Here is a 1134799-nt window from a genome sequence, read left to right as displayed (position 1 = left end):
TCCAACATACATTAGAACTGTTGAACTGTTCATCAAACAGTGGAAGGACTGATCAATAATTTCTTCTTGTTACACAGTTGAAAGATTAATTTGTGCCTCATTTTTCAAGTCAACGACAGAATCAGAATTTTTCATGCAACAACACATCATTCCAAATGCAGAGGAAATACTGTTCATGGTATACGCCTGCTTGTAAACGTAGCAATATTGTACACATGGTAAATGATATTTGCACTTTTAAACAGATAATAAATTTTAATAGCAGAGGTATTTTTTGTTTTCACTGGCTTTGTAACAGCTTCTTTAATACAAATTTCATCAAAACAAATTTTGTTTCAAAATATATCTAAGAATAAATTACCTTCCACATTAAAGTTCTCAGCTCTGTTGAAGTTTTTCTTTTATTTTCCTTATTAAAATATCATAACAAAGAATTGTAGGGATAAGTAAATCAAAGTTATAGGTTTTAGGTTCATAAGTTTCAGCATTATAGCAGAAAACATTCTGGCCTTTAGATTAAAGATAGCAAAAGGAAGGCCATCAGCTCATTCTCCATTATTAGATGTGTTGCCACTTCAGCATGTCTCCAACACCTGAAAGAGAATTCTCAATATTGGTTCCAATTTTAATGCCTGGTTTAAGTGGGAAATGGCTAGTAACATAGGAAAGTTGACTGCTCCAGCAGTTCAGGTATTGATGGTCAAAGGTGACTAATAAATGAAAATTGACAGCATTGTGACTGTAATGCCATTTCCAAACACCAGCAATCTTCTAAAATAAAATCGGAAATGTGACCCGATTTTGAAAATGGGGTGCTCCACACACTTTCAGACTGCAATATAATTTGAGCTTGTTGCAACAGAACAAGAACATTAATTTGGTTGAGCATTCTGTTTGTTTTGTTGATACCTGGCCATCATCAAGTCACTCGTGACTTCTAAACATCTTTCAGATCTTTTTCTAACCATGTTTGATGCTACTTATTCTTTCAATGTGGAAGAATTTGTTCCGCCATGGTTCTACAAGGTAAATTTTATTATCAAGGTACATAACTATATATGACATCATATGCAACCCTGAGATTTGATCCTTTTTATGATCGTTAGATGCTTGCCCTACTTTAGTACCCAAGTTTAACTTGATGGAATTAAGATATCTGATCGACTTTTGAGCCCCTATGATTAATTAATGTGAATAGATTCTTTCTACATTTCTGGCAAGAAAATTTTCATTTCCCACTTTTCATTGTGTTGGGCTTACAATTGTACACCTAAGTTAAAAGAATTAGTAGTAATTGGTTTGTTTAATGGCCTTATCATGGACACAATTACAAGAAAATGAGGAAATGTTTTCACAGTAACGAAAGAATCATAGAAAGCTTCTTGAATATTCTGCAATACAGTGTGCGCCTGTACGGCCCATTCAGTCTGCACAGGCTCTTTGTTAAGTAATCCAGTCAATTCTATTTCCTACCCCTTCTCTGTAATCTTGCAAATGATTCCCCCCAACCTGCCCAAGTGTCATTTCCTTCCAGAACATAACAACATTGCATAATAGGTTTTTGCTTTTATTTGCTCTAAACCCACCATAATTCTGTGCATCTTTAATAGACTCTAATTTCTTTGCTCTAAGAATAACCTTGGTTCTTCAGTTGAATCTTTTGTGCACAATTATTCATCCCTGGCATCATACCTTTAAATCTTCATGCTGTTATTATCTCCAGTACCTTCATGGTTTAAAATGTAGTGAGAAATGTATGCGATCCTCCAGTTGTAATGTAATTGTTGTTTGTACTCTGTGCCTCTGTTTAAAAATCCTAAAATGCCATATGCTTTTCTAATCTCACCTCAATATGTCTTGGCACTATTCCACTTTCATGTACATGGAGAACCAGATTGTTATGTTCCTCCACTGTTTTTATATCTGTGCCAAAGTTTATTAACCTGTATTGACTATAATGTTTCTGTAATGGATTTGCAGTCTTTTGTCTTTTATTTAGGATGTTCGGATATGATTGGATAACAATAACCACTCAAAAATTATGCATTACAAGGAATTTTATGCTTACACAAAATATTTTATTAGAGTTTACTAATATTCAATTTTTTTCCAAATTGTTATAGATCCTAGGAATAGAGTGTTTTAAGAATTGACCAAATATAATCTGATTAGAGAAACTGAAAGGCATGTTTGCCTGATCTATTTGCTTTTTATTATGTGATCTATCATAAGGCAGTGAATAAGGGAGTGCTTTCATTACTAACTTACTGCCCATTAGGGCAGCAATGAAGGTCCTCCATCTCTGTCTGTATAGAAGGACTCTTCATGGCTGTTTCCGTAACAATTTGTTTTGACCAGTCAGAGCTGTTAGCCCTGAGCTGAACCGCTGAACCTGGAGACCCAGTGGACCACTCTTAGTCTGGCCTCTACTCTTTGACCTGTTTGGCATGGGTGACCCTACCAAGAGCAAAGCACAAGGCCCTGACTCCAGCCATCATAGCTCTGGGTCATTGAGGCACGCAAGACTCCAAACCTTATGAAAAGGTTGTGGACCTCTTGGAGGGTGCTTTCATTAGCCATGATAAAATTACAGATAAAACCTATCGAAGTTTTTAAATTGTGGGGATGGGGAGCTAAACCATCCACTTTGGATCTAAGAAAGTAAGTTGTTAGAAAGATGTGCAGGTCTTTAAGGGGTGCAAAAAAAGATTTATTGGAAAGATTGCAGTAATGAAGCACTTCAACTGTAAGATTAGAATGAACAAGCTTGGAAAGCAGCACAGATAAAAAAGAGGTTTGATAGAAGTATGCAATATAACAAGGTTTTATTACAGTATCAATATTAAGTTGATTCCATTGGTAGATAATTCAGAGACTAAAGAGCAGTGATATAAAATTTTGGCCAATACAGACAAGGAGGATGTGGGAAAATTGTTTGCTCAGGGTGTAGTCGTGATCTAGAACTCATTAAAATACCTAGTCAGAATTTGGACAGGCAGTTAAGAGAGAATAATTAGCAGGGCTAGAGAGGAATGGGATTGACAAATGCTTCCACGCAGAGATAGCATAGCTTGATTGATCAAATGGCTGTTATGATATAAAAGCAATCAAATTGGTTGATCTGATGTTTTAACTATCTAAGCACAAAGTTGACCACATCCCAAAAATAGGTATATTCAATATTGGGATCACATCTAAGGAATGAGGTGTTGGTATTGGAGAAAATGCCATGCAGGTATCTATAATTTTACCATGGATTACAGGATTAATTTATGACAATGGGTAGTACGACATCATTGGTGTATAGGAAATTGAGGGGGAATTTATATGGGTTGCTTAAAATGTCAAGAAGGAATTGTTAAGTCAGATATGAAGAACCCTTGTCCTCCAGTGGGGAAATAAAGAGTTGATCATAAAATTAGAACCAGGTCATTCTGGAATGAAATTGAGAAATGTTTCTTACTTCACACATAAAAGGTAATAGGAGTTCGGAACTACATCCTCTGAATGGCCATACGTGCTGAAAAATTGGACCATTCTTGATAGATATGCAGTACTTTTGTAAAATACACCTATTAATCCTGATTAGCTGAGTGCAGATCAGGCCTGAGAAGCTTCATCACAAACATCAGTTCCTAATGCTCTCATTCAGCATATGGCAAGTTGTCTGTGATGATTATGCTCCTGTTACTTACATCAACCAGTCCAAATGGTAATCACCCCATCTTGCATTTCAATTATAGGATGGACTCTTGATCTCACAACCTTCTCATAGCCCATATACCTTATTGTCCAGCCTACATTACACTTTCTCTAAATGTAGAAACAGAAAACCTACAGCACAATACAGGCCCTTCAGCCCATGATGCTGCGCCGAACATGTACTAACTTTAAAAATTACCTAGCGTTATCCTTAGCCCTCTATTTTTCTAAGCTCCAGGTACCTATCCAGGAGTCTCGTAAAAGGCCCTATCGTTTCTGCCTCCACCACCCATGCCGGTAGCCCATTCCATGCACTCACCACTCTCTGCGTAAAAAACTTACCCCTGACATCTCTGTACCTACTTCCAAGCACCTTAAAATTGTGTCCTCTCATGCTAGCCATTTCAGCCCTGGAAAAAGCCTCTGACTATCCACAAGATCAATGTCTCTCAAAGAAGACCATAAGACATTGGAGCAGAATTAGGCCATTTAGCCCATCGAGTCTGCTCTGTGATTTCATCATGGCCAATCCATTTAAATCTCAGCCCCATTCTCCTTTCTTCCCTTATCCCTTCATGCCCTGACTAATCGAGAAGCTATAGACCACTGCCTTAAATATACTCTTGGTCTCCATGACTGCCCGTGACAAAGAATCCCACAGATTCACCACTCTGAAATTCCTTATCTCCGCTCTAAATGGATGACCCTCTGTTCTGAGGCTGTGTCCTGTGATACTAGATTCCTACACCATAGAAAATACCCCCTCCAGATTCACTTTATTGAGGACTTTCAACATTCAATAGGTTTCAATGAGATCCCTCCTCATTCTCTAAATTCTAGTGAGTACAGGCCCAGAGTCATCAATGCTCCTCATATGGTAAGCCTTTCAATCCTGGAATCATTTCTGGGAACCTACTTTGGACACATCCTTTCTTAGATAAGGGGTCTAAGATTGCTCACAATATTCCAAGTGAGGACAAAGCCTCACCAATGCTTTATAAAGCCCCAAAATTACATCCTTGGTTTTATATTCACTGGCTACATCCACTTCTCCGTGGACACTATAGTACCACCAAGGACTGTTCACTGCTTCCCTAACAACAAACCATGGACCACCAGTGATCTAAAGGCTCTACTCAATCTCGAAAAGAGATCCTCTAGATCAGGAGACAGGAAGGAATTGAAACATGTGCAGAGAGGGCTAAAAGAGAAGATCCAACTGGTTAAAGAGGAATACAGGAGAGAGCTGGAGAACAAACTTGGGCAGGGTAGCACGCAGGAGGTGTGGACAGACAGACATACTTTATTGATCCCGAGGGAAATTGGATTTTGTTACAGTTGCACCAACCAAGAATAGAGTAGAAATATAGCAAAATAAAACCAAAAATAATTAAATGATAATAAGTAAATTATGCCAAGTGGAAGTAAGTCCAGGACCAGCCTATTGGCTCAGGGTGTCTGACACTCCGAGGGAGGAGTTGAAAAGTTTGATGGCCACAGGCAGGAATGACTTCCTATGAAGCTCAGTGTTGCATCTCGGTGGAATGAGTCTCTGGCTGAATGTACTCCTGTGCCTAACCAGTACACTATGGAGTGGATGGGAGACATTGTCCAAGATGGCATGCAACTTGGACAGCATCCTCTTTTCAGACACCACCGTCAGGGAGTCCAGTTCCACCCCCCCAACATCACTGGGCTTGCGAATGAGTTTGTTGATTCTATTGGTGTCTGCTACCCTCAGCCTGCTGCCCCAGCACACAACAGCAAACATGATAGCACTGGCCACCACAGACTCGTAGAACATCTTCAGCATCATCCGGCAGATGTTAAATGACCTCAGTCTCCTCAGGAAATAGAGACGGCACAGCCTCAGTGTTCTTTGACCAGTCCAGTTTATTGTCCATTCGTATCCCCAGGTACTTGTAATCCTTCACCATGTCCACACTGACCCTTTGGATGGAAACAGGAGTCACCGGTGCCTTGGCCCTCCTCAGGTCCATCACCAGCTCCTTAGTCTTTTTCACATTAAGCTTCAGATGATTCTGCTCATACCATGTGACAAAGTTTCCCACCGTAGCCCTGTACTCAGCCTCATCTCCCTTGCTGATGCATCCAACTATAGCAGAGTCATCAGAAAACTTCTAAAGATGGCAAGACTCTGTGCAGTAGTTGAAGTCCGAGGTGTAGATGGTGAAGAGAAAGGGAGACAGGACAGTCCCTTGTGGAGCCCCAGTGCTGCTGACGACTCTGTCTGACACACAGTGTTGCAAGCACATGTACTGTGGTCTGCCAGTCAGGTAATCAATAATCCATGACACCAGGGAAGCATCCACCTCCATCACTGTCAGCTTCTCACCCAGCAAAGCAGGGTGGATGGTGTTAAACGCACTGGAGAGGGATGAAGAACATCACTGGCTTCAATCAGCTGAGCTGCAGAGCCTCAGAATGCAGCTGTGAATGGGTAATCAGTTAAACTAATTCTTCAATAGGTTTGACAATTGCCCCCCTATTCACACAGTCCTCAGCACACCAGTCCAGGTGTAGAGGCACCCAATGCTGCCTCAGCACCAACGCCTCCCCTCCAATTCAACACGTGGATGAGCAACACAGACTATCACTTTCTACATCCCTTCCTTACCCTACATCTACCATCCACACCTTCACATACCGACTGCTATCGTCCCAATCTTCACCTCCCCCAGCCCCCACCTTCCACCAACTCCCCAGACAACGTGGACTCATCTTCACTACTAAGCAGGTGAGAAGGTCTCTGCAGAAACTCGGACATGGCAAAGCATTGGGACCGGATGATGTGAACCCCAAGGTCCTGAAGGAGTGTGCTGAGCAGCTGTGTGGAGTTCTCCAGCGCATTTTCAATCTGAGTCTCAGCCTGGAAAGGGTCCTGACTGTGGAAAACATCATGTGTGGTCCCAGTACCCAAAAAGGGACAACCAAAAGTCTTGAATGACTGCCGTCCAATGGCCTTGACCTCACAATCATGAAGACCCTAGAGTGTCTGGTCCTGGCTTATCTCTGACCCCTGGTCAGACCAGCCTTCGATCCCTTGCAGTTTGCTGACCAGGAGCATATTGGAGTCGACAATGCTGTCAGCTACCTGCTGAACAGAGACTACTCCCATTTGGATAAGCAGGGCAGCACTGTGAGGATCTTGGTTTTTATTTCTCAAGTGCCTTCTATACCATACAGCCCTCATTACTGGGGGAGAAGCTCTGTTCAATGCAGGTTGGCATTTCCATTGTATCCTGGATAATGGAATACGTTGCTGGCAGACCACAGTATGTGCGGCTTCAGATCTGTGTGCCAGACGTGGCTATAAGCAGCACTGGGGCCCACCTGCTCCCTTCCTGCTTACCCTATATACCACAGACTTTAGATACCACACTGAGTTATAACGTATGCAGAAATTCCCTGATGACTCAGCAATAGTTGGGTGTATAAAGGGAGGATGGGTGGATGAATACAGGGCCCTGGTGGAGGACTTTGTCAAATGGTGCAACTGAATCATCTGCAGCTCAACATTAGTAAGACAAAGGAGATGGTGATGGACTTTAAGAAGACTGGGTCTGCACTGCTCCCTGTTAGTATTGATGATGGGGACTTAGAAGTACCTGGGGCTGCACCTGGATGACAGACTTAAGTGGAGCACCAACATAAAGGCTGTGTACAAGAAGGGCCAGAGTTGCCTCTACTTTCTGAGGAGACTGAGGTCCTTTAGAGTACGCAGGCCTCTCCTTCACATGTTCTACCAGTCTGTTGTTGCCAGTGCAATCTTCTGTACAGTGGTGTGCTGGAGCAATGGCATCAACATGGGTGATGCCAACAGTCTCAATAAATTGATTAGAAAGGCTGGCTCTTCTATGGGAGTTAAACTGGACATACTGGGGGCTGTGGTAGGACAAAGGACTCTATGGAAAATCCTGGCAATTCTGGACAATGTTTCTCACCCCCTGCATGCCACCTTGGCTGAACAGAGGAACACTTTTAGTAATAGACTAAGACAACAGCACTGTTCCAAATAGCGCTATATGAGGTCATTCTTACCCTCGGCCATTAGGCTCTATAATCAATCAACCTATAGCTGGGGAAATGATGACCCCTCCTGTTAGACTGTTCATGGTAACTTATATTTTTAAAATTCTTTTTAATACTCTTCTAATATTTATATCTGTACACTTGTAATGCTACTGTGGCACTACAATTTCCTTTAGGATCAATAAACTATCTATCTATTCTAGTCCTCTTGAAATAAATATTAACATTGCATTTGCCTTCTTCACCACCAATTCAGTCTGCAAATTAACCTTTAAGAAATCCTGCGCGAGGACTCCCAAATCCCTATGCACGTCAGATTTTTTGAATTATCTCTCCGTTTAGAAAATAGTCTGCTTTTATTTCTTGTACTGAAGTGCATGACCATACACTTCTGAACACTGTATTCCATCTGCTACTTTTCCCATTCTCCTAATCTGTCTAAGTCTTTTTGGAACCTCTCTGCTTCTCCTAAACTACCTGCCCCTTCACCAAACTTAGTATCACCCACAAACTTGCCGACAAAGCCATCAATTCTGTCATCCAAATCACTGATACAGAACGTAAAGAGAATCAGCCCCAACACAAACCCCTGTGGAAAACCACTAGTCGCCAGCAGCCAACCAGAAAAGGCTCCCATTATTCCCACTCTGCCTCCAGCCAATTAACCAATGCTCTATCCAAGCGAGTATCTTCATGTACCACCTGGATTACAATGTTTTTACTGGTTTCTCCTCTGTAATAGACACCAAAGAAAATAACAGATTTTGGGCTCTGAAACAAAAAAAAAAGAAATGCTAAAAGACTCAAGCAGATAAGCAGGGGAAGGACATGTGGTGTGGCGTGGCATGGCATGGTCCTCAATCGGCCACTGCGCGAGGAGAAAAAGCAGGACAGGTTGGTGGCAGCATAATAGAGTCTTGACGAGTGGTCAATCCACGTTTGGGATTAATTAGTAAGAGCAAATTAAAGCATAGCGGTCATCATCAGAGTGGTGATCTTAAATCTTTAGCTCTTCGAGGCTTCACTCAGAGAAAGCAAAGTTCAAACATTTTCCTTCTCTTCTTTATATCTGCTCAGCTAGGCAGAGATGACAGATGCAATGCTCCTCTTGCAAAATGTGGGAAGGCAGGGAGACCTCCAGTATCTCTTGACCACTACAAATGCGAGAAGTGCAACTAGCTGCAAACCGCGTTAAGCAGTTGGAGCTGGGAATGGATGAACTCCAGATCATTTGGGAGGTTGAAGGGATGATAGATAAGACATATAGACAGGTAGTTACACCCAAGGTGCAGGACACAGGAAACTGGGTGACAGTCAGGAAAGGGAAAGGGGATAAGGAGCCAGTGCTGAGTACCCCTGTGGCCATCCCCCTCAACAACAGGTACAGTGCCTATAAAAAGTATTCATCCCCTTGGAAGTTTTCATGTTCTATTGTTTCACAACATTGAATCACAGTGGATTTAATTGGGAATTTTTTGACACTGATCTTTTGTGTCAAAACGAAAACAGATCTCTACAAAGTGATCTACATTAATTACAAATATAAAACACAAAAGAAATGATTGCACTTTAATTGATTAATTAATTGATTACCCCCTATAATATGACACACAAATTCATCACTGGTCAAGACAATTGGTTTTAGAAGTTACATATTAGTTAAATGGAGATGTTTTTGGATACCTGTGTGCAGTCAAGGTGTATCAATTGTTTGTAGTAAAAATACACCTGTATCTGGAAGGTCTGACTGCTGGTGAGTCAGTATCCTGGCAGAAACTACACCACGAAGACAAAACACACCAAGCAACTCTGTAAAAAGGTTACTGAAAAGCACAAGTCAGGAGATTAATACAAGAAAGTTTCTAAGTCCCTGTATATCCCTTGCAGTACAGTTAAGTCAATTATCAAGAAATAGGAAGAATATGGCACAACTGTAAATCTGCCTAAAACAGGGCGTCCTCAAAAACTGAGTGACCGTGCAAGAAGTGGACCAGTGAGGGAGCCCACCAAGAGCCTATGACAACTCTGGAGGAGTTGCAAACTTCAGTGGCTGAGATGTGAGAGACTGCGCATACAACAACAGTTCTCTGGGTGCTTCACCAGCCCCAGCTTTATGGGAGAGTGGCAAAGAGAAAAACAATCGCATGAAATCTCAGCTAGAGTTTACCAGAGGCATGTGGGAAACTCTAAAGTCAGCTGGAAGAAGGTTTGGTCTGATGAAACCAAAATTGAGCTTTTTGGCTAACACATTAAGTGCTATGTTTGGCGTAAGCCAAAAACCGCACATCATCAAAAACACACCATCTCTACCATGAAGCATGGTGCTGACTGCAGCAGGCCCTGGAAGGACTGTGAAGGCAGAGGGTAAAATGTAGGGAAATCCTGGAGGAAAACCTGATGCAGTCTGCAAGAGAGCTGTGACCTGGGAGAAGATTTGTTTTCCAGCAAGACAATAACCTCAAGCTAAAGCCAAAGCTACACATGAATGGCATAAAAATAACAATGTTAATGTCCTGGGGTGGCCAAGTCAGAGTTCAGACCTCAATTCAGTTCAGGATTTGTGGCTGCACTTGAATTCACACATGATCTCCATGCAATCTGACAGAGTTTGAGCAGTTTGGAAAGAAGAATAGGGAAAAACTGCAGTATCCAGATGTGCAAAGCTGATAGAGACCTATCCACATAGACTCAAGGCTGCCAAAGGTGCGTCTACTAAATACTGACTTGAAGGGGTGAATACTTATGCAATCAATTATTTTGTGTTTTATATTTATAATTAATTTAGATCACTTTGTAGACACTTGCTTTCACTCTGACACGAAAGAGATTTTTTTGTGTTGATCAGTGTCAAAAAAAGCCAAATTAAATCCACTATGATTCAATGTTATAAAACAATTAAACATGAAGACTTTCAAGGCGAGTGAAGAGTTCTTATAGGCACTGGATATCTCTTTGGATACTGTCAGGGGTGGGGGGGGGGGGGGAATAAACCTACAGAGGAAAGTTACAGTTATCATGTCTCTGGCACTCAGTCCGCCTCTGTGACTCAGACGGGAAGGGGGAAGAAGAGGCACGCCGTGTTGATAGGGGATTAGTTGGCTAGGGAAATGGACAGGAGCGCCTGTGAGTGAGAATGAGATTCCCTGATGGTATGTTGCCTCCAGGGTGGCAGGATCTGGGATATCTCGGATCAAGTCCTCAACATTCTTAAGTGAGAGGGTGAACAGCCAGAAGTTGAGGTCCATGTGGGAAGTGGGTACAAATTATATGGGTAGGACGAGTGATTAGGTTCTGCATGTTCCACAGTTCAGAGAGTAAGGTGCTAAGTTAAAGGGCAGGATCCAATCAATTCTGGTCAACTCCTCTCTCATGCTAGGGTTGTGATCTCAGAATTGCTAAATGTGCCATGTGCTAGTGAGGCTAGAACTAAGTTAATACATAGCTAAGGAGTTAGTGTATGAGGAAGGACATAAAATTTTTGGATCATTGGGCTCTCTTTGAGGGAAGCTGGGACCTGTACAGAAGGGAGAGTTTGCACCTGAACTGGAAGGAGACTACTATCCTAGTGGGAAGGTTTGTTAATTCTGCATGGTAGGGGATAGAAACATAGAAAACCTACAGCACAATACAGGCCCTTTGGCCCACAAAGCTGTGCCGAACATGTCCTTACCTTAGAATTTACCTAGGGTTACTCATAGCTCTCTGTTTTTCTGAGCTCCATGTACCTGTCCAGGAATCTCTTAAAAGACCCTATTGTATCCGCCACCACCACCGTCGCCAGCAGCCCATTCCACGCACTCACCACTCTCTGTGTAAAAAACTTACCCCTGACATCTCCTCTGTACCTTCTTCCAAGCACCTTAAAACTGTGCCCTCTCGTTCTAGCCATTTTGGCCCTGGGAAAAAAACCTCTGACTATCCACACGATCAATGCCTCTCATCATCTTGTACACCTCAATCAGGTCACCTCTCATCTTCCATTGGTCCAAGGAAAAAAGGCCAAGTTCATTCAACCTATTCTCATAAGGCATGCTCCCCAATCCAGGCAATATCCTTGTAAATCTCCTCTGCATCCTTTCTATGGTTTCCACATCCTTCTTATAGTGAGGCGACCAGAACTGAGCACAGTGCTCCAAGTGGGGCCTAATCAAAGTCCTATATAGCTGCAACATTACCTCTCAGCTCCTAAACTCAATCCCATGGTTGATGAAGGCCAATGCACTGTATGCTTTCTTAACCACAGAGTCAACCTGTGCAGCAGCTTTGAGTGTCCTATGGACTTGGAGCCCAAGATCCCTCTGATTATCCACACTGCCAAGAGTCTTACCATTAATACTATATTCTGCCATCATATTTGACCTACCAAAATGAACCACTTCACACTTATCTGGGTTGAACTCCATCTGTCACTTCTCAGCCCAGTTTTGCATCCTATCAATGTAACCTCTGACAGGTCTTCACACTACCACCAACACACCCAACCTTTGTGTCATCAGCAAACTTACTAACCTCAACGTCCTCATCCAGGTCATTTATAAAAATCACGAAGAGTAAGGGTCTTCAGAACAGATCCCTGAGGCACCCCACTGGTCACTGACCTCCATGCAGAATATGACCTGTCTACAACCACTTGTTGCCTTTTTGTAGGCAAGCCAGTTCTGGATCCACAAAGCAATGTCCCCTTGGATCCCATGCCTCCTTACTTTGTGGGGTTGTGGGGGGGCGGAGGACCAGAGTGCCAGAACAGTTAGTGGAGAGGTTGTGGAGGCAGATGTTGGGAAGACCTCAGATAATGTTCAGAATCAAAAGGTTGAGTATGGTGCATCAAAATCGAAAAGGGTAAATACAGGACTGAAGGTGTTATATTTGAATGTGTGCAGTATCTGGAATAAGGTAGATGAACTTGCAGCACGGTTGCAGATCGGCACCTATGATTTTGCAGGCATCACTGAACCACAGTTGAAAGAAGATCATAACTGGGAGCTTAATGTCCAAGGATACAAATTGTATCGAAAGGATGGGCAGAAAGGCAGAGGAGGCGGTGTTGTTCTGTTGGTAAAAAATGAAATCAAATCATTAGAAAGAGGTGACATGGCGTTTCCGGTGATGTCATCATCGAGAATGGCAGCTTAAGTCACTAGCTTCTCTGGGAAAACGCGTATTAAGCCCCGTTAACCCATCAAATATAGTATTTTTCAAAAATATTTAAACTGATAAAGAGGGGCAAGAATGGGGAAAAAGAATGGAAATTAAAAAAGCGACACTGCGGAGCCTGTGGCCGAGAGGAGTGCAGCGAGCGGCTCTCCTACCCGACCGTGTGCTAGCGAGGCGGATATTGGGCGTCGTACAGGCGAAGCGGCAAATATGATCGAAATTCTGAAAGAGATAAGGGAGTTGCAGAAAGATATAAAGCAGCAGCTACATGATATTAAGTCAGAACTCGCCAATGTCAATCAAAAAATAGCGGTGGCAGAGACTCGAATTGACAAGGTGGAAGATCGCGTTCAAAACGTGGAACGGATACTGAGTAAGACAATAAAAATATTAAATCACCAAGAAGATAAACTGCTTGACCTGAAGGGAAGATCACGGGGGAAAAATATCAGAATATACGACATTCCCGAAGGACCGGAGGGCTTGTCTATGACGGAGTTTGTCGGAAAGTTGCTGCGGGACATGCTGGAGCTTCCCTCGACTATGGAGCTGGAAATTGAGAGCGCGCATTGCGCGCTAGTCCCAAAGCCTCCCCGAGATAAGCCACGGTCAATAATAATTAAATTCCTTCGGTACAGTACCAAGGCGGAGATTCTATGAAGGGCCTGGGGTAAGAAGAGGGTGTTTTTAGATGATAAGTTAATATATTTCAACCAAGATTACCCCCCCCACCCCACGGTCCTGCAGAAACGTAAAGAATACTCTGAAGTAAAGCGAATACTAAAGCAAGAAAGGATTAGATTTCAAACTCCGTACCCTGCTAAACTTCGAGTGTCTTATTGAGATGGGATCCAATTGTATCAGACAGTGGAAGAGGCGACTACAGACATGAAGGCCAGAGGGTTGCCTGTCAGCGTGATCAAACCGAGGGAAAGCCTGGCAGAGGAATTATCTCGCACTGCTTGGGAAATGGTGCGAGAATCGAGAAGGCAGGAGACGGGAGGAGGCCGAGAGAAGTATATCAGGAAGAGACCGGGAGTTTTCCAAAGACAGTCCTCACCCCCTCCAGAAGAGCCATAAGGTTTGGCTAACTTTACAAATGTTGAGAAGCTAAACGGAAGCAAAAGTAGATGGTGATACACCTATCTTGAGAAATACTTATTATAATGTGGATTTTATATTACTTAGCTGTTATTCTTTATTCACTCACTTACTCCTTTTTCCCCACCAAAATGAGTATATGTATATGTGTGCATATATGTGTATGTACGTAATATATGTGTGTGTATGTGTATATATATATATGTGTGTGTGTGTATATATATAAATATATATAGGAGTACACAGGGAAATCTTTTCTGTGTAATGGATTTGTTCACTGACTTCTGTGAATACTGCAATGGGGGCCCTCAACTCATAAGTAGGAGGGATTATCCCCACAGCTAGACATTTCCTCTAGCTCAACACAGGGTCATCTACCAGAGACTCCAGCTTGGAATCTCACATTCATTGCCATTTTTGTTATTATTTGCATTTCTTGGTTCTTATTTGTTCAGGGAGTAGATTGATTAAGTTTTATTTTGCTAATTTCAATGATACATTGACAGATAAATACAGATGGCTAAGGACAAAGTAAAATTCATTTCTTTTAATGTCAATGGGCTATTAAATCCAATCAAACATAATAAAATTTTATCCAAAATGAAAAAAGAACAAGCCCATGTAGTATATTTACAGGAAACTCATTTAAGTGATAATGAGCAAATGAGCATAGAAAACTAAAGAGAATGGGCTTCACTAATTTGTTTTTCTCCTCATATAAATCCGGACATAGGAGAGGAGTTGCTATTTTTATCTCAAGTAAGCTAAATTTTGAAAAAGTATTCAAAATGGGAGATAAAGAGGGCAGATATATTCTGGTAAGGGGGGATATAGATGGAAATTCAGTTACTCTATTGAATATATACGCACCCCCAGAAAGTGATATTGGTTTCTTTCAGAAAATTACTGATATTATGGTAGCAGATACAGGAGGTCTCCTGATATGTGGGGGAGACTTAAATTTACAATTACAACCAAATTTAGACTCTTCCAATAGAAAAACCTATGAAACAAAATATTTACATAAGAAAGTTAATACACTTTTTGAGGATGTTGGTTTAATTGATAGATGGAGGGACCTTTTCCCTGACAGAAGGGATTACACTCATTATTCTGCTCCCTATTCTGTATATACAAGAATAGACTATTTCATAACATTTGGAAAAGACAAAGACAAAATAAACACCCGTGGAATTGGGACAATAGATGTAAGTGACCATGCACCTATATATCTATCCGCTGATTTTGACCTGCAACCAAAGAATACTATTTGGAAACTAAATTCAAGTCTATTCAATGATCTGTACTTTAAGGAACAAATTAAAAAAGAAATTGGTCTCTACTTAGAATTTAATGATAATGGGGAGGTTTCACCTCCCATTTTATGGGATACTCTGAAGGCTGTCTTAAGAGGGAAAATTATAGCGATATTTTCATATAAGAAAAAAATAAGGAATAAAACATTAGAGGAATTACAAAATGAAGAGTAACTGATGGCTCTGGGCCTGTATTCACTAGAATTCAGAAGAATGAGAGGTGGCCTCATTGAAACATATCAAATGGTGAAAGGCCTTGATAGATTGGATGTTTACTTTTGTGGGAGAGTCTAAGACCAGAGGACATAGACTCAGAATGGAGGGGCATCCTTTTAGAACGGAGATGAGGCTTAATTTCTTTAGCCAGAGGGTGGTGAATCTATGGAATTCTTTGCCACAGGCAGCTGTGGAGGCCAAGTCTTTATATATATTTAAGGCAAAGGTTGGTATTCTTGATTGGTCAGGTCATGATGAGATACAGGGAGAAGGCAGGAGATTGGGGCTGAGAGGAAAATTGGTTCACCCATAATGAAATGGCGGAACACACTCGATGGGCCAAATGGCCCAATTCTGCTCCAGTATCTATGGTCTTATAATCCTTATCTGTTTAACCTATTTCCATTAACAAACAGTTATGGAGAGGATCTCAGCAGGTCCAGCAGCATGTGTGGGCGAAATAAATTGTTGACGTTTAGGGTCGAGAGTTTCAGAATTTCTTTCCCTCCGCAGATGCAGTTCAAAGTGCTGAATTCCTCTGACAGATTGTTTGTTGGCTTCAGACTCCAGCATTTGTAATCTGCATTGCAGTCTTCTGTCTTACACCTCACTCCTCTCCTCAGATGAAGTCTTCCAATAATCATGACTGTGTCCCGCTTCTGTTCCTTCGGTTTGCCGCTTCGCTTGCCTTAACTGATTGGGTTTTAACTTCTCGAGCACTTCTGTAACTTCCCTCAACTTTTACCAGACACAAAGCAAAAGGAGAGCAATTGATACTAGCTTTACTAATGGTGGACTATTTCGAGCCGGCATTTAAATCTCCGGTTTGCAGGTATCACTATTCGAAAACTTACAGGAAATTCGGCCAGAAGATGCACCGAGAGAGAATGGCAAGGAAAGAGCATGCGCAGTGCGGTTGGCGCCGGCCCCGCACATGCGCAGCCGGGTCCCAAGCCTTCCAATGCTGACCTTTCACCTTTCGCGGCTGTGCAGCCCGGATGAGTTTGCAGGATGTCGTTTTGAAGGGAGGTGAGAAAGGGAGACAAGAGCAGTGGCGGGACCGGTCAACGGGGTGGCTGAAAAGGGAGGGAATGGACAGCCGGGTGGAGGACGAGGGAGGGAGCGGTTGTCGGTGGGTGACGGGGAAAGCGATCGATCGATCGATCGTCAGGGTGGGTGACGGGGGGAGGGAACGATCGTCAGGGTGGGTGACGGGGGGAGGGAACGATCGGCGGGGTAGGTGACGGGGGGAGGGAACGATCGGCGGGGTAGGTGGTAGAGATGGGAACGGTGAGCGGAGTGGGTGAAGGGTTCAGCGAACGGACGGCCGGGTGGTTGATGAGGGAGGGAACGGTCGGCGGGGTGGGCGACGGGGAAGGGAACGGTCCAGGTATCAGTTGTGGGTCGGAATAACAGTGAACTGGGGTGGTACAGGATAAGTAATGGTCAGAGAGTTGGTGGGTGATAGGACTATCGGGGTAGGGCTGGGGGGTTAACAGCGAGGGTGATTAATAGATGTGCAACTGGGATAGATGAGGGTCAACAGGGGTGGGGTCCGATAATCTGGTTACTGGAGCCCACCCTGGTAACGGGTGGGACAGCCAGTTAGTGGCTTGTTTTTGGGCTGTAAAAATGTTGACCCTGTTTAGACAACGTTCAACTATTGATGGAGCTAAGATGTGTCTGGGCATCTGTAATAGGATTTGAATGTAAGCTGTTGGGAGCTGTGGAGTTGGTGGTAGGTTTAAGTAGGTTCAAGGGTTTCTGATAATTTAACAACTCCAGGTAGTGTTTCCAAAAGGAAATATCTTTCCAACTTTTATTTGTCTATTGAGCATCTATATTAATTATTTAGGTGATAGTATGGTAAACTGGATCAGCAAATTTTTGGATGCTGCTAGGTTTGGGGGCGTATTTGAAAGCAGCATTCCCTCCAATTTTTTTTACAATTGCGCAGACCAACCATTGTTCTGAGCAAGAAATTTTTACAGGACCTGAAAATTGTGCGGCACTTTGAATTTTTTTGTGTGTGTAATATGCATACTATGAATATTTAAAATGCAAATAGAAAGATCACATACATTAGTGTTTACTAATTGGAGGGTATAATGAAATACAGCACAACAAAGGAAATCTTTTGTGTCCTGTAAACTTCTTCGAGAAAGGCTGTCAAAGCTTGCAGTGAGATCTGGACCAGCTGGGAAAATGGGTTGAAAAATGGCCGCTAGAATCTGATGCATACAAATATGAGGTGTTTCACTTTGGGAGAATAAACCAGGGTAGGAATGAATGGTAGGACTCTGAGGTACACCATAGAGCAAAGGGACCTGTGAATACAACTATATTTCCTTGAAAGTGGCATCACAGGTGGATAGACACAACTATCTCAGGTTATAATGAGTGCTTTTAGCACATTAGTCTTCATATTTTAAGGCATTGAGTACAGGAGTTAGGAAGATGTGTTGAAGATACAAGAATACGTACACAACGCTGGAAGAACGGATGCTGCCTGACCTGCTGAGTTCTTCCAGTGTTGTGTACGTATTCTTTGATCCACAGCATCTGCAGTTGTATTTTTGTGTGAAGTTATATACAATGTTGGCGAAGCTAAATTTAGGGTGTTGTGTGTGCAGTTCTGGTCCCCTCCCCTCAGGAACGGAATAAATAAGCTTGATGGAGTACGGAGAAAATTCACAAAGATGTTGCTGGGACTTGTGGTATTGGTTTATTGTTATCAAGTGTATCAAGAAACAGTGAAAAGCTTGTCTTGTGTACTGTCCAGACAGGTCAAATCATTGCTGCAACAATGCATTGAACTAGAATAAGGTAAAACAATAACAATGCATATAAAGTGTAAAAGTGACTGAAAAAGTTCAGTGCAGGTAAATGATCAAGTGCAAGAACATAATGAGATTGTGAGGTCAAAGTCTGTCAGGTTTTTCTATCTCCTGCCCCATTTGGAGAAGGAGGAAGAGGAAATGTCTGAGGTGGGTGAGGTCTTTGATTGTGCTGGTTGTTTTAATCAGGCAATGAGAATAATATATTAAAAAAAGTGCAAAAGAAGAATAGTGAGGTGGCATTCATGAACCATTCACAAATCTGTTGGCAGAGAGGAAGAAATTGTTTCTAAAACATTAGCTGTTCCTAAAAAAAAATAGGGTCTTTAGGCTGCTTGATGGTAGTAATGAGAAAAGACATGTCTTGGGTGGTGAGGATCATTAATGATGGATGTTGTCTTCTTGAGGCACTGGCATTTGAAGATGTCCTCGATGTTGTTGGGACTTGTATCCCCAAAGGAACTGGCTGAGCTGACAACCCTCTGCAGCCACTTTTGATCCTGTGCAGATGACTTGTTTTTAACTCGAATTCTCAAGATTCTGAGATGATCAAAGAAATTGATCCAAGATCTGCATGTTCTTTCGTGAGTGGAGCAGGTAGAGTTTGTGTCGGATTGGTTTGGATTGCTGTATACTCATTCCCATGTTTGTCTCTCTAAGACCCTGTCAAAGAGAATTGAGGCAATCTGTATTGAGTGAGCTTAGGCCAGGGGTTCCCACCTTTCAATGAGGATGAAGATGACAGACATTGATAGAGTAGATAGAACCTGTTACCCATCTTATGGGTATCAAAACAAGAAGACATAGCTTTAAGCTAAGAGGTAGGATATTTAAAAGGGGATTTTGGAGTCAATATTTTTACACAGTATCACATTATAACATCTCCAGTGGTGTAATTACCACATTTTAAAAAATGGTGTTTACATTAGGTGCTTAAATAGATGAGCATAGGATGCAGTCTTAATGTGAATGGATGGGATTAGCGTAGATGGGCAAAATGTTTCAGTTTGGACTGTAATAAAGCATTGCTTTTGATTTGCCAATCATATCTGCAGTATGATTAGCCAACACGTATTTGAAAATCAATTTGCAGCTTTATTTTGAAGTACAACAGCAGTTATTTCTTGACATTCCAAGCAGTACTGATTCAACAAATAACATCAGCAAATGAGATCATTATCACATTATAGGCTGTGAGAGTTTCCTGTGTGCAAACTGGTTGTTTTGCTTTGTACATGTAGCAGTGAAATGCTTCAGTGTTGCATATTCTGGGACATGAAGCTGAATAATTAGCCTGGAAATTGGTCCATTGATGCCTTTTTAATACACAAACACCGCATAGAAGCATTTAAAAAACTCATGTATGGTGTAAATCTCCCCTCTTGGCAACTTAGACTGTGTACTTCTGGGCACAGTTCATCCAAGTGTAGTGCAAGTTTCTCCAGGTGATTCACACAGGACAGAAATTGCAATGATATTGTGCAATGCTTGTTTATCAGCTACTGGTCTAATAAGGAGCGAATTCTGCAGCATTTAGGCAGGGAGATGTAAATTGAAGGCTTCTTGGTCGGTCCTGGAACTGCAGCTGTCTGTATCTGAATGACTTTTCAATGCTTTGCATATTTCACATATCAGTGCGAAGTTCCTCATACTCGTATCCATCGCAGTGCATGCTGTGGTCTCTGCAGAGTGATGAGCCCGAGTCTCACAATGGTTGGCACCACTTTTGTCACAGGTGTTGATCAGTGTTGAGAATAGCTGAGGGGTGATGGTGTGGTCCTACACACTGAAGGCATGACTTCCCCTCCTTCCAAGTTTTCATTGACTCTATGGCAGCCTTTTACGCTGTTATACTTCAGGTGCCATGGAGAAACATCTTTAAGTCTGAGACAGCTTTCTTTGATTTCTAGCAACTAGGACTTGTCAACTGCGATCTCTGCTGGCAGCTGCATGTGGGAACTGCATGGGTCTGGTCTTAACAAAACAATTACGGTGCAAGCAGTCCTTGTGATTTATTTTGTAAAGTAAATTTTTCTAGTTTCTCAGATTTTTGTGGCCCCCCCAACTAGGACGATGATGCAGTAAACAGTTACTGCATGCAGAAAGGAATTACAGTTTCTAGCTATCTGTTTTTTTTCAAAGGAGAGTCCAGATGGCACATCTTTCAGCATGATGTTATCATAACCAGTAAGGCTCAAATTTAAGTCCAGTTTGTAAAAGTGCTCTGGTTAGGTGTCATTGTGCAAATTATGTGTGATTCTATACATCAAACCATAAGGAATGGCTGAGGCTGAGCCTTAGAATGGTCCGACATACACCAGGAGTAGATGTTGGGATGTTCTTACTAGTGGTAAAGTCTTGATAAAAGCATCATAACTGCAAGATAAAGGGCCGGTCATTTAGAACTGAGTTATATCAAATTACTCCCCATAGAGAGTGGCACCAGCAGATAGTGGAAACTTGATTATCACCAGTAGATAGTGGAAACTGGATTATCAGAAGTATTTATATTGGAGGTCAATAAATATTTGATAGGTCGAGGAGTGAATTGAAGGGGTATGGAGAAATGGCACAGAGAAGTTGAGGACTGCATGGATAGACCATACTCGTATTGAATGCAGGGCAGGCTAGGCTACCCATACTCTTATTTTTTTGGGTCCATCTGCTGTAATTAAGGTCGATTATCATGTGACCTTCACATTCTTTTTGGTCCAAGCACAACATGTAATCTTTCATTTTTCTATTGTGTCCTTTTTAACCTTTGTGATTAACAATGTTATCACATCCATGACTTCAAAGTTGTAAATATTTGATTTTGAAATTGTGAGCTCAGAAGGCGATGGCTTTTATCTTTTCTTGTCATATATTGAGTATGTCATATTTAAAACAATCAATGATCTCCATATTGCATTGACGGAAATAATAAAAATCTGGCCTTTAGTTTTATATCTGAAGGATTATTAGCAATTTGGGGATTTAGTGACTACATATTGTACAAAGAGTTTTATCGGCTTAAATGCTTGTTATATTTTATAATTCTCTGTTGGCACAGTTGCATGTGCACATCGTTTGTGTGCATTCCAGCAATGCCTAGCTGCCCTGTTACTTGTCCTCATTTCAAGTTTCTTTTATCGCACTATTCTGCTACCAAGGGCACTTGGTATTTCAAGTAAAGATTAATCTGAAGTTTTGTTGCAGTCTAAGCCCTGAGAGCATAACAAAAGAATGTAGTTGTAAACTACATAATTGTCTTATTTTTGACTGGTCTTACATTACTTTATTAGGAGTTTGAAGCGATTTGGCATGTCAACAAATACACTCAAAACTTCTATAGTTGTACCGTGGAGAGCATTCTGACAGGCTGCATCATTGTCTGGTATGGAGGGGCTACTGCACAGGACCAAAAGAAGCTGCAGAAAGTTGTAAATCTAGTCATCTCCACCTTGGGCACAGCCTACAAAGTACCCAGGACATCTTTAGAGAACGGTGTCTTAGAAAGGCAGTGTCCATTACTAAGGACCTCCAGCACCCAGGGCATGCCCTTTTCTCACTGTTACCATCAGGTAGTAGCTACAGAAGCCTGAAGGCACACACTCAGCGATTCAGGAACAGCTTCTTCCCCTCTGCCATCTGATTCCTAAATGGACTTTGAAGCTTTGGACATAACCTCACTTTTTTAATATACAGTATTTTTGTTTTTGCACATTTAAAAAAATCTATTGAATATATGTAATTGATTTACTTATTTATTATTATGTTTTATTTTATTATTGTTATTATCTATTTGCTTTCTGCTTCTGTGATGAAGCTTGTCAGAATACTATAATTTTTAATGAGTTGACTGACAGTCACCATTTTAGTTTTGTACCTTTTTAATTTATCTTCTACATAATATAACATCATAGAATAGTTAACAGCACCCAAAGGGGTGAATTCCTTCCATCTTGTTTGAGCCTGCACTGTAATGGAACAATTTAATTGTTCTACCCCCTTTGTCCTTTGTCTGTGGCTTTATATTGATTTCCTCTGCATACAGTACTGTGCAAAAGACTTAGGCACATGTAAAAACATTCTGTAAAATGAAGATGCTTTCAAAAATAATGAAAACTTTCTAATTATCAAAAAATACTATAAGCAGTAAACAGTAAAAAAAACCAAAATCAAATCAATATTTGGTGGGTCTATTCCTTACCTTTAAAACAGCTTCATTTCTCTTAGGTACACCGTCACGCAGTTTTATTTTTAAAAAATCAGCTGGTAGGCTGTTACAAGCACGTTGGAGAACTTGCTACAGTTCTACAGACTTCTACTGTCCTGTTTGCTTCTGTTTCTCCAGGTAAACACAGACAGCATTGATGATGTTGAGAGCAGCGTTCTGTGGAGGCCATGCCTTCTGTTTCAGAACTCCTTTCTTTTCTTTTTGCTGAAGGTAGTCCATTCTGACCTTGGACATGTGTTTGGGGCCATTGTCCTGCTGCAGAATGATGTTGGGACCAATCAGACACCTTCCTGTTAGTATTGCGCGATGGATGAGAATCTGCTTGTACTTCTCAGCATTGAGGATTGCATTCATTCTGACCAGATCACCAACTCCGTTCACAGAAATGCAGCGCCAAACTTGCAGGGAATCTCTGCTGTACTTCACTATTGGTTGCAGACATTCATCCGTGTTGCGCTCTCCTGCTCTTCTACAGACAAACTGCCACCTGTTTGAGCTAAAAATTTCAAATATTTACTCGTCAATTTGGAGCACTTGCTGCTGCTGTTCAGCACCCCAGTCCTTGTGACTTTATGCATAGATGAGTCTCTTGGCTTTGTTTTCACTTCGTAGAAATGGCTTTTTGACAGCATCTGTTCCATGAAGACCACTTCTGACAAGACTTCTCAGGGTTTTAGAGGGATGTACTTGGATTCCAATGGTTTCTGTGAGTTCAGAGATGATAGGAGTACTGGACTTATTCTGATTTAGAAGGGATGTCGGTTTGATACATTTTCGTCTCCTGCGCTCAGTTTTTGTGGCCGACCACTACATTTTTTGTCCTCAACCTTGCCTGTTTCTTTGTACTTCTTCAGAAGAGCTTCGACAGCACATCTTGAAACTCCAATGTGCTGTGAAATTTCTGCTTGTGAGAGATGTTGCTGATGCAGGATGTGTCTTGTTGCTGTGCTCACTCTCATCATAGTGTAGTAATTGATTGTGGATGGGCAGATGTTGGGGTTGATTATTAAGGAGAGTTCTCATGGTACTTGGAAGCACATGATAAAATAGGTCGTAATCAACATGGTTTCCGCAAGGGAAAATCTTGCCTGTTGGAATTCTTTGAAAAAATAACAAACAGAATTGACAAAGGAGAATTTTTGATGTTGTGTCCTTGGATTTTCAGAAGGCCTTTAACAAGGTGCCACGCATGAGGCTGCTTAACAAGCTACAAGCCCATGATTCTAGCATGGATAAAGCAGTGCCTGATTGGCAAGAGGGAAAAGAGTGGGAATAAAGGGAGCCTTTTCTGGTTGGCTGCCAGTGATTAGTGGTGTTTCACAGGGGTCTGTGTTGGGACCGATTCTGTTTACTATAAATGTCAATGATTTGGATGATAGATTTGATGGCCTTTTGTAAAGTTTGCAGATGATGTGAAGATGGGTGGAGGGGCAGGTAGTTTTGAGGAAGCAGAGAGGCTACAGAAGGACTTAGACATGGACGAGGAACTGGCAGATGGAATACCGTGTTGGGAAATGTATGGTCATGCACTTTGGTAGTAAAATGAAAGGGTAGACTACTTCTTTAAATGGAGAGAAAATACAAAAAACTGAGGCACATTGGGACTTGGGAGTGCTTGTGCAGGTTTCCCTAAAGGTTAATTTGCAGGTTGAATCTGTGGTGAGGAAGGCAAATGCAATGTTAGCATTCTTTTCAAAAGGACTAGAATATAAAAGTGAGTATGTAATGATGAGACTTTATAAAGCACTGGTGAGGCCTCACGGAGTATCGTGAGCAGTTTTTGTCCCCTTACCTTAAAAAGGATGTGCTGAAACTGGAGAGGGTTGAAAAGAGGTTCAGGAAACTAATTTCTGGATTGACTGGCTTGTCATATGTAGAGCATTTGATGACTCTGGGTCTGTGTCCACAATAATTCAGAAGAATGAGGGTGACCTCATTGAAAGCTATCGGATTGAAAGCTATTGTTGCCTGGATTGGGGAGCATGTCTTAAGAGGATAGGTTGAGTGAACTCGGCCTTTCCTCCTTGGAGTGACAGAGGATGAGAGGTGACCTGATAGAGGTGTATAAGATTTTGAGAGGTGTTGATTGTGTGGATAGTCAGAGGCTTTTTCCCAGGGCTGAAATGATTGCCACAAGAGGAAACAAGTTTAAGGTGCTGGGGAGTAGGTACAGAGGAGATGTCAGGGGTAAGTTTTTTACTCAGGGGGTGGTGTGTGGAATGGGCTGCTGGCAAAGGTGGTGGAGGCAGATACGATAGGGTCTTTTAAGAGACCCTTGGATAGGTACATGGAGCTTAAAAAAAATAGAGGGCTACAGGTAAGCCTAGTAATTTCTAGGTTAGGGACATGTTCGGCACAGCTTTGTGGGCCGAAGGGCCTGTATTGTGCTGTAGGTTTTCTATATTTCTATGAATGGTGAAAGGCCTTGAGAGAGTTGATGTGGAGAGGATGTTTCCTGTGGTAGGAGAGACTGAGACTAGTGGACACACAATAGAGGAGTATCTTTTTGGAACGGATATGAGGAGGAATTTCTTTTTCCAGAGAGGAGTGAATCTGGAATTCTTTGCCACAGACAGCTGTAGAGGCCAAGTCTTTATGTATATTTAAGGCAGAGGTTGATGGATTTTTGATTGGTCAGGGCATGAAGGAATACAGGGAGAAGGCCGGAGATTGGGGCTGAGAGGAAAGTGGATCAGCCATGATGAAATGGTGTAGCAGACTCCATGGGCCAAATGGCCTAATTCTGCTCCTATATCTTATGGTCTTATGATTAGAAGGTTAAACTGCCACATCTGCCACACCCTCACCTTTTTGTTTGGTTGTCTTTTTGCTAGTTTGATTTTCTCTCTCTCTCTCTCTCTCTCTCTCTCTCTCTCTCTCTCTCTCTCCCTCTCCCTCTCCCTCTCCCTCTCCCTCTCCCTCTCCCTCTCCCTCTCCCTCTCCCTCTCCCTCTCCCACTCCCACTCCCACTCCCACTCCCACCCCCACCCTGTCTTGTTTTACGGCAGTTGCCATCCAGCTTAATGGTGCATTACCGCCACCTTCTGCTCTGGAGTGTGCGATAGACTGACATTCTAAATCCCTTCACCCAATCGCACATACCCTAACCTACACTTTATCCTCCCGTCTTTGGCCATCCTAGTACCCCATTCCTGTTTATCCATCATATCCTATAAAAAATCCCCTGTACCCCTTAAGAAAGCTAAAAATACCCTAACCTGTGCTCTCTCACCCATGCCCAGCAGCCCTTTTAATGTGAATTCCTGCACCCCCAATTTCCTTAGATTAATTCTCATCATCTCTCTCTGTATCCCATCCTTCCTGCTGCTCAGAACTACATGTTCTACTGACTCCTCTTCCTGCCATTCCTCACACAATCCTGTCTGGTGTTTCCCTATCATTTTCAATGTTTTGTTTAGTGCACAGTGCCCCAGCCTTAACCTAGGTCCACACAGTTTCCTCTCTTCTGTATCCACTGCCTACCCTAGTACCTGTTACACACTTTTGTATTTGATATAAATGCCTCCCTTTCCCCTCCCTGTCCCATCTTTCTTGCCACATTTGGTTGTTTTTTTTCCCAGATTATAGACTTAGCCTCTGCTTCACTGATACTAATGTGCATTTCTATGTTTTCTTTCTTTAACACTCTCTTTGCCAACTCATCCACCCTTTCATTGCCCTTCACCCCTACGTGTGCTGGAACCCATAGAAATTTTACCTGACCTCCCTGATTTGCAACTCTTGTGACTGACTGAAGGACTTCATGAAGTACATCTTGCCGGCTGTTTGAGTGAGAAGACCTTAAACTTGCTAGAACTGAGGATGAATCTGAGTATATCAATGCTTTGACTTGTCTGGCTTTCTCCACCCATCGCAACGCAACCAACACTGCCATCATCTGCACTGTATACACCCCTAACTTATTAGATGTTCTTCTGCTGATTGCAATTTCTTTTGCTGGTATAGCCACCCCAAACCCTGTCACTCCTGTTTCAGGTTCCTTAGCACCATCCATAGAAATTTTATCTGAGTATAATCACTATACTTTTCCATCACATGACAGTTAAATGCACTTACCAAATCAGTTTTATATTTTCCTTTCCTTTTTACCTCTAACAAATGCCAGTCTATGTCAGGTCATACAAGCTTCCATGGAGCTACAACCGGATAAACTACTGAAGGACTTATCCTTAGATCAAACACTTCACATTCTTTAGCAATATCATTTCCTACCCGACTAAAGTTATCCCTCTGAAACCTCCCATTTTCCCAGGACTCCTGCAACACTCCCTTTGCATTGTGCCCTACTTAGTCCAGTAGTTTGCCATTACATCCTTCTTAGTTTGAAAGGCATTACTTCCATTTCTACCTGCAGGGCTGATGCTGGTGATGTTTTAAAAGCCCCACTGCACACTCTCAAAACCTGAGCCTGAATCACATCCAGTTTCCTTATAAGAGACCTAGCTGCTGGTCCATATGCTATATTTCCATAGTCCAATTCAGATCTTACTAAAGCCACATACATTCTCTTCAACGCTGAACAACTCGCTCCTCATTCCCTACCAGTCAAACTTCTCATCACATTTATTACTTTTTTACATTTCTCCTCAACTTTCCTGATATGGTCTGCCCATGTTAATCGTGAATCAAATAGAACTCCCAGAAATTTAAATGATCCAACCCTTTCTAATTCAATCCCATACATCCTTAACTTCTTCCCTACCTCAATTCTTTTACTGGTGAAAAATACAGTTTGAGTTTTTTCTACTGAAAATCTACATCCCCAATCATAACCCTATATCCCTTTATGTTTCAGTTAATCAGTTTAGTTCATTCAACTCATTATGTTATTGAACATTTGCACCTACTTGTTATCTCTGCTTAATTATGCACTGGGCTCTATACTTACAAAGTAATCATGTTTTTATTTGAAAAGTGGACTGTTACTTAATATGATACTTTATTTAATGAAATACAAAAAAATTCTCTAACATTTAATTTTTTGGAAAAAGAATGTTTGTAAATTTAAAACTTGCTCTTTTCTACTGACACACTAATGCAGAAGACAAAAACTAACATCTAAAGCAAAATTTGTATACAAAATCTAGGGTACAATACTGTATATTTAAGAAATTCCCTCTTCAGGCTGAGAAAGAACCTGCTTCTCCTATCTGTGCACACAGCAGATTTTGGATTCCAGCCACACACTGCATAAAATAAAGTATTTCCTCATGTTGCTATTAATTGTTTTGTAATCTCTATCCTTTAAAATGCTCACCAGAGGGAACAATCTATCACTACCCACAAGATCCAGACAACCTCATGAGATACTTTCATTAAGACTCTCCTCATCCTTCTCATATTTACAGTCTTTCTAATCTCCTCTTGTAAATGCAGTCTCTCATCCTAGGAAGCATCTTTGTTAATCTTTTCTGGGCCCCCTCTCATGGTTACATATCTCTCTGAAGATATGGCACCTGAGCTGAACAAATTCTCTTCAGATGAGGACCAAATAATGTTTTATAAAAGTTCAACATGGCTTCTCTTTTCCTCAGTTGATAAAGTTCAGAATGCCTTATTAACTGTTCTCTACACCTGTTGTGGCAGTTTCAATGCTTTGTGCATGGATGGACCTCTGCTTCTGTACCCATTTTAGAACAGTATCATTTAATTTGCCTCTCATTCTTCCTATCAAATGTCATCGTACTCATACTTCTCTGCGTTAAAAATTGTTTGGTCTGCTATTCCACCAGTTTGTTTATATTTTGAGCCACTTTTCATCTTCTCACCCATTTCGTGGCAGTTCACAGCAATCCTCAGTTTCATGCCATGTTTCAACTTTGGTAAACCTGTTGTGTGCCCCTGCATCAAATCATTTGGAGGTCAATGTACATACATTCATTGTATTATCTTCTTCAAGTGTGTTATCAATTTTCTATCAAATGACTTAATTATGTCCCAGATAAATCTTTCCAAAATGTTTCCCAAAACTGAGCTAAAATTGAATGGCCTGTAGTTGCTGAGCCTACCCTTATTCTGCCAGTTTGCCAGTAGGAGTTGTAGAGTGCTTTAGAAGCTGTGTGATTGATAGATTTTTGGACATGAAGGAAGTACGGTGTTGGTATAGTGCTCTTGCAGTAAAAAGATCAGCTGTAATCTTATTAAATGGCAGAGTGAGTGCAAGGAACTGAATTCCTGCTTTTTATTTTACACAGATACAGTGCATTCTGGTTAATTAGGCCATTGGTTAATCAGAGCAGCCACTTACTTGGGACAACTCTTAAAGAATAAAATCTAATCTAGAATTGAGGATTCCTTTCATTAGCTTGGGACTCTCTGCCGCTTAATTGGGGCAGTAGATAGTTGCTGAACAGTTTCTAACTAGCATCAGTTGTGTGTACTTGCGTGTGTACTTTTTTTAAATTCATTTTTTTAATTGAATTTTCAAATGGTTACAGAAGGAAAAAAAAATTATCAACCCTTCCCCCCTCCCCTTAACCCCTTCCCCCTAACATATCCCTGTAGAAAGAGAAAAAAAAGAGAGAAGAAAAAAGAAAGAAAGAAAGAATGCCTGGATATCGGAAGATCCCCACATGCTCCATGGAGTTCATAATAGCTTTAGTATATATATTTATTTCTTTCCCCAAATAACCAATAATTTTATCTTCGGAGCACCTATATATTTAATCCTATCTTTTGTAAATAAGGGTGCCAAATTTTCAGAAATATTTCATATTTCTTAAATTATAAGTAATTTTTTCAAGTGGAATGCAACTGAAAATTTTATTCTTCCAACGATCTATACTTAAGTATGAATCCGATTTCCAAGTAACTACAATAGTCTTTTTGGCTACTGCCAATGCAATTTTTATGAATACTTTCTGATCTTTATTCAGTTTGGATTTTGGTTTTATCCCTTCAATATCACCTAGTAAAAATTATGTTGGATTATGTGGAAGTTGTGTTCCAGTAATTTGTTCCAATAAAACTCTTAAATTTGTCCAAGAAGGTTGAATTTTAAAACAAGACCAAGTAGAGTGTAAAAACGTACCAATTTCTTGATTACATCGGAAACACTGATCAGATAAATTTGGGTTTAATTTATTTTTTGTGGTGTAATATATAATTGATGTAAAAAATTATATTGCACTAATCTTAACCAGACATTTGTTGTATTTGTCATACTGTCAAGACATAGTCTTGACCAACTTGTTTCTTCAATTTTAATATTCAAATCAGTTTCCCATTTTTGCCTTGACTTATGAATTCCTTGTTTAATTGCCTGTTTTTGAATCAAGCTATACATACAATAAATACATTTTTTAATTTTTCCTTTTTGAATTAAAGTTTCTATTTCATTAGGTTTCAGCAATAACATTGTTTGACCCAATTTATCTCTTAAATAAGCCCTTAATTGGAAATAACAAAAAAGTGTTGTTTGATATTTTGTATTTATTCTTTAATTGATCAAATGACATTAATATACCTCCTTCAAAACAATCTGCTATATATCTAATCCCTTTTTGAAACCAATTGTATAAAAGTTGATTATCCATTGTAAAAGGAATAAGTTTATTTTGAATTAAAGGTCTCTTTGCTAATAAAGATTTCTTTATCCCATCATCAACATTTATCTTATCCCATAAATCAATAAAATGTTTTAATATAGGAGATTCTTTCTTTTCCCGTATCCATTTAGATTCCCACTTATATATAAAATCTTCTGGTATATTTTCTCCTATTTTATCTAATTTTATTCTAATCCATGCCGGTTTATCTTCATCAAAAAAAGCTGCAATAAATTAAGTTGATTTGCTTTATAATAATTCTTAAAGTTTGGAAGTTGTAACCCTCCTAGGTCAAATTTCCATGTCAATTTTTCCAACGATATTCTTGACATCTTACCTTTCCAAAGGAACTTCCTCACACATTTATTTAACTCTTGAAAGAACTTCTGCGATAATTGTATTGGTAGTGTTTGGAATAAATATTGTAATCTAGGGAATATATTCATTTTTACAGCATTTACTCCGCCTACTAATGTTATTGGTAATGTAATCCATTTATCAAGATCTTGAATTTTTTTCAATAATGGTAAAAAATTTATATAAATTCTTTATATCATTATCAACTCTTATACCTAAATATTTTATACCATTTATCGGCCATCTAAATTGAGTTATTAGTCGACATTGACTGTAATCTCCTTTAGTAAGGGGTAGAATTTCACTTTTATCCCAATTTATTTTGTAGCCTGATATTTTCCTATATTCTTCCAATCTAGAAGATAATTTACGCAGCGAATACAATGGGTTTGTTAAATAAAGCAAAACATCGTCAGTAAATAAATTAATCTTATATTCCTCCTGGTTAACTCTGAAACCTATAATATCTGGGTCCATTCTAATTAATTCAGCTAATGGTTCTATTGCCAATACAAATAAAGCAGATGATAATGGACAACCTTGTCTAGTTGACCTTGTTAACTGAAATGATGTTGAAATTTGACCATTTGTCACTACTTTAGCTTTGGGATTAGTATTTAAGGTTTTAATCCATTTTATAAAAGATACTCCTAATCCATATTTTTCCAATACCTTAAATAAAAAATCCCATTCCAATCTATCAAATGCTTTTTCTGCATCTAAGGCAACTGCCACACTCATTTCCTCCCTCTTTTGTGCCAAATGAATTATGCTAAGTAACCGAGTTACATTATTTGCCGATTGTCTATTTTTAATAAATCCTGTTTGATCCATATGTATTAATTTTGGTAAGTATTTAGATAATCTATTAGATAATTTTTGCTATTATTTTATAGTCGGTATTCAACAAAGAAAAAGTCTATATGATGTTGGCTTTAAAAGATCTCTATCTTTTTTTGGCAATACTATTAACATAGCTGTTGAAAAAGATTCTGGAAGTTTATGCGTTCTTTCCGCTTGGTATATTAACTCCATAGAAGGAGGAATTAAAAAATCTTTAAACTTTTTATAAAATTTGGGCAGAAAACCATCTTCTCCTGGGGATTTATTACTCTGAAGTGATCCTAGAGCTTCTTCAACTTTTTTTAATGTAAAAGGCATATCTAATCCCTTCTGTTCTTCCGAATTCAATTTTGGAAGAGTTATTTGTGATAAAAACCTTTCTATCTCGACACTATCATTTTGTGATTCTGATTGATACAGTTCAGAATAAAAATTCTTAAAAGTTTCATTAATTTCTAAAGGTTTATAAGTAATTTTATTTACACTTGTTCTAATTGCATTTATCGTTTTGGAAATCTGGTCTGTTATTAACTGCCAAGCAAGAATCTTGTGTGATCTTTCACCTAGTTCGTAATATCTCTGTTTAATTCTCATAATTGCTTTTTCTGTTCGGTATGTCTGAAGTGTATTATATTGTAACTTCTTGTTAACAAGTTGTCTTTGTTTTTCTTCTGTCATATATCTTTGAGATTCTTTTTCTAATTTTGTTATCTTTTTCCAATTGATCTATTTCTACCATATATTCCCTCTTAAATTTATAAGTATAACTTATTATCTGGCCTCTCAAATATGCCTTCATTGCTTCCCATACTATAAATTTATCATCAACTGAATGTAAATTTGTATTAAAAAAAAATGAATCTGCTTTTTCATGAAATCACAAAAATCTTGATGTTTTAATAATATTGAATTAAATCTCCATCTGTAAATCGATTCCTCTTTATCCATCATTATCATTGTCATTGTCAAGGTGGAATGATCTGACAATATTCTTGCTTTATATTCCATATTTTTTACTCTGTCTTGAATATTCGTTTGTCAACCTGAAATTATTAACCTGCTCAGTTGAGGAAAAACACCAGAGACACAAAATTACCTCTGAAACGGTTTTTATTCAGAGAGGAGTTCCAGAGAGGGAATGTAGGGCATGGAGGAGATAGTTTGTGTCCTCCTCACAGGCGTGCTGAGTGTCGCTAGCCAAAAGCAGGTCATCAACGTACTGGATGAGCACTGAGTTTTTAGGGAAGGTGAGGTCTTTCAGTTGGCCACAAAGGGTCTGTGAGAAAATAGTGGGGGAGTCCCTAAAGCCTTGGGGAAGGCGGGTCCAGGTGTATTGGCGATCCTGGAAAGTGAAGGCGAATAAGTAGCGTGAATCCTCAGGTAGGGGTATGAAGAAGAAGGCGTGTTGTAAATCTATAATGGTGAACCATCGTGCAGCGGCGGGTATCTGGCCCAGAATGGTTGCGGGGTTGGGGATGGCGGCATGTAGGGGAGGGATTATGTCATTAATTGCCCTTAAATCTTGCACCAGGCGCCACTCGGGGCGTCCGGGCTTCGGCACTGCTAAGATCGGGGTATTACAGGGTGAAAGGCAGGGGACTAGGACGCCTTGTTCTAAGAAGGAGGTAATAAGTGGGTGGACACCCTGAACGGCTTCCGCTTTGAGAGGGTACTGCGGGATCCGGGGCAATCGTGAGTTGGGCTTTACCTGCATCTGGACGGGGGCTACCGGGGTAAGGCCTACGTCGGTCTTGGAGGTTGCCCAAATCTCAGTGGGGGATTCACAACAGGGGTCAGTCAGAGGCTGATGGTGGTGCAGGGTCCCTGAGGTGTCACATTGGTTGTCAAAGAAAAAAAATACTACCACTATCCACTTCCTGCGGGTTTCCCGACAGGGAAAGGTCTGCCTGCTGCAGTACCCTAAAGACGGCAGGGCCCAATTCCTTAGCTGCATGACCCTCATTTACGCTAAGGGTTATATGGGGGCTTATTCCAGGGGATCGCTGCCCAGGAAGTCAGGGACATGGGTGGCTAGGGCTGTGCCTGCTTCCGCAGTCACAATGGCAAAAACTGAAATTGGGAATTCAGTTCCCAAGTGTGGGGCGAATAAGGCTGCCAAGACTTCTGAGCATCCTGAAGGGTCGTACGCAAGGGTCACATGGGGAGTGTATGGGGGCTTGAGGGTGACTGGCGAGCAGGAGGGGAGGTGGGCGAAGTCCAACGCCCACCATTGTGGGGGAACGTGAAGCCAGAACGCCCAATGGGTAGGAGGTTCGGTCAGGGTGAGACCATCATTGGTGCAGGTAATGGTGAGATGGAAACGACAGAGTATATCCCTTCCTGCCAGGTTGATGCCCAAATTGGGGGTCACCGCAAATCTGATAAGGGACTCATGGTGGTTATAGCGAGTGGGGAGTTCTTCGGTCATCTGGAACTCCTGCACCGGAGCTGACAATCCCGAAAAAGGAAGTCGGGAGTGCATTGGGGGGGGGGGGGGCATCATTGGTCAAGGGCACAGGGGGGGTGGGATTCGCAGCCCCCGCAGGCGAAGGGACCTGCTGCTCCTCCTCCTCAGTGCCCTCATTAGGGTCAAATAGAGTCTGCAGCCCAGTCATATCCGGTGCCGGCCTTTTATCACCAAGTTTTACATTATGATCATCAATCCTACGCTGTTCATCATAGATTTCACATAAGGCCTTCAGTACCCGGCCAGCCCCTGGGTTTTCCATCACTATCATTGATGGGTATCTTTCTATTTTTTGCATTCACCTCCCAGGAGGTCTGGCGGGAGCGCTCATTAAGTCTCCTGGTCACGGTATACCAACGCGTAATTAGATCTTTCCATTTCTGTGAAACGTTCTGTTGCCACACCTGTCCCTCTGCTCGCTTACACTTCTCAAGATCCCAAGTTCCCCCTAATGGCCAAAATTCATTCCCCAACTTGTTATTCATCCGCGCACTCAGTCTCCGTAAATCTGTCTCGTTTTCAGGGAATTCTTTACATATTTTCCATAATGGCATATTTGGTCCTGATTTATCTAGAGTCTGGCCCATTTTGGTAACTTACTCTCGCATCCACTTCAGTGTCCTGACCTTCGCGCGGCAGATTTCTGCTCTTAACAACCAGTCTAAGGCAGGATGCGGTTTCAGTTAGATGTTGGAACCAGACCTTAATCAAATTAAATATGTATTGCTCCGGAGCTTCCAACCCCAAACCCCACGCAGGGACTCTAACTCCACTTCCTATACCAGGGGACTGGAACCCCAAACTCTATGTAGGGCCTCTAACCCCAACGTCTTAAACCAGGGGCCTCTAACCCCAACTTCTTAAACCAGGGGCCTCTAACCCCAACGTCTTAAACCGGGGCCTCTAACCCCAACTTCTTAAACCAGGGGCCTCTAACCCCAACTTCTTAAACCAGGGGACTTGAACCCCAAACTCTATGCAGGGACTCTAACTCCGCTTCCTATACCAGGGGACTGGAACCCCAAACTTCTTAAACCAGTGGACTCGAACCACAAACTTCTATGCAATTCTCACCTGTTATCCGTGTCTCCCAACTGAGGTTCTCCATTTGGTCCATGGAGGGCGTAGGATGGTCAGCCAGAGCCGAAGGGATCGGAACGGGGAGTCAGAGAGGGAGAGAGAGACCGAGAAAAATCTCTCGGAGGGCCCTTCCGTCTCAACCCGCTCATACCTGCCGGCCGACCGCTTACACCGGATCCCCGAACTGCCAGCTGTTAGGCTCCTGGCTCAGCTCGCCAAATTGTCAACCTGAAATTATTAACCTGCTCAGTTGAGGAAAAACACCAGAGACACAAAATTACCTCTGAAACGGTTCTTATTCAGAGAGGAGTTCGCAGCCCCACGCACTTCGGGCTTAAGGTAGCCAACTCCCAATTTGTCGGTTTACAAAGGTCATACTTATACCCAAAAGCAGGGTACTACATTCGCAAATATGGTTACCAATTCAAATCCATCAATTGATTGGCTATTGCATACCTAAGCACGCAAGATACTCAGAATTAGCAAAGGTTCAAGCGTAATACTTGGAAGCACTTCAAAACACTTGAAATAGGTATAACTCAAAATACTTTGCCAAACACATTGTTTTGTGGTCGCAGGTTCCCTTTTCCTTGTGGTCTCCACGCCTGGCCTGGCACCTTATTTTAGCCACCTCTCCTTACTTCCCCAATGACGTACCTCTCTCTTGTCCTGTCTACATATTTTGCTACACTTACCCCTCGCCCACCCCCTCTACACATACCCCTTACCCTCTTCACATTCTCACGTTGATAATAGGAAAAAATCTATCCTTGAATAAGTTTTATGTCTATTTGAATAAAATGAGTAATCTCTTTCTTTTGGATTAATTCTTCTCCATATATCAATCAAATATAAATCTTTCATCAATGATAAAGTTAATTTTGCTACTTTTAATTTTGTAACAACCTTTGTTGATCTATCTAAAACTGGGTCTAGACAAAAATTAAAATCTCCACCTATTAATATTTTGTCATGAGTGTCAGCCAAATTCAAAAAGGCCTCTTGTATAAATTTTGCATCATTTTCATTTGGTGCATAAATATTCATAAGAGTCCATAGTTCTGAAAAAATTTGACAATGTATAATTACATATCTCCCCCGCAGAATCAATTAATACATTTTGTATTTTAATTGGTAAAGTTTTATTAACCAAAATTGCAACTCCCCTCGCCTTTGAATTAAATGAAGCTGCAATAACATTTGCGACCCAATCGCTCTTTAATTTCTGATGTTCTATCTCTGTTAAGTGTGTTTCTTGTAAAAAAGCTATATCTATTTTCATTTTCTTAATGTATGTTAAAATTCTTTTTCTTTTCACTGGTCCATTAAGCCCATTAACATTAAAACTTAAAAAATTCAGTAAATTAGTCATTATTTTTAACAGGGTTACTCCAGTCTATAGTAATACCTAATTAGGTATTAGGTACCTAATTAGTAATACCTAGTAATACTATAGTAATACCTAATAAAGTAATACTTTTCAACTTTCGTAGTACCTTGGGGAATCTTTTTAAAATTCTCCATGTTGCTATGTGTCTCCCCCCCCCCCCCCCCCGATTGTCCAGGCAAAGAAAGAAAGATTAAAGAAAAATAGATTATAAAGAAAAAAATAACAAAATACTCCCCTACTAATGTTGTGAATAAAAAAAACACAACATTATCCCCCTCTGTTGTATGGGTCATGGCAATCGCCATGGTTACACACGTGAATCCCGTAGCAATCAATCCGAAGTTCCCCCAGCTCCCCCCGTAACATAAAAAAGTATATATAAGAGAAGTAAAAAATAATATCACTACTCTTGATTAATATTTCTCAAATTTTTACCTTTCTCCCCCTGTATCATATAATTAAGAATATATTTAAATATTCTTCTGTCCTTAAACATCCATCAACTCCATTCACTGTCCCTGTCTTCATCTTTAATCCGTTTCACTTTTAAATCTTTGGCTGTGGTTAGCGAATATTTGGGAGTTCTTGTGCAAATTCTTCCGCATCCCAATAATCAATAAAAAATCTTCTTTTTCCGTCATCCAAAAAAATTATCAGGGTTGCTGGGTGGCGCAATATAAATTTATAACCCTTTTCCCATAAAACTTTTTTCGCTGGGTTAAATTCCTTCTTTCTCGTCAAAAGGCCATAACTTATATCAGGATAGAAAAGAACTGTTTTCTCTTCTACCATCAAAGGCCAGTTTCTCTTTCTGGCACGTTGGGCAGCCGCCTTCAGGATCTTTTCTTTATCTTGATATCTTAAGCATTTTATCAAGATTGATCGTGGGTTTTGATCAACTTGAGGTCTTGATCTCAAGGCTCTGTGAGCCCTTTCAATTTCAATTAACTGGGTTCCTTCTTCCATTTCCAAAATTTCCGGAATCCATTTTTGAAAAAAATTTATTGGATCCTCTCCCTCTGTACCTTCTTTAAGTCCAACAATCTTAATATTATTTCGTCTGCTAAAATTTTCAAGTACATCCACTTTTTCCAACAACCGTTTTCTTTCTGATGTCCAGGCAGAAATATCTTCCATTTTATTCACTCTATCAATGGTGTCTCCCGTTGTTTCTTCCAAGTTTTTAATTTTCTTGTCCATTTTGTCCTGTCTTTTCATCATTTTATCAAACATAATCTTCATATTTTTAATATCTTTTTTATTACTTTTAATGCTTTTAATTCATGCATTATTTGCACCAAAGATTTTTTTATGGTTCCAATATCACCTCCAACCTCTTCCTGTTGCTCTTCTTTGTCTCTTCATCTTTGTCTGATTTATCCAGAGAATCTGATTCCACCTCATATTCACTTTCACTTTCAGTTCCGATCATAGCTGGGATTTGTAGTTCGGGTTGCTCGTGTTTGTGCATGCCCCTTCCTTCACGCATGCGCAATTTCTGTTGCTCTTTTTTTTTGGAAACGGTTGATGTTGCCGCAGTTTCCTGTTCTGTATCGCCGGAGCTAAAATGCACTTGAGCCCGAGGATCTTTCATGGCGGCCGGCCTTGATTCTTTTCCAACTTGTGTTGTCTTCAAAGTAGTAGTTTTCTTCTGCTTCTGTTTAGGAGACATATCTTAAGACAATCCTGAGTAGTTTATAAGTAATTTTAAAGAAGTATTTACTAACTTTTCTTCACTTAAACATTATTTTACTGTTTTTTTTACGGGAGAGCTGGATTTCCACGTCTCGATCCTACATCATCACGTGACGTCCCCCGTGTGTGTACTTTTAAACCTTTTTAACTGTTACTATGAAATTTCAGCTAATTGAGGTAACCACTTAATTGGGCCGAAATGAATTGGTCCCAGTGTGTGCCAGTTAACTGTAATCCTCTGTGTGTTCATCTTTTGGGATCCAGTCATGTGTAAGACCATCTGCCCTGGAGGTGGTGGTGCTATTGAGCTACATTCCCAACCTACCACTTTTATTTGGTGAATGTGTTCCCACAATGATGTTGGGTGTTTACTGTAGTGAGTTCCAGTGTGAAGAGGACATACTCTCTTTAGACTGTTACCCTCGGGAAGGAGGTACAGAAGCTTGAAGGCACACATTCAATGATTCAGGAACAGCTCCTTCCCCTCTGCCATCCAATTTCTAAATGGACATTGAACCCATGAACGCTACTTCACTACTTTTTTATTTGTTTGCACTACCTCTTTTATCTTAACTATTTAATAGACATATATACATTTAATGTAACTTTTTTTTCTGTTTATTTATCATGTATTTCATTCTACTGCTGCCAAAAAGTTAACAAATTTCATGACATATGCTGGTGATGTTAAATCTGATTCTGATTCATTTGCACCCAGTATCAGAAGGGTGTGTGGCTCGGAAAGGAGCATCCATCCACCTGGTAGTGTCTGAAGTAGCCTGTCATCTGTGAAACAACCTGTAGCTTTGAGAGATGCCGTTAAACTTGTTTTTGCAAGAAATTGCAGTGCATTTTGTAGATGGTACATAGTCATTGTGAACTATGGACAAAAACAATGAATGTTTATTTAGCAGGGTACCAGTCAAGTGGGTTGCTTTGTTCTGGATGATGTTCAGCTTCTTGCATGTTATTGTAGCGGCACTCATCTGGGAAAGTGGAGAGTATTCTATCACCCTCCTGGCTTGTGCCTTGTAGACCCAAACCCTAAGCATTTCCTATACATGTATTCATCTAAATGTGTTCTAAACAATATCCACCTATTCCACTTCCTCAGGCAGCTCATCCTCTTTTAAATAACTCAAGCACACTGACTGTTAACAGTGAAAGCCACCTTTTATTATCTTGGTGGTAAGAAAGCAGTTATGAGAAAGCATCATGCTCTCTACCAAGACCCAAAACTGAGTTTCCTGCTTTCTTACAGTTCCTTCTTATACTGTTTCTTGTTCTGTTTCTTTACATGACTAGTGCTTGGTCACAGAAGTCAGTTGCAGACAGGCAAAGACAGTGAGGGGCGGGAGAGACAAACTTAACCCGAAATGCACAAATCTTAGTTCTTTCAGTTGGTTCTTGATAGATTAGGTGACGCCCTACAAAGATGTTAGTTAATCATTGACCCTTTTATAAATGTGTTGTTCATAATTTTCTTTAGTTCGATCTACACACTACCTTCTGTGCCGTAAACACTGTTTTTGTGGAAAACCCTTATTTCTGACTCTTCTTTGTTTATCCTGCCTGTTAATTCCTCAAAGAATTCCAACAGTTTTGTCAGGCAAGATTTCTCAGGGAAGCCGTGTTGACTTTGACCTATTTTGTCATATGCCTCCAAGTACCCTGAAACCTCATCCTTAATAAATGGACTCCAACATCTTCCCAACCACTGAAGTCAAGCTAACTGGCCTATAGTTTCCTTTCTTTTGCCCCCCCCCCCCACCTTTAAAGAATGGAGTAACATTTGCAATTTTTCAGCCATATGGAACTATTCCAGAACCTAGTGGTACTTGAAGATCATTACAATGCCTTTACAATCTCTTTAGCCACAGCTTTTAAAACCCTGGGGTGTAGGCCATCTGGTCCAGATGACTTAACTACTTTTAGACCTTTCAGTTTTTCAAGCACCTTCACCTTAGAAATAGCAATCACTGTTCTATCCCCTGACTCTCATACATCTGGCATACTGCTAGTATCTTCTACAGTGAAGACTGACACAAAATACTTATTAAGTTTGTCTGCCATTTGTCACCCTTAACTTACCTCTCCAGCATCAATTCCAGCAGTCAAACATTCATCCTTGCCTCTCTTTTACTCTTTATATATCTGAAATATCTTTTGGTGTACTTTTTATATTCTTGGCTAGCTTTCCTTCGTATTTTTATCTTTTTTCTCTTTATGGCTTTTTTAGTTGCCTTTTGTTGGTTTTTAAAAGCTCCCCAATCCTCTAAACTTCCCACTAATTTTTCATAATATTATATACCACTTCTTTTACTTTTATGCTGTCTTTGACTTATCTTGTCTACCACAATTGCCTCATCCTCTCTTTAGAATATTACTACTTTGGAATGTATCCATCTTGAGCCTTCCAAGTTGCTCCCAGAAATTCCAGCCCTTGCTGTCTTGCCGTCATCCCTCCTAGTGTCCCCTTCCAGTTAACTTTTGCCATTTCCTCTCTCGTTTCTCTATAATTCCCTTTCTGGGCTGGCCAGTGGTATAGTGGTATCAGCACTGGACTTGGAGGCAAACGGGCCCAAGTTTGAATCTGGCTGGGGCCCAACCCGGGCAGCGGCAGTATCTGTGTGGAAGGAAGGCCTGACAATCTGCTTGTGTATCTTGCCACGAAAACCCTATGGACACCAACACTATCCATAGGGTCGCCATGAGTCAACGACAGCTTGATGTTACTCAACAGCAACAATAGTGATACTTCTGATTTTTGGCTTCTCCCCCTCAAACTGCAGGGTCAGTTCTGTCATATTATGATCACTGCCTCCAAAGGGTTCCTTTACTTTAAGTTCCCTAATCAAATACGGTTTGTAACACAACACCCAACCCAGAATTGCCTTTTCCCTGGTGGGCTCAACTACATGCTGCTCTAAAATGTACTCTCAAAGGCATTCTATAAATTCCTTTTCTTGGAATCCAGCAGCAATCTGATTTTCCCAATCTACCTGCAAATTGAAATCCCCCATGACTATCACAACATTCACCATTTTACATCCCTTTTCTATCTCTTGTTGTACTTTGTGCCCCCCACGTCCTGGCCACTGTTCAGAGGCCTGAATATAACTCCCATCAGGGTCTTTTTACCTTTGCATTTTCTTAACTCTACCTACAAAGATTCTGTATCTTCTGATCCTATGTCTCCTCTTTCTAAGGATTTGATTTCAGTTTTTCCCAACAGAGCTGCCCACCTCCTTCTGTCTGTTCTTTTGATACAATATATATCATATATAACCATATAACAATTACAGCACGGAAACAGGCCATCTCGGCTCTTCTAGTCCGTGCCGAACGCTTACTCTCACCTAGTCCCACCGACCTGCACTCAGCCTCCATTCCTTTCCTGTCCATATACCTATCCAAATTTTTTTTTAAATGACAAAATAGAACCTGCCTCTACCACTTCTACTGGAAGCTGGTTCCACACAGCTACCACTCTCTGAGTAAAGAAGTTCCCCCTCGTGTTACCCCTAAACTTTTGCCCCTTAACTCTCAACTCATGTCCTCTTGTTTGAATCTCCCCTACTCTCAATGGAAAAAGCCTATCCATGTCAACTATCTATCCCCCTTATAATTTTAAATACCTCTATCAAGTCCCCCCTCAACCTTCTACACTCCAAAGAATAAAGACATAACTTGGATGTTAATCTCTGAATTGTGATCTTCTTTCAGCCACAACTCGGTAAGGCCTACAATATCATACCAGCCAATGTCATACTGAGCTACCAGAAAATCTACCTTATTCTACATACGATACTGTGTGCAGTCAGATATTTTGATTTTATTTAGTCATACAGTGCAGAGTATGTTCTTCCAGCCTTTTGAGCCAAGCTGCCCCAGTAACCCCTAACAAACCCATTTAACCTGAAACTAATCACGGGACAATTTACAATGACCAATTAACCTACCTGGTATGTCTTTGAATTTTGGGAGGAAACTAGAGGACCTGGGGGAAAACCCAAGCATTCCATGTGGAGGTTGTACAGTCTGCTTACAGAATGGCGCTGGAATTGAACTCTGAGCTCCAGAACACCCTTATCTGTAATAGTGTCGTGCTAACTACTATGCTGTCGTGGCACCTGTATTTATCACCCTTTTTGATTTTGCCTCCATGTTACGCTTCAGCTTATCCTACTGTCTGCAATTTTGCCATATCATTTGCCTGCTTCCTCACAGTCTCACTACAAACTGGATGAATTTGTTTGCCATCTGCCCTAAACTCAGGTTCATCACTCCGGTTCCTATCTCCCTGCCAAATTAATTTAAACCCTTCCTCAACAACACTAGCAAACACTGCAAGGTCCCCCTCAAGTTCAGGTGTAACCCGTTCATTTTGTACAGGTCATTACTTCCCCAAAAGAGATCCCAATGATCCATAAATCTGAATTCCTCAGCCACACTATCGTGGGTGCAGAGAGAGTAGAGCAGTGGGCTAAGCATGCATCATTGAGGTGCACGAGTGTTGATTGTTTCTTGCTGAGGAACTCAAAGATCCAGTTGGAGAGGCTCAAAGATCCAGCTGGAGCTAGTTGATTAGAACTGAGGGTATAATTGTTTTGAACGCTGAGCTGTAGTCAATAAACAGCAGCCTGGTGTAGGTGTTGCTAGTGTCTAGGTGATCCAAGGCTGAATGGAGAACCAGTGAGATTGAACCTGCTGTAGAGCTTTTGTGGTGATTGCAAACTACAGTGGGTCCAGGTCCTTGCTTGGGTAGGAGCTGATTCTCGCCATGAGAAACCCCTCAAAGCACTTCATCACAGTAAATGTGAGTGCTGCTGTGCAATAGTCACTGAGGCAGCTAACTCTGCTCTTCTTGGTATGATGGTCACCTTTTTGAAGTAGGTGGAAACCTCCGACTGCAGCAGTGAGAGACTGAACATGTCCTTGAACACTCCCTGCAGTTGGTTGACACAGGTTTTCAAAGCTCCACCACCTTGTGAAGCTTCACCTTCTTGAAAAATGTTCTGATGTCAGCCTCTGAGAGGAGTTATTAAATTTATTACTGTTTTCAATTACGTTTTATTTGCAAGTCTGATACATTTGCCAATGTCAGTAATGACATTGCAAAAGAAGTAGTGCTGTGCCTACACCTCCCTTTTGAATATCCTGTTGAGTTCCTCTTAAATGGTGCAATTGGATTGCAAATAGTTAGTATGAATTATATACTTCTACAGAAGCATTACCATCTTTGTTCCTTGTAGTCCTATTACTTTAATGTGTGGGTTTATATTATGTAAATATGACCCTTAATTTCTTAAATGTTTGTAGAGCACCAGGTGAAGAAGTCACCAGGAAGTGATGCCTGTTGAAAGTGGAAGCAGTGCAACTGCACGACAGGTGAAACAGAAACGAAAAGCTCACTCAATCTCTATCAGAAGAACAAACAGCTCTGAGCAGGAACGTGTTACATCACAGCGTGAAATGCTAGAAGGACAGGTATTGTAAATTATCACTAATTATAAAGAGCTTGGAGATTGTGCTTGATAGTGTTAGGGATCCTAATGAATCTGTAGTATACTCATTACCTATTGCATTGATTCTGTGAAATTAGAAATGTTTCCAGCTAAAAATAGTTATTGTCCAGTCTTGACTCTGGGCCAGACATATAGATAGTACATAGCTTGAGGAGACAAAAGATGGTACTATTTGTCTAGTCACCAATGTTAAATCAATACAAGATTTTGGGTAGTCTCTTGTACTTAGCTCTACACATCAGTTTTATTGAACTCAGATCAAAGAGGCAAGTGCAGGGGCATGTTTAACACTCATAACCAGTTTTCCAAACAAGTAGGTTTGAAGTTTTGGATGAAGTTGTTCTTCCCAGTTTGAAACATTTTGCAGTTTTAATATCTGTGCTGGAAAGTAAGTATTTTAGCATACTGTTTTCATTGCTGATAATTCTATTTGTTATGGGTGTTAAACAAAAGTTCAGTAGTTAAAAGAAATACAATTATGGCCCTTTACATGAACTTCCTCAAACTAAAAGCTTACGGAGTTAATCACTGTGAGCCTACTGCAGCGTGCTTTTGGATTACATCATTACTTCTTAACTGCTGAAATATTGAAGAGAAAGCAGATGGAATACAAAATACCATTTTTATGCAGTGTGCACTTATATTTGCACAAAATGAAAAATAAATTTAAACAGTATCTTGCATTTAATCTGAGGGCAAAGCGGGAAAAGATAAAACATAATTAAGCGAGAAGCAATTTCTGTTAAATAAATGTATTGCAGTAATAGACATTAAATCTAGCACGTTTATTTTAACTATCACAGAAATGTATTATTACAGTTAAATACTTGTGAATGACTTAATTATTTTAACTAAGTTTAATAATATTTCACCACATATATAGCTGGTGTAATCCAAATAATTAATGATTTTGGAGTGTTTGAATAATCCTTTTAAGGATAGATTTAATGTGGTAATAGCAATTACTTTTCATTTTTGAAAATAAGACATGGGTCAGAGTTTCTTACAGTTGGTTGTTTGCTATTTAATTGATTAGAATTTTGGTTATTGTTTCATGGCTCAACATGGGTGTGTTTGGCATCTTGTACATGAGTCTTGTGGTGATCTAGTTGGTAGTTTATAATGGGAATTGCCATCTGCTCTTACCATGGTTCTGGCTTCCTATAAATTCTGGACTTGTGCAATACTTGATTCTCTTGTGTTCTGACCTCTCTGCTGGCATTCCACTTGTCTCTCATCTTTTGCTTCTTTTCTGTGCACGGTGGTGTCAGCATGTGGAACACTGGGTATGCATGGATATTGAGCTTTCTGCTTTTTGGTGACTGCTGAGATAAATTTGGCTTAAGTTATAGCTTAATTTGTTAAATGTCTGTTTCTGTGGTAACAGTAGCCTTATGTGTTGCATATGTGGCAGAATTATTAATGATGAGAGCAAGGAAGAGACTTGTATTCCACACAAATTTGCTTCTGTATTACCATCGAAATTTTGTAGTCTAGGATAATAGTCTACATGAGTAAATTGTCAGTGGGAATTGCAAGAAATCAGGCATTTAAAAGTTTATTTTCTATTCCCAAACATTAATAATTTTTAAAGCTACATATGTGCATTTATTTAGAAAATGATCATTACCTGGACTTGAGGAATTTTGACACTTTAAACCATTTTTATATATTAGTATCACCCACTGATAGAATTTTAACCTTTTTATTTCCTCTGAAATTTTTGTTATCATATTTGTTTTCTAACTATAAAAATATTGCCATTCGTTTTCTTGCTATTTGTAGGGAGCGATGATGTCGGCTGTCTGTGAGGAAGTCTGTGGGCAGTCAGTGGAGGTTGGTGTAAATGTACTGAATGTGGTTAGAGAGTTCTGGTGGCGTGCACATTTTTTATTTCATTATAATTCCATAAAATGAAAGAAAACATACGAACTATTTTTAATAATGCTTAGGAATCATGTTTTTTTTTCATGAGCACAAGTACTTTGTTGGTTAATGGTTTGGGGAAGAGCAAGAAGCCAGGAAGGTGGGTGGTGGGCCAGAATTGTTAGTTGATGACAGAAATATATGATGGATTTGAAATGCTATTTTCTTAAGTTTCTTTTTATCTGATCCTTTGAGCATTATAGGGGTTGAGGGAGAAGTATGCATAAACTATTGATTTTTCTTAAAACCTTATAGTTCAAATTGAATTTAGTGTTTTCAAATAGTTAAAACTAACATGAAAAATAAAAATAGGAAGGAAAAAGAAGATTCTAGTTACATTTGATATGGGCTAGAGGATAGATGATGTACTTTATTTTGAAAAGTGATGGAGCTAGTCAAAGTCAAGTTTGCTGTCATGTGCATCAGTATATGTATGCAGAAGTGCAATAAAAACTGACTTTGTATCCTTTGTATACATCAGGTAAACAGCATTCACAAGAAAAACAAGTCAAATATAAATTGTACACAATTTTACACAAGGAAGAACACAATTACAAGAACAAGATTAGAGCAAAAGAAAGTCCATTTTAGTGCAAGGTGATCAAAGTAGTCTCAGTATTAATAAACTGTAATGATTAGGGTTGTGCAGATTGGTTCAAGAGTCAAATGGTTGAAAGGTAGTATGTGGTGGTATGGGATTTCAGGCTTCTGTATCTCCTGTCCAGTGGGAGCTGCAAGAAGATAGCATGACCTGGATAGTGGGATCTTTTGGTGATAGATGCTGCCTTCTTGAAGCAATACCCTTTAGATATTACTGATGGTGGAGAGGGATATGTCCGTGTTGTAATGGTTGAGTCCACTAATCTCTGCAGCTTCTTGTGTTCCAGCATATTCCATTTAGCTAATTCAGCAAGTTAGCTAAAGATTTGTATTAATACAAAAGTTAGAGTCCATTATTATGGGGGAATGGTTAAATATTAAGATAAGAGTCAACACAGATTTTGGAAGGTTCTGCAGTTATTTAAGGTGGTTCATCACAATCTTACTATTGGAAACTGGAATGGGTAAGAAATGCTTGCTTTGCTAATAATCCTGACAGGCTGTAATTCATAAAATAATGTTTCAAGGAAGCTCCAAGAGAACAGACGAAGGAATGGTCAAAATGTGGCAAATACAATCTGTCATAAACAATGACATATATTGTGGCCCTAAAGAATAATAACTATTGAATCATTGGCATTCAAACTTAAAATAGTTAGCATGAAAAGCCTGGAATTCTTTCTCTCGTTCTGAAATTTGCAGAAGTGGGATATATGTCATGGGATTGTTGACCTCTCTAGCATTCAATATGATCATGTCTAATCTGGTCAATGGCTTTTATTCCACTTTTCTTGCTATTCACTGTAATCCCTTGTCACCATTTAGTCCAAAATTCAATTGCTTCCTTGAATATATGTGATAATTGTATCCACAGCTATATCAGGTACATGATCCAAGTACTTACAACCCGCTGAAGAAATTTCTCTTTATCTCAGTCTTAACTTTTTTTTTTAACTGAAATCATGTCCTGTTTCAAGCTTCTTTCATTGGGAGAGCATCTCAGCACTTGCCAAGTCAATGTTGTGTTTCATTAAAGTAACCTCCTAGTCCAAATGAGGCTGTTCTAGCATTCAACTAAATGAACTTATTCTGCAATCTCCATTAACGAGATCACAACAGTATTTTGAGTGTGATCTTGTCAACACCCTGTAAAGTCATTACAGAACTTCAGTACTCTATTTTTCCAGAAATAAAGACCACTTTTCTATATGCCTTGCTAATTATTGACCATAACTGCATGCTTTCAGTGAATTCTGTGATGCCATACTGGTCTGTTTGAACACTAGCATTCATTAGTCTCATACTTTCAGTATTTTGCTTTTCCATTTTGTTTTATCAAGTTGGTATTTATGATGGAAAGCATACAGTTTGATTGGCTTCTTTATTATTATTGTTACATGTATTGAAATATAGTGGAAATCTTTGCATGCCATTCAGACACATTATCATCCCATACACAAATATATTTGGGTAGTAAAGAAGTAATCTGAATCACTAAACATGCTGCTGCCTGCTACAAAGAGGAGTTGGAGTGAATGTGTGAAGGAGGTATGCAGTTTAACAGTGAGTGATCATCTCAGTCATTTTTCTTTGATCGCAAGACCCTGTTGGGCATTGTTAATGAGGAATGCTGCAAGTCCAATTCACTGATTTGTTGGTGAGCTACGGGGGAGTTGCACGGCCTCAGTCGTGCCAGAAACTAGGCCTTAAGTTATGGTGTTGCCTGTCTGCAGCTGCCCCGGGGGAGGTGTCAGAATCTGTGCGATCCACCAGAGTGTTGGTGCCGCTCCCCAGCATTCACTTCGCAGAAAACAAGCCGAATTGTGTTCAACTGCAGACTGCTGCAACATTCATGGATGCAAGGACTTGGACTATATGTATTTTTTTGTGTGACTGTATGTTACTGCTCTCTTATGTGTGCTGTGTGCAACTGTTAGTAATGTATTTTACACCTTGGCCTCAATGTAATGCTATTTCGTTTGGCTATATTCATGGATATTCATTTGTGGTTGAATGACAATTAAACTTGAACTAAATTGTAAGTAGTTGATGGGAATTTGGGGAGAACAAAATAGGATTAGTGTGAATGGGTGCTTGATAATCTGCATGGTGGGATAAATGTTTTGTTTTTGTGCTGTATGAATCCATAGCTCAGTTGCTGTGTTCAGTTAAAACTAAGGTTGATAGATTTCTGAGAATAAAGGGAATGGATGGCTATGGTGAGCTTGTCATTTTTCATCCCTGAGGCAGAAGGTCAGCCATCATCTTGATGAATGGCAAAGGAGGATCAGAGGACCAGATGCCCTATTCTGTTCCTATTTCTTGAGTTCTTATTAATGTTGAAAACCTGAATTCAAAATGTTGGTGATTTTCCCAATTAAAGTTGCTATTTTGGAAACTTTTGTTAGCTTCAGTTTGTACTTGTGGGATTTGTGGATTGTTCATTGATTCAGCCCTACTGTGGTTTCCTTCTTCACGTTTTGTAGTCAATTAATGACTATATTGGTTCAATTTCTGCTTTCAGTCTGAAACAAAAAAACCTAAGCAATGTTCCCTATGCTCTTACCGTCCTCTCCAATTATATCTTTCCTTACAACACACACAAAATACTGGAGGAATTCAGCAGGCTAGGCAGCATCTATGGAAAAAAAGTACAGTCAATGTTTTGGGCGGAGACACTTGAGCAGGACTGGGGAAAAAAAAAGATGAGGAGTAGATTTAAAAACTGGGGAGGAGAGAGAGAAACACAAGCTGATAGATGAAACTGGGAGGAGGAGGGATGAAGTCAAGAGCTGGGAAGTTAATTGGTGAGAGATACAGGGCTGGAGAAGGGGGAGTCAGATAGAGAACAGAAGGCCATGGAAGAAAGAAAAGGGGGAGGAACACCAAAGGGAGGCAATGGGCAGGTAAGGAGATAAGGTGAGAGAGGGAAAAGGGGATGGGAAATGGTGAAGGAGAGGGTGGGGTCATTATCGGAAGTCTGGGAAATCGATGTTCATGCCATCAGGTTGAATGCTACCCAGACGGAATGTAAGATGTTGTTCCTCCAACCTGAGGAGACAGTAGAGGAGACCATGGATTGACATATCGGAATGGGAATGGGAAATGGAATTAAAATGGGTGGCCACGGGGAGATCCCGCTTCTGGCGGAGAAGATGTCTTTCCTCAATATCTTTCTTCATTTCGTGTGATGCCTTCTAACTTTCGCAGCAAGTTGTATGACTTACCTTTTTGCTCTCCTTCCTGTAGGGAGTCAATTTCATTTTTCAAGGTTTTGGTTCTTGCATCAGCTCTAATTATTCCACCATTGTGGCGTCTTTATCATATTGGTGGGGGGGGGGGGGTGGGAATGGCATAGTTTATAGCCTATCCCAACATTCCTAGTACCTGCAATATTGTTCTTGTTTTAAAATACCTTTGTGGGATTGTGGTGGGATGTTGAAGTTCATTTATTGTTACATTTTAGATTGGGTTATATAGTTATTTGCATGTGTGTTTATGAGTCACCCTGACTGTAACTGGGATATGTAATAATCACCTCCCCTATCTGCATGTGACTGAGTGTGTTCCCTCCCCAGGTCATTTCTCCCAGTCTGTTTTTGTGCTTGTTGCAATAAAAACAGCTGTTGAGCTAAATGAGCTTTTCTCGTCTGTCATCATTAACCAAATGCTCGCTACAAAAAAAATCTTGCTTTCTCTTCAATAATAAAAAAAATTATCTACCATACTCCATGGAGCCTCATTGATGGCTGATCCACATCCTGTCCTGCTTCTTTTCCCTCTAATAATTAGAAAAGGGTTTTCTTTGTATTCCTTCACTTCACTATTAACACTTAATGGATCATACACAACAGTCAGCAGAAGTATTCTCCCCTTTCACCATTTCAAACATTGTTCTTTCTGAGAAGCACAGTTTCACTCTTCCACCTATATCTGTATTCATGTCTGTTTCCTTTATCTTTCCGTCCAAATAAATTTCATTTACTCAAAGATGAACTCTTGACCTCCCAGTTTACCCGTAACGGACCCTGCACTTTGTCTGCCTGCATTGCACTTTCTCCGTAACTCTAACAATATAATCTGCGTCTGTTTGTTCAGCAAGTGTGACCTCGAGTTTCCATTTGCACATCTCTTTTAATTCTCCATTTTACTTCCACTCTGATTTCTCTGTGCTTATCTTCTGACCGGATATATGACAGACATCTGTGTTCAACTCTGAGCTCATCAATATCGGATATTCAGCAGTGCAGCAGTTTATTTCACTTTGTAGAATTCACAGTACTTTCAGATGCTAATTTCAGAAAATGATTCTGTTTCACTCTCATGATGTGTTCCCCAGTTTGTTGCATTAGCATATTCTTTGTATCTGGCATTTGCTTATTTTAACCTCGCTTATTTCATCCGTTTGAAGACCTAGTTAATATATGACTTGGGATCAAGAGTCAGTCACTCAACTCCTCAATCCTGTTCTGCTAAATAATACCACGGCCCATCTGATCGTTAACATAAACTCAACATTCCCATCTATCTGCAAGAACCATTGACTCTCTTGCTTATTGAGAACCTACCTGTAGCGGCCAATTCTAACAAGTCAAATTGCCACTGCTAGCAACTCCCACAGATTTGTTATACTTGTTTGACACGCCCTCAGCTCCAATAATGATTGTCCCAAAAGTCGAAGATATGTATTTGATCCTTTATTAGAATTTGCCAACATACAGTCTTGAAGCGATGAAACTTAAGTGTAATTGAACGGTCAATAAAAGATGTCCGTCGGCCCCCAGCTGCAAGCTGCCCCAAACAAAGCACGAATACGTAACTCATTCCCTTCACTTTTACTACGGTCCCACTCGTGACTAATTACCATAATAAACATAATAAATGCGCAACGCAGAATAAATGCAGATAGAGAACAGATGCATAGCTCCTATGCCATAAATGTATTCAAAATTTGCTTTCACTGTCCTTTGAGGAAGGGAGTTCTAAAGACACGTGATCATCTTAAGAGAAAAATCAGCTGTCTTTAATAGGCAATTCCCTTTTTAAACAGTTCTGGATTATACTGTAAAATGAAACATTCTCTCCAACCCACTCTGTCAAGACCCATCAGAACCTTGGATGCTTCAATTAGGCCACCTTTTACTCTTTTAAACCCTATCAGATACAACACTAATGAGAGGATCTACCCTAACTTCTTTACTCATGAGATTACAGAATTACACAGCACTTAAGAAAACTATTTAGCATTTTGAGTTCATACAAGCTCGATGCATGAGCTTTTTTCTTTGAGGTCTTTCATAGAACATAGTGAAGTACATTCCAAGAACAGGCCCTTAGGTTCACAATGTCCATGCTGGCCATGACACCAAATTAAATGAATCCCATCTGTCTGTACATGATGTACATTTCTCCATTCTCTGCATGTTCATGTGCCTGTGGAAATACTGTTTAAATATCACTATTGTGTCTGCTTGCATCCTCCAACCTACCCTGGCAGTGAGTTTCAGGCACCACCACTCTGTGTGTAAACAAAGACTTGCATAATGTATCTCCTTTCAACTTCCCTCCTCTCACCTTAAACCTGTGCCCTGTAGTATTTGACATTTTTATTCTGAGAGGCAGAGAGCCCCATATATGCCTTTCAAATGTATAAACTTTGTCTTTGAATCTGCCTCAAGTAATACCTCTGGCAATACATTCTGAAACCTAACAACTCATTGTATGACTTTTTTTAGTATGACACTTACTGTTCTTTTATTAATCACATTTATTATGTGTCCCTTTGTTCTTGGCTCTTCCTGTAATGGAAACAATTTCTCACCATTAAAGTGTTATTGAAGATGTAACTGGCAGAAGTGTTAGGCCAGTGGATGTGGTGTCTGTTAAGTAAGCCAATGATAGAGTCCCACATGAAAGTTTTGTGTTCAGAATTAAAGGCACATGGGACCTCAGGTACTACAAAGAATAGATTGAAAATTGCTTGATCGAGCAAAAAATAAGTTGGGCTTTCAGAGGTGGCGGACGGGGACCAATGGACCAGGGATCAGTGCTGGGGCTCCAGCTGTTCAGTATATATCAATGATTTGGGTGAGGGAACTGAATGTAATATTTCTAAGTCTGCCAATGATGCTAAACTGGTAGTGGAGGGACATGGAAGAAACAAAGATATTAAGGTAATTCATCAAATATATAATACTTGTCAAAATTGGAAGAAAACAAAGACAAAATACTATTTAAATGGAGATTGATTGGGAAATGTTGATGTATGAAAAAGACTGAAGGCAAACATTCAGATAAGAATGCATGGCTTGTTGGCCTTCAGAGCCTGAGCAGGGCTGTCTTGTTACGATTATGTAAGACCTTGATGGGACAACATCACAAGTATTGTGTGCAGTTTTAACCATATAACCATATAACAATGACAGCACGGAAACAGGCCATCTCGGCCCTTCTAGTCTGTGCTGTGCACTTACTCTCACATAGTCCCACTGACCCGCACTCAGCCCATAACTCTCCATTCCTTTCTTGTCCATATACCTATCCAATTTTACCTTAAATGACAATACCGAACCTGCCTCTACCACTTCTACTGGAAGCTCGTTCCACACAGCTACCACTCTCTGAATAAAGAAATTCTCCCTCGTGTTACACCTAAACTTTTAGATAGATAGATAGATAGATAGATACTTTATTCATCCCCATGGGGAAATTCAACTTTTTTTCCAATGTCCCATACACTTGTTGTAGCAAAACTAATTACATACAATACTTAACTCAGTAAAAAATATGATATGCATCTAAATCACTATCTCAAAAAGCATTAATAATAGCTTTTAAAAAGTTCTTAAGTCCTGGTGGTTGAATTGTAAAGCCTAATGGCATTGGGGAGTATTGACCTCTTCATCCTGTCTGAGGAGCATTGCATCGATAGTAACCTGTCGCTGAAACTGCTTCTCTGTCTCTGGATGCTGCTATGTAGAGGATGTTCAGAGTTTTCCATAATTGACCGTAGCCTACTCAGCGCCCTTCGCTCAGCTACCGATGTTAAACTCTCCAGTACTTTGCCCACGACAGAGCCCGCCTTCCTTACCAGCTTATTAATTCTTAATGCTTCCTCCCCAACACGCCACCACAAAGAAGAGGGCGCTCTCCACAACTGACCTATAGAACATCTTCAGCATCTCACTACAGACATTGAATGACGCCAACCTTCTAAGGAAGTACAGTCGACTCTGTGCCTTCCTGCACAAGGCATCTGTGTTGGCAGTCCAGTCTAGCTTCTCGTCTAACTGTACTCTCAACTCATGTCCTCTTGTTTGAATCTCCCCTACTCTCAATGGAAAAAGCCTATCCACGTCAACTCTATCTATCCCCCTCATACTTTTAAATACCTCTATCAAGTCCCCCCTCAACCTTCTACGCTCCAAAGAATAAAGACCTAACTTGTTCAACCTTTCTCTGTAACTTAGGTGCTGAAACCCAGGTAACATTCTAGTAAATCTTCTCTGTACTCTCTCTATTTTGTTGACATCTTTCCTATGATTTGGTGACCAGAACTGTACACAATACTCCAAATTCAGCCTTACCAATGCCTTGTACAATTTTAACATTACATCCCAACTCCTATACTCAATGCTCTGATTTATAAAGGCCAGCATACCAAAAGCTTTCTTCACCACTCTATCCACATGAGATTCCACCTTCAGGGAACTATACATCATTATTCCTAGATCACTCTGTTCTACTGCATTCTTCAGTGCCCTACCATTTACCATGTATGTCCTATTTGGATTATTCCTGCCAAAATGTAGCACCTCACACTTGTCAGCATTAAACACCACCTGCCATCGTTCAGCCCACTCTTCTAACTGGCCTAAATCTCTCTGTAAGCTTTGAAAACCTACTTCATTATCCACAACGCCACCTACCTTAGTATCATCTGCATACTTACTAATCCGATTTACCACCCCATCATCCAGATTATTAATGTATATGACAAACAACATTGGACCCAGTACAGATCCCTGAGGCACACCACTAGCCACCGGCCTCCAACCTGACAAACAGTTATCCACCACTACTCTCTGGCATCTCCCATCCATTCATTGTTGAATCCATTTGACTACTTCAATATTAATACCTAACGATTGAACCTTCCTAACTAACCTTCCATACGGAAACTTGTCAAAGGCTTTACTGAAGTCCATATAGACAACATCCACTGCTTTACCCTCGTCAACTTTCCTCGTAACCTCTTCAAAAAATTCAATAAGATTTGTCAAACATGACCTTCCAAGCACAAATCCATGTTGACTGCTCCTAATCAGACCCTGTCTATCCAGATAATTATATATACCATCTCTAAGAATACTTTTCATTAATTTACCCACCACTGACGTCAAACTGACAGGCCTATAATTGCTAGGTTTACTCTTAGAACCCCTTTTAAACAATGGAACAACATGAGCAATACGCCAATCCTCCAGCACCATCCCCGTTTCTAATGACATTTGAAATATTTCTGTCAGAGCCCCTGCTATTTCTACACTAACTTCCCTCAAGGTCCTAGGGAATATCCTGTCAGGACCCGAAGATTTATCCACTTTTATATTCCTTAAAAGTGCCAGTACTTCCTCCTCTTTAATCATCATACCTTCCATAACTTCCCTACTTGTTTCCCTTACCTTACACAATTCAATATCCTTCTCCTTAGTGAATACCGAAGAAAAGAAATTGTTCAAAATCTCCCCCATCTCTTTCGGCTCCACACATAGCTGTCCACTCTGATTCTCTAAGGGACCAATTTTATCCCTCACTATCCTTTTGCTATTAATATAACTGTAGAAATCCTTTGGATTTATTTTCACCTTACTTGCCAAAGCAACCTTGTATCTTCTTTTAGCTTTTCTAATTTTTTTCTTAAGATTCTTCCTACTTTCTTCATATTCCTCAAGCACCTCATTTATTCCATGCTGCCTGTATTTATTGTAGATATCTCTCTTCTTCCTAACCAAGTTTCCAATATCCCTTGAAAACCATGTCTCTCTCAAACTTTTAACCTTTCCTTTCAACCTAACAGGAACATAAAGATTCTGTACCCTCAAAATTTCACCTTTAAATGACCTCCATTTCTCTATTACATCCTTCCCATAAAACAATTGTCCCAATCTACTCCTTCTAATTTCTTTTGCATCTCCTCAAAGTTAGCCTTTCTCCAATCAAAAATCTCAACCCTGGGTCCAGTCCTATCCTTCTCCATAATTATATTGAAACTAATGGCATTGTGATCTCTGGACCCGAAGTGCTCCCCAACACTTACCTCCGTCACCTGACCTATTTCATTCCTTAACAGAAGATCCAACACTGCCCCTTCTCTAGTTGATACCTCTATGTATTACTGCAAAAAACTATCTTGCACACATTTTACAAACTCCAAACCATCCATCCCTTTTACAGTAAACATAGAAACATAGAAAATAGGTGCAGGAGTAGGCCATTTGGCCCTTCGAGCCTGCACCGCCATTCAGTATGATCATGGCTGATCATCCAACTCAGAACTCTGTACCTGCTTTCTCTCCATACCCCCGATCCCTTTAGCCACAAGGGCCATATCTAACTCCCTCTTAAATATAGCCAATGAAGTGGCCTCAACTGTTTCCTGTGGCAGAGAATTCCACAGATTCACCACTCTGTGTGAAGAAGTTTTTCCTCATCTCGGTCCTAAAAGGCTTCCCCTTTATCCTTAATCTGTGACCCCTCGTTCTGGACTCCGTCAACATCGGAAACAATCTTCCTGTATCTAGCCTGTCCAATCCCTTTAGAATTTTATACGTTTCAATAAGATCCCCCCTCAATCTTCTAAATTCCAGCGAGTACAAGCCTAGTCGATCCAGTCTTTCTTCATATGAAAGTCCTGCCATCCCAGGAATCAATCTGGTGAACCTTCTTTGTACTCCCTCTATGGCAAGAATGGCTTTCCTCAGATTAGCGAACCAAAACTGCACACAGTACTCCAGCTGTGGGCTTCCCAGTCTATGTGTGGAAAATAAGAATCTCTCACAATCACAAACCTGTGCTTACTACAAATATCTGCTATCCCGTTACAAATGTGCTCCTCTAATTCTCACTCCCCATTAGGTGGTCTGTAGTACACCCCTATAAGTGTTACTACACCTTTCCCATTCATCAATTCCACCCAAATAGCCTCCCTAAATACAACCCTCGGTGGCTCCTCGGTAGAGATCGTTAAGAGCACCAAATTTCTCGGTGTTCAGCTGGCGGAGAATTTCACCTGGTCCCTCGACACCAGCTCCTTAGCAAAGAAAGCCCAGCAGCGTGTCTGCTTTCTGCGAAGGCTGCAGAAAGTCCATCTCCCACCCCCCATCCTCATCACATTCTACAGGGTTTGTATTGTGGGGTTGTTATGGGTTCCTGAAGGAAGCACAGGATGATGGACCTATCATATCAACAGCAATTGGGTCGACCAGATCTGCCCGCTCTTGCGTTTTGAAGAATGAGAGGGAGATGTCATTGAAACATGCACAGTTCTGACTGAACTTACCAAGGTGAATGTGGGAAGGATGTTTTCCCCAGCTCTGGAGGAAGTCCAGAACTACACTCTCCATTTTCCCCCTCAGCCCCAATCTCTTGCCTTTTCCCCATATCTCCTCATTCCTTGAATAATCAATAATCTGTCAACCTCTGCCTTTGACATACCCAAAGACTTGACCTCTGCAGCTGTCTGTGACAACAAATTCCACAGATTCACCACTCCCTGGCTAAAGAAATTCCTTCTCATCTCCATTCATATCGATGGCTCTTCGGTAGAGATCGTTAAGAGCATCAAATTTCTTGGTGTTCACCTGGCAGAGAATTAACCTGGTCCTTCAACACCAGCTCCTTAGCAAAGAAAGCCCAGCAGCGTCTCTACTTTCTGCGAAGGCTGAGGAAAGTCCATCTCCCACCTCCCATCCTCATCACATTCTACAGGGGTTCTATTGAGAGCATGCTGAGCAGCTGCATCACTGCCTGGTTCGGAAATTGCACCATCTCGGATCACAAGACCCTGCAGCGGATAGTGAGGTCAGCTGAGAAGATCATCAGGGTCTCTCTTCCTGCCATTACGGACATTTACACTACACGCTGCATCCGCAAAGCAAACAACATTATGAAGGACCCCACGCACCCCTCATACAAACTCTTCTCCCTCCTGCCGTCTGCGAAAAGGCACCGAAGCATTTGGGCTCTCACGACCAGACTATGTAACAGTTTCTTCCCCCAAGCTATCAGACTCCTCAATACCCAGAGCCTGGACTGACACCTTACTGCCCTATGGTCTTGTTTATTATTTATTGTAATGCCTGCACTGTTTTGTGCACTTTATGCAGTCCTGGGTAGGTCTGTAGTCTAGTGTAGATTTTTTTTTAACGTATTTCAGTCTAGTTTTTGTACTGTGTCATGTAACACCATGGCCCTGAAAAAATGTTGTCTCATCTTTACAATGTATTGTAGCAGCAGTTATGGTCAAAATGACAATGAAAGTGACGACTGACTTCTGAAAGAACGCCTCTACATTCTGAGCCTGTGTCCTCTGGTCTTAGATTGCCCCATCATGGGAAACATCCTCTCCACATCTATGGAGGCCTTTTAGCATTTGATAGGTTTCGATGAGATCACTCCTCATTTTTTTCATATTCTAAGCTTTTACCCTTGATTTACAGTCTTGTATCAAGTTAATGAGTGAGATTTTATGATTGTTTTTGTTATATTTCCAGCAGTATCATAAATATTATAAATAACCCTTGTGGGACCAACTTAATTGGAAGCTTGTTTTTTTTCTCTCAGATATGTCAAAGCAGTTTTACGTGTGTGTGTGTGTGTGTGTGTGTGTGTGTGTGTGTGTGTGTGTGTGTGTGTGTGTGTGTGTGTGTGTGTGTGTGTGTGTGTGTGTGTGTGTGTGTGTGTTGGGGGGGGTGTGGAATCAACCTTTGCAAAAGCAGTGTGTTTTTTTTTGTCTGCTGAATGCTGTCATTATTGATGGCGACTTTTACCTTCAACCACGTGATTTTGTGTCTTGTTTAAAAAGAAGTGTTGTGTTTGCTGATTCCTCCTTTCGATGTGTGCTTATATATGGTGTTGACTGAATAGAGAAGAGCCAAGTTGGTTTTGACGTAAACGATTGTTCTTTGAAGGGTATCCTGTTCTCTACAAGTGCTCTCTGCAGTTCACCAGGGAAAATATCTCACTGCAAGTTGTAGTGTAGTTCAGATGCAAAGCTAGCAAGGACAGTTTCTGCTCATGTTGCCTTATTCTCAATGATTTCTAGTTGTGACTTGGAACTAATATGGAGGTAAGGGAGAACTCAGTATCTTTGCTTTTGTATTAAATTTGAATATTTTTTGAATACTTACATACTTTGAAGTAGTCAAGCAACAGCAAATGCTCAATTCTGAAGCCTCAGCAGAAAGACTTGTTAACTGTCTGTAAAGTGTGACTTGCTGCTGTATTGCTGAACCTCGTAATGGTGTTTGAGACTCAAGTTTTATTGACATAGTTGTCTGCTGTGTTATAGCTATTTGTAGGGCTTTCAAGATGTTGAATATTTGGTCTGTGTTATCTTTTCAAAATGTATTCTTGAATTGTTCTTACATAGAATGATTAAATGCTGAAGTATCCGGTGGAACACTGAACACTGTCCAAAATGGCTATTGTCATGGGTGTGGTATGATGGTGTCATGTTTTTCTTATAAATGACATAGTGCCTTACATCCACTGCAGAACTATGTGTATTGCTGTTCATAACTCTTTTTCAGTCCAGTTTGCTAAGTCATTTTAAATTTAAGATATCAACTTCTTTGTACAATACCCACTTCCATTCCTCTGGTTGGATGGTTAGAAGCTTGAATGCATGGTGTCCCTGCTTCACAGCTGGATCTGGTTAGACCTAGTTACATTTTACTTATCGCTCTACTCAGGAACATTTTGCTTCTGCAGAATTACATGACAGATTGAAAATAATCCCAAACGACTTTGAAACGGGAGAAAAAAAGCTTTGCTCCTTAGATCAAGAATTCACCTATCATTTTGTTAATTCCATTGGCTCTGCATTTTCATTGCATTATAGTCAAAATCTTTCCAGTTGATAACAGTTTGCAAGTGACTTTGTATGACTATCAGTTCATAATACATTTAACATAAAAGAGTGTTCAACGCAATTGGAAATATTGCTGCCAGTTTACTAGTCATTAATTTACCATGATATAATTAACATGGTTTACAGTGGGTGGCAAACAGGAAGGAAAACAGTACACTTTGAAGTGTATTGTGTGTAAGAAAAAGTCTAAGTTGGCAAAGTATAAAAGCTTGTTTTTATTTTTCCACTTTAAATTGTATTAGAGTTTGTTAATGATTAATGTTTCTTTAGTTAATACAAATCATCAGCATTATATCTATTATAGTATATCAGTAATGTGGACATGACAGCATCATACAACATGATCAACTATAGCTAACAATTGGTGAAGTAGAATGGTTTTTTAATAGGAACATTGGAGCAGCAGGAATATATGAAGCCCTTTGAACATTCAGTGATATCGTGGTTAATTCATTTAGTTTCTCCTTTTATAATCCTTTTTATTTCCAAAACTTTTAATCTTTTGGTTTTCCAGATACTATAAATCTTGGAAGTTAAGAGTAATCATTACTATAATATCAATTGCACTTTCTTCTCATGGAACTATATCTAACATTATTTCTGAAAGGGCACACCCTAATTTTCCTACTTTCTACAAGGGAAATTGATTCTCTCTACTTTGTTAATTACCCTTGATATCTTGAGAATTTCAATTTCATTGTCCATTAATCGCCTAAATCTAAAGGATTAAAGCCCTACGTCTTGCAGTCATTTAATGTGTTGAGTCCAAATGATCATCAACATGTGTCACATACCATTGCTGTCTTCATTACATAATAACAAGAGATAAAATTGATGGATCTATCCCAATAAACATTCACTTAACTTTAAACTGAAATAGTCTATCAAGTAAGCTTGCATTCCAGCCTTAGTGTTTTATACCTGTTAGATTACCTCAGAGTCTGATACTTCAGAGTAAATAGATCCATCTCTTGCACTGTCTGCATTATTCAGATTCTAGTGGAGTTATTATGCATTTGTGCAAGGAATTTAAAGGTACGGTAATTTAATAGCATTGTTGTTCAGGGGTCAAAAGGCAGTGGAGAAGTGGGAAGCTGGAGACTGTATTTGGGGCAGAAATATGGATAAAAGGACCAGGAATAGGTAGATCAGTTCTTTGAGTCTATTTTGTTATTCAATATTTACTTATCATCTAACATATTTATTTATCAAGTTCCTGCTGTCTCTCCATAATGAATGCTAAATCCTGTTTGAAGTTCATGTTACTGAATTTTGAAAGTTACTTATGTAGGTATTTGGCCAAGCTTAGAAGTAACTGTTATTCCTTAATGTTATTAAATGAACTGTATATCAGTGGCATCGCCAATACCAAAGAAGAATTTTGCTCAGAATGGAATTCATTATCAGTATTACCTTAACTGGTAATTGGCTTATTATTGTCTCATGTACTGAGAGACAGTGGAAAAACTTTGTTTTGCATGCCATCTGTATGGATAATTTCAAAACGTAAGTACATCAAAGCAGTACAAAGAGAGAAGCAAAACCAAAATGCAGAATATAGTGTTATGGAGAGTGCATTGCAGACCTGACAATAAGGTGCAAGCTTCACAGCAAGATCTAGAGTTCACCTGTGGCATGCATGAGGTCCGTCCAGGAGTTTTATAACAGTGGTAGCTGTTCAAGAGCCTGGTAAAGTTCAAAATAAATTTATTATCAAAGTACATATATGTCACCGTATATAAACCGGAGATTCATTTTCCTGCAGGCCTACTCAATAGATCTGTAGATTAATAACCATAACAGAATCAATGAAAGACTGCACCAACTTGAGTGTTCAACCAGTGTGCAAAATATAATAAACTACAAATACAAAAAGAAATAAATAATGCATAAATAAGCAATAGATATCAAGAACATGAGATGATGAGTCCTTGAAAGTGAATTATTGGCTGTGGGAACATCTCAGTAATGGGGCAAGTGAGTTAGAGTGAAGTTATCCCCTTTGCTTCAAGAGCCTAAACTTGGTGGTGTGAGTTCTGAGGCTCCTGTACCTTTATCTTGATGGCAGCAGCGAGAAGAGAGCATGCCCTGGACAGTGGGGATCCCACATGCTGGATGCTGCTTTCCTGCAACAGTATTTCATGTAGATGTACTCAATGGTGGGGAGGGCTTTACCCTTGCTGGACCTGGCTGTATCCACCTTTAGTAGGATTATCCATTCAAGGGATTGGTGTTTCCATACCAGGCTGTGATGCAGCTAGTCACTATACTCTCCACTACACATCTATAGAAGTTTGTCATGCTGAATCTTCACAAACTCCTAAGGAAGTAGAGGCACTGCTGTGCTTTCTTCGTAATTGCACTGGGCCCAGCACAAGTCCTCCCAAATTATAACACAGAGGAATTTATGGTTGCTGACCCTCTTCACCTTCGATCCTCTGATGAGAACTGGCTTATGGACCTCTGGTTTCTTTCTCCTGGTCAATAATCAGCTGACACTAAGTAAGAGGTGGTTGTTATGGCACCACTCAGCTAGATTTTCTATCTCCTTCCTACATGCTGATTCATGACATTTGATTCAGCCTGTAACAGTGGCGTCATCAGTAAATTTCAATTTGGCCTTGGAGCTATACTAAGTCACAGAGTCACAAAAGTAAAGTGAGTAAAGCAGGGGGCTTCAAGCTTTTGGTTCTTTTGCCCGATGGAAATGGGGGTGGGGGAGAAGAGATAATGTCTAGAGTTTGAACATAAGAAATAGCAGGAATAGGCCATCTGGCCTGTCAAGCCTGCTCAGCCATTCAATAAGATCATGACTGATCTAGACATGGACTCATGTCCACCTACCTGCCTTTTCCCTGTAATGCTCAATTCCCCTACTGTGCAACAATCTATCTACCTAGACTTAAATGTATTTACTGAGGTAGCCTCCACTGCTTCATTAGTGGACTCTTTGATTATGTTGGGTGCATTCCCAAGGCAGTGGCAAGTGGAGGCAGTCCATGGAGAGGAAGCTGGTTTTCACGATGGACTGAGTTGTATCCACAACTCTGCAATTTGCAGTCTTGGGCATAACAGTTACCAAGCTGTGATACATCTGAATACAATGCTTTCTATGATGCCTCTCTAAAATGTTGGTGATCATCAATGGAGCTACGCTGAATTTCCTTAGCCATTTTGTATATACAGTTGGACCAGGACAAGCTGTCGGTGATATTTATGCCTAGGAACTTGAAGTTCTGTACTATCACCACCCCAGCACTATTGATACATAGAGAGAAGGGTGTGTGCTCTGCCCTGCTTCCTGAAATCAATGAAGAATTCTTTTGTTTTCCTGACATTGGTGGAAAGGTTGTTGTTATGACATCATTTCACTAGGCTCTCCATCTTACTGTAGTTCGATTTATTAGTATTTAAGTTCCGGCCCTGTATGGTGTTGTTATCTGTGAACTTATAGATGGGGTTATCGAGTAGAATCTGAGCACACCAGTAGTGCATTCCCAAGGCAATAGAGAGAAAGTTAAGGGCTGAGGACACAGCCTGGCAGAGGCATCAGTGCTGAAGATAATTGGAGTCGTTTGTGCCTTCTGATTGCAGTCTGTCAGTTATGAAGTCGAGGTTATGAGACAAATGTAATTTCAAAAGTAGTAATAGATGTAATATCAGCTGCACCTTCTTTTGGAGTTCTTGACACTAATATACCTAAACTGTGGAGAGAGTCAAGGTCTATAAGATATAGGAGCAGAATTAGGCCATTTGGCCCATCGATTCGGTCTACCATTTCATCGCGGCTGATCCATTTCCCTGTCAGCCGCAATCTCCTGCTATCTCCCCATATGATCCTTCATGCCATGACTAATTAAGAATACAGTACATCAACCTCTGCTTTAAGTATACTCAATGATTTGGCCTCCACAACCACCTGTGACGACAAATTCCACAGATTCACCATTCTCTGGCTAAAGAATTCCAAATTCCCCACCCTCTATTCTGAAGCTATGCTCTCTGGTTCTAGACTCCCCCACCATAGGAAATATCCTCTCCACATCCACTCAGAATCAGAATCAGGTTTATTATCACTGGCATGTAACGTGAAATTTGTTAACTTAGCAGCAGCAGTTCAAAGCAATACATAATCTAGCAGAGAGAGAGAAAAAATAATAAATAAAATAAAACAATAATAAATAAACAAGTAAATCAATTACGTATATTGAATAGATTAATAAAAAATGTGCAAAAACAGAAATACTGTATATTAAAAAAGTGAGGTAGTGTCCAAAGCTTCAAGGTCCATTCAGGAATCAGATGGCAGAGGGGAAGAAGCTGTTCCTGAATCGCTGAGTGTGTGCCTTCAGGCTTCTGTATCTCCTACCCGATGGTAACAGTGAGAAAAGAGCATGTCCTAGGTGCTGGAGGTCTTTAATAATGGACATTGCCTTTCTGAGATACCACTCCCTAAAGATGTCTTGGGTACTTTGTAAGCTAGTGCCCAAGATGGAGCTGACTAGATTTACAGCCTTCTGCAGCTTCTTTCGGTCCTGTGCAAAAACCCCTCCATACCAGACAGTGATGCAGCCTGTCAGAGTGCTTCAGATTGCTGTCAGATTGAGGTCTTTTAACATTTGATAGGTTTCAATGAGATCCCCCGTCATTCTTCTGAATTCCAGTGAGTACAGGCCTATAGCCATCAATAGGTCCTCATATGGTTACACTTTCATTCCTGCAAACTTTCTTGTGAACCTCAAGAAGGAGGTCAAGGAATTTGGAGATGAGTTTGTTTGGAACTGTAGGTGGAGCTGTAGTCAATAAATAAGAGTCTGATGAAGGTGTCTTTGCTATCCATATTCTCCAGAGACAATTTGATTCATTAAAATAATAAATAGCTGTATTGTAAAAGTAGTTCAGATAAATTTTATTCAATTTAAAAGGGGAAAACAGTAATGATTTGTTTCTGAAGAAAAAATTAATTGTACTTGTCCAAAGTGATTCATGTTGGCAATAAAACAGAAATAGCCTCTTGTAAAACTACGATAAGAGTGAAAGCCCATGTACTGGCACATCATCCATTTTTTATTATAGGTTAGAGAGAAATTAAATCTGAGTAAAATGTTAACACATTCATTCATTAGATCCATTGTAATTTGATATCTCACGCCAAGCAATGTGTATTATGATGGAGCCTTATCTGTATTCAGTCTTAGTTGCTGCCTGGACTGCTGCGTTCCATCAGCATTTTGTGTGTGTTGCTTGAATTTCCAGCATCTGCAGATTTCCTCGTGTTTGCCTTTTGCTTCAAAGTACCTGTTTCACTAAATACTCAATTTTCTAATAAAATTCAGTAAATTGTTATTTGGAATGATCTGTTGAGTGACTGCTGGCATTGATTACTAGCATTGTGGTAATTAAATAAAAAGATACCAAATTCTAATAATTAAATAAGTAAGGATGCAAGATCAGGTGATGGTTTGCAGATCCATGATCGGGGAGCTGGTGAACTCCATTGTGGTTCCTGGTGACCACATCTGTAGCAAGTACAGGTTGCTTGTCCATCAGGTCTTAGATTCATACTCCCTATGCAGACGAGAATGTTGTCTGTAAGAAGCATGAGCAACTTGGCTTTGGCACTGAGATTCAGGGGCTATTCAAGAGGGGAGAGAGAAGAGAAATGTAGTTGTAATTGGCAATAGTATAATCATGGAAATAATCATATCTATCCTAATGATCGAGAGTCCAAAGGATTGTGCTGTGTACCTGATGTCTGGGTTTAGGTTATCTCATCTGACCTGTAGAGGAAATGGAAGTGGGAGAAGAAAGATATAGTTCTCCTGGCCCATGTGGGTAAAATGAGGAAAGAGGTTCTGCTGAGGGAATATGAAAAACTATGGACTAAAAAAAAAATAATAACCTCTGGATAATTATACCTGGCTATCTGAGCCATGTGCAAACTGGCATAGGGTCAATAAGATTTGAGAGTTAAGTGCAGGTTTCCTCTGCTATTCGAAGGTAGAGTGTTCCTATGAAACTGTTTGTAAGCCGAAATGGTGTAAAGCGAAGAAGCAATTACCATTAATTTATATGGGAAAATTTTTTGAGCATTCCCAGACCCAAAAAAATAACCTACCAAATCAAACCAAATAAGACATAAAACCTAAAATAACACAAACATATAGTAAAAGCAGGTATGATATGATAAATATACACCCTTTATAAAGTAGAAATATTGTATGTACGGTGTAGTTTCACTTATCAAACTCAGGAGAGCGAGCCAAAATCGATTTGGAGAAAAAAAATCGGCGCGTACATGCCTACGCACGTACACACATACGTACGTCCACGCGTATGCTCGTACACGCATATGCACGCACACACATGCACAAACAACTGCCCGCACAAGGCTTCACGGTCATTGTACTCTTTCTCGGGGTAAACACACGTATAAAGCGGGCGTCTTTTTTTCGTAAAAGCAAAAATCCTCTTTGGTTAACGAAAGCAAATACTAATGTATGTCTTTCGTAACAGCGAGCTGTTGTAAAGCAAACGTTCGAAAAACGGGGGCCACCTGTGCATGGTTTAAAGATTGTTATGGGAGAGTTGGGTTTGAAGTTGTGGGACATTGGCATCAGTGTGTGTGAAGAACAGAGTCGCTCTAATGGAACAGGCTCCACCTGAACCATGTTGGGACCATGGTCCTAGCGAATCGTGTAACTAGAGTTGTCAAAAAGGATTTAAACTAAATAGTAGGAGGGTAGTTTCAACAGATTGGAAAAGCATGGCTATAAAGTAAAAGGGAAGGAGAGGATGGGGAGGTTATTAAAGTATCTGAAATAAAAAGAAAATAAGTTTAGACAGAGATAAAAATGTAACTTCAGACAAATTTCGGAAGAGGGGTGGTGAATACTGGACTGGAGATGTTAAGATGTTAAGCTGAGCCTACTGGGCCTGAACACCTCCCTCTGCAACTGGATTTTAGACTTCCTGACTGGGAGACCTCAGTCAGTCTGGATCGGAGGCAGCATCTCCAACACCATCACACTGAGCACGGGGGTCCCCAGGGCTGTGTGCTCAGTCCACTGCTGTACACGCTGCTGACCCATGACTGTGCTGCAACACACAGCTCAAACCACAGCATCAAGTTCGCTGATGACACAACCGTGGTGGGTCTCATCAGCAAGAACGACGAGTCAGATTACAGAGAGGGGGTGCAGTGGCTAACGGACTGGTGCAGAGCCAACAAAAGCCGAGCAGTGTTTCTACTTTCTGCGAAGGCTGAGGAAAGTCCATCTCCCACCCCCCCATCCTCATCACATTCTACAAGGGTTGTATTGAGAGCATCTTGAGCAGCTGCATCACTGTCTGGTTTGGAAATTACACCATCTTGGATCGCAAGAACCTGCAGCGGATAATGAGGTCAGCTGAGAAGATCATCGGGGTCTCTCTTCCCGCCATTACGGACATTTACACTACACGCTGCATCTGCAAAGCAAACAGCATTATGAAGGACCCCACGCACCCCTCATACAAACTCTTCTCCCTCCTGCCATCTGGGAAAAGGCACCGAAGCATTCAGACTCTCACAACCAGACTATGTAACAGTTTCTTCCCCCAAGCTATCAGACTCCTCAATACCCAGAGCCTGGACTGACACCTTACTGCCCTATTGTCTTGTTTATTATTAATTGTAATGCCTGCACTGTTTTGTGCACTTTATGCAGTCCTGGGTAGGTCTGTAGTCTAGTGTAGTTTTTTCTGTGTTGTTTTTTTTTTACATAGTTCTATCTAGTTTTTGTACTTTGTCATGTAACACCATGGTCCTGAAAAACATTGTCTCGTTTTTACTATGTTCTGCAGCATAAGACTATCCACAATATGTACACTTGTTCATCTTACCTTTCACATCTACATTCAAGCCAGTCATGTTATAAACAATGTTGCAACAGTTCTAGTCACAGGCACCCCATTACAAAAGTAACCTTCTGCCATCACCCTCTATCCTCTATGGCTAAGCTCCATTTTGCTAAATTACCCTGAATTATATGGCCCTTTTGAACCAGTCCTCCATTTGGGACTTTGTCAAGTGCTTTACCAAGGTTCATGTAAATAACATCTGCTGCCCTGCCCTCATTGATATTAACTCTTCACAGAATTAAAGTGAATTGGCAAGATAGCATTTGCCCTTGACAAAACCATGTTGGGTCTCTGATTTGTCCTGGTCTTTCCAAGTGATCATTAGCCCTGTCTCTCAGTTTTATTTTCCAGTATCTTTTCTCCCACTGAATTTAGGCAAGTACGTCAAAATTTACTAGGCTTACCCCTCTGCCTTTCTTGAAAAGAGGGCTTCTTCACCATTAAGCACATGTATAAGGAGCACTGCTATAAGAAAGCAGCATCCATCATTAAGGACCCCCACCATCTAGACCATGCCCTCTTCTCACCTCTACTATTGAGCAGAAGGTGTAGGAGCCTTAGGTCTCTCACTACCAGTTTCACGAACAGTTATTACCCTACAACGTTCAGGTTCCTGAACCAGCATGGGTAACTTCACTCACCTCAACTCTGAACTGATTCCACAACCTCATTTTCAAAAACGATGCAACTCGCTCTTAGTACAGATTGAGCAGTCCTTGTTCGAAATTCCAAAACCCAAAAGCCCCTGAAACCAAAATTGTTTTTGATGCTGAAAACTTACAAATTCCAAAATTTTTATGATGTTGCAAGTTAAAAATTCCTCAAGGTGTAGGGAAAGTTCCTAGGCAAGGTGTAGGTCTCTGCACACCGCAGATGGTCCTGAGAACTGACCACACATATATAATGAACATAATGAAAAATACTGCACACAGCAAGAAATGAAGATCTTGCCAGTGTTGGAATGAGCAAATGCTGATTGTGAAACAAGCCAAGATCTATCACAACAAACTGAAAATTGAAGGTCACTGTGAATATTCAGCAGACTAGTTGCAGAAATTTAAGAAGAGGTATCGCATTAAATTTTTAAATATTTGTGGTGATAATGTGTCTGCTTATTATGAAGCAGCAGAGAAATTCAAAGTTCAAAGTGTAAATTTATTATCAAAGTTCATATATGTTACCATATTCCACCCTGAGATTCGTTTTCTTGCTGGCCAATAAATCCAATAACCATAATAAAATCAATGACAGACTGCACCCAATAGGCAGTGTGCAAAAGGCAACAAGTTGCAAATACAGAAAAAAATAATAATAAATAAATTGGCAGTAAATATTTAGAACGTGATGAAGAGTCCTTGAAAATGAGTCCATTGGTTGTGGTAACAGTTTGGTGATGGGACAAATTAAGTTGAGTGAAGCTATCCCCATTGGCTCAAGAGCCTGATGGTTGAGAGGTCATAACTGTTTCTGAACCTGCTGGTATGGGTCCTGAGGCTCCTGCACCTTCTTCCTGATGTCAGCAGTGAGAAGGAAGAATGTCCTAGGTGCTGTGGGTCCCTGATGATAGATACTGCTTTCCTGCAACAATGATCCCGTGTAGATGTTCTCAGTGGTGGGTCGGACATTACCTGTGATGGACTGGACCGTATCCAGCACTTTTTGTATGGCATCAAGTTCATTGATGGGATTGCCAAGATCATCCTGGTGAAATTCTAACCCTCTGAATGGTTGTATCTCTACAGATGTATAATGAACAAGTGTAAGCCAAAGACTGCTGACTGGTGGCACATTAATTCAGAGTTGGAAATGATAGCGATTCTAAGCTATTCCCTGTATATTCAAAAATCCAAAACACTTCTTGCTCCAAAAATTTTGGATAAGGATACTCAACCTGTATATTTTTTTATTTGTACTATTGGTCTTTTATAAATTGGTTGTTTGTCAGTCTTTGTTCATGTATAGTTTTCATAAAATCTATTGTATTTCTTTATTTTCCTGTAATTGCCTGCAAAAATGAATCTCAAGGTAGTATATGGTGACATTTATGTTCTTTGATAATAAATTTATATTGACATTTACTCTCTTCCAGTCACCTTACTAGCGTACAGTAAAAATTTAAAATGTTAGCCAGAGCCACAGAAATCTCTTCCCTTGCCTCTTGCAGCTTGACTGTTTAACAAGCTATGAGCCCATGGTATTACAGGGATGTTTCTAGTATGGGTAAAGTGGTGGCTGATTGGCAAGACACAAAGAGTGGGAATAAAGGGAGCCTTTTCTGGCTGGCTGCCTGTGACTAGTGATGTTCACTGGGGTCAATGTTGGCACTGATTCTTTTTACTTTAAATGTCAAGGATTTGGATGACAGAATTGATGGCTTTTTGCAAAAATGATATACAGATAGGTGAAGGGGCAGGTAGTTTTGAGGAAATAGAGAGGCTACAGAAGGACTTAGATTAGAAGAATGGTTAAAGAAATGGCAGATGGAATAAAGTATTGGGAAGTGTATGCTCATGCATTTTGGTAGAAGAAGTGTAAGGGTTAACTATTTTCTAAATGGAGAGAAAATACAAAAAAACTGGGGTGCAAAGGGACTTGAAAGTCCTTGTGCAGGATTCCCTGAAGGTTAATTTGCAGGTTGAGTCAGTAGTGAGGAAGGCAGATGCAAAGTTTGCACCCATTTCAAGTGGATTAGAAAATAAAAGCAAGGATGTAGTGTTGAAAGTTTATGAAGCCTCACTTGGAGTATTGTGAGCAATTTTGGGGCCTTTATCTTAGAAAGAATGGAGAGGGTTCAAAGGAGGTTCACAAAAATATTTCTGGGATTGAATGGATCAAAGAGCATTTGATGGCTCTGACACTGAAATTCAGTAGAATGAGGGGTGACCTCATCTACAGATGTGTCGAATGGTGAAAGGCCTTGACAGAGTGGATGTAGAGAGGATGTTTCCTATGGTGGGAGAGCGTAAGACCAGAGGACACAGCCTCAGAATAGCAGGGCATCATTTTAGAACTGAGGTGAGGAAGATTTTCTTACCCCAGAGAGTGGTGAATCTGTGGAATTCTTTGCCATTGAGAGCTGTGAAGGCCAAGTCTTTTTGTATACTTAAGGCAGAGGTTGATAGATTCTTGATTGGTCAGGGAATGAAGTGATACTGAGAGAAGGCAGGAGATAGGAGTTGAGAGGAAAATTATATCAACCATGATGAAATAGCAGAGCAGACTCAAATGGCCTAATTCTGCTCCTGTGTCTTGTGGTTTTATGGTCTTATGTTTTCAGCAGTTTGTTTTTATTTTGTCTGCAGCACAAAGTAGCCATATGGTTTATAATCACCTCTTAGATTAAAATAATCATGAATACTGGTACTGAATTTTAATACTAGCTAGTTTAAGCTGTTGTTTTTGTTTAATTACATTGAACCAGAAGAACATTGCCAGACATAAATGTGTGTATGACTATTCCAACTAAAACATTGCTTTCTAATATTGCATTACGTTGTGTACTAATGAGCTTCACAGAAACTTTTACTCATCTAAAGAATTCAGACCAATTCACAAAAGAACACCTTTGCAATATGCTCATCACTAAGCTGTGGTTTGCTATAGTTAATCAGGTATAAAGGCAAGCAGCCTTTCTTAAACAGCATAATCAGTTATCTGCTTGCTTTCAACTTTTATTCATTTGTTTTTCCATTGAATTCTTGTGGTAAATTGGAAAATTTACTGCTTTGCAATGATTGGGGGTATTATGGGTGGCGCAGTATTTTGTCCTGTTTTTAAAATGAGATGCCCCCATGTAAGATCGCTAAAACCAAACGCTGGTAAACATGAAATGCAAGCTGCCATGTTTGAAGGTGGTTTGCAGATTCAAAGATTTCTTTGTATGTGAGTGATTGCTGGGTTGACTTTGAGCCTGATATCCGTCAATAATGAGCTTGTTTGTGCATCATATATAAATGGCATCACATTTTCTAAACTTTGAGTCATACAGAAATATATTTAGTTTGATATGAAGTGAAGATAATTAGTCCTATACAAGAACTTTTATTGATTGAAATACAGCGTAGAATAGGCCTTTCTGGTCCTTCAAGCAGCCCTGCCCTCTCCGATTTAATGCTAGTCTCATCACAGGCAATTTACAATGACCAATTAACCCTCCAACCCAGTACATCTTTGTACTGTAGGAAGAAACCCGGAGCACCCAGAGGAATCTCAAGACAATTCACAGGGAGAACGTGTACGTACTCCTTACAGGCAATGACGGAAATTGTACCGGGGTTGCTGGTACTGTAAAATGTTGTGCTACTGTGCTACTGCGATTCAAAGAGATTAATGAAGCTTTATGAAATATGTCAAAACTATTGCTAAATACATTGAGTGACCTTCAGTTTGCTTCAAATTGTTAGCAATAATGGTGAAAACGAAATTCCTTCCTCTTTCCTTTCCAGTTCTGATGCAGGATCTCACCCCAAAACATCGACTGTTTGTTCCTATCCATAGATGCTGCCTGACCTGCTGAGCTCCTCCAGCACATTGTGTGTACTGCTCTAGATTTCTAGCATCTACAGCATCTCTTGTCTATTGAAAACAAAATATTGTACTGTTAGCTCTTTTGGTAGAGTCCCTTTTGCATGTGTTGGCCTGAAGTGCCACTGTAGGATTCTTGATCTGATGTGCTGGTCACAGTGAATTTATAGTGCACTTGACAGTTGCTTCAATTTTCAATTCCTCCCAATGAATCCTTACACGTTATATTTTCAGAATTTACAACTAATTTGGCAACTTGGATATGGCTGGATGGGCAAGCAGTCTTGCAATTGTACAGCATTAATTTTATCAGCAAAAACATTCACTTTATACATTTAAATGATGAGACTTCAAGTCATATAATGAAGCAAATCTGCATTTTGAAGGTGCCATACTTTTGTTTTAAATTTTTTCAGCCACTTCTGAAAAAGAAGTAGAAACCAGGTTTGCCATTTTGCAAACTCCCATAATTTCTTGGCAGCATGAAAACACCATCAAATCATTTAAGTTTTTGGAATTGCCAACCACTGGCAAATTTATTTTCCCTATATGCATGTTATAATTAATATTCATGGTAATTCAATTAACTGAGGCTACGCCCATACTACATCGGATAAATCTGTAACCGAAGCTTTTTCTTTTCATTTTTACCCTTTGTCTTTACCCTTCGTCCACACTAAAACGGCATTTTCGTCCCCCGAAACCGGAGCTTTTCAGAAACGCTCTCCAAAGTGGGTATTTTTGAAAACACCAGATTGGCTGGATCAGTGTGGATGGGGTAACCGGAGAAATCTAAAAACGCTATCAGACGGCAGCGCGCTATTTCATTGTTTTCTTGAACGCAACCTAACAATTTCAGAACAGACCGCAACAAGACTGACGCTGGAAGAGTTAGAAATGTACTCACCAAATACTGTGACCCATAACTTGCTGAATAAATAAGTATACTCACTTTGCCCTGTTTTCTGTCCTTGCTCATATGAAGGTGGTTTACCTATTTATGCAAGTACTTCTCTGACAATAGATGTGTAACAGCCTTATGTAACATTGTATGGAAATACAAGATAACACTGATGCAGACATGTTTTATACATTTAACAAGGTGCTTTATTAATGCAACAGAGTTAGTCAGTTTTTCAATGTTCGTCGTCAGCCGGGTCAATCTGTCCGTGAACTCCGTCGGTTGCCTCCATACACTCCAGTATTTGTTTTTTTTACTTTTAAATTCTCCTGCGTGAAAGCCAACAGCTGTCCGTCGTTTTAAGTTTTTCTAGTCTGTAGCTACACAAACGTGCACTTTTACGGTGAGATTCGGCATCAAACGTGTCGCTTGTTTTCGGCAGATGTGTCCTGCACATGCGCAGGAGGAGATTTACTAAAATCTCCGTTTCAATGTGGATAGAGATATTTTTAAAAACACATAGTATGGACGCCTATTGTTTTTACGCAAAACCGGCTTTTTCAAAATTATCCGGTCTAGTGTGGACGTAGCCTGAATTCTAGAATACGTCTTGCTCACAACTTGATGGAATAATTTCAATATCAACTTGCAATTGAACAATGCCTAAAATGCTTTAAGGGCAAAAGGAGGGCATATCGGAAGCAGTAACCTAAAAGAGCGGGTTTAAAATGCAGTGTATATACAAAGTAAATTTATTATCAAAATGTGTGTATGTCACTATATAATACCCTGCAATTCAGTTTCTTGCAGACATTCACAATAGAACCAAAGAAATAAAATAGAATCAGTAGGAAACTACACACAAAAACTGAACAAGCAGCCAATGTGCAGAAACAGAGAAACTGTACAGATACAAAAAAGACCCACAAACAATTAATAAATAAGTAAATAAGGGAAGAGAGAGTGGACTGGATGGTGGGGATCCTTGATGATAGAGGCTGCTTTCTAATGGCAGCACTGCTTGTAGATGTTGTCAGTTGTTGAGATGATGAAGAAAGAAACAATGTGCAGTCCAAGGAACCAAAGGCAGGCAGTAGGGGATGGTGTAAAGGGCATGCTGGTGGCACTGGCAGAAATTATTTTGGATGGGCTCTTAAAAGAAAAAGGGTCAGAATTTTAAATTTTGACAGGCTGGAGGGCTGAGAGCCAATGCAAAAGATTGAGAGATGACTGGTTGATGTTTGGAAATATGGACAGTTAGAATATTGGGAGAGCTGAAGAGAATAGAAGACTGGCATGGGTATGGAGATGATCAAGCTATGGGTGAAGACAGGGTGGAAATAAGAGTTTTTAATGGAAATGGTAACAGGTGATCTCTGTGCACAAGATAGTGAGTGGTGAATATGATGAAATCAAGATCAAGAACTTTGCATTGGTGGATAGCTTCAATTTTTACAAAGTTAATTAAAGAAAATTACTGCAGATGCAAATCACGTATTTTGACCACAGACAATGGAGGATTAATTAAATTTTATCATCCATATTCACTTGTAGCAGAAGTGTTGATAGTATTTCATTTGCCTTAAGTTGGGTATTTAGGTTTACAGTGGGCTAAATATTCAGGCTTTTACCACTCTCAGCTAGTTGATGGTACTTTGCTTGGGACTGTTACTTCTGCATCATTAAGTGAAGTGTTGATTTTCAATACAGAAGGAAGCTTGATACCAAATCTGCCTCCCCTTTTGCAAAACCTCTCTTGGAAATTTTGTTTAGTTATTGGATTAGATTAGATTCAACTTTGTTGTCATTGTGCTGAGTACAGATACAATGCAATTAGCATCTAACCAGAAATGCAAAGAATAGTGTTATTTACAAAATAATTGCGAATAAAAAGTAAGTGCTACAGCATACAAACATAGAAGTACTGAGACAATAAAATATGGCTGAAATATTGTTTAGCGCTGTGATGTGTGGTTCAGCAGGATCACAGCTTCAGGGAAGAAGCTCTTCCTCAGCCTGCTGGTGTGGGAGCGGAGGCTCCTGTAGTGCCTACCGGATATGAGGAGAGTAAAAAGTCCATTGTTAGGGTGAGATGGCAGAGGGTGGTGGGAATGTTGTTGAACTTATGCACCTCTCTTCAGTGCTCATCCATGTGTTTAGTCTTGGTCTTATATTTTTGCTCAGTGATGAAAATATTTTTCTTCTCAGTTATGTTTTCAAACAGGCAACCCACATAGTATTTAGTTAGGAAGGGGTACTCGACTGGTGGCATCAAGCAAATTGTGTATTTCATTGGCTACAACATCAGCTCCTACTAGCTGAGCTGTCGATTTACCATAATTAATTGAAATACTATACACTCAGTGGCCTCTTCATTAGGTACAGTAACGGACCCTGGTGTGTTCTGCTGCTGTAGCCCTTCTGTTTCAAGGTTTGATGTTGTGCATTCAGATACTCTCTTCTGCTCACCACTGTTATAAGGTGTGGTTTTTGTTGCCTTCCTGTTAGCTTGAGCCAGTCTGACCTTCCTCCTCTGACTTCTCTCATTATCAAGGCGTTTTTGCCCACAGAACTGCTGCTCACCAAATGTTCTTTGTTCCTTTGCACCATTCTCTATAAACTTTAGAGACATGAAACTCTCAGGAGATGAGCAATTTCTGAGATACTCAAACCACCTTTTTTGGCACCAACAATCATTCCATGGTCAAAGTCACTTGGATCACATTTCTTCCCCATTCTGATGTTTGGTCTGAACAACAACTGAACCTCATTACCATGCCTGCTTGCTTTTATGAATTGAGTGGCAGCCATGTGATTGGCTGAATAGATATTTGCATCAACGAGTAGGTAGGTGCTCCTAATGAAGAGGCCACTGAGTGTATTTTCGGTGAACTTCTGTTTGAACTTTTTAAAACTGATTTTAAATAGATGCCAGGTGTTCACTAGAGAAGTGAGATGGAATGCATATCGAAATTTGACTGAATGAATATTAGTCTTGGAAGCATTTAGGCATTTTTATCAAGTGAATACTTGCAGAAACAAGTGGTTAAATACACTGTATTGCTTTTGGATAGAACCTACTGCAATAATTTCATTTAGAAACACAAGCTTTATAGTACAGTATTTAAAATACTACTTCATGGCTGCAGAACTTAGCCCATGTGTAGAGAAAAATAAGGTTTATCTTTGGTTCAGAAACTCAAACAAACCATTCGTTTTCTGAATACAGTGGTAATCCTGTAGCGACACTTTGGGAAAGATGTGTTTTCTATTGATGACTTTTAATTTTACTTTCTCTCTAGGACTCAAAATTGCCACCAACAATTCGGCAAACATTGCTGGAACTATTCGGACAGATTGAACGAGAATTTGAAAATTTGTACATTGAAAATATTGAATGTGAGTATCTGATGTGTCCTGGTATGTTCAGAGATGTCAAAAGGTATTCTAGACTTTTGTTATATGGGATATGAGAAATACCATCTTCAAGCTGCTGAGCTTTTGCGATGGATGAACTTTAATTCAATTTGTATCGCTATAATAACTCAGTACTATGGAATTGATTTCAATAGCTTCACAATTTTAAAAAAAGGATCCCAGCCACCTTGAAAATAAAAAAAGAGACACGAGATGAGAGGGAATTAAACTGTTTTGTGGATGAACAGGAAGAGGTCTGCCAGATCCTCAAAAACCTCTGGCACCATCTTTAGTTCCTGGATTACATTTTCTACCTTCACGAAACAGTTTCTGTATTTGTAGTCAAAATGGTGTTGATTTCATCTTTTTCAGAGGTATGATAGTGGAAGCAACTACCTGCTGTAAATACTATTGAGCACCCAAGACATGTTGGATTTTATTCTTGGGACAACTGATAGCCCTAAACCCATGTTCCAATTCTATTTTCATAAGACCTTAAAGAGCATCGATGTCTAGAGGGATTTAGGGATGCAAGTCCATACCTCCCGAAAGGTAGCAACACAAATGGATAGTGTGGTAAAGAAAGCATAAGACATGCTTGCCTTCGTCAGTCAGGACACTGAGTAAAAAAAAGTTGCAAGTTTAGGTCAGATTTGGAGCATTGTCTGCAATTTTAGTTGCCGTACTATAGGTTCAAATCAATCCTGGGTCCAACACATTGATGTAGTCACTAAGTAGGCATGCCAGTGGATCTGTTTCATTAGCAGTTTGAGCAGATTTGGTATGTCACCAAAGAGCCTTGCAAATCTCTGTAGATTCTGAGAACACTCTGACTAGTTGGATTACAGCCTAGTATGGAAGCTCTAAGGCACTGGATCCCAACAGGCTGCAGATGGTTGCATCAACAGTCATGGACCCAATCCCGGCTGCCATCAAGGGCTTCTTTAAGAGGTGATGCTTCAGGAAGGTGATATCCATCATTGTAGACTCTTACCATCTGGGACGTGCCCTCTTCACATTCCTGCCATCAAAGAGGAGAAACAGGAACCGACGTTTAACCAATTTTAAGTGCCGAGCCAGATTAAAAAGATTAAGGCATTGAGGCCGAGCGTGGAGGTTCAATCAGTGTTCAGCTCACTTTTCCATGTCAGCCAAGATCCTCCCACTTGCTTGGCTTTGACCCGTTTCTCTATCGCTGGCTGCTACCTTTAGGCAGGCGGTGCAAGACTTCTATGTCCATGCTACCAGGTTCAGGAAGAGTAGTTACCTAGCAGCTGTCAGGTTTCTCTCACCTCAGCACTAAACTGGCTCCATAGCTGTGGACTCATTTTCGGGGACTCTGTGGTGTATGTTCTGTGTATTATTTGTTTACTTTTTTTATAGTTTGCACTATTTATTCTTTTTGCACAAATTGGATGTTTGTACTTTGAACACAATTTCATGACATATGCTAGTGATAATAAATTTGAATCTGTAAGGAGAGGTAGACCAACTTAGGTCTAAGGCTAAGTAGTGATCTGAAAGAAGTATTTAAAACTGAGTGGTGCATGGATAGAGCAGACAGTCATTTTCCTGGACGTAAGTGCCAAATATAAGCGGGAATAGGTTTAGGGTGAGAGAGGGGGAAGCTTGAAAGAGATTTTTGAGGCAAGTTTAATAGGTGCCTGGAACACACTGCTGTGTGGTGTGCAATAAGTGTTTTAAGATAAACATATGAACAACTAGGGAATAGAGGAATGCAGACACGTGCCGGCAACTGGAGTCAATTTAGATTGGCATCGTGATCAGCAGATACATGATTGGCTGATTGACCTATTCCTTTGCAGTATTCTGTGTTCTAACTAACCTTGGTTCTATAACTTGTATGAAAAACATCCACTCACATGTTGTAGCAATTTCTAGCAGAGTACATAACAATTTTATTTTCTTAATAACTTGTGTCATTTTTATATAGACTAAGTGGGCCATAAATTTTCTGTAGATTATTAGTCTACTCAATTAGGCTTCATTCACAGTGTCCTTGGCAAATCTAATTGGGGTGCTGAATGTTTTTTTTTCTTTCTTGACCTGCAGTGCGAAGAGAAATTGAAACCTTGAATGATCGTTTAACTGCTGAAGGCCAGACAGTGGATGGGGGAGATCTGAGCAAAGGACAGTTGAAGGCAAAAGGTTCATGGAATTTTTTTTTATATACTTGGATATATTGGCGTTCTGCAGCCATAATGTTGCAACTATTTTGAGCAGCCCTTCCATAGGGAAACAAATTGGAAACTTAGAAACTCAATTCGTTAAATTAAAGGCAGTGGTGAGAGGTTGGAGAGGAAAAAAAATTCTTTTAAAATAAGACATTCTAATGAAAATTCTAATGTAAATTCAGTTTCTAAAATTAAATCAAGAAAAGGAAAACAGTTGGCCCTCCTTATCTGCGGGTTCTACATGCGTGGATTCAACCAACCGCGGATCGGGAAAACCCGGAAGTTGAGCATTGTTCGCCTCGCGTCTCATTCATTCACTACTTGCGTTGTGAGCGAGAGGAAGGAGTTTAAGGCTAGTAAGAGATGGCTGGCTAGCTACGTAAAGCGCTACAGCCTCAAGAACTTAAAGATCACGGGAGAATCGGGATCGGCTGATGCCGAGGCAGCATCAGCGTTCCCAGAAGAGCTACGGTGATTGCGTCTATACTGAACATGTGCAGACTTTTTTTTCTTGTCATTATTCCCTAGACAATACAGTGTAACAACTATTTACATTGTATTAGATACTATAAGTAATCTAGAGATGATTTAAAGTATATGTGAGGATGTGCGTAGGTTATATGCAAATACTACGCCATTTTATATAAGGGACTTGAACATCCGAGTTTTTTGGAATCCGCGGGAACCTCCTGTGGATAAGGAGAGCCAACTGTAATGTATGACTAGTAGGTTAATATGTAAAAATAAATATTAAAGAATGTTATTACACAACTCTGAAAATTTACTATATTTAAGTTGAGTATGATATATGCAAGGAGAAAGGAAAATATTAAGGAAGATGGTGCCTCACTACCACAGCATGATAACTAAATAGCGCCATCTTGTGCTGAGATGTCAATGAAACTAAATGGTGTTTTCACTGGAATTTTTGATTGGGACCTTGACTTATGTGCATCATCAAGCAGAAATAAGTACTTGTTATATTTTAAAATTGAATTTTTTCAGAGATTGAATTCAAATGAGAATGAATGGTTAATAACTCTTTCCACCTTGTCTAAAACATTATAACTAATTTGAGTTTTATTTTATATAAATGCCTTATTTTGACCTAAATTAGGTGGCAAGGTGCATGATATTTATCATCAGTCATCTCCAATGACTTTACTTTTGTGTTCTTACAGCAGCTATAGAGTTAACCTTTTATATCACCATTTTAAATTCAGACTTAACAATCATGAGTAAGGAGATAAGCTAGCAAGCATCTTGTGTGACTGGCATTAAAAGAAACATTTAATATGTGGTTTTATTGATGAACTCTGCACAGGCTTTTAAATGTAGAGCAAAAGGCTTTGTTAGGCTGGAAACTATAGCCAGTATGGCTGAAAGCTATCTCATAAATGATTAAGTGAATTGCTGAGGAGATTAACTGACTCGTACAGTTAAAAGATGAGCACACTCAAAATGCTGGAGGTACTCAGCATGTCAGGCAGCACTTATGGAGGGGAACGGTTAATGTTTTATGCCAAGACCCTTCATCAGTGCTGGAAAAGAAGAAAGCAGAAGCCAGAATAAAGAAGGGATGAGAAGGTCTACAAGTTAGCATGTTGCTTAAGATTCACAGCATCTGCAGAATCTCTGTGTTTTCAGTTGAAAGAGTAAAAGTTGGAAGCCACTGAAAGAGGATGGAGTAGAAATGAACATATCCTGTTAATAAATATTTAGCATTCATTATCTCACTTACATATGCTATTCACTGATTGACCAAAGTTCTGTTTGTATTTATGTAGCCAGTCACAGCACCAGCCAGTTATCTCAAAAACTGAAAACGACATACAAGGCCTCTACGAGCAAGGTATGTTATTGATGTGCATAAATCATGACATGGAGATGCTTCCAAAATTGAACTTATGTAAATTAATATTCTATCCAAATGTTGCTAAATGAAGCAGTAATTTTAAGTTTTGTAAAAAAAATTGTTACTTTCTCAGTAAGTAAAAAAACATAGTTGACAGATTGTTAAATTTTTTTGGGGTTAAGTAACGATGTTTATTTGATGGAGTGATCTTAAAAGAATGTGGTCCAAATAGATCTAGAAATATTGTACTCTAATACTCCTTCATTTCCTGCAAGTGATATACTTTAAGTCTTTTCTTCTGCTCATGGTGTAGCGGTCAAACACCTTCCCAGGCAAAGTGGCTGGAGCGCGGAACTTCAACATGGGAAGTTGGGAGTTGTGGGGTGGAGACTCCTGGGTAATTTGTTTTCCAGTGAATCCATTTGCATGTTGCATCATCTGGTAACCGTTATGGAATTATTGCAGTCTAATGGACTTGGAGGTGTGTTTTGAATAATGTAACAGCCTATGCCTATGGTACTATATAATTCATTGTTAAAACATTGATAACGTGTTTAACAGCATACAATGTACAAATGTGTGTTTGAAATTAGGTTTGTCCTTTTAACTTGAGTGTAAAAGTAGAAATAAAATACTAACAAAAGTGAGCATCAGTTTTCAAATAATCTATTATGTAGCTAGGGTTAGTAAGATGTTTAGCATGTATAGTTAATAACCTTTGCAATGATTGCAATGTTGAAGGTATAAATCTCTAGAGAATATTATACACGTTGCTAAGCAACCCTATTTAGTCATGGACAAAGCTTTTACTCCATGGAAATTTTTACTTCCTTAGTAGACAAGAGAATATGAGGAAGGAAAGAATAAAGTAAATAAATTTACTTAAATAACAAAGTAGTGTATTTATTTTGTGTAGTAAGTTAGTTGTGCATTAAATAGCAATTGCAAAGTTAGCCTTTGAAGAAACCTGCTAATTAATTTCTGTTATCTTATTCAAGATCAAAATAGTTCAGATATTTGAAATAAAATAGAAAATCCAGGTCAGATAACACCTCTGGAGAGAGAAACACATGAACTATTTCAGGGTGATAAGCTCACATCAGAACAGTTCTGGTGAAAAATCATCATGTTGAAATGTAAACACTGTTTTTCTCCGTGTTATGTCCCCCCGATGTGGTTTGCTGCTTTATTTCTGGCTACTTGATGTCATTGCTTACTTTGAAGTTTACAGCTGTTGTTGATTACCTATTATTGCGCTGTTAAGCAATTAACCTTTGACATCAGGTCGGCCATTATATAATTGCTTATATATTTATTAATTCATTAGTCAGAATGTTGATGCGTGGCCTAGTGGGTAAGGCATCAGACTAGTAACCTGAAGGTCACTGGTTTGAGCCTCAGCTGAGGCAGCGTGTTTGTGTCCTTGAGCAAGGCACTTAACAACACATTGCTCTGCGATGTCACCGGTGCCAAGCTGCATGGGTCCTAGTGCCCTTCTCTTGGACAACATCAGTGGCGTGGAGAGTGGTGGGAGTGGCCTGCAGCTTGGGCAACTGCCAGTCTCCCATACAACCCTGCCCAGGCCTGCGCCCTGGAAACTCCAGGCGCAGATCCATGGTCTCCCGAGACTGACGGATGCCACCACCATTAGTCAGAAGCACATTTATGAATCAAAGGAATTTTAATCAATATTTGAATCTGTCTTTTGTGAGAATGCTGATAAATACTGTCTTTTTACTCATCTCCTTGCGTACTGTAACATGTTGGTGAATAATGAAATCGCCTTCAAGCTACTGTGCAACTATGCCAGGGCTAGAGTTTACTTATCTGCCTAGCTTAGGAAAACTCTTGAACGAGAGCAGAATACTTTGCACAGATATTGCTTGTTCTGTTAACTATTTCTTCCGTTTTCTGTTCTATTTTATTATTTTTAATATTTAGTTTGCCCACAAAGAATATCTGCCATGTATTTTGTTCTTGTCTGCACGATTTTATAATTACCACACAGTGTTGGTGTTCTATTATTATTTCCCTGTCATCTTCATATCAAAGTCTCACTTTGACAACTGTAGTTCCTGATTCATAGTGTGCGAGCCTCTATGACTAATATGTCGTGATCCTCACAATACTAAAGCAAATAGATCTAGATGTTCATGTTCTTCCAGCTTTTGGATGATATATTTTTTGATAATTTTGCCACATGAGCAAATATAGCGTAGATACAGTGAACATGATAAATGAGGTGCAGCTGAAATAGAAGCATCAGCAGGTTAAGCACTAAATAGGCTAAGCTTCATTTAGAAAATGTAATTGCTGCCACCTAGAGTGAATGAGGTAAATAGCATGGATGGATTTAAGGGGCATTTCAAGTTCAAGTTTAATTGTCATTTAACCATACATGAATACTCATGAATTCAGCCAAACGAAACAGTGTTACTCAGGGGCCACGGTATCAACAGTAACACTCAGCACAAGGCATATATAGCATACCATATAACCATATAACATAAGAGATATGAGAGATACGTAAGAGAGCAAGCACATATAAGATGTCAGTAAAATACAGCCACACACAAAAATATAATCCAAGAAGCCGAGTCCATGAATGTTACAACAGTTTGTAGGGAAGCGCAATACAGCTTATCTTCTGCTGAGCAGACACTGGGGGCAGCACCGACTACAGCTTGGACACCATGTCACACCGCCTGCGGTAGAGAGCACTGACTCCGACACCTCTCTCCTGGGCAGCTATGAACAGACAACACCACGACCTGAGGCCTAGTCCTTGCTACGACCAAAGCCACGTAGCTCCCAACTGTCCGCCAACAAATCAGTGAATTGGACTTGCAGCATTCCAAATTTAGATGTCCATTAGAGGGAATGGAGCAGAATGTTTTACCCCATGGCCTGTTGAACCAAGTAGCTCATATTTCCTTGTGATATACAAAGAGACTATTTGGCCCATTGAACTATGTTAACCCACAGAGCAATCCCATTTCTCCACTCTCATGAATTCTTGCCAGATTGTACTGTTCGTCTGTACACTAGGGCAATACACAGTTTCCAATTTTGTCTTTGGGATGTGGGAGTAAACTAGAGCACCTGGAGGATACCTATGTTGTCACAGGGACACTACAAATTGCCCATGGAGGTCAGGATTAAATCATCTGCAAGGGAAGAGTTCAACTAGCTCTGCCTCTGTACTGACTGTTTCTTTGCTGTAAATTCCTTACAACCTAATGTAAAATTCATAGCACTGTAAAATTCAAGTAAAAAACTTGATATCTAAGGATACCTTGGGGAAATATTCTTGACAAAATATAGTCCATTGTACAGCAATTTAATTACAGAAGTTCTGTACATGATGTACAAATCAACTAGTGTGTTGCTTTTCAAAGTACTAAGGTGTTACTTTTGCAAATTTGTTTTAAAATTCATTTTGAGCCATCTTTTGTATCATAGAAAATACTTGCAGCTCTTTAGTTACTATTATATGTTTGGCATATTTGTTTTTTGCATTGCATAAAACCAGTTTGTTTAATAAACTTGTACCTTGGTGCACTTTGGGAAAGTTATAAATGCATTAAGGGATAGAGTGAATGTGATGAATTTATTCTGTGGTTCCCTCAGAATTTTAAAAGTTTTCGTTTAACAGAAACTTTTGGAGTAGACTTCAATTTGATTTTAATGTCCCTGCCACAAACTACTGCGTCAACATTGATTAAATTTACTTTGAACAATATTCAAAATAATCGAAGTATGTATATGTCAATATACATGTGATTCATTTTCTTGCAGGCAGTCACAAATGAATACAATAGAATCAGTGAAATACTACACACTATCAAAGACTGACAAAGGCCAATGTGCAAAAGAAGACAAATTGTTCAAATGTAAAAGAAATAATGCTGAGTATATTAGCTATAGAGTCCTTGAAAGTGAGTCTGTAGGTTGTGGAATCAGTCCATAGTTAAGGTGGTATACAGTGTTATGGGGATCTCATTTAAAAAAAGATCACCTCTAGGATTTAAGGCTCATGAAGGTCCACCTTTCTTGTTTTAAGAGTGTCAGCATGCTTTTAATAGTATCTAGAGCTTGGCTTGCATGACTGAGGAGTAATTGTAGGAAATGGGCCAATAGCCTAATTTAGCTCCTATATCTTGTGGTTTTATTGTCTTATGAAATAGGAATGTCATGTTGGCACAGTAGAGATTGCCCAATCTGAAATACCAATCAACTTGCGATAATGTTGAAAAGAGGACAATAGAGTTGTGGTACTCAAATCCCACTACAAATTGTTCATTTACTTTGATCACTTTCAAGATTTAAAATAAGATTTTGCACAAATGAGTCAACAAAAATCAGTGTCTAAATGTATTTTCTTTACATAAGTACCATAAAATAGATCCATTAAGTTTGCTACCAATGTCAACACCTGGCATTAATTGATGTTTGTATACTCAGCTTGGATTATGTGCTTTACAGCTATTTGCATTTTCGCTAATTTGTATGCAGAACAATAGAATGGTTTGTTGATCTTTTCATATGCAATAATTGAAGTTCTGTTTCCCTGCTTTAATTACCAAATCTTTCCTAACAAAATGGAAAAATTCATTGAATTTAGATACTACATAAAATGCTTATCATTTTGACTAAGCTTCTTTGTCCTTTTGATCAAACATTTTGCTGAGTACAATTATTGCAACACTCTTAGGGTTCCATATTGTATTCTGTACAGCAGTTCAATGAATAGAAATGAAAGGAAAAGTGTTTGGAAACTTTGCCTGTTGTTATTCTGAAAGATAACCTGAGCTATATGCAACAGTATGGAAACAGAACACAAGAGCAGGTCTAGACCATTCAACCCTTCAGCAATTTGACATAATCATAGCTGATCATTCACTTCAGTATCCTGTTTCTGCCTTCTCTGCTGTTCCATTGATCCCTTGACACAATGAGAATAGATCAGTCTTGAGAGTATTCAGTGATATGATATCCACTGCCTGCATATAGAGAGTTCTACAGGTTCACTGTGCACTGGGTGAGGACATTTCTCCTGATCTTGGTTCCATATGGCATACTCCTATCCTAAGTCTCTGGCAATTGACTCTGGGCACTGGAGAGCTTTATAGGTCTCTGAGAACCCCTCTCATTATTCTATACTTTTAACACTCTAATCACCTAATCTCAGTCCTTCCATTCTTCTGTCTCTAAAATCAATGTAGTAAATACCCTTTGTTGTACTCCTTACAGGGCAAGAACATTTTCCCCCAGATAATGATACAGAATTCCATATGGGGTTTCATCAAGTACTCATATAATCTTGTAAGGAAGATTAATATACTTTCTTGACTGAAAACGATAAGACATAAGAGCAGAATTAGGCTATTTGGCCTATCGAGTCTGCTCTGCTAGTCCATCGTGGCTGATTTATTATTCTAATCAACCCCCTTCTTCGGTTCTGAAGCTGTGTCCTCTGGTCCTAGACTCCCCCACTATAGGAAGCATCTTTTCCACTCCATCCTATCTAGGCCTTGCAATATTTTATAGGTTTGAATGAGGTTCCACCCATCCCCTCCATTATTCTAAACTCTAGCAATACAGGCCCAAGTACATAACTCTTACAAATTCTGGGGTCACTCTCGTAAACCTCCTCTGGATTCTGTCCAATACCAGTACATCCTTTCATAGAAAAAGGGCTCAAAACTGCTTATGATACTCCCAGATGTAGTACAAGGGGTGATTGATAAGTTTGTGGCCTGAGGTAGAAGGAGACAATTTTAGAAAACCTAGCACATTTATTTTTCCTAGATTTACACACTTAGTCCAGTGGTCGTGGAGCATACAGATCCCTTCTTTGTAGAAGTTGGTGTCTTGGACCTCCAGAAGTGGTCCACAGGATGGGGTGATTGATAAGTTTGTGGCCTAAATTAGGAAATGAGTTATTAACTTCAATCTTTCTGCATTTTCACTCAAAGAGTTGAACTGCACGTGCATGTAACAAGAGCTGTATAACTCATCTCCTTCTACCTTAGGTCATGAACTTATCAATCACCCCTGCTGTGGACCACTTGGAGGTCCAAGACACTCTTGTTACATGCATGTGCAGTTCAACTCTTTGAGTGATTATGCAGAAAGTTTGAAGTTAATAACTCATCTCCTTCTACCTTAGGCCATGAACTTATCAATCACCCCCACTGTGGACCACTTCTACAAAAAAGGAATCCGTGTGCTCCATGACCACTGGACTAAGTGTGCACATGTAGGAAGGGACTATGTTGAAAAATTTATGTGCTAGGTTTTCTAAGATTGACTCCTACCATAGGCCACAAACTTAACAGTCATCCCTCGTATAAGCAATGCCTTAAAACGCCACAGCATTACATCCTTGTTTTTATATTCTAGTTCTCACAAAATGAATGACAACATTGCATTTGCCTCCTCAGTACCAATTGAACACATTTTTGGTTAGTAGTGTTCAAGGCCACACAGCTCAAGTCTCCACCTCCCTTTTCCAAATTCATCACCATTCAGTTCTGTTCTTAGAGCTAAATTGGATAACCTGACATTAATACATGTTACACTGCAACTGCCACTAGCACAGCTTGCCAAAATCACCCTGGGATCTCTTTGCATCCTTGTCACAGGTCTCACTCTTGTCCCCACCCCCAACCCCAATTCCAGGTTTGTCATCTCCAAAGTTAGAGAAGTTACTTTAAGTTTCCTTATCCAAACTATTTATAAATCTGAATTTTTGGGTGCAGGTACTGATTCTTGCAGCATCTTACTAATCACTACTTATCAATTGGAAAGAGAGTGTCCCTACTCTTGTTTCCTGTCTGTCAACCATCTTGCACCACATCCAATGTTCCATTATGCCTGTGCAATCTACCAGCTACATCCTTAAAAAAACTTTTGTTCAATGTATAAAGCTCAAAGAAAATTTATCGTCAAAGTATGTATATATCGCCATATACTACCTTAAGATTCATTTTCTTGCAGGCATTCACAGTGGATCAGAGAAGTACAATAGAATCAATGAAAAAACTTCACAATCAGACTGACAAACAATGAGTAAAATAAATGTTTTATTTTACTTTTATTTTAAAATGAAAATGTTCATTAAGGATGATTTCGCTTTTATAAATCATAATGACTGTTTTCTTATTGCACCTTTTATAAGGGAGCCAGCAATATTCCTGCTACTGACATTGGACTTGTCTGTATTCCACTATACTTTTCCCTTCCATGTTTTGTAAAATAGTGAACTTGTATTTGCCTTACCTCAATCATAGATTTGTAGAGCACAGAAATGAGCCCATTGGCTCACCATCTACATGCCAACCTTTTTGTTCATGTACATTTATACTATTTGCCTATATCAGGACCATAACATTCTATGGCTTTCCTATTTAAGTGCCTGTCTGAATGCCTCTTATATGTAGCAGTTGTATCAAAGTTCACCACTACTTCTGGCAGCACATTCCAGATATCAAGCACACTGTATTTAAATAAAAAATTGCCCCTCAGATCCTATTGTTTTCTCATCTTAAAACTGTGCCTTCTGTTTTTGATACTGCTTCCTGTGGAAAAGATTTTGATTTTCTACCCTGTGCTTCTCATATTCATATACTTCAGTTAAGTACCCTTCAGCTTCCTTCTCTCCAGGGAAAGAAGCCCAGTTTATTCAATCATGTTCCAAAAGCCCTCCAAACAAGGCAATATCATGGTGAAAATCCTCTGCACTATTATCCTGCACAATCACATTTTTCCTTTAGTGCAGTGACCAGAACTGCACAGAATGAAGAATGAGTCTAAAGACTTTCTGAAGATGACCGATGTATCTACTATTTCTAGGTCCAATTTTAGTACATTTGAGTGCAAATTAGCAGGTCCTGGGGATTTATCAGCCTTTAGCCCCATTAATTTTCTCAACACTGTTTCTTTAATAATGATTTCTTTCAGTTTCTCTTGTCTCTAGACCTTCAGTTCCCTAACTTATTTGGGAGATTACTTGTTTCCTCTTTGTGAAGACAGAACCAGATTAAGTTATTTCTTTGTCCTCAATTATAATTTCCCCTTGTTCTGACTATAAAGGACCTTGTTGACTTGTTTCAATTTCTTCTTGTCATGTATAGTAATTATGGAACATTTTACAGTCAATTCTTATGTTGCCTACATGCTTTTTTAATCTCATAACCATTTACGTATATGTGTATTTTATTTATTTATTTAGAGATACAACGACGTATGGGCCCTTCTAGCCCTTCGAGACACGTTGCCCAGCAACCTCGATTTAACCCTAACCTAATCATGGGACAATTTACAATGACCAGTTAACCTACCTGGTACATCTTTAGACTGTGGGAGGAAACTGGAGCATGCAGAGAAAACTCACACATCCCTGTCTCTGAACAGGGAGGACTTGTAGAGATTCCTTACAGAGGATGCGGGGATTGAACTCTGGCACTGTAATAGCAATGTGCTAACCGCTATGCTGCCATGGTGTATGTGTGTGTATGCATACATGTGTGTGTATACACACACACACACACACACACTCACTCACTCACTCACTCACTCACTCACTCACTCACTCACTCACTCACTCACTCACTCACTCTCTTTCTTTCTCCCCTCCCCTCTCCCCCTCTCTCCCTCTCTCTCTCCTCTCTCTCTCTCTCTCCCCCTCTCTCCTCCCCCTCTCTCTCCCTCTCATTCATTTTAAAATAAAATTAGTTTTGAATTTCTGATTTTAAATGTTGATTGACTTCACAAAATAAACCTGATCTCTTGAAAGGAAAGATTTCCACAAGACACATTGTATTGTATCTCAGTGTATCTGCATTGCTCTCTTTTCCTCTCTTCTGTTCTCATTTGTCCTCATCCTGTTTGACTCTCTTCCTGGTAGGCCACCTGCTGTTAGCAAGGCTTTAGTTTCCTTTAGCAGCAACATTACCAGAAAAGAACATCTTTTAACAAAAGGAGAGAGGAATACTAGCAAAATATGGCAACAAGAACTTGAGAATCAGAATCAATAATATGTCTGGCATATGTCTTGAAACTTGTTGCTTTGAGTCAGCAGTACAGTGCATACATAAAGGAAACTATAAATTACAATATGCAATAAATGTACTGTATATATTAGAAAGTCAATAAGCAATGCAAAAAGTGAGAATAAGTAGGTAGTGTTCATGGGTTGGTTCATTGTCCGTTCAGAAATTTAATGGTGGAGGGGAAGAAGCTGTCCCTTAACATTGTGAGTGTGTCTTCAGTCTCTTGTGCCTCCTCCCTGATGGTAACAATGAAAAGGGGTCATGTCCTGAGTATAATGGGTGTCTTTAATGATGGATGCCACCTTCTTGAGGTATTGCCTTTTGAAGATATCCCGGGGAGTCGGTGCCCATGATGGACTGGCTGAGTTTGCAACCCTCTGAAGCTTTTTCTGATCCTGTGCAGTGGCCCCTCCATTAGAGTTGGTGATGCAACCAGTACATATGACAATGTACTGGCTGGGAAAGAATGGTGGTGCATGTTAGTCAGATTGCTTGCACTCTCTTGTAGGACTTAAAGCAAAATGACCACCAGATTCTTCAGAATTTCAGCTGCATCAGTTACTGGAGGAAATAAGCTTTAACTAGCTACAGCAATTGAAGTTATTTAGATTTTTCAATGGAGTATTTTATCTTTACATATATTTAATTTGTGCGCAAGCCCCCAAGTGACCAACTTGTTATAAAACCATGACTTCTTCCCCAATTTGTTTTGTTTGAATGCATTTATCCAAATGGAGTTTCAATGCTGACATAATTATATGAAATTTCTATATATGCATAGTGAAAATTTAATTGGAATAATCTCAGCAACTACCTCTGAAAGGTCACATATATCCTTTGGCATTCTCCCTGATGGCCTTTTCACAGCTGTAGCTGTTGAATTGATTAATTTCAGTTGCAACTATAGAGTGGGATGTATGTCTTAAACATATCAGAAGTAATTAGCAAATGTTACTCCCCTGAAGAAAATTGCTGGTATCTGACACAATTATTTTTCCCGGAGAAAAATACAAGACAGGATAAATCTGACTGAAATCACTTATCAGGCATTATGGAAACTTTCAGCAAGCATCAGTGTGGAGTTACTAACCTGGCAAGTGGTGCTTTTTGAATCTAACATAAGAAGGCAATTCAGTTTTGTGCCCTTTAAGTACACAAAAAAAACTGCATATGTACAACATTTTAATGACTTGTTCTTTCTTTGAAAGATTGTATCAAGTTTCAAGACGACGACTTCTCGGGCCGTCTGCCAGCTGGTGAAAGAGTACATTGGACACAGGGATGGGATTTGGGATGTCAGTGTTACACGCTTACAGCCTGTGGTGCTGGGCACAGCATCAGCTGGTAAAATTTTACTTCATATTGTTTTCCAGGGACTGTCTTCAGTTCTGCTATATTTGTGAAGTCTGTATCCTATTCCTTTTGTGTTTTTGCAATCATCCTCCTCCCTAACCACCAACAAACAAACTTTCATTTTGCAAGTGCAAGGAAATTTGTACATTGCTCTTCGTTGATGATCCAATTTACTGCAATTTAAAGCATCTTCAAGCTTTCTTTTGAATGATTCTGAAGTACTGTTTTAAACCTTCCACTTCACGCCATGTGAACATCCGGAACATGGATTTCTACTGTATGTGTGGAGATCCCTTTCATGATCTCAAGCTCTGACTCCTGAAATCTTTGCCCTGAGATATCTTTTTACAAAGTACCCAACAATTTGTCTTCATAATTTGCCTATCTGCATCAGTTTAATTTGCTTGCATCTGCAAAGTTGATGAAAGTGCATTTCATAGTTTGCCTGTTAGTTAAAGCTTTGCCGATTATGTACCATTGACATGAGATCTACAACAATGCAGCAATAGTTTATATCTTGAAACAGAAGACATCTGTCAAATCAGAATAATCCTAAAAATAGTGGATGATTGCTAATGTAGTTTGTGTCTCTCCACTAAATTTCTCAATCACAGCAGTATGTGTGATCATGAAGACCAGAAAGAAGGGGTTCTCTGATCAAAAGTAAATTAAATGTTATATAATATGGTCAGTGGTTTATTGCTTTGATAAATAAATAAACAAAGTATACTAACTGGCAATTTATTGAATGTGTTGCATTGTTTTCAGTTACCTGTGAAAGAAAGGTAATTTATTTGGCCAAATGGAGGATTTTTTAAATGATACATGAGCTATTAAAGGATTGTTTCAAGTTGGTATGTCCTAGTATGTCATCGTTCAACTAGAATAATTTGAAATGAATGGCAATTAGCCGATAGTAATAGTCTACAGAAGAGTAGTCTTGCATAAAGGTTTACTGTGAATCATTTTCCTTAGGTTAAAATTTATCATCACTTTGATTAAGAGTTCCTTTCATTGAGCGTTTTCCAGCATTTTCAAAAAAATGTTGTCTGGATCAAGTGGTGAGGTATAGAAATGTGCAAGGAGTCCTGAAGTTCTGCTTAGATTGTGACATTGAGGGTAACTTTTTGGACTCCTTAAACTGGCAAGTTTGCAGCATTCCATTACTCTGTTTATTTGGTGGTAATTTTATTGAAATGTTTCATATACTGCGAGAGTTCCAGCTAGTTCCAGAATAATCTTGCAAGCTGATGAAAGGTATAACTGATAAACAAATGGATCTTGCTGGCTATATCCTTGGACACAATCTGGATGATCACGCAGAAGAAAGTATTGGGTGTGTTCCCAATTTACTTTAGTCCAACACCATTGCTGTTATTCATTGAAGATCTGTGTCGCTTCGTGGAGTATTTGGGGTGAATGGTTGTTCATAGAATGACCCCTTTCCTTTAAACAATCCAATTGAAATTAAACTTTGTTATTTATTCCACTTCTGACCTGATGTGTCTTTATACTTCTGTTTCCTCATTTGTTAATTGATTCACACAAGCATCTTCTGTTCATTTATTTATGTTTGAACCTCTACCTTTGTAAACTGGATAGCTTCTGTTCACATTGAAAACATTTATCATAAAAGAGAAAACATGGTCTGTGTTACTGGTTAACTCCTGTCGTATCTGCTATCTTCCTTTAAAGATCACAGTGCCATGTTGTGGAGCATTGAGACAGGGAAGTGTCTCTTGAAATACATGGGTCATGCAGGGTCAGGTGAGATCATTTTCATAATTAATCTCATTAAATATATGCAGCACTTGTGTATAAAGCAATGGAAATCAATCCGAGATTAAAGTTTAAAAAAAAAGAACAGGGTAAAATTTATCTTGGAAAATTGAATTGGTTGTGCCGTCCTACCTGTTTTTTTTTTACTTTTCCATGCAAACAAAAGATGTAAAAAATAGTGAGGTAGCATTCATGGGTTCAATTTCCAGTTAGAAATTGGATGGCAGAAGGGAAGAAGCTATTCCTGAATTGCTAAGTATGTGCTTTCAGGCTTCTGTGCCATCTTCCTGGTGGTATAAATGAGAAGAGGTTATGTCCTGGGTGGTGGGGATCCTTAATGATGGACGCTGCCTTCCTAAGGCACCGCGCCTTGACGATGTCTTGGGTACTACGGAGTCTAGTACCCATGATGGAGCTGACTAATTTTACAAATCTCTGCAGCTTGCTATCACAATAGGAAATAAACAATAAGAATAAGTTACAGTAAGAAACGTATTAAAAATAAGAGTGCAGTAAGAGAGCAGGGTAATGAGGTAGTGCTCGTGGGTTCATGGACTGTTCAGAAATTTGGTAGTGATGGGGAAGAAGAACTTCATTTTTCTTTTCATCTTTTGGGGAAGAATTTTTCGGCATTCCACCAAAACAAATCAAAGGTTGGATTGACATTTGTTTTTTGAAAAAAAAGTACAAAAATAATTGAGGTTTTAAATTGAATGCAAGGCTCATTTTTAGACAGTAACTGTTGAAAGCTAGCATGTTAGGTCTAGTTTTTATGCCAGTGGTTCCTCATATTGACTTCCGATCTTAATTGTTCGAAAGTAATTAATCTCCACTCTGCAAGGAATATAAAGAATAATAGAGGGATACAAAGAACAATAGAGACATTTCCAAGCTGGTTTCACACATTTCCAAGGCATGTGTTACAATTGTACTCGGTATGCATATAGTACGTCGTGTGGAGGAGTCAATCAATAATGCATGGGAATAGGAGAAAATACTCCATAAAAGCAAAATACTGTTACTGCTGTTACGAACCCCGTAACTGGGTCACTTACCAGCAAAGATAGAGAGGTCCGTTGAAGTCTGATGGTACTATTTTTAACAGTATTTATTAGTAAAAATACACAAAAATAATATCAATGCAAACATACAGATAATATACGTCGTCAATACTAAATCCAAAAGTGCGGGTATAATAATAATCAATAAGAAATAAGCTCTATCGTTGTCTAGGGGCTAATGTATTGTCCGATGGAAATATAAAAGTCACTCAGTTCATTCAGGCTGCAGCCTTTTGTTGGAGAGAGAGAGATTTTTAGAAACTTGCCGGCTTTCCTTTTTATGATTTCGATCCTTCGGAATTTCGTTGGTGTGGCCGTTCACTGGTGGCCTCTTCTTTAGCTAAGCCGTTCTTCTGTGGTAAGGCTGCCAATTCCCAGGCAAGGGAAAAGGATGCATGCGAGCCCCCCACCGGCTGTCGCTATTAAACGCTGTCACGGGATTTCTAGCCTTTCTCCTGGTGCATCTAAAGGGGTTGTTCCCCAGACCCTCTTTTATCCTTACTCATGGGGTCTCAGATGTCAATCAGGTTGGGATGATGCAATCCCTCAACCAGCCCACTCTGGTCGTCCCCTGAGGGCGTCAATGAATAGTACAGTACTCAATACACAATTCCGTCTCCAAGAGACAATGGCCGTTATCCGTGGCTTTGTCTCGCTGAGGCCAGGACACATTCCAAAACCTTGAGGATTCTCTCTCATTTCCTGGGTCCCAGACCCGAATTAATAGCGATCTTGCGATTCTCAAAAAGGAGGGGGAGACTTTGTACCCTTCGGCCCCTCAGAGTTGTGGCACATTCGTAACACTGCATAAAATACTAACCAGCACATTTAGAGCTTTGGGTGTAATGCCATAATTTTCTTTTCCTTTCTCCAGTGAATTCAATCAAGTTCCATCCTGCAGAACAGGTAGCTCTCACAGGTACAGTATGCAGAATTGTTGTTAATGTATTAAATAACATTTCTACAGCTGGTGACAATAAAACTAGATAATCATATGTATATTTAACTATAAGTTTATGGATTATTCAATTAGCAGTAATGCAGAATAGGTAAAATAGAGTAAGTTCAATTAAGTTTTCTGCATTGGATGTGATAAACTTATGGTTTCAACCAATTTGGCTTGCCTTGGACTATTGTGTATACAATGCCTGCTATGCTGTCATATGTGTACATAGCAAAAAGGATCAAGCCCTAACTATCTTGCATTCTAGGTACATTGTTAAAGCATTTATCTTTGTAACAAAATAAAATGAGATAATGAGTATTTATACAGCAAAAATTATGTAATGGTTTTAAAATTTCTTTTTCTCTTTTAATCCTTGCACAAAAATAATAGCACTGCTGAAATTAAAAGGTGATGAGTTAAAACAAGGCATTATTGAGAGCTAGGCAGACCAAGTAGGTTAAGCATTTAATTTTTATTCCCTTTTGTAGTTGGGGAAAACATCGTGGAATTTCATTCTGTTGATAGCACCTTGCAAGTGAATGTTTGGGCAAATAGCCAAGTTTTAACCAAGTTCAAGTTTGAGGGTCCACAATACCAGAGTGATATTTAACTTACAGTTAAATTCGGAACTGTCCGATTGTGGTAACTGTTAAGTGGCATAAATATAGCTGTTACTCTTCAGGTTGGCTTTGTCCCATGGTATCGATGATGCCAGAAGCAGCAGGCAGACCAGTTTCAGAAAGATTTTGCTTTGTCTTTTTTTTGCCAACGTAATTTCAATGTGGAGTAGTACAGAATTTCACTGGAACACAAAAGGACCTGCAGATGCATTATTTCTACAGAGTTTTTTTTTCAATTTTGACATTTGGACTACATTTGTGCTACACTATGATGAATTATTCTGGCTTTCCAGCCATACAGTCAGCTATTTGAAAGTGACCATGTATGCACCATCAGATGATGCATCAGTGCAGAGTCTATGGATACGGGCACATTGAACCACAGAAGAGATGGCTCAGTTTCTAAGAAATACTTCAGAAAAATATGACACATTTGATAATTGACAATCTATTTGGCTTCTTAAAGTGATCAATAATTATAGTAACAGTTTTTCTACAGCAATTAAAACTAAATAATATTTTACTCAGCAAAACATGCAAACTGCTGGAGTAACTCAGTCCTGATGAAGGGTCACAGCCTGAAATGTTGACTGTTTGTTTATTTCTCATGTTTATAACATCTTACTCATGTTAAATCTTTCTTTACAAGCTTGAAAACAATCAGAATTTTCTTGCTGTTTTTTAATGGCCACTCATCATAATTTTATACAGTAAACCATATTGTTTTGACATGTACATAAATAATTATGGGCTGGTTTCTTAGACTCTTTATTTGTACTTGAAGCATCAGGGGATCAGACAGCTCACATCTGGCGATACATGGTGCAACTGCCCACCCCGCAGCCTGTAATAGACACAAATGTGAGTAATTATATACTTTTATATGTATTTAAACTTAAAGCAAGTTAATGTTATGTATTATTTTGTCTGTACTTTCCTTTTATAATTACATAGTTTTCATTCTAAATTAAATGTCGTTAGCATTGCTGCTGGATCTTAATAGTGACCTGTCTCAGTGGCAAGATAGTGATGGTGATATGCTCTAGGGGAAGAGTGACTTTTGACATGGACTTTGTATCCCATATGCTCCACTGGAAACCCATCAAATAATGTTGATTACCATTTACTCTCCTCCCTCCTTCATCTGAGGAATAAGTACTCCAAACTGAAGCACCATGAGTAACGGGGAGACCAAGTTTACTTTGAGTGGGAGGTTTCAATGTCAGTCAGCAAAAGTGGTTCAGCAGCATCCCGATGGCAGAGTGAAGGACTAAGTTAGGAAGGGTGGTTGGCGAGTGGTCATTGGATGTAAATCTGAACCTTCTTCCCACCTTTTGCAGATTTATCTGTCCATAGCAACATTGGTAGGAGTGATCAGTGGAAAGGTTATGTTTTGCCTTCACACTGTGAACAAGTTCCCTTACCATATGGAGCATTGCCTCTTTGTAAGATCCATCAGCTCAAAAGTGAGTGTTCATGAGGCATTGTAGCCTTTTGGCAATGGCAGAATAATATTGCCTTGTATTCCGATACACAAGAGGCTGCAGATACTAGAATCTGAAGGAACAAACATTCTGTTTGAGGAACTCATTGGACTGAGCACCATCTGTTGGAGGAAAGGAGATATCAATGTTTCAGGTCGAAGCCCTGTATCAAGATATGCACTATTTCTTAATGCAGGGTTTTGAATCAAAGTGTCAATAATCCCTTTCCTTCCACAAATGGTCCTCAGTCCACTAACTTCTTATGGCATGGCCTCTGTCCTCTTCCTTCACTGTAGAATCTTGTCAACATTGGTTCATTTAGAAAAATTTAGGAAGATCATGTTGGAACAACATCAAGAGTACCTAAAATTGAGATGAACCTACAATACAATGCAACATATACTGAAGAGTCTTCTATAGCTGGAGTTCAATATTCCCATAAGCAGGGAATCTGATCAAAGCACTGCAGTCATTTCATGGCTGGTGGTATCTAACTAAGTAACTGAAGAAGAAGATGTGCCATCAACATTCCATCCGCAAAGGCAGAGCCGAGCACAAGTGCAAAATCAAGGCTGAAACATTCAGTGAAATATTGTGAGAGAATAGCCCATTTCCCTTGTGCTTTGTTCAAGAAATGATGGAGCATTCAAACTTTTACAGCCATTCAGTTGTAGTGCTAAAAGTCTAGCTGCACTTCTAACCATGTTCTAGCACAGATACCTTGATGGAATCTACCCAGTTGTTCAAGTATATGCTGCCCAATAAACTGACAAGCCTAGTACGGCTAATTACTGTTCCATCAGTCTACTTCTCAATCTCTAAGCAGTGATTGGAAGTGTAATTGATACTGATGTTGAACAACACTTGGCAATATCTTGCAGTCCAGGCCAAGGGTCTTGACCTGAAATGTCAACTGTCAATTTACCTCCATTGATGCTGCTTAATTTTCCTTAGTGTGTAGTTTAGCAGTTGCCCACATTGATGTTTGGTTTGGGCTGTCTAGGTTTGGTCCAACCATGAACTCCAGAGGTGAACTAAACATGGCTACCCTTTAACAGAATATGCATCAAGGAATCCAAGCAGTGAAGAACTGATCAATGGCTGGAAAAGTACCTTGAAGAAAGCAGAGATACTGTAACAATAGGAGGTGATTCAACTCAGCTGCAGGATTTCATTGTAAAGTTCTTTCCTCCTAATCGTCCACATCTGCTGCATCAGTGACTTTTCTGGCATTATAAAGTCAGAAGTAGCAATCCTTCCTGGTTATGCTGGTTGCACCACCTTAAATAATGAATCAATCTCTGCACATATTCAATGAGATTATTCAAACATGGATGATTTATGGCAAATTATTTGCGTAACCCAAGTGCATTATAAATTAATGCTTTTAACAAGAGTCTGTCCTTGACATTTAAATGCATTAGCATTGTCAAATCCCTCACTGTCAAGGTCCTGGGGTGAGGGCAATATTTGGAACTTAAGTGGACTATTAGACAAATTATGTGGCTAACAGAATTAATATGTTACAATCCAATAGTAAGATATTGTAGTCGTTCACAATTTGAAACTGGAAGTGCTGGAGTTATTAACAGTTCAGACAGCATGGGGGGGGGGAGTTTGCATTCTGGGTTTCTTTTTTATAGCAGAAGTCAGGTAAGGCCTTTTGAAATTCATGCTGACCTTTCATAATTATACTTTTCATTGGAGGCATAGAACGGTACAGCATGGATATGGTCCAGACACTTTATATTGACTATGCTGCCTACCCAGCTAGTCTCAATTTCCTGTGTTGGGCCCATATCCCTGTAAGCTGTGCTGCTGCCTGTACATATCCAACTTCTACTTAAGTGATAACATTGTATCTGTCTCAACCACTTCTGGCTGATCATTCCATATACTCACCAATCTTCTGTGCGAAAAATGTTGACTGTCAGGTCCCTTTTAGATCTTTCCCCTTTCAGCCTAAACTTGTTCCCACTAGTTCTGGACTCCCCCTACCCTGGGGAAAAAGATTGCTACCATCCACCTGATCTATGGTATGTTTCTTATAATTTTCAAAGATTGGCCCTCATTCTCTTGCATTCCAGGGAATATAGACATAAGATGGCCAACTTCTCCCTATCTATCCTTAATATTCTATTTTCTTTAGCAGTGGTTCTGTTATTTTCCTACCATCTTGTCATAGTTATATTGATTCCAAAACTTAACTGAATTTTAGAAAAAGGGGGGGGGGGGGGTGATGGTCCCAGCTTAAAAACTTTAAAACTCGCTCTTTAATTGGATTCTCAAGTTTCATAATCTGTAAAAATAATACTTCCAGAAACCAGACACAATATTACTTGAGCCCCAGGACAAATATGATCGATAGATCGATAGATAGATAGATACTTTATTCATCCCCATGGGGAAATTCAACTTTTTTTCCAATGTCCCATACACTTGTTGTAGCAAAACTAATTACATACAATACTTAACTCAGTAAAAAAAATATGATATGCATCTAAATCACCGTCTCAAAAAGCATTAATAGCTTTTAAAAAGTTCTTAAGTCCTGGCGGTAGAATTGTAAAGCCTAATGGCATTGGGGAGTATTGACCTCTTCATCCTGTCTGAGGAGCATTGCATCGATAGTAACCTGTCACTGAAACTGCTTCTCTGTCTCTGGATGGTGCTATGTAGAGGATGTTCAGAGTTATCCATAATTGACCGTAGCCTACTCAGCGCCCTTCGCTCAGCTACCGATGTTAAACTCTCCAGTACTTTGCCCACGACAGAGCCCGCCTTCCTTACCAGCTTAATATGTGATTACTATTTCATCTGTGGTGTTATAAAGTTCTAGTGTTTACCGTCTGCAAAATGCAAAAGCTGTGCTGAGACTTCTCTGACAATCTACCACCAGGAAATGCAGTATACTGGAGACTTGGGAAAAAAAGCAATTATCCCTCCATATTTTGTGCCACGTTCATCTCATACATAGAAAATAAAAACATAGAACTTCAGACAATACAGCCCAGGAACAGGCACTTTGGCCCTGATATTGTGCCAACTAATGAGGTTAAAGAGAACTAATGCCTTCTGCTTGCACTTAGTCCATATCTCTCTAATTTCTACATATTCTTGTGCGTCTCTTAAGAACCTCTGAAATACCTCTATTGCAACTGTTTAAATCACCATGGTGATGTCACATTCTAAGCATTCACCACTCCCTGTACAAAAAAAAAATCTTGCCCTATGTATTCGAATATAGAACAGTACTCACAGGAGCAAGCCCTTTGGCTCACAATGTTCTACCGAGCCAACTAAAAAGTAAATCAAAACCCCACAAAAAACTAATTCCTCCTACCTGCACAATGTCCATATCCCTCCATCTTCCTCATATTCATTTGTCTATCTAAATGTCTCTTAAAAATCTAATTATTTGCTTCTACCACCATTCCAGGCAATACACTCCAGGCATCCACCGTTCTCAAAAGTTTAAAAAAACATAACCCTTTGAACCTACCCCCTCACTCAAATGTATGCTCTTTAGTATTAGACATTTTAACCCTGAGAAATGGAAGCCAACTGTCTACTTTGTCTCTCATTATTTTGTAAACTTCTTATCGGGTGTCCTGTCAGGGTCCATTGCTCCAGAGAAAAATGATGCACCTTTCCTTAGAGTACATGCCCTCTAATCCAGGCAAGCTTCTTCTGCACCCTCTGCATAGCCTCCAAGCCCTTCCTATAACAGGGTGCTCTGAATTAAATCTAGTACTCTAAACAAAGCTTAAACAGAGTCTTATAAAGCTGCAACGTAACTTCCTGACTCTTGAACTCAGTGCCTCAATAAATCCAGGCAAGCATGCTATATGCCTTCTTTACTATCCTATCAACTTGTGCAGCCACTTTCAGGGAGCTGTGGACTTGGATGCAGAAATATTATTCTTCCAGCACCAAATTAAAAAAAAACAAAACTCCTTAATCCTCTTAAATTTTACAGAGTACATTCACTAAGGGATCTTCAGGAGTTTAAACGGCAACTACCATCTTTAAAAGTTATTTAGAAATAGTCAATAAATACTTCCCTTGCTAATGATGCTCATGTGAATAACTTTTTAAAAAATCTTTCCACCTTGTTGTTATAATCCTTTAAGTCCTTGTCAATCAAAAGCCTATCCATTGAATATTAGTATGACCCCTAAAAAGTAGCTCTATATATTGTTAAAGGAATGCACTCATCTTACTGTTGATTTCAAATCTCACATGATAACCACAGGCTTTAGCACATGTTAGTGTTGTAGAAAGATGCAACATGGAGACTGCTCCTTCGACTAATAAAGCTATGCCAGCTATTGAGCACCCATTTACACTACACTAATCCTGCATTAATCCCTATTTTTCCATTCCTTCCACATTGTCATCAACTCACCCCAGATTAAACAATGCTCCCATATATTAGAGGCAATTCATAGTGGCCAGTTAACCTACCAACCTGCACACTTTTTGGGTGTGGGAGAAAACTGAAATACCCAGAGGAAATTTACAGCAAAAATATCCAAATTTCACACAGACATCAATGGAGGTCGGGATTGAATCGAGATCTCTGGCACAGTGAGGCAGCTGCACCACTCTATCACCCATAACTTGGTTTTGATACTAAATGAAAATATGTGAAAGCTATCTTCACGTGGAAATTGAGCTTTAAACGGACTTGAATGTCATAAAGTCACTAGAATTTATGTCACAGAAGGAGATTACTTAGCCCAATGTGTCTGTGCCAAGCAAAGAGAAGTGATTTAGATTGAATCAATAGCTCAGTCCATAATTCTGCGGGCAGTCATACAAGTATCTTTTAAATGTGATGTTTTCTGTTTCCACCAATCAATGTGTTTCATACCCCCACCACTCTGAGAGTGAGAATGTTTTTGTTAACATTTTCTCATACAACTACCAAATAGTTTAAATCTATGTCCCCATTTTGTTGACGTCCATGCTACTGGAAATAAGACTTGGATTTCAATGAGGTGCCTTCCAGGAGTGAGATGGAGCACCTGTTTGAGTGGTATCACAATAGCAACCTCACACTCAACATTAGCACGACCAAGGTGTTGATTGTTGACTTCAGGAAGGGCAAGTTGGGAGAGCATACACAGGTCCTCATAGTTGTCATTGAGGGTCAGCGCTGGAAAGAGTGAGCAGTTTCAAGTTGCTGGACATCAACATCTCTGAGCCATCCTGGGTCTAACACATTGATTCAGTCATGAAGAAGCATGCCAACGGATCTACTTTCTAAGGAGTTTGAGAAGATTTGGTATCTCACCAAGAACTCCAGTAAGTTTATATAGACATAAATTAGAGAGATTTTGGACTGGTTACATTACAGCCTGCTTTGGAGCCTCCAGTGCACAGGATCACGAGAGGCTACAGAATGTTACAGACTCAACCGGCTGTGTCACAGACACAGCCTTCTGTGCCACTGAGGGCAACTTCAAGCATTGGTGCCTCAAGAAAGTGCAATCCATTACTGAGAGCTCTCACCAATCAGTACATGCCCTCTTCTACCTACCACTGTCAGGGAGGTGGTACTGGGGCCTTAAACCCACAGTCAGTGATTTAGGACCAACTTCTTCCCTTCTGCCATCAGACTTCTGAACAGTCCATGAACTGTAGTGCTTCGACTTTGCACTATCTGTGTCTATAATTTATAGTAATTCTGTCTTGTATTGCACTGCTGCCACAAAACAGAAAATTTCACATCATGTCAGTGATAATAAATCTAAGTGATTCTGAAACAAGATCCTTCATGCTGAGCCTGTCCACAGCACGCATTATTTTTATTCATTTTGCTGTGGTTTTCCAAAGTAAATAACCCCAATCTAGCCAATCTACCATTGTAACTTCAGTCCCGCATGAGATTGGAATGATTTTACTGGTATTATTAAAATTTCTAAATTCAAAGTTGCTTAATTTACTTAGTCCCAACCAAAATTGTTGGACATTTTCTATAAAGTTCCAGAAAGGTGGTAAACTTTAAGGGGTAGACTCCTATTCTTAGTTTTGTTTTTGCTCTCTTAATGGCTGAAATGGACACATGTTCAAGAAGCTAGCAATAGAAGTGATCAAAAATTAACTATTATATACTAGGAAAATGAATATTTTATCTTAATTGAATCATTTCAATAATTATTTTAATATGTGGCCAGATACAATGGGTGTTGCTGCTTGCCTGGGGATCCTACATTTGCTGGTTATGCTCTCATATCTCTCTCTTACGTCATAGCAAATGTCTGGGGAGGAGGAAGTTGATTTCTCAGACAAAGATGAGCCAGATGGAGATGTTGAGGGTCCTAATGAAAGCCCAACAATCAGAGTTCCATCAACTACACTCAAGAGTCACCAGGGTGTGGTCATAGCAGCTGACTGGTTAGTTGGAGGCAAGCAGGTGGTCACTGCATCTTGGGATAGAACTGCAAACCTCTACGACGTCGAAACTTCAGAGCTGGTGCATTCCCTAACAGGTATGCATAAGATGGTAAACTCCGAGATGCAGTATAGGTCTATTTGGATGTGTTCCTGTCCTAAAAATTCTGTAGTAACCTTGAGATCACAAAGGAAAGAAAACTACATTCTTCAACTGTACATTGAACAGCTATCAGCTACTGACAGTAATTTCCAAAGACTACCTGGTAGTACAATAATATAATCGAGAAAACATAGAGCAGACATAGAACATAGAAATCTAGAGCATATTACAGGCCCTTCGTCCCACAATGTTGTGCCAATCATGTAACCTACTCTAGAAACTGCCTGGAATTTCCCTAGCACAAAGTTCTCTATTTTTCTAAGCTTCATGTACTCATCTAAGTGGCTCTCAGAAGACCCTATTGTATCTGCTTCCACCACCTTTGCTGGCATTGCATTCCATGCACCCACCACTCTCTGTGTGAAAAACTTACTCCTGACATCCCCTTGGTACCCATTTCCAAGCACCTTAAAACTATGCCCCCTCGTGTTAATCATTTCAGCCCTAAGAAAAAGTCTCTTTCTATGCACACAGTCAATGCCCCTCATCATCTTATACACCTCTATCAGGTCATCTCTCTTTCTCCGTCACTCCAAGGAGAAAAGACCAAGTTCACTCAACCTATTATCATAAGGTATACCCTCCAATCCAGGCAACATCCTTGTAAATCTCCTCTGCACTCTCTCTATAGTATCCACATCCTTCCTGTAGTGAGGTGACCAGAACTGAACACAGTACTCCAAGTGGGGTCTGACCAAGGTCTTGTATAGCTGTAACATTACCTCATGGTTCTTGAACTCAATCCCACAGTTGATGAATGCCAATACACCATACACCTTTTTAACAACGCTGTCAACCTGCACAGCAGCTTTGAGTGTCCTATTGACACGGACCATAAGATCTCTCGGATCCTCGACACTGCCAAGAGTCTTACCATTAATATTGTATTCTGTCTTCAAATTTGACCTACTGAAATGAGCCACTTCATGCTTATCTGGGTTGAAGTCCATCTGCTACTTCTCAGTCCAGTTTTGCATCCTATCAATGTCCCACTGTAACCTCTGACAACCCTCCACACTATCCACAACACCTCCAACCTTTGTGTCATCAGTAAACTTACCAACCCACCCTTCTACTACTTCAACGCTGCATAGAAGTGTAACATGAAATGTCAATTTCCTACTGCTTCAATAAATTGATGATTTGTTTTTGCTCCTTCCTCATCAGGACACGATCAAGAGCTAACTCACTGTTGTACTCACCCTACTCAGCGCCTTGTGGTAACATCATCACGTGACACCACCTTCCGTCTCTGGGATTTTCGGGACCCGTCAATCCACTCGGTGAATGTCTTTCAGGGTCACACAGAGTAAGTGTTTTACTTCTGTTGTTGCTTTACTTCGGCAAATATACTAATGCCTGAGAGATCAATATTTTTGTTGTTTCTCTAAACTACCAGTTTATAAAATAATTCAGTATGACAAAGTAAGGGCAGCCATAACGTCAGTCATCCAGATGAATTTCTTTATTACCAATAGTGACCCTAGCTTTTCAATTCCAGTTTTATTGAATAACTTGAATTTAAATTCTCCATACCTTGTGGTTGAGTCTGAACTCAACCCTCCACATCATGACCTAGGTCACTGGAAACTGGTGCGGTAATGTAACGATCATTGGAACAGTAGGGCTGATGTTTTCCAGTGCCTGCCTATGTTTGCAGAGTAGTGTGAATGAACTAATGCAAGTGTAGAAGAGTCAGATTTTAGAACTTAGTAAATGACAGCTGATAGGAATGCTTTATTTTATGGTGAAATACCTTTATTTGAGTTGAGAAATTGCAGTAAAGGCAACACTGTGGTTCTCTCTCCTCTCCTCTGCCGTATTGCTGGAACTACACACTCAGAATTGTCTGGGGGAAATAAATCTAATGAGGCATAAATTTATACTTCACCTGTGCAATTCCAACCCTCTGACAGAAGGTGATGTCTGATAATGTCACCTTGCTAAAATGCACCTTCCCTCTTAATCTTGAATTGAATTGACTCTTACATACATCCTTCATATACATGAAGAGTAAAAATCTTCAACTGAGATCTGAGCAAAAAGGTATTCAGCCAAACAGTATTCAGTCTGTCTCTGAAGTTAGACCATTGACATACTTTCACCTTTTCATATGGTCAAACTGCCTTCATCCTGAATAACAATGTTTCAAATAATATTGGAGTATTTATTTGCTGTATCGGCGCCTTGTGGTCTCGCTGTCTTGTCATCTCTTTCTCCCGCTCTCCCACTTGTTTTCCGTAATTAGAATACAATAGCACATGAAATAGGAGGAGCCCAGTTGTTTCTCCAAACTTGCTTCATTAATCTGTCAGATCATAATCGTAAATACTTTGTTGTTCTGTGACAATTTATACAACGGTGCACCCTTCCTATTCACTACATTCTAAGTTGCAGTTGTTGATTTGTCTTTTCTATCACTGCATGATGTTCAATCTTTTGTCAAAGTAGTCTAAATATTTCACTTGAGAACCTCCTTAACAAGGATATTGGTTGCAGTGAAGTTTAAGCAATGGTTGTAGAAAATGTTTACTGTTCTAGAAGAAGACTAGATTGGAGAAGTTGTGGTTAGTGTTGTTGGAAAGTTGAAAGGAAATTTGACTTCAGTATAAAAGTCATGAGTGGTTTAGATAGGGTAATTGGAGGGTAAATACTGGGTATTAAATACAATGGAGGTGAGAAGAAAAGTGTTTATTTTCATAGAGTAGTTATGATCTGGAACTTGCTGCCTAAGAGAGCAGTGGAAACAGTCAAGGCTTTCAAGCCCTTGAAGGAAAGTAATGTAATGGCTATATAGGGTGAGAATGGGAAAGGAACAAAATAGACTTCTCTACAGGGAACCAGCACAAATTCAGGGAGCCAAATGCTCATCTCCTATGTTTTAACAACTTCTTCAGCAGGCCCCTCAGCTTCAAGGATAACGTGTTTTGTGGTACACCGCATCAGTTCAAGAAGCAACTCATCACTGCCTTCTCTAGGACTGTTAGGAGTAAGCAATAAATACAATCCTTGCATGTAATGAATGAAAAATAAAAATGTACAACCCATTTGGTAGGCTTATGGAAAGTGCAAGCTGTGTTTTTGGCTAAAACATGGTGGACCTTTTAATATTTAAACTTTATTGAGATAGTAAATCACAGTAAGATTACAAAGTTAAACTTTATAATTGTTTGATTAACTAGTAGTGCAGCAGGACTGAGTAGATCAAAAACAAAGCAAACTAAATGTTTAATAACCTAATATTTATACTTAATATTGAACAAATGAATGAAAAACTGTCTTGTCAGTTCGCATCAAGTATGAGTTGAAAAGAAAACCTATAAGTTGTTATTTGACGTAAGCTTCTAACAGGAGCAGTCAGTTTTGTAATGCACAAGGTAAGTTTAATAAATCAAGTAGTTTTATCAAACTGTATTCTTTGTTAAGTTTTCTTTGATTGTGCAGAATCTATCCAGTAGATGGTGCCAGTGAGCCATGTTTCCCTGCCACATAGCAGCATTGAAAATAGCTTTTTGTTCCTAGTCTGCAGCTAACACTTAGATGCCAGTGTTTTAAAATAGAATGGGAATAAAAGAAAAAAAATGTGTTATTTCTGTTTCTAAAATTTACAGTAATGGCTACTTTAAGAGTGATGCAACACAGAAAACGTTATTTGGCCTGACCTGCTTTTTGACAAGACCTTCCAGTTAGTCTTGTGCTCCTGATCTTTTTCCACAACCTTGAAAATGGCCTCTTATAAGTGTATGTCTTGCTCTTTTGTAAACTTTATTATTGAATCAGTTTCACAGCCCTTACAAACAGTATGCCCTCTATTTCTCTGGTTTTGTGTTCTTTGTCCACAGATTCTATCCTAGCTTTAATATTGAGTTTACCTCATGCTTGGAGTGCCTGGAATGATTTACAGCCAGTGAAGTACTTTGTGCATTGTCATTACTGTTATAATATTTAATGCTTCACCTGAAAGATGGCTTTGCCAACATTGCAGCATTATTTTTTAAATAATTTTTTGGCATGCAGTTGTTGTTAGCAACTTCAGCACTCGATGTCCATTCCTAATTGTCCTTGAGAAACTAAGAATGAGCTGTTACCTTGAGATGCCACAGCCTGTGAAGGTACTCCCAGAGTGTTGTAGGAAGGAAATTCCAGGACTTTGACACTGCCCTGTATAAGGAGCAGTGATATATTTCTTCTAATTCAGAGTGCTCTGTGGTGATGTTCCCAACCATTTAATTGCCCTCGTCTTTCTCAGGATTGGATGTCATGGATTTTTTTTGAAGCTGTCTTGATGAGTTGCAGTGTAGATTGTAAATTGTGCTAGAGATCCAATCTTTACAGCATAGTAGTCTTCTTCTGAACTGTCATCATTAGAACTGTCCCATTTTGATTTTTGTATGCCAGTGTTCCTTATACTGTTGCTCTACTCCATAAAATATACAGTGGATAATTGTTTCTGTCTCATTCACAATTAACAGGGCACTACAAGTATGTGTGCATGAATATTTAGTAATCAGTACTTTTTCTCAGTGGCCTGGCTTGAGAGATAGTCCAGAGAATTGATTAGCAGGAGAGCTGAAGGCGGTTGGGGGTTGCTTTTGGTTGGATATCTAGTGATCAGGCTGGGCATGAGGTTGGTGGATTAAGAAGATTCTGAAGATGGGAGAAGGGGAGATGGGTGAAGTTAGAACTGACTGTATGAAAGAGCACATGCAACAGAATTCTCATTTTTATCAGAGGGTAGGAAGAGGGGCAGACACAATTGTTTCAATTAAAAACTCTGCTTTTTCAGTTTAATGCTAGATTTTCTGCTTTGGGTCACCCACCACTTTTGCAATCAAAAATTTCATCCTTTGCCATCAGGAGAGTGCTTGCACCTAGAAAATAACTAGGAGATTGAAAAGGGATTATCCTTTTTACTGTAAGAGTGAACTACACTCGGTGGCCATTTTATTAAGTAAACCTGTACACCTCATTTTTCCTTTCCTTATAGTGAGGAAAGATAATTATTGTAAAAGTGGTATAAAATTCTTAACATTCACACCTTTGTCTTGGATTTTGAGGTCACATACTACATACATCATTTGGTAGCATTTTATTAGCTTTCTTATTAAGTTTGGTGCTATGGCAAGAAAGCTATTAACTGTTTCCATTATCTTAGAACCCAACTTCTGTTTCTTTTATATACACTCAGTGGCCACTTTATTATGTACACCTGCTTGTTAATGCAAATATCTAATCAGCCAATCATGTGTCAGCATCTTAATGCATAAAAGCATGCCGACTTTGTCAAAAGGTTTAGTTGTTGCTCAGATCAAACATCAAAACGGGGAAGAAATGTGATCTACATGACTTTGACCGTGGAATGATTGTTGGCATTAAGTAGGTTGATTTGAGTATCTCAGAAGCTGCTGATCTCCTGAGATATTCACACTCAACAGTCTCTGGAGTTTAAAGAGAATGGTGTGAAAAACATTAAAAAAAAATCTAGTGAACGGCAGTTCTGTGGGTAAATATATCTTGCTAATGAGAAAAATCAGAGGAGACTGGCCAGACTGATTCAAGCTGACAGAAAGGTTACAACAATTGAAATAACCATGTATTACTACAGTGGAATGCAGAAGAACATTGCTGAATGCACAACACATCAAACTTTGAAGCGGAGGGGCCACAGCAGTAAAAAACCATGAGCGTACACTCAGTGGCCACTTTATTAGCTACAGGGATTGTCACTTGTAACTCACCTCACCTGGGTACTAACATCAAATTGCACTAAGATCTGCACCAAGATATAAAACATAGACAAACCTCTTAATTAAAAACCTATCAATTAACTGTCCTTAAAATGCAAACACTTTGTACTTTATATCAGAATAGTTAAGTTATTTTTGAACACATCTAGAATTCTGAAATTAGGTACTCAGTTCTTAGGTGGCTAAGCATTTTCAATAGCATCAAACAAGCAGGACCACATTTTACAGTGGAGGTACTTATGAACCAAATGTAAGGCACTCTTTGTTTACACTGAAGACAATTATTGACCAGATGTAAAACAAGCATTTACATTGTACCTCCTTTGAGAAAAAATAAGTTATTGCAGTATCTTCCAGACTTAAGGCAAACATGTAATCACTAGACCCTGTTGGACATTGGTAATATAAAATACTGCCACTCTAGTTCATTAGTTCAATGGAGAGTGTGACAGTGGGGAAGCTGCATGGCCTTGGCTGTTGCATGGACCAGGCTCTCATGCTGCGACATTGCCTGTTACGTCCAGCTAGACAGGAGTTGACTGACAGAAATGGTGTGGGTGAGAACAGAGGTGTGATGGATGCATTAGAATTTGTGCTGCGTTGGGAGCTGGCCCTCCCATCTGTGCTGCTCACCAGTGTTTGCTTCTGGGAAGACAAGCTGGATTCTTAGTGGCTGACCTAGTGTGAGACAAGCTGGTCCGCCTTCATCTGCTGAACCAGCAGGAGATGAGGAACTGCTGCGTACTTGTTCTTGCAGAAACGTGGCTCCAGGACGACACCCCATCCACTATTCCACTTAAGGCCATACCACTTGGACTTGTGTCAATATTGTTTTTTTGTGACTGTAAGTGCTATTGTGACAGTATGTGCTGTGTGTTGTGTCTTTTACATTGGGCCCAGAGGAACATGTTCTTTTAGCTGTATAAATGCATATGTTTGAATGACAATTAAAGTTGAACTTGAACTTAAAATAGTTAAAGGTAAATAAAACCCTTAAATTCCATAAGTTATTCTTTGATAGAGGCTAGATTGTTTGACATTGTTAACATGCTTCATTTACTTTAAGTACTTGATCATTCAATGAATGATATTGTTGGGAATTAAGGTTTGGTTAGGACTCTCAGCTTTCTTTCCTTGTGCATGATTTCATGCCTTGCACAGCCTCTGGCAGTTACACTCATATAACCAGATTTTCATTTTTCAGGTCAGTATTGAAGTAATTGATGTTTGCATCTTTGGACGCATTTTGAGATCAGTTGTTAAAATAAAATGGGCATCGCTGAAGAGCAAACTGTTTAAATTTTACCAGAGTCATTGAATTGTTTTTCTGTAAACTCTCAGCAGGACATTGTGTGTCTATCAATTGTGTAAGAATAAACCCCTTCCAACTTAGCCATTCTCAACTCATTAAAAATCTGATTATTAAAATAATTTAACCATAAAAACCACTCATTTTACTTTGGTAAATAAAAGTTAGTAGAAAATCTATTTTGTATTAATTTTGAAGTCAACGTGGATTTTATTTGCAAGAATATGGGGTCACAGTCAATGCTATTATCTTGCAGTTTGAGAGACCTGGCTTCAGTCCTGATCTTGAGTGCTGTCTATGTGGTGTTTTCATGTTTTCCCTGTGATCAGATGGTTTCCTCCAGATGCCCCCTTTCCTCCCATATGCAGAAGTCCGTTGTCCCAGTGTAGCTTGAAGAATTACAAACACATTTGTAACTTTGCCTAGTTGATGAACGTAAGAGTGAAAAATGGGAATAGCATAGATAGATGCATTATGGTCAAATGTGGTCAGGGAAGGTTGAAGAGCTAAAATGGGAAAATCTCAGTCAGAGAGGAAGAGCAACATTCTGTCTGGGTAGCCTCCAACCTGATGGCATAAACATCAATTTCTCAAACTTCTGGTAACTGCCCCCCACCCCCCACCATTCCCCATTTCTTGTTTCCCTCTCTCACCTCATCTCCTTACCTGCCCATCACCTCCCTCTGGTGCTCTTCCCCCTTCCCTGTCTTCCATGGGCTCCTATCAGATTTCCCCTTCTCTAGCCCTTTATCTCTTTCACCAATCAACTTCCCAGCTCTTTATTTCAACTCTCCCCCTCTCCCAGTTTCACCTTTCACCTGCCACCTTGTACTTCTTCCTCCCCTCCCCCCACCTCTTACACTGACTTCTCCCCTTCCTTTCCAGTCCTGATGAAGGGTCTTGGCCTAAAACGTTGACTGTTTACTCTTTTTCATAGATTCTACCTGACCTGCAGAGTTCCTTCAGCATTTTGTGTGTGTACACTGAAGAGCTAGTTTTGTGCTGTATGAGTCAAAGAGTCAATGGATGAGTATTGTAGTTGCATTATTGTAGTTGATGGTACTCATTGATCATGTGTGATAGTCATAGGCACACTTCAGCTCACCTTATCCATATTGACCTTTGAATACCTGTGTACTCATCCCATTTTCCAGCATTTGACCTATAGTCTTCTATAGTGATTATCGTGATTATTCAAATGCTTGTCTATCTCCACCACCCTCTCAGGCAGTTGTATTCCAGATTCCAACCACCCTCCACACAAAAACAATTATTCCTTAGATCCTTTTTAACTCTCCTACCCCTAACCTTAAGCCTATGCTTTCTGGATCTACAAAGTACAATATTGCTGTGAGGAGAAAAGTTTCTTGCTATAAACCTTAAATTTTTGCCACAGACCTTCATATCACTTACTCTTTTCTTTTTTTAAAATAATAACCTTCTTCCTTTTGTTTGGAGTCTTTGCTTGATTCTAATTTATTATGTCATCAATTGTCAAGAAAGGTTTAAAAAGTTAAATTTTGCAGAAGTGAATTCATCAAGAGTTAAAAAGGGCATGCAAAGAAAGTTTTCTGTAAATCAGATCAGTATTTATTTCCTAACATTAGAAAATAAATCACCTTGTCATTTTCAAATTGGTCATTTTTGGAGCTTGATTTAGTCCATTGGGATGTTCCGACAGGAATGTGAAGGTGTGATGTATTTGAAGAACTTCATCTCACATGTATACAATGACTATCAAATTTGTCTGCTGTACTTTCCCTTCCAGCGGATGCTAATCTTGATTCATAGAACTGAAGTGAGGTTTACTGAAAACCTTTGCATATTTCTTTACCAAATAGTCTAACAACATGAGTTTTGCTTCAGTGTGAAGTACCTTCCGCTTGTCTAGCTTCATTGAGCCTAACTAATTGATTCCTGTCAGGGCTGGTTTATTTCCTTTCACTCTGGTGATGGAGAGGTTGACACATCGGCCTTTGTACGTGACACCAACTAACACGCCTTCAGTTGAGGGTTTCTTCCCTCTTCTGTAGCACAAAACTCTGCCTGCGATATCTCCAACTCAACTATGCATGATAAATCAGTTTTGAAATGACACCAACTGATGTACTATAGTCCAACCCTGTGGTGACTGCGATTTCTGCTAATGCTGCTCGGAGAATAGTGTCCTGCGAATTGGTGCTTGATATTCTTGCACTCTTGGTTATGTGACCCTCAAAGAAATCTACTGGGTGCTATAGTTTATTAATGAAATGAGCAAGTGTACAATCCTAATTTGATGGAGACGGACGGGTGAAGCACAGAGGAACATCTGGTTAAACTTTTGAAATGCCTGTTCCGCTGCCACTGCTACAGTGCGATTGGAAAATCTCCGGGAGGAAGGCCCTGAATCCTTGGCTTTGCCTGTGCTTGGCGGTTGGGGCCGGGGTCGAAGCACTTGGCAGAGATGGTGCTCGGTGTCGGAGGGCTGGTTGGAGGCTTGAAGTTTTCGGACGGACTCAGAGTTGGCAGTGGTCAGGTGCTTCCAGGGGCCTATATCGGCAAGGTTGCAGCGATGGAGGTTGATGGCAGGAAGAGTTTTTCTTCCTTCTACCGTCTGCGTGAGATGATGGCCTGTCGGGACTTTGAGACTTTTTTTTACCGTGCCATGGTCTGCTCTTTATCAGATTACGATATTGCTTTGCACTGTTGGAGCTATATGTTAAATTATGTGGTTTTTGTCAGTTAGTCTTAGATCAATTACGGTATTGTCTGCAATGTTGTAACTAAATGTTATAATTATGTGATTTTTGTCAGTCTTTTATCAATTATGGTATTGTCTGCACTGTTGCAACTAAACGTTAACTATAACTATGTGGTTTTGTGTAGGTTTTTGGTTTGTTGGGTGGTAGTGCTCGTCTCTTGACTTGGTGTGTCTGGGTAGTCTTGTTTTGTCTGATGGGTTTGGAGCTCCTTTCCGGGGAACGTGCTAAGATGGTAGCGCGATATTGATACGCAGCAGCCTCTCTGGACTCTGGATTGGGGATTACCAAACGTTACATGGTTTTTCTTGTGTGGTCTGTTTTGTTGTGTGCTTTTTTGTGATATCATTCCGGAGAACATTGTCTCATTTTTTAACTGCATTGCATTTGTGGTTTCTAAATGACAATAAACTGAATCTGAATCTGAAGTAACATTTCCCCCTTCCTATTCTGCATCTCTCAGGCTAGATGGCCCCTCATCTTGTGCCTGTAGCATTCTGACTCTGAGGAATAAAGAGTACAGAGAAAATTTACAAGGATGCTGCCAGAACTTAATGGCCTGAGTTATAAGAGAATGTTGAATAGTTTAGGGCTTTTTTTCCCTCTCTCGAGTGTAAGAATGATGGGAGATTTGATAGAGGTATAGAAAATTATGAGGGGTATCAACAGGATAAATGCCAGGAAACTTTTTTCACTGAGACTGGCGTGAGAGTAGAACTAGAAGACATAGGTTTAAGGTGAAAGGTGAAATATTTAAAGAGAACCTGACAGGGAACTTCGTCATTCAGAGGATGGTGCAATTGTTGATCGAGCTGCCAGCTAAGTTGTGGATACAGGTTGAATTGGAACATTTAAGAGAGATTTGTATAGATTCATGGATGGGGTACGGAGGGCCATGATCCCTGAGGCAGGGAGGAAGGCAAAAGAGGTGGTGGCATGACACTGGTGATCGGAGATGGTATCACGGCTACAGAAAAGGAGGAAGTCATGGAGAGATTGACTACTGAGTCTCTGTGGGTGGAAGTTAGGAAAAGGAAGGGGCTTTGTGGATCCAGAATTGGCTTGCTCACAGAAGGCGAAGGGTCGTTGTAGACGGGGTCATATTCTGCATGGAGGTCAGTGACCAGTGGTGTGCCTCAGGGATCTGTTCTGGGACCCCTTCTCTTCATGATTTTTATAAATGACCTGGATGAGGAAGTGGAGGGATGGGTTAGTAAATTTGCTAATGACACAAAGGTTAGGAGTGTTGTGGATAGTGTGGAGGGCTATCAAAGTTTATAACAGGACATTGATAGGATGCAAAACTGGGCTGAGAAGTGGCAGATGGAGTTCAACCCAGATAAGTGTGAGGTGGTTCATTTTGGTAGGTCAAATATGATGGCAGAACATAGTATTAATGGTAAGACAACAACACACACAAAATGCTGGTGGAACACAGCAGGCTAGGCAGCACCAATAGGGAGAAGAGCTGTTGACGTCTCGGCCCGAAACATCGACAGCACTTCTCCCTATAGGTGCTGCCTAGCCTGCTGTGTTCCACCAGCATTTTGTGTGTGTTGTTGTTTGAATTTCCAGCATCTGCAGATTTCCTCGTGTTTGCTCATTAATGGTAAGACCCTTGTCAGTGTGGAGGATCAGAGGGATCTTGGGGTATGAGTCCATAAGACACTCAAAGCTGCTGTGCAGATTGACTCTGTGGTTAAGAAGGCATTGGCCTTCATCAACTGTGGGATTGTGTTCAAGAGCTGAGAGGTAATGTTACAGCTTTATAGGCCCCTGGTCAGACCCCACTTGGAGTACTGTGCTCAGTTCTGGTCACTTCACTACAGGAAGGATGTGGAAACTATAGAAAGGGCGCAGAGGAGATTTACAAAGATTTTGCCTGGATTGGGGAGCATGCCTTATGAGAACAGGTTGAATGAACTCGGCTTTTTCTCCTTGGAGTGGTGGAGGTTGAGAGGTGACCTGATAGAGGTGTATAAGATAATAAGAGGCATTGATCATGTGATAGTTGGAGGCTTTTTCCCCAGGGCTGAAATGGCTAACACGAGAGGGCACAGTTTTAAGGTCCTTGGAAGAAGGTACAGAGATGTCAGGGGTAAGTTTTTACGCAGAGAGTGGTGAGTGTGTGGAATGGGCTGCCGACAATGGTGGTGGAGGCGGATATGATAGGGTCTTTTAAGAGACTCCTGGATAGGTACATGGAGCTTAGAAAAATAGAGGGCTATGGGTAACCCTAGGTAATTTCTATGTAAGTACATGTTTGGCACAGCATTGTGGGCTGAAGGGCCTGTTTTGCGCTGTAGGTTTTCTATGTTTCTATGTGTGGATCGATGGGACAAAGCAGATTAACATTTTTGCACAGACTAGATTGGTCAAAGAGCTTGTTTCTGTGCTGTTCCCCTCTATGACTATGGACAAGACTCAGACTTGCGTGCATCATTAAGGTGTACACTGTGACTACCTCCAATCCTCTGGGAATCTTAACCACTGTGTTGTAATGGGAACTGGCTGCTCTGTCTGTAGCTTTGTGTATATCCCTCAAGCCGCTTTAGGTAAAGTGGTCATGTGAATCATTATCGACTGTGTCCTTAGACAGTGTGACTTGATGTGGCAAATTGTTGAATTGAGGACTTAATAGTTTATTACAAATGAACTCGCTGAATTCATGGACAAAATGGTCATCTCTGGAAATACCTATAATGGCCACATTAAAAAGCACAGTGTGTTAGCAGTGACAACTTTCAGCAAACTCTAGCTAGTTTTAACAACTTTTACAGAATGGTTTGCAATGCTGTATCCTTCAGCTTTGCCAATTAAATTTTTAAGTGTTTCATTAAATTTGGAGGCTTCTCCAATTGTAATCATGGCTTTTTCTCCCTCTAACATTCCCTGGTTTCTAAATGGATCACTGGCAACTTCTACATAGTTGTTTGTAGTGGCAGATTGTCCTAATCACTCCAGGTATCCACCAGAAGTTCCTTGGTCACGGCTGTATGCTTTCAGTCTCCCAAATGTTTCCAAGAACAGCACCATCTTGGAATAGTAGTCTAACCACATGTAGACTTTCTTTACTTGCCCCTAACTAATCCAGTCACAACCTGCACTTTGAACACATTTTCTTTTACCTTTAGCAGAGTAAATGTCAGCAAGTACATTGTTGGTTGGCAGGATTGTCTTCCAACAGAATAACTTCAGCTAGAGAATCTCATCCCAAGCCCATTTGTTCCCAAACATATTTTTCAAGGGGGTCTGTATTGTGTATGTACACAATGGTTACCGAGTTCTGTCAATGTAGAGTATTTTTTTCTCCTTCTCCATCTCCATTCATCAGTGAATAACAGACAAAAGTATAACTTTCATTGTACAAGTAGTTTTCTTTGGGTGAATCCAGTACTCTAATTGTGATTTTGCATAACTAGAGAGTTCTCATTTTTGCATTCAGAATTTATGGGCACATTGTAATATTCCAATTCTATTTTTATTGTGTATTTTTTAATAGAATACTCTGTTCAATCACAACTTATATCATTTGTTGAAATTCACAGGATGCTGGAATTCAGTGAGGAGTTATTTTTAGTTGTTATGCAAATCTTTAATTACATTATCACCATTTTATTGTGTAAAAGTTTTTGCAGATTTTGAAGCAGAATGGTTTCTGTTTTTTTAGCTGTAGAGACAGCTGTTAGTTCTAATGAGGAGTGCTAGCATTACAGTATTTTCGGTGATTGAGACCCGCTCAGGGAGCAGAATGTTCCAGAACAGTCAGTGGTGTGTGAGGAGAAACTGCCGCACTGTCAGCTGGAAGTGTATGCTCCGTTGCTCTCTAGGACAAGATAAATGAGTTTTGTTGTGCTTTGGCAGAGACATCAGCTTTGCCTGGGAATAACAGTATCATGCTGCACCCCAGTGGGATTCAGCTTTTAAATTTATAGCCTATGATTGATAAAGCAAATGAGGGGTCTTATCGCTCCTCAGGTTTGACAAGAGGAATAGTCTTTACTGTGTTTCAGATTTACCTCTTGACTAAATAATAAACCAACTGTTTCATGGAACTTTATGGTTCAGTGTAATAGCTTAATGGCAGGTTTATGAATTCTTATTTTCATCTTTATGGGTAAGTTATTTTTGATGAGGCTTTGCACAACTGTCCTTTTCAGTATTGGGGTTACCAATACATTTGAAATTTATTACCCTGATTATGATTATGTTGGACTGAAATGATGGTAACAGGTTTGTATTCTCAGATCACACAGCATATTGGCTTCTATTTCAGTACTCAGTGGCTTTTAAATATTTCTTCTTGTGGTAGCTCTCTCACTTTAATGTAATGCAGGCTGGTGGTGTAGTAGTATTGTCACTGGACTGCAAGGCAAGTGGTCCCGGATTCAGATCTGGCCAGCTCCTTGATCGCTTTCTATCCGTGCTGGGTTGAGGGTCGAGCTAGCAACTTGGCCTTGTAAAAAAACAGACTAAAATGCTAAAGAAACAGCAAGGTTGTTGCCTGATGTGCGACAAGACGAGGAAAGGAACAACAAAAATAACACTGCTGAAGTGAATTTACAATTTTGGTGTTTTTCCCATATAAAATTTAAAGTTTTAAGACTGCCATTATAATTTAATAAATCATTTCCATGATTAGTTAACCTTTCCTCAATTTTGACCAATCTAATTAAATGGTGTTTCCATCTGCATTTTGTGACTTTCTGGCATGAATGTCAGCTATTGGTTTGGAAACTGAAAGTTAAGTAACACAAGTTTAGACTGAGTCTAAGCAGCTTTCCAAGCGGTAACAACAACTGTCCAGTTGGCCATGGTTATATTTAGATTACCTGCGATGAACAAGAAGCTTGTTTCTTTTTACCGCATTTATTAGCCACATTGCATGAGGATTGTTCCTGTACCCTTGCCTTGCAATCTGCAGCATTGTTTACCTGGTGCTGCTTTATAAACCTTAATTATTTTGAGCATCACCCTGCATCATATTCAAAATCCATTTCTATAAATGTTTCCGCTTTTGGTCTCCGTGCATCTATTAGATAAACTGTAATGAGAGTGGAGGTGGCTGACAAGTATCTGTGAACAGATGATTGTCATCTTAGTTGAACAAAGTGTTATTTTCTCCGGCTTCGTGGTTTAGAGTGATGCAGCTATGGCAAATTGAATTGACACATATATTTAGTACAAGGTGTATTCTCAATAACTTGACAGAAGCTGTAGATGATTGCATTTTATTTTTTGTGTGCAACAGTATACTTCCTGGAATATCTAGTGAGTGTTATTACTATTGCAATAAACCTAATAATGTAATTTATTTTCAAAAATTGCACCCAGTTAATAAACCTGATTTCAATTTTTTTTTGGTAGTCAATTTTTCGTCAAAACTCCCTGTTCTAACCAATGTAATATCATGATTAAAAAAAACTTCAACCATTTTTGTATTTTTAAAACAAAATAAAATTGGGGATCTGGAAAAACACCTTACAAACTTTTGAGATATGTGGTAGAAGTGACAGAAACCAGAAGGGAACAGATTTAGTTTAACAAACCCAAGAACAAGAAGAGGTGACAGCTTTGTGTGATAGCTGTAATGGTTCAGAGTGTGCCATCTTAAATGCTAATGGGATGTCTTCAATGGTAATTTTCAATAGGGCATTGGATTAATTCTTTAAATTGAAAAATTCCAGGTTGTCAAGTAAGAGTCATAGAGTCGTACAGTGCAGAAAAAGGCCCTTCGCCAACCTAGTCCATGTAAACTTCCTACTCCCATCGACTTGTGACGGGACCATTGCCCTCCATCCCCCTACTATCCCTGTACCTATCCAAACTTCTCTTAAATGTTGAAATTGAGCTCGCATTTGTGTTGGCAGCTCATTCCACACTCTCACAACCCTCTGGGTAAAGAAGTTTCCCCTTATGTTCCCCTTAAACTTCTCATCTTTCATCCTTAACCCATGATCTCTGGTTATCGTCGTACAGAATCTTAGTGGAAAAAGCCTGCTTGCATTCACCCTATGTGTACCCCTCATAATTGTGTATGTCTGTATCAAATCTCCTACTTTATAAAGAATAAAGCCCTAACCTATTCAATATTTCCTTATAGCTCAGGTCCTCCAGACCTGGGAACGTCCTTATAAATTTTCTCAGCACTCTTTCAGCCTTGATTATATCTTCCCTGCAGGTAGGTGACCAAAACTGCACACAGTACTCCAAATTAAACCTCACCGATGTCTTATACAACTTAAACGTAGCATTCCAACTCCTATACTCAATACATTGATATAAAGGCCAATGTGCCAAAAGCTTTCTTTATAACCCTATCTACCGGTGACATCACTTTCAATGAATTATGGACCTATATTCCTAGATCCCTTTGTTCTACGACAGTCCTCAGTGCCCTACCGTTTACTGTGTAAGACTTACCCTGGTTGGTCCTACTGAAGTGCAAAACCTCGCATTTGTCTGCATTAAATTCCATCTGGAATGGGATGGAATGGATAGTGTCTATTTAGACAGCTACTTCAAGGCTGGCAAAGTTAGTATGTATTCTGCGGCCTCCTCCTGTGTTTAAGTGTTTCTTTGTTTCAATTGTGAATGGACTAAACGTATCTAGATAGGTCTTCTTAAAATTTTAATCATCAGTGTCTAAGTACAGTGGTTGAGACACGAGACCCCAGATACTGGAATCTGGAGCATAAAAAACTGCTGGATTAAGTTAGTGGTCTGTGGAGAAAAATAGACAGCTGGATTTGAATAGCCCAGAGTTTAAATAATAAGGTTTTATAAATAGTTGTGTGGAACAGTCATGCAGTTAGTACTGCAGCTTCACAGTTCTAGAGTGATCCTGAGCAAGGATGCTGTCCACGTGGAGTTTGCTTGTTCTCCTTTTGACTAAGTGTGCCAAGTCTGGCTTTCTCCAGTGTGCCAGACACTTTCTCTAGATTGCCTATAGTATGGGTGGAGGAGAAGGAGTAGTTTTTTTAGGGTTCAAAAGGAAAACAATGGGATTAGTCATTAAGTGCCTCTTGGCATGGATGTTTCTCTTCTGTATGATTTTAGATTTTGCTATGTATTGGAAATATATTGAATTAATTCAAGTTACTCCATGTTTATTGAGACTGAAAGCTGCTTTTGTTATACATTTCTTTTGAAAATGATGAAAAAGCCTACCTAAATCCTTCATTTGCATATTTAATTAAACATTCAAGTTTAATGAAAATAAATTACATGCGGGTTATGGCAGGGACCATTAGAAGTGAGAGTTTACCAGTTTGTACCATTCAGTTTAGTTGTTGGCAGTTGTCCATCTTCATGGGTCCATTTCTCTCATAAACATAGATTACAAGAGTCTCACTAAAGATCTTGGATGCTAGACTGGAAGGTAGAATTGTCACGCTAATTGTAGCTTCCAAGAATAGTGAGACAGCTGAAATTGGGTTTTGCTGGCTGCCAGTTTGATTATCTTAGCTTCATTATTTGTGTTGTACGAATCACATACAGATTCTGTGAAACAGAAGACCGCTGTGTGAATGAAGTGTGAGCTTTTGAATGGCAGTCTCGTAACAATTATTGCAATAGTGCAAAGACTTGTTTTCTGCGGAGATCATTATACAAATGGCCAGTTTGGCTGCATTTTGTCCGGGGAATCCATGCTCATTATGACTGGCATGCAACTGCTCAGATTTTGCTTGGGAGGATTTCTCTAACTTAGTGTGGTTTCACTGTCAGACATGGAAGTTAGACTTACTTTGAATTGTGCATCTAGAATAAAATCTGAAAGTACTGGTGATCCAAATTCGTTGGGAAAAAAAAGAAAGCTTTTACCGTTTTGTTATGAATAATCTTTGAACAGGCTTTTTTTTAACCTGAGGAGTTAACCATCTTCACTTTTCATGAGGCTAATTGACCTGCTGTGATCTCAATATTTTCATTAGTTAATTATATTGGAATCATTACAGTTCATTAAAAACAGTGCGTTATTTATAAATGGAATGTGATTAATACACTCTATCTTGTCCACCAATTGTTTAAAAAAATGCTTCAGTGTCTTTGCATCAAAGTTGACACCTTTATGCTAAAGTAGTATGCTTTAGCTTAAGGGTGGTATTAAATTAAAGAACCTTGCTCCATTACTGTGGTTTAATCCTTATTAAACCTTAATTTAATGTCAATTTGAATTAAGTGTGCCTGCATAAAAAAGGCCTCTAGTGGCTTGGATGCTGCTAAATTCAATCAGCATCCAGATCAGTATGTAAAATCTGCTTTCCTTGAGTAGCACGCAGACAGAAACAACTGACATTGTAATTTACAAAATATTAAACTTCATTAAATGTTCATTTGTGATCTCATCTTTTTTTGTAGGTCCATCAGGCCCAGACAAAGACAAAGTCTATTTGCTTTAACTAGCAGCATGCACGGAGCACAACATTGCAGTCAAAAATAATTTCAAGGGGAAGTGAATTGTTTCGTGCTGCAACTGAACCCAGAAAAGCAAATAAAGTACTTTGATAGTTTAGACACTGCAATATAATAAACAGCAAGCCAAGCACAGATTGACCAGAACTGTTCTACCAATTTCAGATTCAAGTTTAATTGATCTTCTGTCTCAGGCATACGGAAGAGGAGCAGAAGTTTTCCATTTGACTCCTCAAGCCAGATTACCAGCCATAAATATTTTAGACTTGTCTGATGTTAGTTCAGTTCCACTTTTCTGTCTGTGCTTCATAAATGTTCACTTTTCCAGAGACCAAAAGTTTGTTTAGGCCTTGAACTCAGTAATTTGGACTTCATAACCTCTGAAATGGAAAAATGCAAAGATTCTTGATTCAGACAAGAAATTTCTCCATGTCTCTGTCTTAAATGGGCAGTCCTTATTCTGCAGCTATATCGTTAATTATGAGGGGAAGCAGACTCACTTAAGTATCCTTCACTTAGTCTTAGTAAAGGTCAAGGAGTGACATCATGTTTGTTGTTTTATGTTAATTATTTCTGCCCATTCTGCGGGCACTGTTCTCTTTACAGGGCACGGTTGCAGTAATCTATTGTCTAATTTGGGGTGATGGCAAATTTGGTTCCAAGCCAGATGATTCTGGTCTCGGTTCATAAAGTTGAAATTTCCTTTGAGGGTCAAAGATTGGAATCTCATTGGATTTCTGGGCTGTCTTGGAAATCAAATGGCTGGTGTTTAACTTTTATTTTTCAATGTAATTTCTTTTGAGGTTGAATAATAAATCTCAGAATTTCCTGGGAATATTGAAAGCAGGGAATTTAATGGAGCCATTTCAATCTTTTGTATATACTGTATGTGAAGACTTTAAATCATAAAATACAAATATCTGGGAAATACCAAACAAAGATGCCACCTAATTTACTCACTTGCACATGTGCACATGCCTCTAGGTCACTAGCAGTTTAAAAGCTGGTTAGTGCTTATAACCCAAGATGATGATACTTAGTCAGCGGAAGAACTAGTTACTCAGTATCATCCTTCACCAGCTTCAAATGTGCAAAGGTTTACTGTTAAGATAAATGATAAGAAACTTGGGTAGCAATTTCATAGCTCAAAGCTGTCTGATGTTTTGATGTTAAGCTATTTACTGTTTTTTAAAATCTCTTTCAGTACTGTAACATCGGCTGTCTTTACTGTGGGGGATAACGTTGTATCAGGCAGTGACGACAGAACGGTGAAGGTCTGGGATCTGAAGAACATGCGATCTCCTATAGCAACCATTCGTACCGACTCAGCTGTCAACAGGTGAATGTTTTTAATTGTATCTTGATATGATAAATCATAGGTTATTAAATAAATTTCTTTCTCCCGGTCACTTGATTCATTCTCTTGCCCAATGTCCTCTTCTCCCTTAGAACCTTTATTATTATGCCATGCGTCTGTCCATTTTAATTCTATACTATATATTGTTCCTAGGCCAAGGCAAAGGTTAGTTGTTTTCTGCTTTGAATCCACTATTACTGTCTTTCTCCGTTTTACTTTAAATTCACAAATCACATCTGTAGTCTTCAACTTCTGTTTCCTATCAAAACACCTAAATGTGACTTGGAGAGAAATGCCAGCAATGATCTGAAACTCTGTGTGTGTATGTGACAGAAACACATTTGGTCTTAGGCTATCTTTCAGTCATTACTGGAAGAGATACTTAAACATACTAATAAAAATTTGTTTCCCGGCATGGCAAATTCAAGACTTTTTAAGTTCTACACTCTTACAGTATTAACAAAATCAGAATTTGAAGCTTTTTTCTTCAGCAAATTTGGTCTGAAGATGCCTCTCACTATTGACATATTAAGTATGTTCAAAGCTTGTAACCTTTAAGTTCATGCAGTATTTAGAGTCATCGAGCAATAACGCACAGATAAAGGCCCTTCAACCCAGTGAGTCTATGCCAACCACAGTGTACGCCCAGCTACTTCCAAGTTCCTGCATTTGGTCATCTCCCTCTATACCCCACCCTTCCAAGTACTACTTAAATGATAAAAATGTATCTGCCTTAATCACTTCTACTGGCACACCACCTTTGTGAAAAAATTGCCCCTCAGGTCCCTTTTAAATCTTACACTGCTCCTCCTAAACCTATCACTATTGACAACACCACTTAATATCATGTGAAATGCAAACTTAATGATCAAACCTTGAGCACTCTCATCTGCATCATTTATATAAATCAATAACAAGGGTCCCAACACTGACTCCTGTGGCACTAGCCTCCATTCTGAGAAACAACCATTCTCTGCTTCGTACCTCAGCCAATTTTTAATCCACCTAATCAATTCTACCCAAATTCTATGGGAGCTGGCATGCCAATATAAAATCTGGGGTGTTTTGATAACTGGGATTATTCATTGGAACCAAGTGTTCTGCTAGTCCTAATGTCAAACTTTAGAAAATTGTTAATACGTGAATTACGTGATCTTAATTTTCACCCAATAATCTTTCAAAAAAGCTGCTAAAGATGGATTGAATGTTATATTCTAACACAGGGAGTCCTGTATGGCTGTCTACATATATTTAATTTCTCTTGGTGGTAAATTGAATATCTATCAAAATATATCTGGAAGGATTTCTAAAATTAAAATGGAAATCCTGGAAAATCATGTCAGGTTGAATCTGTGGGAAGAGAAACAGAGCTAATGTTTTGGGTCAAAGACCCTTCATCAGAGGATTGAAGGATTCCAACATTTCCAAGAAGTATTGGGAAAATTAGTCAGACTTATTTGAAGTTCTGAATAATCTGTTGGCATTTTGGGTCATAACTGTGTCTCCCACAGTTTGCGTTAACCTTTATTAATTTTGGCTGCTCCACTATGATTCTTCAGATTTGTGTATCTGGAGCCGAGAGGTAATATTGCAGCTATATAGGACCCTGGTCAAGCCCCACTTGGAGTACTGTGCTCAATTCTGGTCACCTCACTACAGGAAGGATGTGGAAACCATAGCAAGGGTGCAGAGGAGATTTACAAGGATGTTGCCTGAATTGGGGAACATGCCTTATAGGAATCGGTTGAGTGAACCTGGCCTTTTCTCCTTGGAGTGACGGAGGATGAGAGGTGACCTGATAGAGGTATATAAGATAATGAGAGGCATTGATTGTGTGGATAGCCAGAGGCTTTTTCCCAGGGCTGAAATGGCTAGCAGAAGAGGACATAGTTTTAAGGTGCTTGGAAGTAGGTACAGAGGAGATGTCAGGGGTAAGTTTTTTTAAATATAAATGCAGAGAGTGGTGAGTGCATGGAATGGACTGCCGGCAGCGGTGGTGGAAGTGGAAACGATAGGGTCTTTTAAGAGACTCCTGGATGGATACATGGAGCTTAGAAAAATAGAGGGCTATGAGTGAGCCTAGGTAGTTTCAAAGTAAGGACATGTTTGGCACAGCTTTGTGGGCCGAAGGGCCTGTACTGTGCTGTAGGTTTTCTATGTTTCTATGTTTCTAAACTGATATCAAACTGAACATGTTTCCCAGTTGTGTTGAATATAGTACGAGGGGTCTATATCCACTTTATATTTTCCAAATCGTGTATTGACTCAGTTACTATGTGAACAATTAAGCAAGAGAGTCAATCAGTATAGATTTTATATCTGGGCACTGGAGGTGACATGCACCATTGAATTTCCTGATTCATAAACGGAATCGTGGAAGCATCTGCAGGTTGAGCAATATCTGCTGAGAGCTGCAGATGGGTTAATATTTACGGTATATGGATCTTTGTCAGAACTGTAAGACAAATTTATATTTTCATATTTATGGAAGAAAAGTTTGAGTAAAAGGTTCTAATTAAGCAAGAAGTGGAAAGCACTTCACTGCTTGAGACTTCCCTCCTGTAGTTAATTTATTTAAATTCTAGTTTTCTACTTTCCAATTTTCTCATTTAATACCAAACCTGGCTTAATAAAGAAACTTATCTATAAAGCACACCCATAAAATTGGGTGAAGATCAGTGGTGCCACTCGAGCAACTCTGCTTCTTTCATTTTGGAATGGACAGACAGACAAGCCACTAGTATTTCCTTTTCCTGATAGTGAGGAGAGATAATTATTGTAAAAGTGGAATTAAATTCTAATCATGCCTATACCATTTTACAGGATTTTGAGGTCACATAGTGCTTGCGACGTTCAGTAGCATTTTATTAGGCTTCTTTTGAGTGTTACTGTGGAAAGAAAAGTATTAACTGTTTCCAGTACCTGAAGTCCCCGATTCTGATTTGTTTAAGGCCATGCAACTTCTGAGCCCTTCCGCTGGTTGGGGTCAACCATGAATGTTGCATTCCAGCTGTCGATGTGACACACAAGCCAGGGCACTGCGATATGGAGAGCAAGCTGTAGCCCATGTAGCTCCTCTTTTCTGCGCAGCTGATAAATCCAAAGGAGTGGCAGAGACCGATACAGTTTGGCACCAGCAGCATTGCAGGAGTTGCCAGTCAGTGTTGAACTTAGGGATTCCAGCTCTGGATTTTTTCTCGTCCAGAAGCCGTCCCCATGAGTGGGTATAGGTGCAAGGCAGTGGAGGTTTGAGATCAGAGTTTTCCTGCTTCTAGATAAGCAGCCAACTACTGCTGATGAGCCCCATCTGCCTGGAGTGACTGGTTTCAAGGCACCAATAACCGAGCTTTGCCCCATCTGTTGTCAGTAGAGCGCTTCTGACTTGAAGTGCAACTTAAAATTGATGAAATTGAAGGACATAGATTTAGAGTAAGGAAGAAAGATTTAGGGGAACATGAGGGGGACCTTCTTCATCTTGAATCTTCTCCAAAGATATACACTTTTTTTGTGGTGGAGAGACTTGAGTTCCTGAGATTCCAAGGTTGATGTCATCTGGAACTTGGTTCCTGTTAGGGTCACCATGGTGGTAAGGTCATGGGGGAAGGTTCTAGACAAAGAGCGATTCAGCCAAGACCTCAACAGTGGAGCTGATGGAAGGCAATGGCATATCTCAGCAGCAGTGAAGGTGGAGAAAGGCTGTAGCAGTGAAAGGACCCCGCCATCTTGCATTCCACGGCACTGGATCCTAACCTCGTTCTGTTGTGGTCCATGTGGAGGCTGCTCATGGATCAGCCTCCCCATACTAAACAAAGTTATACAAAGGCATTCTCCATGAAGGGAATAATCCCTTGGGAGAACGTCATACCCAATTTGAGTGATAACAATACCTGGAATGTACTGTCTGTGCCAGGATCACTGACAGCCTTTAAATCTCTCGGTAAGTACTTGATTTGCTAAGACATAGTAGAACAAGTGCTGGAAGGTGAGATTAATGTGGAAGGGTGCACCCTAGTCATTATAGACATTGGGCTAAAAGGCCTGTTTCCATGTTGTGTAATTCCATGATACTATGGTCTCTTAGCTCTCACTAGAATTTAACTTAGATAAATACAAAGTGTTACATTTTGGTAAGTTAAACCAAGGCAGGTCTACCATAGTAAATGGCAGGGCCCTGGTGTTGTAGGATAGGGACACCTCTGGATACAAGTACATACTTTCCTAAAGGAAGTAACCCAGGTAGACAAGGTTGATGAAGAAGGCATTTGGCATGCTTGCTTTGATCAACCAGGGTACAGGGTATTGAGTACAAGAGTTGGGATGTCATGTTTTAAATGTATAGGCAATGATGAGACTACACCTGGAATACTGTGTGCAGTTCTGGCTGCCAGATATAGGAGGGATGTCATTCAGGTGGAAAGGATGCAGAAGAGGTTCACAACAACGTTCCTGGGTTTAGACGACTTGATCTAAAAGGTGAGATTGGTTAGGCCTGGACTTCTTTTTCCCTAGAATGTCGAAGCCTAAGTGGTGATTTTATAGAGGTTTATAAAATCATGAGGGGCATTGATAAAATGAATGGTCACTGTTTCTTTTTCCCACGTGACAGAAGTCTAACACTAGAGAGCATGAATTTGAAGGGAAAACTTCTCAAGGGTATTTTTTTCATACAGAGGGTAGTGGTTGTGTGGTATGACCTGCCAAAGGAAATAGTGGAAGTGAGTACAATTACAGTGTTTAAAAGACATTTAGATAGGTGTATAGATAGGAAGAGCTCAGAGAATTATGCAGGCAAATGGGACCTGCTCAGTTAGGCAGTTTGATCAGCATGGACGAGATGGGCTAACAAACCTGTTTTCATCCTGTTTCACTCTGACTCTGAATCCACTGCCTCCAGTGTTTTAGTCTTCGATCTCAGTGTACTGTAGTATATAATGAAATATACGCACTTTGATAATAAATTATTTACTTTGAACTTTGAAGATCCACAAGTGGTTGATGTATTATTGCAGATGGTTCTTCCCTCACAGATTCCATTCCTTATGTCTTGTCCCTTCTGTTCCCACTTTATATCTCTAACACGCGAAAAAAAAACACACATAAATTGCTTGAGGAACTCAGAGGGTTGAGGAGCATCTGTGTTTAGGATGGTCGAGAGGGGAAAGATCCTCACCATCTTTTTAACCATGGCCTTCCCTCCACCTCAAGGAGTCACTACTCCTCACGTTCAACTCTTCATGCTTTCCATAATTTCCAACTTGATTTTATCATTCTACACATCCACCCCTCTGCTTTCAGCACTCTGGGCAGATATTTCAAAGACTCCACCCACCCTGGGCATTCTGTCTTCTCCACTGTTCTATTGAGCAGAAGATGCAAAGTGTGAAAGCAGGTACAATTTGGCTCAAGCTTCTTTCCAGCTGCTATCAGACTTTTGAATAGACCTCTTGTGCAATAAGATGTTCTCTATACTTCACAGTGTAACTTGTTACAATTGTGCACCTTATTTTTATTTTTACCGGAAATGCAGTTTCTCTATATCTGTTAACATTTTATTTTGTATTGTTATTGTTTTACATTGTTCTATCTCAATGCATTGTGTAATGATATGATCAGTATGCACAGTATACAAGACTAGATTTTCTCTGTATCTTGATACATGTGACGATAATATTCCAATTCCTGGTATATCTTTTCTAGTTCACCAAAGGGAAGGTTAATTGTTTGAGGTAGAACATTAACCTTGATATTATTGAATGGCAGAAGTGCCAAACACCAAAAGGCTTCCTGCTGCTCCCACTTATAGTATACTCCTAACAAACTAAAACATGAAGTTGATTTCTTTTATGCAGTGCTTACCCCATTCTCATCATTGTCAAAGCTCAAGATCACTCTATGCTTGTGGTAAGACAGAATGATTTGATAAATTAGAAAATTCCACCTCCAGAGAAAGTGGTTCATGGGGTTGGCCATTAGATGTGTCCTTTGTTGAGTTTGATCTCCATTTAATGCTATTGATCTTGTAGAAACCCAATAATTCTGGGCAAATGAAAGAACAATCATCCAAGGCTTTAATCTTTAATCTTATAGCTCCTGCTGGAGTGGTTGTGAATGTCAGGTGTGGATAGCATTAGGCTGAGTCCCCGGCTCACTTTAGCACAATACCAGAAGCCTGTGCCTAAATCCACATTCAAGGATTGTGGACGTGGATGTTATTGGTTGTTGAATGAACCAGCATACCCAGAGGAGGGGACCATATGGAAGAGGTGGAATAAGGAGATTATAATTGCTTGTATTACCTATGAGCATTAGTATTTTAAGAGGGGGAATTAAAAATATAGTACAGCTGGTCCTACATCACAAAGTCAAAAGGAAACTCTAGCACTGCAAAGGTTACAGATTAAAATGCAAGTGAAAAAGCAAAGCTTTAAGTAAATTTTGACATTATTGTTCTTGGTTTGCAATGACATTTGCACATCTGTGCCTTTTTATTAGATCTGGATTACAGTTAAAATTCAGAAATGCCTATGTCAATGCACTTCTTGTAGGGATATTTGTGAACTTAGCTCTTTTTATAAGAAATATCTTAAAGGATAGATGGGAAGCCTTTGCTTTGTTTGTCTTGCCATGTCATGCATTCTCTTTCATATCGAGAACTTAATTCTTTTTCTCACATTTTCCAAATCTGTCAAGTGTCCTTTAACTGATTTTGAGGAAGTACCTTCTAATTAAAGGCGGAGTAACTCTGATTATGTCTCAAGTTAAAGCCATGACTGTACTAAGTGACAGGGTCAGTAGGGGGATGGCAGGACTGAACCAGTCACCTTACACTAAACTCCTGATTGTTACTCTGACATTTTTTTTTTGAAATTACACATTCATAAAGGCAGGATAAGAGTAAAATTCTTAAACTTGGTCCTTTATCAAAGCTTTTGCTCATAGAAGGTATAAAGTATGTTTTGGTGATGTTATCTATAGTAAGGCTGGCTGCATCACAGCTTGGTATTGAAACACCAATACCTCTGAACAGAAAATCCTACAAAAAGTAGTGTATATAGCTCAGTCCATCACAGATAAAGCCCTGCCTACCATTGAGCATATCTGTATGAAGCACTGTCGCAGGAAAGCAACGTCATCAGGGATACTCTTCCAGCCAGGTCATGCTCTCTTCTTGCTGCTTCCAATGGGTAGAAGGTACCAGGAGCTTCAGTACTCATACCACCAGGTTCAGGAACAGTTATTGCTGCTCATTCATCAGGCTCAGGAATGGTTATTGCCCTTCATCCATTAGGCTCAGGAATGGCTATTACCTCTCATCCATCAGGCTCTTGAACCAAAAGGGATAACTTCACTCAATTTCACTTGCCCCATCATTGAAATGGCCCCACAACCTATGAACTCACTTTCAAGGACTCTTAATCTCATGTTCTTGATACTTATTAGTTATTTATTATTATTTTTATTTATTTTTGTATATTCACAGTTTGCTGTTTTTTGCACACTGAATGCCCAAGTCGGTGCAGTCTTTTCATGATTCTATTGTAGATTTATTGAGTATGCTGCAAGAAAATGAATCTCTGGGTTGTATATGGTGACATATATGCATTCTGATAAATTTTAGTTTGAGCTTTATGAAATCCTTATCACATAAGGCCGATCACTTATCGTGAGAATGGTGGCTAGTTTCAAACTAGAGTTGCAGGGGGTTGGGAACCAGGGTGCCAGAACAGTTGGTGGAGAGGTTGTGGAGGCAGATGTTGGTAAGACCCTAGACAAAGTTAAGAATCAGAAGGTTGAGCATGGTGCGACTAGTGTCCTGCATATATTTCAAAGCAAGAAGTAGGAAAGGCAGATAATAGTGCTAAAGTTGAGGTAGCTGGTTTACAAACACAGGCAATGTGTAGTGAGGAGGGGTTGTTGATGGGGCAAAGTTGTAGTCAACAGGATGAGTTACAATGTAAAAGGCAGACAGAATCGGAAACGTCAATACAGGACTGAAGGTGTTATATTTGAATGTATGCAGTATTTGAAATAGGGTAGATGAACTTGCAGAACAGTTGCAGGTTGGCGGTTATGATGTTGTAAGCATCACTCACTCATGGCTGAAAGAAGATTGTAACTGGGAGCTTAATGTCCAAGGATACACATTGTATTGAAAAGACAGGCAGGAAGGCCGAAGGGGTGGAATTGCTCTGTTGGTTTTAAAAAAACAAAATCAAGTCATTAGAAAGAGGTGACGTAGGGTCGGAAGGTGTTGAATCATTGTGGATAAAGCTAAGGAACTGCAAGGGTAAAAAGACCCTACTGGGAGTTCAAAGGTCCAGTTTAATGTCAGAGAAATGTATACAATGTACATCCTGAAATGCTGTTTCTTCGCAAAACATCCATGAAAACAGAGAAGTGCCCCAAAGAATGAACGGCAGTTAAACGTGAGAACCCCAAGTTCACCCCCCAGCTCCCCCCTCCCATGCATAGAGGCAGCAAGGCAATGATACCCCACTCCCCCACCCCCGGGCAAAAAAATGTGCGCCCGCTACAGAGCACAAGTGTGAGCTAGGCGATAGCAAAGACACAGACCTACAGTTACCCCAAAGGCTATCACATTTCATCTGACATTCGACATACCACAGGTTCTCTCTCTCCCTAATAAGGGAGAGGGAGGTGTCCTCCAGTTTCACAGCGAGCGGGAGACTTAACAACAACCCGCTGGTTTACTATGTTAAAAAGTTTGTTTTGTTGCTTTTTACAAGCTCTGTGCCTAAAGATCTCGGGTCTTCGGGCCCACAGCGGAAGATTTTCCAGCCTCCTCAATGACACACATCTCCTGCCGTGACACTGACCCTCGATCCGCCCGTCACCGGAGCCCCAAGATCTTAGGTTTCCAAACACTAGGCTGACTCTCAGGCTGAACCCTTGGCCAGACCTGAAACCCCGAGAATGGGTCCCATTCCCGCAAAGAACCGAAGTCTGCGTGTGGTATGTGAAGTCCAGGTCAGGGTCTTCAAAAGAACCCTGAAAGGGAAAAATAAAAATATTAAAGATGGAAATAGAGCTGTTTCTGAAGATGCAAGGAGTCGCCGTTTAGTGCCATTTTAACTCTGCCTCTGGGTTTACAGATCTGCAAACAGTAGTAAGAGCGTGGCCAACAAATTACAACGGGAGATAGAAAATGCATAACAAAAGGGCAATGTTACAATAGTCGTGGGACTTTGATATGCAGGTGGAGTGGGATAAGTAGGTTGGTGTTGTGTCCAATCAAGAACCTATCAATGCCTTAAATACACCCAGCAACCTTGTTTCCACAGCTGCTTGTGGTAACAAATTCACCACCCCCTAGCAAAAGAAGTTTCTCTACATCTCTGTTTCAAATGGATGCCCTTCTATCCTGAGGCTGTGGCCTCTTGTCCTAGACTCCCCCACCATGGGAAATCCTTTCTACATCTACTCTATCTTGACTTTTCAATATTCAAAAGATATTGAAGAGATATTGAGTTGATCTAAATTGTATCGTTGTGGCACTGTAAATGTTGAGATTTTACATGCTTATCTTTTCTAAGGTCAAATCTGCCTTGGTTGTCTCAAGGCATTCCAGATATCAGTATTCTGAGTCTTTTCCAGTGTTATCTTGTTTTGTTCACAGTTTGTTGCTCTAGCCTCTGTGTACTCCATCTAGTTCTTCTTCACATATTCCATAAACTTTCCCTTAGTTCCTTAGGTAGTGTTGAGGAAGCAGAGAGTTTGCAGATGGAGCTAGCCGGATTAGGAGAATGGGCAGAATAATGGCAGATGGAATACAGTGTAGGGAAGTGTATGGTTATGCATTTTGATAGAAAGAATAAAGTCTTAGATTGTTTTCTAAACGGAGAAAATTTACAAATCAGAGGTGCAAAGGGACTTGAGAGTCCTTGTGCAGGATTTCCTGAAGGTTAAATAGCAGTGTGAGTCAGTGGTAAGGAAGACAAGACTTTGTTAGCATTCATTACAAGAGGACTAGTACATAAAAGCAAGGATGTAATGCTGAGGCTTCATAAGGTATTGGTCAGATGCACTTGGAGTATTGTGAACAGTTTTGAGCCCCTTATCTAAGAAAGAATGGAGAGACTCCAAGTTCACAAGAATGATCCCGGAAATGAAAAGTTTAAAATATGAGGAGTGTTTGGCTCTGGGCCTGTACTCGCTGGAGTTCAGAAGAATGGAGGGGGGTATCTCATTGAAACCTGTCGAATATTGAAAAGTCTAGATAAAACGGACTTGAAGATGATGTTTTGTGTAGTGGTAGAGTCTAGGACCACAGCCTCAAAAAACAAGGATGTCCCTTTAGAACATAGATGAGTAGGAACTTTGTTAGCCAGAGGGTGGTGAATCTAGGGAATTCATTGCCACAGATGACTGTGAAGGCCAAGTCTTTGGGTATATTTAAAGCAGGGGTTGATAGGTTCTTATTAGTAAGGGCATCAAAGGTTATGGAGAGAAGGCAGAAGAATGGGATTGAGAGGAATAATTGAGAGTCATGATGGAATGGTAGAAAGACTTGATGGACCAAATAACTTAACTCTGCTCCTATGTCTTATGGTCTATTTTGTGTATATCTCCCAAAACTCTCTTAAATGTCTCTGTTCTGCTTCTTCGATTACTCCAAGTAAATGATCTGGCACCATTCTGATAAATGGCTTCAGCACCCACTCTGTTGCCAAAGTGCCCTTTCCAAATCGGTGTGTCTAGAATAGAAAAGAAGAGTCTACCAAAGATCTGGGAAGGTGAAATCTACCAATGATCTTGGAGACAGGAAATATTAAATAACCTCATTTCCTTTTTGGCACATGAATCATCTTCCTGATTTCAGTGCTCTGCTAACAATTTTAGAATGGAGCCAAATTGAAAGAAATAGTGTCTAACAAAAAAAAGCTCTAGATGGTTTCCCTTATTCAAGATTGTTTAATGTTATTTCCAGTGCACAAGTGTAAAGGAGAATGAAATAATTGTTAATCTGAATCCAATGCAGCACAAAAGCCACTAAGATAAAGAGAATAATAAAAATTAATGAATATAAATACATCAGATAGCTTATATGCATAGACTCCTTAAAGTGATGCCAGGTGCACGAATGTCTGTACATAAGGTGACTGACAGGAAGTGATAAATTAGTGGTGGTAGGGGGTATGTTGAGTGGGTTAGTGGATGGAGATGCTGATCAGCTTTCTACTTGGGGTAAGTACCTCTCTTTGAGTCTGGTGGTCCTAGTGTGGATGCTACATAGCCTTCTCCCTGATGGGAGTGGGACAAACAATCCATGAGCAGGGTGGGTGGGATCCTTCATGCTCTGATTGAGGCAGAGGGTTAGCAACATTTTCCTTGGGAAATGTCACATGGTTTGAGCCCTTTTACAATGTCTTTGATGGAGTGGCACTGAACAATGAACGGTACTGGAAAAATTATTATTTCTTTATCAGAAGAAAAAAAAACATTTAGCTGTTGCTGACTGCAGTTATTTGATAGGATATAAATGCAATTAAGGATCGTGACAATTAACATGTTTTGCTGTTGCTTGAAGGCTTTTAAAAAAGGAAATCTAATTATTATGCTTATTAAGATAGTGTCTTGGAATTGAATGTGGGAGGTTGAATTTTGTTTAAAAAGTCCTTTCAACAGCAGAGCTTTCTTAGGCAGCAGTGTTTTTTTATATAAAGTTCTTAGTCATTATCAATGCCCAGCAAATACTCCAATGGAATAAAGAGTGGAAACGTCCACTCTCAATACTAACAGTAAAGTGTAAATCAGTATCATGGAAATTAGGAAGACTATTTATTTCATTCAGCCAGCAGAGTGGAACTGTCCTCCGATTGCAGCGTCCATTTAATTCAAATAATTTTTAGCTTTTTCGCTTCCAGTATTTTATCAGTCAGTTTCTTTGCAAGTACAGCCAAAACATTAATGAGAAACAAAAATAGAACCTGGTGTGCTGGGTTAATCGTAGAACATAAAACAGTATAGAAGCGGAACAGGCCCTTCAGCCCATCATGATGCGCTGTGTTAATTAAGATAATGATATTTATTTACATTAATCCCTTCTGCCCACATCGGGTCAATTCTGCCTGAGCGCCTCTTAATCACCCCTATTGTATCTGCCTGTACTATCACAGTAGAGAGTGCATGAACCCACCACTCTATTTAAAGAAAACTTGTCCTGCACATCTCGTTTGAACTTACCTCTTCTCAGCTTAAATGCATGCCTTCAAGTGTCAGACATTTTGACCCTGGGAAAAAGATATCAGTGCTCTATCTATGCCTTTTATAATTTTATATTGCCCTTAGGAATTGCTTGACATTGTAGTGCAGAAGGAAATCATTTGTCTACCATGTCCATGCTAGTTTCAGTTGAAACTAACTCCTTAGAAATATCAAATGCAGCACCATTTTCTTTTACTGTTATGCAGTTTAAAAATAGATTTGATCTGATCAACAATTTGATTTTCACTGGGTTAAGTTGACTACATCTAAATTGTGCTGAAAAGCTCCTATCTCATGGGCTTCAAATGAAACTTTTGCCAGTACTAAAGTTCAGTTGGGTACTTCTTGAAACGACTTACCCCAGTGACTCCGATGTGCTTTCTGTGTTACAAGAAGATGTCATTCACTGTGCAGTAATCCTTTTGGAGCATCACTATGGCTGTTGGAGCTCAATGTCCAGTGTTGGTTGCAGTTTAAATACTTACCTTAATTTCTTGTCTTTGCCAGCCCTTCATTGCCCAATCTGAAACTCTCTGCCCCCACCTCCCTGATGTAGTCAGTCCCCTGAACTCCTTGCAACAGGCACAAAATGCTGGAGGAGTTCAGTAAGCCAGACAGCATCTATAAAAAAAAGAGTACAGTCGATGTTTCGGGCCGAGACCCTTCATCAGGACCGGAAAGGAAGGGAACAGAAACCAGAATAAAAGAGTAGGGGGAAGAGCAGATGCTGGCAGACTTTACGTGATTAAGTGACTTAAAGGGCTATCAGGCAAATGGGACTAGCTTAGAAATGTATCCAAGTTGGCATTGACTAGATGGGCTGAAGGGCTTATTTCCATTCTCTATAATATATGTAAGTCTCTGGCATTCATATCCACCAAAGGTGTGGAATATGCTCTTTGGGCACATACCTTTGCATATCTTGGATGGCTTGGGGGCTGAAAGATAGCGAGTCTGGGTTTTAAAATCCATCTTTTGAGAAGGGGATACCTTCTGCTCTTCCTTTCCTCCTCTCTTCCAATAGCTTGTGCTGCTTTGCTTGGCTTTGCTTTGTATATAAAGTTTGGGAATAAGTCAAATGATATTTTCATGATGTGTTTCTTTGCTCTCATTGCAGGATAAGTGTTTCGGTTAGTCAGAGGATTATAGCGCTTCCTCATGACAATCGTCAGGTCCGACTATTCGATATGTCAGGCGTACGTTTAGCCCGCCTTCCCCGCAGCAATCGTCAGGTAATTTAATTTGAATGTTGAAGCTTAATTTTTCTCTCTCCAGTGGGTCAATGTAATTTTTAAGTGTAGTCATACTAATAGAACTGAGATTATCTAGAGCATATATGTCAAACTCAAGGCCCGCGGTGGAATTATCTTTGGCCCGCGAGATAATATCTAATTACTATTAAAGCTGGCCCCAGTAATCGAAGCGCCTATGGCGTATGATATGGCTAATGCTGAGTTTATTCAGGTACCAGGTTTTCAGGGTTTTTAGTGTTTATTCGGCAGTCTTCTTCATAAGAAATGGAATTTGTAAAGTGAAACACTTTGTAGTTATAGCAGAGACTGAGACACATGAGAGCAGGCTGAAAAAACGGAGGTAACGAAAGCTGCATTCGCACGTGTCCGACTGATCCGGCCCACACGAAGCTGCATTTTGCTCAATCCGGCCCGTGACCTAAAATGAGTTTGACACCCCTGAATTCTAGAGGTATCTAAATGAATAGGTGCATTTTTTAACATCTTGATAGAGTCCCTGTGCTCAAACCTTGATTCTGACCACTCTTTAGAAAATACAGTGGTGCTAGAAAGTTTGTGAACCCTGGAGAATTTTCACTATTTCTGCATAAGTATGACCTAAAATGTGATCAGATCTTCACTTAAGTCCTAAAACTAGATAAAGAGAATCCAATTGAATAAATAACACATAAAAAACACTATACTTGTTCATTTATTTATTAAGAAAAATGATCCAATATTACATGTATTAGTTGAAAAATGTATGTGAACCTCTGGGGTAATGCCTTCTACAAAAGCTATTTGGAATCAGGTGTTCCAATTAATGAAATAAGACTGGAGGTGTGGGTTGTAGAGGTGCCCTAAGAAGCACACAAAGTCAGGTTACTGACAAAGTCTGCTCTTCTCAAGAAAGGTCTGTTTATGTGCACTATGCCTCAATCAAAACAACTTTCAGAGGACCTTAGAAGATGAGTTATAGAGATGCATGAAGCTGAAAAAGGCTACAAAAGCATTTCTAAAAACCTGATTGTTCATCAGTCCACAGTAAGAGGAATTGCCTACAAATGGAGAAAACTCAGTACAGTTGGTATTCTCCCTAGGAGTGGGCATCCTGCAAAGATCACACCAAGAGCACGTGCAATGCTGAAGGAGATGAAAGACAACCCGAGGGTAACAGCAAAAACCTGCAGAAATCTCTAGAACTTCTTAAAGCAGATCTTGAGGTCCGAGTCCATAGGACACTGAAAGCTTCTGCACAGGTTCACTCTGTGGTTAAGAAGCCATACGGTGTATTGGCCTTCATCAACTGTGGGATTGAGTTCAAGAGTCGAGAGATAATGTTGCAGCTATATAGGACCCTAGTCAGACCCCACTTGAAGTACTGTGCTCAGTTCTGGTCATTTCACTACAGGAAGGATATGGAAATTATCAAAAGGATGCAGAGGAGATTTACAAGGATGTTGCCTGGATTGGGAAGCATGTGTTATGAGAATAGATTGAGTGAACTTGGCCTTTTCTCCTTGGAGCAACAGAGGATGAGAGGTGACCTGATAGAGGTGTATAAGATAATGAGAGGCATTGATCATGTGGATAGTCAGAGGCTTTTTCCCAGGGTTGAAATGGCTAACACGAGAGGGCACAGTTTTAAGGTGCTTGGAAGTAAGTACAGAGGAGATGTCAAGGGTAAGTTTTTACACAGAGAATGGTGAGTGTGTAGAATGGGCTGCCAGCAACCGTGGTGGAGGTGGAAATGATAGAGTCTTCTAAGAGACTCCTGGATAGGTACATGGAGCTTAGAAAAACAAAGGGCTATGTGTAACTCTAGGTAATTTCTAAAGTAAGTACATTTTCGGCACAGCATTGTGGGCCAAAGGGCCTGTATTGTGCTGTAGTTTTTCTTTGTTTCTGTGTCTCTGTTCATGTGTCCACTATTAAGAAAAACGCTGAACAAGGATGGTGTTGCCGCACATCTTGTTTGCAAAAGACTACTTGGATATTCTACATCACTTCTGGGACAATGTCCTGTGGACAGATGAGACAAAGGTTCAATTTTTTGGCAGAAATGCATATTGCTATATTTGGAGGAAAAAGGGCACTGCACACCAACACCAAAACCTTATCCCAACTCTGAAGCATGGTGGAAGGAACGTCATGGTTTGGGGCTGCTTCAGGGTCTGGACAGCTTGCAGTCGTTTGAGGGAACAATGAATTCAAAATTATATCAAGACATTTTACAGGAGAATGGCAGGGTAGCAGTTCATCACCTGAAGCTTAATAGAAGTTGGATAATGCAACAAGATAGTGATCCAAAAGACAAGAGTAAATCAACAACGTAATGGTTTAAAAGAAAATATGTGTTTTGGAATGGCCAAGTCGAAGTCCTGACCATAATCCTATAGAAATGTTGTGCAAGGACCTGAAGCAAGCAGTTCATGCATGGAAGCACACCAACACCCCAGAGTTGAAGCAGTTTTGTAAGGAGGAATGGTCTATAATTCCTCCAAGCAGATGTGCAGGACTGATCAACAGTTACTGGAAATGTTTTGTTGAAGTTTTTTGCTGCACAAGGGGATCACACCAGTTATTGATAGCAAAGGTTCACTTACTTTTTCCAACAAATACATGTGATATTGGATTATTTTTCTCAATAAATAAATGAACAAGTATATCGTTTTGTGTTGTTTATTTAATTGGGTTCACTTTATCTAGTTTTAGGACGTGTGAAGATCTGATCACATTTTAGGTCATATTTATGCAAAAAATAGAAAATAATTTACAGGTTTCACCAACTTTCTAGCAGCTCTGATGTATAACAATATTCAAAGCATGCAAAAAGCTGAGTGGTATCAAGCAAACTTGTAAATCCTTCGTCCTGAAACTATGGATATGTATTGAAATTTATTTCATCTCCTTAAAGTTGAGCATAGAATTAATTGAAGAAAGATCTAGTGCTTGTAAAATTGCAACTTACTCGAGAGTTGCATATACATATGGAATAATGAAAAACAGCAGCAAACTAAAGCCAGCCTTTGTACAAGTATGATCTTGCAAATGTTGCATTTCCATGCCTCTATATTCAGAATACATTACCTTCAAAGTTCATACATGTCACTATATACAACCCTGAGATTCATTTTCCTGTGAGCATACTCAGCAAATCTATAGAACAGTAAATATAACAGGATCAATGAAAGATCAACCAGAGTGCAGAAAGCAACAAAATATGCAAATACAAGTATAAATAGATAGCAATAAATAACGAGAACAGAGTCTTTAACATGAATTATTGGTTCTGGGAAACATCTCAATTATGGGGCAAATGAGTGTAGTTATCCCCTTTTCTTTAAGAGCCTGATGGTTGAGAGGTAGTTACTGTTCTTAAACCTGGTTGTGTGAGTCCTGAGGCTCCTGTACCATCTACTTGATGGTAGCAGCCAGAGAAGAGCATAGCCTGGGTAGTGTCTGATGATGGATGCTGCTTTCCTGCAACCACATTTCATGTAGATATGCTCAATGGTTGGGGGGGCTTTCTGCTTTGTGTGTTTTATTGAGTTTTTAATGGGGGATGGGAAAGCTAATGTTAAGTACTGAGCAGTATTATCAATGCCAGATCTACATGTGATTTGAATATCTTTGGAAATCAAAGCCAGAATGCCCAATGAAAAACACTTATATAAAAAATTTTATGAATCTATGATGGGCACCTCAGTTGGTCTGGACAAGATGGGCTGAAGGGCCTGTTTTCATGTTGTATCTAATAGTGTGAGATTACCTATTATTTTCACACTTAAATAAAAAGAAAATAATGTGCTTGGCAAAATAATTGGTTATGGGAGTGTGGAAATATGTCAGTTGATATACGCTAAAGCTCAATATTGATCCTAAACCCTTCCATTTCATAATTCATGGCTGCAATTACACGAGAAAGAAATGTACTTCTACAATAAAAACTACAAAAGGGATATTGGAGGTAGGAAAGGGTATTGCAGAGAGCAACCAGAATTATATGAAGTGACTAGATTATGAGATGTTGTTAATTTGATTTGTTAATTTTATCTTCTCATTGGAACAAAGGTGTCATCTACTGGTTCATTTTAAAATATTAAAGGGACATTAAAACGAAAAGCCTTGCCCTATGCTAGATGAATCTTAATTAGAAAGTGAGACCATTGAGAAAGTATTGATTCATTCCTTTTGTAGAGTTTGAAATGAAGAGTTCAAGGTATGAATACTTTGTGACCTGAGAAGTTATATGCTTCAGATGAACCTAGCAATTTGAAGCATTAATTGATAGTGATCAATTATCATGTAGATTGAAGAAACACAGGTTGAGCGTTTATCTGTTTGTCTGGTTGTAATGCTCCAATCTGTTTAGGATGCTGTTCTTTCTTTTCCAATATTTTTATTAGTTTCTACATAGAAGAATACAGAGTACAAGGATGCTGTTGATAAGGGATCAGAATTTGATCAACTAATTTGTAAATTTGACTTGCAGAAAAACTTGCTTAAGGCTGACAAAGTTTCTTGCCCAAAGCAAAGTAATCATATATTCATAATCACACATGCCAGTACTGGTATGTAAACATGAGATTCAGCAAACGCTGGAAATCTTGAGCAGCACACATGATGAAGCGCTCCCCCAAAGTACCCCAGATCACACCAATATAGAGGAGGCATCATCAGGAGCACCAGCCACACTAGATGACCCTGATGGACTCGCAGGTGAAATGTCGCCTCAGCTGGAAGGACTGTTTGGGTCCCTGAATAATTGGGATGGAGAAAGTGTAGGGGCAGCTGTAGCATTTGTCCCACAGAGTTAGGTGCCAGGTAGGGGATCAGTGGGGAAGGATAAGTGGACACAATAGTTATGTTGAAAGCAATCCCTGTGGAAAGCAGAAAATTGGGGGTGAGAGGGAAAGATGTGCTTAGTGGTAGGATCCCGTTGTAGGTGTTTGGACTTACAGAGGATGATATGTTGGATGTAGAGGCTTGTGGGTGGTATGTAAGTAATGGTGGTGGGAAGATGGGGTGAGGGCAAATATGCAGGAAGTAGAGGAGATGGAGGTGAGGTCAATATTGAAAGCAATATGTATTTTCAAGAACACCTCCCATTGAAGTCTGCATACAACATACTTCTGTGAGTTGGGGCATTGAGGATAAAAGGCAAGAAGTCTTGTTGCAGCTGTATAAACCTTTGGTTAGGCCACATTTGGAGTATGCATGCAGATCTAGTTGCTGCATTGTAGAGAGGATGTGCACATTTTGGAAAGGATGTGAAAAAGGTTCACCAGGATTTTACCAGCTTAGAGAATTAGCTATAAGGAGAGACTGGACACATTTGGGTTGTTTTCTCTGGAGCATCTGAGACTGAAGAATGACCTGACAGAAATATATAAAATTATGAGAGGAATGAATAGTTCCAAGATGGAAATGTCAAATATTAGAGGGCTTGGCATTGTGGTAAGAGTGGGAAAGTTTAAAGGAGATTTACAAGACAGGTTATTTTACACAGTGTTGGTGCCTAGAAAATGCTGCCAGAGATGGTGGTAGAAACTGATATGATAGTGACATTTAGACAGAGATGTGAACAGGCAGGGAATAGAGAGATACTGAGCAAATGCAGACAAATGGGAATAGATTAAAATGGCATTTCATGGGCTAAAGGACCTATTCCTGTACTGTTCCACCTTGTTATAAAGACATATAACATGGAAACAGACCTTTCAGCTCAGTAGGTCCGTGGCAACTGAAATTCCTTTCTAAGCTAGCCCCACTCTAGTAAGATGACAGCATGTTTAGATGCAGCGGCCACTCCAGGTCCAGTCAAAAGTGTATTTGTTCATCCTGTGCGTCTTTTTTATAATCGCAGGTCACTGCTGGATACTAAGAACATCAAGTACTGCAGGACTATCCTATCAGTTAGTCATTCAATAGTGATGGAGCTAAACTTACTGCGTTTTTTTATTGTGTTCTCACCTAGACTTGTTGTGTACTGTTGTGCCAAGACAGTGTACAATCAAACAAAAGGAACAAGTGATTGTCTTGGATGTTCCTATTGTGATTGCAAGACCCTATTTGGCATTGGTAATACTGGTTCATTGGCATGTCTGACGGAGGAGCTGTTTGCCTCAGTTGTGGCGAAGACTAGGCCAACGTTGTAAGGTTTCCTGTTGCGGCTGCCCAGGAGAGAGACGCCGAAGGCAGAGATGTGGCAGGCACTTGTGTTATTGCTGGCTGGGGTTGGCCCCTCTCATTGGTGCTGCACTCTCTTGCGTTTGCTTGGTGCAAGTACAACCTGGACCAGGACAACTTTCCATCAACTTACACTCAGACTGGGGTGCTATATTTTTTTTCTCTTTTTTGTGACTATGTTTTCTGAAATGATAACCGTATGTGCTACGTGCAGTCTGCTGTTTGCTGCTGTTAATGTGTTTTGCATCGTAGCCCTGGAGGAATGCTGATTTGTTTGGCTATATTTATGTGTGGTTGAATGATAATTAAATATGGACTTGAATAATTAAACTTGAACTTGATTTGCCCCCATTTGGCCCATATCCCTCTAAAGTTTTCCTATTAATGGACCTTTCCAACTGCTTCTTAAATGTTGTTAATGTACCTGCTGTTAAAAACCAGTTTTGACTACAATGTCAAATAGTATTTGACTAAAAAGTCTCGACGACCACATTAACTGAAGAAATTAAAACAAAAGGGAAAATTTATTTATTCGGGTCTCTTTTCCTTGTTTTCAACAGGGTCATCGACGTATGGTGTGCTGCACAGCGTGGAGTGAGGACAATCCCACATGCAACCTCTTTTCTTGCGGTTTTGATCGTCAAGCTATTGGTTGGAATATCAATATCCCAGCACTTTTGCAAGAAAAATAAGATACCATCAAGTGTTTCTGAAAGGACTTGAAAGAACTCTATTCTTTATATGCTTAGTTTGTTTCTATTGCTGTTAATGCTGTGAGTCTTCCAGCTAAGGGTGTGATCTGTGTGATATGGCTTGACATGCATAATCTGCATGTATTGCCTATGAAACTGTGCTTGGTTAATAAGCCAATCTTGTGTGTAACCATGCATTTATTATAAATATTCCTTTTCTTTGTAATTTATGTGATCTTTGGTTATTAAAACTGGTTGACCTTCAACAGCAAACCTCTAAATAATTTCACTAAAGTTATAGTTGGATTCTGTAGCGGTGTGAGCGAGGCATTTGTTTTTAAATCTGAGGCTCTGTTAAATATAAATTATGTGCAAGTAATGGTGTGTGTTTGTTATTAATGAAATCCTACCTATTTGACTTGTAGCCTTCTGGAATAATGCAAGGTTAGTACATAGCAATCTTGACACATCATCACATCCAAATCTTGTTCTTTAATAGTCTCTTTACATACAGTAAGTATTTGACAATCAGTTTATTGCCGTGCATTTGTGCGATATGTATTAAGTTCATTCTCTAATTTCAGCAGTGTCTGGAATTAGGAAAATTAACTATTCAGCTGTCATATGAGTTAATAATAGTGTACAATTGGTGGATTTGTAACTTAATGTGATGTAGATAATCATGTGGTGACCTTATGCCTAGACCCCTTTATGTATTTTGTCAAAATGCACACTAATATAGAAAGAATGTTGTTGGGTTTTTTTGCAAGCGGTTTATTCTGAACTTTGTGACTTAAACTGATGTTAAAACCACAGGCAGTTCCCTACCTCCAGCCTAACTCTAAGGGAATGGGAAATAGGGTTAATTACGTAGAGACATCATGTTGCTTCAAAAAGATCAGTAAATGAAAAGGAATAATTTTGTTAATGAATAATATAAAGAATATAAAAATACGTTAACTTTGGTATCTGAACATCACATTTTCTAGTTTTATTTGCAATGACCAGATATTTGAACACAAGGTGCAGGTTAAGTTTCAAGTTCAAATCAGTTAGAAGCAATTATCTTGCAGATTTAACATATTTGCATATTTTATTACAGTTAAGCACAACAATACTCAGTTTTAAGTGATTTAACCTACAGCCATTTAAGAGACCAAATATTACAGCTCTCTGCTTAGCTTGAGATCCAGTTTCATTAACATTCATTGGTATCAAGAGTGACTTGGAATAATCAAGTATTGGTTTCATTATAATTTTCTTTGATTAAATCCAAAGATTAGTGTTATTCAAAGCTCAAATCGATTAACTGCTTGATTCTGTCCAAATCTGCCATTGCACTATATTCATGATCTATGCTTTGGGTTTGGATTTAATGATTGTCCATTGTCACAGGCAGAGTTAATAGTGCATTAATGCTTATGCAGGCGTTGCTTTTATTTCCAGAAATTAGACTGAAATCTTTGAGTGTTTTGGATTTGACATCTGCAAATGATTAGTTGATTTTGAAATAATAATCCATACATGGAACTTCCTGATGAATAGATGCAGTGGCTGTATTGCCAAGTTTAATTATGATGACATAACAACACAAGGCACTTTACAAGTAGAGTTCTGGATATTTTATTGTTTAAGTAGCAGATTGTTTTGGCATAAACTGTAGAGTACTCTAAATAAGCAACAATGCAGTTCAGGCTTTTTAATAGAACTTTTTGTTTGCTTGTCTTTAAATTACTGGGTTCCTTTTGAATTAGATGGCAACTCCGTAAAATGTAGCTATTCTTTTCATTAAAGAACTAAATGAGCATATTATAAATCATGTTTTAATGCTCTGGGACTAGTGTTTCAGATGCAGTCCAGCAGTGTGACAACAACTTATAAGCAACTGGAATGTATCCAGAGATGACCATATCATTATTCATGAGCAGTTCTAAAAGCTGCCAGGGTATTTCTATGGCAGAAAACAGATTTGTTGCAATAAATTGCTGAATCAGACAGTGTTTCTGAGTTACATTTATCTATCTGGATTATTGGTATGCACATTTTTGTGAAGTTTGTTCAAAAAGCAATACAGAAATTGCTAGGGTAAGTTGTCTTTAGTAAAATAAAAACTGGTGCATGACTTCTATTTTGAAAAAAAACTATTGTACACATTTCACTCATCACAGTGTGTTTGCGTAAATATGAAAAAACTGTGCAAAATTAAAAGTGAAATACAATGCATCTTGTCTTTCCTGAATTCTGTTTATTTCCTTTGCAGGCATTGTAAAGATGCTGCACAGTGCCCAATGATTTCTCATCTAAGTTGCATTTTTCTTTCCCAAAACCATGATATAATACAATGCTGGACAGATTTTCCTCTGCGAGTACTGGAACAAGGCCGCTCAGTATTTCCATATGGGTTTCTTTTTCTGCTGGCCATTCGAGAGTGCTGCATCATTCAAAAGCTCTCTGCAATTTTAATACTCATCCCCTTGGCATATTTCACAGTGATCTCCAGTAGGAGTGAATCTCTTCCATCCAGCTATTTGCTAATTGATGTTTATTTTGCAATTATCTGCCGCAGTGTGTGTAAAACATACAATGACTTTAGATAGGGTAACTAGGGTTTGGGTATTCTCCATGAAAGGCACATATATTTTTATAAGAAAATGCAAATTGCGTCTTGTTTTGTAAATCGTCTGTCACATGTGAAATAAAATTAAGTAATTTTGTTTTGGAACACCTTGTGCCCAATTCTGCTATTTACAGCTCGCAACCGATGCATTTCTGCAGTATAAACGTGTTTCTATTATGCTTGGGCTGTAAAAGTCTGTGGATAAATCTGACATGTTTTTATGACAATAATTCAATGTGGTAGTTAGGATTTGTAATGAAACATAAAGTACATAATTAAGGTGTAATATATTAAGCAGAAAACACGTATTTATTTTGGACTCAAAAGATTTCCATTTTTCTACTAATGAAAACTGTTTATACAGTTATGGAAAAATACAGCACAGAAACAGGCCCATCAACTTGCTCCCAGACCATAGCCCTCCATACCCCTACCATCCATGTTCCTGTCCAGACTTCTCTTAAACATAGAAATTGAGTTTGCATACACCACCTGTGCTAGCAGCTTGTTCCACACTCTCACGGCCTTCTGAGTGGAGAAGTTTCCCTTTAAACTTCTAATCTTTCACCTTTAACCCATGACCTCTAGTTGTTGTCCCACCCAATCTTGGTGGAATAAACCTAACATTTACCCTATCTATACCCCTCATAGTTTTGTATACTTATATCAAATCTCCCTTCAGTCTTCTTCATTCCAAGCAATAAAGTCTTAACGTAGTCAATCTTTCCTTGTAACTCAGGTTCTTCACTCCCGACAACATTCTTGTAATGTAATCTGTCAATCTTAATTAAATATTTCCGGTAAGCAGGTGACCAGAATTGTGCATAATACTCCAAATTAGGCCTTACCAAAGTCTTGTACAACTGCATAACATCCCATTTCCTGTACTCAGTACTTCGATTAATGAAGGCCAATGTGCCAAAAGCTTTCTTTATGACCTGATCTACCTGTGCCACCACTTTCAATTAATTATATATCTGTATTCCCAGATCCCTTTGTTATACTTATTCCTTAGTACCCTACAGTTCACTGTGTATGACCTACCCTGATTGGTCCTACCAAAATGCAACAGCTCACACTTGCTTGCATTAAATTCAATCTGCTATTTTTCCAGCTAATCCAGATCCCATTACAAGCTTTGATAGTCTTCCTTGCTGTCTACTACACCACCAATCTTGGTGTCATCCGCAAATTTGAGGATCCAGTTAACCACATCATCATCCAGGTTGTTGGTATAGATGACAACAACAGACCCAGCCCAGATTCGTGTGTCACTCCACTAGTCACAGGCCTCCATTCAGAGGGGCAACCATCTACTTACCACTCTCTGGTTTCTTCTACTAAGCCAATGTCTGATCCAATTTACTACCTATTCTTGAATGCCGAGTGACTAAACCTTCCTGACCACCCTCCCATGTAGGACCTTGTCAAATGCCTTGCTGATATCCATGCAGACAACATCTACTGTCTTGCCTTCATCAACTTCCCTGGTAACTACCTCAAAAATCTACAAGATTTTTTAGATATGACCTAACACACACAAAGCTATGCTGACCATTCCTAGTGAGTCAATTTTATCCAAATACTTGTATATCCAGTCCCTTGGAATACTTCCCAATAATTTTCCCGCTACTGATGTCAGGCTCACCAGCCTATAATTTCCTGGTTTATTTTTAAAGCCTTTCTTAAACAGTGGAACAATATTAGCTATCCTCCATTCTTCTGGTACCTCATCTGTCACTAAGAATTTAAATATCTCATCTAGGGCCCCTGCAATTTCTGTATTTACATCCCTCAGGGTTCAAAGGCACACCTTGTCAGGCCCTGGGGATTTATTCACCCTAATTTGCCTCAAGACAGCAAACACTCCCTCCACTGTAATCTGAATAATGTCCATGACCTCCTACTACTTTGCCTCACTTCTGTAGATGCTGTGTCCATCTCCTGATCCAGTTAAGATCTCCGCCATCTCTTTTGGCTCTACACATAGATTACGATTCTGATCTTCCAGAAGACCAATTTTGTCCTTTGCAATTCTTTTGCTCTTAATGTATCTGTAGAATCCCTTAGGATTTCACCTTGTGTCCTAGGGCAACATCATGCCTTTTTGCTCTCCTGATTTCTTTTTTAAGTGTACTCTTGCATACTCCATAAATACCCCCTTTGTTCCTACCTACCTCTACCTGCAAGGCACCTTTTTTTTCTTAACCAGGGTCTCAATATGTTTCAAAAACCAACACTCCTAACCCTAAACCTGTTATCCGTGCCTTTTTATTCTGACAGGAATTACAAGCTTTTTCCTCAAAATTTCAGTTTCAAAGGTTTCTCACTTACCAAGTACACATTTGCCAGAAAACAGCTTGTTCCAATTCACATTTGCCAGATCCTTTCTCATGCCTTCACAATTTGCCTTTCTCCAATTTAAAATCTCAACCCATGGACCAGGCGTATCTTTCTTCCATATTTGAAACTAATGGCATTATGATTTGCTAGATGCAAAGTGTTCCCCTACACAAATTCTGTCACCTGTCCTGTCTCATTCTCCAATAGATCAAGTATCACACACTCTAGTTGTGACTTCTGTGGACTGATTAAGGAAATTTTCCTGAACACATTTGACAAACTCAATTCCATTTGGCCCTTTATATGGGGATCCCAGACAATATGTGAAAAGTTAAAATCACCTACTATAACAACCTCCTGTTTCTTGCAACAGCCTGCAATCTCTCTACAAATCTGTTCCTCTAAATCCCGCAGACTTTTGAGTGGTCTGTAATATAGCCCCATTCATGTGGTCATACCTTTCTTGTTCCTCAGTTAAACATGATGATTTATACTAGCATTACAATATGAGACAAATGGATATATTTAGGTAAACACCAAAAACTTGGTCAAAGAGGTAGGTTTGAGGAGTATCACCAGGAAAAGGTAGTTGAATGCATAGCCATCAGTGGGGAATGATTAAAATTAGGAGCTGCTCAAATAGGTATAATTTTAAGTTCAAGTTTAGTATTTTGTCATTCAATGGATTTAATTTACAGTACTGTGCAAAAGTCTTTGACTTCCTAGATGTTTTTATATAAATCGTGTTTTAGATGTTTGCTTTGTCTTCTGCATTAGTACATCAGTAGAAAGGAGCAAATTTTAGATTTCCTAACGGACATGATAAGTAATATTCCACTTTTCAAGTAAAAATTACTTGGTAGGTATAGAGTCCAGTGTATGATTAAACAAAGATAACAACCTGGATGCTAATGATTAATGACATAATGAGTTGGATGAACTAAACTGATTAACTGAAACAGAAATGGGTGTAGAAGGAATCAGCAGTGTCTCTCCAAAACAGAAATTCTGTAGCAGACAGTAGTTTCAAGATGTGCTGTTCAAACTCTTCTGAAGTAGCACAGACATAAACAAGGTTGAGGACGAGAAATGCAATGGTTGGCCATGGAAACTGAGTGCAGCATTATGATGTCCCTTCTAAATCGGAAGAAGTCCAGCACTCCTATCAGTTCTGAATGCTCAGAAACCACTGGAACCCAAGTACATCCCTCTACAGTCTGGAGAAAACACATCAGAACTGGTCTTCATGGAAGAGTTGTTGCCAAAAAGCTTTCCTTCCAAAGCAGAAACAAAGCCAAGAGACTCACCTACGCACAAAATCTCAAGGATTGGGATGCTGAGCAATGGCAGCAAATGCTCTGGGCTGAGAAAAACTAGATTTTTTTTGGTTCAAACAGGAGGCAGTTTCTCCGAAGAAGAGCTGGAGAGTGCTATATGGATGAGTGCAGCCAATAGTGAAGCATGGCAGAGGTCCTCTGCAGCTTGGGGCTGCATTTCAGCAGATGGAGTTGGTTATCTGGTCAGAATTAATGCAATCCTCAATGCTGGGAAATACAAAGCAGATTCTCATTCATTACACAATACCATCAAGGAGGCATCTGATCAGTCCCAATGTCATTCTGCAGCAGGGCACTGACCCAAACACATGGTCATGGTCATAAAAGAACTATCTTCAGCAGAAAGAAAAACAAGGAGTTCTGCAACAGATGTATGGCCTCCACAAAATGTTGCTCTCAACATTTTATGGCTAGCATAAGAGGGCACAGTTTTAAGGTGCTTGGAAGTAGTTACAGAGGAGATGTCAGGGGTAAGTTTTTTATGCAGAGAGTAGCGAGTGTGTGGAATGGGCTGGTCTTTTAAGAGGCTCCTGGAAAGATACATGGGGCTTAGAAAAATAGAGGGCTATGGGTAACCCTAGGTCATTTCTAAAATAAGTACATTTTTGGCACAGCATTGTGGGCTGAAGGGTCTGTATTGTGCTGTAGATTTTCTATGTTTCTATCATCAATGCTGTCTGGGATTACCTGGAGAGGTAGAAACAAGCGAGAAGGCAAAGTCTGCAGAAGAACTGGCAAGTTCTCAAAGATGCTTGGAACTACCTAGAAGCCAATTTAAAAAAAATAAAACTGTAGGACATTGTACTTGGGAGAGTTGAAACAGTTTTAAAGGTAAAGGATGATCACAACAAATGTTGATTTGATTCAAATTTTTTTAACTGTTGACTGATCTTTATATATTTTTTGATATTTAGAAACTTTTCATTTAATTATTTTGAAAGCATCTTCACTTTACTGCTGTGCTACTGTATGTTGTAATTTCCTTTGGGATCAATAAAGTACCTATCTATCTACAACTTTTTTTACATGTGCCTAAGACTTTTGCACAGTACAGTATACCATCAAAATGAAACAATATTGATTCAGACCAGGGTGCACAACACAGTGCATATAACTTACACGACACATAAAGTAATATTACCACAAATAAATTAACAAATAATAAGTTGCATTTACAACACAAGTTAAAAAGTAAACAATATAACACTACTGGTGCTTCATACATGATGAGACGAGGATGGTGGAAGGGAATTCAATAGTCTTATGGCCTGGGAAAAAATGCTGTTTCCTATCCTAACAGTTTTGAATGCTATGGTACCTCCTGCCTGATGCGAGGGGGTCCATGAGATTGTTGGACCGATAATTGGCGGAGGGATCATTGGCAATGTTAAGGGCTCTGTGTATCCAGAACTCCCGATAAATGTCTCTGATGGGTAGAGAGAGACCCCAAAGATTCTCTCAGCAGTTCTTCTAATCCTCTGTAGGGCCTTGCATCCAGATGTCTTGCATTTCCCATACCAGCTGGTGTTGCAGCTGGTCAGGACGCACGATGCTGCTTCTATAAGAAATGGTTAGTATGGGGGAGGGGGAGCTTTGCTTGCTTGAATCTCTTCAGGAAATGAAGAGGTGATGTTGAGGGACCAGGTGAGATTGCCCGCTATGTGTACTCCCAGAAACTTGGTGCTTCTAACCCTCTCCACAAAGGAGCAGTTTATGTGCAGTGAGGAGTGGCTAGCCTGTACCACCCTGAAGTCCACAATCATCTCTTCAGTCTTGAGACTCGAGTTGTTGTGCTCACACCATTCTACCAGCCACTCTGCCTTCTCGCTATACATCGTCTCATCATCATCGCCGATAGCGTGCACGAGGATCTCTGGGGGTAAAAATTTGAAAGCAGGAATGTGAATTTTAACAAGGAGCAAGAGTTCAGCTAACAATACAAGGAACAATGGGACTTGGTGTGTTTAGATAGAGGGAGCGCAACTTTGCATCTTATGGAAGGTAGAATGAGGGAGGTAGACCAGGAATGTAATGGCATAATGAAGTCTAGGGGTAATGAATGAAAGTTTCAGCTAAGATGGTCTCACTGGGACAGGTATGTCTGCCAAATATTACAACAATGCTGCTAAGTAGCTTATTCAAACAATGAAAATAGGGAATGGATGTACTAGCAGGTTGAAGACTATCTTGATGGTTGATTCCTGAGAAAACATCAAATATGGAATGGGTTGGTTGATGGAGTGATGGTGATACAAATTTGGATATTATCAGTATGCTGTGGATACTGATGCTTAGTTCTTAGACTACAGAATGACTACAAGTAGGAAGAAATCAACAGTCAATCCTTAGGGAACTTTGGAGAATCAAGGAAAACCAGGAGGCATTGGGTATCATTTTAACTGGAACAGCAGGTAGCAAACGTTTAGTAATTTGCTAGAATGCAGAGTTGCTTAAAGATGGATTCAAAGTAAATTTATTATCAAAGTACATGTGTCACCATATACAACACTGAGATTTGTTTAATTGCAAGCATACTTAATATATGCATAATGGAATAATAACTATAATAGAATCAATGAAAGACTGCAGCAACTTGGGCATTCAACCAAAGTGTAAAACTGTGCAGTAATAAATATTGGGAACGAGATGAAGAGCCCTTGAAAGTGAGTCCATAAGTTGTTGGAACTCTTCAATGATCGGGCAAGTGAAGTTATCCATTTTGGCGCAAGGCGATGGTTGAGGAGTAATAACTGTTCCTGAAACAGTGGTGTGAGTCCTGAGGCTCCTGTAACAACTTCCTGTGACAGCAGTGAGAAGAGAGCATGCGCTTGGTGGTGGAGGTCTTTGATGATGGATGCTGCTTTCCTGTGACAATGCTCTGTGTAAGTGTGCTCAGTGGTGGGGAGGACTTTACCCATGACGGACTGGGCCAGATACACTACTTTTTGTAGGATTTTCCAATCAAGGGCATTGGTATTTCCATACCTGGCCATGGTGCAGCCAGTCAGTATACTCTCCACCACACAACTATAGAAGTTTGTCAAAGTTTTAGAAGTCATATCATATCTTCACAAACTCCTAAGGAAGTAGATGCTTTCTTTATAATTGCCACGCATGCTGGGCCCAGAATAGATCCTTTGAAATAATAACATTGAGGAATTTAAAGTTGCCGACTCGCTCTGCTTCTGAATCTCCGATAAGGAATGGCATGAACCTTTGTTTACCTCCTCCTGAAGTCAAACATCAGCTTCCTGGTCTTGCTGACCTTGACTAAAAGGTTGTTAGCACCACTGAGGCAGTTTATCAATTTCCTCCTACGAGCTGATTTTTCACCACCTTTGATTCGGCCTATGACTGTGGTGTTGTCAGCAAACTTCAACATAGCGTTAGAGCTGTGTTTAGCCACCCAGTCATAAGTGTAAAGTGAGTAGAGCAGGGTCTAAGCACTCAGCCTGTGCTGATGGAGATTTGGAAGAGATGTTGTTGCCAATTCAAACTGACTGCGCTCTGTAAGTGAGTAAATCGAGGATCTAATTGCACTTTGCATAAGGAGGTATTGGGGCCAAGGTCTCGAAACTTATTGATTAGTTTTGAGGCTGCACTGAGTCGATAAAGAGCATCCTGATGTCTGCACCTTTGCTGTCCAGATGTTCCATGGTTGAGTGAAGAGATAATTAAAAGGCATTTGCTGTGGAGCTGTTGCTCCAGTAGGCATACTGGAGCGATTGCAAATCACTTCTCAGGCAGGAGTTGATATGTTTCATCACTAACCTCTCAAAACACTTCATCACTGTGGATGTAAGTGCTACTGGGCGATAGTCATTGATGCAGGTTACCTTGTTCTTCTTGGGCAATAGTATAATTAAGCCTGCTTGAAGCAGGTGGGTACCTCGGACTGCTAAAGTCAGAGGTTGAAGATATTGCTGAACACTCTAGCCACTTGATCAGCACAGGCCTTTAATTCTTGGCCAGGTACCCAGTCTGGGATGGACGCCTTTCAGTTCACCCCCCTGAAAGCTGCCTGCACTCTCGTCTCATAGTCTGAAATCATAGGGTCACCGGGGGATGTAGGAGTTTCTGATAGTTCCTGCATGTTCTGGCACACAAAGTGTGCATAAAAGGCTTTGAGCTTATCTGGAAGTGATGTCCTGTTGTCGCCTATGTCCCTTGATTTGACTTTATAAGAGGTTATGGTACTCAAGTCCTGCCACAACTGTCAAGCATCCTTCATTGATTGAAGTTTAGTCCAGAATTGCCAATTCGCCCATGAGATGGCTTTCTGGAAATGGTACCTGGATCTCTTCGTCACCAGCCTTGAATGCCTCTGAACGCTTAAGGTGAAATATACTACCCCAAAGCGTCAGTAATAGGCCACCAATCAACAACCCAATGGCATGGTCTATCACCGGGCAGTTTCCAAATAACATTCATCAGCTGATTGGCCGAGCACACCACAATCAACAGTACATTGACGATGTCTCCTCCCATGGTGGCAAAATGTTTACAAGTCAACATTTACAAGTAAATCAGAGAACAGCTCAACCCAGACGGTGAGGACATATTTGACCTGGGCACTAATCCATTTAAATAATATTTATTCCAGGTTCTGAAAGGTGGTCATTGTACAGACAATTTCTATCATTTTCTAAACTAGGCGAAGGGCAAACACAGCTCATGGTGCATGCAAAAGAACACAAAGGGGTAGACTGAGCAACTGCCTCACATTGATGGTCAGCATGTTACTGGGAAAGGTTCTGAGGGGCCTCATTTGGAGTGGCACAAGTAGCATGGTCTGTTTGTGTCGTGTCATATTTGATTAACATCCAAAGTTCAAATTTATTGCAATGTGATTTTGATCCAATGACTTTGTTCAAGAAAATAGTTTTATTACACTTTTAGTAACAGGAAAAGTTTACACTGTTCAAGTAAACAGAGTTCCCAATCACATTCAGTTTATCCTGGTCACATCTTCAATGATCCTTGACACCACTATGCAGCAGTAGGCCACGGCTGCAGCTTGAGGCTAAGTTTGTTCATTCGATTCAGGAAATTAACAAGTGAATATAAAACAATTCTCTCAAATCCTTGCTGTTCTTATAAAACCCTCATGGAGGCTGTTCTAATGAAGGGTATTGGCCCAAAACATCAACTGTTTATTTTTCTCCATAGATGCTGTCTGACCTGCTGAGTTCCTCCACATTTTGTGTGTTGCTCAATGTTTACTGCACCTGGAGAGTCTCTTCTGCTTAAGTCCATCACCTCCACTGGGGCATAAGCCACCAACAGCACCTCACCAGAGTCCTCTGTCCTGGGCCAGTCTTTCAAGGTGTAAACCAGCCAAGATCTCTCCTCTCCCAGGGATGAGGTCTTTGGAGCTTCTGTAGTACTTGATTTTTTTAATATATAGGATGGTGTTGGCTGGCCCCATATCCGCCCCTCCTTTCACAGCTGGACATGGATCGTCATCTGCAGAATCTCCAAAGCAGATCTCTTAGTTTCATCACGCTTCCAACTCCAGTTCAAAAAAGTCTCTAGCAATGGCAAGATTTCCCCTTCTACACATAATCAAACAACTTGTAAAAGTCCTTCTGATTGCATGACAAATCCCTATAGGAAATAAGCTTTAATTAAGCATTTAATATTTTAACTACTACAACATTATTATTTCTTTAATATTCTTTAACATTCTTTAATGTTCAGTAGTTCCAGTTCAAGTTTAATTCTCATTCAACCATGCATGAATACCCATGAATACAGCCCTAGGTAACAGTGTTACTCAGGTACCAAGGTGTAAATCGCAGTACTGTATTAACGGTTATACACAGCACAAAGCACATACAGTGCCTACAAAAAGTATTCATCCCCTTGGAAGTATTCATGTTTTATTGTTTTACTACATTGAATCACAGTGGATTTAATTTGGCTTTTTTGACACTGATCAACAGAAAAAGACTCCTCGATCAAAGTGAAAATAGATCTCTACAAAGTGATCTAAATTAATTACAAATATAAAACACAAAATAATAGATTACATAATTAATCATCCCTTTAATATGACACACAAAATCATCATTGGATCAGCCAATTGGTTTTAGAAGTCACATAATTAGTTAAATGGAGATCACCTGTGTGCAGTCAAGTTGTTTCAGTTGATTGCAGTAACAATACACCTGTATCTGGAAGGTCCAACTGCTGGTGTAGTGTTCTCGCTCGGGTGTAACGGAACCCGAACTAAACACCGAGGTAAACCGTCGTTAATGAAAACAGGGTCGCAGTAAGATTAACCATTTACTGTTCACTCTTCCACATTAACGTATGGTGAAAACTGTTGATAAAACAATACAAGATTTGTACAGTATTTGTTTCCTTCTTGATATCACATTTACATCGTAAATACTTGCAAAGGTAAAACTACAACAACTACATTACATTAAAGTGCAGCATACAGTCAGAATCTACTTACGCCATTGACTGCTTTAAATACACTTCAACACAAACTATCCCAACTCTTTAACTAACGAAAACATAAACCTTATCAACCGTCGTTACTTTTAACAGAATCAGCGTTAACATTTTAATTCAACATATCGATTATCTATGAACTTACAGCGTTGCTCCACTGTGATTTCTAATGCGTAGAGAGACAACTTTTTGCGCTGGTCTCACACGTGTGTGAGCCCCCTCCGTTCCGTTTTTCCCAAACCGGAATTTTCCCACAAGACGCGGCGAAACTGGATGTGACGTCATCGCATGCCGCGATATATTACAGACAACGAATTTACTTAAACAATCCTAACTTTAACTTAAAAATGCTAACAAACGAATTACTAAATGAAAATATTATAAACTAAATAACTGCCATAAAGGCAGCACAGCTGGTAAGTCAGTCTCCTGGCAAAAACTACACCATGAAGACAAAAGAATGCTCCAAGCAACTCTGTGAAAAGGTTATTGAAAAGCACAAGCCAGGAGATGGATACAAGAAAATTTCCAAGTCATTGAATATTCCTTGAAGTACAGTTAAGTCAATGATCAAGAAATGGAAAGAATATGGCACAGCTGTAAATCTGCCAAGAGCAGGCCATCATCAAAAACTGGTGAAGAAAACTTTTGGTATGCTGGCCATTATAAATCAGAGTATTGAGTATAGGAGTTCAGATGTAATGTTAAAATTGTACAAGGCATTGGTGAGGCCGAATTTGAAGTATTGTGTACAGTTCTGGTCACCGAATTATAGGAAAGATGTCAACAAAATAGAGAGAGTACAGAGAAGATTTACTAGAGTGTTATCTGGGTTTCAGCACCTAAGTTACAGGGAAAGGTTGAACAAGTTAGGTCTTTATTCTTTGGAGCGTAGAAGGTTGAGGGGGGCTTGATAAGAGGTATTTAAAATAATGAGGGAGATAGATAGAGTTGATGTGGATAGGCTTTTTCCATTGAGAGTAGGGGAGATTCAAACAAGAGGATGAGTTGAGAGTTAGGGGGCAAAAGTTTAGGGGTAACATAAGGGGGAACTTGTTTACTCAGAGAGTGGTAGCTGTGTGGAACGAGCTTCCAGTAGAAGTGGTAGAAGCAGGTTCAGTATTGTCATTTAAAGTAAAATTGGATAGGTATATGGACAGGAAAGGAATGGAGGGTTATGAGCTGAGTGCGGGTCAGTGGGACTAAATGAGAGTAAGCGCTCAGCATGGACTAGAAGGGCCGAGATGGCCTGTTTCTGTGCTGTAATTGTTATATGAGTGACCATAAAGGGAAGAAGGGGACTAGTTAGGGAGGCTACCAAGAGACCAATGATAACTCTAGTGGAGATACAAGATTCAGTGTCTGAGATGGGAGAGACTGCACATACAATAACTGTTGCCCGGGTGCTTCACCAGTCGCAGCTTTATGGGAGAGTGCCGAAGAGAAAGCCACTATTGAAAAACAACTCGCATGAAATCTCGGCTAAAGTTTGCCAGAAAGGATATGGGAGACTCTGAAGTCAACTGGATAAGGTTCTATGGTCTGATGAAACCAAAATTGAGCTTTTTGGCCATCAGACTAAACATAAGCCAAACACCGCGCAACATCAAAAACACACCATCCCTACCGTGAAGCATGGTGGTGGCTGGATCACGCTGTGGGGTTGCTTCACTGCAGCAGGCCCTGGAAGACTTATGTAGGTAGAGGGTAAAATAAATGCAGCAATATACAGGGAAATCTGGGAGGGAAAACCTGATGCAATATTTAATAATTGTAATAAATTTAGAACAATTTGTAGACATTTCTTTTCACTTTGACACGAAGGAGTCTTTTCTGTTGAACAGTGTCAAAAAAGCCAAATTAAGTCCACTTAGATTCAATATTTTAAAACAATAAAGCATGAAGACTTCCAGAAGGGGGTTAATACTTTTTACAGGCACCGTATGGCATATATAAGATATCAGTAAAATAGTCACACAAAAAGTATATAATCCAAGACTCTGAGTCAATGAATATTGCAGCAATTTACAATGGGACACAATAAAGCTTGCTTCAGTCAAGCCAACACTGCGGGCAGCAGTGAGTCCAACTTGGGCACCACGCCACTCTGCTTCTGGCGAAGTGTGCCAGCTCCAGCACCTCTCTCCTGTGCGGCTGTGGACAGGTGGCAATGTGGCTTGAGGCCTACTCCTCACTAAAGCCAAGTCACAACGTATTGATAAACTATGTAGAGTGTAAAATATATGAAATCTCCCCTCTCTCTCTCCAGTTACAAAGAGGTTGTCTTCCTATAAAACCACCTTTATAGTTACATTTTGTAATAAACTCCTTTTCCATGTTAGAAGTGGAGATGCAATCCCACTGAAATTTTTATCAACAGTAATAGGATCCCTTTATTCCCACTCTCTGTTTTCTGCCGAACAGCCAATGCTCCACCCATGCTCGTAACTTCCCTGTAATTCCATGGGCTCTTATCTTGCTAAGCAGCCTCATGTGTGGCACGTTGTCAAAGGCCTTCTGAAAATCCAAGTACATCACATCTACTGCATCTCCTTTGTCTACCCTGCTTGTAATTTTCTCAAAAAATTTCAGTAGATTAGCCAGGCAGGATTTTCCTTTCAGGAAACCATCCTGGCTTTGGCCTATCTTGTGCCTCCAGGTATTCTGTAATCTCATCCCTAACAATCGATTCCAACAACTTCCCAACCACTGATGTCAGGCTAACAGGTCTATAGTTTCCTTTCTTCTGCCTCCCATCCTCCTTAAATAGAGGAGTAACATTTGCAAATTTCCAGTCATCAGGTACAATGCCAGAATCTATCGATTCTTGAAAGATCATTGTTAATGCCTCCACAATCTCTCCAGCTACTTCCTTGAGAACTTGAGGGTGCATTCCATCAGGTCCAAGAGATTTATCCACCCTCAGAGCATTAAGCTTCCTGAGCACCTTCTCAGTTGTAATTGTAGTGGTGACATTATTGTAGGAAATTCTGATTATATTCTAAGCAGAAGAGAAAATATTGTTCTAATTAACCAACGTTGGATGTTATAATGTTTAATAAAGTATTATTGTACAAGTATCAAAAGGGGTAGAGTAGGTTTCCAAAGGAAGTGGCCCCCTGCTGGGAACCAGAAGCCAGACTGTTGTCTTAGTAAAGTAGTTGAGTTCTGCGTTTCTTAAGAAAACCTATTCTCACTACCATCCAAAGTACATGAAAACAAATTTTTATTTCATGTATGTGTAAATTTTTGGTACTGATTATGAATTGTGTAAGGGTGAATTTCTGATAGTCAAAATGTCTTAACTTGGGGGGGGGGCACTGCACTGGATTTCTGTTATACTGTATTATCGATCTTTAGGGTTCTTTGGGGGGTCAAGAATGGCGAGGAGTTTTAATTCTTAATGATCGATTATTTTAAAGTTTAAGCAAAGATGCAGACATTTGAAACTAAGTGAAGGGTTGAGAAGCAACACAGAGATTCAATGAAAAGCAAAGGAGAAGGCAAAGATAGATAGATAGATAGATAGATAGATACTTTATTCATCCCCATGGGGAAATTCAACATTTTTTCCAATGTCCCATACACTTGTTGTAGCAAAAACTCATTACATACAATACTTAACTCAGTAATAATATGATATGCATCTAAATCACTAACTCAAAAAGCATTAATAATAGCTTTAAAAAAAGTTCTTAAGTCCTGGCAGTTGAATTGTAAAGCCTAATGGCATTGGGGAGTATTGACCTCTTCATCCTGTCTGAGGAGCATTGCATCGACAGTAACCTGTCGCTGAAACTGCTTCTCTGTCTCTGGATGGTGCTATGTAGAGGATGTTCAGGGTTTTCCATAATTGACCGTAGCCTACTCAGCGCCCTTCGCTCAGCTACCGATGTTAAACTCTCCAGTACTTTGCCCACGACAGAGCCCGCCTTCCTTATCAGCTTATTAAGACGTGAGGCGTCCTTCTTCTTAATGCTTCCTCCCCAACACGCCACCACAAAGAAGAGGGCGCTCTCAACAACTGACCTATAGAACATCTTCAGCATCTCACTGCAGACATTGAATGACGCCAACCTTCTAAGGAAGTACAGTCGACTCTGTGCCTTCCTGCACAAGGCATCTGTGTTGGCAGTCCAGTCTAGCTTCTCGTCTAACTGTACTCCCAGATACTTGTAGGTCTTAACCTGCTCCACACATTCTCCATTAATGATCACTGGCTCCATATGAGGCCTAGATCTCCTAAAGTCCACCACCATCTCCTTGGTCTTGGTGACATTGAGACGCAGGTAGTTTGAGTTGCACCATATCACAAAGTCCTGTATCAGTTTCCTATACTCCTCCTCCTGTCCATTCCTGACACACCCCACTATGGCCGTGTCATCAGCGAACTTCTGCACATGGCAGGACTCCGAGTTATATTGGATCTGTTTTGGGCCCAATGTTGTTTGTAATATACATAAATGATCTGGATGATGGGGTGGTAAATTGGATTAGTAAGTATGCTGATGATACTAAGGTAGGAGGTGTTGTGGATAATGAGGTGGGTTTTCAAAGCTTGCAGGGAGATTTATGCCGGTTAGAAGAATGGGCTGAACGTTGGCAGATGGAGTTTAATGCTGAGAAGTGTGAGGTTCTACATTTTGGCAGGAATAATCCAAATAGAACATACAGGGTAAATGGTAGGGCATTGAGGAATGCAGTGGAACAGAGAGATCTAGGAATAACAGTGCATAGTTCCCTGAAGGTGGAGTCTCATGTAGATAGGGTGGTGAAGAAGGCTTTTGGAACGCTGGCCTTTATAAATCAGAGCATTGAGTACAGAAGTTGGGATGTAATGTTAAAATTGTACAAGGCATTGGTAAGGCCAAATTTGGAATATTGTGTACAGTTCTGGTCACCGAATTATAGGAAAGATATCAATAAATTAGAGAGAGTGCAGAGACGATTTACTAGGATGTTACCTGGGTTTCAGCACTTAAGTTACAGAGAAAGGTTGAACAAGTTAGGTCTCTATTCATTGGAGCGTAGAAGGTTGAGGGGGGATTTGATCGAGGTATTTAAAATGTTGAGAGGGATAGATAGAGTTGACGTGAATAGGCTGTTTCCATTGAGAGTAGGGGAGATTCAAACGAGAGGACATGATTTGAGAGTTAGGGGGCAAAAGTTTAAGGGAAACACGAGGGGGTATTTCTTTACTCAGAGAGTGATAGCTGTGTGGAATGAGCTTCCTGTAGAAGTAGTAGAGGCCAGTTCAGTTGTGTCATTTAAGGTAAAATTGGATAGGTATATGGATAGGAAAGGAGTGGAGGGTTATGGGCTGAGTGCGGGTAGGTGGGACTAGGTGAGATTAAGAGTTCGGCACGGACTAGGAGGGCCGAAATGGCCTGTTTCCGTGCTGTGATTGTTATATGGTTATATTGGAAGTCAGATGTGTACAGGGTGAACAGGACCGGAGAGAGTACGGTTCCCTGTGGCGCTCCTGTGCTGCTGACCACTGTGTCAGACCTACAGTCTCCCAACCGCACATACTGAGGTCTATCTGTCAAGTAGTCCACTATCCAATCCACCATGTGAGAGTCTACTCCCATCTCCGTTAGTTTGTGCTTTAAGATCTTGGGCTGGATGGTGTTAAAGGCACTAGAGAAGTCAAGGAATGTAATCCTCACAGCACAACTGACCCCATCTAGGTGAGAGAGTGATTTGTGCAGCAAATACGTGATAGCATCCTCCACTCCCACCTTCTCCTTATACGCAAACTGAAGCGGATCCCGGGCGTGCCTGGTTTGTGGCCTCAGATTCTGTATTATCAGCCGCTCCATGGTCTTCATCACGTGCGACGTCAAGGCAACAGGTCTGAAGTCATTCAACTCCTTTGGTTGTGGTTTCTTCGGTACCGGGACAATACAAGATGTTTTCCACTGTCTGGGTACTCTTCTCTGATCTAGACTCATGTTGAAGATGCGCTGTAGTGGTTCTCCCAGTTCAGTCGCACAGGCCCTCAGTAATCGTGGGGAAACTCCATCCGGTCCAGCCGCCTTGCTGGTACAGATCTTCCTCAGTTGACCTTCCACCTGTGCAGCCGTAAACCTGGGCGTGGGCCAGGTCTCCTGTGAGAGAAAGATGATGCCCCTGAAAAATCCATCACCTATACAATCGAGTTAAGAAAAATGCCTTAGATAAAAATAAACCAATCAATGGTTGCACAATTGTATGACATGGGGAATGTGCAAACACTTAGCCAATGAAAAATGAGAAAGGTGATAAATAGTAATACAACTGCTATACTGCCTTCTGCCAGTAAGTGGTGTCGAACCACCATTTACTGTGAAAAATACATGACTGTTTAAAAAAAAGTACGAATTATGATTAAACTATGACTTTAGTCTTACAACAATTCATCAAATGGTTTCTAAAAAGTAGTAATAAAACAGTTTTAACACCATTCTGAGCTAATTACATTCTTGAAAAAGGATCTCGGCCTTGATTGAATGGCATATTAGGACGTTGGAGCTGTCTAAGTAGAGTGACTGAGGAAACCTTGTTTATATACCTATAACAAACAAGAAAATCTGCTGACGCTGGAAGTTCAAGCAACAGATACAAAGTACTAGAGGAACTCAGCGGGCCAGGCAGCATCTATGGAGAAGAGTAAACAGTTGACCTTTCAGGCTGAGACCCTTCATCAGGACTGGAGAAAAAAGATGATGTCAGAGTAAGGAGGTGCCCTCAACCACATCTCTCTCATTTCACAAACATCTGCCCTCACCCCATCCTCCCGCCACCCTAATAGGGATAGGGTTCCTCTTGTCCTCACCTAGCACCCCAAAAGCCTCTGCATCCAGCACATAATTCTCCGTAACTTCCGCCGTCTCCAATGAGATCCCACTATCAAGCACACCTTTCTCTCCGCCCACTTTCTGCTTTCCAAAGAGATCTCTCCCTATGCAAATCCCTTGTCCACTCGTCCCTCCCCACTGATCTCCCTCCCAGCACTTACCCTTGCAAGTGGAACAAGTGCTACAACTGCCCCTGCACCTCCTCCCTCACTACCATTCAGGACCCCAGTGGTCCTTCCAGGTGAAGCAGCATATGAACATAAGAACTAGGAGCAGGAGTCGGCCATCTGGCCCATCGAGCCTGCTCCACCATTCAGTAACATGGACTCATCTCCATCCACCTGCCTTTTCTCCATAACCCTTAATTCCCCAACTACACAAAAATATATCCAACCTTGTCTTAAATATATTTACTGACGTAGCCTCCACTGTTTCAATGGGCAGAGAATTCCGCAGATTCACCACTCTTTGGGAAAAGCAGTTCCTCCTCATCTCTGTCCTAAATTTAGTCTCCCGAATCTTGAGACTATGTCCTCTAGTTCTAGTCTCACCTACCAGTGGAAACAACTTTCTTGCCTCTATCTTATCTGTCCCATTCATAATTTTATATGTTTCTATACAATCTCCTCTCATTCTTCTGAATTGCAGTGATTACAGTTCCAGGCAACTCAATCTCTCCTCACAGTCTAATCCCCACATCTCAGGAATCAACCTGGTAAACCTCCTCGGCACTGCCTCCAAAGCTGGTATATCCTTCTTCAAATAAGGAGACCAGAACTGCACGCAGTACTCCAGGTGTGGCCTCACCAGTACTCTGTACAGTTGCAGCATAACCTCCCTGCTCTAAAATTCATTCCTTTAGCAATGAAGGCCAACATTCCATTTGCCTTTGTGTTAGCCTGCTGCACCTGCAAACCAACCTTTTCGGATTCATGCACAAGCACCCTCCAAAGTCCCTCTGTACAGCAGCAGGCTGAAATCTTTTACCATTTCACTAATAATCTGATCTTCCATTTTCCCCTCCAAAGTGGATGACCTCACATTTACCAACATTGTACTCCATCTGCCAGGCCTTTACCCACTCACTTAACCTATCTATATCTCTCTACAGGCTCGCAGTATCCTCTGCACAATTTTCTCTTTCACTCAATTTAGTATCATCAGCAAACTTAGAAACACTGCACTCGATCCCCTCTTCCAGATCGTTAATGAATATCGTGAAGAGTTGCGGGCCCTGCACAGACCCCTGTGGTACACCACTCACCACTGATTGCCAACCAGAGTAACACCCATGTATCCCAACCAATGTTCCCTTTAATTTTTAATAGTCTGTGTGTGCAAGAATCTTATGTTGTGCAAATGTTTTTCCTGTAACAAAAGTATGTGCGCACTGAATGCACATATGGCACAGTTTATGTAGGTTTACAAAATATTTGACATAAAGCTACACAGAATAACAACAAAATAACATACATATTTAAGTCACTCAGTTAGTTTTTCTCTTTCCTGTCTTTGGCATTTACCCATTCTTTGTAAACTCTCTCTAGACTAATAGAACTTCCATCCAATTGATAGCTTTTGATTCGCATTAACATATCGAAATGACATTCACCTAAATGGTTTCTCAGCTTGTTTCTGAGTTGATTCATTAGGCTAAAACCTCACTCACAGTCCGCACTAGACGCAAGAAAGGTTCCCCCAAAGTCCATCAACTGTGGAAGGTCGCAAAACTGTTCCTTTTGAAGTACAAATGCCACCATTTGAGCAAAGTTTGAAGTCAGTTTGGATTTAATTTTTTCTTGCACGGAAAATTTGAAATCATTAAACTGTCTAACTATTACAGTATTTTCAACTAGAAAATCATGATATTTTAGACATAAGGCGTTAATTTGTTCATTGCCAAATGTGGAGTTTACAATATGAACACTGTCTGCCAATGATGGCTGCTGCCGTGGGGCAGCTGTACAAACCGGAGCAGGAAAGGTGAGGAGACGTAAATTAGTGATGTGCAGTGTGGTATTTGAAAAACTGATTAACTAGTTAACAGAATCATTTAGCTAAAAGATTATTTTCAATAAGTAATTACTACATTACTTTAGGTGACTAACCTTTTGTGTGCACATTATTTTCCTTTGTGTGCTGGTTGAAAAATGTATGTGCATGCGCACAGGCACACACCTTAGAGGGAACATAGATCCCAACTCTCTGCTTTCTATTCATTAACCAATCCTCTATCCATGCTAATACATCACCCCCAACTCTATGCACCCTTATCGAATGGATAAGTCTTCTATGTGGTACCTTGTGAAAATCCGAGTAAATAACGTCCATCTGTTCCCCTCTATCCACTGCACTTGTTATATCTCCAAAGAACTCTGGTAAGTTTGTCAAACTTGACCTGCCTTTGCTGAATCCATCCTGCGTCTGCCTGACGGATCCATTTCTTTCCAAATTTTTTGCCATTTCTCCTTTAATAATAGCTTCAAGCATTTTTCTCAGCTACAGATGTTAAACTAACCGGCCTATAGTTACATCCCTTTTGCCTACATCCTTTTCTGAACAGTGGCGTGATATGTGCCTTCTTCCAGTTCACTGGGACCTGCCCAGAGTTCAGAGAATCTTTGTAATCTATCACCAAAGCCTCAACTATAACCTCTTCCATTTCTTTCAGTACGCTGGCATTCATTCCATCACGACATTTCACCTGTTAGTCTGTTGGGGTCATCTACTGTAGCCGGTGCTCTAGGTGTGGCCTCCTGTATATTGGTGAAACCCAATGCAGATTGGGGAGACCACTTTGCTGAGTATCTGCACTCGTACCACGAGAAGAAGCGAGATCTCTCAGTGGCCACACATTTTAATTCCACTTCCCAATCCCATTCCGACATGTCAGTCCATGGTCTTCTCTACTGCTGTGATGAGGCCACACTCAGGTTGAAGGAGCAACACCTTGTATACCATCTGGGTAGCCTCCAATCTGATGGCATGACCACCAATTTCTTGAACTTCTGGTAATGACCCCTTCCCTTCACCATTCCCCATTCCCATTTCCCTCTCTCACCTTATCTCCTTGCCTGCCCATCACCTCCTTCTGGAGCTCCTCCCCACTCCCTTTCTCCATGGCCTTCTGTCTTCTCCTATCAGATTCCCCCTTCTCCAGCCCTTTATCTCTTTCGCCAATTGACTTCCCAGCTCTGTACTTCACCTCTCCCCCTCCCAGTTGTACCTATCACCTACTACCTTGTATTTCTTCCTCTCCTCCCTCCGCCTTCTTATACTGCCTTCTCATTTTTTTTGCCAGTCCCGATGAAGGGTCTTGACCTGAAACGTCAACTGGTTACTCTTTATCATCGATGCTGCCCGGCCTACTGTGCTCTTCCAGCATTTTTTATCTTTTGCTGGACACGTTTATTTCTAGAGTAGATAAGATCTCAGTATATAAGGCAACAATCGCAAAAAGAGAAAGAGTCAATGTTTCAGGTCTATGATCCTCTGCCTGACGTGCTGGGTGTTTATAATACTTTCTACTTTGCTCTCAGATTTTCAGCATACTGCAGTTTTCTTTTGCTGCAGATTCTGAGAGGAATTGACAGGATATATATCTCATATATAGTAAAAAGATTATCCATTAAACTAAGTTGTGAAATGCTTTGTGCAGAATGCTTAAGTCATTGGGATTCTCAGAGGTCTGTGAATGTTTGGCTTTCATGAAGATATTGGACACCAAGGCTTTGAGTGGATAAGATGATAGGGACATAGGGGTCAGCCATGGCGATCAATGATGAAGTAGGCTCACAATACAGATTATCTGGTCACTATAAACTGTTGTTTTTGTAGGAACTTGCTGTGGCTTCACAATTCGCTGAATTCTCACAGTGACTGCCTTTTGAAGAATATGGCTCTTTGAAACTGTCTGTGACCATGAAAACTGCTACTTTATAAAGTATGTTGTAAAAACATGATTTTTTTGTGTTCCTGAGATGTACACTGCTTTGCAATGCTGCTGTTATTGATCTTTATTGAAGTGTTACATCTTTTGCTTTCTATTGCGTCCAAAATATCAAAAACACAAGAAAATCTGCAGATGCTGGAAATCTAAGCAACACAAACAAAATGCCGGAGGAACGCAGCAGGTCAGGCAGTGTCTATGGAAAAGAGTAAACAGTTGACGTTTCAGATCGAGACCCCTCATCAAGACTGAAATATCAAAGTTGAGTTTATTTTTATATACTTAGCTGCAATGAGAAGTTTACTTGCAGCAGCTAACTGGTATAGAGCACCCTTATACTGTAGGCAGCATTCAGAAAGAGACAAATTATACACAACTTTTACAAGGAAGAGCACAGTTAGGACAAAAGAAACCGTCCATTTTAGTGCAAAGAGATCAAAATGGTCTTAATGTTGCTAAACTCTTGTGATTAGGGTTACGCAGGTCAGTTCAAGCACCACATGGTTGAAGGGAAGTAGTTGTTCTTGAACCTGGTGCTGCGGGACTTCAGGTTTCTGGATCCCTTTTCTGTTAGTAGATTTGAGATAGTGTGGCCTAGATGGTGGGGATCTTTGATCTTTTTGAAGTAGCACCTCATGTAGATAGTACCAGTGGGGGTGGGGGGAGAGCGATGTGCCCTTGATGTTTGGGCCAAGTTCACTACTCTGTAGCTGCTTGCATTCCTGTGCATTCAACCGGCTGTACCTGACCATGAGGTAACTAGACAGGATACTTGCAACAGTACATCTGCAGTGACATGTTGGAGTGATGACAAGCCAAACCTCCTCAGATAGAAAGATACTAACTTGCCTCTCTTGTGGTTGCAACAAGCAACCCTTGATGGTCAAGATCACACACCGTCCACTTTAGATATTTTTGAAGATTGGAGGACATTGAGCAGATAATTTTGCATGTGCGATGATTGTTTTCAAAAGCAGGTTTTTCTTCCCCGACCAATATATGGTCTTACTTGTGAAACAATTTTGTACAGCCGAGGTGAGGAATGATGACCTTTAGGTTGAGTGGATGGCCAGAGATTTTTCTCCAAGGTGGAAATGGAAATATGAAGTGGCATAATTTTAAAGTGATTGGAGGAATGTATGGGGGGGGGGGGGGTGTTACAGGTACTTCTTTTACACAGGGAGTCATGGGTCTGTGGAACGTGCTGCCAGAGGTGGTGGTAGAGGCAGGTACATTCAGGGCATTTAAGACATTCTTAGATCGGCACATGGATGATAGAAAAATGGAGGGCTGTAAAGGAGGGAAGGGTTAGACTGATCTAAGAGTAGGTTGAAAAGTTGGCACAGCATTGTGTGACAAAAGGCCTGTACTGTGCTGTAATATTGTATGTTCTGTGACAATCAAATGGAAATATGTGTAAGAAACCTCATGTTCACTTGATAGCTGATGGGCAGAGAATGTATCATTTTGATCCATCAACCATGAATCAGATTTAAAAAGTAACATTGAAAAGAACAACTTTCCTTTTTTTTATTATGATGCCATATGCTGTCACTAGGTGCTTATTCCAAAACAGAACTCAAGAACACATCAATAGTGCTCCACATGCCTTAAACATCTTTTGATCTTAGTGATTCACTCTTATCTGAAGTAACCACACGGAATTGACAGTTTACCTCAGTGGGCGTAGAGTGAAGAATGGATTTAGTATGCTGGGGAAAGAATTGCCACACTTATTCCCAAAGATGTCAATCAAAAAGTCTTCAAAGTAATTTATAACGCCTCTTTGCAGACCTTCCCACGTCCTGGAGACAAATTCAGTGCAGCTGCTAACGAGGGTTCACTGCTGAGAGTCCACCAATAAACTTATGATTCAACTAGGAAGAAGCTCGTCTATGAAAACAATCCTCTGCACTGGATATGAAATAAACTTCCTGCCTTGTACCAGCGGGCAGATAACCCTTCAACAAGAAATTCAGTCAACTGACGCATTATTTAACTGACCTGGGTTAGTCCAGTTGTACTTGGAGGAGACAAATAAGGATAAGACCAAAGAAGAAGCCCAGTGCAATACATAAACTAAATACAAGCTTTGTTTCTGAAAAGTTCTCAGTCTTATTTTAATAAGAAGCATTACTGCAAAGCACTTTCCCAAAAATGACTTGCAGTATGCAATTGCCTGCCAAGCTACAGCATTGACAGCCAATGACCTGGTACAACAGTAAGTGAAAGAGACTGCAAATTAGGCAAGATTAGAATCGTTATTTTCTAAATTAATTACTGCTATCCTCTAGGTGAACTTCGGCTTTGATCTTGTGAAACAAAGAGAAATAAAGAACTGGTTGCCTTCATACAGCCACTGTGACCTTGGACTGTCACAATACTTCTGAAATAAATTTTCTTCTTGAAGGTAAATGTCAAAGCAAATTAATGCAAAGAAATACCACAAACAACAGAAATTTTGTTACAGTAAAACTCTTAATTTTAAACCTTCACAGTGGTGCTGGACTGGCAGACTTTTGCAACTATTGAATATTACTCCAATTAATCCGCCACACATCCTTAATTCACCTTTTTCAGATGCTAAGCAGCAGTATAATTTCTCCCCACCCGTGTAAGTTTATAAGGATTGAGGACGTGGAGCCTCAGTGAGTCTGGAAATAAGGACAGGGGGCCAAGCTGAGTTCAGGCGGAGTGCGGGATGGGGTCCAGGAGAGTTTTGGAAATATGTGGGATCGGGGTCTGCCAAGGAATTAGAGACAAAGCCATCACAAATTCCAGAGAATCAGTAGCAGATTAATCGTGTAATCAATTTCAGGACTGTGAATAAGACCATAAGTCACAGGAACATTAGGCCAGTCAGCCCATCGCATCTGCCCCACCATTGCATTGTGGCTGATTTATTACCCCTCTCAATCTTGTTCGAAGGAGGTGATGAATTTAGTCAAGAAGGAAAAGTTTGTAAAGCTTAGGAAGCTAGAATCAGACAGAGCCTTGGAAGATTACAAAGAAGTCAGAAACAAACTCAATAAGGAAAACCAGGAAGGGCCATGAAAAGCTTTTAGTAAGATGTTTGACAAGGTCCCTCATGGGAGGCGCATCCAGAAGATTAAGATGCATGGGATCAATGGTGAATTGGCCTGTTGAATTCAAAACTGGCTTGCCCAGAGAAGGCAGAAGACAGTGGTCAGAAGGACTTATTGTAGCTGGACATCTGTGGTTAGTGGTGTTCTGGAGAGATCTGTAATAGCTCCTCTGTTGTTTATGATGTACATAAATGACCCGCATGAAAATGTAGATGGGTGGGTTTACAGATGATTGAAAAATAGGTACTGTTGTGGCTAGCACAGAGGACTGTCAAGGAATATAGTTCAGATATGGACAGAGAAATGGCAGATGTTTAACCCAGGTAAATGTGAAGTGTGGCAGCTTGGTAAGTCAAGTGTAAAGAGACAGTATACTGTTAAGGGTCGATGAACAGAGGGATCTTGGAGTTCAAGTTCATAGCTCCCTGAAAGTGAGGTTGATAGGCATGCTTGTCTTTATTAGTCGAGGCACTGAGTTCAAAGGTCAGAAAGTTTTGTTGCACCTTTATGAAAGTCTAGTTAGGCTGCATCTGGAGTATTGCAGACAGTTCTGTTTCCCCCATCAAAGGAAATGTGAGGGGCAAGTTTTTTACACAGGATGTTGGGTAGCTGGAATACCCTGTTTGGTGTGGTGGTAGGGCAGATACATTAGGGACTTTTAAAAGGTATTTAGATAGGCACATGAATGTGAGGAAAATTGAAGAATATGGATATTATGTAGACAGAAAAGGTTAATTTGTAGGACATTTGATTACTCATTTCATTGATTCGGCACAACATTCTGGGCTGAAGGGTTTGTTCCTATGCTGGACTGCTCCATGTTCTCCTTGTAACCCTTGATCCCTTTACTAATCAGGAACCTATCAACCTCCACTTTAAATATACCCAATGACTTGGCCTCTAGAGCTTCCTGTCACAGTAAATTCTATAGATTCACCATCCACTCCATCTAGATCTTCCAATATTCAATACTTTTCCTCGTGATCCACATGTAATCCACTTTGAAATTTTAGTGAGTGCGGGCCCAGACCATCAAACAATTCTGGGCCCTTTCATTCCTGGGATCATTCTTGTGAAACTCCTCTAGGCCTTCTGTAATGCCAGCACACCCATTCTTCGATGAGAGGCCCAAAACTGCTCACAATAATCCAAGTGTGGTCCGACCAATGCCTTTGGAGCCTTGGCATTACATTGTTGATTTATATTATGGTCCCCTCAAAATGAATGTTAATATTTCATTTGCCTTCTTTACCACTGACTCAACCCGCAACCAATTTTTCCAGTTCATGAATCTAGTGATTATTAAGATCTTAAAAACCCTGCCCACCTCCCCCCCACCCCCAAAAGTAACAGGCGACGTTGAGGAGCAGATAGGAAGACAGGTTCTGGAACAGTGCATTAACAATAAGGTTGTTGTGATGGATTGGAATCTCCTTAGAGCAAAGGGTTTAGATGGGGTGGAGTTTGTTAGGTGACTTCAGAAAGGTTTCCCAACACAATATGTAGATAAGCTAACTAGAGGAGAGGCTGTACTTGATCTGGTATTGGGAAATGAACCTGGTCAGGTGTTGGATCACTCAGTGGGAGAGAATTTTGAAGGTAGTGATCCCAACTCTATCTCCTTTACCAGAACGCTGGAGAGTGCTAGGAGTGGACAATTTGGGAAAACATTTAATTGTAGTAGGGGAAAATATGCTGCAATTGGGCAGGAACTTGGGAACATAAATTGGGAGCAGATGTTCTCAGGGAAATGCATGTCAGAAATGTGGCAAACGTTCATGGAAAATTTGCATGGAGTTCCTCATTGGTATGTTCCATTGGGCCTGGGAAAGGATGGTAGGGTAAAAGAACTATGGTGTATGAAGTAGTGGAAAATCTAGTTAAGAAGAAAAGAAAAGCTTATGAAAGGTTCAAGAAACTAATGAAGTTCTAGAAAATAATAAGGTTGCCAGGGGGCAGTTTAAGAATGAAATTAGGGGAATAAGAGGGACTTGGCGAGCAGGATTAAAGAAAATCCCAAGGCATTCTGCAGGTATGTGAAGAGCAAGAGGATGAGGTGTGTGAGAATAGGACCAATCAGGTGTGATAGTGGAAACGTGTGCATGGAGTCGGAGGATGTAGCGGAGATACTTAATGAATACTTTGCTTCACTATTCACCAGGGAAAAGGACCTTGACAACCTTGGGGATGACTTACAGTGGACTGAAACACCTGAGCATGTAGACATTAAGAAAAAGAATGTGCTGGAGCTTTTGAAAAGCATTAAGTTAGATAAGCTGCCAGGACCAGAGGAGGTATACTCCAGGCTACTGTGGGAAGCGAGGGAGGAGATTGCTGAGCCTCTGGCAATGATCTTTGTATCATCATTGGGAATGGGAGAAGTACCAAAGGGTTGGAGGGTTGTAAATGTTGTGCCATTGCTCAGAAACCCAGTGGTGGGCAGGTTGTTGGAGAAGATCCTGAGAGGCAGGATTTATGAGCATTTGGAAAGACATAATCTGATTAGGGATAGTCAGCATGGCTTTGTCAAGGGCAGGTTGTGCTTTATGAGCCTGGTTGAATTATTTGGGGATGTAACGAAACACATTTGATGAAGGTAGAGCAGTGGATGTAATGTACTGTATACGGATTCCAGTAAAACATTTGATAGGTCCCTATGCGAGGCTCATTCAGAAAGTAGTGAGGCATGGGATCCAAGGAGACCTTGCTCCGTGGATCCAGAATTGGCTTGACTACAGAAGGCAAAGGTTGTAGATAGTTCATATTCTGCATGGAGGTCGGTGACCAGTGGTGTTCCACAGGGATATGTTCTGGGTCCTCTTCTCTTTGTGATTTTTATAAATGACCTGGATGAAGAAGTAGAAAGCGGGCTAGTAAATTTGCTGATGACGCAAAGGTTGAGGGTGTTGTGGATAGTCTGGAGGTTGGTCAAAAGTTGCAACGGGACATCAAAAGGATGCAGAACTGGACTGAGAAGTTGCAGATGGAGCTCAATGCAGATAAGTGTGAAGTGGTTCATTTTGGTAGGTCAAATTTGATGATAGAATATAGAATTAATGGTAAGACTCTTGGCAGTGTGGAGATCAGACAGATCTTGGGGTTCGTGTCCATTGGAGACTCAAAGCTGCTGTGCAGGTTGACAGGGTTGTTAAAAAGGCATATGGTGTGTTGGCATTCATCAGCCATGGGATTGAGTTCAAGAGCCGTGAGGTAATGTTACAACTATATAAGACCTTAGTTAGACCCCACTTGGAGTACTGTGCTCAGTTCTGGTCACCTAACTACAGGAAGGATGTGGATACTATAGAGAGAGCACAGATATTTACAAGGATTTTGCCTGGACTGGAGAGCATGCCTTATAGGAATAGATTGAGTGAACTCAGCCTTTTCTCCTTGGAGTGACAGAGGATGAGAGGTGACCTGATAGAGGTGTACAAGATGATGAGAGGCATTGATTGTGTGGATAGCCAGAGGCTTTTTCCCCAGAGCTAAAATGGTTAACATGAGGGGGCAAGTTTTAAGGTGCTTGGAAATAGGTACCGAGGGGATATTAGGGGTGAGTTTTTCACACTACCAGCGATGGTGGAGATGGATACAAATGGGTCTTTTAAGAGACTCTTTGATAGTACATGGAGCTTAGAAAAGTAGAGGGCTATGCAGTAGGGTAATTCTAGGCAGCTTCTGGAGTAGGTTGTGTGATCGGCACAACACTGTGGGCCGAAGGGCCTGTAACATGCTATAGATTTTTGTGTTCTATGTTCTAAAACTACTAATGCCTCCAGACTGCTGGGGTGTAGGGTGTGGATAAAAGGAATAAAGATTATAGAGAAATGTCTTAATGCCCCATTTTCCCTATCCCTTTGCTGTAACCATACATTAATGGCATAACTGCAGACAGAAGGGATTAGGTGTCATTACCATAGTTACTTCAGCACTGTAAAATGGCTGATGGGCCTATTCCTGTGCTGTAGTCTTCTACATTCTAACTACCAGGAAGTTGAGGATGCCATAAACTTAGCTGTATATACTTTTTGACAATGAAGATATTGCTGACCAACCTTTATATATCACCACAGAAGGGTGGCATAGTCAGCTAAAGGATTAGTAAATGGAAAGCTTGGATTAATCATCCCAAGAAATGAATTTGAATCTTGCAATGATTTTGAATTTGGTTAGTTAAATAACAACTCAAAAGCTGTTATCAGTAATAGTGACAGAAGACTACTAAGCTTTTGTTAAAAAAATAAACCATCTGTTCTCTGATCACTGGTGTATCCCACGATGTTGTGGAAAACAATGGGAGAAAATGCTGGGTTCCTGGCGGGGACTTTGGTATCTTCCTTAGCCATGGTAACGAACTGGAAGACTGGAGGCTGACTAATGCTGTGCATGTATTTAAGAAAAGCTACAAGGACAAGCCAAGGAACCACAGGCCAGTGAGCCTAACATCGATGGTGAAACGAAAAATTATTGGGGAAGGTTCTGAGAGATAGTGTCTATCAGCGTTTGGAAAGGCAAAGGTTGATAAGGGATCACAAACACAAGAGAATCTGCAGATGCTGGAAATCTAAGCAACATACACACACAATGCTGGAGGAACTCAGCAGGCCAGGCAACACGTATCGAACAGAGTACAGTCGACGTTTTGGGCCGAGACCCTTCATCAGAACTGGAGAAAAAAGATGAGGAGTCAGAGTAGGAAGGAGGGGGAGGGGAGGAAGAAACACAAGGTGATAGGTGAAACCGGGAGGAGGGCAGGTGTGAAGTAAAGAGCTGGGAAGTTGATTGGTGAAAGAGATACAGGGCTGGAGATGGAGGAATCTGATAGGAGAGGACAAAAAGCCATGGCCATGGAAGAAAGAAAAGGGGGAGGAGCACCAGAGGGAGGTGATTGGCAAGTAAGGAGATAAGGTGAGGGATGCACCATCAATAACTCACTCTGAGACGTAAGAAGTGAGATATCGGCTTTTATTGACTGGAAGAATGAACAACACTACATCCTGGAGAATGAGGCCGGGCATCAGGCCTCAATCGCCTTTATACAGGGGTCTGTGGGAGGAGCCACAGGAGCAGTCAGCAGGTATATGTAGTTCACCACAGAGAGAGAGAGGGAAAAAGGAAATGGGAATGGTGAAAGAGACAGGTGGGCATTACTGGAAGTCTGAGAAATTGATGTTCATGCCATCAGGTTGGAGTTTACCCAGATGGAATATATGGTGTTCAAGCTATTAGGTTGGAGGCTACCTTATATTTTATCAACTTCCAATCAACTTCCCAGCTCTTTACTTCACTTCTCCCCTCCTCCTGGTTTCACCTATCACCTACTACTTTGTGTTTCTTCCTCTGCTACCCCCATCTTCTAACTCTGACTCTTTATCTTTTTTTTTCCCTCCAGTTCTGATGAAAGGTCTTGGCCTGAAATGTTGAAGGTACTCTTTTTCATAGCTGCTGCCTGGCCTGCTGATTCCTTCAGAGCTTTGTGTGTGTTGACTGATGACAATAGTCATTTTAGCTTTTTGCATGGAAAATCTTGTCTGATGAACTTGTGTTTTTTGAAGAAGTGATCAAGAAAATTGATGAGGTCAGGATGTTGTATACATGGATTTAAACAAGGCTATTGACAAGATCTTGCACAGAAGGCTGATCTGGAAGGTAGTTTCATAGTTTCATAGAATAGTACAGCACATTACAGGCCCTTTGGCCCACAAAGTTGTGCTGACCCTCAAACCCTGCCTCCCATATAACCTCCCCCTTAAATTCCTCCATATACCCGTCTAGTAGTCTCTTAAACTTCACTAGTGTATCTGCCTCCACCACTGACTCAGGCAGTGCATTCCACGCACCAACCACTCTCTGAGTGAAAAACCTTCCTCTAATATCCCCCTTGAACTTCCCTCCCCTTACCTTAAAGCCATGTCCTCTTGTACTGAGCAGTGGTGCCCTGGGGAAGAGGCGCTGGCTGTCCACTCTGTCTATTCCTCTTAATATCTTGTATACCTCTATCATGTCTCCTCTCATCCTCCTTCTCTCCAGAGAGTAAAGCCCTAGCCCCCTTAATCTCTGATCATAATCCATACTCTCTAAACCAGGCAGCATCCTGGTAAATCTCCTCTGTACCCTTTCCAAAGGTTATACTGCATGGGATCCAGGCAGAGTTAGATAATTGGATACAAAATTGGCTTGGTAGTAGGAGTCAAAGGGTGGTAGCGCAGGGTTGTTCTTTTAGGTTGAAAGTGGATAACCAGATATGTGCCACAGGTTATGTCTAAAATGATTTGGATGCAGATGTAGGTGGTACAATTAGTAGTTTTATGGATGACCCCAACATTTCTGTTTTACTGTCAGCCACAAAGGCTATTCAAGACCACAGCAGGATCTAGATCAACTGGGTAAGTGGGCCAAAGAAAGACAGATGGAGTTTAACTCAGACAAGGGCAAAGCCATGCAGTTTGAGAAGTTAACCAGGGTAGGATGTAACCAGTGAATGTCAGGGCCTTTGGTGTATTGTTGAACAGGGATATGTAGAGGTACAACTTTAGTATGTGATTCCCTGAATGTGATGACACTAGCAGATAGGGTGATGAACAAGGGATATTGTCTTCACGATCTGTGGCATTGAGTACGAGAGATGGGACATCACATTACTGTTGTACAAAATGTTGCTTTAGCTGCTCCTGGAGTACTATGTGCAGTTCCAGCCCCTGTGCTATAGGAAGGATACAGTTAAGCTAGGGAGGGTGCAGAGAAGGTTGATAAGACTGTTGCCTGTACTAGAGGGTTTGATTTATGAGGAGAGATTGGGCAGGCTGGGAATGATTTCATACAGCTTGGGAAGCTGAGGGGTGACACTATAGAACTTCATAAAATTATGACCGTCATAAATAGCGCAGAGAGTCACGGTCTTTTTCCAAGGATGGGAAATATTTCTAAAGTCACTAGGGAATGCCCATTAAAATAGGTTAAGTAAAAGTTTGCTAGAATTACCAGTATGAGTTGGGTTATGTGGGGATCTGGGTGGTGGAGTGGAGATACCTCTCTACCAAAGGAGGTGTAAGGTGCTCCTTCCCTCTGCTGGTCTGCAGGTCACCATTGGGCAAAGTGTAGCTCCTGCTTAGCCCCTGATCAGGGTCATGTGATACCTTGGGAGCAGGTGGTGGATGGTCTTATATCACAAGTCTTGTTTATGCAACCACTGACACCAGGCAGACAATCTGTGAAGAGTATTGATAATGCCCAGGGTCACCCATCTTGCCCAGAAGAAGGCAATGGGAAACCATTTCTATAGAAAAATTTGCAATGAACAATCATGGTCATGAGGGCACGATTGCCCATGTCATACGACATATAATGATGATGTCATACGACAAGGCACATAATGATGATGAATGAGGTGATTATGGAGGTTGAATTTGAACTTGGGTGTTAGAGTTACTATATCTACTTCAAGAAACTCTCAAAAGTTTAATTTGTTTATTCTTATCAAGGCCAGTAAATCTTTCAGCCTTCACAAATGTTGATCAACTTCCACTTAACCAAATGTCAAAAGCCCTCGGGCAAGATGAGCGTGGATGAACAGAGGATGGAATGGAAGAGAACATAGAACCACTGCAGGTTGAGTACCTAACTTGCCTCTGGCAGTAACTGAACTGCTTTTTTGGAGGTGGTGTCTGCTGAATGAGCCTCGTTCTATAGTCCTCCAAAAGTAATGGGGGAAAGCGTACTCACCACAGGCTCTGAGGGTGGCGTGACACAGTTGATAATGGTCAAATTGATTTTGCCAGCCTGAGCAGAATGCGGATTTATTAGTTCCATAAGCTGCGATTGATAGATGATAAAGCAGCCATTGGTCTCAATACTTCACAGCCCTGGAATAAGACGATATGCCAAAAACATTAATAACAAATAAGTAATGTGAATTTGGAGAATACTATTTATGAATAGTCAAATACAGTGAACAATTATATTGGCATCCTTGTCAATTCATTATCTGATTTCTCTTTATCGCCATCCTTCTCTTCCACTGTAGAAGGCAATTACTTTTTTTCTCTCTGTAAACACAGCAATGGTTTTCTCCAGCACCGGCAAAGGTAATGCTTGAACAAACCGTGCATGGCTTAAAAGCTGCACTGTAATAGCTGAATTATGTCAGCAATTAAAATTAGACACATGCCAATTAGCTATGGAAGACTTGATGATTCCCAAGAAGCAAACTTATCTCTTTCCTTTGATCACGGGCTTACTGTTGAGGACTCATAATAGTTAAATCATGAGCAGTGCCTCAAGGAATCCAGCACCCTGCAGTTTGAGTGGTCACAAGCATTATTGTAGCAGATGTTTTATTGCCAATTTTGTCTGACTGTACCAATTAAATGTTATGCCATTGTTCAGATACCCATATGTGTGTATAAACTAGATTATCATTACTGATTGTCAGTGTATAAATAAAGAACACAGATGATTACAGCTCCACTGTAAAATTAACAGCGACTATATTGAAAGGACCATTAGAGGGCACACTAAGCAAATGTGATTTACAGAACTGCTGTCCTTGTTTGAAGTGCACTGTATATAAGGCATTAGAATATCACAGTATCTCGTTCTGCAGAAAGCAAACATCAAACATTAAAATTCCCCAATGAACCATTCTGTAAGAATATATCTACAAAGAGCCTGAAGCTTTCATTTCTATAAATTATGGAAAATAACTAATGTAATACACTTTGTAGCCATAACTCAATGTAATTATTCAAGTAATTTTGTTAGAGATCAACAAATTGCAGTAAAGTCACTTATATGCAAATGGAGGCTGATCTCTTAAAAAATTCTGCCAGTAAGTCTATCAAATGCAGTTCATTAATAGGATAGCAAGTTAATTTTAAATTGTATGGTTAAAAAAATTAAAGTTGGACTTATTTTTGGCCTAGCTTTAATTAACGACTGCAAGAGTTTATCTAGTTAGGTAGGTTGCAGAGGACAATTCTAATCGTGTTTCGTCACCAAGGGATTGATTTATTTGTTTATTAAGATACAGCGCAGAGTTGGCTTTTTGAACCTCGTCATCCAGTAACCCCTGATCCTGGCCTAATCATAGGATAATTTACAATAAGCAATTAACCTACCAATCGGTTGGTCTCGGGACTGTAGGAGGAACCCGGAGGAAACACAGGCAGTCACGAGGAGAACGTACAAGCTCCTTACAGGCAGCTGCGGGAATCGAACGGGGTAGCTGGAACTGTAAAGAGTTGTGCTAACCACTACACTACCGTGTCACCCTGTGGAAAGTAAGCCCTGGACAGCAGAGAACACACAGATGCTGCAGTTCAGGGGAAAAAAAAGTCAGACAGCTGTGTGCTGCCTTTGCCAAACAGAAGTAAAAAAATTGAACTGTAGAGTTGCTTATGAATGCCACGACTGCAAAGAACTAAATCTCCACCCTGAACTTGGATACAAAGATGGTCCTTCTAAAGTGTCACATAACTAAAAGTGCAAATAATTCTTTTTTTTGTTCTAATTGTTCCTCTTCTAGTAGAAACTTTAAAACTTTTATGTTTAATTTATGGGTTTCTTGCAAAGGTTGTGCACCTGTGCTAAATGCCCATGATAAGTTTTTCATTGCACCTGTGCAATTGAACTTCATCTGCCACTTCTTAGCCCAGCTCTACATTCTGTGTATGCCCTATTGTAACCTACAACAACCTTCTACACAATCCACAACAATACCAACCTTCACTAACTAACCCACCCTTCCACTGACTCATCTACATTTGTGACCACTTTATTAAGTGCACCTGTGCACCTGCCAATGTTCAGTGCAAATGTCTAATCAGCCAAGCATGTGGCAGCAACTCTATACATAAAAGCATGTTGACAGGGTCAAGAGGTTCAGTTGTTGTTCAGACTCAACATCAGAATGGGGAAGAAATGTGATCCAATTGATTTTGACAGTAAAATGATTGTTGGTGCTAGATGTGATGGTTTGAGTATCTGAAACACTGTTGATCTGGGATTTTCACACACACACAACAGTCTCTAGATTTTATAAAGAACGATGTGAAAAACAAAAAAAAATCCAGTGAGTGGTGGTTCTGTGGGCAGAAATACCTTGCTAATGAGAGAGGTCAGAGGAGAATGGCCAGACTGGTTCCAGCCAACAGGAAGGCAACAGTATCTTAAATAAAAAAGGCAACATGAGTGAATCTGCAGATGCTGGAAATAAATGAAAACACAAAATGCTGGTAGAACTCAGCAGGCCAGACAGCATCTATGGGAGGAGGTAGTGACGACGTTTCGGGCCGAAACCCTTCATCAGGATCACCCCATAGATGCTGTCTGGCCTGCTGAGTTCTGCCAGCATTTTGTGTTTTTAAGTATCTTAAATAACCACGCTTTACAACAGTGGTGTGCAGAAGAGCATCTCTGAATACACAGCATCTCAATCCTTGATGTGAATGGACTACAGAAGCAGAAGACCATCAACCTCCTGTACTTAATAAAGTGCAACTCATTTACACTCCGTTTACACTATAGCACAAAAATTAGAGGTCCGGGAACCAATTCCTGCAGAACATCACTAGTCACAGTCCTCCAAGCAGAACACATTGTATCTATTACCACCCTATGGGCAAGCCAATTCTAAATTTCATGCCTCCTGATTCACTGAATGAACCTATCACAGAGAACCTTGTTGAATGCCTTACTAAAATCCACATACACAACATCCATCACTCTATCTTCATCAATTTGTTTTGTCCCTTCCTTGGAAAAGTCAATCAGGCTTGTGAAGCAAGATCTGCCCCTCACAAAGCCATGCTGACTATTCCTAGTCAGACTACTATGCTCCTACAAATGTATCTATATCCTGTTTCTAAGAATCCTCACTAGTAGTTTCCCTCCACCATTATAGACTCACTGGTCTGTAATTCCCATGATTATCATTATTACTTTTCCTGAACAAAGGAATAACACTGACAATCCTCCATTCTTCTAGCAGAACTCCTGTGGCCAGTGAAGCCAGAAAGTCCATCACCAATGACACACAATCCTTTCCTTCACTTCCTGTGGCAAGATGGGATATGCCCCTCCCGTGTGCTACTCTTGCCAAAGCTTGTTCTCCAGCTCTCTCCTGTATTCCTCTTTAGCCACCCTGATCTTCACCTTCAGCTCCCTCTGCGCATGTTTCAATTCCTCCCTGTCTCCTGATCTAAAGACTCTTTTTTTAAATTGAGAAGAGCCTTTAGATCACCGGTGGCCCATGGTTTGTTGTTAGGGAAGCAGCGAACAGTCCTTGTTGGTATTACACTGTCCACACAGAAGTTGAAGTAACCAGTGATGCAATCAGTAAGTCCGTTAATGTCCTTCCTGTAAGGTTCATAATGCACATTCCAGTCATAGCCTCAAAACAGTCCTTTGGCCTCTGGAATGTCTGGCAGCTCTTGGGCTGTATTCCCTGGAGTTCAGGAGAATGGGGGGGGGGGGGGGGGGATCTCATAGAAACATTCCGAATGTTAAAAGGCCTGAACAGATTAGATATGGCAAAGTTATTTCCCATGGTAGGGGATTCTAGGACAAGAGGGCATGACTTCAGGTTTGAAGGACGTCCTTTTAGAACTAAGATGTGGAGAAATTACTTTGCTCAGAGGGTGGTAAATCTGTGTAACTTGTTGCCATGAGCAGCTGTGGAAGCCAAGTCATTGAGTGTATTTAAGACAGAGATGAATAGGTTCTTGATTAGCCAGGGCATCAAAGGGTACAGGGAGAAGGCAAGGGAGGGGGGGATGACTGGATGAAGTGGATCAGCACATGATTGAATGGTGGAGCAGACTCGCTGGGCCAAATGGCCTACTTCTGCTCCTAAATCTTATGGTCTTATAAACAAAGCCTACCATTTGGATAAGCAGGGCAGCCATGTGAAGATCATGTTTTTTGATTTCTCGAGTGCTTTCGATACCATACAGCCCTCATTACTGGGGAATGCTCCATTTAATGCAGGTTGGCACTTCCATTGTATCTTGGATAATGGAATACCTGACCTGCAGACCACAGTTTGTGTGGCTTCAGAGCTGTGTGTCAGACATGGCTATAAGCAGCACTCGGGCCCCACAGGAGACTGTATCGGCTCCCTTCCTGTTTACTCTGCATACCACAGACTTTAGGTAAAACACTGAGTCATGTCATGTGCAGAAATTCTCTGATAACTCAGCAATAGTTGGGTGTATAAAGTTAGGATGGGAGAATGAATACAGGGCCCAGATAGAGGACTTTATCAAATAGTGCAAACCGAATCATCTGCAGCCCAACATTAGAAAGACAAAGGAGATAGTGATGGACTTCAGGAAGACTAAACCTGCACTGCTCCCTGTTACTATAGAAGGTGAAGACATGGATGTGGTAAGGACCTACAAGTTCCTGGTGGGTGCATCTGAATGACAGACTTGAGTGGAGCACCAACACAGAGGCTGTGTAGAAGAAGGAGCGGAGTCACCTCTACTTCCTGAGGCGACTGAGGTCCTTTGGAGTACGCAGGCCTGTCCTTCACGTACTCTACCAGTCTGTGTTGCCAGTACAATCTTCTGAGTGGTGGTATGCTGGGGCAATGGCATCAACACAGGCGATGCCAAATGGCTGGCTCTGTTATAGGTGTCAAACTGGATGCACTGGAGGCTGTGGTAGAACAAAGGACCCTACAGAAAATACTGGCAATTCTGGACAATGTTTCTTACCCCTTGCATGCCATCTTGGCTGAACAGAAGAGCATTTTTAGTAATAGACTAAGACAACTGCGCATCTCCAAAGAGCACTATATGAGGTCATTCCTACCCTTGGCTATTAAGCTCTATAATGAGTCAACCTATAGCTAGGGAAGTGATGACGCCCCCTCCCCCGTTATACTGTTTGTAGTAACTTATGTTTTATTCTTTATACCTCTTCTAATATTCATATCTGTGTACTTGTAATGCTACTGTGATGCTGTAATTTCCTTTGGGATCAATGAGATATCCATCTAGATAGATAGATAGATAGATAGATAGATAGATAGATAGATAGATAGATAGATAGATAGATAGATACTTTATTCATCCCCATGGGGAAATTCAACTTTTTTCCAATGTCCCATACACTTGTTGTAGCAAAACTAATTACATACAATACTTAACTCAGTAAAAAATATGATATGCATCTAAATCACTATCTCAAAAAGCATTAATAATAGCTTTTAAAAAGTTCTTAAGACATGGCGGTAGAATTGTAAAGCCTAATGGCATTGGGGAGTATTGACCTCTTCATCCTGTCTGAGGAGCATTGCATTGATAGTAACCTGTCGCTGAAACTGCTTCTCTGTCTCTGGATGGTGCTATGTAGAGGATGTTCAGAGTTATCCATAATTGACCGTAGCCTACTCAGTGCCCTTCGCTCAGCTACCGATGTTAAACTCTCCAGTACTTTGCCCACGACAGAGCCCGCCTTCCTTACCAGCTTATTAAGACGTGAGGCGTCCCTCTTCTTAATGCTTCCTCCCCAACACGCCACCACAAAGAAGAGGGCGCTCTCCACAACTGACCTATAGAACATCTTCAGCATCTCACTACAGACATTGAATGACAGTCGACTCTGTGCCTTCCTGCACAAGGCATCTGTGTTGGCAGTCCAGTCTAGCTTCTCGTCTAACTGTACTCCCAGATACTTGTAGGTCTTAACCTGCTCCACACATTCTCCATTAATGATCACTGGCTCCATATGAGGCCTAGATCTCCTAAAGTCCACCACCATCTCCTTGGTCTTGGTGATATTGAGACGCAGGTAGTTTGAGTTGCACCATATCACAAAGTCCTGTATCAGTTTCCTATACTCCTCCTCCTGTCCATTCCTGACACACCCCACTATGGCCGTGTTATCAGCGAACTTCTGCACATGGCAGGACTCCGAGTTATATTGGAAGTCTGATGTGTACAGGGTGAACAGGACCGGAGAGAGTACGGTTCCCTGCGGCGCTCCTGTGCTGCTGACCACCGTGTCAGACCTACAGTCTCCCAACCGCACATACTGAGGTCTATCTGTCAAGTAGACTGTCTACCTATCTATCTATAATTTCCTTTCTTTTGCCTTCCTCCCTTTTTAAAGAGCGGAGTGACATTTGCAGTTTTCCAATCTTTCAGAACCGTGACAGAATCAAGTGATTCTTGAAAGATCATAACCAATGAACCTGCTATCTCTCCAGCAACTTCTCTCAGAACTCTGGGACGAAGTCCATCTGGTCCCGGAAGACCTTTTAATTTGCCTAGTCCTTTTTGCTTTGTAATAGCAATGGAACTCACTCCTGCTCCCTGACACTCATGGACCTCTAGCATACAGCTAGTGTCTTCCACAGTAAAGACTAAAGCAAAGTACTTATTAAGTTCCCCTGCCATTTCTTTGTCCCCCATTACTACCTCACCAGCATCATTTTCCAATGGTCCAATATCAACTCCTACCTCCCTTTTCTTCTTTCTGTAACTGAAAAAAATTTGTATCCTATTTTATATTATTGGCTAGTTTGCCCTCATATTTCATCTTTTCCCTTCTTATGACAATAGACAATAGGTGCAGGAGTAGGCCATTCGGCCCTTTGAGCTAGCACCGCCATCCAATGTGATCATGGCTGATCATCCACAATCAGTACCCTGTTCCTGCCTTCTCCCCATGTCCCTTGACTCCGCTATCTTTAAGAGCTCTATCTAACTCTTCCTTGAAAGCATCCAGAGAATTGGCCTCCACTGCCTTCTGAGGCAGAGCATTCCATAGATCCACAACTCTCTGGGTGAAAACGTTTTTCCTCAAATGGCTTTTTAGTTGCCTTTTGTTGGATTTTAAAAACGTCCCAATCATCCAACTTCCTACTCACTTTTGCTACCTTACGTGCCCTTTCCTTGGTTTTTATGCAGTCCTTAACTTCCTTTGTCAGCCACAGTTGCCTACCACTGCCATTTGAGAACTATTTCTTCTGTGGGATATATCTATACTGCACCTTGTGAACTATTCCCAGAAAATTCAGCCACCTCGTTTCTGCCACCATCCCCACCAGTATCCCCTTCCAATTCATCTGAGCAAGTTCCTCTCTCATGCCTCTGTAATTCCTTTTATTCTATTGCAACATTGATATATCTGACTTCTGCATCTCCCTCTCAAATTGCAGTATGAATTCAATCATATTATGATCACTGCCTCCTAAGGGTTCCTTTATCTTAAGCTCCCTAATAAAATCTGGATTATTACCTAACACCCAGTCTAAGATATGGCAGTTGTTTTCAACAACTTCCCTCTCTTGCAATCTGACACCAACCTGATTTTTCCAATCCCCTTGCATATTGAAGTCCTCTTTTACAATTGTGACATTACCTTTATTACATACCCTTTCCAATCTCAACCTCACATCCTGGCTACTGTTGAGAGGCCTATATATGATTCCGATAATGGTCTTTGTACCCTTGTAATTTCTTAACTCCAGAGGTTCGACATTCTCTGGCCCTGTCACCTCTTTCTAAAGATGTAATTCCATCTCTTACCAACAGAGCCACATCATTGCCTATGCCTTCCTGCCTGTCCTTTTGATACAAAGTGTATCCTTTGATATTAAACTCCCAACTATGGCCTTCTTTCAGCCATGACTCAGTGATGCCCACAAATCATACTGACCAATCTCTAATTGCGCCATGAGTTCATCCAACTTATTCCAAATGCTACGTGCATTTAAATGCAGCACCTTCAGTCCTGCATTCTTCGCCCTTATGAATTTTGCTTCCATGGTACAATTTAATTCTTTGCTCTGTCTGCATCTGTACCCAATCATTGGTTTGTCCTTCCTTACATTCATATTACATCTGTAACTCTCATTTCGGCTAGCAACTTAATATAGGGATGATAGCCCCCCCGGCCCAGCCAAACTTAAAAAGTCTCGTTTGTGCGGATGCTGCGTGATGTAACCCCTGTTACAAATCAGTACCATGAAATAACAAACAGTACACAATATGTGATTAAATGATTGAGCTTTATAATTCTTAATTTGACTAGATGGTTAGTAAAGAAAACAAAAAAAGAAAAAAGGGCCCATTCTCATGAAATAGTCTAATGCACAATGTTGGAGCTCACTGTTAAGGCCATTCAACAACCAGTGACCTCCTATGATTGTCGCTGACCTTCGGACCCTCGCTACACGTCCACTCCATCCGGCGGTCTACCAACTCGCTCCATTCGCGTCTTCTCTCCTCATCTCTCCCCGGCAAAAGACCGCAAATGCCTGGCTCCCAGACACACAGGAACAACATCCCACTCTTTGGCTAGCATGCCCTGTTATCTCTAGTCATAACCCAAACATTGCTGCCAGGGAGAAACCATTACCTCAGCAGTGGCGCAGGCAGCAATCCCAAGATTACTACCCTTGAGGTCCTGCTTCTCAACTTCCTTTCTAACTCCGTGTGTTCTATTTTCAGGACCTCCTCTCTTTTTCTACCTACACCGCTGGTACCAATATGTACCATGACTTCCGGCTGCTCACCCTCCCTTTTCAGGATATTGTGGATGCGTTCAGAAACATTGCGGACCCTGGCACCTGGGAGGCAAATGTGTTTCTTTTTCACATCACAGAATCACCTATTTGTCCCCTGTAGTCTTAGGGTGACTACCTCCCTGTAGCTCCTGTCAATCACCTCTTCACTTTCCCTAACAAGCGAAGGCCATTGAGTCGCAGCTCCAGTTCCCTAACACGGTCTCTAAGGAGCTGCAGCTTGATGCACCTGGTGCAGATGTGGCCATCAGAGAGGCCGGAAGTCTCCTGGCACCCAGAACAGACCTCTGGCCCTGCAGACGTACCACCCTATTCTCTCAAGAGTTAAATAAGAAATTAACTTACCAATTTACCTTGCCTCTGCCTGTTCTCACTGAAGCCCTACCACTTTGACGATGACCGTTTCAATAGACAATAGACAGTAGGTGCAGGAGTAGGCCATTCAGCCTTTCTAGCCAGCACTGCCATTCATTGTGATCATGGCTGATCATACACAATCAGTACCCCGTTCCTGCCCTCTCCCCATATCCCTTGACCCTGCTACCTAAAAGAGCTCTATCTAACTCTCTCTTAAATGCATCCAGAGACTTGGCCTCCACTGCCTTCTGGGACAGAGCATTCCACATATCCACCACACTCTGGGTGAAAAAGTTTTTCCGCATCTCTGTTCTAAATGGCCTACCCCTTATTCTTGAACTGTGGCCTCTAGTTCTGGACTCACCCATCAGCAGGAACATGCTTGCTGCCTCCAGCGTGTCCAATCCCTTAATAATCTTATATGTTTCAATCAGATCCCCTCTCATCCTTCTAAATTCCAGTGTATACAAGCCCAGTCGCTCCAATCTTTCAACATATGACAGTCCCGCCATTCCGGGAATTAACCTTGTGAACCTACGCTGCACTCCCTCAATAGCAAGAATGTCCTTCCTCAAATTTGGAGACCAAAACTGCACACAATACTCCAGGTGGGGTCTCACCAGGGCCCTGTACAGCTGCAGAAGGACCTCTTTACTCAATTCCTCTTGTTATAAAGGCCAGCATGCCATTAGCTTTCTTCACTGCCTGCTGTACCTGCATGCTTGCTTTCATTGACTGATGTACAAGAACACCTAGATCTCATTGTACTTCCCCTTTTCCTAACTTGACTCCATTTAGATAGCAATCTGCCTTCCTGTTCTTGCCACCAAAGTGGATAACATAACCTCACATTTATCCACATTAAACTGCATCTGCCATACATTTGCCCACTCACCCAACCTGTCCAAGTCACCCTGCATTCTCATAACATCCTCCTGACATTTCACACTGCCACCCAGCTTTGTGTCATCGGCAAATTTGCTAATGTTACTTTTAATCCCTTCATCTAAATCAAGCTTCCAGTAGAAGTGGTGGAGGCCGGTTCGATTTTGTCATTAAAAAAAAATTGGATAGGTATATGGACAGGAAAGGAATGGAGGGTTATGGGCTGAGTGCGGGTCAGTGGGACTAGGTGAGAGTAAGCGTTCGGCACGGACTAGAAGGGCCGAGATGGCCTGTTTCCATGCTGTAATTGTTATATGGTTATATGGAAAGATTCCTTAATCAGTACATTGAAGACCCAATGAGAGAATGTGTGATGCTGGATCTCCTGTTAGCAAATGACACAGGGCAGGTGACAGAAATTTGTGTAGGAGAACGCTTTGCATCTAATGATGATAATGACATTAGTTTCAAGATAATTATGGAGGAGGATAAGTCTGGTCTTCAAGTTGATAATCTAAGTTGGAGAAAGACCTATTTTGATGTTATCAGAAAGGATTTGCCAAGTACGGACTGGGACAGGTTGTGTTCTGACAAATGTGTACTTAGTAAGTGGGAGGTCTTCAAATATGAACTTTTGAGATTACAGAGTTTTATGTTCCTGTCAGAATAAAAGGCAAGGATAGCAGGTTTAGGGAGCCTTGGTTTTTGAGAAATGTTGAGGTCCTGGTTAATAAAAAAAAGAATGTGGTGTATAGCAGGTATAGGCAGCTAGGAACAAATATGGTGCTTGAATAAAGGAAATGGAAAAACACACATAAGAAGATAGTCAGAAGGGCTAAAAGAAGGTGTGAGATTGCTCCAGCAGACAAGGTGAAGGAGAATCCCAAGGGCTTCTACAGATGTGTTAAAAGCAAAAAGATAACCAGGGACAAAATTTGTCCTCTGTAAGATCAGATTGGCCATTATGCATGAAGCCAAAAAAGGAGGGGAAGATCTTCAATGGATTGTTTTGCATCTGTGTTTACTTGGGAGATGGAAACTGAGTCTATAGAAGTGAGGCATAGCAGCAGCGAGGTAATGGACTGTTTACAGATTAGAGAGGAGGAGGTGTTTGCTGTCTTGAAGAAAATTGCAGTGGTTAAATCCCCAGGGCCAGACAAGATGTTGCCTCAAATACTATGTGAGTCTAGTGTAGAAATTGCAAAAGCCCTTGCAGAGATATTTAGACCATAGGACCATAAGATATAGGAGAAGAATTAGACCATTTGGCTGATCGAGCCTGCTCCACCATTTCATCATGGCTGATCCAATTTTCCTGTTGACCCCAGTCTCCTGCCTTTTCCCTGTATTCCTTCATGCCCTGACCAATCAAGAATCTGTCAGCTTTTGCCTTAAACACACATAAAGACGTCCTCTGCAGCTGCCTGTGGCAAAGAATTCCACAGATTCACCACTCTCTGGCTAAAGAAATTCCTCCCCATCTCCGTTCTAAAAGAATGCCCCTCCATTCTGAAGCTATGTCCTCTGGTCTTAGACTCTTGCACTGTAAGAAACATCCTCCCGACATCCACTGCAAGGCCTTTAACCATCCAATAAGTTTCAGTGAGGTCACCCCTCATTCTTCTGAATTCCAGTGAATACAGGCTCAGAGCCATCAAACACCCTTCATATGACAAGCCTTTCAATCCTGGAATAATTTTTGGGAACCTCCACTGAACCCTCTCCAGTGTCAGCACATCCTTTCTAAGATAAGGGACCCAAACCTGCTCACAATACTCCAAGTGAGGCCTCACCTTTGCTTTATAAAGACTGAACATTATATCCTTCCTTTTATATTCTAGTCCTCTCGAAATGAATGCTAACATTGCATTTGCCTTCCTCACCACAGACTCAACCTGAATATTAACCTTTAGGGAATCCCACACAAGGACTCCAAAGTCCCTTTGTGCCTCAGTCTTTTGTAATTTCTCTTCATTTAGATAATAGTCAATCCTTTCATTTCATTTACAGAAGTGTATGACCATACACTTCCCAACACTATATTCCATTTGCCATTTCTTTCCCTATTCTCCTAATCTAAGTCCTTCTGTTGCCTCTCTACTTCCTCAAAACTACCTGCCACTCCACGTATCTTCATATTGTCTGCAAACTTTGCAACAAAAGCATCAATTCCATCGTCCAAATCATTGACATATAACATAAATGTATCAGTACCAATCAGACCCCTGTGTAACATCAGTAATCATCAGCAGCCAACCAGACAAGGCACCCTTTATTCCTACTCTTTGCCTCCTGCCAGCCAGCCACTGCTTTACCCATGTTAGAATCATTCCTGTAACACCATGGGCTCGTAGCTTGTTAAGTAGCCTCATATGTGACACCTTGTCAAAGGCCTTCTGAAAACCCAAATACACAACATCAACTGATTCTCCTTTGTCTATCCTGCTTGTTATTTCTTCATAGAATTCCAACAGGTTTGTCAGACAAGATTTCCCTTGAGGAAACCATGCTGACTACGGCCTATTTTATCATGTGCCTCCAAGTACCCTGAGACCTCTCCTTAATAATTGACTCCAACATCTTCCCAGCCACTGAGGTCAGACTAACTGGCCTGTAGTTTCCTTTCTTCTGCCTCTCTCCCTTCTTAAAGAGTGGAGTGACATTTGCAATTTTCCAGTCTTCCAGAACCATTCCAGATTCTAATGATTCTTGAAGGATCATTACTAATGCCTCCATGATCTTTTCAGCCACCTCTTTCAGAACCATGGGCTTTACACCATCTGGTCCAGGTGACTTATCAACCTTCAGACCTTTCAGTTTCCCGAGAACCTTCTCTCTAGTTATGGTAACTTCACACACTTCATGACCCCTGACACCTGGAACTTCCACCATGCTGCTAGTGTCTCCCAAGTGAAGACTGATGCAAAATACTTATTCAGTTCATCTGGCATTTTGTTGTTCCCATTACTATCTCTCCAACATCATTTTCCAGTGGTCCAATACCCACTTCTGCCTCTCTTTTACACTCTCTGTATCTGGAGAAACTTTTGGTATCCTGTTTAATATATTTGGCTAGTTTAATTTTGTATTCCATTTTTACCTTCTTAATGAATTTTTTAGTTGCCTTTTATTTGTTTTTGAAAGCTTCCTAATTCTCTAACTTCCCACTAATTTTTGCTCTATTATATGCCCTCTCATTGGGTTTTATATTAGCTTTGACTTCTCTTGTTTGCCACGGTTGTGTCATCTTTCCTTTAGAATACTTCTTCCTCTTTTGGATGTATATATCCTGTACTTTCTGAATTGCTTCCAGAAATTCCATCCATCGCTGCTCTGCTGTCATCCCTGTCAATGTTCTTTTCCGATCAATTCTGGCTAACTCCTCTCTCATGCCTCTGTAATTCCCTTTACTTCACTGTAATACTGATACATCTGACTTTCGTTTCTCCTTCTCAAATTTCAGAGTGAATTTGATCCTATTATTATCACTTGCCCCTCAGGGTTCTTTTGTTTAAAACTTCCCGAGCCATGGGGGAGATGCTGGAAGTGTGAGGAATTATGGATCTGTATTCCCAGGTCCCTCTGTTCTACACTCCTCAGCATCCTACCTCTGAATTCACCATGTAAGTCCTACCCTGGTTTGACCTTGCTGAGGGGTCGGGGAATAGAGCTCCATAATTCCTTGAAAGTGGTGTCACAGATACATAGGGTCATAAAGAAGTTACAAAACCCGGGGCTCAGCACCTCCTTCTGCAATTGGATCCTCAATTTCCTAACTGAAAGACCATAATCTGTGTGGATTGGTGATAACATATCGTCCTTGTTGATGATCAACACTAGTGCACCTCAGGGGTGTGTGCTTAGCCCACTGCTCTACTCTCTCGATACCCATGACTGTGTGGCTAGGCATAGCTCAAATACCATCTGTAAATTTGCTGATGATACAAACATTGTTAGTAGAGTCTCAGGTGGTGACGAGAGGGCGTACAGGAGTGAGATATGCCAACTAGTGGAGTGGTGTCGCAGCAAAAACCTTTCACTCAACGTCAGTAAGACAAAAGAGCTGATTGTGGACTTCAGGAAGGGTAAGATGAAGGAACACATACCAATCCTCATAGAAAGATCAGAAGTGGAGAGAGTGAGCAATTTCAAGTTCCTGGGTGTCAAGATCTCTGAAGACCTAACCTGGGCCCAACATATCAATGCAGTTATAAAGAAGGCAAGACAGCGACTATACTTCATTAGGTGTTTGAAGAGATTTGGTATGTCAACAAATACACTCAAAAACTTCTGTAGATGTACCTGTGAAGACTACCTCACTTTTTAAAATATATTATTTCTGTATTTTGCATGATTTTTAATCTATTCAATATACGTATACTCTAATTGATTTACTTATTTATTATTATTATTAATTTTTTCTTCTTCTATATTATGTATTGCATTGAACAGCTGCTGCTACATTAACAGATTTCACAACACATGCCAGTAATAATAAACCTGATTCTGATTCTAAAGAAAGCTTTTGACACATTGGCCTTCAAAAATCCAAGTATTGAATACAGGTGTGGGAATGTTAGGTTGAATTTGTATAGGATGTTGGTGAGGCCTAATTTGGGGAATTTTGTGCTGTTTTCGTCACCAACCCACAGGAAAGATGTCAATAGGATTGAAAGAGTGCATAGAAAATTTACAAGGATGGTGCCAAGTCTTGGGGACCTGAGCTATAGGGAAATGTTGAATAGAATGGTAATCCCTAGAGCGTAGACAAATATCCAGTGAGGTTGGGTGAGGAGAAAACCAGAGGTTATAGATGAAAGTTTCAAAGTGAAATGTTTAATGGGAAATGCTTCATTCGGAGGGTGCTAAGAGTGTGGAAAGAGTTTCCAGTGCAAGTGGTAGATGTGAGTTCGATTTCAACATTGCAGAGGGATTTTGATAGGTACTGTACATGGATGGGAGAGGTATGGAGAGGTATAGTCAGAGTGCAGTTTGACGGGACTGGGTAGATAAATAGGTTAGCATATAGTAGATAGGCTGAATGACTTATTTCTCTGCTATAGCATTGTATGACTCTACGACCACAGAACGGGGAGGAGGCAGGAGAATGGAGCTGGGAGTGCATGATCCATTCAGATATGAGCGAATGGCAGAGTGACTCGATGGGCCAGACAGCCGAATCTCCTTTCACGTGTTATAGTGTTAATTAAACTCAGTAGTGAAGCACATGAAATGTGCTGCTCTAGAATACTGCTGCAGCTGATCATCAAACATGAATCCGATGAGCAATAGATCATTCCATTTGTGTTATGTTCTTTACTAGTTTATCCTTGAAGTGTTGTTGATGCTTGTGTAAAGAAGCTTGCGGGTTAACACAATGTTTGGCAGTACAAGTGGCCCAGGCTCAATTCATGCCGCTGCCTGTAAGGAGTTTGTACGTTCTCCTCATGACCACGTGAGCTTTCTCCGGGTGCTCTGGTTTCCTCCCTCAGTCCAAAGATGTACCGGTTGGTAGGTAAATTGGTCACTGTAAATTGTCCCCGATTAGGTTAGGATTAAATTAGGGGTGGCTGGGTGGCACAGCTCAAAGTGCCAGAAGGGCCTATTCTGTACTGTATCTGAATAAATGAATTAAAAAATGGAAGCTGTAATGGCTCTGACTCATAAGAACATAAGAAATAGGAGCAGGAGTAGGCTATCCGACCCATTGAGCCTGCCCCGCCATTCAATAAGATCATGGCTGATCTGTCCGTAAACTCAGCTGCATCTTCTTGCCTTTTCCCCATAATCATTAATTTCCTTACTAAGTAAAAATCTATCTAACTGTATCTTAAATATATTTAGTGAAGAAGCCTCAACTGCTTCCCTGGGCAGAGAATTCCACAGACTCGTCGTGAAGAAACTGGACATTGTGCCCATATCATATGCAGGCCTCTGAGGTGGGAACAGATAAAAGGATAGATGCCTAAGAGGAACTGGGAAACCTGTATTAAATACTGAACTAGAATTCAACTAATAGAGTCTTAATATCAGCCAAGCACAGGACAGAGTGCAAGAACATTGACACAACATCTAATAGTCCCAATAGTTGTACTGGGATTAGGCTTGACTTGATTTGCTTCAAGTTGACTACTTTAATACTCCACCCAGTACAGAATTGGAGATTTCTCAGAACACAGCTGATTTAGAACAGTTCGCTGTGTCTGTGATGCCAATTTAAACTGATCTCATCTGCTTGCATGTGGTTGGTATCTGTTCATTCCCTCACTGTTCACGTGTCTGTGTCAAGCCCTCTTAAATTTCACTGCTGTATCTACTTCCAGCACTTCCCTGGCAACATGTTCCGGTGGTTTAAAGGAAGCAATTTGTCTCAAATCTCCTCCTTTAAATTTTCCGCCTCTCGCACTTAAGCTATGTCTTCGAGTGTCTGCCATTTCTACACTGTGGAAAAGACTGTCTACCCTTTCTATAGCTCTCATAATTTTATTAACTTCTATTAGGCCTCCCCCTCAGCCTCTGACACCCCAAAAATAATTCAAGTTCGTCCAACTTCTTCTTATAGCCAATACTCTCTAATTCAGGCAACTTCCTGTTGAACCTCTTCAAGCCCTCCACTTGCTCCCTGTAATGTGACCAGAACTGCACACAGTACTCCAAATGTGCCCTAACCAGTGTCTTATATAGCTGCAAAATGATTTCCAGACAGCTATAATCAATTCCTCTAATGACGAAGGCAAGAATGCCATATGCCTTCCTGACCACCCATGTTGCCACTTTCGGTGAGCTATGGACTCCAAGATCCTTCTGCTGAGGGTCCTGCCATTTACTGTACACTGTCCACTTACAAAGAGTAGGTCTTCACACTTCCCTGGATTAATCTCTCCATCCATACCTCCAAATGATCTACATCCTGCTGAATCCTTTGACAGTCCTCTTCACAATCAAAAACTACCAGTTTTAGTGTCAACGCAGCCAATTTGATAACCAATGAACCGGCGCTTTCCACACATGGAAATGTGTCTATCATTTGATACTTCATCTCCATTACATGAGCACAGTTATCAATCTATATGTATTTAGGACTTTTTAGTTGATGAAGTGATCCTAGAGCACTGATCAGCCTTCAGGCAACCTTTTGATGAAGGTAAATTGGTTGATATTGATGTTCAAAATGAACGGGCTGACTGAAAGCTAATTTGCAAATGAAACGTAAGAAAGCAATTCTTCTCCCAGGGTTGGAGTTAGCATTTCTGAAATTCTCTATCCAGCTGGGTACACTTAATGCCGAGTTGAGTAAGTTTTAGGACTACAGGGGACCAAAGGATATGAAACAACGAAGCAGAATTGTGGTCAATATTAGCTATGATTTTATTGAATGCTGGTGCAGATTTGAGAGGAGAGAGGATGTCCAGGGTGGATTATGTTTTCTGCTTTATTGAGAAGTGTTGACAGAAGGCTGCATTTTGAGATGTACTGAGCCGGGTCCACAATCCTCTGCAGAGTAGTCGCCGTACCAAACCGTGATCCACCTGGACGGGGTGTCTTCATTGGCGAAGGGCAAAGTGAACACGTCAAACTTAATTAATAACTGAGTGACAACATTCATGCACTCCTAGATTATTCAACATTACGTTTACAAGTTGGCTCAAAATATAAATCTATGACTTCATTCCAAAAGGAAATCCTCACCTCACATAATCAGGGAATCCCACTTGGGTTATATACAATGATTCTCGACTCTCCTTCCTTGGAATATTGACACAGGGTTTATGAAGGTACCTGTGACTGTTCCTGGTTGATTGTAGATATTGCATTCCCCTCATTTCTCATTATGTTGACAAGCCTTCCTGATCCATTTAACCGTGTCTCCTTGACTTGTCAACTGTCCATTGGATGCACTGTTCCCAGTGGTGGGCCTAGCACCACTTCACGTCAGTCAATAAGGCCATGACATATAAAAATGATCAGGGTAAGATTTACCCCTGTGGGGCGAGCATCACCAGCCCTTTGTGAAATTTTCCATCCTTTCTGGTACAGATAGGCAGAGATGAAGAAGTAAAACTCCAGGGTCACAATTTATATTTTATTGTTCTGATACTGAGTTGAGATTGAGGTCTGCTTTGGTGAGGGTTGATCATGGATGTTGCATCCCAGCTGTCTAGATATGCAAGCCTGGGCAGTGTATGGAGGGCAAGCTGTCGTTCATGCAGGAAGCTCCCCCTCTCCACTCATCTAATGAATCCAATGGAACGGCCGAGACCGATATAGTTTGGCACCAGCAGCGCGCAGGAGTTGTCAGTCAGCATTGAACTCAATGTAGGACTGCCTTAGGGACTCCGGCTCCAGATTTTCCCTCAGGATTTACTACCAAAGCCTTCTCATGAGTGGGTATATCTGCAAGGCGGCAAAGGTTTGAGATTAGAATTGTCCTTCTCCAAGATGAGCTGCCAACCACTGTTAACCATCTGCCTCACCAGGTCTGATATTATGCAATTCATTAAAATAGAAATTTTTCTTTCCTAGGGTGGCAAACCTCTGGAATTCTGGCGGATGGTGGAAGCTGGATCATTAGAAGTATAAAGTTTAAGTGAATAAATATTTGATTGACCGAGGAGTAGAAGGGTATGGGAAATGGTAGATGAGGCCTGCATAGATTAGCCATGATCATATAAAATGGTGGGGAAGGCTTGAAGAGTTTGAGGCCTACACTTGCTCATACATTCCTGTGTTCTGGCGTACATAATAATATTATAACATTCATCACAGGAGTGTTTCATAATTGTTCCTTTTACTGCTGGTTTACAAAAGCCTTATTATTGTCCCCCTGAACTGACATAGTGTTTTCTTCAAGTGGGTTGACTAGGAATCGCACAGACTACAAAGGACAAAGCCTGAAGACTTAAAGCCATTGAAATGATTCAAATCAAAATTTTATTCACTTCTTTGACTGAATTCCCCAGGTTGCTTTTTCCTGGAATTTAAGGAAAAAAAGAAGAGATGTTCAGTGCCTGGTTACAATGCTGGATGATGATGATGATGGTGGCATCCGTCTGTCTCGAAGCACGATGGACAGCGGCACTGGAGTTTTTTCTCCAGGACACAGGCCTGGCCAGAAGGTGTGGAGATCCTGGGATGCCCAGTAGTCAAGATCCCCCTCTCAGCCTCACCAGTGTAGTCCAGAGGAAAGCAAAGCAATGCATTTGGCACCATCTTGGCTGCAGGAGCTGCCAGGAGGATGTTCAATGCCATCCAGCTGCTTTAGGGGCTCCACTCCGGGTTTTCTGTCTGGGTTTACTCCCATGGCCTTCGTCTCTCCTGAGGCTGCCCACAAGGCAGTGGGGCTATTTACCCATAGCTGGGGATCTGGTTCACGAGCACCAGGGCATGACTACACACCGGTGGGCCCGCATGCTACATGTGCAGGGCCCAGACCTCCTCTCCATCTTCCGTCGTTCAGCTTGAGTCCAAAAGGAGTTCAGTTTCCGTGTGTCACCAGTGAGGAGTCACTACGTGAGGCTTGTAGGAGAGGCTCCGAACCGCCAGGGAGAGACTTAAGCATTCAGCTCTCCGTTTCGCGAGATTGCTAGCCAGCGGCGGAAGCTGAAAGTAAGAGCGAGAGCAACAAGCACTACTCATTACACTACCACACCTGACGCATCACAACAACCATTTGACACCATTAATGCTGGATAGTTTGATAAAAACCACATGATAACAGTGCTCCTCCTCTCAGGCAGCCCTTGGAGGCTGAGGAATACTTGCTTCACCTCCATTCATTTGGGTTCTGATGGGCCCCATGTGAGACCCTCATGCTTTCTGACAGAGAGGGTGGGCAGATGGGTAGTTTAGGAGATGGTGCAGACCTTCCTACATTCATGCTGGGCCTCCCGACAACATTACTCGAGATTCTGCTCTGAATATTTCCGATAATATGATTCTGATTCTATTTTGAGAGGTTTGTTGCTGGATTGTCACCTTTTCACGTTGGAAAGGCCTGAGAGTTCCTGAACTCCTGATTTTGGAGTTTAGCCATCTGGCGGTTAGCAGTCCAGGTAGGTCATTCATGGCAGGAAGCTTGAGAGGAGCTTCCAGACAACAAGCAATCCCACCAAGATCTCAATGATGGAGCTGGAGAAAGATGATGACACATAACAATGGCAGGGAAGATGGAGAAAGGCTTCAGCAGTGAGGGGTCCCCCTGTTGTCTTACGCTCCATGCTACTGGACCCTGACCCTGACCTATCAAGGACCGTGTAGTGGCTGCCCGTGGATCAGCCTCCCCCGTAAAACAAATTCACACACAGGGGTTCTCCGTGAAGGGAATCCACTCCTATCATCCTAGATTAAGTACCTTGGTGATCAGTAAGTGGTGAAGGAGGCAGGATTGTAGGTCTGCCAGAACATTTGGGTCTTGGACTGGCTTCTACTGCCACATAATGGCCCACCAATAGACAACCCCTCATGACAGCATCCTACTCGACTCGAGCAATCACACCTCTCTGTGCTAGAAATTCCCGTGAATCTGAAGGTATTCCAATATTTTGAAGAAGTTCTGAGGTGGTCTCCTTAAAATGCACGAAAACTTCTCAGGCCACCTAAAATTATTTTCAAGTTTAATCCATTATTCTCCTCCATTCTCATCTGCTCCCTCGCTATTACTCACAGGGTAACTCTGCCAGGTAACGACATGCAATTAGTCATGATCTGCATGTCACAAAACCAAGCAAAATCACCTTTAACCAGTGTTGATTCCTGGAAGTACTTAATTGATTTGGCTCTAATGTTGATTTTCCTGTAAACCCACTGAGCCTATGAAGGCTTGGTTTACGTCTCCGATGGTTTCAGGGTCTGAGTTCATCTATATTCTATGTTTGCTGAGCAGATTGATCATTAATGCAAACACAGGTCCTTAGATGTGTGCACACTATGCACTACCTGCACTTGCTGATTTGCAAACCTCTTTCTCATAATAAACTTTGTCAATGTTTCCCAAAAGGTGACAATCACAAACATTTGCGTGTTGGAGAAGCACGTCCATGACTTGTTAGAGGTTTTGAAAGAAAGTAAGGAAATAGGAGCAGGAAGAGACCCCTCGGGTCTCTTTCATTTGCCACCCTCTTGCCCGTTCTCTCAATCTGTCTAAGTCCTTCTGCATCCGACCTGTTTCCTCAACACTGCCTGCTCCTCCACCAATCTTCATATCATCTGCAAACTTGGCAACAAAGCCATCTATTCCATTATCTCACTTATTTATATACAGCATAAAAAGAAGTGGTCCCAACACCGACCCTTGTGGAACACCACTAGTCACTGGCAGCCGACGAGAAAAGGATCCTTTTGTTCCCACTCGCTGACTCCTACCAATCAGCCAATGCTCTAACCACGCCAGTAGCTTTCCTGTAATACCATGGGCTCTTAACTTAATAAGGAGCCTCATGTGTGGCACCTTGAAAGAGGCCTTCTGAAACTCCAAATATGTGTAACCCTCAGGTTCGGCCTGTGGCGTTAGTCTGGGGAAGACTGGGGAAGCCTCGCCAAACGTGTGAAATCTGAAGTGCAAAACCTCTTGTTTGTGTGGATGCTGCGTGATGTGTTATCCTGTTACAAATCAGTACCACGAAATAACAGACAGTACACCACATGCAATTAAATGATTTAGCTTTATAATTTTTAATTTGACTAGAGGGTTAGTAAAGAAAACAAAAAGAAAAGGGCCCATTTTAATGAAACAGTCTAATGCGCACGTTGGAGCTCACGTTTCCTGTCCGCTGGTCCTCCGTCGGTTTCCCCGGGCTTCATCGGCCCCTGGCCCCACTCCAAGTCCACTCCTTTCAGGTGTCTATGAACTCTCCCTTCTGACATCTTCTCTCTTCATCTTCCACCAAACAAAAGACCCAGATCACCCTCGATCATATGCGCACAGCAAGAAAAAAACACTCCCTTCATTGGACGGCGCACATTCCAAAACCCCTGTTATCTTTAGCCATAACCCAAATATCACTGCTACAGAAAAACCATTACATTAGCAATGAAACCTTTCCCAGGGGGTGTTACACATACAACATCCACTGCATCCCTTTTATCTATCCTACCTGTAATCTCTTCAAGAATTCCAACAGGTTTGTCAGGCAATGTTTTCCCTTAAGGAAAACATGCTGACTTTGTCTTCTCCTGTGTCACCAAGTACTCCATAACCTCATGCTTAGCAATTGACTCCAACATCTTCCCAACCACTAAGGTCAGGCTAACTGGTCTATAATTTCCTTTCTGCTCCGGGACCATTGCGGAGTCAATGATTCTTAAGAGAATCATCCTGGCTCATCTCCCAAACTTGCGTCATCATTGCTTACACCCCCCTCGCTGTTTGTGGCGATAATTTAACACAACCTCAGAAAAGGTGTTTTAAGAGATGTTCTAGTCGAATTTCTTGCCTCTTGAACTACAAGTGAGCTGTTGCATGCATTTGATGGTGCCACCTTAATTGGAAGCTGTTTGTATACTGTATTTAACTAGTTCTTTTTGTTTATTTTGTAATATTATTTTAACTACATTATGGTTTGAATCATATTTCAATTGATGTGTAGCCCTAAGTTACCTTGTGGGTAATTAAAAATGGTCTGTCTGGTGCTGAAAGAAAGGGGCAGATTGTTCTCAGTAGCAGAGAGAGAGATTGAGCAGCCAACAGTTCACACTGGCCACGTAAGAGACTACTAGACAGGTATATGGAGGAATTTAAGGTGAGGGGTTATATGGCAGGCAGGGTATAAGGTCGGCACAACATTGTGGGCCAAAGGGCCTGTACTGTGCTGTACTGTTCTATGTCCTATGTTCTATTTAAAAGTACAGAACTAATGTTGGGTGTTCTGGTGGCTATTTTTTGATAAATATTGGCAGTTTTCTTTTCGCTATTTTTGCTAAGTTTTATAAGTTTGATTTTTGACGCACTTAAACATTCTTGCACAAAAGTGCTAAGTGACTCCAGCCATCTTTTCTTCGGTCATAGCCCAGGTATCGTAACACTGCACCTCTTGAAATGACCTTTTCCTATGCAGTTCTTACAAGCCTCAATGACTGAACAAAGGTTTTCCCTATAAACGACAGACAGTTCAACGTTGAAGTGATCTCTGCGTTTCCCGGATGACCTCAATGACTGCATGGGACTTCTGGGACAATGAACAATATTTTCATGGAGCTCACTGATTCCTCAGAGTCACCAGGACAATGGTAGTGAAACAAAAACAACATTGTTGGCATGACATTCCAATATTGTCCAAAATATTTTTGTAAACCAGTTGGTCAAAGCATTTTAGCTGATCACAAGTCCAAACATAACTCATTATTTTCACACCTAGCCAGGCCATTTAATGGCAATCTAATTTCATTATCACATTAACAGCAATCTAAGGAGCCCCAGAGTGCAGCCATTAAATCTGTGAATGCCGATAATTAGTTTGACTACTCAAATGAATATATTCCAAACTCATCAGCAACCCTTCTGATCCATTCCAGTGTAGAAGCACAGAATTGCCCGCTCTTTTGTGCCTGAGTTAAAAACAAAAGTTTAATGTTGCCTGGATTGGGGAGCATGCCTTATGAGGATAGGTTGAGTGAACTCGGCCTTTTCTCCTTGGAGCGACGGAGCGATGCAGTCCTGGGTAGGTCCGTAGTCTAGTGTAGTTTTTTTTTTGTCTTTCTGTGTTTTTTTTTTAAGTAGTTCGGTCTAGTTTTTGTACTGTGTCATGTAACACCATGGTCCTGAAAAACATTGTCTCATTTTTACTACCGTATGTACTGTACCAGCAGTCGGAATGACAATTAAAAGTGACTTGACTTGACTTGACTTGGATGAGAGGTGATGTGATAGATGTGTATAAGATGATGAGAGGCATTGATCATGTGGATAGTCAGAAGCTTTTTCCCAGGGCTGAAATGGTTACCACAAGAGGACATAGGTTTAAGGTGCTGGGGAGTAGGTACAGAGGAGATGTTGGGGTAAATTTTTTACTCAGAGTGCGTGGAATGGGCTGCCAGCAATGGTGGTGGAGGTAGATACAATAGGGTCTCTTTAGAGACTTTTGGATAGGTACATGGATCTTAGAAAAATAGAGGGCTATAGGTAAGCCTAGTAATTTGTAAGGTAAGGACATGTTCGGCACAACTTTGTGGGCCAAAGGGCCTGTATTGTGCTGTGGATTTTTTATGTTCTATGAATTTAAATGGAGATTAGACAGCATTCTGAAATAAAAGCAGTACAGCATATAAACATCAAGCCACTCTGTCTCTAAAGTGAGTACACAAACACAAGAAAATTTCTGAGTCCTGAGAATTGTCTCGACCTGAAACGTCGACTATTTACTCTTTTCCATGGATGCTGCCTGGCCTGCTGAGTTCCTCCAGCATTCTGTGTGTGTTGCTCCAAAGTGAGTATAAATGTTGTGGCATCTCAGGCCTGGACCTTCCTTTGAGGATGGTCATAGAGCACCACAGCACAGAAGCAGGCACTTCGGCCCATCCAGTCCATGCTGAATTATTAGTCTGCCTAATCCCATCGACTTGCCCCTGGACTATAGACCTCCATACCTCTTCCCATCAAAGTACTTATCCAAATTTCCATTACATGTTGAAATTGAACCCATATCCAGCATCTCCTCCTAGCAGCTCAATCCATATTTGGGGATTTAAGGATAAAGTAGTGAGAAAAATAGAAATGTTTAAACAATAGAAAGGGAGTTAATGCGTTATATTGAATGGCAGCAAATGCCAGCACTGAGAAATTCGGAAGAAACAATGGGAGATGGCAGAGAGAGAAAAGGTGGCATAAAAATCTCTAACAAGATAATGCACAAGACGACGATAAATAGGCTGAGATAATTTAGCATGAATAGCAGTTCTGAATTAGGATCAGAGTCTCTCTAGGACGGCCAAAAAATCAATGCACTCAGCTGAGAGCTTTAATAGTGCAAATAGAGCTGTAACAATCAACTAAAACACTTGAAAATTTCTACAGAAGCACTGTGGAGAGCATTCAGACTGGCTACATCACTGTCTGGGTATTGGGGGTGGGTGGGCTACTAAACAGGATCGATGCAAGCTGCAGAGAGTTGTAAAATTAGCTCCATCACGGGCACTAGCCTCCATAGTATCAAACACATCTCCAAGGAGTGGTGCCTCAAAAAGGCAACGTCCATCATTAAGGATCCCCACCACACAAGGCATGCCCTCTTCTCACTGTTGTCATCAGGAAGGAGGTACAGAAGCCTAAAGGCACATACTCAATGATTCAGGAACAGCTTCTTTCCCTCTGCCATTCGATTTCTGAATGAACATTGAACCCATGAGCATGACCTCACTACTTTCTTTGTTTTTGTTTTTGCACTATATATTTCATTTAACTATTCAGTTGTGATGTTTTGGGCTGAGACCCTTCATCAGGACTTGATGAAGGGTCTCAGCTCAACATATCATCTGTTTATACCCCTCCATAGATTCTGCCTGTCCTGCTGAGTTTCTGCAGAATTTTGGGTGTGTTGCTCTGAATTTCCAACATCTGCAGAATCTCTTGTGCAGATAACGGATTAAATGTTATGCGGGTAGAATGGACACAACGGGATAGAAGTGATATCAGTGGTTGTTCAGTGGTATTGTGGTTACCTCACTGGACTTTCATTTACAAGCTTGAACTACTGAATCCAGGGACATAAATTTTAGTCCCATCAGTTCTGACTTAAAAGTCATGTATGTAAATAAATGCAGGATTGAAACAAAATCTGTAATCGTGGCATTAGGGCCCAGTTGTTTCAATGATGTTGTTTTTAAAGAAAGAAATGTGCTGCCCTTATCTGGTTGATAAATGACTCCAGATGTTCCAATGCTTCTTGATTGTCTCCTCAGTCTATCAATGGTGATCCAAAAATCTCATCAGTATTTTAAAAAAAACTACACCAGGCAGTGGAATGCCCTGCATGGTCTGTGCTTGGTTTTCAGAAGATTAAATGGCAGAGGTACTCCATTTTTAAAAATATATATGTATTTTTTCTGTTTTTGCACTATTTTAATCAACTCAATATACTTATGTACTTACTGCAATTGATTTACCTATTTATTTTAAAAAAAAATATTATCACGTATTTCATCGTAATGCTGCTGAGTTAACAAATTTCCTGACACACTCCGGTGATAATAAACCTGATTCTGGAAGTCTTCCATCTACGCTGGAGGCCCGAGGAATCCTGGGGTACTTCGGGGAACTGGGCTACAAAATGATAAAAACGTACAGGAGAGAGACGCAAGTGTGCTGGTGAGCAACTCGTTGAAAGAAAACATGCGATGGAGACAGGGTCCTGTGATTTTCAGGGAATTGTAGCTGACTTTAGCAGTACTCAATATATAGCACCTCTAACGAAGATAGAATCACAGAAGAATTATTTCACTCCAGTTAAATATAGGCTTGAGATTAATCCTGCTTCCAAACCTTGGACCATAGTTCTGTTGGTTATGTCTCTTCAATTGTTCCTTCAGGCATTCTTAAAATAGGCTGAAGGTTTCTGCATCCATCACCCATTCCTACTCCAGGTGCTCACCAACCTGAGGAATGTTTATCCCCAACTCCCCTCAAAATGTTGTACAATGAATTCAAACCTATGTCCCTTTGACATTTATTTCTCTGCTGGACTTTTTAAAAAGACATTTTCACTGTCTGGGCCCATCATAATAGATCCGTCTTCCATCTCCTTTCTTCTGAGTGTATTTACAGATGAAATAGATAAATTTTTACATACAAAAAAAATCAAGGGATATGGAGGGTGATTAGTGATGTAGTGTTGATGTAAATGATCAGCTCTGATCACGTTGAATAGTGGAGGATGCTTGACGAGTTTAAATAGCCTACTTCTGCTTCTAATTTCTATGACCCTGTTTGCCCTTTCTCTGTCTTCCTGTCCTCACGATCTTGCCATCACCTATACCTTCGTACATCTGGGTCTGCACCCCTTTTCCTTTTATTGCACAGTCTTCAGTTCTCTCCTATCAGATTCCTTCTTCTTTGCCTTCCCAACCTAGGTCATGTGTGCTACCCATACCACGTGCTGATGAGACCAGAAATAGGAAGATCATACAGTTTAACACACAACTAATCTTATGGAGTTTTTCGAGGAAATTAGCAGGAAAGTGGATGAAGGCAAGGCAGTGGATGTTTTCTATATGGATGTACAATGTACTGTGTATGTAATCAAAATGGCTTCTTTGGTTTGCTAGAGTAGGAATGCTTTTATGTTTGATAAGTGTTTTCTCTCGCAGTTGTTTAGCTTTGGACTTGCTGATATGGGGATTGTATTCATTTTTTAACCAATGGGGAATGTTATTTTGTCTTGTGGGTCTGGGAGCTTGGGGGTTTCGCGGTCTTTTCAGGGGAGGCGGGAAGGAGACGCTGAGGAAGGTGGACATGCGCTGCACTGCTCGGTTGACCACCGGGGGGGGGGGGGGGTCCCAGGTGTGAGGACGTGGAGGTCAGAGGAAAGTGACGAGGGGTCGAATGGTTCGATGGTGGAGCTCCAACGATGTGCACTAAACTGACTGAACTTTGATAAGTTGGCGCCTTTTACTTTATTTTCTTTTCCTTCATATATATACTGTATTGCATAGTACTCTTTTAGTTTTAGTAAAATCTTTAAAGTGTATTCCATAACGGTATCTGATGTGAGTTTGATATGGTGTGTGTGTGCGTGTGGCAGAAGTTTGTGTAGGGGAATACTTTGCATTTAGTGATCATAATGCCATTAGTTTTAAAGTAAATATGGGGAAAGGTAGATCTGGTCTGTAAATTGTAAATTCTAAATTGCACAAAGGCCAATTCTGGTGGTATCAGAAAGGAACTGGCAAGACTGGACAGGGCCAGGCTGTTTTCTGACAAAGGTGTACTTAGTAAGTGGAAGGCCTTCAAATGTAACGTTTTGTGAGTAAGGAGCTTGTATGTGCCTGTCAGAATAAAAGGTAAAGATAGCAGGATTAGGGAACCTTGGTTTTCAAGAGATATTGAGGCCCTGATTAAGAAAACAAAAGGTGCAAAGCAGTGATGGTGCAAGCAGGTAGGAACAAATGAGGTGCTCGAGGAGTATAAGAAATGCAAGAGAACACTTAAGAAAGAAATCAGGAGGGCCAAAAGAAGGAACGAGGTTGCGTTAGCAGACAAGGTGAAGGAGAATCCTAAGCGATTCTACAGATACGTCGAGCAAAAGGATTACAAGGGACAGAGTTGGTCCTCTGGAAGATCAGAGTGGTCATCCATGTGTGGAGCCAAAACAGATGCAGGAGATCTTAAATGGATTTTTATTTGCATCTGTATTTACTCAGATCGGCAGAGAATCTATAGAAGTGGGGTAAAGCAGCATGAACTTCACGGACCCTATAGAGATTACAGAGGAGGAGGTGTTTGCTACCTTGAGGCAAATTAGGGTGGACAAATCCCCAGGGCCTGATATGGTGTTCCGTCGACCCTGTGGGAGGAAAGTGCAGAAACTGCAGGGGCTTTAGCAGAGATACTTAAATCATCCTTAGTACTGGAGGATAGGAGGATAGCTAATGTTGTTTCATTGTTTAAGAAAGGCTCTAAAAATAAACCAGGAAACAATAGGCCAGTGAACCTGACATCAGTAGTGGGAGAGTTATTGGAAGGTACTCTAAGGGACCGGTTATATGAATACTTGGATAGGCATGGACTGATTGGGAAAGGTCAGCAAGGCTTTGTGCCTGGTAGTTCATGTCTAACTAATCTTATAGAGCTACCAGGAAAGATGATGAAGGCAAAGCAGTGGATGTTGTCTACATGGACTTTAGCAAGGCATTTGACAAGGTCCCACATGGAAAATTGGTCAAGAAGGTCCAGTCACTCTGCATTCAGGATGAGGTCGTAAACTGGATTGGATATTGGCTATGTGGGAGAAGCCAGAGAGTGGTAGCAGATGCTTTCCTCTCTGACTGGAGTGTCTAGTGGAGTCCTACAGGGATAGGTGATAGGTACTTGCTTGTCATTTATATTAATGATCTGGATGATAATATGGTTAACTGGGTCAGCAAATTTGTGAGTGACACCAGGACTTGGGATGCAGTGGATAGTGAGGAAGAGTATCATGGCTTGAAGCAGGATCTCGACCAGCTGATAAAATGGGCTGGAAAATGGCAGATGGAATTTGATGCAGACAAGTGTGAGGTGTTGCACTTTGGTAGGACCATCCAGGGTAGGTCCTACACAGTGAATGGTAGGGCACTGAGGAGTGCTGTAGAACAAAGGGATCTGGGAAACAGGCCCGTAATTCATCGAAAGTGATGTCACAGGTAGAAAAGGCCATAAAGAAAGTTTTTGGCTCATTGGCCTTCATATATCAAAATATTGAGAACCGGAGATGGGATGTTATGTTGAAGTTGTTAGAGACTTTGGTGAGGCCTAGTTTGGAGTATTGTGTGCAATTTTGATCACCTATCTACAGGAAAAATGGAAATAAGATTGAGAGAAAACTTACAAAGATGTTACCAGGACTGGAGGACCTGAGTTATGAGGAAAGACTGAATAGTTTTGGTCTTTATTTCTCTGAACGTTGAAGATTGAGGGGAGTTTTGATAGAGGTATAGATGGGGTAAATGAAACAGGCTTTTTCCACTGAGGTTGGATGGGACTACAACTAGAAACTTAGGTTAAAGGTGAAAGGTGAAAAGTTTAAGATGATCAGGAGGGGAAACTTTTTCACTCAGAGGGTGCTGAGTGTGTGGAGAAAGCTGTCAGTGCAAATGCTGCATGCAAGGTCAAGTTAAACTTTTAAGAGAAGTTTCGTTAGGTACATGAATGGTAGGAATATGAAGGACTATGGACCTGGTGTGGGTTGATGGGAGTAGACAGTTTAAATGGTTCGGCACAAGCAAGATGGGCTGAAGTGCCTGTTTCTGTGCTGTACTTTTCTATGATTCTATGACTCTATCCCATCCCATCTTCTCACATTATTCCCTTTTCTTCCCTCTGTGATGAGCTTTATGGGCCTGTGTGGGGAGCCAGACAGCATTGGGCTCCAAAGGTTTTAGAACATCTTAATTGGTTACTTGTTGTTTAAGAAGAATTATTAACTGTTTAGAGTTCCTTGTGGTTTTTCTTGAGTGTCTCGCTCTTTGTAACGCGGTCTCCCGCTGCTTTCTGTTTAAGCTTGTTAATTTTATTTTGATAGGCTTGGGGATTCCGTGTTACATGTATTATTTAACTGGATGTCCCAATTAGAACTAATTGTGGGGTCCTAGTTTGAGAAAGTTACGTCTCGCAATGTCACTCAGCTGAGCCACTGAAGCTCTGTTGGAAGTCTTATGAATAAACTTATCATTGTCTCTACATGGGAGTCTGTCTTGCTTCTGCACTTGGGTTCTGACATTGCCAGCCGCACATTGTGAAACCCTCCCAGCTATCTACTTTCCTCTGTCACCTGGAATTGTCTATCAGCTGCTCTTTCTCCTCCCCTACCCTATTCTTCTGGCTTCTGACCCCTTCCTTTCCAGTCCTGATGAAGGAACTTGGCCCGAAATGTCGACTGTACGTTTCTCTCCATAGATGCTGCCTGATCCATTGAGTTCCTCCAATACTTTGTGTGTGTGTTACTCCGATGTAGTTTTTTATTTGACTTCAGGTGGAAAAGTTCATCTCGTTAACAGCAGTGCTGGTGGAAATATTGGCAGGACAGCTATATTTTAAGTTGCATGTTCAATATTTTATTTTATGTACAAGGCTCCAATTGCATTACACACTTTTTACATCCTCAAAATAGACTTGCACTCTCTCAGATGCTAACAGAGCTGAACAAAAGTACCCAATCTTGTTACATGTCGTGTCACACGACACAGAATAGTAATCTTTTTACATTTGTTAAATATGAAATTTAAAAATGAAGACAGCAAAAATATCAGGAAACACATGGTGGACTCGAAGGGAAAATGCTGGTTCATGAGATTGTGACTTGTGAACCAAGAACAAATTCCAGGGGGAAAGGAAACATTTTTCTGTTATTGGGGCTGAATTAAAAGAAAAATGTGTCTGGAGCCACACGTTTACACCAGGACAAAAATCCTGAAAGTAAAAGCTGCCATTTTCACTTCCTGTGTTTCCTGAGCTCTCCGGTGTCTCTCTCGGTTCCTGCCATAGACCTGGAGTGTCCTGCTCCCAGCTTTGTGTAAGCTGCACTGTGGGAAATGATGGACGTTCTCTATACAGCAGAAAGCTGCAGCACAAGTTTAAAGCGTCTGCTCCAAACAAAGCACACCGATGCCTGAGTCTTTCCTTGAGAAAGAAAACTGATTGTGGGTCTATCACACGGAGAAGAAAGGTTTCTGTAAGCAGGTGCTGAAGGGCACAGGAGCCCTGAGAACCCCTGGGCTGAGTTCCTGAACGTTATGCTTTCATCCTCTTCACTGGTGCCCTCCAGTGCTCAGCCTGTGGTGCTTAATGAACTTGCAGCCTGTGCTGGTCTGCCATTGGGAGACGGTGCTGGATAGGACATCTTGGACATGCCTAGGAACTGCCTGAACCAACTGGGTTTTAAAGGTGAGCCCAGTCCCCTGCCTGAAACAGGCTGCTTAGTTATGCAAATCCTTGTCCCCATGTGTTATAAGTCTCCAACTCTAGTTTTTTTGCACAAAAGGTAGAGGCTGCCGTGCTCACTTACTACAATATCAAAATGTTGAGATAATTGAATATTTGAAAATTGCTGCATGGGCAAACTGGATTTTGAGGACAGTGAATATGGTAATATTTTTGTTTGGAGCCATTCCCTTCTTGGGCAACACACAAAAGATGCGGAGGAACTCAGTAGGCCAGGCAACATCTAAGGAGGGGATGATCAGTCTACGTCAGGAGCTGGAACCCTTCATCAGGATTGTTGAGATCCTCCAGCATATTTTGAGTGTTGCTCCAGAATTCCAGCACCTTCAGCTCTTCACGTGCCTCCATTCACTTCTCGGGAATGGAATTGATTTGGACTCAGGATGTCCAAGGGTACCAGCTGTCTCGTCTTTCCTTTATTTGAAGTTGGGTTCATTTCTTACAGACTGAGCCTCAGCTAAGCTTAATAACACACACACACACAAAATGCTGGAGGAACTTAGTAAGTCAGGCAGCATCAATGGAGAGCCAATGTTTTGGGTCTTGACTCTTCATCAGTCCTGATGAATGGTCCGGGCCTTAAACATCGACTGTTTATTCCTCGCCATGGATGCTGCCAGAGCTGTTGAGTTCCTCCAGCATTTTGTTTGTGTTATTCTGGATGTCCAGAAAATCTGCAAAATATTTCAGACTTGTGTCAGTGATATTAAACCAGATTCTGATTCTTATGTTTATGCTCAGCTAAGCATGTCATCTTGTCGATTCCAAACTTAAATCAGGATAATAAAACCTACCCATTCCAAAGTGTCTCAGTGATAATGTGCCATAAGCACACATCGTAAAACGACTGCAGATGTCATATAATAAATGGAGCTGTAACAGGCCTTCCTGCTCTCCTTGGGCAGGGGTACGATTGCCGCTAGGAACCTCTGACGACATCAGTGAGCGTTGGAGATGCTCTTGACCACTCCAGCCAGCTGGTCAGCACAGGTTAGGTACATCCCACCCTTGGAAAATGTTAAGGTGATTCTGGAGGAGCTGAACACCGTGATAACAGTGCACCTTGACATCCTCCTGATCATTGTGGGGGACATCAGTCAAGTTAGGTTGAAAAGAATTCTGATATACTACCACCACCGTGTCACCTGTGGAACCAGAGGAGCCAATACACTCAATAACTGTAACACCACTATCAAGAATGCTTCCTGTGCTATCGCACGCCTGCACTTTGGTGAGTCCGATCACCTGGCTGTACTCCTACTCCCCACATAAGGGCAGAAACTGAGGGCCACAGTAGTGGTAGTGAGGACCAGAAAGAAGTGTATGGTCAAGGGAAGTAGAAGAGCATATACAGGACTGCTTTGAATTGGTGGACTGGACCATATTCAGATATTCATTTCTGAATCTGAACGAGTATGCCATGGCTATTACCAACTTCATCAAGACCTGTGTAGATCATTACTTGAGATACAGCCCACTACAGTGGTATCACCTGCAAGCCTGCCAATGGAATTAGAGCAGAAAGTGAGCATACTGGGAGTAGAGCAAGGAACTGAGGTCAGAACCTTGTGGATCATCAGTGTTCAGAATAATCATGGCAGAGGTATTGCTGTCTGTCCTTACTGATTGCGGTCTGTTGGTCAGCAAGTTGCTGTGGGAGTGTTGATTCCCAGATCTCAAAGTTTGGTGATGAGTTAGTTTGAAATTATAGTATTGAAGGCAGAGCTGTGATCAATAGGCAATTGTTGGATGTAGGTGTCCTTACTGTCTGGATGCTACAGATATGACTGTAGGGGCCAGGGAGTGTCACCTGTCTTAGACAACCTGACACTTAATGTCAGTAAGACGAAAGAGCTGACTGTGGACTTCAGGAAGGTTAAGACGAAGGAGCACATAGAGGGATCAGAAGTGGAGAGAGTGAGCAGCTCCAAGTTCCTTGGTGACAAGATCTCTGAGGATCTAACCTGGTCCCAACATATCGATGTAGTCATAAAGAAGGCAAGACAGCGGCTATACTTTAAAGAGATTTGGCATGTCAATAAATACACTCAAAAACTTCTATAGTTGTACTGTGGAGAGCATTCTGACAGGCTGCATCATGGTCTGGTATGGAGGGGCTACTGCACAGGACTGAAAGAAGCTGCAGAAGATTGTAAATCTAGTCAGCTCCATCTTGGGTACCAGCCTACAAAGTACCCAGGACATCTTTAGGGAATGGTGTCGCAGAAAGGACCTCCAGCACCCAGGGCATGCCCTTTTCTTACTGTTACCATCAGGTAGGAGATACAGAAGCCTGAAGGCACACACTCAGCAATTCAGGAACAGCTTCTTTCCCTCTGCTATCTGATTCCTAAATGGACATTGAAGCTTTGGACACTACCTCACTTTTTAAAATATGCAGTATTTCTGTTTTTGCACATTTTAAAAAATCTATTTAAAATACATAATTGATTTACTTGTTTATTTATTATTATGTTTTATTTTATTTATTTTTTTCTCTCTCTCTCTCTGATAGATTATGTATTGCATCAAACTGCGGCTGCTAAGTTAACAAATTTCACGTCACATGCCGGTGATAATAAACCTGATTCTGACCTGGTAGGTGAATTGATGTGGGGCGAAGTTGTTTGGAAGGCTGGAGTTAATGATTGCCAAGACCAGTCTGTTGAAGCACTTCACAACGCTGGATGTCAGAGGCACTTGGCAGCAGTCGTTAAGGCATGTTATCTTGTTTTGCTTAGGTACCAGGATGATGGATGTCTTCTTAAAGCAGGTGAAAGCCTCAGATTGATGCAGGGAGAGTTTTAAAAATGTCTGTAAATACTTCAGCCAGCTGATCTCCACAGGATATAAGGACAGGGCTAGGGATACCATCTAAGCCACCATCTGAGCCAGATTTTTTCCATGGGCTCACTCTCAGGAAGACTGATCGTACGTCTGCAATGGTGGCTGTGGATCAGGTGCGCTGGAGTATGTCGGGTTGGGTCACCTGCTGCTCAAAACGAGCAGAGAGTTCATTGGGAAGGGAAGGAAGGTAGAGACATGACGTCATGACAATAGCCATTCCTTTCATGTCAACAAAAGAGCAGGTCGTTGACGTCAGCAAGGGAGGCAGTGCACATGCTCCTGCCTACATCAATGGCATTGAGACCACAGTCAGCAGGGATCAGTGATAACATCTCTTTGCTGATAATTAACCCAGATACACCTTTTCCTAGAATGCATCCTTATCCTACACTGTCTACACACATGACAGAGTGGCTAAGCACAGCTGAAACGCCATTTATAAATTTGCAAATGTTACCGCTGTGGTGGGTAGAATCTCAGATAGCAATGAGGAGGCGTACAGGAAGTGAGGTAGATTGGCTGGTGGAATGGTATTGCAAGAAGAACTATCTTCCACTCAGTGTCAGTAAGAGCAAAGGAGCTGATTGAAGCTTTAAAGTTCCTGTGTGTCAACATCTCTGAGGATCCCAACACGTTGATGCAATTATGAAAAAAAGCACGCCAGCTGCTCAAACTTGTTAGGGGTTTGAGGACATTTAGTATGTCACCAAAAACTGCAGAGCACCCTGACGCATTCCATTACAGCCTGGTGTGGAGGCTCCAATACACCGGATATCAAGAGATTTCTGAAGTTGTAGATTCAGCCAGCTACATCATGGGCACAACTCTCCCTCCTTGATAAGGACATCTTCAAGAAGCATTGCCTCAACAAGGCTGAATCCATTACTAATTACCCTTCCCATCCAGGACAATGTACAGGAGTCTGAACCCCACCCCCCTCAATGATTCAGAAACAGCTTCATCCGCCCCCCCCCCCCCCGTCTTATGAATGGTCCATTAACTCCTGAATACTATCTTGTTAATCCTTTGCTTTTGAACTATTTGCTTATTTCATAATATCTTATAATTTTAATGTTGCAAAACAACAAAGTTCACATCACATAAGACAGTGATAATAAATAACTGATTCTGAGGCTATTCAGCCCAACTGCTCTATGCTGGTGTGTATGCTGCACTTGAATCTCCTCTTGCATTTCCTTATTAAACCTATTACCTTCTCACTCATCTATTTGTCCATCCCCCCTGTAAATATATCTATACTATTTATTCCAACCTCTCCCTGTGGTAGCCACTATCATGTACTCAATATTCTTCAGGTGAAGAAGTTTCTTTTGAATGCCCTGTTGGATTTCTTGGTGACTTTTTCAAAATGGTGGCCTCTAGTTATATGCTCACAACATGTGGGGACATTATCTCTGTATCCAAATTGAAGATGCTGGAATCCAGAGCCAAAAAAACTATAAACTGTTGGAGGAGCTCAGTGGACCAAGTGGATCTGTGGAGGCAGAGACAATTGATGTTTTGGGTGAGACCCTGCATTAGGACTGAGAGTATAGAGAGAGAAAAGCCAGTATAGGGGAGGGGGAGTGGTAGGTGATGGGGGGGGGGGGGAGAGTTGAGTTATGTGGAGGTAATGGACAGATTAGCCAGGTGGGGGAGGGGGAATGGGAAGGTAGTGTGGAACTGGAAACTGATAATGGAAAGTTGATGGACAGATAGAAGCAGATTGGTTGGGCAGTTAATATACGGTATTTAATATTCTGGACACAAGAATTGACTACAGCTGCTTGCCCACAATGGGTAAATTTGGAATGTAAATCTGTGCAAGATTTTTCACTGATCTCAATCTTAGGATCTTCACTTCCTTTTTCATTATTCAAAATGAATAAACAGATAACTAATCCTATAGTCAAGTATACATTACGAATTTGGTTTCAATTTCGTAAATTTTTTGGCTTGAATAAGTTTATGCTGTCATGTCCTATAATATCTAACTACTTTTTTCGGCCTTCATCTATAGATCAAGCTTTTCTTTTATGGAAAACAAAAGGTATAACATGTTTTCTTGATCTGTTTTTGGATGATAACATTATGTCCTTTGAACAGCTATCTAATAAATATAATTTACCTAAAACCCATTTTTTTAGATATTTGCAAGTCAGAAATTTTCTGTATGATGAATTAAAGTCTTTTTCGAAAGAATGTCCATTGGACATTACAGAAAGAATTTTAGCCCTCAATCCTTGTCAAAAGGGTTTAGTAGCTATCATTTATAATATGATTATGAGTGTACAGCCAGATGTATCAGGAAAAATTAAGAAGGAATGGCAAGAAGAATTGCATTGTCCTATATCTACTGAGGAATGTGAAATTTTTTTATCATTGGTAAATTCATCCTCTATTTGTGCTAAACATGCCCTAATACAATTTAAGGTTGTACATAGAGCTCACATGTCTAAAGATAAACTTGCTCGATTTTATTCTTATGTTAATTCAACCTGTGACAGATGTCATTCTGATGTTGCTTCACTGACTCATATGTTTTGGTCTTGTCCTTGTTTACAAAATTATTGGAAAGATATTTTTAATATTATCTCAAGAGTTTTAAATATCAATCTCCAACCGCATCCTTTTACTGCAATTTTTGGTTTACCAATGATAGATAATAATCGTTTATCCGCTTCATCTCAACGAATGATTGCATTTGTTACATTAATGGCTAGAAGTTCTATTTTACTGAATTGGAAAGAAATTAACCCTCCAACTGTATTTCAGTGGTTTTCTCAAACTATTTCTTGTCTGAGTTTAGAAAAAATTAGAAGTGTGGTTTTTGATTCTTCAGTTAAATTTGAGGAAACTTGGAGACCATTTATTCAACATTTTCATATGAGTTAAATGGTCTGATCCTAAACCTTACTGTTATTATCCTTAATTATTTGGATGGAGGTTCGGAGTTATCGGCACTACTGTATGTATTTAACATTATGCAATTGCCCATGTTGGTTAGTTTTTTTTTTAAAGTTTTCTTTTAGTTTTTGTTGGGGGTTTTTTTTCCTCTTTTTCGATTCTTTTATATTAATACTATGAGTTTGGGAGGCCTTATATATTGATTATTACATATCTGATTGTTTATTTAAACTATTAATTATGTACTCTCAAATGTTTTGTATTCATATTTCACTAATGTTTTTCTTAAAATTAATAAAAAGATTTAAAAAGAAAGAAAGAAGCAGATTGGGGAGTGGATAGGAGAGGTAGGCCAAGGAAGGAGAAATCCAGGAGGATAAGTGTAATGGTGAAGGGCAGTTGGAAACAGATTGGGGAACGGTTAATTATCTGGGTAACATAATGGTGTGGTGAGGTAGGGAGTGGGGAATGAAGAAAAAGTAAACAAAGGGAAATAAGCCCTGGGTTGATCGATAGGAGTGATAAAGGAATCCATGAGTACAGGGTTCTCAGATTGCATTCTTTTCAAAACTTTCATCATTTTAAGTTAGGTCACTGCTTGAGCTTCTGCAAGTGAAGGAGAGACCCAGTTTATTCACCTGTTCTCATTGTGTCTACACTCACAGTTCTGGTATAGTCCATGTCAATCTTCTTTGCAACATCTCTACATCGCTTCTATTCAGTCCTACACACATTGCTCGCAGTCTGGTCTAACCAAAGGCTCAAGGTAGCATAATGTCACTACATTTCATTTCCATCCCTCGAGCAATAAGCCCTGGAACTTTGCTTCCTTTGTGGCCTTGAAAAGCTAAAACACATCTTCTGAGTCCACATACGTTGACATTTGTTAGTCTGCTGTTGTAAGCCAGCTCATTAAAGCCCTTTGAATATATAGATAAATAATATCAACTGTAATGATATGAAGTCAAATGTAACTTTTAGGGTGAACTCATTACACTGGTCTGCAGGTAGCTTCATGTGGGAGTGATTCAAAACTCGACTGGTAACCCTCCAGATTATTTTCCTGTTCCTTTTTAAGAAAGTATCGCTTAGAACGCTTGCAGAGTTTGTCAGCCAGCCCTGTTTGGACTGCCGTTAGCTCAGATGGATCTCAACTATTTGACCCCACGTTCTGCAGCAGGAGTTCTCCAACAACCACAGGACCTGATTTGCATAGTAAAGCAGCACTACACCGTCTCAGTTGGGAGGACCGTGCGCCTCCTTCCAAGCTGGCCTGAGTTATGTGTATTGCATGTTAACATTGCACCCTCCCGCCCGCCACTTACAACAGCCACTTCTCACTTCTCAAGTGGAAAGTACGCAGCTGTAAGTCGTAGCAATTTCACTCGCTCAAGGCTGATTCAATGCTCTTGGGCTGGTTGCTGTTAAACACTCGATCAATTCCTCAGTTGCCAGGCCGCTTGTTATCTGTGCAATTCTTAAACCAGGACATCTATGACCATTAATCCCTTTAGTTATTGTTTCACATCTAATCCAAACTAAAAGCACCTCAGCGTGAAGTCCCTCTCAATTCCAACGTAGGGTTGTTGTGCTTCAATGAACTTCTCCCTATTTGGTTTCAGCTCACTTTTGCCTCTCGGACAGATGGGACTCGTTTCCCACAGCAGCGACCTCTACAGGTCCGGAGAGATGCTGGAGGAATGTCTGCTCAGCCAACTCGGCCTCTGTTTGTTTCGGATCGAAGTTTAATTAACAATCATTGCCAGCTCCTCAAAGCTTGGACAGTAATTGGACAGAATCTCAATGGTTGTGCACCAGGAGGCCTGGATATAAATATCAGATTAATAAGAAATTGATTATAAAATTGTATTCAATGGCCACCACAAAATGTATATGAGCGAGAGGAAAGAAGCACCTTATCAGAGAAATAGATGAAGGGTTGATTTTACAATTCAATTTTGCCCTCAGACTGTTTGTCACGTCTTTTGTTGGTCCAACAGTTTGTGGGTGAATGCCTTTCTGCTATAGGTTAAGAACTGGAGGATTCCATAGGGCAGTTCATTACCAATGGAGCTATTGGCGTCTGCATTGCTATGAACACCATCTGTGGAAACAGGGGTGAGCAGGTTCGATGAGGCAATGATGGGAGCTGTCTTCCGAAGAAAGGTGGAGATTTTGAGGTTTGCTTTTACTTTCTCCTTCACTGAAGTTCACTTTGAACATTACAAGCCATGGTCTGTGCCGTCACCTCTACGCAGCAGGCAAGAACTGATCCTGTTCTGGGGGCTTCTTTACCCACGTGCCCAGGTCAGCTCTCTGCAATGCCTTGAACAGCTGCTGCTTGGCGGCCTGGTAGTCCTCGGCTGCCAGCTTGGCCTCACAGTACACGGACGGCGTCCCCCGAAGGTTCGAGGCTCGTGTGCTCAGCTGTGGAGGAGAGCAGAAAAACAAAGTGAACGAGCCGGCACTGACAGGAGACTCAAACAGCTGTGTCCACGAGCAGCTAATTTCCACATTGCATTTCCAGAAGCCGGCCTCATTCCTCGTACACCTTGTGGGATCGTCTGCATCCCACTGTAAGGACTGGGAAAAAGAAACAAAGTAAAAGAATGATGTGAGATTGGTCTCCGATGCTGCTTTAGTAATGGTGCTCTTTAATGTTAGAGAGGCAGGTGGACTTCAAGGTGAAAGTTCTATCTGTCTGTCTAATAACTTGAAAGGAGAACACAAGATCACTAAAATAGGAGCACTTACGAGGATATTGCTGGGACTGATTGCAGGGAGAAGTAGGACCGGCTAACACTTTACTCTTTGGACTGCAGGAGACTGGACGTGACATTATAGAAGTGTATAAAATCACAAGGGGTGTAGAATGCATGCAATCTTTTTCCTAGGGGAAAGATAATCTGAAACTAGAGGGCATAGGTTTAAGGTGAGTGGGGCACAATTTAAAAGAGACCTGAGGCATAACTTCTTTACACAGAGGGTGGTGTGTATATGGAACAAAGTGCCAGAAGAAAGGGTTGAGGGAGGTACAATAACAACATTTAAAAAGATAGTTGGACGGGTACATAGATAGGAATAGTTTAGGAGATTATGGGAAGAACACCGCAAATGGGACTAGCTTCGATGGGCATCATGGACGAGTTGGACTGAAAGTCATGTTTCTGTGCTGCTATTCTCTATGATTTTATAAGCAGGAGTAGACCATTTGGCCCCTCAAGCCTTCCCCTTCTTTCAATACGATTTTGGCTGCTTTGCATCAAGCCCCATCTCCTCAATTTGGGTTTGAAATATTTCCAATATAATGTGCTCCTTATCTCAATAATGTTCAAAACTAACAGTAGACACCTTCAGTAATTAAAGGGTCAAGGACAAACAAATGGAGGGAGAAAAAGATTTAAAGTACATTTATTATCAAAGTATGTATGCAGTATACAACCCTGAGATTCGTCTTCCTGTAGACAGCCTCGAAGCAAAGAAACACCATGGACCCCGTTCAAAGGAAGCGTCAAACTAACTAAAATATTAACTTAAGCACCACACACGAAATGCAGGCCAGGCAGCATCTATGGAAAAGAGTAAACAGTCAACATTTCAAGACCAGACCCTTCATCAGGACTGTAATTTAGCGCCTAACTTGACTAATCCATTCTGCCTGAACAATGTCCCTCTCGATCCATTCATGTGCCTACAAGGGCCTTTTAAACGCCTCTATCACATTTGCCTCCACTACAACCCCAGCAGCACATTTCAGGCATCCATTCCTCAGTGTGAAAAACCTCTACTGCACATCTCCTTTGAATTTACCTCTTCTCACCTTAAGTGCAGGTCCTCTAGTAAGAGATGAAAACTGTCAAGAGAGATCTTAACACAGTGCATGAGCTGGAAATTGGGCCAGAGAGTAGTTTGCTTTATCCTTGCTGGAAAGACACTAGGCTCACATTGGTCCAGGATAAGGCCTTGTCAACTGCACAGATAGTAAAGGCACAGAACAAGACCTCCTGCTCTTTTACAGGGCCTTCTGTAGTCTCCTGGGTAATTGAGTAACGAGCTGGACCAGTTAACTAAAGTCAGGTGACTCAAAATTAGTGGTACTTTGGAAAATAAGCCTGTGGAGCCAGAACCCCATGTTTTCAGCACAGCCTCTTCTGTGTCGAGGGAGTATGGACTTTGAGAAAGGCTCTTCAAAGTCTACTTTGAAACTTCTACTATCAAAGTACGTCTACTGTCTGTCACCATGTACTGTGCTTAACCTCACAGTCATAAGTATGAAGTGAATAAACAGGGGCTAAACAGAACCTTGTGGTGCCCCTGTGGTGATGGAGATTGTGCAGGAGATGTTGTTGCCGATCTAAACTGATGGGCATCTGCGAGTGAGGAAGTTGAAGATTCAACTGCACAAAGAGGTATTGAGGCCATGGTCTTGATGCTGATTGATTAGTTTTGAGAGGATGATGGTATTGAATGTTAAGCCGCAGTCAATAAAGAATGCATCTTTATGTATACATCTTTGCTGAGCAGATGTTCCAGAGTTGAGTGAAGAGCCAATGAAATGGCATTTGCTGTGGATGTGTTGTGCTGGTAGGCAAATTGGAGCAGATCCAAGTTGCTACTCAGGTAGGAGTTGATAGGCTTCATCACCAACCTCGCAAAGCACTTCATCACAGTGGTATTGGATGATAGTCATTGAGTCAGGTTACCATGTCCTTCTCAGGCACTGGTATAATTGAAGCCTTCTTGAAGCAAGAAGTTAAAGATTTTGGTGGACAGTCCAGCCAGTTGATCAGCACAGGTCTTCAGTACTTGACCAGGGGCTCCACCTGGGTTGGATGCTTTCCATAGGTTGACCTTCCTGAAGGATGCTCTCATATTGGCTTCAGAATCAGAAGCCACAGGGTCATTGGGGGCTGTGGGAGTTCATGAAGATTCCTCCATGTTTTGATAGTCGAAGCGAGTATAGAAGGCATTGAGCTCATCTAGGAGCGAAGCCTTAGTTGCTGGGTTTCACTTTGTAAGAGGAAATAGCATTCAAGCCCTGGCACAGGCATTTTGCCTGTGAGATAGCTTTCTGGAGAGTGTATCTGGATGTCTTTTATCTTATTTGGTTGCTAGACCGCAATGCCACAGTCTGGTCCTCAGCAGATTGAGGATCTCATGGTTCATCCAGGGCTTCTGGTTGGAGAAAACTGAATGATTTTGTGGGGACACACTTGTCTATGGCTATTTTTATTAACGCCCATAACGACTGTGGTGTATTCATTCAGCTCCTCTGATGAGTCCTTGAACACAGCCCAGTCTACCGACTCGAAGCAATCCTGTGCCACCCCTAAAGTGATCAGGTCTAGGGATGGACTGGTAGCTTTTCAGTGGGCATTAAGGCAATAACAACAACAGAATTAAATAAATAAATTAATTCCATTTAGGTATGATAGGGCAGATAATGTACTGCAGTGCCAGATGGCCCTGAGCTGGTGGAAATCATAACACTCATATGACTTGGGAGTCCTTGTGCAAAACAACCTAAAGGTTAACTTGCGGTGGTGAGGAAGGCAAATGCCATGTTAGCATTCATTTCAAGAATACAAGAGCAAGGATGTGATGCTGAGGCTTTATAAGGCAGTGGTGAGGCCTCACCTTGAGTACTGTGAACAGTTTTGGGCCCCTCATCTTAGAAAAGATGTGCTGGCATTGGAGAGGATCCAGAGGAGGTTCACAAGGATGTTTCCAGGAATGAAAGGGTTATCATACGAGGAATGTTTGATGGCTCTGGGTCTGTAATTGCTGGAATTCAGAAGGATGAGAGGGTATCTCACTGAAACCTTTCGACTGTTGAAAGGCCTAGACAGAGTAGATGTGGAAAGGATGTTTCCCATGGTGCGGGAGGCTAGGGCAAGAGGGTACAGCCTCAGGATAGAGGGGCGCCCTTTCAAAAGAGAGATGCAGAGAAATTTATTTAGCCAAAGGGTGGTGAATTTGTGGAATTTATTGCCACATGCAGCTATGGAGGCCAGGTTGCTGGGTGTATTTAAGGCAGAGATTGATAGGTTCTTGATTGGGCATGGCATCAAAGGTTATGGGGAGGTGGCAGGGAACTGGGGTTGAGGAGCAGGAAAAAAAAGGATCAGCCATGATTGAATGGTGGAGCAGACTCAATGGGCCAGATGGGCTAATTCTGTTCCTATGCCTTATGGTCATATGGTCATATCTGCAGCAGCTGCAGTATTGGAAACTTGACAGCCAGTTTACACACCAAGTCCTCATAAAATGTGATCTTATAATCAATGGATAATTTGTTATATTCTAATATTGGAGTAAATAATATTGTCAAATATTCCATTTCTAATCTAGACCCTCCCTTCTCCCACCTAATACCACACACTTGTCATAAAGACAAGTAAAATGAATAGAGTTATATCTATGAATTGTTTTTTCAAGAAGATGGTGCCAGTGAACAACACCACTAAAGGTGATAGTTCACAAAGCTGCTTCTTTTACTACTTCATCTTTCAAATATGATCTGGCTACCATTGGAACTTGTGATTTATATTTTGATGACGCGTTTTTGGGTCGATTGAGTGATCTGGTGCTTTGCTCTCTCCAAGGGTTTGGTGAGGTTTTGAGTGGAGCGCGAGGCCTGGAGGCTGAGAAGCCCAGAGACAGGGAGCAAGCCCATGATCGACTCAGTTTCTTGCCAACCTCGCAGAGCAAAATTGAAATTGAAATCAATGACAAGAGCAGAAAGTGAGTGGGAGTTCAGTGCTGTCAGCCTGTGTTTTACTGGTTTCTCTCTCTCTCATATTCGCTGCTCTCAGAGGAAGGGTATCTGCGTTTGACCTCTCCCTCTTGCTTGATGCTGGATCTTGGGTCTTGAGCAAGGTTTAGTTGACACCGGTTGGGCATTCGACTCTGTATTTGATGTTAAATGTGTTCTGGTTTCAGGTTACTCAATTTTTATTGCTATTTTGTGTGACTTTTGATCGGGGGCAGATTGGCTCTGCAGTCTGCGGTCAATTAACAACATAGTGCTAAATTGAACTGAACTGAACTAAACTGAACATTCCTAGACTGTTTCAATGACTCTGTGGTTTGATGTTTTATATTTTGGGTTTCTTGCTCGTTTTATTTTGCTGTTTGCACTATTTGTTCTTTCTTTTGTGCATTGGGTGTTTGATGTGTTCTTTGAACAGGTTTCATGGTGTTTCTTGTGTCGTGGCTGCCTGTGGGAAGATGAATTACATGATTATAGACTGCATACATACTTTGATGATAAATGTACTTTGAATCTTTGTATGTCGATCTATTTATCTACCCATGCATTTATGTACACACACACACACACGCACAAAGATATTGTATCCTGAATAAATCTGTAAGGTTTTAAATTTTAAATCCCCTTTTACCAACCAGTAGGGGAAATAGGGTATCTAAATCCAAAATGGGAAAAAAAGATAAACACACTGCTCATTAATCAATACTGTGATGAGGTTCCCATATATCTTCTGATTAACAACTGCAGACAACGCATAAACCTCAGAATGCCAACCAAGTTGCTAATGTCTGTTGGGGTGAGATATCCTCACTTGATGTGGGGCTTGTTGCTGAAGAACTGACAACAGCAGAGCTATTTTCAGTGGCAACTCCCTACGGAGCCAACATTTCACCACAGAGATTTTAGTTAACAAGCCGGTATAAAACCTCTAACCTGAGGTTAAAACCTCATTTATGAGGTGCATAAATGTCCCCGACGATGTCTTGAATAAAACCAATACATAAGACATACAAGCAGAATTAGGCCATTTGGCCCATCAAGTCTATTCCACCATTCCATCATAGCTGATTTATTACTCCTCTCAATCCCTTTCTCCTGCCTTGTCTCCGTAACCTTTTATGCCCTTACTGATCAAGAACCTATCAACCTCCACTTTAAATATACCCAATGATTTGCCATCCATAGCTGTCTGTGGCAATGAATTTCATAGATTCACCACCCTCTGGATAAAGAATTTGCTTCTCATTTCTGTTCCTAAGTCTCTGAATTTTGAGGCTGTGCCCTCTTGTCATAGACCCCCCACTCTAGGAAACTTTCTTTCCACGTCCACTCTAACTCAGCCTTTCAATAGTCCATGGGTTTCAATAAGATCCCCCCTCATTCTTCTGAACTCCAGTGAGTACAGGCTCACAGCCATCAAACAGCCTCATACTTTAACACTTTAATTCCTGGGTCCATTCACATCGACCTCCTCTGGACCATCTTTAATGCCAGCAGAACCTTCCTTACATAAGTAGGCCAAAAGCTGCTCACGATACTCTAAATGTGCAATACTCCAAAATCCATTCAAAGGTATTTCAAATGTTATTCCCTTTCCATCTTATAGGTAGATTATCATTAGATTTCCTCAAAAGAATTCACAGCTTTCTTTCTATAATATTAATTTTGTGTGTAGTGCATGTTTTCAGGGATAGACGAAGGGTTTCCTTTGTGATATATCATGGTAATAACCCTTTGTGATTCACTAAGTCTTACAGTTAGGGAGGAACATAGAATAGTACAGCACAGTACAGGCCCTTCGGCCCACAATGTTGTGCCGACCCTCAAACCCTGCCTCACATATAACCACCCACCTTAAATTCCTCCATATACCTGTCTAGTAGTCTCTTAAATTTTATAGTGTATCTGCCTTCACCACTGACTCAGGCAGTGCATTCCACGCACCAACCACTCTCTGAGTAAAAAACTTTCCTCTAATATCCCCCTTGAATTTCCCACCCCTTACCTTAAAGCCATGTCCTCTTGTATTGAGCAGTGGTGCCCTGGGGAAGAGGCATTGGCTATCCACTCTGTCTATTCCTCTTAATATCTTGTATACCTCTATCATGTCTCCTCTCAACATCCTTCTCTCCAAAGAATAAAGCCCTAGCTCCCTTAATCTCTGATCATAATGCATACTCTCTAAACCAGGCAGCATCCTGGTAAATCTCCTCTGTAACTTTTCCAATGCTTCCACATCCTTCCTATAGTGAGGCGACCAGAACTGGACACAGTACTCCAAGTATGACCTAACTAGAGTTTTATACAGCTGCATCATTACCTCGCAACTCTTAAACTCTATCCCTCGACTTATGAAAGCTAACACCCCATAAGCTTTCTTAACTACCCTTTAAGGTAACTTTCAGGGATCTGTGGACATGTACCCCCAGATCCCTCTGCTCCTCCACACTACCAAGTATCCTGCCATTTACTTTGTACTCTGCCTTGGAGTTTGTCCTTCCAAAGTGTACCACCTCACACTTCTCCAGGTTGAACTCCATCTGCCACTTGTCAGCCCACTTCTGCATCCTTTCAATGTCTCTCTGCAATCTTTGACAATCCTCTACACTATCTACAACACCAGCAACCTTTGTGTCGTCTGCAAACTTGCCAACCCACTCTTCTACCCCCACATCCAGGTTGTTAATAAAAATCACGAAAAGTAGAGGTCCCAGAACCGATCCTTTGGGACACCACTAGTCACAACCCTCCAATCAGAAAGGAAAAGAATAGAAAAACTAAGAAGAGCAAACAGAATATTAACCAAGATAGTTATCAATGCAATGAAATTCAGTGTCAGAAATAAACATCTGGATGTAAGTGCATCCTAAAGTAGTTTTGCATTGAAGTTACATTGGAGAGATATAGTACACTCAGCGGCCATTTTATTTTGTACCTCTTGTACCTAATAAAGTGACCACTGAGTGTATGTTCTTGGTCTTCTGCTGCTGTAGCCCATCCACTTCAAGCCACGATGTGCTGTTCATTCAGAGATGCTGTCTGCATGCCATTGTTGTAACGCGTGGTTATTTGAGTTACTGTCATCTTCCTGTCAGCTTGATCCAATCTGGCCAGTCTCCTCTGACCTCTCTCATCAATACTACATTTTCACCCACAGTCTCTGTGGATTTTTTTTTGCACCATTCTCTGTAAACTCTAGAGATGGTTCGTAAAAATCCTAGGAAATCAGCAGCTTCTAAGAACCTCAAATCACTTAGATCACATTTCTTCCCCATTCTGATGTTTGGTCTGAACAACGACTGAACCTGTTGACCATGTCTGCAGCTTTTATGCATTGAGTTGGCGGATTAGATTACATTAATGAGCAGGTGTACAGGTGAGTGGCGACTGAGTGTATGTATGTATGTATATTTATTATGTTTTATTGTGTTATTTATGCTTACTGTGTTTTTTATGGTGCATCAAATCTGGAGTAACAATCATTTTGTTCTCCTTTGCACTGATGAATAGTAACAAACCACCTGGAATCATTGTAGTCCAGCACAGACCATTGTGGTACTGTAGTAAAGCCATTATTGAAAAGGAACCACATGTGCACAATCTTAGCTCAGCTTTTAGGCTTTATACCAGCCTATTAACCAAAATCTGTGCAGAGAAATTTTACTGAAAGGGAGTTGTCGCTGAATGTATTAATTACATTGCTCTTCTCGGTTCTTAGCATATGAATGGAGGATGTCTCACTCCACACGCATGAGGCAATTATATGAGCTGCAGCTGAATCAAAGAATCACAAGTATACAGCAAAGAAGCCATTTGGCCCATCCAGCCTATGCCACTTCCTTCCTGACTTGTATATTTATCTGCCTATTTACTCCTCAATTCTTTCCGCTCACCCACTTTCTCCTTCTTTGTAAGCCTGACAAATAACGTCCCCTTAAGTTCCTATTCAATTCTATTGGTTGTACTGTTCAAATGTACTTGTGCTCTAGTCACTGAAAGCCAACATGTTTATGCAGCAAACAATTATGTTCATATGTAGTATGAGAGGATTTAAACTCAACAGTAATGAACCATGTCTTATTGCGATTGTATAGTACCTTGGTAAGCTCACACCAGAGTATTGTGTCAGTTATGGTCTTTTTAATAAAATGGATGTACAGTACTTGCCATATAGAGAGCTTGGTGAAGATCACCCTAGAATGGTTCTAAGGAATATTTGGTTTGTTGAATGAGAGATTGAGTAGAGAAGATCTGATTCAAAATTAGAAAATTCCTACAGGCGCTGACAACCTGCATACAGAGGAGTGGCACTACAGGTAGAGAGGATCGTAAAGGGAGCTTTGGTTACATTGAGCTTCATAAATGAAAATATTGGGTGCAAGAGTTGGGGTGTTATGTGAAGCTCGATAAAACATTGGAAAGGTCTAAGTTGGAGTATTGTGTGCAGTTCTGGTCAACTGCTTACAGGGGAAATATATGAATAAGATTGACAGATTGCAGAGAAAATTTCCAAGGATGATGCTGGGACTTGAGGACCTGAGTTATAGGGAAGGTTTGTATAAGTTAGGGCTACTCCCTTGAGTGAGGAAAATGAGGGGAGATTTAATAGAGGCATACTAAATTATGATGGGTATAGATAGGGTAAATGGAAACAGGCTTTTTCCACTGATGTTGGGTGAGACTGGAACTTGAGGTCATGGGTTAAGGGTGAAAGGTGTACTGTTTAAGGGGAACATAACGAGGAACTTCTTCAGTCAGAGGAGAGAGAGTGGAATGAGCCACCAGTGGAAGCAGTGGATGTGGGTTCAATTTCAACATTTTAGAGAAATTTGGATAGGTACATGGATGGTAGGGGCATGGAGGGCTACAGTCTGTGTGCAGGTTGACGGGTCTAGGCAAGACAATAGTTTGGCATGACCAGATGGGTCAAAGGGCCTGTTTCTATGCTGTATTGTTCTATAACTCTATGAGCCTAGAATCAATGGTCGCAGTGTCAGAAATCATCAGTAGTTGGTCAAGGACTTAGACAATGAGGGGGGAATGGTGAACCTTTGGAATTCTTTACCACAGAGGGCTATTGGAGTTTCATTCACTGAATTCACCCAGAACTGAAGCTGATAGATTTCCAGATACAAAGAGAAGTGCCATGGAGATAGGACCAGTGCAGAAAGATGGCTTTATTGAGAAGGTCAGCAATGGTTTAGCAAATGGTTGAACATCCCATTCTTGTTCCTGCTTCCTATGTTCATATGGAAAACCTAACGTCATATAAAATATTTCTAGTAGTGCAATGCTAAAATCATTAAAATACTAATATTGGAAGATTTCTGTAGGGAAGCAATGAGATCGATACTGAAACCTCTCCAAATAACAGGTCAATGACGTATGAATCAAAATAGTTTTCTCTCAATAAATTACACTGGGAAACAAAAAAGGGTTAAAATATTTAAGCAGCTTGGATTTTTCAAAACCTCTTATTTTAACCACATCATCACGTAATTTAAATTAAACAGTAAAACAATTTATGTTCCAGCAACACTTGAGCAAATAACATATATTTATAAAACATTATTCTATTACAATTATAATGAAATTTTATTAAAAGAGCATTTGTAGAACATTTAACTAAGGAAGAAATTGCCTATAATGTAAAAGGTAATTTCAAGGGATATAAATTGAGCTGAAGAGCTTCGGGCTGCAAGTTTTGAGGATTCCTGATATTAACAAGACTATATGTGGAGAATATTGATGTGACTGCTTTCAGGTTGCAGTGCAAGTTTCACTTATGAATTGTCAGAAATAATTTTCACTAACTGACTACTTGGAAGGAATTCTTATCACAAGGAAACCTCATTGTGACATTTATTAAAGTACTGATAGGTTCCCTCAGGGATATATATTTGCAGTTGTTAATGTGCAAATCCAATAAACCATATTTTATTGAAGAAGTAATGTTGAATGGGAAATTTCCTGCAAATATTCTACAAGGCTTAGGAGTTCCATGAGTGACCCATCAGTGTATTATTAGGGCCTGAGCATGTCTGTTGCTGTAGGGCTTAGATCAAGTTACAATCTGACGGAACAACTCAGAATTGCGTCACCATCTCAGGGTTGTGTATGGTGAAGTGTATCTACGTACTTCGATAATAAATTTACTTTGAACTTTGATCAGGCAGGGCTTTGGCCCAAAACAGCGCCTTTCCTTGTCCTTCCACAGATGCTGCTCGACTTGCTGATCTCCTCCAGCAAATTATTCCAGCATCTGCTTTCTCTGGCGTTTACATCAAACTACTTAAGTCAGCAGTAAGTACACTTCAGAAGTACTTCATTAGTTGCAAGTAGTTTGGTATGTCCTCACGTTGCGAAATTAGCAACTTATAGCTAAGGGAACCGAATCCAACTTTGCTGATGAGCCTAGTACAGATACTTTAATAACAGAGAAGAGATGTAACAAGGCTTCAAAGGATATGGACAAGGTGAAGGGCAGGTTCAATATAATATGGAAAATGTGAGGTCATCCATTTTGGAGAATAAAACATAAAAACAGCATTTTTAAAAAATGGTATAAAATTGGTAATACTGATGTTGAAAGTGTTCTTGAGCAACAAACCATTGAAAGCCTCCATAAATGAGCAGCAAACTCATTATTTGGAGGTCTGAATACTGCAATTCTTTGGTGCCTTGTTGAGATTGCACTAGGAATGCTGTGTACAGTTCTGAAAAATAATTTACTTACTCAGAAGGAGTGTAGAGAGCCTAGCTAGGTCCAAGGGTTGGCATATAAGGAGAGACTGGGCCTATATACTGTACACTGGAGTCTGGAAGAAGAGGTGGAGATCCCATTGAAACTTGCAGAATTCCTCCAGGTTTGAGATACTGGATGTAGGGAGGAAGTTTCCCCTGACGGAGGAGTCTTGAGCCAGGGGTTGCAGTGTGAGAATAAGGTGTATGTTGTTTAGCACTAAGCTGAGGAGATATTTCACTGGGAGGATACTGCACCTTTGATACTCTCAGCTCCACAGGACCACAGAGGCTCAATTCATTTGAAACAATGATATATAAAAGAAATCAAAATGATATATGCAGTGGATTCCAGTTAATTCGGACACATGGGCACCATTACATTTTGGTCCAATAATGAAACTGCCTCAATTAGCCTGAGTTTCATGGAAATGGTTGAAAAGGTATAAAGAAGACAAACTACTGTTCAACTAGGTAACAAATTATATTTTTAAATAAAATACAGAATAAATTAGAATAATACCAAAACTACTACTGTACTATAAAACTCTGTGTTAATTCTTAATAGTTACCGATGGAGGAGTTCATCCAGTGTACGCTGACATGTTCTTTTGATTGACGGCAAATGAACAAAATCAGCGCAGACACCGATTGCTCTAAGCATGGTGTAATGTCTAATAGCCACATGATGTGCATGTGACTGACACAAATTAGAAAATGTACGGCAATAGTCTCCTGCTCCAATTAAGCAACATAGTGTCCCAGATAAAAGAGGGGAATCCTGGCTAGTTTCTCAATTTGATTTTGTTCATTAAGAGCAGTTCCAAATTAGTGGATACCTCGATTAACTGATGGACCAATTAACTAGAATCTACTATATATTATATAATTTCCTTAATATATGTATTGTATATACAATATATAGAACAATATATATGCATATGTATAAAAATATACACACACACACACACACACACACACACACACACACACACACACACACACACACACACACACACACACACACACACACACACACACACACACACACACACACACACACACACACACACACACATTGAGGTAGACTAAAGGATGAGGGGAGATCTCAATGAAAACTACCTGATACTGAATGGCCAATACAAAGTGGATGGAGGGTTTCTTCCATTAGGAGGAGAGCCTAGAATCTGATGGCATAGCCTCAGAATAAAGTGACATCCTTTTAGAGCTGAAATGTGGAGGAATTTTTTCAGCCAGAGGGTGATTAATCTGTGGAATTCCTTGCCACGGCGGGCCGTGGAGGCCAAGTCATTTCAGACCAAATGACTTGGAGTAAATTGTGTATTTAAGACAGGGATTGATAAATACTTGATTGGTAAGGGAGTTTAGGGTTACAGGAAGAAAGTGGGAGAATGGGGTTGAATGAAATCAATCATGATTGAATGGCAGAACAGACTAGATGGGTTGAAGTGCCAAATTCTACCAAATTCCTTATGAAGATCATGGATGCAGAAAGAACAGAGATTCAAGTTGAGGATCGTAGAGTCGTAAAGTTGCAGAACACAGAAACAAGCTCTTAAACCTATCATTCCCATGTTGACCTACTGCTCATCTACACTAATCCCATTCAGCCACATTACAACTCTGTCCTTCTGTGCCTTAATGGCTAGGATGATGATTAAAACCAGCGAGAACTGAAAACCTCAGGAGTGAGTGGAGATCATAGCGTTTAATAATGAGGCAGCGGATATGTAAGCAATGCTGTTTTTCCACCTCAGAGTGTGAACAATCAAGCACTGATCCTAAGGTAATTAAAGGTAAATATTTCAGATTTGGTCGCCATGGTAGCAGTTAACACGACGCTATTACAGCTCAGGGCATTCTGGAGCTCGGAGTTCAATTCCGGTGCTGTTCTGTAAGGTGTCTCAGTACGTCCTCCCTGTGGAATGTGTGGGTTTCTCCGGGTCCTCCGGTCTCCTCACACAATCCAAAGACGTACTGGGTAGTTTAATTGGTTACTGTAAATTGGAGGGTCAGAGAGATCTTGGGGTCTGTGTCCATAGGATACCCAAAGCTGCTGCACAGGTTGAGAGTGCTGTTAAGAAGGTGCATGGTGTGATGGCCTTCATCAACTGTGGGATCGAGTTCAAGAGCCGAGAGGTAATGTTGCAGCTAGATATGTCCTTAGTTTGACCCCACTTGGAGTACCGTGCTCAGTTCTGGTGACCTCACTACAGGAAGCATGTGGATACTATAGAGAGAGTGCAGAGGAGATTTACAAGGATGTTGCCTGGATTGGGGAGCATGCCTTATGAGAATAGGTTGAGTGAACTTGGCCTTTTCTCCTTGGAGTGATGGAGGATGAGAGGCGACCTGATAGAGGTGTAGAAGGTGATGAGAGGCATTGATCTTGTGGATAGCCAGAGACCTTTTCCCAGGGCTGAAATGGCCAACATGAGGGGGCATAGTTTGAAGGTACTTGGAAGTAGGTACAGAGGGGATGTCAGAGGTAAGTTTTCCACACAGAGAGTGATGGGTGTGTGGAGTGCACTGCTGGTGATGGTGGTGGAGACGGATACAATGGGGTCTTTTAAGAGACTCTTAGATAGGTGCATGGAGCTTAGAAAAATAGAGGGCTATGTGGTAGGGTAATTATAGGCAATTTCTAGAGCAGGTTACATGGTCGGCACAACATTGTGGGCTGAAGGGCCTGGAATGTGCTGTAGATATCTTTGTTCCGTGATTAGGTTCGGATTAATAGGGTTTGTCTAGGTTGCTGGGGCAGTGTGGCTCGAAGGGCTGCAGGGCCTTACTCAGCACTGTATCACTAAATAAATAAACAAACAAATAAATCTGAAAAAAAGAGACAATACTCAGGAGGAGTGAAGGAAAAAATAAAGTTAACATTTAAAAGAAATGATCCTTAATAAGAATGTAGGTTATTAACTCAGTTTCTCATTCCCCCAGGTGCTGCCTGACTTGCTGAGTGTTTCTGGCATATTGTTTCGGAGTCTTAGAGTTGAAGATCAAACAGGCAAATTGCTAACTGGAGAATCCCTTTCTTCACAATGCAAGTGTTCATAATCCTGTAAGTAATGGCTTTTATATGATGCTATTGTAAAAGTTAATTCATAATTGTGTGCATTTGAATAAATTAATACCTCCACTAAAAAAACATGCAAAGGTAGTGGCTGAAACATGATGAAGGCTTACAATTCAATGGGCTCTCTACAGCAGCCCTGATATAATTTCAGCTGAGCAACTTGCTGAATTCCTAGGTCATCATGAATTGTCATTTCTAGCTATGTTAGCTTTGATGATCTGTCGCCAGAATTACTGCAGGATTATGGTAAATCCCACATGGAATTTCAGAATCTAAGACTTGTTTCCTTATACTGCCAACAATAATTTCTAGACTTATACTATGTTGCCAGTAGCTGTGAAGTCTAATGCCAAGGACAGAGATGTTTTGTTAGAAACAGTTGTACACTGGGGTTCTGAACATTAAATCTGTTCTCTCACTTAGAGCAGTAATTTGATCTTTCCTCTGCAACTCTGCATTCATTCCAAACTTCAATGAGATCCAACCAGTTTAATTGAAGATGCTAATATGAGTATGAACATCCACCATTTGCTTTCCTCAACAACAAACTCTCTGCTGTAGTTCACTTAATTAACTCGCAGATGCCAGTATGACTTTGGGAGTGCAATGGAGGCAGGACTATGGTAGAATTCAATGAGCATAGCGATGTTATTCCACCATCAATGGGGACTCTGGAATCAATGCACAACCGAAAATTTTGGAATCACTCAGCAGGCCAGGCAGTATTTGTGGAATGTGAAGCAGTGTCAATGTTTCAGTCAGTAATTTGAAATGTTGACTCTGTCTCTCTCCCCCACAGATACTGCCTGATGTTATGAGCATTTTCTGTAACTTCTAGCAAATACAGATTTTTTTGCTTCAATTACTTTGGAATTGGTGTTTAGATGTCTGTACTTTGATATGCAAGTTAGCATTGTTACCGTTTTGCTGACTGCTGCTAATCCTGATGCAGGGTTTCAACCATCCTTCTGCCTCCAACATTTGCTGCACATTACAGCATCTTCAGCCACCTAAGTTCCCCTTGCTTCCATCTTCAATGTCTCTTTGAACGAGGAGAAGCCAATTGTGCTGTCATGAGAATTCCAGATACAGGAGCACTCCAATCACCTGGCATCTAATTATTTGGCAATCCTATTAGTTGGGCATCTGGCTCCCTCATTGGTCTGGAATGTAAACAGGAGGTCCAGGGTGCAAGGAGGAGTTAGCAGCAAGAGCTTGTATGTGTGGTCCAGGACCCCTGGGCAACATGGTACCATAGTAGTTAGTGTTACACGATGACAGCGCCAAAAACAAAGGTTCAATTCTGCCACTGTCTGTAAGGAATTTGAACATTTTCCCTATGACTGCATGGGTTTCTTTCCGCTGCTCTGGGCTTCCTTCATATTCCGAAGACATATGGGTTCATTGGTAACATGGATGTAATTGGGCGGCGTGGGCTCGTTGGGCCTGTTACCATGCTGATTTTCTAAATAAAATAAACATCAGCAGGAAGGAACTTGGGTACATTTGCAGCTGAGCTGGGACCCGGAGGGTCTGTATATTTTCCGCTTCACATAAACATAGAGTTATAGAAACGTACAATACAGACATGGGCCTTTACAGCCTCCTTCGTGCACGAGTCCAATTTGCCTGCACTAGGTGTCCTTTCAGCCCAAGCACCTGTCCAAATGATTGGTGGTTGCCTGGAATGTGTTGCCAGGGTGTTAGTGGAGGCAGAGATGACAGAGACATTGAATAGGTTCTTAGACAGGCAAGTGAAAGTGCAGAGAATGAAGGGATATTGTTCATATACAGGCAAAAACAGATGGTGTAACTTGGCAACATTAACTTAATAAGCTTGGCACTAGATGATGAGCCGAAGTCCTGATCCTATGCTGTACTGACATGTCTATGTTCTGTGTCAGTATTGGTCGATCTACAGCGCATACCATCACCAGATCACATAATTCTTACCTTGCCATACAGCTTTGCCCATTGGGTATAAAGTGCACGCTTACAGAGTCTGGACGAACAGCCCAGGTCCCCCTTTCCTGTTGTAGCATTAACGATCTCCAGGTCGGAGTCTCCCAGAGTCCAGTTTACGCTGAAGCTGGGAGACTTTCCCTGCTGGCGAAGTCCTGTGCTACTGACCCCTGCAGGAACACCAAAGCAAGTGCAATCAGTAAACAAGCAAAGCCTGAATCAATGAGCCTACTGGGAGGTAAAATGCCAATATTTTTGATTTCTTTAGTGACACATAGAAAGACAGCTTTGTTTCCCCAGGGGTTGGAATTGCTGATTCCATTGCAAATGCATGTATTATAAGAGAGTACTTTGAAACATAAGTGGATAACTGATTGCTGGAGCACAGAACTGAACCTGGACATATCCTGTACCTTATTAGAACTTGTTCTGCAACATTTTAATGGAGTGCGCGTGTTATTTTAAGGAGTCTTGGTATTGAAACATTACTTACAAAGGATACTAAATAGGAGAGAAAGCATTTTAATGCCTTTTAGTTTTCCCTTACATCTACACGATTCCAGGTTCATTAAGCAATTAGTGATCACTGAATGGCACTGTAAAGCGTGTCTCGATATGATAGGAGCAGCACCTGTCCTATCTTAAACAGAACGTCCAGAGGCCAATCTCTTGCCTTGATGAGCAATCTCTATTTCCGCAGATATTAACCCAGCCTTGTCCTCTTTCATAGGGTCCTGATCACAAGGGCTCCGCCTGCTTCTGAGTGCAAACTTCAAACATTTCTAAAGTGTGTGGAACCTTATAACCACAGAGGAAGGTTAAACTAGGTTCTCTGTCTGTCTGTCTCTCCATATGTAGTACAGTACTGTGCAAAAAATCTTAGGCAAATATGTATATATAGCCAGGGTGCCTAAGACTTGTGCAGAGTAGTGTATTTGTCAATATGGAGTGGAGAGAGAGTTTGTAAACCTGGTGGGAGCAAAAGATGTTGGAATTGGAGAAGGTGGAGCCTGTGAGAGGGGAGTGGACAGGGAGCAGAGTAGGGGGTGTGGGGGTGGCACGGGTGCAGACACACCCGTAAGGTACACACTTCCCTGAGGCACCAGGCAAGGTAATTTGATTTCAAACAATTAGTTTATTGATCATTATAGAATGCCTCTCTGGTGCTTCCCACTCCCTCCGCTCTCCCTTCCCCCTTTCCCAACCCATGTTTCCCCTCTTCCTGCCCCTTCCCACTTTCAGTCCACAATAGAGACCCATATCATCACTCACATATGCCATGAAATCTGGTTTTTTTTGTGACAGCAGTACAGTGCAATACATAAAATTGCTACAGCACTGTATAAAGTTATTAGGCACTCTAGCTATATATATGCGCCTTAGACTTTTGCACAGTTCTATAGATATATACAGGCAGTCCCCGGGTTACATATGAGTTCCGTTCCTGAGTCCGTCTTTAAGTCAGATTTGTACGTAAGTCGGAACAAGTACATCCAGTATTATCCCGAGGTCCGCTGGGTCCTAAGAACCACAGCACTAAATTCCCCGGGTCCTAAACTGCACTGCACTGAGACAGGTTAAATGGCACAATTGGGGGCTGTGCTGGGTTTGGGTATTTGATCCTCCACAATATTCCGCGTGGGAATTTAAACTGGAGGTGGCTGTGGTTTTTTTTTTACGAGGTTGAGTTGTGAGCTCGATATCAAACCGGCAGGGATGGTACGGGAGTCACTGGATCGACATCAACCCGGCACGGGAGCGGTCTGTCACTAAATCGAACTCGGGAACCTCCATTCTCTAGCCCGGTGCTGATCTGACTGCGCCACCAGCCGACCAGAACGGGGGGAGGGGGGGGGGAGGGGTCAGGGTGAATCTTACTAAGAAAAATTTAAGCCAAATACAAAATTAAACACTCAACACAATGTCAACGGCAACGACTTAAAATGGCAGTCGGCGTTCTCCTTCCTTGGTTCATAAGTACAAGTTGTCCATAATTCAGACATTCATAACTCGGGGACTACCTGTATATGGATTTTAGTAAGCTGTTGATAAGGTTCCACATGATAGGCTCATTCAGAAAGTCAGGAGGCATGGGATCCAGGGAAACGTGAGTGTGTGAATTCAGAACTGGCTTGCCCATAGAAGGTAGAGAGTGGTGGAAGATTATGCCTGGAGGTCAGTGACCAGTGGTGTTCTGCAGGGATGTGTTCTGGGATCTCTGCTCTTACTGATTTTTATATGTGACTTGGATGAGGAAGTGGAAAGGTGGGTTAGCAAGTTTGCAGATGACTTGAAGGTTGGTGGAGTTGTGGATAGTGTAGAAGGTTGTCGTAGGTTACAACGGGACATTATCAAGAAGCAAAGCTGGGCTGAGAATGGAGATCAACCCAGAGAAGTGTGAAGTGATTTACTTTCAAAATATTGAATTTGAAGGCAGAATTCAGGGTTAATGACAGGATTCTTAGGGGTATAGAGGAACAAAGGGATCTTGAGATTTACATTCATAGATTCCTCAAAGTTGCTGCTCAATCTGTTAGGGTTGGCAAGAAGGGCTAGTCGGGGATTGAGCTCAAAGGTTGTGAGGTGATGTTGCAGCTCCATAAAGCCTTGTTTAGACCACATTTGGAATATAGTGTTCAGTTAGAGAGAGTGCAGAGGACATTAACCAGGATGCAGCCTTGATTAGAGTGAAGTTTTATGAGGATAGGTTGAGCGAGCCAGGGCTTTAGAGCAAAGGAGGATGTGAGGAGACTTGATAAAGGTGTACATGAAGATGAGAGGCATAGATTGAGTGATCAGCCAGAGAGTTTTTGCAGGCCGGAAATGGCTAATTCGAGGAGGAATAATTTTAAGGTGATTGGAGGGAAGTATGGGGGGGGGGGGGGGAATATCAGAGATAAGTTTTTTATAGAGAGTGGTTTTTATAGAGTTTTTTTATAGAGAAAGCGATTTTGGTACTAATTTTGTATCCAAATTTGGCAATGATTTAAAAATAGATGGGTGGCCGGGTGGAGATAATATCTCTCTCACAGGAGGTGTAAGGTGCTCCTTCACTCTGCTACCCTGCAGCTCACCCTTGGACAAGATGTAGCACCTGCTTAGCCCTCCCAATCAGGGTCACCTGAACCCATGGGAGCTGGTGGTGGATGGTTGTATGAGCAGCTGGTGTATATCACAGGTCCTGGTTATGTGACCACTGACACCAGTCAGTCAGTCTCTGAAGAGCATTGATAATGGCTGGGGTCACCCGTCTTGTAAAGACACTTCCCAGAAGAATCACTTCTCTAGAATTTGCCAAGAATAAATCATGGCCAAGACCATGACTGCCCACATCACAAGGCAGAGCACATGATGATGATGATAAAAATAGAGATATAGAGTTATACAGCACAGGAACAGGCCATTCAGCCCATCTCATCCTTGGTGATCAAGACATCTACTTGAGCTACAAATAATTTGTGAGAGAAACCAACTGGGTCAAACAGCATCTGTAAGACGAAAAGAACTGTCAACATTTTGGGTCAGAACCTGGCATCAGAACAAAGCAGACAGCTTGTTGCTCCAGATTCTAGCATTTAAAGTCTCTTCTGTCTCCTATCAATCTGAGTTGGTCCATTTGCCTTCATTTGGGCTTGGTGGGCCTTTCCTGTCACCGTACTGGATCTCTAAGTGAAATAAAAATTAAGATAAGTAGAAGGCACATTAAGATGAGGATGCTGCAACAGGATTCAGATGGGTTGAGTGTGTGGATAAAAATGTGGCAAAAAGAATTTGGTATGAGAAAGTGAAAGGTTATGCGCTTTGGTAAGAGGAATTAAATAAAGGCAGACCGAGCAAAATGGAGAAATACCAAAGATGAATGAAGTACAGAGGGATCAAACTGTTCTTCAGTGTGAACAAGGAAGTGAAATGAGCGGTTCGGAAACCAAAGAGCAATAATCCTTTTTTGCAAAGGAGTTTAGAAAAAGGGAAGCATTGTTAAAGTTCTACAGGATATTGGTGAAGTCACATCTGAAGTTTTGGTCACCTTATTTAAGAAAGGGGATAATATCATTTCAGGCTTCCAAAAGAAATTTATCAGGCTAATCCTTGGAATGAGAGGATCCCTCATCTGAGCAAATTAGATTTAGAAGGATGGTGAGTGATATTAGCTACCATAAGGATTGAAAACCTTAAGCGACATGATGGAGGAGATGTCAAGGTGTTTCCACCAGGTGGAGATATAGTTACAAGATTAGTAGGTGGTCACTTACAACTAAGGAACAGAGAAATTTCTCCTCCCAGAAGATTGTGAATCTTGGGAATTTTCTACCCTAGAGGTTCGTGGAGACCAGATCACTGGAGATATTTAAAGAGGAAGCAGATATATTTTTGAGGACAGTAAGGAACTGGTATGGCCTGGGGTCATCAGCCATGATCACTTGAAAGGCAGGGCAAGCTTGAAGGTCCAAATGGCCTAATCCTGGTCTATTTGCTCATGCTTTTAATTGTGTAAAAAGTTCGAACGAAGGGATATATGATACAACTGACCAGCTGGACCACAGTGCCATGTTTTGGAGATCTATGAATGCTTATAGCCTTTGTATTTTTCATCAAATATTAAAAGTATGATTCTAAGTGTAAGCCTTCCATTGTTTCTCTCCAGTATTTTTCCCAGAGAATGGCCAAGATCTAAAGCTGGTTCCCTGATATGATGGACATTGATTCACTGAATTCCATAAAGCGAGAACTGGACTTTTATTTGGATGAGGCAGATACTGTATAAGCAAAGGACATCCTACAGGGAATGAGGACTAGAATAAAACCATGGACTAGTTTCCAGTATCTAGAAACATGGGAGAGGAATTTCCCAGACGTTCCTCACCATGTGTTTTTAAAATTTCATCTAAGAAATTATGATGGAGAATCCATAAATTTCAATATATGGGACTTCACAAAAACACTAAGTGAACCAAAGTCTTTCTTTGTACACCAGTGTGGAAATGTTTTATTAATACCACGTCCATTGTAGATGAGTACTAGATCCCGGGAAGATGATGTGTGAAATTTTAGAAGTGGCTATGAACAGCAAAAAAACACTTGAGGGAAGTCTCACCATCACTGAATGACTTGTTTGGTTCTGGCTTTAAGAAGTTATTTAGAAGATAATATGGCTAAGCTGAATCAATGTTGCTGTGAGTTCATTTATTAACCAATGCTCTTACTAACTTCATTTCATCTCATGAAGGCATAGAGACGGGTAATCCTCCTACTCTGGTCATCCGATGGAAAAACCCTTACTTAACATCAGGAAATCTAAACAATAGAGATCTGTTAAATTGAGTCAACATGTAATGTGTTGTTCTTAAAAAAAAGTCAACATTCTCTTTGCTAACACTCTAAATTTTATCTTTAATTTTCTGAAATTATTCAAGAATGTGAATTTGAAGTAACAAAAGTTGCCAATACCCCCCTTAGTGCCAGAAAGAAAATTGTACAAAAGCACGAGATTACTCAAGCGTTATTCAACATTGGTTTTCCTTGTGTTGTTTCAATGCAACATTAGAAAGCAATGGTGCTTAATAATCCCAGACCGTGTGGAATGCATAATTGTCAGTGCTTAATTTGGCTTCAGTCCAAGTAAATTAAAATTTCAGTAATATACTTATGGAGGGAAGTGTTGAGCTCAGTAGGATAATAAGCTTTATAGAGTAACCATTAACAATAAAATTCAGAGGATGAAAATTCAAAGCACATCACAAGTTAAAAATACGAATTTGGATTTTAATAGCTGGCTAACAAACTGCTGATATCAGTAAAGGAGGATGAAAAGCAGTGTGTATTTTCACATCTCTAGAACTACAGTGGTTCAGAAAGGCAGCTCAGTACCACCTTCACAAGGGCAATTGTGGAAGGGCAATTAAATACTGACAGCCTGTGAAGCCCACATTCCTTGAATGAATAGACAAAAATTGGTTCACCGATGTCCTAAATGGAAGAATATTTCCTGCCTTTACAGGTGCAGTCTATTCGAAAAGAAATCCCGCAGATGTTAGAAATCTGAAATAAAATGAGAAAATGTTGGGAATACTCGGCAGGTGAGACAGTATCTGTGGAAAGATAGTAAGATTTCCCAGATTCCTCTGTCCTACCGCATTCCTCAGTGCTGAGCGTTCACCATGTAAGTCCTTTTTGATTTATCGCCCCGAAGTGCAACAGCTCACATTGAATTGCATTAAGTGCCATCTGAATTTTGACAGTTTGTCCAGATCCCACTGCAAACTTTGACAGCCTCCCCCCCCCGCCCCCCCGCGGCCATTGAGCCTCCATTCTTGTTTTCTTCCGCAAATTTGCTGATCCAGTTTACCACATCACTATCCATAATCCTCTTACCTCCCTTTTACTCAGTCTTATCATTTGTTTCTTTACCCTTTTTCACGTCCCTTCTGACTATCCCCTCCCTGATCTGAATGATCAGTCCTCAGCATGAATCCTCAGCTTTATCCCCTATGTACTCATCTCCGTGAATTCTAAGTGCAGCCCTTCTTTCCTTGTCTTCGTCTTCATGCTCACTTCTCCGGCCAGATATCTTCATCCTAGACTGTCTTCAGAATACCGCATCCATCTGGTGCAGCAGTCTTCTTTTTCTCAATGGCTCACCTTTCAGCTAATAATCAGTTTCTGAGAACCAAAGTGGGTAACCTTATATTTATCCATCTTAAGTTGTATATTCCCACTCACCCAACTTGCCTAAATCACACTGGAGACTCTTTGCACCCTCCTTACAGTTCACATTCCATCCCTCCCCTACCCCCAGACTTGTGAGAGCTGCGAGCCTGGAGACATAGAATCATAGATTGGCCCTTGAGCCTAACTCCTCCATGTAAACCATGTGGCTCACTTATCTCTAAACCTTTCCTATCTATGAACCTGTCCAAGTGTCTTTCAAACATTATAGCTGTATCTGCCTCTGACATAACCCCCACACTCTGTGTGACAAAGCTGCCCCTCAGGTTGCCTTTAAATATTTGCCTTCTAAATTTAAAACTCTCATTAAAGATTCCCTATCCTCAAAAAACCTATAACCATTTATCCTATCTACATCTCTCTATATCATCACCCCTCAGCCTCTTATGCCTGAGAGAAAAAATAGAAATGTAGACCTTAAGATATAGGAGAAGAATTAGGCTATTTGGCCTAATGAGTCTGTTCTGCCATTTCATCATGGCTGATCCAATTTTCCTCAGCCCCAATCTCCTGCCTTCCCTCTGTATTTCTTCATGCCCTGACCAATCAAGAATCTATCAACCTCTTCCTTAAATATAGATAAAGACTTGGCTTCCCCAGCTGCCTGTGGCAATGAATTCCACAGATTCATCACTCACTAGCTGAAGAACTTGCTCCTCATCTCCGTTCTAAAAGGACGCCCCTCTATTCTGAGGCTGTGTCTTCTGGTCTTAGACTCTCCTTCCACAGGAAACATCTCCACATCCACTCTATCAAGATATTTTACCATTCAATAGGTTTCAATGAGGTCACCCCTCATTCTTCTGAATTCTAGTAAATACAGGCCCAGAGCCATCAAACACTCTTCATATGACAAGCCATTCAATCCTGGAATAATTTTCCTGAATCTCTTTTGAATCCTCTTCAGTTTCAGCACATCCTTTCTAAGATGAGGGGTCCAAAACTGCTCACAATACTCCAAGTGAGGCCCTACCAGTACTTCATAAAGTTTCAACATTACATTACATCTTTGTTTTTATATTCTAGTCCTCTTGAAATGAATGCTAACATTGCATTTGACTTCCTCACCACAGACTCAACCTGAATATGAGCTTAAGGGAATCCCTTTGCACCTCAGCTTTTTTGTATTTTGTCCCCATTTAGAAAATAGTCAACCCTTTCATTTCTTCTACAAAAGTGAATGAACATACACTTCCTGAAACTGTATTCCATCTGCTGTTTCTTTGCCCATTCTTGTAATCTGTCTAAGTCCTTCTGTAGCCTCTCTACTTCCTCAAAACTATCTGCCCCTCCATCTATCTTCATATCTTTTGTAAACTTTGCGACAAAACCATCAATTCCATCATCCAAATTATTGACATATAATGTAAAAAGAATCGGTCCCAACATAGAGACCCCTGTGGAAAACCACTGGCCACTGGCAACCACTCAGAACAGGCTCCCTTTATTCCCACTCTTTGCCTCCTGCCAATCAGCCACTGCTTTATCTAAGTTAGAATCTTTCCTGTAATACCTGGGCTTCTAGCTTGCTCAGCAGCCTCATGGTGGCATCTCGTCAAAGGCCTTCCAAAAATCCAACTACACATCAACCAATTCTCCTTTGTCTATCCTGCTTGTTATTTTAAAAAAAAATTCCAACAGGTTTGTCAGGCAGGATTTTCCCTATGTTGTTTTATCATGAACCTCCAAATACCCTGAGACTTCATCCTTAAAAATCAACTCCAACATCTTCCCAGCCACTGAGGTCAGACTAACTGGCCTATAGTTTACTTTCTTCTGCCTCTCTCCCTTCTTGAAGAGTGGAGTGACATTTGCAATTTTCCAGTCTTCCAGAACCATTCCAGAATCCAGTGATTTTTAAAGATAATTACTAATGCCTCCACAATCTCTTCAGTCACCTCTTTCAGAACCCTGGAGTATACACCGTCTGGTCCAGGTGACTTATTTACCTTCAGACCTTGCAGTTTCTGAAGAACCTTCTCTCTAGTAATGGAAACTTCACACACTTCATGCCCCCTGACGTGTGGAACTTTCACCATATTGTTAATGTCTTCCACAGTGAAGATGGATGCAGAAAGTTCTCTGATCCAAATCATTGAAATGTATGATGAATAGCTGGGATCTAACCACTGATCCTTGCATCCCCCAGTAGACAGAGCCTGCTATATAGAACACGTTATAATGATAAAAAATACCAAAATTCCAATACCAATTTTCATGTGGACCCATACCTGTTTTTCACCTCTCTTTCGTGACACCTCTATTTTCATGTCAGGAAGTGACAAGTCCAGAGCCACTTTGACTCACATCATATTTTCTGTGAAGACACCTTTCTATTCGCCAAGTCTCTCTGGCTCCATCAAATCTGTTTTGATGATGATGACTTCCCTTCCAGTTCTTTCCTGACTTTATCCCCCTCTCTTAACTGCTGCTTCGCCTTTTCCATAGCTGACAGGAGTCTTAACCATGTCTGTTTGATTTTCCACATTTCTGTTCTCACTGCCTCTCTTCCCAGTCTGGTGACGGGTTGGACTCCTTTGATTGTCATGTACAATGCCAGCAGCCTCCAATTCAATGGACCACTTCTGTGATTCCTGTCACTTACAATCTGATAACATCATCAAGCTAATCTTTCCCTCCCTATCCAATGTGATTACTCTCTCTATGGCTCCGATTCACCCTTCCATCCCCACCAATCACTCTCATTCTCATCATAATTTCTCATGCAGTTGCAGAAAATGCAATATTGAAGTGAATTGAATTGACTTTATTTCTTACATCCTTCACATACATGAGGAGTAAAAATCTTTACGTTATGTCTCTGGCTAAATATGCAATGTGCAATCATAGTAATTTATAATAAATAGAACTATCAATGCAACATAGAATATACACAAATCAACGTGAGTTCATCAGTCTGATGGCCTGGTGGAAGAAGCTGTCCCAGAGCCTGTTGGTCCTGGCTTTTATGCTGCGGTACTGTTTCCCAGATGGCAGCAGCTGGAATAGATCGTGGTTGGGGTGACGCGGGTCCCCAGTGATCCTATGGGCCCTTTTTACATACCTCCCTTTGTAAATGTCCTGAATCATGGGAAGTTCACAACTATAGATGTGCTGGGCTGTCTGTGCCACTCTCTGCAGAGTGATTAAAGGGAGGTACAGTTCCCATACCAGGCAGTGATGCAGCCAATCAGGATGCTCTCAGTTGTGCCCCTGTAGAATTGGGGGGCCCATACCAAACTTCTTCAACCATCTGAGGTGAAAGAGGCACTGTTGTGCCTTTTTCACCACACAGCTGGTGTGTATATACCACGAGATGCTCAGTGATGTGGATGTCGAGTTACTTAAAGCTGATTACCTCTCAACCCCAAAGCCATTAATGTCAACAGGGGTTAGCCCATCTCCATTCCTCCTGAAATCCACAACCAGCTCCTGTTTTTGCGATGTTGAGGAAGAGGTTGTTATCTTGACACCACTGTGTCAGGGTGATGACTTCTTCCCTATAGGCCACCTCGTTATTGTTTGAGATCAGGCCAACCAATGTAGTGTCATCTGCAAATTTAATTAGCAGATTAGAGCTGTGGGTGGCGACACAGTCATGGGTATACAGAAAGTAAAGGAGGGGGCTTAGTACACAGCCCTGAGAGGCTCCTGTATTCAGAGTCAGAGGGGTGGAGGTGAGGGAGCCCACTCTTACAACCTGCCGATGATCTGACAGGAAGTCCAGGATCCAGCTGCACAAGGCAGGGTCAAGGCTGAGGTCTATTGCGACGTCTGTCGATGGGTTGTGTCGGTAAGTGAATTGTAGGGGGTCCAGTGTGGGTGGTAGCTAGCTGCAGACCAGCCTCTCAAAGCATTTGCTTATTATTGAGGTGAGTGCAGCAGGATGCCAGTTGTTCAGGTACGTTACCTTGGGCTTTTTTGATACAGGGACAATGGTGGATACTGAGTACTTGCCCAGGGATGCCGTCTGGTCCCACAGCCTTGCGACTGTCCACTCGTTGGAAACATCTGCGTACCTCAGCCTCAGAGATGACCAGGTTGCAGGCTGTAGCGGTGGCTTTCCTCGGAGGCTCAGAGTTAGCGACATCGAACTCAGCGTAAAAGCCATTGAGCTCATCTGGGAGAGAGGCTGCGATGTTGGGGGGACCACAATGTTTGACTTTGAAGTCTGCGATGATATGCAGCCCTCGCCGTAAGCCACATGTGCTATTTGTAATGAATCTTGACTCAATCTTGTCCCTGTATTGTTGTCTTGCAGCCTTGATAGCTTTGCGCAGGTCATAGCCGCTTTTCTTGAGCTCTAGCTGATCGCTGGCGATGTAAGCTCTATGTCGCACTGTAAACACTGCTTGCACCAAACTATTGATCCAGGCTTTCTGGTTCGGGAAGACCCCGACCGACTTCTGGGGGACAACATCGTCGATGCACTTCTGAATGAAGCACACGACTCCCTCAGTGAATAACTGCTTTTTGAAAAATTCTCTTTCTTTCTTGACCTTTTCCGAGGATCGTTATCTTGTTGTGGAGGAGTGGCTTGTGAGTTCCTGGGTTCCCGAGAGCAATGCTGTCTGGAGCTTACTGTAGCTCCTGGTAGGGGATTCTAACCATGATGGCTGCCTTTGCATTAGTCTTCCCTCACTAACCAAGGTCATGTTCTCCATTAAGGGAATAACTCCTTGGGAGAACATCATACTTGACTTAAGTGATTGCCCATTGATTATTCCATTAAGGGAATAATCCCTTGGGAGAACATCATACTTGACTTAAGTGACTGCCCTATTACCACCTTTCTTGATATCCATGGACCCAAAAAAGCAGTAAATCTCTTTTCCCCCTCTCAGTTTAAATATTGCATTCATTGCTTATGACATGGTCTTTATTCCCTGGAGAAATCAAACGCAGATTGGGTGACTGCTTTACACAAAACCTGTTCAGTTGATGAAAATGATCTTCAGCTTCCGTTTGCCCTTTACTTTAATTCTTCACTCCACTCCCACTTGACTTCACTGTCTTTGGCTCCTTCACTGATTCACAAAGCCGAACTTGAGTGCAACCAACCATATCTCATTTTCTGAAGACATGTGTTGCTGCTCTTGAAACTTAGCATCAAGTTTGACGATTTCAGATCAAATTCAGCCTTTCCAGTTCAAATCAGGGAAGTCCATTTCTGATGAAAATGCATCGGCTTGCAATATTAACTTCACTTTACTCTCTCCATGACCTGACCTGATCTGCTGAGCAGTTTTCAAATTGCTGCTCCCTAACCTGCTGAGCAGTTTTCAGATACCCAGTAGTACAAGTGTTTTTATATCTTAGAGTTCTGGTGTTGCTTCTTTTTCTCTTAGAATTTTCTTAGAATTCTTAGAATTTTCCTTCATTTCTTATGCCTCAGAATAATTCAAAATTATTCACCGTTCTCTCTCAGCTGGCACCTTCAAAATGTGTCCATCAGTCTACTCCTTCCATCTTTCCATATTTCTTCTGTTTGCTCCTTGTCTCACTTTTCTCCACAACCTTCTCTAGTTCTGATGAAAGGTCATTGACCTGGAACACTAACCATTTCTCTCTCCACAGAGGATGCTTGATCTGATGAGAATTATCTGTTGTTATTGTGTCCACGTTACTCCATTCCAAACACACTCTTAATTCCCCTCTGATTCTTTGTTTATGGAGCATCTAGGGAGGGACTAAACTGGATGAAATCGAGCAAGACTCAGAACGGCTTATTCATACATCTGCAATTTTGCTGACGGGTCAGTGTTACCCTCTACAGTGCAGATTTTGCTTTGGAGAGAGGGAGAGAGAGAGTAGGTTACTGGAAAATGTGGGGGAAGTGGGATTGCTCTGTGAACTGGCATGGAATTGATGGACCAGATGATCTCCTCTCATGGGAAGATATGAGAAAGGCAAAAGATGAAGGAGTTATTGAGTGAAACCTCTACAGGTGGAGGTGGCAGGTGGACCTCTACAGTGCGAAGCCATGAAGGGATTTTATGTGGGAGTAACAGTTTCACAGCTCCACCCACCTGGGCTTTATCTTGACCTCAGGTGCCACCTGGGTGAAGTTTGCACATACTCCCTGTGACAGCATGAATTTCAACCGGGTTATCCAGCTTCCACCAGCATCCCAAAGACATGTGAGTCGGTAGGTTAATTGGCCACTATATACTTCTCCTAGTGCCGAGGTAAATCTGGGTAGAGCTGGTGGGAATGTAGGAGTAAAATGGCAAGTGTTTGATGATCATCACAGATTCTATGGACTGAAGGGCTATGGATTTCTGTGCTGTGGGGCTCTATTTTGGGCAGCAGCTGGGCAGGTGCCACTTGAGTGTAGCAGTTAGTGCATTGCTACACAGTGCCAGCAAGCCGGGTTCAATTCCCACTACAGTCTGCAAGGAGGTTGTATGTTCTCCCAGTGACCGCGTGGATTCCCTCCCACATTCCAAAGATGTGTGGATTACGCGGTTAATTAGTCACATGGGTATAATGGGGTGGCGTGGGTTGATCGGCCCAGAAGGGCCTGTTGTTGTGTTGTATCTTTGAGTAAAATAAAATAATTATCAGGTCCCTTGTGAGTGCTGACATTCACATTCACAATATACTGCTGATTGCTGGGAAATCCAGTGGCAAAAGTCAGTTGAATTAAATATTCCAAGGAGTTTTGACAAAATTTACTGCTAATAAAGCACACACAGAATTCATATTAAAATGAAACCTCTATTTATTAAATTAATGTACTCGGTGACTATTCAACAATGGCTTTTTTTTCATTGTTTCAATGCAACATTAGAAAGCCATGATGCTTAATATTGCAAAATTGAGTGTTCTACTCAAGTGCCAGCGATTCATTAATTTGGCTTCAGTCCAAGTAAGCAATTATCTCTAAAATGTGAATTAAACTTAAATTAAGAACTTAATGACTGACATTTTAAAGATAATAGAAAAAATTATGTTGTTCTGCAACAGAGTGCATGGGTTAGAAAGTAAAGCATAAACCTGAAACTTATTTTAATTTTAACAGAGGTCAAGAGTTTGGGGGGGGGGGGGTGGGGGAAGCTAAGTCATCTGGTTTCTGAAAACAGGTGTGGGGATTGTGATTAACTCCTGCTCATTTACTGACTCATTTAAAACAGCAAAAGAAGACCACTCGCCCCATTGGGTCAAATCCTACAAATCCATTTCTCCTATCTTCATTTCCTTGTAGCCCTGCACCTTATTCTATCTCTTTTTTTCCAGCAACACTCTATTGTTATTTCTGACCCCTTAATCACACCAAGTCTACAATTAGAATACAAGAATCTCTTCGAGATGTGGGGGAGAACTTGAGGAAACCACTGTGGTCACGGGGAAGATGTGCAAACTCCTCCTAGGCAGAAGTTTAAGTGAAGTCTGAACCTGGGTTCATGGATCAGTGACCTACAGTACAGTGCAAAAGTCTTAGGCACATGCATAGCTAGCGTACTGTACTGTAGTAATTTTATGTATTGCACTGTACTTCTGCCGCAAAAAAAAAACAAATTTCATGACCTATGTGTCTCTTTTCATACACTTCATGAGTCTTTCTTGTGGACTATGAGTGGGAAGGGGCCAGGGAGAGAGGAATCATGGTTGGGAAAAGGGGAAGGAAGAGGGAAGGGAGCAGAAAGCGGTAATGATCAATAAGCTGATGGTTTAGAATCAAATAACCTTGCCTCGTGTCTCTCAAGGCTGGGTGTATCTGCACCCATGGCCACACCCCGCCCTTGACACTCCTTCTTTGCCACCTTTTCCACGCCCTTCCCATGGCGCTCACCAGTCCCAGCATCCTTTGCTCCCGCCAGATTTACAAGCTCACACTCTGCTCCACGTTGACAAACGTAGAACTGTGCAAAAGTCTCAGGTACCTGAGCTATATATGTGTGCCTAAGAATTTTGCACAGTACTGTGGCGGTGTGAAATTATATATCACCAAGTGATCCTGACTGAAATGCTTGCAGTACACCATTTTCCTGCTGTCAGCTTATTAAGTTTTCCTTTGCAATCATGCCAACCAATTTGTTTCTTGGCTGCAAACATCAGTTGCCCAATATTGCAATTTGCTCTGGGCTAGCAATGTATTGCTTAAAACTGATCTGGACCTTTTGAAAGGGAAGTGCACTATGCCTGGAAGGGTAATGGCAATCATGCAGAAAGAGAAATTGAGCTGGGAAATAGTGAAAGGCAGCACAAAATGGGGGAATTTGGTCTCCTGTGTTTCTGGGCTATTAACTCTGGGTCTGGAAGTGTAGCGGCTATGTTACTGGACTAGCAGTCAGAGTTTTGGACTATTGTTCCACAGACATGATTTAAAATCTCTCCATGGCAGCTTGGGGACTTAAATTCAAGCAATTAAACAAACTTTAATTTAGGAAGTAAAGCTAGCCTTAATAACAGTGTCCACAAAGTTGTTAGATTTTCATAAAATATCCATTAGATTCACTCATGCTTCAGAGGAGAAATCTGCTCTTCAACCTATAATGCAGTTTCAATCCCACCAATGTAGTGCACAGAACAAGGACACAGGACAGCAGAGCACAGGAACAGGTCTTTCGATCCATCATATCCCCACCGTCCATGATGCCAATCAAAACTACTCTCCTATTTACCTGCAAATAGTCTGTATCTCTCTATTTCCCGCCTGTTCGCATGTCTGTTTAAATGGCCCTTTATCTTTGCTTTCATGTCTGCTTCTACCTCCTCCCCATGTAGTGCATTCCAGACACCCACCACTCTCTGTGTAAGAAACACCTTGGCTCACATATTTCCTTTAAACCTTCCCCCACTTCAAAGCTGGGAGAACAACTTTGACCGTTTACCTTATCTATGCCTCTCACAATTTTATATACTTCCATCAGGTAGGCCTCAGCCTTCAGAGAAAACAGTTCGTGCTTGTCCATTCCTCCTTATTGGTAATCCACTCCAATCCAGGCAATATCTTTGGGAAACTTCTGCAAAGCTCCTACATCCTTCCTATAGTGTTGCAGCCAGAACAATAGACCATACTCCAAGTGTGACCTAATCTTATACAGCTGCAACCTGGCTTCACAACTTTTACACTTAATGCCCTGACTGATGAAGGCAAGTATGTCATTCAACAAACTATCTACTTGAGTAGCCAATTACAGAGAGCTATGAACTTGTAGTACAAGAGTCCTCTGTAGATTAAAAAAAAGTTATTTTACAACAGAGTGCATGGATTAGAAAGTAAAGCTTAAAACTGAAATATGAAGGCAAGCTAGCCAATAATATAAAAGAGGTTAACGAAGAGGATAACAGATATATAAAGAATAAAAGAGAGCTGAGATTGGGTATCAGACCGCTGGAAAATGTTGCTGGAGAGGTTGTAATGTGGGACAAAGAAATGGCGGACGAACTTAATAAGTATTTTATGTCAGTCTTCACAGTGGAAGACACCAGCAGTATACCAGAAATTCGAGAGTGTCGCGGGCAGAACCGAGTGGAGTTGTTTTTACTAAGGAGAAGCTGCTTGAGTAGCTGAAAGGTCTGAAGGTAGATGAGTCACTTGGACCAAATGGACTACACCATAGGTCTGAAAGAGGTAGTTGAAGAGATTGTAGAGGCATTAGTAATAAACTTTCAATAATCAGTAGATTGCAGAATAGTTCCAGAGGACCGGAAAATTGCAAATGCTACTCCACTCTTTAAGAAGGGAGGGAGGCAGAAGGAAGGAAATTATAGGCCTTATTTCCACCCAAGTTTTTAACTGATTGCAATATCCCTTTACAACTTTCTTCACTATCAGCGATTCCACCAATTTTCTTTGATGCTTATGTGGTGAACTAGATATACCTGTCTGACTGCTCCTGTGGCTCCTCCCACAGACCCTGCTGACTGCTCCTGTGGCTCCTCCCACAGACCCCTATATAAAGGCGACTGTGGTCTGCTGCTCTCCCTCATTTTCCCAGGATGTAGTGTTGTTCTTCAGTCAATAAAAGCCGATATCTCACTTCCTAAGTCTCAGCATGAGTTATTGATGGTGCATCAGCTTAACCATTTTCTCAGTCCAGACAGGTACAATCAAGGATGGATATTAAACGCTGCTATTGACCGTGTGGTCCATATTCTATAGTAGTGTAAGTGGAGTATGGGAGAGAAGTAGACGTTTAAAAGATAGTGAAAGGTCAATCCAAACTCTCCAATTCTGGGGATGTGGCAACAGTGAAGCAAGAGTTTCAATAACCTCACGTGATTTGTCAGAGTCAACAAATATATTCACAAATGCCTAATTGCCTCCTTCAGGCTCTGTATAATTCACCACCCTCCATCACACATCTGCCAACAATCAGTAGAGTCATAAAGCACTACAGCACAGAAACAGGCCCTTTGGCCCATCTAGTATGTGCTGAACTATTACTCTGCCTGGTGCCTTATCAACATCTAATGCAACTTCAACATAACATCCCAACTTCTGTACTCAATACTTTGATTTATGAAGGCCAGTGTGCTGAAAGCTCTCTTTACAGCCTCATTTACATATGACAAAACACTCAAAGAATTAGAGTCATAGAAAAGTACAGTACAGAAGCAGGCCCTTTGGCCCATCTAGTCTGTACTGAACTATTTAAACTGCCTACTATCGATTTGCACTGAGACCACAGCCCCCTGTATCTCTATCTTGCATGTACCCATCAAAACTTCTCTTGAGCATTGAAATCGAGCTCACATGCAGCCCTTGTGGATCTGCATTTCCAGATCCCTCTCTTCTACCGCACGACTCAGTGCGTTACTATCCACTGTGTAAGTCCTACCCTGGTTAGTCCTCCCAAAGTGCAACACCTCATGCTTGTCTGCATTCAGCCCTGACTGCTGCCAGTTCAGTGGCTTCATGCATTGAGCACTCCTGCAAGCTCATCACAACCAAATCTTTCCAACCGCTGATCCGCTGACAGCTTTTTGATCGCATCACCTGCACTGGACATAGAGCTGTTCTGTCCAGTACAGGCACTGACCACGTTCCCCTTTCCATTCGCAGGAGAAGCTCCCACACAATCGGAGGGCTATCCCAATGGTTGTAGGCTTGTCTGTATAACCCAACACACACACAGAGGAGGCAGTGAGAAACACAGACAACTACTCCATGACGGCAAGATGGGACACAGGCTTATTGAGAGGATCTGCATGAGTTTTTAGAACTCGCATGTTGCTGTTAGGCTGGGGAGGGGAAATAAGCAACAGTATGTGATAGAGGTTCAGGTGCGTGGGAAGAAGATCATAGTGAGTAAAGATGAATTCATCCAATTCTATTTTGTGGAGAGGTGCAAGTCTGGTTGTGATTGCTGTACGTTCCTTAGTCTTGACTTGGTGTCTCAGGTTTCCACCTGTATGAACCAGCTTCTCAAACACACCTAAGAAAAGAAGTGTTGTTCAGGAACCAGCCTTACAGGTGGAACCTCACAGTCAGCCTACATCTGCTCAGTTTCAGAGGATGGAGACAGATTCATTTCCTTTCACTTATTTGCTTACCGGATATGAATGTTTTTGGCAACATTTATTGTCTATCCCCAATTACCCCAAAGTGGAATAGCAATAAAAAGCAACCCCGCTCATGAGTTTGGAGTCACAGCTGGGCCAGACAAGATAAGAATGGTAGATTGCCTTCCCTGAAGAATATAAGTGTACCAGGTTGCTTTCTTTTAACCTCTGTAACCATCCTGTAGTTTTATGTTCACTGGTATCGAGATTATTTTATTTTCAAATTTAGGTTTTATGTAATTGCTTAGATTTCATAAAACATAAAACCTAGGAGCGGAATTTTACCATTCAGCCCATCGAATCTGCTCTGCCATCCCATCATGGCTGATTTATTATCTGTTTCAACCGCATTACTTTGATTTTTCCACATAAGCTTTGATGCCCTTATTAATCAAGAACCTATCAACCACTGCTTTAAATGTATAGTGACTTGGCCCCACAGCCATCCATGGCAATGGATTCCACAGATTCCCTATCCTCCGGCTAAAGAAATTCCTCCATTTCTGTTCTAAACGGACATCCTTGTATTCTGAGGCTGTGCCCTCTAGGGTCCTAGACTCGTCCACTATAAAAGCATCCTCTCCATATGCACTTTACCTAGGTTTTTCAATATTAGATAGGTTTCAATGAGATCTCCTCTCATTCAGGTGAGTACAGGCCCAGAGCCATCAAATGCTTCTCAAATATTAACCCTTCCATTCCTGGGATCATTCTTGTGAATGTCCTCGGGACCCTCTCTAATGCTAACTCATCTTTTCTCAGGTAAGCATTTGATGGCTCAGGGCCTCTACTCACTGGAATTCAGAAGAATGAGGGGCGACCTCATTGAAACCAATCAAATGTTGAAAGGCCTCGATAGAGTGTATGTGGAGAGGATGTTGGAAGAGTCCAAGACCAGTGGACACGGCCTCAGGATTTAGAGGGACATCCTTTTAGAATGGAGATGAGGAGGAGTTTCTTTAGCCAGATAGTGGTGAATATAGAACATAGAACAATACAGGCCCTTCGGCCCACAATACTGTGCTGACCCTTAAACCCTGCCTCCCATATAACCCTCCACCTGAAATTCCTCCAAATACCTGTCTAGTAGTCTCTTAAATTTCACTAGTGTATCTGCCTCCATCACTGACTCAGGCAGTGCATTCCACGCACCAACCACTCTCTGAGTGAAAAACCTTCCTCTAATATCCCCCTTGAACTTCCCTCCCCTTACCTTAAAGCCATGTCCTCTTGTACTGAGCAGTGGTGCCCTGGGGAAGAGGCGCTGGCTGTCCACTCTATCTATTCCTCTTAATATCTTGTATACCTCTATCATGTCTCCTCTCATCCTCCTTCTCTCCAGAGAGTAAAGCCCTAGCTCCCTTAATCTCTGATCATAATCCATAATCTCTAAACCAGGCAGCATCCTGGTAAATCTCCTCTGTACCCTTTCTAATATGTGGAATATGTCACCACAGGTGGCTTTGGAGGCCGTCATTAGGTATATTTAAGGCAGAGGCTGATAGATTCGTGATTAGTCAAGGCATGAAGACATAAGGGGAGAAGGCAGGAGATTGGGGCCAAGAGGGAAAATGGCCAAATTCTGCTCCTATATCTTATGGTCTTATAAGGAGGACGAAACCCTTTTTGCTGCTCCAGTGGTGGAATTTGAACCACTGTGGATCAATGGTCCAGAAGTCTGCTGCAGGTCTGGTAACAGAACCTTCATGCTATCATGCCCTTGAGGCGAATTGAATCATGAACCCATGTGCAGGTTTCCAGAAAAACTCGGTTGCCTGATCTCGTCTGTCACTTTGCTCAGTGCTGGCCAGGCTGGGCTGATTAACAGATGGAAAGGAATGGAAACCGAACTCGCTTGTTATGAACTCTAACAGTCAGGGTCTTCAGTCATTTGGAAGGTCGACTCGTTACATTCTACCTGTGGTGTAGCAATCACTGGTCTCAGTGTGGTGTGGGGATTGTCCGCGTGTTCGTCAGGCTGATAACATACCACTGAGGAGAGGCTGGTTATATCGGTAGGGTGATGGCAGCTGCCCGATATCTTCTAGTCGATGGCATATCGCCCGGGAAAGATGGTCAACGCGGTGGGTGCTTCCTAACACAATACTCTGCAGGTAGATCGGTTCAATGAAATAACTCAGGAGCGATCCCTGTGTGCCCAGAATGTTCCACCTGTAATACAGTTAGAAGCAGGAGAGAGTTAATAAGCAAGCAGGAATGCCCTTGACTTGTATTTCCTTTGGAGCTATTTCACTGTGCCGGGACGTGTTTGTTCTAAACAAGGGCCTCAAGCAGATTGTTCCCAGCTGAGCACTTTCCATCTGAACTTGCAGTTTATTTGGCGCAGTTAGCTCCTCGTTTGCTAATTGCGGTTCACTGCAATTAAGTGATGAATGGGCTGCTGGGCGATTAACAATTTAGAGCAGACCACTGTCCAAATGCATCTGAAAAAAAATCTGCGAGCAGTCGTGTTAATTGGGTGGAGGGACGAAATGAAAGAGCAGAAAGGTTAAAGATATTACAGATTAAATCCATTCTAGTGAGATCCAGATCAAAAGTTTAGAGATAACATCAGAATTTATAATGGCTGTTAGCCACTGTATCTTGTCTGATAGTCTGAATCAACAGAACATGAAATAGATGCAAGGTTAGATCATTTATCCCCACTATGACATTCAGCAAGATTATCATGGACGGTCGATTTTAATTTTGAATCAGAGTCAGGTTAAATATCACCAGCATATCTTGTGAAATTTGTTAGCTTTGCAGCAGCAGTACAATGCAATACATAATCATATAGAAACAAAAGTGAAATAGTGAGTTACAGCAAGTATATTCTGTGGATGTATAAAAAGTTTTATTTTATAAGATAGTTAAATTAAGTCGGTGGTGCAAAATGAGAAATAAAAAAGTACTGAGGTAGTGTCCATGGGTTGAATGTCCGTTCAGAAATTGGATGGCACAGGGGAAGAAACTGTTCCTGAATCATTGAGTGTGTGCCTTCAGGCTCCTGTACCTCCTTTCTAATGGTAGCAATGAGAAGAGGGCATGTCCTGAGTGATGCCTTTTCTGAGGCATCACTCCTTGAAAACGTCCAGTGCTCATGACGGAGCTGACTAAGTTTACAACTCTCTGCAGCTTACTTCGATCCTGTGCAGTAGCACCCCCCCCACACACACACACACTAGATGGTGATTTGACTTTACAGTTCTCTGGCCATATCCCAGACAAGCATCGATACTTTTTTCTGGAGTATCAGATGCTGAGTGGTGACCAGACCAAGATAAAAGAGGCATAGACAGGGTAGATAATCAGTCTTTTCCACAGAAAGAAGATCCCAAATACAAGAGGACTTAACTATAAGGTCAGAGGAGAACATGTATTGCACTAGGTGTTGTACTTTGGGAGGAATAACAAGGGTAGGACTTACACTGTGAGTGGTCAGGCACTGAGGAGTGTGGTAGAACGAAGGGGTCTGGGGATATAGGTCTGTAATTCATTGAAAGTGCTATCACAGGTATATAGGGTCATAAAGAAATCGTTTAGTACATTGGCCTTCATAGATCAATGTATTGAGTACAGAAGATGGGATGTTATGTTGAAGTTGGATAAGATGTTGATAAGGCCTAATTTGGTGTATTGTGTGCAGTTTTGGTCACCTATCTACAGGAAAAGATAGGAAGAGTATAGCAATAATTTACAAGGTTGTTGCCAGCACTGGAGGACCTGAGTTATAAGGAAAGATTGCATAGTTAGAACTTTATTCGCTAGAACATAGAGGATTGAGGAGGGATTTGATAGAGTATACAGAATTATGAGGGATATTGATAGGGTAAATGCAAGGCTTTTTCCACTGAGGACTACGACTAGAGGTCATGGGTTAAGCGTGTAAGGTGATGTTTTTAAGGAACATGAGGGGAAACTACTTCATTCAGAGGGTGGTGAGAGTGTAGAATGAGCTGCCAGTGCAAGTGGTGAGTGTGATTTTAATTTCAAAGTTTAAGAGAAGTTGGATAGTACATGGATTGGGAGGGTATGGAGGGCTATGGTCCAGGTGCAGGTTGACAGGACTAGGAAGCTTAAATGGCTTGGCTTTGGCTAGATGGACCAAAGTACCTGTTTCTGTGCTGTAGTTTTCTATTCCTCTATGATTCTATTGACATCAACATTTAGAAATATTGGCCACATACAGGCAGATGTGCATTTTAAATTGGCATTGTTGTCAGGGGAGCCATTATAGGCTGAAGGGTCTATTCTTGTGCGGCACGGTTCCATGTTCTATGCTCTGTGTACTCTGTCAACCACAGTGCACAAGAAAAAATGCAAAGAGAGTCATGGCAAAGTTCTCTCTATCATTGTGGGATGAAATGACTCCTCCTTGTATCCCCAGATTTTACAAAACTAATCTCTCGAAAGATGATCTGAGTGACCAGGTCAAGATCTCATGAGGCAGGTGGAAGAACTTACATTGGGCCAGAAGCCCAGCGTAAATTTGATCCGGCTTCAATGGTTTGGATCATGGAATTGATGGCTTTGATACAAATGATACAAAGACAGGTGGAGGAGCAGGTAGTGTTGAGGAGGCAGAGAGACTGCAGAAGGACTTAGACAGATTAGGAGAATAGACAAAGAAGTGGCAGGTGGAATACAGTGTCAGGAAGCATATAGTCCTGCACTTTGGTAGAAGAAATGAAAGCATAGACTATTTTCTAAATTTAAAAAATCTGAGGTGCAAAGGGACTTGAGAGCCCTTGTGCAGGATTGTGTAAAGGTTAATTTGCAGGTTGATTCAGGGCAAATGAAATATTAGTATTCATTTTGAGAGGACGAGAATATAAAAGCAAGGATGTAATGTTGAGGCTTTATAAGGCCCTGGCGAGGCCCAACTTTGGATATTGTGAGAAGTTTCCAGTGCCTCATCTATGAAGGACTTTGCTGACATTAGAGAGGTTTCAAAGCAGGTTCTCAAAAATGATCAATTGATCATTTATCATATGATGGCTCTGAGCCTGTTATTACTGGGATTCAGAAGAATGAAGGTGGATTTTATTGAAACCTATCAAATGTTGAAAGGCCTTGATAGAGTGGATGTGGAGAGATTGTTCCAATAGTGGGGGAGTCTAGGATCAGAGAGCACAGCCTCACGATAGAGGGACATCCATTTAGAACAGAGTTGAAGAGGAATGTCTTTAGCCAGAGAGCTGTGAATCTGTGGAATTTGTTGCCACAGGTGGCAGTGGAGGCCAAGTCTTTGGTATTTTTAAGGCAGAGATTCATATTTTCTAGATTAGTCAGGGCATAAGGGTTGCAGGGAGAAGCCAGGAGACTGGGGCTGAGAGGAAAATGGTGGAGCAAACTCAATGGGCTAACTCTGCTTACAGTCTTATGGCCTTGTAGTCTAACATCCAGAAATATCGTTAGTCTACTCAGAGGAGTAATAAAAAAGTTCTGTGTGAAAATCATCCTAGAGAAGTGTGAGATGCTACTTTTGAGGAGCGCGAGAGAATTCATATGGTTGGATACTGAGGTTAGAGAGGATTTGAGAGGGTGTAGGTACACAGATCCCTAAAGGCACCAGGAAACATATGGGATAGTTTGCTTTATTGATTAATTCATGGAGTAGTAGATGAATGACTGAAGCTGGAACCATAGAAGATATTTACCAAGCCATTCCTTAAACTCTGCTTTCATGTTGGGTCCAAATAACAGGGAAGTCGGTCATTATTGTAATTCCTCAGGGCCATCAGTCTGTAAGGAGAAGGCTTACAAGGTTTGGCGAACCTAACATATGAGGAGAAATTGGGAGCGCTGAGCTTGTTTGGAACAATGGAAACTGAAGAGTGATTTAAATGAAGTGTTTTAAATTACGAGAAGAACTGGGAGAGTGATAGAAGTCAGCAGATTTAAGCTGGCAGCAGAAGGCAGTTGAGTTTTTTTATATTCTGAGTGGAAAAAAGTCAGAAACCTTGACCATTTTAAAAGCATGCAGCTGAATTATTGATATGTCCTTAGGGACTTTATTAACCGCTTTGTTTTTGTTTATCTGGATGATATCCTAATCTTCTCCCAAAATCTCCAGGAGCACAACCATCATGTCCGCCAGGTTCTTCAGAGGCTTTTGGTGAACAAGCGATTTGTTAAGGCCGAGAAGTGTGAGTTCCATGCCTGTTCAGTCAGTTTCCTGGGGTACATCATTGAGAGCGGGCAGGTGAGGGTGGATCCCAAAACGATCCGGGCAGTGGCAGACTGGCCCAAACCCACGACGCTTGAACAACTCCAGCAATTTCTGGGGTTCGCTAATTTCTACCGTCGCATCATTAGGGACTACAACCGGGTGGCAGCACCCCTTACTCAGCTCACCTCTCCTGAGACCCCCTTCCGCTGGACCCCCAAAGTGGACTCAGCCTTCTCGGATCTGAAGAGGCGTTTCATCTCTGCTCCCATCCTGGTCCAACCTGACCCCTCTCGCCAATTCATTGTGGAAGTAGACGCCTCCGACTCTGGGGTGGGAGCGGTCCTCTCTCAATGCTCCGGCCCAGGCCAAAAGCTCCATCCCTGCGCCGCTTTCTCTCGCCGTCTATCCCCCGCTGAGCGGAACTACGACGTTGGGAACCAGGAGTTGCTGGCCATCAAACTCACCTTGAAGGAGTGGAGGCACTGGCTGGAGGGAGCAGAACACCCATTCATTGTCTGGACAGACCATAAGAACCTGGTATCCATCCAGACAGCTAAACACCTTAACTCCCACCAAGTGTGTTGGGCACTGTTTTTTGGCCAATTTCACCCTCACCTACCATCCTGGTTCCAAGAACGTGAAGCCAGATGCCCTCTCTTGTCAATACGTCTCTGAGGATGACCTTTCCAACCCTGATACCAACCTTCCACCATCCTGTGTTGTGGCTGCCCTCACCTGGGAGATCGAGTCCGTAGTTAAAGAGGCCCAATGGACTCAACCTGACCCAGGCGATGGACCCCCCGCCCCCCAATCGCCTCTTTGTGCCTGACTCTGTCCGTTCTCAGGTTCTCCAATGGGGGCATACTTCCCGGTTTACCTGCCATCCTGGAATCAGTTGAACTCTGTCCCTTTTGAAGCAACATTTCTGGTGGCCCACCGTGGATGCTGACACTCGCTCCTTCGTCTCTGCCTGTTCTGTGTGTGCCTGCGGAAAAGCCTCCCATCGACCACCTGCTGGGTTGCTTCGTCCCCTACCTGTCCCTGGCTGCCCTTGGTATCACATTGCTCTGGATTTCGTCCCTGGACTAGCCCCTTCACATGGTAACACAACTGGTGGACCGTTTTTCCAAAGCCGTGCACTTCATAGCCCTTCCCAAACTCCCTACAGCCCGTGAAATGCCGACCAACACGTCTTCCCCTTCATGGGGTTCCCTCTGACATTGTTTCTCACCAGGGCCCCCAATTCATCTCCCAGACTGGAAATCCTTCTGTCAAGCCCTCGGAACTTCAGCAAGTCTGTCTTCTGCTTTCCATCCACAGACTAATGGTCAAACAGAGCGAGCAGATCAGGCTTTGGAAGCAGCACTGCGCTGCATTTCCGCCAGCAACCAGTCATCCCCGGAGCACCCATCTCACTTGGGTTGAGTATGCCCACAACTCCCTGGTCAGCTGGTATGTCCCCTTTCGAATGCTCCCTAGGATATCAACCCCCTCTGCTTCTTGCCCACAAAGACGACATCGCTGTGCCTTCAGTTCAGGCCCATCTCCGCTGGTGCTGCAAGATCTGGAAGGATGCTCGCTCGGCCACAACCGGTGTATCGCCGATCACCACCGAATTCCAGCACCCAACTATCAGCCTGGTTAGAAGGTTTGCCTCTCTTGAAGAGACATCCCCCTCAAGAGTGAATCCCTTGTTACATTGGACCATTCAAAATTGAGAGCATCATCAACCGCTCGGTGGTCAAACTCAAACTACCCAGATCCATGCGCATTCATCCCACGTTCCATGTCTCCCAACTGAAACCTGTGTCCGTCGGCCCTTTGTGCCCTCCTCCACTTGCCCAGGTCGTTGACGACTACCCTGCTTACACCGTCCGGCGAATACTGGATGTGCACCACCGAGGTAGGGGTTTCCATTACCTTGTTGATTGGGAGGGATATGGTCCTGAGGCGTGAACCTGAATCCTCCGCTCCTTCATCTAGGACCCTTTCCTCGTCCGAGATTTCCATCGCGACAATCCGGGCAAGCCTGGTGGTTCCCATTCGAGGGGGAGGGGGGATGTACTGTCACGGTCCCGGTCGTCAATTCCCCATTTTCTCCTAATTCCCTTTGACCGTGGCACATCTGATTCTCATCTGGACCTGCAGCATAACTATCCCGGCTTTGCATCACTCATCGCCAGATCATTATTTTAGCCAGTGTGGTAATTCACGTTCCCAGCCACTTAGGATTGTGATTTCTAAGTTTTACTTCAGTACTGTGGTTTACCTGTGTAACTCTGTCTGTCCGTGTCAAGATAAGTACTGCCTGCCGCCTGTCGCCTGTTTGCCGTTCAGCTCCAGCAACGCCCTGTTTCAAGTTAAGTTCTGCCTGCCTCCTGCTCCTCCGTTCACCCTTCTGTTTGCTGTTCAGCTCCTGCCACGCTCATGCCCTCGTCTGCATCCTAACTCTATCTCCATGCCAGTGTCCTGCGTATGGGTTCGCCCGTTCCTTGCAACAGATTTCCTGTGATTTTTACATACAACAATCTCTAGACTTTACAGAGAATGGTGGGTTAAGCAAAAAACATCCAGTGAGTGGCAGTTCTGTGGGCGGAAATGCTTTGTTGATGAGAAGGGTCAGAAAGGAATGGCTTGACTAGTTCAAGCTGACAGGTAGGCACCAGTAACTCAAATAACCATGCAACAATGGTGTGCAGAAGAGCATCTCTGGAGCATAAGAAGTCGAATCTTGAAGTGGATGGACTAACGGAAGCAGAAGACCACGAACATACACACAGTGGCCTCTTTATTTGATATAGGAGATAGCTAATAAAGTGGCCACTGACTGCAGATGTAACTGCCTGACCAGTCTCCTTCTTAAGACCATAAGATATAGCAGCAGAAGTAGGCCATTCAGCCCATTGAGTCTGCTCCACCATTCAATCATGGGCTGATCCAATTCTTCCAGTCATCCCCACTCCCCTGCCTTCTTCTCCCCATACCCTCTGATGCCCTGGCTAATCAAGAACTTGTCTATCTCTGCCTTAAATACACCCAATGACTTGGCCTCAACAGCCTCTCGTGGTAACAAATTCCACAGATTTACCACCGTCTGACTAAAGTAATTTCTCCGCATCTCTGTTCTAAATGGACGTCCTTCAATCTTGAAGTCATGCCCTCTTGTCCTAGACTCCCCTACCATGGGAAATAACATTGTCATATCTAATCTGTTCAGGCCTTTCAACATTCGGAATGTTTCTATGAGATCCCCCCCCCCCCCCCCACCTCATTCTCCTGAACTCCGGGGAATACAGCCCAAGAGCTGCCAGATGTTCCTCAAATGGTAACCCTTTCATTTCTGGATTCATTCTCGTGAATCTTCTCTGAACCCTCTCCAATGTCAGAATATCCTTTCTAAAATAAGGAGCCCCAAACTCCACAAGATACTCCAAGTCTGGTCTCACGAGTGCCTTATAGAACCTTAACATCACATCCCTGTTCCTATATTCTATACCTCCAGAAATGAATGCCAACATTGCATTCGCCTTCTTCACCACCGACTCAACCTAGAAGTTAACCTTTAGGGTATCCTGCACAAGGACTCCCAAGTCCCTTTACATCTCTACATTTTGAGTTCTCTTCCTATCTAAATAATAGTCTGCCTGTTTATTTCTTCCACCAAAGTGCATGACCATACACTTTCCAACACTGTATTTCATTTGCCATTTCTTTGCCCATTCCCCTAAACTATCTAACTCTCTCTGCATGCTCTGTTTCCTCAACACTACCCGCTCCTCCACCTACCTTTGTATCATTGTCAAATTTAGCCACAAATCCATTAATTCCGAAGTCCAAACCATTGACATACATCGTAAAAAGTAGTGGTCCCAACACCGACCCCTGCGGAACTCCATTGGTAACTGGCAACCAGCCAGAATAGGATTCCTTTATTCCCACTCTCTGTTTTCTACCGACCAGCCCAATGCTCCACTCATGCTAATAGCTTCCATGTAATTCCATGGGCTCTTATCTTGCTAAGCAGCCTCTTGTGTGGCACCTTGACAAAGGCCTTCTGAAAATCCAAGTATAGCAGCTCTATATTCTTTGATGGTGTCACAGATCTATATTTTTTAGCTCTATGTTTTTTTGATGGTGTCACAGATAAGGCCAAAGCATTTAAGGACAGCCAATATGCAACCCTAGCCACTAATAGGTTAATCTGAGAGTGCTGATCACTTTTATGGATGTCATTTTTTTTTGCATCCAGACTTTGATGATAGAATTTAGACTCTCAAACTGAAAATAAAGTTCAAAGTAAACTTATTACTGAAGTACATCTATGTCATTGTATACAACCCCGAGGTTCATTTTCTTGTGGGCATACTTCTGCAGCCATCTTGCCACCATCCAACTAACTCCTGTTATCGAGATTCTTATTCTCAATCTCTAAATTATTAGTCCACAGACACAACCACAACACTGCTGAGGTTACCCTCTACTTTTCAGATTTGCAGTATCGTTTGGTATAAACGGAAATAATCAGATGAAACTAAAATAAACTAAGGCTGAAGGCCCTCATTGCAAACATTAAAATTTCATGTAACTGTCTAAATGTCTATATACGTTTAGTTCCCATTCTATTTAAGAGAAAATGAACATCACTATTATTACTCATGTAGCTAAACAATTGCACTAAATTGTTAACAGCTTTTGATAAAGCCCAAGTTAAATCATTAGAATTATTTGCAATATTTCAGTTAAGCCACAATATACAAACCAGTTTATAGATGTAATAACATTGTGTAACTTGGCTTATTAATTTTTAATAAACATTAGCTATGAAACATTTATAAATGCAATGCAATCAATTGTTATGAGATTACTTTTTATGCCAGCTTTCCAATAATAATCCTTATATTTTGTTTAAATATAGCTTTAATATGTCCTGTGGGACTAAAATAGCACGGCAGACTTTAATTCTTACCCATACGACTGCAGAAACAAGTGTCAATCCAAAACAGATCCCAGAATGTATCACAGCTCGGCTCAGGGGGATAAAACAGGAGTGGAAAATGAGAATACTGAATTGTCTTAATCAATTGACAGTCTTGTCATTAGTGGTTTGACCTCCTCCTGAAATGAAATGCTGCTGAGGTCTAGCCATAAGTGATGACTTGTTTTGTATGTCTGCAATCAATTCAATAAATTGACATCATGTCTTGCAACCTGAAATGAGTTCGGCCGCAGCGGGTGGAGTGGGAGACCGGGATTTAACCCTGACCTTGGTGATGTCGGTGTGAAGTTAGGACATTCTCCCGGTGGCTATGTGGGTTTCCTCTGGGCGATCTGCTTTCCTCAAAGACCTGCCCGTTGGTAGCTACACTGGCCATTGTAAATTTTCCCCTACAGCGTCGGTTTGTGTTAGAAGCTGAGTAAAGGTTCTGGAGAGGATGAAAGATGGGATGAGTGCTGGATGAGTGTAAATGGGTCCTTAATGACTGGTGTTGGTTTGATAGACTGTGTTGCCTTTCTTATGAACTTATGACGCTCTAAGATGAGGAACTTAGTTTTACAAAATGGATTGATATTACAGGAAACACAAGAGACTGCATTTGCTGGAATCTGGAGAACATACAATCTACTGGAGGAACCCAGAGGGTCGAGCAGCCTTGGTGAGAGGGAAGAAATTATTGACACTTTGGGTCAAAACCCTACATCAACCAACTGAGTTCCTCCAGCATACTGTGTTTTGATATTGCACGACAAGTTTACTCTCAGGGAACAGAGTTTATTATAATTTAACACTGTCATAAATTATTGATTCCAGGTTCTGTACTTAGAGGTAGATTGAAATTTTTTATTGCTCCTAAACATTGTTAACAGCAGATTTTATGATGGCTCTCTTTTCAGCAACATTGGAGGGGAAGATCTGCCTTTTTCCAACAACATGGACTCAAATGGATATTGTACTTATTATGATAATCAGTTTGATACCATGCAAAGCAAATGCCTTAGTCCTATTCACACTTTCCCTGGATCCCTGTAAGTTCATAGCTCCCTGAAAATGGTGAGGCAGGAGAAGACAGGGTGGTGAAAAAGACTTTCAGTAGGCTTGCCTTCATAGGCTGAGGAGGTGAGTATAAGAGTCAGGCCATCCTGTTGCAGGTGCCCAGAACACAGGTCAAGTTGTACTGCAGTTCTGGTCTCCACACACTACATCCTGGAGAATCCCTTTTGCACACTTTCTAATGTTACCACATCCTTTGTGTAGTGTGGAGACCTGAAGTGCAGATAATGCTCCAGGTGTGACCAAGCCAGTGTTTTGCACAGCTGTGACATTGTGGTGAACTAGATATACCTGTCTGACTGCTCCTGTGGCTCCTCCCACAGACCCCTGCTGACTGCTCCTGTGGCTCCTCCCACAGACCCACTGCTCCTGTGGCTCCTCCCACAGACCCCTGTATAAAGGCGACTGTGGGCTGCTGCTCTCCCTCATTTTCCCCAGGATGTAGTGTTGTTTATTCTTCCAGTCAATAAAAGCCGATATCTCGCTTCCTAAGTCTCAGTGTGAGTTATTGATGGTGCATCAGACATGACATCCCAACATTAGACTCAAACCCTCAACTTATGATGGCAAACATGTTAAATAGTTTCTTCTCAGTCCTTTGAACCTTTATTGCCATTATCAAGGAGCTGTGATCTTGCATCTCAAGATTCTTCTGTATATCAATACTCCTGAGGCCCTGGATGTTTGCTGTATGTGTCCTATTGGTATTTGATGTCCTAAAATACATTACCTCACACTGGTCCAGATGAACTTCTGAATGCCACTGCTCTGTCTAGCTTTCCAATCGGTCTATGTCTCTCTGTATCCTTTCACAGCACCCCTAACTCCACAAATATTTTGTTGTCATCAAATTAACTATTTAGTTTACCTACATTCTCATCCAAGTCATTTATATGTGATGGACAACAATAGTCCCAGCCCTAATCCTTGAGATGCACCACACATTACAGGATTTTATTCAGATAAAGACCTGTTGGCTACTGTCCCCTGCCTCCTCAAACCAAGACAATCTTGGATCCAATTTGCAAGCCTTCTTTGGATTCCATTTGCTACAACTTTATGGACCAGGACTCGGTCACAAGCCTTGCCAAAAACTATGTAATCCACATCTACTGTTCCGACTCCATTAATTCTCTTTGTTGCCCCCTCAAAATACTCAGCAGAATCATGGCAGATTGCTCCCATTGAAGATCCTGGGGTTAGTGAAGGATAATCGTACTAAGATAGAAAACCAACCATAATTGTAGTGATGACAGATCAAGTGTGGGGTAGCAAATGGCCCACTCTTAATTTCTTACATTTGTGTTTAAAATGATAATGAAAGTGCCACCAAGATTACTTTCCCAATGTAATCCACAGCAACAAAGACTGGTTCCTGTCTCTTGGCATAAGGTTCACAGTGTGGGTGCTGTAACTATCTCCATCACACCATTGATGCCACACACACTAATGAGTTCCCAAAGCATATTAAGTCAGTGGCTAAACATTATGTACCTAATTTTTTACATCATTGTTCTTTTCATTAATTAACGTTTCTCCATCGTTAGTGCAATTATTGCAGCTGCCTTGCCACTGTATATTTCCTTTCATGATTAATAAGTAGTCATTATATTTAGCTTCCTGAATCAGTCAATTAACAGAGAATACTTTGTGATAATTACAGACTGTTAAAGGCAATGTTCTGTACCTGGAGAGCAATCTGTTTTTTTGGAACCTGCGACACAAATCACCATAAAATAAAGTTCCTTCAGTAATTTTCTCAAACAGAAACAATTTAGTCCACATATTAACTCACTAGCAGAATCAATACTGTGAATTAGAAACATCTTTTAATATCATGCAAGAAAAAGCAACCATCTGGCATTGGTGATTGAGGGAAGAAGTTCTCTGCCAATGTGGGTCGTTAAGGTAACATTTTCATCTACTTAAATACCAGCCTGAAAGCTCGCATCAAATTGAAGATGATATTCATACGGAAACAATTAGTCCATTTTGCTGCCTCTGGGAAGTATTTACTGCACTCTGTCAACATAATTTGCATAATTGTACTTAATCCATGATGTACTTGTATTTAATCCCAAATAAATGTAACAGAGTCAATAGCCCCAACATAGCTCAGTTTGTGTGAACTGATTTGCATTGTTCATGTATTTAATATTGTGTTTCAGCTTTCAGCTGCATCTTTCAGGTATCGACACTGCAGCACAAAAGGTCGAAGAAAATTAAATGGCATCTGGTGCTGGTTAGAGTTGTCCTTGCACCGTTTAATCTCAAAGGTATTCTTTGCCTTGCCGCAGGCTTCTGGAAATGGGAGGTGGAAAGGCTTGCTCCAGGGCAGTCAGGCTCTGCCTGCCCAGAGCAAGCACGTTGGCAGGCTCTTCACTGGTTAGATTGGAGCACAATGGGATGCAGGGCTGGGGACTGAGAAGATAAAGAAAATTAGACTGGTGAGTTCAAAGACAAATCAAGTACAGAGGGTGAGAACTACAGAGAAGGAACAAAGATTTGGATTAAAAGAGGGGGGGGGGGGAAAGAATTTTAAAAGCCATCTCAGTTAAAATGATCAGTTCACATTTGATCAGGACTGGAAAGGAAGGAGGAAGAAGCCAGAATCACAAGGTGGTGAAGGGCAAGGAGTACAAGCTAGAAGGTAAAGCCACATGAGGAGGAAGGTGGATGGGGGAGGTGGGGTGATGAAGTGAGAAGCTGAGAGATGATAGGCAGAAAGGAAAAGGGCTGAAGAAGAAGGAATCTGATAGGAGAGTAGAGTGGACCATGGGAGAAGGGGAAGGAGGAGGGACACTGGAGGCAAGTGAAGGGCAGATGAGGAGAAGAGAAGGGGTAGGGGCTAAGAGGGTAGGAGTTGACTGTTTATTTCTCTCCATAGATGCTGCCTGACCTGCTGAGTTCCTCAAGCATTCTGTGTGTGTTACTCTGGATTTTCCAGAATTTGCAGGGTCTCTTGTGCTCAGTTAAAATAAACAAGTTTAAAATAAACAACTAAGGCCTAAAGAAATGACATTCCATAGCCGTAATGATTAATTTTCAGTGCCATAGAAGTTGACTGGCAGTAATTAACACCTCATTGCTAACAGGTTACACTGGAGTTAAAATAATTGATTTAAGTTTCTGTAGTGAGTTTATTCAGTGATTTAAGAGTAAAATGTGGGTGTACACAGACATTTCAATTCACTGGCATTTGGAAGGGTTCACACATGCACCTTCAATGCCAAAGTCATGTTTGTTCAACCATAACCTCAATTGAAATAGATTTATTTTGTATGATCCTACTTGTGAATGCTCCTGGTGAAGGCACAGAAATTTATCACGATTCACTGTATCAGCTGGGCAGTCAGATCCACTCTAATTTTCCCACTTCAAACTCATAAGTTCTGAAAATTATCACGTAGCTGCTGTTGCCTGAACTTGCTGTGGTATTTGTACGTTAGTAAATGCAAGTAGTTTAGAGCTATCACAAAGTTGGGCTAAAGAACTCACTCCCACCCAGTACTGGTGACCCTAGGGAATGCCTCTATACAGAATGGTCCCTATGAAAGCAGCATCCATCATCAGGGACCCCCACCACCTAGGTCACACTTGCTTCTCGTTGCTGCCATCAGGAAGAAGGTACAGGAGGCTCAGAATTCACACCACCAGATTCAGGAATAGTTATTACCCCTCAAACAGAGAGAATAACTTCACCCAACTTCACTTGCCTAATCACTCAACTGTTCCCAAAACTCACTTCCAAAGACTCTTCATCTCATGTTCTCATCAGTTATTGCTTATTTATTTATTATTATATTATTTATTTTTTCCCTTTCTTTTTGTATTTTCACAGTTTCTTGTCTATTGCACATTGGTTGTCTACCCTGTTGGTGCGGTCTTTCACTGATTCTATTATAGTTAGTGTTTTTATTGAGTATGCCCAGAAGAAAATGAATCTCAGGGTTGTATATGTTGACATATATATTCTTTGATTTATAAATTTATTTTGAACTTTGAACATGATTTTACCTGGTATGGAAACACCAATGGCTGAGGACTGAAAAGCTTACAAATAGTGATGGATACCGCCCAGTCCATCAAAGGAGAAACCCTCCCCATTATTGAGCACCTCCAGAAGGAGCACTGGCGCAAGAAAGCGGCATCCATCATCAAAGTCTTCCACAGTCCAGGCCATCTCTCTTCTCACTGGAGTCTTAAGAGTCATACAGTCATAGAACACCACAGCACAGAAACATGCTGTTTGGCCCATCTAGTCTGTGCCAAACAATTAATCTGCCTAGTCCCATTGACTTGCACCCAGACCATAGTCCCCCATACCCCTGCCATCCATGTTCCTTTCCAAATGTCTCTTAAATATTGAACTCAACCTCACATCCACCACTTATGCCAGCAGATCATTCCATACTCTCACCTCCCTCTGAGTGAAGGCGTTTCCCCTCATGTTCTCCTTAAGCATTTTTCCTTTCACCCATTAGCCCAAGACCTCTAGTTGTAGACCCACCCAATCTCAGTGAAAAAAAAGCCTGCTTACATTTACCCTATCTATACCACTCATAATTTGGTATGCCTCTGTCAAAATTATACTTATCAAAATTAGGTCCCATACCAACAGGTTCAGAAAGAATTATTACCTTTTAACTATCAGGCTCCTGAATCACAGTGGATAACTTCACTCACCTCAACTCTGAACTGATTCCACAACCTATGGACTCACTTTCAAGGACTATGCAACTTATGTTTTTAGGGTTGTCTGTCTTTCTACCTATGTATGTATGTATGTATGTATGTATGTATGTATGTATTTATTTATTACTTGTTTATAGTACAGATTTGCACAGGTTGTCTTTTGTACATTAGATGTCTTTTGTGTAGTTTTTCATTGATTATATTATATTTCTTTGTTCTACTGTAAATGCCTGCAAGAAAATTAATCTTAAGGTAGTATATGGAGACATACATGTACTTTGATAATAAATTTACTTCGAAATTTGAACTCTGAACTTTGAAACATGGTGGCATAACAGTGCAACGTTGTTATAGCTCGGGGCGTCAAGGTTCAGAGTTCAATTCCAATGTAATCTGTAAGGAGTCTGTACCTCCTCCCTGTGGATTGTGTGTGTGGGTTTTCTCCCGGTGCTCTGGTTTCCCCCCCACAGTGCAAAGGCGTACCAGGTAGGTTAAGTGGTCATTGTAAATTGTCATGTGATTGGGTTAGGGTTAAATTGGCGTGTCAGGGTTCGCTGGGTGGTGCGATTGAAGGGCTGGGAGGGCCTATTCCATGCTATTTCTCTAAATAAAATAAAACCCTTCTATGGCATTACCCTGTTTCTGTTGTTCCAGTTTTTGACTTAATGTTGCAGTGTTCCGGAGCGGCAGAAGAGAATAATTCTGAAATACTGGTATTATACGTTTATGGCATTAAAGGTAAGGGATCAATTATGCATGCGTTAAAGTCGGCCCTTGGCACAAGCTTCCCTATTCACTTAGATTATGTGATGCTAACATTGTCTGTCTACTGAGACACCATATCCCAGAATGCAACTGCTTTAGAGAACACCTGTCTGTGGTGCAAAGTAAATGTATTATGTTGAGTCAGGTCTTGAATATATCCTGTTCCTAAGTTTCCACATCATCCCTTTGAGGGAAAAATTATCATCCAGCTGTGATCTGTGGTGTTCAAGACCAGTGACTCAGAATCCCACAAGATGTCCAGGATAACCTATTGGAAAACTATCATGAGAGTGAAAAGGCAATTTAGAGGCACAATAGGATGCATGACAGCTGTGGCAGTGTTTGCCTGCCATTATTTCCTTTAAGGCAAAGTCTAACAGCATAAATGGCAGTGATACTTCAGTCCCTGATGAGCTCAATGCTTCTTACACATGCTTTGAAACGGAGAAAGGGGTAAACTCTCACAAGGCATTAGGTCTTGATGGTGTACCGGACCGGGTACTGAAAACCGGTGCTGACTAACTAACTGGAGTGTTCAAGGACATCTCCAACCTCTCGCTACTTCAGTCTAAGGTTCCCACCTGCTTCAAAAGAGCAGCAAGCATACCGGTGCCTAAGAGGCGCAGGATGAACTGCCTCAAAGACTATCGCTGGTAGCACTCACATCTACTGTAATGAATTTCTGTGAGAGATTGGTCGTAAAATCTACAGCAGATCACGGCCCCTTCAACCCACAATGTTGTGCTGACCATGTGACCTACAAGAACTAACTCGTGACTGAACAAGGACTTGGACCTGCTACAATTCATCTATTGCTGCAACAGGTCTACGGTGAATGAAATCTCGCTGGCTCTTTTCTCTGCTTTGGACAGCCTAGACAAGAGCAAATCATATGTCAGGCTGCTGTTTATCAATTACAGTGTAGCATCCAAAACTAACATCCTCTCAGTATTAGCCACCAAGCTTCTCACCCAAGGATTCCTTCCTCCCTCTGCAACGGGACGACATCACAGCTAGTTGCATCATAGCCTGGTATGGAGGCTCCAACACAAGAGGCTACAGACGGTTGTAGATTCAGTCAGCTTCTTTACAGACATCCTCCTCACCATCGAGGGCATCTTTAGTAGGTCATTCCTCAAGAAGGCAGCATCTATCATTAGGGATCTATAGTGAATCCGGTACATGCCATGTTCTCATTACTACTGTCAAGGAGGAGGTACAGGAGCCTGAAGACCCACAGGATCATCTTCTTCCCTTCTGTTATCAGAGTTCTGAATGGTTCATGAAGCCATGAGCACAATCTTATTATCTGTTTTTTTGCACTAATTATTTATTTTGAAATCATAGTAATTTTATGTCATTTTGCTGTACTGCTGCTGCAAAACAACACATTTATGTCATATTGACAGTGATAACAAACCTGATTTTGAAGTAAATAGCTTGATAGAGTGCCAGGAGAGGGATTTCCTCAGCTGGTAAGTTGGCATCTTCTGACCAGAATTACATTAGGAGGTTCAAATTTCAAAGTAAACTTATTAACAAAGTACATCTACATCACTGTATACAACCCCCGAGATTCATTCACTTGTGGGCATACTCAATAAATGCTCAATAGTATAAAAAACAATAATTCGTAAGAGGTATATTTAAAAGTATTGTATATAGCCCTCACCATGGTTCACCAGCATCGCCTTAATGAACACCAGACTTTCAAAACTTGCTGACCTCTATCCCTCAGTCTCATGTAAGCTGTGATATTGGGTGAGAGTGGTGGTGTTTGGGGTGGGAGTGGGGAACTGGTAGCTTTCAACTCCTTAGGCTACCCTCGCTCATTGAATGTAGAATATGGAACAGGAACATGCTCTTTGGCCCACAATGTCTGCACCAAACATAATGCTGAATTTTCTTCTGTTTCTACATGATCTACTGTATATCCCTCCGTTCCTTGTATAATCTTGTGTCCATCTAACAGCCTCTACAATATCATCATTCTATCCAGTTCCACCATTCCCGTAGTCACTTATTCCAGCCACCATTCTCTGCGTAAGGAAACTTCTTCTTTCAACTTTCCCCTCTCACTATAGATGCACGTCCTCTAACAGAATCATAATGTCATAGAGTCAAACAGCACAGAGGCAGAATCTCTGGTCCAACTGGTCCATAGTGATCCAGATGCCCATTTGCCCATGATTGGCCCAAATTCCTCTAAACCTTTCCAATGCATGTATGTGTCTGAGTACCTTTTCAATATACCTGCATCAGCCAGTTCGTCTGTCAGCTTATTTCATATGCCAATCCCTCTCCAGATGAAAAAGTTATCCCTCACAATTCTATTAAACCTCTCCCCTCTCACCTTAACACTTTGTCCTCTATGTCTTGATTCCCCAAACCTGGGAAAAAGACTGTGTGCATTGACTCTCTCTATGCCCCTCATACATTCACCTCTATAAATCAAAGTGTCATAGGCTGTTATGTAGAAGTCGTACAAGACATTGGAAAGGCCTAATATGCAGCACTGTGTGCAGTTTTGGTCACTAACCTACAGGAAAGAGTCAATAAGAATGAAAGATGACAGAGAAAATTCACAGGACTTGTGGACCTGAATTATAGGAAAATGTTGAATAGGTTAAGACATTATTCCTTGGAATGTAGGAGAATGAGGGGAGATATGATGAAGGTATACAAAATTATGAGGGGTATAGACGGGGTAAATGCAAGCAGTCGTTTTTCCACTGAGGTTGAGCGAAGCTGGAACTGGAGGTGATGGATTAAGGATGAAAGGCGAAATGTTTAAGAGGATCGTGGGGGTGTAGAATCTCTTCACTCAGAGGGTGGTGAACAGGTGGAATGTATTGCCAGCAGAAGTGGTGGATGAACGTTAAAGCAAAATTTAGATAGGGACGTGGTTGGACGAGGTATGAAGGGTTTGGTCCAGGTGCAGGTCAAAGGGATTAGGCAGATTAACAGTTGACTGTAGACTAGATGGGTCAAAAGGCCTGTTTCTGTGCTGTAGTGTTCTATGACATTATAAAATCACCCCTCATTCTCCTGTGCTCCAATGAGAAAAGTCCCAATCTGCTCAACCTCTCTCTATAACTCTGTCCTTCGAGTCCTGAAAACCTCTTCATAAATCTCCTCTGCACTCTTTTCGGCCTAATGGCACCTTTCCCTTAGTAGGGTGATCAGGACTGAACACAATATTCCAAATGCAGTCTAACTGACATTGTGTAGAACTGCAACACAACATTCCAGCTTCTATACTCAGTGCCCCAACGGATAAAGGCCAGCGTTCCAAAAGCCTTCTTCAGGAAATCTCATCGAACATGTTCTTGTTTCCTAGATCCCTCAGTTCTACAACATTCCCCAGGGTCTTACTGTTCAGAATTTACTTATTTGTTTTTCCAAAATGCAACATCCAGCATTTACATGAAATGTAAATTTCATTTCCAGGCATTTCTACCTGGGGTAAAGATTACAATTGTCTACTCTATCTATGCTCATAATCTTATATTCTATCAAGTCTTCTCCCAGCCTTCTATGCTTCTGAGGAAACAACCCAAGCTTGTTCAAACTTTCCTTCTAGCTTATACCTCTACCTGGTAAACCTCTCGTGCATCCTTTCCAAAGTCTACACACCTTTCTTGTTTGGATTAACCCATCCATCCTCTGTCCATCCTCTGTCTATACCTCTGTCCATATTTATATTCCAATGTATCCTTTAGCAGCCCTCTACTCTGTCCACTACTCCCATTTTTGTATTGTTTGCAAGCTTACTACCAACTACATTTGCATCTAAATCATTTACATGTATCACAAACAGCATAAACACCAATAGTTGAGGAACATCAGTGGTCACAAACCTCCAGCCAGAATAAAACCCATTGTTGACTCCACCCTGTCTTCTATGGGCAAGCGAATTCTGAATCCAAACTACCAAGTCCCATGTGGGTCCCATGCATCTTAACCTTCTGGATCAGTCTTCCATGAGGGATCTTGTTAAATGCCTTGCTAAAACCCACATGGACAACTTTCACTTGTCCTACCCTAGTCAATTTCCTTCATTACCTGTGCAAACAAATCAAATTAGGTTTTTAAGACATGGCCTGTACTGCACAAAGCCATGCTGACTATTCCGAATCCAGCCAATTTTTCCCAAATGCACGTAGCTCCTATCCCTATGATTTTCTCCAATAGCTCTGTTACCACTGATGTGTTGCTCACTATTTTATAACTTTCTGGATTAATCTTATTTCCCTTCTTCAACAAAGGAATATTTTTGACTAATCTCCAGTCTTCTAGGACCTTGCTAGTGAGGATAGAAAAATCTTTGTGAAGGCCCCTGAAATCTTCTCTCTTGCTTCCTTCAATATATCCCATCAGGCACCATTTTGAAATTCTTCGAAGCAGCCAGCACAACCTCCTTCTTGATCTCAAAGTGCCCTGGCTCTATGTTTGCCCTACACTGCTCTCACAAACCTCTACATCCTTCTCCTTGGTGAAATCTGATTGTACCTCACCCAGTGAATCCAAGCATAAATCCCCTCCCGTCCCTTTTGCTCTCGAGGACTATGCTCATAATGCTACAGGGACTCATCAGGAATATGCATGATAGGAAATTTCCACCCCACCTGGACAACGTGGTTAGGAGCAAAAGTCCTTGAAGGCTCCTGAGCAGTTACTTGCCTTGCACAACCAGTTACGATTGCAAATGTGTTGCAATCTGCAGAATCTCTTGTGATTACAATTACAAATTTACATGTTTGTGTCTGGAAAATCCTGACAGATGGCTTAATGTCACCAAATGTTGCAATATTGAAATTCTGGTCCAAATATTTCAAAGGCAATATAAGGAGATCAATGAGACATGGCTATTCTTTGCTACTTGAGTCAAGGCCAGTTCACTTCTCCCGAGCACTTTGATTTCCAGGGTGCATCACACACAAAATGCTTCAGGAACTCGGCAAGTCAGGCAGCATCAACAGAGGGGAATAAACACGATCCTTCTGGGGTCTTGCGCTTTGACCCTTTATTGGGACTGGAAAGGAAGGAGGCAGAAGCCAGATTAAGAAGGTGAGGAGAGGGGAAACAGTACAAGCTGGCAGGTGATAGGTGAGACCAGGGAAGGTGGGGGGAAAGTGACTAGAAACTGAAGTTCATGCCCTCAAGAGTTGCGTTGGTCTTTATTTCTTTAGTCACTTGACACAAACTTGTCACCTCCACTTGACAGCTTTATCCAGATCATTGTCCTCACATCTTGTGGCTAATTGACAGTCCTTGTGGTGAGAGGCAAGAGCACTGGAGAACAGAAAGCATTTCAAGTCTTTTTCACTTTCAAGTATTTTTGGTACAATGTGAGTTGCTGGTTCCACTCCACCACTCCAAGTGCACCTGTCAATGCCTCCTGGGTCTCTGAAGAGCACCAATTACTGCTTCAACCTGACATTTCAATCGCTGACATTACCCTCCCTTATGGTTGCCAATATGCTGAAAATTATTCCAGTTATAGCCATCTTTATGTGGCAATAAGAATTGGGTTGGGTCCTGTCAACCTCATCACACTTTGTGCCTTTCAAGTCACCAGCTGGTGGAAATGTCCATCACCATCAACCTGGTGCGAATTTAAAACCGTACTGCAGAGATAAAACTATACCATTGGAACTAACTACCGCAGCCTGAGTAGTTTGTTTTGATTGACAAATGCATTTAGAAATTTGTGAATTATAAAGTGAGGATATTTCTCTCCTGTCTACATTTTACCACAGCCATTTATTGATGCTGTGTTATTCATTTTCCAGAGCCTGTGCGGCTAATTGCAAACCTCAGCTTTCTAGCTCAGCAGCATTTGTTTGTGACTAAGTTAAACCTCTAACCAATATTCCTTGCTCAGTTTCCTGTTGTAAACAAGTAAACAATGATGACCTGTATGTCTATGTTTAATCAACATAAGACAATGGGGTTATGTTAATTGGCCTGCATCAGCCAAGTTTGCCGAGATGACTGATTTTGTCACTTAGCACATCAAACATGATCACAAGTAAGATTAATCAATGGTTGGAATATTTGTCAACTCAGATAGTCAGCTATCACAACATTAACTTTAGGTGTTTGAGATCTCTGTCCCCGCAAGTATTTAGACCACCAGTGTGAATTACTTCATCCCAGCAAAGGTATTTGAAAAAACATCACATGTGGCAGAACAGTACAAATGTTAGAAAGCACTTGGAATCATTAGGAAGGACAAGGGGAATGACAGAATGACAAAGTGACAAAAGAAGAACTAGAATTTATTCCTCAACTTTCAGTTTCTGCAACAGATGCCTTGTTCATCTGCAACCTTTCGTCTGTAAGAATTGTCCCTGTGTTTGCACATCCATTGTAGTTGTTAAGTCTTTTGTAATTTGGAATTTTTAAAATAAATCGGAAATCCTCTGTGAGTGTTCGAGGTGTGTTAAGAACTATTTGTGTAAATTTAAATGTGCATCATTAAAAATATGATAAGCTGTGTTTAAATAGCTTTGTTAGCTGGAAGTATCTCCTCCATGGGGGGGGGGGGAACCCACCACTACACAAATAGAGCATATTGGTATCTAGAGCTTGCCCCAGACACTAGACAGGGAACCAGGCTAGTCTTTGAAGCGTAGGTTGATACAGTGCAATCTCCCTACAGTGAGGGTACCCTAAATATCTCTATCAGTTAGAGCATAAAATCTCCTTTTGAGTTTAGGGCTTTGAGGACAGTGAACCCAATACCATTGCAATGTGTAGTGCTTCTGGACACTATTGCTTCTCCTTGGCAGAGAATTGTGTTTTACGAAGTGACAGTTATAAATAAGTTTGAGTTGCAGCTGACAGGAACTAACATTTTGTGTTAGGGTCGATAATGATTTGCAAATTCCAACTGAAAGTGCTTCCCACTAAGAGTGGCAAACTCTGAGGAAGCATCGCAGATAACAGCTGCAGCGCACTGCAGGTTGACTGAAGTGTATGCTGTAGCAACAGGAATGTGTCATCAGCCTCAATATCTATAGAGTCAGAGAGTTATCCAGCGCAGAAGTTGGCCTTTTGGTTCTCAGTGCCCATGCTTTCTGATCTACTCTAATCCCATTTGCCTGCAATCTTTTCCAAGATAGTACAAAAAAATTTTTTTGGGTGGTAGTGAAGAATTAGCAATTGAAAATTGTGAGATATGATTCCAGATGCATCTATTTCTGCAGCAATTGATTCTGCGTCCTCAATTCCTCTTTGATATAAACTAGGATTCTCAGTGCATCTGGGGTGTGATTGAAGTACAACTGTAACTGTCTGAGCTTTCCCACGACTTTGAAAAGCTGGAAGCAAAATGGAGATTGGAGCTGCCTGCTTTAATCTGAAGGACTTCTCACTACACTTGGAGAAAGAGGAGGGTTTCTTTCAATTCCCAGATTTATCCCCAGCAGAATGTGGCATAGGTTTAACTGGAGCTTGTCATGATTGTAATTCCCTTCTGATTAACTGAGCTTCGGATTTGAAGAATAGTCCACAAAAGACTTGTTCCAGTAAACATGACTCACATTAGCTGGGTCTCAGGTTTTTCGCTAGCAAGAACTTGGGTAGAAAATAATTAGCAGTAAAACAAATCGGCAGAGAGGGGAGATATTTGAAACACAACCTTATGTTAACTGGTGTTCTAGAGCCAAATGAAAATGACAGATTTTGGCAAACTGTAAAAAAAAAACTCTTTTCTTTAGAGCAAGGCCAACATTTAGTAATATTATAAGAAAGAAGTAATATCTTACCTAAAGATTAACTTCATGATTTTGTGTAAGGTGTTCTACAAGCCTTTCTTCCTCAAAGCTTTGAGAATTTAAGAATATTCCAAATAATTTTTCAACAAATAAAATCAATGCAGAAAGTTCTCTTCTACTAGAATTTTCAATCATTCTCACTCACAAATGCATCACTTTTCACTTCTTGTGCACGTCTTTCAGATGCTGACAAACTGCACCGACTGCTCCTTGGACAATTATGCCATCTGTGCCTTGTGCAAGAAGCCAGCAGCAGCAGAGCATTAGGTGTGGCAGCTATATGAGTGACTACATTTTTCCTTGTATTGGGTTGTTCAATTTCAGTCGCTTTTGTTTATACTTAGATCAGATGTACAATAGCAACTCGAGTTTTTTTATATGTCACATTGTCACAAGATCCCATTTTTCATATCAAAAGCTCAGTTTCTTCTTGAATGGTCCATGAAGCCATGAACACCACTTTGTTATTGGTTTATTGCACTATTTATATACTTTATAACTTAGAGGGTAAGTTTTATGCCTTGCTCTGTACAGCTGCTGCAAAACAACAAATTTTGTGATACATGTCAGTGATAATGAACTTGATTGTGATTCTCTCACTTGACGTAGGGTGGGCTGTCCATGTGCTGAATTGTATCATTTGTGCTGAGGGGAATTAAGCTCTTGACTCATCTTGAGGCTGTCAAAGCTCCTTTAATAAAGGACCAAGTCAATGAAAAATGCCTCTTTGAACTTCTGATTGAATTCATGTTATTGTTAATTCTAACCCACCCTGCCCTGGGTGGAGAAGTCAGAGAGAACTGCATTTACAGTCCTGTGCGAAAGCCTTAGGCACATTTATATAGCTAAGGTGCCCAAGACTTTGATATGGTACTGCATTTATCAATTTGGAGCAGAGAACAAGTTTGTAAGTCAGGTGGGAATGGCGAGAGTGGAGCACCATGGGAGGAATGTGGGCCAAGTGGCAGAGGAGGAGTGCCAGGGGCAGGTGGTGGGGGGGGGTGGTGGTGCAGATGTAAACACACCCAGTCCTGAGACATCCAGCAAGGTAATTTGATACCAAACAATTGGTTTATCAATCATTACAGAATGTCTCTCTTATGCTTCCTGTTCCCACCCCTCTCCTTTCCCCTTTTCCCAACCATGATTTCCCCTTTCCCAGCCCCCTTCCCATTCTCATTCCACAATAGAGGCCCATATCCGAATCAGGTTTATCATCACTCACATACATCATAAAATTGTTTCTATTTTTGTGGCAGTAGTACAGTACAATACATAAAATTACTGCAGTACTGTGCAAAAGTTTTCGGCATCCTAGATATATGACTAATACTGCACAATACTGTATATGCTCCTTTGTTATGTACTTTGGGAACTGAAGTGCCTCGTGTACAATGGGATTATCTTAAAATACAGTGTATGATATTAACAAAGACTCAATATTTGCATAATTCCTTCAGAACCAAACATTGGTCCGAGATCTAAAAATGATCAGGAATGAAGTATAGCTGCAATTATTTCTCCTTCATCAAAGACTCCCAACCTCTTCTCTCAACTACCATCAAGCAGATAGTATAGAAACCGCTGTCCTAAACCAACCATCAAGCTTCTGAGGTGGTGAGGATAACTTAATTCACCACTTCTCTCAACTGATTCTATGATCTAAAGACTCAGTTTCTAAGACTCTTTAAAACTCAGGTTCTCATTATGATTTTTATTTGCCCAGTCTGTGTTCTTTTGCACATTGGTTGTCAGGTTCAACACCCTGGGAAAGGTTTCACTGCTAATGTAATGGTCCTTTTGTAGAAACAGTGATTGGGTTATGGTTAGAGATAATGGATGCATTGGAATGTGAGCTGGGTCTTTTGCTTGGCGTGAAATGGGGAGAGATGCTGGACAGATCTGGTTGTAGGATACGACATGGTGGGGAGATTGTGATCCAATGGAGCTGCACTGAGAGATTGACTGAGGATCGGTGAATTGAGATCCAACTGGTGCACATTGGACTGTTTAATTAGATGGGCCCTTTTTGTTTTTTCTTCCTATTCGCTACTAGCCCTTTAGTTAAGATTCATAAATATAATTCCTTTAATTGTATGCAGTGTGCTGTCTGTTGTTTCTCGGCATTAAGTTGTAATAGAGTTGCAAATTACACACTATCCACACAAACCGGGATTTGGGATGGGAGAGCAGTCTCAATCTCCTGTGTTTGGTGGGACCTGAGTGTGTCTTTAATAGACTTACACAGTCAAGGAAACCAATGGGGTTTCACAGGCTTTGTCTGTTTATGTATAGTTTTTCATAAAATTCTATTGTATTTCAAGGCTCACTTTATTGTCAAACTATGCACATACAATCCAACTCTGATATTTGTATTTTCTTTTTCCTGTGAATGTATTAAAGAAAATGAATCTCAAGGCCCCATATGGTAATAAATACTGTATGTACTTTGATAATAAATTTATTTTAACTTTGAACTTTAAATATTAGCTGTTGCCATGCAATTCAAGTGACATCTCTTGGTATAGCCAACTCACTCCTTGTAACTTCATAATTTCCTTTGTTCGGATGTAGGGTTCTAAAGTTTTTTTTGCCCAAGTGCCGAATCAATGTCTTGTTGAAAGCCCATACTGATTCTATTTCCATTAAGTTTCTACTTCCCATATCCAAAGTAGTCATTGTGTGATAACAGTTTCCTTAGACCTAAAATTTTTAACCTGCTTCTCCTGGGCCAGAAGAGCTTCATATCATTTACTGTAACTAAACTCATCATGATCTTGTACTGTTTTATTAAATCTCCTCCTAAGCTTCCTTGCTCCAGTGAGAACATCCCTAGCTGCTGCAATCCAACTTTATAGATGAAACCATCTGGAACCATGCAACTCAACCTATTCTCAGGACAGCAGATCAGGGTTTCTTGAGGTGATACCGACCAAAATCCAACCTGCAGGAACCATTCTACAATCCATAGAAGCTTAGATGATGACGCCAACATATCCATCATTTCTTCATTTCCCTGACTTCCTCTGGATTTATTTCTTTATTTCCTTGGTCACACTTTGATCCCTATTAATATCTTGTTTATAGACTTTAAACTTGGGGGGCAAAAAAAAACAACCAATCTGGAGCCAAATTCCAAACAGCTTTCTCCTGGCAAACCTGATACCAACCCACCATGACTAAGTGTGAACTTCATAACTAGACATAAGATCAAGTCAATTGCAATTCTATTTTTAACTTGCTGTACAATCTGTGTTATAAACATTAAAAACATCAATTATGGTAATTAGATGTATATTGCTTGGGCTGATTAAGTTAATTAGAGTGAAAAAAAGACATTTCTTTGCAACCCAGGATTTGTAAACCCTTTCCTTATGGAAGTTGAACGGTATATTCATTATGCCATCAAGAGAAAGAGCTGACTGAATTATGCTAATTACATCTACTTTACATTTGTTAATCAGACCAATTAGGAAATAAATTTTCCCCACAACAATGAAGGGAGTTGGAGCTAAGAAACGGCTCAATGTATTTCTGGTACTTTTGTAGTTAGTTTCCTTAAACCTACAGTACGATGGGATGTTCAATAGAGACACTCCTTCAATTCCATTGATGAACTACCCTTCATGCTGACACATTGATCCATTTACTTGTTCATTATGTGCCTTGTCATATGACATGGACAATCATAATCTTTTCGTGACCATGATTGTCCTTGGCAAATTTTTCTACGGAAGTTCTACAATGCCTTCTTTGGAGCAGTGTCTTTACAAGATGGATGACCCCAGCCGCTGTCAATACTCTTCAGAGATTGTCTGTCTGGAGTCAGTGGTCGCGTAACGAGGACCAGTGATATGCATTGGCTGCTCAGATGACCATCCACCACCTTCTCCCATGGCTTCACCCGACCCTGATTGGGGTGGGGGGGGAGAGGGCAGCTAAGTAGCTGCTACACCTCGCCCAAGGCTGACCTGCAGGCTAGTGGTGGGAAGGAGCCCCCTTTGGTAGAGTCGTATCTCCACCCCACTATAATCCATAATAGTTATAGCTAATATCCATTACAGTTATATGCAGTATATCCCACAGAAACAGTACCGCCAAGGAATAGACCCTTTGGCCCACACTATTGTGCCTGACTTACGAAATCAGTAATCAAATGTCCAACTAAATGAAACCCTTTTACCTACACAATGACCTTCTATTTATTGCACATACATCGCATTCATCTATGAGCCTCTTGAGCATTTGCCTCCACAGTCACATCAGGCATCTAATATTCTCCACATGCTTGCACATCTCCTCTGAATATACTCCGTCCCTCTGGAACTGTGTGCCCTCTATTATTAGATGTTTCAACTCTAGGAAAAATATAGTGGCTACCTTCTCTGTCTATGCCTCCCATAATCTTATATACCTCCATCAGATCTCCTCTCAGCCTCTGATGTTCAGATAATAGAGACCAAGTTCTTCAGCCTTTCTTTATAACTCATGTCCTCCAATCCAGGCAGCATCCTGGTAAACCTCTTCTGCATTCTCCCCAGAGTCTCCACATTATTCACCATTGAGAACATTTATCATAAACGCTGCCTAGGCAGGGTGAAAAGCATTATCAAGGATGCATCTTCCCCTAATCATGGACTTTTCAACTCTCCTCCCATCCGGTAGGTGCTACAGGAGCCTCCGCTGGCTCAGGAAGAGCTTCTTCCCTGAGGCTGTGACCCTGCTGAACCTCACATCACTGCGCTAAACAGTATTGCACCCACATTGTACTGTCTCAGTACTTTTATATTTGTGTGCTGTAGCACCTACTTTTTATTCGCAGTTATTCTGTAATTAACACTATTCTTTTGCACTTCTGGTTAGATGCTAATTGCATTTCATTGGCTTTGTATCTGTACTTGGCACAACGGCAATAAAGTTGAATCTACTCTACTACTCTAATTATTCCCTTAATGGGGTGATTAGACATGAATGCAATACTCTAGATGCGGCCAAATTAGAGATTTACAAAGCTACATCATAACTTTACAACTCCTGAATGCAGTCTGTCAACTAATAAAGGTAAACACCTCATGTGCCTTCTTTACCACCCTACCAACCTTGGTAGCTACTTTCAGGGAGTTCCGGATGTGGGTCCCAAGACTCCCTTACACATAAGCATTGCATTAACAGCGTACGGCCCCTTTACGTTTGATGTCCCAAAGTGCAACACCGCATTAGGCTAGATTAACTCCATCTGCCACTTCTCTACTCATATGCGCAACTGATTTATATCCCACTATATCCTTAGCCATTCTCTTAACTCTACAACACCATCAATCTTTGTATCATTTGCAGATCTCAAAATTCCCTAGCAATTTACATGTTTCACACTGATCTCCCTATACTCCATGCCCTTTTCTTTTGTAAATACTGATGTAGGGTAATTCTCAGGTTCTCACCCTCGTCCTCTGCCTCCAAGCACACATTCACTTATTTATCCTTGAATGGTCCTACCTGGTGCCTAATTATGTTCTTGTCATTGGCATATATAAGGAATACCTTGAGGTTCTCTTTAATGCTACTTGCCAAGGAATTTTCACGGCCCCTTCTGGCTTTCCCAATTCCCTTCCGAGTTCTTTCTTGGTTTCTTTGTGATCCTTAAGGGCTCTTTTTGATTCTAGCATCCAAAACCTTTTATATATATATAGTTTTTCTTCCTCACTAAATTCACCACTTTTATTATTGACATACAGCGCAGAATAGGCCCTTCCTGCCCTTCAAGCCACGCCGCCCAGCAATCCCCTGATTTAATCTGAGCTTAATCATGGGACAATTTACAATGACCGATTAACCTACCAACCAGTATGTCTTTGGACTGTGGGGGAAGCAGAGCACCTGGAGGAAACCCACATGGTCAAGGGGAGAACGTACAAACTACTCACAGTCAGCAGCGGGAATTGAACCTAAGTAGCCTGCACTGTAAAGTATTGTGCTGTTACACTAATGTGCCGTCCCATTTTTCTTGACATTAAAGGTGCCCTGACCTTTACATCCTTGTCCTTCCCCCTTACTGGAACATACCTGTCATACGCTATGCACCTGGTCTTTAACCACCCTTCACCTTGCCAGATATGGACTTGCCCCAAACCAACTCTTCCCAATTGACTCCCCCTAATTCTTGCCTGATACTCTTGTAATTTGCCTTTCTCCAATTTAATATTGTCCTGCAAGATCCATACTTATCTGCAGCTGACTTAAAGCTTCAGGAGTTGTGATCATTGTTCCCTAACTGAAAGGTCTGTCACCTGGCCAGGCTTCGTATGCAACACCGGCCCCAGAGTGGCCCCTCCACACAAATCCCCCTGAATACATCTAACAAATTCTGCCCCGTCTCAATCTCTTGCACTCAGGAGGTCCCAGTCTATAACAGGGAAATTGATATCACTCATTACAGTAACTCTGCTGTTTTACACTTTTCCCTAATCTACCTGCATATCTGTTCCTTAATATTCTGGTGACTATCAAGGGGAAGTAGCTAGTGACTTTTTTCCAATATGTTGCAAATAGTGGATTTATTTTGGCTGTTGAATCACGTTACAGAATCAGAGATTTATACAGAACAGAAACGATCCCCTTGTCTTACTGATTCCATGCCGAACTTCTTGCCAGTCTACATTAATATCATTTACTGACACAAGGCCTGTATCCTCCTATACCAGCCTACCTAATAACTATTTACGTGCCTGTCTAAATGTTACTTAAACATAGAAATTGTATCAGATTAAACTGCCTCCTCTGCCAGTAAATTCAAGAATGAGGTTGGATCTCATAGAAACCTATTGGATATTGAAAGGCCTAGGTACAATGGACGTGCAGAGGAAGTTTCCCATGGTGGGGGAGTCTAGGACCAGAGGCTATACTTTTAGAACAGAGATGAGGAGGAATTTCTTTAGTCAGAGTGTGATGACTCTGTGGAATTCATTGCCACAGACAACTGTGCAGGCTATGTCATTGGTTATACTTAAAGCAGAGGTTGATAGGTTATTGATTAGTAAGGATGTCAAAAGTTAGAGAGAAGGCAGGAGAATGGGGTTGAGAATAATAATAATAAGTCCATCATGATGGAATGGCAGAGCAGACACAATGGGCCAAAAAGCCTAAATCTGCTCCTCTGTCTTATGGTCTTATGGCATGGTCCCCATCAACCAGTTGTGTAAAAAAAACTTCCTCCTCAAATTCCCTTTCAATCTACTTAAATCTGTCCCCAATTGCTTTAAATACTCCTGCCATGAGGAAACACATTCTGACAATCTAACCTTTATATGCTTCTTTTAATTTTACACACCGTATATATTTGTTATGTACATTAATATATATTAATGGCCACATTAAAAAGAGGTGATTTCCAGCTAAAGGTCAGAATAATTGAATAGAATTTGGACAAAAGCCTATTAACTCAAACTCAGCCCTTTATCTCCTTCCCCTTCAACGTTGCATAACCTGCTGAGACTTTTTTCCCAGATTTCCAGTACCTGCAGTAGCTTGTATTTGAGAACAAAAAAAGAACTTCTCTGCAATCTGATGGAGTGCAATTAAAAACAGAACAAGCTGAGTAATGAGTTTGGCCTCATCATGGCAGTAGAGGAGGCCATGTATGGACATATCCGAATGGGAATGTGAAGCAGAGTTGAAGTGGGTGGCAACCGGGAGATCCTGTCTGTAGTGGCGGACGGAGCGGAGGTGCTCAACGAAGCGATCCCCCAATCTGCGTCGGGTCTCGCCGATGTAGAGGAGGCTGCACCGAGAGAGCCTCCAACTCAAGTTGGAGGAGCAACACCTCATATACCATCTGGGTAGTCTCCAGCCCCTTGGTATGAACATTGAATTCTCCAACTTCCGGTAATTCCCTCCCTCTCCCTTCCACCATCCCACTTTCACTCTGTCTCCTCTTCGAGCTGCCTGTCACCTCTCTCATGATTCTGCCTTCTTCTACTACCCATAGTGCTTTCCTCTTACATTCCTTCTTCACCTTTCCTGTCTATCCCCTCCCTGCTTCCCCTCCCCCACCCCTTGATCTTTCCTCTGATTGGTTTTCCACCCTCCCCCCACCTTCTTTATGGGGCCGCTGCCCCCTCCTCCTTCAGTCCTGACGAAGGGTCTCGGCCCGAAACGTTGACTGCTCATTTCAACGGATGCTGCCCGACCTGCTGAGTTCATCCAGCTTGTTTGTACGTGTTGATTTGACCACAGCATCTGCAGCGTACCTTGTGTAATGTAAATATACTGGTTTGTGGGGTGAACACTGCCAGGAGCAAATAGACCTGTCAAGAGCCCTCAGTTGAATGTTACTCCCTATGATTTAAACTTGCAATATTATTGACTGACAAACTATGCTGGCTGCATCACCTGTAACACTCTACGTTTCATTTCGTTATTGCACAGCCCTGATGTACTGATGTGATGAAATGATCAGTATGCACGGCATGCAAAACAAAGATTTTCTCCATAGCTCGGTACAATAATAAACCACTTACCAATTACTTTCAAAACGACAACAGTTCTCTGCACTGTAAACAAATTTCCAATTGTCTTCGCCAATATGGAATGGCTGTTTGTGGATGGTAACTGAGGCAGTAAAACTCATTCCCCTGACTTGAATCATCCCACCACCCTCACAGCCTCCTCATACAGAGAACATAACCTGTCACCTAATGGTCAAATCATAAATTGTACGTTTTACCTTCTAGTTTAAATCTGATGATACCAGTTTAAGTATTGATTACTGCAAAATGTTGAAGGCATAAAAACTTTTAAGCTTTACGAGAAAATAATATGTAAGTAATTGCAAACACGAGGAAATCTGCAGATGCTGGAAATTCAAACAACAACAAAATGCTGGTGGAACAAAGCAGGCCAGGCAGCATCTATAGGGAGAATCTCTTACTATCTTTCCTTTCGGTTAGTCCTGACGAAGGGTCTCGGCCCGAAACGTCGACAGCGCTTCTCCCTATAGATGCTGCCTGGCCTGCTGTGTTCCACCAGCATGTAAGTAAGTGCTTGGATTTAGTTAAATACATATACAGGTTTAAGATTTTTCCATTGGAAGATAATGTGAGCACCTAATACTCAACTGAACCTCTCTTGATGACTCATATTTTACACAAAATCTCCAAGCAAACAAGGAGACTAAACACAGATGCTAATATAAAGCATCATAAAATACATCACATATCACTTATAATGTGAAGAGAGGCTTCAGACAGAGAAAGCAAAGGAAAGAAAAGCTCAAGGTTAAGTTGTTTTTTTTCCCTTTGCTTCTTTATATCTGCTCAGCTAGGACAGTAGTGATACCAGGCAGGATAGTGGAATGCTCCTCTTGCAGGACGTGGGAAGGCAGGGAGACCTCCAGTGTCCCTGACGGCTACAACTGCGAGAAGTGCATCCAGCTGCAGCTCCTAACGATCCACGTTAAAGAGTTGGATCTGGAACTGGATGAAGTCCGGATCATTCGGGAAGCTGAAGGGGTGATAGATAGGACATATAGAGAGGTAGTTCCATCCAAGATGCAGGACACAGGAAAGTGGGAGACAGTCAGGAAGGGGAAAGGGGTTAACGGACCAGTGCAGAGTATCCCTGTGGCCATCCCCCCTCAACACCAGGTATTTCACTTTGGAGATTGTAGGGGAAAGTCACAGTGGGTAAGTCTGGCACTCAGTCTGCCTCTGTGACTCAGAAGAGAAGTGGGGAGAAAAGGCACACTGTGGTGATAGGGGATTTGTTAGGGGAACGGACAGGAGGCTCTGTGGGTAAGAATGAGATTCCCAGGTGGTAATAGAATATAAGAGCAGGGATGTGATGTTGAGGCTCTATAAGGCACTCGTGAGACCACACTTGGAGTATCTTGTGGAGTTTGGGGCTCCTTATTTTAGAAAGGATATTCTGACATTGGAGAGGGTTCAGAGAAGATTCACGAAAATGATTCCAGGAATGAAAGGGTTACCATATGAGGAACATCTGGCAGCTCCTTGGGCTGTATTCCCTGAAGTTCAGGAGAATGAGGGGCAAATCTCATAGAAACATTCTGAATGTTAAAAGGCCTGAACAGATTTGACATGGCAAAGTTATTCCCATGGTAGGGGAGTCTAGGACAAGAGGGCATGGCTTCAGGATTAAAAGGCATCCATTTAGAACACAGAGTGTCAGAGAAATTACTTTAGTCAGAGGGTGGTAAATCTGTGGAATTTGTGGCCATGAGCGGCTGTGGAGGCCAAGTCATTGGGTGCATTTAAGGCAGAGATAGATAGGTTCTTGATTAGCCAGGACATCAAAGGGTATGGGGAGAAGGCAGGGGAGTGGAGATGACTGGAAGAATTGGATCAGCCATGATTGAATGGCCTACTTCTGCTCCTATATCTTATGGTTTTATGGTATGTTGCCTCCCATGAAAGGGTTGACTATTTTCTAACTGGAGAGAAAATACAAAAAAAAAACTGAGATGCAAAGGGATTGGGAGTCCTTGTGCAGGGTTCTCTAAAGGTTAATTTGCAGGTTGAGTCTGTGGTGTGGAAAACAAATGCAACGTTAGCATTCATTTCAATAGACACACACAAAATGTTGGAGGAACTCAGCAGGCCAGGCAGCATCTATGGGAAAAAAGTACAGTTGACATTTCGGGCTAAGGTCCTTCGGCAGGACTGGAGAAAAAATTTGAGCAGGAGGTTTAAAAGGTGGGGAAGGAGGGGAGAGAGAAACACAAGGTGATTGGTGAATTCTGAAGGTGGAGGAGTGTAGTAAAGAGCTGGGAGACTTCCAGCATCTGCAGATTTTCTCTCGTTTGTGATTCATTTCAAGAAGACGAGATTATTAAAGCAAGGATGTAATATTGAGACTTTATAAAGCAATGGTGATGCCTCACTTGGAGTATTGTGAGCAGTTTGGGCCCCTTATCTTAGAAAGGGTGTGCTGAAACTGGAGAGGGTTCAAAGGAGGTTCACAAAAATGATTCCAGGTTTGAACGGCTTGTCATATGAAGAGCATTTGATGGCTCTGCCTGTATTCACGAAAATTCAGAAGAAGGAGTGGTGACCTAATTGAAACCTATCAAATGGTGAAAGGCCTTGATAGAGTAGATGTAGTAAGGATGCTTCCAAAGGTGGGAGGGTCTAAGACCAGAGGACACAGAATGGAGGGGCTTCCTTTTGGACGTAGATGAGGAGGAATTTCTTTAGCCTAAGAGTGGTGAATCTGTGGTATTCTCTGGCACAGCCACCTTGTGGAGGCCAAGTCTTTATAATATATTTCAGGCAGAGGTTGTTATATTCTTGATTGGTTAGGGCATGAAGGAAGTGTTACCCAGAATCCTTCCCTTAAATCACTTTACCTCCCTGCCTCCTCTTCTTCAGAGGATGTTCCTTAAAACCTCAATTTTTGATTTTAAATTTTGGCCATCTGCTCCTCAACTTCCCACGTGGCTCAGTAAAAATTCTTCTGGGAAGTATCATGAAACTAACGCAGTTTTGAACTGTCTACATAAATACAAGTTATGGTTGTTGGCAAAGGCAGTTTAAATTCAGCACTCAACACAAATCATTATAGAACATCAACCGAGAAACTGATGAATTCTACACTGGAACATTTTATATTGAAATTGTGCATAGCTGAGCATTTCCAGTGTCTTTTATTTCCATTTTAGATTTCCAGCACCTGCAGTTCGTTTGATTTTAAAAGTACCTTTGAACTCTGCCACGAGAACGCTCTCAATTCTTTGACACCGTAGCACCTGTCCAAGGCTTCTTATCTGTTTTTGAACGTTGCCGCCTTTTAGGGACGTGCAACTGAGATACAGACATGTGGAATTTGGCGTGCAATTAAATTCTTGAATTTGGCTAATGGACAAGTTGGTGAAGAGTCACATTAAACAATCAGTCAGAATAAACTTTTATTCTGGCAATTCCAGCACGACTGAAAGTAAAGTTCAAAGTAAATTTATTATCAAAGTTCATATATGTCACAATATTTAACCCTGAGTTTCATTTTTCTTGGGGGCATACCCAATAAATCTATAATAGTGTAGTCGTGCGCAACGCGCTGCTAAAGAAACACACAGAGGCAGAGAGAGCTGAACTTTACTGATCCAAAATCGTGCACTTAAATCTCCCCTCCCATGGACCCCTGCGACCCGCGGGGCGGACGTGACGTCAGACTGTCCCCGGAAGGCCCGCCCCGAGCGGGTAGTTCCAAACGTGCTACCACGTGTCTGCCCGTGGCTCCCGATGGCGGTTTGAGTCCCGTGTGTGTGGGCCGCCAGACCACCCGCCCCCCCCTCCCCTTCTGTCGGGGGAGTGGAGCCCCCAGTCTGTGTGGCTTGCCTGGGTGGCCGGCCTCACCGGCGCGGTGCGGGTACCCTCACCGGCTGCTCAATGTCCAAGTGCGCCGGTTTGAGGCGGTCCACTGTAAAAGTCTCTTCCCGGCCACCCACCTCCACGACACACGTGGTTCCGTTGTGCCGGATCACCTTGAAGGGTCCCTCGTACGGCCTCTGTAGAGGTGACCTGTGCATGCCCCTGTGAATAAAAACATACTCCCAGTCTCGGAGGTTTTTAGGGGTGAAGGATGGCATGGGACCATGCCTGGAGGTCGGGACCGGTGCCAGGGTCCCTACCTTGTCCCGCAGCCTCATTAGCACCGCTGCTGGAGTTTCTTCTGAACCTCGGGCCTCTGGTACAAACTTGCCCGGGACCGTCAGTGGGCGCCGTAGACCAATTCCACCGAGGAGGGGTCCAGGTCCTCCTTGGGGGCTGTGTGGATGCCCAGTAGGACCCAGGGAAGCTCATCTGTCCAGTTGGGGCCCCTGAGGCGCACCATTAGGGCCGACTTGAGATGCCAGTGGAATCACTCTACCAAACCGTTGGACTGGGGATGGTACGCTGTGGTGTGATGCAGCTGGGTGCCCAGGGGCTGCACCAGTGCTGTCCACAAACCGGACGTGAACTGCGCCCCTCTGTCGGAGGTGATGTCCGTTGGGAGGCCGAACCTGGCGATCCAGTTTGCAATGAGCGTCCTGGTGCAGGACTCAGTGGACGTGTCTGCGAGCGGTACGGCTCCCAGCCATCTGGTGAACCTGTCTACCATGGTAACGATATACCTGGCGCCCCAGGAGACTGGCAGGGGGCCGACGATGTCCACGTGGATGTGTTGGAACCTCCTTTGCATCGGCTGGAATTGCTGGAGGGGAGCCTTCACATGCCGCTGGACTTTGGCGGTCTGCCAGTGTACGCAGGTCCTGGCCCAGTGTCTGACCTGTTTGCGCAAACCCTGCCAGACGAATCTGTCTGCTACCAGTTTGATGGACGCCCGGATGGATGAGTGGGCCAGGTCGTGCAGCGTGTTGAACACCTGGCGCCTCCATGCCGCTGGAACCACCGGTCGGGGTTTACCGGTAGACACGTCACACAGGAGTCCATCCGCTGCCGGGCCAATGGAGATGTCCTCCAACTGGAGCCCCGAAACGGCGGTGCGGTAAGCCGGGATCTTGGGGTCCGACCATTGTGCTTCCGCCAGTGCTGCGTAGTCTATTCCTGAGGACGATATGCCTACTGAGTGGAGGCAGGGGCGAGACAGTGTGTCGGCGACAACGTTGTTCTTCCCTGCGATGTGGCGAACGTCCGTGGTGAATTCTGAAATAAAGGACAGGTGCCTCTGCTGCCGAGCCAGTGAGAAGGTGAGGGGCTTGTGGTCCGTATACATGGTGAACTTCCTTCCCTCGAGAAAGTATCGAAAATGCCAGACAGCCAGGTAGAACGCTAGCAACTCTCTGTCGAAGGCGCTGTACTTCACCCCTGGTGGCCGTAGGTGCCGGCTGAAGAAAGCGAGTGGTCACCACTGGTCCTCGACGAGCTGCTCCAGGAATCCGTCGACTGCCATGTCGGAAGCGTTGACTGTGAGTGTCATGGGTACATCGACTCTCGGGTGCACTAGGAGGACCACCTTTGCCAGCGCCTCCTTGGTCTGCTCGAACGCCTCCAGGGACTCCGCGTCCCATGCCACTTCTTTGACCTTGCCGGCCATCAGGCTGAACAAGGGTCTCATGATGCGGGCTACCGCCAGCACGAAACGATGATAAAAGTTGACCATCCTTACGAACTCCTGCAGGCCCTTGACCGTGCTGGGCTTGGGGAACTGGCGGATGGCCTGGACCTTGTCAGGTAGAGGAACTGCGCCATGTCGGTTGACTCTGTGGCCCAAGAAGTCGATCTCCATCAGCCCGAACTGGCACTTTGTCGGATTGACTGCCAGTCCGTGGTCGCTCAGGCATTGGCAGAGCTGGCGCAAATGTGCCACACGCTCTTGGTGCGAACTGCTGGCCACCAGGATATCGTCCAAATAAATGAAAACAAAATCCAGGCCACATCCCACTGAGTCCATGAGAATTTGGAAAGTTTGGGCTGCATTCTTGAGACCGAAAGGCATCCTCAGGATGAACAAGTCAAACGGGGTGATGAGGGCTGTCTTGGGCACGTCGTCGGGGTGCACTGGGATCTGATGGTATCCCCTGACCAGGTCGATTTTCGACAAGATGGTAGCTCCATGCAGGTCCGCCGTGAAGTCCTGGATGTGGGGGTACCGGGTATCTGTCGGCAGTTGTGGCATCGTTGAGCCTTCTGTAGTCTCCACAGGGCCTCCATCCTCCTGCGGACTTGGGCACCATGTGCAGCGGGGATGCCCACGGGCTGTCTGAGTGGCGTACGATTCCCATCTCTTCTATCTTATGGAACTCCTCCTTGGTGACGTGGAGCTTGTCGGGTGGGAGCCCGCGAGCTCGGGCGTGCAGAGGCAGTCCTTGCGTGGGGATGTGATGCTGCACGCCGTGCTTGGGGTCAGCTGTGGAGAGCTGTGGGGTGACTATGGAGGGGAATTCCGCCAACACCCTGGAGAATTTGTTACCCGAGAGGTTCACAGAATCCAGGTAGAGGGCCGGCAGCTTGTCTTCTCCGAGCTGGAAAGTCTGAAACGTCTCGGCGTGGACCAAACGCTGGCCGTTTAGGTCGACCAGGAGGCAGTTGGCTCATAGGAAATCTGCCCCTAGTAGTGGCTGTGACACCGCTGCCAACGTGAAAGTCCAAGTGAATCGGCTGGACCCGAAATGCAGTGAGATAGTACGTCCGAATACTGGTGCCATTTGCAGTGGTGAGTTCGGGGCCTGGGACTGCGTTACGAGTGTCCATGTTCGGGGGGGGGGGGGGGGGGGAAGCACGCTGATTTTGGCCCCGGTGTCTACCAGGAAGTGCCGCCCGGAGTGTCGGACCCAGAGGTACAGGAGGCTGTCTTGGTGGCCAGCCATCGTAGCCATTAGTGACGGTTGGCCCCGGTGTTTCCCGGAAAAGCGCATGGTGGACAGCAGCGGCACACGCCTGAGCCCCATCTTTGGTGATAGAAACACCGTTGTTCTGAACTTGTGTCTTTTTCCCCCGTGGGTCTCGACGGCTTTGGTTGCGGGGCCTGGGCTTTGGGGCGCATGATCGTGGCTAGGCCAATGGAGGCTGCTCCACGTTGCTTGCTCTGCCAAAGGACATCTGCTTTAGCCGCGACCCTGCGTGGGTCGCTGAAATCCTCACCCGCGAGGAGGAGGCGAATATCCTCTGGCATTTGCTCGAGGAACAACTGTTCAGATAAAGACAGGGCTTATGGCCGTCCATGAGCGCCAGCATTTCATTCATGAGCTCGGATGGTGTGTGGTCACCCAGGTCGTCCATGTGAAGGAGACGTGCGGCCCGTTCACGGCGGGAGAGTCCGAAGTTTTGGATCAGGAGCACCTTAAGCTTAGTGTACCTGTCCTCCGTTGGTGGCTGGCATAGGAAGTTGATGATCCGGCCTGCCGTCTCCTGGTCAAGTGCTCTGACCTCGTAGTAGTACCGTGTGGCGTCGGCTGTAACGTCTCTGATATTGAACTGGGCCTCAGCCTGCTCGAACCAAACGTGGGGCTGAGTGGCCCAGAAAGTCGGGAGCTTCAGAGAGACTGCACTGTGCGAGTTGCTCGAACTCATGGCTGGTCGCTGAGTCGCCATCTCCAGATGCTATCTGGAACATCGGGGTCACCAATGTAGTCGCACGCAACGCGCTACTAAAGAAACACAGGGAGGCAGAGAGAGCTGAACTTAGAATGCCTTTCCTGATCCAAAATCACGCGCTTAAATCTCCCCTTCCACGGGCCCCTGCAACCCGCGGGGCAGATGTGATGTCAGACTGTCCCAGGAAGGTCCGCCCCAGGCAGGTACTTCCAAACGCACTACCACGTGTCTGCCCGTGACTTCCGATGGCGGTTTGAGTCCCGTGTGTGGGGGCTGCCACAATAGAATAATAACCATAATAATATCAATGAAAGACCACACCGACTTGGGCATTCAATCAGTGTGCAAAAGAGAACAAACTGTACAAATACAAAAAGAAAGAAATAATAAACAAATCAACAAACAAACAAATAAATAAATAAGCAATAAGTATTGAGAACTTGAGTTAAAGAGTCCTTGAAAGTGAGTCTATAGGCTTTAATGATATGGTGTGAAGTTATTCCTCTGATTCTGGAGCCTGATGATTGAGGGATAATAACTGTTAACTGTTCCGAGGTATAAGTAGCACCATATTATCAACAACTTGTCCTGGTCCAGCTATAAAGATGCTATGACCGAGAAAGCACCCTAGTACCTCTACATCCACAGAAGGCTAAGGAAAATTTGCACGTCCCTGATGACCTTCACCAATTTTAAGCGCCATTATCATTCCAAGCTGTGCTCACCATAGGATGTATGCTTATTCAAAGCATCACAGCTTAATATGGAAATTGTGCTGCCCAAGACTACAAGAAATCAGAGAGAGTTGTCGATCATGAAAACTGGCTTTCCCTCCATTGACTCTGTAGCCAACACAATCAAGAATCTCTCCCACCTGGTCATTCTCTCTTCTCCTCTCATCGACTGGGCAGAAGGTTCAAAAGTTTGAGAACACAGGCCAAAGACAACTCCTGTTGCCTTGTTATATGTCGCCCTCTTGAATGATCTTTTTACAATAAAGATGAAATCTTGATCCCTCAGTTTATCCTGTCATGACCTTTGCACCTTATTAGTTTACCTGCGCCTAATTCTCTTTGTAATTGCAAAGTTACTTTCTGCATTCCATTTTGTTTTTCTTTTGTAACAGCTTTTTGGATTTAATGATCTGTCCGGTTGACGTACATCGCTGTACATAGGGCATTAAATCATTTACTGGTTACCGATTGGCTTATTTCACTGTCAATCAAGCCTGGTATTCATAATCCTTTAAGTCAGTGAGAATGATTTAATGCATTAAATCCATCTTAATGACTTAAAGGATTGTGATTTCTACAGTTACTGCTCTGCATTTACTGTATTTTCCTGCAGAAATCAACCTTTCCCTTTCTATGGACGAAGTAGCTGTAGGTTCTATTTCCTCTTTTCAACAGAGAGTTTCTTCTGCACAATAGACAACTGGCTCTGAGTCCACATTCCAACTCTGGGTGACAGTACCGTCCATTAACATTCACTGAAGGTGGCATGAGGAGTGGGTCAGGATGGCGGAAAGCATGAGGTAACCAATGTTGTTTATTAACCACAAGCAGAGCTGGAAGAGCACGTGCAGGAGCATTTGAGAACACAAGGTCAAAGACTGTTCATTGACACACCTAGTTGCCTCCAGGATTTCGTCAAGAGTCAGGCAGACACAGAATTTCCTTCTGATGAACGTTCTCAATCAATGCACAGCATGATGGTAAACACAAACACCAGTGCCCAAAAATGGAAAAGCCTACAAGAAGTAGTGTAAACAGCACAGTCCACAATAGGAAAAGCCCTCTCCACTACTGAGCACATCCACAAGGTGACTGCCACAAGAAAGCAGCACCCATCATCAAGGAATTCCACCATCCAGGCCATTCTCTCTTCTCGCTGCTGCTGTTGGGAAAGAGCTTCCGGAACCTTAGGTCCCACACCACTAGGTTCAGGAACAGTTATTACCCTACAAACATCAGGCTCCTGAACCAATGTAGATAACTTCACTCACCTCAAGGCTGAACTGATTCCAACCTATGGACTCACTTTTAAGGACTTTATAACTCGTGTTCTCGGTATTGATTTATTTATTATTATTATTATTATTATTATTATTATTATTATTATTATTATTATTATTATTATTATTATTATTATTATTTATTTTTATTTTGCATTTGCACAGTTTGTCTTCTTTTGCCCATTGTCTGTCTACCAGTGTTTGTGTGCAGTTTCTCACTGATTCTATCGTGTTTCTTTGTTCTACTGTGAATGCCTGTAAGATAATGAATCTCAGGCTAGTACATGGCGACATACACACACTCCGATAATAAATTGACTTTGAACTTTGAACTTACTTAGACTTTCAGTCAAACCAGCTTCAACAGCATGCAACCTATGCCCATTAGGTTTCTGGATTGAGATAGAGGATGCTCGTAACAATAGCAGCATATTTTACCTAAAAATAAGAGGTGCCATGGAGTGATTCTGAGCAGCAATTGAAACTCTGCAATCAAGCAACTGTAGGAAACTATCTGAGCTTCCCTGTTGCAGTTCAATCAGCATTAGAAGGTCTTGTTGAGATCACTAACTTGCAATCATTTCTATTATTCTCTGCTTTCTCTTGAATTCATACCATTATACGCTTTTTCAGTGCTAGTTATAAATTATTCTGCATATAATTTCAGTTATTATTTTATTCCAGTTATGAATTAGCTTCACTTTTATCATTTCAATAAAATAGAAAGAGACTGCAAAAAAAAGTGAGTTACAGAGGGATTTTGTGTTGACGCTATATCTGCAATACTACACACAGTTTTGATCCCTCATCTAATAAATAATATTACAGCAGTTGAAGGGGAATCACTGGGATAAGAGCTGGATCCCATCAAGAAAGGCACAGTAGGCCAGATGCTGGATTTATTCATCAAACCACTGAGTATAAAAGCAGGGAAGTGGTGCCGGACCTTTATAAAGCACAGGTTTGGTTTTAGCTAAAATATCACATTAAATCCTGGCCACCTTGTTTTTGGAGGTATGTAGGGATACTGGACTGGTCAGAGAATCAAAGAGTCACGGCATGGAAAACAGGCCCTTTGGCCCGTCTCATCCGTGCTGACCAAGTTTCCCAACCGACCATGTCCCATTTAAAAATGAAAGATTACAGAGATTACCATAATTTGCCACATGTACATCGAAACATACAGTGAAATGAGTCATTTACATCAACAACTGACACTGCCTGAAAGTGTGCTGTGGGCTGCCCACAAGAGTCACCATGCTTGTGGATATAGCATGTCCACAACTTACTAACCCTAACCTATACATCCATTTTGGAATGTGGGAGGAAACTGGAGCACCCAGAGGGAACCATGTGGCCTGGGAGAACATTCAGCCAGCATCAGTGGGAATTGAATGTGAAGCTGTAAAGCGTAATGTTAACCACTCTGCCACCCGATTCCTCTCAACCTTTCTTATAAATGTATCTGTCCAAATGTCTTTTGGTCCTGAGGAAAGTCACATCACCTTATCACCTCATTAATAAAAGGTTATTAATATCACCTTTCCTTAAGTAAATTGTGGTAAACTATCACCACAAACATTGAAGAGGCGAGTGAAGGTGAAGCGATCAAGGGATGAGCCATACTGGTGTGTTGCAAAATTGAGGCAGATGGAGTTGGAGTGAGCAATTTGGAGAAGAGGAGACAAGGCAGAAGAGTTTCGATGCCTGTCCAACTAATCTGGGTGTGAGGTTGGATTGCTCTAAGTGTTGAGCCGATTTCGAGAGCTCAAGAACGGCTTTGGGCTGGGTGGTGAGATCTAGGCCTAGAGCACATGCCTGGGTGACGTGGTCAAGGGTTGGAGCAATTCACCGTGGCGGGGCCCTGGTCCAAACGCGACGCTGTTTGGACAATTTAAATGCTGGCCTGGATATACTGGAAAGGCAGGATGTTGGAACTGGAGGCGGCGGTAGAGCTGATTTCACAATGAGGCTGTGAGACGACTCCAGCTGCTGTGCTTTGTGTCTGGGAGCTTTGTGATGATTTGCCCAGTAATATGATAAACTGAGACCGAGGCTTCGGGCCTACACTGGGCTGCTCTGGGATTTGGATCTAGGGACTCAGTCTGGTTTGAAATGCAGTTGCTCGCTTCTATTGTTTGCATGATTTGTGCTTTTTCTCTTTCTCTGCACATTGGGTGCTGGTCTTTTTTAAAATTGGTTTACTTCAGGTTCCTTTGCTCTGTGGCTGCCTGTAAGTAGATGAGTCTCAAGGTTGTACAATTTATACATCTTTTGATATTAAATATACTTTGAATCTTGAACCCTTGAAAAAGCTAAAGGAAAAGCTGATAGAAGAATAAAAAATTGTGGAGGAGCCAGACAGAGTAATAGAGGGAGGCTGCTCCACTTGATGGATCAGTTGAAGACATGAGGTCACAGCTACAAAATAAAGGTGAAGAAAATTAGATGAGGAACAACCTTTTTACTCAGCACGTGTTTGGAATCTGGAACATGCTGCCTGCAGTTGTGGTGGGGGCAGGTTCCATTGCATCCATTAAAAGGAAATTAGATTAAAAAAAATATGGTGAGGAAAATCTGTAAAATTGCAGAGAAGTGGATTGGAGGGTGCGACTAATGGGTTGCTGAAGTAGATAGCGGATCAGACACATGGGTTGAATTCAACCTGTTATTGTTAGAACAGATCCAGGCATCCATTAAATGTTGAGCGGCAACACACACAACATGCTGGAGGAACACAGCAGGCCAGGCAGCATCTATGGAGAAGAGAAAACAGCTGGCATTTTGGGCTGAGACCCTTTATCAGGACTGGAAGACAAGATGAGAAGTTAGAGCAAGAAAGCTGGGCGGAGGAGAGAAAGAAGTACAAAGTGGTATGTGATGGGTGAAATGTTGAGCAGTATCTTTGAAAGCACAAACAAGAGAAAATCTGCAGATGCTGGAAATCCAAGCAACACACACAAAATGCTGGAGGAACTCAGCAGGCCAGGCAGCATCCATGGAAAAGAGTACAGTTGATGTTTCGGGCCGTGATGTCAATTGTACTCTTTTCCGTTGGTACACTTGGCTTTCTGAGTTCCTCTAGCACTCTGTGTGTGTCATTTGAAAGCACCGTGCCATCTATCACTCGACTGAAGATTCACTGGAATTCAGAAGAATGAGGGTGACCTCATTGAAACCTATGGAATGGTGAAAGGCCTTGATAGAACGAATGCGGAGAGATTGTTTTCTGTGGTGGGAGAGTCCAAGACCAGAGGACACAGCCTCGGAATAGAGGTGCATCCTTTTAGATGAGAAGGAATTTCTTTAGCCAGAGAGTGGTGAATCTGTGGAATTCTTTGCCACAGGCAGCTGTGGAGGCCAAGTCTTTATGTATAATTAAGGCAGAGGTTGATAGATTCTTGATTGGTCAGGGTATGAAGAGATACGGGGAGAAGGCAGGAGACTGGAGCTGAGAGGAAAATTGGATCAGCCATGATGAAATGGCAGAGCAGACTCGATGGGTCAAATGGCCTAATTCTGCTGCTGTATCTTATGGTCTTAAAATCTTATGCACCTCTATTGAGTCACCTGTCAGCCACTTTCGTTCCAAAGAGAAAGTCCTTAGCTTAACCCTTTCACATAGGCATGTTCTCTGATCCAGGCTGCATCCTGCTAAATCTCCTCTGCACCCTCGCTAAAGCTTCAACATCCTTCCTATAAATGAGTGTAGGCAATACCTTGGTTCAACATGTCATTGGAAAGGCAGTGCTCCCTCAGTAGTACATTGGAAAGTCAGTTTAGATCTTTGCATTTGAGTTGTCACTACTTTTGGATTCAGAGGTAAGGCTGTTGGGCTCTGTGGGCCACTGTTGACACTAAACTAACATTAATGTGGGGTAGTCAGGGTGTCAAAGGCTATGGGGAGAAAACAGGAGAATGGCACAGAGAGGGATAGTATTTCAGCCATGATAGAATGACAGGGCAGACTCGATGGGTTGAGTGGTCTAATGCTGCTCCTGTGTCTTATGCTCTTATAGCATATACACAGAGTCCATCCCACATTGTGTGGTAGATAATAAATGTTTTCATGGCAAAATAGTTTATGCAGAGGACAATGGTTCAGTCTTGATAATGCAAGCGCAATTAACAGCTTATTGATAACTGAGAGAAAATCAGCGTCGTCGAATACAAGAGGCAAACATTATGGCATCTAGGCAGAGGGGACAGGTTTATCAATGCCTGGAAGTAACAGACAAGCTCACCACATATTCTGAACCAAGAAGTTGTCTAGATAAAGCAAACTGATTCCACATCTTCTGAAATAAAGCAACAATGCTACCATTGTTTGCATTAAGCAGGTCAGAACAGTGTCATCTCAGAAAACCAGTGTTGGCTGCATAAGGCAGATAAGGTCACTGTTGTTGGATGAAGCAGCCAAGTTTATTGTCATCTGGGAACAATAGCCCAAAGAGCTTTTCAATGAAGTTCCACTTGCTATTTAGCATGATATCTGAGTCTTGTCTTATTAACCGCTTCTCCAGGCAAGCTTAGGGCAATTGAATTAAGATAAAACGAGGAGCGTATTAATAAACAGCATCATTTACAGTTGGTATAAATTGCAGTCAAACATACACTTCAAGTGGGTCTGTTTTTGTCAGACTTTGCAGGGCAAGGCACAGAGGTGTGACAAGCTGCAAATTTGACTCACATATTTTCTAGTGTTAATCACTGAAGCCGCTTGCCAGGCAACCGTATTATCCAAAAAATAGTAGGATTCCTAATCAAGTAAGTACATTTAACTATCACAGGTTCGGTAACATTTTTTTCTATTCAGATCTTTAAAACTGAAGTACTTTGAAAATGTTATCTGTGTATTTACTAGACAGATCATAGTGTTAATCTGGGTACAATGTAAATTGACACACAGATGGCCTGTTGGAGCTCACTGTCACTGTACTTCTCATAAGAATGAGCCTCTTACTCCCATCCTAGTGCTGTTATATGGGTGCATGAGCCGCATCAAAGTTCAAAGAACAAAGTACATTTATTATCAAAGTATGTATAGGGCATACAAACTCCAGATTTGCCTCCTTACAGGCAGCCATAAAACAAAGAAACCCAATAAGACCAGAAGATATAGGAGCAGAATTAGGCCATTTGGTCCATCAAGTCTGCTCCATCATTCAATCATGGCTGATCCCCTTTTTTTTCTGCTCCTCGACCCCATTTCCCGGTCTTCTCTCCATAACCTTTGATGCGATGTCCAATCAAGAACCTATCAATCTCTAGATTGATCAACCTATCAACAGAATCCATTAAAAAAAGATCATCAAACACCCAATGTGCAGAAAAAAATCAAATCTTGCAAACAATAAAAGTAAGCAAAATCACATTCCAAATCATAGTTCACAGAAGTGAGTCCACAGCCAGAGAGCTAAGCACTGCTGCAGCTGACCAAAGAGGCCACAGCCTTATTCCTGAACAGAGATGAATAAATTTCACGGAGCATTGAACTGAACACTGGCCCTGTCCCTTGCCACCCTGACCTTTTTAATCTGGCCTGGTGCTTAAATTGGCAAACCTTGGATTGAACCTCACTCTTGGGCCTGGGCATTGGGCCCGCTGCCTCAACTCTGCCTTTCCTCGGTTCTGCTGCATCGAATCGCCTCCGATTCTGCCTTTCCTCGGTTCTGCCCCGACAACCGGATCCTTTTAATCTGGTCTGGCACTAAAAGGCCAAACAATGTCTCATTCCCCACTCTTGGGCCCAGGCACGAAATGACTTCTTTGCCATCATCTCCAAAGTGCATTTCACTTTCTTGCTTTGGCATTTTGGAGAGTTCCTTCCAATTCCTTGACCTCTATCAAAAGGAAAGGTGAGAGCTTCAGACACAAGGAAAAGCCAAATTCCATATTGGACTTCTATCACTTCTCCACTAATGGGAGGCCCGGTTCCTTCCTCCTGTAGTCAATAATCAGTTCCTTGATTTTGCTGACATTGAGTGAGAGGTTGTTGTAGCACCATTCAACCAGATTTTCAATCTCCCTCCTGTACGCCACATCATCACTATCTTTGATTTAGCCAAAAACATCAGTGTCATCAGCAAATTTAAAAATGGCATTGGAGCTGTACTTAACCTCACGGTCATAAATGTAAGGCGAATCAAGCAATTGGCTAAGGCCAGTGGTATTGCACCTGTTACAGAGTTACTGTGGTGGTGAGCAAAGTGCAGCTGGTTCAGGGTCTTGCTCAGGTTGGGGTTAACTCTAGCCATGACCAACCTCTCAAAGCATTTCATCATAGGAAGTGATGGCTGAGTTGTAGACTCAGCCAACTCCATCACAGCACAAGCCTCCCCACTATTGAGGGCCTCTTCAATAGGCAGTGCCTTCAGAAAGAAGATCCTTTCCATCCAGGACATGTCCTCTTCTCATTACTACCATCAGGATGGAGAAACAGGAGCCTGAAGACCACATTCAATGTTTCAGCAACAGCTTCTTCCCGTGCCATCAGATTTCTGAACGGTCTATAAACTCATGAACACGACCTCACTGTTCCTCTTTTGCACTCTTTATCTATTTATTTGAACTTGGAGTAATTTGTTATGCCTGCACTGGAGTGCCACCACAAAGCAACAAATTTCATGAGCTGTTTTAGTGACCTGATTCTGGCAACCCACCTGCTTACCAACCCCAAGTGCAGCTTTAACCAATATTTATGGAATGTTTCAAAAGTCCTGCCTTTAAAGCCCTCCGTTTATTTCTGTATTATTTTTTATAATGATTATTTAACTTTTCAACCATGTTGCAGTTTTTCTGTAGCTTATAAACTGCAGCTCGTATGCTTTTCCCCCTTGTTGATTAATATTTCTACTTATGCATACGTATTTCTGTTGTCATTATGTCCTCGTTAGCTACTGGGGTAGCCCACCAACTCTTTTGCTTTATCTTTCCTTTCCATGCATTAAATTCTCAAGAAGATGCTTCACAACCTTGGTAACCATGCAACCATTTCTATCTAATGTTTATTTAATCAAATCCATTTATCTCAATTTATGCCTACATTTGGCAATATTATTGTGAGTGCCTTATGCATTCAGATACAGCGCCTTTAATTTTATTTCTTCACCATGGGTTCTTTGTTTGACCTTGTTCACTGATGCACTTTGATATTAAATTTCCTTCCTGTTCATTTAGCTTCCTGGCACTACAAAGTTACTTTGCACCATGGCCTTGATATTCTTCTGAGATTTATCAAATCCCTCCTTTCTTTGCACATCCATCCCACGATAAATGCCCTTATCATGCTTGTCCCCACTACTACCCCTGGCAATGCATTTCAGGCATACACCCTGAGGCCTCCATTGGTTAGGGTTGACATTGGATGATGCGTTCTAGACACGCAAGTCAGGGCAGTACAGTATGGCAAGCAAGCTGTTGCCCACATAGCAAACTCACTCACTCCATGCATCTGATGAACCCAAAGGAATGGCAGAGACCGATACAATTTGCACTAGCAGTGTCGCAGGAGTTGCCTATAAGCGTTGAACTCAGCATTAATATTCAAGCTCCTGATTTTTTTCCCTGGGGTTTACTCGCAAAATCTTCCCCACGAGTGGGTATAGCCACAAGGCAGCGGAGGTTTGAGATCTGAGTTTTCCTTCTCCAAGATGAGCTGGCATCCACGGCTGATGAGACCCAGCTGCCTGAAGTGACTGGCTTAAGGCACCAGTAGGCCATCTTTGCCCATTCTTCTGTCAGTAGAAACGGTTCTGCCGGGCTTAGTAGCTAAGCCACATGTGAAGGCCAAGAGCTGGACTTGGCTGTCTTAGGCTATTTGAGGTGCATGCCATTGGGAGCATTTAATAGATAGTGGGATCTTGTCCCCGTTACCACCCCCAGCAATAACAATCTTAAGGGTCCAGGCATGCACCTCTCCTTGTGTAAAATATTTGCCCTGTATCCTCTTTTGAACTTACCCCTTCTCACCTTGAAGTAATTTAAGAAGTCTGAGACAATAGTGAGCACAAGTAACAGTCACACCCTCACAAGTTCATTGTATACATGTGAATGGGGAAGACCATTCAGCCTATCTCAATCCAGACCCTTTTATTGATCGTCTCCCCCAAAGAAATCCAGCTACTTACGGCTTAGAACAGTACAACACAGGAACAAGCTCTTCAACCGACAATGTCTGCGTTGAACCTGATGCCAAATTAAACTAAATCTCTTTTGCCTGTATGTGATTCTTAGAACTTAGAACAGTGGAGCACTGGACAGAAAATTCAGCTCATGATGTTGTGACAATCTTGATGCCAATTTATACTAAATGTCTTCCTTTCACCCATGTCCCTCCATTCCCTTCATCTTCAGGTGTGTATCTAAAAGCCTCTTAACCTCCACCAAACTACCCACTTCCACTGCCCTGATAACCTACTCCAGGAACTTACAACTCTCTGTGTAAAACACTTGCCCCTCACATTGCCTTTAATACTCCCCCTCCTCAACTTTAAAAACATGCCACTGGTGCTTGACATTTACACCCTGGAGAGAAGTAACTGACTGTACTCTGTCTATCACCGTTGTATAAACTTCTATCAGGTCAACTTCCTCAGCCTCTGATACTCCATGGAAAACAACCCAAGTTTGCCTGACCTCTCCTGATAGCTTGTATCCTCTAATCCAGGCATTTTGGTAAACCCCTCTGCACCCTTTCCAAAGTCTCCATATCCTTCCTATAATTGGGCGACAACTAATATTTAGAGAATGTTTCAAAAGTTCTGCCCTAACTACTCTGGAGGGAACACTGTATTTAAGTGAGAGTAAGTGAAGAATGGCCCAAGGTTTGGATGATTTAAGTACATTTCTGGACCAGATTGAAATGGTCAGCATTTTGGGGTTGGAGGTGAGGGACAGTCCGATTCAGCTCACTGCTCCGTGGGGTTTGCTCGTCTCTGTGCTGGCCAGAGGCTGAGGCCTGCAACCAGCAGACCGGATGCTGCGATGTCTGGCTTTGGGAATTTCAGTTCTGAATGCTGTTCGCTTACTTTTATTGTTTGCACGATTTTCTTTCTCTCTCTCTGCACACTGGGTGTTTGGCAGTCTTCTCTTGCTTTTAATGAATTCTACTGAATTCCTTTGTTTCGTGGCTCCCTGTAAGGTTGTATAAAGTATACATACTTTGATAATAAATGTACTTTGTACTTTTGAATTCCATTCTTCTTCTTAGTGCCTTGCTCCTTGGGTAGAACAATGGCAAAGTGCCTGAAGTTACTGCTTAACTCTCCCGCTCTGAGAGTTCAACCTCCTGGGGAAAAGATTACAGTACTATGAATGGGTGCTTTATGAACCTTGTGGACAGTAGGGACTGTCTCCATATCTTATGATTCTATGAAGATAATTTTTATTCTTGATTCAAGCTTAAATTGTAAAAAAATACTGTGAACGGGAGTTAGGCTAATGGAGGTGGAGTCCCTATTAACAAGCAAACTGGGAAGATGGAATGATACTGTGTGTAAAAATTTGTGGCATCTCTCCTACATTTGGCATTCTTTCTCTCTCTCTACTTGGACTATCCTGGTACATCTTGTAAGAGAAGCAACACCTTAACGTTGATCTCTGAACATATGTCAACCAATAGCAGGAAAGTGAGAAGCCATTAACTCAAAGGGTATTTTAATTTCTACACACTTTAAGGTTTATCTCAGTAAACAGAAAACATTGATTGCAGATCTTCTGCGTGTATTTTCGTTTGCTGCCTAGATGAAATGATAAAATATATCTGAGTGACAAACCAGGTTAATGGAAAAGCAGTTGGCTGGGGGCTGCAGCTTCCTTTAAGTGTTCCAGTCTGCCTGCTTTACCTGTTAATCTTGTCAGTGCAGGACATTGTCAGCAGTTGTTCTCCCTGTAATACTCCATCCCACGTCTGGATGGAGTTGGAGGAGCGGATTGGAATGGTGCCTTCTCCAGATTCAATCTTCGTCCTGAGGTGGCTCCGAACTCTCCTGCTCAATGGCCTGCTGTGTTGCACTGTAAAAAGAGATAATACTGCTTTCAACTCTCACACTGAAGCCTAGAGTGAAGAAGCATTCATCTGAAATTCTGACAGAATAATAAAGGTGGCAAGCACTGTTTTCTATTTGTGTACATTTCCTGTCACCCCATTATAGGAAGGATGTGGAGGTGTTTGAAACGATACAGAAGAGGTTTATCAGGATGCCCCCAGGATTAGAGTATGTAATCTATAAGAACAGTTTGGACAAACTTGGGTTGTTTTCTCTGGACTGTCAGGGGCTGAGGAGAGACCTGAGAGAGATTTATACACTTATGAGAAAGGGTAAATGGTTAAAATTGTTTTTCCAAGGTGCAAATGATATATACCAGAAAGCTTATATTTAAGGTGAGGGGGGAAAATTCAAAGCAGATGTGTGTAGATAGGCACATGCAGTGAATGGAGGGATACAAATCATAATGAAGGGCCTTGGCGTGCAAGGTCAACTGTTTATTCCCCACCAGAGATGATGCCTGACCTGCTGAGTTGGGGGTAGGGATAAGACGGCTCTACCTATTTAAATGCTCTCAATGGCATGCATATCAAATAGCCTCTGACAACCAAGTCCAGCCGCCACACGTTGCTTAGGGAATAAGTCCTTAATCTGGCAGAAACGTTTCTACTAACAGGAGAAAGGGCAAAGGGACTTTACTAGCGCCTTAAAACCAGTTGTTTTGGGCAGATGGGGCTTGTCAGCCATCATCGGCAGCTCATCCAGGATTAAGAAAACTCTGATCTCAAACCACTGCAGCCTTGCGGCTATACCCACTCAGGGGGAAGGCTCCGGGAGCAAACCCCGGGGAAAAATCTGGAGCTGGAGCCCCAAAGTCAGCCCTACATTGAATTCAATGCTGACTGGCAACTTCTGTGACAGAAACTGTACCAGTCTCTGCCGTTTCTTTTGGGTTCATTAGCTGAGTGGAGGGGAGAGCCTGCTACATGCACAACAGCTTGCTCTTTGTACTGTAGTGTCCTGCCTTGTATATCATGTTGGCAGCTAGGATGCAACCATGGTCGGCCTTGACCAGTGGAGGTCCTCATGGATCATGTGCAGGCAGAAGGGATTCAGTTCAACCTAGTCTCATGTTTGGCACCGACACTGGACCTGTTCCTGTGCTGCACTGTTCTCTGTGGTATCTCCTGCATCCCAAATCAGGACAATCAGAATCAAATCAGAATGAGGACAAAGAGCAACGTTTTGTTTAATGTGTGCTCGTGACTATCTATCCTAGGGATTGGGTTTGGAGAGAGAAAGAGGAATTTGGGACAAAATATCTATTTTCTTAGACCAAATAATGAATGACTTTAGAGTTCCAAGAAACATCAACTGTTCTTGGGATTAATTGTCATCTTGAGTCCAATCCTTAAGGAACATACAGGCTTTTTTTAATATTTTAAACAAAAGATGTGGAAAATGATGGGATTTGTAGTAGGGATATGTTAATGCATCAGCCCTTAGTCCTTTCAATCAGATGCAGGAAAGGGTTCCTATTAAAAACCGATTAAAACCAATAGATGCTGCCTGGCCTGCTGAGTCCCTCCAGCATTCTGTGTGTGTTGCTCTGGATTTTCTCATGTTTCCTATTAAAATATTTGTCCTTTCTACCCTGCATATCTTGTTGTAATCATGTCCTTTAAACAGCTGAGGAGAATGTATTTCTGCAGAGGGACTGTTTAACACAACTTCATCAAGATATAGGAGCACAGTTCGGCCATTTGGCCCATCAAGTCTGCTCCGCCATTTCATCATGGCTGATCCAATTTTCCTCTCATCCCCAATTTCCTGCCTTCTCCCCGTATTCCTTCATGCCCTGACCAATCAAGAATCTATCAAACTCTGCCTGAAATATACATAAAGACTTGGCTTCCACAGCTCCCTGTGGCAATGAGTTCCACAGATTCACTGCTCTCCAGCTGAAGAAATTCCTCCTTATCTCTGCTCTAAAAGGATGCTCCTCTGTTCTGAGGCTGTGTCCTCTGGTCTTAGACTCTCCCACCACAGGAAATAATCTCCCAACATCCATTCTAAAAAGGCCTTTCACCATTTGATAGGTTTCAATGAGGTCAACCCTTATTCTTCTGAATTCCAGTGAATACAGACCCACAGCTATCAAATGCTCTTCATATGACAAGCCATTCATTCCTGGAATCTTTTTTGTGAAACTTCTTTGAATGCTTTCCAGTTCCAGTGCATCCTGTCTAAGATAAGGGCCCCAAAACTCCTCACAATACTCCAAGTGAGGCCTCACCAGTGCTTTATAAAGTCTCAACATTACATCCCTGCTTTTATGTTCTAGTCCTCTTGAAATGAATGCTAACATCACATTTGCCTTCCTCATCAACTGCAAATTAACCTTTAAGGAATCTTGCACAACGACTCACAAGTCCCTTTGCACCTCAGATTTTTTTTTGTATTCTCTCTCCATTTAGAAAATAGTCAACCCTTTCACTTCTTCTACCAAAGTGCATGACCGTACACTTCCTGACACTGTATTCCATCTGCCATTTCTCTGCCCATTCTCCTGATCTGTCCAAATCCTCTGGTAACCTCTCTACTTCCTCAAAACTAAGTGCCCCTCCACTTATCGTCTACAAACTTTGCAACAAAGCCATCAATTTCATCATCCAAATCATTGATATATTACGTAAAAAGAATCAGTCCCAACACTGACTCCTGTGAAACACCTGTGACTGTGACTGATAAAGAGAAAAGACTCTCTTTATTCCCACTCTTTGCCTCCTGCCAATCAGCCACTGCTTTATCCATGTTGGAGTTTTTCTGTAATACCACGGGCTTGTAGCTTGTTAAGCAGCTTCATGTGTGACACCTTGTAAGAGGCCTTCTGAAAATCCAAGTGCACAACATCAACCGATTCTCCTTTGTCTGTCCTGCTTGTTATTTCTTCAAAAAATTCCAACAGATTTGTTGGGCAAGATTTTCCCTTGACATAACCATTCTGATACAGCCTAATTCATCATGTGCCTCCAAGTATCCAGAAATCTCATCCTTAATAGTTGACTCCAATATCTCCCCAACCACTGAGGTCAGACTAACTGGCCATTAGTTTCCTTTCTTCTGCCTCTCTCCCTTCTTGAAGAGTGGAGTGACATTTCCAATTTTCCAGTCTTCTGGAACTATTCCAGAATATAGTGATCATTCAAAGACATTATTAATGCCTTCACGATCTCTTCAGTGACCTCTTTTAGAATCCTGGGATGCACACCATCTGGTTCAGGTGACTTATCTACCTTCAGACCTATCAGTTTCTGAACTACCTTATCTCTGCCTATGGTAACTTCACACACTTTAACTTCCTCTGACACCAGGAATTTCCACCATACTGCTAGTGTCTTTCACAGTGACGACTGATGCAAAATTCTTAATTCGTCCTTCATTTCCTTGTCCCCCATTTCTACCTCCCCAGCATCATTTTCCAATGGTCTGATATCCACTATCACCTCTCTTTTACAATTTATGTATCTGAAGAAAGTTTTGGGAATCCACTTTAATATTATTGACTAACTTACTTCTGTATTTCCTCTTTACCTTCTAAGTGACTTGTTTAGCCACGGTTATGCCATCTTTCCTTTAGAATACTTCTTCCTCTTTGGAACGTATATATCCTGTACCTTCTGAATTTCCTCCAGAAATTCCAGCCATTGCTGCTCTGCCATCATCCCTGCCAGTGTTCTTTTCCAATCAATTCTGGCCAACTCCTCTCTCAGGCCTCTGTAATTCCCTTTACTCCACTATAATATTGATACATCTGATTTCAGCTTCTTCTCAAACTTCAAAGTGAACTCGATCATAGTATAGTCACTTTCCCTTAAGGGTTCTTTTACTTTAAGCTCTCTAATCAATTCCGGTTCATTGCACAGCACCCAATCCAGAATAACTGATCCTCTAGTGGGCTCAACCACAAGCTGTTCTAAAAAGCCATCTCATAGGCACTCTAGAAATTCTGCCTCCAGTAATCCAGCATCAACCTGATTTTCCCAATCTACCTACACATTGAAGTCCCTCAATTGTAACATTGCCCTTGTGGCATGCATTTCCTATCTCCCATTGCAATTTGTAGGCCACGTTTTTACTACTGTTTGGGGGTCTGTGTACAATTCCCATCAGGGTCTTTTTACCCTTGCCGTTTCTTAGCCCTATCCACAATGATTCAACATCTTCTGACCCTATGTCACCTCTTTCTAATGAGTTGATTTCATTTTTCACCAATAGAGCAATGCCTCCCCCATTGCTTTCCTGCCCGTCCTTTTGATACAGTATGTATCCTTGGACATTATGCTCCCAGCTATAAGCTTTCAGCCATAATTCTGTGATGCCTAAAACATCATACCTGCCAATCTGCGACTGTGCTGAAAGTTTATCTACCTTATTCTGTATACTGTTTGCATTCAAATACAGCACCTTTAGCCCTTTTTGAACTTGTCCACCAACTCATCCTGTTGACTGCAATTTTGCCCTGTCAACAGCCTCTCCTCACTACACATTGCCTCTGTTTGTAAACCAGCTACCACATCTTCAGCACTGTTATCCACCTTTTCAACATTACTTCTTACATTGAAATATATGTAGCTCAGGACACTCGTCACACCATGCTCAACCTTTTGATTCCTAACTTTGTCTGAGGTCTTACCAACATCTGCCTCCACAACCTCTCCACTAACTGTTCTGGCATTCTGGTTCCCATTCCCCTGCAACTCTAGTTTATTCCCTACCATGCAGCATTAATAAACATTTTTGCTAGGATATTTGTCCCCCTCCAATTCAGGTGCAGGTCCCAACTTTCCTGGAAGAGAGCCCAGTGATCCAAAAATCTTATGCCCTTCCTCCTACACCAACTACTTAGGCATATATTAAACTGTATAACCTTCCTAATTCTGACCCCACTAGCACATGGCATGGGTAGCAATCCTTAGATCACTACCCTGAAAATCCTGCCCTTTAAGTTAGCACCTAACTTCCTATGAAGAACTTAATCACTTGTCCTACCCATGTCATTTGTGCTGACATGGATCATGACTTCTGGCTGTTCACCCTCCCACTTAAGAATGCTGAGGACATGATCCAAGATATCCTGGGCCCTGGCATCCAGGAGGCAACATACCATCCAGGAATCTCGTTCTCACCAGCAGAACCTCCTGTCCGTTCCCCTAACTAAAGAGTCCCCTATCATCATTGCATACCTCGTCTCCCCACTTCTCTTCTGAGTCACACTCAGTGCCAGACTGTGACTCTCCTCTATAAGGTCATCCTCCCCAACAAAGTGAAGTACCTTTTGTTGAGGGGAATGGCCACAGGGGTACTCTGCACTGGCTCCTTAACCCCTTTCCCCTATCTGACTGTCACCAAGTTTCCTGTCTCCTGCACCTTGGGTGTAACTACCTCTCTGTATGTCCTATCTGACAAACCTTCAGCCTCCCGAATGATCTGGAGTTCTAACTCCAATGTGGTGTGTTACCAGCTGCAGCTGGATGCACTTCTCACAGTTGTAGTGGTCAGGGACACTGGAGGTCTCCCTGCTTTCCTACATCCCGCAAGAGGAGCATTCCACTATCCTGCCTGTCATCCCTGCTGTCCTGGCTGAGCAGATATAAAGAAGAGAACAAAAAAAAAGCTTTTCTTTCCTTTGCTTTCTTTGACTGAAGCCTCTCTTTGCAGAAACCTCGAGAGCTAAAGACTCAAGGTCACCACTCAGACAATGGCCGCTGCACGTGCCCCTACCTTCCTTTAATTTGCTCTTGCTAATCAATCCCAAATGCTGATTGGCCGCTGGACCGACCCTCTGCTGCCTTTTATCCCCGGGCAGCAGACCTGATTGAAGTCCCCTCCTCTCAAAACTTCCGATGTTCAGATTGGCTGCTGGTTGAAGCTCTTTTTCGCTGTACTGACACACTGCTGCTTTTATCCTGGAGTAGTGGGCCTGATTATGTCCTTGACTTTTACGGTCATAGTATCAGGCATCATAAAAACTGGCCCCTTGACTCACAAGGTCAGCTCTGACCACTGAGCACCAATTTACACTAATCCCTCACTAATCGAATCTTATTCTATCCACGTCCCTTCAGCTCTCTCCAGATTTGACCACTCACGCACCAGTGGCTGATCAATCTAGCAATCCACACCTCTTTGGGATGTGGGGGAAACCAGATCACCTGGAGGAAACTCATGCAGTAACAGGGAAGACTCCAACAGATGTCACCGGAGGTCAGGGTCGAACCCTGGCTGCTGCAGGTACAAGGCAGCTACGGCACCATGTGGGATAAAATTCATCCTTAATTCTACGCATGAACAGGTGCTGCAGTGGAATAATTGTGTGTTCAATCCACAGCAGAGAGTCAGTTTTATGCATCAATGGTATTGAAGCGAAGATAAATACATGCATGTTATACACGTTTGCACACACAGTGATATCAAAAATATGACAGGGTGTGGAGAGGTGAAACTCATTCCTCTGCTGTCTTGCTCCATTACGTGCCTCTGAACATTATCCCAATCAAATGGCCAGAAGTCAAGTATAACAATCCTCAAATTAAAAAAAGGTTTACTGTATACTTAGACATCTAAGTATATTTAACAGGAAATCTGACAACAGAAAATCAGCCTGGGATGAGTGATTAATGTTTCCTTTCCCTTGAATGTGTGTAAACATAGTTTCTTCAAGTATATTATTTGTTAATGTACATGCTGTAAGCAATGTTAAATTTGTTTCTATTTAAACATTCCTGCCGTTGAATTCTGGTGGGTTACAAATTGGGATTACAAGCCACATTTACTTGCAAATTTCTTATTTTCTTAATTTATATCACAACAGAGGAATCCATCAGTTGCTGAGGCAACTTTGGGGAACCTTAGCCAAAAAGAAAGCACGATTTAATATTTCCTAGCATAATTAGAGAAAACATACTCATTTGAAGTTTATGATTTAATTGAATGGAATTCTGTTACTGGAAGCAAAAGAAACAGCTGGTTACAATGGATTTGCAGAAAATAATTAAGCAGCTAATTAACTGTGAGAAGTGACACAAATCTAGGAGGGAATGTCATCTGATATTTACAAAATCTCCGATTTTAAAAAGCTGTTTTTTTCATGTGAATGAATAACTTGTCAAAGGCAGTATGTTTTATAGAGAGCACCATTGAGGAGTATCAAAGGCAACATGGGGTAGAAAATGGTCATCCTTGAAAAGGGCTGGTTGTGTCTTTGTCCGCATGGGTCCTTGTGACGGAGAGCACTCGGTAAACTCACTCCTTACACGCGTACATTTATACGCAAACATTGGCTTGTCATTCTGCTGTGGTTGCGCGGAGTGTGCGCATGTCAATGTTCTCCCCCCGCCCGGTATATCCTCACAATGGGTCCTAAGCTGAGCTGATGCACACAGGTTGACTTTATGGTGCCAGTCCCACCATACACGGTGGAAAATTCAATTTCTTTCATAATGGGGATGTGTAAATGAGTCTAGGTTGTTTGTATACTGCATTTAAGTTAGATTCTTCTGTTTATTTTGTAACTACATTTGGGGTGCATCATGTTCTAATTCATGAATAGCTTTAAGCTAGCTTTGTGGATAATTAAAGATGTTATGTCCTGGTGCCTAATAAATGGGGCTCATCACCCTCAGTAGGAGACGGAGATAAAGGCTGCCAAGAGTTCATACTGGACAAACATATTATGGAGCTATTATTGTGCTTTCAGGTAGATATCTTTTTGTAAATATTTGCAAGTTTCCTTTTCACCATTTTTGCTAATTTTTGTAAGTTTGATTTTTGACGCGACTATGCAACACCCTTGCACTAAAGTGCTAAGTGACCCCAACCATTTTTCCTTTGGTTATAACCCACATATCTAACATCTCTGTTATTCCTGGGACACATGGGAAGGGTGGCAAGGAGGGATGATGATGTGAGGAACGAAGCGACTTCACTGGCTCATGTAGAGCATTCCACATTACGCATATTGCATATACACAGTGATGATGCAGGTAAAAAGATGCTGCAATTTACAGAAGTTACAAGAATGATGTTTCACATATGATGCAAACACAAGAGATTCTTCAGAGGCTGGAAATCTTGAGAAAGATACAGAAAATGCTGGAGGGACTCTGCAGGTCAGAGAGGAATAACCAGTCGATGGAGAACGCTATCTAGAGGGCTTCCTATAGTTGAAATCATCTCATCTCAACCTGCGTGGCTCTGTGCTTTAAAGGGAGGCTCACTGACTCCGTGGCTGTGAATGTACTTTCAGGGACTCCGCAGTTCATGTTCTGTGTATTATTTGTTTACTTTTCTGATTGTTTGTGCAATTTTTTTACGCACATTACAATGTTTGTCAGTCTTTGATGTGTGTGTGTGTGTGTGTGTGGTTTTTCATGGATCCTATTGTGTTTCTTTGATTTGTGGCTGCCTGCAACAAGATGAATGTCAAGATTGTATATGGCATATATACTTTGATAATAAATTAACTTTGAACTTTGAACTTTTTGCAGGAATTGACGCTACCATGAAATAATAACAGATAGATTTCATGGGGATGGAGGCTGTGGAATTCCCCGCTGTGACTGGTTAGGATGCCAACCAAAATCTAATGAAACTTCATCCAAAAGCCTACAGCTGACAACCCTACAAATGGAATTTATAATACTTCAGTGTTCCCACAGTGCATGTTTTATATGTTTTTTGTGCATTTCCAAGTTATACAATAACTAAGTATATCCAGAGATGATATAACATCTTGATACTTACATTCAGCTCTCGCTTCTCGGTGAGAGTTCAGGCGAGCGTCTCCACAAGGTGGTGTACTGATGTACAGATGGAAAAGGATACTTTCTTTCAGCTTGTAGCCTCCCTCTTTTTGATGAACAAAGATTGAACGTTCCCAGTCATCTGGCTGTTTACTTTTGGAAGCACAGAGATTAGATCAGTGCCATAATTAAATTAAATCTCACTGAGAAAACTGTATTAGGTTCTCAATAGGAGAAGCTTATCTAAATTGTTGGATTTACTTTAAGAACATTAATCTTGACAGAATTTGAAATTAATGCCTTTGTTTGCACAAAGAGTTGTTTGCTTTTGTAACTGAATTCATTTACAATTTGGTGTTTATTTTAGAAAATATCCCCCTGCACTCCAAACATGGTCTAATGACTTTTAGCCATTTAATTGTTGCAATCACTTCTTTAGCATAATAAAATGACACATAAATCACGCCAAACTAAATGCTAAGGTTAATTTCCTATATTTGATTTTCAGATTGGGAGTTCGTTGATCGCAAATTGATTTTCCACCTTTCACTTGCAATAATCTTGTGGCATTCAGGCTTTACATGAAGTAATCCCCATTAGCTCAAGCCGAATACTTGGACAAGTTTGGTCTGGGCCAAATTCATTGAGGGAACTTTATGGTTGATAGACTTTGTTAGGAGTTTGAGGAGATTTAGTACCGTATGTCACCAAAGACTCCTGCAAATTTCTGCAAGTACACAGTGAAGAGCCATCTGATTGGTTTCACTAGAGCCTGGTATGGAGGTTCCAATAATAAATTGCAAGAGGCTGTAGAGGGTCGTAGATTCAGCCAGTAATATCATGGGGCACAACTCACCCCACCATCGAGGACATGCTCAGGAAGGTAGCATCCATCACAAAGAACCCTCACTATCAGGGTCATGCCCTCTTCTTACTCCTATCACTGGCGAGGAAGTCCAGGAGCCGAAGACCCACATTCAATAATTTAAGAACAGCTCCTTCTCTCCACCATTGTATTTGGTGGCTCTGGACCGGTACTCACTGGAATTCAGAAGAGTGAGTGGGGATCTCATTGAAACTACTCAAAGTTGAAAAACCTCAGTAATGTGGATGTAAAGAGGATGTCTCCTCTGGTGGGGAAGTGTAAGACCAGAGGACACAGCCTCAGGTTAGAGGAATGTCCTTTTAGAATGGAGATGAGGGGGAATTTCTTTAGCCTGAGAGTGGTGAATCTGTGAAATTTGTTGCCACACGCAGCTGTGGAGGCCAAGTCATTGGGTATGTTTAAGGCAAAGGTTGATAGATTCTTGATTAGTCAGGGTATGAAGGAATACTGGGATAAGGCAAAAGAGTGGGACTGAGAGGGAAAATGGATCAGCCATGGCGAAATGTTTGGAGCAGACTCAATGGGTCAAATAGCCTAACTTGCTCCTATACCTTATGGTCTTACAGTCTTATATCTGAGCTATAATAATAAAGAGACCATCTTTGAATTTGCTACAGTAATTATACACATATTAGGGCAGACAATGTCTGGTTATATTTTGTTAAAGCTTGTGTGGTCTGTAGAACAGCAAGTTGCTAGCTTCCCAGGAACACATTTCAGTTTCTCTAATCTATTTTTGATTTCTCTCTATTCTTATTTATAGAAATTTCTATATTTTTCTCTAATCATTCTCTGCCTTAATGACTTGTAAATAAATCCCAAATCACCTGCTTGATGTTAACTCTGTTCTGCTCTCCCTTGCCCTGCTATCTACTTCCAAGAGTTCCTGTCTCTGTTGAACTGATTGTCTGCTGAACTATCTTTATGTTTATATTAATTTCAAAAAACTTTTCCAGAGCTTTCAAATTGTCCCTGAAGTATAAATGCAACTTCTGAATACTCCTGAGCATTAAATTAACTGAAAACTTGGTCGTCTTTTAATAAACATTATTCTGTAACATTCATTGGCTCTTAAGACCATAAGACATAGGAGCAGAACTAGGCCATTTGGCCCATCGAGTCTGCTCCATCATTCCATAATGGCTGATTTATTATCCCTCTGAATCCCATTCTCTTGCCTTCTCCAGAAAACCTTTGATGCCCTGACTAATCAAGAACCTATCAGTTATGCTTTAAATATACCCAAAGACTTGTTCTCTACTGTCATCTGTGGCAATAAATTCCACAGGTCCACTACCCTCCGGTTAAAGAAATTCCTTCTCATCTCTGTTCTAAATGGATATCCTTCTATTCTGAGGCTGTGCTAGACTCTCTCACTATATGAAACATCTTCTCCACGTCCACTCAAACTAGCCCTTTCAATATTTCACAGGTTTCAGTGAGATCCCTCCCCCCTTTTCTTCTAAACTCTAGCGAGTACAAGTTTTGAGCCATCAAATACTCTTCATCCATTAACACTTTCATTCCCAGTAGCATTCTTGCGAATCTCCTCTGGACCCTCCCAAATAGCAGCAAATCCTTTCATAGATAAGGAGCCGAGAACTGCTGACAATACTCCAATTGATCTAAATTGGAGGAGGTATTCCATCTTGCAGATAGAGAGCCAAGATAGATTGGCCACCACAGCAGAAAATGTAAGGTTTTGCAGCATTTCTTAAACGGGCCTGGTGTTGGATCACAATACCATCTGTTTTCATTGGTAAGAGTAATAAAATATAGCACCCCTTCTGACACTGTTACAGAGAAACTAACTTAATCAGTATGCTTTATAAATCTCAGCACTCATTTCACTTTGCTACCATTTGACCAATGTTGCTGTTGCACTGGGCACATTCTTACTTCTTGTTTGGTTAGACACAGTAAACATCAGCAATTGTTATAGTTCAATCGAGTAGATGTTGTGGCCGGGAAAGTACACTGATGACTCTACTTCCTCGTAAGACAAAGGTAAATTGACGTGTCCCCATTGCCCCTCACCAATTTTAATAGATACATCGCAGCTTGGGATTTCAACTGCTCTGACTGAGACCGCCAAAAAATTGCGGACTCAGCTCTGTCCTTCATGTAAAACATCTGCCTTCTGCCTTGGAAAAACAGCTAGAATAATCAAAGTCCCCTTCCATCCCAGGTGTTCTTTCCTCTTCCCCTCCCCACGGGCAAAAGGTGCAAAAACCTGAAAACAGGTATCACCAGGCTCAACAAGAGCTCTGTCCTGCTGTTACAAGACCATTGAATGGACCTCTTGTATAAAATGGACTCTTGTCTTCACACTCTACCTCATCATAGTCCTGGCACCTTATTGTCTACTTGCACTGCTTTTTCCCATAACTAAAATAACATATTCTGCATGTCTTCGCTTTTCCCTTCAACTTCCTCGATGTACTTGAGCTTTGTAACGATATATACAGATGCCATGTAAAACAATGCTGTTCTGGACGTGACAATAATAGACCAATTATCTTTAAAAAGAACAGTGATGGCTACACAGGGCCTTGCTGAAGGTAAAAAAATAAACCCTGTGCGTGAAATTCATCCCCTGTCTGTGGCACTGTTTAGGCTTTTGAATAGCTTTCCCGGATTGTACTCTGCCTCTGAAAATGAATTTTGGAAACAGAGGACAGCGTGCTGAAACACTAAAGACATTAGCAACTGCATTATGTCGGAATCCGGAACAACAAACAATCTGATGTGGGGCTTTGACCTGAGACATTGACAATTTATTTCTCAACACAAACACTGCTTGACCCGCTGAGTTCCTCCAGCATATTGCATGATGCTGAAACAATGCATTTCCAGGCATGAATGCACAATGGCTGAATTCTGTTTCATTCCACGGTACAAGGGTTGGAGTCTAATTAGTTGGCTTTTTCAAAGAACTAATCAGGTACTGGTTTGATGGACTAACTGACCTCATTCTATCATTCCATTATTTTTTTTAGACAAGGTTGTTGACTGTAGAGTGGAAAAAATAGTCTTGCTTGACTTCATTATTATTATCGTTTTTTTCTGAGTTTAAAAGATGTGGCTACCTTGTGAGGAAAGGCCTGATTTCTCAGCTATTTTAGACATTGTGAATAGCAAAATCAGTTCACACTGAACCAGACAGCAGGTGAAGTCTACAGTGGAAGGACCGCAGATGCATCTCAATGGATTTGAAATTACACAATCAAAGATAACGACTTAGCACTTTCCATTAGCTCTTCCTGGTTTAAAAAGGCCTCCAGTTTAACCATTGCAATGCTCAGAGAAATGGAGAAGCTCCATCTTCTGGAATATATCTTATTACTCTTTAATTTATTTGTGGTAATATTACTTTATGTGCTGTGTGTACGTTATATGTACTCTGATGTGCACCTTGGTCCAGAGGAATGTTGTTACATTTAGTGATATACATGTTAAATGAAAGTTTTACAAGTGATTAAAATATAAATTATGAATGACCTTTGACCCTGCTGTTTCCTCTTGATGTTGGAGTATTTAGATATGCTATGTTATGAATACTTTCACTCCACTGTGACTGATAGCTTATTTCCATCTCAGTTGAACCACTTTCTTAAAAGTGAAATCTGATTGATGTTCAATGCTGGCTTTTTTTTGAAAAAGTGGCATTGGTCTTAAATTTGGTGGAGAATTTTCTCATTCATTCCAATATTGCTACATGGTCTTATCACTGTGGAACATAAACATAGAAATTTGACGGTACAGTGCGGGAACAGGCTGTTTATCTGTGCTGACCAGAGGGTGATGAAAGTGTGGAACAAGCTGCCAGCAGAAGTCATGGATAAGGGTTTGATTTCAACATTAAAAAGAAATTTGGATAGGTACCTGAATAGGAGGGGTATGGAGGGACATTGTCTACGTGCAGATCGTCAGGACTAGGTTGGACTGGTTGGGCCAAAGGGCCTTTTCCTGTCCTGTAGTGTTTGATGACTCTATGACCATAATACCAATTAAACTAATCCCATCTGTTTGCACAAGATTCATATCCCACCATTTCCAGCATGTAAACGTGCCTCTTGAGATGTCACGTAAACATTACTGATGTATTTGCTTCCAGCACACCCCAGCTGTGTGTTCCAGGCACCTACCACTCTGAGTAAAAAAAACCCTCACACATCTCCTTCAGACTCCCTCCTCTCGCCTTAAAGCCATGCCTTCAAACATTTAACACTCCCACACTGGGAAAAAGCCTCTGACGGTCCAACCTATCTATTTTATACACTGTTACCAGGCTGCCCCTCAGTCTTTGACACTTCAGAGAAAACGATCCAGGCTTGTCCAACCTCTCCTTATAGCTTATAACTCCAATCCAGGCAACCTCCTGGTGAACTTCTTCTGCACCCTCTCCAAAGTGCCCTCATTCTTCATGTAACACGGTGAACAGAATGAGACAAGATACTCTGAATGTGGCCTATCCAATATTATATACTGTGCAACAAAACCGCCACACTTTATACTCAATAACTCAATCAATGAAGGCAAGCATGTCATTTCCCTTCAATAAATCTCAAGGTGGTATACAGTAACATGCAGTATATATACTTTGATAATAAATTTACTTTCACTTTGACTTTGCCTTCTTTACCACTCTATCTACTTGTGTTGTCCCTTTCAGAGAGCTAAAGGCCTGTACCCCATGATCCCTCTGTATATCAGGGTTCCCCAGGGTCCTGCCATTTATGTATATGTTGCCCTTACATTTGATCAAACCTCACACTTGTCCAGATTAAACGATTTCTCCATCCATATCTCCAACTGATCTGTAGCCTGCTGTCTCCTTTGATAACTTCCCGAAGTCCTGGTGCATATTGGTACCAATGACATAGGTAGGAAAAGGGAGGAGGTCCTGAAAAAAGGGAGTTAGGAAGGAGACTGAGAAGTAGGACCTCAAGAGTAGTAATCTTAGGATTGCTCTCTGTGCCACCGTGACAGTGAGGATAGGAACAGAATGAGGTGGTGGATAAATGCGTGGCTGCAGGATTGAAGCGAGGCAGGGATTCAGATTTCAAGATAATTGGGACCTCTTCTGGGGCAGGTGTGACCTGTATTAAAGGGTTGGGTTGCACTTGAATCGAGGGGGAGCAATATTCTTGCGGGCAGGTTTACTGGAGCTGTTGGGAGTGGTCTAAACTAATATGGCAAGGGGATGGGAACCAGGGTGATGGGGTTCAAGATGGCCCAGCAGATTTACAAGTAAATGATATAATATGGAATATGAATGTAATGAAAGACAAGCCAATGATTGGGTACAAAGGCAGACAGAGCAAATAATTAAGTTGTGCCTCAGAATCAAAATATAAAAGGGCAAAGAATGCAGGACTGAAGGTGCTGTATTTAAATGTGCGTAGCATTTGGAATAAGGTGGACGAACACTTGATGCAATTAGAGATTGGTCAATATGACATCGTGGGCGTCACTGAGTTGTGGCTGAAAGAAGGCCATAGTTGGGAACTTAACTTCAAAGGATATACTTTGTATCAAAAGAACAGACAGGAAGGCAGAGGCGGTGGTATGACTCTGACGGTAGGAGATGAAATTACATCTTTAGAAGAGGGTGACATAAGGTCAGTGAATGTTGTATCTTTGTGGGTGGAGCTAAGAAACTGCAAGGGTAAAAATAACCATTATGAGAATCATATATAGGCCTCCAAATAGTAGCCAGGATGTGGGGTTGAGATCGCAAAGTGAGTTGGAAAAGGCATGTAATAAGGGTAATGACACAATTGTAATGTGGGCTTCAACATACAGAGGGATTGGGAAAATCAGATTGGTGTTGGATTGCAAGAGAGGGAATTTGTTGAATTTGTTGAAAGCTTTTTCGACCAGCTTATGCTTGAGCCTACTTGTGGTAAGGCTGTCTTAGATTAGGTGTTGTTTAATAACCTAGATGTTGTGAGGGAACTTAACATAAAGGAATCCTTAGGTGGCAGTGGTCATAATACGATTGAATTCATACTGTAATCTGAGAGGGGGAAGCTTAAGTCAGATGTATCAGTGTCGCAATGGAAAAATGGAATGACAGAGGCATGAGAGAGGCGCTTGCCCAGGTGGATTGGAGGAGGATTCTGGCAGGGATGACGGCAGAGTAGAGGTGGCTGAAGTTTCTGGGAAGAGTTTACAAGGCGCAGGATAGATCTGCTTCACAGAGGAAGGAAGTTAAAGGTGGCATAAAAGCCAAGGAAAGGGCATATAAGGTAGCAAAAGTGAGTGGGAAGTTGGATGATTGGAAAGCTTTTAAAATCCAACAAAAGGCAACTAAAAAAGCCATAAGAAGGGAAAAGATGAAATATAAGGGCAAACTAGCTATAATATAAAGCCGGATACTAGAAGTTTTTTCAGTTATATAAAGAGTAAAAGGGAGGTGAGAGTTGATATTGGACCACTGGAAAATGATGCTAGTGAGGTAGTAATGGAGGACAAAGAAATGGCAGATGAACTTAATGGGTACGTTGCACCTGTCTTCATTGTTGAAGACACCAGCTGTATGCCAAAGGTCCGTGAGTGTCAGGGAGCAGGAGTGAGTCCCATTGCTATAACAAAGGAAAAAGTGCCAGGCAAACTCAAAGGTCTTAAGGTGGACCAGATGAGAGAGGTTGCTGAAGAGATAATGGATGCATTGGTCTTGACCTTTCAAGAAACTCTTGATTCTGTCATGGTCCCAGAGGACTAGATAATTGAAAATGTCACTCCACTTTTTAAGAAGGCAGGAAGGAAATTATAGGCCAGTTAGACTAACCTCAGTGGTTGGGAAAGTCTGGGAGTCTAGTAGTAAGGATGAGGTTTCTGGGTACTTGGAAAATAATGACAAAATAAGTCAAAGCAGGTATGGTTTCTGTGAAGGGAATTCTTACCAGACAAATCTGTTAGAATTCTTCGAGGAAGTAACAAGCAGGGTGGACAAAGGAAAAGCAGTGAATGTCAATTACTTGGATTTTCAGAAAACATTTGATAAGGTGCCACACATGAGGCTGCTTCACAAGATAAAATCTTATGGTGTTACAAGAAAGATACTTGCATGGATAAAAGAATAGCTGACAGGCAGGAGGCAGTGAGTGGGAATAAAGGGGGCCTTTACTAGTTGGCTGCCAGTGACTAGTGGTGTTCCTCAGGGGTCAGTATTGGGACCACTACTTTTCACATTGTTTGTCAATGTTTCAGATAATGGAATTAATGGCTTTATGGCAAATTGGTAGAAGGGGCAAAAAAATAGTAGATGGAATACAGTTTTGGGAAATGTATGATAATACATTTTCGTAAAAGGAACAATGGTGCACACTATTATCTAAATGGGGAGAAAGTCCAAACTTCAGAGGTGCAAAGTGACTGAGGAATTCTCGTACAAGACCCTCAGAAGATTAATTTACAGTTGAGTCTGTGGTAAAGAAGGCAAATGCAATGATGTGCTGTGCTGTGTGCAAACCTCTCTATAACTTCTTGTGGTTTCAGGCAGGGATGTTATCATACCAAGCCGTGATGCATCTGGATAGGATATGTCTATGGTACATTGCCAAAGATCGGTGAGACTCAGTAGGGTCACCCCAAAATTATTTACGTTGGAATGCTCCATGCAGTTAGTTCCGAACTCTTTCGACGTTGAAGCAGCTTACTGTGATGTCTGAAGACATCACCAATCAAACAAACTGATTACAGCACCCAGTTCTCTGATTGATGCACCCAAAGAATTGTTTGATCTTGTTCTTCATTTGTCTTATAAACGTAATGATGGCAAATAACTTCTGCTATTAGTCAGGAAAATACAATGGGTCCCAAAGGAGAAGTTTTCTTGTGGAACAATTTTTTATGTGGAAGTATCTTCATGTATTAATCTAGAGGAATAGAAACAATCAAATTGGTTTTGCAACTCATTACTTTTACAGAAGTACATTGCCTAAAACATGGGTGAGAGGATGCATGAGGAATATATCAAGTTGTATCTTATTGACAATGGTGAGGAGGGGGACACCTTGACATCCACTGCATTAAACTTGTTTCAATCTCCTTTTCTATCATGGAATTTAAACCAATCTGTTTTCAATCCATTCTTCAGCTTCAAATTTAACTTGTGCTGGAGTTGTCAGCTTCCAGCTACTTCTTGTTATGAACTGTCCGGGAGAAATATCTCCTGCCTTTGTGTGGGCTCATTTTGAGGAAATAGCTTGCATTTCATTTGCACTTCTTTGCATCCTCAGTATATCAATCCCAAGGCACATCCCTGTCAAAATTTGATGCGTTATCATTTTTGTTTTATGGCTAAACATGCAAACCAATTTGTTTCCACAGCTAGTACATGATTGAAGTAACCAGAATACTTGCTCTATATATGTTGGTTTTGCACAAGAACTCCGTTGGTTTAGGTTGAATTGCGCCTTGGGATCATTCACCTGAATATAGTTCTATATCACAGCCAAAACTGAGATTGTACATATAGATATGAGTTTATAAAATTATGATAGACATAGATAGGGTAGGCAGTCACAATCTTTTTCCCCAGAGTAGCAAAGTCAAATACAAGGAAATATGCATTTAAGGTGAGGGGAAATTTTAAGGAGACGTGTAGTGTAGGTTTTTTTTTAAAGAGAGTGGCAAGTGCCTGCAATGGGCTAGCAGGCATCATGGTTGAAGTCGATATGATGGGATTATTTCAGAGACAATTAGACATATATTTGAATATGCAGGGGATAGAGGGGTGTGGATCATGTACAGGCTGAAGTGATTTAGCTTAATTCAGCATCTAATTAGGCTGTAGGGCATGCTCCTTTGCTGTACTGCTGTGTGTCCTGGAATCTGGAATGATCATACTTGTTGATACATTACTGATTGCTTTCTAGACAGTATACCTTGTGCACCTATGGTCCAAGAAAATTGGAAGATGAGCACAATATAGTTGTTAATTTCGAAGTTTAATTTGTTTAATCACTCAATGATATGCCTGCTCAAGGCAAAACTGGGTTGATGAGATCTGCAATTTTTTGCTGTTAAAAAGGCAGACTTATGAGGAGTGATTGATAAGTTTGTGGCCTATGGTAGAAGGAGTCAATTTTAGAAAACCTAGCACATTTATTTTTCAACATAGTCCCCTCCTACATTTACACACTTAGTCCAGCGGTTGTGGAGCATATGGATTTTGGACCTTCAGAAACTGTCCAAAGGAGGGGTGATTAATAAGTTCATGGCCTAAGGTAGAAGGAGATGAGTTATACAGCTCTTGTTACATGTACATGCAGTTCAACTCTTTGAGTGATTATGCAGAAAGTTTGAAGTTAATAACTCATCAGCTAATAACTCTTTGGGGTGATTGATAAGTCTGTGGCCTAAGACAGAACGAGATGAATTATTAACTTCAAACTTTCTGCCTAATCACTCAAAGAGTTGACCTGCATGTGCCTGTAACAAGAGCTGTATAACTCATCTCCTTCTACCTTAGGTCATGAACTTATTAATCACCTATCTGTGGACACTTTCTGGAGATCAAAGATCTGTATGCTCCACGACCGCTGGGCTAAGTGTGTAAATGTAGGAGGGGACTATGTTGAAAAATAAATGCGCTAGGTTTTCTAACATTGACTCTTTCTACCTTAGGCCAGACACTTATCAATCACCCCTCATATTTGGATATGCTGAATCATGTCCCTCATTTGAGTGTTTACATTGATTTCAAGTGTTAGACTCTGGCTAGGATGGTCTTTGAGTGCAGGGTTTCTTGCCCCAAGGATATACTTTATAAGGGCCCCTTATCTAAGAAAGGATATGCTGGCATTGGAGAGGGTCCAGATAGCGTTCATGAGAATGATCCCAGGAATGAAAGGATTAATGTATGAGGAGTATTGGGCTCTGGGCCTGTACTTGCTGGAGCTTAAAAGAACGAGGAGGGATTTCATTGATGTGTCCTCCAATTCAGGCAACATGCTGGTAAATCACCCACTCCAAAGCTTCCACATCCTTCCTCTAATAAGGTGACCAGAAATGAGCACAATAGTCTCAGTGTGGTCTAACCAGAGCTTAATCGAGCTGCAACATTACTTCATGATTCTTCAGCTCAGTCCCCTGACTAATGAAGGTGAACATACCAATTGCCTTCTTAACCACCATATGAAACTTTGAAGGATCTATGGACATGGGCCCCAAAATCCCTCTGTTCCTCCACTTTGCTAAGAATCCTGCACTTAACCTTGTCCTTGGTAGAACTGGTAGTGAAGAAAACTTCTGGCATGCTGCCTTTTTCTGTCGGGGAGCTGAGTGCAGAACTTGGGATGTTCTGTTGCAGTTATAAAAATGATGAGTTTGTATTTGGAAGATTGTGTTAGTTTTGGTCACCCTGCTATAGAAAAGATGCCATGAAACAGGAAAGAGTGCAGAGGTGATTAATGAGGATCATGCTGGGGTTTCAAGTGACTGGGATGTAGAGCAGGGTTGAGCATGAGCAAGCTGGGACTTTTCTCATCAGAGTGTAGGAGTATGAGTGATCTTACGGAGTTATATACTCGAGGGACATAGATAGGGTCAATGCGCACAGTCTTTTTCCCAGCATTGGTGAATCAAGAGCTAAGGGAGATAGGTTTCAGGAGAGAGGGAAAAAGATTTATTTGGAACCCGAAGGGCAACTATTTCAACCAGACTGTGGTCAGTATCTGGAAAAAATGGCCAGGGAAGTGGTTGAGGCAGGACATTAAGAACATTAGGAAGGTACTTGGACGGGTACATTGATAGGAAAGGTTTAGGCTGATACAGGCCAAACCCAGGCAAATGGGAGTAGCTTAGATGGGAAGCTTAATCTGCATGGAACAGCTGGGCTAAGAGGCCCATTTCAACTATTTCTATGAATCTATGATTTCCACATGAACAGTAGGTCCTAGAATAGTCAACTTCCATATAAGAAGTGTATTAATGGTAAAAAAAATCTTCATTTAATTCTGGAAAGTGATGAAGAATCTCAAAATAATTTATTATGTTTTGCTCTGCATGCAATTAAATTTGTTAATCAGGTTTAAGAATGGTGCTGCTATTTTTATCTGCTGATTACAATTTACATCATTGTCTATTTCTGCAATGGAGAACAATTGTTTTGGCTCTGAGCATATGGTCTAATATTTTCCAATTATCAGATAAATCAGGATAGATTTTCAATTTTAGTGCATCAGGCAGAGAAATACCTGTGCAGATCTCTTTGCTGGGAGTACTCAAGATGAATATTTATGCTGGACTATCTACTGTCCCTAATGCTGCCTTACTGCTCCGGGGGAGATTGTTAACTTTAAGGCGGGCTATATCTCATTCAATGAACAGGGAAGGTTAGGCTCCGCTTCATAAATTGTGCCTATTTAAGTGAGCTGTCTGCTCTAAGAGGCTCATATGATGGTTTAAGTTGTAAAAACAATAATGTTTAAATCTTCAAGACTAAAGTGGAGCACATTACCTCAGATGAACTATAAAAGAGAATGGCATGGTATGAACAGGGTTTTGGTAGTTACACCAATTCACCTGTGATGATATTCCTTTTAAAGCTGCAGATTTTCCATTTTTCATTCACAGCCTTATGTTTTACAAAACTGTGAATGAGAGTTCAGGGTAGAAGCTGGAGAGTGCTCAACTCCTGATCCTTTCAAATCCCTCGAACATAGATAAGATCCACCTGTAAGGACACAAACTGTAACGAAGATCATTTTGCCCAACACCACCTAAGACAGAACAATCTACTCGATTATTACTGCTACCTGTGAGATTACTATCTAACCCCGCTACATGCGGCATAAAGGCTGAGCAAGTTAGGACTTTTCTCTTTGCAGTGAAGGAGGATGAGAGGTGACTTGATAGAGGCGTGTAAGATGATAAGAAACATAAGTAGAGCGGACAGCCAATGCCTGTCAAGAGGGCATAAGTTTAAGATGATTGGAGGCATGGGGGTGGGGAGGGATGTCAGAGGCAGATTTTTTCACACAGAGTAGGAGGGAAGGGTTAGATTGATCTCGGAGTTGGTTAAAAGGTCGGCACAACATTGTGGACTGTAAGGTCTACTCCTCTGTTATACTGTATGTTCTGAAACCCTCCACATAGACGTAACATTTTCCTCTTGACAAGCAGTTAAGGCGCTTTGCACAGGACAGCAAAGTCTTGCCCATTGCAATGGTGGTTGTAAAAACATCAAGCACTCGGAGACCTCGGTGGCACCGTATGTTACAGACTTCCAGGTTTAAGATTGGGTCTATCAGTTTCAGACAATAGTCATGCAGTTTTCACCTAGATCTCCTCTTACCGCATTTAAGCTATGAGATTGTCCTCTCCTTCCCCAGGGCATGGGCATTTATTATCCTTCCCTGTTCTCTCTTTCAGTTAATCACAGTGATCTGAGACTAAAGTCCCAGACCCGATAGGGATGGCAGAGTTCCTGCTCTGAACCACATTCTTCAGTTGAATAGTTTTTATGCCATGTTGACTAAAGGCACACAGTTCATTTTTTTAAATTTCCTGATTAAAAACCTGAATTCAAATTCTACAGTTGTCGTAGCGAGATGTGAACTCTGGTCTCTGGATTGTTAGTCTTGGCCTCTGTTTACGAGTTCGATAATATAACAACTCTGCCATCGCCATACCCTCCCTTATACCTTGCTCCTTATCCCCTTTAGAGATTTAATCTCTACTGTATTCCACAAACTCCACTAGGCTAGCTTGAAGAAGCCTCTGCTGAACTACTACCAGTATTTCACTTGTAACACCACAGGACCCAACACGCTTAATCAGTGTTACACCACAATCAAGAATGCCTACCATGCCATCCTTTGGGCAATCTGACCACCTTGATGAGTTTCTTCTTCCTGCAGAGAGGCAGAGACTAAAGAGTGCAGCACCATCGGAGAGGAACATGAAGGTGTGTTCGAGGGAGGCCTAGACATGTACACAGGATCGCTTTGAATCCATTATCAGGGTCCATTAGCATCTGGGCCAGGCCCTCTTCTCGATGCTGCCATCAGGCAAGAGTCAGAGGAGCCAAAAGACCCATACCTCGTGGTTCAACAACAGCTCCTTCCTTACTGCCGCTAGGTTCCTGAACCATCCTGAGACATCTCGGTCCTGCATCTTTCTCTTTCTCTCTCTCTCTCTCCAAATATTGCACTAGGATTATTGTTTATTTTGCTGTTTACTTTCACATGTGTAAATTGTGCATAAATTATGTTAACTTATGTCTGTCCAAGTCTCTGCCCCTGCTGCATCAAAAAGCTCACTTCATTGCGTTTATACCCCGTCTATGACAATAACAAACTTGAACTTGAACACTTCCTTTTATTTTTTCCTCCTCTGATGATTTGGTTTGCACCTTGAAACTTCCCTTTTTTCTAATTCTTCTTCAGCGATTCTAATTAAAGCTCACTAGATTCACAGAGTTATCGAGTCATGTGGTGCAGAAACAGGCCCTTTGACTCAAACGGGACCTGCGTTTGGCCATATCCTTCTAAACAGTTCCTATCCACGTACTTGTCCAGTTGCCTTTTGAAATTTTTTATTGCACTTCCCTTAGTCACTTCTTCTAGCAGATCATTCCACGCTCTTATCACTTCGTTTCCCCTTCACCTTAAATCTATCCCCTCTAGTTCTTGATTCCCCATCCCTGGGAAAAGGACTAAATGTATTCAGTTGACATATGCTGATTATGACTTTATACACCTCTACATGATCACCCTTTAGTCTCCTAGCCTCACTAATCTCTCCCTATATATCAGTTCCTTGAGTGCTGGCAACACCCTTGCCAAACTTTTCTGTACCCTTTTTAGTTTAAAAACACCTTTCCTCTGCTGGAGTAATCAACACTGGACTCAATATTCCAATACCAGGCTCAGCACCATTCTGTAGAACTGAAACATAACATCCTGACCTGCGTATATACTCAGCAACCTGACTGACAAAGGCCAGCGTGCCAGAAGCATTCCTCACCATAAGACCAAAAGACCATAGGTCATAGGAGCAGAATTGGGCCATTCAGCCCATCGAGTCTTCTCTGCCATTCCGTCATGGCTGATCCCGTATCCCACTCAACACCATACACCCGCCTTTTCACCATATTTTTTGATGCCCTGACCAATCAAGAAACTATCAACTTCTGCTTTAAATATATTCATGGACTTGGCCTCCACCGCAGATGGTGGCAGAGCATTCCACAGATTTACTGCTCTCTGGCTAAAAAAATCCTCCTTACGTCTGTTCTAAAAGGTTCCCCCTCAACTTTGAGGCTGTGCCTTCTAGTCCTGGATACCCCCATCATGGGAAACATCTTCTCCACATCCACCCTATCTAGTCCTTTCCACATTTGGTAGTTTCAATGAGATCCCTCCGGATTCTTCTAAATTCCAGTGAGTACAGGTCCAAAACTGCCAAACACTCCACACATGTTAACCCTTGCATTCCCAGAATCATCCTCCTGAACCCCCTCTGGACTCTCTCCAATAACAACGCATCCTTTCTGAGACACGGGGCCCAAAACTGTTGACAATAGCCCAGCGCAGCCTGACTAGTGTCTTATAAAGACTCAGCATTATCTCCTTGCTTTTATATTCTATTTCCCTTGAAATAAATGCCAACATTGCATTTGCCTTCTTTATCATAGACTCAACCTACATATAAACCTTCTGGGAGTCTTGCACGAGGACTCTTAAGTCCCTCTGCACGTCTGATGTTTAAACCTTCTCCCCAATTAGATAGTCTGCACTATTGTTTCTTTTACCAAAATACATTATCATACATTTCCCAACACTGTATTCCATCTGCCACTTTTTTGCCCATTCTTCCAATCTGTCTAAGCCTTGCTGCGATCGCTTTGCTTCCTCAGCAATACCTACCCCTCCACCTGTCTTTGTATTATCTGCAAACTTTGCCACAAAGCCATCATTTCCACTACCTAAATCATTGACAAAGAATGTGAAAAGTAGCGGTCCCAATACTGACCCCTGAGGAACAACACTTAGTCACTGGCAGCCAAACAGAAAAGGCCCCTTTTATCCCTCCTCACTGCCTGTCAGCCATTCCGCTATCCATGCCAGTACCTTTCCTGTAGGATTTTATCTTGCTAAGCAGCCTCATGTATGGCACCTTATCAATTGCCTCTGAAAATACAAGAAAATGTCCTCCACTGCTTCTGCTTTGTTCACCCTGTTTGTTACTTCCTCAAAGGACTCTAACAGATTTAACAGGCAAGGTCCCTTTACAGAAACTATGCTGACTTTGGCTTACTAATCAAAGCAGGGACTTGCCAAAGTAATGTAATCAAAAACTTAAGCAGTTTATTATTTTCTCAAGACATCGAGAAGGGTCACCTTGGCAAATCAGGTCCATGCTGGCTATCTGGACAATTAGCCTTATTCTCCATTCTCCATTTCCTTGCACCTTTACAATTTACTCTCCCTCACTCATGCTGAACTGCTTCCCTCTTGCACTTATTTGTCTTGAACCTGAATTGAAGGTAACTCACTGCATCCAGTAATCCTAAGCAAAAGGCAGACTGATGGAAACGCAGCAGGCAAGAGATAGCCACCGATTCAGGTTGAGACCCTGCCTCAGCACCGAGAGTGTAGAAGCAAGAAGTAAGAGGGAGTGCTGTGATGCAAGCTGGTATGTGATGTGTGGGAACAAAAGAAAATAAATAAATAAATCAGTCAGTCCTGCTGAAGGGTTTTGGCCCAAAATGTCGACTGTACTTTTCCTAGAAGCTACCTGGCCTGCTGAGTTCCTCCAGCATTTTGCGTGTGTTGCTCAGATTTCCAGCATCAGCAGAATTTCTCTTGTTTGAAATTAGGCAGATGCAAAAAGTTTTTTGCATAATAGATGATTTTTTTCTTGTTTTTTTTGTATGTATGTAGCTGAGCTCCATTTCTGATACTCAGTTCTACCAAAGTCAAGCAGCCAAGACTAAAGGAGAAGTGGGTCTTCACATTGACTGTATGTGACCTGAGGGATCCCAGAAGAATCTGCGTTGAAGCCAAAACTATTGTCTAATTTACAGACAACTTATATGATTGCCTCATCTCCAAGCTTGTTGATTGAACACATGGGTGATGGTTTAAGTGGTGTAGGAGGACACGTTAATTACAAAGTAATATTATAATTAAGTGAACTAGCTAAGTATAACAAATAGAATTTGATTCAGGCAAATATGCGGTCATCCACTTCACACTTAAAAAAGACAAAACAAATTACTCTCTAAATTGTACAAAGCTTAAAGCAAGGGAGATCCAAAGACACTTGGGGAATAATTATTAAAATATTACATATGAGAAAATAACCAGAAAGGCTAATGAGATGTTGACTTCTCCATATGGAGTACTAGAATACAAGGAGAGATGTTATACTACAGTTTTACAATGCCCTGGAGAACTGTGTTTAGTTCTAGACATTGTTTGTTAAAAAGGACATATTGACCTTGGAGGGAAGGCATTTTTTAATGATTAGAGAGCTGACAAGACTAGAATGAATAGACTATCTGGAAACTAGTGGTTAAATTCCTCCAGCTGTTTGCTTTTAGCCCCTCAAGCCTGCCCTACCATTCACTATGATCATGGCTGATCTGTCCCAGGCCTCAACACATTGTCTATGCCCGTTCCCCACAGCCTTCAATTCTTTGAACTTCAAAAAATCACTTCTGAATGATCGAGACTCCACAATCCTCTGGGGTAGAAAGTTCCAGAGTTTTACCATCCTCTATGAGGAGAAATTTTCACAGGCTTCAGTATTCAATTACCATCCCCTTCTCTTGATCATACATTCAGTGGCCACTTTGTTAGGCACACCTTACATCCGCTCATTAATGCGAATATCTCATTAGCCAAACATGTGGCAACAACTCGGTGCATAAAAGCATGCGGACATGGTGAAGAGGTTCAGTTGTTGTTCAGGCCAAACATCAGAATGGGGAAGAAATGTGATCTAAATGACTTTGACCGTGGAACGATTGCTGGTGCCAGATGGGGTGGTTTGAGTATTTCAGAGAGTGCTGATCTCCTGGGATTTTCACACACAACAGTCTCTAGCGTTTACAGAGAATGGTGCATAAAACAAAAAAAAAAGCATCCAGTGAGCAGCAGTTCTGTGGGCAAAATTCCCTTGTCAATGAGAGAGATCAGAGGAGAATGGCCAGACTGCTTCAAGCTGATAGGAAGGTGACAATAACTCAAATAATCATGAGTTACAACAATGGTGTGTAGAAGAGAAGAGCATCTCTGAACACATTACTTGTCGAACCTTGAAATGGATGGGCTACAGCAGCAGAAGAGCCCAACATTCCTGTACCTACTGAAGTGGCCACTAAGTGCATGTCCCCTAGTTCAAGATCCTCTCACTAGTGGAAACATCTCAGCTTCTACTCAGGCACAACCCTTAGTCCAAATATGTTTAAATAAAATCAGCCCTTGTTCTTCTAAGCCTCAACGAATACAGAAATACAGCAACCCTCTCATCCCAGGAGGGAGTGTGATGAATGTGTTTTGGACTGCCTTCAGGAGGATATTTGAAGATTTAACATGTTCAGTGTGGTTCAGAGTGAAAATGAAATATAAATACTTTGGATTAGATTTTGTTTGTACTGGTCATTACTGGATTGAGTTTTAATGTTTCAGATCACGGAGTTGAGCTTTATGTAACTCCTTCCTGTTTTGTGGAATAATTTCCTGCCTTTGTGAACAAATTCACTAACTGATCCAGGCCTTGTTGTCACCATCCATGCCATGCTGTCTCCCTGCAGGTGCTACTGGGTGGCGGTACAGGAGCCTTAGATCCCACACCACCAGGTTGAGGGATAGTCATTACCCTTTGACCAACAACCTCCTGAACCAGCGTGGATAGCTTCACTCACCTCAACTCTGAACTAATACCCCAACCCTTCAAGGACGCTGCATCTCGTGTTCTCAGTGTTATTCATTTGTTTGTTTGTGTATTTGCAGTTAGTCTTCTTTTGCACTTCGGTTGGTTGTCAGTCTTTGTGTGCAGTTTTTCATTGATTCTATTGTAATTATTTGCCCTACTCTGAATACCAGCAGGAAAATAGATAGATAGATAGATAGATAGATACTTTATTCATCCCCATGGGGAAATTCAACATTTTTTCCAATGTCCCATACACTTGTTGTAGCAAAAACTCATTACATACAATACTTAACTCAGTAATAATATGATATGCATCTAAATCACTAACTCAAAAAGCATTAATAATAGCTTTAAAAAAAAAAAGTTCTTAAGTCCTGGCAGTTGAATTGTAAAGCCTAATGGCATTGGGGAGTATTGACCTCTTCATCCTGTCTGAGGAGCATTGCATCGACAGTAACCTGTCGCTGAAACTGCTTCTCTGTCTCTGGATGGTGCTATGTAGAGGATGTTCAGGGTTTTCCATAATTGACCGTAGCCTACTCAGCGCCCTTCGCTCAGCTACCGATGTTAAACTCTCCAGTACTTTGCCCACGACAGAGCCCGCCTTCCTTATCAGCTCATTAAGACGTGAGGCGTCCTTCTTCTTAATGCTTCCTCCCCAACACGCCACCACAAAGAAGAGGGCGCTCTCAACAACTGACCTATAGAACATCATCAGCATCTCACTGCAGACATTGAATGACGCCAACCTTCTAAGGAAGTACAGTCGACTCTGTGCCTTCCTGCACAAGGCATCTGTGTTGGCAGTCCAGTCTAGCTTCTCGTCCAACTGTACTCCCAGATACTTGTAGGTCTTAACCTGCTCCACACATTCTCCATTAATGATCACTGGCTCCATATGAGGCCTAGATCTCCTAAAGTCCACCACCATCTCCTTGGTCTTGGTGACATTGAGACGCAGGTAGTTTGAGTTGCACCATATCACAAAGTCCTGTATCAGTTTCCTATACTCCTCCTCCTGTCCATTCCTGACACACCCCACTATGGCCGTGTCATCAGCGAACTTCTGCACATGGCAGGACTCCGAGTTATATTGGAAGTCAGATGTGTACAGGGTGAACAGGACCGGAGAGAGTACGGTTCCCTGTGGCGCTCCTGTGCTGCTGACCACTGTGTCAGACCTACAGTCTCCCAACCGCACATACTGAGGTCTATCTGTCAAGTAGTCCACTATCCAATCCACCATGTGAGAGTCTACTCCCATCTCCGTTAGTTTGTGCTTTAAGATCTTGGGCTGGATGGTGTTAAAGGCACTAGAGAAGTCAAGGAATGTAATCCTCACAGCACAACTGACCCCATCTAGGTGAGAGAGTGATTTGTGCAGCAAATACGTGATAGCATCCTCCACTCCCACCTTCTCCTTATACGCAAACTGAAGCGGATCCCGGGCGTGCCTGGTTTGTGGCCTCAGATTCTGTATTATCAGCCGCTCCATGGTCTTCATCACGTGCGACGTCAAGGCAACAGGTCTGAAGTCATTCAACTCCTTTGGTTGTGGTTTCTTCGGTACCGGGACAATACAAGATGTTTTCCACTGTCTGGGTACTCTTCTCTGATCTAGACTCATGTTGAAGATGCGCTGTAGTGGTTCTCCCAGTTCAGTTGCACAGGCCCTCAGTAATCGTGGGGAAACTCCATCCGGTCCAGCCGCCTTGCTGGTACAGATCTTCCTCAGTTGACCTTCCACCTGTGCAGCCGTAAACCTGGGCGTGGGCCAGGTCTCCTGTGAGTGGATATTTTCCTGTGAGGGAAGTAAGCCTGGTGTGGAGTTCTGCAGTGAGGGTGAGATTGTGCTGTCGAACCTATTGAAGAAGTTGTTCAGCTGGTTCGCTTTCTCCACATCTCCACTTATGTTTGCCCCCCGCTTTGCACCACATCCGGTGATGATCTTCATCCCATCCCACACCTCCTTCATGCTTTTTTCCTGCAGCTTTTGTTCTAACTTTCTCCTATACTGCTCCTTTGCCCCCCTTATCTGTACTCTGAGTTCCTTCTGAACTCTTTTGTGAATTGCAAGGTTGTATATGATGATACATACGCACTTTGATAATAAATTGAACTTGGAACTTACACTGTATTTGATTTGTTATGTATTATGTAAAGAAAGGCTGTCAGATATTTGCTTTCTTTGCTGCATACAACTCGTAAACCTTGCAACACCCACAGAATGTTGCCAACAGCTGGACGTGCACCACAATGCGACTTAATAGCCCCACTATCTTGAGTGATGAGATAGAATGTGTAAATTTAATTATGTCCCTAAGGTTGAGCAGTGGACTTTCCAGTCTGCATGCTGTGAACTAATTCACTGGAGTGCCTGCAAGGGAAAATGGCAACAAGCCACTGGCTTTATTTGAACAACAGATTGCCACCACATAATGGATCAGTTCACCCTGCCCTCAACCCTGCAAACAAAGCTGCAGCCATATATTGCACCGAGAAAGCCTGGCTTGAAAGCAGGGATGCTCTTGACATGAGAAAAAGGGATGAGGTAAAGTTCAGCACAAATATTGAGTGGATCTCTGCAGGATGTCAACTCAAATCTCTAAAACTGCCAGCCTTTTATTAACGATTGAGCTCGGAAGGTAGAATTGTGATCTGATCAAAAAGGCTCTTAAAGTGAGAGTAATGCTGTTTCTGTGCAAATCCCACAGTGTCTGAAACAACAACAGACTCACCATGAACACCTAAGTCCAGGCGTACACAGCCTGTGTGCTGAGCAGTTTGCTCTACGCCAGCGAAACTTGGATAATGCGCACAAAACAAGAGCAGCGACTCAACGCTTTCCATATGTGCTTCCTCAGACGCATAGTTGGTATCACCTGGGAAGACAGGTTTACCAACAGCACAGTGCTCGGGAGAGCAGGCACCACCTCCATGTTCACCTTCCTCAAACAGGGGCCTATGTGCTGGCTAGGCCACATCTTGTACATGGCGTACTGAAGAACCTTCTCTTTGGGGAGCTGGAGTCTGGAAAGAGGCCAACAGGAAGACCCCAGCTGCACTACAAGGACACCTGCAAGCATGACCTCAAGGCCCTTGGTATTAGCACCAACACGTGGCAGTCACTCGCCTCAGACAGGTGTGTTTTCTGGGAGCAGGAGTTGAAAAAGGGTCTCTTGAGGTACAAGACTACTCTGATGCAGCAGGCAGAGGAAAAGAGAGACCGTTGAAAGCGAAAACTGCCCAAGGGCTGCTTCAGCCTTCTGCTGTACACAGTGTGGCAAGGACTGTCACTCCCCCATTGGACTCCACAGTCACAGTAGACGCTGCTTAACCCAGTCCACTAGAGGTGCAGACCCATGATCCCCTGGTATTGATGGCTGTCTATTCTAATGGAAACCTTGTGATCCCTGTCTAGGAGGCCAATGTCAGAACATCCCACAAGAGGGTGAACCCTCACAAGCTGTGCTGAAAATCTGTGCTGGCCGACTGGCTGGAGTGCTCAAAGATGTCTTCAAGCTCTTACCGCTGCGCTCGAGTCTCTCACCCGCTTCAAAAGGGCAGCAATCCTATGGCTCAAGAAGAGTAGGGTGAGCTGCCTCAATGATTATTGCCTGGCAGGGTTCTCAGCTTCTGTAATGAAGTGATTTGAGAAGTTGGTTATGGCAAGAATGAACTCCTGCCCGAACAAGGACCTGGACCTACTACAATTCACCTGGCCTCGTAACATGTCCACAGTGGACAAAGTCTCACTGGCTCTCCACTCAGCCTTGGACAACAGAGAACAGCAAAATAGACTGCTGTCTATTTATTACAGCTTGATGCTCAATTCTCTTGGTATTAATCACCAAGATTCTATACCTGTGCCTTTGTACCTCTATCTGCAACTGGATCCTTGACTTCTTCATCGGAAGACCACTGTCAGTACAGATCAGTGAAAACGTCTCCTCCTTGCCGACAATCAACACAGGCACACTTCAAGAATACTTGCTTAGCCCACTGCTCCACTCTCTCTAAACTAAACTGAGTTCAAACACCATTTATAAATTTACTGATGAAAGCATTGTTGTTGCAAAATCACAGATGGCAATGAGGAGGCGTACAGGAGTGAGATAGATCAGCCGGTTGAGTGGTGTCACAACAACAACCTTGCACTCAGTATTGACAAGATCAAGGAATTGATTGTGGACTTCAGGAAGTGGAAGTTGGGAAAACACAAACCAGTCCTCATTGAGGGGTCAGCAGTGGAATGAGTGAGCAGCTTTAAGTTCCTGGATGTCAACATCTCTGAGGACCTGTCTTGGGCCCAACAAAGAAGACATACTTCACTAGCAGTATGAAGAGATAAGGCTTGTTACCAAAGACTCTTGCAAGTTTCTAAGGATGGACGGAGGAGATGATTCTGCCTGGTTGCATCACAGCCTGGTATGGAGCTACCAAAACACAGGATCGCAGGGTTTAAGTTCAAGTTCAAGTTCATTGTCATTCAACTGTGCACATGGATACCACAAAACGATATACTCAGCCAGCTCCATCATGGGCACAACTCTCCCCACCATCAAGGACATCTTCAAGAGGAGTGCAAAGTAGAATTTTTATAGATTATGAACATGTGCATGGAGCCAGAGGAGGCAGCAGAGATACTTAATGAATATGTTGCTTCCGTTTTCACCAGTGAAAAGGCCTTGCCAATTGTGGGGATGACTTACAGTGGACTGAAATGATTGAATATATAGACATTAAGAAAGAGGATGTGCTGGAGCTTTTGAAAGGTATTAAGCTAGATGAGTCACCAGGACCAGATGAGATATACCCCAAGATACCGTGGGAAGTGAGGGAGGAGATTGCTCATCCTCTGGCGATAATCATTGTATCATCAATAGGGACGGGAGAAGTACCAGAGGATTGGAAGATTGCAAACATTGTTCCCTTGTTCAAGAAAGGGAGTAGAGATAACACAGGAAATTATAGACCAGTGAGTCTTATTTCAGTGGTGGGCAAGTTGTTGGAGAAGATCCTGAGAGGCAGGATTTATGAACAGTTGGAGAGACATAATCTGATTAGGGATAGTCAGCACGGCTTTGTCAAAGGCAGGTCATGCCTTATGAGCCTGATTGAATTTTTTGAGGATGTGGTTAAGCACATTGATGAAGGTAGAGCAGTAGATGTAGTGTGTATGGATTTCAGCAAGGCATTTGACAAGGTACCCTGTGCAAGACTTATTGAGAAAGTAAGGAGGCATGGGATCCAAGGAGACATTGCTTTGTGGATCCAGAACTGGCTTGCCCACAGAAGGCAAAGAGTGGTTGTAGATGGGTCATATTCTGCATGGAAGTTGGTGACAAGTGGAGTGCCTCAGAGATCTGTTCTTTGTGATTTTTATAAATGACCTGGATGAAGAAGTGGAGGGATGAGTTAGTAAGTTTGATGATGACACTAAGGTTGGAGGTGTTGTGGATAGTATGGAGGGCTGTCAGAGGTTACAGCAGGACATTGATAGGATGCAAAACTGGGCTGAGAAGTAGCAGATGGAATTCAACCCAGATAAGTGTGAGGTGCCACATTTTGGTAGGTCAAATATGATGGCAGAATATAGTATTAATGGTAGGACCCTTGGCAGTGTGGAGGATCAGAGGGATCTTGGGGTCCGAGTCCATAGGACACTTAAAGCTGCTGTGCAGGTTGACAGTTTTGTTAAGAAGATGTATGGTGTGTTGGCCTTCATAGTATTGAGTTCAAGAGCCATGAGGTAATGTTACAGTGATATAAGACCTTAGTTAGACCCCACTTGGAGTATTGTGTTAATTTCTGGTCACCTCACTACAGGAAGGATATGGATACTATAGAAAGAGTGCAGAGATTTACAAGGAAGCTACTTGGATTGGAGAGCGTGCCTTATGAGAATAGGCTGAGTGAACTTGGCCTTTTTTCCTTGAAGTGATGGAGGTTGAGAGGTGACCTGATGAGAGGCATTGATCTTGTGGATAGCCAGAGACCTTTTCCCAGGGCTGAAATGGCCAACATGAGGGGGCATAGTTTGAAGGTACTTGGAAGTAGGTACAGAGGGGATGTCACCAGTAAGCTTTTCACATAGAGTGGTGAGTGCATGGAATGCACTGCCAGTGAAGATGATGGAAATGGATACAATAAGGTCTTCTAAGAGACTCTTAGAGAGGTACATGGGACTTAGAAAAAATAGAGGGCTATATGGTAGGGAAATTCTTGACAGCTTCTAGAGTCGGCACAACATTATGGGCTGAAGGGCCTGTAACGTGCTGTAGATTTCTATGTTTCTATTGACTTGTCGCCACAGGCTTGGTTGATGAGGTATTTGCATTAATGAGTAGGTGTATAGGTGTACCAAACAAACTGGCCACTGAGTGTATATGACAAATAAAATTGATCATCGATCTTGATATTTAAATTGGGTTTCTCCGTGCTCGTCAGGTTTCTAATTAAACTGTAAGAAAGGGCACCTCCCTACCCCCACCATCCTTATTAGGATAGACCCCTTCTTATTTTCATCAATATTCCTTCCAAAATTCATCCCATGGTTGAAAATGAACTCTGTATGGCCATTTTCCTTTCCTTTTTATAAATGCAGGCAGTTGTTCACTGCCACAGATCTTTTAAAATTATTCTTTATAGTCCTAAATGATATCAGGAACCACATTCCTTGTTATTAGAATGTTAGATCTCAACATACAAAAAGGCAGAGGCTGAGTTTTGTTCATTCGGATGTTTAGTGATTTTCCTAGTGTCTGCAAACACGTGTGTGTATGTAAAGACTAATCAAAGACTGCCAAAGAACTAAGCATGGCTTTGTTAAATCCTCCAATGCACTCTACCTGTCCTGCATGAAGAGAAGAATTATCAGCTATACTTGTCATTGCGAAATGACTCTTTGTTGTATTGCAGAAAATGATCCTCATGCACTTCAGAAATTTAGTTGTCTTGAAGTTTGTGTTTGGTCAGAAGAGCTAAATGTGATAAATGATAGTGCAGGAAAATTCAGTTCCACTGATTTCCACAGAAAGAGTTTCATAAGCTGAAATGTGAACGCAGGAGATATGGTTTGTAAATTTGAAGATGATATGAAAGTTGTGGATAGTAAGGAAGTTTGCCCAGCAGGTATAGATCAGATAGAAAGTTGGGCGGAGAGCTGGCAAATCCAATTTAATCCCAAGGGCAAGGTGATGAACTATGGGAAGTTAAAATGCACATCAGTCAATAGTAGAGCACGAAAGAATATTGATAAACAAAGGGATTCAGGTCTATAGTTCCCTATAATTGGCAACACAGGTGGATACAGTGGTGAATAAAGCAAATGGCAGCTTTGCCCTTATGGGTTGGGTATAGAATATAAAGTATGGGGCATTATATTACAACTTTGAAATGCACTGGTTGGACTGCACCTGAAGTAGAACATAGAAACATAGAAAACCTACAGCGCAATAAAGGCCCTTTGGCCCACAAAGCTGTGCTGAACATATCTTTTCCTTAGAAATTACCTAGGGTTACCCATAGCCCTCTATTTTTTTTGAGCTCCATGTACCTGTCCAGGAGTCTATTAGAAGACCCTATCATTGCTGGCAGCCCATTCCATGCACTCACCACTCTCTGTGTAAAAAAACTTACCCCTGACATCTCCTCTATACCTACTTCCAAGCACCTTAAAACTGTGCCCTCTCGTGCTAGCCATTTCAGCCCTGGGAAAAAGCCTTTGACTACCCACACGATCAGTGCCTCTCATCATCTTAAACACCTCTATCAGGTCACCTCTCATCCTCCACTACTCAAGGAAAAAAGGCCGAGTTCACTCAACCTATTCTTGAAAGGCATGCTCCCCAATCCAGGCAACATCCTTGTAAATTTCCTCTGCACCCTTTCTATGTATGATGTGTAATTCTAGCCACCACAGTGTTGGAAGGATGTAACTGTGCTGGAGACAGTGCAGACGAAATTCACTAGGATGTTGCCCGGATTGAAGAACTTTAGTTATGGGGAGAGACTGGATAGGCAGAATTTGCTTTCCATGGACCAAAAGAGGTGGAGGGGTGACCTGTTAGTTCTATATTAAAGAATATGAGGCATCTTTCAGATAGATAGAATCTTTTTCCCAAGGTAGGGTCAAAATTAAATAGGTATAGGAAAGGGTTTTAAAGGGCATTTGAGGAGAATATTTTCTTGCAGAGTGATTATCTGGATCTATAGGAAGTTGTGCAGTCAAAAACAATCACTATGATAAAGAGACATTTTTCAGGCACTTAAGGAGGCAAAGAAGGATACAGATTTAGATTTGTGTTGATTGGCAAAAAGGTCAGCATGGATGTGATGGGTGGAAGGGTGCATTTCTGTGCAGTATGGCTTTTTTGACTGAGTACTGAAAGTTCAACATGGATGTCAGATTTCAGTACTCTGGCTAGGTGTCAAATTCTCAGCAAATACATTTCATCCATGAAATTCCCCCAGTTGATTTCATATCTGGAATAGGTAACTGAGACAAAATTATCTTCATTGCATACAATCATATGTTGTGTAATTGGATGGTGCATTTCACAGCATTATTAAAGCATATTATTCACGTTGATATGAGTACCAGCATCTGAGCTCAGATAAAATAAAAGTTGTTGCATTCACATTGTTGGCACGTTCTGCCTACATTTCTGTTTACAAAGCCTGTCTGGATTAACTTTGCAACTTGCTGTAGTGGATTATTATATGTTTGAATAAAAGAAGTCAGCAGCTTTGATTCAGAGCAGATATTGCACTCTCTTGGACTTCTGGTAGTACAAAGCGAGGGACTGACACCATGGGTAAAGGAGGGCCGATGTTTACAACTGCTCCACCAAAGTTAACACAATTTGGGGCTGGGATTTAATTTACCAATACTTGGTAATTCACGAGGGAGAAAATCAAACTTGCTGTGGAGCATTAGTAGATCTGCTAACTTGTAAAGATTTATAAATCTTCTAATAGGAGGGTAGCTGATGCATACCATCTTTTGCAACTTCACATGATCGTACAGCACTGAACAGGCCACTTGGCCCATGAAGTTGTGCTGACTTGATGCCGATTTCCACTAAATGTTCCCCTCCTGTAGATCATCCATAACCTTGCTTTCCCTTCATACCTAACAGCTGCATCCACTACGACTCCCGGCAACCCGTTCCAGGCACTTACTGCAGTCAGTGTAAAACCCTTGCCCTCACATCACCTTTAAACTTCCCCCTCATCTGGTGTATGCCACTTGTAACTCGGGGAAAAGATTTTGACTGTCTATCCTGTCTATGGCTCTCTCTCAATTTTACAGTCTGGTCTTCCCTAGGCCTCCGATGCCCAAGGAGATCAACCCAAGTTTGACCAACCTTTCCTTATTGCTCAGACCCTCCAGTGCAGGCCGTATCAAGGTAAATTTCCGCTGTGCTCTCTCCACAGTCTCTACATCCTTCCTATAATGGGGCGACCAGAAATACATGCACTACTCCCAGTCCTGTGCCTGAACGACCCAGTGCCATGGCAAACTGAGGACCAATATTGACATTAATAATTATAGTTTTGCCTATAAGTTGGCCTCACAATACGTATTCATTTATGGAGATATGACACAGAATAGGCTCGTCTATTCCTTCAATCTGCACCGCCCAGCAATCCCCCAATTTCAACCTAGCCCAAGCACAGAACAATTTACATTGACCAATTAACCTGCCAACTGGTACATCTTTGGGCTGTGGGAGGAAACTGAAGCACCACGTGGTCACGGGGAAAACATACAAACTCCTTACAGGCAGCAGTGGGAATTGAACCTGGGTCACTGGCATGGTAAAGCATTGTGCTAACCTCTACCCATAGGAGTTTGCAGATTGAACCATTCTGCCATCTCCACTGGACAATGCTGTGAAATCAGGAGATGTAAGTCACTGGTAAGGGATAAAATGTTGGCCTTTCCCTTTAGTTGTGGATGTTCTCAGTTGGCCCAATAAACAGTTTACTTCCTTTCTTTACCAAGGGGATAGAATTGCCTCCAAACCTTTCAATCTGCTCACTTATTGACAACATTAAAAGTACTTCCAAATTTTCTTCTGACCAATGGTAATTTAACTTTAAAATCAGCTTTAATTGGCTGCATACAAATAACAATATTTTATTCCCCATTTATTTTCTTAAAGCAATAATTTATTCTTCAACTATTTGCTGAATGGAATAAAAGGCAATTTCTTTCACCTACTGTGGAACTTCCGATTAAGGGGCAATCTATTTGAAATAAAGCTTTTGTTATCGACAGACCAGTTAAGGAAGGAATGCAGTTATTTACAGACTATTCAATAGTTTGATTTCATGCATTAATCTCAGTTTACCAAAAATAAATGTGCCTTATCTTGGTTAAAGTTCTTACTTGCTCCAGTCTGAAGTTTGCAGATCTTCAAAGATGCTTTCCACAGTAAATATTTGCTCCAAAAATTGTTGAAGTGCAAATGATTTTGAAATTAAATGCACCTTTCTGAGAAAGCGGAAGCTGTAAAATTGCTGCTCTGAGCCCTGGAGAGGTTGCCATGACAACCTGCTTATCTACGGAACATTTCATGTCACTCACTCAGATACAAAAAAAAAGTGTTATTTGATGCTGTTTGTGATTTTCAGTCCATCCTCCTCACCTCCCAATGTAGGTCACCTGAACTCACACACCAATCTCCATTCTACAGGAACAGGCAGAAAACCAAATTGCAGGCTCTTGAACTGTTAGCTAGATGTGTCGGAGGCCACCTTGCGCTTAATTTTGTTGGAGCTAAAGTAGGAGTACAGCAGCAAATTGGCGTCATGTTCATGCCCTTTCCCCATCTCCTCAGTAGCAATTTCCCTGTACGATTGAACAACTTTTTCTGCACTCACTATCTCATTCAATTCAATCTATCCATAAGATCTAGAAGCAGAATTAGGGCCATTCAGCCCACCAAGCCTGCTCTGCTATTCGATCATGATATTTTTGTTTCATCCTCATTCTCCTGCCTTCTTCCCATAATCCTTAATCACTTGACCAATCAAGAACCTTGTCCTAAATGCACCTGATGACTTGGCCTGTGCAGTCCCTTGTGACATTGAATTCCAAAGATTCAACACATTCTGACTGAAGAAATTCCTCCTCATCTCACTTCTAAAGGCACGTGCCTTTAATCTGTGGCTATGCCCTTAGGTCCAAGACTCAATCCCTTTATCATTTTTTCCTCCGTGTCTGGATTTCTACCTCCTTTGTTTACCATTTGCAGACATGGACTAGTCACTGGAGTGAGGAAAATGGAACAATAAATGATTTTAATGGATCTAAAGGGGACTAGTCAAACCCTGTAAATCCTGGTATTCCCTCCCCTCATCACTGTATGAGAAAACTTTCACCAAAGGACTGAAGAAAGCAGCTGAATCACTAACATTCTTAAGCACATGTAGAATCAGAGTCATAGATTTATGCAGTGCAGAAAAAGGCCCTTTGGCCCAACTTGTCCATGCCAACCAAGATGGGTCCCATTTGCCTGTGCATGGTACATAAGCCTCTAGGTCTTTTCTATCCATGTACTGGTCCAAATGTCATTTAAATATTATAATTTTACCCATATCTGCAGTTCCTCTGGCAGCTTGTTCCATATAGTCACTAGCCTCTGTGTGACAAAGTTGCCTCTCAGGGCCCATTCAATTTATCCCTTCTCCTCCTCAACCTCCCAAACTCCAGCAAAGTCCAAGCCTATGAAGTCTCTCCTTATGACTCAGGACTTTCAGTCCCCACAATCTTTCCTGCACCTCTTCCAGCTTAATGATATCCTTCCTTTAGATGGGAAATCAGAACTGTACATAATATTCCAAGAGTGGTCTCACCAGCAACTTGTACAGTTATAAGATGGCATCCCAACCCTTGTACTCAATGTCATGGCTGAGGAAGGAAAGTATGCAGTTTAAGATCCCCGCCACTACTGTAGTGATAGGGTAGGAATAGGTGCCCCAAGGAAACTGGACAAGGCACGTCCCGTCACATTTCACTTTTGGGACCAATTAGTAAAGGGAGCCATTGAAATAAAACTAGAGGAAAAGAGTTTTAACAAAGATGAAGGTCTCGCTCTAAGTAAGAACTGGAATTCGATTGTAAACAAGGTGGAAGAGTGGTAACCTGACTGGATGAGGACTAACCAATCAGGAGGGTTGGACTACAGAGGTATAAGCACCACCGGACTAGATATGCCCAGGCATCATCTCTGATGAAGATAGCAGAGTTTGTCATTGAAATGTTGGCTTTAATTGATACCTGTACCTGGCTGGAAGCCTAAGAAGAGTTTAAGCAGACTTGGATGAGTGTGTACCCACAAAAAAATTCAGTGTTTTCCCCAACCGAAAGCTCTGGATGAACCTTGAGATCCAAAATCTACTGAGGGCCAGATCAGTGGCATTCAGGTCTGGCGACCAAATAAGATACAAGAGGTCCAGGTATGCTCTTTGGAAAGCCACCTCCCAGGCAAAGTGCCAACTCCAGACTGAACTTGAGTCAATGAAGGCTTCTCGACAACTGTGGCAGGGCTTGAATGCTTTTACATCTTCCCAAGTGAAACCAAGCGACATAGGTGACAACAAGGATTTGCTCCCATTTGAGCTCAACGCCGTATACGCTTGCTTTGACTGTCAAAGCATGGAGGAACCTTCACAAACTGCCAAAGCCCCCAATGACTCTGATTTCTCACTCTAACGTGAGAGGATCCTTCAGGAGGGTGAAATCACAGAAAGCATCCTTCCCAGATGGGCTACCGGGCTGAGTACTAAAGACCTGTGCTAATCAACTTGCTGTAGTGTTCACCAATATCTTTAACCTTTTGCTTCGGCAGTCTGAGGTACCCACCTGCTTCAAGCAGACTTCAATTATACCAGTGCCTAAGAAGAACATGGTAACCTGCCTCAATGACTATCATCTAGTAGCACTTACATCCAAAATAGCAATTCCTGCCTGAAAAACAATGTGGATCTGTTCCATTTTAACTACTGGCACAACAGGTCCAGAGCAGATGTCATTTTATTGGCTCTTCACTCAATTCGGGAACATCTAGATAGCAAAGGTGCAAATATCAGGATGGTCTTTATCGACTACAGCTCAACATTCAATACTTTCTTCCTCTCAGAACTAATCAGCTTCAAGACCTTTGCCTAAATACCTCCTTGCGGAATTGGATCTTGGATTGCCTCACTTGCTGATCTCAACCAGTTTGGATTGGCGATAACATCTCCACCACAAATCTCCATCACCACGAGTCTGTGTGCTTAGACCCCTGCTCTACTTGCTTTATCCTGATGTCTTTGGGGCTAAGCACAGCTCCAATGCCATATTTAGGTTTGCTGATGACATCGATGTCATTGGCCAAATTAAAGTTGGTGATGAATCAGCATATGGGAGGGAGATTGAAAATCTGGCTGAGTGGTGCCACAGTAGCAGCCTCTCACTCAATGTCAGCAAGACCGAGGACCTGATTATTGACTTCAGGAGAAGGAGACCACAGCTCCACGAACCAGGCCCCATTGGAGGATCAGAGGTGGAAAGAGTCAGCAACTTTAAATTCCTGTGTGTTATCATTTCAGAAGATCTGTCCTGGGTCCAGAACGTATGCCATGATGAAAGCACTTTAGAAGTTTGCAAAGATTCAGCATGACATCTAAAACTTTGACTAACATCCACAGATGTGTGTTGGAGAGCATATTGACTCATTGTGTTCCAACCTATTATGGAAACATCAATGCCCTTGAACAAAAATCTTCCGAAAAGTAGTGGATATGGCCCAGTCCATCACTGGTAAAGCTCTCCCCAACATTCAGCACAACTACACGAAATGCTGTCGCAGGAAAGCTCATCCATCACCAGGGATCCCCACCATCCAGACAATACTCTCTTTTCATTGCTTCCATCAGGAAGAAGGTACAGGAACCTCAGGACCCACACCACCAGGTTCAGCAACAGTTATTACCCCTCAGCCATCAGGCTCTTGAATCAAAGCAGATCACCTTACTCTTCACTTGTCCCAACACTGAACTATTCCCACAACCTATGGACTCACTTTCAAGGACTCTTCATCTCCTGTTCTCGATGTTTGTTGCTTATTTATTTATTCTTATTTTTTCTTTGGTATTTGCACAGTTTGTTGTCTTTTGCATGTTGGTGTTTGTCCGTCCTGTTGATGCAGTCTTTCATTGATTCTATTGTGTTTCTTGGATTTACTGAGTATGCCTCAAGAAAGCAAATCTCAGGGTTGTACATGGTGACGTATATGTACTTCGATAATAAATTTACTTTGAACTTTAAAAGACAGTTGGACGAGTACAGTGAATGTACAGGAAAGGTTCAGAAGTTCAAGATTAAAGTAAAGTTCAAAGTAAATTTATATCAAAGTACATATATGTTATATATACTGTACACTAACTTAAGATTTTTTACCTTGCACTTATAAGAACAAAATGCAATAGAATTTTATGAATATCTATACATAACCAAACATTGACAGACACCAATGTGCATAAAGAAGACAAACAATACAGATATAACAGCACTGAAAACATTGAGTTGTAAAGAGCCGTTGAAAGTGAGGTTTTAGGTCATAAACTCAGCTCTGACTAGTGAAGTTCTCCATGCCAGTTCAGGAGCCTGATGGTTGTCGGGCAATAAATGTTCCTGAACTTGATGGTGTAGGACCTAAGGCTTCTGTACCTTCAGCCTGATGGTGAGTAGAGGGCATGGCTTTGATGGTGGGAGTCTTGAAGTGCAATTAAAATGGATGGCTACTGGGAGATCCCGTTTTCCCATTCCCATTCCCATTCTGATATGTTTATCCATGGCTTCCTCCACTATCGTGATGAGGCCACACTTAGGTTGGAGGAAGAAGAGAAGAAGAAGAAAGCCCTTAACTCCGAGTGGAGTCATCGGGACGCCGTTGTGACGGTGTTTTTTTTAGCAGGCTTTTTTGTTTTTACGAGGCCGAGTTGCTAGCTCGACGCTCAACCCAGCACAGATGGAAAGCTTGCAAGGGAGCCGGCTGGATTCGAACTCGGGAGCCTTCGCTCGGAAGTCCGACGCTGATGCCACTATGCCACCAGCCGGCCAAGGTTGGAGGAACCACACCTTATATTCCATCTGGGTACCCTCCAACCTGATGGCATAAACATTGAATTCTCGAATTTCCGGTAATGCACTGTCTCGTCTTCACCATTCCCCATCCCCTTTTCCCTTTCTCACCTTGACCGACCATCTCCTCCCTCTGGTGTTCCTCTCCCCTTTTCTTTCTTCCATGGCCTTCTGTTCTCTTCTATCAGACTTGCTCCTTCTCTAGCCCTGTATCTCTTTCACCAATTAACTTCCCAGCTCCTTACTTCATCCCTCCCCTTCAGGTTTCACCTATCACCTTGCGTTTCTCTCTCCCCTCCCCTCACCTTTTAAATCTACTCTTCAGCTTTTTCACTCCAGTCCTGCCGAAGGGACTTGACCCAAAAATGTCGACTGTTTACTCTTTTCCATAGATGCTGCCTAGCCTGCTGAGTTCCTCCAGCATTTTGTGTATGTGGCTCTATGTAAATGTATTCAATGGTGGGGAGGGCTTCGCTTATGATGGATTAGCTGTCAAATGGGACTAACTTGGATGACCATCTTGGTCAACAAGGACTACGGTGACTGAAAGACCAGTCTCCCTGCTGAATGGCTTTGTAGCTCAATGCTTATGTTATTTCCTCATGACTAGACTGAACTCCTACCTCAGCAAGGACCTGGACCCATTGCAATTTGCCTATCGCCACAATAGGTCAACGGCAGACGCAATTTCAATGGCCCTCCACATGGGTTTAAACCACCTGGACAACACAAACACCTACGTCAGGATGCTGTTCATCGATTATAGCTCAGCATTTAATGCCATCATTCCCACAATCCTGATTGAGAAGTTGCAGAACCTGGGCCTCTGTACCTCCCTCTGCAATTGGATCCTCAGCTTCCTAGCCGGAAGACCACAATCTGTGTGGATTGGCGATAACATATCCTTCTCGCTGATGATCAACACTGGCGCACCTCAGGGGTGTGTGCTTAGCCCACTGCTCTACTCTCTCTATGCCCATGACTGTGTGGCTAGGCATAGCTCAAATACCATCTATAAATTTGCTGATGATACAACCATTATTGGTAGAATCTCAGGTGGTGACAAGAGGGTGTACAGGAGTGAGATATGCCAACTTGTGGAAATGTGCCACAGCAACAACCTGGCAGTCAACATCAGTAAGATGAAAGAGCTGATTGTGGACTTCAGGAAGGGTAAGACAAAGGAACACATGCCAATCCTCATTGAGGGATCAGAAGTGGAGAGAGTAAGCAGCTTCAAGTCCCTCAGTGTCAAGATCTCTGAGAACCTAACCTGGTCTCAACATATTGATGTAGTTATAAAGAAGGCAAGACAGCGGCTATACTTTATTAGGAGTTTGAAGAGATTTGGCATGTCAACAAATACACTCAAAAACCTCTATAGTTGTACTGTGGAGAACATTTTGACAGGCTACATCACTGTCTGGTACAGAAGGGCTACTGCACAGGACCGAAAGAAGCTGCAGAAGGTTGTAAATCTAGTCAGCTCCATCTTGGGCACTAGCTTACAAAGTACCCAGGACATCATTAGGGAATGGTGCCTCAGAAAGGCAGCGTCCATTAATAAGGACCTCCAGCACTCAGGACATGCACTCTTCTCATTGTTAACATCAGGAAGGAGGTACAGAAGCCTGAAGGCACACACTGAGTGATTCAGGAACAGCTTCTTCCCCTCTGCCATTCAATTCCTAACCGGACATTGAACCTTTGGACACTACCTAACTGTTTTTTTGATATACAGTATTTCTGTTTTCACACATTTTTAAAAAATCTACGCAATATACATAATTGATTTACTTGTTTATTTATTATTATTATTATTATTATTATTATTATATATTTTTTCTCTGCTAGATTATTTATTGCATTGAACTGCTGCTGCTAATTGAACAAATTCCACGTCACATGCCGGTGATAATAAACCTGATTCTGATTCCGATTCTGACCATTTGTTCACATCATGACATCATCAGTTTGTGCTCATTCATTGCTGACATTAACAGAAAACGTGTTGAACATTTGAGACCTCCACTGTCTGTGGCTCATGCAAAGTTAAGGAAAGAACAAGCTACGTAGCATATCAGAAACCATGTGCAATTTAAAGGCTCTCAGCTGTGATTTGAACTTATTTTCACTGACAGGTGCACATTGATTTACAAATCAGCCCTTTTGCTGATGCAGATAAGAATATCATAGCACCTGTTCACTAGTTACTGCACTTCCTGGCCCTGTAACATCCCGCAGCTTTATTATGGTACAGAAACCCTCATAGAGTAGTGGGACGCATCATCCAATACCAATATCCTCCCCTAATACAACCTTCTTATTTTTCCCATCCCTTTGTTCTTTTCCCCTGATTTTCTCCCTCTCTCCTCCATTTCCCTTCTCCCTATTTCCTCCTTCCTGCTCAATATCCCTCTCCATCTCCGCCTTTCATCTTTTCCCTGCCTCCACCTCACAACATCCCATCTTGGCTTATCCCCTTGGCAGTCTGTGTGACATCTAAGGCCCATGAGCACAGAAGTGATCTTCTAAAGCTTTGAATAGGAGGAAGATTTTGTAAAGTAAGAATAGTTATCAAGCCCCAGAGCTGTACAAGACAGACACTGACCTTTTTGGCTCATATTATGGCCTTCTTGACCATCTAACAGTAACCTAATGACATATGACCCCTGTTAGCATTGCTTCCTTCGAAACCTTGTCTACTTACGATTCTGACTGAATTTTTCTTAAACGTGGTGATTGCATTTGATTCCACCACTTCCTTTAACATGTACCAGATATCAACCACCATCTGTGTAAAAGAAAGCTTTCTCCTCACTTCTTCTTAGACTGATGCCCTCTTGGCCACACTATGGGGAAATGATTCCGACTATCTACTTTATTTATGCTTGTTATGATTTTATATACTATACCTCTATCATGTCACCCCTGACACCCCTTGGAAGCAACGGGATAGGTGACTTTACAGGTTGTGATCCTGCATCAGGACTGCAGTCTCTTGTGCCACCCCTCAGCCTCCTTCATTACAGGTAAAACAAACACAGCATATCCAATAAACTAAATCTTTCAATCTTGACAAGATCCTAGAGAATCTCCTCTGCAGTCTCTCCCTCATTATCACATCCTTCCTATTGTGTGGCTAACAGAACTGCTATTGTGTGGCTAACAGAAGTGTGGTCTAATCAGTGCTTAGTAAATTTGCAACATAAACTCTCAAGTTTTATAATTTTATGTCCCAACTTATGAAGTCAAGCATGCCCTATTCTTTCTTCATCAACCTATGTACCTGTGCTGCTTCTTTCAGGGAATCATGGACATTCCTTTGCCCCACAAAGTCCTTTCGTTCTTCAACATTCCTCAGCGTTCCATCATTTACTATATCTCTCCTTGTCTATTTGACTTCCCAAAATGCATCACTTTGCATTTGGCAGGATTAAATTCCATCTATCAACACTCTTCCCAACTTCCCATCCAATCAATATTCTGCTGTAGAACCTTCCTCATTCTCCACAACGCTACCAACTTTCACATCAACCGCCAAATTACTAATCATTGCATCTACGTTCACCTCCAAATTGTTCATATACAACACAAAGAACAAGGAAGGGCCTCAGCACTGACCCCTGAGGTACACCACTGATCACAAACTCCAATCAGAATAGTATCTTTCCACTCAAGAGATTAAATAATCCTTTGCCTCTTATCACCAAGTCAATTATGAATCCATTTTGGCAACTTTTCTTGTATTCCGCGTGCCTTATGTTTGGGACTAGCCTATCATGCAGGACTCAGTCAAATGCCTTTAGTAAAGTCAGAATCAGAATCAGGTATATTATCACCATCATGTGGCGTGAAATTTGTAAACTTAACAGCAGCAGTTCATTGCAATACATGATATAGAAGAGAAAAAATAGTAAATAAAAAATAATAATAAATAAATAAATCAATTACAGCATACGTATATTGAATAGATTAAAAAACGTGCAAAACACAGAAATACCGTATATTTTAAAAGGTGAGGTAGTGTCCAAAGATTCAATGTCCATTTAGGAATCGGATAGCAGAGGGGAAGAAGCTGTTCCTGAATCGCTGAGTGTGTGCCTTCAGGCTTCTGTACCTCTTACCTGATGGTAACAGTGAGAAAAGGGCATTCCCTGGGTGCTGGAGGTCCTTAATAATGGACGCTGTCTTTCTGAGACACTGCTCCCTGAAGATGTCCTGGATACTTTGTAGGCCAGTACCCTAGATGGAAATGACTAGATTTACAACCTCCTGCAGCTTCTTTCGGTCCTGTGCAGTAGCCCCTCCATACCAGACAGTGATGCAGCCTGTCAGAATGCTCTCCACAGTACAACTATAGAAGTTTCTGAGTGTATTTGTTGACATGCCAAATCTCTTCAAACTCCTAATAAAGTATAGCCACTGTCTTACTTTCTTTATGGCTACATGAATATTTTGGGACCATGTTAAACCCTCAGAGATCTTGACACCCAGGAACTTAAAACTGCTCATTCTCTCCACTTCTAATCCCTCTATGTGTTCCTTCATCTTCCCCTTCCTGAAGTTCACAATCAGCTCTTTGTCTTTCTGACATTGAGTGCCAGGTTGTTGCTGTGGCACCACTCCACAAGCTCATATAAACAATTCACCTTGCCTACATCAATCTTCTTAGTTATCTCCTCAGAAAACCTAAATCAAATTAGCAAAACAGGAATTCACCTGTACAAACCAATGTCTATTTCTGATCAGGCCCTGCTGTCCCATAAATCCTATCTCTTGGGATTTTCTTCAGTATTTCCCTACCAATGATGTAAAGTTCACAGGACTCGAGTTACCTGGTTTATTCCTGCCGCCCTTCTTAAATAAAGGAATAAAAGAACAGTAAATTAGTTTGGTACAATATCATGGGCAAAGCCCTAATCCTGTGCTACACTGTTCTATGAAACATTTCACAGGCAGCATTCTAACTGGCTGGATCACCATCTGGCATGGGGAGAGGGCACTGTACAGGATTGAAATAAGCTGTAGAAAGTTCTGAACTCAGTCAGCTCCATCATGGGCACTAGCCTCACCAGCATTCAGGACATCTTCAGGGAGTGGTGCCTCAAAGCAGCTGCATTCATCATTAAACACTCCCATCACCAAGGACATGCCCTCTTCTCATTGCTTCCATCAGGGAGGAGGTACAGGAGTTTGAAGCCACACAAAGGGTGATTCAAGAACAGCTTCTTCCTCTCTGCCATCAGATTTCTGAATAGACATTAAACCCATGAACACTACCTCACTACTTTTTTTTCTCTTTTTGCACTACTTATTTAAGTAACATTTAATTTTACATTTACTGTCATTTACAGTTTTTATTATTATGTCTTTCAATGTACTGCTGCCACATAATAACAAACTTCACAACAGATACCAAGTCATATTAAATGTGATTCTGATTAGATCTCTTCCAGTCTCCTGGCACCTTTCCTGCATCTAGTAAAAATGCAAAGTTCTCTGACAGGGCCCCAGCTACGTATATCCTCCTTCCCTTCTCATAACAATATAGAATAGATTTCAACTAGACTGGGGGATAAATCAACCCTTAAGACTTCTTACACTTCCTTCTTCTTAATGCTGACCTGCTTCTACTCCAGAGCAGAAAGTCATACAGTGTTGCTCTGAGGAAATAGATGAGCTCCTGTGTGACTGATTCAAACCTTGGAATACTCCACAGAGGCTCAGTGGCTAGCTTAAATTAATAAACTACTGCTGGCATAGATTTCATCATTTAGTATGTGGAGGACTATACGATGTAGATGTCAGAAGAACCTTTCCCCAAATAGAAACCGTTGAACCAAGAGTTCCATTCTTACTGAAGTTATCCCTTATAACTCCTGGTAATTCACTCTTTAGTGTAAATATTAGCAGTAACTTTGCCCTCCTCCTGCTGGGTGAATGCTAAGGCTGAGAAAGCACACCACACATGCTGAATTTTCTTAGCTTCTACTTCCTCAGAAGGCTAAGGAAATTCAGCATGTCCATTTGAAGCTTTCTGTTGTACCGTAGAGAGTGCCCTATCCTGATGCATCATGGTTTGGTATTGCGACGGCTCTGCCCTAGGTAGTAAGAATTTGCAGATATCTGTGAAGGAAGCTCAGTCCATCATCAAGCCGGTCTTCCTTCTGTTGACTCCATCTACACTTCATGTTGCTTTGGGAATTCGAGGAGCTCTCCCACCCCGACCATTCTCATGTCGGGCAGATAGATACAAAAGCTTGAGCACAAATATCTCCACACTCGAGGTCAGCTTCATACCACTGTTTTCAGATTCCTGAAAAGCCCTCTCATACACTAAAGTATGAACTTTTGATCTCTCAATTGACCTCATCATGGTCAATGCACCTTATTTGTCTACCATCACTGCACTGTCTCTGTGACTGCACACTTATTCTGCACACTGTTTTCTTTCTACTATCTTGATGTGTATGGTATGGTATGATCTTTCTGGATGGCAGACAAAACAAATGCTTTTCACTGTAGCTTGGTACATGTGAAATATTAATAAACCGTACAACCATGCAGATTATCCAAAAGCCCTCGTTTTTCTACAGTATATCCCAATTTAGTGGGCCTTTTGGGGACCTCTGATTTGGGTGTGGAGAAAAATCCAGAACCTATTTAATGCACAAGAACTGGGTGAAATCAGTTCTTGTTTACAAAGCAGATCAATAAGCTTCTGTAGACATCAGGTGAATAACTCCAGATCAGCAAGCAAGCAAGCACCTTCATGTATTGATGTAATCAATTGATTATAGATGTAATCAAATAATCAACATATTTGAAACACAGGTCTAGGATGCCAGCTTTTACAATCGTATCCAAAAGTGGAGGAGAGATGGGCTTTGGAAAATTTATCATATAATCATTTCTGTTTTATTGGAACTCATGCAGTCTAATTCAATTAGTCCATTGTTGGAGTACATATCACACAGATATAGAAATAGACATTTTGATGTATTAGAATTAGGTATATGTATAAGGATGATAAAATGAATACTTAAAATACAAGAACTTCTTTAGGCTTGATGTGTATTTCAACAATCATACGGATGTTTCATTTGATAGTTATCAGTAAACTAGACTGACTCAGTTGGACAGCATAGAAATGCTATAAGTTGGAATTAATTATAGGATAACAATTCTGAAGTCTGCCTTTTGATCCAATCACAAATGGGCAGAGTCCAATGGAATTGGCAGGACTTAATTTTTATGCATTGCTGCTTATATTTTGCTCAATTTGGGAGACCTTCTAGTACAGATCATCCTCAATCTAAAATATGGAGTTTAAGGATATTCCCTTACTCATTAGGTATGATTTCTCTTTGATCAATTATCACCTGGATAGCACATTGTGCAACTAAATTAGGGCCCCTAATTAATTAAGACCATTACAATATAGGGATGTGATGCAGAGTGGTAGAAACCTTTCCAACCCCAAACTCAATTCATCAGAATTCTGATCCAGTCTTAGAAAAGGACAAGGACGGTGTTAAACTTTTACTTACATCCATATTATTATAAACATAATTTGAAATTTATAAACCAAACTTGTAAGGCATTATAACATATGAGAGCTATTTCCATTGCCTACATCCTGGGAATGGAGGAGCAAGAGACAGTGGTGTTGGAATGTTGTTGGACGGATTTAGGGAAATATCCAGAACTCAGCCACGTGCTGTGTGGAGTGAAATGGCCAATACATTTCTAAAGTACTTGTTTTCTGCGTTATTTTGTCATCTATGCAAACAACAATTGAACATGAGAGATGTGCGATATATGTTGGCCTAAATTAGAATAGAAAATACATTTCACATGTGCAGTGTATCATGTTTCTGAATTTATTCCTCAACATTATTTTAAAACCTTCCCAGAGGTAGGATTAAATGAGTAAACCTTCACCCTAGTTTGTGCAACAGGCATAGAGAATCTGGAAAGATCATAACTGTGGTTGATCTGCACATTCTGTCTTTATTCTGAAGATAATGATAAAGCAAAGGGTGAAGATGAACAGAGGAAATGTTTTTTTTTCTTTGTTTACCTTAAATGAAGTTCCAGCTGAGAGTAAAGGAAACGAACTAATGATCTCCGTACAATAATTTCAGCATGGCAATCATTTAGTGCTAGACCCTGGTTACTAATGTATTCTCCATTTATACATTTTGTCCCTGTTGACAGTGCAACAACCTGGGCATCCTTCATGTTTAGACCTGCAAGAGGAAACAGCAAAAGAAAACTGTTTTTTTAAAAGTTTTTTAATTTTTAAAATGATTTAAAAAATCATTCTTGCTTCATTCATTCAGAGATACATGAAGTCCAGCACTGGACTGTTCCAAATTCCCAACTGTCCTCTATCTAGAGGCACACTCCACGCATTAACAAGGCAGTAAGTGAAGAACTTTCTGTGTAGTAAATTTTCCTGCAAACACCTTTACTCCTTCTCTGCTCAATGTAAAGCAAACTAGTTTTACCGTTCCCTATAGTACATATATCAATATATGATTTTTGGGCATCTTCCTTCCAGAGTAAAATAAAAATAATTTTCTCAAAACCATGTTCGTAACATTGGTTTCTAACACTAGGGAGAAACATTGTAGCTCCTGGTCCTCATATAATTTGGAAAGTAAACTTAAATTGGGTGATAATTTGAGGAAGAAAATTCCACTTTTTGTACATATTGACGTCTTTGTTAAGGAAAGAATGGGAGATTTCGAGGCTTGTAGTTTTTGCTCATCAAAGCATTTCAGTGAGATTGGATTACACATTGCATTGCCATACCTGACTCTATCTCTTTACAACTCTTCTCGCCAAGTGGGGATGATTTCTTATAGATAATTTATAAATCCTTCAAAATAGCAGAGATTCCTGGCTTTAGGCATCATTCCATGGGGGCAGTCTGTTCCAAAATATAGGAACTATCTTAACATTTCATTCTGAGGAAATAAACTGTTCCTGGGATTTGCTCTGCAACGTTTCTGATCACAGCTTTCGTCTTTGCCCTGGTTCTAAGCTATAACATTAAAGTCACAGAGAAGAATATATGCAAATCTCTAGCTGTCACATCTACAGAGTAACCTACTACTGGAAGTTAATACGCCCTTTACAAGGTCAACAATCTTTCCTCATTGAAATGCTTTCAATCTAGAGTCAAAGATGGGTAATTAGTATTTCAATTATTACATGAGATACTTTGGAACGTCTTTGGTGTCACTGAATGCATGCAAATATATTTCAGCAAGTTAAAGAGCACTTTGTCCTAAAGACTTTTATTAAATAAGCATCACCAGAATTTGGTAGCAAACATAAAATATTTTGCTAAAGTTACAGTCTAAACAATTAGGCAAAGGTACTTGCTTGTACCATAGTTGGAGGAAGCTTTTCATTCTCTACTGTTGACCTCAGCAAGTTCTAGGCATCACCAGATACATCCCTAATTTTGACCAATGTTAATTGGTGCTGTTCAGATAGCTAGGGGGCATAATGATTATCACCAAACACAGTCAGTATTCAGTAATAGTGTTTCTGGGGCTTTAGGACAAAATGAGGACCTCTAGAGGGACAAACTTCAATAGGCTAGGAGGTTAGTGCCTCATTCCACCACATTTCTTAGCTGCTCTCTGATCCCTTGCTGCTCTTCATCTTAAGACCACACTACCCCCCTCCCTCTCCATCCCAGCCATCACAGAGTGAACTAATTGAGGGCAGAGATTTTTCACTCTATGTAACAATTAATAGTCTAGTTCTTTGATCTATTGTGCCCCTAGACAACTTGTAGCAGGATATAATGCAAGTCCATGAACCAGTGTAATCAATGTCTTCTCCCTCATCACTCATTCTCTCTTCTCCCCCCCCCTTCAGAAGCTTGAAGATACAAAAGCTTGAGGCGATGTACCACAAGGCTTCTGCATTTACAAGACTCTTGAATGGTAAAAATGAACTCTATATCTCAGTCTGCCTCATCACGATCTTGCACCTTATTTGCTTGACTGCTCTGTACTTTTTCCAACTGGAATGTTATATTCTGCACTCTGTTACTGGTTTTGCTTTTGTATTTCCTCAATGCACTTACGTATAGACTGATCTGTCTGGATGGCATGCAGACAGAGCTTTGCACTTTAGTTCAGTACATGTAAATAATATAATTACCAAATACCAAAATTACTCTCATGCATTCTAAGCCTTGCCCTAAAGTGGCATCTGTCACTTACCCTAACCTTATCCTCACCTATTATCAGTCACATTACCTAATACTAGACTTAATACATCATCAATCACTCATTGATGGCTATTCTGCCTGCATCTGCTCCTGAACTGACACTATCCACTAGTAATACCAACAGGAATAGTGGCCAATCATAAACACGAGAGGTTCTGCAGATGTTGGAAATTTTGATCAACACACACAATGCTGGAGGGACTCAGCGGTCAGCAGAATAAAAAGTTATCGTTTCAGGCCGAGGCCCTACATGAGGACCAGTGGCCAGGCTGTCTGGATATTATTAAGTATGTAATAACTGAACAATAAGAATAATAATTTTGAACAGAGATGAAAAGGATTTATGAAAGGAAGGTCATGTTTGACTAATCTTATGGAGTTCGTTGAGGATGTACTGTATCCAGTAAAATAAACAAAATTGTTTCTTCTTTAGGAAAATTTTCAATAAGGTCCTGCACAGGAGTTGATCATCAAAGTCAGAGAATGTGCTTCAGGTTAATTTATTTCTCACATATACATTGAAACATACAATGAAATGCTTTGTATGCGTTACCATCAGGAAGTTCTGGGAATAGCCTGCAAATGTCACCACATATTCCGGCACAAACATAGCATGCCCACCATGTGGAACTGGGAATAACAAATTGACATGGCTTGAGAACGAGTTTCTGGGCAGAAAAAAGGAGTGAGAATAAATTGTTCTTATGTTGGCCCCTGTGGCTACTAAGGTTCTGTGGGATTAGTGTTTGGATACCAACTATTCACAACATGAACAACTTGTACTAATGATTGTACAAGGGCACTGAATGTTCCAACTTTGCTAATGATAAAAGAAATGGGATTGTGAGTATGGGAGAGAATGTAAAGAAGCTTCAGGGGGTCATAGAGAAGATGGATAAGTGGGCGAGAACATGGAATATGGAAAATTGTGAAATTATCCATGTTGATTCACGACAGCAGCTCGGGTTCACTGATCCGGGATGCAGTGGTGCGGAATTCATTCTCATATAATACAGAAGGTGGACAAGGCGTACTACAGTGAGTTGGTATCGCCACTGATCACACCTCTCAAACACACAGCAGAAACCTGGAATGCTTATTGCATGTTGAAAAAAATGATGATGCTGATAATCAAAGAGGCCCTGGTGGATTTGGACACAAGTTGTTGAAGGCCAAACTAGAGGTAATGAGGTGAGAAAATAGTATATTGACCTTTATTGTGAAATGATTTGAATACAGGAGTAAGGAGGTCTTGTTGTAATTGCACAGTGCTTTGAGGATATTGCACTTAGAGTATTATGTGATAGGAGTCCTCTTATTGGACCATTTATAGTGACTGCGCTCACTGAAATTTTACTCCTGCCTTCACTCCTAGACCTTGTCTCAGCATCACTTGAGCCAAGTTATACACCCACACCAAGCACGGGAGGTGAAGATTGTATATTCAGATTTCAGTCTTGATGTCAGCTAGTGGTTCAGCAACATTTGTAAATTCTGACGAAGGGTCTCGGCCCGAAACGTCGACTGCGCTTCTCTCTATAGATGCTGCCTGGCCTGCTGTGTTCCACCAGCATTTTGTGTGTGTTGTTTGTAAACCCTTGGCCTGGTTAGAGGACATGGAAGTGGATTTTATTTCAATGCACGGACAGAAGGAAAACAGCACGGATGCAGGACGCAGTGCTTCAGAATTCATAGTCTCATACAATATGGAGGGTGAACAAGATGCCTTGCAGTGTATCAGTACGACTGCTCCCCTCGCACCTCCTAGATGTGTAAACCCCGCCACCAGGAAGGATAAAGGCTGTAGGCCCCTGCATGCACCACCGCCTGAAGGTTCCACTCCAAGCTGAACACCATCCTGACTTGGAAAAACACTTTTTTCTCTGTCATCGGTTTTTAAATCCTTTTGTTCAATATTCTGGGAGTCCCCTTTGCCACATGGCCTGCAACAGGAGCTTAAGACAACTTTCTGAAGGGCAATGAAAAGTGGGTTTTGCCAACAAACACCCATATCCCTCATGTTATAAATAACATGCCTTTTGTAAAACTTCAGTTCTGAATGCTACTTGCTTATGTTTATTGTTCACATGATATTCTTTTCTCTCTCAACAGGGTCTTTTAAGAGACTCTTAGATGGGTACATGGAACTTAGGAAAATAGAGGGCTCTGCGCTGGGGAAATGCTAGGCAGTTTCTAGAGCAGGTTACATGCTCAGCACAACAGTGTGGGCAGAAGGGCCTGTAACGTGCTGTAGATTTCTATTTCTATGTTGTTATGCTCTGTGCATTGAGTGTTTGACACATTTTTTTTAATGGGTCCTTTTGGGATTTCTTTGTTTTGTGGCTGCTTGTAAGGAGATAAATCTCAAGGTTGTATAATGTACACATATTTTGGTAATAAATGTACGTGGAACTTTGAATTTCTGAACTTTGAAATAAAGATTCAACAATCCTTGTGCAACACTTTGAAAGAGTTTTCCAGTCAATCAGTCTGTAACACACTCTGCTATTGTTTACCACGTTTACGCGTTTATGCATGCTTGCTGTTTCAATCGAAGGATAGCCACAGAGAAGGAGGCAGGCTTCTCTTGCTCCATTTGACCTATCAATGTTCCTCTAACATCACAAGGCCAAAATCCCGGACTCCCTTCCTGACAATCTGCATCAGAAGGACTACAGTATCTCCAGAAGAGACCTTTGCAAGGCAAATGGACATGGGTAATTAAAAAATGCTTGCATTCCAAAATAAAAATTTAAAAGAATAATAGAGTATTTCAAAATTATCAGTGATTCTAGTAGCTAATTCTTGGGCATCTCCCTTGCTAGGGAGAGAGTGAACCTGTGGGTTGTCGAATTCGGATGAAATGCAAAACTTCGGGGGTAACAGCAAAGTCTGTGTCTTTGCTACTCCTTAGCACACACTTGGGCTTGGTGACTGTACCGATGCGTGTACATTTTTGCTGGTGGCGGGAGGGGGGGATTGCTGTTCGCTGCCGCTTATGTGCGGGTGGGGGGAGCTGGGGGGGGTAATTTTAGGATTCTCATGTTTAACTGCATGTATGTCATTCTTTGGGGCACTTCTCTGTTTTTGTGGATGCTTTGTGAAGTAAAAGCATTCCAGGATGTATATTGTATACATTTCTCTGACATTAAACTTGACCTTTGCACTTTTGAACCTTTGAACATCAGTGGCAAATGTAGATCTTCAATCTGACAATTAACCACTGTGGTTTGCTTCTGTCCTTAAGCTGATGTTGCATCCACATCACTACCAATTTAATCTCATGGAAATCATGGAACTGGTTCCATGCTCCAAACAGGTTCATCAATATATGCAATTAGTACTAGTGCAGACGATTAAAGTATAAAGATTGTTAAATCTTAATACAAGGAGAAGGCTAAGCTTTATCTTTCTGGCAGATTTTAAATTTCGGATCTCCTGGAATTCTGCTGAGAAGCACATTTGCCAAACACAATATTGATGGAAAACAAATTGAAGGGTCAGAGGGGCATCTCATTGAAACTTACCTCATACTAAAGGGCCTGGAATGAGTGGACTTGGAGAGGAGCTTCCATCAGTAGGAGATTCTATGATCTTTGTACGAGGGCACACCCCCAGTATAAAAGAACATCCCTTTGACACTGGGATGAGGAGAATTTATTTCAACCCGAGGTGATGAGTCTGTGGAGTTTGTTGCCACATAGGTTTGCAAAGATTGATAGGTTCTTGATTGGTAAAGGGATTAGTGTTTACGGGGAGAAGGCTGGAGAATGGGGTTGAAATAAATCAGACATGGTCGATTGGCAGAGTTGGCCTGATGGGCCAAATGGCCTAATTCTGCTCCTTTATATTTTGGACATATGGCCTAAAATAGTTCCTGATAAAGATTAGGCAGAAACCAAGGTAATTCCCAAATGAAAATGACTTCCATTAGCTTGAAAGAAAACCTGGGGGCAGGTCGATGGGAGTAGGCAATTTAAATGGTTTGGCACAGACTAGATGGTTCTGTGCTGTACTTTTCTATGACTCTATAATACCTAGACATTACCACAAAGCTAAAGCTAAAATTAAGAGTTTTTCAAATAATCAGAATATAGATGCCTGTAAAATGTAATGAATGAACTGCTAAAAGAAATTCAGAGCAATAGAATCCTACCAATTTCTGCTTAAATTAAGTGATTGGAAATTATTTGCCATTATTGAAAAAAATTCAAGAGGATCTTGATAAATGGATGATGTTACCAATAACATTAATAGGTAGAGTTAATGCTATAAAAATGAATATATTCCCTAGATTTCAATATTTATTCCAAACATTACCAATACAACTGCTGCAGAAGTTTTTTCAAGAGTTGAATAAATGTGTGAGGAAGTTTCTTTGGAAAGGTAAGATGTCAAGAATATCGTTGGAAAAATTGACATGTAAATTTGACCTTGGAGGGTTACAACTCCCAAATTTTAAGAATTATTATAAAGCAAATCAACTTAGATTTATTGCATCTTTTTTTGATGAAGATAAACCGGCATGGATTAGAATAGAGTTAGATAAGATAGGAGAAAATATACCAGAAGATTTTATATATAAATGGGAATCCAAATGGATACAGGAAAAGAAAGAATCTCTTATATTAAAACATTTGATTGATTTATGGAATAAGATAAATGTTGATGATGAGATAAAGAAATCTTTATTAGCAAAGAGAACCCTAATTCATAATAGACTCATTCCTTTTACAATGGATAACCAACTTTTATATAACTGGTTTCAAAAAGGGATTACATATATAGGTGACTGTTTTGAAGGAGATATATTGATGTTGTTTGATCAACTAAAGAACAAATATAAAATATCAAACAACACTCTTTTCTGTTACTTTCAATTAAGGGCTTATTTAAGAGATAAACTGGGTCAAACAATGTTAATGCCGAAGCCTAATGAAATAGAAATTTTAATTCAAAAAGGGAAAAATTAAAAAATTTACTTCTTGTATGTATAATTTGATTCAAAAACAGACAATTAAACAAGGAATTCATAAGTCAAGACAAAAATGGGAAACTGATTTGAATATTAAAATTGATTAAACAAGTTGGTCAAGACTATGCCTTGACAGTATGACAAATACAATAAATGTCCGACTTAGATTAGTACAATACAATTTTTTACATCAATTATATATTACACCACAAAAAATAAATAGATTAAACCCAAATTTATCTGACCAATGTTTTCAATGTAATCAAGAAATTGGTACTTTTTTACACTCTACTTGGTCTTGTTTTAAAATTTAACCTTTTTGGATAAATTTAAGACTTTTACTGGAACAAATTATTGGAATACAACTTCCACATAACCCAATATTATTTTTATTAGGCGATATTGAAGGGATAATACCGAAACCTAAATTGAATAAATATCAGAAAACATTTATAAAAATTGCATTGGCAGTAGCCAAAAAAGCTATTGCAGTTACTTGGAAATCAGATTCATACTTAACTATGGACCATTGGAATAATGAAATATATAGCTGCATTCCACTTGAAAAAATTACTTATAATTTAAGAAATGAATATGATATATTTTTTAAAATTTGGCACCCTTATTTACAAAAGATAGGATTAAATATATAGGTCCTTCGAAGATAAAATTATTATCTATTTGGGGAAAAAATAAGATATATACTAAAGCTATTTTGAACTCCATGGAGCATGTGGGGATCTTCCGATATCCAGGCAATCTTTCTTTCTTCTTTCTTTCTTTCTCTTTTTTTTCTTTTTTCTTTCTTTTTTTTAAGATAGGGATGTTAAGGGGGGAAGGGTTAAGGGGAGGGGAGGGCTGATATTAATTTTCATTACTCTATTATTCTATTCATTTTATGTAATTCCCTTAAAAATTTAATAAAAAATATTTTTTTAAAAAATTAAGTGATTGGAGTTAAGGTCCATAATTAAGTTACAACTGCATACTTGACAATTTGAAAGTCTGAAGTTAATCATATTACACTGTCCTACCCTTGAGTGTCAGCCAGGTATTAATATTGCAGGAATCTGTACTTGTTTGTGAATTGTCAAAATAATTCTCTCTTCATTTCCCTTTCCAGAGAAACAATGAGATTGCGGTGGTGAGTTTTACATTTGTGAAAAAGGGACAGCTCCTTTGTCCTGCCTGCTTTGCCAAGTAGCTGCCTTTTCATCTTCCAAAAGACGGTGATTGTCACTTCCAACAAAAGGATAAGGCTGGACGGTGACAGATTCACATGGAACTAAATGAGAAGTAGATGGTCTTTTGAAAGCCTGTCTTTTTAAATGAGATGTTAAAAATAACTTGCGTAATTAAACCTGTCAAAATTTATCAAACACAACCAGAAAGGGGACAAAATTAAATGGTCTACCACGTCTGTTTGAAGTGATTATATAAGTGCAGGGGAAGGTTATTTCTAAGTTCCAACTTTGGTTGTCTGGTGGTGCAGAGGTCAAGAATTGAAATTCTGAAGTAAAATGTGAAGAGAGATGTCAGCTATGCTGAAGTAGGCAAATTTGTTCATAAATCATAATAATTAGAATGGAAAATGGAGAAATGGCATGGTCTAAGATATGGTAGTTTCCTTGCTGCTCCAATAACTTGGACTCCTGTGTGATCTTCAATGAACATTGATCTAGTCACTGGCCTGATTTTACCTGAGCTCACTTCCATGGAAAAGATGCAAACCTTTGCAGTTTGCAATGGTTCCAGGCTCATTTAAATGTTTATATGTGAAGTACCATTTCAGTTACTTTGTCACTCAATGCCAGGAAGAATAAAGGAAAATGGCACTATACTACTTCTATCATTTGTACAGAAGCTGACAAAGATTTATCGCTGAGCTGCTAATATTTGTTGCCAGCTGTTTCTCTCATAACTAATCCAGGTACTTTGACTGTGGTGACAGTATCCCCTGCTGTGGTGACAGAGACTGGTTGCTGTAGAGTGTGATAAGCAGGCAGTGACTCCCATGCTTAACTACAAACTGAAAATGAGCTTTGGCTTCCAATAAGAGACTCGGCCAAACTTCAAAACCTTAAGACTGCAGTCGAGTAGTTCACCTCACACTTAAAGGGTTTACTTTCTTTTTGTGTGCTATGACTTCATTTGCAGCCTTGGAAATATTGGGGAAAATGGTCCCAGTGGTTGTATCTGGATCTCAAATCAAAGGGAATCATCTAACTCGACCAGTAACTAAGAAATCTTTCAGGGTGCACAAAATGCTGGTAGAACACAGCAGGCTAGGCAGCATCTATAGGGAGAAGTGATGTCGACGTTCCTCCCTATAGATGCTGCCTAGCCTGCTGTGTTCTACCAGCATTTTGTGTGTGTTGTTGTTTGAATTTCCAGCATCTGCAGATTTCCTCGTGTTTAATCTTTCAGGGTGGATTGGGTTCTGTTGAAGACCCTGATCCGAAGCAGCGCGGGAGAGAGTGGAACATCGGGAACAGCGGATTAGCTGCTGGAAACCGAACTCTGTGAATCGTGCTCTCTCTCTCTCTCTTCAGCAGGTGAGAGATTGGTGCTGATTCTCAAGTCACAGAACTCCGGAAAAAAAGTGGTGCAACAGACTTTTAGTATCATAATTCAGTGACTTGTTTTGATATGTCTCCCCTCTCACTGTGAAAGGGAGAGAGAGTGAGCCCTGTGGTATGTTGAATTGTCAGGTGAACGATTACCGGGGTAGTTTTTGTTGCGTAGCAGATCATGGTCTTCATTGGGGGCTTTGCTGTTGCATGCTTGGTGAATGCAGGGTGTTGATGCTGTATTGAGGAATTGGATGGGGTGGGGGGGGGGGTTTGTTGCTTTGGTGCTGCTTGTGTGTGGGAGGGGGGAGTGGGGGAGATTTGGGGTTCTAACGTTTCTCATTCGTTGGGGCAGACTTCTGTTTTCATGGATGTCTGCCACGAACAAAAATTTCAGGATGTGTGTTGCGTACATTTCTCTGATATTAAATGGGAATATTGAACTATTGAATTATACTTAATAGCATGAGAATACATGTGCCAGCCTGTGACGTTCTGAAATACATGCAGTACTGGCTCACATCACAAAAAACTGGTGATCTGTGGATACACTCAGTAGCCAGTTTACTGATTACATGTTGTGAGCAAACAGATTCAGTAGGTCTCAAAAGCAAGGACTTTGGACACACAGTCTTGGTAGTAAAGGATTTTATTTACAGAAGGCAAACGTGCGAGAATGGCAGCAGAAGCAACACGCACATGCGCACAATTTATAGTAGTCGGATCAGCAATAAAACGTGTGGAAAATTAATAACGAATGTGGGGAAAATCCCGTGGGAACAAAGTACACGCACACACAAACATACAACCAAGGGAAAAGTCAATACGATACCCGCCGCCCCTTGACTCTGTGCGGGCACGGCTCTGAGCTATTAGGGACAATATTTAACGCTCTCAACCCTATTCAATGCACAGCTCACCAGCAGTTTCTGCAGCGCCATTCCACGGTTCAGCCTGGAGTGGAGCAGGGCGGTCCCTTGGAGGTAGCAAAAAAAAAGAGAGAGGGTCAAGCACACGTGGCACCCTTTATAGTGCAGCAGGACTGATAGGTCCAGCCCAGGTAATTCACAGGGAAGCCAATGGCTCGGTGCCAGCCAAATTAAGCTGACTACAAAGGCCAATTGCCTGAGGCCAAGTACAAAGATAATTAATGGGGCCAATGGTTAGGTGTGAATCTTGTAGCAGCAACTCAATGCATAAAAGCATGCAGACATGACCAAAAGGTTCAGGTGTGTGAACCAAACATCAGAATGGGGAAGAAATGTGATCTAAATGATTTTGACCGTGGAATGATTGTTGGTGTCATAGGGGGTGGTTTGAGTGTCTCAGAAATTGCTGATTTCCTGCAATTTTTACACACACCAGTTTCTAGAGTTTACAGAGAATGGTATGAAATACAAAGACCATCCAGTAAGCGGCAGTTCTGTAGTTGAAATTGTCTCGTCAGTGAGAGAGATCAGAGGAGAATGGCCAGACTAGTTCAAGCTGACAGGAAGGCAACAGGTAACTCAAATAACACACACAAAATGCTAGTGGAACGCAGCAGGTCAGGCAGCATCTACAGGGAGAAGCGCTGTCGATGCTCAAATAACCATGTTTTACAAGAGTGGTGTGAAAAAGAGCATCTCTGAATGCAGAATGTGTCAAACCTTGAAGTGGATGGGCTACAGTAGCAGAAGACCACAAACATATACTCAGTAGCCACTTTAGTGGGTTCAGGAGGTACATAATTAAATAGCCACAGAGTGCTGGAGTTGCACAGAATTGTCTATATTCAGAGATTATCGAACAGTACAATATAGGAACAATCCTTGGTCCATAATGAGTGTGCTGATTATTATGCCAATCTACAGGAAAGTTATCATTGAGATTGAAAGAGTATAGAGAAAATTTACAAGGATTTTGCAGGGACTTGAGGGCCTGAGTTATAGGGAAAGGTTGAGTAGGTTAGAACTTTATTCCCTGGAGCATAGCAGAATAAGGGGAGATTTGATACAGGTACACAAAATTTTGAGGGATAAATACAATCGGGTAAATACAATCAGGTGTACAACCACTGAGGTTGAGCGAGAAGAGAGCTAGAGGGCATGGGTTAAGGGTGCAAGGTAAAATGTTCAGGGGGAGAATGAGCGGGAACATCTTCACTGAGAGGGCGGTGAGAGTGTGGAAATGAGCTGTCACCGGAAGAGGTGGACGTGGGTTCGATTTCATCATTTAAGAGATGCTTGGATGAATACATGGATGAGAAGGATATGGAGGGCTAGGTGCAGGCCAAAAAGTCTAGGCTGAATAATATTTTGGCATAGAGTAGATGGCCCACAGGGGACACTTCTATGTTGCAGTGCTCTATGACTCAATGGCTCTATAATCTATCAAGCACCATTCACCCGCACACAGTCTGTATCCTTCTATTCCCTGCCTGTTCATGAGTCTGTCCATATAACATTGCTATTATATCTGCTTTTACCTGAACCTATTCCTGAACCAGTTTCATACCAGATGCCTATGCTACATTTGCTTAAGATCATTAATGCTTTCAGTCCAAGGGAATGGACCATTCCGGATGTTAAACATACCTTTGTGAAATAATCCTATCTGATTCACCCTATTCTACTTGTTTGGTGTGGTATACCTGTGGATGATATTGTGTATTTAGAGTTGCAGTCTTTTATATTTCTTCAGTAATCTCTTCCTTTCACACTTGCCAACAATAATTTTCAACATCATTGCTTGACTGAGCCTCTCACTTTGTCTTGAAACTTCTGCACTTGATGAACCTACAGGTACTCACAAGCCCAACCTTTGGCAATTTTCGATAGTTCTGTATCTATCACTTTATTAAAATCAGCACAGCATTAGATAAAAAGCAAAGGTCTAGGCATTGACTGCCATAGCTCCCCATGCAGGTATCAAATTCAACAGGGGGAAATATCAATAGAAAGACGTCAGTTGTATATGGAGCTGAAGAGTTGTCTATCCACAAAAATCATTGGTAGAGCAAGAAGATAGGAGATGACTTGCACTTTTCATATCCAGAAAAAAACAAACATTGGTTAAAGGCATAGTGGAAGACCAACAATGATCAACTTCCTAGCTTCAGTCAAGAAGACTTACAGGGCTGTTGTCCATCTGTCTGCCATTAACAAGCAACAGGAAAACTTTCATATACACTATGTGTTTGTGATTTCAGGGATAATTGGGCACTTTTATCGTTCAACTTGATCACATGGCTTGCTTTGCTTTCAAGAAGGAAAGAACTGCAGTCAGCAAGCGAGATTACTGTGATAGTGCACCACACACAAAATGCTGGAAGAACTCAGCAAGTCATATACCTTTTATGCTCGCTTTGTCTGTTAAAGCATGGAGGAACATTCATGAACTCCCTCAGCCCCCGATGACACGATGATTTCTCACTCTGAGATCAATGTGAAAGCATTCTTCAGGAGGGTGAACCCATTAGGGTTCAGATAGGGTACCAGGCCAAGTATTAAAGAACTGTGCTGATCAACTGGCTGGAATGTCCACCAATATCTTTAACCTCAATCTTCGGTAGCTTCAAGCATCAGCTTCTTATACTGGTGTCTAAGAAGAATGTGATAGTCTGCCTCAAAGACTATTGTCCAGTAGCACTTACATAGACTGTGATGAAGTGCTTTAGGAGGTTGGTGATGAAACATATCAACCTCTGCCTGAGCAGTGACTGGGATCTGCTCCAATTTGTCTACTGGCACAACAGGTCAACAGCAGATGGCATTTCATTTGCTCTTCACTCAACCCTGGAACATCAGGACATTGAAAATGCATTCATTGGGAAGCTCTTCATTGACTACAGCTTGGAATTCAATACTACCATCCCCTCAAAACCATAAAGCTTCAATACCTAGGCCTCAATACCTGCTTGTGCAACTGGATCCTAGATTTCTTTACATGCATCAACATCTCCAAAATCTCCATCAGTACAGATGAGGCACAAGGCCCCTGCTCTATGTGCTTTATACTTATGACTGTGAAGCTAAGTACAGCTCCAATGCCATATTTAAATTTGCTGATGACACCACTGTCATTGGCCGAAGCAAAGGTGGTGACAAATCAACATATAGGAGGGAGACTGAAAATCTGGCTGAGTAGTGCCGCAACAGCAATCTCTCAATCAGTGTCAGCAAGATCAAGGAGTTTATTATTGACTTCAGGAGAAAGAAACAGGAGGTCCACGAGCCAGTCCACATTAGCGGTCAGAAGCAGAGAGAGAGTCGGCAACTTTGAATTCCTCAATATTATTATTTCAGAGGATCTATCCTGGGTCCAGCATTACAAAGAAAGCACGGCAGCACCTCTACTTCCTTAGAAGCCTGTGGAGATTCGCTGTGTCATCTAAAACTTTGCTAAACTTTTATGGATGTGTGGTAGAGAGTATATGGACTGGTTGCATCATGGCCTGGTATGGAAACACCAATGCCCTCGAATGGAGAAGTCCACACAAAGTAGTGGATACATCCCAGTCCATCGTGGGGGAAACCTTCCCCACCACTGAGCACATCTACACGGAGCACTGTCGCTGGAAAGCAGCAACCATTAGCAAGGAAACTCACCATCCAGCTCGTGCTCTCATCTCACTGCTGCCATCGGGAAGAAGTTACAGGAGCCTCAGGACCCACACTACCAAGTTCAGGAACAGTTATTACCCCTCAACCATCAGGCTCTTGAAACAGAGGGGATAACTTCACTCGCCCCATCGCTGAAGTGTTCCCACTAACGGTGGACTCACTTTCAAGTACTCTTCGTCTGATGTTCTCATTATTTATTGTTTTTTTATTTACTGTTATTATTTATTTTTCTTTTACATTTGCCCAGCGAGTTGCCTTTTGTGCATTGTTTGCCTGTCCTGTTGGGGTGGTCTTTCATTGTTTCTGCTGTGTTTCTTGGATTTGCTGAGTATGCACAGAAGAAAATGAATCTCAAAATTGTACATGGTGAAACTCATGAACTTTGATAGTAAAGTTTTCTTTGAAATTTGATCGATCAACCAGATATAATATTGGTGACAGTAATATTTTGCTCCGTACTGCTGCCACAAAACAACTGATTTTGCAATGTATGTCAGTGACAATGAACCAGGTTCTAGTTCTGATTCAACGGGAAGTTGCATGAAGGTTGTGGTCAACATCATCCTCGTTTACTTGTCATGCCTTTCATTTCATTGGTAATGAATACAAGTTGGTACTTTAGTGCCTGGGGTCAGACTTACTGGAGCCAGTTACCCTCCCTACAGGCACATCATTGGGATGTGGGGGAAGACTGGATTAGTCAGGGGACAGCTACAGAGAAAGTGCAAATTCCACACAGAGAGCAGCCAAGGTCAGAACTGAACCCCGGTTGCTCGAGTTGTCTGGCGGTCAGACTAGGTGCAGAACACCACTGTGCTTCTTGCAAATCTGCTTTGCAACTGCTTGTTGGGAGCATGTATTTTCTGCAGTACGATGTGAAGTGCATAACACCGTACCCTGGGTATGGCTGAGGTAGTGTTTCATAAGGTCTCGAGCAGCCCTCCTTCACATTGTGGAATCTGTGGACAGCCACTTTAAAATCTCTCCTTTCTACGCTTCTTCCTATTTCCTTTGAATTCCCTTCCTGTCCTCAAAGGGATTCAGGATTGAATATCATTTGATCTCATCTGCCAATCAACTCACCTAACCTGGATATACCTAACACTTGCCAGCTTTTACCCCACCTTTCCTCCTCACTGCTTTATTGTGGCTACCTCCCTTCTACTCCTTCAGTCCAGATGAAGGGTCTGGACTCTGAAGTATCGACTGTCCATCTTCCACTATAGATGCTGCTTGACCTACAGGGCTCTTCCACCATTTGATTTTTGCTTCATGTTCTAGTGTCTGTAGTCTTTTGTGTTTTGTCATTAAGTTATTTGCCACTCTTCTGTTTCCCTGACTAGTACTTTGATTTCTTATTGTACTCTATAGTTTTTTTCTCCACTATCAAATTCATAACCAATTAAGTAATTTGGCTGCTTTTATGAAAGGGCCCATTGTAAGCAAATTTTCAAAGTTAACTAGACTATTAAACACAGATTTATTATGATACAGGCTTGTTGCACGGGTTTTCAATATTTTAATTGTTAACCAGATGAGGGCCGATTGACATATTACTCATTAACGTGACAAGAGGTAATGAGATAGTTGAGCTAATAGATGGCCTGGGGATACTAATAATATTAATAATTCAGTTGGTATTAAAATAAATGCATATAATATTATATTAAGGGATTTGTTAAACATTCAGGGGAATGTTATTCTATTATCAGAAACCTGGCTAGACTTTGTTAATTTTAATGACAAAGAAGAGGTTGCTAATGACTTTAGTTTCCATTGGGTGACCGTATTTTGAAGGATCTCATTAGCCTAACTGACAGAAACTGAGACAATCAAGATTTGCCTGAAAGAATACTCACTTTGTGTCTCTCCAGTGGCTTAGCATCTACTAAACTATTCAGCTGGCAGGCTGTTTTGAAGAACAGCTGAGTAATTTATTATATTTCATGTTAAAAAAAAGATGTGCATTGAAAAGGGGCATTACATATTGTTTGAAGGATCTTGTGGCTGCATCTGCTCACCTGATTGAAGCGTTAGTGGTGGAAGTGTAGAGGTGAAATGGTTGTCGGTGAGCCAGATGCTTACTCCCCAAGGCAGTGCTCTTTGACACCCTCTGTGATTGTCAGCAGCTACTGAGATCTTGAGGGCTCAAGATTTTGTGTCCTAGCTGTCGACGTGTAACGCGAGCCAGGGCAGTATGATATGGAGAGCAAGCTGTCATCCCCGCAGCAAGCTGCCCCTCTCCAGGTAGCTGATGAATCCAAAGGAATGGCAGAGACTGATACAGTTTGATACCTGGGGCATCGCAGGAGTTGTCCGTCAGCACTGAAATCAACATAAGACTGCCTTAGGGATTCCGGCTCTTATTTTTCCTTGATGTTTACTCCCAAAGTCTTCCCCATGGCTGGGTGGAGCTGCACGGCAGTAGAGATTTGAGATCAGCAATCTTCTCGTGGATCATCTGCCCAAAGCCATTGAGCTGAAGGTGCCAGTAACATGCCCCTTTGCCCCTTCTCCACACAGTTCCACTGGGCTTAATGGCCAAGCCACTCATGAAAGCAAGGAGCTGGACTTAGTTGCCAGAGCCAATTTGAGACGTGTGTCATTGGGAGCGTTTAATAGGTTGTGGGAGCTTATCCCCACTGCCTCCCCGGGATATGAAACCTTTAAGGAGCCGCTACTGAAATAATCACTGTAAAATCCATGGAGGAACTCAAATGTTCCTGCTGGCACACAGGCGCCTGTGCTACATTTCAGCAACGATGTCCACCTCACCAAGACATCTGTGAAATGTGGAAGATTGTGCACAGGATTTCTTTAGAAGCCTTTATTGTCAGATGTCAGTGTGGTGCAAGAGGAGCAGCTTGCTAAAGCTGCAGTTCTGTGGTCTGTGGGCGGCACAAACATAAACATTATCTTTATACTGGAGCTGGACGCCCAGGTATCACCCAGTACCAAGGTTTGGTTTTTCTTGGTTCTGAACTGTACTCGCTGTAGGTTGAACAATTTCTTGCTTGTCCTGGAAGTTAACTCCACAAATACAATAAATATGTTGGCGGTGTCCGACAACATTTTTGGTGAGAAAAATTAAGAGAAGTATTGGGCCTTGTTTGGCACTGGTCTTCATTGAGATTGGTTCTATAATGGACCTAACAGCTTCATAGTTTGCATGCCACAAAGAAGCAAATAAGATGGGGGTAATTTTTAATGAGTTGCTGAACTTGAGGAAGATTTTCCGCAGTCATTTCTGACTGATGGATTGATAGACTTAAGTGAGGATGGTGTATGGTACTGCTTCCTGTATTCCTCTTGGGGTTGTCAAGCAAAGAAGATATACAAGAGGACCATGCAACCCTGATAATCCAGAACTTGCCTTTAAACCAAACATTAGCATGATTTGCGATTGCAAAACTTTAATCGTTGCTTGTGTAAGCACCTTCAAATTTGCTGGAAAGCAAACTCATTAACAGTGCAGTGAGGTTAGATCAACTGGAAACACGGGAAAATGCAATATACACTATGTAAATCAACCTATCCTTTTTCCGGTGGTGAACAAAGTCATACTAACTCATTACATTTAAGTTCATTTCCAGAACACATTTATGAATATCATTATCCTTAAAGGGCAATGTATATCCAGTAGTTCCATTTAATATCAGAAGATGTATGCGATATACAACCTGAAACTCTTACTCTCTGCAGACATCCTCAGAACAGGAGGAAACCCCCAAAGAATGAATGACAGATAAAATGAAAGAACCCCCAAGTCCTCTGCTTTCTCCCACACCCAAGCAGCAGCAAGCAGCGTCAATCTCCCCCAACTTATTCTAACATAAGGCATCAGCATTCCCACCACCCACCATGCCAGCAACAGCAAAGCCCCCAAAGAGAGACCATGGTCTACAGTCCATCAAAAACTAGCTGTTCACTCCAATGTTTTTAACCGCCCAGGGACTGTCTCTCTCACTAACAAGGGAGAGACAGATATCGCTCCTTCCACGGCGAGAGACGACTGTTGTAATTTTGATGTTAGTCAGTCTGAAGTGTTGCTTTTTCTTTTGAGTTCTCTGACTTGAAAATATTAGAAAGAGATCAGCAATTTTTATGAAATGCATATAGCTCATCTGCTTCAATGACAATCCGCATAAGTGTTGGGGGCACCAACACAGCACGACCAGAACTCACTAACACGAACACATAAATCTTTGGAATGTGGAAGCACCCAGAGGAAATGCATGTCACAGAGAGAACATGTAAACTCCTTCCAGACTAAGGCAGAATTGAACCCTGATTGCTGGCACTTAAACTCCTCATTTTGTAGATCATCTTCTTGTTCTTAGGCTGTCACTTACTGTTAAGGATGACTTATTTTGTGGGATGAATGAGACCCATATGGAAACAGCAGACTGGCGTAGGTAGTGGCTGATGGGCCGGGTAGATAGTTTGTGGATCGCTCCACTTCTTTTGCTTCCTACATGGTGTTTCTGTGTGGACCTGATGCATGGCCTCAGGGTTTTCAGCACCAGCCAGAGATGTGGTTGGATTATTATGGATCAGAGAGTGTCCGGAGTCAGTGCTGCACTGTTTCAAGGAGGTTTGAACTCGTCCTTGAATCTTTGCTTCTGTGTTCATGGTAAATCCTTTCTGTGACAAAGAATGTCTGTTTATGGCCTATCCAAAGCAGTTAATTTATTGCAACTTGTACTTCAGCAGTGGGGATGTCAGCCTGGGAGAGGAAAATAAAATTGGTTTACCTGTCCTTCCAACTCTATCTCATCACAGATTGACAAATAACACATTTTTAAATTTATAGATAGAATAGTAAGAGATTTACAAAGCAGAAGGGGTCCATTTTGGTCCATTGTTTGTGTTCCAGTTGGAACTTTACTGTACCTTCATGCACCAGATCTGTAGCCCTGCAGGTCATATACACTCTTAATTATGCACGTTCTGAATGGGGGGACAATGTTCTCGGTCTTCACAATCCTGGTAAGACTCTTGGCAGTGTGGAGGATCAGAGGGAACTTGGGGTCCGAGTCCATAGGACTCTCAAAGCAGCTGCGCAGGTTGACTCTGTGGTTAAGAAGGCGTATTGGTGTATTGGCCTTCATCAACTGTGGAATTGAATTTAGGAGCCGAGAGGTAATGTTGCAGCTAATTTGGACCCTGGTCAGACCCCACTTGGAGTACTCTGCTCATTTCTAGTCCCCTCACTACAGGAAGGATGTGGAAGCCATAGAAAGGGTGCAGAGGAGATTTACAATGATGTTGCCTGGATTGGGGAGCATGTCTTATGAGAATTGGTTGAGTGAACTCGGCCTTTTCTCCTTGGAGCGACAGAGGATGTGAGGTGACCTGATAGAGTTGTATAAGATGATGAGAGGCGTTGATCGTGTGGATAGTCAGAGGCTTTTTCCCCAGGGCTGAAATGGTTGCCACAAGAGGACACAGGTTTAAGGTGCTGGGGAGTAGGTACAGAGGAGATGACGGGTGAGTTTTTTACCCAGAGAGTGGTGAGTGCATGGAATGGGCTGCCAGAAATGGTGGTGGAGGTGGATACGATAGGATCTTTTAAGAGACTTTTGGATAGGTACATGGAGCTTAGAAAAATAGAGGGCTATAGGTAAGCCTAGTAATTTCTAAGGTAGGGACATTTTCAGTACAAATTTTGTGGGCCGAAGGGCCTGTATTGTGCTGTCGGTTTTCTATGTTTCTAACCCTTTCAGCCGATGAGTTCCAGAACCTTATTGCCCTCTGGGTGAAAGTGACAAGCTAAGCATTCACAAAACAGCTTCTATGATTTTATAGATTTGAAAGCAGCTGACAACTGCACCTAAACAAAGTGACAATGCTTAAACCATAGGGTTAGGTTCCCTCCCCTAGAATCTGTCTGGGACAAATGCATGGTGATGAGGTTAGTAGAGCTGCTGCCTCATATCATGTTCAATCCTGACCTTGGGTTCTATCTGCACGTTCTCCTTGTGCCCATGTGGCTTTCGGTCGGGTGCTCTGCTTTCTTCCCACATCCCTAAGATGTAAAGGCTGGTAGGTTAGTTGGTCACTATAAATTACTCAGAGTAACTAAATGCTTGCTGAGAATCTGGGGAGAATAAGAAAATGGAATTTATGTAGGCTTAGTGGGTGATGGGTGGCTGGGATGTTTCTTGTTTGCATTCTGTACCTCTCTATGATTATGCCAACTTGGAACATTACCCTAAATGCCACTTCTTTAGCCAGTTATCAGGAGTTAGGTGGCACGATGATGTGATTGGCTAGACCTCAGTTCCCAGACTCCATTCACCCTAGCAGTGAGAGCTCCAGGACATTTTAACATCCCTCCGCTCAATTCCTTCAGCAGTTTGTTGCTAAAAAAAAACCCCACACCCTTTTCAGGGGAATGATAATCTCACCTGCTGAGGTTAACCTTGAAATGGTTCAATCTGAATCACCTGACCATTAACATCTGACCACAGATCTGCTGCCTGATATGCACTGACTCTACTAAGGGCGATAAAGCTTGACTTTTTTTTAAACAAGGCTTTGATGATTAGCTTTGTGGTCTTTGATGAAAAGACTTAGCTTGGCCTAAGGAGGTACTTGGTGAACAAGAAAAAGATACTAATTTGAACACATTTTCAGCTGCAGAACCCAAGAAAAAAAATCTCCAACATCACTTTTATTTTCAAGTTAATAAAAATCTTCATCTTTTGATTTCATTGAAAGGCGTGTACATTCCAGCCATAGCAGTAAAATTAAGTTGAATGGGTCAGGCTTTGATCATTATGAAATGTTAAAGAGAAAATGTACAAGGATGTATAGACTCAACTATACTTCTCTCATCAGACCGAAGATGGTGACAAAGGAGAGTCTAGGACCAGAGGGCACAGACTCAGAGTAGATGGAGGTCCCTTTAGAACAGAGATGAGGAAGAATTTCTTTGGGGAGGAAGTGGTGAATACGTGCAATTCATTGCCACTGATAGGCCAAGTCATTGGGCGTATTTAAAGTGGAGGTTGAAAGGTTCTTGATTAGTCAGGGAGTTAAAGATTACAGGGAGAAGGCAGGAGAATGGATTGAGAAGGGAAAAAAAATCAGCCATGATGGAATAGCGAAGCAGACATTCTGCTCATATATCTTAATGGTCATCTTATGAACAGCAAATTTCACTATTAATTCAGTAACTTGCTGAGAGCCTGAAAATGCTTTAGCTAACAGGTACAGCTGGCTGGAACTCAGTGGACTCGAGCTGTCTTGCCTGCTGTGGAAATTATACAAACAGCTCTAGGTAAACAGCATTGATGAATTACTCACAACAGAGACAGGGGAAATATGTTTGTGATTTCAGAGTGCTTGGATTCCAGATGGATTAGCAAATGTAGAGACAGGTATGATTTGTGAAATGCAAAGCAGACAACTATATTTCAGGACAATGACAACGAATCTCTCATGATCTGTCATTGATATCAAAGAAAAACTGCAAGCATGTGGGTACAAAATATATTGCTCACAGTGAAATAAAGCTCATCTAAGAGTCCACAGTCATAAGGATAGAATCTGTCACTTTTTACCTCAGTTTGTTCTTTAGTCCGCACTGTTATTTGATTTTACACTTACAACTTCACATATACTAATGGATTTTGCTTATGTGAAACCGATCTGCTCCTTGCCACTTTTATTCAATTCCCATGTAAGCATTGTTCTCTTACCTATCCACTCCAACTGAATTTTCTGCTCTTTTAACTTTGAGAGGAAACAAAACTTACAACTATGGCAAGTTAAATTTAGGCGCCTGAGTTCAAATGATGGAGGGTGTAATTTGATTATTAATATTGAGTTATGTTTCCTTGCAACCTTTGCCCTTCTAAACTCTACACCAACCATTCCATTTAAAATAATGATTTAAAAGTGGGATAACATTTTTCAAGCTATTAACAGTTTTATAAATGTCACATCTTGAATTTCTGATAACCAGCTGAAAAGAAAAGCAATATGTCTGACCTTTCTTCATTAGTCAGCCCCTGCCACTAAAGTTCAGTTCTGTGGTCCGTTCTGTGCTGCCTCCAGCACTTCACCACCTTTCTTGTTGATCAATGGTTAGAAATGGCACAATCAGACATACTGTATCCTCCTGGCTATTCAGCTCAACAGTGATTGCTGCTCTGTATTGATTGCACATGATAAGCCTCATCTGCTCAGATGGCTTGGTCTTTTTCAACTTCATCTCTTACATGCTTAACACATTCATTCAGTACATTCATCGCACAGAAAATCCACCACTTGCCATTTAGCCTAACTTGTCCTTGCCTCATGGGACCCCATGTGAGTCAATCCTCACAATATCTCAGCACAAGGGATATGATGAAGTATTTGAGCAATATACAAAAAAATGCTGGAGGATCATAGCAAGTCGGGGGAATAAACTCCACTGTTTATTCATTTTGTGTGTGTTATTCACTATAACTTCCTACTTCATTAGCACCGAATGTGTTTATCTAGTTTACCCTTAAATGCTAGTAATTTCATCAATTTTATTTTACATCGAATATATGTAAACGGTATCGTAGCCCAATTTTGTGCCAAATTAATTAAGTTAATGGTACCTAATCCCTTTTGCCTGCAACGTGGTCCTTACCCCTCCATTCTCTGCAAATCCATGCGTCTATCAAAGAGCCTTTTAAATGTCTCTGTGGAATCTGCCTCTGCTACCACACCTGTCAGCACTTTCCGGGCACCCATCACTCCGTGTGAAAATCCTGCCCCTCACATATCTGTTGAACTTTCCCTTTAGTATTAGACATTTTGATGCCGGGGAAGAAGTACAATCTCTCTACTTTATCTACGTAAGAAATAGGAGCAGGAGTCGGCCATCTGACCCATTGAGTCTGCTCCGCCATTCAATAAGATCATGGCTGATCTGACCATGGACTCATCTCCACCCACCTGCCTTTTCTCCATAACCCTTAAATCCCCTACTATGCAAAAATCTATCCAACCATGTCTTTAATATATTTCCCTCTCATATCTATGCCTTTCATACCTTTAAAGATAAGGATTAGCTTTATTTGTCACATGTACTTTGAAACATACAGTGAAACACATAACTTGTACCAAGTGGAGTTAGTGTCAATTGTCCTTAGCAGGTCACAAGTGCCGTCATGCTTCCAACACCAACATAATACACCATGTGAACTACATCCTAGAGTCCCAAGAGATTGTTAAAGGGATAATGGATGCATTGATCATGATCTTTCAAGAATAATTTGATTCTGGCGTGGTCCCAGAGGACTGGAAGATCACAAATGCCACTCCACTCTTTAAGAAGGAAGGAAGGCAAAAGAAAGGAAATTATAGGCCTGTTAGCCTAACCTCAGTGGTTGGGAAAGTTTTGGAGCCTATTATTAAGGATGAGGTTTCGGGATACTTGGAGACTAATGATAAAATAACTCTCCGTCAGCATGGTTTCTGTAGAGGAAAGTCCTGCTTGACAAATCTATTAGAGTTCTTTGAGGAAATAACAAACAGGGTGGACAAAGGAGAGGCAGTGGATGTTATTTTCTTGGATTTTCAGAAGGCATTTGATAAATTGCCATACATGAGGCTGCTTAACAAGATAAAATCCTATAGCGTTACAGGAGATAAACTGGTGTAACGGGGTTTTTTTTCTTTTTCTTTGTTACTGTGTATGTAATCAAAATGGCGTCTTTGTTTTGTTAAAAGTAGGAATGCTGGCGCCTGTGTTAATAGTAGGAATGCTAGCGTCTTTGTTATGATAAGTGCTGGAAGCTTGTTTGGGACTGTAAACTGATTGTTGGCGGGATTTTTTGGGGAGTCGGCGCGATGGAGTGAGAGAGAGAGAGGACGGGATGCTGGAAGCTGGGCGACGGTCCCCGGCCCAAGGTTTTCGGTGATGAGAGAAGACGGAGACAGAGGAGTGTGGAGCGTCTGGTCGACCACTGTGGGGGTCCCAGGAGGCGGGTCGAGGAATTCGGAGGGGATCGAATACCAGAAGACTTCAGTAATTGAGCTCCAACGGTTGTGCACGAAGTGGTTTGGACTTTGATAAGTTTTGCGCCTTTTCTTTTTTTCTCTTATTCATATATACTGTATCATTAGTAATCGCTTAGTTATAGTAATCTTTATAAATTGTACTCATTTAATCGCATAAGGTGTACTGTCTGTTTGTTGGGCGAGGCGGGGACATCACACAGCATCCACACCAGCTGATTACCCAGTTTGGCGGGGCCGAAGGCTGCTCCCCCTAGACTAGAACGAGTTTGAGCGATGCCTGAGGCGACCCAGGGGTTACATTGTGGGGTGCTGGTCCGGGATTGATTTCTGTGGAAGCTGTGTGATCGCCCTCTTTGAATTGTGTCTGCGGCGAAGAGCTGGTGTGCGTTTGTGGGTGTGCGATTGCCGGTTATCTCTGCATGTGTGTTGGGTGGGGTGGCTGCTGTTGGTAGCCAGGAGGTCGTTGTTCGAGTTCCGACTAGCACTGACGAAAAGGTGGTGGGGCTATGGGCTGTCCGTACTGTTTGGAGAGTGAGGAGTGACAGGTTGGGATGTTTCAGCTATGGTGGGCTCCACCCGGTTGTTGGAATAATGTCCAGCCCTAAAGGGGCGGAGCAGACCTCTCAGTTGTTGGGTGAGTGGCAGTGCTTGGCGGAGGGAAAGCGACAGGGATTGGTTGAAAGTTTGAGTAGGCGGGCTGGTAGCGTTGTTAGAACTGTCGGGCGCAATTATCTCGAAGTGACAGCTGCCAGTTCTGGGAAAGTGTGGGAAAATGCGTGTGGTTCGACTGGAAGTCAAATGCCGCAGCTGGGGGGCTTATCATATCCGTGGCAGGAGATTGGTGGGAAGTTTTTAGGGTATCCCTTTTGGTTAGGAGGGCAGATAAATTGCTTGCGGAGACAGGGGGATTTGTCGAGGGGATCAGTTGTTCCGTTGATCCGAGAGGTGTCGGGAAACTTAGAGGAGGCCCAGTGGGGGAACGGCTTGGGGTCTCTGGGGGAGCACGTTCCCAGCAATGTACCAAGGAACTCCCGCAAGGAACAGACCCTATTCCTGAAGGCTTAGAGGGACCACGCAGTCAGGTGTTGTTACGGATGGATGGAAGTCAAGTTAAAGCCATCCTCGGCACCGGGGCACCGGTTAAGTTGCTGTACAGTTTGTGTTATAACCGTTTTTGGAAGCCTTTACCCTTGATGACATTGACGGCACTGGAGATTTGGGGTACCAGTGCCGGTGATTATAAAGACGACGGTTGTTGGTCAGTGAAAATGGAGTTCTTAGAGGCAAAAGTGGAGGTGACTGAGGTTCGTGAATCGTTAATGCTGATGTGTCCGGACACTGTTGAGACGGGCAGCGTTTCGGTTATGGAGAGAACCAATATCCTGTTGGTGCGCTTGGGGGCCTGCCCGGAGGAGGCGGGTGAGAGCTGTTTGGAGGCATTATCGATGCACCCAGAGTTTCGAGCTGCTTGTGCGGACGTGTGTAGCAGTATTGGGCCGATACCGAATTCAAACAAGAGCCGTTGGTGGTATGGCCTGGAGGAGTATCTGAGGGTGAGACCCTCTTAGTGGACGCTGCGAAATACCACCAGGGAGGGGAGTTGACTGCTGAAGACACCTCGGTGAGGCAGAGGTTGCGGCGACTGGCCCCTACAGCGTGGCAGACGTAGGCAGCGTGTGTGTGGATTATATTGGGCCGTAGAGGCGATGGCCTATCTGAGTGGTGCGAAGAGGTTTAAGGTGCTGGATCTGAGGAGTGGATGTTGCCAGATCCCGATGAGCGAGGCCGCCAAGGAGAAGACGGCGGTTAAAAGTTTCCTAGGAGTCTTTCCAGTCCGAAAAGATACCACAGGGTATCTCCGGAGCCCTTGCAACCTTCCTGCAGGGCATGTGGAAGACCATGGGGGTATGGAGGCGTTTGGAATTTTGACGTATGTGGATGATCTCCTGGTATTTGGATTTGCCTCAGGAGAATAGGAAGTGAGGTCGTTGCAGGAGCGGCTGAGAACTACAGAGTTAAAGTGTTTTCTGGACACGTGCCAGAGCTGGCGAAGGTCGCAGCTCGTGAGTGTCTGTCTCTACGGAATCAAGTTTGAAATGAAGACTGAGAGACCGGAGAGAGTGATCTGGAACCATTTGAAAGACTTACAAGTTGGAGAGAACGAAGAAAGTTGTTTGACTGAGGGCCACAGCAAACAGAGCCTGGAGAAGGGAGTTTGCGGAGGTGAAGAAATTGCGGACAAATCTTGGAAGGGGGAAGCGGTAGCTTGAAGGGAACCTGAAGATGACCATCGACAGTTCAAATGAAATGCAAAACCTGAAGGTTGATCTGGAAGAAGTCATGAGGAGAAAAAAAGCTGGAGAGTAGTGCAGTGAATACTGAACTGGAGGGTGACCAATCTTTAACTGCTGCTTTTCAGGTCGGGGTGGAAGAAGCTGTTGGAGTAACTGCATTCCAGATTGAGATGGCCGGGATGCAGGAGTCAGAACTGCTGAGCCAGGGGCCAGAGAAGATGACAATCTCAATTGCAGGAAGCTGAAGAGACTGCAGGAGCAGTGCAGGTCACGTGTTTCCGTTTGGAGAAGATCAAACGGCAGCTACCGATCGAAGAAATGAGGAAGAATACGGATTCAAAGGCTGATGTGCTGGATGTGTGGTACATGCTGCCTTTTGCTGACTTTCCCTCGATTGAGGAAGAGACCTTTGGCCCTTCTTCCACTGAGTCAGGTGTAGTGGGGAGGGTTAGCTGTGTGCAGTGTGGGGCATGAGTGAGAGGTTGAAAGAGGAGTTGGTAGTGGACCCAAGGTATCCCCAGCTGTGTCCTAGCCTAAGGGTTTAGGTGAGGGGGGTACGGAGGTCTCAGAAGGGTTTGGGAACGCCCAGATAGTTGGCCTATATAGCGCCTAAGGAACAGGGCGTGAGGTTTACTGTGTGGGGAGGAGATGTCACTGCTGGTGTTTGGGTTATGGTGTGTTGGCAGGAAAGGTGACGAGTTATCTAATAGTCATGAGGACATGACTTTTATTTGGTGGGGGGAGAGTGTAACGGGGGTTTTTTTCTTTTTCTTTGTTACTGTGTATGTAATCAAAATGGCGTCTTTGTTTTGTTAAAAGTAGGAATGCTGGCGCCTGTGTTAATAGTAGGAATGCTAGCGTCTTTGTTATGATAAGTGCTGGAAGCTTGTTTGGGACTGTAAACTGATTGTTGGCGGGATTTTTTGGGGAGTCGGCGCGATGGAGTGAGAGAGAGAGGACGGGATGCTGGAAGCTGGGCGACGGTCCCCGGCCCAAGGTTTTCGGTGATGAGAGGAGACGGAGACAGAGGAGTGTGGAGCGTCTGGTCGACCACCGTGGGGGTCCCAGGAGGCGGGTCGAGGAATTCGGAGGGGATCGAATACCAGAAGACTTCAGTAATTGAGCTCCAACGGTTGTGCACGAAGTGGTTTGGACTTTGATAAGTTTGGCGCCTTTTCTTTTTTTCTCTTATTCATATATACTGTATCATTAGTAATCGCTTAGTTATAGTAATCTTTATAAATTGTACTCATTTAATCGCATAAGGTGTACTGTCTGTTTGTTGGGCGAGGCGGGGACATCACACAGCATCCACACCAGCTGATTACCCAGTTTGGCGGGGCCGAAGGCTGCTCCCCCTAGACTAGAACGAGTTTGAGCGATGCCTGAGGCGACCCAGGGGTTACACTGGTATGAATAGAGGAAAGGCTGACAGGCAGGAGGCAGTGAGTGGGAGTAAGGGGGGCCTTTTCTGGTTGGCTGCCAGTGACTAGTGGTGCTCCTCATGGATCAGTATTGGGAACGCTAGTTTTCACATTGTTTGTCAATGATTTCGGTAATGGAATTGATGGCTTTGTGGCGAAATTTGCAGATAATAGTAAGTGAGGTGGAGGGGTAGGTGGTGCTGAGGAAGCAATGTGATTCCAGAAGAGCTTGGACAAATCGGAAGAATGGGCAAAAAGTGGCAGATGGAATACAGTGTTGGGAAATGTATTATAATGCAGGAACAATAGTGCAGAATATTATCTAAATGGAGAGAAGGTTCGAACATCAGAGGTGCAGAGGGACTTGGGAGTCCTCGTGCAAGACTCCCAGAAGATTAATTTATAGGTTGAGTCTTTGCTAAAGATGACAAATGCAATGTTGGCATTTATTTCAAGGGGATTAGAATATAAAAGCAAGGAGATAATGCTGAGCCTTTATAAGACACTAGGCAGGCCGCATTTGGAGTATCGTCAACGGTTTGGGCCCCATATCTCATAAAGGATGTGTTGTCATTGGAGAGAGTCCAGAGGAGGTTCAGGGGAATAACTCTGGGAATGAATGGGTTAACAAATGAGGAGTGTTTGTCAGCTTTGAGATGTACTCATTGGAATTTAGATGAATGCAGGGGTATCACATTGAAACATACCAAATGTTAAAAGGACAATATAGGGTGGATGTGGAAAGCATGTTTCCTATGGTGGGGGTATCCAGAACTAGAAGGCACAGCTTCAAAATTGAGGGCGACCTTTTAGAACAGAGGAAAGGAGGAACTTTTTTACTGAAGAGTAGTAGTGAATCTGTGGAATGCTCTGCCACAGACTGCGGTGGAGGCCAAGTCCGTGGGTATAATTAAGGTGGAAATTGGTCGTTTCCTGATCGGTCAGGCATTAAAGGATATGGACAGAAGGCAGGTGTACAGGGTTGAGTGGGATCTGGGATCAGCCATGATGGAATGGTGGAGTAGATTTGATGGGCTGAATGGCCTAACTCTGCTCCTATGTCTTATGGCCTTATAATGAAATGGAAACTTACAAGCAGCATATATGGAGGGGAGTGAATGAACAGTTGAGTTGGTGCTGCCTGACATGCTGAGTTCCTCCAGTACTTGCTCAAGATTTCCACAAACTCCTTACAGACAGCAGCAGGAATCGAACTCTGATCTTACAGCTGGCACTTTAAAACAATTGTGCTAGCTGTTACACTACCAGGCCATCCTATCAACTTCTATCAAGTTTCTCCCTCAGCCTCTGCTGCTCCAGAGAAAACAAGTCTAACTTATCCAGCCTCTCCTTTAACCACGTGTCCATCCAGGCATCGTCCTGTTAAACGTCTTCTGCACCCTCTCTATAGCTTCCACGTTATTCTTATAATGGGCCAGCAATCATCTTCGGCACCCTCTCTATAGCCTCCACATTATTCTTATAATGGGCCAGCAAACATCTTCTGCACCCTCTCTATAGCTTCCACATTATTCCTATAATGGGCCAGCAAACATCTTCTGCACCCTCTCTATAGCCTCCACATTATTCTTATAATGGGCCAGCAAACATCTTCTGCACCCTCTCTATAGCTTCCACATTATTCTTATAATGGTCCAGCAAACATCTTCTGCACCCTCTCTATAGCCTCCACATTATTCTTATAATGGGCCAGCAAACATCTTCTGCACCCTCTCCATAGCTTCCACGTTATTCCTATAATGGGCCAGCAAACATCTTCTGCACCCTCTCTATAGCTTCCACATTATTCCTATAATGGGCCAGCAAACATCTTCTGCACCCTCTCTATAGCCTCCACATTATTCTTATAATGGGCCAGCAAACATCTTCTGCACCCTCTCTATAGCTTCCACATTATTCTTATAATGGTCCAGCAAACATCTTCTGCACCCTCTCTATAGCCTCCACATTATTCTTATAATGGGCCAGCAAACATCTTCTGCACCCTCTCCATAGCTTCCACGTTATTCCTATAATGGGCCAGCAAACATCTTCTGCACCCTCTCCATAGCCTCCACGTTATTCTTATAATGGGCCAGCAAACATCTTCTGCACCCTCTCCTTAGCTTCCACGTTATTCTTATAATGGGCCAGCAAACATCTTCGGCACCCTCTCTATAGCTTCCACGTTATTCTTACAATGGGCCAGCAAACATCTTCTGCACCCTCTCCATAGCTTCCACGTTATTCTTATAATGGGCCAGCAAACATCTTCTGCACCCTCTCCATAGCTTCCACGTTATTCTTATAATGGGCCAGCAAACATCTTCTGCACCCTCTCCATAGCTTCCACGTTATTCTTATAATGGGCCAGCAAACATCTTCTGCACCCTCTCTATAGCTTCCACGTTATTCTTATAATGGGCCAGCAAACATCTTCTGCACCCTCTCCATAGCTTCCACGTTATTCTTATAATGGGCCAGCAAACATCTTCTGCACCCTCTCCATAGCTTCCACGTTATTCTTATAATGGGCCAGCAAACATCTTCTGCACCCTCTCCATAGCTTCCACGTTATTCTTATAATGGGCCAGCAAACATCTTCTGAACCCTCTCTATAGCTTCCACGTTATTCTTATAATGGGCCAGCAAACATCTTCTGAACCCTCTCTATAGCTTCCACGTTATTCTTATAATGGGCCAGCAAACATCTTCTGCACCCTCTCTATAGCCTCCATGTTATTCTTATAATGGGCAGCAAGAGTTAATGCAATACCCTAGAGGGAGCCTAACCAGGTTCATAACACTGCAAGATAACTTCTAACGGCTGTGAGTTCTATATTCTAATCACTCACTGGGTAAGCTAATTTCAATTGATTAAAAATGAATTTATTTGTGATCATTTTTCATTTATTGTCACAGACTATGATTGTCTCAAATGGAAACATGGAAAAAATGTGAATGAAATCTATCTCAGAGAAGTATCTATAGAATTGTCCATGTACTAAGTGCAGGTACAGAATAATATATGAGTAATAGACGGGACACAATTAGGAAACTTGTGTTGGTGAGATCATAACTGCAATCTTGTTATAGATTTGCTCTTTCTACCTAAGCAAAGGTACATTTTTGATAGAGGTTTATAAAAAGGTTCACCAGATGAAACTCCTGAGATGATAGAATTGTTCTATGAGGACATATTAAGCAGACTGAGCCAGTGCTCTCTGGGGTTTAGGAAAAAGGGAGGTGATCTCGTTGAAATACACAAAAATCCTCATGTGACTTGATGCAGGGATGATGCTTCCTCTGACCGGGGTGTCCGGAACCAGAGATCACAGTCTTAAAATAGGCAGTAAACTATTCAAATTTGAACTGATGAAACATTTCTTCATTCGGGGGATAGTAGATAGTTGAAATTCTTTAATCGAGAGAACAGTTGAGGCTCAGTATATTTGAGGCAGAGATTGACAGCTTTTTTGATGTAAGGTAATGGTTCAGTATGAGAAAGAGAAGCTGAGTTAAAAAAAACCATCCAGACCAGCTCTGAGAAGCTGAATAGCCAGCTCCTGCTTCTGTATCTTACATTGTCATTCTCTGAGCATCTTCTGCTTCTGAACTTTGATTTATTTTCCATCAAATGACTTTAAAATATTCAATGTTTTAGCATCTGGTCAAAACGGGAAAGGACAGAATTTATAATGAGCTCAAACTGCATTGAATTGCCTTCATACGTTACAACTCTCACCTAGACAGGTAGCTCCAGCACTTCGACCAAGGGATGGTGAAGGGTGGATCATATATTTCCGAGGGAACATGGTGAGCAACTGAGGGGTAAGCAAATGGTTAGCTGGCACTTGGAATACTGCATGTATTTCTGGTCACCAGCTTATAGAAGGAAATGATTGCATTGGAAAGAATTTAGATATTAATCAGGATACTGCCTAGATTGGAGGAATTTAGTGATTGGGAGAGATCGGATCAGATGGTCTTGTTATCCCCGGATCAAAGTAGTCCAAGAAACAGAGCCCCTCTCTCTATTTGTGCTGCTTCTGTTAGTGGAACACCCTTCTGTAATGAGAGTAATGACAGTAATGAGAGTAAACTGTCTGGTTGAAATATCTTATACCCCAAATCAGACTCAAGGCCTCTCTGTCAATCGTTACATAATTTTCTCTGCAGCGGTAAGGGTACACAATGTTCACATCCATCACTCAATAGCATGTGACATGACTGCAGCTAAACCATAAGGCGAAGTGTCACAGGCAAGATTCACTGGACAATGTGGATTGTAATGTGTGAGTACAGTGTCTGATGCCACCATTTCCTTTAACTTTTGGAAAGCCACCTCACACTACTTTGTCTATTGCCATTTCTTCATAATCTGCAGTTATGAATTCAAGGGGTGGAGCACAGATGCCAGGTTGGGCAGGAAGCTGTTATAATAATAGACAAATTCTGAAAAGAACCACAACTGTGGCATGTCCTTTTGCCTTGGGGCATCTACCGCTGCTTGAATTTTCTCAGCACACTCGTGTAAATCTTGTGCGTCAATGGTATGACCGTAATAAGTGACACTTGGTTTAAAGAATTCACACTGATCATGTTGTGCTCTGAGCCAATAATCTTCTACTCCTTTTAACACTGTCTTGAGGTTTTGGAGGTGTTACTTATCATTTTCACCGGTAACAATGACGTCATCTAGGTAACACTAAGTGCCTGGGCGGCCTTGCAGCTCCTGGTCCACAGCTTTCTGCCAGGGTGCAGGTGCAGATGCTACTCCAGAAGTAAGCCTATTTTTGCGATAAAGCCCTTTGTGAGCGTTCATGGCGAGAAACACTCTGGACTCTTCTTCCATCTCCATCTGTAGGTAGGCCTCAACTAAGTCCACTTTGCTGAAGTGTTTTCTTCCAGAAAGGTTGACAAAGATATCCTCCATCCTGGGTAGAGGGTATTGATCTACTTTCAGTACAGGGTTGATGGTGACCTGAAAGTCGTCACAGATCCTGACAGACCAATCCTTCTTGGCCACCAGGACCATGGGCTCCACTCAACCTTGGAAGGACTTTCTTCAGCTTCCAGGTGGTCTAGCTCACTGCTTACTTTATCCTGGATGGTGTATTGCGCCAGACAGGCGTTGCAAAACTTGGATGCAGCATTTTCACCTAACACAATTTTACCCTTGATATGTTCAAGTTTTCCAGTGACATCCGTGAATATGGCCGTGGCAGCGTTCGCTTTCACAGAATTGGCTTCATTCACTTTCAGTTGACTCCTTTGTAGGGGATGTGGCATGCAGATAGCAGATAGTTCTCCAGTCAAGTTAGTAATTACCTCAGGCACTCATGACCCCACAATGCTGACCCCTCCTGTTTTACCACATACAAGTCTAACGTGGCGCGTTAGTTGTTTTATTACACTGCTGCAAATGTCATTCTCACAGGAGTTATCTTTTCTCAAATATAAATTCTTAGTTGGATTTATGCAGGCTTCATTTTAATATCTTTGAAATGCCATTCAAGCATGTTTTGTGGAATGACTGAAACAGCTGAGCCAGTGTCCAATTCCATATTAAATAATTTGCTGTTCACTTCTGGTGTAAGCCATATTGCTCATCTCTTATTAGTTTTCACATCTTAAATCTCAAGGCTACTCAGTCCTGCGTCACGCTCATCATTAACTTCTGGTTAAGATGGCACTACTGAACGTGACCGATAGCTTCCTGGTCAAGATGGCGTCTGTGTACAATACTCCTTCGGTAGATCATGAAACCATATGTTTCATTTCTCATATGTATTTTATGTTTGTTTTTTTTGCCTTGAATGTGGTTCTGGAACTGCTGGAGCCTGTAATGGGCAGTTTGGAGATTGTTCGGGTGTTTCAGCACTTTGCATTCTCTGAGAGGATTCCGGGAGGCAGACAAACTCATGGCGAGAAGGCTGCAGGATGAGCCGTAATCTGATGTTCAACTTCATTTCGCCGATTAAAGCTTCCACTGTTTGCTAATTAAAGTGACGAGGGAGATTGGATGTGGAAGGTGAGTACTGGCTGCCTGTCTTTTGATTGCTGTTGAAATTGCTCTGCTGTCGGAGAGGGGAGACTGCCTTTTGATCGCCGGGGTATTACTCTGCTATCGGAGAGGGAAGATTTCCTTTTGATCACTGGTGGGATCATTCTGCTGCTGCAGGGAAAAGGCCTGCCACCCTGCCCAGAGAATGTTTCCCAGGTTTTCTACATTTTAGCTATGAACTTGAACTATAGACTACGAGGGGTGATTGATAAGTTTGTGGCCTAAGGTAGAAGGAGTCAATTTTAGAAAACCTAGCACATTTATTTTTCAGCATACACCCCTCCTACATTTACATGCTTAGTCCAGCGGTCATGGAGCATACGGATCTTGGACCTCCAGAAAGTGTCCACAACAGGGGTGATTGATAAGTTCATGGCCTAAGGTAGAAGGAGATGAGTTATACAGCTCTCGTTACATGCACGTGCAGTTCAACTCTTTGAGTGATTATGCAGAAAGTTTGAAGTTAATAACTCATCTCCTTCTACCTTGGGCCATGAACTTATCAATCACCCGGATGAGTCTTCCAGTTTTTTTATATTCTTTGTTTTTTGCCCGCTTTTTCTTGTATTTTTGAGTGTGGGAAGGGGGATTTGGGGGTTGATGTGTCTGTCTCAATTTTGTTCTTTTTCTTTGTACGGAAGGGAGGGACTTGGGTGCCGATGATCGTGCTGCCATTCTTTTCTTTCTTGGTTTTGTGGCTATCTGGAGAAGAAGAATTTCAGAGTTATAAAACTCTGAAAAAAACGTACCTTTGAATTTTTGAACCTTTGGTAGTCAAAAAGCTAAGTAATTCAACTAAAAGCATCATTAAAATACATTTTCTGAAGTAAATTGTGTTAAATTATTGCTGCAAGCTATGAAGTGTCGTGAATGTGAGGCGAGTTCAGAGAATAAATTGATGCAGATAGAGTTCTGTTGCACTTACAGCTGGCCTGGAAGCAAGGTTAGATCACTCTGGGTGATGTAAGGAGAAGTTGGGGCATGGGCAGAGGAGATTCAACTTCGATGTTTGTACTACTGGCCTGGGCGTGAGGTAGGATCGCTCTGGCTGATTTGCAGAGCTTCAGAGTGGCTTCGGGCTAGTCAATAAAATCTGGGCCCAGAACAAGTTGCTGGGCAGTGCAGTCTAGGTCCAGGGTATTTCACAGTAGTGGTGCCTGGGTCCTAGTGCAAGGTACAGTGTGCTGTTCAGACAATTGTAACACCGGCCCTGATCGGAGGTGGAGTCAATTTTGCTTAATTTCCATGATCTTCACATCTCTCTCTCCAGGACACTGAAGTATTTCGCTGTTCTGTCATTGGGTCAATTTAAATGCTGGCCCAGATAGTTTGAAAAGACAGGGTGTTGGACAGGACAAGAGCCGATCTCGCTCATTCTCCGCAATAGTCACTTCCATGGTGCTGAGGCTATGAAGACTGCCCTGGCTGCTGTGCTCTGTGCCCGCTAATATGGTGAATTGATAAGCAAGGCTTTGGGCCTACTGTGGGCTGTGCTGTGGTTCGGTTCTGAAGACTCATTTTTGGTTCGGAATGTTGTTTGCTTCAATTGCTTGCATGATTTGTATTTTTTTTCTTTCTCTTGCTCAATGAGTGTTTTTATTTTTTATTCTTTTTTTTCCCCATTAAATTGGGTTCTTTCGAGTTTCTTTTTTTGTGGCTGCCTATGAGCAGGCAAATCTTAAGGTTGTACAATTTACACATTCTTTGATAATAAATGTACTTGAATCTTGAATAATTTTTTTTTATCAATAGCATGCAGGTTAGTGCTCTTTTTGAAACTGCATTTTGACTTTTAATCTTTTTACCTTTACCCTGTGCAGTCCATTTATTTTTGTCTGTCTGTCACACACTTTGTATGTGTCCTATTTTATGACATTTTCTGCAAGTTTCGCCTTTAAATCTTCATTGTTGTGGTGTATGTGAGCCTCTGCCACAATGGTAACAGAATTTGTTTGGCCAGTCTAACTTCTGTTCAGACATTGCAATGTTGCTCACGCACACTTGCATTCCTGACTGCAACTCAATTGTGCTTCTGGCTGCAGTTTCCATTGACACCGATTTCAACTGCTCTTTCACAACGCACTCAGCAAAACTGGCACTTGCTTCTCAATGGCTATTTTTTTTTTGCTTCAAGCTGCAGCTAACTTTGCTCAGCACACAATATCCAGTTATCTCTTGTGCAATTGAATGTGTCTATTTTTCTCCGGTAGCCAGCCGTTTCAGCTTTTTTTTTCCGTTATGATTGTTTATGAACCTGTGAATTTCTCCGTTTTCTGCCTTTTAAAAAAAAACTCGACTGTTGCTGTCCTTTCCCAAAGAAGCATGTGCTGCATTATTTTTATACTCGACCATATCTCGCTGTGCTTTTTAAAAAACTCGTAAGTCTTGCTGCGCTCCAACAGGTAGGTTATTGCCTAAGCTTCCTTTAAAACTTCCTCATCATCACTGTAATGTTTTCTAACACCAAAACATAAAACTAATTTAAAGAGAAACATGGAGCCAGGATCACTCATGTCCATCCTTAGTTTCACTTTTAGCAAGACGAGCACATATAACTTGGTGGCGTGTTGATGTTTGCCTTTCACGTACTTTTACACATAACCCCTAATGAATTATGTAAGTAACAAGGAATGCTTAATCAAATAATATATTTACAATATTACTCAAGTATTACTGATATATTAAACATACAACAGGCGTGGTACACAAAATCGTTTTACCATGATAGGAGCATTAAAAAGCAGAGTACAAATGGTAAATGTTACATCCATGATCATTTTGCGTTGTAGTGCAGGATGGAGGGGTATTATTTTGTCCCTACTTCTTGCATTTTTATGTTGTAATATTTGAGGGAAATATTTATAAGACATTCAAGATTCAAGTTCAAGACTGTCTACTGTCATTCTTATGTATATGAGTGTAATGGAGAATGAAATAAGACATAGGAACAAATTAGTCCATTCGGCCTATCACATTTTCTCTGCCATTCAATCTTAGCTGATTTATTTTCACTCTCAACCCCATTCTCCTGGCTTCTGCTTGTAGCCTTTGGCGCCCTTACTAACAGCCTATTAGCCTTTGCTTTAAATATACCCAATGAGCTAGCCACTACAGCGATATGAGGCAATGAATGCCACAGATTCACCACCCTTGAAGAAATTCCTCCCCATCTCTGTTCTAAAGGGATGTCTTTATATTCTGAGGCTGTACCTCTGGTGCTAGACTCTTCCATATTGCAAATATCTGTGAGTTTGTGTGAACTTAGAGTTTCAAATTGATTTTCTGATTTTCATTCCTTTGTGAGCAAGCTCAGATTGTTAAATGCAGAACAAATTTTTTTACATTTGTGGCATCTGGACATTATTTTACCATCAATCCTCGTCTCTCATGTGTATTTTGTTCCCACACGGCTGATCAGGAATATCAGCCATTGCATTAACTCATGAATGCAGTAATAGAACTGGAGACTGGAGATTGGAGTCTGGAGGTCTGCCCTGGGGTTGGAGGGTGTGGGAGGGTGGAAGGGAGAGTGGGTGAGAAGAAGGGGGCTTGTTTTGCTGTTGTTGTTTTGTTGTTTGTTGTGCTCCGTGTTGTTCTACCAAGCATTGTAGGCATGCTGTGTTGCCGAAGGAACGTTTGGGGACGCGTGCAGGCTGCCCCCAGCACATCCCTAGCTGCGTTGGTTGTTAATGCAGCTGACGCATTTCAAGGTATGTTTCAATGTGCATGCGATGAATAAAATCTGAACCAGGAAAGCAAAGCGGACGCACATCACTAACTGGTACAATTCTCCAATCTTGTTCAGGTAAGTGACTTGTAAAAAATAAGTATCTTGTCAGAGCAAGGATTTACTAAAATTCAGAATCATATGTATTAAAGCTGTTAAGAGTTTTGGAAATTATAGGAGTTACCCATCAACATTAGCTTACTGTTCAATGCTTGTTTCAATGTATAAATGAAAAATATCTATTGACTTCCTATCAATCCTCAGCAGCTGCATTCAGTATCTATTCCCTATTTATTTAGAGATACAGCACAGAACAGGCCCTTTTGGCTCAACATGCCACACTGCCCAGCAACCCATCTATTCAACCCTAGCATAATCACAGATCAATTTACAGTGACCAATGAACCTAATAACTGGTACATTTTTTGGACTGTCTGAGGAAACCAGAGCACTGCGAGGAAACCCACGTGCACACTGGAAAACTTCTTACAATTTCTTACAGACAGCAACAAACTTCTTACAGACAGCGTCAGAACTGAACACTGAGCTCTGGTGCCCTGAGCTGTAATACTGTCGTGCTAACAGCTTTGCTACCATGGGGCCTCGTATCTTCTGTTCCCCGCTACGGCAAGGATAATTACACCTGAATATTACTTGGGCATTACATTGACCATTTCTTCAATCTACTTATCAGGTTTATTATTGTTTTTAGAAAATGCCCCTAAGAAAAAAGGAAAGAGGATAAAGGTACGTCGAGTATTATTTATTGTTTGTAAAAAGGAAAGAAAAAGAAGCATCCTCCAAGCACGGCTTCTGCATAAAGGAAAAACTGCCTTCAGGGTTTTGAATTTTCTTACCTTTGGTCATTACGATTCCTGCAAGTACCTTGTGCCGTGCATGTGAAGAGGTCAAATTGTCTGTTAGCTCTTTGAATTTCTCTGTGACCAGGTGAAATACTGCATCAGCGAATTCCTGAAAGACATGGAAACAATGCATTGCAATGAGGCCGGTTGTGATGTGATCGCACGATGAGCACCAGATTCCAAATACTGAACCAGAATCACTGGCAAATGTCATGAAATTTGTTGCTTTGCACCAAAAGTACAGTGCAATACATAAGGAAAAACTATAAATTACAAAAAGAAATGTATAAAGCAAGTCACTTGATTTTCATTTTAGTTCAACAACTACGGTACTCAAGAGGAGGAAAGAATCTAGAAATGGAAACCCTCAGTTTTATATAATTATATAAAGCTATATAATTTATATACATTTAGTTATATTTAATATAAAAATGAGGGTGTGAATTGAGCAATTGTTGATCTAAAATGAAAATCAAGTGGCTTTCATTTCCTGCATTCCTTACCAGTTGAGTTGCTTTCTACTTCCTTACCAGTTGAGTTGCTTTCTACCTTGGGCAGCGAGGTAATGAGTTTGATTCACTCAGTGTGTTACAGCCTATTCCTTTGGTTACTCTCCAACTGCATCACTGTCTCCAGTCACACATTATGGTCCTTTATTAATCTTCCCTTCATCGTTTTTTTACATTAATAATTCCCACACTCTTCTTAAAGTATAAATAGGCATGATGGAATTTAATAAATGCAGATCAAGCTGTGCACATCCCAAATACTAATTTGTTTTGCCCCCTGCTCCTGACAATGAGAAATGCTATTATCCTTAGCTTCTTTTTTCCCACTGCTTCAGATGAGGTGCACTTTATTAAATTCATTATATTCACTTCTGTCATGGCTTGGAATGATTTCCACACCCAAAACTAGTGATTTTGAAATCTTTATTTCAGATCTCTTTTATTTTGTAATCAATATATAATATCCTTTATGTCTTAATATGCATTTGCCTGTGGACATTTTAAAAAAGGATTAATAATTCCAGAAAATAAATAAAAGAATAAATCAGTCTTAAAGCCTTTCAAATATATTCACTGGCCTAGAAATTTTTTCATTGCTTGAATGCCTTGGGTACCACATGAAAGAATCATAATTGTATAGGCCCTTCAACCTAAATTTTGTGCCAAACTAATTTAACTGATAATTGACCACTTCACTAAAATTTGTTCGGCATATCTGATGTCCATATGCCTTCATTCTTTGCACATTCTTGTGTCTAACCTTTTGATTCTTCATACTCTCGTGAGCCTCTTAAACACTTCTGTTGAATCTACCTTGATTACCATCCCTGGCAATGTAACCCACCACTCTGTGTATAAAACTTACACCACACGTCTCCTATGAATTTTCTTTCACCCGCCTGAAGTGTATACCCTCTATGTCTGGACACTGCATGGTTATTTATTTATTTTGCAATGCAGTGTGGAGTAGGTCCTTCTGATCCTTTGAGCCCCATCACCCCAGCAGCTCCACAACCCCAATTAACCCTACCCTAATCATGGAACAATTTACAGTGATCAATTGTCCTACCTGATATGTCACTGGGCTGTGAGGGGAACTGGCGCTCTCACAGAAAAGCCACACATTCCATAGGGAAGGTGTACAGAGACTCGTTACTGAACGGCGCTGGAATTGAACTTTGAACTCTGGAGCGCCCTGAATTGTAATAGCGTTGCACTAACCACCATGCAATTGTAGCCCCAGGCCATACTTACTGCATGGTTCTCATGGCAAATTGTTTCTGAGCCGTTGATGGTTATCATGCACTTATGCTTAGATGTATGGGATGATATAAAACAGCTCTCATGAAAATCTGCGTGTTGCCCACCAATTTTTTTTTCCCTGTGAATAATGTGAGGCAGGTTCAGAAGAAGCGTTCTTGCACAGTATTGTGAGTCTGCCGCAGTAATGATAGTTCAATCACCATAGAATTGGATGCCTGAATCTTCCTGCAATTGTTCCCTTTAGGATTTTAGAGTACATGTCGCACTCACCCTGCCGTATCACTGCAGGTCTCTTTTTCAGGAGCCATTTGATGATGATGTTGGCCACTCATCTCCCCTCCCAGCTCTCACACTCTCTTCAGCTGACTACAAACCCCCCACCCTCTTGCCCTGATCTTTTTCAGAGATGCAGCTGACTGAGATCGTGAGCATAAGCCATGCAAGAGCAATAATGGAATTAATGCAGGAGAACGGTGGAGGGAATGGGGTGGCTGGGTTGCACGTTCATGCATAAAATGAGCACTGGCCCACTGGTTTAACTTGCCTTTCGAGTAGCACCTAAACACCTCAGCCACTTCTTTCCTTTGCCCATTCTACAACTGTAAACACACTTTAGAAAGTATATCTCGAGAGTGCGAGCAATTTCGAGTTCCTGGGTGTCAAGATCTCTGAGGATTCAAACTGGTCCCAACATATCGATGCAGTTATAAAGAAGGCAAGACAGCGGCTATACTTTATTAGGAGTTTGAAGGGATTTGGTATGTCAACAAATACACTCAAAAACTTCTATAGATATACCATGGAGACAGGCTGCATCACTGTCTGGTATTGGGGGGGGGGGGGGGGGTTCTACAGTACAGGACTGAAAGAAGCTGCTGAGGGTTGTAAATTTAGTGGGCTCCATTTTGAGCACTAGCCTACAAAGTACCCAGGACATCTTCAAGGAGCGGTGTCCCAGAAAGGCAGCATCCATTATTAAGGACCCCCACCACCCAGGGCATGCCCTTTTCTCACTGTTACCATCAGGTAGGAGGTACAGAAGCCTGAAGGCACACACTCAGCAATTCAGGAACAGCTTCTTCCCCTCTGCCATCCGATTCCTAAATCGATATTGAATCCTTGGACACTATTGCACTTTTTAAATATATATTATTTCTGTTTTTTGTACTATTTTTAATCTATTCAATATACATATACTGTAATAGATTTATTTATTTATTATTTTATTTTGATTTTTTTCTATGTAAGGCATTGAATTGAACTGCTGCTGCTAAGTTAACAAATTTCACATCACATGCTGGTGATAATAAACCTGATTCTGATTCTGGTTCTGACATCACTTGTAAAATGGCCCGACACTGCCCAAGTTTCTGAAAGACATTGTAAAAATGCAAGATGTGATAGAAATCCCATCAAAAGTCCAGAATTTCTGAATGCCTTTTCCATTCATTCATTTGTAAGTGGCATTTTATTATCTGGATCTCTGTACTGATACAGCAACTACTGCTCGGTACTTCCGATATTACCTTTAAATGCCCTTTAATGGAACATGACACGTTACCTGAAAGGCAGCTAAGGCTATAATTTAGAGCAGATCTTGTCTGAATGTCAGACAGGCATTGCCTGTCTTGCTAGATCCATTCAACAAACGCTGCCTAAATCACGACTGAAGTAAGCCTAATCCTTCCTACAAAATCACACCACTTATGGATATCAATTTACACCAAGGTATCACTCACCTGTGAGCCAGGCAACTTTGATTAATAATGAAAATGCAAACCTTGATCTACTTTGGGTGGTTTGATTCATATCTGAACTTCAAAAAGACAAATTTCAACACGGTGCGTGTGATTATTTTTTTATGGAATAGGCCTAGCTGCAGATTTATTAAAAGTCCTGTGTTTTGTCTGACACCTGTCAGGTGTCACACTTAGGTATCACTTATTAGTACACAGTTTCTTTCATGCATTTGACAGTAGGACTGAACATTCACAGAATGTGCCAACATATGTGCCTAGCCCCTATCTCTATTCTGCATTCTTCAAAAATTAATGAGAGAAGAATCATTTTTCAGAGCAGTGAACATAGCTAGCATTGTTTTATATGTAAAACATCAAAGTAGAACATATTTTTAAAGCAGACTTTTTTCTTCCTTCCTCCCCTAGTGGGTTTACTGACGAAAGTAACCTGTTCAAGCATTGCAAATACAGCCAGCAATATATGAAACTTAATAAAAGATGCTTTAATTAAACATCATCGCTTTGTTTGGTTTTACTAGACTGGCTTTAAGTACGCAAAATTATGAATCTTTAATATCTCGGGATGCTAAGTCCTCTGGAAACAATATCTTCAAAATGCTGATGGAAACTCTGAGAGTTATTAACCAACAAAACATCCCATTAGATTAGCAATATGAGTCCTGATTTCTGAATAAGAACATACAAAAATGGAGCAACACACACAAAATGCTGGAGGAACGCAGCAGGCCAGGCAGCATCTATAGGAAGAAGTACCGTCGACGTAGGTCTGTCCGCCAGAGAAAGCAGGATCTCCCAGTGGCCACGCATTTTAATTCCATTACCCATTCCCATTCTGATATGTTAATCCATGGCCTCCACTACTGACGAGATGAAGCCACATTCAGGTTGGAGGAACAACACCTTATGTTCCGTCTGGGTAGCCTCCAACCTGATGGCATGAACATTGACTTCTCTAACTTCCGTTAATGCCCCTCCTCCCCTTCTTACCCCATCCCTTATTTATGTATGTATTTATTATTTTTCCCTTTTTTCTCTCTCTGTCCCTCTCACAATCACTCCTTGTCTGCTCTCCATCTTCCTCTGGTGCTCCTCTCCCCCTTTCTTTCTCCCGAGGCCTCCTGTCCCATGATCCTCTCCCTTCTCCAGCTGTGTATCCCTTTTGCCAATCAACTTTCCAGCTCTTAGCTTCATCCCTCCCCTTCCGGTCTTCTCCTATAATTTTGGATCTCTCCCTCTCCTTCCCACTTTCAAATCTCTTACTGTCTTTTCTTTCAGTTAGTCCTGACAAAGGTCTCGGCCCGAAACGTCAACTGTACTTCTTTCTATAGATGCTGCCTGGCCTGCTGCGTTCCACCAGCATTTTGTGTGTGTTGCTTGAATTTCCAGCATTTGCAGATTTCCTTGTGTTTGCGATTAAAAAAAACGGAGGCAGGATTGGGGGATTTGGTCCATCGTGACTGGTCCACCATTCACTAATGCTTTTGACTGATTTAGTTTTACCTGAGCATCATTTTCCCGCACTCTCCCCATATTCCTTGACTCTTTAATCCAAAAATGGTGTCACTTTCTTTGATGAATATATTAAATGCCACTCTAATTGACTTAAGTAGTTTAAGTAGTTGCCTTTGAGCAGAAAATCCTACTTAAGGTAGTGGATTTGGCCCAGCATATCACCGGTGAAGCCCACACATCTATGTGGAACACATCTTATTATAAATACAAGCCTGATCCAGTTTCAGAGTCAGAATACCACAAATTATATTACGACCAATCCGTTATCACAGATAAGACAATTCATAATAACTGTCCGGATATAATAACACAGGATAAACAAGCAGGAACAACTTACTTAATAGACATAGCCATTCCAAACCCGCACAATATACAGAAATCAATAAGTAACAAACACCAAAAATATGCTGAATTAAAAGAGGAAATTGAAGGACTATGGAACATGAACAGGGTATACATTATCCCAATAGTAATATCTACAACTGCTATTATCCAGAAAGCACTACGCAATAGAAGTAAACAAATAGGTCTACACAGCAACATCAATGTAAATCTTCAGAAAGCCACAATACTAAACAACATGAGAGTAGTCTGAAAGTTCCTGGTAATTGACAAATAAGCATGCTGGCTATGCTTGTACCTCAGGTTTTACCAGCTTGAGTGGAGAAAAATAAATAATAATAATCATCATCATCATCATAAATAAACAAGCAATAAATAGAGAAAGCCAGGAGACAATGTGTGAAGGAGGATAGGCAGGCGATAGAGAAGGTACGTGTTCAGACCGAAGGTTTGAGATGTGTTTATTTTAACACAAGGAGTGTTGTTAACAAAGGGCTGAGCTTAGAGCATGGATTAGTACTTGGAGATATGATGTGGTGGCCATTACAGAGTCTTGAATGGCTTAGGGACAGGAATGGTTACTTCAAGTGCCGGGTTTTAAATGTTTCGGAAAGGACAGGGAGGGAGGCAAAAGAGGTGGGGGTGTGGCACTATTGATCAGAGATAGTGTCACGGCTGCAGAAAAGGTGAACGCCATGGAGGGATTGTCTACGGGGTCTCTATGGGTGGAAGTTAGGAACAGGAAGGGGTCAATAACTTTACTGGGTGTTTTTAATAGGCTGCCCAATAGTAACAGGGATATTGAGGTGCCAATAGGGAAACAGATCCTGGAAAGGTGTAATAATAACAGAGTTGTCGTGATGGGAGATTTTAATTTCCCAAATATTGATTGGCATCTCCCTAGAGTAAGGGGTTTCAATGGCGTGGAGTTTGTTAGGTGTGTTCAGGAAGGTTTCTTGACACAATATGCAGATAAGCCTACAAGAGGAGAGGCTGTACTTGATGTGGTATTGGGAAATGAGCCTGGTCAGGTGTCAGATGTCAGGTGACAGTAGGAAAGTGTGTATGGAACTGGAGGAAATAGCAGAGGTACTTAATGAATACTTTGCTTCAGTGTTCACTATGGGAGAGGATCTTGGTGATTATAGTGATGACTTGCAACAGACTGAAAAGCTTGAGCATGTAGATATTAAGAAAGAGGGTGTACTGGAGCTTTTGGAAAGCATCAAGTGGATAAGTCGCCAGAACCGGATGAGATGTACCCGGATCTTATTCTGCCTGGCGGTTGGTCACCAGTGGAGTGCCTCAGGGATCCGTTCTGAGACCCTTACTCTTCGTGATTTTTAATAAATGACCTGGATGTGAAAGTGGAGGGAGGAGTTAGTAAGTTTGCTGATGTTACAAACGTTGGAGGTGTTGTGGATAGTGTGGAGGGCTGTCAGAGGTTACAGTGGGACATTGATAGGATGCAAAACTGGGCTGAGAAGTGGCAGTTGGAGTTCAACCCAGATAAGTGTGAAGTGGTTCATTTTGCTAGGTCAAATATGATGGCAGAATATAATATTAATGGTAAGACTCTTGGCAATGTGGAAGATCAGAGGGATCTTGGGGTCTGAGTCCATAGGACATTCAAAGCAGCTGTGCAGGTTGACTCTGTGGTTAAGAAGGCATATGGTGTATTGGCCTTCATCAATCGTGGAATTGAATTTAGGAGTCGAGAGTTAATGTTGCAGCTATATAGGACCCTGGTCAGACCCCACTTGCAGTGCTGTGCTCAATTCTGGTCGCCTCACTACAGGAAGGATGTGGAAGCCATAGAAAGGGTGCAGAGGAGATTTACAAGGATGTTGCCTAGATTGGGGAGCATGCCGTGTGACAATAGGTTGAGTGAACTCAACCTTTTCTCCTTGGAGCAACGGAGGATGAGAGGTGACCTGATAGAGGTGTATAAGATGATGAGAGGCATCGATTGTGTGGATAGTCAGAGGCTTTTTCCCAAGGCTGAAATGGTTGCCACAAGAGGACACAGGTTTAAAGTGCTGGGGAGTAGGTACAGAGGAGATGTCAGGGGTAAGTTTTTTACTCAGAGAGTGGTGAGTGCGTGGAATGGGTTGCCGGCAACGGTGGTGGAGGTGGATACGATAGGGTCTTTTAAGAGGCTTTTAGATAGGTACATGGCGCAGAGTAAAATAGAGGGCTATGGGTAAGCCTAGTAATTTCGAAGGTAGGGACATGTTTGGCACAACTTTGTGGGCCGAAGGGCCTGTATTGTGCTGTAGTTTTTCTATGTTTCTATTTTTCGAGAGAGCATGAGAAGAGTCTTTTAAAGTGACTGTATAGATTTGTGGGAACAATTCAGTGGTGGGATGAGTGAAGTTGAGTGAAGTTATCCCCTCTGGTTCAACACCCTGATGTTTGAGGGGTAATAATTGTTCTGAACCTGGTGTTGTGGGTCCTGAGGCTCCTGGTACTTTCTTCCTGATGGCAGCAGCCAGAAGAAAGCATGGCCTGGATGGTGGAGGTCCTTGGTGTGGAAGTTGCTTTCCTGCGACAGTGCTCTGTGTAGGTGTGCTCAGTGGTGGGGAGGCCTTTGCCTGTGATGGACTGGGCTGTATCTACTACTTTTAGTAGGCTTTTCCATTCAAGGGCATTGGTGTTTCCATACCAGACCATGATGTAACCAGACACATCTACAGAAATTTGATGTCACGCTGAATCTTAACAAACCTCTAAGAAAGAAAAGGTGCTGCAGTGCTTTGGTCATAACGACTGGACCCAGGACACATCATCTGAAATGGTGACACCAAGGAATTTAAAGCTGCTGACGCTCTTGACCTCTGATGAGGACCAGCACATAGCCCTGTGGTTTCCACCTAAAGACGTCTATAGTCCGTTGTTGTGGCCCCACTCAGTCAGATTGTCAATCTCTCTGCTATATGCTGATTCGTTACCACCTTTCACTTGGCCAACAACAGTGGTATTGTCAGCAAATTTAAAATATGGCATTGGAATTGTACTACCCTCACAGTCAATAAGTATAAAATGGGGAGAGCAGGAGGCTCTTCACACAGCCTTGTGCAGATTGTGGATTAGATATCTTTGCCAATTCAAACTGACTTGCGTCTGCAAGTGAGGGAACTGAGGATCCATTTGCACAAGGACATATTGAGGCCAGGGTCTTGAAACTTATTGATTGGTTAAGGGGATGATGGCATTAAATACCAAGCTGTAGTCAATGAACAGCATCCTAATGTATGCATCTCCACCGCCCACGTGTTCCAGGATTGTGAAGACCCAATGAAATGGCATCTGGTTGACTTGTTGTGACTGTGCATCTATTGTGCATCTGTGGAATGATGTGTAAAGTCCAGCTCTCTTCAGCCTCCTAAGAAAGTAGGGGCATTGCTGTGCTTTCTTGACTGTGTAGGATGTGTTCTAGGACCATGAGAGGCTGTGTCTGATGTGTTCTTCCAGCAGTATGAAACCGCTTGCAGTTTCATTCTGCTGTGCCATAGATATAAAGAGGAGTGTGAATGGTGTGGACTCTCCTGAAGTTGATAATCAAATTCTTTGTCTTGTTGACATTAAAGAAGAGTTTATTTGCCCGGCACCAGGCCTCATACTCTTCCACCTCCTCACTGCAGGCTGCCTCATTGTTGCTGGTGATGAGCCCCACCACTGTTGTGTCATCCATTGTTAAATCAGTGTTATCTTCTGCATTAGATGTCCATGATAATTACAATTCATCGATTCCTGACCAGTTAATGATTTGCACAAGCATTCTGAGCTAATTCCCATGTTCACATGGGTCATTTCTCAAATGTTCATGAAACCTCAGACAATAAAAGGCTAATTCTTATAAAGCAGATGTCTAACTTGTTTCAAAGACCTGCCCCTTTGAAATACACTGCTTTGACTTTGGTTTTCTCCATTGGTCATTATTCTTATTATAAACATTCTTAGGCTTTTTCCTTGAAGCATCTGCCACAATTCAGCAGTGGCATAATTCACATATCTTTCTTATTTTGTTTATTGAGCTACAGCTTGGAACAGATCCTTCTGGCCCTTCAACCTACACTGCCTAGTGATTCCCCCAATTTCATTCTAGCCTAATCAGAGGACCGTTCACAGTGACTAATTAACCTACCAAATGGTACATCTTTGGACTGTGGGAGGAAACCAGAGCACCAGGAGGATCCCCACATGGTCACCGGAAGAACATAAAGACAGTGGTGGGAATTGGAGCTGGGTCGCCTGTACTGTAAAGTGTTGTGCTGCACCTCCTGCTGCTCTTCTTCCCCCTTTCTTCAGCCTAGCTTTGTTTGGCCACCTTCCTGTCACTCCGAGGTGAGACAGCTTTTCAAAACACTTAATAACTTGGGAATATATTTGTGGTATCATCGGATTTAGACTGCAGTTGCAGTAACCCATTAAGTATAAAATTGTGAAGCAAGATGATATACAAAAATTTTAAGTACACCTGATGTACTTTTTTTTTATCAGGTTTTACCCTGCAGAAAATAATTTGCTGCCTTCCAAAACTCCAAAAATAAACAGAGAACATTACAGCACAGTACAGGCCTTTTGGCCCACAATGTTATGCTGACCTGTTAATGAACTTATTCCTTCCCTCCCGCATAGATCTTAATTTATCTACCATTTGTGTGCCTACCTATGAATCACAAAAGAAATCAGACACCTCCCCGTCCGTATACCTCTCTCCTATGTGCTGATTTGTCACCACCCTTGACGACAGTGGTGTCATCAGCAAATTTAAATATGGCACTGGAGCTGTATTTAGCAATAAGTGTGAAGTGAGTAGAGCAGGGGGCTAAGCACACAGCCTTGTGGTGCACCTGTGCTGATGGAAGTTGTGGGGGGTGGGGGGGGAGAGGATGTTGTTGCCAATCCCAACTGTCTCCTATCTCCTTAAAATTTTGGCCCCTCGCATTAGTCATTGTCTGAAACTTAAACGATGAAGGCAATTCAAGGCGCCAAATGGAACTTTACAGATTTTTAAAAAAAAATTCCAGCTTTCCTGCTACTCTGAGCAAGTTTAACAATCACCTGTGTGGTCTCCGAGGACTGGTGTCTGTGGTTTGCAGTTGTAGCAAGTGTTTTAATTGATGATTGCATGCTATGGAAGATGCAGCTGGTGAACAAACAATAGTGAGATGAGTAACCCATCTGAGTGAAGGGACAGAGAAATGTTTGCTCTTTGTGGAGTTTGCTTTGTTTAAAAATTTGACAAGAATAATCACTTATGTCTGCATAATTGTCTGTGAGACATTAATTGCTCACATTGGGCTGCCTTTAAGTTACCTGCTTGCTAACTTGTTTTGTTGATATCACATATACGGAGACATTTTCCCACGATGCAACATTTTGCAGGGATTTTTATAAACTTAGAAGCCATTGTTTGTTGTATTGCTATATTTATTTATTTATTTTATTGAAATACAGTGTGGAATAGGCCTTTCCAGTCAGCCAGCAACCAAACTATTTAATCCTCGCATAACCGCAGGACAACTTACAATGAACTGTACTGTATAGTACCACGGTAGCACTGGCAGTGTTCTAATTTGTTCTATATTTAAATTTTAATGCATAATTGTTAAATTATAGTTTGTATTTATTATACTTTTTAAACTATTTTCATGAAACTTCGACTAATAGGGGCTGCTGCTAAATTTTTGCCAAATTGTGCTGGTCCTAATGCGTCCCAGTAAACTGGAATCCACTGTATTTCCTCCTGCAAACTACACGGATTTCCTCGGGTGTGTTCCAATTTCCTCCCACAGCCCAAAGACGTTCAGGTTAGTTGGTTACATGGGTGTCATTGGGCGGCACAGGCTCATTGAAGCAGTAGGACCTCTTATTGTGCTGTACCTCTAAGTAAAAAATATTTATAAATCTGGATGGTGTGTGGCTTTAAGAAGAACGTGAAAGTTGTTCATTTCCAAGTGGTTATCGCCTTTGTCATTTTATGTGATGGAGGCTGTGGATTTCAGAGATGTTGTTAACCAAGCCTAGGAAATCATTGCAATACTAAGGCTTAGCTAATAGTATTTGGAAACATGGGCACATAAGGAATAGAGGCTTATTGTTGCAAATGGAGAGTCAGCCAGGCTGGTTGTTTTTTCTTGGATGATGCCGAGCTTATAAGTGTATTTTGAAGATGAGAAATTTGCTTTATTTGTCACAGATACATCTAAGCATACAGTGAAATACATGTTTCTGCATCAGGTCAAATCAGCGAGGATTACGCAAGTGTCGCCTTGCTTGTGGTGCCAACATTGTGAGCCCAAAACTCACTGACGCTATCCCGTACGTCATTGGAGTGTGGGAGGAAACTGGAGCACCCAGGAGAAACACACGCGGTCACAAGGAGAACGTGCAAACTCCAGCAGAGATTCTGGACTTGCATTAGTTCAAGCAAGTCAAGACTACTCCATCCAGTCTCCGAAAGCCTTTGGGGTCACGTAGTGTGAGTCACTCGGCTTCAATAACCCAGCTACTGCATTACTGGCTGGTCCTCTCTAATGGTGCCACTGAGAGACGGAAAAGCGCAGAATGCCAAGGAGGGATTGGCTACACCTACTCCTGCTGGAGGTGGCCATAGTTTAACACTTTTGAGGCATTCAATATTTATGGAATTTCATCAGAAGCATTCCTACTAAACAAACTCCCTGAGTTTTGATTGGCCAGCTGAAGGAAGAGCAGTTTCCAGTTTCAAAAGAGGGTAACTACTCATGGTCAATTTTTAGACAAACTGTTGTGAGGAATATTCTGAACCAAAACCTTGGCATGTTGAAATTTCATTGCTTTGACTGCTGGTGTTCATAAATGAAACGGAAGATAATGTAATGTTTGTCTTCAATGCCAGTTTGATCGCATGCATTCACATTGCACACTCCATATACTTCAGTCTGTCCACAACGTTAGTGCCACAGAGGGAATTCAGCAATGAGTAAACATTCAGAAATAGGTAAAAAAAAATTCTCATGTGTGTAATTTGTTAATAAATACCCAAGATTATGAGGCATAACTGATGAAAATATTACAAATACAGAAGCACTGGGTAATTCTTGGGACAGCTTTCTGTTGCCTCTGCATAGATTTCTGTAGGGCAGAGAAACGGCCCAAATGTGTCATTAACAAAGTTCACCGTTACGATTATTTGACTGAATTTGACAATTCAGGAGCCACTCTCCTATTGTGCACTTCTGCTAAAGAACATTGCCCATTCGAAACTCAGTGAAACTATCAGGTGTGCTCTACATGGAATTTTTCTTTTCAGATGGCGTGGGAGGAGCTGGGAGGAATTTATTTTGGTAGGCAAGGGAAAAGGGGTGGAGGAATAATGGGTGGAAATGCAGGATGAAGGACTGTTTTTTGTATTTGAAGGGCAGTGGAAGTCAGCTGTTTTGAAAGTGATGCAGACTGTTTAAGGCATTTTTCAATGTCACAGCATAAGGAATTGGGAGGTAAGAAGAAGAAGCAGGAGTAGGCCATTCGGCCCCTCATGCCTGTTCATGGATACAATGGGTGATATTTTACCTCAATGCCACTTTCTTGCACTAATCCGCATATCCACTTATTCCAGAAAAATCTAAAAACCTTTCACCCACAGTCATGAATTTGTCAGTGACTGAGTCTCACAGTCCTCGATGGCAGAGTGTTCCAAAGTCTTATTACCTTATTAATGAAGAACTATCTCTCCTTTGCCTCATGTCCTGAACACTATCTCGGCCTATTATTTTTCTTCTCTCTCTCTGAAGCTTGCACTACAGTTGTTATTCTTCTGTTTTTGTTTATTTAAGTTCATGTTAACTTACATTTGCCCTTGCTGTTGTAAAAAGCTAGCTTGCAAGGCATTTATACCTAGAGTGACCAGGGAGGGGTAGCACCTCTTGTTAAGGGGCTTGTTGTGTCCATTCTGGGGCAGCTCACTCACCTTAGGTCCCCGCTGGGCACTCAGCTCTCACCTGGGGCTCCAAGTAGCTGTTGGCATGCTACCACACACGGGCTAGACCAAGTGAGGGTTGCCAGCGGGCCTCATACCTGGGTAAGATGGGGCCAGCATGCGAAGTCAGCTCCAGCTGATAGGGCGGATGAGATCCGAGGGCAATGCTTCATGCAGGGTGAAGGACAAGGAACAGAAGGAGTCATCGCCATCCACTGAAACAAAGGAAGACCCTAGTTCTGATCACTACTCGTACCACTGGAATCGCATTTCTGAGGCCGAGAGAGTAGAACTGCCCCAGTGAAACTGTTTTCCACTTTAAAAACTCTCCCACACAGACTTCTTCCTGCCATTGTTCAATACGACAAACAACCAATCAATCATGTAAAGAGCAGCAAGCTGAACTTGGATAAACTTGCACTTGAACAGATACCCCTGATATTTTGTGGATTATTGCCTTCCAGAACTCGAGGGTGCCCCATGACGTCAGCTTGCATTGCATCTGAGATGCATGAAGAAGTAGGGACGGCCACTGCAAAGCATGAACTGCCTGTCAAACCTCAGAGATGTCGATGAGCAGCATGAGCAGCTTCCAGGCTCATAGGCTCACAACCTGAGCTATCATGTTCTCACCAGGAAACATTTCAGGCAAATAAACTTCTGCACTATTGCTGTTGTGGACCAGGCCAAGCAGTTCATTGAGGTCTGCTGTCTGAATGCAAGGTGACCCTGAATAGTTAAGTAGACCAGAAGACCATGAAACATAGGAGCAGAATTAGGCCATTCAGCCCATCAAGCCTGCTCCGCTATTCAATCATGGCTGATTTATTTTCCCTTTCTCCCCATTCTTCTGCCTTCTCTCCATAATCTTTGACGCTCTTACTAATCAACAATCTATTAAGCCCTGCTTTAAATATATCCATTGCCCATTAAATACACAGATTCACCACCCTCTGACTGAAGAATTTCCTCCTCATCTGTATTCAAAAGAGATGTCCTTCTATTTTGAGAATATGTCCTCTGGTCCAAGTCTATCGGAAACATCCTTTCCTTGTCAAATCTATGTAGGCCTTTCAATATTCAATAGGTTTCAATGAGATACCCCTCATTCTTCTAAACTCCAACAAGTGCAGGCCCAGAGCCATCAAACACTCCTCATACATTAACCCTTTCGTTCCTTGGATCATTATTATAAACCTCCTCTGGACTCTGTCCATTGCCAGAACATCCTTCCATAGGTACAGAGCCAAAAACTGCTGACAATACTCCAAATGTGGCCTGATCAGTGTTTTATAAAGTCTCAGCATTACATCCTTGCTTTTATATTTTAGTTCTCTCAAAATGAATGCCAGTGGTTCACTTGCCTTCCTTACCACCTTCTCAGCCTGCAAGTTAACCTTTAGGGAATCCTGCACCAGGACTCCCAAGTCCCTCTGCACTTCTTATTTCTGAAAGTTCTCCCTGTTTATAAAATAATTTATGTCTTTATTCTTGCTACCAAAGTGCATGACCATATACTTCCCTACTCTATATTCCATCTGTCTATTCTCCTTATATGTCCAAGTCCTTTTGCAGACTCCCTGATTCCTCTACACTAACTGCCCCTTCACCTATCTTTGTAACATCTGCAAACATGGCCACAAAGCCATCAAATTCCGTCATCCAGATCATTGACATATAACATGAATAGTAGTGGACGCAACACCAACCCCTGTGAAACACCAATAGTCACTGGCAGCCAATAGAAACTACCTACTTTATTCTACTCAGTCAGCTAATCTTTGATCCATGTTAGCATGTTTCCTGCTATAACATGGGCTTTTATCTTTTAAGCAGCTTCATATGTGACACCTTGTCAAAAGCCACCTGAAAATCCAGATAAATAACATCCACTGACTCTCCTTTATTTAACCTGCCTGTTATTTCCACTAAGAATTCCAACAGTTTTATCAGGCAAGATTTCCCCTTAAGGAAACCATGCTGACTGCTGCCTATTTTATCGTGTGCCTCCAAGTACCCTGTAACCTCATCCTTAATCCTGGACTCTAACATCTTGCCAAACACTGAAGTTAGGCTAACTGGCTTATAATTTCCTGCATTTTGCCTCTCTCACTTCTTAAATAGTGGAGTGACATTTGCAATTTTCTGTTCCTCTGAACCATTGCAAAATCAAGTGAATCTTGAAAGATCACCAGTTATCAGACCTATCATCCAACGAGGAATCTCATTCCCTCACTTTGCTCATTGTAAGAACTTCATTTGATGGTCGATTGACTCCTTTATCTCCATTCACTTCAAATGAGGACCACGTGTCATCCTTTCATTCATTACTAAATTTGTTTATGAATAATAAGAAAATATACTTTTGCCAATCAGTTAGCTGAATGCACACGCAGTGACCACTTTATTAGGTACAGGAGGGATGTCTGTGGTCTTCTGCTTCTGTAGCCCATCCACTTCAAGTTTTGATGTATCATGCATTCAAAGTTGCTCTTCTGCACACCACTGTTGTAACGCATAGTTATTTGAGTTACTGTCACCTTGAACCACTCTGCCCATTCTCCTCCGATCTCTCTCACTAACAAGGTGTTTTTGCACACAGAATTCATGCTCACTGGATGTTTTTTGTTTCTCTGTAAACTCTGGAGATTGTTGAGTGCGAATATCCCAGAAGATCAGCAGCTTCTGAGATACTCAAACTACCCCATCTGGCACTGATAATCATTCCACAGTCAAAGCCACTTAAATCCCTTAGATCCCCATTCTGATGTTTGGTCTGAAACACAACTGAAGCTCTTGACCATGTCTGCATGCTTTGAAGTATTGAGTTGCTGCCACACGATTGGCTGGTTAGGTATTTGCATTAACAAGCAAGTGTATGGGTGTTCCTAATAAAGAGGCCACTGGGTGTATATTTAACATTCATTAATAATTAATGATGATAGGGTCAAACTGAACCTCCAAAGCACGGCATCACAAAAGGCTGTAGAGAGTTATGGACTCAGCCTGTTCTTTCATAGGCTCCTCCAAAAGGCGGTATCTCAAGAAAGCAGCATCCGTCAGTAAGGACCCTCACCACCCAGAATGAGGAAAAGTTCCAATGGCCTGAAGACCCACACTCAACAATTCAGGAACAGCTTCTTCCCCTTTGCGGAACTGTTTATGAACCTATGAACACTATTGTGCTATCACTTTCTTTTGCACCATTTATATACGTTTGTAATGTATAGTAATTTTACTGCACTATTGCCACAAAACAACAAATTTCATGCTGTCTAAGTCAGTGGTAATTGATGGTATTCAAATTCTGATATTTATCAGTAGATTTTGGGAGCTTGCTCTGCATAACTTGACTGCTGTTTTCCTCATTTACAATTTTGACACTTCAAAAACTACCTCATTGTTTCTAAACCACATTGGGACAATCTGTGGTGATAAAAATCAAAGTTCAAAGTACATTTATTATCAAAGTATGTATGCAGTATACAACTTAGAGATTTGCCTTCTTATAGACAGCTAAAAACCAAAGAAACCCAAAAGAACCCATTAAAAATAAGATTGTCAAAAACCCCCCACACAAAATGCTGGTAGAACACAACAGGTCAGGCAGCATCGATAGGGAGAAGCGCTGTCGACGTTTCGGGCCGAGACCCTTCGTCCTGACGTAGGCTGCTGTGTTCTACCAGCATTTTGTGTGTGTTGTTGTTTGAATTTCCAGCATCTGCAGATTTCCTCGTGTTTGCTTGTCAAAAACCCAATGTGCAGAGAGAGAGAAAGAAACAGATCATGCAAACAATAGAGATGAACTTAGAGCTTAGATCAGGCATGGGCAAACTACGGCCCGTTAAGCTTTTTAATCCGGCCCGCAGAACTTGATGAAATTATATTAATAAACCTTGTTAACACCTCAGATCCATCCTGAGAATCGCCACAACAAAACTAAATCCAGACTTTGATGCGCTGGCTAAAAAGGGAGACCAACAACACTGTTCCCACTGAAATTAAAAATAAGTTTCTTCGTTGTGTTATGTAAAAAATGCATTTGAAAATATTTTTTTCAATAAGCCTTACATGTTACATGTCATTTCTGTTAAGTGATGGACATGAGTAGTGTGCAGGTGCACGTACGTTCTCAAAATAAAAAATGCGCTCCAGATCAAATAACGCACTCCGCATACTGGCACGCTGTCACTGTTCTGTCAGTGACACTGGTCGTTGTTGAGTTTTGGCACAGGGGACAATTGAATAAGAAGGAGCAGGACAAGTAGACCTGCATCTCCTACCGTTTTTGAAATAAAGACAGTCAGGAGGAGAGTGATGATGATAATATCTTGAAGGATAACAGAATTTTCAGTGCTTTAAAATAATAACTGTTACTATTAAAAAAAGCTGTATTTTATTCATTTAATTTTCAGTGTTTTAAAAGTCATTTCAATAAATAGCTAAATACCATGGGACTTCAAAGACAGATATTTTGTTGTAATGCATTTGTTCATTTTCAATTGAAATTAAAGCACATGTTTTCTACATAACCCATGATATTTTATTTTCTCTTATGAGGTGTATTACCAAAACACTCCGTCCATCTGCTCCTGGTCCGGCCCCCCTGTCAAATTTTAGAACCTTTTGTGGCCCACAAGTCAAAAAGTTTGCCCACCCCTGGCTTAGATCAATATGTGGAACTGTGACATTGTGACCATTACAGGGATGTCTCAGGAACAGGAATGGCTGCCGGCTTTAGATGTTTCAAAAAGAACAGAGAGGGAGGCAAAAGAGATGCGGGCATGGCATTGCTAATTAGGGATAGTGTCACGGCTGCAGAAAATGAGGAAGTCATGGAGGAATGGTTTACTGAGTCAGTGCGGGTGGAAGTCAGAAACAGGAAAGGGGCAATAACTCTACTGGGTGTTTTTTATTGACCCCCAATATATATCGATATGGAGGAGCAGATAGGGAGGCAGATTCTGGAATGGCGCAATAATAATAGGGTTCTTGTGATGGGAAATTTTAACTTTCCTAATATTGATTGGCATCTCCTTAGTGCAAGGGGTTTAGATGGGGTGGAGTTTGTTAGGTGTGTTCAGGAAGGTTTCCTGACGCAATATGTAAATAAGCTAACTAGAGGAGAGGCTGTAATTAATCTGGTACTGGGAAATGAACCTGGTCAGGAGTCAGATCTCTCGGTGGGAGAGCATTTTGGAAGGAGTGACCAGAACTCTATCTCCTTCACCATAGTGCTGGAGAGGGACAGGAGCAGACAATTTGGGAAAGCATTTAATTGGGGTAGGGGGAAATATGATGCTATTAGGCAGGAACTTGGGAGCATAAATTGGGAGCAGATGTTCTCAGGGAAATGCACAGCAGAAATGTGGCAAATGTTCAGGGAACATTGGTATGGAGTTCTGCATTGGTATGTTCCATTGAGGGAGAGAAAGAATGGTAGAGTTAAAGAACCATGGTGTACAAAGTATGTAGAAAATCTAGTTATGAAGAAAAGCTTACGAAAGGTTCAAGAAACTAGGTACTGTTAGAGCTCTAGAAAATTACAAGCTTGCTAGGAAGGAGCTTAAAAATGGAATTCGGAGAGCTAGAAGGGGCCGTGAGAAGACCTTGGCGGGCAGGATTAAGGAAAACCCAAGTCATTCTACAAGTATGTGAAGAGCAAGAGGATGAGCTATGTGAGAATAGGACTAATCAGGTGCAATTGTGGAAACATGTGCATGGAGTTGGAGGAGGTAGTGGAAGTACTTAATGAATACTTTGCTTCAGCATTCACCAGGGAAAAAGACCTTGGCAATCGTGGGGATGACTTACTGCGGACTGAAATGCTTGAGCATATAGACATTAAGAAAGAGGATGTGCTGGAACTTTTGAAAAGCATTAAGTTGGATAAGTCACAGGACCGGATGAGATATACTCCAGGCTACTCTGGGAAGCGAAGGAGGAGATTGCTGAGCCTCTTGCGATGATCTTTGCATCATCAATAGGGATGAGTGAAGTACTGGAGGATTGGAGGGTTGCAGATGTTGGTCACTTGTTCATGAAAGGGAGTAGAGATAACCCAGGAAGTTATAGACCAGTGAGTCTGACTTCAGTGGTGGGCAATTTGTTGGAGAAGATCCCGAGAGGCAGGATGTATGAGCATTTGGAGAGACATAATCTGATTAGGGATAGCCAGCATGGCTTTGTCAAGGGCAGGTTGTGGCTTATGAGCCTGATTGAATTATCTTAGGATGTAACAAAACACAGTGATGAAGATAGAGGAGTGGATGTAGTGTATATGGATTTCCGCAAGGCACTTGATAAAGTACCCCGTGCAAGGTTTACTGAGAAAGTAAGGAGGCATGGGATCCAAGGGGACATTGATTTGTGGATCCAGAACTGGCTTGCTCACAGAAGGCAAAGAGTGGTTGTAGAGGGGTCATATTCTGCATGGAGGTTGATGACCAGTGGTGTGCCTCAGGGATCTGTTCTGGGACTCCCTACTTTTTGTGATTTTTTTAAATTAATGACCTGGATGAAGAAGTAGAAGGGTGGGTTAGTAAGTTTGCTGATGACACAAAGATTAGGGGTGTTGTGGATAGTCTGGAGGGTTGGCAGAGGTTACAGCGGGACTTCGACGGAATACAGAACTGGCAGATGGATTTCAAAGCAGATAAGGGTGAAGTGGTTTATTTTGGTAGGTCCAATTTGAAGACAAAATATAATATAAATGGTAAGATGCTTGGCAGTGTGGAGGATCTGAGAGATCTTGGTGTCCGTGTTGATTGGACACTCAAACCTGCTGCACAGGTTGACAGCGTTGTTAAAAAAGTGTATGGTGTATTGGCATTCATCAACTATGGGATTGAGTTCAAGTGCCGTGAGGTAATGTTACAGCTATATAGGACCTTGGTCGGGCCCCACTTGGAGTACTGTGTTCAGTTCTGGTCACCTCACTACAGGAAGGATGCGGATACTATAGAGAGGGTACAGAGAAGATTTACAAGGATATTGCCAGGATTGGAGGGCCTGCCTATGAGAATAGGTTGAGTGTGCTTGGCCTTTTCTCCTTGGAGTGACGGAGGATGAGAGGTGACCTGATAGAGGTGTATAAGGTGATGAAGGGCATTGATCGTGTGGATAGTCAAAGGCTTTTTCCCAGAGCTGAAATAGCTAACACGAGGGGGCATAGTTTTAAGGTGCATGGACATAGGCATTGAGGGGATATCAGAGGTAAGTTTTCCACACAGAGAGTGGTGGGTGCATGGTGGAAGCAGGTACAATAGGGTCTTTTAAGAGACTCTTAGATAGGTGCATGGAGCTTAGAAAAATAGAGGGCTATGTGCTAGGGAAATTCTAGGCAGTCTCTAGAGTAGGTTACATGGTCAGCACACCACTGTGGGCTGAATGGCCTGTAATGCGCTGTAAATTTCTATGTTCTAACAAAGCGAGCAAAAAATCTGTGGAAAATATGCCCATCTTTTATTTTTTCTAATCTAATGCCATTCATCTACCACATTTTATTCAGACAACCTGAACTTCAGATTGTGTGGTCTGAAAAACTGGGTATGATATTTTCCTCAACTATTGCAAGTGATTGCTGATGGGATCCCCTCCCATTCCATTTTTCACAGATCAGCTTACTAATCTTACCCCATTTCAATTTAAATCATTCCAAATGTCATTCAGAGTCCATGAAGAGTGTATCTCAAGCATAACCTGTGTTGACTGAAATAACATTTCAGTGAACCAGGAATTAAAAAGGTTCCACTTGCAAATTTCTGTCACATCTGCTGCTGTGTTTGCCTTGATTCCTGCTCATTACTCCTAAAGGAAGAAATTATTTGGTCTCATGACCCCTCAAGGGTACATTTCTGGATTTCTTGCTAAGGTAATATAGAACGCCAATGCCAATTTTGTGGAACTCTTCTCAATGTCAAAATTGTGTGTGCTGACAAATGTCAACAGGACATCTCCATGCTGCTCTTTAGCCTGGCTGCCTTCCCCTACAGGGAGCTGTTGTTGGGTGCTGAATAATTTAAAACAATGAAAGGTTTCAGTCAAAGGGATTGTTTCTGAAATGGAAGAGGATTCTGTCACTAAAGATTGTCGACTGATTAAATACACATTGGCTCATTGTTGAGGAAGGACTGTGGCAGTGGATTGGCTTTTTTGATGATTCAATACTATATAGATCTCTCAGCAAAAGCTTGTGTTAAAATAGTGTCTCCAACATAGTAGAATATCTAAGATGGAATCACGTAAAACGATATAAGCGTAGGTGATCAAACAACTGTATTAAAAAAACACTTTAAAAGAGTAATGGAGACGATTCCAGAGCATGGCCAGCCAAATACAGCGGTGGGGGAAAAGAAATTTCCATAGCAACGATGTATCTTTAGCTTTCCACTTTGATATAAATGAATGATTTCATTACGTATGATCATAATTATTTACTCCCTCATTTGACACAGTCAGCACAATAACTTGCTTCCCATTCCCATTCCAACATGTCAGTCCAAGGCCTCCTCTACTGTTGTGATGAGGACGCACTCAGGTTGGAGGAACAACACCTTATATTTCGTCTGGGTAGCCTCCAACCTGATGGCATGAACATCGATTTCTTGAACTTCTGGTAATGGCGCACACCTCCCCCTTCCTTCACCATTCACTATTCCCATTTCCCTCTCTCACCTGATCTTGTTACCTGCCATCACCTCCCTCTGGTGCTCCTCCCCCTTCACCTTCTTCCATGTCTTTCTGTCCTCTCCTATCAGATTCCCTCTTCTCCAGCTCCTAATCTTTTTCACCAATCAAATTCCCGGCTCTTTACTTCAGTCCGCACCCTGTAGTAAACTATGTATACCTGTCTGGACACGCCCCTCTGCTGACTGCTCCTGTGGCTCCTCCCACAGACCCTTGTATAAAGGTGATTGGGGCACTGCTCCTCCCTCAGTCCCCGTGATGTAGTGGGCTCACTTTTTTGCTGCTAATAAAAGCCTTTCGTTTATTTCCTGCCTCCGAGAGTTTGTGGTGAACTACATATACCTGTCTGGACTGCTCCTGTGGCTCCTCCCACAGACCCCTGCTGACTGCTCCTGTGGCTCCTCCCACAGACCTCTGTATAAAGGTGATTGAGGCCTGAGCCCGGCCTCATTCTCCAGGATGTAGTGTTGTTCATTCTTCCAGTCAATAAAAGCCGATATCTCACTTCTTACGTCTCAGAGTGAGTTATTGATGGTGCATCACACCCTCTCCTGGTTTCACCTATCTCCTACTACCTTGTGTTTCTTCCTCCCCTCCTCCCCCCTTCTTACTCTGACTTCTCATCTTTTTTTTACAGTCCTGATGAAGGGTCTCAGCCTGAAACATCGACTGTCTACTCTTTTCCATAGATGCTGCTTGGCTTGTTGAGTTCCTCCAGCATTTTGTGTGTGTTGCTTGGATTTCCAGCATCTGCAGGCTCTCTCTTGTTTGTGAGTGGAAATTCAGTAAATTACTTCACGTGTACTTCATGTGGGATGTGTGCACCCTGAATAACAATACAGTCACTTTTCAGACTGGGCATTTACTGAAATATAGTCAGTATTCTTATCTCTTCTTCTTGGGCTGTCCCTCAGGACTGAGGATGGTTTGAACCAAGATGTTTTAATCCCAATCCCGTGTGCTCTATTTCTCCATTGCCAAGTTATCTGGGCCTTGGTTCAACACTGAGATAAGGAGTTTGGTGCTCTAATTTTTGATGGCATTAACTAAGGCATATATGGTGGACAAGACATGAGGGAGATACCTCCACTCTTTCTCGAATAGTGTCAAGGGAGCATTTAACTCCTTCCGACAGAATACATGGTCCTTGCCTTCCTTTTTGACCTACCTTGATGTTATTTATGCTTCTGTCTGAATGACATGCGAAACAAAGTTTTTCACTGTGTCTCGCTACATGTGATAAACCAATTACAAATTACTGAGAGAGTCTCTGAAAATGCAGTACTGCTTCCTATAGAGGATAAAATGGCACAAAGTCTGAATCTTATTCAGAGATTGCAGGGAACATCCGACGTGAGTTATTTCACTCTTTGTGTTCTTTTACGCTTCATATTGGAAACTGCCACTGGAGGTCACTGGAGAAATGGCGAAGCATTTTGTGATGATCAACGTCAACAGCATCTTTGCCTTTGTGCTTCTGAGAGTGGAAGACATCAAACTTTATTGCTCCTCTTGCCCTCTGCCCGATCCGCCAGTCTGAGCAATAAAGTTCAGCATCTTTTATTGGGATGTTTTATTTCTGAGTTTGGCCTCTTATTTATTTGAAAGCTTTTCTGAGGAAATAGTGCATTTTGGAAAGCTTGTGGAAAACTGCAGTCCTCTGTTTGAGACCCCTGAATTGTATGGGTGATATAATGAATCAAAACAAAGCACAATACCGATTTAGTGCTGAATTAATCAAATAAAAACAATAACACTTACTGTCAATTGATCAGAAAATATAGGGGCTGCTGAAGACTACGTGGAGAGAAAAATGTTTGCTCTTTCTTTGAATTTACACTTCACTTAGCAGGCTGATCTTGCATTCCCCATTTTCCTGTCATTCACTTAAATTCTTTTTCTTTTGTAAAAATCCTTAACTCTTTTGAATGCTTCGGCTAATTTAGCACTTCCTCTGGCAAAGCATACAAACTTCCAATAATTTCTTGCCGGAGCCACACACACCCTGTCAATTTGATAAGACTTTATGAAAAACAAGTGTAAATTGTGGCATGCTTAGCTTACACCTGAGGAGAGCAGAGTGTGTAATCGGATGCATATATAAGACACTGCTATGGCTTAGGTTTCAGGTCAGGACAACATAGATCAGGTACTGAGGCCATTAATTACAGTGACCAGAAAATACAGTTACTCAGATGCAATGGCTTCATTCCACTTGGTGGGTCTGAATATCATCTCACTGAATTGGTCCTGATATATCAATAAATTGAGATGATAGAAACTGGGCTGTTTAGCTATCTTTTTCAAAATTTATTAAATATCATGAGCTTTTGCGTTGACACTTGGCATTCTCTGATGCAGCAGGAGTTCAGTAGATGGGAATGTTATAGAATTATAAAGTCATAGAGCACAGAAAAAGGCCCTTTGGCCCATCTGATTCGTGGTGACCAAGATTCCTATTGAAACTAATCCCAAATTTCTGCGTTTGGCCAATAACCTTTTAATAACATTTCTTGTCCATTTACCTGTCCAAGCACCTTTTAAATGTTGTTAATGTACCTGTCCCAGCAGCGTGGAAACTCATTTCAAATACTGATCACCCTCTGTCCAAGTGTTCTTTTTAACTATTGTAATTGTACTCGCCTCTATAGCTTGTTCCACATATACACCATGCTTTGTGTGAAGAGGATTCTCCTCAGGTCCCTTTTAAAATGCTCCCCTCTACCTTACATCTATATCCTCTAGTTTTAGTCTTATCATCCACAATTTTATTGGGCATGATCTTGCAATTGTCAGATCTTCCCTGTTTTATTAAAATTCGATATCACTGTAAATCCCAGACTTTTGATCCATTTTGATCTACTTTACCAAAAGTTAATTATTTTCCAATTAATTTATTTTTTGCACAAGTTGTGACTTCAGTACAATACAAATTAGTCACTATTAATGACAACTTTCTCACAACTGGTTTAATCTGGCCCTAAATGCAATCACATGAGTCTTTGAATATATTGTATCTCCATTCCTGTATAGTAGGGTGTTCAGATACAGCTTTGCCATCCCTGAGCTGAGTGCATTTTCCAATTTACGTTCAGGTGACAGATCCAATCCTCACTCATAAAGGTTGATGTATCACCTTACTTCCCCAATACACCGGGGAGCATTAAGCACTGGCTAATATGTCTCACCAAATTGGCGATTTGTCCCAATTGTTGCACCTTATTCATGCTCATCATGAATTTATATAGCTTTATAAGGTTACCTATCAGCTTCCTATGCTCCAGGGAGAAAGGTCCCAGAGTGATGGACCCACCAATCAGGCCACATACAGGGCAGCAAGATATGAAGGTTACCATGGAAGAGAATTTTTCTAAGCACTACCAGTTGTTCTAATTGTACCAATTTTACCAATGTTCATTTGTATCAATCACAAACAAGAGAAAATCTGCAGATGCTGGAAATCCAAGCAACACACACAAAATACTGGAGGAACTCAGCAGGCCAGACAGCATCTATGGAAGAAAGTACAGTTGACATTTCAGGCCGAGACCCTTCAGTAGGACTGTCCTGCTGAAGGGTTACAGCCCGAAACGTCGACTGCGTACTCTTTTCCATAGATGCTGCCTGACCTGCTGAGTCCCTCCAACATATTGAGTGTACTGTTTCATTTGTACCAGTTCTTCTAAGCCCTACCAGGGAGTGATGCCTCAGAAAGGCGGTGACCATCATTAAGGACCCCCATCAACCAAGGTCATGCCTTTTTATCATTGCTACCATCAGGGCAGTGGGGCAGAGGTACAGAAGCCTGAAGGCACACACAAAAAATGATTTAGGAACACCTTCTTCCTCTCAGCTGTTCTGAAAGGACATTGAACCCATGAACACTACCTCACTGCTTTTATAATTTCTTATTTTTGCACTATTTATTTAATTCAATTATTTAATTATATATATTATAAAATTTTATTTATTATATATATAAATTATATATGTATTATATTATATATATAGGCCTCCATTAGTCTTGATAGACCATGGATTTGCACCTTGGAAAGTTTCCAGGGCGCAAGCCTGGGCAAGGTTTTTATTATGGCAGACCAGCAGTTGCCCAAGCTGCAAGTCTCCCCTCTCCACGCCACCAGTATTGTCCAAGGGAAGGGCATTAGGACCCATTCAGCTTGGCACGAGTGTCATCGCAGAGCAATGTGTGGTTAAGTGCCTTGCTCAAGGACACACACGCAGTCTCAGCCAAGGCTCGAACTAGCGACCTTCAGATAACTAGACGAATGCCTTAACCACTTGGCCTATATACCAATATCGTACTGTTGCTGCAAAGACAACAAATTTCATGACATATGCCAGTGATATTAAACCTGATTGTGATTTAGGGTAAGTGGAGAAAAATTCAACAAGCCTATATTTACTTTACAAGACTACCTGTTGGGATGTAACCCCAAGGAAGTGCTGAATATATATCCGTGGTTTGTGATGTTCATGGTTGATGTAGACAAAACAGAACAGGATGATTAGTCAATCACCTTGTAAATCATTAGCAAAAAGTACTTATTTCTCTGCAAATTAACCCTCAATGAAAGATTATTTAGCTAATCCCTTTCAGCTTCATTACACGGGTGAAGGTCTTTGATTCATGTTAAGTCTATAATATTCAGTGCTCAAGAAGAGAGTTTGCCAATAAATTTGCATTATTTTCTGCTGTGGTGATTAAATATGTTAGTAATGTGCAAATTATGCACCCGCATTTCCTTCACATTCACTGACAACTTTGCCAGGAAAAAAGGTATCTTTTACCATGTTCACTAACTGAGAATCTATCGTTTAATCTCCAGTCTTTGATTCATATTTGCTAATTGACATTTATCCCCTTACACTCAGAGAGCAGCTCAAGAGTGAAATGAGCTTGGGTCTGAAAGAATTGTACCAAACCAGAATTCCAGAGTTAAAAGTATTATAGGACAATATGCAGAGAACTGATTAAGGTGGACTGGGCAAATAGTTCTGAGTTATACGCACAACACGCTGGAGGAACTCAGCAGGTCGGGCAGCATCCGTGGAAACGAACAGTCAATGTTTCGGGCGGCGACCCTTTATCAGGACTTGGCCCAAAACGTTGACTGTTCATTTCCACGGATACTGCCCGACCTGCTGAGTTCCTCCAGCGTGATGTGCGTGTTGCTTTGACCCCAGCAACTGCAGAGTATTCAGTGTTTAGTTCTGAGTTATCCCCTGCAGGTACTTGAGGTGGGGAGGGGCGCGCGCATCGAGATGAAACAACAATGGTAACTAAGGAGATTAAAGAGGATATTATGTTGTAAGTGCAAACTTGTAAGGCTGTAAAATTTAGTACTGGGCTTAAAGCCTGGTTGTACAGCAAAGGAGGGCTAAAAAGCAATCGAGAAGTAAACAAAGAAGAAAGAAATAGGAGACAAAATGTAGGGAAGGGGGTGGGACTCCCAAGTGGGCAGCATGTGACCTGGAATGATGCATAGGCCAGTATTGGAGTCACAACTGATAACAAAATGGGTTAGAGCAGGACCTCCCGAACTTTTTTACACCATGAACCCTACCATTAACTGAGACGTCTGTCGACCACAGTTAGGGAACCTGTGGGTTCAAGGAAGGAAGCTGATGTACTGTACTGATCCAGAACTAGCAATGGGGATGTTACCTGACCCGCTGAATTCCTTCAGTACTTTGTGTATTGCAGCAGAGAGATATTGATAGGTATGTGATCAGAATCAATTTATTGTCACTAACATATTGTTGTGAAATTTGTTGTTTTGTGGCAGCAGTACAGTGCAGTACATAAAATATACTGCCGATTACAATAAGAAATATAAAATTATATAAAATAATATAAAAAATATATACAATTAAATGAGTAGTTCATAAAGGAAGCAAAAATAGTGAGGTACTGTACATGGGTTAATTGTCTATTCAGAAATCTGATGACGGAGGGTAAGAAGCTGTTGAGCGTGGTCTTCGCGCTCCTTATATTCTTTCTGAGGGGAGTAATGGGAAGCGGACATGTCCTGGGTGGTGGCCGTCCTTAATGATGGATGCCGCCTTTCTGAAGTACTGCTTTTTGTAGATAAGACTATAAGACCATAAGATCTTGGAGAAGAATTACGCCATTTGGCTCATCGAGTCTACACCGCTATTTAAATGGATAGATTGAGTCAATATGGACAGCCCTTGTGCCAGGGTAGGGGAATCAAGAACTAGAGGGCATAGATTTAGGGTGAGGGAGAAGAGATTTATTAGGAACCTGAAGGGCAACTTTTTCACCCAGAAGGTGGTCAGTATATGGAATATCCTGACAGAAAAAGTGGTTGCAGCCGATGTTCCCTCTAAGGTGTGTGCATGCATGCACATCTTTTGTTACTAGCGCACGAAGGAATTTAAACTGCACCCAAAGGGTTGTCACCCTCTACCTCGTTGGCATGTCAAGTATATTTCATGATTTTACACTAACACATTTCCTTTACCAGTTTCCGACGCGGTCGTTGTTGACCACGTGGACTTTGCAAAGATTACTCTGCAGATTTTAGAACTGGCTTATTAATCCTGTTTTTATTGAAGAAATTATTGATTCTATCGATGTATTGCGGAGAGTATTCTGACAGGCTGCATCACAGTCTGGTAAGTGGGGGGGTGGGGGGGGGGATACTGCACAGGACCAAAAGAAGCTAGAGAAAGTAGTAAAATTAGTCAGCTCCATTTTGGGTACTAGCCTCCATAGTACTCAAGACATCTTCAAGGAGCAGTGCCTCAGAAAGGTGATGTCCATTATTAAGGACCCCCATCACCCAGGACTTGCCCTCTTCTCATTGTAACCATCAGGAAGGGTACATGGAGCCCAAAAACACACACTCAGTGATTCAGAAACAACTTCTTCCCTTTGCCACATGGGTCCTAAATGGACACTGAACCCATGAACACTCCCTCACTTTTAAAAAAAAATATATTACTTCTGTTTTTGCACTCTTTTTAATCTATTCAGTATGCATATATATACTTAATGTAATTGATGTACTTATCTGTATTATCATGTATTGCATTGAACTGCTGCTGCTAAGTTAACAAATCTCACAACACATGCCAGTGATAATAAACCTGATTCTGATTCACTATGTCGAATTCGAAAGAAGTAAAAGGTGTGAAAAAGAACTGCTAGTTCATTTAAAACGGAATGGCCTAATGAAACAGTAAAAACTGCTATAACCGAAAGCTCGAGGTCAGGAGCATGCAGCTACGAGAAATATTAATGTCCAATACAGAAACCGGTGTTACCTGTGTGTGTTGTTGTGATGTAATAGTTGCTGGAGAATTTGCAAGTGAGAGGAAGTGGTGGGATATTTGGAAGCCTGGCTTTTTAAAGTGTCATTTAGCAAGCAAATCACAAATGGACAGTGTGCAAAGACTCCGGTGAGAAAATCCTTCATTAGGTGCTACGTATGTTTTGTGAGAGTTCAGATGGACAAGCGCATAAATGATCAAACCCAGAGGAGATCAAAGTTCTTATTGGCGGTGTTTTGCTAGCTGTTAAAGTAAGTACCTCTACATATAAAATTCAGTGCGCACATGCTGTCACTGGGCAAAAAATTGCACAGCACAAGATTTTTGTGCACACTGGTCATTACAAATTAGAGGGAACATTGGTTACGTCAAGTATGGGTAAAGTTTAAAGGAAATGTGGGAGACAAGATTGTCTTATAGGGTGAGTGGTAAGTGTCATTGTTCAAAGTTTAAGTAAAATTCATTGTCAGAGTACATGCATGTCCCCACATAAAACCCTGAGATTCCTTTTCTGCAGGCATACTTAGTAAATCTACAGAACAGTAACTGTAAACTGTAAATATCAGAAACTGTTAACTGTAAACAGACTGTGCAAACGCAGATATAAATAAATAGCAATAGTTAACGAGAATGAAATAACAATATAACGGAATCCTTAAATGAGTGTAGTTTTCCCCTTTTGTTCAAGAGCCTGATGGTTGAGGGGTAGTAACTGTTCTTGAACCTGGTGGTGTGAGTCCTGAGGCTCTTCTACCTTCTACCTGATGCAGCAGCGAGGGGAGCGTATAGCCTGGGTGGTGAGGATCTTTGATGTTAATGCTGGCTTTCAACGGCAATGCTTCATGTAGATGTGCTCAATGGTTGGGAGGGTTATAATCATGATGTACTGGGCTGAATCCACTCCCTTTTGTAGGATTTTCTGCTCTAAGGCATTGGTGTTCCCTACCAGGCCATAATGCAACCAGTGTGCACACTTTCCACCACACATCTATAGAAGTTTGCCAAGGTTTTCGATAACGTGCAATATCTCCAGACTCCTGAGGAAATAGAGGCGCTGTAGTGCTTTCTTCATAATATTATTTATATGTTGGATCCTGGACAGGTCTACTGAGATAGTGACACCCAGGAATTTAAAGTTACTGACTCTCTCCACCTTCGATCCTCTGATGATTACTGACTCATGGATCTCTGGTTTCCCTTTCCTGTAGTCTACAGTCAGTTCCTTGGTCTTATTGACATTGAGTGAGGTGTTGTTATTATTGCACCACTCAGCCAAGTTCTCAATCTCCCTCCTGTATGCTATTTCATCACCCCCTTTGATACAGTCCACAACAGTGGTGTCATCAGCAAACTTGTATATGGTGTTGGAGCTGTACTTAACCACACAGTCATAGTCAAGTCACTTTTTATTGTCATTTCAACCACAACTGCTGGTACAGTACACAGTAAAAACGAGACAATGTTTTTCAAGACCATGGTGCCACATGAAACAGTACAAAAACTACTCTGAACTACGTAAAAACAACACAGAAAAAAAACTACACTAGACTACAGACCTACCCAGGACTGCATAAAGTGCATAAAACAGTGCAGGCATTTCAATAAATAATAAACAGGACAATAGGCACAGTAGAGGGCAGTAAGTTGGTGTCAGTCCAGGCTCTGGGTATTGAGGAGTCTGATGGCTTAGGAAAAGAAACTGTTACATAGTCTGGTCGTGAGAGCCCGAATGCTCTGGTGCCTTTTCCCAGATGGCAGGAGGGAGAAGAGTTTGTATGAGGGGTGCGTGGGGTCCTTCAAAATGCTGTTTGTTTTGCGGATGCAGTGTGTAGTGTAAATGTCTGTAATGGCGGGAAGAGAGACCTCGATGATCTCAGCTGACCTCATTATCCGCTGCAGGGTCGAGATGGTGCAATTTCCAAACCAGGCAGTGATGCAGCTGCTCAGGATTCTCTCAATACAACCCCTGTAGAATGTGATGAGGATGGGGGGCGGGAGATGGACTTTCCTCAGCCTTCGCAGAAAGTAGAGATGCTGCTGGGCTTTCTTTGCTATGGAGCTGGTGTTGAGGGACAACATCACCTGACTGTCCGGGTGATGCCTCCCTCCCAGATGCGCTGAATAACTTCTATGCTCGTTTTGAGGTGGGAAATGACGTGGCGGTGAGGAAGTCCACCCCTCCTCCAAATGACCAGGTGCTGTGTCTCACCATGGCCGATGTGTGAAGAACCTTGTGCAGGGTCAACCCACGGAAGGCTGCTGGACCAGACAACATTCCTGGTAGAGTGCTCAGAGGATGTGCAGACCAGCTAGCAGATGTTCTCACTGACATCTTCAACATCTCCCTGAACAGCGCCACCGTTCCAACGTGCTTCAAGGCCGCCACCATCGTCCCCATGCTGAAGAAGTCTTCAGTGTCCTGCCTAAATGACTACCGTCCCGTTGCACTCACATCCATCATCATGAAGTGTTTCGAGAGGCTTGTCATGAGGCACATCAAGACCCTGCTGCCCCCCTCACTGGACCCCCTGCAGTTTGCAGGTTTGCAGGTGTGAAGTGAGTGGAGCAGAGGGTTAAGTACACATCCCTCTGGTGCTCCTGTGCTGATGGAGATTGTGGAGGAGATATTTTTGCCAATCCAAACTGACTGGGGTTTTCAAGTGAGGAAATACAGGATCCAATTGTACATGGGGGTGTTGATGCTCAGGTCTTGGAATTGACTGATTAGTTTTGAGGAGACGATGGTGTTATATGCCGAGCTGTAATTGATAAAGAGCATCCTGATGTATGCTGTTCAGATGTTTCAGAGTGGAGAGAAGAGCCAATGAGCTAGTGTCTGCTGTAGATCTGTTGCTTTGGTAGGTGAATAGGAGCAGGTCCAAGTTACCATTCAGACAGAAGCTGATATGCTTCAACACCAGGCTCACAAAACATGTCATCACTGTGGATGCTAGTGCCACTGGGTGATAGTCATTTAGACAGGTTACCACTCTCCGCTGGTACAATTGAAGCCTGCTTGAAGCTGGTGGGTAGCACACACAGCTCAGTGAGAGATTGAAGATACCTGTGAAAACACCAGCCAGTTGGTTGGCACAGGTCTTCAGTACTCAGCCTGGTACTCCATCTGGACCGGGTGCTTTCCTTGGATTCACTCTCTTGAAGGGAGGATGTAGAAACAGATATGATAGCTATATTTTAGAGGCACTTGGACATTCACGTGAGAATAGGCAGGGAGTAGAGGGATACAGAGCATGTGCAGACAGATGAGGTTAGTTAGATTGGCATCATGGTTGGTAAAGACAGGGTGTGCTACACTGTTCATTGTTCAGATTGCTTTCACTATGATCACTTTCAAGTCCAACTCCTTCTCACAGTCACAATCCAGAATTCTTTTTGCTTTTCTTATCCACATGCTCACGGTATTGTACTGCCCCAATGCCATTGGTACTCTACTGTTGTCAAACGTAATGTTTCCATCCAGTCATAGGCGCTTATGCATGTAATCTGAGGAGAGTAGTACTGCTGAGCCTCCGTTAGTCTTGATTAACCATGGATTTGCAACTTGTAAAGTTTCCAGGGCGTAAGCCTGGGCAGGGTTTTTTTGCCCAAGCTGCAAGTCTCCCCTCTCCATGCCACCAATGTTGTCTAAGGAAGGGCATTAGAAACCATACAGCATGGCACGGGCGTCGTCGCAGAGCAATGTGTGGTTAAGTCTCAGCCAAGGCTCGAACTAGTGACCATCAGATCACTAGACGAATGCCTTAACCACTTGGCCACGTGCCAACAACTACTACAGTAGTAGTAGTACAACTGTGCCACTACTACAGTAAACACAAGTACAGTAGATGTAGATAGAAAGGTAAAAACACGAATCCTGTTGTGAGTTTGCCAAGTGGTTACAGCTTACATTGTGAAGTGTGGTGAAAACAATTTCTTGATAAGGTAATATAGAGAGGTATCATTCTCACCAGGTTCTCACATGGAAATTATTACTTTCTGCAATACATCAGTAGTGCCTGAAGTTGCTGAACTTCTTGTTTGATCCGTGTGGCCACTGACAGGGATTTCAGTTTGAAAGCTTTTTCTTTATCTTTAAGCTATTGCCCCTGTCCAGATATTTTTGAAAAAGTAACTTTTTTTTTGAGTTCAATAGTCAGTACTTTAAATCTCAGTTCAACCTCTCTAGCATGGAGTTGATGATACAGCCAAACCGTCACCCCGTTCCATTATCATTAGATCACTCATGTGGTCACAGGTACTATGCGGCCCCAGCACTGCGGGCATTGATAGAGAATATAGTGTTTCCATCCAGTCCGTCACTTTGACAGACATACAGCAAAAAAAAGCATATTGAAAACAAACCAATCATCACAATCGCTATTTATATTTAACAATTAAAAATGATCTTACATTGTCACATGTACCCCGAAGCATACAGTCAAATACATCATTTGCATTAGCAGAGTCTGAGGATGTGCTACTGACAATCCACCACCCACACCATGCTTTCTTATCACTGCTGCCGTCAGGTAGAAGATACAAGAGCCTCAGGACTCGCACCACCAGGCTGAATAACAGTCACTACCCCACAACCATCAGGCTCCTGATTCAAAGGGCATTAACTACAATCATCTTCACTTTCCCTATCATTGAGATGTTTCCACAACCAATGCTTTCACTTTAAGGACTCTGTCTTATGTTCTTGCTATTTATTGCTATGTATTTATATTTTCATTTGCATGGTTTGATGTCTTCTGCACTCTGGTTGATCTTTCATTGATCCTGTAATAGTTACTATTCTATAGATTTGCTGAGTATGCCCACAGGAAAGGAATCTCAGGGTTGTATAAGGTGACATACATGTACTTTGAGAATAAAATTTACTTTGAAATTTGAACTTAGAGCAACTATTGCATGCTTTCAGTGCCAGCATTACATGCCCACAATTAACTAGCCCCAAGTTGTACATTTTTGGAATATGAAGGAAACTGGAGCACCCAAGGGAAGTCTACATGGTGATGGGGAGAACACACCCTTTACAGACAGTGGTGGGAGTTGAACCCCAATATTCCGATTGCTGGCGCTGTAAAGCGTTATGCTAACTGCTATGCTATCATGCCACCCTCAACTCACAATGTTGAAGATGCATTTCATCAGGCACTTGAATTGGCAAAGCAGTGAAAGATACAGTCCTAATGTGGGTAAATGGGATCGGTGTAAACGGGCAAAAAGGTTGCTATGGAGACCCTATTTCTGTACAGTGCGCCCTATGACTAATGAAGACATCAGAAAATTTCAGTACAGAAACACTATCTCAAATGATCTTAAAGTAACTGTTGCTGCTCAGAAGAGAGGAATAAGTGGTAGTAATTTGTAACTGCCTTAAGACTGCGCTGTCTATTAGCATGATGAAAGCGGATTGATTTACCCATAGGGAGTCCATCAGTCTTCTTGAATATAAAGTGATCTTCTGTTTTTCATAACTGCACTGATTCTGGTGATGTGTTTCTTTTTTTTTAAGAGTTTCTTCATGAATGTGAATTTCACAAACAATGGATCAAGCCACTTCCTGATGTGATGTGGAGTTGTGTAGCTTGAGGGGGCCTGTGCTGTGCCAATGGACCTCAGCTGAGGCAGTGCAGTGCTCCACTTAACCCAACTATCCCTGGGCTGGAAAGGCCATAGGCAAGGTTTCAATGCCTAATTATTACCTAGTGCTGAAAATCGATGTAGACAGATTGAGATCAGGTATAAATGTAAAAGTACCCACTGATGTTGGAAATATGAAATAATAACAAAAATGCTAGAAACACTCAACTGACCAGACAGCATCTGTGGATCAAGAATCAGTAAACTTTCCAGGTTGGACTCTCTGCTGAAGGCGCCTGAAACTAAAGCGTTAACTGTTTCTCTTTTGATCTGCTAAGTGTTTAAATCATTTCTTACTGAGATCAGCCTTCCTCCCAAACTTCAGTAATCTTTGTAGTAAAAGAGATGACTTTTGCAAGGTATTAGGCAATGCTTGGTTCTTGAACCACCTACAAGGTCAAATACACAGGAAAGAAGATAGAGACAAATGCGAAGAATATTTATCTAAGATCAACTTGTGCCCTCTGACTCCAGCACTGGTAGATTGTGTTAAATGAGCAAGCTACTACAGGAACAACAATCCTGCCAAACTTCCTGAGAATTTTTTAAATCATCTATTCTAATGTGGTAGGAGATAGAAAACTTGGGATGCACAAAGCCTGTTTTTATTGGGATGGTAATTTATTGGGCTGGAGAAACTAGGGAGGGGTTAAGCCATGGAAAAGTTGAGCATGTTTTCACCAGGAGCTATAGGAACTGGCTGACATCTCTGGCATGACATCAATAGCAGCTAATTTGTAAAAACCTAGCACATATGGTACAACAATTAAAAAAAAACTTTATATAATGATCTTCACCTATCACCTGCCAACTTGTACTCCCCTTCCTTCCACCTTCTTATTCTGACTCCTGACCCTTTGCTTTCCAGTCCTGATGAAGAGTTCCTGCCCGAAACTTCAAATGTCTATTCCTCTCCATGGACGCTGCCCGACCTGCTGAGGTCCTCCAGCGTTATTTATTTTGTTATTCACCGCAACTATTTTAGGAAAAGGGAATGATATTTCAGATATCACAGCATAAAGACGTCTGGTAAAACTGTTTGGAGTGGAGAAGGGGAAAAGGATTGGCAACAGTTATAGAAGGCAGAAGGATTAGTCAAGTTGATAAAACTATTTTCAACTTCTGTATGGTAACAAAATAAAACAAAAAAGTGACTGAAAATGCATCCAGCTACAATTAGCATTTCTTCTCTCCTGGGTTATTAGTTTGATCCACAAAGCTATCACTCAAGCGATTCTGCACTTCTGAAGAAAATCCATCTTCATTACTTGCATTTGTTTGAAGAAGAGCTATTTTTCATGTCTCTGTCAAATGAGCTGTTGTTTTCAAATCACTGGACTGACTATTTTGTCATCAGGATCTACTGCTCATGAAAAAATACTTTAGAGTTAGTTCTCAAATAAGGACATAAGAAATAGGAGCAGGAGTAGGCCATCTGGTCCATCAAGCCTGCTCCGCCATTCAATGACCATGACTGATCTAATCACGGATTCATCACCACCTACCTGCCTTTTCCCCATAACCCTTAATTCCCCTACTGTACAAAAAAATCTATCCAACCTTGTCTTAAATATATTTACTGAGATAACCTCCACTGCTTCATTGGGCAGAGAATTCCACAGAGTCACCACTCTCTGGGAAAAGCAGTTGCTGCTCATCTCCGTCCTAAGTTTACTCCCCTGAATCTTGAGGCTATGTCCCCTAGTTCGCGTCTCACCTACCAGTGGAAACAACTTTCCTGCCTCTATCTTTCATAATTTTATATCTCCTCTCATTCTTCTGAATTCCAGCGAGTACAGTCACAGGTGACCCAATCTCGCTTCATAGTCTAATCCCCACATCTCAGGAATCAACCTGGTAAACCTCCTGTGCATTGCCTCCAAAGCCAGTATATCCTTCCTCAAGTAAGGAGACCAGAACTGCACACAGTACTCCAGGTGCGGCCTCACCAGTACACTGTACAGTTGCAGCTTAACCTCCCTGCTCTTAAATTCAATCCCTCTAGCAATGAAGGCCAACATTCCATTTGCCTTCTTGATAGCCTGCTGCACCTGCAAACCAACCTTTTGTGATTCATGCACAGGGATTCCCAAGTCTTTCTGCAAAGCAAGCTGTAATTTTTTACCATTTAAATACCGTACTTAAATAACAATTGGATCTTCCATTTTCCCTTCCAAAATGGATTACCTTGCATTTACCTTCATCTGCCAGACCCTTGCCCACTTACATAACCTATCTGTATCTCTCTGCAGACCCTCTGTATCCTCTACATAATTTGCTTTTCCAGTCAATTTAGTATCATCAGTAAAATTATATACACTACACTCAGTCCCCTCTTCCAGATCTTTAATGTATATCCCGAACAGTTGCGGGCCCAGCACAGACCCCCGCGGTACACCGCTCCCCACTGATTGCCAACCGGAGAAACGCCCATGTATCCCAACTCTCTGCTTTCTATTAATTAACCAATTCTCTATCCATGTTAATACATCACCCCCAACTCCATGCATCCTTATCTTATGGATAAGTATTTCATGCGGCACCTTATTGAATGCCTTCTGGAAATCCAAGTAAGTAATGTCCACCTGTTCCTCTCTATCTGCTGCGCTCTGTGCTCATTATGTCCTCAAAGAACTCCAGTAAGTTTGTCAAACAGGACCTGCCTTTGCTGAATCCATGCTGCATCTGCCTGATGGATTTCTGCCTGATGGATTTCTTTTCAGATGTCTCACTATTTCTCCTTTTGTGATAGCTTCAAGCATTTTCCCAACTACAGATGTCAAACTAACTGGTCTGTAGTTACCTGCCTTTTGACCACATCATTTTTTGAACAGTGGTGTGACATACGCCTTCTTCAAATCTGCTGAAACTTGCCCAGAGTCCAGAGAATTTTGGTAAATTATCACCAAAGCCTCTTCTGAAACTTTTGCCATTTATTTCAGTAGCCTGGGATGCATTCCTACAGGACCAGGGGTCTTGCCTATCTTTAGGCCCACAAGTTTGTTCGGCATTTAGTGATAGCTATTGTATCAAGGTCCTCACCTCCCATCGCATCCATATCTTCTCTCTTTGGCATGTTAGATGCGTCCACTGTGAAGACCGACACAAAATAGTCATTCAAAGCCTCGCCCATTTCCTCAGTACTCAGTATCAATTCCCCCCTCTCGTCCTCCATTCACTTTAGCCACCTTTTCTCGCTTTATATAATTATAAAAGCTCTTACTTTCTGTTTCTATATCTTGTGCTAGTTTATTTTCATAATCTATCTTCTCTTTCTTTACTGCTTGCTTAGTGGTTCTTTGTTGCTTCATAAAGTCTTTCCAATCTTCCAGTTTCCCACTACTCTTGGTGACTTTGTACGCACAAGCTTTTAGTTCGATGCCTTTCTTTATTTCCTTAGTTATCCAAGGCTGGTTCTCCCCACCCTTATTGTCCTTGCTTTTAACTGGAATACACTTCTGTTGAGAACTATGAAAAATCTCTTTGAAAGCCTTCCACTGATCCTCAACCATTCTCAAGCCTGTGTTCCTAGTCTACCCTATCCAACTCCTCCTTCATCCCATTGTAGTCTCCCTTGTTGAGTTATAACAGACTGGTTTTAGATTGGCTTATTGCACCCTCAGTTTGCATAAGAAACTCAGTCATACTGTGATCACTCTTTCCAAGAGGATCCGTAACTACAAGATCGCTAATTTTACCTGTCTCATTGCACAGGAATGGAACCAAGATAGCATGTTCCCTTGTAGATTCAGTAACATGCTGTTCAAGGAAGCTATCATGTATGCATTCAATGAATTTCTCCTCAAGACCTATGTCATTGAAACCTACCAAATGTTGAAAGGACTAGATAGGGTGAATGTGGAGAGGATGTTTTCTATGGTGGGGATATCCTGAACTAGAGAACACAGCCTCAAAATTGAGCACTGACCGTTTAGAACAGAGATAAGGAGGAATTTATTTTTAGCCAGAGAGTAGGAAATCTGTGGAATACTCTGCCACAGACGGTGGTGGAGGCCATGTTTGTAGGGAAGTTGATCATTTCCTGATTGGTCAGGCAGCAAAGGGTATAGCAAGAAGGCAGGTGTAAAGGGTTGAATGGGATCTGGGATCAGCCATGATGGAAATGCAGAGCAGACTTGATGGGCTGAATGGCTTAATTCTGCTTCCATCTCTATGGACTTATGGTCACGACTGCCTCGATCAACTTGATTCACCCAATCCACGTGCAAGTTAAAGTCTCCCATGATAACTACTGTTCCATTCTTATATGCCTCAGATATTTCTGAATTTATTGCCTGTGCCACTGTTATGTTATTATTCGGTGGCCTATAGACAACTCCCAGCAGTAATTTTTCCCTTTACTATTCCTAATTTCTACCCAAATGAATTCAGCATTCTGCTCCTTAGGTCCTACATTGTCTCTCACTATTGCCCTGATCTCATCCTTAATTAAGAGCGCTACTCCACCTCCCTTACCTTTCTGCCTATCGTTCCGTATTACCTGATATCCTTGGATATTTAATTCCTAATCTTCACCACCCTGCAACCACATTTCTGTAATGGCCACTAAATCATACTTCTTTATACTGATCTGTGCTGCAAGTCCACTGACCTTCTTTTGAATACTACGGGTGTTCAGGTCTCAGGGAAGTACCAGGGGGCAAATTTTGGAACTGCAAAAGGTTTGGTACAGTTTGAGGGTTGGGTCTCCATGTGACATTGTGAAGACCAACAGAATTTACTATTGACCTAATTAGTACATTCCTCTATACACTTTGGATGGGTTGGAAAATGATGGGAATTGATTGTAGACTTCAGGAGGGATAAACCGGGAGAACGCACACCAGTCTTCATTGAAGAATCAGCAGTTGGGAGAGTGAGTAGCTTCAAATTTCTGGATGTCAGCATCTCAGAGGATCTATCTTGGGCCCAACGTATTGATGCAATAAGAAGGCACTGATACAGCTACTGTTCATTAGGAGTTTGAGGAGATTCGGTGTGTCACCAAAGACTCCAGCAAATTTCTCTAGATGTACCACAGAGAGCATTCTGCCGGTTGCCTTATTGTCTACTGAGGCTTCAATGACCAAGATCAGAAAAGCTGCAGAGTGTTGCAGACTTGGCCAGATCTATCAAGGCCAGTAGCCTTCCCACCATTGAGAACATCTTTAAACGGTATTTCTGCAACAATGTGGCATTTATCATTGAAGACCCACACCATCCAGGACATACCCGCTTCTCAGTCCTACCATCAGGCTCCTGAACCTTCACAAGAAGAAGGAATAGATTCTTCCCCTCTACTATCAGATTTCTGAACAGTCAAACCTATTTACCCCTATATTTCTTATTCAAACTTATAGTAAATTTTGGTGCATTACACAGTGGTGCTGCCACAAAATAATAAATTTCACTACATGCTCCTGATTCCAATTCTAAAATGAGCTAGCTGCCTTTCTGTTTCCAATAAAATCTGCCCAACAGAGCTCTCTGAACTGTCTTCATTATTATTCATGAAAAGGATGTCACTATTCCAGGCAAGTGTTAAATTCCAGCGTGAAATAGGAACCATCAGAACAAGAGCAGGAATAACAAGCATTTTATTTTGCAGGCCTGCTGCCTTCATATTGGTTCGGTCAAGTATGAACAAAGGGCAAGAAGATGTTGTACTTTTGTCACTATTTACCTGTTATATTCAACTTGATCTATTAGCAAATTGCTCCGCATGCCGCACATTCAGAGTTTCTAACAGAGTTTAAAGTTTAAAGTGAATTTATTATCAAAGTACATATGCGGTATATTGCCATGTACAATCCTGAGCAGCACACACAAAATGCTGGAGGAACTCAGCAGGCAAGGCAGCATCTAGGAAGAGAGTCGGGCTGAAACCTGACGTTCCTTTTCTTGTGGGCAATCACAGTAAATACAAGAAGCACAATAGAATCGATGAAAGGCTGCACCCAACAGGGTGGGCAGCCAAGGTGGGAAAAAAAAACAAACTGTGCAGATACAAAAAGGAAGATAAAAAATAACAATAAAAGATAAAGAAATAAGCAATAAATATTGAGAACATGAGATGAAGAGTCCTTGAAAGTGAGTCCAATTCAATGGAAACGGTTCAGTGAAGGGGTTAAGTGAAGTTATTCCTTCTGATTCAAGAGACTAATGGTTGAGGGGTAATAACTGTTTCTGAATCCAGTGATGCGGATCCTGAGGCTCCTGCACCTTATTCCTGGTTACAGAAGTGAGAAGGGGGCATGGCCTTGATGGTAGGGATCCTTGAAGATGGATGCTGCTTTCCTGTAACAGTGCTCTTTGTAGATGTGCTCAATGTGGAGAGGGCTTTACCTGTAATGGACTGAGCTGCATCCATTACGTTTTGTAGGCTTTTCCATACAAGGACACTGGTGCAAACTCTGGAAGAAGTAGAGGTGCTGCTGTGTTCTATGGAATGGCATTCATGCTGAACCTGGGACAGATCCTTTGTAATGATAGTACCAAGGAATTTGACCTACCAAGGAATTGCTGACCCTCTAAACTTCTGATACCCTGATGATGACTGGATAATGGACCTCTGGTTATTTCCTCCTGAAGTTAAAAATCAACTCCTTAGTCTCGTTAACATTGAGTAAAAGGTTGTTGTTGTGGCATTATTGAGCCAGATTTTCAATCTCCCTCCAATATGCTGATTCATCACCACCCTTGATTTGGCCAACGTCAGTAACGTTGTTGGCAAACTTAAGGATGGCATTGTAGCTGCAAATCCCACAAAGGTAAGTTACCTTTGGCTCGAAGGGCCAAATGGCCTACTCCTGCACCTATTGTCTATTGTCTATTACTTATATGTAAAAGTGTAAATTTTACACATGTTCTGTTTTCAGTGTTAACTATGGGAGATGGTAAAACTGAAAGGTCTGAACTTCTGTCAGTTGAGTAAGGCCTCCTGTCATTGATGACACAATTATTCACGGCTCCGGAGAAGGAACCAGAGTTAATCTCAATTACTTGGTGCCTGATAGTTGAGAAAATCTCATTTTCTAAAATAGAAATTGGGTTGAGATTGAAGTGCAGAAACATGTTTGATAAAAGCCTATTCAGTCTGCGTAACCCTATCCATTTGCAGCCTTTGTGCTAATGGGTCTCTCCATTCCCAGTGAGATGCTGGTGCATTGCACAGCTGTGTTCAAACCATTGATCAACTCTCCGTTTCCACTGCTCTGTTGTAGCAGCGCTGCAGTACAGACTTTCGAGATAATGGTTTCAAGGGGCAATCAAATGAAGGCACTGCCAATTAGAATTAGAATTGGAAGATTTGTGTACACTGTAGGTAAATTAAAACTTATGAAAATGAAAAGTTAAGTAGCTCTCTGTGTTGATTAGCACATTTGTTATCCTGTCTTCCTACTATAAAGTTATAATAAACAAAGGCGACGGTTGTTATTAAGATTCAGATTCATTTATTTTTCGCACATACATCAAAACATGCAAATGCTTTGAATTCTGTATGTTTTAATGTACGCTACTTCTGTTTTCACAGAACGGAGAATCCTGAGAGTCTCTACAGATATATTAAGAGCAAAAGGATAGCAAGGAACAAAACTGGTCCTCTGGAAGATCAGAGTGGTAACCTATACATGAAACCAAAGAGATGGAAGAGGTCTTAAATGGATTTTTTCATCTGTATTTACTTGGAAGATGGATAAGACCGTAAGACCATAGGACATAGGAGCAGAATTAGGCTATTCAGCCCATTGAGTTTGCTCTGCTATTCCATCATGGTGATCCCAAATCCCGCTCAACCCCATACACCTGCCTTCTCGATACAGAGCCTGTAAAGTGAGCAAAGCAGCAGGGAGGTCATGATTACAGAGGCATAGGTATTTGCTGTCTTGAGGCAAATTAGGGTGGATAAATCCCTAGGGCCTGACAGCGTGTTCCCTCAGACCCTGTGGGAGGTTAGTGTAGGAAATGTCGGGGCCCAAGCAGAGATATTTAAAGCATCCTTAGCTACAGGTGAGGAGTCAGAGGATCGAGGGTAGCTAGAGTTATTCTGTTGTTTAAGAAAGGCTCTAAAAGCAAATCAGTAAATTATAGGCTGGTGAGCCTGATATCAGTCGTGGGAAAGCTATTAGATGATGGATTCGAGTCGGGCTGTTGGGCTGCAGGAGAAGCTGGATTGAGTTGAGTTGAGTATTGAGTATGGAGGAGCTGACCTGGGTGGAGACCACGCTGCTGCATGCTACCCGGAGGCACTGGAGTTGGTGTGAAAGTGTGAGTGACTGACTGTCTTGGATGTTTCTTTTGTGATCACAACACCCTGTAGGACACTGATTGCTGCCGGCCTGCTTCCCTTGTTTGGTGGTGAGGAAGGCGGTGAGGCAGCTGTGATGCCTCGGTTGTAGCTAGGACTAGTCATCAGTCCTTGGGCTTGTGTTGTAGTGTGGTGACTGGGCTCGGTTGGGGGTGGGGGTGGGGTAAACTCTCCCATCAGTGCTGCCCACCAGTGTTGGATCCATGGAATTACAGGCTGAACTGCTGGGAACCATCATTTTACAAGACTTGTTGCTCAGGGATTTGAACTAAAATTTTTATTCTTATGTTTTCTTATTTTATTCCTTTCTTGTTATTTTGAATGTGCGTGTATGTTTTTTGCACCTTAGCCCCAGAGGAATGTTGTCTCATTCAGCTGTGTCCATGTATAGTTTGAATGACAATTAAACTTGATTTGATTTGATAAGGAGCTGGGTATATACTGTAATTATTTGGATAGACATGGAATGATTAGGGATGGTCAGCATGACTTTGTGCATGGTGGATCACGTCTAACCTATCTCATAAGAGTATTCCGAAGAAGTTACTAGGAAAGTTGATAAAAGCAAGGCAATGGATGTTGTCTCCATGGACTTTAGCAAGGTCTTTGACAAGGTCCCATATGAGAAGTTGGTCAGAAAGGTTCAGTCGCTTGGCATTCAAGATAAGGTAGTAATTGGATTAGACATTTGTTTTGTGGGAAAAGCCAGAGAGTGGGAGTAGATGCAACACACACAAAATGCCAGAGGAACTCAGCAGGCCAGGCAGCATCTATGGAATAGAGTAAACAGTGGACATTTTGGCCTGAGACCCTTCATCAGGGTCCAATGTGCAAAAGACAGTAAATTGTGGAAATACAAAAAAGGAAAAACCCCCAAAATATTAATAAATAATATCGAGAATCTGAGTTGCAGAGTCCTTGAAAGTGAGTCCGTGGGTTGTGGAATCAGCTCAGTGATGGGGAGTCTGACGTTTCCCCTCTGATTCAGGAACCTGATGGTTCAGAACTAGTAACTGTTGCTGACCCTGGTGTTGGTCGTCCACTGTTTCCGACGATGATGTTCCTCTGTGCAGCTCATTCATGGGTAAAGAGCTGCTTGGTGAGGGAAGAGTTTTATAGTGATAAGCTACTACACTGGGGCAGTTCCACTCTTTCGGCTTCAACAATCTTGGTCCAAAGGTACAAAAAAATCACCATAAATGGAGACTTCCTCGACTGCAGAGGATCTTAATGATGCCTTCTGTCTCCTTTCATGCCTCTTGATCTCCACGAAGCATTGCATCATCCCCTTCTTGGCTGTTGGGTCTTGTAGTTGATTTCATCCACCCAGTCCACCAGAACTGACTTTGCACGCTGGTAGTGTGGGACTTACAGTTCCTGTACCTCCTTCCCGAAGACACCAGCAAGATGAGAGCATGCTCTGGATGGTGGGGGTACTTGATGATGGATGCTGCTTTCCTGCGACAACGCTCGCTGTGGATGTGCTCAGGTTTACCCATGATGGACCATGATGGCTGTATCCACTACTTTCTGTAGGCTTTTCCATTCAAGGGCATTGGTGTTTCCATACCCGGCTGTAATGCATCCACTTATTATACTTCCCACCAAGCACCTATAGGAGTTTGTCACAGTTTTCAATGACGTGCCGAATCTTCACAAACTTCTAAGAAAATAGTGACACTGCTGTGCTTTCTTTGTAATGTGTAAACAGCTAGCACAACCTGCAGGTATCACCACATGTCTGGTACCAACAAAGCATGCCTACAATGTTCAGCAAAAAAAAGCAGCAAAACAACACCAACAGGATATGGAAAAGTTATTTCCCATGGTAGGGGAGTCTAGGACAAGACTTCAGGATTGAAGGACGTCCATTTAGAACAGAGATGCGGAGAAATTACTTTAGTCAGAGGGTGGTAGATCTGTGGAATTTGTTGTCATGAGGGGCTGTGGAGGACAAGTCTTTGGATGTATTGAAGGAAGAGATAGATAGTTTCTTGATTAGCCAGGGCATCAAAGGGTATGGGGTGAAGGCAGGGGAGTGGGGATGACTGGAAGAATTGGATCAGCCCGTGATTGAAGGGTGGAGTAGATTCGATGGGCTGAATGGCCTACTTCTGCTCCTATATCTTATGGTCTTGTGGCAGGGAGCCCCTTTCCTCTCTGCCATCCATCCAGTCACCCACTCACACACGCATAGACCTGCAGTAGTCAGTTCGCCATGCTGCAGCTACAGTAAATTAAGAAAACCTATCTGGTTTACTTGGTGCAGTTCCTACCATCATGCAGAAATGATTGGGCCCTTGAAAAGTGAGCTAAATGTATATGGTCCACTTATGACCCATAAAAGACTACTGTACATGAAACTCTAAGCCTTGTATGATTAATGCGCAGCGTTCTTTCCTTTACACAGTCCCAGTATAGACAAGCAACACACACAAAATGCTGGCGGAACGCAGCAGGTCAGGCAGCATCTATAGGGAGAAGCGCTGTCAATGTTTCGGGCCGAGACCCTTCGTTAATGGAAAGATAGTAAGAGATTTGAAAGTAGGAGGGGGAGGGGAAAATGCGAAATGATAGGAGAAGACCGGAGGGGGTGGGGTGAAGCTGAGAGCCAGACAGGTGATTGGCAAAAGGGATACAGAGCTAGAGAAGGGAAAGGATCATGGGATGGGAGGCCTAGGGAGAAAGAAAGGCGGAGGGGAGCACCAGAGGGAGATGGAGAACAGGCAGAGTGATGGGCAGAGAGAGAGAAAAAAAGGAGGGGTAAAAAGATAAATATATCAGGCATGGGGTAAGATGCAATCAGATGGCATGAACATTGACTTCTCTAACTCCATTAATGCCCTTCCTCTTCTTCTTACCCCATACAACTCCATTAATGCCCCTCCTCTTCTTCTTACCCCATCCCTGATATATTTAGCTTCCCCCCACCTTTTTTTTCTCTCTCTTTCTGCCCATCACTCTGCTTGTTCTCCATCTTCCTCTGGTGCTCCCCTCCCCCCTTCTTTCTCCCTAGGCCTCCCGTCCCATGATCCTTTCCCTTCTCTAGCTCTGTATCCCTTTTGCCAATCACCTTTCCGGCTCTCAGCTTCACCCCACCCCCTCCGGTCTTCTCCAATCATTTCACATTTTCCCCTCCCCCTCCTACTTTCAAATCTCTTACTATCTTTCCTTTCAGTTAGTCCTGACGAAGGGTCTCGGCCCGAAATGTCGACAGTGCTTCTCCCTATAGATGCTGCCTGACCTGCTGCGTTCCACCACAATTTTGTGTGCGTTGCTTGAATTTCCAGCATCTGCAGATTTCCTCGTGTTTGCCCAGTATAGACAATTGAGCAAGTAATGCGTGTGGGTGATGTGATTGCATAAAATTGCTTGGAAGTTCAGGATCATGGTCGGTGGCGTGCAGGGTTGGAGATTGTGGAGATGCTTTGTGAGAAACACCCATGTATGGCATGTTTTATGGCTGACAGAGCATCCAAATGATGCCTATTCCCAAAGGCTAGGTCACAGGCTGCGACCTGCTCTGCCAGATCCCACACCAGAGACACACTGTCCATTCTTGCAAAGGGTTGCTTCTGCAACTGTGGCCTTTCCCAAAAGGGAAACACGATGAGCTTCATTTGTCACTTGCACATCAAAGCGTTGAAATGTACCACGAACTGTATCACTTGCATCAAGACAAATAAGCACGGATTATGCTGTGTGTGGCCTGCAAATGTCGCTGCTCTATTGGTACTGATATAGTGGGCACACAACTTACTAACCAGCTTAGTACATCTTTGGAATGTGGGGGGAAACCCACTCTTTACAGACGGTGGCGGGAATCGAACCCCGATCAGTGATCGCTGGTGCTGCACAGCAATTGCACTCACCACCATGCTACCGTGCCCCCCAAAGCACTTGAGACTGATGCAGTGCTGATTGCCTGTCACTTGGTGTCACAGCACACACCTGACTTTCGGTGAATTTTCACGAATGGAACAGAGGACATTCATAGGCTTCATGGACAGGGCGTTAACTCATCCTTCTTCGTCAGCAATCAGTTTTCTGGGAAAATTCTGTTGCACAGCAAGCATCATTGTTGTGCTTCATGCAAAGTTCTTTAGGTCAACGTAGTTCGACTGAAGCTATAGGTAATGAAGTTAGCAGAGAGACTCCCTCAGAGTTTCCACGACCCAGGTTCAGTCTTGTCTGGGACATGCCCAATTTTCCTGTGACTATAGAAGTTTCGACCCACATTTCAAATACAGGCAGCTTAGTAGGTTAACTGGCCACTCCCCAATACAAAAATGAATTGTAAAAGTTTGGGACAGTTAACAGAAATACGGGAAGAATAGAATTTGATTAATACAATGCATGGTTGGTATGGACTTGATGGGCTGAAGGGTTTCTTTCCATGCCTCTGGTGTTTATGTGACTCTGTGGTTTTGGAAGACAAATTAATCCCATGACAAAACATTTCTTTTGTCTGACCCTAAGCTGCCCTTCTGTGTGTTTTGGGCTGGTTCCTTGGGCTGTCTTCATTTTGCATGCAGACGAGTGATGTAAACCACCCTCAACACTTGGGACGTGGCATCAAATTGAGGGAATAAAACTGGCACAGCTCATAAATCCTGCACAGAAACATTAAATTGTGCCCGGAATGTGCATCCACTGCATAAGAAACACAACAGATTTTTGGTTGCTCTATTTATGAGAACTGGGCAGATCATTTTCAGTAATGTGCTTGCCTTCCCATCTCATTCTCTTTTATTTAAATTCTAAGATGGATACAAGCTCTGTAAATATATTACATGCCTGCTGGATGCAAATAAGTTTGAGCGATAGGTCAAATTTACACATGAAAGCTTACAAATGCCCTGGAAAATTGTAAGTGAATATTGGAAACTCCTGCTTCAACCTACATTTAGTAAACAAGTCAATAACAGATCTAAAATATGTAAATACTTAGTGAAATGTCTTCTATTTCACAACAAAAATGGATCTACAAATGTTATAGTCAGTTGCACACATTGTAATTCCAGCTACATATCCATTGTAAGTGTACAATTTAAGCTATTTTTGAAGACATAATTATACACATAATCCCATTTGGTGTTCAGGCCATTTCTTAGGTAGCTTTTGTGGAAAGCAGTCAACGTGTCACATTAACAGATGGAACCTCAGCCCTGCCAGTGATATGTTTCTTTTTAAATCAGAGCTACTTAGTTAGAGGAGCAGTTAGCAACAGTAGGAATCAATGCACTGATAATTCAAACTGCATAATTCATTCGAATAAGATACCTTTTTCTCCAGAATGAATGATTTAGTAAATAAACACTGGAAATGAATTAAATAGGTTTTAATACTTTCCTGAAATTTGGATATTATCTTAAAACTGGAATAGTTCTGTCCATTTATGATTGTTTTTCTATATTATGCAATGACATCAGTATTACAGAAGGCATGGTAGTGTAGTGGTTAGCACAATGGTTTACAGTACCGGGGACCTGGGTTCAATCCCCACTGCTGCCTGTAAGGAGTTTGTACGCTCTCCCTCTGACTGCATCAGTTTCCTGCCACAATCCAGAGACGTATTGGTTGGTAGGTTATTTGGTCATTGGTAAATTGTCCCATGATTAAAATCAGAGGGTTTCTGGGCGGTTGAAGGTTCTATCCTTGAAGGGATAGAAGGGCCTATTCCTCACAGCATGTCAATTAAAAAAATATTGGATTCAGTGCCTGGCCTAAAAATTATATAATGTTTGGTTCTTCAGCAGGGGCCTTCTCCATTTTACCTTCAAAATAGGAAGTGTTTCAGACCGTGCAATCTGGAGTTTCTAAAGCGTGGTGCTGTTCTTCCGGATACAGTATCCTGAAACTGGCCAAACCAATGCTAAAGCTCTCTGAAGTATTAGGGCAAATTGTGCTCATAGGATCATAGAATAAGTCCTTTTGACCATCTCATCCACGACAGAAATGTCTATCTACAAAATGATCTTATCTGTCCTCTTTATATCTATATTACCCTACACCTTTCCTAACTACATACATGTCCATCAGCCTTTTAAACATTGCAATCAAATCTGTCTCTTCCACTTCTTCTATCAGCTTGTTTCATAGACCCAACACCCACCCCCATGTCAAAAACTTTGCCTCCGATCTTTCAGATTCCTCCCCCTCACTTAAAATGTGTTTTAGACTCCTCTGCCTGCGAAAATGTGTATCTATTCTCAACACTTGTTTGAAAAATATTTTTGTCATTAACATGAGCTGCCCAGAATAGAATTAGTTACTATTGTGACATTGTGCTAATTGTGCTTGTTTGTTGCTCCCTGAAAGGGTTCTAAATATGCAATATTTTCAGCTTAAGTATGTTTTAATAGCTATGAATACAATTTACTGAAAATAGATTATTTTCAGTATCTCAATATAAGTGGCATACATTCTTTACTGAATTTAAAGATATTGTAGTACTACTTAAAATCAGGTTATTTGTAAATAGTGGACTGGTCATATTGATTAAAGTGGTTCTTCCTGCACACAGACCACACACCCCTTCCCACACATATAAGCACACCACATCACATACTGTATATCCCACACACTCTAAGCAGTATGAATCAAATGCCACAAGTTCTTTCTCTTAAAATGCTCAAGAAGTAGTTTTTAAAGCATATTTTTTGTCCAAAAGACACATTGCATACCAACCATTGCATATTCACACTGGTACCTGGGGAACTTTCTATTCAGTGATGAAAACGTAAATTAACTTGTTGGTAAATCCATGAAGATGAGTATTTCTACCATTTGGGATGGATAACAGGATCCCTCTCCATTCACACATTAAGATCCTATAGTACAGACAGACAGACATACTTTATTGATCCCGAGGGAAATTAGGTTTCGTTACAGCCGCACCAACCAAAAATAGTGAAGAAATATAGCAACATAAAACCATAAATAATTAAATAATATGCTAATCATGCCAAGTGGAAACAAGTCCAGGACCAGCCTATTGGCTCAGGGTGTCTGACACTCCGAGGGAGGAGTTGTTAATTTTGATGGCCAAAGGTAGGAATGACTTCCTATGACGCTCAGTGTTACATCTCAGTGGAATGAGTCTCTGGCTGAATGTACTCCTGTGCCTAACCAGTACATTATGGAGTGGATGAGAGTCATTGTCCAAGATGGCATGCAACTTGGACAGCATCCTCTTTTCAGACACCACCGTCAGAGAGTCCAGTTCCACCCCAACAACATCACTGGCCTTACGAATAAGTTTGTTGATTCTGTTGGTGTCTGTTACCCTCAGCCTGCTGCCCCAGCACACAACAGCAAACATGATAACACTGGCCACCACAGACTCGTAGAACATCCTCAGCATCGTCCGGCAGATGTTAAAGGACCTCAGTCTCCTCAGGAAATAGAGACGGCTCTGACCCTTCTTGTAGACAGCCTCAGTGTTCTTTGACCAGTCCAGTTTATTGTCCATTCGTATCCCCAGGTATTTGTAATCCTCCACCATGTCCACACTGACCCCTTGGATGGAAACAGGGGTCACCGGTGCCTTAGCCCTCCTCAGGTCCACCACCAGCTCATTAGTCTTTTTCACATTAAGCTGCAGATGATTCTGCTCGCACCATGTGACAAAGTTTCCCACCGTCACCCTGTACTCAGCCTCATCTCCCTTGCTGATGCATCCAACTATGGCAGAGTCATCAGAAAACTTCTGAAGATGGCAAGACTCTGTTTTGTAGCTTGTAATCATTTAATGGCAGAAACTTGCAATATAGAAAATGGCCATTCAGTACATTGTGTCAATGCTGGCCAACCCTAGATTAGTCCCATTCACAGCTCTTGGTTTACAACCCTTCAAGCACTGAACCCATGCACTTGTTAAAAGAGTTCCCACAATTGTGTCATTTACAACACTTAACAAAGATTACGAATGTCCTGCCAACATAGTACATTTAAATGTAACAGTACAGCACAGGATCAGGCTCTTCGACCTGTTGTTTCAGTACTGAACATGATGCTTAATGCCCCCATTAAGCCATCTCGATGACCATCATAGGCATTCTCTTTGCTCTACACATCCCCTCCCTTATTCCCTCCTGCTGTAAACTATCTTGTATCTCTCTTTTACCTAGTTCTAACAATTGCTCACAGACCCAAAACATTGACTTGCACCTCTTTTCATAGCTGCTGAGCGTTTTCAGCACCTTCAGTTTTTGTTTCAGAGTTCCGGCCTCCGGCTCTGTGGTGATATCACGTGCAGTGATGTGCTAGTACCTGATCGGAGAGCACTGAGCCTGCGTGGGGGGTTTGCCGGAGTGTTTCAGCACGTGGCAGGGTTAAGAAGTGTTTGTTTATTTCTGCAAATAAAGATTCTCTAATTCTTCCAGAATATGATTCTTTATTGTTAACCCACGGTATGTTTAAACAGAAGGAACATAACAAGCTCCCTTTCAGATAGTAGCATTCAGACCCCAAACCACTTCATGCGTGACTTAACATTCTTCCCAGTTCCCCTCCAATCCTCTACCAATCACCGAAAATCAATGCATTCTCAGAATCAGAACCAGATTTCTTAAAGGCTGACTTACATGATATGAAATTTGTTTTGTAGTAGCAGCAATTGAAAAGATATAAAACTATTAAAATTTACAAAAATAAATTTTAAAAAGTAAGTTCGCAGAACATTCAGAAATCTGATGGTGGAGGGCAGAAACTATTGCTGAATCACAGAGTATGGGTCTTCAGGCTCTTGTACCTTAGCCTGATGGTAGTAATAAGAAGAAGCTATAAGAACAGTCCTTAGTGATGGATGTCGCCCTCTTGAGGAACTATCTCTTGATGATATCCTTGATGGTGGGGTGTGTTGTGCTTGTGATATAGCTGGCTGGGTCTACAATACTCTGCAACCTCTTGTCATCATGTGGGCTGCTCCATACCAGGCAGTCAGAATACCCTCTACTGTACATATATAGAAATCTGTTGGAGTCCTTTGTAATGCACCAAATCTCCTCAAGTTCCTGGTGAAGCAGAACCACTGGTGTGCCTTCTTCTTGATTCCATCTATGTGTTGGGCCTATGATAGGTCTACTGAGATTCTGATGTCAAGGAACTTGAAGCTGTTCACCATTTCCTCAGTTGACCCCTCAGTGAAGACTGGCGTGTGTTCTCTTGACTTTCCCTTCTCTTTAAACCACCGCCATAACCTTGGTTTTGCTAAAGTTGAGTGCAAGTAGATCATCACTGTTTCTGGCCACCTCAAATAAATCTCCACTCTGTCTTCATTGTTCCAAAGACAATATACCCAGCCTGGAAGGCCAATAATCATTCCCTGGATCTGGCAACACTTTAACCTCTCTTGAATGCTAACCCAGTATGGGTATTTATACTGCAGTAAATTGTTTTGGTCACAAGAGTGACTGCACTAAACTTGCTTTATTGACTAAAACATGGCGGGACATTTAGCGACTTAGAACAATATCATCCATAGAAGATTTTCTGCTTTTTTTTGTTTTATTAGGTCCCACATGGAAATTTGTGGGGTAACCATGCTTTAATTTTGTAAAAAATGTATTACATACATGATTGCAAATAAAAGCCCTTAATTTGTATGGGGATACTAGTTAAACAAAAGGGTCTGGGCCTCTAAATGACTTCAACAGCAAGCAGGAAAAGAAAATCAAATACATTCCATTAATACTGGTGCTTTATAATTAGAGTTTGAAATGTTGCTGTGCTCGGTGCACCAAACCCTCCCAGTATGTACATGATTCTTACATTCATTTACCGCTGGAATGAGCATGTTATAGCTGGCCGAGTGCAAAGCATAGTGCGTGTCACATTTGGAAGGCTCGCTCTTTCTTGGCTTTCCAACTAACCATACATCATGAAATATTGATATGGTTCCACTAGGCTGCTGCATTTGACATTTGATTTATAGCTTCAGGTGTCTTTTTTAAAAAAAAATATAAACAATTGAGCAGGAAATCAAAAACAGAATGTCAAAGTTGCACTTATTTGGGAATAATATAGTACTGGCAGAGGAGTGCCCTCAGACACCTCTCCTGATTGGGTCATCCTTTTTGTGTCCCCAGTTATTATTGGAAGGCCTGGTGTTAGTTAATCTGCTCTATCTTTTCTAACTCTGAAATATTTATAACTTATTGATGTCAGCCATCTATGGACTGCATTCATTCTGCCCTTCAGGACTCTATGGTTTTTAAAAAAATATAATATTTGTACAGACAAAAAAAAAGTATTGGGTAAAATTCTCCGAGAAATACAATAAGCTATACTGCAATCAATAGTTGCACTAGGCCAGAATTAATAACATTCTGATATAGTCAAATATTTACCACATTTTTAAAGGCACTCGGTTTTCAATATAAAATGTTTTAAATGGGTCTCCCAGGAAGGAAATGAGCACTGAATATAGAAAATGTGAGCTGGAATGTCTCACAGTAAATTATGGTAGGATTTCAGCTCATCTATAGTTCATAACAATAAAACACATGAAAAGGAGATTGCCAGGCAGTCCCTGGAGTTCCACCATTCAGTTAGATCATAGCTGATCTATAATGCAACTATTTTTCCAGCTTTCATTCTGTATTCTTACCTCAAGATAAGCCGCTGATGTCAGTGCTGAAAACTTCAACAGAAACCAAAAGAAAACATTTGGTAGGCACTCATCCCGTTGTTCTTGGTAGAGCTTTGATGCAGCCAAATTAGGTGTTTTAAGACATTTGTCACCATAACAACACTGCACTGGCTGTGAAGCATCTTGAAATTTTGAGCGCATACAGATCTGCTGAATAAGTGAAGGCTTTTTAAAAACTTTTTAATTGGTTATTGATTTGATCAAAAACATTTTAAGAAGTTCCTTCACGCATACGTGACACACCAATGAGAGTTAATTAGTGAAAAATATGTACTTCATTTTAGAAAGGCCATTGACCTGAAACATTTATTCTACTTCTCTCTCTTCCTAACTTGCTGACTATTTTCAGGATTGATTTTTCCTCTTTCAGGAACTAAGCTGAATTTCATCAAACACATGTTTGAAATTCTACTCTCTTGAGTTAACCTAGGAAGACTAATACTTCCACCCAATAATTTTGAATAGAAGCTTTTATGCAAAGTACATTTTTTATTAAATGGGAAATTTACATTATTTTTAAAAACTAGTTTTAGAAATTGAAATGACAAAATTTATTAACTCATAATTATGTAAAAGTCTGGATAAATTAAATTAGGCAATAGTTTTACCATTATTAAGACTTTGTCTATAAAATTTCAACTGCTGTAGCTTATCTGATTCCTAGTTTTTTTCTTAAAAGGTTGCCGATGAATAAACAATTATCCATAGTAATCTAGGGACAAAATAATGAAAACTTCAAACTGCTGAATGCAGTAATTTTTAGAAGGATAATAGGTTAGGAGGGAGAAATTCACCTTTGAACAGCACAGGTAAACATGTGTTAAGAGTTTTTGTCATTGGTTGCGGATGTTGTAGGTAGTGTGGAGGGCTGTCAGAGGTTACAGCCGGACATCGATAGGATGCAAAACTGGACTGAGAAGTGGCAGATGGAGTTCAACCCAGATAAGTGTGAGGAGATTCGTTTCGGTAGGTCAAATATGACGGCAGAATATAGCATTAATGGTAAGACTCCTGGAAGTGTGGAGGATCAGAGGGATCTTGGGGTCCGAGTCCATAAGACACTCAAAGCTGCTATGCAGGTTGACTCTGTGGTTAAGATGGCATATGATGCATTGGCCTTCATCAGTCATGGGATTGAGTTTAAGAGCCGAGAGGTAATGTTACAGCTATATAGGACCCTGGTCAGACCCCACTTGGAGTACTGTGCTCAATTCTGGTCGCCTCACTATAGGAAGGATGTGGAAACCATAGAAAGGGTGCAGAGGAGATGTACCAGGATGTTGCCTGGATTGGGGAGCATGCCTTATGAGAATAGGTTGAGTGAACTTGCCCTTTTTGCCTTGGAACGACGGAGGACGAGAGGTGACCTGATAGAGGTGTATAAGATGATGAGAGGCATTGATCTTGTGGATAGTCAGAGGCTTTTCCCCAGGGCTGAAATGGCTAGCATGAGAGGGAATAGTTTTAAGGTGCTTGGAAATAGGTACAGAGGAGATGTCAGGGGTAAGTTTTTTTATGCAGAGAGTGGTGAGTGCGTGGAATGGGCTTCCTGCAGCAGGGGTGGAGGCAGAAATGATAGGATCTTTTAAGAGACTCTGGATAGGAACATGGAGCTTAGAAAAATAGAGGACTGTGGGTAAGGACATGTTCGGCACAGTATTGTGGGATGAAGGGCCTGTATTGAGCTGAAGGTTTTCTATGTTTCTATGTTGTTGTCCTCTCTACACATTGATATTATTGACAAACAGACATACTTTATTGATCCCAAGGGAAATTGGGTTTTGTTACAGTCGCACCAACCAAGAACAGTGTAGAAATATAGCAATATAAAACCATAAATAATTAAATAATAATGAGTAAATTATTCCAAGTGGAAATAAGTTCAGGACCAGCCTGTTGGCTCAGGGTGTCTGACACTCCGAGGGAGGAGTTGTAAAGTTTGATGGCCACAGGTAGGAATGACGTCCTATGACGCTCAGTGTTACATCTCGGTGGAATGAGTCTCTGGCTGAATGTACTCCTGTGCCTAACCAGTACATTATGGAGTGATGGGAGACAGTGTCCAAGATGGCATGCAACTTGGACAGCATCCTCTTTTCAGACACCACCGTCAGAGAGTCCAGTTCCACCTCCACAATATCATGTTTGAGTTTGTTGACTGCAGTGGGGCTGAATATGTAAATATATAAAGGCCAGTACTGTACATCTGACAGCTAAGGCATGTACAGATTTAGGATTGGATGTCAAAGGTGAATTCCTACTCCCTAGTGCCATCAATTCCTTTTCTTAATGACTGTTTTTGCACTATTTTTAATCTAACTATTTTATATATATATATATATATATATATATATATATAGTTTCCCCTTAATTTTTTTCTGTTCCAAGGAGGATAAAACCAGAATAACTAACATACACTAGCTGAATAGATCAACTCATTTGTTTCTTAGAAGTTGCACAAACTTGAATTATCTTGTCTGGAGCATCAGAGGCTGAATGGTGATTTCCTGTGCATACAATTGAGAGGCGTCACAGGGCCACCATATCAAACATTGGACAGCATGGCTTTAAGGTGATAGATGGACAGTTTAATAAAGATAGGTTTTTTTTGCAGAGAGTAGTAGGTGCCTGGAATGAGCTGCCAGGGATGGTGGTGGGAGCAGATGTGATAGTGGCATTTGGAGAGCATTTATATAGGCACAAGGGCATGCAGGGAATGGCTGGATATGGATCATGTGCAGGCAGAAGGAATGAGTTTAATCTGGTGATGTGGCCAGCACAGATGTTGTGGGCTGAATGGCCTGTTCCTGTGGTGCGCTGTTCAATGGGTGTGCGTTCTTTTAAGACCTGGTCATGTTTCCTGATGTGTGGTGCATGGAATTACATTCCATGAAGTTTAGAGGTGGAAAAATTAATGTACGTAGAATGAGTGAAAGAGCTGGCAAGTGGCCAGAGATATTGTTTCCTCAAGCAGGGAATGCCAGAGGCTCTTGGAGAGTCCGGTTAGGAAACGTTAAGGGAATAACATGAGAATTTAAGAGAGAGACCACGACATTCCATTCAGCACATTGAGCCCGTTCGTTAACTCAACCGTTGTTCTGAATATAGTCTATGACTGAGACCGTACCTTCTTTTGAGATAAAAACACACAAAATGCTGGCGGAACTCACCAGGTCAGACAGCATCTAAGTAAGTGAATAAACAGTCAATGTTTTGGGCTGAGACCCTTTATCAGGACTGGAAAGGAAGGGGGAAGATACCAGAACAAGAAGGTGGGGGAGGGGATGGAGGACAAGCTGGAAGATGATAGGTGAAGCCAGGTGGCTGGGAGAGGCGGTAATGAAATAAGAAGCTGGGAGATGATGGGTGGAAAAGATAAAGAGCTGGAGAAGAAAAAATCTGATAGGAGAGGAGAGTGGGACATGGCAGAAAGGGAAGGAAGATGGGCCCCAGGGGGAGGTAGCATGTAGCTGAGGAGAAGAGGTAAGAGATCAGAGTGGGAAATTAAAGAAGAGAGAAGGAGGGGGGATTACAGAAGGTTCCACGTTCATGTCAACAGGTTAGAGGCTACCTAGATGAAATATAAGGTGTTGCTCCTCCAGCGTAAGAGTGGTCCCATATGGTGGCAGAAGTTGAGGCTATGCACTGATGTCAGAATAGGAATGGGAAAAGGAATTAAAATGGTTGGCCACGAGGAAATCCTGTTTCTTGTGGATGGAGCAGAGGTGCTTGACAAACCAGTCCAAGTCAGGTCTCAGCACTGTAGAGGAGGCTGCATCTGGAGAACTGGATACAATGGGTGACTCCAACAGATTTGCAGGTGAAGGACTGCTTGGAAGGACTCCCTCAATGGAGGTGAGGGAGGAAGTGATTGGGCAGGTGCAACATTTTTGCTGCTATCAAGGATGAGTGCCATATACAGTAATTGTAGAAAAACATCCCTTCTCTTGTACTTACAGTAGATCTTTGCACATTCAAGCCAAAAACCTCATTTACTGCACCTGTACGTTGGCTTTAAATAAGTCATGCACAAAGACACCTTACCCTTTAAACCACCAATATTCATCAGCCTGGCATCAAATGAAAATATACTTAGTATTTCTCTTTTCCTGCCATTTTGGATAAACTCACATGTTTCAACATCATATTCTATCTGGCGTGTATTCTATCTATTCTATCTTTTCTATCATGCACTCACACGGCTTGTTTATGTCTCCCCGAAACCTCTTTGCATTCAAGATTCAAGACTGTTTATTGTCACTTCTCAGTACACAGGTGTAAAGGAGAATGAAGTGATTGTTACTCTGGATCCAATGCAGCATAAAACACACAATAAGAATAAAAACACAATAACTATAGATATAAAAGCAATCCTATGAAACAAACTGTACATGCAACTGTAAAGTGGCAGTGCGTAAGGAGATGAAGGGTGCTGAGGGACCGTACAGAGGAGCAGCTGATGTGGATGTGGTGGGGGGGGTGGGTTGGGTTCATGGGTGGAGACGTTGATCGGACTTGGCCGAAGCGATTGCGATTTGAGTCTCGTGACCCTGGTGTGGGTGCTGCATTGCCTCTTCCCTGATGCGAGTGAGACAAACTAAATAGGGTGGGTGGGTCCTTCGTGACATTTCTGGCCATTTTCCGGCAACTTTCTGCACACAAGTCCTTGATGGCAGGTAGGCTGGTGCCAATGATGCATGGGGCAGTTTTAACCACCCGTCGTGGAGCCTTCCTGCCCGTCACAGTGCGGTTCCTGACAGTGATGAGGCATGTCGGGATGTTCTCCACTGTACACCGGTAGATAGTCGTGAATATTGATGTGTATAGTCCAGCTCTCTTCAGAAAGTGGAGGATAAAGTGACAAGCAGTTATGGAGAGAGAAGATGGTAATGGCCAGTGAATAGTAAAAGCTATCTCAAAAAGGGAGTCAATAGGAACACAGGAGGGCTGTGATCAGATGGAATGAGCAGCAGATTAGACTCCAGGTTGTGACTCCCCTTCCGGCGTTGTGTACGTATTCTGTGACTCCCCTTTTCCTGCTGTGTAAGGATATGGGAGGTATTTGCTCCATTCTGCACTACATAGGTGTGATTGCCAACTGAGCATGCCAAGCTTATGACCGCTGGTTGTGTTCTCACATTTGCTTTGTACCGTGATGTTTGTACAGGTTAAAATTAGCTAATTAAAATGGCTAATTCAGGAGGCATCATCTCCAGGTGATTGGAGGAAAGTGTAAGGAGTCAGTGGTGTTTCTTTTTACAGAGAATGGCGGGTGTGTGGAATGCCCTGCCGGGGTGGTGGTAGAGGCAGATACATTAGGGACATTTAAGAAACACTTAAATTAGCTATTTCCACCCTGGGAAAAATTCTCTGGCTAGCAACTCGACCTATGCCTCCTGTCAGCTTGTACACCTTTCTGAAGTCACCTCTCACCCTCCTAGCTCGCTCATCCTATCTTCATAGGACATGCAAGACGTTCATTGATGATAGAAAAATGGAGAGATATGAAGGAGTGAAGGGTTAGGTTGATCTTTGAGAAGGTTAAAGATCAGCATGACATTGTGGGCTGAAGGCCCTGTACTGTCTTGTAATGTTCTATGGTCTATGATTTTGCCTTGAGTAAAGTTGTAAAGAGAGCAGACATCTATTCTGAGTTAGCACAATTAGACTGTCAGTGAAAGACTTGCATTCAAATAGCTGAGAGAAAACACGTCACTGACTTTTGGCTTCTCCACACAAGGTATTTATTTTAACAGATCTGACTCTGCTTCATAATGCAACCTTTCTTGCTTGAGTAATCATATCTGTATTTTCATTCCTGTAGGAAAGCAGCCTCCCACTGACATCTTACACACTGCCAGAATTATGAGTGGACATGTTTTATAAAACTTACTGTCCATTAATGGCAGGTGAGTAAGACTGGTCATAGCCACTGGAACCCTTGTTTGTTCAATGATAACACAGATCTCTTCTGTGGCAATGATTTCTATTTCCATCCAGCAGTCAGATATAGTAATAATTCTCTTTCAGATCTGAATACTTGGAGTGAATTTTTAACATTAAGTTGCATCGGTGAGTTTAGGGGTATAGTTCTCACATGGAACTGACATTACACACACACACGCTTGCACACAAACTTACACACAGAAACACTCGCACTCACGTTGCTCAGACACAGATGTGTGCATGCACCCATACAACCACACATGACAAAATGACAAACTGACTCTCCTTCAGCTTACTTAGAACATGGAACAGCACAGCACAGGAACAGGATCAGGAACAGGCCCTTCAGCTCACGATGCCTGTGCCAGTCATAAAGCCAATCCAAACTACTGCAATCCCATCTGCCTGTATGTGGTCCTTATCCTTTAATTCTCTGGATGTGCTTATCCATGAGCCTTTTAAATGGCTTTCTCATAGTTCTCTCCATTAACACTCCATTCTCTCCATTCAGTCTGTTCTGCTAACCTTCTGGTTTCAAAGATTTCTGCGCATGTACACTCAGATCCTTTGGCTCCTTGCACATGGAGTCATAGAGTACATAACTAGGACTTCCATCCCATCATCTCTATGCTGACCATTAAGTGTCAATCTATATTGATCCCATTTTTCAAGACTTGGTTTATGGCCTACTAGGCTTTGGCAATTCAATTGTTCATCCAGATGATTCTTAAATGTTGCATTCTTCTTTTCTGATCCCCTCTAAACACGTTTCACTTCTATGTGGCTTTAGATGCCTCTGTTATGGACAGAAGATTCTTGCTGTCCACCCTATCTGTGCTTTCGACTTGTAGAACTGGACCACGTAGACAATACAGTTGATTCCAGTTAATTTGGACACATTGGGACTAATGCATTTTGCTCAATTAGCCGAAGTTTCGTGGAAATAGTTAAAAAAAATAATGAAAAGACTAACTACCATTTAACTGAGTAACACTTCAGGTATTTAAATGACATACATAATAAATAAGAATACTATGAATACTTCTATAAAATGGTGTATTAATTCCTAATAGTTATCAACAGAGGAATTCATTCAAAGTATACTGACATGTTCTTTGATTGACTGTTAATTAACAAAATCAGCGCAGACACCAAGGGCAGATACTGGACTGCCTTCAAGTCGTGCTTTCGATGATTGCATCCTCCAAATCTTCATTATAATTGTAACCTTGAAGATGATTGTTAACAGTTCTAATTCTTTGTAGTTTCTAACATGTTGAAGTAGTGAAATTGTTTAATTTTCACTCCCAGCCGTTTCTGGCATCTTCAATCCTGAGTACTTGAAATTGCAGTGAGCAAAATAGTTCTGAATTGTCTTACTGATTTGTTACTCGCCGACTTTCAGTGACAAAAATTAGCACTTTTGAACACAATCACGCAAGCAATGCTATTTAAAGTACAGTGCAGTGTCTGATGGCCACAGGATGTGCTCGTGACACTCAGAAGTTAAAAAATGTTCAGCTAGTCTCCTGTCCTGATTAAGCAGCAGAACGTTCCAAATATCTGAACATCCTCTACATAGCACCATCCAGAGACAGAGAAGCAGTTTCAGCGACAGGTTACTATCGATGCAATGCTCCTCAGACAGGATGAAGAGGTCAATACTCCCCAATGCCATTAGGCTTTACAATTCTACCGCCAGGACTTAAGAACTTTTTAAAAGCTATTATTAATGCTTTTTGAGATAGTGATTTAGATGCATATCATATTTTTTACTGAGTTAAGTATTGTATGTAATTAGTTTTGCTACAACAAGTGTATGGGACATTGGAAAAAAGTTGAATTTCCCCATGGGGATGAATAAAGTATCTATCTATCTATCTATAAGCAAAGAGAATGCCAGTTATTTTCTCGATTAGATTTTGTTCTTTAAGAGTGCTCCTAAATGAATGGTTGCCCTGTTTAATCGATGGCACAAATAACCAGAATACACTGTATTGCCTTGCTTCGATCTTTCTGACATATGCATATTGTCTGGCAAATTCAAAGACTGGCAGAAGAATCTACTTTCTGAGGCAGAGAAAGCAAAATCCCAACAATCCTAGCAACCTGAGGTGCAAAATGTTGTGGATGCTCAGCAGGTCAGTCAATATCTACCCAGAGACATATACAGTTAATAATTCAGCCACTGACCTTCTAAAGTCATTAATCTGAAGAGCTAACTCTGCTTCTCTCTCCATAGCTGCTGCCCGATTTGCTGAGTATTTCCAGCATTTTTGTCTTAAATCAAAATTGCTAAAACTCTGGCAAGAGAGAACAAAATTATTGGCATTAATCTAAATGATGTTATTTCTTCATTCAGGCATTGTTACTACAGACTGATAACTCTCTATGAACTGCTAACTTCCAAACTTGCCACTTAATCAGACATAATGATTCATATTTATTAAGAACATTAAGCTATTGCAGAGTCTGAAATTTAGAGATTGCAAACTGTACTATTATGTGAGTTAGCATTACAGTGTAGTAACCCTGTTAAATTAACAAGGAAAAGCTAACCATTACTCAGGAGAATAAGAAATCTATATGGGTTATTAACACAGTATAAATGTTGTTATGGTCATAATTACTTTACCCTGAAGTGCATAATTGTTAAAGTTGATTTTTATTTTGTTGTGGCAGAGGAGAATTAGCAAGCCATTTTGCTAAAGAAGCTTCTATGATCTTTGAAGTTGCTCTCTATACACATGCTGCTTAACCTGTTCTGATTAAGCATGCCTTTTCTATGTACAGATGTTGACTAAGTTTCTGTGCATCCTCAGCAATTTCAGTAACCAGTGTTTTTGAGAGGGCCCCATGTCAAATTAGATATCCCTGCTGAAGTGGCAACTTACTCTCACTTGCCTCTGAAGGTGACTGGATATTTCATTGGCACATGGGTGAATGGATTGACCAGAACCTTACAAGAACCAACCACATACGTATATTGGCCATGGCACTGGATCAGAGACTGTATGACTGGTGGCTAGAGATTCATCTCAAGGAGTACATGCCCTTGTGAACATGGTGATGACTCGCTTTCTTGAATCACTTCATCCTCTGCTACTCCCATGGTGCTGTGCGACCATGAAGAACATCCGGCCAGGGTGGTGCATGGCTTGGAGGGGGTCCTCCAGGCTGTGGTCTTCACGAGTGCAAGGTGTCGTGTGCCATTCTTCTTGGTGGTAGACGTTGCCAGTTTGTGAAGTGGTGTCATGGTAGCTCGGATGAACAACTACACTGCTTATTGATTCAGATTCATTTCTTTAACACGTACATTAAAACATACAGTGAAATGTGTCATTTTCACCAACAAACAAGGCACCAACTTAGCTGAGATGTGGGCTGAAATCACACATTACCGGTGGGACCCAAACTGAGTCCCACTGGTAGATCATGTGTGAGTAAGTGACATTTCATAGTATTTTTGATGATGACTTCATTCTTCTTTGATGATTCAGAAAGGACTGAATGAGGAATCATTACCTGGATTGGATTTGTCCAGCTTTTTGTGAATGGGACATATCTGATAACTCTTCCTCATTGTCTAGTAGGTGCTAGTGTTGTAACTATACTACTGCTGTTTGGATAGAGGTACAGTTAGTTATGGAATACAAAACCTGAGGGTAGTTGTCACCAGTGCCTTGATATCACTTGAGATGTTAAGTTGGCTGAAGATTCGCTCTCTGATAGTGAGGAGCACAGTAGAAAGCCTCAAGAGGAATGATAAGTGGAGGGTATTCAAAAGTGAATTCAATAGGGATGGAGGTGCCCAGCGTCACACTGAGTCTTGGAGGAATATGAGCATTTCTTTGGCCCATAAAACAACTAACCATTAGTCCATACAAAAGTCTACACCTCTTTGTCCAGCAATCCTGCAAGTTCCTATCGTTTGCTCTTTGAACATGATTGTGCAAATTAGTATCCCTCAATTCTTCGATTCGAGTACTATGTAGATGCAACAGAAGAGTTCCTGCATGGATCTGGCAAAGAGCTTTAAAACACCAGTCTCTATAAAGGACAGGTCGCCATCAGAGTCGTAAGGGTTTGGCTCAACAAGGCTTTGGCAAGAACAGGAGGAGGCAAGGGAAGTAGGTAAGTTCATTCCTTATTTCTTAATTCTTTTCTTCTGAATTAACTCTTGAGAGAATAGAGATATGTCTACAGAGCTAGACTTCTGTTCTGGGTGTCAGATGTGGGATTTTTGAGAGACTGCCTGCCTTCCCAATGGTCACATCTGCACCAAATGCATCGAGATGTAGCTCCTTAGAGACCGTGTTAGGGAACTGGAGCTGCAGCTCGATGGCCTTTGGCTTATTAGGGAAAGTGAAGCAGTGATAGGCAGGTGCTACAGGGAGGTAGTCGCCCTAAGGCTACAGGAAACAGATAAATGGATGAATCTCAGGAGAGCGAAGGGAGAACGTCAGGTAATGGAGAGCACACCTGTGGCCATCCCCCTCAACAACAAGTAATGTCAGCGGGGGGGAGGGGGGAGGTGGAGACAACCTACCTGGGGGAAGCAACTGTAGCTGTGCCTCTGGCCCTGTGGCTCCGAAGGGCAGGAAATTGAAGAGCATGGCAGCAGTAATCGGAGACCCTATAGTCAGGGGGACAGATGGGCAATTGTATGGACGCAAAACGGAAACGTGGATGGTAGTTTGCCTCCTAGATGTCAGGGTCCACAATGTTTTTGAATGCATCCACATTATCCTGAAAAAGGAGGGTGAGCTGGCTTACTATCACTGGCATGTGTCGTAAAATTTGTTAACTTAGCATCAAGGCATACATAATATAGAAGAAAAAAATAAAATAGTAATAATAATAAATAAATAAGTAAATCAATTACAGTAGGTGTATATTGAATAGAATAAAAGTCATGCAAAAAAACCAGAAATAATATATATTAAAAAGGTGAGGTAGTGTTCAAGGGCTCAATGTCCATTTAGGAATCGGATGGCAGAGGGGAAGAAGCTGTTTCTGAATCACTGAGTGTGTGCCTTCAGGCTTCTGTACCTCCTACCCGATGGCAACAGTGAGGAAAGGGCATGCCCTGGGTGCTGGAGGTTCTTAATAATGGATATTGCCTTTCTGAGGAAGATGTCCTGGGTACTTTGTAGGCAAGTACCCAAGATGGAGCTGACTAAATTTACAACTCTCTGCAACCTCTTTCAATCCTATGCATTAGCCACACCAACCCCCCCCCCCCCAAACCAGACAGTGATGCAGCCTGTTAGAATGCGCTCCATGGTACATTTATAGAAGTTTTTGAGTGTATTTGCTGACATACTAAATCTCTTCAAACTCCTAATTAAGTATAGTCGCTGTCTTGGTACCAATGACATAGGTAGAAAAAGGGAAAGGGTTCTGAAAACAGAACACAGGGAGTTAGGAAGGAAGCAGAGAAGCAGGACCTCAAGAGCAGTAACTTCAGGACTGCTGCCTATGCCACACGACAGTGAAAATAGGAATAGAATGAGGTGGTGGATAAATGCATGGCAAAAGAATTGGAGCGGGGTCAGGGATTCAGATTTCTGGATCATTGGGACCTCTTCTGGGACAGGTATGACCTGTACAAAAGGGATAGATTGCTCTTGAATCCGAGGGGAATCATTGTGGGCAACTTTGCTAGAGCTGTTGAGTGTGGTTTAAACAAATATGGCAGGGGGATGGAAACCAGTACGATGGAGCTGAGGATGAGCCCGCAGGTCTACAAGTAGATGATGTAATATGTAATATGAATGTAAGAAAGAACAAGCCAATGATTGGCTACAAATGCAGATGGAGCAAAGAGTTAAATTGTATCACAGAGGCAAAATTTATAAGGGCGAAGAATGCAGGACTGAAGATGTTGTATTTAAATACGAGTAGCAATCGGAATAAGGTGGGCAAAACTCGTGGCACAATTAGAGATTGGTCAGTATGGTGCTGAGGGTATCATTAACTCGAAAGAAAGACACAGTTGGGAGCTTAACTTCAAAGGATATACTTTGTATCAAAAGGACAGGCAGGAAGGCATAGGCGGTGGTGTGGCTCTGTTGGTAAGAGATGGAATTACATCCTTAGAAAGAGGTGGCACAGGGTCAGAGAATGTCGAATCTTTGCGGGTGGAATTAAGAAACCGCAAGAGTAAAAAAAATTATGAGGATCATATATAGACCTCCAAATAGTAGCCAAGATGTGGGGCTGAGATTGCAAAAGGAGCTGGAAAGGGCATGTAATAAGTGTCACGTCACAATTGTAATGGGGGACTTCAATATGCAAGGGGATTGGGAAAATCAAGTTGGTGTTGGATCGTTAGAGAGGTAAGTTGTTGAATGCCCATGAAATGGCTTTTTAGAGCAGCTTGTGCTCGAGCCTACTTGGGGAAAGGCCATCTTAGATTGAGTGTTGTGTAATAATCCGGATCTTATTAGCTTAATGTAGGAGAGCCCTCAGGAGGCAGTGATCATAATATGATTGAATTCATACTGCAATTTGAGAGGAAGAAGCATAAGTCACATGTATCTGAATCACAATGAAATAAACAGAATTACAGAGGCATGAGAGAGGAGCTTGCCTAGGTGGATACTGGTGGGGATCACAGCTGAACAAAGTGGCTGGTTAGATAGGTCCCACAGAAGAAGTTGATTCAGAAGCTTTTAAAATCCATCAAAAGGCAACTACAAAGCCATACAAAGGGAAAAGAAGAAATCTGAGGGCAAACCAGCCGATAATACAAAACAGGATACTAAGAGTTATATGAAGAGTAAAAGGGAGATGAGTGACCACTGGAAAATGATGCTGGAGAGGTAGTAATGGGGGACAAAGAAATAGCAGATGAACTCAATAAGTGCTTTGCTTCAATCTTCACTGTGGAAGACACTAGCAGTGTGCCAGAGGTCCGTGAGTGTCAGGGAGCAGGAGTGAGTGTCATTGCGATTACAAAGGAAAAAGTGCCAGGCAAACTGAAAGATCTTAAGGTGGATAAGACACCTGGACCAGATGGACTACATCCCAGAGTCCTGAGAGAGGTTGCTGAAGAGATAATGGATGCATTGGTAGAGATCTTTCAAGAATCACTTGATTCTGGTATGGTCCCAGAGGGCTGGAAGATTGCAAATGTCAGTTTGCTCTTTAAGGCCTGTTAGCCTAACCTCAGAGGTTGGGAAAGTGTTGAAGTCTATTATTAAGGATGAGCTTTCGAGGTACTGGGAGACTAATGATAAAATAAGTGAAAAGTCAGCATTGTTTCTGTAAAGGGAAATCTTGCCTGACAAATCCGTTAGAATTCTTTGAGGAAGTAACAAGCAGGGTAGACAAAGGGCAGTCAGTGGATGTCATTTACTTAGATTTTCAGAAGGCATTTGATAAGGTACCTCACATGAGGCTGCTTTCCAAGATAAAATCCTATGGTGTTACAGGAAAGATACTGACATGGATAGAGGAATGGCTGACAGGCAGGAGGCAGTGAGTGAGAGTAAAAGGGGTCTTTTCTGGTTGGCTGCCAGTGTTCCTCAGGGGTCAGTATTGGGACCACCTCTTTTCTCGTTGTTTGTCAATTATTTAGATAGTTGAATTGATGGTTTTGTGGCAAAATTTGCAGATGATACGAAGATAGGTAGAGGGGTAGGTATTGCTGAGGAAGCAATGCAATTGCAGCAAGACTTAGACAGATTGGAAGAATGGGCAAAAAAAGTGGCAGATGGAATACAGTGTTGGGAAATGTATGATAATGCATTTTGGTAAAAGAAGCAATAAATGGGGAGAAAATTCAAACATCAGAGGTACAAAGGGACTTAGGAGTCCATGTGCAAGACTCCCAGAAGGTTAATTTACAGTTTGAGTCTGTGATAAAGAAGGCAAATGCAATATTGGCATTTATTTCAAGGGGAATAGAATATAAAAACAAAGAGAAAACACTAGGCTTTATAAGACACTAGTCATGCCACACTTGGAGTATTGTCAACAGTTTTGGGCCCCTTATCTCAGAAAGGATGTATTGTCATGGAGAGCGTCCAGAGGAGGTTTGGGAAGATGATTCTGGGAATGAAGGGGTTAACAGATGAGCAGCCTTTGGCAGCTTTGGGCCTGTACACTAGAATTTAGAAGAATACATGGGGGATCATTGAAACCCAACAAATGCTGACAGGACTAGATAATGTGGATTTGGAGATGATGTTTCCTCTGCTCGGGGTATCCAGAACTGGAGGGCACAGCCTCAAAATTGAAGAGCAACCTTTTCAAGCAGAAGTAAGGAGCAATTTTTTTTAGCCAAAGAGAGGCTATCTGTGGAATACTCTGCCTCAGACTGCTGTGGAGGCCAAGTCCATGGGTACATTTAAAATGGAGGTTGATAGTTTCCTGATTGGTTGGGGCATCAATGGATACTGTGAGAGTGCAAGTGTACGGCGTTGAATGGGATCCGAGATCAGCCATGATGAAATGGTGGAGTGGACTCGATGGGCTGAATGGCTTAATTCTGCTCCTATGCCTTATGGTCTAAGTGTCTATCCAAATCCTTTTTGAAAGCCCTCATTGACTCTGTTTCCACAACTCATACAGGCTGTGAATTCCAGATCAGAATTGGCCTTTGTAAGGGAAATATTTGCTTCACATCCCCTGAATCTTTTCCCTCCTGATGTTGAAATGTTGAAACCTGATTTACTGGGTCTGCTCTTTTCCTACTGGGTTTGCCTCTATCTCCCTCCTCCACCCTAGAGGATTAAAGGTAAGAAGAGTGAAATTTGAGCAGCATAATTGTTCAGGAAGAAGGGGGAAAAGAACCCTGAAAGCAAACAGTAACAACTTTACTACTTTAAGCAGTAACAATGGAGGGTGGTGGGGAAAACCACTGGAGAGAAATGACTGGAGGTGCACAGACTCTATATTTCTCTAACCTCATTTCTGGGAGTGATTGAATTGTCTTTTCAGATCTGAATCTTTTGCTGTAGCAATGTTGTTTAACAGAATGAGGACCTGTGGAGAGCAGAGCCACATGTTCAAATTCTGATTGGGCTCCTAGTGTCTGGATTGTGGACAAAGTTCAAATGCCAACCATATGCGAACCGCAGTGGCCAGTGAACCTGCCAGGATCTAGCACAGCATTTGGAAATATACGGACCTGCAGATGCTGGAAATCTGAAATAAAAACTGAGAATGCTGGAAACAATCAGCAAGTCAGACAACGTCCGTGGAAAGAGAAATGGAGATAAATTTTCAAGTCAAAGACCCGTCATTGGGACTTCCAACTCAGAGATTTGATTGGTTATGAGTTCCTGCCATATCAGGTAAGCAACTTCCAGCAACACACACAAAATGCTGGTGGAACGCAGCAGACCAGGCAGCATCTATAGGAAGAAACACCATATGAGAAGTTCTGCTTCAGTTCTCTTTCTTGTCGCCTTTATCATTCTTCTCTTCTTTCTCTTCAGCTACAGAGCCATCCCTAATTACCACAGCAAAAGAAGTCATTCAGCACATTTTGTGCCCAGGTTAGCCTCTTGCTATGTGCTATTCAAAACTAAATCCACTCCTCCATTAGACATCTTTCTTCCTCTCTTTTTAAAGCTCATCTGCTTTCTGTTCAGCAACTACAAATCTTTTCTCATCTCCATTATTTGGCCCTTATAACTCTCTACACGTCAATCCACAGTGAGGAAAATTGCCGAATTGTCAACCACATTTTCCTGATTCCCCAGCCATAGAAGATAGCTTCTCTTAATCTGTCCGATAATAATAACCTTCATAATTAAAATTACAATTAACTCTACTTCACTGGATATAATCTCTTTTTACAGAGTTTGACTTTCCTGGCATCACGCCGGCAGATCAATTGTGCCTTTCATCTCTTTTACTAACCTTTTGATTCCTAGACAGCCGGGATTACCACAGTGCTCTCTCAGTAGCTTGGCTATGTCATGTGCACATCCAATCCTCAATATATTCTTTCCCTTTTACTCTCACAGTTTAACCCTTGATTTGCCCATCAGTCACCTTTACCAGGTACAAACAGTAGCTCCTCTTTACACTCTGTCACAGTTTATTTAGCACCCTTCTTTATTTACCCATTTGCAATAATTCTCTATTTTCTAGCTTTACTTTGACTTTCACCAATCCACGTTTACAGGGCTCAATCCACAAGCATTTCAACTTGCCTATATGAGTGAAGCTCCAATAATTCCTCCATCCAGGGTACAGCCAGCCTGATAACCCATCTGCAACCCTGCAGATTTGCCCTTTTTACCCTGGTGCACATAGCAGCAAGATCCATTATATACACTGCAAAACCACAACCTCTATCACTGTAAAGACAAGGCCAGCAGGAGCCTTGGAACACCGTCATCTGCAGGTTCCCCTCTGAGTCTTACATAATCTTGTCTTGGAAATACCATTCCTTAAGCATTGATGGCTCTGAAGTCTGTAATACCCTCCCCACTGGCAGTGCAGGAATGACAACAGAAACTCAAGAAAGGGGCTCATCAGCATTACGTTCTCCAAGAGAGCTGGTGATCTGCAATAAAAACTGGCCCTGTCAGCAACAGCCAGGTTCAGAGAAACATAGAAACATAGAAAACCTACAGCACAATACAAGCACTTCAGCCCAGAAAGTTGTGCCGAACATGTCCCCACCTTAGAAATTACTAGGCTTACCCATAGCCCTCTATTTTACTAAGCTCCATGTACCTATCCAAAAGTCTCTTAAAAGACCCTATTGTATCCGCCTCCACCACCGTTGCCAGCAGCCCAATCCACGCACTCACCACTCTCTGAGTAAAAAAAACTTATCCCTGACATCTCCTTTGTACCTACTCCCCAACACCTTAAACCTGTGTCCTCTTGTGGCAGCCATTTTAGCCCTGGGAAAAAGCTTCTGACTATCCCCACAATCAATGCCTCTCATCATCTTATACACCTCTATCAGGTCATCTCTCATCCTCTGTCACTCCAAGGAGAAAAGGCCGAGTTCACTCAACCTATTCTCATAAGGCATGCTCCCCAATCCAGGCAACATCCTTGTAAATCTCCTCTGCACCCGTTCTATAGTTTCCACATCCTTCCTGTAGTGAGGCGACCAGAACTGAGCACAGTACTCCAAGTGGGGTCTGACCAGGGTCCTATATAGCTGCAACATCACCTCTCGGCTCCTAAATTCAATTCCACTGTTAATGAAGGCCAATACACCATACGCCTTCTTAACCACTGAGTCAACCTGCGCAGCTGCTTTGAATGTCCTGTGGACTCCGACCCCAAGATCCCTCTGATCCTCCACACTGCCAAGAGTCTTACCATTAATACTATATTCAGAAAAAAGAACCCGAATATTCTTTACATAGAACATAGCACAGTTCGAGACATTCAGCCCATGATGCTCTACCGGCATTTTAGATAGATAGATAGATAGATTTCCCAAAGGAAATTACAGTGTCCCAGTAGCACTACAAGTGCACAGCTATACAAATATTAGAAGAAAAGTAAGAAAGAATAAAAAATAAGTAACGTCAAACAGTCCAACAGGAGGGGGTCATCACTTTCCTGGCTAAAGGTTCACTCGTTATTGATCCTAATGGCCGAGATAAGAATGACCTCTTTAGAGCAGCGTAGTTGTCTTAGTCTATGACTTAAAGTGTTCCTCTGTTCAGCCAAGGTGGCATGCAAGGGTGAGAAACATTGTTCAGAATTGTCAGGATTTTCCATAGGGTCTTTTGTTCTACCATGGCCTTCAGTGTGACCATTTTGCCTCCTATAACAGAGCCAGCCTTTCTAATCAGTTTACTGAGCCTGTTGGCATCGCCTGTGTTGATGCATTGCCCCAGCACACAACCGCATAGAAGATTGTACAGGCAACAACAGACTGGTAGAACTTGTGAGGCAGAGGCCTGTATACTCCAAAGGACCTCAGTCTCCTCAGGAAGTAGAGGTGACCCTGGTCCTTCTTGTACACAGCCTCTGTGTTGGTGCTTCACTCAAGTCTGTCATCCAGGTGCACCCCCAGGTACTTGTAGGTCCTCATCATCAATAGTAAGAGGGACAGTGCAGGCTTAGTCTTCCTAAAGTCCATCACCATCACCATCCCCTTTGTCTTACTGATGTTGAGCTACAGATAATTCAGATTGCACCATTTGACATAGTCCTCCACCAGGGCCCTGTATTTGTCCTCCCCTTATACACCCAGTATTGCTATCATCAGAGAATTTCTGTAGATAACATGACTCAGTGTTGTACCTATGCCAAGATCAATCTAACCTTTTCCTCCCTTCATTTTTATTTTATCCATGCACCTACCTAAGAATCTCTTAAATGCCTCTAATGTACTGTATCTGCCTCCATAACCCACTGGCAGTGAGTTTCATGCACCTGTCATTCTCTATGTAAAAAAACCTACCTCTCACATCTTCCCTATACTTTCCTCCAATCACCTTAACATTATGCTGTTTTGAGCTAGCCATTGCTGCCCAAGGAAAAGGTTGTTGGCTGTCCACTCTATCTCTGCCTCTTATCATCTTAAGCACCTCTATCAAGTCACCTGCTCAAAGAGAAAAATCCTAGATTGCTCAAATTTTTCTCATTAGAAAAAGTTCTCTAATTCAGGCTGCTTCCTGGCAAGATTCCTCTTCACCCTCTCTAAAGGTTCCACATCCTTTCTATAACAAGGCAACCAGAACTGAGCACAATACTGTGGTTGAACCAAAGTTTTCTAGACCATACATATTTTTCTCAAAAATTCTCTTTTTGTCTTGACTTTAATAGATGTCTACTTTTACCAAATTTAACACTGTAATTTAACTCTTGAAATGTTTACCTATTCCTTATTTCCAAGACAAGCAGTAGGATTACAGTGCATTAGTGCAATGGAGAGCTAACGATTCAGGTAATTGGTGATCCAATATTAGCACTCTTTCCCCTCTAACATTGCCTGACCTGTTGAATATTTTGAGCTTTCTCTATTTTTGTTTTGGATTTCCAGCATCTGCAATTTTTTGTTGTTGTTGTGGTTTTCCTTCAAATATATTTAGCTACTTATTTCCGTACTAGTTCTCTAGTAGGTTTGATATCTTTCAAAATACTAGCATGACATTACAACCTTAAGTCAGAAATAAATGTAAAAATAGAGCAGATACTGTTAATTTGAAATAAAAACAGAAACTGCTGTAAGTTCTGAACAGGTCTCTCAGCATCTTTGGAGAGAGAAACATTTCAGCACAATCACATTTCTGTAGAAACTCTGATGAAATATTAATTCTGTTCTTTCCACAGATGCTGCCTGATCTGTTGAGCACTTCCAGCACTTTGTTTCTACTTTAGATTTAAAGTTTCTATGTTTGTTTGCTTTATGATTACTGTTAGATGTGTACTATTTCTATCCAGGAATGACTACCTTAAATAAATTCCCCTCCTCTCACTGACAGGATTTCCTTTTGTCTTTTTACCTTGTTCAGCATAATTAGCTTTTATTTCCCTTCATGTTTCAATAAAGAGTTGACCAGAACTTACTTTCAGAGCCATAACACTCCCATGAAAAATTAAGTTTTACCAGTAAATTTACTGCAACTTTGTATTTTCTAAATTTGTAAAACTTGCTCTCTTCCCACTGCTGCCATCAGGAAGAAGGTATGGGAACCTCAGGATCCACACCTCTGGGTTCAGGAACAGTTATTACCCCTCAACCATCAGGGTCTTGAATCAGAGGGGATAACTTCACTCACCTTCATTCATCCCACAACCTATGGTCTCACTTTCAAAGACTCTTCACCTTATGTTCTCGATATTTATTGCTTATTTATTTATTACTATTTTTGTCTTTTGTATTTGCAGAGTTTCTTGCCTTTTGCACGTTGATTGTCCATCCTTTTGGGAGCGATCTTTCACTGATTCCCTTGTGTTTCCTGGATATACTGTGCACGTCCGCAAGAAAATGAATCTCAGGGTTGTATATGGTGACATTTACAGTATAAACTTCCATTATAAATTTACTTTGAACTTTGAACATTGAAGGAGTACAGGAATTATTCAATTTACAAGTGTTCAGTGTATGAATTCTTACTTAGAAGCAGTTGAATTTTTTGGCTATAACCATTAGTGTATCTTTCTTTGTATGCATAGTGATATATTGCTCCATTATGCCTACAGTACATTTCCCCTAGATTTTCCAATTACCAAAATTCCACTTAGCAAGTTTTTTCTTTACTGAAATTGAAGCAGGCTGGAGGACAGCTTCTAACCTGCTGTTAAGAGACTCTTAAATGGAGCTCTTGTGTGATAAAGATGAGCTCTTTACCTGTTTACCTCTCAATCTCCCTCGTCGTAACTCTTGCACCTTGTTACCCACCTGCACTTCATTTTCACTGTAATCGTAAGACTATATTCTGCATTCTGTTATTGTTTTTCCATTCGTGCTACCGTGATACCCTTACTGTATGTTTCGAAATGATCTGTACGGAAGACATGCAAAACTAAACGTCACAATGCATCTCTGTAATTGTGACAACAATAAACCAATTACTTGTGCTGGACTTCACCGCTATGGACATGAAACATTCAAAGCGCTGTGCCGTACTTACTGGCTCACAACTGCTTCATTTGCAAATTCGTCTCCCCAGGATTTGTTTCATCGTATGCATAATGAAATGTCCAGACTTGGGACTGTCCTGTCAAGAGACAGAAATTAACTCATTTCTGTACTTCCTGCCATTAGTAGTCAGCCTCCAAACACAGGAGATTTCATTGCCCCTACAAAATCAAGACAACTCTGTGTTAGCTGGCAGCTTCCCAGAGAGGAGTGTGGCCTTGATCTAAGTAACAGTTATGGCCATAGAGATTTCTGTCTCTTCAGGTATCTCTCCCTAGAAGGGAAACTGACCCAAACACAGTAAAATGTCATCAAGCTCAAACCAAAGCTCAATTTCTCTTATCTGCTGAATATTGCCCTACCAGCTGAGTATTTCCAGAATTTTCTGTATTTATTTCAGATTTTCATTTTCAACAACACTTGTGAAAAGGAATCATGCAATCTCTATGAGTACCACAATGTATCGGGATTAACAATAGGAAGGAAGGCCTTGTATTAAAACATTTGTTACTTTGCGTTAATAGCTTAGAACAACAATGGCAGGTAGGTAATACTAATCACAAAATACACTGCAGATGCTGCGGTCAAATCAACACATACAAACAAGCTGGATGAACTCAGCAGGTTGGGCAGCATCCGTTGAAACGAGCAGTCAACGTTTTGGGCCGAGACTCTTCGTCAGGACTAACGTTTGCCTTTGGCAACCAGTCATATCTATTGTGAGATGCAGGCTGGAGAAAACAGACGCGTTCTATGGCCTTCACTCAATTAAAACAAATAAATGGAAAATCAGATAAAGCCGAGAAAGTGGGAAATTTGCTCTGCCAGTGGTTTAGCTAAATATTTGAAAGCGGGTAATTAAGGACTACAGGGAACCGGGGTAGAAGAGGAGGTGAGGCTTAGGACAGATCATACTGAATGGAGAGGCAGGCTTTAAGGGTCGGGGGTCCTACACCTGGCCCTTATTTTCTTATGTAGCTCTCTGCTGGCTGGTATGGGATCAAGAGTTTAATTTACCCTCCCAGTGGGTAAGTGTGCATTGGAGAAACACCTCTGAATTTCAGGAAGAGCAGTGTTCTTTGATTAAATAAAGCTAAAGATAACCACTGCCAAATTCCACAACTTGGGAGGCTGTAATGAGGAAATGGGGAAACATAAATCCAAAACCCACAGGCAAAGTGAGAGTAAGAAACAAGGAATACATTTGCTGTTTCCTGAGGCCCATTAAATATCCGGATTGTATTACTTTTATCTAAGTATTTCTGAGTTGGATAAATCCTTCCAGAATAGTATTTGTGCATGAAAATCCCAGAGTCAGAATTTGTCTGGTGTACAAAATGCAAAATCCTGCAGATGCCAGAAATATGAAGCAGTTGAAGCACCTGCTTCAGAAATGCATCAATCATACCAGCACACAAGGACAGCAGGTTGAGCTGCCCCATGACTATCGCCCAGTTCCACTCACATCTACTGTGAAGAAGTGCTTTGAGAGGTTGGTCATGGCCAGTATCAACTGCCTAATCCATAGCAATTTGCCTACCGCAATTATAGGTCTAAAGCTGATGCAATATCACTGGCTCTCCACTAGGCCTTAGATCACCTGGACAACAGCAATACCTACATTAGGCTGCTGTTTATTGATTACAACTGAGCATTCAACACCAACACACCCTCAATACTAATCAACGAGCTCCAAAATACTGGTCCTCTGTACCTCCTTCTGCAACAGGATCCTTGACTTCCTCATCAGGAGCCCACAGTTGGCATGGATTGGGAATAATCTCCTTGCTGACAATCAACACTGGTGCACCTCAAGGATATGTATTCAGTCCACTACTCTACTCTTTCTACATCCAGGACCATGTGGCTAGGCACAGTTCAAAACTACATCTATAAATTTGCTGATGGCACAACTCCTAGCAGAATTTCTGATGGTGACGAGGAGGCAGACAGGAGTGAGATAGATCAGTTGATTGAGTGGTGTCACAAGAACAGCAACTCTGCACTCAATGTCAGTAAGGCCAAGGCATTGATTGTGGACTCCAGAAAGTGGAGGTCGAGGGAAGACCATGGAGCGGCTGATAATACAGAATCTGAGGCCACAAACCAGGCACGCCCAGGATCCTCTTCAGTTTGCGTATAAGGAGAAGGTGGGAGTGGAGGATGCTATCACGTATTTGCTGCACAAATCACTCTCTCACCTAGATGGGGTCAGTTGTGCTGTGAGGATTACATTCCTTGACTTCTCTAGTGCCTTTAACACCATCCAGCCCAAGATCTTAAGGCACAAACTAACGGAGATGGGAGTAGACTCTCACATGGTGGTGGATTGGATAGTGGACTACTTGACAGATAGACCTCAGTATGTGCGGTTGGGAGACTGTAGGTCTGACACGGTGGTCAGCAGCACAGGAGCGCCGCAGGGAACCGTACTCTCTCCGGTCCTGTTCACCCTGTACACATCAGACTTCCAATATAACTCGGAGTCCTGCCATGTGCAGAAGTTCGCTGATGACACGGCCATAGTGGGGTGTGTCAGGAATGGACAGGAGGAGGAGTATAGGAAACTGATACAGGACTTTGTGATATGGTGCAACTCAAACTACCTGCGTCTCAATATCACCAAGACCAAGGAGATGGTGGTGGACTTTAGGAGATCTAGGCCTCATATGGAGCCAGTGATCATTAATGGAGAATGTGTGGAGCAGGTTAAGACCTACAAGTATCTGGGAGTACAGTTAGACGAGAAGCTAGACTGGACTGCCAACACAGATGCCTTGTGCAGGAAGGCACAGAGTCGACTGTACTTCCTTAGAAGGTTGGCGTCATTCAATGTCTGTAGTGAGATGCTGAAGATGTTCTATAGGTCAGTTGTGGAGAGCGCCCTCTTCTTTGTGGTGGCGTGTTGGGGAGGAAGCATTAAGAAGAGGGACGCCTCACGTCTTAATAAGCTGGTAAGGAAGGCGGGCTCTGTCGTGGGCAAAGTACTGGAGAGTTTAACATCGGTAGCTGAGCGAAGGGCGCTGAGTAGGCTACGGTCAATTATGGATAACTCTGAACATCCTCTACATAGCACCATCCAGAGACAGAGAAGCAGTTTCAGCGACAGGTTACTATCGATGCAATGCTCCTCAGACAGGATGAAGAGGTCAATACTCCCCAATGCCATTAGGCTTTACAATTCTACCGCCAGGACTTAAGAACTTTTTAAAAGCTATTATTAATGCTTTTTGAGATAGTGATTTAGATGCATATCATATTTTTTTTTACTGAGTTAAGTATTGTATGTAATTAGTTTTGCTACAAGAAGTGTATGGGACATTGGAAAAAAAAGTTGAATTTCCCCATGGGGATGAATAAAGTATCTATCTATCTATCTATCTATCTATCGTCCTCATCGAGGGGTCTGCAACGGAAAGAATGGTGGGAGCAGTTTCAAGTTCCTAGGAGTCAGCATCTCTGAAGATGGTGAATATTGGTAGCTCGGTTTGAGGCATTTGATGTTGCAGTGTTCACTGAGCTTAGCAATTAGCTTGCAGCCGCTACATCACCAGTCAAAGTGTCATCCTCAGGGCGCAGATGTTGGTGTTTCTCTCTGGGAGTGCTCTCATTTATATAGCCCCCGTTTGCTTGCCTCCGACCTGATTAATAACCACTTCAGTTGACCTTTGAATTCTATTGGCTCCCGTTGCTTTTGCTCTTAGGGGTTCATAGATGGTGTCCATTTCGATATGTTTGTTTACGGAGTTATCAAGAATACCAGGTTTCTAAAAATTCTCGTGTCTGTTTTGTGTTTGCCTGCACCAGAACTTCTGCAGTGTTCCAGTTAGAGGTCTTCATGTACTGAGGTCAGCAACCAACAGCAACTTTAAGGAAGCTAGCCTCAAGAAGCAAGGTACCAGTAAAGACTACCAACAAAATGATCACCTGTGGAGACTGCAACAAGAACTATGTTGGCGAGACAAGACATAAGCTCTCAGCTTGTTAACGGGAACACAAACTGGTGATACAGGGATGATCCACTGTCGCTGATCTCAGTACATGAAGACTGAGGAGAACGTCACTTTAACTGGATCACCGCGGAGGTTCTGGTGCAGGCAAACACAAAGCAGGGACATGAGAATTTTTAGAAGCATGATTCTCTTCCGATAACTCAGTAAACAAACATATCAAAATGGACGCCATCTACAAATTCCTAAGAGCCAAAAGGTCAACTGAAGAGGTAGGTAATCAGACCTGGAGGCAAGCAAATGGGGGCCTATATAAATGTGAGCACTCCCAGAGAGAAACACCAACAACTGTGCACTGAGGATGTCAACTCTACCGGTGATGAAACGTCCGTAGGCTGATTGTCAAGCCTGGTGAACACTACAACGTCAGATCTCTGAAAACTTGTCCAGGGTCCAAATATTTATGCAAGTACAAATGAATTATGGCAGAGGCTATATTTCATTAGGAGTTTGAAGAGATTTTGTATGTCACCAAAGATTCTAGCAAATTTCTGAAGATGTACCGTGAAGAGCATTCTAACTTATTGCATTATTATCTAGTATGGAGGAGCCACTGCCCAGGATGGGATAAGCTGCAGAGGACTGCAAATTTCTCTGATGCCCATCATGGGCACTAGTGTCTCCAACATCAATGACATTTTCAAAGTACGATGGTTCAAAAAAGCTGGAGCCATCATTAAGAACCACCATTTTCCAGGACATGCCCTGGTGTCATTGCTACCATCAGGGAGGAGGTGCAATATTTTAGGAACAACTTTTTCCTCTCCAACATCAGAATTTTGAAAGGAAATGAACCAACCCATGAATTCTATCTCATTTTTTTTTTGCTCTTTTTCGGCACAACTTACTTAACTAATTTTTTTCTATGTAGATAGTTTTCTTATCGTAATTTATAGATTTTTTATGCATTGCAATCAATGTACTGTTGCCACAAAACAACAAATTTCATGAAATATGCCAGTAATATTAAACCTGATTCTGATTCTGATTCAAAAATGGCAGAAAACATTGGAAATATTCGAGAAATTTTAGATTTTTCTATTACTGCCCAGTGTTGATAAACTATTTGATGATTGCTTTTAAAATCAGAAATCATGAACTAATCCATAAAATAAGAACATTGTTGACTTTTATGAGTAACTGAAGTAACTGGGCTTAAATAGTAAGCCAGCAGTTTGTTCTCAACTGCTTTGCACAAATGCAAGGGGAATTTCTGTCGTAGTGTTGCATACTACTAGGCATTATCATCAAAGTGAATTTGCTAATGGTACTAATTAAACTCTACAGAAAATTTTAATAACTAATATCATGGTGGCAATTTGTAAATTAACCCTTCACTAACCGGGATTAGTCCATTGCTTGTGTAAATTGGAATAGAACACAATAAGCAATATGTGATGGTCTTTCTGTGTCTATAGTTAAGAAAAATAACTCACTAGCTCAGAATTGATAACCCTTACAAAAATGAAACTTAGCAAGAACAACTATTAACATACTAGAGCCAATACTTGAATGTATTATGTATATTAATTGCTTCAATTTACAAGTGTAAATTTTAAAAATCTAGTTAATTAACTGGAATATGTAACAGGATAGAGATAACTTCTCTCAACTTCACTTGCCCCATCACTGAAATGTTCCTACAATCTATGGACTTACTTTCAAGGGCCATTCATTTCATGCTCTCGATATTTATTGCTTATTTATCTATTTATTATTATCAATTTCTTTTTCTAATTGCACAGTTTGTTGACTTTTGCACACTAGTTGAACACCAAGTTGGTGTGATCTTTCATTAATTCTATTATGGTTATTATTCTATTATTAATTTATTGAGAATGCCTACAACAAAATGAATCTCAGGGCTGTATATGTGATACATATGCACTTTGATAATAAATTTACTTTGAACTTTGAACTTAATTAGAAAACTGAGTTTCCTCATTAATTCAGGGATCATATCTCCTGTGTTTATGAAACTCAAATTTGATTGTTAAGCAGTTAGCTTAACAGTAATGTTAATTATGCTTCTATTGACAGATATAGATTTGTTAATTGCAAACTAAAGATTCCTTTATGGCATAATCTACCATATTTCTTTTGTGCATTCTGGAGTGTGTACAGAAGAACCATTCTTACCCAGATAGGATGCTGAACCTACGTCAACATTTATTATTAGCATAAAGTTTGAACTGATATTGTACCTCCTATAATGTTCCACCATTTAATGTATATGTTAACCCAATCATTTCAAATGGTATTCATCTCCAGTACGAGAAGTGGCAAAAATACAGAATTAGGACTTACAAAAAGAAACAGGAATAGAGTTAACAGATCCTTGAGCCTTCTCCATCACTCAATGAGTTGATTGCTGTTCTCACATCCATTTTGCTATTGCATACCAACTCCTTTAGTGCTTCAATGCTGTTGATTTTATCCACAGCCCTCTATAGAGACCCCCAAGGATTTCCAACCAAAAAGAGAATTTTCTTCTCATTAATTCTCAATAGCTATCTAAGACTAGACCTTCTGGTTGTCGAGTCTCCAGCCTGAGGCAGCAAGTTCTTGTCAATACCTTTCAGAATATTGCTTGTCTCATTGAGGTCACTTACTTAGATTTACATTTGTATTTGCTCAGAGATAATGTGTGGACCAGGTCCTTCCAGTCCAATGAACCACGCGGTCAAGCAACCCACCTATTTAACCCTAGCCTAATCGCGAGATAATTTACAATGCAATAGTGTCGCACTAACCATTTCACTACTGTGGCACCCCATGGTATCTTCTGAATTTTTGTTGTCGATTTAATATTTCAGTACTGTATGAATAATATTGTAAATATATTGTTTGATTAATCATTCTTCATTTACATTATTCATTACATAATAAATAAATGAATTGTATACGTCATTATGTCACCACCTCATATGTGAGCGCTTCACTAAGTTGTAGCTTCAAACAGAGAACCAGTCTGCATGCTGCTGATAAAAAATTTCTGAGAATGATGAGAGTGATTAAGGACAGGGTAATCTTGAGACTTACAATGTGGAAACTAACAAGAGACAATCAATATGGCTTATACTGGGAGTGAGTTGCAATTTAATTAAAATGGAATTGAACACTGGCTCGGCTGTTTCAGTCATTTCACAAAATGAGTTTTAATGTCATTTTAAAGATACTGAACAGAAGCCTGCAAAATCAAACTAAGAACTTATACTGTAGAAAATATAACTTCTTTGTGAATGATATTCGTAACTGAGAAATACAACCAAGAAGCCACATTTGGGTTGTGTGAGGTAAAAACAGGAGGGCCAGAATTGTGAGGCTGTGATTGGCTGAGACAACCACAAATTAATGGAACATCCACCCTTCATTTGCATGCCACATGCCCTGCAGTAAAGTAAACTGAAAGCGAATTAAGAAAGGTACTGGAAGGTGCCACAGCAGTGTTCAAGGATGGCAAAGGAAAATTCAAACATATCAAACATTAAGGTCACATCAATCCAGAACTGGAAGAAGATCAATACCCTCTACCCAGGATGGAGGGTATCTTTGCAAACCTTTCTGGAGGGAAACACTTCAGCAAAGTGGACTTGGCTGAGGCCTACCTACAGATGGAGATGGAAGAAGAGTCCAAAGTGTTTCTCGCCATGAACACTCACAAAGGGCTTTATCACTATAAATAGGCTTATTTTTGGAGTAGCAGCTGCACTCTGGCAGGAAGTTGTGGACCAGGTGCTGCAAGGCTGCCCAGGTACTCAGTGTTACCTGGATGACATCATTGTTACCGGTGAGGATGACAAGGACCATCTCCAAAATCTCAAGACAGTGTTAAAAAGATTAGATTATGAGCTCAGAGCATGACGCAACAAGTGTCATTTCTTTGAGCCAAGTATCACTTACTGTGGTCACATCAGGGATTACACAAGTGTGCTGAGAAAATTCAGGCAGAAGTGGATGCCCTAAGGCCAAAGGATATGTCACAGTTGCGGTCATTTTTTGGGATTGTCCATTACAATAAAAGGTTCGTGCCAAACCTGGCTACTGTGCTGTAGCCCTTGAACTTAGTACTACAGATCGGGAAGAAATGGCAATGGACAAAACAGTGTGAGGTAGCTTTCAAAAAGGAAAAGGAAATGGTGATGTCAGACACTACTAACGCATTATGATTCACATTGTTCAGTAACGCTTGCCTATTACACCTTACGATATATGCGCAGTGATGTCACACGTCATGAGTGATGGAAGTGAGCAACCCATAGGTTTTATATCACATTCCCTAACTGCTGCAGAGAAAAGTTACACACAGATTTACAGAGAGGCTTTGAGTCTTGTTTGGGGTGTAAAATGTTTCAGCCAGTACCTGTATGGGAGAGGGTTTTTACCCTCATTACTAATCATCAACCACTAGTGTCCACTTTGAATCCACAGAAGGGTGTTCCACTAACAGCAGCAGCACGAATGCAGAGACAGACTCTGTTTCTTGGAGGACACAATTACAAGATCGAATTCAAGAGCACAAGTAATCATGGAAATGCTGATGGATTGTCCTGTTTACCCTTGCAAAAGGAAATAACTGAAAAGTTTACAAGAGGACAGTCCTCTGGACATACTCCCCCTAATGCAAATTAGAAGTCTCCCTAATACAGCAGAAATGATCCAAAGGGAAACCAGAAATGACTCCATGCTGTCTCAGGAATACATGGCTACACAAAACGGCTGGAATGTGCAGCAGAAATTCCAGTTTTTCCATTTTTTTTTACCAACGTCAGAGTGAACTTGCCGTATGTGGGGATTTAGTGTTGTTGTACCATCCAAAGTTGAGAGCTAAAGTGCTGGAGGAGCTACATGTTGGTCATCTAGGCCTAGTCAAAATGAAGTGTCATCTTGAGCTTTGTCTTGACTGGAGGTGCATTCTCTCTTGAGTTGGAGGTTATAGCTAAACAGGGGGAGTGTAGTGTACTTGATATTTCAGTAATATTTGAGTAATATTGTAAATATATTGTTTAACTAAGCATTCTTTGTATGCTTACATAGTTCATTATAGGTTATAGGTAAGGAGTACATGAATGACATGTGTCATTATGCCACCACATCATATTTAGTATACAATATATATATATATACAATATATATAATATATATAATATATAATATACAATACAATATATATACAATATAATATACAATACAACATTTAGTGCCTCACTAAAAGAAAAGCTGAGTAGACAAGTTATCCTGGGCTCCCATGGTTTTCTTTCGATTAGTTTCTGAAGTTACAAATCATAACACTTCTAACTTTCATTAAGTGTAGCTAAATATTATAGTGTCATAAATTTATTGAATCATTGATTTGTATAGCAATGGCCCCTCGGACCACCATGTCCATTCTGACCTTTTTCCCATCTTTTTATGAGACTTCTATGCATCTGTCTCTATTCCAGTTGAAAAGGAGATTTTATACATGTTTTGTAGTAAGAAAGCAATAAGATCCTCTTTTCAAAGTAAACAAGATAATGAAAGTGAATATTCATGCAGGGCTCTACTAGGATCAACAGGTTCCTCACACAACAAGTTGCACCTCTAGGTGAAGCCAATCAACATGCCTTGCTAATGTGTCTCTGTTCACTCAGTAACCAGATTTAAAACACGCCATGGTGAAAGTAACATCTCCTAGTCGAGTTATGTCAAAGGTCAGAAAAGGTTCTTGAAACAGTGAATCCTAAACAGCACACTATATCAACTGCAAGATTTAGAAAGATTGCACGAACGATGATTTGTTCTGAAATATGGGAACAAAACACAAATTTTAATAACTGTGTATGAGTTTTATTATTCATTCAGTAAGAATTCACAATAAATGTGGGGTATTTTCTGTTAAATTTAAAGCAGCAAGAAGGAGGAAGTGGTAATTCAATCAACTGCTTCACAAACGTGAATAAATATCTTCCAGTGAAATTAGAAGCAGGTGTGCTACTGCACAGAAGGCCTATTGCACCCTTGCCAGTGTTAACTTTTCAACTGGAACTTATATTCTGATTGAAATTTCCTGGTCATTCCTCTTGTACTTAGGCTCTCTTTTTAAAATCCCTTTGAAGATGTTATAATTAAATACCCATTTGAAGAGAAAGCTTTGCCTTTTCTAATAGGGCTGTGTGTGTAATATTTTCTTCCATCTTCTTCTTTCTTAATTCTGGTGATAAATCTCAGTCGCTGCCCTCTTGACCATTCACAGAAACAATCCTTTCCTGTTCACCCTTCTGAAAACATTTCCTAATCTTTTAAACCTTTATTACATTCCTCCTTAATTGTCTCTGCTCCACTGAGCCTTTCTTCATAACTCTGATTCCTAATTATATTCTACTGAACCTTTGCTGTTCTCTTTTCTCTACACTTTCACCTGGGATATCCAGGACTCCAGGCAGCACAGTGGTCTAATAAATTTCTATGCACCATTTCCTTGTATTTATAACCCATTGCTCTGTAAATGAGCCCAAAGACTCAAGGGCATCTGTAAGTGAGATCCACCGTACTGTAGATTGGGGGACTGCTTTGTCGAGTGTCTTCTCGCTGTCCACAACAAGCAAGGTGTCTTGGTGGCCAAATATTTTAATTCCAATTCCAACATGATGGTCCATGACCTCTACTAATGCCAAGACAAGGCCACTCTCAGGTTGGAGGAGCGACACCTCGTATTCCGTTTGGGTAGCCTCCAACCTGATTGCATAAGCATTGATTTCTCTAACTTCAAGAAATTTCTCACCTTCTCCCTTCTCTCTTTTTAAATTCCCCATTCTGGCTCCCCTTTTACGCCTTGCATTCATCTCACCTGCCCATTACCTTCGTCTGGTACCCTTACCCTTCCCTTTCTCCCATGGTTCACTCTCCTCTCCTATCAGATTCCTTCTTCTTCAGACCTTTATCTTTTCCAGCTATCGCCTCTCAGCTTCTCGAAAATTATTACAGGATTGAACAGCTTGTCATATTAAGAGCATCGAATGGCTCTTGACCTGTATTCACTAGAATTTAGAAGAATGAGCGGTGACCTCATTGAAACCTATTGAATGGTGAAAGGTCTTGATAGAGTGGATGTGGAGAGGATGTTTACTATGATGAGAGAACCTAGGACCAGGGGACACAGCCTCAGAATAGAGGGGCATCCTATTAGAACGGAGATGAGGAGGAATTTCTTGAGCCAGAGAGTGATGAATCTTTGGAATTCTTTGCCACAGGCAGCTGTGGAGGCTAAATCTTTACGAATATTTAAGGCTGAGGAGGCTAGATTCTTGACTGGTCAAACATAAAGGGATACAGGGAGAAAGTGGGAGATTAGGGCTGAGAGAAATAATGTATCAGCCACAATGAAATGACAGAGCAAACTCAATGGGTCAAATGGCCTAATTTTGCTCCTATATCTTACGGTCTTATCCTTACTTCATCCCTGCCCCACCCACCTATCTTCCCCTTCACCTGGCTTCACCCATCATCTTCTACCTCGAAAAGCTTCTGCTTCCCCCCCCCCCCGTCTTCTCATTCTGGCTTCTTCTCCCTTCCTTTCCAGTCCCAATGAAGAATCCTGACCTGAAATATCAACTGTTTATTCATTTCCATAGATGCTGCCTAACCTGCTGAATTCCTCTTGTGCTTTGCACGTGTGTTATGGGTATCACTGTCAGGGCCGACATCCGTTGCCATGAGAAAATGGTGATTAATTACTAGTCTAGGCTAAAGCTATAAGTTCGAGCATCTTTAAGAGCACCACAGCCACACCCCTCTCTTTTCTACTCCATGATGGCTCTCACTTCTTCAGGCATACTTTTTCTCACTGGTCCTTTCACCTAAATTTCCTTCCTTGTACTAAATAAATTGAGGAAGCTAGGAAGAGCGTAGCACAACCCATTATGTATGCCATCCGTGAAATCACCATTCAGGAAGTCATCAGAACAATGAAGAATGTCAGAAAGGTCACAGATTTGATGAACAGACATAACTGGTCCTATTATTTCAGCATGTTACATCAGGCATTTTATTGATGACTCCACAAGGAGAGAAAGCTTCCAATTCAAATGAAAAGAGATCAGTGTTTACACCTATTCATTAAAGTGGAGGCAAACCATTAAAACACAAATCAGCATCATGTAGAACTAAACACTGTTCATTTAGCAAATTAACAGGCTAATCTATAATCAAGTACACAAATCCATCTCTGTGCTAATTTAGCTCTTAGCAGGGAATATCTATTGAGTTCTTTCTTCTCTGTGTAAAGGATAACATATTGCAAAGTATGGACAATTAAGATCATATTATTCAGATTTTCTTACCAACATATTCAGCTTTATTGATCAAAAGACTTGGTGACATAGTTTCAACAATCGTGCTGTTGAGTGGCCCTGCAGTTATCTAATTCATTAAACATCACATCTCATTAGTAGAGCCTTTGCCCAGAGCTGCTCAAAAGCTGGAAGAAAGCTGATTGTTGTTTCAAGTTTCCTTCCTCAAACTTATATCCTACTGCATGTTTCTATATTTGCTAATCGCACAGTGAATGAGTGTGCATTTCTTTTTAAAGGCTCTCAAAGCACCAAATAATTAACGTTCACAGTAAACTGCAAGTTGAGTTTCACATAGGTTCCCCACCACGAACACCCGTCCCCACCCTGGGCCCCCTAGGAACGAGGCAAAATTAGGAATATGTCCCCTGATTAGTCCCCTCAGTCTGTTCTCTCATTCTGTTAGTTTGGGGCCGATGTAAACCAATAGTTAATTTAATCACCTTTGCTCCGAACCAGTTAAACTTACAAAATTCTGTCAGTCTTAGGAAGTCCCGTTCTCTTGGCATGAACTGCTGTCTGGAGGAGGATTCAAGGGGATTTAGGGGTAGGAGATAAACTATCAATGGCACTCACACTCTATGAGCAAATAGAAAGGAGTGATAGGTCATTCTAAATTAATATCTTTACTATAATCCACTGCAGTCTCTAGTATTGTAATTCTAAATTAATTGTGCTCTCAACACCATTTTACTCTCCTGTCATTAACTTTCCCAGTGTACGATTCAACAAGGACTTCAAACAGGTGATACTTACCCATTTTATAAGGCTTGATAACAAGCGTTGGTGGATGAATAGGCACAAGGAACGCAGCAAGGCAGGCAATATCTGAAGAGAGGAATAGTTGGTTGATGTATCAGGCTGAGACCCTTCATCTGGACTGACAAAGGGTCTCGGCCCAAAACATCATCTGTTTACTCCCCTCCATAGGTGTTGCCTGACTTGTTGAGCTCCTCCAGCATTTTGAGTCTGTTGCTCAAAATTTCCACCATCTACAAAATCCGGCCTTTGTGAATAAGCGGCAGGAACAACAATCAAATGCTGACCTCACCACAAGGATCAGTGGGCACCTACTAGACTACAAAGACACTAGATGCTGCTCGTGCTGCCAGTTGGAGCAACAAAACAAACAGTTGCAAGAAATCAGTGAGTCAGGCAGCATCTGTGGAGGTGGAAGGAAGTTGATCTTTCAGGTCAATATCCTTCATCCAAACCCTCTAAACTGAAACTTGGCCACAATTCCCCTTCATTAAAACCATGAGGCTCTGAAGTCAACACAGTCCCTTGACTATAACTTGAGATCAGCTAACTGGCTGGGATTAAAACTGGGGTCTCTTCCACCCTGTAGCAAGCAGACTGAGCTTTCACTTATTTTATACTAAAATTGCTGATTGAAGGATATCCTCCCACTTCAAAATATGGAAATTTCAATGCCAGGCTGGAGGAAATTTTTCAAGTACTAGTTACACTTGCAGACATCATGATTGGATTCTGCTATAAAAAAAAGGGACGTGTAACATTAATGTTATAATTGGGTATTGCAACTGCACGGGTAATTCACAATACAGTTAGTGAGATAAACCATCTGATAATTGAGATTCAGCATTATGAGACATATTTATTCGATGATCCAGCTTTCACCTGGTAACTCCTCAGCTTGATGTCCAATGGCCTGTGTTGGCTCTGGAACCACTTCATCTCGATATTATCAGTCTTGCTTTCAAGTCTTTCCATGGCTTCATTGCAGCCAAGTTACCATGTGGAGTTTTGTGAAAAGTTCCGGGCATCGTATCTTGGCAAGAATGTTTGGCTTTGGAGCAAATACTACCGATTTCTCAGTAACCTGAAACTTGGAACCCAAAGGGTGAAATTTTTGGGAAGAAATTAGTTTTGTTAATTGTTTTGGATTTTAGAGATATCAAGGAGGGCTAATTGGGAAATTAGGGAAATCTTAGAGCCAGGGACGATTGACTGAAGAGCGCCTGTCTCATTGAGCTATAGAATCATAGAGTGTACAGCACAGAAATTGACACTTCAGCCCAAGTAAATACCAAGCTCATCTACACCAAACAAATTTACTTGTATTAGATCTGTATCCTTCTATGCCTTGTCTATTTAAGTGTCTGTCTAAATGTCTCTTAAAATAGCAACTGTATCTGACACTACCACCTCATTTTGCATTGAGTTCCAGACGTCAACCACTGTGTGTGTGAGAAAACATTCTTTTACCTCCATGAGTCTGTGACAAAGGGTGATAAGCATTTTGAATTCATGGCAACTGGTTCAAATCCATAAACCAAACAGCACCTCACATCTGACAACGACTCCTTAGAAGACCTTTGCATTTGACTGGCACGTCAACAAGGTTGTGACTCAATATTAAGGAAAGCTTATTGAAATTCAACAGACATGAATTGAAAACACTGTCAGAATACCAAGGTCCCAGTTTATTCTACAGCAGCCTGGATCAATATTGATAAGCTCCTCAGTAATCAGCCGCAGAGGTTACATTTTTTGACGCTAAACAGATGTTCATGTGCCAATAATAAGATTAGGCAAATTGTTCCATCAAAAAACGTAATTTAGAAAATCAGCATACCTAATTTGGAGACATATTGCCTCAGCTGGAATATATTTATCTCTGTCCAAATTGTAACCTTTTGTTCTATCCTGAAGTTTAATTCATTTTCAAATCTCCTCCCCTTCTCCATTAACTGTCATCTAGATTTAGTTTCTTGACTAATCCTAGAGAAAAAAATTACAAACATCTGGTTCAAAGGTGAGGTGACTTGAGATGTTTTTTGCTACTCTAAAGACACTATATATAGAAAGTAGACTTTTGTTGCAATGTTTGGCAATATTGTCAAATGCCGTTGAGAAATAGTATCCACAAAATCTTAAACAAACTCCAGAAAATGATTCTTAGCAATACAAATGCACTCATTCTACAATCAAATCCAGTCAAAAGTAAAATAATATATTGGTCCTTTGGACTGCACAACTTTTTTATGAAGTTGGCCACCAATAATGCAAATCCATTTTGTCCACTTTACTCTTCAAAAAGTCCTAGAATTTTTGTCATACAGCCAGAAACAGGCCTTTGGCCCATTGTGTCTATGCTGACAATCAAGTATCTCCTAATATTAATCCCATTTACCGAGATTTCACCTGTAATCTACTACACCTTGTTGATTCATATACTTATCCAGATGCTTTTAAAATGCTGTGGAGATAATTGCCTTCACCACTTATCAGACAGTGCATCGTAGCATACAGCAGTCTCTGGGTGAAAACAGTTTTTCTTTGGTCACCTCTAGAACTCTTACACCTCACCTTACATTTGTATGTTCTTAGATGCCCCTATCATGGGGAAATGTTTCTTACTATTAACCCCATCTATGCTTTACATATTTTTCTATACCTCTATAATGTCTCCTCTCAACTGCTTCTACTCCAGGATAAGCAAGGTCATCCTATCCAATCTCCATCACAATCAACATTCTGATGAATCTCTTCTCTGGTTAAATCTCATCCTCCCTACAGTGTGGCAACTGGAATTGCATTCAATTTCAGCTACGGCTTAATATGGTACCAAGACATCCTTGCCCTCAGACTATATTCTGCTATATTCCAGCTACATCCTTCCAAGATGGCGGCGCGATGCAGCTTGCAGCGGCCACTCCAGAGCTGATTATCTGTTATTTGTGAAGCAGGGTGCCGTGCGCAATCATAATCGGATGAAAAACGGACGTGGGAGCATGGAGGAACATCGGGAAATCTCCAGGAAGACCTTCTTCGTTGCTACTGCTGCTGTGAGGTCTGGGTCTCTGCTGGGAAGAACAGGCCCCCAGTCCTCAGGGTCGCGTTGCCGATGGCCGTTGGCGGGGCCGTCTTAATACGCTCGGCAGAGGAAGGTGCTCGGAGAAGCTGTGCCAGAGGGGATGGTCGGAAGCTCGTGGATTTGGAGTCCGCTGCGATCAGGTCGCTTTCACTGTATGCTGCGTCTGCGAGGCTGGGTCCAGTGGCGCTTTCATTGTGTGCTGCGTCTGCAAGGCTGAGTCGGGCGGCGCCGTGGAAGTCCATAGCAGGGGCATTCCCTTCTGCCGCCAGCGTGAGATGACGAGTCTATTGAGACCCTGAGGACTTCTGGAAACTGTGTGGTGGTTTCTTTCGAATGTATAGTCTTTTAACATCTTTGGACTATTTTTACTGTGCCCATGGCCTGTTTTTTTTAATCAATTATGCTATTGTTTGCACTGTTGTAACTATATGTTGTAACTATGTGGTTTTGTGCAAGTCTTGTAGCTTTAGTTTTTGGTCTTGTTTGTCTGGTGGGATTGGAGCTCCTTTCCGGGGAACACGCTAAGATGGTAGTGTGATATTAATACGCAGCAGCCTCTCTGGACTCTGGATTGGGGATTGCCAAACGTTATGTGGATTTTCTGGTGTAGTCTGTTTTGTCACGCGTTTTTGTGATAACATTCTGGAGGAACATTGCCTCATTTTTTAACTGCATTGCATTTGTGGTTTCTAAATGACAATAAACTGAATCTGAATCTGAATCTGAATCTAAAGAAGGCAAGCATCTAACATCTCCAGTCCTGCCAAAGGGACTTGGCCCGAAAAGTCGACTACTTTTTTCCATAGATGCTGCCTGGCCTACTGAATTCCTCCAGCATTTTGTGTGTGTTGCTTGGATTTCCAGCAACTGCAGATTTTCTCTTGTTTTTAAGCATCTCACAAGCCCCCTTCACCACTTTGTCTACCTATCCTTCAGGAAACTTAGGACATCAAGGTCCCTCTATTTCTCAGTGCTTGCTGTGGCTCTACAAATCATGAAGGTATTGGCCCAAAATGATGACTGTTCATTTCTTTCATGGATGCTGCCTGACTCACTGAGTTCCTCATCATGTTGTGCATGCTCCTCAGAATTTACAACATCTGCAGAACTCTCATGGCCCCAGAGTGTTGGGGAGACTAGATCACAGAAGGCGTTTAAAAAGGAGCTAGATAAATTTCTGAAAGACATATGTAACTGAGGCCAGGGACAGACTTGCCTTAACCATGTTAAATGGCAGGGTAGTCTTGAGGGGGCAAGTGATTTCACTCTGCTCTTATTTTCTGTTTTCTTGGCTACTCCTCCTCAAGTTCCTTATGTTTTTGTGGTGATACTCAGTCTGATTTTATATTTGTGGATTGTGTTGTACATGATGGAATTAGCTGATCCAACTAAGATCAGCTGTTTTCTTTTCCACTTCAAGTTCCACCCTCAGGCATGCAATTTATTTTGTCTCTAACAGAAGTTAGAGGTTTGATGGTACAACAGCACAATCTGTTTACAGAGAGAAAAAAAACATGAGATTCATTACAGGACGAAAGGGTAACTCCAATAATTAGCACTTCCCATTACTCATAATTAGCAGTCATTCGACATTATTGAATAATATTTCGTCACCTTTTTGCATTCAGTATTATAGTAAGCACCTTTGGTATTGTAAAGAAAATAGTTCAATTTCATGATTATCGACAAAGTGTAGGAGAGTACAGGGCCTAAATCGAATTCTGCTCATTTAAAATATATAAAAACATCTTTGTGCTTGACCCACTCATTGGCAGCCTCCTGCAGAGAAATCAACAAACTCTGTAGGACTGCATGAAGTGGTTGGGCTGGCAAGAGAGAAACAATTAAACACGCCCAAAGGGCCAGGCAGTGGAGTTGAGTTAAAGCAATTCTCGGCACAAGGAATTTCTGCTTGTTCCTCCTAATAACATTACAAATATATCAGTGTAATCTCTTCTGGTCATTAATCTGGGAAAAGTAGTAAACATCTTCTGGATTTTATTTATAGAAGTGGGGAAAGCAGGCAATTGCCTGCAATTGACGAGCTGGTGCTATGGAAGGAGAGGCTCTCCATAGAAGATGAGAGATGAGAGACAGGTAATACCATTATTCAATGTGGGGGTCACTTTTTGCAGCTTTCAGGAAATGGGTGATCCAGAGATAAGATGTAAGCAGGAAAGTCAAAACTTGGAAGTAAAACATCTAAAGAGGAGCCACTTAGCACTTAAGCTTGTTCTAACAATTCATTTGAATCAAGGCTGATGCGCCTTCAACTCTATTAACTTTCCACTAATCCATAATCCTTGACTTTTCTCATCTTGCAAAAAAATCTATCCATCTCCGTCTCCATAAGCTGGGAGAAATTTCCTTTATTCTGTATGTGAAAGCTTGCTTCCTGATTCTGCTGCTGAGCAACCAGCTTTAATCTTGCCTCTTACTCTGGATTCCATCATCAGAAAAAATAGTTCCTCTATATCAGCCGTGAAACCCTTTATGAGCTTTTTTTTAAAGACATTTTGGAGTAAAAGTCACTCTTTAAAACTTAATGAAATGATATTTTGTGGTTCAGGCTCTGGTGTATTGTTTGATGGAAACAATCATGGTTTCAAATTATACTTGGACAGTCTTGTTACTGACTGTCCCAATGAAAACAGAAATGGCTTCTTCAGTTGTTTGACTTCTGATTGTCTTTTGTTCTCTTCCCACAAAAGCCGACAATCAGTCTAAAGAATCCCTACGTATTCCCCACAACTAAATCCAAAATCTTCTCTTTTTGACATCATTGGGCAAGGCAATGCTCAGGAAGAGTCCTCCATCCAAACCTTCAAGCATTGGTGAGATGTTTCATAGAAGACCAGGCGATATCCGAATCTGAAGAGCTGATGACCTTAAGCTATAACTCTTCCTCCTTTCTCTACAGGTTCTGCTTGCCCTGTTGAACACCTCCAGCACTTTCTGTTTTTATTTCAAATCTCTGTCATCTACATTTTCTCACTTTTCAAATATTCATTAAATCCAGAAGGTTGGTGTAGACATAATGGACCGAAAGGCTCTGTGACTCTGTGCCTAGTCCGCTTCCCTATGAAAGTGTCACTCTAATGTCCCCATCAGTTCTATGTCAGTGAACAACTCGATGTGGCAAACTGGATTCAAAGCTTGATTGGGAAATACTACAAAAGCTGACACTCAGTCCGATGAGTCTTTGATCTTCCAAATTCTTGGAAGTAAAAGTCAAAACTTACGCACTCTGATCTCACACCTTAGCTATGTGACTTTCAACTAGATACAGCCCCTGTGTTCCCAATCTCTGGACTCAAGGCTCTCAGCACCATCTAAGGTGTTTCTTCCTCACATTGACTGAACGTGGGCTAGAGATTCCAAGGAATTAATGGAGTTGTTGCATTGTTTTAAGAAGGCTTTAAGAATGGTCTTCAGACTTCTCCTCTGCCTACTGGATAATGTTGTTTAATTGATTAAGAAGGGCAGTAAGGATAAACTAGGTAATTATAGGCCAATGAGCCGCTCTTTGCTGGAAGATATCAGAAAAATAGGATAGGACTTCACTAAGTTCTCTGGATTCTGGGCAGGTCTCAGTAGACTGGAAGACAGTGAATATCATGACTCAAAAATACAACTGCAGATGCTGTGGATCAAAGAATACATACATGATGCTGGAAGAACTCAGCAGGTCAGGCAGTGAAAGAGTAGCCAAAGTTTCGGGCTGAGACCCTTCATCAGGAATGAGTCTAATCATATCTAATCTTTCCTGATGAAGGGTCTCGGCCCAAAACGTTGGCTACTCTTTTCTCACAGATGCTGCCTGACCTGCTGAGTTCTTCCAGCGTTGAATATCATGACTTACTGGTGTTCTTTGAGGATATAACGAGCACAGTGGTTAGAGGGGAGTAGTAGGTGAAAGCTGAATACTTGGACTTCCATAAGACATTCGATAAAGTGCCTCATAAAAGCTTTAGAAGGATTGGTTATCCAATAGAAGGCAGAGACTTGTGATAAATTGGGGCTTCTCTGGTTGGCTGTCAGTGGTGAGTGAGTTGCTGCAGGAGCTGGTGCTGGGCCAGAAACTTTTCACAATATACATTAATGATTTGGAAAAGGGGACAGACTGTAACATATCTAACTTTGCTGATTACACTAAATTAAGTGGAAAACCAAACTGTGCAGAAGATGGTGAGGGTCTGCAGAGAGTTATAGATAGAATAAGTGAGTGGACAGCGTCTGGCAGATGGAGTACAATGATGTCACATGCAAACTTATCCAATATGGAAGGAAAAATAGAAGATCAGATTATTACATAAATGGTGAAATATTGCAGTATGCTGTTGTATAGGGGGGACTTGGGAATAGTAAAAGGTTAGTTTTAGTGCAACAGGCTAACAAGAAAGCAAATGGAATGTGGCCTTCATTGCCAGAGAGACTGAATTTAAAAAACAGGGAGTTTATGCTGCAATTGTACATGGTACTGCTGAGAAAACACCTGGAGAAATGTGTGCAGTTCTGGTCTCCTTTCGTGAGAAAAGATTTATTGGCTTTTGAAGTGGAGCAGAAGAGATTAACCAGGTTAATTCCAGAGATGATGTGTTTAGCATATGAGGAGAGATTGAATTGCCCTGGGTCTATATTCAATGCAATTCAAACACTGAGAGGGGATCTTATAGAAAAATATAACATTATGAAAGAAATAGATAAAGTTTTTTCTCCCACCAGTAGGTGAAACTAGAACTATGGAACATTGCCTCAAGATTCAAGGAAGTAGACTTAGGACAGAGATGAAGAAGTTGTTCTTTTCAGGGAGTAGTGAATCTGTGGAATTCTCTGCCAGAGAAGCAGTAGAGACTACCTCTTTCAAATAGTTAAGACACAGTTAAATGTATTTTTGCATAGCAGAGAAGTTCAGTGTTATGGGGAAAAGGAAGGTAGGTGGAGCTGAGTCCACAGCTAGATGAGCCATGAGGTTATAGAATGGCTGGGCAGGCCTGACAGGCCTAATGACCTCTCCTGCTTCTATTTCTTGGGTTCTCATGTTCTTATCATTTAAATGCATTTCAAAAGGCAGAGGCTGAACAGAGATAGTCATCACAGCTTTATGCTGTGGAAATCCTGCCTCACTAATTACTAATTTGAGTGGGTAACTAAAAAGACTGATGAAGGAAAGGCTGTAGATGTTTGTGTGAACTTCAGGGTGCATAGTTACTTCTCACTTTGCCAGTTATGTCCACACTAGTGTACTTGATAGTTGATCCCAATACTGGAAGGATCAAACGTTACATTACGTCAATGGGTTAAATGGGGGCCTCAAACGAGACTTCAAACCTGGTCGTATTTGAGATTCAATGCAATCTCAAAACTGCCTGAATGATTACTGCACAGTTCTGTGGTTTACCTTAATATTTATATAATTTGTTTTTCCATCCACAGTAATAATCTCGTTTTAGCTGTAACTGCAACATTTACGGCAAATATAAAATGTAAACTGTGATTTCCAGAATAAATTTCAAACTGAAATTGAATTATATTAATTTTTAAAGCTCTTTCACTAACAGCATGAACACATAAAATATTTTATGTAATTGGCCCCCTGGTACATCACAGATTTCATACCGTTCTCAGTAAATGCTGACTATAAACAGGAAGCTATTATGGCTGTTGGCTTATCATTTTCCAAGTTCTGTAAAACTATTTGCTGCCTTAAAGTATCCCAAATAATTCTACACTGGCCTTCCACTATAATCCCTCACTCACTGCACTCCATAGAATTAGGAACAAGTCCTTAGGCCTATTTGTTACTGTCCAAGATCATAGCTGATCTTTTACCTCAGCCCAATATCCCTGAGTTAACCCTAGTGCCCTTCATTCCCTTAATATCTGTAAAAAGTTATTAATCTCTGCCTCAATATCAACAAGCTTGAAAGATCATAAGACCATAAAATATAGGAGCAGAAGTAGGCCATTCAGCCCATCGAGTCTGCTCCACCAATCAATCAGGTGCTGATCCAATTCTTCCAATCATCCCCCCTCCCCTGTCTTCACCCTATACTCTTTCATGACCTGGCTAATCAAGAACCTGTCTCTGCCTTAAATGCACCTAATGACTTGGCCTCCATAGCCACTCGTGGCAACAAATTCCACAGATTTACCACCCTCTGACCGAATTATTTTCTCCACATCTCTGTTCTAAATGGACATCCTTCAATCCTGAAGTCGTGCTCTCTTGTCCTAGAATCACCTACCATGGGAAATAACTTTGCCATATCTAATCCATTCAGGGCTTTTAACATTTGGAATGTTTCTATGAGATCTCCCCTCATTCTCCTGAACTCCAGGGAATACAGCCCAAGAGCCGTCAGACGTTCCTCGTACGGTAACCCGTTCATTCCTGGAATCGTTCTTGTGAATCTTCTCTGAACCCTCTCCAATGTCAGTATATCCTTTCTAAAATAAGGAGCCCAAAACTGCACACAATACTCCAAGTGTGGTCTCATGAGCGCCTTATAGAGCCTCAACATCACATCCCTGCTCTTATATTCTATACCTCCAGAAATGAATGCCAACATTGCATTCGCCTTCTTCACCACTGATTCAACCTGGAGGCTAACCTGTAGGGTATCGTGCACAGGGACTCCCAAGTCCCTTTGCACGTCTGCATTTTGAATTCTCTCCCCAACTAAATAATAGTCTGCCTGTTTATTTCTTTCACCAAAGTGCATGACCATACACTTTCCAACATTGTATTTCATTTGCCACATCTTTGCCCATTCCCCTAAATTATCTAAGTCTCTCTGCAGGCTCTCTGTTTCCTCAACACCACCCACTCTGCCACCTATCTTTGTATCATCGACAAATTTAGCCACAAATCCATTAATACTGTAGTTCAAATCATTGACATACAGCGTAAAAAGCAACGGTCCCAACGCCGACCCCTGTGGAACTCCACTGGTAACCGGCTGTCAGCCAGAATAGGATCCCTTTATTCCCACTCTCTGTTTTCTGCCGAACAGCCAATGCTCCACCCATGCTCGTAACTTCCCTGTAATTCCATGAGCTCTTATCTTGCTAAGCAGCCTCAAGTGCAGCTCCTTGTCAAAGGCCTTCTGAAAATCCAAGTACACCACGTCTACTGCATCTCCTTTGTCTACCCTGCTTGTAATTTCCTCAAAGAATTGCAATAGGTTTGTCAGGCAGGGCTTTCCTTTCAGGAAACCATGCTGGCTTTGGCCTATCTTGTCATGTGCCTCCAGGTACTCCGTAATCTCATCCCTAACAATCGATTCCAACAATTTCCCAAACACTGATGTCAGGCTACCAGGTCTACAGTTTCCTTTCTGATGCCTCCCATGCTTCTTAAATAACGGAGTAACATTGCAATTTTCCAGTCATCTGGTACAATGCCAGAATCTAGCGATTCTTGAAAGGTCATTGTTAATGACTCCGCAAACTCTCCAGATACTTGCTGCAAAAACCGAAGGTGCATTCCATCAGGTCTAGGAGATTTATCCACCCTCAGACCATTAAGCTTCCTGAGCACCTTCTCAGTCGTAATTTTCACTGCACAAACTTCACTTCCTTGATACTCTTGAATGTCCGGTATACTGCAGACATCTTCCACTGTGAAGACTAGTGCAAAATTTGCTTTGAGTTCCTCTGCCATCTCTGCATCTCTCATTACAATATCTCCAACATCATTTTGTGTTGGTCCTATATCTACCCTCAGCTCTCTTTTATCCTTTATATATTTAAAAAAGCTTTTATTATTTTCTTTGATATTATTCATTGGCTTCCTTTCATAATTCATCTTTTCCTTCCAAATGACCTTCTTAGTTTCCTCCTGCAAGTTTTTAAAAGCTTCCCAATCCTCTATCTTCCCACTAACTTTGGTTTCCTTGTATGCTCTCTCTTTTGCTTTTACTTTTGTTCTAACTTCACTTGTCAGCCATTGCAGTGTCCTTCTTCCCTTCGAAAATTTCTTCTTCTTTGAAATATATCTGTCTTGCACTTCCCTCATTTTTCTCAGAAACTCCAGCCATTTCTGCTGTGCTCTCCTTCCTGCAAAAGTCCTTTTCTGATCAAAAGTCCTTTTCAGCCAGTTCCCCTTTCATGCCATTGTAATTTCCTTTATTCCACTGAAATATCGACACATTGGATTTTATTTTTTCCCTCTCAAATTTCAATGTGTACTTGATTATATCGTGATCACTGTTCCCTAAGGGTTCCTTAACCTTAAGCTCTCTTGTCACCTCCAGATCATTGCTTAACACTCAATCCAGCACAGCAGATCCCCTAGTGGGCTCAACAAATAGCTTTTCTAAAAAACCATCCTTTAGACATTCTACAAATTCTCTCGCTTGAGGTCAAGTACTGACCTTGTTTTCCTAATTTACTTTCATGCTAAAATCCCCAATAATTTTCATGACATTGCCTTTCTGACATGCCTTTTCTATCTCCTGCTGTAATTTGTAATCCACATCCTGGCTGCTGTTTGGAGGCCTGTATACAACTGCCATTAGGGTCCTTTTACCCTTGTCATTTCATAACTCAACCCAGAGACTGTACATCTTCTAATCCTATGTCATTTCTTTCCAATGATTTAATATCATTTTTTATACACAGAGCCACACCACCCCCTCTGCCTACTAACCTATCTTTCTGATACACCGTATATCCTTGAACGTTCAGCTCCCAATGACAGACATCCTTTAGCCAAGTTTCAGAGATGGCCACAATGTCATATTTGCCAATCTGTAGCTGAAGTTCAAGATTGTCCATTTTATTCCTTATGCTGTGTGCATTCAAATATAACACTTCCAGTCCAGTATTTGTTGCTTTCTGTTTTACCTGCACCATGCCTCTATTGCCCTGTAACTCATGCCACTGGCTGTGATTAAGCCTCATCTCCTGCCTGTTCTTTCTATAATCTCTGTTGCACTCTATCTTTGATTTATTTCTGTTTTCCCCCTCCCTCAACCCTATCACTCCAGTTCCCATTCCCCTGCCAAATTAGTTTAAACTCTCCCTAACAGCTCTATCAAATGCACCTGCTAGGATATCGGACCCCCTTGGGTTCAGGTGTAACCTGTCCTTTTTGTACAGGTCGTACCTTCCCCAGAAGAGGCCCCAATGATCCAGGAATCTGAAGCCTTGCTCCCTACACCAGTCTCTCCGCCACACATTAATATGTGAAAGGGTGCAGAGAAAGTCTACATGGTTATTGCTGGGACTTGAGAACTTGTGTTTCAGGGGTAGTTTGAATAGGTTTGGACTTTATTTCCTAAGGTGCAGGAGAACGACAGGAAATCTTTTAAGAGGTATACAAAATTATGAAGTTGATTGTATCAGTCAATATTTTGGGCAGAGACCCTTTATCAGGACTCTTGAGGGGTCTTGACCTGAAACACTGACTGTTTATTTCTCTCCATAGTTTCTGCCTAACCTGCTGAGTTCCTCCAGCACTTTGTGTGTATTGCTCAGGATTTTCAGCATCTACAGAATCATTTGTGTTTAGGGTGAACGTATGCAGGCTTTTTTCCCTTAAATCATATTAGAACTAGTGGATATAGATTTAGCCTGAAAGATGAAAAATTTAAGGAGAATCGGAGGGGGAACTACCTCACTCACGGGGTGGTACAAGTGTGGAATGAGCTGCGAGCAGAAGTGGTAGATGTGGGTTCAGTTGCAACATTCTAAGATAAGTTTGAATAGGTAGATTGATGAGAGAGTTATGGAGGGCTATGGTCTATGGTCCAGGTGCAGATAGATGGGACTAGGCATAAAACCAGGCCAGCATGGACTAGTTGGGTCAAAGGGCCCATTTCTGTGCTGCAATGCTCTATGATTCTATGGATATTCTCAGACACTAAGGTTCCACAGTCCTCTTAAGTAGTAAATTTCAAAGGATCTCCACCATTTGGGCTCACCTTAGTCCTGAGTAACTTATTTTTGAAGTAACAAAATATATTGGTACAGTTGATGTCCCCTCTGCAGACTTTTGTAGGGCTATCGACAAAGCATGATGTGGAAGGTTAGTAGTAAAGGGGCAGAACCCAGGGAGCCAAGGCAAGGTGGGAAATTCGCTCTAAATTTGACTTCCTAATAGGAAAGTGAGGGCAATGGTGCAGGGCTCTTTTTGTGATGGGAAGGCCTGTAAGACGTGCTGCAGGCCTGCTGATTTTTATTACAACAATGGTTTTATGTCATTGATTTTGATGATGGAATTGATGGCTCTGTTGCAAAGTTTGCAGACGATATGAGGATAGGTGGAAGGGCAGGTAGTTTTGAGGAAATAGGGAGGTCACACAAAGGACTTAGACAGATTAGGAGAATGGGCAAAGAAGTGGTAGATGGAATACAGTGTCAGGAAGTGTATGGTCATGGTAGAAGTAATGAAAGGGTTGACTACTTCCTAAATGGAGAGAAAATACAAAACATCTGAAGTGCAAAGGATTTGGGAGTCCTTGTGCAGGATTCCCTAAAGGTTAATTTACAGGTTGAGTCTGTGATGAGGAAGGCAAATGCAATGTTAGCATTCATTTCAAGAGGACTAGAATATAAAAGCAAGGATGTAATGTTGAGACTTTATAAAGCACTGGTGAGGCCTCACTTGGAGTATTATGTGCAGTTTTGGATGCCCTATCATAGAAAGAATGTGCTGAAACTGGGGAGGGTTCAAAGAAGGTTCACAAAAATGATTCCAGGAATGAATGCTTGTCATACGAAGAGCGTTTGATGGCTCTGGGCCTGTATTCATTGGAATTTAGAAGAATGAGGGATGGACTAATTAATATCTATTGAATGGTGATAGACCTTGATAGAATAGATGTGAAGAGGATGAGTGTGAGTGTCTATGGTGTGAGTGTCTAGGATGAGTGTGAGTGTCTATGGTGTGAGTGTCTAGGATGAGTGTGAGTGTCTATGGTGTGAGTGTCCAAGACGATAGGAAACAGCCTCAAAATAGAGGGGTGTCCTTCTAGAAGGGAGATGAGAAGGAATTTCTTTAGAAAGAGAGTGGTGGAATTCTTTGCCACAGGCATCTGAGGAGGCCAAGTCTTTATGTGTATTTAAGGCAGAGGTTGATAGATTCTTGATTGGTCAGTGCATGAAGGGATACGGGGCCAAGGCAGGAGAGTGGGGCTGAAATGAAAAATGGATCAGCCATGATGAAATGATGGAGCAGACACGATGGGCCAAATGGCCTATTTCTGCTCCCATATCTTATGGTCTTATGGTTTGGATATAATTTCAAAAGGTAAGATGAGTACATTTGCAGATGACACAAAATAGAATAGTGAGGAGGTTAGTTTTCGGTTACAGAACCATATTGAGCACCTTGTAAGTTGGGCAGAGCAGTAGCAGTTGAAATTTATTCCCACTAAGGGTGAGGGTGATGAGCAGGACATACATCATTGATGGCTGGGCTGAGGGAACATTGAGAGCACTTGGACCCTGGTGTACAACTCCATAGATCCCTAAAGGTGGCAGCACACATACATGAAGCTGTGAAGAATGCTGACTTGATGCTGCTCTTCATTAGCTGGGGCACAGAATATCACAGCATGACTGTGTAAAAACTTTAGCTGCAGTTTTGTGTGGTTTAGGTCACCACATTAAAAGAAGAAATTGAATATACTGGAGATGGTACAGGGCAGATTTATGTGAATATTGCTTGGGATGGAATGATTCAGATATAATGCGAAACTATACAGAGCAACACACACAAAATGCTGGAGGAACTCTGTAACTCAGGCAGCATCTATGGGCGTTGGGGGGGGGGGGCGAACAGTCGACGTTACAGGCTGAGATCTGAGAAACTATAGAAGCGTGTTTTCCTTGGGATGAGGAGACTGATATGGGTACAGAAAATTGTGAGGGGCATTGATAGAGTGGATAGGTAGAATCTATTCCCTGTAATTGCGACATCTAAGCTCAAACAGCACAGTTTTTAAGGAGTAAGAAGGTAAGAGTTGATCTAAGGAAAGTTTTTGAATCTGGAAAGCACTGTGTGCAAAGATGCTCGAGGTAGGTACTTCCACAACATTTAAACAACACTTGTATGAGTACGTGAATTGATTGAATTTTGGCTTATTGTCATTTAGAAACCATAAATGCAATGCAGTTAAAGAATGAGACAACGTTCCTCCCGAATGATATCACAAAAGCACACAACAAAACAGACCTCACCAGAAAATCCACATAACGTTTGGCAATCCCCAAATCCAGAGTCCGGAGAGGCTGCTGCGTATTAATATCGCGCTACCATCTTAGTGCGTTCCCCGGAAAGGAACTCCAAATCCACCAGACAAAACAAGACTAACCAGATACACCAAGTCAGGAGACCTACTCTACCACCCAACAAACCAAAAACTAAGGCTACAAGACCTACACAAAACCACATATTTACATATAGTTATAGTTAACCTATAGTTACAACAGTGCAGACAATACCATAATTGATAAAAAACAGACTATAGGCACAGTAAAAATAGTCCAAAGATTATCCAAATCATAGTCCAAATCATTAATCAAGGAAGGGCAAGGAAGAATCATTAAGACAAGAGCAAGTATAGGTGAATGTGATTAATAAAGATAGACCCTTGATGGTTTGTATGGAGCTGGTGAGACTGAAAGTCTTACTTCTCCACTGTATGATTTTATGACTCGACTGTTATGATTGAGTGTAGAGACCCCAGCCTGCATCCCTGTCACGCTCCTCAAGAATTAAGTATCTTAAATAGATCATCTCACATCCTCAGACTTTTTAGAGAGAATAAGTCCAATGTCATTTTTCCTCAAGGACCAATTCCCTTCATTCCAAGAATCAATCTATCAAATCTCCTTTGCACTCTCCCTTTCACAAGCATAGACCAGACCAGATCTGCACTCATATTCCGTACGTGGTCTCGTTAGGGCTTTATTTGTTTTTGTAATCAAATTATCTTCCAATAAAGACCAATGTAGAATTTGCTTTCCCAATTGCTTGCTGTATTTGCACACTATCTTGGCATTCTTCTCACTATCTTCATCCAGCGAAGGTGCTTAGAACAAGTGTTCACAGTCTCAGAATTGGTGTTGGGCCAGTAAGGACTGAAATGAAAGGACATTCTTTTAGTTACATGGGGAAGTTTAGCGTTTGCACATCTCCCTGAGACTGCTTGGGATACTAATGGTTGCACTGATTTCCCCCTCATCCAATATCTCAAAGGTGTGTGGGTGTGTTAGTCACCGGCTGTAAACTACCACATAGTGTAATTAGTGAAAGAATTGAAGTGGAGTTGATTAGCATGTGATTAAGAATATGTTGCAAGGGATGGGCAAATAAGGAGACAGAAAACAAAATTGTGTTGCTTGGGAGCTAGCAAAATCTCTTGGGCTGTATGGTCATCTTTAAAGATTAGATTATTTTTATTTGTCACACATACATCGGAACTTAAAACATACTTTTTTTAAGGGTATTGGAGGAAAGTATAAGAGGGATGTCAGAGGTACTTTGTTTACACAAATAGTGGTCGCTGTGTGGAATGCCCTGCCAGGGTGATGTAGAGGTAGATAGGGGCATTTAAGAGAGTCTTAGAGAGGCACATGGATGATAGAAATTTGGAGTAAGAGGGAAAGATTAGATTGATCTTAGAGTAGATTAAAAATTTGGCGCATCATCAGGGGCTGAAGGACCTGCAATACTTTATGATCTATGTTTTAATCAGTGTTATTTGCACTGATGATGTGCTGGGGGCAACCCACAAGTGTCACCATGTTTCTGGCACCGAAATAGCATGCCCACAGCTTACTAACTAACTCTAACTCATATGCCTTTGGAATGTGGGAGGAAACCGGAGCATCTGGAGGAAACACATGTTATTCACGGGGAGAACGTGCAAATTCCTTACAGACACCGGTGGGAATTGAACCCTGGCCTCACAGCAGGCGCTGTAAAGAGTTATGCTAACTGCTACACTGCAGAGCTGGCCCTTTGTCACAATAATCAGGAAACAACAGCCAGCAAAGAGGGCAGGGGAATGGCTTTCCTGAGGTATTCTTCTGACAAAACTCAGGATTAAAATAGGCACCTGACAAGGAGTTAGAGTTTCATCCTGATGGCTCTGGAGCCCTGAAGAATATTCCACAGAAAAGAAAATTTTCTTCTCTCACCAGACTGGATAATATGCAACCAAATTTGCATCTTTAAAAATGGTTGACATTTAACTCCCCTCCTAGATTTAGGAACAATAAAAGCCAGCATTCCAGTGTCCACGTGGAGTGAATGAACAGACAAATTATAAACCCCTCACAAAATTTCTCTTCACAAGCCAAGTTATTTTATCTAAGTCACTGCAAATATTCAGCTGAGCACATAAAATGTTAGGCTGGTATCAATAATTGCAGTCCAGTGTGTAAGAGTGTAATTGACCCTATTTAATCCAATTAAATTAATTTCAAGGAAGACACAGTGGGAAGTGGACTTGTGAAGCAGCTGCTCTATGACAATTAATCGCTCACAAAGGCCAAGTCTTCTTGTTGCCAGGCCCCTAACTAGCAAGTAGCACGTGTTCATTACCATTGACAGAAGCCTAGCTGCTTCTCTCATTCCCCATGGAAAGGAAAGAGCTTCGTTCAAGTCACTACGGGCTGAATTCTCGGCAAAGCCAGTTGCCGGAGCAATAGAGAGCACTGCATGCACATCCTCAGATCACGCTGCAGCATGGTCGCCCGTGTGAAATCACATCACAACAAAGAACTCCTTTATGCAAGTTCACATTGCTGTTTGGAAGAATTAATATTCCTGAAACTCAGATTGCAGCCTAAGATCAGGTTTGATTAGAAATGGAAATGGAATTGTGTTTTTGTTGTCAGGTGTACATAGATAAAGTGAAGAGCTTGGCTTGTATCCTGTTCCTACAGACTAAATCATGACACAGTGCAATGTGGTCGGACTAGGTAAAACCGCCCACTCCCATCAACCTGCACAGGGTTACGGTCCCATTGCAGGTCGACAGAAGCAGGCAGTTTAAATGTGCAGCATGGACTAAATGGGCCTGTTTCAGTCCTGTATTTTTCCATGACTCTATCACTCTAAAGAGAGAATGCAGAATAAGATTCAACAGGAACAAAAGAAGTCCAGTGCAGGTAAACAGTAATGTGCAAGATCATAATGAGGTAGGTTGTGAGGCCAGGAGTACATCTTATCGTACCAGGGAACCATTCAATAGTCTTATAGCAGCAGGGTAGAAGCTGTCCTTGAGCCTGATGGCTATTGGTTATGCTGGCTGCTTTCCTGAGGAAACAAGAAGTAGAGACAGAGCCCATGGAAGGGAAGCTGGTTTTCACGATGCGCTGAGCCATGTCACAACTCTCTGCAGTTTAATGCGATCACAGGAAGAGCAGTTGCCATTCCAAGTCACTGTGAATCCAGATAGGGTGCTTTCTATTGTGCATTAAGAAAGATTGGTAAGGGAGATATGTTGCATTTCTTTAGCCTTCTGAGGAAGTAGAGGCATTAGTGATCTTTCTTAGCGGTGGTGTAAATATGGATGGATTAGGACAGGCCTGGTCCTTCCACAGGACATCAGTGATGTTCACTTCTAGGATCTTGAAGCTGTCAACCTCAGCACTGATGATGTACACTCAGTGGCCACTTTATTAGGTACAGGAGGTACTGTACCTAATAAAGTGGCCACTGAGTGCATGTTTGTGGTCTTCTGCTGCTGTAGCCCATCCACCTTAAGGTTCAATGTGTTGTGCATTCACTGATGCTCTTCTGGAAACCACTTTTGTAATGTCTTGTTTTTGAAATACTGTGGCTCTCCTGTCAGCTTGAACCTGTCTGGCCTTTCTCCTCTGACCTCTCTCATTAACAAGGTGTTGTTGCCCGCAGAACCACTGCTCGCTACATGTTGCATTTTGGTACTTGCACCATCTCCGTAATCTGTATAAACGGTTGTGTGTGAAAATCTCAAGAGACCAGCAGTTTCATTTTGCACCAACAATCATTCCGCGGTCAAAGTCACTTAGCTCACATTTCAAAAGCAAAATAATAAAAGTTTAAGTCCAACGTATTCCAGGAAGAGAGCAACCCAAAGAATCCTGGGTGCCTAGAGAATTGAGTCCCGGATAAAGAAAAAAAGAGCATATGGCTGGCATAGAGAAATAAGAACAAGGGAGGCCCCTCCTACATGCAGAAAGTGTAGGAGGGCTATGTAGTACAGCAAATAGGAAGGCAAAGAGCAGTCTGAAAATGCCACTGGTATTCAAAATTAAAGAGCAGTTCAAAGCATTTTATATGTGTATTAAGGCCCAGCAGCTAATCAGACACCATAAGGAACCAAAATGGCAACCTGTGCATAGAGATGACACCCTAAATGAATACTTCGGATATCAGTCATGAAGACATGTCTGGATAGGTTTGCTTTGTTTCCTTTTGAACAGGGGAGGCTGCATTGGAGCTGATAGGGAGGTATAAAGGTAAGAGCAACATGGATTAGCTTAATATTCGGAAACTTTCCCTATAAGAGAGTATAGTTTAAGACTAAGGGGGAAGAAGTTTGATTAAGATCTAGGGATAATTTCTTTTCACCCAGGAGGTGATTAACACTGAAACACTGCTGCCTGAGAAGGAGGTAGAGGAAGGTACTCTCACAATATTTAACTACCTAGCTAAGGACCTGAATTATCAAGGCACAGAAGGTTACAGTGAACAGCTAGTGAATGAGTTTGGTGCAAATGGGTTAATTGATGGTCAGCCTGTCATGGTGGGCTGTAGTCTCCATAACCATTGGGCTTTATTGTGTACTTCGTTACAATGAATTGATCTGTATGAACAGTATGCAAGACAAGTTTTTCACTGTACCTTGGTATGTAACAATAATAAACCCATTTACCAATTAATAATGTACTTTACAACTCTGAGACTTCTAACTGTTTCTACTTACATGAAATAAACTGTGAGCTGAGAGTGAAGTGACAAAGACGATCTTCTACAATGAGCAGAGCATCACAAATATTTCAGCATTATTGAATATTCCAGTAGTTTTAACACCAATTATTTTACCCGTTCTGGTATGTTATTATAGTGAAACATAAACGTCTGATTAGATAATTTCCTCATCAGAGCCAGCTTTTCTTTAGGAAAGCAAAAAGTAGTCTAATTAAGCCTTGCTGGTTTCCATGACTACCTTTATATCTTTTGTTTTAAGGTTTTTACATAAAATCTTACAAAACGTATGACACAGAAGGAGGCAATTTGACTCACTATACTTGTATTCTTCAAAAACGAGAATCCCATCCCTTTTGCCACTAGTCTGGTAATGGCCCTTCAAGTACCGATCCACCTCTTTTTAAAATTGATGTGCGTATTCGTCTCTATCACCCTTTCAGGCAATGAATTGCAGACCCCTATCTCCAGATGAAATTTCTTTGCTCAACCTCCTCGAATCCTTTATGAATTAATTTAAATCAATGCCCCTCCTTAATTGATCCTTCTACTAAAAGAAATATGTCCTTTCTATTTTCATTTAGAAATATGTCCTCCCTCAGGCTCGTCTGTTCCAAAGGATACATAATGATTGATCTAATCTTTCATCATTGCTACAACTTTTAGCCTTGGCTATATTTTTGGAAATCTCCTCTGCACTCTCTCCAGTGCAATCATATCTTTTCTACAATGTGGTTATCAGAATTCTGTGCAGTACACTAAATGTAGTCCAACTTGTGCCGTATACAGTTTTAATATAACCTCTCCTCTGCTCTTACATTCTGTGTTTCATTTGGTAAAGGACAGGTTCCTGCATGCCTTTGTTACTAACTTATTGATCTGTCCAGCTCTCCTTAAAGCTCTGCAGAAATGTGTTTTAAACACACACACACAGTAAATGCTTCTCTTTAAACTGTAGGTCTTTGGGTGGCACTGAATGTTGAAACAGCCAACATCCAGGGTGAAAGAACCTCATCAAGACTGTGCCAACATAAAACACAGAGATTTAGTCTATTTGGCCAAGAACTCCGCCCCCACCTCTTTATGGTTGACCTCATTAGTGCTTCCAGAATCTAAACCGCTGAAAAAAGGAACTACAACAAAAACAGAACCTTTTGTGAACAGGAGAGACAGATAAGTAGAAATAGAAGATCTTTTTGTAATGAAAGAGCAATATCTTTAAAAAAAAATTAACAGCAGAGCTTGCAGCTGTTTAATATAATACATCCTCATGGCATTCCAAGGCATCTCACAACCTATCATGCTACTGCTGTCACTGGACTAATTTGCACAAAGAAAGCTCCAACAAACATTCATGTTATCAATGACTGGATGATTTTCCCTCTAGGTTTTCCCTGGATGGTTTTCTGATAATGTAATTAGATGGTGTCGCGACGCAGTGCGCAGCGGCCACTCCAGGAATGAATATCTGTTATCTGTAAGTAGGGGCCGTGTACAGTCCTGATTTGATGGAGACGGACGTGTGAAGCACGGAGGAACATCTGGTGAAACTTCTGAAATGCCTGTTTTGCTGCCGCTGCTACTGTGCGATTGGAAAAATCTCCGGGAGGAAGGCCCCGAATCCTCAGCTTTGCCTGTTGCTTGGCGGCCGGTGCCGGGGTTGAAGCGCTCGGCAGAGATGGTGCTTGGTGCTCGGTGTCGGAGGGCTGGTCGGAGGCTCGAAGTTTTTGGACGGACTCGGAGTTGGCTGTGGTCGGAGCTCCCAAAGTGCTGTATCGGCAAGGTTGCAGCGATGGAGGTTCATGGCAGGAAGAGTTTTTCTTCCTTCTACCATCTGCGTGAGATGATGGGCTGTCGGGACTTTGAGACTTTCTTTTAAACCGTGCCATGGACTGCTCTTTATCAGATTACGGTAATGCTCTGCACTGTTGAAACTATGTGTTATAATTATGTGGTCTTTGTCAGTTAGTCTTTTATCAATTATGGTATTGTCTGCACTGTTGAAACTATCTGTTAACTATAACTATATGTAACTATGTGGTTTTGTGTAGGTCTTGTAGCTTTGGGTTTGTCTGATGGGTTTGTAGTTCCTTTCCGGAGAACATGCTAAGACGGTAGCGCGATATCGATACGCAGCAGCCTCTCCAGACTCTGGATTGGGGATTACCAAACGTTATGTGGTTTTTCTTGTGTGCTCTGTTTTGTGCTTTTGCGTGATATCATTCCGGAGAACGTTGTCTCACTTTTTAACTGCATTGTATTTGTGGTTTCTAAATGACAATAAACTGAAACTGAATCTGAGTAGCATGGATGAAAGCTAAAAATCAGTACAAAAAGAAAACCTCCTTCTGCAAAGTTTGAAAAAATTATATCTAACTTTAGATAATCTAACTTCGGGGTGGGGTAGGGTCATGATAGCATATTAGTTGACATAATGTTATAACAGTGCTAACAACCCAGGTTCAATTCCACAGCTGTCTGTAAGGAGTTTGTATGTTCTCCCCGTGACCGCATGGGTTTCCTCCAGGTATTCCAGTTTTAAAGTTCAAAGTAAATTTATTATCAAATTATATATATGTCAGCATAAAGTACTGAGATTCATTTTCTTTTGGGAATACTCAATAAATCCAATAACCATAAAAGAATCAATGAAAGACCACACCAACAGGGTGGACAACCAGAGTGCAAAAGACAACAAACTGTATAAATGCAAAAAGAAAGAATAAATCAGTAAACAAAACAAACAATAAATATCTTAAAGGGAAATGACATACTGCAGATTGACATGAGGTTAATTCAAAGAGGTATTTTCAGAAGCCTGCTGAATGTTACTGTGGTTCATTGGTGCCATCTTGGATTACTTCACATATTCCAAAGATGTAAGGGTTAGTAGGATAGTTGGTCACATGAATGTAGTTGGGTGATGTGGGTTTGTTTGGCTGGAAAGACCTGATACAACATTGCATCTCTAGTTAATAATAAGACAGGAGGTTTAGCTTTAATGTTATGTTTGAAAAACTTGCCTCAGATATGAAACGGGGCTTGAGCCAACAACTTTCTTATAAGGGATAAGTGATACTCATAAAAGAAGACATTGGTGTAATTTTCTTGGTTTTTTTTCAGTTAATTAGTAAAAACTAGTTATATTTTTCAATGGTTGGACAGATGTAGTTCAGTGTGAACCTATTTATGATGCAAAGGATCTACATCACCACCACTGGTGAAAGAATGTAAATACAACATGCAAAGGTTACACAGTCAGTTTATATTTTAAAGCAACAGATATAGACTGGAAGAAATCAGAAATTCAGACAGATTAAGGATCCAGATTGGAACCAAAATACTGGTTTATTTGTTTATAGTGTTTGTTTATTGGTTTATAGTGCTTCCCGACCTGCTAGGTTTTTCTAGCTTTGTGTGTGTTGCTCCAGATTCCAGTGCTTGCTGTCTCTTGTATCTGCATTTTTTTAAATGGTGACATTTCTTAATAGAAACTCTTCATACAGAAGTTCCACATATATGTATGATAAAAAAATATGGTTTTGTGGAGGAAAAAAAGATCTCACAGAAGCTTCAAATTTATAATGTGCCATTGATGTCTCTGGCCAAATACATCACTTTTTCCATCAATTTCCTGCATGTTCCAGTGCATCTATTGAGGATGGCTGCCTAATTACAGCTTCCAAATAAATCACACTTTGCCGTATTTACTAGCGATATGAGGAGGTGATATTGTAATTCTGTACATTTTTACAACAATCAGTACCCTTGCTGAGATGCTGTAGTGTGAAAATATACAGACCAAGGCCATTGAGAGTTAATTTACCCTGTTCATTTTAGCTTAGTGCATGTGGTAATTGTGTGTTAAAGGCCTTGATGACTGAGATTTAGCATTAATTGAGCAGGAGAAAACATTTGCTGATGCTTTTAAATTTACTTTTGGGAGTAAATATTTCTAATGCACATTAACAAACGACTCCGGGGTTAAAGCTTTCTTATTGCTCATTAAATGGTTGTTAAGCAGCAATTAATATGGATGGACGCTGCAAAATTTTCTCCACACTTACTTCATTCCCGTAATGCATTCATTATCTCCACTTAAATCTGACACTTGGGCTCTGAAGGAAGCAAAGCACATAGCCTTAAGGTGGAGTCTTCTGGCAGTACGAAACCTGTCATTAAACACCTTGGTCGAGAGCTTTGGGAGTAGAACAGCAGATTCAGCCGACCTTGCCCGTAATGAACATACACTCAGTGACCACTTTATTATGCATCTCCCGTACCTAATAAACTGGCCACTGAGTGTACATTCATGGTCTTCTGCTGCTGTAGCCCATCCACTTCAAGGCTCAACATGGCACGTGTTCAGAGATGCCCTTCTGCACACCGCTATTGTGATGTGTGGTTACTTAAGTTACGGTTGCCTTCCTGTCAGCTTGAACCATTTCCCCCAACCTCTCTCATTAACAAGATATTTTTCACCCACAAAATGTCACTCTCCAGAATTTCTTTTGTTTGTCACTCCATTCTCCGTAAACTCTGAAGGCTGTTTACGGGAAAAACTCAGAATATCAGCAGTTTCTGAGAGATTCAAACCAATGATCATTCCACGGTCAAAGCAACACGCACAACACGCTGGAGGAACTCAGCAGGTCGGGCTGCATCCGTGGAAACGAACAGTCAACTTTTTGGGCCGAGACCCTTCGTCAGGACTAAGTTACTTAAATCACATTTCTTCCCCATTCTGCTGTTTAGTCTGAACAACAACTGAACCCCTTGATCATGTCTGCTTACTTTTATGTATTGAGTTTCTGCCACATGATTGGTTGATTAGATATTTGCATTAACGAGCAGGTGTACTTAATAAAGTGGCCAGTGAGTGTATAGTACCATTGATGCCTTTGTGATTCAACTGTTCATTTAGTCTGTTACTGCTTAATCCTGAATCCCTGCCTTCATCACTTTTTAAGCACTCCATTTCAAAGCAGATGGCGGTGTTAACTGCTAACCATGGGACTCATCTGAGATTTAGCAATGAATAATATGCCTGAGGCTGCTTCCTACTGTGTGCTGTCTCTTGCTAAACTGTGGCTTGCCAAGCAATTGCATGAGAGTCAATGAAAGTGTATGTGATTATCATTTCTGAACTCAACACTGCTGGGGTGCTCTCTATGTGAGACCAGCCCCAAGGGAGTTTGCCACTGACCTGCCTAATACAACCTCCAACGTCCTCTGTACATTCAGAACAACAGCAGCATTCCTTCAGGGGGTTATTGCTTCACATCCGGCCAATCATGGTCCCATTTCCTTTGTCAATGGGAAGATCACCATACTACTAGTTCCCAAATGGAAAATACTCCATGGATTTGTTCTACAGTCTCCAGCAATGTTTGAAAATTTCAAGGATTCTGGGGTCTTTGGAGAAAACTCCATTCCAGCCCAGGTCCAAGTGCACTCATTTCATAGAGCTGCAAGGGCAATAATTTACAGGAGTCCTGAAAGGTGACTTCTTTCCACACAGAGGGTGGCGGGCATAAGGAACAAGCAGCTGCTGGAGGAAGAAGTAAAGGCATTAAAAAGACATTTGTACAGGTTGAGAGGTCAGAAAGGTTTAGAGGGCTATTGATCAAATTCAGCCAATTGTGACCAACTCAGATAGGCACGGACCTTTAAGCCAAAGGGCCTGTATCCATGCTGTATGACTCTAATGCCAGATCAACGCTGAGATGCAGCCACCAACTAGCTGCAAACACTTGCAAAATGCTGGAGGAACTCAGCAGGTCAGGCAGCATTTATGGAAAACTGTACAAGTCAACACTCCTTTCCTAAATGCTGCCCAGCCTGCTGAGTTCCTCCAGCATTTTGTGTTTGTCAGTTGGATCTCCAGCATCTGCAGATTTTCTCGTGTTTGTAACTGGCTGCTGTGGTGAACTACATATACCTGTCTGGACTGCTCCTGTGGCTCCTCCCACAGACCCCTGTATAAAGCCGATATCTCGCTTCTTATGTCTCAGAGTGAGTTATTGATGGTGCATCAGCTGCAAAGGTTTCCAGCTAATCCTGCCCCCAATGAACGTCAATGATAGGCCTCAACAAAGAGCAGGCCTCTAATCTCCTTCCTCTCCCGTTGGGCCCTAATGTAATTTCAGCCTCCACCCTATTGGGATCATTTACCGAGGATTAAAGCAGGAAAACCTCTGGGCCTGCCTTCCAGCAAGGTTCCAGACAAACTGAACAACAATCGTTAATCACATTCATTCTTGAGAATACTCACTAAACACTGAACACAGGAATAATTAAAAGAAATGCTAACCGTGTTCACACAAGAGAAAGAATCAAACTGATACCAATTAAGCATTCTGACCTGGTGCTCTTAACAGGATAGCGTTTTTACATGAGACCTTGAGCAGCCAGTACATGCCTCAAGGGGTGCAGTGGGTAGCAAAGTAATCGAAGTCAGAGAATGTTTTGTATTAAAATAATTGTGTTCAATCTCAGGTCTTTAGTTCTTCCTCCACATAGGCAGCAAAAATCAAACAAACATTTGCATTCAGACCATTTACAAATGGCAATGCAGGCTAAAGGAAAAAAGCACTTTAACCTTCTGAATAACAGTCTTCTGTTGCCCAGAAAATAGGGCTCAGTACAACAGTGTCCTGCTATCAAAGTTAAATAACAAAGTAAGGTTTCAAGTTGAAATTTAAAATGCAGTTAATTCATAAAATGTATGGAGTGACCATTGAGACCTATTTATTATCACTTTAACAAGTTGGTTGGGACACAATCTGCTTTGCTTGAGTAGATCTCATAGAGATGTATATGATTATGAGAGGCATAGATAGAATAGACAGTTAGCATCTTTGCCCCAGGGTTGAAATGTCTATTACTAGAGGACAAGCATTTAAGGTGAGAGGGAGTGAGTTCAATGAAGATAGAAACATAGAAAACCTACAGCACAATACAGGCCCTTCAGCCCACAAAGTTGTGCCGAACACATCCCTACCTTAGAAATTACTAGGCTTACCTATAGCCCTCTATTTTACTAAGCTCCATGTACCTACCTCAAAGCCTCTTAAAAGACCCTGTCGTATCTGCCTCCACCACCGTTTCTGGCAGCCCATTCCACGCTCTGAGTAAAAAACTTACCCCTGACATCTCCTCTGTACATACTCCCCAGCACCTTAAGCCTGTGTCCTCTTGTGGCAACCATTTCAGCCCTGGGAAAAAGCCTCTGACTATCCACACGATCAATGCCTCTCATCATCTTGTACACAAGATGTGCAGGTCAAGCTTGTTTTTGAAGCACAGAGAGTGGGTAGGTGCCTGGAGTGTGCTGCCAGAGGTGGTGGTGGAAGCAACTGTGCTAGAGGCTTTCACAAGGCTCATGAATGTGCGGAGGATGGAGCAATATGGACAATATGTAGGCATAAAGTATTAGCGAACCAGCCCCATGGCACAGATTCATTTTTAGAGCTGTCACCAGGAAGGGTGTGGAGCAAAGACTAAACTTATGTGCTTGGCCATGTCAGGGAAGGAACATATGTGACACAAGGGTATTATAGTCATCACTGTCATCTTCCTTGGTGACTCATACCTCTCGTGTAGCACAGGGAGGGAAGCACATTTGGCGGTGGGTGTCCATACTCTACATGCTTAATCAGTTTATTTGCGTAAGGTGAGCTGTATACTTGTTCTAGACTTTCCTTTGGATTTGACTAAGTAGGCTCTGCAGCCCCAAGGAGTGGTAGATGGGAAATGAGGGGTCTGTGCCAGCAAATATGTTTCTGTGGCAGTGGGAGAAGGGAAGAGAAATGATGGGGATTATGAACTCCTTTGCTCTGTACGTCACAAAAATGCAGGATCCACTGGTGGCTAACCATTTCAATTCAACTTCCCTTGCCCATTCATAGCTTCCTCTATGAGCATGCTGAGGTCAAACCCAGTCTGCAGGAGCAACACCTTGTGTTTCATCTGGATAGTCCCCAACATGATGGCATGATCCTTGATTTCTCTAACCTTTGGTAATTTCTTCCTCCTCCCTCCTTCTCTCTGTTTCCTTTGCTCCTTCTGGTTACCCTCTCACCCCTTCTCTTCTCCCCACCTGCTCATCACCTCCCTCTGTTTCTCCTCCTCCTTTCCTTTCTTCCACAGCCCAGTGTTCACTCCTATTAGATCCCTTCATTGTCAGCATTTTATCTCTTCCACATATCCCCCCTAGCTTCTTACTTTATCCCCACTCCCCTCCTACCCATCTTCCTCCTCACCTCGTCTCACTTATCACCTGCTAACTTGTACTCCTATCCCTCCCCTACCATCTTATTCTGGCTTCTGCCCCCTTCTTTTCCAGTCCTGATGAAAGGTCTTGGCTCAAAAGTTGCTTATTCACTTCCATAGATACTGCCTGACATCGCAAGTTCCTCTTGTGTGTGTTGATCAAGATTTCCAGCATCTACAGAATCACTTGTGTTTAGGATAGGACCTGGTTACTGGACAAACTGGGAGGAATTTAGGGTTATGGGGAAAAGGCAAGTAGGTGGAGATGAGACCGTGGTTGGATTAGCTATGATCTTATTGAATGGCGGAGCAGGCTCGATGAGCCAGATGGCCTACTCCTGCTCCTATTTCTTATGTTCATATGTAAGACGCCTAGAGTTTCTCATGGACATCTCACGAGCGACAACCAGAGGCTATGTGGCAGCAGAAGGGAAAGAAAATCATATAGAAACATAAAAAACCTACAGCATAATACAGCCCCTTCGGCCTGCAAAGTTGTGCCGAACATCTCCTACCTCAAAAATTACTAGGGTTACCTATAGCCCTCTATTTTACTAAGCTCCATGTATCTATCTAAAAGCCTCTTAAAAGACCCTATCGTATCCGCCTCCACTACCGTTGCCGACAGCCCATTCCACACATTCACCACTCTCTGAGTAAAAAACTTACCCCTGACATCTCTTCTGTACCTACTCCCCAGCACCTTAAACCTGTGTCCTCTTGTGGCAACCATTTCAGCCCTGGGGAAAAGCCTCTGACTATCCACATGATCAATGCCTCTCATCATCTTATACACCTGTATCAGTTCACCTCTCATCCTCCGTCGCTCCAAGGAGAAAAGGCCGAGTTCACTCAACCTATTCTCATAAGGCATGCTCCCCAATCCAGGCAACATCCTTGTAAATCTCCTCTGCACCCTTTCTATGGCTTCCACATCCTTCCTGTAGTGAGGCGACCAGAACTGGACACAGTACTCCAAGTGGGGTCTGACTAGGGTCCTATATAGCTGCAGCATTACCTCTCGGCTCCTAAATTCAATTCCACATTTGATGAAGGCCAATATACCATACGCCTTCTTAACCACTGAGTCAACCTGCGCAGCTGCTTTGAGCATCCTATGGACTCGGACACCAAGATCCCTCTGATCCTCAACACTGCCAAGAGTCTTACCATTAATACTATATTCTGCCATCATATTTGACCTACCAAAGTGAACCACTTCACACTTATCTGGGTTGAACTCCATCTGCCACTTCTCAGCCCAGTTTTGCATTCTATCAATGTCTCGCTGTAACCTCTAACAGCCCTCCACAGTATCCACAACACCTCCAACATTTGTGTCATCAGCAAACTTACTAACCTATGCTTCCACTTCCTCACCCAGGTCATTTATAAATATCACGAAGAGTAAGGGTCCCAGAACAGATCCCTGAGGCACACCACTGGAGACTGACCTCCATGCAGAATATGACCCATCTACAACCACTCTTTGCCTTCTGTGGGCAAGCCAGTTCTGGATCCACAAAGCAATCCCCCCATGGATCCCATGCCTCCTTACTTTCTCAATAAATCATGCATGGAGTACCTTATCAAAAGCCTTGCTGAAATCCATATTATCTCAGGAAAAATAATCAGCAGCATATTCAAGGAGGTAACAATGCATCCACACAAGGCACTGGAACAACCAGGATTGCAGTAGTTCTGTTTATCCAAACATTCTCAGGGCAGAATCCAAGACATCTTGCACAAGGCACCCAACCATGAGAATAAAGGAGGATCATTAGGATAAAGTTGAAGAAGATATTCTACCATTGATAATTCATAAATGAATATATATATTTTTTGCACATTTAATACTGCCAAGCACTCCAGTCTCTCCACCACTGGCAGCCTCTGTGCCTTCCCTTGGAGAGGCCTTTATTTTTGTTTCTATCCACTCCTTCTTCTTCATAACACAAAAAAATGGAGCAGAGTAAGTCACTTGGCTTCTCAAGTCTCCCTTGCAATTCAGTATGATTATAGTTGAACTACCCAGGGTATCATCTTCTCTTCTGTACGAGTTCTGCACAGCCCTCGATTCCACGATCCTTTAAAACTTTGTCTATATCCTCCTCAAATACACTCAGTATTGAGGAGGAATTTCTTTAGCCAGAGGCCGGTGAATCTGTGGAATTCATTGCTACAGCCAGGTGTGGAGGCCAGGTCATAGGGTATGTTTAAAACAGAGATTGATAGGTTCTTGATCAGTCAGAGCATCAAAGGGTAGTGGGAGGAGGCAGGAGAATGAGGTTGAGAGGTAAAATAAATCAGTCACAATCAAGTGGCGAGGTAGACTCGGTGGGCCCAGTGACATAATTCTGCCCCTATGTCAAAAAGTATAGCCTTCTAATATAGCCTTCACAGCCCTCTGGGGTAGAGAATTTTAGTGATTCAACGCTCAGCTCCTACACAGCTGTTTTCAGTGACTGTCCTCTAATCTTGGAACTATGTTCCTTGTTTGAAGTTCTCTGCTAGTGGAAAGATCTCAACACCTACCCTATCATTTCTCTGCAGGATCATATATGCTTCAATGAGAATACTCCTTATTATTCTGAACTCCAAATAATATCCAGTGGATCTAATTTTACTAGCCATTGGTAACAGGACAATTCTCTCATCCCTGGAATTAGCCCAGTGTTTCTCTTTTACCTTGTCTCCAGCACCAGTACTTCTGGAATAAGGGGATCTAAATCATGGGGAGAACTTCAGATGTGTTCTTACTGTACCGTAGAATCTCAGTCTCTCCTTTAAGTTAGCTCTTAGAACCTGTCTTTTTAACCAGACCTTTGTTCATCTACATCATGTGGCTCAGTGTCAATGTGTGACAATACACTTATGAAATACATTGGGGTATATTTGTTATATTAAAGGTTTCTCTATACTTATTCTTACACACTCTAACCAGCAGATAAATGCTTAGGCTGAAAAGAAGGGAAGTGCCCAGACAATTAAACTTTTTTGCACTTTTTTCAGGACTGCTTCAGAATATGAAACCATAGAGACCCTAGGTAAGAGCAGGATTAGACCACAAGGCCTCATGATAATGGCCTAACCATGTTGGTCTCAATTTCTCTTCTATACCAGCTCCCCAGAACTCTTAATTCTTGGTGACGGGTCTTGGCCCAAAACGTCAACTGTTTATTTATTTCCATAAATGCTGCCTGACCTGCTGAGTTACTCCAGCATTTTGTGTGAATGTCCAATTCCTTGCTCTTACAAATATTTATCAAAGTCTACCTTAAATTTATGCAATAATCTGAACTTCACCACCCTCTGGAATAGAGAATTCCTGAGAAGCAATTTCTACACACTTCGGTATGAGATGTCTGGCCTCTTCTTTGTTGCAGCTTTATCTGCTTGTTTGTGACTCTGCTACAGGTAGAAACTTTGCATTTATGCTATAAAACTTCCTTCGGATCTTATCTGTTTTAATAACGTCACTCCTCAGTCTTCCAAAGCTGAAAGAATACAGACCCAAACTGTATAGTCTTTCTCAATAGGACAAAACACTCATTTCAGGAATTAGCCTCTTTTGGACTACCTTCAATGTTACCATATCCTTTGTTTAGCTAAGGGCACCTAAATGTGCACCCAGCCTCAGGTATGGCTTTGCCAACATCCTGAGGAGTACATCACCTTACAAACTGCCCACCCCACCAACAACCTCAGGACCCATCTGTACCTGAGCCTGTGGGTCCCAAATCGGCCTCATTAGCCATCTCAGAGCCCACAGAAGCAGTAAGGAGGCAGGTCTTTTTGATCCCAAAGGGCTGTCTAAAAACATTTATACGTATTACTTTTCACCGCTGCCAGCACTGATGATGATAATCATCTAGCATTGATATTCACAAGCTGAACCCATTCCTTACAAAACAGAACATTCCTCCTTCCAAGGGAAACTTACAGCACAATGGGGCTGGTAACGTTACCATAGCAACCACTGACATTAGCACCATTGCTGAAATACAGAATAAGAAACTATAAATTGCACTTAAAAGCAGATTTAAACTCTTTCTCCAGATACTTTAAACTAAGTTATTCCTGCAGTGTGGCCCTGAGGGAATGCTACACAATTGGAGATGCCACCTTCCAATGAGACTGTTATACTGAGACATCGTCCACTCGCTCAGGTGGATGAATAACAGTCTTTGGAACTATTTCAAAATAAAACAATGTAGTTTTTGTTGATTACCTGACCAATATGTATCCCTGAATCAATAACATTTATTTAATTTGGCCTTATCACCACGCTCTTTGTGGGATCCAGCTATAGGGAAATGGACTGCCATAATTCCAATACTATAGCCATGATTATACCAAAAAAAAGGGATTGAATTGATTGTAATAATAAAAACAGAAAATGCTGGAGTTGCTCACCAGGTCAGTTTGCATTGATAGGAAGAGAATTTGGAAATTGAAACTGGAATTGGTTTATTGTTCTCACACATACAATAAAGTACTTAACCTGGATAATGTTTATACACATCAAACCATTACACTGAGGTAGAACAAGGCAAAACAACAGAATGCAGAGTAGTGTAACAGCTACAGCGCAGATAAACAATGAGGTGCCAGATCATAATAAAGTTGGACTCTTGTGAGGTCAAGGGTCCAGCTTATCATACTAGGGAACCATTTAATAGTCTTACAACATCAGGGGAGAGGCTATTCTAGAACTTGTTGCTACATTCTTTCAGGCTTTTGTATCTTCTGCCTGATGGAAAAAGGGGAGAAGAGAGAATGTTTGGGTTGGGTGGGATCTTTGATTATGCCGGCTGCTTTACTGAGTCACCAATATAGGTATAGACAGAGTTATCATTTTAGGTCAAAAACCCCAATCTAATTCATATTCTAGTTTTAATTGTGTGTAATAGAATCCTAGAGTGTAGAAACAAGCCCTTTAACCTTACTAAGATATTTAAGATTCTCATCTAAGCCCATGTTTGTCGCATGAAGTCAAAGTCAAATTTGTCTTTTGCCCAAGTACATGTATGCACAGGTTCATTATAGGCACACAAGAGCAGAAAAACAGATTTCACAAGAAAAACATCAATTAAACATAAATGATAAGAACACAACTACAGAAAACAAAATAAGTTAAGTTTATTGTCATTTAACTATCTACATGTTTATAGCATATATAAGCAAGATCCATTTCAGTGCAGAGGGGTCATAGTGTTGTTCAACTGTAGTGATTTGTGTTTTTCCAGTTGGCTTAAGAAGCAAGTGATTGAAAGGAGGTAGTTGTTCCTGAAGCTGGTGGTGTGGAACATTAGGTCTCTGTACCTCCAGAAGATGGCAAGGCCTGGACGGTGGGCGTTTCTGGCGATGGCAGCGATTCCTGTAAATATTACCAATGATGCGTAGGGACGTGAATGTGATATATGGGGCAGGTCGAACACTTTCTGCATCTTCTTATATTGCTGTGCATTAAAATTGTTGTACCAGACCATGATGCTACTAAGTTAATATTCCAAATAGTTCATATCAATATACCTGTCCAACTGTCTATTAAAAGACTTTTAATGCAGTTTGAAATATCCTGAAGTTATGAAAATTGTCTGAAAAAGGCTTCCACATCCCATAAATCCAAATCTATTCTGAAGGTTTATTTCTCTTACATTCCTAAGTTTGCTTCTGTTATGTTGAATCCAACATTATTCACAAACTGCTTTTGTGCCAGTGGTTTCTGGTTGAATTTTAGACTGCTGCAGTGAATATGATTACTGTGGGTCTATGAGACTTATTTGGCCTCAAAGCAGGAATCAACGAGTGGGTGGGGGGCAAATTGTCTACCTCCCTGATGTGTGAAAGCCACAGGACTTTCAAGTCTTATTATACTCCCTGATTAGGACTTGTACCGGAATTCAAAAGGAATGACATCACAATCGAAGTGCAAGAGTCAAAGTTGAATGACATCACAATCAAAGGACAGGAGTCAAAGTTGATCATGAGATCCAGGTAAAGGCCCTCAACTCAAAACTTTGACTGTCCAGTTCCCTTCACATATGTTACCCAACCCACTGAATTCCTCCAGCATCTTGTTTGTTGTTCCTGATTCCAGCATCTGCAGTCTCCTGCGTCTCAAGTTGAAAAGGCAGTTAGAGCAAAATCGATTGTCTCTCTGTGTTGATTCAGTTTATCTTGACTTGACTATTAACCTACATTCAGACTACTCTGTCCCCCTGGACATTCTGTTGAGCTGGCCTAGACTTTGTATTTCAGGTCAAATGGAAATTCAGTGTTGCTAGGTAATGGCAGGTACACCAAAGTTCATCTGCAGGGCATAGTAATGTCAACCTGAGATAATTTCTGAAACACTTTGACTGTTCATTACTGTCTAATGGGTCCTTGAGTCACTACTTTTGTGCCATTGGTACTGCTGTCTTCACAACACTGGAGGCTGGGCTCCAACAGAACATAGAACCGAGCAAGATCAGATTATTCTGTCCACGATGTTTGTGCTAAGTAAGATCCAATTTAAAGTGCTCCTCTGCCTGCACATATTCCATAATCGTTCATTCCCTGCTTGTTCTTGCATCAATGAAATGCTTTTTAAACGTTGCTGTCTTATCGGCTTTCACTACACCCCTGGCATTGTGTTCCAGGCACTTACCACCCTCCGTGTGAAGCAAAAACTTGCCTCATAAATCTCCTCAGAAGTTGCCTACTTTCACTTTTAAAGAGTGCCCTCTAATATTTGACATTTTCACCTGGGAACAAAACTCAAACTGTCTACCCTTTCTATGCCCCTCTTAATTTTATAAACTTGTTTCAGGCTGTCCATCAATCCCTGACACTCCAGAGAGAACAACCAAGTTTGTCTAATCTCTTTTTATAGTTAATGCACTCTAATCTAGCTAACAGCCTTGTGAAAGCCTTCACATTCTTCCTGTAATGTAGTGATCAGAACTGGATATAATACACCAAATATGGACTAACCAAAATTTTATATATGATTTTCTGTTATACTCAATGCCCTGATCAATGCTCCTTCCCTTCATCCATTTGGTTATGAATCTGCAGACAAAACACTAATCAGTACCATTCAGCAACACTGTGACCACTTTAATTTGTACTAAAACAGGCTTTGCTTTTATTTTGTTTCTTGTCAAGTTGGTATATAATTCATGTTCAATTTATGTTTATCTTCTGAATGCTTCTTCTACGATGCTATGTGCTTGTGATGCTTCTGCAAGTAAGTTTTTCATTGCACCCACACAGAAAAATACTTGTGCATATGTCAATAAACACACCACTGACTTTCAAAGCAACAGAGGGACATCCGTTTAGAACGGAGATGAGGAGGAATTTCTTTAGCCGGAGGGTGGTGAATCTGTGGACTTCATTGCCCCAGGCAGCTGTGGAGGCCAAGTCTTTATGTATATTTGAGGCAGAGATTGATAGATTCTTGATTGGCCAGGGCATGAAGGGATATGGGGAGAAGGCAGGAGATTGGGGCTGAGAGGTGTGGTGAACTACATATACCTGTCTGGACACGCCCCCCTGCTGACTGCTCCTGTGGCTCCTCCCACTGACCGTGGCTCCTCCCACAGACCCCGGTATAAAGGCGATTGGAGCCTGGGCCCTGCCCTCAGTCTCCAGGATGTAGTATGGTGATCAATTGCTGCTTGTTCTTTCTTCCAGCCAATAAAAGCCTATATCTCGCCTCACATCTCGGAGAGTTATTGATGGTGCATCAAGAGGTAAAATGGATCAGCCATGATGAAATGGTGAAGCAGACTCGAGTAGCCAAATGGCCTAATTCTGCTCTTATAGCTTATAGTCATGGTCTGAAAAGACTATATGACCATAAGACATAGTAGCAGAATTAGGCCATTCAGCCAATCGAGTCCGCTCTGCCATTCCATCGTGGTTGATCCCAGATAACACTCAACCCCATACACCTGCCTTCTCATCACACCTTTGATGCGCTGACCGATCCGGAACCTATCAACTTCCGCTTTCAATATACTCATGGACTGGGCCTTCACTGTAGTATGTGGCAGAACATTTCACAGATAAGCTACTCTCTGGCTAAAAGAATTCCTCCTTACCTCTGTTCTAAAAGGTTGCCCCTCAATTTTGAGGCTGTGCCCTCTAGTTCTGGTCATCCCCACCATAGGAAACATCCTCTCCACATCCACCCTATCTAGTCCGTTCAACATTCGGTAGGTTTCAATGAGATCCCCCTGCATTCTTCTATTATCCAGTACATTATGGTCAATAATATGGAAGTTTTCTATACCACCTTAAATACAAGTGTTGCCATTTTCAGTGAAATATGCACTTGCACTGCAAGGTCCTTCTAGATGTCTAGTATTCTCAACATTTCTATTCATTCCTCCGATGAGGGCAGTATGGTGGTATAGAGGTTAGTGTTTCAGCACTAGTGACCCCGTTTCAATTCCACTGCTGTTTGTAAGGGGTTAGCATTATAGGTTTCATTGGGGTGCTCTGGTTTCAACCATGTCCCAAAGATCAATGGGTTAGTAGGATCATTGCTTACATGGGTGCAATTGAGCAGTGCAGGCTTGTTGGGCCAGAAGGCCCTGTTACAGCAGTAAATAACTGAAAACAACATTAATGTGAGTCCGCTGTACCTGATCTGCTTGTTTTAACAAAACCATATACCGATATAGTACTTCTAATGTTGTGAAACATAGAAACATAGAAAATAGGCGCAGGAGTAGGCCATTCGGCCCTTCGAGCCTGCACCGCCATTCAGTATGATCATGGCTGATCATCCAACTCAGAACCCTGTACCTGCTTTCTCTCCATACCCCCAATCCCTTTAGCCACAAGGGCCATATCTAACTTCCTCTTAAATATAGCCAATGAACCGGCCTCAACTGTTTCCTGTGGCAGAGAATTCCACAGATTCAGCACTCTCTGTGTGAAGAAGTTTATCCTCATCTCGGTCCTAAAAGGCTTCCCCTTTATCCTTAAACTGTGACCCCTCGTTCTGGACTTCCCCAACATTGCAAACAATCTTCCTGCAACTAGCCTGTCCAATCCCTTTAGAATTTTATACGTTTCAATAAGAACCCCCCTCAATCTTCTAAATTCCAGTGAGTATAAGCCTAGTCGATCCAGACTTTCTTCATATGAAAGTCCTGCCATCCCAGAAATCAATCTGGTGAAAGAACAGGGGGGTGGAAGATTTCAGAAAGGCCAGGGCACGTGAAAGGTGCTCTGTATTTGCTTCTGAGTCTGTTCACTTGCATCAGTAGACACCTCTCCATGGTCTCCTGGGGGATCTCATTGAAAACTGCTGAATGTTGAAAGGACTAGATAGGGTGGATGTGAAGAGGATGTTTCCAATTTTGGGGTATCCAGAACTAGAGGGCACAGGCTCAAAACTGAGGGGTGACCCTCTAGAACAGAGGTAAGGAGGAAATTTTTTAGCCAGAGAGTAGTAAATCTGTGGAATGCTCTGCCACAGGCTGCTGTGGAGGCCAAGTCTGTGGGTGTATTTAAAACAGAAGTTGATCGCTTCCTGATTGGTCAGGGCATCAAAGATTATGGCGAGAAGGCAGGTGTATGAGGTTGAGCAAGATTTGGGATCAGCTATAATGGAATGGCGGAGCAGACTCGATGGGCTGCATGGCCAAATTCTGCTCCTGTGTCTTATGGTGGACAAGTGGTATGGGTGTGGGTCCTTCTGCTGACATTAGGGGCTGCAATTGCAAACAAATTGGAACCATTTTATGCTTACACGGGGTTAGGCACTCTATCAACCATTGTAATCCACCATAACCACACTGGGCATTTCTACCTTGAGAAAAAGATTCTGATATCTACCCTATCTATGCTTCTCAGAATCTTATGAGCTTCTATCAGATCTCCCTTCATCCTCCGCTGCTCCAGGGAAAACAATTCGAGTTTGTCTAACCTCGTTTTATAGCTCATACATGTCAAGGGAAAAGTGCTAAAAAATCCAAGCCCTTCTGTTCTTTCTCTGACAGGCTTATCAGCATGCCCAGCAGTATTACAATTGGAAGAGGCAGGGCTACAAGCTGTGATCCACTTGCCAAATAATTGCTTGAGATGTCACATCTTTCCGATGCTCTTCCACTACTGATGAATGATCCACATCTGTACCAAGATCCAGGCTACATGAGCCGATTAATTGTTTGATTATTTAGGATGAAGTTGCCATACCAAACAATGCAAGCATTCTTGTCCCTAACAGGTTGTCTGGCAATGACAACAGAAGTATTCAGGTTCAAAGCTCAGTTATGATCCACGTATGTTTACAGGATACAGCCTTGAGATTCGCCTTCTTGCAGGGAGCCACTAAAGAAAGAAACACCACGGAACCAGTTTAAGAAAAAGCCCACACAACAAGGCCATCAAATGTGTGGAACAAATTTTGCAATCGACAAAAAGTGAACAGTTAACACACGGAAGGTTAAACATCAAACCACAGATTCCCCAAGAGCGATCCCACGGCCACGCGCCACTGAGGCGAGTGACGCTGGCCCAGGAGCCGCAGGCCACAGTCAGTCAGTTCAGCGCTGTGTCGATAACTGTGGCCACAGCTGCAGATCCAGTTCTATGCCAAAGCGCCTTGATCAAACAGCGCAAATACTGGTGTGTTCTGCAGTGAGGTCTCTTCTAAGGCTGTTCTCTAATCAATATTTGAGAGCTTTACGATCTCCAGTGATGTTCTAAACAAGTCTGATTGATTTTTCCCCCAACGGAAATTTTATGTGAATCATTGCTTTCTTCAAAGCCTTGCAACCTGATGGAAGGTTATATTCAAATTTCTGGCATAGGTACAGGACTTGAGGCAGTAGTCAATTAATAATGAAGTCACCATTTACACAGATCTGAAGACACAAGAGGTAGTAGATGCTATCATAGGGAAAGAATATCAAGCTGTTGCAGGAACTCTGCCGGTCAGTGAAGGCAGAGGAATGATTGACAAGACCCTGCATCAGGACTTGTCGCTGGATCTATTTCTGCAGAATACTGCTTGATTTTCTAATTTGATTGACAGCGATGGAGTTCAGTCTTTCAGGAATTCCTGGACACACACTTCCTCCAGTGATGTTGCCTTCAATTATAGCTTAGAAAGAATAAAATACAGCAGGTTATAACAGGAAAGGCCACCAAGCTGTGTTTCCTTCTCCACAGCTCCTGCCTGACTCGCCGACTATTCTCATTTCGCATTTCTAGTAGCGCATGCAAAATGCTGGAGGAACTCACAAAAAACAGGCAGCATCTACAGAGAGGAAGAAGCAGTCGGCATTTTGAGCCAAAACCTTTCATCAGGTCCAAAATGTTGACCATTTATTCCTCTCTATAGATGCTGCCTGACCTGCTGAGTTCCTCCAGCATTTTGGGTGTGTTATTCTGGATTTCCAGTGCCTGCAGAATCTCTGTGTTTATTTTGTATTTTTATTTCAGACATCCAGCGCCTACGTTTGCTTTACAATGTGCATGAGCTAACTTACACCCAGTGGCCACCTTATTATGTACCTACCGTACCTAATAAAGTGGACACAGAGTGAATATTTTTGGTCTTCTGCTGCTGTCGTACACCCACTTCGACGTGCTGTTCACTCAGAGATGCTCTTCTGCCTACTACTGATGTAAAGTGTGGTTATTTGAATTCCTGTCACTTGACACAGTTTGACACAGATTAGCCATTCTCTTCTGACCCCTCACATTAACAAGGCATTTTCACCCACAGAACTGCTGCTCACTGAATGTCTTTTTGCACCCTTTTCTGTAATCTCTAGAGACCGCTGTGCGTGAAAATCCCAGGAGATCAGCCGCTTCTGAGAGACTCAAACCAACAACAATCATTCCACAGTCAAAGTCACTTTGATCACATTTCGAAGGTTCAAAGGTTAATTTATTATCATAGTACACAAGTCTGAAATTCTTATCCTCCAGGTGGCCATGAAACCAAGAAAGGAAAGAAAGGCAGAATGATTATTGTTATGTACCCCGTAACTGGGTTTACAGACCAGCAGAAATAGAAGAATTCGTTGGAGTCTGGTGGTACCGAAAACTACACAATACAATATCAAAAATGTAAATATACATATAAAACAGGTTAGCAATAATAAACATAGAAGTGTAGGAATAATAATCAATAATAATAAAGCTCTATCAATGTCTAGGGATAAATGAATTGTCATAAGAGAATATAGAGTTCAGTTCAGTTCATGCGTGCTGAGGTAGTTGTGGTTGTTGTATTGTAAGTTGTTAGAGAGAGAGAGAGAGAGCGAGCGAGAGATTGAGCAGCTGCAGCCAGCAAACCTTCTGTTGTATTCTGATTCTGTCGTATCGTTGTGGTCATTCGGTTATGACCCCTGCAGTCCTTGCAGTGAAGGGTAAACAATCCAGGAAGAAGCCATAATATGTGGCGACCCACTTCCTACCGCACTCGAACCGGCTCACAAATAGCCAGCGCGCCGGCATAAAGGCCAGGTCTGCTTCACCAACAAAGGGAAAAGCCTGCGCGGGACTGTGAGTACGTGCCCCCTACAGCATACACGCCCGGGGAGGGCGGGATCAGGGAGGCTTTAAAGCGAAGCTGCGAAGTTCGAATAAAATCTTCTTTAACTGCAGTTTACCGACTCTGTGTCGTTATTTCAGTGCTGCGTGTAGCACACTGCTACAATTGGTGACCCCGACGGTCCAAACTATATTTGGACCGAAGATGAACAATGCTGCATCTGTTCATGCGGTTTCGTTGAAACTGCCAAGCTTCTGGACGCTGCGACCTCATCTATGGTTCCAGCAAGCAGAAGCCCAATTCCACATTCGGCAGATAACCTCGGAGGACACACGTTACTACTACATGGTGAGCTCCCTCGACCAGGACACAGAGGCCCAGGTTGAGGAGTTCGTACAGTCTCCCCCAGCGGACGGCAAGTACACGGAATTCAAAGCCCTGCTCATAAGGACTTTCGGACTCTCACGGCGTGAGCGGGCTGCCCATTTACTGCACCTGGATGGTTTGGGGGACAGACCTCCATCGGCTTTAATGAATGAGATGTTGTCTCTGGTCAGCGGACACAAACCCTGCCTCATGTTTGAGCAGGCATTCCTGGAGCAGCTGCCCGAGGACATACGCCTGCTGCTGTCCGACGCGGATTTCAGTGACCCCCCGGAAGGTGGCAGCCCAGGCGGACTTGCTGTGGAACGCCAAGAAGGTGAGTGGGGCGTCCGTCGTGCAGATTACCAGGCCACGCTCCCAGCAGCAAACCAGACCAGGCCCGGCCACAGAGCTCGCTAACCCTAGAGGCAGGGGTGAGGAGCCCAACGAACAATGGTGCTTCTACCACCAGCGGTGGGGCGCAGAAGCCCACCGCTGTAGCCCACCCTGCAAGTTCCCGGGAAATGCCAGGGCCAGCCGCCGCTGATGGCTACGGCGGCTGGCCACCGGGATAGCCTCCTGTATGTGTGGGACAAGAGGTCGGGACGCCGTTTTTTGGTCGACACCAGTGCCGAGATCAGCGTCTTACCTCCGATGAGTTACGACACCCGCAACAGGGCACCAGGTCCCCCACTGAGGGCCGTGAACGGCAGCACAGTACGGACCTACGGCACCCGTACGGTGCAGCTACAGTTCGGCTCCAGCCGGTTCGCATGGGACTTCACACTGGCCGCCGTATCCCAACCGCTTCTGGGTGCGGATGTTTTGTGGGCTCACAGCCTGCTGGTCGACCTGCTGAGGCAGAGGCTGGTCCATGCCGAGACCTTTCAAACGTTCTCCCTGGGAGAAGCCCAGTTGCCAGCCCCACACCTCGACTCCATCACGCTGTCCGACAACGACTTCACCAGAGTCCTGGCGGATTTCCCATCGGTTCTGGCACCGCAGTTCACGGCAGCCATGCCCCGACACGGCGTACAACACCACATCCCGACCCAGGGACCACCCCTCCACGCCCGTGCTCGAAGGCTTCCCCCGGACAAGCTCTGACTGGCTAAGGAGGAGTTCAAGAGGATGGAGGAATTGGGGATCATCCGGCGGTCCGACAGCCCATGGGCCTCCCCCCTGCACATGGTGCCCAAAGCATCAGGGGGCTGGAGACCATGCGGCGACTACCGCAGACTGAACGAGGCTACGACACCGGACCACAACCCTGTGCCGCACATTCAGGACTTTGCAGCAAACCTGCACGGCGCTCGGATCTTCTCCAAGGTAGACCTCGTCCGGGGATACCATCAAATCCCGATGCATCCGGACGACGTCCCCAAAACGGCACTCATCACCCCGTTCGGCCTTTTCGAGTTCCTCCGCATGCCGTTCGGCCTGAAGAATGCCGCACAGACGTTTCAGCAGTTAATGGACGCGGTGGGACGCGACCTGGACTTCGCATTCATCTACTTGGACGACATCCTCATAGCCAGCAGCAGTCGTCAGGAGCATCTGTCCCATTTCCATCAACTCTACGCCTGACTGAGTGAATACGGCCTGACAATCAACCTGGCCAAATGCCAGTTTGGGCTCGACACCATCGACTTCCTGGGCCACAGGATTACTAAAGACGGGGCAACCCCTCTGCCCACTAAGGTAGACGCAGTCCGCCATTTCCCCCGACCCACCACAATCAAAGGCCTTCAGGAATTTGTAGGTATGGTAAATTTCTACCACCGCTTCCTCCCTTCAGCTGCCCGAATCATGCGCCCCCTGTTCGCCCTGATGTCGGGTCCGGGCAAGGACATTACCTGGGACGAGGAGTCCGCTGCCGCTTTCATCAAAACAAAAGAAGCCTTGGCAAACGCCGCGATGCTAGTGCACCCCAGAATGGACGTCCCTACCGCCCTCACAGTGGACGCATCTAACACGGCAGTCGGTGGGGTTCTGGAGCAACTCATCGCGGGACGTTGGCAACCCCCGGCCTTTTTCAGCAAACACCTGCAGCCACCCGAGCTCAAATACAGTGCTTTCAACCAGGAGCTATTGGCGCTCTACGTGACGATCCGGCATTTCAGGTACTTCTTAGAAGGTAGGCCCTTCACCGCGTTCACGGACCACAAGCCGCTTACCTTTACGTTCACGAAGGTGTCCGATCCTTGGTCATCCTGCCAGCAGCGCCATCTGTCCTACATCTCTGAATACACGACGGATGTCCGGCACGTCTCAGGTAAGGACAATGTCATGGCGGACGCGCTCTCTCGCCCTAACATTCATGCCCTTTCCCAAGGGGTAGACTTTGAGGTGCTGGCAGAGGCGCAGCAGGCAGACAAGGAGATCCCGAGTTACAGAACCACAGTCTCTGGTTTGCAGCTCCAGGACCTCCCTGTAGGCCCAGGTGAGAGGACCCTACTCTGTGACATCGCCACCAGCCAGCCCCGTCCCGTCGTCCCGGCAGCCTGGTGGCGGCGCATTTTCAACTCCATTCATAACTTAGCGCACCCCTCCATCAGGACAACCGTCCGGATGGTCTCCAGCAGGTTTGTTTGGCACGGACTCCGCAAGCAGGTCAGTGAATGGGCCACAACGTGCATGCACTGCCAGACGGCCAAGGTGCAGCGGCACACCAAAGCTCTGCCGCAGCAGTTCCACCCCACCCACCGGAGTTTTGACCACATTCATGTGGTTATCATGGGCCCCCTGCCAGTGTCGCGAGGAGCACGGCACCTCCTGACTATCGTGGACCGGTTCACAAGATGGCCAGAGGCGATCCCGCTCACCGACACCACCTCCGAATCTTGCGCCCGAGCACTGATTGCCATCTGGGTATCTCGCTTTGGTGTACCGGCCCACGTTACCTCCGACAGAGGCGCCCAGTTCACCTCCGGCCTGTGGTCAGCTATGGCCAGCCTTTTGGGGAGACAGCTGCACCACACTACTGCCTACCACCCACAGTCGAACGGCCTGGTGGAGCGTTTCCACCGTCACCTAAAGTCGGCTCTCATGGCCCACCTGCGAGGAGCTAACTGGGTGGACGAGCTTCCCTGGGTCCTACTCGGCATCCGCACGGCGCCCAAAGATGATCTGCTCGCCTCGTCGGCCAAGTTGGTGTACGGCGCACCCCTGGTCGTCCCCGGGGAGTTCATACCAGCCCCAAGGGGGCAAGAGGAAGAACCCGCAGCAGTCCTGGGCAGACTATGCGCGAGAGGCTCAGCAACCTGGCCCCCATACCCACTTCGCAGCATGGGCAGTACCCGACCTGCGTACCCAAAGACCTGCAGAACTGCAAGTTTGTGTTTGTACGAAGGGGCGGGCATCGGCCACCGCTGCAACGGCCCTACGAGGGGCCATTTACGGTGCTCAGGAACAACGGGTCCACGTTCGTGCTGGACGTTGGGGGGAGAGAGGAGGTTTTCACGGTGGACCGACTCAAACCGGCCCATGTGGACGTGGCGCAACCGGTCGAGTTTCCGGCACTGCAGCACAGAGGCCGACCTCCCAAACAGGGTCCGGCCCAGACTGTGGACATTGGGGGGGTGTATCGCCGGTTCTGGGGGGGGGGGGGTTATGTGGCGACCCACTTCCTAGCGCACTCGAACCGGCTCACAAATAGCCAGCGCGCCGGCACAAAGGCCAGGTCTGCTTCACCAACAAAGAGAAAAGCTCGCGGGAGACTGTGAGTACATGCCCCCTACAGCATCCGCGCCCAGGGAGGGCAGGATGAGGGAGGCTTTAAAGCAAGGCTGTGAAGTTCGAATAAAATCTTCTTTAACTGCAGTTTACCGACTCCGTGTCGTTATTTCAGTGCTGTGTGTAGCACACCGCTACAAATACATAAATCAAATGTGTGTGTCTCTCTCTCTTATCTGTAGCAGATGTTCCTGCCTCTGTGCTTCATCTCTCTCTCTCATTAGCAGCATAGCAATAGCAATAGTTCATAGTTCTCAAAAGGGTGGGGGGGAAATGGTTAACTCTACACCCCATTTCCATCAGGTCTGTTCACCACTCATAACATTATCAACCCCTGAATCTCCCCTCTCCGCACAAAAAAACCAAACTAAAATGGAACAGGTACATCAACCCCCAAATACCCTTACCCCGCACAAAAAAATGAGAAAGACTGAGCAATAAAAACAATATAAAAAACGATAAGACTGAAAAAAATTCTATAGTCCAAGTGCCTATCCGAAATGCAGAAAACCTGGGTAACAATCTCTGGGTAGACCGCCAGGCTCTCCCCCTTCTCCCTTTCAGGCATCCAGCGCTCACCTTCCGTATCTGCCTCACTGTTACACCCTCTCTCATTGGCGCAGAACGGGAGCCTTAACCGACGAAATGGAGTCAAGCATCAGCTTGCGCTCCGTCCCACAGCCTGCCCACCGTGGGGTTCGCTCCCGCTGCCTGTGTCTCCTGGAAGAGCGCTGGAACACACAAATGATCTCAAAGCCTCCGCATTCGCTCCAGTGTTTCAATCTCCCTCGTTGCTTTAATCAGCGCACAATGGAAGCTTTCACTGGAGTCGAGCATTGGCTTGTGTCCCGCCCCGCAGCTTGCCTGCCATGAGGTTCCCGCACACTGTCTCTGCCTTCCAGAATCCGTCTGAAGACTGCAGAGCACTGGAACACCCAAACAATCTCCAAGCAGCAAATCACAGGCTCCGACATTTACAGAATCACATCCAAGACGACAAGCAAGCGTAAAAGACAAAATAGAAGAGAAGTATACGGTTTCACAATCTATCCGGAAGATATTGTCCGAAGGAGCGTTGTACACAGGTGCCATCTTGACCAGAAGATTTCTTTCACATTCTGATGTTTGGTTTGTACAATAACCGAACCTCTTGACCATGTCTGCATGCTTTTATACATTGATTTGCTGCCAGATGATTGGCTGACTTAGATAATTAACGAGAAGGTGTGCTTAATAAAGTGGCCACTCCACTGAGTGCAAATACTCTGATATTTCAGTTATTCCTATGTCACAAAGTGGAGCCAAAACACAGCAGGTATAAGAATCTCTCTGGTTTTGTGTAGTGGAATTAGAATGGTATTATTCCCTCTGCGACAATGCCAAGGGCATCTACTCAGCAAATCAGTTAAGTGCCAACTGCACTCAGTGGCCACTTTATTAGGTACACCTGTTCAGCTGCTTGTTAATGCAAATATCTCATCAGAGGGAGAAAATGCAAAGTCCATGCCAACAGCACGGGAGGTTGGGATTGATCCTATCACACCTGACATGTGAGACAGCTAGATCACATGTAGTACAATTGTTTATCTTTTTCTAATTTGGGGAGGTAGTGTGGAATAGGCCTTTCAGGCCCTTTGAGGCTCGCCGCCAGGTAGCTTCGATTTAACTCTAAACCTAATCACGGGACAATTTACAATGACCAGTTAAACAAAGATGTACCAGAAAACTGGTTCACCTTCGGACTGTGGGAGGAAACCCACGCACTCCATAGGGAGGACATACAAACTCCTTACAGAGGATTCCAGGAGGGCACTCCAAGTGCCTCTGACGCTGTGTTAACCACTACGCTACCATAACGTCCATCTAGTGTGTGTTACCCAGTTTTACACATCCCTTCAGTGATACACTTCAGCTGGATGTACATGACTACACGGTGTACTGAAGCTTTTTAGTAAGATTTCTCCTACCTCTCTATCTCAACCTGCTGACTACCCCACTGAAAAAGTACAGCAATGTTCCACTTTGAAAGAAACTTGTCTAGAAGTTCACCACAAAATGAGCAGCATGGTTAGAACCAGTGTGAGTACTCTAAATCGGAAATTCTATGTGGATGCATCATGGTGTGATAATTGCTCTGCCTGTGACCATAAGAAACTGCAGAGAGTTGTGGACACAGCTCAACGCAGCACAGAAACCAGCCTCCCCTCCACAGATTCTGTCTATATTTCCCACTGCCTTGGTAAAACAACCAAAATAATCAAAGACCCATCTGCCCTGGACATTCTCTCTTCTCCCCACTCCTGTTGGGCAGAGGAGACAAGGAATCATTACGTGAGATAATAATAAACCAATTTATCTAATTCAGTGTAATGACTATAATGGAATGAAATCTGGGTCAAAATGTAATGTGTCATAATTATCACTAAGCACATTATCTCCATTGGAAGGGGGTTATTATGTTTACTTCGATAAATATCTTTGATCTGATGCTGGTTTAAAATCTTGCTGCACTCTACGTAGGTGATTTAAGGAAGCCTTATCCATAATTCATGAACCAAAGGTCAGATGGGCAACTCGTTAACCAAGTCTGATACTGCCTTCAATAACAAATAGTCAGTAAATATGTTCTTGCCACAAGTGCAGAGATCCAGGTTCAAATAAAAGTGTAAACAATTATGTTAAATTTTTGCTAAGCCAAACAGAGGAGACCCAGGCCAACATATTTCTTTTTGTTGCTATGTATTGTGGCCAATAGAATATTCATTGTCCATAGTATCCTATGCAATTGTTATACCTTGCAACCCATTAGTTGTCTATATGTTCATTGGTAGTGAAAATGGAATAATATGTGAATTCCATTGATGGCCAAGTTCTAAAGAAAAAGGCTTGCTGTCAAATGTTACCAGAAGGATTTTGAGGGCTGGATCAGGGCTTTAATGTAGAAACGTAAAATATTGATAATGGGACTTGTTCTGATTTCTATTAAACAGTGGAAATAGGAAAGTATAAACAGTTTGGTTCTTCAGTGAACCTGATTCCACATTGGAATGGATGCCATCAGTGTGAGCAATAAAGTGCATCTTAACAAAATAATACTCTCCTTGTTCCAGCTCAGTATAGGTGTGATAGGTGAATTTCAAACTTTAAACTCTACCGAACTTTGTATCAGAGGAGACTATTCAAGTGCATGCTGGTTCCCAGTAGCACAATCTCATCAGTCCCATTTGCCCTGTAGCTCTGACACTTATCTCTCACCCTCTCTCATTTCTTTCAATTCTCTATTTTTGACTCTTACTGGTAATTTTACGGTCACCCATTAACCTATACTTACATGTCTGGGATGTGGGAGGAGACTGGAGCACTGATGAAAATTCATGCATTCACTGGAATAACATGCACATTTCATATTGACGGCATCCAAGGTCAGGAACGAATCCATGATGCTGATGCAGCGAGGTGACTATTGAATCATTGTGTCACCCCATATCTATTTTCTTTATTGCTTCAATGAAAGAAAAAATTCCAGTGATCTAGGATCTTGAGGACAGATTGAAATATCACCATCTGATATCCTGGAAATTTGATGTAAGCTAGAAATCGCTTGATATACTCTGCAGGTCAGACAGCATGTGTGTGAAGAGACTGATGCAAAACATTTCGGATCAATATCTCTTATCAAAGCTGAGAAAATGTTTTTGATAAACAGGTTTTAGCATTCTGAGAAGCAGGGACAAGAAAGGACCAATGAAGAAAAGGCTTGTAAAACAGTGGAAAACAAGAGAATAGAGGTTTTTTATCACAGTACTATAGAAACAATGTTATTAAGTACAGGAAAGATAAACAAGGGTATTGCCAGGTCTTAAGGGGCTGAGTTATTGAGAGATGTTGGTTAGGCGAGGACTTTATGCATTGGAGTGTAGAAGACATTGATCTCATCGAAACCTACTGAATGTTGAAAGGACTAGATAAAGTGGATGTGGAGAGGATGTTGGGGGTATGGTGGGGGTATCCAGAACTAGAGGGCACAGCCTCAAAATTGAGGGGTGACCTTTTAGAATAAAAAGGAGGAATTTTTTTTTAGCCAGAAAGTAGTGGTTCTGTGGAATGCTCTGCCACAGACTGCTGTGGAGGCCAAGTCTTTGGATATATTTAAAGCAGAAATTGATGGTTTTCAGATCGGTCAGGGCATCAAAGGATATAGCAAGAAGGCAGGTGTATGGGGTTGAGTGGGATCTGGGATCAGTCATGATGGAATGGCAGAGTAGACTCAATGGACTGAATGGCCTAATTCTGCTCCTATATTTTGTAGCCTTAAGACTGAGATTATACGGGTGTATGAAATCAAAAGGGATGTAGATAGGATAAGTGTGTTCGGTTTTTTTCCTTGGGTTGGGGAACTAAGGACCATAGGACGTGGGTTTGGAGCTGGTTCAGAGGAGATTCGGAAGGATGATTCCGGGAATGGAAGGGTTATCATTTGAAGAATGCTTGATGGCTCTGGGCCTGTACTTGCTGGAATTTGAGGGGATCTCGTTGAAACCTATCGAATGTTGAAAGGCCTAGACAGAGTAGATGTGGAAAGAATGTTTCCCATGGTGGGGGAGTCTAGGACAAGAGGGCACAGTCTCAGGATAGAAGGGAATCCATTTAAAACAGAGGAGCAGAGAAATTTCTTTAGCCAGAGGGTGGTGAATTTGTGGACTTTATTATCACAGGTATCTGTGGAGGCCAGGCTGTGGGTGTATTTAAGGCAGAGATTGACGGATTCTTGATTGGACACGGCATCAAAGGTTACAGAGAGAAGGCCGGGGAGTGGGGCTGAGGAGGGCAAAAAAAGATCAGCCATGATTGAATGGTGGAGCAGACTTGATGGGCCAAATGGCCTAATTCTGCTCCTATGTCTTATGGTCTTATGGTCTTTTATCCAAAACATAACTGCCAGAAGAACTTCTAGAGTTTTACAATAATTTAAATGCTGTACATTTTGGAAATGTTGCCCCTAGTTGGTGGTTAAGCATATGCATAAACAATTTGAGAGAAAGCTGTGTAGTTTCAAATAGCAATATGAATTGGCTATATTGTCTTTCGAAGCTGTTATGCCTTTGAGTATAATAGCTAACAATGGCTAACGGGTAGTGCAATGGTGTCTGACACTACTTTACAGTTTTAGCAACCCACAGTCCTGACTCCTGGTGTTATCGGTGTGGATTTTGTATCTTCTCACTGAGATGATGAGTTTCCTCTGGGAACTTCTGAGTCCTTCAAAATTTTACAGGTCTGCAAGTTCATTGGTTAATTGTCCACTGTAAACTGTCTACAGTGGTGGAATCTGGGGGGGAGGGGGGTTGGGATTCACAAGGAATATGGCAAGAATAAATTGGGTACCGTATGGTTGCACAGACTCAACGGGTTGGAGAATATTTTCATGATATATGTCTTTGCAACATTCCCAATAATCAATAATACTGGTCTCAGTCTGTATGCTACATATATCTTTGCCCACTGAGCTAGATCTGCAACTGATTACCACAATGGTCAGTGAATTACTGGGTTATAGACTGTTCAGTAAGAAGAAACAGTTTCTCAGCACCTGCTCTGTTAAGCTCTCTTAAAATGTTGTATTTTTCTATGAGGCCTCCTCAAACTCTCTTAAACAGTAGAAAATGTAGATCATTACTCCCTTGATCTCAGAATTTAACCCAGTGATTTTTCTTTTCCTGTTGGAAGAGTATATCTTAGTGAGAAAAAAAAGCCCTAATATAACAGTCCCGGTGTGATTTTACCAAAGCTTTGTACAAAATGAGTGAAGTGAGATGTATAGAAACTAGAAAGTGGCTAATGTCATGCCTTAATTAAAAATGACCCAAATTTATCTGATCAGTGTTTCCGATGTAACCAAGAAATTGGTACTTTTTTACATTCTACTTGGTCTTGTTCTAAAATTCAACCTTTTTGGACAAATTTAAGAGTTTTATTGGAACAAATTATTAGAATACAACTTCCACACAACCCAATATTACTTTTACTAGGTGATATTGAAGCGATAAAACTGATATCCAAATTGAATAAATATCAGAAAGAATTTATAAAAATTGCATTGGCAGTAGCCAAAAAAGCTATTGCAGTGACTTGGAAATCGGATACATATCTAAGTATAGATCGTTGGAAGAACGAAATTTATGGCTGTATTCCACTTGAAAAAATTACTTATAATTTAAGAGATAAATATGAAACATTTTTGAAAATTTGGCGCCCTTATTTACAAAAGATAGGATTAAATATATAGGTGTTCCGAAGATGAAATAATTGGTTACTTGGGGAAAGAAATAAATATATATACTAAAGTTATTACGAACTCCATGGAGTATGTGGGGATCTTCCAATATCCAGGCATTCCTTTTTTTTTCTTTCTTTCTTATTTTTTTAATAGGGATGTTAGGGGGGAGGGGTTAAGGGGAGGGGGGGCTGGGTAACACATTTTTTTTTCATACACATTTATTCTGTAACTATTTGAAAACAATAAAAAAAAGTTTAAAAAAAAAAAGGCTTCAAAGAAGAAACTGGCAACTACAGACAGGTGAGCCTAGCATCAGTGGTGGGTAAGTTATTGGAGGGAATTCTAAGCGATAAAACCTAATGCATTTGGAAAGATAAGGATTAATCAGAGGCAGCATGATCTATGCAAGGAAAATTCAATTCTCAAAAGTTTGGTCAAGTTTATTGAAAAGATGACCAAGACGATTGAAGAAGGTAGATGTTGTCTATGTGGATATTAGCAAGGCCATTGACAAGGTACCACATGGTAGGTTGGTTCAGAAAGTTAAATCAGATGAAATCCAAGGCAAGCTAGCCAATTCAACGTAAAAGAGACAAGGGTTATAGTAGGGATTGTTTCATGGATTGGAGGCCTATGACCAGTGGGGTGTTGTAGGGATCGATGCTGGGTTCCCTGTTATTTATCACTTACGTTAACAGTTTGGATGAGACTATAGGTGGCACTGTCAGCAAGTGTGCAGATGACTAGATGTATAGTGGACAGTGAAAAAGATTGTCTAAGATTACAACAGCATCTTGATCAATTGGGCTGAGGAGTGGTGGATGGAGTTGGATACAGATAAGTAAAAGGCATTGCAGTTTAGTAAGACAAGCCAGAGCAGGACTTACACAATAAATGTCAGGGCCTTGGGGAGTATTGTAGAATAAATGTGATAAGTGATAGCTCCTTGAAGGTGGTGACATACAGCAGATATTCAGGATGTTGAATAAGACATTTGGCACATTTGCCTTTTGTCGCTGGAATGAAGGAGGCTGAGAGGGGACTTTATAGACCTTTATAAAATCATGGTAGAAATAATTAAGTCAAAATAATTTCCCCAGGGTAAGGGATTCCAAAACTAGAGGGCATAGGTTTAAAGTGAGAGGGGGAAGATTTAAAAGAATCCCAAATGGTAAAGTTTTTTACACATAGGGGGGTGAGTATGTGACTCAAGCTACCTAAGGAAGTAGTACAGGCAGGAAGAATTACAACATTTTAAGGGCTTTTGGACAGTTACATGGATTAGAAAGTTACATAGAGGGATTTGGGCAAACACAGGTAAACAGGAGTAGCTCAGTTTGGCAAATTGATCTGAATGGACAAAATGGGCCGAAGCACCTTTTTCTGTGTTGTATATCTCTATTATTTTATGTCTGTGACTGTAACTCAGCAAGATATCCTTACCTGTGCACCCCAACTCCTTCCATCAAAGTGAACATTCCTTTAGTCTGACTGATTACTTGCTACAATGCAATATGTGTATATGAATATGACAGAGCATTGGCAGGGAGTCTGGAACTCAGGGCACTAGTTTAATGTGCGGGGGAAGGAATTTAAAGGAGATGTTAAATTAAAGAGTAAAATTAAAATCGAAAAAGGACAGAAATCTAAAACAAAATCAAACAATTCTGGTCGGGCCACATCTGTGGGAAGTGAAGTTAACGTTTCAGGTTGGAAACTCCTCACCAGAAGAAGGGTCACTAACCTGAAACATTAACTCCATTTCTCTTCCCACAGACATGACCTGATCTGCTGAGCATTTCCACTACTTTCTGCTTTGTTTATGAGATAGGAGTTTCCATCCAGAGGGTCGTGTTTATTTTGAAGTTCAAAGTTCCAAGTAAATTTATGATTAAAGTACACTTATGTCACCATATATTATGCTGAGATTATTTTTTATGGACATTCACAATACAACAAAGAAATACAATTGAATCAGTGACGAGCTACACACAAAGACTGACAACCAATCAATGTGCAAAAGAAGATAATCTGCAAATACAAAAACAAACAATAATAATAAAAATAATAAATAAACAGTAAATAAACAATACTGAGAACAGGAGTTGTACATGGAATGAAGTTCTAGAGAAGGTAGCAGAGGCAGATCCAATTACAAAGTTGTAAAGCCATTTGAAAATGTAGGAAAGGTATAGCAGGATTTGAGCTTAATGCTAGCGAACATGGTTAGTGCAGATAGGCATCAGGATGGATAAGGCGGACCTAGGGGACTATTTCTGTGCTATACAATTCTATGATTCTATAATCCTATTATCTATTTCAGTTTTATGAGTGCTCAGCTTACAAAACACGGGTACTCAGTTTATAATACTAGTTTTATACCAGAGGGCAATCAAACAATCATCCCCTGTTATATCCTAGAAATGATATAGCATATCATGCAGATCATAGAGAATGCGTGTGGAACCCTGGAAGCTGCTTTTTTTTTGCAGTAAGAATCTGAATTATTGGGAGCAGCATCAAATTATTTACAATCTCTCATACTGGACTGCAACTGACGACACGTTACAAGAATAGAGAATTGCAAACCCTGAATCAAAACCTACACATGCCAAAGTGGAAACCCAGGAACTGTGCAAATGGCGATGCATCATGGAAAATGTTTGCTGAATGCTTTCAGTGCATCCCAAAATATGCTGCTTTAGAACGGTGTCATCCAGCAGCTTAATGGGAACTGAACCAATATTTGGAAGCCTCTGCAACTTGACGTCTACATGACTAGACGTCAACTGCCTACTGGCTTTCACTTTGCACAGTGTCTGTCTTTTTCATCTGCCTTTGTTAGATTGAAGTTACAAATGTGTTGTTTTGGCATTTGAGGCTTAAATATAATTACAGAAAGACACAACAGGCAAAAAGGTTGGCTTAGACTACAGCTCCACATTCATTACTTTTGAAACTCGGCTCCAAACTCTTACACCTGTAACTCATCAGCTGCTTTTGCAAAGCATCTTTGATTTCCTGACCAATAGGCGGCAATCGGTAAGGAGAGGTAGCAACATCCCGGCCATGATTATTCTCAACAATGTTGGCCCACAAGGCTCAGCCTTCTACTCTTCTCCCTACTCTCGTGTGGCCAGATTCTACTCTACCTCTGTCTACAAGTTTGCACATGAAACCAATATGGTGGGCAGAATTCTGAATGATAATGAGTCAGAGTACAGGATGGAGATGGAGAACCTACTAGCATGGTGTTGTGACAGCAATCTTTCCTTATATTGTCAGCATCAAGGATCTGCATCATTCTAGCCATGTGCTGTTCTCATTATGGCATTGGGTACTGGAACCTTAGATCCCACAGCACCAGGTTTAGACAGAGTAATTACGTTACAACCATCAAGCTCCAGAACCAACATGGATGACTTCACTTACCTCAATGCTGAACTGACTCAGCATTGAGGTAACTGACTACAGCTCATGTACTCAGTATTTTTTTATTTACTTTTTTTATTGTTTGCACAATTAGTCTTCTTTTTCACATTGGTTGTTTGTCAGCCTTTGTTTATGTACAGTTTTCATAACTGTATTTCTTTATTTTCCCGTAAATGGCTGCAAGGAAATGAATCTCTAGGTAGTATCCATTCAGTGGCCACTTTGTTAGGTAATTCTTATAACTAATAAACAGGCCACTGAGAGAGTAAGCTCACTGAAATCTGCTACTGCATCCCATCCATTTCAAGGTTCTAGGTCTTGAGTGCACCACTGTTGTAACGTGCTGATATTTGAAATACTATCACCTTCTTGTCAGCTTGAACCTGTTTGGTCATTCTCCTCTGACCTCTCTCATCAGCAAGGTGTTTTCACCCACAAAACAGCCACTCACTGGATGTTTTTTTGTTTCTCACACCACTCTCTGTTAACTCTAGAGAATGTTGTGTGTGAAAATTCCAGGTGATCAGCCATTTCTGAGATACTTACACCACCCCATCTGGCACCAACAATCACTTCATGGTCAAAGTCACTTAGAGCACATTCCTTCCCCATTCTGATGTTTGGTCTGAACAACAAATGAACCCTTTGACAATATCCGCATGCTTTTATGCATTGAGTTGTAGCCACATGGTTAGTTGATGAGATTTTTGCTTTAACAAGCAGGTGTACAGTTGGACCTAATAAGGAATCTGCTGGGTGTATGTACTTTGATAATAAATGTATTTTTGACTTTAGACCTTTGTCAAAAGTGCCGGCCAGGAAGGGAGGAGGGAGGTGGAAATGTTCCTGTCTGCATCAATGGTGCTGATGTCAAAAGGTTTGTAAGCATCAAGGACTGAACATCAGTAATAGCCTGTTCTGATCCAACCACGTCAATACCATGGCCAAGAAATCTTATCTGCTTCCTTGGGAGGTTAAAGAAATTTGACATATCCCTTTTGACCCTCACCAACTTTAACTGGTGCACCATAGAAAGCATCCTATCCAGATGTATTACGGTTTTTTATGGCCGACCTAACCTTTATCAGCAATAGAACTTTGGATGGGTCTGAATTTATGAGCAACCAAGTCCAGTCATACATCAAACTCCAACAGGACATTACTGCAGGAAAAACATCAGACAAGATGACACTTTTACCACCATGACATTATTTACTCTTTTATTCTGCCAAATCAACACGTGATATGGCAGATCAAAATGACAAACAAGTGCGTCAGGTAGCCAAAGAACCAATGCTCTTCTGCACTCCTAATTTGTAACTGACAGCTGACAAACTGTGACATCAGCAGGCAGCCAGTCTTGCGAACTGGAGCCACGGCAGTGACTGATAGTTCAGTGCATACAGTCCCAAACCACAAGATGCTGAGTTGCATTAGCCAACAACAGCTTGAATTTTATGGGTGTGCTATAAAATGCTCTCTACTGTTATCCAGCAACTGGATTGATTTTTGTGGAATGGTAATTAACCATTTACTCTTGACAGAGTTTTGCTGTAGTAATTAAACTGTCATTGTTACATTTGATGCATATTTCACATTCTTACTTCAAAGTACTGAAGTTCAAAGTAAAATTATAATCAAAATATGTATATGTTGTCATATACTACCTTGAGATTCATTTTTGCAGGCCTTTATAAAGGGAACAAAGAAAGACAATAGAATTATGAAAAACTGTACATAAACAAAGACTGACAAAGAACAGAAGAAGACAAACTGTGCAAGTAAAAAATAATACTGAGAACATAAGTCATAAAGAGTCCTTGAAAGTGAGTCTGTAGGTTGTAAAATCAGTTCAGAATAGCGGTGATTGAAATTATCCATGCCCTGCTGGTTATAGGGTAATAGCTGTTCCTGAATCTGGTGGCGTAGGATACCTAAAGCTTCTGTACCTCTTGCCTGATGGTAGTCGTGAGAAGATGGCATGGTCTGGATGGTGGGGTCCTTGAGGATGGATGCTACTTTCTTGTGGCAGCTCTTAATGTAAGTGTACTCATTGGTGGGGAGGGCTTTGTGAAAGTGTCTACTATTTTCTGTAGGCTTTTCCAATTCTGGTTATGGTGTTTCCATACCAGGCCATGATGCAACGAGTTGGGATGCTCTTCACTGTGTACCTACAGAAGATTGTCAGTGTTTGGTGACATGGAAAATCTATGAAAACTTCTAAGAAAGTAGATACTTTCTAAGAACTTGATAGGTGCTTGATTAGTCAGGGCATCAAAGGTTACAGGGAGAAAGCTGGAGAATGGGATTGAGAGGGATAATAAATCAGCCATGATGGAATGGCAGAGCAGATTCGATGGGCCAAAAAGCCTAATTCAGAAATGACAAACTCATCAGGGTTTATGTAAAGGGTCTTATGGTCATGGTCATATAATTTCAATTTATGCTCCAGTGAAATTCTGTCTTCTGATAGAATTATAACCTGGGGGTGCTCTGCCTGTTCTCCTGTGTGGGTGTAAATGATTCGACGGCATTACTTCATTGGGGTTTACACCCTGTGTCCTATCCAAGATTTATTCTCCACTCAACATCATGAAATAGACAACAACATTGTTGCCTGCTGGAACTTGTCATTCCTGAATTGGCTGGCATATTCTCCACATAACAAGAGCTACTGTTTTTCATTGAAAGTAAATTACTTTGGGAATGCCTCGGGGTCATGAGAGAAGCTACGTACCTGAAAGACTTTTTTTTATATCCTTAGTGACAAGACACATGCTTTTTCCAGATTCTATGTGGGATTTCAAAGGAGCTTACATTTGACTTTCTCTATTCAAAGAAAATAAGATGAAGTATCAGCATGAAATTACTCTAAAATTAAATTTTGTGTGCTGTGAATGGAATCCAAAGAGATCATTCAAAATCAAGCCACACCACTTGAATCTAAATACGGAGAACTCAGTTTTCTATTATCAGATCAACTGATTTTAAAATACTTCTATTTTAGCATGTACGTGTTTTGCGAAAGCCAGTGACATTCCTCTTTCATAAATACCCTTGAGAAAGTGATGATGAGCTGTATTCTTGAATCACTGCTGTATTTCTGGTGAAGATAATCACACAGAATTCTTCCATATGGAGTTCCAGGCTTTAGACTCAACAACAATGGAGGAACCAGGTTATATTATCAAGTTAGGATTCTATAAGACATCCGTGAAAACCTGAAGACCAGTGATGAACTTGGGAAGCACACTGGTGTTCTTATCCATCAGTTGCCTCAACCACTGCAGTGGTTACAGTGTAGCAGGCAGAGAGAGTGTATTCCCAGTACACTCTGGGGAATACCTCATCTCCCAGAACCTACAAATCTCAAGCCTTTGATCAGAGGGCATGAGATCCATGTCAGTAGTGAAAATATGAGAATTAACTTCAAGGAAAGCGGATCCCAAGGCATGTTTCCAAACACTTTTTGATAAGGAAAGTTATTTATAACAATTAAATTCACTTAGAATAAGTATTTTTCTAGTACCAGCTAGAAAATACACTTCAGACGATAATGTGAATTTGTAAGATTATTTTAAAATGTTGATTGGTTCATTTGGTAGCATTCTTGGGTTCAAGTGTTGATTTACTCTGTGTGTGATTTTGGTGTCCGCTGCAACTATACTAACCATGCAAACACTCTTACCCAAATTATTACTGTGGAAGACAATCAACAGAAGAACCAGCACAAACCTCTGCAGGATATCGCTCATGATAGACCTCCAGTCTGTAAAATCATACCCACCTTCTGTCTTCTAATGTTGAACCAAATTAGTATCCAGTTAGCTATCTCACTCTGAATTCCATTGATTCTAACATTCCAAACCAGCCTACCATGCAGGAGTTGTCAAAGACATCTTGACAACATCTACTGCACTGCTCTGATCAGCTAACTTGGTGTTCTCCATAAATGACATCGGCAAACATTCTTCTCCATAAACCCTCTAAGCATCTTGTCTCAATGCTGTGGCGGTCAGATCTATGGCACTCAATATTAGACAGTCTGGTAGGTTTGAGCTTTGAGCAAACATCAAACATGAGCTTCTTGTTTGACATGATGTGTATGGAGGTCTGGGATATACAGCAAATCCCTGCCACCCTTCAAGCCTGAAGCATCTTTTCCCAATCGACTCTACATTGAAATCAGTGGGGATGCTATTGGACAGGACCCTGAGGGACATTAATGCACATTTTAAAAGGCATGGCCTGCCTAGGGCTGGTAGTACGGCTTTGTGTGAGCAAGTTATGAACTTCACTTCCCCTTTCTAAAGTACACAATCTATTTCTTGGTCTTATGGAGACTGAGTGGAAGATTGTTGTTGTGAAACTACTCAACCAGCTGATCTATCTCACTGCTTTAAGCCATCTCATCAACTCAACATTGATGCTGAATGTCCTGTACAGTGCTTTATTCTTCTGTGTTCTGTTGTTCTGACCTTGAATGTATTAGAAGTCAGGTGAAATCTGGATCAGGCTTACAATGAACTGTACGAAAAATGTTTTGTTGAGATTGAATTTTAAGCTGAAGGGGGAAGTGTGTGTGTGTGTGTGTGTGTGTGTGTGTGTGTGTGTGTGTGTGTGTGTGTGTGTGTGTGTGTGTGTGTGTGTGTGTGTGTGTGTGTGTGTGTGTGTGTGTGTGTGTGTGTGTGTGTGTGTGTGTGTGTGTGTGTGTGCGCGTGCGCGCGCATTGGTTGGCATCTGTGCTGTAGAAACATAGAAAACCTACAGCACAATACAGGTACTTCAGCGCACAATGTTGTGTTGAACATGTACCCGGTACTTACTTTAGAAATTACCTAGGCTTACCTATAGCCCTCTATTTTTCTAAGCTTCATCTATCTATCCAAGAGTCTCTTAAAAGACTCTATCTTTTCCGCCTCCACCACCGTCGCCGGCAGCCCATTCCACGCACTCACCACTCTCCGCGTAAAAAAACTTACCCCTGACATCTCCTCTGTACCTACTTCCAGTACCTTAAAACTACGCCCTCTTGTGTTAGCCATTTCAGCCCTGGGAAAAAGCCTCTGACTATCCCCACAATCAGCGCCTCTCATCATCTTATACACCTCTATCAGGTCACCTCTCATCCTCCGTCACTCTAAGGAGAAAAGGCCAAGTTCATTCTACCTATTCTCATAATGCATGCTCCCCAATCCAGGCAACATCTTGGTAAATCTCATCTGCACCCTTTCTATGGTTTCCACATCCTTCCTGTAGTGAGGTGACCAAAACTGAGCATAATACTCCAAGTGGGGTCTGACCAGGGTCCTATATAGCTGTAACATTATTTCTCGGCCCCTAAACTCAATCCCACGATTGATGAAGGCCAATGCACTGTATGCCTTCTTAACCACGCAGCTACTTTGAGCGTCCTATGGACTCGGACCCCAAGATCCCTCTGTTCCTCCACGCTGCCAAGAGTCTTACCATTAATACAATATTCTGTCATCATATTTGACCTACCAAAATGAACCACCTCACACTTATCTGGGTTGAACTCCATTTGCCATTTCTCAGCCCAGTTTTGCATTCTATCAATGTCCCGCTGTAACCTCTCATGGCCCTCAACACTATCCACAACACTGCCAACCTTTGTGTCATCAGCAAATTTACCAACCCATCCCTCCATTTCCTCATCCAGGTCATTTATAAAAATCATGAAGAGAAGGGGTCCCAGTACAGATCTCTGAGACACACCACTGGTCACATACCTCCATGAATAACATGACCCGTCTACAATCACTTGTTGCTTTCTGTGAGCAAGCCAATTCAGGATCCACAAAGCAAGGTCCCCTTGGATCCCATGCCTCCTTACTTTCTCAATAAGCCTTGCATGTGGAACCTTATCAAATGCCTTGCTGAAATCCATATACACTACATCTACTGCTCTACTTTCATCAATGTGTTTAGTCACATCCTCAAAAATTTCAATCAGGCTCATAAGGCATGACCTGCCTTTGACAAAGCCACGCTGACTATTCCTAATCATATTATGCCTCTCCAAATGTTCATAAATCCTGCTCCTCATCAACTTACCAACCACTGAGTTAAGACTCACAGGTCTATAATTTCCTGGGTTATCTCTAATCTCTTTCTTGAATAAGGGAACAACATCTGCCATCGTCCACTCCTCCGGAACTTCTCCTGTCCCCTTTGATGATGCAAAGGCCATTGACAGAGGCTCAGCAATCTCTTCCCCCGCCTCCCACAGTAGCCTGGGGTATATCTTGTCTGATCCCAGTGACTTAACCAACTTGATGCTTTCCAAAAGCTCCAGCACATCCTCTTTCTTAATGACTATGTGCTCAAGCTTTTCAGTCCACTGTTAGTCATCCCTACAATCGCCAAGGGCCTTTTCCATAGTGAATACTGAAGCAAAGCATTCATCAAGTACCTCCACGACCTCTTCTGGTTCCATACACACTTTTCCACTATCACACTTGATTGGTCCTGTTCTTCACATCTTATCATCTTGCTCATCACATACTTGTAGAATGCATTGTGGTTTTCCTTAATCTTGCTCGCCAAGGCCTTTTCATGGCCCCTCCTGGCTCTCCTAATTTCCTTCTTAAGCTCCTTCCTATTAGCCTTATAATCTTCTAGATCTCTAACATTACCTAGCTCTCTGAACCTTTCGTAAGCTTTTCTTTTCTTCTTGACCAGATTTATTACAGCCTTTGTACACCATGGTTCCTGTACCCTACCATAATTTCCCTGTCTCATTGGAATGTACCTATGCAGAACCTCACACAAATATCCCCTGAACATTTGCCACATTTCTTCATACCTTTCCCTGAGAACATCTGTTCCCAATTTAAGCGTCCAAGTTCCTGCATGATAGCCTCATAATTCCCCTTACTCCAATTAAATGTTTTTCTAACTTGTCTATTCCTATCTCTCTCCACTGCAATTGTAAAGCAGATAGAATTATGATCACTATCTCCAAAATGCTCTCCCACTGAGAGAACTGACACCTGACCAGGTTCATTTCCCAATACCAAATCAAGTACAATCTCTCCTCTTGTAGGCTTATCTACATATTGTATCAAGAAACCTTCCTGAACACACCTAACAAACTCCACCCCATCTAAACCCCTTGCTCTAGGGAGATGCCAATCGATATTTGTGAAATTAAAATCTCCCACCACGACAACTCTGTTATTATTACATCTTTCCAGGATCTGTTTCCCTATCTGCTCTTTGATATCCCTGTTACTATTGGGTGGCCTATAAAAAACACCCAGTAGAGTTATTGACCCCTTCCTGTTCCTAATCTCCACCCACAGAGACTCTGCAGACAATCCCTTCATGACATCAACCTTTTCTGCAGCCGTGACACTATCTCTGATCATCAGTGCCATGTCACCACCTCTTTTGGCCCCTTCCCTGTCTTTCTGAAACATCTAAAGCCTGGCATTCTATGGAGCCATTCCTGCCCCTGAGCCATCCAAGTCTCCGTAATGGCCACAACATCATAGCTCCAAGTACTGATCCACGCTCTAAGCTCATCTGATTTTTTCATGATACTCCTTGCAATAAAATAGACACATCTCAAACCATCAGTCTGAGTGCATCCCTTCTCTATCATCTGCCTTTCCTCCCTCTCACACTGTCAACAAGCTTTCTCTATTTGTGAGCCAACCAGCCCTTCCTCCGTCTCTTCAGTTTGGTTCCCATCCCCCAGCAATTCTAGTTTAAGCTCTCCCCAATAGCCTTAGCAAACTTCCCTGCCATGATATTGGTCCCCCTCGGATTTAAATCCAACCCATCCTTATTGCACAGGTCACGCCTGCCCCCAAAGAGGTCCCAACGAATCCCTGCCCCTGCTCCAATTTGTCATCCATGCATTTATCCTCCACCTCACTTTATTCCTATACTCACTGTTGCATGGCACAGGTAGTAATCCTGAGATTGCTACCCTTATCCTGAGATTACTACCCTTCCAGAAGTGGCCTCACTTCCATTAAGGCCCTGTGCCTCAGAATATTTGTTCTTCAGCTTTTGCATTGGATGGGGCTTCATGAGCCTTAGGAACTGATAGTGGAAGGGAAGTGAAGAGTTAAATGTCTTTACAACACTATTTGTCAGATAAAAAGAACAGGAATTCTCCCCACTCCCCTCACTGGGCCTTCCCAAAACACCCTCTAATGGCTTCCAGAGATTGGATATTCCCCTGCTTCCCTCCTATCATGATCTCTTTGCTGCACCACCCTCCTGCCTAACAATATCTTCACCCACCTTCCTCAAATCCTCTGCAATTCCAGACCTTCAGCCACTTTCTCCACTCCTCTTTGACTCTTCACCTGCCTTCTTCAGTCCCATTCACTCTCAAGCTCCTTGCTATCTTCTCCCTTTTTCTTCCAGTTTCTCTTGGTGCTTATACAACCCCTACCAATAACACATTCCCTCCTTTTCAGCTCCACTGGTGGAGTAAGATCCTGAGAGGCTACTTCCAGTGGGGAAGGATAGGCTTTCAAATTGGCTTTGCAGATTTTGGATATCTATTTGTCCCATCCCTTTTCCATACATCTATTAAACAAACATATAGCTGAAAGATCAGAAGGGAGTACCTCACTCTTCATGCCTCCTTATCAACTCAACATTGTGGCTGAATGTCCTGCCTACTGCTGTATGGGTTTTCTCTTGTATCTTATGGCCAATATCTTAAATTAGAAAAACCTCTGTACTTAGAGAGTGGTTATGAGAAAAATATTTAGGAGCAGATTTGGCCACTCAGCCTATTGAGTCTACTCTGCCATTCAACCTGGCTGGTTACTTCAATGATTATTTCCCACCATCTCCCTGTAACCCTTAATGCTTTTAACAATCAAGGACCCATCTCCACCTGAAATATGCCCAATGAGTTGTCCTCTACAGTCCGATGAGGCAATAAACTCCACAGATTCACTACTGAAGGAATTCCTCTTCATCTCAGTTTTAAAGGAATGTCCCATTTTTCAGAAGTTGCACCCTCTAATCCTACACTCTCCTACTAATGAAAACATCCTCCCAAGTCTACTCTTTTCAGGCTTTTCAGTATCTGGTCGGTTTCAATTAGACCCCTCTTCACCCTTCTGAACTCAATTGATCACAGGCCCAGAGATATCAATGTTAAGACAGTCATTCCTGGGATCATTCATGTGAACCTCCTCTGGACCATCTCCATGTTTCATGGTACTCTGATTGCGGTCTGACCAATGCTTTATAAAGCCTCAGCAGTACACTTCTGCTTTGTTTTCTAGTCCTCTTGAAATGAATGCTAACATTGCATTTGCTTTCTTTACAAATGACTTGACGTGCAAGTCAATTGTGAGGGAATCCCGAACTAGGACTCCCAAGTCCCATGCGACACCAGTTTCTGAATTCTCTCCCCATTTAGAAAATAGTCTACACCTTTATATACAGCATAGGGCCCTGGTCACACCATTCTCAACCTTTTGATTCCTAGAGTCAAGTTATGAAAAGGGGAAGTACAACGAGATCTAGGTGTTCTTGTACATCAGTCAATGAAAGCAAGCATGCAGGTACAGCAGGCAGTGAAGAAAGCTAATGGCATGCTGGCTTTTATAAAAAGAGGAATTGAGTATAGGAGTAAAGAGGTTCTTCTGCAGCTGTACAGGGCCCTGGTGAGACCCCACCTGGAGTATTGTGTGCAGTTTTGGTCTCCAAATTTGAGGAAGGACATTCTTGCTATTGAGGGAGTGCAGCGTAGGTTCACAAGGTTAATTCTCAGAATGGCTGGACTGTCATATGTTGAAAGATTGGAGCGACTGGGCTTATATACACTGGAATTTAGAAGGATGAGAGGGGATCTGATTGAAACATACAAGATTATTAAGGGATTGGACACACTGGAGGCAGGAAGCATGTTCCTGCTGATGGGCGAGTCCAGAACTAGAGGCCACAGTTTAAGAATAAGGGGTAGGCCATTTAGAACAGAGATGCGGAAAACTTTTTCACCCAGAGAGTGGTGGATATGTGGAATGCTCTGCCCCAGAAGGTAGTGGAGGCCAAGTCTCTGGATGCATTCAAGAGAGAGTTAGATAGAGCTCTTATAGATAGCGGGGTCAAGGGATATGGGGAGAGGGCAGGAACGGGGTACTGATTGTGTATGATCAGCCATGATTACAGTGAATGGCGGTGCTGGCTAGAAGGGCTGAATGGCCTACTCCTGCACCTACTGTCTACTGTCTATTGTCTATAGAGACAACTGTGACTTTAGTTCATTCTCCCTGACAGTATCCAAAGTGATATACCTGTTGTTGAGGAAGATGGCCACAGGAGTACTCTGCACTGGCTCCTTAACCCCTTTCCCCTTCCTGTCAGTCACATAGTTTCCTGTGCCTTGTACCCTGGGTGTAACTGCCTCTCTATGTGTCCTATCTATCACCACTTCAGCCTCCCAAATGATCCGGAGTTCATCCAGTTCCTGCTCCATCTCCTTAGCGCAGTTTGCTAGAAGCTGCAGCTGGATTCTCTTCTCGCGATTGTAGTCGTCAGGGACATTGGAGGTCTCCCTGCCTTCCCACATCACCCAAGAGGAGTATTTCACTATCCTGCCTAGCATCTTTACCGTCCTAGCTGAGCAGATATAAAGAAGTACAAAAAAACTTGAGCTTTTCTTTGCTTTCTCTGAGTGAAGCCTTTCTTTGCTGAAGCCTCGAAGAGCCAAAGCTTGAAGATCACCACTCTGACTATGTCCACTCCGAGAACAGCCACTATCTGCCTTTAATTTGCTCTTACTAATCAATCCCAGGCACCAATTAGTTGCTGGTCAAAGCTCCGTTATGCTGCTGTGACTTGTTCCTCCGGCAGTGGACCCGATTGAAGTCCCTTCCTCTCCATACTTCCAATGTCCGGATTGACTGCTGGTCAATAGCTATGATGTTTCACTCCCACATGAGATCATAAGACATAGGGACAGAATTAGGCTAGTCTGTTCTGTCATTCCATTATGGCAGATCCCAGATCCCACTCAACCTCATACACCTGCCTTCTTGCCATATTCTTTGATGCCCTGACCGATCAGGAAATGATCAACTTCCACCTTAAATATACTTGGCCTCTACTGCAGTCTGTGGCAGAGCATTCCACAGATTCAGTATACTCTGGCTAAAAAAAATTCCTCCTTTCCTCCATTCTAAAAGGTCGCCTGTTAGTTTTGAGGCTGTGCCCTCTAGTTCTGGATCCCCCACCATCGGAAATGTCTTCTCCACATCCATCCTATCTATCCTTACAACATTCGGTAGGTTTCAATGAGATCCCCCCCACCCCCATTCTTCTAAATTCCAGTGAATACGGGCCCAAAGCTGCCAAACGCTCCTCATATGTTAACCTCTTCCTTCCCAGAATCATCCTGGTGAACCTTCTCTGAACCCTCTCCAATGACAACACATCCTTTCAGAGATACGGGGCCCAAAACTGTTGACAGTACTCAAAGTGCAGCCTGACTAGTGTCTTATAAAAGCTCAGCATTATCTCTTTGCTTTTTAGAATTTTATCTAGTTAAGCAGCCTCACGTGTGGCACCTTATCAAATGCCTTCTGAACATCCAAGTAAATGACATCCTCTAACTCTCTTTTATCCACCCTGCTTGTTACTTCCTCAAAGTACTTTGATAGATTTGTCAGGCAAGATGTTTCTTTACTGAAATCATACCGACTTTAACTTATTTTATCATTAGTCTCCAACTGCATCGAAACCTCATCCTTAATAATAGACTCCAACACTTTCCCAACCACCGAGGTTCGACTAACTGGCCTATAATTTCCTTTCTTTTGCCTTCCTTCCTTCTTAAAGAGTGGAGTGACATTTGCAATTTTCCAGTCCTCCGGGACCATGCCAGTATCAAGTAATTCTTGAAAGATCATGAGCAATGCATGAGCTAAATGCCTTTTATGCACGCTTTGAAAAGGGAGAATAAAACTACACCTGTACAAATCTTTACATCAGCTGGTGACCCTGTGACCTCTGTCTCAGAACAGCTTTGAAGAGGATGAAGCCTCGCAAAGTATCAGGCTGTGATGGTGTGCCTGATAGGGCACTGCAAACCTGTGCCAACCAACTGGCGGGAGCTTCCAAAGACATCTCCGCTCTCCTACTGCTGAGATCAGAGTGAGCTCCCTCAATGCCTAAAGCCCACTTGCACTCAGATCTGCTGTGATGAAATGCGCTGAGAGGTTGGTCATGTCCATAATCAACTCCTGCTTAAACCTGGACTTCCTGCGATTTGCCCATCACCACAATAGGTCAATAGGGGATGCCATCTCACTGGCTCTTCACTCAGCCTTGGATCACCTGGATAACAGCAGTACCTTCATCAGGCTGATGTTTGTTGATTACATCTCAGGGTTCATCACCATCATTCCCTCAGCACCAATCAATGAGCTCCAAAACCTGGGCTTCTGTACCTCCTTCAGCAACTAGATCCTTGACTTTCTCATCCAGAGACCACCATCTGGATGAAACAGAAATAACATCTCCTCCTTGCTGACAATCAGCACTGGAGCATCTCGTGGAGCCCACACTGCTCTCATGTCTCTACAACAGCTTTTGCCAATGACACAACAATGGCTGGCAGAATCTCAGATGGTGATAAGGAGGAGTACAGGAGTGAGATTGAGTTGTGTCATAACAAAACCTTGTACTCAGCATCAGTTAGATCAAAGAAGTAATTGTGGACTTCAGGAAGGGAAAATCAAGGGATCATGCACTAGCCCGCATTAAGGGATTAGCAGTGAAGAGAGTGAGCAGCTTCAAGTTCCTGGGTGTCAAGTCAAGTGAAGTTTATTGTTATTTAACTATATACATGTATATAATGTATAAAACCATAAAATATATATAGGAACAAGACGTTTCTCCGAATCAGGGTGTAGGGTGTCAACATCTCTGAAGATCTATCCTGGGCCCAACGTATTGTTGCAATTGCAAAGATGTCATGACAGTGGTTGTATTTCATTAGGAGTATGAGGAGACAGGATGGCACCAAAAACTCTTGTAAATTTTACAGATGTGTCATGGAGAGCACTCTAACTGGTTGCATCACTATCTGGTATGGACAGGCAACTGCACTGGATTTGAAAAAGCTGCAGAAACTCTCCCAGCTCCATCATGGGCACTAGCATCCCCAGCATCTAGAACAACCTCAAAAGGCGATGCCTCAAAAAGGTGGCATCCATCATTAAGGACCCCCATCACCCAGGACATGTCTTCTACTCATGCCATCATCAAGCAGGAACCTGAAGACACACACTCACTGTTTAGGGAACAGCTTCTTCCCGTCTGCCAGCAGATTTCTGAAAGGGCAATGAACCCATGTACACTCCCTCAATATTGTTTTCTTTATTTTTGCACTACTTATTTAATTTTTAAATATATTTCTTACTGTAATTTATAGCTTTTTATTCCAATATACTACTGCCACAAAACAACAAATTTCATGTCCGACACCAGTGTTATTAAACCTAATTCTGATTCTGTCAGCTTGAACCAATCTGGCCATTCTCCTCTGACCTCTCTTATTAACAAGGCATTTTTTGCCTACAGAATTGCCATTTGCTAGATGCTTTTTTGTTTTTCACACCATTCCTTGTAAACACTAGAAATAGTTTTGCATAAAAATCCCAGGAGATCAGCAGTTTTTTGAGATACTCACACCACCCTGTCTGGCACCAACAGTCATGCTATGGTCACAGTCACTTAGATCTCATTTCTTCCCCATTCTGATGTTATTTCTGTGGGCAAAAATGCCTTGTTAGTGAGAGAGGTCAGAGGAGAATGGCCAAACTGGTTAACTTCTTGACTATGTCTGCATCCTTTTATTCATTGAATTGCTCCCACATGATTGGCTGATTAGATATTTGCATTAATGAGCAGGTGTACCTAATAAAGAGATCACTGAGTGTAAAATCAGTCAGTGGCATAACAAGGGATTGAACAAGAAGGACAATAATTTGTGAAAATCATCACAAACTAACAGCATTGTGAAGGACCCCACACACCCCTCATACAAATTCTTCTCCCTCCTGCCATCTGGCAAAAGCATTCAGGCTCTTACGACCAGACTGTGCAACAGTTTCTTCCCCAAGCCATCAGACTCCGCAATACTTAGAGTCTAGACTGACATCTACATCATTTATTATTGTATTGAAATTTGTCCTCTACTGTGCCTATTGTCTTGTTCATTAATTATTTATCTATTAATTATTATTGTACTGCCCTGCACTGTTTGTGCACTCTATGTAGTCCTGTGTAGGTCTGTAGTCTAGTGTAGTTTTGTGTTGTTTCATGTAGCACCAGGGTCCTGGAGGAACGTTGTTCCATTTTTACTGTGTACTGTACCAGCAGTTTATGGTCGAAATGACAATTAAAAAAAGTGACTTGACTTGACTTGAAAGAAGTGGTGATTGTGACTGATAGTATTGCTCCATTAGAGAGAGATAGAGATTAGCTTTATTTGTCACAGGTCAAACAGTGAAGTGGACCATTTGCCTCAACAACTGACACAGCGCAAATATCTGCTGGGCAAAGCCTCAACGTGTCATTATGTTTCTGGCTTCAACAAAACATGCCCACAGCTTACTAACTGGAATGTTTTTCAAAAGAGGGGGAGAACCGGAGAACCTATAACAAACCCACAGGGTCTCAGGGAAATAATAATACAAACTCCTTACGGAGGTGTGCCGGAATTGGACTCAGCCACTGTAATAGCATGCGCTACCTTGCTGCCTCAGGAACCGGGTAAGACTTACTGGGCTGAAAGGAAATTCTATGACAACCTCACTTTCCAGAGTAAAGGACCAAACAAAGCACTGAAATCGAATAGGAATCAACATCCTTGGGAAAGGTAGAGGGGACCCGGAAGGAAATTAGACGGGTAAAGAAAACAGAATTTATTTGTTCCTGGAGGCACTTGTGCACTTGATGAGAGTATTCTGTGGAAAGCTAGGAGGTCAGCAGTGCTGAGAGCAGTGCGGAGTCAGTTCACAGCCGGCTAGCAATCTCAGCAGATATACACAGTGAGCGATTAGAGAAAAATGTTCCTGTACCATATGTAGCAATATGTTCAACTGTTGAAAAGTCACTGGAGAACTTGGAGGTGAATTGAGCATCATTCAGACTGAAGTGCAAACCGGCAAAAGATCATGTGCCACATGGGCTACACCCATGGCAACAGTGAAACTCGAGAACAAACTTCACACCACTCATTTATTTGCATCGTTGTATTAAAGTTCAAAGACTCTCGGTCAAGAGACTCCTTAGTACAAGAAAGCAAAAAGAAACTGGTGGAGGAACTCAGTGGGTCAGGCAGCATCTGTGGAGAGGAAGGACTGTTGCAGAGTCGTGACCTGAAATGCTGAGTGGTCCTTACCCTCCTGAGACATTGCTTGACCTTGTTCAAGTTCAAGTTCAGGTTCAATTGTCATTCAGCCATAGATAAATACCCATGAATTCCGCCAAACGAAACTATGCTCCGCCGGGGCCAAGATCGAAACACAGTACTAATAGTCATACCCAGGACGAGGCACGTATGGCACATATCTGACAGCAGTAAACATACAGTCAGACTAAAAAAAGGCACTATAGCACTATAGTATCTGAGAGTCAAGTCCTGTTGGTTGCTGGTGCCTGGATGTTGTCCGCAAACACCATGCAGAATGAACACTAGAGGGCAGCACTGACAGGAGGGGCTGCCCCCAACCAGCATGAACTTCAGCGTGCCTGCCGCACCTCTGCTCTCTCCCACACCGCCTTGGGCACTGGGGTGGAGTAACGGTTAGCGTGATGCTATTACAGCTCGGGGTGTTCGGGAGTTTCGAGTTCAATTCCAGCAGCCTTCTGTAAGGAGTTTTTAGATAGATAGATAGATAGATAGATACTTTATTCATCCCCATGGGGAAATTCAACTTTTTTTCCAATGTCCCATACACTTGTTGTAGCAAAACTAATTACATACAATACTTAACTCAGTAAAAAAATATGATATGCATCTAAATCGCTATCTCAAAAAGCATTAATAATAGCTTTTAAAAAGTTCTTAAGTCCTGGCGGTAGAATTGTAAAGCCTAATGGCATTGGGGAGTATTGACCTCTTCATCCTGTCTGAGGAGCATTGCATCGATAGTAACCTGTCGCTGAAACTGCTTCTCTGTCTCTGGATGGTGCTATGTAGAGGATGTTCAGAGTTATCCATAATTGACCGTAGCCTACTCAGCGCCCTTCGCTCAGCTACCGATGTTAAACTCTCCAGTACTTTGCCCACGACAGAGCCCGCCTTCCTTACCAGCTTATTAAGACGTGAGGCGTCCCTCTTCTTAATGCTTCCTCCCCAACACGCCACCACAAAGAAGAGGGCGCTCTCCACAACTGACCTATAGAACATCTTCAGCATCTCACTACAGACATTGAATGACGCCAACATCTTTGTTCGTCCTCCCCGTGGAAAGCATGTTTTTTTTTTCCTGGGTGTTCCCATTTCCTCACACAGTTTGAAGACAAACTCAGTAGGTTAATCGGTCATTATAAGCTGTCTCGTGGTTAGGTTCGGATTAATCAGGATTGTGGGTTTGCTGGGGGAGCATGGCTCGAAGGGAAGGATGTGCCCAATTTGTATTGCTAGATAATTGAGTAAATAAATTTGGCTTCTCTCACCCAGGTGGCTACAACAGGTGACATCCATGGCTTGAGGCCTAGCCTGTGTTACAACCAGGGTCACACAGCTCCCCCAATGTCAGTATCTCCAATAAACCAGTGAACAAGACTTGCAGTATTCTACATTACCAATGTTCAACAGGGTCTTGCGGTCACGAGGAAAATATCCAAGACAACAAATTGCTCTGTTCGTTAGATTGCTCACTGCCTTCACACACTGACTCCAATGTCTACCTGTAGCAAGCGGAAACACGGTCCACACCGCGCCCAGCTCCATCGCTACTGAGCAAGCAATGAGTGGGGTAAACCTGCAGTACTTGATGTTCTTGATGACTGGCAGTGTCTTGTGATCATAAAAAAAAATGAAAAGGATGAACAATTGCACCTTTAGTTGGACCCAGAGTGACCGCCACAACCATGTGTGCCACCATCTTACCCAAACAAGCTTGTTCTTTGTTCTAGATTCCAATATCTGCAGCCTCTTGTGCCTCCGTCCTCATTTTACAAGATCCTTATATTCCATCATCTACCAAAATGGCCATTAGACCATAAGGCCATTCAGCCCATTGAGTCTGCTCTCCCATTGCAACACAGCTAATTTATTATCCCTGTCAAACCCAATCTCCCCATGACACCCTCACTAATGAAGAACCTATTAACCTCTGCTTTAAATATAACCGATAACTTGGCCTCTACAGCTGTCTATGATAATGAATTCCACAGATTCATCACCCCCTGGCTAAAGAAATTCCTCCTCAATTCTGTTCTAAAGGGATATGCTTGTTTTGAGGCTGTGCCCTCTGGTCGTAGACTCCTCCACTATAGAAAACACCCTCCCCATGTCCATTCTATCTAGGCCTTTCAATATTCAATAGGTTTCCATAATGTCCTCCTATTTTACCATTTAGATTAAAATTCTACTTTATCATAAATGCTGATTCTACACTATTAGGGCCAAGAGGAAGGCTAACTGGTTCTAAATAGGCCTCATGAGACAACACACTATTAGCATGAATAAAAACATTTTCAAAGCATTATGTACGTATCTTCAGTAAATACATAATGCAAATACAGTGTGTGAATTGTTTCCAAAGATTTTGCCCTAAGGCCTTGGAAAGATGATGTAGTTATCATACTGAACAGTTTTGCTCCAAAAATATTTGAGCAATTTACCCGAGTCATTATTGACAAATATTTCACAACTGTTAATTTAAGTCCTGTTTATACATGTGGTCAAAGGGTTGAGCTGGCTGGGAAGTTTCTCAGCCTTCTTCTATTATCACTTGTTCCTTGTGGAACTGAGCTTCTAGTTTAAATGGTTGCATTCACTTTATCTCGGAAGTGGCAAGATGGTATAAAAAGCAAAAGACTCCAAGAGCAAAAGTTTTCAAGAATTGGTCGGGACATGTGAGACCACACGGTTTCAGGGCTACAGGGGAATGGGAAGAGGGGATTTGCTATGTTTGTGATCCGACGTAACCCCAATAGATTAGCCCCTTCTGTATCATTGTAAATCAATCACTTTCAGTTTAAATACAATATTTTTTGCTTTTTGTATTATTTTCATAGTCATATTTACCAATATTCCTTTCATTTAACATATATGATGCAAAACCTTCAGTCTTGTCAAGAGCAAGCAACTTAAACAAAGAGCTCATTGTGCAATGAAAGTGGACATCCGAAATTGGACGGGCAGCATGCAAAACTGCCCAGAGATATTGGGCACTGACTTCCTGCTCCATCACTGCAAGAAGAAACACAAATCTAAATTCCATTCTCCTGAATGGGTCAGATTGAGGAGGTGGTAGTGTCCAGCTGTTTAAAAATCTCCAAAGAATTTGAAAGGAATTTTGCTGCATCCCCTCGTGGGAGCAGTCCTCCCCTCAAAGTTAGATGTAGGCTACTTGGGTGTGAAGCTCTTCACCAACAGGATCGTAGAAGTCTGAAACCTCTCCAAGCTCCATGGATGCTCAGCAAATTGGAGCTTAGGTCGATAGAATCCTGTCAGGTGGCCATACCGGGGGATGTAGAGCAAAGACAGGTAGATGGGATCAACAGTGATTGATCTGGAGAAAGAAACAGGCCAGAGAGTAGGTGAGCAACTAATAAACACAAGCGATTCTGTAGATGCTGGAAATCCAGAGTAACACACAGAACTCAACAGATCAGGCAGCATCTATGGAAGGGAATCGTCATCGTCATCATTGTGGCTATCCCTCGAGGTCGAGGAGAGGATGATGGTCTTCATTCCGTTGATTTATCACAGAGCGAAGACACCTGTTGATACACCATCAATAACTCTGAGACGTGGGTTAAGGTAGGCTTTTATTGGCTGGAAGAAAGCACAAGCAGCAAGTGACCACCACACAACATCCTGGAGACTGAGGAAGGGTCTGTGGCTCCAATCGCCTTTATACCGGGGTCTGTGGGAGGAGCCACAGGAGCAGTCAGCAGGGGGGGCGTGTCCAGACAGGTATATGTAGTTCACCACATTCACCCCCCCTTTGCTTTAAAAGAGAGTCCCCATGGAGCGAAGTTTCTTACAAGTATATTTACAGGTTAAGTCTATCAGGTGGTTGAATCTGTCGCTGCGATCTAGGTAGCACTGGCTGTGATTCCACAGGTGCCGGTGGTGATTGCACCGGAGATGGTGGTTGTGCTGGTTCTGGCCTGACTGGAGGTGTCAGCCCACTAGGTGTCAGTGATCCCTCATGCGTGTGCGAGGCGCCCGGTATGGGAGTGTCGTGGGGTGTCTGTGTAGGGCTTGGCGTGTGCGGTGTCACCTTGGGTGCAGGGTTCATAGTTACCGTGGAGTGTTCGGGGTAGTGGTCTGCTGCTCCTGTGGGCGCCAGGTCACGGACGGAGACTGTGTCCTCCCGTCCATCAGGTAAGACCACGTAGGCATACTGGGGGTTCGCATGTAGAATGTGAACCCTCTCGACCATCGGGGAGTATTTATTGCTCCGCGCATGTTTCCAGAGCAGCACTGGCCCTGGGGACATCAGCCAAACTGGTAGGGTGGTCCCAGTGGCAGACTTCCTGGGAAAAGAAAAGAGTCGCTCATGAGGGGTGGCATTGGTGGACGTGCATAACAGGGAGTGGATGGAGTGGAGTGCCTCGGGGAGGACCTCCTGCCAGCGAGAGACCGGCAACCCCTTTGACCTAAGGGCTAAGAGTGTGGCCTTCCACACTGTGGCATTCTCCCTCTCTACCTGTCCATACCCCCGGGGATTATAGCTCGTGGTCCTACTAGATAGATAGATAGATAGATAGATAGATACTTTATGCATCCCCATGGGGAAATTCAACTTTTTTCCATTGTCCCATACACTTGTTGTAGCAAAACTAATTACATACAATACTTAACTCAGTAAAAAAAATATGATATGCATCTAAATCACTATCTCAAAAAGCATTAATAATAGCTTTTAAAAAGTTCTTAAGTCCTGGCGGTAGAATTGTAAAGCCTAATGGCATTGGGGAGTATTGACCTCTTCATCCTGTCTGAGGAGCATTGCATCGATAGTAACCTGTCGCTGAAACTGCTTCTCTGTCTCTGGATGGTGCTATGTAGAGGATGTTCAGAGTTATCTATAATTGACCGTAGCCTACTCAGCGCCCTTCGCTCAGCTACCGATGTTAAACTCTCCAGTACTTTGCCCACGACAGAGCCCGCCTTCCTTACCAGCTTATTAAGACGTGAGGCGTCCCTCTTCTTAATGCTTCCTCCCCAACACGCCACCACAAAGAAGAGGGCGCTCTCCACAACTGACCTATAGAACATCTTCAGCATCTCACTACAGACATTGAATGACACCAACCTTCTAAGGAAGTACAGTCGACTCTGTGCCTTCCTGCACAAGGCATCTGTGTTGGCAGTCCAGTCTAGCTTCTCGTCTAACTGTACTCCCAGATACTTGTAGGTCTTAACCTGCTCCACACATTCACTAGTAGCAATGCCCCTAGCTAGCAGGTACTGGCACAGCTCATCACTCATAAAGGAGGACCCTCTATCACTGCGGATATAGCAGGGATATCCGAACAGAGTGAAGAGCAGGTGCAGGGCTTTTATGACGGACGTGGCAGTGGTGTCGGGGCAGGGGATGGCAAAAGGGAACCGCGAGTACTCGTCGATAATGTTGAGAAAGTAGACATTGCGGTCGGTGGAGGGAAGGGGGCACTTAAAGTCAACACTCAGTCGCTCAAAGGGGCGGGTGGCCTTGATAAGTTGCGCCTTTTCAGGACGATAGAAGTGCGGTTTGCACTCAGTGCAGACTTGGCAGTCCCTGGTCATCGTCCTGATGTCCTCAAGGGAGTAAGGCAGGTTCCGGGCTTTCATGAAATGGTAAAATCGGGTGACCCCCGGGTGGCAAAGATCTGCATGGAGGGCGTATAGCTGGTTGAGCTGCGCGCTGGCACACGCTCCCCGGGATAGTGCATCAGGGGGCTCATTGAGCCTTCCAGGCCGGTACAGGATATCATAGTTGTAGGGGGAGAGTTCCATTCTCCACCACAAAATTTTATCATTTTTGATTTTGCCCCACTGTTGGTTGCTGAACATGAACGCAACCGAGCGCTGGTCGGTCAGCAAGGTGAACCTTTTGCCGGCGAGATTGTGCCTCCAGTGCCTAATAGCTTCCACTATGGCCTGGGCTTCTTTCTCCACCGCGGAGTGCCGAATTTCAGGGCCTTGAAGGGTACGAGAGAAGAATGCTACTGACCTGCCTGCCTGATTGAGGGTAGCAGCAAGCACGAAATCAGAGGTGTCACTCTCTGCTTGGAAGGGACTGGTCTCGTCCACCGCATGCACCGTTGCTTTGGCAATGTCCCCTTTAATGCAGCTGAAGGCCGCGCAGGCCTCGGCAGAGAGGGGAAAAGTGGTAGACTTGACCAGGGGGCGGGCCTTGTCTGCGTAATGAGGGACCCATTGGGTGTAATAGGAAAAGAAGCCCAGGCACCGTCTGAGGGCTCTGAGGGTGGTGGGAAGAGGGAGTTCTAACAGGGGGCGCATACGGTCGGGATCAGGGCCAATGACCCCGTTTTCCACAACATACCCAAGGATAGCGAGTCGGGTGATTCCGAACACACACTTTTCCCTGTTATAAGTAAGGTTCAGGGCTTTGGCCATTTGGAAAAATCGTTGGAGGTTGGTGTTGTGATCCGGCCAGTCGTGACCACAGATGGTGATGTTATCCAGGTAGGGAAATGTGGCCTTCAGTTGGCACTGGTCCACCATCCGGTCCGTTTCCCTCTGGAAGACAGAGACACCATTTGTGACACTGAAGGGGACGCGCAGGAAGTGATAGAGCCTGCCACCCACCTTGAAGGCGGTGTCGGGGCGGTCCTCTGGGCCGATGGGGAGCTGGTGATAAGCGGATTTCAGATCTATGGTCGAGTACACCTTGTACTGAGCTATCTGGTTGACCATATCCATGATGCGGGGTAGGGGGTACGCGTCAAGCTGCGTGAACCTATTGATGGTTTGACTATAGTCCACGACCATCCTATTTTTCTGCCCGGTCTGAACAACAACCACCTGGGCCCTCCAAGGACTTGTGCTTGGCTCAATGATCCTCTCCCTGAGCAGCCGCTGCACTTCTGACTGAATGAAGGCCCTGTCCCCCGCGCTGTACCTCCTGCTTTTAGTTGCCACCGGTTTACAGTCGGGGGTCAGGTTGGCGAACAGCGGTGGGGGAGGGATCTTGAGCATGGAGAGGCTGCAAGTGGTGTCAGTAGTGCAGCTGTCGGCATGGTGCTGGGTGGGACGTGCGGGTCGGTGTGTGTGTGTGTGGTCAGTAGCGGGGTATATGACGAAGTCCCACAAAACTGAGGATTCCTGACAGTGAGTGGTGGGAGGGGCCCGTCATACTCCATTGTCATACTTTTCAGGTGGCTCTGGAAGTCGAGCCCCAATAGCACAGGGGCGTACAGTTGAGGCATGACCAGTAGCGCAAAGTCCTGATATTCTGTGCCCTGCACCCCCAATGTCGCTACACAACCTCCCCGGATGTCTGTGGAATGCGACCCAGAAGCCAAGGTGACCTTCTGGCTTACTGGCTGTGTCACGAGTCCGCAGCATTGCACCGTGTCTGGGTGAATAAAACTCTCAGTGCTGCCCGTGTCAAACAGGCATCTAGTCCTGTGCCCCTCCACCAGGATGTCCATCATTGACTTTGCAAGCTGGTGTGGGGCGCTTTGGTCAAGGGTTACGGAGGCCAAAGTTGAATAGCCGTCTTGGTGCCCGGTAAACACCCGTGGGTCGGAGGCGGGGTGAGGTGGCGCCGACAAAGATGGCCGCCCCCATGTCTCGCACGAGGCGGGCAGGCAAGATGGCGGCGACCAAGATAGCTGCCCCCATGCCTCGCACAAGGCGCTGCTCAACCCCGCTTGTGGTTCAGACTTACAGACCCTGGCGAAATGGCCCTTCTTTCTGCTGCTGGAGCAGGTAGCTTCTCGGGCCGGGCAGCGTTTTTGGGGGTGCTTTTTGAGTCCGCAGAAGTAGTACTGCGCGGACTTGCGACTGGCAGCAGCTGTGGTTAGTTTTGGGGAGTTCGTGGACTCGCGACTGGCAGCAGCGGTGGTGGATTCACTTGCAGTTGGCGGGGTCTGCAGCGTCCACGGAACCGGCGGGGGATCACGCGGCTGGACAGCGTCAGCATTGTGCAGAGCAGCCTCCAGCGTGTCGGCCATCTCGATCGCTGAGCGTAAGGTAAGATCGGCATTTTCCAGCAGCCGCTGGCGCACGTACACTAACCTGATCCCCGTAACGAAGGTGTCTCGTACCAGGAGCTCCGCGTGCTGCTCCGCCGTCAGTTCCTTGCAGTCGCAGGCCCGCACGAGTGTCTGTAGGGCTCAGAGAAATTCCCCGCTCGACTCACCGTTCTGCTGCCGCCACATCGCTAAGCGATGTCTTGTGTAGACAGTGTTCACCAGCCGCAGGTACTGTCTTTTGAGGGCGACCAGTGCCCCTTGGTAGGTCAGCAGGTCCCTGATAAGGGAGTAAACTTTCGGGGTGACCCTCGAAAGGAGGATTCTGTGCATAATAGCGGGCTCAGTCGCGGGAATCTGTTCCAAGTATGATTGGAATCATGCAAGCCAGAGTTCAAAGGCAAGAGCTGCTTCTGAGTCTTGAGGGTCAATGTCCAATTTTTCCAGACGTAAAATGCTTTCCATGTTTTAAAACTTCCAGCCAATAAAATTGATGCACCATCAATAACTCTGAGACATGGGTTAAAGTAGGCTTTTATTGGCTGGAAGAAAGCACAAGCAGCAAGTGACCATCACACAACATCCTGGAGACTGAGGAAGGGTCTGTGCCTCCAATCGCCTTTATACCTGGGTCTGTGGGAGGAGCCACAGGAGCAGTCAGCAGGGGGGCGTGTCCAGACAGGTATATGTAGTTCACCACACCTGTGAAGGTATTTGTTTAATGTGTACCTAATGTTGCACTCCAAGAAGCACACGATACTTCACAAATCAACCAACTGATTTCAATGGCATGGAAACCACGATGATTGGAGTTGATAGATTTGTTGCAGCCTTCATCCGCCTTCACAGCTGTTGAATTCGAAGTAACTTCATCCACCTGTTCCCCCGTTGAGGTCAAGGAAAGGAATAAGCAGTTGATGTTTCAGGCCAAGGCCTTTAATCAGGAATGAACAAACTTTTTCACAAAAGGGGTCATGAAATCTACAACATTGCCAAGGTGCACATTTCTCTTTTGCATGATTCTTGAAATGTTTCTACATGTCAACTACTGACTGAACCCTCAGATTAACAAGAATTACATTTGTAAGTAAAAAATGGGAAGCTGATGGTTAGAGCTTCTGATTGGCTTATTATTGTCACATGTACCAATATACTGTGAGAAGATATTTTTGAGTGAGCCATTCAGAAAGATCATGCCAAGCATAATTACATTAAGACAGTAAAAAGAAACCAGAATACAAAATATAGTGTTAAGATTTATGGGAATTTGGAACTGAGATTCAAAGGAATAGAATAATTTTAATAAATGTAATGAATGGTTCTGCTGAAGCAATCTTGCGATGTCCCAATGCTCCAACACCATCTTAGGCTCCCTGTTTGAGTTGAACTTTCTGGATTGTTGCTGTCGATGGCCGATGATGGGAAGGGGCTGGAGGGAGTGTAATTAGCGCTCTCAGAGGGAGGAGTACTGGTGTAGCTTGTCAGCTGCAGTGGAATATACTACTTATATTAATATATTAGTTGTGCTGCCTGACCTGCTGAGTTCCTCCTGCATTTTGTGTGTGTTGCTTAGTTGTTCTGTGCTTGAATTGAATTGAATTAACTTTATTACTTACATCCTTCATGTGCATGAGGAGTAAAAATCCTTACGTTACGTCTCTGTCTAAATGTGCAATTTATAGTAATTTGTAATAAATGTTATGTATGACAGGACAGTCAATATAACATAGAAATACAGTTGTGTCAGCATGAATTAATCAGTCTGATGGCCTGGTGGAAGAAGCTGTCCTGGAGCCTATTGGCCCTGGCTTTTATGCTGCGGTACCGTTTCCCGGATGGTAGCATCTGGAATAGTTTGTGGTTGGGGTGACTCAGGTCCCCAATAGCCCTTTTTGTACACCTGACTTTGTAAATGTCCTGAACAGTGGGAAGTTCACATTTACAGATCTACATCACATCCACTCTCTGCAGAGTCCTGCGATTGAGGGAAGTACAGTTCCCATACCAGGCAGTGATGCAGCCAGTCAGGATGCTCTCAATTGTGTCCCCGTAGAAAGTCCTTGGGATCTGGGGACTCGTGTCAAACTTCTTCAACTATCTGAGGTGAAAGGGGCGCTGTCTTGCCTTTTTCACCACGTAGCCGGCACGTACAGACCACGTGAGATCCTCGGTGATGTGTATGCTGAGGAACTTAAAACTGATCACCCTCTCAACCCCAGATCTATTGATGTCAATAGGGGTCCGAGTGTTGGTCCAAGTGTTTCAGACACATTGACTAGATATGATTTTCTGTGTTTGACCACAGGTTTTCTATCACTTTTATGTCCTTTGGCAGACAGACCAAGTCACATCCCTGGGAAAAATCCTAAATATCTTAAAAATCCTAAATATATTTTTTTCTTCAAATATAGGAATAAAATAATCTTCATCTCCTCTGGTTTATCAGCCACTGAACGAAATTAATAAATTGGTTCATTATTGTCACATGTATTGAAGCAGAGTGAAAAAACCCTGTCATGCATGCCATTCCTATAGATTAATTCATTACACACTGCAATGAGTTGGTACAAGATAAAACAATAGCAGAGTGCAGAATAGAGTGCCACAGTACAGAAAAGGTGCAGTGTAAGTAGAACGTAAGCTGCAAAGGGACAGGGAAGAGTACTGGTTAAATTACTGATTAATCCAAAGTGCTAAACAAATTATCCAGAGATGTAAATCCAAATCCTGATCACAGTAACTGGGAAGTTTAAATGTGGTTAATTAAATAAAATCTGGAACCAAATGCTAGGATCGGTCAGAGTGAGCATGGAATGGCAGGACTGCTGTAACAGCTGGTTTCTACAGCTCGAGGAAATTTGCTGTCTTTACATAGACTTCACCTGCGACTGACCTCGATGCCAGACTATCAGGGCCATCTTTGCACCCAGTGCTCCTGGATCGGCCGCCTCTACATCGGGGAGGCCCAGTGTAGATCGGGGGGACCACTCTGTCGAGCGTCTTTGCTCTGTCAGTAACAAGCAGAATTTCTGGGTGGCCAACAAGTTTGATTGCAATCCCATTCTGACATGGTAGTCCGTGGCCTTCTTTACTGCCGCGATGATGCAACCTTCAGGTTGGAGGAGCAACACCTCATATTCTGCGTTGGCAGCCTCAAACCTGAGAACATGAACATTGACTTCAGATAATTTCTCCCTCCCCTTCCCCTTCTCTCTTTTTTTAATTCCCCATTCTGGCTTCCCCTCTTACCCTTTCTCTTCTCTTCACCTGCCCATCACCTTCCACTGGATCCGCTCCTCCTTCTTCCATTTCTCCTATGGTTCACTCTCCTTTCCTATCAGATTCCTCATTTTTTCAACCCTTTATCTTTTCCGTCAGCTACTGACAAAAGTGGAAATTGAGTGCAACAAAGTTGGACTACACCTAAATGCTAAAATGACAGAGTACGTGGCGTTCAACTGCGACAAAGGTACTCTCAAGACCGTAAAGAATGATACCATTAAGAAAGTCTTAGACTTCAAGTACCTCGGGTCAAGAATGATGAGTTCAGAGAAGGACATAAGCTACAGAAGGCATTGGCGTGGAGGGCTATGAACGACATGAAGGAAATCTGGTTGAATCTGACCAGAGAGCTCAAAAAGAGGATCTTCATACAGTCATAAAGTCTATTCTCACGTATAGATGCGAGATGTGGACACTCACCAAGGCCATGAGGAAGTCACTAGATGGTTGCTATACACAAATGCTCCGGATGGCTCTTGACATGAGTTGGCAACAGCACATGATGAACGTCAAGCTCTATGACGACCTACTGATGCTCACTACTAAAATCAAGCGAGAAGACGGCAACTAGCGGGGCATTGTCTATGCCACCCTGAGCTACCTGCCAGCCTAGTCATCACATGGGAGCCCAAGCATGGGAGGTTGAACCCTGGGCGCCCTCCCAAGACTATGGTCAACACGCTCCGAGAAGACAGCGGCGTGGCTAATGTAGATGAACTGAACACCCGGATGAGGGAGAGGGAGGAGCGGAGAGTCCATCATCGTGCCCGACGCCATCCCCCTAGGCCTGAGTCGACGTAGTAGTAGTAGTAGTAGTACCTTTTCCACCAATCACGCCCCTGTTTCTCACTTCATACCCCTCCCCCACCTATCCACTTTTCCCCTCTTCTGGCTTCACCTATCAACTTCTAGCTTGTCCTCCTTTCCCTCCCCCTCACTTTCTCATCTTGGTTTCTTCCCCCCTTTTTTCCCCTCAGTCCTGCTGAAGGGTGTTATCCTGAACCGTCCCCTATTTATTCCTTTCCATAGATGCTGCCAGACTTTCTGAGTTCCTCCAGCATTGTATATGTGCTACTTTAGACAAGCTCTAGATGCACATCAATATGGTTGATTCTGAACTGTCTCAGGAATTGCCCAACTGTTCACAGTTACTAAAAGGACAAACAATGCTAGCTGAGTGCATTTTGGATTGACAATGAATGCACAGTGTATGTTGGATAAGCAATTATAGTAAGTCACATTGGTAGTGCAGGCTGTATTGTTATACAGGGAGGTTTCATTACGTTAATGACTCTTTAGAGATAATAATATTATGGGATGTCTCTTACACCAAAACTCAGAGAGAGCATTTGTGGTCCCAAGACCAACATTGGACTCTGGGCGTTTTGGACAATTTTCAGATGTCCTTCTCAGGTCACGGGTGGAGCAGGCAGTTTTGAACCCACCTACTGAGCCTTTAGTAATGGGGTGAAGATGTCCTGTTTTGACAGATGTGCTTCTGAAATGCTGCCACTTCAGTTTTGGTGTTATCTGTGATGATTTACCATCAGAAATCTAGTGCAATTGGTGTGCTCACATTGGTCACTTCAGGGGTGGAACTTGGATTGTCCGCCCATCTGTCTGTAGGAAAGAGCCATTTGTTTCTGGGTAGTGAGTGCAACTAAGCACCACTTTCAATTTCCATTCATCCTGATAATTTCTAACCAGGTCCAACATTGGCCTTTGTTTTAATTTAATTCCAAAAGATTTTACAGCACAAAGAATGGACATTGGCCCAGTAGATCTGCTCGTGCCCAATATCCATCCTCTTCATTCAACTTTGTTGGTGAATTCTTCTACGCTGGTCTCCTCTAAGTATTTATCAAATTATCTCTTAAATACATTAATAACATTTGCCTCTGTTTCTCTTTGTTCAGAGTAAAGTAGTCCTCTGAAGTCTTTATTGGGTTTATTAATAGACTTATTGCCTCTGATTTTGGACTTATTCAGGAGCAGAAACATCTCCACAAATCCACCCCACTGAGGCTTTCATCATCTGAACATCCACTCCATCAGATCTCCTCTGCCTCTTACCCTTAGAAAAAGGAGCACCAAGATCTTCAGGCTCTTACAATCATTGGATTCTCACAGACCAGCTGTGCTACTCACTGGCTGACTTCAACTTGGTTTGAGGTCTCTGTGCTTCTTCAACAAAATGGAATGGCTGAGAGGAGCAATGACTGAGTGGAGCTGAATGTAACCAAGTCAGGCAAGTTGATTTACATCCCAAGACTCTTCCATTTGGCCTTTAATTGCCATTTACTTTAGGTTGCTCAAGGTTCACGGAATGGTCAGTGGGTACTTAATCTGATGTTCAAGTGTCACAATTCCTTAGCTGTTGGTACAGTGTCAATGTTTCTACTTGGACAAAGAAGAATACCTCCTTGTAGAGAAACCATCAGAGACCATACTGGAGACAACAACAGTCGGAAATGGCCTAGTTTGGTCTAGGTTTCTCTATTGTGAAATGATCCATAGGCAGCCCTGAAGAGCAGCATAGAGAGATATTACATAGGAACAAACCCACGTACATTATGACTGTACTCAACCATCCAACCATTCACATACAACCATTTACATGAATCGTACATTAATTTCACCTTTTATTCTTCCCACTTTCTCATTAGCTCCCCTCAGGCTCTACACTCAACCAACACGCTAAGGCCACTTTATTGTGCCTATCTTCAGGAGCTGGGGGGAAAAGAAGACCCTTGCATGGTGGGGAAAGGGGAGGGGTTGGTGATTTTGCTGGGAGGGGGGAGTTTCGATGATTCTGCTGCTGCTTTGGGGTTTCAATGTTTCTGTCATTCATTCTTTGGTGTTTCTTTTTTGTTTCGTGGATGACTGCGAAGAGTAAGATTTTCAAGTTGTAAACAATATATTAACTTGAACCATTTGAACTATTTGAACATGGAGGAAGCACTTGAAGTTGGAGAGAAAACATGCGAACCCTAGCAACCAAGATGGAACCTGCATCTCAAGCACGGAGCTAGTAACTACACTATTGTGCTGCCTCCAGATTTGGAGACATTGGAGAGCTTACCCTGCCAATGTCTGTCTTCTCCCTTCAGCTATTTGTGTCTGCTCTCCACCCAGGTATCTCCTTTCACCCCTCCAACTGCTATGTTGATCATCTTAGGCCAAGACTCCTTTTATTGTACAACAACCAATTGTCACTCCTATTGATCATTCCTGACATCACCTGCACCGGTTTGAGTACAAGAGAGCCAAAAGGTGACTGCCCATCCTTAGACAGTTGCAGACTCTAAGGAATTGGACACCTCACCTAAAGCCCCATTTTGTTTGATAAATAGAGTGAGTTTGCAAAACTGGTCACTTCTGTAAAGCAACATTAGCTCTAATGACATCATATTTGCAGGGCTAATTTTCTTTATACGTTTTTGTTTATACCAACACATGATTACCGTCAAAGAAGAGACCATTTGATATATATTTTGTATCCTTGCATCTGTGTTTTATTGACAAAAGCTCTTAAAAAATCTGTATTAAAAAGTAACTTTGCTGCAGAGACTGAACTTTCAATTAATTTACTAGGCTTTTGCAAAACCGTAGGTAGATTAAAATGTGCTTCATGGCTCAACACTTTGCAATTATTTTGCATCATCTCTCTCTGGTCCACCATACTGTGTAAATGAAGGTTACCTGAGATCAGCCAACGACTCGGTGTGAAATTTCCAAGGTCTGCCAAAGGCTGGCAGGCAATTCTCACCTGTGGTAAACGAGGACATTTATTCCTGTCAGGCATTTGACAAGGCTTTCCACTGGGCACTGGCGGGATGTTAAAGAGAGCTTGAAGAGCAGCTTGTGCAGTCTGGGCTTTTGCCAGCTTCTTGCTGCGTCCCGTGCCTTCAAACGTTCTCCCATCCACCCTCACTGCCATCACAAATTTCTTGATGTGTCTCTCCACCGTCTCCGAGAGGCACACGTATCTCAGTCCCGGGCGCAGCTCATTTAACATCTCGACTGGGTTCTTATTGCCAGCTGCTGGGTACGACATCTTGTGCTTGTTCTGTTTGGCTTGGACCATTAAGTCCAATGTGTGGCAGAGTAATCGTCCATGTCGCCAACCACCGTACAGCAACTCACTGTCAGCAGGACTGCAGCAAGGCAGACCATCGCTTTGCACCGAGGGCTCAAACTCTTTGAACAGTGTGTTGGGGAAGTCGGCCTGGTCGGACGTGAAGTCCGCGCTGGGGTTTACGCAGTTACCCATGGCAAAATGGGCCTGGGAAGCATTTGGGAACTGGACGAAAGACTGCAGGGCCATCTCCGCCGCCCTCATCTTTGCTTTCTTTTTGGTGGGTCCCGTGCCCTCAAAGAGAAAGCCATTCACTTCCACTGCAATGGCAAAAATGGGCGCGTGCACAGGTCCGGTTTGAGAGACCATCTTGTACTGCAGTCCGGGCTTCAGCTCATTCAGCTGCACCAGGGCATTCTTTGGCATCACCGACCACGACAATTTCTTACATTTCAGCTGCACCTTAGGGTGCATGTGTCCATTGTTCCCTTCCTCCAGTGGTCTTTTCCTTTTCAATCCCGATGCTCCACTTCTGGATATGTCTGTACAGCGAAAGACTTGCCGATCACCAGAGGCCCGTGTATGATCTTCCAACGATAGGTTACCTACATTACGATTCTCCTTTACCTCCACACTACTGGTACCTGTTTAAAAAAAAAACAAGGAGATGGTACAGTTACTGTGTAACTGAACTCGTATTTCAACCTAATTACCAAAGCAGGCTACAATGCAAACTTTTTGCTTCTAGGGAAAGAGAAATCTTACAGTCTGCAGTCGGCCATAGATACTAATTAGTTTCTGCAGACTTGCAGGTCTCCCAGTAGCTATTCTTGTAGGTTCAGTACCAGTGCTGTTACCATAAGACACAGGAGCAGAATTAGGCCATTCAGCCCATCAAGTCTGCTCCACCATTCCATCATAGCTGATCCTGGATCCCACTCAACCCCATACACCTGCCTTCGTTCCATATCCTTTGATGCCCCGACCGATCAGGAAACTATCAACTTCTGCCTTCAATATATGCACAGACTTGGCCTCCACTGCTGTTTGTGGCGGAGCATTCCACGGATTCATTACGCTCTGGCTAAAAAAATTCTTCCTTATCTCTGTTCTAAAAGGTCACCCCTCAATTTTGAGGCTGTGCCCTCTACTTTTAGATACCCTCACCATAGGAAACATCCTCACCACATCCATCCTATCTAGTCCTATCAGTAGGTTACAATGAGAAACCCTTGCATTCTTCTAAGTTCCAGTGAGTACAGGCCCAAAGTTGCCAAACATTTCTCATATGTTAACCCCTTCATTCCCAGAATCATCCTTGTGAACCTTCTTTGGACTCTTTCCAATGACAACATATCTTTTCTTGAGATATGGGGCCCAAAACCATTGACATTACTCCGTGGGGCCTGACTACTGTCTTATAAAGGCTCAGCATCATTTCCTTGCTTTTATATTTTATTCCCCTTGAAATAAATACCAACATTGCATTTGCCTTTTTTTTAACCACAGACTGAACCTGTAAATTAACCTTCTGGGAGTCTTGCATGAGGACTCCTAGTCCCTCTGCACCTCTGATGTTTGAACCTTCTCCCTATTTAGATAACAGTCCGCTCTATTGTTCTTTTTACCAAAATACATTCATATATTTCCATCTGCCATACTGTATTCTGTCTGCCACTTTTTTGCTCATTCTTCCAATTTGTCTAAGTCCTGCTGCAATTACATTGCTTCCTCAGCATTACCTACACCTCCACCTACCTTTGTATCATCCACAATCTTTGCCACAAAGCCATCAATTCCATTATCCAAATCTTGACAAATTGTTGGCTGTATTTAAGGCAGAGACTGATAGGGTCTTGATTGGACATGGCATCAAAAGTTACGGGGAGAAGGCCAGGAACTGGGGTTGAGGAGGAGAAGGAAAAACGATCAGCCATAATTGAATGGCGGAGCAGACTCGATGGGCCAGATGGGATAATTCTGCTCCTACGTCTTATGGTCTAAGCAATGTGAGAAGTAGCGGTCCCAATACTGACTCCTGAGAATCACCACTAGTCACGGGCAGGCAACCAGAAAAAAAGCCCCTTTTATTCCCACTTGCTGTCTCCTGTCTGTCAGCCATTCCTCTGACATGGCACTATCTTTCTTGTAACACCATAGAATTTTATTTTGTTAAGCAGCCTCATGTGTGGCACCTTATCAAGGCCCACAACGGCGACTGTTTACTTATTTCCATAGACGCTGCCTGGCCTGCTGAGTTCCTCCACCATTTTGTGTGTGTTGCTTTGGATTCCCAGTATCTGCAGACTTTCTTGTGCTTGTCTGCCACAAACAGTTTTCTTTTCTTGTCATGAGTGACTTGGTCTTGACCATATTTTATGACTGTAGAATTGTGATTGTTTTGCCCTGTATTTTCTTATTCTGCTTATTCTAGGCTGGGTCCAATTCTTTCTCTGCTCTTCAAAGTATTTTGAGATTTCAGGGATAATAACAACATTGCTTGTTGTGGACGCTTAGAAAATGGTGTCAAACTACCTGCGTCTCAATATCACCAAGACCAAAGAGATGGTGGTGGACTTTAGGAGATCTAGGCCTCATATGGAGCCAGTGATCATTAATGGAGAATGTGTGGAGCAGGTTAAGACCTACAAGTATCTGGGAGTACAGTTAGACGAGAAGCTAGACTGGACTGCCAACACAGATGCCTTGTGCAGGAAGGCACAGAGTCGACTGTACTTCCTAAGAAGGTTGGCGTCATTCAATGTCTGTAGTGAGATGCTGAAGATGTTCTACAGGTCAGTTGTGGAGAGCGCCCTCTTCTTTGTGGTGGCGTGTTGGGGAGGAAGCATTAAGAAGAGGGACGCCTCACGTCTTAATAAGCTGGTAAGGAAGGCGGGCTCTGTCGTGGGCAAAGTACTGGAGAGTTTAACATCGGTAGCTGAGCGAAGGGCGCTGAGTAGGCTACGGTCAATTATGGATAACTCTGAACATCCTCTACATAGCACCATCCAGAGACAGAGAAGCAGTTTCAGCGACAGGTTACTATCGATGCAATGCTCCTCAGACAGGATGAAGAGGTCAATACTCCCCAATGCCATTAGGCTTTACAATTCTACCGCCAGGACTTAAGAACTTTTTAAAAGCTATTATTAATGCTTTTTGAGATAGTGATTTAGATGCATATCATATTCTTTACTGAGTTAAGTATTGTATGTAATTAGTTTTGCTACAACAAGTGTATGGGACATTGGAAAAAAAGTTGAATTTCCCCATGGGGATGAATAAAGTATCTATCTATCTATCTATCTATCTATCTATCTATCTAAAATAACCTAGGACTGCAACAACACTGAATGTACAATGCACTGGCACAAAGATCGGACATGTTGTCAGAGCAGATGGAATAAGAACGTCCAAATGTAATATAATGCTGCATTCTGAATTAAATTAAAAATGCTGGAGAATCTCAGCGTGTATGACAGCATTTGTGGAGACAGAAATAGTTAATGACAGGTCAGTGACCTACCACTGTGGTGACCTCTCGCTCAACACACACAAAATGTGGAGAGAACTAAATGAGTCAGGCAGCACCTGTCGAAGGGAATAAACAGTTGACATTTTGGTCCGAGACCCTTCATCAGAACTGTTAACTCGTGCTTTTCTCGTATCCAAGTGAGCCAGGGATGTAAATCCCTTTGTGTGGGATGGAAGTGACCTATCCAAGTAAATCTGGTCACCTTCAGTTTGGTTCATCTCCATGCTACAAAGTTCAATCGATGTAACACTGAGCATCATAGGAAGTCATTCCTACCTGTGGCCATCAAACTTTACAACTCCTCCCTCCGAGTGTCAGACACCCTGAGCCAATAGGCTGGTCCTGGACTTATTTCCACTTGGCATGATTAGCTTATTATTATTTAATTATTTATGGCTTTATATTGCTATATTTCTTCACTATTCTTGGTTGGTGCGGCTGTAACGAAACCCAATTTCCCTTGGGATCAATAAAGTATGTCTGTCCGTCTGTCTGTTTAGTATTGAATTGGTGGCCTCACTCAGAATGGTTGTAAATTTGTGAAAGGAATGCCCTTTTAGTCATATTCAGCAATGGTGTGGATATGGAAAGAAAAAAAAATGGAGCATTCAGAGGAAACCCATATGGTCACAGGAAGAGCGTGCAAACTCCACACAGATTGCATTGGAGTCAAATTTGATCCTGGGCTGATGGACTGGTGAGCTGGCTGCATCCCTCTAATTCTCATATTAATGGCTTGTGGAAAGTAGCATTGACACCGATTAGAATGTACAAATGCAGCCTGCTGCTGGAATTTTACTGGAGTGCTGACAAATCTGTACCAGAGGAAGGGTTCATCACAACAGCTGGTAAATCTGCCTCAGCCCAATGATTTTAATCCATTCTGACATTTGTCCCCGAGAATCTGTGTATACTGATTAGTTTGTGCTGGTGTCAGGATTAACTTTTCACTTTAAGTATCTGCCTGCTTCATTGGACTGGTGATGTTCTGGAAGTTGCTGATCAGTCTTTTTACCAGTATTATGGTACACTGAAAGTAAAATAAATTACGTAACCAGAACACTTCAGAAGTGCAAATTCTAGCTAACTTTTCAGGTTATTTTTGGAATGTGCAAGGGACAAATCTACTTAAAGAAGGAGGGAACTATATATACACATACAGATGATCAAATTTAGGATTCTTATTACACAAAAAGAATTTCAATTTCATGTTCTTATTTTAAGGTAAAAAATTCCCGTGTGTACAATGAACTTCAGTATGCTGAAAGGAAGTTGCATTCTTAGTCATAGAAAAGTACAGCAGAGAAACAGGCTGTTCGGCCCATCTATGATGGGCCGAACCACTTAAACTGCCTGCTCCCATCTGCAACCTGCAACAGGACTATAGCTCTTCATACCCCTACTATCCATGTACCTATCCAAAACTATTATTTTACATATATCTGCAAACCTATCAGAATTTCCATTGAATGTGGAAATCAAGCTTGCTTGCATCACTTGCAGTGGCAACTCGTTCCAGACTCTCATGACCCTCTGCGTGAAGAAGTCTCCCTTTGTGCCGCCCTTAAACATTTGACCTTATACCTTTAACCCATAACCTCTGGCTGTAGTCCCACCCAACCTCAGTGGAAGGAGCCTGCTTGCATTTACCCTATCTATGCCCCTTATAATTTTGTAAAAGGTCCTCTCAATCTTTTACATTCTTTAAGAAGCCAAGCTGTAGGACTTCTTTTAAAACTCAAAATCACACTCAAAGCTATTGTTCTACAAAGTTCTTTCAGTTCCAAAGGTTCTCTTGAGTCTGCAAACATGCTGTCCTCTCCCTAATTACTGCTCAATTTTCTTTTCTTATCTGAATTTCATCAATTATGGTCACATGGAGGCTGCAATGAAGAATTGCCGTCCTCTGTGATCCAAGTTAGATGCAGAGGAAGTATATTAGGATGGTTTCAAAACTATCTGTCACATAGAGAGCACAAGAATATGAGTCACTTTCAGTCTGGAGAAATGTACCAATGGAGTACTGCGGAGACCAGTTCTAGGTCCTCAGTTGTTTACCGTCTTCATTCATGGCCTGGAGGAGGGAACAAAATGGAAAGTTTCCAGGTTTGCTGCTCATATGAAGATTCTGATGAGGATGGTCTGACTCTGGCTCTGGGTATAGATAGACTGGTCGATGGTGTCAAAACCTGACAAACAGAGTTTAGTGTGGTGAAGGGTGAGGTCATGCACTTTGGTTAAGAGAAGTCAAAATGCTGATTATTTTCTAAATGGAGAGAAATAGTGACATTCTCGTGTGATGTATAAGACATTGGTGAGGCCTAATTTGGAGTATTTTGTGCAGTTTTGGTCACCTATTGACAGGGAAGATGTAAATAAGATTGGAAGAGTAGAGAGAAGGGATGTTGCTGGGTCCGGAGGACCTGAGTTAAATGGGCAGATTGAATAGGTTACGACTTTGCTCCTTGGAAGATAGAAGGTTGAGCGGAGATTGATAGAGGCATGCAAAATTATGAGGGGTATAGATAGGGTAAAGGCAAGTTTTCACTGAGGCTGGGTGGGACTACATCTTCAGGTTAAGGGTGAAAGGAGAAAAGTTTAAGGGGAACATGAAGGGAAACTTCTTCTCTTAGAGGATTGTAAGAGTGTGGAACATGCTGCCAGACCAAGTGGATTGAAATTCATCTTTACCACATTCTAATTGATGTATTTATTGCTGATTTATTTTATGAATGTGAGCTGGTCATAGCGTAGTACAGGCTTATTGCAAGTCAGTCTGAATTGTGTTAAATTAAATGCACTGACAAAAATTGATTAGGTTTCAAAAGAAATATGTGAAAAAACTACACACTGCAGTTGATGTGGGTGAAAAGAGAAGTGAAATGGGTGCTCGATTCTCTCTCATTTTTTTCAGGTTTTCATTTGGTATTGGAGGGTAACGTCCCCATTCCAGTCCTGAGGACTCTAAGGAGACTGATGAGGCCAAAGTGGGCCTTGCACCATCTGCCACCTGAAGTGCTTTATGAGCGGGCGGGGTGTGATTTGTGGAGGTGAACTCCTTTGACTTTTTGCAAGGAGTTTCTGTATACTCTGTACTAACGGACTACGCTATCCCAAATACTTCCACTTCATTTTGAGCAATCACAAGAGAGGAGTCCCCAGAAATCTGTAGGGCTGTTGCTCGGGGTTAGGGAAATGAGTTTAGAATGCCAGCGGCCACTGATTGGGGTTTGATTCCTGCCACTGTCGAGAAGTTCTCCCCGTGACCGTGTGGGTTTCCTCTGGGTGCTCCAGCTTCTTCCCACATTCCAAAGACATATGGTTATGATTAGTAGGGTTTGTAATGCTATGTTGGAAGAATGAAATTTCCAGCTGTATTCCACTTGAAAAAATTACTTATAATTTAAGAGATAAATATGAAACATATTTGAAAATTTGGTGCCTTTATTTACAAAAGACAGGATTAAGTATATAGGTGCTCCGAAGATAAAATAATTGGTTATTTGGGGAAAGAAATAAATATATATACTAAAGTTATTATGAACTCCATGGAGCATGTGGGGATCTTCCGATACCCAGGCATTCTTTCTTTCTTTCTTTTTTCTTCTTTTTCTTTTTCTTTTGTTCTATAGGGATGTTAGGGGGGAGGGGTTAAGGGGATGGGGGAAGGGTAGATATTTTTTTTCTTTCTGTAATCATTTGAAAACTCAATAAAAAAAATTTTTAAAAAAGTAATGCAATGTTGGTGTCAGAAGCATGGTGACACATGGTGACAGATATAGGGGGGAAAAAAGAAAATAATGCAATCCACACATTTCATTGTAAGTTTTGACGTTTCGAAGTGCATAAAGCCAATAAAGCTAACCTTCATCTTTAAGAAGCTTTTAGAACATGTAAAGTAAAAAAATTTTACTTAAATTTTTTTTATTGAGTTTTCAAATGATTACAGAAAGAAAAAAAATATCTACCCTTCCCCCTCCCCTTAACCCCTCCCCCCTAACATCCCTATAGAACAAAAGAAAAAGAAAAAGAAGAAAAAAAGAAAGAAAGAAAGAATGCCCAGACACCTAACATCATCAGATTTCAATAGGGTGTCAATTCTGTAGATGTAGTACTGGCAGAGGACACTAGCATTGACCTAACTATCCTTCCAATGGACTTGGCTGACAGTGTGTGTGCTGTCTTTCCTGTGCTTTGAGAAGCTTGCTTGCTCTTAATAATTTCAGAGGTGCATGGTTGTTTTGTACTAGGTTTGACCTCCTGTTCTTCAAGTACTTTCTTCCCCCGCTGGCCAAAGGCTGTGAACTGAAGGTGATGGTGAACTTGAATGATTGATCACTCCTGAGAGTTTCTGAGGATCTTGACATGGGCATTTTCTGTTGGAGGGCAGTGATATAGAGTGAGAGTAGTTTATTAAGGGATCCTTTTTTTTTGAGGATGTTAATTGTAAAGTAGATTCTGCTGCATCCTTCAGCAAATGAATTGATGACGACATGGAGCTTGGTCCCCAGACGTGGGCCTATGCAGTTATCATCTGTACACTGCAGCTCAGTGATAGAAGTTCCCAGGTGGGGAGGTGTCACAGGCCAAAGCAGTTGCCCATTTGTCCTGTAGGTTAGGTCCATTCCAGTGGAATGATGCATTGTTGCTTTACAGCAGTCTGCAAAGAGGTAGGGTCTGGTCTGAAGTGAGGATATAATGATTAAGATGCAACTGACAGCTGGGAGATTGCATATGCTTGCATATGTATCATGACCATTTGTTTCTCCCATGCCATATGGGGACTCAGCTTTTGGTCAAATTTTTTGTGAGAAAATTATATGGATAATCTTGTGAACCAGACATTTTTATTATATGGTTGTAATGTCTAAAATTAAACGTTGTGGGAAAACCTCATTGACTCTGCATTATGATTTGAGTAATTCTTTCCTGCCTAAAACAAGCAGCATTGATAAAGAGATTCCCATAATATTACAATATGACCATTTAAACTGATCTTAAAAAATCAACTTCCAAGTGGTTCTTGTGAAGCTCTGAAATTCCTGAGGCAATAGGGAACTCACATTTATCTTTTAATTGAACATTTAGAAAATAGTGCAAAGATAAACATTTTTAATTAGCTGAGCTTGCTCTGGTAAACCAGGCGATGATTATTCATGTGAGGAAATAGTTATTTTTTTAAAGTCTCCTGTGCTGATTATAGTGGTAGTAGGCCTCTGTTAGTCTCGATAGACCATGGATTTGTGCCTTAGAAAGTTTCCAGGGCGCAAGCCTGGGCAAGGTTTTTTTTATGGAAGACCAGCAGTTGCCCAAGCTGCAAGTATCCCCTCTCCATGCCACTGATGTTGTCCAAGGGAAGGGCATTAGAACCCATACATCTTGGCACCGGTGTCATCGCAGAGCAATGTGTGGTTAAGAGCCTTGCTCAAGGACACACACGCAGCCTCAGCCAAGGCTCGAACGAGCAACCTTCAGATAACTAGACGAATGCCTTAACCACTTGGCCACGCACCAACACGCTGATTATAACTGCCTAATAAAAACATTCTATCGATTATTGTCACTTTATCACTGCCCCATGCTTTAAAAGCCAAAGGGTTTCCTGTATCTTGTTGGCGCCTACAATTAAACAAAGTGGCCAGTTTAGAAGTCCATAAGACATAGGAGCAGAATTAGGCTATTTGGTCCATCAAGTCTGCTCCACCATTCAATCATGGCTGATCCTTCTTGTCCCCAGTTCCCGGCCTTCTCCCCGTAACCTTTGATACCATGTCCAATCAAGAACCTATCAAGCTCTGCTTTAAATATACCCAATGACCTGGCCTCCACAGCTGCCTGTGGTAATAAATTTCACAAGTTCACCACCCTTTGGCTAAAGAAATTTCTCCACATCTCTGTTTTAAATGTTACAAGAGCAGGGGTGTGATGCTGAGGCTTTATAAGGCAATGGTGAGGCCTCACCTTGAGTATTGTGAACAGTTTAGGTTGCTAATCTAAGAAAAGATGTGCTGGCATTGGAGAGGGTCCAGAGGAGGTTCACAAGGATGATTCTGGGAATGAAAGGGTTATCATACGAGGAGCATTTGATAGCTCTGGGTCTGTACTCGCCAAATTAATTGAAAAAATGTCCTTAAGAAACAAAGCACAAACTACTGAATTTCCAGCTATCTTTCAGCTGTTTCTTCTTCTGTTCAAGAGGGAACTGTTGGGGAAACATTACCATTGTTCAATAAACCTTAGCTACTGCTGTGAAGCCAGTGGTTCAGTTTAGAAGTCCATAAGACCTAGTGGACAAGACATTGGTCTAGTGATCTGAAGGTCACTGGTTCGAGCCTCAGCTGAGGCAATGTGCTGTGTCCTTGAGCAAGGCACTTAACCACACATTGCTCTGCGACGACACTGGTGCCAAGCTGTATGGGTCCTAGTGCCCTTCCCTTGGACAACATCGGTGGTGTGGAGAGGGGAAGGCTTGCAGCATGGGCAACTGCCAGTCTCCCATACAACCCTGCCCAGGCCAGCGCCCTGGAAACCTTCCAAGGCGCAAATCCATGGTCTCTTGAGACTGACGGATGCCTAGGGGTTCAATGTCTGGTATTTGGCAGATCTGACCAATGGTGAGTGTAACTACAGTGAGAAGTTCCTTCAGTGAAAGCTGAATTTTTCAATTGTGTGTGGAACAAATTGTGTGTGTGTGTGTGTGTGTGTGTGTGTGTGTGTGTGTGTGTGTGTGTGTGTGTGTGTGTGTGTGTGTGTGTGTGTGTGTGTGTGTGTGTGTGTGTGTGTGTGAGAGAGAGAGAGAGAGAGAGAGAGATGGGAGGTCTAGTGTTTGTGTAGCCTATTCTTCTAGAGAGTGCTACAACAAGAGTCTCGGCCTGAAACATCGACCATTTATTTCGCTCTGTAGATGCTGCTGGACCTGCTGAGCTCCTCCAGCAACTTGTCTGAGTTATTCTGGATGTCCAGCAGCTGCATAATCTCTTGTATTTTATGTTTTCTATTCTGCTGTTTTGTTGACTTGCCCCATCTCCAGGAGCAGGTGTCGGGCGTGCAGCTTCTCTGCACAGTCTCCGCAAAGCACTTAACTATCTTCAATTGTTACTGACACCCATGTTTACACCCTCCGTCACAATGAGCCAAAAATTGTATTTATATTAACTCATCCCTTTCCCATTGTTCTTCAACTTACATCCATGCTTTCCACTCAGCTTAAATAAGACATTGTCATTATTTTCAGACACTAGTTGTGGAAATAAATTCCATACTTGGGGTATTGTGAGCAGTTTTGAGCCCCTTATCTAAGAGTGGCTCTGGGCCTGTACTTGTTGGAATTTAGAAGAACGAAGGGGGAGCTTATTGAAACATTATCTAATGTTGAAAAGCTTAAATAGAGTGGATGTAGAAAGAATGCTTCTTACAATGCACAGCCTCAGAATAGAAGGATGTCCCTTTAGAACAGAATGTGGTGAATCTGTGGAATTCGTTGCCACAGACGGCTGTTGAAACCAAGTCATTGGGTATACTTAAAGCAGAGGTCAATAGGTTCTTGATTAGTAAGGGTATCAAAGGTTATAGGGAAAAGGCAGGAGAATGGGGTTGAAAGGGATAATAAATCAGCTACGATGGAATGGCGGAGCAGACTCCATGGACTTTCAAGTTCCTGGGTGTCAATATCTCTAAGGATCTATCTTGGGCCCAACCTGTCGATTCAACTACAAAGAAGGCATGACAGAGGCTGTATTTCATTAGAAGTTTGTGGAGATTCGGTATGTCACCAAAGACACTCTACAGATGTACCATAGAGAGCAATCTAACTTACTGCTTCACTGTCCGGTATTGGGGGCTGTGGGGGCGGGAACTGCTACTACATAGGATCGAAATGAACTGCACAAACTCAGCTCCATCGTAGGCACTAGCCTCTGTAGTTTCCGGGACATCTTCAAGGAGCGATGCCTCAAAAAGGCGGCATCCATCATTAAGGACCCTCAGCACTCAGATCATGCCTTGTCCTCACAGGAGGGAGGCATAGAAGCCTGAAGGCACACACTCAGTGATTCAGGAACAGCTTCTTCTCCTTTGCCATCTGATTTCTCAATGGACATTGAAAACATGAACACTACCTCACTGCATTTCCTATTTTTATTTTTGTACTACTTATTTATTTTAACTATTTAATGTATATTTTTACTGTAATTCAGTTTGTTTCCTATTACTACGTATTGCATTTTACTGCTGCCGCAAAAATAGCAAATTTCATGACATAAGCTGGTGATATTAAACCTGATTGTGAATCGCCTAACTCTGCTCATATGTCATGTGGTGTTATACTTTTACAATCCATCAACCTTGCCCCCACAGCCTCTTGTTGTTTACCCATCAACTCTAGGGAATAGCCTCCTTTTTCCACTGAGCCATTTCAAATGTTTTGTCATTTTATCCTGTTGTACTAATGAGATAAGACCAAACTTTTCAAGTCCTTATTTGTTTTGTTTATTTCTTCATATCTCTGTTCAAATAAATCTGTGGTATACTTTCCCTAAAGCTCCAATATCCATTAATGTCAGACCCCATAGTGTTCCCAGTACTCTAAATGAGGTTTTAATATGGTTTTAGCGAGTATCATCATTACATTCTGACTTTTATATCTAAGATTAAACTTACGAATTCCATTAGCACTTCTACTGTTTTATGAATCTGTTGCTTCATTAAATATTGTACCCCAAACTCTCCATCCACAGCACTGTGCCTATTAGAATATGATTACTCTTTTGTTTTGCTGAAACAGATTGCTTATATTTCACTGAGAGTGAATGTTGACATTGCAACCCATCCCTACAACTCATTAAGGCCTTTTGCATTCTTTTGGTTATCTTAAAGAGTTCATGAAATTTCCTGCTTTGGGCAGTATCAAAATGTTGATATACCAAGCAAACAGCATTGACCCCTAAACAGAAAACTGAACAGCACCCCCAAACACTGGGAAATGGAAAACTTTATATACCTCCGACTTATTTTTCTCCTTACCAATTAGTTTCAAATCGTTTTCTCTATCAGGGTAGATGAACCTCAAGGTTATATACTGCATACGTACTTTGAAAATAAATGTATTTTGAATCTTCTCCACGTCATTTCACAACTTGTACAATTCTCTTGTAACTTGTCATAGCTATGACAATGAATACACTGTCTACACTTGTCACTTCCTCCGAAAAGTAGCCAACGTAATCAAAGAGCCCACCAAGCCCAGAGCTTCTTGCTTCTCCTCCATCTGTTTCGTAGAAGATACAGAAAGTCTGTACCACTGGACTTAAGGACAGATTCTTTAAAGCTATTCAGTGAAACTGTTAAAAGGTTCCCTAGAATGATAAGATGGATTTGACTTCATGATTTACCTCATTATGATCTTGTACCTTATTATCTACCTGCACTGTACTTTCTCTGAAGCTGTTACACTATGCTCTGCATTGTTATTGTTTTACCTTCTACTGTCCCAGTGTTCTGAATAATAATTTGATCTGTATGAATAGTTTGCAAGGAAAGTGTTTCACTCTTTTTGGTACCTGTGTCAATGATAAAACGATTCCAGTACCTTAAATCCAAGTTCATAACACCTACTGCATTTTCTCCGTCCACGTATAGTGCAGCTGTCTCACAGCAGCAGTTACCCAGGATCAATTCAGACCTCTGGTGCTTTCTGCACTTTCTCTCCATAAATGCATCCATTCACCTTGTCTGCTCTGGTTTTCTCTCACGTCCCAAAGAGGCATCAAAAACAAGAGGGTGCAGAAGCCGTTTACCAGGATGCTGCCTGGTTTAGACGGCATGAGCTAACATGAGAGGCTGGATAAACTTGGGTTGTTTTCTCTGGAGCGTCAGAGGCTGAGAAGTTTACAAGATTATAGGAGGCATAGACAGAGTGGACAGAGACCTGTTTCCCAGAATTGTCCCAGGATTCAAACCTGTTTTTCAAGATTGAAATGTTTAATACCAGAGGACATGCATTGAAGGTGGTGGGGTGGGGGGGGGGGGGAGAGTTTTAAGGAGGATGTGAGGGCAAAGTTTTCTACTTATAGTTGTAGATTCCTGGAATGTGCTGCCTTGTATGGTAGTAGAGGCAAATACATATAGAGGCTTTCAAGAGACTTTTGGATAGGCACATGAATGTAAGGAAGATGGAACAATATGGGCATCGTGTAGGTAGGAGGGATTAGTGTTTGGGTCTTTTGGATTTGCTTTTTAGCTGGTACAGCACAACACTGTGGGCTGAATTGCCTGCTCCTGTGCTGTACTGTTCTCTGTTCTAAGAGGGCATTGGTTTAAGGTGAGAAGAGGGTGTTTTAAAGGAAATCAGAGAGGAAGCATTTTACACAAAGAGTGACTGATATCTGGAATCTGCTACCAGAGGAAGTAGTGGAATCAGATAAAATCACTAAATTTAATAGTCACTTTGACAATGAAAACTACAATCCTCATATAGGCAAATAGGGCTAGTGCACATGGGCAAAGAGATTGGCGTGAATGTGGTAGGCAGAGGGGAACGTTTCTCTGCCGTAGACTCTGTGACTCTATGTATTGGTGGGTTCATTAGCTTCTGTAAAGTTTTCCTTTGTGTGGGTGACTTGATGGGCAGCAGAGTCACAAAGCGAAAAGTGCAGTAGCTTAACAGCGCCAGTGATCATTGATCAGGGTTCAATTCCCGCTGCCATCTGTAGGGAGATTGTACATTCCTCACATCACCGTGTGGGTTGCGCCCGGATGCTCCGGGCTCCTCCCACGTTCCACCCGGATGCTCCGGGCTCCTCCCACGTTCCACCCGGATGCTCCGGGCTCCTCCCACGTTCCACTCGGGTGAGTGAGTTGTGGGCCTGCTCTGCCCGGCCTGGAAGCATGGCGGCACTTGCAGGTTTCCGAGCACAATCCTCAGGCCGTGCTGGTCACTGGCGCAGAAAAGATGCGTTTGACTGAATGTTCCAATGTACATGTGAGAAATACATCTAATCTTTACCTTTAACCAAAAGGGTGTTGACGACCATGGGGGTGTGGTTAGGTTACTGGACAAGTAGTAGGGGGATTGGGAATACTCTGGGAGCTGTCGTTGACTCAGTGGGAGTCAATGGGAGAAATGACCTCCTTCCATGCATAAAGGAAAACAAAATGTGATTTGTAACCCCTCAAAAAACCTCTTAATTTGACAGGTACATGAAAGATGGGAGTATGGGGTGCCACGGTAGCGCAATGGTTAGTGAAACACTTAGAGTTCAGAGTTCACTTCTACCATCCTCTGTAAGCATGTTTGTACGTTCCTTCCCAAGTGCATGTGTGTTTCCTCCGCACGCTCCAGTTTCCTCCCACAGTCCAAAGATGTACCAGTTCAGAAGGATGAGAGGGGATCTGATTGAAACATATAAGATTATTAAGGGATTGGACACGCTGGAGGCAGGAAGCATGTTCCCGCTGATGGATGAGTCCAGAACTAGAGGCCACAGTTTACGAATAAGGGGTAGGCCATTTAGAACTGAGATGTGGAAAAACTTTTTCACCCAGAGAGTGGTGGATATGTGGAATGCTCTGCCCCAGAAGGCAGTGGAGGCCAAGTCTCTGGATGCATTCAAGAGAGAGTTAGATAGAGCTCTTATAGATAGTGGGGTCAAGGGATATGGGGAGAGGGCAGGAACGGGGTACTGATTGTGTATGATCAGCCATGATTACAGTGAATGGCGGTGCTGGCTAGAAGGGCAGAATGGCCTACTCCTGCTCCTATTGTCTATTGTCAGTTAGTAGACTAATTGGTCATTGTAAATTGCCCTGTGGTTGATTTGTCCGAGGGTGGAATTGGTGGGGTGCTGGACAATATGGCTCAATGAGCCAGAAGGGCCTGTATCTCTAAATTAAAATAAATAAAATACAGAAATTTTGTGTTGGAGTTTGCAAGTTTTGCTTCTTCTCTTTTTCATGCAGGGAGGGGGTAGTTGATGTCTTTTCTTTCATCGACACCCATGGTCTTTTTGTATTTAGTGGCTATCTAGAGTTGACAAATATCAGCGATGCATTGTACATGCATACTTTGACAACAAAATGAATTTTTGAACTTTGAGTCTTCGTAATGTTGAAGAAGAACTCGAAGTTCATCTCAGATTGGATGTCCATCAAGCAAAGTGGACGGCACATGGATGTTATGGAATAGTGATGTCATGAGGAAATTGGTTCACTGACTGTAAGATGGTGTTGCCTGAAAAGGAAATGCGGATAAGAAAGAGGAAGAGCCTCAGGGATAATGATGTTATGGACAGTTACGATGCCATTGCTGGAGAAGCTTTGGTTAAATGAGACAGATATTATATTGGGCTAGACAACAGAAGAAAGGCAACAGGGAATGGAATGGAGAATCCATGGGAGTAAGAGGTGTGTCACTGGTACACTTTGCTGGAAGAGAGCATACTAAAAAGTAGATAGAGATTGTAGATGAGGATTAATTTACGTACTTGGAAAGGGGATTGGGGACACATCAGACAGAGTTAAGTGGATGATCTTAAAGAAAAGGGTGTTCATGATCTCTTGATCTAGGAGAGGAAATAGAGGAGGATGGTCAGTGAATAACTGATATTGGAGAAAGGTTGCTGGTTATTCCTGGTTTCCAGTAGGACAGATGGTGCTCCATTAGCACGTGATTTGATCAGCCAGACAGGACAGTGTGTTAAAGTAGAAGATATCATATATACATTAATGCACCTGTTGCAGTCTTCCGGTCTTGACATTGTGAATTACTCAAATGGAACTGAACTGTAATCCTTTTTATATTGAACATTAACCACAATGATGTACAGTCAGGTAAGTACTCAGCATTGAGTTTTGTCACGGAACACAGTGTCCACATTCTGGATATGTTAGATACATGTGTAATATCACATTGTATCAATAACTCTCTTAAAGCTATGGTAAGCAACACAGGAGACTGTCTTTGTGTGTTCACCTGGATGGTGACCTTGGGCAATGGAAGACGTACTACATTTTCAGTGAAATTCATACATTCACTGAAAATTGAAACTCTCTCCTCCCTGTGGATCTCATTGCTACTCCAGTTAATTCACTGCGCTCTGACAATCAAACGAGGGCTCTTGGACAAACTGACCTGCACTACATTGAGGTGCATTTACCCAGTGGAATAATTCTGTCTGAGATACTTGCATAATTTTCATATTTAATATTCACAGTTCTAAATCCTCAATGTTACAAGATAGAGCTATTTAATGTCTTATATTTATATTGACCTTTATAAATGGGGGAACATGGATAATTGGTTCTATGTTGCTCTCCATAGCCAGATAGTTCGACGCTTGCACTGCAGTTTTTCTAATACCAAATCCTTCCTTTTGTGCTCAAATCTGTAATGCTGCTTGGAACATGTTAATAAGAAATTAGGTACAAATTAGATTTGTTTGCTTCAGTCGATGTTAACTGAGTGTTTTCTGTGTCAATCAGCAGTCCATTATTTCAATGCAAGCATTAGCTCATCCATTCACTTAAACTCCAGACATGTTATTATGTCAAGGGTTTGTCTGGCAACGGGGGCAGAGTTTTAATTCCATTGTAGCGCTGCTCATGATTTGTTTAACCAGAAAGGAAATGACACTCACTCAAATTATCTTCATCCTCAGTATTTTCCAAACCAGGGCTGAAATACTTGAATGGACCAATGAACGAAGAAAGGGTGTTTAATTTATCTGAAAATAGAAGCATATAATAGAACATTAGTTTTATTAGACTTGCAGTGCCCTACATTCATATTATAATTTTCTCACAGTAGCATAAGCAACATTCTCTTCAATTTGAAGAAAAATTGGGAGCAACATGAGTCAGACTCTATGAGGAATAATGTGCATAGTTCTGATCAGCACATTATAGGAAGGCATGGGATCCGGGGAAGTTTGGCCAGGTGGATTCAGAATTGGCTTGCCTGCATAAGGCAGAGGGTCATGGTGGAGGGAGTACATTCAGATTGGAGGGTTGTGACTAGTGGTGTCCCACAAGGATCTGTTCTGGGACCTCTACTTTTCGTGATTTTTATTAACAACCTGGATGTAGGGGTAGAAGGGTGGGTTGGCAAGTTTGCAGACGACACAAAGGTTGGTGGTGTTGTAGATAATGTAGAGGATTGTCGAAGATTGCAGAGAGACATTGATAGGATGCAGAAGTGGGCTGAGAAGTGGCAGATGGAGTTCAACCCGGAGAAGTGTGAGGTGGTACACTTTGGAAGGACAAACTCCAAGGCAGAGTACAAAGTAAATGGCAGGATATTTGGTAGTGTGGAGAAGCAGAGGGATCTGGGGTACATCCTGAAAGTTGCCTCACAGGTAGATAGGGTGGTTAAGAAAGTTTATGGGGTGTTCGCTTTCATAAGTTGAGGGATAGAGTTTAAGAGACGCGATGTAATGATGCAGCTCTATAAAACTCTAGTTAGGCCACACTTGGAGTACTGTGTCCAGTTCTGATAGCCTCAGTATAGGAAGGATGTAGAAGCATTGGAAAGGGTACAGAGGAGATTTACCAGGATGCTGTCTGGTTTAGAGAGTATGCATTAAGATCAGAGATTACGGAAACTAGGGCTTTACTCTTTGGAGAGAAAGAGGATGAGAGGAGACATGACAGAGGTGTACAAGATATTAAGAGGAATAGACAAAGTGGACAGCCAGCACCTCTTCCCCAGGACACCACTGCTCAATACAAGAGGACATGGCTTTAAGGTAAGGGGAGGAAAATTCAAGGGGGATATTAGAGGAAGGTTTTTCACTCAGAGAGTGGTTGGTGTGTGGAATGCACTGCCTGAGTCAGTGGTGGAGGCAGATATAGTAGTGAAGTTTAAGAGACTATTAGACAGGTATATGGAGGAATTTAAGGTGGTGGGGGTTATATGGGAGGCAGGGTTTGAGGGTCGGCACAACATTGTGCTGTACTGTTCTATGTTCTATGTGGTTGCATTGGTGAGAGTATACAGGAGATTCACCAGGATGTTGCTTGCATTTGAGGATTTTAGATTTATAGTGGGCTTCAGATAGGACAGGCTTGTGAAGGAGTCTGAAGGGTGACCTGAAGAAGTATTTAAAATTATTAGAGGCATAGATAGTCAGAATCTTCTAACTGTGGTAGGGGCACAAGAGGGCATAGGTTATGGGAGAGAGGAAAGAGCTTTAAAGGAGACTTTATGAGAAAGATTGTTATTTTTGTACAGAGAATGTGGAACTGGAACTCACTGTCAGAAAAGGCAGTGGAGTCGAATACAATCACCACACTTAAGAGGGACATTTAGACATGCTCTAAGCTATGCAAGATATAGAAGGGTACAGGCATGTTGTGGGCAAGTGGGATTTTGCCATGGACATTGTGGGCCACGGAGCCATTTTCTCTGATTGTACCACACTGCAACTCTATGAACTGTGATGACGCCTATTATCCAGGAAAATAATGAGCAGCTATCAAAAATGCTGACACACGTGGTTCCAAAATGGTCTGATTTCTCTGAATTTAACTTTTAGTGTGGCAGAATTACTGCGTGTTTTCTATTACACCCTTTAATATAAGTAAACAATGCCAAGGCACCTTACATGAGTATTTCAAATCCTAATTCAGCACCATTAGCACTGATGGTGATAAGCTTGATCACAGAGGCACATTTACAGAAGGTAGAGAGTTAAGGAAGATTTCGAGATTCATCAGCAAATTAGTGAGTCAATTACATGTGGGATGACCAAGAGAGCAGAATAAGTGTGAGTCAGGTATGGATAGAGTATAATGAGGTAGTTGAAAATGCTACTTATAAAGAGTACCTTGAAGAATGCCAAGAAAAGTGTAGGTGTGAATTTTATTCATACCAAGGGTCTGACAAGAGAGTAAGAAAATCAAGGAAACTAAATAGTTGGAACAGAGATTTGAGTGGGTAGAGTACCTGAGAGTGGAAAAATGATGTGAGTCATAACAACCAGAGTGCGAGTTCTATGCAGGCTGAAGAAGATTCATTGACACTTGAAGAAAACAGCCTGCAGGGCTATGGACTGTAAGGTGGGATGAACCTAAAGTCTGCTTCACGTTGGGATGTGCACAACAGGATGATAGGCATTCTGCGCATTGATTCTCTGGTAAGGCAAAAGCAGAACTATGCATTCCAGCTGTAATGTACTTAGGTTCATCACAGCAGATAAAATGTCTCAGGGTTAAGAACAGAAAATACTCAGCAGGTCAGGCGGGATCCGTGGAAACAGAAGCAGAGTTAACATTTCAGGTTAAAGAAGTAGACAAGAGGCAAAGTCTGAAATACAAACAAAACAGACCATCTGAAATCAGGATCTGGTAACATTGTGGCGGCCCGCACACACGGGACTCGAACCGCCATCGGGAGCCGCGGGCAGACACGCGGTAGCGCGTTTGGAACTACCCGCTCCAGGGACAGTCTGACGTCACATCCGCCCCGCGGGTCACAGGGGCCCATGGGAGGGGAGATTTAAGCACACGATTTTGAATCAGTAAAGGCATTCTGAGTTCAGCTCTCTCTGCCTCCGTGTGTTTCTTTAGTAGCGCGTTGTGCGCGACTACAACATGTTCATAAATTGTGACTTAGTAACTAATGTCACAAAAGTTTCTCATCCATCAATCATCATATGAGATTTTTAATTAAATCATAGATTTAGAAATTTGGTAGAACGAACAGCCTGCTCTATATCTTTGAGAACCGACGTAGCTTTGGGGGATGCTTTGTCAAGCACCTTAGCTCTATCTGCAACAAATGGATTTCCTGGTCGCCAACATTTTAATTTCACTGTCCCATTCTAGACTGACCTGTTGGTCCTTGGCCTCCTCCACTGTCATGATGAGAACACTCTCAGGTTGGAGGAGCAACACCTCACCTCATATTCTGCCTGGCTGGCAACCACCCTGACAGTATGAACATTGATTTCTCTCACTTCTAGTAATTTCCCACCTGTACTTCTTTATCTCTTTTTCCATTCCCCATCCTGCCTCTTCTCTTCTCCTCACCTGCCTATGACCTCTCTCTGGTGCTCTTCCCCCTTCCCTTTCTCCCATGGTCCTATCAGATTCTTTCTTCTTCAGCCCTTTATCTTTTCCACCTATCATCTCCCACTTCTCACTTCATCACCCCTCCCCCCCACCCACCTAACTTCCCCCTCACTTGACTTCACCTATCATCTCCTACCTAGTACTCCTTCCCCTCCCTCAATCTTCTTGCTTTGGCTGTTTCCCCCTCCTTGTCCAGTCCAGATGAAGGGTCTCAGCCTGAAACATTGGCACTTTATTCCTTTCCATAGATTCTGCTTGACCAGAGATCCTACAACATTTTGAGAGTGTAACCTTGGTTTTCCAGCATCTGCAAAATCTGTTGCGTATTTGATAGAACTAACTTAATGACCTACCCCTGGACACTGGAGATCAGAGAAGAATTTATGGTATCTTTAATTTATATGTCATATAATTTGCATGGGATACAGTTTGATGTTAATGTTGAGTTTCCTATTTTTATTGTTGGCCTCTGAATTTAAGTTTGAATTTAGTGAATCAGATTTCTCTTAACAGGCACCAACTGCTTAATCCTTGACAGTGAGGGTTTACACGTTGAAAATGCTTTATGTGGCTCAATGCCATCAGGAGAGGAGGGGTTAAGAGGCAGGGAGATAGAACAAATTCTAATCAGAAAAAAAAGACAACATTGACAGCCAGATACATCATGTTGTCAAACATTTAAAACTTCAAAAGCTATAGAAACCTCCATAAATTGACATTAAAACAGTATAAAACCAAACAGGAACTTTTAAAAGCACACATACATGAAAGAAAACATCTGAAATAAGCAATACACACCTTGGCCCCCTTGCCTATTCCCTTCTCTTCAAATAAGTGGTAAAACATCCTCAACTTATCTCCTGATCTTTATGCAGACTCCGTAAGGAGTCCAACATTGGAGCATGTTTGGTATATTCAAAGGTTCAAAGATCAAATTTAATGTCAGAGAAATGTATACAATATACATCCTGAAGTGCTTTTTCTTCACAAACGTCCATGAAAACAGAGAAGTGCCCCAAAAAGTGAACGGCAGTCAAACATGAGAACCCTCAAGTCCCCCCCAGCTCCCCTCTCCCAAACGTAAGCGGAAGCAAGCAATGATTCCACCCGCCTCCTTTCCATAGTCCTTTCCTTTCCTTGTCACCAAAGTCTCCAGCAAATTTTCGACAGATGTACCCTGGAAAGCATTCTGACTGTTTGCATCACTGCCTGTATGGACAGGATCAGAAAAAGCCACAGAGGGTTGTAAACTCTGTCATTTCCATCATGGGCACCAGCCTCCCCATCAGCTAGGACATCTTTAAAAGGTGTTCCCTCAAGAACATGGCAATCAACATTGAGGACCCACACCATCCAGGACATGCCCTCTTCTCATTACTACCATCAGAGAGGAGGTACAAGAGCCAGAACACACCACACTTAAGGTTTTAGGAACAGCTTCTTCCCATCCACCATCAGATTTCTGAATGGTCCATGAACTCATGAAAACTACCTCACTATTTTGTTATTTATTTATTTATGTGTTATTTATTTTTTATATTTCAGATTGTAAATTACAGTAATATTTTTATGTATTTCTCCATTCTGCTACCACAAATCAATAAATTTTGTGACACACTGTCAGTGAAGCTCAAATTGATTTTGATCCTGATGTTTGTATTTGAGTGGAAGTCCTGAAGTGGTTGACAGAGAAGTGGGGAAACACGGATACTGAAGAATTTCCCTAAAAAAAACTGGGCCGATCTGTTGACAGTCAGCAATTGTGCACATGTACAAATAACAATCCAAAGGATGTGCACACTGAGAGTGTATCGTTCTGCGCCTAAACGGCACCTTCACAGAGCAAGGAGAAGGTGGTATTCTGAATCACACCAGGATCTCACTTCTTAGTGGAACACTGGGCAGTCCGTGGCAGTCCATATAATGGACATTAAATGGAAATGTTTGGTAAATAAGGTAAATTGGTTTATTATTGTCACATATACTGAGGCACAGTGTAAAATTTTGTTTTGCATGCGATGCAGATCACACTAATACACTGTTAGTGTTTTTCCTTTGCACTACATCAAGGTAGTGCAAAGGAAAAGCAATATCAGAATATAGTGATAGAGTTACAGAGGATGTGCCATGCTGGCAGATGCAGGGTACAAGGATGTGATGAGGTATTGTGTGAGGTCAAAGGTCCGCCCTATTGTACAAGAAGACATTCAGTAGTCTGATAATGGCAGGATGGAAGCTGTCCTTGACCCTGGTGATACGTGTTTTTCAGTCTTTTGTAAATTCTTCCCAGTGGGAGGAGTAAAAAGAGAGAATGTCTAGAGTGGGAGGGACCTTTGATTATGTTGGTTGCAAGAATCTCTGCAATGATTAAATGGGCTGGGATGATTTTCCTTCAACAACCACAACCGTCTTCCTTTGTGTAAAACTTGAGTCCAAATATACGTGCTTTCTTTTTGAAATTAATTGACTAGGACACCGTGGTGCCGTATTCAGTTAATGCTGCTTTGATGTCCAGGACAGTCACTTTTTCTTCACTTCTCGAATTCAGCTCTTTGTCCATGTTTGGATCAAGCTGTGATGGGTGAATCCTTACCTGGGTAATGGGAGTAGATGGTGATATTCTTCATTAAATTGCTGATGAGAGCAGATTGTTCGGATAGATATTAGGCAGATATCATAGGTCCAGTCCTGATTTTAATGGACAAGATACACCTGGACACGTATCCACATTGGGCAAATGAGTGTATTGTAATGGCTTGACTGCAGGTACAACTAGGTCCCATAGCCTTTGCTCTTAATATTGAATGGAGTAAATCAAACTGGCGGAAGCTGACTTCTGTGTAGGTAGGGCTTTCAGGAGGAAGCTGGAGAGATTATCTAACCAGCACTTTTGACTGAACATGGTTGTGAATGTTTCAGTATTACCTTACAGATGGTGGTAGGCATTGTGTTTAAAATAATATAAAATGTAGAACAGTACAGGCCCTTCCCCACAATGCTGTGCCAATCTTTTAAATCGCTCCAAGATGAATCTCAGCCTTCCTCCCTAGCCCTCCATTTTTCTTTTATGCCTATGTATGTCTAAGAGTCTCTTAAATGTTCCTAATGTATCTGCTTCTACCAACACCTCTGGCAGTGTGCCCATGCATCTATCACTCTGTGTAAAAGAATTACCCTGATATCCCCTCTATCCCTTCCACCAATCACCTTAAAATTTTGCCCTCTCATATTAGCCCTGGAATAATGTTGCTGACTGTCCACTTTATCTATGCCTCTTACCATCTTATACACTTTATCAAATCACCTCTTATGTCTTTCTTTCCAAGGAGAAAAGCCCTATTTCGCTCAATCTTTCTTCATAAAATATATTCTCTAATCTAGGCAGCATCCTGGTAAATCTTTCTGTCCTCACTGGCCAGAGGAGTAGTAACAGAAAATTGCAGGTTTCCAAATGTTTTTCCTTTGTTCAAGACAGTTAATAGGGATAATCCTGGGAATTATAGACAAGTGAGTCTTATATCAATGGGGGAAAACTGTTGGAGACGATTTTTAGAGATGGCATTTACGAGCATTTTTGAGAAGCATAGTTTGATTAGGGATTGTCAGCTTGGTTTTTTGAGGGGCAGGCTGTGCCCCATGAACTTCATTGATTTCTTTAAGGAAATTGATAAAGGTAGAGCAGCAGATGTGGTGCATCTGGATTTAAGTAAGACATTTGTCAAGGTTCCCCATGGTAGAAAGTCAGGAGGCATGGGATCTCCAGGGAAACTTGGCTGCATGGATTTGCAGTTGGCTTGCCCACAGAGTGCAGGGAGTGGTAGCATATGGAGTATATTCTGTGCGGTCTGTGACTGTGATGTTCTGGGACCCTCGCTTTTTGTGACTTTATAACTGATTTAGATGTGGAAATGGAAAGATGGGTGAGGAGGTTTGCAGATGACACAAAGGTTGGTGGTGTTGTGGATAATGTAGGAGATTGTCACAGGTTTCAACGGGACATTAACAGGATGGACTGAGAAGTGGCAGATGGAGTTCAATCGGAAAGGTTTTGGAAGCTGTAGAGAGAATGCAGAGGAGATTATCAGGATGCTGCCTGGATTAGAGAGCAATGTTTTATGAGGAAAGGTTAAGTGAACTAGGGTTTTACTCTTTGGAGTGAAGGAGGATGACAGAAGAGTTGACAGAAGTGTTTAAGATAAGAGGCATCGATAAGAGTGGCGAATATGAGAGGACATACTTTTAAGGTGATTGGAGGAAAGTATAGGGGAGATGTCAGTAGTTCTTTTTAACACAGAGAGAGGCAAGCGTATGGAATACACTGCGAGGCATGGTGGAAGGTGCAGGTATATTAGAGATATTTGAGTAACTCTTAGATAGGTGCACGGATGAAAGTAAAATTAAACGATTCAAAGAACATTTATTATCGAACTATGTATACAGAATGCAACTCTGAGATTTGTCCTTCCACAGGCAGCCACGGAACAAAGAAATATGGAACCTGTTCAAGAAAAGGAGGTATAGAGGAGATGTCAAGGGTAAGTTTTTTATGCAGAGAGTGGTGAGTGCGTGGAATGGGCTGCCAGCGACAGTGGTAGAGGCAGATACGATAGGGTCTTTTAAGAAATTCTTGAACAGGTACAGGTGTCCCCCCCCCCCTTTTACAAAGGTAAAGCATTCCTATGAAATCTTTCTTAAGCCGAAATGGCATGAAGTGAAGAACCATTAACTTACATGGGAAGAATTTTCGTAAAAATGAAAATCCTCTTTGTAATGCGAGAACAGGTTACTAATGTAGGTCTTTTGTAAACATGAAGTGGCGTAGAGCGAACATTCGTAAAGCGGGGGACACCTGTACATGGAGCTTAGAAAAATAGAGTGCTCTGGGTAACCTCAGGTAGTTTCTCAGGTAAGGACATGCTCAGCACAGCTTTGTGGGCTGAAGGGCCTGTATTGTGTGGTAGGTTTTCTATGTTTCTAAAACATCAAACACCCAGCGGGTGAAAAAGAACAAATTGCGCAAACAGCATAAAGAGAGTGGACAACGCATAGAATGTCAAACATCAAACCAGGAGCCCAGTGGTATTCAGTTTAGTTCAGCTCAGTGTCATGCCACTGGCCCACTGTTGGTCGCAGAGCAAAGCATTCTTCACTGAAGTGCCCCAGACCGCATTGATTGGCCCGATTAAACCGCTGAAAAATGGCAGAAAAATTAATAACCAGAATCCAGTGACACATACAACATGAACACTAATGTCATCCCAAGTGAGTCCGCAGACTCTCCATCGATCCTTGTGTGGTGGATCCCAAGACTCCTGCACTTTCCCCCGACAGCAACTAGCGAGACGGGAGAGGAAGACCAGTCAAATGCAGGCAGATAGTGCCCATCCTCCAATCTCATCTTCGTGGACTCTAACCTTGCTCAATGCGTTAATTGGAGAGAAGCAATGGAGCCGATCATGGGCTCACACCCTACGTTCAGGCTTCCAGGCCTCCAAGCTGCAAACTCCATTCCAAACCTCACCAAACTTCCTCAGAGGCAGCAAAGCGCCAGATCACTCAGGTAGTCCAAAAACACACCACCTCAATGTAAACCACGGTTCCAATCACACACAGCTTAGTAACGGAATCATATTTGAGAGAAGGAGAAGTAAAAGAAGTAGTTTTGTGAACTGTCTGCAGGACGTCACCGTTGGTCGTGTTGTTTGCTGGTTGGTGCGATCTTGTCCATTCTTGTAAAATGTGGAAGGGAAGGGTTCGGTTGAACTTGGAGAGGGTTAAAAGCTCGGCACAACATTGTGGGCCAAATAGCCTGTATTGCGCTGTACTTTTCTATATTCTATGTCCTATATAAGCAAAAAACATTGACATATTGCCACCAGAACATGGCAGATGGCAGACTGTACATTTATAGGTCTATACGGACAGGTGGCACAGCTTCCCTGCTGAATGCCAGCCTGCTCAGGTGTTACTCTTCCCCTCCGTCCAAGGTATGTGATTATTATGCTGCAGTATGAATGCCTGGGGTAGCACTCACCGTGTGTCAGGTACCTCCCCTGCCTTCTGCACACTCTCTGTTCGCTGATTTTAGCAAAGGAAAACTGACCTAGTGAAATGGTAATGCATTACCGATGGAAGGATGTTTGCTCTTGTTCTCCAAGTGCTTCAATCTCAGCAAAACAAATTACCAGAACAATGGGGAAATAATCTCCGTTCTCGCTACACCAGCCTATCAACCACAGTCATTGTGATAAAATCTGCTGCACATTTCCTCTATTTGTGCCATGGCTGTGCTGTTGGTTCTGAACCATTGCCTTCATTAATCTCGCTAATGCCAGGTCTAACCTGCAGTAAAATGCTCAATGTTCGTCTGCCTGCGGAACTCTATAAAGCAGGCTCAGACCCTCATTACTGACTTTTAACAAGTGCTTTCACTAATGCCTGCTAATCTATTCGACAGATTGCTCAGAGTGGACGAGGGCTAAATTTTCCATTTTTAATATGAATGGCAAATCACTCAAAACACGCTCAGTACACTGGAGGAACTCAGCAAGTCAGGCAGCATTGATGGAGAGGAATAAACTGTCGACTTTCAGGGTAGAGACCCTTCATCTTGGCTCAAAGTGTTGCCCCTCTACAGATCCCTGCCTGACTTGTGAGTTCCTCCAGCATTTTGCATGGTTTGCTCTGGGTTTCCAGCATCTGCAGAACCTCTTGTGTTTATGGTTTACCTTCTGCTTTACTTACAGCAGTGTGTCAATCTCACTGCAGTAAAAGTTCAGGAAATGCAGGTGTCTTAAACAGGAAGCTTTAAAAGGTACAGAGCTGCTTCACTAAGTTAAACAAGACCCTGTTTAAATCTGATTTAACAGTTCATTAATTTTCAAATGAAGATCCTTTCCCTGGGCTGTGGAAGCCAGCCGTTAGTGCCTGAATTCCTCATTCCATTGAGTGTAATATTCAGCCGTTCTCCTTTCCCTGACATCCTCACACTGCTGGTAATTCTTACTTCCTGGATATCTTTACCCCCGGTTGGGTGCTAGTCTGCATTTAACTCTAGAGGAACAAGCAGTTTGTCGGAGGCACTCAGCAGGTCAAGAAGCATCTGTGTTGGTTTTAAAATGTCGATGTTTAGGTCAAAACCCTATATCAGAAGCCGAAACATCAACGAATCCTTTCCCCCTCACTGAGATTGTTCGATCCACTGAACTCCTCCAGCAGGCTCTCTGTTGCTCTAGATTCCAGCATCTGCAGTCTCTTGTGTCTGTACGTAGCACACTCCTCTCCAATTCACTCCATTTTCTCCTGACCCATCCTCTCCTTCTCTTGCTTGCTGTTATTACCTTTACACCTGCTTGACTCTTACCGTCAATACCTCAGCTTCCCACGTTGGGCTGGTCTTACGCGGGGTTTCAACCTGAGCCATTGATAATTTCTTCCCGCAGATGCTGCTCAACCCACTGAGTTTCTCCAGAAGATTGTTTGCTGCTGCAGTCTCACATGTCTCCTTTGGCTGGACCTGGCACACAACTTGAACACGTCGCCCGTGGTGGTCAACCTAACTTATATTTTCTGGCACAACTAATAAAGGGTTTTAGATCTGAGAGGTTCACTTTGCTTCTCTTTCTACAGATGCTGCCTGACTTACAGTATTTAAAACTACTGAGGTAGATTTAAATAATATATAAAAAACTTAAGAAAATTAGAATACCTTAAAATGGTAATAAATAATAAAAGATGTTGCAGTTACATTCATTATCTTCATCATTACGTGCCGCATCATATGATGTAGGTGATCATGGTCTCATGACCATGACTGTTCTTCTACAGAAGTGGTTTGTCATTGCCTTCTCTACAAGATTGGAGACCCCAGACATTATCAATACGCTTCAGAGATTGTCTACCTGGTGTCAGTGGAACTGTGAACAGTTACGTTAGCCAAGCTCTTACTGATATTTTTGCTTTCCCACTTGCTTGCTGATTCCAATATGTCTGCCCCACACTCCTTGGTGTAAATCTACAGAGGTGGTTGCAAAGTGCCCTTGAGACCCTCCCTTCTATGTTGGCACTCACTGCTGGGTTCAACAGGAGATCTGAAGTCGTGCCCTGCCAGCTGACCTCAAGCTTAGTTTGGACCCCTGCGCTTGGACAACCAGGTGGAGATGTCCTTGGTAAGAAGAGAGATGAATGGCCGATGGTGTCACTGGATCCTTGGCTGAAAGTCAGCTCTATTTAGCCTATAAACCATCTTAATTCTATTTTTTTCCAAAATTATTATAAATGGTACAGGGTTACAGTTCTGGTTTTTAAATTATTAAATTATTATTATTATTATTATTATTATTATTATTATTATTATTATTATTATTATTATTATTATTATTATTATTATTATTAATTATGATGATTTTTTTCTTCATCCTCCAGTTTAAAAAGTCAAATGCCAAAGGGAAACTAAAACCAACTTGAAGCCAATATTGCTCCTGTCAGTTAGTCTGAATCCCCTGGTGCTATGCACTCTGCAATACTTTATTTAGTTCTCATTCTCAATATATTTCCACCTTGTAAATGACCATCCTTGACACCATCCATAACACAGTTTATATGTGTGAAGCTCACTATGGGATACTGACTGGGGCATCAGGGAATTGATTCACATTGAAATAACCTTATCCAGCTGTAATTTTAATAATGCGTGAAGATCTTGCTATTACAGTGAAAGGTTTGTTTTAGGAGCACTGATGGTGATGATGAAATTGACAGATTTTTGGATGTAAGCTTGAAGTTGATTCAGATGTTGAACCAGACTCTTCCCCAGATGCGTTCTGCAAAAGCAAACTTAAATTTAATTTAAAGCACCTCATTCTAAAAGAACATAGAGCGATGGAGGTTGAAATGCAGAATAAAGGCAGAACACTGATAGAAATTAATTGGTCGGGTAGCATCTGTGATGGCAGCAATAGATGTTCTGGATTTTGGGTGGGGGAGGTGGTGGACTGAAAGATAAGGACCGAAGAAAATCAATTGCTAGAGAGCAGGAGTCAGAGATGTACGTGAGGACTCAATCAATTATGGGGAAGGGGGTTCCACATCTTCTTGAGATCAGAAAGCCTTACCTTGAGAACAGAAGCAGCAGAGACAGAGACATTGAGAAAAAAGGATAGCAAAGTTACAGGGGGAGGGTTGGGAGGAACTATAGTCAAAGTAGCTGTAGAATCCTGTAAGTTTGTGGAAAAAGTCAGTAGCAACTCTTGTCTACTGAGATGGAGACAGAGAGAAATTTCAAAGGTGGTATAGGTGAATTTGATGATGGAGAAAGTTGGTGATGTAATGCATGTGTTCTACACAAATGCAGTCATTGATGTAGTGGGGAAAAAGACTGGGCAGTGAGTGGGGGAGGGGGAAAGATGGTACATGGTTGTGGTGGTTGAGTTGTTACCATAGCAGGGAAAAGGTAAAGTTATTCTTTTATGTAGGCAACAAAAACACAGGTCTAGCTAAGGACTACGGCTACACCTTTGATCTATAGAAGGTGGGAGGAATTGAAAGAGAAATTGTTGAGGGTAAGATCAAGTTCTGCTAGGTGGATTAGTGCAAGGAAACTGATCAGGCATTTGTGCAAAGAAGCAGCTGAGCCCTCAAGCACCTTCCTGACGGGAACGGAATTGCACAGAGACTGGATGCTCACAGTAAAGGTGATGTGGTTGAGATCAGCGATTTGGAAGTTACTAAAATGGTGGAGGGCATGAGAGGTACCCTTGATGTAAGTGGGAAGGGACTGGATAGAGGGAGACAGGATGGAGTCAAGATGTGTGAAAATAAGTTCAGTGGGGCAAGAGCAGGTGGAAAAACAGGCCTATCCGGACAGTCCTGTTTATATCAAAATGGTGGGGTTTTTTGATATAAGTAGCAAGAGATCAAAGCCAGAAATTCACCTTTATATCCTCGCATTAACCATTCAAGTGGAGATATTTGCATATGACATCAAAGACATTCGCACCGGTGCAATTGGGGTCTAGGGATTGATGATGAGGAGGAGGTGGGACAATTACCACTGAAGAATCTATCAACCTCTGCCCTAAAAATATACTTAATGACTTATCCTCAACAGTCCTCCACGATAACAAGAAATTCCTCCTCATCTCCATTCTAAAAAGATGGACCATCATTCTGAGGCTGCATTCTTGGATCTTAGACTCTCCTACTAATGGAAACATCCCCTCTCTCTATTCACTCTGTCCAAGCCTTTCAATATTTGGTTGGTTTCAATGAGATCCGCCCCCCCCAGCCTTCCGAATTCCACTGAGTATAGGCCCAGAGTAATCAAGTACTCCTGATATGTTAAGCATAACTTTTGAGGAAACGAAGGTTCAGCCACAATCTCAGGTGGCAGAATATTGCTTGGATGTGTCCTGCCCAAGACTTATCTGTCAACTAATACCCATACCAGACGAAGATGCCAGAAACTGCAGGTACAAGAACCTGAAGCAACAAAAAAGAACCTGGAGGAACTCAACAGGTCAGACAGCATCTGTGGAACAAAACAGAGTTGATATTTTGGGTCGAGATGGTTCATTTCCCTTCACAGTTGCTACCTGACTCGTAACAGCTGACATTGTCAATTTACCATTGTAATCTGGTGGTAAGTGAATCACTGTGTTTTGTAGACACTGGCTACCCTTTAATATTCTGCATTCAATAAATTACTTTGTAACTCTCTAAAAATAGAAGGCTTTTTTGTTTTGTGTGAGCAAACATGGAGTATAATCAGCTGCTTGTCAGGCTGAGGCAAGGGCTCGTACACTTGGGAATGGAAACTACTACAATGGGACAAGAAAAATTTGGCAAAGGCCCTAATAGTAAAGTTCTTCTTGTGTTAGGAGTCGTCTTCATTGTCATTATGTTCCATGACGTGTGACGTGGGCTATCATGGTCTTTCCATGGCCGTGATTGTTCTTGGCAAGTTTTTCTATAGAAGTGGTTTTCCACTGCTGCCTTCTGGGCAGTGTCTTTACCCCACCTGTTCCCATGGCTTCACGTGACCCTGATCACGTGTGCTAAGCAGGTGCTACACCTTGCCCAGGGGCAACCTGCAGGCTAGCGGAGGGAAGGAGTGCTTTGCACCTCCTTTGGTAGAGATGTATCTCCACACACTGCACTAGGAGGGGTATGAATAAAGTTTAAGTTAGTTGAGGGTCTGCTACCCAGATTTAAGTTGTTCAATTAACTCTTGCAGCAGGGTAGGAAAAGCAGGCAGAATATGGATTTTCAGATTTCGAAGTACCGTTAAGTCATACTATTCCATGGCCTTCGTCAGCACTGGCTTTCCGGTAATCTGGTGGCGTGCTCAGTCGCAGTAACCTCTCAGGGTCCAAAGGTGTCATTGTTCATTTTTACATCTGTTTTATGATCACAAGACACTGTTGGATATTAAGAACATCAGAACTGCAGGTCTCCCCTACTAGTGAGTTGTGTGGAGCTGGTCTTGTGGCGCACCATGTTGTGGCCTGCTACAGGAAGGCATTGGAGGTGGTGCCCGGTCCAATAAATGGTGCAAATACTTGTCTTGGTTGTTTTTCCAGTGATCACAAGGCCCTGGCGGATATCGGTAATGTAGAATACTCCAAGTCCAGCTTACTGGTTCATTGGCGAGATTGGTGACGGGGGAGCTCTGTGGCCCCGGTGTTTGCGCAGACCAGGCCTGCATGCCATCGGGTTGCCTATGGCAGCCACCCGGGGGAGGAGATGCCACGGGCACCAGTGCTGTTTGGGAGCTGGCCCTTCCCGTCAGAGCTGCCCTCTAATGTTGGCTAGGTGGACGACAAGTTGGATTGCGTCTGTCTGCAGCTGCACTCGTGCATGTTGATCGGAATGCTACGTGCCTATTCTTGCAAAGATGTGGCTCTGGGACAACATCCCATGCACTATCAGTGTACAGAACATGGCACTCAGGGGCTTGGATTATATTGTTTTGTTTTTTGATTTTATGTTTACTGCTATTGTAATTGCATGTGCGATATGCACTGTACCTTGTGCTGTGTGCAACTTTTGGGTCTGATTCTTTCACCTTGGCCCAGTAGGAATGCTGTTTTGTTTGTCTGTATTCATGGGTGTTCACCTATGGTTGATTGTCAATTAAACTTGAACCACGCACCGATTGTCTGAGGGCAACATCTAACGTCACACATTTCCTTCATCCACACTCTACCTTTCACCTCTGAGCCACAGTGGGTGTTTCCTTGGGATCCATCTTGGCCATTTCAGCCTTTTGCCATATTAATGCAGATGTAGTCAAGTTGGAAGGCACAGTCAGTAGCACAAGTGCAGACAGGAAGTTAGAAAATATAGAAAAAGCAAACAAGAGAATATCTTCTGCTGCTGGAAATCTAAACAACACACACAAAATGCTGGAGGAACTCAGCAGGCCAGGCAGCATCCATGGAAAAGAGTTAACTCGACGTTTTGGACTCAGACTGTTCATCAGCACCCTACACAGAAAGAACAAGCGGGTTGGTGTAAGTAAAATAGAGTAAAACAGGGTAGTGTGGCCATCTCTTTCACACCCATGAGAAACAAATTAGAATATTGTCCGAAATTTGAGATACTATGAGCTGAAAGCATAGAGAATTTGGATTCAAGGCATAAATGACTAAATGCTAAGGAATGGGGGACAAAAGAGCTAATGGGGGTATTTGGAATGCAAACTGGTGGAAGCAATAATAGATCAGACTGATGCATTCACCTAGATGCCACATCCGTGGATGGATAAACTGGCCTTGGAAAGGGCATAATGTGTGGGAGTCATAACAGCATGGTTAATTTATTGAGTAAATATCCAGAGACCTGAACTCTGAAATTTGGAGACATCCCACCACAGCAGTGATATATACAATATATAGAGAATTTACAGAACTATCGGCGATGTAAACGATGAGACTGCAGGGCCTTTAATGAGATTGATTCATGTGCCTCCTTAATTTGGGGGAATGAACATGGGTAATAAGTACTCAATTATTTCCAATGCATTGTTTCACCATATTTACTGGTAAGATCACCATTTATTATTCATCTTCAAACAATAACTGAACTGAGGGAGGGTATTAAGAATCTCTTTGCCTTTGAGGAAAAATGGCTGAGCAGCAATCTAATATGGATGAATGATTAAAGAGAGAATATTTTGTTCAATGTGGAAGAACAAATCTGTAGGCCATCATGACAAGATCGTCACCAAGAAATCCAGTGGAGAATTCAGGAAAAGCTTCTTTATCTAGAGCGTTGTGAAACTGGAAGTCATCATCGCGAAGATCAGATGAAGTGAATGGAGTAAATAGCTCAGATGGATATAGATGGGTGAGAAGGAAATTGAAGGTTTTGCTGATGGACTTAGGTGAGGAAGTAGAGAAGTACAGTACTGTGCAAAAGTCTGAGACACATACAGAATACAGTATATAGCTAGGGTGCCTAAGACTTTTGCACTGTACTGTGTTTGTCAATGTGGAGTGGAGAGAGAGAGCAAAGGATGTTGGGAATGGAGAGGGCAGGGCACCGCAGGAGGGGTGTGGGACAGACGACAGAGAAAGAGTGGTAGGGGCAGGGGTGGCGCGTGTGCAGACAGACCCAGCTCTCAGACACCACGCAAGGTCATTTGGTTCCAAACAATTGGTTTATTGATCAATCCTGCTCCCTCCCCTCTCCCTTTCCCATTTCCCAACCATGATTCCCCTCTCCCTGCCCCCTTCCCACTCTCAGTGCACAGTAGAGATCCATGTCAGAATCAGGTTTAACATCTCCCACATATGTTATGGTTTTTTTGTAGCTGCAGTACAGAGCAATACGTAAAATTATTATGCAAAAGTCTTAGGCACCTTAGCTATATATATGTGCCTAATATTTTTGCACAGTCCTGTAGGCTCATGTGGTGCACGGACATTCATATAAACTAATTGGCTTTAGTGTCCTGTTGACTGCAAAGCAAGAAGCCTGCAGAAAGTGGTGGTTCTGTGGGTGAAAATCTCTTGTTAATGAAAGACATTAGGGGAGAATGGCCTGACTGGTTGAAACTGACAGGAAGGTGACAGTAACTCAAATAACAACGCATTACAACAGTGGCGTGCAGAAGAGAATCTCTGAATGCACAACACATTGAACCTTGAGGTGAAAGGGCTACAGCAGCAGAAGACCATTAACATACAGTAGGTCCCTAATAAAGTGACCACTGAGTGTATATTGACTATATTGAAAGAAGAAGCTGAACGCAATCCTACTGCAGACAGCTATCAGAGATCTTTTCAGATGGTTGGGGGAAATGGAGAACTGATGGCGTTTATTGTGTGATTCAGCTGTTCTGATTGCATTATAGGCCGGCTGAACCACTTCACACACAGTGATTAGGCTCTTGCTCATAATGGAGCAATTAATGTCAGCACCCAAACGTGCTGCTTTTCTCATAATGCGCCATCTGCTCCTGTTTCAGAGCAGGAAGAACAGTTGCCCACCAGAATCTAAAGAGTAATGTTCAGCAGAACACCCACCGTCAGTAGCGCATTTACAGTGTATCAAGCTGCAGGAATTAGATAACAAAGGAGCAGAAGAAATACTGGTGGAGAGGGATAACTGAGACTGCTCAATTAAGGCAGGGCGCTGGCACAGTGGTTAGGGTAATGGACTAATAATTCAGACACCTGGATGAACAACACAGAAAACCTGAGTTCAAATCCCACCATAGCAACTGTGGAATTTAAACGCACTTGTGGGGCTGCATTTGAAGCTCTGTGTACAGCGTTATTCTCCTTATTTAAGGGACAACCTTACTGTGTTGGAAGCAGTTCAAGGATCAACTTTATTCACCATATACATTTACTTGAGCTAGGAACTTGCTGTGGGTGTGTTTTTCAGGGCATGACATGCAACAAAAAAACTTTCAACAATTATGAAGAATGATATAAAATGAAGCAATGCACACTCAACACTGGAGGAACTCAGCAGGTCAGGCAGCATCCGTTGAAATGAATAGGTTGTTGGCTTTTTGGGCCGAGACCCTGCTTTGGGACTGAGAAGGAAGGGGGTAGATACCAGAATAAAAGTTGGGGGGGGAGGGGACGGAGGCTAGCTGGAAGGTCATAGGTGAAGCCAGGTGAGTGGAGAAGGCCACAGGCTGGAGAAGAAGGAATCTGACAGGAGAGGAGAGTAGACCGTAGGGGAAAGGGATGGTGGAGGGGACCCGGGGGTGGGACCCGGGGGTGGGGGGAGTAATAGGCAGATGAGAAGGGGTAAAAGATCACAGTGTGGAAAGGGGGAGGGGGAAATCTGTTTACTGGAAGGAGAAAATGATACTCATGCCATTTGGTTGGAGGCTACGCAGATGGAATATAAGACGTTGCTGCTCTGCCTTCTTGGCAGAAGAGGAGGCCACAGACTGACATATTGGAGCTTCATAAAAATGAAGTTAGAGGTTAAAGTACAGATCTGGAATAAAACATGCATAAAAACCTAAACATCAGCATGCATTTACAATGTAAACAGCATTATAAAAAAGTGGTTTAAAATGTTTGCAGTGTAGTGAGAGGGGTAATAGATGGGAGGGGTGAGTCAGGGGGAGAATAACTGGAATGGTTGATCAGATTACCTGCCTGGGGAAAGAAACTTTCCAGATGGTATGAAACTTTTGGTTTCAATAGCCATAGCACTTTCCAGAAGGGAGCTTTTCCCTCAACTCCAGCTCCATAGCAAAGAAAGCCCAGCAGCGTCTCTACTTTCTGCGAAGGCTGAGGAAAGTCCATCTCCCGCCCCTCCCCCATCCTCATCACATTCTACAGGGGTTGTATTGAGAGCATCCTGAGCAGCTGCATCACTGCCTCGTTCAGAAATTGCACCATCTCGGATCGCAAGACCCTGCAGAGGATAGTGAGGTCAGCTGAGAAGATCATCGGGGTCTCTCTTCCTGCCATCACGGACATTTACACTACACGCTGCATTCGCAAAGGAAACAGCATTATGAAGGACCCCACACACCCCTCATACAATCTCTTCTCCCTCCTGCCGTCTGCGAAAAGGCACCGAAGCATTCGGGCTCTCACGACCAGACTATGTAACAGTTTCTTCCCCCAAGCTATCAGACTCCTCAATACCCAGAGCCTGGACTGACACCTAACTGCCCTATTATCTTGTTTATTATTGATTGTAATGCCTGCACTGTTTTGTGCACTTTATGCAGTCCTGGGTAGGTCTGTAGTCTAGTGTAGTTTCTTTCTGTGTTGTTTTTTACGTAGTTCAGTCTAGTTTTTGTACTGTGTCATGTAACACCTTGGTCTTGAAAAAACGTTGTCTCATTTTTACTATGCACTGTACCAGCAGTTATGGTTGAAATGACAATAAAAAGTGACGACTTGACTTGAAAAGGCAGTTTGCAGGCGGTAGTGTCCGCAATGATCTTTCCTGCCTGCTTCTTTGTCCTGGAAATGTACAAGTCCTGCAGAGATGGTAGACTGCAGCCAAAATCTGTTTCAGAACAGATTTATTAGACTGGTACATGGTAAGGGGAGAAGAGGCACAAGAGATTCTGCAGCTGCTGCAAATCTTGAGCAACACACACAGGATGCTGGAGGATCTCAGCTGGTTGGGCAGTATCTATGGAGGGAATAAGCAGTTAATGTTTTGGGCAAGACTCTTCATCAGGACTCGATAACAAGGGGTCAGAAGCCAGAATAAAATGGGGGGAGAGGGAGGGGGAAGAGTGCATACTGACAGGTGATAAGTGAGTCCAGGTGAAGGGTGGGGTAGGGGACAGAAAGGGAATGATGTACTGCAAGAAACCAGGAGGTGATAAGTAGAAGAGTTCAAGGGTTGAAGAAGAAGAAGGAGAAGCAGTGTGAAGCGATAGGCAGGCGATAGGGACAGGGGAAAGGAGGAGAGGGGGTGAGAGGTCTGTCGGAATGAGGGAAAACAAATGCGGTGGGTATAGACAGAGGGGAGTAGATCTCACCCCCTTCCTTTCCAGTCCTGATGAAGAGTGATGATCTGCTGAGTTCCTCAATTTTGTGTGTGTTGCTCAAGGGGAGGGGAGGTCTGTCTTATCAGGAAACGTTGTATTGACAAGGTGTACATCCATTGGAGTTTAGAAGGATGAGAAGGATTAGGTTGATACATATAAGATTCGGGGGATATCTTGACAGATATGATTAAGATGTTTTCCTCTTGCAGAGAGTCTAGAATGAGAAGTCAATGTTTAAAATACAAGGCAAAAAATGAGGTGAAAATTTTCTGCCAGAGGGTTGTGAGTCTTTGGAACTCTTACTGTCAAATGGTGGTGAAAGCAAAGTCTTTGAATATGTTAAAGCAGGAGCAGATAAATACTTGATAAGAAATGTTAGAGTGAATTTTTGTGTTTAGGTCATTCACACTTAGCAAATGGCTTTGGCCATCAGTCTTCTGTTTGACAAAGTCCTGTGGATTGAGTTCGTAACAATGCATTTTCTAAAAACTGTGAATACCAGACACTGCTGACACTGTAGTTTGACCAGATGCTGTAGGTTCGAAGACAATATTATCTATATTTTATAAATACGAATTGTCCTCTACGTTAGCACGTAAAATACCAGATAAATGTATTGTGGATTTATCTTGCATTCCTAAAGGCTGTGAATACCAACCCAGATGTGTGGGTGTCAGGAGGAAAGGATGAAGTCAGAAGGCGTGATGTTTTGTATGTAGCTTCAAAAGAACGCATTGTCTATGTATTTTCTACACTTTGTAAATAGGGATTGCCCTTTGTGTTTAGCAAATAAATATCGAATCCACATTGGGCTAGCAGACCTTTTCCACCAAAGGGTCTCCATATGATGCTTGCTGTGCCTTGTTGTGTCACTGGCTGGCGGTGAGAGGGGCCCTCCCAGTCCGATCCCTCCTGTACACCCGGAACATCGTCTCCACACCCCTCTGCCCATGGGAGGATTGCAGTGAGGAGGAGTCAGTGACCCACCTCTTTGCACACCGTGGGTTCGCGGAGAAGGTGTGGAGGAGGATGGAAGGGACAGTGTCGAGGTTCATCCCCAGCAGTTGTGTAACAGAGGATTCTCTGATCTACGGGCCGTTCCCGGGGACGCACACTGAGACCAACATCTGGTGCTGCTGGCAGATCATCAACTCGGTGAAAGACACTCTTTGGTCGGCCCGAAACTTGGTGGTCTACCAGCACATGCAGATGTCCGTGGGGGAATGCTGCCAACTGGCACATTCTCGGCTGCAGGAGTACATGCTGAGGGACGCACTCAAACTCGGTGCAGCCACCGCAAGGGCCTGGTGGGGAAGGACCACAGTCTAGGGTCTTCCCCCGCGGGAGTTGAGGGGTAGGGGGCGGGGGGGTATACCCCTGAACAAGTGTATGTAAATATGGAATAAAAGAGTGCCACGTGGGTGGCAAAAGTGTGGGATTGTAAAGACTGTAATGGAAACAGTTGTAAAGGACTGAGAGTAATTGAATGGTTTATTGTACATAATTTTATTTTTGAATAAAGTATATTTTGATTAAATTAAAAAACCTTGTGTCGAATAAAGAAGCTGTTTTGTCTCTATCTCTGGTGATTTCATCCACGCTACAACAAGACAAACAAATACAGGGAGAAGGTGAAGGGCACTCAGTCCTTCTTGCCTATTCTGTCATTCAATATGATCATCACTGATCTGCCTTAGACTCTTCCTTGCCATTTCCCCAGAGCCTTTAATTCCTGATCTCTCAAAATTATATACTTTCTCTTTAACTGCAGAGAAGGCACTGCAGATGTTGGAATCTAGAGCAACAATTTGCTGAAAGGACTCAGGGGCCTGTGGGAGAAAAGAAACTGTTGAGGTATCGGGTAGAAACCCTATAGCAGGGCTGAGACAACACACACAAAATGCTGGTGGAACACAGCAGGCCAGGCAGCATCTATAAGGAGAAGCACTGTCGACGTTTCAGGCCTGTTGTTTGCCTGTTCTCCATCTCCCTCTGGTGCTTCCCCCCCCCCCCCCCCCCCCCCCACCTTTCTCCCGAGGCCTGCCGTCCCATGATCCTTTCCCTTCTCCAGCTCTGTATCCCTTTTGCCAATCACCTTTCCGGGTCTCAGCTTCACCACACTCCTTCCGGTCTTCTCCTATCATTTCGTATTTCCGCCTCCCCCCACTACTTTCAAATCTCTTACTATCTTTCCTTTCAGTTAGTCCTGACGAAGGGTCTCGGCCCGAAACATCGACAGTGCTTCTCCCTATAGATGCTGCCTGGCCTGCTGCATTCCACCAGCATTTTGTGTGTGTTGTTTGAATTTCCAGCATCTGCAGATTTCCTCATGTTAGCAGGGCTGAGAATGGAGAGGCAAGACAGACGGCTTCAAGAGAAGGAGGGGGTGGCGAGAAAGGATTCTGAGGTGATTGGTGATGGACGGCACAGGCAGTGTCAGGTAAGCGAGGTGAAGGGAGGTGGAGTTGGGAGACAGTGACAGGTGAATGATCGATGACGGCAAACAAAGAGAGAGAAGATGTAGGAACAGAATTAGATCATTCAGCCCATTGAGTTTGCTCCACCTTTCAATCATGATTTATTATCCTTCTCAACCCCATGTTCTGCCCCCAAAAAGGGGACAGAAACAGGTGGAATAAGGTGGGATGAGTGTGAAGATAGGAGAATGCTGTTGGAAGGATTTAAGCAGGAAGACAAAGTTGTGCTGGATTCTGATAACTAAAAGATTTGAGAAGGGAACAATTAGGGGAGAGGCAAACAGCGATTGGAACCAGATTGACAATCCCTTTCCTTCCACAGACTCTGCTCAATTGGCTGTGTTCACCCAGCAGATATTTTGTGAATTTGTTAATAGCACCAATGATCTAAGACCATAAGACATGGAAGCAGAATTAGGCCATTCGGCCCATCAAGTCTGCTCTGCCATTCCATCATGGCTGATTTATTATTCCTACCAACTCCATTCTCCTGCCTTCACCCCATGACCTTTGATGCTCTGATTAATCAAGAACCTATCAACCACCGCCTTAAATATACCCAATGACTTAGTCTGCACATCCATCTGTGGCAATGAATTCCACAGATTCATCACAAACAAGAGAAAATCTGCAAGCGCTGGAAATCCAAGCAACACACACAAAATTCTGGAGGAACTCAGCAGGCCAGGCAGCATCTATGGAAAACAGTACAGTTGAAGTTTTGGGCCGAGACCTTTCAGTAGCTACTGTGTCGCCTCAAGAGGTGGAAATACATGGCTAGTGTAAGATAAAAATCAAACATTTTTAATGTTTAACTTGTTATTGCAAAAATTATTTGCTTCTGGTTAAATGATTAATTACTTGCTTACTCCCTCAGAAAGCTCTTCAATCTGGTTGGCTGCTTTGACCAGTTGAAGACTTCAGTGGGCCTGGATACCACAGACCCCTATAGAATGCCCGTCATTTGGGGGAATAGGAAAATCCATGGTATGGCCATTACTAAAGCCTCATGGATTGTCTCTGTGAGGTCATCACTGACTGCAACCATTTGCCACTGACCATAAAATCCAGCCAATCATGCTATGCTCACTTTGCTAAACACTTCAACATTTGAAATTCACTTCTTGGTATTCCTTTCTCAAGTGAACAGTGTTTCACATGTCTCTTCGTAGTACTTGTTTCTTGACCTTTGTATGATGCTTGCCTTTCCATAAGTGTGTGAAGTAATTCCTCTATGAAGTAATGCTCAAAACCACACACATTACTCAGACTCTGAACTAAGCTTGCACAAATCTGATGCTCTGTTCTACGATTTCATGATATAACGTAATCAAATATCCTAAGGCAGTTTATTAAAAAGAGACTCGCATTTACATAGAGTTTAAGTACTTTACAGTTAAATAAGCCCTGTTTGAAGTGTAGGAGCTGTTCCGATCTGGAAAATGCAGTTCAATAAAAGCAATCTGCTGGATAAACACTGGGCATTGAGCGGTATCTGACGGGAGAAAGTATTTGTTGTCATTTCGGATAGAAAACCTGCATCAGGAAGGTCTTGACCTGAAACATCTAAAATTCCATTCCCTTTCATAGATGCTGCTGAGTTCCACCAACAAATTGTTTATTGCTCCAGATTACAGCATCTGCAGTCTCTTGTGTCTCTAGAAAATGTGGTTGTCCAACTGGTACACAGTTACCTAGAACACAAACGCAGTCATCGGTTTTAGTCAAGTGGTTAGAGGAATAAATATTGGCCAGAACACTAGCAATCAATAATCATTGCTTCTTTACAGTTATGCCATGAGATCTTCTATATATGTTCTCAGAGCTAACAGGTCTTTAGTTTAATCTCCTGTGTAAATGCCTCCACTTGTGCAGAGTCTCTTAGCAAAGGAACAAGGCAGAGTTTCCTTCGTACACAATCAATGCAGCATTCCTTCTGCACTGGACCATTGATTGCCATGCTCTTTAGTACATGAATAGTGCAGCAATGCAAGAACAGTAGCGCAGTCCTCCCTAAAGTGCAGCAATTATGCAACACTCCTTCATTATGTAACAACGCAGAGCTCCCACAGTAAAAGAGTGCAGCACTCCCTTACTACAGACGTATCGCAATGTTCCTGCAGTACAGCAAAAGTTCAGTGCTTCCTTAGTACAGAAGCATCGTAGCATATCCTCAGAGCAGGCGCAGTAAGTACAGTGCTCCCTTTGCAGGGCAGTAATGTGACTCTTCTGGTACAGAAATAGGGAGTGCTCATTAATACAGGAACAATGTAGATATACATCTAAAAAGGTAGATATATGTGTCCCAGCTTTTTGCAATCAATGACTTAACTGCAGAACAGTAATTACAGTGACAAACACACAAGTAATTTTCAGAATAATTTTCCTGAAAGGACAGGATAATTTTCATGATTTAGGCACATAGACCACTGTGGTAAACAACTAGAGTTAGGTCAATGCCAAACACAAAGCAATAACGCCATGGTTTCCTCCAGCATTTTATGTGTGTTGCTTTGGATTTCCAGCACCTGCAGATTTTCTCCTGGTTGCCATAGTGTAATACTCTGGATCTATAGATGCGGCAGACTGAATCCTGGTTACACCATGCCTATAAAATAAACCGCATTTTACACTAGAAACTCACGTGTCCCTACTGCCCACCCTCTGTTGAGAACCTGGATGTGTTTTACTCTGACTGAAGCCAGCCGTGGATATTCCTAAAAGATCACTTAAAAGAAAGATGCTTATGAAGGATAAACAGCGTTCAGCCCTTGGCTGACTCCACTTCAATGCCCCCAGCAGGAAAATTTATGCCCATGCTTTAACAGGGTACATATTAAAAGACTAAATAATGTACATTCTGCTAGTCCGGGCCCTCAAAGCTAAGAGTCCGATTGAGCGTAGTGCAGTGTATACAGATGGTTGGCATTTATGGCGAACATTTACTGGAGCAGACGTCAATCACCAGATGATGTTTTCAGTATGCTGCTTTGCCAGGCACTTAATGAATGCTATTAATAACTGCCATTAAAGTGTGCACACTAAATACACAACATGGATTGGCCAGATGGCTCCCAACAATCCAGGCTATGAGAATAAGTCATTTTACGGAGTCAGATCAGTCATCCTACTCTAAATGATTGTTATAAGCTGCTTTATGTACATAAAGAGATCTATCTAACATGCTAAAAAAACCAGTGCATCAATGGTTTATTGTGATGTGGCTAACGTTTGACTTAGCTAAAAGCATTGTGTGAGCGGCTGAATGAATAGTTGCATTGTATCGAGACAAACCATTGAAAGCACAGACTAATTTCCTCATTGCAGAATTAGATGGTGCGACATGTTCCGCATTAAATGAATCTATGGGCACAAGATGGTACATAAGATCATGCCAATTAAACAAAATAGGAGAAAACATCACTATAGTTTTGTTGGGAATGATCTGCTGCTGTGAGGGCATAAATTGGAATTCTCTGACCTAACTGTACGTACCCTTAACATTGAATTCTTTATTAAATCACAACAATGTAAGAAATTAAAGCAGTTAGCCAGCTGACTCCTTGAACTGGCTCTGCCATTAAATAAGTTTGGCTGATCCAGTCCTCAGCTCCACTTTCCTGTCTGAAGCCTATTAACCTTGAGTCCCTCCCTAACAATCTTCGAATCTGTCCATCTCATACTTACATACATATATTCTCTAATTTACCCTCCACAACTGTCTAGGTTAGGAGTTCCCAACCTGGGGTCCATGGACCACTTGCTTAATGATATTGGTCCATGGCATAAAAAAAGGTTGGGAAATCCTGGTCTAGAAAAAAAAATCCAGACATTTACAACTATGAGCGAAGAAATCTCCCCTGGTAAATGGATGGTATTTCCTTCTAAAACCAAGCCCATGTCCTGCCCCAGATAAGAAGTTAACTCCCATGAGGCAATTTATCCTATGAGCGTCTTTTCAAACAAACTCTTTAGTATGTTACATGCTTCAAGAAGATTATGCTCCTCATGTCCCAATGAGTATAGATCCAATCTACTCAACTCTGTTCATATGGCAACAGCATTATCCCAAGGATCAACCTTGCGAAAACCTTCAAGTCTTCAAATCCACTTTTCAAATCCTCAAAATCCTCACTTTAAACATTAGATTTAACATTGCTTCATTCTTTTGAAAATCATGCAGACTCTGCAGCACAGAGGGAGGAGATTTAGTATGCCTTTAGTAGAAATGTCCCTGTCACTTTTCTTTTCTGGATGTTGCTTTGACCAACTTAATCAACATTGATATGAAGACTTGTGAGATCTTTGATTCAAACAACTGCAAAGAAGAAGCCATTTCTTAATGGAAAAAAAACTGTGTTTATTGATTCATTCAAAATCTGGTTGAGAAACTGTAAGTAGCCTGGTTTGTAAGTGAAAAGGATTGATTCCCCATGAAAGTTAGAATTGAACTAGCTTCCCCACACCTGCAGGAAGCCCAATCCAAATTGCAACAACTTGCTGTGTAGAAAGATTGCTCTCTAATTTTGTTCCCTCTGGTTCTTTTGCCACTGGTCTAGCTAACATTGTCAGCTTTAAAGCTGTATTTCAATGCTTCACATTGAACTGCAAATACAGCAGTTTCTTCATGTTTGTTAAAAGATGATGAAGGGAAATTCATTAGAAAGGCAGGGGCAAGCAGAGTGACCATTATGTGAGAGGGATATTCCTCATCTGTTAGGACACAGTTAGTGCAGTGAGAATGTCTCCAGGGTCTCACTGTGTGAGATGTGGTAATTCTGTGAGACATACTGCCCACTGGATATCCACATCAGCATCAGGTACACCAAGCTCTATCATCTCCTCATTTTTCCATGTAAGTCAAAGGTCATTGAGCTACAGTTCCAGTTTCAGAACACATTCTCTGAGGAGCTGCAGCCTCAGTTCCTTAACACAGCTGCAGGTATGTGAACCTGGTGCAGATGTAGATGTCTGGGAGGCTAGAGGTCTCCTAGAATTTCCACATTTCACACAAAAAAACACAACACCGCTCCTGGCACCATTCTTGCTGCAATAACCATGCAATAACTGATGAAGAATGAAGAAGAAGAAACTTACATCACCCAAGCCTGTTCTCGCTTAAGAACAGTTTTGGTTGAGCTAAGTTTCTTTTTCTTAAGCCTGTTGAGCCAATGCCTCCCCACTCTAATAATGGCCACTCTCCATGTCCCTACCTTATTTTTTATTAGCCCTTAATAATGAATCGCAATTTAGTGACACTACCAGGGAAGTAGCAATGTGGAGTGTTTGTGACAACTAGAACAGCCATGAAATAACTGAATAGATTGACTGCTCAAAGGGCTGAGTGGTCTTTCTTTGTCCCTAATTTGTACACCCATACATTGAAATCCTCCCTCAAACATGTACAAACATAAAACATAAAATGTCAGCCAACGAATCATCAATTACTATCAGCGATGAAAATTCAAATCTGTTCTTCACATCATCAAAGTCTTTCACTTACAATTAAATATTATATTACTGCACTTCTTTTAAACTGTGCATTTAGAAGACTCCTCACAGCATAGAATGAATCTTGGGTTGGAATGCTTAATCCTTTCCAAATAAGCATGTTGGTTCTGAGGTGAAGTATTGCACCAAAATTTAATAAAGGTTAAAATTTAATGCATTATGGTTAATATGGTGAAAATATAAATATTATAAAGTGATCATTTCAGAAGATGGTGTGTGTGTGTGTGTGTGTGTGTGTGTGTGTGTGTGTGTGTGTGTGTGTGTGTGTGTGTGTGTGTGTGTGTGTGTGTGTGTGTGTGTGTGTGTGTGTGTGTACACTTAACTCCTGATGGAGTCTTCATGACTTTTTGCAACAATCATTTTTGGTGACTGCTCATCGTACGGCGAGGGTCAAGTTGCTAGCTTGAAACTCAACTCAAGGGAGCTGGCTAGATTCGAACTCGGGACCTCTCACCCTGAAGTCCAGTGCCGATGCCACTATGCCACCAGCCGGCTGCTTGGTGCCCCACACTTTACTGTATATCACATGACTATTGCTACCTTCCTTATGCCCCAACTACTGCTGGTAGTAACAACTAATAGGGATAACAATTTCCACTTTATTTTACAGCACTTTCCACAACATTGGGCACCAATTTATTGCCTCTGAATTGCTCTTCATTTTTCAGTGCCCATTTTGATGCTGCAATTGGAATTCTTCCTACTGAAGGGAATGCAAGTGGAAATTTGTTAATAACTGGGAAATTCCCATTATGGGAAAGAAGAGAGGGTGTAGTGGAGATTTACCATGAAGCTGTCTGGATTAAAGGACGTGCCTTATGAGCGAGTTATGGCTTTACTCTTTGGAGTGATGGAGGATAAGAGGTGAGTTTATAGAGCTGTAAGGCATTCTGAGCAGCTTAGAGAGAGTGGGCAGTACAGTAGTGGAGAAAAGCAGAGAATATCTGTTTAAGATGAGTGGAGAAAGTTTAGGGGAAACTTATCTGAGATAAGCTTATTTAGACAGAGTCTTGAATGCACAGCTCTGGTGGTGGTGGAGGTAGAGGGACTTTTAAGAGATTATTTGATAGATACATGGATGTGAAAAATAGAGGATTGTGGCTTTTTAGGAGGGAAAAGTTAGGTAGATTGTGGAGTAGGTTTGTATAGGTCGGCTTGTACTGTGATATTCAGTTCTACGTTCTATGTTATCTTAGTGATGCTGGCTAATGGGTAAATGTTCAGCAGGACACTGGAGAGAGCTCCTGTGCTCTTCTTTGTAATGCCATGGGTTCCTTTAGATCCTGAGAGAGCAGGCAGAGTGATGGATTTAAAGATGCATCTCAGACACTGCAGCACTGCCTGTCTGTGGTGCTGGGATGTTGGCCTCAAACTTGCGCTTTAGTCTCCTGAGTCAGACATCAGTTCCACAGCATTCTGACTCAGGGTTCAGAGGAATACCACGGAGCATTATGTCTTACAAATTACTGATCACTGGTTCTTCTAAGCAAGCCCAGAAACATAGAGGTATCTTATGCTGCAAGAAAATAGATGTAAACCACACATTGATGTTAATGTAGATGATTCTGCAGAACTCATAGAAAAGAGCAATGAGGATACCAAGGAGTAGTGGGCAGATTCTGGAAATGTGCACAAATAACTTGGTTATTTTCATGGGTGACTTCAACTTTTCTAATATTGATTAGCATCTCCATTGTTCAAGAGGTATAAATGGGGTATAATTTGTTATGTGTGTCCACAACATGTGGAAATGCTGACTTGGAGAGAGGCCATATTGAATCTAGTATACTAGGCAACGAATCTGGTCAGATGACAGACTTACAGTGGGTGAGTAGTTCAAAGTCAAGTCAACGTCAAAGTAAATTTATTATCGAAGTATGTATCTGCTGTCTGAGGTATTCTCCCAGCAGGTTGTCCTTAGGGGCCATCTTCCTGACATACTCATGGAATTTTTGCATTTGTTCCTGGACTGTGGCCTTGACTCTTCCAAATCCCTGTCCTCCTTTATTCCGAAAGGTGTGCTGCCGCTCAGTGTTGGATTTTGGATGGAATCCTCCATGTATCGTTAATAGTTTCCGGCTCTTGATGTCAGGGATTGCCAGTTCGTTCCTTGGCCAGCACACCATTGTGGCTAGGTATCGGATGACTGGTAGGGTGAATGTGTTGATGCCTCTGATCTCGTTCTTCTCATTCAGCTGGCTTTTTAGGACCTGCCTCACTCTTCGGAGGCATTTGGATGTTGCAGCCTTTCTTGTGTCCTCATTGTGGCTTCCATGCACCTGCAGGAGCCCCAGGTGTTTGTAGCTGTCCTGTGCATCTTCAGGTAACTCAACTCCTTCAGTCTTGATGAGTTTGCCTCTTTTCACTACCACCTGGCTGTAGTTTCCCTGTCCAAGTGATATCCCGATGTTGTCCGCTGTACACCCTTGTCAGGTGGGTTAGCGAGTCAATGTCTCTTTCATTTCTGGCATACAGCTTGATGCCATCCATGCATAGGAGGTGGCTGATGGTCACTCCACTCCTGAACCTGTACCCAAATCCATTCTTTGAGATGATCTGGCTTAGGAGCTTCCAGCCATGTGTGGGGCATTGAGTCGTATGCTCTCTGGTAGTCAGTCCAGCCTGTGCTTAGGTTGTTTTGCCTGGTCTTGACTGCTCTGTCCACCAGTAGTTGGTGCTTGGAGCCTCTGGTTCCACTACCAATCCCCCTCTGAGCTGGGCTCAGGGATTTACACACATGTTCCTTCAGCTTGGTGGCTACGATGCCGATGCCTGATAGGAGCTTCCATGTCGTTGACGGGCGGGTTACAGGCCGGTAGTTTGATGACGTTGCTCCTTTGTGAGGATCCTTCATTATAAGTCCTGTTCTTCCTTGAGTTGGCCAGTTAGGGAGGGAGCCTGCTTCAAGCAGCTGGTTCATTTGAGCTGCCAGCCGTGTATGTAATGCTGTTAGTTTCTTCAGCTAATTGGCGTGGATCACGCCAGGCCCTGGTGATGTCCAGTTCTTCACACTCTTAGTCCACAATATCAGAATCAGGCTCATCATCACTCACATATGCTATGAAATTTGTTTCTTGTGGCAGCAGTACAGTGCAATACATAAAATTACTATAGTACTGTGCAAAAGTCTTAGGGACCCTAGCTACATATGTGTACCTACATACATATATATACACACACACACTACTATACCTTTTTGACAAGCTACCATTATTAGTCTCTGTCCTACCATACAGTACAGCAATAGGCCCTTCAGCCCAACTGGCTCATGCCAACCAAGATGCCCATCCAAGCTTCATCCCATTTGCCTGCATTCGACCTGTAATCTAAATGTATTCTATTCATGTACTTGGTCAGCTGCCTTTCAAGTTGTTATTGTACCTGTACCTGCCTCTGGAAGCTAACTACACACACATACACCACCCTTTGTGTACAAAGAAATGCTGGCCTTCAAGTTCCCATTAAATCTTTCCCTTCTCACCTGCAAACTAAGCACACTAGTTCTTGATTCCCACCCCTGGGTAAAAGACAATGTGTTCACCCAGTCTATGCACCTCTATAAGATCATCTCTCAACCTCCATGTACTGTTGGGATTATTTTTATGCCACACCATTTATTTTCTCATCTCTGCCCAAACTGCATCTGTACCCTTGTACTCTGAACTAACATAATCCGTTCTACTGAGCTAACATCATCATTAACTATCAGAGCCACTCCTCTACTCTTCCTTAAACCAGCTCCAGAGGATCTTTCACACACTGACATGGGTGAAGGCATATGGAGGATGACACCTCTAACAGGACACCTGCAGTTTTTTAACATGCTAATCTGTACACAAGTCTCTAGACTAGGATTTGAACTTTGACTCAATAAACTCTTAAATCCAACATTAACCAGCATTAAACAGCCCTGGTAGAATGGATTAATAAATATTTCCCACCTGCAATGACCTTCCACCGGTTACATTCCTTGTTCTTGTTGCTTTTCAATTTTCCTTCTTGGCAGATTGTCAAGTCATTTCACACATTCTCTTGAGAGAATTAGTCTTTTCAAGAAACCTTCTGGGTTTCATATTGTTCAATCCTTTCCAAGGAAATATGCTGATAGCATTCTAAATTGGATGTGTTGAACCAGTGTTTACAGCTGACAGGATTTCCTTCATTTAAGTTGAAGTAACTGGTCGTGTGTAAAGTGAGAAAACACTACACACAATGATGACATTGTAAGTTGGCAAATTGATTTATTATTGTCACATGTACAAAGGTGCGGTGAAAGACAGCTTTACATGCCATCCATACAGAAAATTTCACTTCAAGTTAGGTTAAGGCTGGGGCACTGTGCACTAAACAAAACATTGAAAATGATAGGGTACTGTGGTGAACTACATATACCTGTCTGGACACCCCCCCCCGCTGACTGCTCCTGTGCCTCCTCCCACTGACCGTGGCTCCTCCCACAGACCCCGGTATAAAGGCGATTGAGGCCTGAGCCCAGCCCTCAGTCTCCAGGATGTAGCATGGTGGTCAATTGCTGCTTGTTCTTTCTTCCAGTCAATAAAAGCCGATATCTCGCCTCACGTCTCAGAGTGAGTTATTGATGGTGCATCAGGTACACCAGACAGGATTGTGTGAGGAACGTCAGGAAGAGGAGTCAGTAGAACATGTAATTCTGAGTTGCAGGAATAATGGAATACAGAGAGATATGATGAGAATTAATCTAAGGGAATTGGGGGGATTCGGGAATTCACATTAGAACAGTTACTGGGCATGGGTGAGAGAGCACAGGTCAGGGTACTTTTAGATTTCTTAAGGGATACAGGGGTTTTTTATAGGATATGATGGATAAGCAGGAATAGGGTACTAGGATGGCCAAAGAAGGAAGGATAAGGTGTAGATTAGGGTATGTGTGTGTGTGAATGGGTGAAGGGATTTAGAATGTAAGTCTATTGTCTGATCCACACTCCGGAGCAGAAGGTGGTGGTAATGCACCATTAAGCTGGGTGCCATCTGCCGTAAAACAGGAAGAAGGAAGGAAGGAATTTCACTTCAACAGTGCATTGAGGTAGTACAAGGGACAGCAATAAGATAATGCAGAATAAAATGTTACATTTACAGAGAAAGTGCAGTGCAGTCAGACAATAATAGTCAAGGCCATAATGAGGCAGGTAAGAGTCCAGTTTGTCATGCTAAGGACCCATTCAATTATTTTATAACAGGGAGATAGAAGCTGTCCTTCAGCCTGGCTGTATGAACTTACAGGCATTTGCATCTTCTGCCCAGTGGGAGGGGGAAATGAGAGAATGTCTGTGATGAGCGGGCTCTCTGATTATACTGGCTGCTTTACTTAAGCAGAGTTCTTGGATGGGAGACTGGTTTTCATGACGTGTTGAGTTCTGCCCTCAACTCCCTGAACTTCTTGTACTCTTAGGCAGAGCACCTGCCACACCAAGGTGTAATGCATCCATGTAGAATGTTTTCATGGTGCATTGAGAGAACTTGCTGAGGAGCAAAAGGGACATTCTTTCGCCTCTTGAGGAGGTCGACGTGCTAGAGAGTGGTATAAAATAAACAAAAGAAGGTGACCAGCGATCAGTTTTAGAGCTAGATAATGAGACTAATATGGTTTAGCTGAACACCAGGTTCAATCCTCACCTCCGGTGCTATCTATGTGGAGTTTGCACATTCTCCCTGTAACCATATGGATTTCCTTTGGGAGCTTGGATTTCATCCCCTATCCTAATGACATGGGGGTTGATAGGATAATTGACCTCTATAAAAATTGCCCCTAGTGTGTAGGTTAGTTTTAGAATCTGGGGGCAGTGGGAGGACAATAGTTGATGGGAATGTGGGAGAATAAAAAATGAGACTAAAATAGTATTTGAGTAGATAGGAGTTTTACAGTGGCTATAAGTCTTGTTTCTGTGCATTTTGAACTCTCTGACAGTATGAGTGTAATGTTTTGGTTTTTATCAGCCAGTGACATTGAATCAGCAGAAACCTCTGATGACTCATTGGGCAAGCTACCTCTAAGGTCCTGAAGAGCCCAATTAGGACCTTCAGTTCACTGTCTGCATCCATTTCTACTAACTTCAGTTTCATCTCCATCACTACCATTTTGGTAGAGACTCAAGGTTCTACCACTCACCTACAATGGGAGCATTTTACTGTGGCCAATTAACGTAATGACCTGCACACCAGTCAATGAGGGAGGACATCGGAGCATGTGAAGGAAACCCACCGAGAGAGGGGGACAATATGTGAACTCCAATAAGAAGGGTGTAGATTGGGTGACTGAATATAGGCCTTCTCCCCTTAGGTTAGAACTAGAGGTCATAGGGTTAGGGGGTAAGATGAAATACTTAAGGGGAATCTGAGGGTGAACTTCTTCACTCAGAGGGTGGTGCAAGTGTGGAATGAGCTGACGGTGGAAACGGTAGATATGGGTTCAATTGGAACATTTAAGGTAAATTTGGATAGGTACATGGATGACGGGTGTATGGAAGGCTGTGGCCCAGGTGCAGGTGGACAGGATTAAACAGAAGACGAGGTTGGCATGGGCTGTAAGGTTTGAAGGGCCTACTTCTGCACTGCAGTGCTCTATGACCCGACACAATTATCATCAGGCTGAACTCCAGTTGAACTCTAGAGCAGAGGGGTATTGGCTCAGACAGCTATCCTCTGAATTGACTGAGCCTTCACATATAAAAACACAAAATGCTGGCAGAACTCAGCAGGCCAGACAGCATCTATGGGAGGAGGTAGTGACGACGTTTCGGGCCGAAACCCTTCATCAGGAGTGAAGTAACATGGGATGGTGGAGAGGGGATAAGAAGTGGGGGGAGGGATGAAGTAGAGAGCTGGGAAGTGATAGGCTAGAGGGAAATGGACTAGGGGGAAGGTGGAGAATTATGGGAAATAAAAGAGAAAGAAAGGTAGGGCTGGGGGGAGATATTAGTGAGGGGGGAAAAAGAGAGAGAAAGAGAACCAGACTAAAATAATAGATAGGGATGGGATAAGGGAGGGTCCAGGGGTATCAACGGAGGTCAGTGAGTTGGATGTTCATGCCGGCAGGCAGGAGGCTACCTAGGCGGGAGATAAGGTATTGCTCCATCGACCTGCGTGTGGCCTCATCTTGACGGTAGAGGAGGCCATGGACAGACATGTCGGAGTGGGAGTGGTCTGTGGAATTGAAGTGTGTGGCCACAGGGAGATCCCGCCACTGCTGGAGGACCGAGCGCCGGTGTTCGGTGAAACGGTCTCCCAGTCTGCGGCGGGTCTCCCCAATGTATAAATGGCCACATCGGGAGCACCGGATACAGTATATCATCCCAGCTGACTCGCAGGTGAAGTGGTGCCTCACCTGAAAGGACTGTCTGGGGCCTGGGATGGTGGTGAGGGAAGAAGTGTGGGGGCAGGTGTAGCACTTCTTCCGTTTGCAGGGATGAGTGCCTGGAGGGAGGTCGGTGGGGAGGGATGGGGGGGATGAATGGACAAGGGAGTCGTGTAGGGAGCGATCCCTGCGGAAAGCCGAAAGTGGAAGGGAGGGGAAGATGTGGCTGGTGGAGGGATCACGTAGGAGGTGGCGGAAGTTACAGAGGATTATACTTTGGATCTGTAGGCTGGTAGGGTGATAGGTGAGGACCAGGGGGACTCTATCCCTGGTGGGCTGGCGGGGGGATGGGGTGAGGGCAGAGGTGCGTGAAATACGGGAGACGCGATGGAGGGCAGAGTCGATAGTGGACGAAGGGAAGCCCCTTTCTTTAAAAAAGGAAGACATCTCCTTTGTCCTAGAATGAAAGGCCTCATCCTGAGAGCAGATGTGGCGGAGGAAGAGGAATTGAGAGAAAGGGATAGCACTTTTGCAGAAGACAGGGTGGGAGGAGGAATAGTCTAGGTAGCTGTGGGAGTTAGTAGGTTTGTAGTAGACGTCGGTGGATAGGCTGTCTCCAGAGATAGAAACAGAAAGATCTAGAAAGGGCAGGGAGGTGTCGGAAATAGACCAGGTGAATTTGAGGGCGGGGTGAAAGTTGGAGGCAAAGTTAATGAAGTCGACGAGCTCAGCATGCGTGCAAGAGGTAGCACCGATGCAGTTGTCGATATAACGCAAGAAAAGAGGACAGACACCGGTGTAGGCTTGGAACATAGGTTGCTCCACATGGCCGACAAAAAGGCAGGCATAGCTAGGACCCATGCGGGTGCCCATGGCTACACCTTTAGTTTGGAGGAAGTGGGAGGAGCCAAAGGAGAAAGACCAGGTGAATTTGAGGGCGGGGTGAAAGTTGGAGGTGAAGTTAATGAAGTCGACGAGCTCAGCAGGGATAGAGTCCCCCTGGTCCTCACCTATCACCCTACCAGCCTACAGATCCAACGTATAATCCTCCGTAACTTCCGCCACCTCCTATGTGATCCCACCACCAGCCACATCTTCCCCTCCCCCCCACTCTCGGCTTTCTGCAGGAATCGCTCTCTACGTGACTCCCTTGTCCATTCATCCCCCCCCCCATCCCTCCCCACCGACTTCCCTCCAGGCACTCATCCCTGCAAACGGAAGAAGTGCTACACCTGCCCCCACACGTCTTCCCTCACCACCATCCCAGGTCCCAGACAGTCCTTTCAGATGAGGCACCACTTCACCTGCGAGTCAACTGGGGTGATATACTGTATCCGGTGCTCCCGATGTGGCCATTTATACATTGGGGAGACCCGCCGCAGACTGGGAGACCGTTTCGCCGAACACCGGCGCTCGGTCCTCCAGCAGTGGCGGGATCTCCCTGTGGCCACACACTTCAATTCCACAGACCACTCCCACTCCGACATGTCTGTCCATGGCCTCCTCTACCGTCAAGATGAGGCCACACGCAGGTCGATGGAGCAATACCTTATCTCCCGCCTAGGTAGTCTCCTACCTGCTGGCATGAACATTCAACTCACAGACCTCAGTTGATACCCCTGCCCCCCCCCTTACCCCCATCCCTATCTATTATTTTAGTCTGGTTCTCTTTCTCTCTCTTTTTTCCCCCTCACTATAGTCTCCCCCCAGCCCTACCTTTCTTTCTCTTTTATTTCCCATAATTCTCCACCTTCCCCCCAGCCCATTTCCCTCCAGCCTATCACTTCCCAGCTCTCTACTTCATCCCTCCCCCCACTTCTTATCCCCTCTCCACCATCCCATGTTACTTCATTCCTGATGAAGGGTTTCGGCCCGAAATGTCGTCACTACCTCCTCCCATAGATGCTGTCTGGCCTGCTGAGTTCTCCCAGCATTTTGTGTTTTTATTTATTTCCAGCATCTGCAGATTCACTCGTGGAGCCTTCACATATCTCTGGTGACAAGCTCCAAAGGCTCGTTACCTTCTGCATGAAGAAAATTCTCCTTTTCAGCCCTAAATTGTCTCTCAGTATTACAAAACTGTGCCTCCAGATTCTAGATTCCCCAGCCAGGGGCATCAACTTTCTTGGTTCTACCTTGTCAAGCTCTGCTAGAATTGTGCAAGATTCAGAGATTACCTCTCACCCTTCAAAGCACTGGGGCATGAGGGCTAATCTACTCAGTCTCTACCTTGCCAGGCTACGAAACAATGTAATGACTCCTTTCTACCCTTACTCAAGGGTAAAGGCGCAATAACTGTTTAAAATACTCCAAATAAGGTCTCACTAAGGCCTCAACAAGAGATCTTTACTCTTGTGGGTGTATGCTGTCATAATAAAGACTATCATGTCATTTTGCTTCCTATTTCACACTGCATTCACTTGTTGCCTCCCAGTGACTTGTGTATAAGGACACACAGGTCCCTTGGAGCATTGACATATCTCAATCTGTCACCATTTAAAGAAAAATCCTGGCTCTTCTGCCTTGTGTAATGGCATGGATGACCGCATGTTTATCAACTCACTTATCCTGTCCATCATCCCTTGGAGCCTCCGTCCTACTCACAGTCCCATCTGGTTTGGTACCATCGGTGAACATGCAGATCAGCCAGATCACTGATACAGAGTATGAGTAGCTGGAACCCAGTGACCGAATGCTTTCTGTCTGTTAACATGTTTCTCAATCCATGCCAGTATATTGTCTCCAATTCCAGGTGCTGGATAATTGTTCGCTTACCTCCTGTTGTGGGAGTTTAATGAAAACCCTTGAAAAATCTAAGTATTCAGTATCTGCTGGTCGCCTTGCATTTATTATATCAGGCATATACACTCAGCGGCCACTTTATTGTGCCTTCAATGCAAAGAAGAGCCTTTAATGCAAATATCTAATCAGTCAATCATGTGGCAATAACTGAATGTATTAAAGCATGCAGGCATGGTCAAGAGGCTCCGTTGTTGTTCAGACTACATATCAGTATGACAAAGAAATGTAATCAAAGTGACTTTTCCATGGAATGATTGTTGGTGCCAGAGAGGGTGGTTTGACTATCTCGGAAACCGCTGATTTCCTGCGATTGTCACACACAACAGTCTCTAGATTTTATAGAGAATGATGCAAAAACAAAACAAAAAATCCAGTGAACGGCAGTTCTGTGGGTGAAAATACTCTGTTTATGAGGGAGGTCAGAGGAGAATGGCCAGACTAATTCAAGTTTGACGCAGCTGCAGAAGAGCATTTCCGAACACACAAAGCGTCGAACCTTGAAGACTATAAACATACACAAAGTGGGCCACTTTATTAAGTACAGGAGTTACATAATACAGTGGTCACTGAGCATAGAATCATAGAGCAATGCAGCATGGATACAACCCTTTTGCCCCACCCAGCTAGTTCCAATCTCCATCATTTGGCCCATATCCTTCTCATTCCCAACCCTCCATGTACCTATCCCGTTGCTTCTTAAACGATACTATTGCATCTGCCTCAGTCAGTTCTTCTGGCAGCTCATTCCATATATTCACCACCCTCTGTGAGAAAAAAATTGCCCCTCAAGTCTCTTTTAAGTCTTTCCCTCTCATCCTAAACTTATGCCCCTAATTTAGACTCCCCTACACTGGGGAAAAGACTGATACTATCCACTTTATCTCTGTCTCTCATAATTTTACACACTTCGGTCAGGTCATGATCACCCCTCATTCCTCTACATTTCAAGGAAAGAAGACTGGCCAATCTCTTCCTAGGACCCGGGTCCTCTTGTCCTGGTAACATCCTCCTAAATCTAGCCTTCTCAAAGAACTCGAATTGTCAAACATGAACTGCCTTTCATTAATCCACGTTGCCTTAGCAAAAGTCCTGTTATTAGTTTTCAGGTGCTTAGCATGGTTACTGATTGTAGCATTTTCACAATTGCTCAAATTAGGCCAATACCTTGGGAGATCTCAAGTAGTGGGATCACATTTTCTATCCGCCAATTTGCACGAAAGGAAGAGAGGGTGTGGGAAAAAATTGGGAGGTGGGGTAGTTAAAAATCTTTTAAAATTTATTTTGAAGGTGGGGCAATAGCTGAGGCATTGCAGCTCTGGGACACTGGAGGGTCTTGTTTAGTGCACATTATGTGTCCATTAACAATGGATGCTGACAGAGCAACAGGTTTAATGTTGTTGCCTGCCTCTGAATTTTCAAATAAATTGTTCTCTTTTTATTGACCACGAGATTACACACAAATCCACCTTATACCAAGAAAATTAGATCTTGAGTAGTTTAATTTTGTTTCCAGAGGCAGGCTTTACTCTATCACTATCTGGGTGTCTAACAATCGTGTCTGATCTCAGACATGATCCATCTGTGGGCACCTCCACCTCATTTGTGATCAAATAATATAAAGTTATTGCACAACACAAGCATTGTGTGCATTCACTGAATCATTTCTTATACATTTGGGATTTCCTCTTATCTGCCTGAGGTTCCAGCAAGGCAGGTTCTGGAAATGCTGATGTTTTCCTATGTCAGAGTGCTGATTAAATTTTCAACTAAAATAATTCTTCCCTCAGTTATTGAAAATATTCTTTACTTCCCACCTGACATTTTCCACTGAGATTAATAATATGAAAGTTTACTTTTTATTCTTTCAAAAGGATTCAAGCAGACTGGAAATTGACTTAAATAACATTCTAGGGTGTGTTTTGACGGGGTTGAGGTAATGGGGAAAGTTAATTGGTTGCTTCTATATTGGGAAGCAGGGATTTGCAGAGGAACAGAAATTTGATTGCCATTTGGAAGGATTTGTTTTACAGACCCACGACACACATAGTGATAATTGGAGTTTGTGGGTGAAGGAGTTGTGCTCTTTTTGGGCGCTTGCTCCCCTTCCCGTGCATGTTCTTATAGGGAGATCTCAATTGATATGACTGATTCACTTTGGCCCACAGAGTTTTTGGGATGAAAGGGATGGGGGTGGAGTGGAGCTATGGAGTAGGTAGATGGAGATAAGCAGATGAGGTTGGCACAGACTAGGTGGGCCAAAGGGCTAGTTTCTGTGCTGTAATGCTCATTGACTCTACCCTGGTTTTGCCCAATTTCAGATAAAATTCTGGTTATCATGTCTAGTTGGATGCCTACCCTGAGATCTAGTTACCTGATGTTGGATCTTTCCACTTACTCTAACCATTAATTCTCTTCCAAAAATAAATGAATCTCAAAAATATGTACAAGGCATTTCTAACATGATAAGCAGCCATGTACATCTAAATTTCACAAATGCATTATATTCTTAGTTGATGCAAAAAAAAACATGAAGATTCAAAATCTAAATACCAATGGACAGCTTTGAAAGAAGGAAACTGATGTACCGCTTAACATTTACACAAAAATGCTTCAAATATTACAATGCAGTTTGCTTAAATTGTAAATGAAAGAAGTCAAGGTATTATGAGAGCGGGGAATTGAAAGACAATGAATGTTCCAGACTCCATATCGATGTATAATTTAATATCCATGAGGTGACATGGATTTCTACACTTTATAGTTAATGAAGTGATAGGTAGTGGCACTAGATTAGCTCCACATCCAAGTCCGTTGAAGTGTTACTGAGGAAGAAAATTATGAGCTTATAAGAATTAAATTCTCTTCACTGGAATTTTTTTTAAAGCTGCTTAATGCAGATTAAATCTGGCAATAAAGTGAAACTGGAAAACCCATTAATATCTATGGGGTGTGAGGCTTTGATCTCCCAAACAGCCTGAAAGACAAATGCTATTAAGTTCCAAGCTACGTGATAGGTACCACCACAACAGTCAGCCAAATATTACTCCAGCCCCACCCCATCCCTTTAGCTGCAGTGCTTTTTTCCCTCCTTTCTTTCCTGAAAAACTACTGGCTAAAACCAGAGAGACACATACCTGATGGACATTCTGTAAGAGATTATGGGTTGGATTATGCTGGAGCAAGACCAACGAGCCATGGTTCTGACATTCCATACTCAACCCAAGCTGTTGCATAACCTCCATCTCACTAAGCTCTCTCCTTATGACTTAGCTGGCATGTTCTAGACACCAAGTAGGCCTCAGGTAAAGTGTGGAGGCCTTCTTCCTGGAACATCTGTTGACAGAAAGCAAATCTTGGAGGCTGAGCTACACCTTACTATCAAGTGAAATTCAACACAAAGAAATACGAGTTAATACACATTGTTAGGTAGATTAGTGAAATTATTGATTAGGTTGCTTAGGGATTTCAGCATGTCGAGGAAGCAGGGAGTCTGCAGAAGGATTTAGACATATTGGGAGAATGGCCAAAGAAGTGGAAGATGGAAAATAGTGTAGGAAAGTGTATGGTCATACCAGTTTCGTAAAAGGAATACAAGCATAGACATTTTTCTAAACGAGGAGAAAATTTAAAAAGAAGAGTTACAAAGGGACTTGGGAGGCCTCATGCAGGATTTCCTAAAGGTGAACTTGCAGATTAAGTTGGTGGTAAGGGATGCAAATGCAATGTTAGCATTTAGTTCTAGAGGACTAGAACACAAAAACAAGGATGTAATGCTGAGGCTTTATAAGGAATCACGTCCAAGACATCCTGCAGTGGGAGGGAGAGCAGCCAGAGGTCATGGTACATATTGGTACCAATGACATAGGTAGGAAAAGGGAAGAAGTCCAGGGAGTTAGGAAGGAAGTTGAGAAGCAGGACCGCAAAGGTAGTAATCTTGGGATTACTGCCTGTGCCACATGACAGTGAGAATAGGAATAGGATGAGGTGGAGGATAAATGCATGGCTGAGGGATTGGAGCAAGGAGCAGGGATTCAGATTTCTGGATCATTGGGACCTCTTTTGGGGAAGGTGTGACCTGTACAAAAAGGACAGGTTGCACTTGAATCCCAGGAGGACCAATATCCTGGCGGGGAGGCTTGCTAAGGCTACTGGGGAGAGTTTAAGCTAGAAATGTTGGGGGGTGGGAACCAAACTAAGGAGACGGGGAAGGGACGGCTGGCTCACAAATAGAGAAAGCTAGGAGACAGTGATTGAGGGAGGATAGCAGTTGATAGAGAAGGGATGCACTCAGACCGAAGGTTTGAGATGTGTGTATTTTAACGCAAGGAGTGTTATGAACAAAGCGGATGAGCTTAGCGTGTGGATCAGTACTTGGAGATATGATGTGGTGGCCATTACAAGGACTTGGATGGCTCAGGGACAGGAATGGTTACTTCAAGTGCCGGATTTTAGATGTTTCAGAACGGACAGGGAGGGAGGCAAAAGAGGTGGGGGCGTGGCACTGTTGATCAGAGATAGCGTCACGGCTGCAGAAAAGGTGGACGCCATGGAGGGATTGTCTACGCAGTCTCTGTGGGTGGAGATTAGGAACAGGAAGGGGTCAATAACTTTACTGAGTGTTTTTTTATAGACTACCCAATAGTAACAGGGATAGCAAGGAGCAGATAGGGAAACAGATCCTGGAAAGGTGTAATAATAACAAAGTTGTCATGATGGGAGATTTTAATTTCCCAAATATTGATTGGCATCTCCCTAGAGCGCGGGGTTTAGATGGGGTGGAGTTTGTTAGGTGTGTTCAGGAAGCTTTCTTGACACAATATGTAGATAAGCCTACAAGAGGAGAGGCTGTACTTGATTTGGTGTTGGGAAATGAACCTGGTCAGGTATCAGATCTCTCAGTGGGAGAGCATTTTGGAGATAATGATCGTAATTCCATCTCCTTTAAAATAGCATTGGAGAGAAATAGGAACAGAAAAGTTAGAAAAGTGTCAATTGGAGTAAGGGGAATTATAAGGCTATCAGGCAGGAAATTGGAAGCTTAAATTGGAAACAAATGCTCTCAGGGAAAAGTGCGGAAGAAATGTGCAAATGTTCAGGGGATATTTGAGTGGAGTTCTGCATAGGTATGTTCCAATGAGACAGGGAAGTTATGGTAGGGTACAGGAACCGTAGTGTACAAAGGCTGTAATAAATCTAGTCACGAAGAAAAGAAAAGCTTACGAAAGGTTCAGAGCTAGGTAATGTTAGAGATCTAGAAGATTATAAGGCTAGTAGGAAGGAGCTTAAGAAGGAAATTAAGAGAGCCAGAAGGGGCCATGAGAAGGCCTTGGCAGGCAGAATTAAGGAAAACCCCAAGGCATTCTACAAGTATCTGAAGAGCAAGAGGATAAGACATGAACGAATAGGATCTATCAAATATGACATTGGGAAAGTGTGTATGGAACCGGAGGAAATAGCAGAGGTACTTAATGAATACTTTACTTCAGTATTCACTATGGAAAAGGATCTTGGTAATTGTAGTGATGACTTGCAGCAGACTGAAAAGCTTGAGTAAGTAGATATTAAGTAAGAGGATGTGCTGGAGCTTTTGGAAAGCATCAAGTTGGATAAGTCGCCAGAACCGGACGAGATGTACCCCAGGCTACTGTGGGAGGCGAGGAAGGAGATTGCTGAGCCTCTGGCAATGATCTTTGCATCATCAATGGGGACGGGAGAGGTTCCGGAGGATTGGAGGGTTGCGGATGTTGTTCGTTTATTCTAGAAAGGGAGTAGAATTAGCCCAGGAAATTATAGACCAGTGAGTCTTAATTCAGTGGTTGGTAAATTGATGGAGAAGATCCTGAGAGGCAGGATTTATGAACGTTTGGAGAGCTATAACATGATTAGGAATAGTTAGCATGGCTTTGTCAAGGGCAGGTCATGCCTTACGAACCTGATTCAATTTTTTGAGGATGTGACTAAACACATTGATGAAGGAAGAGCAGTAGATGTAGTGTATATGGATTTCAGCAAGGCATTTGATAAGGTACCCCATGCAAGGCTTATTGAGAAAGTAAGGAGGCATGGGATCCAAGGGGACATTGCTTTGTGGATCCAGAACTGGCTTGCCTACAGAAGGCAAAGAGTGGTTGTAGATGGGTCATATTCTGCATGGAGGTCAGTGACCAGTAGTGTGCTTCCGGGATCTGTTCTGGGACCCTTACTCTTCATTATTGTTATAAATGATCTGGATGAGGAAGTGGAGGGATGGGTTAGTAAGTTTGCTGATGACACAAAGGTTGGAGGTGTTGTGGATAATGGAGTTCAACCCAGACAAGTGTGAAGTGGTTCATTTTGGTAGTTCAAATATGATGGCAGAATATAGTATTAATGGTCAGACTGTGTGGCTGTGTGGAGGATCAGAGGGATCTTGGGGTCCGAGTCCCTAGGGCACTCAAAGCAACTGCGCAGGTTGACTCTTTGGTTAAGAAGGCGTATTGGTCTTCATCAATTGTGGAATTGAATTTAGAAGCCAAGAGGTAATGTTGCAGGTATATAGGACCCTAGTCAGACCCCACTTGGAGAACTGTGCTCAGTTCTGGTCACCTTTCTACGGGAAGGATGTGGAAGCCATAGAAAGGGTGCAGTGGAGATTTACAAGGATGTTGCCTGGATTGGGTAGCATGCCTTATGAGAATAGGTTGAGTGAACTCGGCCTTTTCTCCTTGGAGTGACAGAGGATGAGAGGTGACCTGATACAGGTGTATAAGATGATGAGAGGCATTGATCATGTGGATAGTCAGAGGCTTTTTCCTAGGGCTGAAATAGTTGCCACAAGAGGACACAGATTTAAGGTGCTGGGGAGTAGGTACAGAGGAGATGTCAGGGTAAGTTTTTTACTCAGAGAGTGGCTAGTGCATGGAATGGCTGCCGGCAATGGTGGTGGAGGCGGATACGATAGGGTCTTTTAAGAGGCTTTTAGATAGGTACATGGAGCTTAGAAAAAAAGAGGGCTATGGGTCAGCCTGGTAATTTCTAAGGTAGGGACATGTTCGGCACAACTTTGTGGACAAAGGGCCTGTGTTGTGCTGTAGGTTTTCTATGTTTCTATGTATGGAATTGGTCAGACCTCCCTTGGAGTTGTGCAAGCTGTTCTGGGCTCCTTATCTGAGGAAAGATATACATGCTGGAGTTTGCAAGAGTGAGGGGATCTCACTGAAACTTGTTGCATATTGAAAAGTTTAGAGAGAGTGAATGTGGATAGTGTGTTTCCTATAGTGGGGGAGTCTAGGACCAGAGGGTACAGATAGAGTGAATGTGGATAGTGTGTTTCCTATAGTGGGGGAGTCTAGGACCAGAGGGTACAGATAGAGTGAATGTGGATAGTGTGTTTCCTATAGTGGAGGAGTCTAGGACCAGAGGGTACAGATAGAGTGAATGTGGATAGTGTGTTTCCTATAGTGGGGGAGTCTAGGACCAGAGGGTACAGATAGAGTGAATGTGGATAGTGTGTTTCCTATAGTGGGGGAGTCTAGGACCAGAGGGTACAGCCTCAGAATAGAGGAACGTCCATTTAGAACAGAGATAAGGAGGAATTTCTTTTGCCAGAGGGTAGTGAATCAATGGAATTCATTGCCATGGATAGCTGTGGACGCAAAGTATTTGGTATATGTAGTAATCACAAAAAGGCCTGACACAGTTTAGCCAGGACATTAAAGTCAAATAGAGCACTGGGTCAGGCTGCATCACAGCCCTTTCGATATGATGAGTTTGTCTAAGTCATATGGAGGGTTGGGAATGTAGGGTAGACCCTCGAGCTCCATCTGTGGAGCCGTCTACAGTGCCCTCCTTGGCTTTGTCGGTCACTTCAGAGCTCAACAAACCACAGTACACACATGTCACTGTTCATACTGAGGAACAGCCTAAGTACAAATGAATAAAGTCATTTAAAATGCCAGTGTGAATTTGTCATGTTGAATCTGCATTGATTCACCAGAGGAGGCAGTACAACACCACCAGTGGTAAGACAGTGTCATTGCAGCTTGAGACTTGTTACAGATTGAACTTCAAAGTACAAAGTATGTATATGTTACCATATTCTTTCCAGAGATTCAATTTCTTGCAGGCATTCACAGTAGAACAAGAATTTACAATAGAATCAATGAAAAACTCCGCACAACGACTGACAAGCAACCAGTGTGTAAAAGAAGACAAACTGTGCATAATACAAAGAAAACAGGTAAATAAATAAAACTGAGAACACGAGTTGTAGAATTCTCGAAAGTGACCCTATAGGTTGTGTTTAGTGATCAGTTCAGTGTGTTGAGGTGCGCAACGCTCTCCATGCTGGTTCAGGAGCTTGATGTTTGGAGGGTAAAGACCTTTAATCTTAAAGACAATAGACAGTAGGTGCAGGAGTAGGCCATTCAGCCCTTCTAGCCAGCACCGCCATTCACTGTAATCATGGCTGATCATACACAATCAGTACCCCGTTCCTGCCCTCTCCCCATATCCCTTGACCCCGCTATCTATAAGAGCTCTATCTAACTCTCTCTTGAATGCATCCAGAGACTTGGCCTCCACTGCCCTCTGGGGCAGAGCATTCCACATATCCACCACTCTCTGGGTGAAAAAGTTTTTCTGCATCTCTGTTCTAAATGGCCTACCCCTTATTCTTAAACTGTGGCCTCTAGTTCTGGACTCATCCATCAGCGGGAACATGCTTCCTGCCTCCAGCGTGTCAAATCCCTTAATAATCTTATATGTTTCAATCAGATCCCCTCTCATCCTTCTAAATTCCAGTGTATACAAGCCCAGTCGCTCCAATCTTCCAACATATGACAGTCCCGCCATTCCGGGAATTAACCTTGTGAACCTACGCTGCACTCCCTCAATAGCAAGAATGTCCTTCCTCAAATTTGGAGACCAAAACTGCACACAATACTCCAGGTGGGGTCTCACCAGGGCCCTGTACAGCTGCAGAAGGACCTCTTTACTCCTATACTCAATTCCTCTTGTTATAAAAGCCAGCATGCCATTACCTTTCTTCACTGCCTGCTGTACCTGCATGCTTAAGGATTAACTTTATTAGCTTTGTTTGTAGCATGCACATTGAAACATACAATGAAATGCATTGTTTGTCGTCAAATCAAATCAGGGAGGTTTTTGCTGGGCAGTCTGTAGATGTTGCGATGTTTTCGGTGCCAAGCTGTCATGCCCACAGCTCACTAACCCTGTAACCCTGAGCATAACTGTATGTCTTTGGAACGTGACAGGAAGCACCAGAGGAACCCATGGTACAATGGAGAAGCAGCTTGTGCAAAGCTTTACAGCATCATCTATTACCAATCAGGGTTCACTTCCCACCGGTGTCTGTAAGGAATTTGTACGTTCTCCCTGTGACCACACGAGTTTCCTCTGGGTGCTCTGGTTCCCTCCCATATCCCAAAGACACGCAGGTTAGATTTCGTGGTTGTCCGCAAAGTCCTGACTTCACTGAAGTACAAGAGATTCTGTAGATGCTAGGTATCTGGAGCAACCCTCACAGAATGCTGGAGAAACTCAGCGCATCAGGTAGCATCTATGGAGGGAGATTAATAGTTAATGTTTCAGGTTGAGACCCTTCATCAGGACGGAAAAGAAGGCAGAAGCCAGAATAAAAAAAATAGACGGGGATGGGGAAGGAGTACAAGCTGACAGGTGATAGGTGATCCAGGTGAGAGGGGGAAGTTCATTGTTTTGTTTCAGAGCCAGTTTGGGCGGTGACATCTAAATAACAACCCAGAACTTTATTACTGAAGCAAAGCCAAGTCCTCTGCTTTGTCATCAGCCTTGAAGTATATGCATATGCTCAGAACATGAAGACAGCTACAATTTCAAAGTACAGGCACAGCAACTTGAATATTCTATTATTGGCAATATTGATTGAAAAATTACTTAAAGACTTCTCTTTCATTTCGACTAAACACGTTGTGCTTGTCTTCTCCAATTTGTGAGGCTGATGATATAACAGCTTAAAAAGAAAAAATTCTGGATCCCAGACTGGTTTTAATTAAAGCCAATTCAGAACTACACCTTTATTTAATCTTTTCTTACGACAGAGAAAGAGACCATTCGGCCCATTAAGCATGTGCCAGCTCTCCGAGCAATCTTGTAGCCTATTCCTTCATACATGCCCATTAACAGCCTATTTTCCCTCTCAACAGCCACCTTACATTTGGGTTAATTTCACAGTAGACAATAAACAAATAACACATAATTGGGATGTGGGAGGAAACATGCGTATCCATGGGAGACCTACATATTCACAAAGAGAAATTGCAAATTCTGCAAAGATAGCGCCCAAGGTCAAGATCAATTCTGGGTCACTGGAGCTGGGAGAAAACAGCACTACCTGCTGTATTACCTTGCAGTTGAGTGATTAAGTGATCCTGTTAGCACACTTATCAAATGCCGAATGACCAGAGGCAGTATCTCTGGAGTTGTGTGTACTGAACTTCCCATCACATTGTGTAGCAAAAAATGGCAAATTTGTATTGTTATATTCAATCATATCCATTACATTACTTGATAAGTGACGTGGGACCCGGAATTGTTTCCTTGGATTAGATTTACTATAAACAAGTGACAATAGCATGCTGTTTGTTGAGTATGAACTGCTACAGCAAAACCCTTAGGAAAATACTCTGCAAACAGACAGTGAATTTAATTTGTTAGAATTGCTAATTTTGGAATCATCATTGGTTCAATTCCTGCTTGGCAGCAGCCACTATTCTGTTTGCTCTGTGGTTTCAATATGCAAGTATTAAACATCCTCCTGTGGTTCATAGCACAGGAGAGGCCGGCATTTCTGCACCTTGACCTTCTAGATAAGCTCCAGGTCCCACAATAAGGAAGACTAGAACATTTGCAGTGGTCAGTCAATCCACTGAGATGTCTTTGGCTAAGACTTAAATTCCACTCCAGAGAATGGAGCAGGGGAAAAAAAGCAAGATGACTACACTGGGGAGGGTTGCACAATTAGAATCACTGTCCTTGCAACATAATGTAATACTGCAGACCTTTCTGCACGTTTAGATGGCAAAAAGATTGCACAATATTATGAAAAACAGCTGGGATATCCAATAATAAATACAAGAGAATCCTCAGTTGCTGTAAATCTTGAGCAACACACACAAACTGTTGGAGAAACTCTGAAGGTTAAGCAACATCTATGGAAGGAAATAAACAGCCCATGTTTTGGGCTGAGAAGCTTCATTAGCAGCAATCATGATCAGACAGCAGTTTTGGGAGATTCCTGTGCATGAATTGGCAGCTGTAGCAAACAGATTACAAAAGCACTTAGTTTGGGATGTCCTGAAGCTGTTTAAGTAGCTAATGCAAGTTCTGCTCATCATTAAGTGTGTTTAGGAACACATTTGTGAATTGAACCACCTATACGAAGCCTCCAATGCACAGAATTGAAATAGGTTACACAGGGTTGTAGACTCAGCCAGTTTCATTATTTGCATTAGACTCCCCATGATCAAGATCTTACACCTTGTTGCAAAGACAAGAAGGCAGCATCCATCTTTAAATATGCTTGCCATCCAGGACATGTCCCCTTCTCATTACTACAATCAGGGAGGAGGTACAGGAGTATGATGTTGTACACTTAACGTTTTAGGAATAGCTCCTTCTCTCCTGCCATTAGTTTTCTGATGATTTGTGAACTGTTGAACACTACCTCACAATGCTGCTCTCTTTTTGCACTATATATGTATTTCATATTGTAACCTGAATTGTAACCTTATTTTAACCCTTTCTTTTGTAGGTGGGGGAGCTGCTGATGATTCTTGAGTTGGAGAACTCAAAAAACGCAATTTGGTAGCAGTTAACTGCAAACCAGCGAGTTGTTTTGTTTTTGTTGGCCTTCCCCTTCTCTTCCCCTTTATTAGGGGTGGTGGGGTGGGGTGGGGAAGGGAGGGAGGGAGAGAGAGAGAGAGAGAGAGAGAGAGGGAGAGGGAGAGGGAGAGGGAGGGAGAGGGAGAGGGAGAGGGAGAGGGAGAGGGAGAGGGAGAGGGAGAGGGAGAGGGAGAGGGAGAGGGAGAGGGAGAGAGAGAGAGAGAGAGAGAGAGAGAGAGAGCCTGAGGCATGTTGGTTGGCTGAACTATTAGTTTTTCTGCACAGCAGATTATGGTCCCTCTTGGGGGCTTTACTATTGCTTGCTTGGTGGGTGGTGGGCGCTGATGCTTTTTGCTGAGATGAGTTGGGGAGGGGGAGGGGCAGACTTGAGACTTTGCTGCTGCTAGTGCATGGGGGGAGAAGGGGGGATTTCTGGTTTTAATGTTCTTACTGGCATTCTTTCTTTGGGGTACTCTCCTGTTTTCATGGATGTCTGTGAAGAGCAAGAATTTCAGGTTGTATATTGTATACAATCTCTGATATTAAATGGAACTATTGAACTATAGCAATTTTGTTTGTGTGTTGCATTTTACTGTAGTGGCAAAACAACAAACTCCATTACAAATGTTGGTGATAATAAATTTGATTCTGATTCTGATTTCTGGTGCTAAAATTGCTGGCAGCAAACAAGAGAGACGGATTTATGCCTGACAATTTCTCCACATTTTTCAGGCACAACTTAATTTGAACCTACTAGTGTTATGGGATGAATAACCTGAAATATTAACTTTCTTCTCCACAGAGGCTGTCTGACCTGCAGAGCTTCTTCCAGTCTTGATGTAGGCTCAACACAAAATGTACAGTATATCATCCCTTTGTCTTCACTGAAGCTGTATGACCTGCTGAGTTCTTTCAGCTGTTCTTAGAATCAGATTATAGTACCTGCAGCATCTTGTGCCTCTGTCATTTTTTGGCTTCACTTCAGATTTTCAGCATCTGCACTATTTTGCTTTAACACAAACAATTTGAATAATTAGTAGTTGAAACTTCATCCACATTTAGGAGTTTGCAATGATTGGAAAGTGAAGAATGTTGCTGTCAAAATTTAAAAAATAGGCAACTACAATTTATAAATGAACCCTGAGGCCAAAGTGGCAAAACTGACCCATTTGTCTTATTCTATTCATGTTCCTCCACCAAAGTCATAGATCTTCCTGTTGAACATCATGAAAAGCTCCTGTGGTATCTTGGTTAATATCCTGGACCATACATTCAAGTGTGTGTTATATACTATATCTGGTTTCTCACTGCAATCACACATCTCAGGTAGTGTATTAGAACTCAAGGTCACCATGTCAGCTGTAGAGTTGGTCTTCCATCTGGCTTATTTCCCATCTGCTCCCAATAGAAACTGCTCAAATTTGACTGTGTAATGATGGTGCCTCAATCCATTAGATGCAGTGCCTTCTTTATCTAATCTACAGGGGGCCCCGGTATTTCTCTATGTATGTTTATTGGGAACTTACACATAGTGTAACAAAAACACTGATTTTGGATCCAGTAGTAATGATAGCATTATTCAAACCTCTTGATTCTCCAGTTACAGTGGATTTGATGTCCCTTAATGTGCAATGGACATAAACCTTCCTTCATACATGATAATTTGGGTGGCCATATTTCCATAAACATTTAGTGGAACACAATTAGGCCACTTGGCCCAACAAGCCTGCTCTGCCATTCTATCATAGCTGATTTATTATTTCACTCATCCCCATTCCCCTACCTTCTCCTCATAACCTTTGATGCCCTGACTAACTGAGAACCTATCAGCAACAACACACACAAAATGCTGGTGGAACACAGCAGGCCAGGCAGCATCTATAGGGAGAAGCGCTGTCGACGTTTCGGGCCGAGACCCTTCGTCAAGAACCTATCAGCCTCTGCTTTAAATATACTCAATGATCTGGCCTTGATCATTGGCCACGGCAATTATACAGATTCATCACGCTCTGGCTAAAGAAATTCTTTTTTATCTCTGTTCCAATGGATGTGCCTGTATAGTGAGGCTGTGCCCTCTAGTCCTAGACTCATCTATTACAGGAAGCATTCTCTCCACATGCACTGTATATAAGCCTTTCAATATTTGAAAAGTTTCAATGAAATCCCTCCCCCTCATTCTTGCAACTTCCAGTGAGTACAGACCTAGAGTCCATAACGCTTCTCATATGTTCACCCTTTCATTCCCAGAATCATTCTCATGAACCTCCTCTGGATCCTTTCCAATGTTAGCATATTTCCTCTTAGGTAAGAAGCGCAAAACTTCTCACAATAAAACCAGTGCCCTATAAAGCCTCAGTATGACATCCTTGCTCTTATATTCTTGCACTCTCGAAATGAATGCTAACATTGCAATTGCCTTCCTCACTATTAACTCAACCTGCAAGTTAACCTTTAGTACGTTTGACTTTTGAATTTTCTCCTCGTATAGAAAATGGTCTACATCTACCCGTTTATTCCTTCTGCCAAAGTGTGTGACGATGCACTTCCCTACACTATATTCCATCTTCCACTTCTTTGCCCATTCTCCAAAGCTGTTCAAGTCCTTCGGCAGACTCTGTGCTTTCTCAACACTGTCTGCCCCTCCATCTATCTTTATCTCATCTGCAAACATTTTCATTAAGTCACTAATTCCTTCATCTAAGTCATTGATATATAATATAACCATATAACAATTACAGCAAGGAAACAGGCCATCTCGGCCCTTCTAGTCCATGCTGAATGCTTACTCTCACCTAGTCCCACCGACCTGCACTCAGCCTATAGCCCTCCATTCCTTTCCTGTCCATATACCTCTCCAATTTTTTTAAAAACAATTTTAAATAATGTGAGAAGAACAGTCCCAATACCGATCCCTGTGGAATATCACTAGTCACCAGCAGCCAACCAGAATAGGCTCCCTTTTTTCCAAACTTTGCCTCCTGCTAATCAGCCAATCTTCTATCCATGTTAGTATCTTTCCTTTAATACCATGGGCTCTTGGCTCTTGTTAAGCAGCCTCGTGTGCAGCAACTTCTGAAAATCTAAGCAAACAAAATCCACTAACTATCCTTTGTCTATCCTGTCTGTTATTTCCATCAAATAGTTCCGACTGATTTGCCAGGCCAGGCAGGATTTCCCCTTAAGGAAACCATGCTAACTTTGGCCTTTTATATCAAGGGCCACCTTAATAATCGACTCCAACATCATCCCAACCATGGAAGTCAGGCTACCTGGTCTCTAATTTCCTTTCTTCTGCTTCTCTGCCTTCTTAAAGAGTGAAGTGACATGTGCAATTTACCAGTCCTCTGGAACCATTCCAGAACCTAGTGATTATCGAAAGGTTATCACTAATGCCTCCACAATCTCTTCAGTTAGCTCCTTCAGAGTGCAGATGGCTGAGTATTGACCCCAGCATCAGTCAGTGGTACAGGCACAAATTCTCAACAGACTGCTCCTGAAGTACCAACGTCTGATCTCAAGATGGAAGAAAAACAAGAAGAAGAAGAAACTGAGCCAGAAAATGTGGAACTAAAACAAGAAATTAAACAAAAGGTCCCGATGACTTATCTACCTTTAGACTTTTCAGCTTCCTAAGTACCTTCTCCTAACAACAGCAACTACACTCACCTCTGCCCCCTGAATTCCTGGCATATTGGTAGCGTCTTCCACATGGAAAACGGATGTAAAATACTTATTAAATTTGTCTACCATTTATTTGTCCCCCATTACTACCTCTTCATTGTCCTTTTCCACTGGTCCAATATCTACTCTCAGTTCTCCTTTACTCTCATACATCTGAAAAAACATTTGGTATCCTCCTTTATATATTCAACAGTGCATCTTCGTATTTCAATTTTTCCCTCTTTATGGATTTTTTAGCTGCCTTCTGTTGGTTTGTAAAATTTCCCAAACCTCTAACCTCCCATTATTTTTTTGCTATATCATATACCCCTTTTTTGCTTCTATGTTGCCTTTGATTTGTTACTCATGGTTGTCTCATCCTTCCTTTAGAATACTCATTCATCTTTGGGATATATTTCTCTGGCACCTTCCGAATTGTCCCAGAAATTCCAGCCGTGGCTATTCTGCCATCATTTCTGAAAGTGTCCCATTCCAATTCACTCTGTCATGTTTCAGTAATTCACTTTACTTCACTGCAATACTGATACATCTGACTTCACATTTGCCCTCTCAATCTGCAGGGTGAATTCTATCATATTATAATCACTGCCTCCTAATGGTTTCTTTACCTTAAGCAAATTTGACCCAAATCAAATTTGGGTCATTACACAACACCCAATCCAGAATTACCTTTCTCTTAGTGGGCTCAACTACAAGCTGTTCTAAAAAGCCATTATGTGGCCATCTCATAAATCTAGAAATTCCCTCTCTTGGAATCCAGCACCATCCTGATTTCCCCAATCTACCTGCATATTGAAATCCCCTATGACTACTGTAATATTGACCTTATTACATGCCTTTTCTATTTTCTGTTGAAATTTATATCCCACACCCTGGCAACTGTTCAGGGGTTTGCATATAACTCCCATTAGGGCTGTTTCACCTCTTTTGAAGGATTTGATTTCATGTTTTACCAACAGAGCCACACCAAACCCTCTGCCTAACTGCCTGTCCATTTGATACATTGTGTATTCTTGGATGTTAAGTTCCCAACTATGATTCTCTTTCAGCCACAACTCAGTGATGCCCACAACATCATACTCGTCAATTTCTAACTGTGCTACAAGGTCATCTACCTTATTCAGTACATTGTGAGCATTCAACTATAACATATTCAGTCCTGTATTCATCACCATTTTTGATTTTGCCCCCATGTTGTACTTCAACTCATTCTACTGACTGCAATTTTACCCAGTCCTCTGCCTGTCCTTCCTCATAGTCTCACTACACACTGCATTGACTTGTACACCAATGACCCCATCACCAGCTCTATCATTCCAGTTCCCAGTCCCCTGCCAGATTAGTTTAAACCCTCCCAAACAGCTCTAACAAACCTCCCTGCAAGGATATTGGTTCCCCTCAGGTTCAAGTCCAACCTGTCCTTTTTTTAAAAACAAGTTATACTGTACTTTCTTCAGATGAGATCTCAATGATCCAGAAATCTGACCCCCCCCCCCCCCCACAGCCACTCATTCATCTGTACTGTCATCCTGTTCCTCCCCTAGCACATGGTATTGGGAGTAATCCAAAGATCACTACCTTCAAGGTCCTGCCCTTCAGCCTCTTCCCTGACTCCCTATACTCACGGTGCAGGACTTCTTCCCCCTTCCTACCTATGTCATTGGTGCCAAAGTGCACCATGACCTCTAACTGCTCACCCTCCCTCTTGAGAATCTTCTGCAGCCATTCTGAGACATCCTGGACCCTAGGACCTGGGAGGCAACACACCGTTCTGGCTGGCTTCTCTTTCATGGCCACAGCATCTGCTGTCTATTCCCGCAACTACAGAGTGCCTTATCAATGTCACTCTGCTTGACTTTACCCTTCCCTGCCCATCCTCAGTGCTGTCCGTAGTGCCACTGGCCTAGCTGCTGGTGTTGCTGCACCCTGACAGGTTATTCCCTCCCAGCAATATCCAAAAGGGTATACTTTCTGCTGAGGGGAATGGCCACAGAGGAAGCCTGCACTGACTGCTTTAATTCACCTGGTGGTCACCTCTACTATCTGAAGTCTGTACTCTAGGTGTGACCATCTCAATAAAAATTTCATCTGTGAGGTTTCAGCCTCACAGATGGTCGTGTGTACAGTACATTCAGCTCCAGCTCCAGTTCTTGGGTGCACTTCCTGCAGATGATGTCATCAGGGAGACCGTTTTGTACCAGAGATCCAACATCTCACAGGAGGAGCATTTTACTGCCTGAACTACCATCCTGCCTACTCTTTTTATACCTCCAACTTCTCAGACTTAAGCTCTATCCTGTGCTGGTTCTGGCCCAAGCCAAAGCCTGGCCAGTCTAACTCTGTCCACTTCAATAATGGCTGCTTTGTTTAAACCTTGCTTCTTTTTATTGGCCATTGCTAAGTTATTATTCACCCAAGCAATCTCATGCTCTGCAGACAGGCCCACTCACTTTGTAAAATTGCTGCATAAAAATGTATTGGTAACAATACATCTGGAGAATGTATTGGTACCTAGACATCGTTAATGAACAGATTGATTAACCCAGCCCTTATTGCCCTTGAGAACATGATGCTGAGGACCTTTTTTGACTTGCTGTTATAGAGAGAGGCTTACATCCTCCTCTCACCATGCTCTTTGTTTGCCGTAGGGACCACCAAATGACCTGGGAGCAGATTTGGGTCATTTGGTCCATTATATCTGCTCCTCCTTTTTGTTTATCATGGCTTATTGCTTATCCCTCTCAACCCCATTCTGCTGCCTTCCCCGCATAATTGTTGACACACTTACTAATCAAGAACCTGTCAACTTCACCTTAAACACACCACTCTCTCCATGACTTCTGGTTAGCTTATCCTTCCCCAACCCTTCAAACATACCTGTGTAACCACTGGAGATGCAACATCTACAAATTTACCCTTCTCTTATCACCATTCAGGAATCTAAACAGACCTTTCAGGTGAAATCTTCATGCACCTCCTCCAACTTTGTCTATTGCATTCAGGTTCCATAGTGTAGCCTCCTCTGGACTATCAAGGCCCAGCATAGACAAGATAACGGTCCTGCTGCATGTCTGTGCTTCATTTCAATAGCCATCTTAAGCTCAAGACATTTCAACTCCCCTTCCTACTGCCACACTGACCTGTCTGTCCTCGGCCTTCTCCACTGTTGGGTAGAGGTCAAATGCAGATAAGAAGAGCAGCACCTTATATTCGACCTGGGTAGTCTATAACCCCATGGCATGAGTATTAAATTCTCCAGTTTCGGGTAACCCACACCGTCTGTGTTCCTTTCTCTCTCTTACTGATCCACCTAGGTTCTCTAACCACCACAACAACACCCCAGTTACTCAGTTCTTTTACACATTGGTGTTGTTTGTTAGTATTTGCTTATGTACCGTTTTTCAGATATTCTATTCTATTGCTTTATTTTCCTGTAAATGCCCTCAAGAAAATGAATCTCATGGTAGTATATGGTAACATGTAAATACTTCGATAATAAATTTTATCTTGACTTTGACTTACCCCTTTCTCATTTGGTTTTATCTGCCGATCACTCAAATTCTCAACCCATTGGATCCTCTATCCCTTCCCTCCACTTTCTTCATCTGCCCATCGTCCCTCCCTTATCTTGTTCTACTCTTCACCTTCCTTAATTAGCAGATTCTACAATATCCCTTAATTGGTTCCACTCTTAACTATAATATAAAAGCAAGGATGAAATTCTGAGGCTTTATAATGTATTGGTGAGACTACAGTTGGAATATGGTGAACAGTTTTGGGTCCCTTATTTAAGAAACGATACACTGGCATTGGTGGTGAATCTGTGGAAATCATTGCCGTGGGTTGCTTTGGAGGCCAAATCATTAGGTATATTTAAAGCGGAAGTTGATAGGTTCTTGATTAGCAAGTTGTCAAAGGTAATGGGGAAAAGGCAGGAGAATGGATTTGAGGGGATGATATATTAGCCATGATAGGCTGGTGGAGCAGACTTGATGTACTGAATGGCCTAATACTGTTCCTATGTTTTATGGTTTTTTTATGGTCTAATGGTTGCTTCATCTTCCTTAATTAACAGATTCTACAATCTCCATGAAGTCTCCTTTTATCTCCTCCCAGCCTTTGTCTTTCCTAAAGCTGACTCCATCCATCCATCTACCCCTCACCTTATTTCATCCACTATTTACCAGCTCCTGCCTCATCCCTTCCCCTCAGCACCTTCATACTGGTTATCTTCCTTTGCCCTCACAGTCCTGAAGCAGGGTCTTGACCCGAAACATTGACCATCCCTGTGCCTACGCAGATGCTGACCAACGGTCTGATTTTTTTTTTGGTTACAGCTTTAAGATCAAAAGAGAAGGGTGCAAAAGATCTTAGTAAGGCAGTCAGAAATGAACGCCTTCAACAAGAGGAAGTCAGAGATGCTGATTCCAGCACGTGGGACAGTGAAGACCAAAAGACAAAAATTGAAATTGGATTGGCAAAAGGATTTGCAAGCAACACAAGAAAGTGTGCATCAACATTGAGAATGGATCCAGACAGCATTGTCCAAAAGACTGACAAAATATTTCACAGTAATATTCAAAAGGAAATTGGATAAATGCTTGAAGACAAGAGCAATATGCAGGGCTGTGTGAGTGGAGGAAAGATTGGATTGTTCTTACAAACAATAAGTACATGCATGAGGGAGTACAAAGAGATGCACAAGAGTGAGATAGATGGGTTGGTTGAGCAATGTTGCAACAATAACTTTGCACTCAACATCAGTAAGACCCAGGAATTGACTGTGGACTTCAGGAAGAAGAAGTCAAGAGACAACATACCAGTCCTCATGGTGGGGTCAGCAGTGGAAAGGGGAGAGCAGTTTCAAGTTCCTGGATGTCAACATTTCTGAGGACCTATTGATGCAATTACAAAGAAGCCATGACAATGGCCATATTTCATTAAAAGTTTGAGGAGAATTGGTATTTCACCCAAGACATTCAGAATTTCTATAGGTGTACTGTGGAGAGCATTCTAACCGGCTGCTTCAATATCTGGTATGAGGGTCCACTGAACAGGATTGGAAACAGCTCTATTATAGGCACTAAACTCTCAAGCATTGAGGACATAAGACCATAAGATATAGGAGCAGAATTAGGCGATTTGGCCCATCGAGTCTGCTCCACCATTTCATCATAGCTGATCCATTTATGCTCTCAGCCCCAATCTCTTGCCTTCTCCCCATATCTCTTCATGCCCTGACCAATCATGAATCTATCAATCTTTGTCTTAAATACACATAAAAATTTGTCCTCCACAGCTGCCCGTGACAACAAATTTCACAGATTCACCACTCTCTGGCCAAAGTAATTCCTCATCTCTGTTTTAGAAGGACACCCGTTTATTTTTGAGAGTGAGTCCTCTGGTCTTAGACTCTCCCACCATAGGAAACATCCTCTTCACATCCTCTCTATCAAGGCCTTTTACCATTCAATAGATTTCAATTAGATCACTCCTCGTTCTTCTAAATTCCAGTGAATACTGCCTCAGAGCCATCAAATGCTCTTCATATGACAAACCGTTTAATCTTGGAATAATTTTTGTGAGCCTTTATTTGAGTCCTCTCCAGTTACAGCACTTCTTTTCAAAGATAAGGGGCACAGAACTGCCCACAGTACTCCCAGTAAGGCCTCAGCCGTATATAAAGTCTCAGCATTATATCCTTGCTTTTATATTCTAGTCCTCTTGAAATGAATGCTAAATCACGTTTGCCTTCCTCACCACAGACTCAATCTGCAAATTAACCTTTAGGGAATCCTGCACAAGGACTCCCAAATCCCTTTGCTCCTCAGATTTTTGTATTTTCTTTCCATTTAGAAAATAGTCAACCCTTTCAGTTCTTCTACCAAAGTTTATGACCATACACTTCCCGATACTGTATTCCATTTGCCGCTTCTTTTCCCAATCTGTCTAAGTCCTTCTGTAACCTCCCTATTTCCTCAAAACTACATGGTTGTTGTGATGTGTCTAATGTGGTAGTGTAGTGGGTAGTGCTTGTTATTCTCGCCTTCAGCTTCCACCACTGGCTACCAGTATTGCGAAAAGGAGAGTTGAATGTGTAACTCTCTCCCTGCCAGTACAGAGCCTCTCCAACAGTAGGCCTCATGCCTGTGAACACACAGAAACTGAACTCCTTGTGGACTCAGGCTGAACTACGGAGGATGGGGAGGAGGCCTGGCCCCTGCACATGTAGCACGCAGGCCCACCGGTGTGTGGACATGCCCTGGTGCTCATGAACCAGATCCCCACCTATGGGTAAATGGCCCCATTGCATTGTGGGCACCCTCAGGAGAGACAGAGGCTTTGGGAGTAAACCCAGACAGAAAATCTGGAGTGGACATCCTAAAGCAGCTGGCTGGATGTCCTTCCGGCAGCTCCTGCAGCCAAGCTGGTGCCAAACGTATTGCTTCATAAGCTTTTCTTTGGACTACACTGATGAGGCTGATAGGGGGATCTTGATGACTGGGCTTCTCAGGATCTCCATACCTTCCGCCCAGGCTTCTGATGATGATAATCACCAATTGTCCTTTAAGACAAACAGATGTCAACCAATGAACATGCCCCTCCATCTATCTTCGTATCACCCGCAAACTTTGCAACAAAGCCATCAATTCCATCATCCAAATCATTGACATATAATGTAAAAATAATCAGTCCCTACTCAGACCTCTGTGGAACACCACTAATCACTGACATCAACCAGAAAAGGCTCCTTTTATTCCCACTCTTTGCCTCCTGCCAATCAGCCCTGCTTTATCTATGCAAGAATTTTTCCTGTAATACTGTGTGCCCGTAGCTTGTTAAGCAGCCACAAGTGTGGCACCTTGTCAAAGACCTTCCAACAATCCATGTACAGAACATCAACTGATTCTCCTTTGTCTATTCTGCTTGTTATTTCTTCAAGGAGTTCAACAGATTTTTCAGGCAAAATTTTCTCTTGAGGAAGCCATGGTGACTACGGCCTATTTTATCAGACACCTCCAAGTACCCCGAAACTATATAATTAACAATCAACTCCAATATCTTCCCAGCCACTGAGGTCAGACTAACTGGCCTATAATTTCCTTTCTTCTGCCTTTTTCCCTTCTTGAAGAGTGGAGTGACATTTGCAATTTTCCAGTCTTCTGGAACCATTCCAGAATCTAGTGATTCTTGAAAGATCATTATTAATCCCTCTACAATCTCTTCAGCCACCTCTTTCAGAACCCTGGGGTGTACACCATCTGGTCCAGATGACTTATCTATCTTCAGATCTTTCACTTACCCAAGAACCTTCTCTCTGGTAATGGTAACTTCACACACTTCATGCCCCCTCACAGCTGGAACTTTCATCAGTCTTCCACAGTGAAAACTAATACAAAATACTTTTTCAGTTCACCTGTTATTTCCTTGTCCCCTTACAACCTTTCCAGCATTGTTTTCCAGCGGTCCGATATCCACTCTTGCCTCTATTTTACACTTTATGTATTTACAGAAACTTTTGGTGTCCTCTTTAATATTAGTGGCTAGCTTACTTTCATATTCCATCTTTACCTTCTTAATTATGCGTTTAGTTGCCTTCTGTCGGTATTTAAAAGCTTCCCAATCCTCTAACTTGTCCTCTCCTTGGCTTTTCTGTTGGGTTTGACTTCCTTTGTTAGCCATGGCTGTGCCATCTTTCCTTTAGAATTCTTCTTCCTCTTTGGGATGTATATTTCCTGTGCCTTCTGAATTGCTTCCAGAAATTCCAGCCATTATTGCTTTGCCGTCATCCCTACTGGGTTCTTTTCCAATCAATTCTGGCCAGCTCCTCTCTCATGCCTCTGTAATTTCTTTTACTCCACTGACTTTGGCTTCTCTTTCTCAAATTTAGGGGTGAATTTAATCATATTATGATCACTTTCCCCAAAGAGTTCTTTTACCTTAAGCTCTCTAATCAATTCCAGTTCATTGCACAACACCCAATCCAGAATACCCGATCCCCTAATGAGCTCAACCACAAGCTGCTCTAAAAAAGTCAACTCATATGCATTCTAAAAATTCCCCCTCGTGGAATCCTGCACCAACCTAATTTTCCCAATCTACTTGCATATTGAAATTCCCTCATGACTATTGTAACATTGTGCTTTTAGCATGATTTTTTAAAATTTCCCATTGTAACTTGGAGATCACATCCTTCCTACTGTCTGGGGGTCTGTATATAACTCCAATCAGGTTCTTTTTCCCCCTTACAGTTCATTAGTTCTATCCACAATGATTCAACACCTTCTGCCCCTGTGCCACCTCTTTCTAGTGATTTAATTTCATTTTCTACCAATAGAGCCATGCCAACCCTTTGTCTACCTGTATGTCATAGAAACATAGAAAACCTACAGCACAATACAGGCCGTTCGGCCCACAAACTTGTGCCAAACATGTCCCTACCTTAGAAATTACTAGGCTTACCTATAGCCCTCTATTTAACTAAGCTCCATGTACCTATCTAAAAGTCTCTTAAAAGACTCTATCGTATTTGCCTCCACCACCGTTGCCGGCAGCCCATTCCACACACTCACCACTCTCTGAGTAAAAAACTTACCCCTGACATCTCCTCTGTACCTACTCCCCAGCACCTTAAACCTGAGTCCTCTCGTGGCAACCATTTCAGCCCTGGGAAAAAGCCTCTGACTATCCACATGATCAATGCCTCTCATCATCTTATACACCTCTATTAGGTCACCTCTCATCCTCCGTCACTCCAAGGAGAAAAGGCCGAGTTCACTCAACCTATTGTCATAAGGCATGCTCCCCAATCCAGGCAACATCCTTGTAAATCTCCTCTGCACCCTTTCTATGGTTTCCACATCCTTCCTTAGTGAGGCAACCACAAATGCTCCAAGTGGGGTCTGACCAGGGTCCTATATAGCTGCAACATTACCTCTCGGCTCCTAAACTCAATCCCACGATTGATGAAGGACAATGCACTGCATGCTTTCTTAAACACAGAGTCTTCAACATTTACCTCTTGACTCCTAAATTCAATTCCACAATTGACGAAGGCCAATTAACCATAAGCCTTCATAACCACAGAGTCAACCTATGCAGCTGCTTTGAGCGTCCTATGGACTTGGACCCCAAGATCCCTCTGATCCTCCACACTGCCATTAATACTATATTCTGTCATCATATTTGACCTACCAAAATGAACCACCTCACACTTATCTGGGTTGAACTCCATCTGCCACTTCTCAGCCCAGTTTTGCATCCTATCAATGTTCCGCTGTAACCTCTAACAGCCCTCCACACTATCTACAACACCTCCAACCTTTGTGTCATCAGCAAACTTACTAACTCATCCCTCCACTTCCTCATCCAGGTCATTTATAAAAATCACGAAGGGTAAGGGTACCAGAACAGATCCCTGAGGCACACCACTGGTCACCAACCTCCATGCAGAATATGACCCATCTACAATCACTGTTTACCTTCTGTGGGCAAGCCAGTTCCGGATCCACAAAGCAATGTCCCCTTGGATCCCATGCCTCCTTACTTTCTCAATAAGCCTTGCATGGGGTACCTTATTAATTGCCTTGCTGAAATCGATATACACTACATCTACTACTCTTCCTTCATCAATGTATTTAGTTACATCCTCAAAAAATTCATTCAGGCTCGTAAGGCACAACCTACCCTTGACTATTCCAAATCATATTAAACCTCTCCAAATGTTCATAAATCCTGCCTCTCAGGATCTTCTCCATCAACTTACCAACCACTGAGGTATGACTCACTGGTCTATAATTTCCTGGACTACCTCTACTCCCTTTCTTGAATAAAGGAACAACATCCGCAACCCTCCATCCTCCAGAACTTCTCCCGTCCCCATTGATGTTGCAAAGATCATCGCCAGAGGCTCAGCAATCTCCTCCCTTGCTTCCCACAGTAGCCTAGGGTACATCTCATCCAGTCTCGGTGACTTATCCAACTTGATGCTTTCCAAAAGCTCCAGTACATCCTCTTTCTTAATATCTACATGCTCAAGCTTTTCAGTCTGTTGCAAGTCATCTCTGCAATCACCAAGATCCTTTTCCATAGTGAATACTGAAGAATTCATTAAGTACCTCTGCTATTTCCTTCGGTTCTACACACACTTTCCCACTGTCACACTTGATAGGTCCTATTCTTTCATGTCTTATCCTTTTGCTTTTCACATACTTGTAGAATGCCTTGGTGTTTTCCTTAATCCTGCCCGCCAAGGCACTCATGGCCCCTTCTGGCTCTCCTAACTTCCTTTTTAACTCCTTCCTGTTAGCCATATAATCTTCTAGATCTTTTATAAGCTCTTCTTTTCTTCTTGACTTGGTTTATTACAGCCTTTGTACACCACGGATCCTGTACCTTACCATAACTTCCCTGTCTCATTGGAACGTATCTATACAGAACTCCACACAAATATCCCCTGAACATTTGCCACATTTCTTCCATACTTTTCCCTGAGAACATCTGTTTCCAATTTAAGCCTCCAGTTTCTTGCCTGATAGCCTCATAAATCCCCTTACTCCACTTAAACGTTTTTCTAACTTGTCTGTTTCTATCTCTCTCCAATGCTATTGTAAAGGAGACAGAATTATGATCACTATCTCCAAAATGCTCTCCCACTGAGAGATCTGACACCTGACCAGGTTCATTTCCAAATACCAAATCAAGTACAGCCTCTCCTCCTTGTAGGCTTATCTACAAATTGTGTCAAGAAACCTTCCTGCACACACCTAACAAACTCCACCTCATCTAAAACTCCTCGCTCTAGGGAGATGCCAATCGATATTTGGGAAATTAAAATCTCACATCACAACAATTCTGTTATTATTACACCTTTCCAGGATCTGTTTCCCTATCTGCTCCTCAATATCCCTGTTACTATTGAGTGGCCTATAAAAAACACCCAGTAAAGTTATTGACCCCTTCCTGTTCCTAACCTCCACCCACAGAAACTCCATAGACAACCCCTCCATGGCGTCCACCTTCTCCGCAGCTGTGACACTATCTCTGATCAACAGTGCCACGCCCCCACCTCTTTTGTCTCCCTCTCTGTCCTTTATGAAACATCTAAAACCCGGCAATTGAAGTAACCATTCCTGTCCCTGAGCCATCCAAGTCTCTTTAATGGCCACCACATCATATTTCCAAGTATTGATCCACGCTCTAAGCTCATCTGCTTTGTTCACAACACTCCTGCGTTAAAATAGACACATCTAAAACCTTCGATATGAACGTATCCCTTCTCTATCACCTGCCTATCCTCCCTCTCGCACTGTTTACAAGCTTTCTCTATTTGTGAGCTACCCTCCTCTTCCCCAGTCTCTTCAGTTCCGTTCCCACCCCCAATAATTCTAGTTTAAATTCTCCCCAGTAGCCTTAGCAAACCTCCCCGCCAGGATATTGGTCCCCCTGGGATTCAAATGCAACCCGTCCTTTTTGTACAGGTCACACCTGCCCCTAAAGAAATTCAGAAATCTGAATCCCTATCCCCTGCTCCAATCCCTCAGCCACACATTTATCCTCCACCTCATCCTATTCCTATTCTCACTGTTGCGTGTCACAGGCAGTAATCCCAAGATTACTACCTTTGAGGTCCTGCTTCTCAATTTCCTTCCCAACTCCCTGTAGTCTTTTTTCAGGACCTCTTCCCTTTTCCTGCCTATGTCATTTGTACCAATGTGTACCTCGATGTCTGGCTGTTCTCCCTCCCACCGCAGGATAACTTGGACTTGATCTGAAACATCCCGGACCCTGGCACCTGGGAGGCAAACTACCAGCCAAGTTTCTTCCCTACATCCACAGAATCGCCTGTCTGATCCCCTAACTATAGAGTCCTCTATCACTACTGTCTTCCTCTTCCCTTCCCTACTCTTCTGAGCCACAGGACCAAACTCTGTGCCAGGGACACGGCCACCGTCGCTTCCCCCAGGAGGAGTACTTATTGTCATGGGGTACAGCCACAGAGGTTCTCTCTAATACCTGACTCTTCCCCTTCCCCCTCTTGACTATGACAGACTTGTCTGTCTCCCGTGGCCCTGGTGTGACCACCTGCCTATAACTCCTTTCTATCACCTCCTCGCTCTCCCTGACCAGGCGAAGGTCATCAAGCTGCATCTCCAGTTCCCTAACTTGGTCCCTCAGGAGCTGCAGTTCAACACACCTAGTGCAGATATAGCTGTCCAGGAGGCTGGGAGACTCCAGGACCCCCCACATCTGACATCGAGCACAAAAAGCTGGCCTCACACACATACTACCTCCTTACCACAATTAACACAGGTAAACCTACCTCGCCTCGTCCCATTACCTCCTAAGCTCATTGAGCCAAAGCCCTATCACTCTACTGCCTCTCACTCCGCTGCCCGCTCTGACACTGCCCGCTGGATATGGCGGTCTTCTTTTTAAACCTTTCGCGCGCTACTGGCTGACGTCATGTGTCTGCGCAGTCTCGCCTCTCTTATTATTGTTATTATTCAGTAGAGTTTTAACAAAGTGGTTACTATTGCCTGTACTTCATTTCATTTTCAATCTTTTTTTATTGATTTAAAAAAAATTACATGAATAGATGCAAATCAGAGGAGAAGTTATATCAAATACATAATACAATAAATGTACAAACAAAGAAAAGGATATACACTATCAAAATCATGTATAATATAATATTAAGCTAGTATATATAAACAGAGACCCACAACTCGTCTTGACAACTCATACAAAAAAAACAGACAGAAAATTTTCTGTTTTTAAGAAGAAAAAAACCCCACTAAACTAACCTAAAACCAAAAGAAAAGGACTGGGCAGCCCATTTGAGGATAAAATTACAAAATAAAAGAAAACATCCTTCTCGCCAAATCTGAAACTTTGTGGAGATAAAAGAAAAAAAAGAGAAAAAAATTTACTTAAAAAAATAGAAAAGAAAAAATAAATTAGATCATATGAAAATACTGAATAGAAGGTCACCAGGTTTGCTCGAATTTGAAAGATGTATCAAACGTCCGACTTCTAATTTTCCTCAAGCTTAAACAAGACGTAATGGAGGGGAGCCAGAAAGAAACAGTAGGTGGATTAGGATCCTTCCAAAGCAACAAAATAGCTCTCCTGGCCAATGAAGTTGAAAAGGCTATCACATGTTGAACGGAAGCAGGAACATTTCCTACTTCCTTTGGAGTAATCCCAGAGACTGCTGTAAGTGAATTAGGTTGTAAGTCCACACCTATGACTTTTGATAACGTTCTAAAAACATCTCTCCAAAAGATGGAGGACTGGTGTTACCAAATTTTAGATTTTATTATTGGGCAATTAATATTCGTTATATCACCTTTTGGATTTATGGTATAGATAATCAGGACTGTCCTTCATGGTTAGAATTGGAGGAGAACTCGGTAAGGGGGCTTTCTTTGGCTTCTTTACTGGAAGCTCCTCTTCCTTTTTTGTTCTCTAGGATACGTAGACAAGATCTTAGCCCTATTGTTAAACACACATTAAAAAATTGGTTTCAGTTTCGCAGATATTTTGACTTAAATAACTTTGTTCTCTCTAGTAATATCCATTTTAACATTTTTTTAACCATCAATTCTCGATAAGGCTTTTTTAACATGGAAGACTAAGGGAATAAAAACTTTTTTAGATTTGTTTTTAGAGGATTGCTTAATGTCCTTTTCGCAGTTAGTGGATAAATATGATATAACTAATGCACAATTTTTAGATACTTACAAGTTAGGAATTTTTTACGTGATTTCTTACCAAATTATCCATTTGTTCATTTACCAAATATGATAGATGCTATTTTTCAGCTCAAACCATTTCAAAAGGATTGATAGCTATTATATATAAACGGTTAATAAATTCACGTATGATACCTAATGATAAGGTTAAACGTGCTTGGGAAATGGAACTTCAGGACTCTCTTTCAGATGATCAATGGAATAAAATTTATTATTTAGTTAACGATTCATCTATCTGCGCCCGTCACTCCTTGATTCAATCCAAGGTAGTGCACAGGGCGCATATGTCAAAGGATAAACTAGCGCATACTTTTTCTAATATAAATCCCACCTGCGATAGATGCAACACTGAGGTAGCTACTCTAACTCATATGTTTTAGTCTTGTATAAAGTTAAATAACTATTGTCTATACTTGTGTATTGGTCAGAAAGCTTTGAGATTGTAAGGCAATTAATACTGTTTTCCAGTTTTCCAGTCCCATTAAAAAAAGGAAATTTCATCACATATATGAGCAATAGTAAACCTGATTCTGCTATGTGGACCGATAGTGGGAAGGGGACAGGGAGAGGGGAATCATTGTTGGGAAAAGGGGAAGGGAGAAGGGAGTGATTGGGAAGCACCAAAGGGACATTCTGTAATGATCAATAAACAAATTGTTTGAAATGAAATGCCCTTGCCTGCTGTCTCAGGGCTGGGTGTGTCTGCATCCGTGCCACTCCCTGCCCTTGGTTCTCCTTCTTTACCACCTGTCCCACACCCCATCCGTAGCACTCCACCCTCGCTGTTCCCAACTTCCTAAGCTCCTGCCAAATTTACAAAACTCACCCTCCATTCCACATTGACAAATACAATACTGTTCAAAAGTCTTAAGCACCCTAGCTATGTATATGTGCCTAAGACTTTTGCACTGTACTGAATATTTCTCCAGCAAATGCATAATAAAATGTTGCAATTAGTTTTCAGGTTTTCAGGTTACCACTAGATTTGCACCCTTCTTCAGAGTTCAAAGTAAATATATGACATCATATACCACCCTGAGATGGATTCTTGTGAACATTCATAGTTGAACAAAGAAATACAATAGAATCAATGAAAAACTATACACAAAGACTAAGAAACAACCAAGGTGCAAGAGAAGACAAATTGTGTAAATAAATAAATAAATAGAAAATTGAAAATACTGAGAACATGAGTAATAGAGTCATTGAAAGTGAGTCCATAGGCTGTGGAATCAATTCAGAGTTGAGGTGAGTGAAGTTACCCCATGTAATCTTCATGTTGCCAATAGACAACAGCATATTGCTCTAATCCTGATATTGCTCCAGTATGGCTGGTATTACTGGACAGCAAGGTTTTTTGGTAACCTGCTTTTGGGTAGTGACTGGATCAGGAAGCAGAAGTTGCAAGTTTATTGATAAAAGCTTAAAGCACTCAATTTGTAGAAGTGCTGTACATGATCCAAACATAACAGTGCCCTAAAAGATCAAATGTGAAAATAATACCCAGCACACGACTTATGCGTGTGTGTGTGTTTTATAACACATCCATCATGATACTGGCAAGGCACTTCATGTCAAATCAATTAGGCTATCTCAAGAAAACAGTCTCAGATTGACTCATATTAAGATTAATGGCAATTAGCCTGCATCTGTACTCAAGATGCAGCAATTACCTTTAGTGCTCTTAAAAGAGACAGAACAACTTGAAGGCAGATTCATTATACAGCACGAGCTACATGCAGCTCGCATTTAATAAAAAAAAATGTGCTCAGGCACTTTCTACACACAATTCCAACCTGAAGTGGACAATGAAAGAAAGGAGAGACCAATAAACTGTTTTGTGCTTTTAAATGGAAGCAGAGGAGTTCACAGAACAGCAACACCACTGAAGATGGTGACAGGGCACAGTGAGGCAGCAGTCAGGTCTGCAGCTCCAAGTCCAGTGATGTGCACTGGATGCTGACCTCAGTGCAGTCCATATGGAGTCTCACTCTTCTTCTGCATCTCAAACCTAAACTGCATGGTGACCATAGCTTCTCCTTGTGTGATTAAAAACAAAACTATATGTGGTTTTGCATATGTCTTCAAGGTCACTTTTAACATTCTCCACCATAAAGAAAAACAGCTCTGGTTTCTCCAGCCCCCTGCATTGTTGAAATTTCTCATCCTGTTACATACCAACAGACAATTTCTCTCAGCGATAATTGGGAAACTTTCACTTGGCAATGAAATTTAGTTCAAAGCTCAAAAGTTCAAAGCAAATTTATTATCAAAGTACAAATTGTCACCATGTACAGCCCTGAGATTCCTTTTCTTGCAAGCAATCACAGTAAGTACAAGCAACACAATAGAATCAAGGAAAGACCACACTCACAGGATGGACTACAACCAAAGTGCAAAAAAACCCATCCAGTTGTGTAAATACAAAAAGGGAGGAGAGGAAGAGGGAGAGGGAGAGGAGGAGGAGGAGGAGGAAGAAGAAGAAGAAGAAGAAGAAGAAGAAGAAGAAGAAGAAGAAGAAGAAGAAGAAGAAGAAGAAGAAGAAGAAGAAGAAGAAGAAGAAGAAGAAGAAGAAGAAGAAGAAGAAGAGGAAGAGGAGGAAGAAGAGGAGGAAGAAGAAAGTAGTAGTAGTAGTAGTAGTAGTAGTAGTTATCCCCTCTGGTTGAGGAGTAATAACTGTTCTTGATCCTGGTAGTGTGGATCCTGAGGCTCCTCTACCTTCTTCCTGATGGCAGCAGCGAGGAGAGAACATGGCCTGGATGGTGGAACCCTTGATGATGGACACTGATTTCCTGCAACAGCACTCCATATAAGTGTGCTCAATAGTGGAGAGCACTTTACCTGTGATGGACTGGGCTGTATCCACTATTTTTTGGAGGCTTTTCTATGCAAGGCATTAGTGTTTCTGTACCAAGTGATGATAGAACCAGTCAGTATACTCTCCAACACAAATCTGTAGAAGCTTGTCAATGTTTTAGATGACATGCTGAATCCACGCGAACTTCGAAGAAGTAGAGGCACTGCTGTACTTTTCTTGTAATGGCACTTATGTGCTGGTCACAGGACAGATATATTGAGAAGGTAACACCAAAGAATTTGAAGTTGCTGACTCTCTCTACCTCTGATCCTCTAAAGAGACTCATGGGCCTCCGATTTCTCCCTCCTGCTCATCAATTATCTCCTTGGTCTTGCTTACATTGAGTGAGAGGTTGTTGTTGTAGCATCAGTCAACCAGACTTTCAATCCCATTCCTATATGCTGATTCATCACTGCCTTTAATTTGACCCGTGACAGAGATGTCATCAGCAAACTTCAATATGGCATTGGAGCTACGCTTAGCCTCACAGTCATAAGTAGAGAGGGGGCTAAGCACACAGCCTTGAGCTGCACCTCTGCTGATGGAGTGTGTGGAGGAAATGTTGTTGCTAATCTGAACTGACTGGGGTCTGCAAGTGAGGAAATTGAGGACCCAGTTACACAGGGAGATATTGAGGCCTAGGACTTGAGATTATTGATTAGCTTTGAGGGGTTGATAGCATTGAATGCCGAGCTGTAGTCAATGAAGTGCAGTCTGATGTATACATCTTTGCTGTACAGATGTTCCAGGATTGAGTGAAGAGCCAATGCAATGGCATCTGCTTTGGACCTGCTATGATGGTAGACAAATTGGAATGGATACAAATTGCTGTTCAGGCGATCAGGTTTCATCACCAAGCTCTCAAAGCGCCTCATCACTGCGGAGGTAAGTTCGATTGGCTGACCATCATTGAGGCAGGTTACGTGTTTTTCTTAGGCACTGGTATAATTGAAGCCAGGTCTTTAGTACTTGGCCAGGTACCCCATCTGCGCCGGATACATTCTGTGCGAAGGATGCTCTCATGTTGGCCTCAGAGACTGAAATCACAGGGTCATCGAAGGGCAAGGGAGCTTGTGAAGGTTCTTCCATGTTTTTATGGTTATAGCAAACATAACAGGCATTGAGCTCTTCAGGGAGTGAAGCCTGGTCACCCATGTCACTTGATTTCACTTTGTAGGAGCACTCAAGCCCTGTGATAGCTGTCGAGCACCCTTCAGTGATTCAAGTTTGGTCCAGAATTGCCACTTCTCATGTGAGATGGTTTTCTGGAGATCATACCTTGACATCTTGTATTACTTGGTCGCCAGACCTGAATGCCTGAGAAGTTTTCAGATCTCATAGTTTATCCAGGGCTTCTGGTTAGGGAAAACTCAGAATGATTTTGTAGGGACACACTCAGCTATGACTGTTTTTATAAAGTCTGTGGTGCATTCGTTCAGATCTACTGAGGAGTCCATGAACATTGAAACATATAGGATTATTGAGGGATTGGACACGCTAGAGGCAGGAAACATGTTCCCAATGTTGGGGGAGTCCAGAACCAGAAGCCACAGTTTAAGAATAAGGGGTAGGCCATTTAGAATGGAGTTCAGGAAAAACATTTTCACCCAGAGAGTTGTAGATCTATGGAATGCTCTGCCTCAGAAGGTAGTGGAGGCCAATTCTCTGGATACTTTCAAGATAGAGTTAGATAGAGCTCTTAAAGATAGCGGAGTCAAGGGATATGGGGAGAAGGCAGGAACGGGGTACTGATTGTGGATGATCAGCCATGATCACATTGAATGGCGGTGCTGGCTCGAAGGGCCGAATGGCCTACTCCTGCACCTATTGTCTATAACATGGCCCAGTCTACCAAGCACAAAGCTGCTCCTCACTCTCCCATGACTACTCCTTTGTTGTCCTTCTATCTGAAGCTTTGCTCTTTAGCCTCTGCCTGTATGCAGGTAGGAGGACAGCTAAGTGACTAGATTTCCCAAAGTGCAGGCTAGGTATGGAACATGAGCTATTCTAATTTGATTCATACTGGGAAAAATTGTTTAACTACATAATGCCTCATAGGCCTGATTTTATTCTCACAAATCAATGAATCTGCTGTAAAAAAAAGATCACTCCCTACTTGTTCATAGTTCTTTCCTTTTGCTTGTTTTTTTCTTTCCACTCTTTTCTATAAGTGTGTACCTCAGATAAATACTTTGTGGAGATTTGTGATATATATGATTATATGATATATATGTACAATGTCTGAAATACATCTTATGGAAATGTTTGTTTGATGAACTTCAATAAAAAAAATAAATTACAAAAAGGAACATGAGCTATTCTGAAACATAGTGTAAAAGTGGTTGAATGTGTTGGGACTCCTGGTGTTGGTGGTGATATGTTGATGATAATTGGGCAGAGCTTTCTTCAGACAAATGTGATTGAAGTCTCCAACAATTATTTAGAAGGCGTTAGGGTACGCTGTTTCATGTTTGGTAATCGTGGCATTCAATGCATCAAGTGCTTTTTAACATCTGCTTTTGGCAGTATGTATCAGAGGACCACAGAGAACTCCCTTGTTAATGGAATGGTTGGCACTAAATCATCAGATGTTCCAGGTTGAGTGAACAAGAGTGCTACAAGAGAGTCTTGTGTTCAAGCAGAACAAATATCAGGTTTGAAAAGGTTTCAACCACATTTGAGGGCCAGAAGAACAAAAGCTAATCAGGACATAAAGCTACAGATCTGCAAAGTTGGTGTTTAACTTGGATTTATTTATCATATGTCGATTGAAACGAATGTGAAAATCATCATTTGCATTAACAACCACCACACCCCAAGGATGTGCTGGGGGCAGCCCGCAAATATCGCCATACATTCCAGCACCAACGTAGCATGCCCAATATGTTTTGCTGAACAACAACAACAAAACAAAACAACAGCAGCAAAACAAGACCTTTTCCCATCTCTCGCACAATTTAATTCCTTGAACTCCAATCACTTTCTCCAGGTCAAAGGGTCATTATGGATACATGGACAGTCCTACCTATACCCACTTTCTCAACTCTGATTGACTGGTTTGTTGATGCTTACTGCAGTCACACAGAACACAAAGACTCACTTGCTGCTCATTCCCATTCTGTTCTCATTTTCAATAGTCTACCTCTGAATCTTCCACTTCTTCCTGAGATTTCTCTAACCCCGGCTCAGGAGTGAGGTCAGTGACCAAAATCCACTTCAAGCACAGAGACTCACACAGCTAACCCACCAGTACTTTCTCCTACCTTGCTCGTTGTATGGGCACCACACTATTCTTTAAATCCAAGACTTCTGCAATGATGTCCTGGGTCAGAAATAATTGGCTTGCAACAAAAACACAAATATCTTTTTTTGAGAGATATTCTTAAACTTTATCTGGTTACTATGTGTTATCAACATGGCACATATTAGCAGATGATACTTGCTGCTTACAATTTTCCTTATATAATCACAGTCCAATTGTTTGAGAGCTTTAAAGGTTTCACCAGAAATAGCTACCCTGGAGAATTGTCCTCATCCTCATAAATCACTTATATATTCCAAACAGGGGGGAAAAAAATCTTGTCTCGATGATGGGGAAGATTAGAGAGAGCTTTACTCAACATCTGTGTGAGCCTAGTGCTGACAGTAGGATATACAGGGAAATATTCCAATCCTCAACAGCGACATGCTTCGACTTGATAAGCTTAAATTCAACAAAGAGAGTTTACATTCAAAGAGAGAAAGTGTAAATCTTAACAGTTAATTAAGAGAATAAGAAGCAACTGAGCCTTTCTCCAACAAAAGCATGCTATCACCTTTAATTATTTCATCCATGTGGAAACTCCAAGGATTTCATTTAACGTAAATTGGTGAACCTTTCCTAACCTCATCCAATTCATTCATTTCAATTAGAAAAATGGGCCAGAAAGTTATTTACTTTTTGAAACAGTAAGCAAACATAAACGGCAAATACTTTACAGAAATAGAATGAAAATAAAAGCAGAATAATTAAGGAAGACATTTCACATTTGTCATCTGCAGGATAACTAGGATGCCACATCATCCTATGTTTGATGCCACCGAGACCTCAGCAGGGTGTCTCAAAAATGCTTTTGCTCATTGTATAAATAATACCCATGTAGGTTGTCATTTAAACAGATTTTGTGTGTTATATTAGTACTGAGAATTCAGTTCCGTTCAGTTCAGTTTCAGTTTATTGACATTCAGAAACCACAAATGCAATGCAGTTAAAAAATGAGACTACTTTCCTCCAGAATGATATCACAAAAGCACATGACAAAACAGACTACACCAGAAAATCCACATAACGTTTGCTAATCCCCAAATCCAGAGTCTGGAGAGGCTGCTGCGTATTAATATCATGCTACCATCTTAGCGCGTTCCCCGGAAAGGAGCTCCAAAATCCACCAGACAAAACAAGACTACCCAGACACACCAAGTCAGAAGACCAACTCTATGACCCAACAAACCAAAAACTAAAGCTACAAGACCTACACAAAACCACATAGTCACATATAGTCATAGTTAACATATTGTTACAGCAGTGCAGACAATACCATAATTGATAAAGAAAAAACAGACCATGGGCTCAGTAAAAATAGTCCAAAGATGTTAAAAGACTATAAGTTCGAAAGAAACCACCACACAGTTTCCACAAGTCCTCAGGGTCCCGATAGACTCGTCATCCCACACAGACAGCAGAAGGGAATACCCCCGCTATGGACTTTCAAGGCGCTGCCGGACTCAGCCTCGCAGACGCAGCACACAGTGAAAGTGCCCCAACTGCAGCGGACTCCGAGTCTGTCGAACCTCTGAGCCTCTGACCATCCCCTCCGGCACAGCCTCTCTGAGCACCATCCTCTGCCAAGTGCACTACGACACCCTCATAAATCTATCAGGCTGCATTTGAGAATAATATTGTAGTCTATGCATGAGACATTACAGAATCAGGTTTAATATCATTGGCATATGTTGCAAAATTTGTTAACTTTGCACCAGCAGTACAAAGCAATACATAATAATAGAGAAAAATTGTGAATTACAGTAAGTATATCGATATTAAATAGGTAGGTTAAATAAGTAGTGCAAAAATAGAAATAAAAAAAGTAGTGAGATAGTGTTCATGGGTTCAATGTCCATTTAGAAATCAGATGGCAGACCAGAAGAAGCTGTTCATAAATTTTTGAATGTGTGCCTTCAGGCTTCTGTACCTCCTTCCTGATGGTAGCAATGAGAAGAGGACATGTCCTAGGTGAGGGGTCCTTAATGATGGACACCACCTTTTTGAGGTACTGCTCCTTGAAGATTTCCTGGACACTTGATCGCTAGTGCACATGATGGAGCTGATTAATTTTACAACTCTCTTCAGCTTACTCTGATCCTGTGCAGTAGACCCCTCCACCCCACCCATACCAGTAGGTGATGCAGCCAGTTAGAATGCTGATCCCTCTATGAGGATTCGTGTGCGTTCACTCATCCTACCCTTTCTGAAGGTTGTGTGCAAGATTGGAGAGGAAACGCTGAAGAGGTTGCAGAAGAGTTTTAACAAGACTTTCGTTGGGAACAGTCATTTAGTAACGTGGTTATAATGCAACCTGTTTGCATTTTACACCTTTCTGTTAGTGTAGGGTGGTAAGAGTGCAGAGCGCACTCTATGAAAAGGTCAGTGAGGCAGAATCACTTACTGCTCCCACAAAATCATTTGATAAACACAGGGTGTGGCATAACCTCAGAGACATGCATCAAGACATTTGAATTGGCATTAGGCTGAAAAGCTCTTGTTGAATTGAATTGTATTGACTTTATTTCTTACACCTTTTGCATATGTGAGGAGTAAAAATCTTTATGTTACATCTCCGCCTGAATGTGCAATGAGCAAATTATAGTCATTTGTAATAAATAGTATGTACAGTAAGAAATACAACAGAACAGGCAATATAGCTTAGAAATACGATTGTGTCAGTGTGAATTAATCAGTCTGATGGCCTGGTGGAAGAAGCTGTCCCGGAGCCTGTTGGTCCTGGCTTTAATGTTACAGTACCATTTCCCGGATGGCAGCAGCTAGAGCAGTTTGTGGTTGGGGTAACTCACGTCCCCAATGATTCTTCGGGCCCTTTTTATGCACCTATCGCTGTAGATGTCCTGAATCGTGGGAAGTTCACATTTACAGATGCGCTGGGCTGTCCACATCATTCTCTGCAGAGCCCTGCAATTGAGGGAAATATAATTCCCATACCAGACAGTGATACAGCCAGTCAGGATGCTCTCAGTTGTGTCCCTGTAGAAAGTCCTTAGGATTTGGGGGCTCGTGCCAAACCTCTTCAACTATCTGAGGTAAATGAGGCATTGTTGTGCCTTTTTCACCACGTAGCTGGTATGTATAGATCAAATGAGATCCTCAGTGATGTGTATACCGAGGAACAAAGCTATTTACCCTCTCAACCCCAGATCCATTGATGTCAATAGGGGTTAGCCTGGCTCCATTCCTCCTGTAGTCCACAACCAGTTCCTTTGTTTTTGTGACATTGAGGGAGAGGTTGTTTTCTTGACATCACTGTGTCAAGGTGATGACTTCTCTGTAGGCTGCCTCGTTATTATTTGAGATTAGGCCAATCAATGTAGTATCATCTTCAAATGTAATTAGCAGTTTGGAGCAGCTAATGGATTCATGGAGTTGCTGGTGTGGAAAGTAGTGTCAAACTGCAGATAAATACAGATGTGGTGGCAAATTGGGCAGATGGAGCTCAATCCAGACAAATGTGACATGAATGGTAATGAGGCCAAGACATACACCATGAATGGTAGGGTCTAAGAGAGTACTGAGGAACAGAAATACATTGACGTACAAATTTATAAATCCTTGAAGATGGCCACACAGATCGATAACATATGTGGTACTGCCTTTCATTAGCTGGGGTGCAAGGTACAGAAATAGGGAGATTGTGGTCAAAACTTAGTCGGCGCTCTGAAGGAGTACGATGTACACACCTGGTCACTGTGCAATAGGATGGATGTGATAAGAAAGGAAAGGTTGCAGAAGAGTTTCACCAAGATTTTGCCTGGGATGGAGTACTTACAATGATGAGGAAACTCAGTTATAGATAGGTATATTCAATTATAAATAGGCACGTGGATAGGAAAGGTTTACAGAGATCTGAGTCAAATGTGGGCAGGTGAGACTGGATTAGACAGGCATTTTGGTTGGAATGGATGAGTTGTGTCAAAGGGTCTGCTTTCATACTCAAAGACTTTATGACTCTATGTGAGACAGGAGAAATTCCCCTCTTTAGAGGTGTATAAGGTGATAAAAAACATAAATCAAATGGATAGCCAGAGACTTATTCCTAGGGTGGAAATGGCTGCCACAAGGGAAAATAATTTTGAAGTGACTGGAGGAATGTATGGGAGAAGTCGTAGGCTGTGTTTTTGTCAATCATAGAGCATGTGAATGAAACATACTGCCATGGGTAGTGGTAGAGGCAGATCTATTAGGGACATTTAAGAAAGGCACATGGATGAAAGAAAAATGGAGGGCTATAGGGAAGGGAAGGGTTAGATTGATTTTAGAGTAGGTTGAAAGATCAGCACACCATTGTGGGTTGAAGTGCCTGCAATGTGCTGTTCTATGATGTAGGTTCTTTGTTAATCTCCTTCCTGGAGCAGAGAAGTTAAGGGGAACATGACGGAGATATATAAAATTACAAGGGATATTGTTAGTGTAGTCTGCAGGAAACCTTTCTCCATATCTGGAGGTAGCTAAAAACAGAGAATATAGGTTTGGCATAAGGAGGAAAAGATTTAGAGGTGTCATGAGGGAAAACTTCTTCACCCAAAATATCTTAAATACACTGCGTGAGAAACTGGAAAAGGCTGGGTCACAGTATTTATGAAGTGTCGAGATGAGCATATGTATCGCATAAGAATAAACGGATATGGACTAAGTGCTGGGAGATGGGAATGGATGCCCACTGGTCAGTGTGAATGACTTGGACTGATTGGTCTGTTCCCCTGCTGTATAATTCTATGATTCTATGTCTGGAAAATTCTTGGCTTTTCTGAGCTGCAATTGTAAATTAATTTGTATGCAGTAAAAGTCTTGCACTGAAATAATGTCTTGCACGACCTCGGATCATTTTGGAGTGCTCTACAACCCAATTAAGCACTTTTGAAGGATAGTTACTAATGCAATGTATGTTTTAAGAATTATAAATTTGCACAGCAATAAGCACCTTTGAAAATGAGAAGCCTCTCAATGTCAACTACACAGTTGTAATTCTAACCTTACTATTTCCTCCAAATCATGAATTTTCATAATGTGGAAGGTAATTCTGACATATCTGAACATCAATTACAAAGTAATCGAGGTCAATGATTAGCACTTTCATTGCAACTGTGCACATACTATAGTTTCGAGAATATCAACAGTATACTCAAGACAGATTTTTGGGCAAACAGGGAATCGAGTCTTATGGGGGACAGGTGCCAAAGCAAAATTCAGGCCAAAATTAGGTCGGCCATGCTTTTATTGAGTAGTGGCGCAGGTTTGAGATGTTGTCCTGCTTTCACCTGTGTTTGTATGTAAAGTACTGGCAAATGTATTACTGAATCAGAGGCTAATGATCCTGATAATATCTGTGTGCTAAACAAGATGACATTTTATGTTTTCTGCCTCACGGTGAACCATACATCCAAAAGCCTTTTAAAGCCAAAGAAACAGGTAGTGAATTCTATTGCCAAACCTATAACTTTACAGAGTCTCCATGCAAATCTCTCAGTGTCTTCGACTCCTTTAAATCTCTTTACGTTACTGGCAGGCGTCCATTTTATTCATATTTACCTGATTTTAGGTGACCATTTAACATAATAATCACCTGCTGCCATGGACACGTTTCTGAGGTATTTTCCCTGGAGACGAGCAACCTCTCAAATGGTGCATTCATCCATCATGTGAAGGTTTCTGGTATACAATCTGTTTTTAACTGTCTAGCATGGTTGAAAATGTATTGATGAATGACAAGGAGAAAGAGATCACCGCACTTTCAAAGATGCTTATTACAGCCTCCATTTATAATACTTAAAACGTACAGCTGTGCTTCAGCATTTTGTTCTGTGCTGATTATAAATGACCCAAGTACATTCTTTATGATGTGATTCATCTGAAGTGCTTCAATCAAAATGTGCTTATTAAAGGGAGAAGGATAACATGGAAGGGTTCAGATATTCTTCCACTTCCCATGGCTTCTAATGGTAGCAAGTTAAAATTACATCCAGATGACTAGATTTCACATCTTGCTTTGAGATTGAAATTTTAACTTTGACTTTGTCACATCGAAGTTGAGAACTGCAATGATTTAAATACCCACAAAAGAGTTCATTTCATTCTATACTGGCTTTGTGCTAAATTTATTCAAAGCTGATGTGACCACACTGCTCAAAGAAGATATCATTACTTTGTCTTAAGCCTTAACATAGATTACAAGTGCAGCCAGTAGATAATGACTAATGATATTTAAATTGAAGACTTTCTGCCTTCCCTTCTACGAGTCACTGTAGTCACCCTGAAGTATGAGTTACAGGCAAACCTGGATTGGTGGACATGAGTAATAATGGGAGATTGGATAGGTTGGGCAAACATGAGGGAATCTGCAGATGCTGGAAATTCAAGTAACACACACAAAATGCTGGTGGAACACAGCAGGCCAGGCAGCATCTATAGGGAGAAGCACTGTCGACGTTTCGGGAAGGGTCTCGGCCCGAATCGTCGACAGTGCTTCTTCCTATAGATACTGCCTGCCCTGCAGTGTTCCACCAGCATTTTGTTTGTGTTGGATAGGTTGGGCCTGTTTTCACTGGAGTAAAGGAGGCTGAGGAGTGATAGAGGATTAAAAAAAATTATGAAAGGCAAAGATAGGGTAGATAGACAAGCTCTGTTTCCCAAGGTCGGATTGTCTAAAACTAAAACTAGAAGATTACAATGTGGAACAGGAGATTTAAAGGGGATCAGACAGGTAAAATTTTCACAGAATGATTAGTTGGCATCTGGGGACAGATAGCTGAATGACAAAGGCACAGTCAGATATGGATTAATATAGAAAGTCATGATGGTCTGCAAGGACATAATGGGCTGAAGGGCCTGTTTCTATGTTGTGCTATGACTTTAAAAATACAGTTTCATTAGTGATTCAAATTCAGCTTAATTCAAATGAATAGGATCATGTCCATTGGCTTCTTGGAACAGAATAAGTGTGAGTCTATTACAAAGAACAGCAATACCTGTAAGGTGCACAATGCTGATTTGGAAATTTACTGCCATTCCTTCATTTTGCTATGTTTAAATTCCCTGTCCAACATTAGTGTGGGATACTTCCAACAGATTCAGATTCAAAATCATTTATTTATTATCCAGTGAAATGCATTGTTTATGTTAACAGACAACACAACTTAAGGATGTGCTGGGGGCAGCCGACAATTGTCGCCACACATACCAAAGCCAACAGAGCATGCTGACAACGTTCAGCAGAATAACACAAGCAACAACAACAACAACAGCAACTACAGAACAACAGCAACAAAACAGAAGAATAACCTCAAAACATGCTCCTTTCCTCCCTCCCATTTACACACATAGACAGGCCACCTCTGGGCTTCCAGCATCTCAGACATGGACTCACAGACATGGGACTTCCAACTTCCAGATTTACTGTATTCAGTCTCTGCCCTTTGGGCTCTGATATTCAGCATCAACCCAGAACTCTCCAATCATGGACTTTGAACTCCAGGCCTCGAACTCAGGACTTGCATAGGCTTCCGACACTTGAACTTAATAACCTGAGGGGTTGGGGTTCACCAGCTCTCATGTCTCCAGCTCGTATGGATCTCTGATCCCAGAACACACCAACCTTCAGGGACTTGCTGACATGCTGGGTCAACAGCCTCATCCATTGACCTCAATCACTGATCATGGAGATCATTGGTCTTCATCCACAGTGCTTGCCGGCCCGACATCACTGGCTTTTGATGGTGGAGCAGTCCAGCCTGGGCTCTGCCACTGGCTCTGGTCCCTAACTGGCCATGATCTTTAACTTCCACTCATCCCTATCCCTAAACCTTAACTTGACCTCCAATTCCCTGTGGTGTCCCCCAGAAAAAGGACTGCAGAAGGTGCCTCCTTTCATGATGAACTGGGAAGAGCAATAAATGCCAGTTGATGAGAGACACCAAAGCCCTGCTTAAGAAAATAGTTCAATACATAAAGAAGAAAGGAACAGGTTGATAGGTCTGCATAGATCAGGAGTGGAGGGATGGTGGGAGGAGGGCCATGTCGAATTGCAACAGGATTTGCTTAATTCTGCAATTAGCCGGCCGATTGTGTAGTGACATCAGCACCAAACTTCGAGGCAAGTGGTCCCGGGTTTGAATCCGGTTGGCTCCTGGCATGTTTTCCATCTGTGCTGGGTTGAGCGTCAAGCTATCAACTCTGCCTTGAAAAACAGACAAAATGCTAAAGAAACGGCAAGGTTGCTGCCCAATACACTACAAGGTGTGGAGAGGAATAACAAATTCTCCAATTATACCACGTCATTATAAAGGGTCACATTCTATATGCTTTCTTAACTTGTATATTGATTTTCAGTGACTTGTGTACAAGGGCACCCAAGTTCCTTTGAACATCATTGTTCTCCAGTCTCTCATAACTGAAAAAAATTCTGCTTTTGTGTATGTCAATTTGTTTCCAGGTAAAGCAGGAGAATTCAGGCTCTGTATAGGAGGATTTAATGCATTCCCAGAATTCTGGCTAAACCACGAAACTTACCCATTACTGAGACAAAAATTACAAAATTCCACTTAAGTGCAGTCGACAACTAAACAAAACCACAAGGACTTAACACACACATCGCACACTGAAGGCACAGATGGGAGATTGACAATTTTTCATTGCTTGTTCCATTTCACAGAATTCAACACATCTGGTATTCAGTAGAAAGCATCTTTGCACTAATTTGTTTGTCAGTGTATATTGAAACTACTATCTGTCATCTTGTCATGTTTTTGTTGTCCTAGGCTGTATAAAGACATGGCAAGTCAGAAGCTTCAGTTGTAGGCCCCACTGGGACTCTGTTGTGCAAAGTGCCACCTGTTTCAAAACCTCAGCACTTTCTGGGCCACGACAGATGCTGGCAGATGAAAACACAAGTCAGCATTCTTTAGGAGGCTGATAGGACCATTCGATCCAAAAGCCTATATTCTCCAAAGGCCATTGTTTCCTTTAGGGTATTCATCAATAATACAAACTGACACAGTCGCTACATTGCCAGCACATTATTTATTTATAATGTGTTAAACACTGCTACTTTTATTTGTATAAGCTGTTTGTATGATTAATGTCATAAATTCCTGTTCTCAACCTCCATAGCTATTCTCAGCATATCTATTATTGTCAGCTACTGTTTATCTAAACACATTTAATCATGTATCTCTGTTTCCTTTAATATCCTTGAAGGATTTTATAAAAAAATCTTATGGATTTATTCATATGTGATTTTATTGATAATACAATAAAATCATACATGAATAATAGTTTTTGTTATAAAACTATTATGGATAATTGACTCTAACGCCAGATGCATGGCGACAGTTGTGCCCAGCACATCCTTGATGCAAACAGCATAGTTCATTGAATGTTTCGATATACATGTGACAAATAAAGCTAATCTTTGATCTTTAAGAATTGAAACTCAAGGATGATATTAAAGAGCTTTTATAAGAAATCACAAGCACTCAGTACGTAACCACATCATCCCTTCTACCTCCATGCTTTTTCCTGGGAACTCTTTCACAACATCTCTAAACTGTTCAGCTTTTCCAAAATTTCAAATATTATTGATCTAAAGACTTAGAAAATGTGTTTAGGGGTGTACTCTGAATGACAGATTTTTACCGAAGATGAACATGTGAAGAACTCTGTGGATCTGCTTCTTCTTGCATTTAAGTTTGACTTCAAACATTACACACGATATATGATGTCATCAGGGACAACATCCAGCAACAGTATCTGGCAACGTTCTGGCAATACAGAGTACCCATGAAAAGCAATATGAGGTCACAGAAAAAAAGCAACTGTCAGCTAAAATCTTTAAAGTGACATTTCTGACAAGGGATGGGAAAACAGATGTTCAGAGGTGGCTGATGAGGCAAATCATTACTGGAATAGAAAGTACTTTGTGCAGCTTCAGCCCATTCTGTTGTCCATTGCAAATGCGTCATGAAAAGATGATTTTAAATGCATTAGTCACTCCATGAAAGCATGATAATTTGCATTTATGGAGCCGCTGGAAGGTGATAAAATGGTCCAAAGTTCTTCACAAGATGTTAAGATTAAAGAAACTGATGCTGAGGCAAAAAGCGAGATTAGGATAGCTGACCAAGAAGGTGGTCAAGAAGACATGACAAAAAGGTCTGGAAGGGAGGGAGAGAGTTTGAGAGATGAAGAATTTTGGCAAGGGAATCCCAGAGATACTGTATTATATTGCACGCTAAGATCTCTATGGTATGCTTAGGAAAAGAAGGAGGAGATGCTTCTCTGAGAAGTGAGTTCTGCCAGAACATGGTAGGGCACAGATGTTAGGTTAGGCAATGGGCACCCCGAGTGGTTGAAAAATCTCAATGACACTTACGCTCGCTGCTCTCACATGAAGAGTACTCTGTTCGGTGAGGGACTGAAGGCCTGGTGGTGCAATGGAGCCATACCCCAGCATGGGTCTTCAGAACAGGAGGAGGAGAACAAACTAGAAGGAGAAAAAAGGAACGAGAGAATGTGTCAGCTCGACTCACATGTCTGACGCCCTCTCCCCCACCCTGCCCATCCCTCATAGTCATATGGGAGGTGCCATTGCCCCCCCATCTGGGCTTCTGCATGGCTACTGAGGTGAAAGGTCATCATTGCATTGCTCTGTTCAGAGGAGAAGAAACTGTCTCATTGGTATCAGTCATCCATCTTGCTTTTATCAACACCATCAAAACTGATCATTTGCCTCACTGGTACAATTGACTGGCAAACGTAGGCACCACCACAGGGGCTAAATGACCTCCTTCATTTCTCTGTGCATAACTATTCTTTTAACCCATGAATGTCTTTGAGTAGCTCTGCTGACACAATAAGGAACTGGGAATTTTCTCCAGCTAATGACACGATATGCCATTGTGTCTGAAATGATGTGCTGCACAGCTAAGGCAATAACAAAACTTGAGAACTTCATAGCAAGGCAGAAAAACTCATTAGCGCGATACAATTTTAGGCCGGAACAAAGTAAAGTCAGCAACAGTGACAGTACTTTTTACATTTTATAATGTCCACATCATTTCATTTGCAATGAAAGAACTTGCGTATAGAGTATGTCCACCATAACTTCCATCAAGACTAGTTACCACTATGATGCAAGAAATAAGATTGTCCGTTCCCACAAAGACCAGTGATCATTTCAGATTCAGATTCAGATTGATTTATTTATTCCATGTTCATCTCATTTATATTGGTTCTGGCTACACCGTGGGGTCAAGTTAATTAGGACACATCAGGACCAATTCATTTTGGCCCAATTAAGGGGCTGCCTCAAATAGCTGAAGTTTCAAAGAATAGGTAAAAAGGTATAAAAAAGACAAGCTATCATTTAACTAAGTAACAAATTATGTATTTAAATAAAATACAGAACAAATTAGAACTTTACCAATACTACTACTGTACTATAAAACTGTGTGTTAGTTCCAAATACTTGGCAGCAGAGGAATTCAATGAGTGTACACAGCAGTGTTCTTTTGATTGACTGTAAATGAACAAAATCAGCCCAGACTCTTAGTGTAGATAATGGACTGCCTTCATACAAAGCTTTCTATGATTGCATCCTCTTAATCTTCATTTTCATTGTAACATTCAAGATAATTGTTGATATGGAGAGAAGGCAGGAACGGGGTACTGATTGTGGATGATCAGCCATGATCACATTGAATGGCGGTGCTGGCTCGAAGGGCCGAATGGCCTACTCCTGCACCTATTGTCTATTGTCTACCTTCGAATTCTTCCTAGCTTCTAACTTGCGGAAGCAGGAAAATTGTTTCATTTCACACCTGGTCATTTTTAACATCTCCAAGCCTGAATGCTTGAAATCGCAGTGAGCAAAACAGTTCTGAATTGTCTTACTGTTTATTTCTTGCCAACTATCTGTGACAAAAATCATTGATTTTTGAACAGAAACTCAGTGACGCTATTTAAAAAATGTTTGCTTTAAGCCTAACAGCCGCAGGAGTGCATGTGATTAACGTTGGTTAGAAATGGTTCAGCAACAGTCTCCTGCAGTTGCTCTGATTAACCAATGCCCCAACTAACCGGAATCCATTGTATATTGGCCAAGATGTGGAGAGATAGGTGGTGTCATAGAAGGTAGCAGGAACTTCCCTTCTGTCTGCTTTCATGAACCCAACTGGTGCTGTAACCCTAAAAACCAGTATTGCTGAGATTTCTGTAGGAGACAGGAATGCATAACAGGGATACACTTAAGAAATCCCCCAGACACTTCCCTAGTCATAGATGATTCCTCCTCTCCCCTTATCTTTCTTTGTTTCCTCTCTCCTCTTTCTTTCAAATACTGGAAGTCCTGGAGAGAGTGGGTGGGGAAAGGATGTTTCCACTAAAGATAAAATAAGAGATCAGCTTTATTGTCATGTGTACAGCAAAACATACAGTGAATTGCATGGTTTGCATCAAACTGTAGGAAAGTCTAGGATCCCACGGTACAGCCTCAGAATAAAGGGATGTCCCTTTAAAACTGAGGTGAGCAGGAATTGCTGTAGCCAGAGGGTAGCAGAAGCCAAGACAAAATTTGATAGTTTCTGGAGATTGTTCAGAAGGTTAAGGGTTATGAGAGAAGGGAGGTGGACGGAGTTAAAAATGTATATAAAATATGACTGGATATCGGACCAGACTCAATGGACTGAATGGCTCCTATATCTTGTGGTTTTATGGTTTCTCTCTACTACACACACTTACACAAACTGATCACTCAAATGTCCTGTGAACTGCAAATCAAGTTACTCCTTGTCAGAACCAGATAAGTTCCAAAGAATTTCTGGCATCTATGGAAATAGATAACAGTGGAACTAAAGACTGAGCCCCATACCCTGCCTACCCTGTGCAGCTGACCAGGTACAGGTTGGTATAGACTGACAGAGAGGAGCAACTATATTACTGATGGCTCTGTTTGGTTCTAGATTGTTTTTTGCTTCTGATCTTAGGAAGACACTGAAGATTAATGGTGCCCTTAGTTCAGCTTTGTGCATTCAGCAATGTCATGATGACAGCTGCTGTTGAGTGAGTGAAACTCTTAGATATTAATAGTCATGTTTTAAACACATGTACCAACCTACAAAACTTCTAGAAGGACATTAAGCAACATCAAGCTAAAAAGGCTGTGCTTGCCCAAAAAGCTCACAACTCAAAACAAGACAACTTTAAATGTCTATACCTTAAACCCATGAGTTCTGCTGACTGTGACGGAAGTGACACTTCACCAGGGTGATGCTGGCCTTTTGGAATAATGTACGGACAATCCTTGTAATGCCCATTAACTCCGAGAAGTGAATGAGAAGTGAAATTTGCTAATTCTAATGGTCTCTCTCAGTCGCCCAGTAATTCCCCAGTTTAATCCTAGTCTAATCATGGGACAATTTACAATGGCCAATAGGTTACCAACCAGTACGTCTTCAGAATGTGGGAGGAAACCAGAGCACCTGGAGGAAACCCACATGGTCACGAGGGGAACATACAAACTCCTTACAGGCAGCAGCAGGAAATTGAATTCTGTACTGCAAAGCGTAGTGCTAGCCACTACGCTACTGTGCCACCTCATGGCAGTGGGCAGTAGAACCTGATATGGGACTTCTATAAGTTTCTGTGATGGCCCTGGTCCAGATTTTGTGCTCATCTTTGGAGCAAAGCTCAAACTCAACCTTCACTCCTCGATATAAAAGCAATCAGACAGTTGTCAGTGGACAACTAAAGGGAACCAGGTTCTGACAGCAGCATGGGATTAATGTTAAATCACATTAAAAGCTAATCACTGGAATAAAATTGTAATGCTGTGGAAAATTTAACTTTCTGAGTTGGGCTATTCAAATTCATAATATTGGCCTGGAGTTCTCCAGTGGCTACCCCCAGCCTCCATAATCACACATGTAGAAATAAAGCCATAGGATATAAGACCAGACTTAGGCTACTGGGCCCCATGAGTCCCCTCTGCCATTGAATCATGACTGTTTTTATTAATGCTTTTCTCCTGCCTTCTCTCCATAACTAATAACCTGTAAAACCTATCAATCTCTGCTTTAAATGCCCCTAATGCTTCCCCAGCCTCAGTGGCAACAAATTCTACAGATTCACCACTGACTGAAGAAATTCCTCCTCATCTCAGTTCTGAAGGGATATCCCTTCATTCAGTGGTTTGTACACTTAGGTTCAGAATCGGAATCGGCATGTGTCATGACATTTGTTAACTTAGCAGCAGCAGTGCAATACATGATAACATAAAGAAAAAAAAGTAAATCAACTACAGTAAGTATATATATGTATATTAAATAGTTAGATTGAAAATAGTGCAAAACAGAAATAATATATATAAAAAAGTGAGGTGTTCATGGGTTCAACGTCCATTTGGGAATCAGATGGCAGAGGGGAAGAAGCTGTTTCTGAATCACTGAGTGTGTGCCTTCAGGCTTCTGTACCTCCTACCTGATGGTAACAGTGAGAATGGACGCTTCATTTTTGAGGCACTGCTCTTTGAAGATGTCTTAGATACTATGGAAGCTAGTACCCAAGATGGAGCTGACTAATTTTATAACTTTCTGGAGCTTTTTTTGGTCCTGTACAGTAGTGCCCCACCATCTAATACTTGTATATCTGTGCAAGTGTAATGCTACTGTGACACTTTAATTTCCTTTGGGATCAATAAAGTATCTATTTATATATCTATACTAGACAGTGATGCAGCCCATCAGAATGCTCTACTGTACATCTACAGAAGTTTTTGAGTGTTTTAGGTGACAAACCAAATCTCTTCAAATGCTAATGAAATATAGCCACTGTCTTGCCTTCTTTATAGCTGTATCATTATGTTGAGACCAGGTTAGTTCCTCAGAGATCTTGACACGCAGGAACTTGAAACTGCTTACTCTCTCCACTTCTGATCCCTCTATGAGGATTGGTTCATGTTTCCTCATCTTACCCTTCCTGAAGCGTTTCATCTTACTGACATTGAGTGCAAGGTTTCTGCTGCGACACCACTCAACTAGCTGCTAAATTTTGCTCCTGTACGCCCTCTCGTCACCATCTGAGATTCTACTAACAATGGTTGTATCATCAGAAAATTCATAGATGGCATTTGAGCTATGCCTAGCCACACGGTCATGAGGGAGTGGAGCAGTGGGCAAAGGGCACCCCCCCGAGGTACGCCAGTGTTGATTATCATTGAGGAGGAGATATTATCACCAATCTGTACAGATTGTGGACTCCTAGTCAGGAAGTTAAGGATCCAATTGCAGAGGGAGGTACAGAGGCTCAGGTTCTGTAGCTTATCATTCAGGACTGTGGGACTGATGGTGTTAAATGCTGAGCTATAGTCAATGAACAGTATCTTGACATAGGCATATGTGTTGTCCAGGTGGGCTAAGGCCATGTGAAGAGCCTTCTAGACTCTTCTACTAATGGAAACATCCAAACCAGCTTTCCTTCCTGCTTGCTTCACTCGTCTGTTAGTTTAGTTCTGCAGGCACCTCAGTGATAAGCTTAGAGCTAACACCCATGCTGAAGCATGAAATTACTTCCTTATGCAACAAATGTTTAGGGCTTCTACGGTCTCGCTGTTATCCCTGTTGCAAAGTCCAAGCTATCAGTGCTGTTCCCATTGCGTAAGCAGCCGCTTTGTGGCATGAATTCATATGCCATACTCATGCTAATGTGGATAGCTAAATTAGTTAATACAGAGTCAAGTCTTTAAAATAGGTGCATATTGAGATACATAAAGTTTGTAAAGTTAATTAACTTGATTTCAATTTGCTGGATGGTGGGAGAAAGAGTATTATCTAAAATTGGAAGAGTGCATGATGTGGGAGGGCAGCATGAACTTTCATGGACTCTGTATCGAGAGGGCTTCTTGGGTTGCATTCAACCTTTCCTCCTAGTCTTGTGCTGCAGTGGAATATTAAACGTGTATTTTGTTGCTAGCAACTGCCATTAAAAGCCGAATGAAAGGCGAGGTAGCCAGCAACTTAAATGCTGACATGGTAGATTTTACAGTAAAGTGGATCAGCTACAATAACAATTTTCAATTTCCCATTGTCAGCAAGTTAATCCCCTTTCCTACTTTACTCCCTGTGATTCAGCCTAAATAGGAAACCAATCTGACAGGATGTCCAACTTCTGACCAGTAGGTTTCATTTAACCTCCAAAAAGAGGGCATATTACTTCCAGTGCAATTCTAATGCTCTAAAAATTATTTCAACAGTTTTGGTTGCTCACTTGGCCTCTCCATATTTATGTGTTTCTCTTTTGCTGGGTCCCGGATATCGATATGCCTATAAGTGCTGTCGTTCTGCTGATTTCAAAGAGTTGTACAAGATTGAAATGTGGTCTTCAGCCCATTGCATCCAAGTGAAACATTTTGCCTTTTTACACTAATCCAAATCCAATGCAGATAAAGGGTCTCAATCATTCTTTGCAGATGAAGCTTTATCCTCAGATTCCCTTTAAAACTCCTCTTTCTCATTTTAAATACATATCATTTTGTTTTAAATACCCACTGAGAGGAAAAAAATCTGACTGTCTGCTCCAACTATGTTTCTCAGAATCTTATATACTTCTTACAGTGGGAGGACTGATGATAAAACGCTGATTCAGTTGGAAATCCCTCTGAAGTAATTATTTGTCTACTAAAATACATTCCTAATTTGTTGAAGCATCACAGCATCTGAAATTAAAGATGAACTAATATCTAATGGCTTGTGATATTTCTTTCATATTGAGACAATAACTGGGGAGAACTGCAGTCCAGCCTTGGGTCTCACATCACAAGGTTCAGGGAAAGTTATTATCCTTCAACCATCAGGCTCCTGAACCCATGTGGATAACTTCACTCACCTCAGCTCTGAACTCATCACTGAACTCAACCTAGAGGCTCCCTTTCCAGGACTCTACAACCCATGTTCTCAGTATTATTTGTTCATTGACGTATTGATGCATTTGTCTTTTTTCACTTTTTGTTTGAGTGTAGTTTTTTATTGATTCTATTGTACTTCTTTGTTCTACTGTGAACACCTGCAAGAAAATGAATCTCAGGGTTGTACATGGTGGCATATATGTACTTGGATAATAAATTTACTTTGAACTTTGATGAAAACTGATAAACTTCTAAGAAGCAGTAAGTATTGAGCTGAATTTAAAGGGTGTGTAGCTGCAGGCATGATCAGAGATGTGGCTTGTGGATATTGAGGAGCTGAGTGTTAGGGACCTGGGCTCGGTGTGGGGCTGAAGACAAGGACTTGGGCCTAGTGTGTGTCTGAGGCCAGGGTATGGGATGGGGGGGAGCGAGTGTGTGACCGGAGCTGGGGGGGGGGGCGCGGTTGGTCAGGTCTGTGAGCCGTGTATGAGGTTGGAGCAAGATGCCAAACCTCACTCGACGAATCCTGTCTCACAGCTCCAGTTATCTGGGTTTTGTCCTCACCTCCAGTGCTGTCGATGTGGAGTTTGCATGTTCTGTCTGTGATGATGAGGGTTTCCTCTAGGTAGTCTGATTTCTATCCCAAGTTCATACTGGTTGATAGCTTAGTTGGCTGCTATAAATTGCCTCTAGTGTGAGTGGTAGAAATTGGGAGTGCAGTTGGTTTGATGGGAATGTGGGCAACAAAATAGGATTATTACAGACTTAGTGTAGATGGGTTCTGCTGGGTCAGCATGGATTCAGTGCTTCATAGAGTAATAGAATAATAAATTATTACTTCTTCAGCCCATCTAATCCATGCCAAACTGTTATTTTGCCTAGTCTCATCAACCTGCACCTGGACAATAGCTCTCCATACACCTCCCATCCAAACTTCACTTAATGTTGAAATCAAGCCTGCATCCACCACTTCCTCTGGCAGAAGGGCATGTTTCTGTGCCGAGTGACTCTATGAAAAACGAGGGATGGGATCTGGAATATTAGGGCTCTCGACAACATTCACAGCACTGACAGATCTAAACACTGCCTCTGCTATCATGGCACAGGAACTCAGGAGATTTGACATCGGCTCTGTCACACAGATCAGGAAGGCGAACACCAGCTTAAAGATCAACAGGTGTGACTTCTTCTTGAAGGGCAAACATGAAGAATAATGTCACCTTCACAATGTGAGCTCTACTCCTTTGTGGAGATAGCAGATCGATCTATCAGTTCAGTTAGAGCAAGTAGAGCTGACTTGCTGTGGTCATTAGTGGACACGTTTCAACCTGAAAGCTTTAGATAAGACCAAGGAGGCCTTGAAAATGTTCCGATCTGCATTCCAAAGGGGGTCACACAGATCGCCCTGGGAGACGTCAGCACAAGGGTGGGAACGGATGTAATCCTCTCATGATTGATTTTATTATTGTCATATTTATGAAATACAGTGACTCCACCACTTGCTTGTATACTATCCAAACAAATAATTTCACAGTGAAGTACATTGAGGTAGTATGAAAAAACCTCACAGAACAGAATGTAAAATATAGTGTTACAATGCTGGATATAGACAAATAAGATGTACAAGATGTCCATTCAAGACTTTTATAACAGTGGTATTAAAGCTGAGGGAAGGACTTGATCAGTAGGAAAGGCACAGGGAAAGCTAACTACAACGGTGCTCTTAACAAAATGCTTGGACCACAGACTTGACACAATGAATACTCTACATTATCAGATTGCTACAAAAGAAAGATGTCATGGTGACACACCCAGTACAAGGACTTGCACGGGACACATTATGTTATTATCTGAGCAGGGAAGCTTACATTACCTGCACCATGATGGGCACCAATAACTTTAGAACTGACCGCTGCCTAATCCACTCTGTTATACGCATCAAACTGGCCCTAAAATGTCAGCATCAATAAAATTGTTGCCAAGGTGATATCTATATTGAAGCTCTCAAGAGCCCCATGAAGTTAACTCTTCTCAAACAACACCTCACCAACATCTGTCAGCTTCCAGTCTACAGGATCAGAAGACTGTCCACAGCTAATGCCCACCCTGAAGTCCAACAGAGCTGGCATGTGTGAAGAGACATCTTTGCTAAGAGGAACTAGGGCTGGTTGGGTGAGATTGACCAGGAGAATTAGAATCTAAATACCAGCAAACATAAGATATTCCTGGACTGTCTGCCCCATCATCCTTCAAAGGAAAAGAAAGTCAGCTCTACAGGCAGAGGTCCAGCAGAGGACCTAAAGAACAGATGGTGGTGGGAGAGAATACAGGGGTCTCAGCAACTTGCTGTTGGCAGTGGTGGTGCAAGATCTTCAGTGATGTAGAAGGAATTCATAATTCAAACAAGCAAGGCTTCAACCCACTGGAAGGCAGGAATTGGGTAAATTAGTTGAAAATTCAAAGTATATTTATTATCAAAGTATCATGGTATTGCACAGGACTGAAAGAAGCTGAAGAAGGTTGTAAATCTAGTCAGCTCCATCTTGGGCACTAGCTTACAAGGTACCCAGGACATCTTTTGAGAGCGGTGTCTCAAAAAGGCAGTGTCCATTATTAAGGACCTCCAGCATACAGGGCATGCCCTTTTCTCACTGTTACCATCAGGCAGGAGATACAGAAGCCATTCATCGATTGTCCCTCTGTCATCTGATTCCTAAATGGACATTGAAGCTTTGGACACTACCTCACTTTTTTTTAATATACAGTATTTCTGTTTTTGCACATTTAAAAAAAACTATTCAATACACATAATTGATTTACTTGTTTATTTATTATTATTTTTTCTCTCTCAGCTAGATTATGTATTGCATTGAACTGCTGCTGCTAAGTTAACAAATTTCACGTCACATGCCGGTGATAATAAACCTGATTCTGATTCTGATATATGTCACCAAATACTACCTTAAGATTCATTTTCCTACAGGCATTCACAGAAAAAAAACAGAATCTCTGGGCACTTCATTCTGCCCTGACCCACCTGGACAGCCCCAACTCTTTCATCAGAATGCTGTTCATTGACTTTAGTTCAGCATTCAATACTGTGATCCCCTCCAAGCTGATCGCCAAACTTCACCAGCTTGGTATCAGCTCTTCCCTCTGCAATTGGACAATGGACTTTCTGACTATCAGATCCCAATCTGTTAAGTTAGACAACCTCTCCTCCTCCATTCTCACCCTGAATACTGGCGTGCCTCAAAGCTGTGTGCTGAGCCCTCTTCTGTACTCCCTTTTCACCTATGACTGCGTTCCTGTACACGCTCTAACTCCATAATCAAGTTCGCAGACAACACCATGTTGGTTGGCCTGATCAGAGGGGACGATGAAACGGCCTACAGGGACAAGGTCCAGCACCTGTCCGCGTGGTGTGCCGACAACAACTTGGCCCTTAACACCCAGAAGACCAAGGAGATCACTGTGGACTTCAGGCATGCTAGGAGCCACACTCACATCCCCATCTACATCAACGGAGCTGTGGTGGAGTGTGTATCAAGCTTCAAATTCCTTGGTTCCCATATTTCCGAGGATCTCACCTGGTCCCTGAAATCTTCCATCCTGATCAAAAAGGCGCAACAGCGCCTCTATTTCCTGCGGAGCATCAAGAAAGCTCACCTCTGTCCCAGGATACTGACGGACTTTTACTGCTGTACCATTGAGAGCATACAGAATCTCATTGTGGTATGGCAGTTGTCCTGTATCGGACTGCAAAGCACTCTAGCGTGTGGTGAAAACTGCCCAGCGGATGATCGGCACCCAATTGCCCACTATTGAGAACATTTATCATGAACACTGCCTGGGCAGGGTGAAAAGCATTATCAAAGATGCATCTCACTCTAACCATGGACTTTTTACTCTCCTCTCATCCGGTGGGAGTGTCCACTCCCACACCAGCAGGCACAGGAAGAGCTTCTTCCCTGAGGCTGTGACCCTGCTGAACCTCACATCACAGCGCTAAGCAGTATTGCACCCATATTGTACTGTCTCAGTACTTTTATATTTGTGTGCTGTAGCACTTACTTTTTATTCGCAGTTATTTGGTAAATAACACTATTCTTTGCATTTCTGTTTAGATGTTAACTGCATTTCATTGGCTTTGTATCTGTACTCAGCACAATGCCAATAAATTTGAACCTAATCTAGTATTTGGTGATGGACAGAACTTCAAAGAAATCCTCAGCCAAAATACTACCATTGGCAAGAAGACCTCAATTCCCTTGACCAGCAATCTATTCTGGCCTGTCTTTTCAACGGTCCTGACTGACAAGAAGTGTCAAGAAGGCCATAATCCAACCCAACCATGGGCATGATTGGCATGCATTTTCACTAAAATCCTAAAGCAGGGTCTCCTAAAGAGCTTTAGTCTCAAATTTACAGAAGGAAGGGGAGGATATTCCAAGGGACTGGAGGTGCTGTAATCGTGAACATCTTCAAGAAGCAGCAGCCACAGAGAGGTTTTACAGCTGTTTTCTACAGTGCCCTTACTCAACTGCCTCCTCCCTGTGGCTATTACTTCAATTGCAATGTGGATGATGTGAATCCAGAGGTATGACCTTCACTGCAAGACAACTCTGACAGAAGTGCAGGGAGCAGCACCTTCTTCAAATTCACTGAATCTTTTGACTCCATGAATCGGGGGAGCCAGTAGAAATTTGGTGGCCCACGTAAAATTGTCTCCATCTTGTGTTTGCATACAAGCCATGATCCCGGCCAACAGATCCACAATAGTACAGATCTCAGTGTCAAACAATGTTGTGCCATTGCCAGAATGCTTTACTCAATTGCTTTTCACTGCAATGCTACATTTGACCTCTAATCAGCTTTCTGTGGGAGTGAAGCTAATCTTCAGAACTAATGGAAAAACCTCAGTAGTCCACACTGCAGTATGCAGGTGACACATGTTTTTGTGCAGTTTTGCAGACAACCCTCTGAAAATCATCAACTTGTTCACCATTCAAGATGATAGGGCTTAATCTCAACAACCATCAGACCAAGGTCCTTTTCCAAATCCACTACACTGACCTCTGACCCATCCACATCTCATGAACCTCTTCTCGAGGAAAGCAGTTTTTAAATAATTACATTCACTGCTGCATTCAATGAGGGAGCAGCAGCACTTAGTTGGTCGAGAAAAAGTGTACAAGACCTCAGAAATGGCAGAAAATTCGCAGCCTAGCAGGTATCAGTTCCTTACCATCCTGAGCTGCAGAAACTTGTAAAGTTAGTCAGCTCTGTCATGGGTACCAGCCTCCATAGTGTCCAAGGCATCTTCAAGGAGTGGTGCCTTAGGAAGGCGGCATCCATCATTAAGGACCCCCACCATTCAGGACAAGTCCCCTTCACACTGTTACCACTGGGAAGGAAGTACAGAAGCCAGAAGGTACACACTCAGTGATTCAGTAATGGCTTCTTCCCATGTGCCATCTGATTTCTAAATTTCTAAATGAATATTAGAAATCCTTTTTATTCCTGTTTTTTTTTGCATCGCTTATTTTAACGTAACTATTTAATAGACATATATATACTTAATGTCACTCAGTTTTTTCTCTCTATATTTATAAGACCATAAGACAATAAGACATAGGAATAGAATTAGGCCACTTGGCCCGTTGAGTCTGCTCTGCCACTCAGTCATGGCTGATCCTTCATTTTCCCTCCTCAGCCCTACTCTCCTGCCTTCACCCCCCTTTGATGCTGTGGCCAATCAAGAACATATCAAGCTTTGCCTTAAATACACCCAATTACCTGGCCTCCACAGCTGCCTGTGGTAACAAATTCCACGAATTCACCACACACTGGCTAAAGAAATTTCTGCACATAGAACCATAGAACATTACAGAACAGAGACAGGCCTTTTGGCCTTTCTTGGCTGTGCTGAACCATTTCTCTGCCTAGTCCCACTGACATCTGTTTTAAATGAACGTCCCTCTATCCTGAGGCTTTGCCCTCTAGTCCTAGACTCCTCCATGATGGGAAACACCTTTTCTCATATCTACTCTGTCTAAGCCATACAATGTTCATAAGGTTTCAATGAGATCCCCCTCATCCTTCTAAATTCCAACAAGTACGGGCCTAGAGCCTTCAAATGTTGCTCATATGATAACCCTTTTACACCCGGAATCATCCATGTGAACAACCTTTGAACCCTCTCCAATGCCAGCACATCTTTTCTTAGATGAGGTGCCCAAGTACTCAAATTCACAATACTCAAGGTGAAGCCTCACCAGTGCCTTATAGAGCCTCAGCATCACATCCCTGCTCTTATATTCTAGACCTCTGGAAATGAATGCTAACATTGAATTTGCCTTTCTCACCATTGACTCTACCTGCAAGTTAACCATTAAGGTGTTCTGCACAAGGTCACCCAAGTCCCTTTACATCTCAGATTTTTAGAAAATAGTCTGCACATTTATTTCTGCTACCAAAGTGCATGGCCATGCATTTTCCAACATTGTATTCATTAGCCATTTTTTTGCCCATTTTCCTAATTTGTTTAAGTTCTTCTGCAGTTTATCTGTTTCCTCAACAATACCTGGACCTACACCAATCTTTGTATCATCTGCAAATTTGGCAACAAAGCTATCTATTTCATCATCTAAGTCATTGATGTACTGCATAAAAAGAAGCAGCCCCAACACCAACCCCTGCGGATCACCACTAGTCGCTGGCAACCACCAGAAAAGGATCCTTTCATTCCCACTTACTCTTCCTATCAATCAGTCAGTGTTCTAACCATGCTAGTAACTTTCCTGAAGTGCCATGGACTCCTAACTTGGTAAGCAGCCTCACATGTGACACCTTGTCAAAGGTCTTCTGGAAGTCCAAATATACAACATCCACTACATCCCCTTTATCTATACTCTTGTAATTTCCTCAAAGAATTCCAGCAAGTTCACAAGGAACTCCACAACGTCATTCTTAACAATTGACTCCAGCGTTTTAGGTCACTGGTCTATAATTTCCTTTCTGCTGCCTCCCTCCTTTCTTAAAAAGTGGAATGACCGTTGCAATTTTCCAGCCTTCTGGAACCTTACCAGAGTTCAATGATTCTTGAATGCCTCCACAATCTCTACCATTACCTACTTCGGAACCGTTGGGTGTAATTCATCTGGTGACTTATATACCTTTAGGTCTTTCAGCTTTTTGAGCACCTTCTCCTTGTAATAGTAACTGCACCCACTTCTCTTCCTTCACACACTTCAACACCTGGCACACTGCTAGTGTCTTACACAGTGAAGAGTGATGCAAAAAACTCATTTAGTTCAGCTGCCATTTCCTTGCCCCCTGTCACTATTTCTTTGGCCTCATTTTCTAGAGGCCCTACATCCACTCTCATCTCTCTTTTATTTTTTACATACTTGAAAATGTTTTTCTATCCACCTTGATATTGTTTGTTAGCTTGCATCATATTTCATCTTTTCCCTCCTTATGATTCTTCTAGTTGCTCTCTGTAGGCTTTTAAAAGCTGCTCAATTCTCCATCTTCCAGCTAATTTTTGCTTTGTTGTATGCTCTCTTTTGCTTTTACATTAGCTTTGATGTCCCTTGTCAGCCACAGTTGCACAATTTTGCTATTTGAGTATTTCTTCATTTCTGGAATACACACATCCTGCACCTTCCTCATTTTCCCAGAAATGCACACCATTGCTGCTCTGCTGACACCCCTGCCAGCAGCTCCTTCCAACTTACTTTGGCCAACTCTTCTCTCATACCGCTGTGATTTCCCTTACTCCACTGAAATACTGCTGCATCAGACTTTACTTTCTCCCTATGAAACTTCACGTTTTAAGTGGATTACCTTTTTTATTCATCATGTATTACATTGCACTGCAGCCGTAAAGTTAACACATTTCACGACATATTAAATCTTACTCCATTTCTGATGCACTCCAGAGACATCTTGAGGCAACGTAATAATATTACCAAAAGAAAAGATCACTGGAAGGATAAGTGAACTAGTGTTCTCTCCCAGGTTAACATCCCCAGAATATGAGGCACTAGTTATACTTACTTGACTGCGAAGGCAGGCCTTTTAGTTCACATGTCTGACACCAGCCACGAGAAACAGACATCCTGTACTGAGTCCCGTCGTAGGAGAGGATTACCAAGTGGAGAGAGAAAACTGCACAAGAACATGCTCAACACCCCCTTGAAACAACACCGTCTCCTCCTGACTCCTCGGAAACACTGGCCCACGACTGCCCTGAATATGTGGTGTGTTTCTGACAACTTTAAGAGCATATTCTATAGAAATCATGAACAAATGAAAAGGTCCTGCATGAAAATCTGAATGTGCACACCGTCACACAAACAACACCAATGTCCACTCTGACAGACTGCCACCTCCCGACCTGTCCATGTCTGTGGGTCCCACACTGGCCACCTTAGAACCCATGAATAAGAGTACAAGCCATCCTCAGCTCCAAGGGATTACTTAAGTAATCCCTCAATAATAATAATAATAATATAAGAAGAAGAAGAAGAAAAATCAGTCGATTATAAAAGGATTAGTCTGATTTAAGTATCCAAGAATGGCTAAGGCACCTGCTGGGAAATCAGGAGAGCATGCCAAAGCCCTGTGGAGTAGCGTAGAGAACCCAGGCTAACTCTAAGCTTTATCCTCAATAGGACAACTTCTGCAGGACATATTGCCTCTGTCACAACATCTACTTTTGCTGGAAACCTGCTGCTCATTAATATTAAATATCCAATTATGCTACCTTTAAGAGGAGTATTACTGCAGCCTGTAAAGTGAAAACAATGCAGTTTACAGCAGGAAACACATATTTCCAAGTATCAGGGCAGAGTTTCTAACACCTTGAGGGAAAACAACAAATGACTGAGAAATCCTTAGAGCTCCACAGCATGCCCGGTTACCGTAGTGACTGAATCACTTCAGAGAAAAGCAAATGTATAGTCTTTAAAAAAATCTACTGTGGAATCTAAAATGGCATTTAGTAGACTCCCCCCTCATGGCACTATGATTAGTATTTGTATGTTGAGTAGATTTGACTTGCCTATTTATGAGTCTTTCAGGCTTCGCACATTAAAAACCTTTTAGTCTCAGATTGCTGTAATGTTTTTACAGCAGCTTTTTGTGACACTCCTGGTGCTACTCTCTGTCAGTAGAGAGTAAATACTGATGTAGTCCAATGCTTAAAAAAACATCAACATAAATTTGTGTAAAATGAGAATAATATCATATTGGGATGTGAAGTATTTATGGGTGAATACACTTGCTTTGTTCTGATGGAAAGGGACTATTTCCTCGATGAACTAACGGAATACTGGTAATTTTAAGTAAGTACCTTGGTTCTACAACAGACTCCATCTTCGATGATTTCATCTTGCATTGATGTCTGCACTTAACTGTCAAGTGTCTGTGTGGATTGGAGTTTGTATGTTCTCACCGGCTTCCTCTGTGTGCTCTGACTTCCTTACACATCCCTAAACTGTGCGGGTTGATAGGTTAATTGGTCACTATAAACTGCTCTTAGTGTGCCGGTAAATGTTAGAATCGAAGGGGGGAGTTGATATAATAATGCGAGGATTAATGTTGGATTCGTGTAACTGAATGGATGATGATTGAAGGGCCTGCTGTAGAGCTCTATGCCTCTAACCTCCCTCATGATTGGGGTACACATGTAGAAACAATGCTTCTCAGAACTGACAGGCTGCCTCAAAAACAAATCTTACATTAAGTACAGATGCACTAAAAGAGTTATATAATTGGTCCCCACTCAAGCAGGGCTCCAGAATCTTCCAAGTTGTATCTCTTTCAAATATTTATCCAATTCCTTTTTGGAAGTGATTGAATTTCCCTCCACTGCACTTTCAAACAATTTGTTCCAGATCGCAAAAGCTTCTCACATAAACTCTCCTCAGAGGATCTCAAACCAAATTAATTAATTTGAGTGTGAATATTATTGCCTTGTAGGCAAACAAGGCACTAGTTTGTATTTAGCAAGGTCTCCCAAACAGCTGTGAAATGAAAGATTTATTAAGTAAAGCAGAAAATGCTGAAATACTCAGCAGGCCAGTCTGCATCTGTGGAAAGCGAGGAACAGTTAATATTTTGAGTTGATGACCTTTCTTCTTGAGTCAACTGTGCAAATACAAGAGAAAGAAAATAATAATAATAATAAATAAATAAACAAAACGTTTCAAGAGCATGAGATGAAGAGCCCTTGAAACGAGTCCCCAGGTTGTGGGAACAGTTCAGTGATGGAGTGAGTGAAGTTATTCTTTTTGGTTCGAGAGCCTGATGAACGAAGGGTAATAACTGTACCTGAACCTGGTGGTGCGAGTCATGAGACTCCAGTATCTTCCTTCTGATGGCAGCAGTGAGAAAAGAGTATGACCTGGGAGACCCTGATGATGGACGTTCCTTTCCTGCGACAACGCTCCATGTAGATGTGCTCAATGGTAGGGAGGGCTTTACCTGTGATGGACTGGGCCATATCCACTACTTTTTGTAGGATTTTCTGTTCAAGAGCATTGGTGCTTCCATATCAGGCTGTGATGAATCCAGTCAATATACTCTCCACCACACATCTATAGAAATTAGTCAAAGTTACAGGAGTCCAGCCAAACCTTTGCAAACTCCTAAGTAGCGGCACTGCCATGTTTTCTTTATAATTGCACTTAAGTGCTGGGCTCAGGACAGGTCCTCTGAAATGACAGCACCGAGGAACATAAAGTTGCTGACTCTCTCCAACTCTGATCCCCGAAAGAGAACTGGCTAGTGTATCTGTGGTTTCCACCTCCTGAAGTCAGTAATCAGCTTCTTGGTTTTGCTAAGCAAAGACTCTTCTGACAAAGCAATAACTACATATACCTTTCCTTCCTTACGCTCCACACACCCAACACTGTCTGTAAAAAACCTACTTTTGACATTCTCCTCCTCCCCCCCACCATAGTCTCCTCCCATCACCTTAAAATCGTATCCCCTGGAGATAGCTATTTCCACCTTGGTAAAAAGTTTTGGCTGTCCTCTCGATAGATGTCTTTTATCATGTTGTACACTTCTATCAAGTCACCTTTCAACCTCCTTCACTCCAAAAAGAAAAAGCCCTAACTCGCCCAATGTATCTTCCTAAGACACGCACACTAGTTCAGGCAGCGTCCTGGTAAATCTCCTTTCCACTTTCCCTAAAGCTTCCACATCATTCTTATAATGAGGTGACCAAGAGTGAACACCATACTCCAAATGTAGTCTAACTATGTTTTTATAGAGCTGCAACGTCACCTCTTGGGCTCAGTCCCCCGGCTAATGAAGGGCAGCACACCATACACCTCCTAAACAACACTATCAACTTGTTACGATTTGGAAGAGCTCTGCCTGAAGAGAAGTATTAATGATACCTATTAAAGTACAATTGCATATACCCTTCCAAATACAATAGAGTGGGAAACTACAACCCACTGCACAGACCTTGCTAACAGCTGACACGTGTTGAGTGAGCTGAACGTGCTCTACATTTCAGTCATCTGAAATCTGGGGATGTTGATGAGAACATTGGGATGATGTGCAGTCAGGAAGTAGTCATGGTAAGACAGCTTGGAATCGAAAGGAATAGCTGGGGAGAATTTGGGAATGTTGCTATAATGCACTACTTATTACTTTGAGTAAGAAGTAATAACGGAATTTTTATTTTTATTTATTTGAAGCTTTACTTTCTTTATTGCCATTTATCACTGAGAAATTACAGTGCTTTTATGAACTTTATTTTCCCTTGACTAATATATTATTTCATTAACTTGCTTTTCTACGTTATCATGGCCATTTTATGATGATCCATCATAAATAGTCAAGCACTAGATCTGCTTATGTATTATGCAATAAATTTATTTTATTTATAGAAAAAATCAGCATTAAATAAGGCTTCAAAACCAATGGCTGTGATAAGCTTTCCTTCTTAAAATTAAAATATCCATTAGTCTCAGTGCTTGTCATGAGAGAAATGAATTGCTTCAGTGATGTACAAAAATCTTTCTTGCTCTGCTTCCAAATTATCTGCATATTCCCAGATGTATTTTCTAGAGCTTCAGAAGCCCAAAGTATAAACCCTTTCCATAGCACAGTCTTTGAGTCTATTATCTAATAAAACTTTTTGTCTCTTTCTGTTTTCTTCCAGACCAAAGTCACCAGTAATGAGGCTCCAGTTAAGCTGACTTTGCTACATCGTGCAGGCCAAGCTGTTTGCTTGGTCCCAGATGAAGGGTCACAATCCAAAACATTGACTGTCCATTTCCTTCTTGCTGCCTGACCTGCTGAGTTCTGCCAGCATCTTGTGTGTTGCACAGCACTACTCTTCCCAAATATATGCACAATCTCGAGCTCTTTTATGGAAAGACAAAGAAAGGGAGTGTTTGAAGGATGTGCTCAAAGCTTCTTTAATAATTACAACATCCAGCACCTAAACATCTCCAGCACAGACACCTCAAAGTACAGAAGAGCATTTGGACTGGTATGGAGAAACCTAATGCCATTTATATCAATTAGAGATGACCTATGTAAGCAGTGGGTGTAGCAAACCATCTCACAAACTGCTCATCTGCCTGTCTCGTCAACCACCTCCTACTCCATCCATGGAAGAGTCCACATTTCTCATATTGTTCTCATTAGCCATCACAGAACCCACAGAACTCAGTGCTGGAACATCCATCCAGAAGAGGAATTTTTCTGGCTCATTAATAGTAAGACAAATGAGACCACACAGTTCATAATTCAGCATGGAATAACGTCAAGCAAGGTTGCAAGGTTAGCTTAACACTTCTCTGCATTTTTCATGCCACAGAGTTTCACTTCACCTCTTATGCATCCTGTTGAATTGGAGCTAACCTGAAAATCAAATTAGAAGCCAAGAACCAAAGCTTGGCCATCATAGTATCTAGAAGATGTTTCAATATGTGAACAACTGGAGATCAAGCTTCAAATCAGGAAAATCAAAAGGCTGCAGATGTTGGAAATCTGAAATAAAATCAGAAAATGCTCAACAGATCAGGGGCAACATCCATGGAGAGAGACAAAGAGCTAACATTCCAGTCCCAAAGAAGAGTGTCGGCCTGAAATGTCGACTGTTTATTCATTTCCATAGATGCCGCCTGACCTGCTGAGTTCCTCCAGCATTTCGTGTGTTTTACTTCAGGTTTTAGCCTGGAGCAAAGTTTCAACCCAAAACATTGACAATCCTTGTCTTTCCACAGATGCTGCATGACCTGCTGTGTTCCTTCAGCAGATTTGTTTTTTTGCTTGTTATTTCAGGGCTCTGAGCTGCTACGTATTTTCAGCAACCGTTGTTTAATTTCAGAGCTCTAAGTCAGCATTGACTAACTTACTAAAGCACATGAAAGATGGGGACTTACTCTAAGCATTCATAAGTCAAAGATCTTCTACTGAGCTGCTTCTAATGCTCAATCACAACACTGGCAATAAAAGTCTGTGACAACGTGCTGGAAGACATTGTCCTGTTTTCGTATCCTGGCAGCCAGCTCGGTAACGCCAGACATTGATGATGAATTCCATCATGGCCTTTGGTGTGGCAACAAAACCTGTGACAGTTTGAGGAAAAGAGTGTTTGATGATGAAGATCTTAAGCCTGGTACGAAGCAGTGATTCCTGCCCTTCAGCAGATTTCAGAGATGTGGAGCAATCACTTCAAAGCAGCTGAGAAGAGCCATCAGCACTGTCTCTGCAAAATCCAGTCAATCTACTGGTTGAGTAACCACATCAAGGTCGTCTCTCAGATGCACAGTCCCAGCATTAATTGCAATTAAGAAGGACAAACAAATCAGAACAGATTCGTCACAGAGTCATAGAGTAACACTGCATGAAAACAGACCCTTCAGCCCAACTTAGCAATGTTGACCCATTAAGCTTCCTTGAAGAATTGCAATATCTACATTGACTCCTAGAGATCTCCTGCCCAGACCACTTAAAGCAGAGAGCATTTGGACTGGTACTGAGAATGTCAAGGTCACTTGCCTGTGTTAGGTCCCTATCTCCCTAAACCCTCACTATCCAAATATTTTAAAAATATTTTTGCACTAAGTCCCTCAACTACTTTACTGCCAGCTCATTCCATATACACAACATGAATTCAAGGATGATTTCAGAGTTCCCTTTAAAAGGTGTCACATCCCTACCCACTCATGGGAATCGGTGACAAAAACAGAAAATACTGGAAACACTCTGTTGTCTTGGACCTGAAACATTAATGATCTTTTTTCTGTCACAGATGCTGCCTGACCTGCTGAGTGGTTTCAGTATTTCTGATCTTATTTCAGATTTCCAGCATCTGCAGCTTTATTTAAAAAAAATTCTTTAACTCACGGGAACCTCTGGGCTCTGACACACACAAATAGAGTAAAAGGATGCTGGACAACCTTGAGTCCCTTCATCAGGAGGATGTGGGAGCCCAGAACAAAAATGGAAGAAAGAAGGCACCATCTCCCATACCACCCATTCAGCTGCCATTTGAGAATCTCCTAGCCCTTCTGCGGCAAAGTTGGTGTTTTTCACGTTGTCCTTATTCACCACCTTAGCACCCACAGAACTCAACTGGAGATAAGTCATTCTCTACTTCAATGGACAGCTTAAGAAGAAATCTAACAATTTAGGAAATTTGAGAAAATATTAAGAAGAATTAGGTAATGTATCATTTCTTACTATTGATAAAAGCCCAAGGTCAGGAGTGAACATTTAGCTCCAAGAATTTGTTCCACCATTCAAGGGTTATGTTTGATCAGTGATCTAACTTATATGCTACCTTAGTCCCAACTTCCTTATTCTCAGTTTAATGTTAGTCATTGATTGCCATTTGCAGAAGAGAGTCTGGATTTTTTTCCTGCTCTTTGAGAACAGAAGTGGTAACAAGCTGGAAAACCTTGCCTCTAATTTGAAATAAAATAGTATAATTTCATCACTGTTATCATTAGGCAAATATTTCACATTTCACGCTTCGTTAGTATCCTTCTCCAAATCGACCTTTTGTTATTCACTAGCTCCTTCACTGCCCTCTTGATCCATCTTTCCTTCGGTCACTTGCTCTCTCCTGGGCTACATCCCATTACAGGTCACGTTTGATTTCTCCTTCCCCTCTCACAATTTTAAAGCTTGTTTTATCCCTGATTTATCACAGATCAGACATTGGGTCATTGAGCTGAAATGTTAATCCATTTTCTTCCCCACCACTGCAGTCTGATCTGCAAATTATTTCCAATCACTGTGGACTTCAGGCATGCTAGGAGCCATGCTCACATTCCCATCTACATCAACAGAGCTGTAGTGGAGCGCGTATCAAGCTTCAAACTCCTTGGTGTCCACATTTCCGAGGATCTCACCTGGTCCCTGAACTCCTCCATCCTGATCAAAAAGGCGCAACAGTGCCTTTATTTCCCGTGGAGCATCAAGAAAGCTCACCTCTGTCCCAGGATACTGACAGACTTTTTCCGCTGTACCATTGAGAGCATACTCACCAACTGCATCTCAGTGTGGTATGGCAGTTGTCCTATATCGGACAGCAAAGCTCTCCAGCGTGTGGTGAAAACTGCCCAGTGGATTATCGGCACCACCATTGAGAACATTTATCATAAACACTGCCTGGGCAGGGCAAAAAGCATTATTAAGGATGCATCTCACTCTAACCATGGACTTTTTACTCTCCTCTCATCCGTTAGGCGCTACAGGAGCCTCTGCTCCCGCACCAGCAGGCACAGGAAGAGCTTCTTCCCTGAGGCTGTGACCCTGCTGAACCTCACATCACAGCACTAAGCAGTATTGCACCCATATTGTACAATCTCAGTACTTTTATATTTGTATGCTGTAGCACTTACTTTTTATTCACAGTTATTCTGTAAGTAACACTATTCTTTTGCACTTCTGGTGAGATGCTGACTGCATTTCATTGGCTTTGTATCTGTACTTGGCACAATGACAATAAAGTTGAATCTAATCTAATCTAAATATACCTTGGCCTCCACAGCCGTCCGTGGCAATGAATTCCACAGATTGACTACCCTCTGGCTAAAGAAATTCCTCCTCATTCTGTTCTAAAGGGACATCCTTGTATTCTGAGCCTCTGTCCTGTAGTTCTAGATTCCCCGACTATATGAAACATTCTGTCCATACCCACCCAATCCAGGCCTTTCAATATTTGATAGGTTTCAATGAGATGTGCCTTCATTATTTTAAAGTATATGCCAAAGCCATCAAATGCTCCATATGCGTTAACCCTTTTGTTCCTGGGACATTCTCCTGAACCCCTCTGGACCCTCTCTAATGCCAGCACATTCTTTCTCAGGTAAGGAGCTCCGAGCCACTCACAAAACTCCAAGTGTGGATTGATCAGATCTAACTGAACAGCAGAAATGTGAAGAAATATCTTGATAATTCAGATGCACACAACCACTTCAGGGTTTGAACTGAGAAACCTGAAAGCAAAAAGCAACTTGTCATAGTCCAGCAAATGGATATCCATAACAAAAAGTACAAAAGTAAAGGAAGGACGTGGAGCGTGATTGCTGTAAAGAGGTAGCACTGAGTGTGATCACTGAACATATCCAATCAGCAACAACACCAGAGATAATCAAGCAATGCCATAGTTCTCAAGGGAGTCTGATTAATGATTGAAAGAGATCATTTTAACCTCTATAGCTCACCGGTAGGAACACATTTGTAACCCCTTGTGCAGTTTTAGACACCATTTGGCCTAACCATTTCAGATTAGGTTGAAGATACAAATAGACTGCAAAACTAAAATGTTATTCATGAGGAACTGGGTCACAGATTGAAAGGGCACAGGATTTAAATAAAGGTGTCCACCACAGGTTATTTAACAGAGATTATGATTACAGATCAAGACAATAATGCTAACAATCTCAAGGACTCAAATGTTACAGCTATTTAGGAGATTTTTCTCTCTTTTGTCTAGTTAATGTTCAGCAGACTCTGAGAGAGAGAGCAATCAATGCTCTATTGATTAACTTTTCAAAAACAGAACTGGATGAATAATGTTTCGAAGTGACGCTGGAAGATTATAAGCATGGAAAAATACAGTCACAATATTTAATGAGGTACGATGGCTTCTGTTCTGCCTAGGATAGAGATGGTCACCTCTGGAGGAAAATAGGTCATGATTGTAAATCTGTGTGGTTTCATTAATACTTTTTTCTTCAACTCTCAGAGAAATTACTTGGCCCTTTGAATTTTTTTCCTGTTGGTTGCCTCAATCCAGATATTGAATGTATCAGAAAGATTCCTCAGTGATGTGATGTATCTCTGGTCCCTGGAGAGAATAGGATTTCTGGAGAAGAAGCCATTTATCATTCAATGATTTCCCATCTCTTCCTGTATTACTGAATCTGATAAGTTACATCTATGATCTATCTTTCCAGATAATTAAAAGTTCAAAAGCTATCAGATTGATATGTGATAGTGAATAGTAATCTGTTTTTAAATATGTTGAGGAAATTTTTATTTGACTGTATAAATAAAGGGTGGAAATTGTGTTTTCCTTGGGTAAAAATCTTTTCCTCGCACTTTCAGGAAAATTCCTATTAAAATTTGGCATATTGACTAAATGTTTTATTGCATCACAAATATCATTGAACAGACTCATGAGCTAAAAGTTTTAATTAAGGCACTTTGTTAAATAAAAACATGCTAAAGAAGTGTAAAGAAATTGGTGAAAGCAATAAATAAAATTCACAGTATCTAAAATAATAATTTGCCATGGATGGTCTCAGGCCCAGTTGTGAAACGAGGAGGGTTGGGCCTGGGACTAGCAACTCCATCCTGTGAAAAGCAGGAGCTTCAGAACTGCCAACAGAAAATCCAAAGACAGGCTTCTGGTGAGCTGGTATCCATGGCTTTTGCCCCCATAGGGATGATGGTCTACATAAGTACCTAAAATAATCCCAAATTACTGGGTCTCGAATCCATTATCTTTACCACAAGATGGGCAGTTACTCTTGGCTATACTTGTTGCCCACATGGTATTGGATGGAAAGGATTCCGTACACTTTGCAACTGATTTTTGAAGTGACTACAACGTATTGCTTCCCATTGTTGGTTGCACATGGATATTTTAGGATTAAGTGATGGATTAAGCAAGAGGACAATGATTGAGGTTGTGTCCATTGCATGTTTGTACTTCCTTTCTTCTTGAAAACCATCTACAGGTTTTTTTTTCAGATAAAGAAAATGCTTCTTAGTTGAACTCTTGCAAGGGTCAGTAGGCAGTAACAATGTGCATTAGTTCATTAGCAGAAAATTACACCGAGAATATCACTTCCCCCATAGCATTGCAGGTAGAGGGAATATAAATCACTCTACACTTAAAACCTGTTGTGGATGGGTCAATTAAAACATTTGGGGATTGATAGCAAGGTCATTAGGGGGTTACAGAGCAAGATTGTATGGATGGAGTTTAAATACAGATCAGCCATGATCCAACAAAATGTTGGAACAGTGCTAAAAACATGAAACATAGATCAGAATAAAATAGACGATTCAGTCCACAATATCTATGCCATTCATGATACAAAATCAAATGAATCCCATCTGCCTAACATGATTCTTATCCCTCTATTTCCTTCCTGTTCACGTGCCTGTCTAAATGTCTCTTATCACCACTATTCTATCTGCTTCCACGACTGTACCTTGCAGACCAATACAGCCACTTACCACAGTCTGCATAACAACCTACCATGCACATCTTCCTTAGGTTTCCCTTGGATCACTTTAAAACTAGGCCCTCTAGCATTTGATGTTTTATTTTCCTCCCTGAAAAAGTGACTCTGGCGATCTACCCTTGCATAATTTTATAGATGGCCATCAGGTCTCCCCTCAGGCTCTGATACTCCAGTAAAAATGGTCAAAATTTGTCCAAGCTTTCCTTGTAACTAATTCTCTGTAATCTAGGCAACATCCTGGTGAAATGCCTCTGCACCCTCCCCAGAATCTCTACATCCCTTCTGCAAAGAATGTCTGGAATTTAATACAATACAAATGCTGTATATCTAGAGTTTTATATAGCTTCCTGACTTTTATACTCAATGCAATGCGTCAGAAGCTCAATAGCCTACTCCTGTTTTGGAGTTTCTACCCGTAATATTGTGATAGTGTGGTGTGCTATTAGAAACTGTAAAGCATATCCAGCAGATTTTTTTAAGCATTAGTTTTTCATCATTTGGTTTTTGATGGCAAGCTCAACATTTATTTTCCATCTTTAAGTGCCCTTGAAATGACGGTGGACAGTTACTTCCTGAATCATTTTAGTCTTTTGGGTGAAGGTGTTCTTATAATGCTGTTGGGAAAGGAATTCCAAGATTTGGAGCCAAAGAGAATGAAGGAATGGTAACATATATCCAAGTCAAGCTGTAACTTGGTGATTTTATGTCATGTACTTTGTCCACCTCGGTAGTAAAGGTCATGGGTTTTGTAGACTGTAGGCATGACATCGCAATGTTAGATGGATTGATTGATGGTGTGCCAATCAAACAAATTGCTTTGTCCTGGATGGTATCAGTTTTTTTTTGTGTGTTGTTGGAGCTGATCTAGGCAAGTAAAGAGTATTCGTTCGCATCCCTAACTTATGTCTTTTAAATGGTGATAAGGCTTTGAGTATGTCTATTCAACCAGTGGTGTAATCTTAAACACATAATATTTCTAGTGGGTCCAACTGAATTGCTGACCAATGGTGGTCACCAAATTGTTAACGGAAAGGAACTCGGCAATATTTTAGTGGGTTATCAAAACACTTATGATCTAAAACGTTATTCATAAGCCAGAAAAGAGTTTGCTAAGATGAACTAAGAGGGAGACGGACAACTCTATTAAAATCAAATCGGTCAACATCATGGGGAAGTGAGACGTACTAGCAACCACCAACAGAAGAGAATTGTGAAATTAAAGAAGAGGCCATCCGCACACTTGATCAGGAAGTAACAACTCTGCTTGCGCATGTTGGCATCTCTCAATCACCTTTGAGTTTTGGTTAACTGATTGCAGAGTGCAACTGCCTTCTCTCCCATTGCCAAAAAGGACAGGTTAGATCTTGCTGCTAGCTGATGAAAGCTTAATGATGTGCCTTTAACATAGAGCATGTCAACATTTATTTTCAGGCTGCTGTTAAATAGTAAGGAATGGTAGGTTACATGAATGAGATTAGTGGTCATTTGCTGTAGCTGTCATTCCCGATTTCATGCTAAAACCAGAAAAAAGTCTCAAATTCTCATGTTTTCTTATGATTTTGGAAGAGGTCTTCTGGGCCATCAGATTTCTGACAGTCCCACAGGTATTCCATCAATCTTGGCCCCAACTTGTCAGCCTCTGCAGGTCGCCCTGGGCTACGAAAGATTGGTAGTTAATGTTTCAGTCCATAAGACCATAAGATATAGGAGCAGAAGTAGGCCATTTGGCCCATTGAGTCTGCTCCACCATTCAATCAGGGGCTGATCCAATTCCTTCAGCCATCCCGACTCCCCTGGCTTCACTCCATACCCTTTGATGCCCTGGCTAATCAAGAATCTATCTATCTCTGTCTTAAATACACCCAATGACTTGGCCTCCACAGCTGTTCATGGCAACAAATTCCACAGACCTACCACCCTCTGACTAAAGTAATTTTTCCGCATCTCAGTTTTAAATGGACATCCTTCAAACCTGAAGTCATGCCCTCTTGTCCTAGAATCCCCTACCATGGGAAATAACTTTGCCATATCTAATCTGTTCCGACCTTTTAACATTCGGAATGTTTCTATGAGATCCCCCCTCATTCTCCTGAACTCCAGGGAATACAGCCCAAGAGCTGCCAGACGTTCCTCATACGGTAACCCTTTCATTCCTGGAATCATTCTCGTGAATCTTCTCTGAACCCTCCCCAATGTCAGTATATCCTTTCTAAAATAAGGAGCCCAAAACTGCACACAATACTCCAAGTGTGGTCTCATGAGTGCCTTATAGAGCCTCAACATCACTTCCCTGCTCTTATATTCTATACCTCTAGAAATCAATGCCAATGTTGTGCTCGCCTTCTTCACAACCGACTCAACCTAGAGGTTAACCTTTAGGGTATCTTCACCTTTAGAGTATCAGTGACATTTCATCTGAACTCTGTTTCTCTCTCCACTGATGCTGTCCGACCTGTTGAATAGTTCCACCATTTTTTTGCCTTATTTCATACTACTAGCATCTCTGGTGGTTTTGATGATATTTCTTCATTTTTCCTGGAATAACTCAGCAGTCCTCCGAGGCAAGTCTATATGTTTTGTAACTCACCAAGTTAACTCTCTTCCTGTCCACTTCACTACTGAGAATAACAAGGTGGGGCAATGATGAATGAACACTCTGAACGGGTTACTCAACATCGGGATCATCCTTTTCCTCTACTGGAACAATGCCCTAAAATTCTGTTTATTTATTATCATGCCACTTGAAGGATGCTAGCAGCTAAGTTGAAACCCCTTACCATCTTCACACAGACAACTAGAAGTGGAGATCCACAAAGGTCTTGCATGTATCGCACATAATTAATGCTAAAAATAAAATAAGTGAAGTGAATCTATTCCCAGTCCTGGTAAACCTCTGTCACATGAGACAGCAAGTTGAACTAGGTTGACCTAGGAATGCAGTTTGTAAAAGTGCTCAAATCACAAATTAACATCAGATGCTAAGGGTTGGTTCTCCCATGAGAGAAAACTTGGAGAAAGATTCATCTGACATGTTGGCACACCCACCTGGGATGTTCTCTCTTCTCCCCTCTCCTCTCAGACAGAAGATACAAAGAACAGAGCGAGCACAAACCGCCAGATTCAAAGACGGCTTCTATCCCACAATAAGCAAACCTCTCATACGCTAGGAGGTGAACTTTTGAACTCTTAATCTCCCAATCTACTTATCAGAGCCCTTGCACTTTATTTGTCTACCTGTGCTGCACTTCCTCTGTAAATGAACATAGAACATAGATCATGGAACACATTAGCACAGTAAAAGGCTTTTGGCCCATGAGGCTGTGTCAAACTAAACCTACTCTATGATCAATCTAACCCCTCCCCTCTACATAGCTCTCAATTTTTCTACCATTTATGTGCCTACCTAAGAGTTTTGTAAGTGTCCCTATTGTATCTGCCACAATCGCTACCTAGTTTTACAGAGCTTCAATATTACCTCATAGCTCTTGAACTCACTCGCCCCATCTAATGAAGCTCAGCACTATGCCTTCTTAACTGTTCTATCAAATTAGTTTATGGGTTTTTTTTGTGACAAATGTCAAAGAATGTTGAAAGCATTTGCTATTTAAGTAATTAGAAATACATAGTTTAATTACCTCTGCTCTGAGTTTCTTTTCATTTGGCTTATACACTCATTAGTGACTTTACTAGGTACATCTTTTACCTAACAAAAGGGCCACTGAGTGTATTTTTATGGCCTGTATCTGCTGTAGCCCATCCACTTCAAGGTTTGAAGTGTTGTGCACTTAGAGATGCTCTTCCACACACCACTGTTGTAATGCAAGGCTATTTGAGTTCAGCTTGAACCAGCCTAGCCATTCTCCTCTGACCTTGCTCATTAAAAGGCATTTTTTGCCCACAGAACTTCCGTTTACAGGATGTCTTTATGTTTTGTTTTTCACACCGTTCCCTGAAAACTCTGAAACTCAAACCACTCCATCTGGCATCAAGAATCATTCCACAGTCTGTTTAGTCTGAACAACAACTGAAACTCTTGACCATGTTGACATACTTTTATGCATTGAGTTGCTGTCACATGACTAGCTGATTAAATGTTTGTATTAATGAGCAGGGGTAAAAAGGTACCTAACAAAGTGGCCATTGCATTGAGTGTACATTACTGTGCCAAAGGCTTTTGCACAGTACTGTAGTAATTTTATGTATTGCTCTGTACTGCTACCACCAAAAATGGAAATTTCATGACATAGGTGAGTGATAATAAGCATGATTCTGATATGGGTTTCTATTGTGGACGGAGAGTGGGAAGGGGTTAAGGAGGAGGAAATTATGGTTGGGAAAAGGGGAAGGGAGAGGGGAGGGAGCTGGGAGCACCAGAGAGACATTCTGTAATGATCAATGAACCAATTGTTTGGAATCAAATGACCTCGCCAGGCGTCTCAGGGCTGGGTGTGTCTGTACCTTCATCAAATCCCTCCCCTGGCACTCCTTCTTTGCCACTTGTCCTACACCCTTCCTGCGGTGCTCCATCCTCGCCATTCCCAACATCCTTTATTCCTGTCAGATTTACAAACTTGCTCTCCATTCCGCTTTAATAAATACAGTACTGTGCAAAATTCTTAGGCACCCCAGCTATGTATATGTGCTTAAGACTTTTGCACAATACTGTATATTTGGAGCTATAATCGGCTATTTTGTAACATATTTCTTAACTATTGTCAGCTCTCTGACTTCTCATGCTACCAAAAGCTAAGTCCCAGTTCTGACTAAGGGTCCTTCCTCTTTGCACAGCTGCTGCTCGACCTCCTGAGTGTTACTGGGCATTTTTTGCTTCTCTTTCAGCATGTGTTTGTTTGGCAGTCGATTGCTCAGAACACGTAGATTTGAACAGTTCAGGTTGGAGAAAGATTTTGTTCCATTCAGTAAGCCCTCGTTCTGAAAGAAAATGAAGTTGACAAGCTCAGTCTTTGTAGGTGTGCTGGTACTTCAACCCTGCGGAATGTTAGAGTGATTTATTTATTAGGGCAAAAATGTCTGAACCTTTGATGGCTCGTGAAACATATCAGTAAGACGTGCCGTCGTATCTTGAAATGCAAAGGTCTGTAAGCTTGCTTGCTCTGCTGTGCTGCAAGCTTTTCTCTATCCTTAGTGCTTTATCCATTTTACTGCAGCAAAAGGTGAACAAGGAAAGATGGATCCTGAAGGAATTATGGACTTGTAGTTCATTGTTTGCACTTAAATGGTGTAGATGCAACAGTTGACAATAGACATGGAGCAATATATTCTTTGTAGGTATCTGGGGGGGAAGGTCTATTTTAAAGACCGCTATCAAATACAAACACATATTGCAGATAAGAAGCAATCAGTCTATAATATACTGCAATTTAGAGTCATAGGAAACATCTATCTCCAAGACATCAAACTTGTAAAATCAGATTACCCAGCTGCATAACTATGTCGCATTTCACCTGATTTTGTCACAGATTTGTGCAGCATCTTTTCACTGGGGGCCACCTGTTATCTTATTCAGCAATGAATAAAGTGGAAGCATTACAGAACAATATAGCACAGAGCAATTGAGATACTGGGTTTTGGTAGGCTGTAATGTTGAAGCAGGTTCATGGGTTTGGTGAATGAGGCAGAAAACATCGACTGTGAATAAGCACATTAATCATTTATTTACAAACAGTAAAAAATTCTACCAAACATTTAAGATCCCCCAATGTTACACAAACTACAGAACTAAATACTTAACAGATACTCAGCTAAAAGTGTGCACGAAGCATACCTTCCCAAGGGTTTTGTGCAGCATTGCCTGGGAACAAAGGGAAAGAGAGAAAATCTCTCACACGTGCTATTCTTTATACCCCTGATGTGTTTGAAACCGGACACTGGATGCGGTGGCACGCAGGCTAACCAATGGGAAGAGCATCTGCAGTTTGCAAGCCGGCCAGTCACCATCGACACAACGGAAGTGGCTTTTGACCGAAATAAGCCACGGCCCCACAGGACATAGGCAAAATATGTGCGGTGGTCAACATAAGTGTCTACTTTGAGCTCGACCCCTGAATAAAAACATGAAATTGAGCAAATTTCTGTAAAAGTAGCATTTTACTACTTTGCGCAGGGAATCACTTGTGGAACAGAACTTTGGCAGCGCTTGCATTTGCTGTGGCAATTGGAGTGCCGTGCTGATCATTGGAAGCACGACTGAAATAATCAAATGTCTTGTGTGTAAAGATCAAAGGCTCCATTTAATATTAAAGAATGTATACAGTTTACAACCTGAAATTCTTACTCTTCGCAGACATCCACTAAACTGAGAGAAAAAAAAAACCAAAGAATAATTGACAGAAAAAGGTTAGAACCCCAGAGTAAAGGCCTGAAACTTTGATGATTCACAAAACTCACGATAGCCATGGGAAAGAAGGTTGCCATAGAGTTGAGACAGAACAAGGTTGAGATGATATTCTGTGTGTCCCTAATGTATCTGCCTCTACCACCATCCATGGCAGTGTGTTTCATGCACCCACCGCTCTCTGTGTAAAAGACATACCCCTGACATTCCCCTCCCCCCCCTTAATTTTTTCCAAATACCTTAAAATTATGCTTCCTATAATCCCTTGTATTAGCCATTTCCATCCCGGGTAAAAGTATCTAGCGTGCCACTCTATCTATGCCTCTTTTCATCTTGTACACCTCTATCAAGTCACTTCTCATCCTCCTTCGCTCCAAAGAGAAAGGCCCCATCTCCTTCAGCCTATCCTCATGAGACACGTTCTCTGACCCAGGCGGCATCTTGGTAAATCTGTGCTGTTACGGAAGGCTACTTGCTTTCTATTTCTACTGAGAATACAGGAAAAACGCAGAACATGACCTGTGATCTCATTAGTGGCACACAAGGGCAACTCGTGCACACATTGGTTGCTGGACCAATCTTCCAGTAGACATGCTTTCACCTAGAAAGCATCACTAGTGTGCAAATAGATCCACCTTCTAAGCTAATAGTTAATTCAAGCCTTTGATCAATCTTAATTAAACAACAGGAGGAACTGAAGTGAGACTCCTCAGTGGGTCAGCCAGAAAGCATTTTGCTTGTTGTGGGATCTGCAAGTAATTTGCTGCAAATCTGTTTCACACATGACCTGATAAACCAAGCAGGTTGGATACTCTATTTATCTGACTAAGTGCAGATCCACCAACACAAGTGACTGGCACTCTCTCCACCAAGCTGAAGACTGGACAAGAACCCAATCTGTGATGCGCAGCGTGTCATCAACCCCCACCACTCCTGCCCTTCTTGATAAGCTTAGAATATCTGCCATCTAGAAGGACACAGGCAGCTGGCCGGTGGAAAACGCCTGCTGACTCCTCTCCAAGATGCACACTATCTCAACTTGGAAATAGCTCACTGCTCCTCTGCAGTGCTGCATCTATATCCAAGAAGTCACTGTGAAACAGCACTGCAAGCCTGTCACAAAGGCTGCAGTCGCTCAGTACACCAGCTCCCCTTCATTCTCTCAAGAGTAAATAGAAATGTGCATTAAATGCAATGACGGAAGAGGAAAAAAGCTGTCACCAGCCAGTCACCTCTTCCTCACTCAGTCCTCGTACTCAAAATTAAACCTTGTCCCATTCTTTCAGTTCAGGTGCTAAAACAATTGATCTTACCACTTCCATCACAGAAAGTAAGTGTCATCTGAGTTTATCCCTGTGAACACCAGTTTAGGAACAACCGCCATCCACACTTCACACTACAGAGTTGAGAATGAAACGTCATGACCACTGTGCTTATTGCCAATGTTATCATAGTTTCCTCAAAGGCCTGGGTCCTCTGTAGCAGAGTAAATGTAGTAGTGTCACACTGTCCCCCACTCTCTACCTTATCATCCAGTCCTGCTCTCACACCTGACAACTGCATGATGTTCTTTTATTAAGAATATTGTGATGCTTAAAGGAACTGAAACAAAGAAATTAATAACTCCTTTTTAAATACATTAGCAGTGCAAATTAACCAAAAATGCAGATTATTAAGGACACTCAGCATCCAGGCCACGCCCCTTTCTCATTACTACCATCAAGGAGAAGGTACAGCAGAGTTTCCCAACCTGGGGTCCGCAGACTCCTCAGTTAGTGGTAAGGGTCTACGGCATAAAAAAAGGCTGGGAACCCCTGAGTTACAGGAACCGGAACGTTTAGTGTTTTCTCAACAGCTTCTTCTCCTCTGACATCAGATTTCTGAACAGTCCATTAACCCACGAACAACTGCTCACTAAGTCTGAAAGTTTGAAATTTGAAAACTGATTTATTGTAACTTACAGCAATTTATTATGTCTTGCACTGTACTGCTGGCACAAGACAAGAACTTTCATGCCGTATGTCATTATAATAAAGCTGATTCTGGTTCTGAATCTGTACACCACTGGCAGGAGTCAAAGAGGTTGATGGCATGCACTGGTCAAAAAGATATTCAACAAGTTATGTGTACTTGTCAAAATCAAAATAAATTAAAAGCAGCATTACAAGCTACAAACTGTTAAAGTATCTTCACAGATTAATTATGTGTTTTTTTAAAGATTCTATCTGTAAGGGTTTCTTCTGTCATGTTACTTGCTAAGGCTAATGAATGGCTTCTCTGTAATGTTAGCTGCTGAGGTAGTGGGTTCTCTGTAGCAGCATGTTTGGGTTATAACTGATAATGGGGCTTTGGAATTCAGTGCTAACCAATGGAAGAGATGTTATTCTTTCGGTCTGTGTGAAAGCTGTTAGTTTGTGCGGACTTCGGGGGAGAAGGCACGAGGAGGATGAAGAGAGAAGACACGGTTTGAGGAGATGGTGGATTGCGAGACCCTCTGGACCTTGGGCTCGGGGTGGGAGCCCAAAGTCGGCGATGATCGAAGGAGGATCAGTGGAGAGAAAAATCCGTGAGCTCCAACAATTTGTGCACTGGACTGTTTAATGAGATTATTGGCACATTTTTATTTTATATTCTGTTTCTCTACTAACCCCATAGTCAAGTATAAAATCTTAATTGTTTAACCGCACATTGTGTACTGCTGCTTATTTCGGGGTACTGATTTTACACAGGCAGCATCCACCCAAACGAGAGTGCTAAGGTTTGGCTGGGCAGGGGGTTTTCACCACTTGGCAAAGCGTGGTTACGTACCCAAAACCAAAAGTCTTTGGCTAATCAAAATATCAAAATTTCCCTTTAAGAACATGGGGTTCATCCCCAATAAAGAAATGCTTATTTCCTGGAGTTTATAAAAGAGCTCTTTCATAAAGCAACACCAACTCCGATGGATAGGTCATGTCATTCAGATGCCTAAGTCATGTCTCGACAAACAGATCCTTTACTCCCAACAGAAAGGTTATTGAGCCCCTGCTGGACAAAGGAAATGCTTCAAAGATAACATTAAAACAGCCTGAAGAAATTCGACACTTCATCTAAAAACTGGGAAGACTGGGTACTTAATAGGTACACCCGGGGGATATTTGTTCAAGAGGGAGCTGTGCTGCATAAGAACGACCTCTGCTGTGACACAGAGAACAAGCAGCAACTGTGAAAGGAGAGCCTGAAAAACCAAAAGACCAACCATCAATCACAGCCAACACTTACTCTTGTCCACACTGTACCAGAATACATTGATCCTGGGTCAGCTTCTACAGCCACCCGAGGACCGGCCAATAGACAACCCCACAGGAGAACATCATACTCGACTCGAGTGATTCCAATACTACAAAAGACAGTATGAGCTAGCCTGATTAGCATTAGATGCTGATTTGATCAATGAATTAATCGCAGAAACCTGCAAATGACAAAGTCAATGTGTACAGATTTCTAGCAGTCTAATTTTACCTGATTCTATTTGTTTAAATGATAAACAAAGAATATATTAACATAAATTAACATTTATTTACATTTTGTATGTGCACTCAAGATGCTCAAGATCAAAGTAGCTGCAAACTAATTGGTGACAAGATATGTAATACCCAAATTAGGCAGGTCAATCAGTGTGACATAAATGATCCATCAGGGAACTTAACTCACGAGTACAACCAGTGGCCTGAATGGTTTGGATTCTTTCTGCTGCAGACCTCATGGATGATTTTCTCCTGACTGATGATCTGTCCAAACAGGAAGCATACAGTGCTCACTGTTAGTCCAAGGCATAGCTAGTTAGGCAAAGAGAAAGGTGTACATTTTGCCTTATAGTAAATTCTCCCTAACTTTGCATTTAGCAAGTCTTCCCAAACATCTTAATTTCGGATAGGAAAGCATGGATTCATACAAACCCTAGGAAGTCTAAGGCTATATAGGATAAGGAAGTAGAGACGATGTGCAATCACACAATTCCCAGAAGTAACCACTGTGATAATGACCACATTTTCTTTTATTTGGTGGGATGTATCCCTTGCTCAGGATATTATGGCTAATTGCCCTTCTATTGGAGTTATGGATTTTTTTTTTACATTCACCCTTGAGAACAGAGGAGGTTCAATTTAACATTGAAATGTGTTATCCAGCGACTCTGGTCTAGAGCCAGTGAGATATATGGTTCAATGTCTATAATAGCATTAGTGAGAAATGTGTGACTTGTTGAAAGCCTTGAATGGTATCAATAAGATGTGTTGCTTGTCTAGTTTCTGTAATAGTGGCAGTGAGAAGCATGATTCATGGCTTGTAATAGTGTCAATGAGAGAGATAAGACTGTTTGAAAGTGTGTAATAGTGGCAGTAAGAGGAATGTAACCATCTAGTATCTATATTAGCGTCAGTGAGAGGTGAGACTGATTGGTTCGCTGTAATCATGTCAATGAGATTTGTGAGTCCAGTGAAGCATCTGAAGAAATGTCATTGAAAGGTGTTTAACAAGGAGAGAGTCTGTAATTGTGTCCATCAGTGGTATGTCATTGCTTGGTGCCTGTAATTGTGACAGTGCAATGAGCGTGATGGATCAAGCTTGTAATGAGATCACTGGCAGGTGTATGACTAGGCAGGATTCTGTAACAGTAAAAGTGTCAATAAGCTGTGTGTGGCTGGTCCAGAATCTGTAATAGTGTCAGTGATTGGTGTGAGAATAGGCGAGCGCTCATAAACATGAGCGGTGTGTGACAGTTCAAGTATTTCTTCTAGTGTCAGGATTAACTAGATAGAAGTTTTTTAAAAAAATGCAATTATCAACTAGCACTTGCTTAAATGTCATTTGCTGTGTGTGGCAGTGATGTTCCTTTACAAGGACTGAAGGTTTAAGCTGAGAGGGGAAAGATTTAATAGGAACTTGAGGGCCAGCTTTTCTTTTTACACAGATTGTGGTACAAGTATGGAATGAGCTTGCAGAGGAAATGGTTGAAGCAGATAGAATAACAACTTCTAAGGCAGCTGGACAGGTACATGGATAGGAAAGGTTTGGAAGGTTAATGGCCAAATGCTTGCAATTGGGACTAGCTTGGATGGGCATCTTGTTAGTATGGACCAGTTGGGCCAATGGATCTGCTTCCTTGCTATGTGATTCTGACTATGACTGGCTACAGTCACAGATGTAATGACACCACTGTGGACCTTAAAGCTCCTGCAACCCAGATTCAAATCCTTCTGTGTTTTCCTGCTGAAGTTCATTCTGGAAGCAGATAAGTTTCCTCCAGCTAAGTATGGACTCGCTTTCAAGGACTTCTCATTTCATGTTCTTGATATTTGTTGCTTATTTACTTATTATTGTTCCTTTCTTGTTGTGTCTGCACTGTTTGTTGTGAGGGCCCATGTGCCACCTAGGCACTAAGGGTTCAGACGACGTCTGTTTGCTGTCTTTTGCACATTGGTTGAACATCCGAGTTGGTGTGGTCTTTCATTGATGCTGTTATGGATTTATTAAGAATGCCCACAAGAAAATGAATCTCAGGGTTGTATATGGTGATATAAATGTACTTTCCTAATAAATTTACTTTGAACTTTGAAGAGCATGTTTACTTGCTCTAAGACTCCACGTAATATATAATTTGCAGAAAAGTTAATTGAAAATGGTCTGATAATAGCAACTTCAACCTTGTTTTAAAATGTCATACTTCCAGAAAAAAAGTTTATTGTCTAAGATCTTTACTGTGTGATCCACATAAAACATGTTGTAAGTTGTATCTGTCAATTTAATATTGCAATTTAGAAATGAATCGATTACTATTCATTCTATTGACCCTAATCTAAAAGTATGTAGTCTTTTCACTAAAAGAAGGTTTTAATTCCCTAACTTGCATGTTTGAAATGATGTTTCATGTTATCCAGGATTTATACAGGACACTTGGCCTCATAAATATCCCTTTATAAAGCTGATGTTTCTTCCACTGTGAAAGACCAGTTGTAGGTGTGTCATCCCCTTCAACACCCCCTTTGGCTTTAGTTGTCCACTGCTCTTTTCCTCTGTTATTTTATTGATGACTGCTCTTTAGGAACTAGTCCGATGAGTTCTGTCATATCATGCTGCTTAGCCTCTTACCTGATTCCATGCAGATTATTTGCTTAACAGTTTCAACAAGGGGCTCATTGCATTGATATGCTCGTGGCACATCAGGCAGCAACCTTATTTGGCCTATTTTTCTTAAGAGGCTGAGTTGCTAGCTCGGTGCTCAACCAACACGGATAGAAAACGTGCAAGGAGCCAGCCAATTTTGAACCCAGGACCACCAGCGCCCCTTGCCTGGAGGTCAGGTGCGTATGCCACTATACCACTAGCTGGCTATTTCACCAACATGAAAGTGGACTATTTTAAACTCAGCAAAAACTCAACTCTGCTCACCAACTGAACCGTGAACTGTGCAAATTTGAAGTTATTTGGTTTAATTTATTTAGTGTGCACACAAAATAGCACACTAAATAAATTAAACCAAATAACTTCAAATTTGCACAGTTTACGGTTCAGTTGGTGAGAAGAGTTGAGCTTTTGCGAAGAATCCTGCTTAGAGAGCTGAAATACAACATGAAACAACCAGCACTTGCTTTCACATTCATGAATAAATATCAATTCAAAGTCTCGGCAAGAAGGGAACAAGTTTCCTTTGTACTACCACTGAGCTCCAGCTTTGCAGTGTAGTTGATAACAAGGAACAGACAGTGTCATTGTAAATGCCAAGAAATACCAAGATTGGCATGTGGCAATAATTTATGTACTTCCCAAGATCCAGATTCTGAAAAAGGTAATCTTGTTTTTTTAAGATATGCTGCCTGTCTTGTTGGGTATTTCTAGCATTCTGTGATATTATTATACAATTTCAGCATGCAAAGAGTTTTACTTTTGAGTTGCTTTATCAGACAAATTATTAGTAGAATCAAGTACTTTGGAGAAGAAAACAATAGGTAAAAAGTTATTAACTTCCAACTCTATCAACTTTATACTTTGCGAATTATCTGAGCTGAGTTCATTATGACCTCTATTTTTCATTACCTATGATTAATTAGCTGTTGGGTCTGAATTTTCATGCAGTTAATCTGTATGACTGACAAACATTGCAGTGATATTAAACACTGCACAGCATAAACCTCCAGCCGGTTGTCCTTCAATCAGCCTGTTTACACGGAAACACTAAATGTCAATATTGTTGGCTGGAGATAGCGAGGTGCACCAATGAACCAGAAAACTATAAATGCCCGTAAGCATGGGTTGGATTATTTTGTACTATCTAGGTGTACTCAAAGACAGTTGCAGTAAAAACATCTCTCAAAAAGGAAATGTTGCTTGTTTGGTGTACAACAGATTTATATTCTTCAAAATATTGGCCTCTTAAGTTACACTCTTACAACAATTCGAATGTAAGCAGCCACGCATGAAGCTGCTTAACAAGTTAAGAGCCCATTGTATTACAAGAAAGATTGGCAGGAGGCAAAGAGTGAGAATAAAGGGAGCTTTTTCTGGTTGGCTGCCTGTGACTAGTGGTGTTTCACAGGGGTCAGCGTGGGGACTGATTCTTTTCAAGTTATATGCCCATGACTTGGATGATGGAATTGATGGCTTTTTGGTCAAGTTGGTTATACACTTTAGTGGAAGAGATAAAAGCATAGACTATGTTCTAAATGGAGAGAAAGTTCAAAAATCTGAAGTACAAAGGGACTTAGGAGTCCTCGTGCAGGATTCCCTAAAAGATAATTTGTAGGTTGAGGTGGTGGTGAGAAAGGCAAATGCAAAAGTAGCATTTATTTCAAGGGGACTGGAATATAAAAATAAGGCTGTAATGTTGAGGCTTTATAAAGCACTGATGAGGCCTCACTTGGAGTATTGTGAACAGTTTCAGGCTCCTTATCTAAAGAAAGGATGTGCTGGCATTGGAGAGGGTTCAAAGGAGGTTCACAAAAATGATTCTGGGATTGAAATGCTTGTCATATGAGGAGCATTAGATGGCTCTGGGTCTCTACTCACTGGAATGCAGAAGAGCGAGGGGTGACATTGAAACCTATTGAATGATGAAAGACCTCAAAACAGTGGATGTAGAGAGGCTGTTTCCTACGGTGGGAGAGCTTAAGACCTGAGAACACAGCCTTAGAATAGAGGGCTGTCCTTTTAATATGGAGATGAGGAAGAATTTCTTCAGCCAGAGAGGGGTGAATCTGTAATTCATTGCATAATTGGTTGTGGAAGGCAAGTAATTGGGTATAGTTGACAGATTCTTGATTATTCCAGGCATGAAGGGATGCAGGGAGAAGGCAGGAGATTGGAGCTGAGAGGGAATATGGATCAGCCATGATGAAATGGTGGAGAAGACTTGATGGGCCAAATGGCCTAATTCTGCTTCTATATCTTATGGACTTGAGGTCTTCTGGTATGAAGCTGCAGCGAGTGGTGGACTTAGCCCATACATCGAGGAACATCCCTTCCAATTATCTGAAGTAGTTACGTAAGTACTGCCTCAAGAAGGCAGCACTTGTCATCAAAGATCCCCATCTTCTCGCAGCAGCCATCGGGCAGGAGGTACAGAAACTTGAAATCACACCACACCAGGTTCAAAAACAACTACCTCCCTTCAACTACTTAGTTCTTGAACCAAGCTGCACAACACTAATCACAACCTCAGTGTAACAGCACCATGACCAATTTGCATTAAAATGGGCTTTGTCTTGTTCTTGTGTTCTCTTGTATCATCTAGTATAATATGTTTAATTTGTCTTGTGAATATTGTGTCTCTAGTGCTGTGCTTATAGAAAAGAATAGGGATAAACCAGTAATAAATTATGGCGAATGCCAGTTTCACTAACGTAACGAAGGATCTGGTAAAGATATACAGGGAATACTTACCTTGCAAGCAGGCCTCCATCTGTACAATAGGAAGCATTCAAAGGAGAAACAGCAAGTTCAAGGCCAACTTGTTCCCATAAGGGTAAAAGCCAGGAGTAACAAGTATCAGGGTGTCAAGAGCTATTGAGGGTTGAATAAAGAGGCAAACAACAGGTATAGGAACTAATAATAGGGGAGACCTGTCAAGAGTATAAAAAGTGTAGCGGAGTACTTTAAAAATGAATCGGTAAGACTAAGAGGGGTCATGTGTAATGCCCTAAACGCACTAATGTTGGTCATATATTTCTGGAAAAGTTTGTTTCTTATTTTTAATTTAAAAATTGGAGTGAATTTTAGAATTGTTGCAATGTCCAAATATAACCATGGCAGATTGTGATGAGTTCCAGGTGTTGTTAACGATTGTAATGAAAATTGGTCCCACTACATTACTTTCAAAAGTGATTTTATTTTTTAAAAATATTTTGTGCTTCAAAGCCACAAGTGATATACATATAAACATAGGCTCATTTTACTATAATGTGCTGTTAGTGATGGCCACCTCCATAATATCAAGCTTTCTGTTAGAAGCACATTACAGGAATCAGTCCCCACGCTAGAGATTCTGCCGATACTTTACACTACCTCAGTAGAACAGCCAGTATAATCAAAGACCCCATCAAACCCTGACATTCCCTGTTTCCCCTCTCCCATTGGGCAAAAGATACAAAAGTCTGAAAGAATGTACCACCATGCTCAAGGGGAGCTTCTATCCCTCTGTTATCAGATTTTTGAATGGACCTCTTGATCTGCATAAACAGTATGCAACACAAGATTTTCACTGTACCTTGGTACATGTGACAGTAATAAACCAATTCCAATACTAAAGAACATTTCACATGATAATTTCAAAGATGTTAAGCTTATTGGCTTTTAGGTCTATATATGAGTCTAATGGTTTATGGTTTATTAAACATATGAATCTGAGCAACACACAGAAAATGCTGGAGAAACTCAAAGGGCCAGGCATCATTTATGGAAAGGAGTAAACAGTCAACATTTTGAGCCAAGATCCTTCAACAGGACTGGTGAAGGGTCTCGGTCCAAAACATTGACTGTTTACTTTTTTCTACAGATGCTGCCTGGCCTGCTGAGATCCTCCAGCATTTTGCGTGTGTTGCTCGGATTTCCAGCATCTGCAGATTGTTTGTGAATCTGGAGATTCATTTCTGCTGCTATTTTGTCAGATGTTCTGTACTGTGCATAGCAGAGACAGCGACCTGACGGAAAGCCATAGAACAGATCATGCTTGACTTAAATTTGTGGCAAATTCATCTCTCTTAAAGGAAGCAGGAGCTTGTTTTAGTTCCTTTGCATGTTTCAAGACGATGTTCACCTATACCTGTGCTTTTGCAGTCACATCCTCTGAATCAGCATATTACAAATTTTGCCAGCTTAGGGTAATGCAATGCCATCAGTACCCAGCTACATCACTTTGTCATCCTTCGTCACTCCCCCTCCTCTTCCTTAGCAGCTCCCCCTGCCAACATTACTAAGTGAGTCAAATGGCAGAGGTATATTTATCTCCCTCCATGTCACAGGTCGGCAATAGAACTGATAGAAAGCCTCAGCATGTAATAGCAAAAGCCTTTCTGATCAGAAGCACCACGAGATTTATATCTACTTTCACTTGTGCTCAATACTGTTTGAAATATACACCTCCTGGTCCAACATTGCAATTTGAATTTAAATTGAAATCAACACACAGATCCATTCAAACATCTTTCCACTTTTATCGGCTATTTATGTGCTTTTATTTCAGGCTTGGGGACTCCAATGGTCTGCAAATATTTTATTTAAAAGAGATGCCACAATCAAGAAGAATAAAGAAAATAGCCACCCATGTAATTTTGGAGACTGAACTGTTGAACTCTCTGCGGAAGATGCCACAGGCACATCACTGTGGAATTTTAAGTGAGAATACATAAAAGTGAAGCTAGAATCTGGCCATCTCCTTGTTGTATTTCTAGGAAAAAATGTATACATCCATACATGCACACACACATACAGTATGTACAAATGTGGTGTGTGTGTGTGTGTGTGTGTGTGTGTGTGTGTGTGTGTGTGTGTGTGTGTGTGTGTGTGTGTGTGTGTGTGTGTGTGTGTGTGTGTGTGTGTGTGTGTGTGTGTGTGTGTGTGTGTGTGTGTGTGTGTGTGTGTGTGTTCACAATCACCAATGTGAATGCTTAACTTTATAGTAATAGTTAATCAAAATGAACAGTCCCTCTTAAAAGGGAAGTTAATCTACCCTTTTTCAGTCATCTCTGTTTACAGTAATTTGATTAAAGGATAAATGGGACACCATCCAGTTGGAAGGACTTAGCATTAATGTGACTTTTTTGGTGGATTTGGAATTAGAGCTGTGCTTCAACTCCTCTCTTTCTAAATCCAAGTCAACAATCCAAAATATTGCGGATATCCAGTATGCAAGTCAATGTAGCAAAGTTCCTCAACCGTGCTCTCAACAGTGTTAATAAAACATTCTGCAAGGTCACAATGCTCATTCACCTATGTTAAGGATAAATTAGAAAATCTAGTCTACATACTCTCTGTTCCTTAACACAGCATATCAGTACTGTGGACCAATTTGACCTCTTTAAACAACACCCTTTTTTTTGAAGCATTTTATTAGCACTATGAAGTCTACTCACGTTAACCTATCAAAAATTTTTATAAAGAACAGAATACTTGAAGAACTCAGCAGGTCAAACAGCATCTGTGGAGGCAGAATATGTAAATCAACACTTTGGATGAAAACCATTCATCGTGACTGAGAGGGAAGAGGAAAGATTGCTGGTATATCACAGTTTGAGGTGGGGGTAGGAAGTGCATTGTGTGTCAAGAGGCTGGTAGATGACAGATGGAACCAGATAGGGTGGGGATGATAAACAAATGGAAGAAGAAGGGGTGGAAGGGGAAAGGTATACAAAAGAAGAAAACTAGGTTGGGGGTATGAGTATCTGAGAGTGAAGAGAATACTGGGGATGAAACTAAAATATTCAGTATTTGTACCATTGACCTATAAGCTGCCCAATACAAATATTAATTTCCCATCCCCATTCCAATACATTTTAATTCCACTTCCCATTCCCATTCTGATAGTGCTCCTGGTGTGGTCTCCTGTATCTCACTGAGACCTGATGTAGATTGGGAGACCGCTTCACCGAGCACCTACGCTCCCTCTGCCAGAAGAAGTGGGATTTCCCAGTGGCCACCCATTTTAATTCTACTTCCCATTCCGATATGTCTAACCATGGCTTTCTCTACTGTCACAATGAAGCCACGCTCAGGTTGGAGGACCAACACCTTATATTCTGTCTGGACAGCCTCCAACCTGATGGCTTGAACAATGATTTCTCAAACTTCTGGTAATGCCCCCCCCCCCCCCTTCACTATTCCCCATCCCCTTTTCCCTCTCTCACGTTATCTCTTTGGCTGCCCATCGCCTCCCCCAAGCTTTTCCCCCTTTTTCTTTCTTCTGCTATTATCTTCCCCCTTCTCCAGCCCTGGATCTCTTTCACCAATCAACTTCCCAACTCTTTACTTCATCCCTCCCCCTCCCGGTTTCACCTAGCACCTTGTGTTTCTCCCTCCCCTCCCCCCCACCTTTTAAATCTATTCCTCATCTTTATTTCTCCAGTCCTGCTGAAAGATTTTGGTTCAAAATGTCGACTGTACTCTTTTCCATAGATGCTGCCTGGCCTGCTGAGTTTCTCCAGCATTTTGTGTGTGCTGCTTGGATTTCCAGCAGATTTTCTCTCGTTTATTAATTCTTCCAATTTATGCTTGGCCTCTTTATGGCAATGGAAAAAGCCAGAGTAAGAGTGGGAGGGAGAGTTCAAGTGGCATGCAAGCAGAAGCTTGAGATGATTTAATCAAAAGTCAGATTAAACCATGACTAGATATTAAGTTACCTCTTCAATTAAAAATGACTGATAATTAAAATACTATCAAAGCAGACTTTTCAGCTGATATTTTTTGAAGTGGCTCAATAAAGGAGCTATTCTGTTAGTTTTTTCCACAACCCTCTTGTCATTCCTTTGTAAAATATAAATTCAATTCTTTTTCAACCTATTACTGAATATGTTCACACATTTTTTTTTCTGTCAGCATTTTGCAGTTAACCCTCAGTGCAGAACATTGCTCAGAATAAAATCTCATGAGCCATTAACCAATTAGTGATAGATTCCTACTTACCACAAGGCTTCCAAGAATAGAAGACTAAAGCGAAAACTGTGAAAATTGTGCTTTACTAAACCAATCATGAGACAAATCCAAAGCAGTAAATGGATGTTTATCAGGTAACTAGGATTGACAGCAGTATTTACTTAAAACAAAACATCATTTAGCTCTAAAGTACGTGAGCCTAATCAGTCCCAGATATTTAGAATGAAAACTATTTTTATCCAACTAGTGGGATCGTGCTGGCAGCTCCAATTTCATTTGACTGAAATCAGTTGTAAAAATGACATCCCTGATATAATAACCTAAGCACAGGTTAGATCAGACTGATAGTGAAATAGATAAGCTGAAATCTGGCCACCGGTAGCCTTTTTATTTAATGAAAATGTGATTTCTATTTGTGTAATAGCTCTTAATCATTAAAGATACAGATTGCCATTTAATAGCAGTTATGGTGAGACTTAATTAAAAAGTATTAAGGACATAAAACTGTAAGATCATTAGACATAGGAGCAGAGTTAGGCCACTCAGTTCATCGACTCTGTTCCACCATTCCATCATGGCTGATTTATTATCCCTCTCAACCCATTTTCTCCTCAAACCTTTGACCCCCCCCCCGACTAACCGAGAACCTATCAAACTCCACTATAAATATACTCATTGACTTGTCTTCCACAGGCATCCATGGCAATGAATTCCATAGATTCACCACCAACTGCCTAAAGAAATTTATTCTCATCTCTATTCCAAATTAATGTCCTTCTATTCTGAGGTACTGCCCTCTGGTCCTAGACTCACTTACTATAGGAAGCATCCTCTCCACATCCACTCTGTCAAGGCCTTTCAATATATGATAGTTTTCAATAAAATCCCTCCTCATTCTACTAAACTTCAGTGACTGCAGGCCCTGAGCCATCAAATACTCCTCATGCATTTTCATACCTGGAATCATTCTTGTGCACTTCATCTGGGGCACTTTCATGTGCTAGTGCATTTTTTCTTAGATAAGGTGCCCAAAACTGCTCACCATACTCCAATGCCTCATAAAGCCACAACATCGCATTCTTGCTCTTATATTCTAGCCCTCTCAAAATGAATGCTAACATTGCATTTTCCTCCCTCACCACCAAATCAACCTGCAAGTTAACCTTTAGCAAATCCTGCACAAGGGCTTCCAAGTCCCTTTGCACCTCTGATTTCTGATTTTTCTCCCCATTTAATAAAGAGTCTACACCTTCATTCCTTTTACAAAATTGTAAGACGATGCACTTCCCTACACTTCCATCTGCCATTTCTTTGCCAATTCTCCTTATCTGTCAAAGCCCTCCTGTGGACTTCCTGCTTCCTCAACATTATCTGTCCCTCCACCTATCTTTGTAGCATCTGCAAATTTCACCACAAAGCCATCAAATCTGTCATTCAAGTCATTGACATATAATGTGAAACGAAGTGGTCCCAGTACCAACTACTGCGGAACACCATTACCGGCGGCCAACCAGAACATTCTGACTCTGTGCCTCCTGCCAATCATCCAATCTTCTACCCATGCTTACATATTTCCAGTAATACTATGAGCTCTTGTTAAGCAGCCTCATATGCGGCACCTTGTCAAAGGCCTTCCGGAAATCCAAGTAAACAATATCACGGGCTCTCCTTTGTTCACCCTGTTTATTATTTCCTCAAAGAATTCTGATAGATTTGTCAGGCAGTATTTCCCCCTAAGGAAACCATGCTGACTTTGGCGATTTATCATATGTACCTCCAAGTATCCTGAAACCTGATTCTTAATTATGGCCTTCAACATCCTCTCAACCACTGAAGTCAGGGCAACTGACCTATAAATTATTTTCTTCGGCCTTCCTCCATTCTTAAAGAGTGGAGTGACATTTGCAATTTCCTAGTCCTCTGGAACCAAGCCAGAATCTAGTGATTCTCTAAGGATCATTACTAATACCTCCACAATCTCTTCAGCTACCTCTTTCAGAACCCTGAGGTGTAGTCCATCTGTCGCAGATGACTTACCTACTTTCAGCTTCCTAAGCATCTTTTCCTTAGTAATAGCAACTACACTCACTTCTGCCCCTGACACTCTTGAATTTCCAGCATACTGTGAGTGTCTTCCACAATGAAGACCAGTGCAAAATACTGTTGAAATTTGTTCACCATTTCTTTGTTCACCCCCCCCCACCCCCGCTTCACTACCCCTCCAGTGTCATTTTCCAGCGGTACAATATCTACTATCGCCTCTCTTTTACTTTTTATACTACAATCTGAAAACTTTTGCTATCTTCTTTGATATTATCGTCTATCTTACCTTCATATTTCATCTTTTCCCTCCTTATGGCTTTTTTAGTTGCCTTCTGTTGGTTTTTGAAAGCTTCCCAATCCTCTAACTTCACTCTGATTTTCTGTAATATTATGATTTCTCTTTTGCTTTTATGCTGTCTTTGACTGTCAGCCATGGTTGCCTCATCGTGCCTTTAGAATACTTGTTCATCTTTGGGATGTATCTACCCTCCATCTATCAAACTAACACCAGAAAACTTCAGCCATCATCCCCTTCCAATCAACTTTAGCCGGCTCCTCTCTCATGCTTCAGTAACTCCCTTTACTCCATAGTAATACTGGTGCATCTGATTTTATCTCATCCCTTTCAAACTGCAGGGTAAATTCTATCACATTATGATCACTCTCTCCTGGAGATTTTTTTACCTTAAGCTCCCCAATCAAGTCTTTTTCATTACAGAACACCTCTAATTCAGAACTGCCTTTCCTCTAGAAGGTTCAACCACAAGCTGTTCCAATAAGCCATGTCATAGCCATCTCAAAATTCTGCAAGTTCCTTCTGTTGGGATCTAGCACCAACCTGATTTACCCAATCTAACTACATACTGAAATTCCCCTTGACCTTTGTAACATTGACTTTTCTATTTCCTGTTGAAATTGATATCCCATATTCTGGCTACTGTTCGGAGGCCTGTATGCATCTTCCATTAAGATCTTTTTACCCTTGCAGTTTTTTAACTCTACCCACAAAGATTCCACATCATCCGACCCTATTCTATGTCTTTCAGAGGAGTTGATTTCATTTTTTACCAAAAGAGTCACCCAACCCCCTCTACCCACCTGCCTCTATCCTTTCAGGGATTTGATTTCAAAGTTCAAAGTACACTCATTATCAAAGTAGGTACTGTATACAGTCTACAACTACTATATTCATTTTGCAGGCAAAACAAAGAAACGCCATAGAACCCATTTTTAAAAGACACGTAACAAGACCATCAAAAGCGTGAAGAAAAGAACAAATCGTACAAACAACAAAAAACAAATAACAGAGAAAACACTAAGTATTAAAACACAGAGTCCCCAAAAGTGAGTCCACAGCCATGAGCAGCTGAGGCAAGTGAAGCCAGTACAGAAGCCAATGGCTCTGTTTTTCTTTACAAACAGATCACCCCACTTCCTCTGCCTACCTGATAGAAAGTCTATTCCTGGATGCTAAGCTCAACTATGATTTTCTTTCAGTCACGTCTCAGTGATGCCGACAACATCATGCCTGCCAATCTCCAACTGTGTTACAAGATCATCCATCTTATTCCATACACGGCATGCATTCAAATGTAACACCTTCAGTCCTGTATTCATCATCCTGTAAGATTGTGCCCCCATGTTGCACTTCACCTCATCCCACTGACTGTATGTTTGCCTATTCATCTGCTTGTCCATCCTTGTAATCTCACTACACAATGCAACAACTTGAATACAAACTGCCCCATCCTCAGGCCTGTCATGTTCAGGTATAATCCGTCCTTTTTGTACAGGTCATACTTTCCCCAGAGGAGATCCCAATGATCCAGAAGTCTAAAACCCTGGCCCCTGCGCCATTTCCTTGGCCACATTCATCTATACCATCATCCTGTTCCTGGCTGACTAGCGTGTGGTACAGGGCATAATCCAGAGATTACTGTACTACCTTGGAGGTCCTGATCTTCAGCTTCTTCCCTAATTCCCCACAGTCACTGCCCAGGACCTCTTCCCCCTTTCTAGTATGTCATGGTGCCAATGTCCACCGTGACCTCTGTCTGCCCATCCTCCCTCTTGAGAATCTCCTGCAGCTGCTCTGGGACATCCTGGACCCTGGCATCTATGAGGCTGCACACCGTCCTTTTGCAACCACAGAATCTGCTGTCAATCCCCCTCAGAATCACGTCTTCTAATACTATCCCTCTGCCTGACTTTACCCTTCCCAGCTGAGCCTCAGAGCCTGCAACTGAGCCACTGGACTGGCTGCTGCTGCTGGGCCCTGATAGGTCATTCCCTCCCCAGCCCAGCCATATTCAAAGGGGTATGCTTGTAGCTGAGGGTAATGCCACAGGGGAGCCCTGTGCTGACTGTTTATCCCCCTACGTCTCCTGGTGGTCACCTATCTACAATCTGAAGCCTGCACTCTGGGTGTGACTGTTTCAGTAAAAGACGTACCTATGCAGTTTTCAGCCTCCTGGACAGTCCTGAGTACATCCAACTGCATTTCCAGTTCCTTGACTTTGTCAGTCAGCAGTTGCAGTTGGATGAACTTCTCACAGATGCATTCATCAGCGAGACTTGTCAGGTACCCTGAAATCCCACAGGAGACCATTCCATTGCCTGAAATGCCATCCTGCCTGTACTTATTATGCCTATAACTTCTCAAATTTTTTGTTCTCACCCAAGCCTGTTGAGCCAAAGCCTGACCACTCCAACACTGGTCCACTCAAAAATGGCCACTCCAACAAGAACCACTCTGCTTAAACCTCACCTCTTTTTATTGGCTCTTGCTAACTTACTAATAATACAAGCAATCTCCCGCTCCATGGGCAAGTCCTGACGAGCTCCGCTCACCCAGAAGGAACTGCCTCCAACTCACTTTGTGATCTCCCACTCTGCTGATAGGTCCAGACAGGCTGGCTTTTTAATACTGGTGCATAATGTCCACACGGAATTATCTCCATCTCATAGGAATTATAATCGTGCTGACATAGTAATCGTTTTCCTGAACATGCACTGTTTTCAGTTTCCATGTCCCCTCTCACCCTTAACAATTTTTAAAGATGCACCAAGTCTGGAAAACATGCTTTCCAGACATATCTTGGCTTGGTACAGCAACTGCTCTGTCCACAGCCACAGGAGAATGCAGAGTTGTGGACACAACTCAGCATATTATGGAAACTCGCCTTCCCTGCACAGATTACACTTGTCATTGTGTCAGAAAAGCAGTCAATGTAATCAAAGACCTCATGTAACTTTGACTTCCTCTCTTCTCCCCCTCTCATCAATGCCTGAAAGTGTGCATCACCAGGTTTCCCTCCCGATGTTATAGAACAATTAGTCAGAAAAGATGGGCTTGCTGTCTATCTCATTATGGCATAGAACCTTATTGAGTATTTGTACTGCACCTTCTCTCTAATGAAACACTTTAATCTGTACTCTGTTATTGGTTTATCTAGCACTACCTCACTGTACCGTTGTAATGAAATGATCTGGGTGAGTGGTATTTTCTATAGTCTTTAGTACATTTACCAATTTACCAATTCTACTTGATACACTTGAGCCACAGAATTTATTCTGGATAACCAGGAGCCACTCACACTGGGAAAATCCAAGCTGCATTTCCAGAGCAATATAAAAAGACCACAAGATTAAATTTCTGTATAGCATGTGAACCATTCAATTTGAAGGGCCAAAGTGTAGGGCATGAAAATTTGGAGTGGGTCAGTTCAAGGTTGTGTTACGCCTGTAGCCCCCTCCTTTTTGAGAATCGCAAGATCGCTATTAATTCAGGTCAGGAGACCCAGGAAATGAGAGAGAGACGTTTGGAATGTTTAGCCCCGCGGCGATACAAAAACGGGAAACGGCCATTGTCTCTTGGAGACGGAATTGTATTAAAATACTGTGCTTCGTGGAAGCCCTCAGGCAAAGTGGGTTGGTTGGGAGATGGCATCATTCCCCCCGATTGACATCTGAGACCCCGTGAGTGGGGATAAAAGAGGGTCTGTGGGAACAGCCCCTCACACACACCAGGAGAAACGCTGGCAGTTCCGTGACAGCGTTTAATAGCAACAGCCGGTGGAGGGCCCACGTGTGTCCTTTCCCGTTGCCCTGGGATTAAGGCCCTACCACGGAAGGCGGCTTAGCTAAGGAAGAGATCACCACCGACGCCATTTCGAAGGATCGACATCATAAAACGGAAAACCGGGCAAGTTCTAAAAACCTCGTCTCTCTCTCTGACCAAAAAGCTGCAGCTTGAATGAACTTGAGTGACTTTTATATTTCCATCGGACAATACATTATCCCCTAGACAACGATAGAGCTATTTCTTATTGATTATTATTATACCCGCGCTTTTAGATTTAGTATTGAGGACGTATATTATCTGTATGTTTGCATTGATATTATTTTTTGTGTATTTTATCAATAAATACTGTTAAAAATAGTACCATCAGACTTCAACGAACCTCTCTATCTTTGCTGGTAAGTGACCCAGATACGGGGTACGTAACAGTTGAATCAGGTGAAAGATGGAAAATAAAAGCAGGGGAAGAAAAAAAAGTTTTAAAAATTTCCAACAATTCTCAATCAAAGACCTAAACTTCACAGGAGTAGCATTCCTTGAGCCTACTGAATTTCCTGCCACCACGTAGGTCTCATTATGTATGAGGTGCCAATAGAGTAGTCTGTTACTTTTTAATTTGCTGTCATAAATGCACCTTGTTATTTGTTAAATTGTTTGTGGTTGTATTACCGCACGTGTCGTGGGTGAGTTGGGTTGGAGGAACATCGTTTTGTTTGGCAGTTTTCACATATACAGTTTGAATGATAACAAACTTGAAGTATTTCTTTCCAATGTCAGAAAAATGAGCATTTCTATGACATCTCTCAGAGAGTGAGGATATTCTAGTACGGCCCATATCTGATAAAGAACCCTTGAACTGTTTTGTAGGAAGTATGGCCATTTTTTATATTGTTTAGAAAGTGCATGTGGGGTCTTGGTTTAGTTTCTTCCCTGACTCTGCCGCTTTCCCTTTTAGTGCTGAAGAAGGTCTCAGCCTGAAATGTCAACTGTTTACTCTTTTCCATAAATGCTCCCTGACCTGCCGAGTTCCTCCAGCATTCTGTTTGTGAGTTGCTTTGGATTTCCAGCGTCTGCAGACTTTCTCGTGTTTGCGTTCGCTCTGTTTAGTTGGGATTATTGCACTCTTTCCCAGAGAGGGACACAAACCCCGGAATTTCTGACCCATACAAGGATGCTGCGCGCTAAACCACAAGTGGCACTTAAATTACGTTAAATTATTCTGTCAACAAAAGCCACAAACTTATTCTTTTAGAGAGTGGTTCAAGTGTACAAAATAATCCGACACTCCAGGCGCAACTGATCCATAGATCATGCTCTATTACACCTGAATTCTTCACTGTTATCTCACACTAAAGGACTTGGAACTGAGCCACATCTGCACTTGGATTATTGACTCTGATAACAATTTCAGAGTTCTGGAACAGGGCCAAGTTTGAAGGCCCTGGGGTCAGGTTTGCATTGAACTCAACTGAACATCCAGCCAAAGTTTGCTCATCTGTGCTGTGAACTGCATGCTGCCACTGGGACCTTGCTTGAATGAACCATCTAAGGACAGTTGTGACTGAGAGCATGTAAAACAAAGGCACATTGCACTTAGGTCTGTTAACCATGAAGTTCTTTGCCCTATTTCACTGTTCAAAGAATGTGTTCAGGTCTGAACTAACTGACCTGACTACACTGAGAGGGGAAATGGTTACAGACTCCATTATGACCCAAAAGAGGTGCAAACAATTTCACATAGATCACCAGGGAAAATTGATAACCACTGCTGTTTGCCTTCTTTTATGGACTCTGAAAGCTATGAAAGCTTTCATAGACTATAAAAGCTTCTCTTTCTCATCCCTTTCCTCTCTGCAAGGCTATTCCTCCTCGTCCCATTTACATAAAGAAGGTAACTTCTAGAAAAAAAAATGTCATCGACTTCATCACAGGAGCACTTATCACAATGAAAACAAACTAAGAGACTTAATGGAAGTAACATAGAACCATAGAACATTACAGCACAGAAACAGGCCTTTTGGCCCTTCTTGGCTGTGCCGAACCATTTTTCTGCCTAGTCCCACTGACCTGCACCTGGCCTATATCCCTCCATACACCTCTCATCCATGTACCTGTCCAAGTTTTTCTTAAATATTAAAAATGAGCCCGCATTTACCAGTTCATCTGGCAGCTCATTCCACACTCCCACCACTCTCTGTGTGAAGAAGCCCCCCCCAATGTTCCTTTAAACTTTTCCCCCTTCACCCTTAACCCATGTCCTCTGGTTTTTTTTTCTCTCCTGGCCTCAGTGGAAAAAGCCTGCTTGCATTCACTCTATCTATACCCATCATAATTTTAAATACCTCTATCAAGTCTCCCCTCATTCTTCTACACTCCAGGGAATAAAGTCCTAACCTATTCAACCTTTCTCTGTAACTCAGCTTCTCAAGTCCCGGCAACATCTTTGTAAACCTTCTCTGCACTCTTTCAACCTTATTAGTATCCTTCCTGTAATTCGGTGACCAAAACTGCACACAATACTCCAAATTCGGCCTCACCAATGCCTTATACAACCTCACCATAACTTTCCAACTCTTATACTCAATACTTTGATTTATAAAGGCCAATGTACCAAACACTCTCTTTACTATCCTATCGACTTGTGACGCCACTTTTAGGGAATTTTGTATCTGTTTTCCCAGATCCCTCTGTTCTACTGCACTCCTCAGTGCCCTACCATTTACCTTGTATGTTCTACCTTGGTTTGTCCTTCCAAACTGCAATACCATAAAAAGAAACTGCACTTAACTATCTCAGGAAACATTAGTATTGTTGACCACAACATCAGTAAGGAAGTAACCCATCAGGAGCAGCTTTAGGCAGTGTTGCAAGGCAGAGAGAATTAGTGAGGAAACTTCCTTAATTATGGCATGTTACATCTTATTACTTTGGCATGCACCATCCATTTAACCTTTACTCAAAAAAATGAAAGGTGGCAAGAAGCAGCATCCTGCTTGAGCTTCAACAATTTGTCTGTTTTCACTGGCTTTGGTTCTTCACTCTTATTTGGCTCATTAGTCCAGTAATTTATACAAGAGGCCAAGCAGCCAAGAAATTATGACAATTATCAGCATCAAATTAGATTGTTCCAGTATATCAAAGTCACAAAGCAGGATGGTTTAGATCCACTCTAGCTTTCTGCACGTGGAGAATGAAATGGGAATGAGAAGGGATCAACAGATGTGCCTTGGGTTAAATACAATCATCTATTGAAAGTGTCTCCAGTTAAGTACATGTAGTCTAATGATTGGAACTAGAGTGGCATTAGCTGAGGGTACACAAGGCATTGAGAGGTGAAAGAGCATTTGGTAAAGGTTACAAATTAGAACTTGATGAGAAAGGAAAATAGACTGGTAAAGATAAGATAAATATTTGGATGCACTGGTCTCATTAGCAAACAGAGAATTAAATGTTACTTCTCTTTCAATATTTATCTCCAATCCAAGTCAAAATCTAACCAAATGAAATTAAAAAGAAATTTCCAGGCAGGAGAATCATATTATCAAACTTAAATGTGATACATAATATCAGTCATAGATTCATGAAGTGATTTTGCACAGAAACCGGCCATTTGCTCCTGACTAGGATCCTGTTGAAACTAATCCCATCTGCCCTGCATTTCACCATTATCCCTCTAAATCTTTCTTATCCATCTACCTGTCCAAGTACCATTAAAATATTGTTGCTTTAAGGCTGTCACCCCTTCAAGTATGGTGTCATGTGTCTAACTGCACAAATAGAATCTGCTTGGAAGAATGCTGTCTTGGACAGTGAGTTCTTTCATTAATAAAGTGCATTGTTACAGGTTTTTTTGGTTCATTATTGTCACATGAACCAAAATGCAAATGAAAAACTTGTCTTGCATGCTGCTTATACAGATCAAATCATTATGTGGTGCATTGGGCTAGAATACGGTAAAGCAATAACGACGGAGAATAAAGTGTGAAAAGCTACTGGAGAAAGTGCAGTGCAGGTAAATGATAAAGTGCAAGATCATAACAATGTAGATTGTTAGGCCAAGAGTCCATCTCAGCTTACAAGAGGTCCGTTGAAGTGACTGATAACAGTGGGATAGTAGCTCCCCTAGAGCTCGGTGATACAGATTGACCACACCTTATCTGAAATGCTTGGGGCTGGAAGTAGATAAATGGATACTTTATTGATCCCAAAGGAAATTATAGTGCCACAGTGGCATTACAAGTACACAGATATACAAACAGACAAATATTAGAAGAGAAGTAAGAACGAATAAAAATATAAGTTACTTCAAACAATCTAACAGGAGGAGGTCATCACTTCCCTCATTATACAGCCTAATGGCTGAGGGTAAGAATGACCTCATTTGGCGCTCTTTGGAGCAGCGTAGTTGTCTTAGTCTTTTACCAAAAGTACTCCTCTGTTCAGCCAGGATGGTATGCAAGGGGTGAGAAACATTGTTCAGAATTGCCAGGATTTTCTGCAGGGTTTTTTTTTCTCTACCACAGCCTTCAGCGTGTCCAGTTTGATTCCTATAACAGAGCCAGCCTTTCTAATCAGTTTATTGAGCCTGTTGGCATCACCTGTGTTGATGGCATTGCCCCCGCGCACCACCGCATAGAAGATTGCACTGGTGACAACAGACTGGTAGAACATGTGAAGGAGAGGCCTGCATACTCCAAAAGACCTCATGTCTCCTCAGGAAGTAGAGGCCGCTCTGGCGCTTCTTGTACACAACCTCTGTGTTGGTGCTCCACTCAAGTCTGTCATCCAGGCGCCCCCCCAGGTACTTGTAGGTCCTCACCACATCCACATCCTCACCATCAATAGTAACAGGAGCAATGCAGACTTAGTCTTCCTAAAGTGCATCACCATCTTCCCCTGACTTACTGATGTTGAGCTGCAGATGATTCAGTTGCACCATTTGACAAAGTCCTCCACCAGGGCCCTGTATTCAACCTTCCATTCTCCCTTTATACACCCAACTATTGCTGAATCATCAGCGAATTTCTGACTCAGTATTGTATCAGTGTTTCGGATTTCAGATTTTTTCCAGATTTCGGAATATTTGCATCCATATAATGAAATACCTTGTGGATGGAACTCAAGCCTAAGCATGAAATCCATTTATGTTAAATATACAACAACTTATACATGTACCCTGAAGGTAGTTTCATATAATATTTTTAATACTGATGCACCATCAATAACTCTCGGAGACGTGAACCGAGATAAAGGCTTTTATTGGCTGGAAGAAAGAACAGGCAGCAATTGACCACCACACTACATCCTGGAGACTGAAGCCGGGGCTATGTCTCCAATCGCCTTTATACCGGGGTCCATGGAAGGAGCCACGGTCCGTGGGAGGAGCCACAGGAGCAGTCAGCAGGGGGGGGGGGGCATGTCCAGACAGGTATATGTAGTTCACCACAAATACTTCTGTGCATGAAACAATAATGTGTATATTGAACCATCAGAAAGGTAAGCTATCACTAACTCGGCCGCCCAGGGGCACAGTCAGTGGCTGTTCATCATCACCATCATTCCTGACTCTGAACTTATGAGCAGCCTTTGTATTACACTTGTTGATCACACATTCATACTGATGCAGCATATCCATGAGTCAGGCTTTCATCAGTGGTAAACTCGTCAATAAATTTCTTTTCTGCTACGTGATCAGCAGATGCTTCATCACTACAAATCTTTAAAAATTTAATGCCGTGCCTTTCCTTAAATTTCTGCAACCGGCCTGCTGAATATTCACAATATTCACCTTCATGTTTCAGTTTGTCATGATAGATCTTTTCTTGTTTCATGATCAGCATACTGTTATGTTCACTCCAACGCTGACAAATCGACTCTTTCAGAACATAATCGAAATCTTCATTGTTTGCTTTATGCAGTGTTTTTCTATTTTTCATTATCTTCTGTTCATTACATACCTGAGGTCACTGCTCAGAACTGTGGTTGAACGGAGACCTGCACATCGCCTGGGAATCTTCCCAGCAACTTGTGGAATTTTCCATTTGAGATGCCATATTAGTGCTCAGAAAAAAGATACATATTTTGAATTTTGGCATTTTCTGATAAGGGATGCTTAACGTGTTTTCAGGCTTTTCCATTTTCTGCCTGATGGGAGATGGTCCTTCCCAGCTTATGAATGCCTGATTTATGTGCAGCTCTTACTTATGATCGAGCATTTGGGAGACCAGCATGATAGATTTACCAGCTGCTGTATGCTGGGCTTCCAGGCATCTTCTGTTTTCTGGGAACTCAGTTTGTGGTTGCTTTTCTGACTTGCAAGTTGTTGGGGGTTATGAACAGTTCACAGGGATGGAAGTCGTGTTATAACCTGGCAGATAACTTGCATTTGTTTACATTATCACTTATTTTCAATGTCTTGGAGAGGTGAATGAGCTTGACCTTTAAAGGGTGGCTTGCAAAAGCAAGAAAATGGTATCATAGGAGACTGGTGTGAATGGTGAGGACATTGCTGGCCGGTTTAGAATTTATTGTCTGCCTATAATTGCCCTTGGATGCTTGCTCAGCCTTTTCAAATGATATCTGTACTGCAAAATGTGTCCAGAATCACATGCAGATCAAACTGGGTAAGGACGGTAGACATTTTCCCCAAAGGTTTTAGTGAACCAGATGGTTTGTCTTTAACAATCCAGTATCTCATGATCATTAATAATGATAATAGTTTATTAATTCCAGATTTATTTAATTAACTGAATCTAGGCTCTTTTTCTGTCATGGTGGGATTTGAACTTACGCCTTCAGATAATTAGTTAAGTACGCTGCCACATAATTCTGGGCTTAGTCCTTAGTTGAATGGACAAAATTGGACAAAAGTGCAAGAGTTTTGAGCCAATTGGTCTTTTTGTCAGGTATCATTACAACAAAAAGTGTGGGAAAAGGCTTGGTAGCAGGAGGTCTGGAAATGGAAGAAGGTGCAGGGTGTGAGTTAAAAGCTTCGTGCAAGATGGCTGTGAAGCTGAAGAATTCTCCACACCAAAGTGCTATGGTCAAAAATATTAGAATTTGTGATTGACAGAGTTTTGGATTACAAGAGAATTAAGGGTTAAAGGAATGGGACTGAAAACTAAATTTTATGCTATGTATTCAGTTATGACCTTAGTGAACTGTGTCATAAGTCTGAGGGGTTTCATAGCCTCTCCTGCTCATATTAAGTAGTGGTAAATTGGTTTATTGTTCTCACTGGTGCTGAGGTACAATGAAAAATTTTGTTTTGCATGCTAACTATACTAATCAATTCATCACATCAGTGCATTGAAATGTACAAGGGGAAAACAATAATAGAATATGAAATGAAGTGTTACCGTCAGAAAGAAAGTGCAGTGCAAGGTAGGTTATGAGGTCTGGAGTCCACCTGATTGTAATAGGGGACTGTTCAATAGTCTTCTAATAGTCTTATATTGATGACAGCTATTTGGGATGTACAGTTTCTGAATATGTGGCAAGTTTTCTTTCAGGAACCAAACGGGATGGCTTTGAAATGTGTGGAACAGGAAAATGAAATCCAAGAAGGTAAGGGGAACTATTTAAAAGCATTGGATAGCATTTCAGAATGAAGAAAACATAATAAAAGTAATTAAGATTAATTATAGATTAAGATGTTAGAAACTGTAATTGCATTACACTGAGTAGAATGACTGCAACTTAAATTCAAATTAAATATAATTAGTATATTTTTCATCGGTTCCTTCCGCAAGTTTTTACTGTGTTGATTGTGGCATTAGCACATTAGTAACACTGAGATGGTATAACACCAAATAAATGAAAAATACAGTGATTCTACTTAAATTAATATGAAATTATATTTCCAAGTTATATTCTGACAGAGAGGAGATTTCCTGAGCTTTGCTGTTACAACTGTCCAAAGTGAACCGCTAATTGTGTTGAGTGTGGTCATATTGGACTTGACCCATTGCCCAGACTTGGTGCTGAGGGTAGCCATTCAACTTTCATCCACAGTCAGAAGTCAAAGTCAAAGTAAATTTATTTTCAAAGTACATATATGTCACCAGAGCTTACCCTGAGATTCACTTTCTTCTTGGCATTCATAGTGAATCCAAAGAAACACAACAGGATCAATGAAAAACTGCACAGAAGCAAAGGCGAAGAAACACGCACTGTGCAAAAACACGGCAAATTGTACTTGAAAGGAAGTCGTCAGGCTGAAAATTGCAATGATAGTAGCTCAGAAGAAGTATGTCTTGAAGTTCTGTGAAATTCCCACAAAGCGTTGCCAAGTCTCGCCAGTGCCATCGAAGTTCCCTACAGTCAATGAGTTTACTTGCTGGGCTTCAATTCCCACATCAGGCAATATATGCAGAACAAATTTCAAAGAGATGCTAGAAAAACTTCACCCCTCTTTTCTCTACTCCAATCCCATTTTAAGACATTGCTTTGTAAAATGACCAAATCAAAATATATGGCAATGTTGGCAAATGTTGACTCACCAGATTGGTCCAATACTGTTACTATTGTGTGCCAACTTTTACAAGTGGATTCCTAAGTGTCTTTGGCTATTTGCAGTTTACAGTACAGTTCCTTCACACTTTCAAACACATGACTTACGTACAGCAAATATGAGAGACTGGCAGTCTGTACTTGCTAGCTGCTGTGAAGCTGCAGGCACCTTCTGCTGCCTGGGACCACGGCTGCAGTCCGCGGACACATTTCTGACAATGAAAACTGTTCGGATCGTGAATGCTGTCATCGTCTGAGGAGAAGCTGTTTTAACTTCGATAACAAGTGGGGGACCAGTCATTGAAGCACAGCATGACCATTGCACTGGTAAGTCTAACAAAGAGGTGTAGGCTAAAGAATGAAGCCAGAATTTTTCAAAAGTGAAATGAAAGTTCTGAGTATACTCTGCAAGTAGGACCGCATCTATGGAGAGAAGGACAAGGATAACATAATACAGGCCGATGTCCTCTTGTCAGAATGAGGAAAAGAAAGAAATCAACCATGTTTCAGGTTGCACAGAAGTGGGAGGGGTGAGGAGAACAAAGGGCACATATATCTCTCAATGGGGTAAAGAGAGACTGAATCACATGTGCACTCAATGGCCACTTTATTAGGTAAACCAGTCATTAACGCAAATATCTAATCAGCCAATCATGTGTAGCAACATCGAACAGTGCAGCCCAGGAACAAGCCCTTCGGCCCACAATGTTGTTCTGAATCAAGTAAATTAGTAATCAAATGGCCAACTAAACTAATTCTTTCTGCCTACATGATGTTTATATCCTTTTAATTTCCCTGACATTCATGTGCCTATCTAAACATCTCTTAAAAATCACTTATGTATCTGCCTCTACCACCACCCCAGGCAGCGCATTCCACTCACCACAGTGTAAAAACACGTGCCCCCACACCTCCTTTGAATTAATCCCTCTCACCCTAAATACATGCCTTCTGGTATTAGATACTTCAACCCTGGGAAAAAAGACTGTTTAAATTATTCACGCCTTTCATCATCTTATAAACCTCTATCAGATCTCCCCTCAGCCTCCACTGCTGCTGAGAAAACAACCCAGGTTTGTCCAAACTCTTTGCACATGCCCTCTAATCCTGGTAAACATCTTCTGCACCCACTGCAAAGCCTTGGCATCCATCCTGTAATGGGATGACCAGAATTGTGTGCAGTACTCCAGAACTATCTAGAGAGTTTTATAAGGCTCCAACGTAACTTCCTGATTTTTGAACTCAATGCCTAGGCTAATAATGGCAAGCACGATTGCATGCAGACATGGTCAAGAGGTTCAGCTGTTGTTCAGACCAAACATCAGAATGGGAAGCAAATTTGATCTAAATGAATTTGACTATGGAATGATTGTCGGTGCCAGATGAGGTGGTTTGAGAATTTCAGAGTCTATTGATCTCCCGGGATTTTCACGTTTATGGGAGACTGGTGTGAAAAGCAAAAAAATTCCAGAGAGCAGTGGTTCTGTGGACAAAAAAAGCCTTGTTAGTGAGAGAAGTCAGAGGAGGATGGCCAGAGTTGTTCAAGCTGACAGGAAGGCAACAGTAACTCAAATAAGCACGCATTGCAATAGTAGTGTGCTGAGAAACCTGTCTGAATGCACAACACGTAGAACCTTTAAGTGGATGAGTTACAGCAGCAGAAGCCCATGAACAGACATTCAGTGGCCACTTTATAAGGTACAGGAGTATTAGTGAGCATTTAGTGTGGGTGTCAGCTGTTGGAAGATACAGAAGTCTTGTAAATTACAGCTGACCTGTCTGGGTGAGGTACAAGCAGAAGATCAATAAGAACAGATGAAAGAAAAAGAAAAATTGCTGCAGCTGTGAGATATGAAACACTGTCTTTGTTGGAAGTCTGAAATGAAAGACAATGTTGGGAATACTCAGCAGATAAGGCAACTTCTTTGGAAAAAAGATCAATGGAGTTAATGTCATAAGCGGTCCATCGTTCATCAGAACTGGCTGGTTGCGATATAAACTTGGTAAATGTATTGGAAACGCAAGGGATGGTGCTTTATGGAACCTGGAGCAAAATAAAAGAGCTACTAGAAGATCACAGTGTTTCAGATGGAGAGTCTTCATCAACTGTCCATTTCCCTCCACTGATGCTTCCTGACCCATTGAGTTCCTCCAGCAACTCACTTTTTTAAAAATTAAGTTCACTCTTAAAGGCTGTAACTGTGACTAGTCAAAAGAGAGATACTATCCTCGAGTCAAAGTCAGAGGCTAAAGCAGGCATCGGATAGAGAATCAAGATGAAGGAATGAAATTTCAAAATATTTTAATATGGAAGTAGTGACGTCCATTTGGTTTACTCTTCTAAGTGACTATTAAAGTTAGATCAATTTTAATTGGATATCTGAGATAGCATTTGACAAGCAAATTGGTAGAATGTTTTGGCAAAAAGGAAGGAAAGCAAAATCACAGATGAGTCACCATTTTATTAAATAGAGGGAATGGACGGAGGGGCAAAAATGGCTTCTCTACCAGGAGACAGCAAACCTCCATTCCAGGATTGACACAGAAAATGTAATCTGATTCTTCGGGTGTCATTGTGAGTGAGTGTTTCATTGCCAGAGGGCTTGCCTCTAGGCAAGATGTTAAAGGAAGGTCCCTTGTTGCCCTTTCTGATTGATGTAAAAGCTCACAGGTACCATTTTAAAGAAGAGCATGGAGTTCTCCAAATATCCTGATCAATGCCCCTCCTCAGCCAACATCACTGAAACCAATTTACCTCTCAGCAAACTGTGGTATGGGTATCTGTACCAGAAGACATTCAGATGTTATTCTTTAAAAAAAAATCCAATGGATTTTTTTTTCGTGTGAAGGAAGATGACAATTTAGTTTTACAGCCAGCCCAGCAGTTGAAGTTAGGAAGCAATATCAAAGGACCCGAAGAGGAACCTTTTAAAAAAACCTTCAGAGACCTTCTTGAAATTCTGCTCCAGGAATTTCAGTAAGCTGCAAACCATGATAACATCTGTCTTCAGAGCATTATTCTTGAGGTCATCATTTTTCTCAATGCCGTTTAATATCTCATTATAGCTCTATAATGCTATAACCTTAAAAGATGTGTTCCAGGGGTATGTTAGCAGACACGGTTCATTTAACTGCAAAGCGCAAAAGATTTGCCCTTGAGTAGTCCCTTTGTCAGCATCTGATTAGAGTTGCATGTGTCTCCACATATTAAGCACACAGCATGTGTAGCTCACTAGAATCCTCATTCTTCATGCAGATGTGAGGAGAGAAGAGTGAATTGTTTTTGTCACATCAGAGCAATTTTGTACTTTGGCATTTTCAACACAATGGTTTACAGCTCCGACATCTCACCAAAGCAGTCTGGAGACATATTCTTAAAATAAATTTATGCAGGAAAACAGAGAGAGTGTTTGTGGATAAGTTTCCATTATATATAATGAATTATAGATATTAAACTGATGAAAAATATCCTTCATTTCAAGAATACATAGCATAATTTTTAAAGATTCTAAACTTATCTTCTGAGTGTGTTAAATCCTTGTAGAGCTAATTTAATCTGTGTAACACATCAAATGCTATAGTACCTCCTTCATCCTGGCACATTACATTCAAGCGTGCAATAAAGAAAATCGGTCTACCATTGGATAGAATCCTTTCCTGCTTTACTCTCACATTAGGCTATATTATGGTTTTTTTAACATAAACATTTGTAGTGCAGGTAGGCCATTCAGCTCAGCAAAACTCCATTTATATTTGTGCAAAATACTTGATAATTTCCTCCTTCTCTCTTTTTGCATTCCCATATCTGGCTTCCTTTTTTTGACTTCTACTCTTCTCCTCACTTCTGTTGCCCCTCCTCCTTCCCTTTCTCCCATGGTCTACTCTCCTCTCTAATCTGATCCCTCGTTCCTCAGCTCTTCACCTTTTCTACCCAGCTTCTCACTTCACCCCTTCCCTCACCCATCTACCTTCCCAAATGGCTTCATCTATCACCTTCCAGCTTGTACTCCTTCCCCTCCCCGCACCTTCTTACTCTGGCTACTTTGCCTTTCCTTTCCAGTCCTGATGAAGGGTCTCGGCCCAAAACATCCCTTTATTGCTCTCCAGAGATGCTGCGTGACCTGCTGAGTTCCTCCCGTATCTTGTCTGTGTCTCAAAGGTTTCAGATACAGTTCTTGCCTCAGGATGCATTCCAAAATGATTTAACTCTCTATCTAATACAATGCCATGTAGCAGACTGGTTAGGTTGTAGAAACAGTGTCCAAATACTGAATATCACAATGTTAGCTGAGATTTTTTTTTTAAAAAGCCAGTGTCAGCTATGGTAACCTTGAAACTACCACATTATCATAAAAACCTATTAGGTTCAACGAACATCATTTAAGAGAGGAAATCTGTCATACTCACCTGTCTGACTTGCATGTGCCTCCAGACACTATCTTGGACTATATTTTTCTCTTCCTCTCTTTCAATCTTACACTAGTGTCATTTATTTCGAACACGTGTAAGTTATGTGTAATTTATGTTAATTTAACTTTATGTTAACTTATGTTTGTCCTCCTTTTGTAGTGTACTTTGCTGCCGCTGCATAAAGCTAATTTTCATGGCATTTATATACTGCGTTTTTATGCTTTTGACAACAATATATCTGAACTTGACCCATCAATGTGGCTGATTTATAACCTCAGTTTGGAGGGAAGAATGGACAATGCCACTGAGGTTTCCATCCTGTGAAGCAAACTCCACAATACTAGATTGGGCAGAGGATGGGTATTCAATCCAGGTGCTCTCCATAATCAAAGTCAGCATTTAAAAAATCTTCCAACATTTTCATGAGCAAACGTGCCCTCATCAATACCTCACTTGGTCCGAAATCTCAGCCTGTTCGCAATTTCAGCCAAAGCGAATAATTTATCTGGATTAATTTCTGATAGAGAAATTGTCATTAAATGACATTTAGGAGGGTCTGTGACTAAGTTATATTGCAACCTAAATAGTTGTGGAAATAAATTTATTACATTCTTTTAAGAAAAAACATTGGTAAATGCAATGCATTGCATCAGTTTGTGAATGTTGCATTGACTGTTAATTTAGCAAGATTTCACACAAATTATGTTAGAATAAATTGGGGGAAAAAAAGCAATCAAAAGCCAAAATACAAGAAATGTCATAAACTTTACAATGTGTGGACAAAGTATACACAAGCTTAATGATCCTCTTTTGGGGAACGTTAGAACTTATTGCTTAGGATTATAATTAACCAGCAGCGGTTAAATGCAAGAGAAACAATTGCAAATATATTTCTGATTTTTCTGATCATTTAGTTTTTAAACAAGAGGTGACAAAAAGGAATTACATCAGGGACACTGGCTTGCGGCTGCCAAGAATTGCTCTTTAATTTTTTTAGTGCCAACTCTTCCTATTATTATAGAGTTACACAGCACTACAGGAGAGAAACAAGTCCTTCAGCCCATTTAGTCCATTCCAAGAAGTAGAAATAGTGATTAACAAAGTTGGTGAAAATACAATCTGTCAGCATCTTCAAACTGAAAACAGTAATGGGTTGAGAGGGAATAATTTGGAGAGAAAGCAGTCGAATGGGGCTGATGCTCTAGTGTAAACCTCATGGGCCAAGTGCCATACTACTGTGGCATAACATAGAATTCTTCATTCTCTATGACTTTCCACCTAGTCTTGTAAACGGTAAAAGTCTCCTCTCTCCATCTGAAGCGTTGACAGATGCCACAGGTAATGTGTTCGACGAGCAGTTTATCACGTTCTAATATTGTGTGTCCACTTCATGGAGAACACTTAACTGTACTGACACGACATTAGTAGGGTGATGATTGATAAGCTCGTCCGCCTGTATTGCTTTTTGCTTTGCTGCGGTACAAAAGCATTTGAGCTCTAGAAACTACAGTCCCTTCTCCAGAGGGGATATCATCTTGTGCGCAAATAGTGATAATAACTGAAAGGCAGTTTTATCTTTCAAACTGGTGGTGAAAACAAAGTATTGCTGCCAATGAACTTGCTACCTGACTTTTCCCTGCCACTAAATACTATAAAATTATCCCACAGTGTGCCTCATATATATAATCTATAGAAATGGGGCATCAATTCATTTTTAATGAAACGTTATCAACCTTGCATGTTAGTTCTGTTTTTTCTCCTTAGATGCTGCCTGATATGTTGAGTACCTCCAGTATTTTTGTTTTTATTCAGATTTCCAGCATCAATAGTATTTTCTGATTGGACTAATGGATTTAAACCCACCGTACCCAAATACTTGCCAATATCTAAACAATTAATCCTATTTTACTAAACAATGTATGACTTCTACTTAGAAAGAAAGAATTAAACCATCAATAAAAGACAGATGATCACTTTCACTATATACTGATTCAGGGTAAGCGTTCAAAGTAGCACAAAACCTAAATGCAAACAATTCTGCAGAGCTGGAAATCCAGAGTAACACACACTGACCAAACTGCAAATTTTTTTTGCAAAACATGTCAGAGCAAGCAATCAGATTGTTTTGCAATCCCCCCAATTTTCATCAGTTTCTTTCTGTGTTTGGAAAGGAATATCATGGTCTGTCAAATAGATGGCAGATTCACTTTAAAAAGATAGCTGCATTGGGAATGTTGACCCTGATAACTCTTGAGAAGCTTCCAGTGGCTCCTTCTGAACTGTTTTAGTTCATGAGTACAAGGTGTGCAAGGAGTGGGATTTCCTTGATTCTGCTGACATTAGTAACTTGAAGAGTTACCTGAAAAAGGTGATGTCATCATCTATCTGTCACCTTACCTGCTCGAGATATTGAACTATTTATGGAGAACTGTGTTTACTGTTCTGGCACGACTTGGAAAGGGGGATAAGTTGACAGCGTCCCCTACCTGCAGTGTGTGTTCGCTTCCTTGTAGTTCTAGGCAGTATGAATTGTGTTCAAACACCAACAAAAACATCCACCATTGGGATCCTCTCAAGTTTTCAGATTTCCTTCCTGAAGCTGTTTATGAAAACATTACTGCAAAACATGGGATCTGAAGTGTTTTCGGGTCTTGGGCTGTGGTGAAGGAAGCATTGGTTTGTTGCAAAGCCAGATAGTTTTATTTATTTTTCAGGATGAGGGTATCACTGAACAAGACTGGATTTATTGCTTATCCATAATTACCCTCAAGCAAGTGGCAGCGAGTTTGAAGTGCAGTGGTCCTTCTGGTGAAGGTATTCCCCCATTGTAATCGATCCAGGATTAAAACACAGTGACTGTGTATTTCCAGTCTGTGCCATTGAGGGGAACATTATTTAGTGGAGCTTTCACATACAGTGCCTACTGCACTTGCCTTTTTTTATGAGAAAGATTCAGGTTTTAGGAAATACTATTAGACTGGCCTGAATCAGTAACTGCAGAGCAACTTGTAGATGTCACAAACTGCCGCCAGTAGTGGATGGAATGAATGTGGACAGAAGCGGAGGGAAAATACCATAAGACCAGAAGATATAGGAGCTGAATTAGGCCATTTGGCCCATCAAGTCTGCTCCACCATTTCGTCATGGCTGACACAATTGTACAAGGCGTTGGTGAGGCCGAATTTGGAGTATTGTGTACAGTTCTGGTCACCGAATTATAGGAAAGATGTCAACAAAATAGAGAGAGTACAGAGAAGATTTACTAGAATGTTACCTGGGTTTCAGCACCTAAGTTACAGGGAAAGGTTGAACAAGTTAGGTCTTTATTCTTTGGAGCGTAGAAGGTTGAGGGGGGACTTGATAGAGGTATTTAAAATTATGAGGGGGATAGATCGAGTTGACATGTATAGACTTTTTCCATTGAGAGTAGGGGAGATTCAAACAAGAGGATATGAGTTGAGAGTTAGGGGGCAAAAGTTTAGGGGTGACATGAGGGGAAACTTCTTTACTCAGAGAGCGGTAGCTGTGTGGAACGAGCTTCCAGTAGAAGCGGTAGAGGCAGGTTCGGTATTGCCATTTAAAGTAAAATTGGATAGGTATATGGACAGGAAAGGAATGGAGGGTTATGGGTTGAGTGCGGGCCAGTGGGACTAGGTGAGAGTAAGCGTTTGGCACGGACTAGAAGAGCCGAGATGGCCTGTTTCCATGCTGTAATTGTTATATAGTTATGGTTGTACAATTTTCCTCTCAGTGCCAATCCCTTCATGCCCTGACCAATCAAGAAACTATCAACCTCTACAAGCAGAGAACCAAGCAAGCAGCTTGCCTGTTCATAGCTCAGCACTTAACACCATCATTCCCACAAACCGGATTGAGAAATTACAGAACCTGGGTCTCTGTACCTCCCTCTGCAATTGGATCCTTGACTTCCTAACCGGAAGACTACAGTCTGTGTGGATTGATGATAATATCTCCCCCTCGCTGATGATGAACACTGGTGCAGCTCAGGAGTGTGTGCTTAGCCCACTGCTCTACTCTCTCTATACCCATGACTGTGTGGCTAGGCATAACTCAAATACCATCTACAAATTTGCTGATGATACAACCATTGTTGGTAGAATCTCAGATGGAGAAAGAGGGCGTACAGGAACGAGATATGCCAACCTGTAGAGCGGTGTCACAGCAACAAATTTGCTATCAATGTCAGTAAGACGAAAGAGCTAATTGTGATCTTCAGGTAGGGTAAGACAAGGGAACGTGACCCAATCCTTACAGAGGAATCAGAAGTGGAGAGAGTGAGCAGTTTCAAGTTCCTGGGTGTCAAGATCTCTGAGGATCAACATATTGGTCCCAACATATTGATGCAGTTATAAAGAAGGCAAGACAGTGACTATACTTCATCTGGAGTTTGAAGAGATTTCACATGTCAACAAATACACTCAAGAACTTCTATAGATGTACCCTGGGGAGCATTCTGACAGGTTGCATCACTGTCTGGTATTGGTGGGGGGGGGGGGGGCAGGGGGGGCTACTGTACAGGATCGAAAGTAGCTGCAGAGGATTGTAAATTTAGTTTGCTCCATCTTGGGAACTAGCCTACAAAATACCCAGGACATCTTCAAGGAGTGGTATCTCAAAAAGGCAGCATCCATTATTAAGGACCTCCAGCACCCGGAGCATACCCTTTTCTCACTGTTACCATCAGGTAGGAGGTACAGAAACCTGAAGGCACACACTCAGCAATTCAGGAACAGCTTCTTCCTCTCTGCCATCTGATTCCTAAGTGGACATTGAACCTGTGAACACTACCTCACTTGTTTAGTATATCTTATTTCTGTTTTTTGCATGATTTTTAATCTATTCAAAATATGTATACTGTAATTGATTTACTTATTTAATTACTATTATTTTTTCTTCTACTACTATATTATGTATCGCAATGGACTGCTGCTACTAAGTTAACAAATTTCACAACACATGCTGGTGATAATAAACCTGATTCGGATTCTGTTCTGACAGTCTAAAGGCATGGAATTCCTCTGATGGAGGGAATAAATATCAAAGCTGATGCAAGTGGTGTCAAACTGGAGCTTCTTGAGTATGGCTAAAGCTGTCCGTATCCTGGCCAACGGAGTCTTCCATCGTATTTATCTTCTGCCTAGTGAACAGAGTCGGCGATAAATTGTGATGTTTTGCAGACAGCTCACGGAACTTTGACATATACCTCCTCTGAACCACCGTCGCTGCAAGCTGCGGCCTGTAATTTCCCTTTAAGAAACGTACTTCTGAACTGAATAAACAAACTAACGATTTTACACCTCTTATTCACATCGGTTGTTTGTCCGCCTTTGCTTGTGTGTCGCTTTTCATTGATTCTATTGTGTTTCTCTGTGTCTACTGTGAATGCCACAAGAAAACTTTAAATTCCTGGGTGTTACTACTTCAGAGGACCGGTCTTGGACCCAACACATGTACAATTGTGAAGAAAGGAAGGTAGGAGTCTGTGGAGAATCAGCATGACATCTAAAACTTTGATAAGCTTCCAGAGCGTAGTGGAGAGTATATTGACTGGCTGCATCTCGGTCTGGTATGGAAATACCAAAGCCGTTGAATGGAAAATCCTACTAAAGGTAGTGGATTCGGCCCAGTACATGATGGGCCCTCCCAACCACTGAGCACATCTATGTGAAACGCTGTCGTAGGAAAGCAGCATCCATGATCCTCACTATTTGAGATCCTCACTACCTATGTCATGCTCTCTTCTTGCTGCTGCCATCAGGTAGAAGGTACAAAAGCCTAAGGACTCACACCATCGATTTCAAGAACATTAACTACCCCTCTTGGAAAGAAAGGAGTAACTACATTCACTTGCCCAATCATTAAAATGGTTGTACGACCAATGATCTCACTGTAAGGACTCTTTATTTCAGTATCTCATGTTTTCATTATTTATTGCTATTTATTTATATTTGCATTTGGACAGTTTCTTGTCTTCTGCACTCTGATCTTTCGTTGATTCTGTTATAGTTACTCTTCTATAGATTTGCTGACTATGCTCACAGGTGATTGAATCGCAGGGTTAAATAAGGTGACATATATGTACTTTGATAATAAAGTTTACTTTGAAATTGAATCTTGAGGTGGTATATGGTGACATATACATACTTTGATAATCGATTTACTTTGAACTTTGAAATGTTCTTAATGAATTAGGATCTGAACCATTCACTGCAGAAGATCTAGCTCTGAGTCAAGGCATTTATGTGGCTATTTCCCTTCAGCTTTTGCTGTTGCTCCTCAGTTAAAATTGTTTCTCCAAGCGATCTTCTTTAGGTGACAAGCTTCGATCTTTGGGAAATGTTAAACATAGTAGTTGAAAGGCATTTGGATCGAAGCACAACCCTGTGGAATACAAGTCCACACCAGCTTCTCAAACCAACAATGGAAAGGTCACATGAGATCCTTATGGCATATTTGAAAAGCATCTTTTCATGCTACATGGTTTTTGAAACTGCACTGTAAATCAGAAGATTTTAAACAAAATTCCCCAAAAGACAGGCAGTGCTGACAGGTCTGACATTCAATGCCGTGGCTTCCTAAGCAGGTCCAGTCCCTGTGCTGATACTGCTCTTGTAGTCACGGAAAAAATGATGATACGGGAGGCCATTTGCTCAGCTGAGTCCACAACATTCAGGGAGGGTAACCTGCACCAGGTCCATAGCTCTTCAACATCCATGGACTCCTCCGAAGCACCCCCAGGCAGGCTTTAAATGTGTGGTTTTCTGCTTCTCAACTCCTGTTCTGGCATTGAGCTGCCGATAACTACCATCCTGTGGGTGGATAGGTCTTTCCACCTCCTCACTCTAATCTTTCAACTGATTAGTTTAAATCTATTCTCCCTGGATTTAGATCTCTCTGCTAAGGAAAAAAAGGTCTTCTTATTTACAACATTTAGGTCCCTCACAGATTTATATGCCTGACTAAATCATCATGCAACTTCCTATCTTTCAAAGAAATTAACCCGAGTTTTCCTCATAGCTACAATTTTCCAGTCCCATCAACATACTTATACCATTGGCGTATGGCCAAGTGGTTAAGGCGTTCGTCTAGTGATCTGAAGGTTGCTGGTTCGAGCCTTGGCTGAGGCTGCATGTGTGTCCTTGAGTAAAGCATTTAACCACACATTGCTCTGCGATGACACCAGTGCAAAGCTGTAATGCCCGTCCCTTGGACAACATCGGCAGCGTGGAGAGGGGAGACTTGCAGCTTGGGCAACTGCTGGTCTTCCATTAAAAAAAACTCTTGCCCAGGCTTGCGCCCTGGAAACTTTCCAAGGCACAAATCCATAGTCTATCGAGACTAACTGAGGCCTAGACACACACTTATACCTCTTCTCTGTACTATCTCCTGTACAATCACATCTCCCTATTCATGTGGAGCCCAGTACTGATCTACAGATAATTATTGCAGAAGCTGTGTACTCTTTTTGTTATAAACCTTTTTTTATCATTCTGTTGATGCTCTACTATCTTATTGTCATATATTGAAAGAAAGCAATTGTCAATGGGTTTGGAGTTTGGTGTTCTGGCAGCCATTTTCTGTGTGGGTGGTCTGTTGGTTTTTGTGTGAGGGAGGGATTGGGGAGTTTGGGGTTCAGTGTTCCAACAAATTTCATAGCATCTGTCAGTGATAAGAAGTGTCATTTCTAATCAAGATTCTGAGATGTGTTAACTGGCAGGATGAATGTTCATTGCAAATTGTCCTCTGTGTAGATGGGTAGTAGAATTGACTGGAATGTGGGAGAATAGTTTATTGGGAAAATCAGAAGGAGATGGGTTGGTCAGTGAACCGTCATAGGCTCAATGGCCAAATGGCCGTCTCCAATACCAAAGCGACGTATCGAACATAGATTTCCTTCCTTGAAGGACACTAATGAATCATATGGGCGTTTATGGCAGTGTCCATTTTTAAATTTATGGCTACTGTTAATGACACTGCTTTCTCAAGTTTCAGATTTATTTGATAAATTGAATTTTAATTCTCCAACTGCTGTGGTTGAATTTGAACTCATGGTTCTAGCCCAATGGCTCTGATGTCAACGATACTTGCCTGGTAACATAACCAAGATGCGATTTCCTATTAGATTCCATTTTAAAAAGGAACATTTACTTCTTCTCCATCCTCGGACTGATGTCAAAATAATGTTGGTATCTGGACAAAGGAAGGACATATAAAATATTCAGAGTTCATACCTAAGAGGAGTTTGGACAAGCTTGAGTTGCTTTCCCGTGAGTGGTGGAAGCTGAAGGGAGAATTGATAGAAGTTATTAAGATCACGAGAGGCATAGATAGAGCAGGCAGTGGTATCTCCTTCCCAGGGTCGATTGTCTAATACTAGATGACATGCATTTAATGTGAGAGTGGGTAATTTCAACAGAAATATGGGGTGCAGAAGAGCAGTGAGTGCTCAGATTGCAGTGCCAATGGTGGTGGTGGTGGCAAATACTGTAGAAGACAAGAAAAGGCTCTTAGATTGTCATGTGAATCTGCAGACAATGGAAGGATGTAGGCATCATGTAGGCAGAAAGAATTAGTTTACTTAGGCATTAATTACTAGTTTAATTAATTTAGCACTACATTATGGGCTGGAGGGCCTGCTCCTGTATGGTAGATAGATAGATAGATAGATAGATACTTTATTCATCCCCATGGGGAAATTCAACATTTTTTCCAATGTCCCATACACTTGTTGTAGCAAAACTAATTACATACAATACTTAACTCAGTAAAAATATGATATGCATCTAAATCACTCTCTCAAAAAGCATTAATAATAGCTTTTAAAAAGTTCTTAAGTAGTTTACTTAAATACATTAAATACAATCAACCCCGGCACTTTAACATATCTTACTCCTGGTGGTTGAATTGTAAAGCCTAATGGCATTGGGGAGTATTGACCTCTTCATCCTGTCTGAGGAGCATTGCATCGATAGCAACCTGTTGCTGAAACTGCTTCTCTGTCTCTGGATGGTGCTATGTAGAGGATGTTCAGGGTTTTCCATAATTGACCGTAGCCTACTCAGCGCCCTTCGCTCAGCTACCGATGTTATACTCTCCAGTACTTTGCCCACGACAGAGCCCGCCTTCCTTACCAGCTTATTAAGACGTGAGGCGTCCCTCTTCTTAATGCTGCCTCCCCAACACGCCACCACAAAGAAGAGGGCGCTCTCCACAACTGACCTATAGAACATCTTCAGCATCTCACTACAGACATTGAATGACGCCAACCTTCTAAGGAAGTACAGTCGACTCTGTGCCTTCCTGCACAAGGCATCTGTGTTGGCAGTCCAGTCTAGCTTCTCGTCTAACTGTACTCCCAGATACTTGTAGGTCTTAACCTGCTCCACACATTCTCCATTAATGATCACTGGCTCCATATGAGGCCTAGATCTCCTAAAGTCCACCACCATCTCCTTGGTCTTGGTGATATTGAGACGCAGGTAGTTTGAGTTGCACCATATCACAAAGTCCTGTATCAGTTTCCTATACTCCTCCTCCTGTCCATTCCTGACACACCCCACTATGGCCGTGTCGTCAGCGAACTTCTGCACATGGCAGGACTCCGAGTTATATTGGAAGTCTGATGTGTACAGGGTGAACAGGACCGGAGAGAGCACGGTCCCCTGCGGCGCTCCTGTGCTGCTGACCACCGTGTCAGACCTACAGTCTCCCAACCGCACATACTGAGGTCTATCTGTCAAGTAGTCCACTATCCAATCCACCATGTGAGAGTCTACTCCCATCTCCGTTAGTACTGTTCTATTGTTCCGTGTTCTGATTAGTTTCTAGAGACTTGGGAAAAGCATTGGGTGGATAACATTTCATAAATGTGCTTGACCATTTCTCAGGGTATTGGCTGCAACTGGCTCCTAATATTCAGCTCCATTAAGGTCAATTGGTCATCAATTTTCTCAGTCAAAGTTAAATTTGGCAATCTAAGACTAATTTCAATGGCTGTTCATGCCCTGTCTCCACCAGCTCCACCACCATCTATCATTCTGCCTTAATTGGTCTCCATTCTTACACCTTATTGTCTGCCTACACTGCAGTTTCTTTGTATCTGTAACACAGTATTCTGCAATTTGATTTTTCTTTTTGTACTATCTCAGTGTACTTATGTTTGGGATGGTACACAGACAAAAGATTTTCACAGTATCTCCATATTTTTGACAACAATAAACCAATTATGTGCAGGCAGAAGAGATTTAGTTTAATTTGATGTTATATCTGGCACAGAAATTGTGGGCTGAGGGGCCCGTTCCTGTGCTGGACTGTTGCATGTCCTAAGCTGCTCCCTTTCATGATGGCAGCTAAGTGCTGGAGATTCCACAGCTCTAGACATGCCTTCTGTCCTGGACACCTCATAGATGCTCATAAAAGGAATCAGCACTCTTTGTACATTGGGCAGGTTGTACCCTACAGAATTCCAGGGTTAGCAGTTGCACTCAGCTAATGCACATAGCTTCTAGCCACTCAGTGATAGCTCCTGCAACTCTCGGAGCTGAAGCATATGGCCCTGAAACATCAGTACATCCTGCTCTCAATAGGATCCTTTAGACTTCAATTAATGATCTTTCCGAGGTATTAATCAGACCAACCCCGTAACCTGAAAATATAATAGATTGATTGGCTCCAAGAAAGTGCATTGTTAGCAAATAAGGCAAAATATACTCACCTGCCACTTTATTAGGTACACCTTACACCTGCACGCTAAAGCAGGTATCCAATCAGCCAATCATGTGGCAGCAACTCAATGAATAAAAGCATGCAGATATGGTCAAGAGGTTCAGCTGTTGTTCAGACCAAACATCAGAATGGGGATGAAATGGCTTTGACAGTGAAATGATTGTTGGTGCCAGATAGGGTGGTTTGAGTATCTCAGACTCTGCTGATCTCCTGGGATTTCACACACAACAGTCTTTAGAGTTTACAGAGAATGGCACAAAAACAAAGAAGAAAATCAAGTCAACATCAATTCTGCGGAAAAAGTACCTTGTTAATGAGAGACATCGGAGGAGAATGGCCAGACTGGTTCAAGCTGACAGCAAGGCGACAGTAACTCAAATAGCCACGCATTACAACAGCGGTGTGCAGAAAAGCAGGACAACACATCAGACCTTGAACAGCAGCAGAAGACCACTCAGTGGCCACTTTATTAGGTATAGAAGGTATGTAATAAAGTGACCACTGAGCATATATTTTCTAATATTTGACACAAATGTAAAAAGGCTATCTATGATGGCTCATATCATGAAGCATAATTGAAGGCCCTGCAATAGAAATTGTGCAGGTAAAAGCTAATGCTTAAATGGAACCACAAGACCAGATCAGAACAATCCAGCGATCTGTACCTGGCAAACTAATGTGCAATGTATGACACAGAAACGCTTTTTTCAGCAGACAGCTTAAATCATGAACAAGCGAAAATATGCAGTTGCTGGAAATCCAAGCAACACACACAAAATGCTGGAAAAACTCAGCAGGCCAGGCAGCATCTACGGAAAAGAGTACAGCCAGCGCTTCGGGCCAAGACCTTTCATCAGGGCACTTAATTATGGCTTTGTGAAAGTGTGAACTTCAGTGTTTGTATTGCAGAGCATTCATGAAATGCTAAAGTACAGAAGTTTTACTTGGTGGTCAAGTGAAACCCTCAGAGTGAAAGTCGGTTTCAAAGCAACACACACAAAATGCTGGAGGAATTCAGCAGGTCAGGCAGCATCTATAGAGAGGAATAAACAGTTGACGTTTCAGGCCAAGACCCTTCATTGGGACTGGAAAGAAAGGGGGCAGATGCCAGAATAATAAGGTGGGAGAGGGAGAGAAGTACATGATGGCAGCCAATAGATGAAGCCAGGTGAAGGGGAGGGGGAGATGGAGTGAGAAGCTGGGAGGCAATAGGTGGAAAAGGTAAAGGGCTGGAGAAGAAATCTGACAGTAGAGGAGAGTGTACAATGGGAGGAAGGGAAGGGGGAGGGGCACTAGAAGGATGTGATAGGCAAGGAAGCCAAGATATAGAATGATATGGAATGGAAATGGAGAGGGGAGAAATGACCAGAAGTTGGAGAAATGAATTTTCATACTATCAGGTTGGAGACTAATCAGATGGAATATGAGGGGGCACTCCTCCAACCTGAGAGTGGCCTCATCTTGGTGGTAGAGGAGGCCATGGGCCAACATGTCAGAATGGGAAGTGGAATTACAATATAGGGTGGAATTAGTTAGATTTAATCCAATCAATGAGTTTATTCTACATAACAATGCCTCAAAATATTCCATTGGCTAAAGCATTTTAAGACTTCCTGAGGACTTAAAAGGGTCATAATTAGATGCAAGTTCTTTACTTTCCAATACCTCAGTCGATTACACTTTAAAACAAATCATTAGATTTTCATACCGACTTCTATTGTATCAAGACTCATAAAAGTCAGCCCACAGGTTAAACAATTGGATTAGCACACAAGGAACTGCACCAGTGACCTGGCAGGATGAATTCGGTCTCATTACTGTAGCTGGGAATTCAGATTCAAGTACTTAAATAAGACATAGGAACAAACCAGGCCGTCTGTCAAGTCTACTCTGCCATTCCATCATGGCTGATTTATATTCCTTCTCAACCCCATTCTCCTGCCTTCTCCCCATAACCTCTGATGCCATGACTAACCAAGAACCTATCAGCCTCTGCTTTAAATATACTCAATGACCTGGCCTCCATAGTTATCATGGCAATGATTCACCACCCTTTTGTGAAAGAAATTGCTTCTTACCTCTGTTCTAAACAAGTCCCTCTAGTCTGAGGCTGTGCCCTCTGGTTGTAGATTCACCCGTTACAGGAAACAGCCTCTCCACATCTATTTCATCCAGGCCTTTCAATATTCAATAGGTTTCAATGAGGTCCCTCTCTCATTCTCCTCAACTCCAGTGAGTACTGGCCCAGATCCATCACATGCTCCATGTGCATTAACCCTTTCATTCTCAGAATCATTCTCATGAACCTCCTATGAACTCTCTCCAATGCCAGCACATCTTTTCTTAGATAAGGGGCACAAAACTGCTCACAATACTTCAAGTGTGGTCTGACCAATGTCTTATAAAACCTCAGTATCATATCCTTGCTCTTATATTCTAGTCCTCTCAAAATTGCATTTGCCCTCCTTACCACCGACTCAACCAGCAAGTTAACCTTAAGGGAATCCTGCAGGATTCCCAAGTCCCTTTTGCACTGCTGAGTTTTGAATTTTCTCCCTGTTTAGAAAATAGTCTGCACTTTTATTCCATTCTCAGAATCTGCACAAGTCCTTCTGCGAACTCCCTGCTTCATCAACACCACCTACCCTCCACTGATCTGCAAACTTGGCCACAAAGTCATCCATCCATCATCCAAATCATCGACATATGACGCGAAAAGAAACAGTCACAATACCAACCCTTGCAAAACGCCACTTGTTACCGGCAGCCAACCAGAATAGGCCCCTTTTATTCTAACATTTTGCCTCCTGCCAATCTGCCAATCTTCAAAGTTCAAAGTAAAATTTATTATCAGAGTGCATACATGTCACCACATATGACCCTGGGATTCTTTTGCTGCGGGTATACTTAGCAAATCTATAGAACAGTAAACATAAACTGCAAAGATCAAGACTGTAAACTGTAAACAAATTGTTCAAATAATAAATAAATAGCAATAAATAATGAGCTTGAAATTAACAAAAGAGTCCTTAAATGAGTGTAGCTGTCTCCTTTTGTTCAAGAGCCTGATGGTTGAGGGGTAGTAACCGTTCTTGAACCAGGTGGTGCAAGTCCTGAGGCTCCTGTGCGTTCTACCTGACGGCACCAGTGAGAAAAGAGCATGGCCTGGATCTTCTATCCATGCTAATATTTTTCCAGTAATACCATGTACTCTTATCTTGTTAAGCAGCCTCATATGTGGCACCCCGTCAAAGGCCTTCTGAAAACCCAAGTAAAGACCATCCATTGACTTTCCTTCGTCTATCTTGCCTGTTACTTTCTCAAAGAATTCCAACAGGTTTGTCAGACAAGATCTCTTCTTGAGGAAATTGTGCTGACTTCAGCCTATATTATCATGCGCTTTCATGTACCCTGAAACATCATCCTTAGTAATGGACTCTAACATCTTAGCAACTACTGAAGTCAGACGAATAGGCCTATAAATTCCTGTCTTTTGCTTCCCTCCCCTTTTAAAGAGTGAAGTGACATTTGTGATTTTCCAGTCCTCAGAACCATTCTAGTGTTTCTTCAAAGATCATTAATAATGTCTCCACAATCGCTTCAGCTACCTCTTTCAAAACCCTGGGGTGTAGTCCTCCGGGTCCAGATGACTTATCTACCTTCAGACCTCTCAGCTTCCCAAGCACCTGCTCCTTAGTAATAGTTACTACATTCACTTCTGCCTCCTGACACTCTTGAATTTCTGTCACACTGCTAGTGGCTTCCACAATAAAGACTGACTCTTGTTCAATAACATTGTACAGGGAAGGAAACCTGTCACTATCACCCATTCTCACCTGCACGTGATGGCACACTTTCCAATATGGCCATTTGGCCAACTTTGTTTGAGGGCAGTTGGGGATCAGTGTTAGCTCTGCCAGGGAGGTCAGCATCGTAGGAACGAATGATGAAAAAACAGAGACTGAAGTTCAATTCCAGTTTGGACAGATAATCCAGGGGTTGCTGATTTGTATAACAGGCCTTAATTGGAATTGATTCACAGTAAGCTTAAACTAGCTCCCAGAAAAAGAGTCTGCCATACAAATTTACCTCTTCCACTGAGCTGCCATTGTGTAGAATTCCGATTTATTCATCACGTGTAAATCGAAACGTACGGAGAAATGCATCACTTGCAATAACAACCAACACGCCCAAGGATATGCTGAGGGCAGTCCGCAAGTGCCACCACACATTCCAGCGCCAACATGTCACGCTGACCGTGTCTGGCAGAACAACACAGAACTCAATGAAGCAGAGCAACAGCAAAACAAGCGCCGTTCCTCCCTCCCAGCACCCACCCACCTTCGCACACACACAGGACAGACCTTCTTCAGCCTCTGGTGGGCTTGTGGATTCGCTGACACTGGGCCTTCGACTTACCCAGTCAACTCGCAGACTTGGGGCTCCCGTTATCAGGCCTCAACTTCTGGACTTAACATTGACTTTGATCTGGACTTCCGATCAACCTTTGGCAACAATCCGGATTTCCAATTGACCTTCAGTCTTCTGTTGCATTTCTCAGAATCTGGCCATTTGGCCCACAATGCCTATGCTGACCTTTTTCTGCCCATCTATACTAATGCCAGTTTCCTGCATCAGGACCATATCATTCTAAACCTCGCCCATTTAAGTGTCTACCTAAATGTTGTTTAAATGCAGGAATTGCATCTCATTCCACCAGCTCCTCTGGCAGTACATACTAGATATCAACCTCTCTCTGCATACAGCGACTACTCTTCTGAGGTTAGCAGCATTTGACTGGTTTATATAGAGGGATATTAGCACTGGGCTGGGTTGATCTATTTGATCAATAAATGCTCAGTGTCACTTCGGTGTATATGTCACAGCCCAAATGTTCCACTGTCCGGAGCATTGCCATTTCTAACACACGTGGAATTCACACTGACTGAAGAAAAAATATTTATAAAAGGGAAGCCCTCGTTTGTGGGAAAGTGATAAGAGTGGTAAGGCACTCCCTGTGACCTTTTGTAAAATGTTTCAAATATGGAAGTGCCCTTGTGATTTGCATTTGAATAGCTGACATATGGAATACTCCTTATATTTCTCTGCTCTAAAGCGCCCCAGATTGTGAAAATGTAAAATGCAATCCATTCTACTCTATCTGACCTTTACAGATGGAGCTGATGACAGCAGGACACTGTGGGGATTGAAACAATGAAGTCAGAGCTGTTATGAAGCGGAATGACTGACTTCAGTAAACTATATGGCTTTTTTTTTCTGGACCACATATAATATAATTGTTTTTGTTCAGCTGTAAACAGCTCAGGATCCCACCTAACCTGCTGTGCACCAGATGAAACCAGCCATGCTCTTATTGTATTGGGCCCCGATCATTTCTAGTAAACCAATAGTCATTAATTATGTAATAGTTAGTTTTCAGCTCATAACAAGACTAAACTAGACAAAAAATACAGATGGGCAGAAGCAAAGCTAATACTACTATTATAGGTGCTGAGAAACCCTTTATGAGAATCACATATAGGCCTCAAAATAGTAGCCTCGATGTGGGGTTGAGATTGCAAAGGGAGCTGGAGAGGGCATGTAATAAGGGTATTGACACAATGGTAATAGGGGGACTTCAAAATGCAAGGGGATTGGGATAATCAGGATGGTGTTGGATTGCATGACGGAATTTGTTGAATGCTTATGAGATGGCTTTTTAGCGCAGCTTGTGCTTGAGCCTACTCAGGGAAAGGCCATCTTAGCTTGGGTGTTGTGCAATAACCCAGAACTTATTAGGGAGCTTAATGTAAAGGAGCCCTTAGGAGGCAGTGATCATAATAATTCATACTGCAATTTCAAAGAGAGAAGCAAAAGGCACATGTATCAGTATCGCAATGGAATCAAGGGAATTGCAGAAGCATGAGAGAGGCGCTTGCCCAGGTGGATTGGAGGAGGATTCTGGCAGGGATGACGGCAGAGCAGAGATGGCTGAGGTTTCTGGGAATAGTTCACAAGGTGCAGGATAGATAGGTTCCACAGTTCTCAAATGGCAGGCCTAGGCAAACATGGCTGACAAGGGAAATTAAGGACTGCATAAAAGGCAGATAATGTAGCAAAAGTGAGTGGGAGTTGGATGATTGGGAAGCTTTTAAAATCCAACAAAAACAACTAAAAAAAGCTATAAGAAGGGGGAAGATGAAATATGAGGGCAAACTAGCCAATAACATAATGCAGGATACCAATAGTTTTTTCAGTTATATAAAGAGTAAAAGGAAGTTGAGAGTTGATATTGGACAACTGGAAAATGATGCTGATGAGGTAGTAATGGAGGACAAAGAAATGGCAGATGAACTTAATGAGTATTTGCATCAGTCTTCAATGTGGAAGACACTAGCAGTGTGCCAGAGGTCCGTGAGTGACAGGGAGCTGGAGTGAGTGTCATTGCTATTACAAAGGAAAAAGTGCTAGGCAAACTGAAAGATCTTAAGGTGGATAAGTCACCTGGACCAGATGGACTAGATCCCAGAGTCCTGAGAGAGGTTGCTGAAGTAATAATGGATGCATTAGTCATGATCTTTCAAGAATCACTTTATTCTGGCATGGTCCTGGAAGGCTGGAAAATTGCAAATATCACTCCACTCTTAAAGAAGGGAGGAAGGCAAAAGAAAGGAAATTATAGGCCAGTTAGCCTAACCTCAGTGCTAGGGAAAGTGTTGGAGTCTATTTTTAAGGATGAGGTTTCAGAGTACTTAGAGATTAATGATAAAATAAGTGAAAGTCAGCATGGTTTCTGTAAAGGGGAATCTGTTAGACTTCTTCGAGGAAGTAACAAACAGGGTGGACAAAGGAGAGGCAGAAGATGTCATTTACTTGGATTTGCAGAAGGCATTTGATAAGGTGCCACACTTGAGGCTGCCTAACAAGATAAAATCCTATGGTGTTACAGCAAAGGTACTGGCATGGAAAGAGGAATGGCTGACAGGCAGGAGGCAGTGAGTGGGAATAAAAGGGGCCTTTTCTGGTTGGCTGCCAGTGACTAGTGGTGTTCCTCAGGGGTCAGTATGGGAACCGCTACTTTTCACATTGTTTGTCACTAATTTGGATAATAGAATTGATGGCTTTGTGGCAAAGTTTGTCAATGATACAAAGATGAGGTGGAGCGGTAAATAGTGCTGAGGAAGCAATACGATTGCAGCAGATCTTAGACAAATTGGAACAATGGGCTAAAAAGTGACAGATGGAACACAGTGTTGGGAAATGTATGATAACGCATTTTGGTAAAAAGAACAATAGTGTGGACTATTATCTAAATGGAGAGAAGGTTCAAACATCAGAGGTGCAGAGGGACTTAGGAATCCTCATGCAAGACTCCCAGAAGGTTAATTTACAGGTTGTGTCAGTGGTAAAGAAGGCAAATGCAATGTTGGCACTTATTTCAAGAGGAATGGAATATAAAAGCAAGGAGATAATGCTGAGCCTTTATAAGACACTAGTCAGGCCGCACAGAGTATTGTTGACAGGGTTGTGGGCCCCATATCTCAAAAAGGATGTGTTGTCATTGGAGAGAGTCCAGTGGAGGTTCACGAGGATGATCCTGGGAATGAAATGTTTAACATCTGAGGAGGGTTTGGCAGCTTTGGGCCTGTACTTACTGGAATTTAGAAAAATGTGAGGTAATCTCATTGAAATCTACTGAATATTGAATGGACTAGATCGGGTGGATGTGGAGAGGATGGTTCCTCTGGTGGAAGTATCCAGAACGAGAGGGCACAGCCTCAAAACTGAGAGGTGACCTTTTAGAACAGAATTAAGGAGGGAGTTTTTTTAGCCAGTGAATAGTGAATTTATGGAATGCTCTGCCACAGATTGCAGTGGAGACCAAGTCCGTGGGTATACTTAAGGCAGAACTTGATCAGTTCCTGATTGGTCAGGGCAACAAAGGATATAACAAGAAGGCAGGTGTGTGGGGTTGAGTGAGATCTGGGATCAGCCATGATGGAATGGCAGAGCAGACTCGATGGGCTGAATGGCCTAATTCTGCTGTCTTATAGTCTTATATGTATTTTATTGTTAGTTTTAGTTAGAGGTATAGTGCGCAACAGGCCCTTTAGGCTCAGCAGCCCTCTTATTTAATTCTACCTGAATCACAGGAGCAACTTAAAATGAACAATTAGTCTACTAACCAATATGTCTATGGACTGTGAGAGGAAACAGGAGCATCTGGTGGAAACCCATGTAGTCACAGGAAAAGTGTACAAACTTCTTACAGTGGATGTTGGAAATGAATTCTGAACTCCACCCTGAGTTGTAGTAACGACACACCGACCGCTGTGCTCAACGCAGCAGTACTCGTTACATGCAAAATACATAAAACAGAAATTTGTTCTACGTTCTATAGAGAGAGAACTGGAGGGAAGAGTTAGATTGATTTTGAGCAGGTTAAAATGTCAACACAACACAGAGGGCTGAAGGACTTAGGCTGTGTCATAATGTTCTATGTTCTCAACTATACTGAGAATGCTGCTTCCTTAAAAAGATACTTATTAAAGAATTATTTGATTTTCTAGCAAGGGATAATTTTTATAAACTGTGGTTATTATTCTAAAAAATGTATTTTTTGTACATTTGTTTATTTCACCCAACTCCTCTCATGCTACGTACAAACAATTTCATATTCTCATATAACAGATGTTTCTTTACATTTAGGTCCAACCTTCAGAAGAAGGAAGTCCTGACGAGGGGTCTTGTCCTGAAATATCGATTGCTTACTCATTTCCATAGATGCTGACTGACCTGCTGAGTTCCTCCAGCATTTTATGTGTGTTGCTTAGTAAGAACACAAGAGCCAAGAACATAGTTTCTTTTACATCATTTATGAGTAATCCCAAGAACTTCCTGACCAACAAGTGCAATTACTTTTGTGCAGTTACTCCTGTGTGTAGTTATTGTTGAAAGAAATGTTGCTGCAATTTTTGCTTCACATACTAACATAAACAACATTGGGATATACAGTGGATTAGCAATCAGTGTTGGTATACACTATTGACCAGGTATTAAGGATAACTCCCCTGGTTGTTCTCTAAACAAGGTTCTTCTATGTCCATCTGAGTCAAGGCTTCAGATTAATGGGTTGGATCACATTGCTGGCGAGCCAGTGGTCACTGAGGGACCTGTTGCTCCTTCCTGGACTCAGTGCCAATTCCACAAGCAGTTCTCTTACAAAATCTGCCAAGGTTAGTGGATGCATTTTGTATCTGGCTTCCTATTTTTGCGATGAGGCTAACAATACATGAATCTGAAGTTCTACAAATTCTTATTTGTAGAAAATCTACAGTAGTGTGGACGGTAAAATCAGAACCCACTGCCAATAATCAGCAGCATCAGCAGAGAGAGAATAAAGCAGAGTTGAAATCTCAGGAGGTCAGTCAATGTTTGCCAGCTAACATTATTGACCCCAATTCTGTCTCCATAGTAGCTGCCTGAAAATTTCCAGCTTCTTGGTTGTCATGTTGTATTTCCACCATCGGCAGTTTTAATTTTGTTCCTCATCCACTAGGAGTGAAACTGGGGTGATGAATCAATGCACTATCTTGCTACAACTCTGTATGCTTGTACACCAAGAATGAATACTGCACTGCTCTGCACCAAACACTCCCATTCACCATGACACTTACAACAGTGTATCAGGTTATAATGAAGGCACATAAATAGAGTTAAAAGTTATTAACATTTTTAACTTTTAATAACATTTATTATCAAAGGACATATGTTTATGCCACTATACACTACCTTGAGATTTATTTTCTTGCAGGCATGTAGAGGACTGTTTATTCATTTCTATAGATGCTGCCTGACCTGCTGAATTCCTCCAGCATTTTGTGTGTGTTGCCTTGGATCTGCAGTTTTCTTGTGTTTGTAAAGCAAGTATTGCAGCAACATAGAATCATAAACAGCACTGGGATATAGAGGTGATTAGCAACCAGTTTTCAGGATGTTGATGTACAATATTGACCAAGTACTGGGATAACTGGGGAATTTTACATAAAAGAACTATACACAAGCAAGGGTTGGTTGAGCTTTACTTTCAAAGCCAAATCAGCCTAAGGACCGGTACATTTGTTGATAGCCTGATTGACCCAACTCTTGGGAAAGATTAAAAATTACCTTAATTTGTCACATCCATGTCAAAATATCAAAACAAAGTGATATGCGTAGTAAGTGTCACCATACTTCCCGTGCCAGAAACTCACTAATTCTAACTTGTATGCCTTTGATATATGGGAAGAAACTGGAGTACCCAGAGGAAACCCACGCGGTCATGGGGAGAACATACAAACTCCTTCAGACAGCAGCAGGATTTGAACCCCAATCTTCCAGCTGCTGCTCTAAAGCATTGCACTAACTTCAAAGCTACTGCTCCACCTCACTATTCAAGCAAGGTTCTGATGTGAAACATCAACAATTCCTTTCCTCCCAAGGAGTTCCTCCAGCAGATTGCTTGTTTCTCCCGATTCCAGCATCTGCAGTCTCTCGTATCGCTCTTAAAATTTTTCTCCCCTTGCAAAACCATTTCCCTCTCCTTGACAAGCACTTGTATCATTCAAGAAGCATCTGGATGAGCACGGGAATCACCCAGGTATGGAAGGCAATAGGCCAAGTGCAATAAAATGGGAATAATAGAAATGGGTGCCCACTGGTTGGTGTGATATTGTGGGGGGGGGGGGGGTGTTAATGTAGTGTTTCAAAGCTGTAAAACTCTATGACTCCCTTTCCAGTCAAATTCACTTACTGTCCTCTCTAGACAAACTCTCATAGCTTTTCCAGTATAATCTGGGGACGTATCCATGGCGATAGCTTGAACCTCATCTTGAGACATGCCGAATAGAAACCATTGTGGCAGCAACTTTTCCCAGGGTCTTATCTGGATGCATCTGACCGGTACTAACAATCTCACCCTGAAAGATTTCATCATAGTGACTGTGCAGTGCCGAATCCGCTCGGCACCAACTCACCACACTGACAAGCAATATAAAATGGAACCACGCGAGGAGATATATAATAGCACATCATTTAACTTACAGGCTTAACTTTGACATGGTGGATGTGCAGTGGACATTTCCGTTTGATGAACAGTCTAATGGGGGTTACTGTTTAAAGAGGAGTTGGCAAATTAAGGTGGATGTGGGATTATTTTTATCGTGGTATTTTATTTGGTTTTGTAATTTATAGCAAATTAATGTACTGGCTGCTGCAAAACAACAAATTTTATCTCATTTAGTTCACTGACGATTACTGTTAATGAACAGAGAGGAAGGTTACAAGTAAAGGCTGAAACATGTCAAGGTTACAATTTGATCAAATGTGATTGTATTGTAGGGAGCAAGGACGCAGGCTCGAGGATTCCAGTGCCCTACTCCTATTCATAAGCTTGATGTCAGTCTTTGTTTATGTCTAGCCTTTTGTAAATCTTTTTGCATTTAGTTTTCCCTGTAACGTCTGCAAGAAAATTAATCTCAAGTGGTATACGGTAATATATCACCATCATATATTAATTTATAAAGCACTGGCAGCGACTTTTCCCAGCCACTTTAAACAAATCCTGAGGAACAATTTTTATCTCAAACCTAATCCAGGCAGTTAAACCCATTAGACTTCGGCCGGCAAGGAATGGGGGTGAGACAGGCTGGGGATAATGGTCCACAGGCTCTGGAGAGAGTTACTTTGAACTCTATCCTTGTCCTCTTTCTTGGCTGGGACAGACAAAAGTTCTGGCTGGGGTGGTGGGCTGGAGACAGGACTCAGCTCACCAACCAGCCAATCACCTTACAGCTGCTGTTGTGAGCTCTTCACATACAATTCCACCAATGTCAAAGTAAACCTAGGGCAGAGGTTGATAGATTATTGATTGGTCTTGAAGAGACACTGGGAGAAGGCAGGGGAAAATGGATTGGCCATGATGAAATGACAGAGCAGACTCAATGGGCCAAATGGCCTAATTCTGCTCCTATCTCTCACGGTCTTATGGCCAAAGTTGACTTTATTGTCATATGCATGGGTGCAATGAAAAACTTACTTGCATCAGCATCACAGGCATGTAACATCATATAAGCAGTACACACAAGAAAAGCATAACACAATTTTTACAAGAAAACACAATTAGAACAGAAGAAGAAGAAAGTATAGCTCATTTTCCTAAAATTCTTTGATCCTTTTAAAATAGATTTTTAAAATAGTCAACAGGGAATGTGTAAACTCATGCACATTATTTTAACAAAAATGCATAAAAGACTTGCATTTTGAACACAACTTTCCTGACCTCAGCGTATCCTTGAAAGCTTTGTGACCTTTTGAGCTGTACTCCCGGTACAATGCAGGAAATCCAGGAGCTCGCGTACACACAGGAAGTTTCCCACAGGCACCAACGTAGTGATGACCAGATAATCACTCTTTAGTTATACCGACTGAGCCCTCAGTCGAATCCTCTCTGCTGTACTTTGAGAGAGCGGCACCGTCACTATTTCACGTCTACCCAGGAAAGGAACACGCACACACACAAACACACGGTGTTGTCATTCTGCTGTCATTGTACTAAGTGTGTGCACTTCAATGTCATCCCCGGTCTATCCTCATAATGGCCTAATGGTGCCTTTCCCGCCATACACGATGGAATATCCCACTTATTTAGTAATGGGGATGTTAAGGTCGATACTTCTGTTTATTTTGTAATATGCTTGTAACTACATTGTGGGGTGCGTCATATTCGAACTGATGTGTGGTTTTAAGTTAAATTTGTGGTCAATTGGATATGGCAGTCCTGATGCCTAAAGAAAAGGGTCAGGTTGCTCTAGGGAGGGAAGAGACAGAGATCGAGCTGCCAGCGTTCACACTGGCCAAACAGAAATACGGAGTTAATGTTGTGTTTCTGCTGGATGTCTTTTGTGTAAATATTGGCAGTTTTCTTTACGATATTTTCGCTAATTTTTTTACAAGTTTGATTTTTGACCCACTTAATTAGAAAAATCACTCTTGCACGATCGTGCTAAGTGTTCCCAGCCATCCTTTGTTTCTATCGTAACCCATATATCTGTAACGGTGACATTCACGGTTCTGTAACTCAGTGCAGGACTCCATCAGTGCTGCATCAGGACTGCACTGGTGTGGCAGCTAAAGCAAACGCACATTTGCAGTACCACACACACACAAAGTGGCGAAGGAGCCCAGTAGGTCAGGCAGCATCCACGGAGAGAAACAGACGCTGCCTGACCTGCTGTGATCCTCCAGCACTTTGCGTGCATTGCTCCAGATTTCCGGCATCTGCAGTACCTCTTGCGGTCCCGTATTATTTGTTGCCATCTTAGTTCCAAAACAAAATAGGTAGTACGAGGGGTGATTGATAAGTTCGTGGCCTAAGGTAGAAGGAGATGAGTTACTAAGTTCAAACCTCCTGCGTAATCACTCATCATGGCTGTCCATCACACCATCATGCCCGTCCATGGCCTCCTATAGTGCTACGATGAAGCCAAATGCAGGTTGGAGAAGCAACACCTTTATTCTGCCTGGGTGGCCTCCAACCCGAGGGTACGAACATCGATTTCTCTGACTTCTGGTGACCACTCCCCTTCCCCCCCCCCAATTCTGGTGGCCCTCTCAAAGATTCAAAGTACATTGATTATCAAAGTACGTATGCAGTATACAATGCTGAGATTCATTTTCCTGCAGACAGCCACGAAACAAAGAATACCATGGAACTCGATCAATGAAAAATATCAAACTGCACCTACTCCCCCATGTGCAAGCACTAAGTAAATCACACAAACTGCAACAATAAAGACAACAAGCGAGAAACACACAATATCAAACACAAAACTTACCCCTTCTCCTCCTCTTTCCCACACTCATGACCTGCCCATCACCTCCCTCTGGTTTCCCTCCTCCCCTTTAACTATATATAACCATATAACAATCACAGCACGGAAACAGGCCATTCCGGCCCTCCTAGTCCATGCCGAACTCTTAATCTCACCTAGTTCACTGTTCTATCAGATTTCTTCTTCCTCAGCTGTCTACTTCTTCCACCTCTTCTGAGCTTCTCACATTATCCACCCAGCTTCCCACTCACCTGGTTCCACCTGTCACATGCCAGCTTGCACTCGTCCCCCTTCATTCACTTTCTTATTCTGGCTTCGGCCCACTTCCTTTTTAGTCCTGATGAAGCATCTCGGCCCGAAAAGTCGACTGTTTATTCCCCTCCGTAGTTAAAGCCAAACCTACTAAGTTCCTCCAGGACGTGAGTAGTTCGGGCAGCATCTATGGAAGGAAATAGATCCTCCAGCCCGTCTTCCAAATGCCAGGGAGCAAGGCCACTATAAGCAATGATGGTTTTGACACAGTTTTTATGCCTCTTACAGGGTCTACATGTTTTCTGCTTCTCCGTGATAACTGGCCGTACAGCAACTGCTTAGGGAGACTGGAGACCTCCACGCTTATAACACGTCCGGTCCAACAAAGTTGTGCTGCTCTCTCCGGACTTCTGAGATGGTGATACTGTCATGCTAGTGGATACCCATAATGGATCTCAGTATGTGGAAGTGCCCTTTTGTATATGGTCCACGTTTCACAACCGTACAGGAGGCAAGTGAGCACAACAGTCGTATACAAGTTGATCCTGGTGAACATCTGGATATTGTGCTGGCTTAGCACACGTGATAACAGGCAGCTCTGACTCTGACTAGCCTTACAGATCCTGGTGTTGACTTCTTTATCCAAGGACCCACCAGCGGAGATAACACCGCCAAGGTAATTAAATCCCTTTACTACCCTCAGTGTTGTGCCTTCGATGGTAATGGAGGGCAGCGCAGCGGCAGATTCAGAAGCAGGCCAGAATGAAGCCTCTGTTTTGTCCACGGTGATGGGGAGGCCAAACAGACATGAGGCTGCCAATAACCAGTTGCAGATCAGACTCTGCGTGGGCCATTAGAGCACGGTCGTTCGAATAGCGTGCTTCGAGAATGACTCTTTTAACCATCTCAGGTTTGGATTTGAGGCGACACAGATCAAGCGATGATCCATCTAGTTTGTACTGGAAGTACACCCTGTGCTCAAGATCCCTGAACGCATGGCTGAGCATGCTGGACAGCACAGGGGCCTGCACACACCATTTGGGATACTGAACGGCTCGGGTGCTTCCCCGTTTGAGAGGACAAGGCCAGTCATGTTATTGTGGATGAGACCAGGAAGGCGGATGAACCTGTGAGGGCATCCCAAATCTGACAATGTTGTCCACAGCTCTTCTCTGTCAAGACCTCGGTTAAATCTATGAAGACAATGTACTGTTGGGTTAAGGGTTAATTGCATGGATCTGTGAAATATGCAAGCACCACTTAGGACTTCATTTTAAAAGAATGTTGAACTTTTAAAATAAAACCTCATCACTGAATGTTTGACCAGCTGGACGCAGATTTGAAGAACGCAGTGGGTGCATTTACAATATGGTATCAAACCAGACAAGGCAGTGCTCCTTCAAACTTTCAGCTATTAGCTGGTAAATAAAACCAATCCCTGTTGTCATTTTCTATCTAATCTGCAGTATAGAATAGTACTCATGGGAAACATAAGCCTTTTGTTAAATTATGAGCTGGAAGCAAAGGAACTATTAAAGTAAACTGCCAAGTCTGGCAGGAGGCCATCACTGAAGCTCAAGTGACTGATTCAGAATATTCTAATGAGTGACACACCTCATTGACAAATTCAATAGTGTAAATTAAAAGGCACGTAGCTGGATTGCAAACTGTTTATCATGTACTCCTAACCATTCCTGATTATCATAGTAACCACTGTGTTCCATAGAGTGGAAGAGAAACTCCAACATAAGGAACTCATGTTTTGCCCAAGTGATCTATGTCAGGATTTGCTAGATTCCTTTGTTGAGCCTGTTCTAATCTAGCAATGCCCCCATGTAAAACTAGATTTTCTCCTTTAATGAATTAATACTATTTTGTTCAACCAGTCCTGAAGTTCTGTATAATTTTATACTTGTGATCAGTTGTCCCGGACTTGCTCATAACCAGGAAGATTTATTTCCCGTTTGCCTTATCAAGCTAAACATAACATTAAGCAACTCAAAGAGAGGCACAGGAGGAAGTCAGTGGGTCGGGCAGCATCTCTGGAGGGAAGTGGAATGTCAGTGTTTTGTATTGAGACCCTCTGTCTTCTGTGTTGCTCTTGCAGCTTCTGGAGTCCCTCTTCATAAAACTGCATCCTGATAGAACAGAGACAGGCCCTTTGGCCCGCGACGTTACACTGAAATAATCAAACGGATCACTAAATGCCAAACTAAACTAATCCCTTCTGCCTACCAAATGCTCAAACCCTTCTTTTCTCTGCGCATTTATGTGCCTCTCTAAGAATCTCTTCAATGCCTCTATCATATTTGCCTCCACCACCATCACTGGCAGTGCATTCCAGGCACCCATCATTATCTGTGTTTAAATGGTGCTCCACACATCGCTTTTGAATTTACCCCTCTCATCTAAAATGCATGCTCTCTAGTAATAAACTTTTTAACCCTGGAATAAAGATACAGGCTGTCACTCTATCTATGTTTCTCATGGTCTATTAAACTTCTATCAGGTTTTTCCTCTGCCTCCACTATTCCAGAAGAAATGACCCAGTTTGTGCAGCCTCTCCTTACAGTAAAGCTGCACTCTAATCCAGGCATCATTCTGGTCAACCTCTTCTAGATCCTCTCCAAAGTCTCCACATCCTTCCTATAATGAGCTACCCCAGATTAAATGCAGGCCTTGGGTATTCAGGACAGAGCTCACTAACTTCTTTTCCCCATTCTCCCGCGGTTTCCTCCTCTTAACTCTGGCAATTAAAACAAATATTAGTAACAGGCAGGTCTTAAAGTTGTTCTTCCTGAGTGCATTTGGCAGTGTTACTTCCAGCTCCCCCACAGCTAACTGAGAATTTGAGGACTGTTTCCTGCAAATTCAAGCAGCCATGCTTTAGGAACATGCATTGTATTGAACTCATCATGTTTGACTCCATTGGGTTGCCATAGTTTGTCATACCAGCAGAAGTCAGAAGGGGAGAGGAAAACAAAGATGGCTCTAAACAGATGAACCACTTCCCCAACTCTGTTTTTACAACAAAGGTTTTACTGTGTGGAAAAGCCAACAGAGAAGTGGGTGCCCTTCTGACTGGAACTTATTGTCCACAATTTGAAAGTAAAGGCACTATTTTTTGGTGAATAGTCTCCAGTGCACATTCCAAATATTTTTTACATCATAAATATCAAAGTTGCCATCTCTGGAAAATACCACCCACGATTTTGAGCCTGGCCAAGGAGGCTGATTTAGAATCAGAGTCTGAATTAGGTTTAATATCACTGGCATCTGTCATGTTTTGCATCAGCAGTACATTGCAATACATAATAATAAAATAACTATAAATTATATTATATTAGAAAGCCTGCTTTAATAAAGTTCTTTTTTGATGACCATCATTGGTTCCCTGCCTTCCTTATACATGTTGAGGTTCCTTATAACTTTCTTAATTGAAAGCTTTTTTTTGTAATTTATTTTTTTATTGAAGTTCATCATCAAACAAATATTTCCATAAGATGTGTTTCAGATATTGTACATATATATCATATAGTCATATATGCCACAAATCTCCACATAATATTTATCTGAGGTATACACTTATAGAAAAGAGAGTAAAGAAAGAACAAGTGAAATGAAAAAACTATGTACAAGTAGGGAGTGATCTTTTTTTTTACAATGTTTTCATTGATTTGTGAGAATAAAATCAGGCCTATGAGAGGTGTTGTGTAGTTAAACCATTTCCCCAGTATGAATCAAATTGTTCCAAATTATGATTAACAGATGCTGTTATCTTCCCAATTTTGTAAATGTCCATTGTAATTTCCATCCATGCATTTAAGGTTGGGCTCTCCTGTGATAATCATTTCCCAGTAAGAGTCTTTTTACCAGCCACCAACAATATATTCATTAAATATTTATCTGTTTTCAACCATTCTTGAGGCATATACCCAAAATATATGGTCTTACTTTCTAAAGGTATTTCACATTTAAAGATGTCTTGTAGGGCATTGTGTATCCCACTCCAATTGTCTTTGATAATGGGGCATTCCCAGAAAATATGATAAGGGTTTGCATTTTGATTTCCACAATTTCTTCAGCAAGCAGGGAGGTTACTATCATAATGGGATTTCTGAGAGGGTGTAATAAAATAATTGATCAAGTTTTTCATTCAAACTCCCTCCATTTCTGTGAACTGATACACTTCCATTGATATTTCCATATTATTGTCCATTCTTCCTCAGATATAATTATCCCTCCTTCCTTCTCCCATTTTGTTTTAATGTATGAAGTCGAATGCGTTTTAAGATTTGACATATACATGCTTATACATGCTTGAAATGATTCTACTATTGTTATTTGAATTATATGCTTTTCTAAATAGCTCTATCAAACATGTACTTGCCTTAGTTACATTTTTAACTGTCCTATTAACATACTGGCAAAATGTAAATATCAATAGAAGTCTTGTTTTTCTAACAAGTGTTTCTCTTTAAGCATTTCAAAACTGAACAGTGTTCCTCCTTTCATTATATTGCGAAGAACTGTTATTCCTTTAGCTGTCCAGTCCTTAAATCTAGCATCCAGTTTATTTGGTGTAAAATCTGAGTCATATGCACACCATTTAAGAATTGCAATATCTCCCTCTAGTTTATATTCTTTTAAAATAGTTTTCCATATTTTAAGAGTCCATTTCACCCATGGGTTATCAATAGTATTTATGTACCTTTATAGGTTGCTATCAACCAGAATTTGAATGTTTTCTTCAAGACCAAGTCTGTCATATGCACTGACCTCCTCACACAGAGGGTGGAGGGTGTATGGAGTGACCTGCCGGAGCAGGTGGTAGAGGCGGGTCCAGTTATCTCACTTAAAGGACATTTGGATTGGTACATAAACGGGAAAGGTTTAATGTGATATGGAGCTGACAGAGGCAAATGGGATCAGCTGCATTGGGCTACTTGGTCAGCATCAGTGAAATGGGCCAAATGGTCTGTTTCTGTGCTGTACAGCTTGCCCCAAACAACTGTCAAAATTGCTTGGAGGTGCTCAAGGGCAAAAAAAAAAGATGTGAAAAGGCTGCTGATAGCCTAGTCAACATCTATAGACTTCTCTGCCTCATAGGATGGTTACGGAGGCCAGTTCTCCAGGAAAGTGAATGCACAGGGCTGTAAAATTATTTGTGGCCATAGCAAAAGTGGTATAGCAAGTGTAATTCCATCCAAGAAACAAGATCCGATTATCTGATCAAACTCCTGGTGAGTTGACAGGCTCTTTCTCTTCTTTTGAAGGTGGGTGAATGAACAGTACCAGAATTTTCCGGAACAGCTGGAGAATCAGCTAATAAGAAAGCAACTGGAAGTAGAAACTGTTCCTTGTTGGACATAAACAGCAAACATATATTCCGTAGTTCAGCACAAGTACATCTTTCACTACACATGATAAAGGATAAATGTCTTTTCTTTTTCAATATTTTTATTGATTCCTTACAAAAAAAATACAGAGTACAGAAGGATATATATCATATATCAATTACAATATATTTGAATCACACTTATAGTCTCATTACCCCATATTCATGTAAATTAAATTGAATCATAATATTGAAAAGTAATAATTTTATTATACAACAAAATCTAAACCCACTACCAAGAAAAGCTGTTTGGTAAAGAAAGAAAAAAGGAAAAAAATCTGTATCATATAGTAAAACATATTATTAGCCAACATCGGTACTTGATAACAAATCAAAGTTTTGAAAATAATTCAAAAAAGGTCCCCACAATGTTAGAAAGTCTTGTCTTGATTCAGAAATTGAACAACAAATCTTCTCTAAATTTAAGCATGACGTAATATCATTTAGCCATTGAGCATGAGTAGGCAGAGCAACATTCTTCCACCTAAGCAACAATGCCCTCCTAGCTATAAGAGAAATAAAAGCCAAAATGTGCAAATCAGGTGTCTCCAAGATAATATCTTTTCCTCAATCAATACCGAATAAGGCAGTCCAAGGGTTTGGTTCAAAATTTACTTTAAAAAGTACAGAAAAAGTTTGAAATACTTTCTTCCAGTATTTTTCAAGACTCGGACATGTCCAGAACATATGAATTAATGAAGCCTCTCCATTGTTACATTTGTCACAACAGGGAGATATATCCAAATAAAAATGAAACAGCTTATCTTTAGTCATGTGGGCCCTATGGACCACTTTAAATTGTAGGAGGAAGTGACGGGCACACAATGATGAGGTATTAACCAATTTAAAAATTTCATTCCAAGTTTCCCCAGAAACTGAAGTCTGTAAATCTTGTTCCCAGAGATTTTTTAATTTTGTCTAAAGGTATGTTTCTCATTCCCAACAACATACCGTAAATATTAGATATTGATCCATTATGAAGAGGTTTCAAATTAAAAATTACATCTAATAAATTCTTATCAGAACTTTTAGCAAATGTATGTAATTGAGATCGCAGAAAGTTTCTAATTTGTAAATATCAAGAAAAGTGGGTTTTTTGGTAAGCTATATTGACAACTGCTCAAACGAAAAGAGGCTTCCTCCAACAAATAAATCCTGGAAGCATTTAATACCCAGTCTATCCCAATCTTTAAAAATTCCATCAGTCATAGAAGGCTTTAAAAAGTTGGAAAAAATGGGACTTGAAAGAGAAAATCTCAATAAACCAAAATATTTTCTAAATTGTACCCAAATCCTCAAAGTATGTTTAACTACAAAACTATCAGTTAGTTTACTTAAAAATAAAGGAATTGAGGATCCGAGAAGAGAGCTGATAGAAAATTTATTAACAGAGTTAGCTTCTAAAGAAACCCAAACCGGACAGTCCTCTCAGTTAATATAATATAATCAAAACATGAGATTCTGTATATTGACTGCCCAGTAATAAAACCTAAAATCTGGTCAATCTAAACCTCCATTCTTCTTAGCTTTTTGAAGATGAACTTTATTTAGTCGAGAGTGTTTATTTTTCCATATATATAAAGATATGATAGAATCAAGAGAATCAAAAAACGATTTAGGAATAAAAACAGGTAAGGCCTGAAAAAGGTATAAAAATTTAGGCAAGATATTCATTTTAATAGAATTAATTCGGCCAATCAACGATAATGAAAGGGGCGACCATTTTGATAGTGCCCTTTTTACATAATTCAGCAAGGTAAAAAAAAATTCTTTAAGTAAGTATTTATAATTCTTAGTAATTGTTACACCCAAATAAGTAAATTGATTTCTTACAATTTAAAAAGGAAGATTAGTGTTAACTGATACCAAATTATTCAAAGGAAAAAGTTCACTCTTATGAAAATTTAGTTTATATCCTGAAAACTGACAGGAGAGTAAGGAAAGTATGGAGTCTCAACATTAGAAATATAAAACAAAAGGTCACCAGCATAAAGCAAAACTTTGTGAGTAACACCTCTCCTTAAAATACCAGTACTAAAATACCAGTATTTAAAATACTAATTTTAAATACCTTAAAATTAGATTCTCGGAAAGCAATAGCTGAGGGTTCTAAAGTCAGATCAAAAAGCAAAGGGTTCAAGGGGCAACCTTGTCTAGTTCCATGTTGAAGTTTAAATGGTTTGGAATTTTGAGAGTTAGTAAGAACCCGAGCAGAGGGAGGTAAATAAAGTAATTTAATCCATTGAATAAAATCGGGTTCAATATTAAATTTTTCTAAAGTTTTAAATAAGTAATTCCATTCAACCCAATCAAAGGCTTTCTCAGCATCTAAGGATATCACACATTCTGGTATCTCTTTAGAGGGAGAATAAATAACATATAATAAATGATGAATATTAAAATGGGAATATCGATTTTTAATAAATCCAGTCTAATCTTCAAAAATAATAGATGGCAAAATATTTTCAATCCTGTGAGCTAGAACTTTGGATAGGATTTTAGTGTCAACATTAAGTAAGGAGATTGGTCTATATGATGAACATTCAGCTGAGTTCTTATTCTTTTTAAGAATAAGCGAAATAGAAGCTTCATAAAAAGATTGTGACAACCTACCCGATTTATAGAAGTCCAAAAGGACTAAATACAAATGGGGTATAAGCAATGAAGAAAAAGCCTTATAAAATTCTCCAGAAAAACCGTCAGGACCCAGAGCCTACCCTGAGTGCAATGAACATACAGCCTCGGCAATTTCCTCATAAGAAATAGGTTGATCCAACTGTTTTCGGTTATCATCAGGAAGTATTGGGATGTTTAATTGATCTAAGAAATTATTCATTACAGTATTATCTTTAGGAGAATCAGAACTATAAATTTTAGAGTTAAATTCTCTAAAGGTATCATTTATTTCTAAATGGTCAGTTGTCTTATCACCATTAGTTTTACAGATTTCTTTAATTTGTCATTTGACTATAAAGGTTTTTAACTAGTTAGCCAATAATTTACCTGTTTTGTCTCCATGAATATAAAATTGATTTTTATCTTTTAGGAGTTGAGTTTCAATTGGATATGTTAAAAGAAGATCATATTTAGTTTAAATTTCAACATGCCTTTTATATAAAGCAGGTTCTGGAGTCAAGGCATATTTTTGATCTAATTGTTCCAACTGATTAGCTAGTTCAATTCTCTCTTTGTTAGCTTTTTTCTTAACATTTGCTGTATAAGAAATAATTTAACCTCTAACATAAGCCTTGAAGGCACCCCATATAATAAAACCAGAGGTCTTTTCCTACGTATTCTCTTCAAAAAAAAGAATAATTTGTCTCTCCAAAAATTTTTTAAAACCCTTATCTGATAGCAAAGTTGGATTAAAACACCAAAATCTGTTTATTTGAAGGAAACCAGGGAGATTTAAAGATAAAAACACAGGAGCATGATCTGAAACAGCAATCTCTTTATATTCACAGGATCAAACTAATTGAATTATTTGGCTGTCAATAAAAAAAATAATCAATCCTGGAATACGTATGATGGACAAGAATAAACAAGGCTGATTTACTAAGTATTTCTGGCTTAGAAGATGATCGATCTAAAACTGGGTCTAGTCAACACTTAAAATCTCCACCCAAGGAGAGACTTAAATCAGGTAAAGACTTGAGTAAAGACTTAAATCAGGTAAAGACTTGAGTAAAGACTTAAATCAGGTAAAGACTTGAGTAAAGACTTAAATCAGGTAAAAGCGAAAAAAAATGCTCAAAAAATCCTGTATCATCTATATTCAAGACATACAAATTAGCAAATACCATTAACTTATTATCTAGTTTTCCTGATACTATAACAAAACGTCCATTGGTATCAGACACTACCTTTATGTTGAACAAAAGAAACTGTATTAACTATAAAAATCGAAACATCCTTAGACTTAGCCTCAAAGGAGGTATGAAATTGTAGTTCCTTCCAACGACTGAAGAGGCATAAATTATCACATTTACGAATGTGAGTTTCATGTAAAAAAATAATTGGGACCTTAAGTTTTTTAATATAGGTAAATATCTTATTCCGTTTCACGGGGTGGTTTAATCCTTTAACGTTAAAACTAAGAAAATTAATAGTATGATCTATTTTTAATACTACTTAAAAAAGGTTAGAATAGTAATCACTGAAATGTATATTAAATCCAAACAGTGAACTTTGAGATAAAGTAACCAGGCAACAAATGTGGCTAAGAGACCAAACCAGCTTCCAGTAAAGAAACGTTGGAAAGTTTCCAGGGTGCAGGCCTGGGCAAGGTAGTATGGGAGACTGGGAGTTGCCCATGCTACAAATCTCCTCTCTCCACGCCACCGATGTTGACCAAGGGAAGGGCAGGGGCTGATACAACTTGGCACCGGTGTCATCACAGAGCAATGTGTGATTAAGTGCCTTGCTCAAGGACACAACACACTGCCTTAGCTGAGGCTCGAACTAGCGACCTTCAGATCACTAGACCAACACCTTAACCATTTGGCCATACACCAACACAAGTATTTAAAAAAACTATCAAAGTTCAAAACATATAAACACGCAAGGTATAAACTCATTAAAATCTTATTTTCAAAAAGAGTTCAAAAAGAGAGTTAGCTACAAAGGCGAATCAAAAGTCAAAGAAGCAATTATTCATGTAGGAAGATATTGAACAGTCAGACTTCTGTGTCTAAAAATTCTTGAGCTTCCTGTGTCGAACGAAGCCATTTTCGAGAACCATCCCTCAAAATAATTCTGAGCCAGGCAGGATAATGGAGAGATGGGTTAAAACCTTTGTTATACTGTTCCGACATAACCTTTTTTAACTTGAAGCGCTTATTCATCACCTCAGGTGAATAATCATCGATGATTCTGGTCTTCTGACCATTGTAATCAATCATACCTCTTCAGCGGGATTCACGAATTAAAAGTTCCTTTGTTTGAAAATCATGAAGACAGATTATCACTGAACGGGTCTCTCTCCTATGGCAGGTCTGGGTACAAGCGATCTATGAGCTCGGTCAATCTTAGGTGGAGATTTTAAAATTTTAGGGAATAATTTTGGCAAGAAGTTTGCAAAGAATTCTGTAGGCTGATTACCTTCCATTAACTCTTCAAGACCCAGAATTCGTAAATTATTTCTTCTACTTCTGTTTTCTAAGTCGATAATTTTTCATTAGACTTTGATTGTTTTTCACAAAACGTTTGCAGGACTTCAATTCTCGTGTCCAAAATCGTCAGAGTATCTTCATTTTCTTGTAATCGTTTATCATGTTCACTTGAGGTTTTTTGAATAGAATCAAATTTTACATCAATTTGTTTAATTTCAGAGCTGAGTTGCTGGAACTTTTGCTGGAATTCCTCAGAAAATTCTTCTTTATGTTTCCGAAATGTCTCCATAATTGTTTCCAATGTTACAGGAGGGTCCTCTTCTTTCTGAGTACCTTTGGCAGCCCTCATAATAAAACATTATTACATTTAAAAGCAAGATTTAAGAACAGGTTGGAAACTGCAAGGTAAGTAATATTGGAGCAGCTACAAAAAGCTGTTATTCCATCAATAACCAGTAGGCATCTAGCCCAAAATGTCAACTATTCATTTCCCTTCATAGATGCAGCCTGACCCGCTGAGTTCCTCCAGCATTTTACGCATGTAGCTTAAGAATTCTGCCATCTGCAGAATCTCTTGTGGCCCCATTAAGTGCTTCCTTCTGTGGGTGGTGAATAAGCTTTTATTACCTTACCATTACAGCCAACAACATTAGCAAATCCAATGAAATATTCTTTTGAGAGCCTCTTTTAATTTTATTTTTGATGTTCATTGAGCACCATAAGTGAAAAAAAATTTACTCTAATACCTTCCTGCTATTAACTAAGTCAGAATAGATCCTTTGGGGCAGCAGAGCCTGAAATGAATACACTTCAAAGGATTTTTGCAGGATATTGCAACAGAAATTCACCATGGGACAAAGGTTTAAATACTGATCAGCTCCTGTTTTCTTTATGATTAGCGCCTCAATACTGTTAAACGCTATTTAAATGAACAGAGTTCTATAAGTTCGTTACACAGTCTCTCTAAATTCATGGTAAAGCATTAATACTGTTGGGGATTTTGTTTTATTTGAGAGGAGATTGAAGTTTATCAGACAGCAGCAGACAGCCATGGTGTTATTCGAAGTTAATGTGAAGAATGTGATCAACTGCTGCAGCTCTTCTTGATTAGTGATAGCATAGCCAAACAGAAGATGCAACAACAAAAGGCTTCTAACTTTTCAGAAAAGCCACCATGTTTAAAGAAGCAATCACGGGTCATCTCAAGATCCCAAAGTGGCTTGTTACCCCAGGATTTACAATCTTGTCTTCGCACTGTGACATGCACAATGCTTTTGGTTTTACTCTCACAAAGAGAACCCTCTCCCTCAAAGAGCCTTTTGAAAGCTTGGAACTGTGTTTTTGTCAATGGTGATAAGGGTCAGCCATAAACATATTGGAAGATATAACAGACTCAAGGGGAGGAATAATCTATTCCTGTTCCTGGTGGAATTTTTAGCAGTACGATAATGCTAATTTTATTTTTAGTCAATATTCTTAAATTAGACTTATTCTATTTCCCCCCCTTTTAACCAGGATGTTGTTTAGTTGAGCTGAAAATGCCTATTCAAAGCAGCTTGAGGTACTATTCAAGGCTCCCTAATGGAGTTCTTTTTGTGTGAAAAAGGCTTTGCCAATGAACAGATCACACACTTCTAACATTATCAAAGTGGTGACTTTTCCAGCATCCTGTTGAAATTGTAAATTAGTACATCTGAAAGTTTAAATTATTTTCTCCATGATGTCAGGGAAGTAGAAGAACCACGTCAAAGTAGTTAACAGCTGTGCACAGAAGTGGGAGCTAAGGATGAATGGATTTTTATAAAGCTTTTTAAGAGCAATTCTATCTTTACACTTCTATTATCTGAAGAACAAGTATCTTCAACAACATTCACAGCATTCAGCTAATTCAGAAGCTAATCGTCCAAGTCCCTTCTTGCACAGAATCTCACAAAGCATTCAGTTTCATTATAACATGCACAAAATGCTGGAGGAACTCAGCAGGACAGGCAGTATCAATGGAACAGTAAACAGTCGATATTTCGGGCCGTGACCCTTCATCAGGATTGCACAGACCAAAACATTGACTGTTTATTCCTTCCTATAGATGCTGCCTGACCTAGCATTTTGCATGTGTTATTCTGGACTTCCAGCATCTGCAGAATCTCTTGTGTTTTTGATTTAGCTTCACTGCTTGGCCACTTTCTTACTTTTAAAACTTTCCAATGAATTGACCTCAAGACTATTTTTTGCACAATTACAATCACAATGACTTCTACACATTATCTATTGCAGTCGTTAAACTTCTGTTTTGAATCAGTACAGAAATTAGTTCTGAGATCACTAAGATCTGTTGGTGAATTGGTCAAAAGACAACACACCAGTCTGGCACTGTGGCTACTGCTGTTGGACAGTTCCAGGGTTCAATCTTTACTTCTCCAGTGCTCTCTCTGAGGAGGTTGCATTATTCCTCTGACTGCATGAATTTCCCTCATTCCTCCGAGTTCCTTCTGCATACCAAAGACATACTAGTATATGTATTGGTCACTATAAATGGTCTCTGGTGGAGTGGGCAGACAGGAGAAATCGAGTGGATGGGCAGGTGAGAGAGAATTGATTTCAAGGAAGTTTGTGGGAGAATGAAATTGATGGGGGTGCTTCAAGAGCCAGCAGAAACTCAAAAGACTGAACGGCCTTCAGTGTTGTAAGAAAGTGACTTACCTCTCCGCTTCCGATTCCCCCAAAACAATCTTCTTTGAGCCCCACCTTTAGAATTCTCTCCCACCACCAAACTTCTCTTCCCAAACCTGAAATTCTCCACCCTGGCTTATTAAATGTGTGAAGTAACTTTTATCATGGTTGCTGGATAAAAGGAGCTGTTGCTCATTGCCATGATGACAACATGGGTGCGGCAATAATATTACGATTTCTTCTGGAATTATGCTGCGCCTTTTCATTTGAATTTGTGGGATTCATTGAAGTCATCAAGGATTAAGGAATAAGGATCAATTTTATTTGTCATGTACATTCACATGTATTAGAAATTTGCTGTGGTGTGTTGCCACGACATGCAACAAAACAACTAAGTTCAACAATTATAAAGAATTACGAAAAAATAAAAGTAGAAGTACAGATGTGGAGTAAAATGTGCATAAATACATAAATACCAACATGCATTCACATTAAGCAGCATTACAAAGAGTGGTTTAAAGTGTTGACAGTGCGACACAGTGACTGAGGTAATAGGTAGAGGAGGGTGGGGAGGTTAAGTGGAATGGTTGATCAGATTAAATATCTAGGGAAAGGACACTTTTAAAGTGGCGTGAAGTTTTGGCTTTCGTAGCCCTATAGCATTTTGCAGAAGGGAGATTGCAGGGTGGGTAGTATCCAAGATGACTTTTCCAGCCTGCTTCATTCAAGTTCTGCGGTGATGGTAGGCTGCCGCCCACGACCTAGTCTGCTGTCCTGACAGCTCACTGTAGTTTTCATGTATCATGGAAGGATGCTGCATCGAACCAGACAATAACTGCTGATGTGAGGACGCTCTCTATAATGGCAGTGTAGAATTGCACCAGTAAGTAGAAGATGGAATTTTACCAACTGCCACAAGAAGTTAATCCTCTGCTGAGCCTTTTCGTTAATGAAGCAGATATGGTTCTCCTACATGAGGTCCTTGTGTTACTGTGTTAAAACGAACCAATTCACGGTCACAGAATCAGTATAGATAGGACTTGATGGCGGGCATAAATAGAATGAGTCAAAAAGCCTGTTGCTGCGTTGTATGAATCTACGACTATTTCAGGTTTTCAAAGAGAATCTCACAGGAGCCTTTTAGAAGCTCATCACAGCCCAAAGCTGAATGTTTTCCATTGAAATCCTTGATTAGGTTTATGACAGCTGCAGGTCCTAACATAATTAACATTAATTAAGTCAAATTAAAGACCAATTGCTGAATACTTTTAATGAGAAGCAGAACACTGTAGGCCATAAAAGAGTGAGGCCCTCCGTTACGCAGCTTATCCTTCCTTTAAGTTAGTACAACAGTAAACACAAGTCATCAAAGTACCTACCTGTTATTTTTCATCTTGACTTTAAAAGGAACTTACCAGCCACGCTCTTCCTTTGCTTGCACACCTCAGAGTGTTATATTGACACGTATGCTACTTTTAAAAACACAGGACATATTTCACCCAATCAGCTGAGGTATTTAAATTAAGGGTGATTGAAGAGTCGATATGAGTACTTAGTTCACTGTTCTCGATCTGAAGACCTTCCTGTCCAATATGTTTAGTAGATGATTAGCATAATGATTTCAGCCTGCTTTCAAAACATAACAAATGAAAGGCTTGGATCTGTTGTTTATTGAACATGATGCAGGGCTTTCCGAGACATCTTCACTTTCACAAAGTGTCGACAGTAACAGTCCTGCTATATTAGGGGCTCTGCGGATTTGTCCTGGTGGGTGGAAAACTAGTCAGGAGCTTTAACTTTCTACAAACGTGTAAAGGCTACGTGGATGCTGGAAGAAGCAAATTTGGATTGGTTGACCATATTGACCTCTCCATTTAGTCCGCAAGGGTTACCCAGAGCTCCCAGTTGCGTTGCTGGAAGATCATCAACTTGGTGAAAAGTGCAATTCCCACTGCTGCCTGTAAAGAGTTTGTACATTCTCCCCGTGACCGTGTAGGTTTCCTTAAAGTGCTCCAGTTTCTTTCCACAGTCCAAAGACTTACTGGTTGGTAGGTTGATTGGTCATTGTCAATTGTTTTGTAAATAGGCTAGGATTAAATTTGGGGATTGCTGGGCAGTGTGGCTGGTCCTGGTCCATACTGTATGTTAATAAATATAATAAATAACTTCTTCTCATAGATGATATTGAAAGCAAGTGCATTGTCTGTACAACCATGATATTTAACCTCTCACAGATGTTCCTTTTGTTCTCATCACTACTCCATGCCTTTGCAGTTTAAAATCTGTTTGTTTTCTCACTTTCACAAACAAGAGAGAATCTGCAGATGCTGGAAATCCGAGCAACACACACAAACTGCTGGAGGAACTCAGCAGGCCAGGCAGCGTCCATACATGCTCACTTCCATAGCTGCTGCCCGGTCTGCAGAGATCCTCCAGCAGTTTGTGTCTTTTCTCTGTAACCGGGTGACCGTCGAATCTTATTCAGTATCGTTAAAAGTGTACTTAGGCATTCATCCGGGTAATGCTAGAGTAGTTGTCTGTGCCTTTAAGTGGAGATGGTAACGTCATTACACACATGCAGGATAGCGGGGAGACCATTTTGTTTTCTGCTGCCGAAGCTGGTGGGGCATTGGAATCAAGCGTCCCAGAGGTACTGGGATTAGTGAGGAAAGGTGAGCATTAATTTACAATATCCATGTGAATTCGTTTATGCTTGTTGGCAACTTGAGAATATCGGTAATCTGACATGTTTTACATGTGGATACTTTAGATTTTCACAAGAAAAGAACTCAACGCTGGATAGCGTGGCTTGCAAAGTTCCTCACCGGCCAAGTAGGTCAGTCTTCCTGTAGTTTAACTACCAGGCAATATCTTGTAAAAGTTGTGCCAAAGTGTACCTTTTGCACATGTAACCGCATAATTTGAATGTTTAGTCTCTGTTCGGGGGTTCAGCACGTGTGTACTAACAAGTAGTAGACGTCTTAGATGAGATGTGTTCGCTTACATTTTTTGCTGCTATGTATAAGGTACAGGGTTGGGGGGATTCTAGTGTTTGTATTGTGTTCCTTCAGAATTGCTACTACCATATTAGTACTGTATCAGTTTTGTGCGATTTTCTTTGCATTTTTATACTGCATACGCAATTAGTCGATACACAAGTGTGTGGACTGAAGGTTAAACGGAGATTGTAACGGCGGGACCTGATTGTAAAGACATTCGTTTTGTTTTAAGACCCTCTTCTGGCACTTAAACATCTAAAACAGATAAAGGAATTAAAACCTGAAAAAGTAGTTGTTGCCCTGAGTGTGTACTTTGCCCCGGGCTGCAACATCTCATTTTTCCTGATTATAATGACCTGCGATGTTAACTCTGCTTCTCACTCCATACCCTTGCCAGGCCCGCTGAGTACTCACAATACTTTGCGTTTTTATTCACAGATTTCAAGCCTCTGTAAATTTGATCTATTTTTGTTACAACCTTGAGATGCATTAAACTTAGCTTAATAACACACTATAAGCACCACAGTTCCTCAATCTCAAGTGAATCCTTCTTGAGAGCTTTTGTGTATCATTCTGTGCGTCCCATGAACAGAATTAGTCAAAGTAAATTTATTATCAAAGTGCATGTACGTAACCATACATGGTTACATACGTAACCAAGATTCGTTTTCTTGCACGTACAGGAAAATAAAAAAATACACTACAATAAAACTACAAAGACTGACAAACAAATAATATGCAAAAGAAGACAAATTGTGCAAATAAAACAAAAATAAATGATATTGTGAAAATGAATTGTACAGTCCTTGAAAGTGAGTCTATAGGCCGTGGAATTAGTTCAGAGTTGTGGGGAATGAAGTTATCCACACCAGTTCGGGAGCCTGGTGGTTTAGGTAATAATTATTCCAGAACCTGTTGGAGTGGGGCCTACGGCTCCTGCACCTCCTGCCTGATGGTAGTAGCGAGTGGAGAGCATGGCCTGGAAGGTGAAAGTACTTGATGATGGATGCTGATTTCATGTGGCAGAGCATGTAAAATGTGCAAAATGGTGTGGAGGGCTTTGCCTGAGCCGAACTGGGCTGTATTTGCCAGTTTCTGTAGACTTTTCTGTGCTTGGGCACTAGCGTTTCCATACTAGAATTAGGTGGGAATATTTTCTCTGGAAAAAAATTTGTATTTTAGTAGAACACTTGAATCACAATGTACCTTAAAACTATGGAAGTGCTCAAGTAAATTCTGAAAGAGCCCAATATGGATAGAAATAGAGAAAAAATGTATTCCTTGTGGGCAAACACAGGACATAAAGCGTAATAAATTTGCTGAGTGCTTCTAACAATTATGAACCAATGGTTTGTTTAATAAGTGAATATGTATTTTGTGTCAGTCTTCACTGTGGAAGATACCAGCAACATGACAGAAATTTGAGAGTGCAAAAGTGAGCGTAGACACATAGTTACAAAGGAGAAGGTACTTGAGAAGCTGAAAGGTCTGAAGGTAGATATGTCGCTGAACCAAATGGACTACACCACAGGGAGTAGTAGCTGAAAGAGGCAGCTGAAGAGATTGTGGAAACATGAGTAGCGATCTTTCAAGAAACACTGGCATCAACAATAGTTCTGAGGACTGGAAAATCACATATGTCACTTCACTCTTTAAAATGGGAGGGAAGCAAAAGACAGGAAATTATAGGCCTGTTAGTCTGACCTCAGTGGTTGGTAAGATGTTAGAATCCATTATTAAGAATGATGTTTCGGGGTACATGAAAACAGGTAATAAAATAGGCCAAAGTCAGTGCCGTTTCCTTAAGAAGGTATCTTGCCTGACAAACCTGTTGGAATTCTTTGAGGAAGTGACAGGTAAGATAGACAAAGTAGAGTCAGTGGATGTTGTTTATTTGAATTTTCAGAAGGCCTCTGACAAGGTGCTACACATAAGATAGGAGTCATTGGTATTACAGAAAATGATAAGAGCATGGTTAGGAGATTGGCTGACTGGAAGGATGCAAAGAGTGGAAATAAAGGGGACCCTTTCAGTATGGATACTGGTGACTAGTGGTGTTCAGCAGGGGTCTTCCAGGCTTCCATTCTTGCCAATATATGTGATTAAGATGTAATCCAATAGCAGTGTTTAAAGAGATTATAACAAGTGACAAAGTAAATCACTATTATCTCTAAAGGCACATGCTTAAAAGTAGAACAAGTTCACTGAGGTGTTAATTCAGGAAGCTCACAGAGTTAACACGTTCATTTTAATAACCTAAAAGTACTAAAGGTTGTATGTCAATTTACAATGGCCTGCCACAACCAAACTAGCAGCTTATGTCCTTGTGTTATAACACTCACTTTCAAAGTCAGTCATACTGCATGGAAACTGGCTCTTCATGCCAACCAAGATATCCATCTAGCGTCGTCCCTTTGGTCACATTTTACTGATATCTCTAAACCTTTCTTATCCATGTACAGTACCTGTCCAATTGTCCTTTAATTGTTGTTGATGTACCTGCCTCAACCACTTCCTCTGCCAGATTTTTCCATATTTTAACCACCATCCATGTGAAAAAGAAGTTGCTCCTGAGACCCTGATAAATCTTAGCCATCTCACCGTAAACCTACTGCACATTCTGACCATCAAGCTTCTATTTTTTCTTTCAAGATGGCGCTGTTGATTTACGGCGACATTTTATAGGTAGCTTATAAAACTACTAGATATTCTACTAGATATACTTTTGAACTATGAGCGCTGCAAATCGCAGCTTCTAATTTCCCTTTAAGTCACAAATGAAATAGCGATTTTACGATCACCTGGAGGATTCAGGCTCTCAGGAAGGTGTGCGGACTCTGCAGACGGTGCCTGGAGTTCGGGATTGAACCAGGATCACTGCAGCTGTGAGGGAGCAGCTCCATTTACTACACCACTGTGCTATCCAATAGGCTCAGGGCTTTTGAATCAGCTCAGCTTGGCTATAGTCTGACAGTGCCTTTGAGCACTAAGAATAACACAAGAACTTAAACAGCATAAACTGAAGAGGCCCTTGCAACTAGCAAGTGGGAGTCTTCAAAAGGGCCACCTTTGCAAACAGTGGGGGTGGATTTGCACAGGCATGGGGCAGTAATTCATTGTACAGTGGTTTTAAATCTCTGCCTTCTTGTTCTTTCACTCTATTGTGCTTTTATCAATCTGTCATGTACGTCTATTAGGCTTTTTTAAAATTAATTATACACTAAATTGAAATACACAGCACACAATGGGCTATTTCTATATTAATCCATTGAAAATGGTGAACTGCACCTGACACTTGAAAGTACCTTACAACAGAAGAAATAGTGTACCGTTTTCCCTGTATCATTTTGTGGTGTGTACTCAGTATGCTCTGGGTTGTCTGAAATGCTACCATGCATTATGCAGGTCTGTCAACACATAGACTGAAAAATCTAAAAACGGTGACAAAAAAAAGGACTCAATAGAGTTTGTGACAGTATAAAAAAGTACCTCAGAATTTCAAAGGGAAAATCAGACAAAAGGTTACTAAATAACACCGATAATAAAATTTTATAAAATAACAACCTGCCTTCATATTTGAATATCAATGTGCTGAAGGATGTTTTTATAATGGAACTTCTCCAATATATGAGGCACGTTCATGTGTTGAAGAATTCAGCTAGTTTTTTTTTGTTATACAGAGAGGTGACAAGCTTAATCTAATCCACCCTTTGGATAACTGGGAGTTACACTGTCTGGACACCTGCCCAGTTCTACAACGTAGTTCAAGGAGAGTAATGTTCAAGGAGAATAAGGACACCACAGCAACGTAGTGGTTAGTGCGATGCTACTACCGCTCGGCGTGTTCTACGGTTCAGAGTTCAATTCCGGCGCTGTCCGTAGGGAGCTGGAACATTCTCCCCATGTACTGTGTGGGTGTCCTCCCTCAGTCCATAGATGTACTGGTTAGTAGGTTATTCAGTCATCAGAAATTGTCCTGTGATTAGCCTAGTGTTAACTAGTTGGGTAGCTGGATGGTGCGGCTTGTAGGCCCGGAAGAGCTTGTTCCACACTATATCTCTAAATAACTAAGATAACTAAATATTAGTCAGGGTATTCTTCTCACTTTACCCACATTGCACGGATTTTCTAATCTAGAGAGGCCGTTAAAACTGGGCCCTCTTTCTTCCTGTGCAAAGTTAGAACAGTTATTATTATTCCTCTTCCCAGAAACAGAGGGTTTCCTTGTGGCCATACAAGACCAGGTGGCTGACACAAAAACTTATCAAAATATAGAATAAAAGACCAACAAATTCAGGATGATAAATGTAAAAAATTGCAAGAGAAACCAGAAAGAATGCGAGTATCCTGCAGCAGTTTTACTTACAGACACAATCAGGTGGCAAATATCATTTTTCAAAGTCTTGCTTCAAGATACAAACTCATAAAAGACTGTAAATACAAGCCTAATCCAATTTTTGAGCTAGAGCCCCACAAATTATATTATGACCGATCCATTATTACAGATAAGACAATCCATAATAATCGGATATAATAATAAGATAAACAAGAACAACATACTTAATAATTAGAGCCATTCCAGGCACACAGAACTTACAGAAATCAAGAAGTGAAAAACATCAGACTATGCTGAATTAAAAGAGGAAATTGAAAACTATGGAACATGAACAGGGTATGTTTGTACCATTAGTAATATCTACAACTGGTATCATCCCAAAGTCCCTACACATAGCATTAAACAATTAGGCCCACACAGCAACATCTGTGTAAGTCTTCAGAAAGCCACAATACTAAACACCACAAGAATAGTCCAAGTGACCCTAGCAATTGAGAAATGAGTGTGCTTGGCTATGCCCAAACCTCAGGTTTTACCAGCTTGAACTAATAAAAAAATATAGTAACAATAACTTATTTACAGGGCACATTTCACACAAGCGATGTAGTTCAGAGTGGTTTATAATGGGATAATGTGCAAACATAAAAATAAAGACAAAAAAGATGTTAGTTAAAAGCAAGGTTAGGTAAACAGGTTTTGAGCTGGCATTTCTAAGTGTCACCTGAGTCTGCACCCCTTATAGTTTTAGACCTTGAGTTCCTCAGTTCAGGCGCCTAGTTCAAAAAAGCTGACCTGCCACTTATATTTTGAGGAAAATTATTTAAATTTAAGAGAACGGTGGAAGAAGAGCTGAGAGCCCGAGCAGGATTATAATAAAGCAAATGTGATTCTGCGATGAAGTCCGGTCGCAGACCATTGAGATCTATAAAAACAAGTAAGAGAGCAACTCTGAAAGGTACAGGAAGTCGATGCAGAGTGGTGAGGCCAGGAGTGACATTCTCCCTCATCCTACTCCAGCAGCATTCAGAATGATTTGAAGTTTGTCAATGGATTGCTTTGGAAGGTCAGCAAAGACTGCATTGCAGTAATCTAGTCTATTCCTCTGGCTGAATATTGTGAAAGTAAATGTACAAGCTAATGTTTCTAACACATAAGAACGATGCTGCTCTAGGAACACACACACAAAGCGCTGGAGGAACTCAGCAGGTCAGGCAGCATCTTATGGAGAGGGAGAAAGAGCCAACGTTTCGGGCTGAGACCCTTCACCAGGACTGTGGCTCTTGGCCCAAAACGCTGGTTATTTATCCCTCGCCATAGAAGCTGCCTGACCTGTTGACTTCCTCCAGTACAGTGCAAGTTCCTCTTGTACTTATGATGCTGCTCTAGTCACCAAAATGGAGAACAGCAAATTCTGCAGGAAGGATTCACTAACTTGCTTAATAGGTCATGTTAGGGTCCAAGGCATCAATCTCCAGTTGGTAGCAACAGAACCAGTGCAAATATCTTCTGTTTTGAATGCAACAATGATCAACTTTGTGTTACTTTAGCTGACATTATTCATGTATATTTCTCCCTTGATTTGTTTAGCCCCTTAATTTTACCTCCTTCGTTCCAGAGATTGGGCTATGGTCTTCACCCGAGTTTCCTCTCTCATCCATCTTCCTACTTGGTAGCTCTTATTATTCAATATTTCTTCACACCTCAGCCCAATAAAAGGCACAAGTCTAGTCCACCTCTGCCCAACTTGTACATGAGCCCCTGTTCAAGCCAGGAGCATGCTGTACATGGAAAATATACACTAAATGGCAGAAACCTTTGGAATGCTGGCGCACAGTGGGACCTTGGGATGCAAGTGCACAGCTCCCTGGAAGTGACAACACAGACTCAAAGGGTAATAAACAAGGCAGATTTCATACTGACTTAATTAGTCAGGATGTTGCGTATAAAAATTGTTATGTCATGTTGTAGCTGTATAAAATGCTGGTTAGGCCACACTTAGAGTATTGTGTGAAGCTCTGATCACTGTAATACAGGATGTAGAGATTTTGGAGATGGTGTAGAAGCTGTTCACCAGGCTGTTGCCTGGATTGGAGTATATTCGCTATTAGAAGAGGTTGGATAAACTTGCATTGTTTTCTTTGGAGTCCCCGAGGCTCAGGGGCATAGAGGTACATAAAAATTATGAAGGGTACTGACAGAGTAGATAGTCAGAGTCTTTTCCCCAAATACTACAGGGTATAGCTTTAAGGTGAGAACATTTAAAGGGGATTTACATAAGTTTTTTTCCACACAGAGTGTGGTTAGTTTCTGGAACACGCTGCTAGGGGAAGCGTTGGAAGCAGATACAAAAGTAACATTCATGGGGAATTTAGTCAGACACATGAGTAAGCAGGGAATGGAAAGATTCGGATCATATGCAGGAAGGTGGGATAGGTTAAAATTGCTGTGGTCAGTATAGAGATAGTGGGCTGAAGGGCCCGTTGCTGTTCTCAGTTCTATGCTCTATGTTTCTTGATAGTCATCAGTCCTGGGATAGTCTGATGCTTGTCCAGGTGAATTTAGGCCAACTGTACGTTTGAGCCTGTCCAATGTCAGCTAGCTCAGCATAGTTTCAAACACTCAACTCCAACTCAAAAGGTTTAAAACCCACTCTAGCCCTGGGCAAGTGCAGCACCAAAGGCCTCCTTTGCTCCCTCAATGAATGTAAAGATGCCCGTGGCGGTGTTCTGCAGAAACAGCAGGGGAGGTCTCACTTGTAGACTTGACAACATTTACCGTTCAATCAATATTTCAGAATTACAGCCCTGCAGTGGGAGCTTGCTGTGCACAAGTCAGCTTTACAACAATGCCTATATTGGAGATGTATTCCTGTATTGAGTAAGTGCCTCGGGAACCAGATTGAAGGGAGCTACATAACTTCAAGTCTCTGGGTCTGTGTGGTTTAGTTTCAGATGGAACAATGCATTTACTGAATGTCACAGATTGCCACCATGATCAACAGCTTCATTCTGTAGGCTTTCATAATTTACAGGCACATCTAAGTAACTGGTTTCTTTAGAGATCTCACTCTTACTTTAAGCAGAACCAAGTGTTCAAGATTGGTTTTAGGCAGAATTCTCGAAGGAGAAGAGGAGAGGGAGGGAGGCTTGGGAAGGAAAGTACTGATCTTGGAGCCAATGGTAGGGCAAAATAAATAGGAATGTGCTGTATGTACAAAGGCAAGGACATGTAAATCGATCACATGAACTGTTCAGTGTCAGAAATTTAAAACCAGGAATCAACATTGCTTAACAAGCAAATAAGACCTCCCAGAAGAATTAGGAGCCTTTCCCATATTCCTACTGAAGAGGAATAAAAGCAAAACAAAACCTTTTCATTCCTGATACCTAACTTACAGAGTGATTGAGTAATACAGCATGGGAACAGGCCCCTCAGCCCGATTCATCCATGCTGACCACAATGCTCCCCTCCCCCACAAGCTAGTTCCATTTGCCTCTGTTCTGCCCATATCCCTCTAAATGCGGAGCAAAGTCGGAAATTAGCAAAAGGACTTGGGAGTCCTCATCCAGGATTCTCCAGAGATTAACTTCCAGACTGAGTCAGTGGGAGGAAGGCAAATGCAAGGTTAGCATTAATTTTGAGAGGACTAAAATATAAAAGCAAGTATATCATGCTGAGGATTTATAATATATTTTTAAAAAACTCGTACCTTTTAATGCGAAGAACCTTGAATTTTCCAGGTTTACCCGTATTTCACATGACATGAGAGGAAACCACTCATAAGATTTGAAATATGCCTTCCTAATGTGGTACAGTCTGTAGTTTAGGGTAATGTTCTGCAAATTGTCCACATGACATCAAACATCATTCAGTAAAAGCTGAATAACACAAAGATAAAACAATGCTTTTTACAGGCAAATCACAAAAAAAGGCACCGTGGCTGAATTCTATGTAAACAGAACACATTGAAATGATATTGTTCTCTTCTCTCAGATTAAATATATCTCATCCGAAGATTTATATGGGCACTTTATAGCTTCGGCAAATGACTGTCTCAGCGCACAAAGTAATTCCATCCTGTCATATTTGTCTTTAGAAATTGTAACAAATTATGGTGATTTATAACATCAAACTCTTCTCTTCCATTTGTTCCCAGATGGGATTGTCGCTGATGGCAAGATTCTAGGCCATTCATTTATTCTGTATGCTGGGTGACAGGAGGACATGTTTCATCTCTCCCTAGATGACGTTCCCCTTCCCTTTGAGGAGAGGTTGTCATCATAAAGCCGACTGCCAGACTTGTTTGTTTAGCCTGTAAAAAAAATCTGCTTTTGTAGTCTATTTTGCTACCTGCAGACCCGCTAATGAGGTGTGACATCTCCAAAAACCAGGCCTTGGTAAACCTGCCTGCTAATGACCTGTTGTGGTCTTCCTCTGGTCAATGAATGTCAGTAGACCATCCATCATGTTTACAGTAGAGGGTGAATTCAATTCTTTCCTTCACAGTGAATGAAAAGGTTGTCTCGTGCTGTTCATTGCAAAGAGAATATTAGAAATATCTGCATTGTTCAGTAGTGCAATTTACCTTCAATTTACCTCAGTTTACCTATAGGGAGGAGCTTAGGAGACAATGGCGCCTAACGGCAACTCCTTTGTTTGCATCTTCAGAAACAGCTATATTTCTATCTGTAATATCTCTATTTTTCCTTTCCAGGGTTCTTTTGAAGACCTTGACCTGGAGTTACATGCTGACTTTGGTTCTTTGTGGGGACAGGGTCTCACGACTAGCCGCTATTTGATATACCAAGGACAGGGTGTAGAAGATCGGCATGCCTTCAGGTTTTCGGGATTTCGCGGATGGGTGGACTCGAGGTCGGTGCTGCTGCTTGGTGTGTCGTGGGAGTACACAGAAGTTTGAAATCAGTAAGCTGCCTGCTGGCTGTGTGGCCAGAGACCCAAGTTCTTGGGGCACAGAGCTCAGAAAAAGCAATGAAACAGACTTTTAACATCATAAATCAGCGAGTTGTTTGTTATGTCTCTCCTCTCGTTGTGAAACGGGGACACCGCTTTTCTCCTTATTCCGGGGAGAGAGAGCCTCTGGTATGTTGAATTACCAGGTGAACAAGTAGTCTTTGGGGTGCTGCAAGTCTCTGTCTTTATTTATCGATGCTTTGCTGCGCGCTTGAGTGCTCGGTGGGGGGGTGCCAGTGCTTTTTTTTGCTGGTGGGGGGCGCATTGCTTTGCCGCTGCTTAAGCGTGGGGGGGGAGCTGGGGGGTACTTTGGGGTTCTAACATTTAACTGTCGTTCATTCTTTGGGGCACTCCTCTGTTTTCGTGGATGGTTGCGAAGGAAAATAATTTCAGGATGTACATTGTACACATTTCTCTGACATTAAATGTCCCTTTGAAGCCTATATTACATTGTTGCTGTTCAAAGTTCAAAGTAAATTTATTATCAAAGTACATGTATGTCACAATACACTACCCTGAGATTTATTTTCTTGCAGGCATACACAGTAAATCCAAGAAACGCAATGGAATCAATGAAAGACCACTTCCAACAGGATGGACAACAACCAACGTGCAAAAGACAACAACCTGTGCAAATACAAAATAATGAATGATGAATGAGTGAATTAATCAGAAAATCAATAGACAGATAAATAAATAAAGAAGCATTAAATATTGAGAACATAAGATGAAGAATTCTTAAAAATGAATCCATAAATTGTGGGAACTGTTCATTGATGGGGCAAGTGAAATTGAGTGACGTTATCGCTCCGGTTCAAGAGTCTGATGGCTGAGGGGTAATAACTGCTGGTGTGAGTCCTGAAGTTCTTGTACCTTCCTCCTGATGGCAGCAGTGAGAAGAGAGCATGGCCTGGAGGATGGGGGTCCTTGACAGTGGATGCTAGCTTCCTGCAACAGTGCTCCGTGTGGTTCCCCTCAACGGTAGGCAGGGCTTTACCTGCGATGAACTGGGCCATATCCACTACTTCTTGCATGATGTTCTGCTCAAGGGTAGTGGTAGATAGGTAGTGCAGAAAGACTGTGGAAACACAGAGTGCGATGCATCGCAGCTCGGCTGACAGGATATAATCACACTTATATGGAATCTTAGGCATATCATCAGGAAAACCACTGCCATTCCTCAATCAAGTTGTCAGCAGCTTTTGGATGTATAGAGTCAGAGTGTCACAAAGCACTGAAAATGGTTCTCCAGTCCAACTCGTCCACGCCGATCAAGATTCCCTTCTAAGCGCGTCCCATTGTTCCATGTTATTAATGTACCTGTCTCAACCACTTCCTCTGGCGGCTCATTCCAAACATTGACCACAGACTGGATGAAGATGTTGACTCTCAAGTTCCTATTAAACCTTGCCCATCACACCCTTGCTGTCTAATTCGTGATTTCCCAGCCCTGGGAAAATGACAGTGCACATTGACCACATCGTGGCACGGTAGCACAGTGCTCTACAGAACCAACTACCTGGGTTCAATTCCCGCCACTGCCCGTCAGGAGTTTGTATGTTCTCCCTGTGAACCATGTGGGTTTCCACTGGGTGCTCCAGTTTCCTCTCACAGTCCAAAGCTGTACCAGTCGGTAAGTCAAAAAGTCATTGTAAACTGTCTTGTAATTGGGCTAGGCTTAAATCAGAGGGTTGATGGGCAGTGCGGATTGAAGGGGCAGAAGGGTCTATTCCACGTGGCATCTCAATCAATAAATAAATGATTTTATGCACCTCTATACGATTACCCTTCATTTGTCAATCTTCCAAGGAAGAAAGTCTCTTTCCTTTTTCACCCTTTTTATTAAGTTTTTCAAAAGTAAATACATAGTAATCATAGTAGTATAAAGGTCAGAAAGTCTCAATCTGCTCAACCTACCTCCATGACTCAGTCTTTCAAGTCCTTTCAGCATCCTGTAAGTCTCTCCTGCACTCTTTCTAGCTTAGCGGCGTCCCCTTTAAATGCACCATATCAACCTCATCAGACTTAAAGTCCAACAAAGCAACTGAAATCTGAACACAATATTCCAAATGTGGCCTGTCTGTGTTTGTGAACACGAATGCAGGAATATGCCAAGGTCAGTGATGGATACTCACAGGTCCTTTATGAGCTGTGCTTTGAGACTGGACTCCTTGTGGGGTGTGATCTTGTGCAGAACCTCCCATTGCACGTAGAAAAGAAGTCGCCACAAGCGTCCTGTGCCAGGTTGTAAGCCCGAGGAATCATTCAGTTCAGTGAAAAGAAATAGTCACCGAGGACTGAGCTGCTTATATTTTGATTTCATGTCATAGAATCGTACAGCACAGAAACAACCCCTTTGATCCAAAATACCCATACTGACCCCTCTATTCCAAGCACAACAACACGATCCTTAGGCGTCTATGCCTCAGAATCCCCATGCTTGTCCAGATATTTCTAAACGTGAGAGTTTCTGCCTACACCACTCTGTCAGACAGTCCTATTCAGATATTAAATACATTCTTGGAGAAAAAAAAATCTTCCTGAGATTCCCTGATAATAAACCCAATTTTTGATCTGATTCTGATTCCCTCCAAACCTCGTACCCTTTACTTTAAACTTCTTGCCATTGGTTTTGTATAGCTCTGTTCAGGGGGAAAGGGTTCCTGCCAGCTAAACTATTAATGTCCCTCACAATAATGCATACACCATCAGCTTTCTCCACTCCAAGGAAAACACACCCAGCTGATTTATTCTCTTCTCATAATTAAAAGTCTTCATACCAGGCAACATCCTGGTAACACACGCAAACTGCTGACGGAGTTCGGCAGATCAGGCAGTATCTACGGAAATGAATAAACAGTTAACGTTTCGGGCTGAGAGCCTTCATCAGGACTGGAAAGGAAGGGGGAACCTGACAGAATAAAACCTGGGGGAGAGGGGCAGGAGGATAGCTAGAAGGTGATTGGTGGAGCTAGGTGGGTAGGAAAGGTGAATGGTTGGTGATGAAGGATTCTGAGAGGAGAGAAGAGTGGACCATAGGAGAAAGGGAAGGAGGAGGGGACCTGGGGGAGGTGATAAGCAGGTGAGAAGAGCTAAGGTGCCAGAGTGGAGAATAGAAGAAGAGGGGAGGGGTGGGGGAAACATCCTGGTAAAACTCCTCTTGACTGCACTGAACTGATGGATCAAGATCTGCTTCTTAGTCTCATATTCAGAGGTGGAGAGCAATGTCAATAATTCTATATCACCTAGTTAATGCATTGAACTTTGGATCTGACTGCATTGTGAATGCGATCATTTCTGGGTCAGACTGAACTAAACCAGAATTTTGACCTATCATTTTCCTTGTGCATCTGACATAATTTTCTGCTTTAGAATTGCACCAAATATCATAATTCCTGTGCAATGCTCTCCTAAGGCTATCGAGGGGCAAGTAGTCCACAGTGAGTTGGGATTTCTCATTGTTGGAACGACCATATTTTTATCACTCCTCTCCCAGCTGAGATGAGTCCTACAACTGTCCCTTCTGCTTGTGTTGTGGGCATGCTTTATTGGAATCAGGATGCATGGTGACACTTGCAGGCTGTCCTCAGCACCCCTAGGTGTGCTGGTTGTTAACGCAAACAAAGCCTTCTCTTTATGTTTCGATGTACTTGCCTTAAGGTTGTTATAGCTGGGGGTGGCAGAGGCAACACACTCCCACTATGTATTAAATGCCCCCAATGGCGTACGCCTTAAATAGCCTCTGACAACCAAGTCCAGCTCCTGGACTTAACGTGTGCTTAGCTACTAAGTTTGTCAGAACCATTTTTTACTGACAAGAGAAGGGGCAAAGGTGGGTTACTGGCGCCTTAAAACCAGTCGTATCATGCAGATGGGGCTCATCAGCCATTATCGGCAGCTCATCCAGGAGAGGGAAAACTCTGATCTCAAACCTCCAATCACAAACAAGAAAAATCTGCAGAGGCTGGAAATCCGAGCAACGCACACAAAATGCTGGAGGAACTAAGCAGGCCTGACAGCATCTATGGAATAGAGTACAGTCGAGGTTTCAGGCTGAAACGTTGACTGTACTCTTTTCCATAGGTGCTGCCTGGCCTGCTGAGTTCTTCCAGCATTTTGTGTGTGTTATCTCAAACCTCCACTGTCCCACGGCAAGACCCACTCATGGGGAAGGCTTTGAAGTAAACCCTGAGGGAGAATTCCGGAGCCGGAGTCCCTAAGGCAGTTCTACACTGAGTTCAATGCTGACTGGCGACTCCTGCGATGTTACTGGTACCAAACTGTATTGGTCTCTGCCGTTCCTTTGGGTTCATCAGTTGCAACAGCTTGCTCTCCATATCGTACTGCCCAGGCTTGTGTATCTAGACAGCTAGAACGCAATATCCATGATCAAATCTGACGGACGGAGGCCCTCACCACATGCAGTAAGTAGACCTGAAACGGAATTCAATAACTGGAAGACAATTTTCTACAAATGATGCAATTGTAAAATCAAAAGTCACACTACCATTAGTGATCCTTCTTCATATAAAAGAGGATGAGAAATTTGTTTCTGATCACTAACACTGGTGATCCTCGCCTTCTAGTATTGAAGTCAGTGACTATGATCCTGTTCAGTACTTAAACACACATTTAGTAATAGCTACCAAAGATGAATTTCTTACCCCTGAAGAGAAGTCCTCAAATTTTGAGTCAGTCATCTGAGGATGCATTCAAACTAGGTGTTCCAAGGTTTAAAAGAGTCTCTGGGAACATTCACTTGGTCTATTTTTTATATAAACAACCCCCAAGACACCAATAACCACTCCGACTTGATGCTTTCTAGCTACTAGGTGAAAAAATAGTCAGTTAGCACTCATAGGTTTTCCACTAAATAGCCATTTGGGAACAAAAGCTTGAATACCATACAGACTTATAAAGAAGTGGGAATTACATGGCATGCTCATATCTGATTCATCAGTGGCTTAACCACAAAATTATTGCAGATATAATCTGACTATGGGCACCGCAGTTGTTTCTACTTGCACAGAAATGTGTATTATATATTGGCCATGGCCTAACTGTATGCAAACTCAAGTAAAGTAGACCTGGGAATTGCAGATTATCTTTGTTAAACAATGAGCTAATATTATCAGTGAGGCTTAAAATTGCTAATAAAAGTTTTAAATCTATTTGCTACATTTTCGAGTTAGTGTTTGTCTCAATTGCCGGATGTGAGGATATTAGCCAGGTAGTTCTCTTTCAACTTGATGTAGTACATTATAAAAAGGTTGATCATTTATCCTCACATATGGAGGTGCAACAATAAACCTCTGGTCACTGTGTGTGAGACTATACATTTACAGGAAAAGTGGCAAACCACCAAAAAAGGTAAATTAGCAAGGAAGGAACTACAGGAACTATGAGGACTAGCAGCAGTAAAACAAAAGCTATGTTATGGAAATAGTACCTGGAATATTATTGTGTTAATATTATTTTATGTGCTGTAAGTGACATATATATATAGTTCAAGTTAAAATTCAAACTAAGTTTTGCACCTTGGTTCCCAAAGAACAATGTTTTGTTTAGCTGTATACATATGTCCAGACGAATGACAATGAATTTGAATTTGAACTTGAGTAGATTGAACAATGAATGCCATTGCTGAGACAGACACAGGAGATTTGTCCTAGCTAGGTATTGAACCATAGATGTATAAAGTAATACAGCACTGAAACAGGCCAATCAGCCCAACTCATCCATGCCAATCAAGGTACCCACTGTGGCTAGTCCCATTTGCCTGCATTTGGCCCATATCCCTCTAAACCTATCCCATCCATATACATACCCACGGATCATTTAAATATTTTTCTGACAGTTCATTCCACACACCCACCACCTCTGCATGAACAAGTTGCTCATCTAGTACGTTTTAAAACTTTCCCCTCTCATCTTCAACCTGTGCAGTCTAGTTTTTGATTCCCTTTCCATGGGGAAAAACAGCGTGTGTAGTCACCATATCTATGCCCCTCATGATTTTATATGCCTCTGTAACCTCCAGTCTTCCATGCTCCAAGGAGTAAAATCTTAGATACCCAGCTGCTTCTTATAACGAAGGCCCTTGAGCCCTGGCAACAACATCCTAGATCTTCTTGGTCGTTGTGGTTTCTCTTGAGGTATATATGACCAGAAGGTTGAAGATTTTAATTTGGACAGGGAGATAATTTAAAGGTAAAGATTTCCATTTAGATGGCACCTTCCATGTCCTTTCCCATGATTGTGGTTTTACAGAATATTAAGTAATTCTGAAGTGATTTGATACAATCGTAATATCGGATTCACTGCCGCCAATCTGCACACATCAGCTTCTATTAAACAACAGTGTAATAATGGCCAGACAATCTGTCTTACTGACGGACAAATATTGGCAAGAAAGCCAAGGATAAACAAGTTCTCTAATCACAAACAAGAGAAAATTGGCCGATCCTGGAAATCCGAGCAACACACACAAAATGCTGGAGGAACTCAGCAAGCCAGGCAGCATCTGTGGGAAAGAGTACAGTCGATGTTTCAGGCTGAACCCCTTGAGCAGGACTCAACCCAAGTTCTCACCTTGCCTTCAAAACTGCCTTGGAATCATTTCACCCTTGCTCCCTTGCTGCACACGCATCTGAGATGAGCTTGGAATAATCACCCTCAAAATTGCACTGGAGAAGCAGGTGAGATGTTTGGGCATATATCTCTGGAGAATTATTAAATCACCACTCTTCTGTTGCAGGGCCAAGAGAGCTACTAAGTGGGGGTGTCTGGGGAGGGATCCTCCTCACATAAGTTCATAGAGTCATACCATTGCATAGCCCAGAAATGGGTCCTTGGTACATCACGTCCATGATGAACCTTCTGCCCATTTGTATTAGTCTTAATTGCCTGCACTAGGAATGTATCTTTCCAGACCTTGCTTACTGTCTAAATGCTTCTTAAACATGAAAACTGTGCCTGACTCCACCACCTCCTCTGGCAGCGAGTTACAGACACCAGCAAATCTCTGTAAAAATCTTCCACCTTTAAAATTCCTTGCCTCAACTTAAATCATTATATTTTTGATGAGAAAAGATTTTGACTATCTATCCTTTTAATGATCTTACATACTTCTAACAGATCACCCCTCAGCCTCCTTTACTCTAATGTCTTACTGACTATTTGGGGTTCTACTATAATAGAACATAGAAATCTACAGCACATTGCAGGCCTCTTGGCCCAAAATGTTGTGCCGACCATGTAACCTACTCTAGAAACTGCCTAAGATAACCCTACTGCATTGCCATCTATTTTTCTAAGCTCCATGTACCTATCTAAGAGTCTTTTAAAAGACCCTGTTGTATCTGCCTCCACCACCATTGCTGAAAGTACATTCCATGCACCCACCACCCTCTGTGTGAAAAATTTACCCCTGACATCCCCATTGTAGCTACTTCCAAGCACCTTAAACTATGCCCCTTGTGTTAGCCATTTCAGCCCTGGGAAAAAGTCTCTGGCTATCCACATGATCAATGCCTTTCATCATCTTATACACCTCTATCAGATCACCTCTCATCCTTTGTTACTTTAAGGAGAAACAGCCAAGTTCACTCAATCTATTCTCATAAGATATACCCTCCAATCCAGGCAAAATCCTTGGAAGTCTCCTCTGCACTCTCTCTATAGTATAAACATCCTTCCTGTAGTGAGGTGACCAGAACTGAACACAATACTCCAAGTGGGGTCTTATATACCTGTAATATTACCTCATGGCTCTAGAATTCAATCCCATGGTTGATGAATGCTAATACACCATATGCCTTCTTAATATCACTGTCAATCTGCGCAGCAGCATTGGGTGTCCTATGGACTCGGACCCCAAGATCTCTCAGATCCTCCACACTGCCAAGAGTCTTACCTTTAATACTATATTTGCCTTGAAATTTGGCCTATCAAATGAACCACTTCACACTTGAACTCCATCTACCACTTCTCAGCCTAGTTCTGCATCCGATTGTTATCCTGCTGTAATCTCTGACAACCCTCTAGATTATCCACAACACCCCTGACCTTTGTGTCATCAGTAAACGTACGAACCAATCCTTCTGCTTCTTCATCCAGGTTATTTATAAAAATCACAAAGAGGAGGGGTCCCAGAACAGATCCCTGTGGAACACCGCTGGTCATCGACCTCCATGCAGAATATGAACCGTCTGCGACCACCCTTTGCCTTCAGTGGGGAAGCCAGTTCTGGATCCACAAAGCAAGGTGTCCTTGGATTCCATGCCTCCTTACTTTCTGAATGAGCCTCGCATGGGGAACCTTATCAAATCCATATACACTACGTGCACTGCTCTACCTTCATCAATGTAGTTTGTTACATCAACTTTGAGGACATCTTCAAAAGGTGATGACTTAAGAAGGTAGATCCATCATTAAGGATGTCACCACCAGGCACTATCATTGAGGAGGAGGAGGAGGTACAAGAGCCTGAAAATTCACACTCGAAGTTGTAGGAACAGCTTCGTCTCCTCCACCATTAGATTTCGGAATGGTCCACGAACATTATTTATCTGTCTATCCATTCATTTAGTACCTTATTATAATTTTTATGTCTTGTACTGTACTGTTAACACAAAACAACAACAAATTTCATGACATCTGTTAATGAAAATAAACATATTCTGGTTTTGATGAACGTATTGTATTCAGTAACTTAGTTGGATAATTTTCAATCCTCTATCCTGCAGCTCAAGTGACTGGGGATAAATTGGAAGATAAAGTGAAAGATTGAGGGTTACCATATGAGCTCTTGGGCTGTATTCCCTGGAGTTCAGGAGAATGAGGGGGTATCTCATAGAATCATTCTGAATGTTAAAAGGCCTGAACAGGTTAGATATGGCAAAGTTATTTCCCATGGTACGCAAGTCTAGGACAAGAGGGCACGGCTTCAGGATTGAAGGACGTCCATTTAGAACAGAGATATGGAGAAATTACGTTAGTCAGAGGGTGGAAAATCTGTGGAATCTGTTACCACGAGTGTCTGGGAGGCCAGGTCATTGGGTGCATTTAAGGAAGAGGTAGATAGGCTCTTGATCAGCCAGGGCATCAAAGGGTATGGGGAGAAGGCAGGGGAGTGGGGATGACTGGAAGAATCGGATCAACCCATGATTGAATGGTGGAGCAGACTCGATGGGCCAAATGGCCTACTTCTGCTCCCATGCCTTATGGTCTTATGGTCTCAAAGTGAATAAGTTTACCTGTTTTATATTACTTTTTGCAATGGGAGAACATCCTGCATCTCTTTTTGTATATTGCTGTTGAACTCTTGGAAACAATGGGTAGGATCCCATCAGCTATTGCATCTAGCTGTTTAATCTAAACTAAGTTCAAGACTCACACGTGCACACTCTGACCTCCGTATGCTGGAACTTGTTGACACTTTCAGAAAGCTGAGGCTGTCAGTGTGCTCTCTGCCACAGGGATACACGTAAATCTCGAAACAGGCCCAGAGTGGCTGTGATTTCTGAGCATTTCAGACCATGTATGCAGTCAAACCTAATGCAGGATCTGAGTCCCAGCTGATTTCCAAGCTGATTGGATGGCTTTGCATTTGGAATCCGGGGGAAGGAAAGTTATAGTTTAAACAAAGTTGCTTTACTTTAGAAGGATTCATAGATTCATATGGTTATACAGCACCCTTCCAGGCCAAGCCATTCGCAATATGTGCTGGCCTGGTTAAACTACTAAAAATGGATCACTTCTTGTTTGTGTCAGATGAAGATTGACTTTACTTGTCACATGTACATACAGTGAAGTGTGTTGTTTTGCATCAAATCAAATCGGCAAGGGTTGTGCCGAGCAGTCCCCAGCTGCCGCCATGCTTGCGGCTCACAGCTTATTAACCCTAACTGTACGCCTTTGGAATGTGGGAGGAAACCAGAGCACCAGGAGAAAACCCATGCAGTCACGAGGAGAATGTACAAACACTTACAGACAGTGGTGGGAATCAAACCCCGATCTTACAGCTCATGCTTTAAAGCGTTCTGCCAATCGTTATACAACTATACCACCGTAGTTAAATTACAGCAACCATTCCCTTTTCACTTTCCCGACTGATTTTAACAGCTTTCTTCAATCTCCACTATACCAACAATTTTGTTGTCATCTGCACACTGATTGATCATGCATTCTCTTCCAAATCATTTGTAAATATGATGACCATTAAAGGACCTGGCAGTTATCCCTGTGGCACAATACTGGACAAAGGTATCCAATCCAAAAAGCAACCTTCCTCTACCACCAAGTTACTTTGCTATCTCACCCTTGCACCCCATGTATTTTAACCATTTGGACCAGCCTACCATACAGGACCTTGTCAATGGCCCTACTAATGACCATGTAGACATCATCTACTGCCCTACCCTTATCTATCCTCTTTGTCAACTACTCAAAACCTCCTCAATCCTTGCCTATCATAATGCAATAACCCCTATCACTCAGAATCACTTCTAGTTAGATTCCCCCACTGATGTAAGGTTCACTGGCCTGCAGTTATCTGGCTTGCCTTTGCAACCCTTTTTAATAAAGACACAATATTATCCATTCTGCATTTTTCTGGTACCTTACCCATGACTAATGAAGATACAAGATTCTTTGCTAGGGCCCCAGCAACCTTCTTCCTTGCTCTCACCTGCATTTTTTTGAAGTCAATTCACAAGTCCTCCTCGTAATGTTGATAAGTTTCAGATATCACTATCCCTTTCCCTGAATGCATTAGCTTCCACATCCTTCTCCATGGTAAATACAGATGGGAAACACTCATGTAAGCCGCTGCCCAACTCCTGTGGATCCACACGTACAGTAATTACCACATTAGACAATAGACAATAGACAATAGGTGCAGAAGTAGACCATTCGGCCCTTCGAGCCTGCACCACCATTTTGAGATCATGGCTGATCATCCACTATCAATACCCAGTTCCTGCCTTGTCCCCATATCCCTTGATTCCCCTATCCATAAGATACCTATCTAGCTCCTTCTTGAAAGCATCCAGAGAATTGGCCTCCACTGCCTTCTGAGGCAGTGCATTCCAGACCCCCACAACTCTCTGGGAGAAGATGTTTTTCCTTAACTCTGTCCTAAATGACCTACCCCTTATTCTCAAACCATGTCCTCTGGTACTGGACTCTCCCAGCATCTGGAACATATTTCCTGCCTCTATCTTGTCCAATCCCTTAATAATCTTATATGTTTCATTGATCCTGAAGGGGGCGTGCTCTCTCCCTAGTTACTCTTTCCCTCTTACTATTCTTATAGAATCTTTCATCTTTAATGTTTCTTTTATTATTTATAAGTATTTTACTGTAACTCTGGTTAGATGTTTAATTTATTTACCATATTCTTTAATAACTTTTAATATTTTATGAATTACTCACATATTTTAATGGTCTTCAAATGTCTCTGAACATAAAAGGCATTTAAAAACTATTAAAATCAATTTGTTTTTATAGCTGACAACAACCACCCCAGCTTTTGCAGCTGTGTAAGGCTGTATTGGTATTGCAGATGGTACCCAGCTGAGACCTTACTGCTGAACTGTATGTTGTGAGTGGCCAGTGAAATTGCCCCTCTGCATCTGAATGATTTAGGTATGGCCAGTAGGTGAGTCACAGTGGTGGGACCAGTTCACCAGATCACCTCTGTCTACTCTTCTGAAGCTTATTGTCAAAGCTGGAAAGATTATTTTTAATTCATGACATGTAACTAATTATTAATTACCCTCTTAAAACGTTCATCAAGTTTGAATCCAGATGCTATCGTCAAGCTCCCCTAGTCATGTAACTGCTTCCTGGGTAAAGATGGGCTGCTCCCAGTTCATTCCTCAAACCCATTTTAATGGCTTTGCCATTCTCCTAGTTTTATTTAGCTGGGGCCTTTGGCAGTGGCCTTGGACCTGGACCCTGTTCTGCCACAGCTACCAGTTCCTTATGTCCGGTCAATAATTTGCAGGCACAGTTTTACGTCAGGTCTTGATGTTAGTTCACGTCCCTTGTGTTGTTGTATCTTGTTTCTGCTCTATGGTTTCTGTGGTTAGTCACTGTCTTGGCACAATATCACCATAATGTTTTTGTCATCCCAGAGATTTTTGGACCTTATTCTATTTCTGAATTAATGTAGTCTGTGGAGCCCTGAGAATCTTTTCTATGACTTGCAATCAATGGCTCTTCGGTTCAATTACATGCTTAGAAGAAACAAGCTTTTCCCAACATTTTCAATAGTGAGATTTCTCAAAATACAATTTGCCTCGGCTGTTGTTTCTCTTAAACCCAAACAAATGACCTGTTAGTAGGGGTAGTTGATCTTCAAACCACCTGCAGAAATCCCTCAAGTTTGGTTAATAGAGTGCAATTCAATTCATGTCAGACTGTAAACCAATCTCCCTGATGCTATTCATTACATGACATAAAAGCCGAGTGTGATAAAACAGAGCTTGACAAGAGTCACTGCCGCAAGACCCGTCAGTCAGCTGGAGGCAGGCAGTCGCAAATCCGGGCTCACAGAAAAAAATCTCTCTCACATGGTAAAGGTAGTCAATTCATCCAGACAAAAATAATTCACTCAACAAACAGAGGACACAGGACTTATTGAGTCATGGGGTAATACGGCAAAGCAACAGGCCCCTTGGCCGAACTTGTCCGTTTCAGATAAGGAGCCTACCTAAATTAGTCCCATTTGTCCACATCTGACCCATATCACTGTAAGCCTTCCCTATCCATGCACTTATTCAAATGCCTTTTAAATGTTTTTATGTACCTGTCACAAGCACTGCCAGCAGCCCACTCCATATATGCATCACCCATTGCATGAAGAATTTGCCCCTTTGGTTTCCTCCCTAGACCTTCCCTGGGAAAGTCTGTATGCATTCATGAAAAAGGATGTCTGACTTCTGACAGGAACTTCAGCAGCTTTTTCAAGCACTTGCAAGGTATTTTCTTTTCCAAAAAAATGCTTAGAGTGGAGAATAGTTACATATAAATTATGTGCATAAAGTCAATCGCAGTCACTCACACTGGTGTGATTATTCAATGGCATTGCCAGGGAAATCATTTAATCATCTCCATCTTAGCCAGAAGTAGCAGCCAATGCAAAAAGGTAAAAAATACCATATGCTTTCTCATAGGTTACATCATTACTTATATTTTATATTATTTAAAAACTTTTTACTTAGAGATACAGTAGAGCACAGTAACTGTTCCTTTACGCCCAATGAGCCGGTGACACCCAATTACACCCTTGTGCCAAATTAACCCATTAACCCATACGTCTCTGGAATGTGAGAGGAAAGTGGAGCACCCAGAAGGAACCATCACAGTCACGGGGAGAATGTGCAAACACCTTACAGACAGTGAGGGAATTGAACCCAGGTCATTGGTGCTGTAATAGTGTTATTCTAACCGCTACGCTACCATTCCACCCACTTCTTACGTTACTTTCCCTGGGACTCATTTCAACATAAAACACTTGCTCTTCACTATATGTTATCATTTTCAAGAGCTCTAGAACTCATGATTTCAGCAATACTTTATTTATTTAATATAACTGCTTTTTTGTATTTCCACAGTTTGTCTTCTTTTGCACAAAATTGTTTGCTTGTCGGTCCTTGTGCCTAGTTTTTCATAGATTCTACTGTATTTCTTTATTCTATCGTGAATGCCTGCAAGAAAATGAATCTTGGGGGAGTATTGGGGGTGACACAGTAGTGTAGAGGTTAGCACAACACTTTACAGTACAGGCGACAGGGGTTCAATTCCCACAACTACCTGTAAGAAGCTTGTACGTTCCCCCCGTGACAGCGTGTGTTTTACCTCCGGGTGCTCTGGCTTCCTCCTACAGTCCAAAGACATACTGGTTGGTAGGTTATTTGGTCACTGTAAATTGTCCCGCGATTAGGCTGGGATGAAATTGGGAATTACTGGGCTGTGCAGCTTGTAGGGCTGGAAGGGCCTAATCCACACTCTATCTCAATAAATACATCAAAATAAACATGCTAACAAATACACACTTTGACAATAAATTTACTTTGAACTCGGAACTTCGTTCCGTAATAGGAAAGCACACCCTCCAACATCACACGTTAACATCTGCAATGCCAGGAAAGATCACGTAGTAATCAGGAGCAATAAATTGTCTCTGTGGTGAACTACATATACCTGTCTGGACTGCTCCTGTGGCTCCTCCCACAGACCCCTGCTGACTGCTCCTGTGGCTCCTCCCACAGACCCCTGTATAAAGGCGATTGAGGCCTGAACCCCGGCCTCATTCTCCAGGATGTAGTGTTGTTCATTCTTCCAGTCAATAAAAGCCGATATCTCGCTTCTTACGTCTCAGACTGAGTTATTGATGGTGCATCAATCTCAATGCAACTTAGTGAAATCAGTTTGAAATCTAATATTCCTCTCTAAAGTCATCAATTTAATCTGATGTTTCTACTTTTTTTTAACGAATTATACATCACTTACTTTGTTCTCGGTCAGAGCTGAAGCAATCAATCAAACTCCTGATTGATAAATGGCATGCACAGCAGAATCCTGTCACCTTCACTGAATAATCACAACCTTTTTTCTACTTTCCATTTTCACCAGCTTCAGGTTTTTTTTTCACTCCCTTATTACAATTCCATCTGACACACGTAGTTCGATCTTGCAGCATCACCCCACTCGGTTATGTCAGCCGCTGTCTAAAATCAGTAAGGTTCCTTGATGTTTCAGTGCACAATTAAGCTACACTTAAGTGTACATTTTCTCCTCGTCGGAGAGGAGGATAGCAGGGTGGCACTGTAGGAAGTGCTGTTTGCTGAACATGCTCTGAAGATGTTCATTGATATAGATATCTCTTGTAACCTTTCCTCTTTTGCAGCATACATTGATTAGTGGATCACAGCAACAGAAGTTTAATGTTAAACCATACGACTGTTAGACATCGGAGCAAATTAGGCTATTCAGTCCTTTGAGTTCTCCCTGCAATTAGAACATAGAACATAGAAAATCTACAGCACATTGCAGGCTTTTCGGCCCACCATGTAACCTACTTTAGAAGCTCCCTAGAATTTCCCTACCGCATAACCTTCTATTTTTCTAAGCTCCATGTACCTGTCTAAGAATATCTTAAAAGACCCTATTGTATCCGCCTCTACCACCTTCGCTGGCAGTGCATTCCACACACCCACCAGTCTCTCAGTGAAAAACTGACCTCTGACATACCCCTCTTACCTGCATCCAAGCACCTTAAAACTATGGCTCCCCCCTTCCTCGTGTTAGCCATTTTAGCCTTGGGAAGAAGCCTCTGGCCGTCCACACAATCAATGTCTTTCATAATCATGGCTGATTTATTTTCCTTCTCAACCCCATTCTCCTGCCTTCTCCACGTAACCTTTAATGCTCTTTCAAATCTAGAACCAATCAACTTCTGTTTTATATATACCGAATGACTTGGCCTCCACAGCCACCCATGGCAATGGATTTCACAGAATTTTGATGAATTTCACCACCCTCTAGCTAAAGAAATTCCTCCTTATCTATGTTCTTCCATTATGAATGGTATGGCAGCATAGAGGTTAGTGTAAAGCTTTATAGCACCTGCATTAAGATCGGGGTTCAATTCCTGCTGCTGTCACTGTCTGTGAGGATTGTTTGATGTAATTTCCAGTATGCAAGTGTAAAAGAGAACAAAATAATTGTTACCCCAGATCTGATGCAGCACAAAAAACACAATAATAATGAAAAAACACAATAAATTTAAGTAATGGAGCTTATATACATAAATAGATTGTATGTCCATAAGTTGACAGTAGGTACAGGTGTGTCTGTACATAAGGTGATTGACAGGAAATGATAAAGGGAGTGGTGACTGAGGGTGTGGAGGGGTGGGTGAGTGGGTGGAGGTGCTGATCAGTCTTACTATTTGGGGAAAGTAACTGTTTTGAGTTAGGTGTTCCTGTGGTGGATCCACACAGCCTCCTCTCTGATGGGAGTGGGGCACACAGTCCCTGAGTAGGGTGGTTTACTGGTCCTTTTCTGGCACCTTTCTGTATAGTATGTCCTCGATGGCGGGTAGGCAGGTGCCAGCGATGCTTTGGTTATGGCTTTCCCCTAGGTTCTCTGGTTTTCTCCAAAGACGTATGAGTTAAGGTTAGTAAATTGTGGGCATGCTATGTTAGCATGGCAACACTTGTGGGCTGTCATCAGCACATTCTCAACATAGAAGACGCATTTCCCTGTACATGTGACAAACAAAGCTAATCTCTCATAATAGAAATAGTAATAGAGATCTCACCATTTGCAGGAACTTCAGTAAAAATGAAGTTAAATGTCAATTAATATGGCAATTTGCAAAACTTAGTCGCACGATGGTGGAGTGGGGAAGGGGGGCAGGAGTGAAGGAAGTGGGGCATTGGTGCAGTAGATAGTCCTGCTGGCCTGCAGCTTCTCTCACCTGGGTTCGATCCTGATCATAAGTGCTGTTTGTGTGAAGTTTGTATGTGATTCTTGTGACGAGTCGGAAAGCATACAAGCTCCATGTCGTCACTTGAGTACAGGTGAGTACAGCAGAGCAGAACCATGTACTCTGGTTTCCTCCCTGATGTCATCCACTATGTGACATAAAAGCCAAATGTGATCAAAACGGATCTGGACAGGAATCACTGCCACTGTAAAGACGTGATGATAGATTGATCAAGTCCAATAAATTATTAACATTAGAGATTTTGCAGATTCTTCAGTTACTTCTGCAGGGTAATACGCACAAAATGCTGGAGGTACTCAGCAGGTCAGGTAGCATATAAACTCAGTGGCCACTTTATTTTTCATTAATGTAAATATCTAATCAGACAATCATATGACAGCATGCAGATGTGCAAGAGATTCAGTTGTTGTTCAGACCAAGCATCAGAATGGGGAAGAAATGTCATCTAAATGACTTTGACTGTGGATTGATTGCTGGTGCCAGATGGGGTGGTTTGAGTATCTCAGAAACTGCTGAACTCCTGGGACTTTCACACATAGCAGGCTCTGGAGTTTACAGAGAATGATGTGGACAACAAAAAAAAAACACCTAGTGAGTGGCAGTTCTGTGGGTGAAAATGCCTTGTTAATGAGCGAGGTCAGAGGACTGGTTCAAGCTGACAGGAAGGCAAAAGAACCACACATTACATTGTGCAGAAGAGCATCTCTGAACACATAAAGCATTGGACTTTGAAGTGGATGAGCTTTAGCAGCAGAAGACCACACGCATACACACATTGGCCATTTTGTTAGGTACTAGAGGTGCCTACTGAAGTGTCCACTGTGTGTATAGTTCTATAAATTATTCCTTGGAAAGGTGGCGGCTATGGAATCCAGGTGGAGTTGATGAGCATGAGAGCGAGAGAACAACTAACAGGGAATTAAGTAGGAGGAACAGGACTGGAAACAGGCCATTCAGCTCAACTGGTCAATGCTGACCAAGATTCCCTTCTCAGCTAGTCCTGTTTGCTCGCATTTGGACCATATCCCTCTGAACCAGGGGTTCCCAACCTTTTTTATGTCATGGACCTCCACCGTTAACTGAGGGGTCCATGAACCCCAGGTTGGGAACTCCATGTCGAAGCCTTTCCTCTTCCTATCCCTGTCTTTTCAAATGATGTTAATGTACCTGCCTCAACCACTTCTTCTGGTAGCACATTCTAGGTGCAAAAGTGAATCCTTGGTTTCATATTAACCCTCTCTCCCCTCTCCCCGTAGACCTATGTCCTTTAGTTCTTGATTCTCGAACCCTGGGGAAAAATATTGTGCACATTGTCATTATCTGTGCCCTTCGTGACTTTATACATCTCTATAAGAAGATCACTGCTTCATTCTCTCGAGCTCCAGCGATACAAGACCTGCTCAACGTCTCCATATAACTCAGTCCCTCAAGTCTCAGCAACATCCTCATACTGAAAAAATATGGAAGTATGATAAAAATTAAGACATCCCAAAGTACTTCATAATGTAACGATGAAATATAATAAAATAATAAAATGTAAAAATATAGCTGCTGATGAATTATATCATGGCTCAAGGGATGTTCCAAGGAACATAAACTCTGTGACAGGGGTCAAGAAATTTAGCAATTGATTAGAGCACAGCAGGATTTGGCTAGGCAATGTTTTTAAGATTCATCAAAAGGACCCTCAGCACTCCTGCACTGAAATGGCAGGCTGCTTCAGTGGTAGTTCCTTCATCGGCTAGTTAGTAATTCAATTCAGTTCAAGTTCATTTGTCATTCGACCATATATGAATACTCACAAATAAAGCCAAACATTGCAACACAGTAGCACCAGTCACACACAGCACAAAGCACACATAAGATAAGAAACACAAGTGGCAGCACAATCTGGCAATAAATGAGTCCCAAAACTCTCAGCCGACTGTAGTGGAGCCCATCTTCCACTTAGCGAACACTGGGGAGCAGCACCAACTCCAGTCTGAAAGCTGTGCTGCGTCACCCCCGATGAGGCACACCAGCCCAGACACCCTCCTCCCTGGCCCCAGACACCCTCCTCTCCCACCCCAGACGACACCGTGGCTTGAGGTCCAGTCCTTGCACATACAAGACAACAAGCACATATAGAATATCAGTAAAGTACAATGACGCAGAATATAGCTGTATATCGTCCAGAGATAAAGTCATTTGCCTCTGTCGTTTGAAGGCACTAGCAAACTGCATGCTGCATTTCACTGCAAAACAACAGTAAATATATCTTAAAAACTGTTTATTGATTGTGACATGTTTTAGGCAGGATGTGAGAACTGCTATTTAAATGCAAGCTCTCCTGAACTGTCAGCAGATTACGAGGTGATGCTCATTAGTAATCTTTGAAATTGTGTTCGCCCTAGTGCAACCTCTGCAGCAGAAACTTGAGCCAATAATTTATATATAAACCAGAAATATGCTTATGAATAGTTGTAGACCTGTAGCTTCATTAGCATATTGTTCAAGTAAATTGTAATTTGAAGATGTCTTTAGTGCTTCATATTCAACATTTCAACATTGTAATTTTTGAAAGTAGTTTTCAAGGACGAAGATGTGAATCAAAATATATTTAAGCACCCAATTACGCACGCATTATCCTCCAGAAATGCTCCCAAGCAGAACTGGCAAGCCTTGTCATTGCTGACAAATCTTAGAGACCAATAAATGATTAAGGTGCGTCACCGAGGAGCCAAACTCATTTTAAAAAAGCAGTGCCGCTGTTTCCAAGAACCCGGTTCCTTCAGGTCGAAAGAAACAACTATCAATTGCTGTCTTGTTTCATACTCACACTAACACATACAAAAAAGAAAGCCAGAGGGATTTCCTGATCAGTAATAGCCTGTGTTCATTCAATTCCAACAGGAAACACAACATGAAAAGCCAACATGGCAAATTATTGATTACAATTCAATGCCGGCGGTCAAAAAGACACAACACTTGAAAATCCCCAAAGGTGATCATTACCACTGAACGAGTTTGTCACAAGACATTAGGAGCGCTCCTAGATTGCAAGAAAAAAGAAGCAGCTGATTTTAACCATTTTAGTCCATGTGTCATTTCTCCAGTGGGCTTGAAATTGCTGATAAAAAGCTGCAGACATCAGAGGCTTACCAATGTTTGATGAGATGCTGTACTGCTTTCATATTAATTGTTTAAAACATGTTTGATTACAGCTTGTAACCATCAAACTGTACATTATAAATCTAGTAATTTATAAGCAAATACAGCAAATAGGGCAACATGATATGTTGGGAAAGTGTTTCAAGCTGTCTTTTATTGGAGGTATTAATATAATGCAATAAAATAACATTTCTGATCTACATTTCTTCTGACTAAACTGATGCTGGCATGGACTATATGACCTCATTTTGAGCTGCAGATTTCAAAGATTTTATAAAAATGCCTTGAGGGCTACTTGATGGACAGTAGAGGTAGGAGGCTCCCCAATATAAATTCAGTCTGAAATTGGAATGATCTTTGTCTCTTGTGCCCAGGGCAATGAGGGGGATTGACGCCAGTTGTCAGCCATTTTTCCTCTCTGTGCGATTGGACTGGATTGAAGAAGGGCCAATGTTAGCAGCAACTCAGCACAAATTTGGCCCTCCTCACTGTCTATATAGAAGGAGCCTTAACCTGTGTGACAATATTCATTTAAGATCAAGTCCTCCTAATGCAAGCTGCTGGAGGAAGTGTTAGAAACAGAAAAAAAATACAATGATTAATGTACATTTGGACAGGTTTTTGTATAGGAAGGGAGTTGAGAGATAGGTGCTACATATAGGCAAGTGGGATTAGTGTAGATAGGCTTCACAGTTGGCATGGACAAGATAGGCTGAAGAGACCATTTCCATACAGTACTTATCCAAATGACTTTTGGACAAATACATTGATAGAAGGGGTTAAATGCAGGCAAATAGGATTAGTTTGGTGGTCACCATGTTTGGCATGGACAGATTGATCTGAAGGACCTGTTTCCATTCTGCATTACTCTATGGATTAATGACTCTACAGTAAAGAGTCATCTGTTATCTGGTTTAGCTTTTGAACTGAATGGTTGACGATGTTGTTTCAGAGGCACACTTGTGGGTCGGGAGTCACACATGAACAAGATTTTGCAGATTTTCTTCACTGAAGCAAGAGGTAGACAAGGGAGTATTGTTAGAGAATGGTTCTGTGCAATGAATTACCAAGTAGTGGGCTCTTTATCATTGTCATATCTTCTCAGCTCCTTCAGCTTTGAGTGTTGAAAAGGTGTCATGAGAAGCAAGAACATTGAAAGGTGATTCCTGCAGATAGAATGTAGACCATGATAAAGTGGTTCACCTTGTCCACAACAGTAAAAGCAGTTTAGAGAGTCTCTGCTCATTTGAGTATTCATCTCATTCCATCATGACACGGAAGATTGATGTTAATATAGTTGTCCATTGACCTATGGACATTATTTGTATTAGGACCAGGGAAAGACTACTTATCTTCTCAATCTTGCTTCACCATTCTTGTATTCCAATACTGTGCAAAGACATAGAAAGTGAACAATTGGCCATTGTACCTACTTTAGTTCCCAAAACAATGAATCCCACTACTTATTTATTTCCATGTGACATATTTTCTCACATGCCTATTAACATCTACCTGGTTCTCCTACAACCTATCTACACTAGGAAAAATTTACACTGTCAATCAATCTAACAACCAGCTCATCGTTGGGACACAGGAAGAGAACAGGGTACCCCAGGGAAATACATCCAATTGCAGGAAGAATTGAACCTGGGTTGCTAGAAGTGTGAGACGGCTGCATTATTATTAGCACTACTATACTGACCAAGTTCAGTAAGATGATGTCCAATTTGTCCGCAACCTCAACCCAACGTTGTCTTTTATCCAAGGTTGTCTTTCACCCCTTGCTTACCTAAAATATGCTAAACTCAGCCTTTAAAAGTATTCAAGGATCCTACTTCCTCTGCCCTTTGAGGAAGCAGGTTCCAAAGGATTCACAAGCCGAGAGAGAAACAAAGTGTGATCTCTTCTTTAACCAGAGAACCTAGATATGTATATTCCACATTGTCCTGTTGAAATCCTTCAGTATCTTCTATATTTTAATTAGATTGCTGCAAGCTCCAACAAACACATACCTAGAGTCCCCACCTTTCCTTATAAGGCAGCTTACCCATTCCATGTATCAGCCCAGTAAACTTTCGTCTGTCCATCTTTAAGTGTGGGTTATAATACTGTACACAATATTCCAGATGTGGCCTTATCAAAGCAATATGTTTGATACTTTTTGTATGCTTTTGCAGCCTACTTTCTTCCCTAATTTAGATTTCCATTAAGTTTGGTGATATCCAGGCTTTTATCAAGCAAACTTGAATATATTACACTTGGCGTACAATTGAACATTGATTTCTCTAACTTCTGGTAATTTCCCTTGTTCCATTCCCAGGTCTGGCTCCCCTCTCACCTCTTCTCTTCTCTTTGTTTGCTTTTCACCTGTTATGTACCCCTAGGGTTCATTTTCTCTGGGGACTGTCATTTTAAAACACCGGGAGAATGAGACTGACTTTTGGACACCTGGATTTCTGCTGACTGCAGAGTTGCTTGGTTACCGTGGTGAGAGAGGGAGGTGGAGTTACTTGATGGGCAATCGATGTTATGGTTTCTCTGCGGCTTGTTTACTTTTTACAAGGACACACAGACGCACGAGGGCTTTTAAATACCCACAAAGGGTGGGGATCAATCTAGAAGGAATCGATCCGTGACTATCGGTGTGTGTAAAGGGCGACCCTGTGGAATCTACCGGTGTGTCTTAACCCTTGCCTGGGTTGGTAGATTATCACTTGAAGACGGCGCTCTTAAGTTTGTCACGTTTGGCTGACTTGGAAGATTTGGAGGACATTGAGGAGGATCGACGACACCTGATTATTCAGATTACAAGTATCTCTCTCTCACTTCAATCACGTGCATCTGAAATGAACTTTTCTTACATACCATCGTAAGACCGTAACTCATGCCACCCGAGATTGAATAAGTTTGGGAACTTTATTTACACCTATACGGTATATGCATAACACCGTTAACTCTTGATTTACCCGGTTTAAATTACCATATTGCATAGTTACTAATAAAATAGTGTTTTGTTAACAGCAAAACCAGACTCCAGGCGTGTTCCATTGCTGCTGATACTTTTACAGGGTTGCATATACCTGACTCACCTTACTCTAATGCTCCTCCTCCTTCCGTTTCTCCTATGGTCCATGATCCTCTCCTTTCAGGTTCCTTCTTCTTCGGCCTTTTGCCTTTTCCACGTATCACCTTCACTTCACCCCCATCCCTCATCTGCCATCCACTTACCTTCCCTCTCACCTAGCTTCACCTATCACCTTCCAGTTTCTGCTCCCCCCCCCCCCCCCACCTGCTCATTCTGGCTTTTGTTTGTATTTTTACTGAGATGCCGCGTGGAATCGGCCCTTCCGACCTTTCGAACTGTGCCACCCCACAACCCCTGGTTTAACCTCTAGCCTAATCACAGGACAGTTTACAAAGACAAGTTAACCTATCAACCAGTACGTCTTTGGACTGTTGGAGGAAACCCACGAGGTGACGGGGAGAACGTGCAAACTCCTTACAGACAGCGGCAGGCATCGAACCGGATCACTGGTATTGTAAAGCATTGTGTAAACCACTAAGCTACCATACTGTCCTTCTCCCCCCTTTCATCTCGTCAAGATAAACGACTTTGGCCCCAAACCTTGTATTCCTTTCAATAGGTGCTGCCTGACCTGTTGAGTTCCTCCAGCATTTCGTGTGTGTTACTCTGGATTTCCAGCATCTGCAGAATCTCTTATGTTTATATATTACACTTTGCTCCCTCATTTATACACTTCGTTGCTTTAGGGTTAAACATACACTTTGTTGCTTTCCACAATGTGCCATCCTGAAAATGATCTATTTTCAGTTTCCTGTGTCTCAATCTACATTTTTATTTTTGTTACAAATGCCAAGAGTCCGGATAGAGATTGAAAGCTAAAATTAGCTTTTAGCATCAACATTTCTGTATCATGTGATGAAGGGAAGAGGTGAAGCTAGGCTTTTATCATCTGTAATTCCTATGTTCCTAACACAACATTCTGTGTGAATAGCAACTGAACCACAAGACAAGGCACTCAAGTGTGAAGATCTTCAAATGAAAAATCAATTCAAGCCTGCACAATAACAGCGTTTAAGCTGTCTCTAACTGGTGCTTCTGAAGGCTGGTCAAATCAGCGATCTATATGTACAAGTTGTGAGGTTAACTCAGTGATAGCATTTATCCCTCTGTGGTGCTGCCTTTTGCATGAGATGTAAAATATCTCATGAAGCTATTTCTAGGAAGCCCGGGGGAGATCTGCCTGTGCCAAGGACAACACTCATTCTGCACCTCAAGCATTTTCTGGATGACTCCTCATTGCTGTTTGTGGGAGTTTGCATGAGAGCTCTGCATTTGCCTGTATTACTGTGACAAGTTCTTCAATGGCTATAAAGTGTTTCAGGCATCCCAGTGGCACGAAGGACACTAGAGAAAGAATCCATTTTCTATTCAAGTCACAAGGTCGAATTCTTCATTATTTGTTCTCTTTATCATTTAAGACATATTATATGCATTTCATAAGTACTTAGTAAATCACTGAATAAATTGAAAAAATAGCAAAATAAATACTGCAATTACCAATAGTTTGTACAAGTGATTAATCCAGAGTTTGGACAAAAACAATAGCTCACCCTAATACAGCGCCTTATCATGCATTAAAATAACTTGCGCTCCCCCATGTTGACTGATCCAGGTCTCGAGCAGCATTGTGGTATGGGGAGGTGATTAAAGACAGAGTAAAAGTGATAAGGTTCTGCAGAGAATTTGAAAATAAGGAACAAACGCTGTGAGGTGAAAGGGTTTATTGATTTAAAGAGAGAGTTTCAGACTGCAGTGCTAAGATTGATGAAGGCTCTGTCACCTAAGATTGACTGCAGTGAGAAAGGAACAATGGAAGGCACGTGCTACCAGGTTAGGATGGAGAGGACACAGATATAAAGAGTAAAAAAGTGGATAAGAGATTTTAGAGTCATAGAGCATGACAACCCAGAAACAGCCTCTTTGGGCCATCTAATCTGTGCTAGCCTAGTCCCACCTACCTGTACAAAGATCATAGCCTTCCACAGCTCTCTCATCCACTTACAGTACTATATAAGGTGCCTAAGACTATTGTAGTAATTGCATGTATTGCACTGTACTGCTGCCACACAAAAAAAAAACTAATTTCATGACATATGTGATAAACTTGATTCAGGATATGGCAATTGTGGATAGTGGGATGGTGGCAGGGCAGGGGAATCATGGTAGGGAAAGGAGAAGGGAGTGTGAAGCACCAGAGAGACATTCTGTAATGCTCAATAAACCAATTGTTTGGAATGAGATGACCTTGTCTCAGGGCTGGATGTATACTTTGAGAATAATTAAACCTTTGTTCCTTTGAGTTTGACTGTTAATGCTTGCGCAGTTAAGGACTGCTCTGAATTCCAGAGTGATATTGTGATGCCTTTAACCAGAAGGATCTCACGTCTGCAGGCTAGGTAAAAGCCAAACTGAAGACTTTTAAGCTTCCCATCAATGGAGAGGTAATCATACATTATTCCTGTGCCTTAAGATGGGAATGAGAGCTTAGGTACGAGACTTAATTAGAGGGGGTGGAGGGATCAAGCCAGAAGAAGATGGCAAAGACAGGTATGAAAGGTAGAGGTGAAGAAACTGGATAACAAAGGTTTGGCAATTCCAGCGAACACTAAGACAAGGAAAGGTGGGACAATTATGATTACACTACACAGATGCAGCTCCAAGAGGACCACAACCTTGCCACGGATTGGAGGCTCGTATGTCTCAATGATCTGAGAAGCTACGCTGGCTGGAGTCTGGGCTCTTGGTAGGGTCGCCCGTGCCAAACAGCTCAAAGGGTAGAGGCCAGTCAAAGGGTGGTCCTCCTGGTTCAAGGGTTCATCTCAGGGCTAACAACCCTGATTGGTAAAACAAAATTGTTACTGAAACAAAATGAAGAATCCTTCTACATCCGAATGGGTTGGTATTCCTGAGTTTCCACCCGGGACTTGCATGACTGACAGTAGCAAAAATCAAGAGGAAGCTACTGACATGATGAAGGAAGCCCTGAACACCACCAGAGACAGAGGACCTTCATTGTTGCCCTAAACACCAGTAGCATAATGAGAACTAATTAAGTACTACAGATGTAAGAAACATAGTTTGTATATCATATTAGAGTTAAATTCAAACCCCATTTCCAGAAAAGTTGGGATATTTTCCAAAATGCAATAAAAACAAAAATCTGTGATATGTTAATTCACGTGAACCTTTATTTAACTGACAAAAGTACAAAGAAAAGATTTTCAATAGTTTTACTGACCAACTTAATTGTATTTTGTAAATATACACAAATTTAGAATTTGATGGCTGCAACACACACAACAAAAGTTGGGACAGAGGCATGTTTACCATTGTGTTACATCACCTTTCCTTTTAATAACAGTTTTTAATTGTTTTGGAAATGAGGATACTAATTGCAGTAGATTTGCAATTGGAAATTTTGTCCATTCTTGCTTGATATAAGACTTCAGCTGCTCAACAGTCCGTGGTCTCCGTTGTCTGATTCTCCTCTTCATGATACACCATACATTTTCAATAGGAGATAGATCTGGACTGGCAGCAGGCCAGTCAAGCACATGCACTCTGTGTCTACAAAGCCATGCTGTTGTAGCCCGTGCAGAATGTGGTCTGGCATTGTCCTGCTGAAATAAGCATGGACGTCCCGGGAAGAGATGTCGCCTTGATGGCAACATATGTCTCTCTAAAATCCTAATATACGCCTCAGAGTCAATGGTACCTTCACATACATGCAACTCACCCATGCCGTGGGCACTGATGCACCCTCATACCATCACAGATGCTGGCTTTTGAACCTTTCGCTGATGACAATCAGGATGGTCGTTTTCATCTTTGGCACGGAGAACTCGACGCCCATTTTTTCCAAAAACTAGCTGAAATGTGGACTCATCTGACCACAGCACATGGTTCCACAGTCTTTTGGTCCATCTGAGATGAGCTTGGGCCCAGAGAACTCGCCGGCGTTTCTGCATAGAGTTGATGTATGGCTTCCTCCTTGTGTAATACAGTTTCAAGTTGCATTTCTGGATGCAGCGACAGACTGTGTTAAGTGACAATGGTTTTCCGAAGTACTCCCGAGCCCAGGTGGCTATAATTGTCACAGTAGCGTGACGGTTTCTTAGGCAGTGCCGCCTGAGGGCTCGAAGATCACGCGCATTCAACAGTGGTTTCCGACCTTGCCCTTTATGCACTGAGATGTCTCTGAATTCTTTGAATCTTTTCACAATATTATGTACTGTAGATGTTGAAAGACCTAAATTCTCTGCAATCTTGCGTTGAGAAATGTTCCTTTTGAACTGACTAACAATTCTCTCACGAATTTTGGCACAAAAGGGTGAGCCTCGACCCATCCTTGCTTGCAAAGACTGAGCCTTTGATGGATGCTACTTTTATACCCAGTCATGATACCTCACCTGCTACCAATTAGCCTGCTTAATGTGGAGTCTTCCAAACCAGTGTTACTTGAATATTCTGTGCACTTTTCAATCTTATTTTAACTCTGTCCCAACTTTTGTTGAGTGTGTTGCAGCTATCAAATTCTAAATTTGTGTATATTTACAAAATAGACAATAGACAATAGACAATAGGTGCAGAAGTAGACCATTCGGCCCTTCGAGCCTGCACCGCCATTCTGAGATCATGGCTGATCATCTACTATCAATACCCGGTTCCTGCCTTGTCCCCATATCCCTTGATTCCCCTATCCATAAGATACCTATCTAGCTCCTTCTTGAAAGCATCCAGAGAATTGGCCTCCACTGCTTTCTGAGGCAGTGCATTCCACACCCCCACAACTCTCTGGGAAAAGAAGTTTTTCCTTAACTCTGTCCTAAATGACCTACCCCTTATTCTTAAACCATGCCCTCTGGTACTGGACTCACCCAGCATCTGGAACATATTTCCTGCCTCTATCTTGTCCAATCCCTTAATAATCTTATATGTTGCAATCAGATGCCCTCTCAATCTCCTTAATTCCAGCATGTACAAGCCCAGTCTCTCTAACCTCTCTGCGTAAGATAGTCCGGACATCCCAGGAATTAACCTTGTGAATCTACGCTGCACTTCCTCTACAGCCAGGATGTCCTTCCTTAACCCTGGAGACCAAAACTGTACACAATACTCCAGGTGTGGTCTCACCAGTGCCCTGTACAAATGCAAGAGGATTTCCTTGCTCTTGTACTCAATTCCCTTTGTAATAAAGGGCAACATTCCATTAGCCTTCTTCACTGCCTGCTGCACTTCCTCATTCACCTTCAATGACTGTTTTTTTTCAGATCTGATCCTTTCTGCCATGTATATTTAGATATTTTAATTGGGGAAGTACTAAACAGCACTTGGTCTAGAGGATTTGAAGCATTCTGAACTTTTCCTGACTTTATAGAATCATTTATGTTGTTCTCAGCCAAGTCAGCAATTTTATTCATCACGGTACGTCTATGCAATAAAGTTGGTCAGTAAAACTATTGAAAATTTTTTCTTTGTACTTTTGTCAGTTAGATAAAGGTTCACGTGAATTAACATATCACAGATTTTTATTTTTTTATTGCATTTTGGAAAATATCCCAACTTTTCTGGAATTGGGGTTTGTATATTCATCAACAAAGCCACCAGACAAATGGGTCGAGCAACAATGACAGGCTGAGAAGCACTCTCATATTGGCTTTTGACACTGGATGGTGCATGTGGAAGACAACTGCTTTCGGTTTCTTGGTCTGGATGATAGTATTGACATAGGATCTGTGAAAATGCTCACCTTTGGTCAAACTCAAGAGTTTCTGTATTGTGCACAAGCAGTTCTCTATCTGGCTAGTTCAAATGGCAAATATATAGAAACGGGAATGAATCTAAAGTGAAAGAAACCAAACCTCCCAATATATATTGGACACCACAGAGGCAGAGAAAGGTTACTTACTTAGAGATGGAGTGCGAAACTGGCCCTTCCAGTCCTTTGAGCCACACTGCTCAGCAACTTTGAATTTAACCCTAGTGTATTCATGGGACTATTTCCAATAACCAACTATCCTACTGACCAGTATGCCTTTGGACTATTGGTGGAAACCAGAGCACCTGGAAGAAATCCACACAGTCATAAGAAAAATGTACAAACTCCTTACAGAGGATGCCAGGATTGATGCCCTGAGCAGTAATATCAAGGAAAGAGAGGCAGAGGGCCGGGACTTAGAGAGGGAATCTAAGATGGGCAGTGACTTAGAAGAGACAGAGTGAGATAGAGAGATAGAGAAAGAGATAAAGATAGAGAAAGAGAGAGGTAGATACAGAGAAGGAGAGGGAGAGGGAGAGAGAAAGACAGAGAGACAAGAGAATTGGTTGGATAAGAGGAGAGAGGATTAAAAGAGGCAGATGGGAGGGGGCATGAGGTGAAAAAGGGAGACTGTGGAAAAGGAGCTTAAAAAGTTAGAGTAAGACCAATGACTGAGAGAAAACCCTTGGGTCTGCTCTGCCATTCAAAAATATTATGCATTAGCTTCCATTTCAACATTAATTTTTTGCCCTATCTAATTATTGCTTGAGTATTTTATTATCCAAAACACTTTTAGAATGAAGGTGTTGTACGTGACTGTACAACATGGACCACCACCACCACGCTGACCTTTTGACTCTATATTAATTCACTTTGCCTGGATTAGAATTGTATCCATCAATGCATTTCTTCTTTCAGTGGCTGTCACTGGTTTGATCTGTTTTGAATTACATAAGTTAGATCCAAGCACTCTGAGGTCAAGAATTTTGAAGGTTCGTTACTCTTTCATTGAACAGATTTCTCCTATTTCCAGTACTAATTCTTTTTATTGAGACTGTGAATACTATTTCTAGACTCAGCCGGGGAAAATAATCTCTCTATACCTTATTGAGTCCTCAGAGAATTATGTTACAATGAAGCAACCTCTCATTTTCCAGACTCTGAAAAATGGAGACACTAACCACAAGAGATTCTGCAGATGCTGGAAATCTTGAGTAACACACACAATAATACTCAAGGAACTCAGCAAGTCAGGCAGTACCTATTGTGAAGAATAAACAGTCGATGATTTGGGCCGAGAAATTTATCGGGTCCAAAGTTGAGAGAATTAACGTTTTCTAATGCAGTCATGTTCTGGTTGTGAGGTACCACCTCGCAAGTAACCCTCAACCCAAAATGCATACGAAGGAGGATATTAATTGTCCTGATACAACATCACTTTCAGAACGCTTAACCTACTCACTATGACAAAATTTATTCAAAAATTAAGCCTTTTTAAGAAATTTTAAAATGTTGACTTCCTTATGTTCCATTGATTATCAGCGGAAAGTGAGAGCTATGAAAGGGTATTGTTTGCCTGATTCTCCTTCCACAAACTGCAAATGCCACAAGCAACAATGAAAGTTTCGCATAACAAAAGATACCTTTCTTCATCAAAAATTAAAATAGGCTTTTTCATCAAAAGTAATAATTAACATATTTTAGCTGAATTTTTGAACATTTTAGAAACTGCAAGTTACATAGACTGTCAATGACCTAAAGGAGAGATTAATTTTTGATTTCCACCATTACATGCATGCCTTAGTTTCAGCCACTGGGTACACCTATTCGTTAATGCAAGTATCTAATCAGTTAATCATGTGGCAGCAACACAATGCATTAATGCAAGCAGACATGGCCAAGTGGTTCAAATGTTGTTCAGACCAAACATCAGAATGGGGAAGAAATGTGATCGAAGTGATTTTGACTGTGGAATGATTATTGGTGTCTGAACGGATGGTTTGTGTATCTCAGAAACTGCTGATCACCTGGGATTTTCACACGCAACAATCTATAGAGTTTGCAGAGAATTGTACAAAAAAAACAATATATGAGTGCCAGTTCTTTGGGTAAAAATGTCTTGTTAGCGAGAGAGGTCAGAGCAGAATGGCCAGACTGGTTCAAATTGACCGGAAAGCAACAGTAACTCAAATAACCATGCTTTACAACAGTGCTGTGCAGAAGAGCATCTCAGAACACATATGTCGAAACTTGAGATGGATGGGCTACAGCAGCAGAAGAACATGAACATAAATTCAGTGGCCATTTTATTGGGTATAGGAGCCAGCTAACTAATTCAAATCCTTGAAATCATTTGTGTAGAAGTACAGCTCAGTTGCTGAAGGCCACAGGAGAAGCAAGCCCTCCTTTCTTCTGCTGTCAACAATCAAAGAGAAATATTGTTCTCCTTACCACAGCAGAAAGCCTATTTTTTTTTGAAGTTATATCAAATAACTACAGCTGGCAAATAGGACATTTATATGCCCTACAAACTACTCCCCTCACACTTAGAAATATGGAAGGGCCATATATGGAACCATTAGTTTGGCAGAAAGACCAAACTGGATTACATCTCCAGAATGGAAGCAGACAGGCAAAGATACTCAATGGGTTAATGGATAAATATTACTGAAGTATGAAAAGATAGAATGAATATAATGTATTTCATCCATCAATTTATTAGAGCCAGGGGAAAATACGGAGTATTAAAATTGATCAATTCCATGGAAAGGACCATGGCCTCCATCAAAACATGCACCACGTCTTTATAAAACACCAAGGGCTCTTCAGATGTAATGCTTGTACTTGGATGCATTATTTCGTTTCTCGATGCTTCTACAGTGTATAGGAGCCACATCGAGAAATGTGCCCTCGGTTTTGTGTTTTTTTATTATTAAGAAACTTTGATGTTACAGTTATGGCCATGATAATTTTGCAGAAATATGTTACAAAAAAACAGAGCTATCTTCTGCTATTTAATAGTAAAGGTGATATAATGTGTTATTAATTGACTGTAAATCATTACTCATTGAAGTCTAGTTAACAGACATAAGTAGCTGGAAGATTGTCTTGCCCAGATTAATTTATGCTAATTGCAGGAAACTGTCCAGATTCACTAAAACGGTTCTGATAAAAATAGAGTTTAATTTGATTCAATTCTCATTGAAAGACTGCAGTTGGGTAGCTGCAATTATTGTGTTATTATACCGATAAAAATCTTCCTTTCAAAGAATCAGTGGCATTAGAAAAGTCAAATTGCTTTGTATTGATGGCATTTGTCTTTTTTAACATTATGACATGTTGTTGACAATGGGCTGTGATCAGACCAGAAATCAGTGCTGTGGTGCTTCGTGCAATAGCTGATAAAATTATTTAGTTCTGCTGTGCCATTTATCCTAAGTGATGAATTCTGACTGACAAATTTAGATGTTGATAAAGTCATCAATATAAACTGGGTCATCTGTTGGCAGGAGAATATGCAGCCTGGAAATAAAAAAAAAAATGTGTCATCAGTAAAAATGACTAAAACGCTGTGTGAATGTTGCTAAGATTACAATTGGTTCATTGATGTCCCTTGGAGAAGTAACGCAGCCTGGCCTGTGCATGCTGTTTTCTTGGATGAGATGTACATAGACAATTGCACAGCACAGACATAATGGACTGAATGGTCTGCTTCAGAGACATTGATGGTTCTTGTCCCGACTAACTCCTGTGAATCTCTTGACCATTGCCACTTAAAATGGAGGAGCAACATGATCTCAAGGCTAAGCATCAGGATCTCTCAGACGTCCTGCAGAGCTGAATGAAGGAAGTGCACCGCCCACTTGTCTATCCTGTTGGGGACCTCACACCTCAACCATGGAAGAGTCTGTGGCTCCCTTATTGGCCTCATAACCCACAGTGGATGTAACCCATTCTTGATCCTGGCAAAATGCCCAAGAAGAATGCTTTAGGGATTTTAAAAGAGCAGGAAGAATTCTACCTTGCATCCTGCCAATATTTGTATCTTAACTATCATCCAATGTGATAGTTATATCATTGATATTTGTAGGGCCACACACCATGCATCTATAGAAACAGGAGTAGGCTGTTCTTCAAATCAGCAGGCAATTCTAATCAGTAACCTAACTGTATATGTTCTACTAAAATTCCTTTCTGTTTTTGGTTAACAAGAATCTTTCAATCTCAAATCTAAAATTAACAATTGTCCCACTATCAACTGCTGTTCATTGAAATTAGTTCTAAATTTCTCCAGTCCTCTGGGTGCAGGAATATTTCCTACGTATATTCTGAAGGCCTTATTCTATATTATAAACTACCTCCTCATGGTCCCATATCACTACACAAACCTGCAAACTTGCAGAAATAGCTTACACAACCATTGAAAGCCAAAACAGCTTAGATGGAAACTATCCAGCCATGAAGCTGGACCCATTTATGGGCAAATCATCCACTTAACTGTGGTGTATTTAATATTTCAGTAATATTTGAGTAATATTGTAAATGTATTTTTGATTAAGCATTCTTTGTTGAATATATAATGCATTGCGGGTTATACGTAAGAGTACATAAATGGCATATGTCATTACACCGTCATGTCATAAGTACACACCTCGCTTAAAGAAAAATCAAAGTTAGACTCGCATTCCAGACTGCATTCTAGTTATCTTTATGTTTTGGAGTTACAAAGCACAACACTAACTAATTACCGTACCTTTCAAAAGACTGCTGTACCGGTACTTGGATTGGGAAGGTTTAGAATGTTAGAGGCCAATAGCTGAAGGATGGGATTAGCTTGTAGGGAGCATTTTGGTCAGCATGGACCAGTTGGACTAAAAGGCCAGTTCTCATGCTGTATAACTCTATGACCCAATGATGCCACAAGTTGTCAAAGACCTGCTCCTCCCTCCAATGTCAATTTGAGTTTTGCGGGGGGGGGGGGGAATTGATAACATACAATAAACACGATACAATTAAGGGTTCATTAGGCTACTTTGAATATATTCAGAGGGCCACAAACACTGACTTTCACATTCTGAATGGACAATTTAAGAACACACTACAGTTTCTCAAATGCCCTCCAACATCCACAGATGAAGATGAAGATTTTTCCCAGTATTACATTCAAACAGGTGCCTCAACAGTGAGACCACGAGCAATGCTGCATAAGCAATCTTTCTAGGGAGGCACGGTACCATCTGCAATAATGCTTGCAGCCGCCACATTAGGATCACTTATCTCTGCAAAGCGAAGCATGTTATTTTCCCTAAATGAGGGGTCACTTTACAAGTACTTGCATGCTCAGAATATTTACAACACGAATACAATAAATAACCCTGCAACTGAAGTGCTTGAGTTATAAGGAGAGGCTGAATGTGGGCCTTTTCCCCGCAAGTGTGTAGGATACTAATGAGTGATCTTATAGAGCTTCATAGAATCATGAGGGGTGTAGATAGGGTGAATCTACTCAGTGTGGTGGAACCTAAACCAAAAAGGCACTGGTTTTAAAAGACGGGCAGGTTTTTCCAGACAGATGTTGGTGGGTTTATGGAAAGAGCGGCTAGAGGAAGACATAGAGGAGAGTCTAACTACAATGTTTTAAAGACAATTATGCAGGTACGTGGAGAGGGAAGGTTTAGAAATGCAGGCAAATAAGGTTAGAGTAACACACACAAAATGCTGGGGAACTCAACAGGACAGGCAGCATCTATAGAGGGGATTCATAGTTCCACTCCCCAGCTCCAGCTCCCAATCAAACATGCTGGTCCATGGCATTCTCATATTGGGGAGCATCATCTCATATTCCATTTGAGTAGCCTCCAACCCGATAGCTTCAACATTGATTTCTCCAGTTTACAGCAATTTCTCTCTCCTTCTCCTCTCTTTTTCCATTCCCCATTCTGGCTATCCTCTTACCTTCTCTTCTCCTCACCTGCCTATCACCTCCCTCTAGGGCCCCTCCTCCTTCTCTTTCTCCATGGTCCACTCTCCTCTCCTATAAAATTCCTTCTTTTTTCAGTCTTTTATCTTTTCCTTCTATCACCTCCCATCTTCTCACTTCACCCCCACCCCCCTTCCATCTACTTTCCCTCTTACCTGGCTTTATCTATCAGCTGTCTGCTTCTACTCCTTCCTCTCCCCCATCTTCTTATTCTGGCCCTTTCCCCTTTCCTTTCCAGTCCTGATGAAGGGTCTCAGCCTGAAATTATGCCCCTTATATTAGCTATTTCTGTCTTGGGAAAAAGTCTCTCGTTATCCACCTGATACATGTCTTCTATCATTTTCGATACATCTACCAAGTCACCTCTCTTCCTCCTTTGCTCCAGAGAGAATTGCCCGAGCATGCATAACCTAATCTCAGAAAACATGCTCTCTAACACAGGCACCATCCTGGCAAATCTCCTCTGTATCCTCTCTAAAGCTTCTACACCTTTCCTATGTTGAGAAGAATGGAACTGAACACAATACTCCAAATGTGGTCTAACCAGGCTTTTATAGAGCTGCAAGATTACTTCATGGTTCTTGAACTCAATCCCCTGACTAATAAAGGCCAACATACCACATACCTTCGTAACAACCCTATCAACTTGCATAGCAACTTTGAGGGATCTATGGACTTGGATCCCAAGATCCACATCCATAGCTGCCGTGCAAGTTGACGCAGCAACACAGATTGTAATCAAAGTCTTTACTCCTGACTAAATGAAAGGAGATGCAGTAATCACAATAATACTTTGTAGGTAAGGACACCCGGCAAACCTCTTACTGGAGAGGAGTTGTGGGGTTTGGTGACTCTACTGCTCAGAAGCTACAAGACAGTCTCCTGTTGATGGTGCAATATGCAAAGCCCTCTTCCTGTTCTTCATTGGCTTTGTCCAAATGGAGGTGAAAGACATTTGAATTATGACCTCTGCATGGACATTGGTACAGGAGTGAGTTTGTGTGAGTGTGTACATACTTGCACATTTGTTAGAATGAAAAACCATATCTCCAATGATCTATAATTCACTTTCAGCTATTGTTTAAATTGATAGAATTTATTCAGTGCAGGCCTATATTATAAGTATTCTTTCCCTTGGTGGAGACAACTTTCGTTGAGTAGTCATGCCAGTCCACACTCGCTCACACTCCTCTTTGTCGAGTGAAGGGTCCTGCTCAGGTTGACTCTGAGGAGAGGGGCGAAGCAGCCTCTGTGAAGAGGTTAGAACTATGGTAAAGCGGATGGAAGTGGTCTGGGTGCCAATAGGTTTTCTAGTGAAATGCGTGTGAGTTAATATACCGTCCACCACACAAAGGATATCAGATTTATGTTAAATGAATCCTTCCCTGACATTTCTGTGAATGATTGCTGTTGGATTTTTGTAATGTCAAGGCTTCCGTGAGCTGGTAAATTTCACTTGCAGACTTGTTGATCTATGAACTGGATAAAGACACAAGAAACATTACTTTCCTCAATAGTTTGTTCCTTCCAATTTTTTTGTTCCACAGTCTCCACACTCCACCATTCCATCTCAATATCCATTCCCTCTTCTCCCCTGGAGAGATCTCTTTAGAAGTACTGAGCTCCTTCCAGTGGGTCAGCACCCTTGTGAGCTTTAACTTTTATTTTTGTTTGGAGATACAGCATGGAATAGGCCCTTCCGAACCTTTGAGCCGCACCACCCAGCAAACTCGATTTGACCCTAACCTAATCGCGGGACAATTTACAATGACCAATTAGCCTATCCGGTACTTCTTTGGACTGTGGGAGGAAGTCGGAGCATGCGGAGTAAACCTATGCATTCCATGGGGAAGATGTACAGATTCCTTAGGGAGGACGTTGGGATTGAACTCCAAACTCTAATGCCCTAAGCTGTAATAGCATCACACAATTGCTGTTCGACTGTGGCACCCCAGTGTTGACGTGTCACGGGAGCAGCAGCAGCTGCAAGATGTGGGCTTTCTACTCCTGAAGAGAAACAAACCCTATTTGTGACTTCGTAAAGCATGAAGGTCTCAACGTCACATGTTCCTGACAATAAAAATCTTAAATAGCACATAATTTCATTACTTTGTCATTCTGTTCTGAGACAGCTATTAATCTAAGAAAAAAGACTATTCTACCACTTTACTCATCTTTCTATTCAGAGTAAGACATATCCTTTATAAAAGAGCAAAATTCTACAATATCATCTTCTGAGAAAATACCAAACACAGGAATGAAGTTATATTTTGTCAGGGTGAATTTATATATTTAGTATTTATTTAGAAATACAGCGTGGAAAAGGCCCTTCCAGCCAAATGAGAAGTCCATTCAGGAGGAGGAAACCCGAGGTCCATGAGCCAGCTCTCTTCAGGACGTCAGAGGTGGAGAGGGCCAGAACTTTAAGTTCCTCTGTGTTATCATTTCAGAGGATCTGTCCTGGGTCCAGCACATATGTGCAATTACAAAGAAAGCACAGCAGTACCTCGACTTCCTTAGAAATTTGTGAAAATTTGGGATGACATTTAAAACTTTGACAAACTTTTACAGTTGTGTGGTGGAGAATATATTGACTAGTTGCATCATGACCTGGTAGACTATAGCACCATAAGATATAGGAGCAGAAGTAGGCCATTGGGCCCATTGAGTCTGCTCCACCATTCTTGGGCTGATCCAATTCTTCTACTCCCCTGCCTTCTCCCCATACCCTTTGATGCCCTGGCTAATCAAGAACCTATCTATCTCTGCCTTAAATGACTTGGTCTCCACAGCCGCTCATGGCAACAAATTCCACAAATTTATCACCCTCCGACTAAAGTAATTTATCCGCATCTCAGTTCTAAAAAGGTATTCTTCAATCCTGAAGTCGTGCCCTCTTGTCCTAGAATCCCCTACCATGGGAAATAATCTGTTCAGGCCTTTTAACATTCAGAATGTTTCTATGAGATCCCCTCTCATTCTCCTGAACTCCAGGAAATACAGCCCAAGAGCTGCCAGATGTTCCTCATACAGTAACCCTTTCATTCCTGGAATCATTTTCGTGAATCTTCTCTGAACCCTCTCCAATGTCAGCATATCCTTTCTAAAATAAGGAGCCCAAAACTGCACAAAATAACCAAAACTGCACACAATTGGTATAGAAACACCAATGCTCTTAAATAGAAAATCCTACAAAAAGTAGTCAATATGGCCCAGTCTATCATGGGTAAAGCCCTGCCTAATACTGAGCACATCTACATGGAGTGCTATTGCCGGAGAGCAGGAGCCATCATTAAGGAACACACATAAAATGCTGGAGGAACTCAGCAGGACAGACAGCACCTATGGAAAGGAGTATAGTCCATGTTTTGGGCTGAGACCCTTCATCAGGACTGGAGAAAAGAGAGATGTGGAGTCAGACTAAGAAGGAGGGGGGAGGGTAGTGTTACAAACCCCGTAACTGGGTCACTTACCAGCAAAGATAGAGAGGTCCGTTGAAGTCTGATGGTACTATTTTTAAACGTTTTTATTTATAAAGGGGCACAAAAGCAAGGTTAATACAAACATTCAGATAATCTACGTCGTCAATACTCAATCTAAGCGCGCGGGTATAGTAGTAATCATCAATAAGAAGTGGCTCTATTGTTTTGTCTAGGGGTCAAAATATTGTCCGATGGAAATATAAAAGTCTCTCGAGTTCATGCAGACTTTTAGCCTTTTGGGGACCGCTGGGTTTCACTTGTTGGAGAGAGAGAGAGAGATTTTTGGTGAGAAAAGAAACTTGCCAGTCTTTTTGGACGCAAACCGTTGAATCGGGAACGTGGGTTCCCCGTTGTCAGTTCGAAGTCCTTTTCGGTGTTATCAGCCACTCGTTCCCCAAGCCAGGGGAAATGGACCACACGTGGCTCCCGAATAGCTTCCCATTATCACGGGAGCGATGAGTGATGGTGTCTCCTTCTGGTGCGTCGCTAGGGGACTGCCTCCTGCAGCCCCTTTTTATCTTGACTTGCAGAGTTGTAGCTGTCAATCAGGGTGGGGTGATACAATCCCCACCCCACATTGCCCGAGGGTGTACATGTAGCCCTGATAGCGGGCACGTAGCATAGGATCACAATCCACAAAGGTGTCTCCAAGAAACAATGGTCAAATCCGTTGCGTTGTCTTTCTGAGATTCTCTCTCATTTCCTGGGTCCAAGACCCGAATTAATAGTGATCTTGCGATTCTCAGGAAGGAGGGGGCTGGGATCATAACAGTAGGAAGAAACACTAGGTGATAGGTGAAACTGGGGGGGGGGGAAGGGTGAACTAAAGAGCTGGGAAGTTGACAGGTGAAAGAGATATAGAGCTAGAGAAGGAGGAATCTGACAGGAGAGGACAGAAGACCATAGAAGAAAGAAAAGGGAGAGGAGCAGCAGAAGGAGGTGATGGGCAGGTAAGGCGATAAGGTGAGAGAGGGAAATAGGAATGGGAAATGGAGAGTAGGGATCATTACTGGAAGTTCAAGAAATAGATGTTCATGCCATCAGGTTGAAGGCTACCCAGAAGGAATATAAGGTTGTTGCTCCTCCAACCTGAGTGTGGGCTCATTGCGACAGTAGAGGAGGCCTTGAACTGACATGTCGGAATGGGAGTAGGAAGTGGAATTAAACTGGGTGGCCACTGGGAAATCTCACTTTTTCTGGAGGATGGAGCATAGGTGCTCGGCGAAGTGGTCTCCCAATCTACATCAGGTCTCACTGATATACAGGAGGCCACACCAGGAGCACCAGATACAGTAGCTGAACCTGCCAGACTCGCCTCACCTGGAAGGACCATTTGGGGCCCTGAATGGTAGTGAGGGAGGAGGTGTAGGGGTTGGTTCCACTTGCAAGGGTAAGTGTCGAGAGGGAGGTCAACGGGGAGGGGACGAATGGAGTTGCCAGAAAAAGCGGGATCTCCCAGTGGCTACCCATTTCAGGTAATAATAAAATAATAAATTTATTTTGTACTTTGTATGAGATACACTGCACAGCAACCCACCTACTTAACACTGTTCTAATCACAGGTCAATTTACAGTGACCAATTAACCTACTAACTGGTACATCTTTACCATGGAAGGGAACCAGAGCACCTAGAGGAAACTCACACGGTTCATGGAGAGAACTTACAAACTCCTTATGAATCAAACTCTGAACTCCGGAATGCCCCGAGCTGTTATAATGTCACGTTAACTGCCACATTACCATGGTGCACAATTTGCATTGACAAAGCAATGATAAAAATGTCCTGAGATATTTAAGGCTAGGAATTGCTGTACTGGTATTAATGGTGTTGAAACAGCAGCGTGCTTCATCCTAGCCCTGTAATTAAAAGTGCCATAAACATTTAGATCAACTACTATTAGGTTCTCAGAACAACAATGTTGGGATTTCCTTTATCGTTTTTGAGATAGTTTACTGTATCAATCTGATGCAAGTTCTCACCACAGCTTGCCTTTATTCTAGCAACTGTAACCATGGCAGCCAGCACTCGTAGGGACATACCATGACCTAAGGAATGGATTGCCAGATATTGCAGAGTGTTGCTACTTAAAGAAAGGAGGTTTGAAATGATGAGAGCAGGGTGTAAAGGTGTTCCCGGAAAGTGGGAGTGATCTGGATAGGTTGATTAAGAGATTTCCTGTAGAAGGCATTATCATCAGACTGTACATATATACAACCAAATGAAACATCGGCCCCTGATCCACGGTGCCCCAACAACCCATATATCACACTCAGCACATAAATGAAGATATTACCACATGTAAGTCAAAATACAATTGAAAATGCACGTGAAGTGCGCAGCACGGGTAAACAGTAAACAATACAGTAAACAGCTCGCTGTCCTAGTGATGAGACCTTGGTGGCGGTAGGGTATTCATTAGTCTCGCAGCCTAGGGAGAGAAGCTGCTATCCAGACTGTTAGAACTAGTCCTGATGCTCCTGTACCTCCTTCCTAATGGCAGTGAGTGAAAGAGATTGAGGGATGGGTGGTAGGGGCCCTTAAAACGTTTTGGGCCATTCGTGTACAACACTCCGGGTAAATGTTACAAATAAGATAGAGGGACACTCTGTGATCCTCCCAACAGTTTTTACTGTCTTGCTGTCTGATGCCTTGCAGTTTCCATACCAGACAAGACACTCTCGATGGTGCTCCTGTAGAAAGTTGTTAGAATCGGGACAGGGAACCTTGCACACCTCAATCTCCTCAGAACGTTTAGCACTGCCGTGCCTTCTTGACAAAAGGGGAGGTGTTTTGGTTCTAGGTTAGATCATCAGTAATGAGCACATCAAGGAACTTCGTGCTCTTCACCCTCTCTACCGCAGAGCCATTGATGTGCAATGGGGAGTAGTCGACCTTTGCTTTCCTGAAGTCTACAATCATCTCTTTTTTCTTGTCCATGTTGAGACTTTGGTTGTTGTTTTGACAAGCCTCTCTACCTCCTCTCTGTATGCTAACTCATTGTTGCCAATGAGGCCAACCACTATTGTATCATCAGCAAAGTTGATGATGTGGTTTGAGCTGGATCTGGCAGTTCAGTCGTGAGTTAGCAGCATGAACGGCAGCGGGCTGATTGCACAACACTGGGGGGTGTCAGTGCTCAACGTGATGGAGGCTGAAATGTTGCTGCAAACTCGGTCTGACTGGGGTCTTTCCATCAAGAAATCCAAGATCCAATTACAGAGACGGATGTTGAGTTCCAATGAAACCAATTTACCCACCAGCCTCTGAGGGATGATCATGTTAAAAGCGAACTGAAGTTGGTGAGCAACACCCTGGCAGTTGAGGCATCACTTCCCACGTAGGACAGGATTGAGTGAGGGAGAGGCTATGACATCATCAGTGGACTGGTTTGAGTGGTAGGAAAAGTGGAAGGAGTCCAACGTAGCTGGAAGGCGGCATTTTATACGATCCATTTCCAGCTGCTAAAAGCACATCATGATTGTTGAAGTCAATGCCACTGGGCAGTAATTGTTTAGGCCAATTACTGTCGCCCTCTTGGTCACTGGAATGAAGGTGGCTTGCTTGAAGCTTGCACGGAAGTGGACTGTTGGAAAGGGATATTAAATATGTCCGTTAAGACCTCTGTTAGCTGGGTCACCTAATCTCGCAGCACCAAACCAGGTATGTTGTCCAGCCCTGCAGCTTTGCATGGGAGTACCCTGAGTCAGATCCTCTTCAGGTTGGCTGTGGCCTGCAGGCTCTTGTTTGCCTGGCAAAAAGTTGCCCAGGAGTCTCTGTCAACAGTAACAGATTCAGATTTATTTATCCCATATAAATCGAAACGCACAATGAAATGTGTCACTTGTGCTAACAACCAACACACTTAGATATGTGCTGGGGATATGTGCTGGGGAGTACTCTGTGAATGCAGTCTATAAAGCTGTGCTTTGGGGAAAGCCCACAGCTCGACTGAATCTCAGCTTGTGAAATGAAAAAGAGGTTTCCTCTCCTTTACATCTGGAAGGCCTCAGTGTATTAGCACTATGACCACTTTGACCACTATGAACTACAATGGACTTCACACTTTGTAAAATTCTAGTTGTGTTCTTTCTTATGTCATTTGTATAATTTAAGTTTAATTTAGTTTTCTTTCTTGTGAGTTGTGTTTCTGATGCCGTGTGCCTGTGACACTGCTGTAAGTTTTTCATTGCACCTGTGCATACATGTTCTATGTATAACTCCTCTATGGCTCATGTAACACTATGAGAACATTGATCGCCTTGCACTAAAATGGACTTTGTTTTTGTTCTAATCGTGTTCTTTCTCATTAAAGATGTGCGTAATTAATGTTTCTCTCACGAATGCTCTCATCTGATGCTATGTGCCTGTGATGCTGCTGTAAGCAAGTTTCTCCTTGTACCTACACATACATGTACTTTTGCGCATATGACCCCTTTAATGACAAAAAAGCCCTTAGTTTGCGACTCCTGCACTATGTTCACTCTCGTACCATGCCCTCTCTCTCTACATCAACTCTATGACAATAAATTGACTCTGACATTGACATTGACCAAGCCCTCTCCAACAGGCTGCTGTAAGAATACCTGTGAAAAGTGAGTGAGTGTGAGCAGTGGGTTGCTGAGGGATGGGCTTGAGTGGCTGGTGCCGCCGTGAAAATTCAGGGCCAGCGTCTACGTTCTCCACAGCCCAGTGGTAAATGCTGGTGCTCTGGAAAGTTAGCCCTCATTCAACAATCTCCTAACCTGGTGGGACAAAATGCAACACCAGTCTGTGTTCTCAGAATGCCTAACTATTCAGAATTTGTTTCCCTAAGCAATTTAAGATCAACTGAAAAATCAGGACTCAGAAAGAGAACAATGTCCTTACGCTTAGTGCATACGGCTTGAAATTACTGTTGGTTAATCCATCTGTTTCATATCACTCACTCTTACTTTAAATGAACTTCATGTTTTTTTATACAAAGACTTTATGCCTCCTTCTCTAATATTGCCAATAATTTTAGATTTCTCCACACAAGTACCTTCTTATGAATCTGAAAACATCTGGAAAATGCTCGAAGATAGTGGAAATTATTCATGAAAATGACAGAAATTATTCAGGAAAGTTATGGAAATAATTCAAAGAGCAAGATTAATTTTACTGATGTTTGTACTAATTTTCACACATCTGAGGGAATAGGGTAGGACGATATTCTCCAACCACATCTATGTAACAAAATGCAACACTTGTTCACACACACATTAATTCATCTCTTATTCCATACACTTCAGCAAGAACCTTTTAGGTGATTAAGTCAACTGCTTAAACCCTGAGAGCTTCTTTACTTTCATCCTGGCAAGCATGAATTAAGTGGCCCCAAAATATAATGATCATCCTCACAAATTGCCTGGCCTTTAATGTCAGCCGCAGCACCTCCTCAGTAGGAGAGTGAAAGGAAAATGTCTGCAGCTGCCAGGATAAAGTTTGAGCTGTCTGATCATTACTGACTAAATTAAGTACAATGTAGCCTATAAGCAGCTGACACTTTTGATTTGCCTGTGCTGCAGGAGATAGCGATGAGTGCAAGTGCAAACCCACAGGGAATCACCTGTCATTATTTACTTTAATGGAGTCAGCTTCTACATTGTGTTAAGGCTGCTGCAGACTGCATTGTGTGCGTGTGTGTGCGGGTGCGTGCACATGGAGTTCATTCATGCCACCATTAACGTCTGCAGATTTAGCGACTGAAAGTCTCTTCCTGTGAAAGACGATTGACCGCCCAATAGTTCAAATATATCTCCACAACCCAGGAGTTTAATGCCTGGCCTAATCGTATATTTAATTAAAAAATATTCAATAGACACATTTTTAATTAGTAAATATTCAATTGACACATTCTCTTGTGGAAGTCTGTTCAGCGGTAAGAAGCAGGTGTCCAAAACAATCAGAGAGTCAGCAACACTGTGGGGAAAGGACCTCTTGAGCTGAGTTCTTCCAGAGAATTGTTCATTATTCTAGGCTCCTGCGTGTAGAACAGTGATTCCCAAAGTGGGCAAAATCACCCGCCTGGGGGCGGTGGGGGTGCTTGCTAGCAAGGAGGCCAACTGAGGGCTTAACTTAATAAATTCATTGCTTTGAACTGATTAAACATGTGTGCAATGTTTCTAATCGACACTCTGGCGTGATGAGAATTTCTTCTTTGGAGAGACTGGGCTAAAACCAGCCTTGGCGGCAATGTGATGATGTAAGCGGCATCATGCAGTGAGCGACAAATCTATTGGCTAAAGTTGAGCGTGGCAGTAGAAGCGGGATTGGTTGGTACTACCATAACCGGGGAAGTTGGTGAGGTTATGGACAGGTGCAGGGATAGGAGGGAGTGCCTAATGCCAGCCCCCTAGGCCTGAGTCGACGTAGAGAGAGAGAGGGCATGGTACAGAAGTGAACGTAGTGCAGGAGTCACAAACTAAGGGTTCTTTTGTCATTAAAGGGTTCATTGGAGATGGACAGGGGGTTGCAGAGAGGGTTAAACAGTTATGGGCCCTGGACCGAGGGGCTGTGACAGTTTGCATGCTTCATACAACATTTCAATGCTCATTGCTAAATCTGAACAGCCCCATTCAATTGGGGAAGAACTGATTCTGCCAGCAGTAAAGTGGGTTTTGAGTATGATTTTACTTAGTCACCAGATCAAGTAATTAAAGCAATTCTGCTCAGCAACAAATCTGTTCAAAGACAAATAGATGAAATATTTGAGAATGTGGAAGACACATTATGCAATATAATTAGGACAAAAGAATTTGCTCTGCAATTGGATGAGTCAACTTTGCCAGGCAGTCTATCTTTGCTTCTTGGTTATGTTTGCTTCATAAAAGATGAGGGCAGAGTTCGAGAGTTGTTTTTGCAAGGAGGTTCAAAACAAATACAAAGCAGAGTCAACATTTCAGGTTGTTGAGCAATTTTTCAAAGAGAAGGACATTCCACTCACCAACATTCAATAAGAGAATGCCACTGTGGGGTTATTACTTTCTTGAATATTTACCATTCACTGTGTAATTCACAGATAACATCTTGTCTCAAAAAAACCTAAATGATAGGCTGCACCAATCATTAAATATTGTTATCACAGTGATAAGTAAAACCAAATCTCATGCTCTCAATCTCGACTATTCCAAGACCTTTGTATTGAGAATGATGAACATGTTGAATACTTGCTGCTGCACACAGAAGTCATTTGGCTCTCAAAAGATAACTGCCTGAGACGTTTTTATACATTTCTTGAAACTGTGATAAAATTCTTTGAAGACTCAAATGCTTTATTTAGCATTCATCTCAAAAATATTCAGCATGATATTACATATTTATCAGAATTATTCACAAAGTTTAATGAAATGAATCTTCAATTGCAAGGTTAATCTTATCAAAGTCAAATTAGTTGTCTCCGCCTTTCTGTCCAGTTTAACCCTATTTAAGTGCAACACTGGGCATCGCGGCCTTTTCCAATTTCTGAAACTCTCTGAGCTGGAAGAGAAAGGAAGAACCCCAGCTGATAATTTTCAAGCATACTGTGCCCTCCCCGGTGAGCTGCATAATTTAATGTCAGAGAGATTTCAGGATCTTTTCCTGATCCAAATTCCAGGTATACGCAGCAGCCTCTCTGGACTCTGGATTGGGGATTGCCAAACGTTATGTGGATTTTCTGATGTAGTCTGTTTTGTCATGTGCTTTTGTGATATCATTCTGGAGGAACGTTGTCTCATTTTTTAACTGCATTGCATTTGTGGTTTCTAAATGACAATAAACTGAATCTGAATCTGAGATAGGGGAATAAATCCATTCCGGAACACTTGTAATGGAGAATTAACAGGAAGGATGGAGGAAGAACTGATCTCACTACAAAATGACTTTGAGCTGAAGCTGATGTTCAAAAAAAAAATCACATCAAGACATTTTGTTGCAGAAAGAAATCTCTGAACAGTCAAGATGTTTTTTATTGCCTTTCCAACATCAGCTTCGGTGGAGCACAGTTTCAGTGCAGTCACACAACTTCTTTCAAAGCAGCGAAACAGACTCCAAATTACTGAATGTGAGGATCTGAGACTCTTTCTGAATGTCATTCAGTCTGATGTTTAAAAGCTAATATCACTGTGTTTAATAAATAATTTTATTTGTAGCTTTAAATACACTAGATTTGGATAATGTTTGCAAATATTTGCCACTGCTTTGAATTTGCAGTTCCCGTTTTCAACATTCTTAATAGTTTTCACGTACTGGCTGGAAAGGGAGGGAGGGTGCTGGGGATATGGTTTGTGTCGCAAGGGGGTGGTAACCCAAAATATTTTGGGAACTGCCTCTTGGTGTCATATCTCAACCAGGTGTCCTATCTCACTCCATTAAGCTGACTCATTGCCAACTATGATAGTTCAACAACAGTACTGTCATTGGAAAATTTGAAGAAGGCATTGGAGCTCATGTGTGCATAGACAGTAGAGCAGGGCCTAAGCACACAGCCTTGGGGTGCTGCGGTGTGCTCAGGAATGAGGAGAAGATTTTACCGGTCCTCACTGATTGAGGTGTTCCAATGAGGAAGTTGAGTATCCAGTCGCAGAGGAAGGAGCAGGCCCCTATGCATTGCAGCACAATGATGAGTTTGGATGGGGATCATTATGTTGAATGCTAAGCTGTAGTGAATCAACAGCAACCAAATGTATGAGTTCCTGTTATCCAGATGGTTCAGAGCAGTGTGAGGAGGCAGAATAATCACATATGCTGTGACCTGTTATAGCAGTAGGCAAGTTAAAGTGGATCCTGGTAATTGTTGAGGCAAGAGTTGATCTGCACCAAAACCAACCTCTTGAAGCATTTTATGACAGTTATTGTAAGCGCTACCAGATAGTAGTCATTGTGGCAGATGACAATGTTCTTTCTGGTTTGCATAAAAAGCCTGTCATGCACATCTCCTTTAAACTTTACCCCTCGTGCTGCAAATACATGACCCTTAACGACTGACATTCCTACCCTGGGAAATTGATTCTGACAATCTACCTTACATACATCTCACAGAATTTTATAAACTTACATCAGCCTCAGATACTCCAGAGGAAATAATCCAAGTTTATCCAATCTCTCCATATCGTCCATACCCTCTAATCCAGGCAGCATCCTGGTAAATTCCCTTTGTACCCTTTCCAAAGCTTCCATATCTTCCATGTAATGGTGTGCACACACAAAACCCCAAGTCTCATCAAAGCCAAGTGTTATACTGCTCCAGCGTTAGGGGTGTATGTGATAGTAAGAGGCATAGATAGAATGGACAGCCAGCACCTCTTTACTAGGAAGGCAATGGCAATATGAGAGAACATACATTTAATGTCATTCGATGGAAGTTTGGGATGTCAGAGGTAGGTTTTGACACAGAGAGTGGTAGGTACATGGAACACACTGCCAGCATGGTGGTAGAAGCAGATACATTAGAAATACTTAAGAGACACTTACGATGAAAGAAAATTGGAGGGCTATGTGGGAGGGAAGGGTTAGACTGATCTTAGAGTAGATTAAAAGGTTGGCATAATATTGCGGGCCAAAGGGCCTGTCCTGTGCTGTATTGTTTTAAGTTCCAACATAACTTTGCTGCTCCTTATACTCAATATCCTGACATGCTAAATGCTGTCTTCACCACTCTCCCTACTTGTGTGGCCACTTTCAAGAAGCAATGGATCCCTCTGTACATCAGTGCCATTCAGGCTCCTTCCATTAACTGTATTCTTTCCCCTTTAAAAAAAAATCTACTTTAGAAATACTCCATTGGCTGATAGTTAATCTGGGAAATGCCAAGGTCAGGAAAGGCACTATGTAAACACAAACACGAGGAAATCTGCAGATGCTGGAAATTCAAACAACAACACACACAAAATGCTGGTGCAACACAGCAGGTCAGGCAGCATCTATGGGGAGAAGCACTGTCGACGTTTCGGGCCGAGACCCTTCGTCAGGACACAAGTCTTTTATAAGTATAGTAAATATTTCTTTTTTAGATTATGCCGTGCCATAGAATTTGAAATGTTCTTTCTTTTGAGTCAACTCATCTCGAAAAGAGCATAAAATTATATTGAATATCCACTAGGTAATTCAGGCCAGATGGACTTTTATTGATAACTTTCCAGTGGGATTATTTTAATGTCAATGGTAAATGCTGTAATTTATTCTCAATTCCATTTTTAGCAGCTCAGTTTACATTGTTCTACTCAGTTCTGTTGTCTGTACATCATTGACTAAGCCTTTGATATTGCCTGTGGTGAAATGGGAATCAGTGTGTCTAGTTTAATAACGTTAAATTGAAGTAAAATTGAAATGAATTAAGCATTGGATTCTTTACAGAACGCTTTTGAGTTCAGATAGCTACAGGAACAGGAAGCATTTGGTGTTGAGCTTGATTAGTTCTCGCTGCCTGTCAAGGCTAAACTGGTTAACTATTAAGAAATGAATCTGTGACCCTGTGCAATGTCAGATGGCTGTGCAGTTTCTTACTGACCGTGCCAAGCATCAGACTATAAAAAAGATTTTACACTCAAATTTCTCCACCAGCTTCCTTTTCTTCAACACCTTGCAGAAACCAACAGGAACTATTTAATCAAACAGAACAATGCAAGCAAGCTGGGGTGGATTTTCGTGACTATATGAAGTTAAGTGGCAAACTAACAATCAGGCAGCAGGATAATTAAATCTTTTTCTCTCCATGGAGGCTGCCTGACCTGTTACGTATCCCAGCATTTTCTGCTTTTACTTCAGATTCCAGCATCAGCAATTTTTTTTTGCTACTCTAATTAGGAAGAGTCAATGGTGGGGGACTGATAAGGAAGAGGCAGCCTGGTTTTCTTTAGGGGAAAGCCGGTCTCACAAAACTTAGTGAGTACTTTAAGTAGGTAACAGAGAAAATTGATGAAGGCAGGGCAGTAGAAATGGTTCACATATATTCCAACAGGGATTTTCACAAAATTCTGCATGGTAAGCTAGTGAGAAAGTAAGAACACATTATGGATGCATCATGTGTGAACAAACTGGATTTAATACTGAAGGCTGAAGGGAATGACTGAGGGGTGCTTATCGGACTAGAAGTCTGTAACTGGTGGTGTTCCACAGGGCTTGATGCTGGGACCATTGTTCATTGCTATATAGGCTCACTGAACTTCTGGTACCCAATAAAGTGGCCACTGAGCAGAAGTTCATGGTCTTCTATTGCTGTAGCCCATCCACTTTAAGGTTCGATGTGTTGTGCATCTCCTGTACACCACTGTTGTAATGCATGGTTATTTGAGTTACTGTTGCCTTCCTGTCAGCTTGAATCAGTCTGGCCATTCTCCTCTGACCTCTCTTATTAATGAGACATCTTTGCCCACAGAACTGACACTCACAGGAATACACACAAAATGCTGGAGGAACTCAGCAGGCCAGGCAGCAGCTATGGAAAAGAGTAAACAGTCAGCATTTTGGGCCGAGACTCTCCATGCCTGGCCTGCTCAATTTCTCCAGCATTTTGTGTATATTACTTTGATTTAAAGCATCTGCAGATTTTCTCTTGTTTGTGACACTCATTGGATTTTTTTTTTGTTTGCTGTTCGCACCATTCTCTGTAAACTGTAGAGAATGGTATGCGTCAAAATCTCCGAATGTCAGCAGTTTATGAGATACAAACAAGCCCATCTGGCACCAACAACCATTCCACAGTCAGTCACTTGGATTACATTTCTTCCTTATTCTGAACCCCTTGACCATGTTTGCATGCATGTATACAAAGAGCTGCTGCCACTTAATTGGCCAATTAGATATTTACATTAATAAGCAGGTGTACAGGTGTAAAGCATCCACTGAGGGAATATAAGTAACCTGGAAAATTGGTGGAGTTGCAGACAGTAAGACAGGTTGTAGAAGGATGCAAAGGGATACCACATTAGAAAGTTTGGCAAAGCAATAGGATATGGAATTTAATCCAGTTAAGTGTGAGGTAGTGCATGTTGGGATGTCCAGTACTAACAGGATATGCAGAATAAATGGCAGGTATGTCAGAAATGTTGATGTTTAGAGGAAATTTGGGGCACAAATCTGTGAAAATAGTAACTCAAGTAGAAAGGTAGTGAAGAAGACATTCAGCATGCTTGCCTTCATGGGCCAGAGCAATAAGTATAAGAATTGGGACTTTATGTAGCAGCTCAACAAAACATTGTCCAAGCTGAGGGTGGACAAATTTAAGGATTTGCTGAGTTGTTATTCTCATTGAGGGTGGTGGTTATTTGGAATGAGCTGCCAGTTACCGTGGTAGAGGCAAAAGGCATTTGGATAGACGCTAAGGTAGCCAAATTGGATCGGTGTGGGTAGGCACCGTGGATGAAATGAGGGGAAGGGCCCATTGCTATGCCGTACAACTCTGACTCAGCCTCAGGTTCACTGAATGATGGAGCAGCTCTTCAGCCCCACTGTTAACTCCTGCTCCTATTCCCTATGCTCAGCAAAATGAGCTTAGGGAGAAAATGAGAAGACTTCCTTTTATACTGGAGCAATGGAGGCCAGGGTGGGCTGAGAGGGGTCTAGCTTCTGATTCAGGAATACAAAACTATCAGGGACAAAAAGAGGGTAGATAGTACGGAACTTTTCCCACTGGCAAAGCCACATGGAAGCAGATGCATAAGTCTAAGAGAAGGTTAGGAGAAGATCTGAGGATGAAGTTTTTCATGGGTCAAGTGCTAGAAATGGGATTAGCACTTGATGGTCAACCATGAGAGCCGGAAGAGCTTGTTTTAGAGCTTTGTTTTGTTTTTGGCATGAACATTGAATTCTCCAACTTCCAGTAATTCCCTTCCTCTCCCTTCCCCCATTCCAGTTTCACTCTGCCTCCTCTTCCAGCAGCCTATCACCTCTCTCATGATTCTGCCTTCTTCTACTACCCATTGTGCTTTCCCCTTACATCCCTTCTTCACCTTTCCTGTCTATCCCCTCCCTGCTTCTCCTCCCCCACCCGTTGATCTTTCCTCTGATTGGTTTTTCACCTGGCACCTACCAGCCTTCTCCTTCCCACCCTCCACCCACCTTCTTTATAGGGCCCCTGCCCCCTCCCTCTTCAGTCCTGATGAAGAGTGTCAGCCCGCAACGTTGACTGCTCGCTTCCACGGATGCTGCCCGACCTGCTGAGTTCCTCCAGCTTGTTTGTACGTGTTGTTTTAGAGCTGTGGTATGTTATAGAGTCACAGAGTAATACAGCACAGAAATACGCTGACAAGTTGCCCATTGAATCTGGTCCCATTTGCCCAAATTCAAAAGTTGCTCCGGAAAGGGAACTGGTTAAGTGCAGAGGAGAATATAGCAGAAAGCAGGTGAGATGGCTTAAACAAGCACCCTTTGTGCTGTATGATTCCATGCAGGGTACTTGCAGTCTAAATCACTGAAGTTGTGAAAATAGCTTCAATGTTACTTTGTGTCTGCTCAAAGCATCATCAGTAAACAGCAGGATACTGTTCCGATAATGAATGCCATAGTCTCAAACACATCATCATCTATAACAGTTCATGTTAAGTATAAATAAAAAAAGCTCCTTCCCGTCCACCAACAGATTTCTGAATGAACAACAACCCAACCCACGAACATTACCTCTCTTTTGCACTACTTATTTATTTTATTATATTCTTCCCATATTCTCAATAACTTCCCTTAGGTTCTACCACTCGCCTATTTACTAGCTGCAGCCTGCCCTGAACCAATGAAAGCCACCAACCCTCATGGCTTTGGGATGCAAGCACCAACCAGAGCCCCCAGAGGAATCCCACTTGGGTCCCAGGGAGAATATGTAGATTCCACAGCACGTCAGTTTGGGATTGAACTAGGGTCATTGGTGCTATGAGGCAGCAGATCTGCCTGCTGCACCCCTGTGCCACTCTGATTCAAAGTGTCCTCTCAGTGACGGATGTAGCAGAATTAGCTTATTTGGCCCATCGAGTCTGATGTTCTTATTGATCACGGTTGATTTTTTTTTCAACCCCATTCCCCGGCCTTTCACTTGTAACCCTTAAAACCCTTTCCAGTCAAAAACCTATCAATGTCTGTCTTAAATACACTCATGTCATAAGTGACAAGCTCAGGTATAGCTCAAAGTAGATGTAATAATTTAAGTTTTTGACTGCTTCTGGAGGAGAGTATTAAATACATAGGTAACCCTATGTACTAAGTGATTTTTGGAGCTTTTACCCCTGTTGCTCAGTTTCTCTCCCGTGTCCACACGTTCTTGACTCTTTAAAAAAAAAACAAAAGACTGACCATTAGCTATCGATGAATAAAATAAGAAGGAAGCAAACTCTGTTCGAGGAATGAAAAGAAATGTGCATGGAACAGCAAAGATAGACTGAGAATAGATGCTTCAAATGAAACTGTACAGTAGGAGAAGAGAGTGCAGATCCAAGCTTAGGTCAGGAGTCTTCTACACAATAAGAATGGTCACAACATAAACTGGAGCCAATAACCCTGCAATTATTTAAGAAATCCTTGGACACAATGTCTGTCGCATGGGATCTTAATTGTAAATTGATAAAGTACAATTGGCTAAATGGTTCGCCTGCCTTGTTGCCTTCATATGACCTTTTTATCTGAATTGCTATTTGTTGAACTGTGAATATAGCTGAATTGTAAACATATATATCAATAGAAGACAACTGGTCCATCTCCACATTGCTGGCATATTTGTGTGTCTTACTGAGTCTTGTAAATCTTAGTCCAAACATATAATTGACTGGTATATTGGTGTACAATGCTGTTAATGCAATATGCGCTCTGACAGAAATACGTACTTCAAGAAACACTGTTCAATAATAAATCCCCATTTGTTATTTTCCAAATTCAGCCATTTAATTCTGTTTGTACAGCAGTTAAAGTCAGGTCAGGAATGGAAATTGATTTTCCTGACTCAAGTGCTGTGCTTGCAAATTAAGATATCAAATAAGGTCTGAGAATTTATTATAAAATTACGGCTATGGTTTATTTGGTCAAGCATTCAGAATTTTTACCCCTTGCCAAATTGGGGTAGCTTTTACACTTTGGCCACCAAGCAAGCAACAGTCTGCACAATATCGCCATATGTTAGCAGTCAGACTCACATACTACTTAGGAAAATGGAATGTAAAATTGACTGGTACTGTCTAGTACTGTCTATTGCGCATAATTGAAGTGGAATTTTAACATTATCCCAAAGGAGAGCATCAGCACATTACAATATTCTAGATGAGAGTGTCCGAAAGCACAACAAAGGGAAGATTTTTCCTCACACTAGAGGAACTTGCTGAATACCCAGTCTCAGTCTATTTTCTCAAGCAGAAAAAATGGAACTGCTACAAAAACCGATGCTCTGTATCGTCATTACTCCAGTCCTGATGAAAGGTCTCAGCCCGAAACATTGACTACACTCTTTTCCATAGATGCTGCCTAGCCAGCTGAGTTCCTCCAGCATTTTGTGTGTCTTGCTTGAATTTCCAGTATCTGCAGATTTTCTCCTTTGTTCTGTAGGATACTTGTTTAAAAATCAGATTTCAGTGAAATTTGTCCTGGAATTTGTATTTTGGTCTTGCTGAATTACAGGAATCTTGTCATTCTCTCCCGAATTAAAAAGTGAACAAATATAGCAAAATCTCCCTCTGCACCAAAAATTGCTTCAAAAATGAAGCTTACCTTTAGCATATGCATAATTCCGAAGATTCAGTTGGAAGCCTCTGCTTAAAAATAGCAAATTCTATCAATCTTCCCTTTCAGAAACCACTAGGGCAGATTTCACCCTGATTTCCGGATTAAAACAGGACCTGGAAGTTCTGTAAAGAAGCATGGGATGGAGGTCGAAGCTCAAAAGGAGTTGACCCTGTGGGTGCCAGAAGAACTGTGAAAAAAGTCTTATCGCGAGGATCAGGGAAATCATGGGGAAGGTCAGGGCATGTGCCTTTAGCGTCTTTGGGACCACCATTGGTTTAGACCGAATCCTATGTTGCAAGTGGCGGTCCAAAGCCATGGAGAGGCTCGGGTTCGGAGTTTTGCAAAGAATACAGCAGCTTGCTGTGTGCAACGGCAATAAGTTCAGCAAGACTTGATGACGTGTGAACACGCAGAGGCAGAGCGTTGACACTTCAGACAGGCGCATGCAGCCGGCTGGACACTGATGTCATCGTAGGGTTCCTTCAGTTCCCATCTCCCTGCTGATGAATGTGTCATTTCAAATACATCTCCTTCCTCACACTGACCTGCCTGTCCTCGACCTTTTTCACTGCCACAGTGAGACCAAGGTCAAACCAGAGGTGCAGCATCTCATATTCCACTGCATTAGCCAACAACCCAATGGGGTGGAACTTCCCAATGTCCGAGTACCTCCGTTTCATCTGCCAAAAGCAGAACTTCCCGGTGGCTGAACACTTTAAATCCGTTTCCCATTTTTGTTCTGGCCTGTTGGTCCATGGTCTCCTCTTGTGCCATGATGAGGCTACCCTCAGGGTGGAGGAGCAACACCTTATATTCCATTTGGGTAGCCTCCAACCTGATGGCATGAACATCAATTTTGCCTTCCAGTAAAAAAATTCCTCTCTTTCTATTTTCTTCTATTCCCCACTCTTGCCTCTTACCTCTTCTCACCTTCCCCTTGGTCCCCTACTCTTTCCCCTTCTCCCACGGTCCACTCTCCTCTTCTATCAGATTCCTTCCTTTCCAGCCCTTTACCTTTCCTACCCACTTGGTTTCACCTATCACCTTCCAGCTATCCTTCTTCCCCTCACCCTACCTTTTTTATTCTGGCATCTTCCTCCTTCCTTTCCAGTCCAGATAAAGGGTCTCAGCCTGAAACAGAGACCGTTTATTCATTTCCATAGGTGCCTCATGACCTGCTGATTTCCTCTATCATTTTGCGTTTATTGCTTTGAATTATCTAGTTTCAGGTTACACACTCTCTTTGGGTGCCTTTTCCATTTCCCCCCTCCCAGTCCACACAGGATCTCATCTCTTTGTTTATCCTTTCCATTGATCCCCTCACCTGATCAAGACTAGTTATCCTCCTCCTTCTGGTTCCATCTACCTATCTACTTGGGTTTCTTCTCCCTTGGTTCTAGTTCCATCTATTTATTATGTCCATCCTTACCTCATTTCACTTACAGCCTCTGCCTCAACACTCCTCCCTCCATCTATTCCACCTGACTCCATTGGCCTATTACTATAACTGTTTAGTCTCAACCTGAAATGTTGACCATCCCTTTACTTCCATAGATGCTGCGTGACCTACTAAGTTCTTCTAGTTGTTTGGTCTGGATGCTCCTGCAAATCCCCTCTGGATGCAAAATGAAGCTGGGGATAGGAGGCAGCCCATAATGGTGGATGGATGACTGGAAATCTTGAGCATATAGCAGTTCTGGGACCATTATTGTTCATAGCATATATGTTTTTGACTTAGATGAGAATCCAGTATTAGTATATTTGCAGATGACAGAACAATTGTATTGTAGGTAGCAAAGAAAGTTGCCCAAGAATAAAGCAGAGCATAGATCAGCTGAAATGTTGGGCAGAGTGGTGGCCAATGGTACCCAATCCAGACAAGTGAAGGTAATGCATTTTGGGAGGTCAAACTCTTACAGGACAGATAGAGTAAGTGGAGAGACCTTAGAGCAGTGATGTACAGTACAGAGAGATCCTGGAGTAAAAGTCCATAGCTCGCAGAGTGTCAAAGATGGAGAGGGTAGTGAAAAGGGAATTTGGCATGCTTTCTTTCAAAGGCTAAAGCACTGAGAGTAAGATTTGTGATGTTCTGTCACAGATGTGTTGCTAAGACTACACTTAAGATTATTCTGCACAGATCTGGTTACTATACTGTAGGAAGGGTGGGGTAGCAATAGAGAGAATGCAGAAGAGATGCACCAGAAGGCTGTTGTTACAAGGAGATATTGGAGAGGCTTCATTTATTCTCAGTGGAATGTAGGAGGTGAACAGAGTGATCTTATAACTATAAAATTACAGGGGCCATAGATAGAATAGATAATTAGAATCATTTTCCCAGAACTAGAGGACACAACTTTGAGGAGAGATGGAAAAAACATAAAAATGATCTGAAAAGTAAGCTTTTCAACATAGAGGAGAAATTCAAGCTGGATACAATGACAATGGACAGGCATTGTCATTGTCAAATCACCAGACAGAAGAGCAGGACAGCTGCGAATGATGGAAAACTCAAATCATAGAAAGAACAGAGGGAAACGCCTAACAAAAGATATGTCCACTCTTAATTGACAGAGAGATATTGGAGTAATTTCCAGTGACTTTGAATCTTCCTGTGGAAGTTCTTTATTCATTTCAATTTAATGAACCTGGGGCTGGATTCTGATGCCAGTGCTACTCAGTCTATTATCAGATAAATGCCTACTGATTGGTGACTCCATCCATGCCTTGTGGTCTTCTGGGTGTCTGATTGGTTTCTTTGTGTCATTGCAAAGCGCACTGCCCATCAGACAATCAGCTGGCTTGAAACTGAATTGTCTCACACGTTACCAAGCTCAGGTGAGCCATGGACAGACAGATAGCTGAAGATGAGGATGCAAAACCCTGCCTGACCCTTCAGTAGAGGATCGAGGGAGTGCTACACTCTTTGCGATGCCATTCTTCAGCTGAGATGCTGATATGTCCATTGAGATGAATGTAAAAAAGAATGCCATTACCCTAACATAAGAAGAAATAGGTATTTGCTTAGCTCACACAGTGCACATGGGGTTCAGAATGGTGGTTTCCGAAACTCTGATACATTCATGACTTGCAATGATTTGCTATTCTGTTTTCCAGAATGTTCTTGTTCGTCGATTAACCTTTAATCCAGGGGTTCCCAAACTTTTTTATGCCATGGACCCCTACCACTAATCATTTCTCTGGTTAAAAACTCTATCAGACCCTTAACTGATGTTTCATCAAGAATGGCAAATGGATTTGACAGTCTCAAGATCCAGACACCATGGTTATCTGTGTGGACTTGGCATCCTCCTTCTGTGTCAGCTTCCTTTGGAGGTTTTGATTTCTTCCCACATCCAAGAACATGCCGGTTGGTAGGTGAATTATTGACTGTAAATTATTCCTACTATAGGTGGGTGGCAGGAGAACCTAAAGAAGTTATATAGAACATAGAAAACCTACAGCACAATACAGGCCCTTCGGCCCACAATGCTGTGCTGAACATGTACTTACTTTAGAAATTACCCATAGCCCTCTATTTTTCTAAGCTCCACGTACCTATCCAGGAGTCTCTTAAGAGACCCTATCATATCCGTCTTCACCACCGTTGCCGGCAACCTATTCCACACACTCACCACTTGCTGAGTAAAAAACTTACCCCTGACATCTTTGCACCTACTTCCAAGCACCTTAAAGTTGTGCCCTCTCATGTTAGCTATTTCTGCCCTGCGAAAAAGCCTCTATCGACACAATCAATGCCTCTCATCATCTTATACAGCTCTATCAGGCCACCTCTCATCCTCTGTCGCTCCAAGGAGAAAAGGCCGAGTTCACTCAACCTATTCTCATAAGGCATGCTCACCAATCCAGGCGACATCCTTGTAAATTTCTTCTGCACCCTTTCCATCGTTTCCACATTCTTCCTGTAGTGAGGTGACCAGAACTGAGGACATTACCCCAAGTGGGGTCTGACCAGGGTTCTATATAGCTGTAACATTACCTCTCAGCTCTTAAACTCAATCCCATGGTTGATGAAGGCCAATACACCGTATGTCTTCTTAACTGCACAGTCAACCTGTGCAGCAGCTTTGAGTGTCCTATAGACTTAGACCTCAAGATCCCTCTGATCCTCCACACTGCTTAGAGTCTTACCATTAATACTGTCATCATATTTGACCCACCAAAATGAACCACTTCACACTTATCCGGGTTGAACTCCACCTGCCACTTCTCAACCCAGTTTTGCATCCTATCAATGTTCTGCTGTTCTTTTACAACTCATATTCTTGGTAATTTTTATTTATTTGTGAAGTTTGTTTGCTTTCGCATGTTAGTTGTTGATGTCTGTTGTTCGCCAGTCTTCATTTATGCTTGGTTTTTTATAGATTCTATTTAATTTATTTTTCCTGTAATGCCTGCAGGAAAATGAATCTCAATGCAGTACATAGTGACAAAAACATACTTTAATAACAAATTTACTTTGAACCTCAAACTAAGTGGGGGAAATGGGAATGCTCTGTGACTGTTGGGGGTATTTCTGTTGTATTTCTACAAGATATTGCTAGGGATATACTTGGAATATTGTGAGCAGTTTTGGTCACTCTGTCATAGAAAAGATGTCAATAAGCAGGAAAGAGTGCAAAGAAGATTTTTGACGATGTTGCTGGGATTCAATGGCCTCAGTTATAATGGGAGGTTGGACAGGGTAGGACTTTATTCCTTGAAACATAGGAGACTGAAGAGTTATCTTACAGTGGTGTATAAAATCATGAGGGACGTGGATAGGATGAAAGCACACAGTCTTTTTTTCCCAGGAAAAAGAAGCCAACAAACAGAAGACCTTGGGTTAAGGTAAGAGGTGAAAGATTAAAAACGGAGCCTGAGGAGCAACCCCTTCATGCAGAGCATGGTGTGTATGTGGAACGACCTGCCAGAGAAAGTAGCTGAAGGGAGGTAAATAACAATATTTCAAAGGTACCTGGATGGTACATAGATAGGAAAGCTTTAAAGTAGGGGTCCCCAACCTGGGGTCCATGGACCCCTTGCTTAATGGTAAGAGTCCATGGCATAAAAATGAAGCCCTGTTTTAGAGGGATATGGGCCAAACACAGGCAAATAGGAGTAGCTTAAGTGGGCACCTTGGTCAGCATAGATGGGTTGGGCCAAAAGGACTGATTTTATGCTGTATTACCCAATGATTTGATGCACTGAATCAAGCGTTGTAATGAAAAAATGTGAAAAACTATGAGCATGCAAGATCAGGATTGTAATTACATCTCTGGGAGCACTGAATTTTCTTGCAACAGGATTGCTTTGTTAACTTGCAAAGTACGTAGAGCTCCTGCTACTAATAATACCAATTGTCGGTAGTTCTTCCTTTGTATTAGAAGAAACACTGTCATTTTCTGCAGGGAAACAAAACAAAAACAATGTGGGATTTCTGTACAGAATCAGAATCAGGTTTATTATCATTGACAGATGTGGTGATATTTGTTGTTTCATGGAGTCAGAACAGTGCAATACATAAAATATTCTATATATTACAATAATATACGCAGTGACCTCTTTATTAGGGGCACCTGTGCACCCTCTTGTTAATGCAAATATCTATTTATCCAATCATGAGGCAGCAAGTCAATGCATAAAAACATTCAGACATGATCAAGAGGTTCAGTCGTTGTTCAGACCAAACATCAGAATGGAGAAGAGAAATGATCTAAGTGACTCTGACTGTGGAATAACAGGGTGCTTTGAGTATCTTGGAAACTGCTGATCTCCTGGAATTTCCATGCACAACAGTCTCCTGAGTTTACAGAGAATGGTGTAAATAATAAGAAAAAAAATCCAATGAGCAGCAGTTTAATGTGAATGAGGAAGAGGTCAGATGAGAATGGCCAGATTGGTTCAAGCTGACAGAAAGCTGACAATGACCATGTGTTACAACAGTGGTATGCGGAAGAGCACCTCTGAATGCACCACACTTCGAACCTTGAAATGATTGCCCCCTTTATTTCTACTCAGTCCTACCTTCACTCCTGTCATCCTTTTGTTCTTCACATAATTGAAGAATGCCTTGGGGTTTTCCTTTATCCTACTTGCCAAGGCCATCTCATGCCCCTTCTTAAGCTCCTTTCTTGCTACCCTATATTCCTCAACAGACCCATCTGATCCTTGCTTCCTAAACCTCATGTATGCTGCCTTCTTCCACCTGACCAGATTTTCCACCTCACTTGTCACCCATGGTTCCTTCACCCTACCATTCTTTATCTTCCTCACCGGGACAAATTTATCCCTAACATCCTTCAAGAGATCCCTAAACATCAACCACATTTCCATAGTACATTACCCTGCAAAAACATCATCCCAATTCACACCCGCAAGTTCTACCCTTACAGCCTCATAATTTCCCTTCCCCAATTAAAAATTTTCCTGTCCTCTCTAATTCTATCCTTTTCCATGATAATGCTAAAGGCCAGGGAGCGGTGATCACTGTCCCCCAGATGCTCACCCACTGACAGATCTGTGACCTGACCCGGTTTGTTACCTAATACTAGATCTAGTATGGCATTCCCCCTAGTCGGCCTGTCATCATACTGTGACAGGAATCCATCCTGGACACACTTACAAACTCTGCCCCATCTAAACCAGTGGAACTAATCAAGTGCTAATCAATATTAGGGAAGTTAGAGTCACCCATGATAACAACCCTGTTATTTTTGCACCTTTCCAAAATCTGCCTCCCAATCTGCTCCTTGGTATCTCTGCTGCTACCAGGGGGCCTATAGAATACTCCCAACAGAGTAACTGCTCCCTTCCTGTTCCTGACTTTCACCCATACTGACTCGAAAGAGGATCCTGCTACATTACCCACCCTTTCTGTAGCTGTAATAGTATCCCTGATCAGTAATGCCACCCCTCCTCCCCTTTCCCCCCTCTCTATCCCTTTTAAAACACTGAAATCTGGTAATATTGAGAATCCATTCCTGCCCTGGTGCCAGCCAAGTCTCTACATCATAATTCCAAGTATGTATCCAAGCTCTCAGTTCATCATCTTTGTTCCCGATGCTTCTTACATTGAAGAACACACACTTTAGCCCTTCTACCTTACTACCTTTACACCCTTTATTCTGCTTCTCTTTCCTCAAAGCCTCTTTATATGCTAGATCTGGCTTTATTCCATGCACTATACTTGCAGTTCTCGCATGACTTTTATCCTCCTCCACCCCACTATCTGCTCTAACAGTCTGGCTCCCCTCCCCCTGCAAATCTAGTTTAAACCCCCCGGAGCAGCACTAGCAAACCTTCCCACAAGGATATTAGTCCCTCTCCAGTTCAGGTGCAACCCTTCCCATTGGAACAGGTCCCATCTTCTTTGGAACAAGGCCCAATTGTCCTGAAACATGAAGCCCTCCCTCTTGAACCAACTCCTTAGCCACGTATTTAGCTGCATTATCTTCCTATTTCTAGCCTCACTAACACGTGGCATGGGTAGCAATCCTGAGATTGAAACCCTGGAGGTCCTGTCCTTCAACTTTACACCTAACTCCCTAAATTCTCTTTACAGGACCTCCTTCTTCTTCCTATCCACGTCATTGGTCCCTACATGGACCACGACATCTGGCTTCTCACCCTCCCTCTTGAGAATACTGAGAACTCGATCCGAGATATCATGGACCCTGGCACCAGGGAGGCAACAGACCATCTGGGATTCTTGATCCCTCCCACAGAACGTCTTATCTGTGCTCCTAACTATCGAATCCCCTATCACTACTGCTTACTTCTTTTCCCTCCTTCCCTTCTGAGATTAGGTCTTCTCTGCCAACAGTATCCAAAACTGTATACTTATTATTGATGGGAATGGCCACAGGGGTGCTCTGCTCTTCCTGTCTATTCCCCTTCCCTCTTCTGACAGTCACCCAGCTACCTGTCTCCTGACTTTTAGGGGGTGACCATCTCCCTGAAACTCCAGTCTATTTCTGCCTCTGCCTCACAAATGATCCAAAGTTCATCCAGCTCCAGTTCCCTAACTCGGACCATGGACATGCACTGTGGCCACTTTATTAGGTACTGGAGGCCCCTAATAAAATAGGCTTTGAGTGTATAAGTGTGTGTATATATCACACAAAAAATAAGTAGTGCATAAGGTGGTGTTTTTGGGTACATTTTCCCCTGATGGAAGAGCGAAAGAATTTGTTCCCAAAATGTTGAGTGTGTGTACACTGAAATGACTATATTTTATGATTGTTTAATGGGGATAATCACACTAATGATGGGGAGCTCATCCCAAGAATAGTGAATGAGCTCATTATGGTTGATATGGAAGGATTTTATGGGGTTGAGGTAAAGTTGTTTCCACATTGAAAGCAGAGCGGAGTGATGATGGCGCTAAACGGCGACTCCTTTGCTTGCATCTTTGGAAACAGCTCTATTTCCATCTTTAATATCTTTATTCTTCCCTTTCAGGGTTCTATTGAAGACCCTGACCTGGAATTACACACTGACTACAGTCCTTTGCAGGAATGAGACCCACTCTTGGGGTTTCATAACCGGCCATTGTTGTTCGGCCCCCCAAGTGCTCAGCTTAAGAGTCCGGCTCGGATTTGGAAGCCTAGGATCTCGGGGCTTTGGAACCGGGCAGATCGAGGGTTGGTGTATCGACAGGAGACCCGTGTGTTGTCGGGGGAGTCAGAATATCTGCAGTTGTGTGCCTGGATTTTTGGGCACAGAGCTTGAGAAAAGCGACGTGGCGGACTTTTAACATCGTAAACCAGCCAGTAGTTTGCTATGTCTCCCCGCTCGCTGGGAAAACGGAGACACCTCCTTCTCCCTTATTAGGGAGAGAAAGGACCTGTGGTAAGTCGAATGCAGGGTGAAACGCGAAGTCTTTGGGGTATCTGCAAGTCTGTGTCTTTGCTGTTGCTTTGCTCACACTTGAGTGCTTGACGGCAGGTGTCGATGCATTTTTTTTGCCAATGTGGGGAGGGGTATCATTGCTCATTGCCGCTTATGCATGGGAGGGTGGAGCTGAGGGGGATCTTTGGGGTTCTAACATTTAACTGTCGTTCATTCCTTGGGGCACTCCTCTGTTTTCATGGATGTTTTGCGAAGTAAAAGCATTTCAGCATGTATATTGTATACATTTCTCTGACATTAAATGTACCTTTGAAACCTTTGACATTGAGCTGAGAATGAACAGTCAGAAAAAAAACATAAGAAAGTCACTGATAAACTTAACAAGTAAAGTTTTTGGGCAAATGTCAGGAGAATATATTTATTGGGCTTGAAGAAGAGGAATGAGAGGATGTTGAGCATTAACATTGGCACAAAACCATCTGAGCAGTAAGTGTGCTGAAAATTCCTAGTAATTCAAATTCTATTCACGCTTTCCTGGAACAAATAGAAAGTGGCTGAATGGAGTGGGGGACCAATTATGTTTTTACAGTGGTCTTGTACAGAATGCAGTGCTTTTCCTAACCTCATTTTGTAGGTATAATGCTACCTGTCAAGTCTACACAATAGACTTTAATCTTTGACGCTAGATGAGGAAAGATGTAAGCACTAAGATGAAGGATGATTACTTTGGAATGGTAATAAGATTGCAGTTATCAGTTCACTTTGCATAGAAAGGAAAATATTGTGTAGCTCAGCATTTCCCTTTTTAACAAAGGTCGATGTTAACATTTCACTGGGGCATCTTTCTAAAACAAATCAGAATTGATAACATACTCTTGATATTATTTTCTGCTTAAAATATCTTCTCCCAGGCATAGAAGACTGCAACTTTAACAAATACTTCCCTAGGTAGTAATGAATCTGCTTGAAATAGCAAAATTACTACAGAATGTCACTTACTGAGCAAACATTATTCCATTTATTTGGTGTGTTAATACTAAATATCTTAAAAATTTAATCATATAAAGATAAATTGAACATTGGTGCGAGAAGTTAGTTCAGTAAGAGTGCAACATACTCGTCTGCTAAAATGAATTTTCTTATAAAAGAAAGCACCAAATAGAAAATATATTCATACACATTAAACTCTAAACCTGTAAGCATTTACAATGTCACTCTACATAGTGGTAAGCTCTTACCTCAGGATTTATACACAAGTGAAAGCCTTATATATAATATGGACCATTTATCTGAAATTAAGGCCATATGACTATAAGACAGAGGAGTAGAATTAGGCCATTCAGCCCACTGGTTCTGCTCCACCATTTAATCATGGCTGGTTTATTATCCTTTTCAAACCCATTCACCTGCCTTTTCTCCATAACCTTTGACACTCTTACTATTCAAGAATCTTTCAACCTCCGCTATAAATATACCCAATAACTTGGCCTCCACAGCAGTGTGTTGCAATGAATTCCATGGATTCACTACCCTCTGTGTAAAGAAATTCCTTCTCATCTCTGTTCTAAAGGCTGCCTCTGGCCCTAGACTCTCCCATTATCGGAAGCATCCTGTTCATGTCCACTGTATCTAGGCTTTTCAATATTCAGTAGGTTTCAATGAAATCCCCAGTCATTTTAAACTCCAGTGGGTACAAGCCCAGGACCATACCCTTTTAATAACTCTTTCATTTCTAGGATCACTCTTGTGAACCTCCCTGGACGCTGTCCAATGCCAGCACATTTCTTCTTAAATATGGGCCCAACTGCTCACAAAGCTCCAATGTGGTCTGACCAATTCCTTATTGATGACTTAGCATTACATCCTTACTGTTATATTCTATTCCTCTCTAAACTAATTGCAATTGCTCTTGTTACCACCAACTCAGCCTGCAAGTTAAACTTCTGGGAATCCTGCACTAGGATTCCCAAGTCTCTTTCCACCTTCAATTTCTGAATGTTTTCCCCATTTATAAAACAGTCTATGCCTTTATTCCTTCTACCAAAGTGCATGACCATACATTCCCCCGCACTGTATTCCATCTGCCATTTCGTTTTACGTTCTCTAATTGGTTCAGATTTCTGCAGACTCCTTGCTTCCTCAACACGACCAACCCAGCCACCAAAAGAGTCACTCAAAGATTTATCCATCTAATAAACTTGCATTACTGATTGGTAAAAATGATCACTGAAGTTACTAACTAAATATCCATGAGTACCAGTAAAAGAATTCATTACACAGTTCTATTTTTTTATAGGGAACAATTAAAAATGAGTGACATTAATCTCCCAACCTCTTATGAAAGCTAGGAACCTTCACCGAGCAAGCCAACTTTACAAGCCTCCTTGTTAACTCTCTGTGTGTGTTTATTTTTTTGTAACCAGCTGAATATACCTCTATGTAACTTGCATTTATAATGAGAAGCTTTCAAGGACTTTTATGCAATGCTTTTCACTCAATAAAGTAGAAGTAGGAATAGGATAATCAGACTGTTTCATGTGATGTGAGATTACGTGATTGGCTATTTTCCAGCTCTCTGATCTAGTCTGATATCTTCTAATTAGTTGGTATGTTGGGGAATAACCTACCAACCTGTATGTCTTTGGAGTGTGGGAGAACCTGAAGGAAACCCACGCAGTCACTGTAAGAATGTACAAACTTCTTACAGACAACGGCGGGAATTGAACGTCGCTGATCCTGTAAAGTGTTCTGCTAGCCACTATCGTGTGTGTGTGTGTGTGTGTGTGTGTGTGTGTGTGTGTGTGTGTGTGTGTGTGTGTGTGTGTGTGTGTGTGTGTGTGTGTGTGTGTGTGTGTGTGTTGCTCTGGATTTCCAGCATTTGCAGAATCCCGTGTGTTTCTAACATTGGATCCAAGCATGTACAAATTAAAACTATACTTCATTACCTGGGGGAGCTGCTTTTTATGGAGGTGAGTATTCAGAAAAGGCTACATGTGGACCTCTGTGCCATGATAATTAAATACGTGTAAAGTCCCTGCTTTAATGGATAGCATCAATGAATAAAGGTCTCATTTACCATGTCAATGTTCTTAGCTTGAGGTGAGCATCTATTCACAATGGTGGCATCTAGTTGATCAGGATAGATTCTAATGCAAAGGCACTGACCTAAAATATTAAAACTGTCCCTTCCTCAGTAGAAGCTCTTTCAGCTGCTGAATATTCTCAGCATCTTCTATTTCTACTATTTGATTTTGTAGCAAATTCTAGAAACGGACACACTGAGAAGTCACAGCATTCACAAGCTGGATTCCCAGTTATTTATTAGTTTGACTTCAAACATTATTGCTCCCCTCAGATGAGCCAAATATTGCCTCTGTATCTGAGGAGGAGTGTGTTATGACAGGTTTTGGCTGAGTATGTTAATCAATTAAGTGAAGTCCTAATACATTGATGTAGTAATTGCAATATCGTAGATTCTTAATAAACTTTTTTAGCAAATGAAACCCTCATTCTAGATAAAATGCCTGAAGGACTGTTTGGGATTGTCATAATTATTGCTCAAAATTACTGTATAAACCACAACCAATTTTTAAAAAAAAGCTTTGGGCAAATATTTTATACAACAATTTGCATGTCATTACCAGCAATAATCTAGTTTTATTCCTTTGTTGAGATCGCAATGACTGTTCTATATCTACATTCTCTCTAAGATCAGCTGTTCATATGGTATAGGGAGCACATTCGATGTATTTTTCTCCCTATTTTGGATCTGAGTGACCCTGGATTTTGGTTCACATGAACCACTAATCACTTCCTTTAGAGATCAGAAAGGACTTGAAACATTTTTTTTTATTGAATAGCGGCATACCTTTTTGAATAAATTAAAATCACACAAAGAAACACACATTCTGTAAAAAATTGTTTGATGGGTGGTGATCATAATTTTGTTCAAATATCATTGAGGATTCAATTAAATCTTCCTATTCCTTTAACATAATATTTCCGGGGCTTAATCTGATTTTGGAGTGATGGGCAAACAGGTAGTGGCAGGTGATGGGAGATGAAATATGCACAGAAAGGTAAATGAAAATTAACTGCATCAGAAACCCAAAAGGTAAAGCAAGTTTGGCGTAGTGTGGAAAATATCTTTTTGCACTCAGGCCTGACCCTGTGCCTTACAATCCATTCCTGTGATTTGTTTAGGTCACAAGTGGGATGGAAATGAGGCTCCGTACTGCTTCTCCACACATCCAGATTTAATAGACTTTTTCCACTGATAAAAGACCACTAATGAGTTCATTTTCAAGCTATTAAATTGACTATAATAGTTAGTTCTACTGATGATTGCACAGAGACATGCTGGTCACAATGGGTTTTGTCTTTCCCTGAATTTTAACTCTCTCGTTAACAGGATTTCTTTTTAAGAAGCATTGCATTTTAAAATCTCCAGAAAGCTGTACAAGGTCATTCGTGCTATAGCTTCTCGTGTGCTTCCTGGCAGATAAAGCTTAATTGAATTTACCTTGATATTTTTAAATGCCCGAGGGTTAGTTAAGTGTGTTGTTATATGTACACAATACCCAGTAGAAAAGCAAACACATGCTACAATTTCTAATTATGATGTTTAAATGAGATTTCTGCATTGAAGTAAGAAAAATAACGGCCATGTCTATCACAATGCATCCTTTGTTGCATTTACAAAGAGTACATATATTTGTGAATACAAACATAGGAATATTTCACACGCTTATTCCAATGATTCTCCCTTGGCATTAATCAGTTTGAATTGGAGGATATTCTATTTCCTCATAGGGCTGTTCTGTGGAGCACAATGCCTATCATTAATGAAAGACCTTATATGGGATGACTCAATTTCTTTCTAAGTGGTTGATTTTTATTATTCTTGTTGGTTATAGAAATCTGAACTGTTGTAGTTTTAGGAATAAGGGAATGGAGGGAATTGAACTCATGTGGGGGCTGCCAAGAGGATTGCTAATTGGCCATTCATTACACATGTTGCATTATTACCTTCAATAGAAAGGCTTTCCTTCTCTATCTGCCTTCATCTACTTTGTGGTCCTGTCAAAGCAGAGTTGTAACCAGAAAATCTGATCGGGTTGCAAGGCATGATGCAAGAGATCAATATCTGATGAGGACCCCTCAAGTGTGAAGCAGGTGAGGACTCCTCTATTTGACCATTTGTTCACTTTGTCATGGAGGTCATGCAGGTCGAATGTCTTAATTTCATATTTAACAAAGATGCTTCCTAGTCTCATACAGAGACATTAGGAAGCCAAGAAATGAAGTAATTTCACTATATACTGTAGATGGTCCCAAACCAAATCGTACAAGTAGAGAGGTATCTAGAGCATAGAGCATAGAAATCCTACAGCACAATACAGGCCCTTCGGCCCACAACACCGTGCCGAACATGTACTTACTTTAGAAATTACCTACTGTTACCCATAGCTCTCTATTTTCCATGTACCTATCCAAGAGTCTCTTAAAAGAGCCTATCGTATCCACCTCCACCACCATCACTGGCAGCTCATTCCACACACTCACCACTCTCTGCGTAAAAAACTTACCCCTGACATCCCCTCTGTACCTACTTCCAAGCACCTTAAAACTGTGCCCTCTCATGTTAGCCATTTCAGCTCTGGGGAAAAGCCTCTGATTATCCACACGATCAATGGCTCTCATCATCTTATACACCTCTATCAGGCCACCTCTCATTCTCCGTTGCTCCAAGGAGAGAAAGCCAAGTTCACTCAACCTGTTCTCATAAGGAATGCTCCCCAATTCAGGCAACATCTTTGTAAATCTCCTCTGCATCCTTTCTATGGCTTCCACATCCTTCCTGTAGTGAGATGATCAAAACTGAAAACAGTAGTTCAAGTGGGTTCTGACCAGGGTCCTGTGCAGCTGTAACCAGGGTCCTATATATCTATGGCAACATTGCTAATGACGTGTTTTGCAAAGCAATTAAGTATAACACAGAAAATTACTCCTAACCAAACTTCTGCCAGTTACTTTTGATTTTACTTTGTAAGCATCTGTGGAAAAAAATACAATAGGCTCAGCAACAGTAACCATGAAACTACTGGATTGTTGTAAAAAATTGCTTGGTTTACCAATGTCCTCTGATATTGCTAATCTATCTGGCCTATAAATGACTATTAGACCTTTTAATGATGTTGATTTTTATCTGCCTCCAGTGTTTCAAAGGTTTATTTTAATATCAGGGAATGTATACAGCAGGGGTGGCCAAACTTACTTAATGTAAGAGCCACACACGACCAACTTCAGATGTTTGAGAGCCGCAAGACATGAACAAAATTTACACACACGTTTTTATTGCTACGTACACACTTTGTTACAAAAATTTTATATAAATGTTAAGAAATACATGTACGCAATAATATTTATTCATGCATGTAGTTTTTTAAACTGTTAATTTGTATTAGTTTCAGTAATCATAATGTACATATATACCAAATGTTTTCAAAATCTTGACTGATGATTGTTTTAACTATACTGAGCGTATTTAATATGGTAATGAACTACCGGAACATCTAAGACAAAATGTGAATTTGCATTTCAGTAACATAAGATTAGACTGCCAAAAATAAAAATAAAAGGGAAAAAAACTGAGATATTTTTAATGATATTTATTTGTCTAAGTAAATATCTGGTCAAAACTTGGAGGAAAATATGTAAACAAAAGCAAACCAATAAAATTAGAGATATTTTAATCAAATACCACCTTACAAAATTACAGTCTTATCATAATATTTAGATAATATTTGGCTATTTAGAGATGATTTTAACACAGTTAATTTGTTTTTCCGTAATTTGGATTTATGTGGATAATCAGCCGAAAAGTTTTTGTGATTTGTTTCATAGTGGCATTTCAAATTACTGGCTTTGTAATGACTGAGTGACACATTGCAGACAAGACACAAAGGTTTACCTCCTTTAACGATGAATGCAAAATCTTCCTCCCACTGTGGCTTAAAATGTCTGTTTTCATATTTTCGTTTCTTACAATTTGATGACGCCATCTTCCTTCACAAAATTTTCACAGACACTTGTAAACAAAGCTTGTATCCGCAGTGTACCAACTAGGTCTGCACAATTCAGCGTCCTGTGTTACACTGTGTTAATGTACATGACGTGAGTGAGGTCGGGCCTAGACTCACTAACACTTTGAGCGCCAAACGACGTAAATCTACGTCTGCGCTACTTTTGCCTTCAGCACCCGACGTAGATCTATGTCGTGTATTTTGAAACTTGCGCCTTTGTTTTCAAGCTGTCTTCAGCACCACGTAGTGATTCTCACCAACTCCTGAGCGATGGAATTAAGTCTCGAGGGATTGCCCGCGGTTCTATTTATCGCCAAAATGCTTCCCCATTCATTTCTACACAATGGCAGCACGTGGCAAAAAGGTCAACCAACAAATTTCCATGAGCTGCACATTGAATGCCAAAGAGCCGCATGTGGCTCACGAGCCGCAGTTTGGCCACCCCTGGTGTACAGGATACAACCTGAAATTCTTACTCTTCACAGATATCTATGAAACAAGAAACCCCATAGGATGAATAATAGAAACGTCCGCCCCCCCCACACAAACATCAACCATCCTCCTTCCCACCCTCTGACTTGCACCAGCAGAGGCACTGACCGCTCCACCGTAAAGCCCCAATGAGATTTTAATCCAGAGTCCATCAACACTACAATCTGTAACCCATCACCCTGGCATCTCAGACAGGCTCTCTCTCTCTCTCTCTCTCTCTCTCTCTCTCTCTCTCTCTCTCTCTCTCTCTCTCTCTCTCTCTCTCCTCTCCCCCCCCCCCCCCCCCTCTGGTGAGGGAGGGAGAGGTCCCTCCTGAAACAATGAGAGCGGAGCCCAGCAACTCATTGTTCCAATGTTACACTAACCGCGTGGCTAATTGCTCAGTGAGGGCTGTGTAATAAATGCTGGCAAAGCGGCATTGTCTCCATGCATGACTGAATAAATAACAAAAAGCAATCATGTAAGCAGCCTATGCAGGCTGGTGTATTCTCTGGGGTACAAAGTTTAGTTAACTTTCCCTAATGGAAGAAATTATGCCATTAACATGATAGATTAACATTCCGTGCAAAATCTTTAATACACAAAAACATAAACTAGTGAACCAAAGCTGTGGATACTTCTGGCAATCTAACATAAGTGCGGTTGACTCTGATCCTGAGACGTGAAGGGCAAACAGGAACTACAATGTGATATACTGTATGTAGGCACATTCTGACTGCCAATTATTCATCAGTGTCCCTTGGGCCGTGTAGTATATGTATAAGGGTAAGAAATCTAATACAGGAAGAAATGATGGAAGAAACAAGAGCAACATTGAATAATTTCCATTTCAGGAAACACACTTCCACGATTCCTGTGTTGTGCACTGTCTTCAAAAGTCAGTTTGAAGTGTCCAACACACAATAAATTCAAAGTAATATATTACTAAATGCTCTTTTCTTTTAATTTTTGAATGCCCTCTGGTGAGCTCACACTTCATTTTTCTACTGTTAGCCCAGGTGCAACAAGACAATAAGTAGGAGAATTTTGACTATGCAGACAATCAAGTGGCCCTGAGTATATATTTGTATCCACAGATGCTTATAGGTAACTAACTAGGGCAGTAAGTTGGATTAAAAGACCTACAGAATGTTTTCTTTTATTAATTGAATAAAGCGGGGAAGGTATGCCAGTATTGCATACCATACTTTTTACACCAGAGCTCAATTACTGTGTACAGTTTGGTTACCACGGTAAAGGGAGATGACTATACTTGACGCAGTGTGGAGGAGATTTATGAGGACAGGTCTGGAAAGTTGCAGCCTAGACTAGATAAGTTCAGTTCTTTGGAATGTAGAGGACTGAGTTGAAACTTAATTTAGATGGATAAAATTAGGCCAAAGGAAACCTATTAGGAAGAATATATTTATTTTAATAGCAGGATCAAAACGTAAAAAAGTATAGAAAATCTGAACAAGAGTCAGCACTTAGCTCTTCAATCTTATTCAACCATTCAATACAACCAAAACTGATCCTATATTTTAATAGAGTGTTCCTATTCCTTTCCCATATCCCTTGAACTTTTGCGACTAGGAATGCATTTATATTCCATGTGTATGTCTTTTTTTCCTTTCCCTTTCCAATTCTTAGGTACATCTAGTAACTTGGCCTTCATAGCTTTCAGCCACAGAGAATTCCACAAATTCACCTTTTCTCTGAACACAATTGCTCCACATCATCAATGTTTTACCCAACACCCAGATACAGTCATCTCTAGTTCTAGAATAGATGCTCCCTTACCCCAGTCAAAGGAAACATCTTCACGATATCCCACTTGTAGACCTCTGTCAGGATTTTGTATGCTTCAGTGAGATCTTCTTTCATTCTGACTGAGATTAACTTATAGGATGATTAATTTGGAACAAATTTCGATCCAGAAAGTGGTAGGGGTATGGAAGTCTTTGCCTGAAAGGATAGTACAGGCAGGAACCTTCATCACATTTAACAAGTTCCTGGAATATCCTCCTAATATGCCTCTGACTGCACAATCATAGAGTCATAGGTAATTTAATAGGGCCTTTGGCCCATCAGTCAACAACAACCATCAAGCACCTATTTACACTAATGCAACACTACCTCCATTCTTTTTGTTCTCTCACCAGTTCCCCTGGATTATAGCACTCACTCACACACTCGGAGCAAATTACAATGGCCAATGATGTGGGAGGAAAGTTTAAGGTGAAACAGAGGAGACTTAATAGGATTAAAACGAGAGGGAGCAGGTTTGAAGGGGACCCGAGGGGTAAATTCTTTGTAGGAGTGGAGTATTCTAGACCGAGCTGTCAGAGGAGGTAGTTGGAGGCAGGGACAATAGCAGAATTTAACAGGCATCTGGACGGGTACCTAAATAAGCAAGTCATAGAGGGAAATGGAATTAATCCAGGCAAGTGAGATTAATATAGACCAGGGATGCCCAACCCTTGTTATGCCATTAACTCCTACCATTAACCAGGGAGTCTGGGAACCCCAGGTTGGGAACCACTAGTATAGATACTCATCATGGTCAGCATAGCTCCAGTGGGCCGGAGGGCTTGTTTCTTTGGTGTACAGCTCTATGCCTGGAAACTGGAGTAGCCAGTGGAAACCCACCCGGTCAGAGGGAGAATGCAGAAAGTACAAAAAAGTGCGAAGTAAATTTAGTATCAAGGGACAGCTATGTCACCAGATACAACGCTGAAACTCATTTTCTTGCATGCATACTCTCCAAGAATCATAATTGACTCAATGAAGAACCATACCCAACAGGATGGACAAGCAACCAATGTATAAAAGGCACAAACTGCAGACTTTACCAACACAGCACTGACTGAATGTGGATGACTGGAAATGTGAAGTTACATCTCCAGTAAATGTACCACCCAGTGACAGGGGGTGGGATTAGACTGGACAGTACTTTATCAATGGGCTACGTAGCCTCCTCCCCGAATTGCATATTTTCTGTGATTCTCTGAGTGTGTCATTTCCCTTTCCGTCAGGAGCAATGAAGGGGGTGACTACTGTGTCCACTCCATACCCTATTCATCCACCCCAAACTGATTGGTATCGAGGGCCAGCTATTACAGCTTCACCTTTCCCTTCCACCACTGCGAGGAATGCTTGGCCCTGCTCTGAATGCAGCTCAGATACCAATTCCTGGCATTGAATATTAACTAAATAGTCTTTAGAAAGCTGTAAAATCCAGTTCTGTCGTAATTATGCAGAATGCCATGCACAGTATTGTACACAGCTAAGCCAATTGTCAATAGAAACCTGCTAATCTTGTGTAAAGGACTTGCCACGTTTATGTTTAAAAATAAATAAAATGCATGTTCATCTCTGACCTCTGAATTAATCAATATTCTTTTCATTCTGACATTTTACAGAACTATTTCTTTTAACTCACCAGCCAAGGTGAGAAGCTAAGGCTCAAAGAACAAGCCACACATAGAAGTACTTCTGTCAATTTATGGAGCTGTCTCTATTCAGGACTTCTGATTGCTCGGACTTGGTGTAAGCAGCAGGAACATATCCAATATATGTGCTTCTCAGAATCCTAAAACAGGCTCCTGTAGCTGACACAAGACCCTCTAGTATGTATGAACTGAGAGTCCTGTGGCTGTGCTGTACACTTGAATGCAGCCCTTGAGATAGGTAAGAGTGTCCATGGTGCCACCACTACACTCTGGTAAAAATTGTATTTTACTGGGACTTAAATTCACAATTATAATTGTTCATTTCAATGATGCTTGCTACCGCTCGTGTGTGAGAGGGACTTTGGATTCTTATGTTTTTTTCCTGTCATTCATTCTTTGGCGGGGGGGGGGGGGGGTGGCTCTCTTCAGTTTCGAGGATATTTGTGGAGAGTAAGAATTTCAGGTCGTTCATTGTATACGTTCTCTGATATTAAATGGAACCACTGAACCATTGAATCATACTGAGGTGGTGAGGAAAAGGCGAAAATGTCCAATTATCATTGGTTTCTCCTACATACTGCCGAATTTTTCATCCAAGTGACCACCAATAAAAACATCGAGATCTCAATTTTAAACAATCACCCTCTTATCTTTCACATTCCCTCACCTCCGACATTCGCTCCTCTCTCCTCTTCCACTGGGCAGAAGGTACAAAAGCCTGAAATCATATACCTCACCCACTGTTATAGGACTATTAATTGGTACCCTTGCTAGGATCACTACACCTCTGTAGCTGTTACACTGTGGTTACTATGGTTGTTATTATTTTAACCTTGTACTACCTCAATGCACTGTCAACGACCTTGAAGACTTTATATCCCAAAGCCACCGGAGATTCGGTAGATGCCGGAAATCTTGAGCAACACACACAAAATGCTGGAGGATCTTAACGAGCCAAACAGCATCTATGGAGAAAAATAAACAGTCACCGTTTTAGGCGGAGACCCTTCAATAGTCCTGGTGAAGAGTCTCAGCCCAGAACATCAACTGTTTATTCACTTCCATGGATGCTGCCCAATTTACGGAGTCCCTCCAGCATTTTGCATGTGATACAGTACACCCCGCTTCCTCCTCCAAATCATAAAATAGAGTTAGCAAATAATGTACATGGTATTGTTGAAAAGTCCTAGAAAGTCTCTAAGTCCATAAATCTGTAGCTCAAACCATTTCTAATAGGAGAATTAGGGCTATCAAATTCTATAACACTCTTGAACCAAACTCTTGCGGAATGTTGCAGGATTAATCTCTTGGTGCTGGACATGGTGGTCAGCTGAAACCAGGGGATATTATCATTTGAATAAATTAAAGAGTCCCTAATGCCTTTGCTCTTGGGAAAATATTTTTCATGCCTTCATAAAAGTTAGTCCCATGCATACAAGCAAGTTGGAGCTTGGGTGCCTCCCACTGTTATGTAGCTGAGGGGTGACATTGTTGGGGACAGAATGCCTGAGGTTAACCATGCAGAGGAAATTTGATGCATTCAAGTAGTTCATTTCTTCAGGCTTACAAATTTGATTACCACGGTGTACAAAGCTATTAAAAAATATGACCTTTCCATACAGTACACGCTGGAAACAAGCCAAATAATAACTTGTGTTGACTTTGTTCGTATGATAGAGTGCTTGATCAATGAGGGCTAAAATGATTGGCTTTCTGATGAAAATTATCCCAATGCATCTTAAAACCTGTCATGTGTGGCAAATGCACAAAGTCATGAGTTTACCACTTAATAAATGGTAAAAGGGGAAAAAATTACATTTTATGTAAGAAATTATTAAAATATGTCTTTAATATGAAAATGCCTTGGATGTCAACAAGTTTCTGACTTCTCTAGCTCCAGGGAATAGTGCTTGACATGTTTCTGGTGGTGTAATAAATTACTGATTGATCAGCTCATATTTCTATTTCAGTTGGGTATTTAGAAAATTATTCTGTCCCTGCCCTTGTTTTACACAAGTGCTTTCTAACTTTTCAGACTTGTACCATGAGAAATACTGAAACAAGGGCAAGTTCTAGTCATGTTTCACACTGCAGTAGTTCACACCATCAGCATTATATCCCAGCCCTCCCACCCCGCCTCCAGTCTCCACCCTCTCAACCTGTTCTTTTTGGAATAAGCCACGCTGGCGTAATGAAGGTTAAGAGGAGATTTGAAAGAGACACTTAGAACTGCGATAAAATAAACAAGGGGAAACTACGTCCAGTATGTAATTGCGGCGAGAACTAGAGAGCATGGGTTTAAATCATCACTGGGAGAAGCAGGGGCCAGATTATGAGCTTGAATCTTTTCCACAGCAGTTTAAGGAGCAAGTGCAGGAAGAAGGAATTTAACCTTTTTTTTGGCATCACCGGCACAGCCACTGTGGGATGATCTGGCTCTTCCTGTGCTGTACTGTTCTATGTTCTATACGTCAGTATGATCTGTCAATTACCGACTGAAAGGCTGATGGAAATAAATGCAGTTGTCCAGGGAATTGATAAATGCTTGAGAAACTTAAAAGTCTTGTTGAACTCTGGGGACATGGTGGGGGTTAGTGGGGGGGGAGGTATGAGATTCACTGGATAGCTCAGCAGAATCAGCCTGGACATGATGGGAACAACCTCTGAGTTATCCAATTTTGTAATTCCATAATAAGTAACTGAGGCCAAGGAGTGACCCGATAGAGCCATGTACAATTATGAATAGGACAGATAGGACAGATACCAGAACTCCTTTCCCCTTCTCGCAGAAGCTTCAGGTTTAAGGTGAAAGGAACTCGAGATTCTGGCCATGCCGGAAATCTTGAACAACACACTCAAAATGTTAGAATAAAGCATCCCATTCCTCCCCCCCGCCCCCAGACAGAAATAAGGAAAGAGGTTTTTTTTACATGATATTGAATCTTTGAAACTTGCTGGAGTGAGTTATGATAAATGAGTTACTGAACTAATTAAGAGTGAGCTACACATATTTTTGGAATAAAGGATTCAGGCAAGTTATTGGAGTTAAGAACAATGATCAGATCAGCCATGTTGATATTGAATGGTAGAGTAAACATGGGGCTCTTGTGTCTTTATCCTACTCCTATTTCTCAACATCTCTAGAGTTAGCATTTAGCTTTGCATATTATCAATCCACTTTGCAACTCCCTTAAATGCAAGCTCACAAATGACCTGATCGTACTTTTATAGGAAATAAAAGACAGTCCATATCCAGTGCATTCTCACCAAAACTAGAACCATCTTCAGATCAATGAGCAGCCAAATACAGTGTCCACACCAAGATGAAACTGTACCACAGCTATGTTCAGTCCACATTTTTGTATGGGTCAGAATGCTGGCACATGGCAGAGAATGATCTTGCCAAGCTGTCAGCATTCCACACCAGGAGCTTCCAGAAGATCCTCCCTATTTTCTGGCCAAGGAAAATCTCCAACCATGCCCTACTCCTTCAGTGTCATCAAGAGGACATGGCCACCATCATCAAGAGGAAACGTTGGAGATGGATCGGGCATGTGATGAAAAGAGAGGTCATCTCCTTCATCAAGACAGCACTTCATTGGATCCCTGAATGGCAGAGAAAATGCAGAAGACCATACTGCCATGCTGTAGAGGACCCAGAACCACTCTTGGGGCACAACAGAGATGGACGACCGTCATTGTTGCCCTAAACACCAATGGCGTAACAGGCAGTAACTAACTCAAAGTCAGACCAGCTACAAGTCCTTGCCAGTCCTTCCAAGTCAGCTTCTTCACCTCCCCCCCCCCCACCCCCATGCCTGTAACTTGCATTTCTTGTTCTTTGAAAAACACCAAATATTGATCTGAGTCTGAAATTCGTGATATCCAGAACACAACTATCTAAAGTGATCGACATTGAACTGCTGTGTATCCTGACTCCAGGCACTTCAATGCATAATTTATTCATTTCTAACAAAATTACAAAATAATTCAGGTTTCGTGGAAGTGAAGCTAGCAGCAGAGGGATAAAATAAATTAACAAGATTTTGTATAATATTCCCAATTAACATTTGAAATCCTCATGTATTATATGGTATTCCAACATTTCTAATGTAACTTCCTAATGTTTCAATAGATTTCCTTCACAGAAGCGTATTAGGATCTTCTGCCAAGGCGCTAATGCAAATATTGACTGACTTAACAGTGGCAACACCAGTTTACAAAGTAGCAATTTTCTCTCAGTGATTAGTGCATGCAAAACCTCAGCTGAAGGGCTGAACATATGCTTTGAAGTAGTTCTGTGCCAGAGCCTCATGGAGTAGAGCAATCCGCATTCTGGCACTTGCTTATCACCCCGGGATGATGTGCTTTATTGCTTGTTGTCATCTCACTGCGACAGATTAAAGGATGAGGAGCAGCTCTTTATGATACTTGTTTCCTTCGAGATGTGCAGCGACTCAGTGCATACATGTGAGATGACATCAAGCCTGACTTGTCTCTGGACACATCCCTCCCAGCTGTCGAGACAAAAAACTCCTTAAGTGCTTATGGAAGAAAGATCATAGGGGACAATTAATCAGGCTTTTCTGATAACACTGCACAAATTGTGGGCTCCCTGGATGTGTTTCCTTTATAGCATTCAGTCTCAGCCCTCCGCAAGAACCAGGTTTGTTATTAGTTGCAATTAGCCAGTCAAGCACTTCATGTCTGTCCACAGGATCCTGCTATGTGCAAAATTGTTGTCACTTTTGCTGTCTTTGAACTGTCTTCAAAGTAACTTCTTACACTTAACATTTATTTCTGATTGATTCAATAAGATGTTGATATCCATGGAAATCCTTTTCAAGCAAAGTTAGAACAGTGAGTACTGGAAATATACAGCAGATCTGTCATATTACTTAAAACAAGTCATCTTAGCTTCAGCATCAAACTGCTGGTTTCTGCTTCCTGCTCTTATCTTCTGTTTTGTCCGTTTGAGAGGATTATACTGATTTCAAACCATAAACCTCCCGTTTCCCTTTAACAATCTTTGTGTCACTCCAGTGTATTATAATTTGGATGCCCAGTGTAATATTTATTGTATTGTGTTTTTGAAGGTCCTTTGCATTTAGTATTGAAGGCAGTTGATAAAATGTACAACCTGTGCATTCATTGGTACCAAGTGATTGAAGATGGTTGAAAAACAGTAGGTTAGTTCTACTATTTCTACTCAGTAATCCTGAAGAATATGCAATGTAATATTCTTCTTGTATGTAGCTGGTGAAAGTCTTGATGAAGTGTCTCAGCTAGAAACATCAGCTGTACTCTTTTCCAAAGATGCTGCCTGGCCTGCTGAGTTCCTGCAGCATTTTGTGTGTGGTCCTTGGATTTCCAGCATCTGCAGATTTTCTCTTGTTAAAGATCTGTAAATGTACCTGGACAGTTCAATCTCAGTGACGCATATTTATTTCGGCAGGCTTTTTAGATGATGATCTTTTTCTTATTTTATCTATTTTATTTATGTAGTAACTAATATAAAAATATAATAATAATATATTATATTATATAATATAATAAAAAATATAATAAAAACAGACAAACAGCTTTCAAAATGTGATGCCAAAAAATCGAATTGGGTGCCATTGTAGTGTAGCGATCAGCTCAACACTATTACAGCTCCGGCGTTCTGGAGTTCAGAGTTCAATCCCAGCGCTGTTCTGTAAGGAGTCTCTGTACGTCCTCCCGGTGGAGTGCACAAGTTTTCACTGGGTCCTCCAGTTCAAAGACGTGCCAGGTAGAGGAGGTTAATTGGTCATTGTAAATTGTCCCGTGATTAGGTTAGGGGTAATCAGTGTTGTTGTGGGTTGCTGGGGTGTTGTGGATCGAAGGACCAGAGGGGCCTACTCCATGCTGTATCGCAAACTTAATGAATAAACTGCCGGAGGAACTCAGTGGCTGAGGAAGCATTTACTCTTGAAAGTAACAGCCCTCCTGATAGAGGACGGAAATATATCCATTGTGACGGTGACGTGGTGAGGTCCATGGAACTGAAATTTGTTAAAATGGTGGAGAGCATGTGAAGTGTCCTGAATGTGAATGGGAAGGGATTGGACAAGGGGAGGACATGACAGTCAAGTCACGAAGAGATAATTTGAACAGAATGAAGTAATGGGCCTACCAGCGTATTCTTATTTGTGAATCTTGCATAGGAGATAGAAATGGGTGGTACTGAGATAGAGAGCAATCAGGTTAGAGACTCCTGAAGTGATGAGATCTAACAAAGAAACATTGAAAACCTACAGCACAATACAGGCCCTTCGGCCCACAATGCTGTGCCGAGCATGTACGTGCTTAGAAATTACCTAGGGTTACCCATAGCTCTCTATTTTTCTGAGCTTCATGTACCTATCCAGGAGTCTCTTAAAAGACCCTATTGTATTTGCCTCCACCACCATTGTCAGCAGCTCATTCCATGCACACACTACTCCCTGCGTAAAAACTCACCCCTGACATCCCCTCTGTACCTACTTCCAGTACCTTAAAACTGTGCCCTCTCGTGTTAGCCATTTCAGCCTCTAACTATTCACATGAAGAAATGACTCTCATCATCTTATACACCTCTATCAGGTCACCTCTCATCTTCTGTCACTCCAAGGAGAAAAGGCCTAGTTCACTCAACCTATTCTCATAAGACTTGCTCCCCAATCCAGGCAACATCCTTGTAAATCTCCTCTGTGCCCTTTCTATAATTTCCACATCTTTCTTGTAGTGAGGTGACCAGAACTGAGCACAGTACTCCAAGTGGGGTCTGACCAGGTTCTATATAGCTGTAACATGAACTCTCGACTCTTAAACTCAATCCCACTGTTGTTGAAAGCCAATGCAACATATACCTTTTAACCACAGAGTAAACCTGTGTAGCAGTTTTGAGTGTCCTATAGACTCAGACCCCAAGATCCCTCTGATCCTCCGGATTGCCAAGAGTCTTACCATTAATACTATACTCTGCCATTATATATGACCTACCAAGATGAACCACTTCGCAATTATCTGGGTTGAACTCCATCTGCCACTTCTCAATCCAGCTTTGCATCCTATCAATGTCCTGATGTAATCTCTGACAGCCCTCCACACTATCCACAACACCCCCAACCTTTGTGTCATCAGCAAATTTACTAACCCATCCCTCCACTTCCTCATCCAGGTCATTTATAAAAATTACGAATAGAAGGGGGCCCAGAACAGATCCCTGAGGCACTCCACTGGTCACCAACCTCCATGCAAAATATGACCTGTCTACAGCCACTCATTGCCTTCTGTGAGCTAGCCATTACTGGATCCACAAATCAAGGTCCACTTGGAACCCATGCCTCCTTACTTTGTCAATAAGGCTTACATGGGGTACCTTATCAAATGCCTTGCTGAAATCCATTTACACTACATCTACTGTTCTACCTTCATCAATGTATTTAGTCACATCCTCAAAAAATTCAATCAGGCTCATAAGGCACAACCTGCCTTTGGCAAAGCCATTCTGAATATTCCTAATCATATTATGCCTCTCCAAATGTTCATAAATCCTGCCTGTCAGAAACTTTTCCATCAACTTACCAACCACTGAAGTAAGACTCACTGCTCTATAATTTCCTGGGCTAACTCTACTCCCTTTTTTGAACAAGGGAACAACATCTGCAACCCTCCAATCCTCCGGAACTTCTCCCGTCCTCATTGATGATGCAAACATAGTTGCCATAGGTTGAGTAATATCCTCCCTTGCCTCCCACAGTATCTGGGGTATATCTCATCCGATCCTGGAGACTTATCCAACATGATGCTTTCCAAAAGCTCCAGCATATCCTCTTTATTAATGTCTATATGCTCAAGTTTTTCAATCTGCTGTAAGTCATCCCTACAATTGCCAAGATCCTTTTCCATAGTGAATACTGAAGCAAAGTATTCATTAAGTATCTCTGCCATCTCCTCCGGTTCCCTACACACTTTCCCACTGTCACACTTGATAGGTCCTATTCTCTCATGCCTTTTCCTCTTGCTCTTCACATACAGTACTTGTAGAATGCCTTGGGGTTTTCCTTAATCCTGCTTGCCAAGGCCTTCTCATGGCTCCTTCTGGCTCTCCTAATTTCTTTCTTAAGCTCCTTCCTGCTAGCCTTATAATCTTCTAGATCTCTATCATTACCTAGTTTTTTGAACTTTTTATAAGCTTTTCTTTTCGTCTTGACTAGATTTTCAACAGCCTTTGTACACCAAGGTTCCTGTTCCCTACCATTCTTTCCCTGCCTCATTGGAACATACCTATGCAGAATGCCACACAAATATCCCCTGAACATTTGCCTCATTTCTGCCGTACATTTCTCTGAGAACATCTCTTCCCAATTTATGCTTCCAAGTTACTGCCTGATAGCTTTATATTTCCCCTTACTCCAATGAAACCCTTTCCTAACTTGTCTCTTCCTATCCCTCTCTAATACTATGGTAAAGGAGATAGAATTGTGATCACTATCTCCAAAATGCTCTCCTACTGAGAGACCTGACACCAGACAAGGTTCATTTCCCAATACCAGATCAAGTACAGTCTCTCCTCTTGTAGTCTTATCTACATATTGTGTCAGGAAACCTTCCTGCACATACCTAACAAACTCTACCCCATCTAAACCCCTTGCTCTAGGGAGATGCCAATCAATATTTGGGAAATTAAAATCTCCCACCACAACAACCCTGTTATTATTACACCTTTCCAGAATCTGTCTCCCTATCTGCTCCTCGATGTCCCTGTTACTACTGGGTGGTCTATAAAAACACCCAGTAGAGTTATTAACCCCTTCCTGTTTCTAACTTCCACCCACAGAGACTCCATAGACAATCCCTCCATGACTTTTTCCTGTTCTGCAGCCATGACACTATCTCTGATCAGCAGTGCCACGCCTCCACCTCTTTTGCCTTCCTCCCTGTCCTTTCTGAAACATCTAAAGCCTGGCACTCTTGGTAACCATTCCTGCCCCTGAGCCATCCAAGTCTCTGTAATGGCCACATCATCATAGCTCCAAGTACTGATCCACACTCTAAGCTCATCTGCTTTGTTCAAGATGCTTCTTGCATTAAAATAGACACATCTCAAACCATCGGACTGAGCATATCCCTTCTCTACCATCTGCCTATCCTCCCTCTTGCACTGTCTCCAAACTTTCTCTATTTGTGAGCCAACAGCCCCTTCCTCTGTCTCTTCAGTTCAGTTCCCACCCCCCTTCTGTGATGGCATGGGAGACCTGTTGATTATTGGTGTGTTCATGGTCAGGAGGACTAAAATACTTTACGACACAAGAATGATATAAATGTTAATGATATATGTTATGGTTTGTCCTGAACTTTGGGATTGTGTGTATTATATCCTTCCTGTCAGGTGTCATACTGTTTCAAAGGTGCTGATGGAAACATTGTATTAACAGAAAAAGGTAAGCTTGAAGATTTTGAGCATTTTGAGTTTGAGTTGAGGAAGTGGTTAGTCATCAAGGACCCTTATTGCACACTAGCACTAATGGTATCTCACATTCTTCAGCCAGAGAACGCAAAATTTGTATCTTCTTTGGAAGTGCACTGACTTGGACATCCACACCTAAGCAAAGTCATCCATTGCCTCTATTAACCAACAGGCATTGGCAACCACACATGGCTGAACATTCGCACGACTGAGCTCGGGAACAAGCAAGTTCTGGACATAGGTCAATACATCATGGAAACCAACCTTCCTTCCATGGTATCTTTTTATATTTCTCACTCCCTCAGTAAGGCAAGCAGCACAATCAAAGACCCCACCCTAGATATTCTCTCTTCTCCCCTCTCCCATTGAGCAGAAGATGCAAAATCCTGAAAGCACATACAACATGCTCAAGAACAGTTTCCACCCACTGTTATCTAACTATTGAATAGTTTCCTAGTATGATAAAATGGACTCTTGTCCTCACAGTCTAAATCGTTATGATCTTGTACATTGTCTACCTGCACTGCACTTTATCGATAGCCGTTACACTTTATACTGCAGCCGGTTGTTGTTTTTCTTTGTACTACCGCTAGACATTAAGAATTGATCTGTATGAACAGTACGCAAGACACGTTTTTCTCTGTACGAAGGGTCCATGTGATAACAAACCATTTCCAATTCAATATTTACAGGATTGCTCAGCATTTTATAAAAGAAGCTGGGATCTGGTCACTTACACACAATAAACAACGACTATGTTTGTTTTCAGATACTAATGCTTAGTATTGTAGTGGGAGTTTAGAGCAGGGGCTGAGATACAAGTAGGCAGGTGGAGATAAATGAATTGAAGGGTGGGGAGAGCTGTTTTAAGTGCCTAATTTCCCATTATGTAAATACTGGTCTGAACACCAAGATTAGGTGCCTTGCTTTGTACATGCAACATGCAACAGGTAAAAAATGACTGAACTACTAATTTTACATGTTTTTTTCCCCATCTTATATTTTAATTAATGGACAAACGGGCATTACATCAGCAAGTCCAACATTGCATTTAGAAAATAAACAAAATTTTACATTAAGTAAAAACAGAAATGACTGGAAACACTCAGTAGGTAAGGTAGCAACAGTGGGAGGAGAAGGGTTTAATGTTTTATATCCGCAACCCTTCGTCAGAGTGGCTTGAAATGTTACACTTTTCTCCTTTCACAGATAGTGCCTGACCTGATGAGCATGTCTGGAATTTAACTGGTTTTGTTTTGGATTTCCAGCATCTGCAGTTTCTAAATTTTCTTTGCACATAAATAACTCTAGATCTACGAGGTGTGATTGATAAGTTCATGGCCTGAGGTAGACGGAGTCAATTTTATAAAGCCTAGCACATTTATTTTTCAACATAGTCCCCTCCTACATTTACACACTTAGTCCAGCGGTCGTGGACCATACGGATCTTGGACCTCCAGAAAGTGTCCACAGCAGAGGTGATTGATAAGTTCATGGCCTACGGTATAAGGAGATGAGTTATACAGCTCTCGTAACATGCACATGCAGTTCAACTCTTTGAGTGATTATGCAGAAAGTTTGAAGTTAATAACTCATTGGGGTGATTGATAAGTTTGTGGCCTAAGATAGAAAGCGATGAGTTATTAACTTCAAACTTTCTGCATAATCACTCAAAGAATTGATCTGTCCTGGGACCAGCACTTATGCCATTACGAAGAAAGCACAGGAAGGATTCTACTTCCTTAGAAAGTTGCAAAGGTTCAGCATAACATCTAAAATTTTGACAAACTTCTAAAGAAATGTGGAGGGCAAGATATTGACTGGTTGCATCATGGCGAGGTATGGAAACACCAAAGTCCTTAAATGGAGAATCCTACAAAAAATAGTGCATGTGGCCCAGTCCATCACAGGTAAATCTCTCCCCACCATTGAGCACATCAACATGACGCACTGTCGCAGGAAAGCAGCATCCATCATCAAGGATCCCCACCACCCAGGCTTGCCCTCGTTTCACTGCTGCCATCAGGAAGAAGGTGCAAGAGTCTCAGGACTTACACCACCAGGTTCAGAAATAGTTATTACCCCTCAACCATCAGACTGTTGCACCAGAGGAGATCATTTCACTTAACTCATCGCTTAACTATTCCCCCAGCCTATCAACTCACTTTCAAGAACTCTTCATCTCAGGTTCTCGGTATTTATTTATTATTATTTTTTCCTTCTTTCTGTAATTGCACAGTTTGTGATCTTTTGCGCATTAGTTGTTTGTCCATTCTATTGGATGTGATCTTTCATTGATTCTGTTGTGCTCCTTGGATTTATAGTGTATGCCTGCAAGAAAATGAATCTCAGAGTTGTACATGGTGACTTTGATAATAAATATAGTTTGAATTTTGAATTTATTTGGAACTTTGAAGTTTGAAATATGTTTGGGATACTTTGAGGGAAAATATTCATCAGGAACCAGGGTCAAATGTTTTTTATTATCAAATACATGATCCTTCATTTCCATCTGGAAGGGCAGCTGATCATGAAGTCATACAGTATGGAAATAGACTATTCAGCGCACTATGTTTATGCTGACCAGTACCCATCTACTGTATATTAAGCCAATCTTTCCGAATTTAGCCCATTGAGTTCAGATCTCAGGCAATTCAAGTGCTTGTCAAGTGCTGTTCACAACTTAATATCCCAGAGATTTGAATTTAGTGAAAAAGTTGTATTGAAGGCTAGATAATGATGACTAACTGGCTAATGTAAATAGGAAGGAATCAGGAAATAACCAATCCAAGTATGAGAATTTCTTGCCCTTGCTGATGACCATAAGCATCAGCTGTTCCACTTTAAACATAGCTGAGGTTCATGCTCCAGTGCAATACTGGAATTAGAAAGGTTGACATTTTGGATCATTTGCTTTTTGAAGGCATGGTGGAGCTGAAGAATGGGGGGCATACCATCAAACTCCAATGACTGAAAATGAAACAAACTGCAAATAAACAACAAAAGCAAGAAAGATATTCTATTGGGCAGGCAACATCCCCGGGGAGGGAAACAGAACTGGTGTTGCAGGCTGATGGCTATTGGATATTTGGTTAAAATATAACTTTAATGCTCTTTGCTGAGATGTTGTCTGGCCTGAGTACCTTTACTTTGCTTTTTAAACTGTATTATATTGAGCCAACAGTACTGCAGTAGAACAGTAAGTAAGACTGGTTGAGAACAGGACCCAGGCTTCAGATAGCCCCTCCCACCATCCCTTCTCCAACACCTTCCTGTATTCTTGATGTGGATATCCAACTTTTCTTTATGTAGGTCAGTGCTTTTAAACATTCTTTGTTATTGTGAGCTCTATATTTCTATCATTCTCTGTGAAGAACTTCTTCTGGCTCAGTTGTTTGTATTTGTTCAGAGGATTCGGACATCATTGACTGATTTATGTTCGTAATTTCTGGCTTTGGTCTCTCCCATTTGACAATACTGGAAACAATAATTTCTCCACTCCAATCTATCAAACTCTTACATTATCTTACAGTTCCGAATTCATTGCCTGGAAGAGTGGTGGAAAAGAGTCAATCAGGACTTTCAAAATGAAACAGAATGGGAAACACACGCAAAATTCCTCCCCACAGATCCCACCTGGCCTATTGAGTATCTCCGCCATCTGCTGATTTTGTTGTTTATTTGCAGTTTTTGTAATTTCAGCTCCTTCAGATCTTCTGTAGAGTATTCAAAATGTCAACATTCCTTAAATCTATTGGTACGCTTTGGGGCGCCATGGTAGTGTAGCAGTTGTGCAACATTATTACAGCACATTGGAGTACAGAGTTCAATTCCGACACTATTTTTGTAGAACTTGTATGTTTCCCCAGTGAAATAACGGGTTTCCTTCGGGTGTTCTGGTTTCCTCCCACATTCGTACTGGTTGGTATGTTAATTGTTGATTGTAAGTTATCCTTTGTTTAGGCTTGGATTAAATAGTTGGCTTATTGGATGATACAACTCATTGGGCCAGAACGGCCAAATACTGGAGGAACTTAGCAGGTCAAGCGGTATCTATGGAAAGGAATAAGCAAGCTACTCTCCTGAGCCAATACTTTTGAGCAGAACCAGAAATGAAGGGAGCTGAATCCAGAATAAAAAGTTTGGGGTCCAAAATGCAGACTGTTCTTCCCCTTCCATTGATGCTGTCTGACCTGCTAAGTCCCTCCAGCATTTTGTGGGTGTTACTCAAGATTTCCAGCATCTGCAGAATCTCTTGTGTAGTTTTGAGTATTTACAAAGAAAAACCTGGTTCAGCATGGTACCTAGAACTCTAGATTTAGTAGCAACACTTATAAATACTGGACATCTCAGACACCATCTATGGAGAGAAAAAAAGGAAGGAACAGAAGGAATGTGATTGATAAGATCATTGGAATGAGTCCATGGTCTAAATTGCCTCTTTTAGTACCAAACTCTATCTAGAGTCCTTGCTTATCCCTCCCTTTTCTAAAGAAAAGGTTTCCATTTGAGTCAGAATTTGATGACAGTAGCATCTTCAGGTCATTCTAGGTTCCTTCATGAATGTCACTATTGTCTTATTGTCTAAACCAGAACTGTCAATGACAGAACATGTCCAAGTAAGGTCCCATATTTTTCACAATTCTTCTTGGTTTTTTAGATCAATGGAATTAGCTTGGGAAAACTGGATACTTTGGTTAGGAACTTGCAAGATTTTGGAAATAATATGAATATGTGGAATACTAAGTTTATGGCAATAATCTGTTGAAAATGTATTCAAAAACAAAATTGGGCTTTACAGATATTTAAGCTTTTAAGAGTTTGCAAAATTTTATGAATTCTATTAGCTCTTAGAGCAATGGCAGAGAAGGGCATTATCAGAGACTGACAGTGGTGTTTAAAAATCTCCATAACAAAGAAAGGATTTAATAGACATTAACATTGGAATTTAAGATATTCCACAACAAAGCGACCTGAAAGGAGAATTTTGAGGGAGATAAACCTGCAGATGAAAAAGAGAATTAAATAAAAACAGGGCAAAAATACTTGTCTATGTATATTGAAACGAAACAGTGCAGAGGTAAATTGAGGTGATGAGATGTTTAAAGAATAATCTGTAGGCCCTGACTTTTCTCCATTTAATTTGCTCCAAGACTTTTTCCAATGGCACATTATAATTGTATTTATCATTATAACCATACTTATTTATTATCTGGACTGAGAAAAGGCTTATTTTTATGGAGGAGCTTTTGCAAACCAAGGACAATGAAGTCTTTCTGAAACCTACCATAGTTGTAATATCAGAAAGACGCAGAAACAACAGACACAAGAAACAGAGGCAGCACAGTTAGTGTAATGCTTTACAGTGCCAGCAATCTTAAGATTAGGATTCAAATCCTGCCATTGTCCATAAGGAGTCTATCCCCATGCCTTCGGGGGGCTGTGATTTCCTCCCACATTCCAAAAGACATGCAGGTTAAGGTCAATAAGTTGTAGTCTTGTTATGTTCAAAGTAAATTTTTTATTGAAGTACATATATGTCACTGTTTACAACATGGAGATTAATTTTCTTGTGGGCATACTCAGTAAATCTAAGAACCATAATAGAATCACAAAAGACCACACCCAACAGGACGGTCAAACAACCAATGTGTAATTTTTTGAGGAAATTACAAGTAGGCTAGACAAGGGAGATGCAGTGGATGTTGTGTATTTGGATTTTCAGAAGGCCTTTGACAAAGTGCCACACATGAGGCTGTTAAACAAGATAGGAGCCCATGGAATTATGGGAAAGTTACGTACATGGATAGAGCGTTGGCTGATTGGCAGGAAAGAGAGAGTGCGAATAAAGGGATCCCATTCTGATTGGCTGACGGTTACCAGTGTTGTTCCACAGGGATCCGTGTTGGGGCCACTTCTTTTTACATTGTATATCAATGATTTGGTTTATGGAATAGATAGCTTTGTGGCTAAGTTTGCTGATGATACAAAGACAGGTGGAGGGGCCGGTAGTGCTGAGGAAACAGAGAGTCTGCAGAGACACTTGGATAGATTGGAAGAATGGGCAAAGAAGTGGCAAATGAAATACAATGTTGGAAAGTGTATGGTCATGCACTTTGGTAGAATAAATAAATGGCAGACTATTATTTAAATGGGGAGAGAATTCAAAGTTCTGAGATGCAATGGGACTTGGGAGTCCTCATGCAGGATACCCTTAGGTTAACCTCCAGGTTGAGTTTGTAGTGAAGAAGGCGAATGCAATGTTGGCATTCATTTCTAGAGGAATAGAGTATAGGAGCAGGGGTGTGATGTTAAGTCTCTATAAGGCACTAGTAAGACCTCACTTGGAATACTGTGTGCAGTTTTGGGCTCCTTATTTAAGAAAGGATGTGCTGACGTTGGAGAGGGTTCAAAGAAGATTCACTAGAATGATTCTGGGAATGAGAGGGTTAACATATGAGGAACGTTTGACCACTCTTGGACTGTACTCCTTGGAGTTTAGAAGAATGAGGGGGGACCTCATAGAAACATTTTGAATGTTGAAAGGCATGGACAGAGTGGATGTGGCAAAGTTGTTTCCCATGGTGGAGGAGTCTAATACGAGAGGGCATGACTTAAAGATTGAAGGGCGCCCATTCAGAACAGAGATGCGAAGAAATTTTTTTAGCCAGAGGGTGGTGAATCTGTGGAATTTGTTGCCACAGGCGGCAGTGGAGGCCAAGTCACTGGGTGTATTTAAGACAGAGATTGATAGGTATCTGAGTAGCCAGGGCATCAAAGGTAATGGTGAGAAGGTGGGGGAGTGGGGCTAAATGGGAGAATGGATCAGCTCATGATAAAATGGTGGAGCAGACTTGATGGACCAAATGGCCGACTTCTGCTCCTTTGTCTTATGGTCTAAAAGACAACAAACTGTGCAAGTACAGAAAGAAGATAGAAAGATAGATAAATTAGCAATAAATATTGAGAAAATAAAATGAAGATAGTGATAGTGTGGAAACCATTCAGTGATGGGGCAAAGGAAACAGATTGAAGTGGTTCACTTCATTCCACTTCACTGGTTCAAGAGCCTAAGAGTTGAGGGATACTAACTGTTCCTGAAACTGGAAGTGTGAGTCCTGTTGGCACCAGATGCATGGCAACATTTGCAGATGCCTCCCAAGCATGTTGGACTTTGATACAAATGACATATTTCACTGCATATTTCTATGCTTTGATGTACCTGAGACAAAGAAACAGATAAACTGCATTTTCTTCAATGATATTGATTGAGGGAAAGCTATTGATCAGGACATTGGACAGAACACCCCTACCATTCTTTAAAGTCAAGATACAGGAGCTTTTACATCCACCTAACAGAAATGACATGGTTCTTAGTTTTGTGTCTCATTTGAAAGGCAGTAGAGCACCTGGTAGGTAGTATAGTGGTAGTGAGGTGCTTTGTCTGTTATTAAAGATCAGAAGGGGTTGAGTGGGGTCCGGGATCTGCCACGATGGAATGGCAGAGCAGACTCGATGGGCTGAATGGCCTAATTCTGCTCCTACGTCTTATGGTCTTGAGGCTTGAGTTCAAATCCTACTGTGGCATTTAGAAGCTTAAATTCAAGTAATAAATTCCAAACGTATCTCCTCCTCCAGCAGTACGTTCCAGATATTTTTTATCTAGCGATACAGCGCCGAGTAGACCATTCTGGCCTTTCGAGCTGTGCTGCCCCATCAACCCTGATTTAACCCTAACCTAGTCATGGGACAATTTACAATGATCAATTAACTTACACAATATGTCTTTGGTCTGTGTGAGGAAACCAGAGGACCCAGGGAAAACCCACATATTCCACAGGGAAGAAGTACAGAGATTCCTTACAGACGGTGCCAGAATTGAACTCTAAACTCCAATGCCCCAAGCTCTAATAGCATCGGGTTAACTGCTATCCTATCGTGTTGCCCTTTATCCCTTCTGCATAAAAATAATCTTGCTTCTCAAACGTCTCATAAAACTCATTCCTTTTATTTTGAACTTACGTCAACTGGTTCTTGATAACTTTACCATGGTAATAATAAGATTTTGACTACATACGCCTCTTGTAATTTTACATACATTTGTCAGGTCTCTCATACCCACCCTCATTCCAAGGAAAACAAACCTCGTTTATCCAATCTTTCCCATAACTAAAGTCCTCCAATCTAAATTATACAGACAGGATAACACATACAAATTGCTGGAGGAACTCAGCAGGCCAGGCAGCATCTATGGAAGAGAGTACAGTTGATGTTCCGGTACATCAGGATCGAAAGGCCCGTAACGTCAACTGTACTCTTTTCCGTAGATGCTGCCTGGCCTGCTGAGTTCCTCCAGCATTTTGCGTGTGTTATTTGGATTTCCAGCATCTGCAGATTTCCTCCTGTCTGTACACAGACAGGATATTCCCCACACAGAGCAAAATTGACTGAGTCCTGATGAAGGGTCTTGCCCGGAAACGTCGACAGTTTTTCCCTCTCCGTAGATGCTGCCTGACCTGCTGAGATCCTTTAGCATTTTGTGTGTGTTACTCTGGATTTCCAGAATCTGCAGAATCTCTGTGTTTGCAGAAAACTGACTCTCCCTTCGGAATGTACATAAAACCTAAGCCTTAGAATTTTCTTCTGTAACTTCTCTCTTAATGATAAAAGGCTTACAGTCCTGTAATCACCTGGATTAATCCTGCTGCCCTCCTTAACGATTCAAAGACTCAAAGTACATTTATTATCGAAGTATGTATACTGTATACAACTGAGGTTTGAATTCCCATAGACAGCCATGAAACAAAAAACCATGGAACCCATTCAAAGAAAAAACATGAAACCCCACTCCTCCCCAAGGCGCAAAAATAAAATGTGTAAACGGCAAAAATAACAAGCAAAATACACAGAATATAAAACACACAATCGAAAGAGTCCAGGCATCATAACGTGAACTAGAGTCCAAGCAACAAACCGTGTCAATTAAACCTTGCCCAAGAGCCAGGACACCAGCACAATCCCCCAGCAGCATTGAGTGAGAGGGAGAGAGAGACAGCTCAAATGAAATGACCCTCTTCCGAGAGCAGCAAGCAAGAGGGAGGGAGGGAGAGCCCATCACACACAGCCACCTTCCTCCAGCAGCAGCCAGCAAGAGGCTGGTAGACAGTGCTGAACTCCCGCTTGCCTACTGCTGTCACCTTGATGATTTCAATGTTCCTCGACACTTTAATCAGCGGGATTGATGGATTTGATCACGGGCTTGTGCCATTATCTATCACCCAGTCCCCTCCCAGTGGCTAATATAATGAGGACAATAAATGTTTTATTTCTGATAATGACCCCTTAACTCTGTGCTTCTCTTTTCCTTCCCATTAGAAGTGTGACAAAGGAGAAAGATATCTTAAGCAGTCCCAAAGTCATCAGCCTCTCTTTTGTAAGCACCTCCATAAATCACATCATAAACTGGAGGCAGTAAGTGGGTGGTGAAGCCACCATCACAGCAGATAATATTATGCAGAAATATGAAAAGGAGCCCTTCCGAATGTGAAGATCATTCTGTTATCTCTTTCAAGTCAGGGAGTGTGAAGGTGCTGGCATAGATTAGTCATGAGCTCAGAGGCCCCAGCATAACTTGGGGTTCAAGAAGGCAACTCAGCACCAGCTTCCAGAGGGCAATTAGGGATGGGCAATTAAGTGCTGGCTTAGCCTGTGAAGACCATGGCCCCTTTTAAAATAAATGTAAAAACCTGTTAATTCACCTGATTACTCTTACCAATTTCCACATCTGCACCATAGAACACATTCTGTCTGGGTGTATCACAGCTTGGCGTGACAACCACTGGGCTCAAGATCACAAGATATTACAGACGATTGCGAACACCAACCTCTGTTCCAGTGACTCAGTCTACACTTCCTGCTGCCTTAGGAAAGCAGTCAACATAATCAAGGAAGCTCCCTCACTCCAATCCTTCTCTCTTTACACCCTCCAATCAGGCAGAAAACACATACCACCAGGCTCAAGAACAGCTTTGGGCCCACTGTTATCAGACTTCTGAATGGATTTCTCATGCAGTAAAGGTGAATGCTTGATCTCCAGACAAAGGCGACACTTTGGTAGCAGCTAACAGCAACACAGTTCGATGATTGAGGACTGACCTTCACAAGCAGTGGAAACTACCACACTAAGCAACATGACTTTAGGCCATTCCAAAGCAGTGGAGACTGCCTCAGTAAACAACACACTCTTAAGCCATTTAATTTCATTTGCGATACTCACTTTGCACTAAAATGGACATTTTCTTCTAGTTTTGTATATCGGGCCACTGTGGCTGCTGCAGTTACCATCTACAAAATGCACAGCAGTTACTGGTCCAGAGTACTGGAATAACTTTTCCTAAACCCATAATCTCCCCCGCCAAGGACAAGGACGGCAGGTGTATGGAAAACCCACTATCTGCGAGTTCCTCTTCAAGTCACACACCATCCTAATTTGCAAATATATCACAAGTCTTTCATCATCACTGGCCCACGTCTTCAAACTCCCTACCTTACAACACTGTGGAATCATCTGAATGATATAGGACAGCTCAATATCAAGAGCAATTAAGGTTGTGTAATAAGAGTGGTAATAATTTGGCTGGCAGGGTGGAGAAATGTCTCTACCAAAGGAGTCATACAACTGATGCACCATCAATAACTCACGCTGAGACTTAGGAAGTGAGATATCGGCTTTTTTTGACTGAAGAACAACACTACATCCTGGGAAAATGAGGGAGAGCAGCAGACCACAGTCGCCTTTATACAGGAGTCTGTGGGAGGAGCCACAGGAGCAGTCAGCAGGGTCTGTGGGAGGAGCCACAGGAGCAGTCAGACAGGTATATCTAGTTCACCACAACAACACTAGCCTGCAGGTCACCTTTGGGCCAGGTGTAGTACCTGCTTAGCCACCGATTAGGGTCACATGAAGCCATGGGTGCAGATAGCAGATGGTCGTATGAGCAGCCGGTGCACGTCACAAGTCCTGGTTATGTGACCACTGACTCCAGACAGACAATCTCTGAAGAGTATTGATAAAGACTGTGGTCACCCATCTTGTAAAGACACTGCCCAGAAGGTGGTAATGGCAAACCACTTCTGCAGAAAAATATGTCAAGAGTGATCATGGTCATTGATCATGATTGCCCAAGTCATACAACACGGCATATCATAATGATGACGAGTAATGCCCAAATTGTAAAAAAAATAGTAAAATATTGAGATGAAAAGTTAAAAAGTCACAAAAACTTTTGTGATGCTGAAATATGAAACAATACACTAAGTGCTGGGGGAGCTCAGGGGGTCAGGCAGCATCTAAAGACAGAAATAAACAATCCATAGCTGCTGCCCGACCTGCTAAATTCCTCCAGCACTTTGTGTGTTGCTGCAGAACGGAAAGCGAGTTTGATGAAGAGTCATAGTCTTGAAACTTTAAGGTTATTTCGCTCTCCACCACATTGGCTGCTGAGGATTTCCATCCTTCTGAGATTGATAAATAGAAATAGTGTTGTGGAAGCAGGAGTATTTGGTAGGTCAAATACGATGGGAGAATATAATATTAATGGTAAGACTCTTGGCAGTGTGGAGGATCAGAGGGATCTTGGGGTCCAAGTCCTTAGGACATTCAAAGCTGCTGCGCAAGTTGGCTCTGTGGTTAAGAAAGTATACGGTGCATTGGCCTTCATCAATCATGGGATTGAGTTCAGGAGCCGACAGTTAATGTTGCAGCTATATAGGACCCTGGTCAGGCCCCACTTGGTGTACTGTGCTCAGTTCTGGTCGCCTCACTACAGGAAGGATGTGGAAACCATAGAAAGGATGCAGAGGAGATTTACAAGGATGTTGCCTGGATTGGGGAGCATGCCTTATGAGAATAGGTTGAGTGAACTCAGCCTTTTCTCCTTGGAGCAACAGAGGATGAGAGGTGACCTGATAGAGGCGTATTTTGATAATGAGAGGCATTGATTGTATGGATAGTCAGAGGCTTTTTCCCCAGGGCTAAAATGGCTAGCATGAGAGGGAATAGTTTTAAGGTGCTTGGAAGTAAGTACAGAGGAGATGTCAGGGGTAAGTTTTTTTACACAGAGATGTGAGTGCATAGGCTGCCAGTGGTGGTGGTGGAGGCAGAAATGATAAGGTCTTTTAAGAGACTCCTTGATAGGTACATAGAGCTTAGAAAAATAGAGGGCTATGGGTAAGCCTAGGTAATTTCTAAGGTAAGGACATGTTCAGCACTGCTTTGTGGGCCGAAGGGCCTGTATTGTGCTGTAGGTTTTCTATGTTTAACACATTTTCTCTAATACCAGGGGCTTTTAATACATTAGCCTCCCATGTGGCACCTTTTAAAATGTCTTTTGGAAATCTAATACAAAGTACATCTATAGGTTCCCCTCCATCAACTCTCCCTGTTACTTCCTCAAGAATTCAAGCAAGTCTGTCCAACGTGATTTACCTGTACGGAGGTGGATACTACAGCCCCCAAACCCACAATATCTTCCACCAAGAAGGACAAGAGCAGCATTATTCAAGCAACACACTCAGAATGCTGGAGGGACTCAGCAGGCCAGGCAGCATCTATGGAAAAGAGATGCTGACGTTTCGTGCTGAGAGCCTTCATCTGGCATGCTGAGTTCCTCTAGTGTTTTGTGTGTGTTGCTTGGATTTCCAGCATCTGCAAATTTTCCCTTGGCAGCACTATTCATGCAATTTTAGCTTTAGACATCCGAATGTTCATTTTTCTGTAATGTTAGAGATAATTGCTTACCTTGACACAAAATTATATTGTGCTTCCGCATCCTTATAACTATGCATAGGCCATAATTATAATCTCCGAAATTCAGATATTTATTTTTCTAAACTTTTTTCTATTTCTCCATTTCTCTGTGTTTTCTAACATCTATCCATTGAGAGTATATTGTTTATTTCCATAGATATCAAATGCCAATTTAAATATTAGTCAGAGTCACAAGAACATTACAGGATCTTCGATAACTGCCTGAGACAGAAGAGAGTTTCTCAGTTCAGAATGACAGTGCAATGCACCGTTGACACTGCATACATAAGTCAATATGGATTCTTTAGTCCAGTCTCCGGAGATCAGCTGGATGCCATGAGTTTCTAATGTAGGGGAGAGCGCTAAAACAACACCAGAATAATGATGTCGATTCTCTTTCCTGTTAGGAACTGTAACACGTTAATAGCTCCCTCGTGTTAGTATAATTTTCATAGCAGCTGCTAGGATTTTGCAGTCTTTCTGAGCATGACTTGCTGCTTTAATCTGAGGGCTCAAGGAGTGCTTTGAAACACATTGACTCATTTTGTTCCGTTCTCTAGTAGACTGTTCCACGATACCCAGAACTGAGTTACATCTGTATCATTCAAAGAAAGTTTGTCACTGTGGTGCCGCATTACTCAGCGAGAGTACTTTATAGTGTACAACACTGCAGCGTGGCACATCAGGGTTGGTATTGACACAGCTAGTAGAGCAGCTGCTTCACTGCTCCAACAACCCAGGATCAATGCAGACCTCTGGTGCAGTCTGTGTGGAGTTTGGATGTCTTCCCCTGATGGTTTGTGTTTCCTCTGCACGGTTCCGTCTTCACCCACATCCCAATATTTGGATAGGTTCATTGGCTTCTGTTAGAGGCCCCTCGTGTCAAAGTAAATGGTAGAATCCGCGACCGGGGGATGATTGAGGGGCATGGAAAGATTAGGTTAGGTTAGCGAGGGATTACAGAAGAGCTATATAAAACTAGAAGGCATAGGTTTAAAGCAGGGTTTCCCAATCTTTTTTATCCCATGAATCCTTACCATTAGCTGAGGGATGTATGGACCCCAATTTGGGAACCCCTGGTTTAAAGTAACAAAATGCTGGAGTAACTCAGGTCAGGCAGCACCAATGGAGATTAATAAACAGTCAACGTTTGGAGCTGAGACCCTTCTTCAGGACGGGAATAGAAAAGAGAAAGAAGCCAGTATAAGAAGGGTGGGCAGGGCAAGAAGTACAAGCTGGGTGTGGTGAACTACATATACCTGTCTGGACACGCCCCCCCCCTGCTGACTGCTCCTGTGGCTCCTCCCACAGACCCCGGTATAAAGGCGATTGGAGGCACAGACCCTTCCTCAGTCTCCAGGATGTTGTGTGATGGTCACTTGCTGCTTGTGCTTTCTTCCAGCCAATAAAAGCCTACCTTAACCCACGTCTCAGAGTTATTGATGGTGCATCACTGGGAGACAATATGTTTGAAGTAAGAAACGGGAGATTTAGAGGAGATTTGACAAAGTAACTTTTAATCACAGGGCAATGAAGATTTGAAACACGCTGCCTAAAGTGATCGTGGAGGCAGGTGATCTCAGGGATGTTAAATTTACAGGAGCAACACCTGGATGAGTGGTGTCACAAAAACAATCTCTCACTCACTATCAGTAAAATTAAAGAGCTGATTGTTAACTTTAGGAAAGGGAAGGAGGATGAACATGCCCCAGTTTACATTGATGGACTGGTGGCGGAGAGGGTTAGTTGCTTTAAATTCCTGGGCATTAACGTATCACATCACCTGTCTTGGGCCCAGCACATAGATGCAATCACAAAGAAAGTGCTTCAGCTTATTTACTTTCTTAGAAAGTTAAGCAGGTCCAGAAAGTCACTGAATACTTTAGCAGACTTCTCCAGATGAAAGTATCCTAACTGGGTCTAGCACAGCATTTCATATTCACAGCTGCGGAGAGCAGTGAACTCAGCCCAGTACCTCACTGCCACTTCACTCCCCACCATCAGGGTTACAGCCACAAAAACATCCATCATCAAACATTCAGACCATGCCATCTTCATGCAGCTATCATTAGGCGTGAAGTATAGATGCCTGAAGACCCACACTACTATGTTCAAGAGCAGCTTCTTCTCTTCAACCATTTGGCACTTAAACTAACCTGGAACCCCAATCACTACATTTTAGACCATAAGACATAGGAGCAGAATTAGGCCATTTGGCCTATCGAGCCTGCTCTGCCATTCCATCATGGCTGACTTATTATCCCTCTCACCCCGTTCTCCTGGCTTCTTCCTTTAACCTTTGATGCTCTCACTAATCAAGCACCTGTCAACCTCCGCTTTAAATATACCTGATGATTTGTTCTCCAAATCCACCTGTGGCAATGAATTTGATAGATTCGTCACACGCAGGCTAAAAGAGTTCCTCTTCATCTCTGTTCCAAAAGGGACATCCTTGTATTCTCAGGCGGTGCCCTCTAATTCCAAGACTCCCCCATTAAAGGGAACATCTGCTTCATGTCCGCTATATCTGGGCCTTTCAATATTTGTCAGGTTTCAATGACGTCCCCCTAAGCAACACAATGGCCACTTTGACCAACTGGCACTACGTTTTTGTTCCAATTGTGTTCTTCCCTATACAGTTAAACATAATTTATCCCAAAGATAAAGTTCTTGAAGGCTACAAGTTGTGTGAAGGAAAATGGAATAAGGACAGTTAGGTGCTTGAAAGATGGCAAGGATATGGTGGGCTGAAGAGCCTGCCTCTGTGGCTCCGATCTACTAATCTAATCACTTGTGTACTCACCTAGCTCACTGGTTATGCAACGTCTAAACTTAGCACTCTTTTACTCAATCATTTTTCACTACCTCAGACAGATCAATAAATATTAGCGAGCACCAATAGCGGACAGTGAAAGTCATTCTGGATGCAATCCAGAATGAAACTAAATATGTCAAGCGTTTTCATTTATCAATACCTGAAGGTCAGATGTTCTGGATTTACAGCGACTTCTGGAATTAAGGATTGGTTAAGTCATCAAATTAACTGGTGAACTGCCATTGATCCATAAGAACTTTGCTTGCAGGAAATTTCTGGACTGGAAATTTTGAAATATTATGTAAAAATAATTAGAATGACATTTTGGTGAAATATGTTACTTAATGATGGAGAAAAGTAAGTAACTGATGAAGTATTTTGATGAGGGACAGTTGACAAAAGGGGTAAGTTAGTTTCCACTCAGTCCGTCTGACGAGAGGCCACTGTTAAGAATTGTGGTGGCCTCCTCCTTTGAATTACACTCTTGTATGAAGAACAGCCAGTTGGACAAGAAAGGTGGAAACCAAGAGCTGAAGCCTACTTCAGAGTAAGAAAGTTAAATCCAGTAAGATAATCAACTCATGAAACTGATTATCATCCACCTGTAACAACTTGAGGCTCTATAGCATCCACAACTGGATAGACACCCTGGAGTTTTGTGGAAATATAGAGTAATATAGCACACCAAAAGCCCTTTGGTACAACTCATTCATGTTGACCGAGATACATATTTACGCTAGTCCCATTTCAGAGAGTTACAATGAGCTTCAAAGTAATTAGAGTAGAATGTTTTGTGCAGACATCCATGAGTTCCTAATCAATCTTATTGACATGCAGGTTTTGGATGAAGTTTTAAGGAGCTGGTCCAATGATGACAGGATGTGTACTGTGAAAGATCACAGTCCAAATTACTTGAGACCGAAGAGCATTAACATTACAAATTAATATGGATTAAAGATGAATGCAATCTTTTAAGATTTAAAAATTTTATGTATATGTTATATCATGCTTTACAAGTAAACAAATGTTATGAGGCTGTAGAAAATTGAAAAACAGTCATTGTACAAAAAAAATGCACAGGAAATACTTATTTCCTGGTGTCAACATCTCCAAGGGTTTGACCTGGGCCCAACAGATGGGTACAACCATGAAGAATGTTTGCCAACGGCTCTGTTTCATCAGGATTTTGTGGAGATTTGATATATCACCATGGACTCCTGCAAATTTCTATAAATGTATGTTGGAGAGCTTTTTGACTGACTGCATCACAGGTTGGTGTGAAGACTCAAATACACAAATTACTAGAGGATGCAGAGTGTTGTAGATTCAGTCAGCTCCCTCAAGGGCACACCTCCTTACATTTGAGGACATCTTCAAAGCTGGTGCCTCAAGAAGGCGGCATCCATCAAAAAAGTCCCTCACCACTCGGGTCATGCCCTCTTCTCTTCCTACATCAGGGATGAGGTACAGAAGCCTTGAAGACCCACACTCAATGATTCAGGAATAGCTTCTCCCTCTTCATCATCAGAGTTCACAACAATCCATGAATCCATGATTGGAACCTCATTACTCCTATTTTTGCATTATTTATTTGTTTTGTCATTTAAGGTAATCTTACATATTTGTACTCTACTGCTGCTACAAAACAACAACAAACTTCACATTATGTAAGACATGGATGTGAAATCTGGTTGTAATTCATACATGGAGAGAAAAGGAGTTAACTTTTCAAATCACTTACTTTTCGTTAGAATTGTGAATGAGTGGAAACAAGGTGTTTTAAGTTCTGTTCTATTGTTGAGATCACTGTTGTCCAGGTGGTGTAACGTATTTGGCATTGTCATAGGTGGATGAGGACAGATAGATGAAAATTAAATAAACAAGCAACATGCTGGAACTGGAACTTGGAGAACACAGAACGAAATGTATTTCCGTATTTACTTTAGATTTTCTAAGCTTCATAAACATTTTTTAAGTGACACCAGGAGTTTCCCCAAGGTGCTTGAGTTTCCTCCTATATCTCAAACTTGTGCTGATTGTTTGGGTAATTGGTCAGTGTAAATTACCGCTAGTGTAGGCAGGCAGCACGGAATGATGGACCATAAGATATAGGAGCAGAATTAGGCCAACTGGCCCATCAACTCTGCTCCACATTTTGATTATGGCAGATTTATTTTCCTTCTCAAACCCATTCCCCTGCCTATTTCCCGTAATAATGGCAGTGTGAGAAACAAAATGTAATGTGATGGAAAAGGGACTGCCATTCCTATTGCTATGATGCTCCTTACACTCAACTTAAATTAGTAAACTATAGGAGGACCCATTTAAATAAGCCTTAGTCAAAAATGACTTGGTATAGAAGCCTTTTTGCTCAGGAGCCATTTCTAGATTAGGTAGTATTTGTGGGCACATCGTATGCATCAGCCTCTGAGTTACTGCATTAGAGACAACACTTTACTTTATTGTCACCAAACAATTGATACTAGAGCGTACAATCATCACAGCGATATTTGATTCTGCGCTTCGCGCTCCCTGAAGTACAAATCGAAGTATATATAATAAAAATTTAAATTATAAATCATAATAAGAAAATAGAAAATGAAAAGTAAGGTAGTGCAAGTCAGGTCCGGATATTTGGAAGGTATGGCCCAGATCCGGGTCAAGATCTGTTCAGCAGTCTTATCACAGTTGGAAAGAAGCTGTTCCCAGATCCGGGTCAAGATCTGTTCAGCAGTCTTATCACAGTTGGAAAGAAGCTGTTCCCAAATCCGGCCGTACGAATCTTCATGCTCCTGAACGTTCTCCCGGAGGGAAGAGGGACAAAAAAGAGGGACACTCCATCATATTTCCTAATCTGCTATGACTAGTTGTTCTTTATCCCCATTGGTTCAAGGCTTACAGCAGCAAATTAATCACCTACCTGTATATTATACAGAAAGCCAAACATATTTATCACAAGCCTTTTACTGGGCCAAGAAAAAACACATTCAACCCTATCCTTTCAGGCATAAACTTTGAAGGTCAGGGGTTATCAGTACAGTTGACAAGGAGACATGTAGCCTTATCACAGACCTGTGCTTTACCATTCCCACAGTGCAATGCTGCTGCAAGGACCAGTTTACAATTTCCTCAGTCCGCAAGCACTGCTTCTTGCCACCATTTCCTCAGTCCCAGAGCTCCTCACTACTTCCTCAGATCATCCCTAAAAAAATTCTACAAATCACACAGGAGGCAAAGTGGTTTGTAAAAAAATGGTGTCTACAGACAGTGACAACCATTCACACAGCAGAGCTTGAAGATGGGATTTCAGGATGCACAAAACAGTGACAGACATTTCACTGCATGGCACTCTCGGATTAGGAACACATCATTTCAGTGGCTTCAGTGGAAGTGTGGCACCTAGCAGAGTATGAGAGAGTTTCACACTGTATTTTCAATAGCCTGGTCTGCAACATCCAGTGGATATAAAAGATCCCATTTCAGAGAGCGAAGTACTTATCCCAATGTATATTTACCAAAGAAACAACATCATGTGAACAAATTACCTAATTATTGTCACATGGCTGTGGATAATTGGGCATTACCAACATTACAACATCCAACAGACTATGAAGGATCTCTACTGGCTGTAGCATTGTGTGATGTCCTGAAGCTGTGAAAGGTTTTGCTTTATTCAAGTATCCCCTTGTTTTTGAAATGGCCTTTTCAGTTTGCAGAAGCTGCAGAATTTCACCAGTCCGTGCATCATTGCTGTCTGTCTGATAACACTTACGGAATCCAAAGTTTTGCTGTGGCAAATTCTATCTCCGAGCAAAAAACCATCCGACACTATTCACACTTTGATCACTTTGTACTAAAATGGACTTGGGTTTTTTTTGTTCTAATTGTGATCTTTCTCATTATAAATGTGCATAATTTATATTTCCCTAATGAATACTACTTATATTATATGAACTTTGTGTGAACGTTCAAAATGCTGAAGGAACTCAGCAGGTCAGGCATCATGTATGGATGGAAATGAAAACTGGTATGTCAGGCCAAGTTTCTTCGTCAGGACGGGTCTCAATGACTTTGACTTTGATCTCTAGTGATGGGATGTATGCAGGGTCAGATGGCAATGACAACAGAATGAGAAATCTGTGAATTCCTGTAGATTCAGCTCTTCTGATTACTGAATTGAGTTAGTGTAACTGCTCTGGGATTGATCGTATTGCCTGTATAGTTTATATACAGGGAAGGCTGGTTTTATTGCTCATCCCTAATAGCCTCTAAGAATGAATGACTATGGGACCATTTTCAGAGGACAGTTGTTAGTCACACCAGTGGATCTGGAGACATAGATTGACCAGACTGCCGAATGATAAGAGATTGCCTTTTCTAAAAGACAGTTAGTGAACCAAATGGGAATTTCACCATTCCAGTAATTTAGTGCTCTCCAACACTAATGAAAGACTTCCATACTAGACTTGTTTAGTTATTTGATCAGTGATCCGGGTTAGTTAACGAAAAACTGTGCTACTGGGCCGTCACACAATTCTTGATGTTGTGCTTGTTTTTAATATATAGTACTTCTGTTTTTGTACATTTTAAAAAATCTATTCAATATACGTAATGCTAGATTATGTATTGCATCAAACTGCGGCTGCTAAGTTAACGAATTTCATGTCACATGCCGGTGATAATAAACCTGATTCTGATTCTGATTCTGATTCTGATTCTGATTCTGTGGTGAGTAAAATTTGACGGGAAAATTCAGGAGCGACCCTAAAAATGCTGTCTCAATGTAAAAGTGCATTGTTAAATATTTGTCCCTCGACCATACATCTGTCCTAACAACCTAATACCAGAATTTTAAGAGCTGGGTAGAATTAAGATGCAGGAAAATTCTTCCCAAATTTCAGTCCTGGCCTCGGTTTAAATTATGCTTCTCAACGAGGAATCTGAAACCGTTTCTTCCATCTCATTCTTTCCAGGACCCCACGCTCCTTTACTTTTTTCCTTCCCTCCTGCAAATAAAAGGATTCTGTACTGTCAAGATATTTTTCCCCCAATTATCTCTTCTTTTCTTTTAAAAAAAAGCTTTTCTGTTGTGCAAGTGCACTGCCCGATGTGCTTGGCATCTTCTATCTGCATTAATAACATATCTGGAAATGCCAGATTGATCCCCTGGACAGAATTAAAAGATTATTGATGAAATTAACTATCTCCAGCCACTGCACACATTGTATCTTTAAGCAGAAAGTTAGTGAGATGCTTGCACAGGATTGACATTTTCTTATTGACTACTGACTTAGCCATGTGGTATAACGCAATAGCTTGACATTTATGAATTTCACAAAAGCCATTGGAGTAATTCTTTAAGTTGCTACCCACCCCATACTCTTTCATGTTCTCTGACTCACCTTGCAATTATTCACCTCCAAGGACAGATTTACTGCAGGTTGAAATGGCATTGAAGAACTTATAATGAAGAACTTATTTTATAGAAGATTGGTGGGTAAAATCAAAGCTCAGGGCATCGGGGGGAAGGCATTGACATGGATCGAAAACTGGTTGGCAGATAGAAAGCAAAGGGTAGCGGTGAATGGGTGTTTCTCGGAATGGCAGGTGGTGACTAGTGGGGTGCCACAGGGCTTGGTATTGGGACCACAGCTGTTTACGATTTACATCAACGATTTGGATGAAGGCATAGAAAATAACATCAGCAAATTTGCTGATGATACTAAGCTGGGTGGCAGTGTGACATGTGATGAGGATGTTAGGAAAATTCAGGGTGACTTGGATAGGCTGGGTGAGTGGGCAGATACTTGGCAGATGGTGTTTAATGTGAATAAGTGTGAGGTTATCCACTTTGGCAGTAAGAACAGGAAGGCAGATTATTATCTGAACGGTGTAGAGTTGGGTAAGGGAGTAATACAAAGAGATCTCGGAGTCCTTGTTCATCAGTCACTGCAGGCAGTGAAGAAGGCTAATGGAATGTTGGCCTTTATTACAAAGGGAATTGAGTACAAGAGCAAGGAAATCCTCTTGCATTTGTACAGAGCCCTGGTGAGACCACACCTGGAGTATTGTGTACAGTTTTGGTCTCCAGGGTTAAGGAAGGACATCCTGGCTGTAGAGGAAGTGCAGCGTAGATTCACGAGGTTAATTCCTGGGATGTCTGGACTGTCTTATGCAGAGAGGTTAGAGAGACTGGGCTTGTACACGCTGGAATTAAGGAGATTGAGAGGGGATCTGATTGAAACATATAAGATTATTAAGGGATTGGACAAGATAGAGGCAGGAAATATGTTCCAGATGCTGGGAGAGTCCAGTACCAGAGGGCATGGTTTGAGAATAAGGGGTAGGTCATTTAGGACAGAGTTAAGGAAAAACTTCTTCTCCCAGAGAGTTGTGGGGGTCTGGGACGCACTGCCTCAGAAGGTAGTGGAGGCCAATTCTCTGGATGCTTTCAAGAAGGAGCTAGATAGGTATCTTATGGATAGGGGAATCAAGGGATATGGGGACAAGGCAGGAACCGGGTATTGATAAGGAATTGATCAGCCATGATCTCAAAATGGCGGTGCAGGCTCGAAGGGCCGAATGGTCTACTTCTGCACCTATTGTCTATTGTCTATTTTGAAAAGGCACAGACTTTACATTAACCAGAGGTGCACAAAAACACAATTCCCTCCTGCATGGAATGTCCAAAAATTTCTGCTCTGGGAATAGGATTCTATTCTTGCTTTTAGCCAATAACTCAGCAAAATAATCTTCTTCCTTATTTTATATTTTCCAACATTTTAAACCAAGAGAAACTATTCAAAGGATACATAAAGAAGTAACATAATTTTTAATTATCTCCAGTGATACTGAATGGTCATTTAACTCATGAACATGACCTCACTATTTCACTTTCACAGAAGTTATTCATTTATTGAAACTTACAGTAATTGCTTTGTGTCTTGCACTATACTCCTGCCACAAAACAACAAACTTCACAACATGCCCAGTGATAATAAAACCCTGGTTAGATTCCACACTTGGAAAATTGCGTTCCTTCCAATACTTTTCAAGATTCGGACAAGTCCAAAACATATGAATTAATGAAGCTTCTCCATTATTACATCTGTCACAGTAGGGAGATATATCGGAATAAAAACAAGAGGGCTTATCCTAGGTCATATGAGCTCTATGTACCACCTTAAATTGTAGGAGGGAATGACGAGCACATAGCGATTAAGTATTAACCACTTTAAAAATTACATTCCAAGTTTCCTCAGATATTGATGTCTGTAAATCTTGTTCAGAGATTCTTAATTTTGTCTAAAGGAACATTTCTCGTCTCCAGTAACATACCATAAATCTTAGATATTGAACCAGATATTTTTCAAACTTTTTCCTTACTTTTTAAAGTCAATTTTAAGCCTAACCCTCTGATGGCCCTGTTTGGTATTGTTGCAGGACAAGATATTAAGCTGAAGGCATCTGATTTACATATTTTGGCCTTTAGCTCTCTTATAGCAAGGAGGATGCTTTTGTTTAAATGGAAAGATGTTCTTCCTCCTACTCATGCTCAATGGTTATGTGACGTTATGTCTTGTTTAGATTTAGAGAAGATTCGTTGTTCAATTTCTGAATCTTGCCAAGATTTCCAAACATTGTGGGGACCTTTTCTGAATTATTTTCAAAACCTTCAATTCATTATTTAAACTCAGATTTTGGCTAGTATTAATTTTTATTATATAAGAAGGTATTTACCTTCTTTTTTCCTTAATGAACAGCTTTGGTCTTGATAGGGGTTAGACTCTTTTTTCTTTTGTAATAAATTAGTATAGATCAATATAACTATTGATTAACTTATATGAACACGGGGTAATGTAATTATTATTATGAACAGATATAATGCAACTGGTAGTTTGTTAAATCTTTTCTGACCTTTTATATATACTTTCTTGTACTCTGTATTCTTCTATGTAGAAACTAATAAAAATATTGGAAAAGAAAGGAATATTGCATTCAGTTCTGGTCCATAAGACCATAAGATATAGGAGAAGAAAGAGCCCATTAAGTCTGCTCCACTATTTCACAATAGCTGATCCATTTTCCCGCTCAGCTGCAATCTCCTGCCTTCTCCCCGTATTTCTTCATGCCCTGACCAATCGAGGTCTATTAACCTCTGCTTTAAATATACATTAAAACTTGGCCTCCACATCTACCTGTAGCAAAGAAATCCACAGATTTACCACTCTCTGTGTAAAGAAATTCCTCATCATCTCCATTCTAAAAGGACACCCCTCTATTCTGAAGCTGTGTCCTCTTGTCCTAGACTCTCCCACCATAGGAAACATCCTCACATCATCCATTCTATCAAGGACTTTTACCATTCCATAGATTTCAATTTGTGGTCACACCTCATTCTTCTGAATTCCAGTGGAGCCATCAAACACTTTTCATATGACAAACCTCTCAATCCTGGAAGCATTTTTATGAAACTCCTTTACACCCAGTTCATTGTCAGCTGATCCTTTCTAAGATAAGGCGCCTAAAACTGCTCACAATACTCCAAATGAGGTGTTACCAGTGCTTTCTAAAATATTCTATATTCTAGAATTCTATATTCTAGCCCTCCTGAAATGAATGCTAACATCACATTTGCCTTCCTCACCACAGACTCAACCAGAAAATTAACCATTAGGGAATCCTGCACAAGTCCCTTTGCACGTCAGCTTTTTGTATTCTCTCCTCATTTAGAAAATAGTCAACTCTTTCATTTCTTCTACCAACGTGCATGACCATACACTTCCCAATACTGTATTCCATCTGCCACTTCTTTGCACATTCTTCTAATCTAAGTCCTTTTGTAGCCTCCCTACTTGCCCCTCCACCTGTCTTCATATCATCTGCAAAATTTGAAACAAAGGCATCAATTCCATCACCAAGTCATTGACAGATAATGTAAAAATAATCAGTCCCAACACAGGCCCCTGAGGAAAACCATTAGCTATCGGCAGCCAAATAGAAAAGGCTCCCTTTATTCCCACTCTTTGCCTCCTGCCAATCAGCCTCTGCTTTATCCATGCTAGAAACTTCCCTGTAATACCATGGGCTTATAGCTTGTTAAGCAGCCTCATATGTGGCACCATGTCAAAAGCCTTCTGAAAATCCAAATACACAATATCAACCGATTCTCCTTTGCCTATCCTGGCTATTTCTTCAAATAATTCCAACACATATGTCAGGCAATATATTCCCTTGAGGAAACCATGCTGACTACAGCCCATTTTATCATGTGCCTCCAAGCACCCTAAGACCTCATCCTTAATAATCGACTGCAACATCTTCGCAACCACTGAGGTCAGACTAACTGGCCTATAGTTTCCTTTCTTCTGCCTCTCTCCCTTCTTGAAGAGTGGAGTGCCATTTGTAATTTTCCAGTCTTCCAGAACCATTCCAGAATCTAGCGATTATTGAAAGATCATTATTAATGTCTCCACAATCTCTTTAGCCACCTCTTTCAGAACCCTGGAGTGCATACCAGGTGACTTATCTACCTTCAGACCTTTCAGTTTCCCAAGAACAATTTTCTCTAGTTATGGTAACTTCATATACTTCATGCCCCCTAACACCTGGAACTTCCACAATAGTATTACTGTATTCCACAGAGAAAACGGATGCAAAATACTTATTCAGTTCATCTGCTATTTCATTGTCCCCTATTTTACTTGGTCAGTATCGTTTTCCAGCTGTTCAATATCCACTCTTGCCTCTTTTTTCCTCTTTATGTATCCAAAGAAACTTTTTGGTATCTTCTTTAATACTTTTGGCTAGCTTACTTTCGTATTCTATCTTTATCTTCTTAATGACATTTTTAGTTGCCTTCTGTTGGGTTTTAAAAGCTTCCCAATTCTCTAAATTCCCACTAATTGTTGCTCTAATATATGCCCTCTCTTTGGCTTTTCTGTTGGCTTTGACGTCTCATTAGCTATGGTTGTGTCATCTTGCCTTTAGAATACTTCATCTTTCCGATGTAAATATCCTATGCCTTCCAAACTGTTTCCAGAAATTCCATCCATTGCTGCTCTGCCACCATTCTTTTCCATTCAATTTTGGCCATCTCCTCTCTCATGCCTTTAGTTCCCTTTACTCCACTGTAATATTAATACCTCTGACTTTAGCTTCTCCTTCAGGGTGAATTTGATCATATTATGATCACTTGACCCTAAGGGTTTGTTTACTTTAAGCTCTCTAATCAATTCTGGTTCATTGCACAACACCCAATCCAGAATAGCTGATCATCTAGTGGGCTCAACCACAAACTGCTCTAAAAAAAAAAATCATCACATAGGCACTTTAGAAACTCCCCCTCCTATAATCCAGTAACAGCCTGATTTTCCCAATCTACCTGCACATCGAAGTCATTTTTTCCAATAGAGCAAGGCCGCCTTCCTGCCTGTCCTTAAGACACTATGTGTATCCTTGGACATTAAGATCCCAGCTATAATTTTTCAGCCATGATTCAATGATGCCTACAACATCATACCTGCCAATCCGCATCTGTGATTCAAGTTAATCTATTTTATTCCGTCCATTGCATGCAATCGGTCCGATATTCACCCTTTTTTGATTTTGTCTGCCTTTTACATTGCAACTCATCCTGATGACTGCAATTTTGCCCTGTCAACAGCCTCTCCTCACTACACATTGCCTCCATTTGTAAACCAGCTACCTCACCTTCAGCACTATTATCCACCTTTCCTACGATCCTTCTTGCATTGAAATATACGCAGCTCAGGACACTAGTCACACCATGCTCAAACTTTTGATTCCTAACTTTCTCTGAGATCTGTCTGCACAATCTCTTCACTAACTGTTCTGGTATTCTGGTTCTTATCACCCTACAGCTCTACTTAAACCCCACCGTACAGCATTAACAATCCTGCTAGGATATTTGTCCTTCTCCAGTTCAGGTACAAACTGTCTCTTCTTTACAGGTTCCACCTCCATTGGAAGAGAGACCAAAGATCCAAAAATCTTATGCTCTTGCTCCTACACCACCTCCTTAACCATGTATTAAACCGTATAATCTTCCTAGCTCTGGCCTCACTAGCACGTGGCGTGGACAACAATCCTGACATCACAATCCTGGAGGTCCTGCCTTCGAACCTAACTCCCGAAACTCCCTATGCAGAACTGCATCGCTTGTCCTACCAATGTCATTGGTACCTACATGGACCACGACTTTTGGCTGTTCCCCTCCCACTTAAGAATGCTAAGGACTCAATCCAAGGTATCCTGAACCCTGGCACTCAAGAATCAACATACCATCCGGGAATCTTGTTTTCGTCCACAGAACCTAACTAATGAATCCCCTATCACCACTCTGTGCCTCTTCTCCCCCCTTCCCTTCTGAGTCAAATTGGCAAGCTCAGTGCCAGAGACCCGACCACCGTGACTGTTTCCTGTGTCCTACACCTTGGGTGTAACTACCGAGCAATGTGTCCTATCTATCACTCCCTCAGCCTCCCGAATGAACCGGAGCTCATCCAGGTCGAGCTCCAGCTCCAGCTCCTTACTGGGGATTGTTAGAAACTGAAGCCAGATGCACTTCCCACAATTGTAGTCGTCAGGGTCTCCCTGCCTTTCCACATCCCGTAAGGGGAGCATTTCACTATCCTGCCTGACACCTCAACTACCCTATCTGAGCAGATATGAAAAAAAGGAAAATATTTGAGCTTTTCTTTCCTTTGCTTTATCTGAGCAAAGCCTCTCTTCGCTGAAGCCTTGAAGCCTTAAGATCACCACTCTGACTATGTCCACATGGACGATGGCCACTGCACTTGCCCCTGCCTTCCCTTTTTTCTTACTACTCAATCCCAAATGCACATTGGTCACTGGTCAGAGATCCATTACACTGCCGCAACATTAGAGGAAGGATGGGGAAGTAATAGTGTGGGTGCAGAGGAGATTGACCAGGATACAACCTGGATTAGAGAGAGTCTGCTATGAGGATAGGTTGAGTGAGCCAGGGCTTTTCTCTTTGGACAGGAGGAGGATGGGAGGTGAAAATTGACAGATGTGTACAAGGTGATAAGGCAGAGTCAACAGCCAAAGACTTAAACTACTCTGACCATTTTCCATATAACAATTACAACACAGAAACAGGCCATCTCGGCCCTTCTAGTCCATGCCGAACGCTTACTCTCACCTAGTCCCACTGACCCACACTCAGCCCATAACCCTCCATTCCTTTCCTGTCCATATACCTATCCAATTTTACTTTAAATGACAATACCGAACCTGCCTCTACCACTTCTACTGGAAGCTTGTTCCACACAGCTACCACTCTCTGAGTAAAGAAATACCCCCTCGAGTTACCCTTAAACTTTTGCCCCTTAACTCTCAACTCATGTCCTCTTGTTTGAATCTCCCCTCTCTCAATGGAAAAAGCTTATCCATGTCAACTCGATCTATCCCCTTCATTATTTTAAATACCTCAATCAAGTCCCCCCTCAAACTTCTACACTCCAAAGAATAAAGACCTTTTTCCTCTGACTTCTCTCATTAACCAAGGCATTTTCACCCACAGAGTCGCTGCTCACTGGATTTTTTCCCCACACTATTCTCAAGACAAGGCTCACAATTTTAAGGTGATTGGAAGAACGTATAGGGGGATGTCAGAGGCAAGCTTTTTTTTCACAAAGAGCAGTAAGAGTGTGAAACAGCCTGCCCGGGATGGTGGTAGAGCCAGGTACATTAGGGGCATGTAAGAAACTCTTTGGAGAGGCAATGGAGATAGGAAAAATGAAGGGCTATGTAATCGGAAAAGGGTTAAATTGTTCTTGGAGTGGGTTAAAAGGTCGATACAAAATCATGGGCCAAAGTGTCTGTACTGTGCTGTAATGTTCTATGCTCTATAATACAGTGGCATGCAAAAGTTTGGCACCCCTGGTCAAAATTTCTGTTATTATGAATAGTTAAGTGAGTAGAAGATGAACTGATCTCCAAAAGTCAAAGTTAAAGATGAAACATTATTTTCAATACTTTAAGCAAGATTAGTGTATTATTTTCATTTTGTACAATTTTAGAGTGGAAAAAAAGGAAAGGAGCACCGTGCAAAAGTTTGGGCACCCCAAGAGATTTGAGTTCTCAGATAATTTTTACCAAGGTCTCAGAGCTTAATTAGCTTGTTAAGGCTATGGCTTGTTCACAGTCATCATTAGGAAAGGCCAGGTGCTGTGTATTTCAAAGCTTTATAAATACCCTAACTCCTCAAACCTTGTCCCAACAATCTGCAGCTATGGGCTCCTCTAAGCAGCTGCCTAGCATTTTGAAAATTAAAATAAATGATGTCCACAAAGCAGGAGAAGGCTATAAGAAGGTAGCAAAGCATGTTCAGGTAGCCGTTTCCCCAGTTTGTAATGTAATTAAGAAATGGTAGTTAACAGGAACGGTAGAGGTCAAGTTGAGGTCTAGAAGACAAAGAAAACTTTCTGAGAGAACTGCTCATAGGGTTGCTAGAAAGGCAAATCAAAACCCCAGTTTGACTGGAAAAGACCTTCAGGAAGATTTAGCAGACTCTGGAGTGGTGGTGCACTGTTCTACTGTGCAGCGACACCTGCACAAATATGACCTTCATGGAAGAGTCATCAGAAGAAAACCTTTCCTGTGTCCTCACCACGAAATTCAGTGTCAGAAGTTTGCAAAGCAACATGTAAACAAGCCTGATGCATTTTGGAAACAAGTCCAATGGACTAATGAAGTTAAAATAGAACTTTTTGGCCACAATGAGCAAAGGTACGTTTGGAGAAAAAAGGGTGCAGAATTTCATGAAAAGAACACCTCTCCAACTGTTAAGCATGGGGGTGGATTGATCATGTTTTGGACTTGATGCAAAACATGCATCACTGACTGCAGCCAGTGGCACGGGAAACATTTCACTGGTGGAGGGAAGAATGAATTCAATTAAATACCAGCAAATTCTGGAAGCAAACATCACACTGTCTGTAAAAAAGCTGAAAATGAAAAGAGCATGGCTTCTACAACAAGATAACAACCTTAAACACACCTCAAAATCCGCAATGGACTACCTCAAGAGGCGCAAGCTGAAGGTCTTGCCATGGCCCTCACAGTTCCCTGACCTAAACATCATCGAAAATCTGTGGATAGACCTCAAAAGAGCAGTGCATGCAAGACGGCCTAAGAATCTCACAGAACTAGAAGCCTTTTGCAAGGAAGAATGGGTGAAAATCCTCCAAACAAGAATTGAAAGACTCTTAGCTGGCTACAGAAAGCATTTACAAGCTGTGATACTTGCCAAAAAGGGTGTTACTAAGTACTGACCATGCAGGGTGCTCATACATTTGCTTCGGGCCCTTTTCCTTTTTTATTTTGAAACTGTAAAAGATGGAAATGGAAAAAATAATTGTGCTTAAAATATTAAAGAAATGTGTCATCCTTACCTTTATGCCTTTCAGAAATCAGGTCATCTTTTACTCGCTAAGCTATTCACAGTAACAGAAATTTTGACCAGGGGTGCCCAAATTTTTGCATGCCACTGTAAATCTGATTCGGGATTTGTATTCAGATTTGTCTCCTGAAGCTAAACACTGATGATTGCCAAAATTTGAAATTAAAAATTTGGTAGGAATAATCAAAATAGGACATACACGGTAATGGTAGGGCATTGAGGAATGCAGTAGAACAGAGTGATCTAGGAATAATGGTGCATAGTTCCCTGAAGGTGGAATCTCATGTGGATAGGGTGGTGAAGAAAGCTTTTGGTATGCTGACCTTTATAAATCAGAGCATTGAGTATAGGATTTGGGATGTAATGTTAAAATTGTACAAGGAATTGGTGAGGCCAAATTTGGAGTATTGTGTACAGTTCTGGTCACCGAATTATGGGAAGGTTGTCAACAAAATAGAGAGAGTACAGAGGAGATTTATTATAATGTTACCTTGGTTTCAGCACCTAAGTTACAGAGAAAGGTTGAACAAGTTAGGCCTTTATTCTTTGGAGTGTAGAAGGTTGAGGGGGGACTTGACAGAGGTATTTAAAATTATGAGGGGGAAAGATAGCGGGATCAAAGGATATGGGGAGAGGGCAAGAACGGGGTACTGATTGTGTATGATCAGCCATGATCACAGTGAATGATGGTGCTGGCTAGAAGGGCCGAATGGCCTACTCCAGCACCTACTGTCTATTGTCTATTGTCTATTGGATAGATAGAGTTGACGTGGATAGGCTTTTTCCATTGAGAGTAGGAAAGATTCCAACAAGGGGACATGAGTTGAGAGTTAAGGGGCAAAAGTTTAGGGGTATCACGAGGGGGAACTTCTTTACTCAGAGAGTGGTAGCTGTGTGGAACGAGCTTCCAGTAGAAGTGGTAGAGGCAGGTTCGATTTTATCATTTAAAAAAAAATTGGGTAGGTATATGGACAGGAAAGGAATGGAGGGTTATGGGCTGAGTGCAGGCCAGTGGGACTAGGTGAGAGTAAGCGTTCGGCACGGAATAGAAGGGCCGAGATGGCCTGTTTCTGTGCTGCAATTGTTATATAGTTATATGGTTATAAAACAAAGTGCTGGGAATACTCTTAAGATCATTCAAAGCTACTATTTATTTTTTAGTATGCAGGTATCACTGGCAAGGCCACTTGCAACCGACCTTTGAGAACCGTCTTATAATAGATCTGAATCCTAGAAAATGCACGTTTAAATCCCACGTGGAAATTGACAATTGCAATTTGTCACAGGCCCGAGAATCCCAGGACATAGAAACATTCTAGCAACAAACACTTCACGCTGAGAATCCACTGGAGTATTAGAACCAGGGGTGATCTTATAAAAGTATGTAAAATGGTGAGGAGCATAGAACAGGTGCACACACATAGTCATTTTCCTGGGTTTGGGGAATCAAAGGCTAAAGGACATTGATTTATGCTAAAAGGAGAGTGACTTACTAGGAACTTGAGAGGCAACTTTTTCATTCAGAGGGTGGTCCTTATATGGAATGAGCTGCCAGAGAAAGTGGTTGAAGCAGGCATATTAACAATATTTAAAGGACTCTTGGATAGCTACATGAGTAGGGATGGTTTAGAGGGATATAGGCCAAACAGACTAATCCAAATAGCTTAGATGGGAATTTTGGTCAGTGTGGACCAGTTGGACTGAAGGCCTGTTTCCGTGCTGGACGACTCTACGCCATGAGAATGTTATCAAAACCCGACTGAGTTCTTTGAGGATCAGTCCTGTATTTCCGACTCTTTGATCTGTATCCCGTGTGCAATGCATCCACTGAGAGAGTTCTCTGTGGTGACATCAAATGCTTATTCGGCACATTTGCAATAAATTATTATATATTGTGCTTCCGAGATCCATGGATGGTGGGAGTCTCGAAAACTGCACTATGTCTTATTGACAGTGGCAGCTCTGGATGAATGGATTTGTCTGCTGAAAGTGACCACTGACAAAATCATTAGATTTCAACAATTCCCTTTGAGAAGCACCTCACGTCAATGTACCTGTTGAAGTTCCATGGTGATTTCTGCAAACATATAGCCCAGCTGCGTTAAAAATCATTGAACTTTTTCTTTTTAAATGAAAAACAAAAGAAGTTATGCCCAAGGCGTTCTTCAAAATAATCCACTTTAATTTTATCTTTGCATTGTTTAAGCTTCAGTTTTAGTTTTACGTTTTAGGAAGTTGCATTTTCATTCACTAGAGTAGATTCACAGAGTAACACAACATGGAAGCAGGCTGTTCAGTCCTATTGGTCCAAGCCAAACATTGCATCCTCCCTGCTAGTACTAATTGCACATGTTGGGCCCATAGCTCTCCAAGCCTATCTGCTCCATATGCCAATTCAATATTGACTACTTCCTCTGGCACCTCATTCCAGCAATTTGTTAACCTCTGTGTCAAGAAGTTATCTCTCAGGTCTCTTTATAGTCTGTTTTCTTGAATCTTGTATCGGTGGCCTCTAGTTTTGAACTCCCAAACACCTGGGAAAAGGATGTGACTGTCCAGCTTACCAGTACCTCTCTTTTTATAAACTTCTATTCCTTCTCCTGTGCTCCAGCAAGTCAGTTCAAGTTCGAGTTTAACCATTCAACCATACACATTTATACAGCTAAACAAAACAATGTTCCTCATTAGTGTTCTCATTCTGCCTTAGGAAAACTTCACGTGGTTTCAAGATATTCACAAATGCTAAAGACCAGTCCTGTGTGTTTCTGGGATACACTGGACAATCACATTCTCTGGTGACTCAAAACATGGCAGCATTTAAGATGAGTGGAGGAAAGTTTAGGGGAGGTATCAGAGGTATTATTTTTTTTTCTACACAGTGAATGTCAGGTGTCTGGAACACACTGCCAAGGGTCGTGGTAAAGGCTGATACAACAGGGACATTTAAGAGACTCATGAAGGTTGAATGGAGGGTTATGGGCTGTGTAGGAGGGAAGGGTTATATTGATCGTGGAGAGGTTTTACATAGGTCAGCACAACACAATGGGCCGAAGGGCCTGTACTGTATTATATTGTTTTTTGTTCTATGAAATATTACTGTGGATATTACCTTGAGCATGTCTATGATATTATTGCCAATTCACTTGTTTATTTTAACAGATAAAAGCACAAGTACACATAAATTTGCTGAAAGCAAATAAAGTCCTAAAAACATTGCCAGATGTAACCAAAGAGTGCATGAACTTTACAAAACCAGCAGACTGTTATTCTTCAGTGCTATGTGTGAACTGTGAAGATATAAATATGTCAGCACAAACTCAACCACGTTAATCAAACAGGGCCGAAACTAAACTAGGCCAAGACCAAACTCCAAAGAAAAAACATGCAATTTCCTTGGCCCTTGTAGCCAAAATTTATTACAAATTAGCTCTGCATCATTTTTCAGTCTCCGATATATTTTGGGACCATACAGAACACAAATTACATGCTTCACAATATTACCTTTGGGTTTAGGGAATAGTCTGGCAGAAGTTTACCTTGGGGAGAGTAAATGGGTGGGACAGAATCTACACTTGGAATATCTGTACAGACTCTGGCGAATAGGAAAGCTGGAGAGGTTGAGTAACATTCCTTCTTTTGTGCTTTTTGCTGTCCGGTAGGAGGTCCTATCCAGCAATATTCAGCATTGTTTATTAACTCTACATGCCAGAAAAAATGTTCCAAGTGACACTCTGACCAGGAAACAACAGCAGAGTCAATTATTACTGCATGGATCCCCATATAATCCTCCCAGTTTCCCATATGATGAAGAGAAAGATTTTGGCCATTGGATTAAGACTATAAGGCCATAAGATATAGGAGCAGAATTAGGCCATTCAGCCCATCTAGTTTGCTCTGCCATTCCATCATGACTGATTATTATCCTTCTCAACCCTGTTCTCTGATTTCTTTGGAAAGTGAACTGAGGAGATTCACCAGGGGGTTGCTTGGATGGAGCATTTCATTTACGAGGAGACATGAGACAGACTGGTCTTTGTTTACCTTGGAGCAGACTGAGGCAGGAGTAAACTCCTAAAGTGGAGTAAAATTCACCATCACAGAAGTATCTTAAAGCTATGGGGGATAGGTATAGGGTAAGGGGTAAGAGGTTTAAAGGGAATATGAGGAAGGATATTTATGTATGCAATATAGGTTCTGAACAAAATGTTTCAAAATTGTCACCCCTTTAAGGAGCAAGTCATCTGAAGAGCTGCTACGTGGATTTGCAATATTGGGTGCAGTTATTCAAGGGATCTGCACGGGCTTTTAGCTTACTGTGTCTTACAAGAAAAGCTCTGTGTATGTTTCAGTGGATTCGCTTAGAGATTAAGAACTCAGTGAACAGATAGATAGATAGATAGATAGATAGATAGATAGATAGATAGATACTTTATTCATCCCCATGGGGAAATTCAACTTTTTTTCCAATGTCCCATACACTTGTTGTAGCACAACTAGTAACATACAATACTTAACTCAGTAAAAAAATGATATGCATCTAAATCACTATCTCAAAAAGCATTAATAATAGCTTTTAAAAAAAGTTCTTAAGTCCTGGCGGTTGAATTGTAAAGCCTAATGGCATTGGGGAGTATTGACCTCTTCATCCTGTCTGAGGAGCATTGCATCGATAGTAGCCTGTCGCTGAAACTGCTTCTCTGTCTCTGGATGGTGCTATGTAGAGGATGTTCAGAGTTTTCCATAATTGACCGTAGCCTACTCAGCGAACTTCGCTCAGCTACCGATGTTATACTCTCCAGTACTTTGCCCACGACAGAGCCCGCCTTCCTTACCAGCTTATTAAGACGTGAGGCGTCCCTCTTCTTAATGCTTCCTCCCCAACACGCCACCACAAAGAAGAGGGCGCTCTCCACAACTGACCTATAGAACATCTTCAGCATCTCACTACAGACATTGAATGACGCCAACCTTCTAAGGAAGTACAGTCGACTCTGTGCCTTCCTGCACAAGGCATCTGTGTTGGCAGTCCAGTCTAGCTTCTCGTCTAACTGTACTCCCAGATACTTGTAGGTCTTAACCTGCTCCACACATTCTCCATTAATGATCACTGGCTCCATATGAGGCCTAGATCTCCTAAAGTCCACCACCATCTCCTTGGTCTTGGTGATATTGAGACGCAGGTAGTTTGAGTTGCACCATATCACAAAGTCCTGTATCAGTTTCCTATACTCCTCCTCCTGTCCATTCCTGACACACCCCACTATGGCCGTGTCATCAGCGAACTTCTGCACATGGCAGGACTCTGAGTTATATTGGAAGTCTGATGTGTACAGGGTGAACAGGACCGGAGAGAGTACGGTTCCCTGCGGCGCTCCTGATACTCTTTACACCTGTAGATCGCAGTTCCACACAGAATAACTGACCATATCCTGCTCTTTCTCTCTCTCTCTCTACAGTGAGTGTCTCACTTCCATGCTGGCATAATGAGCCACAACTAGAAAACAACATAACGGAGACTAAAACACTAACATACTATATTTCTGAGCTTTCAAAATGGAATACAGTTTGACATACACTATGTTGGTGTACAGCCTAGTAATATTGGCCTGAGGGTCGAGACAGGTCTCTGTACCTCATAACCTAGCATGGAAGAAAGAAGTCCTGCTTCTCTGCTGCCTGTCCACCTCACCCTGAAAATGGGCAAGTACTATCAACGGCAGGCTGCTGCATTGAATTAAGATGCAGTAGGGCAATTCCTAGATAGGGGGTTGAAGCCCAGAATAACAGCAGAAACTTTCCAAAAACTGTCATGGAGCTAACTTTCCACACTGAAATCCAGGAAGAAGTTTGACGTTTTTTCCTTAGTTTCTAGAACATAGAACAGTACAGCATGGTACAGGCCTGTAATGTTATGCCATCCTTTTAACCTACTCCTCAATCAATATATCCTTCCCTCCTACATAGCCCATTATCTTCCCTCAAGATCAAATTTTTAAAAAACTTAGATGGGAACCAATGACAATCTTTGCAGGTTTAGATGTAATAGATGGTACTTAATTCGCACACAGTTTAAGTGGAGACCTTTGGAGTAGTAGTTGGATCCCAGCCTGGAGAAGCAAATGTATCCTTGAAACTATTATCAAGGATATCCAGACATCCAGACGTACTACTTCTTTCAATAAACTGTGTAATAATTTGATTTGTATGTACAGTGTGCAAGTTAAGTGATTCGCTGTATCTTGGTGCACGTGACAATCCCAGTTCCAGTAAAGGTTGGCTTGTTGTAGGCCAGCTGGAGACGGGGCATGACTGCTGCTAAGTTTGAGGTGTTCAAGACAGTGGAAGGTTGTTGCAGACAGTCCTCCATCTGATTAGTATGTCACTTGAATGAAGAGAACAGAAGGTGCTATGGTGCTAACTTAGCTCTCAGTATACCACATCAACAGTTATTTCCACATTGTGTGTCCAATTCTCTTCACTAATACAACAGAGGATGCCATTCATTCCATCTGCTAGCAGAACATCTTCGAAATTGCACCCCCTTCTTATTTGGTAAGTTGGTAAACTGATTTACCAAAGGTTCATTATATTGTCAAAATACGCATCTGCAATACAACCCAGATAACTACGAAATACAGGGAGCTGTTGAAAGAAAAGACATCAAACCTCCCCCCCCCATGTAAAGGAAAAAGAAATAAAACTCACAAACTGAAAGCCCCCCACCCTCTCCCTTGCACAAACAAGCTAACAGATTGCCCACATGAAAAGTGGCCACTAGAACACCGAACCCCAAACTTCCCCAAAACTCCCAACCCCTCCCTCGCGCTAAAACCAACAGGTCGCCCACCCAGAAAACAGCAGCTAGAACATCAAAACCCCAAACCCCCAACACCTTCCCTCGTGATAAAACAAATCCAGTGACCCCCAACCCCCTCCCTTGCAAACAAACAGCTACAAATCCCCAACCCCCTCCTCCACAGCAACAACAGCACCAAACCCCGAAGCCCTTCTCCCACACACTAAAACCAACAGATCACCCACACAGAAAATCCAACAGAAACATCAAAGCCCAAATGCCCAACCCCTCTCTCACATAAAAACCAACACATCGCCCACTCGGAACCCCAACCTGCCAATCGGCAACAAGAAAAAGTACACAGAAAACTGAAGGGGAGCAATATAAACTGCAGTCCAATAATCACATTAATCTCAGAATTGCGAAAACATCCTCCTGCCAGAACCAAGAAGAGCGGCTGTTCGAACTATTATTGAACCAAAGCACAGTGAGATACTTGTTTTAATGCCATCCATGTGGATAATTTTATTACAACAGTGCATTGAGATAATGCAAGGACAACCAATAACAGAATGCAGAATAAATCGTTAGAGTTGCAGAGAAAGTGCAGTGCAGGCAGACCGTAAGGCTTTAATGAGAAGGCATGGGTCCATATTATCACACTAGGGGACCATTCAATAGCTGTCCTTAAGCCTGGTGACATGTGCTTTCAGGTCTTTGCATCATCTGCCCAGTGGGAGGTAGGATGAAGGGAGAATATCTGGGGTAGTTGGGTATCGTATTGCCTGCTTTACTGAGGCAGACAGAAGTAAAGGCAGAATCCACGGAGGGAAGTCTTGTTTCTGCGATGTGCTGAGACACAACTCTAAGCAGTTTCTTGCAGTCGTAGGCAGACCAGTTACCAGCATGGGTGGAGCATGCACCCAGATAAGATGCATACTTCGGTGCCTTGATAAAAATTATTTTCCTGTAGACCTCTCAAGGGGTACAGTAACCAATTAACCCACTAGTATATAACATGCATCAGGATGTGAATCACATCATCCAGGAATCTTCCAAAAAGCAGTTGGGATTAGTACTTGTGTAAAACTGCAGAGAACACATTCTAGGCATCAGAGTCCTGAGGAGACACCAGATTGAATAGCGAGACTTTAAAAGAAGCGTGCGTTTCAAACAGCACTTTCTGTGGCTACAGTCCCGAGGAGATTGTGTAGAAGGAGAGAGAGTTTAGAAGAAATAAGCGGGGACAGTCAGCATGTTTATGGCTTTGTGTGTGGTAAGTTATATCTAACCAATCATACAAAGTTTATCAACAAATTTACCAGGAAAGGTGCTGAAGGCAATCCAGCAGGTATTGTCTACATGACTTTAGCAAGACCTTTGATAAGGTCCTGAATGGGAGTTTGTTCAAGAAGGTTCAGTTGCTTGGCATTCAAGATGAGGTAGTAAATTACATTAAACATTGGCTTCATGGAAGAAGCCAAAGAGTGGCTATAGCTCTCTGACTGAAGGCCTGTGACTGGTGGTGTGCCACAGGGATCTGTGCTGGGTACATTGTTGATTGTCATAAGACCACAAGATATAGGGGCTAAAGTAGGCTATTTGGCCCATTGAGTCTGCTCTGCCATTTCATCATGACTGATCCAATGTTCCTCTCAACCCTAATCTCCTGCATCTCCTTATATTCCTTCATGTCCTAACCAAATAAGAACCCATCAACTTCTGACTTAAATATACACAAAGACATGGCCTCCACAGTTGCCTGTGGCAAAGAATTCCACAGATTCATCAACCTTTGGCTAAAGAAATTCCTCTTCATCTCCATTCTAAAAGGACACCCGTCTATTCTGAGGCTGCGTCCTCTGGCCTTAGACTCTCCCACCATGAGAAACATCCTCTCCATATCCACTCTATCAAGGCCTTTCGCCATTTAATAGGTTTCAATAAAGTCATCCCTCATTCTTCTGAATTCTAGTGGATACAGACCCAGAGCCATCAAATACTCTTCATAATGACAAGCCATTCAATCCTGGAATCATTTTTGTGAACCTCCTTTGAATCCTCTCCAGTTCAGCGCATCCTTTCTAAAATAGGGGATCCAAACCTGCTCACAACACTCCAAGTGAGGCCTCACCAGTGCTTTATAAAAGTTTCAACATTACATCCTTGCTTTTATATTCTATAGTCAATGTATATCAACAATCTAGATGAAAATGTGGAAAACTGAATCTGCAAATTCATAGACAAGGAAAAGATTTGGGGTGTAGTGGACAACAAGGAGGACTATTAGGGCTTGTTGCAGGATCTGGACCAGCTGGGGAAAAGGGCTGAAAAATAACAGATGGGATTTAGTGCAGACAAGTGTGAGTTGTTGCATTTTGGGAGGGTAAACCCAGGGTAGGACTTATATGGTGAGTAGTAGGGTACTGAGGGTTGCAGCAGAAAAGAAAGATCTGGGAATACAGTTCCATAAGTCTTTGAAAGTGGTGTCACAGGTAGATAGGTTTAAAAAGAAAGCTTTTGCCACAATGGTCATCATAAAAAAGGTATTGTGTACAGGAGCTGGGATGTTATGTTGAAGTTGTGTAAGATGTTGGTTAGGCCTAATTTGGAGTATTGTGTGCACTTTTGATCACATGTCGATGTTTAAGGGGAATGAGGGGGAACTTCTTTACTCATAGGGCAGTGAGAATGTGGAACAAGCTCCTGGTGCTTGTGGTATGTGCAGGTTCGATTTCAACATTTAAGAGTAATTTGGATAGAATTTGTGGATGGACTATGGTTTGGGTGCAGGTCAATGGGACCAGACATTTATGGTGTATATCCATGCTCCATTTGGGTTTGGAACTCTTTGGAACTCCTTTTCTCAAAGGAAGTAGAGTCTTTGGGCATTCTTAAACTTCTTGATAAAGAAGCTGTGGGGAGTGGGGGCATGCCACATTAAAGGTTACCGGGAATAGAGAGGGAGGTGGAGTTGATGCTGCTTGTAGATTTGCTATCATCTTACTGAAGGGAAGAGTGGGTTTGAAGGAACAAGTGAGAAACTCCTCTTCCTAATTCACATGTTTTCTTATTCTTAGAGCAAGAAATACCTTCAGGACCACTGCGCGAATAGTTACTCCAGGCAGAATGTAGAACCAGGTTCAGAGAGTGAGGTTTTGTTTTCGAGAGCTATAGAAATCATTGGAAGTTTAATGAAATAATTGCAACAGATGATTGTTGTTCATCAACCCGGCTGTGGTCAGAAGGCCATTTCCCGCTGCTGCCGTCAGGAACATGATACAGGAACCTCATATCCCACACCACCAGGATCAGTAACAGTTACTACCCCTCAAACATAAGGCTCTTGAACCAGAGGGGTAACTCGCCCCACACTGAACTGATTCCACAATCACAAGGACTCCACAACTCCTGTTCTCAATATTTACTATTTATTTATTTATTGTTTGTTTTTTGTATTTGCAGAGTTTGTTGTCTTTTGCATATTGGTTATTTGCCTGTCTTTGTCATGTGCGGTTTTCATTGATTCGATGGTGTTTCTTTGTACCTTCTGTGAATGCCCACAAGAAAATGAATCTCAGAGTAGTATATGGTAACATATATGTACTTCGATAATAAATTCTTTTTGAACTTATAAACTTCGAACTTAACTTAGTGAACAAGTAAATCAACAACTGAGCTTGATAAGCACACTTTCAGTTGTTGTGAGCTCCAGATTTTTATCTGCAGCTTTACTATCCCACCAGCAGGGCCTTCTCCTGCACAACCAGACAAAATCATCAGGGAGCAGATGGAGTCGATACCCAGTCTTTTCCCAGGGTAAGGGAATAAAGAACTAGAGGACATAAGATTATGGTGAGAGTGGAGCAGTTTAGTAGGAAACTGCACAGCAACATTTTCACTAAGAGGATGGTCTGTATATGGCATGAGCTGCCAGAGGAAATGATTAAGGCAAGTACATTGGCAATTTTTAAAATATATTTGGACAAGTACATGGAAATGAAACATTTAAAGGGTCAGACACAGGCAAGTGGGACTAGCTCAGATTGGAATCTTGTTCAGCACCAACCAGTAGGGCTGTAGGGGCTGCTTTAATGACTCTATAACCACCATTTACATAGGTTGCCTGGTGGAGCTTCTGCTCAAGATGGAGCTGAGCTGTGGTCTCCCTCGAGGTCGAGGCTCAGACTTAGCTGCTTTTTAAGTTTTTTTTTAGGTTTGTAGGAATGGTTTTGGGGATAAAGAAGGGGACCAGGGGTCATGTTAGAGCTTAGGGACAGAGATGTGGGGGAGTTAGAGGACAGGCCGGGGTCTACGCCTCCACTTCACCTTTGAAGGCTAGCAATATCGACACAGTCACATGCCGGGCCGGCAGTTCAGTAAAGGCAGGGGGCTGATGCAGGTCAGCAAGTCATTGATATAGAACATAGAATAGTACAGCACAGTACAGGCTCTTTGGCCCACAACATTGTGCTGACCCTTAAACCCTGCCTCCCATATAACCCCCCACCTTAAATTCCTCCATATACCTGTCTATTGTCTTTTAAATTTCACCAGTGTATCTGCCTCCACCACTGACTCAGGCAGTGCATTCCATACACCAATCACTCTCTGAGTAAAAGACCTTCCTCTAATATCCCCCTTGAACTTTCCACCCTTACCTTAAAGCCATGTCCTCTTGTATTAAGCGGTGGTGCCCTGGGGAAGAGGCACTGGCTGTCCACTCTATCTATTCCTCTTAATACCTTGTATACCTCTATCATGTCTCCTTTTATCCTCCTTCACTCCAAAGAGTAAAGTCCTAGCTGCCTTAATCTCTGATCATAATGCATACTCTCTAAACCAGGCAGCATCCTGGTAAATCTCTGTACCCTTTCCAATGCTTCCACATCCTTCCTATAGTGAGGTAACCAGAACTGGACACAGTACTCCAAGTGTGGCCTAACCAGAGTTTTATAGAGCTGCATCATTACCTCATGATTCTTAAACTCTATCCCTCAACTTATGAAAGCTAACACCCCATAAGCTTTCTTAACTACCCTATCTACTGTGAGGCAACTTTCAGGGATCTGTGGACATGTACCCCCAGATCCCTCTGCTCCTCCACACTACCCTGCCATTTACTTTGTACTCTGCCTTCACACTTTGTACCACCACACACTTCTCCGGGTTGAACTCCATCTGCCACTTTTCAGCCCACTTCTGCATCCTATCAATGTCTTTCTGCAATTTTCAACAAATCTTTACACTATCTGCAACACCACCAACCTTTGTGTCATCTGCAAACTTGCCAACCCACCCTTCTACACCCACATCCAGGTCATTAATAAAGATCACGAAAAGTAGAGGTCCCAGAACCGATCCTTGTGGGACACCACTAGTCACAACCCTCCAATTCGAGTGTACTCCCTCCACCACGACCCTCTGCTTTCTACAGGCAAGCCAATTCTGAATTACCTGACCAAACTTCCCTGGATCCCATGCCTTCTGACTTTCTGAATAAGCCTACCATGTGGAACTGTGTTCTGGGATCGAAGTTCCATGCGGGTAGGCGACGCAAAGATCAATAAACCCCAGGTAGGTGAATCAGCAAGACCAGAATTCAAGGCCTAGTGTTGAGGTCCTGTCATCGAACAGTCCAGGATTCGAGACTTGGTGTTTGAGTTGTTAACCAGGGACCTCATGTGTCATCGGCAGTGAGTCTTGGGTCGATATAATGTTGAGACTTTATAAAGCAGTGGTGAGGCCTCACTTGGAGTATTGTGAGCAGTTTTGGGCTCCTTATCTTAGAAAAAATGGGCTGAAACTGGAGAGAGTTCAAAGAAGGTTCACAAAAATGATTCCAGGTTTGAATAGCTTGTCATATGAAGAGCAATTGATGTCGCTGGAATTCAGAAGAATGAGGGGTGACCTAATTCAGACTTAACAAATGGTGAAAGGCCTTGATAGAGTGGATGTTGAGAAGATGTTTCCTATGGTAGGAGAGTCTAAGACCAGAGGACATAGTCTTAGAACAGAGGCTAGATCTGATCTTTTAAGAATCACTTGATTCTGACATTGTCCTGGAGGACTGGAACATTGCAAATGTCACTCCATTCTTTAAGAAAGGAGGAAGACAAAAGAGAGGGAATTGTAGGCCAGTTAGCTTAACCTCAGTAGTTGGGAAAGTGTTGGAGTTCATTATTAAGGGCGAGGTTTCGGGGTATTTGGAGACTAATGATAAAACGTCAAAGTCAGCATGGTTTCAGTAAAACAAAATCTTGCCTGACAAATCTGTTAGAATTCTTTGAGAAAGTAACAAGCAGGCTGGACAAAGGAGAGGCTGTGGATGTCATTTACTTAGATTTTCGGAAGACATTTGATAAACTGCCTCACATGAGGCTGCTTAACAAGTTAAGATCCTATGGTATAAGAAGAAAGATACTGACCTGGATAGCGGAATGGCTGACAGACAGGAGGCAGTGAGTGGGAATAAAGGGGGGCTTTTCTAATTGGCTGCCGGTGACTTGTAGTGTATTGGGACCGCTACTTTTCACATTGTTTGTCAATGATTTAGATAATGGAGTTGATGGCTTTGTGGCAAAGTTTGCGGATGATACAAAGATAGGTGGAGGGGGAGGTAGTGCTGAAGAAGCAATCTGATTGCAACAGGACTTAGACAGATTAGAAGAATGGGCAAAAAAGTGGCAGGTGGAATGCAGTGTTGGGAAAGTATGATAATGCATTTTGGTAAAAGGAACAACAGTGTGGACAATTAGGGAGAAAATTCGAATATCAGAGGTGCAAAGAGACTTCGGAATCCCCGTGCAAGACTCCCAGAAGGTCAATTCACAGGTTGAGTCTGTGGTAAAAAAGACAAATGCAATGTTGGCATTTATTTCAAGGAGAACAGAATATAAAAACAAGGACAAGCTTTACTGTAGCTTTATAAGACACTAGTCAGGCTGCACTTGGACTATTGTCAATAGTTTTGGGCCCCTTATCTCAGAAAGGATGTATCATCATTGGAGAGTCCAGAGGAGGTTCACAAGGATGATTCTAGGAATGAAGGGATTAACATATGAGGAAGCTTTGGCAGCTTTGGGCCCATACTCACTGGAATTTAGAAGATTGATGGGGATCTCACAGAAACCTACAAAACATTGCAAGGACTAGATAAGGTGGATGTGGAGAGGATGTTCCCTTTGGTGAGGGTATCCAGAACTAGAGGGCACAGCCTCAAAATTGAGGGGCAACCTTTTAGATCAGAAGTGAGGAGGAGTTTTTTAGCCGAAGAGTGATGAATCTGTGGAATGCTCTGCCACAGACTGTGATGGAGGCCAAGTTCGTTGGTATATTTAAAACAGAAGTTAATAGATTCCTGACTGGTCAGGGCATCAAGAAATATGGTGAGAGGGCAGGTGCATAGGGTTGAATGGGATCCAGGATCAGCCATGATGGAATGGCCTAATTCGGCTCCTACGTCTCATGGTCTAATAGAGGGGCGTCTTTTTAGAATGGAGATGAGGAGGAATTTCTTTAGCCAGAATCTATGGAATTTGTTGCCACAGGCAGCTGTGGAGGCCAAGACATATGTATATTTAAGGCAGAGGTTGATAGATTCTTGATTGGTCAGGGCATGAAGGGATACAGGGAGAAGGCTCAAGATATGGGCTGAGAGGAAAATTGGATCAGCCATGATGAAATGGTGGAGCAAACTCGATGGGCCTAATGGCCTAATTCTGCTCCTATATCTTATAGTCTTAAGGTCTTAATGGATACCAAAGTTCAATAAGAAGTCCAGATCGAAGCCAAGAGGTCAATTAGAAATCTGGAAGTCAAGGCACGGTGGCAAGTACCTCTGTGAATCTCTGAACCTGCTGTGGAAGTCAAAGGCCCAATGTCAGCGAATTTACAAGTCTGCTGGAGGCCGGAGAAGACAGCCTAGCCCGGGGTTAGAGAACTGCATATGAGCATGTGTGGATGGGTGGATAAGAGAGAGTACCTGACGAAGGGTCTCGGCCCGAAACGTCGACAGCGCTTCCCCTATAGATGCTGCCTGGCCTTCTGCGTTCCACCAGCATTTTGTGTGTGGGGCTTGTTTTGTTGTTGTTTTGACACTTACTGCATTTTGTCCTGTTGTGTTCTGTGTTGTTCTGCTGAACATGATGGGTATGCTATGTTGGCGCTGGAATGTGGGGCAAAACTCAGTGGACATATGATAAATAAATCTGAATCTGATTCTGGTGACTAAGTCACTAGACATGTATCTGGAAACCTAGACCAGTGGTCTAGAGATTGGGCCCAAAAATCAATCTCAACAGCTGGGGAGTTAAAATTCCTGGGATTAACTAATGCTGCAACTCAACAGCCCATATCAGTACCAATGATCATCAAACCATGGGATTGAATCACTAATTCCCTTCAGAAAAGAATATCTGCTGATCTCATCCAGCGTAGTCAATATATGACTCCAGAACTGCTGTATCAATGTGTTTACTGTCAAGTGCCTTCAGAAATAACTGTGCACGTTCTTCTGAATAAGGTTCCAACCTGACTGTATGGAAACAGACCAAATGGGAATATACATCTTATTGACATTGATGGTAAAGTTACAATAAAAGATGGGGACACTGGAAGTGTTCTCCTTTGTTGCTACCATTATTGATTTACAATTTTTGAATCAGTACAAGTGTTGCTCAATGGAGACATGAACAAAGGTGATGTATTGTAACCCTCATCTATTAGATTCCTTCTTTTCACTCAACAGTATACAGTGGCATGAAAAACGAGTTGTATTGTGTTGGACATGGAACCGGGCATTGGAACACATGACCTGTTGTCAACAGCCACATCCCATTCGGGCTTTAAGCAAATACACATTGAAATTAGCACAAGAGCCTGGATTGAGGATTTGGCTTTGATGTACTCAAAGCAAATGAGAAAACTATGCACTCTACCCAAATCAGTTACTGGAAAGCGCAAGGCTAATCCTGTTACAATATTTATCATTCTAAACATTTCATTGAATCTTAAGTCATAAAATCATAAAGCATGGGAACAGACCCTTTGGCCCATTTGTTCCACCCTGACCAAGATGCCCAATTTAGTCCCATTGCCCAAATCCCTTCAAACCTTTCCAATCCATCTAACTGTCCTAGTACCTTTTAAATGTTGTTAATGTGTTTGATTCATCCACATCCTCTCATCCAGTATATGGACCAAACTCTGGGTAGTAATGTTGCCCATCAGGTTCCTATTAAAGCTCTCCCCTCTCACCCTTACGCTCTGCTGTCTAGTTCTTGATTTCATAAATTTAGGAAAAAGATTTGGGGCATTCATCCCACCTGTGGCCCCATGATTTCATACAACTATTTCTCTGTTCCCTCCACTTGAGTTGCTGGTTTTAAGGATCTCACATTCAAAAACAAACATCTTAACTCTAAAATAATTCCTAATCCCTTTCACTGTTGAAACAATTGCTCATGATGTACCCACCCAAAGATGTTTGTCAATGCCTTCTTTCTTAAAGCAAAAGTTTGAAAATTAAAAAATCAAGATTGTTTATCATTCATCAGTACGCAAGTGTAAAGGAGAACAAAATTATTGTTACCCCAGATCTGATGCAGCGTTAAAAAACACAATATGCAAAAAGAACACAATAGAAAACAATAAATATAAATAAAATTTTTAAACAAACAATAAAAACCTTTATCAAAGGGGGATGGCTGTATAATCACAGTTAAAGATTGGCTTTTTTTGTCTTTGAACAGCAGCAAACTTGAATTTATACAGCATCTTTATTCTCAGTAACACCACCATTGGAAATTTGATACCAAATCTTTCAAACAGAAATCAGCAACTGACCAAAAGTTTCACCAGAATTAGTTTGATGCAATAGATTAAAGGAGGAAAGAAGATAGAAGTAGAAGTTTAAGGAGGGAATTCCACAATTACTGGAAACACTTCCATCTTCTGCAGCATTTTGTCACCTCCACAGATCACCTCTCAGCTCCTATTGCTATTTCTACTCTTCTGTCCTCCACCTGCCTATCATATTTCCTCACCTGGAGCCACCTATCGCCTGTTAGCCCTTGCTCCACTCCTTCCCCTCATCTCATCTCCCTCTATCTTTCAGTCCAGATGGAGGGTTTTGGCCTGAAACATTGACCGTCTATTTTCTTCAACAGATGCTGCCCAAACTGCTGGGCTTCTCCAATGTTTTTTTTTAACCTCTTGCTCCAAAACTACTGGTCTTGACAACTGGGATATATTCACTATTTGGCATGACTAAACTAGAGATGGTCAAGATGCAGGAACAAGAAACAGAAGAGATCTTGGAATGTATGAAATCACCACTGGTGGCTGGCCATGGCTCTGAGGAGAACTACAGCTAGTTGCAAAGGGCATCTCAGCAGCTTCCAGACGTCCAGACCTACACATTGGATTAGGGTGATGCGCTGGCAGTCAATGGTAAGTTTATCACCCCAAGACTCACCACCACAGTACTGAGCAGTTAGAGAACTGGAATGTAGATGGATTGCTACCCTAAAGGTCAAATCCTCAGTTAAAATATCAGAGGAAATAACTTTACATGAACACATTAAACATTTGAACACCAATGTCACACAGCATACTTTCAAGGCCTTTGTGGCTTTGGATCAGCATCATGGGGTCTTTTGTTTAATGTGGTGTGGAGGTAGCTGGGCTTCTACGTTACTTGTTACACACATGACAAGGGCACTGCATCAGTGTGGATTGCAATTCCTCTTTGAGATTGATAGGTTTTATTAATTCTGTTTAGACAAAAATTGAACCAAACCAGCTTGCTGTTTTCTTACAAATGCTCAGAGCAGTGGGGGAAAAACCGTAGTGCAAAGTATTGTAAAATGCAAAGTAATTGCTCTCTGTCAACTGTGTTTTTTCTCTCGTTCGTACAGACGAGGAGTGAAATCTGATTCTCGGAAAAAGCCCGCAGGCAGAGTTGCTCCAAGCCCTGGCTACTTGCAAGTGGCAGGCTCCTGTTCAGTGCTGAAGCTTGACAGGTGTAAAAAAGATTGATTTATGGCCATGCCGATTCTTTACCTGCAAAACCTTCCCCAAAGGTCATTCAATGCAGTCCCTGGACGTGGTCTATATTAAAAATTGTTAACTTCAGTGTCAGCCCATTTTTTTTTACAATTGTGCTTCAGTCAGCACTTCTTTCACATTATGACATTCCTTGCCTCAGAAACATTAATGAATGATTTGACAAGTTAACTACCACAGGGATGTTATTTTTTAATAAAAGTGACTTGCTCACAGTCTGATTAACCAGAGTAATAGGGAAATCACATTCAATTGAACATCCTAAGAGTACCAATTTCAGCCTTCACCGGTGAGAGGAAAGGGCCTAGAAATTTTGTTGCACAGAACATTTTCATGGATAGCACAGTCGAATTTCATCTGTGGGTTCAGCAAGGTTTTGTTATGGGCCCTTTATGTGTTTCAAAAGATTAGTGAAATGAATTTTGTTTTCAATAAAATCAGATCAGTGAGCATTGGGCTGGGCAGCCCACAAGTGTAGCCACACTTCAGGTGTCGACACAGCATGGGGACAATTCACTGGCCCTTACCATGCATCTTTGGAACATTCGATGATTGCTGTGTATGTGTATAAATGCCATTGTCTCAACGTACAGTGACATTCAAGACTAGTATCCGCTTTGATGCCTTGCTATTGTGGTGGTCAGCGTGATACTATTACAGCTCAGGGTGCGCCAGAGTTTGGGGTCCTATTTCAGCAGGGAGTCTCGATATGTCCTCCCTGTGGAATTTGTGGGTTTCCTCCTTATCTTCCAGTTTCCTACCACAGTCCCAAGGTGTACTTGGTAGGTTAAGTAGTTATTGCAAATTGTCCTGTGTTTAAGATAGGGTTGATTGGGTTTGCTGGGGGTTGCTGGGGCAGTGTGACTCGAAGGGGCCCGGAAGGGTCTACCCTACACTGCGTCACTAAATAGAAAATAAAATAAGTAAATTAGAATTAAATTGTATCACACACAATACCACAGGTCTTAATTGAAACATGGAGATTGAGGATATTGTGATATTATTTAACTGTACCGTATCAGACAGATTGTGTGAATGTGGCAGGTGTACATGCAGCCATTTGATAGGGTGGTGAATTGATTGGGCCTCCTTCGTGCTGAAGGGACTCTCTTTTGGTGTGGACATTTGAATGCGCACATTTTTGTCTTGATGAGCCCGGTTCGTAGTGTGCATCATTAGCAATCTGACTCGTGCATGTTCAATTCTACTACTCAGTTCTTGCTCCACTTATGCGTACCGTTAACTCAGCCCTTCCTTGGCTGCCTCCTAATGGAGGGATCAGATGAATTCTTTTTTTAGTGATCTCTGATACCACACTCTCATATCCCTTCCACAAATTGCCAATTTCCATTCCTCCAACTGATTATATCCCTGACAAAACATCAACTGGCTCGACATCAGCTCTCCTCTCTCCTCTTCAAATTTTAACCCCTCTGAACGTACTGCCCTCCACTGACTCTTCACCAATCCCAACCTCACCATCAAACCCTGTAGACAAAAGGGGTAGTGGTGGTGGACCGAGGCCAGGTGGCATCTCCTTGAAAAAGGCCCCTTTTGGGACCATCAGGCCATTGTCTCCCACACCATCACCAACCTAATTCAGTTCTGGATATCTCCCAGTCTCTGCAGCCATTCTCATAGTTCTGTTACCCCACATGGCTGGTTTCTACCTCCAACCCAAGGTCCACAAATCTGACTGTCCAGGTAGGCCTGTAGATTTTCATAAGATCATAAGATATAGAAGCAGAATTGGGTCACTTAGCCCAGCGAGTCTGCTCTGCCATCATGGCTGATCCAATTTTCCTCAGCCCCAATCTCCTCCCTTCTCCCTGTATACTGTCATACCCTGACCAATCAAAATCTATCAACCTCAGCGATAAATATACATAACGACTTGGCCTCCACAGCTGCCTGTGAGTAAGAATTCCACAGATTCACCACTTGCTGGCTAAAGAAATTCCTCCTCCTCATCTCTCTTTTAAAAGAATGCCCCTCTATTCTGAGGCTGTCCCCTCTGGTCCTAGACTCCCCCACCATAGGAGACATCCTCTCCTCATCCACTTGATCAAGGCCTTTCACCATTCGATAGTTTTCAATGAGGTCATCCCCTCATTCTTCTGAATTCTATTGAATACAGGCTCTTCATATGACAATCCATTCAAACCGTAGCATTTTCATGAATGTCCTTTGAATGTCCTAGTTTTAGCACACCCTTTCTAAGATAAGGGGCCAAACTTGCTCACAATACAAGAGAATATTATGTGCTTTATAAAGTGTCAACATTATATCCTTGCTCTTACATCCTCCAAAGTCAAAGTCCTGTCCCAAGCCTTTGTGGCTCATCAGGCCAGTGCTTAGCGGTTTCTGTGGTGTGAAGCGACTGGCACGAGTGTACGACACTAACCCCCCACCACCCCGGATAGGACGCCAGTCTATCACGAGGTTGACCCCCAGCATTTTTTGCCGGTACCCATTTTTCAGCTGGGTAGACTGGAGTTAGGTGCCTTGCTCAAGGACACACACGCTGCCTCGGCTGGGGCTTGAACTCATGACCATCAGGTCGCTAGTCGAACTCCCTAACCACTTGGCCATATGCCACACTCATACATCCTAGTCCCGTTGAAATGAATGTTAACATTGCATTTGCCTTCCTCACCACAGACACAACCTGCAAGTTAACCTTTAGAGAATCCTGTACAAGGATTCCTAAGTTCCTTTGCACCTCAATCTTTTGTATTTTCTCTCCATTTAGAAAATAGTCAACCCTTCAATTTCTTCTACCAAGGTACATGACCATACACTTCCCAAAACTGTATTTCATCTACCATTTGTTTGCTTATTCTCCTAATCGGTCTAAGTCCTTCTGTAGCCTCTCTATTTTCTCAAAGCCACCTGCTCCTCCACCTATCTTCATATCATCTGTAAACTTTGCTATAAAACCATTAATGCCATCATCCAAATCATTGACAGGTAAAGTAAAAAGTATCAGTACCAACACAGACCCCTGTGCATCAGCACTAGTCACCGGCAGCCTGGCAGAAATGGCTCCCTTTGTTTCCACTTTTTGCCTCCTGCCAGTCAGCCACTGCTTTATCCATGCTAGAATCTTTCCTGTAATACATGGGCTCGTAGCTTGTTAAGCAGCCTCATGTGTGGCATCTTGTCAAAGGCCTTCTGAAAATCCAAGTACACAATAACAATTGATTCTCCTTTGTCTATCCTGCTTGTTTTTTCTTCAAAGAATTCCAACAGATTTGTCAGGCATGTTTTCCCTTGAGGAAACCATGCTGACTCTCGCCTATTTTATCACATGCCTCCAAGTACCCAGAGACCTTATCCTTAACAATCAACTCCAACATCTTCCCAGCCACTGAGGTCAGACTACCTGGCCTGTAGTTTCCTTTCCTCTGCCTCTGTCCCTTCTTGAAGAGTGGAGTGACATTTGCAACTTTCTAGTCTTCCAGAACCATTCCAGAAACTGGTGATTACTAATGATTATTATTACTAACGCCTCCACGATCCTTTGAGCCACCTCTTTCAGAACTCTAGGGTTCTTTTACAAATAAAATGACATGAGGAGTTTCATGGTTAAGACAAATTGTAACAACTCAAAAACTGAACACAAAGCCGCAGTAACAGAACTTCATGAAATACGTCATTGTGTAAGACCAGCCTCTTAAAGTGAGCCTCAACTCAATGTTTCAGCATTTACATTACAATATAGACCCACTGTTTTTGCCTGCTCCTGTCCCGTGTTTGCATACCTTGACTTTTATCCCCCTTGGTTCAGTCCCTTCTTATCTGCATCCACAACTCTTCTCATGCTCTTGGTCTCAATAACTTTCACTTCCTTGGCCTGAACATCTCATTGTCACCATAGTTGGCCAGTCCCAAGGCACGTATATCCCCCATCAAAAAAGCCTTAAAGCTCTCTGCTTCTTTCTCAACAACAGAATCCACCAGTTCCCCTCCCCCTCTATGCTCTTCCTTCTGACAAAGCTAGTCCTCATCCTCATCAATTTCTCTTTTGGCTTCTCCCACTTCTCCAAACTCAATGTGTTGCCAGGGGCACCTACATGGGTCCCAGCTATGCCCGCCTTTTCATTGACTATGTGGAACAGTCCATGTCCCAAGCCTTCCTTAGTACACTCCCCAACTCTTTCTGTGCTGCACTGACAACTGCATTGGTAATGCTTCATGCTGAGCTTGTCAATTTCTCCATTTCCCAGACATTCACTCTCAGCCCATCTTCCCACCACCGAAACAGGGATAGAGTTCCTCTTGCCTTCACCGACCACCCCATGAGCCGCCACATCCAACATAACATTCTTTGCAATTTCTGCCATTTTCAATAGGACCCTGCCACCAAGCAACATTTATACTTCCTGACACTCTCCACCTTCCACAGAGATTGCTCCCTTCGTGACTCCCTTGCCGATTTGTCCCTCCCCAGTAATCTCCCTCCCTGCAAGCAGCAGAAGTGTTTCACCTCCTTGCTCACCTCCAGGGCTCCAAACAGCTCTTCCAGGCGAGGCAACACTTCACCTGCAAACCTGCTGGGGTCGTCTACGGTATCCAGTGCTCCCAACACAGCCTCCTCTACATTGGCGAGACCCGACAGAGACTGGGGGACCGCTTTGTTGAGCGCCTTTGCTCCATCTGCAAAAATTGGGATTTTCTGGTAGCCAACCATTTTAATTCCTATCCCCATCCCCGATCTGACATGTCAGCCACATATGGGCTCCCTTTCTCCCATGACGTGGCCACTCTCAGGTTGGAGGAGCAACACCTCATTCTGTGCCGGTAGGCTCCAATCTGATGGCATGAACTTTGATTTTGCCAACTTCCCATAATTTTTCTCCCAACACCCCCCCCCCCCGCCCTCTTCAATTCCTCCACTTCAGGCCTCTGTCTTCTCCTCCCCTGCCTATCACCTCTCCCTGGTGCCCCTTCTCCTTTCCTCTCCTCTCCTATCAGATTTCTTCTTCTTCAGCTCTTTACCTTTTCCACTTATCACCTCTCAGCTTCTTACTTCATTCCCCCCCCCCCCCCCACCACCACCCACATGGCTTCACCTATCATCTTCTAGCTTGCCCTCCTTCCTCTGTCACCCACCACTTTATTCTGGCATCTTCCCCCTTCCTCTCTGGTGTTGATACATGGTTCTCGCCCAAAATGTCGATTGTTTATTCACTTGCATAGATGCTGCTTGACCTGCTGAGTTCCTCCAGCATTTTGAGAGTGTGTTGCTCCAGATTTGTGTTTAAATGTACGAAGATGTTGCTGGACCTTGAGGACCTAAGTTGTAGGGAAAGGATGAATAGCTTGATAGTTTGTTTGCTGGAGTGCAGATGAATCAGGGTAGATCTTATACAAAAATACGAGGGGTAGAGACAGGGTGAATGCAATGCAGGCTTTAACCCCACAGGTTGGGTGAGACTAGAACCAGAGGTCATAGGTTTAGGCTGAAAAATTAAATATACAAGTGCAATCAGAGAGGACATTTCCTCACTCATAGGGTGCTGCGAGCGCGCAAGGAGCTGCTAGTGGAAGTAGTACTGGAGACGAGAGTTCAATTGTAACATTTAAGAGAAGCTTGGATGGGTACATGGATGTAGCAGATGATTGTATCAGCATGAACTGAATGGGCTGAAGGGCCTCTTTCTGTGACTTATGAGGTGCAAGCAGAAAGCAGCTAATTAAAGTGGAAGAGGAAAGAGAATGGCTGAAAGAAAAAAGTCAATGCAGGAACTTTGAGATACAAACTGGGGTAAAGCTCTGCAGATGCTGGAAATTTGAAATAAAATCAGAATACCTTAAATACCAAAACCGGACCACCAGTGGAAAGAAGAACATGATATGGTGTCATTTCAGAGTAACGTAATGCCCTGGTCACGTGGTTCATATTTTTTTTCGGTTAGGCTTTTCTGTTTTCTGTGAGCTGCTTGTTTGGGTTACTGTTGAAGTTGAGAGAGAGGAGAGATGTGTGCCATCCATTTGGGGTGAATGGATTCAGGAGAGGTTTCACTGGTGAGGGACACTACGGTTGGCCTTTGGGCCTTTTAGAGGGGAGAAGAGAGAAGACGCCGGAGAGAAGAGGTCAGAGGAGTCGACCCAGAGTGGGGTCGTGATTCGATGAAGCCCGGGGAGATCGAAGGAGGATCGGTGAAGGGGAAACCATGAGCCCCAACTTGTGCACATTAGACCGTCTCATTTAAAATAGGCCCTTTTCTTTTTTTGCTCTTTCTTTACTAACCCTTTAGTCAAATTAAGAGTTATAAAGCTAAGTTGTTTAATTGTATGTGGTGTACTGATGAGTATGCTTCAGCTGTCATGGACTTTATCTGGAAATGCACAGAGGACTGTGTGTCTCGCAAGACGATCCGTGTATTCCCTAACCGGAAACCTTGGATCAATTATGAGGTCCTGTCCCTTTTGAAGGCTAGAGCTGCAGCTTTTAGGTCCGGAGATATCAGTCGCTACATGGAATCCAGGCGTGAACTCCGGAAAGCCATTAAGGACACCAAGAGGCAATATTGAGCCAAGTTGGAAGCCCAGGCTAACCAGAGGGATGCCAGTAGACTATGGCAGGGTCTAAAGGAGATCACTGGGTGCAAAGAAAAGGCTGGGAATATCAATAACTGTAGCACTTCTCTTCCTGATGAACTTAACGTATTCTACGCAAGATTCGAACAGAAGAGGAGCGTCCTGCCCCCTCCGGATGAACCGGACCTGGTGGCATCAAGATTCATCATCACCGAGGAAGACGTTAGAAGACCCTTCCTGAAGATAAATCCAAGGAAGGCGACGGGCCCAGATGGTGTCCCGGGACGGGTTCTCCGGGCCTGTGCAAGCGAGCTAGCTGGAGTGTTTGCTGACATCTTCACCTGCTTCCTGCTTCAGTTTAAGATCCCCTCGTGTTTTAAGAAGGCAACGATAATCCCAGTGCCGAAGAAAAGCAAGGTGGCATGCCTGAATGACTACCGACCTGTGGCTCTAACATCAATTGCTATGAAGTGCTTTGAGCGATTGGTTATGGCGCACATCAACCATAGTCTACCGGTCAATCTCGACGCTTTGCAATTCGCCTACCGGAGCAACAGGTCAATGGCAGATGCCATCTCTCTGGCACTACATTCCTCCTTAGAACACCTGGAGAATAAAGACGCATATGTAAGGCTCCTTTTCATTGACTACAGCTCTGCCTTTAATACCATCATTCCAAATAAACTGATTCCTAAGCTCTGGAACCTGGGTCTTAGCACTCAGATCTGCAGCTGGATCTTCAACTTCCTCACAGACAGGATCCAGGCTGTAAAAATAGGGGACAAGCTCTCCTCTACAATCACTCTGAGCACCGGTGCCCCACAAGACTGTGTACTCAGCCCCCTGCTGTACTCACTGTACACCCATGATTGTGTAGCCAAGTTTCCATCAAATTCAATATTTAAGTTTGCTGATGACACCACAATTGTAGGCCATATCTTGAGTAATGATGAGTCTGAGTACAGAGAGGAAATTAAGAACCTGGTGGCGAGGTGCAAAGACAATAACCTATCCCTCAATGTCAGCAAGACGAAGGAATTGGTTGTTGACTTCCGAAGGAGTAGCGGACCGCACGACCCCATCTACATCGGTGGTGCGCAGGTGGAACAGGTCAAAAGCTTTAAGTTCCTCGGGGTGAATATCACAAATGACCTGACTTGGTCTAACCAAGCAGAGTCCACTGCCAAGAAGGCCCACCCGTGCCTTTACTTCCTGAGAAAGCTGAAGAAATTTGGACTTTTCCATAAAACCCTCAATAATTTTTATAGGTGCACCATAGTAAGCATTCTTCTAGGGTGCATCACAACCTGGTATGGAAGTTGTCCTGTCCAAGACCGGAAGAAGCTGCAGAAGATCATGAACACAGCCCAGCACATCACACAAGCCAATCTTCCATCCTTGGACTCACTTTACACCGCACGCTGTCGGAGCAGTGCTGCCAGGATAATCAAGGACACGATGCACCCAGCCAACACACTTTTTGTCCCACTTCCCTCTGGGAGAAAGTTCAGGAGCATGAAGATTGGTATAGCCGGATTTGGGAACAGCTTCTTTCTAACTGTGATAAGACAGCTGAACAGATCCTGACCCAGATCTGGGCCGTATCTTCCAAATATCCGGACCTGACTTGCGCTACCTTACTTTCCCTTTTCTATTTTCTAATTATGATTTATAATTTAAATTTTTATTATATCTACTTCGATTTGTATTTCAGGGAGCGCGAAGCGCAGAATCAAATATCACTGTGATGATTGTATGCTCTAGTATCAATTGTTTGCAGAGAATAAAGTACTGCCTGTTATTCAGTGGTACTGATTTGTAACAGGGTAACAAATCACGCAGCATCCACATGAGCAGGGGGATTTGCGGGGGGAGGGGCTTGCACTTCCAACCTCCCACTTTTGGTGGGGCCGGAGGGTGACTTCCTTTGACTTAAGCAGCCGACAGAACCAGTGTTACGGCACACAGAACATTCTGGAGGAACTTTGGAGGTCAGGATCCAGCTATGGAAAGGCAGGAAGTGTTGACATTTCAGGCCGAGACCCTGAGGGTGCCTGACCTGCTGAGCTCCTTCAGCAGTTTGTATGCTTTCCTCTGGATTTCCGGCATCTGCAGAATCTCTTGTGTTTATGGTGTCATTTCAATGATCTTTCCTCAGCACTATTCAGTCAGTTCTAATACAAACCAAAAATGCTATAGTAAACAAAATGAGATGACAGCTTTAAAAAATAATTATTTTGCACAAACAATATATGATCTATTTTTCCAGAGGCAGAAAATTTATTTGAACACATAGCAGAGAAAGGTTGCCAGAACTAACAGCTCATTTTTTTTTCACATCCGATCTACCATGTGCATGTACTGGAAAGAGCTTTGGAGCAATTATGGATTAGTTGTTAAATAAGGCAAGAGTTTTAATAAACACCCTAATGAAAAACTAAGAAAGGTTTCTAGCATCAACATATGAAAACCACTTAGTTCTATAATTCGTCTCAAGAACCAAATCTCCACAAAACTCTACATATTATACCCCTCAGTGGTTTTACAGAAGCACAAAGATCAAAGTTCAAAGGGCAACCCATCCTGGGATTCATTATCACAATAGAACAAAGAAATGCAATAGAATAAATGAAAAACTACACACACACACACACACAATGTACAAAAGAGGACAAAGTGCAAATACAAAAACAAGTAATGATAAATAAGTAATACTGAGAATACCAGTTGTAGAGTCCTTGCAAGTGAGTCAATAGGTTGTGGAATCAGTTCAGTGCTGTGGTGAGTGAAGTTATCCTTGCTGGTTCACACAAATTGCAGTGTGTTGTGCATTTTGTTGTACATTCGGAGATCCTGCAATAAAAAATCCTATAGGCAATATCAATGGTGGCTTTCTAACTCTCCTCAACGATAAATCACTTGTCATGACAAATTGCTTGCCGATTTACGGCGGAGCCAACATTATGCTCTGTAAATTTCTATTTAAGTACTCGTGTTACCATGTATAGTACAGTTGGGAATTGAAAGTAGGCTGGTTAATAGGAGAGCAGAAAAACTCAGTCAATGGACTACACTGCCTTAATTTCAAACCAAGAGTATGGAGGAATATGCACTGTAGTCATTCATTGTAAACCTTTGACGGATAGATGACCTATAACCAATACTGATAAAATGGCAAATGAAATCACCTTCCCAAGCACAAGGCCAGTCAACTGATTGGCCGGAGAAAGTGTTGGGTTTCAAGGTGACCATGCTTTCATTGGGAACAGAGTAAACATAATGGCCTGGAACATGCAGCAGGGATTTCTTTGAGACATCAGGCAACAGGTTACAGAACTGCCTCATCCTAGGTTTCATTATGAAGCCATGTCAATCTAATGCTTTTAATTAAAATTAGTGAACTGACAGGATTGTTTATTAAATTAACAAAATTAAGCTTTAAAGAATCAGATGTAAATGAATTTAAATTGGTTATAATTACAGCTGAACAAATTCACCCTGGAGAAACTTATACTAAGTGTGGAGGAAATATTTTTTGAAAATATATAACTTTGAAACATCTTTTTGAAATGTCAGCAGTATCTATAGAGGGCAATAAACAGAGAATGTTTTGATCCAAGACCTTTCATCAGGACTGGAAAGGAAGGGGGAATAAGTCAAGTCAAGTCAGGTCACTTTTATTGTCATTTCGACCATAACTGCTGGTACAGTACATAGTAAAAATGAGACAATGTTTTTCAGGACCATGGTGTTACATGACACAGTACAAAAAACTAGACCGAACTACGTAAAAAAAACAACACAGAGAAAGCTACACTAGACTACAGACCTACACAGGACTACATAAAGTGCACAAAAACAGTGCAGGCATTACGATAAATAATAAACAGGACAATAGGGCAGTAAGGTGTCAGTCCAGGCTCTGGGTATTGAGGAGTCTGATAGCTTGGGGGAAGAAACTGTTACATAGTCTGTTCGTGAGAGCCCGAATGCTTTGGTGCCTTTTCCCAGACGGCAGAAGGGAGAAGAGTTTGTATGAGGGGTGCGTCGGGTCCTTCATAATGCTGTTTCCTTTGCAGATGCATCATGTAGTATAAATGTCCATGATGGCAGGAAGAGAAAACCCGATGATCTTCTCAGCTGACCTCACTATCCGCTGCAGGGTCTTGCGATCCAAGATGGTGCAATTTCCGAACCAGGCAGTGATGCAGCCGCTCAGGATGCTCTCAATACAACCCCTGTAGAATGTGATGAGGATGGGGGGGTGGTGGGAAATGGACTTTCCTCAGCCTTCGCAGAAAGTAGAGACGCTGCTGGGTTTTCTTTGCTAAGGAGCTGGTGTTGAGGGACCAGGTGAGATTCTCCGCCAGGTGAACACCAAGAAATTTGGTGCTCTTAACGATCTCTACCGAGGAGCTGTCGATGTTCAACAGGGAGTGGTGGCTCCGTGCCCTCCTGAAGTCAACAACCATCTCTTTTGTTTTATTCACATTCAGAGACAGGTTATTGGCTCTGCACCAGTCCATTAGCCGCTGCTCCTCCCCTCTGTAAGCTGACTCGTTGTTCTTGCTGATGAGACCCACCACGGTCGTGTCATCGGCGAACCTGATGATGTGGTTCGAGTTGTGTGTTGCAGCACAGTCGTGGTGCAACTGATAAGCCATCCTGACTAACCCAAAACGTTGACTGTTTATTCCCTTCCATAAATGCTGCCTGATCTGCTGAGTTCCTCCAGTATTTTATGTGTTTCTCTAGATTTTCAGCATCTTCAGAATCCTGTGTTTCAAAAATCTTGCTTGTCTGATTATTTTGATGTTAACAGAATGCTTACAAGGCTAAAATCTGACAAGCATTTTACTTTTGTCCTTGAGAACTCCTTGCTGATTGCTTGATAAGATCACCATTTTTGAATGCCAGAGGTCCCCTATGACTAATTTCAGAATAAAATTGGACGTTGTGAATGGTGAAATCCACACCAATGAGACTGGTGAATCTTTGTGGGGAGATTTCTTTGATGTCCACAGCTTGATGTGAAGTTCAAATTTAGGCCAATAATAACAAAAAAAAGGTCTGAATCTGCTGAGTATGAGCACTCCTGGGTAGTTTGAAAATGGAAGCATACTTGCCAAAAAATTCACCCCTTATTTGAGTAGTGTATCTTTAAGGCAGTTAACTCTGCATCAGTGATCCTGATTGGGCAAGAAAACCAAGTGAAATGAAAATCAACAACAAAAAAACTACAGATGCTGGAAATTTAAGATCAAAGCAGAAAGTACTCAGCAGGTCAGGCAGCATCTGTGGGAAGAGGTGCAGAGTTAAAACTTCCAGTTGAAGACACTATCAAAACAGGAAACCCTTTAGCCTGTTATTTTCCATGAAATGTTAACCGTATCTCTCTTCACAATAAATTATGTTTATTTATTATGTTTATTTCTCTTTGTTTACAGTCTGGAACAGTAATGTAACCACCTTGAACTCTCAATGTGCAAATAGTTTTAATGTTCCACAGTACCTTGTGAAATAAATCAATATTGTTGGTATATAAACAGGAATATACATACATGTTTTACAAAGGCATTACAGACTGTAGTTCTAAACATACTTTATAGCTGCGTTACTGTGATTAACAGCTTCCAAAATGTATTCAATGTAATTGAATGAGTCACTGAAGACTAGGGTTAGGCCTCCACTTGCCAGTGAAGACTAACAGAGCCCAAATTCATAGTTAAGCTGCACTTAAATGGATGTTCTCCTTCCAAAGTACAATTGAATCAGCTGTAAGTATGCTGATATACATGACTACGTACTTGAAATGCTGTCACAATCAATCCAAACCAACAATAATATTTAATTATCCCATACAATTGTTTGCCTAGATCTGCCTTCTTGAAAGCTGGAATGGTTCTGAATGCTCACGCACACATGACAGAAGCAGGTGTGGCCCAGCGAGCCCTTCGTGTCTGCTCTACCTTTCAATAAGATCATAGCCGATCTTTTACCTCAGTGCCACTTCCCTGGACTAACCCAATATCTCCTGATTACCCAGATGTAATCAAATTGTTACAGATTATAAAGAAGCACTTATTCTAATCATCCTTTCTCTCAAGCAGGTTTAATTTAAAAAAACATAACCAAAACACGTGCATGTGATCTGATAACTAGAGGGCTCCTCTACGATCGGTTAAGGAAGATAGAGGAATGAACTTTATTCAGTAGATTAAGTATGAAATGGACTTCCAAACGCAGCAAAGGAAGTAAATGTGCAATAGGAATTCACGAAGCAGAAGTATGAAAGGGGAGAACCAATATCCATGAATACAGGACAAAGCCAACAGCTCATTGAGAGAACAATATAACAGACCAAATGCTCTTCTTCTGCAGAATTCACTGATTGCCTCACTCATAATTATCAAACATAGGCAGTTTTATTTTATTAAACATGTTTTCCACAGCAACCTCAACAACTCCATGAACGCTTCCAACCAAATTCAGCTAAAAACAGATGCACTTCCACTTGTGCTGAGTACTTAGCCTCGGTCTTTTAAGTACTGAAAATGATCTGTTCAGAGTTGTGTGTGGGAGAGTCCCACAAAGATTTGTCGAACCCTCCCAGTTACAGATCATGGCTTTCTTGAGGTGCGATAAGAACAATTTTGAAGGGTCTGGCCAGCGAGTCGATCGCAGGTAAGAAAATTACAAAGTAGGATATATTTCTTTATTGTCCTGTTGTAGCTTGATAATTAGGAATAAGAAAATCCTTGTGTCAGAATTTAAGATATTAAAAGGAAATGAGTACCACAAATCCGACACATTTTCAAATCGGGATTAAAAGGATTGATTGATGTGTTTGTCGGGGGAGGGGGGTTGATGTGTTTGTCGGGGGAGGGGGATTGATGTGTTTGTCGGGGGAGGGGGATTGATGTGTTTGTCGGGGGAGGGGGGATTGATGTGTTTGTCGGGGGAGGTTGGTTGATGTGTTTGTCGGGGGAGGGGGATTGATGTGTTTGTCGGGGGAGGGGGATTGATGTGTTTGTCAGGGGGAGGGGGGTTGATGTGTTTGTCGGGGGAGGGGGATTGATGTGTTTGTCGGGGGAGGTTGGTTGATGTGTTTGTCAGGGGGAGGGGGATTGATGTGTTTGTCAGGGGGAGGGGGATTGATGTGTTTGTCGGGGGAGGGGGGGTTGATGTGTTTGTCGGGGGAGGGGGATTGATGTGTTTGTCAGGGGGAGGGGGATTGATGGGTTTGTCAGGGGGAGGGGGATTGCCTGAAGGATATGAAAGTGTGAGGAAATGTCCTGCTTGATGGCCGCGCTGATACACTGTAAAACTTCCATGGCATGCAGCCATTATGCTGTAAGACAGATTGCTGGTGCTCTTCTTGGGCTTGGAGTCACTCACTTGCCAGTCATCAGCTTCCAGGATGACAAATTACATTCTCACCGGCACCAGAACAGGGACGATCTCCTCACCATCGAGCAGATGTGCCTAATTAGACCATTAGCCAATGAGCAAAGTCTGATAGCTCCATTAGGAATCGCTCAACACTTAAATAAACTGCAAACAGTAGTTTGCCTAATAATATTAAAACCTTCAACAGAAGCAAGCATGCTGCCCGGTAGAGTATCCCAACCATTCTAGTCAGCTGAGGATGGATTATCCCTTCAGCTGTTTAGGACCTTCACAAGCTGGTCCAGTTTAATCTCCCTGGCAGGTGAAAGCAAACGGCTTGTTAATGGCACTCGTCCATGAACAGAGAGAGGTTACTTTAAATAAAAACTTATCAACCACCCAAATCCCTCCACCCTCCCCAATTGGGAATGGTGGTATCGCGGTTAAGTACCTGGACTAGTAATCAAGAAGTCAAAAAGGTCCAGAATCAAGTGTTCAAATCCCACCAGAGGTGGTGGGTAATTTAATTTCAGGTAAGTAAACAAAGCGGAATTTAAAAAAAAACACTAGTGTCCAAAATGGTGATTTTCTCTAGCAATTTTTTTTTGTATGCTGCTTTGGATTATCAGCATCTGCAGAATTTCTTGTGATCGAGAGACAGTCAGTTGTCTTCAGAGAATAAAATCCATAGCCTTTATCTAGACTGGTCCGTACGTGACTCCAAATCCAGAGTAATTAACCACCACCCTGCCTTAATTGTTCAGTCAGTCTCTCTGTTGTACTAACACTTGCAACCTTCACGGCAAATACTGCGGAGTTCAGAAAGATGGCTTGTTGTCACCTTCTTAATAATGATCAGCTAACAACCTTGAAGTTGATTTTGATAGTTCGGCCCAGAATAAAATAAAAACACTCAAATTCACTTGTCCACGTATTGACAGATCAGGTCTCTCATCTATAAGGCTGCAGCAGACGCAAGTCAATGGGAAACCACAGTGATAATTACTGGGCTTTTTGTTGCCATTCAAGAAATCTTGTGCAATTGGGTTCACACTTAAAGCAGAAAAGATTTAATGACTTAATGATTAGTTTTATTTGTCACATGTACACTGAAACATCAAAACATACTGTGAAATGCATTTTTTTTGGTATCAAATCAAATCAACAAGGATTGTACAGGGCAGCCCGCAAGTGGTGCCATGCTTCCAGTGTCAGAATAACACGGCCACAACTCACTAACCCTCATTCATACATCTTGGAATGTTGGAGGAAACAGGAGCACCCGGAAGAAGTGCACACAATCACAGAAAGAACCCGACTTCTTTAGAGACAGCAGCAGAAATTGAACCCCGATTGGTGATTGATGGCACTGTAAAGTGATTATGTTAACCACTATGCTACCTTACAGTAATTGCAGTCTCCCCTGCTTTCTCAGGATGAAGTAGACCTGGGAACAGCTTCAGCATTCAGTGGTCAAGTTTGTGGTTGCTTTAAATGGCTCAGTGGGGGTTAAAAAGCGATGAGATTCTGAATTTCTCATCCTCTAAATGATCTGGAAATAAGTAGTCAAGTCAATGAATCTTACATTAACCTTATGATATAGGACTGTATGTTGGAACTCTGTTTCCAAAATCTGGTTGCATTGAATTTAATAAAACAAATTTTGAAAGTGAAGTATAATACCTACCTGTTGTTATATTGCCATTACATTTCAACCCCGTCCTTTCTAACAACCCGAGCACATAATTCAGACCTGTCTTGAAAGTGTCATAGTGCTTAATAACACCCTCAATATGTTCCAGTGAAGCTACAAGCGTAACACGTAGAGATTGTGGCAACCACCCGTGCCAATGACCCCCATGATCCTTGAGATGACCTAATTCTCCATGGCCTGTATCAGTATAGTCTGGCACAGACTGAAATGGGATGGTCGCTGAAGCCATTCCACAGTGCATCACTATATATTTTATCGGCATGGAATGCTACATCTCCTGAGAGTGGCTAAAATGCAACCTCTTTGATTGATACTGGCCACGTGCCAAAACAAATGTTCAGAGATTTTTGCATAAATCCATTTAAACTCAACCTTCTGATACACCCACAGCAATGTGAGCTTAAAAATATAACCATGGCTCTCCACAGCTTGGTCCACAGTGTATGCAGTGTAATGAAAACACAACAAAGAACAGATTGTATTTACATTGTGTCCTTAACATAGATGATGTTAATTTAATATCAATTTACAAAACACTTTACAAGAGTATTATCTAACTAGATTTGGCATCAAGCCACCCAAGGAGATATTACACTGGATCAAAAAGATCTGTATTATAGAAACATGGACAATTACAAAAGAGGCTCTGCACATTGACATGTTTCCTTGAAAGGAAGCAAAAGGATTTCACTACGACTTTGCATGCTGCCAAGAGTCCTGTCTCGTCAGCTGTCTCCTTCCTTCATGGAAAGGGAACATGATGACATTTCACAGCCAGGCAAAAACAGCAAAGTTAAAAAAATATAATAGAAGAACAGCCAAAAGGAAAACAAAGGTATAAGAAGCACACATTAAAATCAGTCGGCCACTGCACTCAGGTGTATTTTTGTGGTAGCGGAATCCCCAGGTATTTGGCTTGTGATTGCAGATCTCACTTTAAGGACTTGTCCAACACTGACATCTCTCAACAGTAGTTGAATTATTGTGCTCAGGGAAGAATTGGAAGTTTGTTTGAATGAACTTTGTATTTGAATAAAGAGATCTTTTTTCTGTGCTTAACAAAAGAATATTGCAGTTAAAATAAGGACAGTGAGAATGGGGAGAGCAAGACCTGATTAACTAAGGAAACAAAATGGGCATCAAACTAAAACCTCACGCATACAAAGTCATCAAGAGCAGTTGGATACCAGAAGATTGGGTAAAATTTAAAAAGCAAGAAAGAACCACCAAGCAAGAAATAAGGAAAGGGGAGATAGATTACGAAAGTAAACTAGCACAAAATTAAAAAAAAATACTTAATATTTATATGAAGTGGAAAAGGGTGGCTAAATTAAATGTATTTTCTTTGTAAGACAAGAAGGGGAATTAATATTGGGTAGCGTGGAAATTGCTGAGGCCTTTAATAATTGCTTTGTATCAGTCTTCATGGTGGAGGACACATTTCACATGCCAAAGAGATGGTATGGATGTGATAGGAGGTGAGAAGCTCAATGCAATCATTGTCACTAAAGAGGGAGTGATGTGGAAACTAGGTAGTCAAGGCCGAGACGGCATGCATTCCAGGGTACTGAAAGAAATGGCAAGTGTTTCAGTAAACACATTGGGGATAAAGTACCAAAATTCTCTCAACACTGGGTAGGTCCTAGTGGATTGGAAGATAGTGAATGTCATACCACTGTTTACAAAAAGGACTAGGCATAAGGTGGATAACTATAGGCCAGGTAGCTTAACATCTGTAGTGGGGAAAATGCTTGCAGCTTTTATTAGATTAGATTAGATTCAACTTTATTGTCATTGTGCCGAGTATGGATACAAAGCCAATGAAATGCAGTTAGCATCTAACCAGAAATGTAAAGTATAGTGTTATTTACAAGATAACTGCAAATAAAATGTGCTACAGCACGCAAATATAAAAGTACTGAGACAGTACAATATGGGTGCAATACTGCTTAGCACTGTGATGTGAGGTTCAGCAGGGTCACAGCCTCAGGGAAGAAGCTCTTCCTGAGCCTGCTGGTGCGGGAGCAGAGGCTCCTGTAGCGCCTACCAGATGGGAGGAGAGTAAAAAGTCCATGGTTAGGGTGAGATGCATCCTTGATAATGCTTTTCGCCCTGCTCAGGCAGCGTTTATGGTAGATGTTCTCAATGGTGGGCAATTGGGTGCCGATAATCTGCTGGGCAGTTTTCACCACACACTAGAGTGCTTTATGGTCCGATACGGGACAATTGCCATACCACACTGAGATGCAGTTGGTGAGTATGCTCTCAATGGTACAGCGGTAAAAGTCCATCAGTATCCTGGTACAGAGGTGAACTTTCTTGATGCTCCGCAGGAAATAAAGGCACTATTGTGCCTTTTTGATCAGGATGGAGGAGTTCAGGGACCAGGTGAGATCCTTGGAAATGTGGACACCAAGGAGTTTGAAGCTTGATACATGCTCCACTACAGCTCCATTGATGTAGATGGGGAAATGAGTGTGGCTCCTAGCATGCATGAAGTCCACAATGATCTCCTTGGTCTTCTGGGTGTCAAGGGCCAGGTTGTTGTCAGCACACCACACAGCCAGGTGCTGGACCTCATCCCTGTAGGCCGTCTCATCATCTCCTCTGATCAGGCCAACCACCGTGGTGTCACCTGCGAACTTGATTATGGAGTTAGAACCATGTATAGGAATGCAGTCATAGGTGAAAAGGGAGTACAGAAGAGGGCTCAGCACACAGCCTTGAGGCACGCCGGTGTTCAAGGTGAGAATGGAGGAGGAGAGGTTGTCTAACTTAACAGATTGGGATCTGTTAGTCAGAAAGTCCAAGGTCCATTTGCAGAGGGATAAGCTGATACCAAGCTGGTGAAGTTTGGTGATCAGCTTGGAGGGGGTCACAGTATTGAATGCCGAACTAAAGTCAATGAACAGCATTCTGACGGAAGAGTTGGGGCTGTCCAGGTGGGTCAGGGCAGAGTGAAATGCTGTGGAGATGGCATCCTCTGTTGACCTGTTGCTGCGATAGGCAAATTGATGGGGGTCCAGGGTAGTGGGCAGACAGGATTTCAGATGTGACAGAACCAGTCTCTCAAAGCACTTTGCAATGATGGGGGTGAGTGCAACTGGGCGGAAGTCATCCAAGCCCGTGGCAGTGGAATGCTTCGACACTAGCACGATGGTGGCGATCCTGAAGCTTGTGGGGACAACTGCCTGGGCCAGGGACAGATTGAAAATGTCCATGAAGACCCCGGCCAACTGCCCTGCACAGACTCTGAGCACACGGCCAGGTATTCCATCCGGACCAGCTGCCTTCCATACATTCACCCTGCTCAGGGTGGCGCAAATATCGGAGGTGGAAAGTGAGAGAGGCAGTTCACCAGGCGGGAGATCCACTTTGAGGGTGACCTCCTGGTTGTCTCGGTCAAAGCGAGCGTAGAAATAATTGAGTTGAAAGAAGCAGAGCTGGAAGGGGGCACAGTACTAGGTGGTTTGAAGTCTGTAATGACCTGTATGCCATGCCACATGCGCCGGGGGTCCGAGGAGTTGAAATGCTCCTCGATTCTCTGTTTGTATATGTGTTTAGCCTGAGAGATTCCCCTCCTCAGGTTGGCCCTGGCTGAGCTGTAAGCCTCCCGATCTCCAGACCTGAAGGCTGAATCTCTGGCTTTGAGCAGGGGGCAAACCTCTCTGTGTATCCCTGGTTTCTGATTGGGGAGAACTTTTATTTGTTTCTGTGATGGAAGAAATAGTGAAATATCTGGTTAGAAGTGGCTCCATTAGGTGGACAACATCATTATTCATAAGGACCGGTCCTGACAAAGGTGCCCGGCCTGAAACATCAACTGTTTATTCTCCTCCATTGTTGCTGCCTGACTTGCTGATTTACTCCAGCATTTTGTGTGTGCTGTGATAGAGCAGGTTCTGTTTAACAAACTTACTGGATTTTTTTGAGGACGTCATGAGCTCAGTGGACAAATGAAACAGATGAACGATATATCTTTATATTTCCAGAAAGCATTCAACAAGGCGCCACATAAAAGGTTTATCCATAAGATAAGGATACATGGAGTTAGGGGTAATATATTTGCATTGAGAGAGAAAGCAGAGAGATGTAATAAATGGGTGTTCCTCTGGTTAGTGGTCAAGGGTGAACAGAGTGCCTTGAGGGTTGGCTCCAGCCTCATGATTGTTCATGATATACATGAACGATTTGCTGACGACACTAAATTAAGCAGAATAGAAAATCGTGCAGAGGATGCCGAGAGTCTGGAAAGAGATATAAACAGGTTAAGTAAGTGAACAAGGGTCTTGCAGATGGCGTACAACATTGGTAAATGTGAGGCCAGCTACCTGGGAAGGAAAACAAAAAATATCAGATTATAATTTAAATAGTGAAAGAATGCAGCATGCTGTTGTGCAGATGGACTTGGGATTGCTTGTGAATGAATCTCAAAGGTTAGCTTGCAGGTCAACAGGTTATCAATAAGGCAAATGGAATTTAAGTACAAGAAAATCTGCAGAGGCTGGAAATTCAAGCAACACACACAAAATGCTGGTGGGACGCAGCAGGTCAGGCAGCATCTATAGGGAGAAAGCACTGTTGACGTTTCGAGCCGAGTCCTGACGAAGGGTCTCGGCCGGAAACGTCGACAGTGCTTCTCCCTATAGATGCTGCCTGGCCTGCTGCGTCCCACCAGCATTTTGTGTGTGTTGAAGGCAAATGGAATGTTGGTCTTCATTGCCAGAGGGGTTTAATTTAAGAGCAGGGAGGTTATACTGCAGCTGGTGAGGCTGCACCTCGAGAACTGCATGCAATTATGATCTCCTTACTTGAGGAAAGATATATTAGTTTTGGAGGAGATGGAAAGGAGGTTCACTGGATTGATTTCAGAGATGTGGGGGTGGTGGGATGTTTGGCCTATGCGTAGATATTGAGTCACCTGGGACTATACTCACTGGAATAGGATGGAGATGAGGAGAAACTGCTTTTCCCAGAGAGTGGTGAATCAATGGAATTCTCTGCTCAGAGATGCAGTTGAGGCTACCTCACTAAATATACTTATTGGATGGATAGATGGATAAATGGGATATTTGAGTATTAGGGGAATTGAAGGTTACTGGGAAAGGGCAGGTGGGTGGGCCTGAGTCCACGGCCAGATCAGCCATGAACATTGATGACGGAGCAGGCTAAATGGCCAGATGGCCTGCTCCTGCTTCTATTACTTTTGTTATTATGTCCTAAGCTACCAATAAGCCATCTACCATTTTCTGGCAATGGTACAAAGTCAGAAACCTTGGCATTTCCTCCTTTATTCTCTCACTCTTCAATGTTCACTCCTACAAACTGTTCATGGCCACAATATCCCATTAGTTGCTGAGCTGAATTCCCAACATCCTGTTACCACCCCAAGCAAAGAATGACTCACATCCAAATCCCCAACGACACTTACTGCCTTCCCTACCTCAGTCAACAAGCGTGAGAAGGGGCTTGAGAGAAACACCTCCTAAGAGCTGTTCACAGGATTGTGTGGGGAGGATGCCATTTCTTGTAGGAGAATCAAGAACTAGGGGTCACTGATTAAAATAAGAGATTGTCCATTTAAAACCAACTTGAGGTGATATCTTTTTCTCTCAAAAGAATGCAAGTCTTTGGAACTCTTTTTTTCCAAAGGGCACCTATACATATTTTTTTTAAGGCAGAGGAATAGAAATTCATGATTCTTATGGGGATAAAAGACTGGGAATGCAGAATTGCTATTAAAGTGAGTTAATCTTATTATTAAATGGCAAAAAGACCAAACAATCTATTCCTGCTTCTAATTTGTATATTGATATATTTATGACCCAATGTTTTCTGCAGTACTTCTTCATGCTTTACAGAGATAAAGACAAAACAACATGGTAACAAGTCCTTCTGCCTCTAGAGTCTATCCACCACTGGTGACACTAGTCCGACACATTTTCAGTCTCCCAACCTTCTCATCATATCCATCTAAATTCTATCCCACACTGGAGGAACAATCTACAGTGGTCAATTTACCAGCATATCTTTGGGATGTGGGAGGAAACCTATGCCATCACAGTGCAAACTCCGCACAGACAGCAACCCAGAGTCAGGATTGAACCTGAGTCTCTGGCATTATGAGGCAATGGCTCTACTAACTCGAAGGTAACTAGCCCAAAATGTCAACTGTACTTTTTTTTTCCATAGATGCTGCCTGGCCTGCTGAGTTCCTCCAGCATTTTGTGTGTGTGCTCAGATTTCAAGCATCTGCTGATTTTCTCTTGTTTGTGTAAAGTGCATGAGGCCTGCATGGAGCTTATAAGCCTAGTGGCCTCCTCTGTACCTATAGATTCCACATGAAATGGAACAAAATACCAGCATGGTAGTGTAGTGGTTAGCACAATGCCTTACAATACAGGCGACCTAGGTTCAATTCCCACCGCTGTCTGTAAGGAGGTTTAACATGCTCTCCGTGACCACATAGGTTTCCTCTTGGTGCTCTGTTTTCCTCCCACAGTCCAAAGATGAACTGGTTGGTAGGTAATTGGTCATTGTAGGTTGTTCTGTGATTAGGTTTGGATTAAATCGGGGAATTGCTTGGCGGCACAGCTCAAAGGGACGGAAAGGACTATTCTATACTGTATCTCAATAAGATAAAAGAAAAATCTAAAAATTCATTTCTGACCTAAATATTTCTGGAAGAAACAGAATCTTGAAATGGCAAACCCCACTGGATTGTAATCAGTCAAGGCTATGCCCTGAAAACTAACTGAAAATGTGTCATGTGCTTTTAGGAACGACGTATTCTCTTGCTGCCATCAAGAAATTGGCATTGAAATTGTCAGCCTCATGAGAACTGAAAATCTTACAAAATATCTACAAGCAGATGTTGAGTTTTAGAAATGTAAATCACTGTGAATACGTGTCACACATAACACAGGAATAAGCCTTTCAATCTACAATGTCCACATGCCGAATTAAACTAATTCTTGTCTGCCTGTACATAATCCTTACCCCTCCATTCCCTGCATATTCATCTGTCCATCTCAAAGGTTCAGTTATTAGCAAAGTGTAGAACTCTGAAATTCTTCTTCTCCGGGTAGCCACGAAACCAAGAAAAGAAAGGCAACACGATCATCAATTCCCCAAAACCCCCTTCCTGCACAGCCACAATTGCACCCACTGCTAACACTACTCCTGCCATTCTGTTTCAGGCATTTACCACTCCCCATGTAAAACAACAGTACATTTCCTTTAAACATTACCCCCCTCAGCTTAAATGCATACTTGATATTTCTACCCTGGGAAAATATTCTGACCGGTCTATCCATGGCTCTCATAACTTTATAGGATTATATCAGGTCTCTCCTTAGCCTCTGATTGTTCAGAAAAAGCATCCTGAGATTTTCCAACCTGTCCACATAGCTCATACCCTCCAGTCCAGGCAACATCCCAGTAAAACCATTCTGCAACCTTCCCAAAGCCTTCCTAAAATGAAGCAACAGAAGTTTCATGTAGCTGGAACACAACTTCTTGACTCATTCTCAGTGCCCTGACCAATAAACACATGCTTATCATATGCCTTCTTTACCACCATATCTACTTGTGTGGCCACCTTCAGTGAGCTATAGACTTGGACCCCCAAGATTCCTTTGGGTATCAAAACTGTTAAGGATTCTATTCATATCTCCATACCTCGACTCCGTTTTATCCCACCCAGTTCAGTCCTTTCCTACCTACCTCCGTGACACTTCACACACTCTGGATCTTTTCAATGATTTCAAGTTCCCTGGCCCCATCATCTTATTCTCACTATAGATCTCCGGTCCTTATACACCTCCTTCTCCCACCAGGAAGAGCTCAAAGCTCTCTGCTCCTTTCTGGACACCAGACCCAACCAGTTCCCCTCCACCACCATCCCCTCCCCCCATCTAGCAGAACTCACCCTCACTCTTAATAATTTCTCCTTTGGCTCCTCCCACTTCCTTCCAACAAAAGGTGTAGGCATGGGCCCTCGCATGGGTCCCAGCTATGCCTGCCTTTTTGTTGTCTATGTGGAATAGTCTACGTTTCAAGTCGACACTGGTGGCCGTCTCTCACTTTTCTTACACTACAGTGATGACTGCATTGGTGTTGCTTCCTGCACCCATGCAGAACTCCTCAACTACATCCACTTTGCCTCCAACTTCCACATTGCCCTCAAATTTACCTGGTTCATTTCTAGCACCTCCTTCCCCTTTCTCGATTTCTCTGTCTCTGTCTGTGGAGACAGTTTACCTACTGATGTCTATTATAAACCCACAGACTCGTACAGTTACCTGGACTATACCTCCTCCCACTCTGTTACTTGTAAAAATGCCACCCCCTTCTCTCAGTTCCTCTGTCTTCATTGCATCTGCTCTCAGGATGAGGCTTGTCATTCCAGAGCGAAGGAGATGTCCTCCTTCTTCAGAGAAAGGGGCTTCCCTTCCTCCATCAACACTGCCCTTAACCGCATCTCTTCCATCTCACGCAGGTCTGCTGTCACCCCATCCTCCCACCACCCTACTAGAGATAGGGTTCCTCTTGTCCTCACCTACCACCCCACTAGCCTCTGCATCCAGCACATAATTCTCTGTAACTTCTGCCATATTCAATGGTATACCACCACCAAGCACATCTTCACCTCCCCCTCACTTTCTGCTTTCCAGAGGGATCGCTTCCTACGTGACTTCCTTGTCCATTTGTTGCTCCCCACTGATCCCCCTCGTGGCAAGCAGATAAAGTGCTACACCTGCCCCTATACCTCCTCCTTCACTATCACTCAGGGCCCCCAAACAGCCCTTCCAGGTGAGGCAACACTTCACCTGTGAATCTGTTGGGGTCAGGTACTGTGTCCCATGCTCCCAGTGTGGTCTCCTATATATCGGTGAGACCAGACGTAGATTGGGAGACCACTGCCCCGGACACCTATCCTCCATCCACCAGAAGAAACAGCATCTCCCAATGGCCACCCATCCTAATTCCACTTCCCATTCCCATTCTGATATGTCGATCCATGGCCTCTACACTGTTGTGATGAGACTATACTCAGACCAGAGGAACAACACCTTACATTCCTTCTGGGTAGCCTCGAACCTGATGGCATGAACATCAATTTCTCAAACTTCTGGTAATCCGCATCTCCTTTTCCCTCTCTCACCTCATTTCCTTGCTTGCCCACCACCTCCCTCTGGTGCTCCTCCTCCTTTTCTTTCTTCCATGGCCTTCTGTCCTCTTCTATCAGACTCCTCCTTCTCCAGCCTTGTATCTCTTTCACCAAACAACTTCCCAGCTCTTTACTTCATACCTCCCTCTCCCAGTTTCACACCTCCTCTACTAATAAAGTGGCCAATGAGCGTAAATGATTTGGCCAAGGCTACTCCCAATTATCCCTTGATCGGACTAGTTTGTTTGGCTTATATGGAAAGAAGTTTAAAGGTTAACCACATTATTGTGGTCTGAAGTGATCAGGCCAGGCAGGCAGAGTTCCATCCAGGAAGAGTTTTAAAGCAACCCAAAGGTACCACCGTCACTGTTATAACAAAGGTGTACTAAAACAGAGTTACTTAAAAATACTTGAATTTAAATCACCCAACAGCTGTAATGAGGTTTGGACTTGTGTCCTTGGATTGATGATTCTGAATTTTGAATGAGTCATAGTGATCAAGAGATAAAATTCCATTAGCTCATTGAATCCATCCTGACCACCAGGTGCCCAATTTTGCTCTAATCCTATCCAATTCTATTTCATTTTCTCCCTAAATTCTATATGGTGAAAATGCATGACCTATTCCTGCTTTTAACTTCGCATTTCTTAAAAACTATATATTCATTCAAGGGATGCGGTCATTAATTGCCCATTCTTTGTTGGAGGTAAAGAAATGTCTTCTTGAACCACTGCTGTCTTTCAGTCTGCCCTCAATGTTGTTAGGGAGGATGTTCTGGGATTTTGACCCAGCAACAGTGAAGGAACGGTGATGCGTTTTCAATACAGGATGTTGTGTGACTTGGTGACCAACATCCAGGTATGATGTTCCCAAGTTCTTGCTACCCTTGTCCATCTGGCTGGTAGAGCTGCTGTGTTTGAAAGGTGCTGTCTACGGTGCTGCAGTGCATCTTGTCAATGGTACAGACTGCTGCTTCTGTACATCAGAGGTGAAGTGATCGAATGGCTGTGGATGCAGAGTCTATCAAAGTGGGCTGATTTATTCTGTACATTGATGAACATCTTGAGCATTAGTACATAGAATATGACAGCATCGTACAAATCCTTTAGACCATGATCTTGTGTGACATTTTACGCTACTCCGTCATTAATCTAACCCTTTCCTCCTACATAGCCCTCCATTTTTCTACCATTTATGTGTCTATCTAAAAGTTTCTCAAATGACCCAAATGTATCTGCTTCTACTACCACAGATGGCAGAACCTTCCTCACATCTACCATTCTTTAAAAAATGACTTACCTCAGACATTCCCCCATATTTCCTTCAGCCATCTTAAAATTATGGCACCTCATATGAGCCATTTCTGCCCTGGAAAAAATTATCTTGGCTACCCATTTGATCTATCCCTGCTAAAGCTGAACTCATCCACATAAGTGGAGAGTACTCCATTACACACCATCCATCATCTTGCATTCTTATAGTCTGGGGTTCTGAACCCCTCCACCTCCTCTCTCCTACACTTTCACCTGAGCTCACCCAATGATTGCCAATACAGTGAAAAGAAACAAGGAAGAAATCACTTAAATAGCACTTAACAAAACACCACAGAGACATGTCCAATTAGCAGTTCTGATAATCCTATGTTAACTGTCAATCTAATTAAGAAATCACTAATTATGTTTGTAACCACAAATAACATCTCAGCTATAAAGTTTTGCCATCAGGAATAAATGGAGACCGGTACTGGGGTGGTGCTGGCGAGTGAGCATATCAACATGCAGCTGTTAATTTAGTCAGCACTGGATTGTAAATTAAAAGTGAATCACTTATAATGTACTATAGAAGCCTGGATCATGATAACACAGCAATAAAATTTAACACCTGCTTAATAAATGATAATGCACGTCTTTAGTGGCTGGCTGCAGGGGAAATTGCACTCCAATCAGATTGGCTTCAGCCCAGTTTGCGAGAGACAGCGAAGATTCTTGTGGATAGAGGAATTGTGAATCCTCTTACATGTCAGGTGGTTTCAGAAGGTACTTGAAACTATGAGGCACAAGCTGGGAAAGACTGGCTTTTTCCCTACAGAATGCACGGGAGCATCTGAGCATCATTCGGCTTCAATTGTGCTTTCAGACGATTTAAAGTTTTCACGTAATCAAGTCATTGTTTCTTCACAATTGTAGTGCCAGCGACTGGGGTTTAATTCCATCCCTGTCTGTAAATTGTTGGTAGTTCTCCCCGCAACTGTGTGGGTTTCCTAAAGCACTTCAGTTTCCTCTCACACTCCAAAGACACAGAGGTTAGTAGATTAATTGAGCTTGTTGGGGCAGAATGGCCTGTAACTGTGCTGTATCTCTAAGTAAAATATACTCTTCCAATTAACTCTTACTTTCCCCAGACTTCAGCTGAAAGCAAAAGGAACTTCTTGTTCTTTTGAAAACAGAAGTGATATGACCAACTGTGCATGTATTATGATATGCTCCTTGTCAGCTTCTATCATGCTGGCCTGAAATTGTACTGCCATTCTTTTAGGGTGCCCCCCCCCCCCACACACCGCCCACACAAACTTCACAGACGATGAAGTACTTGTGAAGTGCAGCCACTGAAACGAAGAGAGCATCCGTGTAATGCAAACTCCGTCCAGGCCTTCTGATGTAGTTATTCCTCTCTGCGCTTTGCAATGCATTTGGTGACAACCTTGCCTTTTATTAAGCATTTTGTCTGTTTCTTTTTAACGAGGCTGAGTTGCTAGCTCGATGCTCCACCCAGCACGGATGGAAAGCGTGCAAGGAGCTGGCTGGATTTGATCCTGGGACCACTCACTGATCCCACTACACCACCAGCCAGCAAGTCTTCTGATACTGCTCTCCAACTGGCATTTTGTTTCAAGCAGCACTTAGAAAAATACGTATCCATGTTTGGATAAAATAAGTATTTATTTTATCCAATTTACTTTTTACAAGTATTCGAGCTTGCATACAGAATCATCAGTGAAGGTACAGAGGAAGAAATTAGCCACAGCATCATGTTGTCATGGTTGATATACGTCAGAATACAGGTCACTTGGAACACTCGAGTTTTGAACAGTGTGTGAGATTATGGAGCTGTGTATCAGATACTGTGGTTAGCAGCACAGACAACTCAGGGGACTTTCCCGTCCCCCTTCCTGTTCACCATCTACATCTCGGACTTCAGATACAACTTGGAGTCCTGCCACCTGCAGAGGTTTTCGGATGATTCTGTAGTTGTGGGCTGTATCAGCCAGGGTTAAGCGTCTGAGTACAGAAGAGTGGTGGACAACTTTGTTGACTTGTGTGGGCTGAATCACCTGCAGCTCAACATCACTAGGGTAAAGGTGGTGGAAGATTTTACAATGGAAGATTGATAAGCTTGTCAGGAAGGGGAGTCTGTTCTGGGGGTGGAACTGGATTCCCTGGTGGTTGTGTCTGAGAGGAAGATGCTGCAAAAGCTACGGAGCATTACGGACAATCCCTCTCACCCTCTCCATGACCTATTGGACAAACAGAGGAGCTCCTTTAGTAACAGACTGATTCCAGCGAGGTGCACCACTGAACGCCACAGGAGATCCTTTCTCCCTGTGGCTATAACACTCTACAACTCCTCCTCTTTAAGTATATGTATATGGTTTCATTACTTTTTAATGCACATCTTGCATGGTTGCAACAATAATTTCCTTTGTGATAATTAAAGTTGTATCTCATCTTATCATGAAGTGTCAAATACATAAAATCTAAACCATACAGATAAAGCAAAACTCCCAATCTTTCCTGGTACAGGGTTTCAACCTGAAACGGCAACAATTCCTTTCACCTCCCCTGCCAATCCCTCCCCCGACCCCACCATGCTGCTCCTCCAACATTTTGCTTGGGGAATTAGTAAAATAATTTATTATTGTCACGTACTGAAAGTACAATGAACAATTGTTTTGCTTGTGATCTATGTGGATCATTTCATTAAAGCAGTGCATTGAAGCAGAATGTGGAATAATGGGGTCACGTTATTTTGGCACCGGACGTGTGGTGACACTTGTGGGCTGCCCCCAGCTCAACCTTCAGACTGTGTTGCTCATTGACACAAACGATGCATTTCATTGTGATTTGATGTACATGCAACAAATAAAACTAAACTAGAATAAAAAGTGTTCCATTTACAGAGGAAATGTAGTGCAAGTAGAGAGTACGATGTGAGGCTACAACGAGGTAGATTGAGAAGTCAAGAGTCCATCCTTCTGCTCCACGATTCAGCATCAGCAGCTTCTTGTATCTGCAAAATTTCCAATCTCTTCATTGTCCCTTCAAAGGGCTACCTCAGACATTTTTCACCTCACAGAAAAGTAATATGCAGAACCTTCTGACCTCATGGATAGACTGAGTTCATTCATTGACTAATCCACACTAAGTTAAGGTCACATGATTACCATGAGCCATTTTATAGTGGCAGTTCCATTTGCACATTCTGACTAAAAGCAGTCTACAACTTCAATGCTTCTTACTAAGCTCTCTGTTACAATATGTACAATTATACTGTTCTTTCAATTACTTTCTCTGGCTTAGTGTTCAAGGCTCAAACCCTTTGAGCTTTTGAACTGAAAAGACTGGAGTCTTGCTTTTGTTCAAGTGAATGGCAGTTTGCGTCTGTGTGTTATGCTGCTGCAGAAGTATAATCAAAATGTGACAAATTTCATCTATTGTTAAAAAGAAAATATTTCTGCTTAAGTGACAATACAAATGCAAGAGCAAAAATTTGCAGATAAATTATGTTCTGCCATGTCTTCCGAAAACGTTAATGCAGTGGATATCTTTCTAGAGTCACAAAGTTATAAGAACACTACCGCACAGAAACAGGCCTATCTAGTCCATGGAAAACAATTAAACTGCTTAGTTCCATCAACATGCACCCAAAGCATTGCCCTCATACCCCTCCTATACCTACCCAAATTTCTCTTAAATGTTGAAATTGAACCCGAATCCACTCTTTCAACTGGCAGCCCATAGCACGCTCTCACCACCCTGAGAGAAGATCCCCCACGTGTTTCTCTTAAACAGTTCACATCTCACCCTTAACCTATGACCTCTAGTACTAGTCTCATCTAACCTCAGTGGAAAAAAGCCAGCTTGCATTTACCCTATCTAAAAACCTCTCAATTTTGAATAACTCCATCAAATCTCCCCTCCTTCTCCTGTATTCTTGAGAATAAATTCCTAACCTATTCAATCTTTCCATATAACTCACATACTCAAGTCCTGGCTAGATCCTTGTAAGTTTTCTCTGCACTCTTTCAGTCTTCCTCCAAGGAGACCACAGCCTTGTTGTAGGCTTTGGAGGCTTGCGTGCTTCCTTGACCTGGAGAGCTACCGCATGTTGGCTGGAGTCATGGCTTTATTCTGTGGCTCTTGGTAGGGGCACATGTCAAACAGGTCAAAGGGCAGAGGCCAGACTAAGAGTAGTCCTCTAGGTTCAGGGGTTCAGCTCAGCACTAACAATCCTGACTGGTCAAAAAAAAATTGTTACAGAGACAGCAATGAAAATCCTTCTATATCTGTGTACAAAGGTACGTGGCTAAGGACAGACAGAGATGGAGGACTTAGTTTCTGCCTTAAACACCCTCAAGAAATAGGCAGTAACTAACTAACTTTCAGTCTTATTGATATCTTTCCTGTAGATACAGTAGGTGACCAGAATTTTGAAGAGTTACTGCATTCTCATGGTGAAATAGCAAAGTTTCAAGACTTGGCAGAGCAACGCCTCCTGGGTCAGTCTGAGGACATGGATGGAGAAGTGGAAACAGCGACAAGAAACCTCACCACAAAATTCCTCAGCATGAGCATCACCATGATCACACAAACCACGATCAATAATGACCCTGACTGGGAGTGAGAAAATAAGGCAAACAGAGGTATTCTCGACATGATTTCCTGCTGCCAAGGACTGCTTCGTGAGAGGACACTTAAGAAAAAGTAGTCTAATCTCATTGTCTACTTGAAGAGGAAGCCAAAGTTAGAGGAAGACCTAAAGTCTGGTCCCTCCTCTATGATGTAACCACCGCCCACTTCCCTCCACTGTTGCTGTTCCACTGACGTACAGTTGAGGCCTATATGCATGATTGTGTGCACACAAAATAACATATCATATATCAGGCACATGTCCATTTACATACTGTTATATTGAGTTATATATAGTATATATGTATCATAGCAGTGAGCTACATAGCACTCCCCCTCCGAGGAACACATTGGGGTCTGAGTGAATCTAATCCAGGCAATATCCTGGTGAACCCCTTCAAGCACTCTGTTCAAAGCCTCTGCATCCACACTGCAGTGTGCCAACCAGAATGTGTGTGAGCCGAAGTTTTATCTAGCTAGAACACCCCTTCCTGACTTCCATACTCAATAGTCCGACCAGTGAAGGCAACTGTGCCGTGCGCCTTCATTGCCGCCCTGTGTGTGATGTCTTCAGATAGCCCAAAATCCCTCTGTGCATCAGTGTTCTTGAGAGCTGTGCCATTACTGTATACTTGCACTTGACCTCCCAAGATGCCACTTCTCTAAATAGAGGAGCAGCACGGTAACATGCCCAGGTTCACAGAGCCCAATTGTACCCATGTGCCAATTAACCCAACCCGCACCCTTTGGAAAATGGGAGGACACCCAGCACTTGGTGATGGGAGACCATGTCCACTCTCTTCACAGACAGCAGTGAAATTGAACCTGGATCACTGATTCTCCACCCCTTCAACTTCTCTCTACCTATCACCTCCCAGCTTTCTACTTCATTCTCCCTATCATCTTCCTTTCCCCTCACTTATCTTATTCTGGCGTCTTCCCATTTCCTTTCCAGTCCTGATGAGAGGTCACAGCCCAAAACGTTAACTGTTTATTCATTTCCACAGATGCTGCCTGGCCTGCTGAGTTTCTGTAGCATTTTGTGTGTGTTGCTCTGGGTCACTAGTACTGTAATGGTGTTATGCTGACCACTGTGCTACCATGCTGCCCCTAAACCAGACCCTCTAGTTGAGGATTTGTTCAGATTAAGCTCTATCTGCTATTTTCCACCTATATTTATACCCCACTGAATTCTTTAGCAGCTTTCCACGACTCTGCCAGTTTTTGTGTCATCTGCAAACTTACTAATCAGCCCACCCATATTTTCATCCAAATCATATGTTACAGACAGCAGAGGTCCCAGCAGAACAGCACTGTTCACAGACCTCCAGTGGGAGAAACACCTGTCCATCACTGCCCTCTGATATTATAACCAGGCTAAGTTTTCACCCTCCTTTTCAGGCACAGTGAATAATGGAAATGCAGGAGGAGATGGATGATAGCATCTGCAGCAGCCATCAAGATGCTGGAGGAATTCAACAGGTCAAGATCCATAACATTTTCTGTCCGTTTCCATCCATTGATACTGCCTGACCACCTGGATTTCTTCAGCAGCTGGTAGATCAGATGGATACCAAGTGGATCCCAGGTGATCATTGTCAGGACTAGACTAACAAGAAGGACCTTTTCACACACTTGTATGAAGTTAAACCCAGTCTAACTCTGCCACATAAACCTTTTATATGAATCCACCTTTGTGGAATTCTAAAAACTAAGCATTAAGGAATCAACCCTCAATATTCAAACAAAGAACATTATGAAGTCCGTTTTTTTTAGTATATTGATATTGATTTCTCTTCATTGTCCCTATTACTTGGCAAGAAAGTGAAGCAGAGGCCATATATTAGGTACGCTCTTATTGAAAGATCGAGCAGGGACAAATGGCAGTATAATACATTCCTTCTAATATTCCTCATGTTCTTATTTTTTTAAGCTTATCTTCCATTATCTCATTGGGAAATTGTATTATTGCTTTGTTTTGCCACAGTTTTGCTTCCTTCTCTACTGTTATCTCTGTCCAACCAATAATCACTGTAGTCATTTTAATGGTGGCAAATTGCTATAGTGAGAAGCTAAGGGCGTAGAAGCACAGAGTTTATGATTAGACTTGCATTCCAAAAGCTCGGACCGATGATCCAGAGAGAGAAGATTTTATTTACTTAGCGATACAGCGCAGAGTAAGCCCTTCCAGTGCTTTGAGCACTGTTGCCCTGGCAACCCCCATCAAATCTCATCAACCCTAACCTAATCACGGGACAATTTACAAAGACCAATTAACCTATCCCGTACATCTTTGGACTGTGGGAGGAAACCGGAGCATCCGGAGGAAACTCACACATTCCAAGGGGAGGAAGTCAGGACTGAACTCTAGCACCCTGAGCTGTCATAGCATCATGTTAACTGCTACACTACTCTGGAGCTCAAAGCGCTGAGATCTAAATTGAGTTAACTAAATTATCTCAAGAATAAATATCAGGAATTGATAATGGTGATCAGAAAACTTTTGGACTGTTCTTTAAAAACCTACCTTGTTCAGTACTGCCCTTTAGGGAGGGAAACTTGTCATTCCTACTCGGTCAGTGTATGACTCTTAGGACTCCAGTAAGCATTTCATTTTAAATAGAGGATCACAACAGTGGAGCTGGCTAGCGTGGTGTCTGAAAAGAAGGTTGAATGATAATGGAAGACCCTGAATATCCAGTGTGGTCCTATCTCAATGAAATGTCTTTCATCATCATTGCAACTTAACATCAGTGTACAATAAAATACTCATCATTATAATCACAGCACAAATCAAAGGTCAACGGAAGTTTTTCTTATTGTAACCAAATCACTACCCAACAAAATGGCCTTTACCACATCCTGAAATCAATCTTCTTTGAGGCATTCCTTATGTTACAATATATTCATTGTCTGTCTAATTGGGTATTCCCTACTGTGAACTGCCATCAAAATCAATACTCATTGGGGTGCTTCTTATTACAAACTTAGGATCAATATTCAACTCTTTATTTAGTCAGAATGAAAATATACTTTGGGAAGCACTTTCCCCACTTAAGGATTTTACAAAAAGCTCCCTCTCTTAAAGCCCATTTAGATTTTCAACAGCTCTTTGTTACAAATTGGACAGTTCCTTAAGCTAACAACCAAGAATGTTACTTACTGCAATTATCACAGTTGGACATCAATTTATAAAATTGCCAGGGACGTCTGAGTCCTATGGTTGACATTTCTTTCAGCAGAACATAGTGTCATTTCAACCCTCCCTTTTTAAAAATATACTATTCAAAAAATGAAAGAGATTCTAAAAATGTGGCATGAAGCAGCTAGCAAATCTGTGGAGAAAAGCAAATCATACAGTTAATGCTTCAAGACAAGGAACTGTTGTGTATTCAATATTCAGTAGTAGTTGAATGATATTCTAAATCTAGCTTGATTAAGCATCCCTTGTTAACAAATTCATTCGGGTTATATGCAAGTAGTATGTGAATGGCGCATGACATTACACCACCAAGTGAGCATCTCACTAAAAAAATTAAGTGGACAAGATATCCCAAGCTCCTGTGTTTAACTTTTTCATTAATTTATGGAGTTACAAAACATAAGTGGAAATGAGAAATTTCTAAAACGAATGAGAATACAATCTACCTGCTGAAGTGTAGTGCTTTTTTCCCTTTGGAAGGGGAGGGAGAAGATAGAGTAAAAAAAAAAATAGGCAGAAAACAGATGAAATGCATGGATTCATATATTAAAAAAACAAGTACCGGGTGATAATAATAATTAATAAATAAAGCAGAAACAGTTGGCTATTCTGTGCTATATTTTTCTATTAATCTATTCTATCTACCTACATCAGAAAAGATAGATGTGTTTGATTGCACAAGATATAACTGGATGATGTATACTGAATGAATTGAGCAGTATTTTAAAGCAAGTTGAATAGTTGACAAGAAGCTAATGTCAATTTTGCTGAGTGCAATGGACTGCAAAGTATATGGTTTGCTCAAACCAAACCAGTCAAAAGGAGCATTGCTGATATTGTGAGCATAATGCAGGAACATTTAGAAACAAAAACATTGTTTTTTTAAAAACTTTTTTTATTGAGTTTTCAATAATTACAGAAAGAAAAAGAAAATATGTGGGGGGAAAAAATATATATACCCTTCCCCCCTCCCCTTAACCCCTCCCCCCTAACATCCCTATAGAAAAAAAAAGAAAGAAAGAAAGAAAGAAAAAAAGAGTGCCTGGATATCGGAAGATCCCCACATGCTCCATGGAGTTCGTAATAACTTTAGTATATATATTTATTTCTTTCCCCAAATAACCAATTATTTTATCTTCGGAGCACCTATATATTTAATCCTGTCTTTTGTAAATAAGGGCGCCAAATTTTCAAAAATGTTTCATATTTATCTCTTAAATTATAAGTAATTTTTTCAAGTGGAATACAGCTGTAAATTTCATTCTTCCAATGATCTATACTTAAGTATGCATCCGATTTCCAAGTAACTGCAATAGCCTTTTTGGCTACTGCCAGTGCAATTTTTATAAATTCTTTCTGATATTTATTCAATTTGGGTTTTGATTTTATCCTTTCAATATCACCTAATAAAAATAATATTGGATTATGTGGAAGTTGTGTTCCAATAATTTGTTCCAATAAAACTCTTAAATTTGTCCAAAAAGGTTGAATTTTAGAACAAGACCAAGTAGAATGTAAAAAAGTACCAATTTCTTGGTTACATCAGAAACACTAATCGGATAAATTTGGATTTTATTTATTTATTTTTTTGTGGTTTAATATATAATCGATGTAAAAAATTATATTGCACTAATCTTAACCGGACATTTAAAAACATTGTTGACTGCAGCATGCTCTAGGAAAGGCAGTCCATTTCAGCTTACATGACTGAATTGATGAACTGGTCCAAACATTGTCAGTTCAGTGATGCACTGAGGGATCATTTAGTTTGTGGAATCTTACAAGACAACTTTCAAAAATAGCTCCTAAATGAAACCCAACTCAAATTTAAAAGAGCAGTTGAAACTGCTTATTAATGGAAACAGCAACCAGAGACATTGTTGAGTTGCAGTCAGGAATGAAAGTGTGCGTGAATAAATTTTCAAAATTTAAACCGAAACCTATCTGGCTAAACAACTTGTGTTACCATTGTGGCAGGTGCTCACATACACCAGACCAAAGAAGAGTCAAAGGCAAAACTGCAGAAAATACTACAAAGTAGGACAGATAGAAAGAGCATGCCATGAAGGCAAAATAAATGGACTGCACAGGCAAGAGAAAAAGTTAAAAAGTCAAGTTGCAGTTTCAAAAGGAGCACTAATCTGTGTGCTGTTCATGAAAAATCTAGTAGTGACAAGAATGAAACAGGACTGGGTACCCTTGAGATTTACAGTTAGAAAGCTAACAACTAAAATGCAATATGGCTTACACGGAAGTGAACGAGAAAGTAATCAAAATGGAATTGACACTGGCTCGGCTGCTTCAATCGTTCCAGAAAATGAGGCTAAATGGCATTTTGAAGATACTGAACTGCAGATACCAAACTAACTACTTTCTCTGGAGAAAAGATAACTCCCGTGGGAATGACATTCCTAACAATGAAACACAACAACCAACAAGCCACATTGGGCCTGCATGTGGTACAAATGGGAGGGCCAGCATTGTGGGGCGTGATTGGCTGAGACAACTATAACTTGATTGGAGATCCATCCACTATTTGCATGTCACATCCCCTGTAATAGTCAACTGAACGTGAGTTAAGGATGGTACTGGATGATGCCACAGCAGTGCTCAAGGGTGGCACTGGAAAACTCAAACATAAAGGGTAAAGTCGTGTTAAATGAAAATGCCACACCCAAGCTTTGCGAAGTCCATTTGGTTCCTTATACCATCTGTGATAAGGTAGTCATTGAGCTGGCTCACATGGAGGCTCAAGGAATTCTTTTCAAGTTTAAGTGGACCCATGGGCTATGCCCCCGGTCCCAGTAGCAAGAAGAATGCATCTGTCAGTATCTGTGATTCTGAGGTCACCATCAACTTAATACTGAAAGCAGATCAATACCCTCTGCCCAGGATAGATGATATCTTTGCAAACCTTTCTGGAGGAAAACATTTCAGTAAAGTGAACAGCTGATGGAGATCTGAAGTGAACCTACAGATGGAGATGGAAGGAGAATTTCTCACCATAAACACTCATTAAGGGCTTTATCGATTATTCCTGAGCAGCACCTACACCTGCACTCTGCCAGAAAGCTATAAACCAGGTGCTGGAAAACTGCCCAGGCATTCAGTGTTACGTGCATGTTACCACTGTTACTGGTGAGGATAAGAAACATAAAGGTGCCACATAAAAGACTTATCCAGAAGATAAAGATGCATAGAATTGATGATACTAGCATGGAGAGAGGAATGGTTAACTGATAGAAAGTGGAGAGTTGGGATAGATGGGTGTTACTCAGGTTGGCAATCAGTGGTGAGCGGTGTTATCCGCAGGGGTCGGTGCTGGGCCCGCAACTCTTCACGATACACATTAATGATCTGGAAGAGGAGACCGAGTGTAGTGTATCTAAGTCTGCTGATGACACTAAATTGAGTGGAAGAGAAAATTGTGCGGAGGATATGGTGAGTCCGCACAGAGATATAGACAGGTTAAGTGAGTGGGCAAGTGTCTGGCAGATGGAGTACAATGTTGGTAAATGTGAGATCATCCACTTTGGAAGGAGAAATAGACAATCAGATTATTATTTAAATGGTAAAACATTGCAGCATGCTGCTGTGCAGAGGGACTTGGGAGTGTTTGTGCATGAATCACAAAAGGTTGGTTTGCAGGTGCAGCAGGCTATCAAGATAGTAAATGATATGCTGGCCTTCACTGATAGAGAGATTGAATTTTAGAGCAGGGAGGTTATGCTGCAACTGTACAGGGTACTGGTGAGGCTGCACCTGGGGCACTGAGTGCAGTTCTGGTCTCCTTACTTGAAGAAGGATATGCTGGCTTTGGAGGCAGTGCAGAGAAGGTTTACCAAGTTGATTCCAGAGATGAGGGGTTTAGGTTATGAGGAGAGATACTGGTACAGTACTCACTGAAATTCAGAAGAATGAGAGGAGATCTTGTAGAAACATATAAAATTATGAAAGGGATAGATGAGATAGAGGCAGGAAAGTTGTTTTCAGTGGTAGGTGAGACTAGAACTAAAGGACATAGCCTCAAGATTCAGAGGAGTAGGTTTAGGATGGAGATGAGGATGAACTGCTTTTCCCAGAGAGTGGTGAATCTGTGGAGTCCTCTGCCCAATGAAGCAGTGCAGGCTACCTCAGTAAATATATTTAAGACAAGGTCAGATAGATTTTTGCATAGTAGGGGAACTAAGAGTTAAGGGGAAAAGGCAGGTAGGTGGAGATGAGTCCATGGCTGGATAAGCCATGATGTTATTGAAAAGCAGAGCAGACTCAATGGATCAGTTGGCCTACTCCTGCTCCTGTTTCTTATGTAACATCTCCAAGATAGCGTCAAAAAGATTTGAAGCTTGAGGGCTCAGAGCACGACACGACAACTGTGAATCCTTTAAACCAAGCATCATGTATGGTGGTCACACAAGTGTGCTGAGAAAATTAAAGCAGTGACTAAAGGATATGCTACAGTTGTTCTTTTTAGGATTTGTCATTTACTGTAACTGGTTCCTGCCAAACTTGGCTAATGTGCACCACCCCTTCAACTCATCACTGCAGATTGGGAAGAAATGGTAATTTGTGAAGCAGTGTGAGCTGGACTTCCAAAAGGCAAAGAAAATGGTGATGTCAGTGATGCAGCATCAATAACTCTCTGAGACGTGAGGTGAGATATCGGCTTTTATTGACTGGAAGAAAGAACAAGCAGCAATTAACCACCATGCTACATCCTGGAGACTGAGGGCAGGGCTCAGGCTCCAATCGCCTTTATACCGGGGTCTGTGGGAGGAGCCATGGTCAGTGGGAGGAGCCACAGGAGCAGTCAGCGGGGGGGGGGGGGTGGGGGGGGGGTGTCCAGACAGGTATATGTAGTTCACCACAGTCAGACAGCGTACTCACACGTTATAACATACACCGTAAAGTGAATCTTGCCTGCAACGCCTCATCTTACAGTATAGGTGTAATCATGTCGCACATTATGAGTGATGGAAGTGAACACCTCATAGCCTTTACATCAAGTTCTCTTAATGCTGCAGAAAAAAATTACGAACAGCTTGACAGAGGCTTTGATTCTGGTTTAGGGTATAAAATATTTCAACTAGTACTTGTATGGGAGAGAGTTTATCCTCGTTACTGATCATCAACCACTAGTGTCCATTTTCAATCCACAGAAGGGTGTTCCACTAACGCCAGCAGCATGAATGCAGAGATGAGTTCCGTTTCTTGGAGGACACCATTACAAAATCAAATCCCAGAGAACAGCTCATCATGAAAAACACCGATGGATTGTCCCATTTTTGTTTGGAGAGGGAGATACCTGAAAAATTTACAAAAGAGGACACTGCTCTTGACGTATTCTCCCAAATACAAACCGAAAGTCTCCCTATTACGACAGGGAAGATCCAAAGGGAAACCAAAGATGTCCCACACTGTCTCAGGTCTACATGGCTGGAATGTGCAGCAGAAATTCCAGCTCCCCCACTTTTACCAGTGCCCGGATGAAGCTGTGGGGATTGGGAGTTGTTGTACCATCCAATCTGACAGATCAAGTGTTGGAGGAGCTACACGCTGGTCACCTAGGTGTGGTCAAAAATCGAAGCAGTGGCTTGAGCTTTTGCCTGGGGACCTGGGACAGCAGATCAAGCAGTTCACCATGCACTGCTTGGGATGCCAACACATCCAGAAGATGCCAGGAGCAGTGCCTCTCCATCCTTGGGAATGACCTGCATTGCCCTGGCAGAGGATCCATGTGAATTGAGCCAGACGATTCATAGGCACAAATTACTTGGTAGAAGGATCCAACTACAAAATGGCCAGATGTGTTCCCAATGGCCTCCTCTACAGCCTCACACACTGTTGATGTGTTCCGGAACACTTAGTCAGTGACAACGGACCACAGTTCGTTGTGGAACAATTTCAGTCATTTATGAAAATGAATCGAATAAGGCACATTACATCTGCACAACACCACACAGTCAGAATGGCTTGGTGGAAAAGTTTGTCCAGTTTAAAGAACACATTATGGACAATGTCAGCAAAGCATACTACACTGAATCAGAAACTCGCCAATTTTCTCTTTGCATATCACAATGCAGCACACTCCACAACCACCAGCTATGTCGTTCCTGGGTCATCCCTTGTACTCCACTTGGATCATCTCAAACCCAGTCTTAGAAGGAGTATGCTGAAGAATCAGCTGAGAGAAATTCAAGGTTCCTCAAACGAGGAGGATCGATGTTTCACTGCTTGACAGGCTGTCCTGGTGAGGTACTACAGACAGATCAAAAGTAGATACTTGGGAAGATTAAGGACAGAAGTGGTCCTATCTCCTACCCTGTGGAAATTGCATCTAATGTCATCTGGAGACAACACAACAATCAGTCAATTTTTTAAAGAAGAAAGGAGTCCAGAGCTGTCATAACCACTTTCTGCAGTCCCAGAGTCAACTGCTACAAGCATCACCAGGAGGCCTCAGAATCTGAGATTGTTTCACAGTCACGCCTGCCAAGCAGAATGACCACCCCCTTGTTAGGAAATACATTATCCTACAAGAGTAATAAATCCTCTATGGCAATTAAATATTTAGGCCTGAAGGGGACAATTTAAAATTTACTATGCTGTGGACTTCCACATAATAGTTGCGTTACATACTATACTACGTAGTTCAAAGTTCAAAGTTAAATTTATTATCGGAGTATATACCTGTCACCATATACAACACTGAGATTCTTTTTCCTGTAGGCATACTCAGCAAAGCTATGGAATAATAACTGTAAACAGGTTCAATGAAAGAGCATGGTACAGAAGACAACAAACTTGCAAATACAAGTGAATAGTAATACATAATGAGAGCATAAAATAACAAGATAAAGAGTTCGTAAAGTGAGATTATTGGTGGTGCGAACACTGGAAATAGAATGAATGTAGTTATCCTCTTTTATTCAAGAGACTGATGGTTGAGGGGTAATAAGACCATAAGGTACAGGAGCAGATTTAGGCCATTTTGCCCATCAAGTCTGCTCTGCCATTTCATCATGGCTGATATAAGTTTTCTCTCAGCCACAATCTCCTTCACTCTGTATTCTTTCATGCCCTGACCAATCAAGAATCTATCAACCTCTGTCTTAAATATACCCAGTCACTTGGCCTCCTCAACTGCATGTGGTAAAAAATTTCACAGATACACCACATCCTGACTAAAGAAATTCCACATCTCTGATCTAAAAGGACACTCTTCTATTCTGAGGCTGTGTCCTCTGGTCCTAAACTCTCCCACCATAGGAAACATCCTCTCCACATCCACTCTATTAAGGCCTTTCACAATTCAATAGGTTTCAATGAGGTCACCCCTCATTCTTCTGAATTCCAGCGAATGCAGGCGCAGAGCCAAACACTCTTCAGAGGACAAGCCATACAATCCTGGAATCATTTTCGTGAACCTCCTTTGAATCCTCTCTAGTTTCAGCACATCCTTTCTAAGATAAGGAACCCAAAATTGCTCAGAAAACTCCAAGCAAGGGCTCACCTTTGCTTTATAAAGACTCAACATTACATCTTTGCTTTTATATTCCAGTTCTTTTGAAATGAATGTTAATTTGCCTTCCTCACCACAGACTCAACCTGCAAATTAACCTTTATGGAATCCTGCACAAGGACTCCCAAGTCCCTTTGCACCCCAATTTTTATATGTTTTCACCATTTAGAAAATAGTCTATCCTTTCATTTCCTCTGTCATCATGCATGACCATACACTTCTCAACACTGTATTCCATCTGCCATTTGTTTGTCCATTCTCCTAATCTGTTCCAAGTCCTTCTGTAGCCTCTATACTTCCTCAAAACTTCCTGCCCTCCACCTACCTTCATATCATCTGCAAAGTTCGAAACAAAGCCATCAATACCATCCTCCAAATTATTAACATATAACGTAAAAAGACCCAACACAGACCCCTGTGCAATACCACTAAACACCGACAGCCAGCCAGAAAATGCTCCATCTATTCCCACTCTTTGCATCCTATCAATCAGCCACCTCTTTATCCATGCTCGAATCTTCCCTGTAATACCATTGGCTCGTAGCTTGTTAAGGAGCCTCATGCATGGCACCTTGTCAAAGGCCTTCTGAAGATCCAAGCACACAATAATAACCATTTCTCTATTTTCTATCCTGTTGTTATCTCTTCAAAGAATTCCAACGCATTTGTCAGGCTAGAATTTCCCTTGAGGGAGTGCTGACTACAGCCTATTTTATCATGTGCCTCCAAGTACCCCGAGACCTCATCCTCAATAATCAACTCCAACATCTTCTCAACCACTGAAGACAGACCAACTGGCCTATAGTTTCTCTTCTTCTGCCTCTCTCCCTTTTTGAAGAGTGGATTGATATTTGTAATTTTCCTGTCTTCTGGAAGAACTCCAAAATCTAGCAATTCTTGAAAGATCACTACTAGTGCCTCTGTGATCTCTTCAGCCACCTCTTTCAGAACTCTAGGGTGCGCACTCTCCGGTCCAGGTGACTTATCAACCTTCAGACTTTTCAGTTCAGTTTCCCAAGAATCTTCTCTCTAGTTATGGTAACTTCACAAACTTCATGCCCCCGACACCTGGATCCACTATAATGCTAGTGTCTTTCACCATGAAGACTGATGCAAAATACTTACTCAGTTCTACCACCATTTTGCTGTCCCCCCATTCCCGCCTCTCCAGCATCATTTTCCAGGGGTCCGATATCCATTCTCGCCTCTCTTTTACACTTTCAATTTGAAGAAACATTTGGTATCTTCTTCAATATTATTGCCTTGCTTACTTTTTTATTCCACCTCTGCCTTCTTTTTTTTTGTAATTTATTTTTTATTGAAGTTCATCATCAAACAAATATTTGCATAAAATGTATTTCAGACATTGTACATATATATCATATAATCATATATGTCACAAATCTCCACATAGTACTTATCTGAGGTATACACTTATAGAAAAGAGTGGATGACTTTTTAAAGTTGCCTTCTGTTGGTTTTTAAAAGCTTCTCAGTCCTCTAATTTCCCCACTAATTTTTGCTGTATTATATGCCCTCTTTTTGGATTTTGTGTTGGCTTTGACTCTGCTTGTAGCCACTGTTGTGTCATCTTTCATTTAGAATACTTATTCCTCTTTTGGATGTATATATCTTGTACTTTTCGAATTGCTTCCAGAAATTCCAGCCATTGCTGTTCTGCCATCAACCCTGCCAGTGTTCTTTTCCAATGAATTCTGACCAACTCCTCTCTCATGCCTCTGTAATGCCCTTTACTCTGCTGTAATACATTTACTTCTGACTTTAGTTCCTCCTTCTCAAATTTCAGGGTGAATACAAACATACTATGATCCCTTTCCCCTGAAGGTTTTTTTTACCTTAAGTTCTCTAATCAATTCTGGTTCATTGCAAAACACCCAATTCATTGATCCTCTGCTAGCCTCAACCATGGGCTGCTTTAAAAAGCTATCTCATGGGCACTCTAGAAATTCCCCCTCCTGGAATCCAGCACCAACATGATTTCCCCAATCTACCTGCACATTGAAGCCCTCCATGACTTTTATAACGTTGCCCTTCCGGGATGAATTTTCTATATCCCATAGTAGTTTGTAGACCACATCCTTGCTACTGTTTGGGAGTCTGTATACAACTCCTATCAGGGTCTTTTTTACCCCTGCCATTTCTTAACTCGACCTACAACGAATCAACAGCTTCTGACCCTATGTCACCTCTTTCTAATGATTTGATTTCATTTTTAACCAACAGAACAATGCTGCCCACTCTACTTTCCTGTCTGACTTTCCGATACAATGTGTATCCTTGGGCATTAAGCTCCCAGCTGTAACCTTCTTTAAGCCATGATTCAGTGATGCCTACAACATCATACTTGCCTATTTACTACCGTGCTGCAAGTTCATTTACCTTATTCCGTATACAGCGCACATTCAAATACAACACCTTCAGTCCTGTATTCACCCTTTTTGATTTTCTCTGCCTTTTATGTTGTAATTTATCCTGTTGACTACAATTTTGCTCTATCAACAGCCTCTCCTCACTACACATTGCCTCTGTTTGTAAACCAGCTACCTCATCTTTAAGTCAAGTCAAGTCAACTTTTATTGTCATTTCGACCATAACTGCTGGTACAGTATAGTAAAAATGAGACAACGTTTTTCAGGACCAAGGTGTTACATGAAGTAGAGATGCTCTCGTGCTTTCTTCATGATTGCACTTATGTTACATGACACAGTACAAAAAACTAGACTGAACTACGTAATTTAAAAAAAAACAACACAGAGAAAGCTACACTAGACTACAGACCTACACTGGACTGCATAAAGTGCACAAAAACAGTACTGGCATTACAATAAATAATAAACAGGACAGTAGGGCAAGGTGTCAGTCCAGGCTTCGGGTATTGAGGAGTCTGATAGCTTGGGGGAAGAAACTGTTACATAGTCTGGTTGTGAGAGCCCGAATACTTCAGAGCCTTTTCCCAGATGGTAGAAGGGAGAAGAGATTGTATGAGGGGTGCACGGGGTCCTTCATAATGCTGTTTCCTTTGCGGATGCAGCGTGTAGTGTAAATGTCCGTGATGGCAGGAAGAGAGACCCCGATGATCTTCTCAGCTGACCTCACTATCCGCTGCAGGGTCTTGCAATCCGAGATGATGCAATTTCCAAACCAGGCAGTGATGCAGCTGCTCAGGATGCTCTCAATACAATCCCTGTAGAATGTGATGAGGATGGGGGGGGGTGGGAGATGGACTTTCCTCAGCCTTCGCAGAAAGTAGAGACGCTGCTGGGCTTTCTTTGCTATGGAGCTGGTGTTGAGGGACCAGGTGAGATTCTCCATCAGGTGAACACCAAGAAATTTGGTGCTTATCCACCTTTCTGACGATACTTCTTGCATTGAAATATCTGCAGCACAGGACACTAGCCACACCATGTCCAACCTTTTGATTTCTACCTTTGTCTGACGTCTTACCAACATCTGCCTCCACAATCTTTTGACTAACTGTTCTGGCACTCTGGTTTCCATCCTCTGCAACTCTAGTTTAAACCCCACCATGCAGCATGAACAAACCTTCCCACTAGGAAATTAGTCCCCTTCCATTTCAAGTGCAAACCATCCCTTCTGAACAGGTTCCACCTTCCCTGGAAGAGATTCAAAAATCATGTGTCCTCCCTCCTTCACCAATTCCTTAGCCACATATTAAACTGTATAATCTTTCTAGATCTGGCCTCACTGCCATGTGGCATGGGTAGCAATCCTGAGATCACAACCCTGGAGGTCCCTCCCTTTAACTTAGCACCTAACTCCCTATGCAGAAGTGTGTCACTCATCCTACCCATGTCATTGGTACCTACACGGACCACGACTTCCAGCTGTTCACCCTCCTACCTGGGAATGCCGAGGGCTCGATCTGAGAGATCCTGGATGCTGGCACCCGGGAGACACCATACCATTCGGGAATCTCATCCTCACCCTGCCCATTCCCATAACTAACAGGGTGCCTCTTCTCCTGAGTCACAGAGGCAGACTCAGTGGCAGGGACTCAAACGCTGAGCACTTTCCTCTGTTTTATCATCCCCCCCAACAGTATCCAAATTGATATACAGTACCTGTTGTTGAGGGGGATAGCCACAGGGATACTCGGCACTGTTTCCTTAACCCCATTCCCTTTCCTAACTGTCACCCAGTTTCCTGTGCCCTGCATCTTGGGTGAAATTACTTCTCTATATGTCCTATCTATCACCCCCTCAGCCTCTCGAATGGTCGGGAGTTCATCCCATTCCAGTTCCAACTCCTGAACGTGGCTTGTTAGAAGCTGCAGCTGGATGTACTTCCCATAGTTGTAGCCATCAGGGACACTGGAGGTCTCACTGCCTTCCCACATGCCACAAGAGGAACATTTCACTATCTGCCTGGTATCCCTACGGTCCTAGATGAGCAGATATGAAGAGTTTTCCTTTTCTTTGCTTTCTCTGAGTGAAGTCACTCTTCGCTGAAGCCTTAAGGTCACCACTCTATATCCACTCAGATGATGGCCACTGCGCTTGTCCTGCCTTCCTTTAATTTGCTCTTACTAATCAATCCCAAATGCCGATTGGTTGCTGGTCAAAGCTCTATTACTCTGCCGCAAGCCACTTCTGCCTTTTATCCTCGGACAGTGGACCTGATTGAAGTCCCCTCCTCCTCAAACTTCTGATGTCCAGATTGGCCACTGGTCAAAGCTCTACCTGCTCTTGAACTTTGTAGTGCAAGGGCTTAAACACTTGTACCTTCTACCTGATGGCAGCAGAGAGAAAAGAGCATGGCCTGGATTGTAAAGATCTTCGATGACGGTTGCTGCTTTTCAATGACTATGTTTCATGTAGATGTGCTCAATGGTTGGGAGGGCTTTACCCATAATGTACTTGACCGAATCCACTACTTTTTGTAGGATTTTCCATTCAAAGGCATTGGTGTTCCCATAACAGGCCATAACACAGCCAAACTCAATACTTTAGTATTTGAGTGATATTGTAAATATATTGTTTGATTAAACATTGTTTGTTTACATAATTCACTATGGATTATATGTAAGTAGTACGTGAATGGCACATGTCATTATGCCTCCACATCATAAGTGAGCATCTCACTGAAAGAAAGCTAAGTAGACAAGTTAACCCCAGGCTCCTGTACTTTTCTTTTGATTAATCTCTGGAGTTACAAAACATAACAGGAAGATGTTAGCAGTTCTGATGCTAGGTCATCAACTTGAAATGACAACTCAGAGTTTTCTCACTTCACAGTAGCTGCCCGATTCACCGACTACTTCCAATCATCTCTGATTTAATTTCAGACTTTTTGCTTCAGAAGTATGTTTGAATTCTTTTTTTAAAAAAACCTGCTCCCGTTCATATTGCTCATAAAGGTTTTTAACTATTCATGGGCAGTGGATTTTAGGTAGCAAATTGTAAGAATTATTTTACAATACACTAATGAAATCTGGGCTAAACAGCTTTACAATAACAAAGTTCCAGCATTTTTATTAACAATAGTCTGGCAAAATGAAAAGCCAAAGGACAAGCTAGACGAACTCAGCAGGTCAGGAGGCATCAATGCTGAGTTCCTCCTCTGGCATTTTGTGTGTGTGTGTTGCTCAAGGTTTCCAGCATCTGCAGAATCTCCTGTTTAGGTTGAGCTGTAATAGTTTTAACGCTTGGCTGAGTGGACCAGCAATGTTTACAAAGAACATGGAACAGTACAGCAGAGAAGAAAAGCACCTTCAGCCCTCTGTTTTTGTGCCTAACATGATACTAATTTTAACTAATTGATCCAATATCCCTCCATTCCCTCATTTCCTCCATATTCATGTGCCTAAGTAAAAGCCTCTTGAACACTACCAATGTACCTGCTTCCCTGACACTATGTTCAAGCACATACCACTCTGTGTTTAAATAAAAACACTTGCCCCACACAGTCCCTTTAATTTTTTTTTCTCCTTCTCATCTTGAAACTATGTCCTCTAGTATTAAACATTTTTTTTTTCTGGCTGTATAAGAAATTTGGCATGCTGATGATGTTTGTTTAGAGGGAATATGGTTTGATAGAAGACTGAGTCAAATGGCCTATTAGTGTTTGTTTTGAGAGCTGAGCAGATCAAAGAGTGCTGCATTCTAGATTGGAAAACTTCCATTTATCTCTTGCTTTGAAAAATCATATATCAGAGCCAATTCAATATGTTCCTTCAGCGTGCATCGCAGGCTCCATTAGTTATGTGCCAGTGTAACAGTGCTCTTTTTGTGCATCACCGCCAAGACTGGGGCGTTATCAAGGTTTCATCTGGAGTTAGACTAAACAAGATAAATGCCGGGTCTTAATCTCGCATCAACTAACCGTATAACTCAAACTGAGGTCCCTTTTGCACGATGCCTGGTTGGGTTAACACCTCACAATTAGGCGAGAAAAAGATAAATGATGGATATTAGGGCAATTAAATATAATGCTTGCAAAATAACCATGCTGGCCAAACCAAGATATCAAGTATGTAGGATAATAAGGAATGCTGGAAGTACTGAGCAAGTCAAGCAAGGAGAATCAGAGATAGTGTTTCTGGTAAATGACCTAAATGAAATTTTAACTATATCCCTCTGCCACCTGGTTTTGCAGAAATGCTAGCACATTTATTTCAATTTTTTAGGATCTACTGTATTTTGATCACAGTAGTTTTCCCCACAAATGCTACAAAGTACCTCTGACAATCTCATGGAGGAAGCAAAGTTGCAAGGAGATTTGATGGAAATGTACCAAACCTTGATACAATAGTTATGGAAGTGACAGGTCAGGATAAGCTGTTTTCATTTATGATTAATTCAAGGACCAGAGAACACAGATGCAAAAGGTAAAGATCCTGTGGGGATGAAAGAGAAATGTCCGAGTAATCTGCAACCTGGCAGCGTGAACAGTAAAACCTACTTCTATTAACTTTGCTCCTTGTACCGCTTTTCTCTCCTGTTCTGATCCTCCTGGACCCCATCTCCCCAACTCTTGCCCCTCCCTATCTTCCCATCAGCCACAAGCTCCTTTATCTGCTTCCCTCCCCAGCACTCTCACACTCTCCCTTTATTCCATGCTCTAGATTCCATTATCTTCCACCCTTTGTTACCTCGACCTATCTCCTCCCAGCTCCGGAAGCAGTACCCACCCTTCACCTTACCAAACCTCATCTGGGTCCACCCAGCACCTGCCAGCTTTAGATCCATCTCTCATCTCCACCACTTTATTCTGGCCGCCTCCATTCTTTCAGTGCAGATGATTGATCTCAACTCAAAACATTGCCAATCGATTTCCCACCAGAGATGCTGCCTGTCCTGACTAGTTCCTCCAGCATTTTGTGTTACGCAAGGAACAAGTTGGGCAGCCATCACTGGGAATCATGGGGACACAGCACAGAAACATGGCCTTCAGCCCATCACAACCTCACTGGCCATAATTCACACAAAGCCTACATTCATCCCATCTTTTATATTGCTCCACATCCTCATCAACTCACCTCCTCTGACACTCATCTACAAATTAGGGATAATTTACAGTGGCCACTTAGCCTACTAACCGGCACAAACTCAGGATGTGGAAGCAAACTGGAGCAGACAGAGGAAACCCACACGATCACATCCAAGCTCCATCCAGACAGCAGCTGAGCTCAGTGTTGAACCGTGGCACGGAGGCAGTGGCTCGACCAACCATGCCACTCTGCCACCAATTGTACTTTCTGAGAGCGCAGCACATGCAGTATTAATTGTTCCCTTCACAAAGGATTTGGATAAATGTTTGAGAGATAAAAAATAAATGCAGGGTTAAGAGAGATGAGGGGAAGGATGGGTTAGACTGGATTCCTCTACAAAGGGCTACTACAAACACAGTGGATCAAATGATCTCTGTCCAAGTTGTAACAACCTTAACCAATTCTTTGTACTCAATTATTATTTTGAAATATTAACTAGGTGAAATGTGAGCTTTATATTTAAGGAATACTTCTTTTTTAAAGGATAAAAAAGTACAATGTTGTTGTTCGTCCTTCGGAGTCGAAGACGACCACGACTTCTGTCAGGTGGAGGGTTTGTGACCGTGGTTCTGGAGGTGACTGGTGAGGCCAATCCGGGCCCTGAAAGCTCGCCCACATGTGGGACACATGAGGGTAGGTGCTGCAGTGGAAGTGGAGGTAGCTCGAGCCTTGCGCACGGCGCGTTTCCTCTGAGCCTCTGCTGCATACAATCCTTTAGTGGTCCTGCTCCACCAGGTTGGGCGGTCCAGAGCAAGCGATTCCCAGCTACTGGGATTGATGTTGAGGTCTTTGAGGGACACTTTGAGGCAGTCTTTGAAATGTTTCTTCTGCCCTCCAACTGAGCGCTTGCCCTGGCTCAGCTCTCCATACAGCAGCTGTTTTGGTAGTTGACTGTCAGACATCCTGATGACATGGCCAGCCCATCTGGCTTGGGCTTTCTGTAGGAGGGTGTAGACACTGTGGGTGCTAGCCCACTCCAGGACCTCCGTGTCTGGGATTTAGTCCTGCCATCGTACGTGGAGAAGTCTGCGGAGGCAGCTCAAGTGGAAGCGGTTGAGCTGTTTAGCGTGTCTGCTGTAAACAGTCCAGGTCTCGCTGGCATAGAGGAGGGTGGTGAGAACCACTGCTCGGTAGACCTTCAGCTTGGTGGTAAGGCTGAGTCCTCTCTGCTCCCATACATTCTCACGGAGTCTCCCAAAGGCGGCAATTCTGGCGAGGAGAGAACAACACAATACAGACCCTTTGGTCCACAATATTATGCCGACCTGTATAAACCTACTCCACAATCAATCTCATCCTTCCCTTCTACACAGCATATAACTCTCCACCCCTGCTTACATTCATGTGCTTAAGAGTCTCTTAAATGTCCCTATTGTATCAACAATCTACAACCACACCCAGTAGTGCATTCCAGGCACCCGCTTTCTGTGTAAAAAATTGCCTCCTTGAGAAAAAGGTGCTGGTTGTCAACTCTATCTATTTTTGTCATAATTTTTACACTTCTATCAAGATTCTGCTCAACCTCATTTGCTACAAAGGGAGAAGCCCCAGTTTGCTCAATCTTTCCTCAAAAGACATGTTCTGTAATCCAGGCAGTATGCTGGTAAAACTCCTCCGTAGAGCTTCTACACCCTTCCTATAACGAGGTGACAAGAACTGAACACAATTCTCCAAGTGTGGTCCAAACAGTCTTGGAGCACTGAAACATTACCTTGGGGGTCCTGAACTCAATCCCCTAACTAATGTGGACCCACACACTGTATGCCCTCTTAACCACCCCATCAATTTGTGCAGTGACTTTGAGGGATGCATGGCCATGGACCCAAAGATCCCTCTGTGCCTCCATACTGCTAAGAATCCTGCCATTCACCTTGTATTCTGCCTGCATATTTGATCTTCCAAAGTGTAAAACTTCACACTTTTCTGGATTGAACTCCATCTGCAACTTCTCAGCCCAGTTCTGCATCCTGTCTATAGAACTTTCTACACTATCTACAACACTAACAACCTTCATGTTATCAGCTAACCCACCCTTCTACCTCTTTCCTCAGACTTATGAGACTAATACCCTATCACCATCAAGGTCTCATCACTAGGACGACAAGCAGTTTACTGCTTAGCAGTGCTGCTTGCACTTTAAATTATTTTATTAACTATTTATGGTAATATTTTGTTTTATGTGTTGGGTGTTTTATGTTTTGTGGGTGACTATGGCCCAAAGGAATGTTGTTTCCTTTGGTTGCACAGTCAGAAAACACTAAACTTGAACTTGGAGAATAGCAGTGAACTAATTTGTTACTGGGAAGTGCAAGAGCTGTATACTAGTAGAGAAAGTGTGGCTTGAACAATTAAGACTTCCAAACTGATATATCTGGATCCACAGTTCAAACAGATGTTTATTGCACGATGCTCTCATTCACCAAATAACTTATAAATATTGCCAAAGTGAGAGGATAATCTGTCTTTTCTGCCAAAGGGATAGAAGCTAACAGCCATCTCATGATGAGGAAGATATGTCAAATACACAGTGATTAGACTTGGCGACCCCTTTGAAAAACAATGAATTCAACTTTTTCCAAGTCTGGCAAATTGGGGATGTCCATCTTCTTGTTGTTCAGCACCCAGAAAGTGGAAGTCAAAGGATTTGTCTGTGTTAGAGTTAGTCTTTAAATATCAGTGTATGAATCCTTTATATATCCATGCAAAATCCACCTAAGGCTTGTGTTGTTAAGCACTTGTGCACTAAATATTCAGAGGGCCTATTTTGAACGATTTGTTTTTACAAAAAGATTCACACGTTATGGGAACACATGTATCAAATTAACAATTACCCAGCTGGCAAAATAGAAAAATGCTAACTGTATTTTAGATCCATTGATGATAACACAATTTTTCTTCTGATGTTTCAGTGCATGGTGTCTGCCAACTTCACTCACTTAACTGTCTGAAGATGCAGAATTCATAAGGACTATTACAAAATATCAGAGGTGCAGTCAGTGTGCTAAGACTTCCTTTATCTCAGGAGAGTCTCCACTTGTACGTTCTTTTCATGTCTTGTAAACACTTTCTGTCTCCAGCACAGGAGAGAAAATTATCATATGTTTGAACGACGTTGGGTTCTTTCTCCAGATAAAAAGTTCCTCCAGACTGACAGTTCACGACAGCCACGTCTGTTTTGTGGAGATTATCTGTTCTTTCACATTATGGCACGCCAGTAATGCCCATGTCAATTATTTGCATATTGGTTGAGAGATAGGATGAAATAACTGTTTCCAAGAAAGGTGCTTCTGAAATCTGTGGGAAGCAACTTCACAATCTCATGGTTTCTGTATCCACATTAATTGCAGCCATTACTTCACAAATGCTGTGAATATAAATTATATAGACTATACAGTATGCTCTATTGCTGAAATTCTATTCTATCGGTTTTAATAGATGGGCCTCAAGAAACAGAACCTTCATAATGTGCAGTTTTCACTGTTCATTATGTTTAACTCTGCAGCCCAAGGTGAATTTTGAATACTGGCATTACTATTCAACGATGCTGCTTGATTTGAAAGGAATTACTTTATAACAATACTGGAAACAGTCAGCAGGTCTGGCATTACTGTACTTGTTGAGTGAGAAAGAGTTAATATAACATTTTGTCATTCTGACAAAATGCCCTGGATGTTACGTTAATTCTTTCTCTTTCAACAGATGTTGCCCAATCTATTGGCAGTTTCCATTCTGCTTCCCATTTCAAATTCCATAAGAAGGAACCAAGAGTAGTCTGAAGATTTGCGTTATTAATGTGGGCTAAGAATCTCCAGTTTATTATTGTAATTATAGATGAGGTCCATGCACTAAAGCCATTCGGCCCATCAAGTCTGTTCTAGATCTGGCTAAATGCAATCTAGCTGCAAGTTTTCTCCTTTCCAATATTTGTCCCGTTTTCTTTGCTGAATCAATATCAACCAGTAAATTTAAAGCTGTTACCACAGGTTGCATAAAAAGACATTTTCCTCACATTGATTCCGCTTCTTTTGAGAGATACCTTAAACGTGTGTTCATTGGTTCATGAACTTTCAGCCATAGGAAAGCCTTTAGTTATTATATAACCACCCCCCCTTTCAAAATTCGAAACGTTCCTCTTAACTGTTTCTTTTGGTAGTTTATGGAATAATTTCTCATTGCGAATAAATAATTGTGATCCCGCTCCTTCAGAATTTTGCTGCAGTTACATACTACTGCAGGAATAACACAGTGTAAAGCTCTTTGTCCAGTTCTGTGTAAAGTAACGCAGACAGTCACCATCCCATGGCCCTACAGCATTACTTCCTTCGAATACCCATCTAATTTTCTTTTGAAATCATCAACGTTTTCAGCTTTGATCAACCTTGATCAGTGGAGGCCAATTCTCTGGATGCTTTCCAGAAAGAGTTAGATAGAGCTCTTAAAGATAGAGGAGTCAAGGGATATGGGAGAGGGCAGGAATGGGGTACTGATTGTGGATGATCAGCCATGATCACATTGAATGGCGGTGCTGACTCGAAGGGCCAAATGGCCTACTCCTGCACCTAGTGTCTATTCTCTATTGTCTATTTGTAGGCATTGGGTTCCTGGCCATTTCCATTTGCCACATTAAAGAAAATGTTACCTAACCAAAGCATTTAGTTAACTAACTTAACTAATTTACTTAGAAATACAGCATAACAGGCATTTCCAGTCCAATGAGCCCGCACCGCTCAATTAACCTACTAACCCATACGCCTTTTGAATGTGGAAAACAACCAGAGCACCCGAAGGAAACTTACATGGTCATGGAGAGAATGTACATGCTCCATATAAACAGTGGCAGGGATTGAAACCGGGTCATTAGAGCTGTAATAGCATTACACTAAACACTATGCTGGCATGCCACCCTTACCTGTAATAGATATACTAAGCCCAGCTCCAAGGGTCAGAATCAAATGCAGGCTTCTGGCCGCCAGAGGCAGCATGGTTCCTATCAACTGCTCCCCAGACCATCTCTAGTAAAGCCCTCCCCACCATTGTGCACATCTGCACAGAGTGCTGTTGCAGGAAATCAGCATCCATTGTCAAGGACCTCTACCATCCAGGCCATGCTCTCTTCTTGCTCTGCCATCAGGAAGGAGGTACAGGAGCCTCAGTACCTGCACCAGCAGGTTCAAGAAAAATTACAACCACTCAACCATCAGGCTTTTGAACCAGAGGGGATAACTTCACTTGCCTCCATCACTGAACTGTTCTCAAAACTCATGAACTCAATTTCAAGGACTCTTCATCTTCTGCTCTCAATATTCATTGTTAATTATTTTTATTGCTCTTTTCTCCCCTTTCTTTTCTTTCTGTATTTGCACAGTTTGTAGTTTTTTTTATTGCTCATTGGTTGTTGTCCATCCTATTGGGTGCCGTCTTTCATTGATTCTATTGTGTCTCTTGTATTCAATGTGATTGCCCGCAAAAAAAATGAATCTCACAGTTGTATAGGGTGACATATGTGTACTTTGATAAATTAACTTTGAATTTCGTTTGAAAGATACACACACACACAGACACACACTCACACACAGACACTCACAGACACACAGACTCTCTCACACACACACACACACACACACTCACAGACACAGACACACACACACACTCAGACACACACACACACACACACACACACTCACAGACACACACACACACACACACACACACTCACAGACACACACACACACACACACACACACACACTCACACACACACACACACTCACACACAGACACACACACACACTAACACACACACACACACTCACACACAGACACACACACACACACACTAACACACACACACACTCACACTCACACACTCACACACACACACTCACACACACACACACACACACACACACACACACACACACACACACACACACACACACACACACACACACACACACACACACACACCTCCAAGGGTCAGAAATGAACGCAGGTCTCTGGCGTCCAGTGGCAGCACTTTTACCAGCTGCTCCACTATTTGTCTCCCCATACCTCATAATATTAGCGACAGGAAACAGTTTTCTTTATATTAGCTCAACCTATCATAATTTTTTTTATACACCTCTATAAAATCTCCCTTCAATCTCGACAAGAATTGCCTCAGTTTCTTCCATTTTATCTTGTAGCTGAGATCCTTCCTTATCTGATCTGGAACTGTCCCAGTTAAATCTGTTCTTTAGCCTCTCAAGAGCCCGTGTGCCCTTCCACAAACATGGTGATGACTGTATGTCAAAAATACAAATAAATAGCAGTGACACACGCCAAAAAACATTACTTTTAAAACTATCCCTTCCTGAAGACAAAAGGAAACTTCATTATAAAGAAAATATATATTTTTCTGCCAAATTGAAACCTTTCTCCCCTGCCAGCTGGTATTTCTGATGTGCAAAGCATTTATCTGTTGAAAAGGAAATACCTTTTATCAGTTGTAATTATAGCTATAATGTACTTTGCTGGAAGACCATATTTTCTGTATCTGAATCTGAAAGGGCTCCAGGGAACAGGAGCCAATGAAACACGAGTAAATAGGCAAGCAGTTTTAAAATGGCCTTAAAAGGCTAGAGTAAAGACTGAACACTAACCACTGGTGTGTCAGATCTTTGCTGTTTCCTGCTTTTTCCTCCCATTCACTTTACCCCAGTTCATCCTGGAGCTGTTTTACTAACCTTTTATCTTCCTAATGGTTTATGACAGTCTGAGTGAGGTGGCGTTTGTATCTCATCCAGCAGTTTTCATCTCTTTCATGCATGTAATGTGTAAAAGAGAAACCCTGTTTAGTGGCTCCTGGATCCATTAGCAGCTCCACTTTGTACCAGCATTTAGCATATTGATGGGCGACTTATCTATTCTTCCTTCACTTCGTTGGGTAGCCCCACAGGGCACAAATGTACATGTTGTTTGTCTTTGCAAGTTGCATAATGCACACCATGGGGCCTCAGGGCCACATATGAAATTTAAATTTGTGTTTACTTTAACCTCTCGCTGACGGTATTGAATTTGATCTAGGATTGATGAGGCTCAGAGAAGGGCCCTCACAAAGCCTACAAAATTAGGGATGAAAGCATTGCTCAACAGATTAAAAAGACTTTTGCCCATGTAGTCACCTGACACAATCACAGCTGTTGACTAATCATGGCAAATCAATTATTCTTAATTTATTAACAGTTGCTGCTAGCAAACCAGCCCTTATTGCCTATTGCTAAATGCCCTTGAAAAGGTGGTGGTTAGCCACCTCCCAGAGCCACTGGGGAAGAATAGAGCTTCCCAGAACAGCAACCCAGCAACAATTAACAGAATGTTAAAATATTTTCAGGTCATGAATCAACACACGAGTTACAGATACAATTCTAAAGACAAGCTCTGGGAGTGCAGAGAGAAAAAGAACCATCAGTTCTCTCAAAGTCCAAAGTAAGTTTTATTATCAAAGTACAGATACGTCACCATATACAATCCTTAAATTCATTTTCTTGGGGACATACTCAGCAACTCTACAGAACGATAACAGAATCAATAAACCAGAGTGCAAAAGACAACTATGTAAATGCAAATATAAATTAATAGCATTAAATAATGAGAACATGAGATAATGAGATAAATAGTCCTAAAAGTGAGATCATTGATGATGTAAACATTTCAATAGTGGGACATGTGAGTGTAGTTATCCCCTTTTATTTAAGGGGTAGTAACATAGAAACATAGAAAAACTACAGCACATTACAGGCCCTTCGGCCCACAAAGTTGTGCCGAACATGCCCTTACCTCAGAAATTACTAGACTTCCTCATAGCCCTCTATTTTTCTAAGCTCCATGTACCTATCTAAAAGTCTTTTAAAAGACCCTATTGTATCTGCCTCCACCACTGTTGCCGGCAGCCCATTCCACACACTCACCACTTACTGAGTAAAAAACTTACCCCTGACATCTCCTCTGTACCTACTCCCCAGCACCTTAAATCTGTGTCTTCTTGTGGCAACCATTTCTGCCCTGGGAAAAAGCCTCCGACTATCCACACGATCAATGCCTCTCATCATCTTATACACCTCTATCAGGTCACCTCTCATCCTCTGTCACTCCAAGGAGGAAAGGCCAAGTTCACTCAACCTATTTTCATAAGGTATGCTCCCCAATCCAGGCAACATCCTTGTAAATCTCCTCTGCACCCTTTCTATGGCTTCCACATCCTTCCTGTAGTGAGGCGACCAGAATTGAGCACAGTACTCCAAGTGGGGTCTGACCAGGGTCCTATATAGCTGCAATATTACCTCTCAGCCTCCTAAATTCAATTCCATGATTGATGAAGGCCAATACACTGTAAGCCTTCTTAACCACAGCGTCAGCCTGAGCTGCTTTGAGTGTACTGTGATCCCTCTGATCCTCCACACTGCCAAGAGTCTTACCATTAATATTTGACCTACCAAAATGAACCAATTCACACTTATCTGGGTTGAACTCCATCTGCCACTTCTCAGCCCAGTTTTGCATCCTATCAATGTCCTGCTGTAACCTTTAGCAACCTTCCACACTATCCACAACACCTCCAACCTTTGTGTCATCAGCAAATTTACTAACTTATCCCTCCACTTCCTCATCCAGGTCATTTATAGAAATCACGAAGAGTAAGGGTCCCAGACCAGATCCCTGAGGCACACTACTGGTCACTGACCTCCAAGCAGAATATGACCCGTCTACAACCATTCTTTGTCTTCTGTGGGCAAGCCAGTTCTGGATCCACAAAGCAATGTCCCTTTTGGATCCCATGTTACTTTCTCAAAAAGCCTTGCATGGGTTACCTTATCAAATGCCTTGCTGAAATCCACATACACTACATCTACTGCTCTTCCTTCATCAATGTGTTTAGTCACATCCTCAAAAAATTCAATCAGGCTCATAAAGCACAACCTGCCCTTGACAAACCCATGCTGACTATTCCTAATCATATTATGCTTCTCCAAATGTTCATAAATCCTGCCTCTCAGGATCTTCTCCATCAACTTACCAACCACTGAAGAAAGACTCACTGGTCTATAATTTCCTGGGCTATCTCTACTCCCTTTCTTGAATAAAGGAACAACATCTGCAACACTCTAATCCTCTGGAACCTCACCCGCCCCCATTGATGATGCAAAGATCATCGCCAGAGGCTCAGCAATCTCCTCCCTCGCCTCCCACAGTAGCCTGGTGTACATCCCATTCGGTCCCAGCGACTTACCCAATTTGATGCTTTCCAAAGCTCCAGCACATCCTCTTTCTTAATATCTACATGCTTAAGCTTTTCAGTCTGTTGCAAGTCAGCACTACAATCATCAAGATCCTTTTCCATAGTGAATACTGAAGTATTCATTAAGTACCCCTACTATATCCTCTGGTTCCATACACTCTTTCCCACGGTCACACTTTATAGGTCCTATTCTTTCACGTCTTATCCTCTTGCTCTTCACATACTTATAGAATGCCTTGGGGTTTTCCTTAATCCCGCCCACCAAGGCCTTCTCATGGCCCCTTCTGGCTCTCTAATTTTCTTTTTAAGCTCCTTCCTGCTAGCCTTAAAATCTTCTAGATCCCTAGCATTACCTAACTCTCTGAACCTTTCGTAAGCTTTTCTTTTCTTCTTGACCAGATTTATTACAGCCTTTGTACACCATGGTTCCTGTACCCTACCATAAATTCCCTGTCTCATTGGAACGTACCTATGCAGAACTCCACACAAATATCCCCTGAATATTTGCCACATTTCTTCCGTACTTTTCCGAGAACATCTGTTCCCAATTTAAGCTTCTAATTTCCTGCCTGATAGCCTCATAATTCCCCTTACTCCAATTAAATTCTTTTCTAACTTGTCTGTTCCTATCTCTCTCCAATGCTATTGTAAAGGAGATAGAATTATGATCACCATCTCCAAAATGCTCTCCCACTGAGAGATCTGACACCTGACCAGGTTCATTTCCCAATACCAGATCAAGTACAGCCTCTCCTCTTGTAGGCTTATCTACATATTGTGTCAGGAAACTTTCCTGAACACACCTAACAAACTCCAACCCATTTAAACCCCTTGGTCTAGGGAGATACCAATCAATATTTGGGAAATTAAAATCTCCTATCATGACAACTCTGTTGTTATTACACCTTTCTGGGATCTGTTTCCCTATCTGCTGCTTGATATCCCTGTTACTATTGGGCGGCCTATAAAAAGCACCCAGTAAAGTTATTGACCCCTTCCTGTTCCTAACCTCCACCCACAGGGACTCCATAGACAATCGCTCCATTACGTCCACCTTTTCTGCAGCCGTGACACTATCTCTGATCAACAGTGCCACGCCCCCACCTTTTTGCCTCCCTCCCTGTCCTTTCTGAAACATCTAAAACCTGGCACTTGAAGTAACCATTCCTGTCCCTGAGCCATCCCAGTATCTGTAATGGCTACCACATCATAGCTCCAAGTACTGATCCACGCTCTAAACTCATCCGCTTTGTTCACAATACTCCTTTCGTTATAATAAACACATCTCAAACCGTCCATCTGAGCGTGTCCCTTCTCTATCACCTGCCTATCCTCCCTCAGACAACATCTCCAACCTTTCTCTATTTGTGAGCCAACCGCCTCTTTCCCAGTCTCTTCAGTTCGGTTCCCACCCCCCAATAATTCTAGTTTAAACTCTCCCCAGTAGCCTTAGCAAAACTCCCTGCCAGAATATTGGTCCCCATGGCATTCAAGTGCAACCTGTCCTTTTTGTACAGGTCACACCTGCCCCAAAAGAGGTCCCAATGATCCAGAAATCTGAATCCCTGCCCCCTGCTCCAATCCCTCAGCCACACATTTATCCTCTATCTCATTCTATTCTATACTCACTGTCGCGTGGCACAGGCCGTAATCCTGAGATTTCTACCTTTGCAGTCCTGCTTCTCAACTTCCCTGTAGTCTTTTTTCAGGACCTCTTCCCCTTTCCTACCTATGTCGTTGGTATCAATATGTACCACAACCTCTGGCTGCTCTCCTTCCCACCGCAGGATATCTTGGACACCATCTGAAACATCCCGGACCCTGGCGCCTGTGAGGCAAACTGCCATCCGAGTTTCTTTCCTGTGCCCACAGAATCTCCTGTCTGACCCCCTAACTATAGAGTCCCCTATCAGTACTGACTTCCTCTTCCTTTCCCTACCCTTCTGAGCCACAGGGCCGGACCCTGTGCCAGAGTAACTGTTCTTGAACCTGGGGGTGTGAGACCCGAGGCTCTTCTATCTTCAACCTGATGGCAATAGTGAGAAGAGAACACAACCTGAGTGGTGGGGGTCTCCGATGATGGTTATCTTCTCTGACCTATCATAATCCCAATTACTGTATACCATCAACACACACAATATACTGGTGGAACGCAGCAGGCCAGGCAGCATCTATAGGAAGAAGCACTGTCGACGTTTCGGGCCGAGACCCTTCATCACGACTACTTGCATACCATAGCCAGATTTGGAAATTTAAACAGGATCCAGACCAGGGCAGTAAAACCCAGGACTGTCAGTAAACCAGTATCCTTAACAGGATTTTATTTTCACTACCACATTGCTATTTGTTTGTAGATTGGTTGTTACACTATCTAATTTATAAACGTACTTCCAAGAAAATAAAAGTACTTATTTGGAAAGAAAACGAGGCACCTTAAAGAGGGGCGTGAAAGGCCCTGAAGAAGTGCAAGTTTCTTTTCAGAAAAAGGGTTACAAGCAACAACATGGGATAAAATAGAAATCCATTGGGTGATACTGGCAGAGTTTGTGTCAGAGGAGAGAGTAGGCAGGGAGATGATTCGAGATGGGACAGGTTTGTGAGGGTTTATAGGAGGCAAGTGAGATCTTTGTCTGAGTCTGGCATCCTAATGAAAGGGAAGCCAGAGTTTTTCCACCCTACACGTTGCTGAGCTGCAGCTTCCCTGTCCATACAAGTAGTCAAAGTCAGTTTATTGTCATGTGCATATGAAGCTATGATGTATTGGGTAGAGTCCACTGCTCACGGCAGCTTCCTATGTTCCTGCACGTTTGAATTGTCATATCAGACCAAGATGTAAATAGTCAAGATTCTCCACCTCTGTCTATCCATGTCCTTATATTTCTCGGGTCTCTGTGCACTTGTATCCCCAGGTGTCTGTTCAACAACACTCCCCAGGGTCCTGCCATTAACTATGTCCTACCATGGTGATATTTTCCAAAAAGCATCACCGCTATTCATGGAGTAATACATCATGGAAAGAGGTTCAGTTTGTCCATGATGATCATGGTGCACACCAAGTTAATCCCATTGGCAATCTCCTTCTAAAGCAGAGTCTAAACCCATCCAGATCTTCCGATTGCTGTTATTAACCTGCCTCGACCACTTTATCTGGCAACTCATTCTATATCTGCACCACCCTCTGTGTGAAGAAGTTGCCCCACAGGCCCTTTTCAAATCTTTCACCTCATGCCTTAAATCTACTTTTTGTTAGTTCCTCTTCTTTGAGAAGACTATTTGCATTCCCCTTAGCTATACCCCTCATGATCTTACACACTTCTATAAAGTCATCCCTCAATTTCCTACAATACAGGTAATATAGTCTGACCCTGCTCGGCCTTGATCTACTACTCAAGTCCCAGCAGAATCCATGTGAATGATCTGTTACAGGAAAGACATTATTAATGATGTCTTCCCTCTAACAGGGTGACCAGAACCATACACAATATTCTAAGTGCGATCTCACCGATGTCTTATACAATTCCTCTACCTACTTTCCCAGTAAATCAATATCCTGTTTTAACCTTCAACAAGCGTCTTCACTGTGCACTGTACTCCCAAATTCTGATGTCATCTACAAATTTGCTAATCATACAACTTATGATCACTCCCAACGATAACCAAAGCAGCAGCATAGATCCTTGTGGAACACCACTGGTCGCAGTCCTTTGGTCTGGAAAACAGCCCTTCTCTACTTGGTGTATGGTTCTAGCCTGAAACAGCAACAGTTTCTTTCCTCCCACCAATGCTGCTCGACCCACTGATCTCTTCCAACAGACTGTGCGTAAACCCTTAACTATTACTTTGTATCCAATTGTTTGGTTCATTCAGATTCTGACCTCCCAGAGCAGTCTATCATCTGTGACATTGTCGATAAAGTCCACGCAAAAATGTCTACCGCCCTGCCTTCATCTGTCTCTTTGTCACCTCAGAGCTTGAGGATTCCCAACTCCAATTTTCAGCATTTACGCAACACAATAAATGCTGGAGGAACTCAGCAGGTCAGTCAGCCTCTGTGGAAAAGAGTAAACAGTTGGCGTTTCAGGCCAAGATCTTTCATCAAGACTGAAAAAGACGTTGAGAAGTCAGTAAGAAGGTGAGGGGAGGGGAGGAATGAGTACAAGGTAGCAGGCGATAGGTGAAACTGGGAGAGTGGGAAGGGTGAAATAAAGAGCTGGAAGGCTGAATGGTGAAAGAGATACAGGGCTGGAGAAGGGGGAGTCTGATAGGAGAGGGTAGGAGACCATGGAAGTAAGGGAAGGGGGGGGAGCAGCAGAGAGAGGTGATGGGCAGATAAAGATACAAGGTAAGAGAGGGAAACAGGAATGGGGAATGGTGAAGGAGAGCAGAGGCAATTACCAGAAGTTCATACCATCAGGTTGGAAGCTACCCAGACGGAATATAAGGCGTTGCTCCTCCAACCAGAGTCCAGCCTCATCGCGGCAGTGGAGGAGGCCATGGACTGACATGTCGGAAGTGAAATGGGTGGCCACCAGGAGATCCTGCTTTTCCTGGTGGACTGATCATATGTTCTCAGCGAAGCGGTCTTCCAATCTACATCGGGTCATGTCAATGCCAGCTTAACGTTTACGACTAGTTTCCCTTTTTACTTTGTCCTTTTTATTTCTTTTTTTTCCCCCTCTCTCCTCAATAAAATGCTCACACTGGTTTGCATACAGTGTGTCTGCCAGAAGCTACATCTTGGCCCAAGGTTAATTGTGGCATTTGTAACAACTTTAATTAATATTATTTCCTTTATTGCAGTGCAATTTAAATATAAAGCCCAATCTGCATGAAATTAACTATTGATCAGAATCAGATGCACACAGAGAATTTGTAATTCACATGTCAAACAGATTTCCCATCTGCCCCACTATCATAATGGGGGCGGAGCCCAATTTGCATTTGCACACACAGAATTCATTAAAAAAAAAGCCTAATAAGACATGACATGCATGACAGCTCTGCATTCAGCACTCTTAGCCCTCTTGACAGAAAATCCCATCCCATTATGATTAATATTCCCAGAGAAGTTGACAGCAAGTAATGAAAATGCTATCTGAAGAAAAAATAAACCAAAATATTTGCAGAAGCTGGTGGTCATTGATAAGGAAGGTTGTGCAGATTTTATGTTGAGTAATTGAGAGATGCAGCCTGCATCGTCTGACAACCAACTCTTTAAACTGCAGAGGTGCTCGACTGTAAATTCAATACCTCTGCTAGGCAATAATGTCCTTTCGTTCTCTATAATTAAGTGGCTCAGTGTTCTAATTTAAACCAGCCATATATTTTAAGCCATTCAGAGGCTTAAACAACAGGCACTTAGAGATTAGCTACATTAGAACACACCGCTCTGCAAGTCTTCATCTTATTGGCATTAGTAGCAGGGAGCAGAGATTTCAAAAGAAATTTATTATTTAGAGAGAAAAAAGACGTGTACTTATGTGCTGACTGTCACACTCTCAGAATGTTCTGAAAACTTGCCCACCATTTCTGAAGTGCCGCAGGGATGTGATGCAGACGGTACTGCAACCAATATGGACACAGCGACATTAACACCACCTAGATCATCTGATGAGAGTGCTTTGGAAAGTTAAATGTCCCACAGGGAGAAATCCACAGCTCTTCTACATAGTGCCTCAGGGAGTTTCATGTCTAGCAGCATCTCCGACAAAGGGGCATTCTCCCTGCACAGCATCCGAGATTAAGTCTCAGTTTTAGGGCTCTGAATTATTCTGGCTCAAAGCCCAGCATATTACACAAATAGGCACTAGTGCCACATGGAAAAAAACACTTTCATACTGAAATGATATTTGCATAAGAACAAGGGAAATAGGAAAAAAGACCATTCATCTCCTCGTGCTGCTCCATGACTCACTGTGATCTATTACCATAGTGTTATTTTCCTGCACTAACCTCACTTCCCCTGATTCATTTAATACCCAAAAATATTCATCACAGACTGAGTGTCCACAACTCTCTTGGCTAGTGACTTCCAAAGATTTACCATGCTGCTAGATGAAGCCCTGGCCTGAGAGGTCAATCCCTCATTTTGAGACTATGATATCCTACCAGTGAAATGTCATCCCCGTATTCACCCTGCCAGGCCGCAAGAGAATTTTGAACACTTCAATGAGATCCCAGTTTTTTTCTAAACTCTGAAGGTTAAGGCTCGGTGTCATTCATCTCAGAGTCCCTCATCTCGGTAGATTAGTTTGAACTTTGTTGTACTCAAGCTATCACACAGAGGCGACTCCTACAGTATGGAGCATGGATTCCTAGATGAGTGGATCCTAACCCGGGACTCACAAACCCCTTGGTTAATGGTGAGGGTCCAGGACGTAAAAAAGGTTGGGAACCATGTCCCATGCAAAGGTCTATATTCCAATTTTCCTTAGTACAAAACTATTAAAGAAAGTCATCAGCTATATTTCATTAGGAGTTTGAGGAGATTTGGGATGTCATCAAAAACTCCAACAATTTTCTAGATATACCATGGGGATCATTCTAACTGGTTGCATCACCATCTGGTATGGAGGGGTGACTGCACAGGATCAGACAAAAGCTGCAGAAAGTTGCAAACTTAGCCAGTTCCATCATGGACACTAGCCTCCCCAACAATGGACATCTTCAAAAAGGTGATAACTTAAAAAGACAGCTTCCATTATTAAGGACCTCCATCACCCATCAGAGAGGTGGTACAGAAGCCTGAAGGCTCACATCTTAGGAACAGCTTTGTCCCATCCATTGTCATATTTCTAAACGAACAATAAAACAACCTATGAACGCTACCTCACTACATATATACGTACACACATAGATACATACACACACCTATCTTTGGGTAGTGATTTGTGAATTCTGCAAGGGTAAATTTTCATTATCCATACAGTGTAATGGGGAGGTAGGGAGGCCAGGCCTGTTCACAAAATTCCAGATATAATCTCATCTCATGTATTGTGTAATCACAATACATTACTCCTATACTTAAATCCCCTCTTTAAAAATGTCCATATATAGTACTACTGTCATTCCTAATCGACTGCATGTTAACTTAGTGATTCATTTAGTCAGACAATCAGGTCCCTTTGAGTTCCTCTTATACCTCTGTGATGAAAGGTGTTGATATTCAGAGGGCTGAGCAGCGTCTGTGGGGAGAAGGGAATTGTCAATGTTTTGGGTCGAGACTCTCCATGAGGACACTTTTCAAACTCAAGCTATTTACAAACACTCAGATTTTCTGCTATTTCTCCCAAAATGGATGACTTCACAGTTTTCCTCAATATATCTGTTACGACCATGCCACCCAAATCCCATTGAATTCTACTCCCAACCTGACACTGCCAATGTTGCACTGTCAGCAAACCTGGATATTTTACACTCGCTCCCATTTCCAAATCATTGATGTATATTGTGAACAGCTGGTAATGTAACACCTCATTAGTCACAGGCTTCAAATCCGTGATTTAATAGTTTAGCTCAACTGCTGAAAAACAAAGAGTTGGAGGAACTCAGTGGGTCAGGGCCTGTTTCAATGTGTTGCTTCAAAACATAAACTGCCTCTTTGCCTCCATAGATACCGCCTGAACAGCCAAGCTTCTCCAGCAAAGTTTTTCAGCCCCAGATCCCAGCATCTGCATTCTCTCTGTTAATCATTCCTCCATCCAACCCCATATACTATCCCCAAAACTATATATTCTAATTTTACTGATCAGTCTATTTTGCAATAAATTACTGAAGACCTCCTAAGACACAAAACACTACATCCACTGTTTCAACCTTGTCTTCTGCTGGTTATACCCTCAAAACCAACATTCAACAAGCATGATTCTCTTAATCTATGTTGAATCTGTTCAATCCTACTGTTGTTTCAACAAAGTTTTAAATTTCAGCTTGGAAGAGGTTACAGAGGAAAATGTACACAGTAGCTTCAACTTCTTGGGCATCAACATCTCAGAGGATCTATCCTGTGCCCAACACGTTGATGCAATCTTAAAAAAGGCATGCCAGTGGCTCTATGTCATTAGGCGTCTGAGGAGATGTGGTATGTCAATAAAGACTCTTCCAGATTTATACAGATGTACAATGGAGAGTTTTCTAATGGTTGCATCACAACCCCGTAGGGAGCCTCTAGTGCACAGAACTGCAAGAGGCTGCAGAGGGTTGTAGATTCAGCAGGTCCATCACAGGCAGAGCTCTCTATCATCAACGACATATTCAAAAGGCACTGCCTCAAGACAGCATCCATCATTAAAGACCCTCACCATCCGAGACATGCCTTCTTTGTGTTACTACCACTGGGGAGGAAGAGCAGGAGCCTAAAGACCCACAACTTTTAAAGAACAGCTTCTGCTCCTCCATTCAGATTTCATTAGCCCACAAACACTGACTGCCCCATTGTTTTCTTTTGTACTACTTATTTTGTAACCTGCAGTAATTTTTAATGTCACGCGCTGTCCTGCTGCTGTAAAACAACAAAACTTCATGTCATAAACCTGACTCAAATATTTTCCTCCTTTTACTTGTGTCAGGATAGTTAGGAAGTAATTCCCTATTTCTCACTTTTAAGTGGTAGGGTTATGCTGCTACATCCCAGGGTGGAAATGATTATTGATTCCACACAACATTGGAAGAAAGCCTCCTTTTAACCCTACAATTGCCCCCTCAACACCTTTCCTAATTCACGCTTTCACTAATCCGTGTTCACAGCAAGGCCCTGCTGGCGGCAATCATCTACTAAAAGTCAAAATGGTTGATTGCAGGAAAAGCAATAGACTGCAGGATCTTGATAAGGTCATTCATGGACTGTAGCTGTTTCAGGGGTTGTCACTTCATTTACGTTCTCTACGCGGGCTTCAGAGCCAGTCTCTTTGAGGAGATTGGAAGCTTTGTCTCTTTATGGTTTTTGTCACTGCCAAGTTTTTCCTTAAAAAAAATGGAAAATTGTGGCGAGAATGTTTTGTCCTGAACTTTTACAGATTAAGAAACTGCACTTACTATTGCTTTATTGTCCCAGCACCTTTAAAGTTTCAGGAGGCAAATATTATCCAATGGCTGTAAATAGGTTTAGAAACTACTACACCCACCCCCCCCCCCCACTATAGATTAATCCACACATTGCAGCAGGTTGTTAAATTTGTTTATTTTACCTCAATCTTATTTTATGCTTTGAAAATGTAAAGATTTAAAACCCTGATGCATGCCATGCTGTCATAAATATCATTAACCATGCACCAGGTTCTGAGTTTCAGACACCGGGAGGTGAATAGGTTGTCTTAAAAAGAGTATTTCCTTTGTGCAAGAATAAGTACTTAACAGAGCTTGGCTATTTCAGTGCGAACAAAGATCCACAAACTGGCTGCTATACTCACCATGGTAACGTTATCTTTCAGGCTGCTAAGTATTGTGATTTAACTTGATCTAACTCCTTAATGTAGTTTTGAACATGATTAGAATGTGTTTGGTGAATTAATGTGGTATAAATAGCAGAAAATGTTGGAAACATTTTTTAAAATCTGCAATGTTAAGTACTTTTCTCTTTGCACAGGTGCTACCTGATTCAAGTATTTTCAGCAATTTTGGTTTTATTTCAGATCGCTAGGATTTACAGTATTTTAAACCGTTATCGAGCTAAGATGGTATTCCACTTAATTAAGCCGCATACTGACTAGGATGCAAATTTAAACTGTACCTCTGCTTGCACTTGGTTGAGGTACCGCCATCCCCTGCCAGGACTTGTCTAAATCACACTTAAACATCGCCATAATTTCTGCTTCCATCACCTCCTATGACAGCGCATTCCAGGCGCCTGCATCTCTATGTAAAAAAAATTCTGTGGTCAACTTTTCCTCTCACTTTAAAACTACATCCTCATATTTGACATTTCCATCCAGAAGAGAAAAAAAAGCTTGACTATCATCACTATCTATACCTCAGTTTATACACTTCCATCAGGTGGTCCCTCAGGCTGCAACATTCCAAAGGAAGCAATCCTATTTTGTCCAACCTCTGCTTATATTGAATACGCTAATGCATGCAACACCCTGGCCACCTTCTTACGCACCCTCTCCAAAGCCTTGTACTTCCTTACACATACTTCCTGTAATGTGATGACCAGAACTGACATTCAGGATGAGGTATAAAACATTTTGCTATTCTTCTAGTTACTATATATATATATACATAAATTTATGATTATCCAGACCATGCTCTCTTCTCACTGCTACCACTAGGAAGGAGATACAGGAGCCTTAGGTCCCAAATGACCAGGTTCAGGAACAGTTATTACACTGAAGCTATCAGGCTCCAGAATTAGAGTGGATAAACTTCACTCACCTCAGCTCGGAACTCCACAATCTCCAGACTTACTTTCAAAGACTTTACAACTTATTCCAGGTATTATTCATTTAAAATCCATTATTATTTTGTATTTGCAGTTTGTTTTGCACTTTGATTATGCCAGTTTTTGAGTGTGTTTTTTCATTGATTCTATTGGGTTTTTTTGTTCTACAGTAAATGCCCATAAGAAAATGAATTTTAGGGTTGTATATTGTGACATAATGTATTCACTTTGATAATAAATTTACTTTGAAACTTTGAACTTTATCATGTGTAAAGTCTGGAATTTCATTCCCAGTGAGTTGTAGTAATAGATGGCACAGTAGTGTTGTGGTTAAAACAACGCTTCACCGTGCAGGCAACCTGGGTTCAATTCCTGCAGCTGGCTGTAAAGAATTTGTACGTGCTGCCCACAACCGTGTGGGTTTCCTCCGGATGCTCTGGTTTCCTCCCACAGTCCAAAGATGTACCAGTTGATAGGTTAATTAGTCATTGCAAATTGTCCCGAGACTGGGCTCAGAATAAATCAGGGAGGTGTGGCTTGCAAGGCTGGAAAGGTTTGTTCCACGCTGTATCTCAAATAAATTAAACTGTTTCTATTGTATTTTGCCTTCATTATTCAGTACTATGTATGAAATAGCATGGTAAGTGCTATGAAAAGGGGATGCGTTTCAGCTGCAAGTGCTCTTAGGACAGATGTTCTATAGAGAACAATGCTGAATAAGAATTCTACACATTTAGCAAGTGTTGGGAACTAAACTAGAGAAAGCAGACAAAGGCGGAAATGGGAAGACAGGGCTCCTTATAAAAACAAACTAAGGCAATTGGACATATTTAGGAAACAAATATTAAAAAGCAAGACCATAATAACAGAAAGCAACATCAACATGTTGGCATAAAAAGGTCAGGAAGCCCAGCAGGCCAATCTTGTTACAACAAAGAGCTGAGCTGCAGTGCCAGTTGATTAGAAGTAATATGGGAACATTAGAATGGTCTGTATATGGATTTGTCCATAAAGACAGGATTTTGAAACCAAAGCATTAGGGATCAGGGAATCGATGTAGTGGAGCTAACCAAATAATGCTTCTTAAATGTTATTTAGATAAAAAATCCTCTGAGCACACAACTTTGATTCCATTACCCACACCCCCACCACTGTTTCTCAGACCAGTCAGGATTATCACATCTCAGAGGAAGTTGTATTATTAATCAAAGATAAATTATCAGCAGTATTGTTTTGTCCATCAGGATCTGGATGTGAAAGCCTGGGGTCAATTCACTTTCAACACAGGGCGAGTGAAAATCCCCTATTCATTCCAGGTGGGATTAGAGCCCAACATTCAAAAATACCAACTTATTCCATGACCTGGGCGCGTACAATTTATATCACTGTTCAAGTTTCAGAAAAAACAATGCCACTTCATGTTTCAAACTATAGCCTCTTCTGTTTGAAACAGGTTCCCACCTTCAGTTGGTAGCTTGAGATCATTTTGTAATCTACAAAGCTCATAGAATAAACTTCAAAGAAATGCAATTTTTAGTCTGATGTAGGAATACTATCTTGGCCTTTTTTTTTTAAGAATTGACCCTTCTTACAATCCCCGTGCCATTTGTAGCTAAGCAACATATTTCAGTCACTTTTTTGTGCCCAAAATGGATAGAAATGCAAGAATAATACTCTTTACCTGAGGTGCCAAACCTGGTACAAAACACTGTACATTGTACAGCACGATTTAAACTCCTCTACATTGTAGCGTGTATAGTTAGCTCAACACATAATATTCTAAATATCACACTATACTTAACACATTAAATATACCGCACAATAGTTTCTCATGTTCAAGATAGACTTTAATAAATCCCGTCAATAATTCTGGAAAAACTGCTTTGCACATAATATAGTCAGAATGTTACTGCAAATAGGCAAGGATGAGACTGTAAAAACATTAAAAGGAAACTTCGATACATACAATACGACACAAAGGAGAAGGGAGGTGTTGATAAGAGCTGGATGAGGAACGGAGAGAAAAGGCTCATGTATATTTTGAATGCTGTCATGGACCAGTTAGGCTGACCAGCCTGTTTTTATGCTATAATTCAGTGTAATTCTGTCATTTTAAATCCAAATAAAAATTTCAGGTCATTGCATCATATTATGGAGCAGTGGGCTCCTGACAGCTGTACCACACTTGTCGTCAAATGGAGTATGAATAAAACAATGCCAGAATTTTAAAACAATCTCAGGAAATGCTTAGGAATTCACACCAAAATATTAGCATCTAGAAAGAAAGGAAAACAGGATGACAAAGAGAAATCTCACAAGGCCAATGATATTAGGGCATTCCTGTGAAGAATCTGAAGGAAGAGAGTTCAGGAATCTACTCAGCATCGTGGAGTACCCGAGACTGCCTGACAGTAAATCTCGATGATCTGAGCACATCATGCAATGATTACTGTGATATGTGAATTATGCAAATTACTCCCTTAAGCTATATGATACAAGTCTAAAGATGGCAATGTGTTCACTATCAGCCCCTTTTGGAAAAGGCCACATAACTTCTGTATTATCATAATTATAAAAATAATGCTGTGGTGTATTTGAAGGATACGGCGAATTAATGTTTTATTAATAGGTTTTTGAAATGTTGCTTACAAATAGAATAAAATAGGGATGGAATTGATGAAAATTCATTCTTCTCTCAGTTTCACCCTTTAGTGATACTTTTCTGGGTAACACCCTTTATAAATGATCCATGAGAATATGATGACCCGTTTAATTTTCACGGCAACTCTGATTATGTAAATAGGACTAACACAGAGCACACGTCTGCAACAGAGTGGTGCCGAGAGATCACAGTCTTTCTCAGATATATTAACGCTTGATAACGTGAGTCAGTCCGATTTTTAAATGAAAGCTCAGTTTATGTCTAATTAGTAAGTTTGTGGATAGTGAGGAAGATTGTCATAGGATATGGCAAGATATGGAATAGTTGGAAACGTGGGAGGAGAAATGGCAAATGGAGGTTAATCTGGACAAGTATGGGGTGGTGCACTTCGGGGCATCAAATGGAAGAGAATACAGTAATTGATAGGATGTTTAGGAGCATTGATATACAGAGGGATCTAAAGCAGCTCCTTGAAGTTGGCAATAGAAGTAGACTGAGAGGTTGAAACAAAATGCATATGGCATACTTGGCTTCATTGGTCAGTCAATGAGTACAAAGTTCAGAAAGTCATGTTGCAGCTGAATGCCCCTTCAGTTAGGTCATATTTGGCGTACTGTGTGCTCTTCTGAACACATTACAGGATGGATGTGGAAGCTTTGCAAAGCGCAAGAGACATAGTCAAGAGATTCAGTTGTTCTTCAAACCCGACATCGGATTGGGGGAAGAAATGTGATCTGACTTTGACTGTGGAATGATTATTGGTGCCAGACGGGGTTGAGTATCTCAAGCAGCTGATCTCCTGGGATTTTCACTCCTATCAGTCTCTAGAGTTTATAGAGAACGGTTGAGAAAAACAAAAACATCCAGTGAGTGGCAGCTCTTTGTGTAAAAATGCCTTGTTAATGAGAAACATCGGAGAAGAATGACCAGAGTGGTTCAAGCCAATAGGAAGGTGGCAGTAACTCAAATAACCATGAGTTACAAAAACAACGTGCAGAAGAAGATGTTGGAATGCAGGACATGATGCAAAACCCTGAAGTGGATAGGCTATAGCAGCAGAACACCACACACATACAGCCAGTGGCATTTTATTAGATACAGAAGGTACCTTATAAAGTGGGCACTGAGTGTAGAAGCCCACTAAGAATTTTAAAAAAATCAGTTGCCTTGATTTATACATGATAAATGAAAATGATTTGTTGTTGGAATTTTATTAAGTTTTGATTTTAATGAGCATTATAGTTTAATATTCCTCCTACAATATCCAGACAAAAATTGCATCAAGGGTTCTGCATGGATGTTCAGTGCGGGTTATTGAGATATTGGCACAGCAGCACATTTTAAGAAATAGATGAATAATAGTGGTATTCTTATTTCTTGACTGATAAGTTTGGAAAATTAAAAGCGTAAGTGTTTTTTGTTCACTTTGTTCCACAGCCCATACTCCCACTGCCTGTGCTCTGACCATAACATCCAGTTCCTTCTTGCTCCCCTGTTGCCTCACTATCTAATGCCTCACATCCCTTTAAAATTATCCTCTGTAACTGTCTAGTTTTAGATTTGTGTGCTTTGTATCCTCCACAGAATTATCATTCCTTCCCCAAAAAAATGTTAAGCTGCAAGATCTATCTGCATCAGAAAATGTGGAATCGTATTATCACAACACTGGAAATTCTTTGTCAGAAGTTTTGATGAAAGATGTCTATTTAAAATGATGATGTATTACCCTTTTACCGGATATAGTGCTTTCTGTTTTTAGGTTAGATTTATGTTTTTCACACAGTACAATATACTCAGGTAGTTAGCTACCCACAAACTGACAGACAGACAGACAGACACAAGGCAGACAATGATGCACAGGCACATAGACAGTGGCGGTCATGCACACATATGACAGAGACATGTATGCACACTCATGATACAGATAGAGACAAAGGAAGACACTTTCAGCCTCAGTTCTAAATGAAACTGCACCTAAAACAGATGATTACCCCAATAGCTCAGCTGTGTTATTGAGACATTTCAGCGTGAAATTTGTTTTTCCTCACTGAACTTTAAACAGAAATTCAAGTGCCAAGTCTTTAAATCCAAGAGGGGCTATTAGGAGATAATTACTAATTATGCTAATTTGAGAAGTTGCGCTATTTCTTTCCTGGTCATTTTATCTCCACCTCTCCAGAGAATTAACTGCCATTCACCTTCGATGCTAAAAATTCAGTCGAGGACAGAGACTCCTAAACCAGGGAATATTTCAGTGATGACTTTGAATAGGAAACTAGACTTCTACAATGCAACATGAATGGCCTTCATTAACCTTCCAAGTACCATGAGTCTTTGATCTTGATTAAGAGAATGATGTCGTGTTAGCAAATTGCCTTTCAAAGGCAGACTTTATCACAATTTTCATCCAGATCATTTATCAGTGAAATTACATTTCTTCATCAATACAAGCTGGAAGACATTTTACATGGAATACATCTTAGGAATATTTGCATAGTGCACTACTCATATAATTTTTATCTAATACTTATAATGACAAAGGAGGCCTGTCAGTCCATTAAGTTCAAACTGGCCACCAGAGGAGCAATCTCATTACTTCCTTCTTTGCATATATCCCTGCATTTTATTCTTTGCACATATGCCCAATGACCATTTGCTTTTATTGGGCCACTAACTTACACTATGAGGCAACTTACAGCTAACTAATGCAACAGACTATAGACCGCAAGTGGCATGGAGTACTACTTTATCATTCGAATTTCACAAGATGCCCAATGTCCTTTTACGTTATTTTGCCAGTCATAATATGCTGACCTTATTTAGGAATAGAAGTACTAAATTGATAGTATGTCTGTATATACAATACACATATGGGTATGCTATTATTATGTACACATTTTCATACTATATACACTCAGTGGTCACATAATTAGATACACTGCTCATTAATGCAAATACTTAATCAGCCAACCATGTGGCAGCAACTTGATTGATAAAAGCATACAGACGTGGTCAGTTGTTGTTCAGACCAAATATCAGAAAAGTGAGGAAATGTGATCTAAATGACTTTGACCATGGAAAGATTGTTGGTGCCAGATGGGGTCGACTGAGTATCTCAGAAACTCCTGGGATTTTCATGCACAACAAGCTCCAAAATTTACAGAGAATAGTGCGGAAAAGAGAAAAAGCATCCAGTGAAGGTGACACCAACTCAAATAACCACACATTACAACAGTGGTGTGCAGAAGGTAACTCCGAATACACAGCATATCGAACTTTGAAGTGGATGGATTACAGCCACTGAATGCACATATAGTATTTTGACAAATTCTGGGATTCACGCACTAAAGTATATTGTAGCGATGTGCTACACACAGCGCTGAAATAACGACATGCAGTTGGTAAGTTGTTTTGAGACTAGTTTATTCAAATTTAGCGGCGCTGGCATTTAATCCCTGGCGCCCACCCTTTCCGGGCAGAAATGACGTCAGAGGTGCATTACTAAAGTCTCCCCCCGCTCGCTGGCTATTTGTGAGCCGGTTCGCCTGCACAGAAAGTGGGTCGCCACATAACCTGCCCCCCCCCCAGAACCGACAAATCACCCCCCAATGTCCACAGTCTGGATCAGCCTCTGTTTGGGAGGTCTGCCTCTGCGCCGCGGTGCCTGAACCTCGACTGGCTGCGCCAAGTCCACATGGGCTAGTTTGAGTCGGTCCACCGTGAAAACCTCCTCTTTCCCACAATGTCCAGAATGTACGTGGACCCGTTGTTGCTGATCACCTTGAACGGCCCCTCGTACAGCCGCTGTAGCGGTGCTCGGTGTCCGCCCCTTCGTACAAACACAAACTTACAGTTCTGCAAGTCTTTGGGTACATGGGTCGGGGTCCGTCCGTGCTGTGAAGTCGGTACGGGGGCCAGGTTGCCGAGCCTTTCGCGTAGTCTGTCCAGGACTGCTGCGGGTTCTTCCTCTTGCCCCCCCTGGGGCTGGTATGAACTCTCCTGGGATGGCCAGGGGTGCACCGTACACCAACTCGGCTGATGAGACGTGCAGATCCTCTTTGGGTGCTGTGCAAATTCCAAGCAGGACCCAGGGAAGCTCGTCCACCCAGTTAGGTCCTCTCAGGCGGGCCATGAGAGCTGACCAACTGACGGTGGAAGCGTTCCACCAGTCCGTTCGACTGTGGGTGGTAGGCAGTGGTGTGGTGTAGCTGCGTTCCCAACAGGCTGGCCACAGCCGACCACAGGCTGGAGGTGAACTGGGCGCCTCTGTCGAAGGTAATGTGGGCTGGTACCCCGAAGTGTGCTACCCAGGTTGCGATTAGTGCTCGGGCACAGGAATCGGCAGATGTGTCGGTGAGCGGGACCGCCTCTGGCCACCTCATGAACCGGTCTACCATAGTTAGGAGGTACCATGCTCCTCAGGACACTGGTAGGGGGCCCACGATATCCACATGAATGTGGTCGAACCTCCGGTGGGTGGGTTCGAACTGCTGCGGCGGGGCTTTAGTGTGCCGCTGCACCTTGGCTGTTTGGCATTGCGCGCACGTTCTGGCCCATTCACTGAGCTGCTTGTGAAGTCCGTGCCACGCGAACTTGCTGGAGACCAGCCGGACATTTGTCCTGATAGATGGGTGCACCAAACCGTGTATGGAGTCGAAAACTCGCCGTCTCCAGGCTGCCGGAACGATGGGGCGAGGTTGGCCGGTAGCCACGTTGCACAGGAGGGTCCTCTCACCTGGACCTACGAGAAAGTCCTGCAGCTGCTAACCTGAGACTGCGGTCCTGTAGCTGGGCATCTCGTCGTCTGCCTGCTGCGCCTCCGCCAGTGCTGCATAGTCCACCCCCAGGGACAGGGCCTGGATAGCTGGCCTGGACGTCCTCCACGACGTTGTCCTTTCCCGAGACATGCTGGATGTCTGTCGTGTACTCGGAGATGTAGGACAGATGTCGCTGCTGGCGAGCCGACCAGGGATCGGACACCTTCGTGAATGTGAAGGTCAATGGTTTGTGGTCTGTGAACGCGGTGAACGGCCTGGCTTCTAAGAAGTACCCAAAATGCCGGATTGCCAGATACAGTGCCAACAGCTCCCGGTCGAAGGCACTGTACCTGAGTTCGGGTGGTCGTAGGTGTTTGCTGAAGAATGCCAGGGGTTGCCAGCGCCCCTCGATGAGCTGCTCCAGCACCCCACCGACTGCTGTGTCGGATGCGTCCACCATGAGTGCAGTTGGAATGTCCATTCTGGGGTGCACCAGCATCGCGGCATCTGCCAAGGGTTCCTTGGCTTTGACGAAAGCGGCTGCGGCCTCCTCATCCCAAGTAATGTCCTTGCCTTTACCCGACATCAGGGTGTACAAAGGGCGCATGATACGGGCTGCTGAGGGGAGGAAACAGTGGTAGAAGTTCACCATACCAACGAACTCCTGTAGGCCTTTGACTGTGTTGGGCCGGGCAAAGTGGCGGATCGAGTCTACCTTGGCGGGCAGAGGTGTTGCCCCATCTTTGGTAATCCTGTGGCCCAGGAAGTCGATGGTATCGAGACCGAACTGGCATTTGGCCGGGTTGATCGTGAGGCCGAAATCACTCAGGCGGGAGTAGAGCTGGCGGAGGTGGGACAGATGCTCCTGGCGACTACTGCTGGCTATAAGGATGTCGTCCAAATAGATGAACGCAAAGTCCAGGTCGCATCCCACCACATCCATTAACCGCTGGAATGTCTGTGCGGCATTCTTCAGGCCGAACGGCATTCGGAGGAACTCGAACGGGCCGAATGGGGTGATAAGTGCTGTTTTCGGGATATCTTCAGGGTGCACCAGGATTTGATGGTATCCCCGGACGAGGTCTACCTTAGAAAAGATTCTTGCCCCATGCAGGTTTGCTGCAAAGTCCTGTATGTGCGGCACGGGGTAGCGGTCTGGAGTTGTAGCCTCATTCAGTCTGCGGTAGTCGCCGCATGGTCTCCAACCCCCAGCTGCTTTGAGCACCATGTGCGGGGGGGGGGGGGTGCCCATGGGCTGTCGGACCTCCGTACGATCCCCAATTCCTCCATCCTCTTGAACTCCTCCTTCGCCAGGCGGAGCTTGTCCGGGGGGAGCCTTCGTGCGCGGGCATGGAGGGGTGGTCCCTTGGTCGGGATGTGGTGCTGTAACCTGTGTCTGGGCATGGCTGCCGTGAACTGCGGTGCCAGAATCGATGGAAAGTCCGCCAGGATTCTGGTGAATTCGTTGTCCGACAGCGTGATGGAGTCCAGGTGTGGGGCCGGCAACTTGGCTTCACCCAGGGAGAATGTCTGGAAAGTCTCGGCATGTACCAGTCTTTTCCCTTGCAAGTCGACCAGCAGGCTGTGAGCTTGCAAGAAGTCCGCCCCCAGGAGTGGTTGGGCCACCGCGGCCAGTGTGAAGTCCCACGTGAGCCGGCTGGCGCTGAACTGCAGCTGCACTGTGCGGGTGCCGTAGGTCCATATGGTGCTGCCGTTTGCGGCCCTCAGGGTGGGTCCTGGCTTCCTGTTGCGGGTGTCATACCCCATCGGGGGCAAGACGCTGATTTCTGCTCCGGTGTCGACCAAGAAGCGGCGTCTCGACTGTTTGTCCCAGATGTCCTGGTGGCCAGCCACCATAGTCATTAGCGGCAGCTGGCCCTGGCCCTGGCCCTTGCAGTGCGGGCGACAACGGCGGGCTTTTGTGCCCCACCGCTGGTGGTAGAAACACCACTGTTCACTGGTCTCCTCACTCCTGCCTCCGTGTTGTGTGCGCCCCCCTGCCGGGCCTGGTCTGGTCCGCTGTTGGGCGCGTGGCCTGGTAATCTGACCGATGGACACCACGCTCTCCCTCTTGGCTTTCCACAGCACATCTGCCCGGGCCGCCACCTTCTGGGGGTCGCTGAAATCTGCATCGGCCAGCAGCAGATGTATGTCCTCGGGCAGTTGCTCTGGGAACGCTTGCTCGAACATGAGGCAGGGCTTGTGTCCGTCAGCCAGGGCCAGCATCTCGTTCATCAATGCTGACAGCAGCCTGTCTCCCAAACCGTCCAGGTGAAGCAGGCGGGCACCTCGCTCACGCCGTGAGAGGCCAAAGGTCCCAATGAGCAGCGCTTTGAATGCTTCATATTTGCCTTCTTCCGGGGCTGACTGTATGAAATCCGCAACCTGGGTGGCTGTCTCCTGGTCAAGGGCGCTCACCACGTGGTAGTAACGCATGGAATCAGAGGATATCTGCCGAATCTGGAACTGGGCTTCTGCTTGGCTAAACCACACGCGCGGTCGCAGCGTCCAGAAAGTCGGCAGTTTTAGCGAAACTGCGTGAACAGATGAAGAGTTGGTCATCTTTGGTCCAAATCCCGTTTGGACCATCGGGGTCACCAATGTAGCAATGTGCTACACACAGCGCTGAAATAACGACACGCAGTCGGTAAGTCATTTCGAGACTAGTTTATTCAAACTTTGCGGCACTGGCATTTAATCCCTAGCGCCCGCGCTCTCCGGGCGGAAATGACATCAGAGGTGCATTACCAAAGTCTCCTCCCACGCGCTGGCTATTTGTGAGCCGGTTCACCTGCGCAGAAAGTGGGTCGCCACAATATAATACTTGCATGCATATAATCTGAAGATACAGATGCACGTATATATCAAAGATCAGAAGTTCCAACTTTTTTAAAAAACTTTTTTTATTGAGTTTTCAAATAATTACAGAAAGAAAAAGAAAATATGTAAAAAAAATATATACCCTTCCCCCTCCCCTTAACCCCACCCCCCTGACATCCCTATAGAAAAAAAAGAAAGAGTGCCTGGATAAGTTCCAACTTTTTTTATGCAATGGACCAATACTATTAAGCAAGGAGTCAGTGAACCTCAGGTTGGGAACCCCCTGACAGACAGACAGACAGACATGTGTGAATCCCAGGTTACTTCACAATGGCATTATCAAACAAATTATGATACTGAAGACATCAGAGACAATATCAAGGTTGTACATGCATTTCCCTCAATAGACCAGATAAAATGAAATTTTGGCCCATGTCTGCATATGTTACTTGCAGAATGCATATCAGCTGGTACTCATTTGGTACCATTTTTGCCTCAGTAGTCAAAGGAACAAAGTCTCACTTTTCACACAGAAACGAATCATCCATTACCATTTACTGACCTTGACTGACAGGTGCCACTTTAAAGGCATGTTGCAAAGACGACTTGCAGTTTGAGACATGGAAGCCCAAAATTGTCATCAAAATCTAATTTTGAATTCTTTAACCTGCAAGCTTGTCTTAGCATTTCCAAGGTAGAGGTCATAAAATAAAAGAGGAACAAATTATTAACTGACGAAGGGTCTTGGCCTAAATGTTGATTCTTTTCTGCCCTCCATAGATGGTGCCTGACCTGCAGAGTTTCTCCAGCATTCTCCATGTGTTGCTCAATACTTCCAGCATCTGCAGAATCCCTTGTGTTTACAAACATTGACTGCCTCCTACAATCTGTCCCAGAATATCCTTCTGCATTCTCTCAGGGTAAATATTGACCCAGGGTAGTGTCCATGATGGTGGGTTTTCAGCAGAAATTCCATCAGGAAACCCTTCTGAAGACCCATGATGGTCCACATTATACAGGTGAAAGACTCATTCAAAGGGCATATGTGTGCTTGCTGTTCAATTGGAACATACAAAGCACGGTGCGGTGGCCTCTCCTGTGTGGTACAGCTGATGTTCATCTTCATTAGCAAGATGTCATCTCAAGTTCCTTAACAAGTATACCTAAAGGTCTGAACTCCCTCACTGCCAGACACCGAGATCATTCAGACTTACTTTAATGTTTGAATCCTCATGAAGGCCAACTGGACTCATTTCAGAATAGACTTACTGCAAGTTCAGTGGCAGTAGTCAGTTCAACAAAGGAATAGTTATGAAGGCAATGTTCAAGTTAATTAGCATTTTCCCAAAATGCAACTTACGCTTGATCAAAAAAAAACGTTAATGTATAAAGCACAGGCCGGTGGTAGGGCACAGGTCCGGGAATTAATTCTTTTTGGAATTTAGAAAGAGGTATGATCTGATTGAAACAAAAGATTTTTAGGGTCATGACAGCAGATTCCGATTTCACCAGTGGGCAAACTTGAATGAGGTGACAGTTTTAAATGACTACTCCAGAATTATGTTATTGAGTTGTGTAGGAACTTCTCAGAGGGTGGTGAGACCCCAGAATTCTTATTCCAGGCAGTTATCAAGGCTAGATCAAATTAGGTTATGAGGAAGCAGAAGCATTTTGGAACAATCAGGTAATTGAGAGCAATGAGAAACTCCACAGAAGAGATAAGGCCTGGGACAGATCGTACTGAAGGGTGGAGCCATCTTGAGGAGCAGAGTTACCTGCTCCTGTTCTTCTCATACGTTCCTAAATATATTTGTTTTAAATGTTTCCTGGCATTGATAATTGGAATGTTATACTTTTATTTTTATTAAACAATTTTAATTGTAGGTATTTTTTCAATCTGTTTTAAGATTTGACAGATGGAGTTCAACCCAGATAAGGTGGCTCATTTTGGTAGGTCAAATATGATGACAGAATATGGTATTAATGGTAAGACTCTTGGCAGTGTGGAAGATCAGAGGGATCTTGGGGTTCGAGTCCATAGGACACTCAAAGCTGCTGCGCAGGTTGGCTCTGTGGTTAAGAAGGCATACAGTGCCTTCATCAATCATGGGACTGAGTTTAGGATCTGAGAGGTAATGTTGCAAATATATAGGACGTTAGTCAGAACCCATTTGGAGTACTGTGCTCAGTTCTGGTCGCCTCACTATAGGAAGGATGTGGAAACCATAGAAAGAGTGCAGAGATTTACAAGGATGTTGCCTGGATTGGGGAGCATGCTTTATGAGAATAGGTTGAGTGAACTTGGTCTCTTCTCCTTGGAGTGGCAGAGGATGAGAGGTGACCTGGTAGAGGTGTACAAGATGATGAGAGGCATTGATCATGCAGATGGTTAGAGACTTTTCCCCAGGATTGAAATGGCTAGCACGAGAGGGCACAGTTATAAGGTGCTCGGAAGTAGGTACAGAGGAGATGTCAGGGGTAAGTTTTTTTATGCAGACTGTGGTGAGTGCGTGGAATGGGCTGCCGGCGACGGTGGTGGAGGCGGATACGACGGTCTTTTAAGAGACTCCTGGATAGGCACATGGAGCTCAGAAAAATAAAGGGCTATGGGTAACCCTGGGTAATTTCTAAGGTAAGGACATGTTTGGCACAGCTTTTTGAGCCAAAGGGCCTGTATTGTGCTGTAGGTTTTCTATGTTTCTAAAAGACTTACGAACTGTTTTGACAGCAGGTTCCAGCTTGCCTCAACTTGCTGCTAATCTACAGTCATTGAAATCAGGGGCATTTCACCTAGTGAACCACTCCACGGAAGAATAGATGTAATGGATAAGTGACAAACATGAGAAAAGCTGCAGATTCTGGAAATCAAAAGCCAACTCATAAAATGCTGGTGGAACTCATTAGGTCAGGCAGCATCTATGGAAAAGAAGAAACAGTCGACATTTTGGGTCCTGAGATGTCAACTGTTTACTTCTTTCCATAGATGCTGCCTGACCTGGTGAGTTCCTCCAGCATTTTGCGTGTTAATGGATAAGTGACCAGTGAGTAGGGCTGGCTCGGTCCACATAAATTTGGGGCCAACTATTAATATTTTGATCTTTGCTTACTCATCTAAAGCCTAACCAATTGTTACAAACACTTTCTTAGATTTTAGTAGATTGGAAATTAGCTGTCATTAGCTTAATTAGTTCGGCACAATGTTGTAGGTCGAAGGGGCTGTTCCTTTGCTGTGTTGTTCCATGGGAAAAGCAAATGTTGTGAAACTGCTTTACAATTCGCATTGTGGAGCTAAAGGACTGGACTCCCAACTTAACAACCAAAGTACATTGTATAAAATAGAACAACTGCTATAGGTTAATGGCACCCAAGTGTTTCTGTGCTTTCAGCTGAATTTTCTTTGTCTCCTTTAGCAGAGGTATTAGCTTGCAATGGGGTAAAGCCTCTATTAAAATTGTGAACAAAGACAATTTCAGATGACTGCATTATGCATTCACATGCAATCATTCCTCAATGTAATTCCAAGGCCAAGAAGACTTGGAACTGTTCTATAAATTGACAGATTGCATGTTAAACAAACATGAGCTTCCAACACTGACAGCACATTTAATAGTAATGGGTGATAAGAGAAACAATTGTGAAAGCAAGCTTCCTGCAAATCTAAAAACAAATGCAGTCACAAAGAGCTCTTCACAATGGTTTGTTTTCCATTCCTTTACTAATACACAGCAAGTTAATATAAATCATGCTGAAGTGCATGCACTGCATCATAAAAAATGCTGTTTTGGCTTTCAACCATCCCCAGCAAGAATATAGTTTATCATATATGCACAGTGGCCACTTTATTAGGTACCTCTCATATTTAATAAAGTGGCCACAGTGTATGTTTGTGGTCTTCTGCTGCTGTAGCCCATCTACTTCAAGATTTGATGTGTTATGCATTCAGGGATACACCACTGTTGTAAAGCATGGTTAATTGAGTTACTGTCATCTTCCTATCAGCTTGTACCAGTCTGGCCATTCTCCTCTGACCTCTCGTTAAATAGACATTTTCATCCACAGATCTGCCACTCACTAGATTTTTTATACCATCCTCTGTAAATCCTGGAGCAGGGGGTTCCCAGCCTGGGATCCACAAACCCCTCAGTTAATGGTAGGGGTCCATGGCATAACAAAGATTGGGAAACCCTGCTGTAGAGACTATTCTATGTGAAAATCCCAGGACATCAGCAGTTTCTGAGATACTCAAACCACCCTGTCTGGTACCAACAATCATTTCATGGTCAAAGTCATTTGAATCACATTTCTTCTCCATTCTGATGTTTGGTCTGAACAACTGAACATCTTGATCATTTCTGCATGTTTTTATGCATAGAGTTGCTGCCACATGATTAGCTGACTAGATATTTGTATTAGCTAGGTGTACAGGTGCACTTAATAAAGTGTCCACTGAGTGTAAATGACACTGAAGTGCATGCACTGCATGATAAAAATATTGCTTTGGCTTTCCTTGCCGTAAGAAAATAGTTCATTAAATAGATTCTCTTGAAGGCACTGCCCCTTATTAAGAGGCGCAGAACAATATCTGACCAATAGATTGTAAGTCTGTCACTGATCCTTTCATCCTGAACACCACCAGGCTTCCTTTAAAACACACATCAATTTGAAGAAGCTTTTCCCATTGAATTATCCTGGTACCTTACTAGATTTAAAACAGGTTTATCTTTCAGGAGAAGGAAGAAAACAAAAATCCTTCTGCATTCGTAGATAGAGAATGATATTTTCCCTCAAAATTCATTATTATAAATTATGTCTAAAATACTAACATTAATGCTTGAAGATAAAAACTTAGAAAGCGTGTTACATTTTTTTTTGCTTTTGTGAAAACAAGGTCTTGTTTTGTTTAAATAATTAATACTTAGCATCATCAGGGAATTGGCTTTGGAGCAGTTACTCACACTGGTGTTATTGCAAATATGCTAAGTAATGATGGAGATGCATCTATTAACCCATTTCACATAGCCCGTGTCATCTGGTTCAATGGAGAATGTGCTTTGATTCCCTCCCAAAATATGCTGTGAGATAAGACTAGCTACTATATGTGTATTGATACTGTTATTAATTCTTGTGTGCTTATAATAGCTCAAAGTATCCATCCTTCCCAAACTCACATACCTTAATTTTTTTTTGGATACAAAGGCAAAACATGCTAAAATGATCTCTTCAATCATTGTAATGAAAATATTCATCACATCGGGCAGCATCCTCATGGAGGATCTTTGATCTGGAACAGTATTTGTTCCTCTTCCTACAAAAGATGCTTGACCTTTTGAATGTTTTCAGTTTTGTTTTAATTTCAGATCCCCACCACTGGCACCTATTACAAAATTTTCAGTTCACCTTAAATCACTCTAATGTGTTTTGTATCTTTATTTTATTAACCAACTCTCATACACAAGAAATAGAAGACACTTGGGCTCTCATAACAGTTTTCTATTCAATAGTACCGTGGTGGCTCCTTTAATTTTGTGCCACTTTCCTACACTTTTCTCATATCCCTTGCTTCCCTTAGCATCCAAATAATCTATCAACCTCCGTATTGAATAAACCCAGTCATTAATGAATACCATGAACATTCAGACCCCCTCTTGCATAAATAATTCTAGATTCACTGCATTCTGGCTGAAAAAGAAACCTTTCCATCTCCATCCTGATTGCCCGATTTTGGGACTGTGACCCACAATTCTAAACACTACACCCTGGATAACATTATGCTTAGACTGACAGTTATACAGGTCACTTCAAGCACTAACACGTTCAATCTCTGTTTAAAAAAAATATACAGCACAGGTAGTCCCTGGGTTAAGCAAGGGTTCCGTTCCAGTAAGCCAATTTCTCTGCAAATCGGAAATACCCTTTTAGGACAAAGACAATAGGATTCTGCAGATGCTGGAAATCACACACGGCCTTCCTGATGAAGGGTGTCAGCCCAAAATATTGACTGGTTAGTCCTTTCCACAGAGGCTGTCTGACCTGCTGAGTTCCTCCATCATTTTGTGCATGTTATCCATTTCCTATAGTAACAATACCAATCACTCCACATGCACTTGTATCCAGATATTAATGAATACCATGAAACTTTTTGTTATTATTGCTAGCTTGAAAAACACATGGCAGAATTTGTGTCAGTCAGGTCATGCATAGTCCCCGGAAACCCTGGGGTTCCCTTTTCTATCAAATGAATGATTTCATATTTTGAAAACAAAATTAACTGTGGTGCCCTCACACATCCTTCTCGCTTGTATATAAGTGTTGACGTTGTCCCAAGTGGTTAAAGCATTCGTCTAGTGATCTGAAGGTCGCTAGTTCAAGCCTCAGCTGAGGCTGCACGTGTGTCCTTGAGCAAGGCACTTAACCACACATTGCTCTGCGACGACACCAGTGCCAAGCTGTATTAGGTCTTGCCCTTCCCATTGGACAACATTGGTAGCATGGAGAGGGGAGGCTTGCAGCAGTCTCCCATACAACCCTGCCCAGGCCTGCGCCCTGGAAACTTTCCAAGGCACAAATCCATGGTCTCTCAAGACTAACGGATGCCTATATAACTTTAAGATCTTCCGTATCCCCTTCCCATTGGTAAGTCAATGAACTTGAATTACTTTTGATTCCTTCACGCAATTGATATTGATCCAAGCTTTGCGGAGAAACATTGAACTGACATTTTCCCCGAGTGCCTGCGAACATTTCTGAATTTCTCTGCAAAGCCCCAAAGTTGCTTGCCATTATTTTTCAGAAAGCCTTCCCACTCTGGATTGAGTCTGGTAATTCCACATAAACTCCTTACCTCTGGTGGAATGCACACATCTTGGAGCCTGGACAGCTTCCCTATAAATTTGTTGGAGGTAAATAGCTACCTGTGAGAGAATGACAGCGGCTCATTTGCTGGCCCGTTTCATGTAAAGGTAAATACATTTCTGGATATTAAGATAATCAGGGGAGATGTGGCTGGTGTAGGAAAGTGATATTAATTTAAGTAGATAGCCAACTTTAAGTTTCTTTTAAATTGTGTGTATTGAGATTTAAAATATTTTTGGCTTTTAAAATGTTTTTAGTATTTTAACTGCCTTTATTTGTTCTGAATGACAGGAACACTTCAAATGCTTATAAACAGACCTTTTTTTAACCTTAGTTTTGCATGTCCCCACCCCCCACTGTTCCCCATTCTCCCTGCCCCATTTCCACAAAATGCTTTTGGAGGGATCAACATGCCTTGCCCAGAATCGTGTATCCTTACTCTATTTAATGATTAGATAGACAGGAGCAGGAAATTCTGCCAGTACTTAGCATGTCGAGCAGCATCTGCGGAGGGAGAAGCAGAGCTAGCACTTTGAGTGGAAGACCACTGGAAAATAAATGGTTTTCCTCACCACAGTTGCAGTCTGCCCTGCTGAAAATTTTTAGCTAATTTTTTTTTGTTTGCTCTTACTTCAGATTTCCAGCACATACATACATATATATATAGATAGATAGATTCTTTTGTATGTTGGATCCTTGAAGAAGTAGCTTTTGTTTTTTTTTTCAGGCATGGCTCAGTTCCAAGTGTGAACGTGGTCTATTGAAGTTTCAGCATCTTTAACTCACCAAGATTAAAACATTCAGCCGTCCTTTCAATTAACTCCATGGTACTTGCAATGCCTTTTATTATGATTTCTAACCACCTCCCACCACCAACTACGCCCCCCCACCCCAAAACCCACCAAAATTTTGGAACTCTTCCCATTTCAGTTTCTTGATCACATGATTATTATAATATCCACCAATGAGTATCATGCCTTCAATGCCGAGGATCTATGCTTTGGAGTTCCTTCGCTATACTGTTCATTTGACCAAGCTTTTGATCAGCTGCCCCAATAGAGTTTTGTGGTTATGTGCCAAATTTTATTTGAGTTTCACTGCATGGTAGATGCTGCGTAAATGTCAGTGGCTTTTGGTATGGGTTATGACAATGTGCTCAAAGCAGCAATAGTTTCTCAGCACTGTCACTGTGCACAGGTAATCATTAATTCATGCCAAAGATGTATTAACTACTACGCAATGTGCATTTATTTTCCTTTCAATGTATTTGAAAGTGCTGGTGGTGGACCTGAGGGAGGGTGAGACACTGCTGATGAACTTCCGCAGCACATCCCAGCATACTTGCCTTTCTGCAGAAGGTTGTACACTCAGCCAGCTCCATCACCTACACTAGCCTCCCCCTCCATTGAAGACAACTTCAGTAAGTGATACCTCAAGAAGGTGGCATCATTAAGGACCCTCACCATCCAGGACATGCCCCCTTTTCATTACTGCCATCAGGGAGGATGGTACAGGAGCCTGAAGACACACACTGAAAGAAATAGCTTCTTTCTCTCCACTATCAGACTTCTGAATGGACCATGAACCCATAAACACTTTTTGTATCTTAGCTTTTCATACTTCTTGTTGTAACTCATTTTTTTGATGTATTGTACTGTCCAGCTGCCTCAAAACAACAAATTTTTTGAAATACAGTGATAATAAACCTGATTCTGAGTCTTACTAGTCCAGAGAAGTCAGGTTAGCATGGTTAATAAGATTGCCAACTTAGCAAAATCTTCAGCACAATGCATTGTGATCAAGGATATCTGGCAATGTTTGAGGCAATAATCCAATCTGTAATTTGTGACATCCAAGGGGAAGGCTAGCTGGCCTGTAACAAACCATCTATTATCCCATTGTGTAGCTTTCTTAACAGAAGTTGTATAGGGAGGCACTGGGTTTTTGAGATACAAGTATTTCACAAAGATTTCATGGTCTCTAATGTGCACTCCCAATCAGATTTAAAGCAGTAACACACTTTTGCTGCTGGGTTTCTGACTATTCACTGAAGCCCTGGATTTTCTTGCACCAGGATTTTAAATCCCCATGACAAGAGAGATATTGATCTCTCATAAAGTACTCCAGTCAGTATCCTCAAAACTCAATTCATTCCAAACAGAAGTTTGAATGAATGATGTAAATTCTTATATCTAAAACTATATGATAAGTATGTTGATGCTTCACAATCCTGATAAGCGATCCGATCTAAGTTTTTCCACAAATGGGTTATTTATTTAATAAAAATCAATTATATGTCTAATATAGAGAGACTGCTGTATATCAATGCATTTTGCATGTTGAATGAGCTGAATAAATTAAGCCTTTGACAACTCCAGAAAATACCTGGTTTAAAAATAATGTGGATTCAAATTATCTCTGCTTCTCAGATTGTTCTTTTGAAACATGTTAATGAACCTATATTTAGTGCATTGCTACTTTGGGCAATTTTACACTGTGCCCTCAAAAAGGTTAAAGCTTCTTCAATATCCTGATTATTTAGCCACTGCATTTCTGTGTCTGATATACAGTATTGAAAACAGCAAGTCACAATTTAACTGAAAAAGGTATCAAAATGTTTCCAACACTTTTAAAAGGTTTTTTGACTTTTAAAAAATGAAACAACTCTTTATTCTGAACATTCCACAAAATTACTTCATCTTTCTCTTGGTGTTGGTGCTAACTATAAAGCATAGGAGCAGAATTAGGCCATTCAGCCCATCAAGTCTGCTCTGCCACTCCATTATGGGTGATTTATTATTTCCATCAGCCTCATTCTCCTATCTTTGCCCAATGATCTTTGACCTCCTTACTAATCAAGAACCAGTCAACCTTCACTTTAAATATACCCAGTGACTATCTGTGACAATGAATTCCACAAATTTGCCATCCTTTGGATGAAGGAATTCCACATCTTTCTAAGGGGACACCCCTCTATTCTGAGCCTGTAACCTCTGGATCCAAACTCTGCCCCTATAGGAACCATTCTCTCAATACCCATTCTATGCTGGAAATTTTAACCAGTTAACAAAAAGAACAACCTGTTTACCTTTCAGAAAGATCATTCTCCTCAAATCAGAATGGAGAGGCCTAGTCTTCAGCACTTGTAATAATGCAACATATTCTAAAAGGATATTTGCTCAAATACTACTTCAATTGAGCATATAAACTCCTTACTGAGCAAGGTTAAACGAACAATAAGGCTAGAAGAAATATTCTAAGATATCTTGGAAGTTGGCCATTTCTCCTTTCACCTACTTTTCTCCAACATGCTGAGTGTTTCTAGATTTTATATAAAGTTCCAACCTTTGCAGCTTTTTTAAACATTTTCATTTAGAGAGAAAAATAGAAAGTTCTCTTTCCCCGTGTCTTAATCGCTTGGTTATTTTAAGGTGTCGGGTAAAGGAATGCAGGAAATTGAAAGTAGATCACGGCGCGGCTGGGCCACAGTCTCATTTAAGAATCGGATCGTTTAATTGGACCGAATGGTTTAGGTAGACAACAGCCACGTTTCCAACTTCCGTTAAAAGTTGCAAAACCATTGGTACATCGAAAGGAGCTGGCTCGAGGGCACACACGACGATGTCGGAAGCTTGAATAAATGTAAATTTTAATAAAGCGCCTGAAAAAGGCCAAAATAAACACAAGAGGCATCCAGAGGTAATAGTGGAAGTGACCCTGTAAGTTACAGCGGTGGCCAACGGCGGAGAAACCTCCATTTTAGAAGCAGGCTGTGGTTAATGAGGGACAATATTGCCTTGATTTGATCGTTTTGATTTGTAGAATTTAAGGGGAGACCGTTTCTTTCTCTCTCTCTCTCCCCTTGTGTAAATGTAAAGGGCCGTTGGAACAGCCAGAGCTTTTGAATATGAACTAATCGTTTGAAATTGAACGAGAGTGGTGTATTTTGAGGCCATGCGTAGTTTCGGATACTGGTTAATTTGCTCAGCGCACGTTCTCAGGATTCAACTTCTTCCACTTCAAACCGTGACCCCGTTCCTCACCCCACAGACGCGGCCTGGCCTGCTGATCATTTCCAGCACTTTCTGCCGGTAAAATGACGACTAATTCGTTCGTGTGCCTACTTTCTCCTCAGCCCTTTCTGACCAACTCTGCTGCCCGACCCGCTGAGCGTCTGCGGCATGTTTGTTTGCGTTACTAAACGCGATTACTCTGCACACCCAGACATCGCGGGTCTTGCTGCGAGCACGCACTCTGAAACTGACAGCATAGCCATTAATGACTATTAAATGGGGGAGCATTAGGGGAAACTGGCACATTGATATAAATGGGTCAGAGGCATTAATGCATTAGAGCTTGTGGTTATGAAAGGGCATCCGTTAAATGCTTCAGGGGACTTTATTTTGATGGCAAGGAGAAATCCCAATAAAGCTAGAAAGGCTCGTATCTAGCAGCGAACGAGTGGTTTTCTCCCCACTCCGTGCGTTAACAAGGCAGTGAGAGTATGCACAACGCTGGGAAATCCGGAGGCATTTTGCGAACCTGTCCGCCTTCTGGAGCAATGCAGCCACGAAGCGAGTGAGCAGGGGTTGCGATATAAACCGATGCAACAAGCAGCGAAGGCTTCCGAAAGCGGATAAACTGTGCTTCCCCCCCCCCCCCCCCGATAAATCTCCCTCCTCCCGCTCCACTGTTTCCTCGATGAATATTCTCTTCATGCAAAGCTTCCTTTCTGCGCACTCTTCATTTCTCGGTGCAAAGAAACTATTTCACATGTCTAGATTGCACGCAGCTTCTACTAATGAGACGTGAAGTGGCTCGTGCATCATCTTCGCTTATTGATATCGGCGATAAGAAACTTACGCCGTAATTCTACTGCAGAACTGAACCCACGACAGGCAGGTAAATGCCTCTCTCGGAGTGAGAATTAACAACTGTCTATTTATGTTAAAATATTCGTCTCTCGTTTTAAATAAGAGATACGAAGTCTGATTAACATGCAGTTCCAATAATTCCAAGTTCTCGCAATTAAAGGATTTGTAAATTACAGATCTTCAACTTTTGACTCACCTGTCAGGCAAATGGATTGCTTCTTTTGTTTTAAATTAAGTACTTAATTTATTATGGCGTTAAGACAGCCGATACTTTTTGTTTGTTAAAGGGTCCAGGTAATTCGGGCGGCATGGATATGAAGGCCTGTTTCTGCACTGTATGATTACACCTAATTGTTCACACACTTCCAAGCAACAGGGTTACCTTGGCTCAAGGTAAAACAAAACACCGTGTATCTCAGAATATGGACAATCACTTGTGGAAAGGTTCTGACTTTTTCTCCTTTAGAAAACGTAAATAGAACATCGCATCGTGTCATTTGATAGAACAAGGACTGGGCAACAGATTCCTATCCCAGGCTGAGAGACGTCCAGCCCAGCCAGTACACATTATTTATGGCCCCGCCAGCAGCATTACACCGTTGTATATTTAACCATGACGTACATGCACTTTATGTCAACTTGTACCTCTGCAGAATGTGTTTGTCTGTTAATATTATTGTGCTAATATTTTCTGTGCCGTATGTACTGTATTTTTCACCTTGGTCCCGGAGGAACGGCGTTTCGTTTAGCTGTATACATGTGTACGGTTGAATGACAATAAACTTGAAATTGGAATCTAGTTACAGGGCAATTATTCTGTTATTTCAGATAGGAAACAAAATGTGTAGTTAGAGAACAAAGAAAAAACACGGGTCTGCATTCTTCAGCCAATCACAAGGAAATGGTTATTGCCGACGTCTCAGGTTTTACCTGTTGGACTGACATTATTTACTTTTATTACATTGTTCCATTGTGGGGATTTAAGAGTGAGCTAGGTACAGGAGCAACCAGGAGGTTTTCAATATGATTTATATCTCATGTACGAAGTTATTGTGAATGATTTATATGGAACGCCATTTCCACGATTTCTCATTTCGTCCTTTGACCCTGAACTTCTGCCGAAAGATTCAGAATGACTGAAAAGCGAACTTGTTTCTGCTGGGTTAGCGGAGCCGTTAAATACAGGAAAATTAGACCTTAAAGTGATGAACAAGATTTCCAGTTATATACCTGTGTTCCATGGTGTCGTGTCAAGGTAGTAATCAGCATCACACTTATTACTCAGATTAGATTGAAGGACCATCCATTCTGCATATACTCCGTGTCCAATGGCAGAACTCGAAAGGAATTTTTATGACACATTCTTACAATTTACGAGGAAACATTTCACCAGGAGGAGTTGCAACCAAATATTGATTGCCTTATACCTCAACATAAATCTATTGCATCTTTCAGCGGCTATAGAAATAAAAGAGGGGAACTGTTTTGCACACAAAATACCCCATTATGAAGGAACATTCCCAACTAATCATGCGCACACAGAATCAGCTTTTGTGTTACACTGGCCGCTCGTGTACTTCTTGTCAAGACTTCCAGCTGAAAACTGGAAATGAAAAGGAACTACAGGCATCTCTTACAACACATTTCTAGTTTGTAACAGGCATTGTACCGCTTGCTTTTGGAAAATGGAGAGACAATACTTGAATTTGGCGGACGCAGCCCCGTCGATTTTCCCCACTTCTCTGCTTTCTTACTCTACCGAGGCGGTTTGTGATGGTGTGTTGCAGCATTAAGGTCGTCAGGTGCAGTATCTGTTCTTCAAGCGTGGACCAAAACAATGAGTACAGACAGCAAATCACAAGACACAGGAGATTCTGCAGATGCTGGAAATCCAGAGTAATACACACAAAATGCTGGAGGAACTCTGCAGCATGTAAAAGCCTTGACGTTTCGGGCCGAGACCCTGTACGGGCAGGTTGTTCACCCTCGGGTGGGGCGTCACTGTGACACCCTCTGGCAGAGCGCACTGGTCTTCTGGCCGATTGTGAACAAGAGTTCTACTTTGGCTTAAGTTACAGTCTTCGGATTACATGCATATCTGGCACAAAATATTGGTTTGCCTCGGCAGAACAGACCAACACAATCTACTGAAATCGGCGCAAAGTCTATTTACGACTCCCACCCAAAAGAAATCAAATTAATCTGCAACATTTCCTAGCGAGTGGTCTATCGAACACACTACTGCGTAATCTTAGCACATACTGTATCTACCTGCGATGGAAAGCTTCTGAATTACAGAATGAGCTTTTAGATAAATAGCACGTTACACTCGCATCCAATGCCGATTGAACACTTAAGCTGCATTACTGTGTAAAACAAGGCTGATTAAAGCAATCCTATGGAACAGCGGGGGTGGGTGGAGTGTGGAAAGGCCTGGGGTCAGATGTGAATTGCGCCCCCTTCCCTCACATTTACCTTGTATACTCAAGAGTTGGATTTTTAAAATGATTGGTTTAACATCACTATTCAAATCTAGGTACAAAATAATCACTACAGCCAACTTCATTCTTTTCTACCCAGCGCCCGTGTTGGGTTAGAACCAGCACAAGGCGGAGATTTTCCCCTTGTTTCCTGCGACTCTCCGGACCCTGCAGCTTGGACATTACGTTTCACATCGTTAGCAGCGTCTGTGCAAACTTGGTGGACGATTCACACAACATACAGTATCTGTTCACCCTCCAAATTTTGCCAAATCCTCTGACAAATTCTCCGCCCCTTCCAACCATTCACTCCCGGGATTGAGGTCCCCTGTACATGAGGTCGGAAGAAAAACCATTTATGAAAAACACGAGTTTCAGCGAATGCCGGAAATGCAGGGTAAAAAACACACAAAATGCCGGAAGAACTTCAGCAGGTCCGGCAGCCTCTGTGGAAAGGAGTAAACTTCCGCTGTTTTAGCCTGAGACTTCATGAAAAGTCTCGCCTCGAAATGTCGACTGTTTATTCCTTTCCACATGTGCCGCCTGACGTGCTGAGTTCCCCCAGCATTGAATTTATGAAACTCTATGAAACTATTTACTTACGGCCACATGTACCTAGCGGACAGCGAAAACTAGCTTCAGGAGGTGTACAATAAATGCAATGAAATGTACCTGGAAACTTTGTGCGGTCTTTTTACTCGCGCGCATATGTAACTTCCGACAGACATTTGAAACAAAAATGTTCGTCGATGAGACCATCTAATGGGTCAAATGCAAACAGATGCCGGAATCTGAAGCACCAAAACAATATGCTGGAAGAATTTAGCAGGTCGAGCAGCACCGGTGACGGGGGGAGGTTCATGATGCTAGCTATCGACCCAGAAAGTCGACAATTCCTCGCCCCGTACACAGATGCTTCTCGGTCCGTTAAATCCCTCCAGGAAATGGGTCTATTGTTCCATGAAACCAGCCCGCAGCTTTAAGTACTCTGGGGCGACGAAGAAGTGAGGAAGTTCTGAAACTATAGATAGCAGCGGGGCAGCTTTCCAGTCGAGTTCTGTCAATAAAACACCATAGCTCTGGATAGTATCAATGAAATTGCCTTTCCCGCACTTGGCGGGTCAAGCGGCGGTGTATTATGCAGATGTTCAGAAAAATAAAACGTGAAGCAAAAGGCGGCCGTTTCAGAGAACTGAGCCGGTGAGATGAGGAGTGAAAGAATGTTCTCTTCTGAGTGAGTGAGGTCAATAGATACAACACCAGCGAAATAACGCCCGTCAGGTTGATATCGGGAAGCACTTCCTCCCGCAAAGGGAGGTGGGCATTGCAAATCCTACTAAGGTTGTAAAGACCAAATCAATAGAAGTCCACAAGTGAGATTGACAGGAGCAGTTGTTGTGGGTCTTAAGGATTACAGAACCGAGTTCTAATTGAATACCAGCTCTGGCTCGAGGGGGCGAATAGCATATTCCATTTCTAGTATTTACCAATCGGGGGTGACAGCCTTCGGAGTGTTTGGGCCAGAGATCTTTCGCCGTATCAAAACTGAATTTATGAAATAATAATCATAATGTATAACCGTGACGTTTATACACACAGCAGACTTGGGAAACGTGCTGGAAATAATTAATTGCTGCACATACCAGTTACCAAAGCCACCAAACCTTTGTCTTTGTGGCCAAGTTTGCAGATGACACAAACAAAGGTGGAGGGGAAGGTAATGTTGAGGAAGCAGAAAGTCAGCAGGACTTGGGCAGACTGAGAGAATGGGCAGAGAAGTGGCAAATGTAATACAGTGTATGGAAGTGTATAGTGTAATTTGGTAGTAGGAATAAAAGCACAGGGCATTTTCTAAACAGGAAGCAGATTCAGAAATCAGAAGTGCAAACGGGGTCCGCATGTAGGATTCCTCAAAGGTTAAATTAAGTCAGTGGTAAGGCAGGCAAGTGTAATGTTAACATTCATTTCAAGAGGACCAGAATACAAAAACAAGGGTGTGATGTGCAGGCTCTACAAGGCATCGGTCAGACCACACTTGGAGTATTGTGAGCATTTTTGGGCCCTTATCCAAGAAAAGATGTACTGGCAGTGGAGAGGTTCCAGAGGAGGTTTATGAAAGGGTTGCACTATAAGGAACATTTGATGGCACTGGGCCTGTACTCACTGGTGTTTAGAAGAAAGGGGGGTGGGGGGAGGAAGAATCTCATTGAAACCTATCGAATATTGAAAGACTTTGATAGAGTGGATGTGGAGAGGATGATTCCTATAGTGGAAGGAGTCTAGGACTGGGGGCATAGCCTCAGAATAGAAGGACATCCCTATAGAACAGATCAGGAGGAATTTCTCTAGCCAGGGGTTGGTGAGTCTGTCTAATTCATTGCCACTGATGACCATCATTGTGGATATTTAAAGAGGAGGTTGAAATATTCTTCATTTGCAAGGGTGTTGAAGGTTACAGCAGAAGAACAGGCCTGAGGGAGGAGGGATAAATCAGAATGGTGGAGCAAAATATGGGGTGAAGGTCCTAATTCTGCTTCTATGTCTTATGGTCTAAATGCATCCACAAAGCAAACAGCATTATGAAGGACCCCACGCACCCCTCATACAAACTCTTCTCCCTCCTGCCATCTGGGAAAAGGCACCGAAGCATTCAGACTCTCACAACCAGACTATGTAACAGTTTCTTCCCCCAAGCTATCAGACTGCTCAATACCCAAAGCCTGGACTGACACCTAACTGCCCTATTGTCTTGTTTATTATTTATTGTAATGCCTGCACTGTTTTGTGCACTTTATGCAGTCCTGGGTAGGTCTGTAGTCTAGTGTAGTTTTTTTTAAAAATGTAGTTCAGTCTAGTTTTTGTACTGTGTCATGTAACACCCGTGGTCCTGAAAAAACGTTGTCTCGTTTTTACTGTGCACTGTACCAGCAGTTATGGTCGAAGTGACAATACAAGTGAAAGTGAGTTGAAGTGAAGCAGGGCAAGGTGAAACAGCAAGAGTAGGAATCGTTTGATTTTCCAAATTAACACCAGAAACTCCACATGCGCTGGTAAAAGCCATGTAACAAGTCTGACCAGGGACCAGACCAGGCTGATGCAGTGTAATAAAAGATGGTGACCTACGGAGCAATTAATGAAACTTAACGGAACTCCACTCTCTCGATGGTCCTTCCTGTATACTGTAGTCAGTACATAAAATTTAGTTTTAAGGTTACCACAAGAACAAAATCATTCAACCCCATCAGCTCCTTGTGATTTGGAAGCTCATCCGGATAGCTTCGGAAATGTCACTTATTTTGATTTGATATTTAATAATAATTAATTGCACAGTGAAGCATCTTTTAGTACGGTCGCGGCTTAGGAACTACGGCGTTCTGGTTTAATGCTGGCCCCGAGATCCAGGCCAAGGATCGAGACGGAGAATTTGAATTTCGTCAATTAACTAAATCTACCAGGCACTGGAAGGTGGTATGCTAAATTTACAAATGTCTATTTGGAAATGAGCTCAGCTTCCCGTTAACAGGTCCGGCCTACATGTAACTCACGTTAATTGCACCTGAAAGAACCGGCTTGTGTAATAAACCAGCACAGGAAATGTTTCACGCCTACATCTTCTAGAGGACGATTGAGGATGGGCCACCCAAACCCGTATTCTGAATGAATTAGTTCCAGCACAGAGCTTTGTGTATTGGGTACGCATATTAATAATTCACCCTAATGATTTGCTCTCCATTAGGTTACTGAAGAGGAAGGATTGATTATTGTAATGGCGTTTCTCTGCTCCCTTGCAAAGCTCCCAGCTGAGATTACAATTTTAACAAAATCCCATTTTAACATTCTATCTCTGATCAGAAAGAAAGCAGCTTGTAAGTGTTTCTCTGTGAAGGAAAATCCCGCCTCCTGAAGTAACCATCCTCTAAAACTAGCCTGCTTCTTACTTGTTAGCCGCACGATTTTAAATTGCGCGAGGAGTGTCGAGGTTTAACTTTTTTTTTTGGGGGGGGGGAGGCTGTTCAGATCCGCACGCTTCAGTTACGCTCTCCGTCAGCAAGGACGCGAGATGAGTGCAGTATCTCGTTACCAGCATGGCGGGAAGGTGGCCTTGTGCAGCTCGAGGTCACGCCAGCAGCACCCTCCACCCCGCCTTACTTGTTCAGATGGAATTCAATTCTGCCATCAGATCAGCCAGCTACGCACTGACAGCAGATTACAACTATTTAGCCAAGGTTCAGAGCATGAAAACGTTGTCTTCAATTTACTAGGCCATGCTCCACCACCGGAGAATGAAGACAGAATTAAACACTTAAAAAAATAATGCTAATTTGCTTCCTGGAAAGATGGGTAGATTTATTGTGTACACCTGCAAGTGGTTAAAGACAAAACTCATAATATGTTTAACATAAAATAAGTTTTAAAAGGAACACGAATCCTACATTTATTTTGAGTGGTTTCTTCGTTACTTTTTTTGTGGGCTGTGCAAACTGAACGAAACATATTAACGATTTGACCCATCCACCTGCCATTCACCCGCCGGTCTCGAAAAGCTCCCTCTCCCCAGATCCCCATTTTAAACGCTTCTTAAAACCCACTTCAATGATTTTGTTTGTTCTCTTTCAATAACTCCTCTCGCCTCCATGAGAGCTGGTCTGCGCAAAGGCCAAGTTCTGCTGATAACTCCACGCTGGGCACCTCCTGATGTTTGCTTAATTGGTTCGTCTTTTTGCTATCAGTCTCTTCCTCCGCCCCGTTCGTTTCTTTTTCCCCCCCCCCCTCTTGAACCTCCCGAAGCACCAAAACACTGGCTCCCCTGATTCTTCCTACCCCTGCACCCCCCCCCCCCCACCCCGGCCACCGATATCTCCAGCCTGGAAATGCTGGAACTCCTATTCTCAAATCTGGCGTTTCCTGCATTCTTCATGGAAAACGGCATTTTGCCAGGGGGTTTCTCAGGTGAGTGGAGTGATCACGCAGTTTATACAGAGGGACTAATCAGCCATGCCAATATAATCGAATACGCATTCGGTTGTAGGACTGGATGGCTCGCGGAGAAGTTACAGGGCGAGTGAAGGGTTAATCCATTCCGGTATACATAAAAAGAGATCATCACAGATATTGCGAGTTTTGCTTAAGTACGTCTTATCTCCCCCCCCCCCCCACAATCTGCAATTAAAATTAAAATCTAGGTTGTTACAGCAGTAAAAAGAATCAACTGCCGAGAATCAATCAAGGAAAGGAGGAATTCTAAATTGTTCACAGCAATCCACGAGTGTCCGAATCACTTCGCACTCGTAAAGAATTGAATTGTTTGGCACGGAATTGCCATCTCCAACGTGGATATCACCAGGTGATGTTAGGGACAAAAGGGGAAAGTGTTGAGCACGAAGGCATACCCAGACCGGGCACACCATGCCGAGATAATTTCACTTCTGTATTTTGAGCTCAGCCATCGTTTGCTAATGCCCTTGATGCAATCTCAAATTGCTGTCATTACACGGATCACTGAGGATGAAGGGCGACGATGAAAGCTTGGTGGAATTAGATGAAGGATGGATATTTTTTAAAAAAAATCAATTTGTTATCATGGAATCCACACGATTTTCTATTCGGCTGTTAGCAGAGGGTGTCGGCGATAAGGCTCAGGAGGCGGCAGGGGTAGGGGATCATTTCTGCCGGAGCTCAGCTGGCCCGACTCTGGAGAGAGGCAAGAGCAACGTCGCTCAACCCAGCGAAGACGAAACAAGCCCCTTCCCACTGCCGGAGACGGACGGACAAGCGAGCTGAGCAGCCAGATGCCATTTCTCAGCGGATATTATTTACCCCAATCCCAGACATACAACTCGAAGGAAAGATACACCAATGTTCTCTGCTCCGGTGCTTAACTTCCAGTACCGTTTCTACCCATTTATTTCTTTGTTTTCCGTCTCGGTTCCTTCACTCCTCCGACCTCCGCTGTCCTGCAGGAATTTGGCCAGTATTATCTTTTCGCTTTCGAGTTAACCTTGCTCTCGCCGACCCCGCTATTACCCTCCCTAGGTACTGTCATGCTGTGGAACAATACTGCTACGTTCTCTTACTTCCACGCTGAATTACTGTCACTAAATGCGTTCCGCCCCTCTGAGCTAATAGTTGGCCACATTAATTCAGGAGTGAGGATTTCGAATCTAATTTGACCTCAACCCCAGAAGGGCCGAACTGCCGGAAGACTCATTTTCTTTAAAGTTTAATGATAAAAGTGCTGGTCATTCATTTTACTGAGCAGCAGAAAATTGCCAGAAAGGTTTCAAAACACCGTTGAACTTTACATACGAACTGTCCTTGGAATGAGCATCAGAAACGACGACTGCACTAATTTTAGCTCAAAATGCAAGGACAGCGGTGCGAAGTTTGAGAGATTGTTACTTGCGTTGTAATGAAATTCCTGCAAATCATGGCGCTTTTCTCCATTTAACATCAAAAATATTTCAAAACGTTTTTTTGTCGTTATCCCTTTGCTAGGTATTGCGAGTGAATACTGGAACAATTTCGCCCCGGGGTAGCACCGAGTAGAATGATGAAAATATTGACCAATTATGCTAGGATCATTTCAGAAGCTAGTTTGTTCCTGATATCCGACTAGTACTTTTAAAAAAAACTTCAAACGGCGAAAATAAGAAGAACTGCTGGGAGGAGTGCGAAGGAGGTTGAATACAAGAGCAGGTTTGAAGTCGGCACCAGTGCAGTTCTTCAAAACAAATTCTGAACTGAAAAGATAAACTGCAGGAACAAACAAGTTTTGTGTTATGCTGCGTTTCCATGACAACCGTGTGCTGGTGTCAAACAGGGAGTATTTTGCGATTTGATTTTTTTTGGTTAGTTGCTGCCTGAAGAAGCAACAACAATAAGTACAACAGCGGCGAACTTCTTGGTCAGCGGTGAGTGGGAGTTGTTACACAGGTTGCTTGGAATGACACTTCATTCAGAGCGGGGTGGTAACTGTGCACTGCCGAGGTTCGGCATCAGGCCTCTACCGGAATCACCTGTCAGGAAAGATTCTCATTGGCAATTTCCACGTTACAATCGCTGTTGTCAACTTCAGCCCGGTCGATTGTCCACGCCTTTGTCCAGTGCTGTCCGTTAAAAGCGCACATCCCTCAGTTACAATCCCAAACATGTCAACTTCCACAAACAACTTGAGATTTTAAAGATGGATTATTCTGCACCGTTGCCCTTCGAGCCCGCGAGAGGAAGGGGGCAAGGTGGGAGTGCCAACTTCTGGTAACCGGACTGTCTACGTCTATCCCGCACAATCACTAGCTGTCATCTGAAAGGAGCGATGGTGTACAGGCAAGATATAGCTGCTCTTAGCACATGGAATGTGCTTTATTTAGTACCTCGACACAACCGGATTGCTCCGCGGGACACTAAATAATACCATTTATAATAAGAATGGAAAATATCCACAGTCAAAAACAACCTCTAATCTCGGCGTCTTTCCTTGTAATACAGTGACCGCGCCGTCAAAACCTGGAGAAACACTATGTTCTTCAATTATTCATCAATTACACTTTTAGCTACCGTTACTGAGGAATATCCCCATTTAGAAACGTAGAGTGGCGACAAGACCCACTAGCACTTTCCCGGGCGGCATAACACAGTCCAGGACCGAGCCGTCACACATTTGGAAGAGCATCCTACCTTTCCTCTTCGATCGCCTCCTCCTCCTCCTCTTGAACTTGCATTTTAGCTGGCTGCCCGGAGTTGCCGAGCCTCTGTTGCTCACCAGGACCGATGCCATCGCAGTAGGTCTGAGAACACGCTGCTGGTTCAGAGTGCCTTTAAATGCGTCGCTCTTTCCTTCGTCTCCCTGTCTCCTCCACTCCAGTTTCCCCTTGTCTATTGATCGCGAGTCACTTGTTCCCACCTCCCTCACACTTTCAGCCCTTGCAGCGCTCTCCCCCTCTCTCTCTTTCCTTTTCCCCTGCCAACCCTCTGTACCTCTGTTCTTCAGCTGTCCTCTCCTCACTAAAGCACTTGGGAGAGCGAGGTGGCACTGGCTCAAGCCGATATATAAGCGGTCCTCGGGCGACCCTTCAACGTTGCCACCTCCACCTTGCCCTGCCGGTCTTTGAATGCAACAATCCTACTTTCTCCTCTTCTATCAGTTTCTCTCTCTCTCTCTCTCGGCACCATACACTTTGAAGTCAATCGTACAGGGAAGCCTGTCTATTTGCTGCTGCAAATTATAATTAGATCCAATCATGACCGTCTCTTGGCTGTGACATCAACGGTGACCAGCTCCCTCCCATTCCAGTAGCACACCCCCACCCTCCACACACCTTGCCCTCCCCCACAGGCTCTCCCTGTCAATGCAAACTCAGCTCCCATTTGTGTGATGGATGCCCCGGAACTGACAGCTACACTGCAGGGAATAAAACAAAACAATTCTCTCCGAAATCTAAGACAACGTTTATGGGAGAGACATATTGCAAAAAGGGATTTCGGGACCTCCCCCTAATAACCTTATTATTGCATCGCACTGCATTAATCAACGTAAAAAGCGCTTTTACTTCTGCACACAGGAAGCAAATCTTATAATTAATTAACACTTAATTATATCCAATAGAACCTAAATATTTTGCACATTTTTGTGCAATTTCAAGTAATCGAAGCTTCCTTACTGATCAGAAAAAAAGTGTACTTCGTCTCTCTTTTGGGTCCCTGTATATTTCCAGTGACCAAACACCAAAGCACATCTGCAGGATTATTTTGATCTTCCACATGTCTCCCCCCCCCCCCCCTCTCTCTTTCACTAAATCCTACTCAGAGCTGTGCACGGATGTATGTGTTTGGAAAAAAAAATGTGCGGGAAATGTGTAGACCTCTGCCTCCGCTGACCCCGACGTAAACCTGGGAGGCAAGCATCGTGTCGCTCTTCGATGATTGCGGTTATTAGGAGTTGTGGAGCCAAGACGGGAAGTTGAAGTTTAAAGTCCACATTCACCACGATGACATTGAAAGACAGAACAGACTCCAGGGACTGAATGCCTACGTTATTACGTCAGCCAAGTTCAAATTTTGACGCGGCTGGGTTAAATGTTCCAGCCGTCGCCTTCACTTTCACAGACGACTGGATGGGATTGGTAGACCCGTCGACCCATGTATTAAGAAGGAGAATTTATTACATTTAGCCATCATAATAAAAAAAATAGCCCTTCCTCACATCTAGCCGTTAACCAGTGACTTAGTTACATCTCCAATATCTGCATTGACTATTATAGCACCGTGTGGAAATTTAAAAAAAAGAAAATACTAAGAATGCAACAAAAACATAGAATAAAAGTCACACTTGTGCTTTGAACCCTCTTCAGAATTGAAGGGACTGGTGGTTCCCCCTTGCTTGTATTAATAGATAGGCTTTTGATTAATAAAGTATTGAAGTAGAGATAACTCTTAGTCTGACATCAGATTCATGTTTTACTTGTTTTTACATGATCTCTTTGTCAAATCTGTTTGTGTTTTCTTTTAAATCTATGATTTATAATGTATTAGAAGATTGTGGCTCATATGATTTATAATGGCACAATGTGGGAATTTGCACTTGTCAGTTCTGTCTGAAGCAATAAATGGTTCCTGTGCTGGTTAAACATCCCAGCTGAGGGAGGGCCACTGACACTGAAGAGGAGTTTTTTTAAATTAGTTGATCAATTATTACTGATGTGCTTTATCAATCATGTTTCAATGTTGCATTAAAATGGATGCATGTTTAAATTGCATCAAATTGCCATCTTTGCTTGCTCATTTCTACATTTGAAGAAATTTCAAAGAGTATTGTAGAAACAAAAATAAATCAAACTAAAATTAAAAATTCTTACTAAATATTGTGTGGGAGTTCACATAGCAATAGAATCTGTTAGAACTGAGATTTCATGGTTTATCATGCAATAGTTCCTCTTTTAAATTACATTCTCATCTTTAGTTGGACTGTCAACTTCATTATATAATTTAGGTGATAGATAAAGGATCTGACTCTCTGCCAGATTTATGCCTTAAAGATTGCCCACTCCCACTGGCTGTTCACCCACAGATCCTCAAATCATGACTTCACTATTGGATAGCTCTTAGTTATGTGTGAGGTGATTTGTGAGAATGGATATCCCAAAACTGTGGACATGGAAAGCAGATTTATACAAATGTGTGGGCATTGTAAGTCTTCAATATTGTCAAGAGATTAATTCACTGCCTGTTGGTGAAGTAGAGGCTTTGGCTTGCTTCCAAATGAACACTGAACCACGTCTCAGCCCAGTGGTAGACTTGTAATAGGCAGTCTTTGCTTCTGAGTTAGAAAGTTACACACTCAAGCTACACTCTAATAACTTAATCAAGTATTCTGTTCTATTCACACAGTGTGTCAAAAAGCCCTCAACTGAGTCTTTGAATTAGATGATAAAGGGAACTGTTGCAGCTTTCTCAGGTGCACACCTTGTGTCCTCACTCCTCAGAGTGTCCTCATTGCTCTGGTCCTCAAGCCAACATGGAAACCAAGTTGAAAACATAAATCAGATGTTTGAACCTGAAATAAAACAGAGTATAAATCAGTCAGCACCTGCAGTGGTAGAATAAGAATCAAACTGCTTATTGCTATTTGTTGAAACTTAATGTTTTCCAATTGAATGCAATCTCTTTTTCAACTATCTCTTTTTGGAAGTTTTTCGTTGGCTTGACATACTTGAGGCCAAATTAGGCATTCCATTAATGTAAAGCTCTTCTCTTTTTGAGGCACTTAGATTTTAATTATGCTTTAATCGCTGTTCCCAGTAAGTTTTGTGGGTGCATGGTCACACAGTGCCCGAAATGCTCCCGCGCACATAGCCTTTGTCGCTGTGCAGCTGGAATAAAGATGGATGAGAAACATCTTATGAATTGTGGAAGATTTTCTTTGTTGTATTGCATTTCATTATACCCTTCAATTAATAATTACAATCAAATGTATATGATTTTTCAATTTTCATTCTAAATATTCATAGTATGCATATTACAAAAAAATTAAAGCGCCACACAGTTCTCAGGCCATGTAAAAATTTTCCGCTCAGAGCAATGGTTGGTCCGCATAGCGGTAAAAAAATTAAAGGGAATGTTGGCTTTAATCATGATTTTAATTATACTTAGTGCATTGCAATCTACTACTAACAGTTACTCTCAGTAGAATTATTAGATAGATAGATAGATACTTTATTCATCCCCATGGGGAAATTCAACTTTTTTTTCCAATGTCCCATACACTTGTTGTAGCAGAACTAATTACATACAATACTTAACTCAGTAAAAAAAAATGTGATATGCATCTAAATCACCATCTCAAAAAGCATTAATAATAGCTTTTAAAAAGTTCTTAAGTCCTGGCAGTAGAATTGTAAAGCCTAATGGCATTGGGGAGTATTGACCTCTTCATCCTGTCTGAGGAGCATTGCATCGATAGTAACCTGTCGCTGAAACTGCTTCTCTGTCTCTGGATGGTGCTATGTAGAGGATGTTCAGAGTTATCCATAATTGACCGTAGCCTACACAGCGCCCTTCGCTCAGCTACCGATGTTAAACTCTCCAGTACTTTGCCCACGACAGAGCCCGCCTTCCTTACCAGCTTATTAAGACGTGAGGCGTCCCTCTTCTTAATGCTTCCTCCCCAACATGCCACCACAAAGAAGAGGGCGCTCTCCACAACTGACCTATAGAACATCTTCAGCATCTCACTACAGACACTATTGACTGCTTCCTTAGTTTCCTCCTGCTCCTTTGCCTCTTCTCTCAGCCAGTGTTTCTCTTTTACTCTTTCTGTTTGTGTGCCGCAGAGTTCAGTGCAGAGACCCTTTTAGCTTATGATATATAATATTGCTAGGAGGTATAATTAGTAAGTTTGTGAATTACACTTGTAAAAGCCATGTATTCTCTGTTGCATGTTTATTGTGTTTATTATGGTAACGAAACACATTAGTGGGGGCTTGGTAAAAGCAAAGGGAATAAGTTACTTATTCTTCCTTATTTCATGGCAGTTTGTGTCTTGGGGCCGGTGGAGGTCATATCTTTGCTGACCGCTAAGATAGAGCTCAATTAATTTTATGTTTGCTAATTGTTAATAAATGATCAAAATAATAAATACAACTCACTGGAGCTGTGGCTGTGTCACACAAGTCTATACAGTCACAGGCAGGTAGCAATTGTCTTGTTTCTTGATTTAGGATCACTTTTTTTGTCGTTGCCACACCCACGTCAGTGGAGTTGTGGGAAGCTAAGAAGTTTGTCTCAGGGTACAGCAAGATAAGGATCAAATGAAAAGTTGGGTGAAGCTGTGGTAGAAGGAATTCAATCCCAAGAGGTGCGAGGTGATGCATTTTCGAAAGTCACATATTGATAAGTCTTGCACAGTAAATGGCAGTGCCTCTGTAAGAAACAGAGGGATCTTGGAGTTCAGGGCCATATTTCGCTGAAGATGGCAACTCAGGTAGGTAGTGTGTGAAGAAGGCATCTGGCATGCCTTCATAAGTCAGGGGATAGGATATTAAAATTAAGATATTATGTTGCAACTTTACAAAATACTGCTTAGAGTGCACTTGGAGTGTTGTGTTTCATTCTGCTTGCAGCACTATGAAGGATGTGATTGCACTGAAGAGAGTGTGAAGGAGAATCATAGGATATTGTTTGGATTAGAAGACCACAAACATGAGGAAAGCTGCAGATGCTGGAAGTCCAAAGCAACACGCACAAAATGCTGAAGGAACTCAGCAAGTCAGGCATCATCCATGGAAAAGAGTAAATAGTCAACGTTTCAGGCCGAGACCCTTCTTTAGGGTCTTAAGTTGGTTTACAATAGTAAATTGGTTTACTATTGTCACTTGTACTGAGATGCATGGAAAACTTGTCCTGCACACCGTTCATACAGCACACATTTACTACAGCAGTGCATTGTGGTGGGTCAAGGTAAAGCTATAAATGTGACATCTCAGTTTTTAAATTCAATGCCACAACCAATAAAGGCAAGCATGTCGCATGTCATCTTTACTACCCTATCCACTTGCGTTATTACTTTAGGGGTATTATGGACTTGTTGTTGACGCGTGGCCTAGTGGGCAAGGCATCAGACTAGTAACCTGAAGGTCACTGGTTCGAGCCTCAGCTGAGGCAGCGTGTTTGTGTCCTTGAGCAAGGCACTTAACAACACATTGCTCTGCGATGTCACTGGTGCCAAGCTGCCTAGTGCCCTTCCCTTGGACAACATCGGTGGCGTGGAGAGGGGAAGGCCTGCAGCTTGGGCAACTGCTGGTCTCCCATACAACCCTGCCCAGGCCTGCGCCCTGGAAACTCCAGGCGCAGATCCATGGTCTCTCGAGACTGACGGATGCCACCACCATTATGGACTTGGACCCCAAAATTTCTCTCTAGTTCAATGCTTCTAAGTTTCCTGCCATTTACTGTAAATTCCCTTGCATTTGGCCTCCTATCGTGGCTGGGTTTTTACTTTCCTTGGACAGAAAGAGGGGCTATGAGGCATAGATTATTTAAATCATCAGAGCCTTTTCTCATGTTAGTGGTAGCAAAGTCAAGAACACGCATGTTTAAGGTGAGGGGAAAGAGGTTTTGGTGAAAGTTTTCGTTTTGAACAGAAATTGGATAATATCTAAAACTTTCAGCTAGAGGAGGTGGTGGAATCAGAGAAAAGTCACTTAGATAGGCACTTAAATAGGCGAGGCACAGCAGGATAGCAATCTAGTGCAGATAAAAAGGATTAGTGTAAATGGGCAAAAAATTTGGCATGGATATGGGGAGCTTTTAGTACTGTACAGTTTTTTGACTCTGTGACTCCTCAAGGCATGACTCTAATAATACATTGCATGAAGCTGCCAATGTTGCCAAATCATATTGATTAGACAACTCAAATTGGCAAGGGCAACTTTAAAAGTGAATTTATAGACTTCATAGAGCGAGTATGTGATTTCTATTTTGGAGAAATGTGTTGAGGAATCAATCCTGGGGAGGCTTTTCAGATACGATATTGTGTAATGAGATCTGATTAATTCATGATCACATGGTAAAGGACCCCCGAGGGACGAGTGATCATCGAATGATAGAATTTCAAATCCAAGAGAAACTTTGGTCTGAAGTTTGTATTCTAAATTTAAATAAAGGCAATGTGAGAGAGTTAGCAAAGTGGTAGATCAGCAGTGGTAGACATTTCAATTTCAGCAAAGTTTGATTCCATTAATAAAGAAAAGCTTTTGCAAAGGATGTGCAAAGGAGGTTAAGGCCATAAGGCATATATGTCAAACTCAAGGCCCGGAGGCCAAATCCGGCCCGCGGTGGAATTATCTTTGGCCCGCGAGATAATATCTAATTACTATTAAAGCTGGCCCCAGTAATCGAAGCGCCTATGGCATATGATATGGCTAATGCTGAGTTTATTCAGGTACCAGGTTTTCAGGGTTTTTAGTGTTTATTCGGCAGTCTTGCTCGGCAGTCTTCTTCATAAGAAACGGAATTTGTAAAGTGAAACACTTTGTAGTTATAGCAGAGACTGAGACACATGAGAGCAGGCTGAAAAAACGGAGGCAACGAAAGCTGCGTTCGCACGCATCCGACTGATCCGGCCCGCATGAAGCTGCATTTTGCTCAATCCGGCCCGTGACCTAAAATGAGTTTGACACCCCTGACATAAGGCATCGGAGTCAGTCAGCTCAAGTCTGCTTTGCTCTCTGCCATTTCATCGTGGCTGATCCATTCCCCTCTTGACCACGTTCTCCTGCCTTTTCCTTTAACCTATAAGACCGTAGGTTAAGGATGGTATCAACTTGAAATTAATGGCATACATTAATTAATCACAAGGTTAGAGATTGGGAAATTTGAAGAAACCAACAATGAACAACTACAGTTCTTCTAAAGAGGGAGAAGATATGGCATGGAAGTGAACTAGTAAATAATATTAAAACAGACAGTAAAAAAATCTGTAGGTCTGTAAAAAGGAAGGTAGAAATTAAAGGAAGTACCAGTCTCTTAGAGCATAAGACTGCGGTATTAATAATGAGAAATGGGGAAACGACAGAGGTTGTAAGTAACTATTTTGGATTGGCCTTCGTGATAGCAGGCACTGAAACATCCTCAAAATAATAGCATTCTGGAGAGCTCCTGTAGATTTGGAAAAAAAAGTATAATACTTGTATTGAAAAAAAGGATTGAGAGACAAATTGAGGAATGTTAGATCAGTTAACCTATCATTTATCATCAGGAAATTGTTGGAATTAAATAAAATAGCAGTAGTTCTCAGAATGAGCTAACATTTTGGGAGAATGTAAAGTGATCAGCATTAGAATTTTGAAATGCTTTTCCAACTGTGCTTTAATATACATTAACATTAATATAACACTTTGAATGAGAGCACTTGCAACATCAGAAGTGCTGCGATATTGGATTGCAGAATGTGAATTGTTGTGTATTACATTTCATTCTGTAGCTCAAAGCGCAGCAAAATCAAAATAATCCAGACCGTTGGTAGTAAGCACATTGACCCTGGTGGCTGGCAAGAGAGCAAAATATCCAATGAAATTCATGCTGGCTTGTGGCTGGAGACGGTATCAAAGTTACAGCTTTCACATGTCTAAAGGGGGTGGGGGGGGAGAAAAAAGGAAAAAGGCTTCTCATTAATGTAACACACTTTTAAATAAAACTGGTATGCTCTGCTACTGGCTCATACAAGGTAGTAGTCCTTCACTTGCCTTATGTTGCCTGGTTAATTTAACATCCCTGCTTAACACCCATGAGGAAACTCTGCTCAGAAAGATTTTTTATGTAAGAATAAAGGAATAAGTAGTATTTGCAATGACTTTAAAGTTGCATTTAACATTCATCAGCCAACTGAACTTGTATGTTATAACTAGATTAAATTAACATGTCCCAGCCAACCACTAACATATCTGCATTTACTTTGGTGAACTTGTGTTCATGGTTTATTGATTACTTGATGATGCAATAAGTCTTGATGGACTCCTCCAGTGATCTGGGAAGGTAGTGAGCATTACAGGGTGTTATCAACCGGTATCATTGCGCCGTTACGATGACTCAGCAATTACTACTGCTGCTTCACAGCTTCAGCAACCCAGGCACAATCATAACCCTAGGCACTGTCTGTGTGGAGGTTGCCTGTTCTACCCAATGACCACACTGTTTTCTACTGAGTGCTGTGCTTTCTTATTACATCCCAAAGATGTGCAGGCCATTGGCAATCACCCCTCAGTCTTGGTAAGTGCCCAAAGAATTGAAGGGGAGCTGATGGGCATCTGAGTAGAGTGGATTGCTGGACAAAAGGGGAATGGACCTGTTGAGTTTAAATGACTCCTTAAGTAAAAAAAAATACAATAAAGATTAAGAGTAACACAAGCAGTGCTGAAGAAGAAGTGTGTTATTTCTAGAAATAAGAAATAAAACTTTAAGAAATGCTGATATTTTACAACATTTCTCCAAGTGGGAAAAATATAATGATTGAGGCTGACTTCATTTAGGAGCCCACTAATGGTTCCAACTTTCTTAATCCCCAATAGGATTATGATATAAAAATTAATTGAGAGTTATAGACCTGGAATATTCATTTCAGTTGAGCGTGGTTTGCTAATCCTACCTCCAAGTCAGAGGGCGACACAGTAGCGTAGTGGTTAGCGTAATGCTGCACAGTGCTAGTAACTAGGATTCAGTTGCTGACGTTCCCTCAAAGGACTTTGTACATTCTCCCCATCACCACAATGTGGTTTTCCTCCTACATTCCAGATATATGAGTTAGGGTTATTAAGTGGTGGGCACGCTATGTTGGCGCTGGAAGCCTGGTGAGACCTGCAGGCTGCCCCCAACACACACTGTATCTGGATTGTGTTGGTCATTGATGCAAGCGGCGCATTTCAATGCGTGTTTTGATGTTTTGGTGCATGTGTGACAAAAGAAGGTAATATTTATCTTTAAAAGTTATAAATAGCTGAAACCCCAGAAAAGGTTCATGTTCTACCCCCAGTGTGAAAGCAACCCATTATCAAGATAATTTTCTCTTGCTTGGCTGCACTTCAGCTCATGCTAACAAATAACATTTAACTTTGTGCACTCTTAGTTTGTGCAGTAATCTTTCATGTGTCAATGCACCTGGGGGTAGTACCTGGGTCACTGCTTCAGTAATCCATGTTCACGGTTAACCTGCAGTGGAGTTTGCACTTCTGCTTGTACAGTGTGGGTTTTTTGGGGGGGGGGGTGCTCTTACTTTACCTACATCCCAAAGATGTGCTGGTTGGTCGGCTAATTGGCTACTGGAAATGACCTCCGGGTAGAAAGGAGGATAGAGTACATTTTAGAGAAATTATTAGGAGAGTGAACATGGAAGTATCTGTGATGTGATCTCGAAAGATGGAATTGCAATATTTTGTGTCATAAGGAAATGAGAAAATGTATAAAATTTAACCCTGCCATAGATGGTCCCAAGTCTGGCTGTGAAGGGAGAAGGGTGGGGAATGAGGCTAGCAACCCCATCCCATAAAATCCCAGAGCTAGAGAAACACCAACTGAAGCTCCAAAGATGCCATCCCTGGAAGAGAAGGATACAACTTGAAAGACAGAGGACGCTGGTGAGCTGCTGTTGGCAGCTGATGCTCCGTAGGGGTGATGGGCTTAAGTAAGTAAGTAATATAAAATATTAATCTGAAAACTACACTCAGCCATTGTTATTATGGCCTGTTCATTCTTTACTGGTGTGCTTGCTGATCTTGTTTCATTTCTACCAATAGGTATTCTCACTATTGATTTCAGAACCCCATGATCTCACAATTCACATCTATACATGTATCTTTTTCTCATGCCTACGGTCCTATGAAAGCTCCGCAAGACTCCAATCTTGTCCATTATCACAACCCCAGCTGTAATTCACCATCTTTGTGCTGCTGTCCTCCAATTGCCCAGGCCTTAACTGGCAGACTCATCTCCGTAAACCTGTCCTCCTCTTTTAATATCTTTTCCTCAACATAACTGCAGGAAACCTGTGACCACACGGATTTGAACCAAGTGCTCCAGTTTCCTCCCACAAAGACATGAGTGTTGGTCGTTTAAATACCTCTAGCATGAAGCTGAGTCATAGACTGCAGTGAGAGCTGATGGGAATGTGGGAAGAATAAAAGATAGAGCCTAATGTAATATTTGTGTAAATATGTATTTGATGGTTGGCAGACGAAGTAAGCCGAAGGGCTATGATGTATCTCTCTTTGATTCTATGACTCAAAAAAATCTGTCTGTCTGTCTGTCTGTCTCTATCTGACTTGATTGCCTAAACTATAATTTCTTTGTGTAGCTTCATGATATATTTTGAATTCATAATTATCCCATGAAATCTATGGGAAATGTCATTACATTAAAGCTGTTACATTGATATGAGTTATAGCAAAATCATAAATCTTCACCATAAATGGAATACTTTCTTTTCCTTCTGCTGTCTTGCAGAGGTAAATCTATCTGACTCTTCATATTTGTAAATGGAACCAAGTCCCAGGTTTCTGGCAGTGATTTTGCAGAAAGCCCAATCACCTAAAGAGAGCTTGAACAATTGAGATAGGAGTTGTTGATTTCTTCATTGTTATTGATGAATTAACAACAATAGGTTGGAGTGGGGAAAATACATAGATCTACGGATAATTCAAAAAGACATATGGTGTCCAAGCTGTCGGAGAGGATTAGATGGTCCAGAATTAGATGTAATGAGAAAGTAGTTGATACTTGACTGAAGATGCTTAATACAAGTAAGTGTAGAGTTTTCCACTTGGGTCAGGCCAATGGTAGGTATACCATAAGACATAGATATAGGAGCAGAATTAGGCCTTTTGGCCCATTGAGTCTGCTCTTCCATTTCATCATGGTTCATCCAATTTTCCTTTCAGCCTCAATCTCCTGCCTTCTCCCCATACCAATCAAGAATCTATCAACCTCTGCCTTAAATATACATAAAGAACTAACCTCCACGGCTGCCTGTGGCAAAGAATTCTGCAGGTTCACTACTCTCTGGCTAACAAATTTCCTACTCATCTCCATTCTAAAAGGACGCCCCTCTATTCTGAGACTGTGTCCTCTGATCTTAGACTCTCCCACCATAGGAGACATCCTCTCCACATCCACTCTATCAAGGCCTTTCACCATTTAATAGGTTTCAATGAGGTCAACCCGCATTCTTCTGAATTCTGGCGAATACAGCCCAAGAGCAATCAAATGCTTTTTAAGTGATGCCATTCAATCCTGGAATCATTTTTGTGAGCCTCCTTTGAACCTTCTCCAGTTTCAGCACATCCTTTTTAAGATAAGGGGCCTAAAACTGCTCGCAATACTCTGAGTGAGGCCTCACTAGTACATCCATTTATCCGGGGTTGTACTAAAGAGAGCAGGAATCACTAAGAATCCATCAGAATTAGTCTTGAGAAAGTACGTGCTTAGCGATGAAAGGTCTGCCTTTGGATAAGGTAACTCTCTCTAAACAGTCTAGTAAAGCAGCATGAGATCCCGTGTCAGACCACCAACAATTAGATCCCGAAGCTGAGTGTGTACCGGGAAATGTGTCTCCCAGAGACTGTAGCTCAGCAGAACCTCAGTCAATTTGGGTTTCCCAAGGTGAATTTTAAGTTCCTTTATTCAGAGATCATTTATGGCTTGTGTTTCTTTTTCCTGTTCTTGGGAATTGGATAGGCGATCATAGATGAATAGAGTTGGAACTAAATCAGAATCAGAATCAGGTTTAATATCACTGGCATATTTCATGAAATTTGTTGTTTCACGGCAGCAGTACATTGCAATACTTAATAAAAACTATAAATTATAACAAATATATACAGGCTCACACATGCACACACACATGTATATATACATACAAAAATTAAATAAATAGTGCAAAAGGAAAGGAAAAAGTACTGAGGTAGTGTTCATGGGTTCATTTTCATCACAGTAGATGTGAATGCCATTGGATGATAGTCATTAAGGCATCTCACCTTGATCTTCTTGGGCACTGGTATGATTCTCCTGCCAGTTGGTTGGCACAGGTTTTCAGTGCCCTACCAGGTACACCATTAGGGCATGACACCTTATGAGGGTTCACCCTCTTGAAAGATGATCTGACACTGGCCTCCAAGACAGAGATTATAGTTTCACCAGATACTGCAGGGAATTGCACAGGTGTGGTGTTATTCTCCCTTTCAAAATGTGCATAAATGGTGTTGAGCCATTCTGGAAGTGAAGCTTCACAACCATTCATGATGCTAGGTTTCATTTTGTTGGAAGTAACGGCCTGTAAACCCTATCTGAGATGATGTGCATCTGATTCTGTCTCTAACCTTAATTGGAATTGTTTTTACATCCTTAAAATATCCTTCCGTTGGTCATACCTGGACTTCTTGTATAGTTCTGGATCTCCAGTCTTAGCTGCCACAGAACTAGCCCTCAGCAGACCATGACTTTCCTGCTTCATTCATGGCTTTTGATTAGGGTATGTCCGGTATGTTCTTGGAGGCAGAAACTCATTCACAAATTTCTTGATGAAGTCTGTGACAACTGTGGCATATTCATTCAGACTCAAAGATGAATCCCTGATTATTATCTAGTCCACTGACTCAAAGCAGTCCTGTAAGCACTTTTCCACTTCGCTTGACCTCTTTGGTCCTTACCACTGGTGCTGCCATCTTTAGTCTTTGCCTATATGCTGGGATTAGAAGTACAGCCATGTGTTTGAACTTTCCAGAATGTGGGCATGGGATGGCATGCTAAGACTGTGGTCAAGTGTGTTGGCTCCTCTGGTTCCACAAGTGATACGTTGGTGGTGGTTGTTCAGAGAATTCTTCATGTTTTCTTATTGAAATCCCTTGCAATGATAGGAAAAATATCAGGGTGTACAGTTCATGACTGCTGATTACATTGCTTAGCTCCTCCAGTGCCTGCCTTTTGTTGGCCTGGGGTGGAATGTACACAGCTACCAGCATGATGCGGGAAGACTCGCTCGACAGATAAAATGGACAACATTTGACCCAGTGTAAATGTTCCAGGTTGGGTGAGCAGGACAGAGACAGAACTGCCACATTTGTGCACCATGATGAGTTGATCATTAAGAATATTCCATCTCCTCTACCTTTAAAAGACTGAGCTGTCCTTTCTTTGCAGAGAAATTATTGGTCTGCAGCACTGCATTTTAAATAGTGGAGCTGAGCCATGTTTCCATAAAGCAGAGTGCACAGCAGTTCCTGATGTCCCTCTGGTACAGCAATCTTGCTCTAAGGCTTTCAATTTTATTTTCCAGAAACTGTACATTCACCAGTAAGGTCATCAGGAGTGGAAGTTTAAGGTCTGTGAGTTTTAATCATATCAGTAGAATGGTGTGGCATTCCTGCTTCCGTTTTTTTAAAGGGGAATTGCACTCACGACCCAAGTTTGCTGTCTGAGGTTCATTGATTTCGAGTATTGATAGATTCTTTAAAATTTGTTAATCTTTAAACAAAATGATACTGCTTTTGAAGGAACAGTTACTACCTGCATCAAAATAGCAACAATTATACCAGTACCAAGAAGAGTAGTGTGAGCTGCCTTAATGCCAATCATCCAGTAGTACTCACATCTACAGTGATGAAGTGCTTTGAAAGGTTAGTCATGGCTAGAATCGACTCCTGCCTCAGCAAGGACCTGGACCCACTACGATTTGCCTATCATCTCAATAGATCTACGGCTGACCCAATCTCATTGGCTCTCCATGCAGCTTTTGATCACCTGGACAATACAAATACCTATGTCAGGATGCTGTTAGTTTACTATAGCTCAGTGTTTAACAGCATCATTCCTACAGTCCTGATCAGAAAGCTACAGAAGCTGGGCCTCTGTACCTTCCTCTACAATCTGGATCCTCGACTGCCTAACTAGATGACCACAAGCTGTGTGGATTGGTAATAATATTTCCTCCTTCCTGATCAACGCTAGCACAACACAGGGGTGTGTGCTTATCCCACTGCTCTACTCTCTCAACACCCATGACTGTGTGGCTTTGCAGAGCTCAAATACCATTTTGGAATATTTTCTAAAAATTTGAAAATTTCTACAGATGTACTGTGGAGAGCATTCTAACTGGCTGCATCACCGGCTGGTATGGGGGCGGGGGGGGGGGTGTGCTTTGCACAGGATCAAGGTAAGCTGCAGAGAGTTGTAAAATCAGTCAGCTCCACCATGGGTTCTAGCCTCCATAGTATCCAAGACACCTACAAAGAGCGGTACCTCAAAAAGGCAGTGTCCATCGTTAAGAACCCGCACCACCCAGGACATGCCCTCTTCTCACTGTTGCCATCAAGAGGGAGGTACAGAAGCCTGAAGTCACACACTCAGTGATTCAGGAACAGCTTCTTTCTCTCTGCCATCCAACATCTGAATGGACATTGAAATCATGAACACTACCTCACTTCTTTTTTATTTCTGTTTTTGCACTACTTATTTAATTTAACTCTTTTGATATATATACGTACTATAATTCAGTTTTTTTCTAATATTATCATGTTTTGCATTGTACTGCTGTGGCAAAGTTAACAAATTTCATGACATATCCTGGTGATATTAAACCTGATTATGATTCTGGAATATCCATAACAATGACTGTGGATTTTGCTGTGTATTTAAAATATCTGTAATATTTGAATAATGTTATAAATATATTTTTGATTAACTGTGCTTGTTCACTTAAGTAATTTATTACATGTTAAATGTAAAAGTATATAAGTGGCATGCATCGTCACACCGCCGTGCCATAAGTGTGGGACTCGCTTGAAGTAAAAATGAAACTAAGACATGCATTCTGGACTCTCTGTGTTTTTCTTTCAATTAGTTTCTTGTTTATGGAGTTACAAAACATGACAGATTTCAGCAGTTGTGATCCTAAATGGGAATATTTGATGAATTTCCATCAGAGCAGCACCCAGAGTTGCCATTTAATAGCGCCATCTTACTGGAAGTAATCGGGTAAAGTTTGAAGCATATTGACATTAAAGAAGTTAAATTCAACAGAAAGTTCAATGAGCTGATTGCTGTTGCCTGGGCAGATTAAATAGCTTATACATATCTTGCTCAACACTACCTGAATCTGTCTGGCTAACCACTAATGTCATACCATAAGACCATAAGACTTAAGAGCAGAATTAAGCCATTCAGCCTATTAAGTCTGCTCTGGCATTTCATTAATAATAAGGTTCAATAATTTCATTAAGTACATTTAATGTCAGAGGAATGTATACAATATACATCCTGAAATTCTTTTTCTTCGGAAACATCCACGAAAACAGAGGAGCGCCTCAAGAATGAATGACGGTTAAAAGTTAGAACACCAAAGCGTACCCCAGCTCCCCCCTCCCACGCTCAAGCAGCAGCAAAGCAACAGCCCCACCAGCAAAAAAAGCATCAGTGCCCTCCACCGAGCACCGATGCATGCAGCAAGCATTAATAAAGACGTAGACTACTCGTTCACCCAGTAATTTGACATACCACAGCCTCCTAATAAGGGAGAAAGAGGTGTTCCCGTTTCACCATGAGAGGGGAGACATAACAAATGACTCACTGATTACAAAGTTAAAAGTCTGTTGCATCGCTTTTTCCGAGTTCTGCGCCCAGTGAATCGGCCTCGGAAAGGCTCAGGTCTCCGGACACACAGCCAGCAGCTCCCAATGTTCCATGTTCTTTTTTTTCTCTTTATGCTGCACCAACCACTGCCACTGGGCTATAAACGTGCAGGAGCAGTGTGTGGTTAAGTGCCTTGCTCTAGGACACACACGCTGCCTCAGCTGAGGTTTGAACTAAGGACCTTCAGATTGCTAGCCCAAAGCCTTAACCATTTGGCCACGTGCCACACTGCGATGTCTCAGTCAGGGACACCGGCCTTGAATCAGCCCATCTCCAGAGCCATGAAAATCCATCTCCCTGAAGGCACGCTTGTCTTCCAGGCCGTGTCCTTGGGATTTCAAAATAGTGCAGGTCCCATTCCGGCAAAGAACCTAAATCAGAGTATAACTCCAGGTCAGGGTCTTCAAAAGAACCTTGCAAAGGAAAAAAAGAAAAATCAAAGATACGAGGGATGAATGATAAGTTCGTGGCCTAAGGTAGAAGGAGTCAATTTTAGAAATCCTAGCACGTTTTTTTTTCAACATAGTTCCCTCCTACATTTACACACTTAGTCCAGCGGTCATGGAGCTTATGGATCCCTTCTTTGTAGAAGTGGTCCACAGCCGGGGTGATAAGTTCGTGGCCTAAGGTAGAAGGAGTCAATTTTAGAAATCCTAGCACGTTTTTTTTTCAACATAGTTCCCTCCTACATTTACACACTTAGTCCAGCGGTCATGGAGCTTATGGATCCCTTCTTTGTAGAAGTGGTCCACAGCCGGGGTGATAAGTTCGTGGCCTAAGGTAGAAGGAGATGAGTTATACAGCCCTCGTTACATGCACGTGCAGTACAACTCTTTGAGTAAAAATGCAGAAAGTTTGAAGTTAATAACTCATCTCCTTCTACCTTAGGCCACGAACTTATCAATCACCCCTTGTAGAAATAGAGTTGTTTCTGAAAACGCAAGCAAATTAGTCGCTGTTTAGTGCTATCTTGACTTTGCTCCACCCTCTCAACCCAAGTCTCCTGCCTTCTCCTGTAACCTTTGACACACTTATTTTGTATTTTGTAGTGGTAGTTATCATACATCTGGTGTGAGAGGATGATTCATTGTCAGTGCAAGTCTCTGTAGCTTTTCAGTAGTTTCTGCTTTGTGCTCTATCTGGTCCTTATACAGTACTGTACTGTGTTTGATCCAGCTTGTGCTGGTTCTGGATAACATTTTGTAATGGACACTCCTGACTGGGTAATTGACATGGAAATTGTTCACCAGGGGCTTTAGTTACAGAAGTAGCTGAGAACGGTGGTGTGAATGGAGACCTGCAGAGATCAGCACTTTGATTCCTGTTGCTTCTAATTGTCATAGGTAAAGTGATGTCAAAACCAGTGGTAAACTTGTCAAATCTGTGGGTGACACAAAAGTGCAGAAAGATAGAAACCATCACACAGACATTTTGTAAAACCAGATATTAACAAGAAATCAAAATTTAACCCAAAACTGCAGACTACTGCGTAAAGAGTGAAAGTGTACAAATAACAAATGAAGATTTAGAAGGAGACCTAGAAGCAGCAGAAGACTTTGTAACATTTAATCAGCATGTTGAAAGAGTAATAGAAAGAAGCACAACTGTCTTGTGACATGGAGCAAGAAGGGTGATCACACTGAATATTGGGATCCTTCTTAAATACCTCATTATAAAATGGATGCACGTTCTTCAGAGATAAAACAGAAGAGCACCAGGGATGATCCCAGGTGCAAGGTGGAACTATGAAAGAGAGATTAGGGAGACATAAACCTTCAATCCAAAGAGAATGTTAGAAATTCATTGAGATATATAAATCCTTAAGCAATATAGATAAGGGAAACCTGGAATATTATTTTAAAGTAATTCAGGTTAATAAGACATGAAGATATCCATTCAAATAACTGAAAGGAAAATTTAGAATGGATATTAAGGAGTATGGTATGGTCATAGATCATAGAAATAATCTGCTATATTGGGCAGCAGAAGTTCAGATAATTAAAGCTGCAAAGTTTCAGTTAAAGCAGATTCTGGTAGACAGGAAGCTGGAGAAGAACTTCAAGAGTAGAATGGCCTTTTACAGCCATGGTTGTCCTTGTGAACAGTATGTGCACTATAGACATAAAAGATTCTGCAGATGTTGGAAACCTGAACTGCTTTAAAGACAGAATATCAGAAGTCATTTATTCACTGAAGCTGACGAGCTAGTGACCAACATTAAATTGTGTGATACATGGTGCTGCTTGTGGTTCTTGGTTAGTGAAGGCTTATACTTGAGCTTGTTGTTCATATAATAATTTATGCTTGTTGCTTTTTGTGAGGATAGTTGGATGGTGGGATAAGGTGGGGGCAGGAGAGGAATATGATGTTAGGTACTGAGTTGCTTTATGATGAAAGACATTGCACTGCAGAAAAGTCAGTATTTAGGTAACTCTCCTTCGAGTTTGACAATAATCCCACACATTTAAGACTGATCAAGGGACTAATCAAATGTTTTTGTTTGGAGAAATAAACCTGTCACTGGAGCTTGGTATTCTTCAACATTCTTACAAGAACCATGCAGACCAATGCTTTAACAGATGGAGCTTGTTATGTAATTGAAGTCCCAGAGCCCCATCATTCATGTTTATGCAGTTCAAAGCCTTTTTGGCTGCCAATCAATGCCAAAGAAAGCGAGAAAACATATGTTCAGCCCAGAAAGAAAACCACACCAGTTTTAGTTGGAGAAATTCTTAAATGGGCTTAGGTGTCTGGGCTGATACCAATCAACTTACAAACAAAACCCCTGGTATTCTTCTGTGAGTCTTTGTCCTCAGAAGGCCCATTCCAGCATTTGGCCTTCTCATACTACAGTACTGTGCAAAAGTCTTAGGCTCCCTGGATTTTTTTATATGGTTTCAGATGGTATGGCCTCCTAAGAGCCCTGATCTCAATTTCATCAAGGCTGAATGGGATTACTTGGCGAGACAAAAGCCAAATTTTTCATAAGAACTGTGGCAAGATCTCCTAGATGCTTGGAACAACCTACCAACTAATTTTCTTATAAAGCTGAACAACAATATACCTAAGAGAATTGATGCAGTTTTAAAGGCCAAGGGTGGTCACACAAAATATTGATTTGGTATAGATTTTTTTTTTACTATTTATTGCTCTTTATAGTATTTTTTGTTATTATAAACTTTTCAGTTAATTATTTTTGAAAGCATTTTTGCTTTACAGAACTGTTTTACATGTGACTAAGACTTTTGAACAGTACTGTACATAGTGGAGATTTCAACTTAGGAAAGGATAATGTTCATTAATAAAAACAGCAGAGACAGGAACTACACAGCACAAGGAACAGCATTTGCAGAGAGAAAGAGAAAGAGGGAGAGAAAGAAAGAAAGAGAGAGAGAGAATGAGAGAGAGAGTGAGAGTGAGAATGAGAGAGAGAGAAAAAACTAGATTTAACATTTCATGTCAGTGTCCTTTCATTTGGAAAGTATCTAAACAAACACTGGAAAGTTAGTCATGTTTATTGTCTTATGCAGAGGTACATGTATGCAGAGTTAGAATTAACAACTTTCTTGCAGAAGCATCAATAGCTCAAAGATCAGGGATAGAACATTCACAAGAAAAATAAAAAAAACATAAATTATACAAAATTATACTATAAAGATTTGCATTAGAACAAAGTCCATTGCAGTGCAGAGTGGTCAAAGAGGTCATATTGTATATTGAGCTATATTGGCTATATTAAACTACTAAGCATAGTTCAGGTTGGTTCAAGAACTGAATGGTTGTAAAAAAGTAGCTGTTCTTGAACCTGGTGACATGGGACTTAAGGTTTTTGTACCTTCCTCCGCAAATGGTGTGTTATCAAAGACTCTTAAAATTCTCTAGAAGGTGGAGGGCATTCTGATTGATAGCATCACAGCCTGGGACAGAGGCTCCAATGTACCTCCAGAAGGCAGTATCCATGATTAAGGGCCATCACCATCGAGAACATTCTCCACTCTGGTTACTACCATTGGCGGGGAGGTAAAGGAGCCTGAAGATGCCTTCTGCTATCGGGTTTCTGAATGGTCCATGAAACCATGAACATGACCTCATCATACCTTTTTATTTTGCACTATTTTCTTTATTTTTGCAATTTATAGCTCTTTATGTTTTTCCACAATATTGCTGCTGCAAAACAAAAAAAAACAATCATGCATATGTCAGGGATAATAAATCCGTTTCAGATTGTGTTGCTGGTCATGGGAGCTTGCTTTATACTGGGTGGTATGTTTCCTCATACACTTCAGAAGTACTTAATCAATTCTTCCTGTTGTTAAACAATTTCAGCTCTGGCCCTACATCTCTAAGTTCTCCTTAAATGCAAACACTACTCACTTTAATTCTTCCATGTGATAGGAATTTCCTCAGTTTAACCATTCCCGTCTAAAAATGTTTCTCCTGAAAACTTAACTGTGTTTATTTGTCAGTGCATTTTTTTTGTTCAAAGTCGTGATGAAAAATCCATTGGAAACTATACCTGTCACTCATATTCATTTCTAAATCTATGTCCTCTCGTGAAACTGATCAGAGTTGTAAACAATTAAAATTTTAAATTGGAGGCAATTTGAATTGGAAGTTTTCCTTTATTTCATTTTTGCTACCTGCCACAGATCATGCTTTAGTAGAGTGTGGATATTACCAATGCACCAGTCAGTGTGTCGAATCAACCTCAGAATACACAAAGGTATTATTCAGATTCAGATTCAGAATCAGTTTATTGTCAATTAGAAATCACAAATGCAATGCAGTTAAAAAATGAGACAACGTTCCTTCAGAATGATATCACAAAAGCATATGACAAAACAGACTACACTAGAAAATCCACATAACGTTTGGCAATCCCCAATCCAGAGTCCGGAAAGGCTGCTGCATATTAATATCGCGCTACCCTCTTAGCGCGTTCCCCGGAAAGGAGCTCCAAATTCACCAGACAAACAAGACCAAAAACTAAAGCTACAAGACCTGCACACAACCACAGTTACAACATATAGTTACAACAGTGCAAACAATAGCATAATTGATTTAAAAAAACAGACTATGGGCACAGTAAAAATAGTCCAAAGATGTTAAAGGACTACAAGTTCAAAAGAAATTCTCAGTTGTTGCATTGCAGCCTGATATGGATACTTCAATGCTTGGCAATACAAAAGCTGATCGAGAGTTATGAACTAAGCCAGGCAACAGAGTTACAGCCCTGCCCATGATCAAGGACATCTGTAAGATGCAAAGTCTCAGGAGGGACCCTACAGGCATGTCCTCTTCTTGACGTTGCCATCAGGTAGGAGTACAAGGGTCTCAAAAAGCCATACCTCACAGTTCAATAACAGCATCTTCACCACAGCCATCAGGTTCTTGCAAAACCCTAACAAGCAAGAGAAAATTTAAAGATGCTGGAAATCCAAGCAACACACGCAAAATGCAGGAGAGACTCAGCAAGCCAGGCAGCATCTATGGAAAAGAGAATTGTCGACGTTTTGGGCTGAGACCCTTCATCAAAAGCCCCAAAACCATCTCAGACTATAACTCATTTACTTTCCCACAAGTTGCACGATTACCATTTTGCTTATTTTGTCATATGGTTATGTTTAATTTTATGTTAATTTAAGTTGATGTTAACTCATGCTCATCGTGTTTATATAAGTACTGTGCTGCTGCCGTGAAGAGCTAACTTTCACTTCGAACTTCCGCCTGGAATTAACAGCTCAGGCTAATTCGGTTTTTTTTTTGGCTATGAGCAATTGTATTATGCTTGACATTAGAAGAATTCAGTGCATGGATTTGATTATAATGAAGACAGCTGGCGGGTTCTAACAGCTCCTGATGGTTTCTAAACCTTTCATCAAAATTATGTCCTTCCCATCAGTCATTCAGCATTACCCATTAACTACAACATTTTATAAATACTTGGGATAGGACAGGAGGTTAGAGACATCCATTCACCTTGAAGAGCAAGAGTTATATATCATATCTATCTTTCTATCTATCAATATAAGTATAATCTTCAATCATGTTTATTGATCTGTTTGGTTACAACACTCATGCTTATTTCCTTTGCCATGTAGACTAGGGATATGTGACAAGCAGGCGGGAAATCTCCCTGATTCACTTTCACAACTTGAGATTAAGTATAACTGCGAACAAGAGGATAATGGTTAACCCTCTCTGCAGGTAATACTGAAAGCAAAGACTTCCATCGGTTGAACTCACTCCATTGAATGAATGCTCATGAAAAAAGTACCTACTGAGAATTCACTCCCAGGATTAAGTTGTGACTCCTTAAGGCCCGGTGTTAATTATGGGGTGGTTAATGGAAATGCCACACCAGTGCAGTAGGGGGTGCTGTATTGCTGAGGTTGACAGTCCCCTAAACTGTTGAGGAATCCAACTCACACCAGTGTAATACTTCACCTCAGGACTCTGACAATGAATGCAAAGGAAATCCTAAATAAGAATTTTACAAAACTATATGCAGAATCAAAGATTAAAGAAGCAATATTTCAGAGATCCTCCTGAGCTTGGCTTTTTGCAGCATGCTGTGGGAATCGTTTTTGTGTTGTGAAGACAGCAGGAAATGTTCCTAATTCCAATAAAAAAAATACTCAAACAGTAGATGGTTAACTTTCCATTTAATGAATCCGTTCAGATAAAATCTTCCAAAGACCCACCCCTTACTACACAAGTATTTGCAGTCTTAGAATGCAATGCATACAGCCCTGATATGCTGTTAAGTGAACAAATGGGCTTTCCTTCTACGTTTGCCTTAATCTCTCTGTCTATATGCTCCTGAAAACATTGACCTCTATTGGATGTAGGCCTTATTGATGATGCCAGCATAAATTGCCCATCCCAGAATGCTCCTGGAACCAGGATGGATCATTAGAAGAGACAATTAAGACTCCTTGGTTCTTCCTGATGAAGAGTCTTGGCCTGAAACATCATTTATTCTGCTCCACAGATGCTGCCTGACCCGCTGAGTTCCTCCAGCATTTTATGTGTAAGACACTTTGCTGTAGGTTTGATGCTGCATACAGTACATGTATATATATAAAACTAGGGCGCCTAAGACTTTTACACAGTACTGCAACTTGTCAAGATGGAGTGGAGAGTTTGTAGATCAGGCAGGAGCAAAGGTTGTTGGGAAGAATGAAACTGGAATGCCGCGGGAGAGGTGTGTGGCAGGTGGCAGAGAAGGAGTACCAGGGGTGGGGAGTGGCACGGGTGCAGACACACCCAGCCCTGAGACACCAGGCAAAGTCCTTTGATTCCAAACAATTCATTTATTGGTCATTACAGAATGCTCCACTCTCAGTCCACAATAGAGACCCGTGTCAGAATCAGCTTTACCATGACCCACATATTTCATGAATTTTTTTTTTTTTTTGCATCAGTAAAGTATAATACATAAAATTACTACATTACTGTGCAAAACTCTTAGGCACCCTAGCTATATTTATGTGCCTAAGATTTTTGTACTGTACTGTATGGGACAGACCAGATAAAGGTGGCAAATTTCTCTCCCCGAGGGCACAAGTCATAGAGTTACAGATTCATACAGGATAGAAACAGGCCTGTCCACTTACTGAGTTTATATTTACTATTAAATACCCACTCAAACTAATGCTACACTAATTCTATTTTCCTCTCCTCTCATTCCCATCATCTGCCCCAGATTCTATGAGTCACTGACACATTAAGACAATTTACAAACTATTTACCCTAACAAATCTCACTGCGTTCGGATGTGGGTGATGCACCATCAATAACTCACTCTGAGACGTAAGAAGCGAGATATCGGCTTTTATTGACTGGAAGAATGAACAACACTACATCCTGGAGAATGAGGCCGGGCTCAGGCCTCAATCGCCTTTATACAGGGGTCTGTGGGAGGAGCCACAGGAGCAGTCAGCAGGGGTCTGTGGGAGGAGCCACAGGAGCAATCCAGACAGGTATATGTAGTTCACCACAGTGGGAAGAAAACAGAACACCCTGAGGAACCCCACATGGTAACAAAGACAATGTGTAAACTTCATACAGGCAGTACTGAAGGTCAAAATTAGATATGGATTCCTGGAACAGTGAGACATAACCTCTTATAGCTGGGCAGGCAGTCAGTTTCTTAAGTTCAATGTTCAAATTTCAAAGTAAATTTATTGCCAAAGTACGTATATGCCACCATACACAACTTTGAGATACATTTCCTTGTGAGCATTCACAGTACATACAAGAAACAAAATCCAATCAATGAAAGACTGCTCCCAACAGGATGGATAAACAACCAATATGCAAAAGACAACAAACTGTGCAAATATAAAAATAAATACATAAACAAATAAGCAATGGATAACAAGAGCATGAGATGAAGAGTCCTTTAAAGTGAGTCCATAGGCTGTGGGAGCATTTCAGTGTTGGGGTGAGTGAAGTTATCCCCTTTGGTTCAAGACTCTGATGGTTGAGGGGTAGTAACTGTTCCTGAAGCTGGTGGTGTAGGTCCCAAGGCTCCTGTACTTTCTTCGTGATGGCAGAGTGAGAAGAAAGCATGGCCTGGATGGTGTGGGTCCTTGATGATGGATGCTGCTTTCCTATGGCAGCGCTCCATGTAGATGTGCTCAATGGTAGAGAGTTTAACTGTCATTTAAACAAACATGAATACAGTCAAACGATATGGCGTTCCTCTGGGGCCAAGGTGCAAAGCATAATACAAACAGTCATTCACAACACAAGGCACATATAGCACATATAAGATAACAGTAAACCATAAGTCACACAAAAAATATAATACAGTCCAAGTCCCTGAGTCCTTGTACGTTGTCACCAAGAACAAGCTGGCAGCAGTCTGCAGATGAATGCAATCCAGCTTGTCTTCTTCCGAGCAAACTCTGCAGGGCAGCACCAATGGCACCACGGATGGTGTGCCACATTGTCTCTGGTGTGGCCCCTCCTGGGCGGCTGCAACAGGCAACACTGCGGCACGACGCCAACTCTGTGCTACAAACAAGGCCACGAGGCCCCTGCTGTCTGCACCACCAAAAAAAATACAGTGAACCAGGCTTGCAGTTTTCTACATTATCAATGTCCAACAGGGTCTTGCAATCACAAGAAAAAATTACTAGGACAATGACTCGCTGTTAGACTGCACAGCGCCTTTGCACAACAACTCTCTGTAGCAGGCAGCAACACCAGTCTGCACCAGATCCAGACCCTGCAGTTCCTCCGTCAAAGAACAACTCACTGATGGGGTAGACCTGCAGCACCTGAAGTTCTTAATGACCAGCAGGGTCTTGTGATCATAAAAAAGTAATTAAAAAGAGACAATAACACCTTTAGATAACCCTGTAGGTGCCCGCTGCATCCAAGCATACCGCCATGTTATCATAGCATGACTTAATGTGTTCCTAACTCTAATAGAAGAACACAGATATCAGTAAGTGATGCAACACAGTCAAACCAAACACTGAATGCAGCATCACTGAGTTGTCCCATACACTTTAGAAAGTGAGTTAACCCTTTCTCAGCTGCACATAGAATGCATTATATCTCAAAGTAAAGATACATTTATTTATTTAGAGATACAACACAGTAACAGACCCTTCCAGCTCAATGAGCCCATGCCACTCAATGATACCCATGTGACCAATTAACCTACTAACCTATCTATTTTCAGAATGTGGGAGGAAACCAGAGCACTGGGTGGAAATCAACACAAACACAGGGACAACATACAAACTCCTTACAGACAGCGGCAGAAACTGAACCCAGGTTGCTGGTGCTGTAATAATGTTACGCTAACTGGTACACTACTGTGCCAGCCATAAATGCTGCTACTCGAAACATATTTTGGAAAAATTATTCCCTGAAACAAACTGCTTTAAAAATCTAATTGAATTGCATACATTATAACTTTTTATGTCCCTTTATTTCCCTCTTTATATCAAGATGTCATTAAGCTGGAAAGGGTGAAGAAAATATTCACAGGCATATTACTGGGACTGGAGGGGTAGAGTTACAAGGAGAAACTGGATGGCTGTGGCATCTTTCCTGTGAGCGTAAGAGGCTGAGGGCGACCTTGTACCAATTCATAAAACCACAAGCGGCATAGAAATGTTAGATGGTCACAATCTATTTCTGAGGGCAGGGGAGTCTAAAACTGGGAGGCGGGGTTTAGATTGAATACAAGAAGGGACAAATTCAAATGGGCAAGTTCTTCACACTTGGGGCAGTGGGCATTTAGAACAAGCTGCGAGAAGAAGTGGTAGAGGTGACTGCAATTGCAGAATTTGAGAAGTATTTACACAGGTACATGAATAGGAAGAGTTTAGTAGGAAATGGGCCCGATTCCGCCAAATGGAACCAGCTTGGTTAGTTTGCATGGACAAGCTGGGCTAAGTGACCAGTCTGGGTGCCATATAACTCTATGACTCTAATTCATGGTTTCCTCAGGTACTAGTTGTCATCAGTAACTTGCCCATGTAAATCATTTCAGTTGTGTGACCTCCTCCCTACTGTCTGTAAAATTTCCATAGGTTTTCCTGAGCAGGGAAGATTACTATCAGGAAAAGGAAAAGTGGAACAAAAGACAGCAAACTGTACGAGGGAACACCAACACTAGAATTGAAAGGAACTTCCACTCACTAACAATGAGAATGGTGGGAGCTAGATCAATGTTAGGGTACAAATGGCAGAGTGGTTGATATGAAAGGAGAGAAAGGAACCTTAAACCTGAATGCCAAATAACTGCACATATAGGAAATATAAACTCCAACAGATGCTGCCTGATATGCATCTCAGGCACTCTTTTGTTAATGTGTCAACTGCACTTTCATCAACCCTGCACCAGGTTTTCCTAGCCTTCCCTTCACTGATCAGTTCATTACATTTGATTAATGGCCTTTGATAATTCCGTGGAATTTTATTCATTGCAAATCTATCAAGATTAATAAATAAAAGCAGAATATGCCGGAAATTCTCAGCATAACAGGCAGCATCTGCTTTGTTATTTTATATTTCTAATGTGTGTAGTTATTTGGCTTTCAAGTTTAAGGTTCCTTTATCTTTTTCCATATTCAACCAAAGCTATTTATCCTTAACAATGCCTTTTGTAATGTAACATTGATCTAGATCCCACCATTCCCTCTGTTTGGGAGTGGAAGTTCCCTTCTATTCCATTATTGATGTTTCCTCGATTTTGCTGCCTTTTGTGCCATTTCTCCTTTTCCTGTTAACAATCTTCCCTGCTCAGCAAAATCTATTGAAAATTTACAAATTGCTAGGATTTTAAGATATCCTGAAGACAAGAAACATGTTTCATTAAAGGGTAATTACTTCTTCTTCTTCATTATTTGAAGTAGTTCCTTAGTTCCTGATGAATTCTGATATATTTTGCAAAGCTAAAGATTCTTCAGAAGTCAAGACTGAGATAAAACTTGTTGCTTATGACTATTTTTTAAAAATGTTACGAGAACAAAAAATGAACAAGAAAGAGGAGCCAAGAGAACATGCATAAGAAACAAGGAGAAAAGCAATTGCTGTTGTCTCATCGCACAAATTCCATAAAACCATAGACACAGGAGCAGAATTAGGTTATTTGGGCCATCGAGTCTGCTCTGTCATTTCATCAAGGCTGAACTAATTCTCCTCCCAGTCCCAATCTCCTGCCTTTTCCCTGTATCCCTTCATGCTCTGACCAATCAAAAATCCATCAACCTCTGTCTTAAATATACATAAAGATTTGGCCTCCTCGGCTGTCTGTGGCAAAGAATTCCACAGATTCACCACCCTCTGACCAAAGAAATCCCCCCTCATCTCCATTCTAAAGGGACACCCCTCTATTTTGAGGCCGTGTCCTCTGGTCTTCGGCTCTCCCACCATCGGAAACATCCTCTCCACATCCACTCTATCAAGGCCTTTCACCAATTGATAGGTTTCAATGAGGTCACCCCTCATTCTTCTGAACTCGAGTGAATCCTAGACATTCTAGTGATAACAATTAACCTAGAAAACAGCCAGATTCAGGTGGAATGATACCTGGTACTGAAAACCAAGAAGTTTCTAGAGAAATGCAGAAGCACCAGTACCATAACTACTGTAATATTCACTGAGCACATACTTGTACATAGGTAATTTTATATAAGTCCAAACAAGGAAGTTAAACTACAAGAAAAATACCAATTTCACACCCCATTACAACATCTCTCTATTTTAAGTTAGGCCACCCAATATATTATTTTCCTTTTGTGAATTCCCTTTGTTAAGAAGAAGATACATTACCTCTTTTCCTACTCTGTAGTTTTTTTTTCAGAAATTGTAGCCTCCCACCACCCAATTGTTTTCATTTTTCTCTTGCTTCTATATGAAAACTTAAAATCTAGTACAGTCAAGGAGAATGGTAGCGACATACTAAAGGGGACAGCCATGAAATATTGTGGACATACACATGAGGTGTTGCCTCCCTGTTGCCAAAGTCAAGTAGGTCTCCCAAATGGTTGAAGAATATTTTCAAGGAGACTGCCAAGCAGCCAGAGATTCAAGTACCATGGTGTACGCTGGTACTACAACATAAGTAGAGAATGGGATGAGATCTTGGAAAGTGAAGAAATGAGTTAGGCATAAAGTTAAAAAGCAGGACCTCAGGATTAATCTCTGTGTCACATGATAGAGGGGATAGGAAAAAGAGGATTGAGCAAATATGTGTGTGATTGAGATGCTAGTTCAGGTGGGAAGGATTCAGTTCTCTTGACCACTGAAACATTTTCTGGTTAGAGGTGACTTGCAAAGGAAGGATGGGATGCTTCTGAACTGGAGGTGGATAATCATTCAAGTGGGGACATTGACTAGAATTACTTGGGAACGTTTAAATAGTGTAATGCCGGGGTTAAGATTTCTACTGCTGTGTTGTGCCTGGTTAATATTTCTGCTGCTATGTTGTGAGATATTTAATTTTAGCAGTTTTCTGTAAAAACATTGTGTCCAGCTGGTAGAGTGTTTAGGTTTCGACTAAAGATAAGGAGCCATGTTGTTCAACTTAGGAATGTTGTGCCTGCCAGTCAGGATGGTGAGATGGAGAGAAGGTTCTGGAGAGAGTTGGGCAGAGAGAGATTTCTGATGGATACCAGTCGGGTATGTGGTCTTTTGGCAGATTATGCAGAGAGGAGTGGATCAGGGAAGACACCTGGAGGATCCTATCCAAATGGAAGACTTTAATGCAAGGAGTGCTTTGCGAGACAAAGGAATACAAGAAGGGAAGTTCTGCCTGTGATTAGTGATGAGAGTTCAGCACTGTGAGTAAAGCGGTACGCGGTTATGTGCACATTTATGTCCTTTTATTTTTTTTTCTTTTATTTTCTTTTATTTTCCTTTTAACTGTTTGATAAAGCTGAAATTGGTAAATATGCTTCCTTTATAATTTTATGCTGGTGTATGATCTGTTACTCCTTGGCAACTGATAACTCAAGCATTCACTCAAATCGAGGTTCCTTTCATCAGAATTACCAGTGGTCCTTGGGAACCACAAATCATACTGATGCACCATCAATAACTCACGCTGAGACTTAGGAAGTGAGATATCGGCTTTTATTGACTGGAAGAATAAACAGCACTACATCCTGGGGAAAATGAGGGAGAGCAGCAGCCCACAGTCGCCTTTATACAGGGGTCTGTGGGAGGAGCCACAGGAGCAGTCAGCAGGGTCTGTGGGAGGAGCCACAGGAGCAGTCAGACAGGTATATCTAGTTCACCACACATACCGACCCTAGATGTAAATTGTTTAGATAGGTGGCCTTCTCACTGAGTCACGTGGCTGTTAGCAGTGTCAGCTGATGAGCCAAGCTGGAATACGAGCTCTGATGAGGAGGTTACACTAGACTGGTAGTGAGATGGGATTCAAGCTAGTAGATAAGCAGGCAGGGGAAAGTCAAAGATTTGTTAAGTTAAATTGCAGTTATTTTAATGCAAGAAACTTGACAGGTAAGGCAGATGAGGCCAGGTCATGGGTTTGTTCATGCAAATAAGACATTATACTGTAGATATTGTCTAAATGTGGTTGAGAAATGGCAGTACTGTGAGCACAGGGTGTTCCAGATTATAGGGGCTACAAGACGAAGTAGATTTTTTGATTAGAGAGGATATTCCAGGGTGGGACGGAAATAGTTATTTGGATAAATCTTAGAAATTAAAAAAGGGATGATCAATTTGATGGTGTGTTACAAGGAGGTGTTGGGAGCGGAGCCAAGTGCAGGACACAGACACAGAGGTAGTATAAACAGAACAGTGCTTATTGATAGTTACTAGGAAGGCCAGGGATCAAGGACAAAAATGTCAATATGAATGTGTATGTTGGATAACAAACCGGTAAAAACTGGACTAGGACTTGGACTCAGACTTAACTCGGACTCGGAACTTGGATCTTGACTCTTAACTCGGACTCGGAACTTGGATCTTAACTCAAACTTGGAACTTAACTGGGACTCAGCCTGGACTTGGAACTTGACTCGGAGCCTAGAATTGGAATACAAAGCCTGGAACTGGAACACGGCTTGGAGGCTGGACCTGGAACACAGCTTGGAGGCTGGAACTGGAATACGGCTTGGAGCCTGGAACTGGAATACGGCTTGGAGCCTGGACCTGGACATGACTTAGAGCCTGGAGTGGAAGGACTTGGACAACGAAGAGACAGAATACCCAACTCGGAGTAGCTGCAAACAGCCAGACCTACTCAGCTGGAAGGACTAGGACAGCAGGCTCTCGACTCAACACCAGAACAGTGGACGACAAGCTCTCAACTTGACCCAGGAACAGCGGACAACATGCTCTCAACTCAGTCCAGAAACTGCGAATGGCAGGCTCTCGACTCAACCCAGGAACTGCAAACGGCAGGCTCCCGACTCGACCCAGTCTCAGTCAGCCATGAAAACTTCAGAATTTGTATCTTACTTGGAGTAGTGGCAAAACGGCTGGCAAGTCAAACGGACACGATAATGACTGATTTCACTAAGCGGCCACGGCACTGAAGCAACTAGAGTCCACGATTCTCGGTGGCCCCGAGATGACCATAGCCGCCTTGCTGAGATGACTGGCTTCAGGTGACTGGTTACCGGTGGTGAACTTCTGATGATGGTCCAGCACTGAGTTGCTGTAACCCGGAGCCATTTATGCTGCCGGTTCGAAATGAAGATCAGGTTCCTTAATCAAGGTGCCCAACGGAACACGGGGAAAAAGAAACAACTGGAATGAGGAGTCCATGGACCGGACCGTGACATGGTGTTAACATTAGCTAAAAACAGTTGGCAGGAATTAAAGGAGCAAATACGTATGGACATTACAAATAGGAGTAGGAATAACTAGGTTGTAATGGTAGGTGATTACAACATTCCTAATATTGACTGGGTCTGCCTTAGAGCTCAGGGGTTAGATGGAGTTGAATTTGTTGATTGTGACCTAACTAGAGAAATGACTATTCTCAACACCTTCGAAGGAAATGAGGCTGGGGAATTATCTAGTGCATCAGTGGGGATATACTTTGTGAACAGTTACCATAATTAAATTGAATTGACTTTATTACTTACGTCCTTCATATACATGAGGAGTAAAAATCTTTATGTTACATTTCTGTCTAAATGTGCAATGTGCAATTTATAGTAATTTCGTCATCATCATGGCTATCCCTCGAGGTTGAGGATGATGGTCTTCGTTCCATTTCCACAGAGTGAAAGTGCCTGTGCGTATATTTGTTTAACGTGTACTTGATGTTGCACTCCAAGAAGCACACGATACTTCACAAATCAACCAACTGATTCCAATGGCATGGAAACCACGAAGATTGGAGCTGATGGATTTGTTGTAGGCTTCACAGCCGTTGAGTTTAAAGTAACTTCATTCGCCTGTTCCACCGTTGAGGTCTTGGTTGATTGTTCTTTGTCAGGGACCTCACCCTCGACCTTACCGCCATGGGTGACCCTGCCAGGGGCATAGCTCCAGATGGCATCACTCTCAGGATCTCAGGACCACACAAGCTTCCCCACGGCAACAAGGTGACAATCCACGGAGAAGAGTAATTTACAATAAATTGAATGCACAACAGGATAGTCAATATAACATGGAAATGCAGTTATGTCAGTGTGAATTAAGCAGTCTGATGGCCTGGTGGAAGAAGCTGTCTCAGAGCCTGTTGGTCCTGGCTTTTACGCTGCAGTTGCGTTTCCCAGATGGTAGCAGCTGGAACAGTTTGGTTGGGGTGACTCAGGTCCCCAATGATCCTTCAGGCCCTTTTTACATACTTGTCTTTGTAAATGTCCTGAATAGTGGGAAGTTCACATCTACAGATGCCCTGAGCTGTCTGCACCACTCTCTACAGAGTGCTGTGATTGAGGGAAGTACAATTCCCATACCAGGCAGTGATGCAGCCAGTCAGGATGCTCTCAATCATGTCCCTATAGAAAGTCCTTAGGACTTGGGGGTCCATGCTAAATTTTTCAACCATCTGAGTTGAAAGAGCTACTGTTGTGCCTTTTTCACCACAATCCGGTATGTACAGATCACGTGAGATCCTTGGTGATGTTTATGCCGAGGAATTTAAAGCTGTTCACCCTCTCAACCCCAGATCCATTGATGTCAATAGGGATTACTCTGTCTCCGTTCCTGCTATAGACCACAAATAGCTCCTTTGTTTTTGTGACATTGAGAGAGAGGTTGTTTTCTTGACATCACTGTGTCAGGGTGATGACTTCTTCTCTGTAGGCTGCCTCGTTATTGTTTGAGATTAGTCCAATCACTGTAGTCTTGTCAGCAGATTGGAGCTGTGGGTGGCGACTCAGTCATGGATATACAGAGAGTAAAGGAGGGGCTTAGTACCCAGCCCTGAGTTTTAGATTAGAGATGGAAAAGGATAGGACTGGTCCACAATTTAAAGTTCTAAATTGGGCAAGGTTAATTTTGATGGCGTTTGACAAGAACTTGCAAAAGTTGAGACGGTAAGGATATAAATGGACATCTGGCAAATGGGAGGCTTTTTTAGAGTTGAGCCGAGTTTATTATCATATACACAAGTAGGTGAATGCACTGGTGCAATGCAAAACTTACATAGAGTAGTATTACTGCACATAGAATTGGTGGCATGACATTCAGAAGAAAAAAATATAAATCAAAGACAAATTATATGCACAAGTATTGTACAGGAAATAATGCAATTAGAACCAAAAATAAACAAAATTCATTGCACTGCAGTGTTCAAAGTGATCATAGTGCTGTTGTATCAAGATGCCGATCTGTGTTGTGCAGCTGAGTTCAAAAAACAAATGATTGCAGGGAATGATTTGTTTTTGAACCTGCTGGTGTGAGGTTTCAGTCTTCTGTACCTCCTACTCAGTGGTAGCTGAAAGGAGGTGGCATAGCTCAGATGATGGGGATCTTTGATGATGGATAGTGCTTTCTTGCAGCAGCCCCTCATGTAGATACTACTGATGGTGGGAGTGCTGATGTATTGGCTGAGTCCACTACTCTCTGTAGCTTCGTGTACTCCAGTTTGCTGTTTCAGTCCATGATGCAATCATCGAAGATATTTTCAACAGAAGATCTGTAGAAATTTAATAGCGTGTTCGGTGACAAGTTGAACCTACTTAACCTCTGAAGGAAATAAAGACATTGATGTGCTTCCCTTATGATTACATCCATCTACTGGGCTCAGGACAGATCATCCAATATATATAAACACCCAGGAATCTAAAGACTCACCCCACCCACTGATCCTTCAAACAGACTGGTGGACATTTGTCCTCCTCCCCCTTCCTGAAGTCAACAATAAGTTCTTTAGTTTTGCTGACGTTGAGCGAGAAGTTGTCGCTGCAGCACCTCTCAGCCAGTTGCTCTTTCATGCTCCCGTACACTGACTCTTCACCACCTGATTCATCCAACACCAATGATGTCCAAATTTGTAAATAGCATGGGAACTGTGCTTAAGCCCACAATAACGTGTGCACAGGGAGTAAAGCAGGGGGTGCACATGTGTTGATGATCATTGAGGAGATGTTGTTAACAGTCCTCACTGATTGAAGTCTGGCAATGAAAAAACTGATGATCCCGTTGCAGAGAGGGGTACAGAGGCCCGGGTCTTGAAACTTGGTGATGAAGTTCAAAGTACTTTTATTAACACAAGCAACACACACAAAATGCTGGTGGAACACAGCAGGCCAGGCAGGATCTATAGGATGCTGAGACCCTTCATCAGGACTAACTGAAGGAAGAGATAGTAAGAGATTTGAAAGTGGGAGGGGGGGGGGAGATCCGAAATGATAGGAGAAGACAGGAGGGGGAGGGATGAAGCTAAGAGCTGGAAAGTTGATTGGCAAAAGGGATACAGAGCTGGAGAAGGGAGAGGATCATGGGACAGGAGGCCTAGGGAGAAAGAAAGGAGGAGGGGAGCACCAGAGGGAGATGGAGAGCAGGCAAGGAGTGATTGTGAGAGGGACAGAGGGCCACAAAACAAAGAAACCTCAAAAGAACCCACTACAAAAAGACTCAAACACCCAGAGAAATAAATTGTGCAAACAGTAAAGGTATGCAAATAGCATTCAGAACTGAAGTTCTGCAAAAGATATGAATCTAGGCATCACTGCACACATAGCAGGCCACAGCCTCACCTCAGCACAGGACTAAGTAAACATCGCGGAACAGTGAGCAGAACTGGCCCGTCTCTCACCTCCGGTCCTGGCACCCTGACCTTTTCAATCTGGCCCCGTGCTTAAATCACCCTAGCATCAGGTAATAAGTTTGGTGAGGATGATTGTGGTGAATGTTTAGTTGTAGTCATGTAGCAGCAGCTTGATGTATGTTTCCTGGAGCAGAATGAAGAGTCAGTGAAATTAGATCTGCTGTGACCTGTTGCAGTGGTAGGCAAAGTGAAGTCGATCCAGGTTGATTTATGCCACCAGCAAGCTCTTTGATACGTCTCACCAGGTGGTAATCATTAGGGCATGTCTCCGCACTGGATGGTCAGGGTCCTCTCCTCAGGCCAGCAGAGTAAACCAGAGGGCACAGATTTAAGATTAGAAGGGAAAGATATGAGGGAGAATTTGAGAGGCATTTTTCCCCACACAGAGGATGGTAGGCATATGGATTAAAAAAAAAATTTACAAATACAACAAGATAACAGATCCGTGCCACTCAATCACCCTATGTGACCTATTAACCTACTCACCCACATCTCTTTGGAATGTAGGAGTAAATTGGAGCACCCAGAGGAAACCCCACATGGTCATAGGCAGAATATAGAAACTTCTCACAGACAGAGGCAGAACTGAACCTGGGTCACTGGCTCTAATAAAGTTACACTAACTAGATCACAGGAGGGGCATTGAGCTAACAGCGATGCTTCCAGCCTATAAAGAGAATGAGCTGCCACAGGAGGCAGCAGAGGAAGATTTAAAAGACATTTGGATTGGACAGACTCCAGGAAGCAGGCCAAATGCAGGCAAATTGAATCAGCTCCGGTGTCCAGCTTGTTTGGCATGGACGCGCTGGCCTGAAGGATGGGTTTCCATACTCTATAACTCTATGATTCTATCAATCTACAAATCCAAAGATTATGTTTAATATACAACTTTTATTTACCTCCATCTTCAAGAACGATTTCCAATTTTGGTTATATCTTTCAGCTTAAGGGATCTGATTAAGAATCTGAAAGGAAAATCTTTGCCGAGCTGCTTGGGGAAGTCAGGGAAGTGGGACTAAATAAATCACTCTTGCACAGGGGTAATTTGGACTCAATGTGCTGACTGGCGCCTTTCCATGCAATCACCAAGATTACAACCGCATTTTTCCAGGATGTACCTCTGCTGGTTTCGCACGGCCACAGGCACCATTATCAGCCTTACGCCGTTGATCACTAATTGCATGGTTGGCTTTAGTTTTGTAATAGTGTCTGATTGGCAATTCTTCAGTAAGTGTGCTCCGGGGTTATTCAGTAATCGATGCTAATTAAGCATTGTGTTCGAATTAACAGCGCGGATGCAGCGTCAGGTCCAACATTATTGACAGCTGCAAACATTGCCGATCCCTTTCCCAGTGCCACACTGGGACTGATCTAGTTTAGATCCAGGAAATGTGCCCTGCTAACAGCAAAGTATGCTTTTACCCGTTTGAATAAGTCAATTTGAAATCCCATTGTTCCTGGCAACAAAAGAAGTGCATTGGAACTTTCTTGACCTCAGCGGCGACCTTGGACAACCCTGTGTTAACGTAAGCGAAGGGGCAAAAAAATCACAGTGACGGACAAGACATTTAAGATTATGGAACCGCTGCGTGCACAGAGTTGTTGTTTTGACAAGCAGCATCTCTTCTTTGCTGGTGGTGGTACTGGTTCGACGTTTTCGTATTCTTGCGGGCTATGTGGTTCTCTAAAACCCATGGCTCGTTCCCCGGGACGTAGGTCGAGCGCTGGAGAATGTGTGTCTGGGGCGGGTGGGGGGTGAGTCACTGGGAATTCACGTAAATTGCAACTCGGATGCGATCAATAGATGTGACAAGCTGCCAGTTCCAGCGGCGGGCTACAAATGAAGGTGTGACTGTGTAAAAGTGCAACTAAGAATGCTCTGGGAAATTATAGAACATTGTTGTATTGAATAAATGTAATGTGAAATGAGCTGCCGCTCTCAGGTCATGCCTTTCTGCAGCTGAACTGACTCTCCCTCTTGTCCTTTGTAATTATAAGTGGCAGTGAAGCCCTGCAGAGTAAGTTGAGGGCATGTATTCAGCACTTACACAGCCTGAATTACAATGCTGCCGGAAATGTTAATAACCATTCTTCAGTGTCACCGACCCTTTTGATTCACGTTTTACCATATTAAAATGCAGATTTGTCAGTCATGTGGTTTCATTTCATGCACAAGGCCCTGATGTTGGAGCGGTGATTCTTTCTCCACGGAGCCGAACAAGCAAGGCCGACCGCAATCAGGTCGCTCTCCATGGTACTGAAAAAAGGTAATGGTGCCACATAGCACCAACAAAAATACTTATTTTTGACCTTGTCTTGTGTTTCTTTAGAGAACTTTGCTGTCAACCCCACACTGTTCGCTCCCCTGCACCCCCCCCCACTGCTTCAAACAGACTTTCCGAGAAGAGAAGAGGTTGGGGGGTACTTCTTTCTTCAGAGGGTGGTATGGAGGTAAAATGATCTGCCAGTGGAAGTGGTGGATGTGGGTTCGAGTTTGGATATGTACCAGGTGGGAAGAGTATGGACAGCTATGGTTCTGGCGCAGGTTGATGGGACTAGGTAGAGACTAGTCCCATTTCGGCACTGACTAGATGGGCCAAGGGACTGTTTCCATGCTATAGTGCTCCATGGTTCTATATGAATTCACCAAAAATGGAAGGGGTTAAAAGTTCTAGCATTCATATTTATAGTTAATAATAAACTGGATTTATTCATTCCCATTTAGGGAATGCTTCCATGGTTCTCAGTAGTCTCAAAGTTGATTGCAACTGCATGCCCATTGTAACTCCAAAGCAGACACAACACACAAACAGTTGTACTTAGTGTATCAAAGTAGAAAAAGACATGTTAATACCCATGCTGTAACTTACCTATGGAAACATTTGATACTTATTTAGCATGTTTAAAGTTGCATATGGTTCACAGTTGCGCAAGAACATAATTCATTAGGGAATACAAAACATATCCTGATAAAAAGGAGTAACTAAATTCTTGATTATGGAGGTATGTCTTCAGAAGTGTTATTAAGCAGGATGGAAAGAAATGGAAATATAGGAAGAAAAATATTTCAAAGTTCAGAGCCAAGTTAACAATAGACAGGAGGGATGCAGTGTCTAGGAGACGCAAGAGTTACAAATAATGAAATCTGTCCTGATGAAGCATTTTCACCAGAAATATCATCAATTCCTTTCCATCCACAGATGTTGAGTTCCTCCAGCAGATTATTTGTTGCTTCAAAAGACACGACTGTTGATGGTAAAGCGAAAGGGAATCAGGTATGAATGGCAGCACGTGAATCTGAAAATAAAATGGAATATTGCAGTGCTGGAGAAGGTAGAGAAATAGGCAGGGGGAAAACTGCAATGGTATTTGTGCAGTTTGAAGATTCTAAATGAATATATTGGTAATAAGTATAGGTCAGCTGTAGCCCAAGTGCTGGAAACACTTTGAGAAGGTGAATCTGTGCAACAATTAACACATAAATGAAATTAATTATGTCATTGGCTCTTTTAAAGTAAAATTGTTTCTTGCATCTCTTGTTCTTGCTCAAATCACTGCAGGAGCACTTTTGAATTAACACTCATTTTTAAAATTAATTGGATAACTAAGTGAGGAGGCAAATCTACAAAACAGATTTTAGCATTTTCTTTACAATTTCAGAACTGCAATTGATATCAAAACTTCGCAAAATGTCTTTGCTTATCACCATTCAACACACTGATCCATACATTGTATGAGTTGTAACTCCTTCCTTAGGCTGAGTGCATGAGAAGTTGCTGGAGAAATTGTAATGGGAGATAAGGATCTGAAGGAGTATTTTGCATCAGTCTGCACTGAAGACATCAGCAGTAAACTGGACACTCAAGGGTGTCAGGGAAGAGAAGTGTGTGCAGTCACAATTACGACAAAGAAAGTACTCAGGAAGCTGAATAGACTAAGGGTAGATAAATCTCCCAGACCAGATGAAATGCACCCTCATGTTCTGAAGGAAGTAGCTGTGGAGACTGCAGAGGCAGTAGCAATGATCTTTCAAAATTCAATAGATTCTGGCATGGTTCCGGAGGACTGGGAGATCGCAAATGTCACTCCACTATTTAAGAAGGGGGCAAGGAAGCAAAAAGGAAATTACAGACCTGTTAGCTTGACATTGGTGGTTGGGAAGTTGTTGGAGTTGATTGTCAAGGATGAGGTTACGGAGTACCTGGAGGCATATGACAAGATAGGCAGAACTCAGCATGGTTTCCTTAAAGGAAAATCCCGCCTGACAAACCTATTGCAATATTTTGAGGAACTTACAAGTAGGCTAGACAAGGGAGATGCAGTGGATGTTGTGTACTTAGATTTTCAGAAGGCCTTTGACAAGGTGCTGCACATGAGGCTGCTAAAAAAAGATAAGAACCCATGGAATTATGGGAAAGTTACATACGTGGATAGAGCATTGGCTGATTGGCAGTAAACAGAAAGTGCGAATAAAGGGATCCCATTTTGGTTGGCTGTCGGTTACCAGTGGTGTTCCACAGGGATCCGTGTTGGGGCCGCTTCTTTTTACATTGTATATCAACGATTTGGATTATGAAATAGATGGCTTTGTGGCTAAGTTTGCTGATGATACAAAGATAGGTGGGGCTGGTAGTGCTGAGGAAACAGAGAGTCTGCAGAGAGACTTGGATAGACTGGGAGAACGGGCAAAGGAGTGGCAAATGAAATACAGTGTTGGAAAGTATATGGTCATGCATTTTGATAGAAGAAATAAACAGGCAGGCTATTATTTAAATGGGGAGAGAATTCAAAGTTCTGAAATGCAACGGGACTTGGGAGTCCTCGTGCAGGATACCCTTAAGGTTAACCTCCAGTTTGAGTTGGTGGTGAAGAAGGTGAATGCAATGTTGGCATTTATTTCTAGAGGAATAGTGTATAGGAGCAGGGATGTGATGTTGAGGCTCTATAAGGCACTGGTAAGACCTCACTTAGAGTACTGTGTGCAGTTTTAGGTTCCTTATTTAAGAAAGGATGTGCTGGTGTTGGAGATGGTTCAGAGAAGATTCACTAGAATGATTCTGGGAATGAGAGGGTTAACATATGAGAAACGTTTGACCACTCTTGGACTGTACTCCTTGGAGTTTAGAAGAATGAGGGGGGACCTCATTGAAACATTTTGAATGTTGAAAGGCATGGACAGAGTGGATGTGGGAAAGTTGTTTCCCATGGTGGGGGAGTCTAGTACAAGAGGGCATAACTTAAGGATTGAAGGGTGCCTATTCAGAACAGAGATGCAAAGAAATTTTTTTAGCCAGAGGGTGGTGAATTTGTGGAATTTGTTGCCACGGGCAGCAGTGGAGACCAAGTCACTGGGTGTATTTAAGGCAGAGATTGATTGGTTTCTGAGTAGCCAGGGCATCAAGGGCTATGGTGAGAAGGCAGGGGAGTGGGACTAAATGGGAAAATGGACCAGCTCATGATAAAATGGCGGAGCAGACTCGATGGGCCGAATGGCCGACTTCTGCTCCTTTGTCTTATGGTCTTATGACTAATTTGACACTTTGTGTAGAAGTCTCCATGCAAGAGAGCTAAATAGTCAACAGAGGAGAAATGTTTTCCATTTCTGCAGGCAAGCAAAATCTCAGATAGCACCAGAGTTGGGTAAAGTGGAAATCTGGAGTCACAGTAGCACTGGTTGTCAACTTCCTTGCCTTTTCCATTTCTACTTGATCATTATGTTCATACATTCATTACCTCAATGTACACTCAGTGGCCACTTTTTTATGGGCACAGTAAATATCTAATCAGCCAATCATGTGGCAGCAACTCAATGCATAGATCATGCAGGCATGGTCAAGAGGTTGTATTTTTGTTGAGACCAAACATTGGAATGGGGAAGATGTGATCTAAGTGACTTTGACTTTGCAATGATTGTTGTTACGAGATGGGATGATTTATGTCTCAGAAACTGATGACCTCCTGGGATTTACATGCACATCTGTCTCTAAAGTTTTCAGAAAAAGGTGCAAAAACAAAAACAAATCCAGTGAGTCGCAGGTCTGTGGGTGAAAATGCTTTTTTAAGAGAAAAGTTGGAAGAGAACAACCAGACTGTTTCAAGCTGACAGGAAGGTTACAGTAACACAAATAACCGTGTTACAACAGTGGTGTGCAGAAGAGCTTCTCTGAATGCACAACACGTTGAACATTGAATCTGATGGGCTACAGCAGCAGAAAACCACAAGCATACACTCAGTGGCCACTTTATTAGGTACAGGAGGTAATATCCACCAGTTGTCTGCGTTGAAACCGATGCTAAACTACAAATTATTGTTGTTCCTTTTCAAGCCTTGTGGTGCATTGGGTGCTATTTTTGCAGTTTCCATAGCATTTGACTGTTTTTTTATGAGGCTGAGTTGGTAGCTCAACACTGAACCCAGCACGGATGGAAAGCATGCAAGGAGCCAGCTGATTCCGCTACACACCTACAAGTTCGTTACTAATTAAATCTTTCCCAATGCATATTTGTCGACCTTATTTCTGCACAGAATGCTTAATGTTCCACTCTCTCTTTCATTAGCCTGGATAATTTAAACAAATGCCGTTCACAAGTAGAATACTTTGAAGTTTGCAATAAATGTTTGATCCTTTAATTGCAACAGTGAGGCTGAGCTTGATGATATGTACAGAACTCTATCATCCAGGTGATAATCATGCAAATATGTAGGGTCTTGTCAAGAATCAGCAACAGTTTAAAAGCTATTTGTTTAGCCAAATCATACTGTTTCACTTGAGTGATTATATGCCGCCAAAACAGAACCCTTAACAGCAGAGGGATATTGAGGTCCAAGTCCACAGCTCTCTGAAAGTGGCCACGCAACTTAGTAGGGTGATAAACGAAGCATATGACATGTTTTCCTTTATTGGGGCATTATGTTCAAGAGTCGGGATGTTATTTACTAAGGCTGCATCTGAAGTATTATATTCAATTCTGGTCATCCAATTACAGGAAAGATGTGGAGACTTTACAGAGGATACAGAAGATGTTTACTAGGATGCTACCAAGAATAAGGGGCAGTTGATGTAATGAGAGATTGGACAAACTTGAGTTGTTTTCTCTGGAGTGCAGAGGATGAAGTGAAATCTGGCAGAAAATTAAGGGAAGCACGGACAGACTAAACAGCTAGTATCTTTTTCCCAGGCTGAAATGTTTAATATTAGAGGACAAGCATTTAATATGTGAGGAGAACAGCTTCAAAGGAGATCTGTGGGACAACTTTTTACACAATGTGGTGGATGCGTCGAAGGTGCGACGAGGTGGTGGAGGCAGAAACAATAGAAGAATTTAAGAGACTATTAGTATGGAAAGAATCGATGGGATATCGACCATGTGCAAGCAAAAGGGATTATTTTCATTAGGGGTCATTAGCTTAATTAGTCTGGGACAACAATGTGGGCTGAAGGGCCTGTTCTTGTTCCATTCTATCTTCTGAAGTCATGCCATAAATACATATTATGTTACTCTCCCAAACCCTCTGGTTAGACATTTATATAAATAGGAGAGAGCACTTACAAATTCCTTGCTTTTAGCTACATCACCCACTAGCAACAGAGCTGGTTATATTTTCAGTATCTTGTCCCATCCTAAATTTCATACCAATGACCGATGTAGGGCCCATGACGCTGAGCTTTTAATTTGAAGAAGGATCTTTCTTGTTGACATTTAATGGCTTACATTGACAGTGCTGAAAGTGGCTTTCTAACTTATAAAAAGTGCTGCCTATTTCAGGAAGAAGCCTTAAGAAACTGGTGATTCAGATTTTCAGATAATTAATACAGAAAGTATCACTGGGGGCTAAAAAAAATAGATGTGCTAATTCCTGAATCAATACTTGGCAGTCACTTCAGAACTTCACATTGGTTCCTGTAGCAGAAATGAAACAGGCAGTAACACAAAATGCATCAATTAGTGAATTTCCATGTTAGGTATGAGGCAAATCTAATCTGACATCAAACGCAAGTAACTCAGTCTTACAGGGAATGCAGTGGTAGCCTGAAATCTATCAACATTACAGAGAATGAGGTGCTGGAAGTCTTGAAGCGTATAAAGGTGGACAGATATCTGGCTGTGAACCGGGTGTATCTTGGACAGAGAGGTGGAGGCTGAGAGGAGATCTGATAGATTAAAGATTATGAGAGACAGACAGCTGAGTACCCTTTTCCCAGGGTTAAACTGTCTAAATCTAGAGTGAATGCCTTTCAGGTGAGAGGGGGTAATTTTAAAGGAGATATACTGGGCAAGGGCCTGATCCTGTGATGTATTTTCCTATGATTTCTTGTGGGGACAATGAGAAGAGATTGCTGAGGTCCTGGCGGAGATTTTTTATCTACTTTATTTACAGATGAGTTACCGGAAGACTGGAATTTAGCTAATGTTTTGCCTTTATTTAAGGACAAGCCAGGGGATTGGAGGTTGGTAATCCTAATTTCAGTTGTGAGAATCTTACAGGAAGGAACATGATTCACTTGAATTTGGAAATACAAAGACTGATTGCCATAATCAGCAGGGCTTTGCTCGTAGGAGATCACAAAGTGTCTCACAAATTTGACTGATTGTTTTGAGAAGGTGAAGGAAGTCAACAACAAGAGCAAGCTGGTGGACATTCCGTGGACCTCAGCAAGTCTTTTGGTAAGGCTTCACATGACAGGCCGGTCTGAAGGTTAGAATACATGGAATGTTGGGTGAGATAGCAAGTTGGACAAAAAAATTGGCTTGGAGTTAGGAGACAGAGGATGGTAGTGAATGGTTGCTTTGCAGATTGGAGGCTGAGACAACAGGGATCAGCGCTATATTAAAGCATTAGTATATAGTATATGATTGTTTGTCATATATATTTATGAATTGAAAGAGAATGTAGGTGGCATGATTCACATATTTAGAAATGACACATATTGGATCGTGGAGAGTGAAGGAGGTTGTCTAATGTTACAACAGGATCTCAATCATCTGGGAGGATGGCCAAAGGAATGATAGATCGAAATTAACTCAGACAAACCAAAAGTGATGTTGCCTGGTTATACACAGTGGCAGGTCCCCGGGGAGTGCGAGCTATCGTGGAGGATGCACACACTTCTGTGAAGGTTGCAACGCGAGTGGACAGAGTGGTGAAGAATGCACATGGTATGCTTGCCGTCATCCACCTAAGCAATGAGTGTAATAGCTTGGATGTTGTGTTAGAATAGTTCAAATGTTGGGATCCTGGTTAAGCTCCATTTGGAGTATTCTGTTAAATTCTGGTTGCCATGCTGTGGGAAAGGATACAATTAAACTAGATAGTATGCAAATAAAATTCACACGGGTGTCGCCTGGCTTGGAGGACCTGAGTTACACGTAGAGATTACAGTGTCTGCGTTTATTCTCACTATGGGAACTTGAGTAGTGATCTTACACAGGTTTATAAAATTATGCGGTGAAGTCAATAATCACAGTCTGTTCCCAGGGTAAGGAGTTTATGTTTTTACTCAGAGGTACTGCATGGTAACTGGCCCTTCTAGTACAATGTGCCGCTCAATTATACCGATTTGGCTAATTGACCTACTAACCAGCATGTCTTTGGAGTTGAACACTAAAGGGCACAGGTTTAAGGTGAGAGGGAAAAGTTTTCAAGGAGGTGTGGTGTGCAAGGAGTGGGTGAGTGGAATGACTGCCTGAGAAAGGTCAGATTCAGATTCAGATTTATTTATCTCATGTATGTCAGAATATGTAGTGAAATCTATTATTTGCATTGACAACCAATACACCTAAGGATGTGTAGGAAGCAGCCTCCATGTGTCGCCACATATTCCAGCACCAGCATACCATGCCCACCGCAACAACATAACAAAACAAAAACAGCAAAGAACCCCTTGCCCACTCTACTACTCAAATACACAGACAGGCCTTCAACCCCCAGGACAGGCCGTCTCTAAACCTCTGGTCCTTGGCCTTCAACTTCTGGACTCACGTATGGTATATCACCGACTCTGGAATGCATGGAGATTCACTGGCCCTCGTGCCACCTACCTGCATGATGTCCAACCCAGGACCTACCAGTCTGGGGGTCACTGTCCTCAGTCCCTACTGACTCAACCCCAGGCCTTGACTTTTGGACTCGCATGGACCTTCAATCCCAGAACTTGCAGAGACTTTTAACCCCAGAATGTGCTGACCTGAAAGTAGCAGGGAGGGGAAAGGGCAGGAGCGGTTGTCACTGACTCTTGTGCCTCTTGCCCATGTGGGCCTCAGACCCAAGACTCGCCAACCTGCGGATCCATCCTCTGTGCCTGCTTCCAGGACCACTGACTTTCAACCATGGAGTGCAGGGGCTCTGAACAACAGCTTCTGTCCTGAGTTCTCATTTACTTCCCATGACCTCTAATTCCCCCTCATCCCTCAATTAAATCCGAATCTGACCCGTAACTCCCCATGCTGTTCCCAAAGCCACTTCTATGAACTGAAGAATGGAGCAGCATCATAGTAACTGGACTGAGATGTGCACTGCAATCGGATCCAAACCCATATACTCTGTTGTTTAGTGTTGGAAATCATTTATTCTCTTCTGATAAAAAAATCTGTGTACATCCAGGTTGCTGATAGTTTCTTAAAGAGATGGGAAGTAAAGTTCTCCTTAATACTCCTGGTTACTGGAACATATAAAGTTATTTACAATCTACTCATTAAGGAGTTGCAAAACAGTTTTCAGCCAATTAATTATTTCTGATGTACAGTTGCTGTTGTGCAGACAAGCACAGCAGCCAGTTTTCATGTACAGCAAAACAAGGTTGCTCAAGTAACTGATAAGACCAATGAACAGTTAATCTACCTTCTCTATATTAGTTGGTGGGAAAATGTATGGGTTTGGACAACTTGAGAATTCACTGCTCGAAACAGCATGAGACTAGTTTATCATCAACTGGAACAGACAATGGCTTGGATTAACATCTTATTTGTCGAATGGCACCTCTGACAATGCATCAGTTCCTACAAACCTTACTAATGTGCCAGTTGAGGTAAAGTGCTCGAACCCTGTAGTTTGAGCACCTTATCTCAACAGAACCTCCAACTGAAAGGAAAGGATGCGAAGTCAAGTAGACGTACAAAATATCATGCTAAATGTTACTTTCTATGAAGACAGGCTGAAAGTAAGGCAAAGGGCAACACAATAGTGCAATGGTTAGCGTAAAAAAAGTAGATCCCCGTCACTGTCTGTAAGGAGTTTGCAAATGCTCCCTATGACTGTATGGTTTCCTCCAGGTGCTCTGGTTTCCTCCCACATTCCAAAGACTTGTGGTTTATGGTGAGTAAAGTATGGGCATGCTATATTGACACAGGAAGTGTGGCAACTCCTGTGGGTTCCCTCCAGCACATCCTTGGATTATGTTAAGCTTTGATGTAAATGATGCATTTTACTGTATGTTTCAGTCTTTTGATGTACATGTGAGAAATCAAGCTAACCTTTTCTTTAGAAATTATATCAATCAAACCCATTCAGTTTTTCATCTAAATCCTGGCTGATTTAGCTCTATTTATTTGTCCTTCATCTAAATCCAATCAGATACTTGAGGGAATTTAATTTTATGTACCTGGATTATAATTTTAAGTCTGACAATTTTCCAATCTGCTAATCTCAAAATGAGAAAACCAAACATGTAATCTGTTATGAATGCATAACCTTGTAAGATTTTTATGTATTTGCACTGATGATTTCCTTCATGGTCTATCTAGACTTCCTGAGGTGCAATATCCGAATTTGAACACAATGCTCCAAAGCTCCCTGTAACCAAAAGAAACGTCAATTCTCCATTTTTATAATGCATTGCCCTTGAGATAAGGGCCAATATTCCATTAACCTTTTTGATTTGTTTTGCATTTGATATTTATGTTTTCAGTCAATTATATATATTTATTATTTTCCAGTTTTGTTTTTGTAATGTTAAGGTCTCTTTCTAATTTTATGGACAATTGTGTAAATAAACATGCAACAAATCAATAATTATTATTGGCAATATTAAGTACATGAAACAGATTAATAGCACTGTCAGAATAGTGGCCAGAGGAATATTTTTCAAAAGTCATTCCTCCAAACTAACTGCAAACCTGTTATGTTTCTCCAAAGCTCCCTTAGCCTAGAATGGCCCAGAACTTGCAGCAATAGTGTTGATGGAACCATTAGGATTCAGTTTAATTACACAGTGAAACAGCGACCTTTGTGATTTCTGAGCATGCTTTATTCAACATTGAAACCCTGAGATTGCTGTTGGTGATTCAACACATTCAGAATCAGGTTTAATATCACTGACATATGTCGTGAAATTTCCACAATCTTCGTCCGAGTCATCTAAAGGAAATTAATGGCATTTCAGTGACTTTAGTATTGAAGTAACTAGTTATTTTGCAAAATAACATGAAACTAGCACGAGATGTAAGTGGGTTTTTAATGCTATAATAAACCAAGTGACAATGTGGTAATTTTAGAAACATAGAAAACCTACAGCACTATACAGGCCCTTTGGCCCACAAAGCTGTGCCGAACATGACCTTACCTTAGGACTACCTAGGCTTACCCATAGCTCTTTATTTTTCTGTTTTTCATGGCCTTAAACTTTAATTTTATGTACCTGGATTATAATTTCATCAGACAATTATTTCCAAGAAAAGTAATATGTTCTTGAGTATTTGTAATACCTTTCACATCCTTACAAAAAAAATCCCTAATGCTTCAGGATGGTATGAAGTACTCTATTTCTGGACTATAGTTATTCTGTTGAAATGAAGTAAATGTGGGCCAGGTAGTGCACATGTCTGCCTCACAGTTTACTTACTTACTGCCCATTACACTGCTGGCTTTTAGGGCAGCGGTAAAGATCTTCCATCTCTGTCTGTATAGAAAGATACTTCACAGCTGTTTCAATAACAATTATTTTTTGACCAGTCAGGGTCGTTAGCCCTGAGCTGAACGCAGCAATTTGGAGGGCTGCTGGACCACTCTTAGTCTGGCCTCTACCCTTTAACCTGTTTGGCATGGGTGACCCTACCAAGAGTCAAAATCAGGGCCCTAACTCCAGCCAACGTAGCTCTCCAGGTTATTGAGACACGCAAGCCTCCAGACCCTATTGCAAGACTGTGGTCCTCTTGAAGGTACCTTAGAGTTTGGGCTATGTAGTCTCTGACCATTAGGTCCAAAGCAAAGAACAGCTGTACAAAGGTACTGGGGATGAGGGTCGAGTCAGGTGGGTGTTAAGGGAGGTGGATCTGTTTTGCAACAGGCCTCTCAGTTTCAAGCTAGTTGTGGATGACCCAATTACAACAACTTCATTTAAAAATCAGAAAATACTGTAAATACTCAGTGGGTCAGGCCTTATCTATGGGAGGAAAAAAACCAAACCAAAAAAATCATGTGGAGGCTAGTAGTTTTATACTTATTTTCCTCAATTAACTTTATAATAATGTTTTAATTAATTCCTTGGACCTCAACAGGTTCACAATTGAATCCATTGATTTTATTTTTACATTTTACTTTTAAAAGACCCTACAAGCTGTTTTTACATTTCTCTGATTATAAGATTCTTCTAAAAGCTGTTTAAAGATGTTTAGGGTGTGAAAAAGCTACTGGGATATTCTAGTAGAGGGGACAGAGTGTACACTTACCCTGGGTATACCATCACTTGCTGTCCAATCCACTTCATGAGAGAGCTGTCAAGGGCAGGCTGGCACAATGAGCATGGAATTCAGGCAAACAAATTGGCAACTGGGTTATTATAGCCAGAAGCACAACAATATCATCAGAGTGGCTGATCAGGTCTCGACGCTTGGCAGCAATCATTAATGTTAAAGAGGAAGAATACCCCAGCGCTGTTTCCAAATCTCGATGGGAATTTTTCATTTCGATCAGTGGTGAATGCCATTCTTTTCCTTCTCAGTATAGTTTAACAGGCAATATATGTACTACTTTATTTTCCCCATTCAGACGCGGAATGACCTTCTGAGTATTTATTATCCTACTTTCAGATCATTCTCTTTGTTAGAATGTCTCTATCATGGCCAAAGCATGACAAGTGAAATTTATCCAATACTCAGTTGCTGAGAAACATTGAATTTTTATCTAGAGTCCTAAGACTGAATTTTTAATAAAATCACCATACTCTTTACAGTGAGTTTAATAATAGCCTGATAAAGGAAGGAAGTGTCAGGAAACATTTCTTTGCAGAAAGAATAATTAACACATGGATCACCAGTTGGAACACAGATGAGGGAGGTCTCACATTTGGCACTTACTTTGTCGGGTTGGAGGAACACCATGTAGATTTCAAGGATTTAGTTCCTGTGGTTGTTATTAAGCACACATACACTGACACAGATATATAATGGAGTGGTGGAATTAGTTTCTTTATGTCTTACCCTATCTATGCTCCTACAGTACAATCTCTGAACAAAGAATTGCATGGCATTTTCGCAGTGGATACGGTAAAACAGTCTAACAATAATATTGAACATTGGGTTCACCTTTGACTGTGGGATGTGTTGAAATACCACATGAGAGAATCAAAATTGTAAACATGAGAAAGTCTGCAGATGCTGGAAATCCAAAGCAACACACACAAAATGCTGGAGGAACTCAGCAGGCCAGGCAGCACCTATGGAAATAAATAAACAGTTGATGCTTCAGTCAGAAATACTTCTTCAGGATTGGAAAGGAAAGGGTACAGTGCCAGAATAAAAAGATGAGAGGAGGCTAGCTAGAAGGTGATAGGTGATGCCAGGTGGCTGGGAAAAGTAAAGGGCTGGAGAATAAGGAATCCGATAGAAGAGGAGACTGGAGCCGAGGAGAAGGAGAGGATCCAGGGGAAAGTGAAAGGCAGGTGAGCGGAGGTAAAAGGCCAGAGTGGGGAGTAGAAGAGGAGAGGAGGGAAGATATATTTTAATGGATGGAGAAATTGATATTAATGCCATCAAGTTGGAGGTTACCCAGATGGAATATAAAGTGTTGCCCCTCCACCTTGAGGTTGGCCTCATCTTGGTGCAAGAGAAGGCCATCGACTAACATGTAGTGATGGGAATTAAAATGTTTGGCCACTGGGAATTTCCACTTTCAGTGGCTGAAGCCTATGTGCTCGACAAAGCAGTTCCCCAATTTACAACAAATCAAAATTAAGCCAACGGGTTTATTCCAAGCAAATCCAATGGATTTTAAATATTTTGGCTGTGATGGACTGAGGATGAGGCATAATAATGTCATTACACTTTCAACTACAGTGTGATGGATCCAGGAAATGCCTAACATGGCAATTTAAGGCATATTCCTTCGATATCTGACATCGTATTAGTCTGACATCGGTGGTGGGAAAAATGCTAGAGTCGGTTATCAAAGATGTGATAACAGCACATTTGGAAAGAGGTGAAATCATCGGACAAAGTCAGCATGGATTTGTGAAAGGAAAATCATGTCTGACGAATCTTATAGAATTTTTTGAAGATGTAACTAGTAGAGTGGATAGGGGAGAGCCAGTGGATGTGGTATATTTAGATTTTCAAAAGGCTTTTGACAAGGTCCCACACAGGAGATTAGTGTGCAAACTTAAAGCACACGGTATTGGGGGTATGGTATTGATGTGGATAGAGAATTGGTTGACAGACAGGAAGCAGAGAGTGGGAGTAAACGGGACCTTTTCAGAATGGCAGGCAGTGACTAGTGGGGTACCACAAGGCTCAGTGCTGGGACCCCAATTGTTTACAATATATATTAATGATTTAGATGAGGGAATTAAATGCAGCATCTCCAAGTTTGCGGATGACACGAAGCTGGGCGGCGGTGTTAGCTGTGAAGAGGATGCTAAGAGGATGCAGGGTGTCTTGGATAGGTTAGGTGAGTGGGCAAATTCATGGCAGATGCAATTTAATGTGGATAAATGTGAGGTTATCCACTTTGGTTGCAAGAACAGGAAAACAGATTATTATCTGAACAGGGTATTATCTCCCCGATTAGGAAAAGGGGAGATGCAATGAGACCTGGGTGTCATTGTACACCAGTCATTGAAGGTGGGCATGCAGGTACAGCAGGCGGTGAAAAAGGCAAATGGTATGTTGGCATTCATAGCAAAAGGATTTGAGTACAGGAGAAGGGAGGTTTTACTGCAGTTGTACAAGGCCTTGGTGAGACCGCACCAGTTGTGTGCAGTTTTGGTCCCCTAATCTGAGGAAAGACATTCTTTCCATAGAGGGAGTACAGAGAAGGTTCACTAGATTGATTCCTGGGATGGCAGGACTTTCATATGAAGAAAGACTGGATCGACTAGGCTTATACTCACTGGAATTTAGAAGATTGAAGGGGGATCTTATTGAAACATATAAAATTCTAAATGGATTGGACAGGCTAGATGCAGGAAGATTGTTTCCGATGTTGGGGAAGTCCAGAACGAGGGGTCACAGTTTAAGGATAAAGGAGAAGCCTTTTAGGACCGAGATGAGGAAAAACTTCTTCACACAGAGAGTGGTGAATCTGTGGAATTCTCTGCCACAGGAAACAGTTGAGGCCAGTTCATTGGATATATTTAAGAGGAAGTTAGATATGGCCCTTGTGGCTAAAGGGATCAGGGGGTATGGAGAGAAAGCAGGTACAGGGTTCTGAGTTGGATGATCAACCATGATCATACTGAATGGTGGTGCAGGCTTGAAGGGCCGAATGGCCTACTCCTGCACCTATTTTCTATGTTTCTATATTACACTGGAGGTGATGTGATGTAGTAATTTCTCTCTGTAGCCTTTATCAGGGTGAATTGAGTTTGCTAAGAGATCACTTATTTCTAGGCAGATTTAACTCTGCAGATAAATCTCATATTAGAAGACCTTCAAGAACAAGACTATGTTTACTCCTCATTACTAGTTGGTCTGTGCAGGTGATCATTAAAAAATAGTCAATAAAGTGCAATGGTTTTGGAGGCCATTAAGAATTAGGACATGGTATTGAAAGTGGGCTACATTCCAAACAGTGAAGCAAGCAAAATTTACATCTGCAATGTGTGTATCTATGTGACGTATCCTTTTAATATTTGCACAAAGTAGTTGGAGAAAGTGAAATAAGATGCATGTATTTTGGCCGATTGCATTTATCTTTGTAATTTGATGCATTCCTGGTAACGTGTAGTTAGAATGAGAATCCACTCAGATACTACAGCAGTTTGCTTTATTTGCTCTTCTGTTCCCTGTCTCTGTTCTTTTCTATCCTTGCTTGGTTGCACTTTGATTGGCTCATCTATGTTTCTTACTGAGAAGCTTGGACTCAATTTTTCAGGACATATTTCACAGAGGTTTTTCAAAATGACATTGCTGCAAACAGAAGGAAGGATTGGTGCATCACGTAACTGAAGTTCTTAAGAAGTAGTATTAACCATTTTTACCAAATACAAATATAATCTGATGGAACCCCCGCCCCCCCCCATGGCATGAAAAATAAGAACTGAGAACCTAATAATAACGAGCAGTAAAAGTCAGGAGGTTAATTTTATTTCTCTGCCTCTAGTCTCATTGGAATTGTACAGCGAACATTGCGCCAAGACTGCAGTCCACACTTAATCGAGTGTGATGTAAATTCTATATCAATGTGTATTTTTGTTGGAACATGGTCAAGTTCTTTTGCTTGATGAATGAGGAACTTGGGATATTGAAGTGTTAACATGATTGATATTTCCATATAACTTTGATATTAAAATTATTGTATTGCAAAATCCATCTAATTTCAAGAGTTAAATAATTAAAACCTTTATGTGAGGAAAGAATTGATTGTTAATGTTGCCTCAGACCGGCCATCACGGAGACAGGGTAATTGCATTCGGAAGTGCAATAATTCACTGATGCTTTAACTCCTGAGGTTAATTCGTCTGTCAGTGCCCATAAAATGATTTGGCAGCTCCATGTCTCAAGTGAGCTTTTACACGATAAATGGCATCAATGCACATCTGATCTGTTCCAAGCCTGACAATGAATGATGTTTGTCATGTAGTGAGGTCCCAAAGTGTAAAATGACCAATTTCAGCAATAAACTCTCTCTTTCTCAGCAGGAAAATAAAAAACAAGAAAATGTCTCCAGACTGATTTGCTTTGAACAAGTGCCAAACTAAGTCTGAGAATTTTTTGTCCATTCTCAGCTATCTTTTATTGCACTGCTGTGGATTTCATTCATGGTTTAGATTCTCATTATGCACGGGCAACATCCAACTTTCACACGATTGGCCCCCTTCACTATTATCTGCTTTCATATCTCAATCTGCCTTTCACTGCTTCTGTACATTGGCATCAAAGACTATCCCACCCTCTTTAGAGCTTCATTAAGGTTCATCCTTGATACCCGCACCAATTCTGTGCCCTTTCCACTTACCATCAAGTCCACCTCTGAGGTATTTCCCATTTGAATCACCTCAGACCAGTATTCTCACTCACCTGTGTAAGTCATCTGCTTGTACCTCATTGTCCCCTAATGCCATGACCATGGTTATCCACCTTACCAGCATGACCTCCCTTGTGTGACATCTGCACAGCTGATCCACTGATTTATTTTCAGTTCAATCGATGTGACATTTTTCTATTCAAAATAGATGTTTAAATAGCTACATGGATGATAGAGTACTGAAGGCCTGTGTAGGAGGGAATGGTTAGATTTGATCTTAGTGTATTTATAAAGTCAGTGCAACCTCATGGGCTGAAGGGACTATACTGTACTATGTTGTAAAATAACCACCCCTGCCTTGCACCATCATGCCCTCTTAGAGTGTTACAGTCTCCTTGCACTCCTTCTAATCCTAATCTCCAAATTGGAAACATAAGCTACAAGGATATCATGAGTCTCTTAGCTTAATCTGAAGCAATGTGGCAGGTTCCATTAATATGCCACAAAAAACAGGTTTTGTATGTCTGTATAGTAAGGTGGGAGCTCTTCTATTACTGCTTTTTATCATTCAAGAGATGTGGGCATCATAGGTTTAGCCAGCGTTCAATTGCCCATCTCCATCTGCCCTTGAGTAGGGTGGAGAGTTGCTGCCTCAAACTGTTCCATTCCTTGAGGTATAGTTATTCACACAATGTTGTTAGGGAGGGAGTTCCGGAAGATTGAGCTAGTGACAATGAAAGGACAGTGATATATTTCCATGTCCAGATGTTGTGTGACTTAGTGGTACAGGAGCCTGAAGATGCATATTCAGAGATTTAGAAACAGCTTCTTCCCTTCACCATCAGATTTCTCAATTGTCTACATAAAGTATGAATACAACCTTGTTATTCCTTTACTTGTATTATTTATTCAGCAATTTATAGCAATTTTTATGTCTTTGCACTCTACTGCACTACAAAACAATATATTTAACTTCTTGTAAGTCAGTATTAATAAAGTTGATTCTGATTCGGATGCCTTTGTCCTTCTTAGAAGTGATGGGTTTGAGAGGTGCTGTCTAAGGAGTCTTGGTGAGCAGTTTGTACCAGTTGACGGTACAAACTGCTGCCACTGTGCAATGGAGGTGGAGTGAGCGAATGGTTGTGGAGGCTGCAACATATTCATTTAGACCCCCTGAGAGACCTTGCCTCATGGCGCTAATGGACTTGCTTGCAACTCATGTCATTGTGCAAGGGAGTGAAGAGCTACTCAAAAGACATACATTATGTGCCGTGGCAACAAAGCCTGTAATACCATGGGACCATGAGATATCTGAGCAGTTTCAAACCATTCAGCCCTTAAAATCTAGTTCACCATTTGATCATGGCTGATTCATTTTCAACCCCATTTTCCTGCCTTCTCCCCATAACCCTTATCTTCCTTACCAATTAAGAACCCATCAGTCTCTGCCTTAACTATACCCAATCAATGTACCTCCATGGTACTCTGTGCCAGGGAATTCCCCAGTTCATCATCCTATGGCAGAATGAATTTCTCCTCTTCTCAGTTTTAATGAGACATCTCTTTATTCTGTGGCTGTGCCCTTGAACAGTAGACACTCCCGCTAATGGAGACATCCCCTTCAAGTGCCCTGTATCCAGGACTTTCAGTATCTGGTCACTTTTCTCTTTCGGAATTCTACTGAATATAGGCCCAGAGACATTATTCATCAGATAATGCCCATGATGCTCCTCTGGACCCTATCCAGGATGTGCACATCCTTTTTTAACCCTTGTGTTCAGTCAGAATACAATGCATGTAGTGAATTCCCCATCAGTACCTGCCTTCACATTGAATTGACCATGGTCGCTGACTCCTTCCTAGGCATGACATTATATTGGACAGTGCATAACATTTCCATGAGAACCTGAAAGACGTGTCTAGAATTCACTTGCAGGAGTGGTACAGCAGCTTCCAAATGGAGATGACCAAATCAAATGTCTGGTTCCCAGCAGCATCTGCTGTAGCTCATTGACAAGTGATTGAGATCAGAATCAGTTACCATTTCTATTTGGTTCCATTTACAAAAATCATGACTCTGTAATCACCAGTATGTTGCCTTCATGTCCTTGAGCGTGTTAAGTCAAAGGGGCAATCTGGAATGTTGGCAACACTGCTGTCTGTGGTCTGTCTTTCATAGTTATTTCCCAACATGAATCTACTAGTTGCCCTTGCATTTTGGCCTGTGTGATCCAAGAATTTTCCATTAATTCCCTAATGTGCTTTTGTCTAACACTTGGTCCAGGAAAGGTACACTTCCATGCCAATCCAGTTTTGCTTGCCTCTTCCTCTAGAAATACATTCTAAATTCAATTGCTTTACATTCTTCCACCTCCATCTGTCATCCATTCCACTTATTCCCTCAAATATTATGCTCTCTGCTTAAAAAATAGTTGTGTCTGAGTTTTCTTATCTACCAGTTTGCACACTAATTGATCTTGCAACTCCTGATCTACATGGAAGACTGAAATCATTGAGGCTGGTGTGGAGACGGGTTTACCACTGTCTATCAGCCTCTCGCTCATTGCTTCTGGACAAGGTGTTTATGTATGGTGGCGTCTCACTCACGATTCCCGAGGGAAGGTCCTTGTGTTCAAATGATCTCTCTCTCCCTAGATGCTATTGGCAGATGGAGCCAGGGCAAGAATGAATCAATGCAGATTGTAGATTTGGATTCTAATTCAGTTTTTATGATGTGTTCTATTTCTAGTTCTAGGTCTGGTCGCTCTTTCTTTTTGTTACAACTATTGGCCGATTTTTGAATCGGTTGGTGGCGGTGGGGTGAAACCTGCAGATAATGAACACTGAGCTGAACGGTACTAAAAATATGCCTTTTGTGTTTTTGTTTGTTTTTGTTTCCATTTGCATGATTTATTTCACGCACGGGGAGGGGGGGGGTTTGATGATTTTCTTTGAGGGGGGTTGCGTGTTTGATGATTTTCCATGGTTCTTCTTTGTTTCATGACTCTCTGTGGGGAAGATGAATTTTGGGGTTGTATACTGTGTACATTCTTTGATAATAAATGTACTTTGAACTTTGAACTATCTCTGATGATGTTCTTAACCTGATTAATATTCACAAGCTATTTCCTCTGGTTCATGGATGATGAACCATACTTGTAGCTTAGACAGTGCCAGACTGCAATATCCATTCTGCATTTTCAGCATGTCCTCATATGAGAACTCCTTTTGTCTCTGTCATTGCATTTTTCTGCAATTCGCCTTGCAGATTTACTCATTGACATCTTAAAAGTCTGTTAAGGAATTAATAGGAGTAATATTCAGCAGTCTGGAAAAGCAGCCAGCCAAGTATCGCCAAAGTCCTGAGAGTGGTGGATCACTTGAGTTGTTTCTTACAGGGTGAATGGCTGAGTTTATTTGAATCTCAGGAAGCTGTCATCACCACTGCTCTACTTAGAGCAATCTACCTCCAACACAAGATCCACAAACCTTACTGTCCAGGTAGGCTTGCTGTCTCCATCTGCTCCTGCCAAACTGAACTCGTGTCCTCGTTTCCCAATTCCATGCTATCTCCCTTGGTTCCATCCCTTCCCACCCACATCTGCAACACTTTTCATGCCCTCAATCTCCTCAGTATCTTCCAATTCCCTGGCACTGATCACCAGATCCTAACCACATCCATGGATGTTCAGTCCCAATGCACTTCTATCTCCCGTCAAGAAGGCCTCAATGCTCTTCACTTCTTTCTTGACAAAAGAACCAACTTATCCCCCTCAACCTATCTCTGTCTGGCTGAACTGGTCCTCACTTTGAACATCGTTTCCTTTGGCTCCTCCATCCTTCTCCAAACTCAAGGAGTAGAGAACTGGCATGGGCCCCAGATAGACACATCTGCATTAGGTATAGGCATCCGTTAGTCTCGTGAGACCATGGATTTGGAAGTTTCCAGGGCTCAGGCCTGGGCAGGGTTGTATGGGAGACCGACAGTTGCCCAAGCTGCAAGCCTTCCCCTCTCCACGCCACCGATGTTGTCCAAGGGAAGGGCACTAGGACCCAAGCAGCTTGGGACCGGTGTCATTGCAGAGCAATGTGTTGTTAATGTCTTGCTGAGGCTTGAACCAGTGACCTTCAGATCACTAGACCGATGCCTTATCCAATAGGCCACGCGCCAACCCCTGCATTAGGTACACTGAGCACATCTTAAGAGAGTGGAGCTGCAGTGCTCAATGACCTTCGGGAGAATGCGGTGGTGAAAGACAGGAGCTTCAAGGAGGTAGTCACCCCAGGTTGCAGGAGAAAGGTAACTGGGTGACTGTCAAGAGAAGGGGGGCAGGGAATGCACAGCCAGTGCAGAGTACACCTGTGGCCATTCCCATCAATAATAAGTTAACAACTTTAGATACTATTGAGGGGGATGACCTACCAGGGCAAGCCACAGTGACCGGGTCTCTGGCACTGAGTCTGTTGCTGTAGCTGGGAAGAGCAGAGAGGTGAAGAGGACTGCAGTGTTGATAGGACGTTCCTTAGTGAGATTATGTGGGTGCGATGGAGACAGCTGGATGGGATATTGCCTCTCTGGTACCAGGAACAGCAGTCTCGGATCGTGTCCGTGGCGTTCTCAAGGGTGAGAGTGAGTAGCCAGAAGTCTTGGTGCAAATTGGCACCAATGACATAGGTAGACAAGATGAGGAGGTCCTGAAGAGAGATTTTAGGGAGCTAGGCAGAAAGCTGAGAAACAGGACCTCCAAGGTAATGATCTCTGGATTGCTGCCTGTGTCAAGTGTCAGTGAGGGTTGTTACGAATGTGCCACAACTCTAAGGGGCCGAAGGGTACAAAGTAGCCCCCTCCTTTTTGAGAATCGCAAGATCGCTATTAATTCAGGTCTGGGGACCCAGGAAATGAGAGAGAATCCTCATGGGTTTGGAATGTGTCCTGTCCTCCGTGATACAAAGCCACGGATAATGGCCATTGTCTCTTGGAGACGGAATTGTGTATTGAACACTGTACTATTCATTGAAGCCCTCAGGGAATGACCAAAGTGGGTTGGTTGAGGGATGGCATCATTCCAACCTGATTGACATCTGAGACCCCGTGAGTAAGGATAAAAGAAGGTCTGGGGAACAACACCTTTAGACGCACCAGGAGAAAAGCTAGAAATCCCGCGTGTGTCCTTTCCCGTTGCCTGGGATTGGCGGGACTGACCACGGAAGAACGGCTTAGCTAAAAGGAAAAGGACACCAACGACATTTCGAAGGATCGACATCATAAAAGGGAAAAACTCTGGCAAGTTCCAAAATCTCTCTCTCTTGACTCCAACCAAAGGCTGCAGCCTGAATGAACTAAAGTGACTTCTATATTTCCATCGGACAATACATTATCCCCTAGACAACGATAGAGCTATTTCTTATTGATTATTATTATACCTGCGCTTTTAGATTTAGTATTGACGACGTATATTATCTGTATGTTTGCATTGATATTATTTTTGTGTAATTTTATCAATAAATACCATTAAAAATAGTACCATCAGACTTCAACGGACCTCTCTATCTTTGCTGGTAAGTGACCCAGTTACGGGGTTCGTAACAGGGTAAGAATAGGATGATTTGGCAGGTGAATGCATGGCTGAGGAAATGGTGCAGGAGCAGAGGTTCAGATTTATGGATCATTGGGATCTCTTCTGGTGAAAGTATAACCTGTACAAAAGGGACAGGTTATACCTGAAATTGAGGGGGTTCAATATCCTTGTGGGCTAGAGTTGTTTGGGTGGGTTTAAACTAATTGGCAGGGAATAGAAACTGGAATGATTGTGCTGAAGGTATAGTTGGTTTACAAACAGGGGCAATGTGTAGTGAGACTCCTAGCAAGGAGAGGCTGACGATAGGGCAAATAGCAGTCAACAGGATGATTTGTAACATAAAAGATATACAAAATCAAGAAAGGTGATTACAGGACTGAAGGAGTTATATTTGAATGTGCACAGTATATGGAATAAGTTAGATGAACTTGTAGCATAGTTACAGATTAGCATGTATGATGTTGTGGTCATCACTGAATCATGGCAGAAAGATTGTAGCTGGGAGCTTAATGTCCAAGGATATACTGTACATTCTATTGAACGGATAGGCAGGAAGGCAGAAGGGATAGCCTTGTTCTGTTGGTAAAAATGAAATCAAATTTCAGAAAGAGATGAAGGGTGTTGAATCATTGTGGATAGAGCTAAGGAACTGCAAGAATAAAGAAACCTTGATGGGAGTTATATACAGACCCTCTAACAGTAGTAAGGATGTGGTCTACAAATTACAATGGGAGAAAATGCATGCTGGAAGGGCTACGTTACAATAGTCATGAGGGATTTCAATATGCAGGTAGATTGGGAAAGTTAAGTTGGTGCTGGATTCCAAGAGAGGTAATTTCTAGAATTCCATACTGAAGAATCTTGGCCTGAAATGTTGACTATCAATTCATTTCCATAGATGCTTCCTGACCTGCAGAGTTCCTCCAGCATTTTGCGTGTGTTGCTTTGAATTACCTGCATCTGTGGAATTTTTCGTGTTTATTATTCTTGAGTTATTTGCGTTTGATTATTGTTTTGTTACACCTTCAAGCGGCAACTTGCTAATCTAGATACTGACGTACTGTCTGTAGATTCATTTGCATTATTGGCTCCATAAGTGAGGCTGCGGCTGAGTGGCAAAGCGTTTGTTTTATTGAAAGCAGTAAGCTCTCAACTAAATAGCAGCATATGCTGCAATAATGTATCATAAACATAGCATGTGGCATATTCACTTGTTAAAACTACCGTAATATGAAAACATGGCCTGCTGCTTAATATTTATCCCTGAACGAACATTGCTGAAACTACATGTATCAGAAAATGATGGAAACACCAAACAAATCAAGGTCAAAGTCAAGTTTATCGTCATATGCACAAGTACATGGATGCGCAGTTGTAATGAAAATTTTATTTACAGCAGCGTCACAGACGCATATCATCAGATAAGCAACATTCACAACAAAAGCCTAAACATAAAAGGTGCACAAGTTTTACAAGAATGCAATAATGACAAAAAAAATGGCTGTTTTTAAGGCAAAGAGGTCAAAGCCGTCATGGTGTTGTTGAACTGTAGTGATTAGGGTTGTGCTGGTCGGTACAGGAACTGGATGGCTGAAGGGAAATAGCTGTTCTTTGATGTGGCGGTGTGCAATTTCAGGCTTTTGTGCCTATTTCCCAGTGGTAGCTGCGAGATCATGCCATGGCCCAGATGGTGGGGAACCTTAGATGTTAGATATTGCTCTCCTCCTGTAGCTGGTCCCTGCAGACAGATGTGGCTGTGATGGATTGAGTTGAGTTCACCGCCCCGTGTGGCTTGTTACTCTCCCATGTATTTAAAATTCCATTCCAAACCGTGATGTAACCAGTCAGGATCCTTTCAGTAGTATATCTGTAGCTGAGTGTTTGGTGATGAGCCGAAACTCAACCTCCTAAGAAAGTGAAGGTGCTGGCATCCTTTCCTTGTGATTACATCTATGTGCTGAGCCCAGGACAGATAATCCGATATGTTAATTCTCACAAATTTACAATAACAATCCAATTCCAATTCTAAACAGACCTCTTAACTCAACTACATTCACCATTCTAAGCACACGGATGCATTGTGCCTGTAGTGTATATCATTTTCAAAATGAACAGGAGTTACTCACCTGGACTGCTCCATTTGTACCTCCATAAGAAATAGGAGCAGAATTAGGCCATTTGGCCCTCTAAGTCTACTCCGCCCTATCTCCCAAATATGCCACTGGTAAGCAGATGTGTGGGGAAAACTACCAACTGCAGGCGACTTCCTGACTCCATACACCATATTAATGAGGAAATGTCTCGCTATTCCCAAATCACCACCTGGTCTAAATCCTGGAGCTCACTGCCAGTGATCCAGTTTCAAACCTGATCTCTGAAGCTGTCTGTATGGAGTTTATGTGTCTCCTTTGTGACCATGTGGGTTCAGTCCTGGTGCACCAGATTCCAACTAGGTCCCACAGAGCAGTAGGTTGGTAGCTTAATTAGTTGCTGCAAATTGCCTGTAATAAGTAAGTGAGTGTTAAAATCAGGGGGAGACTTGATGGCAAAATGAAATAGGGTTGGAACAGAATTGGTGCAAGTAAGTTCTTGATGGCTGGTGTGGACTCAATGGGCTGAAGCGCCTTCTCTGTTTGACTCTACTACTCCATAACACCACTACGTAAATGCCTTCACTAATAGAAGTGCAATAGTTCAAGAAAGCTCACTGAACATCATATTGTAGCCAATCAAAAGTTTTTTTTGGGAGGAACACAGGAGTTTAATTTGCACAGAGTGTCTCTTTCAATCAGCTTGATGATTTATCTGATCCTGCTTGACCTTCCAGAAGGCATATTCATATATTCCAACAATTATTTCTCTCTCCAGGTAACCACAGGATGTGTTTCCAATGTTTTTCAGTTATAAGTGAGGTCAAGCTAATGGGGTGCACTGTTCAGATTCCGGGATGTTGTACCTTTTGAGTATCATTACCTTTCAGCTCAATGGAGTGATTACTGATGTCAATGTACTAGGACCTTTCTCTGTTCTTGGGTGACTATAGTCAGGACCAGCTGTCTAATCTGTCATGAGACCCCTTATCCATGCCACGTTTTTGGTAATTTTCACTGCAGCAAGACAAAAATTAAGGTGTGATATTGCCTTGGAAGATCCTTTGGAATCTAAGTTATTTTGGGGAATAGCAAAAGATATTTAAATAGAAAAGCAGCTGCATAGAGAGATGTTGCAGCCACTCGTTTACCATTAACACCCCTGACAGCCTCCAGTGCATCTGAAGCTATAGTCACCATGTCACCATTGTGGATGAAAGAAGTCTTTTTCTCTGTGAACCCATGGAAAGCAACTGGCCTGGATACACACAGAAAAGAGTTACAGTTACAAGAAGTTACAGTCACAGAAGTTAGTATACTCTCTACCACTCATTTATTGAAGTTTGCAAATTTTTAAATATCATGCTGAATCTTTGCAGACTCCTAAGGAAGTAGAGGTGCTGCCATGCTTTCTTCATAATTGTATTTGTGTGCTGGGCTCAGGACAGGTCCCTTAAAACAATCACACCAAAGAATCATCCTGCTAACTAAGAAAAAAATAAGGTAACATGCCTCATTGACTACTGCCCAGTGGCCCCAACATCTACCATTATGAAGCTCTTTGAGGGGCTAGTCATGGAATGCGTTAACTCCAGCCTCTCAGCCTTGACACACTACAATTTGCCTGTACCAAAATGGGTCTATGACAGATGCCACCTCCCTGCCCCTGCACTCATCTCTGTAACATCTGAACAGTTTAAGGCACTGATGTTAGACTGTTGTTTATTGATTAAAGTTCTGCCTTCAATACCGTAATTCCAAGCATACTGATCTCCAAACTCCTAAACCAAGGGCTTAATACATCCCTTTGCAGATAAATCCTGATTTCCTGACCAACAGAGTGCAATGAGTAAGGATTGGTAGCACCCTCTCCTCAGCATATCCTCCGTTCATGGCCGTGTGGCCAAATTCTTCTCTAACTCTATTGAAAAGTGGTACGACTATAGTGGATTGTATCTTAAATAATGCTGAGTCGGTGTACAGAATGGAGAAAGAGAGCCTAGAGACATAGTGTCATGACAACAATCTTTCCCTCAATGTCCTCTGAACAAAACATTGACTTCAGGAACAGAGGAGGTGCATGGGCTCCTGTTTACATCACCAGTATTGAGGCTGAGAGCTTCAAGTTCCAAGGTGGAGCAGGACTGTTCTGGTCCAACTACACAGATGGCACAAGAAAACTCACCAGCACCTCTACTTCCTTAGGAGTCAAAGGAAATTTGGTGTGACCACTTTGAACCTTGCCAGTTTTTACTGATGCACCAGAGAAAGCATCACGTCTTGGTATGTCAACTGCTCTGCCCATGACCGCAAGAAACCGTATAGAGTTGTGGGCTTAACTCAGCACGTCACGGAAACCAGTCTCCCGTCCATAGATTCAAGTTTGTTTATCTTTTGTACATCAAAACATACAGTAAAATGTTGCATTTACATTAACAATCAATATATCCAAGGGTGTATTGGTGGGAGCCGGAAGAGATGCCACCCATTCTGGTGCCAATATAGTCTGCCCGCAATTGTTGGCAGAACTTCACATAACACAACAAAACAGAATACAACAAGCAACAAAACAGTAACAGCTAACAAGCCGCTGTTCTTCCCTCCCACCCACATGCATACACAGTCTTCTAACCTCTAAGACAGTCCGCATTCTTCAGACTCAAACCTGTAGTGAATTTGGATTTGGACTCAGATTCTGACACAGGCATGCAGATTTTGGGCCTTCAGTTAGTCTGGCGAACTCACAAGAGATTCACACGCCCTGGGGCTTCAGCCAATGGGCCTCGACTTCCATTCTTCTAATTTGACTCTTGGGCCTTGGTATCAACCACAGGGCTCATTGACCATCATGCACTCGCTCTTCAATTCCGGTTTCACCCAGGGAGCCACTGGATCTGGTTCCACCTACTCACTTAGAACTCCAACGGGAACCCGCCAACAACTTACTGACCCCGGCTGAGCTACCAACCTTCATCAATGGTGATCTGCCGACTGGACTGCCCGGCCTGATCTACAGCTGTCCCACATCCACACCACTGTCCTTCAAATGCAGAGCGGAAGTTTAAGACTCCAGCCGGCCCTCTAATTCCTCTAGTGTCCCCAATCCCTGCCCCTGACCTGACCCCTAACTTGCCTCTCAGTCCCCAAAACCATCCCTACAAGCCCCAAACAGTCATTAAAAATCAATTAAAACTGATCTGCGATGTCAATGGAGGTTGCAGCTCAGCACCATCTTCAGCATTTGTCTCTACTTCTGTAGACTCTTTCAACACTTCTCACTGCCTCAGTAAAGCAGCCAACATAATCAAAGACCCCACCCATTCTGGACGCTCCCTCTTCTTCCCCCTCTCACTGGGCATAAGGTACAAAAGCTTGAAAACACGTACCAGCAGGCTCACGAACAGCTTCCATCCCACAGAGATGAGACAATTGAATGATTCCCTGGTTTGATAAGATGGGCTCTTGACCTCACAATTTACTTTATCTTCCGCCGTACCGTCATGTAATGAATTGATATTCAAGCCAGGTTTTCCACTGGATCTCACTAGGTGTGACAATAATAAATCAATTCCCAAAGAGTCTCGGCCCGAAACCTCAACTGTTCTTCTTTCCGTAGACGCTGCCTGGCCTGCTGAGTTCCACCAGCATTTTGTGTGTTGTCTGGATTTCCAGCATCTGCAGATTTTTTCTCTTGTTTGTGACTATGTTACCAATTTACCAATGTGTTCCTTTTACCATTATCATTAATTCATTATTCAATTGCATTTCACTGATTGTTCCATGTAATATTTTGTCTGTATTTCTAATGATTGCTGTTGAGACTGTTCTGGGGTAGACAGATCGTGCTATCACTTGGACATGAATTTCTGAGGGGGCTGAATATGCCTAGGTTGTTAATATAGTCAACAATATGTTGCTTCATTCACTTTTCCATTCCTTGTTGCTATTGCATGTTTTTGGAGTGCTGGGCATCACTTTGGCTATTTAGAAGGCTATTCCAGGCCTATAGCCTTCTGTGAGTCTGTGTTGATGTACTTTTTCATGCTTCTCTTGCCTCTCCTTGAAACAGCCCCATTTCTAGACTCTTTTTTCTTCCTCTCATGGTTATCCCAGTATAGTTATCTTTGTATGTGATGTATATCGTATATTATCACAAATCCTAGTTTTGGACCACTGATGCCAGGCAGACAATCTCTGAAGAATATAGATAATGGTTGGGGTGATCTGTCTTGTAAAGACACTGCCCAGAAGAAGGTAATGGCAAACCATTTCTGAAGAAAAATTTACCAAGTACAATCATGGTCGTGGAAAGACCGTGATTGCCTGTGTCAAATGACATGGCAGGTAATGAATGAATGATATATTGTATAAAGTGACATATGCTACATAAAGTCAGAGAAAGCTACAGCACAGAAACTGACCTTTCAGCCCATCTAGTTCATGCCAAATGATTATTCTGCCCAGTATCTTCAATCTGACCCAGAGTATAGCCTCCAGACTACCCCCCCCCCACCCCATCCATGAAACTATCCAATTTTCTCTTAAATGTTGAAATCTCACCAGCACTGACAACTTCCACTGGCAGCTTGTTCCGTATTTTCACCACCCTTTGAGAGAAAACATTCACCCTCATGTTTCTCTTAAACATTTAATCTTTCACCCTTAACCCATGACCTCTAGTTCTAGCCTTACTCAATCTCAGTGGAAAAAGCCTTGCTTGTGCTTATCCTTTCTCTTCCCCTTATAATTTTGCATGGCTTTATCAAATCTCCCCTTTGCTAATAAATTTACTTTGAACTTTGAACTTGTGCTACTTCAGATTGCACTACAATACTTACACCATATTTTTTTCTGCATTTATTATAATTATAATTGCTATGTATGCCATTTATTCTGTGAGCTTCATGTAAGCAAAAAATTTCATTGCTCCCTGGTGTATATGATAATAAACTAATCTGAATATGAACGTAAAATATGGTGACCAGTATAGAAACAGTTAACATCATAAAACCAAAGCTATTTAGTTCTGCTTACAACTCAGTGTGTTTATGAAGACTGTAAAAGTTACAATGGACATTCAAGGCCAAGGAGCCCTTGCTTCTGTCAATAATGTCAAAGCTTAACCACTTCTTGTCGTCGGCTCTCACCTTTATCTGTGCTCCCAGTCACTCCAAGTACACCCCAAATATTCCCAGCATTGGATGTTCTGAAGCATATGATTTGCAGAGAGTGTGCAGTTGAGGAATTGGATATCTGATTTGCCAGAGTACTGAGATTGCATTTCATCTCTCTATATATGTACGACATGTCCGATTGAAAATGTTATTAAATGGTACCTTTGTAAGTGATGCCCTTTTAGACTGACAGATATGTGCTATTGTTCTGTCATTTTAATTGGGGCCCCGGCTGCGAAATGATTTGAGGATCAAAGGACTGAACTACTAATCTAATCATTACAGGGAATAAAATGATTTACAAGCCACAGAGTAATGTGATTTCGAAAGATATTCTGGCAAGCCTGGAATGTAAGAACCAGTAAGTACAAACCAGGCATTTGGAAACTGGTTCAGTTTAAGTGTTTATCAATAAATTAACAGTATGCTTAATGAGATGAGCAGTGGACAGGGTGTTGAATTGTTAAGCATAAAGCAGCAAATTAACCAACTTGAAATGTGTAAGTTCTTTGGCTATTGCTGTCTTCATGGAATAAACACCACAATGAGTATATTGTAGATAATATTGGTTGTGAACATAAGTTGTGATTAAAGGCTGACAAACCTTTCTCTAAGGTCAAATTTTCAAAGTGCTTTTATTATCAAAGTATGTATACTTTATACAGCCCTGAGATTCGTCTCCTTACAGGTGGCCACAAAACAAAGAAATTCAATAGAACCTGTAGTCACGCTGACATGCACCGAGTGAAAACAACACACTGAGTCGAGCAGGGTCTGGTTGAACTGTTTACTGTTTCAATCAGCGCGAACTTAAGTGCCTGCTCCCAGCATCCCTCACTCCTTGCGGGGCGGAAGTGACGTCGTCGGCTTCCGGGCTGAGGTCTGCCCCGCACTCAGAGCCCTCTCGGTTGCCGCTGGCTGCGGACTTGCCCAGGACTGCTGGAGCCGGTTCACTTGCCCAGTGGGCGGACCGCCACATGACACCCCCACCCCCCCAAAACCGGCGCTAGGAGGTGCAGAGTCCACAGCCTGCCCACTGTCAGTTCTTTCAGGTGGCCGGCCTCGTCGTTGTGGGACTGGCACCGCAAACGGGCGTTCAAGGTCTAGATGCGCCGGTTTGAGACGGTCAATGGTAAAAGTCTCTTCACGACCGCCGATGTCGAGAACGCAAGTCGTCCCATTATGGCGCACCACCTTGTAGGGTCCTTCGTATGGTCGCTGCAGGGGTGGTCTGTGCGCGCCTCGGCGAACTAAAACATACTCGCTCTGTTGTAGGTCCTTGGGCACGAAAGAGGGTGCTGTTCCGTGATGGGACGTTGGGACTGGGGCAAGTGTTCCAAGCCGCTCCCGGAGTTTAGTTAGGACCGCCGTATGTGTGTCCTCCTGGCCACGGGGTGCTGGCACAAACTCACTAGGAACTGTGAGCGAGGCACCGTAACCAGGGTCGGCCAATGATGTGGCCAGGTCCTCCTTGGGTGCCATGCGGATGCCAAGCAGCACCCAGGGGAGTTCGTCCACCCAGTCTGGCCCTCGGAGGCATGCCATCAGGGCTGACTTCAAGTGCCTGTGGAAACGTTCCACCAGGCCGTAGGACTGCGGGTGGTAAGCAGTCATTCGGTGGAGCTGGGTTCCGAGGAGTTGTGCCAGTGCAGACCACAAAGCCGATGTGAACTGCACACCCGTCTGAAGTGACGTGGGATGGGAGTTCGAACCGTGCCACCCAGGTGGTAATCAGGACTCTAGCGCATGTTTCCGTGGCCGTGTCAGCGAGTGGGGCAGCTTCCGGCCACCTCGTGAACCTGTCCACCATGGTGAACAGGTATCTCGCTCCTCTCGAAACCGGCAGGGGGCCGACGATGTCCACGTGGACATGTTCAAACTTCCTATGAGTCGGCTGGAAGGGTTGCAGTGGGGCCCCTCACGTGCCTCTGGATTTTGGAGGTTTGACAGTGCGTGCGTGTCCTGGCCCAGTGCCCGACCTGCTTGCGTAGGCTGTGCCACACAAACCTGTCTGCGATCAGCCGGATGGTCGCCTGGATGGAAAGGTGGGCTAAACCGTGCAAGGCATCGAAAACGCGGCGCCTCCAAGCGGTCGGGACAATGGGCCGAGGTTGCCCAGTGGACACATCGCAAAGGAACTCATGACCTTCGGGCCCAATGGGTATGTCTTCGAGGCGGAGTGCTGAGACTGCGGTTCGGTACGCCGGCATCTCGCTGTCCAGTCGTTGCGCCTTAGCTAACGCTGCATAATCCACCCCCGGAGACAGTGAGCGCACTGATCGGATGGAGGTGCGTGACAGTGTGTCGGCTACCACGTTGCTCTTCCCAGAGATGAGCTTGATCGTTGTGGTAAACTCCAAGATGTACGACAGGTGGCGTTGCTGGCAGCCCGACCATAGGTCCGACACTTTGGCAAACGTGAAGGTGAAGGGCTTGTGGTTTGTGAAGACCGTGAACTCCCTCCCTTCCAGGAAATACCTGAAGGGCCGGATGGCAAGGTACAGGGCCAGTAGCTCCTTGTCGAAAGTGCTGTACTTCAGTTCCGGGGGTTGTAGGTGCCAGCGGAAAAAAACGAACGGCTTCCACTGGCCTTCGATGAGCTGCTCGAGCACGCCGCCAACTGCCGCATCGGAGGCATCCACCGTGAGGGCAGTGGGGACGTCGACCCGGTGGTGGACCAGGAGCGTGGCGTTTGCTAGCATGTTCTTGGCTTGTTCGAAAGCCGCCATCGCCTCCTCTGTCCAGGTGACCTCTTTGACCTTGCCGGACATCAAGCCGAAAAGGGGCCACATGATTCGGGCCGCTGAGGGCAGGAAACGGTGGTAAAAGTTAACCATCCCAACAAATTCCTGCAGGCCTTTAACAGTGCAGGGTCTGACGAATTGGCGGATGGCTTCAACTTTTGCCCCCAGGGGCACAGCTCTATGGCAGTTGATCCAGTGTCCCAAGAAGTTGATGGCGGGGAGGCCGAACTGGCACTTGGCGGCGTAAATGTGCTAGATGTTCCTGGCGGGAGCAGCTGGCAATAATTATGTCATCCGGGGTCGATGAACAGAAAGTCCAGATCTTGCCCTACTGCGTCCATCAGGTGCTGGAATGTCTGCGCCGCGTTTTTGAGCCCGAGCGGCATCCTGAGGAACTCGAACGGGCCAAAGGGGGTAATGAAGGCCGTCTTGGGTACATCGTCCAGGTGGACTGGGATCTGATGATACCCTCGGACCAGGTCAATCTTCGAAAAGATGCGTGTCCCGTGCAGGTTGGCCGTAAAGTCCTGGATATGCGGTACTGGAGAGTGATCGGACGTGGTGGCGTCATTCAGCCTCATATAGTCGCTGCACGGTCTCCACCCTGCCACGGACATGGGTACCATATGAAGTGGGGAGGCCCACAGGCTGTTGGAACGCCGCACAATCCCCATCTCCTCCATCTTCTTGAATTCCTCTTTCGCGAGGTGGAGCTTGTCGGGCGGTAGCCTGCGGGCCTGGGCATGGAGGGGAGGTCCCTGTGTGGGGATGTGGTGCATCACGCCGTGCTTGGGGTCTGTTGAGGAAAACTGCGGCGTGATGATAGATGGGAACTCCGATAACACTCCGGCAAACTCGTTGTCGGAATACGTGACGGAGTCCAGGTGCGGGGCCGGTAACCTGGCCTCTCCGAGGGAGAAGGTCTGGAACGTCTTCGCATCGACCAATCGCCGTCCCTTAAAATCCACGAGCAGACAGTGCACGCGGAGGAAGTCAGCACCCAGCAATGGTTGTGATACTGCGGCCAGCGTAAACGTCCATGTAAGGCGGCTGGAGCTGAACTGCAAGGGGATGGTTCTTGTGCCGTAGGTGTGGATGGTGCTGCTGTTGGCTGCCTTAAGTTCTGGTCCTGTTCTTCTAGTTCAGGTATCATGGCTTGATGGGAGTAGGACACTGATTTCCGCTCCCATGTCCACCAGGAATCTATGCCCGGAGTGCTTGTCCCAAACGTAGAGGAGGCTATCACGGTGACCAGCTGCCGTAGCTATCAGTGACGGCTGCTCCTGGCGTTTCCCTGGAACGAGCATGGTGGTCGGCAGCAGCGGGCCCCAGAACCCCACCTTTGATGATAAAAACACCAAGACTCAGAAGTGGTGCCGTCCCTTGGTGTGGGTGTTATGTGCTCCGCCGCTGGGGTGTGGGAGAGCCGGGCTTTCGGCCGAGCCACAGCACTAATTTCGATTTTGGTTCCGCCATTTTGTTTGGCCAAAGCACGTCCACGCAGGCAGCCACCCTGCGCGGGTCTTGGAAGTCTTCATCTGCTAGCAGGAGGTGGATGTCTTCAGGCATTTGCTCCAAGGAGATCTATTCAAAATGGAGGCAAGGCTTATAGCCATCTGCCAGTGCTAGCATGTCGCTCGTCAGGGCTGATGGTGCGCGGTCGCCCATGCCGTCCATATGCAGTTACATCGCAGCCCGTTCACGGCGGGAGAGGCCAAATGTGCAGATTAACAGGGCCTTGAGTGTCTCATACCTGTTTGTTGCCAGGGGCTGATGCAGAAAGTCGATAACGTGGCCTGCTGTCTCCTGGTCGAGGGTGCCCACCACGTAGTAATACCTGGTGGTGTCTGAGTCAATTTGCCCGACCTGGAACTGGGCCTCTGCTTGCTCGAACCAGATCAGAAGGTTGCGTGTTCGGATCAGGTCAGGGTCCCCAATGTAGTCGCGCTGATACGCGACAAGTGAAAGCAACACACTGAGTTGAGCAGGGTCTGGTTGAACTGTTTACTGTTTCAATCAGCAAGTGACGCCGGCTTCCGGGCCGAGGTCTGCCCCGCACTCAGAGCCCTCTCAGCTGCCACTGGCTGCGGACTCGCCCGCGACTGGCCAAGTGGGCGGTCCGCCACAAACCCATCAAAACAAAATAGCACCATCAAACACCCTGTATTCTGAGAGAGAGTGGAAAAGACAAATTATGCAAACAATAAAAACAAGCAAACAGCAATCGGAACTGAAGTTCAGTGTCAGGCATCACTGCAGCTGATCCAGAAGTCCCCTGGTTGCAGGCCACAGCCTCAGTCCAGCAACTCCACAGAGCAGCAAGCTAAACCGTACTGCCCCTCACCTCTGACCCAGACACACTGATCATTTCAACCTGGCCTGGAGTTTATATCGTCCTTATATCTGTGACTTCGATACACCCTCGGGCTCAGGCACCTCTTTTCAGCCAGTACTCAAACTTTCCAATTCAGCTCTGCTTTTAAATCAATCAATCCTTGGACCTTTCCTCGACTTCGCCTTGCCTCAGCTCTGCTGCATTGAATTGCCTCCTACTGCGAATATACAAAGTATCTAGTTGCTTTCTTTGTTTCTTTGGCCACCAGCAAGTTGTTGCCGAACTTCAGCAGTGATATCTTAAACAGGATGCATGTGATATGAGATTTATGTTCTCCGGCCACACCACGTGTATAAAAAGTTCCAGAAGTGGTTGATGAAGGGCCCCTGGATAAACTCCACACACCTTGCTTGAACTTTCTGAGTCCCACATGCATCAGTCTGTAAGTTCTAGAATGGATGTTACAGGCAGTTTAGCACCCACAGACACACACCGGATATCACAGTGGCACAGCTAGCAAAAGAAGATTTTAAAAGTTAGCCTTTATTTGACACAAGTACAGTGAAACATCGAATTATAGAGTGAAATGCAATTTATAGCTTCAATGACCAACACAGTATGGGGACTGTGCTGGAGACAGCCCTCAAGTAACGCCATGCTTCCAGTGTCAATGTAATATGCCTGCGTCTCACTGACCTGAATCTCAACCAGTGACGGAGACCCTGGTTCAGTCCTTACCTTCGTGCTATCTGTGTGAAGTTTGCGTGTTTTCCCATGTGGCCACATCAGTTTCAGCTACAGTTTTCAGTTTTCTCCTCCTCCAACTTCAGTTTCCCCTGGGTGCTTTGATTTCCTCCAGCGTCCCAGAGCCATAGTAGTTTGTAGGTTAACTGCTTCTTATAAATTGTTCCTAATGTCTAGTTGATTGGTAGACCTGGCATGGATGTATTGGGCCGAAGAGCCTTCCTCCATGCGCAATATTCCATTATCCTGTGACTCAAATTTGGAGGGAGCTGATGAGAATATGGGGAGAACAAAATGTAGCATTAGTGTGAATGAATGGCCCATGGTCAGCGTGGGCTCAGTGTGCTGAAGGGACTGTTCTCACACTATAATTCTATGACTCTCTGAAGTGCTTCATATTTAATTACCAGGCTTCATTGCACATTAATTACGCCGCTAGAGCTAATGTAGAAGCTGGAGTGTGTCCCTAGCTCACAGGCTCTTTCACAAAGTTTTATTTGCGCAAAGCTTGTTTTTAAAATTTAAATCTTGTGCTCAATAAATACTGGATGTCTCCTTTGGAGACATTTATCTAAACGGATCACAAACTCCAATCTCAATTGTTTCACTAGAGTACACATCCATTGGAAAATCTCACATTACACCAAAGGAGACCCTAGGAGTGGATAAGCAGCTGGTAATTGGTAACTGCTTTTTTATTGTCACATGTTGGAACAATGAAAATCTTTGTTTTGCATGCCATCCAGACAGGTCATTCTAAACATAGGTATATCAAGCTTGTATGAAAGGAAAATCAATAACTGAATGCAAAATGTAGTGTTATTATTACAGAGACAGTGCAGAGCAAGTTAGCACTTAAAGGGTATGGGTCATGGCAAGGTAGTGTTCAAGGTGAGAGTTCAAGAGTTCATCTTAGCATTTAATAGATAGAGTCATAGAATACCAGAGCACAGAAACAGGCCATTCATCCCCTCTAGTCCATGCCGAACCATTAAACTACCCAGTGCCATTGACCTGCACCCAGACCACAGTCCTCCATGCACCCCCCATTCATGTACCTATTCAAATTTCTCTTAAAATTGAGATCGCCCCTTCATCTACCACTTACACTGGCACCTCATCCCACACTCTCACCACCCTCTAAGTGAAGAAGTTCATCCTCATGTTCTCCTTAAACACTTCACCTTTCACCCTTAACCCATGACCTCTGGTCGCAGTCTCACCCAGCCACAGAGGGAAAGCCTGCTTGCATTTACCCTATCTATACCACTAATAACTTTGTGTACCTCTAACAAATCTCCCCTCAATCTTCTACATTCCAGGGAATATATCCTAACCTATTAAGCCTTTCCCTATTACTTAGCTCCTTAAGTCCTGGCAACATCCTTGTACATTTTTTCTCTATTCTTTCAATTTTATTCACCTCTTTCCTGCAGGAGGGTGACCAAGACTGCACACAATACTCACCAACATCTTATACAACTTCAACATAACATCCTGTACTCGATACTTTGATTCATTTAGAATCTCAACCTGAGGACCAGATCTGTCCCCAATTGGAGATCTAGTATCACACTCTCTCTAAATCAGGACTTCTATGTACTGATGAAGGAAACATTCCTGAACACGTTGACAAACTCTTTCCCATCCAGCCCTTTTACATTATGGAAGTCCCAGTGAAAATGTGGAAAGCTAAAATCACGTACTATCACAGCGTTATGTTTCCTGCAACTGTCTGTGATCTCTCTGCAAACTTGCTTCTCTAAATCCCGTGGACCCCTGGTTGGTCTATAATATAATCACATTATCGCGAGCGCACGTACACCTTGTTATTCCGCAGTTAAACCTGTAAAACCTCACCAGATGAGCTCTCCAGTTTATCCTGTCAGAGCACTGCCATGACATTCTCCCGGACCAGTAATGCTACACCTGCCCTTAAGACACACCCCCTCAATGACATCTGAAACAAGGCAACCCTGGAACATTGAGCAGCCAGTCTTGCTCATCCTGCAACCAAGTCTCTTTAATGGTGACAATGTCATAATTCCACATGTTGATCTACGCCCTAAGCCCATCCGACTTTCATAGAACATAGAACATAGAAATCTACAACACATTACAGGCCCTTCGGTCCACAATATTGTGCTGACCATGTAACCTACTCTAGAAACTGCCTAGAATTTCCCTAGCGCATAGCCCTCTATTTTTCCAAGCTCCATGTATCTATCTAAAAGGCCCTTAAAAGACCCTATTGTACCTACTTCCAGCACCGCCAAAGGCAGTGCATTCCACACACCCGCCACTCTCTGTGTGAAAAACTTACCCCAGATGTCCCCTCAGTACCTACTCCCCAGCTCCTTAAACCTGTGTCCTCTTGAGGCAACCATTTCAGCCCTGGGAAAAAGCCTCTGACTATCCACAGGATCAATGCCCCTCATCATCTTATACACCTCTATCAGGTCACCACACATCTTCCGTCACTCCAAGGAGAAAAGGCCAAGTTCACTCAACCTATTCTCATAAGTTATGTCCTCCAATCCAGGCAACATCCTTGTAAATCTCTCTTCATAGTATCCATATCCTTCCTGTAGTGAGGTGACGAGAAGTGAACACAGTACTCCACGTGGGGTCTGACCAAAGACTTATATAGCTTTCCTACAATACTCCTTGCATTGAAATATACACAACTCAGAACATTAGTCCCACCAGGCTCAACCTTTTGGTTCCTGATATTGTATGTACCGTGGGCTTAACAACGTCTTTCTCCACAACTACTCCACTATCTGTTCTGGTGCTCTGTTTCTCATCCTCCTGCAACTCTAGTTTAAACCTCCACCTATGCAGCACTAAGTCTTCACACCAGGATATTAGTCCCCCTCCAGTTCAGGTGCAGTCTCTTCTGTACAGGTCTCATTTTCCCTTGAAGAGAGCCCAATGATTCAAAAATCTGAAGGCCTCGCTCCTGTATGAACTCCTTAGCTACATGTTAAACTGTATGATTATCCTTTCTCTGGCCTCCCTAGCATGTGGCATTGGTAGCAATCCTGAGGTGACAACCCTGGAGGTCCTGCCCTTTAACTTAGCACCGAGCTCCCTGAATTCACTTTGCAGAATGTCGTCACCCTTTGTAACTGTCCCAGAGACAGGTTTTATTGAGATGTTTACTTTACCTGTTTTTGTCACAAATTCATGATTATTTTATCATCTTAAAATATTTTATGTAAGGTTTTATTTAAGAAAGCAGAGTTTAATGGGTCACATGACCACAGTTTCATAAAGGCTTGACTGCGGCATTATGGGTCAGAACCAATATGGAAGCAGAGTGACATATAGCCCTAAAATAACCTTATTCTGCTTGTGGTCCAAGAGGCGCACACGGTAATTGTTTTACTTATTTATAAATTCTGTACAATGTTGTTGTTGTGCCTGTATATGGACAGTGTGATATGTTTTGAGTGATTTATTTTATTTCAGCACACTTCTGTTGTGCTAACGTGTTTGGGCCTGTTTATCGGCGGACACTAGCTTGAGAGACTTTAGAAGACTGAGCGATGTATGTGTGGTGAACTACATATACCTGTCTGGACACGCCCCCCCCCCCCCCCCCCGCTGATTGCTCCTGTGGCTCCTCCCACAGACCCCGGTATAAAGGCGATTGGAGCCACAGACCCTTCCTCAGTCTCCAGGATGTCGTGTGATGGTCACTTGCTGCTTGTGCTTTCTTCCAGCCAATAAAAGCCTACCTTAACCCACGTCTCAGAGTTATTGATGGTGCATCAGTATGTTTCAAACCTTTTATGACCTTTATTTTCTTGTAGTTTTCACGGTGTCTACTGAAGAAAGAGAGAGAGAAATAAAATAAATCTTCAAGGACATCTTTATGTTGCGTGGCCGTTATTTCATTGGACTGGTGCAGTTACACCCATCCTACCTATGTCATTGGCACTGACCATGACCTCTGGCTGCTCACCCTCCTATTTAAGAATGCTCTGGACTCAATCCTGGATGTCCCTGACCCTGGCTCCCAGGAGGCAACAAACCATCCGGGAATCTCATTCTCGTTCACAGAACTTCCTTTCCATCCTGGTAATCAACAGATCCCTTATCACCACAGCTCGGCTCTTCTGCCCACTTCTCTTCTGAGCCACAGATCTAGACTCAGTGCCAGAGACCTGCTTGCTGTGCTTTCTCCCTGCTAGTTTGTTTCCCTCCCTCGCCCCCCACAACAGTACCCAAAGAGCTGTACTTATTATTGAGGGGAACAGCCACAGGGGTACTCAGAATTGGCCGCCTATTCCATTTCACTCTCCTAACAGTCACCCAGGTACCTGCCACCGGCAACTTAGGGGATGACTAACTCCCTGTCAGTCCTATCTGTCACCTCCTCAATATCCCGTATGAACCAAAGGTCAATGAGTTGCAGCTTGCTGCACTTTGTGCAGATGGTTGATTCAAGGGTTTTCTAACAGTGGGATAGAAGCTGTCCCTGAGTTTCGAAGTATGTGTTTCATGTTTTTGTGTCTTCTGCCCGATGAAAGGATTAAAAGAGAGAACGAGTGGGGATGGAGGGGTCTTTGGTCAGGCTGTCTGCATTCCCACACCTGAAAGTGTGTGATTGTTACTGGACAGATGAGTTGGGCACAGAAACCGCATTTACGACTAAAATATGGTTAGCCAGCATGTGGCCTCTCCTCCATGTCATGCTGTACACAGTTCCGGATGTAAACATTTCAAAGTACATATAGGTCACCATATACAACCTGAGATTCATTTTCTTGCAGGCATTCAAAGTAGAACAAAAAAAAAATGGAATCAATTCAAAACTACACACAAAGACGGACAAATACCTGACAAACACACACACTAACAAGCAACCAATGTGCTTAAGAAGACAAGCTGTGCAAATACAAAATTAAATAAAACAGTGAAAAGGGATGGGCATTGCTCTTTGCATTGCCAGGAAAAGTTAGATTTCTGTCCGAGATGTGCTCCTGAATCTCCATATAGCAGATGTTTGAAGCTGCTGACTGGACTGCATTTTTTGCTCATGGAAAAGTGCTATCAAGATGGCAACCAGTGACAAGAAAGAATGCTGATTCCTAATAGGGCATGCATTACAATCTTGTACATTATTGGTTATTTAAATGTTGCATTATCATTACTTCAGTACACATTTATGAAAATGTTGCTCCTGTGGAAAATCAAATAAAAATAAATTGAAATAAAACTTCCAAATATTGGAAATCAAAAGTAGTGTATTACTGGAAATGCACAGCAGGTCAATTGATGCCTGTAAGCTGAAGACAGAAAAAATGCTTAATGTTATCCCTGTACACCATCTGAGTGTCCTGCAGTGCATTCACATCATTTTCTCATTTCATTTCTATTAGGGTCTCATCCTGGGAGATGGGATCTTTCAGTTCTCAGATCACAGCATAGAAGGAAGCTAGTCCCTCTAATGACAGGAGGGCGAACTGTATACTACCTCTTGAGAAGTAGGTCTATATATGAATATGACTTTCATTTTCATTGTCCTCTTAAGCAACATTAATAAGACTTGTATTTATCCAGCCATTGAGCTCCTTATGGGAGTGTATTCACCGTTGTAACATAAGAAATGTGACAGCTTATTTTCAGGCTGCAAGCTCTCATCTAACATAATAAATTCTACAAAATCATTCTTTTTCCGATGTTAATTGAAGGGTAAGTATCAGCTAGGGAAATTTATTCCAGCTATTTAACGTAGTGGAGTCTTCACCATAGTCTTGTCTTTAGTGTAGTGTTCTTAAATAAAATTTTACCACATGGCGCCTCTTAGGCTGTGTGACCAAAACCTTAGTCAAAATTTGGAGAGAAGGAGTGGGGTGGGGTGAGGAAAGCAGAGAGATGGAGAAGTTTAAGGAGGGAATTCTAGATCTCATACCCACATTACTGGGTTTTGTGATTAATGCAGCCATTGTTTCTTCAACCAAAATTGTCAATATTCCCTCTTTAATAAATGGATCTCTCACTTTGAGCTAATTGGTTAATCTCTTGCAAAAGGGAGACATGAGCAAGTGCAGATTTCATTTGAAATGATGCCCGATTTCTGGCCTTAAACATTAATCAGGTTTCTCTTTTCACATACGTTGCCTAATCCACTGAGTGTTCCCAGCATTTCCTGCTTTTGGTACTGGATTCTTGAACTCTTGTTTTAACTTCTCACACATGGGCACAGATAAAACCTTACAGGTTGAGCATTCACAGGGGTTATTCCATTGGCCCATGAAAGTGCAGGAGGATATTGATAGGAGGTCTGGAAAAATAATTCAGTCTTTTATCACAAGCCACCCGAATCTCCCTGGAGAAGTGAAATCACTGCATCCATCTCTATTGTACCTTTTCTGTTTAGCTAATCAAAAGTGTTTCACCTTGAGAGACCTTGAACACGATGAGGACAAAGAAAAAGGCCGATAATAAATGGGGTGTCTATTTCTTAAGTGTGAAAACATTTTTGGTGCAAATAGGTGGAAACTAAATGCAGAGCACACAGCTAGAATTTTCCACATGAGCACCTGATGGTGAGAAAAGCTGGCCGCAGTGATTTGAAGTTATGCAGATAGAGTTACTTAATAGTTCAAAATGAACTACATAGTCTTTGAAAATGATTTTGACTTATTGCACCCTAACATCAAATAGTGTGAAACAGCCTCTGCATAAACTAAATATACAGCTCTATTTTCAGGAGATTTATATTTATGGAACAGTAAAAGGATTTCACACTGTAATTAAACTGACAATGGCCACTGCATACCTCTTATTTTAAACAACAGGCTCAGGCTTGACCCTAAAGCATGCATGGATTACGGTGAGTGTGATTATCAGCATAACATTCAAGAACATGTCACAGACAGTCATCAATGCTCAGTCAGAACATACAGTCAGTACAGATTTAGATTTGAGTGTGCACCATTAATCTGCTGGAGTGAGCCGAAGAGGTATCAAAATTAAGAAACAATGTAAAGTTTATCGATGTAATCAATGGGTTTTCAGGAATTGCTTAACGTATCTTTTTTTGTAATCCATTTATGCAGAGTATGTGGTTGTTGCCCATCGTGTCCAACGATGACAGGAGGCCTGTGTGGTAGAGTTCTTTAAAATGGAAAAGCCTCTACATTGGGCTCTCTCTCAACCTCAGAAGTCCTGCTCCAGTGGTACAAACAAGCGTCACAAACTGAGGCCTTCCTTGGTTGCAGTGGGTGACTATGACATCTTCTATGCCTCGTCAGGTCCTTCACTCTCCACAAAGCACTGCAAAGCCATCTTCCTGGCCGTTGGATCTCACTATTGATCTCATCCACCCAGTCCGCCGAAGCTGACTTGTCCTGTCAGGACAGGCATATCCTTATCTTGCCAGGGCATGAGGCCCGCCAGCTACCCTCACCTGGTTTAGCCTGCCTGTCGAGGTGGTGTACCAGGGTGTGGCCACTGTTGCACGCAAACCGCCGCTTGGAGCCGTAGGTGGGAGCTGAGTGTCCATTGGGGATGAAAGGTGAGTGATCTGTCCAGGAATGGACATGACAAACACCTTCACTGGAAGTGCTGTCCCTCCCTGGACACTCCCTACACCGTGTAAAATAAAATAAAAATAAGCATGTCAACCAAATTTATATCCATCTGCCAAGTTTTACTTGCAGAACTAAGCACTTGGACATTTATTTATTCAGACCTAATTCAATGTATATTTAAAGCAAGTAGTGAGATTACAAATAAGGTTTTACCGTAAGAGTTCCCATTTTACAATTAAATTAACTTAACTACTTCTGTGTCTACTTTCTGCCTCTCGCCTCACCTCCACCTCCTTTTCTCTCTCTGCCTGACTGCTCTTTCTTCCCATTGATGCGTTGCTGCAATACTATTTAGGATAAAGGAAACGAAGTGGAGGATCAAGCACAAGTTGGTTTTATAGTAGAAAACATGCAAATCTTTTACGTTCTGCATCAAGATATTTTGTGCAACCCATCTTAAGGCAGGAGATAACAATCCAAATGCACAAGTGTTGAATGCTGTAAAGAAAGAACAAAAGAAAAAAAGAACATATTGTGATTTCAGAAACATGTCACACTGACTGACTTGGTAGTGTTGTTGAAAGCTAAAGAGTGCTTATGTAGTAAGGAAGGTGGAAGAGATATTCAACTCATGACTGGCACAGGCAACATAAAAGTGGGGGGAGAAGCTGAGTGATTATAAATGATCAATCATTGTAACTATGAAGCTGTTTTGGATACTTCGGTTTGTTCACTGACAGATAGGTTTATGGCCAGTCTCAAGATTAAAGAGATTCAGTCTGAGTAGATCCTAAAAGTCTCACACTTATTTTGAATTTAGTTTCGCTAGAGGTGGTAACGAAAAATGTTAGGAATTTTGTCCTACACCCACCACAGAATAAAATAGACCTGGTGATTCTTCAATGGACTACGAAAAGTCTCGCAAGCTGATTTATTGTTGGAGCATTTGGAATAGACAAGTGCAGAGTTTGCCAGCAACACCCGGGCAAACATCAAAGGAGCCCAGAGAAAATCATGTCTTTTAAACTAGAGTGTTGGAGGGGCAATAAACTCGAAATCTTTTGAACTGGGAAGTAAGGGTTTTATGCTGACATGACTCCTATACTCACACACAGATCAAAATACCTGACCTGATGATTATAGGATTTTTCCCACTGTATGAGGTTAATGAGCAGATCAAGTACTTTCTGCCCTGAGGTCAGAAGTCACTGAATAGCACTGTAAGACCATAAGACATTAAAGCGGCATGAGGCCACTTGGCCCATTGAGTCTGCTCCACCATTCCTTCATGACTGATTTATTATCCCTCTCAACCCCATTCTCTTGCCTTTTTCCAGTAATCTTTGATGCCCTTACTGATCAGGAGCTATCATCATCATCATCATTCGTCATTATGTGTCCTGTCGTATGACATGAGCAATCATCGTCTTCCGTCTGTCTTCATCTGAGAAGTTGTCATCAGCTCTTAAAAACATTTGCCTGTCCATCCCTTGATGTAACTCATGAATGCCATGCGCTGTTGACCACGACTTTTTCATCCGTCAATTTTTCCCCATCACTGCAGAATGTTCGAGCTTCTCTTTCCTCAGTATTTGTCCCAGCAATTCCAGATGCCATTTCCTGATTGATGATATCACCTCTTTCTTAACCTGTCAACCTCTGCTTTAAATATGCCCGTTGACTTGGGTCATGTTTGGACTTACAAACACTGGAGCACTTTCAGATAAAACTCATCAGATTTCTAAATAAACGACCCAGGAGTATTTATGCTAACAAATAGAAGAATATCAAGCTGCAGTGTGAAAATTCAGCAGATTATGAGAAATAGAGAAAACAAATTGAAAATGTTCTACAGTATGCAGAAGAGGTGGGAACAGTTGCATAAGGTTATAATGAAAATAACTAGCTAGGGATATGAAAGCTAATAGCAAAACTCTTTCATAAGTACATTAAACGCATGTGTGTGGTAAGGAGGAATTAAAGATGAATATTGTTGTTTAAAACTGCTGAATATAAAAAGGCTTTTTTCACAACAAAGGCAAATAACAAAATACTAGCAGTGCAAGAGAACCGAAAAGTAAGTAGAGCAAATTAACCGAGTTAATATAAGTAAAAAAGGATAATGGAGGTCATCAAATCTCCAGTGTCTGATGGCTTACAACACAATGTATTAAAGAAACTGGTGAAGGAGTCATATATGCATTAGTCATTATTCTCCAAAGCTTTTTAGATTCAGCCAATGCACCTTCTATTCAAAAATTGTGAATGCCACTCTTGCTTAAGAGGGTGCTAACAGGAAATCAGGAAAGTACTGTCCTGTCGTTTTTACATCAGTCACTGGGGCTACGTCCACACTAGACCGGATAATTTTGAAAACGCCGGTTTTGCGTAAAAACGATAGGTGTCCACACTAGGCGTTTTAAAAAATATCTCTGTCCACATTGAAACGGATATTTCAGCGAATCTCCTCCCACTGCGCATGCGCAGGACACATCTGCTGAAAACAAGCGACCTGTTTGGTGTCAAATCTCGCCGTGAAAGATGGTGCGTGTTTGTTGAGATACAGACTAGAAAAACTTAAATGATGGGCAGCTGTTGGCTCTCATGCAGGAGGACTTAAAACTAAAAAAAAACAAATACTGGAGCGTATGGAGGCAACTGACAGGGAGTTCACGGACAGTATGACGCAGCTGACGACGAACATTGAAAAACTGACGAACTCTGTTGCATTAATAACACCCCTTGTTAAATGTATAAAACATGTCTGCATCAGTATTATCTTGTATTTCCATACAATGTTACATTAGGCTGTTACACATCTATTGTCAGACAAGTACTTGCATAAATAGGTAAACCACCTTCATACGAGCAAGGACAGAAAACAGGGCAAAGTGAGTATACTTATTTATTCAGTAAGTTATGGGTCAAAGTATTTGGTGAGTGCATTTCTAACTCTTCTGGCTTCAGTCTCGTTGCCATCTGTTCTGAAATTGTTCAGTTGTGTTCAAGAAAACAATGAAATGGTGCACTGCCGTCTGACAGCGTTTTCAGATTTCTCCGTTACCCCATCCACACTGATCTGCCCAAGCGGCATTTTCAAAATTACACACCCTGGAGAGCATTTCTGAAAAGCTCAGATTTCAGGGGACGAAAACGCCGTTTTAGTGCGGACGGAGGGTAAAAACAAAGAGAAAAAGCTTCGGTTACGGATTTATCCGGTGTAGTGTGGATGTAGCCTGAATGTTTCTGGAATCTTTCTGAGGCAGGATGGCTGAGCTGGTAGGTGATAGCTGATTGAAGAGAGTAGACATGAATTTGTGAAAAGTAGGTCATACTTTGCTAATCAGGTCAGATTACATGAGGAGGTCACTAGTTCAATCACTCCATGAAATGCCGAATTCAGGTCATGTCTGTTCTTGCAAGTAGACCCAACAAAATAGAATCATAGAGTATGACAGCAGAGAAACAGGCCCTTTGGTCCATCTAATTTGTGCTGAACTGTAACTATGCCTAGTCCCATTGACACACACCTGGACCATAGCCTCCAGAACCCTCCCATCTATGTACTTATCCAAACTTCTCTTAAATGTTGCAATCAAACTCATATCCACTACTTGCACTGACAACTCATTTCCATGCTCACACCACCTTCCAAGTGAAGAAGTCCTCCCTCAGTTTCACTTTAAATCTTTCACCCTTAACCTATGACTTCTAGTTTGTGTTTCACTGAACCTCAGAGGAGGTTGCTTGCTTGCATTAACCCTATCTATACCCCTCACAGTCTGTATACCTCTATCAAATCTATACCCATTCAATGATGCTTCAGAAAATAAAGTCCTAACCTTTCCCTTTAACTCAGGAATCTTCATATTATTTTCATGTTCAAAAGGGTTCTTCCTGATTTATCGATATAAGAATATCACCAAAATAGGTTATTTAACCATTACCAGTTTGCACATTTCAAAGAAATACTTAATTGACTGTAACAGTGTTGTGGGATGACCTAAGGGTTGTGAGAGGGATATATGAATTCAGATTGTTCTTCTTAGAGCCAATTTTCAAGAAATTACATGTAATTTAAAATTTAATGACGGGGCTAGGAAAGCTTTGACCACAACTAGCTTCCTGTCTCCTGTCTCCAACCCTTTGAGGCTATGTAGGATACCATCAGATCCATTTTATGTCTTCAATGCATCTTTATCTCATTCTCAGAAGAACACCGCCAAATTGACAAATAGAATTGGGAAAAAAAAAGAGAAAATCTGCCGATGCTGGAAATCAAAGTGATACTCACGAGATGCTGAAGGATCTTGCAGGCCAGGCAGCATCCATGGAAAAGAGAGAACAGTCAACATTTCAGGCCGAGACCCTTCACCAGTCCTGATGAGGAGTCTTGGCCCAAAGCCTCAGCTGTTCACTCTTTTCCATTGATCCTGTCTGGCCTGCTGAGTTCCTCTAAAACTTTGTGAGTATTAAATGATAAATTGGTTTATTACTGTCATATGCATTGTGGAAGAATCTTTGATTTGCATGCTGTCCTCAATAGATCATTTCATATCATCATAAACACAAGAACATCTGGAGATGCTGCGATTTTTAAGCGACACATACAAAATGCCGCAGGAACTCAGCAGGTACAGCAGCATCTAGGGGTCTTGGCCCGAAACGTCCACCATCTATTCACTTTCATTGATGCTGCCTGATCTGCTGAGTTCCTCCAGCATTTTGTGTATGTTGATTTCATGACATCAGTGAATTGAGGTAGTACAAGGGAAAACATTAACATGACTATTCACCCATTGCACAGACATGCAGAAGATGACAACTTCAAAATGACCTTGAAGGTAAACTGAAGACGTGAAAATAAATAATTGCTCTGAGGATGCCCTGGGAAATAGAGATGGGGTACAATACGCGGGGCAATTGATAAGTTCGTGGCTTAAGGTAGAAGGAGTCAATTTTAGAAAACCTAGCACTTTTATTTTTCCTACGTTTACACACTTAGTCCAGTGGTCGTGGAGCACACGGATCCCTTCTTTTTAGAAGTGGTCCACAGCAGGGGCAATTGATAAGTTCGTGACCTAAGGTGTTGACTCATGGCCAAGTGGCTAAGGTGTTGGTCTAGTGATCTGAAGGTCGCTATTTCGAGCCTCAGCTGAGGCAGTGTGTTGTGTCCTTGAGCAAGGCACTTAACCACACATTGCTCTGCAACGACACCGGTGCCAAGCTGTATTGGCCCTTGCCCTTCCCTTGGACAACATCGGTGGCGTGGAGAGGGGAGACTTGCAGCATGGGCAACTGCCAGTCTCCCATACAACCCTGCCCAGGTCTGAGCCCTGGAAACTTTCCAAGGCACAAATCCATGCTCTCTTGAAACTAACGGATGCCTATAGGCCTAAGGTAGAAGGAGATGAGTTATTAACTTCAAACTTTCTGCATTATCACTCAAAGAGTTGAACTACATGTGCATGTAACAAGAGCGTCTTGGACCTCCAGGTGGTCCACAGCAGGGGTGATTGATAGGTTCGTGGCCTAAGGTAGAAGGAGATGAGTAATTAACTTCAAACTTTCTGCACTTTCACTCAAAGAGTTGAACTGAACGTGCATGTAATGAGAGCTGTATAACTCATCTCCTTCTACCTTAGGCCACAAACTTATCAATCACCCCTGCTGTGGACCACCTGGAGGTCCAAGACGCTCTTGTTACATGCACATGTAGTTCAACTCTTTGAGTGATAATGCAGAAAGTTTGAAGTTAATAACTCATCTCCTTCTACCTTAGGCCTATAGGCATCCGTTAGTTTCAAGAGAGCATGGATTTGTGCCTTGGAAAGTTTCCAGGGCTCAGGCCTGGGCAGGGTTGTATGGGAGACTGGCAGTTACCCATGCTGCAAGTCTCCCCTCTCCACGCCACTGATGTTGTCCAAGGGAAGGGCAAGGGCCAATACAGCTTGGCACCGGTGTCGTCGCAGAGCAATGTGTGGTTAAGTGCCTTGCTCAAGGACACAACACACTGCCTCAGCTGAGGCTCGAAATAGCAACCTTCAGATCACTAGACCAACACCTTAGCCACTTGGCCATGAGTCAACACCTTAGGTCACGAACTTATCAATTACCCCTGCTGTGGACCACTTCTAAAAAGAAGGGATCCGTGTGCTCCATGAACGCTGGACTAAGTGTGTACATGTAGGAGGGGACTACGCTGAAAAATGAATGTGCTTGGTTTTCTAAAATTGACTCCTTTTACCCTAGGCCACAAACTTATCAATCACCCCTCGTACACTTGGATCCTCTAGAGTTTTGGAGAATCAAATGTGATCTCACTGAAGCTTACAAAATTCTTAGAGGCTCAAAATTATGGATACAAGGAGGACGTTTCCACTGGCTGATGTACCTGGAATCCAGGCTTGCAGGTTCAGTATAAGTGACAGGCCATTAAGGACTGGTTGGGAAGAAATGCTTTCACTCTGAGGTGGTGCATCTTTTGGATTCTCTTCCCAGGGGGCAGCACAACAACATGCAGTAGCAGTTAGTGTAATGCTTTACACTGTGGAAGATTGGGGTTCAAATACCCCCACTGACTGTAAAGAGTTTGTATGTTCTCCCTTTGATTGCTTGCGTTTCCTCTGGCTGCTCCAGTCTCCTCCCATGGTCCAAAGAGTTACGGGTTAGGATTAGTGAGTTGTGAACAATGCCTCATTGGTGCTGGAGGCATGGTAATACTCCCTCCAGCACTTCCTTGGACATTGATGCAAAGAACACATTTCACTGCTTTTTTTCCAATGTTTTAATGCACATGTGACAAAACTAATCTTCTAAAAATCAACCCGATGGAGGGTTGATTCAAAACAGAGATCAAGGGCAAAGAGGGAAACTAGGGGTACTGGGGATACTTCAGGTAATGAGAGTTGAGGTAGATGATGTGCCATGTTCTGGATAAATAGAATAGCAGACTGAAAGGGCTAAATGCTCTACACCTGCGTGTTATTCTTATTTCTTACAAACATAGCAGACACCAGCACAGGATCAGTAAAGAATGCTCACTTCTCCATGAACTGTTCCCGGTGATTTGTTAAAATCTGAATACAACATATTCTCAGTCTTTTGGAATCTTTTAATATTTCACTTATTATTGATCTAAAGTGGATGATGGGGTATTGTAGCCATTATGTTCACAATTAAAAACCTAGTAAATCTCTTTAAAAGACATGCTGGTTGCTAAGCTAACTAGCTGCTGCAAATTACTGCATTGTGGTAATTGTTCTTTGGTAATTGGTTTATTCTTTTCATATGCACTCAGATACAGTGCAAACGTTTGGTTGCATGCCATCCAGACAGATTATTCCATGCATCAGTACATTGAGATAGTAGAAAAGAAACACAGTAACAAAATATAATATTGTTTTTACAGTTACAGAGAATGTACAGTGCTGGTAGACCAATGAGGTGCAAGGACCATGACAAGGTAGACTGAGAGATGAAGGGATCATCTTTATTGTATAAGAGATCTGTTCAAGAGTCTTATAACGTTGAGATAGCAGTCTTTGAGACTGCTGGTATGTGTTCTCAAACTTTAGTATCTTCTGCTTGATGGAAGGAGGGAGAAGAGAGGAAAACCACTGGAGTGGGAAAGGATTTTAGATTATATTGACAGCTTTCAATTGAAAATCTGAGATTGAGTATCTGGCTGAGTGCTGTCACAACAACCACTTTTCACTTAATGTCAGCAAGAGCAAGGAGCTGATTATTGACTTCTCGAGGAGGAAACCAGAGGTTCATGACCCAGTCCTCATTAGGAGAAGGCCAGCAACTTTAAATGCCTCAGCTTTACCAAGAGTTCAGCATGTAAGTGCAATTTTGAAGAAAGCACGGTAGCGCCTCTACTTACTTAGAAGTTTGCGAAAGTTCAGCATGACATCTGTAACTTTGGCAAACTTTGCACACCATTCAGCACATCTGCATTGAGTGCTGTAGCAGGAAAGCAGAATCCACCATCCATCATCATCATCCACCACCCGGTCCTTACTTTCTTCTTGCTGCTGCCATCAGGACAACATTCCAGGAGCTTCAGGACCCACACCCTTCAACCATCAGGATCTTGAACCATAGGGGATAACTTCACTCACTCCATCACTGAACTGTTTCCACAACCTATGGACTCATTTTGAAGGATTCTTCATCTCATATTTTCAATTCCTTTTGCTTATTTATTTTAAAAATATTTTTCTTTTTCTTTTGTACTTGCACAGTTTGCTGTCTTTTGCACATTCGTTGTTTGTCCATCCGGTTTGGTATGGTCTTTCACTGATTCTTTAGAATTTCTCGGATTTACTGTGTATGCCTGTAAGAAAACAAATCTACAGTTTCTATATGGTGACATATATGTACTTCGATAATAAATTTACTTTGGACTTATGGAGTGGAGGCTGGTGTTCATGATAGACTGGGCTGCTTGAAGTTTCTTGCAGACTTCAACAGATCAGTTCCTCTATCAAGATGCATCTGGATAAGATACTTTCCATGGTACATATGAAAAAGTTAGTGAGGATTACTGGGGACATGTTGAACTTCTTCAGCTTTCTGAGGAAGAAGTGGCACTGCTGTGGTTTCTTGGCTGTAGCGTCTATGTGGCTGGGCCAGGACAATTTACATGGGTGGCAGGTGAATCAGATTGGAATTGATGGACATATAAGGGAACATAGGTTACCAAAAAATAGGAAGGAAAATGGGTTTTTGGGATTGCTCTGTGAGTTGGCATAGACTATGAGGGGTGATTGATAAGTTCGTTGCCTAAGGTAGAAGGAGTCAAGTTTAGAAAAACTAGCACATTTATTTTTCAACATAGTCCCCTCCTACATTTACGCACTTAGTCCAGAGGTCGTGGAGCATACGGATCCCTTCTTTGTAGAAGTTGGCGTCTTGGACTTCCAGAAAGTGGTCCACAGCAGGGGTGAATGATAAGTTTGTGGCCTAAGGTAGAAGGAGATGAGTTATACAGCTCTCGTTACATGCACGTGCAGTTCAACTCTTTGAATGATTATGCAGAAAGTTTGAAGTTAATAACTTTTGTGGTATTTCTGTTTCAGATAATTGAAAATTGCAAGTAAGCATTGTCTGAGAAAATGGACAACATCGGCCTTTGTGCAGTCATCCGCTACCTCGGTCTCAAGGGCTTATCACCCAAGGAGGCCCACGAGGACATGGTGGCAATACCAGGGGGGGGGTGAAAAATAAATGTGCTAAGTTTTCTAAAATTGACTCCTTCTACCTCAGGCCACAAACCTATCAATCACCCCTCATATATACCTCAAATACTGTATGATGTAATGAAGCCTGAAAAATATAAATAACATATCAGAAACACCAATGTCTCTATGGATGATGGAAAACACCATGGCCTTCAGTGTGCCAGCACCTTCCTTGGATTCCTTAGTAAAAGTGTTTGGTACAACATACACATAAACTTAACAGCGTCCACTTGCAAACTTCACTTTATAGTTGGAGTAAATGAATACGACCAAAAAAAACACAAACACGTTTCAGAGTTGGTGGAATTGATTAAGGGAACTTAGCAATTGAAAATATTGTTTGTCACTCTCTGCTTTGGTCACCACCATTTTCTCTACGGTATCTCATGGCATGAAGCTAGGCAGTAGCTTTTTACAATTGACTGTGATTGCTTGATAGAAGTAGCTGATAAAGTGATTTGTTTGTCAAAGTCCTGGGATGCTAGAAGGCAAAAGTATTCCATTTGCTTCTGATTTCCTTGAAAATTGGAGCAAATTTTATACAGATTTATTTTGAATTTATTGCTTTTAGTTAATAAAAGACCACTTACGTCCCTTCACCAAAGACAAATCAAGTATACATTTGATTTGTTTCAATTTGTGTGAAACCAAAACAAGGTGTGATCATAATATAAAATGGTTAGCAATTGGAGCAAAGAATGAGATCACAAAGAACTTCTTCAGCCAAGTAGTCTGAGAACATAGAAAATGGGAATGTAAAAAATATTGACCATAAAGAGTGCTAGGTTAGGAAGCATTTAAGGGAAATTTTGATGAATATGTTAGTGTATCAGAAGTAATAGGTTACAGGACAGATTGTGAAGTGCTAATTAAGAGCTAGAAAAAGTTTGTGTGGAGGATAAATACAAAATATAAACTTTGAACTAAATTCTGTATTTCTGAGTTATATAATGCGGGCAAGATGTTTATTTGCTATATTACTGTACTTGTCCTTGCCAACCTTTACTAACCATGAAACTTAAGCCACTGAAAGCTATTGCACCTGCATTTATTCAGTAGAATACCCCTAGCTTCCAGTAAGATGAATCTAGAGCAGAAGACGTAGTCTGCCAGAGCCTTATATTTGTAGTGGATGTAATGGACCACATCCTCTTATCATATTTGTGATGGCTTTTTGTTCAGCATGACCACATAGTTTTCTGTAAGTGATCCACTGAAATTTAGCTTTCTACATCACAAGGTAAGTAAACTTATTCCATAATATTATGCCACGAAACACATCACTCTGATTCATTGAACCTGATAAAGAATCTCGACCCAAATTGAGAATTGAGAGCACCCTGACTGGCTGCATCACTGCCTGGTATAGGAACTGTACTTCCCTTAATCGCAGGACTCTGCAGAGAGTGGTGCGGACGCCCTAGTGCATTTGTAGATGTCAGCTTCCCACTATTCAGGACAGTTACAAAGACAGGTGTGTAAAAAGGGCCCGAAGGATCATTGGGGACCCGAGTCACCCCAACCACAAACTGTTCCAGCTGCTACAGTACCGCAGCATGAAAGCCAGGATCAACAGGTTCTGTGACAGCTTCTTCCACCAGGCCATCAGACTGATTAATTCATGCTGATACAATTGTATTTCTATGTTATATTGACTGTCCTGTTGTACATACTACTTATTATAAATCACTATAAATTGCACATTGTACATTTAGACAGAGAATTTAACATAAGGATTTTTACTCCTCAATAAAGTCAGTTCAATTCAATCATCCATTTCCCTCCAAGCCTGACCCATTGCATTCTCTAGCATTTTGTGAGTTGCTCCAGATTTCCAGTATCTGTGAGCTCCTTTGTATTTCCACTCTGGCTCACTAATAGTCTCAAGACAGACCACAATATGGGCAGAAGGCGGGCTAGCAGATGCCATTTCAGTGAAAGATACATCCCAAAGCCAAATAAAGGAGAAGGCATAATCACCATTAGGAAAGTACCAAGGAGATTATCAGGAATAAATGGAAACTCTCAGAGACATTGTAAAATTTATACTTTTTAAGATATTTATTCTTTGTCCAGGTGTGTGTGATTTGTAGACGAGGCCAGCGTTCCTTGTACTTGAGAAGGCATTGGTAAGCCTCTCTCCTGACTATTGCAATCTATGTGGTAAATTTACACACGTTAGGCGTATGAGATTCTGCAGATGCTGCAGAAACCAGAAAGGTTTCAGCCCGAAATGACAACTCTTTCGTCTTCTCCATAGATTCCACTTGACCTTCTAAGTTCCTCCAGCATTTTTGGATGTGTTATAAGGTAAGAAATTCCAAGATTTTGACCACCGACAACGACGCTCAGCAGAAAAGCATTCCATGCCTGGAAGGTACTGACGAGGCTCTCGCTAAATTACATGCTGGTTTCCACATGAGCTCAAAGAACATTTCAAGCTTCATAAAATACAAGTAACCGTTGTTGGTGAGGTAATATTATTAAATATAGCTCATCTAATTCTTTGTGTGTTACACTTTTAAAACGGAAAATTGAGGCAGCTGTCACAATAAGCTCATAGCTAGATTAAAGCCTTCATCTTCCTGGGGTAGTTTTTCATTGTGCATTGATGTAAATGCATCACATATGGTGGATCCTTTTAGTTCTATGTTCCATATTTGCTATTTTATGTCTTGTGTCAGTGCCCATGGCACGGGTGCTCCATCATGTTATTGAGCTGAGAGTGTATGTATAATGAATGCAAATGAGACAAACAGTGCTATAAATGGGAAGAATTGCCTGATTGCCCTCAGGATGCAATGCAAACACATCGAAGGCTCCAGCTCGAAATCAAACCATCCTCAAAAAAGACTGAATTCCCTGTTCACGAGCTTGAACTAATTGTAGCCGAATCTATATAAAAAAAAGCTTTACTTGGTGCTGATGCTAAATCGCCTCTCTCGCATATGTCTCTGTGTATCTCCCAGAGTACAGCTGATAAACTGAGTGTGAACTCACTTGTAAAATGGAGCAGTAGCGGCTCAGGCACAGCTGGAAGAAGGCACTGGGGGACGAGAGTAAGTTCAGCTTGATTTGCAGAAGTCTAAGAGGGTTTAGGAATTTACATTTTTTGCACATTAGGGTGACTTGGAATTATAGCACTGGCACAAATGTCTTGAGAGTTTGAGGCCTGTGGCTGCTGGGAGCATTGAGAGGTCTGGTACCAATAACACGAGTTCATACAGCGATTCTAATTTAGTGAAGTGTCCCAAGGAGCTTCACGGGAGCACATGTGCACTGTTGACTATCAGCCAGGCTACTCAGACAGCTCTTTTCAAACCACTATTACCAACAAGGACAGGGGCAGCAGGCATGAGGGCACAACTCTGTCCACAGTTTCCCACTTACAGCCCTGTATTGGAATCGTAAAGCATTTAAGTGCATTAGTCTCTAAGTAATTAAACTTCTATCCAGTATCAGTATTGGTGTTGGTTTACTATTGTCTCATGTATCAAGATATAGTGAAGAGCTTATCTTGTGTACCGTTCATACAGATCAAAGTACTTGGAGTACTGTGCTCAGTTCTGGTCACCTCACTACAGGAAGGATGTGGAAGCCATAGAAAGGGTGCAGAGGAGATTTACAAGGATGTTGCCTGGATTGGGGAGCATGCCTTATGAGAATAGGTTGAGTGAACTCGGCCTTTTCTCCTTGGAGCGACGGAGGATGAGAGGTGACCTGATAGAGGTGTATAAGATGATGAGAGGCATTGATCGTGTGGATAGTCAGAAGCTTTTTCCCAGGGCTGAAATGGTTGCCAGAAGAGGATACAGGTTTAAGGTGCTGTGGAGTAGGTACAGAGGAGATATCAGGGGTAAGTTTTTTACTCAGAGTGCGTGGAATGGGCTGCCAGTAAAGGTGGTGGTGGCAGATATGATAGGGTCTTTTAGGGGACTTTTGGATAGGTACTTGGAGTTTAGAAAAATAGAGGGCTATAGGTAAGCCTAGTAATTTCTAAGGTAGGGAGATGTTTGGCACAACTTTGTGGGGCGAAGGTCCTGTATTGTGCTGTAGGCTTTCTATGTTTTCTATGTTTCTATATTTCTAAATCATTACAAAGTGCATTGAGCTAGAATAAGGTAAATTGATAACAATGCAGAATAAACTGTAAAAGTGCAGGTAAATGGTAAAGTTCAACATCATAGCTAGGTAGATTATTAGGCCAAGAGTCCATCTTATCGTGCAAGAGGTCTATTCAAGATTCTGATAACTCTGGAATTGAGCCTGATGATTATGTGCTTACAGGCTTTTGTATCTTCTGCCCGATAGGAGACGGGAGAAGAGAGAATGTTTGGCGTGGGTAGTGTCTTTGATTATGCTGGCTGTGTTACTGAGGCAACAAGAAGTGTAGACAAAGTCCATGGAGAGGAGGCTGTTTTCTGTGATGTGCTGATCTACGTCTACGACTCTGCAGTTTATTGTGGACACACGCAGAGCAGTCACCATGCCAAGATGTCATGCACCCACCAGAAGGGGTTGCAGCAGTTCAAGATGTTAGCTCATAATGAGTTTCTCAAGGGAAATTAGGAAAGGACATCAAATTCCGGCCTTGCCAGAGATGGATACTTCAGTAAGCAACATTGTTTTAAGATGTTTAAAAAATCTACCGATCTCAAAATTGGCAGACTCTGGACTGCAGGCTTAGGCCATGAGTGCAGTTTCCTGTAAGAAAGAGGTACGTGTGCTGGGCTGCAAGTAAGATTGAAACAGGGCCGTGAGGCTCCAACTCCTTACCATCCTGCTTGCTAAGGTCCAGTCTCCGGAAAATAAAACTGAAGACCTCAGAGCAAGATTACAGTACCAGAGGGACTCTCATTTTCACATGGTCCATCTCTGACTCCCCCTCTCTGCCCTTCTCTGTCTCCATCATAGGGGAAAATTAACAAGTAATTTTCTTTACTAAAAACTCTCAGGACTGTAGCCGTTCCTTTCACTCAGACTGCAGGAAGATCTCCATTTTATTCTTTCAAAAAAGATGAGCTTTATTTGACACACGTACATCGAAACATACAATGAAATGTGCCATTTTGTGTCAAATCAAATCATTGTGCTGGGTAGCACACATGTGTCGCCAACATAGCATGCCCACAACCCACTAACCCTAACCATACATTTTGGGAATGTGAGAGGCAATGGGAGCATCTGGAGGACACACAAGTGGTGATGGAGAGAGCATACAAGCTCCTTACAGACAGTGACAGGGATTGGATCCCAACCTTACAACTAATGCTGTGCGGAATTGTGCTAACTTTAAGTTACTGTGCCATTCTATTCTGCCAGATTTGCTCTCATATCTTCTCTAATGACAACACCTTTCACGCCAACACCGTTTAGTCTGTCTTTTTCTTTCCCTTAACCATTGTTTTCCATTCATTACATTAGAGTTGACTGGGTTCCCAAGCTCATCTCTTACATTTCCGTAGGCCATAAAGACACTGGAGCAGAATTAGCCCACCCTGCCATGTGCAGAAGTTCGCTGATGACACGGCCATAGTGGGGTGTGTCAGGAATGGACAGGAGGAGGAGTATAGGAAACTGATACAGGACTTTGTGATATGGTGCAACTCAAACTACCTGCGTCTCAATATCACCAAGACCAAGGAGATGGTGGTGGACTTTAGGAGATCTAGGCCTCATATGGAGCCAGTGATCATTAATGGAGAATGTGTGCAGCAGGTTAAGACCTACAAGTACCTGGGAGTACAGTTAGACGAGAAGCTAGACTGGACTGCCAACACAGATGCCTTGTGCAGGAAGGCACAGAGTCGACTGTACTTCCTAAGAAGGTTGGCGTCATTCAATGTCTGTAGTGAGATGCTGAAGATGTTCTATAGGTCAGTTGTGGAGAGTGCCCTCTTCTTTGTGGTGGCGTGTTGGGGAGGAAGCATTAAGAAGAGGGACGCCTCACGTCTTAATAAGCTGGTAAGGAAGGCGGGCTCTGTCGTGGGCAAAGTACTGGAGAGTTTAACATTGGTAGCTGAGCGAAGGGCGCTGAGTAGGCTACGGTCAATTATGGATAACTCTGAACATCCTCTACATAGCACCATCCAGAGACAGAGAAGCAGTTTCAGCGACAGGTTACTATCGATACAATGCTCCTCAGACAGGATGAAGAGGTCAATACTCCCCTATGCCATTAGGCTTTACAATTCTACCGCCAGGACTTAAGAACTTTTTAAAAGCTATTATTAATGCTTTATGAGATAGTGATTTAGATGCATATCATATTTTTTACTGAGTTAAGTATTGAATGTAATTAGTTTTGCTACAACAAGTGTATGGGACATTGGAAAAAAGTTGAATTTCCCCATGGGGATGAATAAAGTATCTATCTATCTATCTATCTATCTATTGAGTGCTCTGAACTTCCCACACTTCTGCCCATGCTCTTCTCTTTGTGACTTCCTGCTTCATCTCTTCCATCTCCACCAGTCATTCATTTTCTCAGGACACTTTCTGACTGAACTGCAGGAGATACCTCTTCCCTTCCCGCCATCCTGAGTCAAGTCAAGTCACTTTTATTGTTATTTCGACCATAACTGTTGGTACAGTACATAGTAAAAATGAGACAACGTTTTCCAGGACCATGGCGTTACATGACACAGTACAAAAACTAGACTGAACTACGCAAAAAAAAAACAACACAGAGAAAGCTACACTAGACTACAGACCTATACAGGATTACATAAAGTGCACAAAAACAGTGCAGGTATTACAATAAATAATAAACAGAACAATAGGGCAGTAAGGTGTCAGTCCAGGCTCTGGGTATTGAGGAGTCTGATAGCTTCGGGGAAGAAACGGTTGCATAATCTGGTCATGAGAGCCCTAATGCTTCAGAGCCTTTTCCCAGACGGCAGGAGGGAGAAGAGATTGTATGAGGGGTGCATGGGGTCCTTCATAATGCTGTTTCCCAAATGTTCTTTCCAGGAGATGCAGTGATACACACGTATTTCTTTCAATCTAGTATATTGCAATCTGTGTTCACGGTGTTGTTGACTTTGCTTTCTTTTTTCCCTTCTCCATAGCTGTTCTCATTCAGCCTTTGACCAGTCGGGTTGAAAGCATTGCCTCTCTTTATAACCTTGGACTTCAGCTGATTACAGGCACTCCTTCTGTTCTTTCCGCACCTCCTACCCTTAAACATGAAAGATTTTTCACTTTAGTTCTGATGGAAGGTTAATCCATTTTCTGTCCCCAGGGACGCAAACAAAGTGTTGCTTGATTTAAGCAAACTTTTAAAAGAAATGTTGTGGGTTGTTCTGCTCCAGTGGATACTGGAAGACCAACATTTTTTCTGAATGGTTCAGTATTAAACATATATAATGCATAATAGATGATTACCTACAGTAGCTATTCAGTACTGTTGTTTTCCATGACCTCATTTTCTTCGTGTAACGTCTTTAAGAGGTTTCTAGTGAAAGCAAACATGAACATTCTTGAACACTGACCTTTGCAACATTTTCATTTTTACAATTTTAATTTATGCGCAACTGTGCCCAACTGCATCGAGTAATTGAACTGGCTCCTGTCACTCCTGCCCAGCCCAGCCGTTTCCTTCTCAATGCTGCCCGTGACTTTCAAATGCAGCTGCACTTGCTTCACAATCACTGGATGAAAGTGTATTGTCAGTGTTAATATTTCCTGCTGGAACACCCATCCTTTCTTAAAAGGCAGAGGGAAAGGCTGAACATAAAACTCAACTCATCACCGTTGCTCCTTTTTTGTTGAAGGTAACATTGAAATTTAAAAAAACAAACAGAAGTCGTGTTTGAGTGAGTGCGCTAAACAGAAGCATAGGCAGTCACACAATTTCCCTCTCTGAAGCCCACACACTCTGCATCCTAATGGAGTGTGACTTTGAGCATCTGGGGAATTTAAAAAAAGTGTGTCCATATTTTTTTCTTTCTGAGATAATGGCCCAAAAAACTGACAAGGATAATGCAGTGCAGGAACAGACCCTTCAACCAATCATGTCTGTGCCGAGCATGATGATGATCTAAACTAATCTCATCTGACCATACATGTATCTCTCTATTTCTTATCTTTATGTTTGTCTAAATGTCTCATAAATATTGCTATCATATCTGCTTCCACTGCTTCTCCTAGAAGCACATTCCAGGTACCTATCACTCATTTTGAAAACCAAAACATTCCTCACAAACCTCCTTTAAACTTCCCCCTCTCACCTTAAAGCTATGCCCTCTAATATTTGACCATCCCAACCTGAGGAAAAGACTTTTAGAGGGTAATGGTGTTCTTTACTCCTTATATCTTTACATACATCTTTTTGGTTTTCCCTCAGCTTGTGACAGTCCCAAAAAAGCAAATCAATCGAAGTTTGCCCAAGCTCTCCTATAGTTATTGAATACCAGTCCAGTCAACATCTTGGTAACCTTTGGATACCGCTGGGCTGAGGGGGGAGAAAATGGCCTATCAGGGCACAACAGCAGCCTATGGCTCTGTTGCCAGTTCTAAGGCTCAGCAGGGAAGGGTAAAGTCAGGCAGAGCGGTAGTGAAACATAAAAACATAGAAAATAGGTGCAGGAGTAGGCCATTTGGCCCTTTGAGCCTGCCCCACCATTCAGTATGATCATGGCTGATCATCCAACTCAGAACCCTCTACCTGCCTTCTCTCCATAACCCCTGATCCCCTTAGCCACAAGGGCCATATCTAACTCCCTCTTAAATATAGCCAAAGAACTGGCCTCAACTGTTTCCTGTGGCAGAGAATTCCACAGATTCACCACTCTCTGTGTGAAGAAGTTTCTCCTCATCTCAGTCCTAAAAGGTTTCTCCTTTATCCTTAAACTGTGACCCCTCATTCTGGACTTCCCCAACATTGGGAACAATCTTCCTGCATCTGGCCTGTCCAATCCCTTTAGAATTTTATACGTTTCAATAAGGTCCCCCCTCAATCTTCTAAATTCCAGCGAGTATAACCATATAACAATCACAGCACAGAAACAGGCCATCTCGGCCCTCCAAGTCCGTGCCGAACTCTTAATCTCACCTAGTCCCACCTACCCGCACTCAGCCCATAACCCTCCACTCCTTTCCTGTCCATATACCTATCCAATTTTACCTTAAATGACACAACTGAACTGGCCTCTACTACTTCTACAGGAAGCTCATTCCACACAGCTATCACTCTCTGAGTAAAGAAATACCCCCTCATGTTTCCCTTAAACTTTTGCCCCCTAACTCTCAAATCATGTCCTCTCATTTGAATCTCCCCTACTCTCAATGGAAACAGCCTATTCACGTCAACTCTATCTATCCCTCTCAAGCCCATAAGCCCAGTTGATCCAGTCTTGATCCAGTTGATCCAGTGGTGGGAGACTTGATACATAGAGCGACATAGAGAAAGAGACACCAGGATAGTGGTGTTGTTGCCCAGGTGCTAGGGTCCAGGACATCTTGGAGCAGCTGCAGAATATTCTCAGGAGGGAGTGTAAGCGGCCAGAGGTCATGGTGCACATTGGCACCAATGGCATAGGGAGGAAGGAGGAAGAGGTCCTGCACAGAGAGTATAGAAAAGAGCTAGAAGAGCAGGACCACCAAGGTAGAAACCTCAGGATTACTCCCGGTGCTATGTGCTAATTAGGGTAGGAATAGGATGATAGTATAGATGAATGAGTGGATGAGGTACTGGTGCAGCAGCCATGGGTTCAGGTTCTTGGATGATTGGACCCTCTTCTGGGGCAGGGGTGACCTGTACAAGAGAGAGTTGCACCTAAACTGGAGGGGAACAAACATCCTGGCTGGGAGGTTCACTAGTGTTACTCGGGAGTGTTTAAACAGGGCAGGGAATGGGAACCAGAGCACCAGGTCAAAAAGAAGAGGGATAATGAGGAAGGTAGATGTCAGGCCCACTAAAAACTGGCAAGAGCAAAGTAATAGATATGATGAGGTGGATAGTTTGAAGTGTGTCTATTTTAATGCTAAGAATATTATGGGCTAGTTATATTATGGGTTAATATTATGTGATTAACTTAGAGCATGGATCTACAGATGGAACTACAATGTTGTGGCCATTACTGAGACATGGTAAAAAGAAGGACAGGAATGTTTTAGAAAAGATTTGAGGGCAGTAAAGGGGAGAGTGTGTAGTTGCACCACTAATCAGAGACAATATCCCAGTTTCACTCAGGGGGCATAATGGAAGGCGCATCCACTATGGGTAGAACTCAAAACTAGGAAGGGGGCAATCACTCTGATGGGATTGTATTACAGACCCTCTACCCAATAGCTACCAGAACACCTTATCCACCTCCTTGTATCCCTAGGATGTTCCAGTTTGAGGTTCTGAGCTTACTCAGAATCAGTTTCCGAATCTGAATAAAAATCAAAATCAGAATCAGGTTTATTATCGTAGACATGTCCTCAGTAGCCACTTTATTAGGCACAGCAGTGGAACCCAGTGTGGTCTTCTGATGCTGTAGTCCATCCACTTCCAGCTTCAACGTGTTGTGCATTCTGAGATGCTCTCTGCACACCACTGTTATAACCTGTGATTTTTTGAGTTACTGTCACCTTCTTGTCATCTTGACAAGAGTTTGGCCATTCTCCTCTGACCTCTTTAATTAACAAGGCACTTTCACCCACAGAACTGCTGCTCACTGGATGGGTTTTGCTTTTCGCACCAGACTGCTATGTATGAAAATCCCTGGAGATCAGCAGTTTCTGAGATACTCGAACTACATCAACAATCATTCCACAGTCAAAGTCACTTTGATCACATTGCTTTCCCATTTTGATCATTGGGCTAAACAACCACTGAACCTCTTGACCTTGTAGGCATGCTTTTCTGCACTGAGTTGGTGTTATGTGATTGACTGATTAGGCAGTTGTGATAATGAGCAGGTGTACAGGTGTGCCTAATAAAGCAGACACTGAGTTTATGTGGCAGCAGTACAATTCAAAACAAAGAAAAATTATTCTAAGTTACAATAAAAAATAAAGAAACGGGTTCATGGACCGTTCAGAAATCTGATGGCAGAGCGGAAGAAGCTGCTCCTAAAACATTCAGTGTGGGTCTTCAGGCCCCTGTACATCCACCCTGGTGGTAGTAATGAGAAGATGCATATTCTGAGCCAATGGGTCTGATTGCTTTGTACCCTTTCTGCTGCCCAACCTCAGACCAGAGCCATTAAATGCTCCTCATACATTAACCCTTTCATTCTCAGGGTCAGACCTGTACTAACCCTACCTTGATGTAGAGGGCCGAACACGATGACAGGCAATCCCTTCAATTATCACAGGCTGTGAATGACATTGGGCCTCAGGAAATGTATCCTTAGGCTCCACCTCTCCTGCTGAATTACTTTAAGCATTTCCTTGTAAGATCTCTTTGCAAAATATTTTCACATTAGAAAAATTATCTAAAAGCTTTAAAACAAGATGAAATAAAATATATTGTTCCACATGGACCTTTTTCACTTGGATATGATGAATGCATTCAAGTGGCAGAGGTGGTAATACTCGAACCACCTATCTCTGGGCACTGCTGGGCATGCTGCATCATATCCATGCCTGGCAGCAGAATCTTGAAAGAGGCTCTCCGTTTTTCGAACAGTCCTCGAAGAATATCAGATAGAAAAAGGAAATGATTCAAAGCAAGTGTGAAGAAATGTGACATCCCTGCTGACTCCTGGAACGGCTGATCCATGACTGCTGAAATTCAAGATGGAACATTCACAATGATGTTGAAAATTATGGAGCTGCAGATCAGCAGTGATGGAAGTGGTGAAAGTGATGGAAGAAATTGCCCTGCTTGCCTCAGGTGTCAAAGTAGGTCATAGACCTCCTTGTAACTGAGAACTATGATCTGTGGTGGGAAAGCTGTTGGAAAAGATTCTTAGTGATAGGATCTATAGTCATTTAGAGAATCATGGTCTGATCAGGGACAGTCAGCATGGCTTTGTGAAGGGCAGATCGTGCCTAACAAGCCTGATAGTGTTATTTGAGGAGGTGACCAGGCATATAGATGAGGGTAGTGCAGTGGATGTGATCTACATGGATTTTAGTAAGGCATTTGACAAGGTTCCACACGGTAGGCTTATTCAGAAAGTCAGAAGGCATGGGATCCAGGGAAGTTTGGCCAGGTCGATTCAGAATTGGCTTGCCTGCAGAAGGCAGAGGGTCGTGGTGGAGGGAGTACATTCAGATTGGAAGGTTGGTGTCCCACAAGGATCTGTTCTGGGACCTCTACTTTTTGTGATTTTTATTAACGACCTGGGTGTGGGGGTAGAAGGATGGGTTGGCAAGTTTGTAGACGACACAAAGGTTGGTGGTGTTGTAGATAGTGTAGAGGATTGTCAAAGATTGCAGAGAGACATTGATAGGATGCAGAAGTGGGCTGAGAAGTGGAAGATGGAGTTCAACCCGGAGAAGTGTGAGGTGGTACACTTTGGAAGGACAAACTCCAAGGCAGAGTACAAAGTAAATGGCAGGATACTTGGTAGTGTGGAGGAGCAGAGGGATCTGGGGGTACATGTCCACAGATCCCTGAAAGTTGCCTCACAGGTAGATAGGGGAGTTAAGAAAGCTTATGGGGTGTTAGCTTTCATAAGTCGAGGGACAGAGTTTAAGAGACGCAATGTAATGATGCAGCTCTATAAAACTCTGGTTAGGCCACACTTGGAGTACTGTGTCCAGTTCTGGTCGCCTCAGTATAGGAAGGATGTGGAAGCATTGGAAAGGGTACAGAGGAGATTTACCAGGGTGCTGACTGGTTTAGAGAGTATGCATTATGATCAGAGATTAAGGGAGCTAGGGCTTTACTCTTTGGAGAGAAGGAGGATGAGAGGAGACATGATAGAGGTGTACAAGATATTAAGAGGAATAGACAGAGTGGACAGCTAGCGCCTCTTCCCCAGGGCACCACTGCTCAGTACAAGAGGACATGGCTTTAAGGTAAGGGGAGGGAAATTCAAGGGGGATATTAGAGGAAGGTTTTTCACTCAGAGTGTGGTTGGTGCGTGAAATGCACTGCCTGAGTCAGTGGTGGAGGCAGATACACTAGTGAAATTTAAGAGACTACTAGACAGGTATATGGAGGAATTTAATGTGGGGGGTTATATAGGAGGCAGGGTTTGAGGGTCAGCACAACATTGTGGGCTGAAGGGCCTGTAATGTGCTGTACTATTCTATTCTAACTATGGGAGTAAGATACACTATGTATGAGGTAGGCAGGCTTCCAGTTAACAAAGGAATCAAGAGTTATGTGGAAAGGGTGGGAAAAACTGTTTTGATGAATGTCAGATCAACCATGATCATACTGAAGGCAGAGCAATGTTGAAAAGCTGAATTTTTAGACACTAGAATACTACAGCACAGTACATCGGCCCTCGATGTTGTGCCCACCCATATACTGTATTCCTTAAAAAAGAAATATTAAACCCACACTACCCTGTAACCCTCAAGTTTTCTTTCATCCATGTGCCTGTCCAAGAGGCTCTTAAATACCCCTAATGTTTTAGCCTCCACCACCATCCCTGGCAAGTCATTCCAGGCACTCACAACCCTCTGTGTAAAAAAACTTACCCCTGATGTCTCCCCTAAACTTCCCTCCCTTAACTTTGTATATATGCCCTCTAGTGTTTGAAATTTGCACCCTGGGAAACAGATACTGGCTATCCACCCTGTCTATACCTCTCATAATCTTGTAGACCTCTATCAAGTCCCCTCTCATTCTTCTACGCTCCAAAGAGAAAAGTCCCAGCTCTGCTAACCTTGCCTCATAAGACAATCCAGGCAACATCCTGGTAAATCTCCTCTGCACCCTTTCCATAGCTTCCACATCCTTCCTATAATTTCCTCCTCCTGTTCCTACTTTTTATGGTCTAAGTCAATCATTGCCTGTCAATTTCTTAAATCAATCAATCAGTACTGGCTCCTTGATGACCTTGGCGACCTTGATAAAGTAGAACCTCAATAGCTCAGTACTTAATTTATGAATAAATTTTGGTGGGTTGAAAGGCATGAGTTCATGCATGTCGGCATTGAAAGAATTGGAGGATATATACAACTCTGAGATGAGCAATGTTTCACAATTTTAATACCGGTTCTCCACCGCTCTCAAAATCCATCTGATTTGAATCCATGTCCTCCATTCGCAAATAACAGCATTGACCTTGATGTCATGCAACATTTTCAGCTCAGTAACTTCTAACATGCACCCATTGTACTTCCTCCAGCACAACAGCTTATCAAGAAAACTCAAGGGCAGAGAACCATGTGTCTCAGTGGGAAAAGAAAAGAGGGAATGGAACAAAGATTCTTTTATTATCTTGCCTGGAAGAAACTACTTCCTACAACTAAAATCAGAATCAGAATCAGACTTTAATCACCAAGTACCTATGCACATACAAGGAATTTACTTCCGGCAGATGTTGTCTCTCTGCTCATAACAATAATAATGATAAATATAAATGAAAATATAGATTATACATACAGGTAGTGCAATCCAAGTAATAGTTAGCCGACAGTTAACCGGCAGTTAACTGTTCAGCAAAGTGACCGCAGTAGGGAAAAAACTTCTCCAGTGCCTATTAGTCTTAGTTTGGAGGGATCTGAAGCGCCTACCAGACGGAAGCAGGTCAAACAGTCCGTGCGCAGGATGGGAGGAGTCCTTTATGATGTTCCCCGCCAGTTTGTAAATTCTGAGTTGATGAACTGAAACTATTGAGGTCTGTCCTACACATTTCCCCAAAAGTTAATGCCATTACACCTTAAACATATTAATTATTGACATAAACAAAACATTTTCAGAAAAGGTCCTGAGGAATACTGAATAATCGGTGAGGTGACAAAGAGAATCGCCAAGGCCCTTTTCAGTCACAGCTTTCTTTCCTGCAGCTCTCTGTTGAACATTCTGTTTTAGTAGCAAGTGCAGAATTATATTTAAATGTGACAATTATTTCAAAGTTCAAATTAAATGCTATTATCGAAGTACATATACAGTATGTCACCATATACAACTCTGAGATGTATTCTCCTGTGGGCATACTCAGCCAGTCTATAGAATAGTAACTGTAACAGGATCAATGATAGATCAACCAGAGGGCAGAAGGCAACAAACAGTGTAAAGGCAAATATAAAGAAATATCAATAAGTGGCGAGAACATAAGATAATGAGTTAATAAGTCCTTATTAAAGATATTCAATGACAGGGCAAGTGAGTGTAGTTATCCCCTTCTATTCAAGAGACTGATGGCTGAAGAGTAGTGACTGCTCTTGAACCTGGTGGTGTGAGTCCTGAGGCTCTTGTACATTTTACCTGATGGCAGCAGTGAGAGGAAAGCATGGTGGAGATCTTTGATGATGGATGCGGCTTTCCTATGACAGTGTTTCTTGTAGATGTGCTCAATGGTTGAAAAGATTTTACCCATGATCTATTGGGCTAAATCCACTTCCTTTTGTAAAATTTTCCTTTCAAGGGCATCGATGTTTCTATACCAGGTTGTGATGCAGCTGTTTGAAGGTTCTTTTCATTTCTTTGCCTCCAAAAGCAAGGACTGTGGTGACTTAAAAAACAAATGAGCCATTGCTGGCCTTTCAATGACATAGTGACCATTTTTAAAGACCTTTCTGTGGCTGAGATGGATTAATTCATTTGTTCTTTCTGGCCTTAGACAGAAAATATTGCATGCACTGACCTGTTGAGTTAGTGAATTGAAGCAGCCTGAAGCAGCCTTCATTTGAAGTTTCCTTCTCTCCGAATCTGGACAGGTCAAGATTTCTCAGTGGAGGAGATCCCTCAGGCAAGCATTGCTCACAGAGAAAGAGAACTTTACACCAACTTGCACTTAGAAAATTACTGAAAGAAGCACACATCCATCTGGCAGCTTCCAATCACAGACTTCAATTGCCTTTTCATTATGTTTTCCCCCCACCACCATTCATAATTCTGGGGTCGCTTTTCATCTTCCTGTTAATCAAAGAATAGCAACAGATTTCCAATACAGAAAGAGTCTGTGCAAAAGTTTATGCCAGAGTTCAAAGTACAGTTATTATCAGAATATGTATACTATATAGAACCTTGAGATTTGTCTTCTTACAGACAGTCGCAAAACAAATAAGCCCAATAGAACCCATTAAAAAGAAGACCATTAAAGACCATCAAACACCCAATGTGTTTGTGATCCACATGAGAAATTTTCTACTTCATCAAACTGTAATGTCATAACCAACATTCCTATTTCAAGCAAATATGAACCTTTCCTTTCACGTGTCAATGTTTTATTCCTCAACAGCACTTTACTCAGGTATGTGGATTGGAAAGGTTTAGAAGGTTACAGGCCAAACATAGGAAATGGAACCAGCCTGGATGAATTTTGGTCATTTCCCCCATTTATCTTCGGTACTATTGAAAGAAGCACTCCAGTTTTATTAAATTGATATTTTGATGTTATTCCATGTGACACTTAGATTCAGATTTAGGTTCCTGTGTTTATTACATGTACAATGAAACATACAGTGAAATACATTGTCTGTGTTGGCAACCAACACAACCTAAGTATGTGCTTGAAGGTGTCTGCAAGTGTCCCACAGTCCAGTGCCAGCAGAGCACACCCACAATGTTCTGTAGAACAATACAAGCAACTACGACAACAATATAAGCAAATGCAGCCACCAAACAGCAAAACACGTCTCATTCCTCCCTTCCCACTCACCAATCCATGCACAAACACAGACAGTACTTCAACCCCGATGGACTTGCATACTTGCAGACAATGGGCCTTCGATTTCTCCAGTGGACTTGCAGACTCGCGGACACAGGGCTTCAGCCATCAGCTCTCAACTTTTGTACTTCTGATTGACCTTCAGACTTCGATCGTCAGTATTGATCGCAGGACTCACTGGTGGCTAGCTATTAGATATTTCCCCTCTCACCTTCAGCCTGTGCCCTCTAGTCCTTGATCCCTGAACCTTGGAAAAGGATTGAGAGCATTCACTCTACCTAAGCAAAAATTCCAAAGATTCAAAGGTTCATTTATTATCATGATATGCAAAGCCCTTTATGGTTTATAAGATCATCTTTCAATCTTCTACCTTCTAAAGAAAAAGACCTAGCCTGTCCAATCTCTCTCTATTACTCTGTCCCTCAAGCCCTGGAAGCATTCTTCCAAGCTTTTTTTGCACTTGTTTTAGTTTAATTACATCTTTCCTTTATCAGGTTGACCAAATATGAATACAAGAAACCAACTGAACACTTGCCCCCTAATGTTTTTGTCGTTTATTACAAGAACACTTCCATCGCTCTGTACTTCCTTGATTTGAAGTTTCTCCTTATTTCATAGGAGTCTGCATTTAGTTTTCTCTTACTAAAGTATATGAAGGATAAGGGCAGCTTGGAGGTGTCAGTGTTGCAGATGAACAGGGGAAACTATGGAGCCATGAGGGAGGAGCTGGCCAAAGTTGACTGGACGGACAGCCTAGCAGAAAAGACAGTGGAACAGCAATGGCAGGTATTCTTGGGAATAATGCACAAGGTGCAAAATCAGTTCATCCCCCAGAGAAGGAAGGATTCAAAGGGGGGAAAGGGGCCTCAGTGGTTGACAAAGGAAGTCAGAGACTGCATAGCATTAAAAAAAAGGAAATATTTTAGAACAAGACCAAGTAGAATGTAAAAAAGTACCAATTTCTTGGTTACATCGGAAACACTGATCAGATAAATTTGGGTTTAATTTATTTATTTTTTGTGGTGTAATATATAATTGATGTAAAAAATTGTATTGCACTAATCTTAATCGGACATTTATTGTATTTGTCATACTCTCAAGACATAGTCTTGATCAATTTTTTTCTTCAATTTTAATATTCAAGTCACTTTCCCATTTTTGTCTTGACTTATGGACTCCTTGTTTAATTGCCTGTTTTTGAATCAAATTATACATACAAGAGATAAATTTTTTAATCTTTCCTTTTTGAATTAAAGTTTCTATTTCATTAGATTTCGGCAATAACATTGTTTGACCTACTTTTACTAGGTGATATTGAAGGGATAAAACCGATATCCAAATTGAATAAATATCAGAAAGAATTTATAAAAATTGCATTGGCAGTAGCCAAAAAGGCTATTGCAGTTACTAGGAAATCGGATACATATTTAAGTATAGATTGTTGGAAGAAAGAAATTTATGGCTGTATTCCACTTGAAAAAATTACTTATAATTTAAGAGATAAATATGAAACATTTTTGAAAATTTGGCGCCCTTATTTACAAAAGATAGGATTAAATATATAGGTGCTCCGAAGATGAAATAATTGGTTACTTGGGGAAATAAATAAATATATATACTAAAGTTATTACGAACTCCATGGAGCATGTGGGGATCTTCCAATATCCAGGCATTCTTTCTTTCTTTCTTCTTTTTTTTTCTATAGGGATGTTAGGGGGGAGGGGGGATGGGTAATATACATTTTCTTTTTCATATACTTTTATTCTGTAATTACTTGAAAACACAATAAAAAAAGTTTAATAAAAAAAAGGAAATATGACAGAGCTAAGGTGAGTGGGAGGACAGATGATTGGGAAGTTTTTAAGGAACAACAGAACTTAACTAAAAAGACAATACGGGGAGAAAAAATGAGGTACGAACGCAAACTAGCCAGGAATATAAAGGAAGATAGCAAAAGCTTTTTTAGGTATGTGAAGAGAAAGGAGATAGTTAAGAACAATGTTGGGCCCTTGAAGAATGAATTGGGTGAAATTGTTATGGGAAACAGAGAAATGGCAGAAGAATTTAATGAGTACTTTAGATCTGTTTTCACTAAGGAAGACACAAGCAATCTCCCAGATGTATGGATGAGCCAAGGACATAGGGTAACAGAGGAAATGAAACAGATTGACATTCGGAAGGAAACGGTGATGAGAAGACTGATGGGACTGAAGGCTGACAAATCCCCAGGTCCAGATGGTCTGCACCCTAGGGTACTAAAGGAGGTGGCCCTGGAAATTGCTGATGCATTGGTAATCATTTTCCAATGTTCCTTAGATTCAGGATCAGTTCCTGAGGATTGGAGAATGGCTAATGTTATCCCACTTTTTAAGAAAGGAGGGAGGGAGAAAACAGAGAACTATCGACCTGTCAGCCTGACATCGGTAGTGGGAAAGATGCTAGAGTCCATTATTAAGGATGAAATAGTGGCATATCTAGATAGCAGTGATAGGATTGGGCCGAGCCAGCATGGATTTACCAAGGGCAAATCATGCTTGACTAATCTGTTGGAGTTTTTCGAGGATGTAACCAGTAAGTTAGACGGGGGAGATCCAGTGGATGTAGTGTACCTCGATTTCCAGAAGGCATTTGATAAGGTCCCACATAGAAGATTGGTGGGTATAATCAAAGCTCAGGGCATCGGGGGGAAGGCATTGACATGGATAGAAAACTGGTTGGCAGATAGAAAGCAAAGGGTAGTGGTGAATGGGTGTTTCTCGGAATGGCAGGTGGTGACTAGTGGGGTGCCACAGGGCTTGGTATTGGGACCACAGCTGTTTACCATTTACGTTAACGATTTGGATGAAGGCATAGAAAATAACATCAGCAAATTTGCTGATGATACTAAGCTGGGTGGCAGTGTGACATGTGATGAGGATGTTAGGAGAATTCAGGGTGACTTGGATAGGCTGGGTGAGTGGGCAGATACTTGGCAGATGGCGTTTAATGTGAATAAGTGTGAGGTTATCCACTTTGGGAGTAAGAACAGGAAGGCAGATTATTATCTGAACAGTGTAGAGTTAGGTAAGGGAGTAATACAAAGAGTTATAGGAGTCCTTGTTCATCAGTCACTGAAGGTGAATGAGCAAGTGCAGCAGGCAGTGAAGAAGGTTAATGGAATGTTGGCCTTTATTACAAAGGGAATTGAGTACAAGAGCAAGGAAATCCTTTTGCATTTGTACAGGGCCCTGGTGAGACCACACCTGGAGTATTGTGTACAGTTTTGGTCTCCAGGGTTAAGGAAGGACATCCTGGCTGTAGAGGAAGTGCAGCGTAGATTCACGAGGTTAATTCCTGGGATGTCTGGACTGTCTTACGCAGAGAGGTTAGAGAGACTGGGCTTGTACACACTGGAATTAAGGAGATTGAGAGGGGATCTGATTGAAACATATAAGATTATTAAGGGATTGGACAAGATAGAGGCAGGAAATATGTTCCAGATGCTGGGAGAGTCCAGTACCAGAGGGCATGGTTTGAGAATAAGGGGTAGGTCATTTAGGACAGATTTAAGGAAAAACTTCTTCTCCCAGAGAGTTGTGGGGGTCTGGAATGCACTGCCTCGGAAGGTAGTGGAGGCCAATTCTCTGGATGCTTTCAAGAAGGAGCTAGATAGGTATCTTATTGATAGGGGAATCAAGGGATATGGGGACAAGGCAGGAACCGGGTATTGATAGTAATTGATCAGCCATGATCTCAAAATGGCGGTGCAGGCTCGAAGGGCCGAATGGTCTACTTCTGCACCTATTGTCTATTGTCTATTAACCTCACATTTTCCCACAGCAAACTCCGTTTACCAAGATTTCACCCACTCACCTAATCTATCCTTTTCCATTCGCAGTGTTCCATCATCACATGTTCAAGGCCACATTGGATACTTTACCCTCTGACTCCTCCAAGTCACTGATATGAATCTTCAGTGAAGTCCACTTATCCCAACTCTGTCTTCCATGTGATAACCAATCTTTATTCCAAGCCAACACACTTCCCCTAATACCATTAACTCTTACTAGTTCACTAGCCTTTCGTATGGCAACTTTTTGAAAGTTTAGGCCACAGTGCAGATTAAGCCACTTGCTGTTTTCCAATCCACTGGCACCTTCTTGGAAATCAGTAACTTTTGAAAAACTTAATCCAATGGCTCCACTCTCTCTGTAGCCACTTCCCCTACACCCTTAGGTACAGACCTTTGGGGCTGGATGGCTTAGCTGCCTTCAGTCCATTAGTGTTTGTACTACCTTGCCCCTTGTGATAGTGCTTGTTACAAGTTTTTCTATTGTATTTGAATTTGGCCATAAGAAACCATTGAGATGTTTGCCGTGTACTCCAATGTAAAAAATGTTGAAAAGTATTGATTTAAATCTCTGCCTCTTCCTTGTTTCCTGCTATTAATTCCTAAGTCTAGGGCTCACTGGAGTTTAGGAGGGAATCTCAATGAAACCTATTTAATATTGAAATGCCTAGGCAGAGTGGACGTGGAGAAGAGGTTTCTGACAGTGGGCCATCTAGGACCAGAGGGCACAGTTTCAGAATGCAATGATGTTCCTTTAGAGCAGAGATGAGGAGGAATTTCTTTAGCCAGAAGATGGTGAATCTGCAGAACTCATTGCCACAGATGACTATGGAGGCCAAGATATTAGGTATATTTAAAGCAGGGGTTCACAGGTTTTGATAGGTAAGAATCAAAAGTTAAGCATCAAAGTCTATGGGGAGGGGACAGGAGAATGGGGTTGAGAGGGATAATGAATCAGCCATGATTGAATGGTACAACAGGCTTGATGGGCCAAATAGCCTCATTCTAATCTATGTCTTATTATTCTCAACCCCATGAGTCCTTATTTTGATATAGCACCTTACCAAATGACTTTTGCAACTATAACCATATAACAATTACAACATGGAAACAGGCCATCTCGGCCCTTCTAGTCCGTGCCGAACACTTACTCTCACCTAGTTCCACTGACCTGCACTCAGCCCATAACCCTCCATTCCTTTCCTGTCTATATATCTATCCAATTTTGCTTTAAATGACAATATCGAACCTGCCTGTACCATTTCTACTGGAAGCTCATTCCACACAGCTACCACTCTCTTAGTAAAGAAGTTCCCCTTCGTGTTACCCCTAAACTTTTGCCCCCTAACTCTCAACTCATGTCCTCTTGTTTGAATCTCCCCGACTCTCAATGGAAAAAACCTATTCATGTCAACTCTATCTATCCCCCTCATAATTTTAAATACCTCTATCAAGTCCCCCCTCAACCTTCTATGCTCCAAAGAATAAAGACCTAACTTGTTCAACCTTTCTCTTTAACTTAGGTGCTGAAACCCAGTTAACATTCTAGTAAATCATCTCTGTACTCTCTCTAATTTGCTGACATCTTTCCTATAATTCGGTGACCAGAAAAAAAAAACTATCATCAGTACACTACATCTATCAGTTTTCCTTTATCTACCCTGCTAGCTGTATCCTTCAAAGACTTGGATAAGTTTATGAAACACAATTTAAGTTCTATAAAATTAAACATTTTTCAATATTAAAGCCTGCTGTGCAAAGATCCATTGTAGAAATTAGTTCAACCCTGCAATAAAGACTCTTTAATTGATTTTCCATTGACAAATCAACAGTTAGAATTGATTTCACTGCTGTGGTAACATTACTACAACTTTGAAAATTCAGTTAATTTTCGTAATGGACTTTGTGAATGATTATGTCTGATTTAAAAGATAATTTCCACCAATCTCTGAGACAGAAAATACCCTTGATATAATTTTGTTACTTTATTTATTAAAGTAACAAGATGTTGAATTTTTTCTTGCATCACTGCCAATAAATAAATGCTAGGATGTCAATGGCCTGATGAGATCCACTGGCAACAAATATCAGGAGAATATTTAACATACAGATATTTATCTAATGTTCTTTTAGAGCTAGTGACCAAATTCAAGTGTTAGCACTAAGAACATTATTTTATATAGTAAAAAAAAGTAATAAATAAACTATTTTTTCACTTCTAGATGCTGACAGAATTATAGTAATTTTCCAGAATTTTTTTGTTCTTTCCTTTATTTCCCTCATTTATTTTTTGTGCTCTGCTCATGTCGAATTATTTGATATTAAAAAATGGTACGAAGTTGTATTTTTACAGAGAGTATCCAGGAGGGGATACTCTTAGAGGCTTTCTAAGATATAGCAAAATCACAATCTTCTTTAATAGTAAGTTTTAATAAATTATAATTGCAATTTCATCCGTTTTTGACAGGTTTGCTACTATGAAAATTAAAAGCAAGAAGAACAAAATAGCATTTTGTAACTTTTTAACTATTTTAATAACATTCCTTTGTCCTACATATATGTTGAAAATGGCAATTCCCTTCCCGTAGCTCAAGGATACGATGACTTGAAGCAGCGGAAGGATCAGACACATGAATGTGAATAAAAAATAAACCTGGCTGAGTGTAACTGCACAGAAGCAAATGGCCAGAGGATCACTTGGCTCTCCACCTACACTGTGATAAGGGTTATTATGGTTTGTGTGCGATTTGACTACCTTCCCACTTTTCATTTTCTGATTGTCAATACTAATAGTTCTCTTTAACTCGCATTGAACCTTGTAGTCACCAACAGGATCCTACCTGTGCTTTGTTTTTCTCAGTGTGCCACTGAATGTGAAACAAACCAACATAGCTCTGAGGTATCTGTCTTCTCTGTTGTGAACGGAGATGTGCAGCCCCTGTACTTATCCTGCAACTGATTGGGGAAGGGTCTCAGCAAATGGGTGCAATGTCCTGGGGAAACTATAGCACCAGCAGTATCCTGCCATATTTGCACTTTTGGATTATTCATGCAGGAAATTCTCACCCAATGGAATAAAGAAATATGCTGTAGAACCAAGGTTCCTCCATAATGGAGGAATTTGAACATTGGACATCGTTAATGCCATGTTCAGTGGGGGTGCAAAGTGTAGAGCTACAGGGCTGAGATTTAAAAGTGTTTGGATTGTAGAGACAATAGGTAATGGTAGGATTCCGGGCAATCTGACCCTAGCTCAATATGCCTACTTCCGCTACCAAAATATTTGGGAGGCGTGGGTGCCTGTTTGAATGGATATGAAACCTCTCTTAGCATAAGGAGGTATCATTGATACGGCCCCATGCTTGCAAATGAGATGCCTACCAGGGACAGCTGCATTACAAGCTGCTGCAAAGGAGATCTGCCAGGTATCTTTGCTCTGCTTTGTAACCAACTACATGTACAACTCCCATCTCTTTCTTTAATTTCTTCAAATAGGTACCATGGGTTGGGTGTCTTATGCCCATTTGTCAATATAAATGTGCCCTTCTTTTTAAAAATTGAACTGCTGGTATACCTCTTCAGTGTTGGAGGGAGCAATAAACTCTAAACCTTTTGAATTGGAGTTCTATGCAAGTAAGGGCAATGCTGACAAGACCTGTACATTCCGACCCACTTCAGTGCTTATTTCTACCAATGAAAATGTCTGACCTAATGATCGTTGGATTTTTCGCACAATATGAAGTTAGTTAGCAGATCATGTGCTTTCTGCTCAGAGGTCAGAAGTCACTGAACATCACCATAAGACCATAAGACATAGGAGCAGAATTAGAATATTTGGCCCATTCATTCTGCTCTGCCATTCTATTATGGTTGATCTATTCCTCCCTCTGAAACCCACTCTTCTGCCTTCTCCCTGCAGTTTGACAGCATGGCTAATCAAGAAACTATCAACCTCCATTTTACATATACCCAGTGACCTTTTTTTAAGTCTAACCCAGAAAGTCGAGCTGCTTTCAATGCCACAGCCCTTCAGTGCTCGAGGGAACAATGAACTCTAAATCTTTTGAACCAGAAGTAAATGTTCTATGTAATGAGCCATAACTGACACCAAATTATACCTTCTCTAACAGTGCACAATAACTTAGAACATGGATTCCCAACCTTTTTTATTCCTACCATTAACCCTGGAGAGAGTTTCTGAAAATCTCCGGTTTCGGGGGACGAAAATGCCGTTTTAGTGTGGATGAGGGTAGAAACAAAGAGAAAAAATTTTGGTTATGGATTTATCCAGTGTAGTGTGAACGTAGCCTAAGGGTTCTGTGGACCCCAGATTGGGAACACTTGATTTAGAGTATTCGTATAATAATGCTTGAATTAAATGATTCAGTTTTTTTTTAAAGAACTCAAGTCTTAAATGATGTGAAGACAGATAAACAGGGCTTTGAGAAGTGAATTCAGAATACAAATCATGCGTTAAGTGATGCTAATGTACTAATCATTGCAGTATGAGACTTTAACATCTGTTCAATTTATCGGTGGCCACTTACAGTCTTTCATTAATGAGATCACAGAAAACAGATAGTAAAATAGAACTTATCTCCAAACTCTTTTGTCTGTGTTGCTTTTAAACTTTAATTGGTAGTTGTATTCCTAGTGACAGGTTTATATTTGACCTCTGCAGTGAAGAATTGAGAACAGCCTTCAAATGTGTAAGACATGTGTACCAAATTACGATGGAGAAAATGAATGAAGTCCATCACTAATTAGCCAATTATATTGAATAAAACCTACTCTCTAACAGCTGATCTCTATAGTTCCAAAGCACTTTAGCCTCAATTCCCTTGGAGAATGTTGATTTGCATTTCTCATTTCACAAGTTGACGTGGCACAGGTCTCGAGACGTAGAATGCATCCAGGACGGTCTTAACCACATTGTGTCCTTTCACGCTCTTCAAACGATCTATCCAATTAGTACCACTGCTTTCCTCATAGCTCTATAAGCTTACTACCTTCCTGTCAGGTTCTGAATTCTAGCCTAGGGGAACTTACTCTGAAGGGCTGTTTGGGGCCTCCATTCTGGGTCCCAAAGCAGCCCTTCCAGGTAAGGCAACACTTTCCCTGCAAATCTATTGCATCTGGTGCCTCAGATGCAGCCTCTTCTACATTGGTGAGATACGTCGTAAACTGGGGGACTGCTTCGTTGAGCACCTCTGCTCCATCCACCACAAGCAGGACTTCCCAACCGCTAAGCATTTTAATTCTGATTCCCATTCCTGTTCCCACATGTTGATCTATGGCCTCCTCTTGTGCCAAGACGAGGCAACCCTCAGGGTGGAGGAGCAACGCCCTATATTCCACCTGGAGAGCATTTAACTTGATGGCATGAATATTGGTTTCTCCTTCCGGTAAAGATATTTTCTGCCATCCACACCTCCTCTATTCCTCATTCTGACCTCTTACTTCTTCTCACCTGTCTATTACTTCCTGTTGGGCCCCTACTCCTTTTCCTTTCTCCTCTCCTATCAGACTCTTTCATCTCCAGCCCTTGACCTTTCCCACCCACCTGGCTTTGCCTATCACTTTCCAGCTAACCGCTTTCACCAACCCCCCCTCCCCCCCACATTTTTAATCTGGCATCCTCCCCCTTCCTTCTTAGTCATGAAGAAGAGTTTCAGCCCAAAACATCGACTGTTTATTATTTTCCATAGATGCTGCCTGACCTGCTGAGTTGCATTGAATGCAAATACCTATGTCAGGATGCTGTTATTGACTATAGCTCAACATTTAACAGCATCACTCCTGATTGAAAACCTACGGAACCTAGGCCTCTGTGCCTTCTTCTGCAACTGGACCTTCGACTTCCTAACCGGAAGACCACCATCTGTGCAGATTGGAAATAACAGCTCAACCTTGCTGACAATTAACACCGGCACTCCACAGGAGTGTGTGCTTAGCCCACTGCTCTACTCATTCTACAGCCATGACTGTGTGGCTAGGCATAGCTCAAATGTCATTTATAAATTTAACGATAACCTTATAACCATATAACAATTACAGTACGGGAACAGGCCATCTCGGCCCTTCTAGTCTGTGCCGAACGCTTACTCTCACCTAATCCCACTGACCTGCACTCAGCACATAACCCTCCATTCCTTTCCTGTCCATATACCTATCCAATTTTACTTTAAATGACAATACCAAACCTACCTCTACCACTTCTACTGGAAGTTCATTCCACACAGCTACCACTCTCTGAGTAAAGAAATTCCCCCTCATGTTACCCTTAAACTTTTGCCCACTAACTCTCAACTCATGTCCTCTTATTTGAATCTCCCCTACTCTCAATGGAAAAAGCCTATCCACGTCAACTCAATTTATCCCCCTCATAATTTTAAATACCTCAATCAAGTCCCCCCTCAACCTTCTACGCTTCAAAGATTAAAGACCTAACTTGTTCAATCTTTCCCTGTAACTTAGGTGCTGAAACCCAGGTAACATTCTAGTAAATCTTCTCTGTACTCTCTCTATTTTGTTGACATCTTTCCTATAATTCGGTGACCAGAACTGTACTCAATACTCCAAATTCGGCCTCACCAATGCCTTGTACAATTTTAACATTACATCCCAACTCCTACACTCAATGCTCTGACTTATAAAGGCCAACATACCAAAAGCTTTCTTCACTACTCTATCCGCATGAGATTCCACCTTCAGGGAACTATGCACCATTATTCCTAGATCACTCTGTTCTACTGCATTCTTCAATGCCCTACCATTTACCATGTATGTCCTATTTGGATTATTCCTACCAAAATGTAGCACCTCACACTTATCAGCATTAAACTCCATCTGCCATTGCTTAGCCCACTCTTCTAACTGGCCTAAATCTCTCTGCAAACTTTGAAAATCTTCTTCATTATCCACAACACCACCTACCTTAGTATCATCTGCAAACTTACTAATCCAATTTACCACCCCATCATCCAGATCATTAATGTATATGACAAACAACATTGGATCCGGTACAGATCCCTGAGGCACACCACTAGTCACCGGCCTCCAACCTGATAAACAGTTATCTACCACTACTCTCTGGCATTTCCCATCCAGCCGCTGTTGAATCAATTTTACTACTTCAATATTAATACCCAACGATTGAACCTTCCTAACTAACCTTCCATGCGGAACCTTGTCAAAGGCCTTACTGAAGTCCATATAGACAACATCCACTGCTTTACCCTCATCAACTTTCTTCCTAACCTCTTCAAAAAATTCAATAGGATTTGTCAAACATGACCTTCCACGCACAACTCCATGTTGACTGTTCCTAATCAGACATGTTTATCCAGATAATTATATATACCATCTCTAAGAATACTTTCCATTAATTTACCCACCACTGACATCAAATTGACAGGCCTATAATTGCTAGGTTTACTCTTAGAACCCTTTTTAAACAATGGAACAACATGAGCAATACGCCAATCCTCCGGCACCATCCCCGTTTCTAATAACATTTGAAATATTTCTGTCAGAGCCCCTGCTATTTCTACACTAACATCCCTCAAGGTCCTAGGGAATATCCTGTCAGGACCTGGAGATTTATCCACTTTTATATTCCTTAAAAGCGCCAGTACTTCCTCCTCTTTAGTCGTCATTGTTTCCATAACTTCCCTACTTGTTTCCCTTACCTTACACAATTCAATATCCTTTTCCTTAGTGAATACCGAAGAAAAGAAATTGTTCAAAATCTCCCCACCTCTTTCGGCTCCACACATAGCTGTCCACTCTGATTCTCTAAGGGACCAATTTTATCCCTCACTATCCTTTTGCTATTAATATAACTATAGAAACCCTTTGGATTTATTTTCACCTTACTTGCCAAAGCAACCACGTATCTTCTTTTAGCTTTTCTAATTTACTTCTTAAGATTCTTCTTACATTCCTTATATTCCTTGAGCACCTCATTTACTCCGTGCTGCCTATATTTATTGTAAATATCTCTCTTTTTCCTAACCAAGTTTCCAATATTCCTCGAAAACCATGGGTCTCTCAAACTTTTAACCTTTCCTTTCAACCTAACAGGAACATAAAGATTCTGTACCCTTTTGCTGATGATACAACCATTGTTGGTAGAATATCAGATGGTGATGAAAGGGTGTACAGGAGTGAGATATATCAGTTAGTTGAGTTGTGTTGCAGCAAGGACCTCACACTCAATGTCAGTAAGACAAAGAGCTGATTGTGGACTTTAGGAAGGGTAAGACAAGGAATCACAAACCAACCTTCATAGAGGGATCAGAAGTGGAGAAAGTGAGCAACTTCAAGTTCCTGGGTGTCAATATTTCTGACCTAACCTGTATGCAACATATTGATGCAGCTTTAGAGAAGGCAAGGCAGTGGCTATATTTCATTAGGAGTTTGAGGAGATTTGGTTTGTCAACTGAAACACTCGAAAACTTCTACAAATGTATTGTGGAGAGCATTCTGACTGGCTGCATCACCATCTGGTATGGGAGGCCTACTGAACAAGATCCAGATAGGCTGCAGAAACTTGCAAAACTTATTGGCTCTTACTTAGGTACCAGCCTCCATAGTATCCAAGACAGTTTCAAGGAGTGGTGCCTTAGGAAGGTGGCATCCATCATAAAGGACCCCACCACCCAGGACATGACCCCTTCACACCATTACCATTGGGAAGGAGGTACAGAAACCTGAAGGCACACACTCAGTGATTCACGAATAGCTTCTTCCCCTCTGCCGTCTGATTCCTAAATTGACATTGAACCCATGAACACCAACTCACTACTTTTTATTTCTGTTTTTTCTTGCACTACTTACAGTATTTTAGCTTACCTATTTAATAGATGTACATATACTTATGTAACTCAGTTATTTTCTTCATTTGATTTATCATGTATTTCATTGTACTGCCTCCATAAAGTTTAACAAATTTCACAACATGTGCCTGTGTTTTGTGTGTGTTGCTTTGGATTTCCAGCATCTGCAGACTTTCTCGTTTTTCTGAAAGGAATGCTTTCTTTTCATTGACAGTTTCTTTGATCCAAACGCCTTAAATCCATAATCTTTTGGAGTAGAACTAGTTTTGTTTATATATCAAAACCATTCATCATTTTGAAAAGTGCCATCAAGTCTGTTCTTAATCTTTCCTGCCCTCTGTAGAACAACCTTAATTTGCCTCGCCTCTCAGCTATAACAAAGTCCGTCATCTTTACTACCATTAAAGCCCAACTGATACTTTATAAAACATATGATGTAACTTGCTCTTGTGTACTCTCACTCTATTCCACATGCATTTTTCAGCAGCATTTTCAATGTGTCGTTCCACCTAAAAGGACCTGTGCATGAACATCCCCCCCCCCCAGGCTATTGTTCATAAAACCCCTTCAGAATCACATCATTTGGTTTATATTGCCTCTTGTCATTCTTACTGTCAAAAGGTATTACTTCTCACTTCTCTAGCATTAATGCATCGAGCAAGAGCTGTCAGCTGTTGCACTGTTTCCCACTTCATGTTCAAGTTTATTGTCATCTGACTGTACGTAGAGTATATATACAACAAAATGGAATAAGATTCCTCTGGACCAAGGTGCACCCACAAAAGATAGATCACACACAGCACATGAAACAAAATATTATCACAAATAAATTAATGAAATATAATTCAAGTTGCATGTGGTGTGTTGCACAGGTAAACATTAAACAGTAAACAGCTTGCTGTCCTGGTGACAAGGCGTCAGTGGTAGCAGGGTGTTCATTCGTCTCATGGCCTGAGGGAAGAAGCTGTTATCCAGACCGGCAATACCAGAGCTGATGCTCCTTTACCTCCTTTCGGATTGTAATGGGTCAAAGAGATTCATTAGTCAGTCCTTCTGAAGTTTGTACTACACTTCTGAGAGTCGTATTTTAATAATGCCCTATAAACCCAAGTCCTGATCATAAATAAACGTGAGAAAGGTTATAGGTTCAGGTATTGACTCCTTGGGCATATCATTATGCAGTTATTTACAGCTCTCAGTGGAGACATTTCCTTTATCCACTTCCTTATCTATTTTGGTATCTACACTACCAACAGTTCTTTAAACCTTGGAAATGTTGCCTCTAAATTCATTGTGTTGTTCTTTGTCGAACATCGATGGGAGTGTTGTTACACAGTATCACCCACACAATGTACAAAGGAAGAGGCTAGTCCAATGGCGTCCAGTGGGGTGACATTATGGCAGAGCCAATAGAGCTGCTTCCCCAAAGCTCCAGAAGCCCAGATTCATTTCTTACTGTCTAATGTTGTCTGTGCAAAGTTTGCACACTCTCGCCGTGATCATGTGGGCTTTTCACAGGTATTCTGATTTTCTCTCATGTCCCAGGAGGGTGGGTTTATAAGTGAATTGGCTTCTGTAAATTGCCCCTCGGATGTAGATAAAGTTGTTGAATTTAGGGGAATTGATGGAAATAAGTGGAAAGTGATGCCCAGGGAAAATTCGAGAGGAAATGGGAATATTCTGAATCTCAGGGGACTGAAGTGGTCCCTTCCTTTATTATAAGAAAATACTGACTTGGTATTGATAGCCAGGATATGACCAGAACTGAATGAGTTAAGTTCATGAGTGTATATCAAATCAGCATCACCATCGGGCAATTATATTTTCATTTTGCAACATGTTGTCTGCTTCTTGTGTTCTCTCTCTCTTAGGAAGATGAGCCGAACCTGATCCCACCAGTGATCTTTATATCGAGCACATATTTATTAATGCTTTCTCCATGGATATTGAGGGAGGGGCAGAGGATAGAAAGGGTGTCTTGAACACCCTCAGTTGAAACTGCTCCCCAGTTTCTGAATAACAGA

General features: G+C 41.9%; 2 protein-coding genes across 7 annotated transcripts; one reads left to right on the top strand and one right to left on the bottom strand.

Annotated features, from left to right (window-relative positions):
- Positions 1-16485: 16485 nt before the first annotated feature.
- Positions 16486-144993, top strand: wdr37 (WD repeat domain 37). Of its 5 annotated transcripts, none has more exons than XM_073054841.1 (16): positions 16486-16571; positions 43321-43488; positions 45312-45362; positions 75835-75931; positions 78023-78118; positions 79932-79996; positions 80313-80396; positions 90264-90399; positions 92104-92175; positions 94123-94167; positions 95599-95675; positions 102558-102795; positions 104028-104169; positions 122277-122411; positions 135772-135886; positions 142639-144993. In XM_073054841.1, the coding sequence occupies exons 2-16, from the start codon at positions 43351-43353 to the stop codon at positions 142768-142770; spliced, it is 1623 nt and encodes a 540-aa protein (XP_072910942.1). In that variant the 5' UTR covers positions 16486-16571; positions 43321-43350; the 3' UTR covers positions 142771-144993. The 5 variants fall into 5 exon arrangements, with proteins under 5 accessions (XP_072910942.1, XP_072910944.1, XP_072910945.1 ...); XM_073054842.1 differs by lacking the exon at positions 16486-16571 and adding an exon at positions 29155-29219; XM_073054843.1 differs by lacking the exon at positions 45312-45362.
- Positions 144994-215939: 70946 nt separating this feature from the next.
- Positions 215940-1015269, bottom strand: adarb2 (adenosine deaminase RNA specific B2 (inactive)). Of its 2 annotated transcripts, XM_073054839.1 has the most exons (11): positions 1014793-1015269; positions 668950-669060; positions 584559-584645; positions 567084-568036; positions 394420-394534; positions 355719-355887; positions 313705-313856; positions 304756-304924; positions 253370-253551; positions 233131-233309; positions 215940-216988 (listed from the first exon to the last, which is right to left on the bottom strand). In XM_073054839.1, the coding sequence occupies exons 1-11, from the start codon at positions 1014890-1014892 to the stop codon at positions 216812-216814; spliced, it is 2394 nt and encodes a 797-aa protein (XP_072910940.1). In that variant the 5' UTR covers positions 1014893-1015269; the 3' UTR covers positions 215940-216811. The 2 variants fall into 2 exon arrangements, with proteins under 2 accessions (XP_072910940.1, XP_072910941.1); XM_073054840.1 differs by lacking the exon at positions 668950-669060.
- Positions 1015270-1134799: the final 119530 nt, after the last annotated feature.

Source organism: Hemitrygon akajei, chromosome 8 (assembly GCF_048418815.1).
Source record: "Hemitrygon akajei chromosome 8, sHemAka1.3, whole genome shotgun sequence".
Taxonomy (NCBI): Eukaryota; Metazoa; Chordata; class Chondrichthyes; order Myliobatiformes; family Dasyatidae; genus Hemitrygon; species Hemitrygon akajei.
Note: the sequence above shows the minus strand (reverse complement) of the source record. Positions and strands in the feature narration are given on the sequence as shown.

Coding starts and splice junctions, on each gene's coding strand:
- adarb2 (XM_073054839.1), bottom strand. CDS start 1,014,892: ATGGCATCGGTCCTGGTGAGCAACAGAGGCTCGGCAACTCCGGGCAGC. Junction 669,061..1,014,792: donor GAGGCGATCGAAGAGGAAAG/GTAGGATGCTCT, acceptor TTCTCCTTCTAG/TTTGTTCTCCTCCTCCTGTT. Junction 394,535..567,083: donor AATGTCCTCGTTTACCACAG/GTGAGAATTGCC, acceptor CATGTCTTTCAG/GAATTCGCTGATGCAGTATT.
- wdr37 (XM_073054841.1), top strand. CDS start 43,351: ATGCCTGTTGAAAGTGGAAGCAGTGCAACTGCACGACAGGTGAAACAG. Junction 43,489..45,311: donor GTGAAATGCTAGAAGGACAG/GTATTGTAAATT, acceptor TGCTATTTGTAG/GGAGCGATGATGTCGGCTGT. Junction 95,676..102,557: donor AGCCTGTAATAGACACAAAT/GTGAGTAATTAT, acceptor CTTACGTCATAG/CAAATGTCTGGGGAGGAGGA.